The following is a 1,128,038-nucleotide window of genomic DNA, read 5'->3' as shown; positions in this document are numbered from 1 at the left end:
TGGGCGCCTTGCTCTTGCAGGACAAGCACTGTATGGACCAGAAGGTCCTCCAGGGGTGGGGGAGTGGGGGGGGGGTATCTGAAAGGTGAACCTAAAACTTGGGATGAGTCAGACACACCCTGAGCATCTTGGACTCTACTCACCCTGCTGATTTGCTAGTTTCCCTGGCCCCCCACAAATCTCCTTCTGTTCTGCCTCAGTTTGTCCCTCTTCTCTCCTCTCTGCCACTCTTACCATTCACCCTGTAAGAGCTAGAGAACGCGCCCCGCTGTTTTGTGCTTTAAGTTCTCTGAGCATAGTTCCTGGAGCTACCAAAGAGAAGGCATTTGATCCGTGAAGCCATTAAGAGGCAAGTCAGTGTTGGCGAGTGGTGGGAGCATAGGACTACCTGAAATCTTGGCAGTCATGAGGGGTGCAGTCGTGGGACTGAGGAACACGGGTTTGCTTTCTGTAGAACATGTTCCAGAATGCAATCAAGACCCACACAGAGAGAAAGTTCCCCAAACACATAGCGTCAAGGCCCGGCGCATCCTCAGTCCCGGTGACCCGCCTAGGACCAGGGCGGGATCTCCCTCACACTCCATTAGATCTTCACATCAAGGCAGTGTGGTTTCAAGAGGTCTGGTTTCCTTTATGTGCAGTGTGAACAACAGAGTTGATGATGGAGCTATATATACAGTCAAGTGCAAATTTCTGCGAAAAGCTTGGTGAATTGTCACAAAACAAACACACACACCTGTAACCCACACACATAATCAAAAATAGAACTTCATCTACACCTGAGAACTCATTTGTGCCCCCTTTTAGGCATCCTCCCCATCACAGATAACCACATTCTGACCTTTGACAGCATAGATCAATTGTGTCTGACCTCTTACCTATAAAGTCCAAAAACTTGTGTAAATGGAGCCATGCCTAGATTCTCTTTGGGGTCTGGCTTCTTTCACTCAACATTGTAATTTTGAGATTTAGCAGTGGGATTATATGCAGGTGCAGCTCGTTGCAGACATGTCTCTTTTTCTCCCCAACACCTTATTAGAATTTTTAAGCATTCAGACAAGTTAGAAAATTGTATACTGAATACCCATATATCCCAGCCACCTGAATCTACGATGAACATTCTGCTATATTTGATTTATTACATACGTATCCATCTACTTACCCCTGTAGCCATCAATCTTTATTTCTTATGATGCATTTCAGAGTAAGTTGGAAGCATCAGCGACTTTGCTTTTAAATACTTCGTCATGCATATCATTAACTAGAGGTGTTTTGGGGGGTAAAATTTACATACATGCAAATCATTAGATGGAGGTTTGTTTGTTTAAGGTAAAATTTAAAGATTTTAACTATGTCAAGAAATAAATTTTGACAAATGCACATACTGTGGAACCTGAACCCCTATGAAGACAGAACTGTGTGGTCCCGTGTGGCGGCCACCAGACACTTGGCTGTTCGGCACTTGATATGCAGCTGATGTGAATAAGAAATGGAAATTAAAATTCCATTTGATTTTAGCTAACTTCAAATAAAATCTAAAAACTGGTATTTGATTTCAACTGGAAAACTTGTAAGTATATTGGGACAATCTGAGTATATTAATCTGCTTTCTCAAAGGTAAATTTTGTAAAATCTAAATAGAGGTTAAATATTTTCAAGGAAAATTTAGTGTCTGAATTTGGGTACTATACCTGTAAAAGACACACCAGATTTGGAAGACTTAGTTTGTAAAAAAGGGACTACAAAATATCTCATTCATAATTTTGATATTGCTTGTTGAAATAAGTCTTCTTGATATGTTCAATTAAATAACAGATGTTACCAAAATGAATTTCACCTGCTTTTTTAACATTGCTACTAGAAAATTAAAAAAATTTTTTTAAGATTATCTATTTATGAGAGACACACAGAAAGAGGCAGAGACATAGGTTATAGGCTCCCTGCAGGGAGCCTGATGCAGGACTCAATGCCAGGACCCAGGGATCACAATCTGAGCCTAAGGCAGACCCTCAACCACTGAGCCACCCGGGTGCCCCCAAAATTTAAAATTTTAAGGCCAAAGAAATATTTCTAAGGAAACCTGCTCTGAGTGTCAAGGGCTCTCAGAATGGGGACAGTGGTCCAAGAAGATCCCTCCTCATGTGACATTGATCAGAGGGACAGCCTACCTAGACCTCTCCTGACTTGGGCCCCACAAAGCAGTGTCTCCTCAACTATCTCTCATAGAAGACATTCCCTGGCCCTCAACCTTCTCCAAAAAAGTTTCTGATCTGTTAGGGACTGGTACTTTTATAAAAAATAATAATCAAAGGAATTACTAGAAAATGAAATTTAAAAAGATACTCAAGATATTGCCAATCATGCTTGGTTCTCTTGGCAATGTCAAGATGCTGTAAAAGTTTCTAAGTGATCAGTTTTGATTTCTGTTACACAGAAGGGCAGGGGTCCACTGGCCAGATTTTGCACAACGCTGCTCTGGAGAAAAGTCAAGCTACTGGTGTGCCACCTCTGCCATAGAGAGCCCCCACCAGCCTTTAGGTAAAGAGGTCGGAAAACATTTGTCAACCCGGGCCTTTGGAAATGTGGTCAGAAACCAGTGGCTTTAAAGAGGGGACTTTCTGAGCAAATAGGCCAAGTGTCTCCTATGTGTGCAGAGGCATAACACAGGGAAGGGAGGAAGCATAATGACCCCCCGCCCTGAAAAAAAAAAAACCCTCTGGTGACTATCCTCAGAGAGAGTCCAGCAGAAATCAAACCCATAAAGTCAGAATAGATTCCATTGCTCTCTGCCTGCAGAGAGGGCCAGCTTAAGCACGTACAAAGAGCGACTGCTAAAATACAAGAATAAACAAACACGGTACAATAGAGGGACTGTGAGATGCCAATGGGATCTCCTAGGCTGGAAAATAAATAAAATAGAATCCACAAAGAAATGAAAAGTGTGAGAGACAAGTTGAGACGTTATATGATCAACTCAAAAGAACCAAGGGTCACTGAAGAAGCCTTCCAGGCAGGGAGAGAGAAATCACAAAAGAATATCTAGTTGGGGCGCCTGGGTGGCTCAGTCGTTGAGCATCTGCCTTTGGCTCAGGACGTGATCCTGGGGTTCTGGAATCCGGCTCCCCACAGGGAGCCTGCTTCTCCCTCTGCCTATGTCTCTGTCTCTCTCATGAATAAATAAAGTCTTAAAAAAAAAAAAGAGTATCTAGTAATGTTTGTGCCCAGGAGTGACATATCTACACGGTGGAGGGGTGCCCGGTGAGGACCCCTGTAAAAAGTGAAGAAAGGCCTGCACCTGGATTCATGCTCACGAAATTTCAGGGAAGGAAAGAAAAAGGCCGGAAAGGAGAAGACTCTAAAATCTTCCAGAGAGAGAGAGGAATAAAAAAAAAATGTGTGCCAATGCCAAGGATCAGGTGGGACTCTGGGTTCTCATCAGCAGCACTGGATTATCTTCCAGCAAAGAGATAATGAAGTAATGCTCCAGCGTTCTCGGGGAGATTTACTTTAAATGTGGAGTTCCGTATTCAACCAGACAATCAATCAAGTGTGAGAACAAAATAAACACATTCTTAGACATGCAGGGATTTTGGAAATTTACTTCTCAGGAAATAAAAAAATAAAAAAAAGAGATTCCTCGAGAATGTACCACATGAAAAAGTCTAAGAAAGAGGAAGACACACGCTCTTGAGAACGAGTGAAATGAGTCGGTGAGAACAGGGAGGCAGGATGGTAACCGCGCAGCCGGCCTAGGAAAGAGGTCGGTGCGTGTCACGTACACTCTCCATGAAGACCCCAGCTACCAAAATAGCTAAATGCTGTGCAGGGAACTGGGTTGCATTAGGTTTTATGGCAGAATGATCTGAAAGCTGGATTTGGTCAAAAAATGATCATTGCTAATGAGTTCAGCTAGGAAAACAGTGAACAAGACCCAAATAAGTGATTTTGCTTTTCCCAGAGCATCTACCACTGGAAGACGTGTCTTTCCATATTCATACAATTCTTTTTTTTTTTTTTAAGATTTTATTTACGTATTCATGAGAGACACACACAGAGAGAGGCAGAGACAGAGGCAGATGGAGAAGCAGGTTCCTCACAGGGAGCCCGATGTGGGACTCGATCCTGGGACCCGGGGATCATGCCCTGAGCCAAAGGCAGAAACTCAACCACTGAGCCACCCAGGAGCTCCCATGTAATTCTCTCATAATAAAATATATGATGTCCACAAGAGGCTAGGTAGGGGATCCCTGAATAATAAAGCACAGGGAGAGAACTGGTTGGCTGAGTGCCCACAGCCCCTGCGTTCAAGTTGACACAATCCGTGGGCGGGTGTTGGGGCCACAGGGTCACTGACACCAGCAAACGTGTGATCGCTGTTTTGGCTGGAAGTCATCTTGTCTTCCTTCCAGGCTCCTCCTCCGTGTTGGTAGGACAAATAACATTTTAGCTCTCTCTGCCTCAAAATGTAGCCGGGTACAGTAATTTCACAGTGCTTTCAGGTGTTCTGGAATAAAAACATCTAGTGCCTCCTATAGCTGCCCCTCCCTCTGCATTCCGCCTGGATGGCATCGGGGTGTGTGGGAGAAGAGTGGCTTGTGGGACCTGGGGGGCCACCAGGAAGCTTGGGGTCCCCAGACTCTGACCTCTGACTCCTTGGGTCTCTTTCTCAGTTTGCCGCTCCCTCTGCTGGAATTCAGCCCTACATCTGGCTCCTGCACCTGCACATCTGCACATCCAGCCTGGCCAGCTCCCTCTTGGCCTGGGGAGGTGTCTGCCATAGTCTTACCCAGCCCCAAAGTCCACCTGCAACCTGTGCTGGGGGGTCACCTGGCATACCTCAGTGGGCTCTTCCTGGGGGCCTGTGTCACATCTATCTCTGCAGGGCGTGCTGTGGCATTCAGTGTTTGCCAGGGCAGCCTGAGACTCAGGTCTGGTCCTTGTCAGGATCCCGGTCTATCCTCTCTGTCCAACTATTGAGAGAACCACAGCAGACCCCAGAGAAAGGAAAGCAGAGCCTGTGTCCAGGCACAGCTGCCAGTGCTCCTTCCCCATCTGAGCAGAGGCGAGATTCCCAGGGGTGATTTTGGGAGGGGGTGCTTTCACAGGGAAAGCAGAGGAGAGCCAACAAGCAGGGGGATAAATGCTGAGTGATCTCCCCTGGAGGCTGTGGGCTGCTTGGGGAGGTGTGCACAACAAAGTTTCCCTTGATGGGGTCACCCCAAACATCTTAGAAACAGGACGTGAACAGCAGGGTCCCATGCCGTAGCTGCACAGTGGATACGGTTCATTAAATTCATTCCATTCCCCTAATTGTCAGCTTTGTCTGCCAAGCCCCCCCTTTTCTCATCATGGTCCCCCAAATAAGTCTCAGTCTAGCCGCCCAAACTCCCACTTTTGATTCTCCTCCCCCACCGAGTAATTTTATCTATCTACAGCAGGTTAATAGCTGCCGGAGCCCCGACAAGAGATCAGGAGGGAAAATGAGAGGCTGGCGTTACCTAGAGCCGCCCCTCGGACCCAGTCGCAATGCTGTGTTTTGAGACATTTCTATATTGCACTGAGAGCAAAACAGAATGAGAGCAGGAACCCAGGGGATGATGAGGGCCTAGCTCTTAAATGACCCCTCCCTGGCTGGCGCTCCCCCTCCCTCCACCTCTCCCCTCCAGAGAGCAATCTCATCCTGTGGTGGCTGTCTTCAACTCCAAGAAAATCACTCCTTATCACTGCAACAGTCGCACGCTTGGGACAGCAAAAAGGCATTTCACAAACTATTGATCTGAGAATTAATATATTGCTTTTCTCCCAGATGCCACACCTCACTGCCATTGTATATATTAACACCCCCCAAAATAGCATCAAGAGCAAAACAACCTTCCAGGCCTTTAATTATGTTTTACGTATTTTGTACTTCCCTGCTATTATTGCTCTCTGCTCCTTGGAGCTCATTCCTCTTCATTTCAGACTGCTACCATGCCATCTCCCTATGCAGAGATGATTCAGAAGGGCATCCGTGGATCCACATTACCCCACACGGATGGAAAAAACAACCCGCTGAAAGATCCATTTACTTTCCTGGTGTGCCAAACACCTTAAATGACCCTTGACTTGTTTTTTTTTTTTTTTTTTCTTTCTTTCTTTAATTCCTGCAGAAAGCATGGCTTAAATCCAGGAGGAAATGTTCCCATCTGTAGGCTGGTAAAATACATTCAACAGTTTTCAATTGCTTGAGCTATGAAATATGATGATAGCCATCTATATATCTCATGGGGGAAAAGGTACCTTGAAATTCACTCTGCCACAGTATTGATGGGGAGGCACGTCTGCAGAAAATGGGCAAAATGACAGTACTATGACTCGTGATAGCACCAGTGCTGCAGTGAACTTAGGGCTTTTGGTCTGAACCCAGGAGGGCAGCCTCATGATGGGCCATGGAGGTGCCATCTTGTGCGGTAGGCAGATGTCAGGAAAATATAGAACCAACCCAATCACTGCAGACTGCCGTGCTCTGTCCCTTTTTCCCCTTTCCAAGGGGATAGATGATGGTCTCCAAAACTTGACCATTTTCTTTCTCAGTTAATCAACATTAGGGTAATTGGCACATTACATCCATTTTACAGTGTGGCGTATGTGCTTGCGGCTCCGCATAAATAATGAATAATCGCAGTAATGACCAGAAATGTGTGTGAGCTATTGCAGCAAGCACATAATGGATGCTTTGTTTGTCTTCAGGGACTGTATTACCAGCATGTAACTGATTAGGCTCTAAAACGCTCTGGGTTACCTGAGGCTTGAAAGGTGCTTCATCAAGTGGAGTCCATTCTCTCCGCACAGGCCGCAAGAGTGGCCCAATATGTGCTTCTAGCCCCCCTGTTTAAAAATGGAAAATATGTAGTCCTGCTCATCCATCACCGTGCCTGCCAATTGCGTTTTCCCCTCCCTTTGCTTTTAGAGAAAGCAACTGGAAACACCCAAGTAATACAAATGGCTGAGTTATGTCTGTTTTTAGCACACAATGTTTGAACACCAAAGTCAGGGCTCATTAAAAATACGAATGCGGTGGCTTATAGAATTGGCCACTTTCAACATAGTCATCTACACACCAGTGGTTCTCAAACTGTTTTATAGTAGTCTGGGTTTTTATGAGGCATCTCTCAGTATCTGTGTGCATAACACACTTCAGTTTATTTCCCCAAGGTTCAGCTGAGCCCGGCATTTCCGAGATCACCCCAGCCAATGAAGAATTAAGCAGCCCTCCATGACTGATGTGGAAAGCACCTGTCACTTATCAATATTGACGCCAGCGTGGGACCGTTATGTGACAACTAGTCGTGTCTTTCTAGGCATGCACTTATCTAATCCCTTTAAGCGTAAGCCTGTGAATATTTTACATTCTATAAAATTAAGCGCATTGTTATCTTCTTTGAACTTAAGCATACGCAGAGCGGAAGATTTGTGTTTTTGACCTTTGATTACCTTAATCAAAGACTCGAGTCCGTTTGAAATGTTCGCACTGAAATGGCTGAGTTCAGGGTGTCAGAACACCGAGAAACTTGGCAACTTTGAATCACAGATTAATAGCTGGGAGAATAAAGAAGGGAAGTTTGCAAGGAGCAAGGAAAGAAGGAACGATAGAAGGTGGGCAGGAGAAAAAACTGCCCCCAGGATGATGAGACAGAAGCAAATGCTGGGAATGAACGACATGGCTTGAAATGTTGAGCTGAGAGATAAACACACATGGTGAATACGCTGGACACTGTCAAGGTAGGAGGGTTTCATTTGGCATATTGTCCAAGACACCCACTTGGGAGTTGCCAAGAGGGACACACAGAGCAAAATCAAAACCAAACAAGAAACACTAAACAACCAAATGCATACCCGTGTACACACATGTGCCTCTTACGTATCCCGTATAGATGTTACTTTTTTCAGCACCGACTTTTGTTTTAAGGGATACCACGATCAAAGTACAATGTGCGAATGGCCCACCCTATGTTAAAGTACTTGACCAACACATGAAATATATCAATATTCTATTAATAACTATGAAGTTCCATCGGGCCTGCCTGTATTTCTGTGAGTGCAGCTAGTTTCTTTAGAGTGTGACATTCCAACCCTTTGCCACATGTCTCACCTCCAGCAGCAGCACCAGTGTATCTGACAGCCAGAGCAGATCATTTGTAAACACTATCCTCTATACTTCAGAATTAATCTCAGTTACAATTATATTATGATCAGTAACAATCATTATTTGTTTGGTTTTGGTTTCAAAACAAGGACCGGTTATAGAAAGAATGAATTGCAATTTTAAAGATGTTATTCAAATTCAGGAAAATATTTCACATGTGAACTAAAATGTGTGCTTAATGAGATAAATATTACAGCTCATGAAGCACCCTGGTTCCCTGTTTTAAATTTTAAACATAAATGACAACTCCAAGGGCCACAAGAATGGCAGAAATGAAGTAATTCAAGTTGTTTTGTTCTTTATAATCATTGTGCTATTGTTATTCATTAGAAATCTGCTGGGTAAAGACAAAAGTATGCAGTGCTGCGGGGTCACAGACAAGAACCAGTCTCAAATGAGCTTCAACAATTCTGAACCTTTAGGAACTTTATTTATTGAGATATAATTCGTGTACCATCAAGTTCACCTACTTAAAGGGTACAGTTCAATAGTTTTTGGTATGGATCTCTACTGACTTGTGTAATCATACCATAGCCTAATTTGAGAACTTTTTAACTACTCCCCAAACAAACCCTGTACCCACTGGCAGTCATTCTCTGCCCTCCACACCCAAGCCCCTCCTCCACCACCCCTCCCTACCTCCCTCGCCAACCACTAATCTATTTCTACAGATTTGCCTATTCTGAACATTTTCTACTGAAGGAATCACACAATCGATGGACTTTTGTATCTGGCTTTTTTCATTAGCAAAAGGTTTCCAAGGTTCTTCCATGACATGGCATGAATCAGTCCTTTATTTCTTGTGTGGCCAAATATCACTCTTTTCTCTAGATACACCATATTTTGTTGGTCTCTTTTTCAGTTGATGGACATACAGGTCGTTTCCACTTTTGGACAACTACAAATAAGGCTATGATCATTGATGTACAAGTTTGTTTCCTCTCACTTGAGTAGGTCACCTAAGAGTAGGATTTCGGGGTCCTATTAAACTTTAACACTTTAAGGAACTGCCAAACTGTTTTCCAAAGCAACTGCAGTGCAGCATTTACGTTCCCACCAACGTGTATAACTGTTCTGATTTTTCCTTTCCTTGCTGACACTTGTTACTGTCTCTTCTATTAGAACCATTTTAATGGATATGAAGTGGAATCTCATTGAGATGCTGATCTGAATTTCTCTAATGACTAATGATATTGAGGATCTTTTTATGTGTTGATTGGCCATTCTGCATATCTTCTTTAGAGATATATCTATTCCATTTCTTTGACCACTTAAAACATGGGGTTGACTTCTTAATTGAGTTGTGAGGGTTCTTTATGTATTCTGGATATAAGTCCCTTATCGGATTTGTGATTTGTAAGTATTCTCCCTCATTTTGTGGGCTCTCTTCACTTTCCTGATGGTATTGTTTGCAGGAAAATTTTTAATTTTGATGTGGTCCACTTGATCTTTTCTTTTGCCACTTTCTGAATTGGTGAAATAGCTAAGAAATCAGTGATAATCCAAGGTCATAGATATTTACTTCCATGTTCTCTTTTAAGAGGGTCCTAATTTTAGTCCTTACATTTAGGTCTGTGATCCACTTTGATATGCTATTTGTGTATGGAGTGAGGTAGGGGTCTAAATGCATTCTTTTGCAGGTCCCAGCACCCTCGTTGAAAAGACGTTCTTTCCTCACTGAATGGTCCTGGCCCCTTTGTTGAGAATCAGTTGTCTATAAGTAAGGGTTTATTTTTGGAGTCTCAATTTTATTCCATTATGTATATGTCCATCCTTAAGCTGGTACCAGAATATCTTGATTACACAGTAGCTTTGTAGTGAGCTTTGAAATCAGGAGGTGTGAGTTCCTCAACTTTGTTTTTCATTTTCAAGATTGTCTTTGCTATGCTGGGCCCCTTAAATTTCCATGTCAGTTTTAGAGACAGCTTGTCAATTTTTGCCAAACAGCCAGAGTAAATTTTGATAAGATTGTGTTAAATCCATAGATCAATTTGAGGAGGATGAACATGGATGTTTTCCCATTTATTTAGATCTTTAATTCCTTTCAATGATATTTTTATAGTTTTTAGTGTATAAGTCTTCATTTCTTCTGTTAAATTTATTCTTTTTTCAAAGATTTATTTATTTATTTTAGAAAGAGAGTGGGTGCATGCCAGGGGGAGGGGCAGAAAGAGAGGGAATGAGAATCCCCAAACAGACCCCTTGCTGAGTGTGGAGACTGACTTGGGGCTCTATCCCAGGACCCTGAAATCATGACCTGAACTGAAACCAAGAGTTGGTTGCTTTACTGACTGAGCCACCAAGACACACCTGTTGAATCTATCCCTAAGTATTTTACTGCTTTTGATGCTATTATAAATGAATAATTTTCTTAATTTTTTCCTTAAGATTGTAAATAGTTTTCTTAATTTTGTTTTCATATTGTTTATTGCTAGTAGAAATATGATCAATTTTTCTATAATGATCTTATGTCTCTCAATCTTGCCAAAATTGTTTATTAGTTTTAAAAGTGGATTTTAGTAGATTCCTTAGGACCATGTCATCTGCAAATATAGATTGTTTTACATTTTTTTCCTAATCTGGATGCCTTTTCTTTCTTTTTCTTGCCTAATTGCCTTGGCCAGGTGCTCCAGTAGAAGTGCTGAAACAAGCATCCTTGTCTTGTTCCCATGGCAACATACTCTTGAACTGAACATGCTGTGTATATGAGTTGGTGCGTGTTTGGGTTGGACTGTGGAACTGAACTAACTTCCCCGTAGAATACAATATTTATTAAATTTCAAGTAATAAAAATGTGCTAATCTGAGGCTCACATATATATTATTAAAACCCAGCAGTAACCACAGCAATTGTTTTGCACTTAGACCAATCAAAGATATTTTTTAAGAAGGAATAATTTATCATTGGCATTATGTAGAATTGCTGGCACAATTAGCTGGTCTTATTATTATTTTAAAATTCTCTATAGACAATGTGTTTTCTACTGCTTGCACCCAAGCAAATGACCCTCACTGTCCCACCCTTGGTGCACTGAGGCCTACACTATTTTTCTGGCAGTCTCCGAACCCTTCTTTGACACAAATCAGACTCTGATGCACATGCCAGATCACTATGGGCCTGGGCCACAGCACCAATTGCTGCCTCGTCTCCATTCTGTGCACAGAAGACCCTCACACATGCCTGCAGATTCGACCAGAGAGGGTCTGTAAGGACTAAAATTACGACCCTCTTAGAAGAGAACATGGAAGTAAATATCTGTGACCTTGGATTATCACTGATTTCTTAGCTATTTCACCAATTCAGAAAATGGCAAAAGAAAAGATCAAGTGGACCACATCAAAATTAAAAATTTTCCTGCAAACAATACCATCAAGAAAGTGAAGAGAGCCCACAAAATGAGGGAGAATACTTACAAATCACAAATCCGATAAGGGACTTATATCCAGAATACATAAAGAACCCTCACAACTCAATTAAGAAGTCAACCCCATGTTTTAAGTGGTCAAAGAAATGGAATAGATATATCTCTAAAGAAGATATGCAGAATGGCCAATCAACACATAAAAAGATGCTCAATGAGTGGCACTCCCTGCTCTGTGTCAACACTGCTGTTCAGGGCCAGAGGGTGGAGGATGACAGTGCCATGGGGGCTGCAGTGTTGAATCCACATACCCCTGCGAGGAGCGAGGGTTTGTGAGAATGACACGTTACTGTTACTCATCATGTGACCCTGGGCTTGTGGCTGCAGCTCTTTCAGTTTCTCTTCTGTTAAAAGGAACAGTGGTAGAGGCTTGACCAGCTGCCACCACCTCGGCCTCCTCCTTCTTTCACTGCCCACCTCAGAATGGAAAGTTTTGTTTCTGTGGCTTTGTTACTGAGCCTTTGGACAGAATGAGATTCTGTGAATAAACGGGGTAGAAACAACTGGCTGGTTTCATTCCTGCCCTCTTGGGGCTTGCATTCTTGGCCTTGTCAAAATTTAAAAATGTATATTTAAACTGAGTCATTTTGTTTTTTACACAGAGAGGGGGGAAATAGAGTACAGTTTCCTAATGTGAGCTCACTAACTGAGATTAGCCATTTTGAGGAAGAGGGGAGCTGTTTTGAATAAGGAGGTGCATGCTCCAGAAGAAGCTGTTAACAGGAGAGGCCACCAGGGCCCCCACTCATGTCCCCTGGTGCTCACACTTCTGGCTACAAAGTCTGCACCATTGTCAGCTGCAGCCACCCGGGACTCCCCACCTAGAGGCTTTCTGTGGCTCACACGAGCAGCTCTCAGCTAATAGCAGGTACAGCTGGAGGGTGATCACCCACCCCAAGTCACTCACCTGTATAGCAGGGTAGGTAATCTGAGGTGTGCTCCACCTGTCTCCCAAGGGTCCCCAGCTGGTTTCCAGCTGCTTACCATGGTAACTGGATCATGGGAAAACCGTTACTCGTTGCCTTCATTCCCTGTCCAACTTCCTTGCTCTCTGACCGGGATGTTCTAGGACCACCTTCTATGTAAACCGCTTGCCCTCAAATCTTTTTGGGGGGTCTGCTTCCGGGGTCCCCAAGCCAAGACAGAATAAAAGGCATGAGGGAGAGGGCTGAGAGAGGGTCTCTTGGGAATCAGGAGTGGCCAGGGCCACTCCCCCCCGCCCCTTTTTTTTTTCTTGGCAATGTAATCGACCACAGTAAGGGTCAGCAAACTCCAGCCTGCAGGCCAAACCCAACCCCACAGTCTGTTCCCCTGCAGTCTGGAGCTAAGAAAGTTGTTACTTGGGACACCCGGGTGGCTCAGTGGTTGAGCAGCTGCCTTTGGCTCAGGGCGTGATCCTGGGGTCCTGGGATCAAGTTCCACATCACATTCCCAGCAGGGAGCCTGCTTCTCCCTCTGCCTCTGTCTCCACCTCTTTCTGTGTCTCTCATGAATGAATAAATAAAATCTTCCCCCCAAAAGTTGTTACTTCGTTTTGTTTTATTATCTCATGATACAGGGATGTTTACTTTTAGAGAATCTCGCTTCTTTTTTCCCCCTCCAGTGTTGAGATATAATTGACATGTAACATTTTCTTAGTTTTAGGTGTACAGCATAATAATTTGGTGTACTCACATACTGTGAAATGCTCACCACAGTAAGTTCGGTTTGGTTAACATCCATCACCACCACCACATAGTTAACAAAAATTTTTTCTCGTGATGAGGGCTTTTAAGATTTACTCTTTTAGCAATGTTCGAATATATAATACAATATTTTTAGAGCTCCATTTTTAAGGTTCCCACACTTGTGTGTGACAACACGCTGAAAACTGCCACAAAATTGTGTATTTTAAAATATTTTCCTGAGAGAAATGAACTCTTTTAACTAAACACAGTGTGATACAATCGTGCTTTTCCCACGTCGATTAGAGGGCTTATTTTAAAAAGACGTTGATTCATTATGCAGGAAGGCGGCGTGGGTCGATTTACAGCAGTAGGAGGAAATGTGTCTTCCTTCTAACGTCGTCCGTATGCTTCATCTGGAGATGTCGCAAGCCCGCGTGGGAAGCCTTTTGGGAATGTGTGGTCTGGGTCACATGATCTTGAGCTGAGAAACCAGTAAATTTGTTCCAGGAAGCTCTTTTCTATATCTGCAAATTGGGGCTTATAATTCCTCCCTTAGTGGTTTGTTGTGAGAAGCCAGGGAGGCTGGTGAGTAAATATGTGATCTGATCTGTTTCCTTTCCTGCCCCTGACACTTGCCTTTAAGAGGAGGGTGGAGCCAAGGAGAGCTTTGTGTGGCTTCTTTAAAGTTTCCAGTGTCTTTGGTGAGTGTCAGACAAGTGGCAGATGAAAGGTGGTCTAGAGGTATAAGATGCTGCTCTGATTACAATAAAGCTTTATACTTGAGGTGATAATAAATAACAGGAATAACAGTAAAAGGGGAAAAAAGTATTGTAGCTCCAGGTGAAGGAGCCCATCTGTGCTACCTGAACTGTGGGTCAGGGACCAGGAAAACGGAACTGCACAGAGCTGAGGGACCGTGAACACAGACTCTGAGAAATTAAGCCCATCCCCTTAGGAGTGAGGAGTTTAGAAGGGTAAAGATCTCTGTGCTCCTGGGTGGGTGAAGTTGGTCAACCCTTCATCCACTCTTCAGGCACCTCTTCCTCTCACCCCCAGAGGGCGCTCTTTCCTCCTGCCTTGGCACTCCCCCCCCTTCCTCTAAAGCCCTTCCACCTGGACCTCTCCCAACTGTCTCCAAGGCTCACCTCCCCTGCAAATCCCACCCATTCGAGGGTTAGGATTGCACCTGATTGTGAACAAGGCTTCCTATGCACCAGCGCTGTGCTGAGCCTTCTGACCTAGGATCTCAACCTCAGGATAATTTCACATCTTGGCTTGGGCTTCCCTGGAAGCCAATGCTGAGACCAGGATCTTTGTGCAAGTGGTTTATTTGGGAGGTGATCCCAGGAAATATGGCAGGGCAAGGGGAAACAAGGCTGGGGAGGCCGAGAACACAGGGTGCTTGGTGAACTAGTCACCGCTGGGGACAAGAGCATGGCCCCCACTGGGGGGGGCCCTGGGGACAACTCAGAATGGCATCAGGATGATGGCAGGGAAGACAGGAGCTGTTCTTTATCTACCAGCTTCTTGAGTGTCTAGAAAACATCCACTAGGCAAAAAATGCAGATAGAGCAAAGGAGAGCCTGTGGGTACTCCCTAAAATAGGTTCCAAAGGAGAATGCTGCAGTGCCAACATGCTCAGAGTAAGCCAGTCCCCGTTTTGCAGATGAGGATCCCAGTGCTGCCTCTAACCCCCGACTCGTGATGGAACTCCCCAGTTCCTACCATCCTGTTGATGTGTTTCCCTTCCTTGCCCCATGCTCAGCACCAAGAGGAATCCAGTTGTACAGAAAAGAGCACGGATTACATCTACGACCAGACCATCCATCTTCGAGCCCCAGGGCCTTTGCACTTTCATCCTTCGACTCCTGCCAGCCCCAGCACATGCCTTTCCTGTCTATACTCCAGCTGGAAGCACACACACACATTTGAACTGGCTCCCACTTGCAATATGAAGGTGAAGGAGAAGGTATTTTAAAGCACAGGTCCACTGTCACAAGTGAAAATGAATTTTGTTCCTAAGTGCCGTCATGTTTCTCCACACATATTACAGGCAATCTAACTTAACCCCCTCGCATGGTGTGCGCTTCTTAAAGCCCCCTCCCACCTGTTCCTGGCACCTTGCTGCTCCCGAGGCCCTCCTGGCCCAAACTTACCCCTCCCAGCCCCCCATCCTGGCCCCAACTCCTTTCCAAGCCGACTCTTGGGCTCCCTTCCCAGCCCATCCTGTAAATCAGAGTCCAGCAAACAGGGATTCTTGTCTTTATGAAGTAAAAAACAAAAGATTCTTATCAATGAGAAAGAAGAGAGAACACTTTTTAAAATCTAGGTCCTGTAGATTATATAAGAATGTGTTGATGTCAATGCATCTAGCTGACCTCTGTCTCTGGTTCCTGAGAAGGGGTGTCTGAATCCTTGCAATTTCCCAATTGACAGAGGAGTGTCCATTATTCATGGTGGGCCTCTCAGACCACACCTGAGTTTATGCTAGCACAACGGTGCAGACGGGGGCCCCGGCCATGCCAGAAGGACCGACTGTATGATGACAGTGTTGGGGCTCCTGGTCAGGTGACATCAGCCAACCTCTGGGCTGGATGGAATTCAATCATGTGACCAGCAGTGATTCAATCAACCATGCCTATATAATGAAACCCCAGTAAAAACTCTAGACACCAAAGCTCAGCACACTTTGGGTTGGTAATCAGATGTCTATGTGTGGGAAACATGAAGATCTGAGGACACAGAAGCTTGCCTTTGGGCTCTTCTTCCCAGCCTTGCCCTACGGGTCTCTTCTTTCAGCTGGCCCTAATTTGTATCCTTTATAATAAAACAGTAGAAGTCAGCACAGTGCTTTCTTGAGTTCTAGGAGTTGTTCTTATGAATTATTGAACCTGAGGGAACAGCCAGGGGCCATGAATCTGTAGCCAGATGGTCAGAAGTGCAGGTGGCCTGGGGACTTCTGAGCTTGCAGCTAGCATCTGAAGTGAGGACAGTCTGAACTGTGAAATTCGACCTCACTCCTGCTAGTTGGTGTCAGCATTGTAGGGCAGCTAAGATAATATAATATAGATCAAAATTTGTCATTCTGTTTGGAGACAGTCACTTTTCAGGTTTGACTAATGCATTGCTCTGGGACCTAGATTTTCCCCCTTAGAGTTTAGAATTCTGTCCTTGTGTTTTGTTTTCTGTGTTTTTGACTGAAGATGAGGATAAGGGTGAAAAATTGTCATTTGGGCATTGAAAACCAGGCCAAATTAGTGGGCAGCTCCAGAAAGTCCTATCGTGTCCCTTTTAAGAGGAGATAGGTAGTTGGGGTCAGAGACCACATTCATAAAAAATCCCAACCTTGCTCCATGGTTTGTGCTACTCAGTGGCTCTGCATAAATACTTCCACAAAAGCCAACAAACGAATGACTCATAAGACCCTTTTAAAGCCTTGAAGTGGCAAAGAACCTAAAAAGAGGACCCACTTAGTTTGGTTCAGAGTTATTGGGATCAAGCTAGGTTTGGTTTCTTTTGTTTACTCATTTGTTTCCAAAAATAAATTTCAGGAGGACAGACCATTAAGAAGAAAAGATGCTCCAGTGTACTTGAAATTGTTGGAGAACCAGGTAAAAAGGCAATAAAATATAAAATTCATTGTGGCTGAGGGTTTTTCTAATGCCAAGGACAGCAGCAGTAGACAGAAACACAAACTGTGCACCATTGATCTTGGCTGGCTCACACCAGTTTTCCAGGGCAAAAGTCCCCATCAGGTAGTCATGAAAGAGAAATGCTCTATTTGCATCTACAGCCTGGATTTGAGGTCTTTGGGGAATATTCATTTCAGTTATGCATTCTAAATATTTATCAAGCATGTGTCGTGTCTGACCCACCTTGGGCTGCTCTTACTGGGAGTCTTTTCTCAGAAGCTCCCAATAGCTCCATATTCCCTCCAGCAGGTCTGAGCACTGTGATGTCCTATAAACCTGGGGTGAAGTCATCCATCTTCCACCCACCAACTGTGTGATCTTGGGCAATTCAGTTCTCTCATTTGTAGAAATGCAGATGCTAATAAGTACTTATGGTCAAATGGTATCCCACACCACCCCCCAATTCATGTCCCCTGGAACCTCAGAATGTGGCCTTATTTGTAAGCAGGGTCTTCTTTGCAGATGTCATCAGGGAAGGGTCTTGAAATGAGGTCATCTGGGTTTAGGGTGGTCCCTAAATGATGGGTTTCCTTATAAGAAGAGGAGAGCACACCTGGAGAAGGTCACACAAAGATGGAAACAGAAAATCACAGTGCTCTGTCTACAACCTCAGGAATGCCAAGAATTTCTGGCAACCGTCAGGAGCTAAGGGAGAGGAGTAGAGCCTCCAGAAGAAGCCAACACTACCAACCCCTTGACCTTGGACTTGTGGCCTCTACAACTGTGAGAGAACCGATTCTGTCATTTTCAGCCCCACCTCCAGTTAGTGGTAATTTGTTACAGCAGCCTGAGAAAACCAAAGCACTCCCGTTACAGAGGATTAGGGCATAGTAAAGGAAAGCCGGATGTGTTTGGTTGATGTAAACGCCCAACCAGCTCTGGTTTGTCTTTCTGTTCCAATATCGGTTCTACTAGATGACACCATGCAGCTATGGATGGTATTCAGCTACAACTATCAGCTTCCTGATTTATCCACCAAAAAATGTCTTAGCATAGGTTCTACCTCTGTGCCCTAGTTTCGGTATTCACTTTTGAGTTTCTCATTTATTTTTGTATGTGTAGCAGACATTGTTGGTTTCCTGCTCATGTGCCCTTGGCACACTGACCCACCCCTGGCTTATAACTGCAGCAACCATAACTCTTTCTGAGAGCTCTCTCTGGCTTTTGGCATCTGCTTAGTTTGCACATGGGACAGGGTGTGGAGCCCCTCGGGGATACCCTTCAACCAATGATCCATGACTGTCAGTGAATAAATCCCCAGCTGGGGTGGCTCTGAGGTGTGAGCCACAGTTTTCTACCACTACAGCAGCCCTGCTCAGCTGGCCACGTCAGTGAGCTGCGTGGTGACATGCACAGCATTGGCTTTCTTCCTGTGGCTTCTATAACAAATGATCACACGCTACGTGGCTTAAAAGAACAGACACTATTCCCTCACAATTTTAGATGCCAGAAGTCAGAAATCAGTATCCTGGGCTGAAATCAAGTATCAGTGGGGCCACATTCCCTCCAGAGGCTCTAGGGGAGAATCTTTTTCAGAGACTTGTGGTTGTCAGCAATCCTTGGCATTCCTTGGTTTATGGGCACATCACTCTGATTTCTGTGTCTCTATGTGGTCTTCTCTTCTGTAGTCAAATCTCCCTCTGCTTCCCTCATATAAGGATACATGTGATTGTATTAAGGGCCCATCCAATCCAGAACAGTCTCCCTGCCTCAAGATCCTTAACTACATCTGCAAAGTCCCTTTTTGCCATACAAGGTAACAGTCATGGGTTTCAGGGATTAGGATTTGGGTATCTTTTGTGGGGAGGCATTATTGAGCTGACTATACTTCCCTTCCTGAGATCAATTTCCTGATAAATTACTCACACTGACCTCCTTGTCTTAGGGTCTGACACTATTATTTCACAGGGAATGAGAGTCACTCTTTCAGAGAATGAATTACAAATCTGATGTATTCACAGTTCACTAACAGTTATAGTTATAGGAGTTTGAACGAGGTTTTTAAATTCTTTGAAGGTTGTTTATTAACTCAGACCCATATCCCAAGATGGAGGGGATGATTGGCTTGAACGGGCTTTTGGATAACAATAATCCAAGAAAAGGAAATCAGGGAGAAGTCTAATGGGGACTCTCACTGCCACTTAAAACACTTCTCAGCTTCAGTCTCTGGGGTTTATAATTTTATATATCTCATGGGAGAGAAATTTGGGTGGGAAGGTCATAAGCTGAAATTCTTAGCCATATATCATCATTTGCAGTGGTTTGTGGAGAGTAAGAAGTGGGAAAGGTGGGTTTCCTCTTGGAAAATCTTTCCTTTTCCCATGACTGTTTCCTCTACATCAACGTTGAGATCATGACTCTGGCTGATGCTGTCAACTTTCATTGGAGGGGCTGAAAGTCACTGTACTGCTTTTGGAGATAACTTGTTCTTTTGTTCACTCAATTGTTCATTCATTCATTCATTCATTCATTCATTCATTCATTCATTTTCTCTTCTGTTGGGCAAATATCTAGTGGGTGCCTACTACATGGCAGGCCATGGAAGGGCTCCTTCTGGTCAGTAGGAGGGAGATTTCCAGATGACTTTCCTGAAGAAGTAGTATTTAAATGGAGATTCCAAGGATGAATAGGAGTGAGCTGGCTTGACCAAGCAGAGATAAGTGTCTCCTGGTGGAAGGAGAAGTGGCAGAGAAGAGAAGACCCAGGAGCTTAAGGGGAAGACACAGGGTATAGGTGTTTGGAGTAGAATGACCAGAGATCAGAGATGGAGAGACTGGTGCCCTGCTGAAGAGTTTGTATCTATTCAAAACACAGTGGAAGGCCACAAAGACCTGAAGGCAATATCAGGACCTGATAGGTGTTTTAAAGACATTGCTCACTCTGGCTACTGTGTACAGAAGGCACCAGAGATCAGGGAGGATGGAAACAGGGGAGGCCACATTGGAGTGCTTTGGACACCTGGTTGGGATAGGATGGGTTGGGTAGAGGGCACTCTGACTCCATGTTCCTCTATGGGTTGATCTGTGTCACTTGCAAATTCAGGTTTAAAGTCCTAGCCCCCAGGCCAATACCTCTGCAAACTACTGCATTTGGAGATGGGGTCTATAGAGAGGTGGTTAAGATAAAATAAGGTCACAAGGGTGGGCCCCAATCTATTCTGATTAGAGTTCTTATAAAAGGAGGTGGTCAGGACACGGACAGACGTTGGGGAGCCACCAGGTGAGGGCACAGGAGAAGGTAGCCAGCTACCTGCACACCAAGAAGAGAGGCCTCAGAATAAAACAACCCTGCTGACACCTGGATCTCAGGCTTTAGACTCCAGAACTGTGAGAAAATAAATTTCTGTTGTTTAAGCTGCTGTCTATGTTACTTTGCTATAGCGACTCCCACAAACTAATACACACTGTTAAAGCTAAAATCTGCAGGCCAAGGGGTCCAGGCTCTCTTCCCCTTCTGCTTTCTCTAAATGCCTTGACTTCTCTCTGCTCACAGCTGTCTCTTGGGTGTGAGGCTGCTGTTCCCACAGATCACCAACTCACCCCCACACAAATGTCATCCTTTGGTGTGCCCGCCTGTTGGCCTTCTGTCCTTTGCAGCATGGTTCCCAGAGTTCTTATCCACCATCTACTTGTAGGTGATTCACTCTAAAATTCTGAACTGTCCCTTTGGCTGCCCCAAGTCTCCTACACATTTATAGTAATTCCCCCAACCAAATGAATGTCACTTCTACATTATAGAGACAGACCAAATTAGCATTTAGCAGAGAAAGGGGCTTCTTCTTCTTCTTCTTTTTTTTTTTTTTTTCAAATCATATAACTCTAAATTACCTTCAATTTCCTAAATGGAATCTGGCTCGTGATTCACTCTGGTATGGAGTAGTCTGTAATGAGATTATATTATGTTTGGGGGAAAACATTCAAATGACCAAGATAATTAATTTTGCATAACAACCAACATATAGCAGGATCCAAAGCCGTAACTCAAAGCCTGCAACCTGCCGGGGCCCCTGGGGGTGATAATGTTTCTTTCAAAATACAGCAACAAAGACAGTTCCAGGGACCCGTGAAATGCAGAGGTTTTAAAGCTGGAAATGTCGGGTTCTTTCTGTTCCAGCTACAATGCTCATATTTTCTCAGTAGCTGTCATTTACCGTGGATCTCTCCTGGGTTTGGGAAGATGAAAGAAATCCTCGTGCCCAAAACAGTCTCTTGGAGGTGCTTTGCTGGGAAGAATCTTTTGAGAACCAATTCCAAGTATTCAGAATGTTTGGTGGTGTTTCAGGGCTCAGCTTATGATAGGCTGGAGTGTGTGTGTGTGTGTGCACACGCGTACGCGCACACAGCACACTCCCCTTGTAAATGAAAGAGTAAGATCAAACCCTCTTTGGTTTTTTTGGATCCTCATTGCCAGGTGGCTTTATTTACATGATGTTAGACTTGTCTGAATATCTGGGAAGGATCTGACTCTGCAGCAGTTTTCTAGCCCTGATTCATTGTTAAAATCCCCTCGGGAAGAGCCAGAACCTGGCAGGCTGCCCCCCCCCCCCCATCCTTGTATCTCTTGGCTGCATCTAATTCTAACACAGTCTAGGAATATGTGTGAAATTAGGAGCCAGAAAACCTACATTCTTGCATAAGGTCTGCTTCTAACTGCCTGCATGGTCTCAAAAATAAATTCCTGTACTCAAATACTTGTGTGTGAATGTGCACAGTAGCACCACTCACAACAGCCAAGAGAGGGGAACAACCCAAATGTCCATCGGTGGATGAGTGGATAAACAAACTGTGGTATGTCTATGCAGGAACACTACTCAGGCATAAAAAAGAATGAAGTCCTACAAACTCTGCTGCCAGCTAGGAATCTAGCTAGGAATCTAGCTGACAGCAGACAGAAAACTCACAGGCCGTAGGATTCTTTTTACATGAAATATTCAGCATAGGTAAATCTACAGAATCAGAACGCAGATGGGTGGGTGCCAGGGGCTGAAGGAGGAGGGAATGGGGAGTGACTGCTGAGTGGTATGGGATTTCCTTTTGGGGTACTGAAAATGTTTTGGAATGAGGTAGTGGCAGTGGTTGCAGGACATTGTGAATGTACTAACTTGTGAATTGTGCACTTTAAAATGGTTAGCTTTACATTATGTGAATTTCACCTCAATTAAAAAAAGAGATGTCCCTGCTATACTATCTTCTCTCTCTCACTCTAGATCTTGAGGTCTTCATCTGGGAAAATTAGGATGTTGTACCCAAAACAGAGACTATCTGGGCTGGTTCTGTGATAGGCTCTGACCGACAGATGTAGCAGATGTGATGCTATGTAACTTCCACTGCTGGTTCTGAGGACATCTGCAGTTTCCATGGAACCTTCCCGCTCAGAACACAGATGCCACATGATGAGATACCCCAAGCTACATGAGGGGCCATGGTGGAGCTTGGCGGCACCAGCTGCCAGTCGTGTGAGTGAGCAATCTTGATGGTCCAGCCCAGTCATGTCCTCAGACGAGGCAGGCCAAGCTGACTTCACATGGAGGATTTGTTCCAATACAGAGCCAGCTACAGCTATGGCTACAAGTACACACAGAAACATCTCTATCCATGTGTATCTATATCTATAGCTCTCTCTGCATCTAGCTATAGATATAATTACATGTACGTCTATTTCTTTCCTTTTTTTTTTTTTAAGATTTTATTTATTCATGAGAGACACACACACAGAGAGAGGAGAGACACAGGCAGAGGGGGAAGCAGGCTCTAGGCAGGGAGCCCAATGCGGGACTCGATCCCAGGTCTCCAGGATCATGCCCTGGGCTGAAGGCAGGCGCTAAACCGCCGAGCCACCTAGGGATCCCCGATTTGTATCTATCTATAGATCGATGAATTGGCTCACACAATTGTGGAGGTTGGCAAGTCCAAAATCTGTGGGGAAGGCCAGCCGACTTTGGTCCCAGGGAAATGTTACAGGTCAAGTCCTAAGACAGTTGACTGGCAGAGATCCCTAGTCCTCAGTCTTTTTTTCTAGTATGGCCTTCAGCTGATTGGGTGAGGCCCACCCACATCCTAGAGGGTCATCCGTTTTCCTCAAAGGCTACTGATTTAAACGTGAATCTCATCTAAAAAAGATGGACAACATCTGGACCGGCATTTGATCACATATCTGGATATTGTGACCCAGCCAGGTTGGCACATCAAGGTAACCCTCCTAGGAGGCAGTGAACCAGCCCTGGGAGACTCCCAGCTCTGCCTGGTTCCCCCTCCGCACGTCCCTCCTCCCCATCAGCTGAGTTCAGTGAATACCCGTCATAGGATCTGCCTTTGGGAAAGCCAACCTCAGACAGACAGCCACATGAAGAGAGGAGCCAGGCATGATGCAGCTGCGTGTATTTGTTGAAGCAAATATTTATTGAGCACCTGCTTTGTGCAAGCATTATTTCTAGGTACTGGATATAGAATAGTGAAGCAGACAGGCAGAAAATCCTCTACTGGGGGGTGAGGGTGGGGGTGGAGCTGCATCCCACCATCTGGCTGGGCCAGGAGGTTTTTCTAGATGAGGGTGCAGGATTTAGGCATCTGCCCCTACTTTGTCATTGCCGGTCCTGCCTTCTCCCTGCAAGGACTTGGTAGATGCTGAAGAAGATGACCCTCAGCTTCACTCACTTTGACTTATGCACAGAGTACCTCCCTGTTGCCACTGGTTTCTTGTCCTTACAAGCAGAAGAATGTGCACATTTCATGCAACCACCGGCATGATGCAGGCCTCATCCTTTAGGAAGCAGAACCAAGCCACAAACCCTGTGCTCCTCACACCTCTCCATAGGGCGGAGCTGTGGCCTCCCTGCTTGCCCACGACTCTCTCTTCTCCCCATCACACCTTCTTCCTGTGCCTCCCCACCAGCTACACCACAGTAGGATCAAACCACAGATAGATCCCCCGACGTGAGCCATGCCGTTCCCCCCTGCACCACTTGGCGATTGCCAGCTTTAGATGTGCGTAAAGGTGCGCTGGTGTTTGGTGACAGATATGGAAATTCAATAAAAGGCAAGTTAATTAAAACAGAACAAGCTGTTGCCTGGGGCAGCAAAATGTAACTGCTTATTATGTGAGTGAATGTTAAGATACAGGGGAGTATAATTTCCTCTCTCTCCCTCTGCGTTTCTTGGAGGCTGTTTGGCAAAGACAGAGCATGAGTCTGCCAGGTGGGGATAGCTGGTTCCAGCCTGAGATGTGTGTGTGTGCACATGTATGTGCTTGGCTCTGGATATGGGGTTACATATGAAGAAAACCCACACACTGCGAGCTCCTGAGCAGGACATGACTCATGTTTGGAGCTTACTTGTAACTCCAGTGCACACACAGCACCCTGCACCCTGCTAAGGGCACCTGTTGCTAGCTGCTGCAACGGTGCTCTGAAACAAGTGTCCTGTTATGGCCTGATTGTGTCTCCCTCCCCAGTGCACCCCCCCGCCCAATACACAGGACCTCTGCCTGTGTCCTACTTTGGAGATCAGGTCTTTAAAGAGGTAATCAAGTTAAAATGAGGTCATATGGGTGGGCCCTAATCCAACCTTATCAGTGTCCTGAGAAAGAGATTAGGACACAGATACAGAGGAAAGACCAAGTAAGGACACAGGGAGAAGAGGCCTTCTACACTCCAAGGAGCGGGACCTCAAGAAACCAACCCTGCCGACACCTGGATCTTGGACTTCCAGCCTTGAGAACTTCGAGAAGATAAATTTCTGTTGTCTAAGCTATGGGGTCTGTGGTATCTTGCTATGGCAGCTCCAGCAAACTTACATGCACCTGCCCATCTGTTATTGTCAAGGGTCTGTCAGGTGGGCTGGGTGGGCATGCTGATCCTATCTGAGCTCACCTGTGTCAGAGGCTGGCTCTCAGTAGTTCTCAGTGGCCTCACCTGGGACAGTAGCAATGTGTAGCTGTGCTCCTCCTGGTCTCTCACAGCCCTGCAGGGAGCCTAGGCTTGCTGTCATGGTGATGGGAGGGGGAGAGAGAGACAGAAGAAACAGGTCTCCTCAGGACCAGGCTCTCCTGCAGACCGTGGCTTCTGCTGCTGCGTCTAATTGGCCAATGTAAACCACGTGATCAGCCTCGCTGTTAGGGGAGGGCGGTGGGGACTCAAACCCTGCTTCCCCAGAGGGACTCTGCAGAGTCCAGAGTTCAAGGGCATACATTTGGGGTCGGGTGGAGAGGTGGGGTCATTTGTGCAATCAACTCAGGGGATTCCTAAATGTTTTATTTTGAATGTCAAAATCTGAACTTCAAATCTGAGGCATTTGGAAGTGGTGAAGAGGGACAGGGACACTTAGAAATACAGAGTTAGGGATCCCTGCCAGCAGCTATCAATCAGAGATGAAGATAAGGTTCTCTGACATTAAGTCCAGTGGAAAAATCAGAGTCAATGCACATGGTTTGAGTGACACGGTGTTTAAAGTTTATGCTTACCTTCTACACATGGTACATGACAATGCTGGTGGGAATCCTTGATCTGAGTTCAGCAGAAGAGCTCTGTGGTCTCAGCTGCAGCAATCAAGAGCTCAGGCCCCCGTTCAGAAAGCCCTTGTCTGGGTCCCTGGCCTAAAAGCAGGGGGCTGCTATTGCTTCTGAAAGACTCCTGATGCTCCCCCGCTCCGCAGTTCTTCCCACTCCAGCCAAGTGTGTGGCTCTGGGGGGGGGGGGTCACTGTGGGTGGTTCTGGGGACTGCATCATCTGCTAGATTACACACTAGGTGAGGGCAGGGACCTTGTCTGGCTGGTGTCCCCAGCTGCCACCAGTCCGACCCCCTACCCCACCGCAGGGGCTTCTCCTGGGGAAGTAAGGGAGAAAAACTGGTTGAGAAAGTTGCCTTTTGTCTGTCTCATTGCTTTGGGGTAGGCTGAGAAATAAAGAGATTTATTTATAAGGAAATAAAAAGGTTTGCATTTCTAATGGGCTAAGAACCATTAAGTTGATGCCATCCTCAGCTTGCCTGCCAGTGATGTGAGAGAGACAGATGGTAAAACTGTGACCAGCTTTTGCAACTAAAACAAACACCACCACCCCCATCCTCACCACCAAGTCTGTCATGGCACCAAGGGACTCACTCTCTCTGGGGGGTCCTAAAGCTAACAATGGTTTGGTTTATAGCTTTGTTTGAACCCGGCTTTGTCCAGCAAGATGTTTCTCAACAGCTCAGAAATATGTGAGTACATTCCTTGAACACGTATAATTTAGTTCCAATTGCTGCTTGCTGGTGCAAACTGCAAATGAAAATAAACAAGATTCATACTTATTTTCAAGCATGTTGCAATATGAGCAAAATTAACGTTGGTAAATAAGACCCTTCTGAAAAAGGATGGAGTTGGTAGAAACTGTTCTGTACCCTGAAAACTAATTCTGAGGCTGAAAAGACCCAGTAATCAAGACAAGAACAGCAATTTTCAGGATGGTGATGCAGCAGCAAATCGGGGCCGGGGCAGGGGTGCAGCGCTCGCTCACGAGTGAGATACAATACAATGCAATTTATTTTTCTTTAGCATCTTCACATGCAAGTTTAACAAAATGCTCTACAGCTAATTACCGACTTTCTATGCAAATACAAGCAGAGCATGTGGCACACAATTCATCAAACGGATGGTATCAGAAGACATCCTAGGACAATTGGCAATGGGGAGTTCCACTCGGGGCCAAACAGAGGCTGACGGCACCACTAACTAGGAGTTGAAAGGCCGCAGGAAGGAAGGGGTTGTGGCCAGAGGATTACTGGGAGGCTGGCCACAGGCAGGCTGAGGTGTCCTGGAGGGGACCAGCAATCAGGCCTCTGATGAACCCAGGGGATTGATCAGAAGTAAGGGATGCAGTCCTTTGGGGATATGTGGGATGCTCAGGCAGCCCTGGGGCTGGAGGGGAGGTGTGTCACTCAAAATCCTGAGGTAGACCAAGAGCCGTGAAGGTTAGTGGTGGCTGTCAGTGGAACATGCATGTGTCCCGCTGAAGACAGGAGGTCAATGGCTGTGGGTGTCATCGTGCAGGGGACCAGAAGTGGGGGTGTTGTAGAGAAGGAGGACCACGGCAGGCCCGAGGGTTGGGGCAGAGGCCTCCTGAAGGTGTCAGATAGTCAGGGTTGGGGGACAAGCTTCAGGGGAGGACAAAAAGTCAAACCCACACCCACTCTTCATGCTCCAGAGATCTCAGGAGAAGGAAGGGTGTGGAATGGACTTTCAGCTGACAGTATTTGAAGGGCACATCAAGGGGTGACACGGGTAGGATCCTGATATCACCAAGTGCTGGGTGAGGACAGCAGGTGGGGCTTCCCCGTTTATGGAGGACCTTGCAACTCGCAGAGGTGGTCTGACAGGGGCCCAGATGGGAGAATTGGATAGATAACCACAGAGCCACCTGGGGAAGCGGGGTTCCAGCTCCTCACTCCAGGCTTCTCAAGGTGAAAGGTGCTTCCCGCATCAGCCTAACATGTGCACCCAGAATGAACTCTCTGGCAACAAAAGTAGAAGTTAAAATGTAAAACCCCAGTGTGTACAGAGCATTCTGGAAATAATAGAAGAGATCAGTCACTTCAGCTGTTGGCATCTAATAGATCAAAAACATAACAAAAAAAAAAAAAAAAAAAAGAAAACAAACCAAAACAGAAACCAATGAATTGACTGATATTTCCCTTAGTTAAGCATCTTTTGTTTTTGTTTTTATTTTTTTATTTTTTTGTTTCTTGTTTTTTAGACTCCATGGTCAGGCCCACGCAGTTCCAACTACTGTAATCTTAGCCTGTTTTCATTCTGGAAAATGTGAAGGGGCTCAGAGATTCGCAGATGCAAGCCCAGGGGGTACTGTCTGCTGACCCGCAAATGGGCAGGCTCCCCCCACCCGGGGTGGACACGTCAAAGGCCCTTTACTTTGAAATGGCCGAGAGCCCGGCCAAGCCAGAACCACTCGAGAGTCAAGGCCAGATTTAGATAATCTCCTCGGGGTAATGCTTTTCACCTTCATAAGGAGAAGAATTATGATGCTCTTTCCCTCGTGTCCTCAGCTGATGGCCGGAGAAGAGAGATAATATTTACTATTTTGTCCTTAGAAAACGCAGACCGTATATTTGCAAAGCAGAGACTTGCTATCTTGAGCCAGGGTGGCAGGGGGGCGGGGGGCGGGGGTGGGGGTTGTTGTTGGGCCAGGAAAAGTGGGAGATTTCACCTTATTTGTTTATTTAGCTCCCGCACTGGAACCTCCCGCAGAAGAACTCAATGTCACGTCTGCAGAGTGGCCCGGCAGGAAACAAGCCGTTAACTCGGCGGAGAATGGCTCTGGATGTAGGAACGAGGCGCAAGGCCGCAGAGCTGGGAGCTGAGGAGGAGCCATCAGCATCGCTTGCTCCTTAGCTGAGCTGAGTCCGAAGTGACAGCTTTGCCTGGAGGCTACAAAGCGAGCATTCAGAGAGCCTCAGAAGTGGTCTTTCTTTTATATTTTGCTGAGCCGAGGAGTGTCACTTTTCATTTGGTGTTCCAGAAGCTCGCTTCCCCTCCTCCTCATGAGCCGTGGCTGCCCGTCTCCGAGAAACGGAGGCACCTGGTGTCAAGGCAGAGGGGTTCTTCCTAACTGCGGGAGGTGGCCGTTCAGTGACGGGGGGCGCGCCTGATGGGGAGGCGGGAGGTGCGGGTCCCCCTCGGTGACCTGAACGCACCTGAGTAGGCGTCCTTCCCTTCCCTGGAAATACGAACTGACCCTAATGCAGTGGAATGAAAGTCCTCGAAGCCCCAGGAGAACCAGGGGCCCTGTCTGCTGTCACTACTCTGGGTCACCCCTGGGCTAATATTTTTTTTAACATTTTTTAAAAAAGATTTTCTTTATTTATTCATGAGAGAGGCAGAGACACAGGCAGAGGGAGAAGCAGGTTCCATGCAGGGAGCCCCATGCGAGACTCGATCCCAGGACCCTGGGATCATGCCCTGAGCCAAAGGCAGATGCTCAACCACTGAGCCACCCAGGCATCCCAACCGCTGGGGAAATAAAGATGCTTCTCTTTCCATCTTGAGAAAGAGCTGCTCAGACCCAGCCCTTCTGTGGTCCGAGGAATTCTCTGGGCTGGTGCCGTCATCCCTCGGCACGGGCAGCGCCACTCTGAAACAGGTGTATGCTTTTAGCGGCCGTACTTTGCCAGGAGCCCGGGAAACCTGCATCCCACTTACTGGCATTGATGGATGATCCTATCGGTTGGGGAAAAATGCTCTGGTCATGCACTGCTGATGTGTTAGGAAAGAATTGACTGCATAACATTTACTTTCCAGCGCAGGGCTGGGAACAGAAGGCCATGGGGGGTGAGGGGCGTTTCTTCTTCTTGTCAGGTGGCTCCTGCCTTGACCTACCATTTAGGGCCTAGACGTCAAGAAAACACTTGGAGGTTCCAGAAGCATTTCTCCATGTCGGCAGCTTTGCCAGGGTCCAGAACGGCAGCAAGGTTGTCAGGCTGGGGTGGTTTCAGTGGCTTCCAGCAGAGGCAGCGAGCCTCGGGGCTCCCCTAGGATCTCAGGGTCTCACCTCTTAGGCCTTCTGGCCCTCTGGCTCTGCACAAAGATGTGCTACTGAACCCACTGGTCTCCACCTGCTCCAGCCTTGGCAGTTTCCACCACAGGTGGGCCAGTCCCCAGGGGAGACTCAGGAACCCACAGGCTGGTGGAGTTCAAGCTCTCCAGCAAGCTGCTTAGCCTCGGCCTCTGCCTCTGGACAGTGGGAGTGCTGGGGTCTGCTGGCTGGGTGGGTGGCTGCAAAATTAGAATGAGGTGTGCCTTGGGGAGCTCAGTGCTGACATGCAGGAGCCATTGCAAGAGCCCATAGCATGGGGGACCCGGAGGAAGCAGAAGTGATATAAGCTGATAGAATGGGACGTTTCCAACTTAAGGAAGGGGAGCCAAATGCAGCCCCTTGGCAGCTTGGCCCGGTCAGGGCCAATTGCAATTGCCACACATGAATGGGGCTCCGGGTGGGTCATTGGTATGCCAGTATTCTGAGGCCAGGGTGTCCCCCCCAGTGCTTGTCGTCTCCCCTCTGAGCTCTTGATCTATGAAGATCTCCTTGGCTAGGAATGTAACCGTGCTGGAAGAGTTCCAGAATGCAGCCCAGGCACACGGCCGGGGTCTGGCTTCCCCACCTGCATCATGAGACCCCCTCAGAGGTGGTCGGGTGGCTGGGTCAGGCCCAACTCAGGGAAAACACATTCTTTCTCCATCCACCAGGGGGCCATTTACTAAATCCCTGTGACTGACAAATTGTGTCATTGCTTGGAAAACTGGCTCCCTGGTGTCTTAGGGGGGCCACTGCTGTTTATTAACCTGCTGGAGGGCCAATCACTCACAGCTTTCAGGTAGAAATACAGCCAGTTTTTACTTTCTCTGTTTATTGTTTTACACTGTGAGCAGGAATGTGTCACAAGTTGCCTGTGAGCTCCTCCACTGTGGGAATTAGTGATTGATGAGTGGACACATTTAGTTGTCCATTGTGATAATATGACCATTAGTTGTGATAATATGACCATTATCACATATTCGCAATGCATATTATTAGTATTATAAACGAATTGCTTCATTCTTTCAAGAAGAAAACATTGAAAACCTACTATGTGCCTGGGACTGTATGAGGCCCTGGAAAACAGTGGTGAAGGAAAACCCGACTCTCCCCAACCTCATGGCACTTATAATCCAGTGGGAAGCTGGATGATAGTCAAATAATTATTAGAAACAAGTGTAGAATTGCAAATTGTGTTGGAGGGAAGTTGCACACAGCTCTCACCATCTGGAGTAAGAGTTTGACTTGGTCAAGGAGCTGGGGTGGCCTTTTGAGGAACTGACCCTTGAAACATGAGGTGGGGTCAGTTAGGTAGGTATAAAGGGGGAAGAGTGATTCAGGCAGATGGGACAGCATTTGCAAAGGCCCTGTGGCAGGAGGATGTGAGGCAAGCATGAGGTCAGAGTAGAGAGGGATGGGGACCATGTAAGATAAGGCTATGTAGGCAGGCAAGGGTCAAGCAGAGAAGTTTGTCTTGATACCAAGAGCACTGGGAACCACTGGAGGATGTAAAAGGGTAATGTGGTCAGCCTTGCCTTTTAGAACTGGCTACCTGTGGTGGACTCTGCAATGTGCTGTCCAGTTTGCCCTGCAGAAACAAAGGTCTGCTCTCCCATGTGCCAGGCTCTCTGCTTGCGGAATGCCCTCAGCATGTGGCCCCTTCCTGGCTGGCGTCACTGGCCCCAATCACACCCCTTCTCAAGAGGGCCAGAATCTGGTGCCTTGTCAACCCCAGGACAGCTCCGAGAGGTCACCCCAAGTCCAGAGTTCCTTGTGCTGTCCAAGGCCCTCCTTGAGGCTGGATGGGAGCTCAATAAATCCCCCTTCCTAATCCTGCACCTCCCTTCCCGGCCACAGGTGACATGTCTAACCCCACACCCAGCTGGCACTCCTGCATGCTCATCCCCTTCTCTGAGCCTGCTTCCCAGGACACCCAGGATAGTCAGTGACAGATTGGGTAAGCAGTGTGCATCTCATCATCACTCAGCTTGAACGAGGCACTCAAATGTTCAGAAAGAAACCCAAACTTAAAATATTGGTGAGTATATTTTAGAAAGTGATGCTTTAAAAAAAAAAATCAGTTGCTGCAGAAGGAAGAAGGGTGGGGCTCTCCACCTCCTCTGGGTTGAAATGAGTGGGGCTGGTGGTGCAGCTGCCGGGCCTCACTTCCTGCATTGCTGCTGGGCTTGCGTGGAGTTTCTGTGCACACAGCTCAGGAGTTTGCTGGCCTCGGGGTGCCAGCCTTCTGCAGGAAGTTGGCCGGGGAGCACTGCGCGAGGCCATGCCCACTGTGCTGCTGCTCCCCAACTCTGGCCGTCGACGTGTCGAGCCGCCCTGCCATCCAGAGCCCCCAGAATGGAGACCAAGGAAGTGGCCAAGCACATGTCTGTTGATTACCTTCACATTGTGTGCAAGAGAGGGGGATTGTTGCAAATAAAACATGAGTGAATGAACACTTTTCCAAGCTGGGTATCCACTTGCAATTTTTTGGTCCCCAAAGCTCTAGGACAGATTTGTGTGCGTGTGTGTGTAACTGTTACTAAATGTACAATATCTCCCTGTTGGAAGAATTCAGAATGCCACTAAAATATTTGGAAGATAAAGGCCAACCCCCCCCACACACACACACCCTAAAAACAAACCAAAAAAAAGCCAAAAAACCCCCACATCCAACTATAACCAACTCTTTCTTTGGAACAGAATAAGGTTAAAAAAAAAGATTAAAATAATTACAAAGGTATGATTTAATCTTAATGTTATAAATATTAATATGAAAAAGACTTTATATTGGGAAATGTTATTATACAGCATAATGTTAATTTTATGAAAATCAATTCATTTAGCACTCATACATTTTTTACTTCTCTCCTTGGCTTTTGCTGACGATTTAAGCATTACCATCCCGCTGAATGTCTCCTACCTCGACAATGAGCGCCTGGCAATGGGGCGTAGCATGGGATTTTGACACCACAATTATTTCTCCGATAATGCCCTGTGATTTCCCATAGGTAAGAATCGCATGTAACTGAGTCAGGATGAGCAGTTGAGCTGCAAGTTGAATGCTTTTAATCATAACTGCGATCTGATTTACATCACACCCTTCAGAAATGCAAAGCCCTCAGACATGGAGCCAAGCAGGGAGCATACTTCCAGGGTGAGGACCGGGATGGGAGCAGGGACAGTGGTCTGCTGGGGCCCATTCTGGTCAGGCAGTGTCTACCCCAGTGTTTTGCATCCCCTCTGTTCCCCCCAGTGGCCCTGGAAGGGTGGGAGAGGCCCCAGAGGGTGGCAAGGCACCCATGGGCACATCTCTAGGGGGGGCTGTTGTGAGCTACAGATCCAGGTCCACTCAGCTGCTCGGCCGGCTCCACTTGGACCAAGACATCAGTTGCTACCCAGGATGGCAGCTCCATGTCTCTGGTGTTCCCTGGCCGGTCCCCTCATCACATCAGAATTGATCCAGGCAACCCCGCTCAGGGAAGACTCATAAATCTGGCCCAAAACAAACTGCATGAACATGCATAATTCCGGTGGCCAGAGATTCGTGTAGATGGAGTCTTAACATGATCCAGTCCTGAAAGCTTCATGCACCAAACAACACTTTGTTCCAATTTCCACGAGATGAGAAATCAGGTATAGTTCTTCTTTAAAGAAAAAAAAAAAAAAACGTAGCCCCATGAGAGTGCTCAGGGAAAGGGGGGAGAATCAATTCTGAAGTCACATTTGGAACAAATCTCCTTGGGGGAGGGGACAGAGCCGGAAGCCTGGCAGCGGGGCCATCCCACCATCCGGGGGGAGAAGGCCAGGATGTAGCTGCCGGGGCCATCCTGCATTTTTCTGATTTGTGAACCCAGAGCCGGTAGTGCAACCTGGTTAGAGAGCTAATATGGGATGGAAATGGGACAAGTCGGTGTCAGGAGCAGACGCCAGGCCCTTTGTAAAGGTCTAAAGAACAATCAAGCTGAATTAATTTCTAAGGGACCCCGTGACAGATTCTTGATTATGAGCCCCAATTAAGGAAACCTTGGTTTCCTCTTTGTTTAATGTCAGGAAGTGAAGAGACCGCCGGGCAGAGGGCTCCGGAGCAAGGAGGAGGAAGGAAGCCCTGCCTCGTTTGAACTGTGCACAGGCCGCCACTGCAGACACTTTCATGCTCTCCAAAGAGGAAGCCGTGAAATCTGTGCCTCTCAATCGATGCCCAAGGAGGAAAAGGCGGTAATGACAAGATGAAGGGCATCCCCTCATCTCTGGAGCCCACAGAGGTGAAATGCATAGGACCAACTGGTTCTGCGAAACAGGGAAATGAAAGATTCTGTCTTGGACTAGAAAAATGTGCCCTGGGGGAAACAGGTTAGCAGAACCAGAAAATCCAGAGAGAGGTCTTCTGTTGGGCTCTTCCCCAGTCGACAGGTGTCTCTGGTTGACGGGTTCCGGGTGCCGCCATCCATTGCGATGGGGACTAGGGAGGAGTCCGGCTGCAGGATCAGGTGCTGGGGTGGTAGTCCCTCAAAAGATCTGCCCTTCCTGCCTCCCGCCCCTCCCAAAGAGAAACTGCTTGGAACACAATCTTCACGGTGTATAGTGAAAAAGAGAAAAGTAGAGTCTCTCTCGCCAAGGTGTTAAAGATTTAGTGAAGAGAAAAGTGAATCGCTTTCTGCATTAATCAGGCGTCCGAATATGACAAGGTCAGTCTATGGTTTCCTGAATCCAAAAGCAATTTCTCCAGTTATTTTCATTTCTCCGCCCTGAAGCCTCCCCACAGCTACTGAGGATTCCAGAGTACACCCCAGGGTGGGATCCCAGGCTGGAAACCCTCCTGAGAGCCCCATGAGAGTGGAAGTGCCTGGGGACACCTCAGGCCAATTATCCAGGGGTCTCGGTTGCTGAGAACATCAGTCTGCTTCCCTTGGCCTCACGATCTTAACAAGGAAGTAGGAGGAATATCGTTATTCTCATATGGAATTCTCATGAGGAACTCTGCAAAGCTCTGGAGTGATTTAAACCTTGGATCCTCAGGCCTGAGTTCCAGCCAAAAGGACCTTCGGATTTTATAATCCACAAACACCTTCCAGCAGGCTTTGTAACAATTATCATGTAAAAATGCTTTATTGGTTTCTGATGTCAAATGATTTGCTTACAGAGTTCCTACACATCTGACTTTGCTTTCTCATGTCATTAAACCCCAAACATTCTTCCAGAAGGACATAAAATTGGTGGAGGTGAAGTAGTTGGGCTGTGGGGTCCTTTCAGTCATGAAAGTTTTGAGGACCAAGGCCCCGGACCAGTGTTTCTCAAAGCAAGCGCTGCATCCGTGCCTGTGGAGCAGCCTACAGGAGGGCCAGGTTCTGCTGGCCATGCTCATGACTCTGGAATTTTCTTTGACAGCCTAGCTCACAACTGTAATTGAATGCACAGATTGTAAGTACACCTCGGCTGCCTGCCTTCCCTGATAGATGCAAGATCTCTGAGGGAAGGGGCATGCTGCATCCCAGTACCAGTCGTGGTGCTCGGCACATGGCAGGTATAAGATATATATTTATGGATTGAAAGACAGAGGTCAAGTTGGTGCTGGATAATAAGCTTTCCTTTTTGAGATTCATCAAACAGCACTGGCTAAGACACAGAGCAAGAGGCACGGTGTTTGTTTTGGCTTTTTGCTGTTTGTATCACAGGACTTCCCAGAACCTTTGATATGGGGATGTGCTTTGTGACTCTCCCAGTCAGGGCTGTATTGTGCTGTGCTCCCCAGGATGCAATGTCCTCCTGAAGTAGAGACTTCAGGCTTGTGTAACCACTTTATGTGATGCTTATTAACGTCCTGATGGATCAACATTCCAGGGGATGTGCTTCACACTGGACAGTCATCAGCAATCAGCCAAGAGATACCTCAGTTGTGATGAGAGGCATGGAGGTGCTAGGAGGGTTGTCTGGAGGATGCTGCACATGGGACACCTGAGTTACAGGTGGTATCTGAGTCAGCCCCAGACAGGGCACACTGCCGGGAGGGGACACCAGATCCAGGCAACCTCCACGCCCCACCCCGGGAAAACTCATTCTTCCATGAAATCAACAGATGTCTCTATTTGTTCTTAAAACAGAATCCTTTCATTTTCCAATCCAAAAATACCAAGTGTGTGTGGAAGCTCCAAAAGAGTAGGGACTGTGCCTGTTTTATTAGGTGTCCTCTCCTGAGTTCAACAAGTATTCGTCAAGTGAATTAATATGCAGTAAATTACATGATAAAATGGTATTGCAAAGACAGTACATCTCACTGTTCAACCACTGCTGGGAGCTCTCTTCTGGGACTGTTTAGTGTGAAAAAAATCTCTTGTGGGAACTCGTGAAAAATAAGATCTGGTTTCTAGATTCCCAGGCCTCACTAGATGACAGCCTCCCAGGTGGTGCTGCTGTAGGAGTCCTTGGTCTGAGAGCCAGACAGCTCTGAGTTCAAAACCAAGCTCTGACATTTATCAGGCACTGGGGGTAACGGGAGACATAGGATGGGCTCTCGGCAGAGATAGGTGAGCTGAGACCCATAGGAGCAGGAGGGGCCAACCAAGGGAAGATTGGGGATATCTTAGTTTGGATTTCCTTAGCTGCAGAGTGCAAGACAGAGATTAAGGTATAAGAAGTTTATTTGGGAGATGGTCTTTGGGGAAGTGAGACAGGGAAGGGGAGCCAATAAAGTGAGTGTTGCATCTGGACTTACCCCCCATCTGGAGGGTTGGGGAGCTAAGCTGTTCATTTGCCAACCTCTATTCATCTTCATTTAGGGTATGGTTGGGGATGGTCTTAGTTTCTGGCACTCAGGCCTTCTGCACTGGCAACAAACAGTGGCCAGAGTAGAGCCTTGGGATAAATTGGTTCTGGCAGCTGGAGGCTGGAAGCCTGTGTGCACCGATGGGGAAAGAGTAAGGGGATCTAAGCAGGAAAGTAACAGCATCTGCCACGAAGGGCAAGAGTGCTCTGTGCCAGGGAGCAAAAGCCCTGAAGGAAGCCCCATGTGTTCATGGTTACTGTGGCTGGGACACTGAGGGGTGAGGGGCGGGGAGGAGGTAAGGTAGTAGTAAATATTTTCAGCTGGTTCAGGAAAAAACAAATCCAAACACACAAAAACCCCAAAGCCCTGATCTGTAGGGTTTGCCAATTTCCATGGTGCAAACATTCACATCATGGCTGATTTCATGCTACCAAGGTGAACCCCGAATGCAGAGCTGGAAAGAGCTGCGTGTGTTTGGCTCTAGTGAGCCCACTGAAGCCGGCTAGAGCACACATAATAGGAAGAAAAGGAAAGGAGGTTGGACAGGACGATGGAAAGTCATCAGAAGGACTTTAGGCAGAGGACAGAAGAGATGATCTAATTTATGTTTGTCAATGAGCCATGAGGCTGGGAGAAATGGCCTGAACTGCAGCATGAAGACCCGCGCCCTTAGAACCTTGGCGGTGGGCGCACCCGCATACACCCTGGTTCTGAGAAGCACGGTGGCAGAGAGAAGATATAGAAAATCCATTGTCAGACCTTCTCGTGCTGGGCTGAGACCCATTCTTGCATTTAGATAACATTAAAGGTCTTCCATAAATTAGCAAAACATGAGGGGCTGCAGAAAAGCTGACGCACCACATCACCACGGGCGGCGTGCTCCTTTCCCAAAGGGTCCCACTCACCCGAGTAAGTGGAAGCCTTAACACAAGCTTTGCTGACTTTTGTCAGTTTAAGTTAGACCTTTAATATGCCTTGAATATATTTTTCTGTAAGTAAGAGAATCATGGCAGAGAAATGAAGCTATCTGTCACGCAAACGCCCGCCTAGAAGGAGTAGGAGTGTAATAATGGTGGGGAAGGGGGTGCCAGGCTACTAGAATACCTGTACAAATGAAAATTGATTTTCTTGAGAATTCTTCGCCTGGTGAAATAAATTAAATCTGCATTTACTTCTATTTGTTTAAAAACCTCTTTGTTAAAATAAGTGCAGCAGTATAGAGACATAATCTAATAAATTAAAGGAGGATAAATTTTACCTAATAACATTCTGCACAGAGGATATGCAGAGAGGGAACCCACAGGAGGAAGCTCATGGAAGCCACTTAAACGTTAGGACTAATTCTATTTGTAATGGTAAAACTGACAAACAGATATGTTCAGGCCTCTTCAAGCTTGTTTTATTTTATTTTTCCCAAATCAGGTTTATTATTATTTTAATTGGGGAAAAATAATCTACTGAGTTTCCACTTAGCCTGAAGAAATACAAATTTAACTAGGTCTTAAAATTTAATGCAGCTTGAATGGCGCACCATGAGAAACAATCTTTAATGAGAGGAAAGCTGCATTACCAGCCTTACATGAAAACACCCGAAATGAAGCCCCATCATCCACCCTGAGCACATCCTCCTGCCTCTCAGATTTTCTCTGTCTCTCCCAATACACAGAAAGTTTAAAAAGCAGTGGGTGTTTAGGAGCATCAGCAAGCACCTAGCAATTGCTACTGAGTACATCCCGGGGTGGTGCTGGGTGGGCTATCGGGGGTGTTGCTTATGGGTTGCATTTATTAATGCACTAGTGTCCTGTAGCAGGGGACTTGTTGGGAAAATGAAGTTGTCACTACAGTTGCTCTAAGACATCTGGGAATAAAGAACAGCACATGAAGGGCAGCCAACTCTGCATTCAACATTTTTTTCTTAATGTAGGTGTTTATCACTATGAACTTCCCTCTTAGAACTGCTTTTCCTGCATCCCATACATTTTGATATGTTGCATTTCAATATATTCAAAAATATTTCAAGATATTTTTAAGTTTCTCTTTTGATTTTTGAACTCATTGGTTGTTCAGGAGCATGTCATTTGATTTCCACATATTGGTGAATTTTCTGGCTTTCTTCTTGTAATTGGTTACTAGTGTCATTCATTGTGATTGGAAAAGATGCTTGATATGACTTCAGTCTTCAGTGTGTAGATTTGTTTTGTGGTCTGACACGTAATCTATCCTGGAGACTGCTCCATGTGCACTTGAGAAGATTGGTACTCTACTGAAGTGGGTGGAATGTTCTATTTGTGTCTGTTATGTCCATCTGGTCTGACATACCACTGAAGTCTGATGTTTTCTTATTAGTTTTCTGTCTGGATGATGTAATCATTGTTAACGTGGAAAATTGAAGACCTCTGTTATTGTATTGATGAGTATTTCCTCCTTCAGGTATGTTAATATTTGCTTTATATATTTAGGTGCTCCAATATTTGGTGCATATGTGTTCAAAGTTTTGACCAAATGCACCAAGGAGGGGGAGTTACACTTGGGTACCCTGTAATGGAGGCACTGGGCATATACTTCATTGACTCATAAAACAAGGCTGCTCCCATTTTCTAAAGAGGAAATTGAGACTTAAAACAGAAAATCATGTCCTGCAAGTGTGACTCCAAAAACCATGTTCCCATGTGACATTTTCATCTCGTTGTTGAAGCTGGAGAAAGCCATGTGTCTCTTTTTCCTCTTTTAGGGTTTTTCATTGTTGTTTTAAAAGATGATGAAACTGAACAGTTCTGTTTCCACCAACCATGGGTGGCCACTTCCCAATCTCAATTTTTAACTTCCACCTTTCTGGATTCCTTTTGAGCTGTGAGAAGACACAGGAAGTCTGGGTGCTCTCGACTTTCAAATGAAGCCACAGTCAGACTGTTCAGCCAGAAACCTACTGCGCCTAGTAGCATCAGAGGGACTTGCAGTTCTTGACTTTTTGGAAGTGAGAGCTGACGGGGAGCCATGCGTAATTGATGTCTTCCTGCAGAGGAAGCCAAGTGGCTTAGATGCATCAGGTGTCCTCCTCCCTCTGGTCCTGCTCCCAGACGTTTCCTCTGGTCCCCTATGTCTTCCCTGCTCTCAGGACTGACTATGTTGATTCAACTTTCCAAACCCTTTCTTACAGCTCTCAGGGCTCAGTCAGATGGCAGTGAGGGAGAGACCAGAAGCCTGCCCCCGAGAGCTGAGGTTCAGAGGGACTGGATGATAAATACCACAGTGTGTAGTAACATAAGGTGGATACCCCAGGACTGGAGGAAGTGACTTCACAATTGATCCCTGGAAAGGGGTGAGGAAATGACCAAGAGGCACACAGGATGGCAAAGCGAACAGGTGGGCAGAGGTACAGATTCAAGAAGGTGAGAAGCCTCATTCTGTTGTTTCAGGGAACTGGAGGCATGGGAGAGAGAGCATCAGAGGAACTGCAGACAGGTTTTCTGGGCCAGTCTCAGGGGATTGATTAATCTTCAGCCAGAGGGTGAAGTAGACTCGCTAAGAATTTCAAGCCCTGGAGGGCCTTGCTTGGGTTTGCATTTTATAGAAACTTTACAAAGGTGCCTCTTCCACAAGAGATGTCACTTATTAGGAAGCAACCCTGTGCCAGGGTTGCAGAGCCACCTTGCAGGGGGCTCAGGGTGCTTGAGCTCAGAACACCTTCCTTCCTTTCTGTCCCTCACCTCTGCAACCGCTAGTGAATTAAGAGTCCTGCAAACTTCTCTCCAAAGCACATCCCAATCCACATCTGCTTCTCTCCATCCCACCCTTCTCCCCCGCCAAGTCCAAACCCCTGGTCATCTCTGCCTTCGATCCCTGCAACAGCCTCCTCCCTGTCTACCTGGCTCCAGGTATCCCCATCAGTTTCCTCCACTGCCTGTGAACTTCCTAACATGAAAATTTGTCAGTTGCTCCCTGTGGGAAACCCCACTGGACCTGTCACTACTCTGAGGATAAAGCCCAAGCTCCTTCCCTGGCCCATGGGGTCCCACGGGGTCTGGCTTCTGTCCACCTTGCTGCCTCCCTCCACTGAGCCCTCCCATCTGGCCATGCTCCCATTCTTCATTCCTCCAGGGGCTGTGCTCTTGGCTGCAATGCATGTACTCACCTCTGCTGGGAGTGCTCTGTCCCCAGCCACCCTCTACACCACCTTCTCTCCCCTGGCTAACTTCTCTTTGTCCTCTGGTCTTCAGCTTAGATGAAGCTTCCTCTCTCAAGGCTTTCCAGAGCTCCTCTATTCTCATCAACAGCTCTCATTCCACCTGTGTTTCGGTAATCTTGCTACTTCCCCATCGAGACCAAGGGGTTAACTCCTTCCCCCAACCCACCCTACTCCTGATTTGGACAGGCCTTAGTGACTGGCTCATAACCAATATAATATGTTGGAAGGTATGCTGTATGACACCAATGCATGGTCCTATGAGGCCATGCAGGCCTCTCTCCTGGAAAGCTCACTGTTTGGACCCTCATCCCAGATGGTACCTCAGGGAACTCAGGTGCCATGTTGTCAGGAAGTCCAAGCTGCAAGGAGAGCTCAGCCTTCAAGACACTCCAGCCCAGGGGCCAGATAAGATGAAAGAAGCCTCTAGATGGTTTAACCCCTCAGCATTTGAGTCACCTTCTGTAGCCAGGATTTCACTCCTTGCAGTGGATGCTTTCCTGACTGGTTCCATGCTCCTCATCTGTGCTAAGATGCTTCTACCTTTAGAACTCATCTCCCCACCAGATGTAAGTTCTGTGCAGGCAGGGACCACATCTGTCCCCTTTGCCATCGTGTCTATTAAGCCCCAAGTCTGGCACATTGGAGGTACTTAAATGTTTGTGGAATGATGTTGAATCAATGAAGAACTGATGATTTCTAGAGGGTTAGAAGCAGTCTCAGAGACATTTCCAGTCTGACAATTTCATGAGCAATATAGGACTGCGGCAGAGTCTCTGGCCCCCACTCCAGCACCTCCTCTTCCCAAGGTTGCAGGAAGCCTCACTTTTCCTTGCAGTGGGACTTGGATCCAGTGGAGGAAAGGTCCCTCGACACAGACCTGTGCTGGAAGCTTCCTCTCTGCATTTCTTCCCTCTGGTATTAACAAATGTTAATTCGCTGCAATGATCATTGGCCTTTTGAATGCCCTTTACACTGCTATAATTTTGTGACTTCACTGAAAACACCAACCTTGTAATTTTGCTTGGCCTTACAGAAAAATCCTTGGAGGATATGTTCTAAGTCAGGGGGACGTCCAGATATATGTATACATACATATATATATATATATTTTTTTTTTTGCTTGTGGGATTTATTCCACTTTGCATACAGATTTAGGTCATGCATGTGAAAATTTGTACTTATTTCAAAGTATAAACGTGCTGCTGGTTTCCTATCTGTCTCGCGTCACTGCTCCTCTTTCTGATGCTCTTTGCTCACAAATGGCCAGCTACATTGTTGAGGGCTTTGAGGGCTAAGTGACCTTTAGTGTAGTTTTGATTTCAAAACATCCAGCAAAATTCTGCTCTTTAATTTTTCTTTTACATGTAGAGAATCCTTTAAAATGTGTTCAGTTGATAGGAACCATGTGTCCCTCACTTGCAGCTTTCTCCAGCCCTGGATGGTGATGCATGCCGTGCATTCATTACTCCTGCCTGTTTTCCAGAAGGATAAATCATTTCTAGTGGAGATCAACTGTTGCCCGAGATGTGACGACCCTGGTGTGGTCTCTGGTGATCACTTGCTGATGTGTGGTTTCTAGACCTGTCCCTCACTAGCTGATGTGTGGTTTCTAGCCCTGTCCCTCACTAGCTTTGTGACCCGGGGGCAGTTTGCCAAACCTTTCCATGCCTCATATTCCCCATCAGAGACATAGGGATATAGACTGCATGAAAGATCAGCTGCACTAGGACATGAGAGCTGCAGAGAGCTGGGCCTGACACACCCTACATGAGCACAGAGCAGAGGGATGTGTGTGGAGCAAGCCCAGAGTAGGGAGTGGGGGTAGTCAGTGTCATGAAATGTCACAAGTGTCTTCGGGCCTCCGTCTCTCCACTCGTAGAAGGAAGATGACAGACTAGTGTGTGAAGCCTTTTGCAACAGTAGATGGAACGTGTGACATGGAGGCAGTGTTATTATAATGACATGATCGCAATCTCTGCAGAGCGAGGAGCCAGAGGCTGCCTGGATGCACATCTCAGCAGTTGTGTGTGCCGGCGCGTGTGCGAGGTTTCTATCGAAGACAGGATCCACAAAGGCAGCATAACCACCCGTCCTGGCCTTGCATGAAAGATAACAAGAAGTAGATAGAGCACGGAACACAGGAGAGGCAATGCAAATAAAGTCAGTTAATAAATCCATCTTAAAGCTCTTCCCCAAACGCTGGAGTTAAATTTCATCTCAGAACGCTGTGCATAACCAGCACTTTGAGGTAAGGTGGCCCCTGAGAGCTACAGAACTTTTAAAAGACAGGCAACTACTTTTGCTTGGTTGTAAGGAGGGATGACTTTTTGAACTCCTTTCTCCGAGCCCAACAACTCTGACTGGCTATAAACACAGGCGCACTAATGAGGTGCTTTTGCAAGGCCTCCACTTGACTCCTGTGTGGCTGCAGAGTGGCGGGAGTCAGCCGTGTGATCAAGGGCCACACGGCGGGAGCAATGGTCACGGTGTCCAGCTGACTGGTAAATGCCCAGACTGCTGTGGGCCTGTCCTCCCTGGCAGGTAACAGGAGTGCCAGCTGCCATCCTTCTCCAGGGAGGAAAGAATGTTGGCCTTCAGGGAGGGACGGTGGGCATTGTGCATAAAGTTCCGCAATTTTAATATAAAAACCCTAGACTTGACGTGGTTTGTATAATCCGGGGAAATCCACAAGCATCCAAAAGCATGCCAGTTCTAAGTCAGCTCTTTCGGCCCCAAAGAGGCCAAGGTGAGACCCTCCAGTCCTCAGCCCAGATACACTGTCTCTTTGCAGTGGGGTGTGGGGAGACTTTTCATTAAATTCCAGAAATTCCAGGCAGCATCCTTGTGTCTCCCAATCAGGCACACAATTCAAATGATCATTTAAAGAAATCTGTTGGAATGAAACTTAACCTCTATCTCACTCCAAACACAAAACCCTGAGCCACAGAAGCTTCTAGAACAGAGGCTGGCAAAGTTTCTCTGCAAAGAGCCAGATAGTGAATATTTTAGGCTTAGCTATCTAGTCTCTGGCACAACTATGCAGCTCAGCGTTTGCGAGGTGAAAGCAGCCACAGACAGCCCGTGAATGAATGAATGCACGTGACTGTCAGGGCACCTGGGTGGCTCAGTGGGTGATTGCCTTCAGCTCAGGTCATAATCCCAGAGTCCTAGGATCGAGCCCTGTGTTGGGCTCCCTGCCCAGTGGGAAGTCTGCTCCTCCTTCTCCCTGCCTGCTGCTCCTCCTGCTTCTACTCTCTCTCTGTCAAATAAATAAATAAAATCTTTTAAAAAAATGCATATGGCTGTGTTCTGATAAAAATTTACTGTTGGAGTTCATATATTTTTCACATGTAACATATTAGTCTGCTTTCCCCCCAGCCATTTAAAAATGTAAAACCATGCTTAACTCATCAGCCAAACAAACACAGGTGGCAGGCTGGATCTGTCCTGAGAGCTACAGTTTGCCAGCCTCCGTTCTAACAGTTAGCATCAGTGAAAGTCTTATGATCTTGATGAAGATTTTCTTGTCAGGAGACGAAAAGCATTAACCACAGAATTAAAAATTGTATAAATTGGACTTCATCAAAATTAAAGGTCTCTGCTCATTAGAAGACAGAGTGAAGAACGTGCTCATTAAAAGACATCATTTGATAAGGCACAGACTGGAAAGAACATTGCCGGCATGTGTATCTGGCAAAAGATTTGTACCCAGAACATGTAGAGGACTGTCGTAAATTAACAAAAAAGAGACAACAGCCCAATTTGAAAAATGAACGGAAGACTTGATCAAGCCCCTCTCAAAAAAGATCGAGGGTATGGTCGATAAATATATCAGAGGTTCTTAGAACAGTACTGAATGTTGGCAGAGCGGAGAAGATTGGCTCCTCGGTGTCGATGGTGGGAACGTGAAGTGCTACTACCCTTTTGCAGAACTGTTTATTATAAATTTGATCATGTACCTACCATATGACTCAACACTTCCTCTTCGGTATTTACTCAAGAGAAATGAAAACATGTATCTGTCAAATGACTGACACAAGAATGTGTAGAGCTGCCTTATTCATAATAGCCCAAGCTAAAAACAGCCAAAATGGGCATCAGTCGGAGAACAGATAAATAGTGGGATTTATGCTGTAGAATACTACTCGGCAGCAAAGAATGAACCACTGAAACATTCAACATCATGGGTGATTTTGTTTTGTTAAAGACTTAATTTTTTAGAGCAGTTTTAAGTTTATTATAAAATTGAGAGGAAGTTACAGGGAAAGGTACAGGGGAAACCTTATACCACCTGCCCCTATACACATACAACTTCCTTTACTCTTGACATCACTCACCAGGATGGCTCATTTTCTCCCCAAAGATGAACCTCCACTGACACTTTGTAATCACCCAAAGTCCATGGTTTACCTTGAGGGTCACTTTCCAGATTGTACCTTCTATGGTCTTGGACAAATGTATAATGACATGGATCCACCATGATAACATCATATAGAGTAGGTTCCCTGCCCTAAAAACCCTCCGTGCTCCTCCGATTCATTCCTTCCTTCCCCCTAACCCTTGGCAACCCCCAATCTTTTACTGTCTCCATGGTTTTGCCTTTTCCAGAACATCGTAGAGTTGGAATCCTAAGTACAGAGCCTTCTCAGACGGAACTTCTTTCACTTAGCAATTTGCATTTAACGTTCCTCTGTGTCTTTCCATGGCTTCATAGCTCATTCTTTCTCAAAGCTGAATAATATTCCACTCTCTGGATGGATCACTGTTTATTTATCCATCACCTACTGAAGGGCATCTTTGTTACTTCCAAGTTTCGGCAATGCGAATAAAGCTGCTATAAATATCCGTGTGCAAGTTTTGTGAGGGCGTACGTTTTCAACTCCTTTGGGTGAATACCAAGGAGTGCCATTCCTGGATTGCACTTATAGGAGCATGTTTAGTTTTGTAAATAACCGCCAAACTATCATTCAAAGGGGCTGCACTATTTTACATTTCCCCCAGCAGTGAACGACAGTCCCTGGACAGCTTCAACCACATTGTTGTCAGATTTTGGCCATGTGTGGTGGTATTAGAGGATTCTTGAAGACGATTACACTGAGTGGAGTAAGTAGGACACGTAAAGGGAATACACTATATTACCCCATTTATGGGAAACCCAAGGACTAAAAGGGTGTCATCTACAATGATGGAAACCAAAGAGGAAACTGATAGGAGAGAGTAACTGACAGGGAACTCTCTGGGCTGATGGAAATATCCTAATCTTCACTGTCAATGTAGTGGCCACTAGCCATACAACACTGACCTGAGTTGTGGCTAGTGCCACCGAGGGACTAAATTTTTTGTTTGTTTGTTTCTATTTATTTAATTTTAAATTGAGTATTTTTTAAAAGATTTTATTTATTTATTCATGAAAGACACACACACACACACACACACTCACACACACACACACACAGAGACAGAGGGAGAAGCAGGCTCCATGCAGGGAGCCCAATGTGGGACTCGATCCCGGGACTCCAGGATCATGCCCTGGGCCAAAGGCAGGTGCTAAACCGTTGAGCCACCCAGGGATTCCCTAATTTGAGTTTCTAAAGCAGTATGAAATATTTTTCCCTTAAGCACAACTCTATTGTTTTGTAGGTCATTATTTCATGTTAACTGTTAAAAAGTTACCATTTGAACTGAGATGTACTGTAAGTATAAAACATATGAGTTTTACCCCAAAGAGTAAAATTTCTAATTATAATTTTAATCCTAATTATGATTCTTTTGGCCTCGACAAAAAACATTTATTTATAATCAATGACAACTTTTAAAATGTACTAGGCTACAATTACAGTATTAAAATTATTTTCACTTATGTCTTTGGACTTTTCCTAATGCGACTGCTAGAAAATTTGAAATTACATGTGTGGCTCTCATCATATCGCTACTGGACAGAGCTGGTCTATTTCTTGCTTTGCGTGGTAGTTACCTGAGTGTACGCAATTGTCAAAACTTGTTGAACTGAGTACCTTAGATCTGTACATTTAATTGTGTATTAATTATAGTTCAATTAAAAAATGACACCACATGACCCTACTCGACTAATTTATGGCATTAGAAATCAGGCAAGTGGAAGGCTGGTGACGGAAGGGAAATGAGACTTCCAAGGGACTGGAATGCTTTTCTCTTGGTGAGGATGCTGGTTATGCGAGTAAGCTCACATAAGTTGTGAAAATTCATTGAACTTCATGTCTGAAGACAGAAAACATATCCTTAACACACAATTTTGAAAAACCCTGCTTGATACTTTCAAGTGTTACTTTAAAATTGAGCTCAGCTTTATGGTGTGTCCAAGGAGTTTGATCTTTTGATTTTAAAAGGCAAACTTATGCAGAACAAGTGGCTAATTAGTTAGGTGCTGCCCTGGGAAACATTGTGTTTTACAATCAGAAAGGTTCCACACTCCCAGGACTGCTGTCCCTAAGTCCTAATCTCTCCCAAGTGGAGGACTTGCCCTATTTGAAAGAGCTAAGATCATGGTCCCACTACTTGCTGAGCTGACTTTGCCTGAGGACAGCTCCCTGCACTGCATGTTCCCAGGCTTCCATCAGACCTCATCTTCAAAGAAAACTCTAGCACTAGAAGAAGTCATTCTAGCTGCTGCAGGGAGGCCTGGTGCCCGGTGACCCAAGGGACATGAACTCCCAAAGGTACTGGAATGGAGGTGGCATATGGCAGAGGGTAGGGGTTAATCACTCAGTTGTGTGTCCTCACCAGAGTGACCACAACACTGGGCTGATTCAGGGAGGAAGGCCAGACACAAGGGGCTCTTTGCTGCCTGGAGGGTGTGGAGGGATAGCAGGGAAGAGTGGACTCAGACCTCAGGATGTGGGAGTGGTCAGCAGCACAAGGAGATGTGGCCAACTTCAGCCTCGTCCCCATATTTGGGAGGGCCAGACCTGTGGACCTCGTGGCAGCAGGTGGAGGGAATGGCAAAGTGGCAACATGATGGAGGTGGATGTAACTTCGGACTTGTGGCCATGGGCATCACTACTGGCTTTGACGCTGCTGGTGCAAATTTGTGCAGGTTATTCAATTTCTCTAAATCTCCACTTTCTGGGACACCTGTGTGGCTCAGTGGTTGAGCGTCTGCCTTTGACTCAGGTCGTGATCCCAGGGCCCTGAGATTGAGTCCTGCATCCAGCTTCCCGCAGGGATCCTGCATCTCCCTCTGCCTATGTCTCTGCCTCTCTCTCTCTCTGTGTCTCTCATGAATAAAGAAATAAAACCTTTAAAAAAAATCTCCACTTTTTCTCCTGATGAAGGAGATCATAATAGCCATTTGCAGGATTATTGGGGAGTTAGGTTAAACAGGTAAGCTATGCCAAGTACTTGGTAAAGGGTATGATTGGTTTTGGGGTGTGGTTGTCTTCAGCAGGATCCTGGCCAGTGACTGAATAAAGGCAGGAATCAAGCCTCCGATGAGTTGCTCAAGGCCACAGCCAAGGATGACACAACACACAGAACACATAGGCAGGCTTCAATGCCAGCAGAAAGCCAGTAGGTTAGTAAGAAAATGGAGCAGAGCTAGCCATTGATACTGCATGTCTTAGGCTGGGTTTTCCAGAAGCTGATCCTTGGAGGATTCATGTGAAAGTGAAGATCCTCTGATAGAAAGTATTCCCGGGAAAAATCAATAGGGAGGTGAGGCCAGCATGGCAAGGAGGCCAAATGAGGGTAAAAAGACAAACAATTTCATAGAGAGGCACTGTGGCAGCCAAGATGATGCCCAAGCATCTTCCCCTCCTGGTGCACCTGCCCTTCTGTAATCCCTTTGCACTTTGCATGGGGACCTTTGCAGACCTGTTTAACAGTAGGATATTGTGGAGAAGACCTGGTGTGACTCCTGAGGCTAGGTCATAGGAGACATTGTGTTTCTCTCTTGCTCTCTGGCATCACTAGCTCTGGAGAGGCCAGCCACCATGCTGTGAGGACACCCAGGCCATCTGTGGAGAGGCCCATGTGGGAGGAACTGAGGCCTCCAGCAAACAGCTACCACCAACTTGCCAGCCATGTGAGGGCACTGTCTTAAAAGTAAAGCCCCCAGCCTCAGTCGAGTCTCCAGATGAACATCTGGCCAACATCTCAATTGCAACCTCATGGAAGACCCATGAGGAGAACCCAAGTAAGCCACATCCCATCGCCTGACTCACAGAAACTGACATAATAAATGTTTATTGTTATTTTAAGTCACAAGACTCAGGGTTAATTTGTTTGCATGGCAATAAAGGGCTGATAAAGTCATTTTGCCTCAATTGCACAAGGGATCTCTGGAGACAGACCAAGTCATGTGTTATAGTGTCCTGATCGGTGGGAGCAGGAGCACATATATCTCCCAATCCCATCAGTCATTGGAGAAGAGCTTCTGGGGGCAGACTGGGGACAAAATTCCCGAGCCATGGCCCCCCATGCATGCAGGGGAGTAGGCTCCAGCAGCTGGAAGACAGTCTCCCACAAAGACGTCCAGGTACTGGCTGTCAGGGGGCACACTCAGGGCAAAAGGAGCTGAGGGAACATGAGAGGACCCCCCAATAGCATTGACCACAGGGGCAAATCCAGCAGGGTGAGGGTGTGGGGAGGGTGCCCACAGTGAGGACCTGGATCTTGCTGACTGGGGGAGGTGGCACCAGGCGTAGTGTTAAGAGCATGGATGTGGCTCCAAGATGGCTGGGTTTGAATCTGGGCATGTTGATCTCTCTGAGCCTCAAACATCTCACTCACAAGGTGGGGTTGCGAAATAACAGATCCTAGTTCACAGGGTCGTGTGAAGATTCAGTGGGATCCCTTGGGCTTGTTGCTAGCCCACAGTAGGCACTTAGGATATTAGTGATTACTTGGTAGTAGTACTATCACTATGAATGGCAGCAGAGGAGCTAGCATGAAACACCGGCACCATCATGGGGTCAGTAACCTGGAGCTGAATCAGATACACCTGTACTTCTAGCAGACAACACCTTGGTCCAGTTCCAGTTCTTGGGGAGCTTGCAGGAGAGTGGGACCAAGATGCCTCTTTGCCTGCCTCACCCATTCATGGGTCACACTGACAGACTCCTACCCAACTCTCATGGGGACAAGGCAGGGCTGGATCTAGCAAATGAAGAATGGGAAAATGAGGGAAGGTCTCCCCAGCTGGTATTTCATTACTGTCCAGGTGCCTTGGAAAGCCCACTTCCAAGTCTCTGCACTTGCTGCTTTTTGCACTTGACCTAATGGTTACCCTCCATCCCCCTGATTCAGATGGGTTGGGCAGGACTGTGTGCCGGCCATTACCATTGGCAGTAAATACCACAGAAATGCAGATTCTCACTGAAATCTGTCCAAATGGGGAGACTAGAACCAGGGTGGACCGTTTGCTCAACTCTTGGTGGAGGCACCCCTGACATTGCATCCTCCATGTTGCCCTCTTGGCAACATTAATTTTCAAAGTACATGCCTATGTTTCTAGGGCCCAGGGTGTACCCATTTGGCTTCATAAAACCCTGGTGCTTGGGAACACGAACGGACTTGGGAGTCCAGAGTTCACGTCACCTTCTATCATAGACCTGCAGCTTCCTCCATGCAACATTCTTTATCGATTTCTATCTAATAGTGACTGATGCAGCTCTTGGGCCTTTCTCTGATGAATCCAAGCTGTCTGTCAAGGAGGAGAGACAGGGCAGGAGAAAAGCATTATTATTCCAAAGCGCAATCATTAGATTAATAGTAAGCTCAAAGCAACACCATCAGCGTGGGGAGAATCAATGAAGGAACAGAGGTAAGGCTGTCTCCAGATAAGAGAGCTGCTTCTCAGGCATGTGTCCTATTTATAGATCATGTGTGTTCATTCTACCCTCGTCCCTTCTCCGCTCCAGCTCTCCCAGGTGAGCTGATTATCATCTTTAAGACTATGTGTCGGCAACATAAACCACCACCACCATCACTCTTTATCTCTGCCCCATCTTCCTCAACGTGCCCACCAGGAAAATTAGACAAAAAAATCCTGTTGCTTCGTGCCGGAGCAAAGACATTTTTCACAACTTTCCTGAAAGAAATTTTTATCTCACCACAATTGATCCTTCCCTGTAATTTGAGAAAATAAAAACTTTAAGGCCCCAAGTAGACAGCAAACTTTAGAAATAATTTCCCCAGATGGATTTCCCCTGTGCCCTTCTATCCACAAACACTTAGTTTTCCCAAGTCATAGCTTGTCGGCCAATGACTTTATTTTGATGGCTTTAATTTTTGTGTTCTAGATTTATCATTCAGAATGGATGGAGGGGGAGGAGAGGAGGGATTTTCTCTGAAGGATTTCTTTCTAAATGTAAGGAAATGCTTCTCTGGTTCTGTATCAACGAGAGCTAAGCGTGGTGGTGGCCGGAACGTGGGCAGGGCAGTGGCTGACAAGAGGAGATTGGGGGATGCAATGTCCAGAGTCTAAGTGCAACATGACAGGTGGCCAGCCTTGCAAGACCCTTTCAGCCTTCACACCCACCCCTGCATCCTGCATAACACCCTCTCCCTTCAGAAGGCACTCCAGAATTCTCCCCTCTGTTCCCTGGCCATTGGCTCTGAACCATACTTCACCCTGCCCACCATCTTGTTTTGAATTCTCCCAGCATTTGAGCTCATTGATCATCTATGGCTTATTTTTCTGTTTCTGGCTTCATCTTGCCCTTTGGACTTGATGCTTTGATAAAATTGCACTTTTTGTCTTGAGCTATTATTGACTTAGATCAACTTCTTTCTTGGTTCAATTGAGCCACAGCACTCCCTCCCCTCCTCTCACCTCCTGTGGGATTCTCTTGGCTTTCCTTGTACCATGAATGGGACTTAGATGGAGAAACCCCAGCAGGACATCAGAATAGACTACTGCCACCGAAGCAGGTATCTCTTTTTCTAGGACGTTCTCTCTCTACTCTTGTCCCTTGATAACTTCAGGTTTGCAAATGCAGCACTTGGGAAACCATGTTTTCCCACACCCCCTTTGTGTATTGACAGTGGCTCCTATTCAGACAATTTGCGACCTACCCTCCCTCCACATTTTTTGTAAAGTTCCAGAGCAGAACTATGCACTTTCCATTAAAAGCCTATTAAAATGTATCTATTGATGAAAACTGTATGGCTCATCACCAAACATGCCGAGTCAAGATAATGCATAAAACTTAGACACACAGCTCATCAATTTGTAGCCATTTCTTTTTCCTTTAAGACATTAATATTGAATTCCTTATAACATTGGATATAATCTAAATGCTCAACCAGAGAGGTCGGGAAAGATATGCCCCAGTCCTACTGAACAACTGTGTTCACAAAGACTACTCAGTGACTCAAAGAAAGGATGCTGAGGGGAGAAGGTGGAGTGAAGACATATCTTCCGTGTACACCCACTTCCGCGTGCCCAGCACCCTTGGCTGGGACACCAGCTTGCAGGGCTGGGGACCGCCTGTATCGTCCTGCTGGGTAGAGTCCACAGTGCAGCCACAGGGTGGCCAGCAGGAAATCAGCTGAGGGCCAGGGATCATTCGAGGAAAGCCTGCTGCTTCAAGCCGGGTTTAAGGTGGAAAAAAGCCTGTGTGTGCATGGGTAGGGATGGAGAGGGAGGATGGGGAGGACACAGGGCGCGGAGGAGGACAAGAGCCTCACAATCACTGTGCTGAGATGTAGCCATGGTAAACCCCTTCAGGTGATGCTGTTCAAGACTTATCTTTATTCTTTAGTGCCTATCTTGATTTTTTAAGTGTGATTTATACTGAGGGACAGAATAAATACAATCAGGACATGCTTACAATTTGCAAGCCTGATTTCATGTACTGTTCAGTTACACATTCTCTCACATTCTAGGCGCATGCGTGCACACACGCACGCACACACACACACACACATTTACCCCCATAGACATTGGAGGAGCTAACACTGGATCCTGGGGTGGGATGCGGGCACTGCCCTGAACGTGGGGCCAGGCCACTGTGCCCTGAACTGAGGGTTGCTGGATTAAATTTGGGTTTCAGATAAACAATTTTTTTTCTTACTATAAATATTCCTATTTGTTCTATCTGGCAACTCTGCCTGGACCCCTGATTTATGAGAAGAAAAGCTTAGATTAGGATTTACTACTTCCTGGGAGAAAGAGAGTGAGAGAGGTGAGAGAGAGAGGGCGGGGGGGAGGGAGATTATTGCTTTCTCTCTCCCCTGAGCACAAAGTCCTGCAGGGACTGCCTTTCTCCGATCATAAAGTTTCTCATCCAATTTGCTTTCCCATCGCTCCCGAATTTTTCCCTTTTTTGAGGGAACTCACTCTCACAGTCTCTTATTTGCCTGGATTTACATATAATGAACCTCCTCTCCGTCTCCCTAGCAACGGGGCCTCTCACCAGTAACTTCCCCAAACAGCCTCAGACAGAAAACCTACAGAACACTGTTCTAGAAGAGGCTGGCACCGCTTCCCACCAAACACCTTTTAAACAACATTTAAACAAGGTTTTGGAGCTCGTATGGTTCCATCACGTATGGATTTCTCCCTCTTCATTTTCAGCAGGGGGAAAGATGTTTTTCTTGTACGGAATAGGAGCTGCTTTTCATTCACTTCTGGGTCTCTGTGACCTGGCTTGGAGAGAAGTTTCCAGATCATGCTGAATAGTCTGAAGCTCTGAGGACTGGGGTATCCCGGGGGTGATGACATCCACACTTAGGAAGAGGAAAGACAGAGGCCCCTTTGTCATGTTTTTCATACATCTTGTATTTTTACAGATTTTGTTTACTAAGTTGCATGTATTAAGACATAATGAATTCGTTAAAGACATTATTATTATTATTAACCAAAGACATACAGCAGGTGATCAGTGCCTCCACTGCTCCAGAGCCAGCCAGTGTTTCCCACAGAGTCTAAAGGATTCCCGTTGAAGGCAAAGACGCCGTATTTCCTTTAAGCTGAACGCTGCTGTGCTCTGTAAATGTGCAGGTTCCGTCCACAGAAATACAGAAGCAAAACTAAAGCCTCCCAGCCTGCCCGCACCAATGCAGGGGTGGAGCTGAACTTGGGGCAAAGAACGTCAGTGATTCTACAAGAGAGGGGCTCCAGAAGAAGAACAGGGTTATTTGAGGGGACTTGAAATAACTCCACCAACAAGCACACAATTTTAGGACAATGGAGCAACTATGTTCTAAGGTCCAGCTGCCTGGGTGCAAACCTCAGCTCTGCTGCTTATTAAGTGTGTAGCCCTGACCTCGATGAGCCTCAAGTTTTCCCATCTGTGAAAAGGGGCTGATGACAGTAATTGCACATTTAGGATGCATGTGGAAGCGAAGAATGCAAAGTTCAACTCAAACTGAGACAGTATCTTGTGTATCTTTATTCTCTGGCAGTGTGGGCTTCATCATAACCTAACGACAGCATGGCTGCAGAGCTAGACACGTCTGCAAGGAGAGGCCAGAGTCCCCTCCAGATAACCTCACAGAAGAGTGAGCAGATTTCTTTCATGGAGCCCTCTTTAAACCTTCACCCAGGGTTCATACACAGATTTGGATGATGTGATCACAGGTGAGCCAGTCAGGGTCCAGGATGTGATTACCTTGGTCAAATCAGGCTGGAGGCACCCACCCCTTCCCTAGAGCAGAAGTGGAGTTAACCCCAAAGAACACATCCACTTGCAGGTCACGATACTCAAGTGAGAGCTGTGAGGATTCAGGAAGGTAGTACCTGCACAGTACCAGGTACACAGTGAGTGCTCAATAATTGTTAGCTGTTTATTGGCTGCTGTTCTTTTCCCAATGGAATCAGGGTAACCAGCAGCCTTGCAAAAAAAAAAAAAAATGTATTCCACTGGAAATGTTTACGTGCATATTCCTTCATCATCATCACCACCATCAACACTGTCACTGGCTGAGTGCCTACTGTGTGCCAGCACTGTCACAGATGCTTTAGGTACCTAGGATCTAACCCCTGCAACAACCAGTGACATACTTCAAGGGCATCTTCTCCCTTGTTCCTTACCAAGGAGAACCCTGATTTTGTTCAGTGTGGCAAGGCACTACATTTTTAAAACAATTGATGCAATTAATTAATACAATTAATACAGGGACACCTGAGTGGCTCAGCGGTTGAGTGTCTGCCTTCGGCACAGGGTGGTCCAAGAATCAAGTCCCTCATCGGACTCCCTGTGGGAAGTCTGCTTCTCCCTCTGCCTATGTCTCTGCCTCTCACTCTCTGTGTTTCTCATGAATAAATAAATAAATAAAATCTTTAAAAATAACAATTAATTCATGAATGAAAATAGACCAAACCCACTTCTCCTTTTAGATGTGATCATCTAAAACTGAGATGGTTGGAAATGGAAGTACTACATCCTGTGCACTGAGATAGACAATATATCAGGCAAGGCCCTTGAAGTTACCAGGCTCCTCTGCAGCAGGTGGGGTCACACGACCCACTCTGGCCAATGAGGTGTGAGGAGATGCCTGTCTTGACTTCCTGGCAAGGGGAGAGGGAGGGGGAGATTGCCTTCTTGGTACAGGCGCCACCTACCTACACCTCCCGGTTCTTTGTTCTCCTTCCTCCTGCTGCCACCAGGACAGAAGCGGTGGGGGAGCAACCACCTGGTGGTCATGAAGGTAGAAATCCCCCCTGAGAATGATGGAGCAGCAGGAAGGAGCTGACTAGTCCTGGGCCACCTCCTCCTGCAAGACCTGCAAGATGTGTTGAGGTGGAGAGAAAAGCACTGTCTTTGCTGACGTTAGGTTTCTGTTGCAAGCGAACACAGCTTCTCCCAGGTAATCGCTAGATATGATGACTCACTTTACAGGTGAAGAAAGCTAGGGAGGGAGCCCTTTACCTCAAGTCTGGAATTCAAGCAGCCCTCCAAACCAGTGTTCCCATCTTCAAAAGATGAAATTTTGGCACATGCTACAACATGGATGAACCTTGCGGGAATGACACTCAGTGACATAAGGCAGACACAGATGCTGTAGGATCCCACGTCTACGGGGTCCCTGGAGTCACCCCATTCCTAGAGACAGACGCGGACAGAGAGAGCCAGGGGCTGACGGAGGGCATGTGGGGAGTGGGTGTTTGGGGACAGAGTCCCAGTTTCGGGAGGCTGAAAAGCTTCTGGAGATGGATGGTGGGGATGGCTGCACAGCAGTGTGAATGTACTTAATGTCAGTACTTGTAGGAACTGGACACTTACAAATGGCAACATGGTAAAATTTATGATGTGTATTTTACCACAACAGAAAAAATTCCTTGTGGGAAAGTCTTACTAAAACAAAACGAACAAAAAAACCCCAATGCTCCCTCCAACACCTGCCTCATAAAAGTATGAAAATTTTGTGTCACTTCTTTCAAGAGATTCCGTGTACACCGCCCCTCCCCAGGCCCTCTGGGTTCTGGTGGGCATCCAGGATGATGATGTGGCTTCTGCCGTTGGGGCTGACACCATTCTGCCTACAGCAGGGACTAGGGACAGGCAAGCCCCTGCACTCACAGCTCTGGCGACAGGCTGCACTGCTAGCATCTCGGGAGGTGGAGCCACGGCGCCCAAGTCCAAACCTCAGCAACAGAGACCTGAGGCCACATCAAACTGAGAGGACCAGGGATAACATTTCTCCAGGAATGAAACATTTCCAGAGTGCATACATTAACATTCAAGACTCCCCAAGAATATTCAAAGTGTCACCGAGGTCCTGATTTGGGGAGATGCTCTTCTTTTCCCTAAGTGAAAATGTCACTGCTCTGCCTCCAGAACGAGGCTCGCCGTTCACAGCTCTTCTACCCCAGGATCACTGAGGCATCTTAATTAGGTTAAAGGGTTTATACATCTTTCTTTCCCGACATTCATTCATCATCTCTCTGGATATTTCATGTGCGTGGGTTCAAGCTGTGAGTCACTGATTTCCTTCCTGGGGGGTACTTACAGAGGAGTAAAAAAAAAAATGTCCACCTTACCTTCTGGTGCTTAAAGCAAATCTCTCAAGCCCAAGGACGTGTCCGGAAAGAGAACAGGGTTCACTTAGGCCTGCAGTTCTCAGCCCCAACAGCCCCTTAGGATGTCTTGGGGGACCTCTGACAAATGCAAATGCACAGCCACAGCTCAGACCAATGAAATGAGCAGCTCTCAGGTGGAGCCCAGCTGCCATGCTGTTTTACAGTTCCCCAGGTGACTCCAATGTGCAGCTGACTGTGAAGAACTGTGCTTTGGGATCCTTGCTACTCTATGTGTGGTCCATGGACCAGCGGCATCAGCATCACCTGGGAGATCACTGGATGAACCACCTCAGGTCCCACTCCAGGCCTCCTGAATCACCAGGGTTATCCGAATCAGAATCTGCATGGTAATCAAGTTCTCAGTTGATCCACATACATATTTACTTTGGGGATATTTGGGAGGAATGCTCTTGGGAGGAACCTTGCTTATCACTGACGATTTCAAGCCTCATTGCTTTCAACTATAGTTGATTGCTCCCCAACTTCTCTCACCTCTGAGGAGATGTGGGCCATGATACTGGCCATCTCAGGGGTGGTGTGGTGCCTGAGTGTCAACTCTGACACAGAAGGGTTTGTTGTATACAGATCCATGTGACCCTTCTTCTAGTACCCAGTGCCACATCTCAGGCCAGCTAATGCCACAATAATAATGATTAATAATAACAGTTCCATATATTGGTAAAAAGCACTTGCATGGAGTGCTTCATTTAATACTGCTGGCAGTCCTTACTTAGTATAGAAGTTGATATTATTGTTCCTGATTTATAGATAAGGTAACAGAGCCTCATGGAAGAAAGACACTTGTCCAACAAGTTTGTGCAGCTGGTACTGCAGTAGGTGGTGAAGAGCTGGTTCCCCATCACCCCACTGTGCTTAAGAGCCTAAGGGTAGGAGGTGAGAATGAACAAGGGAAGGCAAGTGGCCAAGGAAGTGAGGGGAGGATGGAGGAAGAGGGACCACACAGAGCAGAAAGCCCACATGGTGTAGGAAAAAATGTGATTGTCAGGACTTCTGGTTACAAGTGACAGAAACCTAATACCCACTGATGGAATCTCAGATAGGAATCTGTTGACTCATCTGAAATGTCTAGGAACAGCTGGACCTCAGGACATAGTGTCTTTCTCTCTTTTCCTCTATCTCTCAGATCTGCTTTCCTTTATGCCTACACCGCTCCCAGGCAGGCTCTGCTTTATGGTGGAGAAAATGTTGTCCAACAGGGTCCATCCTACACTTTTCTGCTTTGCAACCTGCAGCAGTAACAGATTATTGAGTAATCTCAATAACTAGCAGACCCTTAGGATTGACATTGGTTGGCTGGGCCCTGGTCATCTGCTCCTCCCTGCAGGCAGCAATGGGAAACCACATGGAGAGATGCAGGGCACCCGGGAATCACTAGCTCCACCAGTCTAGTCTAGTCTGTGTTTGCCCCTCCAGATCTACCCTCCACCCTCCTCTCTGCCCTGAGGTTGATTTGTATGGGCTACATCGCTAGGCCTCCCTTCTCCTCTGCCTTTCCTCTCCCCCTCTCCCCCCCCTTTTTTTACAGCTTTATTAAGGTATAATTTGCATGCCCTAAAGTCCATCCAGTATAGGTGTACAATTCAATGATTCTTAGTACATTAACAGCATCATGAAACCACTATGACAATCCTGTTTCAGAACATTGCCACTGTACCCTCAAATTTACTCTAGCCTGTTTGCTGTAGCTTTAGGCAAAATCCAGAACTTGCCTTTTCTGGACATTTCATGTAAGGGATTCATACAATATATAGTCTTCTAGGTCTGGCTTCTTTTGCTCTGTGTAATATTTTTGATGTTCGTCCATGTTGTAGCATATGTCGGTATTTTGTTTATTTTTTTGCTATGTGGTAGTCCGTTGGGTAGATAAATCGCATTTGGTTTATCTATCCACAGCTGATGGACATCTGGGTTGTGTGTAGTTTGACCTATTTATGAATAAAGCTGTTATGAACATTTGTGTACAAGTCTTTGCGTGGACATGTGTTCTCAATTCTCTTGGGTGGATTCTGAGGGGTGGAATTGCTCTATCATACAGTAAGTTTATGTTAAAGTTTTTAAGAAACTGCCAAACTGTTTTTCCAAAGCTACTGTATCATTTTGCATTTCCACCAGCAGTGGATGAATGAAAGTTCCAATTTTTCTATTCCTTCCTATACTTGGGATTGTCTGATTTTTTAAAAAAATGATGGCCATTTCTTAGGTATGGAGTAGTGGTATCTCATTATGGTTTTAATTTGGGTTTCCCTAGTGACTATTAATGTTGAGTGCCTTTTCATGTGCTTATTAATTTGTATGTCATCTTTGGTGAAATGTCATTTAAGTCTCTTGCTTATTTTTAATTTGGCTAAATTGTCTTCTTATTATTAAGTTGCAAGAGTTCTTTGTATATTCTGGATATAGACCTTCTTTATCAGGTATATGATTGGCACATATTTTCTCCCAGACAGTGACTTGTCTTTCATTTTCCTAATGGTGTTCTTTGAAGTGCAAAAGTTTTTAATTTTAATGATGTCCCACTTATCAATTGGCTCATGCTTTTGGTGTCACATCTCAGAACTCTTCATCTGACATAAAATCTTGAAGACTTTTTCCTATGAGTTCTAGAAGTTTTATAATTGTAATTCTTACATTTAGGTCTATGGTCCATTTTTAGTTTATTTTTAGATACAATATAAACTCTTTTATCTTTATTTTATTTTATTTATATTTTGAACTTGAATATCCAATTGCTACACCATTTTTTGAAAAGACTATCCTTTTCCCTATGGAATTGTCTTGGCATCTTTGTTGAAAATCAATTGACCATAAATGTAAGGGTTTATTTCTGGAGTCTTACTTCTGTTCCATTGGTTAATATGCCAACCCTTCTTTCAATAACACGTTCTCGATGACTGTAGCTTTATAGTAAGTTTTGATATAGGGTTGTGTAAGTGCCTCAACTTTGTTTTCCTTTTTCAAAATTGTTTTAGCAATTCTAGGTCTTTTGCATTTCTACATACATTTTAGGACCAGCTTGTCAATACCTACTGGGATTTTAGCTGGTATTGCTTTGAATTTACAGATCAACATGAGGAGATTGACACCCTAACTACATTAAATCTTCAATTCCACGACCAGGGAATAGGTCTCCATTTATTCACATCTTCTCAGTAATTCTTTATGGTTTTAAGTATACAGATCTTACATATTTTTTTGGTTAAATTCATTCCAAAGTGATTTTTTCTTTTTGATGCTATTGCAAATGAACTTTAGAAAAATTTTATTCTTGAATTCTTCATTGTTATAGAAAAATGCAATCTATTTTTATAAGTTGACCTTTTACCCTGCAAACTTGCTAAATTTACTTGTTCTTAGAAGGATTTGTGTCTGTGTATGTAGATTCCTTAGGATTTTCTCCATATAGAATGCCATCTGTGAATGAAAAGTTTTACTTCTTTCTTTGTAATCAGAGTGCTTTCAATGTTTCTTTCTTTTGCCTTATTTCGCCGACTAGAATCTTTGATGTAATGCCAAACAGAAGTAGGGAGAACAGACATCTTTGCCTCATTTCCAGTCTTTACAGAAAGCATTCCAGTCTTTCACCATTAAGTATGATGGTAATGGTGATTTTTTGTGCTTCAACAGGTTGAGGGAATTCCCTTACATTCGTATTTTGTTGATGGTTTTCTCGTGAATGGGTGTTGGATTTTGTCAATTGCTTTCTCTGTGTCTACTGGGATGATTCACCATCTGAGTGTGCCATCTGTTTTCTGCTAGGACCCTGACTGATAAAAATGCTCACTGCAAGAGGAAATGTAAATGATGAAGTTCCCTATTCCTCCATCAATGGATTATTGCACTGACTTGGAGCCTTTTCTCCCAGCCTCTTGGCTTCAACAGATTTGGGTTTAAAATATGTCCACAAATTATTTGATACTCTCCATGTCAAAGATGAAGCCTAATTTCCCTCCTTGGGTGTGGGTTGGACTTAGTGACTCCTGATTAATAGAATATGGCAGGAGTGCCAGTATATGGTTTCCGATTCTAGATCATAAAGGGCATTATGACTTCGGCCTTGTTCTCTCTCCTGGATCGGTCCCTCTGGAAGAAGCCAGCTGCTGCGTTGTGAAATCACTGGAGCAGCCCTACAGAGTGAGCCCTGGGTGGGCCCTCTGGGAAGGGGGACCTCAAGCTTTCAGATGACCAGAGCCCCAACCAACATCTGACTGCAAACTCATGAGACACCTGGAGCCAGAACCACCTAGCTAAGTCACTCCCAAATATCCTGAACCACCGAAGCTGAAAGGCAATAAATGGTTATTATTTTTAGCCATGGGGGTGGAGTGGTTTGCTCTGTAGCAATTGAAAGTACAAGAGACATTGCCACCTTCTCTCAGGGTATGTTAAACTCTATAATGATGAAGGTGACGCGAAGGAACAAAGGTTTCTGGACCTAGGGCATGGGTAGAAGTTAGATCCCATAGGATTAGGAATCCCTCTGAGAAGAGGGGCTTGGTGAACAATATACGTGAAAATGTTTTGTAGGTGGTAAATACGGCATACAGCATTTATTCCTAGGAGTATCACCGTGGTTTCCAAAATTATACTCAGTGTCACCTGGTATCCTGTCCATCCCACATGTCAGATCTTTGATAATTTGTGTTCTTTTAAGAAAGGAACCCAGGATCATGGCCTGCCAGGGCTGCTGTGCTGATCAGGTACCTGATGCTGACACATGAGCCCACCCACATTTGGCTCCCATCCGTTGCTCTTTCTAGAATGCCAGATAGGAGGGACCTGCACACTCTGAATTTTGATCACCTGTGGGTGGGTGATCTGTTTTCTAATTAGATTCTCCACCCAGCCCCTTCTGCTGGAAGTTTCACCCAGGAGGGAAGATCTGAAGCACTTGTGTCAAAGGTTATAAAAGCATTTACACAGCAAGTGAGGTCTTGCTTAACAATAGGCAATAAAAAAAAGAAGAGGGAGACAAGGAAATATCTGCCTCGGGCTGCCGTCCTGCACTGTAGCATTTGTGTAAAGTGAAATGTGAGTCCTTGTTTTCTGATGAGCAGAAGGTCACCATTCATCTCCATTTACACAATTAAATGCTTTCTCATCTTCCTTCCAAGCGGGAGGAAAAGTTGGTTTACCATCCTAAAGGACAGGAAACTCTTTTTAAGTAGCCTGTGCCTTTGTCAGAATGTTATGGATGTAAGTGACAGAACCCTGAGTGCAACCTTAAGTAGCTTCAGCAAAACAGAGAACTTTGTCGTCTAACTGAACCAGAAAAGCGGGCAAAAATGGAGCTGACCAAAGGAATTCGAATGCCATCTTTTCTCAAATTAATTGCCTTCCCTCTCTCCTGACAGAGCTGAACCCATGGCCAATAGATGTCCCCAAACCTGGCCTCCCACCTGGTACCTCCAGCTCCCTGCCTGATGTTGCCATTGGGATATCTGTCAGGACTTGCACACCAAGGAGCCTCAAACTCAGTTCATTATTTGCTCCTAGAGTTTGGCTCTTCCTCCTCCAGTGTTTCCCTATGGGAGTAGATGGCACCATCTGCCAGTGGCACAAGCCAGTAACCTCTCTGACCTTTCCCTCCCTCATCCCCTCAAGGTCAATCAGTAAGTACCTCTCTCCCCCACCTCCCACTTCTTAGTTGGAGCCACGCTCCCTCCGGGAGTGTTATAGTAACCACCTTCTAATGGATCCATCCTCATCGATTCTTGCTCCCTCTGATTTATTCTCCATTATGGTCGCCCTAGAGATCCTTAAAAAACAGAATGGAGGGGCAGCCCGGGTGGCTCAGGGGTTTAGCGCTGCTTTCAGCCTAGGCCGTGATCCTGGAGACCCAGGATCGAGTCCCACGTTGGGCCCCCTGCATGGAGCCTGCTTCTCCCTCTGCCTGTGTCTTTGCTTCTCTCTCTCTCCTCTCTGTGTTTCTCATGAATAAATAAATAAAATCTTTAAAAAAACAAAAACAAAACAAAACAAAAACAGAATGGACTCTGTGAGTCCCTTGCTGTGCACGCTTTGATCACCAGTAGGATAATACCCCAAGTCTTTACAAGGGTGTGATCCTACCCTGCCCTTCTCCCCTTCCTCACCGGGAGCCACTCTCCTCTTCACTCCCCAGCCACCTTGTTCCTTTCCACCCCATGGCCTTTGCACACATTGTCTTCTACCCAGACATCCCTTCCTCTTTCTTTACCTACTTAGTTCCCATCCACACTTAAGAGCTGGTGTACGGGTTTTAAAAATAAGTTCACAAATTCTTTGATGTTCCTTCTTCCCAAATGGAGCCCAATTGTCCCTTGTCTTAATGAACGTGGGGGAAGAAACTAGGTCATAAAAGGCATTGCAGCTTCTTCCTTGTTCCTTCTCTTGGGTTGCCTGCTCTGGGAGAAGCTAGCTGCTATGTTGGGAGGACACCCTCAAGCAGCCCCTGCTTGAGTCTTCACTGTAAGGAATGGAGGCCTCTAGCCAACAGCCAGCAGTGAGTTTGGAAGTGGATCCCAATGCCCCAATTGAGCCCTCAGATGATAAATGATGCAGCCCCAACCCACTGCTTGTCTGCAACCTCGTGAGAGAGTCAGTCAGAGCCACCCAGCTAAGCCATGCATGAATCCCTGACCTACAGAAATGGAGATAATTAAACATTTATTGTTTTGAGGCACCAGGTTCTGTGGTAATTTGTTACATAGCAACAGACAACTGATATGGTCATTTCCTACATTATTCTCTTTCATAACTCCTCTGGCTTTTACATTTAAATTATTAGCTGGGGAACTCAATGTTCAGAAATGTCTATTGTGGTTCCCACCATGGCCTCAGGGCCCTGACCCTGGTAAGTGCTGACCAGGGTCACAGCACACAGCCAGCTGGTGGTGGTTCAAGTCTGCTGGGAGGCATCACCAGGCCAAGCTAAACAGACACCCGAAGCCCATTGTTTTCAATAATCCCCGGCTTTATAAGACAAAATTATTCCCTGTAATAATCATATGACAACTGTTATTTTTCTGGAATCCTTCTTTAGTTTTCAGACAAACAATAACAACTGAAAACATACATTTTTATTGTAAAGATATTATTGGAATTCAGTGAAATGAATGTACTGTTGAAACACAGGAATGTGCAATGCCTTGCAGCTGGAGACCTGGATCACTCCTCGAGCAAGCCCCAACAATCTCAGACCTTGGCAAATTTCCTCCTTAGAGGCACCCACACTGCTACATTCCTGAGCATCAGGGCCAACTGAGTATCTGGGACCTCTCCATGTCACCCTCCACGTGCCAGTGATGCTTATTCTAGGACAAGTCACAAATGTGCCCATCTGAAGCTAGACCATTCCATGGTAATGGCAGTAAATGTCCAGAACTCAGGCCGATGAGAGGATTTAGAGGGGCGTAGGCGTTACCATCAGCACCGCGCATAACTGCCAGCGCAGGGCAGTAATAAAATGCACATAGACTTTCAGTCGGCTTTATTATTGTTTTAAAATTCTTTACAGACAGTGCAGACTTGTTGAAGACTCCTGGGATGAATGGCTCCCACCCTTGGTAGGCCACTCCTGGAAGAACCAAGGAAGGAGTCATCCACCTATGAGCTAATGAGCAAGACACCATGCTGGGCACATTTTTTTCAAACATATAGGGCCAGCGTTAGCGACCTAGGGCGGGCACACTCTCTGAGAGTCTCTGCTGTCCATGCTCCAAGGACAGTGCTCTGGGTGGTGACAGCCAGGCTGTAGGTGGTGGCCCATCCCTGTCTTCAGCTGCAGAGCTTTATGCATCTCTGCATCGCCATGACAGGGCTCAGGCATCGCCCAGCACAGGCGCTCCCTGGGCAGAGTACAGGCTTATGAAAGACGCGTTGGGTGTTATCAGGTTATAGCTCCATTTCCCTCACAGAGTCTTTAAAACACATTTAAATATTTCAAATCGTCTCTAAATTTTTTAGAATTCATAAATTTGGAACAGTAACAAGATCATAAAAGAAAAAGTCTGCTCCCAACCAATAGGAAACAGAACTGACTTATTTATATGTTGATCATTTATTTTCATTTCCCACCTGGATAGTCCCTGGAGATTTGATTTCTCGTTTCCTACAGAATCTAAAGACAGAAAGCAGAAGTCGGTGTTAAATAATCTTTACTCTACACCTGTTCAAACTACCTGCAAGACACTAGTCATTTGTCCTTATGCACAAACATCAATCCGGGGAACATGAAATTTTAACTATCAATAAATATTCCAACATCCGCACACACAGAGCATCTAATTCCAGCATCAAAATGCAGATAGGCATGAATAGGTATTTGGATTTATGACAAAAGGAATCTTGCCTGGAAGACCCTCCCAGGTAGGTCTGGGGACTGGCCGTAAAATATTTGGGATGATGTCTGTTTCTCTCTATTTCTATCAAGTTGGTCCTGTAATCCTGTTTAATTAATAATAAACATTTCACACACACACACACACACACACACACACACACACCCCATTTAAATTATGTTTGGAGTGAGACAGCTGGATGCTTCTTACAAAAATGCCCTGAAAAATAAATGATGTCAGACATGAGTGATTTATTATCACTCAGAATGCTGGCAGGGAAAGTCTCAGAAGAGGACAGAATCGATGCTGCTTCCTGCTGACATTTCTCCAATGGGGGTAGTCCATCCGTGCTCCCCTCCTGGGCCCATGCATGCATGCTGAAGTAGCTCCCACATGAGCTGCTCCCCTCTGCTGTCTCACACTCCCTTACTCTCCTCTGCCCAAAACCTGCCCAGATCTTTGGAGGCCAGACCTGCCAGTATGCCACAGAACAGCTGGGTCCTGGACATACCAGCCACCACCCAGTTGCCAGAGTCAACGATCAGGAGAACAGAGATCTCATTGTCTGGAAGAACTTAAATGAGCAGCATTACTGTAAAGTGTTCACAGTTTGGTGATCCTCCAAGCCAAGGTTCTTGGGCAAGATACAGCCCAAATCACATGGTAGCTGTGTTCTCAATAATTTGCTCTGTTAGGAATATGGGCAATTATTTATTGAGCACATACTAGCTGCCATATGCTAAGTCCATCATAGGAGTGCTCTTACTTCATCTTCACAACTGGTATTCATAGCATCTCCATTTTACATTGAGAAAACCAAGGTGCCCAGCAAGCAAGCAGCTGAGCCCTGAGAAAAACACAGATGGTGCCTCCAGAGTCCAGGCTCAACCCTTCCAACATATTATTGATTATTAATAATAATAACTAGCCTTTTATGAACACCGTATGCCAAGAGATGTGCGAAACCTCTCATAAATACCACTTCCTTTCATCTTTGCAGGACCTACAGAGGTGCGAATTGTTTACTTTTGACAGTTGAGAGAACTGATGTTTGCAGTGAATTCAGCTGTTTAGAGAAAGTCCTAGAACCGCCAGGAACATCCCCACCCTCCCAACTCCTTAGCCTCTTGTGTTACTCTGCTTTATGGAAATTGGGGGTATGACGGTGAGGGGTTGGTCCCAGGGGTGAGGTCCCCTGAGAGCCACCCTTTGGAACTGGTAGGTTCTTCAGTTTCAGTTTTCTTAGATCTGGTTCCTGCTCCTTTTGGTGCATTGTAGTCCCTCCAACTGAGAGAGCCAAAGAAGAATGAAAGGAGAACATTGAGGTACCATGGCCCTCCCCCCACCCATTGGGTTGTTTAAAATAAGGAAGAAAAGTGAGGTTATGTTAGATGTCAGAGAGAATGTGGGGGGGAGGGGCAGGAAGCAACTCTCCTGCCCTGTTGATTGAGTGCTAGTTGATCTAGCCTTTCTGGGAGCAACCTGGAAATCTCCAGTAAAGTGAGCGGTGCATGGAATCACTGGTCAGAAATTCCATGCGTGTGTGTGCACACTGAGGCATGAGAAGGATGCTAATTTTTTGCAAAAGGGAGACGGTCTACATGCCCCCACAATAAGGGAAAGATGAATGAGGTGTGGAGTATTCATATGATAGACTCCTATAAGCCAGGGTAATGAATAAACTAGGTGCTTAGCTAGATCACCATGCATAATCATCAAAAATGTAATGTTGAGTGACAAAAGGCAAGTTGAGGAACCATAAAGACACCCCGACAACGACACCACAGATTATTCATGGACACACGTATATGATGGCCATGATCTCCTTGCCCCATTCAAGAGAGACAAGGAGGCAGAGCCCTGCCGTGGGGTTGGAAGCACTGAACTTGAATTGTAATGTTTTGTTCATTTCATATTTTTTTAAACACCCTATAGACAGAAAATGTTGGCATCTGTCAGATTGGGGGTGGTGGATGCCTGGGAATTTGTTTTGTTAATCTCTGAGCTTTTCTGTGGTTTAACACTTGAAAAAAAAAAAAAAGAAAGATCAACATGGAAGTACATACGATTTCATATGATCTCATTCTCCACAAATAGGGGAATGCTTCTAGGCAGGTCTCGTGCTGGAGACTGAGGTGCTCTCCCAAAGCAGATACATTTCCTCCTGACATGCTCTCCTCAGCAACAGTGAGTGCAGAAAGCAGAGAGCTGGCTGGCCTTACAGTGGCATCCAAGAGGTCTTTTTTAAAAAAAATTGTTTATATTGTAGGCAATATTGATTCATACATATGCAGAGACCAAATCGGGATGGGAGGGCAAAAAACAAATCAATCAATAAATGCATTTCTTCTGCTCCTGACCTTAGATAATGTGTGCTGATTGAGGGTCTTGTCACTTATTCATAAAATCAGTGTTAAATATTAATTATTCGTCAGATGGCTTGGCACCAAAAGGGGCCACCACCTCCCTCCCCCAGGGCACTCTGGGGGCTCCCACAGCATCCTCAGCCCCACTCTGGCCCCCAGGGGGTGCTTGGACAGATTTAGAATAGAAGTCACCAGGACTCTTGCTCTCTCTACCAGCATGATCGTGGACAGGACAATTACGGAAACAGAATTCATTGTTCAAACAGGCATAGCTCATGATATCAGTGTGGATTTAGAAAAATAATTTCTTGGCTAGGAATTAAAAATAGCTCTCCCCCCTCCCTGCCCCCACTCCTCTCTTTCTCTCTCTTGCCAGATTTAGAATCTGAGAAATCTTGACAGGTCACCTCCTAGTTAGTATTCCTGTGGCACCTCCGATTTGCAACATGTTGAAAATCATTTTCTTTTAAAATATTGGTTCTTTACAACATTCCTGCAAGGGAGTTCCACATTATTAGCTTAGTTTTCACTAGAAGGGGGTGGAAGCAGAGAGGCAAGGGACCTACGCACCCAGGGAGCCTAAGGGACTAGTTTGGAGACTCCACCACAACTCAGGACTCCACCTCAAATTTGAGCCCTCGGTGAGGGAGGAATCTCAGCTGGTTCTCCTCAGTGGCTCCCTTTCATTTGTCCTTGATAGAACCCCCTTTGCCACCTTGGAATTTAAGAAGAGAAAATTCAACAAGGACCTTCTTGGCACCTTTTTGTGACAGACGTGGACACTGAAGCCCACGGAGGGTGTCTGGTCAGGAGCAGAACGCAGGCAACCCACCACCCTACCTCGTGTCCTTGTCACTCCATCACTTGCACCGCCTGCCCCAGCCCACCCTGCCCCAGTAGAACAGGTTGACGAGTGCCCCCCAAATTTATGTCCTCTGGGAACTTCACAAGGTGATCTTATTTGGAAATGGGGTCTTTGGGGATATAATTATTTAAGATGAGGTCACATCGGATTAGAGTGGACTCTAAACCCAATACTGGGGTCCTATAAAAAGGATGTGTGAACAAAGAAGGAAGGCCACATGCGGGGCGTGGGGGACAAAGATCAGAGTGGTGTGTCCACAAGCCAAGCAATGCCCATGATTGCCAGGAACCACCAGGAGCTGGAAGAGGCATGAAGGACCCTCCCCTGGAGGCTGCAGAGGAAGCGTGGCCCTGTCAACACCCCTATTTCAGACACCTGGTCTCCAGAACTATGAGAGAATAAATGCCAGTGGTTTTGAACTGCTCCCCTCCCTGCCCCGGTTTGCGGTCCTCTGTTCTGGCAGCAGCCCCAGGACCGCGACCCGTGGGATCTGACTCTCCTCCCGTGAACCTTTCCTCCCAAGGGGGCTTCTCTTCCTCAGCTCTGGTGTTGGCGCAGGTGAGCAGCAAGCCAGCATCATTCTTCTTACTTGGAAAAAGCATATTTACCAAGTCCAATACCTGGGGCTACCTGGCGCCCTTTCGCTATTTTAAAAAATGGAAATTCTTAGAAATAAATAATTCTCCCTGGCCAGGGACTAGAGTTGGAATGCGTCCCCAAAATAAAAAGTTGCTTTCACTTTGCCTTTTTTTCTTTCTGCCTGCCTGCCTGACATCCTTCCTTCCTCCCTCCCTCCCTCCCCTCCTTCCTTTCTTCCTTCCTTCCTTCCTTCCTTCCTTCCTTCCTTCCTTCCTTCCTTCCTTCTCTCATCCCTTTTTTCTTTCTTTCTCTCCTCTGCCTCCTTTTTTCTCCCTAGAATACCATCTCCAACTTGTCTCAGTAGGAGCTATGAATTCTGGAATCTAAACGAACTGGATTTGAGATCACCTGAGCCCTTCTTCCAAGCCCACATACAGCACCTGAAAAAAATCATTCTCAATGTCCTACCGACTCCAAATCGCTGAGCGACAAAATTATATTAAACTGAAACTTCCCAAACGTTAAGGACCACACACGGAGAGGCCAGGATTTCTGCCACCGTTTATTGGTTTATTGTCTCCGTCCCCAGACCTATTCCCTGGCTTACCTCTAGAAAGCCGGCAGGTTACTAACACCACCTTATGGCCTCAGAGCAAAGTACATATTGACAGCTCGGGATGAAGCCAACGACATGTTTAGGCACAGGGAGGTCAAGCTCTTTTCTTGCTGTGTCTTTTTGTTTTCCTCTGCATTTGGGAGTTTGGGGATGGCATTTGCGATGCAGAGGGAAGCATGTGCCAAAAGAATTCTCTGGTGCCCCTTCAGACCTTTTGAGAAACAAGCATTTTAGATGTAATAATAATAATGTCATGCCATAAAGAATCATATTATAATTAAGCTGATATGAGCTGCCTCACACCTTGATGATCACACTGCCTCTGTTTGGAACCACTGCTAAACGAATACGTTGGTATTTTTCTTGCAAGGCAGCATTCATCCTGTTCAGCTAATCAGTGCTATTTGCCTCATTCCTATAAGATGGTTCTATAAGTCTGTGCGATTTCACCGATGTCATTCCTCTTGCTTGTGGCATTACTATTGGGGTACGGAGGAAATCCTCACGTCCATTAGGAGCAACGTATGAGGCAATCATACAACTCAGAAATCATAAGAGCAAATAATAATTACAATAGGGAAGAAATATCACACCAGCCTACACGAATGCGCTTAACTGTCAAACAGAGATCTTTAAGATGATGAACCACACGCCCCGTGGGAGAAAAATGAGAAGGAGAAAATGAGTACAATTTATTCTGAGTACTATCTCTCATGGAAGGGATCGCATTCTGCTTGGTAATCATTTCCTAAGAAAGTTGTTGCCAACCGGGCAGGAGGGTTCCAGGCTGACTCAGCGTGAGGTCAGGTGGCACCGGGTGCCAGGGTGGGGGCTCCAGTGGAGGTGGGGGGGTCCTGGTCCATACCCACTGTGCGGCAGAGTCAGAGAACAGCATAGAGAAGGTGAAAGCTGGTGCCCACTCTGGCAAGGGGCTGTTTCATGCTGCCGAGGGGAGAAGTTAAGAACGGGCTCAAAAGGAAAAAGAATATTAATGCTCAGAGAGTGATTTCAGTGGGTCCTCACTGCATCCTGTGGGAGAGCCAGAATTGTATTTTTGAGCCTAGGAAATTGACCCGGAGCATCAGCTGTCCTCCTGAGGTCACTCAGCTCACAGCAGCCTTCTTCCGTAGGTTCCTGCAGTCGCTGTCTCATGCCGGGGTGGATTAAGTGGACACTGCAATCTGAACTAAGGCTAAACTAGGTATTTTCTTGAATGAATTTTGTGTCATAGAATTGTTGCCAGGTTTTCCTTAATACCATGTGTAGGCTGCCCAATAACCCTGATGCTAAAAATGTATTTTGGGGAAGGGGGGGAGGGAGAATGAGCAGAGGAGGTGCAAGTTTCTGGGAGGTGCAGGGAGCTGGGAGGTGAGGTTGGCCTACTTCAGTGAGCTCCCAGGACAGCACATTTAAACAAACGTCTACTTGACACCATTCAGGATGTCTTTTTCTTATGGAGAAGTATTTACTCCCCAAACCCAAAGCTTCCTTGAGGTTCTGTTCTGCTTAAATACCCCAACACCCACCCAACCTGCAAGTGGAGCCAGGGCACCTCCTTGCTGACCTCCCTCTGCTCCCCCTCCACTCAACATACAGCATGTCTCTGTGACCGAGTCCCCATGGGGCACTCCAGACACCTCCAAACTGCCTGCCTCACTTTACCCCCACTGCGGTGGCTCCGAGCTGATCTGAGCATCGATTCAGTTGACAAACACTGAGCCAAGCATTGATTCTCTCACAATCCACCCTCTGGCCACAAAGCAGATTCATCTGAAACCAGCACCAATCTAGCTTCCCTCACTAGCTGTTCCCTTTGCTTTCCAAGGAGGCCCCCTTGGGGTCTCCACAGCCAAGGCTCTGCTTATCCTGATGGTCTGTTTTTCTTCAACTTCCAGACTGAACCCTGCCATCCGTCTGCAAGGCCCTCTGCTTCTCTGGGCCTCTGGGCTCCTAGGGCTCCCGGCACAGCCGCAAAGGTCCAGCTAGCAGAGTTGCACGAGGCTTCTCATAGGGGCCTTTCTAGAGCTTCCCTGCAGGGCATATGAGGCCATGCGTGAGGCTCAGCACAGCTCGGTTTCTCCCTCTGCCCACTCCTGCTTCCTCTGCCGCCCATCCACCATGCTAGATCCCTGGCATCCTCAGTGAGCATCCTACAGCCAAAGCTGAGCCCGCCTAGCTCAGAAACTGGACCTGGGCAGCCACTGAGGCCACTGTCGCAGTTGGGGGGGACAGCAGGTGTTGGCACAGGATGGCAGAACCAGTACAGGAGCGCAGAACCCAAGGTCCCGAGCACACTCTTCTCTGCTGCAGGGAGACTGGGAGCCACCCTATGGGACTGCAGACGGACTCACGAGATGGCACAATGACAGTGTTCACGGCTTGTCTTCCCTGGGCTTGCGGTTACTCAGCTCCTGTGAACTTGATCCTCTACTCTGTCCCCTCACTCATCTGCCTCACAGCTGCGTTAATTGTGACTTTTATTCTGTGTGTTCTGCTGCTTTGGCGTCTTGGAGGTCTTGCTGACCTAGAGACTGCCCCGTCTAGGGCTGGCTAATTCCTAGCGACAATACACCACTCACCTAGGAGCACACCTTTGGAAGGCAAACCAGCCAACCCAGATCCCATACCCTAACTCCCTCCTTTGTGGGGCTCTCACATGCTGGGCCACTCGGTATCCACCTGCCCTGATCACCAGAGCTGGGTATACCAGCCAGAAGGGGCAGCCCCTGTGCCACACAGCCCACTGGAATCATTCAAACTTACCAGTCCTCAGCCTATGCATCCTGCTCATCCTTGCGGGGGGAGCAGGCGTCTGACTGTACCTGTTAGACCAGGCAGGCAATGACTCACATGGATCAGCTGTCCTGAAAAGGGATGTGGCCTGGGGCACAGATTCCTACAGAAGAGGCAGTTCCTGAAGGGCTCACAGCCAAAGGCTGGCTGGCCTCGGCACTGCCAGGAGCAGGAGGGATAGGTTCCTCACTGAACCTGGAGTGGCACACAGCGGGGCATGGTGCCCATCCCAGCCCCCACCCCTTCCTCATCGAGACCACCCTTCTATCAGTAAATCACCATTATTAAAACAGTCCCTTGTTTACTTTGTTTTGCTAAGTCTTATTTGCATTCATATTATTTCTCCACTTGCTGATATTACCGGGTGCATTAACTGCAGTCGAGAAAGAAAACGTAACTGTTAAGCGTGCATACACACACCCTTGTGAGCATATTAAGTGTTAAATCATGAGGTTATTGGTGTTTTTAAACACCTGATGTTATGCAAAAATGCTTGCTGGATTGTTAGATGGGTGTTAGAGAGAGTTTTAGGAATCCTCAGGAATTGTTTGGGGTTTTTGAATGGCCTGGAATGCATTATGATATTTTCCCATTTAAAATAATGGACTATATAGTCTCCCATTATCCAAAACACTGCTCTGTGACACATTTGAAGGGGCAGCTTCAGTTGGTTTCTCATTCAGCAACCCAGCAGATAGAGCTTTACTTCATCCTTTTAAACACCTGCATCATATTCCCTAAAAGGTATTCAAAATGTCCCCAGCTACTCTCTATTGATGAAAACCTAATCTGTTTCCATTTCCCCCCATTAGAAATAATCCTGTAACATTCCTGAGTCGTTGCATTTTTTCCCCTCCACTACAAACAATGCTGTAGGAATCACTCATTTTCCTTACATCCTTATACATGTCTGTCACGCATGGTTGATTTTACTTGCGTAGGTTAAATCCCCAAAAGTGGGTTTGCTTGCTCAATGGGCATGCATTTAAAATTTTAATAGTGTAAGGTTAATTCCTATAAAGCTTGTGGCAATTCACGCTCCTTCGCAAGATACCAGAGTACCAGGCTTCCCATACTATGCAAGCATTGGAAGTTAGTGCCCTTTTAATCATCTGTTAATCAATGAAAAATGTTATCTCATGATCAATTTAATTTGCATTTCCTTGATAGGTTGTAAATTTGAGCAATTTTTCTCAAGCTCAATAGGTAATTTTGATTGCCTTTTCTGTGAACTGTTTGCAATGTTTCTGGACTACTTTTCTCTAAAGTGTTGGTTTCCTCACCCTTAAAATGGGGAAACACTGTCTCTTGGAAGTTGTGAAGGCATACTGAGTTAATAATACACATAAAGAGCTTGACAAGGCGTCTTGCAACGGGGAAAGACTGTTGTTATCATTACACTGCTGGGGTGCCAAACCCCAGGGGCTGTTTGCATTATTTTGCTCTGTGCACTCTGGGTCAGGCCTGGGAAGGAACCAGGCCAGGTTAAGACTAGAGTATGGCCATGTCATGGACTGGTTGGAGCCAGGAGCCTGAAGCAGTGGGACTTGGAATAGGCAGTGGGAATGTCAGCCGCTAAGCTTGGGAAAGTGAAATGGAGAGCAATGTTGGTTGGGCTTTTGGGGGTCAAGAAAAATGGAGCTGATCCTGAGCAGTAGACATGGGAATAATATACATGAAGCAGCTGCCATGTTCCAAGTACCTTGCCTCCACAACATCTGAGTAAGATAGGGCCAACTGGTCATCCCAGTCCTGAGACTCAGAGAGGTTAAGTGACTTGCCCAAGGTCACATAGCATGTGAATGAATGTCAGGGCAGAAACATGAATCCAAAATTGTCTGACTCCTCACCCCTGAATTCTCCTCCATCCCATCTTGAGAGACTGAACTGACAGGTTTCCAAGGGACCCTGCCTGTAGGTAGAAAGACTCCTGACCACTGTGGTCACAACACAAAGCCCAAACTGTTGCCTTTTCTTGATTTCTTTGCTAGAATGTTAGGAAGAAAAGTCATTGTGCAGCTTCTGCATTTCTATATCAAGCAGGAGATGCATTTGTTACCACACTAATTAGAGCAGAAATTAACTGAAATGCTGAGTTTTAGTAGAGAGAGATTCAGCTGCAGGTGTCAGTAATTAGCGAAGAATGAGCCATTTGATGTTTGTAGACACAGCCTTCTCAACTTTCTATTCAAAATAAACTTTGTGGGCATATTGTTTTGAACAGCTTTTGCTAATGCATGTGTCTATCTTGATGTTGTAATTCAGCATAAATATTTTAAATAAATCAATAACATTGTCCTCCAGTGGCAGTGCACAAATGAAATTTTCAAAAATGAAGGAAGAATAAAATATTTTTTTAGTGAGAAAGGCAGAAACATGTAAGACAGCCACATAGAAATTACAGGTTTTTTTGCTCCTTTTTTTCTCCCTCTTTCTTTTGGTTTCTTGGGATATAAATAATTCACCTTCAATATCCTGTCCTGAGCAGGGATGGAGCAAATAAAATAAACAGAATGCCAGTGGATACGTGCAGGCTTTGGAAATGGCATTAGAAATCCCATATAAACCAGACGTTCACTAGTTAGTGAATGGAATTTCACTGCTCAGCAACAACCTGAGTTTCTAGCTGGGAAGGATTAAAGAGGGAATGTCTGTAGAGACAGAGGTAGCTGTGCCTTCAAAAGTGGAATCTATCCCTTTATCAAACCAGGTTAGTTGGCCAGCCAGGATATATGGGCTGTGATTTCAGCAGGTGGGAACAGGAGCCTGGGAATTCTTTCCCTCGTGAACAGTAGTTGCATGCATGTATGGATGTGATGTGTGTTCATGTGTACACATGTGTGTTGTGAGATATGTGCACATGTGGTGTGTGTATTTTAAGGCTTCGAATCAGAGTCTGCATCAACCATAGCCCAACATGGCACACCCTTCACCTTGGGAAGTTGAGTGCAGGTTTCTCACTCTTGACCAGGAATGGTACCTGGCTTTTCCCAACACCTGGCTCAGTTCTAAAACATTCTCTGCTTATGGCTGCTCTGTCTGCAAATACGCACATCTTGAATTGTCCAATCTGTGGCAAAATGAGGGGACCCTGTCTTTCCCCAGCCAGCCTGATGGACTTTATGCCAGAAGCTGCCACTTTAAGGGTATAGGGAGAGGTGGTCCAACAGATCCCCTCTGACAATTCGGCATCCTTAGGGATAATAGCACAGTGGATTAAAACACATCAAATATGTTTAAAGCCATGAATTCAAGGTACTTAAAAAGGAAAACATCCCTTGTTGACCATCTTTGGGAGATACTAGAGTTCCAAGTCATTATTTTGAAAATTGATTAATAAAGGGAGAAAAAAATCAAATATTTACCCTGCCTTTTGTCTGGCAACTACATCTCAGGCCAGGTGACCAAATGGTGGATGAAGGGAAGGCCCTCACTGTCGAAGTGTTCTAGCTAATTATTGAAGAGTAATGTAGAATTCACCTAGAACCACTTTGCAGCCTATAATGAATTTATGGATCTAAACAATGACCATTAAAAGCCATAAACATCCCTTCTCCAAAAAACACAAACCAAGCATCTGTGCCCCCACCAGAAGGACACAATGAAATATTCCTGCCAAGAAACAAAACCTAAATCTCATCAAGACTCTAGACCCAAATTCCAATTTACATAAAATACAGAAGACAAATGAACATGTTAAATGACACCATCGAGATGCAACCATCAAAATCTGGAGAGAGGCAAACTCCATAGGACAGATCACCCAATTTCTTCATCAAATAATGAGATTAAGTAATTGACTACATAATAGCAAGGAAAGGGAGGAGCATAGATTAAAGGATACGTGAGAGGTCAACTATCCACACTATTGATCTTACTTAGATCCCAAATCATATTTAAACTTGGTAAAAGAAAAAAAAACAAAAACAAAACCATGAGACAGAGAACCTTGATCTTTGGCTGGGTATTTGATGATATTAAGGAATTATTGTGACTTCTTTTAGCTGTGATAATGGCATCATGTTTACAGTTTTGAAGATGCATACTGAACAATTTACAGATTAAATGGTAGAATGCCTGGGATTTGCCTCAAAAGGATCCAGAGCCCACAGGGAATGGGTAGAGAAGTGCCTGAAACAGAACCAGCCTTGTGTTGGAATCCACTCAACTTCCTGGGATGGTGGAAGTGTTCTTTCTGTGGTGGTCCACAGAAAGTGGTCCAATATGGTAGCCACTAGTCACCTGTGATTACTGAGTACTTTAGATGGGCCTAACATCAACTCAGTTTAGATTTTAAAAGCCTGTGCCTTTCTCAGCACTGTAGTGTGAAGCAGTCTGAAGCCAAGGACCACCAATAATGAGGTGAGAGATCTGGGCTCTGGTCCTAAGCACAGTTCCCAGGCTGCAGGACTTTGGGAAAGTTGCTGGACCTTATTTGTCTCTGGTTCCTCCGTTGATACACAGGGACTTTTACCCCAAGCTCCTGCTACAATGCCTTACCCATTCACCCCAGGGGCGCCCCCAAGAATGCAGGAGACATGGTAAGTAGAGGCCTTTCGGCAAAGCACCCATGAGCCTAAGGATGTTATGCATTCATTTATCCAACCCATGGTGGAAAGGTGACATGTTGGATGTGAAAGATGGCGAGGGCCAGGGAAAGCTGGCCAGGGAGAAATCTCTTTCTCAGAGGATTTCCTGGGGAGAGTTCAGGGCTGTGGTCCAGCTAACAAGTCCATTCCTTTGCTTTGTCACTGGACCAATTTATGGATTGGCATCAAAGCCAGTCTCCCAGGAGCCTGCCCAGGAACCTCTAGACACTTGCCCTCTGAGCCCTCTCCCACCAATCCCCAGTAGACCCCCATCTACTGCATTCCCTGTCGTTGAGTCTGGCAGGGTGGGAGTCTTGCTCATTAATGGGGTGCTCACTCAGTCCTCTGAAAGGAAGCCAGCCCTGTACCTCATTCTTCTGTCTAGGGCAGGAGATGGGATAATGGGAAGGGGTGAAGCAGACCGGCCACTCCTCCTGGTCTCAACTCCCTTTGAAAAGAAGGGGGTTAGAGAGAGGAGGAGACAGGTGAACAGTAGAAATGTCCATGCACTAAACAGAATAGAAAGCTCAGCGAGGCTCTGGTGCTGACTCCTCTCCATCAATGGCCAGGCCTGGGGAGTGATTCTGGGGGCAGGGGACTTGTTAAATGGAAATGGGATGAACCTGTGCCATTTATGCCCAGTCAAGTCCTGTGCTGGCAATCTTCCATGTTTTAAAAGGAAGGGAGCTCTGTGCCCCACCGTTCTGCTCTGTGCCAAGATGCTGTTGAAGGCAGAAGGAATGAGAAATTCTAAAAGGAGCCGAATGAGAAACGTGGTCCAGATCTTGGTCTGGAGATGTTCTGGCTGAATCCTGAGAACCTAGTTTAGGTCTACACTGGCTCCTAGACATGATTTGATATCCAACTGGTCAGGAGAGATGATTAAGCTCATCCTGGGGGCAGAGGAGTTCTGTTGGATCCGCTGTAGGAAAAGCTTGGAAATAATGATGGACCAGAGCATCCAGGCCTCTGAATGAAGACCTTCCTGGACTCCTCCTTCCCTTGCCAACAGGAAGCCGGGATCACCTAGGAGACACATCCAGTCTGACTGTGTCTTGGGAGTGGCCGGCTCTGAGGGGTGCTGGTGAGCATCCCTGTGGACACAGCTGGGCATGTTGCTGTCACCGGCTGCCTGGCGTCCTGCCTCGGAAGCTGTGGCCAGTGAGCTGAGACAACAACTCAGGCAGGAAGGCAGGTCAACTTAGAAACACACCACGAGCAGGCCACTTACCTGGGGAAGGCCTGCATGGACGAAGGGCTTCTCAGAGCGGCGCCAGACATGGTGGCTTTTAGTGGCTTCTAGCTGCTTCCTGAAGCAGCTGGGATTCTCCCCTTCACCCTCCACTTTAAAAAAAAAAATTTGTTTGAGATCCATTTCCAGAAATACAAGATTGTGGGACACATTTCTCATGACACAAAGTTAATTTTAAAAATTTTTTATTAGAGATTGTAATACTTGTGTTTTTTATGACTTCACCTGGCCTACTCCCTTACAGTAAAATACTGAAGGGCTTTAGTTTAGTTTAAACTAGCTAATTAACACACACACACACACACACACACACACACCCCACTTAACCCACCACATGAAGCTCCTCCAGGAGACAAATCTGCAGAGATGCAAAGTAGCAAATGGGCTCCCTGGGCTGGGCAAGGCAGGTGAGGAGTGAGTGTTTAATTGGTGCAGAGTTTCAGTTTGGGATGATGAAAAAGTCCTGAAGATGGATGGTATGATGGTTGCACAGCCATGTGAATGTACTTAATGCCACAATTCTGTACACTTAGAAATGATTAAAATGGTAAAGCTTTGCCACACGTGCTGAGTTTTACTGCAAGGAAATCCGGCGAAGTTGTGACAAGCACAGGCATTGCAATGGCTGATGGTAAGAGAAGTGCCCCGGGGGCTGTGAGAGTTAAGTGGGCTAATATATAAAGACCCTAGCATGTGCCCAGGACAGAGAAGTCCTCAGGAAATGTTGGCTATGATTACTGAAGATGATGTTGTTGAAATCACCACGGGGCCTAACTGGACTCTAGGCACCTGGATGCTACTGCCCCTGGTTGCATTGGGTTTCCTGTGGGGTCCAGCAGGGGCCACAGCTCCAGACCTCCCAGATTGGGGGTGGGGGATGGTAAGGGATGGAGGGAACCTTTCCTTTCCTCTTGCATTTTCAGTGCTCTTGGTTGCTCTTCTGGGGGTCAGCATTTCCTCCGAGAACTGAGGGGTACACCATTTCTGTTACCCTGCAAGAAGCCCAGCTCAGAAGGCAGCTCTTTTCTGCATGCAAGGGAGGCTGTGGGCTGCTGTAATAACATAGCACAGACCAGGTGTCCTACAAACAGCAGGCATTTATCTCTCACAGTCCTGGAAGTCTCAGCTCAAGGTGCCGGCAGATCTGGTGTCTGCTTGAGGGCTTCCCCGTTCATAGCTGGCACTTCTGGTGGCTGTGTCCTCACATGGTAGAAGGGACAAGGGAGCTCACTGGGGTTTATCCCTATGGTCACTAGTCCCCTTCCTGAGGACTCTACCCCATGCCATGATCACCTCCCAAAGGCCCCACCTCCTAATGCCTTCACCTTGGACACTAGGGTCTCAACACAGGAATCAGGGGGAGAATTCCAGCATTCTGGAGACATCTGTATGATGGGGTCTTCCCTCTTTGGACTGTTCCTCCAGACTAGGTCGATCTGGAGACTTCCCTCTGCTGTCCTTCAGGGTGGCCATTAGGGTAGTCTCGATGGGAAGTGGTGCTCCAGCTTTGATGTGCACACACAGCATCTGAAGATCTAAATAAAATCACTGGTTCAGCAGGTGTGATTTTCTAGCAAGTTCCAGCTGACGGTGCTGCTGTTGGGGCTCAGATCACACCTCAAGTAGCAAGTCCAAGACTCTTAGAATGCCACTGGCAATGACCCCAGGGAATCGTGCGTAGTGGGGAAGACACAAAGGTGGGCTCTCACCCCCGACACTACCCACAGGGCCTACTATGGAACTGTCACTACTCCTGGTCAGCAGAGAAACTTCATTGGCCATGAGAACCCTGGACGGACCTTGTTTTCTCGTCAGAGCGGCCTGTGACAGAGACAGATGATGTTCTAAGTTGGGGTGGCTCAGGAAGAGGCAGGACCAGTTAGGAGCTCTCCTCAGATCCCACTCAACCTTAACTGCCTAGGGCATCAGTAAAGCTCCAGGGAGTGCCCGGGGCAATAGAAATTTCCAGACGTACCTCACAAAGACCAGCCTGCTTACTCTTCTGTGGAATGTTCCCTCCTAACAAGGAAGAAAAATGACTTGCCCTCCTTCCACTCAGCCCAAGAATCTAGCTAGAACTTTTTTGGGCGCCCACATGCCTGCACACGCACATGCACACACATACACACACACACACACAGATACCCAGCTCCCAGGAGATTGGGGCCAGTTATTTGCTGTGGGTTAAGGGTGGAAGCATGAGAGCCTGAGGCTGGAGAGATGGTTGTTCCTCTACACCACCTCTACACCATCCTTCTGGCCAACACTTCCTGCCTCTCTCCACACACTCACACTGGGGCTCTCTGAAGAATTCTCTGGAATTCGCCTAATCATTTGGCCACGGCTCCAACTGTCCCCAGAGCAGAAATTATGCTTCTCTAATGTGCAGGGCCGCCTCCCAGGAAAGAGCTCTGCAGCCCAGAGCCTGTTCTGGGACAAAGGGTTAACTTGCAAAGTAGTTAGTGGAAATCAAAGAACTGTGCTCTTGTGATCTCATCACAAATAGGTCAGGTTCAGAGCTACCACTGACACTTTATATGCAGTCAGGTGTCATTACATTTTGTGAATGCTGACATCCATGCGTTTTCTCTTCCACGGTATGTATGACTTGACAATATGATGGTGGTTCAGTACCAGAAGTTTCCTTTAATATTTTCCATAATCTTTCCTGCCAGTTGCCTCAAAGGACTTTAATAATGACTATGTTTAGTGGGAAACCTTCCCAGATCCAATCCCCTCCTGTAGGACTCAGCCAATGTGCCAGCTATCCTGGGGGTTGTCTGCATCCCAGCAAGGCAGCCATGGACTGAGTTATCCACGACTGGAGTGCACGTGGAGCCATCCGAAGACACCGTCTACTTGACCCAACCAAGTGGGCAGGACACAAGGGCAGTGCCTGGCTCTCAGAGGCCACCCCCACCCTCTGCCTTCCTCTAGCATCTTCTCTCTAGCTGGCATCCAGAGCTCCAGCCCGAGCAGGACGGAGGTGGGGACTGACCATGGGGGCACCAGGGAAGCACAGCAGGCCCCACTCTTCTGGACAAACCCTCAGTAAAGCAGAGCACCTGGGCTGGTGCTCCTTGGCTTGGGACACAAAAGAGGGTCTGAGGACACTCTGATTGCAACCTCCTCAGGCCACAGCCAAGGGAGCATCACTTGACCATACACTTTGTGCTGTCAGCATTCCAGAGGAATGGGGCCAGGTAGAGGAGCAAGGCTTCCAGGGGACCTGGAGGTAGTAGATGACCCTGCCAGAAAGAACCCACCCCCCGCTCCCGGAAAGCTTGCTCATGGAGATTTATTCACACATGCAGTGAGCCCTGAAATCCCACAAAACAACAGTGACAGACAAGGCAGCAGCAGCATCTGCAAGAGAAGAGCCTGAGGCTGGTTCCAGACTCCAGCCATGCTTAGCCTGGATGGCTCTGGGCCCACCTGATGTCCTACCTGCTACCCTAGCCAGTGGGGGACACTCCTAGGGGAAGGGGAGCAGAAGCCCCTGCACATAAGGCCCAGAATCTCCTTGAGCAGCACAGCTATTAGGAGCCTGGTGCTGAGGTCAGATCTGCGTTGTAAATCTGGCTCCCATGATTCCAGGCGGTGACATGTTGTTCCCAGTACCTGTGCCTGTGACTTTATTTGGAGATAGAGTGATGGCAGAGGTGATCAGGTGAAGATGAGGTCATCAGGTGGGCCCTCATCCAGCATGACCTACAAGGGAAGTCTGGACTCACACGGAGGCAGGGGGATGCTGTGTGGAGGTCAGATCCCTGTGGCCACAAACCAAAGAGCATGTGGGCTGCCGCACCAGGAAGGCTTTCCCGCAGGTCTCGGAGGGAGAGCACGCCCCTGCCCAAACCTTGATTCCATGTTTCGGGTCTCCAGACAGGGAGACACTGCTCGCTGTCCTAAGCCACTGAATTTGTGGGATTTCCTCAGGGCGGCCTCGGGAAGCCGGGACAGCTATGGAGTCATCATGGCTAAGGAGATGATGATGTCGCTCCGAAGTGGCCCTGGGATCATGTGGGGCCATTAAGGACACTTAGCAAGCTGCTAGGCAGTGGGGCTGGGCTTGGAACTGGTGGTATCTGTTCTCCCGGGGCTCGAGGTGGGGGACCCTTTTTCCAACCAGATGAATATTAGCTTGACCTTAGAGTTGCACTACTTTGATTTTATTTCATGATATTTTATTTTGCTAGCTGGGAGTGAACTCAGAAACCCTAAATGTAAATGTATGTAAAATCTGAAATGCGATTTACACTATAGTACTAAGAGCTCTGGAACGCTCAACTTGGTCCTCAATCTCTCTCTCTCTCTCTCTCTCTCTCTCTCTCTCTCTCTCTCTCATACACACACATACACACAGGTACACACAAGGCACATACGACTGCACCACTGGATGAGAATCTGGCTGTGGCTGCTGGCCCAGGCTCCAGAGGAAGGCACAGGAGCAGGGCCAGGCAGGTGGCCCTGACTGCTCTCCTAGCTCCTATGAAAGGCAGGAGAGGGTGGCAAGTTCTTTTGTAAGTAGACCGTCCCTTCTCTCTCTTTCTCTTTTCCTGCATCTGTCTTCCCTCCCCCACTTCATCCCCCTCCCCCTCACTTCCTAACACACTCAACTTGCAGAGATTCCTAGCTCCTCTATATACCTCTAGCAGCATACTAATTAAATGTTTCAAATGGTTCTTATCCATGGTTAAGTGAAGATAAAATTTTAATGATTTAATTAGAAAGCTCAAGGAAAAAAATCATAATGAAGAAAGGTGTTTGCAACTGTCCTGGGCTTTGAGCATTTCTTAAAATGCTGAGTTTGAGTTAGGGGAGGCTGGGCCTGGAATGTTCTTTGCCTTCCTGCCCTGAAGTGGGAGGCCCTTGCTCATAGCAGGGCTGGCTTTCATCTGTGTCACAGGGGCTGCCCCCCCCCCAACCCCCCGTCCCCCAGGGGCAGCTGGAGGAGGGCACCCTAGAAAGGTTTGCTAATCAGCCTCACTGGACCCATTAACTTCCAGTCAAGTGGAAGCATCTGATGCCATTGTCCAAAAGCTACTTTAGAACCCAGTCCGCTTTTTACACATTCTCATGACTTTTTTGTCCCCCTTATTCTCCCTTCTGTGTACAGCTCTCTTATTGCCAACGTGGGGAACCGATTTACTTCCAGCCACAGTAGCATTTAGAGTTTGCTAAAGGAAACCTCTCATTGCACTGGGGAGGATGGGGTTTGAACAGGAAAAGTAATTGTCTCGTTCGAAGACTTTTAGTGTTTCCACTCTGGAGGCTCCCATCTTTCAAAGTGGATATTTTTCTTTACGCAAATAGGCCAACAACGAGAGCCCCCACGAAAGAAGGACCTTTCTCCAGGAGGCACTGTCCTGCCCTGCCCAGCCTAACTCCCATCAGTGACACCCTTTCTACTCCCTGTCCACCTCCTGTGTGGGATGCATAGATTCCCTGAATGGACTCGTAGTGCTCATCGAGCAGAAAGCATCGTGTCCCAAAAAGCCAGCAGACGGCATCTTCCTGGCTGGCTCTGGCAGAGGAAACAGCATGCTTCCAGAATTGTGTCTGGAAATGGAGCACCTGACATCCACTGCTGGCATGCCCTGTCCTTCCTTGAGTGGACACTGCCTGCATGTGTGGGGCTCTTGTCCACCTGCCCTAAGTGGAAGTCCACCCCCTCCACTGCCACCCCCTTACTCCCTACCTCCCCACTGTCAACCCCCTAGCCCCCACCCCACCCTACCCTGCCCCACCCCACCCCACTCCTGCCCCGTTCACGTCACATGCATGGTGAAGGCAGGGACTCAGTGCTTCCTAAAACACCTCTGGGTTTGGGCAAAGGTCTTTATACTCAGGAGGTTCACTTGATAGGTTCCCTTGGAATGGCTATGTGGATCTACCTCCTTTCTATCCAGTCTTGCCCCTCTCTGACCCCACCATTATGGATCTCCTGAATAAATAAATAAAATATTTTAAAAACATAAAAGAAAAGAAAGACCATAGATAAAACAGTAAGGAGTCTGCTGGGGGGCCACAGGGGAATGAAGTATCTCAGGGCTAGTGACAGTCTCCTGCCCCCACATCCAGGCCCAAAGGGATAGGGAGGAAGACAAGAACCAGGGAGGAGAGCGGCCCATGGAGAGCGCCACTCTGAGGTGACCTACGATTTCAGTTGAGGGACACAACTGGCCCTAGGTAACCATTGGTATTAATCATGTTTCTTTATTTCTGTGTTCTGACGCTTTGAGATTTTGGACCCTCGCTGACCCCACAGGGACTGGCTCTCCAGGGCTAGCTAATTCCGAGGGATAGCAAACAACTCCCCTATGAATATGTCTTTCAAATGCCAACCAACCAAGCCAGAGCCCACACCCCAACCCCGTCCTCTGTGGGGCTGTCACAACTCTGGGCCACTGTCTCCCTGCCCTGAAATCCCTCAAGGCCAGAGACCAGACAACCAGGGGCAGCCCCTATGCCCAGAGTCCACTGAAATTATTCAAACTTGCCTGTCCTAAACCTGCCCATCCTGCCTTGTTGATCCCTCCTGCAGAAGCCACAGCAAAGGCCCTGGCCCAATTTCCCTCTGCCTTGTGACTGACCCTGGTGCTCAGTGGCGTGATCCTGGGTGATACGCAGCCTCCTGTTTCTGTGTATGAGAGTATACAAACTTCTTCCTTCATGCTGGCCCTTTCCATGTTTGCCCATCTCCCCATACCTGATTAAATCAAATCCCAAGTACTTTGAATCCAGACTGCTGTCTAGCGTCAGACTTTGCGAAGCCCAGCACTGAGTAGCTATCTTAGGGTTGCCTCAGAGTTGTAAGTATCCAGACCCATGTTCCTCTCTTCTTCCCACGAGGCTGATCTGTGTGGGTGACATCACTGAACTAATCTGCCTTGGGCTTTTCCATTGGGCTCAACCAGAGCAGAGCCCTAGGAGTTCAGAGAGATCGAAGGGGTCAAGGCCTGGGTCTGTTGTTGATTCTCCTGGCTCTCTCCCTGGGTGGTTGCCTAGGGCCAGTTGTGTCCCTCAACTGAAATCGTAGGTCACCTCAGAGTGGTGCTCTCCATGGGCTGCTCTCCTCCCTGGTTCTTGTCTTCCTCCCTGTCCCTTTGGGCCAGGATGTGGGGGCAGGAGACTGTCACTAGCCCTGAGATACTTCATTCCCCTGTGACCCTCCAGCAGACTCCTTACTGTTTTATCGATGGTCTTTCTTTTCTTTTATGTTTTTAAAATATTTTATTTATTTATTCATGAGATCCACAGAGAAAGGCAGAGACACAGGCAGAGGGAGAAGCAGGCTCCTTGCAGGGAGCCTGATATGGGACTTGATCCCAGGACTGGGATCACCCTCTAAGCCGTAGGCAGACGCTCAACTGCTGAGCCACCCAGGCATCCCTGTAGATGGTCTTTCTTAAGCCCTTCCAAGTTATCTTCATTTGAGTGTGCCATCTTTGCTGGGAGGGTCCCGACAGAGATCATCCCTTTTACTTGACTTAGCCTGTGGGGTCCCTGTTTCCCTGTTCCTTGTAACCAATTGTGTGACTCTGGGCTTCAACAGGAGGACAAGGACGGCATGTGCCTCTGAGAGCTCACATTCCACTCCAGGAGGCATGTGTCTGCTTTACCTCCTCACACAGCTCCATTCCTTCCTTTCAGAGGGGAGGGCCCAGGGATGCAGTATTTCTGCCAAAAAGTCTTTCCCTGTCATTAATATGTTAACAAATGCTGTCAAATAATGGTCGCAGCTGACAGAATTTGCTGCTGGCAGAGCCTGCATGCTGCCAGACAAGGTTGTGTCTGTTCCACAAAAGCCTGGATTCCTCTGCCAGGAGATCTTGGCATGGGAGGTCACTGAGGTCTGCTGTGGGACCCACCCAACCCCGTCAACAGTGACGACGCCTCATGTATGAATAATGCCTTCACAGACCATTTCTAAATTCCTTCTTGCAAAGAAGGCAGCAGAGATGCCAAGGGGAAGGTAAGCACCTGCTCAGTGCTCTGAGGCAAGGAGAGATGGGGAGTGGAGAGAGGAAGGGTCGTTATGAAAGCCAGGTGCAGGGAGAGGGTAGGAGGCAGGACGAGCCAGATGCCTGTGCAAGAGGTGCCATGGACCCCAGAAATATTCAGAGGAAGTGGAACCATTGATACAAGGGAAATAGGTGGGCTTAAAACCCGTGGTGGTGCTGAAGCGTCTCAGGGACTCAGTGCTAGCACTCTACATGCAGAGAGCAGCTGCTGTGGCTGTTGTGTGTGGTGTAGGTGAGCCAAAACATTGGGAGGACTGAGCAAGTCATGGGAAGGGAGTGTATCAGTCAGCTATCAATGAAAAGTTGCTGCGTAACAAACCATCCCAAAACTCAGTGGCTTAAAACAGCAATTATTTATGCTCACAGGCCTGAGGGTCAGCTGAGGGTTGGATGACCTAGACTGGGCTTGGCCAGAGGGGCTCTGATCTGCACACCTCTCATTTCCCTCATCCCTCGCCCCAGGAGACAGTGAGCAAGCCAGGCATGTTCTGTTTATGATGATGGCCAAAGGTAACAGAGCAGATGCAGACATGCAGGCACTCTTGAATCTCAGACCAGGAGCTGGTATGCCTCACGCCTTCCTGATTCTAGTGCACAAAGCAAGTCCCATGAGTGAACCTGCAGTAAGGATGGGGGACATGCTCTGCTCCCTTGTAATGGGAAGAGCTGTCAAGTCACAAGGCAAGGGGACTGGATATGCAAGGAGGGGAAGGGAGGGGCCAGTGGTGGCTAAACAGAAGAGATGTGGCCACAAAGAAGGGTCTTGGCATCTCCGGAAATTACGAGGCAGGGCAAACTTCACATCTAAACCTTCAGACTTTTCCTGAAGAGGTTTCTAAAGCTTCTTTGAGTTTAGTGAATTCACAAAGAACTCTGAGAGTCCCCACCTAAAGTAGCCAGTCCCTCAGTGGACTTTTCCCAGAAAGCATGGTCTCTTTCTCAGTGTTGTCTCTGCAATGTCCATTGGACCCTGCAGGTATTTTCTAAACACCAGAATGACTCAGGTCATCCCCAAGTCCAGGAGCCAGGAGGTCACAGTGAAACTCCTCACTCAGGCCCATGCTGAGTACAACACAAATGTACCAGAATCCCAATGTATCCTCCAAAATGCAACCCAAGTAGTCTTCCAGGCCTCCATGGCTGTGTCCAATAATGTCAGGTAAAAGGAAACAAGCCATTGGATAACACTAATCAGAAATAATTCCAATACTGGATCTTTTTTCTCTTAGAACATCGAAGGAGATAGCATTATCATCAATAACACCCTTCTAAAAAAAATAACTTAAAAAAATAAATAAACAAGTTTCCATTTTTAAAAAATTTTATTTATCTATTTGACAGGGAATGAGTGAGAGAGCATGAGTGGAGTGAAGGTAGAGGGAGAAGCAGACTCTCCACTGAGCAGGGAGCCCAATGTAGAACTCCATCCCAGGACCCCAGGATCATGATCTGAGCTGAAGGCAGACCCTTCACTGACTGAGCCACCCAGGCGCTCAATAAACAAGTTTCCTAATGGGAAACTTCTGGCAAATCAAATTCATCTTCTTGGTCCATTTCTCAAGTGTGGACTGGGAGCCCTAGGTGTGTTTGGAGCTTGAGATTAGCCACACACCCAGCGGTGAGTTTTGCTGAGGCACTTGATTCAGCCATCTCAGGAAGCAGGGAATGTATTCAGGGGATGACCCCCTTGTTTTCTGAGCAGCTTTTGGAGGATTTTCACATGGCTTCCAGCCCCATGGTGGGAAATCGACTGGGAGAGATGAGTCAATAAATCAAGTATCATACAAAATGTTTTGGTCTACTCCACTTAAATTGGTGGTTTACTCTGCCAACACAAAGGTGGGTCCTTAAAAATCACATACATGGGGCAAAACACTTAAGATCCTCATCACGAGAAAGGACAATTGAATGGGACAGATGGAAAGTTTCCCAAAGAAAACCTCTTTGGGCCATTAGGGGCTTCATCTGTGGGACCTAGGGCTTCTCTACATCTCCGTGGGAGCCCCACATTTCTGCTTTCCACATCAAAGCCAGCATCCCCCCTGAGTGGGTCGGCAGGGTGGAGCTGCAGGGGGTTCCCACTTGCCCTGCTCTCTCATCTGCCCTCCATGTGAAGAGGATGCACCTGAGTGACACAGGCTTATCACCAGGGCTGCCAGCCTGCAGAGACATTCTCTGCCCCGCTGACACAGAATGACAAGGGGGCAGCCAAGAAAGTCAGAGGTGTCCAAGGCATCCCTGCAGATCACAGTTTGCCTCTGGTCCATTCATCTTACAGAACAACCACAGGTAGGGATGCCCATGGGTCGAGCTTGTGCTCTGGGCCCTGGGAATGGCAAATTTGCTGAAGGCAAGACGGGAGTAGACTTCTGTGCTTCTTGTGATGGTCTCCCTGGCTGAGAGCCTCCCTCTGTGAGCACAAAGGAAATGTGTCCCATGGCCCTACCATACACATGGATGGGAGGATAGGGGACACCAAGAGAGCCTACCCCCGGCTGTGCACACCATGGACACTGGCCAAAATGCAAGGACAAACAAACAAAAGAAGGGCCTTTTCAAGTGTAACTTTGGTTAGATGTCACTTTTAGCTCACAGGACCTTGGAATTTACATTTCAGTTAATGCAACTCCACCGGACCTCCAAGGATTCCTCAGGTGGTACGAGGTTTGAGGAATGTGTGGGGACATCTTGTGACACCACTGCCTACTGCTCCCACTCCCTGCCCCAAGCCCATCCATGGGCAATCAATGGAAGGCCTCTGAGAAGAGAAAGGACCTCAGGTTTCAGCAGTGGTTGATGAGGCAGCCAGAGGGTTTGGTGGGAGAGGCTGACTTGGTGGGATTTCCACCATGAGCCTGACTTGACTCTCCTATAAGAAGGACCTGGGGCCCCTCCCAGAGGTGAGAAGAGTGTTTGATGGTACCTCTGCTGTAGGTTGAATCACATCCCCCCCACCCCCCCCCCACACACACAAGAGGAAAGTTGAAATCATAACTTCTGGTACCTGTGAGTGTAACTTTCTTTAGAAATAGGGTCTTTGCAAATGTAATCAGGTCATGAGGAGGCCATATTGGCTTAGCATGGGACCAATCCAATGGCCAATGGTCTTATAAGACAAGGGACATTTGGACACACACAGTGGGAGAGAAGGCCATGTGCAGACACAGTCAGAGACTGGAGTGATGTGTCTACAAGCCCAGGAACCTGGGAACGGCAGCAACCAGCAGAAGCTAGGAAAGAGACATAGGACATATTGTCCCTCTTGGCCTCTGGAAGGAACCAATCCTGCCAATGCCCTGATTCTGGACCTCTGGCCTCCAGAACTGGAAGAGGCTATATTCCTGTTATTTTAAGTCTCAGCATGTGGTCATTTGTTGCAGCAGCCCTGCCACCTGATACACACTTGCAGGGGGTTGGGGCGTGTGCAGACAGGCTCTTGGGAAGACGATCTGCTGACACTTATCTAAATGTCAAACACTCTCAGCCCCTGACCCAGATTTTCCTCCACTAGGAACTTATCCTACAGATATGTTCACACAGGCACCCAGAGGCATTTTACAGCATACTCTTTCCAACATTGTAGAAATGAGCCAAAAATGGAAAACAGTTCAAATGAGTAAGAGTCTGCTTGACTGAGTTAGAGTACTTTCCCTCTATGAAAAAGAATGGGGAAGTTTTGGGGGGGCCTGCATGAAACAGTATCCAGTGGATATTGCTAAGGAGAAAATGTCAAGGTGCCAAAGGAAGTATGATTCACTTACCATTTTGAAGTTGAAGGGATTCTATCTGCAGATGTGTAAAAGAAGTACACAAAGCAGAGATACAAGTACAACTGTGTCTTCTGGAAGGAGGCACAAGCATTGGTGACATCTCCACCTCTGGGCAGCAGAACGGGTATCAGGACAGGTGTCTGCCCTCTCCATATCTACCCCTTTATTCTGATGAAAGATTTACTTCCTGAAAGGAGTACTGAAATAAAAAAAAACAAACAAACCTGGGCAGCCCAGGTGGCTCAGCAGTTTAGCACCGCCTTCAGCCCAGGGCATGATCCTGGAGTCCCACGATCAAATCCCACGTCAGGCTCCCTGCATGGAGCCTGCTTTTCCCTCTGCCTGTGTCTCTACCTGCCCCCCGCCCCTGTATCTCTCAGTAATAAATAAATTTTAAAAAATCCTAATTTTTTTAAGTTCTTATGTGCTATATTTGGCAATATTATTTTTGGCTTGTGAGTTGATTTTTAGTTTGCACAATTTGAAGAGGAATTTGGTCAATGTTGAATGAAAACTGAAAAACCATTCCAAGTCACTAGCTGCAGGGAGGGGGCAGCTGTGGGGGACATTCCATGGAAACAGCACCATGCAAGTCACCCATCTTATATGATTGTCCCTGCTCAGTTTGACAACTACCCTCCTCATTCAGCCTGCACTTGACACGCAGCCTCATGGCAGTTACTGTGGATGCTGTGACACCACACTGCCCAGATGCTAGCACTAGCAGGACAGTTAAGTGGCTCATCCTCAATCCTAGAGTGAGGGCTTCTGCCCAGGTCCCCTGACTATGACTTTGTGCTTTGTTTATGGGGTCCCCAGTGCAACTGAAAATCAGACACTAAAGCAAGAACTCATTGAGTTCTAATTTTTTTTAAAAACATGTTGTTTTAACCTTTCCCTGATACAGAATATTCTCTCTCCCAGAAGCAGGTTTTGTTGCTGCTTTGCCCTGAATGCCACTAGATTTCCTCCTTAGTGTCCCCCCACTGCTGGCCCAAGCTCATTTGCCCCCTGAGAACTTGGTTCACCCACCACACTGACCCCTCCAGCCAGCTGGCCTCCCTGCCACTCTACCTTTGCACCTGTGTCTCCTGTCCTGGGCACCCCGGCCCTCCTGTCTCTGCAGGGCTGAATGGCTTGTTCTATGTAAATGTCCCCTCAAGCACCTTCATTAAATTTATAAGCCCACTCTGCACTCTTCATTCTCCTCCCCTGCTTCATTTTTATCGTACTTTCCTTCTAATGTTTGATGTAATGGACTTACTACTTTGCATCTCTTTATTCCCCTGTAATGGACTAAATTGTGTACCACCTTCCCATTCATATGTTGAAGCTCTAACTCCTAATGTGTCTGTATTTGGAGATGAAGACGTTGAGGAAATAATTAGGTTAAATGAGATCCTGAGAGTGGGGCCCCAATCCAACAGGCCTGGTGACCTTATAAAAAGAGGAAGAGACACCAAGGATCACTCTCTCTCCCCATGGGTGCACAGAGGGAGGGCAAGCCTCCTGTAAGCCAAAAAGAGCTCTTACCAGAAACCAACCCTGTTGGCACCTTCCTTATGGACTGCAGCCTCCAGGACTCTGAGAAATAAATATCTGGGGGATCCCTAGGTGGCTGAGCAGTTTAGCACCTGCCTTCTGCCCAGGGCATGATCCTGGAGTTCTGAGATCGAGAACCCTCTGCCTGGGTCTCTGCCTCTCTCTCTCTCCTTTCTCTCTCTCTCTCTCTCTCTCATGAATAAATAAATAAATAATCTTAAAGGAAAAAACAAAGAAAGAAATGTCTGTTGTGTAAGCCTCTGGTCTGTGGTATCTTGCTACATTGGCCAGAGCAGGCTGACATGTCCTCCCATTGCCCAGATTACAATGTCATCTCCATGAAGACGAGTGTTTGCTTCTCTTGTTCTTTTCTGCATAACTAACTCCTCCAAGGGCACTCAGTAAATATTTGCTGAGTACCTATGAGAATTTGGATGGGCCCCCACAGGGACCATAGAGAAGGATTGTGGGGCTTCTCAGTATGTCTGGGCATCATGGGGACAATGAGTCCACACGTGGTTGATGACCACTGAGTCACTGCTTTCCCCAATTCCTTCCAGAATGATCTGTGAGGGCCTACCTGTGACCCTGCCTCTGCCGTGAGGGGTCCATCTTTCTGCTTCCACCCTATGTGAAGATCCTCTACCAGATGTACCCCTTGCCTTTTCAGTGCTTCAGAGGTGAAACTGGTGAGAGCTGCCAGGTACGGAACAGGTGGGTCCCCATCCCTGTGTCGGATGCCAGCAGGCTCTTTGCGGGCTCCAGTGCGTTCGGCTGAGGCCCTGGAGACATCCGCCTGCCCTCTCTGAGCTGGGAACCCACCACATCGTGTGAAGTGGAGACAGCAAAGACAGTGTGGGTCACACTCTGCCCGACTCTGGATGGCATGCCACCGTTTATTTTCTGTGGCCGGTGCCAAAATGCGAGACACTTGCCATATGCCCACTTATTTCCAAAGACTGCGGGATTCTAGATGCATCGGCGGCGGCGGCATTCACACACTCGGGGAGGTGTGATCATTGCCTACACACGGAGCGCGCCGGTGTGTGTGTGCCAGGAGGCTCCCAGCTCCCTCCCGGACACATCGAACACGCACATATGGTGTTGGAGGTGTCATAATTCCAGACACATAGCATATGTCCTTGGAGCAGACAGGCACTAAATTAATTCTAAACACCGGTTGTAAGTTTCTTACCGAAATGCTCCCTTCACTGTATAAATAGCTTTTGTGCTCCACGTTTCCTACAGCGGGCTCTGTGGAAGCCCAGACATGCGATTCTGGCTTTACTTTTATAGCGCTGAGCGGTCTTCAAAATAGCCGCATCTCCATAAAGGGAAACTGGGAAGAAATGATGAAATGCTAAGCAAAGGGACGTGGAGTACTCTCCTCTGGTCTCAGGAGGAGGACTTAGGGCCTCTGAAGGACGCTGGCCCGAATCTCCTAAGGAGGGACAGTGTCCTGATTCTTACCTTCTCTTTTTCAGGATAGGCTGTGTCCCCACTGACACCTGGAGTCTGGGCTTCTTGGCCCCATCCTACCTCTCTGTCCCTCTGCTGAGTTGAGGGTTTGTTCCATGTTTATAATGATCTCTATGTGACATCAGAAGCACCAGATTTGGGACCAGAACAAACTAGAATCCTGGCCAGAAGAGGCTGAAACGACATGGAAACTACTTTCTGGGTGAGTATATCTGGGGAGCTGAAGGCAACAGAGGAGCAGAGCCACTGGCGCTCAGCCAGAGTCTTGAGCCTTTGACCTCTGCAGCCCTCTCCTCCCTTGCCCTACACTCCCATTCCCTCCTTCCCCTCCCATCCTCTCTCCTCTTCTCCTCTTTCCCCACCTCCTGTTCCAGTCTCTAGTTCTCCTACCCTTCTTCACGACAGGATCAACCAGAACCACAGCCAGCCCATGTGATTATTTTGTGGATGTTGGAAAAGTATGCTCTTCTGAGTGTACACAACTCTGCAGGCACTCCCCTTAGTAAGTGGACAATGACCTTTGCAAAGGAAAAGTCTCTCCTTTCTCTGAGCAGATGCAGCTTTGTGATGAGAAATAGAGTTCAGTGAATGGAGGACAGGATGGATTTCAGCTCCCACTTGCCCTCTTGGCTGGGTGCCTTTGTACAGTGCTCGATCTGTACAACAGTCCCAGGCAGCCTAGGGAACATGTTCTTACCCTCTTTGTCTGGAATAGGTACCTCCTACTTGCTGCTGGTCTTTTGTGGTAGATTATATTCTCAAAAAAGGAGGGGGGGCAGCAACAGTATCTCTCATTTCACACGATCTTCTTACAATGACAATCCTTTCATCTACAGTGAGGTCTTATCCCCTTGAATCTAGGTAGTTAAAATGATGCTATGTGACTGTGTGACTTCCAAGGCTAGGTTATAAAAGGTGATAAAGTTTCCACTTGGTTCTCTTGGGATGCTTCCAGGCCATGATGGAAGCCAAGCAGCCCATGCTGAGAGAACACAGACCCTGGGTCTGCATTCCAGCTGACAGCACAGCTGAGGTCCCAGCCAACAGACAATACCAGCTATCAGACCTGTGAGTGAAGGTCCCTTCAGGTGATTCCAGTCCCAGCATGCCCAGACTTCAAGTCTCCCAAGGGGGCGGGGGCAGGCTTGGTGAAGCAGGGGCAGGCCGGTCCTGTTGTGCTTTGTCCAAATTCTTGGCTCGGAGTGTATGAACATGAACTGGTTCTTTTCCACCACTAAATTTGGGTGTTTTTATTACACAGCAACAGTAACTGGGATAGCCTTCAAAATTCAGCTCTCTGTTCCCTCCTATAAGAAGCCCTCCAGGATGTCTGGATTGGGTCAAATCATCTATCTTCTGTGCCCTTGCCCCTTGCTCTAGGCTAATTGATCTCAGCCCTTACATTGTGCATCAGTTCACTTAATCCCCACCTCAACCCTCTGAGCCAGGTATTCCCAATCCCCATTCTACAAGTAAGGGTACCAGGGGACACCCCTCAGGTCTATAGCTGACGTGGCTGTGAAAAATGTGGAAGTGCATAAAGTAAAATATATGAGTATTTCTCTGGGTGCCAGGTTCCTGGGCCTTCTGACTTGTACCAGTGGAACTCTTCACCCAGGACCCCTGACAGGTGAATGAAGCCCATGGCATCTCCTGAGTTCAGCACTCCTCCCACAAGGTAAGCCATCATCCCTCGGAGCTGTCAGGGACCAACAAAAACAAACAAAAGAGCAGGAAGGTAGGTTTCCAGCCAAACAGCAGCAGCAGATCAGTCACAGGATTCGGACACATGGCTGCAGTGGCTAGAATTTCAGACCTCTTGGGGCAGCAGGCTCCAAGTAGAGGCCAGAACTCTGGGAGTGACACCAGGTAGGAAGCCACCTGGAGGTACGTGTGACTGGTGTTTTCCCCAGGTGGAAGCCTGGGGACTGCCTGGCTGCGGAAGCCTGCTGGGTCCTGTGAGCCCCGTTCTCTGTTTGCAGCCTCTGCTGGGTCCCAGGCTGAGAAATTGGGGGCACCGACCTCGCTTGGCGGCCTGGGAGCCTGGGCTGCTCGAGTCTGTGAAGTAGAGCCGGTCTCCAAGGAGTCCGGTCGGGCAAAACCACCCCTCCTACAATGAAACCTTTTTTTCCCCACAACACATCCCTTCTATATCTTGACTTTGAACATCAGAGTGGCTTGCGTTTTTAAGAAATCACACAATACAGTAATACACTGTAAAAAAATTTTTCAAACAGAATACAAAGTTAACCTGCTCTTTCTATTCCCACCATCCCAATTTCTCTCTACAGAGGAACCACTGTTAATACTTTACCTGTTCCTTTATAGGCTCTTGTCCACGGATTTACATGTGGATCCACACAGCAGGTGGTATACCTTCCGATACATTTTACGTAAGTACAATTATACTGTTTGCGTTATTCTGTGACTTGTTTTGCACTGAACTTTTTACTGATTATCTTGGGTTGTTTTTTTTTTTCCCCCATGTTTGCACACTTAGCTAGAAAGCTCCTCACAGCTGCCTGGTTTCCACAATGCCACTGTGTCACGGTTTATTTATCCAAGTCCTTCTTGGAAGCAATTTGGACCACTTCCCATTTTTGCTATTACTATTGCTCCAAGTCAACATCTTTCCAGTGACTTACTTCCTGGTATATTTGTGCAAGTGCTTCTACGGAACAGGTTGAACTGGCATTGTTAAGTTAAAGGGTGTGCGCCTGTAAATTTTTAGCAATACCGTCAAACTGCGCCCCCGCCCCCCACATGCTGTGCTAATGCTTCCTCCCGTGGCGACCGGGAGCTCCTGTGCACCACTCCGCGCCAACATTACCTGCTATCAATCCTTTCACTCTTCGCCAATCTAATAGGCACAAATTATATCACTGTTACTGCAATTTGCATTTCCCTATTTAACTACTTAGGCTGAGCATATTTTCATATGTTTATTGGCCAATCATACCTCATCTATAAAAGTACCTATTCATATCTGTATTATTTAGGATGCTTTGGGGAACAAGGAACAGAAAAATGTGACTCAACTGGCTTTGCCAATAAGGAATTTATCTTCTTATATTGAAAGAACCACAGATAGGGGCGCCTGGGTGGCTCAGGTGGTGAAGCCTCTGCCTTCAGTTCAGGTCATGATCTCCCGGTCCTGGGATGGAGCCAGAGTCGGGCTCCCTGCTCAGCGGGGAGCCTGCTTTTCCCTCTCCCTCAGCCCCTCCCTCCCTCCAACTCGTGTTATCTCTCTTGCTCTGTACTCTCTCTCAAATAAATAAATAAATAAATTTTTTAAAAAAGAAAGAACTGTAGATGAGGACAAGTGAGATGGTGCAGCTGGTGTGGAAAATAGTCTGTTTGCTCCTTAAAAAGATAAACATGATGGCCAGATGACTCAGTGATGCCACTTATGGGTTTTTACCAAAAAAAATCGAAAGAAAGGACTCAAAAGGGTATTTGTGTACCCATGTCCACAGCAGCACTATTCCTAATAGCCAAAAGTTGGAAGCAACTCAAGTTCCATTAAAGGATGAACAGATGAACAGAAGGTGATCCATCCATACAATGGAATATCACTCTGCCCAAAAAAGGAAGTTCTGACACTTGCTACCACGTGGACAAACCTTGAAAACACTGTCAAACAAGACAATAAAAAAAGACAAATATTGCATGATCCCATTTTTGTGAGGTCCTTAGGGAAGTCAGATTCTGAGAGACAGAGAGTAGATGGTGGTTCCAGGTGCTGGGGAGAGGGAGGTCAGTATGTGATGGGGACAGAGTCTCAGTGGCGGGGGGGGGGTGGAACATTCTGGAGATGGACAATGGAGGTATTTACCTGCTATTGATTAGTGTGAAGGTATTTAACTGAACTGTGATAGGCCTTGAGGATTCCAGAGTCCAGGGCACTGGACAGGTGGAGGCGGCCTGAGCAGCCCTGGATCTACCTGGAGGGAGAAGTGGCTACCACAGCAGGCAACCAGCACAGCTCATGACAATGTTGGCTGCCCATTTTTTCAATGGGTCATTTGTCTTTTCTTTTTGATTTGTAGGAGCTCTTTATATATTAAGGAAAGCAATCTCTTTTTTTTCTATGATAGCTGTTAATGTTTTTCCAGGTCCATTGCTTTCCTTTGAGTGGCTTATATTTATGTAAGGACAGAATTCAGCTGGAAGTATGCTTTTTCTCCCTCTTTCTTCTTGACTTCATTAATAACACAGATGCTTTTCTCTTGCTGAAAAACAAAACTGGAGGCAGCTGAAGGGGAGTGAAGTCATCCTTATTGGTTTGCAGGCTTTAAAGGCAAAGGATGTCCCCAAAAAGAAGCTGCTGCCGGGCTATCACCTAGGAGGCTGCAGGTGCTCCTGTGTCACCTGCTGACAGGAGAGAATAGTGAAGTGACTGAGCCATTGCAGGCATATGAGGAGGGGTTGCACAGGAAAAGAAACCGCCCTGTCTGACACCTATGTGTATCTGAGATTGTGTCTCTACCTGGGACCCACTTAGCAGGTTCTGCTGAGGGGGCTCATCAGGGGACAGAGTTTGTGCCCAGGGTGGTGGTCAGAAGCGTGCAGAAACATCTCGAACCACAGGTGTTTCCAGGAGCCATGTGGGCCTGGGGCTGACATGCAGGGTACAGAAAATGCCTTTTCAATGACCACAATGCCTGACCATCCCTTATTGGGGCTCCCAGCCTCCATATGCCCCTGGAAGGTGGAGAAATGTACCAGACAGGTGCCTGGAGAATGACGTGGGTGCTTCAATCTCTCACCCAATCTGTTTAGAACTCTGAGGAAAGAGGGGCCGTATGTGATAGGAATTCCCTCTGCAGCCCAGAACCCTTTCAACTGATACCTGTGGACATGGAGGCTAGAGTGAATACCAAGAGCTTACGTGGGTGTTGTGATTTCCACGCTCCAGGTCCTGTTCTCCACGCTTTGCAGGTGTAATGCATCCAAACCATAAGAGGTTGGAACAACCTATTGTACAGATGGGGAAACTGAGGCACAGAAGGCTAAGTAGCTACCAGGCAATGCTGCTGCTTTCGCCCCAAGCCCCAGCACTCTGCCTGTTTGTGGAAAGCAGAGCTCTTTTGGCAAAACCCAAGTGGAGTCTTAGTGTCCCGGCCCCTCCTTGCTGGCAGCTTATCTTCCTCACATCAGGCCAGAGCGTCAGTTTCTATAAAAACGAGAGGCTCCTTCCAGGGTGAGTATGAGGAGTAAATGAAATTAGGTGCTTAAAGCCCCCTGGCAGGTCGGAACCACATGCCTATTCCCTCTCCTGCCTGCAGGAAAGTCCTCTGTCCTCATAGTTTCCTTCCAGAGCCTGTACATGTGGTCTGTGTCTTTGGTTTCCTTCTCCCTTTCCAGTCCACCACACCCTCTGGTTGATATCACTGTTGTTCACACACCCAGCAGGGGTGGGGGGACAGGGAAGGGGCGATTGCATTGTTAATTTTGTGATCTTCTAGGAGATAGAGTTAATGTTTGGGGAGAAAGAAGCTGGAATTGGCAGCTCACTCAGGTCTGTGTTTCTTTGGAAGCACGTATTCCTGATGCTTCTCTCTTCCACTGACCCCTCCCTGATTGTGAATTATCAAGAGCCTGATCGTGGTCAAATTGCCTAATGCAGTCACTAAACACAAACATCTGGCCCCGTTAAAAGCAAAAGCAGTCCCCGGAGGCACACCCAAGGAGGATATTAACAAGAGTGGGTGGCAACAGACACAGATTTCCTCTGTGGCTACATCCCAGCTTAAACCCGTCGTCCCCAAATGGCCCAGGAGGTGAGAGCAGCGGAGCTTCTGGGGCCTCGGCCGTTAATCTCACTCAGGGCCCTAATGCTGGAGCACATTTATGGCCCAATCAGTCCTTGTGCCTTGTCTCCTTGGCGTCTCTGCTTTGTTAACACTCAGCGTCCATATTTTCTGGTGACAAACTAGGTCATATCTATGGCAAAGGGTACTCTGAAATCATACTGTGTCGTGCTTATGAGATGAAACATACACTAACCTTAGAATGGTGATTCGTTCTTAATTCAGCCGGAAAGGTCAAGACCAGAGGAGGGGTTAGTGAAAGTCCCCACCCCCAGGTTTTCCAGACACACCCCCTGAGCCTAGCAGTGCCTCGAGGCCGGCCCTGGCCAACGGTCATTGCTGAGCCGGCATGTGCCATTCGGGGCCGGAGCACTTAAGAGACGGTGCAAGATGCTTTCATCCTCTCTTCTGTCCCATGGAATTGGGGCAGGGGCCACATGACGGTGGTAAAGCCACACAGGAAAGCAGCCTGTGACTGAACACTGAGTGGAAAACTGGTTTAAAATGCAGTGTGCTCAAAGAAAATTTGAGGCACAGGAGGGCCAGGAGACCAGGAGTTGACCACCATTGGTCATATGCACAGTTCTAAGAGGAAGGGGCACGGGATGCCACATGGGGCCACACAGGGAAGCACTAGGCCAGTCAGGAGGCGGAGGGGACAACACTGTGGAGAAGCATCTTCTTGTGGTTTCTGAGGGAAGGAGGGGTGAGGCGAGGTGAACAAGCTGGGGACTGGCTAGTCTGAGTAATTCCAGTGGGCTCTGGGGCTTGAGGCTGTCCTGGTTGTCTGGTCCCTGGGGGCCTAGGGCAGGGGATAGTGGCCCAGAGGGTGAGATCCCTGTGCAGGAGGGGGTTTGGGTATAGGCTCTGGGTTGGCTGGTGTGCATTTGAGAAGTGTGCCCCTGGGTGAGTGGTTCAGGATCCTCAGGAACTAGCTAGACTTGGGAGGGGTGGTCCCTCCAGGGTCAGCGAGGCCCCAGGTGTGAGAGCATCACAGCACAGAAAATAAAGGACATGGTTGATACAAAGACAACCACTCAGGAGGTGACAGAACTTGCTCTGGGCTTTGTGGAAGGAAAATTAACCTTTGTTATGTGAAGCCATAGAGATTTGGATTGATTTACTAAGGCAGTACACTGCTGTGGAAACACAAGGAAAAGCATAGGCATGTGGATGTCGAGCTGAGTCAAGCACCAATATGGCATCTGTGAAGTCCATCTATCCATCCATCCATCCACCCATCCATCCATCAATCCATCCGTGTATCAACCAATGATCTTTGCACACCAGTGGTTGGGTTGTAAGGCACTCATGGTGCCTTACAAGCAAGTGAGACACATCAAAGTTAAGAGTGATAGCAGGTGAGTCTACCATGCTGAGGCCAACAGTCAGAGCTGAGCTGGCCACTTTACAGTGGCTAAAGTGAGGAGGGAATGGGGCTCCTGGGTGGCTCAGTGGTTGAACGTCAGCCTCTGGCTCAGGTCATGATCCCAGGATCCTGGGATCGAGTCCCATATCAGGCTCCCTGCAGGGAGCCTGCTTCTACCTCTGCCTATGTCTCTGCCTCTCTGGGTGTCTCAAATAAATAAATAAAATATTTTTTTAAAAGAGAAGGAAATGACAACTCTAGCAGAGGAATCAGAGAGCGCTCTTCTGGAGTGACATTTGAATCAGGTCTTGATGGAGTTATGTGAGAGTTCCCTTGCAAAGACAACGGTCATGGATGTTGTAGGTGGTCTAGGAAGAGCACAGATAAAGGCATTTCCAGACTTAGCAAAGAGTTCTGTTGGGGGGGCGGGGGACTCAAAACAAAAAAACTAATAGCCAAATTACAAAATGGGCACAGGACCTGAGTAGATATTTTTCCAAAGAAGATATATAAATGGCCAACAGGTGTATGAAATGGTGCTTGACATCACTAATCATTGGGAAAGTGCAAATCACGGGATCCCTAGGTGGCGCAGTGGTTTGGCGCCTGCCTTTGGCCCAGGGCACGATCCTGGAGACCCGGGATCGAATCCCACATCGGGCTCCCGGTGCATGGAGCCTGCTTCTCCCTCTGCCTGTGTCTCTGCCTCTCTCTCTCTCTCTGTGACTATCATAAATAAAAAAAACAAAAACAAAAAAAAAAAAAAGGAAAGTGCAAATCAAAACCACAATGAGAGACCACCTCACATCTGTTAGGGAGGCTGTTACCAAAAAGATAAGAGGTAACAAATATTGGGGAGGGTGTGGAGAAAGGGTACTCTGCTAATGAAAATCTATAGCAGTCCAATCATTGTGAAAATGATATGGCGCTTCCTCAAAAAATTAAAAATAGAACTACCGTATGATCCAGCAATTCCACTTCTGGGTATATATCCAAAAGGAAATGAAATCAGTACTTTGAAGAGATGTCTGCGCTCCCACATTCACTGCAGCCAGGATACGGGGAAAGCGTACAAGTGTCCATTGACAGATAAAAGGATGAAGAAGATGTAAAACACACATGCACACACATACAATGGATTATTATTCAGCCTTGACAAAAGCTGAAATCCTGCCATTTGTAATAACAGGAACCTAGAGAACATTATGCTGAGTGAAGTAAGTCAGATGTAGAAAGACAAATACCGTGTGATGTCTCTGATATGTGGAATCTAAAAGAGTCCTAAACTCAGAATAGGACAGTGGTTACCATGGGCTGGGGGTGGGAGGAACAGACAGAAGTTGGTCCGAGGGTACAAACTCTCAGTTATAGGATGAACAAACTCTGAGTCCTAACATACAGCACACTGACCGCCACTAATTGAGCTGTGCTGCGGACTTGAAAGTTGCTAAGAGGGTGGATCTGCGGCGTTCTCACCACACAGAAGACACGGAATCTATGTGAGGCGACAGATGTGCTAACCTGCTTGGACCAATCATTTTGCGATGTAGACATTCAGTCATTGCATTGTACACCTTAAAATCACACTGCACAACCTAACATCCACAATTTTTGTTTGTCCTCACACCTTGACACGGCTGGGAAAGAACAGCCCGGAGAAGCCAGAACAGAAATGCTTCAGGAGTGTGGTCAGGGTTTCAGCAGGAAGCCCTGGTGAGTTGCCATTGGAGTCTCTGTGCTCCCTACTGAGGTACTCGGGGCCTGGACAACCGGTAGACCAGGAGGCCCCATGATGAGATGGGTTGTCATAGCCCTTGATTCTTGTGTCCCGCCTTCAGCGCCCCCTCCATGAGATCTGCGATGTTCACCCAGGCCCTGAAGTCACAGCAGGGAACTCTCTCTTAAGTTCCTCTGCTCTGAGACAGGGATGCTAAATAATCTCTTCCCCTCTGGCAGCCATGGCTGACATCACTAAGCAAGTGACAGGCTTTGCACCTGCCAGATCGAACCTCAGAGGCCTTCTTAACACAGAGCTTCAGGCAGCTGCTATCTATGGGTGCGGATTGGCATGCATGTCAAATTACGTGTCGTTTCTATTTTAAGGGGTTAAGGATGTTCTCTTTCTGGAAGTATTTTTATTTAAAGAAGAAGAAGAAGGAGGAGGAAGAGGAGGAGGAAGGAGGGGAAGGAGAGGAGGAAGGGGAAGTAGGGGAAGGAGAGGAAGGGGACAACTGTCAGAGGGAGGGCACAGTTTAATAAAAGGAATAAAAAGCTAATGGTGGAATTTTAGTCAGCAGAAGTTTTGGGGAAGAGAAGGGAAGTTGGCATGATCCCATCAAATTAGACTTGCCCCACCCACTCAGAAGAGTGTTCTGGGTGGGAAACCAAGGACACATTCTATTTTCTCACTTTCCTACCTGTTGTTACCCAAAATGGTCCTGTCGTTAGCTAGGGTAAACAAACACATAGAGCAAAGCAGACAGGAGGCACTTCCATGGAAAGCTCTGCCCACCTTGTCTCCCTTAGAGTCCCTCACAATGCCCAGATGTGTAGACAAAGAAAAGATGCTCAATAAATGTTTACTGATTGAATCTAAGTTGCAATGCTACCTACCACTCTCCAGGAAGCTGGGTGGCTACTCACTCCCATGTAACCCTGAAGTGCCCTGATTGACTGGGAACCAGTGTTGAATGATGTCCCAGATCAAGGGATGTATGTGTTTCAAAGGCCACGTAGACCACAATTCTCAGAGCCCATTGATCCCTCAGGGACTCACAGTTGGTCATGTTTGCTCCGAGGGGACAGGTTCAGTGGTTTTCACTGCTCCATGTCCTAGTCCTGGGCCCGACACACGGAAAGCTCTCTCCATCCACAATTGCAGGTGAACGAGAAAACTGTTACCAGCATATCAAGGTGAATGAGGTGGGACTCCTATCCTCATCCCAGTCAGGAGGTGAGGCACAGACAGTGCAGCAAAATGCTGGGTGCAGCTCCATTCTCCAGCACAAGGTAGGTACGGAGGTCTGGGCGGTTAGGGTCAGGTGGGGGCTCATACAGAGGCTGGAGGGCACACTGGAAGAGCAGGGGGAGGACTGAGGGGAGGGCCTGAGTTCCTTTCCCAGAGACACCTTTGCAGAGCTGTTTGCACGGTTACCGTTTTGCACAGTAACATCGCTACATTTCCACAGGCAGAGAACCAAAGACTTTCTCAGCTGACAACCTCTTTCTTGGGTTGTTAGGACCAGCCCCCAGTCCCTGGGTCAAACCCTCATGGTCTAATTTTATCAGAAGCTTCTGGCACCATTGCCAACTACGCCAGCTTGGATGATCTCCACTCACCCTTTCTCTCGAGCCCGCAGAGATGAAGTCAGAGGCCCCAAATGTTTTCACTGACCCATGGCAGGGAGGTGGATCATGAAAGCATGAGCTCACAGACACTGGCCCTGCTGCAGCTGATCCAGCAGGCAGAATGATGGCACTTCCTGGACAATGGAGCTCGTGTGGGGGCAGTGGCAGAGTGAGCCTGTAGATCCTCAGCTTGTAGACAACAGGGCTGAGGGTGTGAGAAGCCTTGATGCTCTGCATCTTGGATCAAAAGCCACCAAATGCCTCCATCCTAGGTGCTGAGAGCAGACATGCAGGCTTCTGCGGGGAGCCTGCTTCCCATTCTAACAACCGGGATGAGAAACCAGCTCATGGAGCAGCTCTGCCCTCTGAACCACTGGACAGAGTCACTGGAAAGGTGATACGGCCCCTGGAGGGAAAGACAACAGGCTTTTGTCCTGCCCTCCCACTGCCACGCGCACACCCCCTCACCTGCCTGGTCCAGATTGGCTTGAAGGTGTGGGGCTACACGGTGACTAAGCAGAGACTTCAGGGAACAGCTCCGAGTTGAGTCTGGAGGACAAATCAGAAAGTACCAGCATGTGTTGAGGCCTCAGGGTGAGAGACAGAAAAGCAGCGCCGTCTTATCTGAGTTCCCCCCAAAGCAAACCCTGCACCAAAGATTCCAGGGGGTAAAGGTAAGGATGGACAGTGACACAGCAATGGAAGGCAGCCCTCGAAGTGGACCTTCCTAAGCCAGCAACCACAGGGGGACCTGGGAAATTCTGGGAAATTCTGGGAAATGGTGCCAAGCACCTGCCTCGGATGATCCTGGGCATAGTGTGAGGGGGCTGGGGTATTTGTACAGCCATGCTGGTGAAAAATGTTGCTTCGAAGGGGGGTGTGTATTGACTTCCAGGTAATTCTGATCTCCCCTTTTCCAGCAGCCCAAGGGCGGCTGTGTAACAGCAATGAAGTTCTGGCCTCTGGTGATCAGTCTGACATGCATAGTGGAGATGTGGAAGACCCAGGGTTGCATGGGGTGTCACAGAGAGCCACCCCAAAGCATTGCAAGGGGGTCAGGACAGTTGAGGGGTTGAAGATTCTGATAGGAAGCTGAAGAGGCCAGCAGGGCCTCTAGGGAGGTGTGGACAGTATACTAGGCTGTAGGGTTTTATACTATTTGCCTGAGGAGCAGCGGAGGCTTCTTCATCTTAGAAGTGACATCCTATCACTTTTGCTGTATTCTGTTCATCAGAACTGAGTCGGTAGGTCAAGCTCACATTTGGGGCTTATTGAGAACTACCTCCTCCGTAACATGTCCTCAGACCTCCCTGTTTGTGGACCTCCCTTTGTCTGACCCCATTGCATTTGATTGCCACTTGGCTCCAAATGCCACTTGGCATTGATCATTTCCCTCTGAGAGCACCTTATCATATGTTTGGCATGGCCTGGCATCAACACTGGTCTTGCTGGCTCCCTCAGTTCCCTGAGAGATCCTCCTTACCAATCAATCCAGCTCCTTGTGCCCCGTGATGGACACACATTCGGAGCACTCTCTCCAGTTTTGTGTCCCCTGGCTTGCCCAGAATCATGCCTACCATTTTGCAAGAACTTCAGGAATGACAGCTTTGAGTCTGCTCTCCATATTACCCAGATGTGACCTTTTAAAAACTTTGATTTCATAGTATATATATATATATTGGAAGAAACAATACAGAGGGATCCTAGATACCATTCAACCAATTTTTCCCCAATGGCACAAACTTGTGTAACTATATGACAATATCACAACTGGAAATTCACATTAACATGATCCACCCACATTATTCAGATTTCACCAGTTTCGCACACATTCATTTGTCTGTGTGTGTGTGTATTTAGTTCTATACAATTTTATGATGTGCGGATTGTGTGACCACTGCCAACTGCAGTAAATACACAATAGTTCCATCAAAAAGATCACTTGTGCTGCCTTTTTATATCCAGAGCCACCTTCCTATCCCATTCCCATCCCCCAGGAACCTCTGGCAACAACTAACCTGTTCCCCATCTCTAATTTTATCATTTCAAGAGGGCTATATAAACGGACTCATGTGAGTCCGTTTGAGATTTGGCTTTTATTGCTCAGCATAATTCCCTTGAGATCTGTCTGAGTTATTGTATGTATCGGTAATCTGTCTTGTTTATTGCTGCATAGTATTTCATGATTAGAACATACTAGTTTGCTTAAACAGTAACCCTTTGAAGGACATTTGGGTCTCTTCCAATTTGAGGCTGCTATGAAATTTCTGAGAGATTTCAGTGTGAACGTCAGTTTTAAGTTCTGCAGGATAAATGTCCCAGAGTGCAATTGCTAGGTCAAACAGTAAGCACATGTGCAGTTTTATAAGCGACTTCCATACCCTCCTCAGAGTGATGCTTGTCCTCAGGTCTGAGGACTATTTAATATCCCTACCATCATGAGATGAGTGATTTGGTTTCTTCACATCCTCATCCGCATTGGATGTTATCACCGGTTTTTGTTCAAGCCATCTGATAGGGGTGTAGTGATAGGTCACAGTGGCTTTAATTTGGGTTTAGCTACTGGCTCAAGATGTTGCTCATCCTTTTTTCAATGTTTGTTCATGTCTTTTGCCAATTTTCTAGCTGGATTGTTTGATTTTTTTTTTAACTACCCAGTTTTGAGAGTTCTTTGTATTTCTAGATAAGATCCCTTTGTCCGATGTGTAGTTTGCAAATATTTTCTCCCAGTCTATATCATATTTTGTCTTGTTATCTTCTTAACAGGATCATTCACAGAGCAAAGTTTTCAATTTTGATGAGGTCCACTTAACCTTCTATTTTCCTTCTATTAAATGTGATTTCAAACTCTTTGTCTAGCCCTATACCCCCAAGATTTTCTACATTTTTTTCTAAAACTTGTATCATTGTATTTTCACATTGAAGTGCATGGTTCATTTTGAGTTACTTTTTATATAAAACGTGATGCTTAGAAAGAGAGTCATTTTGTTATTGGCATGCTGTTGCTCCAGCACTATTTGTTGACTAGGCTATCCCTCCTCCATTGAACTGCTTTCCTATTTTATCTAAAATTAATCAGGCCATCGCATGAGTCTATCTCTGGGTTCCTTATTTTGTTTCAATGATCTATGTGTTTATTCCCCCAAAACTATACTGTTTTGATAACTGTGACTATACAGTAAACATTAATATTGAATAGAGAAATTTCTCCCAATTTAGTATTTTTCAAAATCATTTCTATCTGTTCTAGGTCCCATGCTTTTCCATGCAAATTTCAGAATAAGTTTATCTATAAACAATCTTGCTAGGATTTTGAAAGTAATTGCATTGAGCATATAGATCAATTCTGGGATAGTTGACATCTTCTACTATGTTGAATCTTCCAATCCATGAGCATGGTATTTCTCCATTTATGTAGGTCTTTTTCTATTTTATTAGTATTTTATAACATGAAAGATACAGATCCTGTACATATTTTGTTAGATTTATAATAAAGTAGTTCATTTACTTTGGAGCAATTGTGGGTTTTTTTTTAAAAAGATTTTATTTATTCATGAGAGTCAGAGAGAGAGAGGCAGAGATGTAGGCAGAGGGAGAAGCAGGCTCCCCACAGGAAGCCCGATGTGGTACTCGATCCCAGGACCCTGGAATCACACCTGGAGCCGGATGCAGACACTCAACCGCTGAGCCACCCAGGCATCCCTGGACTCAGAAGATATAAATGTTAATTGTTTTCTTATTGTCTCAAGCTCTCTGAGAATCTGGCATTTTACCCCCAGTTTATTTTCTCTCTGCTAGTGAGATTGGGAAATCCTAGTGATATGACCTCAGATTTGCTGATTCTATACTCTGTCATCTCCACTCTACATTTGACTCCATCCAGTGAAAGTCAGTCTTTTTTTTTCCTGGTTATTGTGTTTTTCAGTTTTTAAATTTCCATTTGGTTCTTTTTTTTTTTTAACTTTTTTTTATTTTATTTTATTTTATTTTATTTTATTTTATTTTATTTTATTTTATTTTATTTATTTATGATAGGCACACAGTGAGAGAGAGAGAGAGAGAGAGGCAGAGACGCAGGCAGAGGGAGAAGCAGGCTCCATGCACCGGGAGCCCGACTTGGGATTCGATCCCGGGTCTCCAGGATCGTGCCCTGGGCCAAAGGCAGGCGTTAAACCACTGCGCCACCCAGGGATCCCTGGTTCTTTTTTTTTTTAAATATCTTCTATTCCTTTGTAGGAATTTCTATTTTTCATTTGGTTCAGAAGAATCCATAATTTCTTTTTTGAAGCATTTTTATCATGGCCATTTTTAAATTCTTGATAATTCCAAAAAAATAAATAAATAAATAAATAAATAAATTCTTGATAATTCCAACCTCTGATTCATGTCTGTTTTGGTGACTGTTGCTTGTTTTTTTTGTTGTTTGTTTGTTTGTTTGTTTGTTTGTTTGTTTTTTCATCTATGCAGTGACTCTCCTGGTTCTTGATAGAGGAGTGATTATTTTCTATTCTATGCTGGATGTGTGAGACTCTGGGTTTTATTCCTTTTTTTTTTTTTCCTGAGCAGGCGGTCTCTCTGTGAAGACCTAGGGTGAGGGGCTGGATGGGATGTATGGTCAGCTTCCCACCGAGCCCCACTGACACCACCCTAGCAAATATGGAGAGCTGATTCTCTGCCTTCTTGTAGTTGGATAGGTGGCAGTTAGCTCTTCCATTGGCTCTGCTGACACCTTCCCAGTGAACGTGGAAAGCCAACTTGCACCATCTTATGTCTCTGAGCTCCCCTGCTAGGCTTCACAGACAAAGGGATGGGAAAAGTGAAGAGCTGACTCCCACTGCTTCATTGTTGCAGGGGAGAAGCCTCACTGATAACAGGTGAGGGGAGAGAGGAACTCTTCTTATGCTTGCTGTGTCATGTCCAGGAATTTTTAGTTGTAAGAGGGAGGACCTGGGAGGAATGCAGAGACTCTATCTTGTTCAGAGCTAGAAGTTCAGTCATGGGATGATCTTTCTATTCTCTTTCTGTTTCTTTATCTATAAAATGGGCATAATAATACCTACTCCACCTGTGCTACAGAACTCTTAAGAATTAACTACGTTATTTATGCATATGAAAGTACAGTGGAAACCCATGCTGGTAGAAACTTTTATTATAATGATGGTTATTTCTGAAACTAGGGTCTGGCAAAATGTAGCTTGAGAAGAGACAGGGTAAGTGGTAGGGCTCCTCCCTCTTCATCTATCAGTTTGATGTTGGTGAAAACAAACTGAACAGTCAGAAGCCAACCTTCTGTTGCCTATTCCCTATTTCTTTTGAGTCCGTGATGACCTTTCTCTTGACGAGCAATAACCCTGGAGAAAGCTAGAGGAAAAACGAAGATTAAGGTCATGGCAAGGAGAAAGCAGTAAAGTAGCTTTAAAGAGCCTAATAAACCAGAATAATTGAATGTAGTAAGGATCATGGCTGGGACAAAGAGGGGTGTCTGCACACCATTTCCAGGAAAACAATCATAAAAGGGAAATAATGCTGAGCCCAGGAGGGGAGGAACAAGTCATAAAGGGGACACAGAGCAGATAGGGATGGCCATTCAGAATGGCCCTGCCTTACTTAGGGGCATGGGATGGGACCTCCGATTGGAATGTTGTATTATTAATCAGGATGGCCTGGGTCTCATGTGTCATTGGCCCTCATTCCAGGGAAACAAAGGGTTCTGAACTGCCTGCATTTGAATCTCAGTTCTGCCACTTTGTGTCTGCGTGATCTTGGGGAAGCTTTTTAACCCTTCCATAAATTGAACTTGATAAAGGTACAAACCCCATCAGGTTGTTTGAGGGTCAAAGACGAGAGGGTATGAACTGTCCAAACTACTCATTGTAGGTGATCAATTTCTAGTGTAGTTCCCTTCTCAACTCCAAGCCCAGCAGTTTGATCTCAGTAGCCAAGGCTCCAGCTGTTGGAGGCACTTCTTCCAGAGTTTATGTGTTCGGCCATCATTTCTTCCATGTAGTAGCTCAGTGTTGGGAAGAGCAAGTCAAGGTGACCTTGCCCTAATCTACCCTCCAGAACACTGTCCATCTCATTTTCTTGGCTCCTCTTTCTCCCCTTAGTGGGTCTCCACTAAGCTTATTGTGCAGGGAGCTCTGGAAGCCCAGTCCTTGGGACTACTCGCAAAGAAGGGGTATTGTAAATCAGAGTGGGGGCTGGGGCCAACCAAGAGCTAGTTCCATCTCCCACCCTCCTGCCCTTACCAAGAGTGCAAGCCCCCACCACCAGCAGAAGCTGGGTTTGATGGAGATCAAGATACTTCACTAAACTGTAAATCACTATGCACAGAAGATGGGGGCTATGTCTGTCCTGTGCATGGTTGAGGCCCCCATCCAGTGCTGCATTGAAGCCAGTGCCTACCAGCTCAGAAGAGCCAACTGTTAGATTTCAGGAATTTTGTAAGCTGGTTGTTAAACACAGACATTATTAAAAATTAGATTGTAGAAACTCTAAATAAATTATATTGAAAACAAAGATAATAAATACTCAAAAGTCCTCACTCCCTAATTATTGAACTATCATCTCTGCTCTGAAGGGTTATTTATGTCTATTGTAGGTTTAGGACATACTGTATAGCAATGTGGTAGCCTGACATTGGCCATTGGCCATGGTGGGAGTATATACACCGTAGGAATCAGCAAACACAACAGATCAGACCTTGATTTATTATTTGGTTGATTGTTCAGATTTAATACAGCGATGGAGAAAAGGTTAATAATGTAGGCTAAAGTTAAAAATGTGCCATGTTAAATTATAAATAGCATAAAGAATTAAAGAAATGTCCTTCCAGTATTTGGTGACTATTCCCGTATTCAGCAAAGAAGTCACTCAGGTCATCAATGAAGAAGTGAAGTTCCAGAAAACACCTTCATTGTTTTGCTTTTGTCTTAATATAAGTGAAAACCTTAACCAGGACTCATGATGGAATTCTTCTCACAGAGCCAGTGGTCACACATTAACCAGAACACCATCATGTCTACAATAGCACCTCACTAAAAGGGCATGCCCAATAAATACTTATTGGGTGCCTGAAATCAGTGAAAACAAGCCATGAAGGATGTGTGGGGCCATCTCACCAGTTTGGTGATGCCTTGGTGGTGGTGGCCCTGTGCATTTTGGGTGGTGTTTCCGTCCCCATCCTTGCTGTGTGCTCCTTTTGTCCTGGTTCAGCCGTGCTCTGTCTCAGTGTTCCTCAAGTTGTGATACACATGCAAATCACCTGCAGGTATCGTCAATCAATGTGTGGGTTTTGACCCAGCAGGCCTGGGGTGGGGACCAAGCTTTGCATTCCAATGAGCTCCTGTGTGACGTGACGTCCTTGGCCACATTTCCAGCAGTGAGGTTCTAGCTACATTGGCCTCCTTCTAACCCATGAGGGTCAGGGCACCATGCTATCTTTGCATTTGCCATGGCCTTCACCCGCAGTGCTTGTCCTGGTCCTCACATGACTGGCCTCCGTGCATCTTTCAGGTCTCTGCCCAATGCAGAGAACTGCCAATAGAAAGAAAGAGAGCCCTTCCCCAGGTACTCTCCACCATACTACCCCACTTCAGTTCTCCATACATCAGCTGACGTTCCCTATTTGTTGCCAATCCCCTCTCCCCCGGAATGTAAGCCCGCTAGGAGCTCTCCTGTCCGCCTGGGGACTTCATAATAGCAAGTGCTCAATAAATCTTTGTGGGGTGACAGTAGCGATGTTGCTGATACTAAAGTGGTACAAGTCAGAGTGCTGGAAATGATTCTGGAAAAACGTGTGGCGGGGTGGGGATTTTTACCCTTCACCAGCATGTAAGGGAGTACTTTTCCTGCATGAGGGATGATGGAGCCCTCGCTCATCATTTTGGATCCTCTACCATCATGAACCCTTACCAAGAGTGCAAGCCCCTACCACCAGCAGTCACCCTCTTTGCTTCCTCCCGGGAAGGTCTCCCCAGCTTATGGGGATGGCAGCATAACGGGCCCCAGCTGAGGCTCTGAGGAAGGGCTGGCTAGCTGCCACTTTCTGAAAGTTTCTATAGAGTTTTGTACAAACACAGGGCACAGGGGCAGCAAACATGTAGGTACATTCTGGAGGTACATTGGCCAGCCTGGTGCCCCTGGCACATTTTTCAATTGCATATGCTCTTGGGCGCTGAGTTGGGCTGTGGATTGTATTGCTCTCCACTGCTGGCTCAGCCAAGAGATGCCTGGGCCCTTCATTTGGGGGAGAAGATGAAGTCTCTGGAGTATCTGTAAGTTCCCTTGTGACTACTCTTTTTAAAAATTTATTTAAATTCAATTAATTAACATATAGTGTATTATTAGTTTCAGAGGTAGAGTTCAGTGATTCATCAGTTGCATGTAACACCCAGTGCTCATCATATCACGTGCTCTCCCCATGCCCATCACCCAGTTACCCTGTCCCCCCACCCCTCTCCTCTTCCAACAACCCTCAGCTTGTTTCCTATGATTAAGAGTTTCTTGTGGTTTACTGCCTTCTCTGATTTCATCCTGTTTTATTTTTCCCTCCCCTCCCCCATGCTCCTCTTTTTGTTTCTTAAGTTCCACAAATGAGTGAGATTATATGATAATTGTCTTCTCCGATTTACTTATATACCTTAGCATAATATCCTCCAGTTCCATCCATGTCATTGCAAATGGCAAGATTTCAGTCTTTTTGATGGCTGAGTAACATTCCATTGTATATATATATATATATACATATATATATATACACACACATATATATATGTATATGTGTGTGTATACACACACTACTCTTATGACTACTCTTAACATTAAATCAACACATGGAGTACTTTTGCTATTTTTACCCTACACACCCAGAGTTTTGATAATATCAGCACACACCATGTGCTGAGTAGGACACCCATTGTGTGCTGGGCATACATTTCAGTTTATTTAATCCCCACAAGATCCCATAGAACAGAATCTCATCCTGTCCCCATTTTGGATGAGGCACTTGAAGCTCAGAGAATGTAAGTCAGTTGGCCAAAGTTAAACAGCAAATGGGGAGAGTCATGATCCAGAGGATTACACACTCAGCTCCTAGAGCAGAGGTGAGCATGCATTGTCTGTTAAGGACAAATCGTACATAAAAAAAAAAAAAAAAAAAAAAAAAAAAGGACAAATCGTACATATTTTAAGCTTTGTGGGCCGGACAGGCTCTGTGCAACCACTCACCTCTGCCATTGAAGCATGAAATCAACCACGGACAACCTATAAACAATTGAACGTGGTGGCATTCTCCTAAAACTTTATTCAAGAAAACACTACTCAGCTCTCCCCCACCAGATACATGGCCAGTGTGGCCAATGTTCAAGAGCAGCCACAGGTCTAGATGTGAGGGGTGTGTATGTGTGTGTGAAATCTCCTCCTTCAAATGTTGGCTCAGATCACCAAAATAAAATCAAAAGTCCTGTGCAGACTGAGTAGAAGATCTTCAAGGATTGGCTCTGGCCCACAGGCTGCCAGCTTACAACCTCTCTACTCTAGAAACCTACCAAACAACACTGCATTTATTAAGTAATAATTCATCTGTTTTCCCATATTTTATTTATCAAAGACCTCAGTAACTGTCAGGCAGAACTTCTTATCAGCAGGAACTGACCAGCGGACAAGTGTTACCTCCCCGGGGTTGACTATAAATCCTGGCGAACCAGGAAACCCTGACATTTTAATTAGCTGGAACATTCTTATCAGCAGTGAATCCTGACCATGCCATTTCACATTGTTTGTGAGCCCCTAATTGGGAATCTCTGATTTGGTCCCTTGAGGGCCACCTCATGCACATGGGCTCATCCTCATTATTTTACCGTGGCGGCCGCCTTTATATTATTCAACATACCACCACCACCAACAGCTGCTCTCCCACAGTCACGCGCAGTGGAGCATCTTGAGTTGCTGAAACAAAAAAGTAAAAGGGAGTTCCGTTTGCCACAGCTCCAGCAAAAAAATACAGAATTTTTTTTTTCTCACAGAACAAATAACTCCTGTAGATCAAGCAAGGAGGTAGACAGAAGACCTCCTCTTCTTTGGAACCTGGAGAAACCTGAATGCAGTGGGGACAGGACTGTGCGGATACTGTGTTACTCTCACATAACACACCTGAAGGTCTCATGTAACTACCTGAAAGGCTCCCACTCACCTGTCACCTCCAGAGAGATGGGTGGTGGGGAAGAGTCCCTGTTTCTTATGAATTTAGAAAAGCCAAGCCTTCTAGAGACCCACAGCTTTGGGGAGATCCCATGTAAGGATTTCCCCCATCAAATAATAGCAAATCCAGATTCAGTAAGGAGAGACTTCATTCAGAAGGTTCTTTAGGGGTGGGAAGGTGGGTAGAGCGCTGTGGCAATGTGGGCAAGCTCAGATCTTGGCTTTGTGAACATTGGGAGATTAGGCAAAAGGGTTTTCCTTCATGGGTAAGAGGAAGGCTAGGAAGAAAGGCAGACGTGCAATAGTCTGAAGGGTCATGGGCTGGAGGTGAGAAGGGTATGAATTTTTTCTCACTGAGATGGGCCTGTTTTAGGAAGGGCTGGCTCTCCCTCTGTATGGTCCAAATGTCAGATACCTGCAGAAACAGTGAGAACTAATCATTTGTGAAGCAAGGGACGGGAATTTGGGGGCTCTATGTCTGGCCTTGGTGGAGATAAGTAAGGCAGCAGCATCCTTGAGTTTATCTGAGTCACATGCAGAGGGGTGTTTGTTTGCTACAAGCTGTTTCCGGAACACAAAAGGGTGAGGGACTCTTAACCATACTGTTTCCCAGCACCACAGGACTCAGGCAAAATTCAACACTGTTCTCTGCACCCCTCCCATTACCAAGGGTCATCTACAATAGTCTGTGGCTTATGGATATTTTTAGAATTCTACAACCTTTGCCTAGAGCCATCTAATGAATTTTCTGGGCCTGTCCTATCTGGAATCTTCCCTGTTTCCCCAAAGGAACTGGTCCCTCAAATTCCAGAAAGGTCTGCAGTAGGAAGCAAGGCTGAGGCTGAACAAAAAGGCTTATCTTAGGTTCCCCTGGAATTTGAAGGAGGCCCTTCCCAAAGTCCACGCATCCCTGACCCCATGTCAGGCCCTGCCATAAGTGTGTGTGTGTGTGTGGGGGGGGGGGGGTTCAGTGAAGTGATATCCTGGACCCAAGGCCTCCACCCCTTCCCTGACCCCTCTGCACCCCTTAGGTCCCAGCTACCTTTTACCCTGACTGCAGACTCTGACCCTCCCTACCAGGTTCTGTTGAAAAACCTGAGAGCTTTTTGATTATTGTAATCTGTCTGTGAAACTATTGCCAAGAGCTGGGTTGCCACAGATATGGAAAGTTCAAACCTATTTCCATATGACAATAAAAATAACATTTATTGGTATCATTATTATAACCACTAACAGTGCCATAGGCGTGGCTGCATTCCAGACCCTGTGGGAAGCATGTGGTGGATGTGAACTGATTCATCCACGAAACAACCCTGTAGGGGTGGTCTTAGTGTTCCCATCATACATATGAGGGATCTGAGGCTCAGAGGGGCTGTCGCTAGTTGCAGAGCTGGGATTTCAACCCAGGCAGCCTGACTCCATGAGGTGGGGGTGGAGGGAGACTTCCTCCACCAACTCCACTGCTCCCAGGGCTACAGAGCAGCACCATCTTGTTTCCCAGAAATGATTATTTTCCACTTCTTGGCAGTTGGAGTGGACGCAGGACACCTACTGGGAAGGCAGTGGCAGTTTTTGCCGCAGAGGCAAGTGAATATGTCTGTTTCCCAAAGCTGGCTGCTGTCAGAGGCATCTGGTTACTCCAATGCACTGTCTAGAAGACCAGTATTGGGAACATAGGTGATTTTCCTTTTAAGAGGCTCTCAGAGTAAATGAACTTGAGATTTCATTAAGATAGCTATTGTATAAGAAAACTGGGCAATCTGGCTGAACAGGTTTGGGCTTTGTTTTGTTTTTTAAAAGAGGTACCTATTTTAAAATAAGATTAGTATTGGTTACCCCATCTCTGCAGCCAGCTCACCTCTTTCCTAAACCAGGCTGGTGGGGAGAGTGTGGGAGGTGGGGGGGGAGGGGTGGCTGACTGCAGTGCCCAAGATTTGGGAGTTCACTCCAGAAATAGAGCAGGGCTGGCTCAGGACAGCTACCCTAACAGCACTGCCTACCTATTGATGATCAAGTCCTACTTTGGGCTGGCCATGTACATCATCTCTCATTCTCAGGATAACACTGGAGGCAAAGCTTGGGCATTGGAATCTCCCCCAAAATTGGCTTAAATCTCTGTTCCATCACTTAATAAGTTACGTGGCCTCCAGCAGGTTGCAATCCCCTTGTGTAAGTACTGGTGTCCTCAGATAAAGGTAGGCATCCTAATAGTATCTGCCCAATGGGTTCTCTGAGGATTAATGAAATCATGTACATAAATACATCCTGCATATAAAGTGATGACTAAGTAAATATTCTTTTTAAAGTAGGCGTAATTATCCTCATTATACAGGGAGGAAGCAAGTGGTAATGACCAGACCCACATCATAAGGCTAGTAAGCATTGGACTTGGAGTTGGCAGATCTGGATCCAAATTCCAGCATGCAGTAAGCAATTCATAAGCGGGAGGTAGTATTACTGGTAATGGTGAGAATCGCTTTTGTTGCAGGCTGGTGGCTTGGGGTCTGGGACCTGGGCTGACACCCCATTGTGACTGGCCCCCTGTGGGGACTCTGCTCCGCCAGCAGTAACAACTACTAATGAAACAGGGCTCTTAGGACGATTATGAAGAACAATTTTCTCTCACACCTTGGCCTTGCTGGCTTTATATGCTGGTGAAGCAGAGGGGAGGCTAAAAGCTCCTTTGAGCCCTCAAAATTCCTCTTCAGAGGTGACACTGCCACCTCAGCCTGAAATTTAAAAACCCACACACACATACTCAGGGATACATATCAGGAATTTAAAAGATCTTCCAGGGATGCTGTGGGACCACTTTTCCGGATAATGATTACTATGATTACTATGATTACAGGGAGGCAGTGTGGTGCAGTGGTTTCTAGAGTAACTGAAGAGTCAGCCCCAGTCATTGGCTTGCTGTGCAACTCTGAGCATGTACCTTAACCTCTCTGAGCATTGGTCTACTCCTTTTATAAAACAGAGGCAATAATATCTTATCACTAAGAACTGGGATGAGGATGGAATGAGATCCTTGTAAATTGCCTGGCATCTAATGAAACTTATGATAAAGTTTAGCCGTTATTTGGAAAAAATGAGTCCCTTTTGGCTTTCACGGAGGCTGGGTTCACATTTGTCAGGGGTGAGGGAGCTGATTCTGAGGCACTGCATTGATGCTGTCTTGCCTTCACACAGAGCGTGGTGGCAACCTCGACCCTACTCCTGACCCCTCAGAAGGAAGGAAGTGAATGAAGATATGGCAGGTCCCACAGAAAGCCGGCCAATCCCATCACGCTGCTCTTGCCTTCCACTCTTTATCTGCTCTCAGGACACTCTGGACCTTTCCCTTCAGTGTGTCTGAATTCTACTCTGTGCTGGAGAGGAAGCCAAGTTCTTAGCCATGAGATTGGCCTTTTTCTTTTTTGTTTAAAAAAAAATGGTGAGAAATGTTCCCTTCTTGCCTTCCTGCACCGTCTCCTCTTTCTCTCCCTCAATTTCTTAGGAATGAAATCACCCAAGATATAAATAAAATGTTCTAAATAAAGCTCTCCTCGACTGCAGCATAAGACATATCTGCGTAAGTATGTGACTGTCAGCCAAAATAAATTAACCTCCGATGGAAGTCATTTTCATGTAATTAATTATTCTTGTATCAGCTGAAAGAGACAGGTGCACCATTGGCATGCCTTGCCCGAACTTCTCAATGAACATCATAAGAAGGCTACACTTAAAATACGCCAAATGACTAGTGCACAGCTATCGCTTTGTCCTGATACTGTTTTTTGACTTAGAACCTTTATTTCTCAATTACTGCAAACTGAAAACAAAAGAACTCACATCAAAGGCATTTTGAAGTACAGGAGGTGCCTGACGTGCTAATTAAGCAGCAGGAATGCAGCCTAATGTGTCAGGTGATGTTTTCCTCCTCCCGCTCAAGAAAGGGCTTTAGGTTGCTTGGGGTTTTACAGCAAAACAACCTGTGCTGTGGTAAGTCTGTTATTAGCAAGAGTTCTTCTTGTGTCATGAAGGTCAAAGCCCTGGCATGTTAAAATATTTGTACAAGATGAGAAAGTAGGATGGATGAGAAGATGGCCAGGTGCATTTGCAACTTGTTGAATGAAATCATTCAAACAAGGACTATGAGGGAATTGGAGTCTCTACTAGAATGCCTTAGCGCTCTTTCCTTAGCCTTCTTTGGAAACCATCAGAGGGGGACATGACACGAATCTGGAGGAACAGTGACTACACTGGGTGAAAGAATCTGACCAACCAACCCCAACAGGCTGGAAATGAGGGGCTGGTTGAACAAGCTGTTTTCCAAAATAAATGTCAATTATTGCACTGGGGGTAGGATAAAAATACAGGGTACAAAGAATTAGCTTAAAAGTAACCTTATAATCATAAAGCTTTCTGAGGCATCTGGTTTTAAGTGTGCCTCTTATTTATGAGCAGCAAATAACTGTTTTTTTAAAATCCAATTAGATATTTAATAGGTGAGCTTAACCCAATCACATTTATTGTGATGTCTGATATACTGTGGTTTGACTGTCATCTCATTTTGTATTTTTCTACTTACCATGTTCTCCTCCCCCCCTTTCCTTATGCTCTTTTATGGATTGATAAAGTTTTTTTCCTTCTTTTTCTTCTGTTGTCTTGGAAATGATAGCTTACACTTCTGTCTTTTGTTTGCTACCCATACATTTTTTGAACAACTATATTTTATATTTTTCTCAAAGTCTCAACTTACATAGTGTCTCTGTTCTTCCCCCAAGCAAGAAAAGGGCCTCTTCCTTCCCATTTTCCAGGTTACCGCCCTATAGAAGTGCACATCCATCTTTTGAAAACACAAAAACAGTTTTGCTAAGTTCAGTGGTTAATAAGATTTATCAAATTATTTAATGATGTATTTATTTACTTTTGCTGCATGTGTCCCACCTCTTCATTGGGAGAGAACTTTTCTTTTTGCTTACGTGCATCCATTAGTACCTTCTTGTGGAAGGGTGGGGCCATCTGTGGAAGTAGACTCTTTCCATCTTTTTAGGCATGAACATATCTTTGTCCTCACTCTTCAGCAATAGCTACTCTGGGTATATAATTCTAGATTGACAATTGCTCTTCCTCAGCTATGTTATGTTTGCTAGCATCTGATGCTGCTGATGAAATGTCTGGATTGTCTTTGCTTTATGGGAAAATCAATATTTTCTCTTTATGAGCTATGAATCTTTTATGTTTATCTTTAAAATTCTACAATCACTAATATTATCTGCATGTCTGTTTATTTGTATTTACCTAAGATGTGAAATTTCTAATTAAGGATCCAATATCTTCCCACAAAAACAAACTTCAGCAAATAGAAAGACACCTCTTGTTCCTGAACAAGATGGCTCAGCATCATAAAGATGTCAAAGTCTCCATAAAAATGCCAAGTTGTCTCCCCCCCCCCCACCCGGAGCCAGACAAAATAATTTGAATGTTCAAATGGAAAGATAAACAGGCAAAAATAGAGAAATTACAAAAGGGAAGTAAAGCTTAACTACTGTAAACATATTATACCTCTTCTTTAAGTAAGAATGTGGTACTACGGCATAAGTAGACAGAACAATCAACACAAACCCAGAAACAGACCTGAGGACATAAGAAAACTTGTATGTGTTAAATGTGATGTCTCAAATCATTGGAGGAAAAGACAGACTTTTTAATAAATGGTTTTGTAGTAAGTATTTATACTTGAACAAAAATTGAATTCATTTCTCATTCCATAAACTAAAAGAAATTCAAAATGGATTAGAAAGCTAATGTGAAGTGTTTTTAAAAAATTATGGATGATGGGATGCCTGAGTGCTCAGTGGTTGAAGGTCTGCCTTCGGCTCAGGGTGTGATCCTGAGGTACCAGTGTTGAATTCTGTATCGAGTTCCCCATAGGGAGCTGGCTTCTCCCTCTGCCTATGTCTCTGCCTCTCTGTGTGTCTCTCGTGAATAAATAAATAAAGTCTTTAAAAAAAATTATGGATGAATTCCTTCACAACATGGATGTGGGGAAATCCTTTCTATATGTGATGAAAAATCCAGATGCAATCATAAAAACTGATTAATTTGATTGCCTGAAAACATACTCTTTTATGATTAAAAAATCACTGTAAGCAAAGTAAATAACACACAATAAATAAGAAACCATGGAATATAAATATAACCTATTTTATAGACAAATATATATCCCTAATAATATAAATCCTAATAAAATTTGTAATAATATCCCTAATATACAAAATCCTTTTAAAAGGGAGGGGTAAAAGACCACAAACTTGATTGAAAACTGAGCAAAATGGGCAGCCCGGGTGGCTCAGCAGTTTAGCGCCACCTTCATCCCAGGGTGTGATCCTGGAGACCTGGGATCGAGTCCCACATCAGGCTCCCTGCATGGAGCCTGCTTCTCCCTCTGCCTATGTTTCTGCCTCTCTCTCTGTGTGTGTCCCTCATGAATAAATAAATAAAATCTTTAAAAAAAAAAAAGAAAGCAAAGCAAAAGACATAACTACATAATTCATAAAAATCTATGTACAAATAGCCCTTTCAGGCATATGAAAAGATACTTTCAACTTTACTCTTAACAAGAGGAGTAGAAATTAAAACCACACCCAGGTACCATCTCTTTGGTTCTGGCAGAAATTCTAGACCTAAACAACATTCTTTTGGGGAAGACACAGTAGGGTACAAAATGCCTAGCCCTTCCAGAAAGGAATGTGGCAATATCCAATCACCTACAAAGCATTTACCCATAGATGTTCCAAGCCCACTCCTAGGGATTTACTCTGAAGACACACCTCTCCAAATAGGAAACAACATATGAACAGGCCAGTTATTGCAGCCTTGTTTCTCAGAGCAAGATATTGGAAAAAACCTGAATACCATTCCCAGGGGACTCATCAAAAAAATTATGGTACGTCCATACAGTCAGTGCTGTGCAGCTGGGAAAAGATGAAGAAGATCTTTAAGAATTGACAGAGTGGTTTCCAGTATATGTTAAGTGAGAAGAGCAAATTGCCAAAGAGTTTGGAATATGCTAAGGGTGTGTGTGTGTGTGTGTGTGTGTGTGTGTGTGTGATTTTTTTTCTGGAGAGGAACATAGGAAAGATAAGCAAATTAATGAAAGCAGTTATCAGTGAGGTCTAGGTGACCAGGGAGGAAGTGAGAGGGAACGAAACTTCTCCTAGTGTGGCTTTTTGTTGTTGGGTTAATATCTGCCATATTTACAATTATTTTCAATTTGTGCCCTTCGTCTTTGATCTTCTAACATTTTTTACAACATAGGTCTACTGGAAACAAATTCCTCACTTTTTGTTTGAAAACCTATTTCTTCATAACTTTTGCAGGATAGCTTTGCTGGGTCAGACTTCTGGAGGTCTTTTTCTTTTTATGACATATTAAATACTCCATTCCACTCTGTTCTTGCTTGTGTAGTTTGTGAACGGAGCTCTGATGTAATTCTAATCTTCCTTCTCTGTACATAAGATGTTTCCTTCCTCTGGCTTCTTTCAAGATTTTCTCTTTGTCCTTGAGTTTCTGCAGTTTGAATATGATATGCCCAGGTGTAGTTTTTTTGGTATTTATCCTCCCTGATGTTCTCTGAGCTTCTTGTAAGTGTAGTTTGGTGTCTGTCATTAGTTGTTAAAAACTCTCGGTCATTATTATTTCAAATATTTCTCCTGTTCCTCTCTCCATTTCTTCTCCTTCTGGTATCCCCATTAACACAGGTTGCACATTTTATAATTTCTGCACTGTTCTGAGTATTGTGTCCTCCTCCCCCCACTTTTTTTCCATTTTTATTTCTATTTGCATTTCAGTTTGGGAAGTTTTTATTGACATTTTTTTAAGCTCACTGGTTCTTTCCTTGACCATGTCCAATCTACTGATTTGCCCATCCATCAAAAGCACTGTTCATTTCTGTCACAGAGTTTTTTATTTCTAGCATTTCCTTCTACTTCTCTATTAGCATTTCCATCTCTCTGCTCATATTGACCATCTGTTCTTGCATCTTGTCCACTTTTTCCATTGGGTCCCTTAGCATATGAATCATAGTTGTTTTAAATTCCCAACCTGATAATGTCAACATCTGTGTCGTATCCAAGTCTGGTTCCGGGGCTTGCTTTGTTTCCTCAGACTTTGTTTCCTCTGGCTTTTAAGCATGCTTGTAGTATTTGTTGAAAGTCAGACGTGTTGTATCAGGTAATAGGAACTGAAGTAAGTAGGCCTCAATCTAGTTCTCTGGGATTCTTCTATTGGTGGCTTGGTGTTTTTGTATCATAGGGACATGGACAGGGTGCGATTTGACACCAGGTCAACTTTGTAGGTGCCTCTGCTCATTCCTGCCACATCAGGCAACACCTTGGGCCATGGTTGCAGTGTTTCAGCCCCCCAATTGTGAGTAGAAAAATCCTCCCCAGATGACCCAGTCCTCAGATGCACGGAGGCAATTCTCTGTTCTCCTCACCTTGCAAGATTTAACTTCCAAATAATCTGGGTGTTTCTCAATGGCAGTAAAGTCTTAAAACATATTTTTATGCTTTTTCCATTATTTCTGCGATTTTGGAGATGGAAGGAAGGAAGCATTGTGTGAACTCATGTTGCCATTTTTATGGAAAGTAACCTCTTCTTCCCACCGATGGCTTTGAAAAAGAAGCTCAGTTTCACAGAACATGGATTGCCCTGATGTTTCGATTGCTATCTTAATTAGCTTGTAGACAGGCATTTGCTTGACTTGCTTGGATAATGATAACAATCCTTTTGGAAGATTATTGACTGATACTTTAGATTTTTCAATCAAAAACCTTAAATTGCAAAATTACATATTTCAGACATGTATTAACTTCAGTAACAAAGGTAAAGAGGCCACATAGAATCTTTGAACATCATTGAACTTCCTGCTCTGATGCACAATTATAGTATTTTTGTGAAATTACAAAGAAAGTAAGAGGACGTGATCTTTCCTCTCTTAAAGACAATTTCTTTTTTTTCCCGCAGCACAAAGTCAGCCACATAATCCGTGAAGCCAAGCAGGGTTTCTGCTATCTGCTCTTCCCAATTGTTGTTCACATTCAGTTCAGGTGATCAGCCGAAATGCGTTTGGGCGAAAATAGCAATTTTTCCCACCCCCAACCCTCTTTCTTTTCTGTCCCCCATCACCACTCCAATTTGGCCATAATTGTACCGTTCCCATAACAACAGCCAAATAGCTGGATCTTTGTGGAGGGCTTATAACAGGGTTGTCCACAAAGCCGCTGGCAATGCTGAGCAGACCCTGCATATCAGCATCTCACAAAAGAGACAGCTATCGGGGTGAACATTCTTGGCAGTTCCAGACCTAACTTGCTAACTTGCTGCTGATTACCGCCTCTGCGTTCCTGAACTGAGGCCCATATTTCTCTTACATTCCTCACAGGCACTCAGTTTTCCGGCTGTCATTCCCTCATGGCCTGCCTGGGACACTAAAAAAGGCACACACAGAGACAAAAACGCAACAAAAACTCCTTCTCAGCATATATTCCACCAAATTGCAGCAAAAATCAAAGAATAATATTCTTGAGATCTCAGCTATACCTTAGATTACATGGTAGCACAATGCCAGCACCAAGAATTAAAATACCTTTATGGGTATATCATATATATATATATATATATATAATTCTTTTTTCCTTTTTGCTGAGCCACTGTGTGATTTTAGGGAACAAATGTGTTCATCAGGATACAAGAGCTAGCTGGATGAGAAGCTTCCTTTGTTGTGGACTGTAAGGTATGTCAAGCTAAGTTAGATGAGTTCTTACCAACAGCTATTTTGATCCCTCAGTAATGAATGAGATAGCTGCTGTGGGTAAACCTGGAGCTGAATCCCGTTTTCTGTCTGAACTTAGGACTAGTACTTTGCAAACTGACAGTTCTTACACTTTCCTTTATAAGTGTGCTGTTAGCATGCAAAGTACATATTAGCATGTACAGTTAACATGACAGAAGTCATTCTGTCAAAATCTGGGGTGGAGGCAGGGCAAGAGAAAGGGACAGTGGGAATGGGAAGTTGTGATTCGTGTTCATCTGTAAATCCAGACTTGGGGTTTATAATAACGGCCGTGCTGCATCTGTAGCTGCAGTTGTGAAAGCCACTGGAGAGGACGGCTTCCTCCTACAGAAAGAGATCGTGGGTCACCACCTCTGGTGTCCCTGGGAGCTGGGGTGGGCTGGGCTGGGGGGAACTTGATACCCGGAAGCTAGGAACCTCCAGGCTTCAGGCTGAACCCCTCAGAAATGGGTTTCAAATGCGTCACTGGGAATGAAAATTTTGTTTTTGCCCTGTCCGGGGATAATGCCAATATTTTGCATTTGCAAGAACTATTGCCTAATTTTCTAAGCAATTTCTCGTGTTTTACTAATGATTTGATTGATCCCATGTGCATTGAAATATGCTCTGATGTTTGAGTTTGTAAAGTGTGGATCACAGACCAGCAGCATCACATCCCCTGGAGCTTGTGAGAAATGTAGACTCCCGATCCCACCCCAGATGTCTTGAATCTGAATCTGCATTTTAACAAGACACTCAGGTGGTTCAGTTCACATTAGGGGTTGGGAAGCGCTATTTCGGGTTCATCTTGTGCAAGTCTGTCCAGACTGATCTCATATTTGTATTTCCTTAGGAAGGATGAATTTGTTTGTCATTTTTTAAAGGATTTATTTATTTATTTGGGGGGGCAGGGTGGGGAGGGATCAGGAGAGGTGGAATCTCTAGCAGACTCCCCATTGACTGTGGAGCCCCACCTGGGGCTTGATCTCGTGACCCTGAGATCATGACCTAAACTGAAATCAAGAGTCAGATACTCAATGGACTAAGTTACCCAGACACCCCTATTTGTCATTGTTTGTAAGATGTACTTTGGAATTTTAGTTTGAAAGTTCATCTTGAATAAGTGTGTGTACAGGTACCTATGTATGTATGCACACATGTGTTTGTGTGTCTGTGTCTGTGTTTCTTTTTCCATTGAGCCCCTGGTGAGCCCAGCTGCGAAGAACATGGGATTCATAGTCGAACATGCCTGAATGTGGCTCATGACTCCAGAACTGACCCGCTGTGTGGCTCTGGACAAACTATCTCATCGATTTGAACTTCAGTTTACTCAACAGTTCAGTGGGGATGATCTCAACCTCATTCAGTCCTTATGAGGATAAAAATAATATACATAAAGCCCATAAAGCCCCACTGTAGCCCAGTGCCGGGTACACAGAGAATGTTTAATAAATCGTCATATTATTTTCACTATCCTCAGTTTTACTGAGGTGTAGCATAAAACAGTAAAGTACACAAAGTTTAAGTGAGGGCTGGTGAATGTACGGGTATCACTTATGTAACCCCTGCCCTGATGAAGGTACAGGATATTTCCAGCCCACCAAAAAGCTCTGTTATGTTCTTGTTATTTCAGAGAAATGAAAAATTCAGTCTTTGCCCTTGGGAAGCTTTAATACTTCTCTGGGACAAGAAATCTAGAATATGTGAAATTGTTAGTGAACAATTATATATATAAACACAGTATATATTCAATACTGTGTTTTGGGCTGGTGTCTTAGTCCATTAATCTAAAGCAAATATCACAGACTGGGCAGCTTACACAACAATTATTTCTCACTGTTGTGGGGCTGGGAGTCCAAGATCGGGGTGCTGGCAGATTCCATGCCTGCTTCCTGGTTCACTGATGGCCGTCTGACTATGTCCTCACATGCTGGAAGGAGAAAGGAGCATGTCAGGGCCTCTTTATAAAAACATGGATCCCACATCATCCCACAAAAGTGTTCCCTCCTAATACCATGACATTGGGAACTAGGATTTCAACCTACGAATTTGGAGGGTAGGGATATCAACATTCAGTTCATTGCATCTGGGAACTTATAAGAAAGGAAATGGGGTTATGAGAACACAGAACTCAGGAAGCTTTGAGGAAGGCTGTGTGGGGTCAGAAACTCTGAACTATTTCCCTGTCAAGATGAGGCAGAAAGTCTTCCCCCTGCCAGGAACCTGAATGTTAAGTTATTGAAAGCACTGAGATTAGGTTTTTCATCTTGCAAAATTCTTGTTCCCCATCTTTATTCTCTATCTGATTTAGGGTTAAATTGTCCCTAGGTATGGGGATGGTTCTGATTTTCAGGACTGCTATTCAAAAGTCCTTTAGTCCTTTGTAGGATTGTCACAAATTTGAGAAGGAGGTAGCTTCATAAATGAGTTCGGGGGGTGGGGGGTGACACTAGACATGCTTCTCAAAGGATGAGGGAACAAAAGGAGACATGGGAACAGAAACATTCCTGGTTCCATCATGCCCAACCGTGGTGGAAACCTTGATTTAGATCTCCACGTATATACAAGCTATGTAATGCAATAAATTTAGGCAATTTGAAAGCTGGGTCACCCTTAGGTGGGACTTGAGTCTTGTGGGTTTGTTACACCCAAGAGCATATGTTGATGAGATAGCATGCCAGACTCAGCATGGCCAACTCCTGACAAAAGAGATGATGGCTCAGCTTACGGGATGGTTAGTACAACTCGCCCATGCCCTTCTGGCACAGTGGTGCTGTCCCTGAGTTGGGCCACTCAAAGATGCATAAACTGTGAGAATAGGGACATCTATATGTAGGTAGGAGAAGAGCTGCTGTTCCCCCAAACTTCACAAGGCCAACCAAGACTGCTGCTCTACTGACAAGATGTAGCCTGAAGAAATGGCAGGTAATGGTTAACAAAACATGTGGGTTGAGAAAATATTGCAAAAACAAAAAATGGAAAGGATTGGGTTGGAGCAAAGGAAACAAAGGAGAACCTGATGTGAGATGAAATTAAAGAGGTAAATGAGGCTTGTCCCCCATGATAAATAATTTTTTTTCTTATCTTAAGAATGCTGGTGAGCCATTGGAGAGTTATAAGCGGGGTCTGTGACATGATCAGACTTTGAATGGATCACTCTGCAGTGGAGCAACTAGATAAAAAGAAGTCAGGATGGTACAGCTAGATAGGAGGCTATGGCAGTGAAGTGGAAGTGGATTCGATGAATGTCATGGTGGTAGTAGTAATGTTGGGGGTCCTGGGGGTGATGGTGACAGTGCTAGTGATGGTGGAGGTGGTACTGATGGTGACAAAGGTGGTGGTGTGATGATGATGGTGATAATAATGATCATGGTGGTAGTGGTGATAGTGGTCATGATGGTAATGGTGGTGGTGATAGTGATAATAATGATCATGGTGATGGTGATGATGATGAGAACAATGATCATGGTGATGGTGATGGTGATGATAGTGGTGATGATGGTGGTGATGGTGATGATGATGGTAGTGGTGATGGTGACGGTAGTGATGGTAATGATGGTGATGGTGGTGGTGGTGAAGAAGGTGATAGTGGTGATGATGGTGAAAACAGAGAGAAGTGGAAACCTGCACAATACTTAGAAAGTAAAATGGACCAGATTTAGTGATTCTTAGAAATCACTTAGAATTGGAGGATGAGGAACAAGGGTAAATCAAATTTACTTTGTAAAGAGCCAAGAAATTACTTTAAGTTGCTCTTGGCTTAGTTGAGCATGCATATTTGTTAACCTCCTTTCTATAGTACAGTTTAACAATAGGCCTCAAATGGTAACAGTCTCCAAAGCAACCGCCACCATGCATTGCTGTGGTGGATTTGAGGTGGCTGCATGTTTTGACAATCCTTTTATCAGGAGATGGAGCTTGTTTCCCTTCCCCTGTTATCTGGGCTGGCTTAGGACTGTTTTGCAAACTTGTGGGAGAAGTGAGATGCATCACCTCGTCCCACAGCATCTTGTCTCTGAACCCAAGGAGTCAAGACTCTGGTAATGGATGCTCCATCCAATGGCCTGGTCCCTGAGGGATACCATGATGCATTGCCTATTTAAATTAGAGGGGATTTAAATTACTCAATTTGAACAGTCCTCCCCATGGAAGAGATTAAATCCTAACTAAGGGAAAGATGCATGAGAAGCAAGGGGCAAGAATCTGTCAAGCACTATTCCTCATCCAACCTCAGCTCCTTGGAACAAAGGCTCCTAAGTGACTGTTCAGGTCATGAAACTATATGCAATTTTAGGACTGTGTAAAATGAGGAAAATAAATCGATGGTTTCACATGGTAACTCTCACAAAGTCTGTATAGTCCAGTTAGGTTATACTTGTTAACATTTTCATCGTAAAATGATATTTCTTCCCAGGATCAAAGCTCATTGAAATGATGCCTTCCTAGGAGCATATGCACAAACTTTACAGTCTGCTAATTGTAGATCTGATTAAAACTTGAATGCATCAAAACATCCTTTGGAATGATTAAAGACACTTCACCAATAAGGGCACAAAGCTAAACGTGTCCAAACATATCTGAAGTCAGTGGAGATGGAGCTGGGGAAATTAATATGGCATTATGTCATTTTACAGTAATTTAAAAGAATGCAGAATTTGGCTTTCAAAGGATATGCTTTTTCATTTAGGGTAAAATAAGGTGCACTCTCCAGTCAAAATAAGTGGCCCATTCGTGTAAAGTTAATGTATGAAGTACAATTTATCTCCAGGTTGTTGAAGGGAAAGCAATCATTTAAGGAGCACTGCTGTTCCCCGAGAAAGGAGCCTCCAAGACAGTTTTGATCCATTGATGAGCACTGTCTAATACGCTCCCCGAGGTACAGTTTCCCTAAATCTATTAGACTTTTACAGTCTTCCAGGATGTGCAGTCTGGAGATGCTCCATCACACTGTATTAACTTGACAACGTAATGTACTGCCATCTTTTATTTTCATAGGAAGTACTAGGTTTGACCTTGAAACTCTTAACCACACTTTATAATCTTCAGCCCATCCTGGCAAAGAGAACCCCCTAAGAAAAATGCCCCAGCAAGATTTGAGTCCATAAAACCCTGGATTGGAATGACTGAAATGGCGGAGAGGAGGGTGGGTCCTGGCAGATCTGTCTGGATCCACAGGAGCAAGTGAAATGGGGAAGTAAGGAGTCATGGAAATTACTAACCACTGCAGTTTACTGAACTCTCACGTTGTGGCAGGTACTGCACTGCACAGGATTATCCTATTTACTCCTTGTGAGATTGAACACAGGCTCAGAGACATTAAGTAACGAACGCAGGGTTACCCAGCTAGTAAGTGGCAGGAGCCTGGAATCAAACTCAGGTCTTATTGACTCAAAAGCCAGAGCTCTTAAGTATGATGCAGGGATGCCTCACCCTAAAATAAAATCTCTGCTTTTGAGGAAAGTTAAGTCATCTTGAGCTATACTTGTCCATTTTTTAAAAAGACTGTTTATTTATTTATTCATGAGAGACACACACAATGAGAGAGAGAGAGAGAGGCAGACACACAGGCAGAGGGAGAAGCAGGCTCCATAAAGGGAGCCGGATGCAGGACTCGATCCGGTTCTCCAGGATAACGCCCTGGGCTGAAGGCAGCGCTAAACTGCTGACCTACCCGGGCTGCCCTGTTCTTGTCTATTTTGTGCCTTTGTATATCATGTCTAACTCTTCCCTTCACTTGTCATAAGCTGATGCCTTATGACATCATAAGCTGATGGCTAGGAAGACAGAGCCCTTCACCGGGGGCCCAAGATCGTGTGCTAGGTGCAAACATTTCCAAAGCAGGAAACTGAAAGGGGCTGAAGCAGTAATTCCACAGAAACCTCTCAGATGCTGAGCCTGTTCAGGGGCCATCCTTTCGTTTCCCTGAGCCAATTAGTCCATATGCAAATGCTAGGGGACACCTGGAAGTGCCTGATCTCTGCAGATAGTAGTGCCTTGGATGGCTGAATTGAGGTCCCAGAGGCTAAGTCAAAGGTGAACAGTTTACCAGCCAACAGTGGATGCAGCCATTGATTGGTTAGGAGGAACACTGCACAGATCCATGGCAGATACTCGCAAATTTGCTTCTTCCTGCAAACCATAAAGGCTTTTAATTATTGAAGAATGATCCTTGCGTCTGGCCAATTTATCAGCCTCTGGCAAGAGTAAAGAGTCAACCAGCTATGAATCCTATGTGATTACTAATAAGAACGACATAAAATGACACCAGTGCTGAGGAATGTTCTTGATTGGGCTGCAGCCAACGTAGTCCTGGATTGGATGACCCTAAGTTAAGACAGCTATTGCTTCCTTGGTGGTTCTAAGTGGATGCAGAAGGCAAACTCTCCCAAAAGGCAGGAACTTATAGGGCTGTGGCAGGATTGGGAAGTAGGCGAAGATGGTGTCTAGTGGGTCCCCAGGTGGCTCCCACCCGTCCCAGGATCCTGCTCACTCCATCTAGGCAACCAGAACATCCCCCAGAGCCTCGTTTATGTATGTGTTATTCTGGGGCCCAGACCCAGGCCCAGGCATTCTTCAGAGGCCCACAGTGGGGACTTGAAGCTGGCATGCCTGGGCTCAAGTCACCTGATAAACAGCCCAAAAGCCCATCAGCAGATGGATGGGCAAACTAATTGTGGTACATCCATACAATACAGAAGTATTCATCCATATGAAAGAATGAAGGTCCTATAGATGATACAATAGGGAAGAATCTCAAAAATATGATACTGAGTGAAAGAGAAGGATGCCAAAGGCCATATGTTGTAGGATTCCATTTACAGGAAGTGTGCTGAATCCATAAAGTCCCAGAGACAGATGGGTGGTTACCAGGGGCAGCGGGTGGGAATCATGGAGAAACTACTTTCTGAGGGCTGGGTCTCCTTCCCAGGAAGATGCTTTAGAACCGGGTAGAGGTGGAGGTGGTACAACCTAGTGAATGTACTAAATGCCACTGAATTATGCACTTTTATATTGGTTACTTTATGTCTCATGAATTTCACACCAATAAAAAACAACAAAAATAATTGTAAGAGCAAATCTGATCACAAGACCCCATTAAACAAGCTGAGGAATGCCTTGCAACCAAGCAGTGGCCAATGAGACACCTTGGTTAACATCCATGGCAGGGTTCACATCCAAAGCTGTTGTATTCTTGGTAGAAGTTCAGAGGGCCAGCTTGCCTCAGCTGCCCATTTCTCCCTTTCTTAAACACAGATGCACCATCGAGAACCCCAGAGCCATCTTGCATTGATGGGGCTTCCAGCGGGAGGGACAGTCCACGGGACCATGGAGAGGCTGGCCCTACCTCCCTGTGGCAGCTATGGAGTTGACGCCTGTAACAGCCCACCTATTGTCCTTTTGTCATTGAGAAGAATCCATTCTTATTTGTTTAAACCACTCCTTAAAAACAACAGAAGCCATCACCTGTGCAGAGCTTGCTGTGGGGCCCTCAAGGAACTCAAAATAAGGCAGGAGATGGATCTATAAGTGAATAATCCAGTATCGTGGGTGACCACCACGTGTGAGTTATGGTTGGGGATGCGTGGGAGCCCAGGGAAGGGCACCTGCGCCTGCCATCCCTATAAAGTGGTTGTTCAGGGGATCCCTGGGTGGCTCAGCGGTTTAGCGCCTACCTTTGGCCCAGGGCACGATCCTGGAGTCCCGGGATCAAGTCCCTCATCGGGCTCCCGACATGGAGCCTGCTTCTTCCTCCTCCTGTGTCTCTGCCTATCTCTCTCTCTCTCTCTCTCTCTATCATAAAATCAATCAATCAATCAATCAATCAATCAATCTTAAAAAAAAAAATAAAGTGGTTGTTCAGTCAGGGGAGGGGGTGGGGGCCCTGCCTGGGCAGAGCCAGTCTTGAGAGAAAAAAACTAGTGAGGCCCATGCAGGAAACTGATCGCTGGCTCAGTTTTGCTAGAGTGCAACATGAATCTGATAAAGAGAAATAAAATGTTAATAGACATATTTACAGTTTTCCAACCGCCCTACCTGCAGGCCTTGCTGTGCTAACCTATGCAAGGGAAGAACAGGACCAGGGCAGAAGGTCAGAGCTGGCTGGTTTCCTCCACTTGAGGAAGGACAGGGGGTGGATCGCCGGAGAAAGGAACAAGGAAGCAGCATTAAGGAATTAATGGAGGAGAGAACAAAATAAGATGAGTAGCTCCCATAAGAACCAGGGATTTGAGGTGAGAGGTATGGAAAGTAGATTTTTAAGACATCCCTCTGTGTGTGAAGGTCTTCCATGAGAAATTGTCGGTAAAGACTATCATTAAAGTTCAGTGCTTTCGGGGGTTGGATTTTCTGTTGGTTGTCCTGCTGGCTGTGGGAGTCTCAGTCTCCTTTAAGGCAGGAAAAAGAAAACTGAGTTTCCTTTAGGTGACAGTGACGGATAAGATAGGGAATGAATGAGATGTGTAGATGGACAGATGAAGGGTCACTCTATGGAGAATCCCTGGGATCTGGGATTTTATCCTGCAAGCAGAGGGAAAGTTTTGGATGGGCAAATTATTTAGCTTCCCTAAAGCTCAATTACTTCTATGAAATGGAAATCATAACATCTGTCCTATAGATCTGTCGTGGTTGTTACACAAAACCACACATGAAAATAGGCTGACAAATTTCCCAGCACAGACTAGGCTCCTAGTTAACCATCACTGAATCTGGATCCTCCTTTATGCCCCCCAACTGATCTGCCCCATGTCCCGTTCATCAAGGACCAAACCTCTCTCTAGAGCTGTTCCAAAATTTACACCATGGCACCACAGTGACATGAGCTTTGTGGTAATTTCATAGTTCATAGTGAACTTCATGCCTTGATCCAAAGGAGGGGAGTGAGGTGCGTGTTTCTGTGGGCAGAAAAGAAATACACACACCGTCTTCATTACAAGGCTCTGATCCTTGAGCTGGTTCTTTATGCAGTTTGAGGTCCAGGGCCTGAAATGAGGAACACAGATAAAAAGAATAACAAATATGTATTACACATTTATTCTGTGTGCCTCTGTGCAGTATCCCTCTTAATCTTCACAACAGCCCTGTGACATAGCTACTTATATTTGCTCTCTACTGATGAAGAAACAGCCCAGAGAGGTAACGTACTTTGCCTAAGGTCACACAGCTAAGAAGCAGCAGGTCCAAGTCTTGAACCCAGACTGTTTGCCATTAGTCTGAGCTCATGAATCTGAAGGCATGTACCTCTCTCATGAGGGAAAGTCAAGAAATCCTGATGGAGGACTGAAAATCCAAAAGGATTTATGACATTAAACATAGTCATAAACTTACCTTAAAGGGCCAGATGATTTGATTCTATATAGTTAGCATTTTAAAAAAGAGGTGTTTATATGTTCATCCTACTCTTATAACCCATTCTGTTCCAATAAATTAAGTGTGCTGTTTTGCAGAGAAGCGGGGAGCTGCCCCAAATCAGATGGCTCCATGCACACACTATTTCTCTTGCAGGATCATTCCTAGAGGGGATTCCTACCGCCAAATGACACCACATGTGACTATTGCAAAGTACAAACAGGATTAAAAGGAAAACATCTGTGTTTTGCAAGGCTGTGCTAACTCAAGACAAACAAACTGTGTGTATACCCAAATGCTCAGTGACTTTTGCTGCAGAGAGGGCTGGCAACCGTCTGCACTGGGCGTTGATTCGAAGAGATCCAATAACGTGTTGGCATCCCCACACCTGGGTTCTTTGGATGGCCTGGGGTGTGAAGACATGTGTGTGATATCATCATGTCAGACTGACTTGGAGACCATCCTTTTGTGGTGATGTTGTTGTTAAAATCAGCAAGTTGTTATTACATTTACCTCCTGGAGTGAGGTCTTTGGAGTTTAGAATAACTCCACATATGTAGTACTATTTTATTAACGCTTCTCAGATGCTATGCAGGGATCTGAACTTCAAACAAAGCTAGCCAGAATTTGATCCTTAAAAGAGAACAAGGAGGCTCCATCAAGATGTCCACATGCCTAAAGCTATTTGCTGGATCCAAAAAAAGTCTCATTTTGGGGAAGGGGGAGAAAACTTAATTATCAGTGAATGAAGCGACTCTCAGAACATATGGTTTCAGGTTGTGCCAAGATTGGAGGCCAATTTATTACTTTATTATTATTGTTGTTAATCTTTACTTGAAAGATGTACAAAGCCACTCGATAAGTCCCTTTCTTGGGGACATTAAAGCTTGAGAGTCCCTGAAAGGCAAAGCTGAAAGGCAGATCGCAGATCAGAGCAAAAGCATTTTTGTCATACATCAGCATTAAAGGGTAAAGTATGTTCCATAATGGCTTTTTTTTTTCTTCCTTAACAAAGAAATAGCACTCTCCTTTGTTTGGGAAACCCACTTTGATGCCTTCAAGAATAATTTGCTTTTCTGATTCTGATTTTGTTCTTCTCCTTTGGCAACTGTGTTCTGCCTGCATCTGAACCAATATTTGGAAGGGATGTTTTTCTCTGTTTATACTTCCATGTTTCAGAGAAGACGTCATGGCTGAAGGAGATGCAGTTTGAGAAAAGGTCTGTTCTCTGTTCTCTGCAAGCCAAGGAAAACATGTTTTTAAAATCTTGCTAACACATTAGCTTTGGCATCTTTAAAACTCATTTTTCTCCACTTTTTTTGTGTCTCTCCAACTTGGCTGTTGGTGAGCTGTGTGGTCTTACGAGTGACCAGAGGCAGAGAATATGCATTGTAGCCCCATCACCAACTGGCAGAGGGTGTCAGTTACAAGATGATTGCCCGCGTCCAATGGAAGAGGTGGTTCGAGTCGGATAGGGTGCTTCTGTGTCTACAGACACTGTCTGGAGATAAGACCACACGTGTGTGAGAGCAAATGTTCAATTGCAAATTGTTAGAATTGACCAGAAAGTAGAGAAACACAGCAGCACATCCCCCACCACCCCACCCTTAGCATGGAGAGCTGGGTTTTAGAGCTGATGAATAGACTGAGGGCTTTATGAATGACCCTCTTTGTTGACACACGGGTGACCCCTGTGTCCTCTAAATGGTGCAGGCCAGACATCTTTTCAAAGTCCTAATAGTTCCTTCCCTTTTATAAATGGCCAAATCGAAGTGCATTAGTGCTCCCAAGGGGGCAACTCTTTAAATGCCTCCTGTACAATGGGCCTCAGAGGCCTCTGCCTTCTTCTTAAATGGGCCTGACTACAAATCCCGGTGCACTTCCTCACACTCAGGCATCAGCTGGCTCTGTTGCATGTCCTTGCTAAGGCCACAGCAGCAACTGCTGAATATTTTATTAGTCACCATTCCTGTCCATGCAATCTGCACCTGGATGTCATCTTTCCTGTTGTGACACCCTTTCCTTTAAAGGAGCCATCAGTGATGATGCATTATAGTCTGTTTAGAAACAAGTTCTCAACCAGAATCTCCATTAAGCTGGAGAACATTATCCTTTCTAGGAATAGGCCTTTGAAAGTCTGTGCAGATTTGGTAAATGGGAACAATCCAAGGAGGGCCTTGCTTTTGTGAAAGCCCCCTCTCTGTCCCCAACTTCCTTGCAGCTAACTCCAGGGTATAAATTTTAAAAAGAAAATGTGAGCCTAGAAGGCTCCAAAGGCTGCTTTTTTTTTTTTTTTTCAAAAGGCAATAGTTTCTGAGAGTATTATTCTTATTCTTTGGTTTTAGAACTTGGGTGAATTCATTTATTCTTTCAACAAATATTTATTTAATTCCTACTATGTCAGGCATGAGGCAAGTCACTGGAACTCAGTACTAAACAATAATAAATCCACCTTGCCCTCAGAGAACAGAAAATCTAGTGAGGGATTCATTCATTCACTCATTCATTCATTTAGTACTGTTTTTGAGTGCCTATTATGTGCCTGGCATTGTTCTAGAGACGGGGATACACAGAGATGGACAAAACAAAGGAAAATCATTCTGGTGGGAGATGGACATTTTTAAAATGTATATAATGTATATAATTATAATGTACATAATGTCTGTAATTATAAAATGTAATAAGCACTTGCAAAAAAATCTTAAACACACCTTTCCTGAGATTCTATACCCAGCTAAACTATCATTCAGCTGTCAAGGCAAAACAGATATTTCCAGATGTACAATAAATAAGAGACTTTATCACCAGCAGATTCTCAATGTTAGAGGAAAGTAGACAAGGAAGAAGCACATGAGAAATGAGAAACAACACAAAAATTCATGAAAGTCTCTGGCAAATGCAATGAACTACTGCTTATGTTAAAATACTACTTTCTTATTTAAACAGAAAAAAATTATAATTAATGAAAATGAGCAATATAGAAAACCAATGTAAAGGAGAAATAATATTACAAAGTAACAAAAACTGGCTTTTTAATTGAACTACTAAAACAGACAAGCCTCTAGCAACATTTACAAATGGATGGAGCCTTTCCGCACTACCCAGAGAGGGGTCCATACAATGTTGTTCTGCATTCCTATCATAACTTAAAGGGAAACTTAAATAATATCTGGAGCTCTGAATGTCCTGACAATGAGGGAGGAGGATGTCCTCAAGTTCCTTGCAGCAGGAACCCACTTAGGTGGCACCAACCCTGACTCCCAAATGGAATAGTATATCTATGAGAGGAAAAGTGACAGCATCTACATCATGAATCTGAGGAGAACTTGGGAGAAGCTTCTCCTGGAAGCTCATGCCATTGTTGCCATTGAAAATCTGGCTGATGTCAGTGTCATATCATCCAGGAAAACTGGCCAGTGAGCTGTGCTGAAGTTTGTTGCTGCTCTGAGAGCCACTTCTATTGCTGGCTGCCTCATTCCTGGAATCCTCACTAACCAGATCCAGGCAGGCTTCCAGGAGCCCAGACTTCTGGTGGTTATGGATCTCAGGGCTGACCACCAGCCTCTCACAGAGATGTCTTATATTAGCCTGCCCACCACTGCTCTGTGTAACAGAGACTTTCCTCTGTTCTATGTGTACATTGCCATCCCTTTCAATAACAAGAGTGCTCACTCAGTGGATCAGATGTGGTGGATGCTGGCCCTGGGGAAGTTCTGCACATGCATGGCACCATTTCCTGTGAATACCTATGCCTGATCTCTACTTCTATGGAGATCCTGAAGAGATTGAAAAGGAAGAGCAGGCTACTGCTGAAAAGGCTGTGCCCAAGGAGGAATTTCAGGGTGAGTGAACTGCTCCAGGTCCTGAGTTCACTGCTTCAGCCTGAGGTTACATATGCATCTGAAGAGGGACAGATACCCTCTGTGCCTATTTAGCAGTTTCTTACTGAAGACTGGAGCACTCAGCCTCCCATGGAAGACTGTCTGCAGCTCCCACAGCTTGGGCCACTGAACGGGTAGGAGCAACGACTGAGTGGTCTTAAACTGCTCTTCCACAAAGGCAAACAAAATGGAAAGAGGTTTGAAGGAAAATAAACAGCTTCTTTAAAAAAAATGGTTGGAAAAACCATAAAAAACAATGATAGGAATAGAAACAGATATACATTGAGATTTATTTTAATTAGGGAAATAAAATAAAATAAATAAAATAAAATAAAATAAAATAAAATAAAATAAAATAAAATAGAATAGAGGCATGGTGGCTCAGTCAGCTAAGCATCTTACTCTTGACCCAGGAGTCAAGACCCATGATTCAGGGTCATGAGTTTAAGCCCCAGGTTGGGCTCCACACTGAGTGTGGAGCCTACATAAAATGAAATAAAATAAAATAAAATAAAATAAAATAAAATAAAATAAAACAAGGCAGATACAATGAATAACTTTATGCCAACAAAATTGAAGCTTAGATAAAATGAATAGTTTTCTAGAAAAATATAGACTACCAACATTAACTGAAGAAGGTCTAAAAGATCCCAAATACACCAACAACAATTAAAGAAATGGAACCGACAACCAAAAGTACCCCTGCCATTACTCCCACACCCCCACATCCCAAACACAAAGACAGAAGGCCCTGATTCTGTTTAAAAGATGAGTTCTAACAAACCTTCATTGACTAGAGTGAGCCCCTATTTTATAAAAGCTATTGTAGAGACTAGGAAAGTAGGGAAACTACTGAAATAATTTTATAAATTTAGCATAATCATGATGGCCAAACCAAATTCTTGCAATGCTTACAAGGAGGGTTCAAGCACTTTTGTTCTATAAGCCAGTGCCCTGCTTGCTAGCCTATAAAGGGCGGGGTCAGTTACCTTGCACACAGCAAGAGTCAGGAAAAGAAAGGGGGGCTATCACTGGTCTTCCTTTACATTAAACCATGTGTTCAATGTTTGCTGTACAAAGACCAAGATGTCTCCCATGAGGCTTGAATGATACCATTTCAGAAGCTGGCGTTACAAAGATGAGGTTTGCTAATGCACTATGGACCATTTGAATGTAATCACTAGGAATATCACTTCATCAGAAACCAGGAACTTGGGATGAATGCTAAGCCAAATGGGATGCCAGATACAACAGGTGAAAACCAAGGACCCCTGGATGACTCAGTGGTTGAGTATCTGCCTTCTGCTCAGGGCATGATCCCAGGGTCCTGGGATTGAGTCCCACATCAGGCTCCCCACAGGAAGCCTGCTTCTCCCTCTGCCTATGTCTCTGCCTCTCTTTCTGTGTCTCTCATGAATAAATTTTTTTTTTTTTAAGTGAAAACCAGGACTGTCCTGAGCAAATCAGGAAATTTAGATCCTGTACTGAGGAGGTCAGCAGTACTGTGGATGTGAAATCAAAATGCGAAACCAATAACATTCTTCTGTAACAGTAGAAACCAGTTCGAGGGGAATCCCTGGGTGGCTCAGTGGTTCAGCGCCTGCCTTTGGCCTAGGGTGTGATCCTGGAGACCTGGGATCAAGTCCCACGTCAGGCTCCCGGCATGGGGCCTGCTTTTCCCTCTGCCTGTGTCTCTACCTCTCACTCTCTCTATGTCTATCATAAATAAATAAATAAAATCTTTAAAAAAACAAAAAGAAACCAGTTATAAACATGTAACAGGAGAAGACACACAAACAAAATAGAAGAAAAATACATACTATAACAACAACCAAAAGTATTTACCCCAATTGTGAATATATCAAATTTATAAAAACTTCATGGAGAAAAGTACAAAACATGACCAGAGGTGGGTTTTTTTTTTTCGTTTCGTTTTACTGCATTCGTAAATCATATACAAGTTTAGGAATTTTCAGTGGAATAAAGGTTGATTCTCCTTCAATTAATTTATAAACTGAATTTAATCCCAACAGGATTTCTCAAGGAACTTCCCAAGCTGTGGTTTCAGATGGGTGCTGGAGCTCTAGCTATTAAAACCACATTCAGAGCAATGAGAAGAGGGAAAGAAGTAGAATGAAAGGACATGCCCCAGTCTGACACTCATTTTTTTTTTTTTAAGATTTTATTTTTTTACTCATGAGACACACACAGAGAGAGGCAAAGACACAGGCAGAGGGAGAAGCAGGCTCCCTGCGGGGAGCCCGATGTGAGACTCGATCCCAGGACCCTGGGATCACACCCTGAGCCAAAGGCAGACGCTCAACTGCTGAGCCACTGAGGCGTCCCCAGTCTGACACTCTTTTTCCCACTTAGGAACCCCTGTTTATTTTGTGGAAGCCAGAATATAGATGTGGCCACATCTGGGAACAAGGAAGGTGAGGAAATGATCCTTTCAATGATCACTTTCTGAATAATGTGGGGTCTGTTACCGAGAAAGAGGGAAGGGGATTTGGGAAGCAACCAGCAGTCTTTGCCCCTAAACCTAAATGCCTATCTTTAGGAGAATGGATAAATTTTTTTTTTTTTGAGAATGGATAAATTAAATAAGTCTCAATTACATTCACAGTGGAGTGCTGCATAGTGGTTAAAATGAAGAAAACAGAGGTACATGGATCCATACAGCTAAGCCTTAAAACAAAAATCTCTTGCCTGAAAAAGAAAGTTGCAAAATGACTCAAACGATAGGGTACCATTTATATAAAGTTTAAAAGCCTGCAAAACAACACCATGTGTCTTTTACGGCTACACAAAATATGATGGGAAGATATAAAAACACGAATGGGCATGAAAAATACTAAATGCAGGATGGTGGTTACTTCTGGAGAGGGAGAGTGGGCAATGGGATCAGAAACAGATATGTCCAAGATTTCAGTTCTACCTATGATGTTTTATTTCTTCAAAAGTTAAAAAAAAAAAGATTTGAAGGAAAGTACTGTTAAAGTTAAATCATCAGTTTGCAGAATTCAAGCTATCATTCTGTATACATATCTGTATGTTTGACATTTTTCATAGTTTATGAGCTAGAAGGGAGAGCCAGAAAGAGACCATGTAAAGACATAACTAATGAGGTGTAACTCACATATAGTGAATTCACACATCTCAAGTGTAAAACTTGATAAATCTTTACAAAGCAAATAAATCCAGAGCCAGCACTGCAAAAGGTTCTCTGAAGTCCCCGCTCAGTGATAACCCCCACAAAGATTAGCCACCATTGTGACTTCTATCACAATAATAAATTAATTGTGTTTGTTTTTGACTTTCCTATGAAGGAATCACGCCGCACCCTACAGCGTATTCTCTTTAATGGCCGGCTTCATTGTTACAGTATTATGTTAGTGAGGTTCATCCTGAGGGGCTGTCTTCTAAACTGCCTTGGCTGCTGATCCAGTTGGAAGACAGGGGCTCCACACTCAATGTGAGAAAGAACATCATTCACTTCCTGAGCCCTGCAAAGCTGTGGGGAGGGAGATCTAAATGTTGGATGGTTTTCTGAATCCTATACCCATGGTTGTTGAGGGAGCTGGTGTCCCACCGGCTTCGCTGGATTTGACGATGCTCCCAACTCCCTCCTGACCCTTAGTTTCCCATTTCCCTTGCCTGATGTCTTGTTTTAAATAAAGTAACAAGCAAGTATCAGGGATTGTGGAGAGGCTTGGGACAGCCTTCCCATCTCAGCTCTCAGACAGCTCACCAGGGGTGTAAAAATAATTATAGTTGCAAAGGGAGATGTAGGCATTATTTTTAGCCATATGTCCAAGGTTTGCATCTCTTCAGTGCCCTGTTCCAGTCCCTCACTTGCTGCCAGTATTTTTTACAAGTTAATTCCTTCACATTGTTTTTGTCAGAAATGTTAACTTACACAGTAAAATGCTGAGATATGCTATGCTATAGGTACACACTGGTGGGTCCGGAAGCTGGAATGGGAGGATGTAGCACTCCGGAGTTTTTGGTTTGTTTTTTAAAAAAATATTTTATTTATTTATTCATGAGAGACACAGAAAGACTGGCAGAGATATAGGCAGAAAGAGAAGCAGGCTCCCCAAGGGGAGCCCAATGCAGTACTTGATCCCATGACCCCAGGATCACGCCCTGAGCCAAAGGCAGATGCTCAATCACTGAGCCACCACCCATCCTCACTCTGGAGTTTCTTGATGCGTGTCATCTTTTCCTGTGTGATGAGAGTGTTGGCGAGCTCTGCTCCCTCACCTATCCCCTGGTATGTAGAGGCTACAAGGTGGCCCTTGTTCCGGGGCAGCTGGCATGCCAGCCAGGTGCTCCCACTGGCTGCTCACAGTTCCCTGGAATCCATCATTGAAAGTCATGGATTGATGGAAGTCTCTGGTCCAAACTACAAAAACAAAAAACAAAAAAAGGAGGGTGGTGTGACACACACACACATACACAGACCACAGCCAAACTCGACGTCTATTTTAAATGAATCATTCTCACTTCCGATTATCATTTTGTTTTTTAATGCAGTGGTGAGGCTCATCAGAGTTATGTGTACTCTCAGTGGTCTCCCTGGAAAGGTGGATTGCCAAAGATGACAGTCAGAGCTTGACTACTGGACCCATTGCCCACACGTAAAGACCCCACTCTCCATCTACCTCAAGAACCTATATCATAATGGTTCTGTTTCTGCACAAACAAGAAGACAACCCTAATTCTCCAGGTAAAACAGGACACGTGAAACTCAGGAAATGCTCCAAGTGATAATGCCGTGAACAGTCATGCCTGTGAGTGAGAAACACAGAATCGTGACATTGACAGACATGAAAGGGGCAGTTTTGTTGTCTTAATGAAGTTGATTCACTATCTGTGAAAAGGAGATACTGAGCTTATTTTAACAAAGAAGCAAAAATGTGGTGAGAGTTCAATCCCCATTCAGTTTAACCCAAACTGGATAGTGTCTCTCTACTTGTGGTTCCCCTTTCAACTTGAGAAGAAAGAAGGAATCACGACTCTGGAGAAAAGAAGGATGGAAGAACAGCAAGGTGCTGATGAAATGCCAACTGAATTATAGAGTCTGTCCAGAAAGTGGGGGAGGCGGTGTACTTGAGAATTCAGCCAAGGAGAACAGTGGAAACCAATAAATTATTTTGGCTGCTGAGAATAAAAACCTGTTGGTGGAAAAGACATGGAACAAGTCACTGGGAAGGGAAGGAAGGGAGGAGTGTTCAGTGAGATTTCAATTTGGTGCCAGTGCCTCTAGAGTTGGAGGAGACAGCTGGTGCAGTGGCTGCTGCCCTAATCCAACCCGTCTGCAGCTCCCTGGGGCCACACAGTACAACTTAGCTTTTCCCTTTGCCACCTGGAGTGAGAGGAGAAATGTTCCTTGTTAAAACCTGAGCCACTTGGGTATTTATCAAATCTTGGATCTTCCAGTGTGTGCCCACACCAGGGATTAGCAAACAACAAAATTCCTTTAATACTTTGCAAAAAAAAAAAAAAAAAGATAAATAAAAGAAACCCCAAACTAAAAAGAACCTCTGAAGGATGCAAGCACTTTTTCAGTTTCCTCTGAGCCAAAGCCCATGGACTTTCAATCTTGCCAGAAATCACTACTAATTAATACCTTTTCACTTCCTGATGAAAGAAAAAACAGTTTACAATTAAGCAGGCAGCCTACGCAAAATCACCCTAACACCTTCGATGTATGTTTTGAAACGTGCTCTCACATTTCATGATCCGTTTATTTTACAAGATGGGTAAACGGCACACAATTATGGCAATAATATGGCTGAGGTGTTTGGTTTTTATCTCTTTGCAGTAAATTGTGGTTGTTCAAGCCTTCACAGTAATGTTTGCATTCCTCTCTCAATTTCTTCCTATCACTTGACAATAAATATGAGGGTTTTTAAAAAAAAATGTTGGTTTATTGTAATCATATCACCTATTCAAATAACACTATAATTTAAAATTTTCTTGGTAGGCACGTCTCAACTAAATTAATTACACTAACAAAGATATTCTAGGGTGTATGCCTCTGAAAATATAATATTAAGTTTATTAGCTCTGTTGTGTGTCATTTTTCTCTACATAGGCAAAAAGTACTGTGGATAATTGAGCAGGCAATTTTGCTTTTGAATGATACTATCAAAGGACAGAAGGATTTAATTTCAGTTTTTTTTTTTTTTTTTGAAGACTACATTCCACATGTGATTCTCAGCATGGATCAGGGCTGACTCGCTTCGGAGATTCATGAGCAGCTGGAAGGAACATCAAAAATCAAAGCCAGGGCTGTGGGGAGAGCTGGACCATGGAGGACTTCTTGGCATCTTAGACCTGGACTCTTTATTGTTCATTCCCTCTGACATGTCCTTAGTCTACCTTTGCCAGAGGCATTCTCAGATGTGAGTAAAGGGAGCCAATAGGCTGTTTATAGAGGTCCAAAAGCATTAAGATTGAAGGTGACAGCCCTGTTAGGATAATCTCCTTCAAAACTCTCTAAACAGTTGAGGGTAATATCTTTATACCTTTTGCCTGTTGGCTCTCTCCTGGGGGCAGTCTCAAAGTATTCTTGAAAAGGTGTCTTGAGAAAGTAGGCAATCTCACCTTTGTCGAGTGCAGCTGGAAACCATGGTAATGTCACAGTGAGCCTTCCACCACAGTGACATGGGTGGCCTCCCATTAATTAGGTTAGGAAAATGCAGAACTAAATTGCCATCTGGGGAGAGTAAAATGAAATACTCTTTTTTTTTCATGCCTCCTGAATTTTGAAGGCACTGAACATGGTCACAGCCAATGCCATCCTTTAAGACCCTCTGACATTTTAAGAAATATGGGGTTTGACTATTCTAAAGCCCTTCTCCCCGGTCCCCACACTATCACACCAAGTCTATGGAGAGAGACACAAACCTATGTGGTCATTTATATGACAGTAATGACAACTCTGCCAACACCACTCTGCATTTTACAAAGTGGCTTTGCAAATATTAGCCCATTTTTTTGTGAACTCAAGATTCCTTGCACTTGGCAGTGGTGGTGATGGGTGGGGTAGAAGGCATGTGGGGTTTGATTTGTTTGTTTGTTTTTTTTTAATCATAATAGGAATCAAAGCAAAAGGAGATGTAATCATTCTGCTTTGTAGAGCTCCCTCTGCCCATCTCTCTCCCTCTCCATGAACTCCAAATTTGTATTGAGCTCTATGGGCCCTTGTTGCGTTTTATTTGGGTGCTCTTCCATAATACTTTCTTTCCATGGCAGTTTATGAGACCCCCTTAGAATGGCTTTCCTGATTCTCTGGGGATTGCCCATTCTGAAATGTGACCCTTCCATTCTTCTCTGATCATTAGGACCGATGGGGGAGCAGGTTGATGCTGCAAAGCCAGCACAGCTGTTTTGTGACTCATGGGAATATCATATTTAGCATGTTTTCCCCAGTGAAATGTATTTATTTAGATGACACATAATACTGTTTAAAAGCCAACCCTCCTTTGCTCTTACACTCAGCCTTATGGAAGAAAACAGAGGAGTGCAAAAGGCAGAATGAGCTCATTTGAGAGAGCCAGCTGGTCGGAGAGTTCTCTCAGGCCATTCATGCAATGAGCTCACACTGGAAATCTAAACAACAGGGAAATTGACACTGCGTACTGAACTACAGGGCACAAGACATAGGAAGTAGCTTTGAAGCTGGCTCATCCTAAGTATTTGTGGCTCACAAATCTTGCCACTGGGGCTGGGAGATCACTGATTGCACACAAGCATTCTAGAGAGAAAAACACAGCCATCTACCACTTGAGTTGATAGGGTATCGCGGGATGTGATAGCAGCATTATGGCTTTTATCCTCTCTGTAGGTCAGCCTCTGGAAGGTAACAAGAACATTAGCACTTGAACAAGCCAGATGGCCCGCTCAGCAGATAGCAAGCTCCCCCCTTGACCCAGTCCCCTAGTTCAGCTGTTCCCAGACTTGGCAATCCTATGCCTTACTGAGCTAGAACTCAGAACATCCCCCAAATATAAGGAATCAGGAGGGAAATGTAGAAGTGACATTAATGTGTAAGTGATGGACAGCCTTCCTTCCCCCTTTTATATTTTTTCCTGGTGATGTCTGGAGCACTGTGACTTTGCTGAAGCAGCATGCTAAGGGCACTCTCTGAGTGCTCCCATTTTATTAAGTATATCACCTTGAACTTGCTCACATTTGATCTTATTTCCCTCCTTCCTGCCCACCTGCACAGAGTCTTAAGATCTTCCTGTTTCCCTGTCATAAATTTCCCATCCCTTGTCCCTTTATCTATTAACCCTGAGCTTTCTCTGTATCCACCCCCTACCTCCTTCAGCTCTTGTAAAAGAATATTAAATAAAAGTGGGGCTGGCACTGATCTTTCAAGTCTATTGCTCTTTGCATCTCCCTTTGGAGAAAAGCCTCTGTCCCCTTGTCACTACCACTTGTTCCTTGCTCCCTGTCCTTCCCCAACTGTGTCAAAACAGCCCTCATCTCAATTGGTCAGGGGCCCAATTACTTCAAAAGACGTTTATAAATAAAATTCCTTGAAGTCTTGAAAATTTAAGCATATGTTTTTCAAACCTTTCGTAGCAGTGAACCCCTGAGTTACCCCACTGTTGTGCCACAGTCAGACACACAGAATGGTGTGAATGTGTAGATCAAGACCAGAGAAATAGCTGGTTATGTGTAGTAATGAGGAGCTCAGGGAATGGCACAACACAGGAAACAGCCCTTCCCTTCTTGGGTTGTCTGTCAGTCCTTCTGGAATTGGCCTCAGAAACAGGCTAAAGGGGAGTCTACCTTTCACAAGCCACTCTCCAGCCTCCCCTTCCAACTCAGTCCCCACCACAAAGTCCCTGTCTCCAGCATCTGGCTCCTTGCACAGTCAAAGCCAGGGAAGCTACTGTTCTTTGTTCTATCTTGGAGGGCAAGGGAGAGTATCACAGTTTTCTGTGGGTACAGTGATAAAGATGGGGATAAAGATGAATGATGGTGATGATTGTGGTGTTGGTGGTGATGGTGGTGGTAATAGTGGTGGTGGTAGTGGCAGTGGTAATGGTGATGATTGTGGTGTTGGTGGTGATGGTGGTGGTGATATTGGTGACGGTGGTGGCAGTGGTGATGATGGTGATGGTGGTGATAATGGTGGTGGTGATGACAGTGGTAATGGTGGCGGTGATGGTGATTGTGGTGGTGATAGTGATGACAGTGGCAGTTAACAGCACCAATGTGCCATTCTCAGGACATTGTTATGAGCCAAGTGTAATTATCAAAATCAAACTCATTTTACAAATAAGGAAACTGGGGCCCAGAGCCATTAAATCATTTGCTTAAAGTGACACAGCCAGTAAAGACAGAGCTAGGATTTAGACCTACACAGTGCCTCCAAAGTTCATGCTCTCAACTACTGCACTGAAGGTACAGATGCTTCAGAGTTTTTGAGGTAATAAATCTAGCAGCAAATGAATTTGCATTAGTATCATGTAGAACTATCACTAAATATGTTTGATGACCCTATCACCAATGAGGATGGGAGCAGATGTGAGGGGACAGAGAACTCCACCATGCCACACTTTTTTCTCAACAGGCATCTTGTGTAGAAAATAAATACAAGCATAGCTATTTGGGGGAAACAGATAGGGAGTCTGGAGTCTTATTTCCTAACTTCCTCAAAGACCCTCCAAAATGGCCCTAGGGTTCTGTGAAACTTAGCTAGAAAGTTGTTTGGTTCCAGGTTTGGTGCATAATGCTGGTCACCATTTATTACCTACCCGCTTGCTACCTGCCAGGTGCTTTCTTTACCAGTTTTAATCCTCAACATTGCCTTTGAAGTGAAGTGTGATTATCCTCACTTTACAGGCTTAGCCAAATTTTACAACTAGTCCAAGTTTCCCTAATCTAAGTTGGTGGCAGAGCTGGAGTTGGAGCCAGGACAGCATGGCTGAGAAAACCTACTCTCTCTCAGATATATGGCCTGCCTGCTGTGCATTGCCCATGGGAATGAGAACCATCCATTTCCCTTTGTGCACATGCTGACTCACCCTCTCAGGCCCCTCAGTATAGCCATCAGATGTGATTGCTCTGGGCAGCACCTGTGTGGCTGCTCTTACTCCCATATCCCATTCATTCCTTGCCCCCCAGGTTAATTTTAAGTCCATGGGCCTGTCTTCTTTACTCCAGTTGCCACCAGCTTGGTCCAGATGGAGGCTGAGAGCTGACTCATCTGTGCTGTAATCCCCCAGGCCCTGCTGGGGTGCTCTTATGGCCAGGGTCACATCTGTGAGCTGACATTCTCTCCAGCACAGCAGCCATTTGCACTGACAGGTCCCACACTCCTGCCAACCAACCATCCCAATTTCATCCTTGAGCTCCTGCAGCCCTCTCAGGTGGATGCCATCTGCTTGTAGTGATTTATCTGCCTTTACTTCTTCCCAATCTGGCTTAGAACATCCTCCTATTGACCATGGTTTGATCTAGTACCTGTCTGCTGTAGAAGCCATTCTAACAGCCTCTGTAGACCGAGGCTAGAAGTCCATTCAATCCGTTAACTGATTTCTTTTTATCCTTTCCCCTGTAGAGAACATCTATTAGTCATACCATCCTTTTCAAAAGTGGAGTGAGCCACTGGGTTGGTGGTTTGTGCTCTCCTGGCAGGATGCTGACCTTGTCTGTGATCAGGGAGTTGTGTTGCTTAGTGACTGAAGTATCAGCTTCAGAGCCAGACTGACCTGTGCCAATGCCCTGTTTCCACCACTGCCCATCTTGGGATCTTGCTGGGCCAGTACCACTTTCACTCCCCTTAGGGAACTGTTCCCCCCATGCTCCATCCTGGTGCTTGGGCTGGGGTCACCAATCACAATACACAATCCCCTTGGCCACAATGATTTGGTCCAATGATGGGTCAACCGGAATCCTTTCCCGACACTTTTCTAAGAGAGCCTGTGGAGGAGGCACTTCTACTCATACAATCAATCCAGATCTGCAAAAGGCCCTTCCTCACTTCTCCAGTGGAAAAAAAAAATCTACTCAAAGCAGGTGAGAGAGATGTCATTAAGCCCAGAGAATAAGAGTCAAGGGACAGGGAGGAATTGGGAAGTAGGGCATGAATAGGAGGTTGGCACCCCTAGAGACCAGTTTCTGTGGTCTCCAGAGCCAATGGCACCACCTGCCTTTTCAGGTATGGGACAATGAGTCCCTTTTCCCTTGAGCTAATGTGTTGGGGTCCCGTTAATTACAACCAATGTGTCTAGATTAATCTAGCTCCCCAAATGAGTTTCCTACTGTGTCTCTAGAAGTCTTTCCTCTTTAATATCATTAAAAGGCCTCTTTTCATGGGATTGGTTTGAGAGTCTCTTGCAAACTACACAACAAAATCTGGGAAATTTTGTATCTGGCTCTATTCAGAGAATTCTCTGCTGCTGTTTGGATAAGTTCTTCTTTTTTTTTCTTTCAGTGATCCAGAGCATTTTTGTACCTCATCAAGTGCTGACAGTCACCTTTTGAGTTAGGAATCTATTCATTCCATCAACAAACCTACTATGTGTCCATCTCTGTTCTTGGTGCTGAGGATACACTGGTGAATAAGACAAAGCTTCCACCCTCATAACTTACATTCCAGGAGGAGAGAAAAACAAGTGAGTACATACACAATATAATTTCAGGTGGCAGTAAGTCCTATGAGAAACAAGCAGATCAACTCAAAGAGTGGCTGGGAGAGTGGATGCCATTTCAGACAAGGTGTCCCTAAGTGATCATAGAAGGCCTTTCTGCAGAGCTGACATTAAGCCAGTAACCTTAATCAATTCAGGGAATAAGCCAATGGGAATGTCATTCCGTTCTGGACAAGTCCAAAGACCCTGAGGCAGGAATGTGATTGATGTAATCTAAGAAAGCAAAGCCAACTGGATGGCATGAAAGTGAGGGGCAAGTCTGGGCATCTATCAGCCCAGACAGTACCTTTGTGTTAATTAGAAAAAGGCATGTCTTCTAGGTAGTCTAGAATTACCGCCAGCCATTATTGTACAGGCTACAACCTGGATAACTGTACCTGGTAGTCATGAAGAAAATCTTAGGAGATAAGGTCAGAGAAAAACTGGAATCAGGTCATATAGGAAGGACATTGATTCATTTTTACTCCAAGTCATCACTAAGAAATAGTACATGAGTCACATATGTAGTTTCAAATTTTCCAATAGCCGCATTTTAAAAAGTAAAAAGAAGCAGGTAGAATTATTTTTAAGAATATATGTTATTTAATCAATATATACAGAATATTAACATACTAATATGCAATCAATATAAAAATTAATGAGGGGATCCCTGGGTGGCGCAGCGGTTTGGCGCCTGCCTTTGGCCCAGGGCGCGATCCTGGAGACCCGGGATCGAGTCCCACGTCGGGCTCCCGGTGCATGGAGCCTGCTTCTCCCTCTGCCTGTGTCTCTGCCCCCCCCTCTCTCTCTGTGTGACTATCATAAATAAATAAAAATAAAAAAAAATAAAAAAAATAAAAATTAATGAGATGTTTGTCATTGTTTTTTTATACTATTTCTTTTTGAAGTCTGGTATGTATTTTACATTTACAGCACAACTAACTCAGGTGCTGAATTTTTATCAGAAATATTATATCAGTATTTAGATTTCATAAGTTTACAGTGGAAGAACTAGATTTACATACCCAGGTTGTCCAAACAGAAGTTTTCTAACAATTGATTTGGGCATCCATTTTCAAATTTAAACTAAATTAAATTAAAATGGATTTCCTTAGCTGCATGAGTCACATTGCAAGTGATCAATAGCCGCATGTGCTAGTGGCTCCTGAGTTGGACAGGGCTAAGTGTTCTGGGAGCAACTGTAGGGTTGAGAGCAGGGAGTGGTGTGACATCACAGACCTTTAAGAAGGAATGTTCCAGAAGCTGGGTGGAAAACAGACTGGTAAATGGGTCAGAAGGGAAGCTGGGAGACCATTCTAACAGTTGAGGCAGGAAATGACAGTGACTGGTACAGGGATGCTCAGCTGGTGAAAGAGAGCAGACCAGGAACTATTCCAAGGGGTAGGCCCCCAGACTTTGCAGGGGAAGTTGGGAATAACTCCAAAGTACAGCAGAATTTCTGGGATATGAATGCAGTTTAAGTTTCAAGATTTTTTTAAAGGTTTTATTTATTTATTCATGAGAGACTCAGAGAGAGGCAGAGACACAAGAAGAGGGAGAAGCAGGCTCCCTGCAGGGAGCCTGATGTGGGACTCAATCCCGGGACCCCAGGATCACGCCCTGGGCCGAAGGCAGACTAAACCACTGAGCCACCCAGGGATCCCTAAGCTTCAAGAGTCTTATGCAGGCTTCTTGCCAAGGCTTAGATTTTGTGATGTGTGTGGTATTTGTCATTTTTTTCAAATGTGCTAATTTGTGGTGAGGTTTATTCATTTTAAATACATATTCACCTTCCTTATTATTTTTATTAATAATCTTTTTTTCTTAATGAAGACTCTCCAGATTGAACAAGCTTTAAGTTCCAGAAAAACTTGGATCTGCCTCTGCTGAAGGATGTTACTCGTCCAATTACGAAAATCAGACCTGCAGGGGTAAAATGATGACTCTGTCTGTGTGTCTTTCTATAACGTGGCACTTTTCATCAGTAAGTAATATTAAGACAGTGCTCTGGTTTTTACAGCCTTATTGATCCTTTTTAATGCTCCCTTCATGTTTTCCTAGAGCCTGCTTTTGACCATATTGTCCTTCTAAAAGGAACGGGTAAACAGGCAAGCTAACTCTTAAGGATATGCTTCCCCAAGAATGACATTAAATTTGTTCTATGACTAGGAAGTGGTCTATCCCAATAGCTAAAATGTGAATTTGCAGTCAGATGCCTGACTTAATCCTCACTCTGCCTAATTTACTATGTGACTCCAGGCAAATCACTGTCCCTCTCTGAGTTAAACGTGGACCATAGCACCTACTGAAGGGTAGTTACAAGGATTACATGAGACATTCCATGAAACACTCCATGAAAAACATCAGCCATTTGCCTTATAGACAGTAAGTCCTCAGTAATTGCTATTATTATTATTTTGTATATTTTTTGGTGCCTTTTGTCTATGACTTCCAGCTCCATTAGTCATTGTCCATTAGTCAAGGCAGGGTCCTAACCCACCAGAAGCTGGAGAGAATCAGTTAGCCCATCACCCGTTGGAAGGACTTGGTCATTGCATCACCTTAACCAAGAGGTCAAAGTTCGCATCACTGGTGGTAGAACCACTTGACACTGTGTGCCCTAATGTGAAGCACTGAGAAACCATATAATCCTCATTTTTGCCCAAGTGTTTAGCCTGAATGGAAGCAGGAGGAAACACTCAGCAGATGTACAAAGTGAGGCATTCGAAAGGACAACTGGCCTGGACTATTCCAAAACATTTAATGTTGAGAAAAGCAAGCAAGCAAAAAGAAGTGGGGCATGCTCCAGATTGAGAGTCTGAAGGGACAGAGCAAGCACACATGGCAGGCTGGCCCTGATTGCATCCTGGTGCAGGGAAGAGAAAATAAGACAGGGCAAAAGCCGTTCAGGGAACAGGTGGGGAAGTGTACCAGACATCTGAGGTCATGTTGGTTCTCATGGGTGTGATGTTAGTATCAGAGTCATCCTCAGTGTTGTCATATGGACAGCAATGCCTGCTGCAGGGACCACTCTGTGCTATGAGGATTCAATGAGAGACTCCGCGTCAAGTAAAATAGGAGAATGTGCTTAGTTTTGAGGAGAGGTATGATGAAGTGCTCTGAGGGGAGGTGATAGGAAAGTTCATTGAGGAGAGAGAGAGAGAGAGAGAGAGAGAGAGAGAGAGAGAGAGGAGGGGCGGGGAGAAGTGGGAGGGAAAGGGAAAGGAAATAGCACACTGTTCATCCTGGTAAATCTAGCGGAAAGGTACATGCGTGTTCATTGTATCATTCTTTCAACTTTTCTGTATGTTTGAAATTTAAAAAAAAGACAGTGACCTTCAAAGCCACTTGACCTTTACTTTCCATTTAATAATGCACTGGGCCCATCTGTGCACAGTGTTGAAAGGTTTCCATCCATACTGGACTGAATTGGGCCACTTGCGCATGCCGGTTAATGTTTCTCTGCAGCCTTTGTCGTCCCCAGCCAGGGTATGGTAGTGTGAGTGGAGGCAGGTACGTGGGTGGTGAGTGTAGCCAAGTGTTTTTGTTACACGGGGTGGAATTTCCATGTGCTGGGATTCCCTGGCATAGTCTTCATCAGGGAAGTCCAGGAGCTCCACTGCTTTGTGTGTCCTCCCTCTCCAGGCAGCTTTCCTCCCTCCCTCCACCCTCTGTCTCCTTCTGGCATAGATATTGGCCGAAAAGCCCATCTCATCAATTGTCCCCCTGTCACCAGTTCTCCGAGATGCCAGCTATGTTAAGATCTGCATTCGCTGCCAAGGATCCATAGGAGCCATCATATTATTTAGACCTCTGGCATTGGGATATATAATCTGGCTTTATTTGTCTGTCTCTGCCTACCTAATATCTCATTCAATGGGTCGTTTCCATCTATTCCATTTAGTTTGTTTTATTTTTAAAATATTTATTAATTGGGCAGCCCGGGTGGCTCAGCGGTTTAGTGCCACCTTCGGCCCAGGGCATGATCCTGGAGACCTGGGATTGAGTCCCACGTTGGGCTCCCTGCATGGAGCCTGCTTCTCCCTCCACCTGTGTCTCTGCCTCTTCTCTCTCTCTGTCTCTCATAAATAAAGAAATGTAAAAAAATAAATAAAAATAAATATTTATTAATTTATTTAAGAGAGAAAGAGTGAGAGCACAGTGCACAGGAGCAAGAAGAGCAGGGAGAGAGAGAGAATCCCAAGCAGACTCTGTGCTCAGTGCAGAGGCTGATGTGGGGCTGGATCCCAGGACTCTGAAATCATGACCTGGGCTGAAATCAAGAGTCAGACACTTCATTGATTGAGCCACCCAGGTGCCCCATTACACTTATTTTATTAAGAAGGCTACAAGGCTTTTTCCTCTTGGCTTCTTATAACAGAGGTCTCATCAATATGGCTTGCTGTCTTCCTCCCACTTTAAGTTTGGAAAACCTAGTGACACAACTGGTGGATCTTTGTGGACTCTATAATGGAACCTATCTCAGTTGAGTTGTAAGAGCAGAAGAGTCATCTGTATTAAAATTCATTGTGGACATTTTACCCTAAGCTATATGTTCCTTGAGGACAGGCACCATGTCCTATTCTCAAGCCCGCCAATTGTGTCTGGTGCTTAGGAGGAACTCAACAAACATCTGTCAGATATAAAAAACATCCCTATGGCTGTAATCATTCAGAAGCAACAAGCCTTTTCCCCTCTGACATCAGAAGGTTAGCAACTTGTGAAGGCCTCCCTGGCCTTTCTGCCAAATGTCTTAGTAGGTCTTACTGACCTACTAGGAGTCAAAGCCTCTTGCATTCATTCAACAAAACTTACTGGGAGCCTGCATTCCAGCAGCAGCGCTGAGTACCAAGAAAAAAGATGAGGGGCCATTGGTTGTTCTATAGGGAACTCCCTGTGTGTTAGAGGAGGATGACCAAGTACATGAGTCCTAATTAGACGAGACATAGGAAAATAACAGCCATAGGTTAAAAGATGAAAACATCCCTCCAGAGTCCCACATTGAGATGATCTTGAAAGCTCTCAGAATAAGAAATTTGCAAGATAATACAAACAACATTTGTAGAGCTTGTTATAGCCACAGTACATTTTCATTCTAGATCCTTATCTACATGAAACTTGTCCCTCTTTTCCTAGAGGAGAAAACTAAGGAGGACAAGTGGGCTGGCCCAGATCTCGCAGCCAGGCAGTGGCCAAGCCAGGACCTTCATCCCCTGCTTTCCCTCTGAGGAATTGGTGTGAGGTATTCACTGCACAGAGGACTCATCAATATCCTCCCTGCCCCCCGCCCCCAACACATGTCTGACTCAATCAGCCTGGGGTCATTCTGTTTTTAACACTCTTTTAGTGATACTAATGAGGACTACTGTGTATTCATCATACCTTTTTATTCTGTGTTTCTGATGCTTTGATAGTTTGGGGACTTGCTGGTCCTGTAGGGGCTGCCCTCCCAAAGTTAATCAATCCCTAGAGATAGTAAACAACTCACTTTGAGTGAACCTTTCACAAACAAACCAATCATCCCGGAGCCCGCTCCCCAATCCCCTCCTCCTTGGGCTTTTGCACTCTGGGCCACAACCCTCACCCCGCCCCAACCACCCAGGGCCAGGCACAGGACAGCCAGAGACAGCCATTATGCCCCAGGGTACATTAAAATTATTCAAATTAACCATACTAAGCCTGATTCCCCTGCCTTGACCGTTCCCTCGTTCCTTCATGAGAAAACAATAGCAAAGGTCTTGGCCCACATTTCTCTTTCCTCCCTCTGCCTCCTGACCAATCCTGGTACTCCCTGGAGTGATCAGTGTGGCAGAAAGTATGCCTCCTCCTGGAACTGTGAGTAACAAACTATCTTTTCAATGGCAATCATCTCTTGATCTGTTGACCTTGCCATATCTAAATTATAATAAAATTTATGTTTCAAAACAGTGACATTGGGGATGAAACCAATGAGGGGTTTGCAGATCCCCAAGAGCTTGGGGTCACCCTATTGAGAAGTCTGTTCTTCTTCCCCTTAAACAGAGTGGCTTCCCTATTATCTGATTATGTAATGGACCTTTTAAATGTAATTCAGATCCTGGCACTCTCTGGCTCAGAACATTGCTGTAACAAGGTTCTTATCACGGGCCTGATAGCCCTCCTCCTACACCTGCTGACCTCTCCGCCACCACACTGGCCTCCTGGCTACTCAGGAATCCTGCAGGCAGGCTCCCCTTTTACAGCCTTCCCAGCTGCCTGCAACACTGTTCCCCAGATAATCCTCATGCTCAACCCTTCCCTCCCTTCCTCCCTCAGGTGTTTGCTGAAATGTCACCTTCTCCATGGGGATACACTGCCTTCTCTGTTCTACCTTTTCTTTTTCCCATCACACCTATTATCCTTGAATATGCAATATAATTTATTTATTGTACTTATTGCCTTGTCTCTCTCCTCTTCCCCTTCCTACCCTATTGTGTATCAGTTCCACAGGTAAGGAACTTTGTTTAGTTCCTTGATATATTTCAAGGACCCGGAAAAGTGCATGAGACAGAATAGGCATTAAAATTATTATTTATTGAATGGATACATTTCCCCTTAAGATTTTGTTGAACAGGGATCCCTGGGTGGCGCAGCGGTTTGGCGCCTGCCTTTGACCCAGGGCGCGATCCTGGAGGCCCAGGATCGAATTCCACGTCGGGCTCCTGGTGCATGGAGCCTGCTTCTCCCTCTGCCTGTGTCTCTGCCTCTCTCTCTCTCTCTCTGTGACTATCATAAATAATAAAATAAAAAATTAAAAAAAAAATTAAAAAAAAAAGATTTTGTTGAACAAAATTTCCTCAGTTAAAAAAAGTTTGTAAAAAAATAAATAAATAAATAAAAAATAAAAAAAGTTTGTAGGGTATGTGGCTGGCTCAATCGGTAGAGCATGCAACTCTTGACCTCAGGGTTGTGAGTTCAAGCCCCACATTGAGGGTAGAGATTACTTAAAAAAAAAAATGTGTTTGCAAATGGCTTGTCTAAATCTCTTTGACTGGGCAGCCCAGGTGGCTCAGCGGTTTAGCGCCACCTTCAGCCCAGGGCGTGGTCCTGGAGCCCCGGGATCAAGTCCCACGTCAGGCTCCTGGCATGGAGCCTGCTTCTCTCTCTCTCTGTCTCTTGTGAATAAATAAATAAAATATTTTTAAAAATAAATAAATCTCTTTGACCATCTTCATGTTAAGGATGCCCTGGGCCTTCAGGATGTTCAATGTCAAGGAGGGGTCTTCTAGCACAAGGAATGGTCAAGTGAATATCACTTCATCTCTGGGCAAAATGATGAATCATGATAGGTAGTGTGATCATTCAACACCAAAGGAAACAAAGGTAGAAAAGCATCATTATTTAGGTACAGGAAATAGAGCCTAATAATATTTCTGTTAGGGAGTAAACACATACAAAAGGAAACACATGGAAATAATAATTGAGGTTTTCAAAGAGCCTTGGACAAGATTCTGCACCAAAATCTATTTTTAAACCTTCAGTTGGCACAGTATGGAGTGGTCAGGGTGGGGTTCCTTAATGGATGAGACAATGACTTAGGGGCAAAGGGAGAAAGAGCAGAGATGAACAGGCAACCATGGCCCAAACAGTGTCAACTGTGGGGCCCCCAGAGAGGAGCCCAGGAAATGATCCCTTGTGATGTTTTTGCAAATGATATGTCAGAAAACATGCCCGGTGAAGTCAGCGACTCAGCACGTGACCTTGGACCTTCCTGAGCATCGTGACACCAGGCGAATGGAGACAAATGGAAGGAGGTCTTCAGGGCTGAGTGAGTGGGCAGGGAAGTGGCAAACCAGCCTCTCTGGGGCCAACTCTGGTAATGCATCCACGGAAAAAGAACTTGGAGCTGTCAGCCACGACTCCAGGAGAGGACCGAGGAGGCACTGTGCACTATTTCTGGAACACGTCAGCCAAGATGAGAATGGAGTACTGGATCCTTACAGGTCATTAAGGACAGTTCATCATCCCGCTGCTTTATGGAATGCCTCATCCTCCAACGTTCTCTCCCCATGCCCTCTACCTCAGTGCTCAGACTTCCTCTTATCTCTCTCTGCTCTCTCTTTGTAATCCCATGCCTCTGAAAGTGGTGCTGCCTGCCATCTGCAGAGAGGACCAGGATCTTGTGAGCTCCTAGTACCTTTGCAATCTCAACTCAGACTCCTCCTTCTGTGAGACCTTTCCCAACAGGGCTGGCCATCACTGCTCAGAGTTAAAGGTGCCTTTTCTGAAACGTGTTAAGATGATCTGCTTAAAGGTGGCCTCTTGCACAGTGAGCTCCTCAAAAGTCAGAAGTTCGTCTTATACAGTAGGTGCTCAATAACTATGTGATGCACAGATGGAGAGATATTCTGTGTATCCCAAGATGGACACATGGAGATGAGGAATGTCCTGAGCCAGCTGCAATGGCCTGGGAGAGGGAAGAGCATGGTGGGGAGGCAGGTGTCTTCAGCATGGAAAAGTGACAGCTGAAGAGGACACAAGTACCATGCTGAAATCCTTGAAAGGTGTCGAGGCAGTGAACAGGGTCACAGAATACTGGACCACATATCAGAACACTGGAGAGAGGAGGCAACCGCTCCATGTTTCAGAAATACTCAGTAACGTTTATTTCACGCAAAAAGAAAGCCCCCTAAAATCTTGCTGTGTACAAAGCATCGCATTTTTTTTAATCAACTTTGTTTGAGGGAAATTTACATACAATTAAACACTCTGTGACCGCATAGTTCGATGAGCTTTGACAAATGTATATACCCACTAACCTCACTGTCACGATGCAGAATATGTCTGTCGCCCCAGAAAAGCTCCCATGTGCCCCTTTAGAGTCAATCACCCCCATCCCCCACCTCAGGCAACCAATCTGCTTCCTATTGCTGTAGATTGGTTTGCCTGTTCTAAGCCTCACAGGGACATTGTGGTGTCTGGCTTCTTTCTCTCATCATTGTGTTTTTGAGATCCATCCCTGCTGTTGTATCTGTCGGGAGTTGGGTAATTTTTTTCATCCATCTATAGTACTTCACTGTGGGGCCATGGTACACTTTATCTATTTACCTATTGAGGATATTCCAGTTGTCTCCAGTTTGGGTCTGTTATGAACAAAATCACCATAAATGTTTACATAGAAGTCTTTGTGTGGATAAGGCACAGTGTAGACAGTGTGTTACCAAATAAAATAGAAGACACTGAATCTCAGAGTTGGAAGGGAAGTCGATAGGAATCTTAACTCTGTTACTGAGTTTGACCCTCTGCCTGGTGCTTTCTCTCCTACACCACACTCCTGAAACCTGGCTGTTGGGTCTTTACTTGCCGTGCTGACAGGGAACTCACTACCTATCAAAGTAGCTTATTCAGTATGGGAGAAGCTCCAAATGCTAGAAAGTTCTCCCTTCACTGAATTTCAACTGACCACTGAATAGGGCCCATCCCCACTGACCCCACTGCCAAAATTAAGTCTAATAACATGTGCACCGAGTCGGATGTGTAAAAAACAGCCCCCAGACTCACCTCAAGTGTTCTCCATTTTAGTCTACAGATCCTTCATTGTGCCAACCATTTCACTAGATTTATGGCTCTAGCTTGTGGCTGCCACTGTTAACCTGTGCCACCAATTACTGAACACATTGCTCCAGCTGTGGTCAAGCTGGCCCAGCACTGACCAGCTCGTCTTGCTCTCTGCACAACCGTGTTGACCCTACCATAGCCCGGGACCCCCAGCACACATGGCTGACTCCTAGAGAGTGACAGGCAGCGACAGAACAGCCTGGAGCCTTTTCTCACATGTGTTGCTGTTAAACCACGTCCCTCCATCCTGTGCCTCCCGCAGTGGGTAGCATATTTATGGAAATAGTACAGACTTGAAAATACAAATAGTTTCTAAAATGATTCAGACAACTTCATGGTTGAGAGACCCATAATGACTTATTATGGCAAACTGGGATGTTCCATTGCTCATCTCTTGCTTTTCTGGCTGACATCAGGATAACATAACTATGCTGGACTGGATGGTTTCTGAGACCTCTTCTAGCTCTCAAATTTTGTAATTCTTTGTCCCCTCACCAAATGTTCTTTGGTGCCACTCCTGGTCCCAGTATGAAATCAATGGGGCCAAGAGGCTGGCTCAGTTGTATGTTTTTTTGAGAAAAGAAGGTAAACAAAAGAGAAAGGAAGGAGAGAATGTAGAGAGAAGCAGCATTACTAAAAGTTCCCAATGTCAATGAGTAGAAGTTTGTGCAAAGGCTGTTCCCTCCTCATTTGGGAGGGCAAGAGCTGCTAGTCTTACCTCCACATTAAAGCACAACTTATTTTTGTTTACCTACCATTTCTAGTAAAATGATATGTATTCATCTTAAGCTTCTTAGAAGCTAAGGAAAAAGTTCATGAAAAAATAAAACCACCCTATGGTCCTATAAGGAATGAACACCCTTAATATTTTGGTGCATTTACTTCCAGTCCTTTTTAAAAAATGTTTATCTATTTTTCCATCCATCCCCCCAATATATAGCCATGTATTCCAAATTTTGTAAAAGAAAAATGGTACAGATAGCTTTCCTCACTTAATACGATCTTGACCATTTTCCCATGTCATTGTTCTTTGAAAAATATAAGTTTAGGGCAGTCCTGGTGGCTCAGTGGTTTAGCGCTGCCTTCAGCCCAGGGCCCGATCCTGGAGACTTGGGATCGAGTCCCACATTGGGATCCTTGTATGGAGCCTCCCTCTGCCTGTGTCTCTGCCTCTCTCTCTCTCTCTCTCTCTCTCTGTCTCTAATAAAAAAAAAAGAAAAATATAATTTTAATGATTTTATAGTATTCCACAAAGTAGATAAGCCATAATGTATAATAATTCCTACTCTTAGACATTTGAGTTCTGTTTTTTTCCCTACTACAAACAATGCAGAGGTAAACATTCTTACACACGAATCTCCACATTCTCAGTCATTTTAAAGATATTTCTATAGGAATGTAATTTTTGGGAAAAGCATATGAACTTTCTAAAGACTTTTCACATACGAGATTCACCAAGTAACTGCCCACAATCCCTATGTGACTCTATTGTCACATGCGTCTTCCAGCCAAGAACTTTTCAGAATGACAAAGCAGATAAACTCTGTTTCACTTCTGAATTGAATATACCTCAGAAGAACAAAAGGTAAAAGCTATACACAAAACCCCAAATTTCTTACTAAAGATCCTAAGCCCCATAAGAGAGGGAAAAAGCAGTTAGAAGGACATTTGGAGGTAAACTGCCATAATTCGGGGGGAAAATGCCACATAATAAATATCCCAGTTGGGACGCCTGGGTGGCTCAGTGGTTTAGTGTCTGCCTTCAGCCCAGGGCATCATCCTGGAGTCCTGGGATTGAGTCCCGCATCAGGCTCCCTGCATGGAGACTGCTTCTCCCTCTGCCTGTGTCTCTGCCTCTCTCTCTCTGTGGGTCTCTCATGAATAAATAAATAAAATCTTTAAAATAAATAAATATCCCAGTTGAAGCTGAAATGCCAAGGTAAGCAGGCACGCAAAGAAGATGTCCTATAAGCAAGAACAGCAGGTCCAGTGCTATTAATCGGTCTTACTTCTAGGATAGTGTGCCCACATGGCTAAAGCGACCTAGTCACTCGTTGAATTGGTTTGCTCAGGCTGGGGAGCTTAACCAGCAGAAATTTGTTTTCTGACAGTACTAGAGGCTGGAAGTCCAAGATTATGGTGTTGGCAGTTTGCTTCTGAAGCCTCTTTCTGTGGTTGGCAGGTTGCCAACCTCATGCTGCCTCTTAAATGGTGGTCATTTTTGTGTGTGCATTGCTGATGTCTCTTCGTGTTTCCAAATTTCCATTTCTCCTAATGACACTGGTCAGATTGGATTAAGGCTTACCCTAATGACCTCATTTTAACCTAATTACTTTCTAAAATATAATAACATCCTGAGGTACTGTTAGAACTTCAGCATATGACTTTTGTGGAGGGACACTATTCAGTCCATAATGTCTGCCTAGTAGAAGGAATAGTGTATGTGAAGGGCTTTGTATTTGTAATCTGATTCCACAGTCTTCTACAGCAGGTCTAGAAGAAAAGTACCCTTTAAGTACCCTTCCTCCAAGTAACTAATGGAGCCCTGAGGCGGTATCTCTGACAGATTATATTTTCCAAAATGTCTATAACAATACCTCTATGTTGCCTACTCTTCTGCAATGTGACTTTGCCTCTTCTGCATCAAGAGGTAGAGTCTAATTGCTCCTCTAAAATCTGGGCTCACCTTAGCGACTTGCTTTCCACCAACAGACTGCAGTGGAAGTGATGCAGAATGCCTTCCAAGGCTACAACAGAAAGGGCCATGTAGCATCAGGCAAACTGCCTTTCAGATGCTCCCTCTGGGAACCCAGCCACCATGCTGCAAGGAAGCCCAAACCATATATGTGTGGTCTGGTTAATAGTCCCAGTTGAGGCCAGCCTGCAGTCAGTCCCAGCTCAGGTGCTAGACATTGGTTGAAAACTTCTATGGGATTCTAGTCCTTAGCCATTTCCTTCCTGTGCCCTAATTGAACTCCTGACCCCCAGGCTCTGTGAGCAAAGTGATTGTTTCACAGCTCATTTGGGGATGAAACTGAGCCAAAAGAGAGACTGTAGCTTACTCAAACATATTCAGCTGGTGGATGGTGGAACTAGGTTAAAATCCTGCCCTCGTAGTGTTTGGTCCAGAGCTCCTTCCACCATTTATTCTGCCAAGAGGTATTTATTGTCTGTAGTGCCCCACACACTATGTTAGGCAAGGGGACAGTGGTGCTACCTGTATATAGCTCCAGAGTACAGAATGAAGGTGGGGGAAGAACATTGCAGAAAGGCTGGATACAATTTAGCTGGTAACTGGAGGTTTCCCCATGTGGACTGATCCTGAGGATGGACACCGAGGAGCTGAGTGCCTCAGGCAGTTGTCTGGGCTTAATATCAGCCCCAATCCCCTGTTCAACTTCCTGTCTTTTCCCCAATGAGATGTAGGAGCTTTCTTTTATTTGACTTAGAACTTCCTCTTTTAAACGAGATGCCCTTTTGATCAGTTCTCATCATGCTGACTGTACAGCCTGTGTCCTGCCTACTCCAAGGGCAGGAGATGGTGTCAGGAGACATGGGTTCAAATTCCAGCTCTACCTGTTTGTTGCTGGCTGGGTAACCTCAGGGAAATGATTTAAGCTTACTGAGCCTCTGTGAAGTGCATACACATACTTCCTACCTCAAAGGGGTACCTCAGAGGGGTTGCTGTGAGGATTAAATAAAGTGCTTACGTGAAAACCAGGTGGAGATGTCAATTGAATCTGTTGCTAAAGTCTGTCCCTTTCTCCAAAGAAATGTCTCAAACCTTCCACATTCTACTCTCAAAGGCTGTCCATTCTCTTCCTCTTTCTATCCTTAAAATAGTCAGGTCCTCTTTGAAGAGAGCAATAGAAGAGTGAGAAAGAAGAAAATATGAGCTACCTCTTCGTCAGCTTTGCCTGACCATTCACCAATGAAGCTGTGTCCCCCACCCATCCCCCTGACCTCTCTTTGCAGAGGACTGGAGAGCCATCCCCTGTCCAAGGGCCACGACTTCTCTTGGGGGTCTTTAGGATCCTGAGCTATTGATTCCGGACCCCTCCTCTCAGGTCTCCTTTTCGACAGAAAAGAGAATTGCCTCAAGCCCAAATCTCACCATCTTCTACCCTCACTCAAACTTCTTAAAAATGTCACCTGCCTCTCTTGCTTCTCTCCTACCTGGGGTCATTTCAGGCTCCAACCAAAACTGCCATCACAGGCCTGGGAGGGCATTCTAATCACTAAATCCAGGACTCACTTTTCAGACCTTAGCTTCTTAACGTTCTGCCATATTTGCCTTTGTAGATTCCTTGAAGTCACCTTTCTTCCCATCATGGGGGCACCACCTTCTTCCACCTTGCTGCCTGCCTCTGCTCCCTCCTTGTTGGCTTTACCCCCTAATATCCTCTTGTCCAATGATCATATCTGTGTGTGGACACCCCACAGACATCTCATATTTAACAGATTCAAAACCAGATCAGGTGTCTCTCCCACCCACCCCAACCCCTCCCATTCTGTCCCTCCATTTGCATTCACTCTCTTAAGAAACCAAATGGTCATTTTTTTCTGGCTGCCTGAGCTGGAAAACATGTGTCATCATCCTCCATACCAACCTATCTTATCTATGGATCCCACCTCCTAAATAACTTCTCAATCTGCCTCTTCTCTCCCTTCCAAAGGTCCCTGTCATTTCCTATTTAAATGGCACAACGGTCTCCTCTCAGGCCTCCTGGTTTCTTTTTTTTTTTTTTTTTAAGGTTATTTATTTATTTATTCATGAGACACACACACACACACACACACACAGAGAGAGAGAGAGAGAGAGAGAGAGAGAGAGAGAGAGAGGTAGAGAAAGAAGCAGGCTCCATGCAGGGAGCCGGACGTGGGACTCGATCCCTGGTCTCCAGGATCAGGCCCTGGGCTGAAGGCAGTGCTAAACTGCTGAGCCACCTGGGCTGCCCAGGCCTCCTGGTTTCTGATTGCCTAACCCTAACCCAGTCCATGGCCTGAATGATGTGGCTAAATCATAACTGATTATGAAACTCCCCTGTTTAAAAAGTTTCAGGAGGGCTTCATCGTTCTCATGCTCAAATTCACAAACTGAGCTTCTGCACATGGCGTTCCCTCTGCTTGGAACATCCTGCCTTCTTTTTCAGGCTGTTGATTCAACTCCTACTTATCCTTTCAGGCTTCTATTTAGACTTTACTTCCCTGGAAAACTTTCCCTGATTCCCCATGGCTGTGAGATTCTTCTCAGATGTTCCCTTAAGTGCTTTTGCTTATCATAGGATTACCGTAATTGTTTATTTCCCTCTTGCTTAGCTAGCCCTGGGGCTGGCACAAGTCAGGAAACTAATAAATACTTGTTGAAACTTAAGAAGGGAAGGAATTACTTTCCACCAATTGTTCTCAAACATTCTCAGCAAGCATCAGAGTCACCTGGTGGGCTTGTTAAACCAGCTTGCTGGCTCCACCCCCAGAGATTCTGGATTGGAGTTTCTGCTTCTGTAGTTGGGGGTGGTACCCCAGAATTTGCACTTCTAACCAGGTGATGCTGCTGATGCTGGTCTGAGTCCACACTTGAAGAATTTCTGCTTTATACATTTGAAGGCAGTCTGCAAGGTGAGGGATAGTTATTTTTAGAGAAGGCTACTAGAACCTTTTGGAGGCTTGGTATATTTCTGGTACCTCTCTTCGTAGTTTCCTTAATAAGAACATATCACAAGAGTTTGGCTTCTCAACAAGTTCTCAGAAAGCTGAATGGGCTCTAGGGTAATCAAAGCCCACACCCTATTAGGGATCAAAAGCAGCACCTGGTAGCTCCATAATGGGTTGCCAGGCTACGGAACAAAGGTGACAGTAGGATGGGATTAGCAGCTGGCAAAGAGTTAGAATGAGCTACTGAGGCATGAAGAGAGGGTAGACCTACCATTAGAAGACTGTGGAAACCAGTTGCCAGGAATTCCCACGACCATTGCCTTGATTTGCACGTGGAAGGGCACACCATCTCCTTGCGGACAAGTTCATGCTGCAACTTGTCCTCTAATAGGACTGGGGAATATTTTTCTCAGAAGAACCACTGAGAACCCATAAGGGATATTTCTTAATGAGTTGTAGGTTAGAAAGGACTTAGGCTTATCACCATTTGCTTAAACTAACTCCATTAGTTTATTTTTTTTTAATCAAAAAATACAATTCACATTTGAAAATTTAGGAAGTACAGAAGAGCATACAATTCCATGTCCCCTGAAGGACATTTTATTAAAGTTTGTCTTGCATCCTTACAGAAAAAAATAAACATAAATGGGTGTATTCTATATATACTTTTCTAACTTTAAAAGAAAAAACTGAATATAGTGAACATTTCTGCATCAAGGCTTCTAACTCTACTTCATTAACAGTCATATGAAGTTTTATTGTGTGGATGTACCATATTGTATTTAACCTTCCTAGATGCTTCCTATTTTTTGCTATTATTAGCAATCCTGCAATGGACAACCTTGGACATATATCTCTGTGTTTGTGAGGTGGAATGGCTAGACCAAAGGCAATTTGTATTTAAGATTTAGCTATGAGTTGCAGGTTTCTCTCCAGAAAGGTTGTCAATTTATATTTCCACCAATAGTATCAGTGTCCATTTCCATATACCCTCAGTAACACTTCTCAGTGCTTTAACATTTTTTATAAGCCTTGTTACTTTAAATTTGCATTTCTTGGATCAATTTATTTGGGTGTTCTTCAAACACATTTTTTTCCCTTTGTATTTCTCCCTGACTTGCCTATTCAGTTCTTTGCCCCTCTTTCTACAGGGATTATTCTATTCTATCTATTTTTCTTATTGACTTACAGAAGCTATTTATATGTAGAGAGATTAATACTTTCTTTTGCTGCTTCTCAACATTTTTTTCCCCAGTGCCATACAGATGTTCTTAGTTTTTAATTTGTATACAGTAGAGTCTGTTGGTGTTCTCTGAAGTTGCATATTTCCTTTTAAAATAAAAAAATCATAATTCTATCAGTTTAAAAAGTTTCTCTCTTTATCTCATGGCTGATTAAGAGCAAAGGATGAGAAAAAAAGGACAGAATGAAGCAAAAGGAAAATGAAGACAGGAAGAGAACAGAAAAGAGAGCTGTATTCATGTTTATTCAATACTCAGGAGATATGGAGTGATTCTCAAGCTTTAATTTATATATAAATCACTTTTTTTTAAAAATATACAAATCACTTTGAGACCTTACTAAAATGTAGAGTCAGATTCAGTAGCTCCTGCAGGGGCCTGAGATGCTATGTTTTGAATCAGTTCTGAGGTGAGGCTGTTGGCCGGTAAACCACACCTGGAGTAGCGTAGCTTTAGGTTATGACAATGGGGAAGTGGCCTCACTGGCAGTTCTAACTCCACTGAAATGATCATTTGAAAACTCTCTCTCTCTTTTTAATTAAGCAGGGGAAATCCTAACTTTTGCTCTGGAAAGTAGGAGATAGCCACAGCTCATTTTTAAAAGAAAAGTCAGTCAGTTCTGAGTAAAATCTTAAGTCAGTAAAATCCCTCCATCTTATGGTCTTTTAGAATATATGGCTAAAGATTTTAATTTTCTTTATTTTTTTATATTTGTGGCTATAGATTTTTAAAGGTAAGTATATAAGGATGAAGTGTTCTCTCCTTGAGAACTTTTTGGGCTGGATAAAATTAAATGGAGAGATTACTTGGCTGTTTTGGGTAGAAATATTCCAGCTCTTTGCTGGCTAGTCCTCTTCTCAGGATTATAAAGGGGCTTCTCTGCATTATTATTTTTTTTTTATAATGAATAGCTGCATCCTATTCACACACCCCTAAGACCGTAGTCAAATGAAGCATGTAAAAGGCAACATTGTTTGGTGGGGGGGAAAATTCTTAGAATTAAGTACTCAGGAGGGCTTGATTCCTACTCTGGCTTTTTTTTTTTTTTATGATAGTCACACAGAGAGAGAGAGAGGCAGAGACACAGGTAGAGGGAGAAGCAGGCTCCATGCACCGGGAGCCCGACGTGGGATTCGATCCCGGGTCTCCAGGATCGCGCCCTGGGCCAAAGGCAGGCGCTAAACTGCTGTGCCACCCAGAGATCCCCCTACTCTGGCTTTAACATGGTTACTTGCTGTATGTTAAACTGCCCTAGGTTAGTCCCTGTAACTGTGAGATGAGGCGAAGTTAGAGCCCCGCTGACCCAGGATGATACTGGAATAAACAATTGGAGACCTTTGGGGGTAGCAGTGATACCAATGCTCCTCTTACAACCTATTGTATACTGGCTTAGGTTTTCCAATTTCCAAAAAAATTTCCACAAAACCTTCTCTGAATTGCAAAATAAATTGTAGCAAAAGAAGCTCTGGACATTTTTTTACGTGTCCTGAAGTCAAGAAGTTGCCAGTGCCATATTCATGCCTCTGCTGTAAGGGCATATGGGCGTGGCTCACTATTTGCAAGGAAAATAATGGGCATATATTTCTATTTGAAATAGATGTTAAATATGGATTGTTAAATATGGATTGGACTTAACAGTTAAATATGGATTGGACTTAACTGGTGTGCAGAGCAAGGGTAGTTTGGGACAGCACTGCCAAGTTGGTATGAGGAACAGGAAACTACCATTTAGTGAGTGTGAATTATCTCATTCCCTTGTGGCAACCCTGTGAGATGGGAATTATTTCTAACTTTTTACAGGAATTTAGAGTCAGCAATTTGCCCAGATTTCACAACTAGGGAGATTAGGACCGCAAAGCCCTCAGCTCCACTTTTACCCCTTATCCCAATCTCCCAGCAAAGCAGCTTCACCTCTTTTAGCCATAGTGTCTCCAGTTGTACTAGTGACAGCAACTCTCACACAGGGGCGGGGTAGTGGTGGTGATTAGTGTCATGATGTTCCTGCTCAGGGCTAGCCCACAGCAAGTGCTCAGTGCACAGTAGGTATTATTTCTCCCTTAGGCTCTCATATAGCCCAGGGGGTTAGAAAAGACCCAGGGCTGTTGCAATGGAAAATAAACATAGACACGCCCCCTCCCAGTCTCATGCACCTGCCCAAAGGGCGCCTCTGTGCTCTGTCAGGCAGGTGCTTCCCTATGTTCTCAAGAACAGCCACCTTTCTCTCTCTCTCTCTTTTAAGATTTTATTTATTTATTCATGAGAGACACACAGAGAGAGGCAGAGACACAGGCAGAGGGAGAAGCAGGCTCCATGCAGGGAGCCCAACGTGGGACTCGATTCAGGGACTCCAGGATCACACCCAGGGCCAAAGGCAGACTCTAAACCGCTGAGCCACCCAGGGATCCCTAAGAACAGCCACCTTTGGGTTGCTTCTCCCTCTTCTGGCCCTCCGTGCATGGCGTGGGAAGGAGGCAGAACCCTGGGAACGGATCTAGGTCAGAGGCCACCTCTACCATTTGGCTACTACCCTTGGGCCTCAGTTTTGCCATCCTTCCTTCACATGCTCATTCTTGAGACTTAGTGAGGGTGGACAGTGCACACAGTAGGTGCTCCGGCAGCAGGACGTAGCTCCCTAGCAGGAACCTGGAAGACAGACCCCGCTCTGCCCTAACCTCGCATGAGGCAGTACACGGAGCAAACGCAGCAAACCTGCACCCAGAGCTTCTTTGGGGATCCAGCTTGGAGCGAGGCGCGCACGCCCTGTCCCGCTGCCATCACCACTTACAAGATCTCAATCATCACATGCCCCGGGGCTCCTCCAGGCCAACTGCCAACAGCATCAGACTGTGTGTCACCTTCCAGGCCTCCTCCCACAAAAATACTGGCCTCCGAGCCTCCAGAGCTCTTAGCTCACCCCATAAACTCTGCTAATGCTTACCACATGCAGCTGAGCTGGGGCGCCCCGCCCTATATGCCCCTTTCGCGGGCTCCCCAGGCCTGGCGCAGGGAGACCCTTGCTCCCAAGGGATCCTTCTCCCTAGGGGACCCTAGGTTCCTCCCCGTTTGGAGAACTTCTCCGTAGGGGGCCCTTCCAGCTAGAAGACCCTCCCCATAAGGGCCCCTTCCCCTAAGAGTTTCCCTCCCCCAGGAGGCCCTTCCTTCCCAGACACGACCCTGCCTGCCCTGTGCGGGAGCGGCCGGCGCTGTGGGCCCCGCAGGCCCCGCATGACCTTGGACGCCTCTCGGAAGCCGGCGTCCACTGCTGGCAACAGGCGGCGGGTCTACACCCAGCGGTGCCTTTTGTGGCTAAGAGCTGAACCCCCGGCCGCGCGTGTTTCCCGTCTGCAGCCACAGTAACTTGGCGCGTAACCACCCGAACCCCCTCTGCCCCCGCCCCGGGCGGGCGGGCCCCGGGGAAGGGGCGCCGGGAGGGGCGCGCCCACCTGCTCCCGCCCGCCGCACGGCGCCGCCAGCCCACCTGCGCGCCCGCACGCCCAGCGCAGGGCGAGGCCGCCCCCGCCCCCGCCCCCGCCGCCCCCGCAGCCCGCGCAGCCCCCGCAGCCCGCGCAGCCCCCGCCCGATCCGTGCGCCCAGCGCGTGCCGGGACCGCGCTGGCCTGCAGTGCGCGCCGCGCGTCCCTAGGGGGCGCAGCCGGCGCGGGAAGCCGCAGAGGCGAGCCGGCGGCCCGGCGCGAAATTCCAGGCGGGCGGGCGCGGCGAGTTTGAAAACAGGCGAGGGCGTGGGGGCGGGGCGCGAGGCCCGCGAGCCGCCTCCCCGCGGCCAATCAGCGGCGGCGGCGGGCGCGGGCGGGCGGCGCGTGCGGCCGGGCTGTGAATGGGGCGCGGCGGCGGCGGAGGGCGAGCGCCGGCGCGCGGGCGGGCGCACTTTCTCCTCAGCGCCGGGCGGGGGCGGCGGCGGCGGCGGCGGCGTCTCCTCCTCAGCGCCCGCCGGACCCTCCCGGAGACGCGGCGGCAGGGGTGCCCCAGCGGCGGGGGCGCTGGGGGCAGCGTGACGGGAATTTCTCCCGCTGACAACTTCGCCGCGCCCCTCCGCCGCCCGCGGACCCCGCACCTTGCCGCCCGGCCGGCGGCCACCGCCCGCCCGTCCCGCTCGCGGGGCCCGAGGCCGGACACGGGCGGCGGCGGCGGCGGCGGCGGCGGCTCCTCAGCATGGCCCGGGGCGGCGGCGGCGGCGGCGGCGGCGGCGCGGCGGGCCCGGGGCGGCCGCGGGGGTCCTCGCCCGGCCCCGAGCAGCGGCGGCGGCGGCCCCGGGGAGCCCGCGCGGCGCCCGAGAGCCCCGGCCGGGACGCGGGGGAGCGCGGCGGGCGGCCGGCGACAAAGTTGAGCGCGGGCCGGCGGCGCGGATGGTGGGCGCTCCTGGCGCTGCAGCTGCACTTGCTCCGGGCGCTGGCTCAAGGTAGGCGCGGGTCGGGGCGCGGGGCCGGGGCGAGCCCGAGCCGTCGGGGCCGCGGGGCGGGGGGCTGGCTTGACGCAGCGGGCCGGCAGGCGCGCCCTGCGGGGTCGGGCGCCGGCGGGAGCGGAGCAGCGGGGCCCCCGCCGCTCGTCGGAGCCCGGCGTCCCCCGCGGGACCTCTGGGGCGCGGCGCGCGTCGGGTCCTGCGTCGGGTCCTGCCCGGGCCCCGACCCCGCACGGTCGCGGCGGGAGGCGGGGTGGGGGGGGCTGAGGAGGACAGGGTGAGGAGGAGAGGCTGAGGACAGGTTGAGGAGGGGGACTGAGGGGGGGAGGCTGAGGAGGACAGGTGGAGGGGGGAGGCTGAGGAGGGGGACTGAGGGGGGAGGCTGAGGACAGGATGAGGGGAGGCTGAGGAGGACAGGTGGAGGGGGAGGCTGAGGAGGGGAAGCTGGGGAGGGGAGGCTGAGGAGGACAGGATGAGGGGAGGCTGAGGAGGGGGACTGAGGGGGGAGGCTGAGGAGGACAGGATGGGGGGGCTGAGGAGGGGGAGTGAGGGGGGAGGCTGAGGAGGACAGGTGGGGGCTGAGGAGGGGGACTGAGGGGGGAGGCTGAGGAGGACAGGATGAGGAGGGGAGGTGGGGGGGCTGAGGAGGGGGACTGAGGGGGGAGGCTGAGGAGGACAGGATGGGGGGGCTGAGGAGGGGGACTGAGGGGGGAGGCTGAGGAGGACAGGATGAGGGGAGGCTGAGGAGGGGAAGCTGGGGAGGGGAGGCTGAGGAGGACAGGATGAGGGGAGGCTGAGGAGGACAGGTGGAGGGGGGAGGCTGAGGAGGGGAGGCTGAGGAGGACAGGATGAGGGGAGGCTGAGGAGGACAGGTGGAGGGGGGGCTGAGGAGGGGGACTGAGGGGGGAGGCTGAGGAGGACAGGATGAGGGGAGGCTGAAGAGGACAGGTGGAGGGGGGAGGCTGAGGAGGGGAGGCTGAGGAGGATAGGTGGGGGGAGGCTGAGGAGGAGAGGCTGAGGACAGGTTGAGGAGGGGGACTGAGGGGGGGAGGCTGAGGAGGGGGACTGAGTGGGGGAGGCTGAGGAGGGGGACTGAGGAGGGGGACTGAGTGGGGGAGGCTGAGGGGGGAGACTAAGGAGGGGGCGGGGGTGTGTGTTGTAGACGGCCAGGAGCAAAACTTCGAGTGCCCGCCGCTTTGTCCCCCTCCTGGGCTCCCGGCGAGGGCGCAGGGGGGCCTCCAAGGGGCAGCGCAGCCCGCGGCGCCGCCGAGGACCGGCCGCCGGGGGAGCTTGCCCCTCAGTCCAGGTCCTGTTAGAGACCCTCTGGCCGTGAACCTCCGTTTCCGCCCAGGTTGGCTCTTCTGTAGAGGGTAACGCTGGGAGCCGAGGGCCGAACCGCGGGTCGCTGGGCGCGTCCTTCCGGGGAGGTGTGTAACGCGGGGGGGCGTACCCCTGCTGCTGGTGGCCCCGGTGTCCTTAGCGGCGTCCGCGGAACGCCGCCGCCCCGGGTAGGAGCTCGCAGTGCCGGCCACCAGCGCCCTAAACTTAAATTAGCTGTGCGCGGTGTCCACCGGAGGGACGTGTAACAGTTGGGATGCACTCAGGTCTACGAGGCGTGAACTCACAACCGTCCCCGGCTGGTGGAGCAACTCACGCACGGTTCTCCTGTGGATGCTGACCTCAGGGTATCTAAATCGTGGGCCTCCCCGACCCCTCCCCGGGGCTCTCCTGGCACCGGCTTTCGTGTGTCGCCGCGTGAAAACAAATTGCCATGTTTCTGGTAAACTCCATAGCTAGGAAAATTTTCATTTCACTCGTGTGTGTGTGTGTGTGTGTGTGTGTGCGCGCGCGCGCGCTTTTTGCCTAATAACTGACTTGGGTAGAAAAGCGTTTATTAAGTCATTTTGTAAAATGGGATCTGTAGATTGCTAGAGAAGCCAGCTAGGTTCGGATGAAGAAATCCTCATCACTTAGGGCTGACTTTTAAAATAGAAATGGTGTTTATTACTGTTTTCCTTTTTTTTTTTCCTTTTTTAAAACAGTGACTTGCACTTTGCAGTAAGCCCTGTACATTTATTTGAAGATTTGTGCACAAGTTTGTGGTGGGGAAATTTGGGGGTTTGAAGTATAGTACAAGAATTTCAAGTCATCAGTTGCACTCCTAAGACTGAAAAATGTGTCCCATTTTTACAGCTGTAATGCTAATGAAAATACATAATTAAAATGCACTAAGGCGACAGTTAAACTTTGTTAGGAATATTTTATTCCTTGTTGCAAGGGAAAACATTGGTACCTGTTTTATATGGTTTATGAAAGTGTACAGGTCTTTTAGTGTAAAATTTCAAATGGGTTGTCACAAATTTTAAATTCATTGACAGGCTTCTGTTCTCTGTGCTCTGTGAAATGTGTAATATATCCATCATTTTTTATATCATATTGAAAATTCATATTACTGGGGAGATGTCACCATTTGACAAAAGCTCATGTATCTTGAAAATGAAAATTCTGGTGCTGCTATAGAGATTTCTGATGGGATGATGAGTTGGTCATATGCAAGGGAATATATTCTCTTGAATCTTATCAGATAAAATGTAACATTCTAAATGGAATACTTAACAGGAAGCTGGAACTGGTCAGAAGGACCATATTACTGTGTAACTAGGTAAAGCATTTCCTAATATCTCTTTGTTTTTCTTCTAATGGTGTTTCACGTGGTTAGGCTTGCTCTTGATAGTTTGGGAGAAAAGTGCAACACTGACTAGTAAAACTTACATGTAGTTGTATAATTGGCTGTTATGTGAAATACCAGGTTCAGACCTGCCAAATATAACTATAATGTCTTGAGGTTTCTTTCTGTACGGTTATGAGAATTTTGGAGTTATACTCTGCTGATTGGTGTGTTTATAACACTTCTAGATTCCTAAAGATTTAAGTCTTTAATTCTGAAAGGCAGGTGGCAATGCATGCCTTCTTTATATTGTCCACCAAGGATCCAGACCTGAGTGAGTTTAAGTAGGATCCACACCCAATATGGGGCTTGAACTCCTGACTCTGAGGTCAAGAGTCGTCTGCCCCACTGACTGAACCAGCCAGGTGTCCCAGACCTGAGTGTGTGTTTTTTTTTTAAATAAATTAATTTTTATTGGTGTTCAATTTACCAACATACAGAAAAACACCCAGTGCTCATCCCGTCAGGTGTCCCCCTCAGTGCCCGTCACCCATTCCCCCCCAACCCCCGCCCTCCTCCCCTGCCACCACCCCTAGTTCGTTTCCCAGAGTTAGGAGTCTTTATGTTCTGTCTCCCTTCCTGATATTTCCCACACATTTCTTCTCCCTTCCCTTATATTCCCTTTCACTATTATTTATATTCCCCAAATGAATGAGAACATACTCTGTCCTTCTCCGATTGACTTACTGCACTCAGCATAATACCCTCCAGTTCCATCCACGTCGAAGCAAATGGTGGGTATTTGTCGTTTCTAATGGCTGAGTAATATTCCATTGTATACATAAACCACATCTTCTTTATCCATTCATCGTTCGATGGACACCGAGGCTCCTTCCACAGTTTGGCTATTGTGGACATTGCTGCTAGAAACATCGGGGTGCAGGTGTCCCGGCGTTTCATTGCATCTGAGTCTTTGGGGTAAATCCCCAACAGTGCAATTGCTGGGTTGTAGGGCAGGTCTATTTTTAACTCTTTGAGGAACCTCCACACAGTTTTCCAGAGTGGCTGCACCAGTTCACATTCCCACCAACAGTGTAAGAGGGTTCCCTTTTCCCCGCATCCTCTCCAACATTTGTTGTTTCCTGCCTTGTTAATTTTCCCCATTCTCACTGGTGTGAGGTGGTATCTCATTGTGGTTTTGATTTGTATTTCCCTGGTGGGAAGTGATGCAGAGCATTTTCTCATGGGCATGTTGGCCATGTCCATATCTTCCTCTGTGAGATTTCTCTTCATGTCTTTTGCCCATTTCATGATTGGATTGTTTGTTTCTTTGGTGTTGAGTTTAATAAGTTCTTTATAGATTTTGGAAACTAGCCCTTTATCTGATAGGTCATTTGCAAATATCTTCTCCCATTCTGTAGGTTGTCTTTTAGTTTTGTTGACTGTATCCTTTGCTGTGCAGAAGCTTCTTATCTTGATGAAGTCCCAATAGTTCATTTTTGCTTTTGTTTCCCTTGCCTTCATGGATGTACCTTGCAAGAAGTTGCTGTGGCCAAGTTCAAAAAGGGTGTTGCCTGTGTTCTTCTCTAGGATTTTGATGGAATCTTGTCTCACATTTAGATCTCTCATCCAATTTGAGTTTATCTTTGTGTATGGTGCCAGACCTGAGTGTTTTAGAAGGATGTCTTCTGAGGTGAAGGATGGCTGGGTCATAAGTATCATATGTTTAGTCTCTGATGCCCTAGTTTTACTGCTAGACCTTTGATAGGCTTATTGATTCTGGTAACGTTTGGTATATAGACTCCTGTGTTCATTATAGCTTCGTGTGTTAAAAGTTTATATTCATCATCAGGCTGAATGAGGTAGAAATGCCCTTCTCGGTTATTGCCCTGGGGTTCATAGTTTTCAGTTTCTCCTTTGGAGTTATCTCCGGTTGTTTAGAGTGATGGTTCTCGAACTTTGGTATGTATCAGAATTACCTGGGGAATTTGGTGATCCTGTAGAACCATAGCTTGCTTTCCAAGTGATTTTGATAAACACGGGGTTGGAGAGCACTGCGCTAGATTGCCTCATGTTTTTCCTCATTCTGGTCACCTGGTGTTTTCTTGGAACCTTTCTAGCTCCATGTTTCTCCAATTTGGGGAGTCACGGGAACTTTAAACCATACTGGAGCCTGGATCTCTTTCCTACAGTTTGAGGTTTGACCTGGGCATCAGATTTAAAAACTCAGGTGATCCTGGCCCCCCCCAGTGGTCCAGCGGTTTAGTGCCGCCCTCGGCCAGGGGTGTCATGAACAAATAAATAAAATCTAATAAAATAAAATAAAATCTCAGGTTATCCTAATGTGCAGTCAAGATTGAGACCCATTGCTCTCACCCTTAAATGAGATTACATGATGCAAGTTCTCTTTTAACCTTGTTGCTGGCCTTGTGGTTCTGTAGTATCCCAGTACCCCGCAAATTCCAGTGACCTTTATATACTTTGAACCTTTCACTGAAACTTGTTCCATGTTCATGATCTCAAACTTTGAAGTTTTTCCCTAACTTAATCAGCTTTTAATCACTTATTCTATTTATTCTACTGTTGTGCTCCTACTTTGTTTTAGTGTGGGGTATGCATCAGAATCACCAGTGATATTTAAAAATACAATCATCTGGGCTCTGTCTCTGACCTGGAGAATCTCTGGAGCATGAATTTGTGCGTTTAAAAAAGCTCCACAGGTGATGCTTGGATCTTGTGCTCCGGTTTTCTCCTTGCGTTGGCCAGTTCCATAATTCCACTCAGTTCTGTGTCATCATTAGTCTGACTCCATGTGGTCTAGATGCTTACCTGGACTACTTTTCTCAGGCCAATTCCCAGGCTTAAGTAAAGTCTACTCATTAGGCTTCCCTGTCCCTGATTTGCTGAAGTCACAAAACTGTGCTAATTGGGTTTGCTGCAAATCTAGCTTCTTTTGGGGGCTTTATGCTTTTATTACCTCAGAAGCTTTTGGTTTCTCCTGTTCTTTTTAGACCCCCTTTCTCTCTCAACTTCATCGTTTGACTTTGATCTGGAACTTGAGTTCCAGACTACCTGTTTCACTGGAGAATCTTCATATAGAGTGCTACACTAAGTGCATGCTCAGATACTCACTGATTAGATTTTATTAGATCACTGCATGTTTAACAGATGGCAACTGGCCACTTGGTTGGTAACTGTCTTGTAAATCCAGTAATAAGCAATTATCACCCTCTATGCAGCCTTATGTATAGCCACCTGTAGCTAACCTTTATTGAGCCCTTCTTACGTGCCAAGCACTAAGTGCTTTATAAGTAGGCTCATTTACTCTTCACAACAACCCCTGAGAGGTAGGTAGCATTTTGTACTCATTTTACCTTTGGGGAAACTGAGGCACTGAGATGTTAACTAGTTGGCTTGAGGTCCTGAGACTAGTAGTGATGGAGCCAAAATGGGAAGCAGGCTGCTTGATCCATAGTCTGTTCATAACCTCTAGCTCTAGGCTGTGGTGCCTTCCATGTAATCTGGAGTTTTCTATGGGAAGGGAGAGCAAGCAGATCAATACTAAGGAAACATGGTGGTTGATGTTTTCTAAATATTGTTACTGGACCTCAAATTTCAGGTTACTTTACTTACGCTTGTCATTGTTAAATCCCATTAGATAATTCAGAAGATAGAAAAGAGGAAATACGTATAACCCCTTCCATATACCCACCTCTCTCCCATAGTAAAATGACTGTTGCCATTTTGGAGTTTTTCTTCACAAAGGATTTTTTTTTTCATACTGTAATTTTCAAATTCCAACTGAGAATAGGTTGTGGCAGTTTGTTGGCAGATTTGAATGCCCCAGAATTGACCGATGGGAGCGTACCAGCCATTTCTTTGAGGAACAGTTGGAAAATTCTTTTAGCTGCATTCGAGTCCTTTATATGCAAATAAAGAGGTGGGGTTTGTGAGGTACAGAATTTTGTTAGCATGCCTTTTATCTTACCCTGATTCAGTTTAGCTACATACTGGGATTATACCTTACTAGGAAGTTTCCTGTGCCCATAAATATTGAGGTCAAAGTGGAACTCTGACCAGTTAGATGGGTAATTGAGTGGAATCAAGTAAGATGTTAAATTCTACCTACCAGTTGACTTTATATTATTTCCACTCTTCAGAATCCTTGCATATTTTTTGTTCTGAAACACGGACTTGGAGCCGTCTTCTTGGTGTCCCCTAGATCAGAGACGAGTTATGTTGGTTGACTCCACAGAAAGGAATAGACTCAGAGTGAGTAGGAAGACAGAGAAACTGGATTTTGACTAGGTCACAGCTTAAATTTCTACAAGAAGTAATAAAAGCTATACTTTTTTTTTTTAAGATTTTTAATCTTAAATAATCTTTATACCCAGCGTGGGGCTTGAACTAACAACCTCAAGATCAAGAGTTGCATGCTCTTCCAACTGAGCCAGCCAGGTGTCTCTAAAAGCTATAGTTTTTTTTTTTTTTAAAACAATTTATTTATTTATTTTTTTATGATAGTCACAGAGAGAGAGAGGCAGAGACATAGGCAGAAGGAGAAGCAGGCTCCATGCACCGGGAGCCCCACGTGGGACTCTATCCCGGGTCTCCAGGATCGCGCCCTGGGCCAAAGGCAGGTGCCAAACCGCTACGCCACCCAGGGATCCCCTAAAAGCTGTAGTTTTAAGAGTAGACTCTTGAAGTCCAAATCCATGCAAGGTGAGTAAAGCTGAGGGTAGGGAATAAAAATCAGGTTGAAAAGTATATTATAAAGGGGAGTTAAAGTAGAATTATTTCTTAAAAATTGAAGATGTTTAAATTTTATTTGGTTAAATATTCTTACTAAGTGATGATACATTTCTGCCTAATATAACAGCATTTTCATTTGCATAGTTTTTTAAAATTATAGTTATCTGAGAACCTAGTTATAAAATTTTTTTTTAAATTTTACATCTTTAAAAATATTTGTAGATCTTTTTATAAAAAGGGCATAAACATTTGTGCCCATGATCCTGATAGACCAATATATTTTGTCAACTGGGACAGAGAATATGGCACCTCCTGCTATCCTTTTGTACTAGCACATATAAATTAGTCTTAAGGTTTCAGTGAATCTCTGAAATGCAGAAGTCTGTCAGAGTTGGACAGATACTTACTTGCCACTTGATCCTGGATCTAAGACCAGTTTTGGAGAAATATGTTAGTCTTAGAGATTCATTGTATTAACACTATTCTTGCTATATCCAAATTTAAGAATGAATAAATGATGTTATGGGAGCACTTCTTTAGGAAACCTTAGTTACTTAGATTTGCTATTCTAGTATTCAGGTGGTCTGGCCTCTTGACAGGCATCTCTCTCTCTCTCTCTCTCTCTTTTAAGATTTTATTTTTTCATGACAGAGAGAGAGAGAGGTAGAGACATAGGCAGAGGGAGAAGCAGGCTCCATGCAGGGAGCCCAATGTGGGACTCCATCCCGGGACTCCAGGATCACACCCTGGGTCAAAGGCAGGTGCTAAACCGCTGAGCCACCCAGGGATCCCTTGACAGACATCTCTAAAGCTTTAGCTTTCCCCCTGTCCCTACAATCTTTTGTGGGAATGAGAATATTTTTGTAAAGTTTTGCTGGAAACCTGGATGTGGTGAGTGGAAAAGGCGATGGGCTGTCAGTAGACCTGGTTTTTATTTCACTCTAACTTGCAATATGAGCAAGTCTGTTGGCCTCTTTGGGTCTGTTTTCTCACCTGTGAAAGGAGGGGGTTAGACTAGATCTTCAAAATGGTTCTGCTCTGCTTTTTATTTTATTTTTTTTAAGACTTTATTTATTCATGAGAGACAAAGAGAGGCAGAGACATAGGCAGAGGGAGAAGCAGGCTCCTCACAAGCCCAGTGTGGGATTCGATCCTGAGACCCTGGGATCAGGCCCCAAGCCAAAGGCAGGCACTCAACCGCTGAGCCACCCAGGCATCCCTGCTCTGCTTCTTTGATCTTCTGTATGTTGTCATATCCTTTCTGCCCTTTACCAGATTTTGTAAGTGTGTCTGCTATCTGGGGATTCTGGAACTCTGTGTGCCTTAGCTCTTAGAACCTAATTCTCTTCATTTTACTTTTTCCAGGGTGTTTATAGTATCAAAGACAACTAAGATGCAATATAGTATTTCTGCCGTCTAGCGCATGATGTATTTACTCTAGCCTGAAAATGGTTCATGTTCAAAACTTTAGGTTCTGTGAAATGAATTAGTGCCATAATTTATCAGTGTAAGCCTGCAGTTTGGGGAAGTAAATTTCCTTAAAAATATGAAATGCTTACTTATTTAAATGGCTTTAAGAAGAAAGGGCAAGAGCAATTGAAATCTACTGGAGGTAATTAATACAGAGAGAAATTTAAAAAGATATGAAATAGTGATGGATATGAGAATGTTTATGTTTCTAGGACAGTGACCATCAGTAATTTAAAGAGATTGGTAGATGGTGTTTGTTGATGTTTCTGTGCTCAACCTAATGTTATGTTGGTTAATTGCATTCCTTAGGGAACTTTAGTAAATCAAAAGGGTCTCCAAATTAACATAAAAACTATTTTTCACTCTAACAGCCTTAGCTGGCACTCTATTGATATACAGTGTCTACTGAAGATAACAGCTATCAAATAATCCAATTTCTTGACAATATGTGTCAGTCAAGTAAATCTTTTAATTTGCTGATCTTTGGAGATTAGTATGTTGAACATAGGATAAGACTATAGCCCATGCACTGTTTTTGGCTTTACTAAGTGTGTATATATATATATATATATTTTTTTTTTTTTTTTTAACTGATAAGGCCAACCTTTGGAGATATGGGCTGTAGAGAATAGGCTAGACTTGTGGGCACATATTACATGGACAAAATTAACCTTTGGCGCACTGCTCTGTTACCGCTTTTCCCTTTCAGAACTCTCCTCTGTATTCTAGACATGATTTCTTATCATGCAAGTTTGGAAGCTGTCAGATATGTAAGCTTGATTTTACAAAGATGAACGATCTTTCCAAGAAAAAAAAAATATAGGGAGGTAACCAACGGCTTGGCTATGCCAAGAAGAGTTGCCATTATGTATGTATATTTGTATATACATATTTATTTATAGAGCACATGGGTGATGGTGGAGGGTCAGAGGAAGAAGTAGAGGGAGAATCTTAAACAGAGGCTCCTCATCCAGTGAGGAGCCCTACATGGGGCTTTAGCTCATGACCCTGAGATCATGACCTGAGCCAAAATCAAGAGATGGGTGCTTAACCACCCAGGTGCCCCAGTAGTTGCCTTTACTAAGAGTAATTGGGGAGGGAATTTTAGCAATCCAAATAGAAGACTAGTTAGGAAAAAGCTAGATTTCAGGTAAGGAAGGGTTTCATAGCTTATAACCTACTTAGATAAGGATGCTCATCTCCAGAAGTATAGTTTCTGTGGGTTTTTTTAGTGTGATCTTTAATTTATTTTGTATATCTGTGGTTTACTCATCAAAGAGGGCCTATTTTCAAAGCAAAGGTCGGTTCTATTTGCCTTCTCCCTAGGTGTTACATGTGATGGAAAAAGGATAGGAAATTTTTATTTTGTGGACCAAAGCCCTTCTATACAATGAGTGTCAGTGTTGATTTAATACATGAACCACCAGATGGCAATAGAAAAAGTGTTTATAGAGGATATAATCTGTAGTTATCACAGCTAACTTTTTTCCTTCCATGGTTACACTACTTTTCAGTATACTTACGTGATACATAAAATATTTGGCCATGAGCAGGGTGATTTTATACCTGACAATGCAAATAACAACCAGCAAATAGAATAGTGGTAAAATGTTGCTAGAAAAAGACAATTCCTTTACACAAACACATGTATAAATTGTTCCTGGAGGGAGTAGATTTCCAAATATGCAACTTTATGATTTATATTACTGTATAGTTATGCTTTTACTTCTAATGTTTTTGTTCAGTAGTTAGCTTTATAGTAACTGTGACAATTGCAGAACATAAAAGAAAACATGGTTCTTACCCTACAGTATTTTATTTAACACCTTTTAAAGGAGATACATGAGTTTACAAACATATTTATATATTTTCTGGCCGAAGGTATTTTTATTTTATGTAGAATCTGTTTTATTTTGCCTTGTAGGCATGTCCCCTTTTTCTCAGTCTGTCTTCATGGCTCTTTCAAGGTTTTTTTCTTTCCTTTTTCTTAACTAAGATTCTTGGCTAGAAGCTAGAAACTCAGTCTGAATTACTTAAGAAAAAAAAAAAGATTTCATTGGAGACATCCTAGGGTATCACAGTGTAAAAAGAATACCCTGAAACTTTGCAAATTTAGGATTCAGCTCCACCTTAGGAATAACTAGAGCCAAGTGTTCAAAACCTCTCAGGTATTGTCCTCTCTGTCATCCTCTCTCAATTTGCTTCTTTCTGTTCCTGTATTGGTGTCATTCTTGACTGTTAGTGAAAATTGGCTTTACCGTTGGGACTCAAATTCAGCTATTGTCAATCTTTGCATTTCTAATGCTTCAGAATCTTAAATAAAAGATTGATTTATAACTTTGGTCCTGAGTCTAAAATATGTGAAATGGTTAAATTAATATTTTAAAAGTATAATCTCAAAAAGGAAAAAAAAGCATTTTGGTTGCAAAAGTGAGAGTAGATTTGGAAAAACCAGAATGATACATAAGTTAGTCTATCTCAGCAGCTGAGGTTGGAGAACGTGGTTGCTTGGGCTATATTGGGTAGTGTTGGAGAGAGACAGAGGTAGATGTTGTAGAGACTGATTTAGGAGGCAAAAAAAAAAAACAAAACAAAAGAAAAAACCCCAAAACGACAGGACTTGGTAAGGTAATAGGTTGGATATGGAAGGTGAATGAGAATATGTCATGGGTGATGAGGTTTCTGAATTGCATGACTAGTTGGTTAGTGCAATCATTTGCTGAGATTGGACTACTTCAGTTTGGGCTGTATGGTCCTGATTGTGGTTCTTGATATGTTAATGCGAGGTACTTATGAGGTATCCAAACAGGTGTTAAGAAGGTATTAAATAGATGCTTTTCTGTCAGGTGAGATCTGGGCTTTTGCTGTAAATATTTGTGGAGAAGTTATAGCCTATTGTTTAAGAGAATGATATTGGCTTAAAATAAAACCTACTCAGCCATTTGCTAGTTGTGCTTCCAAGGTTGGCTGCTTAGTCATCTTTTACCACTTTTTCTCATCCTTGAAGTAAGTATAGTAATTGCATCTACTTTATAGAGCTGCTGTAAGGATCATTTGATATGGTTGCAGGTAAGGTGTTTAGCACCTTAGTAAGTACACAGCATGCATCTGGTCAGTGCTAGGTGGTGGTCTTATTCTTTATACCTTTGTGGACAGGAATCGTGCCTCATTCACCTATTTTCCTATAGTACTAGATATTAATGAGCCACTGTAGGGCAGAGTGGGGAGTGCAAACAGTAGACATGACTGGAGCATAGTGATTTAACCTGGTTATGACTTTATAAATTGATGGAGGAAGAGATTGGAGTGATGGGAGTAAGTTAGGGAATGGTGGTAATATTGGAGTAAGTATTTGGACTGGGGTGATAGTGGGGTGGCAAAATTGGAATAGTATTGCTGTGGGTAGGTGACTAAGATGAGGAGCAAGGAAAGACCATTGGATTTGATTAGGCAGGAAATGTTGATCTTTTTGAGTATAATTGCACTAGAATTCTAGGACTGTAAAGCAGATTGAAGTTGATTACAGAATGAATGGGTAGTGAGAAAATGGAATCTACAGGTGTGTTCTTTGTTAAAATTATCTGTTGAAATTCTCAAAAAAAAAAAAACTATGAAGACATTTGGAGTGTGTAGTGACAAAATGATCTTAAAATGCCTTGGGAATATTTATTCCAATTTGGAAACTGTTCTCAAGGCTGAAAAAAAATTGGCTGTTGTCATCTGGCAGAACGGTAAGTAATCATCACAATTTTCTGAAGTGATCATTTTAGTTTCATACTCTGTGACTATTACAGGCTTCTAGCAACATTGCCACCAGAGGTGATATGGAATATTTCTACTCATACCTTGCTACTAACACATGGAAACTGTGGACAAAATATCCTAAGGGCAAACAAAAGGATTCCTGAGTCTGAAAGACCAGGAAATCCCAGGTGCCAGAAGTGAAAGGAGAAGTCAAAGCCCACGTTATAATAGGGAGCTCAAGGCCTGCTCTGGTCTCAGATCTGGATGCAGCCTCCAAGAGCTTGATTTTGAGGGTGTCATGAAGGAATAGGAGGCATGGCCTTAGGTGTCCATGAAGAAGGAAGGTAGGGTTGAGGTCTTCCTACATAAAACTTAGAAGGATGTCCGTCTGTGAAAAGAAGACTAGAAAAACCTGGTCCAAGAAAGTGCAAAGAAACGTGTCTTTCTTGGGATTGTATGTAATTAGAAGTGAAAAGAGAAACATCTGAATCCCAAAGCTGTACATCACATTGAGGGTGGGTTAAAATTTAACATTTCTTACAGTGCAAACTAATCCTTAAGCTGAGACATTAGCATGAAACATGGTACAGAACTATGGAAACCAGTGGAGTCCTTAGAAATAAGTGTGAAACTGTCCTGCAGAGCAAATGAAAAACCTGGGACTCTCAGTGAAGAAACAGTTCATGCTAAAGGTGAACTTGCAGTAAAAAATTACCAGCTACAGAAGGAGATGAATCAGTATAAAGGAGAGTGGACAAGTGTTTTAAGTTGGAGAATTGGTACTCCAAGAGGTACTTGCAGGACATAAGACAGAGATTCCTTGGTTAAGATTATTAGAGATACAAGGGATAAGACTATAATGAAAGAATATCACAGATTAGAAGATTTGGAACAGGACCAAAGAGAACTTAGAGAAATGAAAATTATGGTCTTTAAAAATAAATTCAGTAGACAGGTAAAATAGCTGAGTAGTATAATTGAGCAAATTACTGATTTTTTTTTTTAAAGATTTTATTTGAGAGAGCATGAGTGGATAGAAGGAGAGGGAGAAGCAGACAGACACCCTGCTGACTTGGGAGCCCAACGTGGGGCTCCATCCCAGGACCCTGAGATTAGACCTGAAGGCAGACTTAAGCGACTCAGCCACCCAGGTGACCCCAAACTACTGATTTTTAAGGAGGTCTGAAGAAATTGTTTGGAATAAAGTACTGAAGGGTGAGAAGATGGAAAATGAGTTGTTGAGACTCATGAACTTTTTTTTTTTTTTTTTTTTTTAAGATTTATTTATTTATGATAGAGGCAGAGACACAGGCAGGGGAATAAGCAGGCTCCATGCTGGGAGCCCGACGCGGGACTTGATCCCGGGACTCCAGGATCGTGTCCTGGGCCAAAGGCAGGCGCTAAACCGCTGAGCCACCCAGGGATCCCCGACACTCATGAACTTTTAATATGAACGTCTGTTACTGCCTTCCACAAGCTTCCAGGAAGAGGAAATGGGGGGAGGCACTATCTAAAGATATAATGACTAAAAAATTTCCATAATAAATGCAGGGCCTAAGTTCTGAGTTCCAAGAAGTACAGTGAACCCCAAGCAGGCTAAATAAAAATAAATTTATACTTAAACATATTGTAGATGAAACACTAGAAACAAGATAGAACCAACCTCAGGAAAACTGTTGTCCAGACTGGCAGGCCTTTTGAGTCCATACACAGTAATATTAAGGAGTAAGTTAAAGTCTTTCTAGATAAAAACAAAGATCACTCATAGACTAGCTGGAGGAACTAGTAAAAGGTGTACTTTAAGAAGAAAGAAATTGAAACCAGAGGAAGGAGTGAGATGAAAATAGCAAAATGTGAAGTGTTAGGAAGCAGTTTCTCAGATTTACTCTTTTATATGCCTGTGGTTTGAGAAAAGTGGGCATTAGCAGTTTCTACTGATGTAGAGTGGACAGGTTAGTTTAAGAGTGAGGGCAGCAGAGTTCATTTAGTGCTTACTGAGGGCTTTGAGGGAACAAGACACTGTAAAGCAATAAAGCTACAATGATAAAACACAGTTCCTTCCTTCATGGAGCTTATTGCTTATTGAGGTGGAGACACACTGACAAAATATAGGATAATTGATGGTGAAGAGCCCTGTAGCTGTAGGAACGGTTTAGAGCCTGGGAGATGAGCTTCAGCAAGATACAGGGATACAAGTAGGCCATGTTAGAGTCTGGGGGTTCCCATTAGGACTTGGGAATTCAGAGATTCAGATAGAAAGAAATCAAGCAACCGGAGTGAGGAATTTTGATAGGATTTTGCCAGGTAGAAGGACCAAACATCAAGATTTTTGTGTTTAGCCAGCACATTCCAAAATGGCCTTCTTTACATTCTGAATTGTGGTCTTATGTGTGAAAAAAATTGAACTTGGATCTTACTTAGCAGGGAGCTAGGTTAAATGCACAAGGATAATTTGAAAAAGAGCATACATATAGAGGAACATTGTTAAGATATGAAGAAACTCAGTGGATCAGAATTAATAGAGGTGAGAATGTAGACATTTGTGATTTGTGGCAACTTGATATTACTGGCTGGTTGTTTTTAACCAACAAACCACCGGTCTTTAAAAATTACTTAAATCTAGTGTCACAATATGATAGGTAGAAGGAGGTCATTTGTATCTCTCACTGCTGTTCTCTGTGGAATCAAAGGTATGAGAAACATAAGTTGTGATGTTGCTTCTGTGTTGGAGATGGTAGTGAGTGAAAATTTATAATTTAGTATTTAATTAGCTTCAGATGCAGCTTAAGTTTTCTTTTTTTTTAAACCACAATTTCTTTGCGTCAAAAGTTGTTTGTTCTTGGGTAAATCAATGGAATTTCATCATAGATACTATCGACAATAAGCACGTTTGGGGGAAAAAAAATACAAAACCAAGCCAAAACAACAAAACCCCAGCCAGACCTCATTTTTTCTGTAATTTCTCCCAAATTGGCTTAGGAGGAAACATTGGAAGTCCTGACCTGTTCTGACTCTCATTCCCCCATTTCAGGGAACAGGTTGGCTTGGTTGGTATCCTCTGTCTATATGTGTTAGCAGTGGGTGACCCTGACCAAAATGATGAGGATCTGAATTTTTCTGGCATATTTTCTAGTGACTGATGCAGCACAGGAGGAAAAACTACCTGTACTGTGTTGGTATTAAGTATGTTTTAGAAGTGGATCTAATTGACATGGAAAGATGTTCAGAATACGCTAAGTGAAAAATGAGATTATAGCATGATTTGTACAGTGTAATAGCTTGTCTTTATTGAGTGCTTCTCCTGCACTGGGTACTGCAATAGCGCCTTTCTATGGTAGTATATTTCTGGCCTTTTTAGAGCTCTATTCTGTGGATGGAGAAATTGGGGTGCAGATAGGTTAAGGTCACCACTTAATAAGTAGTGAACCTGGGATTGGAACAGATTTGGCTGACCCCAGAGCTCCTGCTCTTAGTCTTGGCACTGTGCTGCCCTCTGCATGTGATCTGAGCACATGTGGTGGGGAGTTTCTCTGATACGGGGGCATTTATACGTGCATAAACAGGAAAGGGGCTGGGAGGCAGCACATTGAGATATGAATTTTAATACCAGCCTGTCTCTTGGTGAGTAGAAATATGGGAGTTTTGTTTTACTTTTCTCTATTTCCTGTCTATAATGGGGCTTAGATTGCTTTTGAAATACATAATATAAAATCTTAAAAGTATAATAGGTTTAAAAAGTAATGGGGATGTAATATTAAGTCAGAAACAGAAAATTGTTTTATAATCTATGCAGCAAGTGTGAATGAACAGACCAGCCTGTCTGGAAAGTGTGTCTCTGTGTTATGGGAAAAATTTCTGAATGTTCTAATTTTCAAACAGTATGCATTTATAACTTTAAAAAAATTATGAAAGTTATTAACCATAATGCAGTATTGGTGGATTTTAGGAGGAGTATGGTATTAAAGTAGTTTAATGGTTCATGCTGAGATTCCATTACTGGGTACCTGAGATTTTGGTGTGTTTTTCTGTTGGAGGGAACTTACTTAAATTATTGTTTTGGGTCTTATTTTGCTCATTTATTTGAAAAGACATGCAGTATCTTAAATGATAGACTCCCTGGAAGAGCAAAAACTACTTTGAAAGATGGATGGATAAACACATTTGTACTATCGATATCTGTTTAGTGCTGCTTGATCTTTATTTTATGACACTGGTGTCAAATTCTCCCAGTAACAACTCTAATATCAAACTTCAATAAATTGAAGTTTTTATGGTATTATGTACAAAAAATTTGAAGGATATAATTGTAAATAAAGATTAGGAGTAATTTTAATTTGAAATATTTTACATAAATTAACTTAATGCATTTATATTAGATACATTATAAATTAAGAGAGTGTTAGGTATGAATGCGGTAGTGTGGCAGGCAACACTTAGGGTGGCACCTAGCTTATAGAAATGTATCATTTTCTGACAATGGTCCTGGTAAACAGCAGGGGCCTCTGTTAGCCATTTCTCTTCTGTGTCATCTCTCCAATTGTTTTCATGATGCTCTGTGAATCTCTGTGGCCCCAGAGCTGCTCTGATTCTTGCCTATCCTTAAGTACAGATGTTCTGCTTTTCCTCGTCTGTTTCTCAGTATAGTCTCCTCTTAAGCCACTCAGTTGCTTTTCTGTGAGCAAATGGCACTCATATCTTTTAAAGGATGGGGATATTTAATAATAAGCATTGCCAATAATTTTGAGCCATGTAAATATAAAATTATAGAAGTTCTAAAAGTAAGTACTTTAAGGCAAGCAAAGGAACATTCGTTGATTACGAACAGGCATATTATTCATCGAATTTCAACAAATGAAATTGTGTTTTGACTTTGTTTTCATCTTTCCACTTTTGAGGCTAATTGGAGAGTGGGAACTCCTTTTCCTAATCTTGCTTTTAGGTGGTTCTGTGACTTCATTTTTCTTCCCCATTTCTATAGCTCAGCTTAATCTGTAGTTGTGTTCCCTGGGCCTGCCAGGGTCCATTTGCCTCTGTTCATTCCTGACTGTCTACTGAAGATTTCTGAGTGGCTTTCCTTGTTCCTTTGCTGTCTCACTAAGGTTCCCTACCTGCACTCTCTTCTGCCATGTTCTCCTTTCCATGTTTGGCAGCATGTTTGGTCCATGTTTAGGATGTGAGCAGTAGCAATAGGTACTCTTCATAGGTGAAAACACCTAGAAAGCATGCATGACTGAAAGAGGTGTGCCTTTGTTGTCCATAAGTCTTTTATTTAGTCTTGGTAAGCAGGGAGAGGTGTAAACCATCCTTCATTATAGGATTTTAGCTTTTATAGTTATATTGTATTTTATTATGTAGTGCTTATTTCTTGTGAAAAATGACATGAGTTGGTTAAAAACTCATACAATGCCAAAGTATATGTAGTGAAAAGGCTCTTCTTTCCTGATTCTCAGTCCTCTGGTCCTCTCTGCTTGGGGCCATCACTGTTCCCAGGTTGAATATTTTTTTCAATAATATTTTTTGTATGTGCAATCATGTATATATTTTCTCCCAGCCCTTTGACTTTATGCAAAAGGTAGCAGCATACTATTACCTTGGAGACTGGCTTCAGCACACTTGTCTTTTTTTTCACTTAACACTGTATGTTAGAGATCATTTCACATTAGCACATGTAGATATCTCATTTTTAAATACGTAGAAAATGTGCTTTTAAGCCATTGTCTATGGTGTACTGGCATTGTAATGTGATAGTGTCATGAGTTGAAGGGCTGGGTTAAAATGCTGGCTCTGCCATTTATGAGGTGTGTGACCTTGGGCAAGTTACATAACCTGTCTGTGTTTCAGTTGCTTCTTTATAAAATGAAAAGGTGGCATCTCTTTACAAGGTTTTTCTAAGGATTAAAAGAGATAATGTATGTAAAGCATTTAGCACAGTGTCTTGCTTAATAAATCATAGCTGTTATTGTGCTCATTAATTTATCAGATCAGATGAACCCCCTAATATGTTTCTCCTTTCTCAAGTAAAATACATAGAAGGTATTATATATTTCTTGACCTTTTAATTTACCTTGATTGATCTTCCAATCCATTGTTTGTATTCTTTCCCTCTTCTGTCATCAAATAACATTACCTATTTTACTTTTTGAGATTTCTTAGCTTATTGATGACTTTACTGATCTATCATGTCATCTCTGTCATTGCATTAGGTACCATCAGTTGTGGTTTATTATAAAACTTCACAGAGAAGGAATATTTCTGTTGATGATACTTCAGAGTGAATTTAATGTCAGCCATTGAAATTTTTCAGGTCACTAGGCAGAATACTTCTTTTTGTGACTGGGATTTCAGCTGGTATAGAACTGAGATTTGGATACAGATGGCAACTGGCAGAGAGTAGTCAATGTAGGGCTGAGATGCCACAGAAAAGCACTTCAGGGTGTGGGCCTGTCTGAGACTGGCCCTGGGAGGCCAGTCAATAGGGAGGAGAATGCATGGGGAGGGTGGTGATACAGCAACCCCAATGTTCACTAAAAAATGTTAGGATAACAAAAAGTCAGAGGCAGTGGGGCCTCATGGGGAATGGTAAGCAGCGTGTGGTATGTATAAAATAGAAAAATAACGGTGTCTGTAAACTAGATGAGCTGCCTTACTGGGCTATTTTAATGTTCTGCTTCAGGGTGTAAGAAGTCTAACTGGGAATGCCCCCACCCTTTTCATAGGGGATGCATGGATCTCACTTGACAGGGGTCTGTCAAGCTGTCAGGATTGCTGCACCTAGAAATATTTGTGTAAGACCCTTTTAAGGGAGTTGAGTATCTGTAAGAGCATCTGGAGGTTTAGACCTAGTGAATTTAAGATATTAATTCACAACAGTGTGATTCCATCTATACTTACCAGCTGGTGTGATCTAAGCAAGCCAGCTTACATTTTAGAGGTTTCTTTTGTGCTCTGTACTGGAGTGGTTTTTGGCCTCTTGGCCCTGATAAGTTTTCACTATTTGAATGATGCATCTTTGCACTGTTTGATAATCGTAATGTTCTTGTCCCTTTTGAGTGTCTGTCATTGTATGCCACAGTGATGAGCAAGGATTGGTTATCCACAACCAGGGTACCTGGTAATGGCTTGCATGTCCCTGGTCTGCTTATTGTGGACTCAAATTGCCTCTTTGCTATAGAACTGTAATCATTGAAGGAAATATATAGAAATGCAGCACTTAAAATACATTTGTAATGTTCTGTTCAAGAATTTCACTTTTGCTACTGTTTTTTCTATATTAAAAATCTGATTTCCTCTTCCATTTGCCTAAATCTAACTTACTCTTAATAATCTTTTTTTCCCCCAATTTACTTTTCTGAAAATTTGAACATTTAAAGAAGCCATGGCTTGACCGTGTACCAAGGCTTTCTGAGAAAGGGAGACAATTTCTCTTTGCTTCATAGAATTGCCCAGAAGTGGTGGGAGGATTATGTGGCAGAAACATAATTCTTCTGCCCCTTCCAGATTCCTTTCCTCTTTTCCCATTCTGTTCTGATGGTTTAAGAGATTCCAAGTGATTCTGCTTTGCATACAGGTTCCCCTCTCTCCCTTCCCAGCCCCCTTACATGCATATACACACCCAAAGAGTGAGACATTCTAGACAGTTGATTCTAGTTTCCAGATGTTTGCCCTCTTTTGCAGTTTTAGCCTTCTTCTGTACCCCTCATCCCTTGTTATTATTTTACACATAATACCTTGAAATCTGTGGAGAAAGCTACAAGTAAACTGAAAATGTTTTTACATTATACAGAATGAGAACTCCTGTTCCTGTAAATCACTGCTGAGAGTTCAGAATTGTGTATTTCAGCATCACTGTTATTTCTTTAAAAAAGTAGTTTTGATATTGGTTGATTTTTCTCTTGGTTGGTATATGAAGACCCTAAAGATAGAGGAAACATTTTGACCCATTTTGTTTCTTTAAAATAAGTCATCAGAAATCAAATCTGTGGTGCCAGCTCACAGTCTTTGTAGATTCTAGTCAAATATCTTCTATATCCTAAGCAGTTGCACTATTTTAAAGAGTAATTGTTAAAAACATCTCAAAATAAGTCCTTCTTGAGGTATGGAATTTGTTCAGTACTCATCTGTTAAGAAAGGAAATAAGAGGGGATCCCTGGATGACTCAGTGGTTTAGCGCCTGCCTTAGGCCCAGGGCATGATCCTGGAGTCCCGGGATAGAATCCTACCTCAGGCTCCCAGCATGGAGCCTGCTTCTCCCTCTGCCTGTGTCTCTGCCTCTCTTTCTGTGTGTCTCATGAGTAAATAAATTAAAAAAAAAAATCTTAAAACAAAAACCACCATTTAAATTAAAAAAAAAATGAAATAAGATGTTTCATACATTTTTTTGCTGCTTATAGAACAAGACCAAACCATAATGTTTAACTTGACAAAAAAATTGTTTAAAAAGTTTTTGATAATCAGGAATTAGAGAAATTGGTGTGTTGATACTGTCAGGGAAAGTGTGGCTTGAAAATATAGGCTAAGGGGAAGCAGTCTTACTTTAAACCTGTGCTTGATAAAAATTGAATGTAGCCTGAAGAGTCTGACTGAGGATCATGAAATTCTTGGAAGTTTCTGTATTTTTCTTAAATTTAACTTTTGCTAATGTAACACAGGATTTAGAGATACCTTACTGTTTCAAAATTTAAAGATACTTCAAGGCATATTAACTGAAGGCTCTTGAAATTAAAACTATTATAAGTGTATTTATTGTATGTGAAAAGAAAATCTCTTTTTTTGAAACTCAGTCTTTAAGAAAAGATCCAGAAGAATGATTATACTATGTAATTTTTTTTTAAAAAAAGATTTTATTTATTCATTCATGAGACACACAGAGAGAGAGGCACAGGCAGAGGGAGAAGCAGGCTGCATGCAAGGAGCCTGATGCGAGACTCAATTCCGGAACTCCAGGATCATGCCCTGGGCTGAAAGCAGACGCTAAACTGTTGAGTCACACAGGTGTCCCTATATTGTGTAATTTTTTGAGTTTTTTTTTTTTTAGAAGCCTCAAAATCAAAGTAAAAATGAATTAGAAAATCATCTTTGATTTTCCTGGATCACTTAATTTGAGTTTATTTCAGAGCACATAAGGTTTCTTGGAGTGCAGTAATGATGAAGGACTCCTAGGTGATCAGCCTGCAGGGCAGTGAGCTATGGCCTGTCCTGCCACCCCTGGCTCTGGGGGTTCAACCCAGGACTATAATCGAGGTGTGGCTATCAGAACCTTCAAGAAGAACTCAAGGCATTTACTTGATTGATATTGAATCAGTATAATGGTCAATTTACATGAACAACAAGCATGCCTTTTTTTGTTAATTGAGAAATAATTGACATGCATCACTGTATAAATTTAGGATGTATAGCATGATGGTTTGATTTACATATATTTGCAATGACTGTTGCAGTAGGTTCAGCCAACATCCATCATCTTATATAGATACAATACAAAGAAGGAAGAAACAAGTTTTTTCTGTTTATAAAATGTGCACGTTTAGAATTTGCTCTTAATGATTGTCCTGTATAAAATAGAGCAGTGTTAACTATAGTCATCATATTGTATGTTACGTCTTAAGTACTTAATTATATTTTTTTAATCAGATGAGTTTCAGGTGTATAATAGCTTTATAATTAGAAACTACACATTACAAGCAATCATCACCAGAAGTCTAGTTTCCATCCATCGCCATACCATTGACTTCCTTAACCCATTTAGCTCATCCTCCTTACCTTCTAGTAACCACTAGTCTGTTCTTTGGATCTATGACTTTATTTTGTTCATTTGGTTTTTTGGATTCTGCCTATAACTGAAATCATATGGTATTTGTCTTTCTCTGACTTATTTTGTTTAGCACTATTCCTTCAGAGTTTGTTCATGTTATTGTAGATGGCAATATTTCATTCTTCTATGGCTGAGTAGTATTCCATTGCATAAATATATCCCCTCTTCATTTATCTGTCAGTGGACACCTAGGTTGTTTCCATATTTTGGTATTATAAATAATGCCACAGTAAACATAAGAGATCCCTGTGTATTTTTGAAGTAGTGTTTTGTATTCTTGAGATAAATACCCAGAGTTGGAATAGCTGGGTCATCTGTAGTTCTATCCATGAGGATTCTCCATAATGTTTTCCATAGTGGCTGTGCCAATTCTCCCACCAGCAGTGTATTAGGGTCCTCTTTTCTTCACATCCTCTCCAACACTTATTTCTTGTCTTTTTTTTTTAAACTTTTTTAAAAAAATTTTTATTTATTTATGATAGTCACAGAGAGAGAGAGAGAGAGAGAGAGAGAGAGAGAGAGAGAGAGGCAGAGACACAGGCAGAGGGAGAAGCAGGCTCCATGCACCGGGAGCCCGACGTGGGACTTGATCCCTGGTCTCCAGGATCGCGCCCTGGGCCAAAGGCAGGCGCTAAACCGCTGTGCCACCCAGGGTACCCTATTTCTTGTCTTTTTGATGATAGTGATTCTCACAGTTTTAAGTTGATATCTCATTGTGATTTTGAATTGCATTTCCCCAATAATTAGTTATGTCAAGCATCTTTTCATGTGCCTGTTGACCATCTTCTTTTTTGGGAAAAATATCTATCCGGGTCCTCTGTCTATTTTTTTAAATTGTAGTTTTTGTTGTTGAGTTGTGTGAGTTCTTTATAGTTTTTGGATAGTATCTCCTTATCAGTGATACGGTTTGCAAGTATCTTCTCTCAGTGGGTTAGTTGTTTTGATGGTGGTTTTCTATATTGCACAGAAGCTTTTTTAGGTTGATGTAGCCCTATTTATTTTTGCGTTTCCCTTTGGAGTTAGATCCATAAAGATGTCTGACTGATGTCAAGAAGTTACTGCCTAGGTTTCCTTCTAGGAGTTTTATGGTTTCAGGTCTTATTTTCATGTATTTAATCCATTTTGAGTTAATGGTCTAGTTTCACTTTTTACCTGTGACTATCCAATTTTCTCAGCGTTATTTATTGACGAAAACTGTCCATCCTTTCTTGTATGTTATTGGTTCCTTTGTGGTAGATTAATTGTCCATATATGTGTGGGTTTGTTTCTAGATTCTTATGTTGATCTTTGTGTGCTCCCCTCCAACCCCCCAATATCATACTTTCAAAATTACTGTAGCTTTATAGTATGGTTTGAAATCAGGGAGCATAGTACCTCAGCTTTGTTTTTCTTAAGATTGCTTTGGCTGTTCAGGATCTTTTGTGGTTTTGTACAAATTTTAGAATTACTTGTCCTAGTTCTAAGAAGTATGCCATTGGAATTTTGATGAAGATTGTATTAAATATGTAGATTGCTTTGGGAGTATGGACATTTTAACAATATTCTCCCAATCCATGAACATGGAATACTTTTCCATTTATTTGTGTCTTGTTCAATTTCTGTCAGTGCCTTACAGTTTCCAGTATACAAATCTTTTACCTTCTTGGTTATAATTGTACCATGTCATTTGCACGTAATGACAGTTTTACTTCTTTTCCAATTTGGATGGCTTTTATTTCTTTTTCTAGCCTAATTGTTGTGGCTAGGCCTTCCAATACTGTATTGAGTAAAACTGGCAAAAGTGGCCATCCTTTCCTGTTCTTGTTCTTAAAGGAAAAACTTTTAGTTTATCACTGTTGAGGATGATGTGAGCTGTAGGATTGTCCTATATGGCCTTTCTTATGTTGAGGTACATGCCCTCTGTACCCACGTTGTTGAGAGTTTTTTTTTTAAGGTTTTATTTATTTATTCATTCGAGAGAGAGAGAGAGAGAGAGAGAGGCAGAGACACAGGCAGAGAGAGAAGCAGACTAGGAGCCTGATGTGGAACTTGATCCCGGGTCTCCAGGATCACGTCCTGGGCCAAAAGCAGGTGCTAAACCGCTGAGCCACCCAGGGATCCCCCGTTGTTGAGAGTTTTTAATCCTAAATGGATGTTGCATTTTGTGTAATGCTTTTTTTTTTTTTTTGGCAACTATTGAGATGACCATGTGATTTAATTTTAATTTTAATTTTAATGTGATGTATTATGTTGATTAACTTGTTGAACCATTCTTACATCCCTTAAGTAAAGGTCACTTGATTGTGGTATATGATCTTGTTAATGTATTACTGTTTGGTGTGTACATGTTCATGGGGGCCTCTTTTTATTTTTATTTTTATTGGAGTTCAATTTGCCAACATATAGCATAACACCCAGTGCTCATCCCGCCAAGTGCCATGGGGGCCTCTTATGAAGTATTTCTGTGGTATCATTTGTAACGTCTCCTTTTTATTTATAGTTTTGTTAATTTGGGTCCTCTATTTCCTTGGCTAGTCTAGCTAAGGGTTTGTCACTTTTGTTTTCTTTTTCAAGGAACCAAGGTTTAGTTTGGCTATTTTTTCCCTCAATTTTATTTACGCTGTAATCTTTATTTCCTTCTGTCAACTTTGGGCTTGATACATTCTTTTGTTTTTCAGGCATTGACTTAGGTTGAGATCTTTCTTTTTAATGTAGGCATTTATTTCTCTGAATTTCCCTCTTAGAACTGCTTTTGCTACATTCTGTATGCTCTGGTATGTTTCTTTTTGATTTGTCTCAGACTTTATTTCCTTTTTAATTTTTGCTTTGATCTATTGGTTGTTTGGAGAGTATTGTTTAATTTCCATGTGTTCTTAAATTTTCCAGTTTTCCTCCTGTTAACAATTCTTAGTTTTATGCCATTGTGGTCAGAATAGTGTGATTTCAGTGTTCTTAAATTTGCTGAGAGCTATATTGTGGCCTAACATTTGGTCTGTCCTAGAAAATGTTCCATGTGTGCTTGAGAAGAATGTATTCTGCTGCTCTTGGATAGAATATTCTGTATGTCTGTTAGGTCTGTTTTGTCTGTAGTGTTCAAATCTGTTCCCTTATTGATTCCCTGGATGATAGATCCATTGTTGAGACTGGGGTATTAAAGCCCTCAACTATTATTGTGTTACTGTTTGTTCTTCTAGCTCTGTTAGGTTTTGCTTTATATATTGAGGTGCTCTGATGTTGGGCACATAAATACTTAAAATTAATTTATTTTGATTGACCCCTTTATCATTATGCATTCACTTACTTTGTTTTTACCATTTTTAAAGCCTATTTTTGTCTGATACAAATATATTTACTCTTTTACTTTTATTGGGTTGCCATTTGCTTGAAGCGAGTTCTTCCATTCACTCAGTCTATGTGTGTCTTTAAGGCTAAAGTGAGTCTCTTGTAGCTAGCATATCATTGAATCTTTTAATTCATTCAGCCATTCTGTGTCATTTTCTTAGAGAATTTATTGTGTTTACATTTTGAGTAATTACTGGTAGGTAATGACTTACTATTGCTATTTTGTTTATTGTTTTCTGATGGTTTTGTAGATCCATTGTTCCTTTTTTTTTTAAGACTATATCTTATTTTTTTAAAAAGATTTTATTTATTTATTCGTAGAGACAGAGACAGAGAGAGGCAGAGACACAGGCAGAGGGAGAAGCAGGCATTATACAGAGAGCCTGACGTGGGACTCGATCCAGGGTCTCCAGGATCACGCCCTGGGCTTCAGGTGGCGCTAAAGCGCTGCGCCACCGGGGCTGCCCTGTTCCTTGTTTCTTTACCTGCTTTTTTGGTTTTGATTTCTTTTGATAGTAGTATGCTCTGACTTACGTAGTCTGTTGTATAATTGCTATAGATTTTTCTTTTGCAATTACCATGAGGCTTACATAAAATATCTTAATTATAACCTTATTATTTCAAGCTGATAACAACCTCAGTAAAAATTTAAAACTATACTTTTACTTTTCCCTCTCACACTTTAGGTTATTACTGTTACAATTTAAATTTTTTAATATTGTATAACTATTAATATATTGCTGTAATTATGATAATTTTACTGATCATTTTAACTTTCAAACTAGAGTTATAAATAAATTATGCAGTCATTGCCAAATTATCGATTCTAACTTTGACTATATATTTATCATTACCAGTGAGTTTTATGCTACGTTATGTTCTTAGGATGTTGATGAGCGTCCTTTTTCTTTGACCCAACTCCCTTTAGCATTTCTTGAAAGAGAGGTCTAGTGATGATGAACTCCCTTATTTTTATTTGTTTGGAAAAGTCTTCATTATTTTCTGAAGGACAGTTTTGCCAAGTATAATATTCCTGGTTGACAGTTATTTTGTTTCATATTTTGAGTGTGTTATCCTATTCTCTCTTGGCCTGAATGTTTCTGTTGAGAAATCTGCCAACAGTTTAATGGATAGGGGAGGGTCTTTTTGTTTTGTTTTGTTTTGTTTTTTAATACATTAATTTTTATTGGTGTTCAATTTACCAACACACAGAATAACACCCAGTGCTCATCCCGTCAAGTGTCCCCCTCAGTGCCCGTCACCCATTCACCCCCACCCCCCGCCCTCCTCCCCTTCCACCACCCCTAGTTCATTTCCGAGAGTTAGGAGTCTTTATATTCTGTCTCGAGAGGGTCTTTTGTATGTAACTTCTCTACTTCTGCTACTTTAAAAATTTTTTTTTTTTAAATTTTATTTATTTATGATAGTCATACAGAGAGAAAGAGAGAGAGGCAGAGACACAGGCAGAGGGAGAAGCAGGCTCCATGCACCGGGAGCCTGATGTGGGATTCGATCCCGGGTCTCCAGGATCGCGCCCTGGGCCAAAGGCAGGCGCCAAACCGCTGCGCCACCCAGGGATCCCTTTTTTTAAAAAATTTTTTTTTTTTTTAATTTTATTTATTTATGATAGTCATACAGAGAGAAAGAGAGAGATCTGCTACTTTTAAAATTCCTTAAGACTTGACAAAATAATTATGTGTGTCCGTGTAGCCCTATTTGGGCTCAACCTATTTGGGGTCCTTTGGGCCCCATGTATCTGAGTGTCTTTTTCTCACCAGATTCAGGAATTTTTCAGCAACTATTGCTTTACAAATACTGTCCGTGCCTTTCTTTTTCCTTCTGGAATTTCCATAATGTGAATATTGTTTCTTTTCATTATGCCTTGTAAGTCTCAGAGTTTCTTCACTCTTTCATTCTTTTTTGTTCTCTAACCAGGTAATTTCTAATGACCTAGCTTCCAGGTCGCTGATTTTTTTCCTTCAGTATGGTTGAATATGCTTTTGAAACCTTCTGTTGATTTACTCCATTTTTTTCACCTCTAGGATTACTGTTTTGTGGGTTTTGTTTTGTTTTGTTTTGTTTTGATGTCTGTTGCTTAGTTCATTTCATTTTGTTTATACATTGTTTTCCTAATTTCCTCTAGTTGCTTGTGTCTTTAGTTCGTTAAACTTTTTACAGTGGATTATTTTAAATTCTTTTTCTGATAGTTCATAGGCTTCCATATTTTAAATAGGTTATTAGAGCTTGTTGTGTCCTATTTACTTAGTACTTGATAATTCTTGATTCCTTATGTTGGTCTCTGCTCATTTGAGCAATCAGGTTTCTTTTCCAGGCTTTCTAGGCATGCTTAGGTGGAGACTGATCTTCACCAGTCAGCTCAGTTTGGATTTCTGGGCCTCTTGGTCATGTCTTTTTGCAGGTGGGGTCTGCTATTGCCATGTTTGAGTGAGGCAACTCTTTGACCTGTGAGGTTGGAGAACAGCTAGATATAGGACTGCTGCCTTGGACACAACTAAAGTGATACTTTAGGATAGGCCCTGTGGCTGGGGATGGGTATTATAGTCCTAGATTGGGCTATGGGAAGCAAGACAGGACCCAGGGCCTCAATCAGGCAAGAGTGTGCACTGAATTCCCTGGACATGTGAGGCCATCACAGGGCGAAAGCCATGGATTGTATTCTTTGTTCAAGTGCCACTACAAGCAGGGCTGTTGGGTGGGCTGTCATTTCCCATGTGCTCTGGTTATGTTTTCTGGTGGGGCAGGCTGGAGGCTGTATTCATTAGTGAGTGGGCTGTGAATTAGTTTCCCTGTCTGGGCACAGTGGGAGAAGCAGCTGTAAAGCCAGCAATGCTCTTTGTTATCTCAACTTAAGTTGGCCTACACACTTAGTTCTTGGCTGAACAGGTTCACTGGTTTTGTTCTGCAGACTATTAGCTCTGCCTGCCCTTCTCTTGGCTTGAGTGCCACTGGTCTACATGGCTTTCAGGTGTTCCCACCACCAGATGTGGCCAGGAGACACTCTACAGTGGGTGGGACTGTGACTCAGCTTCTTACTTGGATGTAGGTAGACAGACTCTAGGGCTAACAAAATCCTTGTTTGAGGATCTGAATCAAGCCAGTCTGTACCCTGTAGAGTTCCCTGGACAGTTCTGCTGACTTTGTTCTATAGATGAACGAAGCTTGCTGGTTCAGATTACTTCTTACGCACTGTGGGTATGGACTCAGTCTGCCAAGATCCTTATGCTGATTGTTGCTTTCTCCTTCCTGCTCCTCTGTTACAGTCCGATTTACAGTGACTGAGCCCTGTAGAGTACCTTACAGTCCTCATGTGGTGAGGTCAAACTAGTGGCTTCCACATAGCTACTGTCACTGCTGGGGGACATGGCTGGTTGTCCCCCTCTGCATTATCTTTTCCCATTGGAGGATCTAGAGGCTCAGGGGAGACATCCCTGGAGACATGATGCTTTGCTGGCTTGGGGATGGGCAAGGTAGTCAATTTATAGCTGCTTCTCTTACCCTTCTGGTGCAGTCTGTTGTCTACCTTGCAGTGCAGGGGGTGCTTCAGATTAACCTTGGTGTTGTAGAATTCTCTCCTTGGCTATTCTTGTTCTTGAATAGTTGTTCTTGTTGTTAGAGGGAGTGAAGTCAGGAATAACTTATGTTGACATCTTGATCACTTCACTCTCCCTCTCCTCCTTATTAAAATTTAAAGATATTGGGATCCCTGGGTGGCGCAGCGGTTTGGCGCCTGCTTTTGGCCCAGGGCGCGATCCTGGAGACCCGGGATCGAATCCCACATCAGGCTCCCGGTGCATGGAGCCTGCTTCTCCCTCCGCCTGTGTCTCTGCCTCTCTCTCTCTCTCTCTGTGACTATCATAAATAAATAAAAAAAAAAATTAAAAAAAAATTTAAAGATATTTTAAAGATCTTAAGATATTTGTAGTTACTTTCAAAAAAATTACTCCTCTCATTTTTTTTGTCATGTTGTGACAAAAGTCATTTTTTAAAGCTAAAACTTAGTAAAATGAATGTGGAGTTTTTTTTGGTTACTTCATAAACATATGTACAGGTCATGGGGAGAGGTCTTGCTTACACCCTTATCCCTCCAGCCTTTTTGTCCCCTGCCCTGTCACTGGAAACCATTTTAATTAGCTTTTCTTTTAAATTTTTTTTTGATTGAAGCAAACTTCACATACTGTGAAACTCACCATTTTAAAATGAACAGTTTAGTGGTATTCAGTACATTTTTTCAGTGGTGCACAGTCATCTGCTTCTATGCAGTTCCAAAACATTTGTATCACCCCCAAAGGAAACTCTGTACCAATTAAGTGCTCAGACTCCCCTTTCCAGTTCCTGGCAACTACCAGTCTGCATGGATTTACCTGTTAGAAACATTTCATAGAAATGTAATCATACAGTAGGACATGTTTTGTGTCTGGCTTATTCCACTTAATGGTGTTTCCTAGGTTCATCCATGTTCCATGTATCAGCACTTAATATATAATTTTTTATGGCTAACTATTCCATTATATGAATATGCCAGTTTTTTTTTTAAATCCATTCTTCCGTTGGTGGATATTTGCATTATTTCTATCCTCTTGGCTGTTGCAAACAATGCAGCTGTAAAAGTGTGTGTATTTGTATGAGAACTTGTGCTCATTTATTTGGAGTAAGTGCCTAGGAGTGGTATTACTGGATCACATGATAATTCTATATTAAATTTTTGAGTAATTGCCAAACTGTTTTATACAGTGGCTGCTCCATTTTATTTTCCCACCAGCAATGTATGGAAATTTTAATTTTTTTTGAGAACTTTAAATTTTGTACATCCTTGTCAACACTTATTTTTTTAAAATTGTAGTTATACTAAGCTGTGAAGTAGTATATCATTGTGGTTTTGATTTGCATTTCCCTAATGAACAATGATGTTAAGCACTTTTTCATATGATCATTGGACATTTGTCCGATGTCTTTGGAGAAATGTCTCTTCTTTCTTTGTCCATCCCTAAATTGCACTTTGTTGAGTTGTAAGAATTCTTTATGTGTTTTGGATGCTAAGCCCTTTTCATATACATGATTTGAATGTTTTTTTTTCCCATTCTGTTGCTGGTTTCTTGCTTCTATTTCCCTATTCTGTTTGCAAATATAAGTGAATATACAAATTATTCTCATTTCCTCTCAGCATGTATAAAAGGTAACATATTATACAGTTTTCTGTAACTGGATTTTTTTCCCAACCTAATAATATAATTTGGAAATCTCTCCATATTACTGCACAGGGATTCTCTTCCTCCCACCCTCCTCCTGCTCTCTTTGAACAGTACCTCAATGTATGGCTATGTCAAGTTCATTCAGCCAATCTCCAGGTTCCTTGTTTTTTTTTTGTTTTTTTAAGTTTTTTACTATTGCAGATAGTCTATATTGAATAATCTTACATTGTGGGTATTTTCACACTTGTGCTGGTTTATCTGTGATAGATTTTTAGAAATAAGATTATTGCAGCAAAGGCCCATAATGTTAAATACGATCTCTTACTTATTCTTTTTTTATTTTAAAGATTTTATTTATTCATTCATGAGAGAGAAGCAGAGAGAGAGAAGGAGAGAGAGAGAGAGAGAGAGAGAGAGAGAGAGAATCAGAGATACAGCCAGAGGGAGAAGCAGGCTCCATGCAGGGAGCCCGACACGGAACTGGATCCAGGGTCTCCAGGATCACTCCCTGGGCTGAAGGCAGCGCTAAACCACTGAGCCACCCGGGCTGCCCAGAAACTCACTTATTCTTACCTGGACTTTTTCCTTTGTACTATCTTACATTTTAACGTTTTCTTTATTCCTATAAGAACTGCTGTATGGTGTCATCATTATGGTTCACCAAGAACAGTTGCTGCCCCAGATATGAGTACTCAGTGTTTTACAGGAGGTGATTGTTCTACTTCACATAAATGGATCTATTATTTTCAAGTGAAAATCTAAACATTTCAGTGAATATCCATGTTAGATTTTGATTCTTGGTCATAGGAAACTCTGAGAAGCACTTGCATCAGACTGAGGAAAAGTGTCTCTTCCTTGCCACAACCCATTCTCTCAGCTACACAAACTTTTTGACTATCGTTTTCTCTTACAAATAAGAGTAGTTGGAAAGATTGACTCCAAATACATGTTAAAGGCCACCATCATTAATGGTTTTAATTTCCCTTTATTCTGTTATCCTATTGTCGGTGTTTACATTACTTTCCCTCTTTGAAGGGTGAACTCATGCGTCTTCCTTTGTGAAATCTTCCCCAATTCACCTAAACTAGAATAGTGCCCCATGTCCTATGCTATTTGTTGCAGCTTCACTGTTAGTACTCAGAAGCTTCATCTAGTGTTAATTATGGACACACAAACTCTTCTTTTTTGTTGTATAGACTCCTTGAAACCAAGGAGTGTTTTTATCAGAGACTTGAACTTATTTCATGCCTAGTTAGTTACAGCTATGTATCTTGTGTAAATTAATGTGTAAGGTTTTATGCTGTTTCTTCCTCTTCCTTGTCACCCCGTAAGTGTGGATATTCCTCGGGGTTTTCTCTCTGGCCTTTTCTTCCTTATGGTTTCATCTACTCTCTGTCAGCAATCATTCCTAAACAGATGACTTCATCTGTATCTCCTCACTCTGGCCCCTGATCTGAGTTGGGGTGTGATTCATCCTACCAGAACCTCAAATACAGTGTCCCCCAAGTCAGAATTGTTAGTGCATCATCTAGTGCTCTATCTGATCTGTAGTAAGCGTTTGTATTCGTGGAATAAATGTATACACAAAAACATTTTTCTTTTCCTGACTACTGAAAATTGTGACACAGACCCTTGCTTTGCCTACCTGCCTCATCACTTGCTGGGCCTCATTGTTTCTGTACGGAAATAATGCACATACATCTCCAGTTTTTCTGCTGTCTCCACCTGTATGTGCCCCCTCACCCCCATTACCATGTGGGTCACTACAGTGACTAACAACTTTTTCAAAGGTACCTGAGGTCTGCCTTCGTAGTCTTAAAAACCTTGCTTAGCTTTCCAAAGCTGACCAAGTTGAGCCTAGCATTAAAAGCTCTCGAGCCTCTGGACATCTCTGAACACCTTTCCAACCTGTTTGCTATTCTTCTGTAAACTCGTCTAGTTTCAGCCAGTATTTTCCATCACTTGGTGTCTATATCATCTACTGAGTTGCTTGAGCTGGAAACCTGAGACTTATCTTGAGTCTGTCTCTTCCTTCCCTGACTCTTTTCCTCTCCCCTGCCACAGCCAGTGATTCAGATTTGCAGGCCTATGGATTTTACTCCTTTAAAATATTTTTCAAGTCTGTCCTCATTCTAACTGAACTTCCTGCCTATATTTCTGGTCAAATTCGTCTCCTATACAACCTCTAATACCTAAATCTCACCATGAATCTCTGCTTATAATGACTCTTACAACAGCATTCAAGGATCTTCATAATCTGAGCCTTGTTTTGCTCTACAGTGTGATGTCTTTTTGTCTTCTCGGGTTTCACTTGGCACCTTGAAATACTGAATTGCTGGTGGTTCCATTTTATTGCTCCCTTCTTCAGAACACACTATATTATTGTTTTTGGCTCCTTGCTTTTGTTTTGCAGGTTCCTTTAGCCTTAAAAACTGCTGTCTAGCCTCTTTCTTGCCCCACCTTTAGCCAGGCAACCCTGAAGTCATTTCTTAAGTCTCAGCTCAGGCATCACTGCTGCTTTGTACAAAGCCTTTTCTGATTTCTCTGTCTTCTGCATTGTTTCCATAGTACCCTGTGAATCTCCCTATCTTTGTACCTTCCTCATTATAGTTGATTATAATAGTCTCTTGAGCTAGTCTGAGAACTTCAAAGATTATTTTATACATTGATATAATCCTTGCACCTGGCACAGTGCCCAGTACACAACTGGAACCCAATAAATACTTGTGGAATATGAATGAATACACTGAATAATTCTTTTTCCTTCATCACCATTTAGGCCTGTGCTTAATGAATTTCCACAGCTTGCTGTGAAAGGAAGAAAATACATGGTTAATGTAGGACAGCTTTGGGTAGATCATAGTATATCCAGAGACTTCAGAGAAAAATCCACTTCTAAGCTCATTCAGGCTGTTGAATCAAGTTCATTTTTTTTGTGGTTGTAGGACTGATGTCCCATTTCCTTGTTGGCTCTCAGCTGGGGCTACTCTCTGCCTCTAGAGGCTACTTGTCTTTCTTTTCATGTAGCCCATCTACAAATCAGCAACAGCACATCAGGTTCTTTTCATACTTTGAAAATCTCTGGCTACTTCTGCATTCAGTCAGAGAAACTATGTGCTTGTAAGGGCTCATGTGTCCAGGTCAGACCCATCAGGATAATAGCCCTATCTGAAGGTCAAATGTGCTATAAGATATAACTTAAACACAGGAATGATGTCATCATGTCCATGGGTTCTAGAGATTGGGATGGGACACTTAAAATTTTACCTATTCTGTGTTCATAGTTGAGTGATGTTTTGACAGGTTAGGTAGTTTCTGCTTTAGCTTGTAAAGTGTCATTTCTTGCCTTTAAGTTTATGTGACCTATTTCCATTTCCTCAAGTCGCTTGGTCTCCTAACTCCTTCATATGTGACAAGGATTTTAATCTTGTTATGTGTCATAATGTAGAAATAGCTTGAGAGAAATGAGTTTAAATGGACTGTTAATCCTCATAATGAAATCTGGTATGTATTATTATAGGAAAACATGATTCATTTGAAATCATAGTAGATTGTTTTGATTGTAAGCAGAATATTTTTTTAAAGTAAACTTTTTATCGAAAGTACACAAATAATATATTACTTGATAAATTTAAACAGTGGAACATAATGCATATAATTAATATCAAGATCAAACTATTAGAATGATTACCAGTACCCCAGATGCCTACCTATCCTGTGCTCCCCCCCTTTTTTTTAAAGATTTGATTTATTCATGAGAGACACACAGAGAAGCAGAGACATAGGCAGAAGGAGAAGCAGGCTACTCGAGGGGAGCCCGAGGTGGGACTCAATCTCAGGACCCCAGGACCATGCCCTGTACTGAAGGCAGACTGAGCTACCCAGGCAGGTGTCCCTTCTATGGCCCTTTTGAATGAATTTTGTTTGCACATTAATTTGATAAAGCTTTTAGACTATTTAATCCTTTTTAAAAAGTTGCTTTTAAGATGCAAGTACAAAAAGATAATCCTTAAAATATTTTGAGCATGTCAGCCTTATTAAAAAGAGATAAAAGACTCAAATTAATAAAATCATGAATGAGAAAGGAGAGATCACTACCAACACCAAGGAAATACAAACAGTTTTTAAAAACATATTATGAGCAGCCAGTAAATTAGGCAATCTAGAAGAAATGGACGCATTTCTGGAAAACCACAAACTACCAAAACTGGAACAGGAAGAAATAGAAAACCTGAACAGGCCAGTAACCAGGGAGGAAATTGAAGCAGTCATCTAAAACCTCCCAAGACACAAAAGTCCAGGGCCAGATGGCTTCCCTGGGGAATTCTATCAAACGTTTAAAGAAGAAACCATACCTATTCTTCTAAAGCTGTTCAGAAAGATAGAAAGAGATGGAATACTTCCAAACTCGTTCTATGATGCCATCATCACCTTAATTCCAAAACCAGAAAAAGACCCCACCAAAAAGAATTATAGACCAATATCCCTGATGAACATGGATGCAAAAATTCTCAACAAGATACTAGCCAATAGGATCCAACAGTACATTAAGAAGATTATTCACCATGACTAAGTGGGATTTATCCCCGGGATGCCTGCTGGTTCAACACTCGTAAAGCAATTAGTGTGATTCATCGTATCAGCAAGAAAAAAACAAGAACCATATGATCCTCTCAATAGATGCAGAGAAAGCATTTGACAAAATACAGCATCCATTCCTGATCAAAACTCTTCAGAGTGTAGGGATAGAGGGAACATTATTCAACATCTTAAAAGCCATCTACAAAAAGCACACAGCAAATATCATTCTCAATGGGGAAACACTGGAAGCCTTTCCCCTAAGATCAGGAACAAGACAGGGATGTCCACTCTCACCACTGCTATTCAACATAGTACTAGAAGTTCTAGCCTCAGCAATCAGACAACAAAAAGAAATAAAAGGCATTCAAATGGGCAAAAAAGAAGTCAAACTCTCCCTCTTTGCAGATGACATGATACTGTACATAGAAAACCCAAAAGACTCCACCCCAAGATTGCTAGAGCTCATACAGCAACTCGGCAGTGTGGCAGGATACAAAATCAATGCCCAGAAGTCAGTGGCATTTCTATACACCAACAATGAGACTGAAGAAAGAGAAATTAAGGAATCAATCCCATTTACAATTGCACCCAAAGCATCAGATACCTAGGAATAAACCTAACCAAAGAGGTAAAGGATCTATACCTTAAAAGCTACAGAACGCTTCTGAAAGGAATTGAGGAAGACACAAAGAGATGGAAAATATTCCATGCTCATGGATTGGAAGAATTAATATTGTGAAAATGTCAATGTTACCCAGGGCATTTAACACGTTTAATGCAATCCCTATCAAAATACCATGGACTTTTTTCAGGGAGTTGGAACAAATTATTTTAAGATTTGTGTGGAATCAGAAAAGACCCCGAATAGCCAGGGGAATATTAAAAAAGAAAACCAGGGCAGCCTGGTGGCGCAGCAGTTTAGTGCCGCCTGCAGCCCAGGGCGTGATCCTGGAGACCCTGGATTGAGTCCCACGTCAGGCTCTGCATGGTGCCTGCTTCTGCCTCTGCCTGTGTCTCTGCCTCTCTCTCTCTCTGCATCTCTATGAATAAATAAATAAAATCTTAAAAAAAAAAAAAAAAGAAAACCATAGCTGGGGGCATTACAATGCCAGATTTAGGTTGTACTACAAAGCTGTGGTCATCAAGACAGTGTGGTACTGGCACAAAAACAGACATATAGATCAATGGAACAGAATAGAGAATCCAGAAATGGACCCTCAACTTTATGGTCAACTAATATTCGACAAAGGAGGAAAGACTATCTACTGGAAAAAAAAAGAGTCTCTTCAATAAATGATGCTGGGAAAATTGGACATCCACATGTAGAAGAATGAAACTAGACCACTATCTTGCACCATACACAAAGATAAACTCAAAATGGATGAAAGATCTAAATGTGAGACAAGATTCCATCAAAATCCTAGAGGAGAACACAAGCAACACCCTTTTTGAACTTGGCCACAGCAACTTCTTGCAAGGTACATCCATGAAGGCAAGGGAAACAAAAGCAAAAATGAACTATTAGGACTTCATCAAGATAAGAAGCTTTTGCACAGCAAAAGAAACAGTAAACAAAACTAAAAGACAACCTACAGAATGGGAGAAGATATTTGCAAATGACCTATCAGATAAAGGGCTAGTATCCAAGATCTATAAAGAACTTATTAAATTCAACGGCAAAGAAACAATCCAATCATGAAATGGGCAAAAGACATGAACAGAAATTTCACCAAAGACGACATACACATGGCCAACAAGCACATGAGAAAATGCTCCACATCACTTGCCATCAGGGAAATACAAATCAAAACCACAATGAGATACCACCTCACACCAGTGAGAGTGGTGAAAATTAACAAGGCAGGAAACCACAAATGTTGGAGAGGATGTGGAGAAAGGGGTACCCTCTTGCACTGTTAGTGGGAATGTGAACTGGTGCAGCCACTCAGGAAAACTGTGTGGAGGTTCCTCAAAGAGTTAAAAATAGATCTGCCCTATGACCCAGCAATGGCACTGCTGGGGATTTACCCCAAAGATACAGATGGAGTGAAATGCTGGGACACCTGCACCCCGATGTTTATAGCAGCTTTGTCCACAATAGCCAAACTGTGGAAGGAGTCTCGGTGTCCATCGAAAGATGAGTGGATAAAGAAGCTGTGGTCTATGTATACAATGGAATATTACTCAGCCATTAGAAACGACAAATACTCACCATTTGCTTTGACGTGGAGGGTATTATGCTGACTGAAATAAGTCAATTGGAGAAGGACAAACATTATATGGTCTCATTCATTTGGGGAATATAAAAAATAATGAAAGGGAATAAAGGGGAAAGGAGAAAAAATGAGTGGGAAATATCTGAAAGGGAGACAGAACATGAGAGACTCCTAACTCTGGGAAATGAACTAGGGGTGGTAGAAAGGGAGGTGGGCGGGGTGGTGGTGGTGGTGACTGGGTGAAGGGCACTGAGGGGGACACTTGATGGGATGAGCGCTGGGTGTTATTCTATATGTTGGCAAATTGAATACTAATAAAAAATAAATTAAAAAAATATAATGTGAGCTACACATGTAGTTTAAAATTTTCTGTAGCTATATTAAAAAGAAAAAAGTAAAATGAAAGATTAATTCTAAAAAAATTTTTTTTTTGAGCATGTGATAAGAGTAGGTAGCTCTTAGAGTTTGCTGCAGAGGATGAGATGTAATGATCAAAAGTGATGTGGAGCTAGATTCTTTATCTTCTCAGTAATAGGAAATAAACTCCCAATTTTCTAACTTTTAGTTATAAAAATGGTTTTTGAACTCAAAGCAGTAGTAAGCTTTTGTTGTTAGAGACTAGAAGACTCTTCTTTAGGAAAGTTATCCTAATGTGGTCAATTTGAGGTGGTTGTTTTTATATTTTAAGACTAGATTTTCTTACTGTTCTCTTGTATAATTTTATTAAGCCTGTGCCCAGAAAATAGTAAAAGACAAGTTTTAGATATATTTGAAAGTCACACATTAGAAAGGAAGTTCTTCTTCCCAGTTTAATTTTACTGTTTTAACAGAGGACAAGTTTTCCATGTTGAACTCTCCTTTTTTTTTTTTTTTTTTAAGATTTTTATTTATCCACTTACTTTAGAGGGAGAACATGCATGCACACACAAGTGCAAGCAGGGGGAGGGGTAGAGGGGGAGGTTAGATAGAATCTTAAGCTAACTTGACATTGAGTCAGATGCAGGGCTGTATCTCATGACTCTGAGATCATGATGTGAGCTGAAACCAAGAGTTGTATGCTTAACCGACTGAGCCACCCGGGAACCCTCCAACTTTCTTTTTTAGGAGAGAACAAGCTTTAGGAAACTATGCCAGCCTCATAATGTGGTAGACTGCTGGAATACCTGTTTATGTGTCTCTGAAACTGTATTTTATCATAACCATTGTCAAAGCCTAGACTGTTTGAGAAGGATGGCTTCTTAAATTTCTCTACCCAATTACTTTTTGGAGATGATGCTTGAATTTCACAGGTACATCCTAAAACACAGATTCTAGGGGCACCTGGGTGGTTCAGTTGGTTAAGCATCTACCTTTGGTTCAGGTCTTGATCTCAAGGTCCTGGGATCGAGCCCTGCGCCAGGCTCCTTGCTCAGCTGGGGGTCTGCTTCTCACCTCCCTCTGCCCCTTCCCCCAGCTTGTTGCTCTCTATGTTGCTTGTTCTTTCTCTCAAAATCTTAAAAAAAAGAAAAAAACCCCACAGATTCTAATATAGTGCTCTTATTGATAAGTTGGAGATCTTCAAGCAGGAGACTGTATTCTAAACATTGATATGCAAGGATTCATGATGATCTGAGCATCAGTAGCCTGTTTTTTCTAATTACATGTATTCTAGTAATCTCAATCTTTTGTATATAATGTCCTAATTTTTATATGTAGCATCTTAACCTATTACTCTGTATTTCTCTAATGTCACTCATGAAAAATTGAGCAAAACTTCATAGAGAAAATAAAGGAGTCTGAGGATTATTTATAAGACATTCATCAATTGTTCTAGTACTCTTTTGCATATATATATATATATATATATAAAACTACATTACTTAGGAATATTAGTAATTTTACACAAGAAACTGGCTTATTTTGTAGATATGCACTCTAATCCCTTGGGACACTTTCTATGATGGAGTTACTTTTATATTCTATTGTCTATAATTAGTATCACTTTGGTTCCTGGGAATTAAGATTATATTAAGAAAGCTTTTTTCTTTGGGGTAATTTTTCATGAACAGGAAATCACATGAACAGGAAATCACAGTTTAGGTTGTTATAATCAAAGCACCAGGCTTTTAGAAACCATGACTTAGGTGCATGGAGCAAATCTGTATTTGGGAGAACTGGGAAGACCATGTCACTGTGCCCATACATACTCTAGAAAAAAAGAATTGTATTTTGTGCGTGCATGTGTGTGTGTGGAGGGGGTGGATGTAGAGTATCTCTTAATGTAACTTAAGGTGGTTTGTGTTTTTTCCCATCCTAATGGGAAAATGATACTTTTTCATTAAAAATTATGAAGTATAGAAAAATATGAAGAAAGTACAGATCCAAAAAAATGTTCCTCCCCTAGTAAAACCATTGTTGATATTTTGGTGAACTAGCTTCCAGCAATCTGTGTCTATGTATGTTTGTGAAAGGGTACATATCCATCAAACTGGGATCAAATCTGTCAGTTTTCAAATCTATAAATACAGACATCTACCATTATTTTGAATAGATATGTAATCTTTCACTGATTTTTTTTTTTAAGTCTTATAGACATGGAAGTTTTAGTTCTTCATTTTAAATCCTGATATGATGGATATGGTTAGGTATACATGTTTTCCTATTTGATAGTCACCTCAGTTAGGATGAACACCTTTGAGGAGGATGGCTGGTCAGAAAGTACATCCATTTTGTTTCATATCACTAGGTGTTACTGTACTCTTCACTAGGTTCTCATGTATGCATCTTATCCCCAGCATTGCTGTCAGTTTATTTTTTAAATTACTGCAAATTTGAAATATGCAAACTGATAGCATTTCCCCCCACTCTGTCCTTCATTTATTTTTTATTGCTTTAATTTATCATTTAGCAATGGTAGACTATGCACCCATCACTCAGTTTCAGTAATTTCAACTCATGGTTAATTTTGTTTCATCTACATTGTACCTATTTCCCTTCCTCCCGTTTATGTGAAGCAAATTCCGGACATATTCTCATTTAATTTGTGTTGAATTATTTAATATCTCATTTTTATTTATATCTCTACTTATTACTGAGAATGAGTATCCTTTTATATACATATTGGGTATGAACTGTACCCAATTTAATAGTGAATTTGTTGATTTTCTTTCTCTGCTTTATATTAATTACATTATTGTGATTTAGCACTTAGGTTTAATAATCTTAAGATGTTAGGTGTAAGGATAAGTTCAGTTCCCGGAAAAGTAACTAGACTTTGTACTGGTCATATATATAACATCTGCAGCATTGAGTTCTGGGTGTGACATTTTGAGGACATTGACAAATGAGGATATCCAGAAGAGTGAGCAGTGTGATGAAATTAGGGATTAGTGTCATATAGGGAATGGTTGAAGTAGCTAGGTGGGGATCTTTAGTTTGGAGAAAAACAAAACAGGCAAGAGTGTGGTGAAGGACGACAACCGTCTGAAGATGTGTCATGTCGGAAGGGCTTCAGGGATAAGGGAGAAGCTGCTAATTAAGTAGCAATAAATTAATCTCTGGCTCCTCATACTTTTACTGATTTTGTTTATATACTGCTGATGAAAGCAAGTGATTTGTTATGTGGTGCAAATGATGCTTTTGGGTTTCTGGGAAACCCTGAGATGATCTTTGTCAGGTTTTGCTCCATATGTCCATTTCTCCAAACCAGGACTTAACTTTGATATTTAAATTGATTCTGCTGTATAAGAAAATGTCTTCAGTAGAAAAAAATGTTTTTCTAGCCAGAAAGCTGCTCAGTTTAGGCCCACAATCTCATACCCATAGATTCAAAATAAAAAAAAATTTTTTTTGAAATATTTTTCAGAACTCATTTGGAGGCAAAACTTGACCTGAACAGATGTCTTTATTTATTCCACTTGGTGTGAATATTCATACAGTTCTTTGCAGAAATAGTAATGTATTTGATTACGGTGTGCTTTCCCATACCCCAGGGGATGTTATGTATTGTATTATTACCCTTCTAAAATCCAAAGAAGTCTGAAATTTGAAACGCTTCTAGCCCAAAGGGTTTTTGCACCTGTAAGTTTTGTTTTATTTATATGTGTATATTTTTAAAGATTGTATTTATTAGAGATACCATGTGTGCGGGTGAGAACAAGCAGGGAGAGAGCAGAGAGAGGAGCATACTCACTGCTGAGCAGGGAGCCCGATGCATGATTCCAGGACTCTGGGACCATGATCTGAGCTGAAGGCAGATGCTAACTGACTTAGCCACCCAGGAGCCCCTATAATGGTTTTTATAAACTTTATTTTTATTTATGTTGAATGATGTACTGTGTATTTTGATACCTGATCACTATATGTATTTGTAAAAGAGGACAGTAGTTAACACTTGTTTATCCCTTTGGAGGCTGTGAAATTAGGTTAATATGTAGAACATATTGAAATTATGACTACCCCAAAATAACATGTTGTTTGCATGGTATTATTTTATACGAGTTTAACATTTTTCTTAAAATGGCAATACAGAGTTGAAATATTTTATCAGTTAAATAGAGATGTCTTTTAGAGGCAAATGACAAGATATTTTTAAATGTTTTCGCTTCATCTGATTAGTGCATTATAGTGTTATATTGAATAATTAGAAATGAAGTAATGTATCATAAAACAGAATCATGCCTATTTGAAATCTACATGTATGACCTTTTTGAATTTGCTTTTAAGCATAGATATCGAAGGTGCTTGTAAATAGTGATGATTTCATTTTAAGTCATGTTGAGCATCCTACTTCAAGTGATCTAAAATTGCTGGTGTTGTAAGCTATGCCCTAAACTTTACATAGAGTGAAGGGCAGTATGGTTAAATAATGTATTTATAAAAAGAAAAACAATTTGGTTAAAAAACAGGAAAAAGTCTTATGTGAAAGTCTGCTTCCCCCAATCATTCTATCCAAAGATAACTATTAATTTTTTTTTGCATTTTTTCTAATTTTATTCATATCAGTAATATATGTGTGTGTTTATTAAATTATACGAATAGGAACATACAGTCTCTATTGTCTATTGCTTTTTCATGTATGTGTCTTAGAGGTCTTTCTGTAAGTGCACACATAGATCTACTTTCTTTTTGGTCATTGTGTAGTATTCCATGTATACATATGTTAACTTTCATAGCCAGTCCTCGATGGACTTAAAGGCTTTTTCTCATTTTGGTTTTAGAAATGATCATGCAAAAAAATGATCATGCAGTAAGCATCTTTGTATATGAAGCTTGACCTATTCTTGCAAGAAAACCCTACAGGTATATTTCTAACATGGTAGTGCTGGATTTATAGAGCTAAACATATCAATAGTCTTGAATTACCCACAAAAAGGTCTTACCAGTGTTATCTTTTTACTGACTGTGCTCATGAATGCTGTTTATTTCCTCTATTGCTCTGCTTGGCATTAAAATAGGTATGTTTTAAAATACAGTAATAAACATTAAGTTTTTTCATTTAAAGTCTTATTTTGTTAATGACAAATTTAAATTTGAAAAATTTCTGTGTTTGAGCCATATTTTCCTTTTGCTTACAGCTGTTGGTACTCATGTAGCTCAGGTTCTCTGCTCCCACACCTTTGGAATCCCCCTCATGAGGCACTTCTTATGACTTTGGGAAGAAACAGATTATTTCTTTTCTCATTTTGATCTCCTTGGGAGGAAACAAGCCCCTTGTTTTTTTTTTTAAGCCCCTTGTTTATATACTTTTTTTAATTGAACAGATTTGAGATATGATTCACTCGTTCAAAATGTAAAAATAATTTTGGTATATTCAGTTGTGAAACCACAAACACAATTTTAGAACATTTTCATGACCTCAAAAAGAAATCTCACATTCCTTAGTTATAATTCCTCCATCAGTTTAACCCTACTTTCTGTCTCTATAGATCTGTTTATTCTGGGCATTTCATATAAATGGAGTTCTATTTGTGGTCCTTTTGCATGTGGTGTCTTTCACGTAGCATCATGTTTTCAAGGTTCATCCATCTTGTAGCATGAATCAGTACACCATTCTTTTTTGTGGATGTATAGTATTATATTGTATGGCTATATCACATATGGCTATATCACATTTGTGTTTGTGTATACTTTTTGGTGATTGTGAGTAATGCTAACATATACAATTTTTTGTGTGAATGTAGTTTATCATTTCTCTTGGGCATACACCTAGGGGTAGGATTGTTGGGTCATGTCATAGCTATATTTAAGCATTTGAGAACTGTCCGATTGGTTTCATTTTTTTTTTAATTTTTTTTTTTAATTTATTTATGATAGTCACAGAGAGAGAGAGAGAGAGGCAGAGACATAGGCAGAGGGAGAAGCAGGCTCCATGCACCGGGAGCCTGATGTGGGATTCGATCCCGGGTCTCCAGGATCGCGCCCTGGGCCAAAGGCAAGCGCCAAACCACTGCGCCACCCAGGGATCCCATGTCCGATTGGTTTCAAAGTGGCTGCATCATTTTATATTCCCACCAACGGTTTATAGTGAGAGTACAATTTCTCCACATTTTTGCTGACATTTGTTTTCTTTTAAAAAATTAAAAAAAAATTTATAGGCATCCAAATAGGTATGAAGTAGTACCTCATTGTGGTTTTGACTTGCATTTCCTTGATTGCTAACAATGTTGAGCATCTTTTTATGTGCTTATTGGCAATTTGCATATCTTTGGGAAAACGTGTATTCAGATCTTTTGCCCATTTTTATTTATTTATTATTATTTATTTAGATTTTATTTATTTATTCATGAGAGACCCACAGAGAGAGGCAGAGACACAGGCAAAAGGAGAAGCAGGCTCCATGCAGGGAGCCCAACGTGGGACTCGATCCAGGGTCTCCCAGGATCATGCCCTGGGCTGAAGGCTGCGCCAAACCGCTGAGCCATCTGGGCTGCCCTGCCCATTTTTTATTTTTGAGTTGTGATAATTCTTTATATATCCTAGATACAACTGTCTTATCAGGTATATAATTTTTAGACATTTTCTCTTGTTTGTGGGTTGGTTTTTCACTTTCTTGATGCTATTCTTTAAAATATAAAAGTTTTTAATTTTGATGAAACCTAGTGCATCTTATTCTTGTACTTTTGGTCTCATATCTGATACATACATACATACATACATACATACGTACATTTACTTACTTACTTACTTACTTACTTACTTACTTACTTATTTATTTATTTATTTATTTATTTATTTATTTATTTATTTATAAAAGATTTGTATTTATTCATGAGAGACACAGGCAGAGGGAGAAGCAGGCTCCATGCAGGGAACCCGACGTGGGACTCAATCCTGGGTCTCCAGGATCATGCCCTGGGCTGAAGGCGGCGCTAAACCACTAAGCCACCGGGGCTGCCCAGCAACATGTTTCTCATCTCAACCACTTATTCCTTGAAGATAATCTCAGATGCATCTTATTTTAAGGCAGTACCAATAAGTTGACTTTTAGATGTTTTACTTGGAAATAGACTCAAAGGTATTTTCATAAAATCTAGCTTTCATAATAAAATATGACTTTGCAACATAGTTTTCCATATTTATGGTAAAAAACTTGTTATTGCTTACATTTAAGGACTAAAAAAATCTACTTTTGCAAATTCAGAATGTAGCTTTATTGTGCCTTATTTTGAGTAGGATTAAGTTGAATTTTTTTTTTAAGATTTTATTTATTTATTCATGAGAGACACAGAGAGAGAGAGGCAGAGACACAGGCAGAGGGAGAAGCAGGCTCCACACAGGGAGCCCGACGTGGGACTTGATCCTGGGTCTCCAGGATCAGGCCCTGGGCTGAAGGCAGGCACCAAACCGCTGAGCCATCCGGGCTGCCCTAAGTTGAATTTTTTACACTAAGAAGATGGTGATTAATTTTTGCAAGTTAAAAAAAATACCTTATCCAAACTATTATTGTCTTAGAAGGTAGCATCTCTAAAATTTTGGCTGCTAATTGATAACTGAAATTTTGATTTAAACTGATTTTAGTCATACACAGAAAGTTAAATATTTATTTAATATCATGATTTTAAATCTCTGTATTTTTTTTCCCCAGATAATTAAGTACAGGGCACGGTTTACTGAGAAATATGACTAGAGCTGTACAAATTAATCCTAGCAGGGCTTCATCCTTTAATGTCAGCACTGTAAATTGTTCTCACGTTACTCCTATTATTCTGGTGTTATATCTTATGTAGATAAAAATTCTTATTTTGTAGGTGAAAAGGGATATAAAGTTCAGTAGGATTCAGGACCTAAAAGTTGCCCTCTCTCACATTTTTAATAAGTGAAGTCAGTAATTATAAAGGAATGATAATGCAATCTGTTATCTGTTTAGAAAAATAAATTTTATTGGGATCCCTGGGTGGCGCAGCGGTTTGGTGCCTGCCTTTGGCCCAGGGCGCGATCCTGGAGACCCGGGATCGAATCCCACGTCGGGCTCCCGGTGCATGGAGCCTGCTTCTCCCTCCTCCCGTGTCTCTGCCTCTCTCTCTCTCTCTCTATGTCCATCATGAATAAATAAATAAAAATCTTTAAAAAAAAAGAAAAATAAATTTTATTGCCATTTATAATACATATAAATGGGTGCTATTTTAGAAAAAATTAGTATATTTCTAGGCCTTAGAATCTGCATTTCATAATTAAATTTTAGTAGAGGTTGGGACAGTTTCTAGGAATGTCATAATGTGCTGTAGGGGACAGTAATACTTTTAAAGATTCTGACGTGAAGCTAATATGGTGTTTCTATTTCTAAATATCTTCCCTTCCTCCTGAGAATAGATAAAAGAAATATTTTTGGTAAATCTGTCAAGTTTTTTTTTTTTTTTTAATTTTTATTTATTTATGATAGGCACACAGGGAGAGAGAGAGAGAGGCAGAGACACAGGCAGAGGGAGAAGCAGGCTCCATGCACCGGGAGCCCGATGTGGGACTCCATCCCGGGTCTCCAGGATCGCGCCCTGGGCCAAAGGCAGGCACTAAACCGCCGCGCCACCCAGGGATCCCTGTCAAGTTTTTTATATTGATTCTCATTATATCTTTGAAAGGTACCTAAATAATATTAACATTTTAAGTTAAACAGTTACTCAGCTTACTACTTTGACATTACCACTGATTAGAATTGCAGGCTAAGTTGAGCCTGGGGAATGAGTTTCATTGTCTACAAAAGGCTCTTAGATTTCTCTTTTTCAATACATCATAACCTTTTGTTAGGGCATTGCCAAGAAAGGAAGGGACTGCTTCCTCCAGGTTGTGTATTTGACTTTGGCTTTCTCACAGATACACTGTGTATGAGTTCGTATCTCTTGTTTTTATATTTTTTAAAAAAGATTTTATTAGAGAAAGATAGCAAGAGATAGAGTGTGTGATTTTGCGTGTATGAGCAGGGGGTAGAGGGAGAAGCAAGCTCCCCATTGAGCAAGGAAGCTTGACATGGGTCCTGAGATCAAGACCTGAGTGTAAGGCAGACGCTTAACCAAATGAGCCACCCAGGCACCCTAGCTCTCTTGTTTAATGAATTGAAAGTAGCTAGTATGTTTTCTGTGGTTTTGTTGCTCCTGGGGTACCTGATTCCTAATGAAGAACAAAATGCACAGAACTGATGGGCCTAATTATTGGCAAAATTATGATGTTCAAAATCTACTTGTGGAATATCTGGAATTTCTTACTTAGATCTAGGGAGTCAACTGACTAATGGAGAGCAGAATTAATAGAATGAATGGAGCAATTCAGTTTCTGAGAAGATGTTCATTACATTTTATAATTTTATGTTACCCTTGAGTGAGGTCCAAGAAGTATCTACTGCAACTATGGAGTGCTCACTCTGGTTCTGCCTGCCTTTGGTTGGGCTTCTACATGTTTTCCTGTTTTTCATTATCTCTGACTTCTGGTTAGGTTGTGATTTTATTTCCTTCCATATCTAGCTTTTAAATCAGCACCTTGAACTTTGTAATGTTAATGAACATCTTTGTCTCTTTTTTGATCTGCTGTGCCACATAGACTCCTCCTTATCTGCTTTTGTAGCCCCATTGCTCCGTACTTTTGTGTGAATTGGAACAACTCTGAAGACTTGTTTGTATTGGTCAGGGAACAGGATCTAATTCTTCCTACTTTAAACAAGGGATTTAGCACAGGGAGTTAACTGTCTCATTGAACTGTTAAGGGGGGCTTAAAGGCATATTCTAGCCTGACCTGCCAAGGGAGCTCATGTTCTAGCCTGACCAGGAAGCACACTGTTGAAGTGGATGCTGCTGATCAGCTCCTGACCCCACAGTCTTGCTGTTTTGCCTGTCATCCACATGAGCATGATGGATATGTCACATTGTTTCGCTCCCTGCTTAAGTCAGATTCGGTCATAACTCAATTGGATCATACAAATTTATATTTTGTGTGATTCATGTTTATCATGATATGATTGATACAGTTTAAGTCCAGTCCAGAACACCAGTAGCATGAGTGCTGGGAAATGTGGTTTTTAGCTTTCCAGTCTCTGTGGTTTGCTAATAGAAGGCTGGAGTAGTTTGAGTCAGTTTGGTCTTCTCCACAAATGTGTGGTTTCTATTTAAAGCTGCTGATTCTTTGAAATTGCTCTATGTCCTTTCACTTGTCCTTGAGAGAGAGATTCTTCTGTTGACCAACACGGCAATTCCTGTTCCACTTCACTCTGGTCCCTTTGAGCAGATGATGAGCCTAAGCTTGAGAGGAAAATGAAGCTGTTATTGGATGTGAACTCCACTTAATCATTCTTCTGGCCTTATCTCCTATTACTTTCAAATTGCAGCAAGTAGCTGCAGCACCACTCTGTGGCATGTAGGAGAGAGGCAGTGAGCATTAGCAAAGTCTCTGGGGACACAGAGGCTCTTGGAATTGGGGTCTAGGAAGTGCAGAGAATAAATATGAGGAGAGAAATAAAAGTTTTCTGGCAATTCAGAAACAACTTCTTGTGAGCATTTGACACCATGACATTATTCTTTTTTTTCATTTATTATTATTATTTTTTATATTCTTTCCTTCTTAAAAACCTATTTTCACTGAGTCCAGGACATGTTCTCCTGTCTCAGGGATCGAAACCCTTTCTGTTTTCTTTTGTTAATTAGTCTCCTTGCCTCAGGTCTCAGTCCCTCTTTTTTTCTCTCAGGGCAGTCTCTTCCTTAGTTTATCTCTAGCCTCAGCCTTTCCCAGAAGTCTGGATTTGTGCTTCTAGTGGCCTACATTGATCTCCTTGTAAGTGTCTAATACATTGAAAACCAAACTCTTGATTGGAGTGGAGTACAGGACATTTGCACTAACAAATGTCCCTAATAATTATATGAAAAGAGGAAAGGTTTAAAATCAGTAACCCATACTCTTAACCTCAATAAATTAGGGGAAACAATACCCAAAGCAAGGAGAAGGAAGGAAATTGAAACTAAGAAGGAAAAAAAATCCGTGAAATAAATTGTTCTTTGGAAAATAAGATTGATAACTTGCAGCAAGACCAGTAGAGATAAAAAGGGAGAAAACACATCACAAACTACAAATCCTGCAGCTATTAAAAGAATAATAAAGAAATGATACAGCTTTACATTAATAAATTAGACCACTTAGAGGGAATGAATCCATTTTTAAAAACTAAAACTTACCAAAACTGAATTAAGATGAAATAACCTGAATTAGTGGTGTAGCCATTAAAGAAATTGAATTCATCATTTAAAAGATCCTGAGGAATCTCAGGGCCAGATGGTTTCACAGGAGGATTCAAAATTCCGTTTTTATGTAGTCTCTTCCAGAAAATAGAAGGGAAGACTCACAAACTCAATTTATGAGGCTAGAATTACCCTAACAGCAAAATCAGGTAAAGACAATATATATGAAAAGAATTCTGCAAGCCACTATCTTTCATGAACTTAGAGGCAATAATTTTTAACAAAATGTTAGCAAATTTAATCTTTATATATGTATAAATTATGTATATAAACTTTAACATGGCTTAGTAGGATTTATTTCAGGCATCCGTGCCTGGTTCAACATTTAAAAATCAGTATATGATTTACCATATCAGCAGGCTGAAGAAGAAAAATTATATGACTTATCAGTTGGCCCAGAAAAAAGCATTTGACAAAATCCAACATTCATTATGATTTAGAAACTCCAAAAACTAGGAATAGAGAACGTCCTGAACTAGATAGCATCTGCCAAAACTCTCCAGCTAAGACTATATTTAATGGTGAGGGTGGAATGCTTACCCTGGAAGGTTGTGAAGAAGACCAAGATGTGTACTCCCACCATTGCTATTTAAATAGTACTGGAAGTTGTAGCCACTGCAGTAAAGCAAGAAAAATAATTAAACAAGCTGTCCCCTCTTTGTAGATTACTTTATTATTTATATAGAAAATCCTAAGGAATGTTAGGAAGAAACTTGAACAGTGACCTTAACACAGTTGCATACAAGATAAATACACAAAAATCAATCTGATTTTTATTTACTAACAAAGGACATATGAAAACTGAAATTAACCAATACAATTAATAATTGTTCCAAAAATATGAAATTTTTAGGTGTAAGGTTGCATAGGATTTTTGTACTGAAAAATCACAAAACAGTGAAATTAAAGAGCTAGATAAGTGTTGACACATACTGTGTTCATATGTTAGAATATTTAATATAGTAAATATGTCCCTAGGTTTACTTAGATTTTGCATAATTTCTGTAAAAATCATAAGGTTTCTTTGTAGACATGGCAAGATTTTCAAAATTCTGTAGGCATACGCCCCAGAATAACAATCTTGAACAAATAGCAAAGTGGTTAGAATCATTCTGATATTAAAGTTTTCTCTGCACTTAATCAAGATGGTTGTGGTATTGACAGGGGGTTAGACAAATAGATCAATGGAATGAACTAGAGAACCAAGAAATTCACACACAGAAATATGTTCAATTAATTTTTGATAATGATGGAAAAACGATTCAATGAAGGAAGGATAGCCTTGTCAGCAGATGATGTTGGAGCAGTTTGACATCCATAGACAAAATGGTGAAACTTGATCTGACTTTGTACCTTAAATTAACTGAAAATCATATTTAAGTGCAAAGTTATGAAACTTACAGGGGAAAAAATAGTCATCAGGACCCAAGATTAGACAGTGAGTTCTTAGTATTGAGACTAAAAGCACAATCCACAAAAGAAAAATTGATCATTGGAACCCATTTAAAAACTTTTGCTTGGGACTTCTAGGTGGCTCAGCAGTTGAGCATCTGCCTTCAGCTCAGGGTGTGATCCTGGATCCTAGGATTGAGTCCCTCATTGGGCTCCCTACAGGAAGCCTACTTCTCCTTCTGCCTGTGTGTCTCTGCCTCTCTCTCTCTCTCTTTCTCTCATGAATAAATAAATCTTAAAAAAAAAAAACTTTTGCTCTTGGTTAAGACCATGTTAGATAATGAAAAGAAAAGCTACAGACTGTTAGAAAACATTTATGACCAAATACATCTGCCAAAAGATTACCTAGAATATGTAAAGAACTATCGATATTCAGCAGTAACAAAAACCAATTAGAAAATGGGCAAAAGACGTTAACAGACATTTCACTAAAGAGAACATATAAATGGCACATAAGCACAGAAAAAGACATTCAACATTATTAGCCATTAGGGAAATTAAAACTACCAGGAGAAACCACTGCTGAAGGTAAAATAAAGTGACACCACCAAACACTGGGAAACATGCAGAGAAACAGCATTACATCTACACTGCTAGTAGGAACCACCACTGTAGAAAATGGTTTGGTAGTTTCTTATAAAAGTAAATGTGCAGCAGGCCATACCATCAGGATGTAGGAGTTGGCACTTGTGGATATTTATCACAGACAAATGAAAACAGTCACATAAATGCTTGTACAGAAATGTTTATAGAAGCTTTATTGTGGCACCTGGATGGCTCATTGGTTGAGCGTCTGTCTGCTTTTGTCTCAGGTCGTGGTCCCAGGGTCCTGGGATCAAGTCCTGCATCAGACTCCCTGCAGCTTCTCTCTCTGCTTGTGTCTCTGCCTCTCTCTCTCTCTCTCTCTCTCTCTCTCTGTGTGTGTGTGTCTCATGAATCAATAAATAAAATCTTAAAAAGAAGGCTTTGTTTACCCCCTTACTAGAAACAAACCAGGTGACCTTCAGTGGGTGAATTAATGATGAAACAAAGTATAGTGCATCTATATCATGATGACTAGTCAAGAACAAAATATTGATACTCATGTTGAATATAAATCTCTACATTGCATTTAAATTAATATACCGAAAGATTACATACTGTGTGATATTATTTATATACTCATAAATGATGAACTTCTAGAAATGGAGAACTTGTTACTGGTTTTAGGCGGGGATGAGGGTGTATAGGATGTGGATGTGGCTACAGAAGGCAACATGAAGAGATCCTTGTGATGAAAGTATTCTGCATCTTGACTTTGTAATATCCTAACTATGGTATTGTACCTGATTACTCAAGAAGTTGCCATTGTGGAAAAGCTGATCAAGAGTGAATGGGGACCTCTTTGTATTTCTTACAACTGCATATCAATCTACAATGATAATTTTAAAAATGTGAATGGACTGGATTTTATTGGAAGATGGGATTAGAAATTGATTTAATAGAGTAGATTATAAGTAACACATTTTTGAATATTATTTTTTATTGGAGTTTGATTTGCCAACATATAACACCCAGTGATCATCCCATCAAGTGCCCCCATCAGTGCCCTTCACCCAGTCACCTCATCCCCCCACCAACCTCCCCTTCCACTATGCCTTACTCATTTCCTAGTTAGGAGACTCTCATGTTCTGTCACCCTCTCTGATACTTCCAACTCATTTTCTCTCCTTTCCCCTATAATCACTTTCACTATTTTTTATATTCCCCAAATGAATGAGACCATACAATGTTTGTTCTTCTCTGATTGACTTCTTTCACTCAGCATAATACCCTCCAGTTCCACTTTGAAGCAAATGGTGGGTATTTGTTGTTTCTAATGGCTGAGTAATATTCCACCGTATACATAGACCACAGCTTCTTTATCCATTCATCTTTCGATGGACACCGAGGCTCCTTCCACAGTTTGGCTATTGTGGACATTGCTGCTAGAAACATTGGGGTGCAGGTGTCCTGCCATTTCACTGCATCTGTATCTGTGGGGTAAATCTCCAGTAGTGCAATTGCTGGGTCTTAGGGTAGCTCCATTTTTAACTCTTTAAGGAACCTCCATGCAGTTTTCCAGAGTGGCTGCACCAGTTCACATTCCCACCAACAGTGCAAGAGGGTTCCCCTTTCTCCACATCCTCTCCAATATTTGTTGTTTCCTGCCTTGTTAATTTTCACCACTCTCACTGGTGTGAGGTGGTATCTCATTGTGGTTTTGATTTGTACTTCGCTGATGGCAAGTGATGCAGAGCATTTTCTCATGTGCACGTTGGCCATGTGTATGTCGTCTTTGGTGAAATTTCTGTTCATGTCTTTTGCCCATTTCATGATTGGATTGTTTCTTTGCTGTTGAGTTTAATAAGTTCTTTATAGATCTTGGATACTAGCCCTTTATCTGATAGGTCATTTGCAAATATCTTCTCCCATTCTGTAGGTTGCCTTTTAGTTTTGTTGACTGTTTCTTTTGCTGTGAAGAAACCTTTTATCTTAAGTCCCAATAGTCATTTTTGCTTTTGTTTCCCTTGCCTTCATAGATGTATCTTGCAAGGAGTTGCTGAGGCCAAGTTCAAAAAGGGTGTTGCTTGTGTTCTCCTTTAGGATTTTGATGGAATCTTGTCTCACATTTAGATCTCTCATCCATTTTGAGTTTATCTTTGTGTATGGTTAAAGAGAGTGGTCTAGTTTCATTCTTCTGCATGTGGATGTCCAATTTTCCCAGCACCATTTATTGAAGAGACTCTTTTTTTCCAGTGGATAGTCTTTCCTCCTTTGTCAAATATCAGTTGACCATAAAGTTGAGGGTCCACTTCTGGATTCGCTATTCTGTTCCATTGATCTGTATGTCTGTTTTTGTGCCAGTACCACACTGTCTTGATGACCACAGCTTTGTAGTACAACTTGAAATCCGGCATTGTGATGTCTCCAGCTCTGGTTTTCTTTTTCAATATTCCTCTGGCTATTCGTAGTCTTTTCTGATTCCACACAAATCTTAAAATAATTTGTTCCAACTCCCTGAAAAAAGTCCATGGTATTTTGATAGGGATTTCATTGAATGTGTAAATTGCCCTGGGTAGCGTTGACATTTTCACAATATTAATTCTGCCAATCCATGAGCATGGAATATTTTTCCATCTCTTTGTGTCTTCCTCAATTCCTTTCAGAAGCGTTCTGTAGCTTTTAAGGTATAGATCCTTTATCTCTTTGGTTAGGTTTATTCCTAGGTATCTGATGCTTTGGGTGCAATTGTAAATGGGATTGATTCCTTAATTTCTCTTTCTTCAGTCTCATTGTTGGTGTATAGAAATGCCACTGACTTCTGGGCATTGATTTTGTATCCTGCCACACTGCCGAGTTGCTGTATGAGCTCTAGCAATCTTGGGGTGGAGTCTTTTGGGTTTTCTATGTACAGTATCATGTCATCTGCAAAGAGGGAGAGTTTGACTTCTTTTTTGCCCATTTGAATGCCTTTTATTTCTTTTTGTTGTCTGATTGCTGAGGCTAGGACTTCTAGTACTATGTTGAATAGCAGTGGTGAGAGTGGACATCCCTGTTGTGTTCCTGATCTTAGGGGAAAGGCTTCCAGTGTGTCCCCATTGAGAATGATTTTTGCTGTGGGCTTTTTGTAGATGGCTTTTCAGATGCTAAGGAATGTTCCCTCTATCCCTACACTCTGAAGAGTTTTGATCAGGAATGGATGCTGTATTTTGATGCTTTCTCTGCATCTATTGAGAGAATCATATGGTTCTTGTTTTTCCTCTTAATATGATCTATCACGTTGATTGCTTTGTGAGTGTTGAACCAGCAGGCATCCTGGGGATAAATCCCACTTGGTCATGGTGAATAATCTTCTTAATGTATTGTTGGATCCTATTGGCTAGTATATTGTTGAGAATTTTTGCATCTGTGTTCATCAGAGATATTGGTCTATAATTCTCCTTTTTGGTGGGGTCTTTGTCTCGTTTTGGAATTAAGCTGATGGTGGCCTCACAAGACAAGTTTGGAAGTATTCCATCCCTTTCTATCTTTTTCGGAACAGCTTTAGTAGAATAGGTATTGTTTCTTCTTTAAACTTTTTTTAAAAAAAGATTTTATTTATTTATTCATGAGAAACAGAGACACAGGCAGAGGGAGAAGCAGGCTCCATGCAGGGAGCCCGATGGGGCACTCGACCCTGGGTCTCCAAGATCACACCATGGGCGGAAGGTGATGCTAAACCACTGAGCCACCCAGGCTGCCCTTCTTTAAATATTTGATAGAATTCCCCTAGGAAGCCATTTGGCCCTGGACTTTTGTGTCTTGGGAGGTTTTGGATGACTGCTTCAATTTCCTACCTCGTTATTGGGCTGTTCAGGTTTTCCATTTTTTTCCTGTTCCAGTTTTCATAGTTGTGGTTTTCCAGAAATGTATCCATTTCTTCTAGATTGCCTAATTTATTGGTGTATAGCTGCTCATAATATGTTTTTAATAGTGTATTTCCTTGGTATTGATTGTGATCTCTCCTTTTTCATTTGTGATTTTATTAATATGAGTTTTTTCTCTTTTGTTTTTTAATAAGGCTGGCTAATGGTTTATTTTATTCTTTCAAAGAATCAACTCCTGGTTTTGTTTATCTGTTATACAGTTCTTCTGGTCTTTATTTCATTGAGTTCTGCTCGAATCTTTATTAACTGTCTTCTGCTTGGTGTAGGTTTTATTTGCTGTTCTTTCTCCAGTTTCTTTAGGTGCAAGGTTAGCTTGTGTATGAGTGTTTTCCAATTTTTTGAAGGGTGCTTGTATTGCAGTGTATTTCCCTCTTAGGACTGCTTTTGCTGTATCCCAAAGATTTGGAATGGTTGTATCTTCTTTTTCATTAGTTGCCATGAGTCTTTTTAATTCTCTGATTTCCTGGTTGACCCTTTCATCTTTTAGCAGGATCCTCTTTAAGTTCTACGTGTTTGAGTTTCTTCCGAATTTCTTCTTGTGATTGAGTTCAAGTTTCAAGGCATTATGGTCTGAAAATATGCAGGGGATAATCCCAATCTTTTGGTATCGGTTAAGACCTGATTTGTGACCCAGTATGTGATCTATTCTGGAGAAAGTTCCATGTACACTTTAGAACTATGTGTATTCCGTTGCGTTTGTATATAAATTTCTGTAAATATCTGTGAAATCCCTCTGGTCCAGTATATCATTTAAAGCTCTTGCTTCTTTGGAGATGTTGTGCAAAATATCTGTCATTTGCAGAAAGTGCCGTGTTGAAGTCTCTCAGTATTAGTGTATTATTATCTAAGTATGTCTTTACTTTGGTTATTAATTGATTGATATACTTGGCAGCTGCCACATTCTGGGCATAAATATTCATGATTGTTAGGTCCTCTTGTTGGATAGATCCTTTAAGTATGATATAGTGTGCCTCTTCATCTCTTACTACAGTCTTTGGGATAAACTTCAATTTATCTGTTATGAGGATTGCTACCTCTTCTTTTTGAGGAGCATTTGAATGGTAAATGGTTCTCCAATCTTTCATTTTCAGGCTGTTGGTGTCCTTAGGTCTCAAATGAGTCTCTTGTAGACAGCAAATAGATGGGTCTTGCTTTATTATCTAGTCTGAAACTCTGCATCTTTTGATGGGATCATTAAGCCCATTCACGTTCAGAGTTACTATTGAAAGATACGAATTTAGTGTCATCATAATACTTATTCAGTCCCTGTTTTTGTGGATTATTTCTTTGGGCTTCCTCTTTGTTTTACAGAATCCCCCTTAATATTTCTTGCAGAGCTGGTTTGGTGGTCATATTCTTTCAGTTTCTGCCTATCTTGGAAGCTCTTTGTCTCTCCTATTCTGAATGAGAGCATTGTTGGATAAAGTATTCTTGGCTGCATGTTCTTCTCATTTAGGACTCTGAATATATCCTGCCAGTCCTTTCTGGCCTGCCAGGTCTCTGTGGAGAGGTCTGCTGTTAATCTAATATTTCTCCCCATATAAGTTAGGGATCTCTTGTCTCTTGCTGCTTTGAGGATTTTCTCTTTATCTTTGGAATTTGCAAGTTTCACTATTAAATGTCGAGGTGTTGAGCGGTTTTATTGATTTTAGGGGGGACCTCTCTAACTCCTGGATCTGAATGCCTGTTTTCCTCCACAAATTAGCAAAGTTATCAGCTATGGTTTGTTCAAATATGCTTTCTGGCCCTCTGCCCCTCTCGGCACCCTCTGGAACCCCAATTATACCTAGATTTTTCCTTCTGAGGCTGTCATTTATTTCCCTTAGCCTTTACTCATGGTATTTTTAATTGTTTTTCTCTTTTTTCCTCAGCTTCCTTCCTTGCCATCAACTTGTCTTCTGTGTTACTCATTCTTTCTTCTGCCTCATTAACCCTTGTCGTTTGGACCTCCTGTTTGGATTACATGTCATTTAATTGATTTTTAATTTTGACCTGATTAGATCTAAATTCTGCAGTCATGAAGTCTCTTGAATCCTTTATGCTTTTTTCCAGAGCCACCAGTATCTTTATAATTGTGCTTCTGAATTGGCTTCCTGACATCAAGTTGTAATCCAAATTCTGTAACTCTGTGGCAGAGAGTACTGTTTCTGATTCTTTGTTTTGTGGTGAGTTCTTCCTTCTAGTCATTTTGCTCAGTGCAGAGGGGCTGTATGAGTGGGCTGCATCAAGAATATCAACCACGACCTAAGTAAATTTCACTCTAGATGATTCTGCCAAGGTCAGAAACCAGAAATTGAAAACAAAGATCAGAACGAAATATAAAAGGACCACTAAAGTAAAAAACGAATTTTAAAAGAAAGTAGTAAAAAAATAAAAGGCCAGGAATCCTAAAGAAGAGAAAAAAAAAAAAAGAAAAGAAAAAAAAAGAAAGGTGGGGGGAGACTGGGAGATGGTGTTGGTGACGAAGTTGTAGTGGAGGGAGAATGTAGTCTACCTCAGGGGTTCTAGAGGGTGATCCTCTTGTTTCTGAATATATTAAGTTCTGTATATTAGAAGATGCTCTGTCCTAAATTTATATAAATCAGAAATATTTGAGAGGGCTCCAACACTGTCCACCAAAACATAAATGAGGTAAAAGAGGGGGGCAGAATGAGAATGAGGAATCTCAGAGAATGGACCAGCGTGGTATGCCACTTGGTTCTGGGTGCATGCTGGTCATGTTTTAGAAGGTATTAACTTCTGCCACTGTAGAACAAAATGAGGCAGAGAAAAGAAAAAACATAAAACAAAATATCTTGTATATGTCCCAAAATTAAATTGAGTATGTTGAAGAGAATCTAGAAGTGGAAAATATATCTAGGTCCTATAATTGTAGAAATATGATAGTTATAAAGGAAGAATCTTAAAAATGAAGAGATGGTAAAATATTGTAGTTAAGGTGGGAAAAGGAAAAAAATTGGAAATTTACAGTCTAATATAAAAAGTTATACTGGCAAAAGGAAAGAAAAAAAGGGGGGGGTATCCTCTGGTTCCAAATACTGTAAATACCTAGACTTCTGCCGGAGCTTTCCAGTGCTGATTGGTCAAGAACTTGCTCTTCCCCTGTTCTTCCAGCTGGTCTTCTGGGGGAGGGGCCTGCTGTGCTGATTCTCAGGTGTGTGCACTTGGGGGAGCTGCCCCACCCCCTGCCAGGTGCACGGCTCAGTGGGAGCTATTTATCTTGTGAGGCCTCTGCTCCCTGGGGGCCCTGTTCTGCCCCAGGAACAGGGTGAAACCAGGAGGAACAACAACACTGACGGCGGCCAGCTCTCCAGCTCTGGAGTCATCTCCCCCAGTAACTACCACAGTCTCTGAGTTCACAGTGGCCTGGGGGTGGGGGGTGCTGATCTGCACAGCTTGGGGGTGCCCAGTGAGAGGAGCATCCTTGCTACCCTGTGCCCTCCTTGCCTCCGCCTGTCCCAGGGGGAGTGCAGGATCCTGGGCTGTATCCGCCCAGTGCCCTGGGATCCGGGGCCTGTGCTACTGGAATCGTGTTTCCGGGGCCATGGCTGCCGAAGGCAGTGGGGCGTAGCCTCCACTCCTGGAGCTGCCGCCTAACCCAGTGGCTTCTCCCTGAGGCCCTGCCAGGTGAGTGCTCCAGCCCTTTACCCCTTTGGGCCCAGTCTGTGGTGCGCTCTCCCCCGGGGTGTGCACTTCCTCTGTTAGTGACTCTAGGAGACTGCAGACTCCACTGCCCCTCCTGCGATTCTGCTCAATTTCCCTGCTTAGTTAGCCTGTCTGGGAAGAATCCAGTGTGGATTTTTAAAGTTCTGCTCTCCGAGGTTGGGCTTTCCTGTCCCAGAGGCTTTCACTGTCTGGCCTTAGCATGGCTCCTCAGGGGCCCTCTCCCCCACTTGATCCTTTAACACACCCGCCCCCTTCCTACCTTGTTAGAAGCAAAAACCTTTCTCTCTGTAGTGTTCCAGCTGTTCTCTCTTTAAATCTCAGGTCGAATTCGTAGGTGTTCAGGATGGTTTGAAAGTTATCTAGGTAAGTTGGTGGGGCTGGGTGAGTTAAGGACCCCTACTCCTCCACCATCTTGCCCCACCTCCCTATAAGTAACACTTAAACCCAATTGTTAAAGATGGAAATAAAGAGATGTGCAAGAAGATACCATACAAAGATCAAAAGAGGAATGCTAATATTGATATCAGGTTAGTTGAAACTTTGGTTGAAAGCACTCAGCATTATTATAGCAAACATTATGAATTGGTAAAATCTTGCATTTATGAAGGAGGATATGGTGGTGAAGATGGGTAGTTACCAGATCACTCTCTAAACAAAAGAATTAGAAATGTGTGTGAATTTTAATGAATTTTGGTCAAAGAACACTGCCTACCAAAGCCTATAGAGCACAATGCAAACTATATGTAAGGGAAAAAATCTATAGAATTAAATGTATTCAATATAAAAACAAATTTAAAAAATTCTCCATACCTGCATATCCAATTGAAAAGATTTTTAGCAATTGAAAAAAATTTTTTAGTAAGGGGCGGGGTAAGATGGCAGAGGAGGAGTAGGGTCCCCAAGTCATCTGTCCCTACCAACTTACCTAGATAACTTTCAAATCATCCTGAAAACTTATGAATTTGACCTGAGATTTATTAATTTATTTTTTGTAAAGATTTTATTTATTCACGAGAGACACAGAGAGAGAGAGACACAGAGACACAGGCAGAGGGAGAAGCAGGCTTCATGCAGGGAGCCTGATGTGGGACTCCATCCTAGGTCCAGGATCAGGCTCTGAGTTCAAGGCGGCACTAAACCGCTGAGCCACCTGGGCTGCCCTCGACCTGAGATTTAAAGAGAGAACAGCTGGAATGCTACAGAGAGAAGAGTTTGAGCTTCTAACAAGTACAACTTGTTTTTAGTCACTCTGCACTGAGCAAAATGACTAGAAAGAAGAACTTAACCACCAAAAAAATTTTTAAAAGAAATTGTAAGATACACATGCCATAAATTTTACCATCTTGACCATTTTTTAGTGTACTGTTCAGTAGTGTTAAGTACATTCACATTGTGCAATCAATTTCTAGAACTCCTTTTATCTACCCCAGCCTCTGGCAGCCACCATTTACTTTTCAGTCTCTGAACTCGACTATGCGAAGTACCTCATTTAGGTGGGATCATCTTACTACATCTAGCTTATTTCATTTAGTATAATGTTCTCAAGGTTCATCAATGTAGTATCGTATTTCGGAATGTTTTAAAAAAGATTTTGAGAGAGAGCAGAAATCGGGGAGGGGGGGCAAGCTGACTTCCCGCTAATCAGGGAGCCCTTTGTGGGGCTCAATCCCAGAACCCTGGGATCTTGACCTGAGGTGAAGGTAGACACTTAACCAACTTGAGCCACCCAGGTGCCCCTGGAATTTATTTATTTTTTTTAAGAATTTCTTTTTAAGCTGGAATATTCCATTAAATGTTTTAGACATACACCCTCCCCTAACATTTGTTTATCCTTTTATCCCTTGATGAGTACTTGGATTGTGTGGCTATTGTGAATACTACTAAGAACATAAGTGTACAAATGTCTCTTTAAGATCCTGCCTTTAGTTCTTTTCTGGAATTTTTAAAATTCCAGCGGTGACATTGTTGGGAGTATTAAAATCCTATTTTTAAGTTTTCGAGGAATCACCATTTTGTTTTCTTTTTTTTTTTTTTTCTTATTTAAGATTTTATTTATTAGAGCCAGAGAGAGAGAGAGAGAGAGAGAGAGAGAGAGAAACAAGGAGAGAGACAGGCAGAGGGAGAAGCAGGCTCCATGCAGGGAGCCGGATGCGGGACTTGATCCTGGGTCTCCAGGATCACGCCCTTGGCTGAAAGCGGCGCTGAACCGCTAAGGCACTGGGGCTGCTCACCATTCTGATTTCTGTATGTGCTGTACCATTTTACATTCCCTCCAGTAGTACACAAACGCTCCAATTTCTCCACATCCTGGCCAATACTTTTTTTTTTTGATGGTAGCCATCCTAAGAGTTTTGAGATATATTATCTCATTATAGCTGTGATTTCCAGTTTCCTAATGATTTGATGATGTTGAACATGTTTTCATGTGCTTAGTGAGTTTATCTGGAGAAATGTATATTCAAGTCCTGTGCTTTATATCCAATTCTAAGCATTTAGGATACATGAACCTATAAACTGAAACCTACAAGAAGGAATTAATAGTTAAAAGGTGAAATTAATGGAAAACACAAAGTAGAAAAGATACATAAATCTAAATCCCAGTTCTTTGAGAAGACTAACAAAATGAAGATCTCCTTCATGATACTGATGAAAAAAGAATAAAAGTAGTAGTGGAAACAAAAAAGATGTAGTCACAGACACAGAAGAGTGTTAATTGTAAGAAAAGAGTACTACAAGTTTATTGTAACAAAATCACAGATAAAAGATTTCAAAATTAAGAGGAATCATTTTCTGGCTGATTAGAAATGATCAGAATCAACCTTTAGGAAGTGGAAAACTTGCATACACCTTTGAGTATAGATTTGATCAATGATTTTAAAGTATATGTGAAAGAATAAATGCCTGAAACATGGTCAAGAACAGAATCAAAAGGATTGAAGAAGAGTTTGCCTTTTTTGTATAAAAGCATGTACTTTATCTGTATAGTTTTAGTGCTGGAATAGTAAAAAAAACAGGTCAGAGGAAGACAGATTTAGACAGAAGCATATATGAAAATGTAGTATATATCAGTGATGGTGGTATAACCACACACCTGGAAGAAAATAAAATTAGGTACTTAAAAATATTTTAAAAATATTATGAGCAAATTCTAGATTGAAAATTTACATGTTAAAAGACAGCAGTTATATGGGATGATCATCCCATGCTCATGCACTGGGAGCCCGACGTGGGATTCGATCCCCATCCCTGGGTCTCCAGGATCGCGCCCTGGGCCAAAGGCAGTCGCCAAACCGCTGTGCCACCCAGGGATCCCTGTGTGTGGTGTCTTTATCTGGTTTGGTATTGGGGTAATGCTGACCTCATAGAATATATTTGGAAGTTTTCCCCCCTTTTTTTGGGGGGGGGTGGGAATAGTTTGGGAAGAGTAGGTATTAACTCTCCTATACATGTTTGATAGAATTCGCCTCTGAAGCCATCTGGTCCTGGACATTTGTTTGGTGGGAGTTAAATCCATCTGTTTCAGTGTGTCTTTCAAAGCTATTGCTTTCTTGTTGATTTTATGTTCAGATTATCTATCCATTGACCTAAGTGGGGTGTTAAAATCCCCTATTATTATTATGGAATAATTCCTTAATGTATGTTATTAACTGTTTTATGTATTTGGGTGCTCCTGTGTTGGGTGCAAAAAATTTATAATTGTTAGTTCTTGTTGGATTGTTTTCATCTTTGTTATTATATAGTGTTTTCCTTTGTCTTTTGTTAAATTGTTGTTTTAAAGTCTGTTTTGTCCAATGTGAGTATTGCTACCCTGGCTTTATTTTGACATCTGTTTGCATGATAAATATTTCTCTATCTCCTCACCTTAAATCTGCAGTTGTCTTTACATCTAAAATGAATCTCTTGTAGAGAGAAGATAGGTCTTTTTCTGTCTCTCTCTTTTTAAATCTATTCTGTGATTGTATGTCTTTTGTTTGGAGCATTTAGTCCATGTACATTCAAAGTAGTTGTTGATAGGTATGTATTGTCATTTTGTTTTGGTTGTTTCTGCACACTTTCTTTGATCCTTGTCTTTCTTTCATGATTTGCTGATTTTCTTTAGAATTATATTTGGGTGTCTTTCTCTTCATTCTGTGCATATTTATTTATTTATTTTTAATATTTTATTTATTCATGATAGAGAGGCAGAGACACAGGCAGAGGGAGAAGCGGGCTCCATGCAGGGAGCCCAATGTGGGACTCAATCCTGGGACTCCAGGATCATGCCCTGGGCTGAAGGCAGGCACTAAACCGCTGAGCCACTCAGGGACCCCAATTCTGTGCATATTTATTAATGATTTTTGAAATGTGATTACCATTAGGTTTGTTATATAGGATCTGATGCATATAGCAGTCTGTATTAAGTTGTTTGTTTAAATTTGAACCCATTTTTTACTCCTCTGCACATTTTAGGTATATGTTTTTATGTTTTATGGCTTTTTATTTTGTAAGTTCCTTGACTGATTTTTTTTTTACACAAATATTCATTTTTACTGCTTTTGTGTTTCCCACCCACATTCTGTTATTTTGATCTCTCCTTTTCAGTCAGAATCTTTCTTGGAGGGCTAGTTTAGTGGTCATGAACTGTTTTTGTTTGGGAAACTCGATGTTTTTCACTCCATTCTTAATGCTAGCCTTGCTGGATAGAGTATTTTTGGCTGCAGTTTCCCATTCAGCACTCTGAACATATCATGCCATTCCCTCTGGCCTGGAAAGTTTCTGCTGGAAAGTTTTCTTATTGCCTTATGAGGTTTCCCTTGTAGGTTATTGTCTTTTGTCTTTCTGCTTTAAAATTTTTTTCTTCATCACAGTATTTTGCTAGTTTAATTACAATATGTCTTAGTGTGGATCTGCTTTTGTTGATTTTTTTTGGGGGTTCTTTATGCCTCCTGTATTTGTATTTCTATTTCCTTTCCCAGATTATGGAGGTTTCCAGCTATTTCTTCAAATTTTTTGCTCCTTTCTTTCTTCTGGGATTCCCTATAATATGAATGTTAGTACATTTGATGGAGTCACCAGGTTTCCTAAGTCCTTATTTTGTGTGTGCATGCGTGCGTGTGTGTTGTTGAACTTGATTACTTTCCAATACTCTGTCTTCTAGGTCATTAATTCATCACTCTGCTTCTTCCAGCCTGCTGTTCACTGCACCAAGTGTGTTTCCACTCTTCATCTCTGATTTCTTTTTTAACTCTCTGATGGTTTTTTTTTTTTTAAACTTCTTTGTTAAGGTTTTCACTGATGTCTTCCACTCTTTCCTGAAGTCCAGTGAATATCCTTATGATCATTGCTTTAAATATTCCATCAGACATGTTACTTGTATCTGTTCTGTTTAGGTCTCTGGCCATGGCCTTGTCCTGTTCTTTCATTTGGAATAAATTTCTCTGTCTTCTCATTTTTTTTTCTGAGTTCCTGTGCCTGTTTCTGTGTGTTAGGTAAGTCACCTATGCCTTCTGAGGGGAGGAGGGCCTGCTCTGCTTGGATTGAGGTGAGTGCGACTAGGAAGGATGGTTTCACTGTGCATGGAGGGGGGCAGGGCTTGGTGTAAGCAAGTTAGGTACCAAGTGTAGGAGCTGCTCTGGTTCCTGTAGGTGACTGCTGCTTATGCTGAGGGTGGGGGAGGGAAATGGGGCCTTCTAGTTCCTTTGTTCCTGGAGATCTCTCTGTGAATGCTGTCTCTCTGATACATGCTCCAAGATGAGCAAATAATCTTCCCATGTGTGCCCCAGGTACTCCTCAGATTGGCTTTTTCAGTCTTTATGTCCATGGACTGTTTGCTTGTCTTCTTTCTGAGAGCAGTTCAGTGTGTCCTGGCTGTATTTGAGCCAAGCACACTGACCTTTAGAACTCCATGCTTTAAGCCCAACTTGTCAGAAGTAATGAAACTTGGTCCCTCTCGTTCTCCATACCAATTGCTATAGGGATTCATACCCCTCCACCCCCCACAAACCAGGGAGATCTTTTTAAACAAGATTGGAAACTTAGAAATTATGAAATAAGTGGCAGCACATTTAATGATATGAAATCTTAACATTTTCAGGCTAAAATAGAAAAATATATTTAGAAAGCTTTCTGTGATTCAAGTGACATTTACAAATTGACATTAAGAAAACAAATTAAGGTAAGTGGGTAAATCTGATTAATCAAATAATAAAGAAGCAAATATAAATGGTCACCAACATGGAAAGTGGCTAAGATTCACTAGTAGTCACTAGTCAGAAGAAAAATTCAAAATAAAGTGATAACTAGGCCAGGCAAAATTAAAAAGCTACTCCTTTGGTTGCAGTGGGGATGTGGAGGAAAGATGGCAGCATAATTTGATATGGCTTTTTGGGAGAGCAATCTAGCATCATCAGTTAAGAGAGTCTTTTACACAGTGTGCATATATACCAGTATGCATCACATGCACACATACATCCTTAGACTTCAATTCCACTTGCGTGACTGTCTTGGAAAAACCTGCCAACATGCTAAGTGATGCAAGAGAACGTTTTATTGTGCCATTGCTTGCAGAGACAATAGAAAGCAAAGGTAATGACTGTTAATCAAGATATGGCTGAATAAGCTATGATATGTGCAGACCATCTGCAGCCATGAAACAGAAGCACTAGAGCTGTGTCCTATGTCTGGGGGAAATTTCGAGAGGTGTTGAATGTGAAGATCAAATTGCAGGAATGTGTATATATTCTAATTCTGTTATTATTAGTAAAACTTCTGTATTTGTGTTAATATGATATGCTGGAGAAAAATATAGAGGGATATGTATTAAGCAAGGGAAAGGGAGAGAAGGAAGGAAAAAGACAACTAAAACCTTACTGAATGATCTGTGTGATAGCATCATACTTATTTGTAGGCAATGTACATAGTTCCTATATATTCTATATAAATTGGTTTAAAAAGTATATATGCATAGTAACTTCCAAAAAGTGAAGTTGGAAACAAACCTATATAGTGTTTTCCTTGTGCAGATCCTCTTTAAGGTCATAGTTGTTTTTTGGGGAAGGTAAACACAGTCTTGCAGGGCTGGGCTCAGCCACCCTGTTCACACAGCTGATTTCTCTGACCAAATAAAAGTCTGTTAGGAGACTGAAACTTTTCTTTGTGATGCTTTCTTCAGCTCACCAAGTGAGGTTATTCAGACCCCTGTGCTTTTCTGGCATTATTTTTGTGACTCAGATACGGTTTTCTATATTGCCCCTTACCTGTCTGTCATTAGGCCATTACACCTGAGGGTATCTTAAAAGCTCATATTTATAATGTTTAGAGTCAGGTTCATCAACAAGAGCTGGATGGTTGCAAACAAAAAAAAGAACTGAAGATTTGTGAGTAATGTATGCAGACACATTGGCTTTAGGATATAATTTTTAAAAATGTTTTTACTTGTATGATATCTGAAGAAATTGATTTACTTTAGTAGTAGCAGTAAATACCTTTTAAAAATAGTTTCTCTTGCAATTTCATGATGTGTTTTAGTTATGTTGACATAGAATTTTTAAAAAAATTGTAGGAGATTTATTTCTAGGCTGAATAAAAATGTGACAGTTGCTTACTATTATCATAAATAGAAAAGAAAGCCCCCCCCAAATTTGCAAGGAGCATTAAAACAATATTAGGAGCTCAGAATAGATGGGTATTATGTTTTCCTTTTTTGTTTTGTTGTTTTTTTGCTGGACTGAATATAAAAGCTGAAAGCATGTTCTAGTCAGATGTCCCTGAGCCCTCTCTGTTGTAAGTTGCAGAAGTGTGCTTGGTACTATAGTTCTGGGAGAGTGAACATAAAAATCCAGCAGTCTCTAATTCAGAAAACAATGATCTCTGACATGATCACTGCAGGTCATACGTATCCTTGTATAACAATATCAAGAGAAACTTTGTTTCAAGGTTTATACAAGGAGAAATTAATCTGACTGTGCCGCAATAGTAGTTTTGCAGGACTTCTATATATAAAACATTGAGGTTAGTTCCCCCCCATGTAATTATGACTTGCATTTTATTATAGATTTTATTTTAGTATTTTATTTTAAGGATTTTATTTGAGAGCTTGTGTGTGTGTATGCAAGGAGGGGAAGGGAGATAGTGCATGAGCAAAAAGGGAAAGGGCAGAGGGAGGAGGAGAAGCAGGTTCCCCATTGAGCAGGGAGCCAGACTTGGGGCTTGATCCCAGGACACCAGGATCATGATCTCAGGTAAAAGTAGATGCTTAACTGACTGAGCCACCCAGGTGCCCCTCATTACAGATTCTTAAATAAATATTTTATTTATGGAAGACTTGAAGTTTTGTTGCTGAACTTTGGAGCTCCATCGAACCTGGTTTGATAACTCCACTGTGGTATGTGGAAGAAATGTCATTAGAAACTGCATTTTGGGTTTGGAGGATTTTATTTTTTAGATGATTTATTAGTTTAGTAAAAAAGCTCATGTTAATAAAAATGTATTTTCTGTTTTCTTTAGGATCTGGCTTGTTTGAGGTTGACAGTATTTCCATAGATATCTTCATTTCAAAAGAACACATTGATTGAAAAAAGATTTTGGGATGTAACATTTGTTAAGAAACGAATGAGAATTAAAGACTGAGCTAATATTTTAATTAAACATAAATATATCATGGAAACAAACAAAAGTAGCTGTCACTTTTTTGAAATCAGTTTTCCTGGAAAAAAATTGTAGAATCCTATTTAGCGATATGAACACATTAAGTATATTTTACTTATTCCTACAACAACATGAGTTCATTTTTCCAAAAAATTCTTCTTAATCTGAAGATGGGAGTATGGTAACCTCACTTATCAGGACCTGTGATATGTTTACAGAACCTAAATTCCAGAATGGATTCTTAAAAAGATCTTTCAGCCTGAATTCTGTACTCTGGTCATGCCTTTCCTTTCAGTGTTTCCGTGGAATGTCTCCTCCTCAGTCATAAATGACCTTGTAGTGTTAAATTTATGAGATTTTTTTCTCACGTTAATCAGCTTTTGGCAGTAATATTTGGTATCTTTGTTGAGATGGACATCACCTTGTCCAGATTATGCAGTTTGGGCTGCTGTGGCATCAGTGTCCAGCTGTTATCAGGTTGGTAGAATTATACTGTCATCACATGCTTTGATTTTGAATTCTTTTATTTCTCTTTTAAGCATAATAACTAAAACATTCTTTTCAAACAATCATATTGTTCATGTTTCTGATGTTTGTATTCCTGAGCTAATCTGTATTTAGTTTGGATCTAATTTTTAAGATTTAGAGTCTGGATTTTTCTAAACTGCTACTTTGAATATCTCCTACTCTTCTTGAAATTTTTCAGGGGATCCCTATTATGTTCAGGATAAAATTCAAACTTTTAAGCTTGCAGGACTGCTGTTCACAGTAAAGTTGATTTACCCTTTATGGGGGTACCAGTAAGGAATCAAATTCCACCAGTTTGTCTACCCAGGCTCTGGGGCTATTGGCAGTGGTGGAGCATATCTCCCATTCACTCAAGGGCATCATATGGCTAGCAGAGCCTTTATGTAAGGCTCTTACTTTTTTTTTTTTTTTTTTTACCTGGCTTTTACTTTGTCTTTAAACTATACCTTATTCTTTATTTCTGTCAAACCACAGACCTATGTTTATTATGGTCCTGTTATCTGAAACTACTTGAGGTTCTCCAAATGTACTATGTTTTATAGTGCCTTTCTTGTAATAATAATAAGAGCCAATATTTATTAAACACGAATGCTGGACACTTTATTGCATTATCTTACTTAGTCCTTATTAAATGAGACTAGGTCTCCCCTTGCCCTCATTAAAGACACCTGAGGAAATGTTTAGTGATTTTTTTCCCAGGGTCACTTGGCTATGAAGTGGTGGAGTCATGATTTGAACCAGTCTATGAAGATTGGACTGTTTTTTTTTTTGAGATATAGTTAATATATAACATCAAATTGGTTGTATGTAGATGTACAAAATGATTTGATATGTATACACTGAAAAATGATCGGCACTGTAAGTCTAGTTAACCACCACACATCATTTTTTTTTTTCTTGTGATGAGAACTTTTAAGATCTGTTCTCTGAGTAACTTTCAAATATACAATATGGTATTATAACTATAGTCACTATGCTATATGTTAAACCCTCAGGACTTAAATTTATTTATCACTGGAAGTTTGTGTCTTTTGACCATCTTCACCCATTTCATTCACGTCTGCCCTTGGCAACCACCAGTCTGTTCTCATAGATTAGTTCGGTTGACTTTTTAGATTCCACAAATACGTGAGGTTATATAGTATTTGACTTTCTGATTTACTTCACTTAGCATAATGCCCTCAGGCTCTATCTAGGTTATCACAAGTGGCAGGATTTTATTCTTTTTTTTTATGGCTGAATAATATTGATTGCATATTTGCCACATTTTCTTACCCATCATCCATTGATGGACACTTAGATTGTTTCTGTGTCTTGGCTATTGTAAATAATGTTGCTGTGAGCATAGGGATACAGATAATCTCTTTGAGTTAATGGTTTTATTTCTTTCAGATAAATACTCGGAAGTGGAACTGTTGGATCATATGATAGTTCTATGTTTACTTTTTTGAGAAATCTCCAAATTGTCTTCCATTGTTGCTGCACCAATTTAAATTCTCATGGACAGTGTAGAAGTATTCTTTTCTCCATATCCTCATCAGCGTTAGCTATCTCTTTTGGATAATAGCCATTCTAACATTGATATCAACTGAGTTGATACATCATTGTGGCTTTGATTTGCTTTTCCCTGATGGTTAGTAATATTGAACACCTTTTCATGTACCTGTTGGACATTATAATGTCTTTTTTGGAAAACTTTTTGTTCAAATACTTTACCTGGTTTTCACTCAGATGGTTTATTTTGTTGTTGAGTTGTATGAGGTCTTTATATATTTTGGATATTAACCTCTTAACAGTTGTATGATTTACAAATATGTTCCCCTATTTCATACGTTATTTCATTTTGTTGATGGTTTGCCTTGCAGAAGCTTTTTAGTTTGATGTAGCCTCAATTGTTTATTTTTTCATTTGTTGCCTTTGCTTTGGTAAAAATTCAAAATATTACCAAGACTAATGGTAAGGAGCTTACTACTCTTCTAGGAGATTTATGGTTTTAGGTTTTATGTTCAAATATTTAATCCATTAAGTTTATTTTTGTGAGTGATGTATGAAAGTGCTTACAGTTTCATTGTTCTGCGTGTGGCTGGCTGTTCAGGTTTCCCAGCACCATTTATTGAAGAGACTATCCTTTCTCCCCTGTATATTCTTGGCTCCTTTGTTGTAGATTAAATGACCATATATGCATGGGTTTATTTCAGGGCTCTCTATTCCATTGATTTATGCATCTGTTTTTATGTAGATACCATATTGTACTGATTACTATAGCTTTTTGATAGTTTGAAATCAGGAAGTGTGATGCTTCCAGCTTTGTTATTCTTTTTGAGGATTGCTTTGGTTATCCAGGGTATTTTGTGGTTCTATACAAATTTTAGCACTCCTGGTTCTATTTCTGTGAAAAATGTGACTAGAATTTTGATAGGGATTGCATTGACTCTGAGATTGCTTTGGGTAGTATGGATATTCTTAGTATTCTTCCAGTTCATGAGCATGGATTATCTTTTCAGTTTTATTTGTGTCTTGTTTGGTTTCTTTCATCAGTGTCTTAGAGTTTTCAGTCTGCCAGTCTTTTGGTTAGATTTATTAGATTTATCGTAGGTATTTTATACTTTTTGATGCAATTGTAAATGGGATTATTTTCTTAATTAATAATTCTTAATTTTTGTATTCACTTTATTGAATTTATTCTAAAAGTTTTTGGTGGAGTATTAGGGTTTTCTATATATTGTATATTATCTGTAAATAGAGACAGTTTTATTTCTTTCTTTCTGATTTGGATGCTTTGTATTTCTTTTTCTTGCCTAATTTCTCTGGCCAGGACTTCCAATACTACGTTGAATAAAAGTAGCAAGAGTGGGCCCCTTTTTTGTTCCTGACCTTAAAAGAGAAGCTTTCAGTTTTTCACCACTGAGTGTAATGTTAGCTGTGGTCTTGTCCTATGTGGCCCTTATTATGTTCAGGTACATTCCCTCTGTACCCACATTAGTGAGAATTTTTATCCTAAATAAATGTTGAATTTTGTCAAATGCTTTTTCTGCATCTGTTTAGATGCTCATATGGTTTTTATTCTTCATTTTGTTAAAGCGTATGATGTTGATTTGTGGATGTTGAACTGTTCTTGCATCCCTAGAATAAATACCTCCTTGATTGTGGTGTATGATCCTTTTAGTGTATTGTTGGAATTTGCTTTGCTAATATTTTTATTTAGGATTTTTGCATCTGTGTTCATTAAGGATAGTGGCCCTGTAATTTTATTTTCTTGTGTCTTTTTCTGGTTTTGGTATCAGGGCAATGCTGGCCTTGTAAAAAGAATTTGCAAGTATTCCCTTCTCTTTTGTCTTTTGGAACAGTTTGAGAAAGATGAAGATTAGTTCTTTTTAAAATATTTGGTAGAATTCATCAGAGAAGCCATCTGGTCCTGGACTTCTGTTTGTTGGAAAGTTTTTGATTAAATTTGTAGAAGTTTTCTTGCATTTCTAGAGGTAGAATCTGAGGTCACCTTTTTGAGGACAAAATGCTGCTTTGGGAAGTTCACTTAGGTAGGCTTTTGGTTATGTAAGACAATACAGGATCTTATTCTGGAATGTGGAGCCAAACTGTTCAGCAGAGTAAAATCTAAGGATTCCTTCTCCACCCCTCAACTGCCACCTCACCACCACCATTGGAAGAAGTGTTGTACTTCTCGATTATTTTTTGTAGGTCTTCAGGGATGCCAGAGGCCTGGATTTCTGGAAGGTAACCCTTCTTAATGGTTAGGTAAAACAGTAGGCTTCCCACAACCAGGTGTAATGTGGTCCTTTAGCAAACGAGTATTCATGTCAGTACTCCTGTCTTGAAATAAGGAGATTTAAAAGCATTGATCTTATAGAGATAGCAATATTATAGAAGTAAACATATTTTGAGAAAAAGAAATCTAAAAAGAATGAATGCTGGAAAAGAAATATTACACCATACTAAGTATGGCTAGTTGTGTCTTTATTTGAATTATATATGGCAAAAAATACCAAAAGAGAATATTGATAAAGACATCAGAATCTTACTGAAGAAGCCAGTGAGACATATAGGAAAAGGTATCTGTGAAGCTGAGAGAAATCTTTGCTCTTAATCTTTAGTAAGGAAATTGGAGAAAGTTTTACTTCAGATGCTAGAGCCTGCAGTTAGATTTTTTACTTGCTGGTCCCTGAAAGATTTAATGACTTCTCACTTCTGTTCATTTGCTCATTTCTTTTGCTTTCTTGTATTTTCTGTGTTTAGGTGTTATTTAAAGTTGTAATCGCCCTTATAGACTCTGTTTAGATGTCACTTGATCCAAGAAATTCTGCCCCATTTGCACAAACCAAAAATGATTTTTTAATGTTCTTTCAGCAATTATGTGCTACAGGCAACACTTAATATAAATCTTCTGATATTCTCTAGTATGTGAAGCAATAGCTTTATAGGTTAAGGAGCATATTTCATTTGGCATTAGTAATGTTTATTTTGTCTTTAGTATACAGTACATACAGTGAGGTTTCGATTGCAGGAGACTTGTGTGTACTGATGTACTATCACCATGAGACAGTGAGAAGATGTATTCTTGAAAGACAGACTCTGATAGGTTAGAACTATCAGCAAAGAAAGAATGGGAAGGTAGTGGTACCAGTTGGAGACTCTTCCTTAAAGCTAATGTTCCTGCTGACTCTGCCAAAAGTACTTGAAGCAAGACCAAATCTTTATGCTTTCTGATGAATCAGTCAAGTCTACACCCTAAACATTGGGTCCAAATACTCTCACCAAGATGGTTTCCTGTCCAGAAGACCAAGGTATTTCTGACTTTCCTTTAGTTTTATTTCTGCCAAATTCTTGAGGGCCAGGTGCTAATCCACTAGAACAGCATTTCCCTGTAGCTTGGTTTTTAATTGTGTTCTGAATTTAGTTTATATTCCTAAATAGTTTTACAAGTTTTTTTTCTCCCCATGCCCCAGAGGAAGTTATGTGCTTCTGAACCTCTTGGGTGCCATTTTAGTAAATTAAGAATTCAGTTCACTGAATGATACCCCTGTGACCTGAAAGAGTTAATACAAGTTTCTTAAGTACCTTATTAATTCCCAGGGAATAATTTATGCATTAGAGTGTAGTTTAGTAACTCGTCACTTACACACTACAGAAATTTCCCCCTCTTTGGAAAGTAGATTTGAGCCTCTGAAAACAAAGGGAGATTGAGTTTAAAGAATCATGTTTCATAAATAATGTAAACATGTAACATTTAGGTGAGAGAAGGTATTGTTTTAATAATGAAGATGAAGCAGTTTCAAATCCTAGCTTACCCTGTACTTTTATGAGACTTTGGTAGATTAACTTCTCTGTTTTTCTTATCTCTAAAGTGAGGATGATGTTTATGTCAGAGACAACATGGAATAGTGGGTTAAACAGTCATTGTGCCTAGGTTATGCACTAAAACTTGGGTTCAGTTTCTGGTTTCACTCCTTGATAGCTGTGTGACTTTATGCTTAAACTCTCTGATTCTGCGTTTTTTCTACTTGTAAGCTGGAATTAATACTAGTACCTAATTCATAAAGTTGTTGTGAAGAGTACCAACTCAATAATGTGAGCTCTTTTTATTATTCATCAGTGTGACTTTTGGAGCAGATGAAATGAAGTAGGGGATAAAAAGTGCCAAGTGCTGTGTCTAGGACATAGTAGCAAACACTGAATAGAGGATAGCTTTTGCTGTATTATTCATTACAGAAGATTTATCTGTAGAGTTCCTGTTTTAAGTTGCAATTGTAATAAGCCATTTAACACATACAATATTTTGACACTCTTCACCTCATTTCTCATGTTGTTAGGCTCTGTCCTATCTCTGGAAGGCACTTCTCACAGTTTTATGTGTGTCAGCATAGGGTTTATGTGGCTGACTTGCTCTTTGTGCTCATTTTTATCACCTAGGCAGCAGTATCTTAGAAGTGAACTTTAGTTTTGGCATTGTGTTCATTTCCCTTCTATATCCTCTTTTCTTCCTACTTTTGCTGCTGCTTTTCTCAGTCTGTTGCCTTCAGCTGCCCTATGGTTGCAGTTAAAAAAAAAAAGCATCATGTATGTAGGTATATGACTTTGGTATTATGAGAACTGTGGTTCTGTGATAAGAGCAGGGTCTTACCCTTGTCAGACTTTGACTCATTATTACTTAATGGGAAAGTCATTCTTGGAGTCTCTCATCTGAAAAGGAGGTCAGCTCCTCAGGCTAGAGAGTGGGATAGACTGGGAAGAGGGTGATAGGAAGAACTCTGGTTTGTAAGATGAATTCTCCTTGACTCTTGGACCTGAGTGTGAGTAACAAGATGTCCAGAAAGGAGCTGTCCTACTGTTTCTCTAGTAGGGACCAGCTACTGGAGGCAGATGGAGGACTCAGAGTGAGAAATATGGGCAAATAGTCTATGGAGTTACACTTGCCTTTTGGGGCCAGAGCACATGTACATTGAGATAGCATCCTGGGTTGGTAGATCTAAGGGGTTTGCTTTTTGGGCATTATTGGATGGTTGCTGAAGTAGCAACATAGAGGATGAAGTTCTACTTGGGGCCTTCATATATGCCATCTTTTTATGAAGTACAGTGATGAATGTTCATGCTGTTGGTGGTGTATGGGTGAGGTGTCCCAATAACAGTAAGTTTGGTTTGGGAGGGGTAACTTGTTTTGAGTCGGTCAATATATATTATGGATCAAAGGGAAAGAGTGAGAGACTCCCCAGATCAGTAAATGATATAATCTAAAAAGCAGTAACAGGATGAATATTGCCACAAAGGAAAAAGTAATTTGGCAATGAGCTAAAAAATAATTTTTTTGTCCGTGTCTGTCTGAGCATTACCTATTGAAGAGAGGTTGATTTATTGGAGATGGTATCCTAGGGCAGGCATATTCTTATAGTGGAATGGATACAACATGATAGCACAAACTTCTGAAACCAGTAAATAACTCTTTGTCGTGATTCCAGTCTACTGAGTGCAGATTTGATACCACTTGCTCTCCAGTGTAGCCCACCCATGAAGACAGATTGCGGTAATCAGAGGTATTCAGTGTTCAGAGATGCCTGGGTGGCTCAGTCAGTTAAGTATCTGACTTTGGCTTACGTCATGATCTTGGGGTCTTGGGATCAAGTTCCGTGTCTGGCTCTGCATTTAGCAAGGAGTCTCCCTGTCTCTCTCCCTCTGCCCCTTCACATGTATGCATGCTTGCTCTCTCTCAAGTGAATCTTTAAAGAAAAAGTATACAGTGTTCAGTTGTCTTGGTAGTTTTTCATTTTCTTGTAAACGACTAGTAATATAATAAAATATCATTGCTTTATATGATTTATTGCCTTTAAATTTCTGTGGCCTCTTTGAGGTGTTTTTCCTGAGTCTGATCAACTCTAGAATTGTGAAAAGGTCTCTGGGCCTTAAGACTGAGGATCCTATCCTGGACTGCTGGTGTGTATGGCGTTTGGCTGTGGCCAGCTAGCCTCTTCCCAGTGATGTCTCAGCTTATACTTTTATAGTTGCCAAACATGTCCTATTAATTTTGCTCCATTTTATAATGCTAAACTTTGCACCTGTTTATTCACTTATCACAATCATGTATGTGGAAATTGGCTTGAAACTTTACAATATGAGAGAAACCATTATATTTTTCCTCTATTAAAAGTGAAAAGAGTTTTGTTTCTGAGGAATTTGGCTTCAGATGGTTTTTATTTTGGGCTTGATGTTAAAGAGAATTATGAGAGAGTAAACACAATTAGTGACATCTGGTTGCTGCAAGGATCAATAATGTCTGATACATAGATATATATTATGTGGTAATATACCTAAGTTTCATTGGATAAAACTAGAAGAATAAAAACAATTTTCAAAGCTGCTTGGTAACTGATATTTTGAGTCTACTACTAAACAGTTATTTTGAGTCTACTACTATCATTTTTAATGGGGTAGCCTTGTACTTTCGTGGATTGGTTAATCTTAAAAACCAGATGGTTAGTTGTAGCAAAATTTCATAAAGATTTTATGTCCTGTGTTTTGCTATCAGCAAAAAGCATAAGAATTTATTAACTAGGAAAGCTAAACATTACCCTATCTCAATGAGAAAACAAGCATATACGTAAGAATAAAAATTGATGAATCATTTTATTTACCTAATAATTTACTGTCATTACTCAAAAAGAACCCTAGGGGGAAAAATTAGAAAAAAATAGACTTTAGTATCATTGTCTTCTACAAAGAGAAACAATGGAGAAGAGGCAGGAAAAACAGTGCAAAATAACATGATGATAAATTCAAATGTTAGTAATTACAATAAATGTAAGTAGACTAGATGATTCTGTTAAAAGTTAGAGTTTCTCAGATTGGGTGGAAAAACCTAAATCAAAGAAGATGCTAGGTTTACAAGAAGCATATCTAAAACATAAGGATGCAGAAAGAAAAATGGAAAATTGTATTTGAGAGATTTATTCTAATCAAAAGGAAGCTGTATAACTATGAAGACCAAAGAGACATTAAGGTAAAAGGCATTCCTAGAGATGAAGAAAATCTCTACACAATGGTAAAATGTTCAGTTCATCAGCTATGAAAACTGAGGTACCCAGTGATATAGGTGTGAGTTATATGAGGATAATCTACAGAGACAGATGAAAATAGACAAATTCACACTCCTTGGGAATATAACACACCTTTCTGAATAATTGATAGACCTAGCAGACAGGAATTTTTTTTTTTAAAGATTTTATTTATTTGTTCATGAGAGACATGCAGAGGGAGAAGCAGGCTCCATGCAGGGAGCCCGATGTGGGACTCGATCTTGGGACTCCGAGATCATGCCCTGGGCCAAAGGCAGATGCTCAACCACTGAGCCACCCAGGTGTCCCCAGACAGGAAATTCAAAAGGATGTAGCTGAGTTTTTTTTTAAGATTTTATTTATTTAACAGAGCAAGTGAGCACAAGCATGGGGAGTTGCAGAGGGGGAAGGAGAGAGGCAGGCTCCTCATTGAGCAGGGTGCCCGATGTGGGGCTCGATCCCAGGACTCTCTCTCTCTCTGATTATGACCTGAGCTGAAGGCAGATGCTTAACCCACTGAGCCACCCAGACACTCCAGGATGTAGGTGATTTAAAGAGCATGAATAACAAGCTTGACCTAATAGTGATACGTGGAACATTACTTATGCTTCTTGTATAACCTATTTTTTTCAAGCATATATGGACCATTTGACATTGGTTAGTAAAGCAAGACTTAACAAATGTTTGAAATCCTGTAGAGTATGTAGAGTATGGTGGAATTATGCAAAGAATCAATAATCAAAAGATAACAGGAAAATCCCTATGTGTTTAAAATTTAAGGAATATACTTGCAACTGTCTGATAATAAAGTTATATAAAAGTAACAGAAGGATAAAAAAGTGTCATTTAAAAACCAAAAAAATTACTGTACTGCTAGACACAGTAAAAACTGTCAGCCTGTGTATTTTTATTAATGCCCAAATATTAAAAAAAATTTTTTTTAAATGAAAAAAAATTTTTTTTTAAAGATTTATTCATGAGAGACACACAGAATCAGAAACATAGGTAGAGGGAGAAGCAGGCTCCCTATGGGGAGCCTGATGTGGGACTTGATCCCAGGACTCCAGGATCATGGCCTGAGCCAAAGGCTGACACTCTGAGCCACTTTTTTTTTTTTTGGCTCAGACACACTGAGCCACCCAGGTGCCCCATTGCCCAAGTATTTGATACTTCTATATTCCAGAGAACTCCAGTATTTTTGAAAATTTACCTGTAGGATCGTGATCATCTAAATTGGGTTAGGAAAATCTCGGAGCTACATGGGGAAACCTCATTCCTGCTGGTGGCAAGAGGGTGTGACATGACCAGGAAGTCTGTGTATTTATTAGAAATAGAACATTTATATGCTACTTTTAGTTCACAGTGGCCTCTTTTTGTTTACCTAGAGCTGAAAGACCAGCTGAGCTTATAGTGTGACTGTGGGCTAGCTGCTTAAGGAAATTTGAGGCTCAGATAAGTTGAAGTAGTTATTTTTACTTCTGTGTTTAAATAACGGCAACAGAGGCACCTTTAGAGGCACACAAGCACAGGTTTGGGGTTTAACTACCCTTTCTCATTTCTGAGAAAAGAAATGTCTGAGGAAAAGGAAGGGGACTTTTGTCCATTGCTACCGATTGTTGGTGATCTAGAGAAATCTATTCCCCTGCCCTCTACACTCCCTTTCTCTTTCCTTTTCAAAAGGATTCAGGCATTCCCCATTTCTAATAAGAAAATGAGTACAGGCCTACAGTTTGAAAGAATCTAAAGCAGACCAGACGCCAGGTTGAAGAAATAATTTGTCATGTCATGGATGCAGGGATATGCTATTATGTGGGAATAGTTTGTTGGAGTAGAAAGGCTCTGTCTTGAAAAACAAAGGATAAAAAAAAAAAAAAGAAAAAGGATAGAAACGTATGTTAGATGTCAGGTAGATATATATATGTGTTTCTGGTGATCATGTCCCATTGGCTCATTAGTTTTAATTTTAATTTACCTTTAATTTTTAATTAAGCCAATTTATAGTGTTTTTTTTTTTCCTGAGGCAGTTTCTCTAACTTGTTATCTATTATTGTCATTGGTACCTTTTTTTGAGTAGAGGGTGGATATATAAGTAATGTAATTGGTGGCATGGAAAAACCTTAAATCCTGGGTTACTGCTTACAAATTTTAATCAATTTACAAATTTTAATATCATTTTGGCATTATTTTAAAACTTGGTGGCATTTAGAATAATTCATATAAATGTAGTCCATATTTGGATTTATATATGGAACATGACTCCTATTTTTTTAAAAATAACTATAAATTAAAAATAAAACAAAAATTGATATAAAATAAATATAACTGAGGTAAAAGTTATATTTATAATTCTTGTAATTATTCCATATTCTATGTTTCTGCTCTTGGTAAAATTAAAAAAATGTGTGGCTCTTATAAGTTGTGCCTTGTGTGTAGTTTCCTTGATGGTGCATCGCAGAATTGTCTATTTCTGAATACCCAGTGGGGCTGCCTACTACTCCTGGATCTGTTACAAATGAGATACTTCCACTCTGTCATGAACAGAAACCACAATCATTACATTAACATACACATGCTATGGGAATCACAGCCATAGGGGTCATGTTTATTTCATGTTTGTTGTTGGGTGAAAGACCATTCAGAGTGGATTCTGTACACATGGTGCATAGAAGTGGTCTGACGTACTTGGGCACGTCTTTTGGGTCAGCCTGCATGCAGTGTACTTTCCACAGGGCACTTCATTTGGTCCTTATTGTGATTCCATAATGTTGGGCCATAGTGAGGTTGACCAACTTTCCCAGGTAACACGTTTCATTGTAGAACTGGGTTACAGATTAATGTTTTAGACCACTGTCCATTTCACCAAGATTCAGATTATTTTTTGAGACAGAATACCATGGCTGTGGACAAGTCAGGAGAATATGACTTAATTTTTAGGCCTTATGTTTATGTCTGGAAAGTTGAACATAAAGGAAAAGGTGGTTTCTGAACACTTTTTCATTGGTACTTATGATAATTCTAGAAATTAATTTGCTGGTAAAAATGTTGATAAAAGAAGCATCATAAAAGTTAAATTTAACAGTCTTCATATTTCATTTGCAAGAACATTTTTAGTCATTTAATGTTTTAACAGCTTCTAAAAAAAACTAAATCAGATGATCATCTGTATTTTTTCTTATGTATATCAAAGTCACACATTTATTAAATCACAGTTAATTACATTTCTTTGGGAATTCATATTGACTTTCTAAGTCTGGAGTAGACTGTTTAAATAGCCCAGCTAGCTAAGGCGTTAACTCTTGCCCTTATTAAATACATATTCTGAAGGATAAGGGCAAAATGTGATTGACTTTGCTGTGCTTAAATATCTCAGAATGAAGTAGAGTGAAGCAAAGTTGAACAAGAAAACTACTGGACTAAACAAGGTTAAAGACTTCTCTCTGTTGTGCTTAAAAATAATTTACCAGAAAACATGTACAGGTGTTCATCGAATTATGTTGGGATTACTCACCGATAAGGCTGTGTAAGTTGCAGATATCATTAACTCAAAAATGGGTTTAATACACTTAATCATAGCTCACTCAGCCTGGCATACCTCAGTTGTGCCCAGAACACTTGCGTTAGCCTGTAGTTGGGCAAAGTTATCTAATAGAAAGCCAGTTTTATAATAAAGTGCTGAATATATCACGTAATTCATTTACACTGAAAGTGAAAAATGGTTGTTGTGGGCATAGGATGGTTATAAGTGTATTGGTTACACTAATACAGTGCTAATTGTGGCACTGCTGACTGGGAGCTGTGGCTCACTGCTGCCCAGCATCATGAAAGTATGATGCTGCTATTGCTAGCCCTGGAAAAGAGCAAATTTCAGAATTTGAAGTATGGTTTATACTGAATGCATATGGCTTTTGCACTATTGTAAAGTTGAAAAATCCTAAGTTGAACCATTATTAAGTCAGGAACCATCTGCATGTGAAAGTGGTCTACTTTCTAATCATATGATTACAAACAAGTCTTCATTTATTTTCTCATTCTTTGTTAAACTGGTATTGGACCTTTCTGGCCACATCTGTGTCTTTTTCAGTCATGTTAGGTGGTAATTTCATTGATCTGTTGATATGCAGCAAGGTTTAAAAAAAATAACTGATGATTTCAGAATATCTTATATTTTAAACTTGATCATGAATATTCTCTAAAATTAGATTATAAGTCTTTGTCAAAATATAAATGATTGTGATTCACATAGATAATGGAATTAGTTTTACAATACAGACCTCTGTAGGTGAAAATGTACTATCTCAACACATCCACTGTTTGCAGCCAGGCTTCCCCATGTGCCTTTCACAGGAGAAATGGAAGCTGTGGTGGGAACACCCTCAGTTTCTTTCCTACCTACTTGTCCACAAGTTTATTCCTTTACCATCCTTACTATCTGAATTTTTAAAAAAATTTGGAAACTTTATTGAATTAAATTTATGTATCATGCCCAGATTTATTATCCATTAAATCTACTGTTTTATGCCTTCCATATTCTTAACTTACCATGTTGAGAGGGCAGGGTGTAGACCTTTCCAGCACATCCCCAGAGTTGTCCTCTAGAGGGTATCTATCTAGTAACTAATTCTTCTGATGTCTCGTTCTGCAAAGTTAGAAATTGCACAGTTGTCCCAGCATTCACAACATTCTTCTGTCCTGCCTTCCTGTCCCCTTACCATGAGGCCTGCACTGTGTGAGAGTGGGACACTGCAAAGCTCTTATGGACTATGGCTCCTGTTGAGGAACACTGCTGAAAGAGGGGGTTTATGACATTGTAGAGTGGGGCCCCCCAGGTCAGTTTCATTAGGTTTTATGAAGGTTTGTAGTATGTGAAAAATTTCCTTGACAGTAGGTCTGTCTGTAGGTTGGAAATGGAGGCAACGTTGCCCTCCTAGTCATCTTGTACCTCTTAATTTTTGTGTGTGCGTGTGTGTGAAATACAGGAAAAATAAAGTGCATAAAGCAGATGTACATTTCAACCAGCTGTAAAATAAACACCTATGCGATCATCGCATAGATGGGGAAGTGGCACACTACTGGCTCCCAGAAGCCCTGGAGTGTGTTACCATTTCTGTAAAGATTAGGGCAGATATTCCATGATATTATCCTCAAATTCCTATGTTTTGATTTAAACAAGCTAGGAGGCTGTAGTTTATTGAGAGTGTCTGAGATTCATTCTTTCACTGTTTTCACCAATGTTTGGATTTTTAGTTTCTCATGTTTAGTTTTCTGTATGGATTCTGAAGATTATTTTCTTTGTCAAAACAGGTAGGTGTAGAGTTATGTGTTTTTTAAAATTGTTACAATGTGATGTAACTAAATAAAACTTTTTTCATTTCTTGAAAACCTATTATTCTGAGATTTAGTTTCCTGATTTTAGTATCAGTAATTTGCCTTTCTTTTATACACATGATGTCTTTCTTTTCAACATTTCTTTTGAAAATCTGAGATCATCAGAAAAATACTTGCTTGGCCACATTAATCTTTTTAAGGATCTAATTTCTTTCCCCTTGAAATCATGTGTTTATATCAGAATTTAATCTTTTAGAGGCTCTGGACAGTCCTGTTGATGTACATGTTCATACTCATGGTCTTAGAGAATGTGACTTTTTTTTTTAAAGACTTTATTCATGAGATAGAGGCAGGGACATAGGCAGAGGGAGAAGTAGGCTCCCATTGGGGAGCCCAGTGCAGAACTCGATCCCAAGACCCTGAGATGATGACTTGAGCTAAAGGTAGATGCTCAACCACTGAGCCACCCAGGTGCCCTGAGAATGTGACATTTTGTATTTGTGTCTTTTTCTCTTGCCTCTTTATCAAACTTTTTTTTTCACACTTTTTCTTGTTTTTCTGCTGCCTGTCTCCATCCACCTCTTTCTCTCTACCTTTCCCTTCTCTTTTAATCTTTCTTGAATGTGTTACAGAAACAACAAACTCCACAGAACCAAGTTTTTAAACTAATGGCACAAGTGCTCAGATTGTTTAAATACCATATAGCTGTGACCTGAGGGACACAAGAGAAAGGCAAACAGATTTAATGAGTAAAGAGTTAGGAACATGATTTAGGATGGCCTGGGAAGTGCACATAGTATTATGTGACCACTGAGCATATCTTTTCCAATGACCGTATCTTTTTGAAAACAGAAAGATAAACCATAAACTTTTTCTGCTATTGGATTTATGACTTGGGAGTAAGCATATCTTTTCTTACCCATTCATGTTGAGTTCTGCCTTAAAAGACTATATAGTAACACAAACAGCATAGCATAATAAAACTTTAAATCATTAATGATATTCATAGACTGATGTGTAAGCTTTTCCCATTTATCTCTGGATGAAGTAGTAGAAGTGATGATCTCTGACAATTTGTTTCAGTAGTCAGTTACTTTAATAAGGGAGGATAGCTGGAACAGTCAGCTAATCTAATCATTAAATGTTCTTTCAAGCTTACAGCATAAGTTAAGGTATGACTCATAAAGAAGTTTTTCTATAAAAGCAGTCTTAAATAGAATTAAGTGTTGTCTGGAATTACTATGCACCTAGAATTTTCTGTAGGATTGAAGGTGATAGCAACTCTGAGCATTGATATCGATTTTGAAAATTAAACCAATTGGTAGTCATCCCCTGGAGGACTTGGTTTCTGAGACCTTTATGTGTACTTGCACTATACTAAATAAAAATGCTTTTTAAATGGAGCCAGAATGTGATGAATTTTAAGCATTAATAAAAGTATTAAACATTTTAACTATTAAGTTTTTCTTTCCAGTTGCAAGCAAGGATTAAATAATGATTGTTATAGAGGAGAATATGGTACACTCATTTCTAAGGCCTGGTTTGGAAAGTTAGTGCAGCTTTCCCCCAGAAACCTCTAAATTAGAGCCTGGTTTTCGACTAATGTTCACAACTTCAGGAGTTACCTGAAGTATCACTTTGGGGATAAGGAATGCAGGTAGGCGTATGTGTGTCAGAGGAAGACACAGTTCCTCATACTTTTCCAGCTCTGTTCTATTCTTTTTTATTTGCTTCTGTATAATAAGGTAGGATCTTCAAAAAAGATTTTACTTTTTGTAAAAGTGAAAACTTGACAAATCAGTGTAGTGGGCTGTAGCATCTATAGTTTTCTGTCTAGAATGGTTTTTCTTCTGTTTTCTGGTTCTTTTTGCAAAGAACCCACCTTCATTTCACACTTTGTGCACATGCTTGAGTGCTGAGTGCAGCGGTTTGGTGGAAGCTGTCTGTTGTTGTGCCCCTTCTGTTTTCCCCTAGCATGGAACTCATCTGGGAGACATAGTTCAAGTGATGGGCATGTGAACAACCAGGTCATCTGGTGTCCCATTTGGTACTTGTACACAGAAGTCCCAAGGAGGGACTGGCTTTTCTTTTTGGATTGCTACTTGTGTGTGGGCTGCCAACTGGCCTTCTTCCTGGCCTTGTGAGAGAGCTCCTGGGAAGAATGCGGCACACACAGGGAGCACAGCCAGGGGACAGGAGCCCTGACGTCACTGGAATCTGGTTCCCGCCAAGGTAGAGGCCTTCCACTCCCGGGCTACTCACTTGCATGGTAAGGACATGCTCGCTCCCCTGCTATGTGGTGGCTTTTCCTTTTTTTTTTTTTTCCTTTTTAAAGATTTTATTTATTCATGAGAGAGACACAGAGGCAGAGGCACAGGGAGAGGGAGAAGCAGGCTCCTTGTGAGGAGCCTGATGTGAGATTTGATCACAGGACCCTGGGATCACTACCTGAGCCAAAGGCAGACATTTAACCACTGAGCCACCCAGGTGCCCCTGTGGTGGTTTTTCCACATAGAATTAAGAAGTACGAATGATATCTTAAGGAAGATGACACATTAGGAACAATGCTGTTAGGCCACTGTTGTTAAAAGAATCACAGAGTCTAGGCTTTTAGTTTTTAATTTTAAAATTTATTAGTCTTTTGCTTGTGGTTGAGTTCATTTTGCACCTGGTCAGGAGAATATTCAAATAAAACATTTTGAATACCTTCTATAAAAATGTCTGTTCTCAGAATAGAATTACTACGTGGTCTCAGTGCTACTGACATTATACTCCAGGGGACTTGGGGACTCGCTGTTGGGAATACCGTGTAAATGCCAGAGCAGTTGCGCCAACTCCAGAGCAGTGCTTGCCCTCACTATTGAGCTTATTACAACCTTACTTTCAAAGTTGATGAAATTCAAGACCGTATTTTTAGGCTTTGTGGAATTCCTTGGGGATGCTACTATTCAGGGCATTTTGGAAGTCACTGTAAAAAGGAATAATATTCAGTAATTAAGCCTTGGAGGTAGGAATTCATACTATAGCCATGACCCTTAGGTCTCAGGACAAATTGAGGAAAGTCCTCTTTGTTGAGCTCAGTGAATTTTGAGGCTTTCGCCTTGCCCCTGGGGTTTTTGTCCTCATTTATAGCAACAGACACTTCCACAAAGAAATTTTATAAGCAAAATACAGCAACACTTTGTCCATTTTACGTCTGGTTCTGCCATTCTGCCATGTGTTGTCTCTGCAAGCCACATTATGCTAGGGGCAAGAGGACAAGTGTTCTTTCCTTTTTCATGGCCTTTAGCATTCCTAGACCCGAAGGAGCACTCTTTCTTTGATATTCAACCACTTTTGTTAGTTTGCTTCTTTAGTGTTAGGATGTAAACTTCAAGAGAGTTGGGGTCAAGTTAGTTTTGTTCACCGTTGTCTCTAGTCCTTGTGGAGTACCTGCCCCGGAGGTGCTCTGGATACAATTTGTGGAATGAGTGAAGGAAGCTCTGGGTTATCTAAATTTCAGTGCTGGCTGGGGCTGATTCTTATTAGACCAATGCAGAAGACAACAGATATTTTAAAGCAAGTAGACTTTACAGGAACACTATTATACAGATGTGTAGCTCAGGGTAGCCTGTTCAAACACTAGACCTGTAATGTTAATGAATTTTGCATATGCACATGTTGGAGCAAATTTGCATGTCAACGATTGCTGTTGAAACAAACTTTTCTTTCCTGTATGTATTAAAACATGTCAAGACTATATGACAAACTAGTGCTGGGTTGATGGTCTCAAATTTTGTAACCCTGGCCCAGTTCTGTGGCTGCATTCCCAACCACCTGGCCTGCCTGACTCTGGAGCAGTGGGAGAGCAGCTCTTATCCTGTCAGAGTCTGCTGTGTTAGCCGTCCGCCTGCCCCAGAGGAAGGGGACTGTACTATTAGGAAATTGTGAGTCCACTGGGGACGAGGAGAGGTGTTGATTTGGGGAATTCTCATATAGAAAATGGTTCTGCTTATGTCTTACATGATGTGTTTAATATGGAAGAGCAACTTAATACATTTGAATAACGAGGCTTCTGGTTGACATTTATAACATACGTGCTGAAGAAACAAAATGGTGAGTTCACTGTCATATCTGTCATCTTTCCACTTTAGTTGAATTTTAACGTGACACGTTAAGAAATTTGGTGATGATCAAAAGATAATCTTTTATTTTTTAAATTTAATATTTAAAAAATTATTCATTCATGAGAGAGGCAGAAGGAAAGGCAGAGATACAGGCAGAGGGAGGAGGAGGCTCCTCCTGGGGAGCCTGATGTGGGACTCTATTCTAGGACCCTGTGATCATGACCTGAGCCTAAGGCACATTGTCAGCCACTGAGCCACTCAGGTGCCCCCTCCCCCCCTTTTTTAGAGATCTTATTGAGAGGGAAAGAGAATGCATAAGTGAGGGGAGGGGCAGAGGGAGAGAGAATTCAAGCAGACTCCATGCTGAGTGCAGAGCTTGGTGTGGGGCTCCATCTCATGACCCTGAGATCATGACCTGAGCCAAAATCAAGAGTCAGACATTTGACCTACTAAGCCACCCGGGAGCCCCAATCAAAAGATAATCTTAACCATATACCAAAGTTTTAGAAAAGATATATGATTGGTTATCTCTGATATTATAGTTGTTTCTGTATTAAAATTAAATAATTTTAAATTAATAATTTAAAAAACCTCAATTGAATTAATACTAATTTTCTAAACATTTATGGTAAGAGTATTCTGTAGCACCTCTGTTTCTTGTTCTTTGATTCTACTTTATGTTCCACCTACTGGTGGATTTTCTTGTTTGTATTTTAATTTCCTAATCTTGTCTTTTCCTTCCTTGGGTTAGTTTCTTAACTTCATGTCCTGCACATTTTCTGTTCATCCTTTGTCTGCTTTTGATTCACTCCAGTTAAATCTACAATTTGATTATCTCTTCTTTTTTTTTTTTTATTTATGATAGTCACAGAGAGAGAGAGAGAGGCAGAGACACAGGCGGAGGGAGAGGCAGGCTCCATGCACCGGGAGCCCGATGTGGGATTCGATCCCGGGTCTCCAGGATCGCGCCCTGGGCCAAAGGCAGGCACCAAACCGCTGCGCCACCCAGGGATCCCTGATTATCTCTTATTTCTTTAATTATTTATGAATGTCTATAAGCAGTTTCAAATAGGTTAAGAGCTAACTATGCTTCTTGATAAACTGCTCTGTGGCTGCCTACTTTTTAGAACTGTTGGTCAGAATTTTCCTTTGGTTATGCAAAGTATATAAGATCTTTATTGCATGTTTATTAGAGAAAAATATGTAGAGCATTATAATTGTCTCTTGACCAGTATAGCTGGGTAGGTTTCTAATCTCAGTCAATTTCAAAATAACTAGTGAACTTTTCAGGGTGATTATTTAAAATGCTGTACTGGTAATAGCTAATGAAAGTGAGCTGTATATACAATCGGCATTTTTAAAAACCTGTCCTAAGTATTCCAGATCTATACCTTGGAGCAGATGAATTTTTCAATGGCAGTCCTCATTTTCTCTACAATGAGTTATGTCTTGGTACCACACTTTATTGCAAACCTCTCAGACCTAAAGGATTTAAGGTTTATTATTGCAATTTTAAAGCACGAAGGAAAGGAAAGAAAAATAATTTTCCTGAGTGAAGGGACCTAGTTCTTGTAATAGCATTTGATCTGAGGACTATGCTATGATAAATAACTCTTACTGTAGAATCTGGATGAAATTAACCCCGGGAGAACCTTATATATCCCTGAGGAATTGGGTGGCTGATTATGACTTTGTGTAATTTGTTTTCACAGTGTAGTACACAAATGTGTGTGAGCTGAGTGTAATTGCAAACTTTTTTTTTTTAACCTTTTCTAGGCTTTTTGAAGACTCCCCTTTTTTTTTAAGATATTAAAAAAAAAAGATTTATTCATGAGAGAGAGAGAGAGAGAGAGAGAGAGAGAGGCAGGCAGGGCTCCATTCAGGGAGCCTGATATGGGACTCGATCCTGAGACTCCAGGATCATGCCCTGGGCCAAAGGCAGGAGCTCAACCGCTGAGCCACCCAGGGGTCCCTGAAGACTCCTTTTGGGGAGGATTTTTCAAACACCCAGTTAAATCTTCTCTTATTTGAATAGGATTTTGGTAATTGTGTTTGAATACAAATATACAGCAGTAGAAAACTTATACAACACCAAGTTCTTAATTATTCTTGAGTTAGTTACTGTATCTAAAAAAAAAAAGCCATTTTTTTCATATTTTTTTCTGATAACGTTATAAGCTGCTTTAGAATATTAAGGTTTAAAAGTGTTTTTTTTTTTTTTTAAGTATAACTTACCTTTTTTCTTCTTTGACTTCTGAAGGAAAGCTCAAGATTTAAAATCCACTAAATTTTAGAAAATAAAAAGTTTGCATATATTTTGTAAGCTAACACTGCAGTATGAAATAGTATTGAAACATATAATTAAGGAAAACAATGTTTATTGAGAGTTTTATAAATATACAACTAACTTTCTTCCTGGAAGTCATTTTTATGTACTATCTGAAAAGTACTTTTGGAGACTATTTTTTAATATTTTCTTTTGAAGTTTTCTGTGCTTATTTTAGTAGACTCCTAATAAATGCTTGGCTAATTTTAGGAAATAAACATTTGTAACTCACCATTTAAATTTTTTTTATTCAGTTAAATTATTTTAATTTATTTTAATTTTGAGATAATTATAGATTGATATGCTTTTGTAAGAAATAATACAGAGATCCTGTGCTTTTTTTTTTTTTTAAGCCAAGCTTCTCCCAATGGAAACATCTTGACAACTATAGAGCAGTGTCATATCCAGGATACTGACACTGATACAGTCAAGATACAGAACATTTCCCTGAAAGGATTCTTCTTGTTACCCCTCTATACCCACATCTCTTTTCCTCCTGATGCCCACAACACCACTCCTGGCAACCACTAATATGTTCTTCATTTCTATAATTATATCATTTCAAGAATTCAATAAAGGGAGTATTACACAATGTAACCTTTGGGATTGTCTTTTTTTTTTCCTCAACTCGACATAATTCTCTTTGAGTTTTATCCAGCTTAGTGTGTATACCAATAGCTACTAGTTTCTTTTTATTATTGAGTGTAATCCATGCTATTGATACACCAGTTTGTTTAATGATTCACCCATCAAGAATATCTTGGTTGTTGCCATGTTTTGGCTATTACTTGTAAAAATGCTATAAACATTTGTGTATAGGTTATTTTGCAAACTCATTTTTCTGTGATAAAAATAGGCTGTTGGGTATAAACGTTATTTGTATGTTAGTTGAATGTGTAATATTTGAGAAACTTTCTCTGAAGTGGCTGTACCATTTTGCATTGTCACATACATTGTATGAATGATCCAGGTTCTCTACATCCTCATCAGCATTTAATGTTGTCATTTTATTTTAGCCATTTTGATATACTTCATTTGGGTTTTAATTAACATTTCTCTAACATTGATCATCTTTTCATTTGCTTATCTGTAGTTTGGAGATCCTTTTTGGGGACATCTCTTTATGTGTCTTGCCATTTTCTAATTAGGTTGTTTTTTACTATTGAGTTTTGAGAGTTCTTAATATATTTTAGATACTAGTGCTTTTTCAGTCATGTAGTTTACAAATACTTTCTCTCAGTTATAGATTCTTTTTATCCTTGTAACAGGTTTTTTTGTAGAGCAAATTCTTAATTTTGGTGAAATTGAATTAGTTTTCTTTTTATGGAAACAAAAGTCTAAGAACATGTTGCCTAGCTGTAGATCTGAAGATTTTCTCCTATAATTCTTTCTCCTAAAAGTTTTATAGTTTTGTTTCATGTTAAAGTCTGTGATCAATTTAGAGTAATTTTTGTACATGGTTGAGGTTTATTTTTTTTTACCCGTGGATGTCCAATTGCTTCAGCACCATTTGTTGAAAGGCTTTTTTCCCCTTTCTGTTGAATTGCTTTGTACTTGTCAGAAATCATTTGGAGTTTGTTTGTGAGTCTGTTTTGGGTTTTCTATTTTGTTTCATTGATCTATGTATCTAACAGCCAATATAATACAATCTTTGCTTATTGTAGTTATATAATGTTTTAAAATCAAATGCTGATTATTCCTTTTTCAGAATTGTTTCAGCTATTCTTGTTACTTAATATTTCCATATAAACTTTAGAATACTCTTCTCTGTATCTGTAAAATACCTTTCAGGGATTTTGATAGGAATTGCACTAAATTCTTAGATCAGTTTTGGGATAAGTGATATCTGGAATGTCTTTCAATCCATGAACATGGTGTATCTCTCCATTACCTTTTCTTGGATTTCTTTTTAGTTTTTGGCATATAAGGCCTGTAAATTAAGTATTTAATTTTGGGACATTTGAAAATAGTATTTTTAGTTTTTTGTCCATTACTAGCGTATAAAAGTTTTGTGTATTCTTATTTCCTGTGACCTTGCTGATAGAAGACCACAAAGCAGCATTGTAAATCTAAAGCCAGTGCAACTGAAGAAGGCAGAAAATGAACTGGAGTAACTTATATAGGAGTAGATTGCTAGAGAAAGGTGGTGATGGAAATGCCTCTTGATGTTAGAAACCTTTAAGGCTTTAAGTATGTCACTCATTTTCAATTGGGATATGTCACTTTTTATCTTATACTTTAAGACCTGAAGCCAGCATTCTCTCCAAGAAGCCCTGGTTTCTTTTAGAGGGATGGGATATTCAGAAACCAAGATATGGATGCTATGCAATAGGAGGCCATTGCTTTAGAATTCTTTTCATGGTCAGAGCTAGGAAATTGAGTTTGGTTTGTATTTTGAAGTTAGCAGATTTTTCCTCCCTTCTTTCGCTTTATATTTCTATCCCTTTTCTTTTCCTGAAAATATTGGTTTGCTTAACTTACAGTATACATTCATGTTTTAAAATGATACAATATTAAAACCACTAAAGTTCAAGATATTTTTGCCATTTTTTTTTTAAAGGAGTACTTTCAGTATATACTAACAAAGGATGTACACAGTAGTGAGTGTAAATGTTTCTTGAAACAACTCTCTGTAGATATTTTACCCATTTCTTGTAAATATTGGCTCATTTCCATTTCTTTACCTCTGCATTTTTTCTTTGTATGTTTATGAATCTACATATACATATTGATATATGTGTATATATAAAATACAAATGTATACACACATATGTACATTTTTAGGTTCAAAAGTCAAAATTAAGTAAAAAGTTATCTTTAGATAGTTCTCACTTCATCTCCAACCTAGTATTCCTTTATTTTAATTTTTTTGTAAAAATAAGAATAAATATTTTCTCATATTTTTTATCTTTCTCATACAAAAGAATATTCTATATTCTCTGTTCACCACTTTTTTTAAATTTCACAATAGATCTTGGATATTGCTCTGTAATAGTATATAGACATTGAGAGATCTTCCTCCTTCTCCTCCTTTTAAAAGATTTTATTTATTTGGCAGAGAACACAAGCAGGGGGAGTGAGAGGCAGAGGGAGAGGGAGAAGCAGGCTCCTCACTGAGCAGGGAGCCAGACATGGGACTCGGTCCCAGGACCCCAGGATTGTGACCTGAGCCAAAGGCAGATGCTTAACTGACTGAGCCATCCAGGCACCCTTTATACCTGCATAAGTACTGTGTAATTTTGCATATGTAATTTTATTAGATGTTTCAAAATTCCCCGTTTACAGGAATTTTACTTCAACAGTGTTGGTGATTTTTCCGTTTCTTTTCAACCTTGCCAAGAGAGTGGATTTTTGCCAGATAGGTGAAAAGTAGTGTCTCAGTGTAGTTTTAATTTACATTTCTCTTATGAGTATAGTGGAGCATCTTAAAATGTCTAAGTGCTTTCTCTTCTGTCAGCTGTTGGTTCCTGTCTTTTGCCTATTTTTCTTGCCAGGGTTGTGGTACTTTCTGGATTTTCTTTTTAAAGTTTTTATTTATTTATTCATGAGAGATACACAGAGAGAGAGGCAGAGACACAGACAGAGGAGAAGCAGGCTCCATGCAGGGAGTCCCATGTGGGACTCCAGGATCATGCCCTGGGCCAAAGGCAGGCACCAAACCTAGGCATCCCCACTTTCTGGATTTTTAAAGAGAAAGGAATATTATCTCCTCAGGAAATGAATTGTTATATCCTGGTTTGCCATTTGTCTTCTGGTTTGCTTTTTGGGTGGACACGTTATTTAAAATGGACCTTTTTTATAGTTGTAATTTCATATGCTCTCGATCTTTATCTGTATGCTCTACATAGATGGGGTAAAGAAGTCAAGAATTACTTTGCATGTTTGCATTCTCTAGCTGCTCACCTTTGGGGCTGTATTTCAAACCAACTCTTGATTACAGTGCATTATTCTGGGTCCTGTGTTGATGAATTTTTTCACCTTATACCACAGAATCACAGATGCCACGACTGGCTTTTCATCTATCCTAAACTTGTCATTTGTAGAACTGCATTCATGCCCCTGTTTTCTTTGTAATTACTTTCCATAGTCTGTGTTCTTGGATCTCTTGTCTAGACTAGAGGTTTTCATTCTTTTCTTGGAAAGGGCCAAAAGTAAATATTTTAGACTCTGCAGGACATATGATCTTTGCCACAATGATTCACATTTGTTGTGGGAACATAAAATCAATATTATGTAAATGAATAGACATGGCTGTGTTCCAATAAAATATTATTTATGAAAACAGGCAAATTGGGGAGAGAGCGGGCAGATATGGGTCATGGGGCATAGTCTGCCAACCCCTGTTCTAGACCATTATATTTTAACAGCCCTTTGACTTGTTTAACTGCCTACTTCCTTGCTGTTCTTTGAGTGAATTTAATATCACTCCCATTAACTATAAAGTTGGGTAATTGAGTCATGTACCTCCTGGGAAATCATTACATTGTTTGGATGATGATGATTAGATTTTATTTACTTTACTTTTATTTTTATTTATTTATTTTTTTAATATTTTTTTCTTTATTTATTTATGATAGTCACAGAGAGAGAGAGAGACAGAGACACAGGCAGAGGGAGAAGCAGGCTCCATGCACCGGGAGCCTGACGTGGGATTCGATCCTGGGTCTCCAGGATTGCGCCCTGGGCCAAAGGCAGGCGCCAAACCACTGCGCCACCCAGGGATCCCTATTTACTTTACTTTTAATGTACACTATTATTACAGCATAAAAAGAGTAGATAGGAAAATGTTTTTTTCTTGGAAAATTAGAATAACTAGAACATGGTTAAATTTCTATTTATTGGATGCTGCTGCTAACAACATTCCCTTTGAGGATGAACATTGCAGAAAGACCATTAAACAGTGATACTACCACATCATCAGATCTGTTGTCACTAGCTAAGTGATAATTCTAAGAGAAAATGATCTGCAGCAGGAAGGAGTCCTGTCACATTTTTGCAAATATGTTGTTATCCTCAACTAAAAGTAAACTTAATAATAAGGGCATCTGTGAGTAAAAAAAAAAAGTATGAAACAGATAAAATATGTAAAATTTAGTTAAATATTTCGGAATCACTTCTATAAGGCTGATCATTTTTAGGCATTACTAAGAGAAGAAAGTGTTCCTAAGCTGCTTTCCTAAAAGAATGTTCTGTGTATCTGCTATTGACATCAAAGTTACTCGTCTTCCTGCTAGGCTACTGTTTAAACATTTAAAAATTGTGTAGGAAGCATTTCAGTTCCAAATTTTATCAGGGGGATTGCAAATCTGATATCTTTACTACCGTATTTCCACCCAGTTTTGATGGTATTGAAGAACAACAGGCAGCATAGGTTAGAGGGCATTGAGTTAAATTGATAATTTGAGATATAAAGTTGTCATGGAAAGGTTTGGGTTATGGGATGGTGGAGCTAAAGGGCTAACCAGTGAGCGTAGTAGCAGACAACTACACTGAGAACTCTTGAGGACTTGTAGAATCTGTTATTTGAATCCAAAGCATGTGCCGTTTGGGCCTTTCCATATGTACCTTCCCTTTTATTCAAGGTTTCTTCTAGTGAAAGTGAAATGCAGCCTGATATGACCTGGCATCTCATTTATGTCTAAACACCTTATTTCAGATTTTTCTGGGTTGTTTTGAGAATTGAGTGAGCAATTAACGTAAAGCACTTAGAACAGTGCTTGACACATGCAAGAGCTGAATAAAAGTTGGCTTTTACACTTAAATTTGATTGCTACTACACAATATAAATGTTGCTCCCTGTTTCACATATAAGAGTCAAGAAGTCTGTTTAATATTGGGAATTTGTGTTGTCCAGATTGTTAAACCTCATTGCTCTTCTCTGTGCTGCTTCCTGCTGCCTCTTTAATAAGGTAAATAAGGTTTTATTGAAACGCAGTGATGCTCAGCCATATTGTCTATGGCTGTTTTCATTCTACAATGGCAGAGTTGAATAGATGTGACAGAAATTTTATGATTTGCAAGACCCAAAAATATTTACTATCTGGATGTTACAGGAAGAGCTTGCCAAACCTTGGCATATAGGGTCTTCTGGTCCAGTGGAAAAGGAAATCAAAGTTTCTCAATTATGGAACAGCTTTCTGAGACCAACATTTAGTCTTAATCTCTTTTACATCTCCTACTGAAGCCAATAATTTATTTTATTTTTTAAAAGATTTTATTTATTCATGAGACGCACACACAGGCAGAGGGAGAAGCAGGCTCCATTCAGGAAACCCGATGTGGGACTTGATCCTGGGACTCTGGGATCACGCCCTGAGTCAAAGGCAGACATTCAAACACTGAGCCACCTGGCGTCCTGCAAATGATTTCATATGAGAGAATAGCATCAAATGTTTTTTCAGGTCTTCATTTATGTTGCTACCAAAGCTGATTGTGAAGAATTGTAAATTAATAAAACATTACAGATTATAGTAAACTCTGAATAACTTAGAAATTTGAAGTTGGTCTTCTCATAATAAATGAAAAATTAAACCCATGGAATCTGTGGTACATTTCTTTTCACTTAAAAATGAGTACCTATAGCCTTACTGGCTCAAGTACCAGCTCATCCATGGGACATAGCATGTTACTACTGAGTAAAAGGGACTTTTAAAACCAATCTGTTTTAAAATGTATCATTAATATTATTATTTGAATCACTCAGATTCAGAATCATCATAAACAGAATGAACATAGACTTAAGATGAAGTTTGAATTTAGACCTGATTTTAAATTGAATTATGGTATATGATCTTAGTATGATTCTGGTAGTGTAATAATGTTTCAAAAGTGAATCTGCTTTATACGTGGCTTTTCAAAGCAGTTTCCTTGCTGGCAGGGGGATATCAGACAAGCGATGTTTTCTAGATAGCAAGGCAGATGGCTCTTTTTTTCAGTACAAGGTGTGTGCCAACCAAGAGAGACAGCTACACGAATATTAGCCCCTGAGGGAATGAGAAAACAATTGCTATCAGTTGTTCTTTATAAGTCTGTGGCTTGACATGAGAATGATGTGAAAAAGTAGCCTTGTCTTTTAAGCAAAATACGCATTAAATGCACCAGTGCAGCCTATCATCTCAGTTCTCGCTAAAAAGGATGATGGTGTGGTTACTTAAACTGTTAGGTCTGACATTTCTGGGGTAATGTGGTGCAGACTACTTGGGCCTAATATACCGTTTCCCAGTTTGCATTAAAAATCTGTAAAGGTGACAAACAGGCAGTTGCACTGTAAAGCAAGTGCCATGTGCCAAACTTCCTGAATGGGGTTGAGACTAGTTTTGGGCTCTATAGCACGTGTTCTGCTTCTGAACTAGAACAGGGTAAATAGCTCCCTAACAAAGTTTAAAAATTGATTGAAGTTAGGCATTGATAAAAATCATGCCTAACTTCAGGAAATTATAGGGATTGTGCTGAGTGGCAAAAGTTTGTCTTTTGCAGACTTTTGAGCCAGTTAGACCAGTGTCCTTAACCTACCCTTTTCCTCATCTCCACTAATTCTGTTTATTTTCACCTGAAAACTGTCACTCCCAATGTGTTACCCAGCAACAGGAGCTAGGAGGTGATGGTTGAGGGTATACCACAACCTGAAATGCATGTAATTTAAAGGAAAGCTTTTTAAATGGGAGGGCTGTGGGTGCCTGTGTTTCATGTATTATGTACTGTGCATGTGACCGCTGACAGAAGTACCTGTCAGAGTAGGAAGTTGTACTTTGTTCACATGTTTACATTAGAGGGAATGTGTGTCACACACTACCAGTCAAGCTGAGAATGGGATACATCTCATTTCAAAATTTCAGTCGAGAGGGAGAACTTGCCAGCATTTAGTGGGTATTGAGGAGACTAAGGACATGTTGCCTGTCTACAGGAACATAAGATCTAAAAAGAATTCGTGCTCAAAGGACACAGAAGAGGCCTAGCATGTGGCTTTTGAAAAGATTCTAAAATATAAGAATTACTTTGAAGACAAAGTACCTCTTTCTGAAAATGATTACATGTAAGCAAATTTACTAGAAGTTTATAACTAGTGTAAATCTTGTGTCTTAAAAAATCATGGCCTCAAGTAAAAAGGAAGCTAGAGAACCCTGAGGAACAAGATGAGATGATAGCAGAAATGTTAAAACTGTTGGAAATAAAAGAATGCAAGGAAACCAAACTTGTAGTAAAATTTAAAACTTATATTAAAGACAATCAAGAGAAGACTTGACACTTGAGAAAAGTGGAAGAGTGATATGGATGAAAAACTTGAGAATGCTTCCAGAATGGAGGGGGCGAAACTGACAAAGATGTTTGTGTGAAAAGTGGATATGGACAACAGATAACAGTTCAAGAGGTGTTTAAGAGCAGGAAACCAAAGCAGTAATCAGGGAAATTGTGATTGAACTTTCCTGTGCCAGGGAAGAGTGTGAGTAAATATCAAAGGGGTCCCCTGAGAACCAGTCAGAAATAATGAGAAAAGGTTTCTACTTAGATCTATCCTGGAAAAATATTTGAATTATATGGGTAAAACAAGCCCGGGAGATAAAGCAGGTTACCTACAAAGGAACACAAATTAGGTTTGTCTCAGTATCTTGTCTGTTAAATGTCAAAAATCTTACCTGGTGACCATATTCAGCTAAATTGTTCATATGGAATAAAATGGCTGTTTTTGGGTATAAAACAACAGTATTCATATTTCGTCCCTTAAAAATCTACTTATGTAAATATTTATCCACGGAGGAGGCCACTTTTGGGTTTTAGCTTATTTCTCGACTTAGAAGGGAGAGTGCGAAGCCAGATAGCCTCCTGACCTTTTGGGAGGTGAGGATGCATATATGTTGCATGTCCTGTGATTGTCAGTTAGCAACACAGGCTCCCAGGGTAGGCCAGCTCAGCTGATCAGGAAGTTGGGTCATCCAAAGGATAATGAACCCCAAGTTATAATTAGAGAATTAAAAATCCACCAACCAAACATAAAACTAAAAATAATCCAACTATATCCTTTATAAAAGCTACATTTCAACTGAGATAACTCAGAAAAACTTGAAGGAAACTGGTAAATGCAAACAAAGAGAACATAGAAATTTTATTATTATTGCAAGACAAAGGATTAAAATGGGACAGAAGTAATCATGAAGATGAAAGGTATAAGCCACAGTAAAATTTTTATGGGGTAGGTTATATCATAGTAAACATTACTGGAAAACACAGGGAAAAGCAGAGTAATGAGACACACTACTATGTTTCTTTTGGACAGATTAGAGTATTCGTAACCTCTATCATTCTTATCTAACTTAATCATTAAGGTTGCTCTAAGAGATACACATTGAGAGCTTTACCCTACAAATAGAAATGATGTCTTCTTTGGGCCCCAGGGAAATTTTTTTTTCTAGATCATAAATCTAAACTTCCAGCAAACTGAGAATAGTACAAAATACATTGTTTAACCACAATGAAATTTCAAAAATGTACATGAAATTTAAAAACCCAGATTCTTGTGTGCCCCCATCTCCTAAATAACTTGATTGGATCAAAAAGGAAGGCAAAACTAACAAAATGTCCAGAAGAAATCCCTAGAAAAAATTATGGAAAGTGCATATTAACATGGAGATGTGGGATGCCTGGGTGGCTCAGTGGTTGAGCATCTGCCTTTGGCTCAGGGTGTGATCCTGGGTCCAGGGATCCAGTCCCACATCAGGCTCCCTGCAAGGAGCTTGCTTCTCTCTCTGCCTATGTCTCTGCCTCTCTCTTTTTCTTGCTGTCTCATGAATAAATAAATCTTTAAACAAAACAAAACAAAAACATGGAGATGTGATGAAAGCAGAACACAGAGGGAAAGTAATACATTTAAGTTTCTTAGCAAAAGTGAAGAAAAAACAAGCATTTCAGCTCCAGATGTTAAAAAAAATATGTAAAGTTATTAAACATAAAAATACTAGAAAACAATAATAGTACAATTGATAAATTTAAGTGTTATTTCTAGTTATAACAGATATGACTTTAGCCTAATTGAGACAAAAAACAAAACATGAAAAATTAGGAGTGGAAAGACTAATTAGGAAAAAATGTATTTTATGTGACTGTACAATTGACCCTTCCTGTAGGGTAAGGGGGTGTCAGCCATATATAACTTTTGACTCTCCAAAAACTTAGTAGCCTGTGGTTTACCAGAAGCCTTATTGATAACACATTTTGTATGTTATATTATATTCTTACAATAAGCTAGAGAAAAGGAAATGTTAAAATCATAAAAGACATAATCTGCATGTTAATAGAAAAGATTTCTCATATAAATGGGTCTGCCCATTTAAAACGTGTTCAAAAAAAAATAAAACGTGTTCAAGAATCAACATATATTCATAAATTTGAAACTCAAATGGATACTTTTCTAGGAAAATATAAGTTACTCAGATTAACTTGAGTGGAGAAAACTCAAAGATTTGCAGTATTAATAACGCAAAGTGAGGGTTAAAGAGCTAGCAATTCCTCTCAGCACACATACACTCAGTTTTGTTGCTAAATTCTGCCAAACAGATCATAACTATGGTACTTATTCTTTCTGAGTATAGAGAGATGAGAAACTTTTTCTTAACTTTTTACCATCCTGTTGGTTGTGTTTCAGGCATCCATTTTTCCTTGCCTTCTTCCTAAAAAGATTCCTGATTTTGTCAGGAATGCATTCCCTCCTTAGCTCTGGTGAGTGGTCAGAGCTAATTAGTCTAAGAGCCAATTAATGGGAAGGAAATTGTTCCAGTACCATTTGTTGAAAAAACTACTCAATGGAAAAGAAATGGGCTTTTTAACAAGTGGGGCAGTTGTATACCCACATGCAAAAAGATGAATCTGGGGCCCTGCTTCACACATACACTAAGATCAACTCAAAATGTATCACAGGCCTAAATATAAGAGCTCAAAAGATAAAACTCTTAGAAGACATAGGGCCAGGCAAATACTTCCTTAGATGTCACATGAAAACCTCAAGAGATGAAGGAAGAATTTGACGAATTGAACTTTATTGAAATGGAAACTGCTTTGCTTTGGAACACACCCAGTTGCCTCTACACCACTAGGAAGAGAGCCAATCTGATGACAAATGTACTACCTTGAGATGACAGAGCAGGGGGCAAGAACCCGAGTTTCTGAAATCATTGGGCCTCTGAACTAAAGAGCCTTAAAACTAGCTCCACCTCCATAGTGATAATTATGTGAGATGGTCAGTTTCCTTTTTTTGAAAGTTAGAATTGGCATTTCTGTTTTGTGCAGTTGAATGGATCTTAAGGGATACATGGTGAAATAAAAAGGTAGCCCTAGAAGATAGCACATGATGTATGATAATACACATTGTAGGCTGTATTGGTAGAATTGCAGATTATAAAGATGACAGATTTTATTTCAAAATATAGAATTCTCTAAATTCTGACAGTCTAGAAATTTCCTTTTTTATTTTCCCAACTGCAGGATTTTGATAATGAAACAAACTTTAGAAATTAGAATCCAGCAGTTAATTTAAAAATATCAAGTGGAATTTTGTTTAGTAATAAGAACAGTATCATTGAAATTATAAACAAATCAATGGCAGAAAACTATGGTTTTCTATGGTCTATAATCTAAATAGGTGTTAGAAAGTTATTTGATAGAATTTAATATCTATTATTTTAAAAGGAAAACAGGGATAGAAGAATTTAAGGGTATGTTCCATCTTAATGTAGTCGAAGATGTGTCTCAAATTAACAGTCAACACTACTTATTACAGTGTAACTCTAGAAACATTTATTTAAATATCCCAAATAAGGTTACTGGGGCCACTGAGAAATTTTTTTGGAAGTGCAACACAATGTTAATTTGATACTGAAAAATAAACAGCGAAGGGCAGAAAGGAAGCAAAATTATTGCAATTCAAAGATATTATATGGTTAGAAAAACAAAAAAGGTCAACTGTTGAACTATTAGAAGCAATTTGCTAGGGTGCTTGTTTACAAATGAAGTGTATGAAAGTGTTCATTGCTTTGAAAACGTCAGGTTCTTCCCCACCCCAGGCCCATTGCATATGGTATTTCCCTTTGCTCATTACCACACACACCTGGTCAACTCATTCAGCCTTCAGATCTCAAGTGACACTGCAGAGAGCTTTGGTGTTTCAAAATTGGGTCCCTTGTGCTCACCGGTTCAGGTTCTGCTTTTCTTTCATATAGAACTTACCTATAATTTTACATTATGTGGTTTTTTGTTACAGCTTGTCACTCCCTTCAGAGAATGGAGACTGTGTCTGTTTAGGTCACCATTTTATATCTAGCACCTACTAGATGCTATCTGCCACATAGTAGACATTAAATATATATTTATTAGTGAATGAATAAATGCATAATAATTTAAAACAAGTTTTAGGAGTAGCATACATGTGACATTTTATGATGCTGTATAGGCAGTTTCCTAACACAGCTCCTATCAGCAACCCTCAGCACTGTTGTAGAGATCAGTCTGGTCTCTCATTCTAATAAAGTAAATATGAAATTCATTTGCAAGTATACAGGCATACCTTGGAGATGTTGCAGGTTCAGTTCTAGACCACCACAGTAAAGCAAATACTGTAATAAAGCAAGTCAAATAGAGTTTTTGGTTTCCTAGTACATATAAATGTTATGTTTACCCTATACTATAGTTTATTAAGTGTACAATAGCATTATGTTTAAAAAATGTACATACTTTAAAAATATTGCTAAAAATGCTAACCATCATCTGAGCTTTCAGGGAGTCATAGTCTGTTTGCTGGTGGAGGGTCTTGCCTCCATGTTTATGGCTGCTGACTGATGATGGTGGTGGTGCTGAAGGCTGTTGTAGCTGTGGCAAGTTCTTAAAATAAGAGCAGTGGTGTTTGCTGCACTGATAGGCTCTTTCTTTCATGAAGGATTGCTCTGTAGTGTTTGATGCTGTTTGATAACATTTCATCCACAGGAGAACTTCTTTCAGACGGGGCATCCTCTCAAACCTTGCTTTATCAGCTCAGTTTATGTGATTTGTCACAGCATCTTCAAGTGTGGATTCCGTCTCAAGAAGCCACTTTATTTGCTCATCCATAAGATGGAGATCCTTGTCCATTAATGTGTGAGATGGTAGCAGTTCAGTCCCACCTTCACGCTCCACTTCTGATTCTAGTTCTCTTGCCATTTCCATCACATCTGCAGTGACTTCCTCCATAGGGTCTTGAACGTGTTGAAGTCATCCATGAGGGTTGGAATCAACTTCTGTCAAAGTCCAGTCACTACTGATATTTTGACCTCTTCCTATGAATCATGGATGTTCTTAGTGGTATCTAGAATGATGAATCTTTTCTGGAAAGTTTTCAATGGACTTTTCCCAGAACCATCAGAGGACTCACTGTCTGTGGCAGCAATAGCCTCATGAAATGCAGTTGTTAAGTAGTAAGACTTGAAGGTTGAAATGACTCCTTGATCCATGGGCTGCAGAATGGGTATTGTGTCAGGCATGAAAACATTTATCTTACTGCCCATCTCCATCAGAGCTCTTGTTTGACCAGGTGCAGTGTCAGTGAGTAGTAATATCTTGAAAGGAAGCTTTTTTTCTGGGCAGTAGGTCTCAATGGTGGGCTTAAAATGTTCAGTAAACCATATTGTGAGTAGATACATTGTCGACAGTCCAGGCTTTGTTGTTGGATTTACAGGACAGGGAGAGTAGATTTAGCATAATGCTTAAGGGCCCTAAGATTTTCAGAATGCGAAATGAACATTGGTTTCAACTTCAATACAGTTACCAGCTGTATTAGTCCCTGACAAGAAAGTCAGCTTGTCCTTTGAAGCTTTGAAGCCAGGTGTTGACTTCTCTCTAGGTACGAAAATCCTGAAAGTCCTAGATGGCATCTTCTTCTAATATTGGACTGTTTAATCTACACTGAAATCTGTTGTTGAGTGCAGCCACCTTCGGTAATGATTTCACCTAGATCTTCTGGATAATTGCCTACTATTTCTATATCTGCATTTACTACATCATTTTGTATTTTTATATTTTGGAGAAGGTTTTTTCCCTTAAACTTCATGAATCAGCCTCTGCTAACTTCAGACTTTTACTCTGCAACTTCCTCACCTTTCTTAGCCTTCATTGAATTGAGGAGAGTTAGGGCTTGGCTCGAGTAGGCTTTGGCTTAAGGGAATGTTGTGGCTCGTTTGGTCTGTGTATCACCAATAAGGCTGTTTCACTTTTTTTTTTTTTTAAGATTTTATTTATTAGAAACAGAAAGAGATAGAGAGAGGGGGGCAGAGACAGGCAGAGGAAGAAGCAGGCTCCATGCAGGGAGACTGATGTGGGACCTGATCCCCGGACTTCGGGATCATGCCTGGGCTGAAGGCTGGTGCTAAACCGCTGAACCACCCAGGGATCCCCTTACTTTCTTATAATTCATGTATTCACTGGACTAGCACTTTTTAATTCCTTGAAGAAGTTTTCCTTTGTATATTCTGCTTGAATGTGTTGTGCAAGAGGCCTGGCTTTTGGCCTGTCTCTCACCTGTGACATGCCTTCATCACTGAACTTAATCATTTGTAGCTTTTTTTTTTTTTAAGATTTTTTTTTCTTTCTTAAATTCAAGAGAGACTCAGAGAGAGAGAGAGAGAGGGGGGGGAGGGCAGAGACACAGGCAGAAGGAGAAGCAGGCTCCATGCAGGGAGCCTGGTGTGGGACTCAATCCCAGGACCCCAGGATCATGCCCTAAGCCAAAGGCAGACACTCAACCGCTGAGCCACCCAGGCATCCCTCATTTGTAACTTTTAACTTAAAGTGAGATATGTGACTCTTACTCGAACACTTAAAGGATCTTGTAGAGTTATTAACTGGCCTAATTTCAGTATTGTATCTGAGGGAATAAGGAGGCCCTGAGAGAGAGGGAGATATGGGGGAATGGCTGGTCACTGGAGCAATCAGAACACAACGTTTATTAAGTTCAGTGTCTTACATTGATGTGATTTGTGATGCCCTCCCACATTACAATATTAACATCAAAGATCACTGACCACAGATCACCATAGCAAATATAATAATAGTGAAAAAAGTTTGAAATATGGTGATAATTACCCAGATGTGGCTCAGAGACACAAAGTGAGCAAATGCTGTTGAAAAAATGGTGCTTAATGCAGGGTTGGCACCAACCTTCAAATTGTTAAAAAGAAAAAAAAATACAGTACTGTCAAAGTGCAATCAAGCAAGGTATGCCTGTAAATATTTGTGAGTTGTGAAGAAAATTTTAGAAAATGAACAATGAGGACAGGCTTGCCTTTGCACATCATAAACTTATGATAAAATTGTAATTAAATCATTACAATACTGGTGCAGTAATAGGAAAATAAAATACAGTCTAGAAGTAAACCCAAGCATATATGGAAGTTGAGTACATGTCCAATATTTTTTATTTTAAATTGGTGGAAAAATTAAAAAAAAATAAATTGGTGGAAAAAAATAGGTGGTAACCAGCCTTTAAGATAGCCTCTGATGATCCTTGCCTCCTAGTGTTTTCACCCTTTTTAGTCCCTTCTCATAATTGGATAGAGCTGATCTATGTAACCTAAAGGATATTATGAAACTGATAGTGTTCATCTTCCCAGGTTGGGTTATAAAAGAAATTGCAATTTCTGTCTTGTGCTCCCTTGGATCATTTGGTCTGGAGGAAGCCACCTACAATATCATAAGGACACTCAAGTATCCCTGTGGGGAGGCTCTTCTGGGGAGGAACTGATTCCTTCAACAGCCAACATCAACCTACGGCCATGAGAGTGTGCCATCTTAAAAGTAGCTCTCTCAACCCCAGTGAAACCTTTAGATGATTGCAATTGTGGATGACATCTTACCTTGAACCTTATGAGGATCACCAAACCAGAACCATAGAACTCAGCTGTTCCCTAATTCCTGATCTACAGAAAGACTGTGAGGTAATGTTTATTATTTCAAGCTACCAAGTTTTGGGGTAATTTGATATACAGCATTTCCCAAATAAATGATGTTGTTGGGATAGAAAAGGATTTCCTAATTATGAATATGAAATCTCCAATCCATAAAGTAAAATCCAGAACTACTTTATGACAAGGAAATGATATGAGTAAGGATGAAAGAAAAACCGCAAGTTAGGAAAACATGTTAGCAACCTGTATTATAAAAGCAATATCTTTTAAAGAACTCTTGAGGGGTGCTTGAGTGGCTCAGTCAATTAAGTGTCTGCCTTCAGCTCAGGTCATGATCCTAGGGTCCTGGGATTGAGGCCCACATCAGGCTTCCCGCTGAGCAGAGAGCCTGCTTCTCCCTCCCCTCTGCTTTTGCTCTCTCTCGGTCTCTTTTTCTACCTTAAATAAATAAATCTTAAAAAAAAGCAAAACTCTTGAAAATCAGTAATATGGCTGTCTTTATAGATGGAATGGGTGAGGATGTAAACAGGCAATTCACAAAGTAGAAATACTGATGAAGGAATGAAAAGTAGTTATCCAAGAAATATAATTAAGAACAAGGTAAAATGTGATCTTTCATATCAGATTGGTAGAGGTTAAAAAGACTGATGAGGTTAAAAAGATTCCTGGATCTGCAGGAAGGTTAGAAAACAGGGGCAGGAATGTAGATTTGTCTGCTCTTTCTGGAGGGCGGTCACACAATACGTCTCAAAGTACAGATAAAAAGTGTGACTTCGCTATTCTACTTGTATAAATGTATTCTATGCTACAGAAAGATGTATATATTGTTATGAACTCAACATGACTCTTTGGGCTGGTCAAATTTCTTCTTGTTTTTTTTTTTTTTTTTCCCTGCCTCTGTTTCCTGCCTCTCTTGTTTCTATTTCCCTTTTCAGAAATTTCTGTTGGACCCTCCTGGATCTGTTCTCTACTTTTTAACATTATAATTTTATTTTTTATTTATTTATTTATTATTTTTTTTAATAATTTTATTTTTTAAATCTTTATTTCTTCTCTGTATTTTTTTAAATTTTTTAAAAAATTTATTTATGATAGAGGCAGAGACATAGGCAGAGGGAGAAGCAGGCTCGATGCACTGGGAGCCCGACATGGGATTCAATCCCGGGTCTCCAGGATCGCGCCCTGGGCCAAAGGCAGGTGCCAAACCGCTGCGCCACCCAGGGATCCCTATTTCTTCTCTGTATTAATAATTCCCTTAGCTTTTAATTTTTTGTTTTAATTTTGAAGCTATCTGTATACCCAATGTGGGGCTTGGATTCACAGCTCCAAGATCCACAGTCTCATGCTCTACCAACTGAGCTAGCAAGGTGCCCATAGTAATTTCCTTTACTTTGAATTCGGTGTTGTCTTCTCTCTCTTGTGCCATGTCTGTTCTAACAGTTAACTCCACTTCAAAAGTTTTATTTTGTCAATTACTTTTAACTTCTAAAAATACCTTGTTGTTCCTGATTCTTTTTCCAGGAGTCTGTTCTGTAATGAGTGCAGTAGCTCTTTAATCTTTTTGAGGATACCAAATAGAATTTTTTTTTTAACTTCACTTTCCTTGATTGTGACTTTCTTCCAGGGAAAATTGTTGGTGTTTTGGGTTTTTTTTTTTTGTTTCTGTTGTTGTTTTTTTTTTTAATCTTGCTTCTTCCCTCTCATGTTAGATGATCTCCAAGGCTTGACTGATGATTCTTGGCTAACTGTTCATAGTTATGAATGAGGACTAGGTTAACTAGTAGATTTCCTCTTCAGGGATATAAGTCTGTTTTCCCAGGTATTTCTTTCCTTGTTTTGGGAGGGTTTACTACACCTTCTATGTAGAATGTGGAGCACATTTTTTTTTTTTTTTTGTGCCTTCCCTGTTGGGTGCTGCCTGGATAGAAATGGGCAAGCAAGCTGGGTTAAGAAGGACTTTATTTTGTTCTGGAGTGCTTCAGTGCCTTGGAAGCAGCAACTATGCCTGGGAATACTTTTCCTCCCCTCATCCCCATCCCTGTCTTTTGCAGAGCTTTGGAGTTGTTGTCTTCTTTTCAAACTGTGACATCTGGGAGCTTTCCCTAGATAAATGATCCACTTCGGGTTGTATGTGGGATGCTTGCTTGTCCATCTGTTTGAAACTCTACTTTTTAATCAAAATATCGAGCCAATGTTGCTTGTCTATATTTGTTGACTTTGAACTGAAGCTTCTCTTGGATACCTTGAGTACTGCTCTCATTCTTCTGTTTGGGGCCAAAATTAGCATTGCTTTAACCTTTAGAAGTCCTTTCTATTTTTGATCCCGCATTTTTTATGATTTCTAGGCATCCATAAAATATTTGATCTGTTGGTATCATTTTTTTGTGTTCTAAGATTCTTCAATTTTTCTTAAATACAGAAGTCTTTTCTGTCAGTTCACAAGGCCTTTCGTGGGAGGACAAGTAGACATTTGGGCTCAGAATACCTGTTCTTAATTTGTGTGTGTTATCTTCATGAATTTTTCTGAGATTTTAAATTTTCTTCTGCTTACTATATTAACTCTTTGCTCCTGGGTAAAGAGTGTGCACATGTCATTGTTTTACACATGACAAAATGCTGAAATCATGGTTAGGATTCAGATCTAGACTCCAAAAACCCATCCTTGTAACTCCTAACCCCTTCACTATCTTTCCCAGGTATTAGTTTAGTGCCTCTCTTTCATGCTATTTGTTTACCTCAAAAGTTTTTTGTTACTTGCATTTCTGTTCACATCTCTAGGTAAGGAACTATGACTGAGTGTATTTCCTCAGCTCAAGGGAGAATTTCCCCTTCACTGTTGGCAAATGCAAGTTCAAATTCAGGAGCTTGACTTGAGATCACTTTTCAGAGGAAGGCAGGGGGCATGTGGCAGGGGATTCACTGAGCTGGCCTGCTGGGTGAAGGAAATTGATCCACTTACTTTGTCCCTTTGTGAGCTTGTCCCTTTTTCTGTGTTAGGACCCCTTTGTCAGGCATCTATGCCCATGGTTACCCACCCCTTTCCTGGAGTGAATATCTGAGTCAAGCATTTAAAGTAGGGGGACCAACTCAGCTCTTCTACTTTCCAGTCAACTACTTGACTAATTACCTGTGGTCTGCTCCCTCTTCTAGCTCATACTGCACTGATAATAGCATGTTCTGAGGTTCTGCTAGGGAAACTTTTCAACTGTCACAGGTTCCTTGTGTTTCTTTAGATTTGTCATCATTGTATCCCGTCAGTTTTAGATTTTTTTCCAGAAATTCAGTCATCTGTTTCACATATGATAGTGTGATGGGTATTAGGAAATAATGATAAGCAAAAGAGAAACAGAGCCTATCATGTTGGAGTTTATAGTCTCAGGGGGTAGAGGGCTTTAAATAATGGACTCACAAGTACACATTCTCTGAGGAGAAACCGGTTTGCACTGTGGGGCCATACGAAAGGGCAGACTTTCTGGGAGAAGGATTGCCCTGAAATTCTACGTGGACTAAGAAACAGCTGACCTGAGATAGGAAGGAAGAGAAGAACAAGTAGATGAGGGCACAGTATGTGAAAAGACCTTATAGAGGACAGGGAACATGGTCCACTGCTGTTATTCCTGAGTATTTTCCACCTGCTGTGGATTTATTTTTATTGTATATTTCTTCTATCATTTCTTAGAGTTTTGAAAAGAGAAAAAGATATAAACTCTTGAACTAGGAAGCCTCAAAGAGTTTGGAAAATTAGCAAAAAAAAAATTAAAAGCATCAAACTTACAAATCATAAATTAGAAGGCAATAAATATACTAATACCAAAAACATTATCATTGGGAGGTGGATATGACCTTTTTTATATTTGTATATTACAAGTTTTCTATAAATGTAGATTGCTTTTATATTAAAAAAAGTTCTTAAACTGTTCATTTTCTGGTTTGGTTTATATGTTAAAAAAATGCAGAGTGTTAATAGGTGAAGGGGTGGGTATACATTACAATTTTATAAAGCTATTAATATGTACTTAATGGAAGAGGCATACTATTTGGTAGGAAAACCAACTAATACAATTTAAGAAAGTTACTTTATACTTAAGAGTTCTTATTAGTATCTCATAATTGTTTTAAAGCTGTTAAATGGTTCATAATCTTCAAATATTTTAAATATTTGTATCCTACAAATAGTATTTGAAGAGTTACAGGAAAACTGCATATTGGATACCTTGACACTGAAGTGTCTGCATAACAGCTTGTAGTTTCAGGCCTAGCATGTGTGTTTGAGGAGTTGGCATTCAATTTAGCCAACTTTGGTTTTGTTTTGGGGATTATATCCAGCTGCAAGTAACCTACACTCAAACAGTTGCTTAAATAACTTAAAGAGAGCAATGTTTACACTTAATTTTAACTTCTTAAAGTTTAGGATATGGATAGTAGTTTGTTTTTTTTTTAACATGCCATAAAGGAGCCAGTCTTTGACTTCCTGATTTACCATCCTTTTATGGCTTCTGACTTTGTGATAACAGAGTGGCTGCTACATCTCTAGAAATTAGTATTGTGGTCCTTTTTATCAGAAACAGTAGCATTCACAGAAACTGCACCAGTTAGACTTCTGTTTACATACCACTGGCCAGAAATGTGTCCAGAACCATCTATATTTAACTACAGGGATACCCGAGAAATGAAGCCTTTGTTTCTAAAAGAGCACATTGCTCTTTAATGCAAAAACAGAGTTTGAATTAATAAGGAACAGGGTGGACATTGGTTGGGCAACTTGCTGTGTCAGCCACCGGAGTTACTTATAGATGGTAATGGAAGTCAAGGGTGTGATTAAGATTGTTCAGAGGAGTATACAGGATAAGAAAATCAATGAAAGAACCCTGAGGAACTTCAGTGTTGAAGGAACAGAGGGATATATATTCTCAAAGGGCACTAAGGAATGACCATGAGTGAACCGTGGGAGGGTGATTCCCTGCAAAGTGTGGTGGTGATACACAAGCCCAGGGAGATGCAAGAAGGCAGAATTTATATTACCCTATGTGCTGGAGTGTCATGTATGCCAGGCACCAAGGTATGAACTTGAGGTTTAGCAAAAGGAAGCCATTGATTATTTTCAGTGGTGGCCATAGGCTATGGAGTGAAAGAGGGATAAAGCAGTGACAGTAAATGAATCTTAAAGACAAACTGATTGTAAGCAAAGTAGAGGGGCAGGGAAAGTGAGAGGAATGATTGGAGTGGGGAGATGGATGGGGTGCTAGAAAGGTGATACTAGAGACTGGTTGAACAGTGAAGGTGTTTTTTGACAGAGGAGATTATAGAAAGAATGTATTCTCCAGAGAGGTGGAAGGTGTTGAGAACTAGAGCTTGGGGGGAAGGATAAGCTTGAAAGAAGGAAGATATGTGGAGACAGAGGGACTTTTGTAGCTTGGCAACAGGGAACATGAGCAGTAACCTTTTATCTTTTGTCTTCCCTGGGAAGTGTGAGAAAAGGCATCATCCTCTCTGTTAGGAGAGAGATTGCCAGGCCTGGAGTCTGGAGAGGATGGACAAAGATCACTGATAGCATTGTAAAGAATTTGGGAGAGTGAAACGTGGGGAATTGGGCTGCATTAAGAGCCTGATCCGAAAATTAAAAAAAAAAAGGGGGGGGGGGAATCCCTGGGTGGCGTAGCGGTTTGGCGCCTGCCTTTGGCCCAGGACACGATCCTGGAGACCTGGGATCGAATCCCACGTCGGGCTGCCGGTGCATGGAGCCTGCTTCTCCCTCTGCCTGTGTCTCTGCCTCTCTCTCTCTCTCTCTCTCTCTATCATAAATAAATAAAAATTAAAAAAAAATTAAAAGAGCCTGATTCGTGGTTTGGGAACCTGCATTGAATGATGTTGAGTCCTGCCATTCTGTTCAGTACCATTACCTTACGTAGAAAGGATTGAAAGAATTTTAGTTGACGTTTTTGAGTGGTAATACACACCTAAGAGTACTTTAGAAGTATTGAACTATATATTTATACAAAAAGCAGTTAAGACACGTTTAATAGTTTTGTGTCTAAAACAATTTATGATAATGACTAACCTTTGTTGAGGACCTGCTCTGACACAAAAAGCTAAGCATATTCTCTGCATTATTTTTCAGTTTTTATGAGAGAGTACTAGGAGACAGACATTATTATTATTATGGTCTCTATTTTAAAGATGGCAGAACCTAAGCTTAAGTAATTTAAACATCCTGTTCTAGATCACACAGCTAGTTACTGGTAACACCAGGATTTGAACTATCTCTTGAATCCAGAGAGTGGTGTTAAGTACTTCTCTGTGGATTGAATCATATGAAATTGCCTGTGAGAAGGTATTGGCAATATATGGTTCATCCTAACATACTTAATAAAATATTTGCCAAGGTCAGTGGACTGTGTTGTGCCAGGACTTACCCTAGGTATTTTAATTGCAATAATCTGTTGAAACAGTTTTAAATATTTATAGTATTAATTATCCTGATTTTTAAAATTATCACATTCTTATTTTTGAGTAACATAGTTTACTTTAAATTTGAGTATATTTTGATAATGATGTTAACTTTTCCTGATTATACTAACAAATCAAAATGGGGCTGGGGAACTACTGGGAATATTGGCAAAAATAAAGAAGAAAGCAGGCATTACAAATCTACTCTCTCACAATATGAATAAAATATAAAAATGAACTAAACTGTGATAGTTGTTAGCCTGCTTGTTTAATCTTCATTTTAGTACCTATGTCTATCTAATCATTGTAAGCCAAACCATAAGGTAAACATCAGCTTCTTTTAAGAACATTTTTTCTGATTCTAAAAGCAATCCATAATCATAGAAAAATTGAAAATCAAGTATATATAAAAACAAATATATACACATTTATATTATTCACATCTGATTCAGTGAATGGTAGTCACTTAAGAAATGTGGATTCATTTTTAATTCAGTAGTTTCTGGCTTATTATGTAGTTGTTGATTCATGATCAGCCTGATCCTCTTCCATTTCCTAAGCTTGTGTTGGGTGAAGGGCAGTAATTTCTCTCACTTCATCTCTGACTTGTGAACACCCACAGGTATCAGTCAGTGGTATTAATTAAAAGTAAATTGCCCACTCTCTCACTTCACTAATAAAACATTAGTTCTGAATTTACATACTCTCACTTCAGTTAAAAACTCCCGTTAAAATCTGAACTAAGAGATAGGAATTTTTTTCTTATTAAAAAAGTCTTCATTAAAACGATACGAAGTTATGTCTGTGGTAGTATTTGGTATTTGGTTATGTACAAAGCTTGTGGAAGATGCCTGGCCATCTTTTTTTGGCTTCCATATTGTCAGCTTGCATGCATATTTGAAACACTTGAAAAGTATTTAGTTAATTGTACAGTCTATGATGAGGACCTAATCTTAAACTGTATAGTCTTGGTAATTTGTTTTTTCTTAAGATTTTTTTTTTTAATTATTTATTTGACAGCACAAGCAGAGGGAACAAGAGGGAGAGGTAGCTTCTCTGCTGAGCAGGGAGCCCGATGTGGGACTCTGTCCCAGAATCCTGAGATCATGACCTGAGACAAAGGCAGACGTCCAACCGACTGAGCCACCCGGGCACCCCTTGTATTGGTATTTTCACATAACTTTTAGTGAGGTACAAGATTTCTTTTAAGAAGGGCACAGACAATTAATTATGTGACTGAGAAAAATAATTTCCCCCAAGTTAATTGCACAAATTACTGTAGCCCTAAAAGGTTAATGATTGTCAAACATCTTTGATGCATAGAGCCTATTAAGTGCCAGTATTATTTGAATAAATAACTAGACTAGTCCTTCTTGGACAAATGGCCTTATCCAGAGGACAACAGTACACACTACCCTTTATTATGTTTTAAGGGAACATTTTTTAAATTCTTCAGTGAAAGGACTTTAAGCTAGTCTTAAGAGCCACAGTAGAGTCTTATATTTCAAAATATGAGATAGTAAAACAGATTATATTCCAAAATGCAACTATGATCATTTATTATACATGTACTTTATAGAACTATTGAGTTATTACTTGAGGTTTATAAATAGAGTCAGTTTTTATTTTGTACAGACTTAGCTTAGGCCTTATATGATTAGAATTAATGCACAATTATCACTGTGCATATCTGAAATGAAACTTGCTTTATAGTTATTTATCAAAGAGAACTTTGATATTTTAATATCTAATATTAAATAACATTATTAATATTTTTAAATGCTAAATTTTATTATCTTATTAAACTTTGTCTTTTAATCTTTTTATACTTTTTAGTGTTTTGTAGTCAGGACCAGGTTCCAAAAGAGTTAACTGGAATATACTTTCATTTTCAATAGCAATATATCCTGAAGAATTGTGTAAAGAATACTAATTTCTCTAGGAGATGGTTTCTCAGAAAGGTTTCTCAAAATTTGGGAAAGACTGCATACTGTATGATTTTAGAAGTATCAATTTACATGAAAATATTGAAAGATCTGGGAAAAACTGAAGCAAACAAATCAATTTAGCTTTGTCTCATCTGGTGTTTCTTAAATATATTTGGTGACGGAAATTCTTGTTTCATATAATACATATGAAAATCCTAAGCATTTACTCTGACCTTGTGCTCTGTAACTATTTTGGGACATACTGTACAAACATTCAAATGTAGCAAATATGTTTATCTGCTATACTTATACATACACATGTAGATAAGTCCACCTGTATAAACAAATATTCACTTTTATAAAGGTATATACACACATAGATGTATGCACATATAGGCACATGTATTTGATCTATATGATACCTGCAAGGTATAGCAGATAGTAGAATCAGAAAATATTTAAGTGATGAGAAAATCTTACTCGTCCATGGCATATTCCCAACTGCCTTCTTCAAGATGCAGAAAACCATACCACCAGCTTCAACAAGGTGTGCAGTTCACAAGTATGTAAATGGATATGATCTTTTTAGGGACACTAGAAACATTAAAGAGAGACTACCAACAATTTCTGTACTATTTCAGTATTAAGTGTATCAAAAGTAAAGGCTCTGGATTTTGGGTCAGGACATTGAGGTTCAGGCCTACATTCTACCATTTCCCACTGATGTGATTTTATTTAGGCAAGTTACAGATTTTGTCTGAGCTTGTTTTTCTCATCTATGAAGGAAGGTAATACTTATCTTTTAGGATAATTGGAAAATAATGTAATATGTAGAGTATATTAAAACTTATTTTAATTACTTGGAAATAATGCTATGAATGCTTATTGATCCCAATATGGGGTAAACCTCTATTAAAAAACAAATGTGATTAACCTAAATTTTTCATTGCATATATATGATGGATAAGAAAATCCATTTCATTTTGTTTCTGAAGACATTTTTTTAAAAACAATTAATATAAAAATGCATTTTTCCTGTTAATGAAGAATAATGAATGGACTTTCCTCATTCTTGTTGAAAAACTTAAAACCTTCCTCCAAAGTGTCTGAAAACTAAAAACTCATGAATAGTATCTTTATGCTTTTTTTAGCCTGAGATCCTTTGTACTTATTAGTCTCTCTTCCACACATGGTGATTTTCTGCTTCCACTTGCTTCTCCCACCACCTAAAAACTGTCCCTGTGGTGTATCTTTATCCTCCTTCCCTGCTTTTTATATATTTATATATAAGTATAAATATAAATATGTAATATATATATATGTAAAAGTGAAATGAAGATCACATTCTATGGATATCAGTAAGGTATTACAATATTTTGTAATTATGAATTTTAACAATTTCATTGGAGCGAATTTGTGTTTGCTTGTATAGTTTTTCATACCCATTAATTTAGCACCTTAGAACTAATCAGCTTCTATAAAATTAATAGAATTCATATCAGAATACATGTATGCTCTTTTCCCTTTCTGCATGGAGATCTTTGTCCCTACATGAAGGAAGGTATGGTAAAAATGTTACATGTTTTCACTAGCCAGTAATATTAAAAAAAAAAAAGGAAAATATTTCTCCTGACACATTGAGTAGGTAACAATAAAAAATAATGGAGCTAATTATTTTAAAATTATATTGATAACATCAAAAATATTCTGTGGTAGAAATAAGACTCCTTTTATGCATTAGCATCCAGTCAAATTTTAATAATAACATTGTATAGTGTAAAGTTACTGATATCTGAAGATGTGGATCATTTGATTTTCTGTTGTATCTGTTAGAAATGAATCATGTTTTTCGTGGTGATACTTTTAGTATACCATGCAGATTATAAGTTTGGGTATCAGGAATTTCTTAACACTTTAGATAAAAAAAATTACTTTTTAAAGAGTTCGGATTAAGGTTTTGTAAGAACATGGTTTAGCTTTATATAGCTTTATGACATAGACTTTGCAATTTATTTATTTACTTAATTTTTAAATTTATATATATATATATATATATATATATATATATATATATATATATATAGAGAGAGAGAGAGAGAGAGAGAGAGAGAGAGAGAGAGAGAGGAGAGAGGGAGAGAGTGTGTGTCAGAGACACAGGCAGAGGGAAAAGCAGGCTCCATGCCAGGAGCCCGATGCGGGACTCAATCCTGGGACTCCAGGACCATACCCTGGCCCAAAGGCAGGCGCTAAACTGCTGAGCCACCCAGGGATCCCTGACTTTGCAATACTTTTAAAACATACCTTTTTAAAATACTTTGTTTGAAGCAGGGCACCTAGGTGGATCAGTTGGTTAAGCGTCTGACTCTTGATTTCGGCTCAGGTCATGATCTTGGGGTTGTGAGATCGAGCCCCATGTTGGGCTCTGTGGTAGGCATGGAGACGGTTTTGGATTCTCTCTCTCCCTTTGTCCATCCTCCACCCCACCCCTGTTCTCATGTACACTCTCTCTCTCAATAAAATGTCTATTTATCTTGTTCAGGGTCAGAAGAGCCATCTAGATGGAGTGTCTAGTTTTTCTTAGGCCCTTCATTAAGTTCAAATTCTTTTGCATGTTCTCTGTTGAGATAGTTTTCTCTTCCTCCACAACTGAACTCTTTTGAAAGTCTATAAGTTTCTTCCTTTAGGGACAATGTCCATTCACTCTTTCAAGGAAATGCTGCTTTCATAATGAAAATCAAACTCAGGCCTTCAGTTTGGTTTGTGATGGCAGGGAGTACACATGGACTGGGTGGCTTAGAGTCAGTCCTAGGGACTTTGTTTCTTCTGGGCTTTCTGTTAATCACAACTGCTGCCACTGTGCTTATCTTTGGAGAGAATGTATGTTGGTCACTTTCAATACTTGGGCCCAAAAGTAGACACCATATGTTGTAATTGAGATAAGGTTGTAGTGTTTAAAGACATTTTAAGGACATCTTTACTGAGTACTACAGAGTAATGAAGGGATGAACACCCAGAGAGAACTCTGAATCATACATTGAGGCATTCTAGCTGTAGGGCTTTGGCATATTCATCTTCAGTTAGTTCACACTACTGACTGGATATAAGTGCCTTTTTGCATTTAAGAAAAAGATTCCCCACTTTGAGCATATGTTTTCTCTGGGCTGACAAGTAACAAAGGATTGTCCCTTGTAGGCACATGGCTCCTTCCCCAGGCTGAACCAGCTATAGCTGGTGTGCACGGTGCCAGGGCATGATTTCAGCTGTCACTTGTGCTTGAAACTGGGCACTTTTGGGCAGGGCACACGCTTATGTTGGGGCCCTGCATTGCGATCACTTAGGTTTTTCCAACTGTCTTTTTGCCTTCACAAGCACAGATCATCTTTAACCACATCCTCCATCAACCAAAATTGCTTTTAGAGGGCCCTCATCTCAGCAAAGCAGGTGTGGGCTGATTGTCTTCTCCTACCTCCCCTCATGACTTCACCCTCATGGTGTCTGTTTCACATCTGCAGTTCTCTCCTTTTTGGCGGTTGGCACTAGGAACAAGCTCATCTTTTTGCTCAGACTATATCCTAATGAAATTGGAATTTAACAATTACTACTTCATACAAGAGCTGCACATGCCAGTCATGGTGGAATTTCTATCCTACACCAGGTCTCTGTAGTTTGAAGGCAAATGTTGTTTTTCACTTTTGTGTTTGCATACAAAAATATGTTTGCAAAAATATGTTTGTTTGGGCTGCTATAATAAAATACCATAGACTGGGTATCTTAAACAGCAACATTTAGTTCTCAAACTTCTGGAGGCTGGATCGAGGATCTAGGATCAAAGAACTGGAAGATTCAGTGTCTTATTAGGGTCCTCTTCCTGGTTTACAGACTGCCATCTTCTTGATGCATCCCCATATGAGGGGAGAGAGATCATGTCTTCTGTCTCCTCTTGAAAGGGCGCTAATCACATTCATTAGAGCCTCACATGAGCTAATTACCTCCCAAAGGCCTCATCTCCAAATATCACCCTTGGGAGTAGGGCTTCAGTATATGAATTTCAGGGAAACAGAAATGTGTCCATAGCAAAAAGTATATTGCTTAATAAAATAATGCTTGATAAAGTTCATGCATTTTTACTGCATGCTGGAAACTAGTCGGAGAATTTTGCATACTGGAATTAACTGAATCCTTATAACAGTGCTGCATAGTAGCTAGACTCATCCTTATTTTACAGATAAGGAAACCATGTCACATGGGAAGTACATAACTTGCCCAGGGTTGCCTGGCTATTAAGTGGGAGAGCCGTATTCAAACCCAAGCTGTTTGGCCCTGTAGCTTATGCTATAAACCACTACGTTCTTACAAACATATATTGCCCTAATTTGATTCTGTACTTATATTTTGATAGAAGCAGCTTGGGGCTTGGGAACCTGGAGACTCTGGCTTTGTGACTAGACTACATTTTTGACTCTGACATTGTAGCTTCTTTGATCCTCAGTTATTTCAGCTATAAAACAGGGAGATTGTACAATGTTGATTGTTAAATTCTCTTCTCATTCTAAGTGCTTTGGTTATGTTCTCATATAGGCTCTAATGTTCGGAGGTTTCTACCAGCTACAGAGCCTCATCTCTCAGATGCTATGTGACTGAAGTAAGAAAGAAGAATGTTATTAAATCTTAATAAGTAAAGTTGAGTTTTTCTATTATTAAATGTGGACTTTATAATACCCACCACACAGTCAGGTAATAATAATTGAATGGTGGGTGTAGTTTGAAACATAATTGTTCCTTCCTAACTTTTTAAAATTTCAAAGAATGCATGCTTTATGTATGTATATGTATATATATCACATAAATATTATATATTTTATGGAACATGAAATCTTACTTTAAATAAGGGATTTCTATCCTACACATTTGACATATATTTATGGAATATCTACTATGTGTCAGGCACCATGCTTGATGCTGGGGTATAGAGAGGATAAAGAGAACATAACTTGCCCAAATAGAGTTTACGTTCCAATGGTAAAGGTAGCTGATCAGCAAGTAAACAAATCACTGAATAGCATCAACAAAAGATGTGTGGTTTCCTGGGAAAGAAATAGCAGCATGCAGTGATAGAGAATCACTGCTGTGATAGAGATGGGGTCAACTTTAAATAGGGCAGTTTGGGAAGGCCTCACAGTGAAAGTGGCATTTTAACCAAACGCTGACAGAGGAACCAAACAGGATTCAGCTCTGGGAGGACTGTGGGCAGAGGAAAAGGAAGGGACTGGAGGGGGCAGTAGCATTCTTGTCCAGTTTGGAAGATTGAATAATGGCTCCCAAAGATAGGCCAGATCCCTGAAACTTGTGAATGCTACTTTCCATAGTGAAATGAGCTGTATGTGTGTTTGAGGATGTTGAAATGGTGAGATTATCCCTGGTTACAAGTGTCCGTATAAGAGGGAGGCAGAGAGTTAGTTGACTTGAAAAGACAAGAAGGCCATGTGACAAACAGAAGCAGAATTAGAGAAGATGCTACACCCTTCACTTAGAAGTTGAGTGAAGGGGTGATGGACCACAGAATGCAAAGGATGCAGATCTGGATGCTGGGAAAGGCAAGGAGTTGAATTCTCCCCTTGAGCTTCCAGAGGGAATACAACTCTGCCAACACTTGAACTTTACCAAACCCTTTATATTCATGTTTGGACTTCTGGCTTCCAGGACTGTTAAGAAAACAAATTTCTGTTTTAAGCCATAGATTTGTGGGTAATTTGTTATCGCAGCAGTGGAAGACTAATGCAGATTTTGGTACTAGGAAGTGGGGTGCCGCTGTAACATATACCTAAAAATGTAGAAGTGACCTTGGAAATGGTCATTGAGTAGAGGATTGAATTTTGAGATACATGTTTGGAAAAAACTTAGGCTGCCTTGAATGGACTGTTGGTAGAAATATGGAAGCTCAAGGCTTACGCTATAGAAGTTGGGGAAAGCAGATTTTTATTATCTTGGCAGAAAGTTTAGTTGAATTATGTTCTATGGTTTTATGGAAAGTGGAATGTACAAGCAATGAACTTGAATAGCTGAGGACTTTTTTTTTCTTTAAGATTTTATATATTTGTTCATGAGAGACACAGAGAGGCAGAGACAGCAGGCTCCCTGCAGGGATCCTTATGTTGGACTTAATTTCAGGACCCCGGGATCATGACCTGAGCCAAAGGCAGATGCTCAACCACTGAGCCACCCAGGTGCCCTGAGCTGAGGACATTATTAAGCAAAGTGTTGAAGGTACTATTTGGTTTCTTCTTTTTATTTTTTATTTGCTCAAATATAATTAACATATACTGTTATATTAGTTTTGGATGTACAATATAGTGATTCAGCAATTCTAGGCATTTCTCAGTGCTTATCAAGATAAATATACTTTTAATCCCCATGATCTATTTTACCTTCCTGCCTACCTCCCCTCTGACAACCACCAGTTTGTTCTCTGTATTTAAAAGTCTGTTTTGTTTCTTAAATTCTACATGAGTAAAATACGGTATTTTGTCTTTTCTGATTTATTTTACTTAGCATTAGACCCTCTAGGTTCATCCATGTTGTTGCTAATGGAAGATTTCATTCTCATATATGGTTGAGTAGTATTCCATTGTATGCATATACACTAAATCTTCTTTATCCATTTACCTCTCAAACACTTAGGCTATTTCCATATATTCGCTATTGTAAATAATGCTGCAGTAAACATGGAGTGTATACATCTTTTTGAATTAGTGTTTTTGTTTCTTTGGGGAAATACCAAGTAGTGTGAATTCTGGATCATAAAGTAATTCTGTCTTTAATTTTTTAAAAAGATTTTATTTATTCATGAGAGACACAGAGAGAGGCAGAGATCATAGGCAGAGGGAGAAGCTTGCTCCCCATGGGGAGCCCGACGTGGGACTTGAACCCAGGGCCCCTGGATCACAACCTAAGCCAAAGCAGACTCTCAACCACTGAGCTACCCAGGTGCCCCTGTTTTTAATTTAAAAGAAAATTATTCTAGAGAGAGCAAGCAGAGAGGGGATAAGCGGAGGGAGAGGGAGAAAGAATCCTCAGAGTCCCTACTGAGCATGGAGCCTGATATGGGACTTGATTCCAGGACTCTGAGATCATGACTGAAGCCGAAATCAAGAGCCAGATGCTTAACTGACTGAGCCACCCAGGCTCCACCATTTTTAATTTTTTGAGGAACCTCCATACTGTTTTCCACAGTGACTGCACAAATTCGCATTCACACCAACGGTGCAGGTGGTTTTCTTTTCTCCACAAACTCACCAATACTTGTTATTTCATGTTTTTTATTTTAACCAAGCTGATAGGTATAAAGTTGTATTTCATTGTGGTTTTAAATTGAATCCCCCCCCCCCCCAGGATTGTTAATCCTCCCCCCCACCAGGATATTAACCCTTCATTGAGTATGTCATTTGCAAACATCTTCTCCCACTCAGTAGGTTGTCTTTTTGTTTTGTTGATGGTTTCCTTCACTGTAAAAAAGCTTTTTATTTTGGTGTAGTCCCTATTTAATTTTGCTTTTGTTTCCCATACTCTAGGAGACATATCTAGAAAAATGTTTCAATAGTGATGTCAAAGACATTACTATCTCTGTTTTTTCTAGGAATTTTATGGTTTCAGGTCTCATATTTAGGCTTTTAGTCCATTTTGAGTTTATTTTTATGTATGGTGTAAGAAAGTGGTCCAGTTTCATCCTTTCGCATGTGGCTGTCCAGTTTTCCCAACACCTTTTGTTGAAGAGACTACCTTTTCCCCATTGGATATTCTTGCCACCTTTGTTTTAGATTAATTGAACAGGGATCCCTGGGTGGCGCAGCGGTTTGGCGCCTGCCTTTGGCCCAGGGCGCGATCCTGGAGACCCGGGATCGAATCCCACGTCGGGCTCCCGATGCATGGAGCCTGCTTCTCCCTCTGCCTGTGTCTCTGCCTCTCTCTCTCTCTCTCTGTGACTATCATAAATAAATAAAAATTAAAAAAAAAAATTTTAGATTAATTGAACAAAAAGCACGAGTTTATTTCTGGACTCTGTTATGTTAGGTTGATTTATGTGTTTATTTTTGTTGCCAGTGTCATATTGTTTTGATTACTACAGCTTTATATAGTATATCTTGAAATCTGGGATTGTGATACCTCCAGTTTTGTTCTTTCTCAAGATAACTTTGGCTATTCAGGGTCTTTTGTGATACCATACAAATTTTAGGGTTATTCTGTTAAAAGTCTTCTTGGTATTTTGACAAGGGTTGTATTAAATCTGTAGATTGCTTTGGGTAGTATGAACATTTTAACATTATTTGTTCTCTCAGTCTATGAGCATGGAATATCTTTCTGTTTAGTTTCTTTCATCAGCTGGTTAAAGTTTTCAGTGTGTAGCTCTTTTGCCTTCTTGGTTAATTCTTAGGTGTTTGATTCTTTTTCATGCAATTGTAAATAGGACTGTCTTCGTAGTTTCTCTTTTTGCTACATTATTACTGTATAGAAATGCAAAAGATTTCTGCATGTTAATTATGTATCCTGGGACTTTACTAAATTCATTTATCAGTTATAGTAGTTTTTTTGGTGGAGTCTTTGGGTTTTCTACATAGAGTATCATGTTGTCTGCAAACAGCGAAAGCTTTACTTCTTTCTTACCAATTTGGATGCCTTTTGTTTCTTTCTGTTATCTAATTGCTGTAGCTAGGACTTCAGTACTATGTTGAATAAAACTGGTGAGAGTGGACTTCTTGTCTTGTTCTTGACCTTAGGGGGAAAGCTCTCAGTTTTTCCCCATTGAGTATGATGTTTGTTATGGGTTTTTCATGTATATGGCCTTTATTACATTGAGATTTCCTCTAAGCTTACTTTGTTGAGGGCTTTTATCATGAATGGATGTACTTTGTTTAATGCTTTATCTGCATCTATTGAAATGATCATATGGTTTTTATCCTTTCTCTGATTTGTGAATATTGAACCAGTCTTGTGTCTTGGGAATAAATCTCACTTGATCATGTGAATGATTTTTAATGTAGTTTTGGATTTGATTTGCTTATAATTTGTTGAGGAATTTTGTACCCATGTTCATCAGGGATATTAGCCTGTAGCTCTCTGTCGTGCACTCTCTTTTTGTAGTGTCTTGCTTTGGTTTCGGTATTAGAGTAATGCTGGCCTTGTAAAATGAATTAGGAACTTTTCCTTTCTTTTCTCTTTTTTGGAATAGTTTGAGAAGACTAGGTATTAACTCTTGTTTGAATTCACCTGTGAAGCCATCTGATATTGCACTTTTATTTCTTCTTGCTATATATGGTAAAGTGCAGGAAGAAATTCTACCTGTGGAGTATAGTTTCAGTGTATGCCTAAGAGTCCTGGTGTGCCATTTCTGACAGCCTATGGACCATAGGCTATGGACCTATGGACCATACTTTGAATATGAGGGTTGTAGGGAATCTTGTTTATTTATTTAGTGTTAAACATATGTCATGTGTACAAGAGATTGAATTTGCTCATCAGTTTTCAAAATGTTCACCACGGGGATGCCTGGGTGGCTAAGCGGTTGAGCATCTGCTATATGCTCAGGACGTGATCCCACGGTCCCAGGATCGAGTCCCATGTCGGGCTCCCTGTATGGAGCCTGCTTCTCCTTCTGCCTACATCTCTGCCCCCCTCTCTCTGTGTCTCTCATGAATAAATAAAATCTTTAAAAAACAAAACAAAATGTTTACCACTGATACTGACTTAACTGATCTAAGTAAAACTGTCTAATATATGTGTATTCTCTTAGTATTTTAGAAACTCTATTTGGTGTGTCTCCTGTATTGGGTTAAACAGTGTTCTCCTGAGTTTATGTTTACCTGGAATCTATAAATGTGAGCATATTTGAAAATAGGGTCTTTGCAGATCTAATCAGGTTGAGATGAGGTCATAGAAGACTATGTGGTCCCTAATCTAATGACTGGTGTCCTTACATGATGAGGGGAATTTGGACACCATGACACACAAGAGAGAATGCCATGTGAAGGCAGAAGCAGCAATTGAAGTTATGATGCCCCCAGCTAAGGATTGTTGGCAGCCACCAGAATGTAGGAGAGAGGCATGGAACAGATGATTCTTCTGAGATCCCAAGAAGAAACCAACCCTGCTGATACTTTGATCTTGGAACTCAGTTCTCTAGAACTGAGAGAGAATAAATTTCTTTTGTTTTAAGCCACCTAGTTTGTGGTATTTTGTTACAGCAGCCCTAGGAAATGAATACATCTTCTGACAAGTAAAAATTAGATAATGGACTCTAGCAAACAAACAAAAAAAAGAAAATGTCACTTTTTCACAGGGTCAATGTTTACAATGTACTTAAAAATTTGGAGTTCTGGAGGTTTAACTTAGCTACCATAGCTCCTTGATAATTCCTAACCTTTTGCTCCAGGTAAGATTTAGAGTGGAGTAAAACGATCTTGAACATGGAATCAACATTAATATCAAACTGAGAAGAGACAAGAAAGAACTAGAAGGAAGGTTGCATAAAGTGGTGCCAGGTCTTCTGCAATTTGTTTCTTTACTTGTAATTTCTGCCCTTGACTGGCCAGGGAAATAATAGATAGACTCCACAGAAGTCAACTCTTAAAAAATGATTTTTCTATCATTCTTTTCCTTTGTCCTATCAACCCCACATGACCTTTTGTTCCCCTGTGCTGGACTTAGAAATGTACTTTGAATGTAAGCAGTTGCTTATAGCAATGCCAGATGTGAAAGGATGCCTTATTTTGTGGAATAGAGTTGTCTCTGGAAATTTTGCTTTGAAGTACTTTCAGAAGTTATTTTTTCCTTTTAGTTTTTCTATTGTAGAATAAAAGATTTTTTCCCGCAAAAAAATAACTGAACCCAAAATGTGCTTTAAAAATTGATTTATTTATTTTTAAAAGATTTTATATATTTATTTATTCATGAAAGACACAGAGAGGCAGAGACATAGGCTGTGAGAGAAGCAGGCTCCAGGCAGGGAGCCCAATGTGGAACTCTATCCTGAGACTCCAAGATCACGCCCTGAGCCGAAGGCAGGTGCTCAACTGCTGAGCCACCCAGGCATCCCTAAAAATTATTTAAAAGTAGATAAATGTATTCTTTTAGCAAACAATAGAAATATTCTTAAAATTCTTATCATATATTCACAGTAGCAAAATATACCATGCAGTCAGAGAAAACCACCACAAATCCTTTATAAAGGTATAAAAGGAGGCAATAGATAAATGCACTGATATTCCACATTTACAATGGAAAGTATCAATATGATAAAGATAGCAGTCCCCACATTATTTCATAAATTCTGTTGTAGTCAATAACTTGAGTACTTAAAACATTTTTCATCACGTTTTTAAACTTCGTGAAAGTAACAGTATAGTAACGTGTCCATCATCCAGCTTTGACAGTTACCAGCATTTTGGCAATCTTGTTACAGTGCTTGGGATTTGAGGGGGGAGAATGTGTTGTTTTATATTCCTGGAGAATTTCAAGATTAAATTAAATTAATTTGAGAGACAGCACTCATGGAAACAGATGGGGTGGGTTTGGGAGAGGAGCAGAGGAGAGGGACAGACTCTACTCAATCCTGAGCATGGAGCCCCACTTCAGGCTCAATCTTACGACCCTAAGATCATGACCTGACCGAAACCAGGAGTCAGAAATTTAACCTACTGAGCCATCCAGGCCACCTTCCTGGAGAATCTTAAAAATTGTCATGCCATTTTTACCTGTAATCTCTAACTTAGTATTTACTTTTTAAAGACATAACTGCTAGTCCATTATCATACCAAAGAAATGAATATTTGTTCCTTAATATCATCTAATTTTCCATCTGTATTCAGATTTCTTATGTTGTCTCCAAAAAAGCTTTTGTATTTGTTTTATTTGAATCTGGTGGTAAATATGGTCCTTAAACTATATTTGATTATTTGATTTCTGTGTCCCTAAGCCTATTTTATTTTTTTATTTATTTTTTTTAAATTTTTATTTATTTATGATAGTCACAGAGAGAGAGAGAGAGGTAGAGACACAGGCGGAGGGAGAAGCAGGCTCCATGCACCGGGAGCCCGATATGGGATTCGATCCCGGGTCTCCAGGATCGCGCCCTGGGCCAAAGGCAGGTGCCAAACCGCTGCGCCACCCAGGGATCCCCCTATTTTATTTTAATAAAGATTTTATTTATTCATGAGAGACACAGAGAGAGGCAGAGACATAGGCAGAGGGAGAAGCAGGCTCTCTGTGGGGAGCCTGGTGCGGGACTGGATCCCAGGATCTTGGGATCAGGACCTGAGCCAAAGGCAGATGCTAACCACTGAGCCACCCAGGCATTTTGCCTCTTATTTTATAATGGCCTTCTCATTTTTATTTTATGCAGTTTATTTGTTGGATGTGTGTCCTGGTGATACGAATCTGGTGCCTCTCTTCTTCTACCTGAGGCTTTAGCATCCCACTGCTGATTATTGCCCCAAATCATTATTTCCTTGGGGATTAAAAAAACAGTGCATTTCTAGTTATATCATTCCTTATGCTTTTATTAAATAGACTTCTTTGTAGATCTTAACCTCACTAGCTATTTAGTTACCCTGAAATAGTTTATATTAGAAAGATAGGATAAATGCTTGGTTTTTTTCTTTTATCAATTTTCAGAGTAATGAGCTGATGCCTGCTTGGCTGTGTACTGCTGCATAAAAATTTACCTCAAAACTCAAGGAGCATAAAACAACTATTCTATTATACATCATAATTTGATAGGTCAGATGTTTTTGGGAGGCTTGACTGGCTGTTATGTTCTATGTGGAAGAAAGTGTTTAACTGGTGGATGTGCAGATCTGGAGCGTCCAAGATGGTTGCCTCACATGTCTAGCATCTTGATGGATGAGAAGCATGGACTAACCTGATACTGTTGATCAGAGAGTCTGTACATATTCCCTTAGCCATGGCAGTTCTAGAATAGTTGGACTTTTCTCATGGCAGCTCAGAATTCCTGGAGAAGGAAAGAATTTTCAGCCATCTTTAATCTGCCATAATATCCTAGGAAATTCTACTGATGACCAGGGATTTAAAAAATTTTAAATTATTCACGAATTTTTATATATTTGACATCTTTAATCTGTTTTATTCATTGATTTTATTGATACTCAAATTGTCACATTGTTGGCCAGTTGGGCCCTTTAAGTTGGATCTTGTGACCTTTTGATAGAACTTCATTATTTTTATGTGGTAAAAAAAAAAAAAAAAAAAATATATATATATATATATATATATATATATATATATGGGACAGCACTCATGGAAACAGATGGGTGTTTTATCTATATATAATATATAACATAAAATCTGTCATCTTAACTATTTTTAAGTGTACGTTGTTGTGCAGCATCACCACTATTTTCAAACTACTTCATCACTCCAAACAAATTAGGCAATAACTTCCCATTACCTCCTCTGCCAACCTCTAATTGAATTATTGTCTTTATGAATTTGCCTTTTCTAGATATTTTATATAAGCATAATCATACAGTATTTGTCCTTTTGTGTTTGGCTTATTTCAGTTAGCATAATATTTTCAAGGTTCATCCACTAGGTAGAATATATCAGAATTTCATTCCTTTTTTTTGGCTGAAGATTCCATTGTATGTATATACTACGTTTTGTGTGTATCCATTCATCTTTTGAGGGACACTTGGGTTATTTATACCTTTTGACTATTGTGAAAGATGCTGTGATGAATATTAGCATGCCGATATGAGTCCTTGTTTTAAATTTTTTTGGATATGCATCTAGGAGTGAAATCACTCATTCATATGGTAATTTTATGTTGAATTTTATGAAGAACTGCCGAACTGTTCTCCAGAGAGGCTTTGCCATTTTACATTTCTACTAACAGTGTATGAGGGTCTCAGTTTCTCTATATCCTTGCTGACCCTTGTTATTTTCCTTTTTTTTAAAAGCCTAGCCATTCATGTAGATATGAAGTGATGAACAATGTGGTTTTGATCTGTAGTTCCTTAATGACCAATGATACTGAGTGTCTTATCATGTGCTTCTCAGCAATTTGTGTATTTTCTTTGGAGAAATATCCAAGTCCTTTGCCCTTTTCAAAATTGGGTGGTTTGTTTTTTTTGTTGTTGAGTTTCGGAGTTCTTTAGATATTTCTTTATTAAACCATAATTAGATATATTATTTGCAAATATCTTCTCCCATTTGGTAGTTTATCTTTTCACTTTCTTGATAATATACTTTGATGTACCGAAGTTTTAAATTTTGATCAATTGCAATTTATTTTTCTTTTCTCATGCTTTTGTTGTCATATCTAAGAATCCACTGCCAAATCCAAGGTCATAAGGACTTACCCCTATGTTTTTTTCTAACAGTGTAATGATTTTAGCTTTTATATTTAGGTTGTTGGTTCATTTTGAGTTAATTTTTGTATGTTATATGAGAGAATAGTCTAGCCCATTACTTTGCATACAGAAATCCAGTTGACCTAGCACTATTGGTGAAAGAAACATTTTTTCCCCTTGTCAAAATTCATTTGGCCATAGATATATGGGTTTATTTCTAGAGTCCCAGTTCTATTCTGTTGGTCTATCTGTCTATCCTCATGCCAGTACTACACTGTTTTACTTGCTGTGGGTTTTTAGTAACTTTTAAAAGGAGAAGTATGTCCCCTCAACTCTGCTTTTCTTTTTAAAGATTGTTTTGGCTATTTGGGGCCCTTTGGAATTCCTTATGGAAGTGGCTCTTGGCATTTGATAGAGATTGTGTTGAATCTGTAGATCACTTTGGGCAGTACTGACATCTTAATAAAATTTTTGAATCATAAACATGAGATGTCTTTCCTATTATTTAGATCTTATTTAATTTCTTTCAGTAATGCAATATTTTGTAGTTTTCAGTATATAATTTTTTCACTTACTTGGTTAAAGTAATTCCTAGTATTCTTTTAGATGCTATTTATGAAATGTTTTCTTAATTCCCTTTTCAGATTATTTGTAACAGATGTATAGAAATGTAACTAATTCTTTTCATGTTGACTTTGTACTCTGCAGCTTTTCCAAATTAATTTTTTAACTCTAATATCTTATGGATTTGGGGGATTTTTAATAAATAGAATCATATCTTCAAATAGATATCTACTTATTTTTTTCTAGTTTTGGATATCTTTTATTTTCTTGTCTAAGTGCTTTGGCTAGAAATTTCAGGACAGTGTTGAATAACCGGTGAAAGTGGGCATCCTTGTTTTATTACTGATCTTAAGGGGAAAGCTCTCAGTCTTTCACCCTTGAGAATGTGGTTAGCTGTGGGTGTTCTGTGAATGTGCTTTATCATTTTGTGGAACTTGCCTTCTATTCCTACTTTTTTTTTTTTAGTATTTTATCATTAAAGGATATTGGATTTTGCCTAATGCTTTTTCCTGTCAGTTGTGATCATCCCATGGTTTTATTCCTTTGTTCTATTAATGTGGTTACATTGATTGATTTTCTGATGTTGAAACACTCTTGCATTCATGGGTAACTCCAACTTGGTCATGGATTATAATTCTTAATATGCTCTTAGGTTTTGTTAGTATTTTGTTGAGATTCTTTTTTTTTTTTTTTTTTTTTGATTTGTTGCTTCCTACAATAACAGGTGTTCTTAGTTTCACTTTGCGTGTTTCATGACCTAGTCCTGGAATCAGTTATTTCTGGGGGAAAAAAAAAAAAACCTTGTTCCTTTTACTGGAAATAGTGTTTAGAAGCCACAGTTTGGGTTATTGCTTTTTGGTGTTTGCAGTGGTTGGAACAAGGAAATACATACAAAGACTCACATACCTATCTGAAACCATATACAAATGCATACATATATATTCATAGTAATATAATGATAAATACTATACATTTATTTTAAGTGAAAAACTGAGACTTCTAATTTAAATGAAAGATTAGTAAGGTTTCTTTGATTTTTGTGTTGTCATCCCTTTTCTCTTTGGGGACTACTCATTTGATTCATCCTATGATATAACAATAATAGTTTAAAAATAACAATACCAATATTTCTATTTACAAAAAGGCTTTAGAATTCCATTTAATATTTCTTTGCAGTTCTTTCCCTCCCCACTACCACCTTAGGTCATATCCCTGTGGAGAGAGGTGCAGTCAAAATTCAATATTTTAAAGTAACTTGAAGTAATGATTTTCTGTGTGGTTCTACTATCAACTTGATAAACAATTTAGTTCATTTTCTATTTCAGGAATTGCCTTTTCTTTGTTTTTATTTAATTTTTGAAAATGATGTACTATTACATGGTTTCAGTGTCTCCATTTTGAAACAAGACATATACAAAGAGATCAATCCATGTCCCCTTTCTATTTGTATTAATTTTAGTTTCTTCTTTATGCCATCAAGAAGACTGATTATAAACACTGTACTGCCTTTTACATTTTCACTTCACAATAAGCAAAACAGTATGTACAGTATATGGAGATTTCTCCATAGTGGTTTGTAGAGATTGTCCTTATGCTTTTTCTAGCTATACAGTACTAATAGATGTTCTTTACACATGGTTTGACAAACTCTTCCTACAACTCACATAGTAGAGAGCCATGAATAGTCAAAACACAGAGAAAAAGAAAAATGATTGTACCTTACTAATTTTCGACTCTGGTTATAAAATTTAGTATTTGAAAGTGTATTTTTGGTAAAGGGATAGAAAATAGATCAGTGGAAGAGGACAGAGAGCCAGAAAAATACCCACATATATGTGGGAACTGCATGCATAATAGAGATGGCATCACAGTTTACTGGGATAAAGAGTGAACTGTTACGAATTATGACAACATACTTGGCCATTGTTATTAATAAAGATAAAAAATTAGATCCCTACCATGCATTAGGGTCAAAAATATATATCACCTGGTAAAGCCATCAGTATGAAAAACAAACTTCTAAATATCTTTTTTTTTAGGATTTTATTTATTTATTTATTTCAGAGAGAAAGTGTGGGCACAGGGAGGGGCAAAGGCAGAGGGAGAGGCCAAGAATTCCAGGCTGACTCTGTGCCAAGAACAGAGCCTGTCATGGGGTCAAGATCATGATGTGAGCCGAAATCAAGAGTAGGACTCTTAACCAACTGAGCCATCCAAGTTCCCAGACTTCTAATAATTCTTAAAGTAAATACAAAAGGAGTGTATTTTTCAGTATCTGGGTTGAGAAACTTTTCTCAAATAAGAACTACAACTCATAAAATACACTAAAATAAAAACCTTGTATATGACCAAAACACAGCATAAATATTTTTTTTAAAGATTTTATTCATTTATTCATGAGAGACAGAGAGAGAGGAGAGAGAGAGGGAGGGAGAGACAAAGGCAGAGGGAGAAGCAGGCTCCGTGCAGGGAGTCTGATGTGGGAGTTGATCCCCCGACTCCAGGATCACGCCTTGGGCCAAAGGCAGACGCTAAACCACTGAGCCACCCAGGGATCCCCAGCATAAATATTTTAAAGGTAGACCACATAGTAGACTTGTAACAAGTGTAACTGCTAGATTCGTATTTAAAATGGATCATGGACCACTAATAAACCTATAAGAAAAAGACATGATTCAGAATCAAAATAGGAAGAGAGTAGGACTAGTCCATTTGCATAAAAAGAAATCTAAATATCCAACATATATATAAAGATAGGTTCAATCTTACTCATGAAGGGTGATATACAATTTGAAACAATGTCCATTAGGTAGTTAACTGTCAGGACTGGATGTTGAGAGAGAAGATAGGGCAAACAGGAACTCTGGTATATTCCTGTGACCGGTGTCTCCCCTAGAGAAACTTTTGCACTTGATTCATAGAAGTTTATTCAGAAATACTTATTGCAGCACAGTTTTAAGAGTGAAAATGGATAAACATTGAAATTATGCATCAGAAAAACATAGATAAACTGTGGCTTTCTCATACAATAGAATACTATATAGCAGAATGAATGGAGTAGATTTGTAGCTAGTAGCATCATGGTTTAAGTTTCAAACCAGAGTTTAGGTGGAAAATATATGGATCCACAGAATCTTAGGCACATGGCTGGTAGAAAAAAGAAACCTCACAGAGTGTCTGGATGGCTCAGTTGGTTAAACTTCTGCCTTCTGCCCGGGTCATGATCTCAAGGTTCTGGGATCGAGCTCCGCATCAGGCTCCCTGCTCAGGGAGGAGTCTGCTTCTTCCTCTCCATGCTTGTGCACTCTCTCTTTCAAATAAAATCTTTTAAAAAATTGATTTGGCTATGGTGAATATTTTGCATTTTAATATACATTTTAGATTCTTCCATTTTCTGTTAAAAAGGCTGCTGGAATTTTGATAAGGATTTCATTGAACCTATATATATACTTGGGGAGAATTGCCATCTTAACAAAGTGATTCTTCTAATACATGAACGTTGAATGTCTTGCCATTTTGAAAAAGATCTTTAATTGTAATTTTCAGAGTGTAAGTCTTGTACTTTTGAAATTCATTCATACTTTATTCTTTTTAATGCTATAATGAATTAAATTATGCCCTTAAAATTTCATGTTCAGATTGTTTCTTGCTCACATATAGAAATACAATTGGTTTTGTATGTTGATCTTGTATTATCTATCCTGCAACATTGATGTACTTATTTATTAGTTTTAGTAGGTGTTTTAGTTTTTTTTTGGTGTGTATGTGTGGATTCCTAAGGATTTGTTGTGTATAGGATCATGCCATCTGCAAAAAGAAAGTTTTAATATTTCCCTTTACAAACTGGATGCCATTTATTTGTTTTGGGTGGATAGGGCTTCCAGTACAATGCTAAATAGAATTGATGAGAGCAGATATCCTTGCCTTTTTTGTTAGGACAAAAGAGTTCAGGTTTTCATTATATGTATGGTATTTTTTATAGGTTTTTGTACATACTCTTTATCAGGTTGAGGAAATTGCTTTCTACTTCAAGTTTAAGATTTTTTTCCATGAATGGGTGTTGGGTTTTTTTCAAAAGCACAATCTACAATGTTCATGTGGTGTTTGCCCATTATTCTGTTAATATGGTGTGTTATTTCAGTTGATTTTCAGCTTTTAAACCAAGCTGTATTCCTGGGAGATTTCCTGTAATGGTTTTTATGTGTTGTTGGATTTGGTTTGCTAATATTCTGTTGATATTTTTTGCAACCATATTTGGGAGGGATATTGGTTTTTAGTGTATGTTGTGTGTTTTTCTTTTGTCATGTCTTTTTCTTTGATGTCAGGGTGATACTGGCCTCATAGGATGAATTGGAAAGTATTCCATTCTCTTTTACTTTCCAGAAGAGTTTTTAAATAGAGTATTCGTATTATTTCTCCTTTAAACATTTCATAAAATTCACCAGTGAAGCTGTCTAGACCTAGACCTAGACTTTTTTTTGTGGGAAGACTTTAAATTGCTATTCAACATCTGTACTTGCTAAAGATCTGTGCAAATTTTTTATTTCTTCTTGAGTTTGGCAATTTGTTACTTTTCTAGGAATTTGTCCATTTCATCTCAGTAGTTGAATTCATTGGCACAAAGTTGTTTATAGTATTTCCTCATAATACTTTTAATTTCTGAGGGTCAGAGGTAATCTCTCCTGATTTTGGTGGTCTGTGTTTTCTTGCTAAAGGTTTGTCTGCTTAAGGATTTGTCAGTTTTAGTATTTTTAAAGAACCTGCACTTGGTTCATTAGGTTTATTTTACAGAAAATCCATTAGTTTCCTCTACTATTTTTCTGTTTTATATTTCTTTAGTTTCCACTCTTATCTTTATTATTTCTTTATGATTACCTTCAATATGTTTTCCCTTTCTTTTCCTACCTTTTAAGGTGAACATTTAGATGGTTTTAAAATCTTTCTTCTTTACTAACATAGGTATTTATGCTATAAATTTCCCTCTACATATTGCATTAGCTGTGTTCCATACATTCTGACCTTTTCCCCACGAATACAATTATACTGTTTTTTATATTTACCAATGTAAAGTCCTTTCCTGGTGTTATTTCTTCATGTGGATTTGAGATATGATTTAGTTTCCTTTTATTTCAGATTGAAGGAATCCCTTTAATATTTCTTGTAGAGCAAGTCTGCTAGTCCACACATTCTCTCAGTTTTTATCTGTGAAATTAACTTTGTTTTTTAAAGGATAGTTTTGCTGGAGATATAATTTTTGGTTGATAGTCTTTTTCTTTCACCAATTTGAATATATCACTTTACCCTCTTCTAGTCTGCATGGTTTCTAATGAGAAGTAGGCTGTTAATTTTATGGAAGATCTCTTGTAGCAGATGAGTCTTTTTTTTTTTTCTTCTGCTTTTAAGATTCTCTGTTTCAACAGTTTGACAGTAATGTAAGAGTTTATCTAGGTGTAGATCTTTTAGAGGTAACCTCTTTGGAGTTCATTGAGCTTCTGGGTGTGTAATTTAATGTTTTTAATCAAACAAGATTTTTTTGCCATCATTTCTGTTACAGTGTTTTTGAATCCTGATAGTTACTTTTGATTTTGTTTTATTCGTTTTCATCTCTTTGCTTACATTTCTTCATGTTACACACTTTTTCCACTAGAGCCTTTAGAATATATTAATCATAGTTAATTTTCTCATCTGATAATTCGAAAATTTGCTGTATATGAATCTGGTTCTGATGCTTTGCTTTGTTCCTTCAGACTTTATTTTCTTGCTTTTTAGTGTCTTTATAGCTTTTGTTGAAAGTTGGGAGTGTTATCTGTGTAATATGATCTGTGGTAAGTAGGGGTTTAGTGTGAAGTTTTGTGTTTATCTGGCTTGGAGGTAGGTTTAGTGTTTGCTGTAACTACTATAAGTGTTAGAGGCTTTAGTTTCCTCTCATATCCTTATCCCCCACCCCCCGCCCTAGTATTTTTGTGTTTTTGTTTTTTTGTGCACCTCTAGAAACTCCTTCCTAAATAGAGTGTGTATCTTGTAGTTTTTAAAGCTGTAATCCAGTTATTTTCCTGGAGCCCTGTAGGTATGGTGGTAATGTATTGTGGGAAAGAACCATTCTGTAATCTTATGATCAAATCTTAAGATTTTTATTTTTTGTTTATTTTTTAGGGAACTTAAGTCTCTAGGATATGATCTTTGAAGACTTTTAGCATTGCTTTCTTCCCTTATGTGAGGCAGGGATTCTGGAAGGGACTGGGTTTTTAATTATTTTTCTTGCAGGTCAATTTCTTCTGGAAAATTGTTTCCCTTGAGGGCAGGTCTTTGTTATAGGAGACAGAATGCTCTGGGAGCATTTCAAATGGTTACTTTCCTCTGGGTGTATTTTAGAACTACTGCTTTTCTTCTCCTCCTGCCAGATGAATATTGTATTTTTTTCTTCAGTCTTCATTGGGAGAACCTGGTAGGGCTCAAGGAGGTAAAACTCGTGAAAATGTAGGAACATCCTAAGAGTGGGCCCCCTCTCATTCTACTCTATGCTCAGCCTTGAGCAATTAGTCACCGTTTGGTTCAACTTAAGTCAGCTACTGGCTTTTAGTGGCTTTCCTCCTAGAAAACTGTGATTCTGTGCCTCTAGTTTTTGGCACAGCTGCTTGCCCTGTGAATTCAGTTATCTGATGTGTCTAATATTTGCTCATTTTTAGTTTTTTTCAGCATTTTTCTTGTTGAGAGAATGTAAGTGATGATGTTCAACTTCTTTATATGTTGGAGTGGAAATCTGCAACTCCAGTATCTCTTTAAATACTTTTTGCTCTCTTTTTCTGGGACTCCTGGTGTGCATATCTTTGTATAGTTGTTGATATCCTAGAGGTCTGTTTTATTTTTCTTCAGTCTTGCTCTGTACTTCACACTGGATAATCTCAATTGAGATATCTTCAAATTTGTTGGTTCTTAATTCAGCCGGTTCATCCATGCTATTGAGCCCCTGTAGTGAATACTTCCTTTCAGTTGTTGTAGTTTTCAGCTGCTGAGTTTCTATATGGTTCCTTTTTATAACATTTGTCACTTTATTAATATTATTTTGTGAGACATTGTTTTCATACTTTCCTTTAATTCCTTAGACATAATTTCCTTTAGTTTTTTGAAAATATTTATGATAGATTATTTATAGCCTTTGTTCAGGAAGTCCAAAGTCTGGGCTTTCTCAGGGACAGTTTATTGATAGCTCTTTTATTTATGTATGGGCCATATGGGGTGTACTTTCCTGCTTCACTGCACATCTTAAAAATTTTTGGTCAAACTGGAAATTTTAAATGATGTAATGTATAAACCCTGGAACTCAAAATTCCTCACCTCCCCAGGATATCTTCCTGTGTTACTGCTATTTGTGTAGTGACTTTTTTGAACTAATCCTCTAAAGTCTCTTTTCTTTGTTGTGTTTAGCTACAAAAGTCTCTGCTTAGTTTGATTAGTGTCAACTGAAGATTAGAGAGAGATTTCCTTAAATTCCATTTGGCATTAAATCTTTTAGCCCTTTGTGAGTGGTGCTGTGTGCTGAGTGGCTCTCAAAGTTTCAACACTCAGATACTTTTGTGTCTGCCTGTGTATACTTTCTGGTAGTATAGGGCCTCAGGGTCATCCAGAAGGGAGAGACATGGGCCCTCTTCAGTTTTTTTCTGGGCATGAACATAGCCCTACATATGTGTATGGAAACCTGGGAACCCAAATCTTTTTGTGGCATCTTATTCCATAGATTTTCCCTTTAAGTTTTTGGCAAGACTTGTGTTTGCCCAACTGGTAGGACAGAACTAGTAGTGGTGGTGGTGGTAGTCAATTGCAGCTAATTGTTTTTGACAGACACCCTGGGGATAGGGCTTTTCTTATTTAGTGAGCTCTGAGTGACATCGGATAATAATGGTTTGTGAATGGGCTTTTTCAGGGAGCTGAGATAGATCAAATGGTGACTGTTCTGGAGATGGTGCTTTTGAGGAGATCTAAACCTGGAGGGTGCAGAGCTACAGGTGTTTGTCAGTTTACTGTGTTCGGGAGGCTGCTGGTTTGTGAGGTTGCTTGTTTTTAAGGCTACTGCAGAGCTCAGGAGAGGAGGATACAGCAGACAATACTAAAATGTCATCAACTCCCCTATTCTAACCAAGACTCAGCAGTTTTTCTAGGATAATGCTAGATTTTCATTAAGCCTTTGGTTAATTTCCAGAATTTTGAGAAGTTGATTTTCACAGTTGTGCCAGCATTTTCATTGTTTTTATAGATGAGAGCATTTATGCAGGTCCTCATTTTACTATTCTGGTAGTTCTTTGCCTCTGCTCCCAGTATGGATGAATTTAATAGCAGGTGAATGAAAATTGTAAATCCATGAAGATTATATATACCATTTACAAATTTTATAAACTTAGAAACAACTGTGTAAATACATTACATATACATAAAAACACATTTTCATTATGCAAAAATACTATAAAAAGTATAGGATTACAGATAGTGGTCATCTAGATACGGGCAGACCTAGGGATAGAATGAGGATACATGAAAATATATTTATTATAATTAAAGTCCAGTTTTATTTTGGAGTAGTGAGTTTATTTTTTGCTACATTATTGAAAATATATACACAAGCAGGGCAGACCCGGTGGCTCAGCAGTTTAGCACGGCCTTCAGTTCAGGGCCTGATCCTGGAGACCCTGGATCGAGTCCCACATCAGGCTCCTTGCATGGAGCCTGCTTCTCCCTCTGCCTGTGTCTCTGCCTCTGTCTCTCCCTCTCTGTCTCTCATGAATAAATAAATAAAATCTTAAAAAAAAAAAGAAAAACATTAAAAAAAAATATATATATACACACACAAGCAGAAGATGTTTTATGGTTGTATTTGCTTTCACATTGACATGTGAGATGGAGAATTTGCTATGCAATGGAATTTTATAAAAAAGCTTTGACCTCAGCTTTAAAGCCATTTTAACGGCCAGAGAAATTATGTAGGGGGGCATATCTCTATCTAGTCTTACATGTGGGCTGCCTTAGCTGGCCTAACTCCTGTATCAGGACAAGACAGGTGATTATGAATGAGGTGATAGCCACTAGTGCCATTTTGAGATGATTAGTTCTCTAATACTTCCCCTCCCTATATCCCTGCTGCCATTTGCATTCTGATAGTCCTCAGTTTCTTGTTGTGCTCTGTTGGGTTTAGTAAACATATAGGAGCTGTCGGTGGAGTCTGATAAATATCCAGATAATGCCACCCTTTTGAATTTTGTACTGGTGTTCACGACATAAAGTATGGTGTTGAAAAGTTTTTTGGAATTACCATGTGAAGATTTTGGGGGAATACCCAAAACTGCATTGAGTGAGTATGAGTTGAGTGTAGTATCATGGAGGTAGGACCAGAATGGAAAGGTAACTAAGAAAATGGAAATTTAAACAATCATGGTTTTTTCATTTTAAAGAATGAGTGTTCTTTAAATTTTATTTTATTTTACTTCCAGTATAACTTACAGGGTTATATTGGTTTCAGGTGTACAATATAGTGATTCAGCAATGCCATATATTACTCTGGGCTCATCATGACAAATGTACTTCTTAATCCCTATTACCTCTTTCACCTATTTTCCCACCTCCCTCTCCTCTGATAACTATCAGTTCTCTATAATTAAGACTGTTTCTTGGTTTGTCTCTCTTTTTTTTCCTTTGCTCATTTTTTTTTGTTGTTTCTTAAATTGCATGTATGAGTAAAATCATATAGTATTTGTATTTCTTTGGCTTATTTTGCTTGGCATTATACCTCCTACTTCCATGTATGTCATTGCAAATGGCAAGATTTCATTCTTTCTGTGGCTGAATAATACTCCATTTTGTGTGTGTGTGTGTGTGTGTGTGTGTGTGTGTATATACACCACAGATTATTTATCTTTTCATCAGTTAATAGTCACTCAGACTACTTCCATAATAACTTGGCTATAGAAAATAATCCTACTGTAAACATAGGGATGCATGTATCCTTTTAAATTAGTGTTTCTGTATTTTTTGGGTAAATACCCAGTAATGTGATTATTGGATTGTATGGTAGTTCTGCTTTTAACTTTTTGAGGAACCTCCATGTAGTTTTCCACAGTGGGTTCACTAGTTTGCCTTCCCACCAATAGTGCAAAGAAAGTTCCTTTTTCTCCACATCCTTGCCAATGTCTGATGTCTCTTGTGGTTTTTATTTTAGCCATTCCGAGGTGGGAGGTGATACCTCATGGTAGTTTTGATTTGCATGATGAGTGATGCTAAACATCCTTTCATGTGTCTGTTGGCTGTCTGTACATCTTCTTTGGAGAAATATCTGTTCGTGTCTTTTGTCCATTTTTTATTGGATTATTTGTTTTTTAGGTGCTGAGTTGTGGAAGTTCTTTATGTATTTTGAATAGTAACCTTTTATCAGATATGCCATTTGCTAATATCTTCTCCCGTTCAGTAGGTTGCCTTTTAGTTTTGTTAACTGTTTACTTGGCTCTACAGAAACTTTTTATTTTGATGTAGTCCCAGTAGTTTATTTTTGCTTTTGTTTCTCTTGCCTCAGGAGACAAATCTAGAAAAAAGTTGCTATAGCCAGTGTCAAAGAAATTACTGCCTGTGTTCTCTTTTAGGATTTTTATGGTGTCAGGTCTCACATTTAGGTCTTTAATCCATTTTGAGCTTATTTTTGTGTACGATGTAAGAAAGCAATCCAGTTTAATTCTTTTGCATGTTGATGTCCTGTTTTCCCAACACCATTTGTTGAAGAAACTATTTTTTCCATTAGATATTCTTTCCTGAATTTGTTGAAGCTTAAATTGACCATATAATTGTGGGTTTATTTCTGGGTTTTCTATTCTGTGTTCATTGATCTATGTGTCTGTTTTTGTGCCAGTACCATACTGTTTTGATTACAAAAAAAAAAAAATTTATAGGCCAGGACCTCTGATGAACATAGATGCAAAAATCCTCAACAAATTATTAGCAAACCAAATCCAAAAATACATTAAAAAATTCATTCACTCTAATCAAGTGGGATTTATACCTGGGATGCGAGGGTGGTTCAATATTCACAAGTCAATCAATGTGATTCATCACATCGATAAGAAAAAAGATAAAAACCATAAACTTATTTTAGTAGATGCAGATAAAGCATTTAACAAAGTACAGCATTCATTCATGATAAAAGCCTCAACAAAGTAAGTTTAGAGGGTACATACCTCAATGTTATAAAGGCCATACATGAAAAATCCACAGCAAATATCATACTCAAAGGAAAAACTGAGAGCTTCCCTTTAAGGTCAGGAACAAAGCAAGGATGTTTACTCTCAACTAGTTGTATTAAGCATAGCACTGGAAGTCCTAGCTACAGCAATCAGACAACAAAAAGAAACAAAAGACATCCAAATTAGTAAGGAAGAAGTAAGCTTTTACTCTTTGCAAATGACATGATACTTTATACAGAAAACCCAAAAGACTACACTGTTGTGCCCAAGATTGCGAATCCAAGAAACCACCAAGGAGCCAACACCGATGCAAGTACATGAGGGTTTGTTAACAATCTCGAGCTTGGGTCCAAGTATACCGGACACAGCGGAGCAGGGACTTGGACCCCGAGGTTAAGAGGCGTAGCAGTTTTATAGGGGCCAATGGCCAATGAGATTGTAACACCCACAGAAAGTTGCATCGTCATGTCAGTCCACACGCAGGTGGCCAAGTGAATTACAATTTACCCTATAGTGACCTTTTGAACTAGCCTATCACTGGTCAGAATTGGCATGCGGGTTTGGCGGGCAAAAGGCGAGGTTTACATTCTTTGGCGGTTAGGGGTTGCGGATTCCTGTATGAGCTGGTTTCCGGTAAGGGTGTGCTCAGCGGCTTGACTAGGGTGTGGGACTGCCTTAAGCAATAAACGGGTCATGTGGGGGGTTATACATGAGATGACGAGTGTAGCACAAGATGGAGTTAGTTCTGCCCTGCTTGTCCAGGGGTAGGGGATTTTTGTTAAATTCCTTGGGTCCCACATCCACCAAAAAACACCATTGGAACTGATAAATGAATTTAGTGAAGTCACAGGATACATAATGTGCAGAAATCTTTTGCATTTCTATATACTTATAATGAAGTAGCAGAAAGAGAAATTAAGAAAACAGTCCTATTTATGGTTGCACCGAAATAATAAGGTACATAACCAAATAGATGTTGAAAGAGAAATAAATCTAACCAAAGAGGTGTTGAAAGACCTGTATTCTGAAAACTATAAAACAGGGATCCCTGGGTGGTGCAGCGGTTTGGTGCCTGCCTTTGGCCCAGGGCACGATCCTGGAGACCCGGGATCGAATCCCACGTCAGGCTCCTGGTGCATGGAGCCTGCTTCTCCCTCTGCCTACGTCTCTGCCTCTCTCTCTCTCTCTCTCTCTGTATGACTATCATAAATTAAAAAAAAAAAACTATAAAACATTGACGAAAGTAATTGAAGACAACACAAAGAAATGGAAAGACATTCCATGCTCATGGATTGTAAGAATATTGTTAAAATGTATATACTACCCAAAGTAATCTATGAATTTAATGCAATCCTTATTAAAATACCAACAGCATTTTTCACAAAACTAAAACAAAGATATTCTAAAATTTGTATGGAACCATAAAAGAACCTGGATAACCAAAGCAATTTTGAAAACAAAAAGCAGGGATGCCTGGGTGGCTCAGCGGTTGAGCCTCTGCCTCAGTTCAGGGAGTCATCTTGGAGTCCTGGGATTGAGTCCCACATTACCCTGCATGGAGCCTGCTTCTCCCTCTGCCTGTGTCTCTACCTCTCTCTCTGTGTGTCTATCCTGAATAAATGAATGAAATCTTTAAAAAAAAAAAAAAAAAACAAAGCTAGAGGTATCATAACTCTAGATTTATTTATTTATTTTTTTTTACAAGGGTGTAGTAAAGAAATGAATGTATCTTAACAGAAGGGTCAACATACAGCCTTGAAAATGGCAGTACGATCATTGGAGAATTTTTCATTTATTGAAAAACTTCTGTAGAGGCAGTATTGATAGGGTCAGACAGTATTCCCAAAACTTTTCCTATGTGGAATCCATAGAAAATGGTAATTTTATGATTTGTTGGGAAAGATAGCAAGGCCACTCATGGCCACAATAGCCCAAACCAGCTTCATTGGTTGTGAAGACTTGTTTGGTTTTTAGATTTACTTCTTATTTATTCTTTGGTCTGTTACATTACTTCTTTGAACCTTAGTTTCCCTGTTTACACAATAGGAATAATACTTATTTGTGATGATTTTATAACTACTTATGTTTGAATATAAAAATTACCCTTTAGTTTCTCAAATACTTAAAATATAAAAGAACATTTGAATATTGGTCCACATGAAAGCAGATGCCATTTGTCCAAATGTATAGCCTTTCAATTTTTATCATTATTTATTTACATTTAAATGCCAGTGCATGGCATTTGCTAGGAGTTTTATTCATACTCGCATATATTTGTGTGGATATCTTTACTGCTTTTGTCACTTAGGAGATATGAGCAGCTGCTCATGTGTACCTTGTGCTAGCCATTGTAGAAAATCTAAAGCAGAAAACTTATGGAACTCAATCTGGCTTGTGAGGTATGGCTTTTATGCAAATCATGAATGATAAAATGGTGTCATTTACAGAAAATAATGGGCAGAAAATAAATGCAAAAAGACCTTAAAGAAGAGAAAGCTCCATGTGGCTTAGTGTCTGGTACTTAGTAGGATATGCAGGGGATATGTGTAAGATCTAATTGAGATTTTCAAGAAAGTTGTTAATGAGGTCTGAAGAATTGAATGATCAGACACACAGGATGGTGAAGTGTGGCTATTCAGAGAGTAATGGGAGAGGCACTTCAATAGGTTTTATTGGTGTCTTCCTAAGAAATTCACTTGGAAGCACAATATTCATTTATGAAGAGGTAAAGACTAAGTTTTAGAAAAGAAATTCTCCTAGATACTATTATAAAGTTTGAGTATTTCTATTATGATTTTATTACTTCCCATCTGTGGTAGATGTTTTATTGAAATTATTTGGATGTTATCATCAAGCTGTGACAATGATGCTTTAAAGGTCATACACAAAACACAATTAATTTTCCAAGTGAAATAAGAATATGCATTATGAAAAGCAAATAATTCAAAGTAGTTCCTCTCTTTTTCATAAGGGCCATTTTATGATGACATTTTGAGGTGTTTAAATCACAGTGTTGTTTTTCTTTTTGATTGCAATTTTCCCTTCCTATTTGTGTAGGTTAAAAATAGAAACCAGTGTGTTTAAAGTTTGAATCTATTAGTTAATATAAACTTATTCTGAAGCCAATGGTAGATTGTATTATAACTCTGTGTAGAAATTTAATAAAAGTATTTTAGCTTTTATGTAAATGTGATGGCTTCGGATTGATAGAGATTTAATTATGCATACTTTGGTTTATTATAAATTACGTAAACCAACATTTCTGTACCTCTTTTTGTCATTAGTTTATTCATTAAGAGAATTCTGTTTCCTTTAGTTTAAAATTTTATGATTTTATTTTACTTTTTCCCCCCCATAAAAGTAATGAATGATTGTTTCTTTCAAATGTTTGGAAATTAATACTGGAAAATTTTTAGTTACTGTTGTCCATCTCATTGTTTTAATACTGTGACTGTTTGACAGTGTTTTGTTTTATTTGTGGTACAGAGTCATAAAATCACTGAAAATCAGATGTTTGGGTTCAAATTTAAGGAGTGCTTGGTTAGGTAATGACTTAGACAAGCAAAAATTCCTTTTGCACGTAGGAAGAAAATGACAGATGATACATAGCTGTCCGAATGAAGAATAAAAAGAGCAAAAGAATAATTAGAAAGGGAGATCCAACAACATACCAGGTTTTTGGTGTAAAATATCTCAGTGGTTACTATTTATTAAAACAGTCTGGTATTATTGATTGTCTGTTTCCAAATGAATTGTTCACTTTTGCGCTCAGAGTGGGAGCTCTGCACATCTCTCTGGGTAGTGGAGTGGCATATTCCACATTGCATTAAAGCAGTATGATACGTATCTGTGTGTATGTATCATTGTCTACCTGTCGTTCTCAGGTTATTGAGAATTGATAGTGTTAATATTAATGCAGTTTGTCGACTTTTCTTTGTTTACTTAGATGATGTATTCATCTGCCTTTAGCTTGACATTAGTTTAGAGGAGCAAGAATACTTATTGGAAAAGTAGTTTGAGATGTTTAGAATTATTATATACTTCTGGACTGGGTTTGAAAGCTTCTCTGGGCCGAGAGCCAGTTGATTCTTTTTAGTGTTTTTGTATGACTGAGGTCATTTACTTCCGAGATTGAACAACTGCAGCCTTGGTAAATGGTTAAGTTCTGTCCAGAGATACAGTATGGGATTCTTTTATAAATGCTGCTGTAATTGGTGTTTTAATAAATGTGTTTTGATTGGATAAGATTGTAAAAGCTATTTTGGAGTATTTCAGAGGAATGAAGTTTAAAATACTGTAACTTTGTTAATTTGTAACGTACATAATATTGAGATTCCAATGTTTATATTAAGTAAATGAAAATATTCAAATGGACCATTTATGTAAGAGGAGCAGAAAGATTCTGAACATAACAGTTGGATTTAAAAATTGAACTAGTTGCCAGAGGGCTGGGTTCTGATCATGGCCTGCCTACAAGCAACATTTGTGACTTTGGCAAGTCTCAATTTTCCCATTGTCAAAGGAGCTCTATTCAGGAACTGGCTCTATTCAAGAACTGGCCTATTTCTCACTTGTAAAACCTTCCTTAGTTCTTGAATACTTTCTGAAAGGAGTAAGTGTGGCATATTGATAGCTCTAGAAAGTACCTTGCAAATTGAAATTTGAGGGCTGGGGTAGAATAACCGGGAATGAAACTTGTACATGCCCTGTCCGGAAATCCCCAAAGCCTTATTGCTTAACAAAGCAGCAAGACCACTTTGGAAACAAGTAGCCCCTGGGGTGAGCACTGATTTCAGTGTTTATCCTGAACATAAGATGTCAAACCACCTTCACAGGTGTGGCTCTCCCAGTTCTCTACAATCCGTGCATCTCCTTAGTCTTGTACTCTACTACTGTACCTGGCTTTTGCTTTTGAAAGCTTCCGAATTTATCTCATATTGGAGTAATATGTAGGCAGAGAAGGATTTTGAAATGAAAGTAGCATCATTAGTTGAGCTTGTAGAAAAGTTTAGCAGTATAGTGCAGGGTTTATAGAGCAGGGTCAGGACCCTTGAGAAAGTTATAGTTAGTACTCTGGATTTTATTTCATTTCTTTCTTCCTCAGTATAGGTTTAATTTTCTAAAAGAACTCTTAAATAAGTTAGCCAAAGTGTTTGATTCAGGTGATTTTTTTTGCCCCCATTTTAAAGCTGATACATTGAAATGTGAACTTAGTTATCATCTCCCAGAGCAAACTTCTCTTGGCATAGAACTTGGATGTGGATGTTACACTGAAATCTTGGTCTTAAAAATGCACATATAGGTGTGTAAATGCATATGCACAACATATGTTAATATATATAAAATCTGTGGGAACAGTCTACATATATCCCGGACCGTAAAAATAACTTCAGGTTTGTACCTAAGTAGCAAATGTGTTTATTTCTTTCTGTGGAATTGCTAGTCCTGTCTGAGGGGAACTTGCTGGATTCTTTTCTTCCTCCCCTTGGTGTATTATTGTCAAGATAAGGTACTTTAGGATCAGACAGATCTTATTTACATCTTGCCTCTCTTTCTTCACCTTTGGGCCAATTCAAGAATCCACCTGAGTTTTGGTTTCTCACTCCATGGATCATATTGCAGATTGAATGAAGCAGCATATGGAAAGCATTTAGCTTTATCATGCACACAGGGGTGTGAAACTAGAATCGACCAGTCTCCCAGTTATTGGATGTGTTTTAGAAGAAGGAATATTTATGAGGAAATATTAATCTCTGATCATTCATTAAAGACTTTGTGTATAAGACACATACAGTGTCCACAATAAGTGTACACATACATAAATGAAGAGTTATATTTATGCATATACAAGCATTGATATACACAGAGAATGAATTTAGAAAGTTAGTTGATGAATTGGTGAAGAAGTTTCCAGTTTGTAAAATTAAATGAACAGTGCATTTACAATGTAAGGAGTCCACTTTTATACTAAAACAGAAAAGCAGAAAATAGATCTTCTAATTTTTACTTCTTTGTAGACAAGGTCCAGTACATTGCTAAGTGGTTGAAGCACTGACAATTGGTTATCCATGGAATCAAGAACCTTAGAGGAAAGGGCAGAGATTTTTTTTCCACCCAAAATTTCTCTGTCCCTCCATAATGGGTAGGGAAAAACAAATCTCCCAAAATACACAGTGAACTGAGACAAGGAATCCTGGTCTGCTCTAATGATGCTTGGGGTCAAAGAAGATTCTACAAGGCTTCTGTTCCCCTGAAGTTCACAGCTTACTCAGAATTCACTGGCTTTCTAGAACATTGTATTAAAAATTTGATAGATCCCAGCAGGGATTTTCAAACAAATAGTCATTACCAAAATTGGTTCTTTTAGTGACTGATAGGAAACAAAGCTTCTGTGAGGGCTCTTGCCCAGGGCCAGGCTTCACAGATTTTGCCTAATGTAACATATTTTTTTTTGTGCCCAGAGCATGGTTGCCTGATGTCAGCAATGTGCTTAAATATCTGTGATTAAAAATATGAATGGAAGAACAAATAAATGAAGGAAAAATAGACTGGCAGCATCTTTACATTCAGAAATAAGTTTATTTCATTGTGTGACCTTGGGTTACCAATCCTCTCATCTAATATATTTATTTTCCAGAAATTAGCTTTATATGAGGGACATACATTGCTTATCTGCATTATAAAATCCCAAGTTGGATGCTGTAATTTGAAAATAAAGATCTTTCACTTAGCAAACATTCCTTGCCTGTATATTATATGTTGGGCACTGTTCTAGGTGTTTGGTATACAAGGATAAGGAAGAATTGCTCCTTCTCTTCAGGAAGTTCCTGCGTTTGTGGCAGAAACATATGTGTAAACAAATCCTTTAATGAGTACTTATTGCATGAGTGCTGTGTGCCAAGTTTGGTACTCTGCTCTGGAGAGAGAGGCGGCTGTCCTGTTCTCAACAGGTGCCATGTGTGTTATGTGAGATAGTACGGCAGGAGCTGGGAAGCACTGACAGAAAGAATCTGGTAAAGACTAGTATATTGTTATGACCTGGAGAATGCCATATTTCATTTCTTAAAATTTTGTTTTATTTTTTGAAAGAGAGAGAGAGGGAGTACATGTGCAAGTGCAGTGGGAAGGGGAGAGGGAGAGTGAATCCCAAGCAGACTGCACAGTGTGGAGCCCAATGTGGGAGTCAATCCTATGACCCTGAGATCATGACTGGAGCTGAAATCAAGATCAGATGCTCAACTGACTGCACCATCTAGGTGCCCCCATAGTTCAGTTCACTCTTTTGGTTCAAATAATTTATTTTATGACTAAAATGTTGCCTTTCCTCTATTTTATATTATTAACTATCCTCTTTATAGTCTTTGATAATAAGCTGTGGCTTTATTTAAAAAATTTACATTCTGTCTATTTCTAGAGGAGTTATGAACAAATTCCATACAGTATCCCATTTGATAAATTCCTGAAAGAATAATATTTAATATATTTTAGTATCTCATTTATCTTGTTATTCAAGGAGGTTTTAGCCAGTTACTCTCTGCTTATTGTATGTTGCATTGATCATCCTTTTTTGAGCATGTTTCTATAAACTTATTGATTTGACCTGTACTTGAATTAACTGTTTACAGTTGATATATTGGACAATACCATAGATTACTGTTAATTATAAATTGTTTTATATTAATATAAATTTTTAAATTCTGCTTTTAGAACTTTTCTTTTGCATACTCAACTACATTCACTAATGTTTGATAATATTGCATTATAGAATGGCAATGCCATTTATTTACTGAAGGCTTTGCAATATTTATTTAGCAGTTTCCAGTTTTGCAATAATTAAGTGATGCTGATGTACAGTTCCCATTGCATTTTAAAGACCTAGCTAATTAATTAGCTTAAGTGGTTCTGTCAGCCCTGTTGACAGTTGGAGGCACATGGTGCTGGCTTGTCAGGCTGCTAAAATGAAGCCTATAAGAATGGCATTACTAGGGTTAGCTTCTCTCCCTCCCCACTCTTGAGATAGGAGTTTGCTTCCTTTTTCATGACATAAAGACAAAACTGGGTAATGTAAACTGACCCATTGACTTCTAATTAATGTGGCTTTTTATTCAGTATGGATTAGTGTTTTTCCACTCCCTTTTCCTTGCTCAGATTTCCCCAATCTTCATGATCTTTCATCCCACCTTTTCCTCACAATGGTCTCTTTTAAGATTTTATTATGTTTCTGTCAAGGTTACTTCAACAGTGCTTTTGTTGACTCTGACAACAGATGATGGTTTGTGCACACAGCTGCTTCTGTGTCTTTCATCTGGTTGCCTGCTCCATCAGGGAATCTGGTTCTGCCTCTTACCCTCTGTTGCTTCCAGACATCCCAAAAGGATAGGCTTTGAGGTGTTGCCACTTCTTGTTTACATCACACTTTATGTAAGTTATGGATTGGTTCTGGAAGGGTCATTGGTTCAGCTCTGGAATCCATCCCTCAGGTAGGACAGAGGTCAAGGAAGTGGAAGTTGAGAAAGGAGAAGTCCAAGTAGGAAGAAGGCTGGACTGGACAGCAGCAGCAGGGGAGAAGGGCACTGAGGATGGCTGCAGGTTAAAGCCTTGGTGAGTTCCATCCTCCTGAGAGGCCTAGAAGCATGTGTCGTCTGTAGGAAGGTCGGCTGGAGGGAAATGGAGCATGAGTTTTTTTTTTTTTTTTAAGATTTTATTTATTTATTTATTAATGAGAGACATGGAGAGAGAAGAGAGAGGCAGAGATACAGGCAGAGGGAGAAGCAGGCTCCATATAGGGAGCCTGATGGTGGGACTCAATCCTGGGTCTCCAGGGTCATGTCCCGGGCTGAAGGTGGCGCTAAACCACGGAGCTACCAGGGCGGCCCTGGAGCATGAGTTTTTGACATTGTTATATTTATGTTGGTGAGACATGGTCTGGGAATCCCCCAGCAGAGTTGAAGAAAATGAAGATGGGTATCTCATGGGATACGTGTTTGAGAGCCACAGCATAGAGATTGATGAGAGCAGCCACTATTGATTGAATGCCTCCTAGCTACTGTGAGAGGGTTTCTGTGAATATACTTTATGTGCCTTAGTTTCCTCATCTCTAAAAGGGGTGCAATAGTAGGATTCTTGTGAAGAGTAAATGAATTATTAATATGTGTAAAGTGCTTAACAGTATCTGGGACATAATATGTGTTGTCATTATCATCACAGTTTGATCCAACATCTCTTTGGAGAGAGGCATTATTATACACATTTTGTAGAAGAGGAAGCTCCAGCAACCTAACTACTCTGTCAAAAGTGACACAACTAGTAAGTGGCAGGGTCAGAATTTAAACCATGCTTGTCTGTTTCCTTCCTTTGTGACAGTAAGGTCTTCAGCAGAGGCTGTGTGGTGTAGAGGGAAGCTGAAGGATGAAATGCCCGATGCAGATGTTGTTTTGAATGTTAAATGGACAGGGCCCTTACAAAACACTGGAAGAAGAGCTTTTTGATAACAAATATGATAATAGAAAATCTTACAGGAAGATGAGGATGAGGCTTGGGTTTTGAGAGCTGCTAGGGAGGTACAAGGGGAAAAGGGAGAAGACCAGTGTTAAGACACAGCGAAGTTAGAATGAGAGGATAAGACAAAGATCCTGTAGATCCCACGTTGAGGGACAAGAGAGCTTCAGAAATTATCTGTTGGTCAGTGTTGTCCTGTGCTGCATGGCGGTCTGACGAAAGGCAGTCTAAGTCACTCTTTGTTGTTAAAGATTAAATTTATTTCTGTTTGAAGCTAAAACAATGGGCTGTGTAAGTATGATCGTAAGAAGCAGAAACATATGATTCAATGATATAATTGGGAGCTAAAATTTGGATTTCCTCCCCTTTTGCAGTCCATACATTTTATTGATAGAGCATTCTGATTTGTCTTTTGTCAGCTTCGAGATCCACTCAGGTATCTCACACATCTGTGATGCTTCTCAGCAAATCTGAGATTGATACACTACCATTGAAATGATGAACAGTGTGCTAATGTTAACCTGGAAAAGCTCTCCTACAATGCAGTGATTTCTATTATTCATACTAATTCATCTTATTTTTCCTGGTGTGTATGTGTGTGTGTGTGTGTGTGTCTGCTCTCTCCACAATTAAAGACTAAGCTGACTTGACTAGAACTTGAGAACAACATACAGTGAATTCTGGAGTTTAACTTCTTTAATGTCTGTGAGTGCTTAACAAGGCCTGGAATTTGGTTTGCTAGGTATGAACCTGTTGCTTGGATAATAGGTACTTAATAAATGTACTTTAAATGAGGAATGAAGGAACTCTCATATTGATAAAACCTACAAATAATTTATCTTGTAATGATATACATAATTAGTGTGTTGTTTCAAAGTTAATCAAAAAGCAGAAAACAGACTAGGTAAATTGCCATTAAATAAATTTTCTTTTATACAATCAGGTTTTCTGCAATTTAGATCATCTGTGCGCATGTGTAGGTGGTGGGTGGGAGGATTGTGGAGCTAAACTCAGGACCCTGGACAGATATTGTCCCTGTTTTTGCCCCCTCCCCCCCACTCCCATCTGTGACCCAGCCTGGGATTTCTTGTTCCCAGATTTTCACTCTTCATCAAGTACTAGAAGATGGTACACTGTGAATACCCATAACCTAGGAACTCACTAAATTTATGACAGGATGTTCTCTACCCTCTTTAATAAGAATTACATTTCATCTTACTAAAATCAGAGAGCAGATATAAATTGAGACAGTCTAGGGGTGAAGTTTCCAACTAATTTGGAGTGATGAGATTCTTGGTGTCCATAATATTGATGTAGCAAATACATAACTTGAGAACCTACTATATACAAGATATTTTGTGGGATGCAAAGATGCATAAGGCACAGTTCCTACCTGGGGCAATTTAAGTTTAAAGCATTTTTATTTTTTGAGATATACTTCACATAGCATTAAATTCATTTTAAAGTGCACAGTTTAATGATTTTTTTAGCCTCACAAAGTTATGCAAACACTCTCACCATCTAATTCAGAACACGTTCATCACTTCAGAAAGAAATCCTGTACTGATTAGAAATGACCCCCCCATTCTTTTCCCCTTGCAGCCCCTGCCAACCACTGACCTTATGTCTTTATGAATTTGTCTCTTATATGTTATTTCATATAAACAGAATCATAAATATTTGATGTTTTGTGACTGACTCCCCCCACCCTTTCCCCTTAGGACAGTATTTCCAAAGTTCATCAGTGTCGTAGTAGGTATCAGTACTTCACCCCTTCTCAGTGCTGAATAGTATTCCATTGTATGGATGATGTCACATTTAATTTATTCATCAATTGATGGACATTTGAATTGTTTCTGCTTTTGGGCTATTATAATTAGAATTGCTGTGAATATTCATGTATAAATTTTTATGTAAAGATATTTTCATTTCTCTTGGTTATATATCTAGCAGAATTGCCAGATCATATAGTAATCTACATTTAACTTTTTAAGGTTATGTAGAACTTGACTATTTAGAAAGTGCTTTATAGCCTTTGTATTTTTTTTCATCATAGTAACTGACTGAGAAAGCAAATTGAAGATCTGGAAGGTTAGATGGCCTAGAGGAAAACTTGCACATGCCACAGAAATATATTTAAAATGAGGTTCCAGCATTCTAGGGCAGAGCTGCAGCCTCAGTATATATTGGTCAGGAAAGGAAAATAAAATGTGTGATAATCCAGTAGTGGAAGACTGTATTGCAGTCTTCTATTGTGTCTATGTGTGTATAGCATCTTTGTGTATAGATAAGCAGGAACAGACTTAAAACCATAAAACAGGTGAGTGGAAAAACTGGAGTTGCAGAATGGATAGATACAGTGTAACATCATCTATTTAAGTTAAGAAAATCAGGGCAGCCCTGGTGGCGCAGCAGTTTAGCACCACCTGCAGCCCGGGGTGTGATCCTGGAGACCTGGGATCGAGTCCCGCGTCAGGCTCCCTGCATGGAACCTGCTTCTCCCTCTGCCTGTGATTCTGCCTCTTTCTCTCTCTCTCTGAATAAATAAAAAAGTAAAATTTTAAAGAAAAAAAAAGAAAATCATAAAATAATGCTGTATACTGCTGTGCATTTGAAATAGCACTAAAATGGCTATGAAGGGCATTCACCAAACTGTGTACTGGTTGCTTTGCATCCCTATTCCTGAACTTTGAAATCTTTGCCATTTCTCCTTACTATATATTTAATGGATTATTTGTTACAAGACGGTCAATTTCTTTAGAATAAAAAAACCCTTATTTTTCTTACTGTTTTCTCTGGTATAATATGTATAGCATGTAAGTAAGAAAACAGATTTTTGAATTGCTAAGCAAATGAATACTAGGCCACTTAAATTGTTTTGGGACAAGGTAGGGCAAGGATAAATAAATGAGCTGTTCTCTCCCTCTTAGTGTGCTGTCTCTTCCATACCTTCATATTCTGCTAGTGTTATCATAATATGAGGCTTGCAATTATAAGAGCAGTTCTTTGTGACATGACATGCTAATAAAGCAGATGGTGTGTGCAAATAAGCAGGATCAAAGATATCTTTGCTGCAAAAGTCATTGCTGTCTCCTTTAAAGTATGGAGTATTTTATGATAGTAGATTTTATCATTGTTGTCAAGCTAATGATTATGGATCCTATAAATCTTTATGGCTTTGTTGTATCAAGTGTCAAATTACACAGCTTAGTCAGGTAGTTGTAGAAAGAAAGATACCTCAGATCAGATTTGGAATACTACTAAAATTTTTACTTTCAGGAAGGTGTTGGTCTCCCTTCTTTATGTTTATATGGAAAAGAACTCTGTTTCCACATTGGGTCTCTCCCTCGTTTCTCTTCATTCTTCTCCTCATGGGAAAAAGAATGGCAAATTGTAAAGTTTGGAGCCTGAAAATAATATGGGTGAAAGTACTGTGTCTCTACATTGCCTCTGTTCTGTTTCTCAGTAAGTGCTTCACAGGTAGAGAGGCTCTCCTTCACTTCTTGCCTTTTGTCTTTAGGCAGTAACTTCCAGGGGAGACAGGGTCCTGGCAGCACTAGCCTGATCTGTACTGTTTCTGTGTGTTAGCCTTCCTGTGGGGGTGGTATATAAAGTTAAGTCTTGCTCCATGAACCTGGCCACCCTCAGAAGGAAGGACATAGGGAGTCCACTTTAGCTTTCGGCCTAAGTTACATTCTCTAACAGAGTTTACTGGAACCTATTGGGGGTATTGTATACCACCAATTCTCTACTACAGCCCAGGATCTAATGCCCCATCTGTTATGATCCCTGTCGGTTATTAGTTGGTTAGAACCAAGAGAGCCATGCATTTCCTGCGCACTCCTTGTTCTCGCCTGGTAGTGGGGAGATTCTCAATTTTTACCATTCCTGACAGTTTTTGAGACTTGTTTCTTTATAATTAAGTCTTGCAGAAAATTCAGTCAACATCTTGGCAGTATAGGAATTTACTCTGCTTTTTAGAAGAGATCTGACCTATTTGAATCCATAAAACAGTTACAATCCTAAGAGACTCCATCAGATCATATTTTTGGTAGCTCTTTTTATAGTGAAGTCTTTTATTTTCACTTACAAAAGTACCTCAGTAGTTTACCTTCCTTCAAACAAATATCTTATCTACTCAGGGTAGGAGCATTTTACTTTAAAAAACAGATACTAGGGCAGCCCCAGTGGCGCAGTGGTTTAGCGCCGCCTGCAGCCCAGGGCGTGATCCTGGAGACCCTGGATCTAGTCCCACGTCGGGCTCTCTGCATGGAGCCTGCTTCTCCCTCTGCCTGTGTCTCTATGAATAAATAAATAAAATCTTAAAAAAATAAAAATAAATAAAAAACAGATACTATATTTAATTGATATTTAATTGAATCCCAGTGTTAAAGAGATACAGTGTTATTTTATGTCTCAATAAAAAGGGCTGCTATTTAATTGTAAGATGTCTTTGGTTATAAGATTCATCCCATTTCACGGATATTAAAAGAAAAAAGAACTGAAAGAACTGAGTTATAGATGAAGGATTCTTCAGTTGTGGAATAACACAGTAGAGGCATGTTGCTGTGTTAGAAAAAACAGGACAGTGAACTAGACACCTGGACATTGAGGCTCTCGCTGTGGCTGTAGGGTAGAATGTATACCATTTCCTTGTAAAATTGTGGAACTGATAGAGTTTGGAGCACCTCCTGGTCCTTGCCCATGTTTCCAGCATCTTTTCATGACACTTTCTCTTCTTTCTGCTTCATGTAGTCTGACCAGAGTTTGGAGCACGTCCTGGTCCTTGCCCACGTCTCCAGCATCTTTTCATGACACTTTCTCTTCTTCATGCAGTCTGACCTCCTTTTCCTTTCTCCAGCTGAGCAAGCTTATTTCAGCTCCTGCATCCTTTGCATATACTGTGTCCCAGGATCCACGCTCTTAACTACTGTAATGGTACCACATCTCTGTGGGAACTTGATGATAAAGTCAGCACTTAGGATTGGTGGCCATTCCCTCTTGTGCCTTCATCCTGAGCCCCTTTTTCTCACCCCTGAAGCTAGAGCACCTGTTCCCCTTAGTGTGATTCTTAGGCGAAACACCCATGAAGAGGCTTCTACTATCTCCCACCAGGGCGGCCTACAGGGAAGTTGCTGTGTTGGAATGCATGAAGCTTTCCAGGACACCATCAGCAGCTCTGTAGAATTATTTTGTGATCACAATTCTTTTTGTGATTCTTGTGTTCTTTTAGAACTCTAAACTTCTTTGGAGTTTCATTGTGGATTCATTTGATTTTTGAATGTTGGTCAGGAATCCTCATCACCCTTCATGGTGTTGATCACATGGGAATATATGTTCCTACTTCCAACAACTGATTTACACATACGCTTTAGGAACATAATCTGTCTTTAGGTTGATAACTACCTGTGTATGCATTAAGAATTGAAGTTCCCAGTGTTGAAGAAATATGCTACACTATTAAAAGAGAATTAACAGCTTTCTCTAAAGAACAAAACTAAGCTCAGTGTGGCCTGGTATTAATCCCTGCCTAGAAGTTCCACAATCAAAAGGGCGAAATGTGGAAAAGCAAAGATAAATAAGTAAAATTGGAAAATATGCAAAGCTGTTCAAGATGTACCAGTGACTCAGAAGTAGATAATGAGAAATATATCCAGCCCCTGTGGTTGTGAATGTGCCACCAAAGCATTGGGTTTTTGAAGTATTTCACTAGCACTCAAACCTCTTTGTCAGTGGCACTCTGGAGTTCCTTCCATAGTTATTGCAGAGAAAAGAATGCCCTAGAGTAAAAACAAGATGCTGCTTAATATTCAATTTGATGTCTTTTTAATTTAAAAATGTTAGTAATAATATTATAGCAGGATTAACAGTATTGTCATATTAGCATTAAAATTTTCCTGTTTTGGGGGGGGGTTGGTGAATTTTAAAGTATTGTTTTATGTAAAAGATTTTAAGAGGTTAGGTGGAATAAAATTATTTTGCACAGTTTGATGGATTGGCAGCAGCAGGGAAGACTTTACAGCTCAGATGGTTTTGACACCCTTCTGATCTTTTTGCATTTTTCCTTTCTCATTTTTCTTTCAGAGCAGTAATCAAATAATTTTACTGTATGTAGAAGAGATGCTCAAATACTTAGATGTCAATGAACTCCTGTGCATTTTATATGTCTATGCATCTTCTTTATCATGGCTTTTAATAGCTTAAGAACTCTTTTAGGGAGGGATGCCTGGGTGGCTCAGCGGTTGAGCCTCTGCCTTCAGCCCAGAGCATGATCCTGGTGTCCTGGGATCAATGCCCACATTGGGCTCCCCACATGGAGTCTGCTTCTCCCTCTGCCTTTGTCTCTGCCTCCCTCTCTCTGTGTCTGTCATGAATAAATAAATAAAATCTTTTAAAAAAGTATTTTAAGGAGCGGTAAGGGGAGGTTTTGCTTAATTTGAGGATATACATTGTCTTTTACAGAGCTTGATATGTGGCTTAACAGTATGTAGGATTATAGTAAGTTTTTGTTTTAGAGAAACTAAATGTTTTCTCAATGTGTTCCTTTTCTTTTTAAAAAGATTTATTTTTATTTTTATTTTATGATAGACATAGAGAGAGAGAGAGAGAGAGAGGCAGAGACACAGGCAGAGGGAGAAGCAGGCTCCATGCCGGGAGCCTGACGCGGGACTCGATCCCGGGACTCCAGGATCGCGCCCTGGGCCAAAGGCAGGTGCGAAACTGCTGAGCCACCCAGGGATCCCTATTTGTTTGAATATAAAGGGAATCTTTCTGGAAGAATTTACCATGTTTCAGAGCAATTATTTTTTAAAGCATAATGCTTAGATTGTTTTACTGCATTGTTGCTTAAGTGATAGTCCAAAGGAGAAACTGCAAAGTAGGGGCAAGATGGTGGAGGAAGTAGGGTCCCCAAGTCACCTGTCCCCACCAACTTACCTAGATAACTTTTATCCTGAACACCTATGAATTCGACCTGAGATTTAAAGAGAGAACAGCTGGAACACTACAGAGAGAAGAGTTTTCGCTTCTAACAAGGTAGGAAGGCGGGGGGTGGGGGGGGGTGGGAAGAATCAAGTTGGGTAGGGGCCCGGCGAGGAGCATGAGAAAATGCTCCACATCACTTGCCATCAGGTAAATACAAATCAAAACCACAATGAGATACCACCTCACACCAGTGAGAATGGTGAACATTAACAAGACAGGAAACAAATGTTGGAGAGGATGCGGAGAAAGGGGAACCCTCTTGCACTGTTGGTGGGAATGTGAACTGGTGCAGCCACTCTGGAAAACTGTGTGGAGGTTCCTCAAAGAGTTAAAAATAGAACTGCCCTAAGACCCAGCAATTGCACTACTGGTGATTTACCCCAAAGATGCAGATGCAGTGAAACGCCGGGACACCTGCACCCCAATGTTTACAGCAGCAATGTCCACAATAGCCATGCTGTGGAAGGAGCCTCGGTGTCCATTGAAAGATGAATGGATAAAGATGTGGTCTATGTATACAATGGAATATCACTCAGCCATTAGAAACGACAGATAGCCACCATTTGCTTCAACGTGGATGGAACTGGAGGGTATTATGCTGAGTGAAATAAGTCAATCGGAGAAGGACAAACATTATATGGTCTCATTCATTTGGGGAATATAAAAAATAGTGAAAGGGAATAAAGGGCAAAGGAGAGAAAATGAGTGAGAAATACCAGAGAGGGTGACAGAACATAAGAGTCTCCTAACTCTGGGAAACGAACAAGGCATAGTGGAAGTGGAAGTGGGTGGAGGGTTGGGGTGACTGGGTGATGGGCACTGAGGGGGGCACTTGACGTGATGAGAACCGGGTGTTATTCTATATGTTGGCAAATCGAATTCTGATAAATCCTATACAAAAAAGGGGGGCAAAGTAAAGCCTTTTAGCAATGATTTTTTTTTTAAACAAAGTTTTCTTGTATTTAAACCTACCTCTGGTTATTTCAGTGTTGAATTTTGTTACTAAGTAATTGTCATGTTCACAATTACTCACTTTTTTTAAAACTGCATTTCATATTTTTACTAATTTTTGATAGAAAACATTTTGACCTAAATATTTTATGAATATGTTAAAAATTTCATATTATTGATACTAGTTTAGATACATAAAGTTTAATTTTCAGCACTGACTACCATATATACAGTGGTTATATTATGTAATGAAACACATAGAGAAGAGACATTTTCTACATTGTAAAAGTGTGTGAAATTAAAGAACACCATTAGGCAGTGAGGTATCCTTTTGTTCTAAGGTAATTTTGTGGACTTGGCAATGGTTGTTATGCTACAAGACAGCTTTCCTTCTCTAATTTAGAGATGACATTTAGACTACTGTGAGTTTACAAGAACCTGTTCTTAACCTCAAATGATAGCGCTTCTCCAGGGGCTGTGTCTTTCCTTCTTGATTTCTGGGTACTTGAGATGCTTTTGGAAAGTGAGCAAAGTTCTTCTTTAGATGAGCTATCAATTCAGTCAACTTAAGATCCCTAGAGTGGCTGAGCCTCTCCTGTGGAATCTAAGTGCTACTTCCTTATTTTTCCACAGAGCTGCCCTAGCTTTTTTTATGACTATCCTGAATAAAAGCCAGATAGTCTAGGTTTTAGTTTGGGTCCACACTGGATACTACATGAATGGCATTTAAGTTGAGACCTGGTAAGTTTTTTATGAAATTTTCATTGTGCTGAATGTATAAAAGAAGAGACTGATGTCAAAAAGAAATAACCGGACTTTGGGAAAGAATTCTTGAAGATGGAAAGCACTGTTGCCGAATGGGGGAATTAAGTAGACTGGATGGTGCTTGAGATCAAAGAGTAAATGGGAAAGCATGAGGCTTAACAATAGCAGTAACAAAAGTCATATAATGAAATAATTTTGATATACCTATAATGAGATTTCTGAATTTCAAAATAGGAAATTCCACAAGTACCTGATGAGAATAAAAAACAGCTTTCCTTCTAGGAGAAGCAGCTCAGGCCCTAGCATTCTATACCTAGCTAAACTATTGTTAGGTGGTTAATGGATCAATATTTGTACACACTGTTGTTCTAACTATGAATCCTTTCAGAAAAAAATTAAGAGAATATTGTAGGCAGCAACAAAATCAAAGGTGAAAAGCCCATGCACTTTAATAGAAAAGAACTAATAACTTATATGCAGCCAATGGAACTTGAATCTAAATAATTGTTACTAGATTGTGAAGCTAAGTGGTTTCCTTGAATGAAAAATCTGTAGAACATAGACAGTTTTTCTTAATAATACAAGTAAAGTAAAAAAAAAAAAAACTTTCTGAATTCACTTGTAGTTCTAATTAATTGGAAAAAAAAAAAAAAGAAAAATCTACTCTGGCAAAACCTGGGGCCTGAGGATATTTAAGGTGTGGGAAATGGTACCTATGATACACTAGCCATTCCAGGGAAACATACCAAAAACAATCTGCTTTTCAAAAGTAATCATAAAAATAGGTAGCATTTGTTAAATATTGCGCGGTTCTGTGCTAAGTATTTTATTTTTATCTCAGTTTACCCTTCATATTATCAGAGATACTAATGGGCAGGCCAATTTTATACATCTGCTTAAGTTATAACAAGCATTCTTTAATATTACAAATAGATTGATTTCGGTCTTTTGTTGTTGTTGTTGTTACTTCCCTTTTCTCCTCAATTGAAATGTCTAGGGAGTAATCATAATAAGGAGTGAAAGGAAACTATTATGGATCCAGCATGTAAAGAGAAAAGAATAATTTGGTTGATGAAAGCTGTCATCCTTTTCCCAAGAAAATTTAAACACAAATGATTCCAATAATTTACATTTTTTATTATGGCCAATATAGTTGGCTTGGTTTATATCAGATGGTAGAGAAGAGTAAAATTTTTATTGAGGAACCAGGACCTGAGCTTTCTGTCTTTGAAAGAGGAGAATATGTAGTTAATTTTCATGATTGCTATCAAAAGAACAATGAACTTTTGAGCAGATTGGCTGCTTAGCAAAGGGAGTACAGAGCAGAGCTAATTGAATCTTCAACAGGGAGAATTTCTTGAGATAAAATTTCTATGATTTTATAAGATAGATTTTTTGGGGGTAGTGAGAACATAAAAACAATAATTTCAGGAATGAAAAGCCAATCAATAAAGGCCCTTAATTGTGTTTTAATCATGGAGTCAGTTGCTTTTATTTTTTGTTTTTATTTCCCATACAGAGAATTCCGAGTATAAAAGAAGTATATTTCTAAGAAGTATTATAGGACTCAGTAAATTAAACTAAGGTTAGTTTTGCTTTTGATGTCTAAATGGATTAGGAAAATTCCTTTTGGGCAACCAGGAACCAGAACATCAGACAGATGCTGTATCAATTTATTTGCTCTGAAAACTATTATTCAACCTTGTAAAAGTAGTCTAATGTTATGTTCTTGGTAAATAATAGAGTAAAAAAAGGTAAAACCATTATACATTTTGAATAATTGGTTCTTGGCAAATACATATTTTAGGAATATTATAGTTCATTTTGAAACAAATTGTAAAAAGATGAATTATTTTATTCTCAAATGTGTGCTAAGGCAGCTTACTGTAGATGTTTGATGTCTTTATGGACTACCTTTAGACTTTACCTTTAGATAAATCTTTTCTCTGGAATTGTGTCCTTAAACATTTGAACCTAGCTATGCCACCCTCAAGTAGAAGGGATTTATGAACTGAGACTTGTGTGGGATACTTCGGGAAATCTCTTCATGCTGATGCAAACGGGAGACTTTAGTATTATCAAGGAAAGAAAAAAAATGTGAGATTTGTGAGGATATGTCTCAATTTTACTGCACCAAAATTTAATCATTGTCTGCTGATAGTCTGGCTAATATGCAGTTGTTTACTTTTCTATGTAACACATTTTATTTTTACAAAAAATAAAGCCTAAAATATTTAAGATGGACAACAAAATGTTTTTAATTTTTTGAAAGTAGCCACGTCTGAATAAAGCCATTTCTAGCTAACTCAAGTGTTTATTTATTAATGTAGTTACCACATCTTCTTTATGGAAAAAATGTTCAAACCTTGAGGCCTCCCCCCCCCCCCCCATTATTGACTGTCATAAAATTGTCAGCTCTTTTGCAAGTGATAGAAAAGTTGTAGGGACTACTGAACTAAAAATTACACCCCCCCAGCCCCCCGTAAGCTTCTGTTCAACAGCTGAATGATCTCAGGGAGGCAGGCCTGTGTTACCCTCCTGTGGCACTGATTTATACTTTACAGAGAGCAGATTTATGGCCCTTATCTGTTGAAGACTTTTATGAATGACTGGTATAAATCAAGAACTGAATGACTATTTTTCCCTTTGAGCATAAATCTATGATTGGGAGATTGATTTCTGAGAAACTCTTTGGTAACCCATTTAAATTATCATCTTCTACCAATTTTCTGTATTTTGGCATAAACTGGATAACTAAAATATAGCTTAATACCCATGTGATAGATCTGCTTTTCTTTTGTTAGATAGTTCTGGAATTCACCTGAATCCCTTCTGTGACTCAATAAATAGCTCAGCTGATGGAGTAGAAAACAAACTTATATAATGGGAATCCCATTGATGGGAATAACTAAAGCAACTGTAATCTACCTTTTAGGCAGGAGAGGGAAAATGAAATATGTGTTTAATTTTAAAGATATTTATGATAAAATATGACATTAATTGGGGAAAATAAGTATAAAAAGCCAGTCCTGTCTAGAACATTAGCAGATTACATTGGAAATCCTAGAAATGTATAAAAACAAATCAGCCTAGGATCTTTTGCCCACAGTTCAAGACACTTTCTTTTTGGAAGACTTGTCTTTCTAAAAACAGCATGGGAGAGGTAGGAGCCCACCTAGAATGGAAAGCTACACTCAAGTGGTTTAAAAAATAGTTTCACAGACAGTGCTTTTCTTCCTCTTACAAACTTTTTTGCTCTATAAATGACAAATTACAGGTAGAGGGATTATAAAATGATGAAATTGTTATTCTCACATAAGTGGTCCTTCTTTTCCTCTTATTCTGTGGCGTTGTACATCTTACAGTGTGGAAGAAAAGGTTGGTCAGGAGGTAAACAATTGATCCAGGCTAGATTTAAATGGAACTCCTAAAAGGACAGTGCCGGTCACATAGTGGTTGTGAATAAATATTTGCTCAAGGGCAGAAGTAACGAAGGCAGCTTGCTGGGGGGTGGGATGGCAGACAGCACAGGAGGGCTCTACATGCAGCCATAGGTGAAAAGATGAAAAGAGGGTGGTCCCCTAGGTGAGTGGGATGATAGTGGATTCAGATTGTGTCTCTAGACAATCCTGGTCCCAGTCCCAGCAGTGTCATTTATTAGCTGTGTGACTCCTGGCAGGTTACTTACCTTCTCTTTGCCTCATTTCCCTTGTCTCTCAGTGATAGTAAGAGAACCTACCTCCTCAATTTGTTACCAGGATTAGCTGAGTTTAATAGGTAGATGTAAAGTCCTTAGGATAGTAGCTGGCATATGGCTTTCACCAGATGTCAGCAAGTATGACACTGGCTAGACAGCCACAGCCATTCTTAGCACCTGTCTCTAGCTACTGCCTTTGGTCATTTCTACATTTAAATATTTCTTAAAGATGGTTTCTCCATGTTGAAGGACACAGGTTTAGTTTAGAGATTCCTAATCTTAATTCATCTGCTTCTTTTAGTAAAATTTTCCTAAAGTCCTTCTTGCCGAGTATGCTAAGTTATTTTTCTAAAGCGCAGATCTTACCCTACCATTCTCCTTAAATCCCTTCAGCGATTACCTGTCATCCTTAAGGAACTTTTGTAATTAATCTTCAGCATTAAAAGAATTTAGCCTTCTTCAGAATTTAGCCCATGCTTATCTTCCCAACCTCATCTCCCAATAGATATAGTATAAACATCGTTTCTATTTTGCTATAGCCTTCTGGAGGATGTGCAGGCAGCCCTTGCTTTGCATAACAACAATGGTACAGGCTAGACCATGCAAAGTGACCTTAATAACCAATGGGAATGATTATAGTAGTTCCAGACCTTTAAAATTTTTTGTTAGAATGTTAAAAACTCCTTTGCTGTTGTTATAAATGTGTAGGTAAATGTAAACATAGTAAAACTAATGTTGATTTAGTACACTGTAATGTAAAATAGAAATGTTGGCAGTTGAAAATTTATCAGGAGTGGTGTGAACAATTTCTCCCTTCTTCATCTTGTCATGTAACATATAATATGGAGCAACTTTGCTATGCCTTAGTGAATTTTCATACACCTTTCTAGGTTTGGCTTGGCTTCCAGCATTTAATCCTTTTTGCTTTCATTGTTATGAAATACATACCTCCTTGGGTTCCTTTAATGTGAAAATGTTTTGGCTAGCATCACTTCCTCTCGACATCCTCAACCTTTTGCTCATTTATGTTGATCAATGAGTTGATGACTTGCCTAAGTCTCTGTGGCTGCACATCCAGTCTTTTCAACGGTGATGATGTCAACATTCCCATGGTTAGCTGTTGCTTCTCTAACCCGCATTTCTGCTTGATTCAAATTTCACTTCCAGTTTTACCACTCTGTTTCTTTGCTGCACTTTCATCTGTGTTTGGGTAAATAGTCTCTTTGGATTACCCATTTTTGAAAGATGTTGAATGGATTTATCACTGGGAGACAGGGAGGCAATGTGGCTACATGCTTTGCTTTCTGTGCATGAACTAACAGATTCATAATGACCATCACCCACAGGCTTTGCAGGAAGGGATGTGATTGGTCATGGATCATGATTACATATCTGTTACTTAGGTAGTGATTTATGGACTGAAAAGCTAGCGAAGTTAGTCTTTTTATGTAGTTGTTCAGGGGTGGAGCAGAGATGTGATATGGAGGTGGATCAAAAGGGTTACTACTAAATCCTGGAAGGATGAAGACTGAGAAAAAATATGATTAAAGAAAAAATAAGAGGCATTATTTAGTGTCTCTAAAATGCCAGGCCTTATGCATGACTTTTACTTATTAACTATGTAATTCTCATGAAAACCTTGTTAGTGGTTGTTACACTGTGACTCAGAAAAATTAAGTAAATTTTCTGAGTTTATAGAACTAGTAAGTGGTAAAGCTGAGATTTTCTTTTTAAGCCCTGACCCCTTTTAAAGATTTTATTTATTTATTTTAGAGGAGAGAGAGAGAGCACACAAGTATGAGCCAGGGGAGGGGCAGAGGGAGAGGGAGAATCCCAAGTGGACTCTACGCTGAATAAGGAGCCCCATCCCATGCAGGGCTTGATCTCATGACCCTGAGATCATGACCTGAGCCAAAATCAAGAGTTGGATGCTAACCAATGTCCTCCACCACCACCCCGGAAGGCCCCCAGGTGCCCCCAGACTCCTTTTAATATATCACATAGCTCTTAAGTAAAAGATACCAGACTAAAACATTATTAAAAGAGATATTTACAGAGTGTATCTTGTACTTTGATCTTGAATGACATCTGTTGTATGAATCTCAGAACGTACTTTTCTGTGGAAGTATGTTTGAAGATGCGATTTGGTACCTGGTCCATACTACAAAAGCCTATTTTATATGCCTATCTATGTATCTGTATCTCTATATCTCTTTATATATGTATTTCTGTACTATTTAAAATGCATATAATTTTTGTATAAAATACTACATTTTGAGTCTCATCATAGGAATCCTAGTAACTGCTTTTTAACTTGAGGGCAGCCCTTCCAATCAGCCATACTACAGATGAATAAGAGCTCTGATAACTTAGTAAATATTTACATCTGTGCAGGAATGGCAATCTATCTTCATTTCTACTTGATGGTTGATGCTCTACATTCCATTTTTCTGACCATTCACATGTTCTTAATAAATTATTTTTGTGTATTGAGACTGTCAGTAAAGTTCTTTTGATATCAAGTAACAGAAACAAACTCTATTAAAAGAGACACCAACTCTAAGGCTGCGGTGGGTGTATCACAGAATTGCCAGGCCCCAGAAGGACCAGGGACTGTGGTTCTGTTAGATACTCAGGAGTTTCTCTCATTACCTAGCTCTCCTCTACCTCTTCTCTGTCACCTTTGCCTCTCTCGCTTTGAGGTCATTTGAAACAAACTTTTCTTTGCCTGTCTGCCTCATTCTTCTTTCCATTGACTGGCTTGCCCTAGACCTCTGAGCATATAGTCCTACATGACTGCCTCTTGGGTCATGGTTTTATATTTTGTCAGTTTCAATGATGAGCGGATCCTAATCACTGTCTCTGAGACTTGATTCCAGAATCCAAAAAAACAGAATGACTTCCGTCAGGTAGGCCTACATCATTGGTTAGGCATCCCATCACAGATAGGCCTCCATCATTAGATAGGTCTCCTTCACCAGTACAGTTAGTTGTCTGTGACTTGGGAGTTGACTCTTGCCCTCCTCACCTGCCGCTGGGGTTCAGTTCTCTATTGGAACCAGAGCAGAGGGAGAATGGAAACCATCTGCTCATGTCTGTTACCACTAGTTGTATTTAGCTCTTTTGCTTCTGGCTTTCTGTTTTACTACTTTAAGGAAAAATTATCACCACACATTCTGTGTTTTCATTTAAAATTCCACATCCAAAGAATTCCTAATAATAAATGACTCCCAAAGAACTATGAAACAAAGAAGGACCAGGAGTAAACTCGCTCTGAAAACTCTGGAAGATCGTTCTAAACAAATGTATCCATTTTACTTAGCCAGGATCCTAATAGCGTGCTGATCCTTTAGGTGAGTAATCTGAAGACACAGACATTGGTATATCTGTGAGTGAGAAGATACCTTTTAGTCACATTCTGTGCTGCTTCATTGCAGTGAAAAATATCAAAGGTGAATGCCAAATCAATTTTTCAGTATTGTACTTGTAAAGGCAGTCCATGAAGTGGTGAATGGAAGAATCAAACTTTTATGGTAATCTTTTATTATAATCTATTTCCAGTTCAGTCAGAGAAGCAGCATGGCCCAGTGGACTAAGGGGAGGATAGGGAATTTGGAGCTCTGAGATATAATCTATTTTTGCAACTGACTAGTTTTGTGACCTTGGGAAAGCACATTAACCTCAGTCTACTTCCTCATATGTAGAATAGGATCTACCTGATAGATATATAGGTACCTTCTGGTTTGCACCAGCTGAATAATAAGGAAGATTTTATACAAATCATGAGTGGCTTTTTTTTTTTTTAGTACCAGAAGCCTGTGGTTTGTTAAAAGATTCTCCCTGGAATTCCTTTAACACTCAACCTCTTCTCAATTGTTTAAACTGTAACTGATAAAAATTAAATTTATACATACCAGTTTAAAAAATACAGCCACTGGATAGAATGAGGAAAAAAAAGTCTCAGAATTATTTTAAGAGCTCAGTAAATTTATGTGAAATACTCCAAAAATAGTGTTTTGCAGGCTAAAGTAAATGAAGAATATGCCCAAACTTTAGATTTTAGGGTAAATTTTTTTTTAGTATGAAAATAACAGTAGTGCCAGTTTTGCCATACATTTGCTGTCTTTTTGACACTGGTATCATCATATTGGTCCTGGCATTTTGATGCTGGTGCTGAGTTGACATTCACACTGGCACTGTGTCATCTTGACCCAGTCAGAAATGACTGTAGGCCATTGCAGTTTCTACTGCTGCTGGAATTTTGATGTAGCAGTGTTGAAGGTTTGATTTGTACTCTGGAAATCTTATGCCTACTTGGGAATTAATTCTCCAGAGGGTGAAATATCCTAAAAGCTAACATGTAAACAAGCTCAAAGGATTAAAGTAGTAGGAAGCAATAGTAGTTTGTCATATATTTATGTTGAATTTGCATAACAGTCTTAGTTATTTAAAAGTATATTACTATAGGCAAGAAATATGTTTTGCTGGATTTCACAAAAAGAAACTCTTGAAGCTCAGAGATAAAATAGCTAGAGACACAGACTAAGTACCTGAATCTTCAAAGTAATCGGTTTTGTTGCCTTCCCAGTGTAGACTGCTCCCTGAATTGTCTTAGAGGCATATTGCTTGACTCGGTTGGAAATAGTCTAATAACTACATTTGAGTTGCTTTTGAAGAATTCGGTTTCCCTCCACAAATATGGTAACAAAATTTGCTCGCAATCCACAAAGTTGTTTTTCTCCATCTAAAAGAGTCTCTCCCAAACTAGTCTGAAGATGAACACTGCTGGACTACCTTTTCCACAAAGAATTTCATGACTGAACCTCATTAATAGATAAATTCATAGTAGGCTATTACTAACTTTGAAATATTCATTTACAGGGAAGAGTGACTAGAATTTTTAAGAGTTTTTTTATATTGGTATTTAGATTTCTACTCAAGTTAAGCTAGTTTTCCATTCATTTTACAGGAAGGTTTTCTCAGAATTCCATCTTGATTATAAAACATATCCCTAGGGATTCCAGTGAGTGTAACTCATGTTGACCGGGTGATTCCAAATGTGATGGCCCAGTATTCAACAAATCCAAGTGAAACCACGTGGAGGCCAGAGAATAGGCCTGTTTGTGCCGAAACTATCTGGTTAACTGCTTCAGTCCTCAGTTTTAGCTGGCCTGAAATGAATCTTAAAGCAGAGGTAAATTCTCTAGGCTTTTGGAGTACAGCAAATGTCAATCACCCGTTTACAATCACAATTCAAAAGGTGTGTGCAAATTGGTGTTTGGCTTAGTCATTTCAGTACTTGGGGAGATGGGTAGGTTGGATTACATTTGTGTTATTTCTCTGAGAAAGGTAAGGCAAGTTCTCAGATTATTGTAATCAGTTGATATATTCTTTTCTCCCTCTCCTTTCTCCACTTCTCCTCCTTCCTTCTCTGTTCCTCCTCCCTCTTCCTTATTCCTCTACCTCTCCTCCCTCTATCTGTATCTATCTGTATCTCCAATTTCTTTCTCTCCTTCCCTTATTTCCTCTCCCTCTTTATATAGAAAAAAAAATTCTAGCACAATGACTGAATGAATTGCAACACTAAAGACTGGCCAAGAAACTATTCCTCTTTATATGGCAGCCTCTAGTGTTGAAGATTGCATATGTCTTTATTTTAATCCTCACAACCCTGTAAGTATCATCTCCATTTCATATGTTAGGGCGGGTATAGCTCAAAGATGTCAAGAACTCATCCAAGGTAATTTTTCCAGTTAAATGACCAAGCTGGGATTCCAGCCCAGGTCAGCTGGACCAAACACAGATGGTGCTACCTCTGCTTCTCTATATCACTTCCCCATGATATGTGGGTTGCTGCCATCAGCAACTGAAACCTGTTTGCTTTTGGAGTTCTGAATTGCATAAACAGAGCACATCCTGGTGGAGCCTTTCATTGCTTCCCTATTGACTCCCAGCAAACTTAGACATAGATTGCAATAGACCCCTTTTATAGCCTTGCTTTTTTTCCCTCCCTTTCTGACAAGAGGGAGAGAGAGAGAATCGTAAGCAACTCTATGCCCAGTGCAGAGCCCAACTCAGGGCTAAATCTCACAAACTTGAGATCATGACCTGATCCAAAATCAGGAGTTGGATGCCCAACTGACTGAGCCACCCAGGCACCCCAGCAGTGTTTAAGTTTTCTTGTTTCACAGGTGGTTTTTCCAGAGGAAAGCTGATGGGCTAAAATTCTAGGTCAATTTTAGAGGGACTTTTCTGATTGTCAGGTCCCCATCTGGATCCCACTAATAAGACATGAACTTACATCCCAAAGAGTCAGGTGCCAAATTTTAAAATTCTTATTTTGATCAGTTAATTACCATCTATTCAGCTTCAAATGAATGAAAGATTTCTAACTTAGTTTATTTTTGTGATTCTTAACACTTTTACGCAAGCCTCTTTGTATTATCAGTGTAAATCCTTTTCTCACTATTTGTGTTATGAAAGATAACTGGGAGAAAAGCAAACTATATTAAGCATAAAAACAGACTACATTAGAAATCCTCTTCAGTGTTATTTTCAAATGCACATATTTTGACATGTGACTTAGTAAGGGGGCTATTGCTCACAGAGGGACTAAAGGATGGACAGCTGCTATCTGTGCTGTTGGGCATGTCCCTCCCCCAGGCCCACCTTAGCCACTTTCTGACTTACTCCCCCTCGCCCCATCATCTGTGGCTGCTCTCCAGGGACCTCCTCCTTTCTTAGGGATTTATGGTGACTACTCTCAAACATCTCTTTCTTGCCCTGCCCTCTGCCCTCTAATCACTTGTTAGCCACAAGATTGTATAATGGAAACAATGATGAGTTTTCTCTCCACTTAAAAGTATTTAAAAAGGCAGGACTGTTGCTGTCAACTAAATGTTAGATTTGGAAATTAGGTCTAAATATATTTAAGGTTGTAAATGAGCTTAGCATCATGTGGCTTACATGGTAAGTTATTCTAAAGAGTTTAGTTTCATAATGGTTTCAAATAATTGTGTCATTTTGTTTGCCATATAATATGGATTTTAATTGTAACACTAATGAGCACTGAGGACATATTTTACGTTCAATCATAGAGAGTTATTTGATGAATTAAAATAAGGTATCATTTGATGGATTTAGTAGAAGTTTAGATCCAATTTGCATTTCAATGGTATTTTAGGCTGACTTTAGAAAACTTTTTAGATAGGATTTCTTGGTAAATTAAAAGGATTTAGGGAGATGATTATGAAATAATTGATTAAAAAGTGTGCAATATTAGTTTTCATTGAACTTAAGCTTGTATGGGTTCAATTTAAAACCTAATTCAATACATTCTAGACTTTATATTTCCCTGAACCTCTTTTGGAGTATTAATTTTGTCATGCTTGTCATTCTAATCTAATGATGATTTAATGTTTGCAAACCTGAATAAATTTGTATGCAAGGAATTCTGTGTTTTTAATCAATGAAGATTGAAATTTGGCAACTGAGATGATAAAAAAGAAAAATTTTAAATAAAAAATGAAAATAATGATTAAACTTGAGAAAGTACTTTTATTAATGTTCTTGGCTGTGAACCATGTAATATTTTTCTCTTCTTTTTATCATGTAGCATTTAGAAGGTGATTGAACCTTAAAAGAAGTAATTAGTACTAAATTGTGAAAAATATTAAATTAGAACAGAACCTTTGTGTTCACTTTCTCCCTCTTTCCCTAAAACCTATGATCTAGAGTCAGAAATAAAAGCAGAAAGATGCGAGCCTATTTTAAAAAAACTCATGTATCTTCTCCAGGAAACTGTGCAGACCATAGAATGTTGTCTAATGAAACTACATCTTCATTATTTATTGAATAAAAATATAGAAAATTGGAATGTTTAATAGCCTAATCACACTGAAAACAAAACAAAACAAAACAAAACAAAAAAAACCCAAAACACCAAACACCCAAAACATTCTGAGTTTAGATATCCAGGGGTCAGCAGCCCCTCTTCATCAATCCAGGAGGGTGCTGTCTGGTTTAACATTGCTTTTCCAAAGATCTTACAACACTAAAAGACCATTAATACACTCCTTAACAATCGGTACAGGACATCTGATTGTAGTCCTTCACTTTTATTGCTTAGTGCCCTTTGAGGGTGAAGGAGATAATCTAATGCAAACAGTAGGTTTGAAAACCTAACAGTGATAAGTAATAATGATTCTTGAAAAAAAAAAACTTCTAATGTTATTTCCCAGAATTGAGGGGTGGCTTTTGAGGTGGCGTAAAAGATGAAAGTGATTATTTTCAAGGTCAAAATTTGACTTTTTAAATAGAATGATTTAACATAATAACACAAATATTTTATAATATATGAAAAGCAAAATTTTTTCTTTAATGTGGAAATTTATGAAACTTGTAATGCCCAATTAGATGTTAGCAGTTAAATTAGGTTTGGTTAAGGAGAACAAACAATTATTCAGATGGCTTTGTAGAAGCTTTGGCTGAATAGAAGCTTCAGCTTTTATAGTATTGAAGCTTACTGGTGAAGAAACCATAGAGTGACATTCCTGAAAGAAATAATGTTACAAGAGTGAGAATCACCCTTACATATGTGAGAGATGAGACCGTCTCTTTTACATTATCTCATTTGACCATTTTAACCCCACGATCTTGTTAGGGCAGACGTGGTTATTCTGCATTTTATAGATGATGGAATGGACTTGGAACAATTAACTTAACCAAGGCTGTATGGTTTTTTTTTTTTTTTTTTTTTTAATTTATATTTATGATAGTCACAGACAGAGAGAGAGGCAGAGACACAGGCAGAGGGAGAAGCAGGCTCCATGCACCGGGAGCCCGATGTGGGATTCGATCCCGGGTCTCCAGGATCGCGCCCTGGGCCAAAGGCAGGCGCCAAACCTTTGCGCCACCCAGGGATCCCGACTGTATGGTTTATATGGGCAACTGATCTTCCCTCCAGAGCTGCTGAGATCCTCCTTCCCCCATAGTACTATTAAAGCACTGCATTGTATGGTCTTTTGATAATCTTTTATCCATCATATTTAACACTAAGCCAGAACTTGGTCCTGAGACCTATCTGGAGTTGTTAGTTCAAATTCCCAATGAATATGACTTCTTCAGAAAAATATGTAACAAGGATTCATTTTATAGTTACGTTATCTGTCTTCCAGCTAAATTCAACACCTTCATTAAAGGACAGAATGTGCCGTATATTCAAAATAATTTGTCTTTAAGGCATAGCATATTCTAGGTCTTACAATCTCTATATGAGAGGCTTCAAAAATGTTTGCACACTGCAGACAGCTGTTGAGACACTGCCAGCCTCAGGAAATGTCCCATGTAAAAGCTTCTTGCCCATGTGTCAGTGTCACTGATGGCATGAATGCACAATGGGCAGAGTCTGGCTCTGGAGCAGGCTGTCTGGGTCCACTTCCTGGCTTGTCACTTAGTTGCCATGGGACCTCATCTTTGAGTCTTTATTTCTTTACTTAAATTTATAATCTCTCTCTCCATAGACTGGTCTCCTCTCACTTCGAGGAATCCCTATATATTCCAATCCTGAAAGTTTATTCTTCACAAATTTCCTCATTGTCAGCACTGTTTATTTCTCCTTTCCATTAATTGTTATGCATTTTGAATGTATATTGCATGGTAGTTTTTAGTTGAACCTCAGCTGGTTAGACACTGTATAGTTAACTCATTTTAGAAAATAAATAACTTTGCTTCCTAAGAGTGAACATTCCATCCAAAATATGTGCCACTTTCTTAAAAACCGATAAAGTGGACCTTTCCCAACCATGATTACACATGAGGAGCATGCCAACACCAGATCTGGCTGTTCCATTGGAGACCACTATTGTATTCCTTACAAACTTGTGGAAAAATAGTCAAGAATAATATGAAATTGCTTGGGGGTGTGGTTAACCTCTCCTAAGACTGACTTAGTGGACAGTGATCAGTTATATGTGAAGATAAATAAGCTAAATACCAAATTCCACATATGAATATCTCATACCCAATCTGTTTACAAACCCTGTGAGTCATTGTTGCCAAGGAGTATCCTCTGTCAGCTTGGTTAATACTCAATAGTGGGGTTAAAATTTTTTTTTAAAATTTGTTTCTTAACGTTCCTGGTACACTTTTGGACGAGTTATAGTTTGCTTTATAGAACAGAAAAGAAACATTTTCATACATTATTAGGTTTATTATAATGACTCAAAGCTATCCTCTTTCTGAGAGGAAGGCTGTCAGATGGCCAACACAGTTCTAAGTACATACAGGAAGACCTCCTTTCTTACCAGAGAGCCCTTTTGTTGTGCCAGAAGCTTCCAAAGTAGATCAGAATGAGATATTAACTCCCAAACTAACCTTACTGGTTTATTTTTTTTTAGTTACAACTTTCTTGAGGTGTAATTAACATACAATAAACTGAAAATGTTTTAAATATACATGTTGGTAAGTTTTGATGCGGTTATATTAGGAATCCTCACCACAGTGAAGATAGTAAACATATATATATACCTCCCCCATATTTCATTGAGCAGAGTTGTAGTTCATGTTCTTTGCATATGGCCCCATTGTTAGACAATCATTGGTCTACTTTTTGTTACTACAGATTAGTTTGCATTTTCTAGAGTTTTATATAAAGATAGGGCACCTGGGCAGCTTGTTCAGTTAGGCTTCTGATTCTTGATTTTTGGCTTAGGTCATGATCTCAGGGTTGTCACATCAAGTCGCATATCCTGCTCCTTGCTGGGCGTGGAGCCTGCTTAAGATTCTCTCTCTCACTCCCTCTCTCCCCACCTCAAAAAAAAAGAGGGGGCAAACAGCATATCTTTCTATCTAGTGTAGTTATTTTGAGATTCATTCGTGTTATTACATGTATTAGTTGTTCATTTTTATTGTTGTGTAACTATACCATTGTGTAAAGATGCCACAATTTATTCATTTATCTCTTGATATTTGGACAGTTTCCAGGTTTGAGCTATTACAAATAAAGGTGGTGTGAACATTTGAGTGAAAGTGTTTATCTGGACATGTATTTCATTTTCTCTTGAGCAAAACAGTCTTGCAGTGGTGGGGTCATATGATAGGCATGTGTTTTAAGAAACTGTTTCCAAAGTGGTCACACCATGTTCTCTGGGACAGCTCTAGTTTCTCCACATTCATGCCAACGCTTGCTGTAGTCAGGCTTTTTAATTTTAGCAATTATAAAGAAGTGTGTAGAAGTATCTCATTAATGGTTTTAGTTTTCACTTCCCTAATGACTAATGATTTTGAGTATCTTTTCATGTACTTATTTGCCATCCGTTTATCTTCTTTGATGAGGCGTCTTTTCAAATATGTTGTCTGTTTTGAAATGAGTTGTTTTCTTTGTTGAATTTTGAGAGTTCTTTATTTCTTTGGAAAGTAAGTTTACTAGGTACATACTTTTCACAGGTGTTCTCCCAGTCTGTAACTCACTTTCTCACACTCTTCACAGTATCCTTTGAGGAATAGAAGTTTTTAATTTTGATGAAATCCAGTTTTCCAATTTTTCTTTTGTATATTGTGCTCTCGGTGTCATGTCAGAGAAATCTTTGTCTAACTTAATCTCGTTAAGTATTTTCTCCTAATTTTTTTCCTGAAAAGTTTTATAGTTTTAGATTTTACATCTAGGCCTATAGTTCATTTTGAATGAAGTTTGGTATATAGTGTGAGGTATGGATCCATTTTTTTCTACTTTTTTATTGAATTGTTCCAATATCAATTGTCCACATATATGTAGGTCTAATTTTGGACTCCTGGTTTTGTTCCATTGGTCTGTCTCCTTACACCAGTCCTGCGATAATGGCACAGTACCTTTGTAATAATTCTTGAAGGCAGGTAGCAGAAGCCCTCCAACTTTTTTTTTTTTCTAGAGGTGTTTTGGCTATTCCATATGAATTTGAGAACCAATTTATCATTTTCTACCAGAATGTCTGCTGGGATTTTGATTGAGATTACACTGAATGTATAGGTCAGTTTGGAGGAGAGTTGACATCTTAACAATATTAAGTCTTTCAAGCCATGAACAGAGACTCTGGGTGTTTGAAATTTAAAACCATTCTCTAGGTTTAAAATGCAAGCCATTTGGGTTTACTGATGAGTAAAGAAAGCACAAGGGATGCTCAGGGTGCCTCTCAGATAAGCACAACACTGGCGATTGGTCTTTTTGCTTAATTCACCCGATCAGTTCTTCACATAATTCTCATTTAATATGAGGTGGCTAAATATTAGATGCCTTATGCAAAATAGGAGCCTTGAGTCCTCCACAAGCATCTTTGTCCCACAGGTGCTGGTTGACTGTAAATATGTATTCTCTAGTCTGCTGACACCACACCAGATGGAGGGCATTTTGTGTGAGATTAGGATCGATTTAAACCACAGATCCAAGAATATACAAATCCTCCCCTAATCACCTACCCTTCCTTGGGAGTTTTCTGCAGGAAAGATACAATAACACATGCAACAAAGATTAAACCATTATTAATAAGCAACATAATTCCAGTTGTGAAGGAAAGAGGTCAGGATACCACAGATATTTAGATAGCCATGTTGTTTTATAGAATATTAGCCTTTCCTGTTGGGGCTGTACATTTTTCTGAAGGAGTGTCAATTATAGTAATGAGGTTAAACTTTGACTTATATGAAGACAGCAAATGGAATGGTGACCAGGTCATTGCAAATTAACTACCAATTCCTCAAGGACAAGTGGGAACATACTTGTCCTTGACAGCAGGCCTATTCTATTCTCTAGTGTGGAGAATCGGTCTTTTTGAATGAGGGTGATGGTGTGGTTGAGGGCATGAAGTCAGGCTGCCTGGGTTCAGATGGCCACTCTGCCTTTGCAAATGTGCAGACTTAGTTGCTCTGAGCCTCTCGTCTTTAAGGATACAGAAAATTGTCAAGGAGAAATTAAAAGCAAATAGTTGGGCTCAGTGTACTTGGTACGGTTTGTGTTTTTGGCATAGTATATTTTTTCTACTTTTTATCTTTCATATTGTGTGTTCTTGTTAACCACTGCCTACCTGTGAAAATGGGGACTGTATGGTCTGTGAACTGCTCTTGCTTTGCTTTGCTTTGCTTTCTGTCAACTAATGGTTCTGCTCGTTTGCCTCCCTCCTCACATCCCTTCTGACTTTCTAATCTTCTCTCTCACCCCAGCTGACTTTCTTCTCCACTTCCAGAGGAGTTTCATCCAAGGAGCCTGCCCTCATGAACTACAACTGACTCAGACTAGAGGAGGGATGGGCAACATGTTTACTTACAAAGCAGTATAAACAACCTATCCATATCCAGGCTCTAAGAACCAAAGCCAAATGCTCTCTGCTCTATCCTGAAGTTAAAAAGTTTTAGGGTTCTGTCCTTAACATGTAATTTAGAGAGTTCAAAATATTTTATGTCTTAAATAGTGATGCAGGGAGTATTTAATAAGCATTGACAAAAAAATTTAACCATGTGGTAGATAGTATTCTGCCAATTAATTTATTTTATTTAGCTGCAGAATGAACTATGTCAGTATGAGAGCTAACAGTGCTTATTTCTCACCATTTTAGAATTGGAGTAGGAAAAAGACTCAGCAGAGATAATAGTTGCTTGAAAACTGCTTATGTCAAATATATTAAAATTTGAAATAGTTGAAGGCTAAAATCCAAATTCAGGAGTAATTAACCAAAATAGTTGACAGATGTCAGCTATGCTAATAAAATTTGTATACCCTGAATATTTTCCAGCTTGTAATTAACTGTGCAGATGATGTGATCTGATTTTTGTCACTAACTGCTTATTAATGAAGGGGATGATGACTAGTTACAAAATTCATAGTGCTAGCTGAATACCAAGTTTAAATATTTCTCATACAGCTGGCATAAATAGGAGCTACAGAAGCCTTGATACTGGTTTGATTTGTACTTACCTTCTTCATCTGTGATTGCCAAGGGGAAACTGAATTTGTTAAATTCAGCCCCTAGTGACCTTGAAGGTAGTAAATCTATTTTTATTTGATGGTCAGCAAGAATAATGGCTTTTAGTTTTAGATTCTTTGTTATAAATTTACGTCATCAGGCTAGTGATATCACCATTGGAAGTTCCGTAATAAAGTGCAAAAAGCTAATTTTGAGTTCAGTGAAAGCTAAGTGGGATGTGATCTGCCCATAGGACTTGAAGACTTGAATGCAGAATATCATCAGCAGAAATGGTGTGATAATAAAAGAGCATTATTCATTATCATATAATGTGGCATTTAATATAAAAGAGAAATACTATTCAGACGGCTGATGAACTTCTAAGCATAAACAAGAGGTTGTATCAGGTGTTTCTGACTTCAGTGCCTGTGCTCACTAGTGATCACAAGGCCTTGCTCCTGGATGCCATTCATCTCTTCTGTCAAGCAGTCCTTATCAAGAGCACTAAAGTCATGTTAGGCACTAAAGTCAGTGCTGGGCGGTAATGAGCCCAGTTTTTCAGCATCTCTAAGTAACTTACACTGTAGAGGGAGGTAGACAAATAGTCATATCAACAATTCTAACTGTGGCTGATGTTCTGAAAGGCAGGAACGTTTTATTGGCATTGATGTTGGAGTTCAAGAAAGACTTTCTTGAGGATTTGCTACTTAAATTGCAATGTGAAGTTGACTAGGTGAGAAGGGTGGGAAAGGGTATTCAGGTAGAGGGAGCAGGTAGTGCAGAGTCCCTGTGGTGGGAGAGAACACCTACCACACTTTGAGGCGCTTGGAGAAGGAACAGGGAGGGCAGTGGGTCAGATAACAGATGGTTCTGGAGAGTTAGTTAAGAGTCAGAGCATGCAGGGTCCAGAAAACCAATTTCAGGAGATGTGTCTTTGTGCTACCAAAGCAAAGGAAACTCTTGGAGGGGTATTTCAGTTTTGATAAAACAAATCTTTATGGTTACCACTGGAACATGGATTGAAAAGAGACCAAGTGCATGTGGGATAGGGCGGTTAGGGAGCAGTTATAGTTGTTTGCCACTAAGCGTGGAAGCCTGACAAGAAGCAGAAGGGATTCCAGAAATACCACTGTGCTGCCTTCCCACCTGTGCCAACCCTCTCTTTAACAGACTATTGCTCTCTCACTTCTTCAGGAATCTTTACCCCATTGCTGTTCTCCTGTTTGCTTATCCTCCTGTTAAGGACAAGTTTGTTTGTTCCTTTCTCTTTTATGATGAATATTTTCAGAATTCAGTTCTTTGCTTTCTTCCTTGGGTGGTCTTTCCAGTAGAGTGGTCTTCTAGTATTTGTGCTTCTCTGCCAGATTAAACTGTATTTGAACTCAATCTCTTAGAAATAACTGTTTGACATCTCCACTTGGTTGTCTCCCAGACATCTTCAACTTCACATGTCCTTAATGTCACTTTGATTTTTACTTTCTCCAAATTGGTTTTTCTACCTCCTTCTCTTCCCCTTTTCTTTCTTACTCATTTTTGTATCTCTGAGTTTAGGATAATACATATTTGTTTAATGAGTGGGTGATTCAAGACATAGTAGTAGGTAGTTTTTTCTTTTTAAGCTTTTATTTATTTGTTCATGAGAGAGGCATAGACACAGGCAGAGGGAGAAGCAGGCTTCCCGCAAGGAACCCGATGTGGGACTCGATCCAGGATCCCGGGATCATGCCCTGAGCACGCTCAACTGCTGAGTCACCAAGACATCCCAGTAGTAGGTAGTTCTAAGAAGAGGGAAGATTCTTAACTTACACCATCTGGGAATAAGAAAACTCCATTCCTTTTATAAGAAAACTATAGTTTGTCAAAATTCTTTTAAAAATGGGTCACCAGCCCATTTTTAACTGGACATACTCCTTTATTTTTCTCAGCTGGTTAGTTCTCTTTAGAGCATCCCACATTCATGCTTCCCTCCCTAGCTGTGTGTATATTTATATTTATACACACACACACACACACACACACACTCCACAGCCAAATGTTAGATTCCTATCAGTGATTACTATTTCATTTTCCATAGGCCAAAATGCAGCTTGGTTGGAGGGAGTTACCTTTTCTATAAAGCAGTGGTCCTCATTTGCCCATGTTACTCAGCTGCAGAGGCTGGAACTTGTTAGTGCGGGTGGTGATGGAAGTCCTTCATCTTCTCTGATATCACCTCTGGAGATTGGGGGAGCACTGCCTCCATTCACTTAGGCTGGGATGGCAGTGTAGACAGCCCAGTTGGATTTTGCTTACAGGAAGGAGTTTGTGTTTTTCCAGTAGTGTTTGGAGCAGAGCAGTCATTGTCTAAAATTTTATATCTGTTATGTTGTGCCTGTCCTAGTCCTTTGGTGAGAAAGGGCAGGTTTTGCTTGGAGATTTTTTTTTGGTCTGCGTTCATTGGTTTTTCTAAGTTGCCATCTCCTCCAGCATGGGATGAACCTAAAAGAAAAACCAAGGAATGTACTGTCATGTCGTTCTTTGGATCCTGAGGTCCAGTCTGACTTCTTTTCTTTGCCTTTCAGATTGCTTTTAATGATTATTTTAAATGTAATATTCAGAGTTTTTAGCTGTATTTGCAGAAAGAATGGAGAGACATAATTCTTCTTGGTTTGGATCTGGAAATCAGGAAGCTCTGTTTAATGATTTTATGTCTTTTATTTCTGTTATCTTTTAAAGATTTAATTTATTTATTCATGAGAGACACACAGAGCGAGGCAGAGAGACACAGGCAGAGGGAGAAACAGGCTCCATGCATGGAGGCCGATGTGGGACTCGATCTCGGGACTCTGGGATCACACCCTGAGTCAAAGGCAGATGCTCAACTGCTGAGCCACCCAGGCGTCCCTATTTTTATTTTATTTTATTTTATTTTATTTTATTTTATTTTATTTTATTTTATTTTATTTTATTTTATTTTATTTTATTTTATTTTATTTTATTTATTTTATTTTATTTTATTTTTTATTTTATTTTTTATTTTATTTTATTTTATTTATTAATTAAAGAATTATTTATTTATTCATGAGAGAGAGAAGCAGAGACATAGGCAGAGGGAGAAGCAGGCTCCTCCCAGGAGCCTGATGTGGGACCCGATCCCGGATCGTAGAATCACGACCTGAGCCGAAAGGCAGAAGCTCAACCGTTGAGCCATCCAGGCGCCCTGATTTTATGTCTTTTAATAAAGTTTGGACATTAAATTAAATCAGAATAAACTCTTCTTCTAGGAGAATGTAACGTTTATCCGGTTTAACTTATACTTTTATGTATCTTTGTGTGTATTGCAGAAAATCTTAAGAGTTTGTAAAAATTTCCACCAGCCCTTCACATACAGAATTAAAATGACTTTATTAGTGCTTTATATGACTTCTATTTAAAGTAGGATCTTCAAAAGAATTATGACTAAGAGCAACCAGCGTACTTTTAGAAACTTTCTCAAGTATATTGGATTTATCAAGTCTCTGCTTTTAATTTTCTTGAGTAGATTCCTTACAATGTATTGTAAAATAGCATTTGTAGAACAAGTTAGTAATTTGAAGCAATACTTGTTTTCAAACAAGATTAAACTGTTTTGGAATTCAATCCCTAAGAAATAACTAATATCAAATCAGTGGCAATACACAGAGTCAAGTTAATATCCCAGGGTATTGTTTTAGCTACAAGTGTTTGCAGATGTTAAACTGTAGTGTTAAGTGGGTTTGCTTTTCAGATTATTGCTTTACCACAAATTTATTCTCTTCAAAATCTTTTTCAGCCTTTGTAGTTACATAGGTAATCTTTTTAGACACCGTGTAATCAATAGAACAGATTTCTAGAAAAAAGTTGAAAAAAAGGCAGATGAATTCCGTGAAGGGAAAGTTAGTGAACCAGTTTGATATATGAATGAATCTGGGTTTGCAGTGGGTTTTTTGGTCGCACTTCCTTTTTTTTTGTGCAAGTGGCAGACTATAGAGCTCTGAACTTTGAAATCTTATTAAAATCTTTGAGGATTCAGATAGGATAAATCTCATTTAAAAAGTGTTCTCTGCTCAGCAGATTTATAATTCAGCATTTATATCTGTTTTAATATACTATATATTATACATTAAACTACATTAGAGGAGACATTTTTGTGTTTAATATTTTCTTCATTTAATTACCAAAGGAAAAAAATTATAACAATTGAAGCAATTAACATGTTATAAAGGAAAAGTTAATTATTTTTCCCCAACCTCCTCTCCTCCATCCTTTCTTCCCTTCCCCAGCAAATGTTAACATTGTAGAGCTTGTCTTTCCATACCTTTCTCTATGCCCAAAGAAGTACAAACACACATTTACATATATTTATATACGATTCACATTTATTGGACCCCACTGACAATAATTATATGCTTTATAATGGGGTCATTCTCCATGTATGAGTCTTCACATCTCCTTTTATCTTCTCTCATTCTTCCAGGATAATAGACATAATTCAAAGTTATTTAAAATTAACTATAGTATAGATCATCTAAAGTATGCATGTGTCCCATTTATTCAGTCATTCCTGTTGATGGACATTTGGGTAGTTTATTGTGGGATTTTGTATTGCTTGTTGCTATATAAACAGTTGTTGGTGATTACAAACAGTGAGGAGATGAACATTTTTACTTAAGTGTCTTTAGTTTTATACAGCAGTGGTTTTATTCCCAAAGGGTGGATTTCTGATAATGAGACTTACAGGTCAAAGGATATATATACTTAACTTTGTATAAATATTGTATTTTTTCCAAATTTTTAAAAAAATATTTATTCATTAGAGACAGAGAATGAGACAGAGACAGGCAGAGAATGTCTCTGAGACACAGGCAGAGAGAGAAGCAGGCTCCTCGCAGGGAGCCCAATGTGGGACTCAATCCCGGGACCCTGGGATGATGCCCTGAGCCACCCAGGCATCCCCATTTTTTCCAAATGTTTACTGCAATTTGTGGTTTTAATAGTGTCATATGAGATTGTACATTTTCTGACATCCTTAACAGCACTAGATGTTCTCATTCTTTTAAATCATTACTAATTTCATGAGAAAAAAACAGTACCTCATTTTTGCTGTAAGTGGCACTTTATGATTTTTGGTAGAGTTTAGCATCTTTTGATATTTATTGGCCACCTAAGTTTGATCTTCTGTTAATTTCTTCTTTATGTTATTGGCCTGTTTTTCTTTCCAGTTGTCTTTTATCAGTTTGTGGGAGTGCTTTCTAAATCTGGGGTATTAACTCTTTGATGATCATTGATTTTAGAAGTAGTTTTTTTTTTTAACTGGTCTATACGTATTTGGAGTGGTTTGTGGTATTTTTTGTTAATAAATAAAGTAGTAATAAATGCTATCACTATTATGTGTCTTTATATCTTTATGGGTTTCTTATCATCCTAATATTTACAGACATTCTCCTAAATTCTTTTATTGTGAACGTCACTGTCTTATTTTTTATATAGAGATCTTTAATTCACCTGGAATTTACTTTTATAATTTTGGAATATAGAGGCCAAACTTTACCTTTTTCCTGATAGCTAGCCATTTATTATAGTAATACCATTTAGTAAATAAACCATCCTTTCCCTTCTGAATTTAAATGCCATCAGTATTCTTTTAAAATATTTAAATGATTACTTTCTTCTCCAGCTTAACCCATTTTCAGTAAGGTAATGACTTTTTAAAAGCAGGATTTAGTAAATTGAAAAGGTTATTTCTCTGCTCTCAAATGTCAAATGCTACCTGATACTCTTTATTGTTGCTGACAAAATTGCAAGTACAAGAAGGATTATTGCTGTGAACAAATCCACTAATCAGGATGTAACTTAACAATTTTAAGACCCTGGGTAAAAAAAAAAAATGGGAAAAATTGTGATATTCATTCAGTGCTTCTACAAAAGCAGCACTATGAAGAAAGTTATTTATTAAATATCAGAAAGAAATTTTTTTCACCTCAAACATAATAGAGAAATTAAGTTCATAGAGGCCTGTCTTTTCCTTGATGGCATAAGCTACACAGGGATGGCTTTCCAAATAATGCTGTGTTACAGTTGTGGTCCAAGTACCTTGCAACTGTACCTATGCAGAGATCTGTAGGCAACTATTTCACAGTTTTATTTTGGATTCATCCTTCAAGTATGCTCTGTACATGGGACCAAATCCAGACATCTTATTTTCATACTTTTTGGAAATAAGTCCTTGGGCTTGGCAATAGAATATCATGCTTTACAAAATCTTCTTGCTGGAGAATGCTAATTGGGTTTATTCACTCTCCTACAAGTGATGTAGCTGAGGCTCATGTGTGCAAGAGCAACTGGCTTGGGGAGTCCCAAATAGACCAGGTTTGGCCACTCACTGCTGACAGAATCCAAAGGCAGAGAGATGAGTGATGAGTGATGGATGAAATAAGAATTTATTTAATTGATGCCAACACTAGAAGACCGTGGACTACTGTCTCAGAGACTGCAGAGTGCTGAAAATACTTCTAGGTTTACCTAAGGAAAATGTGGGATAAAGGTTGATGAGTACAAGCAGGTGAGCAGAAAGCGTCAGGTAGATGATTGTCTCAGGGTCAGTCACACTGGGTCTTGCTGGCACCAGGGCAGTCCTTGTTGCTTGAGGGGCAGTTTTGGTTTCCTTCTGGGATGCTTTGCCTGCCAGATCTTTTGCCTGAGTTAGAGATAAGCTGGAAAGAACTTAATCAGTTAGAAAGTACAGACTGAGGTCAGAATGAAGGTGGTTGAAATCCTCTTTCAGTGAAGGAGAAACAAAGGTGACTCCTGCATCTCTAATACGGAGGTAACTGGGAGAATTCTGTCAGTTACAGATTTGAGAATATTTGACTGTATAGTGCAACATAGTTATGATAGTTCATCTTTATAATTAGAAATAGGATTTTGTAGTACAAAGAGTCCTTACTGCTGTACTATCTGACAGTAAGTGCATAAGCAAATAGAATATGCTGTGTTTTAGGTTGGAATAGTATGTAGCTATTAGATAATGTGTTTCTGATAAATACTTATTATAGGTAAGTATTCTCACACTATTATATTTCGTGACAAAACCAAATCTACAGTAGATATCCAGCATTAAAACTCAAAAGATACCAAGCAGCAAAGGGACTTGTGTGACTCATGTGGTTTTTCATTTGTCTTTTACTGAGCATCAGCTGTGCTGGAAACATTTCGTGAGGCTGTGGCAAACAGTGATGAAGAACACAGTCTTTCCAGGATCTTCTAGCTAATGAACGAGTATGTTGTATCATCACAATACTGTGCTTTAACAATTATGTGAGTGCTCTGGTTGCTATGAGAGTGTAGTGGAGGCACACACAAATCAGACTGGGTGTGTGGGGTCTGTAGGACTCCCTGGAGGTGGTGACATTAGAGCTGAATTCAAAAGGAAGGAAAGAATTAGCCAGGCAAAAAGAGGATGATTGGAGAGAGAGAAGCTTTCAGATAGGAAAGCTTTTTTTTTTTTTTTTTTTTTTAGGTATGAGAACTATTAGATCTTTATTAGGTAGTAAACAACAAGGAATTGACCGCAAGAAAGGTACCAATTTGGGCCTAGGCAGGATACTCCTTTACAGTTCACCTCAAAATCATATACACAATTGAAAAATTGAGGTTAAAATAACATTTCTAAATTAAGAAAAACATTTTGTAGAAAAGATAGTCTAACTAGCAGCCATGGCCATGTAGGCTACTAGGTTTAGGTTATCTCAGGTACCTATTTTGCAGAGTCACAAGTTACTAATAAGCCATCTTATCACCTCAAGGCAGCCACCTGAACCACATCACCTTCAGGTGAAGGAAACCTCCAGGTATGGGCTAGTGTTTCTCATCAGCCTTTTGATGGAGGCTCACCTGACTTCACCCTGCTGCTCACCTATCACGTGCCTACTGGTGAGAGGGGGAGTGAAGATAGTCCTGACCCATCCTGTCCCCTGTGCACCCCGCTCATGAGCTCCACCCTTTCTGCCTGCAATGGAAGGCATCCCTCTCCAGGACAGCAGAGGCCTGCTTGCTCTGCTAGGATGTGCCTGGCACACTCAATTTGCTTTTCCCATAGCAATGTATCATTTAGGAGTTACTGATTGCCTCACTTATGGCAGGTTTAGCTCCTGCTGTCTCCTACTGTTTTACTAGGTTGCTACCCTCTGGTTTTCTACAGCTTGGCAATATACCCTGATTTTTAGGTCTCTCTGTGCCCCTCTGCCCAGCTGTCCTACTGTATTTTTCTAACATTAGTTTTCCAAATTTTCTTCTTACTTTTCTAAAGTAAACTAGCATGTAACTCTGATATCCCAACAAATCAGGTTGTACAGTGATTAGGAGCCCAGATTCTGGAGCCTAATGATGTAGGTTTGAACCCAATAATCCCCAGCGTACCACCTGGGGACCTATGACAAATCACTTAACTTCTATCCCTCCCTGTATAGTGGAGATCATCACAGTACCTCCTTCATAGGGTTATTGTGAAGACTGAAATAAGCCATGTAAAAAAAATGTTAAATGTACATGGGGACACTGAAGAACTAGTTGACTGTAATGTTAGGATAAATTCCAAGTTGTTGTTCTGTATAATTATATCAAGTGCATGTATTTGCATGTACACATGTTTCTCATTATGAGAGATGATGTGTAGAGAGTCCTAGTAGTAAGGTCTTAAAAATCCTCTAACTCCAAACTAAGGACATTAGATTTTATCCTGATGCAGGATATTAAGCAGGAGGGCGATCTTTTCAGATCTGCTGTTTAAAAAGCTTTCTCTGGAGATCTAGTGAAGGATGGATGAGATGTTGTTAAGTCCAGTGTCATGAAAACTGCTAAGGCAGAGGCATAATAATCCCAGTGAGAACTGTAAAGTGTATTTAGAGATTTCAGGAAGTACCATTGCTAGGACTTGGGATAAGGAAGGAAGGAAAGGAAGCTAGGATGATACCTAGATTTCTGGTTTAGAGTAAGTGGATATATGGGGATTTGATCCATGAAAACTAGGGGAGGAATGAATTTGGGAATGGGAAGATATTGAGTTCAGTTTTGGACTAAAACATCCTGAGGCCTTTGGGGAGAAATGATGATGGGCAGCCGAATAGATGTGACCTAGACACATGAGAGAATTGAAGATTTAGATGTTAGCATCTAAAGGTGGAGAGAGGTTTTAATCCTGCTAGTATATGGGGTTACAGACGTGGAATAACAGCATGAAAAGAGAAGAGGGCTGAAGATGAAGACAGGGACCCCAGCATTTAAGATGTGGGAGAGCACCCTGAGAGGGTGACTGAAGTAGGAAGGAAATAGGAAGAGAACAGCCAGAAGAGAAAGACTCTCTGAAAGGAAGCAGTTATCACCGCGGTCAGATGGCACAGAGATTTCATGTCAGCTCAGTTGGTAAGGGCATCTGTTGGATTTGGCAACACAAGAGGTGTTGGCAACACAAGAGGTGTTGGCAACACAAGAGGTGGCAACACAAGAGTGGTGTAGGCCAGAGCAGGTTCCTGAAGTGGCACTGAGAAATGGCAGTTTATAGGGATTGCACAGAGAATGATAAGCAAAGTAGTGACAAGCGTACTCTTAATCTGTTTCGGTAGGTTGACAAGAGTAGACAATACAGCAGCTGGAAGGAGATGATGCAAGGTTGAGGGAGGTGTGTATGTCAGATGAACAAAACTTGGGCAGTGCCCTAAATCTAGGGATTAGAGTAAAAATAAAGGTGATGAGGTAGGTAGGTGATTGATGTGAAGTTCCTAAAGAGATGAGGGAGTATGGAGCTCTGTAAAAATGGGGAGCCCTTTCCCACAGAATATGCAGGTGAGAGGGAAGAAAAGGATGGGATATAAAGTACAGGCAAGTTTGGGTCGGAGGCAGAGCAGGCAATGGTAAGAACAAGGATAGCTGAATTTTCCTTTGTGAATTGAGGAGTGCCTTCTGAGGAAGGTGAGAGAGGAGATGGAGAGCAAGGGGACTCAGGACAGGTGGAGGGGAGCTGCGTTGGCACCCATGCCTCTGTGCAGGGCCGCCGCCACCCTGGGCCCTACCAGTCATGCAGCCACGTGGAATTTGAATAAAGTGTATGTAATCCAACTTCCACAGTCTTTCATTATATGTAAAATGTTTTGATACTGAGAATTTATATTTAACATAGGACTGAACAATTTACTGAAATTTAGGCTAAAGTAAATATTTGATGAACAGTACATGTATAAAGTTAAATAGTTCATCAGCCTCTAGGAGTCCTGCTCTATTTCAAAATGTTAACATTTTTTTTTTCTTTCAACTAACTGACCATTTGAAAGCCACCTGTATTCAGTCAAACCAGTATAGTAAGGGAGAGACTTGCTGAAGCACATAAAGGTGTTGCTCTGGGCAGCTGCCAAGAAAATAGACTTCAAATGGGAGTGTTAGCATAGTATACGGGTTTCTTTGCTTATGAGCTCTGACTGTAATACTGATTTTTTTTTTTGTATATAGAAAAAATAATTTGCTCAAAACTCATTAGAATGAATAAAACGTGTATCTTAGTACCAGGAAGAGAGGATTAAATTTTTTATTGAGTTAAATTTGTAAGTTTATCAAAGGTTATGGCTGACTTAGGTGATTAAGAATAATCAAGTTATGGGCATTTTTGTGTCTTCTCTGTTCAACATTTTTGAGGCCCTTGCCACGTCACCTTTTTTTTTCTTTTTTCCAGAATGGTAGCATTTCATCTAAACTTTTCAGAACGAGAGTACTTTTTTTTTTAAGGATTCTGGGATGATACAGATATCTGAGATTCTTAGATGCTGGCCATATGTTGCTTTTACTAAGGGTCTGGTTTCTTTCTTTTGCTTTCTAGAAGCAGGTGATTGATACTGGAAATTGACAGGTTTGAAGTGATGTACCTACACACTAATAGCATGGATTTATTCATTTTGAATCCTCGGGATATTCTTGCCTGTAAGCATCATTGGAATAAAGTTAATCTTGTGGTTGCTGTATGGAAAATAAAAGGCAAAGTTATTTTGAAAGTACATTAACTAAAAACCTTTACTACTAACATGTTACATTAAGAAAACTCGTAATTTTGTGTTTACTTGCTTCATGACTAACATCATAATGCAGTCTTGCAAACATTTAAAAAAATGAAAAGCTTTTTCCAGTGTGCTATGTTATATTATAGAAAAATTTCCTACAGTGATGTCCTGTATATGGTGACATTTAGAATTCAAAGAGATACATAGTTATGTGACTTTGAGAATTTCTCTTCCTTCCACCTCCACCCTATTAGTAACCTCATTGTTTATTCTTTCTAAAAGTCTTATAAGATTTTTTAATAATCACATCCCTCTTGCTGCTGTGATAGCCCTCCCCCCTTTTTGTTTTCTGATTCCCCCCCGCCCCACTTCAGAGCATATTCCATTGGGAAGTCCCTAATGATGTCAGTTAAACCTTCCACCTTAATCAACCATCAGAAAATCACGTGTGACCACCTTTTTTTTTAATTTTTTATTTTTTTGTAATTTTTAATGCTATGCATTCCTGCCTTACCTCCATTCTGACACCATGATAGAACTGGCCCTGCAGCCACAGTCCCACTGTCCTCATCCTTCCATGGATGTCTGGAACCATAGCAGAACTTAGAGCCCCATGTCCCTAATATGACATCCCTATACCGGTGCCTGAGTAGGGCAAATGCCTTGATACTGCAGCAGATGCCTTTCCCAGTGCTTATGACAAGTGCTCTGAAACTTGACTTTGGCTGTGGTCCCTACAACCAGAGGTCCTGATTGGGTAACTGTGGTAGGCTGAAAAGTGACCCCTTCCCACTCCCGAATATTCAGCATCACATCCCCAGATCTGTGAACATTCCCATATTTGGAAAAGGAGTCTTTGCAGATGTGATTAAATCCAGGATCTGCAGATGAGAAAATTATCTTGGATTATCTGGGTGGGCTCTGAATGTCACTACAAATTTCATTAGAGACACACAGAGAAGACAGACTGAAGAGGAGGAAGCATTATGGCCATGAAGGCAGAGACTGGAGTGATGTGGCCACATGTAAAGGAATGCTGGCAAGCGACAGAAGCTGGAAGAGGCAAGGAACAAACTTTTTCTTAGAGCCCCCATAGTGGGACAGCCTTGCCATCACCTTGGCTTCAGAATTCTGGCCTCCAGAAACCTAAAAGAGTAAATTTCTGTTGTCTTAAGCACCCAGTTTGTATTTTGTTATGGCAGCCACAGGAAACTGATCTGGTGGCTTCGGATGGAGGAATGTGCATTTTTGACAAGCACCTGGGTTATTCTGATGCAGGTGCTCACCTTACTACACTGGACATATGTTCGGGTAGAAGGAGGGGCTACCTGTTTGCACTCTTTGACATGCAGCCAGTGTGAGATGACACCTAGCATCTCAAGTTGACACTTGGGCAGCATTTTTTACTGGACTGAGAGACAGTAGTGTTCTTTAGTTCTCCTGGAACTGTAATTCAGGTTTGTTTGGATTAGCTATTGACCTGGGTTAGTCTAGGTCTATAAAGTAATCTTGTTCATTACTCCATTTTGTTACAAAGCATGGCTGTATGGTGGGAGAGGAGAAAAGTAGGGAAATTTTAGAAAGTATAGGTTATGTGTTGTTTTTTTTAATATGGAGAACTTTGTCGTTTTCATTAAAATGCTAAGTTTTTCATTATAATTTCTTTACTATTCATGGTAAATAACAACTGTTTTTGTCTTTCTTACATAAACCTGGACACAAGATTGATTGGTTGGCAATTTATTTATACATGTCTTATTCTACAACATTTTTGAGGCTCTACGCAGTGCCTCATAATACATAATACATAATACATAAATACAATATAGAGAAAAGGAAATCAAGTTCTAAGGCAAAATCGATATAGTCAGATCATAAAAACTAACTCAGTTTCTGGAGTTTCATCTTTATCATTCATTTCAATATTACATGTTTTTCTTTGAAATTTCCCCTTTAAAAATGAACTTTAATTTTTGTTAATAAATGCATTTAAATTTTTTTCAGGTCTCCCCAGATTTACTTGTACTCGTGTGTATGTGTATGCATGTGCGTTAAATTCCATGAAGTGTTATCACAGATGTAGGATCGTATTTCCACAGTCAAGATCCAAAATAGCTCTGTTCCTATAAGGATCCCTCCTGTGGTGTTTTCATAACCACCCCCTCCCCACCCCAGTCCCTAATCTGTAGCAATGACAAGTTTGTTTTCCATTCCTCTAATTTGTCATTTCAAAAATGTCATAGTATGTAACTTTTTAGGATTTGCTTTTTCACTCAGCATAATTTCTTTGGTCATCATCTAACTCGTTCTATTTATCAGTAGTTCCATTCCTTCTTACTGCTGAAGAGGATTCCACGATCTCCATCTACCACAGTTTGTGCAACCAGTTTGTGCAACTATTTGCCTATCGAGGGACATCTGGTTTATTTCCAATAGTTTATTTCCAGTCAATAGTTTTTGACTATTGCCAGTAAAGCTGCTGTGAACATTATGTGTAGGTTTCTCTGGGATAGATGTCCAACCATGCAGTTGCTGGGTTGTAGAATAATTGCATGTTCAGTTTTATAAGAAAATGTCAAACTATTTTTCAGAGTTGCTATATAATTTTAATATTCTACCAACAGTTTATATGAATGATAGTTTCTCTGCATGCTTGCCAGTATTGGGTATTATCATCATTTTCGAGTTTAGACATTCTGGTAGGTATATAATGATAGCTTGTTGTGGTTTAACATTGCCCTAATGGCTGTTGATTTGAACATCTTTTTGATGTCTGTTCATATTGTTTGCCTATTGTATAGTTGGGTTTTTTTTTTTGTTGTTTTGAGAGTTCTCTATATATTTAGACACTTGTTCTTTGTTGGATATGTAGTTTGAAAACATTTTCTCAAAGTCTGGGGATTTTTTTCATCCTCCTAACAAGATCTTCAGAAAGCCAAGGTTTTCAATTCTGATGAAGTCCAGTTTATCAATTTTTCTTTTATGGATTGTGCTTTTAAGAGTCAAGTCTAAAAACTTGTTGCCTACCATTAATTAGTTCCTGAAGATTTTCTCCAATGAAAAAAACTTTTTTTTTTCAGAGTTTTAAGCTTTATGTTTAAATCTGTGATCTACTTTGAGATAATTCCTGCATAAGATTGGAGATTTAGGTTGAGGTCCTACCCACTCCCACCCCGTTCGCCCACGTATATCCAAGTGCTCCAGCTCCATGTGTTGAAAAGGCTATTACTTCATTGAATTGTTTTAACATGTTTGAAAAACAAAGTCGAGCATATTTGCATGTGCGTTTTTCATGGTTCTCTGTTCTGTTCCATCCATCTATATATCTGTCTGCCAGTACCACATAATCCTGATTAATATAGACTGTAGGCCCTAATATTGGGCAGAGTGATTCTTTTCACTTTGTTCTTCTCTGTCAAAATTATTGTAACTATTCTAGGTTTTTTACCTTTACATAGGCATTTTTGAGAAATCTTGTCTATGTCTACAGTGTGTATATTTGTACTTTGATTTTGAGAGAAATCATGCTAAACTAATAGATCAGTAAGTGGGGGAAGGATTGACATTCTTTAAGGGAAGTTTGCTAGTCATAAATTCTTTTAGTTTTTCTTTGTCTCAGAATGTTTTTATTCCCTCTTCATTCTTCAAGGAAGATTTTATTGATATAGAAGTTATGGTTGACAGTTCTGTTCTTTCAGCACTTGAAGAATATGTCACTTCCTTCTGGCCTCCACAGTTTTTGCTTGAGAAATCTGTCATTTGAATTGTTATTCCTCTATAATTAAGATGTTGTTAATCTCGCACTGATTTCAGGTTTTTTTTTCCTTTAGTTTTCATTAATTTGCTTTGGTGTGGATTTTTTGGGGGTTTATTATGTTTAGGATTTATTAATTTTCTTGAATCTGTAGATTTATGTCTATTGCTGAATTTGGAAAATACTATTTCCTCAAAATATTCTTTCAGCTCACTAGCTTCTTCTCTCTGGGACTCCAATGATACAAATTTTGGAACTTTTGTTACTGTGCTGGAAGTCCAGAGGCTATGTATTTTCTCTGTGTAGTTCTGATCAGTAAGTTCTGGGGTTCAGTCTTCAATCCTCTTATCTATATTTTCCCAATTGAATGTTTCCAGGAAGTTTCTTCTTTAATTTCTCTTACTGTATTTTTCAATTCTATAACTTTTATTTGGTTTCTTTTTTATGACTTCTATTTTATTTTTTTTGGAGATTATCTTTTCCCTTTTTTTCATTTTTTTTCAAGAGAATTTGCAATTGCTTGGTGATGTGTCTTTATGATGGCTACTTTAGAATTCTTGTCAGGCACTGTGGAAAACAGTATGGAGGTTCCTCAAAAAATGAAAAATTGAAGCACCATATGATCCAATAATCCCACTATAGTATGTTTACCCCACCACCAAATGAAAAGACTAATTCAGAAAGATAAATGCATCCTATGATTATTGCAGCATTACTTTAAAAAGCCAAGATATGGGAGTAACCCAAGTGTCTAGCAATAGACAAAGGCATAAAGGAAGATATGCTGCACATACACACACACACACACACACACGATGGAATATTACTTGGCCACAAAAAGGATGAGTTCTTGTTTGTTTTTTGTTTTTGTTTTTTGTTTTTTTTTATTTACGATAGTCACACAGAGAGAGAAGGAGAGGCAGAGACATAGGCAGAGGGAGAAGCAGGCTCCATGCACCGGGAGCCCGATGTGGGACTCGATCCCGGGTCTCCAGGATCGCGCCCTGGGCCAAAGGCAGGCGCTAAACCGCTGCGCCACCCAGGGATCCCCTTGTTTGTGACAACATGGATGGACCTTCAGGATATTATGCTAAGTGACATAGACTGAGAATGCCATACAATTTTACTTATATGTGGAATCTAATAAAACAAAACAAATAAACAAAAAGCAAGAATTAGACCTATAAATATGGAAAACAAAGTGGTGGGTGCCAGGAGGAAGACAGATGGGAGAATGAATAAAATAGGTGAAGAGGAGTGGACGGTATATGCTTCCAGTATGGAATGAGTAAGTCATGGTAATAAAAGGCACAACATAGGGAATATAGTCAGTGTATTTTAATAGTGTTGTATAGCAATGCTTGTAGGGAGCACAGCAGAATGTATGGAAAAGTTGAATCACTAACTATTCAAGTTGTACACCTGAAACTAATGTAATTTTGTATCAACCATATTAAAAAAATTAAAAATAAATAGAATTTTTATCAGAAAATTCTAACATGTGTTAGAGTGTTGGCATTGGTTGATAATGTTTTCTCATTTAGTTTGTGATTTTCCTGGTTTTGGGTATGATTTATGATTTTTAATTGTATCTTGGATATTTTGGCTGTCAAGTGTTAGTTCCTACTTATACCTTTTATTTTAACTGATAGTTACCATGTTTAGGTTCAGCACTTGGGTCGTGGTCTACTTTTGTTGGTGGTTCCAATGACACCTTAATTTTTAGAGCCTTTGTTGTGCTGAAATGCCTTTTTTTTTTTTTTTTTTAAATCTGGTGCCTCTGGGCCTTTCACTGATTCCTGTTGCTGCCTCCTAAAAGTGCAGAAGGTGCTTTTCTGTTCTGGGCTGCTTGATGACTGAGTGGAAGAAGGGGCACTCAGACCTGGCAGGGAAGAGGAATGCTGTTTCCAGCCACTTATTATCAGTGAGGTTCTTAACTGAACCCCCTTTCTGACAGTGCTGTGCTTACATGGTGTCATTGCTGGGATTCCTGTTGATCAAGGGGAGAAATGTGCTTACCTAGCTCTCTCCTTTGCTAGTTTAGAAGAGGAGAAACACCAGGCATGGTTTGCTTTCTTCTTTTAAGTCGAGGTTCATAAAACACCTACCATTTTGTTATGCCTCCAGTCTTGGCATCCCTGACCAATTCACTTCTTATTTCTGCCTTTCAGAAGTATTGCATGATGAGGATATAACTCTCTTAATTGATTCCTGTGCTCTTTCCCAATCTCTTCCCATACGGACCATTTACATTTCCTCTTCTCTCCATTCATCCTCCCAATTTTATAACTTTTGGTTGAATCAGAACATGGTGCTTACGTTTTATGACTGTTCATTGTTTCTAGCTGGTGCATACTGTATCCCATGAGGAAATTTCTTTTCTTCACAAGTTTCTGTTCTGCTTGGTTTACTTTGTACCTGTTATTAGCTTATCACTAAAGTGCATGAAGTTGAGCTTAATATGGCCAAACATACCAGTTGACTTATCATTTCCCATTTTTTTCTTTTTAAAATCATTTCTTCTTTTCTTTCCCTTGGAGATGTTCCTCTGTGATCTGGGCTTCAATCTGAGCTGGTTGCTCCATGGGCCTTCTCTAGAGCTCCCATCACGGGATGCACATCACTACCATTCTGCCTCCTTCCTTTGCCAGCCTCCTTTGCTGTCTCTCTGTTGTTTATTTCAATCCTTATTTGTTGGTGCATACCCTCTGGGAGTTTCCTGAGAATGCATCTGTGAGAAGGAAGCTTTTATGCACTTCAGAACTTTGAAAATGCCTTTATTTTACTCGCACACTTGTCTAGGTATGAAATTCTTGGCTGAAAATCATTTTCCTTCAGAAATTTCAGTCTTGCCTGTTGCCTTACAGCCCCAGTGATTCTCCTGTGAAATAAAATGTATTCTAATTCTTGTATTTGTTTTTAAATTCTTGTATTTGATGTACAAAAATATGACTACTTTTAGATAGTTCTCTTTGATGTTTTAAAACTTTGCATTAGTAGGCCTTGATGTGGCATTGTGGCACTGGACTGGATCTTTGTCCCGGGAAAATCTCATTGTCTTTCCCCTTGTGTTTCCCTTCTTGCTTTATGGGATTTTTGTCTCTTTTGTATATTGTTTCATCCTGAGTGCCTAGGACACTGTCTTTACAAAGTAGGCACTCTGTGCAATGAATATTTGTTAAATGAGTGAATAAGTGAACTACTGTTGGGGAGTATGTTTCCTGGATTTATCTTTTAATTGTCTTTCCTCTTCTATTGTAGAGCTCTCTTACTTTTTGTTTTGTGCACAGGGAGATTCCTTCAGTGGATCTTACCACTTACCTGGTGTTTTGTCTGCTAGTATAGTATTATTTCTATGATATTATTTTCTCCCCACTTCTTTCCCTCATAATAAATATATATGTATATATTTATATATACATATATATGTATTTGTGTGTATGTATATATGTATGTATATGTTTTTATAAAGCATCTTTATGGTCAGAGTCCTGGAAAGAAACAGAATAATCTAACAGGTATATAGTCTATCTGGAATTGGCTTTTACATATATAAGTGAGAGGTAGAGGTTAAGATTTATTTTTTCCAGGGGCACCTGAATGTCTCAGTTGGTTAAGCTCAGGACTCTTGATCTCAGCCCAGGTCTCATTCTCAGTGTCAGGAGTTCAAGCCCTACACTGGGTTCCATGCTGGGCATGGAGCCTACTTTAAAAAAAAAAAGATTTATTTTTTCCATATATGTGTCTGGGCACAACATCATGATTAATATGATCATCCTTTCTCTTAGGCATTACATTGTCACATTCGTCATAAATTAAGAGACTTTGTTTATGTAGGACTCTATTTGTTTAAGAAAGTAGAGATTATTGTTATCTTTTATCTCTTCTTGTGCCATTACTACACTATGTTTTAAAATTCAATTTAGTTAGCATATAGTGTATTATTAGTTTCAGTGGTAAAAATCAGTGATTCATCAGTTGCATGTAACACTCAGTGCTCATTACATCATGTGCCCTTATTAGTGCCCATCTTCCAGGTACTCCATCCACCTATCTTCCCTCCAGTAACCCTCAGTTTGTGACATGTAGTTAAGAGTCACTTATGGTTTGCTTCCATCTCTGTTTTTATCTTATTTTTTCTTCCCTTCCCCTATGTTCATCTGTTTTCTTTCTTAAATTCCACATATGAGTAAAATCACATGGTATTTGTCTTTCTCTGACTTACTTCACTTAGCATAATACCCTCTAGTTCTATCCGTGTCTTTGCAAGTGGCAAGATTTCATTCTTTTTGATGGCTGAGTAATATTCCTCTCTCTCTCTCTCTCTCTCTCTCTCTCTCTCTCTGTGTGTGTGTGTGTGTGTGAGAGAGAGAGAGAGAGAGGGAGAGGGAGAGGGAGAGGGAGGGAGGGACCTTTATCCATTCATCTATCGAAGGACATTTATGCTCTTTATGTAATTTTGTTATTATGGATGTTGCTGCTATATAAATATTGGGGTGCATCTGCCTCTTCAAATCATTATTTTTGTATCCTTTAGATAAATGCCTAGTAGTGCAATCGCTGGGTTGTAGGGTAGTTCTATTTTAACTTTTTGAGGAACTGCCATACTGTTCTCCAGAGTGGCTGCACCAATTTGCGTTCCCACCAACAGTGTAAGAGGATTCCCCTTTCCGTGCATTTTTGCCAACATCTGTTGTTTTCTGACTTGTTAATTTAGCCATTATGACCAGTATGAGGTGGTATCTCATTGTGGTTTTGATGTGCATTTCCCTGATGCTGAGTCATGTTGAACATTTTTCACGTGTCTATAAGCCATTTGAATGTCTGTTGTGGAAAAATGTGTGTTCGTGTCTTCTCATTTCTTGACTGGATTATTGGGTTTTTTGGGTGTTGAGTTTGATAAGTTTTATAGATTTGGATACTAGCCCTTTATCCAGTATGTCATTTGCAAATATTTTCTCCCATTCAGTAGGTTGCCTTTTAGATTACCACACTATTTTAATGACTCTAGTTTTATAAATAGGCTTTATATTTGGTAATGAAAGTCTCTAAATTTGTTCTTCTTCAACACTGTCTTATTATTGACCTTTTTTGTATTTCCTTGTAACTTTGTAAAATCAAAGTCAAATCACAGACACACACCAACACGTAAAAGTACTCTGCTAAGATTTTGAATGGGATTGCATTAAATCTAAAGGTCAGCTTGAGGACAGTTGACATCATTACAGTTCTGTATCTTTTAATGCATGACTTTAGTATATTCTATTTAAAATTTTGCATTTTTAAAAACCAAAGTGCAAAGGCTTTTGTCTATTTATTCCTTGGAGTATCTTGGCTACTTAGTAGGAATTTGGTATTATATTTGTAGTAGATTCTTACACCCCTTTTTGCATAAGGTATACTTTGAGTTTTGAAGTTGTTATATACTTTATCACTTTGAAATGTGGTTCCAAATGGTTTGAAACTCATGAATCCTCCCTGTGTTTTGCTTTGTTTTATTTATTTTTATTTTTTTTAAAGATTTTATTTATTTATTCATGATAGAGAGGGGCAGAGACACAGGCAGAGAGAGAAGCAGGCTCCATGCTGGAGTCTGACGCGGGACTCGATCATGGGACTCCAGGATCACGCCCCAGGCCAAAGGCAGGTGCCAAACCACTGAGCCACCCAGGGATTCCCTGCTTTGTTTTAAACCTTATCTAAAGTTGACAGATATTCAGGATAGGGCTGGATGTAGCTGCTCCCCAGTGCCATCAAGAACTCAGGCTCTTAATGTCTTTCTACCTCTCCTTCCTTACTATGTTGATGTTTGTCCCTATGCTTGCTGCCTCATAGTTGAGGCAACACTTGCCTATTCCAGGCAGGAAGTAGGAAGAAGGGCCAAGAGATGAGGGGAGATGACTGCAGAATGTATTTATTTTTTTCTCTGTTCTAAAACTAAGAAAGCAGGTGCTTTCCCAAGCCCCCACCCCACAGATCACTGCTTCCAGAACTGAGAACTGCTATTGGCCAGAACTCAGTCCCACAGACCGTCTGGACCTTTCACTAATCAAGGACAGTGAGGTCACCATAGTGACCACTTTGTTTAAACCAGTTGTAACTCCTATCCTTGGCCTGGGTAAGGGCCTCTTCTCCCTCTCTACTGCTATTTGACCTGACTGGGGTTATTTTAGCAGAAGAGGAGAGAGAAATATTGTGTAGGTAGAAGAAGGTGTCAGTCACATTTATTGAGGTTTCTCAATAAATAATATGTTAGTTTTTGGAAATTTGCCTGTTTCTAGACAGCAAAGAAAGTGATTTTAATTTTGAGTATTTTTGTTTTTTGTCCAGCATTTTAAAATTAAGTAATTTTGGGATAAGTGTTTATTTTGATGTCTTTTCTTTCTTTCTTTCTTTCTTTCTTTCTTTCTTTCTTTCTTTCTTTCTTTCTTTCTTTCTTTCTTTCTTTTTAAATGTATTAAGATCTGGTGATATTTTAGGATGGTAAATGGCATTCCTTTTTCCACAAACTATTGCTTCCTGGAGTGTTTAGGCATAATGGCATTTATCTGTATAATTGGAAAATGCTTTCTAAATTTCCATCAGCCAAATGGTAAATGGGGATAATAACTGTAGTGCATGTGGGTCACATACTGTGACCTGCTTGCTGTATTATATTTTGGTATGATTAAGTTATGCCTTACATAAGAATAGTCTGGAAAAGATGGAAATTGGTGAATTGAATTACTTTATCTGAGAAGGCTTAGTTACTGAATTATTAAATTTCAGAAACTCTGCTTTAGAATCTGAATCAGTAAATATCTTTACCATAGGTGTTTATGTCATTGAAAAATGGAAATTGCTTTTGTAGATTTGTTGTTATTTGATGACAGTTCAGATTTTATAAATGATTTTTTTCAGTCTTTGGAAGGAATTTGAAAATGTGCTTTTAGAGAAGAGCAGGAGGTCTGGTAGTTTATAATATGTTACTAGGTCATATCACTTGATGTATACAAAATCTCATTCACTCGGTTTCCAAATTTAATGATTTGAATCTTGCCATTCCCCCTCTCTTATGTCTATCTTTATTTTATAGATTATATTATTTAGCCTAATGTGCCAATTTGAAAATAATTAGGAATACAGCTGACTCTTGAACTCTTGGTTAGGGGCACCAACCCCTGAACAATCAAAAATATGCATATAACTATACTTACTATAGCTTACTGTTGACTGGAAGTCTTATCAATAACAGGAACAATTGGTTAACACCTATTTTGTATGTTATATGTATTATATATTGTATTCTTATACTAAAGTAAGCTAAAGAAAAGAAAGCGCTATTAAAATCATAAAAAGGGCAGCACGGGTGGCTCAGCAGTTTAGTGCCGCCTTCAGGCCAGGGTGTGATCCTGGAGACCTGGGATCCAGTCCCACGGCAGGTTCCTTGCATGGAAGCCTGCTTCTCCCTCTGTCTGTGTCTCTGCCTCTCTCTCTGTGCCTCTCATGAATAAATAAATAAAATCTTAAAAAAAATCATAAAGAAGGGAAAATGCACTTACAGTACTGTATTGTATTTATTGGGGAAAAAAAAACAGATTTAAGTGAACCCTGTAGTTCAAACCGGTGTTGTTCAAGGGTCAACTATGTTTGTGATGTCAAGTAGCTTCATTTAGTCATTGTGAATCAGTAAGTTACAAGAAGTAATTTAAGGGCCCAAATAGTGGAATTATTATAAATTGGAGAAGGAATGAATTTTCTTTTAAAGATTTTATTTATATTGGGATCCCTGAGTGGCTCAACAGTTTAGCGCCTGCCTTCGGCCCAGGGCGTGATCCTGGAGTCCAAGGATTGAGTCCCACATCAGGCTCCCTGCATGGAGCCTGCTTCTCCCTCTGCCTGTGTCTCTGCCTCTCTCTCTCTCTCTCTGTCTCTCATGAATAAATAAATAAAATCTTTTTTTAAATTATTATTTTATTTATTCATGAGAGACAGAGGGAGAGGCAGAGACATATATAGGAGGAGGGAGAAGCAGGCTCCCTGCAAGTAGCCTGATGCAGGACTCGATCTCAGGACCCTGGGATCACGACCTGAGCCAAAGGCAGACGCTCAACCACTGAGCCACCCAGGTACCTCAAGAATGAATGAATCTTAAAATTATTTACCTTACTTATAGAAACCAGTTCTGGTTATCTGCATTTTCTCATTGCTTTGTTTCTTGTCATGTGGCATTTTTATCATTCATTCAGAGAGAGGTGAGGGAGAGGCAGAGGGGCAGGAATGGAAAGAATCTCAAGCAGGCTCCATGCCCAGTGCAGAGCCCAACTTGGAGCTCAGTCTCACGACCCTGAGATCATGGCCTGAGCTGAAATCAGGAGTTGGATGCTTAACTGACTGAGCCACTCAGGTACCTCTGGCATTTTTAAACTAAGAAATCTTATACTGGATTCTCAACTGAAGAGCAGCCTTTTTATTTTTGATAGAGAAATATCTCCTTTTACATTATAAATAATACATAAACATTCAAGAACAAATCACAGCTGATTTGAAACATATCTTAAGTGGAAATTTCATAGGATATTATATACATACATAGGATTCAATTGGATTGCGCAGATGTTAATGATTTTGGTGGCTTGTGAAGTGTTCAGTTTAACTGTCATGTATGATGGTTTGTGTGTTATAGAAATGAATTTGGAGAGCAAGCTAGTTAAGAAATGTTCAAACTTGGGCAGCCCCGGTTGCTTAGATGTTTAGCACTGCTGTCAGCCCGGGGTGTGATCCTGGAGGCTCGGGATCGAGTCCCACATTGGGCTCCCTGCATGGAGCCTGCTTCTCCCTCTGCCTGTGTCTCTGCCTTTTTCTGTGTGTCTCTCATGAATAAATCAATAAAATTTTAAAACAAAGAAAAGAAATGTTCAAACTCTATGACCGAGAGGTTGCCTAAAGTAGACTTCCTATTGATGAATCTTGGCTCTTGGCTTCTCTCTAGCTTTTTTTTTTTTTTTTATTCTTGTCCAGTTTTAGAGTACTGTTTTCCAGTCATTGTGACAATTCTTTGAGCATCATGGTCTTATTCCAATGAATTCCTTGCCTACTAGGTATATCTAAAGTTGAACTCTGTTATTTAAAACCATCACCCTGAGTAGTATAATAAGCATGTGAAGTTTCAGCCAGCATCCACATCTCCCTGAGAAGTCTTGTGATTTCACTAGCCAGAATGTGTTTGTGCAAGAGTCAGAGTTGGGGAAAATAACTTGAAGAAAAAAAACCCTAAAGGGCCAGAGAACAGAGCACCAGCTGCTATGGAGTAGCATGAGGGTTGAATTCAAGTTTTAAGATGTGGATTAGAATCCTCCTGGCACTTAGCAGTTGTTTGACTTAGGTCATCACTGAATTATTCTGAGGTTTATTTTATTTCAATTTTAATTTACTTTAATTTTATTTTACATTATGTTATTTATTTATTTGATAGAAAAGAAGAGACAGTGTGCGCACAAGCAGGGGAGTGGCAGGCAGGAGAGGGAGAAGCCGGCTGTTCGCTGAGCAGGGAGCTAGATGCAGGGCTTGATCCTAGGATCCTGGGACCATGACTTGAGCTGAAGGTAGACATTTAACCCACTGAGCCACCCAGGCACCCTATGAGGTTTCTTTTTTGCCTCAAAGTTTTCTCTATCCTTTTTCTATCCCGTCTTCTCAATTGTTGGCTCACTTTATATTTGACAGAGAAACAGAAGCCATCAGATTAAAAACCCCCTCAAAATCTTCCAGAAATGACTAAGCTACATACATCTTCAACATTTCCTCCTTTTGTTAAATATTTAGGGTCCGTTATCTCCGCTGGAATTTGGAATTCCATCCTATTCTATCCTCCTAAGAAATGTGCAGTATCAATTTATTTTTTATCTTTTTCCTTTCCTAAAATTCAAATTGTTCCTTTTAAAACAGTTCTACAAGCATTCGAACATCCTCGAGACTCTTCTGTATTAAAAAAGAACTATGCCCTCCTCCAACTCTATGTCTGCCTAGCTATTGATTTCTGTCTCTCTCTTCCCACGTACAACAAACTTTGGGAAAGAGTTGTATGTATTTGCTGTCTCAGCTCATATTTTTCTAACTTGATTTCTACTTCCATCATTCTACCAAAATTGCTCTGGTTAAGATGATCAGTGCCCTTAGGGAAACCGGGCTGAAAGGATGTTCTTCAGTACACATCTTGCTTGAATTCCCAGTAGCATTTTTCACTAATAGTCTCTGAGTCCTTTTGAAATAGTTATAATAAGCCTTCAATCTTAGTTTTCTTCCTGCTTTCCAACTCTCCATATTTTGGGGGGGGGTGCTGAGTATCATTATATACTAGCCATTTGGTCTTGGTGCTCCCCAAAGCTAGTCCTACTACTGTTCCCAGTCAGTATTAAGCTTTTAGATGAGCGTGGTTTGGATTGTCCTCTTTGTGTATATATATTGATGACTCAGAAATTTGTCTGAGCTCTCATATTCTCTATCCAACCATCAACTCGATATTTTCACCTGGGTATTTCTAGGGTACTGCAAACTCGACATGTACTAGGCCAACCTCTTCTACTTGGTCAAGCACTACATAACTTAGTAGTCATCCTTGATGCCTTATCCACATTATCCCTAGATTTTATGGTTTTTCTTCCCAGATGTCTTTCCCACCTATCCTGTCCTCTTTTTCCGCTGCTGCCACTCTAACCCAAACTAACACCATCTCTTTCTTGGAAAACTGCAGTGGTTTTCTAGTGGATTTGGTCTCATCCATTCTGGTCCTCTTACTGTCTGTTTGCCACTCATTGCCACTGGGATTTCTGAAACATAAAAATAATACCACGCTACCCCACCTCCTTATTCTTGAGTGCCTTCCCATTGCTGTTAGGATAAAGACCAAAATTCTTAACATGGACTCTGGGGTCTGGATTTTACCTCCCTGCACTATCCCTTCCTTTCCTCTGGTGTGTGATTGAGCGCCTTGCTCCCTTCTGCTAGGGGGATTTACACTTCTTTCTTCTTTTCCTTCACCCAACTTTCCTCCTTCAAATGTTAGCACAGATGTCATTTCCACAGGGAAGTTTTCCCTGACTCCTGCAGAGACTGGATGAGGACTTGTAGGCTTTCCTTGTCCTTCATGTTCCTTTGTACACATATAGCTTTACATTTAACTTTGTGATAATTTGATGAATGTCTCTTTCCCCATGATACCAAGAACTGTGTCCTTTTTTTACCCCCATTTTAACCTTCATGCTGCAAAATACTTAGTATTGTATGGTTGGGACGTAGTTCTGAATGAGTGAATAAACGAGGAATGAATGAATGAATAAACGAAGAATGAATGAATGAATGGCATCAGATAGATTGGGGTTTGAGTCCTGGCTCTTACACTTACTTGTTATGTGACCTTGAGGAAGCTTCTACAGAGGTCAGTTTCTCTGAAAGCTTTTCTTCTTCATCTGTTGAATGGGGATATTAGAAGTGCATGGAGGCAGGGCTCAGTGGATTAAGTGTCTGACTCTTGATTTCAGCTCAACTTATGATCCCAGGATCATAAGATGGAGCCCCGTTTTTAGCTCTGTGCTTAGCTTCGAGTCAGCTTGAGGATTCTCTCTCCTCCTCCCTCTGTTCCTCCCCCTTCCCTCTCTAAAAAGAAAATAAATGAGGATAATATTTGTATGTAATATATAAATATAAATGAAAATTGCATAGCTGAGTCCAGCCTGTAATAAGTGCCAGTAAATCATCAGACAATCATGATTATTACTACAGGAGTCTTTGTAACCTCTGGTTTTCTAAAGTGAGTGAGTTTTCTGTGCATGTTTTTAAACTATTTTACCTTCAAGGAAAAAATGATGGGCTTAGGCCTTGTGAGCCCTCATCTCTGCTTCTCTCCTGTAATACCAGTCTTCCCATATGTTTTTCCATGTTAGTGTCTGATTTTAACACATTTCTTCCATAACTGGCTATACGAGGAGGATCTAATACAATGCTGACCTCAGCACCTGGACTGGCTTCTTTGACACGTAACAGGCATGTGGGCCCCATCTTTCTCCTTTAATCTCACTCCAGGCACCTGTAAGCTCAGGGCCATGTCCTCCATCTCAGAGTGCCAAGTGGATATAATATGTTCTTACTTTTAATCTCTCCTTTTTCCACAGCTGTAACCTAAAAACAATCATCCTCCTTTAGGGTGTTTTAACTATGTCTTAACCAGTCACTTAAATATTTTGTGTAGCTTTGCACAGTGGCAGTATCGTAGCCAATGAGGTTTATCCAAGACGTAATTATTGCTAATTAAATATTTTGTGTACTTATTTCTGAATACTGTTACACTAACACATCTTTCTCTGACTAAAATATAAAAATACACATTTCAAGTATATAAAATCATTTTTTTTAAAGATTTTATTTATTTATTCATGAGAGACACACAGAGAGAGAGGCAGAGACATGGGCAGAGGGATAAGCAAGCTCCATGCAGGAAGCCCAATGTAGGACTCGATCCTGGGACTCTGGGATCACTCCCTGAGCCAAAGGCAGATGCTCAACCGCTGAGCCACCCAGGCATCTCTAAAATAATTTTTTGGGACAGAGGAGCTTTTGCTTTCCATTGTTAGTAAGATAGTAAAGTTAAAACTCGACATGATTTTTCATTCTCTTTTCTTTTATGTATTTTTATTTATTTATTTTAAGAGAGCACAATGAAGGAGTGGAGGCGGCAGAGGGGCAGAAGGAGAAAGAATCTTAAGCAGGTTCCATGCCCAAATGCAGAGCCTGGTGTGGGACTTGATCTGGGGACCCCAAGATGATGACCTGAGCCAAAATCAGGAGTCAGACACCTAACCCACTGAGCCACCCAGGCACGCCTAGAAAAGCTATGCTTTTAAAGCCAACATTTATAATATACAATAAATATTTGCTTAAACGATTCATAGTATGTTTTTAACATTCTATAAAGTATCTTGGTCGAAATACATTTCAGTTTTATGTGACTTATTTCCCCGTTCCATGTTTTTATAGCAAATTTTTACAGACTTTATATTGTATGTTAAATTAGCTCTTATCTGGAGGAAAATGTGATTTTTTTCCTTTAGAATTTTCCATCAAACTATAGTTTATATTGAGTGTTTAAAAAAATAATATATCCTCTGTGACTTAGGCTAACATTTTGCTAGCTGGTGGTATGCTTGAGGAAGACCTATGAAAAGGGAGTGCACACACTCTTAGAAGCATTAAGAGTCAGAAATTTGAGTGTGGTGGAGCTAATTTTATAAAAAAGGCTGCTGCTGGAGAACTTCCCAGTGCAAATTGGAGTTTAGTCTCCACTCAGAGTGATCACTGGAATTCTGAGGACATCACTTCTCAGCCTTTTGGCTAAGATCAAGTGTGGAATTCTGAGGACAGATAACTTTTTGATTGATGATATGGGCTGGCTTCTGTGGTGAAGCAGAGGCTCTCATGTCTAGTTTGTCACCTTTGATGACCAATGGCATTCTCTAGAGGTTGTCATAATTCTTTCCAGTATTTTAATAACCTATACAAATCCAACTAGGAATAAAATTATTTAAACCAAAAATGAAAAATTTTGGAGAAATGGGTATAGAAAACAGTGAAAACCTCAGCATAATTTGAGATTTCAGCAGTTGAATACTGAAGTTGAGGAGAGGTATTTCTGGTAGAGGTACTCTCTTGTCCCTAACCATTGGTTTTTCTTATTATTTAATACCTATAAAAGCTTTTCTTTCTTCTTTGCATGGCTTTACATCCCTCTAATTGCTGAATTTTGTGTAATGTTGAGTTATTGGTGGGATCAAGCTCTTTATGTACTGTAAACATACTCTTCCTGATTAATTACTTTTTGGAGAGCGGGAAGTTCCATAAAGGAAGGTAGATCCGTATTCTCTTAGTGCTTATCTGACCATTCAGGCAGACTTGGAAGGTCTGGAAAGAGTGTCTGTTGAACCAGTTTAGGGCATTATGTTGGTGTTTAGTAGAGATTTTACAGCTTATGAATACAGCATTTCAGGGAGTCTACACTGAGTTATTCATTGGTCTAAAATCCTAACCAACTGTAGGGGTTTAGAAGAGGATTTACTAACCACACCTGAGACGTGCTCATGTGACCAAATCCTTTGTGAATAAAAGGTGCTATACTAATTTTCCATCACTCTGTTTCTCTGGACTGATAGTAAAGCACAGACATGATCCCTTTGAATGCTACTTCAGGAGGTGGTGGTTTTTCTCTCCTCAAATGGACAACTCTAAGAAGATGAGGTTTTGTTACTAGCTCTGTCTTGGCTTCTACTCTTATCATTGGAAGCACGGGGACATTAAACTCATGGGAAACTTTACTTTGTTTAGTTCATGGGATAGGAAGAGCCTTAGTGCCATTAAGCAAATTCTTAGCTTTACATGGTAGTTCTGGGAGCTGTGTTCTACAGGATATGGATGCAGATGTTGACCTTACAATGAGGCCCTGGACGTACTTCCCAAAATACTGATAGAAAGCACAACACTGAATCACTCTTTGTGATACTGGAGAAATGCTGGGTGCTTACCTGGAGAACATTATTCTGTCGTGGGGGTTCTGATCTAGTTTATGTCCTAACAAGTATCTGATTGGGTTGTGTCTTACCATTTGGGTTCTTTAGCTTGGGCTGTGAGCTCAGTCTTACAGTTTTTTTGTCAGGTTTTCTCATCTTCATCCACTCTTATCTCAGAATGAATGAGTATATCTTTTTTGAGCCATGTTCCATATCCACAGTTCATATGAAATTGCTTGTCATTCTCGCTTATCACTTAAAATAATAACTGACTCCTTTCTATTGTGGCATTTGCTAATAATGGCAGAGCTATCCAAATGATTATGATAATCTGTCAAGAGAATTGCACAAAGTATCCTCCCACTCCTTTCTCCAAAGCCAAGTTGAATTGAACAACATAAAGGGAATTATCATACCTAAGGATTTTGACTAATCTACTATGTGTTAGATTTATACCAAATGACTGGAAGTATTGAGGTTTTGAAATTGGAAATATTTATACACCATCCATGGTAAACATCTAGTTCTTTTTTAGTAGTATCTTTTTTTCTGGTTCTTTTGATAAATAGGCTGTAAAAATCTCTTTTTACACAGACACACACACACACACACACATCATGTGTACATTTGAAAAAATACATATAGTTAGTAAATAAGACTTTAAGGAAAGATACCAGAATGTTAATAAATGTGATTATACCCGGGTGGTAGAATTTGGAGTACTTTCTACTTTGTTCTGTACTTCTTGGGGAATGTGTTGTTTTTATGATCAATAAAAATATTTTTTCTTTAATAAGAACTGTTTATAATAGAAAGAATGCTTTTAAAATTTGCTATTAAAGACAGTAAAATTTGTATATGGATCAACATTTAAATTGGAGTTAAATACCACTTACATTTCTCAAGAAGAGGAAAATATTTTTATTCCTGTTATTAAAAGACCTACTGATGGTGTTTAAAAATTGTTGTTCACTGTACTTTTGATATATGTAAAAACTGTACCTGGTCAAATAGCTATCTAATAGGTTTTTGGGAAAAAGAGCTAGATATTCCTTCACCTGAGTGAATTTGTCTGCTTTCAGCTAATTTTCATAGTAAATTCTTTAAAATTTGGTATCTATTACTGAAATAGAATAGAAATCATAGCCTATCTTTGCAAGGTTTTTTAAGCACAAAGTTTGTTGAAACCTTTAAGAATTTGTCTTATAACCAATTTTTTCATTAATGATTTCTTTCTACATTTTTTTGAACTTATAATTTGAGCTAGGATTAAAAATGAACATAATCTTATGTTGTGTTTTAAATTGGACAGTATTTAATTAAAACTTTTTCTCTAGGGACACCTGAGTGGCTCAGTGTTTGAGCGTCTGCCTTCAGCTCAGGGCATGATCCTGGAGTCCCCAGATCAAGTCATCAGGCTCCCTGCAAGGATCCTGCTTCTCCCTCTGTCTATGTCTCTGCCTCTCTCTCTCTCTCTCTCTCTCTCTCTCTGTGTGTCTTTCATGAATAAATAAATAAAATCTTTTTTCAAAAAAATATCCTTTTCTCTAAATGAAAATTTCTTTCTTTCCCAAAGAATAAGACCTTATCTATTAGCTTATGCACTGGAACATTACTTGGAGAAATCTGAAAATGCATCACAAAGTTATCAGATCTTGCTTTTATATAGTTTTAAGCTTTCTAGAGTTTCTAATTGTCATACATAGGTGAGGTAATTATTACTGTTATTGTATTTCTTTAATGAGGATTTAAGCAGTTCCCTGCCTCAGATATTTATAATGTAATCTAAGAAATGAATATGTATCTTAGTATTTTTTTTAAGATTTTATTTATTTATTCATAGAGATGCAGAGAGAGAGAGAGAGAGAGAGGCAGAGACAGAGGCAGAGGGAGAAGCAGGCTCCATGCAGGGAGCCTGACATGGGACTTGATCCTGAGTCTCCAGGATCACACCCTGGGCTGCAGGCGGCGCTAAACCACTGCGCCACCGGGGCTGCCCATATATCTTAGTATTTTTGAATGGAAGAAATAAAGTACAGAGAAATCATTAGTTTGTTCAAATTGGGAAAAAGTTCAGGTATATATGTATATATATACACATACACATATATCTACATACATATATATATACACACATACATATATATATATCTACATACTTATATATGTTGAACATTCCTTTATTCCTACTTCATGTAAGACATTCTTGTCCAAGACAAGCATATTTTCTTTTACTAGTGTAACACAGTAAATACTGTGCCCAATACATGTCTTCTGAAAGGATATAAATAGAAGTTGGTTGATATCATTTTGGGGGATAACTCTACACAGTTGGGGCTTTTCTCTGGTAACATGAAGTTACAGAATAACATTAACAATACAGTTGTTAGGTTTAAGGAATTTTTTTTTTGTGATAATGTACAGGCTGGTTTTAAATTAGGAATTTTGCATCAGTTAAGTGATTTCATCAGATATTCTTTAGTAGAATAGAACTGAAGATGTGCAGTGAGTAGCATTAGGTTACATATTTCAGTATTTTTGAGTATTTATGGAGAGTTTGTCTCTTTCATTGTGATTTAGTTTTTTAGTCAGGGCTTATTTCTAGCCTGGTTTTCCAAAGGAAGTTTTTTTGTATGTGTGAGTGAATGCCATGCTTTTCCTTATCCATTGACCTTTCTGAAGACTCTATATTCTCCATTTAATGCTTAATTATTTAAGGATTCTCTGAGCAGTTTGCTTGAAGTCTGTTTTTCCCTCTTAACCATTGACAGCAAAACACATCTGCCTGAGTGAGGCCCCTTTGATCTTCAGAGAGCTTTATCTAAAGGGAGATTAAAAAGAAGTCTGTCAGGTATTTTCCCAAAGAAATTGAAAATGCTTCCTGAGATTTCAGATCAGGTGAAGCTGCTTCTCTGAATTAAGACGTGGGAAAATAACTATGGTGATCAGTGGTTTAATCATAGGTTAAAGATTTCAGAAATTTGGTTTACTTGGTATGAGGGAATATTTTTTGTTTCACAGATTTCAGGCAAAAATATTAATGACCAGAAGCAACTTCTGTCCATTAATTTTACCATTATTTTAATATTACTAGTGTCTCTGGAGAAGAAATGAATGAAGTTCTGTTTGTTCTCTGTCTTATTGGGGCCTAGCTAGCATCACGGAAGGAATTTTTAAGTGTTCTTTTCTGAATCTAGAGTTTAAATGATTTCTGAGATGTATATGCCAACACCCTCCCTCCTTTTATACACACACACACACACACACACACACTCACACACACTCACACACGTGCACACACATGCAGTGCTTATTTTGAGCCAGGCTCTGGATTTGTATTCTTTACTAGGAACAAACCTAACAGCTGTAGGATCTGATATGCTGTGGGCTTCAGAGAAAGTCGATGTATTATCCTTATCTAGGATAGTATATGTATATATAGCGATATACAACTATTTAAAGATCTCTCGAAGGGCTTCACTTTCATTATAAAACACAAAATCTCTACTCAAACTAAATTGAATTCCTGATTTACTATTAATTTCAATCTTTTAAAAAATTAGAGCTTAAGAACAGCTAATGAAATTAATTTATAACCTATAATATGTCTGTAAAAAGTCTGCTTTGAACCGCTGAGTCAGTCAGTGAGAAAACCTTGAGGAGAAAGAAAAACCTGTAGGCGGTACAATGGAAACTCTTCATTGAAGTTTGGAGATGTGGAAGGAGAAGAGGCAACAAGAAGGTCTAATGCATGGTTACAGTTTGATTTCTGAAATGAATGGTTGAAAGGGCACAGAAAATAAGGAGCTGGTCGGAGAATCAAGCTTTCCAAATTTCTTTTCAGAAATTCCAAGCTTTTTATGAAATTTTGAGAAGTAGCTTAGCCTTATGTTTTTCCATTTTAAGCTACTTGGAAGAAAATATATAAATGCAAATTTCTGTTATAATCATTTATTTACCTTGTATTATGTGCTTAAAGAGTTGGTGGATCCAGAAGCTGTTTAATATACAGAGCATTGCCTATAAAGTATTCCTTTATCACATAAATAGTTTGTTGTATTTGATAAGAAACTACCTTTCTTTCTTCCTCCTCATTTTCACCCCCTGAGTAATCTCTGAGTTGACCAAAAAGACCCTGTCAACATCTGGCAATTATTCTGTCTACTTGAGGACTATTGGAATATGGGACTTGAGTTGCTATGAGTTGATAACATTTTGATGTCCTTCATTTCATTAATTAGTTTAGGAAAACCATTTGGATTTCATATACAAGTGCTTGCTAATTACTTGAGTCATGAGAAGACTGAGAGAGGTCCAAGTGTCCTATTAATTCCTTTGAGTCTGAAAATTTTCTCATAATTGGTTTGGCAAGAAGAATAAGTGAGATTAGTTGCTAATGAGGAGATAAATATGTAATTTTAGCATGATGTAAAGCTGTGATTGTCAGTGGTATTAGGAACTTAGATTATTTTTATTAGACCTTGTTTCTTTCTGCAAAATCATTATCATCTCCTGATATTGTAAATTGGGTTATTTCACACCGTTATTTTCAATATGTGTTAATCCTCAAACTACAGGTACTTAAAACCTTGTTAATTAAGGAGTCATTAATAAAGTTAGCAATATGAGCAGTCAGTTTGTGTTCTTCAACTAATTCATATGAAATTCAATTTGGCATATTTATGTTATGTTTTCAATTTGACTAAAATATTTAAAGGAAGTGAGGAAAAAATGTTTACACAGACAACATCAGTGTGTGTTCAAGTAGACTGATAATGTAAAGACAGATAAAATACTTTTAGTAGGCGAGAACAAAATAAGCTTTGTATAGTGTAACTTTTTATAGTCCATTTTACTTTTTGTTCTTAGTGCACAACTGGCCTGGTTCACCTTCATTCACCAAACCTCACTGGTAACGTGCAGTTTCTCTGCAACAAATATTGAAGTATGTTGCATTTGGTTTGTGGAAAAGGCTTATTTTCCTCTTAAAAAAACCAAACTCTAAATCCTTAATAACCACACTTGAAGCATGTACTGTATTCCTGAGTCAGTTTCTCACTTTTGTAATCTTCATGTCTTGAATTTTTGCTTCTGCAAAAGAAGTGGTATTATTACATTGTACACAAGTGCTTCCTCATCCTCTGTTTCAGGCTTCTGCCCCACTGTGTTTTGGGTTAGTAAATCTATAGTTCTATCCAGTACTTTTGGTTGGCAAAAAGAATTATAAATATTATTTGGGGTCTTGTGTTTTGAGATACCCTCAGAACTCCATGGTTAGCCATAATTTTTTTTTAAAATTATTTTGAAGCACCTCTTGCTGCAGGTAGAGGGGTTATAAAGAACAGTTCAGTTTCTACATGTTACACATTTGGCACAAATTTCTTTTGGGCATCTGGCATGTGCCTGTTGTGTTGCTAGACAGTGTAAAGGAAATGAAAATGTTTAGTGATTTTTCTTCTGAGGAGATGCGCTATCTAGTTAGAGTGATGAGGCTGATAACTTAGGGAATGATACAAGACAAAGAATATGTATGTTTTAAAAGAACAAATATCTATGATTATTTGTTAAATCTTCACAAAATATATTGTAACTGATAGTTATTAATTCTGTACTTAAAAATGGTTATTTCCCCATGATGAAGCCTTGAAATAAATGGGATACTACTCTGAAATTTTTCAAAGATTTATTTTTTTATTTTAGAGTGGGAGAGAGTGTCTTATTCTCCATGCTGAGTATGGAGCTGGATGCAAGCTCACTCTTGAAAACCTGAGATCATGATCTGAGCTAAAACCAAGAGTCAGATGTTCAACTGACTGCACCACTCAGGTGCTCCTACCCTTTGAATTTTAAAGAAAGTGAATCTCTATTTCATTAAAGTTTATGGAGCACCAGAAACCTTTCAGAATAAAACTTCAGCCTGAATTACTCAATGTCTATTTGAAGAAACTGAGGCAAGTCTTTTGTTCAAGTTACATACTGGTTTATAACAGTAGTGCCAGCTTTGGAACTCAGGGCGACAGCTGCACACATTGTGGTTGCTGGCAGTGCTACGGAAGATATATCTGTGAGCATGACTGATGGAAGAAAATGAAAGAAAGGCCCTTCCTTTCCTTCCCTCCTTCTCTTCTTCCTCTCTTTTCTCTTGCTACTCTCCTTTCTCCATCATCATCAGTGTCATTACTCCTTATACTTGCATGGCTCCTTTTGGCTTACAAAATATTTTCATGTATACCAATATGCTGGAACATCACAGCAACTGTGAGCTAGGTCAAGATTGACTCTGATCCAAGATGAAGAACACACCTGCAAATCAGTGAAATAATTTGCTAAAGTAAGTGAAGCAAAATCTCAAACTGAGGTTTCATACTCTGGGTCTTTCACCCCATCTCTCAGAAAGCTGTTGCTACCCCAAATCCTTCCCCAAATCAGGAGAATCAATTAGAAGAACATGCAGAAGATGAGTGAAGTTGTGTGAATGCTTTTTATAATTAGGTGGCTTATACCTCTTAAAATGCTTTACAGTTTTACTTCATCACTACCTCTTGTAGACATGTGTTGGGGGCGTTACTAGTAGCTGCACAGCGTAAACAAAACTTTAGGCTGTTTTGAAGAATATTTGTGGAGTTTTAAACCCTGGAGGGCCGACCCCTCTCTAGATGGGACTCCTGCACTAAGTGGGATGTTGGCAATCCTAAAACGACCTCCAGAAAAGCCTTCTGAATTATACTCTACATTTCTATACACTTACTACTACATTTTCCCTGCAGCTTCAGCTACTGATATATCTTGAATTACTACTTAAACACATTTTTTTTTCTAGTTACCTTTATTCCACTTCCAGCTTCTTCCTCAACGTAGAGCCCTATCTCCCAAAATAAGGTGTTCATGTATATGACACAGTGTTCAGGGAGTGTGGTAGAAATTAGGCAATCATTTTTAGACTATTGTCTTGCCTCTTATTTTGCTTAGGCCATTTTTCCAAATTCTTACATATTCCTAGCTACCTTAGCAAAGGAGTGCAGAAGGGATTTGGGCTTTCAGGATAGAATAGTTTGGGTTATAAGATGCCCTCCACTGTTTGCTAGCTCTGGGGCCTAAGGCAAAGGCCTTGACCTCTTTGGGCCTTAATTTATCCTCCTATAGCATGAGGTCAATGCCTGCTGTGTGGGATTGTGTGAGGGTCGTCTGCCTGTCCACTTGACTTTTCCACAAGATATTTTAGGCACTTCATGCTCATCATACCCAGTACTAACTTCAGTCTCTCCCTGCCACCCTGACGCCAGCCTGATCTGATCTCCTTTCAGAAGGGGTTCTCTAATTTGGTTGATGGCACCATCCGCCATCTAGATACACGTTTCTCTTTTTTTCATAATTTAGATCTAATATGGAACTATTTTGCCACGTTTACCTCCCGTACTTCTCTCTAACCTACTTTTCTCCACCTGTAATGACATCATATTAGTTCACACAACTGCTGTCTCTCAGTTGTCTCTCCTATTAGTTCACACAACTGCAATGACCTCATACTTATGTCCTTGCTTTCACTCTGGTACTCTGCAGTGCATCCTATATGCAGCAACCAAGACAATATTTTTAAAACAAACTTAATTCTGCCATTCGCTAGCTTAAGACTCTTGAGTTCCTTTCCACTGTCCCTTCTAGCACATGGCCTATAGGGAGGTCCAGCATGACCTGGAACCTACACTGTCCCTCTTGCTCTTGAGCTGTCAGCTGCCTTCTCTTGTGTTTCAGGTGTGGTTTGTTTACTTGCTCTGCCAGGAATTACTGCTCCATGCTCCCTGCCAGCCTTCCCAAGCCTGTGGCATTACCTGCTCCACTTACTCTCTCTGGAAATCTACTGCTCATTCTAAAGTCCTCTGGGAAGACTTTCTCACTGCTGTGTCTCCTTGTGGATCTCTCAGGCCATACCTGCTTTTGTATTGCAGCCTGTCCAGAGCAGTGTGTCCTCCCCTTTTAGCACTTGTGTCTTACTGTCTGGCCACTTGGTTTAGCAGTAGGCAGCATGGTAGATGCTTGGCATGTTTGTTTTCTTCTCCCTGTACTTATTTTTCAACTGTGAAATTTATTTTATTAATGTTTTATTGGAAAGTAGTTATTTCTCTCTGTTTGATTTTTAAAAGATTTAGGTAGTACTTGTTATGTTATCCAGCCCCCCCCCCCCCGAGTAAAAGTCTTATGGGGGATTTGAACAAAAAGTTAGAAATTTATTTGTCAAGTCCAGCTTGTATGGTGTATATGCATTTTATTTTTATTTATTTATTTTTTTGTATATGCATTTTAAAGAGTGGCATATATTATACCTGCACGTGATAGTCTTTGTGTAAAATGTGTGGTTTCATACTGGATTTGTGGTGCTAAAAAAAATTACCTTAGTTCTTCTGTAGTTTCCTGTGGCACCATAAGGTACTAATCATTGTTCTATATGATTTCTGCCCAAAGACATTAATTAACTCAACATTTTGAATTTCCCTTTAAAATTCCACCATAATTTAGTATCTTTAATTTAGTTTTAGAGCCTGTTTATATATCCTGCTTATTATCTTTTGTTAATTAAAACTTCTATTTATCATGGAAAAAGCTCTGTATATTTTAAAATCTGTGTTTTAAAAACCAGTCTAAAACCTATTTCAAAATAGTGTTCTTCACTTATGAGTAAAGTGACCAATTTTACTTATATTCTGTCTCATTCGTAAAGGTTTTGGAGTGCTTCTTAAAATGTATAATATGCATGTGGAAGCATATTTTCTGCTGTTCCTGTAATATTCTTTCTTTGATCAGTTTCCACCTTTATGGCTTTCTTTAATATCATTGACCTGTGCATTACAGGATTCCATGATCCAAAGCACTATGTCATTTCCATGTAGACAGTCTGCTTTAGTTACTGTTACCTGTGAACATCCAACACTATATGGCTGTATTTTCAAACAGTGGTCATAGTGATTTCAATATTAATATATTTTTAAAGCAGATCTAATTTTTTTCTAAATTATCATCTTGTTACTGTTGTTGAAATCTATATTCCACTTTTCTGCCAAATGATATAGGTTAGTAAAATCCTCCAAGATTTTATTACCAAAAGGGAAGCCTGGGTGGCTCAGTGGTTGAGCGCCTGCCTTTGGCCCAGGACGTGATCCTGGAGTACCAGGATCGAGTCCCACATCGGGCTCCCTGCATGGAGCCTGCTTCTCCTTCTGCCTATGTCTTTGCCGTGCTCTCTGTGTGTTTCTCATGAATAAATAAATAAAAATCTTTAAAAAAAAAGATTTTATTACCAAAAGCTTGGGATCATATAGGAATTTACCATTATTTTATTTCAGTATATAAATGATTTTTCTTACTGTGCCATTACCTTTCATTTTGTAAGTGGTGGATTTATTTTCTGTATTGAAATCTAGCATTTTTGTATTGCTAAATTTGTCAATCCCTTTGTAGTAAGCTTTTCAAACCTCTAGTTCTTTCTCCCCAGCCATTTTTTGCAACTACAGTTTAGTTTGGATGATCTCACCCCAGCTCTATGTTTGGTTGAATTTAAAGGCAGAATCCCAGGCCCCTTCCAGTGAATGGAATTCAACTGCGGGGCATTCTCTTTGTTCCAGGAACTGTTAGGAGTTGGATGTAGAACTAGGATTTAAGTCAGTGGTTGGAGGAAGAGCAGCTCCACTATAGATGAGGAGGCCTGCAGATGAAGGACTGAGATTACATAGGCGTGACGGAAGCCTTACTGTGGAGGAGCTGGCACATGCTGATAAGGGCAGATGCAGAGCAGAAAAGTGGAACCAGAACTTTGGTCAAGATGAACCTTTGAAACATAACCTACCTTTGTACTTTACAATTAAGCCATTTGTGGCTTAGATTTGTGTGATAGATTTCACAAATCATTTGTGTGATAGATTTCTTGTTTGCAACAGGTGACATCCTAATGATTCATTTTTGCTTCATGGTTTTTATCTAATGTGTACAATGAGAAGTTGGATAAAAATGTATCTGTATTTTCTTTGCAAAGGAGTATATCCTTTTCCATCAATTTATAAAATACTTCTTATGAAACATTACACTTGTGGATTTTCTGTTTTGTTCCACTGATTTGTCTTTAAATCCCTGTATCAGTAAAAAAAAAAATTTAAAGCATTATCTTCTTGTATTACATTTTAATGTTTTTAGGGCAAATCTCCCTTGTTATTTTCCCAAAAATTTCTTGGCCATTACCTTCCATTTACTCTAGAATTAGCTTCAGAATTATTTTGTGTTTTATAAAATAACTTATGCTGTCTAAATGTGGTATCTGTCCTCATGGCGGCAGGGGGTGGGGGGGGATGTGAAGATGTAGCCAGTGGCACAGAACTAAAAGGATTCACTTGAGGCAGAACAAAGGCAGAAGTTTATTGAGTATATCCCAGTGGAGCAGTGGGCAGGACAGCAAAGCAGAGGCCTTCAGCATGGAGGCAGTGGGCCGGGCTGCTTTTAAAGGGGAGGGTGAGGAGGTATGGTGTCATGTGACATTTGCCCTTTTTGGTAACTGTGCTGGGTTGTAAGTTAGGGCCTATGGATCTTTAGAGGTGGGTCATCTGATGGGTCTGTGTGCAGCCAGAGGTCTCTGTAGACCTTTTCTACATTGCATTGCACAAGCCTGTTTGCCTAAAAGTGGCCTCACAATAACTCCTTGGAGTTTTGGTTAAAATCCCTTTTATTATATAAACTTGCCTTATAAATTAATTTGGAAGTTTTGATATCTTTATGTTATTAGGTTTTACTGTGTACCCCAGAACGTGGCAAATATCTGTGTATCAAATATTTTTATTTCCTTAAGTTTTTGAGGTAAATTCTCCACATTTCTTGTTACTGTGCTATTAGGCAATTATTATTATTATTATTATTATTGCTATTGTCCATGAAGTCTTCACTCATTTCCTTTTTTTTTTTTAATTTGGAGGAAATATTTAAACACACACAAATATAATTATGGGAAAAAGAATCCAGTATTGTTATATTTACATTTTCTCTTTAAATAAAATTCAAATAAAGTTGAATATCCAGTTACTGTGGAATTTTACATCTGTATTTTTGTCTGTTTTTGTGTGGGGATCTCTTCTTCTACTTGATCAGTGTTGCTAGAAATGTATCAATTTTATTTTATTATTTTTTTAATATTTTATTTATTGATTGATGAGAAATAGAGAGGCAGAGACACAGGCAGAGGGAGAAGCAGGCTCCATGCAGGGAGCCTGATGTGGGACTCGATCCTGGGTCTCCAGGATCAGGCCCTCGGCCAAAGGTAAAAACACTCAACCACTGAGCCACCCAGGCATCCCTATCAATTTTATTAAGCTTTTCAAGCAATCAAAAGTTTTGTTGAACTTCTGTTGGATCTTTGTCAGTTAATTTATTTCTGTTCTTTTATTTTCTTTATTCTGCCTGACTTAGGTTTATTTTGTTGTTCCTTTCCTAATTCTTAAATTAGATGCTTTAGTTCAGTGCTTTCAGCATTTTTTTTAAATAATTTAAGCATTTAAATTTATAGATTTTCTGTCACTATTGTTGATTCTTGGGAGTTCTAATAGCTGTTATTTTCTTCATGTGTAAGTACTTTACCAATCATTTTTTGTTTAATCAATGAATTATATATATACACCTAAATATATATATAATGAATATATATATACACACACACCCCATATATATATATATATATATATATATTTTTTTTTTTTTAAGATTTTATTTATTTATGAAAGAGAAAGGCAGAGACTTAGGTAGGGGGGGAAGCAGGCTCTCTGCAGGAGTCCTGATGTGGAACTTGATTCCAGGACCCCAAGGAGCATGACCTGGGCCAAAGGCAGATGCTTAACCACTGAGCCACCCAGGTGCCCCTAGGTATATGTTAAGTGAAAACTTCCTTATTGTTTTTTGAAATACTGATTTCTGATTTGCATTATAGTCATAGAATTTGAGGTATATTAAGCTGATTGTTTAAAATTTCTTAAGACTTACTTTATGGCCCAGTATGTGGTCACTTTTTGTAAATGTTTCACATTTGCATCAGAGTATTCTCCAACTGTTGGATACAGGTTCTAAAAATATCTATTAATCAGCTTAATTATATTGTACAAATCTTCAATATCTTTAATGATTGTTTTTAGTCTGATTATCTGGCAATTACTGAGAGAAATATGTTAAAATATTCCACTAAATGATGTATCTGTAAATTTCTCCAAGTTGTTTCTTTTTTTTCTTTATAAATTTTGAGGCTGTGTTAATAGACAGGCAGAATGATGTCTTCCTCCCTCCTATCTCCCACCAAAAAAAAAAATGTTCATATCCTCATTTCCAGAACCGGTGAATATGTTAACTTAAATGGCAAAGGGGAATTAAGGTAACAGAAGGAGTGAAGGTAGCTAATCATGTGATTTTAATTTGTGGAGATGATCCCCGTTTTTCTAGGTAGGCCCAGTATAATCACCGTGGTCTTGAATGTGGAATACTGAGGCAGAAGAGGTTAGGAGTGGTGTGAGAAATACTCCACCAACTATTGCTGAAGGGACCATGAGTCAAATTATAGAGGCAGCTTCTAGAAACTTGAAAAAGGCAAGGAATTGAATTCTTACCTAAGGCCTGCAGAAGGGGTATAGCTCTGCCCATGTCAGCCCAGTGAGACTTGCATCAGATTTCTGGTTAGTCTTTCCCTGCTCTATCCTTTTTCCTTTTTTCCACTTCTGTCTTTCAATATGCTTATGTTTTGTGGCTCTTGTAGTCATCATGTCTGTAGATTATGAATTGTTACTTAGTTTGACAATACTTTTTAATTAGAGAACTCAATAATATACTTAGGAGTATTACATATATTTGGGATTATTTTTTACCATTGTTTTTCTCCATTTTATTTTGTCCCCCTTTGGCTTTTAAAATTTTTCTCCTTTTCCTTTCTCCTCCACTATTTTATTTTCATTTAATAGATATTTCTGTTATTTTTGTAGTTGCTCTGAATGGTTTAACATGCATACTTGAAGTCTAAAGACTTCTCCTTAACACTCTAAGGCCCACTACATGATTTTAATTCTTGTCACTTTTCTTCCACATTCTTATTTTCTAGTATATTTAGTTCTCTCTCTGTTTCGTTTATTTTTTTTGTTTATTTATTTTTGGAAACGCCAAAAGCAGTATCATTATTATTGTTGTTTTGTATGGTCATATTTGTCTGGAATTAACCGTGTTTGCTATTTTCTTAACCCAGCTTTTTGTCTTGCATTTCAGAGCAACCTTCTGGGTTTTTGTTTTTGTTTTTGACTAACAGGTCCTTTCTTTCTGTGTCATACTCTTTTTTTCTTTGAGTTCCTACTACTGCCGTTTAGAAGTTCTCTGTGATTTGGATCCTTTTCCTAAGACTGTCTTTTGTAGTTTCATGATAATGTGTCTAGGTGTAAATTCTTTATAATTATCTTGATTGTATTGGGATTCGTTGTACTTCCCATGTCTGAGGATTTAGGTCTGTCATCAACTCTGGAAGATTTGCTGTTGCTATTTCTCCCCTCTATAATTTTCTTCTGGAGTGCTCTTACATGTGTTTTAGTTCTGGTTGTCTTATGCTACATTCTAGGTAGCTTACTATTTACCATCTCCTGGCTCAGAAATTCTCGCCTGGAAGCCGTCTCTAATTTGCTGTTTAGGTGATTCTATTTTATTATTTTTAGAAAGTGTATTTTTTTGTAAGATATGCTTGGTCATATTTTCATTATCTCTTGGTCCTTTCTTGTGGCTTTAATCGCCTGTTATTTAAAAAACATACTGAATATTGTACCTCATGTTCTGTATCTAAACATTATGTATGTCTTAAGTTTTTTTTTATGAGTCTGATTATTATGTTTCCTTTCTGTTGACCCTCCCTGTGATGCTTTCTTTCCTTATAATTTTTATTGTGAAGATTTTAATTATAAAAATTCTGTGAGGGCTATGGCAAGGGAGCTTTTCTCTAGAGATGATTATGTTTTCTCTGTTATATGTTTGAAATGGCTACCAGAGTGGGACTACATCAAGTTAATTTTTCTATTTAGAGTGTTTTGGGTCACATAGATAGGATAAAGTTAAATACCAATCATTTGTGAAGGTCAGTTTGTGATTAAAATTCACATATTTTTCCCCCACCTTGTCTGGAACCAAGACCAAAAGGACAAGTGCCCTTTTTTATCTGCTTTGTGATTTATTTAATTTAATTTTATTATTAGTATTAGTGCTAGTTTATCTTTTCACAGAAAGTTAGGGACCTTTAGTAGCTCTGAATTGATTATAATTTCCCACTTTAGGGATGCCTGGGTGGCTCAGTGGTGGAGCTTCTGCCTTCTGCTCAGGCCATGATCCCAGGGTCTGGGGATCGAGTCCTACATTGGGCTCCCTGCATGGAGCATGCTTCTTTCTCCCTCTGCCTTTGTCTCTGCCTCTCTCTTTATGTGTGTTTCTCATGAATAAATAAATAAAATCTTAAGGAGTTCCCACTTTATATAGACCCATGGTCTTGTCTTCTGTTTTTTGAGTGGTTGTTAAAAACAGGATCTCTACATTCTGGGGTTGTGCCAGCTGAAGCCATGTGGGTTTGTGCTCCATGTGTTGTCTTTCTTTTTTTTTTTTTTTTAAGATTTATTTATTTCAGAGAGACAGAGCATGTGCATGTGTGTGGAGGGAGAGGCAGAAGGAGAGAATCTTTAATGAAGCAGACTCCCCACTGAGTAAAGAGCTGGACAGGAGGCTTGGTCCCATGACCCTGAGATAAAGACCTGAGGTGAAATCAGGAGTCAGCTACTTAACTGATGGAGCCACCCAGGCGCCCCTGTGCTCCAACTTTATGTTCTATGGTTGTTTGCCCTATCCTTTGAAAAGGGGTTCCTTTCTTTTTTGCAAGCTTAGCTATGCACCTAAAAGGAGTTTCAAATATTTGACTTTGTGTATTTTATTGCAAGGGAGGCTTTTGGAGGATCTAGATTAGTTTGTTGATTTATTTTGTTTTTTATTATGTACATATTTTTATAAGGTGAATATTTATGAACAGTATCCACTACTTTATGAATGTATAGTTTAAAAAATATATACATAGTATTCTATGTTCTTAAATGCTGTTTTATTTGCCATATTTTTTAGATTTACCCATGTAAATACATGTGGATATAACATATAACTTTTAACTGCTATATGAAATTGTCTTATGAATAAATAATAGCATGTCATTCATTCTTTATCCATAAACATTTAGATTTTTTTATCACTTTTTTGCTATTAATAACAAAAATGTTCTTATTTCTTTGTGCGTGTTTTGGAAAATTTCTCTGAGGTGTACAACTCAGAGTGGAATTGAAATCACTTAAGGCCTGCCATTCTCTCCTTTGACTAGTCTGGTCTCTTCATCTGTTATGGGGGAAAAAATGAAGATTACTACAGATTAAAACTCTCTTCAGAGTGAGCTCATAACCAAATGCAATATATCACTCTTGGTTGGATCCTAATTCAAACCAGCTGTAGTTTTTTTTTCTTTTTTTTAAGACATTTGTAGAAATTTGAATATGGACTGAGGGTATGATGAAAGTAATGAATTATTGTTAATTTTGTTATCTGTGACAGTAGGGATGATTATATAGAAAAATATTCTTATTTTTAGAAGATGCATGCTGTGAGTATGCATAAGGCTCTATCGTGATGTCTGGTATTCACTTGGAAGTAATCCAACAAAATATTAATAAGACAAATATAGCAAAATGTTCATTTCAAACTGGTTGTTAGGTATATAGGTAACTCTTAGACTATTTTTTATACTTTCTTTATATTTGAAACTTGCACCATAGATTAAAAAGACTAAAAAACAAATTATTTGCTCTTCAGTCTGTAATAGACACTGTAGTTTGAGGGCCAGATGTCCCTGTGCAGGTTCTTGTAAATAAAGTTTTATTGGAACACAGTCGTACTTATTTACATATTTTTGTGTGGCTGCTTTTGTGCTACATTGGCAAAGGTGAATAGCTGTGACTGAGGCCATTTGGCCTGCTCAGCCTCAAATGCTTACTTTCTGGTCATTTAAAGAAAACATTTGCTCTATATACTTACCCTGATTTATTTTGCTTTGTAGTCTGTAACTCTCCACCCTTCTTCTCTCTCCCCTTAATATGTACTTGTTTATTTGTTGTTTGGCTCTGGTTAAAGAATACAAACTAAACAGACTTTGTGTTTTCAGTGAAATGATACCAAGTATATATTAGGAACACAATAAATATTTGTTGAATAATAAATGAGTTAGCAACATGTGAGAATTGAGTTTATCTATATCCTTGTTAGTACCTAATATGAGATTCATAAATTTTGCTGATAAAGTGGGTAAAATGGTGTTTCATTATTGTTTACATTTGCATGTCTTTGGTTAGTAAGGTGAGATTATGCATGTTTTTCTGTGTTTTCTGTTTATTGATTACATGTATTTTTATCTTGTGTGAATTGCTTGTTAATCTACTTTACCTGTTTTTCTGTTTGGCTGCCTTCAGTAATGCTTTGAATACTGAGTTGAAACTGCTCTCCTCCAGAGGGGATTTGCACTTGTTTTTGCCAGTTGCTCAGGGCCACAACTACCTGAAGGCTACATTTAAAAGCTGTTTGCTTGAGGCTGTTTTTGGAGTTCCTGATAATGTAGTTGGAACCTGGGCTGCAGACTTGTGTGAGCCCCCTGGTGGTTATAAATTCTCAGGGACACAGTTTCCTTTCTATTTCAGTAAATCAGACTTGTTTGCTTTTCTCTTCCACACAGGGATTTATTTCTCACTCACCTTTACACGCATGGTCAAAGGACTTGGGGATTCCAACTTAATTCAGATGTCTCTTTTGAGCTTCCCTCTCCATAGAGACCATAGACTTCATTTCTGATGCTTCAGGCAATCATCAAACCAGAGCTTCAGGCCCCTGGAATTCAGAGATGGTCCAGCTTCCACCCCCACCCCCCCACCCCCCGTTGATTTATTATACTCTTACCTAATCAGAAATACATTTTAGAATACCTTTCTTTGAAATATTTCATCTAACATTTTTAATTGTTTTCAGTAGGTATGTAGTTTAGGGGGTCTGATCTGTCATCTGTCTGTAAAATTAAACCACTGTAATGTACATTTTATTGCTGGAGATTTGCAGTATGTTTGGTAGAACCTGTCCACTTTACTGTTCCATATGTGTTTTGAAATTCTTTTACATGCTTTAATTGTTTATCCTTTCTTATACTACAAGTTCTTCCTTCCAAATTTGTGGGCTTTTATTTTTTGTCACACAAAATTAAAAATTCTGGTGTTGGGGCACCTGAGTGGTTCAGTGGTTGAGTCTACCTTTGGCTCAGGTCATGATCCAGGCATTCTGGGATTGAGTCCTGCATCAGGCTCCCAATAGGGAGCCTGCTTCTCCCTCTTCCTGTATCTCTGTGTGTCTCTCCTGAATGAATGAATAAAATCTTTAAAAAATAAAACTAAAAATTTTGATGTCATTAAATTCACTAAAATTTTCTCTCATGTTTTATGTTTTGTGTCTTTTAAAGAAAGAATCCTCACACGAGGTTGTGAAATACTTTTCTATACCTTCTTTTAATATTTATAAAGTTTTGCTTTGAATTTATCCATCTTCAATTTGTCTAGAATATTTTTTGTTGAGTGCTAGGGGGAGGGCTTTAACCATTCATTTTCCTAAAAGGATAGCTGATTTGATGAACTGATCCTTTCTCAGTATATCAGTTCGGTCCTGACAGAAAACAGATTGTGCTAGCCAACAGGGATAATTTGAGAAGAGTTTAATAAGGGGACTTTCACAGATGTGTGGCAGTTTAGGGAAATGGAAAAGAACTCTGTCATACTCTGAAGCAGTTAACAACTGCTTTTTACACCAAGAGTCCCTAAGGAATAAGGGCAAGGAAGAGGAAAATAGATGTTGGGAGGGCTGAGTTGGAAAGGCCATCTGATAGAAGCTGTGCTATTTTGTCCAGGGATGTTGTGAGCCTAGTGGCAACTGATAGGGGATAATTTCTGGAGATGGGAGAGGGGCCAGAAGAAGTCTCTTAACCTAGAGGATCCACCTATGTGTATCCAACAGGCCAGCCTCCAGGGGTACAGAGCAGGGAGCAGAAGAGCGTAGAGACGACAGATATTCAATCTGTCCATTGATTGGAAATTTTACCTTCTTTACTTCTGGAACTTCATGAGCTATACCAGGATAATAAGGCGGTTACTGTGAGCAGGTGTATTGGGCTTGAATGCAGATTTTGCAGAACACTAGTTTTGGGACCCTAGACAAGTTACTTAGCCTCTCTGTGTCTTAGTTTTCTCAATTGTAAGGTGGGGTAATGAAAACACCTAGTTTAATGGATTGTTGTAGGAATTAAATGAGCTTATCTATGTAATAAACTTAGGCTGTTTCTGACACACAAGGGCCAAGTAAAGGTTACCTATGATGAAGACCATGGCAACAACGATGATGTTGATGGTTTTGAGGCTTGTTAATTCTTTCTGTATTAATATCACACCATATTAAGACAGTGCTGTGTTGCCTTTGTATTCTTTTGTGTAGCTCACACTTTTTCATTGGTCTTTTTAACATTTTCTTACATATTGTTTATTTTATGTAAGTTTTGGGATTAGCTTGTCAAGTTCCTGAAAAAGCATGTTTGAATTTTGATAGGAATAGGGATTACATTTATCAATGAATTTGTTAAAAACTGACACCTTTACAATATTGAGTCTCACCATTTTTGAACACAGTGTATCTTTTCATTTTCTGGGCTTCTTTTATGTTCTTCAGTAAAGTTTTATAGTTGTCTTCATAAAGATCTTGAACATTTCTTTTAGTTTTATACCCACTTTAGCATTTATGTTGCTTTTTTTTCTATTAGGTTCTTAAATTGGCTATTTTGGAGGTATAAGAAAGCTATTGATTTTTGTGGTCCACTTGCCAAAATTTCTTATTTTTTTCTGTTTTGGTTACTTCTGATCATGTAGGTGAATATTCATATTGTTTGTGAATTATGGTAATCTTGTTTTTTCCCATGTTTATAGCTCTAAATTTTATTTTATTGCAGTACCCAATGAATACATTGTAGGTTTGTAGTAAGTAGAGCATATCTCCTTGTTTTATTCTTCCTTTTAATGAATGCTTCTAATATTTTACCAATAAATGTAAATTTTTCTCTGGATTTCTGGTATATGCCCTTTATTTGGTTTTGCTAATGAGCATTGTTAGGAATTAGAGTCGAATGTTATCAGATATCCCAGGCTCTACTTGATAATCTTAGGATTTTTTTCTCCTTTAATACATTAATGCAGTAAAAACCATTGGCACTTTTAAAAATTTTCCCTTTTTAATTGTTGAACTTTAAGTATGTGCCTTGGATAAAACCCCATGTGGTCACAACACATGGCTGGCTTTCATATTTTCACAACACTTGGCTTTTATTCATTCTTTCATTCCCTCCCTCCCTCCCTCCCTTCCTTTTATTTTATATTTTATTTTATTTTAATTAGTTAATTAATTAATTAATTAATTTATTTATTATTTATGAGAGACACACACATAGAGAGGGGCAGAGACACAGGCTGAAAGAGAAGCAGGCCCCATGCAGGGAGCCTGATGCAGGACTGGATTCTGGGACTCCAGGATCATACCCTAGGCATGAAGGCAGGTGCTCAACTACTGAGGAACCAGCCACTCAGGCATCCCTGGCTTTTTTTAAGCTTTAAAATCATACATTGTTTAAAAATGTTACACCCATGTTCATAAATACTATTTCCATCTAAATTTCTGTTCTCATCCTGCTTGAGTCCAGTTATGTTGATCTCTTAAAAAAGGATAGCTTTTTAAAAAAAATCATTTTCTTTGTCCTAAGGTAGTTTTATATAACATATGAATTATCTGTTCCCTGAAGATTTAGAAAACTACCAAAACCCATCTGAACTTAGTGTTTTTTCTTTTTCAGTGTTCAATCATTACCTTTCATTTAGTTTAGTAGGATTATTTAGTCTGTTCATGTTTTTATTTTACGAAGCTTTTAGTACATTTTCCTAAAATTTTATCCATCCTGCCTAGATTTTAAAATTATATATTATAATAGAAAGATAACCTTTTTCAAATTTGAAGTTATGTTCTCTTTTCCATTTCTTGTAGTTTATTTGAACTTTCTCATTTTTCTTAATTAGACTTGCAAAACTTTGCCAGTTTTCTAGATCATTTCAAAGCACCCAGGTTTCAGATGTCCTGATATTTTTGTTTCCTGATTCATTTTTCTTTTGTCTTTAATGATTTATTCTACTTTCCTCTTTGGATTTGTGAGGTTTTTTTTCTCATTTTCTGAGTTAAAAACTGTTTACTTCTTTTCATTGTCATTCTTTTCATTTCATTGTCATTTCATTTACATTTTCTAGTAAATGCATCCTATGCTTTTTTTTTTTTTTTTTTTTGACCTTGCTCAAGCTGTTACCCAGTCTTTATTCTGTAAGGGCTCATTACTATTTATGGGCAAAGGAAATGCAAAGTTTTCTTTCTTTCTTCCTTTATCCCCAGACATGTATATGAGTAAGGTTTTACAGGTAAATAGATAGCATTTATCTTTTTGTAACTATGTTTTAACTAACCCATTGCATTCATTTAAAGAAGTTTAATAAGATTTCTATTTTTTGAATTTGTGAATATATTATTTTGTCCTAATATTTAATTTTTCTGAACATTCTGTGTTTGATAAGCAAGTATGCTATTCTCTGCCTTTCTTAACTGTCTTATCCTCTATCAAGTTTTTACCTTACATGCATATTAAAACTATTGTATTAAGTGCAAAAAGGTTGTATTTGCATTGCAAATGTTGTATGAGCTATCTTTTTATGGTCTATAATATTTTCTTGTAAAGGGCTGAATAATAAATATTTTAGGGTTTGTGAGCCAGATGTTTTCTGTCACAACTACTGAACCTCTGCCATTGTGTGTGAAAGCAGACTTAGACAACAGGTAGAATGGGGCTGTATTCCAGTAAAACTGTGTAAGAACATGTGGAGGCCAGGATTGGCCCTTTCTCTCAGTTTATCAATTCCTGGTCTAGCATAAGGATTATGAGAATCTGAAATTTAGATATTATCTATATGTAATATCATTCTTGTCTGTTAATCTTTTGGTAGTAATTGAAAACTCTCACAACTTTACCTGTTGTTTTTGGTATTTCATGTATTTTCTCTCGAATCAGTTGGAAAGTCCTTATTTTTCTAAAACATTAAATTTAATGTTAATGCTTGTATTCTCCATAGGGACAATATTATGCAAATTGGTTTGGGTGCCCAGGTAGGCAAAAAAATACAAAAACAACAAAAACCCACCAAAATCCTTGGAAATTATAATGCCCTGTGACTCTCCAAAGCTAAGTCTTACCCAACAAAAATCTTACTCCTTAGCATTTAATTTCAAGGGCAGGATATTGATTAGGAAAGGCTCCTTCAGGGCACGTAATGAGAAACGGTAAAGTATTCAGAATTTGTAATGTTTCCTGAATGTAATGTCCTTTAAAATTTTGTATCTGTTTCTGAGGTTATACGTTTTGCTTACTCATACTGTTGCATATTATGCTTTCTCTAATTGTTTTTCATTAGAGGGAGCTGAAAGTGTCTTCCCTGCCCTCTTCAAAGATACTCTCTCCTTTAGCTCTTTTCCAAATTCATCTATTTTTATATGTCTTTCTCTATTTTATTGCTGTTTGCGTTCTGATATCTTTAAATGATTAACTACTTCCCATCTTCTCAATCTTATGCTCTTTTGATTATAAATCTGGCTTTATTTCTTTTTTCTTTTCCTATCTTTTCTTTTTCTGAAATGTATTATACTTACTATCATTATTTTTCTAAAGATTTTGCAATCGCTTCTGTAACTGCTTTGACAAGTGATTTTCATTTTTGAGAATTAAAATTTCCTTTCCCTTATTTAGCTATTTTGTTGTGAATTTCAGTTTTAAATATCTTCAGAAATCTTGATCTGTATAATTTGTTCTTTTGAGTTGAGAATTAGTTTATGACATATATAATCATGTTTTGTAAGTATTATGATTGTGAAATGATTTTTGAAGCCCATTAGAGTGGTCATCAGTTAGGATGCTTTCAGCTACAGATAGTGGAAAACCAACTGAAAATGGCTTAAGCAGAAAAGAAGTTTATTAACAACAAAACAAGCCTAAGTAGAGTAATTTTAGGGACTGTTAATGGAGCAGCCTCAATAACATCATCAAAAACCTACATTTCCCCCATTTTTTCATCCTCACCTTCTTATTAGCCTGCCAGCTTGGGCTTGTTCTTCTATTCTGGCTTTCTTCAGGATATCAGGACAGCTTGCACAGAAAATGACCAGAGGCTAAACAGGAGTCCCCATTTAAGGGTTTGTGTGAGTAAGGCCTTCTCAGGAGCTTCCTGTAAATCCACAAGCTCTTTCGGTCACCACGACTGTATCACAGGCCCATTACTAAACCAGTCACTGTGAAGGAGACCACTGTGAGTAGCAAGTGCAGTAACAATTTGCTGCCATAGAGTAAGTTGTGGCTGGCAGATTTGACAGTAGCCTTTCCTGAAGAACACAGGCCTTGGGCAGTGATCAAAATCAAGGTTCTGAGAGTAAGTTAAAGCCCGGGTGAAGCAGAGGATGCAGGGATGGCAGTTGGGCAGGAAGTTTTATTGTCCACACAGTGGAATACTTTATCAGCTATGTCACTGAATAATCTACGCACTTAATTTGGAGTATTTATTCCTTAAGGTGCAGTTTAACAAACATCATTTTGGCTATAAATAGAGTTTGCCATGGAAAGTTTGGTATGATTTTTGTCTTTAATAAATAATTGCTGCCCCACTGAAAATTGATTATAAAATTCTCTATTACTATTAGAATATTAGATACATATTTTTGCTATTTTCCTTATAGTTCAGAATCTTAGGATTTTTGGGAAGACGTGTGTGTGTGTGCGCGCGCGCGTCTGTGTTTAATGAAAGGTAGGTATCTTAAAGATAGATTGAGGTATAACTCAAGATGGGATTAGCTATCTAGTTTGTTTTTATTAAAATCTTTTTCCTGCATATTTGTAATCCAGGGAAAGTTTCTAATGTGAAAAGTAATATAGATTTATTTTAAGGCAACATATAAAAAATAATTGGTCTAACAGCATTGTGTGAATACAGATGAGGTGGTCCTATTAAAATTGTTCACAAAGTATATATGGTAATGCAGCAGGATTCATGCCAACTAATTACTAGTTCAAGTTTGTTGTAAAATCCTGAATTAATGGGAATTGTAGTGTCACTAAATGAGTCCTGTCATGAAGAAATGATATTGCCAGTGACATAAAATAGTGAAAGGCTAATACATTTGGATAACTAATTCTCAGGATGAACTTTTTTTTTTTTACCTGCTTTGCGCTTACTGGTCATTTGTTTATTTTCTTTTTTGTTGAGAGAATACACAAAAATGATATATTATCACTTTCAGGCTGGAATTATTTCTCTTTAGACGTACATACCAATTAAATGAAAAGTCTGTCTTGGGACGCCTGGGTGGCTCAGCTGTTGAGCATCTGCCTTTGGCTCAGGGTGTGATCCTGGGGTCCTGGGGTCAAGTCTCTCATCGGGCTCTCTGCATGGAGCCTGCTTCTCCCTCTGCCTGTGTCTCTGCCTCTCTCTCTGTGTCTCTCATGAATGGATAAATAAAATCTTAAAAAAAAAAAAAAAGAAAAGTCTGTCTTAAGTAAAATTACTACTACTCATATAGTGTATCTTGTAACTGTTTAACCTTATAACTGTTAGGTTCCTTACTTTGTGTCCAGGTAATTTAATACAAATGATGGATTATTAAATTCTCTTCATAGAAAATAAGCATATTTTAAGTTAATAGTCTTTATCACTGATAGCAATTAGCAGAAGAGAAATGAATTTCCAGGATTTATATTTCTTAACAGCTCTTTCAGTATTGTTTTGTTACTCTTAGGGAGAGGGTATGAAATTTGGCCTAGGGATCACATCTGACATAGAACAAATTTATTCATTAATTCAACAGATATTTATTGAGAACCTATGATTGCCAGCCATTCATGAGTTCTATACATCATTTTAAAGATTGCCATTCCTTTTCTTCTAATACTTTTTTTGAGACTTTATTTTGTGTTAAAGATTTACCATATAGAATGGCATGGCTTCCACCACCTCCATTTAATTTTCTATCAGGAGTGGAATTCAGGGTGAACACAGGAAAACAGAACTAAATGCCTAGATACTCAGCTGCTTGAAATGACTTGTGAATAGAAAACACTGCCTGAGCCCACACACCTGACTTGGGTGGTCTGTCAGCCCCTCATTCTCCTTTCTCAGGAAGTCCCAATCCCAAGTGTGGGCAGGGATTTAGGCCTAATGAAGCATATTCCCTTTCCTGAGGCATTCCTTGAACTCTGGAAGACTAGGAGGGTAGACTAGGAGGGTAGTCGATTCTCCCTGCCCAGCATTCCCACAGGCAAATTTGCTTCTCTTTGACATTTATTCCTGTGCGGCATTCATCTCAGGGCCCCAAAGTGCAGTGGGAAATAGCCACCAACTGATTGATCCCCTTCCTCACACCTTTGCACCATGCACATTTGCTCTATCCCTCAATGTTTCCCCATGTTATAGATTATAGGAGAAAAGGACAAGGATCTTGTTTGGATTGCCTGGTGGAAGTCTGAGCTTTTGACGGGAGTATGAAGCCTCTAAGTGAACAGGATTTCTAAGCCTCCCTGTTTGTTAAGGGGCTCTCTTGGCTCCCATTCAGATGTTTCCCATGTTGAAAATGTACAGTAAGACCACAGCTAGAAAGATCAGCCTATCTTCCTAGTATGGTGTCTCCACAGGGAGAACTGCAGATAGATCCCTGTTTGGTTACTGGGAAGACTAGAATTTCTGAGGAGCCATCTTAAACCTAGAGTGCAAGTTCCCTCTGGGCATTGGAATTACCTGGGGAACTTTTACTCAGACTGCCTCCCATCAAAGCCTGTGGAGGTGGAACCCAGGCATCAGTATTTTGTAAAGTGTCTAGATGATTTTAGTATGCAGCCAAGGGTAAGAACCAGGTTGAGAGCTTTGAACAATGCAGTTGTTGCTGTTTATTGGTAGATGTCATCAAGTATGTTGTTGAATTGCCTATAAAATGAATTAAAGACTAAAGCATTTCTCCCCCCCCCCATTCATAAACCCTTGTGATAGCAATGTTAACTTTAATGGAATTACCTAATTTTGCCTGATGAGATTTACTTAGAAAAAGAAATAAACATATAGCTCTCTCTTCTGAAGTCTTTTGCAGCTACTAATTAAGGCAGTACACACATTCTTAGCTGAGGTAGAACTTTAGATATTGTATCTTTGCTCCACTGAATGTAACATGAGTGTTATGGTTTTTTAAATGAATCAGAGCAATAAATCCAACATTGTTTGCAAGCCAAATGCTTTTTCTTATATGCCAACAATTGTATAATCAAAGTAAAAAGTAGCCACTTAAAGATTCCTTGTTCTTGAACAGAATTTAAGAATTAGAAAAAGTAATTAGTGCAAATAACAGTATCTTATTGACCACTTATTTAGTTGATGCAGTGAATACAGGTGCTCTTATGAAACTGGCATTTAGAATCCTCTTTATGGAACACATTACATTTTATTCAGTTTACATGGACTTCCTGTTGCTTTATGGATACACTGCAAGGTGTTCATTTCATTTGCAAAGCCAGATGTGATTTGGGCATTTGTCAGGATAAAACTTAAATTTCCTCAAATGCATGCCTTTTAGGGACATGAGAAAACCAATAACCACGTATTTAAATCCTGAGCTTTTCCAAAAGTCTTCTTTGCTCATCTCAAACTTTTTCCTCTGCTAAAATTGTTTGTTGTGTGTGTGTGTGGCGGGGGGAGATTTGTGAGTAATGTCTCTAATTAAAAAGCTGGTGGCTGACAGATGTGTGTGTGAAATTGGGGTGACCTTACCAAAGGCATGTGTGGACAGCCAACGTGGCAATAAGTACTTCTTCATTGGTGCTCCTCCTCCTCCTTATCACAGTGGACTTGCTCCGGGATCACACAGTTCACATTTAACAAGCACCCTGTTGCTTCCTGGTTGACTGATGTTTTGTTTGTTGTATAACATCTTGACATCCTATTAAGACTGTAATTATAAAACAAAGTCCCAACTCATTGACAATAATGGCAAACAGAAAGATGCAGCTGTTTAGCTTGCTCTTCTTGATTGAACACAGGACTTAATTTAGTGTTTAGTTGACTAATGATTAAAATTTTTGTATTTAAAGATGAGTTGAGAAAATACTGGGAATTTGATATTCAAATAATAGTAGTTTATATGTGTACTGTTTTCTAAGATATTATAATGTGTCTACTTTTCATCTATCCATCCTTGCCATTACTTGGGAGCTAAAACTCTGAGATTTAATCTTTAAGACCAGAGTTAAGTCTGTTGAGTTATTGTATTCAGATTTTAATGATGCTTATGGATTTTGTTCTCAAAAAAGAATGAAAAGTATTACTTTTTGTATAGTATGCTGTTCTCACTACAGAGTATTGTTTTATTTCTAATTTGTACATCTTTACGAGGAAATACCCACACTGATAAAATAGTCATAATTAAGCAAGAAATTTGATTTTCTTGGACTATTCTTTTATTTAGATAACTAAAGAAAAGGAGAATTATAGAAGGAATTTTATGAATCCTATCTTCATGAGTCAGGGCTTTTGCAATGCTAAGGCTTTTCAGTTTCAATTTCTCTTTTGCAAGGTTAAAAGAATCATTCTTGTGTTAGCTCACCAATACTGCATTTCATCATCCTTTCTCACTTATGACATAGCCTCTGTGACTTACAGAACATTGGATTTGCTATAGTAGATCAGTCTGAATTTGTCTCTACAAGGAATGACCAGACTGAATAGGCACCAAAGTTCCATTACAAATCCTTCATCCAGCCTTCCAGTTTGAATTGGAAATATCAATTCAGGCAGCTCACAAGTCATCAAATGTTTCAACGGGTTGTTATAGCCAGAGCAGGCAAAAGAATAAGTTCTGGTATAGACTGTTCATTGGGAGAGTCCAGTTTTGTGTTATATTTAGGTGAGTTTTGAAAAGTTAGATTTTTTTTTTTTTTAGTAAACTTTCATCCAGTTTATTTAGAAGTCAAATATGTTCCAAGAACCTAGGAGAAATTAAATTCCTCTTCCTCCTCCCCCAGACATTTAACATCATTATTTAAAGTCTCCTTTTGATTGCATAGGGATGACTTATATTTTTTAACCTTGAAATCAGTATTTTTTTACCTTATAAATAATTTTAACAAGTTTTGTTATATGTTATTCTATTACAGTTAGGATTAAAAATGGGAATTTGGAAGGGAGTGATGAATAGTGCTAGATGGAGCAGTGAGATATGAGAGGGGCACATACCTGGAAGAGAAGAAGGGATTATACTAGTCTGGGGACATTTATGATGATGGTAAAGAGCTCTGAGTCAGTAATAACTTCTGTAGGTATCAACATTATGTTATAGTAAGAAAATTAGTGTTAGAAATTATGAATTTTTCAAAAGAGGTTATGTTTTATATACTCTGTCAGAGAAATCAGGGATTATACTGGCAAAATCACCGAAGTTACTAGAACTTCAACCTAATCTTTAAAATAAGAGCAAACATTTGTAAAGTGTAACTCTGAATTAGCTCATTCGCTGATGATGCTGCATAATTCAGAGATTACTACATATACTTTATTTGGTAAACATTTATCGTGTACAAGAAGTGATATGTGGGCCTCTCTATTTCTTGGTCCCTTGGTTTCGTATCTGTCTCTCTGCACCCTGACTTTGACTTCTAGGATGTTATCTTTTATAGGCTAATGTTTAGCACTGTCCTCCTCTCCTCTAGGACCTGAAACCCCCTGTGACTCAAACACATTTATGGGAAAAGAGAATAATTTTTTTAAAGATTTCATTTATTTATTTGAGAGAGAAATAATGAGAGAGAACAGGAGGGAGGGGCAGAGGGAGAAACAGACTCCTCACTGTGCAGAGCCCCATGTGGGACTTGATCCTAGAATCCTGAGATCATGACCAGAGCTGAAGGCAGACGCTTAAACAACTGAGCCACCCAGGTGCCCCAGGAAAAGAGAAAATAGTACTAGTACATTTGGGGAAACATCCCAAGGGCCAGTGGGACAAGAACACTTATCGTCTTAGGAGGAAAATTTGGGAACTGCTCCAGGGGTACTTTTTGGGAATAATTCATTCCCTGTTGGACTATATATATTTTATTCTTTGTTAACTATAGGAATTAACCTACTCCCTGTGGTGAGAGAGCCTTACCAACTCTGGTGCTGTGAGTGAGAACTCACACTGCCTGTTAGAAGTTGGACTGCTACCTACAGATCTCATCTTCTCCCTATTCATAAATGGTATCTTTCAATGAAGAACTTATTCTGTCTATATTTGAGAACTCTTCAGATGAGGAAAAGGAGCTTCCCCAGATTTTAAATTTGTAGAAAAGGTATTTAAAAACCTTCTGTTTGTCTGCAGTGCTCCAAGGCATTCCCTGTCTTGGTTAACAAGGGATGTCACTATCCATCTCTCAAGCTTGAAGCTTTAGCACAATCTCTGTGCTTCTGTTAGTATCCACAGTCTGCTGATGATGCCATATTATGATTCAGAACTGTTCTCTCAGTGAGACCCCCCTCTTGTTTAGAGTTGCCTTAGTTCAAGCCCACAGCTGGAGCATGTAACAGTTCTTACTGGTTTTTCTGTGTTTGGGCTCTCAACAAGATAGACAAAATTATTCTCTTTAAAAACAGTGGTGGTGATGTCGTACTTCCTACAAGATCTCCATTGACTTTGGCTACATCACTGGTCAGCAATGGCTTCTTCCACTGCCCTGCACAGGCCCCACTTTGTGTCCCATCATAGCTGTGTGCCATTGAACTTGCTGTTCTCAGAGTTTGGAGGCTCTTAAAATGAGGAAGCCATGGAAATGATACACCAGCTGTCTCCTGAGTTCATGTCTTATTCTGTTATAGATCTGTTTACCTATACTTCTCAAAGTTTCAGTTCAAAAATTCCAGAGAAAATGTGTATATAATTAGAACATATTTATCAATGACCTGTCACTATAAAATCAAAGAGAGTCTTACTTATGAAATAACGTTATTCATTAGCTTTTTTTCAAGGAAGAGAAATGATATAGTGGTTAAGAGCTTGGACTCTGGGAGGCACATGGCTTGGTCTTGAACTCCTGCTTTCTATTGAGTCTAAACCTCTCTACCAGCCTTGCCCCTTATCAATAAAGTGGCTGTAACACGGGACCTGTCTCAGAGGGTTGCTGGAGGAGTGAAGAGGTTAGCATATCTGAAGCTCTGAGGATAGAGTCTAGTGGTGTCATGTACTCTGTGTGTTAGTCTTTGTTACCATCCTCACTATCATTAGTTCTGGCCTTTCAATTGTGTGTGTATACAGTTATATATGATATTATATATTATATATTTTTAAAAGTTTCTATAGCTTGTCTGTGTTATCAAGGTCTGTCTTAACTTTGTATCATCAGCATCATAGAAGGTGGTTATTTATACCTACTTTATCTTTTTTGTTTTGCTTCCTATTTGTAAAGTATAGGGAAAAATCATATTTTGCTTTAGCAAATAAGTTGTTTAGAACAGTTGTGTGGGGGATCCCTGGGTGGCTCAGTGGTTTGGTGCCTGCCTTCGATCCACGGCATGATCCTCGAGTCCTGGGATCGAGTCCCACATCGGGCTCCCTGCATGGAGCCTGCTTCTGCCTCTGCCTTTGTCTCTGCTTCTCTCTCTCTCTCTCTATCTCTCTCTCATGAATGAATGAATGAATGAATCAATGAATAAATAAATAAATAAATAAATAAATAAATAAATAAATAAAATCTTTAAAAAAATAGAACAGTTTGGCGAAGGTGAAAATTTAAAACAGGCTTCAGGTCAAGTGTAATGCATTGGCTTATGCTTAATAAATTTTAGAATAATGAATTTTTACATGTTGAATTTCCCTGTTTTATGAAGAATGTCTAGATTCTGAATATTTTGCTTCTCAATTCAGTTTCATTTGTTATATTCAGAAAGCATAAAAAATGGGCCATTGGTTAATTCATTTAGTGTAGTGAAGGTATACAAATTCAAGCTAAATTTGCCTAATTTCTTATATAGGCTAGAAGATAAAAATCCTTTTACCTCCCACAGTTAGCTTAGTTGTGCGTGATCAGACTCCGTTTTAGAGGTCACCTGATTTAATTGTGATTGTGAAGCAGCCAAACAATCTGAATCTCCACATTCCTCTTTCTATCCCTGTGCATTATCAGCACAGAATGATTAAATAATTATTGTTATTGATCATGTCATTTTTCCAATGAAAAATGTTCACAACAAATACAAGAGTTAAAATCCTTCTAAATAGGAAAGTTTATTAATGGACAAGACTGAGCTTATTCCTAAGGCTTCATTTGAATCTGTAGCTTAATTAAGAAGAGAGGCCCCCCAAAATTTTCCAGCAAGGATATTACCTCTACATAAGCAAGATGGCTACTCTTGTCTTTTTAAGATTATTTTGCCCCAAATGTAGTATTCCATAGTGCTGAAATCGTGAAATAGAAAAGTACACAAGGGGTCTGGTGCCTCTGTGGGAATAAGTACAGTATTCATGAGGAATGTCTAGCTACCTGCTCTTTTTGATGTTTTATTTATTTATTTTTTTGATAGATGATGTTTATCACTCTTGTAGCTCTCTGCTGCAGACATCAATGCACCTTTATTATGAACGTGCTGTGGCTTTCCAGTCATTGCTGTTCCAGAGCGAGTCTCTGAAGCCGCAGGAGTGAGATGGTTTGCAAATTACAATATTATACCACATATGATCTTGTCTCAACCTGTAGCACACATATCCTCACAGAAATAACATTTAATTATGGCACTATCCTTCCTGGTATCAGACATAGTATGGCGCCTGTTAAGATTATATTGTTTGTAGTAAGATGGGGTAAAAAGTGGTTTAAAGATGAAGGAATAAAATCACATACCTTGATAAACCCGTTAGATGCCGTTTAGGCTGTGGAGAGCTTTGATTTTGTTTCCTCTCTTTACTCCCACAAATAAAAATGCAAACAGTAATTTGACAAACACTGTCAAACACTGTAACCCTATCTAATCCCCTCACTGCACATCTTAATCCCTGATGGACTTCTCTCCGATATGTGGGTTGTGAGGTTAGGGGGTTTCTGGATGTGACACTTTTCCCAGAGTCTCCCAGTGACAGATGCAGTGACCTTATCATGCAGACAGCTCTATCCAGTTTGACAGTCCAGCCATCTGGCTTATATCGATCATAATTGATTTAAAGAAAACAGCCCTCAAAAGTTGTTCATTTAAAACCCTAAGGCTAAGTTGGCCTACATTTAATTCGAAGTTTTAGACCTTCATTCTTGAAACTTGCTTTGAATTGATTTGTAAAATTAATCCTAGTTTCTGTCTGTGTGAGGTTTTGGGATTGAAAAAACTTGTGGCTTGCCTTGAAAAATGTCAGCTTCTATGAGGAATATTTTATACTCTAACGACTGTATGTGAATATGTACTCATAGTTTGAATTTATATCTCTTGTTAGAATTTGCAGGAGTTGAAAACTTAGGTGTACTGGCTATTAGTCTTGGCCTCCTTATTTCTCGGCTTGCTAGATTTGAGTGCATCTCTTAGAGTCTCTAGATTATTGGGGTGATGATGGTAGGTGTTGCATCGCGTGGCTGTGAGAATTAAGTGAAGTAATACACATTAAGTGCTTAACGTGAGGCCTGGCACATTGTGTAGGAGAAACAGATTGATTATACTACTGGCTACTGTTTGATTATCAGCTGAATCTTCCTCTCTTGCCCTCCTAATACCTCCTCTCACCTTGTTTTCCTCCACTTTCACTGACACTGTGGTTCCTTTACCTCCTTCACCTGTTCAGTGTTGGAATGTCTTGGAATTTGATGCATGGACTTTATCTTATTTGACTTGATGCTCTATGTGGATAATCTCATGCATAGCCAGGATTTCTGCTCTCATTTGTATGCTGATGGCTTCTGCATGGTTATCTCCAACCCAGATCTCCCTTTTGGGCTTCGGAAAGGCACTTTTCCTACTCCATGGCAGATTAGGCGACCAGGTGCCATACAGGATGTTAAAGCTCAATTTGGGAGTGAATACTATTGATTTGGAGCCAGCTTTTGTTAATTGATAAGAACATGTGGAAGTCCAACATTTAATTAAAATGTAGGTGTTTTATGCTGTTTTTGTAAATCTGATATTGGCATGTCACACTATAATACAAATAAACATTCAGTCAGGTGTTCCCTTTCTGCAACCCCTGGTTATGATGATGCCTCTAGAATTATTTGTTTTGGAAAATCTAGTTTTCTGAGATTATACTCAGCACTAAATGGTTTCTTTAAGATGGACATCTTTCCAGATTTATTTTATGCTATGATTTAATTTGATGAGTGGGAGTCATATATACGGTACTAACTTATCTAAGTGCCTTATTAGGCTACCTGCTCTTTTTTACATTTTTAAAAATTTTTTGATAGATGGTACTATCAAACAGACATCTCTGCTGCAAACATCACTTATTTTATCACTTATTTCAAACATCTCTGCTACAAACATCACTGCTCCTTTATTATGAGATATGAGAGTACTGTGGCTTTCCAGTCATTTTAATAAGGCACTAACTTGCTTTGTTAAAATGGGGCTTTATTAACCAATCATTCCTTAATGCATTAACTATTTTTTTGGTTTGCTAGTTTTGTTTTCATTTTTTTTTTAATTGTGAAGTTTATACTACATGTAGAAGAGTATGTAAAATGTGTGTTATGGTTTAAAGAATAATATTGAATGAACAGGTAAGTATTCAGCTTCCAAATTAATAAAACATTATCATTATCTTTGTGCCCCTCTTCTGTTGTTTCCCTCTCCCTCACCCTCAGAGGTAAACCCCGTAATGTTTCCTTGGTCTTCCTTACAGATTAACCATGAGGTTGCTATTTGAGAAGGACAGTGTTGCCACTGTAGGCTCTCATAATTAGACAGAACTGAACCTTTGTGTCATGGCTGAGCTTTATTACCCCTGGGGGTTTACAAAGCTCCTTCTGAGGATGGTAGGTGAGGTCACAAAAGAGTCCTGGGGAGCACAGGGCTTTACGGTAGTAAAAACAGGGCTGTTGTGTGGGGCACATGTTAGATGCCTGGCAGAAATATGGAAAGGAGATGAACACTTCTCTGTTTTCTGTTTCTGCATTCTGTGTACCAACCCCAGCTTTCCACGGTAGACCACAGTAGCCATTGGAGTGTAAAGGCATGCCCTCCATGGATAAAGGCATCAAAGTGGAATTGGGAGTTGGTGGTGGGGTAAGGTAGACGCTCCCATCAGTTTGTGGTTGGGAAAAGCCAAGTACATATCAGAATCTGGGTCAGGCTCACCTGAGCATTTTGTGTTCAGGTAGAAAAGACAGTTAAAAGAAGGGTTGTTTGGGGGAGTTGGTTTGTGGTAACAGTCCTCACATGTCTATCTCGAGTCACATTGCTGAAATTTGGATCACTTCCCTCTTTAATTGTATAGTTTGGATCCTAGGATCATTCTTCACTGTGTTCTGAGGATACCATTTGCTTCTTACCTGTGCTGGATCTCATGTTTCCTGTATCCCACATTTCCCTCTTTCTTAGATTACTTTTTTGTTTTGGTGAAGCACAATCTACAGTATTTTGAGTGAAGGCTGCATGGGAAATGAATTTTTTGGGATCTTATATATCTAAAAATTTCTTATTCTACCCTCATTTTTAGAATGATAGGTTGGAGAATTCTTGGTTGGAAATCACTTTTGTCAGTAATTTGAAGGTACCATGCCATTGTCTTGCTTTCAGTATTGTTAAGTTCAAAACTATTCTGCATCCTAATTCTTTGATGTGATTTGTAATTTTTCTTTGCTACTTATAAGGATTTCTCTTATCCCCAGTGTTTTGAAGTTTCCCATTGATAGCCTTTGTGGGGATCAGTCTTCTTCCATTGTGCTGGGTGCTCAATGGGTCCTTTGTAATCCAGAAGCTGATTTTTTTCAGTTCTGAGTTTTCCAGAATAATTTAAGATATTGTCCCCTCTATTTTTTTTCTATCCTTTTGGGATTCCTATCATTTGGAGGTTGTACCTCCTGGACCGGCCCTCTATTTCTCTTCTTTTCTTTTGCATTTCTTTGATGTTTTGCTCTACTTAATGGGAGATTTCTTTAATTTCATCCTCCAATTCTGTTTTTTTTCCCCCTATCATTTTGTTCATTTTGTTAATTTTCAGGAGTTATTTCTTTTTGTTCTTTTCCTTTTCATAGCAACCTGCTCTTAATAGATGCAATATTTTTACTGTATCTCTGAAAATTGTAATGAGTTTTTTTTTTTAGGTTTGCTTCTCTCTATTGTCTTTGTTTTCCCTGTGTTGCTTTTATTTGCCTTATGATTGTTTCAATTTCTAACTTCTCTATTGAAGCCTTTCCATTAATTAATCCTAAATATGTGCTTATGGTACAAGCCAGCAGGCTAAGATACAGTATTGATTGAATGTGCTGAGCCTGCAAGTGGGACATATTAACTGTGAGAGTCATTGTGGGGTAATCTGCTTGAGCTCTTTTTTGGGTCACCTTTTATAGTTAGTATCTTTAGAGAACTCCTCCTGGATTGATGAGATTCCCTAGAGAAGATTTCTTTAATTCCTTACTTGGCTTTTAGTTGTTGGTTTTCTTCCTTTTCCTCTTCTCTATTTGCTGTCCAATTTGCTATAGGCTAGAGAATTGGGGAAAATCTTGATTAGGATTGTTTGAAATTAGAACAATTAGATTCTGAGTGACAGCCTAAGGGACTGGTCTGTGCATAAAATGCTTTAAATGTGTGGATTTTTTGGCATCTGTTTCCATGACCCAGAAACATGTTTTTATTTATTTTGTATTCTTGAGTGTATTCTGGAAACCTAATGTATTCATGTAATAGAATTCTAAATAGATGAAGTATTAATGCAGATTGTTCTGGAGCAATTTGTTTTTTTCATAGCATTTCAGTTGATCCAGTACTTATCTAGTTGATTATAAAATGATTTATTCATTAATTTGTTCTCTGATCTTACCAGTTACTGAAGTAAACAGTACTGGTCCATAATTATCATAATCTTCCTTTTAATTTTTTTGAAGTAGAGCAGTAATTTTAACTTTTCATATTATTGTAGAAAATGCACCAGCTGTCAAAAGCAATGGGATACTGAGAAATATTTCTTACTTTTGATGTTCTCCAAGGTTCATATCATGAGTTCCTGTTGATTTACAAACATTTGGAAATTTAAAGTATTCTGCATCCATTTTAGCTTTTTCCTATTCTTGTTGTTTTGCCTTCCCATATCAGAGGTGTTTGTTCTTTATTACTTTGTTTTTTATTATAGTTGAAGTTCTAGTGATAGACAAATCTTTAACAAAAATTCCATTTTTACATAAACTGTCACTTGGTTACTATGATTAAACATATGAATGTTATAATTAGGGTTTATTTAGTCATTACCTTTAAACCTATGAGATGAAAACTCTGTACACAAGGCTCATTAATTGATGATTGCTTCTTCAGAGAGTTTAAACATTCATTGTTTTAATTAAAATTTTTTATAAAATGTTTTCATAAGATGATTTTTTATTAACAGCACCTCTAATATACATAAAGCATGATCACATAAACAAAATGTGGATTCACATACACTTTTAAAACTACACATTTTAGATAAGCTAGCCACTTCTATTTCCTTGACAAATGAAAGGGACTTTTGTTAGATTCAGCATCAACTTCGGATTTTCTGAATGACCTTGAAGAAATTGTTTACTTGTTCTATATAACACACTTTTCCTGGCTATAAAACTAAGATGAAGGTGTTAATCCTGATCCTACCAAATCTTTGCAGTATTGTAGTGATTAATGAACTCATGTTTGTAAACTGTTTTGTTCTTTGTGAAATTGGAATTCCCTAAATAGATGCTATTGTCATTAATATTATGTATCATGTTCAGCACAGTGGACTAGATAATCCATTGTATCATCTTATATTTTAGTTGTCTTTTAATTAATGAGATACTGATACTCTAATTAATGGAGATACTGATATGTTTTCTACAATCTTGTCCTTCCCTACAAATAGCAAGTGAATATTAACATGAAATATTTAAATTATACATAATTACAAGGTTCTTAAGAATTTATCAGCTTTAGGGAAAGAGAAGGAGTAAAAAATATTAAGGCTCCGGAATTTCAGCAATCATATTTGTAAGGATTGGATTATCTGTTTTATGGTATTCATAATACTTCATAGTATTAATTTTTAGCTAGTGATGATTGAGTCTTGTCAAAAATAGTATACAATGTTGAACAATCCACAAGTGAAATTGAGAAAAACAAGTACATTTAAAATAGCATTGAAAAAAGTGAAATCTTAATAAAAATGGAGTGCAAGATTGGTACACTGAAAATTACAAAACATTGTTAAAAGAAATTAAGATCTAAATAAGTGAAAGACAAGAAATATTTATAGATTGGAAAACTTAATATTATTAAAATGGCATTATTCCCCAGATTGATGTACAGATTAAACCAATTCATATAAAAATCCCTGAGTCTTTGTGTTGTTACAGAATTCAACCCAGCTGATCATTTTTTAAAATTTTTTTAAATTTTTATTTATTTATGATAGTCACACAGAGAGAGAGAGGCAGAGACACAGGCAGAGGGAGAAGCAGGCTCCATGCACCGAGAGCCCGATGTGGGACCCGATCCTGGGTCTCCAGGATCGCGCCCTGGGCCAAAGGCAGGCGCCAAACTGCTGCGCCACCCAGGAATCCCCAACCCAGCTGATCCTAAAATCACATAGACATACAAGGGACCCAGAATAATGAAACAATATTGAAGAAATGAAAGCTTGAGGATTCATACTTCTCACTTTCAAACATTCCAAAGCTACAGTCATCAAGACAGTATGGTACTGGCATAAGGGGAGGTGTCTAGATCAAGGCAATATAATTGAAAATCCAGAAATAAACCTCTACATTTGTAGTCACTTGATTTTGAACCAAAGTGTCAGGACAATTAAATGGAGAAAAGAGTAGTCTTTGTAGTTGATTGTGCTGGGACAAATGGATATGCATGAGAAGAGAATATTTGGACCCCTACCTCACACCTACACAAAAATTAACTCAAAGTTTTTTTATAGCTGAATCTATAAAATTTTTAGAATGAAACATGGGAGTCAATTTTTAGACCTTGGGTTAGATAATAGTTTCTTAAGTATTAGGCTAAAAGCACAATTCATTCATTCACTGAATATTTATTGAGTACCTCTTATGCACTTTGTTTAATAGTGTAAGTAAATAAAAATAAGTAAGTTTCAGGTGGTGATACACAACTCTAGATTTTTGAGGACTTTAAAAAATATGGTAAGTCTCTTTGACTATTAGAGTAATTTTTCTTAAAATATACAGATTGTATGTGCTTGAAAGTAAATAGAAATTTTCCTTTTTTTCTGAACTTATGGATTGTTTTTAAGTATAACTATCTGTCTTACCTTACTTAACTAGACCTTTTTTTTTTTTTTTTTTACTGATTGCTCTAGGATTTGCAATACACATACTTATTGTCTGTCTTTAATCCATCCCTTCATGTGAAAGATAATCACTAAAGTAGGTTACTTTCATTTCCCCCTTCTTGCCCTTTGTGCTGTTACCATCTCTTATGTTTTATATGTTACAAGCCCTACAGAAGTTTGTTTTTGCTTTATCTCTCAATTCTTTTAAAGAAATTAAAAAATATGAAAAAATTTGTTTTATATTCATCTGTATTTACCACTTAAGATGCTTTTTATTCCTTTTGGTAGGTATAGGTTAGCACCTTGTAGCATTGTTCTTTTGCCTGTTTTTCTGGCAGTTCGGGTCTTTTGAAAACATTCTCTAAGCATTTCTTTAGTTGAAAACCAATTTTAGTTCTATTCTTTAAAATTTATTCATGAAAGAGAGAGAGACACACACACACACACACAGAGACAGAGAGAGACAGACAGAGAGAGGGAGAGATACAGGCAGAGGGAGAAACAGGCTCCATGCAGGGAGTCTGACATGGGACTCCATCCCAGGTCTCCAGGATCACACCCTGGGCTGAAGGCGGTGCTAAACAACTGAGCCACCCAGGGGCTGCCCTTTAGTTTTATTTTTAAGTGACATTTTCAGTGGATATAGAATTCCAAGGTGATAGTTTTTTTTTTTTTTTTCTTTTTCCTAAGTTAAGGAAGTTCTTCCATTGTCTTCTGACTTGTATTGTTTCTGATGAAAAGTCAATAATAACTCTTAGTATTCCCTGTGTATAATTTATCTGGTTTTTCCCTTCTCAGCACTGTGTAAACATTTCTGCTTGTCACTCATCTTTAAGGAATTTCATCATGATGTGTCTTGGTCTTTTGGGGTTTATCAATGTTTGCGATATATGGGCTTATATTTTTAACTCATTTGCTAAAATTTAAATGTTATATCTTCATATCATTTTCCCTATTTCAGAGCTCCCATGACAACTATAGTCTATTTCTCTGTGTATAGTATGTCTGATTTCTGTTTACCCAGATTAGTTCTTTCAGACTTCTTTCCATGCTTCAATCTGTACACTTTTATTGCCTTGTCTTCAAACTTACTGATCTTTTCTTCTCTGTTTATGTACTTTTGAGCACATCCAGTGACTTTTTCATTTCATTTTCAACTCTGTATGTTTTCCCCCTATATTTTCATCTATATTCATTATGTTCTTTGTTCCTTTAAATCCTCAAATATATTTATGCATTTATTTGAAGTCCTTATCTATTAATTCCATCATCTCTGTCATTGCTGTATCTGTTTATATTGTCTGATTTTTCTCCTGATTAAAAGTTGCATTTCCTTTCAAAAAGTAGGTCTTTTTATTTTGTCAGATTACATTACATATTTTTAACCTTTATCTTGTCTTTTGTGTCCTGTTGTGGACAGACTTTACTTGTTGTTTACTTGGGTGAGTCTTTATGGTGGGATTTGTTTAGCTTAATTATTTTATTTTTCTCAGTAGGCTTCCTGCCCAGCATGGAGCCCAGTGCAGGGCTTGAACTCATGATTCTGAGATCAAGACCTGATGAAGAGTCTGATGTTTAACTGACTGAGCCACACAGGCAATCCTGTTTAGCTTAATTCTAATTCTTAATCCACCCTTTCTAAGGTCCCTGGTAAGTGACATGGGTGTTGAGGGAGGTTCCTATGGGGCTCTGATGTCTTCAAGCTGGGCGCACTCCAGTTGCCCTTCTTGGAATCTCACCCTACACATGTACAGGTTAGTATTCAGACAGAGAGTTAAAGAGACTCATTTATAGATTTCTGGCCTTTTTTCTCTATAGAACTACTCCTCAGTAGTTTTCTCCCCCACCAACTCCACTCATCACTGTCCTCAGCTGATGAGACCATGGTGCTCTGCTTGGGTTACCATTCCCATGCCATGCTTCAGTAAATGGCTCTAGGCAGAAACCCAAGAAGAGTATAGGGCTCACCTCATTTGTTTTCTTTTCTAATGCTTCATAGACTAGAGACAGAAAACAGTTGGTCCTTATATTTTGTTCCATTTTCTACTACTTTACTCCAGGAAGGCTGGTAAAGTGCTAGTTACTCTACACTATCTGAGAATCTCTTATTATTATTATTCTTTAACTTCCTAATTTTTTGTTTCCTTAATTAATGCAGAAACTTTTCCATGTTTTTGCTGCACCACTGCATCTAGAACAAAACCCAACACATGGTAATTGCTTAATAAATATTTGTCGAATGCATTATTCAACTGATGATCTCCTTTTCTCCTTTATGTTGACATTCTTCAGTACTGAGTTCCTCCAGTTAGCATTTAAGTATGCTAATCTCTCCTTGTCTTAAATAGCTGGGGCTGGACCTGCTATCACTTAATTCTCAATCTACTCCATTCATGCTTTCACCTAGTAGTTCCCCCTCAATAGTGTTCACCAGGGTTACTCACAGGTCTCAATTGCTTCAATCAGTGGACTTTTCAAGCACTAATCTCACTTGATTTCTGGTGGCATTTGACTCTCAGAGTTTCTTTTCCCTTGACTGTCTTGAGGTAATAATTTGTACCTTTCTTCTTTCCCTTCTGGCTTTCTCTTGTCTACTTTTCTTTGCTTTTCCCAGGTAATAAATGCTGGTGATTATTGGAGTATCTTTCATGGCCTTTGACTTATCTAATTCAACACACTCTTGCTTAGCCATATGTCAGTAACTTCAGTTATCACCCACATGCTGCTGTTTTCCAAATATTTTTTTTTTCCTGGTCACACTTTCCTCTGAGCTTCAGAGTCAGGTAGACAACAGGCTGTACACTTCCTTGTCCATCAGGCTTTCAAGCTCAGTATCCCATAAACTGAGCTAATCATTATTCTTGCCTTTTTGACAGTATCATTTTTGAGATTGTACCTTCCATAACTAATTCCAAGAATCTTTTCCTAATTCTCTGAAGTGTTCGGTACTTTTCTCTCTTAACATTTAAAGCCCTTGTATGAAAATTGCCATGTATTGCTTTAGCCTTGCTCCAAAGTTGGTTGTTTCCCTAATTAGATCATAAGATCCTTGATGGCAGAAACTGCTTCTGTTGGTAGGTGCTCAGTAAGTATTTGTTGGATAAACAAATGAAGGAATGAATAAGATTCATTTGGAAGTTAATTATTTTATTGAATATGGCATGTAGTTTATTCTTCTCTCTCTTTAAAGATTTTATTCATGAGAGAGAGAGAGAGAGAGAGAGAGAGAGAGAGGCAGGCGCAGAGACACAGGCAATGGAAGAAGCAGGCTCCATGCAGGGAGCTCAACATGTGACTTGATCCAGGAACTCTAGGATCATACCTTTAGCTGAACCACCAAGCCACCCAGGCATCCCTATTTTTCTGCTCTTGAACAGTAAACACAACTAAAATGTTTTAGTAGCTAGAATGTTCTAGTAATAGCCGTGGCAGTGATGGTGGTCTTATCAGGCAGGGAGCAGTGATGAATTCAACATTATGTGGCAGCCTATGGAATGAGCGGGGTGTGTGTGCACATGCCTGTTAGATATGTACACATACACTCACACACATACAAAATCCACCCCGAAGGAACAGTCAGAATATTGAGTAATATTAGTCTGTGTTAGACAGTGGGATTGGGCCCAGTGACATGCCCTCTCCCCCTCCCAGTACCAGTGTTGTGACAGATGTTGGGGGTGAAGTGGGGAGGTGTGGATCCTTGGACTTCCTATTGTGCTGTATTTCCAGTATTAATGATGTGAGCTCTCAGGCAAACCCTGGAGCCAGAATTGCTTGGGTTTTAATTCCAGCTCTACCAAGATGTGACCTTTAGCATATTTTGTTACCTTTTGGACTTGGTTTCTTCACATGTGAAATGGGGATGAAGATCATACTCAGAGAGGAGTTGTTTGTAAAGCACTTAAAGCTGCCTGGCACATAGTAATTGCTGTTGAAGGGGATCCTTCAATAAATATGTTAAATAAATTCTTAAGGGGATCCCTGGGTGGCTCAGCAGTTTGGCGCCTGCCTTTGGCCCAGGGCGTGATCCTGGAGTCCCGGGATTGGGTCCCACATTGGGTTCCCTGCATGGAACCTGCTTCTCCCTCCTCCTGTGTCTCTGCCTCTCTCTCTCTCTCTCTCTCTCTCTCTCTCTGTCTATCATAAATCTTTAAAAAAAATAAATTCTTAAGACCACAGTGTTGGAGGCCATTCTGTCACCTCCATTTTGCAGATCCAAATCTGAAATCCAAACAGCTGAAGTGTGACTGAGGGTTCCTCATGGAGTAGAGCTGATCTGTCTCCAAGTCACTCCCTTAACTACAACCTCCTCTTTGCTTATCATGACAGTCTCCACTTGATGTCACAAGGCAAGCTCATGCAAACAGGTGTTCTCTACCACCGGCCCTGTTGAGGATTTATACAAGAAAAGGAAAACGATAGGCACAGAGGAGTCCGTGAAATACACATAGAAAATGAGTGTTGAGAGTCTAAATTTTAGAGAATAGAGTGAGTTAGATCAGTGGTTCTTAACTCAGGCTGCATGAGAGGATCCGGACCTCTGTGGAAGGGAGCCGGTAGTTTTCAGAGCTCCACTTGTGACTCTGAGGTATAGCTGTGGCTGAGAAGAACCACTGATGTAGAGCTCACCAAGGCTTCAGTTACAGTCTTGTTCCTCTAGGTTCTCTAAGAGACAACCTCATCAAAAGTAGACCTCTCAATATTTTCCTAGTGCTGGGATCTGGGGATTCTTCTTCTTTTTTTTTTTTTTTTTTTTTTTTTCCTGCAGCTTAATTCACCCTTGCAAACCACTATGCGCTGCTAGTCACCATGGCAAGGGAAGAGCAGAGCCCAAAGTGGTAACAAAGCCAGTGTCTGGCTCAGTCCGTTAAACATCTGACTTTACTCAGGTTCCAGATCCTGGAGTCCTGGGATCGAGCCCCACATCTCAGAGAGTCTGATTCTCCCTTTCCGTGTGCTCTTTCTTTTTTGCACGCTCTCTCTCAAATAAGTAAATCTTAAAAAAAAAAAAAAAGCCCATATTTTAGTTTAAGATTTCATAGGGAAGCAGTGGCTGAATACTCAATTTGTAATTGATATGCACAGAAAATTCTGTTGCCAGAACAGGTGTTATAATGTCTTGGCTGCTCAAAGTTTTCCTTTTGCTGGCCATGGCAGTGATTGATTATGTCATTTGACAGTATTTCAAGTGGTTGCTGATGCTTAGGTTTTTACATTTTTTTTTCAAGATCTATTTATTTATTTTAGAGAGAGAAAGCATGTGTGCAAGAAAGAAGAGGGACAGAGAGATGAGAGAGAATCCCAAGCCGACTCCACACTGAGTGCAGAGCCCAACAGGGGGCCAGATCCCAGGACCCTGACATCACGACCTGAGCTGAAACCAAGAATCAGCCACTTAACCGACTCAGCCACCTAGGTGCCCCTCAGATTTTTGCTTTTAAGAAAAGATGAATTAGCCTGGCAGGTGGAAGACTAAATGAAGAATTGAAGGATAATGAGAGGCTAGCTTTGGGGAAGGAATGTCTTTATCCTTCTTTTCAGACATTCTTTTCAGGTATTCCAGTGCATGTTTTTCTCCACAATGAGAATAGTTTCCTGATATATGATGATAATCACGATAATCACCTTTAACAGTGCACAGAGTAAGTGTCACTGGTATTAAAAGGGAGAAGTGTAACATTTTGCATTTACTTCTAGGCATATTTCCTGTGGTAAGCATGTGCACCATGGTAAATGTAGCACTTTTTTCATTCATTTAGTACATATTTATTTAGCATGTACCATTATGTGCCAGTTAAATTTTCGATGCTTGGGAGACATTTGTGAACCAAATGGACAAAAACTACGCTTTTTTTTTTTTAAGATTTTATTTATTTATTCATGAGAAACAGAGAGAGAGAGGCAGAGACAGACAGAGGGAGAAGCAGGCTCCTCACAGGGAACCCAATGCAGGACTCAATCCCTGGACCTTGGGATCATGCCTTGAGCTGAAGGCAGAAGCTCAACCACTGAGCTACCTAAGTGTCCTAAACTCCTACCCTTTCTGAACGTTTACTTAATAGCAACATTTAGAGGGGACAAAGACTAAATAATAAACATAATGAATAAATTATTTTTTAAAAGATTTTATTTATTCATGAGAGACACAGAGACGTAGGCAGAGGGAGAAGCAGGCTCCCTGCAGGGAGCCTGATACATGACTTGATCCTAGGACCCTGAGATCATGACTTCAGCCAAAGGCAGGTCCTCAACCACTGAGCCCCAATTAATAAATTACATAATATGGCATAAGGTGAGGAGTGCTATGGGGAAAGAAGAGAGCAGGGGGTAAGTGGTGGGGTGAGTGGCCTCCAGTTTTCAGTGCTTCACGAGGATGGTGACATTTGAGCAAAGAATTGAGAGGACTGAGGGGGTGTGCAGCACAGTTTTTCAGGAAAGAGTGTTCTGAGTGCAAAGGATGGCAAAGGAATGTTCAGCAGGTTCCCAGGAGTTAGTAGTAGTCCATAAGCTTCAGACAGCTGTGATCCATAGAGGAAAAGCCTGGAGAGAGAACAGGAGCTTTGGCCATGAGTGCCTATGTGAGGATTTTGGTTTTTCCTTTGCATAAGATAGGAAGCCATCAGGAACGCTTGGGTCGCTCAACGATTGAACATCTGCCTTTGGCTCAGGGCATGATCCCGGGTGGGTCAGCATTGGACTCCCTGCGAGGAGCCTGCCTCTCCCTCTATGTCTCTGCTGTCTCTCTGTGTCTCTCATGAATGAATAAATAAAGATATTTTTTTTAAAAGGGAAGCCATCAGAACAAGAAGTAACAGGACCAACAGGAAAGGGCCACTGAGGCCCTAAGCTGGGACCCAGGACCAGTGCAGTTATCCAGGCAGAAGAGGGATGGGGCCAGGGTGACAAGGACATCTCTGAGGGTAGAGCTAACAGGCTTCTGTGATGGACTTGTGATCTGAGAGAAGTGGGAAGTAACCCCAGGCCATGCTCATTTCTACTGAAGTTCACATAGGCTGCATCTGTTAATTTAATACGCTGATTGCGAAGTTTATTTCTTTTTCTTGTTGGGCATTTAGAACATAATTTAGTATATTCTGAAAACTATACTAAGATCATTCTTCTCATTTGCCAAGTGATATCTTTACCTATTTGTATTTTGAGATTTCACATTTGATTTCAAGGATAAAAATTTTAAATAAAAGTGTAGTTCAAAAGTAATTTCAGTTCCTCGAAGTTAAATTATTTAAAATTCAATAATTATTTGGGTCATTTTACTTCACTTAGTGCTTTACATTAAAATTTTCCTGTTTAATGAACACTTAACTCAAAAGTAAAATTTGCTAATCAAATTGTCAGACTCTGTTAAATGGCTTGTTGAAATGTTTATTTAGCAGTTATTCCTGATTTTTTAACATTGTGGAATGCCCTCTAATCCATTTTTTTTTCTTGGTAATTGTGATATGTGGCAGTAGCTAACAGTTATTTAAAGTTATTTAAAAAAAAATCTTTATTACAAAACTGAGCAAAACCAACCATAAGTTCACCATTCTGAGACAACTACTCTTAATAGTATTATTTCCTTTCAATCTTTATTTCTGTGCTTATTTGTATGAATAAGTGACATTTGGGGTAAATATAATTCTGTGATCTCCTCCCACCCCTGCTTAACATCAAAATAAAATCTATTCTTCCTGCTTTGATAGAAATGGATCTTGTCATTCTAAGAGCTGAGTGATTATAATGAAATTTAATGTTCAACTATTCTTAGAAATTTTGGTTATCTTCATCTCTAAAAAATTATAAATAGGATTGCCATTAAAATAACGGTGCATAAATCTTTCTTGTATTTTGGATTAGTTTCTTAGAGTACATTCCTAGAAGTTGAGTAGTTTGGAGAGTAGAAACCTTTTTGATGATCTTTATGCATATTACAGTGTTGGTTTCCAAATATTATATGAATAAAAATAATAATAGTTATGATAGTCATCATAACTGAGCTCATAACTGAGTCATCATCACAACTGAGCTCTCAGTTGTGCCAGGCAATACTCAGTACTTCTGATGTTTCCTTTCACTAAATCTCACTAAATCCAAGAATCCCGTGTGTGTGTGTGTGTGTGTGTGTGTGTGTGTGTGTGCACGCTTTTTTCCTGCTTTACTGCTAGAGAAACTGAGCCCAGAAGGATGATAAAGGCAGAGCCCAGGATTCGTGGTTCCTGTGGTCTGTCTCCTCCAAAGCCCCTGCTTCTCCATTTGCTAAGCTGTGTGGCTTTCCCGGGCATGATAGCACCATATCCATTCAATCCTAGGTAGCTACTCTTGTAAAATTCCCATTTAAAAATCTAATTTTCTACTAAGACATATTTTTTTGTTTGGGTTTACTTGTCAATATTAATGAAAAGTTACTTATATACATATTAGCCCTTTGTATTTCTTGTTTTGTACATTGTCTTTTCATGATCTCAACTTGTTATTAACTTGCTATGACTCTTTTTACATTGAGGAAATTATATTGTATCATATTTATTACAGACATTTTGTTTCCAGGTTTGTGGTTTGCTTTTCATTTTAAGTTAGTTTGATTGCAAATTTTGAGTTTGGTAGAAAATATGGTCAAAGTAGATTAATTGGTTTCCTTTATGATTTCTTCTGTTGCTTTGAAACATAGAAACGTCATCCAGAAAGTTGATATTTATATCTGCATTTTCCCTTAATTATGAGATTTTGTTTGGAATTGTGTTAAACTTATAAATCAATTTGGGAATAACTGACATTTAAAAAACAGTCTTCCCATGCATAGCAAATCTCTTTATTCAAATCTCTGTCATTTTTAGTGTCTTTTAATGAAGACTTAAGAGTCATGTGGCTAAAAGAAAATTATAGCAAACAATATAAAGAAAATATTAGTATTTTAGAAATGAAAAGGAAAGAGCTGGACAAGAGAGTTTATCTGTTCCAGAGCACATGTCTACAGACTCATTTTCTAATGGAGTTTGTATGTTTTTACTCTAATTTCCAAGAATATTTTTTTTCTGCAAGAGATTTACAATAGACATTTTTGCATCTCATAAATTAAATATGGTGCATAATTTTCAATTGTGTCTTGGGTTAGGTTTTATATGTTAATTTGTATATTCTGTTAATGAAATAAGAGAAAATATATAGTTAAAACTTACATTTGTAGGAAATTTACATATCCATCAGATTAGCTTTAGCTTCTTTCACTAAGAAGTACATGTGGTTTAAACAAGGTAGAGGTTTATTTCTCTCTTAAATTTTGAGAGATAGGTGGTCCAGGGCTGATATGGTGAGTCCACCATCACTAGGATTCAGGCTCTGAGGGATTCACTGCTTTATCTTCCACAATGTGTCTCTTCTTGGTCCTAGATGGGTGCTGTTGCCCAAGTGTCATATGTCTCCACGTGCAGGAAGGAGGGGAACAGAAGAACACAGGATGAGTAGCATATGCTCAGCTTTCTTTGAAGGTTTCTGAAAGCTTCTTCACAGTCCTTACACTGCATTTTGTTGGCCAGAACTCTAGGCCCATGGGACAAGATGCAGTGTCTTGTGCCCAGCTGAAAATCAGGAGTTAATTTACTAAGGAGAAATGGGAGAATGAATATTGGGCTAATTAAGTAGATGTCTCTGCTCCAGCTCATTTTTATTTATCTAGGTCTATATCTGTCTCTCTCTTTCTCTAACATTTATTTTATGTACAATTAAAGGAAAGGCAACATTTCTAATATTAATTTAAAAAATAATTCTTTATGCTGTTTTCACCCCTGAATGCAAAGTTTTATGATGAAGCATTATTGGACTTGGAAGGTACCTTTGATACTATTTAACCCTGATGTCACCCAGTATATTCTGTGGGCAAAGAAGGTGGGTGAGACAAAGGGAAGGCTGGACTTGTTTGGGAAGAGTTCAGACCTGGAATTGTGAATTCTCATTCTGCTTTGTTGTGAAAGTGAGCATGTCTTGGACTGAGTGCTGACTTTTACCTCTTGGGACCATCCTGAGAAATAGTCCCACAGGAGGAAAGACTTACATATTTTAGGAAAAGAACATTCTTCTCTATTCTGTCTAAATTGAATTTAGAAAGAGAGATATTTCTGACTGGCAAGATTCTGGAGGGCAAATAGTGCATCCTTATGAATTGCTTGGCACAAATCCATGTGCATAAGGCCCTTAATGTTTCTAATGGCAGTGTTACGATAATGGCAGCACTGAAACTATGTTTAATTTATAGTTTCGACTCTACTTGTAACTTCATGAATGATTTCATTTAAGAATACATAGTATACAGTTAAATGCTAGATAATTTATTTTTTTTATTTTTTTTTATGCTAGATAATTTATGCCCAGAGTTGTGTTTTTGATAAAATTGTGTCCTCTGAGGACGCCTGGGTGGTTCAGCTATTGGGTGTCTGCCTTCGGCTCAGGTCGTGATCCTGGGATCCAGGATCAAGTTCCACATCAGGCTCCCTGCAGGGAGCCTGCTTCTCCCTCTGCCTATGTTTCTGCCTCTCTCTCTGTGTCTCTCATGAATAAAATAAAATCTTAAAAAAAAATTGCGTTCTCTATAACTTAAAACTGAAACAACAGGTAACTTTCTTGTTTTTATATTTGAGTGTCATTTCAGAATTGTGTAAAAGTTTGGCCAAAAAACCACATTGATATAAATTTTGCTTTGCACATTTTGCATTGTTTTTCAACTCGCTTGATTTTATAAATCACTTGATTTTCCGAATTACAAGTTAGAATTGACACTAGAACAATATTGGTTTGAATGGCGTGGGTCCACTTATATGTGAATTTTTTTGATAGAGTACAATACTATAAATATATTTTCAAATCTTTATGATTTCCTTAGAAACATTTTTTCTCTAGCTTTATTGTGAGAATAAAATTTATAAAACATACAACATACAAAATATGCATTAACCAACTGTTTATGTTATCAGTAAGTCTTTTGGTTAATGGTAGCCTATTAATAGTTAAGTTTTGGGGGAAATGAAAAGGTATACATGGATTTTTGATTACCTGAGGGTTGGCCCCCCAACTCAAGGATCAACTGTACTTGATATTACAAATGCATCTGTATTACAGCCTCAAAGATGTAAATCACCTTATTTTGACAAATTTTTGAAAATTGAAACAAAGCTAATGAAAAATAGTGTTCACCATGTTCATGTAGTATAATTAGAAGGGCTTTCTGCACATGTAATTATTTCATTATTAATTGTTATAATTCATTAGATGAGAACTAAAGTATTAAGTCATTAATGCAAAAACTTGAAAAAATAAGAAAATTTTAGAACTCCTTTGTTCTTTTAACTTGAATATATTTTCTTGTTTTGGTCTACTTTCAAAATAGGCACACACATTTGTGTATATGCCTACATAATGTATATTATATAATATGCAGATTGTACATATTATATATTTTTACATTGCATTATGTAATATATACATATTATATATACTATACATATTATACATTTATACTATGTTTAAACATACATGCATTTACATATAGTATATTACAGGTGTATGTAGACACAACCCTTGAATGGAAGCTACCTATGTCAAACCACATCCTGCTTGATGACATGTATTTTATATTCTCTTAACTCAAAACTTCTATATTTTGAATTTAGTTTCCATAGGCTAATAATTGAAAGTACAATAAGCAATTTTTAAAAAAATTTTAAAAAATTAATATATTCATGAGAGACACAGAGAAGCAGAGACACAGACAGAGGGAGAAGCAGGCTCCATGCAAGGAGCCCGATGTGGGACTCAAAGCCAGGAATCTGGGATCATGCTCTGAGCCAAAGGCAGGCGCTCAACTGCTGAGCCACTCAGGTGTCCCAACAATAAGCAATTTTTAAGTGTCTAACTTTAAAAGGCTGTTTTATACTTTAAGAAATAAGGAAATAGTTGTCAAACCATCTATGAAAATACTCCTGATTTCTAAATGAAATATTTTTAGAGCTTCCATGACCTCCTAAGGAAGTCATTTTCTAGTTTACTACTAACAATACTTTTGCAAAGTGTTCTAAAAATATATTAATTAGGGTATAATAGCCTTTCGAATGAGTTATTACGGGTTTGTATAAATGATAATTTGAAAAAGTTCATGAAGTCTAGTGTGAAGAACTATGGTTATTGCCTGACAATTAACAATTTGAAATATATCTAGTTTTATACATTTGTACTTTAAAAGAAATTGATACAAAATCACTCAAAGAAAAGTACTTTTTTAAGGATTCATTAACTGTAATGGACTTCATTACCCATAATTTGGGGACACAAGAAAGCATTCACCGTTAAGAGCTGTGACATGCCATGTTGGGTCACATCAGCCTGCTGGTAGCTCTCTGATGTTGACTATCAGAGGCTTTTTGGTTGGGGAGGTTGGTAGGGAATGCTTGCCTTTGCTATGTCCTCTCAGAGCATTGGGGTTACAAGGCAGCAGCCCTGATTATCTTTTGTGACCTGTATTGTATATATCATTTCTAAGTGAGTGAAAAGTCTTAGTGAGCCTACTTAAATTTTTAGTCTGAATCATTTCTAGAAGGAGCTTACTCCTAAACCCCTGAATGAACAGCAGCAACTGCTCTGGCAGTCAGGAAACTAGATCTTTGGTTTGTAATAGGAGTGCCCCGTGCCTCAGTCATGTTCATTACATAAAATTTTGGTTATGCCCATTTTACTCTTGTACTTGTAGAACACTAATGTTTTTAATCTATCTCTATATGGGCCTCATATCCTCTTAATTATGTTAGCTTATTTTTGATGTCCTCCATCTCCTCTTGAGTTGAACCTGTGTGGATTCTATATAGCATCAGAGGTAGAAAGGCACCATGGTTCTTTAGAAGAGGAAGTCAAGTAATATTCTGTGTTTCAAATACTCTTCCTGATGATACTCATCACTTTTGCATGCTTTCAGCAGGAACTTACTTAGTCTGTTTCATTAGGAAATAGCCCCGACCACTTAGGGAGCCACGAATGTGTCATCTTTCATGACTCATAGCTCGGGGCCTGTCATCTCTGGAGTATGTTGAGTTATTATCTTGAGTGTGTTACCTGCAAGTTGTTGGTGTTGATACCCACCACTCTCCTGACAAGGCTCTCAGCTTTTTTATGTTACATGGTTGATTAGCTTTGAATTTTACCACCACCAAATGCTTTCTTTTTCCTAGCACATCTGGAGAATTCCTTGTGCGTTTCTTCTCCTAGGTCATCATTAAATAAGACCATTTTTCTAGCACCTGACACTACAGCTGAAATTGCTCTTTCCAGAAAACAGACTCCCTGTTATTATGCTACCTTGAGCCAGGGACTAAATGTTTTTTCTTAGTCTAAAGGTAATTCATTTTGTTGGTTCATTTTTGTGCCCTTTCTCGTTTTAGTGGAAAAACCTACCAAGGTGTTTAAAGAACCAAATTAAGTTATAGTTTTAGGCCATTTCTTATCAAAACATCATTTATCTTTCAAAGTATTTTAGTGAGCTATTATGATACGTGTGTTTGTATTTATAGTATTATTTTTGCCTAGAAGATAGGCTCGGTTCTACCCAGTAGTCTTATGAGGCAGGAAAATACATTTCTTTCTTTCTTTCTTTCTTTCTTTCTTTCTTTCTTTCTTTCTTTCTTTCTTTCTTTCTTTTTCTTTCTTTCTTTCTTTCTTTCTTTCTTTCTTTCTTTCTTCTTTCTTTCTCTTTCTTTCTTTCTTTCTTTCTTTCTTTCTTTTCTTTCTTTTCTTTCTTTTCTTTCTTTCCTTTTTTTATTTTAGGAGACTAAGACTGTCAACTATCCAGAATATATAGGAAGAGGAAAAGATTAGGGTAGGGAGGTAGGAGATATGAAATGTGAGTGTCTGTGGAAAGAGTCTAAAAATCTGCCAATATTCTGAAGAGGGGAAAGGCTTCTTCCTGTCTCTCAGGTCTGAATCCAGAGGCCAAGAATAGGACAAAGTAAGTGAAAGAGTACTTAAGGTGATAACTTAAATGGAAAATACATTTTTGGGGGGTGAGTAATTAGTTTTATACTCTCCTTTCTCTAGTGCATATTAGAAATTCTTAAAAGTGTGAGCCTTCTATGTTACTACATATCTTGGAATTTATTACATATCTTGGAATTTATTGTAGGAAATACTAACAATCATAGGCAATATCTCTCTGTTGTGTGCCATGTTTTGGGCACTGTTGTAAACATTTTACATATTTTAACTTATCCATCTCACCATAACCTTGTGAGGGTAGTACTGTGGTGTTTACTTTTTTTTTTTTTGGCTAAGTGACTTTTGTAGTATCACAGAGCTAGTGTGTGGTAAAGCCAGAATTTTATTTTGCCTCTGTTATATCCAGAGAAGTGTGTAAAAAATAAATAAAAGATTAAAAAATTTGAATCTTCTTATATTTCCATGCATAGAAATTTCTATTAAATAAGGGAATCCTATAATTCTGTGAGGATATTAAAAAATCAAGTTGTAGAAGATACTTTCCATAATGCTAAATCTGAAATAAGTATAATACTATTTTAATAGAAAGAGTATTAATGCACATATATTGGAATATAAGTATTGTATGAATTAGGAAAACACCTGACAGAATAATGTACTGATTACCCTGGATGTTGGGATTATTGGTGATTTTATTTGTGTGTGTGTTTTTCTATTTACTAAACTTTTTTCCATTGAGCGTATGATTCTGGGTTTGGGGAAAAAAGTTATTTAAAATTATTTTAATTAGATTAAAAGTTTTACTTATAGTTATGTTCTTGTCATTGTGCTAGTTAAAGTAAGTAAAGATACTAGATATCAAGTTATCAGAATCTTTTCTGGAGCCTTTCTTGTGGATGTTAGATTTATTTCCTATTTGTCTTTTAGCATAGTTGTCTTGTAAATGGCATGGCTTCAGGATTTTGACCAAGAAATTCATAGTTTCCTTCTGTGTTCCTCTATAACATCTGGATAAATACTGTCTGGTTCCACTGATTTTCTGTATACAGTTTGTCAAGAGTTAAGAACTCTCATGCCCTGTTTAGATAGCCATTGGATGGTATTGCATTAGTATGGTAATCATAATAACAAAGCTCTTTGTAAAACTTTCTGTATGTTATTTGACATGTTTGAATGTACCTCTCACCCTGTCAAAGAAAATGGATTGGATCTTAAGGGGATGGTTTGTTGATTTTGGTTTCAGTGTGAGTTTCTCACCTTATTTCAAAAGCGGTTGAAGCAAATAGCCCAGGATGTACTATAGTTCTGATACATTTGATTCCCTTAGTTTACAATTCACTTTGGCTATGAAACTTGCCCCAAGGTTTCCAATAAAAACTGAAACATTAAGCCTACTCTTTGTTGTTACTCCTGTTCAACTGGGCATGTTGAATGTTTATCTGACCAATTTACCAACATTTAAAGAACCATTTAGGTTTGGATATCATGTCCGTAATAGCCTTTTGGCCTGTGTGCTTTCTTATTTGACCTTGTGCTGCCCTAGTTGTTAGCAGATTCGTTTCCTGTTGCTACCATAATAAATTAGCACAGACAGCAGCTCAAACAACACTTATTTATTATTTTACAGTTTTGTAGTTCAGAAGTCTAGGTCAATATGGCTCAACTAGAGTCTCACAAGGCCCAAATCAAGGTGTCAACAGAGCTAAGTCCTTTTTTGAAAGCTCTGAAGATGAATCTGCTTCCAAGCTCATTTAATTCACATTGTCTGACTTCAGTTCCTTGAGGTTGTAGGCCTAAAACCATTTCCTTGCTGGCTTTCGGTGGGGGCTGATCTCTGCTCCTAGAGGATGCCCACATTCCTTCTCATGGAAACAAGAGAAACATGGAAAACCATTTGGCTCTCTCCAGAAACAGCAGCTCACGTCCCATTCAAGGGAATCTTCTATTTCCCTTCTGTTGCATCTCTGTTCTTTAAGATTAGATTAGGCTCACCCATAATCCAGGATAATCTCCCCATTATTCCACAAAATCCTTTTTGGCTTGTAAAGTAATATATTAATAGGTTTCAGGGGTTAGGGCATGACTGCCTTTGGGTGCTGCTCTTTTAACACAGTGAGCCTGTTTGTTCTCTTATAAACCTGTTCTCACATAACCATTGTGTTAGTCACAGTAACAGGCCCCAGAAATTAAGAGAATCAGTCCTGACACAGGAGTTGGTAAAAACTTGTAGAGGATTTATGATAAACACTTATGTTGGTATTTTATGATTCTTAAAGTAACACTGGTAGAGATGGAAAATAAGGCTTTATACAGAAGGAAGCACTGAAGTGGGTCCTTTCAGGGTATTTTGGGTTTTGATATTTTAAGGATTGAGGAGTTAATAGAAGGCAGGAAGCACTTGATCACCCGAACGAATACAGTGGAGGATTGGGCATGGTGTGTTGGTGTGGCAGTGAAGGGGTTACTTTGACTTAATTAAGAGTACCAGGAAGTAATATGTATTCATGGTAGAAGGGTTGGTCGGGAAATGGAATTTAGGTATAATTTCCAAAATGGGAGACCACTTAGTTGTGGAGTAAGAAAGTAGTATGAGGAAATTAGTAAAAAATTAGTGTTGGAGTGATATGCAGGATGGATTGAAGGTGAAGGAAGGTGGAGTTAGGACTGTTGGTCAGGTGCTGCAGTTACCTGAGCACAGAGTCCCCAGTCTGGACCATTATCATCAAGCCCTTCTTACTTTGGTCATCTTAAATATCGGTGTCATGAGACTTATGATTTTAAGACAGAGGATACTTCATTAATTCCTTCATTGATGGTACTTTTGGTATTACTATGTATAGTAAATCACTCTCTCTCTTTCTCTCTTTGTTAAGGCTGTGATGTTGGTAAGAGTGATGAACTTTTCTCCTGTGTCAGACTTGTAATGCTTCATATACTTTTCTAATAGTTGTCTTCAGAACACATTCAGGATAGAAAGAATTGCTTTTTCTATTTGAATATGAAGAGCTGAAATTGAGAAATCTGAAGTTATTTTATGAAGATCATTCAGCTTGTCAGTGTCATAAGTAGAAGCAAAATTCTGTGCTTTTTTTTTTTAATTATTTATTTATTTATGATAGTCACACACAGAGAGAGGCAGAGACACAGGCAGAGGGAGAAGCAGGCTCCATGCACTGGGAGCCCGATGTGGGATTTGATCCCAGGTCTCCAGGATCGCGCCCTGGGCCAAAGGCAAGCGCCAAATCGCTGCGCCACCCAGGGATCCCAATTCTGTGCTTTAATTCTGATCCAATGCCATCTCCCTGCAGCTCTCCTTAGAGATAATTTGAGTGAATCTTCAGATGCACTGCTTAAACTAAGCTGAATAATCTTCCTGCTAAATAAATAATGTATATATTTACTAGTTTTTAAAGACACAACATATGTGAGGCGTACAATAAATACTTTGGGGTCCTTGGATGCAGGGACTTGAATATCTTGCTGTCCCAGTACTTATTATGAAGTTTAAGAAGGAGCCATGAATGCTTATTAAATCATGATTGATGATTGAGATCATCTGGGCTGACCTTTGGAGGTCTTCTGATTCTCTTCTAAACTGCCAGAGGCCTAAGGGCCAGTGGACAACCTGGGGTAACCGCACTCTGGATCACTGATGTTTGTTTGGGGTCCCAGCTCAAAGGCTCACAATGCCCTTTGTAAAACATGGTCTTGTTTTAAAATATTTTTTTAAATCCTTTTTGGGGAGATCGAGATTCACAAGCATTCATAAGTGTTCATATCAGAAAGTATAAATAGGGGACGCCTGGATGGCTTGGCAGTTGAACATCTGCCTTCGGCTCAGGGCGTGATCCTGGAATCTGGGATCGAGTCCCACATTGGGCTCCTTTCAGGGAGCCTGCTTCTCCCTCTCCCTCTTTCTCTGCCTCTCTCTCTCTGTCTGTCTCTCATGAATAAATAAATAAAATCTTTAAGAAAAAAAATGTAAATAGCCTTTTCTAAGGAGATCTGATTAATTTGTTAAATTCAGACTAGCATTTTAGACATGATTTCACTAAAGGTTACAGGCACTCTTTGGCTCTAAAATTTCATTTCAAAGTAAGAGGTCCCTAAAGGCTAGTTTGACTTATTTAATTATACGATAGGCAGAACTTGGGTATTAGTTTTATAAAAACCCTCTTCAAGGCAAATTTGTAATTTAATACAGAGTGGTAAATTGGTATACCTTTAACATTTGTATCATGAGACAAATGATGTAGATCAGGATTAAGTGAAGGGAAAAAATTTTTTATGGTATTACATTTAAATTAAAAATGACAATATTTGTATAGTTTTGAGAAAATTTGAAAATGTGAAATCTCCTAAGAAACTGTATAAGCAGTTGACCTGAATGACATAATTTTAACTAGCCAGAAAATGCTGCAAAAGCATTTGTAAATCATAAATGAAATCTCGTGTTTTCTTCTCAGTTAACAGTTTATGTGTTTCTATATATAGTGAAGTGTCTAGGACTGGATCCTGGAGGATGTAGTCTGTGCTGTGACATGCCTTCTAACTTGGTGGGGGAGGATACACAGAGACCTAGGACAGAGATTTCTGAGGTGGCTTACTCTGGGCCCAGAGTACTCAGCAGAAAGTACTCGGTGCAAAGAAGTATTGGATTAGTGAATGCAAGTGGCCCTTTTTTATAATCTTGTCTGCCTGATGAATAGCTACCCATCTTTTGAGGTTATTAAAGATGTATAAGAATCCTGGAGAGAGTCATTTTTGATCCTTCACCATGTTTATCCCTGATAATATGCAGATATCACAGCATTGACAATAACCCAGTGGATAACAGTGCACCAGAATGAAAAATACAAAATGGTCAGGCCTTGGGTGCCTAGCCTCCCAGAGCAGGAGAAAAACTTGTTAAGTATCAGAAATCAGAATTATCAAATATTAAGTAAGCTGTATTGGTTGTTAACAACCAGTCAGACTTTTGATTTGCAACAATGTGAAACTACTTTTTGTTTTCATCAAGCTTGAAGATAAAAGCAAAAGAAAATTAGAAACCTTTAGCTCAGACAGGAGTTAGTTCTGCTCCAGTAATTATAATGTATTTCTCCCCCACCCCCACCCTTCTCCTCTCTCATGTTTTTTGCTTTAGCAGGTGCCTAATAAATGTTCAAGAATACTGTGGGGAGAACATTCTAGTTCAAAGGAAACTGTCTTTATTGTATTTGCTGTTATCATAAATTACTGTATTTCTAAAACTTTCTTTTACTTTGCATCCCCTTGCAAAACTCCACTTCCATTTCATCAGGTTTGTCCGATGGTAGGCTTGTGAGTTTCTGGAATAAAGCTCATTCACTTGCACAGCTGAGAATTAGACCATTGTTTTGTGTTCCCCTCTATAGGAAACATGTCCTCCTCCCTTTTACCAGTTGATGGCCTCCAAATTTTGTCACCTGTAATTCACTTATCTACACAAGATCAATTTATTCATTTGTTCAGTAGGTATTTATTGAACAACTAGTAGGAACCAGGAATGATTTTAGGTATGGGGATAAAGCTGTTTTATCATTCAGACATGGTTACCTGCCCTTACAGATAGAACAGTCCAATAGAGAAGGCAGATGATTGGATCAATAATTAGAGTGTAATGTGATAGAAGTGTCATAGGGGACAGATAGAGGACTGAGGAGGTTTAGGAAAAGAGATAATGGAAAACCTTTGATATCAGAAAGCTCTTTGAAACATATAACCTATCAGTGTCAGTTAAAAAACAACCAAAACCCAAAATACCCTTAAAGTTTCCAAATTGCAATCTGTTATGAGTATATGTTGCCAAGATAATTGAGTAGACATTTGACTTAATAAAAAAAGGTGAAAAGCAAATACTAATTTTCTTTATATATTTAAAGGAAGAAATACTATCTGGTGGATAATCAGAAAGATGCTTGCATTTGGATACTGAAAAAGCATACTTTATAGCAGTGTTTCTCAAACTGTGATGGACTGTTTTTTCCTGTTTTATCTTTATTTTTTTATTTTTAAAGCGAGCTCTGTGCTCAATGTGGGGCTTGAACTTACGACCCTGAGATCAAGGGTTGCATGCTCTATCAATGGAGACAGCCAGGTGCCCCTGACTTTTCTGTCTTAAAAGTTCTGCTCCATTGCGGACTGATTAATGGTGTTTCAGCACATAATTAGTATGTAGCTCACACCATGTGGAACTCAAACTGACATACTCTGATCAGATTCACTGAAGTGTCACAGCAAAGTCAAATTGCCACAAAGTTTCTAAGTGTTATTCTTACTTTTGTTCTGACAGTGTGCAGACTGGCACCAGTGCTAGGTCACATTTTTGAGCAGCAGTTCTGCAGTGTAACTGGATGATTAATTTCATCTATATTCTAACAAATAATTTAAGTCTCTTGGCTCTAATGTTGTCATCACTAGCAGTCTTATGGTTATGCATTTGGTTTTCTACTCATTTTCATGACAAACATTTTACCGTGATTGTGGGTCTAGGCCCTGCTTTAAACTGAGAACTAGGTATCTCTGCGCATCTGTCTCCTCCAGGTCTGCCTTCTCATCCTGGCCTGTGATTCTATCACAGGGATTGAAATCCTGCAGTGCCGGACCTGAGCCTGTATGGTCAGTGCATCAGCCTTGTTGGTAACATTGATTGACTCATTCATTCAATAAACATTGCCTGAGAAGATGATTTTTGAGCAAAAACCTGTAAGAAGGAAGGGCAAAAACTAAGTAGAGATGTGAGGGAAGGACTTTCCAGAAAGAAGGAACAGCAAAAACCATAGCTCTGAGATATGAGGGGTGAGGTCAGGGTACTACAGTGTGTAGGGCCTTCTGGAGCATTTTATTTATTTTTATTTTTTAATTTTTTAAAAGATTTTATTTATTTATTTATGAGAGACACACACAGAGGCAGAGACACAGGCAGAGAGAGAAGCAGGCTCCATGCGGGGAGCCCAATGTGGGACTCAATCCTGGGTCTTCAGGATCAGGCCCTGGGCTGAAAGTGCTGCTAAACTGATGAGCCACCTGGGCTGCCCGTTCTGGAGCATTTTAAAGACACTGGCCTTTATTTGGAACAAGTGGGCAAACTATTGGTGAACTCTGAGTAGAGGAGAAATTGCAAGATCTTACTTAAATTTTAACAGTTATACTGGTTGCCATGTTGAGAACAGAGTGAAAGGACAAGGATGGAAAGAGGAAGGTCAATCAGGTGATTTCAATGATGTACAAGAAAGATAGGGAGATTGTTGGGCCATGTGCAGTGAGCAGTAGAAATGGTGGGAGAAGATGTTTGGATCTATATTAAAGGCTGTGTCAACAAGATCTGCTGACAAATTAGATACAGAGTGTGTGCACGTATACACATGCCCATATACGGATATGCCTGTAAAAGAAAAAAAAAAAAAAGGGCCAAGGATGACCTCAGCATTTTTGACCTGAGAAGTTATGTTTCTGTCCACTGACATGGAGAAACTGAGAGCAATAAGTTAAAGGGTGACATATTTGCTGTGAGACATCCCTTAGTTATCCAGGCATTTGGATGTACAAATCTGAGTTATGTTCTGGAGAGGTCCAGGTTAGGGAAGAGAATGGGAGATCATCAAATAACAAAAGGCTTTAAGGCCACCAGGAGTGGACATAGTACAAAGGGAGTGCATGAAGGTGGACCAGAGAGGAGGTCTTTTTTTTTTTTTAAGATTTTATTTATTTATTCATGAGAGACAGAGAGAGAGAGGCAGGCAGAGACATAGGCAGAGGGAGAAGCAGGCTCCATGCAGGGAGCCCGATGTGGGACTCGATCCAGGGACCATGGGATCATGCCCTGAGCCGAAGGCAGATGCTCAACTGCCGAGCCACCCAGGCGTCCCGAGAGGAGGTCTTTTGAATTGAACACTGGATTCTCCAATATTTAGAGATTTGGGTGATAAAGAGGAAACAAGGAGATTGGACCGAGCAACCAGAGTGGCAGGAGGAATACAGAGGATAGTGTCCTGGGAGCCAGGGAAGAAAGGTCAGTTGTGCCAACTGCTGCTGAGTCTAATGAGGGGACAGTGATGCTCAAATATTGAGCTTGGCCTTATTGGTGTAGGCCCAGGAGGAAAAATCCAGCAGAGAGGGAGAAGTCAACAATAGGAAGAGAGAGAGAGAGAGAGTAGAATTGCTGGAATTATGTTTTGTTTTGTTTTTTAAAGATTTTTATTTATTTATTCATGGGAGACACAGAGGCAGAGACACAGGCAGAGGGAGAAGCAGGCTCCCTACGGGGAGCCTGATGTGGGACTCGATCCTGGGACCCTAGGATCACGCCCTGGGCTGAAGGCAGATGCTCAACCACAGAGACACCTGGGTGCCCCTGGAATTATGTTTTTGATCTCAGATGCAGGTGTTGGCCTTGGATGGGAGCATGGCCAGTTTGAAGCAACAGGAGGAAGGGCAGATATACAGGTATGGACACAGGCAGATGGGTAGAGGTCATGCATACTTATGCAGGCCTCTCCTGATGGCATATTTTCTCACAGAAACAGGAACAAGCCACCAATAAGGTCTGAGGAGAGGGGTCTATGATTTTCATCTAGGGGAGTGAGAAGGGACATAGAGCAGAGGGTGGGATTCCCAGGCAGCATGGGGGCCCAAGTGAAGTTTGTGGTCATGAATTTAAAGGGAGTCCAGTTCGTATGATTGTGTGTCTTTCTCCAAACACAGTCAGTTTCCTGGGAACAGAAGTGGCGTTGACACATAAAAGGGAGCAGATTATTCTTGTAACCTAGAGTCGACATCTCCCCATGGATTCAAGCCACCAGGAGTGGGTTCTGGGCACATTGGGTCATTTTCTTCTGTCTCTGCCTTCTTTCATCTAGTAAATTTGTATTGGGCAGATTGCTCATTTGTGCTCAGGAAGAAACCTCTTCACTCTAAGTTTGTTTAGCCCCCATGTCCTTTTCTTATCTTCTGAGAGGTTGATGGTGTACTGCATTCACTGCCTTGGTAGTCTGTAAGTGTGGCTGTTTGCTGAGTGGAATTAACTCAGTAGTGTCCTGTGGCATCAGCAAGCTGGAGAATGCTTTTGTAGCTGCTATATGTGCAGTATCCTTCTGATTGCAAAGGTCTTTATTCTTGTATCAGGCCAGGATTAATTCCTGTCACCTCTCTTTTCAGGTCACACATGTCTGTAAAGGGATGGCTTCTGGAATAGGTAGTATCAACATGGAAGCCACATGAAGAGTTGGTCTTCCAGTGGCTTCCCCTATATGCCCTGTTATTTCCTATTTCGGTTGCTTTGTGGATGACTTCTTCTCCCTGGAATTCCCTAACTCACTATTCTCTGGTCAAAAAAAGCCTATCACATTTAATGTAATAATTTTTTCCTATGTAATTTTGTTCACTTAAGTAAAATTCAAATTTTACCAAGGACTTAAAATGGAGTTGGGATAGAGATTAATGAGACAGTAATATACCCCTGCTAACAAATAATTCACATTACGGCTTTATAGAATTTTTATTTTTACCATCCAATTTTACATTATAGGACTTATCACAGGCTTTGTTATCATTCCTATTTCACTATAAACTGGCAATATTTTTCATCTGTTGGAGAAAATTTGTAAAGTCAGTGTTTGCACCTATGATTTTGCAACTTCCATTTAATAATGGTTGTTTTTAGACTGAAATTTTATCAGCCTTTTTTTTTATACCCTATATTTTCCCCATATTCAGTAATGTGAGTATATGTATTCTGTATATATTTGGATTTTTTCCCACTGTCTGCAGATAGTTATTTGGTGGAATTTTTATTTTTAGTTGCTATACTTTCCTCCATCACTTTGCTCAAGAATGCTGGATGAAATGGTTGCTTTCATTTCTCTTTTTCACCGTCATGATTGTTTCTTGCAGTCCCATTTATTTTTGTCAGGTTTTCCTTCATGCCATCAATCTGTCTCATTTGTGTACTGGTTCCTTCTTTTTCTTTTTTTCACGGCTGCATAGAACCATAGATGGTCTTTTATTTGCTTGATTTTCATTCTTGATGCACATACAAACCACTAGACTATGCATTTTTGAATCCTATGTATGTCTTCCAGATTTAGCTTTATATTATTATGAAGATATTTGTCATTTGGGCAGGTCTGAAAGTCTTTATTTTTGAGACTTTGCTTACCTTTTTTTAATGTTCACGTGGCAGGTTGTCAGTTAAATTGCTATAAATCTATCTTCAGTTCTAGGATTCTATAATTACATAAATTCTATTCTTAATGGTACACCTCTGGTCTGGTGGTCTGGTCTTGATGTTGCTAGTAGTCACCAACTCAGTTATTTTGCTCTTTATAGTGACTCTACGTCTTTAGATGCTTATATTTCTCTCTCACAAAAGTTTGTTACGTATACATTTATGTTAATGTGTCACTTTATCAAATATTTATGAAATGCCCACAATGTGTTAGGCACATAAGTAACGGTAGTACCACGATGAATATGATGCCCCTGTAAGAATTACATTCAGTTGTGGGAGACATATAGCACACGGTAAATTCATTATAGAGCTACAGATAGTGTGTGAAGACAGAGCTGAAGACATGGGATGTGGTGAGGGTAGGCCTCTTGAGAGAGGTGCTGTTCAAGTAGAGACCTAATTAATGTCATGCAATAAAGGACATTTTAGGGAAGGCAGCAGCAGGTGCAGAGGCCCTGGAGCAGAACTAGCATGGAGTGTCTGAGGGGCTGGACGGTGGTCAAGCTGGGGGCAAGTAGAAGAAAGTGAAGGTGCAGATACAGCAGGGGCCAACCAAGGGCCTAATGGAGCATAGTAAAGAGTTTGGATTTTATTTAAAGTGGAGGATTGGTCCTTAAAGTAGAGGATTTTTAGTAGAGAAGGGTTGTGAGCTTATTTGCTAAACAAACAAAAAACCAAAACACACAAAAACAAGATTAGTCCCTTTCATAACCACAGTAGAAACCTCTGAATCAGGAAATGAGTGTTAATATGGCACCATGTGTTCTGTCCATAGACTGTGTTCGCATTTCAGTTTCCATCCCAACTCCTCCACTGACCCCCTCACCCCAATTTCCCATCTCCTTTCTGCTCCTCTGTCCACATTCTGTGTCTTGTTGGCCTGTCTCTCACTCCTCACCAGTCTCTTAGTCTTCTCTGTCTCCACGGTGCTCACAGTTTGGACCTTTTACTTTCCAACACATTCCTCAACCTGAGTCTGCCTTGTGTTCCCTTAGAGCCAGACTCAGGCTGGAATTTCGACAGAAATAGCACAGATTGATAGTGTTCATAGCACTTCTCACCTGGAGGCACCTGACGTCGACCTGTTCTGCCCATGGCAGCATTAGCCATGAGCATCTGGTCACAAGGTCTCCCTTTATGACTGATGAATATTTGAGAGGAGACACCCCAAGATGGCTCCTATCTTCTCCGCCCATCAAATCTGCCCACCAACAGGAGTGTCCACTGATGACCCTCGCATCGATCAGCCTCGCATCACAACGTGCTGTGGGGGTTGCCATGTTGGGATTTTTTAACTCCATCATTCCTTCCACATTTATTAGCAGGCATTCTGCTGTAAGGAAGAACTTTCCTTTTCTCCACCATTTATTTATGTATTTATTTGTATCTGTTACCACCATTTTTTACTTTGATGCTCAAACTACCCAAGATTCAGTCCATGGAAGCCCATTCAAGTGGGGTCCTGTGACTTTCTGACATGCCCCCATCATTCTGAGGACTTCCTTATTTCCTGGAACAAATCCATTTTCCAGGCTCATTTTGTATTAATGCTGGAATCAACTATTCATTCAAGAAGCCTTGGTTCCATTTTCATGGAAGATGGAATTTAGAAACCAAGACCTAGGCATTGGTGTCCTCATTGACTCTAGGAGTTTAGATTTCTAGGAAGTTATGGCTGCAAATAATTTTAGGATTCATCATTGTCAAGATGGCATTTCAGGTGACAGGTTACTTTTGTGACTTTCACAAACCATGTTCAGCCATTTGTGTGTGAGTGAGGCAGGAGTAGAGAGAGCATTGGGTTTAATTGGTATTGGGTTTTTCAGGTGTCTGTGATAGAGGGAGAGGGGACAAGGGAGTTAGGGGTGCTTGCAAGGGCATGACTGTATGTAAGGGCATGACTGCCATAGAATCTAAACTGGGCAGAAGTTGAGAGACAGAACATGGGCAAAGGAATGACCAGTAAAGATGTTTTCTGGTGGTCAGTGGATCAGAGGTCTTGATGGAAGCCAGTTCTTCTTTGGAGATGCATCAGCAGGACTGCCTGTTACATGCAGCTCCGGTTGTATAATGCAGTGATCTTGCTAATTGAACAGATGAGCCAGGAATATAGCAGAGTTTAATTAAACTAGCATTTAATGATGGAAGAAGGTGACCAAATTGGGTGGGAGGAGAAGTTCTTCAGAAATGATAACAGCAGAGAACTAAGAGTCTAGCATGAAGGATGATCTTTTTTGTGCTTATTGCATGGTGGCAGAAATGGTGAAAGGGGTAAAAAATGTAGTGCCTCAGTGCTAAAATTTTCACCAGTGAAGGGAAAAGGGTGTCCACAGGGTAAGTAGCTGGTTTTAGCAAGAACCAGCTAGAGTGGAGTGGTCTGGTAAGCAGGGTAATACGAATATGTTGCCTTACGTGATGAAGGGACTTTGCAGACGTGATTACAGTAAGGTTCTTGAGATAGGAAGATGATTCTGGGACGTCTGGGTGGGCCAAATACCATCACAAAAGTGCCTCTAAGAAGGCAGCAGAGAGTTAGAGGATACAATGTGATGGTGGCAGTGGAGCCAAAGGGACTGAAGAAGCCATTGGCTTTGAAGGTGGAGGAAGGGGCCCCGAAGCAGGGAACACAAAAGGCCTCTAGAAAGGCAGGGAAATGGAAACTGTCCTGCTGGCAGCTTTATTTTAGCCTGGTGAAGCCCATTTTGGATTTATGACCTCCATGATTGTGAGGTAATAAATTTGTATTGTTTGAAGCCACTTAGTTTGTGGTGATATGTTATAGCAGCAATAGGAAAATAATCCAAATGGTTTAAGGCTAATTCTTCAAATTTGCAGAAAGTTTTGGGTGAGGAGAAAGATCTGGAGCCAGCTGTGGCATGCCATCTTCAAGGCAGTGGCATATGGGGTATGGGAGATAGAACAGCTGGCACCTACAAAGGGCTTCAGGGGTCAGTCTGGTTTCAGTTACAGAAAAAAGGTCTGGGACTATTCAGAGAAGACCAGGAGTGTGCATGCAGGGGCATGGCCAGTGGTTCATTCCCTAAGGTGTAGTGAGTGGCAGAGTATGGAAGTCCTAAGAGGTGGAATTTGAATCTGCTCACTGCATGGAGTAAGTTCTGTGGGATTAAGAATCTGCATAATGTTTGGTAACCTTAAGTGTTGTGGCTGAAGATTACAAGAGAACAAACAAACATAGTATTTAAAATATAATGGGATTGCTCCCAGGAATGGTGGGTTATCAGTTCTCCTTTTGACCCCTCTGTTGGGACCGGTCTGTTCAGCGGCTTGTGGTGGCTGTGTTGTGGGTGGCCACTGTGTCATGGTCTAGGGCCAGCAGAATGCCTTCCTCCTTACAAGGGCTTCCTTCCATCTAACCTGGGGTCTTCCCCTTACAGACCTGGAGGGCACATTAGCAGCTAGAGAGAGCCATGCAGATAGTTTTCCTGAGCCACAGTGAAATAGCCTTCACTCACCTCTCTCCTGCCCAGCCATTCAGGAACTCGTTACACCCAAAATACAGAATAAAATTCACCTCTGCAACAATGATCATCATTTTTCCCCATGAATTTAAGAGAAACGTGTGCCTTATAGAGATAATAATAACATATAAAGACGAAAACAAATTATTCACTGACATAGTTTTACATAGTTGAAATCATGTTATGCATACAATTCTGTGTCCTGCTTTTTTAAACATAATATGCCTCATAGCCATCCCCCCTTCTTTTTAACATTCCTTTTAAGCAACCATTTAATGTAAAAAAGTAGTGTTCCATCATATGAATAAGTCATAATTCAAACACTGTGTAGTTTCAGATTTCAAAGTTTTTACTCTTAAGTGATGAACACCTGTGTGGATAAAATTCTATACCTAAGTCTGTTCCTTGGGCTAGAGCTCTAAGAATGTAATAACCATATCCAAAAGTAAGAACTTGTAAGGATTCTTGAAAAGCATTGTTAAATTGTATTTCCCAAACATAGCACCAATTTATATTTGCACTAATGACATGGATGCAAGTGTCCATTATATCAGCTCAAAATGGCAATGACTTTATTTATATACGTTTTAAAATGATGACACATGAGTCTTAGAAAATACCCATTTCAACTTGCCTCAGAGCAGGAGTTAGATATTTCTCGTGCAAGAACTGTTTTTTTGGTATCTCTTACAGACGTTCATTACCCTCCTGCTTAAGCACTAAGAATGAAAGTTCCTGGATTTTATATTTTTCTTGGTGGCTAATCCTTATTAAAATTTTAGGCCTTTCCAAGCTACTGAAAGAAAAGTGTTTTTTTTTTTTTATCATATTATTAATCTGTGTGATAACTTATAGAGGACATCTACTGAAACTGGTTCTTGGAATGATTATTAACCATGAGGGAAATAAGTAAAACAAGTTGGAAAGAAGAAGGAGGGACTAGAATTTGAAAGATTGACTTATGTTTCATAGAGGAGAAGTACATGGACACAATGAATGATAGAGGGAAAAGCATATTCCTCTTTCTTGTGATATTACTGACACAGTCATACTTTCAAGTAGCTAAGCTTATAAGGAAAATCCTCTATTTTAAGATTATCTTGAAATATGAAGGTACCAAATGTGCATGACTGAGAAATAAAAATGTAAGCTACAGTAGCTCAATCTACACCTGGAATACCAGCCTTCATTTAGTTCATGAGGAATAATACTAGTGGGTCTATGAAATTACATCTGTGAACAGATTTATCTGATAAAAACTTTCCTGAAAGAATTGCTTGCCTGTTGTTTCTCTGTATATAAAAACATAGACAACTATCCAGAAGGTCAGATCTAAATATTATTAAAATTCATTTCTCCATGAAATATCCTTATTGTACCGTTGATCATCCCAGTTGAATTTTCATTGGTTCGGAAATGATATGGCTGGTGTTTAGAATTATGCTGTTAGAATGTTCTTCTAAAATAGCACTGCTTCATGTACCAGTGAATGAATCATTCATTTAAGAGTCTAACAAATCTGACTAATGTGAACTCTAGTCTACATATTGGATATGTTCCTGACTCTCAGGCCAAAGGACTGACCCTCGGACTACGTGGGGCTTTTAGTTGGTGTTAAATGTGGATCTTTTTGATAAGTCTACATTTTCACTTGAATAATTCAGGGGCACATTTTGGATTGATCTTAATCTCAGCCCTATTTTAATACTTAGTAAAAGCCCTTTACTTACCCTGAGTTTCATGTTGAAGTGTTCATGATTATCTGACTTCAGTTATTTATGGGTTGGGAGAAATGTGGCAGAAATTTGGTCTTTATTTGAATAATGGATATTTGGAATGCCAAATTGAGGATAAATTTAAGTTTTACTTTCTTAAAATTAAAAAACTGAATTTAAACTATTCTGCAATTTGAGCAATTGTCTTTCAGATATTTTCATAAAGACCCAATTTTCCTAGCCATACTCTTAGTCTAGCCAGAAAGAATATAGGTTGGTTAGAAAGTAGTTATTTTATAAAGAATGAATTTGTGTCAGTTAACACATCCCAGATGTCAAAATATAAGTGGTCTTTAGGTATTCATTATTTGGTATCATCCATACTATTTTCTTCCTCATTAGTGTAGATAATTCACTTAAACCCATTACTTACTTTTGTTGCTTCCACCTGGGTACTGACATTTGTAGAAGTGATACATTGGAGAGTTTATTTTTGAAAAAGAAGTGATTTTGGTTTACTATATATGATGCTTATCTGAGCAGTGTAAAATGTTACACATTAATAGTTTAAATATACAAGGAGTTCATAGGAAACATTTTACAGTTCAGGTAAAATAAGGTGTCCAGAAATTAAGTAGGCTTTTGTTTTAAATGTGATTCATTTATTTGTACTAAAGTAGCACATTCAGTGACACCCCATTTATCTGGTCATTTTCCAGAATAAGATGGAATTTTCCAAGTAACTGATCATAAATTAGTTTTCCAGGTAACTGAATCTTACACCTTCAAGGACTAAAATCTTTTAAATCTAACCATTATTGATGGAAATCTTTATAAAATATATTATACAGTTTCTACCTTCTTACTTTTATACGTTTTCTTAATCAGAGGATACTCAGTGTAACTTAATCTTTTTTTTTTTTTTCTGATGACTCAGGACTACTATTTTTAACATGAAGTAGTTGAGCGTTATGCCTGCTTTTAAGTCTTTTTCTTCTTGGTTGGATTATTAATCTACTGTTTCTCTGGCTGTTGTATCTACCTCTGGTAACTCGTATTGCATCCTCTCTGGCTTTGCTTTTTGTTCTCCATGGCTTGTGAAACTGAAGTTGTTAGGAATTACTGTTTATAGTAAATAAGAATCCAGGAGCATTAGAGTGAGGGCCCAGGGTCACAAGTAAGGTGCTTGAGTACTGTTCTTCTCCACCAGCTGTGTCTGGTATTCACATTTCCCCAGATCATTTCTGGATAAAGCTTTGTTCTGAAAGGTTGGCTGCTGAAAGGTCACTGACTCATGGTATGTTAGGTCTTACCTGGTACCTTCACCTTCCCTCACAGGTGAGTAAACTGAGCCTTAAGAGAGCATTCTGGGAATCGCCCCAGTTTATACAAACTAAGTCTTGATGATACCTAGGATTTAGGACTTGGTGTCCTGTCTCCCAGTCCATGCTTTTCTACTGTAAGTACAATGTTAATTCCAGATAATGATTATGAGCATTGTCATCAGTCTTGGTAGGTTAAAAAAAAAAAAAAAGTCTATGTTCTTTCTCCTTGGGTCTCTCTTTACTCGCCCACTTACCTAGCCTGTAAACCAGAGAATCATACAAAGTTCTCCACACTCTCCATTCTAGGAGTTGATAATTGCCTGGTTTACAGCCTCAGTATCTCTAGAAACTTCCCTCCTCTCCATCTCTGTTACATGGCCCTGGTTTAATCCTGAAGGATGTGGAGTCTACTAAGTAAATGGAGAAGTTGAATAAGATGACCCATTGATAAGGAATTAAGGAAACAAAATTACTGTGACTTTTGAAAAGGAGACATTAAAGGATAGCTCTTATGTGACTTCAGTATATAAATTGTATTATTCTGAGGGTGATGTCAAAATAAATTTTGCATATTCTCCAGACAGTAAAGGATTATATTATAAGCAGTGCTTTAAATATTTTTGTTTTTATCAATTTAATAAATGTACTCAATAAATAAAGCCAATTAGCACTGTAATTTTATTTTATTACTATTTTTTTTAGCACTGTAATTTTATAATGAAAAATAGTACCAGGTATTTTGCTTATCCTGAAACGTGGAAATTCATGTCCTGGGAAATTCTTATTTTTGTATTAGTTCATTGATAGTTTCCTTCTCCTTTTCTTGGTCTTTTATCTCTTTTTAGGGCTCTTGCTAGAGTTTCCTGTTGGGCTTGCTGGGTGGATCCGCCTATTTTAATTTATTTTTCTCTCCTATTGTTCATCTTTTTAGCTTCCTCCAGTGTTTCACATTTTTTTCTAAGTTATTTGGTGATATTAATTTTTTCGTTCTTCATTGCTGTTGCTTGCATCAATTTAAAAAATTGAGGTAAAATTGATATGTAACATAGAAGTTTCAAGTGTACAACCTTAAAAATCAAGATCTGTATGCACTACAAAGTCATCACCATCAAATGTCTGGTTTCCATTCACACACAGTTGGCTCCCTTCACCCATTCCCCTCTCCCCCATCCCCTTTACTCTCTAGTAACAGTCTAATCTATGAGTTTTTGTATTGCTTTGTTTCTTTGTTTTTCAGATGCTATATGAGTGAAATTGTATGGTATTTTCTTTTTCTGACTTATTTTAGCTTAATACCTTTAAGGTCTATCCATGTGGCAAGATTTTATTCTTCTTTATGGTTATTGTGCGTGTATGCATCTTCTTTATCCACTCATATATTGATGGGCACTTAGGTTGTTTCCACGTTTTTGGCTCTTTAAATAATACAGTGAACATAGGAGTGCACATATCTCTAAGTTCATGTTTTCATATTCTTTGCATAAAATATCCAGAGGTGGAAGAGCTAGTACATGTAGTAGTAGATCTATTCTTAATATTTTGAGGAATCTCTGTACTTTTTTCCATAGTGGCTGCATCAATTTACATTCCCACCAACAGTGTATGATTATTCCCTTTTCTCCACATCCTAATACTTATTTCTTGTCTTTTTGATAGTAGCCATTCTAACAGGTGTGAAGTGATATCTCATTGTGGTTTTGATTTGCATTTCCCTAATAGTGATGTTGAACATCTTTTCATGTGCCTGTTAGCCATCTGTATGTCTTCTTTTGAAAAAATGTTCAGATCCCCTGCCCATTTTTAAATCAGGTTCTTTGTTTTTTATTGTCAAATTGTGTGAGTTCTTTATATATTTTGCATGTTAACCTCTTAATCAAGTAGATGACTTGCAAATATCTTCTCCCGTTTAGTTTAGTAGGTTGACTTTTTGTTTTGATGATGGTTTGCTTCACTATGAAGAAGCTTTTTGGTTTAATATAGCTCCATTTGTTTATTTTTGTATAAGGTGTAAGATAGTGGCCAGGTTTTCTTCTGCATGTGATTGGTCAGTTTTTCCAGCACCATTTATTTAAGAGAGTGTCCTTTGTCCATTGTATATTCTTGGCTCCTTTGTCATAAATTAATTATTTGTATATTTGTGGGTTTACTTCTGGACTCTCAAATCTGTTCTACTGATCTGTGTGTCTGTTTTTATGCCAGTATCATACTGTTTTTATTTTTGTAGCTTTGTAGCATAGTTTGAAATCAGGGAGATGATACTTCTGGCTTTGTTCTTCTTTCTCCAGATTGCTTTGGGCATTTGGGATGTTTTGTCATTCTATACAAATTTTAGAATTATTGTGGTTCTGTGAAAAAAAATGCCATTAGAATTTTGAGAGGAATTACATTGAATGTATAGATTGCTTTGGCCAGTAGGGACATTTTAGCAATGTTTTTCATGAGCATTGAATGTCTCCATTTATTTGTGTCGTCTTCAATTTATTTCATCACTGCTTTAGAGTTTTCAGTCTCTTTCATCTCCTTGATTAACTTTATTCCTAGGTATATTACCTTTTCGGATGCAGTTGAAAATGGGATTTTTTTCTTAATTTTTCTTTCTTTGTTATTGGTGTATAGAAACACCACAGATTTTCGTATATTGATTCTGTATTCTGCAACTTTACTGAATGTGTTTATTTGTTCTAATAGTTTTTGGCAGATTACTTAGGATATTATAAATGTAGTATGTCATCTATAAATAGTGGCAATTTTATTTCTTTTCTGATTTTAGATGCCCTTTATTTATTTTTCTTGTCTTACTGCTATGGCTAGGACTGCCAATACTGTGTTGAATAAAAGTGGTGAAAGTGGGCATTCTCCTCTGGTTCCTAATCTTAGAGGAAAAGATTTTTCAGTTTTTCATTACTGAGTACAGTGTTAGCTGTGGGTTTGTCATATATGGCCTTTATTAGGTTGAAATATGTTCCTTCTATACCCACTTTATTGAGAGTTCTTATCATATACAGACGTTGAATTATTTTGCATCCCATTATTTATATTTGTTTCTTTTGGTCTCTGTCATTTATGTTGGAGACTTCTCTGCAATGTCTGTTGGTCATAAACCACTTGCACATAGATGGATGTGAAGTGCTTTTTTTCCCCCCTCAAAGTGATCCATCTTATTTCATTGGAGTTCTCCACCTGTCAGTGTATTTAGTTCTCATGTATTAAATTTTCCTTATTTAATAGCAAAATTAAAAAGGTATTTAAATTAAACATAAGAAAGGTTTAAATTCTAGGGATATTAGATATTAAATTAATATAGAAGGCTTAAAAACTTCTGAAAACTTTTTGTTTTGATTTTTAAATACTAATGTTATCTGCAGTGTATTTGGTTTGGTAGATTTTGTTGGGAGAATCAAGAGAGAGTTCCTGCCTTGTTTTAGATGGGAGCAGTTGTTTTTGAGTGCTTTTTACAATTCTCCTTCCCCAAAGCTTACCATAATTCAGAGGTTAATTAGGTTTAGACTGACAAATTACAATATACACTTTTTCTTTTGGTGGAATTGTTAGCCACTTGTGGTTGACAACTTCTCTCTTTTTTTTTTTTTTTTTTGAGAACTTCTCTTAAGTGATACTTCATTACCATGACTCATAATTAGGATAAGATAATGGGTCATTTTCTTCATTTTGAATACTTAGTTGTTTGGAAATTATTTCATATAAGAATAATTTAAATTTTTAAACTGGTGTAAAAAACAGATATCAGAAAGAAAGTTCAATGTTTTTATAGAAGGAGTAGTGATATTTTCTCAAAATGATTTCACCAATAGATGTTAAGTGTCTTGTAATATGAGAAAAATATGTAGTTTAAATTAATAAAATTCACCAATTTATTTCAGGACTATTGAAGCTAATAAAATAAAAAGCTTGGGGGATCCCTGGGTGGCGCAGCGGTTTGGCGCCTGCCTTTGGCCCAGGGCGCGATCCTGGAGACCCGGGATCGAATCCCATGTCAGGCTCCCGGTGCATGGAGCCTGCTTCTCCCTCTGCCTGTGTCTCTGCCTCTCTCTCTCTCTCTCTCTCTCTGTGTGACTATCATTCATAAATAAATAAATTAATTAATTAAAATAAAATAAAATAAAATAAAATAGCTTGAACATTAATTTTCATTAGTATGATTGTTTTAAGTGTGGGTAGTTCTTTTATTATATTAAAACAAACTGGTAGGCTATAAAGTATCCTTTGTTTATCTGTTGGTTTAATTTAAAAGCAAAATGTATATAATTCTAATTATATACAGCATTGAATGTTTCACTTATAAGTTTATGACTCATTCTTTTTTTTTTTAAAGATTTTATTTATTCATGAGAGACAGAGAGAGAGAGAAAGAGGCAGAGACACAAGCAGAGGGAGAAGCAGGCACCATGCAAGGAGCCCGACGTGGGACTCTATCCTGGGTCTGTGCGTCTCCAGGATCACGCCCTGGGCTGAAGGCGGCAGTAAACCGCTGAGCCCAGGGGTGCCCTATGACTCTCATTCTTAATTTTAACATTTGATTACCTTGTATTCTGTGAATACTGTGTGGAAAGAAAGCTGAACTAAGAAACAAGAAGACTTTTCCAGGTTGAGTTATACTACTTATTTAGCTTTGTAATATTCCCTTATTATATGACAAAATATTTCTGTATAGGAATTTCTTTTTGAAGTAATACATGTGGGCAGCCTGGGTGGCTTAGCAGTTTAGCACCGCCTTCAGCCCAGGGCATGATCTTGGAGACCCAGGATTGAGTCCCACGTCAGGCTCCCTGCATGGAGCCTGCTTCTCCCTCTGTCTGTCTCTCTGCCTCTCTCTCTGTGTCTCTTATGAATAAATAAATAAAATCTTAAAAAAAAGAAGTAATACATGTATCATTAGGTAATGCATATAATGTATATTTGCATATGTACATATGTGTGTACATGTATCATGGTGGAAAATTGACGTTATCCAACTGTATAAAATGAAAAATGAAAGTCTGCCCCCACCTACACTGAAAACAAAACCGATTACAAGCAAACAAGTCTGCAGTGACAGAGCTCACAATTGCTAACAGTTTCTGCACATCCTTGCAGAAATGTTTCATGCCTGTGTCAGTATATCTGCATATAAATAATAGTACAGGTACTATTTAGCACCTTACTTTTTCCCCCTTACATCTTGGAAATCAATTTATGAAAACATACTCCTGAACATATTTATTTCTAACTAATATCTAGTAGCTATAATTTACAGATTAATAAGAAATTTCATTTTTAATTCTTTTTTCTTAAATTTACATTATTTCCCTGTGTGTTTGAATTATATTGGCAGGATGTTTTTTATTTTTATTTTTTTTTAAGATTTTATTTATTTGTTCATGAGAGACACAGAGAGACAGAGAGAGGCAGAGACATAGGCAGAGGGAGAAGCAGGCTCTATGCAGGAAGCCTGACGTTGGACTCTGTCCCGGGTCTCTAGGATCATGCCCTGGGCCGAAGGCAGCGCTAAACCGCTGAGCCACCTGGGCTGCCCTGGCAGGATGTTTTTTAAAAATCTGTGCATAGGAAAATGAAGTAAAGCAAACATTAACAATGTGTATATTAGGTGGTGAATTTGAAGTGACTTTTTCCTTTCTTTATGCTTTTACGTATATTTCATATTTTTAACAATTGACATTTTATTGTGGAAAATCTATTTTAATAAAAAGTACTGTGCTATTATGAAGTAATTATCAATCGGCAGTTTAATTGAATTATAAAACCATATTCTTTATTGACTATTAAATCATACCTCATTAAAAATATTTTATTGTTATTTTCCCGCCTCTTTATTTTTTAATTGAAGTATAATTTACATATAATAAAATGCAGAGATTTTAACTATACCCCTTGATGAGTTTTTTACCCACTGCACTTAAGATATAAAACATTCCAATAATCCCATAGACGTTCCTCAAATCCCTTCTAAATCAACTCCTCCCCTCCATCCAGGCCACTGCTGATCTGGCACCTATCATGTGGATTACTTTCTTTCGTTCTGAGCATCATATGAATGGAATCACACTCCAGGTACTCTTCTGTGTCTGTTTCATTAAACATCTCTGTGTATCTTCATCACAACTTTAAAAATGCCTACTATTCATCTTTTTTTCTTAATGTTTAACTGGAGCAAAGGCATACAGCTAGGAGGTGCCAGAACCAGGGCTTGGTCTCAGGTCTGAGCCCACAGCTCTTTTCCCTGACTCTGTACATATGGCTTTTGTAGGCCTTGTGATAGGAATAAGGTCAGAAAGTGAGGGAGTCTCTGGTTGGGAAGTACCCTGAGTGTTATGCTCAGGAATTTGTACTTTATTCCTTGAGATGTGAGTTCTCCACAACACTGTGGTACTGCAGGAGTGAGAAGTACAGCAAACTGCAAGTTTGTTACAAAAAAAAAAAAAAAAAAAAGGACAAATTCCAGTTTTCACTATTGTACTTGCTGCCAGAACCCTGGCTGTGGGGATGTCTGACTGCATCTTTGAGTCTGGGAGCTTGGTTTAAGATGTTGGTATCTTTAGGTGTTTCTTTTTTGTTACAAAAAAAAAAAAAAAAAAAAAGAACAAATTCCAGTTTTCACTATTGTGCTTGCTGCCAGAACCCTGGCTGTGGGGATGTCTGACTGCATCTTTGAGTCTGGGAGCTTGGTTTAAGATGTTGGTATCTTTAGGTGTTTAGGTATTTCTCCATTGAGCAGGTCAGTTTCCCTGGACAAGATTCTGTTCGTCTCCTGTCTAGAGGATGATAGGCTGGCTGTCTGCATTCAAGAAGCTGAGTTGGGATATGTATACATACGTTCAGATAATCTCCCTCTTTTTACGAGGTTGTGGGACCACAACTCTCCTGGAGTTAGTTTCCTGAGTCCAGGTGTCCTTGTGTTCCCCTCTGTAGAGAGTTAATCTCAGAGCTCGTCCTGAGTGGCAGAGGGCAAGCACCTGGTTGTGGGTAGTGGGAAAGGACGTCCAGTTGCTGGTTGTGTTTTAACTGCCTCTCTGGTAATTAATCAACCTACATACCTCCCTGCCTTTCTCCCTCCTCTCCTTCTTTCCCCTTTTCTTTTTCTTTTATTTATTTAATTAGCCAACACATAGTACATAACTAGTTAAAGATGTAGTTTCCAACACTAGTAATCTTTCTGATTTCCTCCTCTGCACTTCTTTCAGGTGTAGGCCAGCACCCCCCCCCCCCCCCCCCCCCCCCGCAATCCTCTGGGGATTTTGCACCGTAAATCACGTTTGCTTTTAGAATCCCTTTTGCTAGCTTTGGATTCAGGCATCTTTTGTTGGCTGTAACATTTTCTATCTATCTTACAAACTCTCCTGTGTTCTCTTTATTTTTAAAAGAAAATCTTTTCATTATCATTTCAATGATGTTTCCAAAAAGAAGTAAATACATGCTTTTAGTCTGTCATCTTTATCTTGGAAGTCCTATTTGTTTGTTAAATCAGTCTAGGAATAGATCTCTTTTTGTTAATTTTGTCTCTTAATAAGTTTCTGTTAATTCTGAGGCAAGTTTAGAAGTACTGAATTTCTGTATTTTTCGAAGATCAATGGAATTTTGACTCCAAGCATCTTGCTGTTACCCTGTCAGCAACTTATCTTTATTCATTCTTAAGGCACCCCCCCTTTACCTGGAAAGGGGGATGGTGTCACATTGTGAACTAGCTTGGATGTCACCAAGGAATTGGTATTTCATTCCTTTTGTGCAGTAGTTGATTAGATCCACATGGTCTTGTATCTGCCAGCACAGTGGCTTCTGTGATAAGGTTTAGGACATAGGAATTTAAGACGCTCCTCAGCCCAGAATGTCATAGGCCCATTGAAAGGAAATCACTATGGTGGCTGGATAATGTTTTAAAGAAAAAGAAAGAAACCTCAAACACATTAATACTGCTGGTACAATTTTATGGTTGTAGGCCCCAAGATGCAGAAGGGGTCTCCTTGAACATGCTTTTGTTGCATCCTTTTCTGTTTTTCAGTCTCCCAAACTGGCATCATCTCCCTTCTGCTTTTTCAACCTAGTCACCAACTGTTCTGGCTCAGTTCATAAGAAATGGCTTCTGGTTTTGTTATTTGTATGTTGAAAACTCCATGTCACTATTAGGGGTACAAGAAGATCCACAGGAAAGGTTTTCCAGTAGTTCCCTCCTCTTTGTTTATGTCACCTAGTTCCCAGGTGGTTAAACTTTTCTTTCCACATGCTCAGGCTTTTAAGGGAGCCAGTAGCTAGGGCATCCTCTTACTTGTACTTACCAAGACATTGGAACATGGCTATAAAGACCATCCAGTTGGTTCTTCATTTTTAGAAATCCCTTCAAAGATGTGGTGTATGCCTCATTTAAAACATTATGTGTATGTTAATATCAAATTTGATGGAAAAGTGAAAGAGAGGCTATGGTCTTTGCCCTTGACACCTACAGTGCCCAGGAGGGGACTTCTTGCAGGAGCTTTAAGCCAGACAGGCTGAGTTTCTGCTGGCATTAGAGTATCTGTGGATAGAGGTCCTTATTGTCTGGAGACTGGACTGAAGCTTAGCAGAGACTGATTATTTGCCTGGCACCCTAACCCTGAATTGCAGACTCATCTAGAGCAGGACCACATCTCATTGGTCTTTGAACCTCTGGTTACTGGCATAATTCATGGAATGTATGGATGCTCAATAACAAGTATAGACTGATTCAATGAGGCAGTTATCACCGTGGTGATCATCCACACTGAGGTGAGTCATGGGCATGAGTGAGGTTACAAAAATTATTGGTTATATTGCTGCAGCTAGTTCATCAGCTCAGTGCATGCAGTATCCAAACTGATGAATGGAGAGTGTCCATTCTAGGATGAAAAACTGCTGCTGGAGCTTGGCTCTGCATCAGGGTAGACAGGGTGGTTTAGAGAGCACAAGCCTTATCTCATGGGGGCAGTTGCTGCTCAGCCACAGCCCGTAGACATGATGACAGAGCTCCCAGTTTTTCAAACTCCAAATGGTAATATTAAATACCCTGATTTTTAAATTTAAATTTCTAGTGCTTTGAGGAAACAGTGAAATATGGATTTGGGTCAGATTTGGTGAATAGGCCTTTATTACATTGTGGTTTTTAGTTAACCAAACAGGTAGAGGACTGGGCTGCTGGGAACTTTCATATGAAGGGCAGCGGATGAAAAGGAATCCTTTAACAAGCTTGACAAAGAGCAAGTAAACAGCTCGACAGGAGCAGTGAACTTGAATCTAAGAAAGGGAAGACTTCCAAGGACTCTGGGGGAGGTGGATGGAGATCTGCTGTGATGTGTTTGTATAGTGTGGAGACATCGCATACCTAGAGAACACAGTGAGTCAGTTGTGAATTCAGAGAGAATTCATGTTTGCATTATGCAGCTGGATCTGGTATGCTCTAAGTGCCCAAGTCCAGAATGTGACTTGGGCATCATTGGAATCAAAGTTGTTTTTTAGGTTATTTCCTTAAAGCTTTACAAAAAGAGTCCCAAGTTCATATAAATTAATTTGACATTTTGAAAACCATCATTCATGTATCTGTGATATAATACTTTAAAGGAGTATTTAAAATATTTCAAAGAATTTACATGAAACTGTCAAAGAAACCACTCTTTTTATGTCTTCACCATGAAAGGATGGGCCTTCATCTTGTGTATCTGGAGGGAATTATGACAGTAGATCCTATTCCAGGAGGTTTTTTTTTTTTATTGGAGGGAAGCCCAGTAAAGTCCCAGTATTAATTTTCTGTCATGTTATCTACCAAAGAACAGATTTCCAAAGTCTCCTGAACATTTGTCATAATTATTTCTATTTGCTAAACTTGATCAGTGTTTTTCAAGTGACATATGCACTTTAAGTCAAACTGAACAAAGTATCTCCTTGAGTATAACAAAGTATATTCTGTCTAATGTATTGGACTAATAGAATATATTTTCATTTTTCTTTGCTGATATAAAGAAGTTTATAATTGTACATTTAATCAGTGCTCTGTGCAAGTTAGAAATCATCTAGTCGGGGATCCCTGGGTGGCGCAGCGGTTTGGCGCCTGCCTTTGGCCCAGGGCGCGATCCTGGAGACCCGGGATCGAATCCCACATCGGGCTCCCGGTGCATGGAGCCTGCTTCTCCCTCTGCCTGTGTCTCTGCCTCTCTCTCTCTCTCTCTGTATGACTATCAAAAATAAATAATTAAAAAAAAAAAAAAGAAATCATCTAGTCGGACAAATAAAACCCATTTACTGAGGTCCTTCCATGTACTTCCATATGCTCAAAGCTATTCAGATTGATGTGCTGTTATCATTGTGCTGCAGTGGGTATTAATGGGTATAATCTGTGCCACACACTGATCATTCTGTGGGCTTCCATGCCTCCCTGTCTTTTCTCATGTGTCTGCCTTGGCTTAGGAATGTCCCACCCACTCTGATTCTCTTTCTTCTGATTGCCTCCTTATGTTTCAGGGACAATTGAAAATGAAAATGTCAGTCATGCTAGAGCTATCCTTAGCATCCCCTCACTGTTATTCCCATAATTATTTGTATGTGCCATAGATACAGCACTTGTCAAATTATATATATCTTAAGGATTGGATTTGGGTGAAATATGGATTTGGGTCAGATTTGGTGAATAGGCCTTTATTACATTGTGGAAATAAAGAATATTTTGAAATAACTAATATTTTGATTTATTTGAGAGAGAGGGAGAGTGAGCACATATAGAGGAGAGGGAGAGAGAATCTTAAGCAGAGTAGACTCCCTACTGAGCATGGAGCCCAACATGGGGCTCAGTCTCACAATCCTAAGATCATGACCTGAGCTAAAACCGAGTCAGGCACTTAACTCCCTGCACTCCCCAGGTGCCCTCAAATAATATTTTGGTATTTAATTTATTTTTTGGCAAGGCTACATGTTTCTGAGGTGTGTGTTTGTGTGTCGTTAATTTCTGCATCCAGGCATATATCTGACATAGAGGAGCTTTTCAACAAATGATTGTTGACATAGTTAGAATCTGTTCAGTAGGACAGATACACTCTAGTGCATGACTCAGGAAAATAAACTATTAACCCAGTGTGTTATTAGGCATTTAGCTTAACAGTCTGATGAACTTAATGTATTTATATATTTTTATTATTTCATTCAAACAAAGGAACAAAGAATCTTTAAGGGAAGAAGGGCTAATAGATACATACTTAAGCCTTCATAAACTAAAAATCTAACACTATCTTATACTTCAAGATACTTCATATTGATTTAAAAATCTAACTGTTGGATAAGTAGTGATAATGCCAAACTCAGTTTCATTCAGAATGAGTTTTTTAAGTAATTTGTGATAAATTTCTATTATGTCAAGGCCTGATATATTACATAGTTGAGATATTCCATGAGTAAAAAGCATTGTCTGGAAATCTACTGATTGTAAAAGTCTCACATAAAGCAGAACATTATTTTACTCCCAAGAAGGTTGGAAGGATGGTCCAGTATATCAAAAATATCCTATTCAGCCTCTGCCTTGTAGAGACCATGAGCATGCCCCTGCTTTTTGCAGGCCTGTGTATCCATCATGGTCCTTGCTCCCATGCTTCAGGGCATAGTATTGGGTCTGTACAAGACCCAGTGTGTAAAGGCTGTGATGGGGAAGCGTGTTGATATGCCCAGTTCATGCCATCATGCCTGTCATATAGTAGGTTAACATTTCACAAGTGCCTATGCTATATTGCTTGAATAAAATAGCATTAATATTGTAGTCAATAAACATATTAAAGGAAAAATATTTAAAATATTAAGATAGAAGATATTTTACTCTATAAGAACGCCTTGCAGTAGCTATTGGTGATCTGATACTGTCCCTCTTTAAACCTCTCTTAGAAGTGATGTGATAGGCTTAGTTTTTTTTATTATTACTTAAGTGTAATGGACATAAAGTGTTCCATCAGTTTCAAGTGTACAGCAGTTGATTTGATATATAGTTCTGTACATTGCTCAGTGCTTACCACGGTAAGTGTAGTTACAGTCTGTCACCATACAATATTATTACAATACTGTTGTCTATATTCTGTATGCTGTATTTTTCATCCTTGTAACTTAGTTTATAAGTGGAGGTTTGTGCCTCTGAATACCCTTCACCCATCTTGCTCATCAACTTCTCTCCTGGCAATCACCAGTTTGTTCTCTGTAATTTGGAGGTGGTTTTATTATGTATTTACTAGAAGTACCTTAAGAGAAAGAGCCCCCAAAGGGGCCTTTTTATTTTATTTTATTTTTTTAAAAGATTTTATTTATTCATGAGAGACACACAGAGAGAGGCAGAGACACAGGCAGAGGAAGAAGCAGACTCCATGTAGGGAGCCCAATGTGGGACTCGATCCCAGGATCATGCCCTGAGCCAAAGGTAGACACTAAACCACTGAACCACCCAGAGATCCCAAAAGGGACCTTTTTAAAGAGCAAATGGAGAAATGAGAAAAAAAAAACATCAAAGAGGAAAACACTGAGAAGGAAAGTAAAAAAGGATTTACCCTTGCATCAGAAGCTTCCCTGAAAAGGGGACCAGAAATAAGGGGATGGGCAGCCTTACTGAGAGCATCCTCTATCCTCTCAGTGCTCCTCCCTCTCCCTGGTGCTAGGAGCCTCCTTTGGGAGATTAGCCTTTATGTGAATTTGCATTTCTTGTTGCTGCTGTCATCCTCACATCTGGGACAAGCCTAGGAGTCATTCCTATTTGTGTTTAAAAGTTTCCTGCCAACACATGTTGAGCTATGTCTCCAAGCTAACTGAGGTTATTCCTCATTTTTATTTTATTTTTAAAAATTGATAAACTAATGTTTCTAGAAAAAAATGAGATATCAGCATAGAGATGGCACTTGTGAGAGGATTTGGCTTTTTGAAGAAATAGGCCCCATTCTCCTTGGTCTTCCTGTTCTACTCAGTGTGTTTAATTTCTTTTTAATGAATACAGTCATTATCTGTTGTGATTGTGAGTAAAGCCACAAGGCCAGACTCCTACCCTGTTGGGCAGCTACTCTTACTAATAAGGTGGAGCTCTCCAGACTGAAAGGAGCCCATGCAGGATGGGCTAGGCAGGTCCTGTGGGGGATGACTCCTTTTCTCATGGTCTGCACTTGACTAGCAGTATCCTTTCAGGAGCCACTCCTAATAGTAGGGAATCAAGAGGGGATACAACTGCACAAAGGCAAGTCTGAAGACCTAGAAGATGGCCATTTGTTTATTTTTAGAAAAGCTTTGGAATGGCATTCAGTATGTTTCTGAGACTGTGCTGTGCATGCTTACAGATATGGGCAAGAATTATAAGAACTTCATTCTTATAATGCATTTTAAATTCTATTGATGTTTATTGGTTTGAATTTCATTTTTGGTGTATTCTGTGCAAAAAGATAATATTTTCAGAGCTTTAATGAATGTTAGCTTCTAAATTACTTCAAAATATTCATTGATTAGTTATCTGATAGTATAAACACCAACAGCAACCTGACTTATATAGTTTTTGTTTTTATCATTAAGAAGGACTTTTGTTTTTGAGAAATGATCACTTCTTTATGCATAGATGGTTACCACTAGCCGTCTCTGCTTTCAACTTGTTTAATTCCTTCAACTGTAACAATTGTATAGTTTTTGTATTTGAATTATTTTGCTCATAAATTATGTTATCCTTGGCTAAAGGCTTTTTTCTCTTTTAGTAAATGCTTTTGACTATCTGGCCTTTATAGCATCAATTTCATTTTTAAATGCCTACAGAGACATGCTTGACTGCTTATAAATTTTCTAGTATAGTTCTGTAAAAATTCTTCACTTTCCAAGGACCATATGTATCTGTCTTGGTTTCCAACAGTTTATAACTGCCAGAATAATTTAAAAGACTTTTCTTTTTTTCTTTTGCAACTTAATTTAGAGCAGACCGCATTTTGTCAGCCAAGACAGTGTAGGAAGTAGCATGGATCAAGCAGCCTTAGACTTCCAGCACCCTTACAGGCAGAGCAAGGCACCCAGGAAGTGTTGCCCTAGGATTCTGAGTTTATAAAACTCAGTTTATTTCATGCTTAGGCTACATATTCATTGTGATCGGGCAAGGGGATTTCTGCTCAGTGCAGTTGTAGGCTGTTGGAGGAGCCACTGTATCAAATGTTGCTGATACATGTCAGGAGGAAGTGCAGCAAAGCAAGTATGTGGCTTACAGGCTCCTAAGCTTCTGCCTGGAAGTGAGCCCTGTGACTTCTGCTTGCATTTCATTGGCTGAAGGAAGGTGCCATACCTGACTGAGCAGGCAGGACATACAGTCCCACCATGGGCCCAGAACATTCTGTGGGCAGCAGGATTGAAACCACACATTGACAGACATCTTCCAACCAAGGCTAACTTTAGGGGGGAATTTTAACTGATTGGTAATAACTTTTTGCTAGAGACATTACCACATTGTGCAGAATGAGAACAGTCGCTGGTGTCAAAGCTATTAGGGATGGGGAAAAAAATAAACAGGAAAGCAGAGAATTGATGAAGGGGTTTGGAAAATTGTAGCAGTGCACAAAATAAGCAGTTTGGCAGAATGCCAAATGGCCTACTATTAACAATCAATTTTAGGCCGACATAACTGAAAATTTGGGAAAAGAAATGTGAAGTTGATTCTAGCAAGGTGCAGTTTGGGCTTCCTTGTAGCTGTTCAACTGCTGGAACTCTTACTCTTCATCCTTCAAGGCTGGCTGGCTGGCTTTATTTATTTGTTTGTTTATTTATTTGTTTATTTTCAAGATTTTATTTATTCATGAGAGACAGAGAGAGAGGCAGAGAAATAGGCAGAGGGAGAAGGCGGCTCCATGCAGGGGGCTGGATGGGACTCGATCCTGGGTCTCCAGGATCACACCCCAGGCCTAAGGTGACACTAAACTGCTGAGCTACCCAGGGCTGCCCTCAAGGCTTAATTTAATTACTAGTTATTTGAGTGTATTTTTCCCCACTCACATATGAACTTGTCAAGGAAGGATGAGGGGCCATTTTTGTATCCTGTGTGCCTAGCATATGCTCACAGGCAATATGTGATTATTCAGTGAATGAATTAGAACCATCTGGCAGCCCTCTCCCGCAGTGCCCAGGGGCCTGCAACACCTTTAGATGCTCAGCATCTCATGAGCTGGCACAGAGGATTGCTGCTAGTGGGAGCAGCTGAAGCAAGATGACATTTCTGAGAACTTCTGCCTCTGCTCTGCTCATTTTGGTGAGACCTGTGCAAGTGGGTGGGCTAATAAATAGTGTTGGAGAGCTGAGAAGCAGAGGACAAAGTAAATTTGTACCTAATACGAGTGTGTTCTGTTTTTGTCTCATTCTTTTGAACATAGATTGTATTAGAATGAGTACAAATTAGTATGACCTAGTTATTTAAAGAATTTAACAACTCTTCATAAAGTCTTCACATAATTAGATAAGCACTTTAACTTTGAATCTTTGCAATGTAGAGCATTGGTTCACCAGAGTGAGAGTGTGTGTCAGCGTTGTCTGGAAGATATGCCAAAACCCAGATTGAGGAGTCTTTCTTCTAGAGCTTGTTTCAGTAGGTCTGGTGTGGGGATTGAGAATCTGCATATCTAACAGGTTTCCAGGAGATATGAGACTGCTGCCCTGGGACCACACTTTGACCAGCAGTGATGTCCAAGAAGGGCACTGGAAATGGGGTAGAAATATATGGATTTAAAGCTCTGTGATGCTTTGTAATAAACATTTGACTTTATGTAAGTTACTAACCACCCCCCCCATCCTCTGTTTCCTTCTTGTGGAAAATGAAGGTCATAACTGATTGAGCTCACATAGCATCAGATAAGATTGTATAAGAGAGCCATTAAAAAAAAAAGAGTTATGCTCTGTAAAAACATTCTCTTACAATATCTTATATATTATGAACCATGAATGCTTAATGTGTATTCAGATGTATACAGGGCACTGTGCACAGGAATGGAGGGCAGAACATGGAAAGAAAACAAGCAGCACAAATGTGGCTTATGTCTAGTGCCAAGTGTATGAAGGGGACATTTAGAATTCAGGGCAGGACAGGTTGCAGTGGGCTGTCTCTCCTTCTCTGTACCATATAAAGACCATCATTTCACAAGAAGACCCTGGTCATTCTTTGATGTATAACTGTTTTATTGCAGAGGTAGTATCCTGAAACATAGAAATCTGTAATGTTAGTGCATTTGAGTAAAGTTATCCTTTCATGGACTCAAGAGGTTACCTGCCTCTTAACATTTGGTAAAATTAAAAGTATAAAATTACTCATTTTACAGCATTTAAAACTCATCATGTCAGTAAGTTAAAATTATAAATACCAGAAAGATACAAAAAATAATTTTCTTAGACTGTTTAGGCTGCTTTAAACTACTATAGACCAGGTAGTTTACAAACACCAGACATGTTTTTCGTCAGGTACTGGCAGATTTGGTGTCTATTAAGGGTCCCCTTTCTGGTTCATGGACAGTCATTTTTTTTTTTTTTTTTTTACTGTGATCTGACATGTGAAAGGGGCAAAGGAGTTCTCTGACATCTTTTTTATAAGGGCACGAAACCTCCACCCTCATGACCTAATCACTCTCTGAAGCCCCTGTCTCCTAATACTATCACATTGGGAGTTAGTTTACAAATGGATTTGGGGGATGAGCACTTTTGATTGAACCAAATGAACTTGGTGAGGAAAATCTTGGAGAATCTCACCTTTAAAATGTATAGTATATATAGTTAATACATAGTTGACCAGCACTGCCATTTTTCTTTGAAGGTGTGTGACCTTGTCCATTCTTAGAGTTTTAGATATTTTTATTATGGTTTAATCATAAGGTTTTAAAGTTATACTTAATAGTAGGTTTAGAAATTAATATTGAATGCAATTATTAACATTTTTATTCTACTTCTAGTGATTTAATAATCCAAAATTTAAGATTAAATAAAAATTATAATTTATCAGTTATAATTTTTATTGATTTGAATAGAAAATATAGAATAATTTTGTAGGTCAGAACAATTTATCTGGTAAACAAATTAATTTTTGACAATAAAATTTGATTTTAAACGGGCAAAAAGTGTATCTGGATAATAGATTGAGCTCTAGATGATGAAGTATAATTATATATACTAGCTACCATTATGAGTAATATAACCCATTTATATAAAAACTTTACTGCAATTTCAATAGTTTTTTATGTATTTTTCAGCCAATGAATACTAAAAGGCAAGTTACTACCATATGAGTTCTGTTTAGATTTTTGACATTAAAAAAAGAGATCCTCATTCCTGAAAAAGATAGAGAATCCCTGGCCCAGGTCATAATATTATATGCAATAATATTACCCAGTCCCTTCATATTGACTGGCTCATAGATCATCTCATAACACGTGTCTTAAATATTTCTTACCTGACTGGCTAGAATCATATAGAGCTTCTAAAAAGTAAGCCAGGATAGAAGAATAAGAACATAAACTAGTTTGAAGATATGAGCATATCAACACTCTCAAGGCACAGATACACCTTAGTCTTAGAAGATGGCTTTTTGCTTCCCTACTTTGTTCTCGAGCTGGCTACCTCCTTCTCAAAACTTTCTCTGATCATGTTGACTCACATGTCCTTGTTGGGAAATATTAAAAAGCACAACCAAATTTGCCCTCCAAGGTTTTTCCTTTTATTCTTTTATATATATTTTAAAGATTTTACTTATTCATTTGAGACCTAGAGTGCCCACTCTAGGAGGAGAGTCCACTGGAAAGGGAGAAGCAGAAATCCCACTGAGCAGGGAGCCTGCCCAGGACCTTTAGATCATGACCTGAGCCTAAGGTAGACACTTAACCAACTAAGCCACCCAGGCACTCCTCTTTTTATTCTTTTAAAGATAACTTATTTCTGAGGTACTACTGAAATAATAAATCAAAAAATTTTCCCCAAATTCTTGAAAATTTTCGTGTGGGACAGTTATCAACCCTGAACTATGTATTATCAATTTTCCACAAATAACTGAATTAACATTGAAACAGATCAATTGAATAAAGATCTGGGTATATATGAAGATCTGATGTATGATCACGCTGGCAAAAATCGTTTCACAGAAGTTAGTTTATTTAATAAATATCATTGATATAACTGACCATACTTTGGAGGAAAATAATTTTAGGTCCGTATCCTGTGTACAAAAATTAATTTCAGATACGTTATTCTAAACATTCCAAATATATAAATCATAGAGGCAGGATTCAAGTTCACTTCTGACTCACTTCAAAGCCATATGCTACAGGGATACATGGATGGCTCAGCAGTTGAGCATCTACCTTTGACTCAGGTCACGATCCTGGGGTCCTGGGATCGAGACTCACATTGGGCTCCCTGCAGGGAGCCTGCTTCTCCCTCTGCCTGTCTCTGCCTCTCTCTCTGTTGTCTCTCATGAATAAATAAATAAAATCTTTAAAAAAAGCCACATGCTACATATTGTTAGTTGTCATTCTATTTCCTAAAGCAGAAATAAATAACATTTGATTGTTCCTCAACATTTGATTGTTTCCATTTCGTCCTTATAAATAATGCTGTGATGAACATCCTCATATATAAATTGGTAAACGGAGGCATGATTATTTGATTATTTGGTTAGAGTAAATTCTTAGAAGTGAAATAGCTGGGTCAAAAGGATACTCACATTTTGAAGGCTTTGGGAAATGAATTTTATTTTTGAAGAATTTTTATTTGAGAGAGAGAACCAGCAGGGAGGAGGGGCAAAGGATGTGGGAGAAGCAGAGCCCCTGCTGAGCAGGGAGCCCTACCCAGGGTTCCATCCCAAGACCCCAAGATCATGACCTGAACTGAAGGCATACGCTCCACTGACTGAGCCACCCAGGCGCCCCTGGAAATGAATTTTAATTTTATTTATTCATTCATTCATTCATTCATTCATTCATGAGAGACGCAGAGAGAGAGGCAGAGGGAGAAGCAGGCTCCATGCAGGGAGCCTGATGTGGGACTCAATTGCGGGTCTCCAGGATCACGCCCTGGGCCAAAGGCAGGCACCAAACCGCTGAGCCACCCATGGTTGCCCTGGAAATGAATTTTTTTTAATTGCTTTTCAGAAACATTGTGTGGATTGAATGATTTTATTTTATTGGTGTAGTCAGTATCTTACTATTTTTCTCTTCAAGATAGATTATCATTTGTTAGAAGTATTGTGCCCTTATTTTCGTTTTATTTTGGCCAGTTTCTTTTATTTTTTTTAAAGATTTTATTTATTTATTCATAGAGACAGAGAGGGAGAGAGGGGCAGAGGCACAGGCAGAGGGAGAAGCAGGCTCCACGCAGGGAGCCCGATGTGGGACTCGATCCAGGGTCCCCAGGATCAAACCCTGGGCTGCAGGCTGCGCTAAACCGCTGGGCCACCGGGGCTGCCCTTTTGGCCAGTTTGTAATGAACTTTGGACTTCCTGTGAAATGTGTAGTTGATATTTTGTATCCCTTTTATCATCTGTTACAAATTAACATATTAATAAGCTCATGAAGAAAATAGCACTTCTCTGAGCCCACGTGTCTCCTCTAGCATTATTTAGAGGGCTCTGTTAGGATGCTGTCACAAAAGACAGCAGTGGTAGGATTCTGCTTTCCATAGTGCCTTTGTGGCAAAGGTACCACCACCAAAAGCCCTGCACCTTCACAGTTTCTGAATCCCGTCTCTTGGCAAAGCTTGTGGCCCCTTGATTTCTATTGTTCTCCATTATCTACTCAGTGGAAGTACATTATACTTCCAAGTTGTATAAAAACATGTACTGTCTTAAGACTTATCCCTATGTGTTGTTACCTTTCTTGCACACAGTTCAGTATCTAGAATTTACCGTGTTGATTCAGAAGGCCATGAAATGTGATTCCTACAAATTCTGGTCTTCCGTGAGGGTACATTCTTTTTGTGGAAGCCACCACAGTGTTGATACAGTGTTCTTTATTTTTCTTCCACATACTTTTTTTGTACCTTCATCTGCAACCAACAAGATACAGAGTTGAAATAATGACCTCTCATGAATTATTTGATGTACATAGAATTCCTTGTGAGTTGCCATTTTACTTAAAGTTCTAAAATAATACATTGTGCTAAATATTATCCCTAGTGCCAAAGAAAAATAAAAGAAGGTTTTTTTCAGGGCAGGGAGTTTTATGTCCTACGGTATTCTGTATGAAAAAGGGTGGAGGCGCATCATCAATCACAGTGTACTCCAGACTAAATTTAGAGTGTCTGCATCCTGTGAACAGTTACCTGGTCTGCGCAGTGGGGGTTTTGGTTTTTACTTTTTAGCACAGACTTAGCCTACTGTACTACAAGGTGAAAAGTACAGGCATTGTTCAAGTTGGCTATAAACAATAACCCTTGTTGAGGTCTTTTTGTAAACAGTTTTATTAATGCACATGAAGGCATTGTTTTTTACTATTGTCCTTCTTCTTATTGCAGACCAATTAATATGCAAACAGAGATTATAATCATGACTTACTTTTCTTTGCATAAGCTAGTTAAATTTAGCCAGAATGGAAAAAATTCTATTTTGGTGCATATAACACTAAAAACAATGCAGCTTCATTTGTAGTCTCATGAAATCCACATCTAAAAATAAATATTTAAGTATATAAAATGTTTGTTAAAAGTCAGCACAGTTACCACATTGATAATATTTGTAATGTCAACGTGAATTTTTAGCTTTACATATAAATAAATATATACACATGCATATGTATTTCAATATATTTATATACATATGTATCTCAGTATGTATTGAGATAACAGAAGACCAATGATTTTTTAGAAAGGCTGCAAATTTTAGGTATCTTGTGATGTTTAAACAACCCCACAATATATCAGTGCCTGGAATTTTTTAAACTTTATATTTTACTTCTTTGCATTTTCGTTTCTAATATACTCTGCAGATGAATTAGTATACTCAAAATCAACGTACTACAACAAAGGGAAAATTATGGATATTGCACATGTTACCAAGAATTAGGTTAGAGTAGTCCTGAGGACCACTTGGTTAGAGCACATAGGTCATGTCCCCTCCATCCATAGAACCTCTCCTTAGTTATTGCTGGATACTTACTATCATACCTTCCTGGATTTTATTGGAATAGAGTTAATTAGAATATCTCTTTGCCTATCTGTATGCCTATCTATATGACTAATAGTTGAGTTTTCTTACATCCTTACACTTGATAAGTGGCCATGAAATGTGAATTTTTAGAACACATGGAACAAGTCAGGGATTCTCTTGTACTAATTATATTCAATTGACAGATATGTTCAGGAACTTTCCATAGTCATTAAAATGTAAAGTAAAATTTTAAATGCTTGGTGTAGATGTTAATATTATTACTATGGCAAGTGATGGTTTAAGAAAGAAAAGATTTCTTGTAAGAACTCTTGTCATAGGGATGCCTGGGTGGCTCAGTGGTTGGGCGTCTGCCTTCAGCTCAGGGCGTGATCCTGAGTCCAGGGATTGAGTCCCACATTGGGCTCCTCACCGGGAGCCTGCATCTCCCTCTGTGTCTCTGCCTCTCTCTCTGTCTCTCTCATGAGTAAATAAAATAGAAAAAAAAAAAAAAAAACTCTTGTCATATTTCTTTCTATTTTCATGTTTTGATATTTCTAGGAAATGTTTAAAAGATATGCTTTTTATAATTTTTTTGGCAGTGTTGCTCAAAAGCCTAGTTGAAATGAACATATTGGTTCATTTTAAATCTTCATTTACCATTTATGATTGTTAAAAGAAATAGAGGTTAAAATAAATTATACAAGTGTTGGATAAACTCAACCAGCTTTTAATTATTTTAGCATGGTAGGAGAAAGAACAACCCACTTAATGGCCTTACCTACTATTAAATCATGCAAACTAAATTTTATTTTCCATTTAAAAAAAACTTTTTCCTTTTCTTTTGTGTTTTATGTATTGTAGCAGTTGTTTGCCAGGAGTAGATGTTTTTTTAGAGTTACATCCTGGGCAACAAAAAACAAAACAAAAAACACATCTGTGTTGATGATGCAGTATTTATTAATATAGGTCATATTACTTTACTATATCAGCACCTGATGTGTACATGAATTATTTAAAATGAGCATCTGTGTACTATTTTATGATATTTGAAATAAAATGAATTTTTAATATTCATACATAATACAATCTGCCAAGATTATCCTGCTAAAAGTGCTCAAATCCAAATGGGAAGTCAGCTGCATTGTTTCTCCCTCACTTTATAGGTCACCCAAACCTAAAGTTGGACACAACCTTCAGTGAAGTATTCTTGCTTCAAAATGGGATAATTATGTATATATTTATACACCATTATGCTAATAATTTTCAAGTCAGTTAAACTTCCAGCTTGCTTGCATGCCTTTTCTGTCCTTTTTTTCTGGAATTAATGCTATCCAAAAATAAACTCAGAAACATCGATTTCGCTGACCTCACTGTTCCCCTAAATTTAGAAGTTTTATATAACAAACATCTTTAAAAGTTTTCATATAGAAAATTTTTCTCAATGGAATTATTTAGACCTAGAAATTGCGAATCTTATTACTAAGCTTTAAAACACTCTTAAACTAGAAAAATTGAGCATTGGTTTCACTCAGATTTCAGTTTGATACAACTCCTAAGGGTAAGATCAGGTTTTCTGGTTGAAATAAATCACAACTGCGGCCTCAGGAGCTATCTGTTGGGTGAATGCCCGTGGGGCCACTCCACTTTCCAAAGCCTGCTGGGTTTCTACCTGACTCTTCTGCACTCACATCTTAGCTGACACAGTCTGAAAGGAAGGCAGAATTTGCTGGTATGTTAGTACATGATACATATTTTTCTCTTTATGAGCAATTATGTTCATTTTGCTGGATCACATTTCAGAGAGCTCCTTTCTGTTGAGTGGATTCTGAGTAATGTTTCTGAGCTGGACTGGCCACAGAGTAGGATCTTAACCTTATTCATGGCTGTGAATTGTGTGAAGCTGTTTATCTTAGCTGTCACGCCGTTTGCTAATTAGGTCAGTCTAGGGGTGAAGGGAAATGAAAGACTGAAATAATGATTGCTTTCTGAGAACAAAGCCCAGTCATTTTGTTCTGTCTCATAAACCCAGAAAAGGAAGGTGTAGACCTTGCTGTAGCATTCATCATCTTCCTTCCTGTATCTGAAGATCGTGCAAGAAGTATTTAAGTACCTTAAGAGTGATCAGGTACATATTTAGATTATCATTATTTTTTAAATGGTTTTTATCCTCAAACTAAAACCTGCTAATTGTAGAACCTTTGGAAGATACAGAGAAATATAAAAGAGGACAATTTTAAAGTACCCATGATCCTACCATCTAGAAGTATAATTATTTAATGGATTTCCTTCTGGCCTTTTCTATTCATATGTTGTATTTCACAAAATTTAATTATTGCTTTCTATTGTGTAACTATAGCTAATATTTTGAGTGCTTATTTCATAGGAAGCAGTGAGTGAGCTAAGATCTTTACATGTGGTATCTATTTCATGTTCACTGCAGTCTATGAGACCATTGTGTTCTAGTGATGAATTTGAGACTTAAGTTAGAAACTTGTGACTTCTGGTCTGGACAAGAGAGTATAGATCTGTTTCACCTTCCTCCTTCCTACTAAGTACAACTATAAACCCTAGAAATAATGGAGGCAAAAAAGGAGGACTGAAAGGTGTTAAGCAGATGAAGGGTTTTGTGAGCTTTGCACTGGAGGAACCACAGAGTAGCAGAGCCAATCACATTCCCTTAGCCAGGAAGAACCAACCATACCTGGCATTTCTTGATCCCTAAATTAGCAACAGAAGGCAGCTCAGGTGGGGGCACCCTCTCCCCCCCTTCTTTAGGTCAGACTGGAACAAGCCTGACATCAGCTGCAAGAGAGATTAATAGGGGATCCCTGGATGGCTCAGCGGTTTAGTGCCTGCCTTCGGCCCAGGGCCTGATCCTGGAGTCCCGGGATCGAGTCCTACGTCGGGCTCCTTGCATGGAGCCTGCTTCTTCCTCTGCCTGTGTCTTTGCCCCCACCCCCTCTCTCTAATGAATAAATAAATAAAATTTAAAAAAGAGAGAGATTAGTAGGAGCCCCTCCAGTGTTCATCAGCTAGGGCATGTGATCTCCTTCCCTGCTGGGCCTGAGATCTCTCTTGTCACTGAGAGAAACCTGGGCATCAGGCAGTTCTGCTGTAGTATAGTACCACAACAAATCGCCCAGTTGAGTAGCCTCTTTGTCCACATGGACCTGGGACTCCTTTCTCCTGCCTCGACACACTAGGTGGCCAGGAGGCACAGATAAGGGGGAATCCTGTCATAGTAAGCATCCCCCGTGCCCACCCTCTGCTCGACACAGCCAAGGCCAACCAGGCAACCAGAAGCAGCGTCTCTGGTAGAGACACTGTTCAAATGTTGGAGGCCCAGCACCGTAGAAGACCCTGAGAGCCCCCCAAGAGTGACCAGACGGTGGAGATCCGACCGAAAGGACGTGAATGAGAAGAGGAGCCCAATTCCTGTACATATATTTAAGTGATAAACATGATCAAAAGCTTGAGAGACACATTTTGCAATTGCTTGTATAATAAAGCTCGTCCTTCACGTGTCGCCATTTGGGGCTTTTGCAACAGAAGTCTTTTAGTGATTGATGACAAATGGGTCTGGGCAGCATCCCGTTCATCTTTTTTTCTCCCCTAAATCCAGTATCCGTTTATTTGATTGTGATCAGAGAACCTTGGACATTTTGCTGCTAAAGAATCCTTCCCCACTCCCTTCCTGACCCTACTTACACTGCTGTGGATTTTTTTAAGAGAAGCAAAAACAAAAAATAAACTCCTTCCCTCTGGCCCTCCAAACATATACTCTGTGAGATAACTGTGCCTGCAACAAAGTGTTAATCCTGGGATCGTATTTTTATATCATATTCACATATTTGTTTTTTTAATTGGTGTTAGATGATATGATTAATAAAAAAGGCAAGATATTTCCAGGAAAAAAAAATAAGTCTGTGGGCCTGATCACCAACCTCCTTTTCACTGAGAGATATGGGGCAACCAGGCTTGGGGAAATTCCTTCTACCCTCTCAGCACCAGGAGGGCCAAGGGGAGTCTCACTGGCATCACATAAATAAAGCAGACCAAAAGAACAGTGTAAGAGCTATGAAAACTAGGCTGTTTTTGGAACTATAGCCCATAAAAGTAGACCTGAACCTCACCAAGGAGATAGAAGTGCCTAACAACCCAATCACCAATAGGACTTAATTGGCATTTCTAAAACATACCATTCAACAATGACAGTATATAGACTTATCAAGAGTTCATAGGACACTTGCTAAGGTGGAGCTTGTCCTGGGCCATAGAGCAGACTTCGGCATGTTCAAAACATGAACATTCCAATTGAAATCCTTCAGAGTGTGTTTCTGACCACAGTGGAGTCAAACGAGGAATCAGTAACAGAAGGACAGCAGGAAAACCTCCAGACAGGTAAAAATTTACACTTGTAAATAATATATGGGTCAAAGAGATCTTAAAGGAAATAAAAAAATACTAGAACCAAATGGAAATGAAAACACAACATATTAAAGTATATGGGATGCAGCTAACATAGTTTAGAGAGGGAAATTTATAGTACTAAATTTTATATAAAAATTGATGAAAGGTCTCCAATCAGTAATCTAAATTCCTACCTCAAGAAATTTGGAAAATAAGACCAAAAAAAGAACAAAGAAACCAAATTAAAGTGTAAGCAGAAGGAAGGAAATAATAAAAAGCAAAAGCCAGTGAAATTGAAAATAGGAAAAGAAAAATGAAAATCCAAGAAGCAAAAAAAATAAATAAATAAAATAACGTTGGTAAGCCTCTAGCATGATGAAAGATAGACAGCACACAAATCACTTAATATCAGGAATGAAATGGGATAACACTACAGATCCTGAAGCCATTAAAAGAATAATAAGGGACAGCATTTTCTCATGTATCTGCCGACTAAGGAGAAACAGACAATTTGTCTACAACTATAAACCACCAGAATTCAAACAAGATAGATCATCTGAAGTGTTTTCTAACCATTGAGGAAATGGATGAGAGGAAGTGGTTGTGATTACAGAAGAGCAATGCCAGGGACCCTTGTCATGATAGACACATGAGCTACACATGTGCAGAAATTGTATAGTGTCACACACATACACTCACAAGTACATGTTAAACTGGGAAATCGAGTAAAAGCAATGGATTATATCCATGTAAGTCCTGGTCCCAATATCCTACTGTAGTTGTGCAAAATGTCACTATTGCAGGAAACAGAGTAAAGGTACTCAGGATCTCTTTTATTTCTCACAACTGCATGCAAATCTCCAATTACTGCTATAAAATTTCCAATTAAAGAAAAATCTAACTTGTTTCCTTTAGGAGTTGAATCCTGACAGTGATTCCAGAGCCTGCATTCTCAGTGGCATATCTGTGTATTGCCATGTTACTCTGAGACGTTGCATTGCTAATAGCTTGGTGCAATCATGTGTGAATCCTTCTATCTGTAGCTTTAAAAGTGTATTTTGTGTATATATATGTGTGTACATATGTATCTTTCCTTTATCTTTACCAGCAATGATCAATATTAGGTAATATATATATATATATATGTTTTCCTATTTCTGTCACATAGTTTGAAAGTTCCACTAAATATTGGCAGTTGTAGTCACTGAAGATTCTTTAGGTTACAAGTGGCAAAAACTGGACATAGCTTAGTAAGAAGAACCATTGAAACTGCCAGAATGGCTGCCAGATTAGACCATTTTGACTTAAAGAAATAGTAATTTCATATGGTTCAAAGAAATTGCTGCATAAAGGATTTCTTGGAAGGATCTTAGAGTAGGTCATAGGATCAAAGGAATTGCAGAGAGGACAAGAGAGCCCTGGGGTGACTGGGACCAGGGACACGTACTCTTTATTTCCATTTCTTCCTAAATTTCAAGTTCTGCTGATGAGCATTCTCTATACTGCCTACTATATGGTGGCCTTCAGCATCTTAGCCTAACAGTCTTTCAGTGAGAAGGAAAGAAACTATTTGAGATTTGTTTGAAAAAAGTTTGGGGTAGGGACACCTGGGTGGCTCAGCAGTTGAGCATCTGCCTTCGGCTCAGGGCATGACCCTGGAGTCATAGGATTGATCAAGACTCACATCGGGCTTCTTGCGAGGAGCCTGCTTCTCCCTCCATCTGTGTCTCTGCCTCTCTTTCTCTCTGTCATGAATAAATAAATAAAATTTTTTTTTTAAAAAGTTTGGCGTAGATTGAAGTTAGCTTGGTTTGGGTCACATGCCTGACCATTTTCCAATCATCAGGCAAAGGATGATGGTTGGTGCAGCACGAGTTGTGTGGACAGGGAGCCAGAGATTGCTCCTATATGAAGAGGGAGGGGAGGAGAGCATATGAAGGCTGACCCAGACATGGCCAACAGGGTGACCACTGGGAGCCAGGAGCTACCACTGCAGCCTGTGTTTGTTGTTATCAGGGCAGAACATCTAAATGATAGTTAAATCATAAATATAAAAATGACTCAAGACTAGACCTAATTGTTACAGCTTTTGAGTTCAGGAGAATTTTTCTCTTCTGTTAATGACAAGCCTATCAAAATTAGGAGACTATCAATGTTTTCAAAGGTAGCATTTGAACAAGGCATAATATTTATAAACCTTTAATATACATTTTTACTAGGCAAATAAATTTCCACTACAAATTAACATAGTCCCCCTATTTTTTTCTTTAAAGATTTATGTATTTCAGAGAGAGAAATGTGAGTGTGTGAAGGAGGGAGAGGGAGAGAATCCTCAAACAGATTCCCCATGAAGCACAAAGCCCCACCTCAGGGCTCTGTCCCATGGCCCCAAGATCATGAAATGAGCCAAAACTAAGGATCAGACGCTTAACCCACTGAGCCACCCAGGTGCCCCTCACATAGTCGCTTTTTTCTACCACAGTTGAGGTCTCATAGCAGAGACTATTTGAATTCAGACCTGTGAGTAATGGGTATGAGAAGCTGTGGCTGAATGCTTTAAAGCTTCCTGTTACATATAGGTTGTGTGTTTTGAGAACTTAAGAATGCAAATAGAAGACACAAATATCCTCTCCAACTGAAGATATTTTCCTTGAAGCTTTTAGTTTATGGCTCAAATGCTGAACCTAGCTATGATATCTAAGCGATTATTACTACAAAATAAGATGGGCACTTGGGAATAAAACCTGAATGGTGTAGGATACTGATTCTTGCAAGAACGTGGTGATTCATTAGTTTGCCCCTGTGTGCTCTGACTTCAGAGCTCATCAGCATAGGAGGCCCCATTTCAGCAGTGCAGTTGTAGCCTTTGTAAAATGGTAGTGACTGTGATTGCCCACCCCGGTGTCCAGCATGGCTTACATGAAGACCCATGGGAACCTTGCTTGGGTCCATCTCCAGAAAATAGTACTTTGTCTACCACTGAAATTTTATGTTACTTTTGTTAGGAGATGAAAAAACACATGCTGTAAGGTTTTCTTTAGTGCCAGCACATCTAGGAGCCCCACTCAGTGCCTAGATGTACTAATTAGCATACTCAGATGTAGCTGTTCATTTGTACTCTTCTCTGATTCATCCAGAGTATCTTGCAGTAACTTCTGCTTTATGTCTGCAGCCCCATTTCAGAGCAATGTCTGTTCACATTGCTTGCATACCTGTTTACAGTTTCTAAACTGTTTTTGTAGTCATAAATATTTGAGCTTCAAGGTAATCCTGTAAAGTATAGACAAAGATGACACCATGCTTTTTCCTTTAAAAACCCGTCTAAACAGAAACAAGCACAGGTGAGCCTAGTATCATCAACATAGACTGTAGACTTCATAAGGGCAGGGATCTGTTCTGTTCACCATGCTAGCCCTGACTCTCAGTATAGTGCTTGACATTCAATCAGTGTTTCAAGATGATTGATGTTGAATAAACCTAAAAAGTACTAAGTTCTTCAGAACTTGGAAGAACACAGAAAAACTTGTGTTGGCAGAAAAGAGAAATACAGAGCCCCAGGAGACCAGAATGTAGCTCAAAACAACCTGTCACAAGCCCAGTTCTTTGAAGTCTGGTGTTTAATCTTAAAAACTCATACAAATTTTGAATTCTACTTCATATTAGAAATGTGTATTTAATTGTAAAATTATTTTAAATGTTATTTACCCTAAAATAATGTTTCTGGGAGATGTGCTGTATGTATCCTGAATACCCCCTAACTAACCTATGTTTGGGTATTTGTTTCGCTTCTGAAAAATACAGATGTCCAATTAATTACATCCTTTCTGAGGACTCTCAATATGATGATGAGCCAAATTTATGCCTTCCACCTTTTCCTTACCCCTGAATTCATCATCTTCGTTCATGGCAACTGTTTACAGTTTTTTGGGTCAAAAACTGTTGCATCATTCTTGATTTATTTCTTTCTCTCACAGTTTATATCCAGTTTATTTGGAAATACTGTTGTTTCTACCTTAAGAATATATCCTGAATGTGATCACTTGTAACCACCCCTTCTGCTACCAGACTGGCATCATTATCTCTGTTAAAGTAATTTGGCAAGGAGGCCCTTACACTGACACAGCCTTAATGCAGTAGCAGCCTATGTAAGTATACTGAAATTGAAGCCTGTAAATGCCTTGAGGTTACAAAATCAAAACACTAAAGAAGTAAACAGCCAACTAGCCTTTTGGCCTTTTCTTTGCTTCTGCACTTTCTGTCTTTCCCCTGGCGCCAGGGGCAGAGGGCTCCTGACCACTCACCATTTGGTGCTGTTCCAATCAAGGTTTGCTGAAATAAACTCTTAAAATGTTTCATATGCCTCAGTATATCTTTTGCCATCTTTCACCTGGTGTGTATGTCTCCCCTGGCCCAGCCCCCTCTTCACATGGTAGCATGAACACATGTGTCAGGCCATGGTAGTGCTCTACATGGCATGCCATTTGTGGCCTTCACTGGAACCTCACCTTCATCTTGGCCCAGACACTCTTGCCTCCAGTGTGTCCGACTTGCTGCTGCTTCAGGGCTTTGCATGTGCTATTCCCTCGGCCAGACCTGCTCTTTGAATAAAGATCCAGATGGCTAGCTCTTGGACCTCATTTGGATCTTTACTCAGAAGTCATGCTTGTATTAGGTCTTCTTCATTCATCCTAAATCTTCACACCTACCACCAAACACACTCCCCTTTCCTGGAACTTTATTATTTTTTCCTTGACAACTTACTGTATCTGATATACCATCTGTTTTATGTCTTGAAGGCATTTATTATCTCTTCCCCCCTACCCCCTCTTTCTCTTTTTTTTTTTTTTTAATTTTTTTTTTTTTTATTATTTATGATAGTCACAGAGAGAGAGAGAGGCAGAGACACAGGCAGAGGGAGAAGCAGGCTCCATGCACCGGGAGCCCGATGTGGGATTCGATCCCAGGTCTCCAGGATCGCGCCCTGGGCCAAAGGCAGGCGCCAAACCGCTGCGCCACCCAGGGATCCCACCCCCTCTTTCTCTTAAAAAATATATCTCTAGATCATGAACTTGAGGAGAGTGGCATAGGAGGCATGAAATATATATCAGGCATGCCAGGAAATCTTTGTTTTCCTGATCTGTGTCCAGAGTTTTATTAGAATACTATTTTTTAACTGTGCCTCACTCTCTTCTCTGATTCAGAACTCTAGTGCTTACTCCCAAAGTCTAAGGCTTACCTCTTTTCTTTAGGATGTTTGGGCAACATTGTGCTAACTTTCTGGAGTCACCCACCTAATTGTCCGTGACTGTTGCTTTCTTCAGGCATCAGGGACAGAACTTCTCGTGGAGGAAAGCAAAGACAACATCTCCTTCCTGGCTGTTTATTCCCACATATCCCAGTGCCTTTCCCCTTACTGGAAGCTCTAAGTATGATTTTAGAATTTGAGAGTCCTTGAGACTATAAACATCCCAGTGACCACTGGGTCTCCCCTGAGCAAGTGACTCCTAAGGAGACTTGCTTCTCAGGGTTGTGGCACATCTGTTTTCCTTCAGTGCTAGTTGCTGGCCAGGCATAGTGCCTGGTACATAGGAAGTGCTCAGTAAACCGTTTTTGAATCAAGACTGGACCCCTAAATTTGAATTTGATTACTTAGTGTTTCCCTCTGTGGCCGCCTCATGGATTTTCCACCTTTACATATGGAAGCTGCAGGAGACTTTGTCAGAGGCCACGTTACAATGAGCCTATGTTTCCTTCCAGGATATGCTGTCTCTAACAAGTAAGCTAAGTAAGTTTTTCGAATATGTATTTAAACAAGACTCATTCTAGGGCTGACCTTGCATTTGGAAAATGTTTTTACAAGGAACCTGTAAGTTATGAATATTTCACTTTCTTTTCATGGTTTTCTTTTTAAATTCACATTTGCTTCCATTTTCTTGTTAAAATGTATTGAGAAAGATTAATTTAACAAAAATGCCAGTGGAGAAAATACAGAGAAAATATGCAACCATAATATATATTTTAGGTCTGTGTTATTCAACAACCTACAGCTATGTTTACATAGTTGATCTAGGATAGAATGTAATGCTGTAATGCCACAATATGCTGCCTCAGAGCCAGCATTCACCTGGGTATTATAATGTGGATGTTTGGGAACTCACATGGTGCCCTAGTGAAAAATGATTTCATGTGCAAGGCAGATCCTATCTCTGAGGACTTCAGACCATATTGTACAGTTTCCAAAAATAACTTGCCATTATCAGCTTTGACCCCTAGCTTTGGAATCACATTTTCTGTTTGTTCATGTAGGATATGATCATCATAGAAAATATGGCCTATTCCACTGTAGGTTTTAGAGGCAAAAAGTGGTACACAGGCTTTTAGTTCCAACCAAGTAAAGTAGCATGGACCCTGACGCTCTCATCCCAGGTTAACTTTTGAGAAAGTATAAAATCTCTAGTGCTAAGAACAACAAAAACATGAGGACCCCTTGTGGAGATTGAAGTCTGCTTGAATTTTCTTGTCACTGGGAAATGGGGAGGCAGCCAGGAGTGTCATGAGAGTCTAGAAGAAAGCTTTTTCTTTCTCTCTCTCTTTTTTTTTATTGTGGTAAAATATACATAACATAAAATTTACCATTTTAACCATTTTTCAGTGTACAATTCAGTGGCATCATGTTTGTTTATACTAAGCTCTGCTTTTGACTTTCCTAATACATTGGCTTTTATTGGCAGCCATATTGTCATACACACATGAGGGCATAATTATCTCAGCTGTACAAGTCCTTAGGCTTTAGGTATGAAGACCTCTGCTGAAGTGTGTTTGGAGGAAGTATTTAAATATGCAAGGTGGTAAACAAGCGAGCATCTCCAACAGACATGGGAAGTAAGGAAGATCAGGTCCCCTAGGAATGTTTATTGATGCTGTCAAATGACAGAATAATCCAATTTAGTTTGAAGTTTGATGTCTTTTATTCAAGGGAAGACAGTCAATGGATTGTTTACTAGGATCTTTACAGGCAGTTGAATGCAGTTCCTTAGGGATTTGGAGCAGTTTGGTAGAGTGTTGGAAGCAGCAGAGCTGAGACAGGGTCTGACAGGTTAGGACTAAGATGAGCTAGCTAAATTGTTGCTGGACGATTGTGATTGGTATGTGTTAGGTTTCTCTGATAGGTGTTTCCCACAGCACAGGCTGGCTTAGGATTTGATTTATGCTGTGGATAGGGTCCATGGGAATGGCCTCCATTTTGTGGGTCCTGATATGGGAATTAGCTTTATCAGTACCTTTAAAAATGTCAAGGACCAAAGAGAAGAGACCACAGGCCAAGTAACCTGGAACTGAGATTCCAGACATTATCTGCAGTATTGAGTGGAGGGGAAACCAAAGAGACTTGTCTGTGGGGCCACTACGCTCACAAAACACAGAGGTACGGCTTTTATACTAGCAGGAAGATACTTGCTTTGTCTAATCCAAAATAGGGAAGGGGTGGGTTGGGGAGGAGAAGACAAAGGACTACACTAAATGGGAAATATGAAAAGAGTGGCCAGCATCTAATGTGATAGTAATTACGATGTATGATACCGGGTTATCTTTTATAAAGAGGAGTTCTCAGACCCAAGGGGAAAAAAAAGATGCAGAAATGAGTTATCTCCAAGAAACATACTTCAAAAGAAAGGCAGAGGAAGGCTGAGAATAAAAAGATAGATAAGAGATCTACATCAACAGGAACCCAGGGAAAGTAGGGGTAACTTAACTTACGAGAGAGAACGAGGGATGTTCTAGACTGATTAAAGGAGCATTAGAACACAGTGTACTCATTGGAAATATGGACTGCTAATGATTCAGCTTGAGAATATACCAAGCAACAACAGAACTGCAGAGAGGGAGAGAGAAAATCAACAGTTGTGTTGGGAGAGTTTCAACACTCCACTCTCAGAAGCCTAAACCCTGCTGTGAAAAAAATGAGCAGACACGGAGAAGAGCTGGATGCAACAATTAGTGAGCACTTGCTATTAAAAATATGCCTAAAACTGGGATCCCTGGGTGGCGCAGCGGCGCGATCCTGGAGACCCGGGATCGAATCCCACATCAGGCTCCCAGTGCATGGAGCCTGCTTCTCCCTCTGCCTGTGTCTCTGCCTCTCTCTCTCTCTCTCTCTCTCTCTCTCTCTCTCTGTGACTATCATAAATAAATAAAAATTAAAAAAAAATATGCCTAAAACTGGACAGTCAACAGAGTGTGCAGGGGGCTTGTAGGGAATGGTTACAGAGAGCAAGCCATTGTCGTGCCATCCAGGAAGCCCGTGAACAGGAGTGATAAACTTCAGGGTCCATCAGTATGGCCCCACATGACAAGGAATTACCAGCATGACAGCCTGCCTCCTGTAAAATCCCTGTGGTTATAAATTAAATATCATATTTCTAAATAATCCTAGGGTTAGAAAGGAAATAAAAAATGGAATTGTGATCTTTTGAGAACTAAAATGTCCCAACTGTGAGATGGAGTCCATGTGGTGCTTAAACAGGTTTTAAAGTCTTACATTTGTTGGCAAACAAGAAGGTTAGTTAAAAAATAAGTGAGCCAGGCAGTCCTCTTGAGAGTTGGTAAAAAAAACAAAAACAAAAAACAACAAAACAAAATCCAGTAACAAGAGGGAAGGAAATAAAGTTAAGTACTAAAAGCAATAAAGTACAGAATAATAACATTAAATGATACAGAAGTTTAAGAAAATCAAGAGGTGGTTCTTTGAAAGCTGAATAAGATCTCTGAGAGACTAAATCAGAAGAAAAAAATGAACAAAAAATTACTATATAGCCAGAGACCAAAGACATTTTAAAATGATAAAAAATATTGGAACAAATATTACATACTAATAAATTTTGGGGAAAAAATGAAATAAAATATATTTTCAGAAAAAAATATAAAATGTCAAAATTGCCATGAGAAAAAATCGATAACATGATTAGATCAACATATGATCAGACAAGTATATAGACATGTAGTCAAAGACTTTTTTCCCCAAAATATCCAGAAGGATTTTATAGGTGTTTTCTGGCAAACTTTTAGGAAACAATCACTTACCATCTTTTACAAGTATTTCCAGAAAGTAGAAGGTATAGGAAACAATGTCCAGCTCCTGAAGCCACTATCAGAAAATTGATAAATGCAGTCCTGCCCATTAGGAGAACTAAGGAAAAAGTATGGTTATCTCAAACAGTGTAGCAAAAGCACTTGATAAAGTGATTTTAAAAATACACATAGGTAATATATTAGGAGGGGAAGGGGTCTTTTTTTAAGGTTTCATGCCAAAACCTATATCACAGATTAACTTAATGGAGAATTTTGAACAATTCCCTCTAATACTGGGAATAAATATACTGTTGTCCGTCACAGTTTAATGCAGGAAACAACAAAACCTTCTTGGTTTCCAGACAGAAAGAGATGTAGTGGATTAGGTACTTAAGTTGTTGGAAGGGCTTGGAGGAGTGGGTTTGGGGGCCGATCTCAAGGTCACCCCACAGTAGTTGGGGTCCAGAAGACAGGAAGTTGCTGCTGCTGCTGCCATTTTTATTACCATTCACTTTTTACTCCTGCAAGCAGATAACTAGACACCCAAATGCAGACTCTGGCCTGACAAGCACATCTTCCCATCCTTGCTTTCTAGCATCCACTGGAGCGGGGGCATCCTCTGCTTTGCCTCCCTCCTCCAAAATCTTTTGGAGAGTGCCTCTCAAGTGACAAGATTCCAAGTTGCATCCACAACCTTATCTGCAAGGAAACCTGAGAAGTAGATCCAGATGTAGCTTCTGGATTTCAGACCCATCTAGATAGAGGTAGAATGGAATAGAGTTTGAAAGATTCAGTCAGAAGTATCTGCCACATTATCTCACCATCTCTGCTGCTGCTTGGCCAAGCATTGATGTCCTGAGGAATGCTATCCAGGAAGAAAAGGAAAGAAAAGCTTAGTATTGGGAGGAATAGAAGGATAATATTTATGGATAATAAGGTCATCGTGATTAATAGAATGTAATAAACGGATTATTAGAACTAATAAGTATGGTGACATTGGGTATATATGCTCAATCTATAAGAATCAATGTAATTTCTCTTCATTAGTAGTATTCAACTAAAAATGTAATAAAACAACATATTAGCAACAAACTATAGGATCTACAAATTAATCAAGAATGCATATCTCTTCAGAGAAAATTTTAATTTTAATAACAAAGAAGATTAATAGACTTTATTCTCTTGCATGTAGTATTAGGAAGAAATCAGTTATTCCTAAATTAATCTTTAAATTCAATTAAATCTCTTCCAAAATTTGTTTTTGAAGAATTTGATAAACTTCAACAAAAGCATAAAGTGATAGGGAAAAAATTGACAAATTTGATTAAGTTTTGATATCTATGTCATGAAGGCATTGGTAGACAGATGGCCAGGTAGCAGAGCAGGAGATGATATATGCAATGTCCAAAACCTGTAAGAGAATAATAGCAAAGTTGATGTCTAGAACTGCAAGAAACTCCTTCAAAATGGTATGAAGGAGTTAGCAATCCTAGTAGAAAAAGAAGGAAGGCATGTAAGCTTATATTTTACCAAAGAGTAAACCAGAAGGCTGCCAGCATATGAAGTCATCAAACTCATTAGTAACCAGAGTAATAAGAATGGAGGCAACAGTGTGATAATCACTATTAAACTAGTAATAATTAGAAAGCTGAAAAATGAATATAGGAATTCTCATGCAGTGTTAGTGGGAATGTAGACTTCTGTGGCTATAATGGAGAACAACAGCCTGGAAGTTCTTAATCAAACTAGGAACACAGAATGGTTCAATTTATTCTCCTGGGTATATGTCCTAAGGATGTTGTCAGTAATTGAATAACATAGGTGGACGAGGTGTTTGTGGCAATGTTTGTTTCTAGAGGCAGGAAGTTTGGGTGCTAATCTAGGAGAGCAGCTGGGTAGATTGTGGTGGTTATGCACAGGGAGCAATCAGAAGCAACTGTGGCTACTGTACACTGAGCAAGGTGTGAGGTGTCACAAAACACAGCAATGTTGGAAAAGGAAGCTGCTGAATGGGATGAGTAGCATAGTACCATCATTCATTTGAATTAAAATTACATGCACACAGAACAATATGCAGTTTTTGTTTTTCTTTTTTTAAAGACTATTTATTTGCCAGAGAGCAAACACAAGCAAGGGGAAAAGCAGAGGGAGAGGGAGAAGCAGGCTCCTTGCTAAGCAGGGAGCCCAATGTAGGACTCGATCCAGGACCCTGAGATCACGACCTGAGCCGAAGGCAGATGCCTTACTGCCTGAGCTACCCAGGTGCCCCGAATATATGGTTTTTAAGAGCACATTCAAATAAAATGATACCCACAAAATACAGGAGATTGTTTTAGGGTTTTTAAAAACCTGTACAATGAACATCCTTACATTTATTTATTGGGTCACATTTCGGGTCATCTGCTTAGGGAAAGCAGTGCCCTTTGGTTTGCTGGCTCTGGCCTCAGGCAAGATGTTGATCCCTCTGTGCCTGAGTTGCCCATGGGTCCTGAGGATTAGATGGCTTAAATTTACAACAGAATCTGAAGAGTGTGTGGTATATCATACATTGGCAGTGAGTAACAGATGTCATTATAGCGTTGTTCCTGGAAACAAAACTTGGGATTGACTGATATGAAGGTTTTTTGTTTTTTTTTTTTTTAATTTTCTAAGATTTATTTACCATTTTGAGGGGGGGAAGGGAGAGAGAGATAATCCTAAGCAGACTCCCTATTGAGCATGGAGCCTGACATGGGGCTCAATCCCACGACCCCAAGACCATGACCTGAGCCAAAACCAAGAGTTGGACACCCAACCAAGGTGCCCCTGGTGCATACGTTTTTTTTTTTAAAGGTGTATCATTGGTTTGCTCATTCAGTAAGTACTGAATGCCCATTATATGTCTTGGCATTTAGACAAAGTAGGCAAAAACCCTTGCCCTGGTGGAGCTAAACTATCACAGTAAACAACAACAACAAAAGTAATGAAATGTGTAAGGTGATAGTACATATCATAGATAACAATAAAGCTGTGGTTAGTTTTCATGGTACTTTGATTCAAATTTGCCCAGTATCTGGGTCGTTCACTTACCTTTTCATTCTACATGATCTCAAGTGAGTGATCCTTAAGAGATTGGTTGTTTGAACCAGAGTCACTAATAACATAAGGAGCAGTTCATTTATTGTATCAATCTTTGTTAGCTACATGAGACAACTCTGATATGTCCTCCCTAACTTCCCTCCAGATGAAAATGTCATCCCTCTCTTTGCTTCCATGACTCTACACCTCTGTCAGAATAGTATCACCACTATTTTTTCTATTATGGTGTACATAAATTTTTTCTCTCACTAGATTTCAGATTCTTCTGATCAGGGACTGTGGGTGGTTCATCTGTCAATCCCTAAAATGGTCAACATTCAAGGAGTTTTTGTCTAGTTGAATTTTGACCTTCTGGTATCCTTTGGGTTTCTTTCTGATAAGTATTTCATGACCCCCAAGTGTATTCAGTACCACATTCCTAAAGACCTCAGAAATTATTTGTACCAGCAGTCTATAACAAGAGCAGACCATTGGCAGACAGAACTTTATAGTTAATGACTCTACCTTTGGTGATATATACCTTTGGTGACTTTACCTTTATCAGATTTCCTAACATAAAGTGTTTTTTTTTTCTATGTTGACCTCATTTGGATTATCTGTGATGGATATTGTTGGTCACCAGATCTCTTCAGACACCAGATTCCAATGAGTTTGGTTCTGACTTGGGAGCATATATCCATTTTACGTTGTAAATAAATAGAAAATATTTTCTCAAAGGAATTAGACAAATTGTTTATCTTTTTTTCATTATACAAATAAACATTTATTTTTAGTTGAGCTGTTATAATTTATTACTGAGTATTTAGCATGGCATGTTTTTTTCTGCATATTGCTATCAGCGGTTCTTTGGACCTTAATTTTCTCATTTGAAAAATTAATAAGTTTGTATTTTTATATTTATTTACTCATTTAAAATTTATATCTTTCCCAGTTTTAAAATGCACTTAAAACTGGGAAATGATACAAATAGTACAAAGAAAATACATCAGTTAGAAGTGATAAAAACAAGAAAAACAAAAGTAGGCCCACATACTAGAACTGGATGTGAGACCGTAGAAAGATGCAGAGTCTAGGTCCTTTGCCTTGAAGGCGCCTGATTTTAGTGGTGATGCTACACAGCAGCCCATAAGGACAAGGGAATCCCAGCTGGTGCTCTGCTTCCCAAGACTCATCAGGTAAAGCAGATTCTTTGTTGCAGAGAAGCACAGCTATTCATGATGCCAGGACCAGAGGATATTGTTCTTGAGAAGTTTGATGTGGTGGCCACGGTGGTTTAATGAGCAGTGTCCTGGTTATCAAGCCTTATGAAGAGTCCCAGAGGGTTACCTGTCCACGTAGGTGGTGAGGTAGGTGGCCCTGACACAGAAGCCAGGACCAGAAGTGAATGTGCTATTCTCAATGACGGCTCAGCAATCTGGGCTGGGTGGGCTTTATGTCTGTGCACTCAGCAGTCATTGCTTCTGATTTGCACTTACTGAAGGAAATTTTCACTTTGTCCTTCTGCATTACAAATTTGTTACTTTTGGAAGAAGATTTTGACCTTAAACTTGTTGGGTCTGTTCTCTGTGATATGCAGTTAACACTTACTCTTTTCCTATGTCCCTTGGTGTGCCTTATGTGTCAGAAACCACCATCTTCCTTTGCTGTGGCTCAGAGTGTCTTTCACAGGCCTTCAGACCAACATTTTCTGCTTCTTGCTCTCTTTTCCTCACAATCCTAAATCCTGTACAACAGATCCATTGTTTGACAGAGGAGAGACAGAAACCATTGGTGCTTCATTTTCTGTGTAACACCAGCACCCAATTGGATTGGGACACGCCTTAGGGTGCTGCTTCTCTGCCCTTTCACCAAACTACTGTCTTCCTCTCACAATGATGAGGATTCCCATTTAATCTATTGCTTCTGTGAGAATCTCTCAAATTCTGGATTATCTGGAGGTACTTCTTGTTTTCTAATGATCATTTTGTTTATAAAACATGATCATGAACTTCTGTCACAGTCAACAGATGGCAGTGGCCTGCTCATTTTCCCTAGCATGGCGTGCTGAGGCAGGCAAGAGTAGGTGTGATTTCCTGCACCGATGGGTCCCCAAAGGCGTTGCAAGCTTTGTGACACAAAGTAGTTTATTTTAACACAAATTAATGTTCTTTATTTTGTTCAGTGATTTTTGTCAATACATAAATGCCTAGAATTCATTTTGCTTGCTTTTCATGCATGCTTCTTTAATCTATGGTGATTTATGTGTTTACCATCTGTAGTAAAAATTTCCCTGTCAGAGCATGTACTGAGATATTTGTACTTACAGGACGTAAATTTGTTTTTTGTTTTCCCAGGGAGCTGATATTTTATATTTTTCTCAAATATATTTAATGAAATTAAGATCTTCCCATCGGAATGTTTGTTTTAAATATTTCAGCTAAGTGTCCTGTTATTTGATTTAGAGTTGGATTATTGAAGCTGATTTTTACTTAAATGCAATAGCTGGAATACCTTTCTCTGTATATTTCAACTTATTCTGGATGGTTCATATTATCAACCTGCAAAATCTTGTTTGTGATGTTACTGGCGGTTTTCCAAGCTATCTTTATTGGTAACCAGCTTTTTGTTTAGGAGTTTGTTATAAATGAAATCCCAAATACACATCTTTTCAAAATTAGTAGCTCATCTAAAACCCTTTTTAAAATAATCAGCTCTGAGAAATGTGAGCTCACCAAATATAGCATTCTTGGTGATCAAAGAATAGGATCAAATTTTTAACTTGGACAAGGAGTTCTGGTGTGAGTTATGAAGAGATGTAAAGTAATCTATTGTCTTAATATTGAGCTAAATCTGCTATTTTTTAAGCCAATTGGTAAACCTTTAAAAACGTTGCTTCGCCCTTAAAAAGCCCTCAGTCATTCTTTTCTTACTCACTTATTCCTTCCTCTTACCTAAATTACTCACTATCCTGTTAGAAAATCTTCAAAATCTCCTTGTTGAACCTCCCAAGTACACAAGATTAATTGGCTAACTACCAGTGCCTAACCATCAAAGGAAGAGCACTGACCTGTTAAATTAAACTTTCAGGTCAGCAGGAAGTGACTAATATCTTTTTTTTTAAGTCAGTCTACCACACATCTACTGGTTATTGACTATCAGAATACTATAGACAATAGGAAGACTAATAAATCACCAGTTCCTAATTTTAAGTAATTTACATTCTTTTTTCTATTACTTTGATAAACCTTTAATTTGTGTAGTGGTATTTTGTGAATTTTTGTAAAGTAAGGTGTTTTAATTTGTGGTAGTCCTAGGCAAAAATGCCTTATCAGAGAGGATGTGGAGCCTATTATTAGGGATTAGGATCTTCTAGACCCTCGGGTTAATAGTGTAGAGATTGTATTCATAATAGGTATGAAAACCTGGGCTTGGCATAGGCATCATATCTGACTGGACTAATCTCTCCCTGTGTGTTCTAGAAAGACACACATCACAGACTGACCATAGCAGAGACCACTGGAATGTACCAGAAAGAGCATGGATTAAATAAGCCGAGCACATAAAAGGGCCTAGCATATTGCCTCACAGTGTATGAGCTCAATAAATTGTGGCTTCTATTATTATTTTTTTATTCTGGTCAACTTTTTTAGAGAAGATGGGCAGCCATTCATCCATGACTATCCAATGCTTGTTTTGTTTGGGGCACAGTACAAGGTATAGAGGATTTAATTGTGACCCTGACAGACATCCTCAGTGCCCCTGTAGAAATTTTAGTTACATGGACCATTTATGCAAGTGCACAGGCCAAACAGTGTGTAAGTATGAAAGGAGTGAAGTCCAGGGTGCAATTGGTTGTATTCCTCTGAACTAAGAGTACAGAAAGATGTGCCTTGAAAGGTGGGTGGAAGCTGATGAGAGCAGGATTGGAGGTGAGCAGTCCTCTAGCAGAAGCAGCATCCTGTGTGACCACTCAGGGAAAGTACAGAGCATCTGGAGCTTGTGTGAACAGCCCGGGGAGAGGGGGTGAGGGTAGAGGGCCAAGTAGGTGCTGCTTGGACAGTGCCTTGAGCTTGCTCTGATGGAGTCTGGGCTTTATCCCAGAGCAGTGGAGGAGCTATAAATTAATTTTAAATATTGCCATAATCTGACAAAATCCTTAACTTAGAAAGTTTTCCATGGTCTCAGTCAAGAATGGGCCGTCTTGATGGACTCGTCACTGTGGAACCAGGGCTGGGATTGTGCAAGGGGGTTGGCATTGAGCAGCTGTGGTTGGCGCATGGACAGTGGGCAGAGTGGTGAGTCGAAGGGACTGAGCAGAGGGCCCCTCTCTGCTGGGCCAGTCCTGGGGTTTATCAACAGGAAATGGGTTGCACCTATTTGCTCCTGGCCCAGGGAAGAGCGGGCGTCAGGGAGCCATGTCCCAGGACAGTTGACGCAGCTGGCCACTGGGGAACTGTAGCACTCAGGTGAAGACACAGTGGCAGTGTCTCTTCAGTCACCCTGGCACCTGGTTAGCGAGCTTCCTCCAGAGCCAGCCTTTGAATGGAAAGAATAATAACCAAATGATCCTGTCCCCAGGGGTTGGGTGGGTTATCCAGATTAGCTCAGGGCCAAAGCTAACTAAACAATAGAAGGCTTTCTGGGAACTGGGCTGTGTCCTTCTATTGTGGCCAGGTGCCATGGTGAATTCTGCTTGTCTGTTCTGTTCTTGGGCTCAGGGAGACCCCTGGAAGCCTCTGTTCAGACAGACAGGAGGGGAGAGGGGAAAGAAGGAAGGAAGGAAACCTGAATTTGTAATGAGGCCACACCTAAACACTGTGTTTTTTATCTTTTTTTTTTTTTCTGATAGCCTCATCAATTCTCAGTGCATTTATTGATTACATACTAAAGAAAGAGCTCTATTTTAGGTGTCATTCTTTGCAGAGTTGGTGTTTTCACTTTGGTTCTGAAGATTGAGCAGGAGTCCTAATAGTTGACTTTGATGACTTGGATAGACTGGCCGCCCAGCAATCCTTGCAGAGCAGACCAGACTGGTTAGTCCTAGATTCGATCTGGTATGTGAATTGACATTTCTGCTGTTGTTCACTGATGCCAGAACCTGGGTTCAAGGTAGCCAGTGAGGCCAATGTTCTTGTTGCTGAGGTTGTATAAACTTGAGAAGCATCTGCAGCCTTCTTCCCACACCCCTAACTCTGGTGAGTGCTGTGTGCAGGGTGCCTGTCACTTGCAGTGAGACCTCTGCTCCCACTCCATGCCCCACCCCTCCACACATGAGCATTCCATGCAGCTCAAACAGGGTAGAGAGTAATGGGTGCAGCGTGGCACTGACTGGCTTCATGAAACTCAGACGGAAAACATTTCATTTAAAGGTATGAAGCATACCAACTTCTAAACCAAATAAAGGAATAAAGAAAAAAGTGATAAGAGGTGGAAGCTGGAAAGAAAATCTACTGGAATGAGGACTGTAGAGTTCTAGGATTAAGAAAAGAAATAACGGACAGGCTCACAAATTAAGAGTGTAAAAGGCACTTCCTGTGAATCACAAATGTCTGAGCATGAGCTGTCCTGTTGGAGCCACTGGTGTCTCCAAGTACAGGGGAGTAATTCTCTCAGTTTCTTCTTCTACCTGCTTCAAGTTGTTGAGTTACTACTGCTTTATCCTCATGAGGAGCCAAAGAAACCTTTTTTTGTGTCTCAGAAGAAAGGTCCCAAGTTTGAACTGACATCTGTGTGTGTTTGGGCCACTGTAGGAGAATAGCACAGACTGGGGCAGGGGGCAGCTCAGACAACAGAAATGGATTTCTCACGGTTCTGGAGGCTAGAAGTCTAGGATCGCGGTGCTGGTCCACTTGGTTTCTGGTAAGAGCTCTCTTCCTGGCTTGCAGAGGGCCACTTCCCTGCAGTGTGGCACGTGGTGGGGAAAGGAAGAGGATACAGGATACTCTGGTGTCTCTTCTTAAAAGGGCATTGATCCCATCATGGGGACTCCACTTTCATGATTCAGCCTAATCCCCATTATCTCCCCAAAACCTCAGCTCCAGATTCCATCTCCTGGGGGTTAGGGCTTCAGCATGTGGATTTTGGGAGGACAGAAAGGTTCAATCCAGAACATCTCATTTTTTTTTATTTAAGCAAAAAGAATACATTTATACATTTTCTGGAGGAGAAAAACCCCACATGGCTATAAATAGTGGCTTCAGCTGGCTTTTGATTTTTCAAGATCAAGTGAAATAAATCTAGGGGTAAACAATAGAATTCCATTAAGTAGGAGCTTCAAAGGGACCATCTTAGTAAAGGCAGTAAATCTGTTTGGAGAAAGTTTTGGGCATCAACTTATTAATAGCATTCAAGCCCATCAGGTTTTCTTTGTTCTTTTAAAGTTATGGGAATGAATTAAAACCAAGCTTCCCAGTCTATCATGTATCATTGAAACCCAAAACACAATAGCATTTGTCTTGTTACAAACCAAGAGGCTGTAAATCTATTATTTATTTTTTATTAAAGGTGCAAGCTCCCCAGTGAGGCCCATGAATGGCCAAGAGAAATAGGAGATGAAGCCTTTCATCTCTGCCCAGTCTTTCCCCATGTGACCCAGGTCAGCAGTGATTCAGTGTTCCTACTACTATTATGACTGTGTTTGTGTACCTGGACTATGTTCAGAGGTAAAGAGAAAAGAAAGGGAAAAATGAGAAAAATGACAAGTCTGACTTCATGTTTTAGAGCAGAGTTAAAATTGTAATTAGAGAAAGCTACATGATCATTTCTAGCTCTAAACAAAATTTTCCATCAAACCAGTTGTGCCTTGGATCTCTTATGGATCATTATACATAATGTAGAATGATAATGCTGTGCTATTCCAACGTCTCTTTTATGGCCATCCCCCTCAAGCAGGGCCCCAGAAGGCATCATTGTTTACAGGGTGACAGTGGCCTGGCCCAGGTGAGGGCTCCTGGAAGAACACCAGACACCTTAGTCTGACTGGACCAGGAAGGCCTGTGGAGCAAGATCAGCCGCACCTGCCTCCTTAGGGAAAGCCAGTCTCGGTTTGCAGCCAATGGCAGTGGTGATAACTGCCGATCCCTGACACTATCCCATGGGATCTGCTAGGGAACTGGTCCAGTTCATGGATGCCATTCCCTCTCTGGTCCAGCAAATAACTTCATTAATGAGTATTCTAGTCAGGCTGTAGTAAAGATGCCAGTATCTTTAACTTGCTAGAAATAAACCAAACCAAAAACAAGTGGTAATTAAGTTTCCATTTTCTCTAGTGTAGGAGACATGACGTATTTATACCTGTGGCACTTAGGCATGGTCCTATGTGTGGCTACATGTTGCCTGTTAAGCCTGTGTGCAGAAACTAAAAGGTATATTTCTCTATTGTCCTAGAAACTAGAGTTTCCACATTTTGTTCTTGATGCTTCCTTGATTCAGGTGGAAGGTAGGTACCTGTGAATCATACAGAGGTCAGCAGCCCTTTGCTGGGCTGCCTAAAGCTGCTCATGGAGAGTTGTAGTTTGATTGCCCTGCTGGCTGGCAAGAATCTGGGAAGGCACCCTCTTGGCATGCCTCCAATTGCACTTTTGCCATCATGGGCGGGCTCTCATCATCTTTCCTCTGTGTGTGCCTTTGTGGCTGCCTACTGACGTGACTCCTATGTTAGGTCCACCTTGCAGAGATTGGGCTGCACATGAATCCCCCCAGAGCCTGGCCACACCGAAGAGATTCCCCTGCCCCTGAGCCCATTCCAAATTAAACCTGTTCTCCTCCATCTGGATCCCAGACTCACTGCAATACCACCACTGCTCTCCATGTGTTTCCTTTCCTGAGGCTTCTCTACAAGTCGTCTCCTTCCAGTAACAATAGCAATAGCTAGTAACAGTACTCCAAGGTCGGTCCTATTATTGACACCATCATACAGACATGGAGAAGGAGGTGCCCAACCCAGCATCCCAGGGACGGCAGGTTGTAGCAGCAGACCAGGGCGTCTGGCTCTCTGGTGATGTGGCTGTGGGAGCTCTTAGGGCAGTGCTATCACTCGGCCACCTTGGACTTGTCATGCTTCTGGGGGTCTGTGTGTCCCAGGAATGGGCTCTTTCATGCCTTCCTGGCTCCAGCGCAACCTTCTATGCTATTTTTCGTAGGACTTTCCCTCCTTCCGTAGAAACCCCATGGAACTCTTTCATGTTTCTGCTATTTATGGAGCCCTGTCTGTCAGGAGCTGTGCTTAGTGCTTGTTATGTCTGTTAAGTTCAATTGAAGTGAAATAAACTGAACTTTATTCTTCAGCACTCCCGTGAGGAAAGCATTCTCTCTTTTACAAAAGAGGGAACTGTCTGGCAATAATGTTTTGTTTGGTTATGTCATTCCTCAACCATGGTAGAAGCTTCTTGAAGGCAGAGTCAGAATTTCCTCATTTCCTATATTCTCAGGCAATCCTGCCTAAGCCCACAGACCACAGAGACAGGCAACCAAGTATGAAGGAAACCTGAGGCTGTCAGGACTGATGAGAGGTGGCCACTACCTTATAATGCTGAGAGGTGCTGAGGATCTCTCCCTGCCCCCCTTCCCTTGTATGAATGCACTTCAGATATTTTCCCTGTAGTTGGAATTACTTTTCTCATCAAAAGGGGGCTTCATTGAAAGTAATGGACTTGAGTGCCAGTGTCTTCTCTCAACTCAGCTCTGTGGCCTGTGGCTTTGCTCCATGGGATCTCTGGGTGCCACAGGGGAAAACTCAGCATACAGGGGAGGGCTGTGGAGGGCAGTAAAAGAACAGCACAGGTGATGGGCACATGTCTAGGAACTCACAAGCCCAACAGCAGACTGTGTCCTGAGGTCCTCCCTTCTGTGACTCAGGCTTTGGCTTCAAGGAGGGGGCGGGGGGGGGCGGGGAAAAAAAGCATTTTGATAAAGAAGCCAAATTGGAGACCCTGGATAGATTGGTGTAAACATATTTCAAGCATCTGGTTGTTTCTTACATTTAGGCCCTGGTGGTAGCCAAGCGGGCCATATATCAGCAGGACCTTGCTTACAGCTCTCAGACTAATGAGGATTATCATTTATGCTTGAGGGTATGTAAATTTGGCAGTTCTTGCTCTAAAATAACATTCTCCATCTTTCTGGGAGTAAACAGATTTTCAGTTTATTATGTTACCATTTAGAAACTTTCTTATTCTGGTGTCAAATTGCTCTTAAAGGTGACTGATTCATAAAGAATATTTTATTTACCTTGAAATCAGATTCTGTTTAGAACAGTATTAAAATACAGGAGAGTCAGCAGTCCATCACTAGAGATATGTGAGGAGCTAAAACATTGGAATCCACAACTGTATTTATGTCTTTGAGAGGTTCTCTCCAGTTCATAGCACTTATATCTGTATCATTCACTGAGCAGCTATTCTGTGCAAGACCCTATACTTGAGGGTCTCCTTAAGATTCAGAAATGAGTAACAGATTAGTCTCTGGCCTTTGAGCCTCTAAACTTTGAAAAGGAGAATAAAACAAGTACTAAATAAGTGGCAAAGAGTCCCATGTGTCCTCTGAGAGGTTGGCACACAGAGAAAGGCTCAGGGGAAGACTGTGTCCACCTGCACATTCCGAGGAAGTGGTGCAGAGAAGGCAGGGTATGTGACAGCAGATCAATTCAGGGTGGGTGGGAGATGGTGGGCATTTGCAGCTGAGGGAATATACCAGCAGGGGAAAGCCTGGGGGCCTGTGGAGCAGTAAGAGGTTAAGTCTTGTTGGAATTGAAGGTTATATGCCTATGGTCTATGGCTGGAAGCCTCATGTGGGGTCAGATACCCTGCTCCTCACCATCTTGGAGGCATCCATGCTCATCTAAGATGTTTGGTGATGGAGAAGTTTTTAAAGTTTGTGCAACTGGGAACGTAAGTTGACTTGAATAATTTTTTCAAGCATGTTTTTACAAACCTCATTTGGGGTATTTTGAGCCAGAAGGGTTCTGTGCTTAATTTAGTTTGGGAAATAAGTCTTTGTTATAAGATTTCTTGGAGCCTTTAATGTGCCTTGTGACTTTTTGAAGGGGGATATATTATGTGCTATTTCAAACATATTTGACCATGGAACTTGAGTGGGATACCTTATTGGATTCTTTTGACCTCCTCTTTCTTTCTGAGGTACTGTCTGCACAGCACTACCTGCCTGATTTAAACTATAGCCCCAGCCCTGCCTGGCCCCTTACTCTGGGCTCAGTTCTGATTTAGTTGCCTCTCCGTGTCTGGACTTGGATGAAATGTCACACCCCCAATGTTCCCAGAGTGGCTCCCAAGGGGCTGCTGGGTGTCCAGGGAGTGTTACCTCTTCAAGAGATGAATTTCCATCAGTGGGAATTGGGAGTCAGGCTGGTGGATTTCCCATCTTTTCTTCTTCTGTGGACTCCTCCAAAGTGTGCTTGCTTCTATAAACTTTCCAGAGATGCCCCATGTACCTGGATGTGTTTAACAGGTGAACTGATACACTTTTGAGTCTGTGCCATCACCACACCTAGGATGACCCATTACCCCACATCTCTCTTTATCTTGAGTCTATGTTCTTAAACATGTTCTACCTCGCTTACACTTCCCAAATTAAGTGTTGGCATGTAGTCCTTGCCTCAGGCTCTCTGTTCTGGAGGACTTGGACAAAGGCAAAATCCCTTTTTCATTGACCATTTGAGGCTGATGTCTCCCAGGGCTCACCTTGGGCAGCAGTGGTCTGATGGGCTAGATGTGGCACTGAGCAGTGAGGATGACCAGCTTCCCAGTAGTCCAGATGAACAATAGGGAGAACAAGGAGGACAGGAAATGCCAAGTAGGTAGTTGATGAAGTGAATCAGAACTGGAAATAGAGGAACTGGAGGTCAAGATCTGGGGGGAGGTCTCTTACAGATGGCTAAAAGGATGCAGGGGGTGGGGGGAATGTAGACATGCACAATAGGGACATTTAGGCCTGGGAGGAGAGGAGGAGCAGCTCTGGATAGAACGAGGGCCAACAACAGAAGCAGGAGTGGCACCCTGAGCATTTGGAGGAGCAAGTGTTGTAAGGAAGAGGGTGGCCTTAACAGGTCACTGGCCAGTTCTGGGTGGGACAGTAGGCACTGCTCTGGTGGTGCTAAGATTCGAGGCTTGGTAGTGGGAGGGGAGTAGCTAGAAGGTACATCCAGGGGTAAGGAAAGGGTCAAGTAAATGAGAGGCTTAAAACCTAAAGGCAGAGCAGGTTATAGCCACTTTCACCTCCAAAGCTGTGCTGTAATTTTTGTCAGTGGGGAAATGAATTGTTTCTTCTACCTTCCAAGACTAGTGGCAGAGGGATTACAAGGCAGACTCACATTTCAGGGCCTCTGCCATTCTTGTGTTGCCCAAGGAGACAGACTTTATGGTCTTCATTGAGTAGGCACATGAGGCTCCAGAGTGGATGGAGGTGGGGAGGGAAGAAGCTGAATTGGTGTGTTTTCCAAAGTGAGGGGACTGACTTCGGGAGTGGCCTGGCCTGGGAGAGCAGAGAAGTGTGTGATTGTTAGGGAGAGAGGGTAGAACCACTGCTCAGTTGTTCTAACTTTCTGTGTGTCTACGCACAGATGAGTGTCCTTGGCAGGGGGGAGCAAAGAGGAGGAATTTAAATAATGCCAAAAAAGGGGGCTAAGTTCTACTGGGACGTCATGAACCCCCACCCTGGGACTACCGGCAGTAAGCTGAGCAAGTGTGAACAGCTGATGTGACCCTGAGAATGCATCTCTGGTGATTAGCAGCAAAATTGAGGAGGGCTCTGGACTTCTCACAGTATGCGCGAAAGGACAAGAGAAGCAATTTTATTTCTCTGTCCAAGGAGAGAGTAACCTTAACTGTCATCTGGATGTCATGGGGGATTTCTTAATGTTTGTGCAGACAAGGGGAAAGCACTCCGTGGAGACAGAGATGGTGCCACTTCTGCAGAGGTGACATGCTGGAGGAGCGTGAGAGAGCCAATGTGATAAGGACTCCATGAGAGATTTCTTTTGAAAGCAGTGAGGGTCCAAATAGAGATAGCTAGCACCACGGTGAAGCAGTCAGCATAATTGCTGGCTGGAGGAGGGGAAGAGAGGGCAGTGGGCACAGTGCAGAGGTTTGGCTATTGGCATTGGTGGGCATGGGCCAAGGGTAAGTTGGGGAAGGATGTTGGGCATATGTGAAATTTTGTTGAAAAGGCTGGTTTTGGGTCCAGACACAACATCTGAGTCCTAATAACACAGCAGGAAGAACTGAGGATGGGGCAGTCAGGCTGACACCAAAGATAGGAGTGTGGGAGTGGTGAAAGAAGGTAAGGTGGCAGAGATCAGTGCTCAGAGGGTCACAGGGTTTGAGACTTTCAGCATTTGCTGCTGACATTACTCAGGGGTCTCCAGAGAGATAGAACTAACAGCATGTATCTATCTGAAACAGATTGAAAGGGGGAGATTGATATAAGTATTTGCTCACATGATTATGGAGGCTGAGAAGTGCCAGGAAAGCTGGTGTAGTTACTTTGAAAGGGCTGATGATGTAGATTCTAGCCCGAATCCACAGACCACAGAACCAGAACCACCAAGGACAGGAGAATAGCAGTGTCCCAGTCCATTGGTCAGACAGAGGCAAAGCAATCCAACTTTCCTGTCTTTTTGTTCTATTCAGGCCCTCAGTTTATTGCATGATCTCCACCCATGAAGAGAAGGGCCATCTGCTTTACTCACTCTGTCAATTCAAATGCTAATCTCTTCCCAAAACACCCTCACAGGCACATCCAGAAATAATGTTCAACCAGCTATCTGGACATTCTTTGGCCCAGTCCAGTTGATATATAAAATTAACCATCACAGTGCTCCATGACCTTTCTTGGATTGTTACCTAGCCTTCCAAGTGTGTTCATCACATCTCCTTTTCCAAGTTGTAAGCTCCTCCAGGGCAGGGACCCTGTCTTCTCCTTTGTGTTCTCTGTAGCTGACACAATACTTTCCATGTACTAAGTGTTCAATAAAAATGTGTTGGATGGTTCATTGATCCAATAAACTTATGTCTGTGCCAATACAGAATTGCTGTTGAAAAGCTATGGGTAAATCAATTCTTTGTAAATTGAATCTTATTTCAAATGTACCAGGGATGTTCAGCACTTAAAGGGACCCCAGGTGAATCTTTTGGGAATCCAAGAGCTGTTTATTGTTTTTCACATCTTACGGAGAAGGAAGCTGAGTTACAGAGAAATTAAGTAACTTGTCACAATCTTGTCAAATATAAGGCTTCTTGAAGTCTTCCTGTTACTTTACATATAGAGTGACTTGGTGAAGAGCTCAGCTGTAGGATGTATAATGTCAGATCAATAACATCATACTTTTAGCAGTATTTATTTCAGTCTGTAGATACTTAGTAGATTTGTGTAAATCAAGCTATATTTCAGTAATATACTAATGACCACAGTCTGTACTGAACAGTTTTGCAGGTTATAGCAGGTTAGGAAATAAAAAACAAAAACAAAAGAACGTACAAAGAGAAAAAGCTTCTGGCTAAGAAAATTACTTCTAAAAGAGCCTGGCTCAAAGCATTAGTTTTTCTTCTGTGACTTGTGTGAGGATGATGAATGTGCTGGATGGGTGCCGGGTCTTGGGGTCCTGAGGGTGTGCTCCCAGATTCATTGTGGAGGTGATGGAAATCTCTTCAGTCACTGGCTTCATGTTAAGTTTAAGAAAGGTGTTTAAAAAAATTAATGAAACCTTTTGGATACCTCTCTGATTGAATTATTCATTTTAAATTGATCAGGTTTTATCAACATCTGTATTGAGTTGATTTAGTTTCTTCTTGCTGCATTCTAGAATTAAGTATTACATGTGAGAAACCTGAAGAAAAAATTAGAGCTACTTTGAATTAACTGTTTTTGGATGAACCAAATAAAAGATATAAGAGAGTCAAATTGTGCACTTGATTTGTTTTCCTTTCTCTTCATACTTGTTTTTACATGGATTCTGCTTGTCAAAAATGATTTTTAAGTTGTCATTTCCTACAAGAGACACTTCCTTTTCATTTGGGATTTTAGTTTCTTGACATGAAACATTGAATCAGATGTGAGGGCAGGACTTAATTTGTATTGATATTAGTTCACAGCTGTTGTGCAGACAATAACCCATTCAGTTCTTGCCACTCTGTGAGGGTAGATGTTATAATACCCTTTTATAGATGTGCAAACTGAAACCCAGAGGGATAACAAAACTTGATCTCATGGGTGTGTGGGTCCTTTGCCATAAGTCATCCTGTTCATCAGCACTATCTCCATTGTCTGAATGTCTTCCTTCAGTTTTTACATTTAGTATTAGTGTTGGCTGCTGTGACTACTGTATTTTTGTTTTTTGTTTTTGTTTTTGTTTTTTTTTTTTTTGAAGACACTGTGGTACAGGGCACCTGGGTAGCTCAGTCACTTAATTGTCTGGCTCTTGATTTTGACTCAGGTCATTATCATGGGGTTGTGAGGTCGAGCCTCGTGTAGGGCTCCATGCTAAGCCAGGAGTCTGCTTTGGTATTCACTCCCTACCTGTCTCATTTCTTTTCCCCTGTTCTTGCTCAAATAAATAAATAAATAAATAAATAAATAAATAAATAAATAAATAATCTTTGAAGACGTTGTGATATTACTTACATAATAATATCTTATAATTCTAAAATAATCCCAAAATAACACTATTTGAGGGATTATCCAAACTTTCAGTATTTGTGCTCATTATAGTCTCTACTTAGCCAGAATTTTGTGTTTATTGAGCTAGTTGTACAGTGCTAAATGGTAGAATATATGCAGAAGTGGTAATGAGTGGAAAGTTGGCTTTGATGTCAGTATCAATATAAATGTTAGGGATAAAGGGTGAACTGTGGGTGGGTTTATAAAATTAAAAACTGACATTGAAGTGGATCACCTGTAGCAGGTGGCTTCAGACTGCTCTCAGGCCTTTGAGGGTGCCTGTCCAGTTTCTTTACCTGCTCAGGCACTTGTAGGTTTAAGTTGGACTTCAGTGGATTTGAAGTAGTAACATACATAGTCTTTCATGAATTCTAGTTGTTAAGTAAAGAAATAGATTTAGAATTTTTCCCTCCTTTCCTGTTTCCACGTCCTTTGCCATTCTTTCAACTGAAGTATGAATGGATGATGGTGCAGACAGTATACAAGAGGGCAGATTATGAATAAACTGGAAAATCAAACTCTGTGGAACATTGTTTTAAAATTATACAGCAAACTTAATTAGGTAAATGATATCAAAGAGTGAATTGACAATGTAAAATATGCTGTTTAGCTTCTAAACAATGAATACTTAGTAAACTTGAAATCACTAAGTCAGCCATTTCTTGCTTTATGCAGCAGGGTTCTATTAATTACAATCAAAAGTCAAGGGGATCCCTGGGTGGCTCAGCGGTTTGGCGCCTGCCTTCGGCCCAGGGCATGATCCTGGAGTCCCGGGATCGAGTCCCACATCAGGCTCCCTGCATGGAGCCTGCTTCTCCCTCTGCCTGTATCTCTACATCTCTCTCTCTCTCTCTGTCTCTCATGAATAAATAGAATCTTAAAAAAAAAAAAATCAACATATTTTAGGGAAGATTGCTAGTTTCAACTGTGTGTCATATCCTTTGGCTCCTTTCAGGGGTCCCCAACCTTAGCTGCACGTTGAAATCACAAGGGAGACCATGCCAGTGCCTCACTCCAGACACTTAGATTTAATTGGCCTGGGGCATAGCCAGGGTAGCAGCATTTTTAAAAAACTCCCTTGGAGGTTCTAATGTGCATCAGAGTTAAGAACCACTGTTTATATTATAATCATTCTTTAATTATATTTGGTTATGTCTTTATAGATGGAGCTCTGCATTTTAGCATTTGGACTTTAGAGTTGTAGTCTTCTGAGGCAGGCAGCTCAGATCAATTTACAGGCAATTTAAAACACTGACCTTTATCTCCCAAGTTTTTATGTTTAGATGGCAGTTACTGTAAGGATTACCCTTTTCCTTTTGCAGCATCATAATACTGAGTGCCAGGACCCAAGTTTTTGAAACCTCCCAGTAGACCCTTTTTAAACTGTTCTGAGCCTGCAGGGTATGGCAGGACCTAGCTGTTAATTCAGTACTTTCATCTGATTGACGTGGGGAGGATCACTGGCCACCTAAGGGAGGCCTTCGAATTATTAATTCCTTTCTGGATGTCCTTTGTGTGTCTGCCCAGAGGCCTTGGCATTGGGTACGTTGTGAAAGTCATAAAATTAAAGAAATATCTTGTACTGGCTGCTCACACTGACATTCAGAAAAACAATCACAGTAATGGCTGGGGCTTTCTCTTTTGAAAGAACATGCACCAAAGGCCTTTGGTGGATTTCTTGATAGAATTTGTAGTGGGCCTGCCTGTGTACTGATTGGTGGGAAAGGTGGGAAATGTTCATGTTGGGGCCACTGGTACTGGAGCTGTCCAACATCTTTGAACTCATTTGGATGTGTGTGTGCTTGTGTGTGTGTACATGGATGGACTAGGATGCACATATGCTATTGTTGTATTTCAAACACAAGGCTAATTTTTTAAATGCTTGCAAAATTTGTCCAAAGAGAGGAAATTGGTGATTCTCAAATTTTTGTGGGTGTATCAGGATCATATATAGTAAGCCTAGGATGGGGTCTCAAGTTTTAGAGGGAAAGATCTAAATAAATTTCCCTCCAAAGCTACTTTTCTTGGATACCCTGATACAGATTACAAACAAGGCTATTGATGGTTCCATACAAAAACAAATGAATATATTTTTTACCATTTGTGGAAATCATAGTTTTGAAACCAAGAAGGCCTACGTATCACTATCTGCTCTATTTTTGGAAGTAATGGAGGAAGTATTTCAACCTGATTACTGCCTGTGGAGTGAGGAATTTCTTAGTATTTGACTGACCGCCTGCTGGCACTTTATTTCCTTAGAGCTCCTCAAGTCATTATAAGAATCACCCAACGGTTTGAAATGAAAATGATGTCTTACTATAAAATGTCAGCTATCTATGGTAAAAAGATTACACGCCATTTAAAAATATAATTGCCATTTCCCGCTCCCCCTTACATCCAAACATTTCAGAATAACAGAATCCTTGCAGAATGAGAAGGAGCACTCAAGGTTCAAGCCTTGCAAATTTGAGAAACTGCCTCTATTTTAAGCCTTTTAATAGTCCAGATAATTATAACTCCACCTACTGCCCTTTTCTTTCTGTCTACCGCCTGGTCATTCTTGCGACATTTTAATGATGCAGTTTGTGTATTGCTTATTGCTGCTGATGAGTTCTGCCCGGTGCAGGTTATTTATTTATTTCTCCCTGAGCTGGATTTTTCCTCTGTTTACTTATCTTGGAGTTCTGTTTCCTCTCTGAACTGCCACCAGACTTTCCTTTACATGCCATTGTGTAATGCACAGCAGGCAGAAGGAGCTTGGGGACTCCTGCTGTGGGAGCCCTGTTTGGGTAAATGTCACCTCTTTCTTTAGACAAAGAGAAACTTGGCCAAATCACAAATCCAGAAACAGCTTAGACTGCCACATCTTAAACATTTTATCTGACAATTTGAAAGTCCATGTTTGCTGTACCATTTTGAAGCACTAACTAGTTTGGTGTAGGGTTTTTATTCATGGCTTGTTAATAATGTCCTTGGGGTGAAGGGGGGAAGGAGCCAGTTGGGGATGAGTAATCTGGAGTCCATGCCCTCCTGCCCCACTTTCCTTCTCAGGCTTACAGGGAGTTGAGACATGGACCTAGGAGAAGAGAGCTCCTCTATAAAAATATTGTTGATGCCCATGCAAAGTAGTGTTGCCACTGGAACTTAATGGGGGTACAGTAGAGAGCTTGCTTCCATTGACCTGGGGTGGGGGGAGTATTTGAGTTGAGTTAGTACCTGTGACAACAAGCTAGGGTTTAGGTACTATTTATTTATTTATTTTTTAAAGATTTTATTTATTTATTCATAGAGACACACGCAGAGAGAGGCAGAGACACAGGCAGAGGGAGAAGCAGGCTCCACACAGCCTGATGTGGGACTTGATCCAGGGTCTCCAGGACCACGCCCTGGGCTGCAGGCGGCGCTAAACCGCTGTGCCACCGGGGCTGCCCTTTAGGTACTATTTAAAGAGTTTACTCATCTTAGGCTTATTTGTTGACCTTAAGAATGTTCTCAGGCAGAAATGCTGCTTCTCTCAGCATGCAGGGCTTCCAGCAGGGGCCCTGGCCAGTGGCTGCCAACCCTTGCCTCCCTTTCTAGTGTGGAGGAATTGGGGTCAGTGTAGACCACATTGCCTGGGCCATCCCTTCCCACCTTTCCTCAAATTTTGCTTTAGTTGGAGACCTTGGTGGCTCTGAAAGTATTTAACTCATCTTGGTATAATTCTGCTTGTTTGGAACATGATTACTGTGAAGAAAACTTTCAAGATACCTTTCCATGATGTTTTCCATCCTGTCCCCAGATTGTCCAAGAACCTGATCCATAAGAGGGTAACCCTAGCTATTGGGGAGCCTGTTAGCTTTCAAGATTGTATGTGCAAACTTACAGCAACTGTCCTTCCCTGTTTCTCATCATGTCTCCTGTGTCCCTCTAGCCCTTCTTCCTGCTCACTGGCCACAGCTGATACCTACACACAGAAGTTTGGCTCTTTTCAAGAGCATATGTGGCAGTGGCAGGAGGATGAGCTCTGCAGACAGGTCCCCTGGGCGCTAGTCCCAGCTCTGACACTTCCCAGCTGTGCAACTTCCTTGACTCTTTTGTGCCTTAGTTTCCTCATCTGTAAGAGAGTAAAAGTAATAGTAATTACATGCTTAACACAAATAACTATTATTATTTCCTAAATAACTATTTTAACAGCTTTATTGAGATGGAATTTATATGCATAAAGTCCATCCTTTAAAGTGTCAACTCAAGATTCTTAACATTTTAGAACATTCCTGAATGATCCCTTTACCTACTAGCGGTCTCTTGCCATCCCCACCCCCTCCTGGCTCTGCTTTCCTGTCTGCCAGGTAACCACCAATCTACTTTGTATGGATTTGCCTGTTCTGGACATCCATATCAGTGCAGTCATAGAACATATGGTCCTTTGTGACTGGCTGCTTATATTCCACATATTTCCAAGACTCATCCATGCTGCAGCATGGGTCATGTATTTAATTCCTTTTTATTGTTGAATAATATTCCCTTGCATAGATATTTACTGCATATTGTCTATCCAGCCATCACTTGACAGACATTTGAGTTGCTTCTGCTTTTTGGCTCTTAGGAATAATGCTGCTGTGAACATTGACATACAGATTTTTGTGTGGACATAACCCACACATTTCATTTTTCTTGGATATATACCCAGGGATGGAATTATTGGGTCATATGGTAACTCTTGTTTTAACGTTTTGAGAAACTGGCAGACTATTTCCACCTTATATTATCACCAGCAGTGTATGAGAATTTCAATTCCTAGTGTCTTTTTGATGATAACCCTTTGTGTGAATGGTTTGGGATGGCTTATCCTCTTATAATTTTGATTTTTCTGATGACTGATGTTGAACATTCTTCATGTGCTTATTAGCCTAGATATACTATTGACTATATGAAAATTACTTACTGGTTTAGAGATAATAGATATATAAGAAATATTAGTCTCTGCTTTTATAAAGTTTGCAACCATGACAAGAGTGAAGATAGTTTCTGAGTAAAGCATAGAGTTCTACCTGCATTTCATTAACAGTAAGAAAATATTAGCTCTAAATAAAGCTAAGTCATCATTAGTATCTAGAGTTTAACCACTTTCTAATAGGTTTATGTGTAGAGAGATCATTTTGTTTGGTTTCATCTCTACTTTTGTGTTTTAATTTTTACAAATTAAATTGGTAACGTAGAAAATGCCTTTGTTGCCATTCAGTGAGGTCCAATTTGTTCTCAGCAAATCTTAGAATATTGAAGTCAGATGTGGTCATTTTTCCCCTTTTTTAAAGGTGGTCCTTCCCCCCACCTCCCCATCTTGACTATATTATGTAGACTATTCAGCTGGTCACTTAACAGTAGTTTTTCTGTAATATTAGTGAGTTTATGTAGTTTTGCTTGTAGGAAATTTTATATGTTCATTTTTATATCTCAATTTACCCTGTCCATTGAATGTTACCTGCATGAAATCTATGGCTAGGGCACTGATTACCTTTGATGGTTTTTCTAATAGTGCTTATCTGCGCATAGGTTGATCTTGGGTAAGAGGCATATTTGGTGCATTTTTTGTGGTTTTTGAAACAGAAACATGAATCACTCTGATATAAAACTCACCAACACTAATGTTAGTATTTTGTCATGCAATTCTATTTCTGTTTATTTTTTTCTATTCACTTTTAGTTTACATTCTGAACCAGAAGGCCAATGAGCAGAGTGCATAATCATGGAATTAATTAAGCAAGAAAGGTTTGACCTTGATACTACCAATTACTATCTCTGTGGTCTTGAACAAGTTACCTAATCTCTTTCTCAGTTTTTCATTTGTATAATGGGCATAAAAATATGATCTCTATCTGATGCAGTTGTTGTGGGCAATACCTAAGATTTTGCTTATTAAAATATTTCTTCCTTGGTATACAGTAAGTGCTCAATAATTGTTAGTAACACTAGTTGTACACATAGGAACTAGAATCTTATGGGTGCCTCCATCTTATTGGTAGATCAGATGCACATGAAGAGTTAAATGGTACTGGGAGGGTTCGAAGCTCAGTAACAGATAGGAAGGTCTTTAGCATGATCATGCAGGACCTAGCGTTTTAAAGTGCCGTTGACCACCAGTGTGGTCAGTAGTTACTGCCTTAAAGCAGTGCAAGGCAAAAAAAAAAAAAAAAAAAAAAAAGCAGTGCAAGGCAGGGACTGAGGAAGGTGTGTCTCCATTCTGAAATGGTAGATAGATGTATGCCTTAAGAACTTTTAACTGAGGTAAAGTTTATAAGTAGTGAAATTCACAGATGTGAAGTGTACAATTCAATGGATTTTGACAAGTATCTAGCCTCATGCAGCTACCACCTCAGTCTGGATGGAGAACGTTTCTGTCACTCCAGCAGATTTCCTCATGCATGCCTGTTCCAATCAATCTCTGTCCCTGTAGGCAACCATTTTTCTGATTTCCTTTCACATAGATTAATTTTGCCTGTGCTTGAATTTCATATAAAGGGAATCATGTAATATGGGCGGTTTTATGCTTGGCTTCTTTCACCCAGCATGATATGATGTCTGAAATTCCTCCATGGTGTTCAGTTTATCAGTTTGTTCATTTTTATTGATGTATATCTCTGTTGTTTTCAGCTTAGGGTATTATTAATAATGCTACCATGACTATTTATGTAAACTTACTATGTGGATATGTGCTTTCTTCAAGAATTATCTCTGGAAGCATTATCTAGGCTTGGCACTTCTGGGTCATTGGGTAGATATTTGTTTAATTTTATAAGGAATTGACTAACCTTTTCCCCAAGTAGAGGAGAGCTGCTATGGCAACATACATTTGCCTACATTTAATGTTGTCTTTTTCAATTGAGCCATATAGTCTGTGGTGGCAAATGATGTTAAACACTTCTGTGGGCTTGTTAGCTCTTTGTATATTTTCCTTTGTGAAGTCCACACCCCAGCTCCTTTTACTTATGTGTTTTTTTGCATCTTAATCATTGAGTTGTGGGTATTTTTATATAATTTGGGTACAAGGTTTTTCTAGATATATGTAACCAGAATAATTTTTCCACATTGTGGCTTTCATATTCAGTCCTTAACAATGCACTTTTACAGTGCATTTGTTTTAATTAAACTTTTTTTAGATATTTGTACATTCAAATACAGTTATTAAAACTAATATAGAGAGATCCTGTGTACCCCTGTGCGCTTTACTCAGTTTTTCCCCATAGAAATATCTTGAACAGCTGTTGGCAACCAGGCAACTGACATCAGTGCAGTAAACACAGAGAATCCCTTGTGTTGCCCCTCCACCCTCATTTCTGGCCCTTGCAACCACTAATCTGTTCTCCATTCCTATGATTTTGTTATCTCAGCAATGTTATATGAGAGGAATCCTATTGTATGTGACCTTTGGGATTAGATTTTTTTTTCACTCAGCAGAACTCTGTGGAGATTCATTAGATTGTTGTGTGTATCAATAGTTTGTTCTTTTGTGTTACCTAGTGGTATACTATGGTTTGGATGTGCTGTAGTTTGTGCAACTATTAACCTTTCAAAGGACATTTGGGTTCTAGTCAGTTTTTGCCTTTTTTGACTAAAGCTGCTATTAACATCTTGTACAGGTTTTTATGTAAATAGAAGTCTTTATTTCTGTGGGATAAATGCCCAAGAGTGCAATTGCTGGGTCTGTATGGTAGATACATGTTTAGTTTTATCAGAAACTGCCAAATTGTTTTCCAGAATGATTATATTGCTTCATGCATCCACAGACAGTGTATGAGTAATCCAGTTTTATTTTTGTTTTTACACTCAGCATTTGGTGTTGCCACTGTTTTTAAATTTAGCCATTCTGATAGGCATATACTGATAACTTATGGTTTTAATTTGATTTTCTCTAATGATTAATGATGTTGAACATCTTTTCACGTGTATATTTGACTTCCATAGGTCCTCTTCAGTGAAATGTCTATCTTTTGGCCATTTTCTATTTAGATTATTTGTTTTGTGCTGTTGACTTTTGAAGGTTCTTTATATATTTTAGATAATAGTCCTTTTTTAGATATGTAGTTTGGACATATTTTCTCCTAATCTGTGCTTGTCTTTTTATCCTTTACAATGACTTTGGCAAAGCAAAAGTTTTAAATTTTGGTAAGATTCAATTTGTTGTTTTTAATACATTGTGCTTTTAGTGTCAGGTCTGAGACTCTTTGCCTAGCTGTAGATTTTAAAGATTTTCTCCAATATTTTTTCTAACAATTTTCTGGTTTTACACCTAAACCCACGACCCATTTGAGTTAATTTTTATATGAAGTAAGAAGCTTAGAGTTTCATTTTTTTTTAATCTTCTGGATATTTGGTTGCTCTGGCACCATTTGTTTTAAAAACTATCTTTCCTCTATTTTTAAAATTTATTTGTTTATTTGAGAGAGAAAGCACGAGCAGGAGGGGCAGAGGGAGAGACAGAGAGGGAGAGAGAGAATTAAGCAGACTCTGCCCTGAGCACAGAGCCAGACGCAGGGCTTTATCTTATGAACCCAAGATCACAACCTGAGCCAAAACCCAGAGTCAGACACTTAACTAACTATGCCACCCACACATCCCTGTCTTTCCTCTAATGAATTTGTTTTTCACCTTTGTCAAAAATCAGTTGGCTGTACTTGTGTTGGGCTTTTGCTAGGTTCTCTATTCATTTCTTTGATTTAAAGTGTCTGTCTCTCTGCCAATATCATACTCTTTCTTTTCTTTCCCTCCCTCCTTCCTTTCCTCTCTTCCTTTCTCTCTCTCTCTCTCTCTCTCTCTCTCTCCCCCTCTTTTCATTCTAACTTGATTGTAGTGTGCTTCACTCTTTAGGTGAAAACTTCCAGTATAACCACTAACTTAGGTCAGGCTATTTGTGACAATTGATTTCATATTTAAAGTCACTTGAAATTTTTACCAAAATCAAATAGAATTGGAAGGCTGTTAAAGGGAAAACATCAGAAGTGCCCTGTTCCACTCCTCCCTAAATTATTTTTAGTTGAATGCTAGTTCTTGATTTATCAAATTTTATCATATTCCCCCTATTTTTTGGTTTTTTGTTATGAAGGTGAGGATTTCACATCCTTATATGATACAACTTCTTTGCTTTCCCCTGTTTTCCAAATATAATTGTTTCAAAATTTTTAGTTAAAGCAATATAAAATGTTTGAATAATTTTCTGTCCAATATTTTGTAATTACAGTTCCTTTCTTGTTTAAAATATTTTGCTTTCTGGAGTTAATATTTACTTCATTCCCCCCCTTATCTATTTGTCTATGTTCCTATTACTGATTATCTTCAAACTTTCCAACTCCAAAGATTATAATTTTTCTATCTACCCCAAAGCATCAGGTTTTCTTTGTTCCTAAAGATGTTGCTCTGGAAGTCATCCATCCACATGTTCCTGCCTTACCTAAGTGTGCTCTAGGTATTCCATACAAATGTGTTCTTGGCCCTTTTCTTTGCTCTTCTCCAACATGTATCTCGTTTCCTAATTCCAACTCTTTCTCATCTTAATATGTACTATAATTTTAGTACAGTACATCTTTAAGTAGTTTCTTGAGAAAGTATGCATGAGAAATATTTTTGAGGCCCTGAAAGTGTTAATATGTACTAATATGAAAATATATGTATCTTTTCATGCTTAATTGATAATTTGACTGAATGTAGAATCCTGGGTTGCAAATATTTATTCAAAATTTGAAGCTGAAAAAAAAAAACAAAATTTGAAGCTGTTGCTCCATTGACTTCACACTTTGTGTTGTTGAGAAGTCAGAGGACATTCATATTTCTAATCTTTTGAGATGAACTACTTATTTATGACTTGAAGATTTTAGCTGCTTCTCGTTATCCCCAATGCTCTGATATCTCATAGCAGTGTAACCTGATATGGGGATTTTTTTTTAGCTTATTATGCTGTATATTCAGTATTCTCTTTAATTTGAATGTTTGTCTTTCAGGTAAGGGAATATTTTGTGTATCCAAATTTGATAATTTCCTCTTTATTTTACTCTGTTTTCTTTTTCTGCTACTCTGTTACACAGTGGTTAGAATTTCTGGACTGATTGATATTCAAATTTCTTCTTATCTCCTAGTAATACCATACAGTCTTGACATCTTTGCTATGTTGAGTCTTCTAATCTATGAACATGATATATCTCTAAACATTTGCTTAGCTCTTCTTTGATTTCTGGGATCAGAATTTTATAATGTTCAGCATAAATATCATGGTATGTTTTATAAAGTTTATACCTAAGAATTTCATTTTATTTGGAGTAATTGTAAATAGTATTTTGTGTTTAATTTCGGTTTCTACTTATGCATTGGTAGTTTATAGAAGTGTGATTGATTTGTGTGTTGATCTTATATCCTGTACCTTTGTTGAATTTACTTTTTAATTCTAGAAGGTGTGTGTGTGTATGTGTGTGTGCGCGCGCCTGTGTAGGTTCTTTGGGATTTTCTACAGTCAAGTCATCTACAAATAGGAACAATTTCATTTTTCCCTTCCAATATGTATACCTTTAATGTATTTATTTTCTTTCTTCCTTATTTCAATGGCTAGACCTTGCATAGGACTGATGAGAGCAGACATTCTTGACTGGGTACCAAGTTTAGGAGAATCTATTCAGTCTTTGATTTTCACTAAGATGCTATTAGATGTAGGTTTTCTATATAAAGTTTTAAAAATTTCCTCTCTATTCCTAGTTTGGTGAGAGTGGTTTTTTTTTTTTCTTTTTAACTTTATGAATGGGTGTTGGATTTTGTCAAAGGCTTTTTCTGTCACAACCGATAGATCACAGATTTTTTTTTTTTAGCTCATTGGTATGGTAAATTATGCTGATTGATTTTTCAAATTTTGAACCAGCCTTGCATACCTGGAATACATTCCACTCAATCTTGGTATATAATTCTTTTAATACATTACTGTATTTGACTTGCTAATATTTTGTTGAAGAGTTTTGTGTCTTAAGTTCAGTAGAGATATTGGTGTATAATTGACTTCTTTGTATTATCTTTGCCAAGATTTTATATCAGAGTAACACTAGGCTCAAAATATGAGTTGGGAAACATTTCTTTCTCTTCTGGTTTTTGGACAAGATTATGTAAAGTTAATGTTAATTCTCTAAATGTTTGATAGAATTCTTTAGTGAAACCATCTGGGTCTGGAGATTTTTCTTTCAGAAGCTTTTTAATTACAAATTAAATTTCTTTAATTGGTTACAGGACTGTTCAGGCCGTGGATTTCATTTTGGCTGAATTTTTGTAGTTTATAGTTTCTCAGGAATTAGTTCACATCTTCCAAATTCTCAAATTAATGAGTTTACTCACTGTATTCCTTTTTTAGTGACTGCAAGATCTGTAGTGATATCACCTATTTCATTGCTGGTATTGATGATTTGTGTCTTTTAAAAATTTCTTTCAATATTGATAGAGCTTTACACTTTTTTTCCTTGAAAAACCAGGTTTTTGATCTGATTTTCTGTTTTGCTTCTCTTTTTTTTCTTTTTCTTTTCTTTTATTTTTTTTAATTAATTTTTATTGGTGTTCAATTTACCAACATACAGAAAAACACCCAGTGCTCATCCCGTCAAGTGTCCACCTCAGTGCCCATCACCCATTCCCCACCAACACCCGCCCTCCTCCCCTTCCACCACCCCTAGTTCGTTTCCCCGAGTTAGGAGACTTTATGTTCTGTCTCCCTTCCTGATATTTCCCAACATTTCTTTTCCCTTCCTTTATATTCCCTTTCACTATTATTTATATTCCCCAAATGAATGAGAACATACACTGTTTGTCCTTCTCCGATTGACTTGTTTCACTCAGCATAGTACCTTCCAGTTCCATCCACGTTGAAGCAAATGGTGGGTATTTGTCATTTCTTATTGCTGAGTAATATTCCATTGTATACATAAACCACATCTTCTTTATCCATTCATCTTTCGATGGACACCGAGGGTTTCAGACTGGATAAAAAAGCAGGACCCATCTATTTTTCTTTTATTTTTAAAGAGAGAGCACAAGTGAGGGTGGGGAGAGGGAGAGAGAGAATCTTAAGCAAGGTCAATGCTCAGTGTGAAGCCTGATACACGGTTCAGTCCTGTGACCCTGAGATCATGACCTGAGTCAAAATCAAGAGTGGGATGCTTAACCGACTAAACTACCCAAGTACCCCTAAAAATTGAGCTTTTAAGTAAAAATTAGACTTTTAGGAATGTTGTATATGCCACCCTGAGCTGGACAGTTCCCATTATAATTTAGGGATTTTTCTGATGAGTTACAGAGCTGTATTAATGTGTGATATTTTTTATATTGCATAACGAAATATGTCAACATTTGGAAGAGCTACATAACTCAGTAAACCAACAAAGTTATACAGACATAAGAGATCTCCTCAAAGTGTGAGATAGGCTTAAAGATTCTAATGTAGGAGAGCACCAGATTTTCACTGATAAGAATTACAGATCCTACATGGCAACTAACCTTTCTACTCCTTCAGTTTTGGTGCAGTATCAAGAATATTCACAATACTCCTCCCTTTTCCAGCTACATGTCTGTGGGAGGTGGGATTTTTTTCATGTCCTTCAATTAAAACAACGTATTGCAAGAGATTAAAGACGAGAGCACAAATGAGAATCTAGTCATCTTTTATTAAGCCAGACATTGAAAAAATTTGAAAAAAAATAACCAACAATGCCATTCTTTTCAATAATTGTTTTGGAGGGAAGTTATTTTTTCAAAGCTGTGTTATTACAACATTGTGATAACTTTGTTGCTATTTTTAAATGAATTAATAAATATTTCAAAAGTTCTCAGTTTTACTTTCTTATATATATATAGAAAAATATAACTCACATAAGAATTTTGGGGTTAATAATTTTTTAAGTTGTAAAGGGGTCCTGGGATCAGAAACTCTGAGCTCTGATGCTGCAAAAGAAGTTGGTAGTTGGTTCTATTATTTTGTTGATTGGGAAACCCAAGTTTAGGAGGCAGGGTTACCAAGTTCAGGAGCTAGAGAAATAGTTAGAGCTGAGATGTGTACCTGGGTGGTAGGCTCCAGGATCCTCTCTGTAGCTGCCACCACACACGAGTATTTCTCTTTGAGGAGGCTTTATGTCGTGTAACTTTGCTAAAATCAATAGGCCTTATCTATTGGTACTTTGATATCCTTAAAAAGTTCCTTTCCCATATAATTTTCTTGGTCTAAAGTTAAATCTTCACTGTTTAGATATCTTTTGAGTCCCACTTTTGATGTCAATACACATGTGGCATAAATTCACTGTAAATATCTAAGCAGGGCAATGTATATCACCTCTGAATTTCTTTTCTTGGGCTTTTCAGCCTTTTTATTTAATCTGAGTTGGACTTTTAGGATTATTTGAAAGAAATACTGTACCATGTTCGAGGAAAATGTTGGTTATTTCTGATAGCTCTTCTCTCATTTTGGTTGGTCATACTTTTTCACTACAAACCATAGAAATGACAATTTAGTGCAATTCTACTTTGAAATAAAATATTGGAAAGCTAGAAGCTTTCAGTTTGGAGAAATAGGAAAATTGCTTGTATCCCCCACTGCCTCTTATTATTATTAATTTATATGCTGAAATATATTAGCACAGTGCAGGATCAAACGAGTATATAAACACAACCATTTATGTTCCTACCATAAGCTTCACTGTATATTAATCTCACTGAAAGCTTGAATGGTTTCTTAGGGGAAAATATTGGAAGGGTAGGTTTACCCCATGAGTTCCCTTAAATATGCTGTTAATTCGCATTAATTTTAGAGAGAACAGAGATAACCCGTTTGACGTCCCCCGGACTGAATGCATCATCATGCTGTTTGCAGTACTGTTTAATGGAAACCTGAGGGCTCCTCCTGCTTTCTGGTTCTCACATGCACAGATCCAGATGCCAAGAGAAGACTACAGACACACTACTCAGAGAAAAGCCCATACTTCCTAGTCAAACTTTTGAGTCCTAAATGATGACTTTATAGTGAGACCTGGGAATCTGTACTGTGACCTTTGTCCTGCTTTTTCCTTTCTGACTTTGATGCCCTCCAGAAGATAGTGGGACAGAGCCCCAGCAGAGGAGTGAGGTGTATTTGCTTATGTGGTATGGTATGCTCAGGGATCCTGGCCCCTGTCTTCCCCAGGTCAGTCTTAGACCAAGCTTAGCAGTCACTGCCACCCCACACCAGGCCATCCCTCACCCTCAGAGGCCTCCCCAGGGCTGCAAGAATGCTCCTGCAGCACTGCTCACCTTCACAACCAGGCACAAACACATACACAGGCTTGGACAAGGTTACTTCCTAATTGAGGTGGAGGAGTGCAGTAATCTAAAAATATTCTCATTTATCATTAAGGATGGGACAGTTCTCTAACAGGCCTTCCAATGCCCATGAAAGCCTCTGTGCAGCTGAAGCAGCACTGACAGATATACCCGAGCCCTTACATTTCTGTGAGGTCTTGGAGTCTCATCCTCTGTGAAGCTTGAGTCAGGCTCCTCCAGGCTCTTTGGGCACTGGCGCCCCTTCAGCCGCTTCCTCTGCTGACTTGTAGACACTTCAGCCATGAGAGGTCCGTGGCTGTGAACTCATCAAGGGCCCTCTCAGGCAATGGCTCCATGCTTCTGCCCTCTTGCCTCCTGATACTGCTCTTGGCTTGTTGGCCAGGATCTCACTTCCTGGACTTTCGCTCCTGAGGGTGGGGACCAGCTGTGTCCCAGTGCTGAGAAACCAGGAGACAGTGAATGCTTGAGAAAGAGAGAAGGGACTTTGTAACCACAGAGCAGGAGCAACCATGTGCTTCTGCCTGTGCCTCTTCTGTGCTGTGCTCTGTGGACATTGGGAGGGTGGTAAGGGTCTCCTGTCTCTGAAGTGCAGAATGGCAACTTGGCTTCCAGTGAAACTTGCAGTCCCACCCCATCAGACGTGCTCTAGAGTATAAATGTGGAAAACACGCTATGTTTGTAGTCATCATGTTAGGTTTTTATTATGCTTTAAAAATACATGTATATATATACACACACACACACACACACATATTCAGTTACAACTACCTTTTGCTCTGAGATTTCTCGTACTCATTTATTTTATAAGGCAATAGTAGAAATATATAAAGTGACATACAGAGAGGTTGGCTGATAGTTTTTAGACCCACAGAATATAATGATACACCCTACTCTATTTGAAAGTCTTTCACTGGTAAGTATTTATAAATATTTCTGATAAGCTAGGAGAATGAAGCCTGAGAATTAGCTCTGATGATAGAGCTGCCTCCTCCTTCATTTCACCTGTAGCTACCAAGGGCTTCTGTAGGTGGTCCCAGAAAGCACAGCTTGAATAAGCTTGTCCTAAAGCATGTGGAGGACTTGGTCTAAAGGGTATTATATTAAAGGATCATCTCACATCATTGAAGGGCAACCTTTCCATATTTGCATATTTAATTCTAGTAGAGCATACCTGGTCATATTTACATTTTTACCTCAGAAATACACTTGAAATGTACAATTGTTGCCTTTAAAAAGATTAATATTACTATTACGAAAAAGCACAACACACTGTGAGATTGAACTCCCAGCTTCAGTAGGTGTACATAATGACCTGCCAGCAGCTGGGATTTGAATGACTATATTTACCAGTAAAGGATCTTCTACCTGTATTTTTCAGAATAGGTGTTCACAAATGATACATTATGCCCTGTGCTTTTGTTTCTCACTGGGATTTGAAAAATAAAACTTTCTGTTAGTTGTAAATTCATAAGCTTGGGGCATGAAAATGTTTGAATTTGATATAAAAGAAGTTTTGAAAGGAAGATTAGTGGTTTAAACCAAAAGATTAGCCGCCTTGGGAAATTCAGCTGTCGAAAAAGCCGAGTTCAGTAATAAAAGGTCCTGCTCCAGCTGATTGCTCCATTCACGCTGTGATTTCTAATCTTTCCCGCTGGACCCTTGCCTGATTGACACTGCTGATTACCAACGCCTAATAGCACTCATCCTCACTTTACCAGAATGTGTGGGGTTCAGCTGCCTTAGAACCCCTTTACCTGTGGTGCATGTGGCTCCTCTGCTATGTGGAAGTTTTTATTTCTCGTATTCATTATCACTTTAAGTGGAGGAGAAATGCGAGGTCCCAGAACTGATCACCATTATGCTGGCTTATGTCTCTTGTTGGCAGAGTCACAGCAGATCTTGAAGTTGGACTTGGCAAGTAGTAGTTGATTTCTATCTGTTCTCCCATGAGAGAGTTTATGACAGTAGATCCATGGTTTTCCATTGTGGAGCAGATAATTAAAGCCCATGGCAAGCTCCCCCTTCTTCATGGTAGGAAAACCTGGAGCCATAGGACGTGATTCTGTTTCAGAGCTTCTTATCCCCTGGCTTCCCACGGAAGTAAATGATCTTTACTGTGGCACACGGGTTGTGGTCCCTTTGTAGATGAGCAGAAGATTATCTCCACATTCGACAGGTAAAGTTAAATCCATTTACATTATGTCAGAACCTTAACAGTCCATTTAGGGAAGTGACTTCTACATCATAAAATGGTGATGTTATCTTGAGAGAACATTACATCCATTCATCTCCTTTGAATGGCTCTTAAATCTGTGTTATCCAGACTGATGAGACTCTCTTGTTCATAAATGATTTATTTTCTATTTAAAAATATGTGAAAATGGAACTATCAGGGTTTTTCATGGTAGTGCATTCTAGGGTCTTACAGGATTCATTGTAAGGACACAGAAGCATACTTAATATCTACTCATTTTTCCCAAGGAAAGGTAAAACTGTTAGTCACTACTTAGGAAAACACACACACACACACACACACGCACACACACACACACCCCTACTTCAGTGAGCACCAGGTAGACCATTAACTCTTCTCCAGGTCAGAGTTCAATGATCTTATTCCAGAGGTAACTCCATCATTTTTGTTTTTATGGATATTTGCAGACTGTTCTCTGTTCCATTTAAGGTATATAAAGATCACATGCTTTTGTATGGGTCTGTGTAGACCTAAATACCAACCCTTCTATGTCTTTTTCTGTCACCAAAGCTTTTGTGCTCTGTTACCTTTATGCTCTCTTAATTTCATCACCTGCATGTATTTCAGTGGTAAATAGTGCTAGGCTCAGAGAGATAACCCTGTTGTTCTGCACACTGGCTAATCTTTATTACAGTACTCGTATAATGATTGTAGCTTACACACTTAATTAAGATCCTAGAACACTGACACATATTTGCCTCCCTTCCCTCTATCATAAATGTTAGTGTCTGTGCTAACCACACTTTTGTGATCATTTGGATCACAAGATATTTCCTTGCCAACTACTCTTTATGAAGATTTCTTTTCCTGCTAGATCAGAGTATGCAGCATAATTTGTAAAGTATAGGCATGTTTAGTAAAGTATGAATTCTAGGAAAAACTGAATTATAGTATCATTTACAGTTAAAACAGTTGTATAATATATTAAATTGATGATGCTCTGTCAAGTATATAACCAGATTCACATTTTTGAATGTCTATTTTGAAGCTTTTTTATTTCAAAAGATGTATTTTTTATGCCTCATTGTAGGATGTTAGAGCCATATGAAGTGACCATTCTCTCTCCATTGTTAAGGATAGTGCAAACGGCTGGGCATGAATACAGCTCAGTCAACCCCAAGGAGTCAAAGCTACAGTCCTCACAGTTCAGCCTTATAAGGCCATGAGAGTGGCCAGTTTCAACTGATGCATGTAGCAAAGAGGGACATTGGACACTCTGTCACTGCTGGCAGTCAGCAGCACCGTCAGAGCAGGTGGTGTGCAGCAGCACCCTGGCTTGGTGGGAGGATCCACTGCCCTCCTAGTCTTTCAGTCACAGTCCCTGACACTTTGCCATCTCTGTTCCTGCATCAGAACTGGACAGTAGACCTCTTACAGCACAGCAACTGTGACTTATTCCCAGCACTAATAACAGAATCAGTGTGTGTGTACTGAACAGAAGATCCTGCAAGTCAGAAAGCTAAGAATCGTTACTGACATCTCTCTCCCTCAGTCCCATATTCAGTCCATCACTCATTTTTTTTGACACCTAAATATTATTTGAAAGCCACCCATTTCTCTCCATCTCTAGCCACCCATTTGTCTCCATCTCTATCCACCACCACAACCACTGCTATTGTCTTGGCCCAAACCACAGTCACCTTTGAGAGTATTTGCCTGGATCACCACAGTAACCCTAACTGGTCTGATTACTGCTCTGGCTCCTCTTAATTCCTTTTCCGTAGTGCAGCCAGATGAGCTTTTAACAGCATAGTCCCTTCACAGGCTGTCTGCTGTCCTTCTATGATAATAGCTCATCACCATTATCATCATAACACTGGCACTACTCTGACCAAGGCCAATGAGTAGGGTGGCTGTATAATTTATCATTCGTACAGGCCGCTTTTGAATGTGAAGTGGTGCCATTGAAAATCACACAGGAATGACATGGAAACAAGGATGTTTGTTTGCCTTGCCTGCAACCCCATGTAAGGCCTAGACCTTGTTCAGTCTGCCTCCATTCACTCTGTCTTCTCTGTGCCTACAGAATTGCTTTTCATTCTTTTGTACTTCTCAGGGTTACTTACCATGTTCACTACCACCTCAGGGCCTTTGCATATGGTATACTTGAGTTTTTGGGCCCTACTGATGTTTTAGCTTCTGCATGACATCTTAGTAGGATAAATATTTTTATATAGGCTCTTATCCCAAATGAAATTTAACATTTAATTATTTGAATGAACACTAGTAAGAGATTGGTAATATTATCAGTATAATAGTAATAAAATACAGTGATGAGAACAATAGCAAAATAAACTCTATACAGTTGGCCCTTGAACAACATGGGTTTGAACTAGGTAGATCCACTTATATGTGGGTTTTTGTATCACAAATAAGTGTATTTTCTCTTCCATATGATTTTCTTAACATCTCTTTTCTCTAGCTTATTTTATTGTAAGACTACAGTATATAATACATATAACATACAAAATGTGTTAATCGACTGTTTATAATTACTGGTAAGGCTTCCAGTCAGTAGTAAGCAATTAGTAGTTAAGTATCGGGGGAGTCAAAAGTTCTATTTGGATTTTGACTGTGTGAGGGATTTGTGCCATTAACCTCTGTGTTGTTCAAGGGTCAACTATTTAAATTCTATATATTGTGGCATCTGCATTGCTCAGTAGGTTGAGCATCTGACTCTTGATTTCAGTTTGGATCATGATCTCGGGGTCATATGATCGAGCTCAGCATTGAGGTCCATATTCAGCATGGAGTCTCCCTCTGCGCCTTCTCCCAAAGCACATGCACATGTGCTCTCTCTCAAATCTTAAGAAAAAAATAAATTCTAAATATTAAGTACAAAGGAAACCAGCTATATGCACTACAGTGTAATGTAAAAATACAGTCTCAATTTTAGCACTGTTAATATGTTCTTTGATGCTTAATTTGTTAAAAATACAGTAATTTAAGAGCCAGTTTAGTAATTCCACAAATTTATCCAAAATTTGAAGTTAAGATATGGGTTCTTGAGAAGATTTCCTTAATGATAAACTCATGACGTTTAGAATTGTAATATATAGAAATTAGGGATTCTGGAGCAGATATCTGAGTTTTATTTTGAAATTCTTAAATGTTTTTTAGATTATCTGAGTTTTAAATGATGATTTCACCACTCACTATCTGGGTGGCCTTGAGCAAGTTACTTAGTTATGTGGGGTCTCCCTGTACACATCTGTAAAAGGAATATAATAATGGCATCTGTCTCATAGGGTGTTTGTGAAAATTAAATAAGGTAGTGCATACAAAGCACTTAGTTTCTAGCGCATAGTAAATACTCAGTGAATACTAGCAACTGCTGTTATCTATGCTGTTATTCTGTTTATTCAGCAAATATTAATTCAGTGTCTACTTTGCCTATGGCATTGTTCTAGGTGCTAGGATTCAGAAGTGGTCAAGAATAAGGCATAGAGTGCATTGATGTAATCCACAAGCACTCGAATTTCGAGATCTTATAAGTGCCATGACTGAAACAAATGTCATGGTTTTAAAAAAAAATGTCATGGTTTGTTGGGGCATGTTGGTGGGGAGAGATTTTTGTCAGATGAAAGGATGAGAACGAGTCAGCTCACACAGAACTGAGGGTGCATGGGGGCTGGGAAGGAGCACACAGAAGGCTCCATGTAGGAAAGGGCTCAGCCTGATTTCAAACTTAGAGTGTGACCAGAGTGTTTATGTAGGAGTAGAGAGGGTTCAGGGGCCTGAGAGAGGAGTAGATGAGGCAGTTGTGCCAGGGGATCGTATTTGAAAAGTGGGAAGTCGTAACTCTGTTTATTATAGTGCAGAGTCATGTAGAAAATTAGTAATGGTGCCCAAACTACAAGCTAAGTGCCCCAGGTTCATGTTTATATATTTTTAATTATTGAAGTCTATGTACAGAAATTGCACAAATCTTACATAGAATAATTTCTGTGAATTTTTACTAAGTGCCCCATATAATCACATCAAAAAATAGGTCTTAGCCTGCTCACCATAAGCCACCTTGTTACACCCTTACACCGTTCCTATCCCCCAGAGGTAACATTTATCCTAACTTCTAACACCACAGATAGGTTTTGCCTGGATTTTAACTGATGAACTTTTGGATGGAAGCATATGCTATAAACGTCTTTCTGTCTGGCTTCTTTCATTCCACATATGTCTGATATTTATCTTTGAGGGCGTGTGTGGCAATAGTTGTTACATTCCCATTGCTGTGTAGGATTTTGTTGTTTAAATACACATAGGTTTCCAGTTTTATAGCCCACCAGAAAGCCCTAAAGAGACAGGATATGTGTGTGTGAGAGAGAGTGAGATGGAAGCTAGCTGGTGATTCCTGTCATTTATGTATGCATGTTAGTCTTGCTTATCCTAATTATTTTTTTTTAACCAGGTGAAGATTATATGAAGAAATTTCCTTTAGAGCCTACATATAGACTGTTGGCTATTACTTTGAAAATATAATGCCTAATTAAAACCAGGGCTTGCATAACCAGAAATTGCCCAGTATGCCCCTTTGTTAAACAGGTATTAATCATAAATGGAAATAACTTGGATAAACTTGTCAAATGTTTTCAAATGGTGCTGATTATTGAGCTCTTGGCTTTCTGAAATATCATCTAGGGTATTACATGCTTCTAAGGGGTCAGGGATTATTGGCTACTTAATTGGGTTAAGTAGCCATCATTTATGCTTTTTAAAATTAGATCTGTTTAAATAAGTGATTGACTAATTGGATGAATGGTGTTTTCATGTGCACTTCATTCACTTTTCTTTCTTTCTTTCTTTTTTTAATATTTCAGATGATGTTGTGCCATATTTTAAAACGGAGCCAGGCTTACCCCAGATTCACCTGGAAGGCAACCGCCTTGTTCTTACTTGCCTTGCAGAAGGGAGTTGGCCTTTGGAGTTTAAGTGGATGCACAATGACAGTGAGCTCACCACCTATACCAGCGAATATAAGTAATTGATTGCTTGAAAATAAGATTCTATTTCAGGTTGATGTGTTTAGAATATTTGCCTTATGGGCCACAATAGCACAAAGGGTGAAAACATTTGATTGAATTTCTAATGCATTTGGATTAAAAGAATAGAATTAATTAGAATGTGATTTAATATTCTGATCTACATTGTATTTACACCTAGGAAGTCTATCATTAAATTTGTAAAAGGAAGCCCGTTAGTGAAATTACTAGACTAAAAAAAGCTATAGTTACAGAGGAATGCAAATAATAGCTTTAGCATGATAAATTTGCTGTCTTATGGCAACAGCCCTGCCCACCAGTATTGTTCGTATTTAACAAGCATGAATGTTTAAACAGGGATCTTTAAATCAGTAGCTTTTGGAGCTCTGAGCAGTCAACAGAAAATTTACCTTGCTAACTTTTAGAGTCAGGGATGGGAGAAGATGGAGCTGGGAGGAGGGGAGAAAGAGGAGAGCCTCTCATTCCAGCCCCCCAAAAAGCTGTATACGAACTCCTGCATGTGCTAGGTGTGGGGTGCAGGAGTAAGCATGGTGCTGGGGACAAAGAACAAGCTCTGAGGTGAGGGGAGGCCGAGGTGAGGTCACACCTGAGGTGTGGCTTCTCCCAGGACCAGAAGCACCAGCTTGCAAAGCCCCCTGTCTCCCTGCAGTGCTCAGATCTTTCTGGTTTGAATCTATTAGCTTCCATTTCTGTATGAGGATTATTATAACAGATGCTGTAGGTCTAAGTAGGACAGAGAATTAGTGACTGCTTAAAAAGTCCAAGAGGTCCCCAAGTCAGCAATGTCATGCTCTTACTGAATTGAAATAAAAGAATTGGCTGGCAGTCAATTTAAATAGAGTAATGGGCTGGCTTCTCAACATGGGGCATTAGCCCATCACTCACCTTGAAAGTCAGAAGTTAGGAGTGTCCCACTGGCTTTTAGAAGAGCACATGACTCTTAATCTCAGGGTTGTCAGTTCAAGCCCTATGTCGGATGTAGAGATTACTTAAATAAGTAAACCATAATTTTTTTTAAGTCAGAGGTTATATGATGGTCCATGAACGACATCCAGCCTGTCCAGAATGTGGTATGTGTGCATAGATTTAAAAAATAAGTTGAAAATTTATACAGATACATACACAGAATATATTTAATTGCTTTCTAGCATTTAACAATTGTAAGATTCCATATAAATCTGGTCCCTCTTGACTAGTCAGAAATAAATTCCATATAAATCTGGTCCCTCTTGACTAGCCATGGCAATGCTGCCCCACAGAGAAGCAGGCACTGGCCTGTGCTACTGTTTAGGAAGGGCACAGCCTCTTTGTTTCTTAGCACTCTGGTCCCCATACCACATAAAGACACAGTTGCTATGCTCAGGTCCCTTATCCATCTGCTCTTTGTAGACACTAGAATTTGTGACCTCCTCTTTATTAGGCCTATACTGTAAGAGTGTCTGCTGTTGTGGAAGTAATTTATCATAATAGTTAAGAGCATATTGACATCAATAGACCCAGGTTTGAATCCAGCTGACTACCAATTAGTGTCAGTAATGTGATCTCAGGCAAGCCACCAATATCTGTAAAATGGGCATGGTCATACCTCATTTGTGGTGTTGTAAGCATTAAAAGGCTCTACTGATAAAACAGTATTATTTCCTGACCCACGCAATCTAATAAATCCTAGTGGACATTATATATTATTATAATGAGGTGTTAGAGGACTTGGTTTTGTAGGAGGGGCCTAAGAAAGAAAAAAACAAAAAGCAAGTTTAGAAATGAGAACACATGTGAGTAATGGGCTCTAACAGCAGGTGCCTTGAATTTAGATATTTCCGTTTGACTTCTGTGTTTGACTTTGGACAAGCGACCTAACCAGTTTGATCTTGCTTTTCTCATTGTAAAATGGGTGTAATAAAACCCACCTCAAAGGATTCTCATAAAAATGAAATGACATAATGTTTTGTATGTCCCAGGATGAAAGGAATGAGATTTCAGAAGGCTCCAGGTTGTTCTTCCCTATAAAAAGTAGGGAAGTGAGTGATCCACAACAATGGTCTTCAAAGTGGGGAACATGGGCATGGATAATGAAAAAGAATTTGTTTTCTAGATGTTCAGTTTCCAAATATGTGTTTTCTGAGATTGAGCTAAGAACATGTCTCTGTGTAGGCACCTATGGTTCTCTTTTCCCACCCTCTTTCTATTCTTTTTCCTAGTTCACAGAAGGAAGGCTCACTCTCCCTGTCTTTGTCTTCCTATGGAACTGCATCTCAAGGTTGCAGGACAAGTCCATAGTTCAGGATATTTGGATTGAACAAAATGTTAGGCTCTTTTAAACAACCCCAGAAGAACTATTTGCCTTTCACATAGTCCATTTAGGGGAAAGGAAGACACTGGAAATGGGATATTTTGACCAATTTTGCATTTTTAAAAATTCGGATATGTTGCATAGGTGGGCAACAAGAGCTATACCAATTTTTTGTTAACAACCCCACCTTTCTCATTATCCAGCTGTTATTAAAGAATATGTTGTGCCTTAAGGAACATGTAATAAGAACAAAGCAAAGAGCATGTGCAAGATAGATCCATGGCAGGCAGAGTCACCTTGTTTTATTTAGGTGGCAAACTCACAGTGGTGCACTGGGGGTTTTCCATTTACACAGAGTAGATGTAGAATATTCAGGATTTGTTAGAAAAAAAATGAAGTTGAGAAATATTCTTTTATGAAGCCTGGTCTGTCTGTATTTCACCCTCTGAAATGAGAAGAGCCTGGTAAGGCCTTAGTTGCAGATCTTAGGGAGGAGGAGGTAAAAAGTGCTGTTTACTTTCAGCAGATCAGTGTTCTATCTTGATGTAGAAGGAACATGCAGGAGAGGAAAGTTAGGGCTTCGTATTTTCTCCAACATTTATTCAAAAGTAACTTTCATCAATTTTTGCAAAAAAGATTATTTGATAGTCTAAATCATATCCATTTTATTACTTTCCTGTGTTTTGCTTGCTGCTATGCTTCAGCCTCTTCTCCCCTTGTTTATTTACTTCTTCCATGTACTCATTAGATTTAAATGAACATTTAAATGATCACAAAAATGTGGTCAATACCTTCCTTTGTTGTTAATTTCTATCCATTTCTGTTTATTCTAATGGTAAATAATTCCCATTCAATGAAATGTAATTGAAAAGAAATAGCCACTTTCCTGTCATTAAGAGTCACATTTTCTTTCTAAATTTTTAAATAATTATATTACAAAATTAACACATTTATGTTGTTTTGATTGTGTAATAATTGCAATGAACATATATATAATACAGAATTTTTTTAAGCACCTAGAATCTTTTGATCAAAGGACATCCTTTTTAAGTTGCCAATTATATGTGTATTTTTACTTCAGAGAAGTATGATGGATAATCAATAAGTATCTTCCAGGCAAAGAAATATGTTACATTAGAATAAAATTTCTATGGGGTAAATAGATTTACGGCTCAAGTTCAAAGAGTAAAAAGGAACAATATGAAGGTTCTATTAAAGAGTTCATTAATAAAAAATGGATAATGTGGATTTCAAACTTATTTAGATTCTGTTAGATACATGTAAAACAAGTGTAACAGTTTTATATTAAAATGCTAAATCAGGGACGCCTTGGGTAGCTCAGTGGTTGAGCATCTGCCTTTGGCTCAGGGCGTGATCCCAGGATCTGGGATCACGTCCCACATCGGGCTCCCTGCATGGAGCCTGCTTCTCCCTCTGCCTGTGTCTCTACTTCTCTGTGTGTCTCTCATGAATAAATAAATAAAATCTTAAAATAAAAATAAAAATAAAAAATTAAATGCTAAACCAGGGGTGCCCTGGTGGCTCAGTGGCTGACTCTTGGTTTTGGCTCAGGTCATGACCTCAGGGTCCTGGAATCCAGTCCCATTTGGGGCTCCATGTCCAGTGGGAAGTCTGCTTGTAGATTGTTTCCTCTCTCCCCCTTGCCCAGCTCTCTTTCTTAAATAAATAAATAAATGAACAAATCTTAAAAATGCTATAGCAGACACCATGCCATTATTACATATGCAACTATTTAGATTTATGATAAAACCATTTTGGTGCCCACTTTAAAATATGGAAGGAGATGGAGCTTTTTATGCATTGCTCTTTGCACTAGCAGATTTACCTGTTAATTTAGCACACTCTGGATAATTCGCAGGAAGATAAAGCATTGTGGGTCATTGAAGTAAGATTGCAGGGGTGTTTCATATAGGGACCATTAAAATGAGATAGATGCTTCATTCTCATTTCACTAGAAACTTAGAAGAAATGGGTTATTCTAAAGCAAGAATGGTTTGGGTAGATGTGATAAATTATATACTTTTCACTGAGGGCTTCAGACACTGAGATGGGTTATCAGGGATCCATTGTATTTTGTCATCATTTTTTTTTAGATATAAAACCTGTCCAAAAATCTCATGCTATTTTTTCAAATTACTCTTTCATCTACTTCCTTCCAATAAGCACCTTTAGCTATCATATGTTAACCTTCATGAGACCATTCTCAGTCTCAAATTGAAAAACATGGCTACTTTATGAAAATGGTAGCTGTTTTCTCTCTGAAATTGAGTCTCTCTTCTTCCACCCCCACTTTGGTATCAGTAGAAAATACTAATCCTATAAAGGGCACATAATATAACCTCAGCTTTCCCAGCTTTGATCAAAAATAGCATTTCCTTTGCTGCATATGTTGCAAACTGCACAATGAATACCAGCGATTTTCAGATGTTTTTCATATTGATGCTAGTATTCACATTTAGGCACAGGTGACTGTATTGGCAAAATTGTAGTAGTTCAGCAATTAAACCAAGCTTATATAGCTGTTGTGGGGAGATTTGTCTCTTTTTTTTTTTAACCCCCCAGAAAATGTTCCTCAATTATTTTCTACTTTGAAATAAATATATATGTATGTATATGTGTGTGTGTATGTGTGTGTGTGTGTATATATATATATATGTGTGTATATATATATGAATAGATATGTATGCTCATAATTTCTTAGTGGTAGGCATGATATTCATTATTCTAATGGGAAAAATAATTGGATACTGTGAACTGCTAAAAATCTTACCATCTCCTTATATGGCCTATCTCTGTGGTTCAATTTATGTGACAGTATTAACAATAGAAGTTTGAAAGATGATTATTCTTTTTTTATTTCAATAAGAAAATAGAAATGGTTAATTAAGCATGAAGTAATTTTTCTTATGTTTTATAAAAAGATGAGAAAATTCATAATATTAATGAAAATGATCAAATACTTGGGAATAACCTCTATAAGAACCTACATGAATTAGAAAACCTCACTAAGAGATATAAAAGAGAATCCTAGATAGGAAATCTAAACAACCACAATACCAGGCAAAGTATATGAAACAGTTGTGTTCAAGATACTGGATATTAGCCAGCCAAAGGTGGTGATGCCAGAGAAACAGAAAATCAGTGGGCCCTCTGATTTCCCCAGCTTTAATGCTGTGCAAGAATTTCTAGGTGATGGCCCAGACACGGGGGTGCACAAGTGTCTGGAGGACTCCTGAGTTGAAGAGATTGGAGAATCTAGAGAGATCAAGGCAGAATACCAGAGAGAGAGAGAACTAGAGATGTGCAGAGGTTCTATGTTGAGTATTAGGCAGGATATTCATCAGCACATTCACATGAGGAGATTCCCCAAGCCCGGGAGAGGACTGCCCAGAAGTGATGGTAGTACTTACCATGCTCACCACATTGGGGAGTGGGAGTGGGCTGTTCTCAAAGGCATATCAAAAAACCTCATAATTTATGGGGTTATTATCTTGGATTTGTAGTGGGAATTATTAACCCTTGACCAAATACAACTGTGATCATGCCTGTTCTCACAGGCATATCAAAAAACCTCATAATTTATGGGGTTATTATCTTGGATTTGTAGTGGGAATTATTAACCCTTGACCAAATACAACTGTGATCATGCCTAAGATTTTATAAATAAGACCAGAAAGGGTCAGACGACTTTCAAGTATTTTTGAAGCCTCGGAGATCAAAACTCGAGTATTTATAGAAATACAACAATATCCATCACCAAACAGGATAAAATCTATAATGTCTAGAATGGAATCAAAGATTATCAGGCACATAAAGAGGAAGAAAAGTATGACTCATAAGGACAAGAAAAACAGTCTATTAATCTATCAAGCCAAAGCTGACACAGATGTTAAAAGTAGAGGAAGACAACGAAACATCATAAATATATTCCAAGTGATCAAAGCCAAATACATACATGAAAGATATTAAAAGGCAGAAATCAAACTTTTGAGGATGAAACCTATAATGTCTGAGATGAAAAACACTTTGGATGGGATATCAGTTAGACATTGCAAAAGAAAATGTTAGTAAACTTAAAGTTATAGCAATAGAGCTATCCACAATGAAAGGCAGAGAAAAAAAAAAGGAATCAAAAACAATGAAATGAGCATTAACAAGTTAGAGGACAGCTTCAGCCAGCCTAATGTATATGTGATTGGAATTCCAAAGAAGGCAGGAGCAGAAAAATATTTGAAGGAATAATATTGAAAATGTTCTATATTTGATGAAAACTACAAACCCACCAATGCAGGAAGCTCTGCAGATCCCAAGAGCAGATATACTGGCCAGTGCAATGAGGAAAACAAATACAAGAGAAATAAAAGGCATCTTGATTTTAAGAGAAGACATAAAAATATCTTTTTTTGAAGGTGACATGATCATCTATGTAGAAAATGTGACATTATCTATTAAAAAGCTGCTAAAACTAATATATGGACTTAGCAGTGTATCCTTAGAAGGATACAAGATCAGTATTTAAAAATCTTAAGACCCAGAGACAAATCATGTAATTATGCTTCATCGCTAAACAATGGGAAAAACTCCTCTACTTGTGTTTTGTTTTTAATCTGCTCTGCCCCCTACTCATCAGGAGGAAAGGTCTATTTAATTGAGAACTGTTTTTGTTAGATGACATGTAACCAATTGGTTTCTTATCATCCCATTAAACTAAGTGTGATTCCTGACTGGGTCTTCCCACAAGGGGCTTAGTTCCCCAAGTTGTTTGGCTTCAGTTTTCCTGACTTGTTTTATAGTCACTCTTCTGCTGGTTAACTCTTCATTGATTCTGTCCTCTTTGAACTGCCCAGCAGTTGTACTTTGGCTCAGATGAACTAGTATTGCACATTTTGGCTAAAATAAGTAGAATCCCTTATAGTCCCACACTGCTTAAGGCTCTGGGTCCTTTAATCTTTTTCTTAACATGTTTCTGTCTGGACTTTTCATTTCAGTATTTTACTTGTGAAAAAAGTTATAGACTGATCCCACTTTTGACTATTATTCTTTTTAATTTCATGTACTTATAAAAATAGGAAACTTACTTATAAAAGGAAACATAAAAATAAAATTGAAAGCCTAATTATTTCTCCTCACATCTCCAAAAGAAGAATCAAATTAGTTCCAAGAGTATAAATGGCTTACCAGGTTTGGTTTTGTTTTGGTTTTTTCCTTAATCATTTTTTTTCACTGTGAATATAAGATTGGGCTTTGGGCCAAGATATGAAAATTTATAATAGAACTTAGTTGTTTGTTTTCATGCAAAATAGATATTTTTATACGAGCATAAAAGGTTTGAAATTATGGGGAATAGTCTTACCTGGAATGGCATAAAATGGATGTGGACCCCCATTCAAAGAAAAAGAAAAAGCTTTAGATCTAATTTTAATGAGCATGAAAATTCTCTCTTGTGAATTATATTGCCTGACCTGAGAGGAAGAACTGAAGATGTGCCTTCATTATTCAGAACTAGAGTAGGTCTTTGTAGACTTGTGTCCTCAGTCATACTATATTATTGTTGCTAGAAGAACTGCTCCATAGTAGCTTGTCTGCAAGCAGGCAGTATAGTGTCAGATATTTTCTAAAATTTTAGTATTTTATGTTCAGTAAAAGTCATAATAGGTTAATTTATCCCAGTTTTGGAGGGACTGTTAATCACCTAATGATTCTTACTGGTTTACCAGGAAGCCATGATTTTTTAAAGAGAGAGGATTCAAAGAGGCATTATTTTTTTCCTGTGATCATGGTAAGTGCCTAGTAACTTCAGAAGTTTCAACTGAAATTATTTTGGCTTTGTCCTGTAGTGTAGATATTTGGGGAATTCTAGGACAAGCCACAGAAACAAACTCTTTCTTACTGAAATGGAACAGGAAGTTATTGCATGGACTTTGGGTTGCTGTTAGAATCAATCACCAGGCAGGCTGGGCACTGGGAAGGGAGTGAGATGAGGCAGCTAGAGCCACATCAGCCCAAGAGCCAGTCCTGCAAGAGTCCTGCACTAGTTCAACTGGAGCCTGGATGCTGCTGTTTGAGCTACTGCCCTGACTGGCAGTAGACACCACAGTGCTCCCCTGGTTACAGGCTCTGCTGTACCGTGGCACCACTTCTGTCTCCTTTAAGTCCTATTCCTGTGCATCACCAGCCTCAGTTCTAAAAATCCAGAGTACCTGTGGCCAGTGGTCATGCATTATCTCATCCTGTGTCCAGGAGTCTGCCTCCACTGAGACTCACCAAGTAAAAAATTCTCAGAACACAGGAAAATAGTTGTAGACCTCAGACAGACACAGGAAAATAGTTGTAGACCTCAGACAGTGTCAAATGTTCACTTTAGGCAGGGCTAGTCAAGCAGTTTATGGACTGAAATGGAGCTAAGTTGCTTGCTATGGAAACTCTGGGGTGGTTCTTGTGGCTCATCTGAGAGGCAATTCAGAACTGAGGTATTGTCCTACTTAGCAGAAATGGACATTAAAACTCTTGGTTTTGCTGTGATTTTGTGTTTCATTTTCTTTAATTTGCTGTTCCTGATAATGAACTAGCCCTGGAAAATGTTCTGTTTGTCTAGTAGAATTCTGCTTTTATACAGTGAATATAAACATTCCCTGCTGTGTTTATTTGAAATAGGAGCAGGCATTTTCTATATTTTAGTGGCATATGGTACTAAGATTTTATCATACTTTCTTATAAAGAGCCAGGAAACTTTTTCTGCTTAAAAATGTGTGTTTATAAACAATAGGCTTGCAGTGAATATTCCCATCTGTTAGGTGAACATAATTTGTGTAGGAATTCCTGTAATAGGTGGAGTACTTTGGAACTTTTCTGTATATTTTTTTCCCTGGTGAGACATTAGACTAAAGAGATGGTACAAAACAGCATATGCCTAATATTCAATTTTGTATCTGCTCCTCCCTATGGTTTGAAAACACTGCTATTTTTGTGCATTAGTACATAAGATTACTATAGAAATTCATAAGAATTTAAAATCTATTTAGGATACTACAAAAAAAGGGAAAATGGAATGGATAACAATTATATAAATATGGAAATGTTGCCATGATGAAACTGTTCATGTAGTTTCTCAAATATGTACTCCCATAACTTGTGTAATTTCATCTTCAAAAAGTTTTGTTGACTATAACTTAATCTCAAAACTCCTCCTTATTATGATCATAGTATGTGACAGAGCTGCTCATCCTTCTAGTCTTGATTTGTAATTTAAATAAATGGCATTGACTCTTTGTGTTCAATTTGATATTATTCTTATTATCCACACTAATTAATTTTTTGTTTGAGATGAGTCATTCCTCAGAATAAAATTTTGAAGATTAAAACTCAGCAATATTTTTTCATAAAAGATTTTATTAATCTTGTCATGGGAATATCAAGATGGTTATCAGAGGGAAAACATACTTTGATTAATATTTGCTTAGTGTTGAATTACCTATATTGTCCAAATGTTTTATTCACTAAAAAATATGCCTTTAAGTTCCTTTTTCAGGTTAATTGGACATACTTGAAGATGAGCAATCAGTTGAATATAAGCAATTTCAAGCTATGCTTAGGAACTGAGCCAATAAAGCATACCATACATGGTGCTCTTTACCTAATTTTTAGAAGTTTCTCTGATTATCCTTTGTGAGAAGTATATTTAAGTTGAAGATAACTATTAACGTCTTTGTAATAAAGGATAGCATCACTGAGTTTTCTCTTTTTCAGGAAATAGGCTACCATTAGATTGGATGTTAACTTCCCTTTTCTTTCTTGTGGTAGGCAACTTCCTATTTGTAAAAAGTATCCAGGATGCAGCCTTATTCTTGTGTGTTTATGAAGGTGGCCTAGAAACCAATTAATGTATTTTCTTAGGTATTGTAAAAGATTTGGGCTCTGGGGCTATAAAACTCACTTCAAGTGGTCCTTGGTTATAAATTGTACTTGCTTATGGATATCAAAATATCCTAAGTTATAAAACTAACAGTAAACCTGTAAAGCAGAGCTTTTATGGAAACTGTATCCTCTAACTACTTTTTTCCTTCTATAAAATGTTACTGAAGTTTTTAGAAAGGCATTGATCTGAAGGACATGATTACTTAAAGTCACAGCAATAGAAAATACCTATGAAATCACCTTTCAGTTACCCAAAACATTTTTAAAGTTAATGTCAGGGCCATATGTGGAAAAGTGAGGGAAGTGTATGAATTGTGGTCTACAGCAGTAAGTGCAGAGGGGAGCTGTGTCATGATGCTACTGCTGTCTTTGCTTTGATGACACCTGTAAACATTGTTTGAATTTTTAGGAAGAGTGACACAACACATTATGATGTAAAGGTTGTTGCCAGTTCTAGAAATAACTTAGATTCTGAGAGAAAGAATTATACACACTTGTAGCTAAAAGGTCTAGTTTAAGTGTAATGACCTATAGCTATTTAATATTTGTTTTTATTCATCTCGTTGTGAGTGTTATCCACTACATGCATGGCAGTGTACTGGTTGCCAGAGGCATAGTGATGAACAAGGCAGGTCTAGAACCTAGCTTCATGTACTCTTGACAGCCTAGTTGGGGAGACAGACAGCTATTATGTAATCTCCCAGATAAATTGCAGTTGAGGTGTATTGACTACAGAGAAGGACTGGATAAACATTAGTTTACCAAAAATAAAATATTTGTTGAGCACTTGTGATGCTAGAACTTCTCTGGATATAGAACCATTAACATTTCTTTTTGGTATTTGGCAGGTATATTATCCCGTCTTTACAGAGGCATGATGCTGGGTTTTACCGCTGTGTGGTGCGGAACAGGATGGGAGCTCTCTTGCAGAGAAGATCAGAAGTTCAAGTCGCATGTATGTGTGGAAAAGTCTCCATATGATGAATAACAGAAACAAAATGTCTGTGGAGAATGTTGATCAAAATCACTTTTAACCATTGTAGGAATTGAGATTCTGTCTTGGATTCTATTGGGAATAGAATAATTGCTAAAGTTGTTGGGAGATAAACAGCCAGTAAGGCTGTTCCGATGGTGACCGGGCTAATGAGGTAAATGCCACTCCTGGCCACTCAGTAAGGAACTTTGTCAGGCCCTGTGCAGGAGAGAAAACAAAAAAATTAACTAGATGCCTTCTGCTTTATGATCAGCTGCTCTTAGCATTTATGATACTCAGGTTCATGTGTTTTTCAAATAAAAAATTAAACCCAGTTAGATAAAGTTTTATCAGTTCATAACCAGTTCTTTCCAGGAAATTATTTAGAAATCCTTTAACCACACAATTAAAAAAAGTACGTAAATAACATCCTAGACAGTATTACTGCTAGTGACTTGATGAATTCTCTGTGGGGCAGACCCATTTTGGAGTAAAAGTAACTAAAGGAGACACCAGAATGCAAGGACTTTGCATTTGATGTCATGTTCAGGAGGGATTGGAGAGATGAGCTGACTGATGCAAAGTACTTACTTAGTACTTTTGTAGTCCAAAATCTGTGAAGAGTCGGGTCCATCTAAAATGGCCTATCTGCTTTATTACATTTTGAATTTACTACTAAAATGTCTCCTCATTTAAAAGAAAGCAGAAAGTGTAATGAAGCTTTAAGTTACATGTCAAGGGCAGCCCGGGTAGCTCAGCAGTTTAGCGCCGTCTTCAGCCCAGGGTGTGATCCTGGAGACCCAGGATCGAGTCCCAGGTAGGGCTCCCTGCATGGCGCCTGCTTCTCCCTCTGCCTGTGTCTCTGCCTCTCACTCTCTTTCTCTCTGTGTCTCTCATGAATAAATAAATAAAATCTTAAAAAAAAAAGTTATGACAGATTTGAGAGAACTCTAGAGAGCTCCTAAATTGGCCTGCCAACCAACGATGACAATATTTTCTTATTTGTTTTTTGACCACAGGTAAGGCCTATAGTTTTCAGCCTTATTATATCGAATAAAATAATTGCTCGTTACTCTCCTATTCTGTAATTACTAATGACCAAGTGAGGTGCTAATGCTGTACATGTTTAGTTATGTTTTTAATTAGGAAGGCTTAACTTTTCTAAAGTGTGAAGTCACTCAGCTAAATCTTTCTGCAGAATAATTTAGAACTTCTACTCAATTGAATAATTGAAAACATAATTAATAAATGCAAAGTTCAGATCAATACCCCAAACATATTTGAATAGGTTAGCAGTTTGGAATTTATTATAATGTATTAAATTCTATTATGTAATATTAAATTTTGGGCTTCTTTTGGTTATTTATACTCTTGTTTCTATCATTTATCTCTGGCTCTTAGATTTTTTCTCATCTCTCTTTTCTCCTTCTTCTTAATAATAAGTTTTACTTTGAAAATAAACGTGACTGTTTTCCTAATGTTTCATTAGTTTCATCTCTTTCCTAGAATATTAAATCTTCTTATTACATAGGAAATAATTTCCTTTGAATAAAAAATCCATGGATAATAGAGATTTTCTGTGGACTGTCCAAATTTATATGCTTTGAGACAAGGACATAGTATGTATGCTGTATGTGTGTATACACATATATCTGTATCTAAGCATAACAAAGACAGTTTTTGAAAGGTTCAAATGTTACAAATCAACTTACAATTTTTAATTGGCTTCTTATACCTACATTCTAATGACTGGGTTTTTTCCTGAGAACCCTCATTTTTTAAGAATGCTGTTAACCAGTACCACAGGAACTGGAACAAAGCCTGCTTGCCCCAAATTAAAAAAAAACTGAACAGGGGGACCATGGCTGCCTGAGTGGAACTAGCTTGAGACCCTGGGGAGTGGGGTGATAGCTAACAGTGCTTCATTACAGTCTTTGTGGTGGATCCCTTTCCACTGTTTATTCCAATATTAAAATCAGTTGCAAACATTTCATTGTATTGCAGCGACACAAAGACCATGAAGTTCTGCTGATTAATGCATTTCGTGGGCACTTTGGAGGCACATGGCTCTGTCTCATGCTTCACTTCACCAGTTGATCTGCATTCATCAGCATTACTACTCAGTCTCTCATCTTATTGCTTAATTATAGCAATGTCAGTGACTTTGCTGTAATATATAGTTATTTACATCTTTGACCCTTTCCCCCCAAAAAAAAGAGTTTTCTAGAACTTAAAAAGTCTGATTTTTCTCTACAGATATGGGAAATTTCATGGATACAGACCAGAGGAAAACAGTGTCTCAAGGACATGCAGCGGTTCTCAACTTACTGCCCATCACCAGCTGCCCGAGGCCACAAGTGACTTGGTTCAGAGAAGGGCACAAGATCATTCCCAGCCACAGAATGTAAGTTGCCCCAAACTATAAAATATAACTCATTACACTTCTTGGCATCATTTACATATTATTTAATGAACTTCACTGTATCAGTTAAGCCTTGAAAAGAATAACATACTCTGGTAGTCCTTCCCCAGTCTTTACTAAGCAGCTGTTTGGAAGACTTGGCTTGGAAATGTTGAAGCAGTTTACAGAATTCATCATGTAAAGTTACTCTTGGGTGGGTTGTGTGCCCTGAATAAAGCACCCTTACTCAGTTATTATGGTCCGTTTTTTCTCCTTTCTTGCATGTACTTTTTGAGATGTCATTATCATCTCTGAGTTGTGTTTAGCTCCAAGTACTAATTTAATGAGTGCTAGTATTTACGTATAGAGCTGTGGGTTTTTTTCCTTCATTTTACTGAGCCATGTTTGATACTACTTTCTCTGACGATAAAACAGTAATTACTGCTTATTTCTCTTTATCCTTTTATCCTACCGTGACAGTTTTATTTCCCTTCATCTAATTAGTGGTTCGTCCATCTATTGCGGAAGAGTTGCTTTGTGATTAGTTAAGCATTATTTCAAGGTGTTCCTGCCTATCCTGCATTCAAGATATTTATCTAATGCCAAACAAATTTTCTTCATTTAGAGCTTGAGGTGATTAAAAAGAACATTTGGTATATATTTCATAACTGGGCATTTTATAATACAATTTAAGGATAATATACTAAATATAAACATTTCAGGGATGAACATTTCTAAAAGAATCATGAAATGCTTATAAGCTTGGGCTAAAAGTCAAATACGCCGTCAGATGGTTGCACTCATACAAAAATTCATGAGGAGAAAATGCTTTTGTTTTGTTCTGTTTTTCCAAAAAGGATATATATAAGATGATTATGGGATAGGTTTTCAGTGTAACTCTGAAAGTCACTGTGACCTGTAAATTTCTTTCTCCCATACCTGCCCATCCATGGGATCCCTTTTCGAAGCCAGGTGTCATGGCTCTTCTGCCTGGGCATCTGAACCTGCCTGACTCCAGACCATTCTTGAGCTTATTTAACAAATGTTTCTATTCTTATTATTGGAAACAGGAAAAATATCGAAGTGTAGACAGGCCATATTTAAACATTTTAGTAAAATACTAATTACCTTAGAAAATGGGATAACTGCTTTCCCTATTATTTTGTTAAGAGTTGCTTGTCCACATTTGTATTGTTTCCAGTGATAACAGATGCTTCTTGAGGTCAGTGAGACAAAGAACAGGGATCATTTTTTTAAATCCTTTAGAAGACTGTTAGGCTGAACAAAAGATAGCAGAGGAAGACTCTTGTGAAATATTTTGGAAGGTTCTAGTGTTGACCATGGTGTGCCTCAGCCAATTTGGGATGAATGCTGGGGAAGAGTGGTTGCTAGGAGGGTGGGTAGATTGAACTAAGCTTCCTCTCCAACATTGGAGCTTCTAATTAATGTCAATGGGAGCACAATCCACAATGGAAGGATTAGTTTAACTCAGGAGCAAGCTGCTGTATAGCAGTTCACTTGTTGACTTGTGGTCTAGCCATAATCCATAAGACAACATTTATTCAAGAAGTATGAAAGGAGATAGAATGAAATAACCACTCTTAATTTTTTAAGCTTTTCCTTTTTTACTTTCAGATTCTTTCTAAAGACTGTTTAATTCCTGATGAGCTACTAATGTAAAGATGCTAAGTAGGCTTTAACTTAGTGTCCTATCAAACAAATGGTATGCGAAGCTATTGATAAATCTCCAATCTTAGAATAATATGCCTGTAATCCTTTATGTTAGGAGAGATTGGTTATGGATATTTCCACGTTCATAAGGCCTTTTGTTTCATATTTTCTACCTCATCATCTCCTCTATATTTATTAAGTACCTGCTATGCGAGATGTCATAAATCAATTTGTGTATGGTTTTCTTCATAAATTTATTCAAAGATACATTGCTTTACACTTCTGACAAAGTTCGGCTTTGTACAGCAGTTGGAAGGGAATTTCTGCATGACCCCTGCCTAGATGGTTGGCAGACAAAAGTCAGATGGCATTAGATTTGTTGTGCTCCACCAGTGTTGTCATTTAAACACTGAAACATTTGGCTCAAAGTGTTTCATACTGAAACAGGTCAAGCTTCTGTACCTGCTGTAAGCTTGTCAGTTCCCTAACACAGCTGGGGAGATGGTCCTTTGCCATGGGGAGGAGGAGCCTCATCTTACCAGCCCCACCTCCTTAATATATATATTTTAAATTTTATTTATTTATTTGAGAGTGAGCACATGGGGTGCGGTGTGAAGCAGAAGAAGAGGGACAGGCAACTCCACATTGAGCACTGAGACCTACTTGGGCTTGATCCCAGAACCCTGAGATCTGACCTGAGCAGAAACCAAGAGTCAGACACTTAACAACTCAGCCCCCAGGCACTCTCCCAACTCCTCCCCCTACCCCCAAACCATGACCTTCGGAATGTGAGCTTTTGGCTTACAATTAAGTGATTTTTTTTTCATTTTCAAGGGAAACAATGATTTTAATGTTTCCTAACTTGAAAAGTCAGTTGAATAGCCTATTCATAATTTTAGCAGCAGCTGTTATTTATGAGTACCTTCTTTAAACACATCTTCCCTGATTCTCACAATTGCCTTCCGAAGGAGTATAGTTAGTTGTGCTTCTAGAGATCAGACTGAAGATTAGAGATGTTAACAGGCTCACCCAAAGACACACAGCTGACCAATGGCAGAGCTGAGGTTCCACCCCAGGCCTGTCTGGCTCTAAGTTTCAGCTGTCTACTGCACTAAGCTAATTCTTCTTTTCACTTTATTTTGCTGAGCCTTCTTCTTTTGATTTATTTTTCCAAATACTGCTTTTATTCCTATTTCTCCCTTTTAAGAACACCACCTTCAATTTGAAATAGTACAGGTTGCCGTGAGCCACAAGCACACACAGAAACATGTGCCCATAGCGTTGAGCATGCCTGCAAGTGTATTATTTATCCATTGCATTGGGTCTATAAGTCTCTAACTTGAGAAATTTTTCACAAAAGAGAAGGCAAACATGGTTTTCCAATTAAGGCATGGGCTTTATGACATTCAGAGACCTAGTGGGGGATGGGGTGGAAATGATGTCTGTACAGCACAGGGTGGGGGCAGCAGGAGAAAAAGGGCAGCTGCCATGTGCAGAACCCCGCACCTCACCACTGCAGCCTCTTGATTCTTGAGCTACATACTTGTTAAATAAGGAGGCTTAAATTGTGTAGCAAAAGGAGCAGCAGAAATCCATCATTATCCCAGAAAAGTAGCTGAAACGAATGTGCCAGTGGTGGACGTGAGCTACCTCACATTCACATCAGAATGAGGCTAAATGTAAAACTCACAAAGTTCTGATTGATGGGATGCCTGGGTGGCTCAGTGGTTGAGCGTCTGACTTCAACTCAGAGCACGAGTTTGGAGTCCCGGGATCAAGTCCCACATTGGGCTCCCTGCATGGAGCCTGCTTCTCCCTCTGCCTATGTCTCTGCCTCTCTCTGTGTCTCTCATGAATAAATAAATAAAATCTTTTTTAAAAAAAGTTCCAATTGATGTTTGGGCTTTACTTACCCCCATTCATTCACTGAGGACTTATTGAGGGTATTTACATACCAGGTACTATTCCAGGCACCAGATATGCAGCAGGAAACAAAGTTCTTGTCCTCAGGGAGCCTATCTCCAAGTGGAAGAAAACCGATGACATGCCAGCTGGTGATAGTAGTGAAGAGAGAATAAAGCAGGAACAGAGTGGGGAATGCAGGGGTCAGTTGGGTTGCTATTTTAGATGTGGAATCAGAGAAGTCCTCTCCCATAATCACCTCTTTGGGTAGAGACCTGAACCAATCTGGGGAGGAGGCCTGGGAGTAAATCAGTGAGAAGAGCACCTGGGATAGGAGACTGGCCAGTGTGTTGGAGGAGTAGACAGGGTAGAGTGAGGGAGAGGGCTGGAGATGAGGTCACTGAGGTAGCTGGGTTGGTTCCTAGACTTAGGTTACTTAGCCAGAGTGACGACTTTGGCATTTACTCTGAGGATCTGAGCAGAGCAGCAGTACGATCTCCCTTGTGATTTTTCTGTTAGGAATTCTGTGATGAATGAACTACGGGGCAGCAGAATCAGGAACCAGTATGCCCATTAGGCATTTGCCACAGTAGGTCAGCTGACTCAGACTGAGCAGTTTGGTTGGGGGAGAGGTAGTGAAAAGTTATCAGATACAGATGTATTTTGAATGTAGAATCAATAGGATTTTCTGCTGGATTAGATGTGGGGTAGGAGAGGAGAGAAGCCATGGAAAATTCTAAGAATTTTGGCCTGAGTAACTGATAACATGGACTTAACCATCTCCTGAATGGGAGAGATGATTTGCAGGCAAAGCAAGTTTTGTCTGTATTGGGGGAGGAGGGTGTCTAAAATTTGTTTTGTAGATGTTTGAGATACATAGTAAATGGTCAAGAAGATCCGGTCATAAGATAGTTGTTTGTATCAGACTGAAGGTCAGGCAAAGAGGTCTAAGCTAAACTTGCGGGTTAGCGTGTTCATGATTTTTAAAGCTCTTTAATGCTCTGTGTGAAATACGTAAGTCAGTTAGCAAAGCCCAAATAGCTCCATCTTATCATTTTGAGATGCTCTTGGTTGCAGGTCACAGAGGATGGCACTGGCTGAGCTAAAAGCCCATGCACTAGAGTACTTACAGAATTCTAGAACAAAGCGAGTAGAAGGGAAGGGAGGAGGAGACAATAGGGATGGAGACAGGGTAGGGGCTACTGGGGCTGTGCTCTGAGGCTGAGGAGCAGAGAGTAGTCAGCACTTGAATGGCTTCCTAGGGATGTCAGGTCCCATGTCCTGGAGCTTGTGACTATGTCAGGTAACCTGGTGGAGCAGGGAGAAGGCTACAGAAGAGGAGGGGACTTGGAAGCTGGGAAGGTGGGACAGAGGAGGAAGGGCGAAGTCTCATGACTGGCGCTGTTGCGTTAAATGCCAGTGCCTCCTGACTGGCCCCTGCCAGCTGCTGGCAGCACTCATTCATCTTGCCTTCAGACGTGACGGGGTGAGTCAAGACCTTAAGCAGCATATTAGGCCATGTCCTCTAGTAGTTTTAGCCTCCCCTGGGTGTCGACCATTGAAAACATCCTTGTTCTGAGAACTGTGTCTTACGTAGCAAGTTATGCACTCCTGGAATGGCTGAATGTATGAAGACGTGTAGAAAAGTCATGTAATGTTTGTAAACTTACTCACCAAAAAGGGGGGAGGAAAGCATAACAAACCTCAAGAAAAAAATGCTAGTGATGAAAGAGAAATGTGTCTTGGGAAAGGCAGACAATACTTTGAAAGAAATGAGAATAAGTTATACTCAGAATTTTGAATAGGTGATTATAGGTTTTATTTATCTAAGAAGATGAAAAAATGCATGTTTATTTTTCTGATTTACTGAATCCAAACAGTTAGTTTGCTATCTTTGCATATCAAAGATGAGTATAGCCTTGTCTTATAAATGTAGTCTAATTTGATAATAAAATTGTTCTATGTTATTTTGTTTTTGATATATGTTCTTTGTTTCCTTTTATTTCTCAAAATGTGAAATGTGAATGTTGAAGTTGTGCAATATTTCTCTCACCTCCAGGAGGTAATTTATGTCGGCAGTTATCAGATTAGGACGCAAAAACTTGTTTTGTATAGTGCCATTCTTTTGCTTAATTGCAGGTTCTTGTGCTCAGATTGCATGCTGTAGCCTACCTGACAAGAATGTGGAAGCACAGTGTACTTGCATGTGTTTTCTGGGGAATGCAAAGTTTATAGATTAAATATTTCAACCTCCAGTCAGCTTTTGCAGGATGACTTGCCAGGAAAGATGTGAATTGTGAAGTATGGGCAGTAAACAGCATCCCAGGCAACGTGCAAACAGCCTGACTCGTAATTGTCCATGCTTAAATACTTGAATGTCCATTAACTTATTACCATTTCATTTCAATCGCTTCAAGAAAGATTTGTTTAAATTAGCACTTGTAGTGGAAGTCACAACTTAATGCTTGGATGAAGTAGATCTGGTTGTAATAATATTTTTATAGTTAACTGGGCTTTCAAAATAATATGCTTTTAAAAATTTTATATTATATTTTATAGGCATTTTGTGAATGTTTATAGAGTATGTCTATACGTGTGAATTGAGCCATATTTGGTACAACTGAAAAAGACTAGGAGATGTGGGCTCTGGACCTGCTTCCACCATTAATTCTGACCTTGGGCAAATTACTTACTCTGCTTTGCTTCCATTTTCTCATGTCAAAATGGGGAAGGTGTGCTAAATGACCACTGAAGTCCTTTCTGATGTTCACGTTCAGCAATGCCCGCAGAAGGGCAGGCCAGTTCTGCCTCTCCCTCTCTGTCTTCCTTCATGCATTCAGTAGATATTTACTGAGTGCTACTTTTGTGCCAGGCACTGTTCTAGCTGTCAGGGGCAGAAAGGAGAATGAGCATTGAAGGGCCTGCCATCAATGAACTATGACCTTGCATAGAAACAGGTTAATAATTGGGGTACTTTCAGGGGAAGAGGAGCACCATGAGGGATGGGGACAAGAGAGCTAAGCAGGAGAGGGAGAGAGTTGTCCTAAACTCGACATTGGGTGGCCGAGGACAGCTGCTCTGCACAGGCAACATTTTAATAACCACATTATTTAGGTATAATTTATGTACAATACGATGAACAGATCTTCACACAAACTGATGAATTTTAACAAATATGTGACAAATGTCAACTCCTGCCCAGTCAAGTAGTACTCCTGTGCCCCCTGCCAACCCTGCCCACTAATCTCATTTTTATTACCATAGTATTGTTTGTCTATTATAGAATTTCTTATGCATAGGATCATAGAATATGAAATCTTTGTGTCTGGATTCAAGATAATTTCTGTGATATTCTCAAGGTGATATTTAGTAACAATAATTATTAATATTTCTGAATGTTAGCATTGTCTTAAGTATTTTCCATGGAATGATTCCTGAGATCCTCCCAGCAGCCCAATGAGTCCTCCCGTTACTATCCCTGCTTTACTGATGGAGCCTAAGGTGGAGAATTGCCAGCAGCTGGTCAGTGTCATTCCCCACACTTGCTCTACTGTGCTGACTGCTTTCTCTGCTTCTATCTGGAGGATGAGTATTCTTGACAGAGAGGACAAATACTTGTAAACCCATGAAAGGGCTTGTTGTATTTGCTCAGCTGAAGGGGCTCTCCTGTGGTCAGGGTGTGGAAAAGAGGCAGAGAGAGTGGTAAAGGAAGAGGGACATGGGACCTGGAGGCATCAGAGTCTTCAAAGGAATCTGGATTTATTCCATATCCAGTAGGGAGTCCTTGCAGGAGTTTGTGGGTTTTTTTGGAAAATGTTTTGAGGTTGTGGTAAAATACATGTCACATATTTACTATTAGCCATGTTTCAGTGTACAGTTCCATGGTGTTAAGTACATTCCCACTGCTATGCAGCCATCCCCACCATCCATGTCCGGAACTCTTTTTGGTCCCACACTGAGGCTCTGTCCCTGCTAAATAGTAACTCCCCATTGGACCCTCCACACCCCAGCACTCACCCTTCTGCTTTCTCTCCCTCATACAGGTCCTCATGTAAGTGGAATCATGCAGTATTTGTCCTTTTTCTCCATTTTTAAATAAACTTAGTATTTTGAGTTAATCGTGAATTCAAATGGAGTTGTAAGAAATAATACTGGGAAGGCCCATATACCCTTTAACCCGTTCCCACAGTTGGTGAGATCTTGCCACACTGTGGCACCATGTCAGGACCAGGATAGTGATATCAATAGGTCAAAACACGACACATCCCCATCACCATGGGTCCCTCCCGTGTCCCATGTGTAGCCACGCCCCCTTCCTCTGGCCTTCACACCTGCCCTACTCCCTGAAAATCACAGATCTGGTCTCCATTTCTATAGCTTCATCACTTAGAGAATGCTATGTAAATGGGATCATGCAGTGTTTTAGGGACGACTTGTTTCACTCGTCCTCATTCTCTGGTTGCTTCCCATCATGGTCTGTATCCTTGCCTAACTGCTTCACCTTCTGTAGTGTTCCATGGTATGGACGAACTACAGCCTGTGAAGCTGCTAGAGAAGGACATGTGGGTTGTATCCAGGGTTCCAGTATTAAGAATAAAGCTCTGTAAACATTTGTGTACGGGTTTTTGTGTAAATAGAAGTCTGTTTTTCTGGGATAAATGCCCAGGAATTCAGTGGCTAGTTTTTGTAAGGAAACACTCAGCTGTTTTCCAGAGTGGTTGTACCATGTTATTTACCCCTGGCAGTGTCTGAGCAATTCCGTTTCTCAGCATCCTCTCTAGCACTTACTGTTCTCACTGTGTTTTATTTTACTCATCCTGATAGGTGAGTAATGATAACTCATGGTGTTTTTAATTTGCATTTCCCTAATGGCTAATGATGTCGAATACCTTTCAATGTGTTGATTTTAAAAAGAACCAAATAGGAAAAAACTAAACTTCTTGAAGTGATAAATATAATTATTTATTAACAAAGTCAGTTGAATCCATGAAAGAGCAGACAATATGCAGCTAAAATGAAAAATATGTCCTGGTGGGTATAAGGAAAAAAAACTCAGAATAAAACACAGAGATAAAAAAGATGGCAAATGCAGAAGACAGGCTAAGAGATAAAGAGGATAGAAAAATCACTTGAGCTCTAAGAAGAGTCTGGAAGGAAAGAATGGAATGAGTGGAGATAACATTCAGAGATAATTGTCATAGTATTTCCTAAAATGATGGATCCTCAGAGTCAAAAGGCAGATTAAGCTGCAAGTAGAATAAATGAAAATATATCCAAATCTAGACATATTATAGTGTCACTGTCGAACTTCAAAGACAAAGATGAAATTGTAACAGCAACCGTACATGTTACTCAGGTTGCCTCAAAGGCACAGCAATTAGATCTCAGCGGACAGCGATTGTGGAGAAGATAATGGACTAATAGCTTCAAAATCATGGAATCCCATATCCAGCTAAACTCGTGTCCCAAACTGAGGGAGATGTGAGGATATTTTCAGACAAGATTGGGAACCTATGTTTCTGAGAGCTCTACTGAGAGACTTACCAACAGTGCGCTTGCAGAAAAAGGACTCTGAATCTAGAAAGGACTTAGAATCTTAGGAATGTTGATCTTTGATTTTTTTTTTTTTCCTACTAGGAAATGTTTAGTAATTGCAGTTTTACTATGTTTAAATAATTAAGCGGAGATAGTTCTTTGGATGTATTTTTTTTTTTTTACTGGTAATGGCTGCAGAGATTCAGCGAGTGTCCACAGTGGGTACCTGAGATCAAGGAGGGTGGTTTTTCTCTTAAGGTGGGAAATACCAGAAAATATTCATATGTTAATGAAAGTTCTCCATGAGAAAAGGAGAAATTGAAGAGTCAGGGGAGGATGAGTAGAGCTAGAGGAACAAAATCCAGAGAAAATGAGAGGTCAGGTAGCCTGGGCACCCACAGAAATAGCGTGAGAGAGAGTGCCCTGGCATGGTGGGGTCCACAGGCTTACACCCGTATGCAGTTGGCCCTTCAGCAGGGAACCTTCAAGAAAAGCAAGGGGAGCTTCCATTGTAATAACAGATGCCTAATGGGCATGTGGTTGCATGTTATTTGGCAGATGCTCTTGTGGGAAATTGAGTGCTTATAGATTTTTCTTTCTTCTGTGAATAGCGGGAGGAGGTATAAGTTTATTTTATTTTATTATTTTATTTTATTATTTTATTTTATTTTATTATTTTATTTTATTATTTTATTTTTGAGATATAAGTTTAGAGTGGAGTATAGCACCAGAAGGGACAGGAAGGTATTGGATCATCCAGGGAGTCAGAGCAAATGGAGAAACACGCTAGGTTCGTGGGACCATTTGAGTGCATGTACATTTGAGTGCATTTGCAGTTTGTGGTAATGGAATTCTCAGGAAGGCTTACAAGTACTGCTGCAGTTGTAGGAAAGATAGCTAGTTGGATTCAGAGAGGGTGAAGTTTTCCTGTCACATGGGAGTGGAAAAACAAGAATGTCAATGGTGTTTGCAAGAGGGTGATGGCTCTCAGTTGTCTCCGAATTGTCTGTGGGATGGTCCTATATGGCAGAGTCAGACTATAGGAGTCTGTGAAGTAGAGGAATGATTGAGTGGAGAAGTGAGCGAAAGTGACTACACTAGGCCCCCAGGTTCTCTCTTCTTCACCTTGGCCACTCCTTCCAGCCCCAGAAGCCAAGTGCCTCCTCCCATTGGAAGGGAGAGAGTAGGTGATACAATGCAGAATGGTGACCTGAGTTAAATTTTTGTAGGGTGAACTTTGACCTTAGGGAATCTGAGAATGGGTATATGGGAGGGAGAGAGAGATCAGGCCAACAGTTATGTTTGCCACATCACCGCAGCTAGACTGTCCAGTGACACATAGCTTCAGGCAGCCTCTCTGAAGTCCTCCTGTGAGTTGAGCGCAGCTACAGCTGAGGCCAGTGGGGTCCCACCCTCCTTTGACTGTGCTCTCTCTTCTCATGCTTACCAGCAACCTCACCCACTTGGAGCAGCCCCACATAGAAGCTGCTGCAGAGGTCCTGTTCCCCATGAAATGGAACTTTCATGGGGTTTGCCAAGGCTGAGAGGGTGACCCTGAGTGTGGGACTGAGACGTCACATGAGAAAGTTTCAGCAGAGGTGAGAAGGTGAGTCACCAAGGTCAAAGCAGGAAGGTGCTCAACCACCTGAGATGGCAGCAGGAGAAGGAGTCCTAGTAATGTAGTTTTGAGTAGCATTGGTGGTGTTGTTGGGTCCAGATCTGAAAGCCAAGAAAGAATTCTTGAGATGTCTTTGGTGCAAAAAAGTGATTTTATTAAAGCATGGGGACAGCCCCCATGGGCTTTTAACCAAGAACTGCCCTTGGGTTATAATAAGGAATGGCTAATTATATATTCGAGAGTTGGGGGAGGTAAGGAAAAAAAGGAGGTGTCCAAAGGGACTTTGATATGCCAAAGAAGACTCTTGGGCTTACCGGAGGCCTTTATATTGTCGAGCTAAGGTTGTTTTTCCCTCTAGCAAAGCATTAACTTGAAGACAGCTGGGAATTTCCTGGAGGATTATTAGGGTCCCATTGTCTGAGCTGATATTATTGCAGGCAAATCAGTGTCTGTAGACAGAGAGAAATGGGAAGCATGACTTTGCTTCAGTGAATGGCCTACAGAATTCTAAGTTTTCACCATCCAGTGCTTCAAACCAGACCCCGCTGTGCACAATGGGAGGAGAGCCAAGATGGCTATGAGAATTTCATGTTTCTTTCAGATTGTTAGGCAGTTTTGACACTATTGGATGAAAGGTCACTCTTTAAACACCATTTGATCAGGTGATGGGGTGTAGCTGGTGGTAGTCCACACTGACAATGAGGCTGGCACTACCACATGATGCAGAGGGACATGATAAAGGTTGTTAGAGGATCTTTTGTGTAGTAAGTTTTATTTGACTTGTGTGGGCAACTTCTGTACCTACTGCTTTGGGATAAGGCTATATCCCAGCCAGGGAACCATTCCTAAGCAAAGTGAATAGCCAAAGGGCAGGGGTGGGGAACTTAGAATTACTTGGTTCCATTTGAGTTGGCAGTGTAGTGTTTAATGACAAGACTTTAATATTTTATGTACCAATTTTTCATTTGAAAATAAAATACCACTTCATTTTACATGAGCAGATCTAGTGACAATAATGCATTTCTTTACAAATATTAGCCTATTATACATCTCAAGTCAGTTGCACATAATTGCATTTCACCAACTCTACATAATACTTTAATTAAAACTAGGATAATTAAAATACAGTTTTAATGAACAATAAATTCTAAAGTTGCCAAGCCTGGAATGTGTTACCTGAGTCATACTTTGCTCTCTTTTTAGCACTTAAATCGGTATCCACATTACATTTTGCAATGGCCACAATCTGAGCAAGAGGTATTCTTTATTTTTTTTTTTGAGGTATTCTTTAAATGCCTATAATATTTCTTTGTAGCTGTAATGTATCTGTCTGTCCCCCTTGCATATTATTGGTTGTTTGCTACTAGTTATAAAACCTAGAAGCAAGGGAAAGTTTTCCTTTGTGTTTTTCCCTGAGTTTTAGTGAGATATAATTAACATATAACATTGTATTAGTTTTAGGTGAACAACGTTGTGAATATATGATCAAAATAAATCTAGTTAACATCCATCACCACACAGTTACAACTTTTTTCTTATGTTGCCAACCTAAGATCCACTCTCTTAGCAACTTTCAAATAGACAATACAGGATTTTTCTTTTCTGAGAGAGAAAGAGAGCATGAGTGGTGTTGAGGGGAAGAGGGAGAGACAGAATCTCAAGCAGACTCCGTGCTAGGCATGGAAGTAGGGCTCAGTCTCACGACCCTGAGATAATGACCTGAGCCAAAATCAAGAGTCAGATGCTCAACCAACTGAACCATCCAGGCGCCCCTATAATACAGCATTCTTAACTATAGTCGCCATGTACATTACATACTCAGAACTTATTTATCTTCCAACTGAAAGTTTATACCTTTTGAACCCCTTCAGCCTTTTTCCCCCTGCCCCCACCTTTGGCAACCACTGATCTGTGTTCTTTCTATGAATTCAGATTTTTTTTTAGTTTCTATGTATAAGTGAGATCATACTGTATTTGTCTTTTTCTGTCTCATTTATTTCAAGTAGCATACTGTATTCTGGGTTCATCCATGTTGTCACAAATGGCAGGATTTCTTCCTTCATTAAAGTTGAATGATATTCCACCGTATATGTAGTGTGAGTGTGTGTGTGTGTAAGTATATACTGCATCTTCATTCATTCATCTGTTGATGGACACTTTAGGCTGTTTCCATGTCTTGGCTGTTGTGAATGCTGCTACAGTGAACAGAGAATGCAGACATCTCTTTGAGACAGTGATTTCATTTCTTCAAATATACACCCTGGAGTGGAATTGCTGGATTGTACTCTAGTTCTACTTTTTATTTTTGGAAAACCTCCAAACTGCCTTCTATAGAGGCTACACCACTTTACATTCCCACCAGCAGTGCAAGAGGGTTCCTTTTCTCCACCTCCTCTCCAACACCTGTTACTGCTTGTCTTTTTGATAATACCCACCCTAACAGGTGTGAGGTGAGGTCTCATTGTGATTTTGATTTGCATTTCCCTGATAATCAGTGATATTGAGCACCTTTTTATGTACCTTTTCGCTATTTGAATATCTTATTTGGTAAAATGTGTACTCAGCTCCTTGGCCTATTTTTTAATTGGATTGTTTCTTTGATTTTGAAGGCTTGGCAACTTAGCCATCCTAAATAGTGAATGTTTATTAGATGAATGGATAAGTATATCCTGAATGAATAAGTAAATAGTATTTATTACTCATTCTGGGGAGATGGTGCAGGACAGTGAGCATTAAATTAAGACTCAGAAGACTAGGGTCCCAGTCTGAGCTCCATCACTTAAGAGCTGTGTGACCTCGGGCAAGTCCTTTACCTTTGTTGTATTACCAACAAAGGTAATACAGTGGGATATCTCAAGTGGAGACAGTAGTAGCTACCCTATCAAGCTCTTGGAATTCCTACAAGGAACATGTATTTGTTGGGTAAAATTATAGATGTAAATGTAGTGTTTTTTTTATCATTTCAACCTCTGCTCATTATACTCTCCATACACATTAACATGCATTAGTATTGAAAGTCAACTATTTATCAGCTCATCTGGAACTGTGGAGTTTTAGGTAGTTTTCATAATGAATCTTTCGTCCTCAGACAAGTGGCACTTGGTATACAGAATACAATAAGTTCACTTCCTCAGCTCTCCTCAGTTATAATGTCCTTGGGAAATTTCAGCCAGTCTTAATATTGGCTGGGTAACTAGGGAAGCAGTGCTGCCTGTGCATCTAATGTATAGTTCATTACACAGTCAAATGTAAGTGACTTTTACCTGCTTCTCTTTTGGATTATTAGTATCACTGCTACTTACTGTCTCTCAAATACCGGCCACTTATTCATTCACTTGTCTATTTCTTTAACAAGTAACCAATTGCCCTGGCATCATCCATGAAAGTTACTCCTGAAGCACCAAATTCCCTAGGAAGGAAATATGCTTTGGACTCTGCCCAAGGGGATACTGTTGTAGTTAATAAGTCAAGAAAACTTTGTAGTACTGTTTCATTTCTAATCCAGACATAGGACATGGTCCCTAAGGGCAGCTTCTGGTGATACTCCAGGATGCATATCATCTTGTTTATCCATGGAGAGCCAAGAGTCAGAGTGCAGTTCAGTTTATATGGGCACGTTGGGGGTTCTGTGTCATGGCAAGCCAGGTCTCATCTGGTCTTGCCCCGGAGTCCTTAGGCAGAAATCTTGGCTATCAAAGTGAAGTTGTCTCACACAACAGAGGAAGGAAGGGATGTGGTTAGAGCTCAGGGAAAGTCACATGCTATGTGTCCTCTTCTAGGGTGTGTATGCACTTCAGGGCTAGGACTTTGAAGAGGCTGTGACATGCAGAAATTGAGGCAGTTGGGGGCCCAGGGAAAGCAGGAAAATGAGACAGATGAGTGATGGGCCACGTCAGCTTGGCCGGAAGTGTGGCTACAGTTGGCAGCCTGTGTCCATAGGTGAGAAGGGAAGCATTTCCAGGGATGGGGGCAGGTATGGTATACCCTACAGAGTCCTTGAAATCACGTTTCCAAAGGCAATAGAGGAGCATGAACTGTGAGGTGAAGACCCCACATAAATGGAAATTGGCTGAAGAACAGAATAGGCTTTAGAAAGCACATGGGCTGACTGAGAACCAGCTGTATTCTTTAAGCATTTTCTAGTTCTTGGCAGGCCCAGCTTAATTGAGGGATTCAGCTCTGTCACATATGACATGGGGTAAAAGCAGTCCTGTGAATGTGCAGTGTGAAAACACATTGCCCGTTTGTTGGCCAGGCTCCAATGAGCCAGGGAAGGTGCTGTGGCTGGCTTTAGGATGAAGTTCCTAGTGGTAAGCTAAGTGATGTGCAGCCAAAGCAGGTGCTATGGAGGGTCATGCGTTTCCTCATCTTTCTGCAAGACTGCTCTAAACCTTCATGGCATTCAAGTAAAGGAAGCAGAGGAAGTCTTATCACACCAATTTTGTGGATGACTGCACAGGGGAAGAAAGTGGCTCTGTGATTTAAGGTCAAATATGATGTTAGTGATAGAGCCAGGGATGGTTCAGCACCTGAATGATGCCTTTCTGGTTATTTTTGAATGTTTATGATAGCTGATCTCAGCTTGCCTGTACTGGATTTGATATGGCAAAAGGGGTCCTGTGCTGGGCATTTGGCACCCCTGCTTCGGCTCCATGATGGCATGTGGCATCTGGTGCCCCATGGCAAGCCTGCAGCTTCTGTAGGCTACTTTTTTTTTCTCTGTAAAATACAGGTGATAATAAACTGGCCTGCTTACCTCATAGCACTTTTATTTTTGTTTGTGGTAATCAAATATGGTAACAGAAGAGCCTATGATGAGTTACAAAGTATCCTGTCTATGTGATGTGGACTCATCTTCTCATGAGGGCTCATTCCTTGCTGTAATCAGATCTGACCAAAGCCTAGTTAAGATCAAATTGCTCGAGCATTTGCATCCAGAGGACAGTCCCTAATGTCAAAGCTGTCATTCATCCACGCGGTCTGTCCACTAGTCAGCAGGCATGAGGCTCTGGGGATAAAGAGATCAATAACACAATCCTGGTTCTGAAAGGCTCACAATCTAGTGAGGGGATTGTAAGTATTTCTTCGGAGTTCATCCTGCGTAGGCTTTTTGTTGTTTTAAATAATAGCTTTATTGAGCTGTAATTCATCTATCATAAATTCTTTTTAAAGAATACACCTTTTAAAGTGTATAATTCAGTGGTCTTTAGTATATTCAGAGTTGTGTGATCATCTCCACTCTCTAACAGAGCATTTTCACCACCTCAGAAGAGAACCCCAGATGCCTTAGCAGCTACTCCTCTTCCCCTCCCCCCAGGTGCTGACAGTGGTCAGTCTACTTTCCATCCCTGTGCATTTGTCTCTTCTGGACATTTCATATAAAAGGAATTATACACTATGTGGTCTTCTGATACTTCGTGGTCTTTATTCAATTGATTTTTTTTACCTCTTTTATTGATCATCATTAAACATTTTAGTGGATCTTTTTTTGGTACCTTTCCTGAGCTAAATTCTACCAGGGTAAAGAAAAGATGTCCTTCATTTCTCTAACAAACATATGTCTGATGTTTCCTTTGTGTTGGGCACTCTGGCAGGTATTCCTATGATGTTACACAGGTCCCTGTTCTCACAGTATTTACAGTAGTAAGGGGAAGCAGACCAAAAAAATGGGCTAGTGAACAAGCACATAAAGAGAATTGAGTGATGAGAAATGCCTATTCCAGGATATAATATTTAGAACAAAATAGAAAGAGAAGAAGCCAACAATATGAAGAAATGGGGCTGGACATTTGGGATACAGCATTGCCAAGAAACTGAAATGGGAAAGAGCCTAGTGATATGTAAGACCTGAAAGGAAGCTGGCATGGTCACAGTGCTATGGGAGGGGGAAGTAGTTCCAGAGGAGGTCAATGAGTCCTGGTCATGTGTGCGTGGCCAGCGGTTGGGGTTTTATTCTAAGTGTAGCAGTAAGATATGGAGGATGTGATTTGATTGGCTTTCAGAAAATTTGGCTGCTTTGTGAAGAATGGATAGTAAGAGGCAAGAGTAGAACCACAATACTTAGGAAGGTCTTGCAAACATCCTGGCAAGAGGAACTTATATAGCCTGAATTAAGATGGGAAAGAGGAAATAGGGGAAAATGGACAAATTAAAGTAATAAAGCAGAATTGGGACACCTGGGTGGCTCAGTGGTTGAACGTCTACATTCGGCTCAGGTCGTAATCCTGGGGTCCTGGGATGGGGTCCTGCATCAAGCTCCCTGTGGGGAGCCTGCTTCTCCCTCCATGTCTCTGCCTTTCTCTCTGTGTCTCTCATGAATAAATAAATAAAATCTTTGAAAAATAAAAAAAATAAATCAATTGCAATGGTATGAATAAATAATAACAAAATAAGGATAACTAAAAAGTAGAAACAGTAGGATTTACAGATGGAGTGGGTATATAGTGGAGTCAAGCTTCTTGTTTCTGATTTGATTCCTTGGGTATATATGTACTGAAACAATGACGACTGGGTAAGGCTGGGTTTGGGACATGTTTAATGTGAGATGTTTATGAAATCTGGATGAAGACATTATCTTGTGTCTAGAGCTCCAGTGCAGATCTGGACTGGGGATGTGAAATTGGGAGCCATCCATATGCAGTCAGTGTGTACATGTGGTATGTAAAACCACAGGAGTGGATGAGCCTTTCGAGGGAGAGAGATATTAGACAGCAAAGAAAAGCAGCTGAGGAACTCCAACTTTAGTGAAGGATCAAGGATGCCCACGAGAAGAAAGAGACAGCTGGAAAGGGAGGGGCAGCCAGGATTAGTCAATGTTGTGGAATCTCCAAGAAGAGAACTTTCTACCTGGTTTCAGCCTACACGTGGTCTTGAAGTCTAGTAGAAACAAAGGAAGAGGAAGAAGAGATCAGCAAAGCACAGGAAAGAAAGGTAGAAGGGAACAGCCAGGGGAAAGCCCTTTGTTCTATAGCTTTCACCACTTTCTTGGTAAAACCTGCACATAGTGGATGCAGTTGTGTTGCCTGGCTGGGAATCAGTCCAGTTTCCCTCTCTGTCATAAACACAGATTAGGAGGCCCTCTGGAAAAAATGTGTGTGGACAGATTAGAAAGTTTGAGATCAGGGATCCCTAGGTGGCGCAGTGGTTTGGCGCCTGCCTTTGGTCCAGGGCGCGATCCTGGAGACCCCGGGTCGAATCCCACGTCAGGCTCCCGGTGCATGGAGCCTGCTTCTCCCTCTGCCTGTGTCTCTGCCTCTCTCTCTCTCTTTCTCTGTGTGACTATCATAAATAAAAATAAATAAATAAATAAATAAATAAATAAATAAAAATAAATAAATAAATAAATAAATAAATAAATAAATAAATAAATAAATAAATAAATAAAAAGTTTGGGATCAAACAACCATCACAGCACTAGTACACACTTCACCCAGAATGATTTTTCTTCGTGTTTTTGTGCTTGGTTTTTATCACCACTGATGGAATTGCACTGTTTTACCTTGGAAGGTTATAAATGGGGAGGAATCCTTAGAACTCATTCATCTTTGAGAGCATGAGCCTTTTCCTCTTCAGTCTGGCTGTGTCCGTTCATGATTAGACAGGGTAAATTATTATATCCAAGAGAAAAATGTTGTCCTTCAGTCATACTGCAGTGTGCAGACTTTACCTTCATAATCAAGAGTCTGTAGTTCCCTGCATGAAGCAGTTCTGGGAGTTACCTATGGTGAGCAGTTTCCAGTGTTGAAAAATTACCCACATGAAGTGTACCGGTGCTCACAGTCATTTTCACACGTACCTTTCGTTCAGTAAAGTCATTGCTAAACCATTATTGCCTACTCTGAAGATCCAGATTACCATTTACTTACCTATACTTTGTTGAGCTTAGTATTCTATCTGAAACCTGTGTCATGCCAAGTTCTTTGAAAAACTAATTTACTGTCAATAATCTTAGTAGCCTTTTCTTATTCTCAAACTTGATGTGGACAAAGAAGTCATAATACAGCTTGAAGCCACTATCTATGGATTAATATTCTTGAACTACATTTAGTTAAAAATTAAGAATTCTGTCTATGGAAATGAATGTGCAACAGTACCTGTATTAATTAAAGTTGGAGAGAGCGGGGACTTGACAGCCTGCCACTGGCTTATCTCTGGTCCTTGGTTGTGAGTGCGATGTCTGGCTCTTCAATGCCTGGCTTTCATCTTAACAAACTCCATATGAATTTAAATACATTGTAAATGCCCCAGATAAAATTTAGTAATTTATTTGATCTACTGATGACATAAGGAATTGTGGCAATCAGGGAATTTTTGAAAAGCATCTAATGATTAAAATAGAAAAATACTATTGGTAAATATTTACTGGAAAATGCCCTGGTCTTAGCATTTTCTGTGATCTTACTACTCTTCTTAGTATCTTTAAGGAGGATAATACATACAGCTCACAAAGAAGCGACACAGAGTGATGGCTGAGAGTTTGAAATCAGCCTGCCTGTGTTCAAGCCCTGATTCTGCCATTTCATAATTGTGTGACCTTGGGCAAGTTACTCAACCTCTCTGTTATCTATGATGCTGGTATCATAATAATATTTGTTTCTTCGGAGGGTGGGCATCACCTGTGAAATTAGAAGGCTTGGACCAGCACCAGGGTCACAGACGGCTATCATAACTGTTTGTAGTTCCCGTTAACTATCATTATTATTTTTATGAATTTGAATGTTTCAAATAAAGGAAGAGGAATGGTTGTATCATTCTCTCAGTGTTAGTTCTTGTCAAGTAAATCCTCCAAAGCAAAATTTCACTTTGTATTTCTGATTACTTTCATCCTATCTGGAGGCGTGAAAGTTATTTCCTTAATCCTTTATGTGAATAGAAGTCCAAATTCTCAATAGCCATGGGTAAGATGAAGGTAATGAAGCAGTAGTAAAATAGGTCTTATGGAATGAGCTGTAATTAAGTTGTGCAGATTTTAAAGATATGATCAGGATATGTCACAGTGCTCATCGAGGACGGACCCATCCTCTTTGGTAACGGAATAGGAAGCAGAGGAATGTTTTTTGGTAGGAGATCTGGAGTAGAGTCATTTCCTCCTATTCCTTTCTATGCTTTGTGCTTCAGGCCCAAAAGAAACAAGCTATTTGTCTATTTTTTTTAAGACTTTTTATTTATTTATTCATGAGAGACACAGAGAGAGAGAGAGAGAGGCAGAGACACAGGCAGAGGGAGAAGCAGGCTCCATGCAGGGAGCCCGACGTTGGATTCGATCCCGGGACTCTAGGATCACACCCTGGGGGCGCTGAACTGCTGAGCCACACGGGCTGCCCTATTTGTCTATTTCAATACTCTGTTGAACAAGATGGAGAAGGTACTAAGAGTCAGACAGTCTTTCCTGAGTCCCCAAAGCCCTACCAAGGGTGTCAGAAACTCACAGGTCTCCAGGTCAGGAGAGTGGCTCATTTATTGAGAGCACAGGTGTTTAGGTTTCTGTGTCCTTGAAATGTGTGTCATGGGTGTTATGTAATATTTGCATACATACACACATGCACATCTGTACATACTTGCATACATGTGTACACACAGGCATACACATGTAAATCTATAGATGCATATATGTGAGTGCATGTATACACACATGTCTACATACATTTATACATGCATGTGTATATAAATAATGTATATATGTGCATGCACACGTCCATGTGTGCATACATGTCTATACACAAGTACATATGTAAACAAATAACACAAACATGTATGTACATATACATATGTATACATGCATAGATATGTATGTATTTGTATATGCACATAATGTCAGCTAATACACATTTTATTTCATTTTGGACTTTGAAAGAATACATATATTATTTTGTTTTAAATTAGTTAATGTACTCAGACTAAAGATTTTATTTATTATATTAAAGAGAGAGTACAAGCAGAGGGAGCAACAGAAGGAGAAGCAGGCTCCCCATGAGTAGAGAGCCCAATGTGAGGCTCAATCTCAGGACTCTGGAATCATGACCTGAGCTGAAGGCAGATGCTTCACCGACAAGCCACCCAAGAACCCCAAATGTTTCCTTTATTTTATTTTATTTTATTTTATTTTATTTTATTTTATTTTATTTTATTTTATTAAGATTTTACTTATTTATTCATGAGAGACAGACAGAGAGAGAGAGAGAGGGGCAGAGACACGGGCAGAGGGAGAAGCAGGCCCCATGCAGGGAGCCTGACATGGGACTCTATCCAGTGTCTCCAGGATCACGCCCTGGGCTGAAGGCGGCGCTAAACTGCTGAGCCACCCAGGCTGCCCTTTTTCCATATTTTAAAATCTATTACAGTGGTAAAAGGTTTTGACTCTTATCCATATATAAAGTGAGTAAAGTTATGATATTGACTTTTAGAGTAAGATTTATAATACTAATAAAACATTCTGGATCAGAGAAAGGAACCATCCATGTTTCTGTCTTCCAAGTGGGGTAATTTTAGAGGGATATTAGAAAAACCAAAGCTTGTTTCATGCATCCTATTTCTTCTTTAAATTCTTAAGTAGGTAAACCATTTAGAGAAGTTGAATTTATGTCTGAGACACATCTTGATTTGGGTCTCCCTGTCATGGTTTTGTTTGTTTACTTTCTGTGAAGTTGTTCTCTGAGAGCTTCGTGCTGGAATTGAGAGATTTGTACAAGAAAACATTGCATCAGGTGAGGAAACAGATACTGTTTATACCATGTGGCTAGCAAGGGAGCGTGTGTGACATGTAGGTGACCAGCTCATTCCTGTTCGCTTTCCCAGGACCACCTCAGCTTAGCTCTCACATTTGCTAATGTCCTTGGCAAACCAGGTGATTGGCCACACTGCTTGTTGTCGATGGCTCCTGTGGGTATAAAAGTTACCGTGTTAAACCCAGTTACACATTTTACCTACTAGTGTCGAAGGCTCTGCATCTGTAAGGAAGCATGAAAAGTAGAGAAATAAATCTAACTATCCTGTAAATGCTAAGCAAGGCAGAAATATTTTGTGGGCAAAATTTAATTTATTTTCAAAGTATTTATTTTGCTGACTAATACATCATTGTCACTCTAGAAAACTTGATGTGCTTCCATAGTATGCTAGGTGTTGTAGATTTGAGAAAAATCAGCTATAAGATTTTCACTGACTTCGGTATCTCATCTTTGTCTCCCAGAGTAGCCGGTGACTAGGTCATGCCTTTTACAACCTTTCTAGAGAATTTTCCATCTGAACAACACTCACACTTGTTGAAACACACCTGTTGAAATGAGCTCAGTGAATGTTTCCCTCATGTTCACAGGGAGACATTTTTCTTCCTTCTTGGTGGAATGCTTGACAAAAACACACAAGCCTTGAAGGAGATGTAAAATATGAGGCAAGTCAGAGGGGTTCCACCAAGCTGTGTCACTGGGATACTCTTAGTCACAGCAATTGTTATAATGAGAAATGCCAGGCTATTAATTGCCCCCACAGTTCAGGGCAACTCCAGCTAAAATGCAATTGTGCTGTGAAAAAGTGTAATGAGAAAACCTAATATGTATATTCTGTTCTCATATGTGCGCTTTATTGTGGTCATCTTAAAGCCTTTGCTGTTGTGTTTATAAATTTGGAAAACAAATGGTATGATTCAGCTTTTGGTATGCTTATATTTCTTTCTAGGGAAACTTCGTTGTTTTTTTTTTTTTCTGGTTGTAGAAATATATAAAATCTGCATGAGCTCTAACAACTTGCATCTTGCTGTGGCTCTCAGACAAAGGAATACTGCCTCCGAGAAATCCAAATTGTACTTTCCTATCCTCATGCCTGAAAAATAATGATGACTTTAAAGAACAATCTACCATTTTCAGGAAGGATATGGATCAGATTAACACCAGAATGATTAAGACATTTATAAGTTCGTTGGATTGTTTTGCCTGACTCAGAAATACTTGAGTTCGCATGAAAGTAGAGAAATAAATTGATGATATAAGTCTCTATGAAAGAGTGGACTTTCACTCTATTGTTTTCCCCAAACCTATAAAAAATTTGTGGACAGGCCCTTCATCTGTGAAGTAGGTTTCAGACCTGAATTCCCTTGCCTTCTTGGCACATGCCCCCATGCAGGAAGACCCACTATGCATCCCAAAGAGCCTCCAGTCTCCTCTCTACCTTGGAACAATGCCTCAACCCCTTTTCCACCACACTTCACAACTAATAGCCTGACCTATGGAAAGCCTCAAGCAAATTCTGTAAGCTTTCTTTAACATACGGGATAATTTCTATGAATTAATGTATCAGTTAATACAAATGAATACCACTGGTTTTATTCCTGTTTCCACTACTACTACCTTAAGTCAAGCTAGGCTGGAATTCTTTTTTTTTTTTTTTTTAATAACATTTTTTTTAATTTTTATTTATTTATGATAGTCACACAGAGAGAGAGAGAGAGAGGCAGAGACACAGGCAGAGGGAGAAGCAGGCTCCATGCACCGGGAGCCCGACGTGGGATTCGATCGCGGGTCTCCGGGATCGCGCCCTGGGCCAAAGGCAGGCGCCAAACCGCTGCGCCACCCAGGGATCCCTAGGCTGGAATTCTTTGAGGGCAGGGATGTATTTTGTTCACCTTTGCATCTCCTGCATACACACACGGGTGGGCAAGAAGGAGTGATTGGTTTAATGAATGCTTGAGTGAAGGAATGAGCTTTATCTTGAGCCTGATACCGTGTGAGTTCATCTTTTTCATTTCCCTCCCTCCCTTCTTTGCCTCACTTACCTTTGGGAGAGATCGCATGCTACAGCCAAAGGCAGCAGCAAGAAGTGGTGCTTTGAGGCTGTTCTGGGATATGGAGCAGGACCTCTGAAAAAAGCAGCCCTTAGTCTGACACTGATGCTGCCTTTCGAGTGCTACTCTGCTCAGAGTTGGAGAGAAAAGGGATGAACGGTTTATTTGTATTTGAAATATTGACTATTGTTTGCCTTGGTTTTCCTCCCTCTGTTAACAGATTTAGATGGATTTTTAGTGATAGAGGCAGACTAAAAGGGCTGGGAAATCTAGAACACTTTAGGCCATGTTCCTTGGAGTCTTCTGGTGCTTCACCTTCAGAATCCAAGTCAGCCAGAAAGTTCTCTTCCTCCCCTGCCACCACCTTTGGTTAGGCCATCAGCTCTTCTGCTTCGACTCCTGCAAAAACTCTTAAACTGATCTCCAGATCCCCAACTTTGTCCTTTGTTCCCCACCCCCGCCAGTCCAGCCTCTACCCTGGAGGCTGAGCAGACCTTCCTGCAAGTCACACATGACCCCCTGCTTTAAAGAGCCTTAGTGGTTTCCCATGGCTTCAGGATGAAGTCTGAGCTGTGGTCTTCTGGCTTCTGCTTCCCTCTGGCCTGCTCACCCTAGTGCCACAGCTATACCCACACTCTATGCTGCCCCACCTGCTCCAGGCTGTCTTTGTCTCAGACCATTCCAAATGCTCTTCCCTGCGTATAATGCCATCCCCCGATTGCGGCTTAGTTTGGCATCAGACTGCATCTTCCATATCGCTTCCTCAGCCTTGCTGCTCCCTGAGACCAGGTGCAGAGGATTTTTGTAGTCCCATGTCACCTGTTCTTCCTTCCCTCCATTGTTGGGCCTATCAATCATGTGATGGAGTGGTCCGCACTCTGTCTGACTTTCTTGAAGCTGATGACCATGCTTTAGTTGCCCATGTTTCCTCATACCTTAAATTAGTTCCTGATACATAGGAGTTATTGGTATTTATTTGAAAGAATTGTTTGATACATACCTTTTCTTTTCAGAATATGTGTCTGTTAAGTACATTTGTGGAAATTAAGAAATGAAAGAGTGAGAACACATGTTAACGATGTCAGTGGAGACTTTCCTGACTTTCGCCTTCTCTAACTCAGGTCTTGCAGAATGGAAATGAGGAATAAATGAGGAATAAAGGCATTTATTCCCTGGTCCCTGGCTTCCACTTATCTGTATCCACTGAGTTACTAGCGAGGTTTGCTGGTGCAGTCATGTGACACTCTTCATGCTCTTTTTAAGCTTGGAATTGAACTGCATTTTTAATTTACTTTTCTCTTTAAGGACTTGTGCTTTGTTAGTTTGGGTGCTCTTATAGTCTGGGAAATTGTATGGTAGGGATTTGTTTTTCGATTAAGTGCTCCCAGAAGAAAAATAAATGATAAAAGAAATAAAAATCCCAATGAATGATGACATACGCAATTTCTTATGCCTATCTATGTACCCTGCCAGGTTATTCTGACCTAACTGTAGGTAAATTCTCATTTGAGAAATATATATCCATGAAGGTTATATAGTTGTTCAAATGTAATTTTATTATAACTACATTATTATCAAAAATGCATCTTTGGGACTCTAGCTTCTCTTTATTCCATTATTAAAATGATAATGCATTTATTTTTTTATATGAGTAGTTTGTAGAACAACATTTTGGCCTAGAATGATTTTTTTAAAGCTATTTTCGAAAAATTGGGGCTAAATGGAAAACCATAAGTAGCTGACTCATGAGGACTGGTAGTTCTGGTTACCACTGATAGTGTTACAGGAACATGCCCTGCAGTAACTTTGGGAGTTTCACATAAGTGAAAGAACTTGCGGGTTTAATGTTCCAACAAGCCATAATTCATTACACTCTTCCTCGCTTTTTTCAGTTAAGATGTAGAGGCACATTGCATTCAGATTTTAACAACCAACACATGTAAAGTGTCACCTCTCTGCTTTATTTTATATAAACTAATTTGTTTTAGAAAAGCATTTCTGTGGAATTAATACAATGTGGTAGTATTAAGAAAAAAATTAAACATGTTTATTACTGTAACTCTCATATCTGCCTTTGTTTCTTCTTCAACCTTTCTGTATTTCTACAAGTATCAAAACACTGTTACCTTAAACTCATTAATTTGTTATCTATCTTCTTCTGCAACCCAGCTATACTGCTAATGTCCCTGGTTCAACTAACGGCACCAATGGCTTCCCAGTCACATAGGTTCTGTGCTTGACAATTCCTGCTTCAATTTTTCCCCTGCATTACATTAACTGTCATTCCTTCAGATTCTCCTACTGGGTAGGACAGGGGGAGGAAAGGGTACTTTAGTTATGAAATACACATGGATACAGAAAAATGCAGAAAACATAAGTGTAGAGAACAAGACATGATTATGCAAACACCTATGTGACCGCCTCTCATTTCAACACTAAATGTGACCTATCTTCTCCAGAAGACTTGACTTTTATGGATCTACTTTCTTGTTGCTCTTTAGAAGTTTACTACTAATACCTCTTTTAAAACAATTGGCATCAAATAAAATGTATTCTTTCAAATCTTGCTTCTTAAATTCAACATTGTGTGTCTGAGATTTGTCCATGTTGTCGTTTGTAACGTGTTTTGTTTATGTTCACTGGTGTATCGCTTTCCATTGTATTATTGTGAATGATTGTTAATCTTGTTTGTATTTATGGTTATAATGAATGGCCCTGCTGTAAATACTCTGGCACATGCTTCCTGATGCATGAGAATGCATGGGAATGACTGGGTCTTTGGGTATTCCTATCTTCACCTGCACTGGGTGTTACAAACAGTTTTCAAAGTGGTTGAACCAATTTACATTCCCACCATCATCACAGGAGTTAAAAGCTCCAACTCTTAGCATGTGGAATTGTCAAATTTTTAAATATTTGCCAATCCGGTAGGTGTACAGTCACACTTCACAATGGTTTTCATTTGTCGTTTTCCTGATTATTTAATGAGGTTAAGTATGTTTTTATATGTTCATTTGTGAGTTGTATTTCCTCTTTTGTGAAGTGCTTGTTAAATCTTCAGATTTTTTGCTCATTCTCTGCATTAGGTTACCTATCTTTTTCTCATTGATTTGTAAGAGTTCTTTATAGACATTGGGCACAAGTCCATATCTCTGTGGCTTGCCTTTTCGCTCCTCTTTGAGCGTCTGTTGATGAGAAGAACTTACTTTCACTATAGTTGTATTCATCAGTCTTGTCCTTTATGGTTAATGCCTTTTTAGGTTTTTTTTTTTTAAGATTTTATTTATTTATTCATGAGAGACACAGAGAGAGAGGCACAGACACAGGCAGAGGGAGAAGCAGGCTCCATTCAGGGAGCCTGACATGGGACTCGATCCCGGTCTCCAGGATCAGGCCCTGGGCTGAAGGCGGCGCTAAACCACTGAGCCACCCGGGCTTCCCTTTCTAGTTCTATTTAAGATATCTTTCCCTGTCCTGTGGCATGATGATTTTCTCTTAAATTGTTTTCTGAAAGCCTTAGGATTTCACTTTTCACAGTTGAGTCCATAATTTATATAATGTTGATTTTTGTCATGAAGGAAAACCCTATCTGTTCTTTTCTTTCTTTTCTGTTCCTTTTTTTCCACACCCACCATCATTTTATGTTCTTATTCTTTTTTGACTGGCTGTTACTTTACTACCTTCCTCTTCCAGTTCATGGTCCATTTTACTTCCATAGGTAGATTTTCCTAAATATTACTCTGGTAATTGTATAGTGAATTAAAATATTCCCACAGTGTTACTTATTCATTCATGATTAATTTTTTTCTATTTTTCTGGTATTTAGAACTACTCAAAAGTCTGTTCTTATTTGTAGCTTCACCAAGAAGAGATAACATCTCATCAGGGAAGATTAGCTGGCTCTTACAGCGATTATCACCATGTCCAGAATCAGTCCTCAAAGTGTTGGGTTTTTTTTTTTTTTTTTTTAACTTTTTGTCTGAATTCTTGGAATTGATCCTACTCAGAGGAGGGAGAGTAATGTAAGAGCCAAACACCCATTTACAATGAAGAATAGCACATTCCAACAACCATTATATTCATATCTGTTCTCCAGGCCACTCTCTCAGTATCACAGTATCTAGGAAGCCAAGTTGGTATTACAAAATTGCTTTCTGTGCAGACAAAAGGAGCTAGGACATTTTAACAAATATTTATTCTGAACTACAGCGAGGCTAGACACTTTGTTCTATCTTTTCAGCAGTCTACCTGGGTTTTTTGTATGCATCCAAATCAATCTCTTTTTCTCTCTTGGATTTGGCCAGAGAAGCACAGCCAAATCTTTGTTCTTTGAACCTCTCTTTTTTCAGGCTGCATGATGACCCGCCCTACTCCCTGACCCTCACTAATTATACTCTTCCATCAGGAAGAACAGAGTACAACTGAATCAACTTCTACCACCTTAGTTCTGAAAGTAGCCTTTTCTTCTGAGATATTATGTCTCATAGTTTTTTAGCTCCTGCCCCAGGCCCTGTGGCTCCCTCTCTCCACCCAGGGACATGTGGATATCTATCTATTTCATTCGAGCCTGTCCCAGCTTCTCTCTTTTAAGTCCTACTACAAAAAATATTGTGCTTTAGGCAGAACAGGCCACTTGATATTTTTGAAACACATCTTTTTTCTCACTTCTTTACCTTTGGTTAATTATATCATTTCTTTGTCTCAGTTACCCTGTCTCTGGGTCCATTAAATCTATAACTTCTAAAGAATCCTATTTGATGACATGTAATGAATCTTGCCAGTTCATTCCTCCTTCTCCAGGAAATGCCTTATAATCCCATTTCCTACTGAAGGGCAGAACCTGGTGGGCCAGGTTTGGTTCAGGTTTGAACCACCTGACTCCTTCCTCTGAAGTAGCAATTAATCATGTCTGGTCATTGACGAATCATAATATTTAAAGAAAGCTGTGCTAGGAAATCCTGACACCATGAAGCCCATAGAATTGTTTCTTGGAAAAACCAAAGCCACATATCATTTGGAGTTATGGGGTTAGAGAGGAGCCACAATATATACAGGAAGCAGTTCTGCAAAGGGTGATATTGATATAGGAGAGCTTGGTTCTTGTCTCACGGAGTTGAAGAATGAATCTTGTAGACAACAGAAAGTGAGCAAAGTGATAGAAGTTTATTAAGCAGAGATACAGAGAAAGCTCTCACAAGTCAGAGGGGTCCCGATAGGGTTACCACTGAGGGCTTTTAATGGCAGTCTTTTATTGAGAACCTAGCCAGGGAGCCCACAGCCTTGAGACTCTTGTGCAGTATTGGTTTGAGCAGGGACTATTGAGATAACACCTTAATGATATCTTTGTGGTCTGGTGAATTTCTGTGATTTCTTTGTGGCCATTAAAGGGAGATACTCCCTAACATTTTGGAGCTAGGGAGCCAGGTTTATTATTTTTCTCTGTTTTTACTGTCTTATCTCTGTTTTCTTTGGTTGGGCAGGAGCCTGACTCTGGGCCTTTCCCTTATCTTTCCCTGCCTAGCTCCATCTGCCCCTAACTCATTCCTACATCAATATGGGACAAGGTACTACCAGAAAAAGGGAAATGAGAGGTGTGAGGCCCAGAGAGAGAGAGAGAAACAAAATGCTGCCTTCGTCCCATATGGCTCAGCACATTGTGTCCCTATCCCCATCCTCTTGAATGTGGCTGTGCTCCATTTCCAGGAGATCTGTGTCTTCATGTTATGGACAAGGGACAGAAGGCACATCTTCCTCCCAATCTCTTCCTACCTCTTTTCTACCCAGAAATAACATGTTTTTCCTTAATTTTAAAAATTAAGGTATAAAATTCACCCTCTTTAGGGTACAGTTCAGTGAATCTTGACAAACACATAAAGTTCTTAGTCTGCCACCCCAGTAAAGGTATAAAATACTTCCCTCACACCAAAAATTCTCTTGTGCTTTGAACTCTTCCCTCACCAGCTCTTGGTAATCACTAATCTGTTTTTTATCCTCATATACTTTTGAGTTTTTCTGAACATCTTAAAAACAGAATCTTATAGCATATAGTCTGTTGAATCTGGATTCTCTCACTTATCAATACATTTTCCATTCATCTGTATTGTGTCTATCAGTACAGTCATACCTTGTTTTGGTGTGTTTTTGCTTTATTGCACTTTGTAGATATTGGGGTTTTTACAATTGAAGGTTTATGGCAGTCTTGCATTGAGCAAGTTTGTTGATGCCATTTTTCTAATAGCATTTAGTAATTCTCACAACATTTTATAATTTTTCATTATTATTATATTTGTTATGACCTATGATCAGTGATCTTTGATGTTACTATTAAAATTTTTTTTGGAGTGCCATGAGCTGTGCCCATATAAGATAGCAAACTTAATCAATAAATGTTGAGTGTGCTTTGACTACCAACTTGCTATTCCCTCCATCTCTCTTCTGCCCTTGGGCATTTCTATTCCCTGAGACTGCAGATGTGGTGAAAATAGCAAGAGAACTAAAATTAGAAGTGGAGCCCTGAAGATGTTACTAAATTGTTGCAATTTCAGGAACTAATGGATGAGAGGTTGCTTCTTATGAATGAGCAAAGAAAGTGATTTCTTGAGATGGCATCTACTCCTAGGGAAAATGCTATGAAGATTGGTGAAATGACAGCAAAAGATTTAGGATATTATATAAGCCTAGTCGATAAAGCAGTGACAAGTTTTAAGAGGATTGACTCCAAGTTTGAAAGTTCTTTTGAGGGTGAAATACTCTCAGACAGCATCACATGCTACAGAGAAATCCTTCATGAAAAGAATTAATTAATTCATGTGGTAAACCTCAGTATTGTCTTATTTTAAGAACTTGCCACAGTCACCCAAACCTGTAGCCACTGCCAACAACAGAAGACATCAACATTAAGGCAACACCTTCTATCAGCAAAAAGATTACAACTCAGATGGTGGTTAGTGCTTTTTTGCAATAAAGTATTTTTTAATCAAGGTATGTAAGACAAAATTCTACTGCACATTTAATCAACTACAGTATAGGGTAAACATAACTTTTCGTTTCCCATTTGCACTGGGAAAACCAAAAAATTAATTGGCTTACTCTATTGCAATATTAACTTTATTGCGTGGTCTGGAACTGAACCTACAGTATTTCTAGGGTATGCCTGTAATTTGTGCCTTGTTATTCCTTAGGAGTATTTTACTCTGTGTATGTATCTAAATGTGTTATTTGCCTCACCAGTTGAAATATTTGGGATATTTCCAGTTTGGGCAATTACAATAAACCTACTATAAACATTCATAAATAGGCTTTTGTATAAACAGTTTTTTAAAAAGATTTTATTTATTTATTTATGAGAGACACACGGGGGGGGGGGGGCAGAGACACAACACAGGCAGAGGGAGAAGCAGGCTCCATGTGGGGAGCCTGACATGGGACTCGATCCTGGGTCTCCAGGATTGCCCCCTGGGCTGAAGGCAGCAGTAAACCACTGAGCCACCTGGGCTTCCCATGTGCAAACAGTTTTTATTTCACAGAGTTAAGTTCCTGGACCCCCTGGTGGGTCTCAAGGTAATTGTGTAAACTTATAAGAAATTTCAAAGTTTTCAGTGGCAGAAACCTAGTGTTCTATACCTAACCAAATTATCATTTTCCTGCAAGGGAGAGGGGTGTTAATAGCATTTTAAGACCTGCAATGTGCCCTTATTAGCTATTGTAGCTTAATAAACCACCCTGAAGTTTAGTAGCTTAAAACAAAACAAAACAAAATTTATTTTTTACACAAATCTGCAATTTGAGTAGGAGTAGAAAGGCTTATCTTTGCTCCACATGCTGAGATAGCTCAGCTAATGGCAGCTGACTTCTCCAAGATAACTCCTCTTGTGCCAGCAAGATGGTATTGACTCTGCATGGGTAGTTCATGCAGGGTTGAGGACCAAAGGCTTCAATTCATTTCCACATAGACCTCTTCATCTGGCTTAGGCTCTTTCAGAGCATGATAGCTAGATTCCAAAGGCAAGCATCCAAGAGGAAGAGCTATAAACCGTATTGCCTTTTATGACTGCCTTTGCAAGTCACATAGTGTTATTTTCACCAATATGCTATTGGTTGAGATAGTCATATAGGCCTGCCCAGGTTCAAGAGAAAAAACTTCATTGTTTATGAGGGAGTAGCAAGGATCTGGATGAGCATGTCATGTGGGAAATATTGTTGAGACCCATTTGGGAATTAAAATATGCCAGATAATGCCTCAAGAAGTTTACCATCCGGGGACACCTGGGCGGCTCAGTGGTTGAGCATCTGCCTTAGCTCAGGGCTTGATCCTCATCTGGGAATTGAGTTCTGCATCAGGCTCTCTGTGAGGAGCCTGCCTCTTCCTATGTCCATGTCTCTGCCTCTCTCTCATGCATAAATAAATAAAATCTTAAAAAAAGTTTACCATCTGCCAAACCTCTTTGAAAGAATTTAAAAAGGATATAAGAAAAAAATAAATCAGGAAAAAAAGTAGAATATAAGGAATGATAATGAAAAACAAAATGGTAAAATGTATTGGTTAGTCTAATTGAATGTTGATCTTTTTTACTTAAAAATTTGGAACTAAAATCTCATAATAAAATGGAAATGTAGGAGCAGAGGAAGTAAAGGTTTGTCAAAATTCTCTTTCTGTTTAATGAAATGACAAATACTTATTGACTCTGGACTTACAGAATCCCTTTTTAAAAGAAATTAAGTTTTTTGAGGTATATTTGATATATGACATTATAGGATTATTTATTAGAATATTTAGAACATGAGCAGGCTCTATAGTATCTCTTCACCTCCTTTTCACACATCAACTCATGACATTCTACTTCTGCTCCCACTAAAATGGAATCATTTTTCTATTCTTACCCCACTTAAACTTAGCTGACTTACTTGACCATTTGGTTAATTTCCTCCTTCTTGACACACACTTTTTCTGACCTCCATAAAACCACAGTCCTATTTGCTTTTCCTGTCTATTGGATTCTTTTGCCAGGTCACTTTCCTCTAAATATTGGATTTTTTTTAGTAGTTGGTCCTAGGACTTCTTTACCTCCCACCTTATTTTCTTTTCTTAGGTAATCTCACATAAGTCCATAGTTCACCTACCAACTGTAGTATTTGCAGATGACTTGCAAACTTATTTATCCATCCCAAGCTACTCCTTTGACCTTCAAACCTCTATATTCAATACCTTCTTTGTGGCATATTCCTAGATCTTTTTCAAAGGCACATTGAAAAAACAAATGAAAAAAAAAAAAAAAGGCACATTGACCCTGCTCTCCCTCTGTCCTGCTTTACTTCACAAAGATCCTGCCTCTCCTCTAGTAATCCTTTCTTCAAGTAGATAACCACCCAATAATTGTTCAAGGCAGAACCAGGGAATTATCCTTGATACTTCTTTTTCTCCACTACTATATCTGGCCAATCACCAGGTTCTTTTTATTGTACCACTTAATATCCCACAAACTCACTCACATCTCTGTGTCCACCTCTGTCACCATCTCTGGCCAAACTGTTTTATCTCTCATAAATTTCTGCCTGACTGTTAGAACTTGTTTCCCTGTTTTTGCTTTTGTTTTTTAATCCTTTCTTCATGTTTTGAACAGAATAATTTGTTAACGTGAATATGGTACCAGTCCCTTGCTTAAAATCCATTAGTGTCTTGTCTGAGTAACCAAATCCCTAATGTAACCTACAAAGCCTGTCTAATATGGTTCCTTACTTCTTCACATGGCCTGATTTCTTTGCTTCATCTCTGTCTCTTCAGAGACAGCCAAGCCACTTTGTATAATGGTCAGATTTATAGTGTTTAGGGTCAGACTGCCTGAATTTGAATCTTAGGGGTTTTGTTTTGTTTTGTTTTGCTTTTTCTTACTCTGGCTATGATCTTGGACAAATTCTTGATCTTCTATGTATCAGGGTTCTCTTCTTTGAAATGGAATTATTAGTGTCTACTTTGTAGGAGTGTGTGTGAATTAAATGTGATGAAATGTGTAAAGTAGTAGCATAGTGCCTGACATTTAGTAAGCCTCCAGTAGATGTTAGCTTATTTCCTTGAATGAATCATGTTCTTCATGACTCAGGAATTCATATGTGTTCTTCCCTCTGCCCAGAATACTCCCATTATTTCACCTGGTTAATATGGACTTATCCTTCTGCTTCAGGAGGACCTTTTTGCCCAGGACAGAGCCAGTTCATGTCTTTTTAGGGTATTCCCTTTACTGCAGGTTTATGCAGTAAATTATATGGTCACTCTTACCATACTCAGTTCAAAAGTGACTTTTTCTAGGGAACTTTCCCAGTTCCAGCAAGTCAGGTGCCCTATTATTTGTTCTCATAACACACATCCCTGCATCTTTCTTTGCAGTAGTTATTAACAGGTCTTGGTATAACTCATTACTTGAAGTTTGTTTCTCCCATTAGGATGTAAGCTGTCTGAGGATGAGGACTGGACTGTGTGGCATCATCACTGATTCTGCAGCATTGATCTTGTTTGCAGTTAGTGCTCCCTAAGTATTCTTAGAAGAAAGAAGAAACACTAAGCCAGGAATCTGATGTGGCCTTTGTTCTATTTCTCCCATTAAATGGCAAGTCACGTCCCCTCTCTGGGCGTTGGTCTTTACCTGAAAAATGACAAAATTGGACTTAATGTTCTCTAAAGCTCCTTTGACTCTACATTACAAATATAGGCACATCAAAGAAATCTCTAACCTGTTTTCTAATATTTAGAATCATGAATTCTAAGAAATACATGGAATCAATTTAGTTCCCTCATAAAATAGACTAATATCCATATATTACCTAGTGAATATAGCCCTGGTTGTTATCCCTTTTCTTATTATGGACTTTTAATATGTAAACTATGATATTTATCCCTTTTTTTCCCAATATATAGGAGAAGAATATATAGTCTGTATAATTATATGATCATTGCCATACCTGGTAACAAGTTGAAAACTGAGCTAATATGGTAAAAAAAATCCAAGTTAAAATTATTTAAAATAAGTTTGTCTTTCTCTAGGTAGGTAGCCAGTTAAAGATACTTTTTGTTGTTGCTGCTGCTTTTGTCATTCAGAAAAATAATCCTTGAGGAGAGAGTGTCCTGAAAAATCGAAAGCATTTTTATTGAGTTTTATAATGAAATTAAGTAGAAAGTAAGAGCAGGAAATGAAATCTATAACACTAGTGGGAAATCTTGAAACCATTTTTATAAGGTTTTTTTTTTTTCTAATTTAATTGGGTCTCACAACATGTCTGTGAGGTTAGGAAGGTTTTTGTTTGTTTGCTTGTTGTTTATATTTAATAATGTGAGGAAATCTGCTAAAACTGTTCCCTTTCCAACTGATAAATGCATACTTAACAGTTGCTTATAGCTAAAAGCAGGAAGACTTGGAAACTGAGAAATGGCTACTCTGAAGTCACTTTGGGCTTCTGGGAGGGCTTAACAGTGCTTTGGGTTATAAAATTTCCTGAGGTCTTTAAGAAATTTTCTTGGTAACTCTGAGGAATGGTGGGTCATGGTGCAGTGACTGTGTAAATTGAAAGACTGTAGGATTGAGGGGGCAAGAATTATAAACAGGAGGCCTATGACTTCCAGTGAGAATGGAAATATCCCCTCAAATGGCTTCCACACCAGTCCTGTTCCATAGTGCTGGGTGATCTTGAATGTGTACCATGCATTATTCTACAATGGCAAGCTATTCATGTACTCCACCTTACTGTAAACACCTTGAAGTACCTTCCTGTTTCTTGGCCTTATTGGATATAGGCCAATATGAAAAACTAAACTTATCTAAATTTACCCTTCTGCTGAGAATTCTTAAGACAAAAACTGAGGCATCATCAAGAGAGAGAGGGACATATGGATAAGAAAAAGATGAACTGGAAAGCAGTGCTCAGAAAGGTCCAGAAGTAATCTCATCCATGGACTCTAGAATTGGCTCCATGAAGGAGATGATATGAGGGAGTGAGAGAACTTGAGAGAGTTCTGAGTGTGCAGGGACACACTCGGGCCCCAACAGACCCTAGCTGAGTACCTACCTTGGACTACCTGCAATAAGTTGGTCATAAAAGCTCAAATTTTCAAAACTATTTAATTTTTTTCTAGGTACATCTTTCAATATACTTTTTAGGGTTTCAAAGTGATTTCCTTTTCCTTTTTTCCTATAATTTTTAGAGGATAAACTTTTTCTTTTACTTCTTTTGGCTATGGTATAGCTCAAGCTGGTAGTAAATAAATTCCTACAGTACTAAGATACCTTTTTTGTAGCATTTGACCAGTTTGAAAGGCAGTGGTTCCTAAATTTCAGTGATACACCAAGCTTTTCAGAAAATGAGTTCCAAAGGGAATTGGTTTTTATCTGCAATACTTTCATCCTACAGACAGGATATTGACTACATTTGATAGAATGGAAGTGTGAAACTAGAATGAAGCATTGCAATAATTAATCCTCTGGGACCTCTTCATGATTAATCGTATCATTCATTGGATGGAAATATCTGAGAGCTGGACAGTGTCAATAGAGAAGAAAGATAAAATGAAAGCATTAGCCTTTTGGAAGAGTCTTCTCCCCTGAGTCATATGGTTTTTGTTAACGGATACTTCTTTTCAGTATCCTGTCCTTTCTCCTCGTTTACTAGTTCCTGTGATAATCTTAAAGCTCCTAATAACTTATAATCAATATTTTAAAATGTCAAAATATTGGCAGACCTCAGTCCTGCTGGCATGTTGCCATGTGAATTGATCCACAACCATTGTGAGATGCCTTGGTATAGTCATCGTCATTTATTTCTGTCTTATGTTATTTTGAATGTTATGCTTTCCTAAAGCATTAGGCAGTTTTGTCTTACTGTGAGAAGATAAAAGGTCCATCATCAACATGAACTTCTCTTCATGACTGTATTCCCTGCTGTGTTGTGTATTTGGTTGCTGGCATGGTCACTACATTATATGGCTAACAATAGTTTTCACCTATGTGTAGGAAAATATGTCTCAAATATTGATTTCATTTGAGAATTATAAAATTCAGTACTAAGTACCTCTTCAATATTGATGTTATTGATAAAATGATTATAAATCATTCTTAGAAATAAGAACAAAGTTCTTACCTCATTAAAGCTCGTATATAATTTTGTAGAGAATAAGGGATTATTTCAAGAGTTTTAATAGGTGATAAAAGAGAGATTTCTTTGTTCGTAGAGTTTTTAAGGACTGTTCAGGCAAAAAGAGAATGGACAGCACAGACTAATCATATGTGGATTGAAGGACTATCTACGTGCCTGTGGAAATTGTGAGTCAAGAGATAGATCATAAAAAATAAGAGAGAGACAGCATCAGATGTTGACTAGAAGATGAAGGGATAGTGGGAAATAAAGTCAGATCACATGAGGTTTTGAGATGGAGGCAGGTAAGGAAGAAGAAGGTAGAGTGGACTGGACAGAGTGGAGAAGCTAAGATATACTCAGTCATAAAAAAAATTAAAAAATAGGTAAAATATTTGAATAGACACTTATCCGAAAAAGATGCACAAATGGCCAAAACTGCCTTAGCTCTAAGCCCAGTGTATGAGGCTATGGGAAGTCTAGAGAGGGCTACAGGGTTAGAGGGTCAACAGGAGAGAATCAGACTCCAAGTGGAGCAAGATGAAGAAGCAGACGTTCAGAGGAGAGGTGGACCGACCAAACAGAGGCTTTGGCTTAGCTTCAACTGTGAGTCCTATAGGTGAGCTGAGAGTGGTTAAGGCATATGGGACCAGTGAGGGACATAGTAAAGCAGGAGAGGTACAGAGATGTCTAGGAAACGAGAGATTCTGGGATTTTACCCATCAACAGGAATAAAGGCTGTGATGTGCTTGCTGTTAAATGTTGAATAACTGTCTTTTAGCAAGGAAAAGGCCTAATTGGTAGCATTTTCCAGTTTCCATGGTGTAAACACTCCCACCAATGCAGATTTCAACTACCAACATGGCGTCATTTCATATGGATTTAGATAGAAAAGCATAAAATTGGCACATGTTAGCCAACAGAAGCTGGCTTCAGCCACACTGGATAAAGGGCATACTTGGATTAACACTTTTGTGAAAAGCCAGATAATTGGCCAAAAATGTGAATGGTAGAGCATAGGGAGCATTTGGAATCCCTTTTGACTTCTATGGACATAGGTACAGTGACCTCAGGCCCCTGAGCTTGGGACATACAAAAAACAGGCCTGTGATGGATTGGGTCCCACAGGCCACAGTTTGCGAGTTATTGCTATAAATTTTATCATGCCTATGAAATATCTCCATTTGGAAATCTAATAGATAAATCAAATTCAAATCTGCTAAGGGATTAATATCCAGAATATCTGTATTTTTTAAAACTCCTACAACTCAAGTCATAAAAAAAAAACCCAACCCAATTAAAAAATAGGTAAAATATTTGAATAGATACTTACCCAAAGAAGATGCACAAATGGCCAAAGGCTTATTAAAAGATGCTCAGCATCATTAGTCATCTGGGAAATGCAAATCAAAACCACAAAGAGATACCCACTTAACACCTATTAGGACAGCTATTACTTTAAAAAAAAATCAGTAAATAACAAATTTTGGTGAAGATGGAGAAATTGGAGCCTTTGTGTATTGCTGATGAGAATGTAAAATAGTGAAGGTAGTGTGGAAAAGTTTGGTGGTTCCTCACAATATTAAATAAAATTGCTACATGGTCCAGCAGTTTTACTCCTAGGTCTGTACCCCAAAGAATTGATAGCAGAGACTTAAACAGATATTTGCACACTTATTCATAGCCGTGTTATTCATAATAGCTAAAGTAGAAACAACTCAAGTATCCATCAGTGGCTGAATAATGAAGAAAATGTGATCTATACATTGGGGAATTATTCAACCATAAAAGGGAATGAACTGTTGAAAAACGCTACAACATGGGTGAACCTTGACAGCATGCTAAGTGAAAAAAGACCAACACAAAAAGACAAGTATTGTATACTTCCAATTATAGCAGTTATCTAGAGGCAAATTCATGGAGACAAAGTAGAATGTAAGTTACCAGGGCTGAGAGAGGAGAGGATTGGGAGGCTTGTTCAATGGGCACAGAGTTTCCATTAGGGATGTTGAAAAATATGTAGAAATAGTGATGGTTGTGCAACTTTGTGAATATACTCAGTGCTATTAAATAGTACACTAAAATGGTTAAAATGACAAATCTTATGTTTATTTTACTACAAGCTTAAAGCAATTGAGCAGAGGAAAAATAATCTTTTCAGCATATGGTGCTGGAGAAACTGGGCATCAGCAGGCAAAAATCATGAACCTAAATCTAAAACTCATACCTTATGTAAAATAAAACAAAAAAAAGTCAACTAAGAGTGCGCTTTAGATGTAAGTATAACATGTAAGCCTGTGAAAAGTCTTTAGAAAAAGCATAGGAGAAAATCTTCAGGACCTAGGAGTTAGTGAAGATTTTTTAGACATGGCACCAAAAACATGATTCATAAATCAGAAAAGTAAATAAATTGGGGTTCATCAAAACTGAAAACTTTTGCTGTGTAACAGGTGCTGTGAAGAGGTTGAAGCAAGAAGCCGTAGACTGGGAGGAAGTATGGGCAAGCCACACATCTTTTGAAGGATTTATAATCATTTTATCAGTAATATCAATACACTTATTGTATGACCCAGTGATCACACTTCTGGCACTTATTCCAGAGAAGTGAAGAACTAGGACCATACAAAAACATGCACACCAACATTAATAGCATCATTATTAGTAATAGCCAGTGACAATCACTGAATGAGCTAAGAAGAACTCTAAAAAGCCTTATATCAGTTAAAGCAATTGTTTGGTTAATAGAATTTTAAAGGATCTACATGTCAGATCACCAGATGAAAATTTTGATGCTAAAAATAGACATCAAAATTTACAAAAAGTGTCTTACCTTTCCTTACAACTCTGGGAGATGATAGGCAGCATAGATATGATTATACTCACTTTATAGATGAGATCATTGAGTCACCAGGAAACAAGGATCTTACCCCAAGTTTTACTAAACAACAGAGCTAAAACACAAACCTTGTCTTATGATTCGAATACTTTTTCAGCAATGCCACAGCTGCTGCTCATTGATGAAAGTGGCAGTTTTTGTGATTTGTAAATTAACATTTCCAGAGGGGGAAAAGCTGCTTCATAATGAAGCTGTCATAAATCATGCACAGTGTCCTGAGATTTGGAACAGAGCTGATGGCAGTCCTCCCACCGAGGCACATGTATGTGCTGGACTGTCTAGGGTCAGCATTCATTTGCTGCAGTGAAAGCTCTGACCCTCCACACACAGGGATGTCTGCCTTCAGCATCGCTGACCTCCCCTTCCTGTGTTCTCTCTTTTCTTTGTTGAGAATTCTTTTCCCACATCAGCTCCACAATGCCACCCATTACACTCAGCCTCTCTCCTCTCTCCTCTCTCAAAACAGAAGGATCTGAAATAAGACATCTGGATTTATAAATTAAATACCAGATATTACTGGGAGTGATTTTCAGGCAAGGTATTACCTGGTAAGACATTGACATTGAGTGAATTGATTGAATGAATGTAGATTTCAGACTTCTTATGAATTATGTTTATTGCATTTGCCTGTTTCTTCCAGTAGAAGTAAGCCACGTCCGTGTAAGGCTTTTTATTTTGTTCTCTAATGCTTTCCCAATATCTATAACAGGACCCAACACATTCTCTCTGCTTGTTTAATAAATGAATGATTGTATATGCCTTTTATCTTTAAGAGATATATGCCTTTAAGCTCTGTTAAAAAACAATTTCAGACTGGAAGAAGTAGAAAGATTTCTATGGAGAGCAGGTAGGTCTTGGCATGCCCTAGGAGAGCACTCATCACAGATTATTACCATTATTTTTTGTGTAATCTTTTAAGATTTAGTTAGCTTCATGAGGACAAGAAACTCATCTGTGCCTGGCATATAACAGGCATTCAGAAATTATTTATTGACTTCAGATTCTGCCAAGGTGGAGTTGCCCCAGTGCTCCCATATCCACCTCTTATGACTAAAATTCCCTGGATACAGCACAGCAGACAAACATAGGATGTCTTGTAAAAGGCAGAAAGAAGAGGCATGCCTGGGGACTTTGGCATTTAAGGATCAAGGTGTTGGCAAGTTTCCCCAGTTTTCTTACTACTACCCATGTATCCTGAACAAAGAGCTGCAGATACTCTGATCTGAACCAGCAACACATTCATGAAAGCTCCAAGAAAAGCCTATTGCTTCTAGCCTAAGGTCTAGGAAAGGGGTGGCCTACCAAAAGAGTTTTCTCTTGATAAGATCTGTGCTACTCAAGCTAAGGAATGGGAAAATAGCTCCCCTCCTTCCCCCACTGCCTCATCATGTGAAAGTCAGTGTTCTGCCCCTATTCCACTCTATCAAAACAGGTACTCTGACCTGCCCATTGAGTGGTGTTGGCAGGACTGAGCACGGAACTGATCCTCCATCTTCTGCCCAGTGAAAATAGTTCATGCTCTGATTCCCTCACCAGGATATTGTCATTGGGCTCTACAACAGCTGAGCATCACCCCAACACAACAGCAAAGAGACCAAAGGAGCTGATGAGAGGTGAGCTAATTACCATTAGGCCTTATACCCCACACTTGCTTCAGCTGGGCCCAGTGGAGCAGGAGCTTTAGCTCCACTGTACAGCAACAAAGCAGTCAGCCTTTTTCTCTCTCTTCCTGGTGGTTTTGGGGCTCATAGCAGAGCTGATCTTTACTCTCTCTCAGAGGCAATGAGGTAGTTGGAGTCTCTACCCCCCTTTTGCTAGGGTAATATTGGCAGAGCCTGGTACAAAGCTATACATACACACCCATATGGCCCTTATGCTACATAATAACCAAGGGTGTGCCTGCAAAAAGGAGATTACATAGATTACAAGTCTTATTATATATTATTCAAAATGTTTAGGCTATAAACGAAGATGATTTATCATACCAAGAACCAGGAAAATCGCAATTTTTACAAAAAAAGCCAGTAAACACACTAATACAGAAAGAAATCAGATGTTGGCATTACTTGGAAAAGATTTTATTTCTATTTTGTTTTATATTTTAGAAAGGGGGGAGGGGAGGGGGACAGGGAGAGAGAGAATCTTAAGCAGGCTCCATACCCAGCATGAAGCCTAACACAGGGCTTGATTTCACAACCATGAGATCATGACTTGAGCTAAAATCAAGATTCAGATGTTTAAACAACTGAGCCACAGAGGCCCCCCTATCTGGAAAAGATTTTAAAGCAGCTAATCATGAAAGTACTCCCAAAAATAATTATTAATTTTCTTCATAGAAAAGAAAAAATAGAAAAGCTCAGCAAAGAAGTATAACAAAAAAGAACCAAATGGAAATTAAAGAACTGATAAATACAGTAAAAAACCCTCAAACCCTCACTCATTGGACTCAGTAGCAGAGGAGAGGTGATAGAGGGTTGAATCAGTGAACTTGAGGATAGAGCAAGAATCTACCCAATCTGAGCAACAGAGAAAAGATACACTGGGGGTAGGGTGGGGAGGAAGAGATCCATAAGTTCTGTGGGACAATAACAAGAACTAACATTCATATCATCAAGACCCACCATGGGAGAGGAAAAGGAGGGTTGAGCTGAATAATATTTGAAGACATAACTTCTGAAAACATCCCAAATTGGGCAAAAAACATAAACCTATAAATTTAAGAAGTTGAGCAACCCCAAATCAGATAAATGCAAAGAAATTCACACCAAGACATATTATAATTAAACTTCTGACTACCAAAGAAAAGGGAGAAGTCTTGGAGTCAGAGTGAAATGACATATTCCTTTTAGGGGAACACGAGTTCTAATGACAACAGTCATCTGAAACCGTGAGTGCTAGAAGAAAGTGGCAGAACATTTTTCAAATACTGAAAGAGAAGAACTGTCAATAGCAAATTTTATATTTTGTGACAATATCTTTGAGGAATGAAAGGGAAATCAAGACATTACTCAGGTGATGAAAAACTAAGGGAATTTGTTAGCAAACTTATCCTTAAGAAATAGCTAGAGGAAATTTTCTAAACAGATAAAATATGATAAAAGGAGAAAACGTGGAACTTCAGAAAGGAAAGAAGAACATTGCATAAAAATAGAGGTAGATGTATCAGACTATTCTATTTTCCTTGAATTTCTTAAATTGTTTTTTGATGATTGAAGCAAAACTTATAACAACATTTGATATGGTGCCTAGTAAATGTAGAGGAAATATTAATTACCTTTAAAAAGTAGAGGAAGTAAAGAGATCTTAATGAAAGTAAGGTTTTTAAACTTCACTTGGAGTGATGCTATATATGTATATTGTAATACCTACGTCAGCCACTAGGAAAACTATACAAAGCAAGGTACTGAAAAACACTAGAAAGAAATCACTATGTATTCCAAAAAATGTTTACATAACCTACAGGGAGATAAGAAAAGAGAAATAGAGTAGCAATCAGATTAAACAGAAAACAAATAATAAAATAGCAAATTTAAACCCTAACATAGCAATAATTATAGTAAATGTAAATGATATAAACATGCCAATGAAAATCAGCTGTGATGGAGAACAAAATAACCAACTAACAGAACTTAATTAACATATATAAAACACCCAACAAAAAACAAAGTAAATGGAGTTTTCAAGTATACATGGGACATTCACAAGGATAAACATTATCCTGGGCCATAAAACAAACCTCAACAAATGAAAAGGATTGAAATCATACAGAAATATTCTTTGACCATAGTGGAATCAAAAGTCAATAACAGACAACAGGAAAATCCCCCAAACCTGGAGAAATTAAACAACACACTTCTGAAATTGTCTTTGAATCAAAAAGAAAACAAAGGAACTTTTTAAAAAAATGCAGAATAGTGAATGATAATAAAATACAAAATGTCAGAATTTTTGTGATGCTGCTAAAACAGGGCTGAGAGGAAAATTTATAGCCTGAAGTGCATACATTACAAAAAGGAAGAGTCTCAATAAACCAGATAAAGGCAGTTAAATAAACCTCAAGGAACTAGGTAAAGAAGAACAAAATATACCCAAAGGAAATGGAGGGGAATGATAAAGGTCATGGCAGAAACCAATGAAACTGAAAACAAAAATGGTGGAAAAATTGATATTAAAGGACGCTGGTTCCAGTTGCACTGCTAGGTATTTACCCAAACAATACGAAAATACAGATTCAAAGGGATACCTCCACCCTGATATTTAATGCAGCATTACCAACAATCACCAAACTGGAAAGAGTCCAAGCATCCATCAACTGATGAATAGATAAAGATGTGTATATATACAATGGAATGTATATTACTCAGCCATCAAAAAGAATGAAATCTGGGGAATCCCTGGGTCGCTCAGCGGTTTGGTGCCTGCCTTCGGCCCAGGGCGTGATGGAGTCCCAGGATCAAGTCCTACATCGGGCTCCTTGCGTGGAGCCTGCTTCTCCCTCTGCCTATGTCTCTGCCCCTCTCTCTCTCTCTCTCTTTCTCTGTCTCTCTGTCTCTCATGAATAAAGAAATAAAATCTTAAAAAAAAAAAAGAATGAAATCTTGCCTTTTGCAACAATTTGGATGGAGCTAGTGTGTATTTAAGTAAAATACACCAGAGAAAGACAAATGTTTTCACTTGCATGTGGAATTTAAAAAACAAAACATGGGATCCCTGGGTGGCGCAGAGGTTTGGCGCCTGCCTTTGGCCCAGGGCGCGATCCTGGAGACCCGGGATCGAATCCCACATCGGGCTCCCAGTGCATGGAGCCTGCTTCTCCCTCTGCCTGTGTCTCTGCCTCTCTCTCTCTGTGTGACTATCATAAATAAATAAAAATTAAAAAAGCAAACAAACAAACAAAACAGATGAACATAAGGGAAGGGGAAAGAAAGAATGGAAAGCAAGGCATAAGAGATTCTTAACAATAGAGAACAAAATGAGGGTTGATGGAGGGAAGAGGGTGGGTGATGGGCTAGATGGGTAATGAGTATTAGGGCCCCTTTGATGAACACTGGGTGTTGTATGTAAATAATGAATCACTGAATTCTATTCCTGAAACAGATATTACATTATATGTTAACTAACTAGAATTTGTACAAAAATCTGAAAAAGACCCAAAAAAGCTCATTCTTTGAAGAGATCAGTACAGTGGACAAACCCATAGCAAGACTGATAATGAAGAAAGAAAATATACCAAATTAACAATATGAGAAATGAAAAGGGAATCACAATAGTCCCTGCAAAAAATGAGAGGAATAATATGAAGAACTCTGCACATATACATTTGATCACCTAGGTGACACAGACTACTCCTCTAAAAGGAAAAACCACAGAAACTCAACCAAGATGAAATGGAGAACCTGTATAGTCTCATAACCAATAAAGAAATTGAATTTGCTATGAAAAACTGCCTGAAAGGGGGATTTCCCTGCAGTTTCCAGTGTCATCACATTTGAAGTGAGTTGCCAGAGAAGATAACCCAATTTTATGAACCTTTTAAAGAATGACAATTTCACATCCAAAGAAATGGAGAGGAGAAAATACTTTCCAATTTATGAGAATAATATGACCTTGATACCCAAACCAGATAAAGGCAGTTTAAAAAAAAGTAAAATCTGTAGACCAATATTTCCCACACCCTTACTCATAAAAATCTTTAAGAAATACTATTAAATCAGTTTCAGCAACGTAGAAAACAAATTACATATCCTAAGTAGGATTTACTTCAGTTATCTATCAAAGGCTGATTCAACATTGAAAGTCAATTCATGTAACCCATATGCCAACAGTCTAAAAGAGAAAACACATGATTGAATCAATTTATGCAGGAAAAAAACTTTTGACAAATTTCAGCATTTGTTCCTGGTGATGACTCCCAGCAAACTAGGCATGAAGGGGGAACTTCCTTAAATTGATAAAAAAAAGCATCAAGAAATAAAAGAAAAAATCTGAAACCTACTATCATCACTCACATACCTTGCTGGCAGAAAGGTAAAATGGTACAGCAACTAATGGGAATAAATTGGCTGGGTTTTTTTAATAAATTAATTTTTATTGGTGTTCAATTTACCAACATACAGAATAACACCCAGTGCTCATCCCATCAAGTGTCCCCCTCAGTGCCCGTCACCCATTCACCCCCACCCCCCGCCCTCCTCCCCTTCCACCACCCCTAGTTCATTTCCCAGAGTTAGGAGTCTTTATGTTCTGTCTCCCTTCCTGATATTTCCCACACATTTCTTCTCCCTTCCTTTATATTCCCTTTCACTATTATTTAGATTCCCCAAATGAATGAGGACATACACTGTTTGTCCTTCTCCGATTGACTTACTGCACTCAGCATAATACCCTCCAGTTCCATCCACGTTGAAGCAAATGGTGGGTATTTGTCGTTTCTAATGGCTGAGTATAAGTTGGCTGTTTTTAAATAAACCTAAAAACGCAATTACAACCCACCAAATGCACTCTTGGATTGTTCTATAAGATTTAAAGATTTGATTCATGGCTAGAAACAATGTGCTGACCCTGGGACAGGTAGAAAGACGGAGTCATTAGTTACAACTCCACAGGAGAAGGCCAGGACCCAGGAAAGCCATGCAGGAATTGCAAGCTGGCGCTGTGGAGGGCAGATACTGTGTCAAGCAGGGTGGGGTTATCCAAATTTCCTGGGCACCTTGGGATTGGCTAATTTGCATAATTCAGTGGCCTGCCAGATTTGGAGTCTGTCCCTATTTGCTGGTGCCTGGCCCAAGAGCAATGAGGGCTAGTGCAGAGTGGTCCTAACACATGAGAGCCCCATCAGGGACGTGTTTGGGTGTGGTCTCACCCACTGCTCTAGAGGAACTGACTGGCCTCTAGTCGGGGCCTCAGAACTGAAGCATGACCGCATTTAAAACAAACACAACTTCATATGGGCATTTTTTTCCCCAGAAAATGGAAAAATCATGTTCACATAAAAATCAGTACATGAATATTCATAGCATTTTCTATTCATAATCACCAAAAATTGAAAAAATCCAATGTCCCTTGACTGGTAATGTTAATTAAGCTGCAGGTTACAATGCAGTGATAGAAAGGAATGAACAACTTGGGTGAATCTTCCAGGAATTAAGGTGATGAAAAAATTCAACCCCAGAGGCCATATCCTGTATAATTCTGTTTATATGACGTTATTGAAATGATGAAGTTAAAGGGATGGAAGACAGATTAGAGGTTGCCAGGGGTCAGTGAGGTGGGGAGAGGTCCCGGTAACTGTGAAGGCCATCACAGGGGGTCCTTGGGGTGCTGGGGATGCTCTGCATCTGCAGTGTGCCGACTCTTCCTTACCACTGAAGTGGAATCTGCTTTTATCTTAAAAAGGTTAAGTTTTTTTAAAGTGTTTATTGAATGGATAAAGGAAGGAATGCTCCTGGGATGTAGCCTCAAGGTAGGCATTGAACTTAACTTGTATGAAGTCACTTGTGAAGAAGCAGGAAGGGAGGTATAGGAAGGACTTTTGCCTTTCTAGAAGGTACAGGAAGGACTTTGGCCTTCTAGAAGGTACAGGAAGGACTTTTGCCTTTCTAGATAACTGTCTCTCCCTGAAAAAGACAGAAGGTAGATGGGGTTCTACTTTCTATGGCTTCTCAGGATGCATGGAAAAAAGGAAAATCATAATTAAATTTTCTAGTTTCAAGTTGCTTTGGAAACACAATGGGAATCACTTCCTTTTTTTCTGTGAACTGGGCTCAGCACATTGATAATCGGAATATAGAGCCCACAATAGCCCAGAGTGAGGAAATGAGAGTGGAACCATGCCACGTTCATCAAAGAGGTTAGATTGTTAGATTTTACTCCAAAGGTTAGAATATTTCCAAAAGGAAACTACTCTGGAAACTATTTTTAACGACATTCAGGGCAGCTGGAGTATTAAGAGCTTTAAGACAATCAGTGCTCAGTGTGGTAATGATGCGGCCACTTCCTAACTCCTTTCTGAGTGCTGTGTACACCACGTTAATTGTATTATTGCTATTTATAGCAACTGAGGCTGTCTGAGTGTTTCTTTGGAGTGTTCCAAGCCTTTATAAAATCTCAGAGAACAGTGCAGTGTGCAGGAGGTGGTCGGTCCAGGCTGGTGGTTTGCGGTTATACTGCTCGGTTCTCAGGCCCGGGTCACACAACCAAGAAGCGCTAGAGCTAGAAGGAGAACCCAGGTCAGACCCAAGCCTTTCTAAAATCGTGGAGAGCAGTCAGGAAGTGCTGCCCATCCAGCACCTGCAGTTGTCTATACTGAAGGGTGTCATGAGAAATGATGCAGGGACTGGATAGACAGCATTTCCTGACTATTCTTTAAATGCTGGGGCTGCCGCTGTTCTCGTCTGCTGAGAAGCAGGAGAGGGACCAGTGGTGCAAGGGAAATAGGAGACAAGTTGCATCTCCACTTCTGACTCGCCCTGTGACTTCTACAAAGTCCCATCCTCCCCAGGCCTTAGTTTCCTCATTTAAAATCTTCCTGTTTTGGAGCAGACAGTGTGCAGAGTACCTTCCAGCTTTCATGAGTGTGGCTTCTGAGCTGAAGTTGTAGGAGGTGAGACGGTAGAGTAGCATTGTGGTTGGGAGCATGGGCTCCAAGTCTTCCAGGTCTAGGTGTGAGTCCTGCCTCTGTTGATGGGTGTGTGCCAGGCTCGGCAGCCGGTCAGCTTTCCCAGTGGGCCCGTGGTTCTGTCCACGTGCACCTACTGCACCTGCTCTCCCCTGTGCCAAGTCCTGGTTGCCTTGCAACGGGTCAGCACAGCTGGCCGAGGCCAATTGGCACCCCCGCCCTCTGCCAGCCTTGTGTTTCTGTCAACACGCCACCTGTTCGTTCATACATCATCCTTGTTTTTTGTTTTTTGTTTATTTTTTTATTTTATAAATTTATTTTTATTGGTTTTCAATTTGCCAACATACAGAATAACACCCAGTGCTCATCCCATTAAGTGCCCCCCTCAGTGCCCAACACCCAGTCACCCCCACCTCCTGCCCACCTCCCCTTCCACCACCCCTAGTTCGTTTCCCAGAGTTAGGAGTCTCTCATGTTCTGTCTCCCTTCCTGATATTTCCCACTCATTTTTTCTCCTTTCCCCTTTATTTCCTTTCACTATTTTTTATATTCCCCAAATGAATGAGACCATCTAATGTTTGTCCTTCTCCGATTGACTTATTTCACTGAGCATAATACCCTCCAGTTCCATCCATGTTGAAGCAACTGGTGGGTATTTGCCGTTTCTAATGGGTGAGTAATATTCCATTTTATACATAGACCACATCTTCTTTATCCATTCATCTTTTGATGGACACCGAGGCTCCTTCCACAGTTTGGCTATTGTGGACATCATGCATCATCTTTGGATGATTTCCAGCTACATGGACTGAGGCGGGTAGTTGGGATAGAGACCATTTGCCTGCAAACCTGAAACTTTTACTGTCTGCTTATTTATAGAAAATGTTGGCCAAGCCTTCCTCTAGAAAAATTACACTAATTCTGTGCCTTGGTTTCCTAGCTTCGCTTCATTGATAGAAGGGACAGGATTGTTGACCGACATCACGGAACCTCTAGTCCTCGGCTCCTTTCCCCTAGGCATTTATTCTATGAGAAAATGAACTGTTTTCAAAAGTCTCTTAAACTTCTTTGTTACTATTACCGCTTGCGAGTCAGTGCAGTCCCACTCTTCAACTGTTCATGAAACTTTGCACAAATTACTTCTCCAGGCCTTAGCTTTCTTATCTGTTTCACACATTTAATAATAACCAGGATTAAATTAGTGATAAATATGAAGCTTTTGCTCAGTTCTTTTCATAGAGTTAGTAAATAATAGGAAATATTATTTTTATTTTTGATGGGTCCATGAATAATTTTAAAGTACTTTGAGTCTCTCTATACAAGCACATATTTGCCAAATTGAATATCTTTTGCAAAAATCATGTTTTATTTAGAAATGTTTTGACAGCCAGAACCCATGTTTCTATTGCAAACAAAAATATTTTCAGTTTAAAAATACTTGTTTTGATCATCTTTGTGGGGATGAATGTTTTTTATTTGAGCTGTTAAGCTACAAAATATATTTCCTAAATGTTCTTACAAATATATCTGTCCATTTCTTAGAATATTGCCTTGAAGAAGTACCCAGTGACAATTACACTCTTAGGAGAGGTTTACAGTTTATAACCCAGAGCAGATCTAACCTTTTGAACAAATAGGGGATGTCAGCTGGGATAGACAGCTTGGTGGCTGTCAATGAAGTGATCCACATTGCTCCTCGTGGCTCTCACTTTATGTCCAGCACTAGTTGGATGAGCCTCCACGTGGTGATTGCCATGAATCTACTGTGAACTGACATGTTATACTCCTGTCTCAAGCACCAGACAATGTTGACTTTTTTTTTTTTTTGCTATAACAATAATTTTTTTCCTTTGAGGGCCATGAGTAAATAGAATTTTCTTTGTGTTTGCCAAAATTGTAATAATTCACTTGAGGCTTATTGTTAATTTTCAGTGATAGTAGCAAGGGTTTATCCCTTTACAATTCTCATATTGCTTCTCTTTCACATTTTACATGTAGTAAATGAAAAAGTAAGCCCATTGGATAGCCTATTTCTTTTGCTGGCATTTAGGATAAAGAGAAACCCAATAAATCATGCATTGAGCATCCCTACCAATATTGAATTATGAGATCATGGTATAACTTTTACAGATAAATCACCAAGCCAGTGTCACACAGTCAATCTTGTTTGGAAAGTAGGAAAGCATTTCTTCTTTATAAGATTCCACATTAGTTTTAACCCCTATAACATTATACCAATATTTTTTCAACTTGATTATACTCTCTGCTGCAAGGTCAAGATAAACTTTACATTAATAAAAGCCATATGACTTTTGAGTTCCAAGAAAATTTAATTTAAAAGTAGTACTTTGCATTTATATAACACCTTTCATAATGTGTGTTCTCAAAACACTTTAGAAATAAAATACACTAATATGTTAGCCTGGATTTACAAGCAATTCACTGGGCTAATGTTTCCTTACAAGACTGTGACCCACCAGAAATACTCAAATATAATGTGTTTGTCCTTTTCAGATAATTTTCTTCTTCAAGGAAAATCATTTGGAATAAAATTTCTTCAACTTAAGATAAAAAAAAAAAAATACTCGTCTCTCATTTTTTTTATTATTTAGCAGCAGGAAGCTCACCAATTTATTTCAGACAATTACAACAGTGTTTCATAGGTAGAATTACCTTTGAACATGAATAAATTCAAATGTATATGAAAACCAATTAGAAATTTCTGAATTTCGGACTTGTGAAGGAAAGAAATGGCTCAAATTTTTAAGTTTTATGGTTATCATAAAGCAGAGTAACAATGCCATAGAATAAGAATGGCTAATGTCTAATGATGTCAGGCTATTCCCTGAAGTGCAAGGTGAATCACAGACTGAAATTTGAACTAAAATGGGCAACTTCCCTGTTTTAGCTATAGAAATCTACAAACAACAGTTCCATGGAACAACCGCATGTTGGAAATGGTTCAGAAAAAGCATACCCTCTTCTCAGGAACCTACATAAGGAGGCAGTGGTATTCACAATAAAAAGTAGAAGACAAATGTTCTCTGGTGGTATGATATTTTAGAAAGAAATAAAAAGATTATTATCTGACATGATCCATGGGAACCAATCTTATTGATTTTCCCACTGTGACCTTGCTTGTCCAGCAGCAACACAAGCGCGTATCCATTACTGTGAGATCTGGCTTCAGTTGTGCTTAGGACACCATCAAGTTAGAGGAGAAAAGCAATAGGTGCTCGTAGTATTTGTTCTTGGCTTAATTAAGCAAATCTTAAACTAATAGGATATTGTATGTCAACTTTACTTCAATAAAGAAAGGGGACAAGAATGAAGAAGCTTTAGATATGCTTATGTAAGATACTTCCAAGATATTTAAATTGGAGAATCAAAGGCTAAAAATGCACAGATGCCTCCATTTGAATAAAAGAATACAAATAATATATGTGTACATCTGCTCTCTGGAAAGATACATAAGATGCTACTAGCGGGGTTGCCCATGAGGGGAGTGTGGGGCTTGAGGACACCAATGGCAGGAAGGTGCTTTATTGCAACTTTTGGGAATGTTTTGGCTTCTGTATTGTTAGCACATAGTAACTATTGAAAAAAATGAGTAAATGATAATAGTGTGTGGGTGGGGTGGAGGTGAGTGCTCCAGACAGAGACAGTTTTTCAAGGACTTTGGCATTGAAGGGAAGCAGAGAATAAGGAGATACTGGAGAGTTCCCCACTCTTCCAGGCTGGAAGGATGCATGAGGGTGACAGAGATGGGAAAACATGACAGATGGGAAGAGGAAACGGGAAAGGAGGGGTGTAGCTTTAGCAAGAAGATTAACCTTGAGAAGGAGAGAGGGGCTGGATGAATAAGTGATTGTGTGGATGCTTTGGGGAAGAGAGGGTGAGGAGTAGGAGGTATGTAAGGAGATGGGTGGCACCCTCTGAGCACATTGTCCTAAAGTAGAACATATACAACAATTGTAGAGAATATGTTCATTTAATGATGGTTAAGTTTCATGAAAAGATAAGCAGCAACAACAGGGCCTGAGGCCTATGAAAGAATCCTAGGACTGCCCCTTTCATAGGTGTGCCTCCCTCTGTCTTCTCCCACTGGACCTTATCCACAGGCTTATTCCCTGGAGATTGGAACCCAGCTTTGCTCTCGTGCCAAGCACTGGGCCAGGTCTGGGGACACAGCAATACGCAAATGACATATGATCCCTGCTCTTGAGTTGCTTATAGCAGAGTGGAAAAGACAATCATTAAGCAGCTAACCACAAAATAATGATGCCACTGCATTGTGATAAACACTGAGGGAAAAGTACAGGGAACCCTGAGATAATATAACGTCTAATCTATAGCATCTTGTAGGCTATGAAAAATCAGGTGGGAACATTGTACTTAACGGTGTCCATAAAGAAACAGGGAGGCCAGGGGAAGAACAGGGCTTGGGAAGGATGGGAGAAATCAATAGCAATTGTGTGAGAAATACAATATGGAGGTGACAAAAGCAATGGTTGTTTGGGGCTGGAGAACATGAAGATGCCAAGACAGATGAGGCATGATGATAGAGGGTGTTGGATGCTGTTGGAGGGAATTGGATGTATTAGTAAGGGTTCTCCAGAGAAACCACCAATAAGATACATAGAGATATTTAAGAGATTTATTAGGAGGGATTGGTTCCCACAGTTTTGGAGGGTGAGTAGTGCCACGATGTCCCATCTGCAAACTGGTGACCCAGGAAAGCAGATAGTATAAGTTCCTATTGTGGTTCTGAAGGCCAGAGAGCCAGGAGTATGGATGTCTGAGGGCATGAGAAGACAGGTGTCCTTGTTCAAGATAAAAGAGTGCATTCACCCTGACTCCAGCAGATTGGAAGATGCCCACCCACACTGGAGAAGGCAGATCTTCTTCATCCAGGCTACCGATTCAAGTGCTAATCTCTTCCAGAAACACCCTGACAGATATCCAGAAATGTTTGACAGCTGTCTGGGCATCTCTTAGCCCCATCAGGTTGACAGGTAAAATGAATCCATGCGTGTGAATTAACTAGATGGGGGAGTCCTTTCATGAGGACTTGTTAATATATTTACATATATTAAATCACTATGACATATACTTTAAATACCTTACAGTTTCCTACGTCAATTATACCTCAGTAAAGCTGAAAAACATTTGAAAGAAGTAAATCTCAGTTTATCTACGTATTCATGTATACAACATGTTCAGGATATGTTATATGCCAGACAGCAGCTAGGCAGCAAGGATGCTTGAAGAGTTGACGGACAAGCTCCTTGTCTGTCAGATTCACCAGGACCTTGCTCCTTCATTCCCCTCCTCCTACCTTTCCTTCCTGTTTTTCCTCCTTTCTTTCATTTATTCATAATCAATATTTATTCACTTCCTAGAACGTGCCAGGCCCTCAGAGTATAGCTATGAGCAAGATGCATATAATTCCTACTCTAATTTTATTTATGGTTGAGTGAGGGAGCCAAATAAGCAATTGTATAAATAAATTTTATTGTAATTTTAATTCCTATTCAGAGACTCCAAATAATTTCTGACTCCTTTTTCTTTTTCTTAAATTATTCTTTCTGGGACATCTAGATTGAGTGACCAACTCTTAGCTTACTTAGGGTTGTGAGCTCAAGGCCTTATAGACAATTTAGAAAATATAAGAATATATCAAGAAAACATAATCTAAGATCACCCCAAATAACTGCTGTTAACATTTTGTTATATTTTCTTCCCCTTTATTGTTTGTGTGTGCATGTGCATGCATCTGGGGCCATATTGTATATTGTTTTGCTATTTCCTTTAAATGATCACTAAGGGAACTTTCCAGACGCTCAGTGAGATGCGGAGGAGCGGCGGCTGTCTGAGCTGCGCCCAGCAACACGCTCCTTTCTGCTCCCCCCACACCGGCTTCGACCCTCTCACCGGCTGTAGAAAATGGTGAAAGAAACCACTTACTATGATGTTTTGGGGGGTCAAACCCAATGCCACCCAGGAGGAATTGAAAAAGGCTTACAGAAAACTGGCCTTGAAGTACCACCCTGATAAGAATCCAAATGAAGGAGAGAAGTTTAAACAGATTTCTCACGCTTATGAAGTGCTCTCTGATGCAAAGAAAAGGGAATTATATGACAAAGGAGGAGAACAGACAATTAAAGAAGGTGGAGCTAGTGGTGGTTTTGTGTCCCCCATGAACCTCTTTGATATGTTTTTTGGAGGAGGAGGCAGGATGCAGAGAGAACGGAGAGGTAAAAATGTTATACGTCAGCTCTCAGTAACCTTAGAAGATTTATATAATGGCACAACAAGAAAACTAGCTCTGCAAAAGAATGTGATTTGCGATAAATGTGAAGGCCGAGGTGGTAAGAAAGGAGCAGTCAAATGTCCCAATTGCCGAGATACTGGAATGCAAATAAGAATTCATCAGATAGGACCTGGAATGGTTCAGCAAATTCAGTCTGTGTGCATGGAGTGCCAGGGCCATGGGGAACGGATCAGTCCTAAGATAGATGTAAAAGCTGCAACGGAAGGAAGATAGTTCGAGAGAAGATTCTAGAAGTGCATATTGACAAAGGCATGAAAGATGGCCAGAAGATAACATTCCATGGTGAGGGAGACCAAGAACCAGGACTGGAACCAGGAGATATTATCACTGTTTTAGATCAGAAGGACCATGCTGTTTTTACTCGAGGAGGAGAAGATCTTTTCATATGTATGGATATACAGCTGGTTGAAGCCCTGTTGTGTGGCTTTCAAAAGCCAATATCTACTCTTGACAACCGAACCATCATCATCACCTCTCATCCAGGTCAGATTGTCAAGCATGGGGATATCAAGTGTGTGCTAAATGAAGGCATGCCAATTTATCGTAGACCATATGAGAAGGGTCGCCTAATCATCGAATTTAAGGTAAACTTCCCTGAGAACGGCTTTCTCTCTCCTGATAAACTTTCTTTGCTGGAAAAACTCCTACCTGAGAGGAAAGAAGTAGAAGAGACTGATGAAATGGACCAGGTAGAACTGGTGGACTTTGATCCCAATCAGGAGAGCCGGCGCCATTACAATGGGGAAGCATATGAGGATGATGAACATCATCCTAGGGGTGGTGGTCAGTGTCAGACCTCTTAATGGGGCCAGTGAATAACACTGCTGCTGGCATTTTATATGCAGTAGTGGATGAGTGAAGGACTATAATCATAGCTCACTACTTGCTATTGTTTTTGTTTTAATATTCAACTATAGTAGTGTTTTAAAAGTTAAATGAAGAATAAACTCAAATATAAAAGCTCAAAAAATAAATAAATAAATGATCACTAAATAGTGAGAATTTTTCATACTATTAAATAGTCTTTAAAAACATATTTTAGGTTTGCTGAATGATTTTTTAGTTATGTACCATAAATTATTTAACTATTCTCTATTTGGTCACATTCCAGTTATATCCTGTTGATTTTTGTTGTGTATTTTGGTTTTTTGTTTTGTTTTGTTTTGTTTTACCTGATGTGATGATGAAAGTGTAAATTTTTGTCACATTTCTGATTATTAAATAATCTAGGATTGGAATTAGTGACTAAAAGGATGTAGATATTGTGGGCACTTTCAATTAGATGGAACCAGTGGGTGGCCAGTTGTGGCAATGGGATAGCAGCTGACTTCTAGCAGACTTTGCAAAGATGCATGGAAGGAGGACTGACAGGTAGTGAAATTTGAAATGACAGCTACAGACCTGGAGATCACTGATTATCATCGGCACTTATGCTAGTCCGGAAAGCATGTGCATAATTTGATGGGAATAGTTGCAAAGGGAAAAGTAGGAAATTGGGAAAGTGAATGGTTCAATAGATGCTTTTAAAACACTCTCAGGAAAATACTCAGATCCTGTTTGGATTGATGTCCCAGGAAACTTAAAAAATACAGATTTTTTAGACCCTCTCTCTTGAGATTCTGATTCTAGAGGTTGGGCTCAGGAATCTACATTTTTACAAGTGTCTTTGGTAATTCATACCATCAGGCAAGTTTGTGAAACAGTGCACTAGAACAGCAGGATTCTTCATAATAACATGCATCCTTGCTGCAAATCATTACTTTTATGAAATGAAAAGTTAATAGACATATGTACAAGCACACCCCTACAGTAATAGGCTTTTCAGTGCTCTACTGTCTCTTCATCATCTTATTAACCAAAATCTGAAACTGCTTTAGCATGCAAATACTTTGTCTGAGAAAGCAAGCACACGGTGACTCTTTGGGCACTGTACATGTTAGTGACTCTTTGGGCACTGTACATGTTAGAGGCAGAATCACTATAATATGCAACTTTCCTGTAGAACTCACACTTTCCTGGTTGCTAAAAATATTTATGGCATGTAATCTTAGAGTTGTTGAAAGACAGCTCTCTTCTAAGGCACAGTGATGTATAGCTGCTTCACACCCCAAATTAAATAAGTATTTCCCTAGAAGAACTTGGTTACTACACACTTGTGGGAAGACAGGAAATTGATTCTGTCTTTTAATAGGTTTTAATTATTCCTTTTCATGATTAGTAAAATTATACAAAACACATACTTACATAAATGCTGAAGAGTATGAGTCAGCAGAAAAAAAACTCCCATAACACTATTTTCTATAGGCAGTTACAAATATTTTGTCTTATGTTTACTTTCTTTTGTGTATGTTTTTATTATGGAGATCCTATTTGATAAACTATTTTGTAAATATTTTCAAAGTAAGATTATATCCTGAGTATTTTCATTTATCAAGAACTTCATAAAAAATAATTTTAACAGCTGAATAATAAGTTTGCTTGTACTTAGATGCGAGATGCCATACTTAGATGTGAGTACCTCACAAAATCAGAAATACAAAACATGGAGAAATGTATTGCCAATGCATTAAGTGTTTAAGCTAAATATATTTAGTTGAGCTTTATGTCATATATACATTTTCCCATTGCCTTTGTAAAATGTGTTTATTAATTCAAATAATATAAATGGCTGGATGTAAACAGAGAAGACAATATGAGCCAGTAGCCAGTGTGTGCAGTGACACTGAGGATGATTGGCGCTAACACTCAGAAGACACCACTGAAATTGCCTTTGCTTGGTTCTGTACTGACAGCCCAGTTACCAAAGCTAATGGACAGTGTCTGCTTTTTACATTATTTTGGCTTTTTCAGCATTTGGAACTGCTATGACTTTCAGCTTTCTGACACATCTCTTTTGCCTTCCTCAATATTATTTTTTTGTGTGTCTTCCTTGAACTCTTTCTCTTAATTACTATTTTGCTTTGTCATTAAAATGTTGGTGTTCCTGTGCATTCTTTATTTGACCCTCTTTTTTTTTTTCCCATTCTGAGCAATCTCCCTGGGTTCTCATGTCTTTAGTGGCCTCCTAGAGATGATGTCCTCAACTTACATGTTATACTCTTCTCTCTGCCTTGGTACTCGCAGATAGAACCTGCAATTCATTGTGCTTGTTCAAATCCATGCTCCCCTCTGTGATCTTAACCAGCCTTCTTGCCTCAGACTCCTTGGGTCACACACACTCTACTTCTGCAGATTGTAGGACATGTGTTGCTGTGCCTGCCTCCTTTGGGGTGTGGAGTGCACTGGTAGTGAATGATTGGTGGTTGATCAAAGGACTGATGAGGGGTGATGAAAATTCCTCCCTCACCAATTGCTAATTCTCATTTTCTGCCCCAGGATTGGGTGATGGTGCTCTGAAATATGTAGTCCAACTTTCTTTTTCTCCAGAGTATACTTTTCTTTCTTCCTTTGCAACACTGTCTGTTTTTAAGTTTATTTAGAAATTCTTTCTAGTCCTTTCTAGCTGCTAACATATTAAATAACATTAAGAAAATTAAAGAATTAAATAAATAACATTTGATTATTTTATAACTTATCTAATTATTATACTAGTTTATTAAATTTAAATACTAAAATATAATTATAAAAATTGATCCACTAAAGGAGGAGCATCTCATTGTTTCTAACACCCTAGGGTGTCAACACCAGCAGACAGGAGACTTCTAATAGTTACAGTTGCAATCCCTAAAAGAAAACATAAGTAATGTGGCAAGTGTATATAGAACTGTGATGCTGAGGGAAGCTGTAGTTTAGAAGTCCTTTGAAGACCTTCAAAGGGGTATACCCATTGCAATGTGAAAGAAATCTTTTATTTTCTTGATTTGCTTCCTCTAGCTGTCTTTGACCAACTCTTATAATAAAGCGAGGTAGAATGAATGAAGGGAATGTCAACCATTCCTTGTTATGTTTTTTTTTTCTGTTACTTTTGGAAATAATGATTTTGTACAAGGTGGTTTTCAAATTATGTGACTGCTAATTATAAGAAAAGCCACGGTACTGAAATATGTGTAGTGCTAATTACTCATCCCTTTCTTTCCTGCTGTAATTCACAGTGTATCTCTAGGATGTCAGTTGCTGATTTGGAACTTCTGCCTCTGCTTTTTCTCAGCAATTAGGTTTTGTCTTCAACTAATGGAATTGAGTGATACTTGGCTAATGATGTGGAGAACTTCTCCTCCACTTTGCTGCCTTAAACGTTGACATGAAACCTTAAAAAAGTCTCCTGGAGTGCCTGCATGGCTCAGTTAGTTAAGCATTCAACTCATGATTTTGGTTTAGGTCATGATCTCAGGCTTCTCAGATTGAGCCCCGTATCAGGCCCCAGTTCTTTCACCATCTCTGCCATTCTTTCATATCTTCTGCCCTAAGCTAAACTTTATATGAAGCACTTTTTTTTTTTTTTTTACTTCTAAACTTGGTGTAGAGTTAATAATTTATTCATATTCATTTCTTCTTCCTGTTTCACTCCTGTGTAGGCTTTTCTGTTGTTATTGTTCCTCTGGCATTTCTATGTGCTAATGATCCTTGAATGTTATTTTGCTGATCATTAATCTGTGGAAGAGAAAGAAAAACTGTTAAGAGAATCTTCCCAATTCATGTCTCCGGAGAGGTGGAGTGGACACACTTGCTTCTATTCTTCCTTCAAAGGACAGCTGAAATCCATGAATGTTCTATATGAAAACCACAAGAAGACTCTGAATGGCGTGGAGAAGGAGGTGGACCGCCTGGGGACCTTGAGACTCAATGAGTGACACAGTGGTGGATTCCCTGAGATTAATGTTTTCCTCATATTTATTAGCTTGGGGGTCAGAGAAGCCAAAGTGAGCATATATAAATAAAAGCTTCCAAGAAACCCTACCCTTTCTAGCCAAAAGACCATAAAAAGAGAACAGCCTGTCAAGACAAAAAACTTTTAGACAATAGCCACCTCACTGCAGTAAACACCACAGAAAACTCTGTGGGAAAACCCACAGACCCCACAAGCAAAGACCCAGTGGGGAGCCTAGACTTCCAGTCTTACCAGGCTGTCATGAGGTTCTCCATCCCCCACCCTTGACTGTAGTGGTGAAAAAGAAGTTGAGTGTGTAGCCAAGACTTAGATCCCTCTGGGTAGTAATGAGTTCCCTCCCTGGTTCCAGAGGAGATCCCTCCCTGGTTCCAGAGGGGATCAGTCCGGGGGAGCCTGGACTTCTCAGACCTGGTGCTACCAAGGTACCCTTCTCTCCTCACTGAGTAATGTCTACTTGACTTTCACTTCCACCATTGGTAATAAGGAACCCCTCCCCGACAATGTCATTGGAGGCAAGATCTGGAACAATGGCAGACCTCTCTCCACCTCCCCAGAGATGTATCAGTGGAAACCTAGTCTGGAGCCTGAGTCCCCACCCCCAACCCAGCACTAATGAGCCTTCTACCCACACCTGGTAGTAATGAGGGGAAGGGTTACCCTTCCTCCACCAAAGCAGTTCAAAAGAGACTGGCTAAGAGAAGATTTAGGTAACATCCAGAATTTCATAGCATGCTATTCAAAATGCCCATGTTTTGGGCAGCCCCGGTGGTGCAGCGGTTTAGCACTGCCTGCAGCCCAGGGCATGATCTTGGAGACCCTGGATCGAGTCCCACGTCAGGCTCTCTGCATGGAGCCTGCTTCTCCCTCTGCCTGTGTCTCTGCCTCTCTCTCTCTCTCTCTCTCTCTCTCTCTCTCTCTGTCTGTCTCTATGAATAAATAAATAAAAATCTTTTTTAAAAATGCCCATGTTTTAATTGAAAAATCATTCACCATAACAAAAACCAGGAATGTCTCAACTTGGATGACAAAAGATAATCAACAGACACCAACATGACACAGGTTTTAGAAATATCTGACCAGCATTTTAAAGCAACCATCATAAAAGTCTTTCAATGAGCAATTTCAAGCATGCTGGAAATAAAGAGGGAGAGGGGATATTGTCACTTGAAAGAAATGGAAAGTCTCAGCAAAGAAATAGATAAAGCAGTACAAAACAAACATTTTAGAACTTAAAAATACACAACTTAAAACACCTTTAAGTGGACATACTTAACAGCAGAAAGGAGAGGACAAAGAAAAGAATCCATGAATTTTAAGATAGAAATAGAAATTAGTTAATTTGAACAACGTAGAAAATAAGACTGAATCAAAAATACAAAACTAGAGCCTCAGAGACTTCTGGGACTGTGGCAAAAAGAATCTAATGTTTGGGGGATCCCTGGATGGCTCAGCAGTTGAGCATCTGCCTTTGGCCCAGGGCATAGTCCTGGAGTCCTGGGATCAAGTCCCACATCAGGATCCCTGCATGGAGCCTGATTCTCTCTCTGCCGGTGTCTCTGCCTCTCTCTCTCTCTCTCTCTGTGTGTCTCTCATGAATAAATAAAATCTTTTAAAAAAAATAATCTAATGTTTGTGTCATCCGAATCACAGAAGGAAAGAAGGAGGAGTGGGGATAAAAAAGTATTTAAATAAACAATGGTTGAAAAATGTCAAATTTGACTCAACATGCAAACCTACAATTTAAGAATCTGAGTGAATTACAAGTACCATAAATCTAAAAAAAATGCACATCAAGAAACATAATAGTTAAACTTCTGAAACTAAAGACAAAGGTTTGAAAGCAGCCAAACAGAATAACACCTTACCTATAGGGGGAAAAAAAAATTCTAATGTCACCAGATTTCTTATTAGAAACTATGGAGAGCATAAGAAGGTAGCAGAACATTTTTCAAGTACTGGAAGAAAAGACCTGTCAACCACTAATTCTGTATCTGGTAAAACTATTGGGAATGAAGGAAAAATTAAACCACTTTTAGATGGATGAAAAATCAGAGTATTGTTACAATAATTACCCTTAAAGAATAGTTAAAGGAAGTACTCTAAAAAACAGAAATGGTAAAGGGAAAAAAAGGTGGAGGGAATCTTAGAATATCAGGAAGAAAAAACAGAACAAAATGGATGAATAAGATAGACTTTTTCCATATGAATGTTCTTTTTTCTTTTGAGTATAGTTGACACACAATGTTACATTATTTTCAGATGTACAGTATAGTAATTCAACAAGTTTATACAATTCAACATGTTCACCACAAGTGTAGCTACCATCTGTCCCCATACATAACTATTACAATATCATTGGCTATATATTCCCCATGTTGTGCCTGATTCATTGCATAACTGGAAGCCTTTCAACCATTTTTCCCACCCTCTACCCCTTCTCCTCTGGCAACCATCACTTTGTATTAACAGGGCTGATTCTGCCTTTTGTTTGTTCATTTTTTAAAGATTCCTCATGGTATTTGTCTTTCTCAGCTTCATTTATCTTCCTTAGCATATACCCTCCAGGTCCATCCATGTTATCTCAGTTAGCAAGATTTCATCCTTTTTTATGACTGTGTAATATTCCACTGTGTGTGTATGTGTGTGCACATGCACATGCGCACGTGTGTGTAGCACCTTCCTTATCCATTTGTTTATCAATGGACACTTAAGGTTGCTTCCATATCTTGGCTATTGTAAATAATGCTGCAATAAACATATGAGTACATATTTTTTTCCAAATTAGTGTTTTAAATCTTCTTTGGGTGAATACCCATAGTGGGATTATTAGATCATATGGTATTTCTATTTTTAATCTTTTGAAGAATCTCCATACTGATTTCCAGAGTGGCTGTATCAATTTGCATTCCCATCAACACCATATGAGTGTTCCTTTTTCTACACATCTTGGCCAGCACCTGTTGTTTCTTGTCTTTTTTACGTTAGCCATCTAACAGATAAAAGGTGATATCTCACCATGGTTTTAATTTGCATTTCCCTGATGATTAGTGATATTGAACATCTTTTTATGTGTCTGTGGCCATCTGTGTGTTTTCCTTGGATAAGTGTCTATTAGGTCCTCTGCCCATTTTTTAAAAGTATTTTTTGCTTTTTGATGTTGTGTAAGTCCTTAATATATATAGTTGGATTTAAACCCCAGAGTGGATTTATCATTTGCAAATATCCCATTTAGTAAATTGCCTTTTGCTTTGTTGCTGATTTCCTTTGCTGTACAAAAGCCGTTTATTTTTATTTAGTCCCAATAGTTTATTTTTGCTTTTGTTTTCCTTTCCTTAGAAGACGTATTTGGAAAAATGTTGCTATGGCTCATATCAGAGAAATTACTGTCTGCGTTCTCTTCTAGGATTTTTTTTTATGGTTTCAGGTCTCACATATAGTTCTTTAATTGACTTTGAGTTTATTTTTGTGTAAAGTGTTGAAAAGTGGCACAGTTTCATTTTTATATGTAACTGTCCAGTTTTTCCATCCCCATTAATTGAAGAGACTGTCTTTCCCCCATTGTATATTCTTACCTCCTTTTCATAGATTAATTGACCATGTAGTCATGAATTTATTTCTGGGTACTCTGTTCTGTTCCACTGATTTATGTTTCTATTTTTGTGCTAGGACCATACTGTTTTGATTATTATAGCTTTGTAGTATATCTTGAAATCTGGAATTATGATACCTCCAGATTTTTTGTTCTTTCTCAAGATTGCTTTGGCTATTCAAGGTCTTTTGTGATTCCTTACAAACTTTAGTATTATTTGTTTTGGTTTTGTAAAAAAAAATGCTTTTGCTTTTGGTATTTTGATTGGGATTACAATTGAATCTGTTGATTGCTTTGGATAATATGAACATTTTAAGAGTATTAATTCTTCCACTACATGAACATGGAATATCTTTTCATTTGTTTGTGTCATTTTCTGTTTCTTTCATCATTGTTTTATAGTTTTCAAAGTACAGGTCTTTTACCTCATTGTTTAGAAGTTTATTCCTGGGTCTTTTATTCTTTTTGGTGCAATTGTAAATGCTATTTTCTTAATTACTCTTCTTTTTTTTTTTTTAGTTTCTTTAAAATTCAAAATAGCCAACCTATAGTACATACTTTGTTTCCAGTAATTCATCAGCTGCATATAATACCCAGTGCTCATCACATCACCTGCCCTCCTTAATTAACGCCCATCACCCAGTTACCTCATCCCCCTTTCTGCCTTCCCTCCACTAACCCTCAGTTTGTTTCCTATAGTTAAGAGTCTTGTATGGTTTTTCTTCTTCTCTGATGACTTCCTATTAAGTTTTTCCTCTCTTTCTTATGACCCTCTGTGCTGCTTTCTATATTTTACATATGAGAGAAACCATATAAGTATCTTTCTCTGATTGACTTATTTTGCTCAGCATAGTACACTCCAGTTCCAACCATGTCACTGTAAAGTATTTATCCTTTCTGATGGCTGAGTAATATTCTATTGTATATATATACCACATCTTTATTTCTCTTTCTGCTACTTTGTTATTAACATATAGAAATGCTCCTAATTTCTGGATATTAATTTTGTGTCCTGCTACTTTACTGGACTCCTTTTACTTTTAGTTTTTTTGTGGAGTTTTTGGGAGTTTCTATGTATAACATCATGTCATCTGCATCTAGTGACATTTTAACTTCTTCTTTACCAACATAGATGCATGCCCCTTTTTCCTTTTCTTGTGTAATTGCTCTGGCCACGACTTCCAGTACTGTGATGACTAAGAGTGGACTTCCTTGTCTTATTCCTGATCTTAGAGGAAAAGCTGTCAGGTTTGTCTTTTTGTTTTGTTTTGTTTTAACATATACCATGGGGTATATGTTAGCAGTGGGTTTTCCACATATGGCCTTTATTATGTTGAGATATGTTCTCTCTAACTCTACTTTGTTGAGAGTTTTTTTTCATGAGTAAATGTTGAATTTTGTCAAATACTTTTCTGCATTTATTGAGATAATTATATGATTTTTATCCTTCAATTTGTTGATGTGGTGTATCACATTGATTTACAAATATTGGACCATCCTTGCATCCCTAGAATAAATCCCACATGATGACGGTGAATGATCTTTTTAATGTTTTGTATGTAGTTTGCTAATACCTTGTTGAGGTTTTCTTCATCTGTGTTCATCAGAGATATTGGCCAGTAGGTTTCTATTTTGTAATGTTTTTGTCAAGTTTTGGTATCAAGGTAATTCTGGCCTCATAGAATATTATTTGGAAGCTTTCCTTCCTCTCACATTTTTTTTTAATAGTTTAAGGATAATTGCGAATTTTCTAAATTATGTTTGATGGTTGAAGCAAAAAGTACACACTGCAAAATGCATATCGGAAATGTAGAGGAAATATTTATGACGATCTTATACATGGGGTAGGATAAGGAATCTAAAGTGAGGTAAGCTTTTTGTATTTCACTCAAACTGGTAAAATGTTGGGATCCCTGGGTGGCGCAGCGGTTTGGCGCCTGCCTTTGGCCCGGGGCGCGATCCTGGAGCCCCGGGATCGAATCCCACGTCGGGCTCCCAGTGCATGGAGCCTGCTTCTCCCTCTGCCTGTGTCTCTGCCTCTCTCTCTCTCTCTCTCACTGTGTGCCTATCATAAATAAAAAAAAAAAAATTAAAAAAAAAAACTGGTAAAATGTTGACACTAGCACACCATGGTAAGTTATGTGAATAAAATGTAATACTTAGAACAACCACTAAAACACTATGCAAATAAATACACTCAAAAACCCCAGATACATCAAAAATAGAATTCCAAAAATATTCAAGTAACATTCAAGGGGGCCAAAAAAGAAATCAGAGAAATTTTTTAAAGAAAACATAGAGAAAATAAGCAACAGACAAAAAAATAAATGATAGACCTAAACCCCCAAATATCCATAATTGCAGTAAGTATAAATGGTAAAGATATACCAGTGAAAAGACAGAGATTTGTGGGTAATTTAAAAAAAATCATGACCCAACTATGTGCTGTCTACAATAAACTAAATTCAAAATAATTGTTTTAGGTACATTGAAAGTAAAAGTACTTTAAAAAGCCATGAAAATATAAATCAAAAGAAATCAGGACTGGCTGGATTAATATTAGCTAAAATAGAGTTTAGAGCAAAGAAGGGGTATAATGAAACCAAAAAGAAACCTTAACGTATTTAAAATAATTGAAATCATAGAGTATGTTTTCTCACCACAACTGAATCAAATTAGACATTAATAACAGAAAGGTAGCAAGAAAATATCCAGACACTTGGAAACAACACATTTCAAAATATCCATGGGTCAAAGACACAAAATAAATACTTTAAAGGAAAATTAAAACACAACATATTATAACTAATGGGACACACCTAAAGCAGATGAAGAGGGAAACTTATGGTGCTAAACTCTTATATCAGAAAGGAATAAAAGTTTAGAATCCATCAAAGCTCCAACATTAAGAAGCTAGAAAAACAAGAGCAAAGTAAACCCAATACAAGCAGAAAGAAGGAAAAGAAGAAAGATGAACAAGGAGAAAGAGAAAATCAATGTAAAAAAAAAGCTAGGTAAAAAAAAATCAAAATAGACAAACTTCTAATTAAACTGACACAGAAAAGAGAGAGGACACAACATATATCTGGGCTGAAACAAGTGATGGCATGTCAGATACTGCAGGTATCAAATGGAAAATAATGGAACACAATGGATAACCCTACATGCAAAGTCTGACAATTTAGATGAAGTAAGTCAATTCCCCAAAAAACACAAACTGCCACAACTCACTCAACATGAACTAGACAACTCGAGAATCCCTACAAATAGTAAGGAAATTCATTTCAAAATTTTAAACCTTCCTAAAAAGAAATCTCCAGGCCCAGATAGTTTCACTGAAGAATGATACCAAACTTAAAAATAAAAACAAAAACAAACCAACCCCCCCCCTGCAATTTTGCCCAATCTCTTCAGAGAATACAAGAGAGTGAAATGCTTCTTAATTAATTTTATGAATCAGCAGTATTATTTTGATACCCAAACCAGAAAAACCACACCCAAATGCACACATAGAACATGACAAGCCAATATTCCTCATAAGTACAAACAGGGAAGGCCTTAACAAATTGTTACCAAATAGAATTCAGCAATATATTTAAAAGAATTATACATAGTGCTCACATAGGATTTATGCCAGTTATGCAAGGCTGGTTCAGTATTCAAAAATAAATCATTGCAATCAAGCATACTAACAGCCTAAAGCAGAAAAGTCATTTGATCAGATCAATTGATGTAGAAAAGTTGTTAGGCAAAATCCACACCCATTCCTAAAAAAAACTGTTGATAAATTAGAAATAGAGCTTTCTCAATTTGATGAGTAGTGTGTACAAAAACTATGGCTCACATCATATTCAGTGGTGCCACACTGAGTGTACTCCCCCCAGGTGTGGTTATAAGGCAAGGGTGTCAAAAAATAAAAAATAAGGCAAGGGTGTCCATTCCCCCCACACCCCTTCAACACAGCACTGGGATTTGTAGCCAGCTCCAAATGGGGCTGGGGAGGAACTAAAGGTACACAGATAGGAAAAGAAGAAAAATAATTTTGTATTTGCTGTTGACATGATGATCTACCTAGAAGATTTCAAGGAATCTATTTAAAAAAAAAAAAACTAGAATAATCTCTACAAAAAAAAATTCCAAGGTCATAAGATACAAAATTAGTATACAAAAATCAACAACATTTTTATATAGTATGATAAACATATGAAAATTGAAATACAAATATATTTAGAGTTGCTTTAAAAAGGTATAATTTGGTATACAGCTAAGAAAATATGTTTAGGGCCTGATGTTGAAAACTCTAAAGTACTAATGAGAAAAATAATCTGAATATATGGGAAAATGTGCCATATTCATGGATGGACAGAAGTCAGTTTTTCCCCAAACTGATGTATATGTAGGTTTAATAAAATTTCTATTAAAATTGTTGTAGATATAGAAAAGATGGTTATAAAATTTATGTGGGAAAGCAAAGGGGCTGAATCAATATTGAAAAGAAGGACAAAGTGGGAAAAATCAGTCTACTCAATTTGAATTCTTACTACATAGCTATTGTAAGAGAAACTCTGTGGTACTGGCATAGGGATAGACACACAGATCAATGGGACAGAACAGAGAGCCCAGAAATAGAGCCACACAAGTATAGCCAACCAATTTTTTACAAAGATATAAAGGAATTTAACAAAGGAAGAATAATGGTCTTTTCAGCAAGCATTGCTAGAATGATTGAACATCCCGAGGCAAAAAAGTAAACCTTGACCTAAACCCTATTCCTCATATAAAAATTAACTCAAAATATGTTGGATTTAAATGGTAAATGTAAAATGATTAAACTTTCAGAAGATAGAAGAGAAAATCTCTGGGGTCAGGATTTGGTGAAGAGTGCTTAGGCATGCCACCAAAGGCACAGTCCATAAGAGAAAAAAGCAATAAATTGGGGAATTCTTCAAATTTTAAAACTTTAGCTCTGCTAAAAAGCCTGTCAGGGAATGAAAAGACAAGCTACAGACTGCAATAAAATATTTTCCAGCCACATATTTGAGAAAGCACTCATGTCCAGGATACAGAGAGAACTCTCAAAACTGTGGTAAAAAACCCAATTCTGAAATGGGCAAAACACTGAGGAGACATTGCATGAAAGAGGACAGGTAGATGGCAAACAAGCACATGAAAACTAGTTAACACTCCTGGCAATCAGAGAAATACAAATTAAAACCACGATGAGATATCCCTATGTTGCTATTAGAACCGCTAAAATAAAAAGTACTGACAAATAGCAAATGCCTCCAAGGATCTGGAACACCTGGGTCGATCAGACATTGCTGGTGACAAGGTAAAATGTCTGGCCTCACTGGAAGATAGTCTGATAGTTTCTACAAACAGCAGAGCATACACTGATTGTAAGATAGCAATTCATCCCAGAGACATGAAAACCTACATCTGCACAAAATAGGCACCCACCTGTTCACAGAAGCCTTGTTCATAGTGGCCAAAAACTGGAAATAATCTGTATGTTCTTGAGTGGACAATGACTAAACAAAGTGTGGGGTATCCATCCCATAAGAATGCTATTCTACATTATAAAGTAATGAACCATTACCTATCTGGCCCCCCTCTGGTGGATCTCTGTGGACTTATCCTGAATGGAAAGAGGCCTGTCTCAAAAGGTCACATACTGCTGTGTTTATAGAACATTCCTGAAATGACAAAATTATATACTTGAAGAACCGGTTAGTGGATATCAGGTGAGGGGAGAGGGTGGATGTGTCCTCTAAGGGCAAGCACAAGGGAGGTGTTTGTGGTGATGAATACTTCTGCATCCTGACTGGATAGGTGAAGCTAGCTGCACATGTAATAAAGTGCCACCCCTTGTCCCCATGTCAGCCTCCTGGTTTTTCATTACATTGCACTTAAGATGTGTCTGAGGAGTCTTGATGAAAGGCACACAGATTTTCTCTGTACTCATTATCCAACTTCCTATGAATCTATAAGTATTTCAAAATAAAATGTTTTGTGTTTAAAAAGCAGTCTGCTTAGATATTGTTTTGGTCAGAGTTGTCCCCTTTCCCAAGCAGTTTGCTTTGGTCACTCCCTTGTTGTGTATAATTTTGTGTTTGTTGGGTTGCATCAACAAATGGTTCCTTGTTTTCTAAGTAAAATCTTTATCTTGAAATTTGGCTTTTGCAAAACCTTTCTAGTCACTTTGTGGGAGGAACTAAACTTGTAAAATCAAAGGGGAGATCCTGGCTCACTAGAATGTACAAAGGTTAGAAATTCCAGGTTTTCTCTTCTTATGCTTGTCACCTAGGACCTCAGGGATGAGCTTCACTGCAAGCTCAGTGGAACAAAACATGTGCTGGATGCCCCGAGACTTGAATATTCTCTTCCTCTTTGTATTTTTTTTATGTCAGATAAGTTATTTTTTAATTATTTGATATATTATTTGACTGTAGATAAAGAGATTTTATTAAAACTCTAAACATTTCTTATTAAACTTTAGATACTGCTTATAACATATTTCCCATTTTCAATCCCTTCAGGACAGATAGAGAATTGACATTTGTCTTTTCTTTCAGTGATGGATTCTGTGATACTTACAGCCAGTGGTATGCTGTAATTAGCATACCACTCTGTCCCATGTTTGCATCTTGTTTTCCCACCTGGGTTTCTCATAAGAGGGGTCATGTGAAATACTTCCGTGTCCCTCAGGATGACCACCCTGATGTGAGATCATCACCCACTGGACACACAGGAATGTGTTTGTTCGCTGGTTATTTGGTTACCCGATGCCATCCCAGAAAGAAAATCCATTGCTCAAATAGAATTGTTTATTATTAAAATTCACATTTTAGGATTATTAAGGACAGAGCTCTGATTGGAGTTGTTTCTAGTTTTGATATGAGAACAGGCTGTTTTCAGTGCTTTGCAATAGTTGTCTAGTGTCTAGATTTTGTTATACACTTCCTGTGTCCTGTCACATGTTAGAAGAGTGGCCGCTGAGGCAAAGAGGTGGGAGTGCTTGCACATCCCACGTTAACTGTGGCTGTGCTAGTGCCTGAGCAGAAGGGATCCTGATCCATGGAGAAAGCAACAGGGAGATGGTTGGGTCAAAAGTCTCAGGAGCCAGCCTCCATCTGCATCTTAGAAAATGCCCTGGGAATGTGTGCACTGGCCTTTAATTGTTTGTTTTCAAATTGCATTATGCTGTTATCTAGCTTATTGAATGCTAACCATTAATATATACCTGGCTGATACCTTCATTACTGTGGCTTCATGTAGTAATATAGAGATTTTTCTCTAAAACATCAAGCATATTTGAAAACTCTTTTTTTACATTCATGTCATTTTCAAACTTTAAAAATTAAATTTTACTTCCAGAGAGCTCTCAGAAGGTGCTTTTGTGAGTTCATTAACTGTAATTTGATAGCAATTTTTATTATCATTCAGAAGGTAGAATAGCTTTGCGTCCAAAAGTTCGAATTATATAATTTAAGAAAGTTGATATACCATCTCTTTTATCACAGGAAATGAAATGATTTGACTTTTTTAGACATTACAAAGGTACTTCTAAACAGTCTTGCAACTTTTCTTTTTTTCCTTTAAAATGGAAAAACTCTCAGGAGCACCTGGGTAACTCTGTTGGTTAGGCATCTGACTCTTGATTTCAGCTCAAATAATGATCTCAGAGTTGTGGGATCGAGCCCCATGTCAGGCTCCACACCCAGTGGGGCATCTGCTTCTCTTCCTAGCCTTCCACTCCTCCCCCCTGTCATTTGCTTGCTCTTTTTAAAATAAATAAATCAATCTTTAAATAAATAAATGAAATGAAAATACTCTCCATTAAATTAGGGATCCTTTACTCTCCATCAACTTTGCTGTTAAGGATCTATTTATTTGTCATTAAATGTTTATTTAGTTCTGGGCTTATACTTTAGGGATACATCAGAGAGTAGACAGATCAGGTCTCTGACCACATAAGGTCTACATGAGGGAGACAATAAACAAATGAATAAATGAGAATTACAGATGGCTAGAAACTGTATGAAGGAAATAGATTTGTGTAACATGGGTGGTGGGTAATTTGGTGGATGGTCAAGGAAGGCTGCTCCTCTCATAGGTGACATTTGCACAGATTTCAGAAGTTTAAGAATGAGCCAGCAAATACCTAGGGTCTGAGCATTTTACGCCATAGAGGTACTTGGCTAGCTCAGAGACCCCAGAGCAAAAGAGCTAAATTTACTAGAGAAGCAGGAGGAAATAAATGGATGAGAGTGTGCTAAGTCAGGGGAAGAGTCCCTCCCAGCAGTAGGGTTGGAGAGGGGCAGAGACTAGACCCCTTGGGACTCTTTGGGTCATTTGTATCATTTGGAATTTTATTCTGAGCACAACGTTTATTCTGAGCATCCATTCAGTGGGGTAGGACCTGTTCCTATCTGTGACCTTGGCTGCCATGGGAAGCAGAGGCCTGGGAGGAGTCTGGCATGGTTGACTCTCCAGGAGAGTTCTCTCTGGTGGCTGTCTTATGTGGGCAGGTTATCTACTCTCTCTAAAGCTCAGTTTCCTCATTTGTAATTAAGATTAACGACAGTATCTACATGAAAGTTATTGGGAGGGTTCTGTGAGAAAATGTCTGTGAAAGGCTTATGTTGGGAACAAAGCAAGTGCTCAGTAATGTCATAACCATATTTGTCATCCATTGTTATAAAGATGAATAAGATTTCACTGGCTTCATGACTTACACGGTAGTGGGCATGTAAATAGACACGTAGCATGCAGTAATTCTATTGTTAGAAATACACACTAGATATACCTGGACACAATGGAAATTTGTTTTGGGGGAAAGGGTCAGAAAAGGTTACATGAAGAGTTGAGTCTACATGTGGCTGGATATCCACCGAGTGGCTCAGTGAGGGCCCAGGTACCTCCCAGCATCTCCCCCACATAACCTTTAGTCCTAGCACTCCATCCCCTCCTGTAGGTTAGAGCATTTCCTAAAGCTTCTGTGAAGGTGCAGACCCACACACTCAGTACCCAGAATACCAATTGTCTTATTAGTCCCAAACCTGTCTTTCAGGGAGAGATAGAACCAAGGAGACATCCATGTGGCCAGGGGAGGACAGACTGTCACCCGGGCCATGGCTGGAGCCTGCCTGCAGGAGAAGGGGTTTCGGGCCATGGGAGGCAGTAGAGAGCTCCAGGAACCCCTCCACAAGCTGGAAAGTTCCACCACTCCCCTGAGACAAACACTTGCTTCAAAGTGGCCTGTATCTGGCCACAAACTGATGGTGAAGACACTGTCTTCCTCTGTTAGGATAGAAAGATAATGATGTTTAATTCAAAGTCCTTTGGTAACTGAGACTCTCAGTAAAGTACAGTTGTGGCTGTTTTTCTGTCCATGCCTGGAAAAATCCTCAGGGGAGAAAAAAGGTTCCCAAAGAATTTAAAGAAAGAAAGGGTTTGGGGAGGGAAGGCGCAGATGATCACACACGTTCTCTGCTTCCCCTCAGGAGTTGGTTGCTTTCGTGATCTTAGAGATCCCTTCCTTCTTTCTCCCCAACACAGCCTCTTACCATTGAATGAGGCTTGGTCTAGGTGTTAGTATTTATAACAGAAAGTACAAAAACTTACCTTTTTAAACCTATGTCAACTCGATTAGAGTAAGATCCATTCAGTCATCAGGTATCTCTCCACAGCTTTCTGTCATAGTGTTTGATCGTTAAGTCACAGAATGTGAACTAGAGCTTTCATCTGGAGAATACCCTAGACTTGAAAGCAAAACCACTCCTCAATTTAATATTTAACTAATTATTGTGTAATATTGCTTATAAGATGATATAGTCACAACCTGTCACTTGTTAATGAGTCCTATACCTTGTAATCACTGCCTTTAAGAACATAAATGAAAACCAGACATCAGCAAAGCAGGTTTTATACAACCAAGAGAGACGTCACAGTAATTCATGGCTTGATTTAAAAGGGAGAGCTCCTCAGACCCTAATTCAAAGGCTGTTTCATCTCTGTCCACAAACACATTTGAAATATCAGATCAGAAACAGTGAGAGTCTAGGGTACAGACAGCAGCAAGGAGTGAGGCAGCAACCCCGCGGCAGCAGAGGGGATGGAAGAATGTGGAATGCGGAGCCGGGGATCACAGAACGGCTGGCGTTTGAAGCCACATCATGAAGGTGTGAATAACCCTGCAGATATGGTACAGCAGAAGCAGCTCTGGACTTTAGATCCAAAGGGCTTTAAAAACTCCCGAACTACAGAAAACCCAGGATCAGGAGGTAGAGACCTTGCTTTGCTCCCTTTGTGACCAGACCATTGCTTTAAATCTCCCAGCCTCAGTTTCCTTATAAAATATGAAGGGTAGTAATTAGTGTTGTTTATTTATTTGTTTATTAAGATTTTATTTATTCATGAGAGACACATAGAAAGAGGCAGAGACATAGAGGGAGAAGCAGGCTCCCTGCAGGGAGCCCAATGTGGGACTGGATCCCAGGACCTCAGGATCACAACCTGAGCCAAAGATAGACGCTCAACCACTGAGCCACCCAAGCATCCCTAATGAGTGTTATTTAAATTATGTGAAAAAATATTTAGGAAAAGTGCTCTGTCTATAAAAACACAATGTGAATGTTAGCTTTCTGAACCTCTTTTCCTGCCTTTTGATGGGCTATTTAATTATCAGCTAGTCATTCACTTTCCCTGAGACTTCGTTTCTTCCCAAATTGAGAATGATAACTATTCTATTTGCCTATTTCATACTAGTAAAATGATGCTCTTAAAATGCTATGTGTTCTGTACATATCATGTAAGTAGTTGGTGTCATTATCAATACATTACAGAACAATCTACAAATTGCGAAAATGGTCCAGAGACATCAAAAAAAAGGTTAAATGTCATCAGTACACTTAATTTAAGAAAGAAGAGAACTGCTGTACAATTAATTTCCAAAACTTTCTCTAAATAGTCATTCTAAAACAAGTTTCTATGCTTGAAGCATTGAGCATTAAATGTCTGAGAAATTTGCTCTTGTAAGTTATCTTATTTCCCAATTGTGCCAGAATGAATTGTTTTGTATATAAGGGTCAAACAGGGGAGGTTCTAATTAAGTGCAAATTACAATGAAATTAATGAATGACACCATTTTTTAGACTTTAAAATGGGCTCTGTGAGAATGCAGTGTGGGCTCAGATTTTTTTTTTAATTTTTATTTATTTGTGATAGTCACAGAGAGAGAGAGAGAGAGAGAGAGAGGCAGAGACATAGGCAGAGGGAGAAGCAGCTCCCTGCCGAGAGCCTGATGTCGGACTTGATCCGGGACCTCAGGATCACGCCCTGGGCCGAAGGCAGGCGCTCAACCGCTGAGCCACCCAGGGTTCCCTGTGGGCTCAGATTGATTATAATTCTGATCTTTTAGGTTGTGAATCAATATTATATAGCATTAAAACTCAAATAAAAAATAAGTGAAGAATCAAGTAGGAAGAACGCTCATCTCTCAGTTGGTTCAACCTCTCAGATGATGACTTAAAATCTGTTAAATGCTAAGACTGTAGTTGTCCTTATTCACTATATTCCAAAATAATTGCACATGTAATTAGTATTAGTTAATGACAGATATTAAACTACACTACTCACAAGTATACTAGAATGTCATAAATTGTCCAAATATAATTGCAGACTTAAGGTTTTATTTCACTTTTTGCAAACTGCAGACTATAAATGAATGAACGTTATATTACCAGAGTTTTTATTAAATTAAAAACTGTTTGATTCAGCATTTTCTGATCCATCCCCAGTGGAAGAAGGTGGACCAGGTGGGCTTCCCTCCTCAGGTATTACTAGCCAAGACTGTGACTGAGAAGTTTACTAGCACTTGATGGCCTAAAGAAGCTTTCTCACTTCAGGACCAGGTATCCCTCACCTTGGAACCAGTGACACAGAGTAGCCTAGGGAAACACCTTCTGTCCCCACAGATAGCCATAGCAAGGATAGAGTAGGAGCCTGTGCAGACCCCATAGAACGGAGGAGACCTGAATAGCTCTGCAAAGTAAATTATCATTAGAGCTACAGACACAAAAGTCGGCTAGACTTATACATAAAGCCTAGCTTTGCCTGCTAGAATAAAGTATTTAAATAGGATCAGGAGTTTCAATATAATATCCAGAATGTCCAGGATACAATTGAAAATCATACCATACCAAGAACCAGGATGAGAAATCAGTCAACTATAGCCAACACTGCAATGAATCAGATGTTGAAATTGCCTGGTACGCATTTTAAAGCAGCCCTCATAAAAGTGCTTCAGTAACATTTATTAATTATTTTTAAACAACTGAAGAAATAGAAAAATCTCAGCTAAGAAGGAATAAAAAAAATAATCACATAGAAATTAGTGAATTGAGATATCCAATAATCAAAATTAATAGATGGGTGGATGAGCTCAGTAGAAGAATGGAGATGACAAGGATAGAATATAGAATATAGTGAATATGGGGACAGATCAACAAAATTTACTCAGTCTGAACAACAAAGGAAAAATAGACCTACAAAAGAGGTCCTCCACAATCTGTGATCTAACATTCAGGTAGTTGGGATGCCAGCAGGAAAGGACCAGGAAAGTGGGACTAGAAAAGCCTTCTGGGAAATAATGGCTAAAACCTTCCCAGACTGGAATATCCCCACCAGTCTGTAGATTCAGGAAGTGGAGTGGATGGCAAAGAAGATAAAAATCAAATCAATTCAAAGATGTATCATACTTATAAAAGGTAAAGCAAAATTAAAGCTCTTCAGGCTGACAAAAGGAGCTTCCAGTTTTGGTAATTCTGTATCTACATCTGGCAAAGATATCCTTCAGGAATGAAGAGGGCAACTCAGAGAGCCTGTCATTACAACACCTGTCCTTGAAGCATGGCCTACCAAGGCCCTCCAAACACAAAGGAAAGAGCAGAGAAGGAGGTTTGAGGCTGCACGAAGGAAAGAACAAAGAGATAGGTTGGATGAAAGTAAACAGTACAGATTCCTTCTCCTATGAGTTTTTAACGTTATATTTGGAATCTGAAGAAAAAATTATAATACCATCTGAAGTGCTAAGTGGAGATCCCTGGGTGGCACAGCAGTTTGGCGCCTGCCTTTGGCCCAGGGCACGATCCTGGAGACCCGGGATTGAATCCCATGTCGGGCTCCTGGTGCATGGAGCCTGCTTCTCTCTCTGCCTGTGTCTCTGCCTCTCTGTGTGTGTGTGTGTGTGTGTGTGTGACTATCATAAATTAAAAAATAAAATAAAATAAATAAATAAATAAAAAATAAAATAAAAAATGAAGTGCTAAGTGTATGGAGAGGGGTACTTAAGACATTTATATTTAAGCAATGAGGAAGGGAACAGACTCTCCATACTTCATCTGAATAGTGGGGTGTTGATACAAGTTATTTATGTCTACTGTAATAATTAGAGAAACCACTAAGAAAACTACACAAAATGGTATACTAAAAACCATTATAAATAAAGATGGAATCCTAGAAATCATTCAATAAACCTATAGTAAGGCAATAGAAGTGAAAGAAAAAACAAGAGAGTGAATAAACAATCTAAATGCACCAATTAAGTGATAGAGATTTGCAGAGAGGATTTCAGAACTGCATAACTACAAAAGCCACTTCAAACATAATGACATCTATATAGGTTGAGAGTAGCAAGTGGAAAGTTATATCATGCAAGCACCAATTTAAAAAAAAGCAGGACTAAGTTTGTTACTATCTGATGAGGTAGACTTTAGATCAAAGACTATTACAAAGGGAAGAACCATCCATTACTTAAGGATGAAAGTATGACTCCCACCACAGAGGCATAGGCATCCTCCCTGTGTGTGCTCCAAACATCAGAACTTCAAAGTGTGGGAAACAGAAGCTGACCTGAGACAAAGGCACAGCCACATTCTATTTGGGGACTCTCACCAATTGACAGAAACAGTTGATGGTAAAGATCTGGAAGGACTGAACCATCAACCAACCAACAGGATCTAACTGACATTTTTAGAACAACTCTACCCAATACATATTCTTTTAAAGAATGGCACATTTTCCAAAATAGACCTATCTTAGCTCATAACACCAAACCTCAGTTCAAATCTTAAAAAATTGGAATCATACGAAGTATGTTCTATGAACATAATGGAACCAAACTAGAATTAGATAACAGAAAGATAGGGGAATCTCTAAGCATGTGGATATTAAACAACATACTTTTACATAATTCATAGATTAGAGACACGATCTTAAAGGAAATAAGAGAAATACATACAACTGAATGAAAATGACGTCAAAAAGACCAAAATGGTGGGATGCATCTAAAGATGTGCTAAGAGGAAAATTTATAGCATTATGTTTATATTAGATAAGAAGAGGGGTACCTGTGTGGCTCAGTCGGTTGAACGTCTGACTCTTGGTCCTGGAGGCTCAGGTCATGACCACAAGGTGACCTTGCATCAGGCTCTGTGCTCAGTGTGGAGTCTACTTGAGATTCTCTCTCTCCCTCTTCCTCTGCCCTTCCCCCTACTTGCATGCTGTCTCTATGCCCCCGGCCAAGATAAATAAGTAAATATTTAAAAAATAAAAAAAGAAATGAGGAAAGCTCCCAAATCAATAATTTAAGGACTCACTTTAAGGACCCGAAAAAGAAAAAAGAAGACATAAATAACTAATATTAGGAATGAATAGGAGATATTACTACAGTTCCTACAACTATTAAAAAGATAATACTACAGGGGGATCCCTGGATGGCTCAGCAGTTTAGTGCCACCTTCGACCCAGGGTGTGATCCTGGAGTCCCAGGATGGAGTCACACATCGGGCTCCCTGCATGGAGCCTGCTTCTCCCTCTGCCTGTGTCTCTGCCTCTGTGTGTGTGTGTGTGTGTGTGTGTCTCAGAGTGAGAAGCAGGCTCCATGCAGGGAGCCCCACATGGGACTCAATCCTGGGTCTCTAGGATCATGCCCTGAGCCAAAGGCGGCACTAAACTGCTGAGCTACCCAGGCTGCCCTAAATAAAATCTTAAAAAAAAAAAAAAAAAGATAATACTACAGGCATGATTAGATTAATCGGACCCAATTCTCAAAAACTACAAAGTACCCAAACTTAACCTACATGAGATAATCTGAATAGCAGCACAGTCATTAAAGAAATTTAATTTGTAATTAACCTCCTTCTCCCTAGAGTCCTAGCCCAGATCTTGTCATTGGAGACCTTTACCAAACATTTAAAGAATGAAAACCAGGGACACCTGCATGACTCAGTGGTGGAGCGTCTGCCTTCTGCTCAGCATGATCCCAGGGTCCGAGGATCGAGTCCCACATTGGATTCCCTTTGAGGAGCCTGCTTCCCTCTCTGCCTGCTCTGCCTGTGTCTCTGTCTCTCTGTCTCTCTGTCTCTCTCTCTCTCTCTGTGTCTCTCATGAATAAATGAATAAAATCTTAAAAAAAAAAAGAATGAAAACCAATTTTACCCAGTCTCATCCAATAAATACAAAAGTAGGTAACACTTCCCAATTCATTTTATGAGGCCAATAAAAAGGCACAAAAACAGAAACTAGCAACAGATGTGTCTAATGGATATAAATGCAAAAATCCGTAACACAACATTGGCAAATTGAATCCAGCAAAATATAAAAAGAACTTTAGATCACAACCAAGTGGATTTTATTCCAGGTATGCAGGGCTGGTTCAATATTGAAAATTGATCTATGTAATCGATCATATCAGCCGACTAATGGAGAAATCTTATGAGTGTATCCATTGGCACAGAGAAAGCATTTGAAAAAATCCAGCACTCTTTCATGATAAAAATTCTCAGCAACCTGGTTAGGGGGAGTAACTTCTAGTACATTTCTTTGCAATGTTTTATGAAACTCTGTAATTATTTCACATTTGGAGGGGTTTTTTTATTATTATTACAAATGGTATTTGGATGTGTAAAAATCAAATGATATGGTTTCAAAGTATAAGCTTCTAAATTTTGGAGATGGTCTTGCAGGGATTTGTTCACACCTCTGTTGGTGTCCCCTTATGATGCAAACTACCTGTGTTGCCAGTTCTGCTGGAACCAGACGTCTGCTATAGTGGAATCTGGAATTTCTAGAGGAAGATGGGACAGGGCTGGAGAATGCACTGTATTCTCCCCAGGGAAGGGGAAGAAGAGGGAGGAGGAGGTAAGCCCCATAAGAAAAGAGAATCCAGAGAATCCAGAGCTGGAAGCTCGTGGAAATGTACTCCGCACCATTTTACTAGGATTAGGAACAACTTCATGGACTGTCTGCCATCCTTTCAACTCTCCCTCGTATGTTAGTCGTCTGCTGATTTTCTCCTAATTATTTGTAGTAAATCTTACTAAGAGGATTTACATGAAAAGAAGGCTCTGGCTTGGTAGGGTTGATGGAAGAAGGGGAGGTCTGGAGGCCACATCCTATGTTGAAGCCACCATTAGAGACAGGAACCCCAGGATGCCTGAGTGGCTCAGCGGTTGGGTACCTGCCTTTGGCTTGGGCCATGATCCCAGGTTCTGGGATCAAGTCCCACATCGGGCTCCCTGCAGGGAGCCTGCTTCTCCCTCTGCCTGTGTCTCTGCCTCTCTTTCTCAGTCTGTGTCTCTCATGAATAAATAAATCTTAAAAAAAAAAAAAAAAGACAGGAACCCCAGAACAGAGAGAATGGCTGAGCTGAAGAAATAGTCAAAGCAATTTCTATCTCCTAGCACTGCAGCCATGAAAATGTGGCTTTCCCAGGAAATCTGCACAGGGTATAGCAGTATATGCAAAGCTTTTAATCTGCAAAAGCCACCTGGCTCTCCCACTTGCCAAAGGGAATACCACTGGGGGCAAGCACGCTGGAGCGCCTTGCCCTGTATGTTGCCTCCTTCCTATGTCTGTGTGCTTTCAGAATTGGGAGCTCTTTACAGAGGCACTGTGTATGCTCCATAGCACACCACCCAATGCTGGCTATGCAGGGGTGCTTAATTAAGAGCCGTAATGTATTTAACAGCACCTCTCCACCCCACAGTGCCCGGGCAAGTGTGCTGGGAAAGCAAGTGTCCCCTACCCCTGGTTCAGGGTCTTTGGAGACAGGGACTATCACATATCCCCCAGCCCATCCTTTGGGTCATGCCAGCATTGGAGCAGATGGGCTTCTGGCTTCCAGGGTAACACACTCATTCCCCTTCTGGCCTTTTCTCTTCCACTCTCAGGAAATATGTATTTCCCCAAGGCAGAGAGGAGAAGCAGCCTGAGTACTTAGTATTTATAAACTCCTTTCACCTTGAAATTGCTTTACAAATTTTTAAACTTCACATTACTCTTTGGGAGAAGAAAGAGGTAACATATAATATTCAATTTCACACTTGGGAAACAGAAACAGTAAGGTTAAGTAACTTTTGCAAGGCCAGATAGCGTATCCGTTAGAAAGAAATTTGTGACTATATAATTCTGTTCTCAGGCTTTTTTCAAATGTGTTCTAAAATAAAAAACTTCTGAACTCAAAGTTTACCTTTGTCTCTATTGAGTAATAAATTAAGAGTTCAAAATGAGAAGGTAAATAATGTGCTGAGTTATCGACATAAATTTGTATGATCACTGTAGAAATCATAGGGTACTTTTCTGAAATACTAGACAAAATCTTTATGTCTTAAATATGAGCTCTTGAAAAATACGGTATTTGTTGCTTAAAATAAACTTGCGAGGGCTGCTCCAATGTCTTGCTGATTTAACAAGTGCAGAAGTTGAAAAAGAATACTTCAGTTTTCTTTATTCACACAGTAATAACAAAATGAGAGAAATCAGTGAGAGAATTAGATCTGTTTTGTTGACCTAATGATAATATAACTTTTCATTATAAAACCTGAATTTCTAACTGTACTGTATTATTGAAGGTTGAGTATTGTAAGGAGACAGTTCACACTTTTAGAAAGTAAAGCCCAGCATATTAAGTAGCCATTCTATTGCACTGTCAGCTTATTATATCTGAGCAGAATTTATTTGTTGTGTGCCCAGAGGTGAGGTCAAGAGAAAACTTTTTATGTGATTGCGTTCACATCTTCTGAAGTGAGGTTCCTTACAATGTGCTCTGTCACGCTATGGTGACAAGGAGACTCAGACACAGTGAAATAGTTCTGTAGAAAAGCTCAGAAGAGCTGCTCCTGGTCCTCAGATTGCTGGCTTCCATGAGGCGATTCAGAGACATAGGCTCACTCTACTCTGCCATTCCGTCCACTGCTTTGGAAGGGAGGATGAGCTTGGAGGAGTGCCTCTCTAGTGAATCCTGGCCTGGAAGTGACACACATCCCTGCCAGCATTCCACTAAAGGGAACTTGTCATGTGGCCACACCTACCTGAGAAAGGGCCTGGACATACGGTTTCTGGCCAGGGAGTGGCTTCCCCAGGTGGAAACAAACAAAAAAAGGATTTTGGTGGACAGCCACCCCAGCTGCCGTGGAAGCTTATTTCAGCTGCATTTGCTTATACTTTCCTCCTTAGCTGTATTCTTTCCCCCAAAATATGGGCCTACAAAAGTACTTTAAGGAGAAAAATAGTTCTAGAAAGTAGTTCTAGAAATTAGTTCTAGAAGAATAGTTCTAGAAGTCACTTTCAGTTGGTAGAGAAATTGGTTTTTCTGATTAGAGTTTAGTCAAGAAAAAATTTGCTGGGGCATTTGGAAATTCCACAAAAATGTACCAGAGAGATAGAACAACGCAGGGTTAAGGACAGGAGTCTTTGGGTGCCACTCCTGGGAGTTTCACAAGCCGAGATCCTGGCCGCAACAAAAGATTTTGACAAATTTAACATTTAAAAAAAGTTTTCCAATTAAAATGACACAAGATTCTGTAATTAAGGAATCTATAATTAAGGAACCCCTTAAGTGATCACTAACATCATCAATAACATTACTGTGATTTCAAAACTTCAGTCTATCCCTTGTCTTCCACTCTCTAACATAAATAACCAGTAGAGACACAAGCCCCAGGAAGAGAGGGCAGCCGTACTGAGGAGGTAACAAAGCCCTCTGCTCCCAGCAATTCAACCCAAAGCCATCCAACTTGGCAGTTGCCCAAACCAAGACCATTGGAAGAAAAAAAAACTGCCAATGCCAGCCTGAGAGTGTATGGTCGGTAGTCTTACCCCCTGTAAGTCTGGCCATGAATGACATCTGATTTGAAACCACAATTTACTACTGTAATAAAGTTTCTAAAATTACTGCAGAAGGAATTCAATTGTATTGAACAGTCAATTGATTCTGGGCTGAAACATGCTTACATCACAAAATAATGACTGGTTTGAGAAAAATAAGGTTGTATTCAGGCGCCAATATCTCAGAGCAAGAGGGATACTATTAAAATTCTTTAGGGGGAAATAAATTGCTGATCTTCTAAGTATGCTTGAAGCCATATCACCTTCTACCAGCCCAGCATCCTGTGAGACAAGGTAGGAATTCTCACGTCAGAGGGAAAGAGTCTCAGAATCTGAGAAGTAATTGGCCAAGAACATATTAGCCTAATACCAGCACCCAGTTGGTAAGGATCTTCACGCTACTTCAAGCAAAAAGTGATAGCCACTGTATTGACAGAGACTTTGTTTTTTAAGGATTGGATTTAGAGGGAGGCTTACTAAAATCTATTAATTCTGATCAGTTAATGAAGAACAAAGTTAAGAGTTTTGGATATTAAGATAGATGGTAGATACAAACAAAAAAATTGGAAATAGCAACTCAGCTCTAGGCATTTTTTACTTACAGGATAGTAGTGTTTTGGTTCTGATTTTTTTGGAATAACTTTATGGCAAGTTCTGAGGCCCAATGTTACTTCTTTGCATGTTTTCATTTAAAGGAGTAAGTGAATTTTTCATTTTGTATTTTGTTAGTAAATTTTCTGGAATATTTGTTTTTATTTGGTTTAATCTATTGCATTGCACTTGTTTCTGATTTTATTCTTTGCTACTGAACCATTGCTAGGATTACAAATCAAGTTTTAAAAGATTTACACATTTAACACCTCAAAAACTTTAAAATGTAGATAGTGAGGCATATCACACTCTGGGTTCTCTGACAGCATCAGGAGCTAAGGGAAGTCACAGCTCACCACAGAGCCAGAAGACCTCCTGGTTCCACGTTTCTAGTAAAGTGTCTACCACCGGGCCCAGATCTTCCCTTCACCTAACACCTCATCACTAACCACCCTTCCCTGGGTAGTCCAGAGGGGTGTAAATCACAACAAAAGGTTTTTGTTCACTCATTTTGCTAGATATATTGGAAAGAAATGCCATTCATTACACACTAATCAAACTGTAATTGCCTGTCTCTGTGATAAATAGATCATGAGTAAGGGCTCTGAAGTGACACTCCCGGGAACATGTTTTTCAGTCTTTACAGCCGTGACATGCTTGTGACAAGAAAGCTGGCTTGCTGTTAGACATCAATGTTTCCCTCTATTGAAGGGAATTGATTCTTAAAATTTTCACTTGTATGGTAAATAGGCATTGGAAAAAGTATCCCTCACTGGTTGTTTACATGGCAGATAGAGGAGCAAGTTACTCTTAGTTTAAAAGGCAACCTTGTTGCCATATTGATTTAATCAGTGTTTGTGTCTACTGATCTAATGTGTAATCAGAATCCCTAAACAGGAAATGGTTTCATTCCATTGCTCTGTATTCTGGAAGAAAAGTGTGATGTTGGATTTACCATTAAAATTTACCACCATCGTGTCCACCACCAGGCGCCAAAGCCAAATGTGTTATTTCTGTCCTCTCCTGAGGCTGGTTCTGCCCTACCCAAAATCCATACTTTATTCAGAATTTCTTAGTTTTTACATAATGTCCCTTTTCCGTCCCGGGATCACCTCCAGCACCCTATGGTTACACTTGCCTTATCTACTTAAGCTCCTCCAATCTGTGATAGTTTCTCAGACTTCCTTGTTTTTAATGACCTCGACAGTTTTGGGCTAATGCTGGTCCTATATTATGTAAAATGCCCTTTAATTTGAGTTTTTCTAATATTTTTTTCTGATGGTTAGACAGAGATTATAAGTATGTGGAAAAAGGACCACAGAAGTAATGTGACATTCTCATCATATGCCCTCATCAAGGGCACACCCTGTCAACATGACTCTTCCCTGCTGATGTTGACCTTTACCACCTCACTTAAGTGCGTGTTTGGTTTCTCCACTGCAATGTTGGTGTATTTCCCCCTTTCTTTACTACTTTTACCTATTTTAGTCCTACCAATACCACAAAGACTACCTCAGGATTCATCTCCTTCTACATATATTCCTTTGAATCTGACCAATTTTGTGAGTTTATTAGACCATAAACAATATTGGAAACAAGACTTATTTATTGAGAACTGAGTTAGGAAGGAAGGTAGGAAGTGCTCACCTAGCTCTTAGCTGAGTGACCCACACTATGATTCCACAACATATCAGAATTATGGTCTTTCTTTTACACATGAGGGGAAACTTCAGAACTCCTCTAAGAATTGCTTTGCAGTCAACAGTAGAGGAGGGCCTTGTAGCACTGAGGGGAGGTGTGGGGAGAGATTAAATAGTCATGAGCTAGCAAATTCCAAAGGCTATTCTAGGAGTGCAGATATATATTTGAGAGGGAGCCAGTGTTTCCAGAGAAAATATTCTGGATCTGTCACTTTACTGGCCTGCCTTTGCCAACTGCCAGGATACATGATGTGTAGGTGTAGCTCTGTCTGCCACAGAGGTTGACCTCTCTGGAATCCTGCTCCCTAGAACTCTGAGCTTTTAATTGTCCATAGCCTATGATATTGCCTCTTATTTTATCTGAAAATTTCCCGTATATTAACTTTCAGTCAGAGACCATGTCTTTTATGACTATAACCTCCAAGCTTTCGCACAGAACTGAGCTCTTGTGGATGTGTTCTGAAAGCTCTTTCTTCTGTTTCTACCACATGTCCTATTGTGTTATCACTAGGGAGTACATCTGCCTGTGCCATAAGGACTGAGAATTATATATCCCAAGCACCAGTCTAGTGCCTAGGACAAACCAGACCTTCTAAACAGAGACAGCAACAAAAGTCCTTCTATAGCTTGTAGAAGAAATGCAGCATACAGCAACCTCAAATTTCCATCCAAAGGACTACATTCAAGAATGAATCTTTCAGGGTGCCTGGGTGGCTCAGTCAGTTAAGGGTCTGGCTTTAGCTCAGGTCGCAATCCCAGGATCCCGAGATCCCGGAATTGAGCCCTGCATCTGCTCGGCAGGGATTCTGCTTCTCCCTCTCCCTCTGCTCTTCACCCTTGTTCATGTGCATATACATGATCTCTTTCTCTCACTCATTCTCTCAAATAAATAAATCTTAAAAAAGAATGACTCTGCTCATGTCAACAAGATACATAGGAAAATTTGTATTTAAAAATTATGAAGGAAGACAATTTGAGGGAGAATATAGAATCCCCCTGGACCTTGTGACCTTAGTTTTTCAGATTAGCTTCTGACAGTGTAGGATTCCACAAGATAACTTAGGCAGCACTGTCCTGCCTAAATAATATTGGCACTTATTTTAACACAGCATCAAACTATTTTAGAGTATTAATGGAAGTATGGATTAAGATCCAGTGAAATTAAGTGTCTTTTATCTTTGTAAATCATGTAATGTTTTATTTTCAACTTAGAAGCAAACATATATTCAAGTGCTTATTAGCCCAAAGGAAAAAAGTCTTTCACAAAGGAACATACAGTTTACTGGGTTATGTGGAAGCCTTCACTCTAGTAGTACTATCTTCAGATATTCATGGTAGTCTAGATCAGTGGTTCAGGGGCAGGGGAGGATTTTATCCCTCGGGTACTTGATAACATCTGGGGACATTTTTGGTTGTCACAGCTGGGTGACAGGGTGCTATTGACATCTGTGGGTGAAGGCCAGGTGAAGGGTGAAGGATGCTGTTGAGCATCCTATAGTGCACAAACAGCCAACCACAGCAAAGAGCTATCCAGGCCAAAGGGCCAATAGTGCCAGGGTTGAGAAACATATGATTGATTATGTTGTTTCTAGTTTTTGTCTGCACACTTTCCCCTAGACTCTGAGACTTGTTTATATTTGGTTGAATCTGAGAGATGTTAAGTTACCCCAGAGAATGTGACCCTAGGTCAACCTAAGAATGAAACTATAGAATGTTCTAGAATGAATTCTAGAACAGTGGTTTGAACATAAAAACCTTTTATTCCATGACCAAAAACTTTAAGGAGTCCCACATAATTATGGATTTCGTATCATCCAACAATTGAGAAAATGCATAATTGTTCTAGTGCGTATGTGTACATGCGCGCACACACATACAGTACTATGGATTTAGTGCAATATTTATAGTAATTTCTATTTTGTTAATCACAACATTCAAAAAACAACAAAAACATACGTACCTGTGTGAGGCCTGTTATATATTGTCTCTAGTTAGTGCTTGGTTGCATATACATTTGATGGCCGCTGGAAGGAAATCTCTGTCCTCACAAGGGGAAATGGCTTACAGCTTGGGAATGGAGATAATTAATGAGGATTCCTTTGAGACATAGGTGACCTAGAAAATACATCTGTAGCTAAACAAATGGTCAGTCTGGGATATAGAAGGGATATCTTGAATCCACACACAGTGAATGACTGCTTATTAAACGTCTGTAAATGAAGGTGTGGGCTCTCCCCTACTTTTTATGCCTTATCGCCTGTCATTTAAGGAATCTGGCTGCTGAGGCATCAGGCTGCTTTCTTTAGAGTAGGAGCTTGGGAGAGAAGCCAGTGGATAGAGGAGATTATTGCCAAGACTCTGAATCTTCTGGGACCATCTGCGTCCACTTTTTCAAAGAGCAGATTGTGGAATGACAGGAGTGTAGGACATGGAGGCTAATAGAGATGTGAACGAGAAGACTCTAGGAAGTCAGAGAGGGGACTGGTGCCAGTGGGAAGAGCCCATCAGAAGATTAAGTGTCCTGGCAGCAGGACTGAGAGGATGAGGTGACAAATGGCCTTTTTCTCTGGGAAGGAAGCCAATGACATGTGAGAGTTGTGGCTTGGCTTCCAGATCTTAGATCATTTTTCCTTACTCACAAAATTAAGGCCCACATTTCTTCCAGGAAACTAGCTAGAGCAAACAGATCAAGAGACAGCCAAGTAGAAGAGCCTCAGATGTGGTAAGGGAGTGAGAAGATGTAAATCAGCTATTTGGCAGTTGTACCCACCACACTCTGGCCTTGAAGATTTTGCTTTGGCTCCCAAACTAGAGGCACTTTCATGGCTCTGCCACCAGACTTTGAAATACAGCATCATATCCTGGATGAACCTCAGGATAACTTTTATTTTGATAATTTTGGTTCTCAATTTGTATTTTCTGCTTTTTCATTGAGTAGTGTATCAGTTAGCTATCACTGTGTAACAAACCACTTCCAAGCTTAGTAGTTTCAAAGTTGTTATTTCTCATGAGTCTGTGGGATGGTTAGGTTGTTCTGCTGACCTGAGCTCACTTACACATCCATGGTCATGGATAGCAGGATGCCTGGGAATGGCTGATAAAGGATGACCTCAGATAGACTCATTTCTCCTCCACATGTCTACCATATCCTTCCATGGCTCACATAGGCATGTTTTCACAGTAGGGATCCAAGAGAGAAGGTAGAAACTCACAAGTGTTTTTTCAAGCTGCCACTTGGGTTACATTTGCTACTGAAGCACTGTGAAGTAAGTCACATTACTGAGTCCAGCATCCATAAAAGAGGACATTACTCCAGAAAGTAGATACAGGGAGGCAGATATGTACCAGAACTGGTGAAATACTAAGTAAGCCAGTTGATACCTATTAGTAGTCAGAATGACTTTTCTCCTGCATATTCTTTTTTAAAAAATATTTTATTTATTTATTCATGAGAGACACACAGAGAGAGAGAGAGAGAGAGAGAGAGAGAGAGGCACAGACACAGACAGAGGGAGAATCAGGCTCCACGCAGGGAGCCTGACATGGGACTCCATCCCGGGTCTCCAGGATCACACCCTGGGCTGAAGGCAGCACTAAACCGCTGAGCCCCCCGGGCTGCCCTCTCCTGCATATTCTTTTATTTTTGATAGTGTTGCTTTGGAGAAAAGCACATTATTTAATCTACTTAGTGGTTGAGATCCATCTCAGTGGACATCTTCAGTAGGCATTTTAAGTAGATAATTTTTCGATCTCTTAACCAATTCTGTCTGTGATCATTCTGTCACCTACATAATGATGACAGAAACCCCAGGAATACAAACACCACTCTTATGCAGCATGTTCAGAGAACTAAATAAAAGAAGCATATAGATTTATGAAGAAAAACAGGATGGAATTCCCATAGAGAAAAGCCTCCTGCATTTTATTTTTAAAATGAAATGATGAAGGAAGTGTCCATTCCATTTGGCTTTCTGGTTTTTAGGAGTACATGGTACAAAATAGAGAACTGGGGAACCAACCCCAGCTGTTTGTGTGTTTTGTCAGTGGGGCATGGGAAAACTGCCTGTTTCCAAATTGTTGTGATCACATGGACACAGAAGAATTTATAAACATATATGAATGTGAAAATACATTTTTGCACTTTTTCAGGAGAGAGCTGACATATCATTTGGAGCTATTTAGATAGAATAAAGTGGAACTTTCTAAAATCCCATGGTAAGGTAAAGACAAGGAAGATTTTTCTAAAACTTTATACTGCTTTATACCATTCATACTTACTCATTTCCATCAGTCCTCTCTCAGTCTTAAGTATGTCTAGCCACATATACTTTATTCAGTGCTAATAACTCTACTTTTATATTCTTATTAGCAGCACATTTCTCTGCTTTCTCCACGTGAGACTGAGAGGCAACTACTAATTAATCCTTGCAATATGTCTTCTTTATTTATTTAATTGAAGCACTGAAACGCCTAGGAATTTAGTAGCAGAGAGGATGTGAATCCTTCAATTCAGGATTCCATACCTGCTATGATAAGCATTACAAGGCAGAGCCTGTGCAGCAGCTCAAGGTTTTAACCCTCACTGGACTGTTGGGGTGCCGATTAGATTAACTTTATGTGCTATTTAATGTTTTTTCAAGTGGCCATTCTTGCTGTAGAGAAGGAGTACCTTGCTTAGAAGTCTTCCATGGGTCTAGCGGGACAACCCAGTTTCTAGGACGTGATCTTGTGAACTACAGACTTGCATTTTGGTCATTTGTCTACATGTTGGCAAGTAATCCCATCCCTGGGGCTCTGTATTTTTTTTCCCAATTAAATAGAGCAGACATTAGGCCATACAATGATAAGCATAAAAGACTTTGGCAAGTTTCTTGAAACGAAGGTGTTTATGACTATGAATGGCTACCCTTGTAATGTGTTTGGTCTTTAAAGGATCTTTCAGTTTATCACATTGTGTATTTAAATAGGCTTCTTGGGTCAAATTTAGTTTCCCAGAACTTGAACAGGATGCTATGAAAATAGTTAACTACATTGGGAGGCCTTCTGAATGTTCAGTTAGATTCTGCACACAATAAATTATTTGCAGTATTTCATTCAACAGACTGTCTCATGAGTTATTTTTTCACCATTGGTATGTTGAGACCACAGGTAATAGAAGCTTGCTTTTTGCTTTAAATCAACTCACTTGGTCCTCTTCAGAGCTGCATGTTCTAGGTTTTCTCACTCTGGGGTCACAGCACTGATGGATAAGTGGCTGCTGAGCTGTGGCTGGTGTCCTAGCTGCCTCCTAGAACCCCAACCCATTTTGATCTGCATCACGCCCCCCCCCCCCCCCCCCCCCCCCAGTCCCTGAGTGCCCAAGGCTATGTCTGTCTGCTTTGGCTCTTGCTTCCTTAGCCCTTGGTATAGTGACTAGCAATAGAGAGAGAGGAGTACACGATTATTGAATGAAGGAATGAATGGAATAATGTGGAGGGATGGAAGAGTCTCCCCCTAATGGTGTTTCAGAAAGGTATTGCACTGGGTGTTTTTCTGTATGTTGGTAAATTGAACACCAATAAAAATTAATTAAAAAAAAAAAAAAAAAGAAAGGCATTGTCGCACAGTCTTCTCTGCATGGAGTTTATCCTGTCCTCACACCCTACAATGACTGCTTTCAGGACAGATGGCTCTCAAATTTGAATGCAAATCAAGATGATGTAGGACACTTGGTCTGGAGTCACATCCCCCAGCTACTGACTCCGGCTCTCTGAGGAGTAGGCCTCGAGAGTTTAATTTGCAAAAGGCTCCAAGATATTTCAGATCATCTACACTGAGAATACATGTCAGGAACTGTTGATGCAGACCTGCCACATGCCCTGGCTGAGCCTATACTGAAAGCTCTGTTCCTCTTGCCCAAGTTTCCAGTAAGATGAAGGTTCATAGAATCTGTTTCATCCTCATAACAGGTAATTGGAATTAAGAAGCAGTAGCTCTCTTCACTTACCTATGAGATCATGCTGATATTTAACTATATTTGTTTTAAAATTTATTTCTATCATTAGACTCTGCCCCTCTTGAGCAGCAGCCTAATGCACAGTTAGTTCTCTGGAAGAAACTGGGGGAGGGATACCTGAATTCTGTGACCTGCTTGAGGATGAATCAACATTGGCATATCTAGATGAAAAAGAATGTAAGAATGTTGAGTTTGTCTTCATTCACATCTATCCAAATTAATAAAAGGTCATGAAATCTGTATTCTGACTTTGATTCACTGTAGATGATGTTAAAAATGATACTTGAATAGAGATTCATTTTAAAATTTGTAATGGAGCTGCTTTGTAAGTATTGTCAGTAATTCAGTAAGAGGTTAAACATATCAGTTAAAGATATTATTTGAAATTAGTTTCCATTTGCAGTTTAAATAATGTTTATTCTAAAACTTGATCAAATGAAATAGCCATTAATTAAACACTAGCTCTTTTCCAATTGGAGGAAGTAAATGTAAATATCAAAGGCTGGAAGCCAAATTATTTCTGATATGTAGGGGACAGTTGTGAGTGTGGCTGATGTGTATCTAAGCCACTTAATCTACTACATAGTTTTTGAGGTGAAAAGCCTTCCTCTTGGAAAAAAATTGTAATATCTTTAGTCTCAGCCATCTTTTTTGGGTAGAGTGTTTCATCCCTGAGTCTGTATTTTCCGGGTTCAGCACAAAGCAGGTTCTTGGCAGAATTATGAAGTAAACAACGTCTCTTTAGTTTCAAATGTCCCTCACCTTCCTATCTGTGTACATGCTGGTTAAAACTCCTATGGTTGCATGAAAACTATTCAAAGTGGTTTAAGCCCAAGGGGAATTTATCATTACACTGTGAGGTATCTTCAGAATCTTAGGGCAGGAGTCCAGCTGGAAGTCAGGAAGAGCATGGAATCAGGTCCTAGAAGACCCTCTAGATTTTCTCTTTGTGCTTCTAGTAATTTTGTTTCATTCATTTACTTCATTGTATATCCATTTTTATTTCTTTTTCATTTATTTTAAAAATTTTTTAGTTGTGGTAAAGTACATATCACTTATAATTTTACCATCTTCACCATTTTAACACTACAGCTCAGTAGTGTTAATTATATTCACATTGTTGTGGACCTAGTCTCTACAAGTTCCTCATTTTGCAAAACTGAAACTCAGTGCCCATTAAATAACCACCTTTCTGCTCCTTTCTTCCCTTAACCCCTGGCAACCACCATTGTACTTCATGTTCCTTTGAGTTTGACTACTCTGGGAACCTCATGTAAGTGGAACCATACAGTATTTGTTGTTTTATGACTGATTTATTTCATCTGTATGATAGCATATGTCCGAAATTCCTTACTTTTTTTTTGTTTTGTTTTAGAGAAAGCAAGCAAGCAAGTGGAGGGGAGGGAACAGAGCAAGAGGGAGAGAGAGAATCCTAAGCAGGCTCCATCCTCCAGCACAGAACCTGACGTGGGGCACCATCTCACAACCCTGAGATCATGACCTGAGAGGAAACCAAGAGTTGGATGCTTAACTGACTGAGCCATCCAGGCACCCCCAAATTTCCTTACTTGTTAAGAATGAATAGTATCCCATTATATGTATGGACTACCTTCTGTTTATCCATTCATCAGGTAATGGACACTTGGGTTGCTTCCATCTTTTGGCTAATACTGCTAAGAACATGGGTGTACAAATATTTTCTTGAGACCTTGCTTTCAGTTCTTTTGGATATGTATTCAAAAGTGGCATTGATGAATCATGGTATAATTCTATTTTTAATTTTTGAGAAACTGCCACACTGTTTTCCATAGTGGCCATACCATTTTACATTCCCACCAATTTAACAAGGTTCCATTTTCTCCACATCATCACAAACACTTGTTACTTTCCCTCTTTTTGGTACCAGTCATGCTAGTGGATATAAGTGATCTCATGGTTCTGATTTGCATCTTCCTGTAGGGGAACCCATCTGTTTTCACTTTTGTTGCTTATGCGTCTTGCATCATATACAAGAAATCATATTAAATCCAATTTCATGAAGTTTTTCTTCTGTTTTCTTTCTGAGAATTTTATAGTTTTTGGTCCTACATTTAGGTCTTTGATCCATTTCAAGTTCATTTTGTATATGGTAATAAGTTCATGGTCCAGCTTCATTCTTCTGCATGTGGATGTCGTTTTCCTACCACTATTTTTTGAAAAGACTCTTCTTTCCCTATCGAATACTCATGGCATCCTCGTTAAAAATCAGTTGACTACATATGTGAAAGGATTTATTTCTGGACTATTATATTTCATGGGTCTGTATGTTTGTGTTTATGCTGGTACCACAGTATTTTAATTATTATGGTTATGAAATATGTTTTAAAATCAAGAAGGGTGAGACTTCCAACTTTGTTTCTCTGCAAAATTGTTTTGAGTTTTGGGGGTCCCTTAAGATTCCATATGACATTTAGGATGGATTTTTCTATATCTGCAAAAACAGCATGGGAATTTTAATAGTGATTGCATTAAATCTATAGATCACTTTGGGTAATATTGACATCTTAATAAAATATTAAGTCTTCCAGTCTTTGGACATAGAATGTCTTTCCATTTATTTGTGTCTTCTTTAATCTCTTTTAGCGATATTTTGCAGTTTTCAATGTGCAAGTATTTCATCTCCTTGGTTAAATTAATATCTAAGTATTTCATCCTTTTCTGATGCTATTTTAAGTGGAATTACTTTCTTAATTTCCTTTTTGGATTGTTCATTGTCGGTGTATAGAAATGGAACTGATTTTTGTGTGTTGACTTTATTTCTTACCACCTAACTGAATTTATTAGTTCTTATAGGGTATTTTTTAAATTTTTGTTTTTAATTTAAATTTCTTTAAAATTTATTTTTATTTATTTTGTGGGATCATTGGATTTTCTCTATAGAAGATCATTTCTATAAACAGATAATTTTGCAACTTCTGTTCCTATTTGAATGCTTTCTTATTTTTCTTGCCTGATTGCTCTGCTACAACTTAAAATACTGTGTTGAATAGAAGTGACTTAAAGTGGGTATCCTTGTCTTGTTCCTATTTTAGAGGAAAAGCTCTCAATCTATAATCATTAAGTATGATGTTAGCTATGGGCTTTTCGTATATGATCTTACTATGTTTATTATGAGATAATTTTCCTTCTATTTCCACTTTACTGAATATTTTTATCATGAAAAGATACTGAATTTTGTCAAGTTCTTTTCTGCATCAATTGAGATAATCATGTAGTTTTCCCCTTCATTCTGTTAATATATTATATTGATTAATTTTCACATACTGCTAAATTCTTGCAGAGGTGAAATTTTAGGGACTTTTTCAAGTCTTTTCTGCATATGTGCAAAGTCCTGCACATCTGTGTGGCCTTCTAAATTTCCTGGAATATGTCTGAACTTTTCAAAACTCCCTATGGATGTCTCATTCCCTGTTTTTTACCTTTTAAATTCTTTGATCTGTTTCTTGGTAGCCCGCCCCCCCCCCCACCCCTATTGCTGCCTCAGGCTACTGCATATTGAACAAGCGTCACTGATTGTTTTCAACAAATGCCCTAGGGATAGCACTTATCATAGAGTGAGGTCTGAGTTAGGTCAAATAAAGGCAAACACTAAGAATGGAGCTTTTCTAGGGAGCTTCTTGACTGACAAAATAGTAACTGTTCTCCTTTTCTGCTTAGTGGCTTCAAGGCAACTTGGTTTTTATGGGTACTGTAGTTTCAAGGCTCTTGGTTTTCAGGATTCTGTGGAAGCAAGGAGAGGGATACAGGAATAGGCCAAGTTGAGACACCCCAAATTTCCTGTTTTTAACAAGGGTCATCTGTTTTTCTTTAATAAACACTCCTTGTATTATAGTAAGCCCCTAATTAATTTCCAAAGTTCTGAAAAAGATTTTGGCAGTGTTCTCATTAATTTAATGGAGAATTCATTTTCAGAAGTTTTTACTCTATTCTGGAGATGCTTCTCTCAGGTGACTTCCTATGGTTCAATCAGGTATGGACAGGTGTTTGCTGGGACAGTCTGCCTTCCACCAACTGTAGGACCATTTGCAGTGTTTTAAGCTACTCTATTTAGAGTCTTTGGAGCACTCAGAATGTTGGACCCTGGCTCATGGGTGCCAACGTGTCCCGGTGGACGCCCCAGAGACTCAGACCCCAGACAGGCAGATGCAATTAGCAAGAGGGTTTATTGAACGTTTGCGCAAACGGGCTCTCCGCCTCCGAGGAGGAAGAGAGCCCCGATTAGCAATTACAGGTATCTTTTAAAGGTAAAAGAAAGAAAAACCCCTTAAAGACAAAAGAAGCGCGGGAGTCGGGAGTCGCAAAGCATCCAGGTTGATTTCTCAGAAGGTCAACATGAACCTATTCAGGGACATTCCAATCAGGGTGTGGGGGGAAATGGTTTTCTTATCACAAACAGAATGCTTTTTGTTGCTAAAACTTCAGGAAGGCACCTGGATGGGCTGCCTCTGGATTAGGGCTGATCCTACTTACAGGGGGGGTTTCTTCAAGAACTTTAAGAAGACTCTGTCTACCCACTTACATTGCTGGAGCACTGAGCGGTAATCTACAGTCTTATGCCATCCCAGCTCCCTGAAACACTCTTTATCTTTACTCTGCTCTCCTGTGGTGGTCTGTGTGAGTTGCGTACCCTGCTGATAGTACCATATGGGTAGGAAGCTTATTTTAGCTATTTTAATCAGGAAATGATTAAAACAATTGGTTGTTAAAACTACTCTGTATTTTATCTGTTATTCTTGAATACTAGTTTCATATGTAATATTAGTTTGCCCTAATTAACTTTAGTATTACAGATTTGTGCCTTTTGAACTCAGTATGCAGATTTATGCAAATTATATAAAGCTTTTAAGCTAGGAGCCCTAGCATTTACAATCTCATTTATCCCATGTTACTGTGTCACTAATTCACTAAAGAGATTGAACTATTGGGATGGGCATTCTTGATCATTTTAATTTTACTATTGTGCAAACCAAGGAGCATACAGTAAGTGACTTCCCAAAGATATACCTGGTTACCAACTTAGAGAAACTACCAATATCCAAGTCTGTTGACTAGGACCTTAATCTTCTGCCTGTTTTCTTGAGTTGCAGTTTCTATGCCACAGCAGTATATGTAAGTGTGGCACATTTTTAGTGACTTCAGAATTAATGCATGAAATAGAAAGGACAGAACACCAATTTATGGCTAATATAATTTGACAAGGTAAGTAGTAATAACATTACTGGAAAAGAAAACGGGAGAAAAAAATATGTCATTGTTGGCAAATGATATATTTGTCTCCAAGAAAAATCCAATGTAATTGAAAACTATTAATTTGAGAGTTCCTATATTGTGGTGATGAAGAACATATATCCCGACTGCATGGGTTTGTATCCCAGCTCCACCACATACTGGCTGTACATTTTTTGGCAGATTAACCTTTCTGTAAAAGTTCTCTTCATCTGTAAAGTGGGGATAATAATTGTACCTACTTCACTGAGTTGCTTTAAAGATTAATGAAAATGATATGTAAAGCATTTAGAACTATACCAACTACATAATAGTTTAAATAATAGGAAATTGCTGGATATTGGCAATTTAATCTAGTTTCACCTAAAAACAATGCAGAAAGAAAACAAATGAACAAGGGGGATGAGGGAGAGTAGAGAGACAACCCAAGAAGCAGACTTTTTTTTTTTTTTTTTGGTTGGCACTGCTGACAAATTGTGTTTCTTTTTTTCTGTATTTACATTCAATTTACTAACATACAGCATAACAGTGCTCATCACATCATGTGCCCTCCTTAATGCCCATCACCTAATAACCCCATTCCTTCACTCACCTCATCTTCATCAACCCTAAGTTTGTTTCCCAGAATTAAGAGTCTCTCATGGTTTGTCTTCTTCTCTAATTTTTCCCCACTCAGTTTCCCCTCCTTCCGTTATAGTCCCTTGTACTATTTCTTATATTCCACATGTGAGTGAAACCATATGATAATTGTCTTCCTCCATTTGACTTATTTCACTCCACATAATACTCTCCAGTTCCATCCATGTCGATGTAAATGATAGGTGTTCATCCTTTCTGATGGCTGAGTCATATTCCATTGTGCATATATACCATATCTTCTTTATCCATTCATCTGTTGAAGGACATCTCAGCTCCTTCCACAGTTTGGCTATCGTGGACATCACTGCTATGAGCATTGGGGTGTAAGTGTCCCATCATTTCACTACAGCTGTTTCTTTGGGGTAAATAGCCAGTAGTGCAGTTGCTGGGTCATAGAATAGCTCTATTTTTAACAACTTTTTTTTTAAAGATTTTATTTATTTATTCATGAGAAACAGAGAGAGGCAGAGACACAGGCAGAGGGAGAAACAGGCTCCATGGGGAAGCCTGATGTGGGACTTGATCCTAGGTCTCCAGGATCACGCCCTGGGCTGAAGGCGGCACTAAACTGCTGAGCCACCTGGGCTGCCCTATTTTTAACTTCTTGAAGAACTTCCATACTGTTTTCCAGAGTGACTGCACCAGGGTACATTCCCACCAACAGTGTAGGAGTTGTTTTCTGTCTTATAAATTGTAGCCATTCTCACTAGTAGTGTAAATGGTATCTCATTGTGTCTTTGATTTGTATTTCCCTGATGACAAATGATGTGGAGCATTTTTTCATGTGCCTGTTGGCCGTGTGTGGGTCTTTCGAGAAATGTCTGTTCATGTCTTTTGCCCATTTCTTGACTACATTGTTTGTTTATTTGGTGTTGAGTTTGATCTTGGATATCAACCCTTTATCTGCTATGTCATTTGCAAATACCTTCTCCCATTTTGTAGGTTGCCTTTTCATTTTGTTGACAGTTTCCTTTGCTCTGCAGAAGTTTTTTATCTTGATGAAGTCCCAGTAGTTCATTTTTGCTTTTGTTTCCCTTGTCTTTAGCAACATGCCTTACAAGAAATTGCTGCAGCCAAGGTCAGAAAGTTCGCTGCCTATGTTCTTCTCAGGATTTTGATGGATTCCTGTCTCACATTTAGGCCTTTATCCATTTTGAGTTTATCTTTGTGTATAGTATAAGAGAATAGTCTAGTTTCATTCTTTTGCATGTGGCTGTAAAATTTTCCCAACACCATTTATTGAGGAGACTGTCTTTTTTCCATTGGATATTCTTTTGTGCTTTGTTGAAGATGAGTTGACTGTAGAGTAGAGGGTCCATTTCTGGGTTCTCTGTTCTGTTCCATTGATCCATGTATCTGTTTTTGTGCCAGTACTATGCTGTCTTGATGATCACAGCTTTGTAATATAGCTTGAAGTGAGGCATTATGATGCCCCAGCTTTGGTTTTCTTTTTCAACATTCTTCTAGCTAACTCACCAGAGTCTTATCTAACATTGGAGCAGAGCAATTAGCCAGCTGCAGCCTCTCTCTAGCCTTCTTGTGTAAAGGAAGAGAAAAATGGCCTAGATGTACTTCTTAAGATCTCAACCCTAGGACTTAGGTTCACTAAAAAAAAACTGAGATGTAATCATAAGATTGTAGATACTTTCCCTTCCAAACACCTATCAGCAAATCAGCAGGGCTTCAGTGTAATTACAGTGGATAACAACTGAGAGTCTGCAAGACACAGACTCTACTTAAGGAGTTTTTAGGACCTTGAAGACAACAGGGAAAGCTTAGACAACAACAAGAGAACTTGTTTCTGGCACTCCAGTGACAGCAAATGTCAAACACAGTCTAGCTACTAGCCAGCAGATATAAAACTTCATACTAAGCACCTCCTTGCATCAGTTTCTGTTACCCATCTGTCTTACCTGGCTTCAAAAAACATTACAAGGCATGCTAAATAAAAAGCAAGAAAAATCAGTTTGAAGGGTCAAATCAAGCATCAGAACCAGACTCAGGTATGAGAAAGGTTTTGGAATTATCAAAGAATTTAAAAATAACTGTGATTGCTATTTTAAGGGCCTAATGAAAAAAAAAAAAAAAACATGCAGCAACAGATAGTATAAGCAGAGAGATAGAAACTCCAAGAAAGAAAATCAAAGAGAATGCCAAGAAAAAAAAATACTGTTACAAAAAATGTCAGAAATATAAAACAGTCTTTCATGGGCTCATTAGTCTTTGGTGGGCTTATTAGTAGTCTGGACATGGATGAGGGAAAAACCCATGAGATTGAATATATGGCAATAGGAACTTCTCAAACTGAAATGTAAGGGGGAAAAAAGAAAAAAATGGAACAAAATATCCAAGAACTTTTGTTCTTTTGTTAATAACAAAAGGTATAGCATATGATAATAAGAATAAGGAAAACATCAAAAGAAGAAGAAAGTGAAAAACTCTTTGTATTAATAATGACTGAAAATTCTCTAAAATTAATTATAAACACCAAATCGCTATTCTAGGAAACTGATAGAGCACCAATTAGGATAAATCCCCAAAAAGTCTACTACTAGGCAAATCATATCCAAACTGTAGAAAACTGGACAAGGAGAAAATACTGAAAAAAAAAAAAAAAAAAAAAGAGTGGGGAGAATGCATTGCTTAGCAACAAACAAGAATAAGAAATACATTAGAAGTCTTGCTGGAAATCATTTAAGCAAGGAGAGAGTAGAGTGTAATAACTACAGCATTAAATAAAAAAAATATATTCTAGGGATCCCTGGGTGGCCAGCAGTTTAGTGCCTGCCTTTGGCCCAGGGCGTGATCCTGGAGACCCAGGATCGAATCCCACATCGGGCTCCCAGTGCATGGAGCCTGCTTCTCCCTCTGCCTATGTCTCTGCCTCTCTCTCTCTCTCTCTCTCTCTCTCTCTCTGTGACTATCATAAATAAATTTAAAAAATTAAAAAATATATATTATAAAACAGCAACCTAGAATTCTGTATCCAGTAAAAATTATCCTTCAGAAGTGACTTTCTCAAACAAAACATAGATACTCTCAAACAAAAACTGAAGAATTTATTGCCAGTAGACCTGGCCTGCAAGAAATGTTAAAGAACCTCTTTAGAGGGAAAGGAAGTAATATAGGTCAGAAACTTTGATCTACATAAAGAATGGAAGAGAATTATAGAAGGAATAAATTTAATCTAAAATAAAATATTTTAGTTTTATATTCTTAATTTAAAAGGTCAGTATCTTAGAATAGCTATTTTATAATTGCATTTTTATTAAGTTCAGAATACAGGCAAAACTAAATTATTATGTGTAGAGATGAATACTAGATGGTAAATGTACCAAGAAATGCATCAGTGCATTTATGAGTTGTTCATATTGGTGTGAAGAGGGGTAATTCTTGCAGGGGCACTGGGCAGAAATGTTGCCAAGGTTCTATATTTTGATATGGGCCATAGTTATATGAATACTTACTTTTGTATACTCTTTTAAAAGTGTGTTATTTCACAGTTTACTTTTTTAAAAAAATATTTATTTATTTAGTTAGTTATTTGAGAGAGAGAGAGAGAGAGAGAGAATGCACAAGCACACGAGCAACGGGAAGGACCAAAAGAGAGGGAAAGAATCTTAAGCAGGCTCTATGCTCAGAGCAGAGTCCAGTGTGCAGCTGGATATCATGACCCTGAGATCATGACCTGAGTTGAAACCAAGAGTCAGACACTTAACCAACTGAGCCCCTGTTATTTCATATTTAACATTTTTTCAGATAGCTATCTTTCCTGTATAATTAGCGATAACCATATAGAAAATGTCACAGAAAGAAATTCTCAAAACAGTGTAATATTTGGAACATGTATATCAAGAAGTGTATAAGACCTCTTTGAAGTCAGTCTAAATTTACAGAGGAATACAAATGAAATTGTGATGGGACGACTGGGTGGCTCAGGGGTTAAGTGCCTGCCTTCTGCCCAGGACATAATCCTGGAGTTCCAGTGTTGAGTCCCGCATCTGGCTCGCTGCATGGGGCCCGCTTCCTCTCTGCCTGTGTCTCTGCCTCTCTCTGTGTCTCTCATGAATAAGCAAACAAACAAACTTTGGAAAAAAATGAAAACTTGACTGTATAATCCCATTTCCTGAATGGGAAAACTCAACATTGTGAGGATACTGTTTCTCTCCAAATTGATTGATTTAATGCAATTTCAGTCAAACTCCTAGAAGATACATGTGGCACTTTGATACAATAACACTCAAGTTCTGAAGACACTAAATAAGTTAAAATAATAAGACAAAAATTTTAAAATAAAGACTCACTTTAAGAGCAACAAAAGTGGAATATCAAAGAATGATTATAGAAATTACTTTTCAAAAAATATTGAGACAGATGGCTAACTAAGAAAATGATTTTTTGTTTGTTTGTTTGTTTTAAAGATTTTATTTATTCATAGACACACAGACAGAGGCAGAGACACAGACAGAGGGAGAAGCAGGCTCCATGCAGGGAGCCCGATGCGGTACTCGATCCCGGGTCCCCAGAATCACACCCCAGGCTGCAAGCTGTGCCAAACCGCTGCGCCACCAGGGCTGCCCTAAGAAAACGATGTTAAATAAATTTAGGGTATGGAGAGATGCAGATATACTGACAAACAGGGTATCACAGAAGAACCACAACTAGCAGGTAACTATATGGAAAAAGGCATCTTATTGGTAGTATATCATGTTTATTTTTAAATAAGACACCATTTAGAAAATACTGGTCTAATAATTAGTATTTGTGTGTAGTTCTGAGGGTGGAATATCATGCTTACTATGCTATTTTCTGGAGGGATATATGGCAATATTTACTGGAGGCATTTAAAATTAGATAACTTTTGAGAGTTCTGTTTTCAGGAATTTATTCTGAAAACTGCCCAGACACACTATGGATTTTGTTTGCTAAGACATTATGCTTGGTACTGGGAATGAAGTAGGTAGGAATGAAGCAAGTATGTGCTGTTGAAGGCAAGACAAACATAAAAGAGACTCAGAAGACAGAAGAGAAGGAAATGATCAGTGCTGTTCAGAGAGGAAGCACTAGAGATAAGAGCACCTTTCACTGGAGGATTGAGCCTGGCCTGAGTGTGAGTAGCCAAGTGTGCCCAGAATGGCAATCTGGGAGCTCTCTTGGAAAAGCAGTAACGACTGTAACATGGGAAAGTAGTAGGAGTCAGGGAGAGGAAGATGGAGGAGTGGTGTGTATGAAGCCAACAGTCCAACAGGCATGAAGAAACAAGAGGATGAGACAGAGAGGACACAGCAGAGGGGCTCATGATAGCCCTGGGAAGGCAGGAGGGGTCATATCGCACGAGGTTTTTCATGCACATTAAAGGTTCAAAACAAGAAACTGATAGGAAAAATAATGTTTCAAAGAAGGCAGTGATTCAGTATTACATTATGTAATTTTAATGATAATGAGTATATGGCCAATATTATATGTCATAGTGACTATGATTATGTTGTATATCATTTGATAACTTTACAATCATCAATATTACATGGTATTATTTAATAACGCATAGTGATACAATAGTTACTAATATATGAAATAATAAAAGCAGGTGCAGTTCAATCTTAGTTTTGAAAAAGAAAGTTGTGTGTATATTATGTGTGTGTATATACACACACACATATATATATACACATATATGCACATGCAAAAGCTGAGAGTAACTTCTAGTGGCTGTGCCAGAATTTTCTATGTGCTAGATGAAAGGTGCTCTTTATATTCTCCTTTATTTTCTAAATTCCCTAAAATGGATAGGTATTACTGTTCACTTAGAAAAATACGTATTATATTAGAAAGATGCATTCAGTTTTATTTTGGAGCAGTTAAGTGAATAGTCTGTATTATTATAATGGGCTTATGACATGATACTGACAAATACCCGCTAGATGGCATAGCATCTAGGCTAAAGCTGGCTCTGTCCGTTTGAGGTCTCCTTCAGCATCCACTTTTTCCAATAAGGACCCTTAAGCTTCAACGTTTTTATTGAAATATATTATTCAATCCTATAGATCTGAGAGAGAAACTGAAACCAGCTAGCCTCAGGCAGCTGCTTTAGAAATTTTTTTAAAAATATTTTATTTATTCATGAGAGACAGAGAGAGAGAGGCAAAGACATAGGCAGAGGGAGAAGCAGGCTCCATGCAAGGAGCCCAATGCGGGACTTGATCCCGAGACTCTGGGATCACGCCCTGAGCCAAAACGCAGATGCTCAACTGCTGAGCCACCCAGGCGTCCTGCTTTAGAGATTCTAATACATGTTCAGTTTCTTCATGCTTCATGTGTTGGAACTGTAAAAATTTTGGTTTTGTTACCATAGGAAAATAATAGGGTGAATTAAATCTCATTCCTGTTTTATTTGACTGGGAGCAAAAAACAAATCTTAAAATTCAAAAGTACTTGGTGCAACCATATAATTACTATTCATCAACTCAGAATCTCAGCTATTGCATGCTTTTATTTTCAATATTATTCACAGCATCACTATAGTTCAAGGATATCTAGTTTGTCATATCTAGCCTTTTTTTCTGTTCTGCAAAAATTCAGTAACAATCATATTCTCGTGTAGGATAAATTTGAGGATACTGAGGAATAAAGATACAAACCATATGTAGATAGAAATATGTCAGTAATGGGAATATTTTGATAGATCTTATTCTCACTATTCTGTGCCTCCAGAATGTAATCAGATGGTCTAATGGATGAATGCAGTAAAGGAGGAGAACACCACCTCTTAATCTGAAATAAGAAAAGAAAGCAATGTTCCGATTAATGATGGAAGAGGCCCTGCTGCTTAGTCTAGCTCCTTCCTTTGCACAGCTTGCTCACGGTTAAACCCTGATGTGGCAGGAAGAAAAAAAGCACCTTGTATCCTTTCTTCCTCTTGTAGGGTGCCAGGAACAGTGGCATGGGCTCCTCTTTGCCTGATGTACAGGGCTGGGGTTTCAGTTCCAGTCTCCCATATACCAGAGGCAGTAACATGCCCTGTAACCCTCAAGGCTGGAGCCATCTTGGTGTAAAAAGCAGCAATAAACATTAATTTGGACCGAGTCAAAACAAAAAAGAAGAAAAAAAAGAAAACCAAAACCTCACTTTCCCAGCTGGACGTACCAACATAACTTGGTTTAACAGGAGTTGCTGCTAACGTTCAAGCATTCTTTATACTCTTTAATACAAAGTTCACATTGACTTTTACAGCCTATGGTAAGATGTGTGTTTAGGGGCCAAGACATGATTTATTTGCCCAGGACAAAATTGACCTAATTTATTGAAGTGGCAAGAATGTTTTACTCTCAGAAGATAAGATATTTTGACTTGCTTCAGTTAAAAATCACTTAATAGTATCAGTTTATCACTGCTAAGAAGGACTAGAGAGTTAGTAAAATCTCACAGGTGTCTCCAAAAGAAGGTGCTTCATTCAAGCAAAAAAAAAAAAAAAAAGTGAGTAGATGGACAAAAAAAATGTGAAAGAGGTGTTAATTGCATTGCAGACAAGTGAGAAGTAAGGCAAACTATTTAATTATGACATCCACTTTCATATGCCAAATCAAGTATAAAAGTATTTAAATGTGTAGTTTGTAGGTAATGTTGTCTATAGGTAATACTAGTGAAATAAAAGATATTTGGTAAAGTCAAATGGGATAAAAGATTCCTGTTTCTGCCATCTACTCACACCTTTCATCTCACCTTTTTCTGCTTAAATCATGTGAGAATGCCTGATGGTGGTGACTGCAGAGCAGAGGGGAGATATGTGAAGCTTCTTTTCACATAAGAGAAGCAGACTTCTTTTGTGTAAAGATCTCATATTCCTACATGAGCAGAACCTTTCCTTTGTGAGCATTTACTTTTTTCTTTCTGGAATGGCCTGCATCCACAGCAGTACCTTGAAGCAGCACCTGACAGCTGCTATCCTGGGGGAAGTCTTGGGAACGCCTTCCAGCCTGGGTCCCTAGCACTCCCTGCTGTTCCCTGCCTAGCTGCCAACCTTTTGACATTATAGGATATTTAGGCACTCATTGACACGAAACTTAAATTTCAGCCAATGGTTTTCATGTGCATTTCAGCCTTCTGAAGGTTTGAAATTCCTCAAGGTATCAAATAAGAGGCTATAAAATTAGGTTGATGCCCTCTTTACTTCCTGTCCTATAAACCTTGAAGTCAGTGCCTGCATTCATAATTCATTGCTTCACCACAATTGCTCACCCCAGGATGCTGCATGTAGCAAACAGAACACAAGGGCAGGACCAGATATGTAAGCTGCAAGAAAGGAGAGCCTGGGGCAGGGCAGGGGAGGGGGGGGGCAGGGAAGTTGGCGGACAGTGAGTGTGGTTAAATTCTCAAAAGCCTAATGGCAACTTAGTCACCATTAACTGTCCAGCAGGAACTGTTTTCACAGGATTGAGTCTTATCCAGTGAGGATTCTCTGACAGCCATATAGACTTTCTCTTGAAAGGTCCTTTTTCTCAAAAGTAATTATTTAACACTTCATTGACGACAGTGCAGAACTCTGATCAGACACAGCTGACACAGGTTCTGGGAAGGAGTTTATTGAGGGTCCTGGAGCTGCCTTACTCAGCAGTGGGCACTCATGGGCTGCAATAGCCCTCCTGGTCACTTCCCTCTGGTGACCACTCTTTCCTGAAAGCCCTGGGAAAATTGGTTCCTACCTCTGTTTCTTTCCCTGGTTCAGTTGTAAAATTTGTGTGGGTACATCTAATTTTTAAAAACATCACAAGTGACTGGTGAGACTAAGACAGTATTTAATGTGAGGCATATTTCCAGTAAGCAGAGGATAAAGTGAACTCTCTACTAATGCAAAAAAAAGAATTTCTCTTGCCTTCTATGATTTACATTTCATAACAACCTTTTGGTAAAAGATTAATAACACTTTCTACGTTGCTGCCTATATGGATGAACATATACTGCAATTTTTGTTTTCATCTTGCCCAGAGTGATGGTTGATCCTGAAACTGACTTTGTTCACTTGTGTTCTGTAAGCTTTTATTCACTGTTACTAAGAACTGCAATCTGTGTAATGAATTTATTAGATCAATTATTTTTATCTAAATGCATACTTAAGACTTCAAAGACCCCTTTCTTTTGGTTTTCTTTCATTTAAATGGTTTCCTGAACATCACAGCTTCAGTGCCTTCACTTTGATATGTAACTATTATTCTGCAAGAGCTCTCAATACTTTTAATGTCATCTGACCTTAGGATTTTAATAGAATTAAATGCAAACAAGATGAGAAAACAAGGGTCATGGAGAAACTTTATTTGTTACTGAACATTGGGAGAAGTTTGAAACTCTTGGTCAAAGTGCAGTTCTGTGTTTAAGAAATTAAAAAATATGCCAGGAGATGGCCTTAGAAGCAGCATTTATAGAAATTGCTTTTTTTGGGAGTTTGATTTTAGATTTCATCTGGGTCTGTATGGGGTTCACTTCTTTCTTTGCATTTTTATTGTTACAAATCAAGAGACTCATCTTCTGAGGCAAAAAAAAAAAAAAAACCAAAAAACATTATTGGAAACAATGTGTGAAAAACTCTTTGATTTGTTACTTATAAATAAGTAGTGAGTCTTGTCAACATTTGCAACCACTAAAAAAGTGGTTTAGCCAGCAAAATCAGGTTTACTCAGGAGTAAACAGAAGAACCACAGTTCATAGCCTGCAGACCATGTTGAAGCACAAGCAAGTCCAGAGAACAAAGTGAGAGAGGGTTCTGGAATAAAGGAAAACGAGCACAAGAAAGTTCATTGGAAGAGAGTGAGAGTTCGAGGTTGTAGCAGCATATTTTCTCATTGGCTGGGTTGTTCCTAGCTAAGAGATCTTTTTCTTCCTGCTGTCACATGTGAGGTAGGCTGCCATGGAGTGAGTGGTGTGTGCATGACAGCCTTTCCTTCATGGCTTCTCCATTCCATTTTGCATGCGTTTGTTTTCACAGTTTATTATCTTAACTCTCCCTCTGGAATTTTAACAGTATTTGTAATAAATACAGTGTAAGTATTTGAATATTTTCTGTTTAGGTGTGTTATCTCAGCTTTAAATTCCAACTTTTCCTTATTACTGTCTCCCATCCCCTCGCCCTAAAAGATAAAGATCAGCACTGATGCTATGAATTCTCTAATTAAATGAAAAGACGGGCACTGAGCTCCCACATGGTCTTTGTCAGATCAATAAGATGTCTGGGGTGATGATCAAAACTTGAGAGAAGCAAGGGTTGGGGCACTATTTCCAGATACAGCCATTCATAAGCTAAATTTCTTAACTAGTTTATAACTTAACGTATCTGGAAAAGTATAATTTCAATAGGAATTTCAGAGTAATTTCTTTCCTATTTTTATAACCTAAATTTGGAAATAAAAAGTATAAACTGTCATTTTATGAACTTGATTTCTGAATTATTCTACAAACATTAGATGTTCAAGCCATATTTCATTGTAGTAAAACATCATTGATAAAAAAAAAAAAAAAAAAAGGCAAAAACATCACCATCGGTACCAGAGAAACAAGAAATGAAAATTTTCTAACCTAGACTTAGTGCCACTTAATCTTAATAGCAAAAGCAAAGAAATGCAGGGCAGAAGCCTTTTGTAGGAGAGAAAACAGGAATAAGGCTGGTGGGGTTGCAGCCATCCCAAGACAGGAAAGCTCTTGCAGACTATGGAGTTGGCTCTTAACCCTCCCCCTAGCAACCTGCAGTATTAGAGTGAGTGGCTGTTCTGTAAACAGACATTCATCACAGGAAAGTTCCAAGGAGCCTGATGGTGGCAGTTTTTCTCACCAATGAGATGCTTGAGGTGACACTCTAGGTTCGTGAAGTGGCTTTTGTAGGCTGAATATGGCTGTGATTTACAAATAACATATTCCAAAAGGCATGCCTTGAAGTAGCTAGAACTTGACCCTTTGGTAATAATAACTGTCCTTTTATTCACCTTTGTACTATATTTTACATAACATGTCAGGAAGAATTCAACATTACCTAAAAAGACAAAATTCTGAAGCAAAATAAAATACAAAAAAAAAATTTGATGAAAATCTTTCTAAAAGAAAACTTATATTTCAAGGGATCCCTGGGTGGCGCAGCGGTTTGGCGCCTGCCTTTGGCCCAGGGCGCGATCCTGGAGACCTGGAATCGAATCCCATATCAGGCTCCCGGTGCATGGAGCCTGCTTCTCCCTCCGCCTGTGTCTCTGCCTCTCTCTCTCTCTGTGACTATCATAAATAAATAAAAATTAAAAAAATAAAAAAAAAATAAAAATAAATAAAAAAAAGAAAACTTATATTTCTAGTATTCTTCTTAGCTTTCCATTCAAGACTTCTGCCCAAAGTGTAAGCATAAATGACTAAGCCATATGGAAATTGCTTGTAAAAGATGTTCTGCATTACCCAGTCTCTCCAAGAGTCTTGGAGCATCACATACATTGATGTTATGCTGGCTAATGAAGTTGCCTCTTGGAGAGGTTTTATTCAACCAAACTGAAATTCTTTCTCTGAGAAATTCATATTCCTTTTTAATACAATTGTCTTGGTTTATACCCCAGGGATATATTTAAGTTATAATTGAATATTGCATTTTTAAGAAGGTTCCTTAATTTATTGCTTCTTTCAGCGAATTTTGCTTGGTGTTGTTCTGTCAGAATAATTTAATTTTACATCAGCTAATTTAGCTTATATTAATATTTCCCCTGAAATTCATATAGCTTGGCCAGCTGTTTAGGTGGTGAGAAAGAAAACTCTTTTAGAGGAAGCATTAAAACATTAAATTATTGTGAAGTGAAATCATTTTATCTGTCCTGGGAGGCAGTCCATTACTAATTCCATTGTATCCTTTCAAGAAAAAGCAACTTTTACTAAACAAGCCAGTTGTCTCTTCCCACTTCCTCCTCTTTCCTTGTTTGCCCTGATGCCATCGTTCCTTTCTGTCTGCTACCTCTCCAAGTCCTCCCAGGATTGCCGACCTGGTTTCTGAGTCACAACAACAGAGTCCCTCATCGGCGTTTACAGCATTCAGTGAATGATTCAGACATGATGAAAGAAAGCCTCATTTGACGAGATTGTACCTGTTTCAGTGAACAGCGAGAGTGCAAACAATGATGGCGTTAGTTGAGGAAATACAGGAGTTCAAAGGGTCTCATGGTTTTGAAAGTGAATTGCAACGCAGAGAGCTTCACCAGTGTCCTTTCTACTGTTAGGCTGAGGCCCAGAACTTCTTGCATTGCTGATTCTTTAGCATCAGGACAATGTTTTATCTAATTTCTGATAAGACTTTGTTTTATAAAGTGGGCTTGCTTCTTGTGGAAATAAAACAAGAGTGAAGGAGAACAAACAGGCTATTGATTCATAGTTTGCCCCATCTTCGCTTCAGGCTGGCATACAGAGGCAGGCCAGCATAGGGAGGCAGGACCAGGTGTGGCAAAGCTCTGTGAGGGGAGGAGTAGAGACTCACTGTCTGATCAGAGGCTGTGGGCCTGGGGACACTGGAGGAAGCAGCCCAGGGGACTGCTTCGGGAACATATTTGGCTTCCTCTGGTTGGTCTTGATCTGGAAGGGATTTGGGGGACCAAAGTAGAGGAGTCAGTGGTCACTGACCAAGTCCCAAGCATTCTGGGCCATTGGTGTACAGGACATGTTTGTCTCCTGACTCGTCATGCAGGTCAGAGTTCTCTTGGCCTCTGAGGACCTGGCCTGGGTCTAATGCACATGTAGTCTCTTTCTTTGTACTGAGAAATATATCTACACCACAACCACAATTACACAAAATGTGAACTGAATGGATGTGAGTGGAAAGCTTTAAATTAAGGATAATGGGATATTTTTTTTTAATTTGCTTTTTAACTTATATACAGTAAAATTATTTTTAAAGGATGTGAAGTCTAGTAACCACTGCCATAGTGGAGATAGAGAACATCAGCTCCAAAAGGTCCCTCCACCCTTCCTCAGTCAGCCCCTCCCCTCATCCCTGATCCCGAGCCTCTCACCCTGTAGTTTGATCTTTTCCAGAATGTTATTTAAATGCATACATATAGGACAGAGCTTTCAGATCTGGCTTCTTTCATGAAGCACAAGGCATATGACACATCCACCTGGTTGTATGTATGTCAGTAGTTCATACCTTTTTTTAAAAAACAGACTTTAGTCTTTATTTGTATTTTCCATTGTTTCTCCTCATGTCCTCTTCCTGGTCTTGGGTCCACCCGGGACATCATGTTGTATTTCATCCCTGTGTCTCCTTTGTCCCCTCCAACCAGTGGCAATTTCTCAGCCTTCCCCTATGTTTTATGACCTTGGAAAGTCTAGTCAGTTGTTTTGTGGAATGTCCCTCCCCTTGGGTTTATCTGATGTTTCCTTATGATTAGACTGGGGTTATGGGTTTTCAGGAAAAATACCATAGACATAAAGTGCCCTTTCCTGCCATCATATCTGGGGGTACATGTCAACATGACTTATTCCTGGCAATGGGCACTTTGATCACTTGGGGAAGATAGGGTTTGACAAGTTTCTCCAGGGTGCACTTGCTATTTTTTCCCGGATTCTCTTCCTGAAAGATTTTTTTCTCATACCAAACAAATATGTGATGTTTTCCCGCACCAGTTCTCCAGTTCTCTGACACCCACAGGGTTTCAAGCAATTCAACTTAATTCTGACACCAACTCCCAGAGTCAGCACAGACCCCACAAGACTCCTTCAGATGGCAGCCACAAGGTACCCACGCTACCTACATTCCTGCCCAGCCTATTATAAATTCAGAGGTTCTCATGAGCTACCCCCTTGAGGTCTGACAATTCCCTAGAATGACCCAAGAAAGTGCTATATTTATCATAATCGGTTTGTTATAAAGGATGTAACTCAGGAATGGCCAGGGGAAGAGAGCCCTGGAGCAAGATATGGGGAGGGGGTCAGGTACCAAGTTTCCATGCCCTCTTTGGGCATATCCCCCTCCAAGAACCTACATATGTTCTACATGCCCCTCAGTTTGGGGTGTTTATGGAAGTTTTATTACATGGGTTTGATTGATGAATTTATTAGCCATTGGTGATCAACTCAGTCCCCAGAGCTTGAGGTTGTTGAGGGGCAAGTTCTAAGTTTCTGATCAGTTCTCTACCCCCTTAAGCTACATAGAAGCCCTCTAAGAATTGCATCCTTAAACAGCCAAAGACACTCCTATCACCCTTATCATTCTAGAAAATCCCATGGGATTTAAGAAATCTTTGCCAGGACCCCAGAGAAGGACCAGATGTAGATTTCCCACAATGCCATATTTCCTTAGGAGCAAGTCATTCATCCAGTCCATACTCCAGTGGAGGGGCATTGTGCTCCATGATGGAGGGGAGAGCATCCAGTACTGTGTGAGCATATGTTAGTCAACATATTCTAGGAGAGGTGCTTCGAAGCCGTGCATATATCTCTCTTTCCCTTCAACTCCCATCCACCAGCTTTAACGTTTCTCTGAGGGTCGTGTTGTAGCGATTATTATGGTTATGTTCTGCTTCCTGTATTTCTTGTGCATCTCCTATTTGGTGTTCTTATAGTGCAGATTTGTCCCTTTCCTCAGGCATTTCTTATATCATGTGGACACTTAGGTTATTCCTTGGGGGTTTTAATCTGTTTTTAATTTGTACATCAAATTCTCCCAACTTTGACCTCGGAGCTTTTTTAGGTTGCCTCCTATATCTGATTTTTTTTCCTTAGCACTTCTTTATTCTCTGGCACCATGAGATGCTCCAGGCTTCTTTTATACATGACCTGTGCCAGCCCCAGACTCAGCCCTTTCTCTAAAGATCCCTGGTTTCTTATTGGAAAATGGTACTAGACACTAAGATCTGGGTGCTGGAGTGCTTGTTGCTGCCAGACTGCCACATTTCCAGGCCTCTCAGCGGACAGAGCTTGGAGATACATGCATGTATTGTAACCCATATAAACCTGTGAGTCTGTTTCCCTCGCTGTTTGTATATATATAAAAATAACCCTGAGTTCATGCAGGCATCTCTGAATGTAATGCAAGACTGTGGGTCCATTCCATTTTCCTGTGTTCTGTATTTGTCACTCCTTTCTCTGCCAGTGAGAAACCGAACTCCCATTCCCTACGATTTACTCACTTGTTTTACCCTATCGTATATGTATACTGTTTCAGAACTGCTAACTCCTACCCTGTGAGAAGATAATTTACTGCCTGACCAGTGTCTCTTGTGTATCCCCACGGTGACCAAGCGCTGGTTTTCACAGCTACTCAGGCAGCTCGCCCTGCCCCCACGGGCATGGATCTGTGGCCTATTTGTACTTGCATCATTAGTCATTCATTCCATGGTTTGCATCCATCCCACTTTCTCCCAGTATTCCAGCTGGCTTTGGTCTGTCTGTAGGTTGGCAACAATGAAGTTCTCTGTGGTGAACCTTTTTTTAACGTTTTTATTTTAAAATTCCAGTTAATTAATGTAGTGTTCTATTAGTTTCTGGTATACACTGTAGTGTTTCATCACTTCCATACGTCACTCAGTGTCCATCATTACAAGAGTGCTCCTTACTCCCAACCAACCCTTATGTATCCCACCTGTCACCGCTGCCCCGCCCCACATGGTGAACCTTTCTTGTATAGGGATGATGGAGAAGAGGACAGAGGAAATAGAGAGGGGAGACAAAGGCAGAAAACATATGGGATGTTGCGGGGAAGACTGGGGAGGACATAGCCATCACTCAGGAGTTTTGATGATACAAGCTGGTCAGGGCAGAAATATGCACGGTTGCAGTGGCTAAGTCATTCATGGAGATGGGACCATTCAAGTTATGAGATCAGGCGGTACTGGAACACTGAGGTTGAGTCATCTGAAAACTGATAACAAAATTATAAGAATAATATTTAAGAACAAGTGTGAGGTTTTTGTATTTGCTTTGATTTTTGAATAGCAGAATATGGAGCTTTTCACTTCTTGCTCAGTGGTTTCAGCCCAGCCCTAGGCAGGAATAAGCAACTACTGTTTTCATATGACAAGTTTTTAGCTGCTATTTGAAATGCTTTTTTTTGTGTGTGTGAGGCAAGTTGTGTTCACAGACTATCAGTAGATGACTGTGTTCCTGCATATATCTTTGTGGGGTTGTGTTATTTTCATTTTTTTAAATTTTTATTTATTTATGATAGTCACAGAGAGAGAGAGAGGCAGAGACACAGGCAGAGGGAGAAGCAGGCTCCATGCACCGGGAGCCCGACGTGGGATTCGATCCCGGGTCTCCAGGATCATGCCCTGGGCCAAAGGCAGGCGCCAAACCGCTGCACCACCCAGGGATCCTGGGTTGTGTTATTTTCAACCACAACTACACAACAGATTGTTTAAAGAGACTGAAAATAGTTTTAGATAGGATGAGGTAAAAATGAACACATGCTAGCCTCTTAAATCTATTTTGGGGAATATATCTAGGCTATTAAAATCTAAATGTTTCTAAAACAATCCATTATTCACTTTAGATTAGTGTTTCCTAGAGATAGTACTGCCTCCTATGGGATGTTGGTGGAGTCATTTCTAGTGGCTCCAGTGAGGATAGTCATTGAGAGGATGGGAGCCAGGCTAGACCACCTACAAGGCCCAGGATGGTCCTGCATGATGAAGGTGGCTCTGTGCCCTCATATGTCTTTCACATGTCCCCTTGGATGTTTACAGAGTTTTTTTTTAAACTCTTCATCATAGAACCTAGTATTCCATTTTTTAAATAAACATATAGCACTTTTGCAGTGTGTTAACATGTACTGAAATTCTCCACAAATGCAATTACTGAGTAAATTGAGGGAAAATTGTACTTTGTTTGCTGGGAACTTTACCAGGAGCCACTCACCATTTCAGCAATGCCCTGTGGAGTGTGAGCTGCCAGTAAAACACACCTGTATCCATCTTCATTTCTGGCTGTGGCATGCAAATATGTAACAGAGGGGATTTGAATTTCACTGTAACAGACTTAGAACCAAATGTTTTTTAATTAGTAGAAGAGCATGAAGTGTGAAGATATCACATTTTAAAGAAAAGCACCTGTATCAATAAAATGTTTTTAAGATGTCATTGATTGCCGTCATATGTTCCCATGAAATAGGTTAAAAAGTCACATAATTCAGTGGTTGATTTGGGGGGTTGCCCACTGTTTTTCAGTCTTCTCCTGGGACTGCCCCCCATAGTCTACAATGTCATTGTGTTTACAGCCTCTCGATTCTTCCCTGTTAAGTCTCAGAGACCTGATCTGATACGTTGGTTGGCATGTGATAGGGATTCGAGATGTGAGCTGTGTATATATTTTTAAAGATTTTATTTATCTGAGGTGGGGGGGAGGGGCAGAGGAAAGGAACATGTAGACCTCCTGCTGAGCATGGAGCCCAATGTGAGGTTTCAATGCAGGACTAACGGGTGCTCAACTCAGGACTCCATCCCAGGATCCTGAGCTCATGACCTGAGCCAAAGTCAGATGCTTAACTTGACTGAGCACCCAGGTGCCCTTAGATGTGAGCTGTTTTCTGGGATCCTTTGTCCATAGCCAATCCCTTGTCAACATGGAAAATTTTTGATATAAAATATAAAATATAAAAATAACCCTCAGTATTCCTGAGAATGCCATGTATTTCTTCGCTTAAGTAATGTGTCATTTGTCTAGGAACTTTATTTCAATAAATATCATTTCTTCTTTCTCTTACCATTTGCAAATAAGCCTAGCCTGTTACTACTTAGGCTAACCTTGGTATTTTTAATATTTTAATAGTTTAAATTTCTTCTTGGGATATAACTTACATATAATTAAGTACACAGGGGCACCTGGATGGCACAACTGGTTAAGTGTCCAACTCTTGATTTGGGTTCAGGTAATGATCTCAAGGTCATGAGATTGGGCCCTGTGTTGGGGTCGGCACTGGGGCTTGGAGCTCCTTGACATTCTTTCTCTTCCTCTCCCTCTGTCTCCCTTCTCATGCTCTCTCTCTCACTCTCTCTCTTAAAATAAGAAAAAATTACTGAAGTACACAAAGCTTAAGTATACAGCTCAATGACTTTTTTAAATATTTTATTACAAACATTTTCAAATGTAGAAAGATTATAAAGTAAACACCCTTACACCCACTGTAGATTCTACAGTTAACATTTTGCTATGTTGGCTTCATCACGTGTCTATCTGTCCAACCATTCCTGTTTTTCTACCAGTCCATCTTATTCTTTGATGCATTTCAAAGTTGCAAACATTAGTACACTTTATCCCTAAACACTTCACCACATGTACTATTAACCAGAGTCAATATTTGTTTACTTTTTTTAAAGGCAAAATTTACACAATTATGCATAAATAGTAAGTGTACCATTTGAATCACTTTTACAAATGCATACCTGTGTGCATAGCAAGCCCCAACACTATGGACAATCACAATCACCCTGAACAGTTTCCTGATGCCCCTTTCCCATCAAACCTGTCCTGACTGCCAGAGGAAACAGCTCTTCTGGGTTTTGTGGTCATTGGTCAGCTTAGCTGTGGTCTGGGATTTGTGGTGACTATGAAACCCTTGAAGGGAGATCACAGGGTCAAAACTATTTTTGTAATACTACTTAGATATTTCTTATCCTTTTCCATCTCACTCCCTACTGAGTGTCCAATGGGGTTTCCCAGTTCCCATGTTTTGTGTGGTGGTGTCCTTGCTGATAGGGTCCTTATTTCAGTGAGGATAATGAGCTAAAGGAAGAAGTACTTAAAACATGATCCAAGGCACTATTCTCAATCCTCCTGGACAAAATAATCCCCCTTTTTTATAACAAATATTTAATCACACTTCCTTATTCTCCTGCAATGAAATTCATAGATTAAAAAAAAAGCCTACACATATAATTTCAGAAAATCAATATAATGTCCTCGCCTTGATAGTAAGGAGAAATAAAAGAAAGCAATTTGTAATGAATATGTATTTTAATATGTAAATTGAATGCAGAAGCAGATACGAGAATCCAGCTGTCTTCTATTAGACCAAACATTAAAGGGATTTTCAAAAATGTAAAGCAGTACCATTCTCTTAATGATTTTTTAGAAACTATAATTATATTTCATAAAATATATATTAATATGTAAAATTTGATATTATCATTTCTGATGAATTAATAAATATGTTTAAGTGTCTCAGTTTAAAATTTAATATGATAAATAGAAATAGATATCAACATAAATTAGAGCTTCAGGGAATTCTCAGAATCATAATTTTAGGGCTGCATGATAACACTCAGACCAAAAAATCTGAAAACTATCAGTTTACTGTACTAGAACTTCATATAAATGGAATCCTATGAATGTTCATGCTTTGTATGTGTACAGTAAAATAAGCAGTTGAGTAAAATTAACTCAGCATAATGGTTTTAAGATTCATCCATGCTGTTTGGTATACCAGCAGTTAGTTCCTTTTTATTGGTAAATAATAATCTGTTGTATGAAGACACCACTGCCAATGAATTTTTAAATATATATATACATCTATGAAAACCCTGTCCAGACAGAAATATGAAGATTTCCATGATGACTGACCCCCTGAAGGTAGCTTTTATTCTGACATCTAGGAACTTCCTGTGAATGGAAAATAAGGGATACACTCACTTTTATGTCTGTCTCCTTAGCACGGCGTGTGCCTGAGAGATGCTGCTGTGTTGATGTATACAATGGTCACATGCTCTATTTCTGTACTTCCAACACTGGTTCTTGCTCTATGGTCCACCTTAGATACCTCTACTCTTTTGTCTCCCTGTACTTTCATATAGAATGCTTTTTAAACTTCTATTTCTACATGTAGACATATTCATTATAAAAAGGTACAAGCATGCACCAACCTTATTATGCCTCTAGTGTCATTGAGCTTATGCATTTACAGGTTGAAATGCATGGTCATTGTACATTGTTTCCCTCTCCCCCTCCTTTCCATTGCCATTTAGGTATTATATTGGTTTTTTGAAATTATATATGAAGGCTGGTTATTTTATCTATGAATTTCATCTCAGAAGAGTAAACTGGGCATTATTAAATATTTGTTGTAAAGGCATTAGGATTGAGAATACTTCTTGGATCATGGTTTAAATTATTTATTTTCTTCTTAGCTCATCATCCTCACTGAAATACAGAACCTAGTAGCAGTAACATCACAATGCAAAGAATCATTTGCTTCATAAGGACTTGTTTATTTTTTTATTTATTTTTTAAGGACTTGTTTTAAAAAAACGTAAGGACTTGTTTTTAATAAGTGCATCATTTATTTTAAAATGGCATTTTCCCAAGAGATGACATTTCTGGCCAACTGGCCAAGATTTGCCAGTGATGGATAGAAATGTCATGTTTGAGGAGTGGCATCTTGAGTTATGTACAAAATTCTCATATTGATTTATAGAGGGCATTATTCTTGTTTTGTATGGTTATATGTATCTCCTCAGTACCTGATTTGCATTGTTTAATATAAAATAAGAAAACTAATTAACCATTTTTTCTCAGTCTGAACATTTTCTGAATTCTTGCCTTAGGAAGTTCTTTTATTCCAAGAAAATGATCCAGCCACCATGAATTACAAAGAATGTTATTGTATTTTTCACCTTGGGAAGTAAGAATGGTAGCTACACTTGAGATTTCTGAAGTAAAGGCAGGTTGATTTTTTTATGCTGGCTCTACCAGACAGGTCACATCTCTGCCTCAGTTTTCTGATCCATTAAATGGGGTTAATTATTCCTACTGAATATGGTTGTCATAATTACTAAGTGGAATAGTATAATGCAAAACAGTGCCTGAGTTTTAGTAAATAATGGATTAAAAATAGCTTTTGGTTATTACTGATTTTAATCACAAATAGTAATTAATGGTGAAATTAGGGATTGTGTTGCTCTGATGGGTTTTTTGGAATTAGATTTCTCAGTAGACAACAAATATATATTGAGCCTATTATGTGTAGACACTTGGGAATTAAAGATATGAAGGGATAATGATTATTCCTTGGAGCAAGCCTAGGAAATTGCCTTTACAACAACATACCCAAAGGTGGTTGTATTTAAATATCACCAAAAAGAAGTAGTAATATCAGGTGAAGTGTTAGATTCCAGTAGTTGCTGCTTGAATTTGGAAATTAGGAACCTGTTAGTAATCTTAGGAGGAATTTGGAATAGGAAGGAAGTAGAAACAGTATCTCCATTTTGGGAAGTTTAGAGAAGAATGGAATGGAATGGTCATCAAAGAGGTCCCTTGGTAATAAAGATGGGAGAGCAGAAGGTAGGGGCCATGCAGGCTTGTGGGACTGCCATGGAGGCCCTGGGGAGAAAAGGTTGGACAGGCCCATTGAGGGCCGTTGAGACCTGCTGGGGCTGGGAATCACACTTAGGCTCTGAGAAAGGCTTCACGGAGGTGACCTGGGGGCCGATGGAGGAGGTTTGAAATCACCACCGTAGAGAATGAGAATAAGAGCAGCCCAGAAAGATGTGTTTTTAAAAGTCCAAGAAGATGCTGAGAGCCCCCGAGGAGGAAACTGGAGAGAGTAAGGGTATGGTAAGGTTTCTTCCTCTTTATTTCCCATTATTTTCATTGTAATTACTCATTTTGACACAAAGTGAAATCCATGATAACTAAGGTCTCCTGGACACAGGTACCATTCTTGTCTAAAGATTTGAGATCCTTTCGCTGCCAGCTACCCCAGGAGGTAGGAACTTCACAGGGATGCCAGGTCTTGGGCCCAGGAACCAGGTTTAGGCAGAGTTGCTGGGGCTGCAACCAGGCAATCAGAGGCCTGACTCTAGGCTCTAAACTGTGATGTGCCACCTCATAAAACAAAGCAAGACAAGAAAACTTTGGGGTTCTCTAGAAGGAAACAAAAAAATGCAGAAAGACAAAGTTACGGTTTTCCTCCTTCAAAGTCATCATTGTCAGGGGGTGGCTTCTTATCAAAGCAAGAATAGATGATTTCTGAACACTTACTTGGGACAAGTTACTATTCATGTCATTTAGATAACACTCCCCTTATAGCCCTCAGAACAGAGAAGAGTCGGCACTGCTGCTTCCACCCTTGCTCGCCCCTCCGGAGAGCAGAGAGCAGTCATGGAAGCCCAGTGCGGTCCTGGCCCCTACCCACAGACTGGCAGTCACTCACACCCCCTCCATTCTTGGGCTGGTTAGTTTTGTTCTCCTTATGATGGCTATGTCTGCCATTGTAGCAATGATTACCCTCCTCTACCCAAGTTTCACTTGAGACACTGTTGTTTTGAAGGGCATGTGGTAGCATAGATGTACTATATAAAGAAGGTAGGGGCACCTGGGTTGCTCTGTCAGTTAAGCATCTGGCTCTGGATTTAAGCTCAGGTCCAGGCTCAGGGTTGTGAGATCAAGCCCTGTGTCAGGCTCTGCACTTAGCAGGGAGTCTGCTTGACAGTTCTCTATCCTCCCTCTGCTCCTCCTTTTGCTCACATGCTCTCTCTTTTTAAAATAAATCATAAAAAAAAATAAAACTAGAGTGTAAAGGCCCCCAGATTTAGGAGAACATTGTCATGGGCACATATAGCAGATTTAGCATGCCAATTAAATATTTCATGATATTTCATGATCATCCGGATTCTTTTTTTTTAAAGATTTTATTTATTTATTCATGACAGAGAAAGAGAGAGAGAGAGAGGCAGAGACACAGGCAGAGGGAGAAGCAGGCTCCATGCAGGGAACCCGATGTGGGACTCGATCCCAGGTCCCTAGGATCACGCCTTGGGCTGAAGGCTGCGCTAAACCACTGAGCCACCCAGGCTGCCCGATCATCTGGATTCTTAAATTTTAAAGAAATGAAATAAAAAAATCAGTAACTTCAAAGACAGTATGGCATTCAATAGGTAAGTCTTGGTTGTGAAACTTCTCAGTACTGCTTGGCCCAGCAGCCGTCTCAGAGGCTATCTGATAATTTGATAGGAGCGTGCAGGTGTGGGTCCTACATTTGGAATGTATAGAGCTGCTGCTTGAAAACTCCAGCACCACCGGATGTCTGCAGTGAAGTATATGCATGGTCTCACATACTGCCAGGCATTTTCACAACCTGCCTTATGCAGAGCCCAAAGTTCTGGTACACAGCTATAGGAGTCCTGAAAACATGACTAGAAATAGTCAGCAGCACTCACCTTTTCTGAAGCCCCCATGCCCATCCCTCTGAAGCCTGTTCTCCCTCCTTCCCTCTACTCTCTCCCATGACCCAAACTGTCATTTCTCCACTTTTTCCCTCCCCCTCCCTAAGATCCTGTTTGGTGCACCTGCTGTGGGAACACCACAAAGTAGAATGAAGCACTTCCTTGGGGGGTTGTCAGTCCCCAGTGGGTCTGTTCACAATTTGTGTGCTGAGGGACATGCAGTGACATTGCTCGCTGCAAGTGCCCTATCTGTGTCTTCCACAGAGTTCTACACAGTTCTGGACAATAGAGCTTTTTAAACGAATCCTTTTATTTTGAAATAATTGAAGAATCACATGCATTTGTAAGAAATAATACAGAGAGATCCCATGTCCCCTTTACCCAGCTTCCCACAATGGTGATATGTTGCCTAAGTGTGCAACAGTGTCACAGCTGGGATATCATCAGTGAAAAAACTCACCGCTTGTATTTGAGTTCCCTAGTTTTACTTGTACTCATCGTGTGTGTGTGTGTGTGTGTGTGTGCATGCGCGTACATGCACGTTTAGATTTCATCATGTGTAGGCTCGTGTGCCTCTACCACAGTCACGATTAAGATGGTGCCAGACCACAAGGGGCCCTCCTGTTGCTGTCCTGTAGCCACCTCACCTGTACTGACTCCACTTCATCCCCTTTATCATCCGGCAACCACAATCTGTTCTCCATTTCTATAGTTATATCATTTCAGGGTTATATAAATGGCATCATATGGCCTTCATGTAGCCTTTTGATACTGGTTTGAGATTAGATGTCAGCATAAGTCCCTGAAGTTCATCCATGCTTTGTGTCTCAGTAGTTCATTCGTTTTTATTGCTAAGTAATATTCCAGGGTATGAATACACCACAGTGTGTTCAATCATTTAGCCACTGAACAACACCTGGGTTATTTATAGTTTGGGGATATTATGAATACAGCTTCCGTGAACATTTGTGTATAAATTTTGTATTAACATAAGCTTTCTTTTATCAGAGATAAATATCCAAGAGTGCAGTTGCTGCATTTCATCGTAGCTGTATGTCGAGTTTTATAAGAAGTTGCCAAACTGCTTTCCAGAGTACCTGTACCATTTTACATTCCTATAAGCAGTGTCTGAGTGATCCAGTTTCCATGTATCCTTGCCAGCATTTGGTATTGTCATTGCATTTTAGCCATCCTGATGAATGAGCATTTCTGTATCATTGTGTTTTTAAATTGCATATCCCTGATAGCTAATGATGTGAATATTTTTTCACATGCTTATTGGCCATCTGCCTTTCCCTTAATATATGTCTTCATATCATTTGCCCATTTTCTTTTTAAAGATTTATTTATTTATTTGACAGAGAGGAGAGAGAGAGAATGCATGTGTACAAGTAGGGGAGGGAGAGACTCTCAGGCAGACTCCCTGCTGAGCACAGGGCCCAATGCAGGCCTCCATCCCTTGGCCCTGAGATCATGACATGAGCTGAAACCAAGAGTCAGACATTTCACCAGCTCAGCCACTGAAGCTCCCCTTATTTGCCCATTTTCTAATTGATTTTTTATTATCTCTTGGAATTTTAAGAGTTCTTTATATGGTCTATATACTAGTCCTTTTTGAATATGTGGGTTGCAGATATTTCCTCCCAGTATGTATCTTGTCTTTTCATCCTCCTGATAGACTCTTTCACAGAGCAAAGGTTTTAAGTTTTGATGATTTCTCATTTATCTTTTTTTTTTTTCTTTTTTGGATCATGCTATTAGAGTCAAGTCTAAGAACTCTTCACCAAGTCCTAGGACCCAAAGTATTTTTCCTATTTTTTTTTCCTAAAAGTTGTGTAGTTTTGTGTTTTACATTTAAGTCCATGATCCATTTGAGTTAATTTTGTATAGATGTGAGAGTTAGGTTGAGGTTAATTTTCTTTTTCCTTACGAATATCCAAATGTTAAAGACACTGTCCTTCCTCTATTTAATTACTCTTGTACCTTTGTCAAAAGTTAATTGCTCATATTTTTATATTTCTTGGTTGCAAAACAAAATTTTTGCTGGGATTTTGACCATATTTGCACTAACCCTACAGACCTCTTTAGAACTAACCGACATCTTTCCTGTGTAGCATCTTCTATTCCAAGAACACAGTGTGTCTCTCCATTTATTTAGCTCTTCTCTGATTTTCCATCAACATTGTGTAATTTTTAGTATACAGACTCTATAGATGCTAATTTTATAGTTGAGTTCTTCATTTTGTTTGGAATGTAAATCATACTGTGTTTTTAATTGTAATTTCTACATGTTTATTGTTAGTATTTGGAAATAGAAATGTAATCGATTTCTGTGTGTGTTTATCTTGTATCCTGTGGCTTTGCTCAATTTTTTATTGGTTCCAGGAGGTTTTTTCTTTTTTGGTTCCTTGGGATTTTCTACATATCCATGTCATCTTCAAATGGAGATGATTTTACTTTTCCCTTTCCAATCTGTGTGCCTTTTATTTCTTCTTCTTTCCTTACTTTCCTTCTTCGTTTCCTTGCCGTGGTGGTTAGAACTTCCAGTGCTACACTGGATAACAGTGGTGAGAGCAGACATCCTTGCTTTACTCTCAACCTCAAGAAAAAACATTATCTTTCATCCTTAAGTATCAAGTTCGATGTAGGTTTGTGATGGATACTAAGTTGAGATAATTCCACTCTATACTAACTCATTGTGAGTTTTATCAGGAATGTTGCATTCTGTCAGATGGTTTTTCTGTATCAATTGATATCATGTGATTTTTCTTTTAGCCTGTCTGTAATGGATTGCATGAATTAATTTCACATGTTGAACCAGACTTGCATACTCAGTATAAGTCCTACATCTTATATGTATGTAATTTTTTATACGTTCTTGGATTCAATTCACTAATATTTTATTGAGGATTTTTACATCAGAGTTTATGAGAGATACTCATCCATAATTTTCCTCTTTTGTGCCATCTTTGGTTTTGGTATCAGGGTAATACTGGCATCATAAAATTAGTTTGATGTGTTCTTTTCTATCTTCTTAATGAGATTATATCAAATTGGTGTTAATTCATCTTTCAGTGTTTGGTAAAATTCTCCAGTTTTTTGGTTTTTGTGTTTTTTTGTTTTTGTTTTTGTTGTTTTGGTTTTTTTTTTTTTTTTACGAAGTTAATTTCTTTAAAGGCATAGGACTACTCAGGTTGTCTATTTAATCTTGGTTGAATTTTGGTTATTTGTGATTAAAAGAATTAGTTCATTTCATTTGCATGGGCAAATTTATGACAATGACAGTTTCATTTTCAGAACATTTGTGATGCTATTTCAGTCTGCTGGGTTTGTCTGATGCCTCTGGGTCTCCCACTAGTTTTCTGATACTTTCTAATGGGACAGAAAGAGTTCTTCTAGGTTGGGCTGCCTGGCACCTCTGTGTTGGGAGAGCATTCCCCAGCTTGGGGGAAAGGACAGAACTTCTGATACTGAGCTCTTGTTTTGATTGGATTCCTTTGCCTGTTGGGAGTGAAAAGCACTTACCAGGTTTGTGCCGCCTGACTACATGGAGGAGGTGTGAGATCTGTGAGAACAATGGGACTCTCCAGCCTGGGTATTTGGGGAAAGATCTCCCTTGTCCTGACTGCCAGCCACCTGCTGCTATCTCTTGGTGAGGAAAGGAATCTTAGGCCTGGTAGGGAAGGAAAGCCTTTATTTTGGCTGCTTTTTTTTAGTGGGCTTCTGACTAATGGACCTCTTGCCTGTTTATAGGAGCCACTGGGCTCACATTTTGTTATTGATGGAATTCTTGTCCAATTCACGAGAGGGAGGAAACTGCCTTGACTGCCTTCTGTTGCCATGTTGGGGACTGGGCAACACTAAGCTGGAGTCACCCTCTTTTGTTGGTTGGAGTGGTGATAAAGGTGTCATGCTATCTTCCTCCCTTCTAGAGTCTCAGATGGTTGGCCTTCCTGTTCACAGTAAACATTTATTGTTGCACATGCATCTCTGAGTCACCTGAGTGTGTTTTCTGGTCTGAGCTCAGCTCAACCATGTGGTTATGGTCAGCTGAAGGTCAAGTGGGTGGTTCTGTTGATCCAAACTGGCTCTCCCAAACATGTGGGGATTGACTGGCTGTGGGCCAATGGAGGGCAGCCTCAGTGGAGGCAGCAGTCCTCTTCCTAGTGTGGTCTCTGACCCTTTAGCTGGCCAGCTAGCCCTTGTCTACATGGCAGTTGCAGCATTGTAGGACAGCGGACCTCAGCTTGGAACTGGCACACCACCCCTTCAGCTTCATTGTGTCAGCCAAAACAGCTCACAGGACCAGCCCAGATCCCAGGGAATGGGTGATAGGTTCCATCTTCTCATGAAGTGCAGGCACTTCAAAACCATTGCAAAGAGTATAGATCCAGGGGAGGATGAAAAATGGAGGCCATTCTTGTAATAAATTTACCTCCTCCTCCCTGCCACCCATATGAGTGATTATGTTAGTCTCTTGGGTTCTGAATCACTTTAACCGGTCTGGGGGCTGCTTACAGAGGCCGACATCTGTGGCATTTCTCTTTGCTTCATAGAATGGGTTTGATTTCTAAACAAACAAAATTGGTCTCTTGCCAGATTATTTCTTTTTTTAAAAATTTTTTAAAAAATATTTTATTTATTTTATTCACGAAAGACACAGAAGAGAGAGACACAGGCAGAGAGAGAAGCAAGCTCCATGTAGGGAGCCCAATGCGGGACCCGATCCCGGGACTCCAGGATCACGCCCTGGGCCAAAGGCAGGAGCTAAACCGCTGAGCCACCCAGGGATTCCCTGCCATATTATTTCTTGACAGTTTTCTGCATTTTCCAAGTTTTCTAAGGAAAGTATTCATTGATTTCATAATCTAAAAAATAGTTCTAAAACTTGGAGGTGTTTTTCCAGAATTTATGATCTTCTGAATTATATTCTTTGCCTGAGCTTTTAAAATTATATTGTGATATTCATATCCTGGTAACTCTAATCTGCAGTCTGACAAACCATGATGGGCCACTAAATGAGATTATGAAATTGTCAAACTCATGCTTTCTTCTCTGAGGGGAGCCTGTTGCCTCTGTGGTAATTCCTTTCTGGAGGAAAGGAAACTAAGGAGTCATGAAGGTTGAACAGTGCCCAGATGCTGGCTGTCAGAGTCAGCTCTGCAGGCAGCACCGGTCCTGGAAGAAATCCGCTTCTCGAATGTTCAGTCTCAGTTATTTTGGATACCTGGGTCGCTGCTCTGCGTGTGCTGGTTTTCAGTAAATACAGGTCAAATTAGAGGTTTTTAGAAATAGTTCTGGGTGTTTGTTCTTATGAGCTCCTAATAGTCTCTCTTCACTGTTTCTGCCTTTTTTAGGCCATCTTAAATTCTATTAAGTTGAACCCTGTGCAGTGGCCAGTCTGTAGATCAAAAGCAATTGAAGTTGGCAATTGCATACGATTCAACCTAATATTCTGCATTTTACCTGAAGCAGTTTGTGGCTTTGCTTGGGTGGCTTTCCCAACCTTCCAGGGAAGCCTGTCCTTACTATCTGTGAGCAGGCTCTTCCCAGGCCCATCATCTTTCTATCCTTGACAAACATGCATGTCTGCCCAGGCCATGCAGGCTGATATTTTTTTTTTAAACTTTTATTTATTTATGATAGTCACAGAGAGAGAGAGAGAGAGAGAGAGGCAGAGACACAGGCAGAGGGAGAAGCAGGCTCCATGCACCGGGAGCCCGATGTGGGATTCGATCCCGGGTCTCCAGGATCACGCCCTGGGCCAAAGGCAAGCGTTAAACCGCTGCGCTACCCAGGGATCCCCAGGCTGATATTTTTAAAGTAGTTTTCAGCCTTCCATGACATTTTTATTCTCTTCATTTTTTTCCTGTTAATTCTTATGCTCAGTCATTATTACCTCTTTAAATGAAATAATTATTTGATTAATGTCTTTGATTCTCCTTCTCCTACAACTTAATTGCTTGTGACCAGTCTTTGCGATGATTCACAAAGCATGTTCCTATTTGCTGTCCTAGTCAGTTGTCTTCTATTCCCCACCCGGTGTTCTCCCTAGTATCCTTCATTTGGCACCTACTGTGCCTCAGTCAGGTCTCAGGCCAGGCCCTTGGGTAGTGAATATAATAGGAAATAGACCATGTGTGCTCAATAAACATTTGTTGAGTGAATATATGAGAGCAAGTAAGTGAGTGAAAGCTATTTGCTTTGGAGGAGCTTTCTGTCCTTGGGGGAGATAAACTTATAAGCAGTTTCAGTCCAGTGTGCAGAGGACAGTAATAGCTGTACACACAGGGTGTTTTGGTAGCACAGAGACTTGCTTTTCATGCATACAGTACCCACATGCTGCTTCCCAGATACATCCTGAAAAGATACTCATTTAGACTCATTTTTGGATCATTTAAGGCCTCTGTTTTTATCACCTGAACAAATCAGGCCAGTTTCTCTATCTCATTTGACATTTCTCACGCTGCGTGAAGAACCAGGTCTGGTGGATGGTTGTGTAACCCTTCTCCACCATGTGCCCTCCTCCACCTGTTGCAGAGTTGCTATAAAGCTTGGATGGAAATGATACAGACCTGGGTGTAAACCACCCAGCACCCAGCATGGATTTTCAGTATGCAGTCACTATGTATGATAGCAGTCGATCAAATAAATATATTAATGGCCAATAATAAAGAACCTGAACAACCACTAGAGAAAAAAGAAAAGGAAGTACTTTGCTAATGTATATTTTTTCTGGAAGAATGAAAGCAGAGAACTAAACCACATACCTATTAGATGGTTTCCTGGCCAAGGATGAATCTGGGAAGGGCATACAACAGAAACTGACCTTGGTTTTGTTACAGAGACCTAAGAATGCCATGCAGTAGTCTTGCATAACCATATAGTAAAACTTCTCAAAATCTCCATGGTAACACGCAGAGAGCTGTATCACTGAGAGCAGTGTATACCTGTGTGAATGCCGATCCAGCAGGAGATCTGTATCTATTCCCCACTCAGCACTTGCTCATTTTCATCTCTGCGCTTTCCCAGTGGCTCAGACACTGGCCTCCTCATCACTAATAATGATGATATTTTTGTCTGGAACCTATTTCCTAGTTCACCCTTTCTGGTGTTACTCTCTACACCCTTGGCACTTCTGTAGGACGAGATAAAGGTGTCACCGTAGGGCTGCAAACTTTGTATCATGATAAAAACACTTGACACACAAAATGAGTGTTTTAACTGCAGATATAAGTGAAACACAAGTTTGATCTTCAAGTGACTTTTGTCCTATCCTTTATATTCAGATGACTGCGCTAATTTGCCTTTATTAGTATGCTGCTTAATAGATACCCCTAAGTCTTTTTACAAATAGTCTAATGTTTGAATAAGACTTTATGGCTGTCAGAGTGTTTACTCATATAATCCAACTTGATCCTCACCTTGGGTGGTAGTCAGGGCAGGTAGTGTGCTTGTCATTTTATAGGCAGGGGAACATCCTCTGATGTGGATTAGCAGATCCATGGTGGAGCTGGAACCAGAACCAAGGCTTGTGTCCTTGTACTGATGCTGCCACTACAGACTTGTCTGACCCCTCTTTCTCCCATCTGTTCCCTCTCATAGGGAACTCATGTGCTACCCTGAGCCCAGAGAAAGCTTGCCAAGGTTTTTGATTAACTGTCACTTTACAGCTTTTCATACCATCCTATGATGTATTTACATATTATTTTGCACTGACTTTCTGAAGCTTACGGACTTTGCAGAAGTCTTTAAAGTATTGCTACTTTAAGGAGATTATGAAAGGAGATGCAGTCCCTCACCCCAGCCCAGTTGTTGGTTGTATCAGTGCTGGCTTCCTGCTGAGAAGTGATCAGCAGGGGACAATGGACATTGTTGTTTGGTAGCTAGCCTTTGTTGACATGGTATGATTTAAGTGAGTGGCTGGAAGTCTTTCTGGACATGATTCTCTCCTTTTCCTTTCAGGCAAAGAAAATGTTTTTGCCTGTGTTCAGAGAAATCAAATGGTGCCAAGCATTTTCCATGACATTATGACCACCATCTTGGGGACAACTACCCATGCATAAGATGAGAGATTTTTCTACCTCCAAGAAAATTTTGTTTTCCCTATTAATAAAGAAGGTTCATCCAAAGCCATAATTTTCTGTACTCACATTAGTCCATGTCTTAATAGCATTTTCATGAAGAAAATCTTTTAGCACAAAGAAGCAAGGTGATACTCTATGTTAGAACAAGGCTTCATGGCTTAGATGTTAAAAATAATTCTTTTGTTAAGTGCTTTGGACTTTGAACAAAAGTGTCCTTGAGAAACTCCATTTAGCTGGCTGTGTTGAAGTTCATGTTCTTTATCTTGTTATATCTGACAAATATAGTCAGAAAATGTGTCTGTTCCACCTAACAGTTATTTCTACACATCCGAACAGACGGCCTACATGCATCTGTATTTATGCATCAAAAACATGAGTGTGTATTTCATATTTCATTATTGCCTAGTACACCACATATGTTTCTAGTAAGGCTCCAGTATATTTAGATCAAACGTGAATCTAGCAAGATCCATAAACTGAAATGTATTTAAGCTTAACAGAATAGACTTGATGAAAGGGCTGGCTTTAAACATAAGCTGGAACAAAATGATGAGCTCATAATTATTTAATGTAAACTGAGTAATGTTGAGGGGCCCTGTGGGGTCGATTATTTCAAGGGCTTCGGTGATTACACATTGCAGAGCACCTCTCCAGGTGAAACACTACTCACTACTTGGGTGGGAGGTTAGCCGGCAGTCCCGTAAAGCACCTGAATGGTTTCAGACTAAAGAATCTGTTAGTTTTGTACATTTAACATCCTTGACACTTAATAGGACTTGGGATTTCACTGCAGCCACAGCTTCGTTGTGTGACACTTTAATTGAATGTCTTGGAGTAAAATGAAATTAACAAAGACAGTATTAAATTATGGATGTTCCTTTTTTATCATTTGGCTAATAATTCTACAAAGTTTCTTCTCTAATTATATTATTTTGAATTGATTGATACAAAAAAATTAACACACTGCCTTTAAGACTAAGGGTACCATCTGGTCTGAGAAATTCTGACTAGAAGTAGTGCGTAGTTGAAGTTAGCCACAGTGTCTCTCTGGAGCTTTGGGAAGCTACTCCTTCAGGGCCAACGCCGTTTAAAGAGGGTCTGCAGTAAATACCCATCCCTGAGTGGGTGAGGGCCAGGCATACCTGTCTTCTGCGCTGCATCCAGCAGAGTTACAGATGGCTCTAAGGATAGATAGGAGGCACTGAAGAGCACTTGGTTTTTGCTTATGAAGTCACACTCTTTTAGTGTGGCAAATGCAAACAACATGTTATAGTCCAGGGCAAAGTCAGGCAAGTCCACCCTGGTTCTGTGTAAGCATCCGTGAATGAAAACCGGTTTTCGTATTGGGATACTGATGATCTTGATACAGCATCTCTTTTAATGCCACTTAAAAGGAAATCTTCTAAGTGAAGATCTGGGAGAAAAATTATATAGTTAATCAGCTGAGGCCAGTCCACTTAGAAAATGTGAAAACAGGAAAGAAAATGTAGGAAAACATTACAAATTAAATAATTATTTTGTTAACAGAATATTGGTGTAAATGCTTCATAAAGTAATTGTCTGCTAGAGGGAAAGGAGGGTAGGAAACAGAATACATTTGGGAAATTACTCAGTAAGAGCAGACGTTTAGCTTGAAAAACACAATTGCCCATGATTACAAGCACCCTTCCAAGCTCTGCGTCTGAAGAGCATAAGGAAGAAGCAGGCAGTCTCTCAAAAATGTCCCATAGCACCACAGATTCAGAAGCCACCCCCCATGGTTGGTGCTCCCCCTGGGACTCACATCACTGACCTCATCTTGCTTCCCCATACGGAATCATAGGTAAATATTGAAGTAAATACAGTATGAATCTCAGATAAACACAGTTTTAGTGAATTGCCTCCTTTTATTAGGTCATGGATCTGGTCTTCTGGTGTTGTCAGATAATAGGGCTGTGATCAGGGATGTAACACATACATGTTCCGAGCAGGAAAAGCTAGTATTACCATGGAGCACTCAGAGGGCAGATTGTTTCCCTTGTTTTGCTTTTCTCTTTGGGTTCTGTCTGTTGGCCTCACTATCTTTCTCCCTCTCCCTTCACTCCTTCCAGTATGCAACATTTATAAGGTTCACAGAAGCACGTTGAGGCTGACTTGGGGCTCAGTCCTCTCGTAGAACTGCCATCTTCGTGGACAGTCAGGAACCGGTGTTGTCCACTGTTGCATGGTCAAATAGTGTTTTCTAGTGCCTGCTACTCTAGGATAGAGGAATAGTGGTAGCACTTGAAATAGACCACCTGTTTAGGTAGCTGCTACTTAGTACTCTTTCTCTTTCCCACCTAAACACATACCAGATGGTTTTGGGTTCAGGATCTTAAATTCTGGCCTAGTGGCAGTCATGTATGTGGAACATAAAAGGAGAGAAGATTCTAGTGAGTGCCCTTATAAGCCTCTCTGTATTAAAGGATGCAGTTAAAGATGCAAAGGATACCACTGGCTGTCTTGTGATTAGTGAAGCTATTCTCATGTACAGTGGATGGACTGAAGCCATGTGCCATCTGTTTGCTCTGATAACAAGTGAACTTTATACGATAAATGCTTTTTATGGTCTTTATTTTTCTGACATAATGCATGCTTGCATCCAGCCTACAGGGAGAAAAAAGGTAAGCTTACCTGTTCCTGAGTACTTTCCAGTTTGGTCTTCTTTTAAAAAAAATGTTTTTTGAACATGCATAAGTAGTGCTACTCTACAATTAGTACCTTACAGATCCTTTTGGCTCTTCATATCTTCCTCCGAAAATACACTGGCTCATGTAACCATCAGTGGAACTCTGCATCATCTTTTTAAAACAATAACAATGGAAGTAGTAGTAGGTTTTAAACTGTGTTGTCTGCATTTGCTCAAACCAAGTTGATAGTTTCCCTGACACTTTGGTGGTGGCTGACGAAAACATTGCTCTTTTTCTCAAGTGGCAAATAAGAAACGTGACTTCTCTTGACAATATGTTCATTGTCATTTTCTCTCATCCCTGAAAAGACTCACTATTGAAATCATTTTTTAAATCCCATAAAGAAAACTTTTCTGCATGTAGTGTGGTCCTTAATCTTCTTTCCTTTCTTTGCTCATTTAATTTAAATTTTCTGGCATTGTTTGAATGCTAATTATACTTGACAAAACTGTTTTCTAAATATCTGCATCTAGGGGGATCCCTGGGTGGCTCAGCAGTTTAGCCCTTGCCTTCGGCCCAGGGCATGATCCTGGAGTCTTGAGATCAAGTCTCGGAATCGAGTCTTGGGATCGAGTCCCAGGATCAAGTCCCACATCAGACTCCCAGCATGGAGCCTGCTTCTCCCTCTGCCTATGTCTCTGCCTCTCTCTCTCTCTCCGTCTCTCATGAATAAATAAAATCTTTAAATAAATAAGTAAATAAATAAATAAATAAATAAATAAATAAATAAATAAATATCTGCATCTAAATTCTGATTAACTCGGGAAAGTACAAAGAAAATATTTCTTTCATTTACAAAAACGCAAGGGTGGCAAAGCACAGCAACAAAGTAAAAATGATTTCACTGAAGACATATTTGAATTCGTCCTATTTCACTGGTTTGAAGAGCATCTTCTTAGCCTAGACATGAACCTATATAAATAGAAGAAATAAGTACTTACAGAAACTAGTTTTAAAACATTGGTTTTTCTAAGACACTGGTGCAAAATCTCTTCTGATTCCCCCAATTTCTGTATCTCAGGGATTCCCAAAGTACCTTTTTATAACAGTAAGACTTGTTCCTCTAGGTGATGATTCCTTTTTTTTAGGCTGGCCGTATCCACATTTGCCCTTTCTTTATATGTTGTTGGCCAGTTAACTCAGAGATGCACTCCTAAAACCCCAGTGAAGTTAACCCAGTTGGAGGAAATGTAACATATCTGCTCTCTCTACTATGCCTCAGACATTTGGGTGCTTGGGGAAGTTCTGCATAAAAGCATTTCTAAACAAAAGAGGTCATTTCATTGGGGTTCTCCTCCCTCAGGATCAGCAGTTTTGTTGCTGCCATTGTCAGAGACAGACAGATAGAAACCACCCTCAGTTGTCAGCAGAGACAGGAAGTGAATGAGAGGTAGGTGCTCACAGAGCCATCAGGAGGGCTTCAGGGGCAGGCTCTGGATGGAGCTTGAGAATGATTCCCAGGTTAATGCCAAGGGATTGGCCCTCTACAGGGAGTGGGGTTCCTGGTGGGCAGTCTCAAAGCAGTGCTACAGGTGCTGGCCCCAGGACCACACTCCCTCTGCTAGGATGGGAAGCAGAGGCTACCTGTGCAGCCTGCTAGCTCCATGGTAGAGCAAACCTCTGGATTGCTACAGCTCACAACGGGAAACTCCCATGTCTGTGCTTGTCCAGAGAAGCAGCAGACATGTGAGCCCCTCACTTCTCCACCACCTGCAACAATGCATGCAGTTGACATGTGAAACCTAGAGTCTGCACATGCAGTCTTGAGCTTTCTAGCTTCTGTCGAGCAGGAGTGTCTGCCACAGGGCAATGGGATGAAGTGGAGTAACCATCTGTGATATTGGCCACCTTATCTGCATTTGAAATACAATTAGCTCCTGTAGGCAAATAAGCCATATTTTATAATGCTTTCCATTAGAATTTTGCATGCTGCACTGTTTTCTGCACATCATCTCTATACCTTTAGGTTATTTGTATGCTGTACTGAGCATTGCTCTCTGAATGCCCCTCAGAAAGCATTATAAGGACATGGCATCTCCCAGTAAAAGATGAAGAGGCAGAGATTGGGCCTGAATCTTCAGGCTACATGGGCCTCCTGGCCAGTCCTGGGAACAGGCTGCTCAGGAAGCTGGGGAGTGGAGTGGCAGGGCTCCTGGGGCTCACTGCCACAGCCAGCAGCCCCAACAGCTGATTAGGAGGAGTCCCTTCCCTTCTCCTGGCTTTCAGTGCCTCTCTGGCTGATTGTTGACAGAACTGAGCCATTTCCTGGCTGGCAAAGGAGTCTGCAACTAGTCTGCAGAGCCCTAGCCCAGCATCTCAGGGCAGGGGACCATCCCAGGGTGGGTTTGGGCCTGGGAGATCATTGGTAACTGGCCCACACAGAGGCAAATAACAAATGCCAAGGCTAAAAGACATGAAAGTGACTGTCCCTGAGAGTGGGCTTGGGGGCCAGGGAAGAGGTGGGACAGGGGACTGCTGTGGTCAGAGAGGGTTATAAGGTGGGGAAATTAGCTAGAGTTTTCACAGTGGTCAGAGGAGCTCTGCTCCAGAGCCTGTGCTTGGGTATGAATCACAGCCCCACCACTCACTAGCAATGTGACCTTGGACAAGTTACTTAGCCTTTCTGAGCCTTGATATCTAATAACAGTGCCTAGCCCCCAGCGAATTATAAGGAATACATTGTGTTTGTGCGGTTGAGCAGTGTCTGATACTTGGTAAATATTATGTAAATGCTGGCTAAGCAACCCCTGCAACCATAGCTTATACTGCTGAGGGCTGAGCTGGTAGACAAAACCAAAATTTAGGTAAGCAGGAGCATTACGTCACTAGATCAACTCACCTAATAGGACTACAGCTAGTAATTCGAGAGTCTGGAAGCAGTTAGCCCTTGGGAACTGATTTAAATAAGACATATGTCAGGGCTTCAGATACTATGAGGGAATTGTGGCAGAAACCATGTCATATGGACCGAATCATGATACAGACATGAGGAAAGACTTGGTGACCACTGTTGTTCTAAGGTTCCTCTAGGCCCATTGGTCATGAGGCCAAAGCAGTACAGTGTTCCAGATCCGACTAGGTAGTAGAAGAGGGAGCTGATGTGATTCTTCATTCCTTCAAGAGCCAGTCTGAGACTGAGTGGGATGATGCCGGCAGGGGCTCACACTAAGTGCCCCCTCAGCTGCAAGAAGCCTCCATTTCCCTGTCTCTGAAAGGAGAATCCATTTTGAAATAGACCTTACTCAGGGGTGATCAGTGCAAGATGTGTTCCAGGGATGTAATCAATTCTGGATCCTTTGGCCAAACCCAGAGCAAAGCTCCCAGATACCTGAAGTAGGCCTCTTAGAAATACCTGGCTCCAGACTGTCCTGGAACCCTACTTTATGCCACTAATAGCTAGATCCTGACCTGCTGCTGCCTCTGAGGATGGGAGCCTTGCACTTCTGAACCACAGAGTGCCTGAGCACTTGCCTGTATGTTCCACTCCCACTATCCCTTCTTGCATTCCTCCTCCCTTTCTTCTTATCATTTCTAGTGAACACTGAAGGCTTCATTTTTTCATTTGCCTTACTAAGATATATTTTCTTGAAGGTATGCTGTGTCATATGTTTCCCTGCCAAGTAGGCCCAGCAAAAAGCTGACCCTTGTTTGTTGATGAATAAATGAGTTACAAAAACCAGCCTTTGGGATCCCTGGGTGGCGCAGCGGTTTGGCGCCTGCCTTTGGCCCAGGGCGCGATCCTTGGAGACCCGGGATCGAGTCCCACGTCGGGCTCCCGGTGCATGGAGCCTGCTTCTCCCTCTGCCTGTGTCTCTGCCTCTCTCTCTCTCTCTGTATGACTATCATAAATAAATAATAATAATAAAAACCAGCCTTTTATGCTGTTACTCTCCTTCCCACTGTCCATTTGAATGCCTCTTTCTTCTCTCTCCCCCATCCATCCATTTATCTATCCACTTATTATCTGTGCATTTACCCGTCTATCCATCCAACCCCTCACCCCCCATCCATTCACCTGTCCACCCACCCTTCTGTCCATCCATCCACCCCCTACTCACCCATCTGTCCACCCATCTACCCACCCTTCTATCCATCCATCCATCCATCCACCTACCCACCTATCCATCCATCCCCCACCCCCATACACACTCATCCATTTACCCACCCTTCTATCCATCCATCCACTTACCCACCTATCCATCCACCCACCCTTCTATCTATCCATCTGTCCACCCACTCACCCATCTACCCACCCACCCACCTCCCCACCCCACCTTCCATCCATCCATCCATCCGTCCATCCATTAATCCATCCATACATCCTGTTTCTCTGTACATCTCACTTTGAACTTGTTTACTTAATATCAGAGCCATTTCGGACTCCTGCTTAGATTTCAATACACTGTAACCTCTTCTAGCACATATTCTAGTCTAGCTTTTGACAGAGAAAGCTTAGTGAATGCATTTAGGTGTAGCTTTGAAACAATGAAATATTAACATTGTACTACCTTGAGCCTTTCTTAGATGGGAAAGAAAAAATTCACAATAACACACAGAATTATGTGGGAAATAATGAAAGAAAGGTCAAAGGCTAGAATCCTACAAACAGAACGAGGATTCAATTGCTACTATTAAGAAGAGTGGTCTTTTTATGAAAATCTCTGCCCAGTGTCCTTTTAAAAGAAGTAACAGTAACATGTAAAGGGTATAGGTTTAATACTGTGGTCTGTTTCTATAAAAGAAAATTTCTAAATTTGAAGGCAATCCTTCACTATTGTAAGATCCTGTAAATGATTCACTTATTTAGCTTTGAATCTTGTCTTCTTATATTCCTCTTTGAAAAGATGTGATCATTATTAATATATTAATCAGCTACACAGATGTATTTTCTAATGAGTAGAAAAGCTGTGTGTATTTGAAGATCTTCATGCTCTACAAAGAGAAGCCTGCCCAGCCATTGACATGACTAACACCAAATCTTTCCTCATACAATGATGATCACTTTTAGCTTGTGAAAGGCTTCCGTGTGCCTTAGTCTTTACGTTCCTTTCTGAGTGCAAACTTTTAAGTGGACCCTTGAGCCTCTGCCCTTTATGGCTTTCGCTCCCTCCTTGTCTGTCTGCTCTATAGCTATTGTCAGCAACTCAGCAATCTTGTTTTTTCCTCAGATTTGGGAAGCTATAAACTGGATCTTTTGTAGCCTTCCACTCCTCTGCCACTTAGTGAGCTGTTGGAAGCGGGATTTAAAGTATAAATGCGTGTCAGTCAGAATGCCAGTTCGCTAATGGCTGTGCAGCTGGGTTATCCTGGGATCACGGAAGGGGAAGGGACTGAGTCTGCAGTGGGGGGCAGGGGCAGGGCTGCATTCTTACTTGGCTGCAGTTGCCTTGGAAACCAAAGTTTGGTCCCCTGAGCCCGATTAGGACCCTTCCCTGTTAAGTTTTAAAATGGATGTGTGAAAACAGGACCCTCCCTGCTCTGCTCTTGGGAGAGCAAGAAAATCCTCTCTGGAAGCCTTTGTGTGAGAGTGGGATATCCTAGAATAGCACAAGCCCAATTGTCCTAGTTATTATTTTTTTTTTCATAAAAGATTTTATTTATTTATTCGTGAGAGACACAGAGAGAAGCAGAGATATAAGCAGAGAGAGAAGCAGGCTTCCTATGGGAAGCCTGATGCAGGACTCTATTCCAGGACCCCCGGGAATCATGACCTGAGCCAAAGCAGACACTCAACCACGGAACCACCCAGGTGTCCCCCAGTTGTCCTAGTTTTAATAAACATGTTATCTTTTTTATCATTTTATCTTATTTCTTCATGGTAAGTGAGCTCTTTCATTCCCACCCACTATGCCCTCAGCCCACACCCCGTCCCCTCTGGAAACCATCAGTGTTCTCTATATAAACATGTTATCTTTATAAAATCTCTCTAGTATATTCCTTGAGTTCATTTTCTGTTTTATTATCTAATTCCTTTTAAAAATATGTTATAAATTATTTCAATTCTACAAAAAGAATTTAAAGGTGTGTGTCATGAATGCCCATCTACCAGCTTGCAGTTTGAAGGCATATGGCATTGGCCCTGTGAGGTAGCCCAGCCTCAGGTCACAGACATTATCCTGAATTTCCTACTTAACATGCCCATTTTGGCAGCTGCTCCTTTCATTTTTCCATAATTTTTTTAAATAAAGGAAAGATCTTAATATACCAATTATACCTTAGTAAGGCTGGAAAACTCTTGAAAGTGAAAAAAAAAAAAAAAGGAAAGAATGAAGGCAGGAAAATAACATGTAGCAAGGGGAGGAGCTCTGGGGCACACCCCATTCTACTTCAGGGTTTGGACCTCATCATCACTCCTCCATGCGGCAGGCCCAGAAGGCATCTGCTTTAGACTCTATGTCACCTTACATGAATTCTTAGGTACTCAGTTTGTCCTTTAAGGAACGATGAGTGGGCTGATTATAAAAAATATCTGTAGAATTGTATTGCTGTTGTCATTACTATTAGGCTACGAAGTAAGAACTCTGTGCTGGACGCTCTGCCCATGCCAGTCATATCCTCTCTCTGGCAGTCCTAGGAAGCATCTGTGTTCTGCTTCCCAGGTGGCTGATGGAGCCTTGATGAGATCAGGTAGCTTGTCCAAGGTTAGTGACCCAGCTGCCTGACTCCAGGGCCTCTCAGCCACACCCAAACGTCCTCATGTGGGAGATGGACTTTGTTAGTGGGGACTCAGCCTCCTCCACCTTGTATCATACTTCCATGGAACAATGTGCTATGCTGTGATCTTTTTTTTCTGTATAGGAATATTGGATATGATGTCTTGTAAACTGATGCCACCCAGCATGCTGAGCCATACAAGACTTGGCTGTCAGTGCATTACCGCCCCCCCCCCAAGCCCCTCCTACAGAAGAGCAGTCAAGTCTTACAAATATGTCTGTGAGTTTATGACAGAGAGGGCAGTGTGAGGGCCTAGAAACAGATACAAAGTGCATAGAACTCCTTCAGAAATGGAGCCCAAAAGGGGCGTTGGTGCCCATAAAGAGCAACAGGAGGAGGATTGGCTGCACTCAAGGAAAATCTTCTTTCAACTCTCACTGGGGGGCATCTGGTTGTTAAGTGTCTGCCTTTCAGCTGGCATTCTCCCCTTTCTAGTATTTATCATGAAAAGTTAAATTATAGTGAATTAAAAAGTGACAAACACGTGTTATAACACGTAGATTGGGAGCTGAGACCTGATGTGAAATGTCCCTTTCTAAAGTGTCAGCTCTAGGAAGTGGCAGGTGTTCTCCCCACACCACATGGTTACAGCATAAAGTCACAAGTGTGGGTTTGTACCCATTTGTATTCTTCCTTGAGTCAAGTAGTAAAATCTGTGAAATTGACTGATTACACTCAGAATAATATCAGTGAGAACAATAAATCTAGCTTCAGCTCTCATAAAATGTGTTTCTGGGAAGGTAATGACTCATGATCAGACACGTGCATAGACATCATGAGAATGCAAGGAAGTAGAATTTATAACCTTTGGCTTTAAAAACCACAGACTGTTCTGTGGGCCCTGGTGGCCTACCGGGGGCCAGTAACATGGAGCGTGACAATCTGTGCAGTCTTCTTTTCCTTCTCTGGGTTCACTCTGAGGCCTAAGTTCTGCTTCCTGTGACATGTTAGGGAGGAAGGAAAAATGATGAAAGGAAGAGAAAATACTTCTGTAATTAGTATAGATTAGTAAAGGGAAGATGAATGAGAGAATGGGGTGCCCACGGATGACCAGCAAAAATGGAAGAGGCATCAAAGAGAGAGGTTTCTTTGGCAGTGAAAAAGCATTTTTTTCTTAAAAAAGAACTAGAAGGTAGCAGAGGCTTTGAGATACTTTCCTGTTTGCATGTTGGTGTCCTTCACTGGAAGCAGAGCTCCCTGAAGATAGGGGTATGCTTTGTGCCTCATACCCAGCATGGTGCTGGTCCCATTCAGCCTGGACCCCCCAGCCCAGAGCACTCCTGGTGGCCCCACCTCAGCAGACATCAGGACACAGCCACTTCTGACTGATTCTCCATAGCCACTGAGGTCTTAACCCCTGGATGGTTCTGTGCCCCTCTGGTTTGATGACCGTATTTATTCACTGTTTTTGTTTGTTTTCCTTTGGTTATTTGTCATGCTGAGCACTTTTCAAATGTGTGATATTCATTTTTAATCTTTTACTGAATTTTGTGTTTGTTTTATGCATTCTAGCCAGTTTGCCCTTTGATTTTCTTGGGGTTTTTTTAGATAAACTAAAATTACAAATGTTATGTCATCAGGTTTATAAGTCTTTCTTTGTTATATTACATAGTTTTCATACTATGTAAAAGTACATTTACCTTCAGCTGTTAGGTTCTTAACTAAATTTTATTCTTGTTTTATATAATGTTTAATTTTTAAAATTCAATAGCTTTAAACACATACATCATAATTTTAAATGTGCATAAATATGTTCATATCTGTATTCTTCAGCACATCATTTCCTCTTTTCCTTGTTGCTGCCTTCCCTGCTTCTCCTCCTTCTCTTTTTGTCCATCCCATGTTGGTAGCCTAAACTCTATCTTCTCTCTTTTTTTTTATAGTCATGTAGTCCCATGTATATACACACACACGCATGCATACACATGTACACACACACACACAATTTTTTTTTTAAGAAAGAGGGTTTTCTTTTTATTATTATTATTATTATTTATTTACGAGAGTCACAGAGAGAGAGAGAGGCAGAGACACAGGCAGAGGGAGAAGCAGGCCCCATGCACCGGGAGCCCGATGTGGGATTCGATCCTGGGTCTCCAGGATCGCGCCCTGAGCCAAAGGCAGGCGCCAAACCGCTGCGCCACCCAGGGATCCCACACACACAATTTTTATTGCCACCATTTGTAAAAGTTAGATGACATATTATATGCTTTCCTATATATTGAACTCAACTTGTATTGCTCCAATTCAGCCATTTATTTATTTATTTATTTATTTATTTATTTATTTATTTATTTGAGAAAGACAGACAAAGAGAGGTGGGGGAGGGACTGAAGGAGAGAGACATAATCTCAAGCGTACTCCTCACTGAGCATGGATCCCAGTGCAGGGCTCCATTTCACAACCCCAAGATCAAGAGTCGGGCACACAACTGACAGAGACCCCCAGGTGCCCCTCAATTCAGTCTTTTAAATGGTTTGTGACGTACTGCGTGTATATGTCATAATTTGTAAAATCTTCTTTCATAATTTCTTTCCTCGTTGGAATTTTATATCATTGTATGGCATGAGGTAAGGATCTAATTTTCTTTCCTGAATGGCTGCTAGTATTTCCTTGATGTTTTGTTGAATCATCTCTTCCTATCCTGGTGACCTGCACTCTTCCTGTTCTGTGTGTTAATTGTGTGTGTGTCATGGTCCCTTTGGAGGCTGTCTGCACAGATGTCAACTTTTTGTCATTTTTGTTCACTTTCATTTTAATGCACTTTTCTATTCTGGAATAATTTTACAGTGATAATGAGAGCTGTAGGAGAGTTTGGCATTCCCTTTTCCCAGCTTTCCCTACTGTTAGCATCTTACCTGACTCTGGTGCCTTGATCAAATCTAAGAAATTCACTTCAGTACCATGCTGCTGACTGCACTAGAGGGCTCCGTTCAAATTGTCCTAGTTTTTTCCTCATGCCCTGTTCCTGGTTCAGGTTCCCAGACCCTACATGGCATTTTGTCTCATGTCTCTTTGGTCCCCCCCAAACGGTGACACTTTCCTGTCATTTCTTGTCTTTCATGACCTTTACATTCTTGATGAGGAGCACTGGCCAGTTGTTTTATAAAACATCCCACAATTTGGGCTTATCTAGTGTTTTCTTATATTTAGGCTGTGTTATAGAAAAGGAGAAAGAATCCCAGAGGGTGAACGTCTCACTTCGGCAATCAGGGCCCATGACACCAGTGCCGGTGATTGCTGCTGACGTCAACCCTGGTCACTTGGTCCAGGTGATGTCAGCTGGGTGCATTCCCTGTAAAGTTCCTGTTTCTTCTTTCCCTTGTTGTGTCCTTGGTCTGGCGACATGCAAGCCAACCCACTGGAGAGAATTTGTGGACATAAGTTAAAGACACCACAAACAATAAATATTTGGGGTAGATACTGCGATTATACAAATATCCTGTTTTTCCTTAAAAGTTCTGCTCACTAATTTTACCATTCATCAGTGGCTCTTGCCTGCATTAACTATTTCTGTGAATTCCTTGCAGAGGTTTTTCCCATTCTTTCTACCTTTATTAATCCAAATCCTCCTGTAAGGAAAGTTTATCCTTCCTCCTTCAATCTTCTATTATTTAATCATTATTTATAATAGTATGGGTTTATTGTCATTCTAAAACTTAATAGAATCTTTATTCTTCCTTTAAAAACAATTTGGGGTCTTTTATTACTTTTTCATTCTTCTTACAAACTTAAAAAATATCTTCAATTTTCAGAAAGTTTGACTGGGGTGTTCTTTAGAACTTTGTTAAACTTTTCAACTAAATCTGGAAAGAAATTGTATCATTGTAATCCAGTAACTATCTTACCTGAAAATGTGGCACATCTCTCTGTGTCCCTACCTTCTCCTAAGGCCTCTTTTGGCTTTTCCATGAAGGCACAGGACCCTGTTAGATATCATTTATTGTAGGTTGACAGACAAGGCTCCATAATTTCTCTCTACCCTTGCCTGGGTTTACTTGTTCTTCAGGATGATGAATTTGGAGCTTTCTGCTTTCAGTATCTATTTAGACATTTATTTATCTTACTGACTAGATTGGCTATATCATGGGTACTTGAGTTCATTTTTTTTTCTAACTTTATTCTACACTTTTCTTCTTTCCTTTTCTGGATTAAGCTTTGGTTCCTTGTCTCTATGAGATGGAACAATATACCTTTCCCAGACTGATGTAACTAGTTAGGTTTTTGCACGGGCTTCATTAGAACCTTCAAGTATGTACAATAAAAATCAGATGACTTTGCTTAGATTAAAATGGAGGGTGGATTTAGCACCGGATCCCCAACCGTTTATGAGCAGGCTTTAGTACAATAGGCTTTCTGCTTTATAGTCTGATGAACTAAAGGGAAGGGAGCGATTCTGTTTTCTAATTAAAAAATTTAAAAAAAATCTTGTCCTGTCACCTCTTAGCCAGTTTGGTATTTGAGTAATGATATACATATCTTTATTCCTATTATTCATTGGTGAAAATGTCCAGCCGCATTGATGTGCTCTTAGCTGTGAGTTATCTTTTCTTTTTGTAAAGCAAAGTGCTGCTTCCTCTGCTATCACATAGCAAATGATTCATAAAGGACCACAGTATTCAGGGTTTTCAGTATCACTCCTACACAGCTTATTCCTACATCAAAAGAGGAAAGTCCTTTGTGCCCTTTGAGATATCTTATCCACCTGCAGAGGCATGCTGGAAGCCCAGGTATACCAGCCAGCTGGTTTCGCCTTTCCTTGACTTGTCCCTGTCCCAAGTCTGGGTTCTGGTTAAGCTAATTCCCTTTAAATTTCTCTTCTTGTCAACCCCTTTATTCCTCCTGCCCTAACTGAAATGTCCCAAACTCAGATCTTTGTAGTGAAATGTACATGAAATATAGTTTTTAGCAAATTCCTTTATTTTACTAATACATCCAAGCACAGTTGAACTAGCTATACTAAGCTGAGCATTTTGGAGCAAAGGAAGACACAAATGGAGATGACAACATAAGACACATCCCTTTTTCACTTAGGGGGGATTCTTGTGTAATTAGCTATTTCATATAACAGTATTTTTTTTAAATAGCCAAACGTAATACTTTAACACCATAACTTTTTTAACACCATAACTTTTTCTTCTTCTTCTTCTTCTTCTTCTTCTTCTTCTTCTTCTTCTTCTTTTTTTTTTTTTTTTTTTTTTTTTTGCATACTTTCTCTTTTTCTTTGTGGTAGCTTTAATGAAAACTTTTCTAATATGTCTCTACCTTTCTTTGGAACATAGTGCATATAATTTATTCTTTTTCAATATCACTGCAAGGTTATAATTAAAAGCATAAATTCCTGTTTCATGACCCTGAAAGTCTACAGAATTGTTCAGTTCCTTTTTTTCTTAAAATTCATTAACTGGCTTCAGCTCTGCATTTTGCATTCTTGTAACTACATTTATGTACTTTTTTATATCCACCGTTGATTGTCACTGTGCTGACAGTATCACTGAACCTTTAATCCTTCCTCCTCAGCCCCGAGGGTCTGTCTTCAAACTTGATCAAAGAAGAAATCGGCTTCCCATTGATAAAGTCTGAAAGGATCTGGATGACAATGTGCTCTCACCTCTTTGGCTTCCTTGGACATCCTATAACACACCAAGCCTATCCTCTCTTGGGGCCTATCTGGATCTTCCAAACTTGGTTTCATGTGGCACATCCTGTTTTATTATTCAGTTCTCAAATTCCACCATTTGTCTCTCCTAGGAAACTGCAGTGAGAACTCTGGACCACTGGTATGCTCTAGAATGGTAAAGGAGCTTGTTGGTTTTCATTTCCAAACCATTCTATCCCACAGAATGAGTTAGGACTATTGCTTCTTTTGCTTTTCTCTGGCATGGTTTTTTGGTTTTGTTTTGTTTTTATTCTGAAATAATTATATATTATACATTCACAGAAAGTTGCAAAAAAATCATCTTTCCTCAGAGAGGCCCCATGTATCTTTCATCCAGTGGTTATATTTTACATAAATACAGTAGAATTTCAAAACTGGAAAATTGGCATTGGTACCATGTGTGTCTCTAGTCCTGTGCTCTGTTATCACATGTGCTGCATATTTGTGTATCCACCACTGCAGTACAGACACAGAGATGCCCCACCTCTTCAGAGATCTCCCAAATGCTGCTTCCTCCCCTACAACATCCTTTACCAGTAACCGCTAACCTGTTTTCCATCTCTGTAATTTTGTCATTTCAAGAACAATAATATAAGTGAAGTCATACAGTATGTGACCCTTCAAGATTGGCTTTCTTCACTCATCATAGTGCCTTTGAGATCCATCCAAGCTGTGTATATCAACAGGTAGCTCCGTTTCATTGCTTAAGTAATGTTCTACAGTGTGGTAGCAGTTTGTCTAACTCTTCACCTGTTGAGGGACATTGAGTTGTTTCCAGGTTTGGGCTATTCCAGATAAAGCTGCTGTGAACATTTGCATATATATAGGCTTCTGTGTGGATGTAAATTCTCCTTTTATATGGGATAAATATCCAGGAGTACAATTACTGGGTCAAATGGTAAGTATATGTTTAACATTTTTAAGAAACTGCCAATTTTCTGGTGTGGCTTTACCATCTTATGTTCTCACCAGCAGCAAATGAAAGATGCAGTTTCTCCACATCACCATTTTTAATTTTAGCTGTTTTAATAGGTCTGTGGTAATAGCTCATCATGGTCTTGATTTGCATTTCCTTAATGGCATCTTTTCATGGGCTCATTTGCCATCCGTTATCCTCTTTAGTGAAATGTCTCTTCATGTCCTTTGCCTGTTTTCTAATTGGATTGCTCTTTTTTCACTGTTGACTTTTGAGAGTTCTTTCTATATTCTAGATATATGTTCTTATATCAGATTTGTGGTTTGCAAATATTTTCTCCCAATCTGTAACATGTCTGTTCCTTTAGAAGATTTTTCTTCCTTTATAGAAGTTTTTATTTTGTTCAAGTCTAGTTTATTGATTTTTTTTTCATTTATGGGTTGTACTTTTGTTGTCATATCTGAGGACTCAGCACCAAGCTATAGGTCTCAAAGATTTTCTCTTGAATTTCTTCTAGAAATTTTATAGTTTTACATTTTACATAGAACTTTTAGATCTATTATGAGTCAATTTTTATAGAAGGTGTATGAGAGTTAAGTTCAGGTTAATTTTTTCCCCCATGAGTGTCCAGTTGCTCTAACACCATTTGTTGCAAAGACTCTTCTTGCTCCATTGAACTGTGTCTTCACCCTGGTGAAAACCATTTGGACAGACATCTATGAGTGTGTTTCTAGATTCTGTATTCTGTTCCATTGATCTGTGTATCTGTTTATCTACCAATACTATACTGTTTCACAAATTTTAGAAAAATCTTTCATATAGCTACAAAAAAAATGGTTCTGGGAGCTTGATAGGAATCACATTAAATATATATGTCTGTTTGGAAAAAAAACCAATATCTTTGTTGTTTTTCTATTTATGAAATCAGTATGTCTTTCCATTTAGAACTTTGTTTTCTTCCTCCATCGTTTTTGTAGTTTTTCACATATAAGTCCTTGTCATGATTGTCAGATCTTCATGTAAGTATAATTTTAACATCTGTTGAGTGATTGTTAATGATTTTATATTTTTAGTTTTTGTTTCCAAATGTTTGTTGCCATTACATGGAAATATAGTTGGGTTTTGTGTACTTACTTATCTTATATCCTAAAACCTTCGTTTCTGATTTATGATGCTGAAGTCATGCCCTTTTAGGGTCCTGGGAAATTCCTTAGTTGAATCCTGAGTCCTTGCGATGTGACCTAGCCTTTGATGGTTTCCTGCCTGTGTGATACACCATGTTCAAAGCTTATCTTGTACATTTCCTGGCACAGACCCATCACAAACCACTTCTCCACAAAGAACTGGTTTCTTCATGTGGAAATGGCATTTAGAGACCACATCTGGTATCAGGAATTGGAACCATCAGTTTTAACCACTGTGAGAGACTGCATGACTCCACAATTCTCTGCTGGAATGTGGTACCTAATTAAACTCCTTGATATTCTCTTACCTATAAGGAAATTCCCTAGTAAGGGTTCAATATCCATTTGTTAGATGAATGAGTGAGTAAGTGAGTGAGTGAGTGAGTGAGTGAGTGAATGAATGAATGAATGAAACATCTTGTACTAGTTTCTGATGGTGGCAAAATAAAAAAATATAATATGGCCCATCCAACAAAGAAATTGTCAAAGCAATTCAAGTCACTGCCAGTCTTTCAAAGAAGTCCAGAACTCCTTCAAACCACAGAAATTCTTTCCACCTTTCTTCCTCCCAGTGACCTCTCCCCACTGGCCTGGCCTCTTGGCTCTCCCTCTTCCTTTCTGAATTCATTCTAGACTTTGTGTTTCTCTCCTTGGTGTGAATTCACAACACTCTCCCTTCCCTAGACTCTGCTGCCAGCGCAAATTGCTTGGTAAGGCCCCGCAGGAAAGAAGGAGAGAGATTGCAGATGCTCTTGATTGAAAGTCTTCTCTCTATATTCACCACAAATAAGTACGTGGATGCCGACCCTTGATCAAAGGAAGCTCTGCATCCGTCCTGCAGTGTGATAGGGGGACACACATTGTAAATATATGCTCAGCACATGTATGTATTTCAAACTTATTTTTTAATACACAGGATGGCCCTGTGAGAAAGGTAGAGATCTCTCATTTCAGCGATAAAGAAACAGAGCCCAGAGAACTGAAGTTTTTAAGGCGTTTCTTTGGCTGCTGTAATAAATTTTCACAAACGTAGTGACTTAAAACAACACAGATCTATTTTCCTACCATTCTAGAGGTCAGAAGTCCAAAATGGGTCAGACTAGGCTAACATGGTGTTTGGAGGGCGGCATTCCTCTGGAGGGTCTTGGAAAGAATCTTTTACCTTTCCAGCTCTAGAGGCACCTGTGTTCCTGGACTTGTAGCCCCTCATCCATTGTCAGGCAACAGAGTTGTACCTTCAGATCTCTGTCTGGCTCTGACTCTCCTGACTGTTTTTACTTTTAGGGACTCTTGTGATTACTTGGACCTACCCAGACAATCCTGTATCATCTTCCCATATCAGGGTTCTCAAGCACATCTGCAGAGTTCCTCTGCTACATGAGGTAACATATTTACAGGCTCTGGGGGTTAGCATGTGGCCAGCTCTAGGGCCATTATTCTGTAGACTCAGGGAAAGTGCATACACTCTACACTGGGGCTAAGAGTTGGGTCACACCTATTCCTGCCTCTCACCCTGCAAGGCTGGCCTCGCCTTCAGGGAATCTCACAGGGCTTTAACTTTGGGTAGCTCTGGCAAAGAATCTGCTGTAGTCTTTCACTCTGTTCAAATCTAGTGCCTGGTTCACGGTGATCATTTTGGGCCAGGGTGCTGGCTGAAAACTGCTTCTGGCATACCTGAAATGCTTGTTGAGAAACGTGGCCAAGGACTGAGAACAAATACATCAGCACCTAACGAACAACAGTGTGGTTCTCCAGGAAGACAAATGGAGGCAATTACATTTTATGTTACCGTGTTATGTTTGTCATGGAAATGAACTGCATGATCATTAACAATGACAGGAAGTGGAGACAGTAGGGAAAAGCAGCTGTTACCCTTTTTTCTATTTTTATCCATTTTCCTCATTTCGTTTTCATGTGGGGTGTCTAGGCACTATGAGTGATACTACCTAAATATGCACACTGACTATCTCACAGGTGTATTGTCATGGTTAATAATGTTTTCAATATTCTTAGACTTTCCCAAAATGGTCCTCTTTAAATTATTTATGGCTTTATTTTGCACATATCTCCATTTACCTTGGCAAATCTGAAGTTGCCTGCCTGTTTTCTCATTTTAGATACATCCTAATGTCCAAATCAAATGATTTTATAAAGCTTTTCCTGGGAAAGTCCGAAGTGGGTAGTTCTTGAGAAAAATGATTGCCTGTCTCCAAAGGAAATGATCACTAATCTTCATAGTCAACCCCAAGCCTCCGATTTCTGCCTCTTGTTAGCAGAAGCATTGGCTGGACCTAGTGGGGAAGGTAATTCCTAACAGAATGATCAAGGAGGCCTGGCTTTCAGGTTCTGCCAGGATAGGAAGGGGAACCCCTCACCTCCAGCTTATATACCACAGAGGCCCGGGATTCCTCCATCAAGATATGGTGTGTTGTGGGGCAGTTTTCCTCCTGGTAAGTGTCAATTCATGGGACTTTGACAAACCCAGGTGTATCACCAGTTCCATGGCTTCTGCCTCATGCTGGACACTGTCTTAGCTACTGAGGAGACAGATGTGAGTCTGAGAGAAGCAGGGGAGAGAGACAGAGAGGGAGAGGTACACACTCAGGCTGCAACACACTTGAGTGCCGGGACAAAGGTTTGTGTCAAATGCTGTTCTGGCCTCATGCCCCAACAGGTCTAGGGATAGGGAAGGCGGCTAGACTCAGGTGAGGGAACTCAAGAGAATTTGGGGTGGGTGGGGTAGAAAGGACTGGGTTAGAGTCCTGATTCTTCCACTTTCTTTGGGAAAGCTTCTTTTCCTCTAATAGCTTCTGTTTTCTGTCTGTAAAATGGGGCTGATGTAGTAGCTCAGCATTTTGGGGTTGGGGGCATATGCCAGGCGTTGCACTACTCAGCCTTTATGTAATCTTATTGGTTTCTCATGCCAACGCTAAGCAATGGGTGCCTTTGTTATTCCCACCGATAGACAAGCAGCCTGCTCAGTGCCCACAGCCAGGTGGGTGGAGGAGGGCTCCCCTGCAGTGATCCCTCTGTCCACTTTTTGGTGGCAGCCACCAGGTGCTGGGAGAATCAGATGTGGTAATGGGTATGGAGCACTGAGCACCGGGGCCAGGCCCAGAGAACATGCTCAGTAAAGTCTGCATCTTATCATCCTGTGAGGAGGGCAGAGCAGCTTTGTGGAGGAGGCTAGTTGAAAGGGGCTTCTTGCTCCTTCTGTGAAACTATAAGCAGTTGAAGGTAGTAGGACAAATGAGGAGTGGCCAGGGGTCAGTTCTCAAGGAGACACATCTGGAACAAACAGGTTTACCCCTGCTGAAAGGGAGCTCAGAAAAGGCTGTTCGAACTCAGGAAAAAACACCAGTGTCCATCTCCCAGCTATGGCTCATGGTTCTGTTGGATTCACTGATTGGCACCTTTGGAATAACTCCCAGGGCAGGGTAAATAATGCAAGGCCTTCTGGGCCCTTGGCCCAGCTTGTAAAGGGGTGGCGCCTCTCCCAGGGGATACTTTCATTTCGCATTAACAAGGGATGCAGTAATCCTTTCTGAGGGTTTAGTTTAGGAACCCTGGGTTTTAAATACCTCTTGGCCTTATTTATAAATTACTTGCTCTCTGTTGACTGTTTTACCATTTCCCTGCGCCTGTTTGCCAGGCTGTGTGTGTCAGAGCAGAAGGCTCATGGGTCGTATGATGGAGTGTCTGTTTATACACAAATGCCATGGCCTGTACTGGTAGTTTCCAGAAGGAAAAATAGTTAAAAGAAAATTGGGTATTCTTCTAGATTTATATTCATCTCCATTGCTGACAGAGTTCTGTCCTTGAGCACAAGGCTCTCACCCCATCGTCTGCGGTGTGTGTGTGTTCCAGGAGCACGTGGAGGGGCACCACCACTCAGTTTTACACTGAGCACCAGCTGTAAAACTTGAGGCATGTGACTCTGCTGTGGCCATGTGTGCTCTGCGGGCACAGCTTTGTCCCTCAGTCATCAAAGACAGTTTAACAAAGAGTAGAACCTCTTTGTAATAATTATGTTCCTTTAAAGAGGGAACTAATGCTGTGACTGACTTGCAAGGGAGAGAACGTTCCAGAAGCAGTCTGTCCCCCAGTGATCTGACAGCCTTCCTTGCTATTGTTTGCTCTTCAAGAAGCTCTCTCTTTCACGGCTGTTACTCCTTGTGCTTGATCCTGTCACGAAGACATGACCCCACACAGGTGCTACCATGTGGAGCCAGGGTCAAGTGCTCTGCCCATTGCCCCTGTTCTGCAGGAGGAAGAAAGCCTCCATGTGCCTTGTTCTGAAGAAAAGGAGATCTGACTTGTCTGGATGCTTGAACTGCCAGCCTCTGCTTTCCTGACACAACCTACGAGGCAGAGATAGCTGAGTGGGGGTGACTGGCAGTCACAGGGACTGCAGGGGGACTGCACATGCCCTGCAGGGGCCTCCACTTGCTTGGCAGTTCCCCATTCCGCATGCCATCAGTTCAGGCAAGAGTATCTCACTTGGCCGTGGCTCGTTTAATTCTGGGCTGACGTACGTATTGTTTTTATTATGCTATATATAAAGTGAACTTAGTTCAGATTTGTCCGCTATTTGGAGAGGATCTCAGAAGAGCCCCCTCTGGGGAGGGCTTCACTGGGGCCTATCCAGGTGCCATATATCTTTCTGCCGTCTTTTTTAATGGTTTCTGGTTTGAGTGGATTTTACGGTCTGGGTAAGTTCCAATGTTTAAGGACCTGACAACACATTCTACACATTTTGTTGAATCTTGTTTCTTTTTCTAAATGTTTTGTTTTAGCAGGAAATAAAAACAAAACTAAACAAAAAAGTGGCTGGGAATTTTTATGCCTAAACTTCAACTCTGTTTGAAGCTTCCTCATTTAACTTCATTCTCCTGCACGTGACCATGCCAGAATTTGGGCATGACCTCTTATTTGTGCCCAGAGCTGGGACCACTAACTAAAATAACACAAGGCCCTGGATAGAGTATAAATTGATTAAAATGCTTTTTAAAAGTAGCCAGAAAAAAATAAAAAGCAAAATAAAATGAGTGAACTCTGAAAACTAAATAAGTAAAAGTAGCTAGAAATTTTAAGAAGCACTGCTGTATAAATAAATATGTTTCTCCTGGGTGAAAATCCCTGATGGAATACCCCATCAGTTGTATCAGGTTACCCTGAAATTTCTCTATTTCTTTCCCATCTCTCCTGTTGTATGGTATCTTTCTAACAGGAAAAGGATCGATTCTGTTTATGACACATCAATATGTGTTGAGAAGAGGCCAGGGATTTCCTAGCATTAAAGTCTTGTATTGTAGGTATTGCAGTTGGAGTGGTAGGTGGGTGGAAATACCTGCAAATGTAGCTTTTCTAGGCCTCCTTGCCAGAGCATTACTCTGGCTCCAGTGCACATGACTTTAGGGAGTAGAAGCTTCGGATGATTTTATGATGTTAATCTGGTAATTCAGTGACTTGGCCATATTTGCAGGGTAGTCTGTTCACTTAAATTCTAAAAAGTATTTGATACTAGCCCTAGAAGGAGGATGGTTGACTGCATGTATTATTTGACGACCTGCCATCCATATGCATCCCACCTGAGGAGCCGTATTCAGACCCAGCAAACACTGAGCGAAAGACCTAGTGTCAGTCCCACTCAGGTGACTGCCTGATTTGCACTTCACGAGGATCCTTTTGATATGAGTACTGTCACCCCTGTTTCACAGATGACCAAACCAAGTAGTGAGCCTGAAGGAACAAAGCAGAGCCAGACCTGACTCCAGGCCTGTTGATTCATCCAGGTCACACTTGCACATTTCAAGGACCTTTCTTTATCATTCCAGAGTATTATGATTACTTCCGCCTAGGTTTACTTGAGGACTTACTGCCTATCACCTGTAATCATCTTGTCCTGGTAGAAAGAGAGGATGTCTTCTCTGTAGACCACTTAAGATTTTAATTTGAAGGCAGGCCATGTTTTACCTCAGGCTTCCAGGAGCTGGTCTTGGAGAAGATGAATGAGCTCTGAGCCCTGGTGTCCCTTCTGCTTTTATTCAGAGACAGATACTGTGCACTCAGGAGGGTGTCCCTCTTTCCTTCTCTTTATGGCTCACTGAAGTTCCCTCTCTGCCACAGCTAGGCCAGCTGACCCTGATGCTCACCCAGTGCTGTGCTCCTAGTGAGCAGTCTGGGAGGCCCCAGTCCAGGCCCACAGTTTGGGGGAAAGTTGGATGCATTGTCCTTTGGGACAGTACAGATAAGAGCCCTTAATCAGAGCTTCAGGTGGAAGGTGAAACATGTGGGGAGGAGGCTCAACTGAGGTGAGGATGGTACTTCATTCCATGTCACCTCCAGAAACAGCCCTCCTATTCCTGAACTAGAACATGTGTTCTGGGGTAGGGATCCTGCCTGTCTTTCTGTATGGCATCTCATCTGCATTTTACTTTTTAAGCAGCTGTTACCAGGAAGATAGATGTGGTCAGACCTCCACATTTTCAGCTGCCTCTTTGGCTTCTCTACTCCTTTGGAATTCTATAAAATATATATCTGAGACTTCAGAGATCTACCATTTTCTTTTTCTGTCTTTTGGATGTGTTCTTCCCATTGAGCCACCTCCCTGTGTTCAGTAGCTGTATTCCCCAGTTACCTTCCCTGGACAGGGCCACGCATCCTACAGGTGCTCCATGCAGACTCACTAAATGGTTGGATTACTCCTTTCCTTGCCTGCATATTGGCACCAAGATGGAGTTGCAAGCTCAAAAATGAGCAGTCAGAGAAAAAATGTGAATATGAATAAAAGGTGCATGTTTTCTTCTTTCTATTCATTTAACATGCATATATTGGTTACATATTGTTTATCAGTCTCTGTGCTTAAATGCTGGGGGGCAACTGTGTCTAAGGCAGAACATGTGTGTATTAAATATGCTTCAGATCCAAATGGTTTTAAGGGAATTACCATCTTAGAAGTCGTATCCTATAACTTATCCCCACTTGTATCTCTAATTTAGAGTTGACAGCTAACGTAGAATAGAATGTTAGTTTGAAGAATTTATATAAATTTAATTATATTTCCTCATATACTTTCCCTAATGAAATTAACTATGCATGCTTTAGAAAAGAGGCCCTGCATGTACTAAATTGAAATGTTTGGCAAGACATGGACCACGATGGTAACTCTGCTGGTGGAAAGCTTAAATGACCCCTCTCTGTCTCTGCATCTTCCCATTCTTAAGGGAAAGTCCATAAAGTGTTCGTATTACTGCTTATAGTTTATAAAAACACTGAATCTAAGCTCCATGGGACATGGGCATTGTGTACATGGTTCAGGCTTATATGCCTTCCACTCTGAGTTAGGCCTGGGGACTCACATCTGATTAAATAATAAGTACAATTATTTGGTTCCCTTCCCGTGGCAATCTGGACGAACATCTATCCTTACCTTCTTTCCTGGTCACAGGCAGCTGTGAGGAGAGGTGTAAGCAGGGCTGTTTTCATCAACCACCAAGCTGGTGCTTCCATAATTAATATGTGAGTGCCACAGGTTGGAAAGTCAGTGTTCTTTGTGGCATTGAGAATGTGATATCCCCTGGACATTGGCAGGTGTGGCAGGAAGCTCACTTGTAGACACGCCCACTGCTTGCACCCCCACCGGCCCCATACATCAAGTGTGTAAGCCCTTGGATCTAGACACCCAGGGGCATTTCCCCTCATGGGTGATCTTGACCAGAGCTGATGGTCAAAGACCCCAGGGAGCTCCTCTGAGGTTTTAACTTTACCAAAATAGAGAATTCTTACTTTGCCAACTGCCTCAAGAAAATCAAGTGCAGAGCTGAAAGCACCTGGAATGTGCCCTTTCAAATGAGTCATCTTCTGAACCATCCATGTGCTTACCATCAGCAGTAAGCAACCCTTCCATGTGTTCTCATGAATCCAGCTCTGCTTTTCAAGCTCAGGTCCATCGTAGCCATAGTGCACTGAGCTTTTAAATCTCTGTGTTATTTTCTTTACTACTATCCCACAGAACTGGAAGTTAGAAGGTTTCATTTTGAAATGTAGAATTAAGATGGGGAAGACTAAGGAAATAATTTTATGTAAAACCATATATACATTTATTTTAACAAAGTGAAAATAAAAGAAAAATCTCTCTGGCATAATGCTATAATTTTCCTGTAAAGTCAATGTGAAGTTTTAAATTAGTACTTTGGAATTATGTAATAAAAAAGCCAAGTAGTCTGCATCGTGGGCAATATTTTTTTAAAGATTTTTATTTATTTATTCATGAGAGACATACACAGAGAGAGAGGCAGAGACATAGGCAGAGAGAAGCAGGCTCCATGCAGGGAGCCTGATGTGGGACTTGATCCATGCTTAACTGCTGAGCCACCCAGGCATCCATTGGGCAAAAGATTGAACACATGCCCTTGCATTCATTTTGAAAGTTGTTCTTCTGTAACAAAAGTGATTTATTGCGGAAAAATGTTTTAAAATACAGAGATCAAAAGAAAACAAGTTATAATCTTACCACTCAAAGTTAACTGCTGTTACCATCTTATATATACACATATAGAGAAATATACACAGAGGATTATTTTCTGTGCACTGAGGACACACTCTTCTTTTTTTGAACCCCAGATGGATGCTATTGCATATGCTGTTTTCCATCTGTATCAGGATTCATATGACTTCCAGAAACAGAAACCCCTATTTAAACAAGTTTAAACGTGAGTGAAGTACATCATCTCATGAAACAGGAAGCCCAGAGATAGGATGGGCTGCAGGATGGTTGGTTCATTAACTCAGGTTCTCAAGATGAAGGACCTAGGGACTTTGTTTTCTCTCTCTCCGGCCACCAGCATCATCAACTTCATGTTAAGGCTGTTTCCTTCCAGGCCATACAATTGCCACTATGAACACCCAGACAGCATGCTTCCTTATTCACATGTGGTAGAGGGAGAAAAAGCCTGATCCCCAACCAAGGAATAAAAATCCTACCCTTTCATCTGGTGGGACTCACTTAGGTGTGGCTACCTAAGTGCAATGATAGTCACCAGATACTTGCCATGGACCAGCTGGTTCAAGCCTGGTTTCCTCTTGTCAGTCGTGGCAAGAGGGAAGGGATTACCATGATTGGTTTAGACTGGTTAGGGTTAATTCTTTAAATCACATTACTACTATAAAATGAAGATATGGAATAGATGTCAGAAGTCAGCGCCCACCTCAGTAGCCTGACATTTCCTCTTTTTAAAAAAAATTATTTATTTATTCATGAGAGACACAGAGAGAGAAAGAGGCAGAGACACAGGCAGAGGGAGAAGCAGGCTCCATGGAGGGAGCCCGATGTGGGACTCGATCCCTGGACTTCAAGATCACACCCTGGGCCGAAGGCAGGTGCTAAACTGCCGAGCCACCCAGGGATCCCAACATTTCCACATAATATTTTTTGGACCACATGTAAGAGTCACGTTAAAGGATCATTTAGCTTACTTTCATATAATCACCTTCAGGCTATTATCTAATTTGCTCTGACTCTCAAAATTCTCTCTTCCGGCTTTTGCCTACACATTGCCTTCCTCAGCATTGCAACGGTGGCTGCCGGCCGCCAAATGTGGGACAGCACATTTCCGGCCTGGCCTCCAGCAGGGGTGAGGGCTCTCCCCCAGGCGTGCTTCTCCCCTTTGTCCAACCGGGCAGCTTGGGTCCCATGCCAATTCCTCATGTCTTAGATGGCACTGGTACCTGTACTGGCCTCTGATGACCAAAATCCAAACCTGGTGTTGGGAGTAGGCCAGCTTCCTCACGTATGTGGTGGTGGGCAAGGTGTGAACACAGCAGATTCAGTTTGTGAGGGAGGACTCAGAGAACCAATGCATGGTACCCACTTCAGTGTCTTTAAAAATTGCTCTTCTCTTAAGCATTATAACAATTATCTGAATTATCTGAAATTAAGATGAATGTCCTTAGATGGTTTAATTTTCATTTTAAACTCGGTTTCTTTTGTGGAAGTGTTCTGTTCAGAAAGAGCTGGATAGGAAGAAAGAAAAAAGTCTTCCTGGGAACTGATCCTCATTAATCTAATGTTCTGGAAAGCTTTGGCATTTTTGTGCTGTCTGTTTTGGCATAGACAAGTTTTTCTTTATAAATTGTGACTTAAGATGGTCTAGAAATTAAAACCTAGAAGAAAAAAATGAGCTTAAAGATACAAATTATAATGGATGTAAACTTTAATATTTTTATTCCTTATGTACTTTATATTTTCAGTACCCTTGAGACAATGTCATAAATAATACAGAGAATTAATAGGCATTTTTGGAGAATAATTCTGAGAAATAATAGGCATATTTGAAATTATGATGGCGAAAATCAGATGTTAGGGAAAAAAGTTATGACATACTCAGTTTTTTAAATTGTACTATTAAATGTATAACTTCGTGTGTAATAAATATTCATATTTAATTTTAGGTGCCAGAGTAACATATACTAAAATAAAATGGAACCATTTCTACAGTTCTATAAAGGAATCTATAAAAGAGTCATAAATAATTATAGTAAAACTTCTTTGAGGTATTTTTATGGGACTAAAAATTGAAAACTTGTTAATAGGGAAATTATCTTAAGTGGGAGGAGATAAGTTAGTAAGAGACCTCAAACTGCAGTATATCCTATGGGAACCCTGAATAAGCAGTAACTTTGTAAAATAATCTCATATAATGCATAAAAGTCGTGAATGTCTGAAGAAGCTTTCCAGAAGGTATCAGGAAGAAAAAGATGATTATCATAGTAAGATTCCCCATTACAGGTCACACAGTTTGCATGTTTTTTATGTTACCAGAACAGAGATCTTATCTGAATTTGGAAGGGCTATGACTATCTAGGATTTAAAATGAACAAAGAAACGTATTCCCTGTAAAGTAACAGCCTGTGGGTAGCAAAGCAATTCAGTGTGGATCCCAGGTACTTCTGGCGTTTGAATAAGCAGGGCCTACATGGCACTTGGGTGCTCAGAATGTATTTTATCTGCAATGCCCAGACCGCCCTTTGTATCGTTTTGTTTTCTTTTAACAAATTATGCAAATTTTAGCAAGAGCAAAAGACAATAGGACACATATTTTCATTAAAAGCTGCTTAGGTTTATGGAAGTTGTATCTTTGTTATTTTTTCCTCCTCTTCTTTTAAATAAGTCATCTGGTGAGTCTCTGTGTGATCTGCCTGGCAGAGCAGCAGTCCACATGTGGGAAGGCAGGTCCTCCCTCCGGTATTGTTACCTTGCTGTGTTACCTTGAACAAATGACCTGTCTGAACCTCAGTTTTCTCATTTCTAAAGAGAAGGTAGTGGGTCAAATGTGTCTCCAAGATTCCTTTCTGCAGTAGAATTAGGGTATACGAGAAGGTCTCAGTGATGATGGACTAGACTGCACCTCCGGAATGTGAGGAGGTGGCCCAGATGGAAAATCAAATCGAAGGGGTCAACACCATGCCCACTGGCAACTTTTCTTCTACCCACTAGTCGAGAAATAGAGGTATAGAGGCTCTAATGAGGCACCTTAGGAGGTAGAAGAAATTGCTCCCATTCCAGGTTTGGGGTAGTGCAGTCCTCCACCTGAGAGGTTTGTGACCCTTGTGTGATCACACAGCCCTGCTTGAAAGCAAAAGACTAGCTCTTCTGGAATGTCTCCTAACTTGTTACAAAGTCCCAGAGGAAGCTTTGTGTTTTAACAAACCTTGGATACATATGTTCCAAAATGTTGTCTTCCTCACAACAACAAAGGGTCAGAGGGCTCAGAGGCTCCCCACAGGAGTGTGAACGGGGCCAGAGAAGGCTTAGCCACCGCCATCTTTCTGAGGTCCACCCATACGTTCGCTTTTGTCCTTCCAGATCTTTTTATAAACCCTGGACATTTCTTTCTTGGCTTAATAAATTAATTTGCCTTACAAACCAGAAGTCCTATGGAGTGCCTTTGACACTGTCTCTTGTCTGACACAGAGCCATCACACTGGAAAATCAACTGGTGATCCTTGCTACGACAGCGGGGGACACTGGGGCTTACTATGCACAGGCCGTCAATGAGCGAAATGGAGAGAACAAGACCAGCCCACTCATTCACTTGAGCATCGCGAGTGAGTTTTGAAATTACAAATGATAATTCTGAAAGCAATAAAATCTTGATTTAATTGATATATGTCTCATGGGGCATTTTGCAATAAATCTCTAAGATAGTGGCTATGGTTTAATATTGATCCAGTGTCAATAGTTGTTTTCTTTGAAGTGCTATGCAGAAAATGTGGGCACAACAGATAATTCCTACTGCAAGATCTTGTTAGTTTGGGGGATTTAAAAAATTATTTTTGCTTTTACACACTGCTATTGCATATTGTTTTTAACAACAAAAAACCTTGATTCATAAGGAATTTTATCTGTGAACTTTGAAACTAAACACAGGTTATGTTTAATTTAAAAATAAAAATCTTTGAGAAAATATATATATTGTGTTAAAATTAGCAGTATTTTTTTTTTTTTTTGAGAGAGAGAGAGAGAGAGAGTGCAGGTGGGGGTAGTGGGAGAGGGAGAAGGAAACAGGGAATCTTAAGCAGGCTCCACACCCAGTGCAGAGCCTGACACAGGGCCTGATCTCATGACCCTGATATCATGACCTGAGCCTAAATCAAGAGTCAGTTGCTTAAAGGAATGTACCACCCAGGTACCCCAAATTAGCAGTATTTCTTAATTATAATCTACTGACCATTTTTTCTACCTGACTTAACTGAATCATGATGAGAATACACACCAATTACAGTTACACTTTCAGTTTATTTAAGGAAATTTTAGTTTGAGGAAACTTAGTTTAAACATTTGGACTTTGAAAGAAGGCTCTAAAAATTCTACCAGAGTTGATTGCTGGAGAAGGGGGAAGTGGCCAGAAACAAAAACTCTGAGCTAAAAGAGATGAAAGCAAGCACTTCACAGGGCAGGTCACCAGCTGTTGGCAGAGTGATGTTTCATGGGATGAAATGCTGTGACTCTGTGCCTGAGAACACACAGCTGGGAAATGGTTGTAAATTTCAAAATTTGATGATCACATAAAACAAGGGGGAATTAAATGAGTTTATCTGTCTCATAGTAGATGTCATCTTTTTAAGAAGCACCTCAAAGGAATGGCTTTCCCCTCAAGTGGTTTGAAAAGTTTCATGTGGTACTTCGGATAGGATCCTAGTGGCTGCTCCTCATACTCCCTGAGGGATAGTTGCGTGAAGCCAAGCAGGACTGACTAGGTGAATGTCCGTAGCAAACATGGGGCAGGAGACCCCGGGATTCATTGAATGCTTTCACATGCCTGTCACCTCCCTGGTAAGTGCTCCTGGGTGGCCATCATCCTTCTGTCAGCATCTCCATTCCTAGAAGTTGAATCCTGACCTCCAGACCACAGAGAGGGTGCGGATTGGGCTGTCACCATAGAGTTAGGTGCATTGACTGGGTGTGGGGTTCACAAACTACAGGCCATGATGTGCTGCCATTTAAAGGACCCTCTGAATCAAGAATCATAATAGAAATAAATGTGACTTATCAAGACTTTTTTCAATATTGATCAAAAAGGATGGAAATTATGTTATCAAATTGATTATTTTAGTGATTTCTGAGTTTTACAGTTAGAGCCATTTATTGTTTAGGAAATTAATTTAGCACTCAATTGTGATATACATACCAGGATAATAATTGATCATATTGGTAGAATTCTAGGTCAGAAGCAAGGAAATTGGTCTGAGCCTGTTGGAAGATGGGGAAAAAATTCCTCAAGTAGCCTGGTTAACATGATGCTAACATCACAGAGTTGTGAAATCATCTGTACCTGTGCTTTCCTACATGCCTCTTCTAGAAAGGCCAGTAGGAAATAAAACTAATACAGTGAATTTGCAAGTTGCCATCCTAATGCAGTACCCTGGCTTTAGATAATTGGAATATGTAAATTCTTTTTCAATAACTTCAGATTCTACTCCAACCAAGAAGTATATTGGAAACAGCTTATAAATATTATAATTAACTGTCTTGCATTTTGTTCCCTTGTATATATTTATCTTTTCACTGGCACCAGGTAAAATGTTTAGAAGGTGAGATATAGAAAGATTGATGATATGCATGGACTTATTTTAAATCTTGGGAGAAAACCTGCATACTGTTTCCTTATATATTCTTTGCTTTTTATTGGGACCAACTAACATGTGAAGAGTCAGAAGGTTGAGGAAACCACCTTATTTTGATTTTTCAGGATAATATTCTGTTGACATATTGGATTTAGCTAAAAGTTAAATGGTACTCAATTATGCATTTTCTCACTAAAAATTCTATTTTGAAACCTCTAAAGATCAGAAATATTGATAAATCTGCAGAAGCTGCCAGAATTGTATGTGTAAGGATTGTTCCTTTCTGGACTGCATCAAATGCTATCAGCAACAGTACCTGTACTCAGGACCACCACCAGTACTAGGTGGGGCTGGGGAGGAGCAGAGGTACAACACCTCTAAGTTTACCGTGAGATTAGGTATCCTCAGGACCTGTTCATGCTGGTAGTAGGATATAGGGTATGCTGCAGACTTAGAGAACTTGTTGTTTGTTTGTTTGTTTGTTTGTTTGTTTGTTTGTTTGTTTGTTTGTTTTTCTGAGGTAGGCTTTGTTAAAAACACCAAACAAGATTGATGAAATTTCTGAAAAACTTGCCAGCCAGTATTTCTGAAGAATCAAAAGATATTATAGCCAATTATCATTTAACAAAGATAAATTTTTCCTCAGCATCAAGGAACTTTAGTGAATATGATTGAGGTGATAAGGTACTGGAAATTAAACTCCTAGTAGATCATACCATAATTAATTTAAAATTAGAGAGCACCAGGGAGCCCCACCTCTTGTTTCCTGTCATAATAATAAAGCTGCTCCTCCTGCAGGACAGCAGTCCAAGTGAGTAGCTCCCAGGGGCCAGCCTTGTCTCAAAGCATCTATGTGGAAAAAAAAAAAAAAAGCATCTATGTGAGTGATGCCCTAACACCCAGCTAACAGGAGGAAATCGTGTATCTTCCCAAACAACAGTGGACCTGAGAGTTCAGAACCTCACCACCTTCTCAGTTGCTCAAGGTTTTGACTACACTTCAAGCTTATGGAAAGCAAAAGATAGAGAGGATTCAGATAAAAATAAATAAATGTTTAAGAAAGCTTGACAATTACAAGGGAAATGCAGCCCCTTCCCTGTGCCACCTGCTGTTCTCTGCATGTTTAGTTGATGGCATTATTATCTCTTTACATTTCTTCCCCTTTTGTGTGGCTAAGAAGATAAATTGCAGCATGTTCTGCACAGATATTTCCTGTCCAGAAGGAGAGGCCATCTCCAAACTATCCATTCTCCTGCTCCCCAGTGAAAGCTTGCTGCCATCTCAGGGTAGATTCACTTTGAAGTTTTAATGTGACGTGAAGCCAGCAGATGTTAAGGACATAGGTGGGACTGTTGAAACGTCCTGCATGAATTTTTCATAGCTGGCTCCTGCAGCTCAGGTGCGTGCTAGAAAAAGAATGGGCTGAACTCACCGGAGAGTAGACGTTTCTATTCTGAGGTCAGACCCAGGCAAGCTTTATAAACCTGTCAACCTGCTTTTGGTTTTCACTTTGAAGATTTTACATTGAGTTAACTTTTGTGAATCAGATCTTCTGAACTGAATTAATATGTGAATAACTGTTTCTTCTTAAAATCAGAAAAAAAGAGTACAGTCAGGAGATGAGAGGAATTCTGATGATGATTAGTCTGTCACTGTGTAAATGCCACTATGCACACCTTGACACATCACCAGTTCTGACCCAATGTGCAAGATGTACAGTGTAATGAGAGCCTCTGGTGGGGAGGAGTATTGAAAAGAAAGCGGTACCTGTCTCCTTCCTGTGTTTCACCTTTCATTTTAATGCCTCCTCTTCAAACAACATCAGCAGATAGGATATCATTTCAGTTGATCCTCCCTCAGGCTGACAAACCCTTGCTTTTCATATTGAAGACCACTTAACATTCTTTTGTCCTCTATAATGCTAATTTAACTGCAGACCTCATATATGTTTAGTAGTTGAAAGTGGATTCCTGAGAATAATGTTCAGGAACCATCCTCTGAGAGAACCACCCTGTAAAACATGGTTTTTGTGTGCCCAGATAAAATTCTCTCTTATTTTCTTTGTGCCTTAAATATTTCAGGGAGAAAGGGGCAAGGCAGATGCCTTTCAAGTGACATGAGTTGGATTCCCAAAGCAATAGGAACAATTTGAAATATTACTGGAAACCTATCTAGAGACAGTGTCCATAGCACAAATAATCAATTTAGCTTTATACATTACATGGAACTTTACTGTCAGAATTTTCAAAAACATAAACAGGAAGTGTACTTTACGGTAGAGAAATGAGTTAATCATTTGGGATGCATTGAACCTTCTAAGTGGGGTGTGTAATGAAGCATAAGACATGCTCCAGTCCTGGCATCCTGGAGCTGATCATGAGCAGAATTGAGCATAGGCTATGATCTCTAAAGCAATTCTGTAGGCCCTCCATCAGTAAATAAGTCTTGAGCATTCACCCCTAACATATGCATGCTCAGTTGTTTATAAATTCTAAGCACAATGTTTCGTACAAAAGAGGTAAAGGTGAAATAAATGGTATCTTAAGTATCTTGCTAATCATGACCATCTTATTAATCTCAAAAAAATAAGTTATTTTACCAGCAGAAGTGGGCTTATTCAGGAATAACAGAGAATTGCAATTCAGGACAGGCAAACTATGGCAAAACCGTAGGCAAGTCCAAGAAACAAAAGAAGAACATTATTTTTGGAGAATATGGAGGAAATTGCATCAGAGTGTAAACAAAAGTTTATGGGAGAAAAGCAAGAGTTCATAGTGGTGACCATTCCTGATTGGCTGAGTTGCAGGGATGGTTGATTTCTTTTTTGTTTTGTTTCATTGTTTAAAGATTATTTAGGAGAGAGAGTAAATGAGGGCGGGACAGAGGGAGAGGGAGAGGGAGAGGGAGAGGGAGAGACAGTATTCCAAGCAGACTCTCCACAGGCAAAGAGTGTGACTTGGGGCTCTATGTCATGACCCTGAGATCACAACCTGAGCTAAAACCAAGAGTCAGATGCTCAACCAACTGAGCCACCCAGGCACAGGGTGGTTGACTTCTTGCAGGAGATACATTGCACATCTCTCCCTGTTGGGCTCTGTAGTTCTTTCTTATTGACCATTCTTCTCTTGGCTCTATAATTGACAGTTCCTCCTGTCATTGATGTCAAGTGGTAAGCTCCCCCTTCCCACCCTCCCCTTCTAGCCTCCTGAGCCCACTTTAGTGAGGTTCCCCTTAATTAATTTCCAGATACATTCTATTTTTAGTTGATGTCTTATGGCACAATAGACACTTTGTGAGTAGAAATCCATATTTTCTGTGGTCTTCCTAATGATGTTTAGTTTTTGGATTAATTTTTGTGATACCTGTTTGAGGAGAACTATTTATCTGGCATTGTTGCTGAGGAGGAGCCCGCACATGACATAAGCCCTGGTGCTGCCATTTGTTATCTTCATTTGTGCTCAGAGTAACTCAGGTCTGTGCTTCTTCCCAGGGGCACTTATATCCAACTATCTGTTCTGTGAATTAGTTTAGTTAAAACCAAATATATTTGTCCCTTGAGGAACACAGGTTTGAACTGCACAAGTCAACTCATACACACATTTTTTCCAATAAATATGGCATAGTTCTACAAATATGGTATAGTTCTACAAATGTATTTTCTCTTCCCAGTGATTTTCTTTTCTTTTTTTTAAAGATTTTATTTATTTATTCATGAGAGACGCAGAGAGAGCGAGAGGCAGAGACACAGGCAGAGAGAGAAGCAGGCTGCATGCAGGGAGCCTGATGTGGGACTCAATCCCAGGACTCCAGAATCATGTCCTGGGCCAAAGGCAGGCACTAAACCACTGAGCCACCCAGGGATCCCCCTCCAATGATTTTCTTAATAACATTTTCTTCTTTGGCTTACTTCATTGTAAGACTACAGCATTATATATATATATATATATATATATGTGTGTGTGTGTGTGTGTGTATGTATACACACATACATATATAAAACATACAAAACATATATTAGTTGACCATTATGTAATTGGCAACAGTAGGCTATTAGTAGTAAAGTTTTGGAGAAGTTATCCACAGATTTTCGACTGTGTGGGGTGTCAGCAACCCAAACCCCCATGTTGTTCAAGGGTCCAGTATACACAAGTACACCTACTCATTGGCGAGTTCTGAGAGAAGACAGATACACAAAGGCATCCTGTCCACCTTCTTGAAAGTGAACATTTTTAGCTCTTCCCTTGAGGTAACGTGCATTACAGTGTATGACAAGGGGCCATCCCACTGGGAGACCTGATATGCATAATAAATGGCATTATTATTAAAGATCGGTTTTCTTCTTAGCTCTCTGATTTAAAAACAGATAAAAATGCCAATTCTAATATTTCGTTTCTGAACCTCAGATATATGTTTATATGGGTTAGCAATAGGCTTAGAATCAAGTACAACTGGTGATTTGCAACCAGACTTCAGCTTTAAAAAAAGAAAAGAACAAAAATGATAAAGACAATAATAAGGCCATAATTCTCTCCCCAGCCCACAAGACAAAACTATGTTATTCCTGTTCCCTACCCCTGCTCTCGCCCATCTTCTTTTCCTAGGCTGCTTTTCCCCTTTGTGGCTGATTTGAGCCTAATCTCTTCCTTGGTAGATCTTAGGGAATCAGGTTAAACCGTGACTTGTAATTTGCCCTCAACTTTTGAGTGAATTTGGGATAGCCCAGTATCCCCAGGCTCCCAAAGCAGCCATCTTCACACTGGATAATGCAGACCTCTTAGGGGGCATGCAGATTTCTGAGGGGGCAAGCAGGCACATCTAATCTTTGGACAATCTATTTCCAGGTGCTGTCATATTGTCTTCCTAAAACCAGGTCTGTGTGTGTGTGCCTGAGTTCCAGGGGCTCTCTTCCCCGATTGCTTCTCTTACAGGGTACAAGTCACACACACATCTTGAATCTTTAATACAAGCATTTATGTGAGGGAATAAATGTCCAGGCACCAAACAAAGGGAGAATTCTGTCAGTGTCAGAATTGTGCAAGTGAAGTACTCTAATAACTGGGAAATAAATCATTTTACAAATTAGATGTTTTCAGTTTCTTGCTGTCTACAAAATGAGGCAGGACCCAAACACATTGTCAGTTGACATCTTATTACAAATAATTTTTGAAGATTGCTAATACAGTACAGCATCTACTTGTAAGACAGGAAGACATTTTCAGGTCTTTTCCAGGCCAGGGACTTAAGAGACAGCAAGTCACCTTCACACTCTCCCCCCATGGCCAGGCCACTTTGGGAGATGATGGAGCCACAGGCTGGAAGCTGCCCAGATCTCTGAATCAGCCCTGGAGAGTCATCCTGATGGAATGGGGCTTTATAGAGTAAGGAATAAACCTCTGTGTGCTAAGCGCTGAGACTCCAGGCTTTGTTTGTTATTGGAACAAGAAGTAATCTATCCTAACTAATAAATTACATGTGGAACTCAGAAGGGGCTAAAAGAATTGAGAGAAATCCTTGAATAAAATTCCTTCCATCGGCACCTGTTTTTCTACATGAACATAGTTTCATAGGAGTTGTATTTACAAAAAAGAAGTAGGATTAGAATCAGGGTAAACCTCTATCCATTTCACAGAGAGATATATTTTCAAGGATTTTTTTTCTTTTATATGTAATATTCATCAAAATTAGGTTATACATGTGTTTTGATTAATTGAGTACAAATAAAAATTGTAACAGTAACTCAATCCAAGATAACTTTTCTTTTCAACTCCAGAGCCATATGGTTGCTGGGAAATTTTAATTTATATGCATATTTTATCAGAGGCTATGATAGGGTGATCAATAAAATACTTCAAATCATTAACTGTAGTAAATTAGAATAAAATTCTGTGGGAAGTGTAGAACAAAAATACAGGTTCAAGAAGAAAAAGGAATGAGGTCAGATTTCTGGGCACTAAACATTAAGAGTTAGGTCATGTATTTTTCTCAGTGCTAGGTGATGTGTATCAAATCTTCGATTTGATATCAAAATATCTAGATTCCTTTGGACACATAAAAGAGTGCCACAGACTTCTATTTTATTAAAATATACCAGCACAGTCAAATATTAAAATACATGAGAAATTCTGTTCTCTGTAGACCTTCAAATTGGTCTTGGAAAACATGAGGTGTTAAGATTGTTAACGTCAACTGTGGAACAACACAGGGTTTTGCAAAATTCTTCTAGGTGATGTAGGAGCAGAAACTATTCCAAGCTATATGCAGATTTGATGATAATTTATAAATAAATGTGCTGTTCAGTGATTTCCCCAAGGGAAAGACAGAAGTAGGGCCATGATGAGCCTTGAGCTCTAGATCAGTGGTTCACATTTTCCATGTTAAAATTCCATAACCACCTGAGTCAGTGATCAAGAGCATTTCAAAGCTGCAGGTACCAAGGCCCCAAGAAGTTAGGGATCCACCAGAATTACAAAAATAGTGAATGTGGAGTTACAGATTCAAGACAGGGTTTATTTGAGCCCCAACCCCCCTAGGTTTTCCTGTAAAAAGGGAACAGCATGTATTTTGGATGCAGGGTGTGCTTTGGTGTCAGAGTCCAAGTGAGGGAAGCAGGAGGAGAAGGCCAAGCTCAGGGGAAGTAGCCCTCTCATTGTATGGAAGATTTGGTTAAGAGCTTTTCCGCACTCAAACCTCAGAGGAGCTTGGTTTTGTTTTAAAAAGGGAGGCTGTTTAACTGACTGAGCTACTCGGATGCCCCTTAAAAAAATAAAATAAAGTAAAAAATTAAAAGAGAGGCTGTTTTGATGCCAGAACCATTCCCAATAAACATTCAGTCTCAGTAAAGTCAGCATATTGTATATGCGCAGACAGCTCAGAGGCTGGCACCCTTTTGCAACCTACAGAGGTACATGTGGTGGCTGTGATGAGACTCCACCTCCCTGAGCACAGGTTTGCAGAAGGGTGTTGGGGGGTTGGAAATAGCACTGACAGAACAGCACCGGTGGTAACTTCCGATCCATAACAGCACATATGTTGTCACCTGTCATGCACGATATACAGTAAGACATGGTCTGCCCCGGTGACATGCACAGCCGTCCTCATCTTCCCAGCCATTACTGGGGACCTGCTGCAGCAGATTCTGCACTGGGAGTAAGCCACAGCGGGGAGCAGTGGGCCAGGTGGATTCAGTAGACAAAGCATCAGTATTCATTTGTTTCTCCCAATATGAGATGATTCCTTAAGGGCACAAATTGTCATCTGTTAGTGACTTACCTAATCAGATCTTAAAACTCCATCAAAAGCCCATCTTTACTATTTTTCAAAACCACCTCTCCTCCTGACTGTGGGATCTCATTTCTTCATCTTAACCAACAAATAGCCACATGCCCGCATTCAGGCGGGCTGCCATTGCAGGCTCTTAATAATTAAGCATAACATTTCAAAACTTGTCATGTATTGGAAGGGACTCCACACTGTGACTCACTCCTACAGTAAGTACCTTACCAGCCCGGATCCCTTCAGATGCCACATTCATGGAAGTGCTTTGTCTGCTTTCCCTATCGCTATAATTGATATGAAAAGATAAGCAATTTTTATAGGGCACTAACAAGGGGGATAGAAAATTGATTTTCCTTGCAATCATTTTATCAGCTCTAACATACATCCATCACCCATCTCGTCTGCGGAAATCCTAGCCATCTCATGGTTATGAGCTGAGAAGAGGCCACATAACCAGTTGTTAGTTGTAAATAGAGTTTTCTGTGAAAAACTATGTTTACTCAGTAGCTGGATACAGATGACGACCGTGGTTAGTTCCCTGGTGTGTGAGCTTTTACTCCATTTTGGATGAGATAATCACACACTGTTCTTCCTGATGTCCTCTTTCCTCTTGTGAATGGGCTCAGTGTTCTGATGAAACACCTATTCCATGTCTTCCTTCAGAACTTCTGAGGTTTGCAAGCTCCACATTGTCTGACTTCCTGGGCAAGTCTTTGTAGTTCATCCTTCAGAAAAATGAGAATAGATGATTTTCTGATTTGGAGGGAATGTGGGAAGTGCAACCAACCTCTTTAGTAATATAGTAATCTTTTGTAATAGTAATCTTTTGATGCCAGAACCATTCCCAATAAACATTCAGTCTCAGTAAAGTCAGCATATTGTATATGCGCAGACAGCTCAGAGGCTGGCACCCTTTTGCAATCGACAGAGGTACATGTGGTGGCTGTGATGAGACCTTTAGTAATAGCCGGTGTTCTGGAGGGCAGGCCTGATACTCAGGATCCTAATGTTGATTTTGAGCAGTCAGGTAAGGTTGGGAAGTCATGATCTAGCCTAATGTGTGATGAAAGCATGTGATAGTGGTGATTGTAGTTTGGGCCACTGCAGCAAAATGCCACAGACAACAGACATTTCCTTCTCACAGTTCCAAAGGCTGAGGAGTGCCCATGTGGTCACGTTCCAGTAAGAACCCTCTTCTGGGCTGTAGACTTCTCAACACCTCCTCACACGGCAGGAAGGGCTCTTCTTATAGGGGCCCTGATCTCCTTCGCAGGCTCCATCCTAATGACCTGATTATACACCAAAGGCCCCACCTCCTGATGCCATTACCTCCTGTCTCCACATCAGGGGTTAGGATTTCAACATCAGAACTTAGAGGGGACATGAAAATGCAGGGCCCTGTGATAGGAGAAGCAGTTGTCATTTACTGAGTGTCTCTCTGTGTAACTATTATACATAATCTCAGCCCTCATTTTTAAAAAGCCCTATGGGGTCAGTATTATACCTATTTTACAAATGAGGAAGCAAACGAAGGGAATAAATAGCTTGTATAAGGCTACACAGTTAATTACATGCTTTACTTTCAACCCCAGTCTGTCTGCTCCCAAAGAGATTTTCATCGTTTTATTTGTTGAGATTATTTATATTGCAGATCATTTTTGGCTTTTAAACTCATGTTGAAAGTTCTTAATCTGGTCACTGCTTTTCTGTTTGCAGCCTAACAACTGGTCACCTTCTGATAATGGTTCCGTTCTTCCTTTACAACTTCGTCATAATGTTTTATTGCTGATCACTGTAAATGATGTTCTTTTGGCTCTTATGGAAGGCAATTATAGCAGGTAATTAAAATTGTAGATCTTTACAGTGTGCTTGTGAACATTAAATCGAGCCTTAAGAAAATCAGGTATAAAGCATCTGTTAAAGTAAAAGGTCACTGGGCAACTCAGAAGACCATTACCAAATCCAGTGATCCAGACTCCCTGCTTTTACACAACCCTTGTATCTGAGGTGTAAAAACCAATTGAATTTTTAAGACTTTTTTCTTTATTTATGAGACACATACACACAGAGGCAGAGGGAGAAGCAGGCTCCCTGTGGGAAACCCTGATACAGGACTCAATCCCAGGATCCCGACCTGAGCCAAAGGCAGAGGCTCAACCACTGAGCCACCCAGGCACCTGACCTTGTATGTTCTAATCAGCAAGCTCTTAGCAATAGCCCCACCTATGACTCTTTGTTCTTTCAGCTAACTATTCCACCTGTACCCTCTCATCTTTCATGATCTCTGTGAATATCCTTTTGCGCAAAGTCAGTTCCTACCGACAGAGCCTAGTGTAGCTGTGTCTTTGGTAAGGCAAGTTACAGGGGCTGTAAGAAACACGATTGCTCATTGTCACTGTCTGTTGCTGTTTGCCCGGGAATGTTTGGTTAGTGTAGCATTTTCAGGTGGAATCCCAAAGGCTATTATTTTACATGGTTCCATTGAGTAGGAAAACACGAGCTGAGAATTTTCTGGTTCACCCTGCCTATACACCTGAATGACCATCTGGGAAGTCTGAAGGCTGTCATGGTTTTGTGATTTTCCTAGCAAGCAAGATTCAGACAGTAAACCCAGAGGTGCATAAGCTCCTAGTGAAACTCCCAAAAAAATAGCTGGTATTCCATTTGGTCCCCAATGTGGACTTAGGAGTCCGTGTCAGAGCTGGAAAGGCAGGAAGCCAGTACTGGTGACCCACTCATTTGGCCCCATGGGGTTTGTTGGTTGTTTGCTCCATTTACTGAGAATGGATTTAGGGGCTGTATCCCACTTGGTATGGCAGGCCCTACACTGTGCTGCTCCCTTCACTTCCCTCAACAGACTGTAGCACATTCTAATTTATTTCCCCATCAGGATGTCACTCTGTGACTATGTTAATGCAGACAGGGTTGATTATACCGAAGTTTGCTCTCCAGTGGGAAGGTTTCCAGCACAAATGTGCTTCAGAATTCAAACTTCTCCCTTTCTACTCCTTAAGACTCTGGGAAGCACCTTCATCAGAATAACTTATGTATGAGACCATATGCAGGAGTTGACCTTTAGTTACCAGGTCATTTCAGAAAGTTAACATGGATTCACTTTTTTAGCCTATGTAGGGAAACTTCTGAAATGAGAAAATAGCCTCAGAAAAAAATCATGCAAAGATGTTACTATCATAAAGAAGTACAAAAATGGGTAGGCAATGTTCTGAGCCTTTCATGTCTTTGTTCATTTTAGTTATAGTATTCAAAAAATCATGACAGTAAGCGTGTTCTTGATAAAAATCCAGGATTTCTAGTTAACTGAACCCTGCACTGGCATGAAGATTAGTTGGATCATGTCTACCTCTTAAGTCTGTACCTGACAGATGGGTACCGAGCTGTTATTCCCCCACCAGCTTCTGTTTTGACTGCTGGTCAGTATATATTTTGAATATCAGTCCAGCCTGAAAGAATACTCAGGGATTCATTAAAAAAAATACACTTCTCATCATTGTGGAAACATCCTGCATACTTCGACTACTGTTTTGGAGTCACCAGGCACCATTCCTCTGTATGCTGCTGTTCGTCTCTAGACAACAAGCAGCTGCTGGAAAGGTTGCAGTGTGATTCCTTTCCACCTTTAGGATCCTCATATCTCATTTTTGTACCAAAGTATATAATCCCTCCTTTTAAAAATTGAGATTTAATTTCTGCTGTTGCATTCAGAAAACACCGAGCATCTAGTATGTACCAGCATTGTGCCTGATGCTGAGAAAACTAAATGAGTTAAGACACACATTCTTGCCATTCACAAGCTCAAGCTTTGCTCAGCAGAGGCCGGGCGCGAGTGAGTGGCAGGGATGTGATGTGTGGAATGCCCAGCGGGAGGACGTAGGTAGAAGTGTTGTGGAAGCACAGGCCAGTGAGCAGTAAATTCTGCTCCCAGGTTGGAAAAGGATCATTAGCAGAGCTCTATAATCTTTTAGTTCATTTCTGGAGAGATGCTACCCCCAGTGACATGATGAAGGCAAGGAGGTTCTCTACGACCAAGGATGTCCTGTTGTTCGCTCCTTGTTTTCGATACCAGGGCCCCCAGCCAGACTCGTTTCGTTTCTGACACACTCGTTCTAGTAAGTGTCCCGTCTTAATCTCTTACCAGAATGCACATTCCACAAGGGTTGGCCTTTGTTCTCATCCCCCAAGTAGCGAGAAGCATGCCTGAGAACCAGCAGGGCCTCAGGAGTGCTAGTTCAGTGAAAGGGCGAGAGCACTTAGAACTCAGTGCACTGCCTTCGCATCTCTGCTCCTCCGCCCTGGGTCACATGGCTCTCCATGGACCTGCCCCATCCTGATCTTCCCTCCGTCTCTGCCTTCTCTTGGACCTGCTCACCAGCTTTTCTAGGTCCTTCGTCCGGCTCCTTATCTTTGGCATTCATAGCTCCTCCTGCTTCTCCTTACCCCCAATTATAAGGATGCTGCATTGTTCAGACTTTTGGTGCAATATTTTATTTTGTTTTCCTGCCATTTGGTTTTCTCCCTGGAGAACTCATTCGTTCTTATGATTTTATGTATCATTTTGATCAAATGTTATCTCCAGACCAGAATGCAAGTCTGAGCATTCAGTCTTCAAGTGGAAAGTTACATGAAATGATATAAGTCCTCTATGACTACAAGATTCTGATTGCCTCCTATATGCTCACCTTATTGGTCTGATTTAGTCAGGTACCCTGAAATGGAAGGCATGTCCCCAAGCGTGTCCTTGGTTACTGACTTCCTATCTTCCAGTGGGTGACCTCGCTTGGCCCGCTGGTCACTCTCTGGCTTCCCTCTGTGTGGCAGTGTTGCTCATCCAGCTGGCCCTGCTGCTGAGGGCGCCCAGCCTGACGCAGTGCTCGGGACACTGTGCCCTGAGGATGACATCCACTGTACCGCTGTACAGTTTCACTGGGAAATTAAATTTGCCTGTCTTCTTAGACTTCCTATCCAAAGCAGGCTCTTCTCCTAAGTTCCCTCAGGAGGCCTGTCTCTGCCTGTGTTTCCATCCCTTTCCTGTCCCTGAACATTTCACCTAAAGCCATGCTTCTTCCAGATTTATCCTCCACCAATCCAGCCTTTAATTTGTTTACTCAGCATGTATTTATCAAGTACTTAGTAAATGCCAGCACTGTGTGGGACGTCAACAGTATAACAATGATGGAGGTAGAGTGGTTTCTGCCATCACAACTTATGTTGGTGGGACAGAAAGGCAAACAAGCATGCTTAATATGGTGTGGGATGTCCTAAGTTAGGGAGTAGTAATTGTCCCATTCATCCTGCATTTCTGCCATTTCCATTTCTAATCCTTTGCCTGCTGCTAAAGACTGGGTTGGTAAATATAAAGATATGCAGGATTGTATATTGTATATGTTGAAGGCATACTTCTAGGAGGAAGACCTATAATACTTCTTATTTAAATGGCCATTGGTATAGACTTATATAGAGAAAATAGGGAAAATTTTCAAAAGATGGATTAGGTGAGAAATAGAACCAGTCAGTAGAATTACAACCCTCAAGCCTTGGGCCTCATTATTCTCACAACCAGGGTCCTTCTGTGGGCAAAACTGCCTGAACCACCAGAAAGAATGCCAGCACCCATGCTCTGCAAGCCCAGTATGTCAGACTATAATTTAAAAGATGAGTTGCTTTATAAATGGACTATTAATATAGGTTCTTCATCTCTAAGCCATTCAATATGTGATTTGTAAAAATTGATTTCCTTATAACTTACATTTAAGTTATGTATATAACTTATATACTCATACATAAAATAATTCAGATGTATAAGTTAAAACTATGACATCAGGCAGCTAGATCTGCCACAATAGGATACCACTGACTGGGGTTCTAAACCGATGACTTTATATTCTTTTCTCACAATTCTGAAGGCTGGAAGTCAGAGAACAAGGTGCCAGCAGAATTGATCTCTTCTGCAGGCTTGCCAATGGCTTTTCCTCTGCATGTGTGGCTTTTCTTCTGTGCATACAGAGAGCAGGAGAGAGAGATCTAATACCTTTTCCTCTTCTTATAAGGACACCAGTCCTATCATATTAGGGCCCCATACTTATAACCTCATTTTTCCTTAATTACCTCCTTAGAGGCTCTTTCTCCAAATACACACTGGGGATTAGGGCTTCCACATATGACTTTAACGACCACCTCATCCCTGTGGTAGTTTCTTTCCTAAGGTACAGTCTTGCTCTAGATCATACATCACTTTAGCCACTAAATGAAACATGGGCTGTGTTTCATTTAGTCCACACAATACCTTAAAAATACATGAGCCAGTAATTAAAAGTTGAGAGAAACTCATCCAATTTAAAAAAATACCTAATGAGCTGACTGTGCCGGGCCCACCTTCCCAGTTTGGATGGTCATAGGTCACATTCTCTGGGGGCGAGGCTTCTGTTTTCCTGTGGAGTGCAGGATTTGGGAAAAATATTCATGGCGGATTTTAAATGATTGCAGATTTCTTTTTTTATTTTCTTTCTTTTCTTTTTTTTTTTTTTAGTGTGTGGGGGTGCATGTCATGGAGAACAGCAGAAGGAGAGAGAGAGTCTTAAGCAGGCTCCACACTGGGTGGAGCTTGATCTCACAACCCTGAGATCATGACCTGAGCCAAAATCAAGAGTCAGACACTTAACTGAGCCACCCTAAAATTTAGGTGCCCCTAAATTATTGCAGATGTACAAAAAGAATTCCCTTGGAAACTATCCATGTGTCCCATCATAGATGGAATTCTCTAGGAGTGGTAAAGGCTTGCATGAGCAGCAATACTTTGACTCCCAGGGCCCCTGGAGAGCATGTGTACATAAAAGCAGGAGAGATGCCAAAGGCTCATTTACCAAAGGTCTGGGCTATGGAGCAGTTTGTGCTGGGAGCACATATGGTTGGTCCATCACTTATGCGACACAAGTGCCTCTCATATTTTCAAGGTCTGTAGTAGTCTGTATTAATGGCACCCCTAAAAGTGGGTAGTCAGTGCACAGCCTGCTTGGATGTACATGGCAATCTCAATCACTTTGTTCCACAGTTACTTCTAGGATATCTCTTGTGCACCAAGCCTTGAGCAAGGCCTTGAGTGCTTGGGGAACCAGGATGAGATGGTAATGTAAAGAGATGATTCAAGCAAAAGCATATGAGCCAGAATAGAAAGCAGCATAGATAACTGGAAACCCAAGCATGGGGCACCCAGCTGTGTCTGAGGAGACCGGGAAGGTTTCCCTGAGGAGCTGATATTTAATATGATCTTAAGGTTCAGTAAGAGCAGTTGAATGAGGAGCTGGGGAGGAAGGCCACCCCAATAAAGGGTAGGGGTTCCTGGGGGTCACAGAGATTTCTCTATCACAGACATTTGACACTCCAGCTTCCAAGGTAAGAATAAAGCTCTGTACTAGCAGAGGGCCCAAACATAACTATTTGGAAATAGGAATAATGCTTTAAAAACCAGGGGATTCCACATAAATGTTGATGATCTGGTGACCTGAATCCACATCCCCTCCAGACACAGTTAGCTTGAGCTGAGTAGATATGGCTCACTTTCCATGGTGCATCCCTTCCTCTGGCCCAGGGCCCAACTCTGCCAGGCTATGTCCCTAATAAGGAGACCAGCCAGGCACGATTGATTACAGTGTTCATCTTCTTGTTTCTCTTATAGTGGAGAAATCTACCCAGTCTCTATCAAAATTAGGGAAATAAAAGTTAGACAAGGAAGGTGGAGAGTATCTCATACTGCCTGATAGGGTTGTGCTGCCTGTCTGCTTGGTACCTGCAGGTAGAAGTTTGGGCGATGGTCTATCAGTGCTGCTCCCCGCTGCCTGGTGGGCTAATCTAGATCAGGGATCTCTAATCAGGGCTGTCACTGCAGGGACTTGCATTGATGGATGCTCTGAGGAACTTGGCTTTCACTACAGACACACATCTCATAGGGCTGTACCCAGGGAAGTGCCTCTTCCCATGACATCCTCTCTCACCTGCCTTCATAGCCCAGAGGGGTGTTCCTTCTAGGACACTCTCATCTTCCCTGGACTGTTGTTCCAGACTGTCAAGCCCTCCGCTTGCCAGACAAAGGACAATTTCAAAGACGAGCCAGTGCTGAGAAAGTGGGTGACTTTAACAACTGGGTAAGAAATACTATTGAAAGGCAGCTTGCAGTTCCCAGCTTTCAACAAAATTGAAGGAGGACCTCATCAAATTGTCAGCCAATAGATCATTAAAAATAATGTTTGATGATAAATTACTGTGTGATTTGGGGCATCATCATTGGAATGATATCAAGGAATTGACACTGTTCTGACAAACTCCTTCCACTCCATATGCTTCTTTATGAAAATAAGTTTTCTCAATGCATACACTTATAAAAACAAAAAATGGAAATAAAATTGATACTGGACGCCTTCTCATTTTAGCTGGAAGTAATATTCATCCATGAATACATGAACTAATTTTTTAAAAAGCCCCATTCATCCACTAAGAGATGGATTTCCAATAAAACTGTACTTTTTCATGTTCAATATCTGTCAAAATTTATCATGATAAATGTTGGTGTGATTATTATTACTAATAATTATAATGGATGACCAATCAGAATTGTTTAACATTTAGAGTTTTTCGATGATGGAATTTGGAAAAAAAAAATGAAACATCATCCTTTCTTATACAGAGAAGTGTGATAAAAGACTTTCAAATATAACATGACAGTAAATAAAATTGTGTGACTTGAGAAAAAAGAATGATGTAAAATTTCCAGGTATTAAAAAAGGAAATTTTAGAATGAATGTTAGTTGGTATGAAATCATAATCTTAGTTCTCTCTGGAAACATTTAAAAGAGTAATCTAAAGTTTCATTTAAAATATATTAGAATTAAATATAAATATTTAAAGTAAAGTTTATGTGAGGAGGATATAGTTTTTCAAAATTCTTTTATGGATTAAATGGGCAAAAATAACCCATGTGAGTTGTATGCTTGGTTTGTAAATGAAAGGTGAAGCTGGAGGAAGGAGATATGAGAACTTCCAAAGGGTCCTGCCAAGGGTGCCAGGACAGTGGGAAAACCAGAGGTCAGAGAGACAAGACAAATCTAACAAAAGCTGTAAACATGCTGGGCCAATATATTAACAATAGTCATATGAAAGTGACAAAGTTAGAATAAAATATTTTAAATATATGACAGTTTCTTAACACTAGGTGCTCATGAAAATCACTGGGGCTGGTTCAGGACATTTCTTTTTATTTATTTTTTTTATTTTTTATTGGTGTTCAATTTGCCAACATATAGAATAACACCCAGTGCTCATCCCATCAAGTGCCCCCCTCAGTGCCCGTCACCCAGTCACCCCCACCCCCCGCCCACCTCCCCCTTCCACCACCCCTAGGTCATTTCCCAGAGTTAGGAGTCTCTCATGTTCTGTCTCCCTTTCTGATATTTCCCACTCATTTTTTCTCCTTTCTCCTTTATTCCCTTTCACTATTTTTTATATTCCCCAAATGAATGAGACCATCTAATGTTTGTCCTTCTCCGATTGACTTATTTCACTGAGCATAATACCCTCCAGTTCCATCCATGTCGAAGCAAATGGTGAGTATTTGTTGTTTCTAATGGCTGAGTAATATCCCATTGTATACGTAGACCACATCTTCTTTATCCATTCATCTTTCGATGGACACCGAGGCTCCTTCCACAGTTTGGCTATTGTGGACATTGCTGCTATAAACATTGGGGTGCAGGTGTCCTGGCGTTTCACTGCATCTGTATCTTTGGGGTAAATCCCCAGCAGTGCAATTGCTGGGTCGTAGGGCAGATCTATTTTTAACTCTTTGAGGAACCTCCACACAGTTTTCCAGAGTGGCTGCACCAGTTCACATTCCCACCAGCAGTGCAAGAGGGTTCCCCTTCTCCGCATCCTCTCCAACATTTGTTGTTTCCTGCCTTGTTAATCTTCCCCATTCTCACTGGTGTGAGGTGGTATCTCATTGTGGTTTTGATTTGTATCTCCCTGATGGCTAGTGATGCGGAGCATTTTCTTATGTGCTTGTTGGCCATGTCTATGTCTTCCTCTGTGAGAACTCTGTTCAAGCCTTTTGCCCATTTCACAATTGGATTGTTTGTTTCTTTGCTGTTGAGTTTAATAAGTTCTTTATAGATCTTGGATACTAGCCCTTTATCTGATACATCATTTGCAAATATCTTCTCCCATTCTGTAGGTTGTCTTTTAGTTTTGTTGACTGTTTCTTTTGCTGTGCAAAAGCTTCTTATCTTGATGAAGTCCCAATAGTTCATTTTTGCTTTTGTTTCTCTTGCCTTCATGGATGTATCCTGCAAGAAGTTACTGTGGCCAAGTTCAAAAAGGGTGTTGCCTGTGTTCTCCTCTAGGATTTTGATGGAATCTTGTCTCACATTAAGATCTTTCATCCATATTGAGTTTATCTTTGTGTCTGGTGTAAGAGAATGGTCTAGTTTCATTCATCTGCATGTGGATGTCCAATTTTCCCAGCACCATTTATTGAAGAGACTGTCTTTCTTCCAGTGGATAGTCTTTCCTCCTTTGTGGAATATTAGTTGACCATAGAGTTGAGGGTCCACTTCTGGATTCTCTATTCTGTTCCATTGATCTATGTGTCTGTTTTTGTGCCAGTACCACACTGTCTTGATGACCACAGCTTTGTAGTACAACCTGAAATCTGGCATTGTGATGCCCCCAGCTATGGTTTTCTTTTTTAATATTCCCCTGGTTATTCGGGGTCTTTTCTGATTCCACACAAATCTTAAAATAATTTGTTCCAACTCTCTGAAGAAAGTCCATGGTATTTTAGGACATTTCTTTAAAGCACTCAGGTGATTTTATTATATAGCCAGGCCTGTGAGTTATTTGGTTCAAGACAATGTGTGGTCCTTGGACCAGGGACATAAGCATCATCTTGGGTGCTTGTTAGAAATGCATCATTTTGAGCTCCACTTCAGCCCTACTGGGTCAGATTCTGCAGCTGAACTAAATACTTAGGAGATTCATATGCACATTCGGGTTTGACAAAGACAGGAGTTCTAATAAGCTGCTGCTACTGCTGCTGCTGGTTGAATAGCAAAGTTCTAGAGCAGAGCTGCTCCAAGGATGGCCCAGGGACCAGCAGAATCAGCATCACTTGGACATTGGGTGGATGTGCAAATTCTCAGGGTCCCACCCCAGACCTACAGACCAGAATCTCTGAGAGTAGGATCCAGGACTCTGGGTTTTAACAAACTCTCGGGTGATTCTGGTCCTCACTAAAATTTGAGAAGGAGTTCTCCAGAGAGAATCAACATGGACCAGCTCTGAGCCTCAAGTAAACTTAGGGAGATGGCTAGGAGCTGGATGCCCAGATGCTCAGCTTAATGAGAGAGTGACTGTTAAATCTCCATCCCAAGCTCCACCTGTTTCCAACGCCCAGGCATCTGTTCTTCCAGGGGCCCTGGTCGTATGATCGATTTTTTACAGGCATAACCTGATAGCACCTTATATCTTTCCTTGTGCCATGTGCACATACAGTCCTTGGAAACATTGCCCCTAGCTATGTATTAGGTGATTCAGAAGGCTGTCAGTTTTGAGAAGGAGAGGGACCAGATCAGAGAGGGCTGCCCAGTAGACTCAGGTGCAGACTTCCCCCATGGCTCACATCATTTGAGCCGGCAGATCTCATGGTGTCAGAGGCATCCTTATTGGAGAGGGATGCTATGTGTGCCTGTGACAGGCCCGAGAAGAGTTACAGTTTGGGGCCCCAGACTGAAGCAAGCCCTTTCCTTCTGCAGCAAAGAACTGTTCATTATTTGAGGACAGACATCTCACTCTAATGAGTTTCTGGGCCCTCATAGACACTGAGCACCAGGTGACCAGTTCCCAGAATTGCCCGTTATAAGCCAAGTATTGTGAAATCCTCTAGGTCTTGAGGATGATCAGGTGGAGGTGGCATATTCTTGGCCAGGCCCAGCCAGGTAGGGAAGGCAGTAGTTACATGAAAGTTAACCCCCTATTCCCCTGTCACTCACCTCATTAACACTGACACCTCCTCCCCATCTCATGACTGTAGCCTCCATGGGAAAGGGTCCTTACAACCAAATGACAAAGGAGTGAAAGCCCTGGGGCTGATTCCTAGGTGGGTCAGAACCATGTGCTGGCCCCAACTGAAATGTGCTTGCATAATGTGCCTTTCTGGGGGTTCTCTGTGAAGATGTTGATAAAGGGGAATCCTCCCCCCATCCCAGTTCTGAGGTTATGCTTCCCATTCCTGAACCTTGGGCTCTACTCTCTTGAAGCTTCTGCAGCATGGGAGACAGTGCCTCTAGCAGGGGGTACACCAGGTTTCCTTGGACCAACAGACAAGGCCAGAGATTGATGCATGGGAGCATGTGGGATTGGCACCAGTGACCACAAAGAACTCAAGCATTGCCACACAAGAGGGGCAGGGAGGAATCTGAAACCCAGTGACTCTTGGTATGTCCCCACTGCCTCACATCCAACAGCAAAAGACAGTGGACAGTCTTAGCAATTGGAATAGGTCAGCTGAACACTCCAAGGAAGCTCTGGGTCACCCAGCCAGATAAACCACCAGGCCAACTGAAATGCCACTGGCATGTGCCTCCCTCACAATGCTTAACCCCAGTGCAGATGGGACTATCTGAAGCTGTCTAGCAAAGAAAATATGGTACAACATTGTGGTCAACACAAGTACAGCCAAGAAATTTTCTGTGCTATCCTTGGAGGTCCAGCATAAACCAAATGGGTTTCACTGGAAAGGATTCTCGGAAGAACATAGGTCAACAATGGAAAGGAAGGGGGCCCAACTCATAGTCCTATTTGGCGAAGATGCAGCTAGCACTCACCTATGCCCCTCAGCCAGGTGGGACTTAGGAAAAAATGAATTTCATGAGCAGCTTTCAGGTACTTGGTGATGGAGGAGCTTCTGTAGCTCAGGGCAGCCATGCCTTCCCCATGTCCTTGACTTAATGCTGAGCTGCAGCTGGGCCAATAGGCTTGCAGGTCGGTTCTCCTGGTAACATGGAGCCCGATGCTAATCCCACGGAGAAAACCAGGACCACTTTACTCAACTTTCTGTTGACTTATATTTACTTGAAAATTCCGCATAATGTGGGAATACATTGCTTTGTGTTCTGGACTAAGTTGAATATTCTGCTTTCAAATGGTCTTCTTTATGACTACAGACAGGATATGATTTATTAACTACGTCTCTAGCTGTTTAAAAAAAGAGCTTTTATTGTGAAGAAGAAATTGTTAAAACCCTATCACCTGCAGGTAGGACTTGGCTCTTTCTTCTCTGAATTAACTAAAATCAGCCTGTTTTCGATTGATGATATTCCTTCATTAGTTTTAATTCATTTTTAAGCACATCTGATTTTTTTTATTCATAACACTTTTGATGAAAATTAATTAGTTTCTTCAAGAAAGGAAACAATATTATCATGGGCACTCAGAGAATGTTCGATAAAAGGGCCCTGTTATAAGGCCAGACTAAGGGTCAAGACTGTGCATCTGCTTCAGAGAGAGCCCACTGTGGGGTGGAGCTCTGCTGGCATTTGGCTGCTGGTGATCTGAGCCTCAGTTTTCTCATCTTTAAAAAGTGGACTATGAGCCAAAACTTTTGTTTTATGGGCCCGACAAAATTAAATTTTTATAGGATATATGAAGATATATATATATATATATATATATATATATATATATATATATATGAAGATATATATGCAAAGGTTATGTAAATGCTATACTGACTAAACATTGTCTTAGCCCAGTGTAGAATGGCAGTCAAAATTCTAAGTCATAAAGACCTAGGGAAAAGTACAGTTGGGTAGATGATGAGAGGAGAACATTAGACTCAATCTAGTATCAGGTCCACCCCAAACTAATGACTAAGACCTAGGAGGGGCCCAGATGTGCTGTCCTGTCCCCTCAGGGGACACCTTTACTGATCTTCTTCCCCAGATAGCCAGCTTCATGCCACTTAATCTCTTTTGCAACAGACAACTATGAAACCAGATTTCAGTAAAGCCAAAGAAATATCCACTTCCTTAATTATAATTTCAATAATAAAGAATTTAGAGAGAGGAAAAAAAAAACACTTTTAAAAGTACCACTTAATGCAGCTCTTCAGCATGCATTTGACATCGATGTTTGCCTAAGGCCTTGGAGACAAAAGTCAAATCTATTTACCTACCACATTTCTGCTTTGGTCTGATTAAACAAGAGCCTTAATTTTAATAAAATGTGTGATCCTGTATTTAAAATCCATTATGAGTAGAACCTCCTGAATTAATCCATTCATTACTTACCCAATAAATGTTGTTGTTGTTTTAAGAAAAGGGCTTTTAGCATAATACTTTATTAGTCAGAATATATGCTTCAGCAGAACATCTATTATCACGTAAAATACAGGGCTAATGGCCTGGTCCAGGGAGGTGAGGCAGGACAGCCCTCAGTGCATCTGCAGAGAAGGGGGTCCCAAGCACCAGGGTGGCTCAGAGCAGTGACCCAGAAAGTTCTCATGGACGTGCCCAGTTGATGACAGCAGAGAGGGAGGGAGCAGAGTTGGAGACAAAGCTACTTCAGGAGGGAGGGTGGGAGAAGAGTAAGAGCTTCATGTGAGACTCCCAAGTCCCAGCCACGCCCACCAGCAGAACAGAGGCAGGAGCAGCTATAGAGCTGGTCAGAGGGCCTCACCTTTATACATGCTGGGCATGCTGCTCACACTTGAAAACAGCCGCAAACCTGCCTTTTAAAAAAAAATCCAGTTCTTGATTCAGTGTCCCTAAGCTGTGGGTCTCCCTCTGGCATTCCAGATAGGATTCTCTTGACACATGTGTTTTTTTTTCTTCTCAACAAATGCATTCTAGTCAATTAAATTCCATTTGCAGTGAATATTTATTTAACACTGAACAGGTTGCTTGCTTCACGAGCCTCAAAATAATACAAATAAAATAACATATTTGAGTGGATAGAGAAAATTACTGCATACATTTAGAAAGTGACTGGATCCATCAGTATAAACAGAATTGAAATTGTGGTTTCTGAAATAAGTTCAGTAAAAATGATATTTTATTTGAACTGCTCTCCTATATACAACCTTACAGAAATCCAATTTAATAATTTTAGGCCATATTCCCAATTACTTAAAGAAGAAGGGTGGGTTTGTATTTCTTGATAACGCGTATGTGTTTCTGTTTGAAGTAAATGAGAGTAACTTACACAGAGCAGGAGGAAAGAGAGCCATAGAAATTTTGTTAACTATAAGTTTAGGTTGCTGATAAATGATACTCTCATTTTCATGAGCTGAATAATAAAAGAGTTCACAGGGGACACACACCCAACCACATGGATGTACATATACACAGGAAAAAAACATGCTGGCTTGTCCCTTTGGGTAGGTAGTTAATATACTGCTTAAAGGGATCTCAATAAGGATTTCCTATAAATTATGTTTATTGCATAAAAATAAGAGCATAAGGTTTGAATTCTAAATGTGCTAAGGGAATTTGGCCCTCTAATTTGAAAAGAGAAGGACATTTCTTTAAGTAGTTTGATTACCTGCAATAGGTCATTTCCAAATATGATGTAGAATGCCCATCTTCCAGCAGAGCTGACATTTGAATGCTCATCCCCCAAACCCCAGCTTCCTGGTCACCTGCCCGATTCTTTGAGAAAAAGCTAGCCACCACTCTACAAAGTCCCTCCAAATCATTTGTGTGGACACATCCTGTTTGCCTCCCTCCTGTCCCAGAGAGGTATTTCTTTTTTTTTTTTTTAAGATTTTATTTATTTACTCATGACAGACACGGAGAGAGAGAGAGGGGCAGAGACATAGGCAGAGGGAGACCAGGCTCCATGCAGGGAGCCTGATGTGGAACTCAATCCTGGGTCTCCAGGATCACGCCCTGGGCTGAAGGCAGCCCTAAACCTCTGAGCCACCGGGGCTGCCCCCTCCAGATCCAGCCTGAGACCTGTACCCCCCACCCTCACTTCCCTGACCCTGTCTTCTCCAGGGGCTTATCTCTGCCTTGTCTTTTGTCCCCTCACCCTTCCCTGCTGCAAAACTGTAGGCACAGTCTGTGCCTTCTCCACATCCTGTCTGAACGCCCGGTTGCCATCAGATACCCTCAGACTCCCTGGTCCTGAGCCTTCGCCTTCCAAGGTCCTCTGGGGTCTGGCCCTCACTGGCACTGCCACTGACAGGTCAGAAGTGGTCTCTAGATCTTGGGCAGTGGGGCTGGCCGCCCTCCTTGGCGCCCCCTCCTCTAGCTTTTCTAACTTGCAGGAAGCTCTTGCTCAGTATTTCTCTTTGACTCTCTTTTTTGCACCCGCTCCCCATGAAATGCCCTGGTCGGGGAGCTGTCCTTGCCTCAAAGCACTTTCCTGTTTAGCATGGATCACTGAGGCTTGGAGCCCAAGGTCTGCTTAGGTGATTGTGCACTCTGCTGCCAGGGCCTCATGAGGCCAGATGTCCCACGGACTCCTCAGACCAATGTCTGTGTAAACCAAGGCCTCATCTCTTGCCCAGACCCCGTGCTCTCTCACTAGAACTGAGTCCTCTTAGAACTGGAAATCAGAGGATCATCATAAATTCCTCACCTAGTTCCATGAAGCTCCCACACCCAGTTCTATTTTTGAAATAATAGTAATTTTATTTAGCATTTCCTGGGGCCTGTATCTTGCTATGCTGAAGGAGGTATTTTATAGCAGAACCTGCAGATGTAGTGCTAGTCAAGGCCACAAGACTAGTAAGTGGTGGAGGCAGGATTCCAACCTGTGCAGCAGCAAAGCCCAGTATTTCAGCCTTCCGTGTGCTTTCTTGTTTCCTGCTGCATCCTGATGGCCATGTTCAGGCTCTTATCGTCTCCAGGGCTCCAGAGTGGGACTCCAGACACTTTTGTTGGTCTTCCTCCTGAAAGAAGTTGTGAAAGCCATCTACCTCCTTGCACATTTTTTTCCTTGCACATTTTTAATGACTTTCATAAGTGTAAATGGTTGTGAGGGATATTATAAGTATTGACAATTAAAACTGTCACTTCATTCTTCTGAATGGATAGCTAATTACCATAGGGATTTGATGTCAACATCTATTTCCAGAGTTATGTGAAAAATGTTTTCTTGGACATTTGGAGGTGGTGCTGGTACATTATTGACTTCTGCTCCCCTGCCCAATGGAATTTTATCCCAATTTAATGTTCTTTTATGCTTTAAAAATTGTCGTTGGCCACCCTACCATAGTTTCTTGCAAGGGTCAATCAGAATACCCTTATGTATATTACAAATTTTATAAATGTTAAACAAAATTTTAGTGGAAACACATCTCTTAATGAGATGGGTTCAAGAGCATTTGTGTTTTGGCACCTAAATGAAAGGAACTCAAATTCTTTCTTCAGCTTGGGACCTAGAAGGGTTTTATTCAACGTGGCAAGTCCTTACCATTCAGTATGTAAAGAGATTAGCCTTTCCTTTTCAAGTGGCAGGGCAGTGGTGAAGAGGAAGGCAGGAAAGAGAGCCTGAAGCTCAGACCTCTCAGGCAGATAGTTTTAGGGAAACATACATATGGAAGTTGAGTATCTAGAGATTGGTTCTTTTAAAACTGCCTGTGCTTAGAACATTCCTTAGGTCACCTTACCCACAGGGCAGAGGTGCCCTGGTTTGAAGACCATACTCTGGATGTAGCAGTGGCCTCCTCTCTTGTCCCTGGCAGGTACCCAACACCAGGCAGCAGAGTTCTCTTTCTAAAACATGTTATTTCCATTCTTCAGAACTTATAATCTTTGTTCTTTGCCTGTATTTAAGACTATTCACACCTGTCCTAGCCTGTATATAGAATTTCAGTTTTTCCAAATTTTCCCTCCTCTCCCCAAATTAATGTACCCCTCTCCTACTCTGTTATTCTTTGAACAAGTCCCACAGCCTGCCCTCAGTCCCCTTATTTCTGCCCTCAACATCTTTAAGATGGCTCACACGTCCCCTCTTCTGAAATTGTATCTAGTCCTGAGCACTTTCATACTTCTGTCCAAATGCCTCCCACATGGCGGTCAGTGTACCTGCCTCACCTGTCAAGGCTTTAGCTCCTTTCCAGACATTGCCTCTCTTCTGACCTTGGATTCTTAAGTTAAGCACAATGCCCCACATACTACTTAGAATGGAATGGATATAGTCTCAGATGCCAAGAAATTAATCTTGAATATTTGTAAGAAAATTCCTTATTCTTTAGGAAGATCATTTTTTGAGGAAAATCTGTTTAAATAGTTTGATATTGTATTCATTGAGAAGGTAACTTTTGACTTGAGAGAATATGGCAAGAAAATATTATGAATGTGGAAGAGCTCTTGAGCCTTATATTGACTGGTGAATTTCAGTTTAAAACAGAAAGTAAAACTCATTTTGATGAATGATTCTGACAGGGCACACATTTTGATAATAGATTGGAATGTTGCTGATAGCAGCCATTACCTATAATACAACACACAGTCCTTTGGGTAGTGGGATCATTGGTTTCTTTTCTTTTCTTCTTATTGTACCTATCTATGTAACTTTCAAAAATCATAAATCTTTTTTAAAAAGCTTTTCAGAGCCCATCGGAAGTGTATACTAGAGAAGCCAACAGACCTTTAATTATGAAAGCAGTGTTTGGCACCTCAGTAACATATTAGCTTTACAGAAAGAGAATTCAGAAGTTAGGAATAATAATATATATTTTCACAAGTTGAAATTACCAATAATTCACAAGTTGGGTAGGAACCTGAGGCATAGCAGGTTGTTCGATGTTGCCTAGCAAGTTAAAATACGGAAGGCAGGGGGCGCCTGGGTGGTAGGTTAAGCATCTGCTTTTAGCTCATGTCCTAGTCCCAGGGTCCTGGGATGGAGGCCCACGTTGGGCTCTCTGCTCAGCAGGGACCTACTTCTCACTCTTCCTCTGCCTGCCATTCCCCCTGCTTGCTCTCTTTCTATGTCAAATAAATAAAATCTTTTTAAAAATAAGGAAGACATATCCTTCTAAAATTGAGTCACTGTCTTCCATACTGCTGTCCTGTACCCAAAGTGAGTTAGCAGAGGTGGCCCATTGGGGTGAGGAATACCAGCCATGGGGACAGGCCCCCTGCCTGAGTCTGGCTGCGCCGCCAGCATGTACACGGCCTGCCTGGGCTCCCAAGCATCCTCTCTGCTTCAGCTCCTCATCTTTCTCATGGTGGGGAACAGTGACACCTGCCTCACAGGAGTGTGGGGTGTTCATTAAGTCCATGTAAAGTGTATAGCAGGGCCTGACATGTAGTAAAGTCATTCTTATTTTAATTATTATTTATTACTCTTATAGAATTAAGTACAGTGACACTTATTTTACTATTGTCTTATTTTAATTATTGTATATTATTTTTATTATTAATACAATTTTCCAAAAATTGTCTGATGGACCAGCTTTAAAAAAAACCCATATGTGTGTGTTATTAGTAACTCACAATACATGTGGGAAGTTTCACTTGTTGGAGTAAAAATTATCGTTTTATTAAAATGCATTTAAAGCTTGTTAAAAGCAGACAAAGATACTATCTACCATGAATAATAAGCTTTTAGGAAACAATGTCTTTCTTGAAGATATGATATAGTCTTTTTTTAGGAATTGAATTATTTGGATGATAATTAACATTTTAATGAACGAATTATCCTTTTTTCATATTTTTTAAGAAACATATTGAACTTAAGCTTCATGTTACTGATGTTATAAGTATTTAGCATATTCAAAATCTCAGTTAAAACTAATTTATGCTTCATATTTCCATAAAGATAGAAGCATAATATGCTTCTTTGTATCATGTGTATATCACTCTCACTCTGTCATCAATGTTTCCTTTAATGGAGCTATATTTTGAAAATACCAATCCCAAGGAAATAATAATTTAGATAAGTAATATCTTTGATTTGAAAACTTGCCAATCATACAAGTGCTGTGAAGATGTGTATTTTTAAGAAGTGCCTCATTCACTAAGTGACAGTCACTGGCATTGGGCAGGTGGATGTGATTTACAGGAAGCCTCCTTATGTTTTTACTTAGTCTCCCAGCAGACTGTCCTCATAGGTGGGCATGGTAGACATGTGGATGTGGCCTTTGGAGAAGGATTGGACATTGAGGCTAAGTGGCTGAATTGCCTCAGACACCCCTTAGAAGAAGAAAAATAAGATTTAAAGCTTTGTTATTAAAGAATAAGATCTATAAGTAAAGCAGTTCATTCTCATACCCCTGGCAGATTTTGACAAATAAGAGAAAAATGTGTCCCTAATAGGAAATACATGTTTGAGGTATATTTTAAACTACTTATAGCTGCTGGTGCATTGAGAGCTTGCTTGTAGAAATGGAATTAATCTAGATGAGCAAAAGGAGAAGGAAGTGTTGTTTTGGACCAGAGCTCTGTAGAGCATTTTTTGGACAACCAAAAATAAGAATTTCTGGTTCCTCTTGTTCACGATGAGTGATGTGCAAGCCCAGGGGTCTACTCTTGCCCTTTCTTGGGATTATCTAAGTTATTTTGAAATTTTGATTACAAAGATGGTTCTGGCCAATATCCTGTGGAAGCATCGAAATGACCAGCCCAGAGGGATGAGGGCAGAATGTCTTTGAAAGCCACCCTGCCTGTTTGGAAGCTGTGGGTGCCTTGCTGTGGGTACACGGCTCAAAACTGGAAATACATCAGTTGTAGGAGTCTTGTGAAAGGTGAGAGAGGTACAATTTGTTTTGTTTATTGACTTTTCCTTTAAAACATGCTATTTAAGGAAAGAAAAAATGTTTCTTTTGTCTTTAAATACTATGTACCCTTGTCACAGTAGTCACTGACAACCTGAGTCCTTCTGAGGGAATCACCTCATGTGAAGTCAGAACATTAACCTGTGGTTACACTAACTAGTCCTGCACAGCAGCGTGGGTAAGAGGGTGTGCGCCACTTGGAGTATGCCCTGTGTTGGAATGGTGGAAAGCAATCCGTTGTTCAGACTGCTCTTGCAGTCCTGAGTGTAGGTTCTGGAGTTTGTTCATTTATTCAACAGTTTTGGAGGGCATTTATTAAGTGTCAGCTGTTGGGGATATAGTAATAAATATGATTGTCTTCAAGGACTTCATAACCTATTCTTTCTTACGTTGCACAATCTTTGTGTGTTTTTTTAATCAAGTTATTTTAATATTGAAAGGTTTGATAGGAAAATTTTCTTTTTTTTAATAAATTAATTTTTATTGGTGTTCAATTTACCAACATACAGAATAACACCCAGTGCTCATCCCGTCAAGTGTCCCCCTCAGTGCCCGTCACCCATTTCCCCCCACCCCCCACCCTCCTCCCCTTCCACCACCCCTAGTTCGTTTCCCAGAGTTAGGAGTCTTTATGTTCTGTCTCCCTTCCTGATATTTCCCACACATTTCTTCTCCCTTCCCTTATATTCCCTTTCACTATTATTTATATTGATAGGAAAATTTTCTAATTAGATTTTGTAGATGTACATGTGTATGTATGCATTACTTTTATTTCTTAAAAAATAAAGCCTTATACATTTCTTAATTTGAGAATAGGGATTATAACTCCAAGGAATAAAGTTCTTGAGAGTGATACAGTAAATCTTACTTTCTTAGGAAGGTTGTAGGAGCCCAATCTGATGCCCCATTTGGTGGAGGAGCAGGGTTTGGGAATCATCTAACCTCTGTTCCGATCTCACCTCTTCTTCCCAGTCCTGTGAGTGTAGGGAGGTTACTGCAACCTTCAAGCCTTAGATACCTCATCTGTAAAACGTGAATAATAAACATAACAGTCCACACCTCACAGAGTATTTGTGCAAATTAAATCAGGTTATGTAATTAGAGCCCCTAGAACATAGACATTCCGTAAATGTTAATTATGTCTCCTCTCTTATCTCCTCACCTCAAGTCTCTGTACTTATTACCAGTACCTATTATTAACTACTGAAGATGATCTGATATCCTAGGGTAGATGGTGACCATATCCCAGAATACAGACAATGAGAATGGAATGTAATTTAAGAAATATTTTGCTCATGAAATTTTAAAGAGTTATGTAACTTGGAGTGCCTGCATTTATTAGAAAACATAAAAATGACAGGTTGACTTTATTTTGCAATATTTTCTTCTGAAAATACAGAAAGAGTATTTGAGAGGTTAGGTCAGATGGCAGACTAAGACTCTACCATAGTCTTTCCCTCTCGCTGCAGATAATAGAAACAAAAACGAAGACAGGTGGATGATAGATAGATAGAGAGCACAGAAAGGATGTAAAGGGATATATTACAAGGAATTCCTAGAGGCCAAAAGCAAGTGGGAGTGCCTGAGAGGAAGCCTACAAAGGGTGGGAGAAGCACTTGGAGTGGGAGATAGGGAGTCAGTGGGACCCAGTGCCCACACAGGGAGACTGATTGAGCTCCGGCAGCTCTGTCCATAGGAGTCTCTATGCACTGTACTTCCTAATCCCACCTACCCTTTGGCCAGATGCATTTGCCTACGGTGAAAGCTGTGTGTCCTGGGGGTGGAGTCCCAAGAGTGGTCGGTTCTGGCCATATGCCCGGAGGAAAGGAGAGTGCTCCTCCCAGAAGATCATCTAGGTAAGCATCCTGGTCAGCAGTGTATCCACCCCTTCTCCCATGGCAGTGGATAGGCATAGCCAGATGCTCTCAGGTGAAATTTCCCAAATAAAGATGGGCATAACATCCAGGGGCACGAGGCACCTGGGAAGCTGGAAAGAGAGACACGAACTCAGCAGAGAGTACTCCTTCAAGGAAGTCCTGAAGAGAGCAAATGGAACAGAACTATAGAGAAGACACAGATTCTTGTTTTAGGACAGATACAAGAAAACATTTCATCAGTAAAAACTGTACATCCTGGGAAGTAAAGACTGGCCATTGAGACAAAAATGCGGTAGATGAAGGAAAACGGTGGACATAATTGGAGGACAAACTTAGGAATACTCCTAGAATGTGCCACAGACTGTGAGATATTATGTAGATGGGAAAAAGCTAATGGTCATAGAAAATACAGCTGACATTGTGTTAAGAGAAGGCCAGGGCAGGGCAGTGGGATGGGGGAGAGGGCGTGCTACACAAAGAAGTATTAGGGACTCTCCATAATCCAAGCAAAGCGAAATAAAGAGATCATGGAGTACAAGTAGAAATAGCAAAAAAAAAAAAAAAAAAAAAAAAGCAACAAATGTCCCAGCACAATATTCTAAAAGAGCCCTGAAAGGAAAAATGAAATACTTCTAGTCAAAATTCTGAGGGAAAATAACTGAATGTAAAACTCTATGCCATAGTCTTTCGAGTGACAAAGACATCTGTAGACATCCATGGTCTCAGAAATTTGCTACCCTACTCATTGGAAAGAATTGATAAAGGATATATCTCAGCAGTAAGAAAATCTACATACAAGTGAAATAAAAATGAATAAAGAATTTGCTAAACCTTACTATTAAATCTAAAGAACGTTTCATATTGACTGTCAACACAGAACAAAATTCCAAGGATATCAACAATGAGAGGTATTGAAGAGAGGAAGGGAGTGGTGGAAAAATGAATAAAAAGTGTACTAATTTTCTTATTTTGCTCAAGAGAAGGACATACCTTGAGTCTAGACATAAGGAAAAAGTACATTTATATGTTTAATTTATTTGGAATTTATTTTATTTAAGTAAACGTTAAAATGTTGAGGATAGCCACTAGAAGAATAGAAACTGAATGCATAGCTTCCAAACACTAGAGGAAAAAATGGAATGAATCAGATAAATCCAAGAAATAGGAAAAGAGGATCAGAAAAAAACAATGAAGAATCATGGGAAATAAATATATGAAACAAGATATCAGGACCACTACAAACAGATGAGTAGTTTCAGTAAATGTGACTAATTTAAACTCACATTTATGAAAGACAAAGCCTTTCTGATTGGTTTTTTAAGAAGCAGTTAATTATATGCTATTTACAGGAAATATTTTCTCACTTAAAGTAGGAAGGTTGAAGTAAAGAGACACAAAGACATATCAGACAAATATTAACCATAATCAATCTGATTTAATAATATTATATTAGATATTAGATAAATTAGAACTCAGGTCAAATGGTATTTAAAAAAAAACAAAGAGGGTGCCTGGGCGGCTCAGTCATTTAAGCCTCTTACTCTTGGTTTCAGTTCAGCTGATGATCTCTTGGGATCATGAGATCAAGCCCCAAGTTGGATTCCACACTCAGCATGGAGTCTGCTTGAGATTCTCTCCCTCTCCCTCTGCCCCTTCCCTCTCTTATTCACTCTCTCTAAAATAAATCAATAGATCTTTTTTTAAGAAAAAGAACAACGAAGGAGATTTCATGCTGAAAAGGTCTCTACCAAGACAGTCTGACAGTCATAATTAATATGGTAGGCTGGACACATGAAAACAGAAGGATGGTTCAGAATTACACTATGAAAAAATTCAATTCCCATTCATTGTCAAAGTTAGCCACTGGGAATAGAAGAAAAGCATATTAACAAAATAGAGGGGTATCTAACAAAAATCTACTAGAAACACCTTGAGTTCAAAGTCTGGATCTGGGCAAGAATGTTGGCTATTATATTAGCCTGAGGACAGTAAATGAAATAACTGTGGGAGGTGGGGGAGTAGAGGTAGTGGCAGAAAGGTAGGAAAGAAAAGAGTTATAGATACTATAAAGAGGCCAGAATATCATTATTTCAGGCAATGTGATTGCTGACACAGAAAATCTAAAATAATCTATTGGGGATTAGGGTTTATGAGAGAGCCCTGAAAGATGCCTGGATACAAGATCAACATGGAAAAAAATAACAGTTTTTCTGTTCATCAGGAATAGCAATTTAGAAAAGACATAAAGGTAATAAAAATTAAAACATGTCATCACTATAGCAAGTTAAACTTTTAAATACTTTTTAAAATAAATCCAACAAGACATACATAATCTGTAGAACTTCACTGAAGATTTTGAAAGAAGGGACAAATGAAGTGGTATAAAATGTTCATGAATGGAAAAAAAAGTCAATTATGTGAAGATAATGACTCTCCACAGATTAATCTATAAATTCAGTACAATGTTGAGACTTACAAAGTTTATTAAAGAATGAATGTGGAAGCCTTCAATAAACCCTTGTACCTCCATATGATGGGATACAACAGATCCGTTCTGGGTAATGAGGTAGATTTGTACATATGAGTATGGCTCGAACTCCAAAACATATTTTTCTGTGGAAAAAGAAAGTCATAGAACAATGCATATAGTATGATTAGTTTATTTTTTCCTCTCTCTCTTTTTTTAAGTAGGCACCACGCCCAGCATGGAGCCCAATGCAGGGGTTGATCTCAAGACCTTGAGATCAAGACCTGATCTAAGATCAAGAGTTGGATGCTTAACCTACTGAGCCACCCAGGCACCCCTGATTGGTTTATTTTTAAAAACACAAGACAGTTCTTTATACATTTTACTAGTACATGCATATACAGATAAATGAATTGGAAAAGATCCAGAGAGAAATCATACTCAGCTATTGACCATGGCTTTCTCTGGAGAGAGATGATGAGGACAGAATGTAGAAAAATTTCAAAAGGATGTTTCACCCTCCATTCAGGGGTGGTTTTTTTTGTTTTGTTTTGTTTTTTACATAAAGCCTGGGGTTTTCAGGTGTGCTTGTTAGCAGGAGGAATTGGGGAAAATGTGTCTAAGCCGTCTTTCTGGAAGCACAAGTCACCAGCACAAGCTTCACAAGGGCTGTGAAAAAAAGGAAAGAATGTCCCTGTTATCATAGGGTAATAAATTTGTCACATTGGAACAGGCATATACAAATGTACTGTTTGATTATCTAGGGTAGCAGCTATCCCCATATTTAGTTATTTATAACAACCTCTCTTTTTTTGCTCACAACCTTATGGTTCATGAATTGGTGAAGGACTTAGCTGAGAGGTTTGTCTCTGACCCACCTGTTATCAGCCGAGTGTCTGGGCTAGAGGTCTCCTTGTAAGGTGGCTTTTCTTTGATGTCTCATTCTCTGGGGCCTTTATTTTTGGTGGCTTCAGGGTAGTGGCACTCATATGTGGTAAAATCCACTTCTCAATTAGGTTACTTTAGACTTGAAGCAACAGAAAACCTCCATTCAAACTTGGTTTTAACTATAAGGAGATTTGTTATCACCAAGTCCAAACACAGAGCAGGTGCCTGGTGTGACTCATGCATATGTCATCAGGACCCCAGATTCTTCTTGCTTTTCTGCTGTAGCATCCTCAGCATCAGCTTCATCCCAAATCAAGGTGACTGCTGGTAGCAGTCATGCTACCATGCCTCCTCATCAGGAGACAAAGCCACACCATGAAAATTCCTTCCCTTTTGTTTTACTAGATCAACTGCAACTATGGTCACCAGGAAAGAGCCAAATGGTCATTGGTTTAGACCAGTTTTTTAGGGGTTGAATTAATACTGAGTCAAGTGCAGTGTCCTTGACACCCTCTGTCACTCACACCATACTTAACAGAATAAATTCCAAATAAATTAAACATATGAATGTAAATTTAAAACTGTAAATCCTTAGAAAATATTAGTTTAGTGAAGACCTTTTTAAGAAATAAAAATATAAAGCAGCGAGTCAACTAGGAAAATGTTGCATCAAAAATTAAAACCTCCTTGTAATAAGGAGCCCTATAAGCAAAATTAAGAGACAGACCGGAAGTAAATATTTGCAACACAGTTAATCTACAAAGACTTAATATTCTAGAAGTATCACCATGAAGAAAGGTAACTAAGGGACAAGACAGGCAAAGGATATGACAAGGCAGTTGATAGCAGGTGAATATGGATTGCTAGTAAGCTTATGTAAGGATGGACAATCTCACTCTTCATCTAAGAAATACAAATTAAAATGGAGTACAAATTTTCACTCATTAAATTGTTGAACATTTGAGAAGTTTGATGATATCCAATATCCAGTTTGATAATATCCACTGTTGGGCAGGGGATATGATAATGGAATTTTCAAAATGCTGTAAATTGTTGTATAGATGAGCATTTCAATAAGCAATTAGATCCTATCAGTTATAATGAAGGATGGTTTCCATGCTTTGTCCCTCTTTGGCTCACTGTTCTGAGAAATACTTGTGTGTGATCACAGGGGAGTATATGGAAGGCTGTTCACACTGATGTCAACTGGAAAAAGTCCTCATGTTCCTGAATAGAGGCCAGCCAGGCGACCTACTACGTGTCCAGCACGCAGTGTTTTTGTGTAAAGTTTGATGCAACACCGCACATACAGATGGAGAAAGATTACTGATAGTTGCTCAAGTGAGAGCTGTTTTCTGTGAACAAAATCCACCCATTTCATTTGATGTTGTTGTAAAATCAACATCTCTGTATGTCCTTGTTATAGTGCTTGCATTGCGGTACTTGCAGGAGGGTAGTAATCACCACATAGACATTTCTGGGTTTAGGGAGTGCTTGTGTGCTTCAAACTGAAGAGGTTTAGTTGACCCCCCTGCTGCTTGGGTACCACCAAAAAGAAATGGAATGAGTAATTTGAACACAAATGAGAGAAAGCAAGACTCATTTTCATCCCATGGAGCACTTGAATGTCTTCACCAGAAGGGCTGTCTGTTATTTGGTGCTCATTCAGGATCCTGTTTGGGGCTAACACTTCTTTCTAAGATGCCTTGGTGCGCCTGAAGTGATTCACAGAGATTGATTTGTAAAACATTCTGAATCAATTAAGGCTTTAATCAGCAAAGTAGCAAACTTCACATGGCTTGTGGACTAATTTTACCGTCTCCCATCAATGTGAACCTAAGCTGAAAAAAGAAGACAATTAGGAGGATGCAATTATCTGTCCTGATTACTGAATTAGAAGTTTGTGTTTATCTGTCCCGCTGTAAAGGTGGGATCTTCTGTGGAAAACAGTCCCAGCAGCTGGTGAGGTGCAGGAACTCCTGGCTCCAGGGCCCCTTCCCACAGACCTTCTGAGAGCCAGGGTGAGTCTGCATCCAGGAGATGCCAGCTATCAGCTCTAAGTGATGCAGCATAAAACAAAGGCTCCAGGGAATTATTTTGTATAAACATTTGTGAGAGCAAGTTTCCAAAAAGCCCCTTGCCAATGGTGGTGGGAGTTTCCTTCACAAACATCTCATTTGAATTACTGCATCTACAGATCTATCTACTTGCACAATAATCAGGAAATTGGTTTCCTTTATTTAGAACAGCTCAGCCCCTAGAGCCACACAGGGAGCTTTGGAAAGTCCCAGAACCCTCCAAGAGCCATTTAATCAGAATATCAAGGGAAGATGCTAGGTGTGGGTACTTTGTTAGACTTCCAGGTGATTCCAATCTGCAGCCAAGATGAAGAACTCCTGGTTGAGAGAGCTTCTCCAGCCTGGTGCGATCTGTCTGCCTTTTTAGGATACGATGACCATGTCTTTTTAGAATGGGATTATTTTTGACAATTTGTTCTTTTCAATAAAGCTGTGTGTTAAGTGTCTAACTAAAGATAACTTTTGCAACCTTATCAGATTTTTTGTTTCATATTTACATGTCTCATATTTACAAATCAGGAAGATCCCTTTTTCAGATAATGGTTCCTAATTCTTATTTTGGAAAAGGTCATCATCTGAATTATTTGTTCGACAATATCAGTGAATAGCATGTGAGTGATATTCCTTATATGTACCAGAAATGTCAGCCTTTTTCTGACAAAACTGGAATTTGGATTATGGATTGTGTATCTGAAGCATCTTTCTCTTAGCTCCATATTCCAGAGCCACTGGAATATTCTATTTGGAAAAATGATGCAAACATGTCAGGAGGAATGCCAGGACCAGGTGTTGCCCCCTGAGTGCCCTGCTTCTCACATAAATGGATTTACTAAACATTTTTTTTCTGGGAGGAGTTCTGCAAGAAACTACGTCCCACTCCTCAGCATTTCTACTGATAGCTTAGTGCCCTTTTCAGCACCTGATTGCCTGGCAAGTCCCTATTTTGAAAAAATTGTGGTAAGATATCCATGACATAAAATTTATCATTTTAACCATGTTTTGCATATACAATTCAGTGGCATTAAGCACATTCAAATTGCTATGCAACCATCACAACTGTCCACCTCCAAAACTTTTTTTATCTTCCCAGAAACTCTATCCCCATTACAAATAAATACTTGTTACCCCTCCCTGCATTCCCCAGGACTTCTAATCTACTTTCTGTCTGTGAATTTGGTGAACTAAGTACCTCATATAGGTGAGATACAGGATTTGTCCTTTTGTGACTGACATCTTTCACTTGCATACTGTCCTCAAGGCTCATCCATGTTGTAACAGGTGTCAGAACATCCTTCCTTTTCAAGGCTGAACAATATATTCCACTTGTATATATATGGACCACATTTTATTTTTCCATTCATCTGTCCAGGGACACTTGGGTTGCTTCCACTTTGGTTCCTATGAATCATGCTGCTGTGAACATGGCTATATAAGTACCTGTTCAAATCCTTGCTTTCACTTCTTTTGGTCACATGCCAAGAATTGAAACTGCTGGATCATTTCACTATTTTTTATATTCCCCAAATGAATGAGACCATATAATGTTTGTCCTTCTCCAATTGATGTATTTCACTCAGCATAATACCTTCCAGTTCCATCCATGTTGAAGCAAATGGTGGGTATTTGTCGTTTCTAATGGCTAAGTAATATTCCATTGTATACATAGATCACATCTTCTTTATCCATTCATCTTTCAATGGACACTGAGGCTCCTTCCACAGTTTAGCTATTGTGGACATTGCTGCTAGAAACATCAGGGTGCAGGTGTCCTGGTGTGAAACTGCTGGATCATCTCATGATTCTGTATTTAACTTTTTGAGGAACCTCCATCCTGCCTTCCATAACAGCTAAATTCCCACTAGCAATACTTAGGGAACCCGACTTCTCCACATCCTTGCCAACACTTAATTTCCTTTTTAACCATAGTGGACATTCTAACAGGCATGAAGTAGTTGGCTGGCTTTTTTTTCATTTTTGTTGTTGTTATTAAGTTTCTCATTTAAATTCCAGTATAGTTAACATACAGTCAGTGTTGTGTTAGATTCAGGTGTACAATATAGTGATTCAGCACTTCATGCATTACTCAGTGGTCATCCTAAGTGTCCTTTAATCCTCATTATCTACTTCCCTCCTCCTCCCACCCACCTCCCCTCTGGTCACCATCAGTTTGTTCTCTAGAGTTGAGAGTCTGATTCTTAGTATCTCTCTTCTGTTTTCTTTGTCTATTTGTTTGTTTCTAAAATTACACATATGAGTGAAATCATATGGTATTTGTTTTTCTCTGACATTTCACTTAGCATCATACCCTCTAGATCCATCCATGTTGTTGCAGATCATCTTTTGTTGTTGCAAGATTTTAATCTTTTTATGGCTGAGTAATATTCCATAGTGTGTGTGTGTGTGTGTGTGTACCCCTCGAATGGTCCATTTTTAATATGATTCTGTCTAGAACTGCCTCGCCTCTAATATTTTCACATGCAGCAAAGAGATTCTTTTTACGTAAAATTTGTTTGTCTGTTTGTTTTTTAATTAATTTTTATTGGTGTTCAATTTACCAACATACAGAAAAACACCCAGTGCTCATCCCGTCAGGTGTCCACCTCAGTGCCCGTCACCCATTCCCCTCCAACACCCGCCCTCCTCCCCTTCCCCACCCCTAGTACGTTTCCCCGAGTTAGGAGTCTTTATGTTCTGTCTCCCTTCCTGATATTTCCCAACATTTCTTTTCCCTTCCTTTATATTCCCTTTCACTATTATTTATATTCCCCAAATGAATGGGAACATACACTGTTTGTCCTTCTCCGATTGACTTATTTCACTCAGCATAATACCCTCCAGTTCCATCCACGTTGAAGCAAATGGTGGGTATTTGTCGTTTCTAATTGCTGAGTAAGGGATCCCTGGGTGGCGCAGCGGTTTGGCGCCTGCCTTTGACCCAGGGCGCGATCCTGGAGACCGGGATCGAATCCCACGTCAGGCTCCCGGTGCATGGAGCCTGCTTCTCCCTCTGCCTGTGTCTCTGCCTCTCTCTCTCTCTCTCTCTGTATGGCTATCATAAATAAATAATAATTTTAAAAAATTGTTTAAAAAAATAAATAAATAATTGCTGAGTAATATTCCATTGTATACATAAACCACATCTTCTTTATCCATTCATCTTTCGATGGACACCGAGGCTCCTTCCACAGTTTGGCTATCGTGGCCATTGCTGATAGAAACATCGGGGTGCAGGTGTCCCGACGTTTCATTGCATCTGAATCTTTGGGGTAAATCCCCAACACTGCAATTGCTGGGTCATAGGGCAGGTCTATTTTTAACTCTTTGAGGAACCTCCACACAGTTTTCCAGAGTGGCTGCACCAGTTCACATTCCCACCAACAGTGTAAGAGGGTTCCCTTTTCTCCGCATCCTCTCCAACATTTGTTGTTTCCTGCCTTGTTAATTTTCCCCATTCTCACTGGTGTGAGGTGGTATCTCATTGTGGTTTTGATTTGTATTTCCCTGATGGCAAGTGATGCAGAGCATTTTCTCGTGTGCTTGTTGGCCATGTCCATGTCTTCCTCTGTGAGATTTCTCTTCATGTCTTTTGCCCATTTCATGATTGGATTGTTTGTTTCTTTGGTGTTGAGTTTAATAAGTTCTTTATAGATTTTGGAAACTAGCCCTTTATCTGATAGGTCATTTGCAAATATCTTCTCCCATTCTGTAGGTTGTCTTTTAGTTTTGTTGACTGTATCCTTTGCTGTGCAAAAGCTTCTTATCTTGATGAAGTCCCAATAGTTCATTTTTGCTTTTGTTTCTTTTGCCTTCATGGATGTATCTTGCAAGAAGTTACTGTGGCCGAGTTCAAAGAGGGTGTTGCCTGTGTTCTCTTCTATGATTTTGATGGACTCTTGTCTCACATTTAGATCTCTCATCCATTTTGAGTTTATCTTTGTGTCTGGTGCAAGAGAGTGGTCTAGTTTCATTCTTCTGCATGTGGATGTCCAATTTTCCCAGCACCATTTATTGAAGAGACTGTCTTCCTTCCAATGGATAGTCTTTCCTCCTTTATCAAATATTAGATGACCGTACATTTCAGGGTCCACTTCTGGGTTCTCTATTCTGTTCCATTGATCTATGTGTCTGTTTTTGTGCCAGTACCACACTGTCTTGATGACCACAGCTTTGTAGTACAACCTGAAATCTGGCATTGTGATGCCCCCAGCTATGGTTTTCTTTTTTAAAATTCCCCTGGCTATTCGGGGTCTTTTCTGATTCCACACAAATCTTAAAATAATTTGTTCTAATTCTCTGAAGAAAGTCCATGGTATTTTGATAGGGATTGCATTAAACGTGTAAATTGCCCTGGGTAACATTGACATTTTTACAATATTAATTCTGCCAATCCATGAGCATGGAATATTTTTCCATCTCTTTGTGTCTTCCTCAATTTCTTTCAGAAGTGTTCTATAGTTTTTATGGTATAGATCTTTTACCTCTTTGGTTAGGTTTATTCCCAGGTATCTTATGCTTTTGGGTGCAATTGTAAATGGGATTGACTCCTTAATTTCTCTTTCTTCAGTCTCATTGTTAGTGTATAGAAATGCCATTGATTTCTGGGCATTGATTTTGTATCCTGCCATGCTACCAAATTGCTGTATGAGTTCTAGCAATCTTGGGGTGGAGGCTTTTGGGTTTTCTATGTAGAGTATCATGTCATCGGCGAAGAGGGAGGGTTTGACTTCTTCTTTGCCAATTTGAATGCCTTTAATGTCTTTTTGTTGTCTAATTGCTGAGGCGAGGACTTCCAGAACTATGTTGAACAGCAGTGGTGAGAAAGGACAGCCCTGTCTTGTTCCTGATCTTAGGGGAAAGGCTCCCAGTGCTTCCCCATTGAGAATGATATTTGCTGTGGGCTTTTCGTAAATGGCTTTTAAGATGTCGAGGAAAGTTCCCTCTATCCCAACACTCTGAAGGGTTTTGATCAGGAATGGATGCTGTATTTTGTCAAATGCTTTCTCTGCATCTAATGAGAGTATCATATGGTTCTTGGTTTTTCTCTTGCTGATATGATGAATCACATTGATGGTTTTACGAGTGTTGAACCAGCCTTGTGTCCCGGGAATAAATCCTACTTGGTCATGGTGAATAATTTTCTTAATGTGTTGTTGGATCCTATTGGCTAGTATCTTGTTGAGAATTTTTGCATCCATGTTCATCAGGGATATTGGTCTGTAATCCTCCTTTTTGGTGGGGTCTTTGGTTTCGGAATTAAGGTGATGCTGGCCTCATAGAACGAATTTGGAAGTACTCCATCTCTTTCTATCTTTCCAAACAGCTTTAGTAGAATAGGAATGATTTCTTCTTTAAACGTTTGATAGAATTCCCCTGGGAAGCCATCTGGCCCTGGACTCTTGTGTCTTGGGAGGTTTTGGATGACTGCTTCAATTTCCTCCCTGGTTATTGGCCTGTTCAGGTTTTCTATTTCTTCCTGCTCCAGTTTTGGTAGTTTGTGGCTTTCCAGGAATGCGTCCATTTCTTCTAGATTTCCTAATTTATTGGCATACAGCTGTTCATAATATGTTTTTAAAATCGTTTGTATTTCCTTGGTGTTGGTAGTGATCTCTCCTTTCTCATTCATGATTTTATTAATTTGAGTCTTCTCTCTCTTCTTTTTAATAAGGCTGGCTAATGGTTTATCTATCTTATTAATTCTTTCAAAGATCCAACTCCTGGTTCTGTTGATCTGTTCCACAGTTCTTTTGGTCTCGATATCATTTAGTTCTGCTCGAATTTTAATTAACTGTCTTCTTCTGCTGGGGGTGGGGTCTATTTGTTGCTTTTTCTCTAGTTCCTTTATGTGTAAGGTGAGCTTTTGAATTTGAGTTCTTTCCAGTTTTTGAATGGATGTTTGTATTGCGATGTATTTCCCCCTCAGGACTGCTTTTGCTGCATCCCAAAGATTTTGAACGGTTGTATCTTCATTCTCATTAGTTTCCATGAATCTTTTTAATTCTTCCTTAATTTCCTGGTTGACCTTTTCATCTTTTAGCAGGATGGTCCTTAACCTCCACGTGTTTGTGGTCCTTCCAAACTTCTTGTTGTGATTAAGTTCTAATTTCAAGGCATTATGGTCTGAGAATATACAGGGGACGATCCCGATCTTTTGGTATCGGTTCAGACCCGATTTGTGACCCAGTATGTGGTCTATTCTGGAGAAAGTTCCATGTGCACTTGAGAAGAATGTGTATTCAGTTGAGTTTGGATGTAAAGTTCTGTAGATATCTGTGAAATCCATCTGGTCCAGTGTATCATTTAAAGCTCTCGTTTCTTTGGAGATGTTGTGCTTAGAAGACCTATCTAGTATAGAGAGAGCTAGATTGAAGTCACCAAGTATAAGTGTATTATTATCAAAGTATTTCTTCAGTTTGGTTATTAATTGGTTTAAATATTTGGCAGCTCCCACATTCGGGGCATATATATTGAGGATCGTTAAGTCCTCTTGTTGGATAGATCCTTTGAGTATGAGATAGTGTCCCTCTTCATCTCTCACTATAGTCTTCAGGGTAAATTTTAATTTATCTGATATAAGGATGGCTACCCCAGCTTTCTTTTGAGGACCATTTGAATGGTAAATGGTTCTCCAACCTTTTATTTTCAGGTTGTAGGTGTCCTTCTGTCTAAAATGAGTCTCTTGGGATCCCTGGGTGGCACAGCGGTTTGGCGCCTGCCTTTGGCCCAGGGCGCGATCCTGGAGACCCGGGATCGAATCCCATGTCGGGCTTCCGGTGCATGGAGCCTGCTTCTCCCTCTGCCTGTGTCTCTGCCTCTCTCTCTATCTCTCTGTGACTATCATAAATAAATAAAAATTTAAAAAAAAAATAAATAAATAAAAAAATAAAATGAGTCTCTTGTAGACAGCAAATAGATGGGTCCTGCTTTTTTATCCAGTCTGAAACCCTGCGCCTTTTGATGGGGTCATTAAGCCCGTTCACGTTCAGAGTTACTATTGAGAGATATGAGTTTAGTGTCATCATATCTATTCAGTCCTTGTTTTTGTGGATTGTTCCACTGAACTTCTTCTTAAAGGGGAATTTTAAGAGTCCCCCTTAAAATTTCTTGCAGAGCTGGTTTGGAGGTTACATATTCTTTCAGTTCCTGCCTGTCTTGGAAGCTCTTTATCTCTCCTTCCATTTTGAATGAGAGCCTTGCTGGATAAAGTATTCTTGGTTGCATGTTCTTCTCATTTAGGACCCTGAATATATCCTGCCAGCCCTTTCTGGCCTGCCAGGTCTCTGTGGAGAGGTCTGCTGTTACCCTAATATTCCTCCCCATAAAAGTCAGGGACTTTTTTTCTCTTGCTGCTTTAAGGATCTTCTCCTTATCTTTGGAATTTGCAAGATTCACTATTAAATGTCGAGGTGTTGAACAGTTTTTGTTGATTTTAGGGGGGGATCTCTCTATTTCCTGGATCTGAATGCCTGTTTCCCTTCCCAGATTCGGAAAGTTTTCAGCTAGGATTTGTTCAAATACATATTCTGGCCCTCTGTCCCTTTCGGCGCCCTCAGGAACCCCAATTAAATGTAGGTTTTTCTTCCTCAGGCTGTCATTTATTTCCCTTAATCTATCCTCATGGTCTTTTAATTGCCTATCTCTTTTTTCCTCAGTTTCCCTCTTTGCCATCAACTTGTCTTCTATGTCACTCACTCGTTCTTCCACTCGTTAAGCCTCGTCGTTAGGACTTCTAGCTTGGATTGCATCTCATTTAATTGATTTTTAATTTCTGCCTGATTGGATCTAAATTCTGCAGTCATGAAGTCTCTTGAGTCCTTTATGGTTTTTTCTAGAGCCACCAGTAGCTGTATAATAGTGCTTCTGAATTGGCTTTCTGACATTGAATTGTAATCCAGATTTTGTAACTCTGTGGGAGAGAGGGCTGTTTCTGATTCTTTTTTTTGAGGTGAGGTTTTCCTTCTAGTCATTTTGCTCAGTGCAGAGTGGCCAAAAACAAGTTGTATTGGGAAAAGGAGAAAAAGAGAGAGAAGGAAAGAAAAGAGAAAAAGAGAAAAGAGAAAGAAGAAAAAAAAGGGGGGGAAGAGAAGAAAAAGAGAAAGAAAAAGAAAGGAGAAAAAAGAAAAAAAGGGTGGGGTGGGGTGGGGGAAGCAATCAGAAATCACGAAGAAAGAAAGAAAAAAAAGCACAAAACAAAACAAAAACAAAAACAACAAAACAAAAACAAAAAAAAACAAAAAAAACACGGGGGAGTATCTTCCGATTCTGTATACTTTAAGTCCCTTGACTTCCCCTGGAACTGGTCCGACTCGCTGGTCTTCTGGGGGAGGGGCCTGCTGTGCTGATTCTCAGGTGTTAGCACTTCGGGGAGCTGCTCTGCCCCTGCCTGGTGCAGTGCTCAATGGGGGGTGTTCACCCCGTGAGGCCCCGGGAGGAAGCCACAGTGGCGGGGGCAGCTCTGGGACCCTGGAGTCAGCTCCCGCAGTAGCTCCGGGGCTCTCCGTCTGCAGGGCCTGGGGGCTCCGGGGCGGGGCCGCTGATCTGCTCAGTTCCAGGCAGGAGCGTCCTCACTGTCCTGGGCCCTCCCGGCCTCTGCCTGTCCCTGGGGGAGGCCGGATCCTGGGCTGTGTCCCGGCGCCCCGTGCTCCGGAGCCTGCGCTGTTGGATTCCCGCTCCCGCCCCGCAGCCCCCTCCGCGGAGCCGCCGCCCGAGCCCCTCCGAGCTGCTCTGGTCCCGCCGAGCGCTGCAGCCCTTAGGGAGCTCGGCGCATCTCCCTGGGGCACAGGTGCCTGTTACTGTCCCAGGGAGCCCGAGGGCATCCCCGCCTTTCTGGGGATCCTGCTCCAATTCCCCGGGAGGCCTTTCCGCGGGGAAGGTTGGTGCAGCTCCTGCTCCTCCGGGCCTGGGCTCTCCTGTCCTGGGGACACTCGCCCCGGCCTCAGCCCGACTCCTCGCGGGGCCCCTCCCCCTTGGAGGCCTTTTGTTTCTTTATTTCTTTTTTCCCGTCTTCCTACCTTGATAGAAGCGCAACTCTTCTCACTGCAGCGTTCCAGCTGGTCTCTCTTTAAATCTCAGGCCGTATTAGTAGATTTTCAGGATGATTGGAAGGTTTTCTAGGTAATTTGTTGAGGACAGGTGACTTGGAGACCCTACTCTTCCGCCAACTTGCCCCTCCCCCCCTTTTACGAAAAATTTGGAAAGAAGGCTCCAATTACTCTGTATAGAGATATGCAACATTTCCAGCCTTGAGCTCAGCCAAACCTTCTGTGACCCCTGCATTCTACAAGGTCTGCCTCTTTTCTGGATTCTACACTGTAAACTGCCTCACCTTTTATTTTTTTTATTTTTTTTTATTTTTTTTTTATTTATGATACAGAGAGAGAGAGAGAGAGAGGCAAAGACACAGGCATAGGGAGAAGCAGGCTCCATGCCAGGAGCCCAACACGGGACTCGATCCTGGGACTCCAGGATTGCACCCTGGACCAAAGGCAGGTGCTAAACTGCTGAGCCACCCAGGGATCCCCAATTGCCTCACCTTTTAAAGGTATCTTAAACAGGGGTGCCTGGTGTCCGACTCTTAATTTCAACTCAGGTCATGATCTCAGGGTCATGGGATCTAGTCCTGCAATCGGGTTCCATGCTGGGTGTGGAGCCTGCTTAATATTCCCTCTCTCCAAAATGAGTGGGAAATATCAGAGAGGGTGACAGAACATGAGAGATTTCTAAATCTGGGAAATGAACAAAGGGTAGTGGAAAGGGAGGTGGGCGGGGGGATGGGTGACAGGTACTGATGGGGGCACTTGATGGGATGAGCACTGGGTGTTATACTATATATTGGAAATCGAACTCCAATTAAAAAATGTACAAAAAAGATTCTCTCTTTTTCCCTCTGCCCCTCCCCCTCTAAAAAAATTAAAAATGTTTTTTAAAATAAAGGCATTTCAAACAAGCACTTGAGTTGTACCTTCCCATCAACTTTTTTTTTCCAAAAATTTGTTATATCTCCTCTTCTGCTTTGCACTATACTTATAGGCTATAATTTCAAAAATCTTTTACTATCATTTTAGGAGGGTTTTGGGAAGGAGAGAAACTAAATGTATATTAACAACTGTTACAGTTTGTGGAGCACAATAAACAGCACTTTCTCCATCCAACCCAAGTTCTTAATCTGTTGGAGAACACGACAAATGCTTGGGTGGATAAGAGGTTAAAATATTATCTTTATAACTAATAAGGCAGAGTTTGAAAATGCGGCTAAAATCTGCAAGAACATGGGTTTTCCTAACACCAAAACAAGTGTTGAATGTAGCCACTCAGTCTTAGATGGCCCTAGATGGCACATGTGCTAGGCCACAAGGGACATGAAGGAGCAAAGCAGGTGTATGTTCTGGGGATAGCCGTGTAAGAAAGAGTGAGGAGCTAAGCTAAACATCTTGTTTATTTATTTTTCCCAAATTCACTAATTAGTTAAAGTTCTATCTCTTTCTGCAGTGAGGGGGATAATGAGGGAGGAAGAGAAAGAGAGAGAGAGATGAAGAAAGACATCAAGAATGGACTTCTCTCCACAAAAAACAGAAGTAGATTAGAAATATTTTGTCCGGTAGGAATCCTCCATATTTAACAGACTATCTTTTGTCCCTGCTTGAACTTGATCTCAGCTACTGACATCTGGGAGTTGCTAGCCATGACCACATTCTCCATTCATTTATGGAGCTTCCCACTACTCACACCTCTGCCCTTTGACCCCAGGCCTCATTTCTTCCCACATGTTTTACTGAAAGAAGAATATGTCTCAGCCCCTGGTCTTAGGGGTACAGCATGTCCAAGGAGACAAGATTTACAGGCAGTCATATTGGACCCTAAAAAGTGGACAGGAGTAGGGAAGATAAGAGGATGGTAAAAGCAGAGGTTTGGTTAGATGTGTGGATCCTCCTGGAAAAGTGAGGGCAGAATTAGCTTGAGGGGAGTACAGAAGGGCATTTCATTCATCTCCCTTTGGAGGGATGTTGGAATGTGGTAGAAATAGGACCACAGACTCAATGGGGCTTTTGCTTGTTTGTTGGTTGGTTGGTGGTGGTTTGTTTGTTTGTTTGTTTGTTTTCCACATATGACTTGGCCATTTACAAAAACTTCTACCTGCAGGAAGAAAGGCTAGAACAGCAGCCAGCTAGACCCAGGAGGCCATGTCACGTCTATTCTTAACACACCAGTTTTGTGGATTTCTTCTGCATCACTTAAGTACAATCTAAGATCCCCAGAAACCACTCACATCTTTCCAGAGGCTATTTTGGGATTCATAGGAAAGGAAGCCCTTGGGATCATTAGTTAACCACAAACTTTAAATATGCATTGAAAAACAATGAACAAGGCGACATGCATATCTGAAAGGTGATTCAGATGCACATTTGAAAGGAAAGGGATCCACAAGAATAGATCAGAAGACAAAGAATAGAAGATTATGATTGTATTATGCTAGTTGATTTTTTAGATATTTTAGAATATATGACATACAGCCTTTTTGATTATTGGGAGGCTGATTTCCATCATGTAGAACAACCAAATCAGAGGTTTCTTAGATTTCAAGCCACTTTGAAAGGTTGATTCATTCAGGTATTCATTAATTCAGCAAGTATTGATTGAGCATCTCTTACTACTTTAGCCTGTTTCAGGCTCTGGGAATTCTGCAGTGAGCAGAACAAAGGTGAACCTGCTCTAGTGAGCACCCATTCCAGAGTGGAAGACAGATGACAAGCAAGTCAACAAGTATCTAACTGGAGTCATTCTAGAGAGTAATGCATGCTTTGAATGATGAGGATGGATACAGAAGAGAAGTACAAAGGCTCCATGAGGAAAGGAATTCGTTAGGTTTAAGGAGAGAAGGCCAGAGTAGCTGGGTTGTAGCTACCAAGGTGAAGTATAGTCTGAGATGATGAATGCTATAGACTGGCTACCAACACACATACTCGACATTTCACTCAATTCAAGAGAGGTTATGGGCTCTCACAACCAAGAATCCATAAACCACAGATTAATTCAAGGGAGAAATTGAACTTTGGTTTTGGCACCCACATAAACCAAGCTGATTAAACTGGGGGAGCATACCATTGTCCCATGTACATGGGAACAACATGTCCTGTTTTAAGGACAGTAACAAAGGAGAAGCAGTTGGGGAGAAAGCTGAAGAGTTTGGACTTGATCCAGCTGGTTGTGGGAGCTGAGTCACCAAGACAGTGAGTGTACCCCAAGTGGGGTGACCTGGCTGTAGGTTCCCTGCAGGGATTCAGACTGGAGGGACATGCCCATCACCTTCTTCCTCTGTCCTTAGGGCAAGTTAAGAGTGATGGGCTAGGCACGAGGGGAGTGTAAACAGGCCAGTGTATATGGGTGTGGATTTTCATTCTTGGGGCTGATAGAAAAGTCATGAGCTTCCAAGTGATGACACAGAATGAAGGCAAATTAAGGTTAAACCAAACACAGAAAAAGCATGTTTAATGATTTTGTCATGTTAGATTCAAATGAAATAAAAATCAGCTTTGGTCAGTCTCTCTGAGGAGAGGAGTTCAAACCAGCTGACAAATAAAAGACCTTCAACCCAAGAGAGTGAAAATGGACTCTACATTGAAAATGTGTTTTCCACAAGCACATTAAGAAATTCGAATTTGATCATTTTGGTATTAAGGATTAGAGATACATAAAAATTGAGCTCATTTTGATTAAAACATTTTTATTTTAAAGATTTATCCATGTGTGAGAGAGTGGGCACACATGTGCCCACAACCTGCGGTAGGGGCAGAGGGAGAGGAGAAAGAATCTTAAGCAGACTCCACACTGAGTGCAGAGCCTGACACAGGGCTTGAACCTATGATCATGGGATCATGACCTGAGCTGTAATCAAGAGTTAGATGCTTAACCAACTAGCCACCTAGGAGCCCCTGATTAAAACATTTTTTAAAAAATTTTTATTCATTTATTCATGAGAGAGAGAGAGGCAGAGACACAGGCAGAGGGAGAAGCAGGCTCCATGCAGGGAGCCCGACGTGGGACTTAATCCACTCCAGGATCACAACCTGGGCCAAAGGCAGGTGCCAAACCACTGAGCCACCCAGGGATCCCCGTTTAAAACATTTTTTAAAACTTAAATACACTTTTTGATCTCTGGGCTATTTTTCATCTTTGAGATAATGTTTTCTATCTTAATCACAATCTTCTTTAGAAATAATAGTGTGTTTTATTTCTTAGCTATCATTCATTGGCTATGCATGGTTTACCACAGTATTAATGTGTTCTTTTTCTTTTATGGAAGAGAGAAATATTTTTTGTCAGACCATTACTTATCCTTTCTATCTTTCTAGAGATGATCAGAGTTCAGAGATTACATAAAGCTCATTAAAAAAAAAACCTATTTCATAACTGAGGAGTAATCTTGATTAGAATGTTTAGCAGAATGTTAATCCTGGCATATTGAGCTGCCATGATGGATTGCACGTGAGTGGCATGTAAAGTTAAGAAGAAATGCCCAAACTGGTGAGTCATAGGTCAGCCTTATAAATTGGAAAGAAATACAATCAAGTAACCTGACATTACCCACTAAGAATGTTATCGTTTATTGTTTATTAATAAGCAATAAGCAAACCTGTCACCAATCATTGACTCTGAAAAATGTGCTACTTAGTTTACTGCAGTGACTGGTACCGTCAGAGCAGGGAAGTGCAGTGATTATTAAATACCATCAAGCAGACCCTTGATATAATGAGATTAAAACTGTCTGTACAGAGGAACTAGCCTTTATTAAAAAAGAAATAGGAAAAGAAAGCTACCTTATCAAAGTTGGCTTTACAGACTGGGTGACATCTGGTTAATAAATTTGCTATTTTTGTTGGAAACATAACTTGCATTACTATTATATTAAAAAATATGTGGAAGTCTTCATAACCAGATAATATAATATGATCTGCTACTATGGTCAAACCCTATTCTTCCCTCTATACTTTCCTTCCACAAGCATCTACTCATATTTTAATTCTTCATTCTACCATGATAAAGAGTCTAGACTTAAATCCTAATATCAGACATTAGCATGAATGTAAACCAACTCTCCTGTTTATTATATTTCTTCAGAAACTAAAGGTTTCTTGTGCACAAAAGTTATATGTGCAATAGCATATACCTTCCCCCATAACAAAAGTTAAACTGCAAATACTCTGTTAACTTGCACACATAGCAATGTGTTCAAGAGCTGCTGTTTATAAAAGGAATTTCGTTTGGCATCATTTTAGCCTTCAGGACAGAAACTTCTACATCGTTTGCTTTTTGTTGCCTGAGATGAATAACTGACACATACAGTATCATTGCTCTATATAAGAAAGTGTAAATTACTGTGTTACATTGTTGAAGGGCAATAATACAAACGGAAATATGAAGTCGATTGACATTTCTCATTTGGGAAAAACAAAGCTAATTCCGGTCATTCTGTGTGGGGCATTCTACTTGGCTGTAGAACATTGTCAATTGAAGATTTCTTTTTAAAAAAAAATAAGGGGAAATGAACACTGTGCACATTTAGGCACTGCTGTATTTTTCATTTCTCTAAGATCTCAATTGAGAGCAAAGCCCAGAGAGAAGTAGCGTGGCTAGGAGTCAGGGCAAGCTCCCAGCTTTCTGAAGTCAAGACAACTGAACAAAGCCACTGACTCTAGTTTTCAGCAACCCCTTCTTTTCCTCCTCCCCCTGCACACACAGCACTCAGCTTCCACAGGCCAGGTGAATTTTCTTTGCAAATAAGAAAACGTAGACACGCTATTTTTAACTCTTTGAAATTTAAGATTTTTAGACCCTACCTGGAGCAAGACATTGGCTCTCTGGTAGTCACCTAGGCATGGGAATATCCTGCTGCCCAGCAAAAGGGAGAAGGCTTAAAGTGTACAGTTAAATTAAAAGCCAACATGACACAGAGCCTGTAACCTTTAACAGATCACAAGTGGCTTCCTTTTGTTCCCATGGGGTAGAAAGTGAAAATTCTGTTTAAATAATTTTATCAAAAGAAATGCCATCTGATATTTACTGTTCCCTGAGTATTACAACTAAAATATCTTGGGGACTTATTTCAGATTGTCCATCTAAGTATACTGTAAAAGGTTCTGTATAAATATCCTTTTGTCATTAAAAGTAAAAAATGATCAAAATAATAAAATGCACTTAAAAATGCATTATTCTTTATTTTTTGTAGTTTTTTAAAAAAAATTGTATTTAAATTCAATTTACCAACATATAACACCCAGTGCTCATTCCTTCAAGTGCCCTCCTTAGTGCCCATCACTCAGTCACCCCATCCCCCCAGCCTCCTCCCCTTCTGTAACCCTTTGTTTCTTTCCCAGAGTTAGGAGTCTCGCATGGTTTGTCTTCCTCTCTAATTTTCTCCCCACTCAGTTTGCAGTATTCTTTAATACAAAGTCTTTGTCAGCACTCAGACAAGTTTATGTAAAGCTATACAATGCTTCATTTTAAAAACTTCATAAAGATGGGGATCCCTGGGTGGCTCCGTGGTTTAGCGCCTGCCTTCAGCCCAGAGCATGATCCTCGAGACCCGGGATCGAGTCCCACTTCGGGCTCTCTGCATGGAGCCTGCTTCTCCCTCTCCCTGTGTCTCTGCCTCTCTCTCTGTGTCTCTCATGAATAAATAAATAAAAATCTTAAAAAAAAAACTTCATAAAGATATTACAGTGTAGGGGCCAGAGTTTCTGTGAGTTTTTGATATATTAAACTTAACTCTCTCGTTCTAATATATCAAATAATTTCTTAATAATTCCCCATGTTTCACAATTCTCTGGCTCTTTTAAGCTAAGGCAGCTGAACTTATGTTCCAATTTCCAGGGGGAAGATGGTGGTTATTAGTAATAAAATAAGTCCTCAATATGGGTATAACTGTTGCATTGAGCTAGTAGAACTTAGAAGAATGTAAACATTTTTAGGTAAATAGCTTGTATTCTGGTCTCTAAATATCATTTCAAAGCACTATCCTTAGGGGCGTCTGGGTGGCTCAGTCGGTGAAGCATCTGCCTTTGGCTAAGGTTATGAACCCAGGGTCCTGGGATAAAGACCATGTTGTGCTCTCTGCTCAGCGGGGAGTCTACTTCTCCTTCTCCTCCCCACTTGTGCTCTCCCTCTCACTATCTCTCTCTCTCTCTCTCTCAAATAAATAAAATCTTAAAAAAAAAAAAAAAAACAACTTTCCTTAGACTAGTCTCTCCCTGACCCTTTGGGAGAAATCTCCAGCAGATGGCATTTACTTATTTTTAAAAGAAAGTAAACTTTTAATTTTAAGTAATTTTAGGTTTACAGAAGAGTGCACAGTTAGTACAGAGAGTTCTGTATACATTTCATCCAGTTTCCCACATAACATTCACATTTTATATAAACACTTTACATTTATCAAAACTAAGAAACTAACTTTGGTACATGGCCATTAACTAAAATACAGTTTATTCAGATTTCACTTATTTCTCCATGTTCTTTTTCTGTTGCAGTAACCACTCCAGGATGTCACATTGCACTTAATTGTTATGTCTCCTTAGTATCTTCCAATCTGTAATAGTTTCTCATTCCTCCCTTGTACTTCATGTCCTTGATATTTTGGAAATGTACTAGTCAGATATTTGTAGAGATTATTTGATTGATAGTGAATTGTATCTATAGATCAGATTGGAAAGAATTTGACATCTTCACAACGTTGAACTTCCAACCCATGAATATAGTATACATTTCCATTTATGTAAGTCTTTGATTTCTTTCATCAGTGTCTATAGTTTTTAGCATGCAGATCCTGCACATTTTGTTAGATTTATATTTAAGTATTTCTTATCCTTATTGTTTGCTTGTTTTTTGGTGCTAGTGTAAATAATGGATTCTACCCCTTCCCCCAAATTCACCTTGTTCATTGCTGGTATATAGGAATGCAGTTGACTTTCACATATTAGTCTTGTATCCTACCTTCTTGCTAAACTCACTTATTCTCAGAACTTTTTCATAGATTCTTTAAGTTTCCACATAGACATCTGTGAAGAGAGATAGTTCTATCTCGTCCTTTATGATCTATATTTCTGCCTTTTCTTACCTTGTTGTACCAGTTAGGACTGAATAGGAATGGTGAGAGAAGACATTCTTCTGTGACCCTGATCTTAAGGTAAAAGTCCTCAGTCTTTAATTATTAAGTATGATGTCAGCTGTACAGGTTTTTATGGATATCCTGTTTGTTTAATAAAGTTCCCTTCTATTTCTCACTTGCTGAGAGTTTTGATCATGAATGAATGTTGCATCTCATCAAATTCTTTTTCTGCTTCTACTTAGATGTTTGTATCGTTTTTCTTAGCTAGTCTGTTAATATGGTAACTAATGTAGATTTTTTTAAAAAAATATTTAACCCACCTTCCAATACAGGAATAAACTCCACTTGGTAATAATATATTATTCTTTTGTACACTTTTATATATTTTTGTATTCAATTTTCTAATAATTTGTTGAAAATATTCACATCTATATTCATGGAGGATATTTTTCTGTAATTTACTATGCTTGTAATGTGTTTATCTAATTTTGATATTAGAATAAATAATCCTGGCTTCATAAAATGAGTTGAGAAGTATTTCCTTCTCTTCTATTTTCTATAGGAGTTACATAGGAGAGTGGACATTTTTGGAAGATTTCACCAGTAACACTATCTGAGTCTGGAATTTTATTTTGTTTCATCATTTTGTTTTTAAACTTTACAGTCACAGATACAATTTTGTTAATAGATATAAGACTATTCATGTTTTCTTTTCTTGAGGGAGTTTTGATAGTTTGTTTCTTTCAAGGAATTGTTCCTTAAAAATTCTAAATTGCCAAATTTATTGACATAGAATTGTTTGTGGTATTTCTTTATTATCCTTTTAAAGTATATGGTATCAACACTGATGTTTTCCTCTCTCATTCAATATTTGTAATTTGTGTCTTCTTTTTTCTCAATCAGCTTGCTTATAAATTGTCGCTTTTATTGATATTTTTAAAAATATCTTTTGGTTTCATTGACTATACCTCTTTTCTGCAAACCTTTTTTCATGGCTGCAATAGAGTTTACAATATACATTTCAAAATAATCTGAGTCAACCTTCAAATAATAGTGTACTACTTCACATATAACCTTAAAACAGAATATTCCCAATTCCTCCCTCTCATCTTTTTTACTGCTATTGTCATATTTAATTTTAAATGTGCTATCAACACACAATATATTTAAATAAGCTACCAACCAATATATTGTTGCTATGACAGCTTTAGACAGTAGTCTTTTAGATAACTTAAAAATAAGAAAATGTACCTTATTTTATTTTAACTTCATTTATTCCTTTGCTGATGTTCTTTACTTCTTTGTATGTATCAAAATTCCTTATATCTATCATATTCTACCTGAAGAATTTTCTTTAATGCTTCTTGTATCAGAGGTCTCCTGGCAATAATTTTCTGAATTTTGGAGGAGAGGGTTGTTTGTTTTTCCTGAAATGTCTTTATTTCTTCTTCACTTTGAGAGGAGAGTTTTACTGGTATAAAATTCTATACTGACATTGCTTTTCCTTCAACATTTGATTAAATTCCATTGTTGTCTTGCTTTCCTGGTTTCTGATAAGAAGTCTTCGATATTTCCTGTTCCTCTGTAGGTAATGTATTTTTTCCCCCTCTTCTTTCCTTCAAGATTTGTTGTCTTTGGTCCTCAGCAGTTTGAATATAATACCTACAGGTTTTGTTTTGTTTTGTTTAGCTTTTATGCTCTTTGATGTTCTGTGAGCTTCTGGATCTGTAGTTTGGAGTCTGTCACTAATTTTGGAAAATGCTTGGCCATTATTTCTTCAACTGTTTCTTTTCTTTTCCTTTTGTCTTTAGGGTTTCAATTATGTATATATTAGACTATTCGTATTCTCCCAAAATTCTTGCATGCTTTCTTCTGTTTTATTCACCTTTTTTTTCTCTTTAAATTTCAGTTTGGGTGATTGTTATTCTATTTATTGCTCTTAAAGTTCAATAGTCTTTTCTTTCAGAAGTACTCATGAGCCATTCTTCATCACAATACTGTTTTATTTTTATTTCTATAATTTCCATTTAATTTTTTCTTATAGTTTTCATTTCTGTATGAAATTACCTATTTGATCTTGTATGTTATCTCCCTTTTCCATTAGAGCCCTTTACATATCAACCAGAGTTAATTTAAATTTCTTGTCTGATAGTTCTAGCATCAACATCGTTCTTAAGTCCAGTTCTGATGATTATTTTATCTCTTCGTGGAGTGTTTTTCTCTGCCTCTTTCATATGCCTCATAGTTTTTGTCGAAAGCTACCATGTCATATGGTAGATACTTAGGTACCATTTTTTTTTTTTATGCTCAGAGAAAGCATGCCTTTTCTTCTGCTAGTGCTTTAGTATGAGGGTGTGTTAATTCAGTCAGGGATTGGGCTGGGTTTAAAGCTTGCCATTGTTAGGGTTGTTGCCATCATTCCACTAGAGGTTTCAAATTCCTTTAGTGATATCTTGTGTTTACAGTGTGAGTTCATTTTCCAAGGGCTTTTCTGTTCCCCTTTCTGCTCCCACTTGCCTTTGAGTATTCTCTTTGCACTGCTCCCTGGAGGGAACCTGTCTCTTAGCAGAATCTCCAGTTGTATTCCTCACTTATTTGTACTCCCTGGTTTTTAGTGTGGGGTGGGATACTGGGGCAGAGGGCATTCTGCTGTGTTCTGATTAAGCCTCACTCTTAGGTAGGCCCTGTGAACCTAGGCTCAGGCTTGTGGCCCTTATAAGTTGTTGAGGCTCCTCTGCTAAGTATCCTACTGACTTAGCATATGTTCCAGTCTTCCTCCTGGGGTAGAGTTTCCCCTCACCCCCCATCCCCACTTCCCTGCCCTGGTTACTAGGATTACTTAGTGGGATTCACATAGTGCCCACAGGCTATGGTTCTGTTGCTCTTCTTCATGTCTATTAAGGCTATTGTTCCTTTGGGGATTTAGGAGCTAGAGCATTAGTAGTGATGGCTGCCATTTCCCCTCCCAGGTGCACCACATTTCCTGCAGTGCCTTAAGGCCATGTTTTGTTGTTCTTTCCCCTAAATATTATGACTTTGGCTTTTCAGGGGACAGAAGAAAGAAGTCTGGGCAGTTTCAGCAGTGCCTGCTGTTCCCCAGCCCCAGCCAGCACCGTGGAGGGAGCTTTTCTTAGGATCCCCATTCACCCTCCCTGTGAGCACCTGGTTGGATTCCTGGAGGAAAACCCTTCACTAGGCCATTAGCCCCTTTCTGTCTATGACCTCTGGGATGGTACACACTCATGTTAGCCCACTCTCAGCCTTAGGCAATTCATTAGAACTTTTAGCCGAATCTTCCGCTGTGCTTGAGTCCTATTCAGTTGTGTCTGTCCCAAATGAGCAAATCCTTGGGTCCTGTTTCTCAACAGAGGTGCCTATCTCTTTCTAGATTTGGGGTTTTGGGGCACCTGGGTAACTCAGTGGTTGAGCCTTTTGCTCAGGTCATGATTCCAGGGTCCTAGGATTGAGTCCTGCATTGGGCTCTCTGCAAGGAGCCTGCTTCTCACTCTCTCTGCCTATGCCTCTGTCTCTATGTTTCTCAAGAATAAGTAAATAAAATCTTTTAAAAAGAAAAAGATTTGGAGTTGTTTGCCTTGCAACTTCTATTCTCTGGCCGGCTCAAGAAGAGTTGTCAGTTTGCCCTTTGTCCAGTGTTTTCCTTGTTGTGAGTGGGAGTGATGGTCTTTCCAGGTCTTTACTTGCAGGACCTGAAGCTAGAGATTCCCTGTACCCAGTTTCTGCCATTTCCCTTTCAAATCTCTCAGAACAATAAATAGTCCTTCACTCACTTGAATACTCTGGACAGTCACCAATTCAGAAATGAGATCATCTGGTAAAACATACAGGAAATGCTATGGAGCTAGTTGACCTCCTCCCCTTTCAGGCTTGAGTTGAACTGGCTACAGTGGGAGAGGGGACTGTGACTGGCTTCTCCTCTGTCCCTCCAGGCTAGCCATGCTTTTACTGAACCCTCACAGTTTAGGGTGAGGGAAGATTAGGGATAGGGCCAGAAAGGGCTAGAGGTTGGGTGAGGAGAAGGAGTATAAAGAAAGGATGCAGGAAAGTTCTTACTTGACCAGTACTTTCTTGAAGTGGTGTAGATATTTAAAGTGACATTCTCCTGTGAAAGCCCCAAGGATACTCCTGAGTCCCATTCATGCCAGGGAATATTCCCCTAGCATCCCTCACAACGAAAAACTGCATGTCCTCCACCTGTGTGTCTTTGTGTCCCTTTTCTCAGCCCCTAGGTATCAGATGCTATGCTCCTGGCTTCTTTCTTCTGTCGTTCTCCAGGCATTTTTCTTGTAAAAGCTCTTACATGATCTACAGGAAATGTCCACTGTGGTGGTCCTGCCGCCACAGGAGGGAGGAGAGCTGCATTCACAGTAGCTGGTCCCTGGGCCTTGATAAACCAGTCTACTGTCTCCCCTAAACTGCCAGGGACATATGGACACTCTCCCAGAGGTACTGTCACTTGACTTGAGGTGAACTGGGGTAAGGGTCAGAGTCCCAGCATTATGACAACTTTCTCCCCAATTTTTCGTCTAATCTCTAGCTTTTTTGGGTGCCGTTTTCACCAATCTCCTTCAGATTGGGAATTTGTGATCAGCTAAAAATCGTAAGACACATTTTTGACATCCAGTGTTACAAGCCCTATTTTGAGGATCTTGTATGGTGAGATGTGGAAGGAATCATGACTTAAATTTCCTGGGCTCTCAACAAGACAGGAGGAATCCAATGTAAACATCTTCTTACCAGTGCTTGTTCTATTTAAGCGAATAGATATTTTAGTAACTGGTTGCAAAACAGTGCTTTTTATCTGGGTGTTATTTTTATAATTTTAAGATGTGAAAACTGTTAGATGCATAGAGAGCTCATAACATCCTAAGACATCTCAAGTTTAAGATACTGAAAATTACATTTGAGATTTCAGATTTCAAAACTCAAAATGCAATGCTATGGAATATCTTAAGTGGCCAAAGGAAAGAGTTTTTGAAGAGACACGGATACTTATTGTCTTTTCTTTTGTCATAGTGACAAAAGTGAGAGGATCCTCAGACAGACCCTCCCCCCAAGTGCAGAGTCCAGCCTGGGGCTCTATCCATGAGATCGTGACCTGAGCCGAAACCAAGAGTTGAATGCTTAACCAACTGAGCTACCCAGATACCTCCAAACCTTAGAATTTTAATACAGCTCTATCATATTTTATTCAGGGTCCCTAAATATATTGTAATATTAATGGGGATTTTCTTTTTAAATGAATTCTACTCTTTTTCATAAAGCAAAGACTTTTTTAAGTAAATAGCTTCCCTCCACTACCCCTTCTGTCTCTTATGTAGAAACCTTAATTCTTAGATTCAGAGGCAATGTGTTCATAGTATAAATGGCACAGTTAAAAGATCCAGCTTTAGAATCAGACACTCTGGATTCAAATTATGGCCAGGAACAGACCCTAATCAATCACAATGGCCACCAGATCTATCAGGATGAATGTCTGACTAATCACAATGGCCATCTGACCTGCCAGAGCCCCTGAGCCCTAGACTGCTCTGACCTACAGCAGCTGATATCAGCCTTTCTTCACTCTCTATGCACTGAGCAGCCATCCTTTCTGAGCCTTGGTTTCTTCCCTGGGTGAGGATAATAATCTCTGCTGTGTAGAGTTAAGAGGATTGCCTGAAGCACAGTGGTTCCTGGCAGACAGTAGGCCCTCAGCAGAAGGTAGCTGCTGTTATGACATTGGTTATGACATGGTTTCAGACCACAGAGAAAGAGTGTGTGTTCCTTTGCTGCCTCATACTTCCATATGCCTACTCTCAAATTCATATCCTTCTGGGGCTAGTTAATTGATTGAGAGACGTAAACTATATCTAATGGAGACATTTCTCTATTTTCCAGCTAAAAATCTTTAGATGATTTCCTCCTTTTAAATTTTTGTTGTGAAACTATAAAACAAGGGGGGATCCCTGAGTGGCTCTGCAGTGTAGCGCCTGCCTTTGGCCCAGGATATGATCCTGGAGTCCCGGGATAGAGTCCTGCATCGGGCTCCTTGCATGGAGGCTGCTTCTCCCTCTGCCTGTGTCTCTGCCTCTCTCTCTCTCTCTCTTTCTGTGTGTCTCAAATAAATAAATTAAAGAAAGAAAGAAAGAAAGAAAGAAAGAAAGAAAGAAAGAGTGTGGAAAAGAAATGCAGTCACCCGTAATCCTCTCCTACAAAGTTAACCACTGTCAGCTTTCAAAGTTTATCCTTTCATATAAGGATGTTCTCATGTTTATGAGAATGGGAACATACTAAACATGATGTGTTGAAACCTCCTTTTCACTCAATTGCTGTATCACAAATGTCCTGTCAGTAAATAACATCATCATAGAATGCCATTATATGAACTTTCCAAATTAAATCAACTGGGGTTAATGGCCATCAGTGGACTTCCAGTGAACTGCTTTAGATGTTTATCTTTTCATTCGTACACACTTTCTTAGAATGCATTCCTAGATGTGAATCTGCTGGACAGAGAGAATGTGTATTTAAATAATAAAACAGGTGACCAAATTCGCTTGGGAAAGGTGGTTCCAAATTATACTCCCCTTAACGAATAGGTAATATCTATATTTCCATATTTAGGGGTTTTATAATAAAATAAAATGTTTCTATGTTCTTTGGTAACTAAAAGCATTTTCTCCTTAAAATTGATTAACACCTTTAAAAAAATGTCTTCATATTAAAGTTTGAAACAAATGCTTTTAACTACAAAGCAAGTTTTTTCAAAACTGCATTTTTCAGAATCTTGGGATTTGGGGTAGCCTGCTTCTTTACAGGTGCACACAGTGAGGCTTGAAGTCACAGGGTTGAGAGGAAGAGTATTCTGAGTCCTGCCAGCCACTTTTCCTTTTCCCCCATCTTCCTATGTTAGGATAGTCCTGGAAGATCCATTATTTTTCTCCTAACTTCAGGACTACCCTGTGACATTTAAGTTTTCTTTTAATGGAAGTATAATATGCATACAAAAAAGTAAAAAAATCTCAACTGAATGAATTATTATAAAGTAAATGCACCTGTATAATTGCCACCCAGGTTTAGATCAGAAAAATATTTTTATTAACATTTTTTAATACAAGTGATTATAATGAAAAATGTAAAATTGTCCTGATAGTCCCTTGGACTACAACTTTTATGTCAGATGGTCAGTCGTGTTTCTTTGGGAAAACGTACCCATTGATCTTGCCTCTTCTGTTCTCCGGGGGCAATGAATTCTCAATATTCTCTGTGTAATAAATTGCCTGGTTTTTAGAGTATCCACGACACTGGAAAAGCTCTTAATAGTTCTGGTCTTTGATGGTGAAACCAAACCAAGAAATTTGAAGTGTAAACATGGTGGTTTGCAACAGTATGTGATTGAGAGTACATTGCTGCACATGGTCGGTCCAAACCCAGATCTGAATGGTTTGGCGCCCGCCATTACTTGGTGTTGACCTCGAGGATACTAGATGATGGTAGAGGAACGACAACAAACCATGTGTTCTGCATCAGGGAACCTGCAGGGAATGAGAAGTGCCTGTAAGGTGATCAGGGCAGCACTTGCCCTCACACTCACCCCGACTCCTGGAGGCCATGCCCTGCCCCAGGTGCCAGGCTGTGCCCGGGAATTCTGGCAGAGAAGATTCAGAGCTCTAGCCCCCCCCCAGCAGCCAGCAGCCTACTCCAGGTGTGTGCTCGGAGGCCAGTCCTGAAGTCTCACTTAGCCATTCCGGGAGTGTTCAGGATAGACACCTGGTTTAATCTTGTTGTTCAGTCAATAGCTTCTGCATTATCTTTCTTTTTTGTGGTTAATGTACCATTTTTCTTCTCTTTTTTTCCCCCATACAAACACCGCCATGCCCAAAGTACTTCCCCTGCTTGTAGAAAAGTTATAGCCTAGTCTGTAGTGGAACAGTGCTCTGATTAAAGTGATTAAAACTATATACAGCATGCATAATTAACCTTTGCGCGGCTGTCATGGCGAGCTGATGCATGGAGCTGATACTGTATCTGTCTGTGGCAGCCGGCGTATGCTACATGACCATTTTTTTTTCTGCAGAATTTTAATCACTTGAGATAAAGAGCCAGGAGAGAGAGATCAAGGCTGTATTAATCCTCTCAATGGCTTTATAATTTCCCTTCTATTCTGCAGCTGGTAATCAAGAAAAATAATGCTGCCTTAATCCTAGATGCCAAGGTCAATCATCTCTGTGCCCTTTGATAGTAAGGATGTCATTATGGAACGATTTTTAATGAATGTAATTCTCGCTCTGCTCTGCAGGGAGAAGGGTATTGTCCCACGACTTCAAGATGGTCAGGCATGCCTCAATTTTTAGCAGGACTGATTTTTTAAAATTAGCTCTATTAGAAATAAATTCCTAACAGCTGGTTGGGGCTGCAGACCAGCTACACGCAGCCATGAGAGATTGAGGAACTCAGGAGAGAGCCACAGCAGCGGGCAACAGGTGAGGAGGGCCTGACCCTGTGATTAGCACGTGGGCCACACAGCCGACTGCCCACGACCACAGCAGCAGGAATGTGGCCCTGCGTGAACTCAACGCCTCCCTGGAGTGCTGCCAAGATCAAAATACAAGTGCAGCAAGGCACAGAGGCGTGGTGACATTTTAAAACAATGCCCTGGGTTTTTGTTTTGTTTTGGTTTTTTTTGTTTTTTTAAAGAAGGTGTAGGCAAGTGAAAAACAAAAATCCTTTCAGCTCAGAAGCACCTGAGCCAATTCCCAGGTGGCTGCTTGTGCTTCTTCCACCCACTTCCTCTCTTATTTGGTTTTCCCCCAAACATGTTCTCTTGCTCGAGGTGACGTGACAGGAGCTGACACAGCCTTGACAGAAAGTCACAAAACAGAGGGCTGAGAGCAAGCACCGGTGCTATGGAGGCTCCAGCTCCTGCAGCAAGGCCGGCCATGGCTCTGAACTGCGGTAGGGGAGGGCAGGACTCATTAGGAAATCTTGTGCATCTTGGGTCATCGATCCTGGGGAAGGTCGGACTGGAGGCAGGACTGAGCACAGGCTTCAGAGCCACATATAGTTATGGGACGGTCAGGAGGTCATGCATAACCAGGTGGCTAGCTGTTCACCCTTGGAAACGGGAGGATGTTCTTCCCCTTTGAGGGACATGGCTGCAGAACAGTCCAGCAGGGCAGTTCTGCAGCTGGCCTGCACACCAGAGGGATTGTGTATATAAATGGTTTTTCTCACAGGTCTTTAAAAATGTGTTAGATTTACCTTCTCCTGAGCTGTCCATGTACTTTCCCTCCATGTTGAGGGGTGCATCAAGGGATTAGCAGGTAGGAGTGGCAGTAGACCTCCCGAGATGCCCTCCGTTCCTGGGATGCTGCATGCAGGCAGGTTGGCTGAGGGATGCTGGGAGTGAAGGTCATGGCCAGTGTTCACCAGGAGACTCTATCCTGAAGACATCCTTCTTTTAGGGCTCTGATCTTTCTTCTCTCCTTTGTAATATGACCCCAAATACCAATTCTGGCCTTCTAGAATTTGTGCTTGAATTCAGTAAACACCTCCTCTTGGATTCTACTCAGTGAGAATTTATGACCATCTAGCCTGGTCTGGAACGAAATTTACCCTTGTACTGTGAGAAAACTGTACACAGAGTTAATTTAGAATATAAATAGCATCGTAGGGGGCATGTTCTGCCTCCTTACACGAACAAACTATTTTTTAAGGATTCAGATACCACTGATGTCACTATTTACAAATGAACCCTTTTTTTGGTCATTAAAACAGGCTTAGCAGGGCCTCTCCTTGGAACCACTTTGTTAGCAATTCATTTGAGCAGTTACAAAGAATGAAACTGGATTATTAAAAAAATATTCTGTAATTTAGACTTTTACACTTCCTCTGAACTATGCTGCATGGATGCAGAAAACAATTTAGTCATGCATACTGTAATTCTGCCTTTTGTTCCCTTCAAATATCATTTTGGTCACAGAGCACTTGCTCCATCTCCATAGTTGGTACATGTGTTGGCTGGGAGGGCCACACAGATGGGACCCTCATAAGAAACTGGAGCATAGGAGCTGTCAGTCTGGGTTACAGCATGACTTCTAGGGCCCAGAGCCTTTTCTGCAGAGTTCTCTAGAGCCCGAGGGTCCTGGAGAAGATGAAGCAGATGTGCTGGGTGGCTAGTGGGCAGGGTGCCAGGAATGGCCCCACACACGCTTTATCCGATGAGGCTCCCACTTTTCTGTTTTCTATATTGAAGCTCTCCTAAGATTTATTTGGGGGGAAAATGTTTCTTAAAAGTTTAGCAACTTGTACGGCCGTTTTTGTATCGTCCTTTGCTCTATCTCAAAGGAACTTATATAAAGGAAGTTGGTCTCACAATAAGAGGTTGTGTCTGAAAGAGGAAGTTCTTGGGGCAGTCACAGTTGTGTCTTCCATCTGTGTGTGTGTGTGTGTGTGTGTGTGTGTGTGTGTGTGTGTGTGTGTGTAAAGCTCTTTATCATGTGAGGTGCCTCATTGCAAAGCTGAGTTTTAGAAAGTCACCCTGAAGAGTAACCAGGGAGCCAGACACATGGGCCAAGGAAGGATTTCGATGGCCCCAGGGTAGGAAGGCCTTTTATGTCCCTTCTAAGAAATGTGGACTTCATCGTGACAGCAGAACCAATAACCTAAGTTATTCTGCAGACCTGGTTCCCATTTTGCATCCAGCTAGAGATCACTGTGCCTGGGATCTGGAGACAGATCCTGAGATCACTGTGCCTGAGATCTGGGTCTTGAATCTGGCCCTCCCTTCCTCCCACTGCCACCTGGACCTCATCGTCCTCACCGACGCAGCATCCTCATGGTTCTGCTACCCCCAACCCCTTCCCTTTCTTCACGGTCCACATGGCCTCCAGAATCCTACCTTTAAGACACAGGTGCACTCAAGACACCACCCCTACAGATAAATCCTTCATTATTTCCCCTTCCAGAGATAGCATCTGTACCCCTGAATAAGGTGTACGGTCTCCTAAGTGATTTCTCTGTTTACTGCTTTTTGATGGCTGTGCTGATTTTATTCCCACACTTGGGCTCACCGAGCAGAGGACCTCTGGCATCTGAATTCATGTGCCCCACACAGGAGAGTGTTCAGTGTGCTGGAAACTGAATCCAGTGGATATTCTCCTTTGTTGTTGTTGCTGCTGTTTATTGACGTAAGTGTGTGTACCAGGCACCCCTTGCAGACATCTGCCTCTTTCGAACGCCTCACAACAACCTCAAGCAGAAGGAGGAGTTAATTCCACTTCCTGGATGAGGAAACTTAGTCTCCAGAGAGCTTCAGTGCCGTGCCTGACTTTATGCTTACTGTTATTTAACATCCACAGACGCTAGAGGCTGAGGACAGTGCCTCCGTGGGGAGGCTCAGGGTGGAGCCCTGCTTGGAGGGGAGGCCCAACACAGGCAGGAGCACAGGGCAGCCCCGCCTCATGTGGGCCAACACACTTGGTCTCTGTAAATAAGGTGCACCTATGATGTCCCAGAAGAAAAGGTGACCCTGTCTCCTTCCCCTTTAAGTCATTACAGATTAGGCAGAGGGGCTTCTCTACCGATGAATGGGCCTTGGCCTTGAGACCTAGGCTGGGCTGGGTGAGAGCTTCTCTCCCTCTCCTCGCCCTTGGCCCGTGTCACTCCGGGTGGACAAACTGGAAGATATTTAGGGTGGGAGGAAGGTGCCCTCCCTTGACCACCTGGGCCCTGGGCTTCTCTGACACTAGCCCCTAGGGGCTGCTCTTGTCCTGGTGGAAGCACAGGTCAGGTGTCCCTGAGCTGAACCTGCCCACATGTGAGGCTGCTGTGGCTTGATTTGAATGCAGTAAGTGTAACACAAGGAATCTGAATGAGGGTGGCCTGACATGCTGGGTTGTGACAGCCAACAATGGCTAGTTTCGAGGGAGAACTGTAAATGAACTGACAGTGACTCAGGGCTGGCTGCTTTGTGAATTAACGAAGGTTAGCTCCCTGATGCCGGTGGGATTGGGTCCCTGAGTGCAGCAACTCTGGGCTGACCGCACGGGGGCATGGGGTTGGAACTGACTCAGGACACACAGTCCTCACATTTTGTAGAGAATGCACTGCAGACCTCTATACACTGGGTGTTTATTTATACATAAGCCTTTTAGGTATGTGTCTCTTACTGAGCACCCATGATGGTTTCCAGCGTCAGGTCAGCTGGGTGTAGCAACCCGGCTATCCATCCTGGCTGCCACTCCCGGCCCTTCACCCTTTCCTCTTAATGGCACTGAGAATTTGGTGTGCCTTGTTTCTCACCTAAATTGGCGAATGCTTTGGCATCATTATCACATCTTTGAATGAACACGGTAGATGCTGCTTAATTACTTAGTTGACCCCTGGCCTCCTTCATTTCCCGTTATACCATTATGCCAACCTTCATTAGGCATAGAGTTCCACCGAAGCCTTTCCTATCCCTCATTTCTTCCCAGAGTTCATCATAAATACAATGACAATAATAGATGCTAACATCTATTAAGCTCTTTCTGAAGAGAGGGTACAGGAGTACATTTTGCATGTTGTTTCCTTTTGAATTCTCCCACTTAGACCCTGAGCTGAGTTCTGAGCTTTTACCTTCCCAGAGGCATCCCAGGAGACAAGGATTTCAGTGCAAGGAGTTCATTTAGGAGGCAGTCCTAGGACGGGAGTGACGTGTGACACAGAGAAGGCAAGGCTGCCAGTTGGAGGTTCATTATTTGGCAGTACTTAGAAGACCAGAGCTCGGTGCTAGTACATGTATTGGGTGGTTGTCCCAGCACAGGGCTGAGGGAGGGAACCCGGGTGTTTATACAACTTCTCCTAGCAGCCACTGTTTGAGAGCTGCACAGGGCAGAGGCTGATTCTCTGGCATATGTGGCCTCTGGATGAAGGCAGGGCAGGCTCCAGCCACCAGAGAGGCTGGCAGGCATCACGATCCAGATGTTGGCCACAGGGGGTTGGCGAGATTGGTTAGAGGCCCACATTTACAGCATTGTCTGCATTAGGTTGTCGTATTATTTCCATTTTACAGATAATAAAACAGTCTTAGTGGACTAAGTAACTTGCTTCAGGTAACACTTGTGAGTCATTGATGTTCTTCCTGCAGTAGGAACTTCCCCTCCTTCCTGCCAATTCAGATATTTCACTTGAAATTCAGTTCAGTAGTTGCTTTGTGAGCTTCGTACCTGCCTCTGTCTAGGTTGGATGTCTTTAGCACCTGCCTGTACCCCAGAAGTTGGCGCTTAAGGTACAAAGAGGTATTCACTTCTGCAAAAGAGTAGATATTTCAGCCTGGTTGAAGGGAAACCAATGAGCCTAGCAAATATGCTTGCTGGAGTGATGCATTTGTAATCCAAACTTTGAGTAATAAATAGGCTTGGCTCTGCTGCTGTTATAAACAAGCTCACAATCCCAGTGGTTTCACACGTGGGTTTGATTCTCACCCACAGAACCCCCTGCAGGCCCACGTGGCAACTCAGGGATGAGGCAGCCTTGATCTTGTGTCTTCCTTATCCCAAGCACACCAGCACCTGTGGCAGGTCACAAGAGCAACTCAACTGGACATTCCTGCTTGGGCTTTCACTAATTCAGTTCCGAAATGATAATGCCATTTCTATCTCCACTGTATCGGCCCAGCCCTGTCCCATGGCCCCAAGGAGTCACAAGGAGGCTGAGGAGTGCAGCCCCTAGTGCCCAGAAAGGGCTGGGGAGGGACAGCTGGGCACTAGTGAGCACCAGAACTGTCCTCCCCAGTCAGAGCAATAATGATAATTAAGCAATCATGATCAAGGCCCGCCTAGGGCATTTCCTGGGGGTTTCCAAAAGGCTGGAAGAATTTTGCCGTGGGCTGTAAATGTCAGTAGCTCATTAACTCGTCAGAAATGCCCAGAGCCATGGTTGCTATTACTAATAAGATATATTTGTTTGGTTATTTAACAAATCAAAAAAGCATGTTGTCATGTTCCCCTATCCTGAGGATTCTTTATGTGATGAATACCCTGCATCCTGTACATCATATTAGTTAGAACACCTTTTCTCTTCTCTCTCTCCAAGTTATGGCTACAGATAACTCTCCTTGGCATGAAATATATCATCATGGGGTAGCAATCAACAGTTGTTTGCACAGCTGTTTTGAAACCTCAACAACTAAAAAATGCATTCAGATACTCCTTTCTTCCCCACCCCCCCCCAGCACCTGATATGAGGTCTGCTGGTGTAGGAACTTGCAAATTTTCATTTACACTTGGCAGTCTCTTTCTTTGCTCCATCTGATTGTTTTACAGAAAAAGAAAGTGACAATTATGTAGTTTTTATCACCTTAACACAAAAGATGTACAAATACTTTCCAAAGGGTATTTAAAAAAATAGACGATTCAGCCAAAAGAAGATCAACAGATTTAGGGAGGCCTTGGATGTGTTCTACTGAAATGGATGCTTGAAGTTTGACTTTCCTCTCTCATCAGTGAGTAACAGACACCGTGCCTTCTGCCTGACTTGCACAGATTCCAGCTGATGATAAAGGAGGAAATCATAACTTTACAGCTGTTCCCAGGTTGTTGTCCTCCCTTGGCTCTTTGTTGTGAAAACTGTGGAAATAATTCCTCGTTCCAAATGAGAATGACTTGTCCCTTAATCTGATGCTATTCTCATAACACTGCCCTATCCCACAGCCTGGCCATCGGCTTCCGGGATGGAGTTGGTGGCAGCCTCCACTGAGAGCAGAACAGGACCCCCACTGCGCCCAACATCTGGAGAGCTTACGCTGTTATTTGCCCTGGTGTAGAGTGGGTTTACAAAGGCTTTTGAAAGCCCAAAGAGAAAATGTATCCAATAAATCAATGGTGATGTATTAACAGACTACTACTGTATTCATTGTTCACAGAATGTAATTCCTTGATAATGGCATTTTGTACAGTATATCATTGCAAAACAATAGCAATATCACCACAGTGGAAATGACTTTGATAAATTATACACGAATAGGATCTTAGAATTCTAGTGTAGATCTAATTTGGGGTTATCAGGACTTGTGGAGCAGTAGATTTCAATTTTGCATTGTACCGAAGAACAAAAAAAATCCCAAGAGGAAGAATGCATGTATTATGAGAAACAGTGTTTTCCACTGTAAGTTACGGGTGCACAATTAGCAAGGTTTTCACCTCTTTTGACTCATTCTCTTTTTATTCTATATAATGTTATGTTCATGTTTGTTTTCTTCATTTTATCTAAAGATGAATCTATGCATACTTCTGAAAATTGCTACAACTTTAAGAAGAAACTATGAAATTTCATTTCTCTCTCTTTCTCTTTCTCTCTCTTTTTTTAGAGAGGGAGAGATGGGGAGGGGCAGAGGAAGAGAGAATCTCAGGCAGGCTCAGCACAGAGCCTGACATGGGGCTCGATCGCATGACCCTGAGATCATGACCTGAACCAAAATCAAGAGTCAGATGCTCAACCAACTGAGCCACCCAGGCGCCCCTGAAATTTGACTTCTTTTAAGTGGATGTATAGGAATAATATAATTTTGTTGCTATTAATTTTTTTTTTTGAGAGAGAGAGGGCATGAGTTGGCAGGGGAGGAGAGGGTTAGGGACAAAGGGAGAGGAAGAGAGGGAGTATCTTAAGCAGACTCCATGCCCAGCACACAGCATCCCACAACCCTAAGATCATGACCTGAGCTGAAATCAAGAGTCGGCACTTAACCCACTGAGCCACCCAGGCGCCCTGTGTTGTTATTAATTTTTAAATGAGACCTACTGATACTACTTCAAGGATCCTGACAAAATCACCCATAGCTCTTATTGTCCTCTATAGACCTTGAAATTTTAAAAAATCCCGCAAGCCACTCTTGGCTCCCTGAAGTCTACTAAGAATGGAGGCTGAAAGTGATGTCTGAGGACTGCCTCCAGAATCCAGCCAGATGATAGAATCCTAAAGGATATAAATAGTATTTCATTGAATTCCTGCATACTTCTTAATACAAGGACAGGTGCCTCATGTCCACAAACCCTCACATTGGTGATGATGACATTGAGCCTTAAAGGGAAGTGATTCTCCCTATCCTGGCCTCAATGCATCTAGGACCAGGCATTTCCCTCACTCTGGAAGTTCCAGTCAGGAAGGAGAGTCTTTCCATAGGCCTGTGCTCTCTGGCATGGGAGCCACTAGCCACATGTGGCTGCCAAGCACTCAAAATGCGGCTCATCCATGTTGCAATATGTTACAAGTACGTAGTGCATTCTAGTTTTGAAGATTTAGTTAAAAAAAGATGAACTAGCTCATGTTTATGTTTTTTAGTCGATCACATGTTTAAACAATATTTTAGATATGCTGGGTGAGATAAAATATATTTGCAAGCTTTTTACCTCTTTTTATTTTTTCATTATGTCTACCAGTAAATTTAAAGTTACATGTGTGACTCAGATTATATTTTTATTGAATAAAGCTGCTGAATGAAAATCATGAGAGAAGATGACACTGAGCCTCTACAGGGAGCATTGGGTCTGTTGTAGTTATTATGCCTGAATATTATATTAGTCATTTTTTGCTGTGATAATAAATATTCTACAAGTGTTCAGGCAGTGAGTATTTATTTCTCACTGTGGGTCTTCCAGTCAGCTGTGGCTCTGTTGGGCTTGGCCAAGCTTGGCTCAACTTAGCTGGTAAACATGCTTCTTATTTGGGGACCCAGGCTCTGGTGGAACAGCCACTATCTGAGTCATGTGCTCCTCATTGTAGAAGCTCCAGAGGGTGGAAAAAAAAAAAAAAAAAAAAAGAAGCTCCAGAAGGTGAGCAGAAACACAATGCCTCCTAAAGCTCCTGCTGGGAATTACTGGCCAACTGTCGCTTCATCTCCTATTCTGTTTGTTCAAGCAGTTCACATGCCCAAGGCCAAAGTAAACATGGCAACGCTGTATACCCTGCCTGCCGGGAAAACAGCATGGGCAGGAACATGAAGAATGATTGTGAGCATGTGATAGAGCCTGCCACACTCTGCCCTCTTAGTCACACATGTTTACTCTCTTCCCACATGGAAATATACTCCTCCTTACCTCAAAATAGCTTAGAAGTATCATAGGTCTGTGTATGGCATCAGTGTCAAAGTTCAGGCTGTCAAGATCCACAGCATATCCAGATATAGCTCCTCTTGACCCATTTTCTCATGAACCCAAAAAGCAAGTTAACTGCTTCCTCTCCTTCTTTCCCCCATATTCAGTGTTGGAACAAACACAAGATGAACTCAATAGCATTCCCATTTGGAGGAAGGGAGAAAGCCCCACAACAGTCCATGTGAGCGGATCCCTGGGTGGCTCAGCAGTTTAGCACCTGCCTTTGGCCCAGGGCGCGATCCTGGAGTCCCGGGATTGAGTCCTGGGTCAGGCTCCCAGCATGGAGCCTGCTTCTCCCTCCTCCTTTGTCTCTGCCTCTCTCTCTCTCTCTCTCTCTCTCTCTCTGTGTGTGTGTGTGTGTGTGTGTCTATCATAAACAAATAAATAAATCTTTAAAAAAAAAAAAAAACAGTCCATGTGAGTCCTAATATCCTGCTGGGGAAATACTTGGAGGCCCCTAGGGACACAAAGAATGAGGACTAGTCCTCGATGAGGCCACTGGGAGAACCTAGTCTGCTGCTTGCCTCTGAGGAGGGCACAAGGAGATAGGCCTTCCCTCACAGCCAAGCAGATTTCTTAGCCTGTTTCCACAGAAAAGATGGAAGCTAAGGGTAATTTTAGAACTCAGGTAGTCACAGCCTATTCTAATTCAGGCTCTAGTATGTTCAGCGCTTCATGAAACCACTGCGTTTGTTTTCATCTGTGGCTGCAGGCAGCTTCACATGCATGCAGGGCTCACAGTTCTCTCCATCCCAAGGCTTTCTCTCTGTAGACTCAAGCACAAGTACTTTGAGTTCCTGCTGCTTCCAAGAGACCGAATTCTGGGTCTCTTTCCCTAGGCCATTTTGTGCAACTGAGAGATTTCATCGAGGCAACACTAACCCAGTTGGACATTCCAACAGAGCAGGTAACAGCCATCCCTTTGATTTGGCCTTTGCTGGGAGGCTGTGCCTTCATAGCCACCCTTGATTTGCCAAGAAATAGTTCCATTTTCAAATACTGCAAGTCCTGGAATTGGGGGATTTTCTACACTCCCTTCCAATGGTGTTTGCAAAGCAGTGAAATTATTTTTTTGAAGGGAAAGGGCCATTGCTTTCCTGCGTGGGATGTAAAGGCATCCTGTAACAATCAACTCACACTGGTAACATTCTGTTTTGAAACAAGTTCAGTATGTACATTTTCTGCCTTCTAAGTTATCATGGGTGATATTTTTTTGCCAGCTGTTCCAGTACTGCATACCTTGGGTTGCCATCTTTCCAACTTCCCATAAGAGTTCTCTGGCTTCCCATCACCTAGACCCAAAATTAGTGCCCTGTGTATCAGGCTTTGTGTTCTGGCAGCCCCTACATCTGTGTACCAATCACTGCATCAGTCAGCTCTTACTGCAGTAACTTCACAACGCCCCAGATCTCTGTGGCATTCAACGACCAATATTTATTTTTCACTTAAGACTCTGGTGAGTCAGCTGCAGCTCCATTGAGCTTGGCTATGCTCCCCATGCCTTCTCATGCCAAGACTGGGCTGAATGAGCAGCCACCATCTGGACTGTGCTCTCCTAGTGGTGGAGGGCAGGAGCTCCAGAGGGCAAGTGGAAAGCCACACTACTTGAGAAGGCCTCTGCTGGGAACTGGCATGCCGTTACCTCCTCCCACAAGGTACATGGCAAGCCCAAAGTTAATGGGGTGGGATGTGCCCTTCACCCTCTAAGGAGCTGCCATAAGGGCAGGGTGGAAGCAAATGATTTTGAACAAGTGGTACAGTCTCTCATAGCTATAGACTCCATAAAGGAACCTGGTGGTGAATCATCCAGAAACTCTGGATTGCATTTTTATAGAGGCAGAATCATAGGCATGATAAAATTCACAGACAGGAAGACCTCCAGCCTAGGCAGTCATCCAGCTGTGCATCCCACTCAGTCCAGCAGAAAGAACCTGGTGGTGAGTTCTGGCTTCAGCTTAGCCACCACTTACAGGTACACCTTATGCCTGCAGCTTTCCCTCCATGGATCTCAAGTCCTTCTCAACTATTAGCAGAGTGTTGGATTAAATGGCACCTTGGGTTGCTGTTGACGATGATGCTTTCTCTGCTAAACCGTGGTGGGGAGCCTGCTACACCATTAGGAACCAGGGCTGCAGTAGAAAGAATATCAGTTTAGGAATCAGGCTGATTTGAGTTTTAATCTCACTCTGCCATTTACCAGATGTGGAACATGAGCCATCTTAAACTCTCTGGGTTTGTTTCCTTGCCTAGGAAACAAACATAATGGAACCTCACTCATAGGGCTGTTGTTAGAATTATTATTTTGTTCATTTTGCATTGTGAGAAAAGTTTTTGTTGTGGATAGTCAAAATCGGACCCTCACCAGTGAACTCTGGCCCCAGTTCCACTTGTATCCAGGGACAGCAAAGCAAAGCTGTTAGAAGCATGGGCACTCGATGGCCTGGTTCTGAACCCTGCTCTGCCGGCTTCTCATTTGGGTGGCTGTGGGAAGGATGCCTTGTGCCTTTTGACTTCAGGACACCTAGCTGTACATGAGCTACCATGACCTGCACCCCACGGTCCCCCCATGAGAACGAATGTGCTGGAACCTGCTAGTGCTAGTGACTGTCAGGAAGATTGCTGTCTCTGCCTCACACAGCAGCTCTTTGAGTGCCTGAAGCCAACTCCTATGCCTTCTACACCCTCCCAACACTCTTAGACTGGGCAACTTCCATCCCCCAGTGTCCCCCAGATGTCAGGCTTCCTGCACTCGTCGCCCGCCCAGCTTTCCTCTTGTAAACGGCTTCAGTGGCTCTGGTTGAGGTGAAGGAACAGAGGGTGAATTCCAAGTTGGAGTTCTTGCCCACAGGGTTAGTCACACTCTGGACGCCTCTGGACATCTCCACAGACACTCAGAGTCTGCCCACAGCTCTCACCTGTTGCCCCCTGGCTGGCTTCCCTGGCTTTGGGCCTCTCTCCTGATGGTGGTGACTTCATGACCCCACTCACTTATCCCAGTCCTCACCTTATCTGACCTGGCTCCTGGACCACCCACTTGTCAGTTGACATTTTTTGCCTAACTTTGATTCCCTGGGCTGCTATTAAGGATTTTACAGGTTTCCCTTCAATGGATTTCTTAATCATAGTATCATAAACCATGTATTCATTCTTTCCATTAGGGTGCATTTCTTACCTGCCAGTGTCTACTTTAATGTTCTAGAATGGTTAACTTATTGAGTGGGTCCCTAAAAGACTTAATCTAATCAAACAGGGAGAGAAAATTTCAAGTTCTGTTGGTTTCTTTCTCAAGTGGAGAACAAGGAGAAAATATATCATCTTTCTGATATTTATGCAATGGTCACTTATTTCTTATTTTTAAAATGGGGGTTGATAACTCAGCATTTTATCCCCATACAAGTCAACCTAAACTTCTTTAAAAAAAAAAAATCACTATCTTTAGATATCAAGCAAACCATGTTAGCATTCTAAAGGAACAGCTAACTCCCACAATATTTATATAAAACTCAGCTGCCTTACAGGAAGCATGATCTACTCCAGGAATGCAGGTTTTACACGGGTAGAAGCATCAGGGGCAGATGTGCTCTAAGCACCACCTGTGGCACCTCGCCACATGCCCAGCATTTTCCTCTCTGGGCCTCTCTAAGCTTGAGTGACAATGATCCTGGCTGGTTTTGCCATGGCCACCACTGTAGCGATGGGTAAGGTATGAGAATAATTTCACTGAAAGACATGGGAAGTTCTTAAGCAATGTCTCCCAAGGTCCCCTATTCTAAATATGGCAAGGAGGGCTTTAAGTACTTCATGCTTGGAGCTGTTCATGCTTTCCATCATTGGAGTTAGACCAGTTTTAAAAAATATGTATCATAAATAATCTTCAGAACATTTTAATATACTGCTGATAGTATTAAAAGTCAAAGCTTTCATAAAATTTAATTTACTTCTCCATGTAACTTAAATCAGGAGCAGTTTTAAAATGTGCATGGCTCCTGCTAAATTAATAGCTTCCCTTTAGCCTTCTGGGCTTGGGGGCTTCACAGTCTGCACCTGGGAGTTTGATGAGTGCAGGGAAGCTGTGGGTTGTGTCTGTAGGGAAACCTCCTTACAGCCTTTGCAGAACTTTAGTGCCAGGCCCCCATGGGGTAGGGAGGGGCTTCCTTCCCACAAAGCCTTTCCAGAAAGAAAACTCCCCAGGTGGACTCAGTTACTGAAAGGATTTCTGTGCCTGCCTTAGCAGCCTTGAGATGCTTCCATGGGAGCATCTCCCTGGATAGCTACAATGTCAGGGCATCGAATCCACGAAAACAGATGTGCTTTACTATATACGGGGTTAATGGAAGAATGATGTTATCCTTATTTCATACCTGCCTGTTGTCAACATATCCCTGACAGTATAGGTTTCCCTCATTCATTCTTCTAAGTCTTTTGTTGTGTTTGCTTTGAAAATGATGTAAGTTTCTATTATAGGATACGAAGAATAGCACAAAATACCCAACAGGTATGGGGGAAACCATTATAGTTGAAGAAAGAGATCATGATAAAAAGTAGTTCAGGGGCAGCCTGGATGGCTCAGCAGCCTAATCCTGGAGACCTGGGATCGAGTCCCACATCGGGCTCCCTGCATGGAGCCTGCTTCTCCCTCTGCCTGTGTCTCTGCCTCTTTCTGTGTGTCTCATTTAAAAAAAAAAAAAAAGTAGTTCAGGAGCTTGGTACCCATAGATTCAATTTTATAATCACTACATAACAATTGATTCGTATGTTTGGTTATTGGGGCATAATTAGGCTAATCCTCACTTTTGTATGCTATTTATGGTGAATTTGGTACTTTCACCTATGGAGTCAACACTAGGTTGCCTGGCCCAGGGTGCAGTCCCAAGGCCTTTCCAGCTAGACATGACCATGTGACAGAGTTCTGGCTGATGAGAATTTAGTGGAAGTCTGTTAGGTAGGATTGCCAGGAAAATATTCTGTTTAGAATAAAGAGAGAAAGACTTGGGTAGCACCACGTTGCCATTCTCCCTTCTTCCTGCCTGTAACAAGTCTGTAAAGCTGGGGACAGTGCAACCATCTTGCCACTAAGAACCAGTGAGCCTGAGGACAAATGCCAACACCCTGAAGGACCTAGGCACCATAGCTCACTCTCCTTCTCCTTCTCCAATCGTAGTGATCTTTGTGTTTGAAGTTGCATAAAGTGGATTCTTAGATCACTGATTTGAGGCCTTTCTTCTTTCTTTTTTTTTCCTTTCTTCTTTTCTAATATAAAGGCTGTACATATTTCTCTAAGCACTGATTTAGGTGCATCCCAAATTTTTAATATGTTGGATTTTCATTTTCATTCATGACAAAATATTTTCTAATATCCTTTGTAATCTCTCCTTTGACCCATGGGTTATTTGTGTGATGTTAAACTCCCAACTATTTGGGGATTTTCCAGGTGGCTTTCTGTTATTGACTTCTGATTTAATTCTGTTGTAGTCAGAGAATATACTTTGCATGATTTCAACCCTTTTACACTTATTGAGATTTGTTTTATGACCCAGAATATATTGGCAAATGTTCTGTGTGCACTTAAAAAGAATTTGTATTTTACTGTTCTTGGATGGAATGTTTTGTAAATATCACTTAGGTCACGTAGGTTATAAAACTGTCCCAGTCTTCTGTATCTTTACTAATCCTCTGATTTTTTTTTTTAAATTTTTTTTTAATTTTTTATTTATTTATGATAGTCACAGAGAGAGAGAGAGAGAGGCAGAAACACAGGCGGAGGGAGAAGCAGGCTCCATGCACCGGGAGCCTGATGTGGGATTCGATCCCGGGTCTCCAGGATCGCGCCCTGGGCCAAAGGCAGGCGCCAAACCGCTGCGCCACCCAGGGATCCCTAATCCTCTGATTTTTAAAGAACTTCTTTTAATGAGAAACAAAAACTTTTTTTTCTTATTCACATATTTACCATCTATGGTTCTTTTTATCCCTTGTGTACATCCAGCTTTCTGTCTAGCATCCTTTTTTTTCTGTCTTAAGGCACTGCTTTAACAGTTCTGGAAGAACTGGTCTGCTGGTGATAAAGTATCCAGTGCCTGGCGTCGTGGGAGTACAGACCTTCTGGCCTTGTTGGGCTTTGGCCTCCTTCCTCCATCCTCTCAGCACCCTCAGCCTTGGTGGTTTTCTGCTTTACACAAACTCCAGGTGCACAGCTCAGCCCTCAGCAGAGACTGGAGGCAGTTCTCCGGGGCTATGTGTACACTGGCTCCTCTCTGGGTTCTGCCCTCACAGTCTTTAGCCTCCTTGCGGCACGACTCTATGTCAACTCAGGAGGCCCACTGGGATCTGTTTGGGTTCCCTCCCACTGGGCTGGAAACCCATTTAAAGTAGTGAGCTGGGGCACCCATCTGTTTTCTTTTATTCAGGAATCACTGTCCTGTGATGAGGCCAGTGGTCCAGCATCTAAAAATCATCATTTCATATATTTTGTCTGATTTTCTGGTTAAGGTGGCAGGATAAATAGGATTCCTCTTATTCTTTCATGGCTGAAAGCAAAAGTCTTCTCCACCTGCCTTTTAAATTAAAAAATTTTAATTGTAATAAAATACACATAACTAAGTTTATCATCTTAAACATTTTAAGTGCACAGTTCAGTAGTACCAAGTACATTCACACCTGCTCCCCCATCCACCCCTAGAGGCTTTTTATCTCCCCACCTGAGACCCTGTCCCCATGAAACACTCACTCCCCACCTGCCCCCCACTCCCCTCAACGCTACCACCTACATCTTGACTCTATGAACATAACTCCTCTGGAGACCTCACAGAGATGGATCACAGTTGTCCTGTCTGGCTGATTTTTCCACAGCATCATGTCATCAAGGTTCATCCTTGCCTGGCACGTGTCAGAACCCCTTCCTTCTATTTTTTTTTTAATTTTTTTTTATTATTTATTTATGATAGTCATATATAGAGAGACAGGCAGAGACAAGGCAGAGACAAGGCAGAGATAAAGGCAGAGGGAGAAGCAGGCTCCATGCACCAGGAGCCCGACGTGGGATTCGATCCCGGGTCTCCAGGATCGTGCCGTGGGCCAAAGGCAGGCGCCAAACCGCTGCGCCACCCAGGGATCCCCACCCCTTCCTTCTAAAGACTGAACCCCCATTGTACATGTGTGTGGACCACACTCTATGCACTCATCTGTCAGTGAACATTTGGGTTGCTTCCACCTTTCAGCGACTATGAAAAATGCTATCTTCTGTGTTCTCTAAATGTTCCACAAATGTGTTAAAATTCTCCAGATGCACATGGCCATGCAGCCACGTTGTCCGGTCTGTGTTTGTAGGAGTGTGAGAGTGCATGCATTTTCATGTTGCCCTGTGGAAGAAGAGCACACGGAGGGATGCAGCTTGGCCACGTGTGCTCACATCCCCTTGCCTCACCCTTCTCATCTCCTTTTCCCTTCCTTCTCTTTCTCACCTTCCCCTTCTCTCTCTCCCTCCTCCTCTCTCTGCTCTTCCTTCCCTGATTCCCCCCACTCTTGCTCCAGCGCACCACTGCTGTGCTTACCACATGCAGACACCGTGCGCAGGGGTGCCAGTGAGCATAGGGGCGTGCAGGCCGTGAGCGTGCGTGGACGGCAGGGTGAGCGTGGGCGGCTGGCTCTCAGCGGTGAGCTTACGCAGTCCGTACGGGAGCATCCTTGGCTGTGACAGGAGCTGGGATGGCCGGAGGAGCAGGGCTCCAGTACCTCCGTTATTGGGGAAGCCGGGTTGTTTCTGGCTGGGGACGATCCAGGAAAGCCGGGGTGAAGGGCTGGCAATGGACCACAGGCCCAGGAGCTAGGCACCGTTGGGCGCATTGCAGTGGGAGAGATTCCCCAGGTGAAAGGAGTGATGCGAGCAAAAGCAGAGCCAGGAAAAACCTTCCACTTTTTCCTCCTGTGGCCTTGTGACTACCTCATTCCCATTTCTTTGCCAAGAATTCTGTTTAACCAGCTTTTAAAACTTCAGATAAAATATGGAAAATTACATATGCATGTGATAGCTAAAATAAAACAATGAAAATTATTTATTTTTCATGCACTTTGCCCATTTTTTATTGGTTTTAGACAATGTGTATTGCCAATATGTTTTCTGACTTTATCATTTGTCTTTTGCTTTTTACATGCTGTTGTCCTTAGGAAAACAATGGCTCCTGAAACAAAAGAGCAGGCACTCAGTAATTCTAACTAATGATAAGTCATCTGAATTCATAAAAAGTTTGAATGACTAAGTTAGAATTTTAGTTTTATTGTGTTCAAGGCATCTTGTCATGCTTGATTGTCAAACTAAGTCTTAGCAATTAGAGCTCTTTGGGAACATGTTTTAATAAATAGATGGTGATTTTATTTCAGTGAACGTTTTTCATTTACAAGTGCAAAGAAGTTCTCAACTCTCTGATATCTTGTTTATATTTTTGATTTGCTGAGAGAAAATTTTATTTTTATACAAATGTAGATTTTCTTTAGCCCAGTCCCTAAATGAATTATCATAAATTCTGCATTAATGGTTTTCCAATTATACAGTAAGGTAAAACAGTTCGTATATGCCTTATTTTATTATTATATCAGCACAATTCTAGGCTTCTTTTTGGTTTTAGTCTCAATTATGAGAAATGTATTAAAATATCATTTTTCCTGTAATCCTCCCAGATGTGCTGGCAGCGTCAGCATCAGTCAGTACATGAGAATGGTTTTGGTAAACAGGTGCTTGCCCTCCTTGGCCTGGCAAGCCAGCCTTCACTTTTTTTTTTTTTTTAATTTATGATAGTCACACAGAGAGAGAGAGAGAGAGGCAGAGGCACAGGCAGAGGGAGAAGCAGGCTCCATGCACCGGGAGCCCGACGTGGGATTCGATCCCGGGTCTCCAGGATCGCGCCCTGGGCCAAAGGCAGGCGCTAAACTGCTGCGCCACCCAGGGATCCCCAGCCTTCACTTTTGATATCACACTCTCAATCCTCTATAGAAGTATCCTGCCATAGAACATCCACCAGGAGTTTCCAAGGCACATCGTTCATGCCCTCCTCTGTTGAAGGTTCTTGAATACCAGGCTCAGAAGGACCTGTATGCAAGTCCTGTGTCTCTCAGTCCCATGTGACTTGCAGAGAACTAGCCATCCTCTCTGGGCATCTGTCTCCCTGTCTGTATGAAGTTGGGGGGATTGAGTACAAATGCAGGTAAAGCCCACAGCTTGGCTTCTGGTCCCGGGGTAAGCGCTCTGGAAATGGAGTGGCTGCTTCTACACGGTCTAGGCTGATTAGGACACCCCCCCACCACCACCACAGACCATGGTCTGAATGTCCTGCTGTGTTGCATCTGTTTTTGCCCCCCTGCTTCTCTCTCCCCTGATGTCTTTGTCCATTGTCACATGTCCTCAGGTGTCACTGTAAGCTAACACTCCTCCAGGGGCCATCCCCGATCCCGAGAACCCTGCTCCCCCCAGGTCTCATGCAAATCTCAGCTGCACGAATTGTCAGAGCAAATGGCAGTTCTCCCCCTCAGCCTTTGGTTCTCTTGCTCACATTCTGCCCAACCACATGAATTGAAAAGTATGTGAGTGGATTCTTTTTTAAAATTTTTAACTGTGGAATATTTCTGACACGGAAGAAGCTGTAATTTGGTACTGGTGTACCCTACCAACATGTAACAAATGCAAACATTTTAAATAAGGTGCTTTTATGGGAAAACAAACCCCTCCCACCCCTTCTTCTCTCTTTGCTGATTCATTAACCTGAATTTGGTGTGCCTCCTAATCCAGGGTTTCCTATTTTATTACACATTTCCATCCCCATGATTCTATAGAATAGCATTTGTGTATTTTTAAATTTACATAAATATTTCAATTTTATAAAGCAGTTACTCAAATATTTATCATGCACAATTGACTTAATGGAGTCTAAAATTAGGCAGCACTTTCTGAATATAAATGGACTTTCCAACTTCCACACTAATCAAACTCTCTCCTATATTTCCTCTCTCTATGGTCTTCTATGTTGGGTCTGTCTTGCTTTTAATCCCCAGGTTAATTATAATAATATACAAAATTACTTTTCACAGTTAATGTTTATTTAGATTTGCCAGCATGGTTTACTCCTCATGGCTTCTCACGGCCCCTCCTCCCTTGCCTACAAGTACTTCCTACAGAAGTCGCTTCCTGTGGAAAGCCTGGAAACCTTAGTTCATCTCACTCCCATTCTCCCTCTTCCATTTGGGGAAGTTTCAACCTACAGAAATGTAAGAAGAATAAACTGTGTATCTTACACCCTCCAGCTAGATTCAGTGATTGTGAGCATCTTGGCACTTCTGCTTCCTCTCTGTCTCTCTCTGTCTCTGTGTATTGGTCTTTGTATTTCTGTCTGTCTGTCTGTCTGTCTCTCTTCCTCACCCCCACACACTTTTTTTCCCCTGAAGCATCTGAGAATTTGTCATAGACCCCCTCCACCCTAAATACTCCAGCATCTATTGCATCTATAGACTCTGATAAAGAGCATTCTCAAAAAAAAAAAAAAAAAAAAGCCTTCTCCTCCATAACCAGAACAGAATTATCACTCTTTAAAGTTTAGGACTTATTTAGCATTATTATCTAATATATAGCCTACATCCAAATGTCCCTAATTATAGCAATAAAGAGCTTCAGAGCTTGTTTTCAGTTCTAGTATCCAGTCAGGGATCATGCTCTGCATTAGTTCTCATGTCCTTTTGTCTCCTTACCCTGGTCTTCTGCATTTTTGAAAAGTTCAGACCTGCTGAGTTGTAGGCTATTCTTCAATCTTGAATGTATCTGTATTAGGTTCAGGTGAAACATCCTGGTGATAGACACTGTGCCCTACACCAGAGCTGCTGGGTATCACTTGTCTCATTATTGATGATTTTGGGTGAAGCGATTACTTGGTCAAATGGAGGCCAGCAGATTTCTCCAAAAATGAAGGTGCCTTTCACCTTTGTAATTAGTTAGAAATCTGTGTGGTGATACTTCAACATTCTCTAACTCCTGGGTTGCCCAGTAGTCTGTACCCAGCTGTTCAACTTTCCTGGAACACTCTTGCCTCAGTCCGATACTACCATGACGACTGGGTACCACCACAACCATACCCTGAACTTCCACCATCTCTCTGCGTTTGTTAGGTTAACACTCTTTTGCAAAGAACTACCCTTCCTTCTCCATATCTCCACCCTTAAAATTCTTTAGAAGGGCCCCGTGTGTTCTTTTTATTAATTCAATATTATATGATGTAATCTTGCAATTACTTACTTTGAGTCTCCAGGTTCCACGTTTGGTTGGTGGGAGTTCATTCAAAGTGTCTGCTCTGTCTTTTCAATGTGCTCTGATCTGATTCTGAGCGTTTCTCACTTTCTAGCAGAACAAAGTGTTCCAGGCTCACCTTGAATTTTCCCTGCCAGAGCCCTGGTGTCAGCCATAGTTCCAAGAAGCCTTGGTTCCTTTGAGTGGGGTGTGGCCCCTAGAGCCCAAGATCTGGGAACTAGGTGTGCTCATTACTACTGAGGTGTTATTTCTTCTAGACTCTTTCAGTGGACAGAACAAGGATAGGTATATAATATATGTATAATATTATGTATGATATATAAAAACTGCATGTTATATTTTGATCTTTTTAAGTGTATGTTATGTATATGTGTGTATATATGTATATGTATGCATATATACATATATATATGCAGTTCTGTTTTTTAATATTTTATTTATTTATTCATGAGAGAGGCAGAGACATAGGCAGAGGGATAAGCAGGCTCTTCAAGGGGAGCCTGATGCGGGACTTGATCCTGGGACTCCGGGACCACACCCTGGGCCGAAGGCAGACATTCAACCACTGAGCCACCCAGGCATGCCTGAAGCTCTTGTTTTAATAATGAGTTGATACTGGCATCTCAAAATTCCAGTTCAATATCAATATCCTACGATTTTTTCTTCTCTTCCCCATTTTATATTTGTATTCCCTTCTTCCACAATGAAAAAACCAATTTCCAATAGCATTAATTTATTTACTCATTTTCTCAATCCTACAGTTCACACTAAATTGTTTTGGAATTGCCATACCAATGCAACCACCTACTTCAGAGTCACTAAGCACAATTCAAGATTTCTTTCTTGTTCTTTTTGTGCTTAGAAGATATCCTCTTGAGGGTTATAATCAGATACTGAATTCTAAGTTTTCTTGGATTAATTCTTTTTTTTCTTCTGTGTATTATGTTATCTATTTGATGGACTGTTAGGTTCACTCATTTCTACATGAATTAATTGTAGGAAAACTTTTCTATCCCCATTGATTCAGTAATATATTTTTGGAAACATAAATCAGAATAGTTCAAAAGTCAAAACTACACAAAGAGACACATTTAGAGAAGTCCTGCCCCTTCCCTATCTGTACCTTATACCCCATTCTCAACCATGCCCCCATACACAGCTTCATAAGTTCCTGGTATATCCTTTCTATGTTTCTTTTTGTGAAAATAAGCATATAGAGGATGGGAGAAAACATTTGCAAGTCATATGTCTGGCAAGGTCTTGTCCAGAACATATAAGGAATTCTTACAACTGAACAATGAAAAGACAATCTAAGGTAAAAATAAAGGATTTTAATAGACAGTTCTCAAAGAAGAAAAACAAATGGTCAGTAAGCAAATGAGAAAATGCTTAACCTCATTAGTCATTAGGGACATGCAAATGAAATCACACACACACAAAAGAAATCACAATGAGATATCACTTCACACCCACTAGGATGATGATTATAATTTTTTAAATGGAAAATGACCAGTTTTGACGAGAATGAGGATAAATTGGAATGCTTATGTCTGCTTATGGGACCATACAGTGGTGCAGCTGTATAGATATACATCTACAGCTCCTCAAAAAGTTAAATGCAGAGTTAACCATATGACCCAGCAATTCTGCTCCTAGGTATATCCCAAGAAAAGAGAAAGCATGTGTTCACCCAAAAGGTGACATGTGAATGTTTTTAGTAGCATTATTCATAATCGCCAAAAGGTGGAAATAACCTAGGCGTCCACAACAGATGGTTGGATAAACAAAATGTGGCCTTTCCGCACAATGAAATATTATTGGGCCACAGAAAGGAAGGAAATACTACTACATGGTACAAGATGGATGAGCCTCAAAAACATTAGGCTATGTGAAAGAATCCAGACAAAAGACCCACATGCTGTGTGATCTCCTTGACACAAAATGTGCAGAGTAGGGAAACCCATAGACACAGGAAGTCAATTAGCAGTTTCCAGGGTCTGGGGACAATGGGGTGTGAGTGCTGGAAGGTGCAGGGTTTCTTCTGGGGTGGTGAAATGTTCTGGAATTAGGTAGTATTGATGGTGGCCAAACCTTGTGGATATGATAAAAACCACTCACTTGTAGACTTTGAAATGGTGACTTTTATGGCATATGAATTATATAAATAAAAATATAAGCATTTCATTTCTTAGATACTCATCACCATCTGGTTTCATTTTGTTTTATTTCCAATTACTGTCCTCAACACTGGTTCACGGAGGCCTTCATCGTTCCTTTTTTACAGCATTATAATGCTCACTGTACCGCACTTCATTCTACCTGTCTCCTCTATATGGATACTTAAATGATCTCCAGTATTTTTCTATTATAAGTAATGCCTCAGTGCATACTTGCTACACACATTTGTGTGCTGTTGGAAGTTATCTTAACCTTGATGCTGAATGATAGTCTAGATGTATATGAAGTTCTAGGTTGATAGTTTTCTTTCTTTTAACCCCCTGATGCTACTACTCTATTTTCTTCTAGCCACTTTATTTTTCTGATTAGAAATCTGCCAGTTCAAATATTCTTTTGCAAGTCAGCTTTCTCTGTGGCTGCTTTTTAGGATTTTCTCCTCATCTCTGCTGTATGCAGTTTCACTCTGTGCTTTATGTCCTTCTACTCCTCAATCACTGTGCTTCTTAAGTCTGAGGAATCATGTCTTATCAGTTCCAAAATTCTTAGCTTTTTCTTTTTTCCAAATATTGCTTTTCTATCTCTGGTTGTCTCTCTTTCTAGAACTCCTAGGTAAATGTATCTCAGACCTCCTCATTTCACCTTGCTTTCTCTTACCCTCACTTTCATAGTTTCTACCTCTTTACCTGTCTTTGCTACATTCTGGGAAACTTCCTTGATCTGTCTTCCATTCAATTATTTTCACGTTAGCTCTGTCTTATCTGGCATTTATCCTTACTTCGAATTTTTTGTTCTGATGGCTGCATTTTTCACTTGTAGAAGTTCTATTTGCTACTTTCAAAATCTACATTTGTCTTTCATATCATTGTATTTTTTGTTAGAATTTCCATATTTCATTTGTTCTTCATAATTTCAAACTTCCTTATTCTACAGTGTCTCTCAGATTACTCCATTATCTCAAATTCAGGTGTGTGAAGCCTGCTGTTTAATATATTGTCCCTTCCTAATGGTAGCTACGTATCGTCCATGGGTGAGCTCATCCTCATTAATAATCAGTTCTTACCTTCATGGATAGTAGATGTGTTGTTATGGAAAGGTTTTGTGTTTCTTTGGGCCACTGTCCCAATGGTTTTATTGATCTGAAACTGGTTTAAATTAATTTTTCAAGTTAAGGAGTCCCACACAACACAGGTGGTACTTCTTTGTCTTGTTGATCTTTGTTATTTTCTGGCACACACTACTTGTCTTTTTCTTTCTATCAAGCTTAACTCTGAATTTTAAATGTCTTTCCTGTATTTCACCTAGATTTTTATGCATTTATACCAGGAGTAGGGTTCATGATTGCTAAAATCAGAAATCTAAATATATTCTTTTTCTACTGTGGTAGAATGTATATAACACAGACATTTTAACCATTTTAAGTGTATAATTCAGTGGCATTAACTACATTCATATTGCGTGACTGTCACCAGTATCAATTTCCAAAACATTTTCATCATGCCAGACAGAAATTCTGCATGTGTTCAGTAATAACTCCCCATTCCCACCTCCCCTGCCACCCCTGCTCACCCCTAATCTAACTTCTGCCTCTAGGGATGTACATAGTGTAGATATTTCATATAAGTGAAATCCTACAATATTTGTCCTTTTGTGTCTGGCTTATTTCAGTTAGCATGACATTTTTCCAGTTCATCTACCTTGTAGCACATGTCAGAAGTCTGTTCCTTTTATGGCTGAATAATGTTCCATTGTATGAATGTACCAGAACTTGCTTATGCATTCACCTGTTGATAAATATTTGGGTGATTTCCAGGTTTGGGCTCTTGTGAATAGTGCTGCAGTGAACATTCATGGACAGCTATCTGTCTTAGTCTATTTTCAGGCCCCTGGGGTATATGCCTAGGAGTGGGATGGCTGCATCATATGGTAATTCTATGGTTTTTAAAAATATGTTCTTAAAAAAATAAAATGAGTCATAGAGATGTAGCACTCAAACAGCAGAGGTAGTGAGGGTCTTATCTTAACTTGCTTCTATTTTGGATAACATTTAGGACATTCAGGGTTTAGACCAATACTTCTTAGCCCCAGATTGCCCAGTTATTATGTATTGCTCAGCTGTGTGCACCATGTGCATCCAGTGTGATATTAGATGGAACTAAAATAGTTTGAATGTGCGCTTGTGGATGTATTGCTTATTTTATTATTCCTTCAGGTGGGTGTTTGTTTAGGGTATGTGGTGATACCTGGATACCATACTCACTCCTTCAATACACTGCTTCCCAGTCTTTCTCACTGCTCTTCTGACTGCTGCTTAGTTTTCCTTAACTTGAAAAGCATTTACTGAGCACCCACAGTGTGCTCGGTTCTGTGATAGCAGTACAATAAAACACAGGTCCTAGTCAGTGAGACAGGCAGAGGAAAGATGATGGCACAGGGTGAGGAAGGCTGAGCAGAGCCAAGCACATGCTTGTGGAGCTCTGCTCTTAACCCAGAGGGCGCCAGGTGTCTAAAATGCTGGGCTGCAAAAAACAAACATTCATCTAGGCTCCAGCAAGTGACGGGACATTCATTGCATAAGCACACGTGGAGATAAGGAAGGCAGGACTGAAGGGAAGGTTGTTTCATCCAGGTCGAGGAGTACTGGTCTGGTCACCTGACATGAGCCTCGGCAGCATTGGCAGAGCCCTTACAGGCTGCTGGCTAGATGGCCACCCAGGTCCAGTCAGCTGTGACCAGAATGTGTGGGTCCTGTGGAAACAGCTTAGTGATTCCCATGCAGCAACCCCATAAAGACTGTTATGGACATCTCAGGATATTCTGATGCCTACTCCAGCCAACACAACCAGCTACTACAGTCCCTTTCTTTAAGTACTCTAGCAGCAGGTCATATCTTATCACATGTAAGCTTCCATTAGATTATTGTCTCTTTCTTCCATATCACTTTTAATACATGTATTGATGTCAAAAGGGAGATCATTCTCTTTTGTAAGTGAATACATAATAAATGTATTTTACCCATGTCTTCCCAGGTATCTAGAGCAAGTATAAGGGAAAGATAGCATCCTTTGGGGGATCTAGGAGGGAAAGAAACCATTTTTTGGATGCCTTTCAGTGAAGAAGGAATAAGATGCTTTCGAGAGACATGGTTTGAAGTGTCCTCCTTCTGTAAGATGTTCTTTCTACCACTGTAGGTCATTTTGGAGTTCTAGGATGGTCCATCAGGAGCTGAACATGAGACTGTATCTGGATGGTCTTTTTCTGCCCAGCCAGACAGGGGTGGGGAATAGGTTAGGAAGGCAGCCCTTTGGCTGTCCATCTTGGCCCATTTTCCTCTTGGTTGTCCTGAGTTTTCTGGAAGTCACTTTAAAAATAAATATGGAATTTCTTGTCACAGGTAATGGAAGGGCCTAGGAGCAGATGGTCTTCACACATAGCTAGGCCCATATACTAGATTTCAACAGACCAGGTATTTTTCCTTGTCAGGCTCATCTGTCCTCTAGCTTGGCTCCATTCTCAAGCAGGGTCTTCAGTGGGGACCACATGGCCACCAGTAACTCCAGTCTTACTTCCTGCCTCTGCCACAGAGCACATGCCCCATCTGCTCTGTGAGTGATGCTATCAGACAGTGTGAGAAACACCCAGTATAGGGTATATATGGGGTGGGCACATCCCAAGGATTACCCCTAATTCTCTTGCTGTGGCCTTTGCTTAGGTCGGCATTGCCACCTTGCAGCGCTAGTCCACCATTCTTACTTTAGTGTGTCCCAGCTCTCCTAAACATGACAGGCTGGTGACACACCTAGAAGGCGGGAGCCATGTGCATGGTCCTCTTGGTGCCCAGTGCATTATCTTCCAGATATCAAGTGTGATATTTGGATTTGCTCTATATGCGCTATGTAATATGAGCTTATATTATGTCTAATAATAAAGAAATATGCATGTTCTAGATCTAAAATTTTTTTTATTTATTTATGATAGTCACACACACAGAGAGAGAGAGAGAGAGAGAGAGGCAGAGACACAGGAAGAGGGAGAAGCAGGCTCCATGCACCGGGAGCCCAACGTGGGATTTGGTCCCGGGTCTCCAGGATCGCGCCCTGGGCCAAAGGCAGGCGCCAAACCGCTGTGCCACCCGGGATCCCCTAGATTTAAATATTTTAAAAGTTACCACAGAGAAGTTCAATGATTAAAGAATTTTCTCTTAATTTGAATGATCAATGGCTTTATCTTTTTTGAGTACCTTACTTGCTTAAAGTAATATACATAAGTCAGCCCCTTTTGAGTAAAAGTTAAATGTAAAACACATCCTTGAAACCATAAATGAGCAGTAGCGATCATTGCACACTTATACCCCCCAGAGAAGTGACTATTTTATATGAGAGGAAGTAGACGCCGAGGGTAAGGTTCATTTAAAATGTATAAAAATAATGAAAGCACTCATGGATTGAAAGACCATCTGAAAGGACTGTTCACTTTTTTGGTGATGCTGACGTGGGAACATTGTTTCTTTGCAGAGAAAACAATGAGATGCTGTATGAGTGACTCCTGCCTCCTGCTGCATCAGCAGACAGTCACATTATTTTTCAGTGGAATGTGCAGTGCTTTGTACCTCTGTTCTCTCTCCAGCGCACAGAACCACAGCAGAGAGAGAATCGGAACATTTCAGAGAGACGAAACAAAACCAGATTATTCTGCTGTGCTGCCGCCTCGCCGCAGCACAATCCTCTGTTCAGAATTGCCTCATGTGAGGCACATTTTTAAACTGTAGTATGCCTATAAAGGCTGTCTGTGTGGGAGAACTTGCACGTGTAGGGAAAAGAACTGCCTGTTGCAGAATATCGCCTGAAGAGGCCGGTTTCTTCTGGCCAGGGAATCTGTTTCCTTAGTATTCTGGAAGGTGCCTGAGCTTTCCGAGGTTACTGGAAGTATTAACTGACTAAACCATTCTGTTACATTGGTGCTATGGTCCTGGTCGGAAGCCTTCCCAAGCCTCTAAGGTCTGCGCTTTGCCCCAGCGGGGCTTTTTTGTCCGAGCTTGGAATCTGGGCACATCCCGTTGGAAGGTGTAGAAGTGAGCATTTATTTCCCTATCGCCCTGCCGTTGTAGCCTGTTGTAAGTAGTCCTCAATGTAACTTTCTGGAGCACAGGTCACCTGAAAGACCAGCCTTTGGCCCTTCTGCCTGAATAGCTGTTGATTCTTCCTCTCAAAGCCATTATGAGCACTTACCCAGAAAAATTGATTATTCAGATCGTTAAATCCCCAATTAGTCTGGATAATCGACATCCTGTTGTATTCCATAAATGTGACACATGCTGTGGGGCACAGTGGGCTTCTTCCTCAGTGGGGACCCCATGGCTCCTCCCTCCTCAGGTTCACATCATGGCTCCCCTGGCTTTCTGCCCTCCTTATGTTGGCTCTGTGGGGCCTTGGCAAGATGTGCCCTTGACCCTGTGCCAGCTCCCTGTTTTGTGGTAGCTAGAGTGGCCCCGCCAGATTATTTCTGTGGGGCCTCTCTTTTTTAACTGGGACAGAAATTGAAATGACACGAAAATAAAACGTGGTTCAACCTGAATGTACATGCCCTCACACAGCCACCATGGCTGCCTGTGGAAGAGCAGGAGTCAAACCCCTGCTTATCTGACACCATGTCTGTACTCCCCATGAGGGAAAATAGCAGCAATAGAACTCAGGTGACCTACTCAAGGTCTTCCAGCTGGTAAGTGGCCCAGGCCGGCCACTTCCTTTATTGGACCATTATTTTGTCCCATTTTCTATCAGGTGTTGGAGGAGAGAGGTCACATGGATATGAGAATGAGTGGGATGCATCTGGAACAGGCTCTGGGCTGGAGGCACTCATGGGGATCATGTGAACTCCCCCATGATGGTGTCTTACAGGAGTAATCTGGGGCCAGGGTGCACATACAGGGACCCAAGGGATGGGATGAAGAGCTCATCTGGCTATGGAGACATTTGAGATGCATCTTGAAGACTGGGAGGAAGCAGAATTTAGAGGTGGGGGAGAAGATCCCAGGAAAGGAATGGGGGTGGCACGGCGAGCAGGGCAAGTGGCCCGTTTGCTTGGAACAAAGGGCAGGAAGTAAATGTGCAGGATGAGCAGGTGCCAGAGGAGCTTGGATCCTGTGTCATCCTGGAAGGGTGTGGAGACGGAAGCTCTGTGATGGCAGCTAGGTCTGTTCTAGGGAGGTGGGTCTGGTGTGCACAGGGGGCGCCGGGGGCTCAGCTTCAGATTGTGTCTCCTGAGACACAGGAAGTGAAGCTGCCCTCCTGTCTTTCAGATTTTGCTTTTGTATGCTAATGCGCACATGGTGAATTCTGAGAAGGAGAGTTCCTATATTTATATGACCACGAAACCTCTTTTTCACAGTAACAGTGCCTAGTAAGTCCTCAGTGTGTGTGTGTAGACAAATAAACAAGTGCGACACCAGTATTCCACAAAATATGGTTCAGGGGTGCTGCATTCTGGAGAGGGAAGAGCCCTGACAGTGACAGGCCTTGGTCATGACCCAGGAAGAAAGGAGCGCTTGCTGGTGCTGAAAGCCCACTGTGGACACCAGGCCCCCAGCACAGCCCCCAGCAGCCTCTAGGGCGTCCTCGTCTGGCTGTACCCTCCTCCCGGCAGGCAGGCAGTGGGGGCACAGAGAAGGAGGAGCACCTCTGGGTCTGGGCAATGAGAGGGCCGCGGGGAACCCTGGCTGCTTCCCTTACCCACTGGCTTGTTGGAGAGATAGAGGAAGCATGTGCCTCGGCCCTGCACTGGCCGTCCCAGCAGATGAACAATGTGGACATGCAGGGCCCAAGAAGCCGCAGAGGGAAGAGGCCAAGCCCAAAGCAGGCTGTACCCTCCTAGTTTCTCCAGGTGGCTCTCCCCCATCCCTTCTAAATCCCAAATCTGTGATCCAAAGGGATTGTGTCAGTAAGGATGAGGGTGAGGCCACCCCTCAGGGCATCACCTGGAAGATCCCTGATTCAGGGGCAGCTGTGGGTCTCTGGCCTCCTCGGATCTGTCCGTTTCTCTCCCTTCGTCTGACCTTCCTCCTCTGCCTGGGCCCCCACACCCGTCTTAATTTTCCTGGAATGTATCAATGCTGTGGTAGCGACCTTTCCCTCATCAAAACCCTCAGCTCCCCGAAACCTGCCTGGGTAAGTTCACCTCCAGTTATCTCTTCATCTGTTCTTGCTGCCTCTGTGTGTGGTGAAAATAAGGAACCTGATTTGGGGCAAGACCGATGCTGGCCTCTACCCATTTCTCTTGGATTTTCCTTCATGTTTCTCCCTGGCCTTTTTTTCTGTTCACCTCTTGATGTGCCATGTGAGAATCAGGTGAGCAGGAGAAAACGGGGCCCAGAGGATGACTGGCTTGTCCCAGAGGACACGTGTGGCAGTGCTAGGGCGACATCCCAGAGCTTGTCCTATTGTACCTCACACTCTTCCTTGGCAGTGCCTGCTTTTCCAGAAGCTCCCTGCTTTCATTGCAAAGATAGAAGAGTTCCCTCCAAATGTTGAGGAAAGGTAAGGTACAATTTCAGAAGCCCAGACTGGAGGTAGCTTCACATTTTGCATTTAGCAAAAGCCCATTTGCAGTTTATCCTCATATGTGGCTTAAAGTGTGCGCATTACACAGTTCATTTATGCCTTTATTATAATTAGGTGCAGGTAAGTTGCACTATTACCCTGTTTGCCTTTTCTCTGCTTATCTGCTTATGCTATTTCATCCTATTGGCTTCATGTCAAATCTTTTAAATGGTTATAATATTCCCCTTTCTGAGATCAACAGGTGGGGAGGCACAGACTATGTCAGAAATTCAGGGAAATGAAGAAATGTGCATACATATGTACACACATAGAGAGACTGCACCGAAGTCACAGCGAGGTTGTGCAGAGATGAGATAAAGTGAGGTTAGCCACGTGAGGTGTTTTCCTGCTTCTGGAAGTCAGAAACACTATGTTTGCAGCGGCCACACAGACACAGGCTTCTTGGCTGCAGTGAGGTTCACAGAGGATGGTCAGATGGTGGAGGCAGGTCTTTGAGGCTTGCTCCTGCACATGCGGTGTGCTCTCCCAAGTCTCATTTCACAGTGATGTTTTGCTTGAGGGCAAACTGATGGTGGGAATCTGCGAGAAACACCATGAGGTGAGCTGACAGCTCCAGCCCTTTGGGTAATTAAAAGCTAAATGGAATGATGAGAAAACGTCCAGACAATTTAATTGGTTAATTTACTTGCTTTTTGAGAATTTCAATGAGACCCCTGGCGTCATTTGAACTTTTAAAAAGAAGTCATATCAGAAGTCTCCAAAAGTACGTATTTTTGGTGGTCTAAATGCCTGTTAAGACTGACCCATTTTGCATGGGTATTGGTGACAGGCTGCAGGTAGTGAGCCTGAGCCGTGTGCCATGTTGGTCTGGTTTGTGAGGCACGTGTCTCTTGGAAATCTCAGAGTCACTGATTACTCACCATTACAGACCCTGTGCTTATGAGGTCCCTGGAGCCTCAGGGGTCAAGGATATTTTTCAAATAACAGAATGAACCATCAGTCAGTGGCAGGCAGTGGGATGAGCCTCGTTTCTCCCCCACTCTCACCATCAGTTTGGCAAAGCTGGTGGCTGTGGCCATGAGGGAAGGACCCAGATGGAGCAGGGAGTCCTTGTCCTGGGGTGCAGGGAAAGCACATATCCTATCCAAGCACTCTCTCCCTGCAGCCAACTCTAAGGTATGGAAATCAATAAACTGCCTTCAGGAGCTTAGTGTTGAGCCACATTGCAACTCCTTAGTCCTCACACTCTGTATGCACCTTCTACCTGGAGCACTCCATTAAAAACCCTGACTTGGCCAGGTGTATTTGAGATAACTATTCATTAGATATTTAGATATTTTACTTTTTTTCTTTATTTTGCAATCTACTGTTTGTTCATATATTTATCCCATACTGTCTCTGCTAAATGAGAGGAGAGCTGGACTCTCAGAAGTCTATCCTGTTACTTTTTAATGTTCTTGTAGAAATAGGGATTATTTGTACTCCTGTTGCCCTAGACTTTAAAGACAATTGAAAGTTGACTGCTTATATGTGTTATATACACAGATCTGTCATTTTAAGCACTTCCAAGGTAAGGTTCAACATGGCCTCGAATAATCACTTAGAGACTGGCTGGGGTTATTCATATTTTCCTGTATTACACACTTTGCCTCTGTGAGTGTGTGTGCATGTGCATGCATACACACATGCATTGTATTTCTAGGAAAAATACCAAATAGCAATTTTTTACTGATTTATTAGGTATTGAAGACATTTAATAATATTCCTCCCAAATTCTGTACACTTTGTATTATCTTCCATGTGATGAAAGAGGAAAAGTTATGGATAATAGATAAGTAGACACAGACAGACAGACAGACATTGGATTTTAGCCTCTCCAGCAATTCCTGACTTAGGCACAGACATACACTTGCCCTACCAAGTTTCTCCCCAGTCTCCTCAGGCTTGATGCCTGATGGTATATCTCCATTTCAGTGACTTTCCTGGGCCCAAAGGCTCACAGGCCTAAGGCAGCTCTCCATCTGAAGACACTACCATCACCCCTTAACAAACCAAATACAACATAATCAATTGGTTTTTATCAAATGACTCCTGAAATAGAATAGAAAGATTCAGTCTGTGGCATGGACTACACGCATACAACATTATTTTCAGGCTTATCATTTTGAATCTAATTTGGCACTGCATGAAAATCAAACGGTTGATAGCATTAAGTCTCAAATTCCTATCCATTGTCTCGTGCACAAGTGTCTCTATTTCAAGTCACTGTTCGTCATGCATTCAGCTAATGTTTATTGAGCCTCTGCTTTCTGTGAGGACCTGTGCATGCTGCAGGGCGAGTGCAGCCTGGGTGTCCAGGTGTGAGGGTCTCTGCCCACAAGAGATGGAAAGTGTCCTTGCAGCCAGCATGTAAGGAGCATGTAACAGGCTTCCCACAGTGAGGCCTAGGGATGCTCTGAGTGCCCAGAGGAGAGAGCTACCCCATGTTCAGGGGCACAACGGGAGTTAGCATATGAACAGGACCCTGCAGGGTAGGTAGAAGTGGTATGAAGGACATTGTGGCTCCTGTTGGAAAACTGCCAAGTCCCTTACCCAGGCTTAGAGGAACTCCTACTTTAAAATTAAAAATGTAAGTCATGCTTTTTATTTCCGGAGGTCTGAGGAGAGAGAGACTAAGACATCTAAGAGACTTTCAAAGTTACCTTCCCACTTGTACACACACACACACCCCTCTTCCTGCACTCAGGGTTCATGGTCGCCACAGGAAGATGAGTAGAGTTAGGGCCCATGGATTCTGATCAAACCCCCAATAAAGCTGAAATGGCCTCTGTTGCAATTCTAGTTCTCTATTTCAAGGCCTGAGGAAGTTCATTTCACAGGCTTTGCGTGGAAGTTGTGGTTCTGTAGACACTACCTGGTCAGCAGAGGCAGGGCAGCAGCATTTCCTCTGCTGGGTCTTCCATTTGCTGGTGAGGTGCTGCCTTCCTGCCTCAAATTCAGGGCAGGTCGGGGTCCTGGGAGCAGTGAGGGCCCCTGCATCCTCCATCTCCATACAGTGGCATCATGGGATCAACTGTGTGTCACTCCAGTTGGCCTCCGGGAATGACGTCAGATGAGCTGCTCTATGGAAAGCCTTCCTTCTTCATCTGGCCTGATTCATCTGCTCACTTTTCCACATACATGCCTCTCACTGCCTTTTTCCCAGGGACACAGCCACGTCACTGACAGTGTTATATTTCACTTCTTTTCAGATTGATCTGTGGGCATAGAATTATCCTTCTGTCCATTATTATTACAACTTTCAATGCAATCCTCATTAGCCCACTAACTCATGACTATTACTACCATTGCTAATACAATGACTATTAACTAAATATGAATAATTCATGCTATCACTAATATAATTACTGTTATTAACTATACTTCCTCTCACATAATCTGTCTTTGCTGCCTCATCACCCTCTACTTCTCTTCACCTTCTCCCTGCCTGTGTTCCCTGCAGATCCCAGGAGCCAGGCTTCTCCCTCCTCCCAGAGTGAAAGTGTGCTGGTGACCAACCGGCACTTGGTTTGTCTGCAGAGCAAGGCAAGATGTAGGGTGAATTTCTGGCTTTGTGACTCCTGTGGGCGCACCAGCACTACCAGCATTGCTCTTGTCTTAAAGTCAGACTCTGTCTTTGCTGAGGCCTTGGGGCCTCTCTGATGTTGCAGATCAGAAGTCCGAGAGGCCATGTGCCCTGCTTGCCCCTCCTCCAGTGATGGCAGATGGCAGTTGAAGGGTAACAGTGGAGGTGTCAGGGGGACCAGAGTTATTCCCTCACTCCTGGTAAACTGAAAGAGTTGGGGAGAGAATCAATAATATCAGAGCATTGACCAAAATATCACCATGTGTTTTATGCTCCATAGATTCTATTTCTAAGAGTATCAGCATCTCAATCATTTAAAAAGTCTGATTTATCAACTGTCTGTACACTGCTGTGGTGGGCCCAGTGGGGCAATTAATGGTTATTAGCTTGCAGGGACCTAGAGTCTACTTGGGGACCATCAGGTGTAATTGGTTAGGACCTGCTACATGTCAGGCTGCACAAGACCTCACATGTCAGATAGACTTGCACCCCAGACAGGTTGCAGTCCTCCAAGGGAAGGAGAGCAAAACCACAATTAGAGACATGGTCAGTGCTGTGACACTAGTATAAGCAGAGGAGCTCTTGGGTCACAGAGGAGGGGCACCTCATTAGCCCGAGGGAAGTGCCAGATCTGGGCAGGCTTTACAGAGGAGACAACAATTAGCTGGCCTTTCTGGATACAGGGGTCCAGCAGGGAAGGCTTGGTGAAAGGACAGTGAAGCCAGAGAGAACCCTGTGCAGACAGGCAACAACATCCCAGGAATGGTGATGATCCCCTGCAGCAGCTGGGAGAGGGGTCTGGGATCAGGAGGGAAAGATAGTGCTGTGTGTGTACTGAGACTTCAGGACTTTATTCTGCAGGTCACAGTAGTTCAAGAGGGAAGGATTTTAAAACTAGGAGTGTTTAAGGAAGATCATTCTGGCTATAGCATGTGGGCCAACTTGAAGGCAGGCTTTTGAATATGTGGATGCAAGGTCATAGGACTTGAGCCAAGATAGCAGCAGTGAGGGTAAAGGGAGGAATACACTTGTGAGTTTGGGGGAGATTGTAGAATCTGTACATATTAGTTTATGGGGCTAGAGAGAGGGCAGTGTCTTCCATGACTTTCATGTTTCCAGCCTGAGTGGCTGCTCGGGTGATGTTCCCAGGGGTCATCACAGGAGCAGGTTCAGGGGGCAGGGAGGAGGCAGGATAGGAAGAACAAAACTGTGGATTCAGCTTTGATACTCTAGGTTTTAGAACCAAGATGGAAATTTCCAGAATGCCAATTGGCACCTAAGCTACCAGGCTGGGGCTGGAGACAGAGATTTAGGGGTCATTACTTTAGGGTGGTTTTGATGACCCCAGAGAAGATAGCCCAAGAAGAGGGTGGTGGGAGGATATGTGAAGGACAAGCCAATACTGAATAGTGAAGAAAGAGGACAGATACTGGTGGGAAGCAGTAGGTGGCAAGTGTCCAACAGATACAGCACAAAGCAGGGGCTATGGAGCTATGGCATAAAGAGGGAGGAAAGACCCTTGCTGAGGTAAGGAAGGCTTCGAGGTGGCTTCGGTGCCCTTGTGGCAGTCCCAGGAACTGCAGGCACAGGTTCGCAAGCACCATCCCTGTCTTCAGGTGAAGGCAGCAGAGACTTAGAAATTTTAGCTCAACTCTCTGCTTCCTGTTGCTGAGATATAAGTAAGAGGCTATTGGAGCAGAAAGTTTTCTTTGTTTCTTTATTATTAGAAGAGTAATAAATGTTAACTGTGGAAAAGTGAGAAAAGCAGAAAAAAAGATATCCATAACTTGCAACTCTGTAGCCCAGACTCATGACAGTTAACATTTACCGGTTTCATGCAAATAGAAAACAAACATTTTTAGCAAAACAGAATTATATCATAGATACTATTTTGTAAGACTTATTACTTAATATTTCATTATTTATACAATGTTGACTACAGTATCGTTTTAAATAGCTGCCTGATTTGCTTTCTTAAGCAAACTTATCATAATTTATCAACTAGCTCTCAATCATTGGACATTTAGATTGTCTCCAGATTTTCACCGTTAGAGACAGAATGGTGAATATCTTTTAGCTCCATCTGTGTGAACATCAAAATTATCTCTTTACAATAAATTCCTAGAAGTGGAGCTGTTATGTTGAAGGATGTTGTAGTCAATCTTTTGAGTTACAAGAAATAGACACCCATACAGACTTGCTAGCTCCAGTATAAAAATGAAGGCCGGAGGCTTATGTGAACAAAAGGAAATGAAGCGGGGGTTCTCATGGAACTTGAGAGCAAGATTGAGAAGGTTGAGAAGGCAGAAATACAAACTCCCTGAACCCAGAGCACTTTTCCAGCACTTTCTTGGCTACTCAGGAGTCATGTGACCTCACACCTATACTCTCTGCTCCCTCCTCTTCTTCACAAGCCTCTTATGCTTACTTCTTTTGCCACCAGACTCAATTTTATATCATAACCACACATCTTTGGTGGTTGATAGTTGTGTCTTTTAGTTAGAGTGATGAACAGATTCTTATAGTCATGTGTTCTGGCCAGGCAACTTTGGGCAGCCCCTGGACCTGGGGGTTGAGAGAAGGGTTTTGGTCAGTTGTGGAATAGTGAGAGATGACTGTGGGTGTCTCCTCCCAGGCTCCTCCAAAATCCACACTTCGTGACATCACATTTGCAGCTTAAGATCTGCCATGGTGGGAGTGCTTGCACCTTGGAAATCAGCAAATACTGTGGATCAGGGCTGGTTTTCCCCTGTTTATCAGGTGTCCTATGGAACAGTCAGACTGCTTTAGAAAAAGGTATGACCAGTGACTGGCACCTTTAGAATGTTTTTGATGGGTCGCTTGGGTGGAACAGTTGGCTAAACATCTGATGCTTGGTTTTGGCTCAGGTACTGATCTCAGGGCCATGAGATCTAGCCCTGAGTCTGGCTCTGTGCTCGGTGCAGAATCTGCTTAGATCTATCTCCCTCACTCCCCCACCTAAAATAAATTAAATGTAAATTTTTTAAAAAGGATAAAAGGTTGTTTTTGACAATTTAATTCCACTAAATGCTGTAGATGTTACTTTATTCTAGCATTTCATACTGTAGAGAAGAAATTGAAGGGTTTTGTTTTCTTCTGGCTGATACCATATTTTTTCTATCTGGACTCTTTGTAAGTTTTATTTATTTGTACTGAAGCTCAGACACTTTGCTGGCATATGACTATAGTGGCTCTCTCTTTCTTGGTACCCAGTAAGCCCTTTTTATGTGAAGATGCAAATCTTTGTTCACGTCAGGGAATGTTTCTGTGTTGTTAATTTGATGGATGTGTTTCTCTCACAGACTCTATTTTCACCTTCTGGAATTCCTATTGTGCTCACACTGGATCTGTTGGATCAGTCTTCCATTTTGCTCATCTTGTCATCATAGCTCATTTAATCTGCTTTCTGTAAATTCTAGGAAAAACTCTCAATTCCAGCCAAAATCACTGATCTGATTTTATGCACTATCCAGTCTGTTCTTTGGGACTTCTGTTGCATTTTTAATTTTGGCAATTTGTATTCTCATCAAAAGAACATCTTTCCTGATCTAAGATCTTTCGTTTTCATATTTATAGGATGTTATCAACCTCTCTCAATGGAGCTTTTACTCAATTCAGATTTTCTCATTCATCTGAATCAATTTGATTTGGAAATTTCCTGAAGGGTTCTTTTTTATAAAGGAGATACCTCTTCATAGTCTTCAAATTAATCAATCTCTTTCTTATGGACTTTTTCCATTACACGCTTTATTATTAAGATTATTTAGCTTTTATTTTGCCACAATAATGAACATGTAGATTGTTGTGAGGTATCTATAGTTCACCCTAATGGGATGAAGATGGTCTTATTTCAAGGCTAATAGAATTCTTTCCCTCTTTAGTTTTAACAATCCAGAGATTGCTAGGGCCCTGCTCTTCTCTCATCTGTGCTCACTGTGCTCAGGAAATTCTCAAAGTGGGGTACCCAGGCCAGGAGGATCATGTTAGAAGTACGGATTCTCAGACCTCACCCCAAATTTACTGGTACAGAAATTCTGAGGGCAGGGCCTGGAAATCTGTGCCTTCACAAGCCCTCTGGGGATGTGATGGCCTTCAGGGATGGGGAGCTGCTCACCTGCTGTCACCGGATTTCTGTACAGAGGGAGTTCACACCAAGTGTGAGTTTATGTTTAGCTCCTCATACCAACCCCAGTGCACTGTCCCGAGGAGGTCACAGATGGGCCCCCCAGCCCCACAGACTGCTCTGACTTGCTCCCTGGTGCTCTGACCTGAGTGACATTCCTTTGGTTGTCCAGCAGGAGCTGGGGGCCATCCTTTTGGCTTTCCTTTTACAGGTGGGGAGTTTCAGATCAGAGTGGCTTTGCCTCAGACAGGTCACATTTAGGCCCTCTTGCAAAAATTCTTTTGTGCACAGTGGTTATCTAGATTCTCAGTATTAATACATTTATTTCCTTTTTTTTAATCCTCCAGACATTTCTGTAGGGATTTAAGAAGTGCAAAAATAGGTAAGTCCAAATATCCTAGGGACAGAAGTTTGGGGTTTTTTTGTAATGACAGTGTTTAAGATGCTCTGAGGACTGTAACCTCAGAGACTTACAGGGCCATGGGAAGCTGTGATCTTGAGGTGGGAGGTGAGGACGGCCTGGGGCAGTGAGTCTTGTGGGGACGGGGAGAAGCCAGGTCCCCACAAGTGTCTGAGGGCAGGGCTCAGCCTGATTACCAGTGGGATGAGAGGAGTGTGAGAGAGGACAGAGGCCAGGAGGACCCTGGATGATTTCTGGGAAAAGAGGCAAACAGGACTTGGCTTCAGCAGAATGGTGGCTCTGGATGTGGGAATGGGAGGAGGAGACCACTCCTGACCTGGGGTGACATAGCTGAGTCATCAGGATGAGCAGGTGCATGTCATGCTAATAAGTACAGCCTCACCTGCTCAGGCGCATCACCAGTGGTCCTGGTTATGAGGTTTGTGTACTGAAGTACACAAACCAGATGAAGAGCCGTTGCACCCACAATTCCTTTTGGGCCTCTTCTGGTGTGTTGCAATGAAAATAGTGTTGAGGATGTTCTCCAGGTTCCTGGGAGACACAAGGAGAAACCGCAATGCCCTCAGGCTCACAGCCCCTCTGCTGTGTCCATGTTTGAAGTTTTCCCTCAAGCCATCCTCGGAGTTTGGCATGTTAATTTTCAAGTTTATCAAGTGGCTCCGATGTTAATAATGACTTTCTTCACCCGTTCCCCTCCTCCTGTCTGTTGTAATTCTTCCCACTCAAAGTCTTTGTTTTCCTGTTCCTGTGTGTGTGTGATGGGGGTGAAGGGGCAGCCTTCGCAGGAGGTATTCCTCTCGCCTGGTCCTTCGGCTCTTGGATCCTCAGTCTTGATTATGGCCATGGTAATTTTCACCTGGCTGTGATGTGGGGATGTCAGCTAGAGTCTCAAGTGCTCCATGACCTGCTACATCCAGCCTCTTAATTTGACCGTTGACAATTAATTTTGTCCGCTTACTTTCCCTCTTTCTCTGTGTCCAGTTGTGGCTTAAAGATATGTCTGCTTATGCTGAGCATATAATAAAGGAAATAGGACAGCCAGCCCGCTCTCTGAGGAGCCGGTGAGGCCGAGTCCAGGTGTCCTCAGGCTTCACCACTGCCTGGTTTAGAATCAAAGCCTGGCGCCCTCTTGCCAGGGAAGGGTCAGAACGCTGAAGCTGGCAGAAATGCAGACCACGCTATCTGCAAAGAGCTCTCGACAGCTTGGGAATGTTGCACCCTCTGTGAACACAATTGGTGTGGAAAACAAGGAAAAGCAATGAGGAGAAACTGAGAGATAGCCCTCGCTCTGAGCTTGCTTACAGGACGAAGTATGCTCACGTTTCCAGATGGAAGCTGTAGTCACTGATGCACACACAACCTGTTCTAATGCTCAGGTTGTAATTGACAAGAGTGATGGTGTGTCCATCATCAGGAGAGATGAGCACTATGATCTCTAGTCACTAAAGTAAACAGTTTTAATCCAGAAATAGAACAGAGGTGAAGGAACACAAGGAGATGCTTCCATGGATGCCTCATGTTTCACTGGCCAGTCTGCCATCCTGCAGGACTCTCAGCAGGCCCGCTGGGGCTTCCTGGCAGTGGGCAGGATGCTCTGGGACACATCCTTTCCTTTCTCTGCAGCTGAGGAAGTGCTAAAGGAAAGTGTCATAGGATGTGTAGCTGTCTCGGGGGGAAAGCTGATGTGAATAACTGCTGTGGGCAAGCTCTGGAGATATGCTCTATGATCTGCTAGGAAGACACCCAAAGTTTTCCCTAAAAGTGGAAAAGAAATTCCAGTTAATCTCCTACAGGCTGGCCATTGCTCTGCTCTTCTCCCATTGCCCATTGGTGAGATGAAAATTGTCTTTTAGGAACTGTGGGGTTATGTTTATTTTTAAAGATTTTATTTATTTATTTGAGAGGGAGAAGAGAACATGAGCAGGGGGGAGAGGAAGAGGGAGGAGAGGGAGAAGCAGACTCCCTGCTGAGCAGGGAGCTGGATGTGGGACTCAATCCCAAAGGAAGACACTTAACCAACTGAGCCATTTAGGCACCCCAGGAGCTGTGGTTTTAACAACACTGTGTATTTCCACAAGTGAATGTTTACAATAGTAAGTCCTACAAGCTCTTTGCCCCTTTCGTGTCCTCAAATCAAGGGGAACTCCTGAGCGTGTGACCATGTGGGCCCAGAGCCTGGGAGGAGTCTTTGCCGCCACTCCCGGGGGAGGGGTCAGTGCCACCTGCTCACAGGAATAAGCCCCACCTCAAATACATACACTGGAGGCCCCGGGGCCAGGAGTCTGGGTGGAAAGGATAGTGGCCGTGGTGCTGAGCAGACCTGTCCATGGTCCTCACCAGGAGAGGGCTGCCTCTTCCAAATTCCCATTGCTGGGAGAGCAAGCCTTCGGCATGAGCAGCAAAAATGACCTCATGGTGTAGACAGCCTGGTGCAGAGCAGGTGCCCACAAATATGGGTTCATCATTGTCTTCTGTTCCCACTGTTCTCTGGGGTTGGTTGCAGAGAAATGTCATGAGATGGTCTTGAGTACAGATTCACCGCTCATACCTAGGCTGTCCCTAAAGGGGTTTCTAAGAGGCAGTAAAGCTGGTGGTTACACACACAGGCCCTGGGTCATATGGATCTCGGTTCACGTTCTAGCTCAACGACTCAGTCACTAGGAGATGTGGGCCAAATTGCTCGACTTTCTATATATCAGTTTCTTTATGTGTAAAACAGGAACAATAATCCCTAGTGTTTGTCAGAGAGAATAGGCAAAATCCAGATTTCCAGCAGGACTCCTGGGAACCTAAATGCAAAGGAAAGCTGGCCCAGATCTCCTGGTCACCCTTAGGTCCTCTCAGGATACCCAGTACTGGGTTTCGGACCACAGATGAATTCCTGATCCACCTACAGTGGCTTTCCATTGGCTCATGTTTTGCATGATGGGCTGCTAGGGGCTGACATTCTTTCTCCCTTAGATTTTACAGCGTGGTCTGGGGTGTCTTATAGAACCTGGTCTGCCCTTACGTTACATATATGTAAAGGTTATTAACATGCTGGTATTTAAGAACCCTTTAAAAAATATATGACATTCCAAAGCAATCACATGACTTTACTAAGAGAATCTGTTTTCATTCAGTAAATGTTCTTTAGTTAACATCCTGTTTTTACTCAGATATTTCAGGGCATTCAGTTTGTGAGTACCTACTGTGTGCCAGATGTGTGTTATAATCATCTTGCATATGTTCTTTTCTTTAATCCACAGACAGCATAACCTACTTCTCCCACAGTGAACAGAAGCTTAGGGGTGGGTAAACAGAGAGCTGGTGAGTCAAAATGTGAGAACTCGACTGCTGGGCCTCGGGACTCCACCCACCCTGCCCTGGCACCATCACCAAACAGGGCCCATGGCATGCCATGGCCATAGAGCACAGTCAGGCCCTGGCTGCTATTGGAGAGGACTCGTTTGCCACAGCCCCTACTCGTCGTCACTCCAGCTTGTTTGTCTGAACTTTCCCTAGGCCCCTTCAGAGAGTTCAGTAAAAACAGTATCCTCTAATTTCATAAACAGATTGGATTTTGAGGCATATTTCTTTGTGAGAATCTTACTCATTGAATGTCTTTAGAGTGGAAATTGTGGTCACACCTGAGGTTCTTATGTAAGTTAACAAATGATTATTCTTCTCACAAAACTACAGGAGTGACCCATACAAATGAACACATTCTTTGTTTTCTCCTGATTGCTGACAGCGGCTGCTGTGCGTTCTGAGTAGAAGAGTATTTAGTGACAAAAGCCAGGCGGGTGTTGCAGCAGGGGGAAAAATTAGGAAATTGATGAATTATCTTTCCATTTGCACCTTCCGAAATAGGTTAATTGTTTCGGTGACTGGCTCCATCTTGATTAGGAAGCATTAGTAGCAATTAATGATATAACTTCAAAAAAGGTATAGGAAAATTAACAGAATTTTCAGTTCACATAAATTATAGTCATTATCTACGGTATCCAGAACCATCAGGACTGCCAAGCCAACTGATTAAAGTCCAAGTAGATTTTTTTGGTCTGAATTCTCTGGATAATTGAACAAATCTTTTTGTTAACACTTTCAGTATATAATTCCCTATAGTGAGCTAATAATAATATTTAGTTTAAAATGCCTCAATTCTATGACATAATTAAACACCTTTCACAAGTTACCTTTATTAATATATGCATATTTTACCTACATGGACAAATATTTGATTATGGTGATGAATCTTTTTAAATAAAAAGGCAGCTACCAGAGTGTGGCCTAGCACAGTTCAGGTCAAGAGACACGAAATTCTAAGACTGATTTTATGTAGCCTTCGTTTCAAGCAGCTGAGAAGCAGTGGCCCTCAAGGACAGGCCGGCAGGAACAGCAATGTGAGTGCTGTTGAGCAGGGGTACTGAAGAAACATGGAGAATATGGCTGGGTTATTGGAATGGGGATGGATATAAGGGGAAGTCCAGTGAGTCCGTCAGAATAAACAGCCCTGAAGATCTCAGTGGCTTAGACAAGAAAGTTTCTTTTCACTCATATTACTTACATACTGCAGGTCTTATAGGGGACCCGGGTCTGCTCATGGTAAGTAAGGTGCTCAGATCCGGGCTGTCACACATGCCACTGTTCCATGATGCAGCCATGTCTACAGGAGGCTTTAGGCTCTCACACAGGGCACAGAGGTTTCGCATTCCATGAATGTGTCTGCATGGAAATGCCCCAGGTCTTGTCCACTCGTAAACATGGGCAAAACCTGTCACATCACCACGTCCCCTATGAGTGCTCGCCACTCATAGGGGATGGGGGAGCATGATCTTCCCCTCAAGCCAGGAGGGAGAAAAGAATTCAGAACTGTGGCAAACATCATCAGAGTGATGTCTCCCACTCCAGCTAAGGGTGAAGCTTGAGTTGGCTGGCGTTGGGGCAGTTGTCAGGGTCTGAGTATGAGGAGCTAGTGTTCCAGGAAGATCAGCCTGAGTTCCGCTCAGAAATGACTGCTCCGGCTGCAGAGTTCCTCATTCTCTTTTCTGTGGGTTTTTACCTCTGCTCCTCAGGCATGGCTGCACCTTGGACCTTTTCATTAGAGTCAGGATGGGGTAGCAGTGAAGAGCACAGATTCTAGCCAGAAAGCCCTAGGTTCGTATCCCAGCTCTGCACTGTGATGTTGGGTGGGTAACCTACCTTGGGAGTCTTTGTTTTCTGTCAAAATGGGAACAATAAAAAATATACATAATGGTAAGTGTAATGTGATTGGTCTGGCCCATACCAAGCAGTAAATAAATGTTTGCTATAATTCTTATAATCTCTGAAAATGTTCCACTGATGGGATCTGTAATTGTTCAGTTTCCTTCCTGTCTACCTTCCCTAACCCTTGCCCTCTTTGCCTAGTTGAAACCTAACTTGTGTTTGCTCACGCAATCCAGTAGTCTCTTCTTGCACACCATGGCATCCATGTTTTAATTATTTCCTTGTGCACATAAGTCCTCTCTTGACCTTCCAGAATGCCCACCTTGTCAAGGCTCTGCCTGTCTTCTACCTGCTTCCTTTCCTGCTGGGCTGAAGTTCCACAGACGGGTGTTGTCTAGACTCTCTGGGCACATCCGTGCTGCACAGAAATCCTTGGGCTCATCTCAGGTTCCTCCTGCCTCTCCCCAGTGCTTATCCCAGGCCTTGCCTCCTTCCACACCCTTCGGGACTGCTTCCTAATAAGTCACGTTCATGAGAACATAGTGTTTTCATGTGTTTTCTTTGACCTAATTGGTGAACAGGTGACTATAATCCTACTTGAAGAATATCTCTGAGTGCAGAATTTCTCAAATGGAATAAGCATGTACATCATCTAGTAAGCCTGTTAACAATTAGGTCTTGATTCAGTAGGTCTGGAGTAGGGCCCAAAACTCTGCCCCTCTAACCAAATCCCAGAGGAGGTCTGTACTCTAGTCCCAGCTCCACTTTGAGGAGCAAGGAGTTGGTTGCCTTGTATTGAGTGCATTGAGTACTTGGCCATGTGCCGAATAGCTCGAACTTTCCCCTTTGATGACGTGGGTGCTCTGCTACCAGAGCATGGCCAGCAGCAGACTTCACTTGGGAGCTGATTAGATGTAGAATCTGATTTAGAAACTCCATGGGCACAGGGTATGCAAGTGGCCCCACACGTTCATTTGAAGGGTTGAGAAGTGCTGACTTAGAAGACATAAATAAAAAGATCTTCAGAGTATTTGTAAAACCATATGTGGTTTTCTGTGCTCTAAACACTGAAAATACTGATGTCAGATTAAGCTAATTAGTGAGTGGGTTGAAATTAATTAACCAGAAAAGACCCTCTGAGGAAAACACATTTTGGGCCAGGTTTGGGAAAAGAAAAATATATTTATAAATGTATTTAAGACTGGTTACTTTTATCATTATTTAGGAGCATCTTCATCTATAGACGAAGATTTTTTCCATTACTTAGAAAAATCTGGTTGTAAAAGAATAATGATTTCCTCACCTGGCTTACTGAATTATTTTTATTTTGTTATTTATTTTTCTTTTTTTCTTTTTCTTTATGTAAAAACAAATATGCATGTGTAGTCTTAGTTCTGCCCCCTTTCCTACCGCAAAAGCAACACATTGTACATACTTTGCAGTACTTTGCTTTTTTCACTTATCCATGTATCTTAGAGACATCTGTGTCGGCCTGTGAAGAGCTTTCTCAGCATATTTTCAGCTGCCCAGATCCAGCAGGGTGGATGCACCACATTCACATTTTGCTTTTCAAATGACATTTAAAAGTCTTTTATACAACAATAACCAACACTTACACATGAGAGGTCATTGCCCCCAGAAAATAATTAATAAGCTTGTGTTAAATTTCTGTGCCTTTTCTAAAAACTGACTCCTTCAAGGAACCACCACAAGCTCCAACTGAGGTTATTTTAGGCTATCATGCCTTTCCCAGACAGTACTTAAATTTCAAAATAAATATTTATTTCTTTGAGACACTTTGCAAAGACTGAACCAAAAGCAGGTCTCTCTTTCTGGAGAATAGTTCTGGGGAGAATTCTTGACTTCTATTCCAGGTTCCTCTGTCTCCCTCAGTGAGTTTCTCCAAGCATCCTGAGGCTTAGTGACCCCGTGCTGGTTACCCAGAGAGCGCCGTCCTTCCTTCAGCCCCTTTCCCTGTTTCCCCAGGTACAGGCTTATCGGGCATTTTACTGCTTATTGATGAGTTGTCTCATGGATTGAACAGAAACTAAGTCAAATATTTAAATAAATAAATGGCATCCTCTTATTGGAAGCTTTGTGAGAGGTTTGGTGGAAGTGCCTGTTGTTTAATGATTTGTCATAGTTGCCTTTGGATTTCCTATAAATTCCCTATAAATCTTTTGTTCATGCCGCCTTACAGAAAGCCAAACACCCACACTACTTTAAAACTGCAGAAGGCTGCTAAGTATGTGAAATGCGCTCTTACTGTTCATTTGTTTGAGCTGATAGTTTGCTCAGTCCAGAATTGCCGAGTAATCATCGACCTTCCACATTTTAAATAGGCCCACACTGACCAGCTTCTTTCTTAATATATTTGAACAATTGCATAAATGGGATTAGGACTTTATTTTTTATTCACCTGCCTTCCTGTTTATATGAACAGACTTCTTATGTTTCCACCAACAATACACTCCCCTCTCAATAACACTTGTGATAATGTATTTGTAAGTGTGTATCTTAAGAGGGATCTTAGCTGTGTTTTTGTACACTTAATTCTTTATATACACAGCTTCTGCTTTATATATTCTCTCTGTCTCTGTCATCAACCTTAGATTTATTGTTGGTGTTGATTTTAGACCAAAATATAAATGAGATTGTGTTGACATTTTAAAAAACTTGCTTCATAGCAGATTGAGTAGAGAACCAGTTGGTTTAAATAGATAACCTTGGGTCATATCAGAAAATGTCTTGTTCTAGCTGAGTATTCTATTCTTGCACTGTGGGACTGACTTTATTCATTTAATGGAAGCTAGGGCAGACAGGAAAAGAAATATTTTCTTCTCTTAAGATTTCCTGATTTGTTTGTACCTGTGTTGTGACACCCAAGGGTAATTCTGATATAGCAACTTCCAACAAAAAAGAAAAGAGATGGGAAGCAGAAGGGGAACTACCTCTACAGTTATGATTTCTCATTCTTCACTCTCAAAGCATCTATGTGCTCTGCTTTATTCCGTGGCTTTGTTTGCTGTCTCCTCATCAAGGACAATGACCCACCTAATTCCCAGAGAGAGAGAGGGAGGAGTGCCCACGATGAATGTGGGAGAGAGAGAGAGAGCCAAGAGGCGTATTTCTGTCCTACCTTGTGCTCAGACTAGATGTAGCACTGTTCTGCAGCCAAATGCTGAGCCCAGTTATTTATTCAGCTTGGGGTCAGGGCTCTCCACTCAGGATGCTACATGACCAAAGAGGCCATGCCCAGGACTTGCCCTGGTGCATTGTGACTGGTCAGTGCTGCCATGTTGGTGAAGGGAACAACCCTTGCTAGCCCCACCTAGGGATGAGGTAAGGTGGAGTCCCCACTCCTTCATCCTAATGTCAGAAAACAGAAGGCTGTTCCATTCCTGAACTTATTGTGGAATGCATATGACCAAAGGACTTGGTTGTCTCTCAAGTTGTTTACTTACTCTTTATTGTTTGGGAACAGTTACATTTCACAGTTGCTTTGAGATGGTTAGGATAGAAATCTGGCAAGATTTTCTGTTTCAGAGTTTGACCTCCTCCAGGATGAACTAAATAAGAAATTGATGACCTAGAAACACGGCAGAGGAAATGTTCATCAATATATTTGTGTTTAAGGTGGGGATACATAAGAAAATGCAGAGATTGATAAAATCTTTCTTCAGTTCTGTGTATAACCACCTTTGAGAATTTTAGTTTCGTGAAAACACTAAATGTGTTAATGAGAGGTTTATCTGACTTTGGATTTCTAATTTAAGAGGCTCTGGTTTTATTAAGATATCAGCCTGATATGGAAAAATTAAGAGGGTCATCTGTTGGCCCATAGGCAGTGCTCCTGGTAAGAACCAGAGCCTCGAGAAACCTGTTTCTCCCAGTATTGGCCCTCAGCTCTGTGTGTTTTCACATGGCTGGGGAAGGATATAAAATACAAAGCTTTCTATTTTATATTGCTCCAATCAGGCAAAGTCTTCAAAACCTAACAGCCCTGGGACTATTCGCCAGCAGCATGGCTTCTCAAGCAGGCTTCTTTACAATAGACTATGAATTTACCTTGAGCTTCGATTGCCATAATTTCTAGTCCGTGAGTTGAACAGTAGTATCTGTAGCAAGGGAAAATAACTTCAATTTAGTCTGGTTTTCTAAAGATCCTTATTGTATTTTAAGGAGGGCACAGTTGTGATTTTCGAGATCTGTTCTGCTGAACAGACTGTGACCCTTTTCTTTCTTATTTATCTCCTTTTTAGTTTTTTCTTGCTCTCATGTGCTCAAAAGCATTTGTTAAGTTAATTTTCTGTTTTCTCCAGGGACTCAGGATTGAATTTCTTTGTTCTTGGTTTTATCTATTAAGACACTTTTCTAGTTCCAGATTCTGTTTGTGAGTCACATGCTTTGTAAAGAACATCTGATTTTTCTGCAAGATGTGAGCTTGGCACATGGTCACAGACATACCCCAGGAGCCGAGCTGTGCTGCTCTCCAGACACCTATATGTAAAACTCTTGTCTTGGGAAGAGATGTTGATATTTTAGGGATAGATACTGAAATCTATTTCAAAACTGTGAGTTAGGTTCATTCAATTTGTCAAGTATCTATTAGGCACTTATATTTGCCAGGGGCTGTGAGCATAAAGGGGTTTATGAGCATCGCATACCCTTAAGGAGTTTATAGTGGATGGAGCAGATATGCTTATACAGATGCTCTTGTTTGGAGGAGAGAGATTCTCATCCTACTTCCCTCTAGAAACTAAATGCATAAGTCCAATGAAGATGTGAGTGCAGTAGTGTACTTAGTCATGGTCCCAGTGTGTACAGGTAAAGGAGTGTGTAAAGGAGATGGGGAAGAGCAAGACACCAATACAGGGAGCACCAGTGAACCCATCACCTCTGGGAACACCTGTTCTCAGTACCCAGGAGATCTCAGGTAGAGATTAGAAGCCACTTTAATGCCACTTATGCTTTATCAGTTGAGAACAACTTTCAGGGACACTAATATACTGGCTTTCTGGCCTGTCTATACACCTCAGCCTTGTATGCCAATGTAGTGGAAAGCCCTGACAGGTGTTTTTGTTTTTCCTTTTTGTAATACAAGTGACTGACTTAAGCTGTGATGCCCGGGCACCCATTTCAAAGATGGCTATCTTGGAATAAACACACTGCCAGCCACAGGGCTAAAGAGCCAAGCCACCTCCCACACTGAGGCTGCTGTTTTTTTTTGTTTGTTTGTTTTGTTTTGTTTTGTTTTGTTTTGTTTGTTTTGTTTGTTTTGTTTTTTTTTTGAGGCTGCTGTGTTGTAGAGCTCTGAGTTGATTTTGATCACTGACCACCTGGGCCACTTATTTTTTCTCCTCCTGTATTTTAAGTTATTGCTTTTATGTTTTAAATGCATCAGTGAAGGGCAGCCTGGGTGGCTCAGCAGTTTAGTGCTGCCTTCAGCTCAGGGTGTGATCCTGGAGACCCGGGATTGAGTCCCACATTGGGCTCCCTGCATGGAGCCTGCTTCTCCCTCTGCCTTTGTCTCTGCCTCTCTGTGTGTGTGTCTCTCATGAATAAATAAATTAAATAATATTTTAAAATAATACATCAATGAAGAGTGAGCCTATGCAACCACAGGCCCCCACCCTCTTCCCCAATAGAAGCAGAACCCCTAGCCTGTGCACTCTCTCTCTTTCTCTCTCAGTCTCCCTCTACCTGTAGCCTGCCAGCATAGCCCCAGGTATGCTGTGTAGTTCTTAAGTCTCGTGAGTAATAAACCTTCATTTCGTTAAAGTAGCCCCAATGGTCATTGTTGAAGGGTGTTTTCCAATCACAATAGGCCCACAAGGGCCAATCCAAGCATGATGCTGGTTATTGATAAGCTGAGACTGGTACAAACGACCAACCATACCCCTGACCAAAGAATAACCTCAGGTGGGAACCCATAGGAGCCAGCAGAAAGCCCTGGGTTTGCATGTGAGCGGTGAGTGACACAGACTGTAGGCAGGGCACCACAACACCTGCCACAGAGTGGTTTTAACAAAGGTAAAAAGTGTACCACATGCCTCATACCATGTTCAGCATATTCACATTCAAAACGATCAAAAGCCAAAAACTATAAAACCTTGGGAGAAAACACAGGGGAAAAGTCCATGACGTTGGATTTGGTGATGATCTCTTAGCTACAACACCAAAGGCACAGGCAACAAAAGAAAAATAGACAAATTGGAATCCATCAAAATTTAAAAGTTTTACATCAAAGGACACTATCAACAGAGGAAAAAGGCAACCCATGAAATAGGAAAAATATCTGCAAACCCTATGTCTGATAAGGGATTAATATCCAGAATCCATAAAGAATTCCTACAACACAACAAGCAACCAACTAGACAAACAGCACCCCAATCTGAGACACCAAGCAAAGGACTTGATGACCCCTTCCTGAAGATGGCGTACAAATGGCCAACAAACACGTGGAAAGACGTTCAACCTCACTAATCATTTGGATAAACAAATGCAGTCCTTCCATACAGCAGAACATTACCCAGCCTTAAACAGGAAGGAAAAATTGACAAATGTTATAGCATGTGTGAGCCTTGAAGACTAAGTAGCATAAACCAGTCACAAAGGGGATAAATGCCATGTGGCTCCACTTAACGAGGACCTAGGGTCAAACTCACAGAGACAGAGGGTAGAAAGTGGGAGCCAGGGGCTGGAGTTGGCGAGAGGGGATCAGGGTATGATGGACACAGAGTTTTAATTTGGGAAGATGAGAAAGTTCTGGAGAAGGATGTCAGTGATGGTTGTAAAACAACATGAATTAATAATGCTAAAGAACAATACACTTAAGAATCGTAACCTTCAGGTATGTATATTTAACCACAATAATAAAAAAGTGCACCACACATAACTAAGAGGGAGGATCATCATTACCGAGGGCTTGGGAAGCTTTCTTGGAGGAAGTGACATGTTCTCAGGCCCGGGTACATGGGTGGGACTCAGGAGGAACCAGTGTGAGTTGGGGAAGGTAGGAATGGAGGAAGTTTTATAGGTGAGAGTACTCTTGTCAGAAGGGGGCAGCCAGGATACTTCAGGGTGCTGCTATGTGGTCTGTGATTGAAGCTCAGGAATATGGAGCCATGAGGAAGACACCCCAGAGAAGACCTGGCTGCCTTTATGTCTGTGGTCACTGGGGCCTGGCCTTGGCTGGCATATCTGGGAGTTCTTTGCAGAGTGGCTAGGGGTCTAGAGTAGGATGGTCCTCAATGAGACCTCTCTCGTGATCTGAAGATGTTACTCCCCAGTTCTGTTATGTCCAGCCTGGTGGAGTTCTCCTGTAGACACAGGAAGGAAGGACTTGTCCCCAGGCCTCCTCTCTGAGATCACTCGAGGTTTTTACTGCACACCTAAGTAAGCATCATGCCTTGTCTGAGGCTGGGGGAGTATGGCCCAAACAGAACTGATAATAATGCCTGAGCTCCTGGTCTTTCAATCTCATGAGATCACAAGACACAGACAAGACAAGTCCAGCAAGCAGTACGTCAGAAGGTGAAGGACCAAAGGAAGAGCAGAGCAGGGCAGGGGAACGGGGCCTCGTCATGGAGCTCTCTAGCCAGCAGAGGCAGAGATCACCAGGCAGCATAGCTTCAATCCTCAAAATGATGGGTTGGTGGCCATTAGGGAAAATCAAATGTTCTGATCTCCTTTACAGTTTAGTAAGTGCAATGCTGTTCTTCCTACAGATCTACCAACTTCTAAATATTTTGTGTCTCTTATTTGAACTTTGAAGAGAACTTTTTGCCAGAGAGCTCCTCCAGCTTGGGGGGTGGAGGAGGACTGAGCCTTCAGAGGCCTCTTCCAAGGTGTCTGCATTTTCACATTGTCCTTGCTAACAGCCTCAGATGGGCAGCAATTGCCCTGGTGGGCTTGACTGCATGCCCAGATTTGCATGTTTGGCAAATGTACTCAAGGGAATTTCTTCATTAAAGCTAAAAGTAATCTGTTATTGTTCCTAATTACATTCTCAATAATTTTAGAATGCCATTCAGAAAATTGACCTAATCTTGTGAAAAACATATTCTCTTACCCCTCTGGCCCACCCAAACTGCTTATAGTCCCAGTTTTTCTATTGGTTATGGTTCTTCTACTATTAAGTGGCAGATTATGCATTTATGTGTTTAAATAAAAGGCAGGTTATCAGCTCCTATATTTTGAATCAGATATTTGGATCACTCCAGTGTCTAGTCATGCAGTTCCTAAATCCTGTCTTCTGTATACCAATTTGCGCTCATCCCCAAATAAATAGATAAATAAGCCCACTGTAGAGCTATCTCTATTACCTTCATTTTTCTCTGCCCAGTACAAAGCTGATGAAAACACATTCTTTGTTACATTCCATTCATTTCCAAATGTGCAAGTTTTCAAATATTTTATAAATGAGAAGAAAAGAAACTCCTGGATTGTTTGTCAAACTGTCATATTATTTTATTTATCGTCTCTTGTCTATAAAAAATTCCAGAAGTGTATTGAGATAAAAATGGAAGTACATGTAAAGATAAAATTGTAAATGGCCCAGAGTGCTGTATTTCCTACCATTTTTCTTTCCCTCCTCCTGTTGGACAGTAAACAAGAAGAATCGGGTCAGCTGGTGCACACTCCTCTTCAGAAAACCACGAGAGCATTTGTGATTGGGTTTGCCCCCGTAAGCATGCCGCCAGTGCCACACACCCGCTGCCTTCTCCCTGCACTGGTGTGATGCCATTGTGGTTTGTGCCCAGGTTCTGCTGACAAATGATGAGGGACATGGCATCTAAAAGAACAGGAAAGTATCCTTAGACACCTCCACACACAACAGATTATTAACCCAGAAATTAATACTCCAGCTTCACCTCTTCAGGTGCTGGCTGACTCCAAATTAAAAAGTGAACTTGGCCAAAGTAAGAAGTAGAGGAACCTTCTACTTAGTGAAGAAGGTTATTTTTCCCCCCTATGAGGAAAGAAATCATGTTTATTCAGTTGTCACAAAACAGTGTCACAAAACAGTGCCCATTGACATTGCCCAGGTTCTGCCGCGAGGAAATCAGCTTGTGCAGTCTTAGAGAATGACCTGGTCTGTCTGTTGCTGACATACCTTGCACTGTAGCACATTTTAATGAAAAAAGTAATATTGATTTCTATGAATTCTTGGAGACATATATAAATATAAGTATATATATGTGTATGTCAGTCTCTTAAAAATATGTATCCTGGGTTGGTTCAGCATTACAGGATTTGAGCTGTTGAGATGCTGGCTCCCCAGGGTGGCAAGAGATCAGATGTACCTGTTGCCATGCTTCTGCAGGCAGGAAAGCACTTAATCCCTTTACCAGGCCACTTTAATAATGCAGGGAAGGATGATAGACTCCAAGTAGCTGCAAAAGCAATTGATAAACAGAAAAGCCACCTGATTTTCTTTAAATAGAATATCTTGGAGCTGTTTTTACCCATCCCCTCAGAAGAGCACCGGTGTCCCTTGCTGTGCATGGGAGAAGGTCAAGAATCACAAAAGACTGACCAATTAAATGAGGCTTTTTATTGTCAGAGAGCAGGCTGAGAGGGGTCAGAACCAGCCTATTTGCAGAAACTGAACAAAGAATGTCTCCAGCTCGACGGTTCTCCATATATTTTGTGATGCAGTGAAACCCTTGTTGCTGAAGATCAGGATTTTTATCTACATATAGCTCTGCATTCCTCAGCAGTTGTCCCACATTACAAATTCGAAGATTCATCTTCAAAAACTGAACAGAGCAAAGGATACAAACATGGTGATCCTAAGGGACCTTTGGACCCCAATATTTATAGCAGCAATGTCCACAAGAGCCACACTATGGAAAGAGCCCAGATGTCCATCGACAGATGAATAGATAAAGAGGGTGTGGTGTATATATACATACAATGGAATACTACTCAGCCATCAAAAAATGAAATCTTACCATGTGCGTCGACGTGGACAGAACTAGAGGATATTGTGCTAAGCAAAATAAGTCAGAGAGAAATTATCATAAAACAAAACAGAGGAACAGAGAAAAATGGAGGGAAAAATAAAATAAGATGAAATCAGAGAGGGAGACAAACTTTAAGAGACTCTTAACCATAGGAAACAAACTGAGGGTCACTGGAGGGGATGAGGATAGAGGGATGGGGTAACTGGCTGATGGGCATGAAGGAGGGCATGTGATACAATGAGCACTGGGTGCTAAATGCAACTGATGCATCTGATCTCTACCTCCGAAACTAGTAACACACTATTTGTTAATTTACTGAATTTAAATAAAATTTTTTAAAAGCTGAGCAGAATTTTTTAGCCTCAATTTTATAAATGTAAATTCCAGTCCACCTGGAAAAAAAGAATGGCACAAAGTCTCATTTCTATAGTGTTATAACCTCCTCCTCTGACCACTCCCCTCGCAGTGCTTTCTGGCCTTGGCTGCCTGCCCATCAAAGGTTGGCAAAGGTGCTGCTGGGGTTTTGTCCCAGGCCTAACCTCCATCCTCACTTCCCCTGCTTTCCCAGAGAGGCCTTCCTGTTTTGGGATTTGTCCCCACTCCCACGCTGACCAGCCCATGCTCCCTGCACCTGCCCCCTAAACACCCCACAGGCACCTGAGCATGGCCTTCTCTGCAAACTCCTTCCTGTATCTCCATCCTAACCTGCCCATGTCCTCACCCCCAATCCTTCTCTGTTCCAAGTTTTCACCCAAGTCGCTCTGCCACCCACCCAGACCACTCCAGCCAGCAACCTGGAGCCCTCCTGTGCATAAACCAGCTGCCTCTACCTCCTCCCTGTGGCATCCCTCTATCTCTTACTCATTATAGCCCCCTTCTTAGGGTCCTCTGGTGACAATTCCATTCCTTACTGGATTGAGTCCGCGGGTCGTGTGGACCCTGATCACGCCACACTTAGACCCACTTCCCCTTGACCTCCAGAAGGACTTGCACTTTTCCACATAGGCTGGATGGGTTTCCGCCTTCTTTGTTTCCTGTTCCTGTTCCTTTCCTTCCTCCTCCCCCTGATGAGTGCCTGTCCATTTTCCAAGGACATGGCTTAGGCTTTCCTCATTCCCCTGGAAGAGTTAAGCTCCCCACCACATACCCACCAGGTCCTGCTATGCCCCTCCCTGCTCCTCTTCTAGCCCAACAACCTGTTGATACTCACTCTGTTTACAGGACATCTTCCTCTGCTAAACACACCTCCTTGATGACACTGACCTCGTGCCATTAAAACTTGGAATCCCCAGTGCTAGTGGAGTGGGTGGTTACAGTGCACTTGAAATAGGGCATTGTTACTGTTGCTGTGATGCTCTGTAGTGGTCATATAGCCGTAATGCTCTGCTGTGATGCTCTGTAGCATTGTCCTGAACGGGTGATGCTCTGCTGATGGTAACCAACCCTGTTCTATTTGGATAAGACTTAATTCTCCATTTAACAAGTACTTGCCAAACGGCTGTTAAGGCCAAGGCACACTGTTTCATACCAAGATGAATGGCGCATTTGTCCCTCATTCCAAAGAGTGGACAGGCCTATAGGCCCCTGGGTGGCTCAGGTTGTCAAGTGTCTGCTCAGGTCATGATCTTGGTCCTGGGATCAAGCCCTGGGTCAGGCTTCCTTCTCAGCGGGGAGTCTTTTCCTCTCTCTCCCTGTGCCTCTCTTCCTGTTCGTGGTCTTTCTCTCAAATAAATAAAATCTCTAAAAAATTTTTTTCAAAGGTAGACAGACCTACCAGCACATCGTGATGTTGCAGTGAGCTGAAAACCATGTGCCAGAGGAGCCAGGGCACCTATGGTGCTGGCTCAGGAGGGGCCACTGTTGCTCTGTCCAAATAGCCAGTTGCCTGAATTTTAAAGCATTTCTGTAACTGTTATGTCATCTGCTCAGCACAACCAATATATGTTATTATTAATGGTATTGAACAAAAATTTAAAAAAGAAAAGCTAAAGATTGATTGCTTAATACTGAGAGCCTTCATTGTCTTTTACTCCCTGGTTTGTTTTCAACCCTATTTTCTCTTTTGTTCCTCCAAATTTGGGGCCAGTTGTTTTTGGAGCAGGAAGATTTTGAGGTTTCAAATAGTCCTGTAGATTGCATTACCTGCCAGCTTCTTGATGAGATCCTATTTTCACAGAAATAAAAACCCTGTAGCTGTAGACATACTAAGAATCGAAGAGCCAGAGTTTCCTTCTAATCTTAGAAAGTGTGGCAGCTGTCATACTAACATTTTTTCCACTAACAAAGGCGTCCATAGAAGAAATCTACTTGTATGTCAGAAGGGCGCGTGGTTTGCTCATCTTGCACATGTTTATGTGGCAATTGTGCCTGGGTTTTGTATCTCAGGGCAAATGTGACTCAGCACCTTTAGGTTGAGGGCAGCGTTCGACCTCATTATTTTCTGGTGTGGCCCGGAGAAGATTGGGGTGGCATGCAGGGAGCCGAGTCTATAGCCTCAGCCCTGTTGGAGCTGGCTGCTGCAAAGCTTTCTTGAGGCGTATTTGCCAGGGGCACCCACCTATGAATCAGGAAACTCAAGACAGTGGTGCTATAGAGGAAACCCAAACGTGAGATCCGCTTTCTCAGATGTCCTAGAAAATCCCACTGCTTTCAGGCACAGGCTCTTTCCTGAAAGAAACAAGTCTGTATTTTTTAAGGAGATGTTGATATGTTTGTAAGAAGAGGGTGGGGAAATGTGCCTGTGCTGAGGATCCAAGTGTAGCTGTGCCTCTGTGCTGAGAATGGGGCTGCAAGGTGTTCATCTTACGCCCATGGTGGGAAGAGCAAGGACAGGGCCCTGTGGGGAGGACAGCACTGGCAAAACAGACAGAGGCAGCCGGGGCACAGAGCTGGGGGGTGGGATAAGGGCTTCCTTCTCAGTCCCACCATAGTGCTGTTAGCCTCCAAGTTCACACAGTGCCTTCTGGGCTCCTTACGCATCCCTATGGACATGCAGATGCCTACCCTCCCTGGTAATGGCCCTGCAAAATGCCTGTCATTTGACAAATGCTCTGAGAAGTTCAGTGCCTTGTTCCCAATGAGGAGCTGTGGTGGCATTTCCAGGTTGATTGGATTCAAAACTGTTTTCGTCATAATTGTGCCTTTCAGGTGCTGGGCATGTGGGAACCTCGTCGCGGATAGTTGGGGGCAGGGAGAAAATCTTGCAGTGAGAAGGACCAAGGGATTAGGGGTGCAGGGCAAGGGGAGCCCGATGGAGTCTGTTCCCAGGGACTGGGCCAGCACCCCACGTCACTATGTCTACGTGTCCAATAGAACAGCTTGAGAAGAAGGGGCTGGCAGTCAACAGCAAGCACATCCTCACTGCGTGTTCTCCTCACAGTGGAATGCAAGGAAATAGGAAGCAAGGAAGTCACGGTTATGGGGACAGTTCCGGGGGTGGGGGGGGGGGTGGGGGGGGGATGGGTCAGGGGGAGACCAGCTGCATGTCAGAGCGTGTTAGGCTCCGAGGTAAGTGGCACACCCTGCTTTGGGCCTCGGGCCATTCCGGGGTCTGCCCAGTAAGGACGGAGCTGGGCCTAGAGAGGCTCAGGAAGCCGCGTGCTCAGACCGATGCTGGATGTCATTCATTAGTCTGGTGTGCCCTGCTGGGCCCGAACCCTTGGGGGCGGCGTTCCCGGGCAGCTGTCTGGATGGGGTCATCCGGGCTTGCCCGCAGGCTGCAGTGCTTGGGACAAGGAAGAGTGCCCAGGTGGACGTTGAAACCCCAGTTAGGAGAGTCTGTCTAGTTATCACTCCACAGCAGAAGGCTTGCTTTCTTTCCTTTTCTTTTTCTTTTTCTTTTTCTTTTTCTTTTTCTGTTTTTTTTTTTTAACAAAGAAAGAATTTTTATTCCTGCCCATATCACTGACCAGGAGTATGACCTAGAACCAGTGGTTCTCAACCAGGCACAGTTTTGCTATGCAGTGGACATTTGGCGATGCTTACATACTTTTTTTTTTTTTTAACATTACATCCTCAGATCTTCTTTATCCTATAAATGAAAGTTTGTCCCTTTTGACTACTTTTACTGGTTTCTCCTCCTCCCTGCTTCTGGCAACCACCTGTCTGTTCTGTTTCTAGGAGTTCCACGTTTATAGATTCCTTATGTAGGTGAGATCATATAATATTTATCTTTCTCGGACTCATCTCACTTAGTACAAGGCCCTCAAAGTTCATCTATGTTGTACCAAATGACAAGATTTCCTTCTTTCTCGTGGCTGAATTATATTTCATAAATGCACCACATTTTCTTTAGCTATTTATCTACAGACAGACACACAGTTCGTTTCTATGTCTTGGCTGTTGTGAATGATGCTGCCTTGAACATGGGGGTGCAGACATCTCTTTGAGTTAGTGATTTCCTTTCCCTTAGGTTCATACCCAGAAATGGATTGCTAGATCATATGGTAGTTGTATTTTTAATCTTTTGAGGAATGGGCAGAGGTGGTGTTGAAAACAAGACACAGAATGAACTTTGGGAGCAGAAAGGTAAAACCCAAGTGTGAAGGAGTACACTGGGGTCGCTGCTGACCCTAGAGATCAGTAGGCATCCCATTCCATCCAATACATCCAAAACCCAGTTCCTGAACTGCTTCCCAAAAGTCCACCCGCCTGGTCTTTCCCCCTTAGAAATGGCAGCTTCTCTCTCCACAGCTCCTCTTCCACAGACATCCCCATATCCAATCATCAACAAGCTCTGACTCTGCCCTTTAAAAATGCCCCAAACCTAGTTCCACCTCCAGCACACAGTCTGTTACCTGGCTGACCTCTCGTGCCCTCCTTTGGTCCCTGCAATGGATTCCAGAGTTTGATTCTTAAAACTGACATCATATCACCCTCTGCCCCAAACGTTCCAGCGCCTTCCCATCCACCCTTAGGATACTGCCCAGAAGTCTCCCCAGGTACTTGGCTCTCCCTGAGCTGACCCCCTTCCATCATCACACCTCGCCCCACATCTCCCCTTGCCCTCTGGGCTCCAGCCTGCAACCCCCAGCAGCCCCTCCAGCACTCCGAGCTGCTGTACAGTGAGGGCTCTGCAGCGCTGTGTCCCCTGCCTGGAATGCCCTCTGCTTGGGCATCCCAGAGATAGCTAGGTTTCCTCCTCACTCCCCACCACTCCTGGGTTCCTGATCCCCCGTCTCTCTCCCCATAAAGCAGCACAGCAGGGCATCTGCCATTTATCCTCCTTCATCTGTAGCAGTTCTGCAGCTTAGGAGTTCAGGCAAACTTTGAATCTTTTTGTTGTTGTTTGAGAGATTTGATATTCTTTAAATGTACTTTTAATTAAATGCAACCTAGACAGCTTCTCCCTACTCAGCTCTCCAGCGATTAAGGGGTTTGAGCCGGGGGATTGACTAGGATTAGGTGCTGTTTCCGGGCTCAAATGCTGTGTTTCCGCAACTACAAAGAGGCCTCCACTGAAGCTGCCTGGTGTCCATTTGCTGCTGACCTCTGCAGAAAGCCTCTTCTGATTCCACATCTTCACTTCCAAGCACCTAAAACCAGCCTAGGACGTGTTCTAGTGAAAAACTATAGTAAAGTCTCAGGGAAATGGTTGGGGGAAGGAGCATTCTAGTTAATTTAATTTTTGGTTAACTGAGCACCATCCAAGTCTCTATTAGGAGCAGACATCATTATGGGAAAAGAAGTTGACAAATTTCGGATGGAGACTTTCCTTTATTTAAGCCCTTTCTCTGCCATTTGAATTCATGTGACACTCAATTTTCTCGTCTGTAAAAGGGGAGCAGTAATAGCTCTCTTGTCTTGTTGTTAGATTCAACGTTCGCAGTCATTTAGTAGGAGGTGTGGTGGCTACACGGGAGCTTTGGAAAAGCTCATTCCCCTCCCGCTTCCTTCTGTTTTCATTCTTCTCAGAAATAATTCTTAATACACTGGCATATAGTGTTTAAACCAAGTTGTGTTAATGTAGACCATTGAGGGAAGGGGTTATATCCGTGGTGGAGGGAGCAGTGACTCATTATTGTGGAATATTTATGAAATATTTATGAAAAAATAACCAATCATTAAGGATTTTGAGTGCTTTTGTATCTCGGTGCTGTGGAAGAGCAGAAATAAAGAGGTTGTTTTATTCTTTTTGAAATGCCTAGATATTCTTCTTTACATCTCTCTTCTAAAAATTGAATGTGGGGGGAAAAATGGGTAGATAAGTCAGCATGGCAGGTTCAAAATGGCAGATAAAGCACCTCTATTACTGCCTCTCACTGAAAAAAAGAAAAGAAAACCTCTGAAAAGCGGTAAAGGAAAAAGAGACTGAGGAGCATAATGACAAGGAGACAGGACGGATTCACAGATGGCAGGTGAAACCAGTTTCTGGAGAACTGCTCAAGGAGGAAGGAGTGGGGGCCGTGGGGGCAGAGGTACATGCCTGGGGACAGCTGGAGTGGGCTGGGCCATGGAGGGGCCAGTTATGACCTGGAGCTGGAGATGGAGGGAAGAGTTAATAGTTTGTCTCTAGACCGATCTACTTCCTACCCCGCTACTGTATGCAGCTGCTCAATAGGACAGGCAGAGGGACCCATAGGTCAGGGTCTCCTCCACTGAAGATGAATGGCCCAGAGGACAGACCCCTGCATCTGAGACCCAGGGTCTCTTCAGAATAACAGTGAATCTCCCACATGACCGAAGCTGCCAGGTGACAAGTGAAGTGGTCATGCAGGGGCAGGTGCATTTTGAAGCCTCTCTGTGCTGGTCTGTTTCACCCATGTGCTCATGCAAATTCAACTGAAATTTAAATGCTTCAGAAGAGTGCCCCTAACATCGTGTCCTGTCATGAGCAATGTCTCTGCTGTTGGGAGATCTGCTTTCTGGGCACTTAGGTAAAATTTTACTTAAAAGTCGTGACAGCAGTGTCAATAGCAAATACATGGCTTTGCTCCCAGGAGTCAAGATCACCTCGCCACCAGTATCATACATACTCCACCTAGGAGCAACCATGTGTTAATCTGCACCTCCTACCCCTACTTTTCCAACAAGTGTCCTGTGCCCTGATTCAAATCCAAGTCGTCATTGGACTTGTCCTGCCGACCCCGCTGGGAGGTGCCTGGGGAATATTGTGTGACATAAATACCACTTGCTGTGTCTGAAGCCTAACGAAGGACTGCTCCATCTGCTGGTGTAGCTGGCACCCACGACAGGATGGCACTGCCCTGTCCCCTGCACCCCTGAGGGTCCGCAAGCTCAGCCCTGGCATTGCTCTGCATGGCATGCCATCTCCCAGGGTCCACGTGCGCCAGGGCCTGTCCTCCCTCCCCAGGCGGTGACAAGTGCTGAGCATGGGCTTCCTTTTCTGCCACTGTGGCTGAGTGGTGATTAATGCCAAATTAGCACCTTGCTCAGTGACCTTTGAGCATTCGCTGCTGCTCTCCTTCACTTCACATAACTATTTGCAAATATTAGCTTCTCAGGTCATTTCTCCTCATCAGCAACTTTCACAGATGACAGGCAGATTGTTAATCTGATTGGCAGTCAGCCTCTGTCCTTTGCCCCATCCTGAAAGTATCTGCACTCGGGCATCTCCTCAGGAATCTGACAAGCAACACAGCGGCCTCTAGGACATTGGTAGCAGAGAGCATCAGAAGGAGGTTTTCAGGTCCTGCTGGGCTCGCCTTGGAGGCAGAGAGGCTGGGGAGGCCCAGACTCGTGGAAACTGGTCTCTATCCACGTAATCAGTGTATAGGTTAAAAAATTAATGTGTTAGCTCTGCCCACATCAAGCTTTTTTTTTTAATTCACATGAACTTTTATATTTTTTTAAAAGATTTTATTTATTTGTTCATGAGAGACACAGAGAGAGAGGCAGAGACATAGGCAGAGAGAGAAGCAGGCTCCCCATAGGGAGCCTAATATGGGACTCAATTCCAGGACCCAGAGATCATGACCTGAGCCAAAGGCAGACGCTCAACCACTGAGCCACCCAGAAGCCCCCATGTGAACCTTTCAATAAAAAAATCACATACTACTTAAGCAGTGAAGCCAGAACACAGACAGGGCCAGTTCTTGTTTTCCCTGATGTGCTCACTTAGCAGCACTAACCCCACTGCAGCTCCTGGCAAGAGCCTCACTGCCAGAGCTGTCCCCAGCGCTAGGCACAGGGGCACAGCTCTCCAGTGTCAGGTACTAGATGAAGCATTTCACGTTTGTGGGACCTAAATTTATTTTTATTTCCAGTCTCTGCCTTCTCTACCATTTATTGAAATCCCTGTTCCAAAAATGTTTGATCAGTCTTCATAAACAGCAATCAAGTGGGCTGTGGGTAGTTTAATTTTGATATTACATGTATTTTAGAGAAAAGTAGTAAAAATATGTCATATTTTTTTCTCCCTTGTCACCAGAAGTATGAGATAAATTATTTATAATTTGATACACACAAAACAGAGTGGATTCAGGATATTTACTTTTCAGAGAAGAAAAAGGGATTGAAAGTACACAGACAGGACAGAAAACTCTGTTGATTGAATCCATTTGCTCCAGGGAGTCAAATTTGGGCCCAAGTGAGAAAGCTGGCCACTTTCTAACAGCACACATGCCCGGCAGAGGGCCTGATACATGGAATATTTGTGGAATTGAGCAGATTTGAGAATAGTGGGTGGACTAGGTAACTCAATAAGCAAGGTCTTAAGTCAATAAAAAAAAATAAAGTCAGCAAGCATTTTGGAAAATGCTCACCACTTTAAAGCCCTTATGCACACAAGGTACAGGTGTCAATGTAAGGCTCTGGTTCCCTTCATTTCCAGTCATAATATTTGCTTACAGGCTGTGGATTCCACGGCAGGCTCCTACGGTCTGATGAAGACCAGTGACAGTGACCACACCTAAGGGCTCCCACAAGTGGTTGGGGTGGGATTGGGACATTCGGGTGTCCTATCAGAGTGGCTTGACATGATCCCACATTTGTTATGTGCCAGTCTTCACATCTTCCATACTTAGGAGAATCCCGTGGACTTTTGCTTTCTCTGCCATAGGAGATGTTGGCACACCCGAAACCATGGCTCCCGTCATTGTGGTCCCCCCTGGCAACAGAAGCGTGGTGGCTGGGTCCAGCGAGATCACCTTGGAATGCATAGCCAATGCCAGGTATGTGGTTAGTCATCCCCCGAGGATACGAATCCATTATTACTGTAATGAGATGACTCTGGTGGAAAGACACATCACCATGTGCTTCCCCTCTAGCAGTGGTGGTCTGGTTGGTCCACCAAGTCTACATGAACAACATGCATGGGAAGATGGGGAACTGAATCTCCAAGCCTGGTATCCCAGTACTTACGTTGAATGTACCATTTATACTGGAAAGCCCTGCTTTCAGTTTAGCTGTGGGTGCTGGCAGAGGGCCTCTGGGAGTCCAGCTGAATTCAAGCCAGGAGTTTAATCCCATGGATACAAAGGAAAGAGTTAATCCCTCTTCTCTTCTGCAGTCCTGGGTGTTCTTGGCCCAATGAGTGGTTCCTCCAGAATACGGTTCCCGTCATTGTGCCTCCCATGCAGCCAGGTCCCCTAATAGTATTTATTTTAAACATTCTTTTCCTGAGCAAATGGAATCATTAGCACTTATGGTCCATTGCTGCTGCAATTAGCTATCCTTGCTCAATAGCCCTTGAGCAGAATGTATTGTTGATGCATGCCGTAAGGGAGTCAGGCCGTATCGGGATTGATTTTTAAATGTCCATTGTTCAACCCGCCATGGTTCCTGGTAGAATTAGCTTTGTCAAGCTTGTGCTGAGGGCCTGAAATTATTATTATTGCCATCTGCATGATTCACCATCTTTGTCACTAATGCCCTGCGTCCTCCCAGGCCCATCCAAGAGCTGCATGTAAACTGGAAGAGGAACGGGGTGAGGATCAGTAGTGGGCTCCACAGCTTTGGGAGGCGCCTCACCATCGGCAACCCGACATCTGCAGACACTGGGCTGTACGTCTGCGAGGCAACGCTGAGTGGGAGCACCTTCGACGCAGCCACAGCGAAAGCCTTTCTGTCTATCATAGGTAATGCTGGGCGGCAGACGGCACACAGTCCCTGGGGAGCAGCCCACACCGTGCTGCCTCAGAAGCAGCCTGGGAACATCCGTGCCTCACCTGCTCCCTTTGTAACTCAGAAAATGAGGGTGAAGTGGAGACTACCTTCCAGATTCACCCCATTCTTCTTTTTCCAAGAATATAAGCCTGCTAGACCCAAAGCACTGATGTTCTAAATGCTTCCAAGAAATGTTATTCTGGATACTAATGATCACCAAGCTTGGGGAGTGGTGTAGTAATGTCCTTGTCACATATATCCCCTTCTTGTACTGGCCTATTTGCCACTAAGCTTCTCTGTAGCCCTCACGGGGCTGTTAGAGTCAGTTTTCAGAGATTATGCTATTACTGGTAGTTTTTGACCCAGAAAAAAACAAAACAAAACAAAACAAAACAAAACCTTTGGAATACTAGCTTCTATTAAATTAAAAGGTGAGAATAGAGCTGCTTTCCAGGACATGTGTGAAGGGTCCAGGGAGAGCAAGAAGATGAGATTGGGCACACAGGACTCGCTCTAGACACTGGAACATGTCCGTGTTCAGGGTGAGTGTGTTGTACAGTGGCTAAGGGGATCCTCAGTGTGCTTTCAGATTATGGTAAGATTACATTACATTGTGAAGCAAGTGCCTTTATTTCTCATGCTTCTTCAGCCTCTGTAATACCTTTAGTCTTATTAAGTAGCTGTGGTCACTATCGCTGTGACCAATCCAGCAGGGTGGTGGCCGCTGCAGATAAGAGGTGCCATGGCAGCTGACCCCAGGGAGCAGAATCTTTGCCTCTTCTCTCCTTTTCAGGAAGAAGGGAAAAGGATGAGAAAGGTCAAGTCAGCAAGGAGCCCTGGGGAGACCAGTGGCTCCTCACATGACATATTTTGCGGTTTGCCACTTTACCAACTAAAAAAGAATAAAAGCTTGTATTTTCCTATGAAATGAGCAAGAGTATCAAAACATACTGCATAAAAGGCAGTTTGCCTTGCATGCATCATTCCTTTCAATCATGAAAGGAGTGGCCTGAAAACAACTCTACCAAATACACACAAGCCTGTTGGTCCCTCTGAATGAAGCACAAAAATCTTTAAAGTATCAGGAGAACAGGCCTTGAGTCACACGTCGTGGCTAACTCCGCATGAGGGGACTGAGCCAGTTTTCTTGCTGCCTCTCTCATTGTACTTCCACATGGAGAGCAACACCAAGGTCCAATTCCCTGTGAAGACTTTCCCATGACGGCCCTTCCATAGCGACGTGAGCACAGCACATTATAGACTGAACCAAAGTTAAAATGTGTGACATGTCCATCTCCAGGAGACAGGACTAGATTGTCTTAAAACATCGTAAGGTAATTTAAACAAGAGAAGAAATCTATCTTCCCGTAAACTAGAACATTTGTTTCCATCATACTTCCTATTAGAAATATTTGAATCTATGTTATGAACTTTGGTTTTGCACTTACAACTGAATTCTGAAGCAGACTGTTCATTGCTCTGTATCCCAGCTTTGAAAGGTACACAACTCTGTGTCTTTATGATGTTGATTTACATTCCCTCTTATTTACAAGGATGTGCTCTGACAGGTAGGATTTTGTGGTGGAATCATCTGGGGAGAGCCCTGAGAGCACCTCTGTGAATCCCAAGTGGCGGTCTGGGAGAGAGGGTCCCCCGAGCGCTATGAGGCCGGGCAGGGAGTTGTCCCCGCAAGCAGGTGGATGTCAGAAGGTGGAAACATGCTGCCTTTCAGTTACTTTCATCTCAGCTGACAGACAAGACAGGGCAGTGGCGGCTGTTTCTTCCGCCTGTCAACTCTCCTGGCATCTTGCTTAATTTCCAAGGCCTGAACAGGAGCGCAGGCAGCGTCATCCCGCAGGCAGGCCTGGTGGCTGTCCATGCAGCAGGGGGCACAGGCCTCCTGGGTCCACGTTCCCCTCTGTCTCTGCTCCACTCCGGCCTGCTGCTATTCCTGGGCTCTTTGCTCTGCTGTCCACCTGCTCCCTGAAAGCCCCCGACTCCCTGCGCCACTCAACACCCCATGTGCTGAGGCAGACACCTGACGGGCCCCCTTCCCCTCCTGGCTTCAACTCCTGGCACCACCATTCCCTCCTCATGCCCCCATCTGGCCACTGGAGCCAGATGGGTTGGAAGAACTGGCTCTAACGGACAGGTGGATAAATAGCAGTGCTCTCTCCCTGCTGTGATGAGATGCAATCTGGAGGTTGTGCTCCCCCTGGCTTCTAGTGTCCCCAGTAGATGAGCTGACTTGGTCGCATGCTCATGTCAGCTCACCTCCCTCTCCTGGTGGTGTTTCTATCACCTATCAGATAAACCAGGGGCAGCGAACCTTGTCTTCCTGTCTGCTTCTTGGAGAGGCCAACCCAAGGCTCTGAGTGTCATCCATCAGACTCTGAGCATCCGTGCATGCCTGTGCTTGAGATGAATGCCTTTCTGCCCCAGGACTCACCTTACCTGGTTCGTGAATCTGTCTGTCCTTCAGCACTCCTCCCAGCTGTTGCCCTGCTCTCAGCTGTGCTCCGGAGCGTGTGGGCACCCTGGGGGTCAGCCACACACCACATGTGATGGGCTGGGCTGTGGGGACACACTTGGGCTCAGACTCTCTCAGCACCACTCACGGACTCAAACGAGTCCCTCTGCCTCTGTTGGCCTCAGTTTCTACAACTATAAACTGTAGACGAGGTAGGAAATGAGACTGGTTCATACTGTGGACAGTAAAAGTAGTTTGGGCCACAGAAGCACAGAAATGGCAGCTTTATTAGTTCTTGGTAGTTATATCACCTGTGGCATTGAATTAGTTGTTTACCAACAATTAGTTGACACACATTTTCCACCTTTACTGTACCTGAAATCAGGATGTGTCTCACAATCCCTGGAAGCCTTTTTTCTCGGGGATAAGTAAAAGGACAATGGCTTTTACCCACAACTGCAACATCTCAGATTCAGTGAGAAGCAGCGTGTATGTGTTCCCATCCAGACTTACAAATGACATTGTCTCCTGTCACTGCCGTTCACACACTTACCTGCTTCTGTGAGTGGCCGCGTCCCCACGCACTGGCTCCCCACCCCCCACCCCCAACAGCGCACTCAGACAGGCATCAGGGTGAGTCTCTGTGTGTCTCGGTCAGTTCTGGTTTGCATACACAGATCATTCAGGAGTTCCAGTACCATAACTATCAAAAAATCACAGATTATGTGTATCATCTCCTGGCTGATAGGAATACCACAGTCAAGAAGTATATTTATTCCAGAAGGTCTTCTAGAGCTGAGACTGAGCCACCCTTTAGTGTTTGGATCCCAACATAAAATGCTTCCCTTCCTTCCTTCCTTCCTCCCCTCCTTCTCTTCCTTCCTTTCCCACTACTACTCCTTGGGTCTACATCTTCTACACTGTGCGTAGCCGTGGCCCCCACATCAAGGACTCTGGTGTGGAAAGCAGGCTGTCACAAGGTGCTTATGGCAGCACAGAGAGTGCGCCAATGGTGGGAAGGGGCACCTGACCTCGTGCACCAAGTACCAGGGGCGGAGGCCCTCTGGGAATCTGAGCGTGTGGCCAGAACAGAGCCCTGTGGTGGCCAAACCCTCTACTCCTGTCTTATAACCCATTTGTGTTGGTTTGGGTGAACTCAAAATGTCTTCTTCCTGCTTTTACATATGGCCTGCATGGGCAGTGCCCATGTTAATCATCAGTGCCCTGTCACAGCTGGAACTTACCTGTACAGCAGGTTAGGACCACATGAAGCCCAGAGGCAAACACCAGTGGTGCTTGGGTTGTCTGCTCTGAATGGAGGATCGGCAGGCCAGCTGTGACCCTGTGGGACGGAGCAGGGTGCACTCGGTAGGGAGCCACAGGGATGTGCCTTCATGTACCATCTGTCCTTCCGGGCTCCCTGGCTGTCTCTGCCTCTTGCTTATCTGCCAGCCATCTGTGGACCCCACAGTGTGTGCAGGACACTGCTAAAGTGCCAGCCTGGCAAGAAAGGATGAAGGGAGGATTTGCAAAGATGAATGGAACACACCTGCTCCCCTGGAAGGCTTCAAGGATTTAAGATCATTGGTAATCTGTAGCTCTCCTTCTAGCAGATAGTTTTTAAGTGTCTCCTTGGAGGGACACTTGGGTGGCTCAGTGGTTGAGTGTCTGCCTTCAGCTCAGGTCATGATCCTGGAGACCCGCGATCAAGTCCCACGTCGGGCTCCTTGTGGGAAGCCAGCTTCTCCCTCTGCCTGTGTCCCTGCCTCTCTCTCTCTCTCTCTCTCTCTCTCTCTCTCAAACTCTGTGTGTGTGTGTGTGTGTGTGTGTGTGTGTGTGTGTGTGTGTGTGTCTCTCTCTCTTAGGAATAAATAAATAAAATCTTAAAAAAAAAGTGTCTCCTCGAAAACTGTGCCAGGCACTCCGAGGAAGGCCCAATGTGGAGGGGGCATCCTGCGCAAGGAAGCCAGGAGGACCCTGCCAAATAAAGAATTCTAGGGCTGATCTTGAAGGCCGACTCGGGATTTGCCAACAAGGCGAGTGTCTGCTGTGCAGGAGGCAGTGTGGCTGTGGGGCTGCTTGGGCCCCACAGTCCTGGGGGCGGGCTCCGTCAGTTTCTCTGCCATAGCCTGATGAATCCAGTGTCAAGCCTTTGGGATGACCACCTTCCTGGGGGCTTTCAGGGAGAATCTGCTTCCTGGTTCACTCAGGATGGGCAGGATCCAGGGCATAGGATTGAGAGACTGGGTCCTCGCATCCTTCCTGGCTATTTGTTGGGGCCACTATCAGGTCTCAGAGGCGCCCTGCTCCCTGTGGCTTAGGCCACCTTCTCCACAGCCAGCAGCACCAGCCAGTTCTCATGCTGTGGATCTCTGAATTCCCTCCTTCATCTCCTCCTCCAGCGGCAGCAAGGACACTGCTTTTAGAGGCTCTGGTGATGGGACTGGGCCTGCCCAGCAAACCATGACCACCTTTCCATTTTAAGATTGACACCTTTAGCCACACCTGCAGAGGCCATCTTGCCAGGTAGCAGGACGTGTTCACAGGTCCTGGTGACCAGGGAGGTGAACACCTGGGGGCCATTCTTCCCCTCCCAGTGGACCAAGATACCATGTGTGGATGACGGTGACAAGTCAAGGACACACCCTGGGATGAGATGGTCGTTCTGGAAAAGAATAGGGAGCATCCTTGGGTCTTGTGGTAAGTCCTACATGTGAGGCCTTTGGCAGGAGAGCATGAGGAATCCTTGGGACACATGGACCGTTTGCCGTAGCTTCCTCCATGAGGCCATCATGAGTGCTGTAAGGCCCTGGCATTTGGGAGAATGGGGGAATTGACAGAGGCCCCAGGTTCAGGCGTCCTGGAAGGCATCCCACCTCCTGTTCTGAGACTAGGACAGTGGAGCATGATCAGCATGGCTGGCTGCTTCTCAACACGGGATGGGAACTTTTTCCTGATGTCTTCATCTTGTTTCAAGAGGGGTAAAAGTGTGAGTTTCAATCCTCAGTTTTATTGGCTACACTTGTGATAAATTTTTAAGTCTGGTGTGCACCGATGTTGGCAGTGTGCCCTTTCTAGAAAGGGTTGCTTCCAATTAGCTAAGACACACACTTCCCCCTCGGAGGTTAATTGGTTGCAAGAGTCTGTGCACAAGACAACTAATTCATGACACATTATTCAACCCACAGCCCTTTCATTGTGGATATGCCTGGTGTGCCCCCTACTTTTGTCCTTGCAGCTGACTACGTGTAAAAGTAGCTGTGGGTCAAGAGAAAAAAAATCTTCTGAGTACCTGTTGAGTTACGTTGATATGAAGGGTCAGAAGTGAGAGAACTCATAACACATGGATGGTAGGAAAAGAAATAAAATTACCATCAGAAGCCACATGGGCCTTTCAGGACCTTGGCAGCTGTGCACCTACTCTGCTTCACTCACCCACCTGGAAAAGTTTCAGGAATGAGGCAGGAGCATTAGTGAATGAACAAACATGCTCTGCCCACGCCACTCCTGGCCTTCCTAGTTGTCAGCTACTAAAACCTCCCTGATCATTGGCTCCAGAGGAGAGAGATGGCACTTTGCAAGCGTTGGCAGGATGCCCTTCCAGACTGTGCCCAAGGAGCCTGGCGGCCCTGCAGTTGGTACTGCAGAGCATGTGGGGCAGGTGAGTTTGTGCCAGGCTCCCATGGTAACTGTCTAGGATGGGGAATAGCAGTGTTCACACGAGTGACCTTGGCCAGGTGTCTCATGTGTCCCTGCCCCAGAGCCTTGCCTCTGCTCAGCTCCAGCATGCTTCGGGCAACTGTGTGATGAGCACTCTTGTCTCTGACCCCACGCTAGGTTCCTCCCCAGGCACTTGGGGGAGCCTGGGTGGCACTGCAGAATAAGGAAGAGTGGCATCAGGACACTGGCCATGGTGCCAGATAGTATCTGTGCCCAGTGCCTGGGGGAAGGCCTTTTGGTCCTGGCGATATTACCATTTATATGTGCTGGGTTTTGTTATCAAAGTGTACTTCTCTGGGATGAATCCCAAGGGATTTGGGCCAAATGAAAATCAATTCAAAAGGTTACATACTGTGCATGATTCCATGCTTATATTATTCCTGAAATGATAGGATTACTGATGGAGAACAAATGAGTGGTTGCCAGAGGTGAAGGATGGGATGTTGGGGTGGCCATGGTCATAAAAGGGAAGCATGTGAGACCCTCGGGTGATGGGCCCATTCTGCCTCTTGACTGTGGGTAAATGGGCCCACGCACTGGTGACATTGCCTAGGGCCAGACCTGCACACACCCATGTGTGCCCACATATGCATACAAGCAGAACCAGGGAGGTGAGAATAGGGTAGGTCCCCTGTTTTGCTGTCAGTGTCTTGGGTGTGATGTTGGGCTGTAGTTTTGCAGGATGTCACCATTGAGGGAAATCAGAGGAAGCCTAAGATCTCTATTATTTCTTACAATTGTGTGGGACTCTGCAACTATCTCAAAACAAAATGTTTAATTTAAAAAAGGACAACCGTAATTAGCCACGGGCAAATGTTGACTCTGTCACTTAGTCTTTTTTTTTTTTTTTCTTTTCCCTCACATCCCTTTCATCACACCATGGAGGTAGATATCGACTTTAGTATTCACTGATGAATATAGGGCATGACCCGCACACGAGGGCTGCGACAAGATGCAGCTCCTGTATAGTTGGAATATAAATTTTGCTGCTGTCATGATTATTAATGAAGGAAACATGGCTGAATGTGAACATGTGAGTGTGCAGTGGAGACCAGCTTGAAAAGAGACCATGAATCTTTGCAGTGTGTCTTTCAACCCAGTCTGCACACACCCAAAACCCATTAGAGGGCTCTGCAGCCTCCTGGCGAGTATACAGCCCCAGCCTCAGGCAGATGACCTGAGTCCAAGTGACCCAGGTCATTGCAGACGGGGTGCCAAACTCCATCTCCATGGAGAAACCTCCAGCCTTCTCTCCTTCATTGCGTCTTTGAAACACTAAGTGTTCATCGCTCTTTGCTCTCCTGTGTGTTCCACCCTGTTTTAAAGACCTGGTCAGGGCAGCCCCGGTGGCTCAGCGGTTTAGCCCCACTTTCAGCCCAGAGCATGATCCTGGAGACCTGGGATCGAGTCCCACGTCGGGTTCCCTGCATGGAGCCTGCTTCTCCCTCTGCCTGTGTCTCTGCCTGTCTCTCTCTCCTCTCTGTGTTTCTCATGAATAAATAAATAAAATCTTAAAAAAAAAAAAAAAGACCCGGTCAGTGCAGGAGGCATTCCAGGCTGCACTACCCACATCACACACAGCCACAGTGGAAATCAGCCACACAGGAAGACAGTGCCCTGAAATTAATTATCACACAGACAGTGAATACAACAGCCTTTTGTTACCACAATAATGAAATCACTAGCACCTTCATACTGGATGAAACTGCCCATGCCACTGTGGAAGTTCTGCTGAATAAACTGAGGAAAAATATTGCAATTTACTCTCCAAGGAGATTCACTGTTTAATACACCCACTATTTTTTTGTTGAAAAGGCGAGGGGAGTATCTAGAGATATACAAGCAGTGGAGTTTTCTCTGCTCCTAAAGATGGATGAGAGGCCCTTTTTCTTTCTTCTCTTAGCTATTATTTAGCTTTCCATTGAAGTATTAAATCTATATTTTGGAGAAGAAGAACTGCTAAGACTTTAAAAAAATATGTTAATGGGCCACCCCATTCCCTGACACAGGCCCCGTCCCCGGCTGTGGCGCTTTATTTGACATGCTCCACGCATCAGAGTTTGGTTTAGATACTGAAACAAACTAGCCTATAAAACACTGTGCTGTAAATATAAACTTTTATGAACCTCCCGGGATAGTCCTTCTAAAATGTGAATTAAGATATTCCATGATTCAAGCCCGTAAACAGAAAAGTAGCCATCACCCTGAGTAGTAATTTGCTTTCTGAAACCCTAGAACATAAACCACCTTTGGACTGAATTCTGAGTTTGTGTGTACAATGGCGATTAATGAACTTTCCAGAAATAGTTTTTAAAAGGAGTTCCAACTCTTGCAGATCTCCCAAAATACACCTTTTGCTTAGGGGCTATTTTGTTTTTTTTTCTTTTTTAAAGAGCCACCGTATTTCACTGCTGAGCCCGAGAGTCGGATTTTAGTGGAAGTGGAAGAAACTGTGGACATCGTGTGTCGAGCCATGGGTAAGTGTGGGGAGGCTGTTCCATAGGCTGTCGTGAGACAGAGGAATGGAAGTGGCACTTTCATCATCATAGGGACATACATTGACTGTGATGTTAGTGACAGGGCTTTTGGATCCTAGTAGAACTCAGTTACCGGCCATGTGACCTTGAGGAAGGTGACCTTGATTTTGCTGAGCTTATCCTCACCTGCAAAGCAGAGATAGTAATCCTCACCCAAGAGGACAACAAGGAGGCCTTCACCCCATCCATCTCGACAGAGAGAGACAGCCTTGTCCTCTCCACCCCTTCAAGTGCCCTGGTTACATGACTCCCCAGGACTTAGTGCAGGAAACACTTTCTCGTCTGCAGGGTAATTGGGACTGGTGACCAGGTGTGCTCTGTAGTAAGAGAGATTGTTTTAAATTCTTTGAACAGGAAATCTTCTTCCCTTTTTCTCTTTTCTTTTTTCCTTTTACAGCTTTGGGTTGCTTTTTCTTTGTTATTCCTATAATTTCGCCCCTCATCCCCAAGCCATGACTGGGAGCTATCCACTGTCACTAGTACCCTGTCAGGCAGCACAAATAACTATACTAACCTCCCTAAGAGAGACAGGCTTTTTGAAGGCAATTTCATTAACAAAAGATATGTTAGTGCCCTGGAGACTGTCAGTGAAAAGGACCTATTTTTGTTTTGTTTTGTTTTGTTTAAGCTGTCCATCTTAAGGATGAATATTTTATTATAAGAGCTCAGAGGGTAAGGATTACTAACAATTTTGTAAATTTTCAAAACAGCTCCATAAAACAGATACTATTATCTCAGAGTACACATACAAAAATAAGACCTTAGAAAGCGAGGTTAAGTAACATGCTCGAGGCACAGAGCCAGGGAGATGAGATGAGATACTTTTTAAAATCATGGCTGGGCATCTGGCATTTAGGAGCTGCTCATTAAATACTGGACAACCTGCCAGGGGTCACATTGCAACGGAGATAGGATCCAAACCGAGACCCATCAACTACCAAAGCAAGGGCTTTGGCCATGGCACCTGGCTTTTCCAGGAGAGCCAAGGTCCTGGGTCCTTGAACCCATGCCACGGATCCACAGCCATGGGCATGCCATTTTCCATCTCTGAGAAGTTGCTGGGGTGTCCTCTGAACAGTGCTGATGGCTCCTGCAGAGATTGGGGTCTGCTGTAGGCACCCTTCTCTACCCACTGTGCTTCGGCCCAGAGCATGTCTCCTGGGCAGCTTGGTTCCCAGCCCCGGGGCAGCTTACGAGTTCGAGTTTGCTGCTGACAGATCAGCTCTGCTGCCATCCTTCTCTGTTCAGGATCCTGGGGAGGGGTGGGGAGAGAGGAATGTGAGCTTTACGTGGAAATAGCTCCCTCCCTGTGGGTAGCACTGCTCTCTTCCTGGTATAAACACAGGTTTCTAAGGTCAGCGGTGGTCTGGAAGTGAAGCTCCACAGTATTTAGAGTGCTCAGATTTTAGAAACCAGGATCTACGCTACTGCAGTGGATAAGACTCCTGTTAATAACACTACATCACCCCAAAATAGAAAGACTTCCAGTTCCCTGTATACTAACAATTATTTTTCGATAAATGACAATCTTAAGCTCTTCCCTTGACAAGAGAATGTTCTCTTTTGCATGATTCCTACAGGGTAAACTGCTTGTTAAATACAGACTTGTAAATATATACTGAGCAGGCCTTTCAACGTTGCCATCAGATAATTTACTGCTTTCTTTTAATTTTGACAATGAAACTATAGCAGCATGCGAAGTGGTTACTCTTCATGAAAGCTACATCATGTAATTGCTCTTAGGAGATTTTACATGAATTGGTTATGCTTTTACCTTGAAATGGATTTTTTTTTAATTTCCTGATTTAATGAAAAGTGACAGGAAACATAATTAAGGCAAAGAACAGAATCTGAGAATACATTATCTTGAAATATTCCACATTAACTTTATTTATTAAAGAAGACATCTTACACCTACATAGCATCTGAAATCAAGGCACTTGGGTGTGCTTTTCACCATGAATCATGTTGAGAGGTGTTGTGTTTAAATTAATTTCCTAGGTAGGGAAACCAAGGTACAGAGCCAGCCTAGACATTCCTGTGTGTTTCCCGTGGGCCCAGAGCAAGTGCACACACCCCCTACATAGTTCAGGACTTTGTTGTCTTGTGTGCTTTGGTGGAGTTTCTGTGTACAATCTGTCATGTCTATCCCACTTAGCCCTCTTAGGTGGCTTAGGATGGTTAGAGAAGTGCCACGGAAGCAGTGTCCCCTACTGCTCATCACACAGGCCTCCCAAGGGCACTGCCCAGGGAAGGAGACTGGCATCTCCCAGGTTGGGGCTTGTCCCATGCATCATCCTTGCCCAGGTTCTGTGTGCTGGGCACAGCCGTGTGGCAACCAAGCAACAGAGGTCCTCACACTCTGAGGCTGAGGACAGTCCTATCCTTTACAACTCTGGTTCTGCCCCCATGAGCTTGTCCTTTGTCTCCTGCTGCTTTCCTCCCAAACCCAGCCTCACCCTCCATCAGGTGGGCCCACGGGGTGGCACAGAGCTCCGGTGCCAATGACCAAGGCCTGGGCTTTCACCATGACATTGTTAGGATGAAGAAGCCAAGCCCAACCTCAGTCTGACTCTCCTATCCTCCTGGTCAAAGCATTAGCCTAGCTCTGGATGCCACCAGCTACTAAGGACAAAGATGGCACCTGATGGTCTCACATTTGTCTCGGGGGCTGAGGTGAGGCAGCTCTTCCCACGTGCACAGTTGAATGTCACTCATGTCTCCTCAGCCTCTACCCCCATTTATCTTCTTAACTGCAGCCATCCTCCACTGCTTAGATCCTCAGCAGGGGGCAGCTGAAAAGACAGGACGCTCACGTGGTTAATCTTCCCAACAGCCTTTTAAGGTTGCAATGACTACTTCCTTTCCAAATGTGTCTTCTGCCCTGGTGGCCCTTCCCCAAACCTCGAGTGGCAGGCACTGCGGAGCATCAGGAACCTTCCTCCCAATCCCTGTCTGCCCCCAGGTCTGTCACGGTCATGGCCAGAATCCCTTTCTCTCCAGACTGGTGCAGAGACCGGCACAGGCTCGGGATGGGGGTGGGTCCAGAACAGTCTGTAGCCCGGCATCAAGAGTTCATCCTTGCCCTTCCTCTTGCTGCTTTACTGTGTCTACTTCTTCCTAGAAATGAGAAAAATAACACTGAACAGGGTGCACGAAGGGAATCAGACTAAAGATATCACTGAAGTATTGCCACGTAGCCTTGGAAACATTTCACCTCAACCTTCATGTAAAGTGTTTGAGATTTAATTTTTTCAAATGCCCAATTATTTCCACTTCCACACAGGAGTCCCTCTTCCCACCCTCCAGTGGTACAAGGATGCCATCTCCATTAGCAAGCTCCAGAATCCCCGATACAAGATGCTTTCAAGCGGAGGCCTGCGCATCCAGAAGCTGCGCCCAGAGGACTCCGGGATCTTCCAGTGCTTTGCCAGTAATGAAGGAGGGGAGATCCAGACCTACACCTACCTGGATGTCACCAGTGAGTACTGCCCCTCAGCAAAGCCAGACCATCCAGGCAGGGCCCTCAGGCCAGAGCTTCCCGGCCTTTGTGTATATGATATGCTCAGAAAATGGCAGCATCTGCTCAGCCAATGGACAGGGTGCAGAGGCCAGAGGCAACCATCTGTGAAGAGCCACAGCTCAGGCCAATAGGAGCCCACTTGCTAAGCCCCACAGAAGCCCCTGGGCAGCAGATACAGCCTGTTGTCCCCAAGCCCTGGAGTCCAACCTGCTCTCATGCGAGCCGAGCCCTCCTCTCTACTAAGAAGCAGGGAAAAAAAATATCTCCATTTTTCTGGACAGAACTAGAAGGACTGTTCAGTGAATAGTTCATCCCTAATCTTTTTCTTTTGATCTTTTCCCCATTTTTTATATTCATTTTCTATTTTAGTTTTATTGAACAATTATAGTTCTTCTCTAGGTTTCTTTTATTATCCCATTAGCAGAAATACTTTGGCACTCTGTCTTTGAAAAATAAAATGAAGGCAAAGGTTTTCACTGTATCTGTGAGTTTCCTTTCTCATCTCCATGGTTGTAATATTATTCTTCTAAAATAAAGTAGAATCATGTTTGCCCTTTTGGAGGCAAAATGCCGATATCCTCAGGTATGAGAGCCATTTGAAAAAGTAAATCATATAAGTATGCAGATGGCTCTTATCTACCAGAACTTATGAATTTAAGGATTCCATGCATCTATTTTGGTCAAGTAGGAGTCACTTCCTTGAACCTTACCCAGGGGTCAAATTTGGCCTCTGGTTTGGAGCATAGGAAACCAGTATCACTACAAACAGCAGGAAAAATATTGGGTACTTAAGCTGGAGCTGAGTTTCGATCAATTAGAATTATTTAAAGCATATGTTATGAGTGTCAGCCGGGAGGGGCACAGATGAGCAAACTTTTTCTTCCTCTCTTTTTTTAACTTTATTTTAATTGCAGTATAGTCAACATACAGTGTTAGATTAATTCATTCATTTAACAAACATTTACTTAGCATCCGTGTCAGACACTTGGGTCTGTCACACTTGGGAGCAGAGCTCTGAGGAAGACATGCGAGGTTCTTGTGCTTCCACAATAGAGGTCATGAAGTAGGGAGACAGATAGCAGAGGAGGAGATAATTTAGTCAGGGATAAGGGCAATGAAACAAGCAAATAGGCAAGGCCCAGGGTGATCAGGGAAGCCTCTCTGAGGGTGGTCAGGGAACATTCCCTGAGATGGTAACAGAACTGAAGCCCAAAGGTACAAAGGTACAAAGGTACAAAGGCACATCTTAGGGGATGTGCGTGTCATGGGGTAAGGTGGGGGGGGGTGCTACAAGTGCCTTCCAGGGACAGGCTTGGGGTGATGTGTGCACAGGGAGCAAGGAGACAAGTAGGGACTCAGTCTGAGGAGGAACCAGGGGTCATGGTAGGAGGTAGGTTGGAGGGATAAGCAGGGCAAAGGCCCAAGAGCCAGTGGGAGGATTTCAAGGGATTTTATCAGGAAGTGGCAAGGTGTCCTTTATAGCTTCCAAAGGGCACCCAAGGCTGAGTGTAGAACGACCAATGCCGGGAAGAGTGGAAGGCTTGGGACCAGGTAGGAAACCTCTGTCCTGTCCATGTGGTAGCCCCAGAGATGGAGGGAAACTGTGGGCTCTGGGATTTGCTGTAGGGGTGGCACCCGTGGGACTTACATGCTGTAGGGATTCCTGCTGGTGAAAGGAGAGGTAACACCAGTGCTTTGGTCTCGAATCCCATCCACTCGAATCCCCCAGTGCAGGCTCCACACGGGCCCGCACAGGATTTGGGACATGCAGATCCCCATTCTTCAGAGGTTTCCAGTGTAATCATTATTAAAGTAGTACAATGTCACATGAGCCCTTGCTGAAGCCAGCCTGAGCTACCCCGACTGTCTCAGTCTGATTCAGGGCTCTTGGGAGCTGGAGGCCCAGGCCGGTCCCCCAAGGACAAGAAGAGCCCCCAACACTTGGGCCTAGGACACTTCCTGGAAATCCCTCACTGAAGTGCCTGAAATCTGGTTATTTTATGAAAGTGTCATCTCTTGGGTCATATTTAATATTCAAAAATCAGCTTTTTCTACTTTTTAAAAGTAATAAAAGCGAACTTGTTAGATTTATCTAAATAAATGTCTCCTATCTCATTAATGTTCATCTAAAACAGCACTCTCGGGGCTTCCCCACTCTTGCCCTTGTGTGTCCATCACATCATGAAACTGGATTTCTCTTTAAGCTGTAAACACAGGCAGCTCCTGGGGGACACATGATAGAAGGTTATAGTCACTCTTGAAAGGTTTTCCTCTTTCATCGCTGCACTTACTTCTGTGATTAGTCCTAGGAAAGTCCATATGGGCCGCCCCAGCAGGCAAGTCTGAGCATGAGTGAGGGGCAATCCACTGAGCATCTCACTCTTCACTCCCACTTAGATGTTGCTCCAGCATTTACTCAGCTTCCTGTGGACACCACGGTTACTGATGGGATGACAGCCACTCTGAGGTGTGAGGTGTCCGGGGCCCCCAAACCTGCCATCACGTGGAGGAGAGGTAGGTAGCCTTTGTGGCCTCTACAGCCTGACCAACATGGGACATGAGTCCATCGGGCTGAGGCTCATGTCGTTTCCTTCCCACAGTCCTTCATTCATTCAGTAAAGACTAGAAGCTGTCCATGGGGCACCTGCCAGGTGCCAGATGCCAAGCTTCCAGCATGAGTAAGACAGGCAAGGCCCCTGTAAGCCTCATGGAGCTTACCTCCACACGATGAAACAGACATGTCTGAAAACCTGTGACTATCCTTATTTCCTACTTAAGCCTTCATAGGGCACCTTAGGCTTGTGAAGGGGCTCCCCCAAATACCAGGTAATGGATTTGGAGCAGAACCATCAGGACTCAGCATCCCCACTTATGAAATGAAGGTCCTATTAAAAATTAAGAATAATACCCTTATTCTTTTAAGAAAGAAAGATGCCTAAGATACACACCTGAAACCAATAGGATATGTATGCCAATTATACTTCAATTTAGGGGTGCCTGGAAGGCTTAGTGGTTGAGAGTCTGCCTTTGGCTCAGGTCATGATCCCAGAGTCCTGGGATCCAGTCCTGCATCAGGCTCCCTGCAGGGAGCCTGCTTCTGCCTCTGTTTGTGTCTCTGCCTCTCTCTGTTTATCTCTCATGAATAAATAAATAAAATCTTTAAAATAAAAAAATGAATAAAGGCAGAGACACCAAAGCCCGGCTTCTGCCAAGGTGCCTTCTCTGTGTGTCACTTAGCAGAGTGGTGGCAAAGGAGTGAGCTTTAATAAAATAGGACACAGGGAGAGAAAGATGCTTCTGGCTCACTTGACACACATGATGCTCTCAGTTCACCTGTTTTCAGACCCAGTGAGGAGAAGCATCACATCTAGGACTTTCTCTGCAGTCCCAGCCCCTTCCACATGTGAGCACCCGTGTCACTAAACAAACAGCACACACAGTCCCTCCTTAATAAATATGTGCTGAGTTTGTCACTTCACGTAAATGGACCTGTCACAGTCACTGGGCCCTGTCGGGGTGAAAGTTCAAGACCTACATCTTTGTCGTCTCTCCAGAGAACCCTACATAGGCTTCTCACCTCCCTTGGGTGTAACTCATGCCCTCAGATGGTAGCTCTTACACATGAAGATCAGAGCAGCTGCAGGCCACTAAGCGAGAGGGCATTCTTCTGTGTTTTTTCTCCTGGTTCAGAACATAACAATAATTTTATATGGATATAAATACATACAGATATAAAGGAAACTGAGAATTAGTCACCCAAAGATAACAGTTGCATACATGAGTCACAATTTGTTTAACCAAATTTCTCAATTTTGGACAATTAAGATTTTCTTGATCTCGTTATCCTAAATAACACTAAAAGGAACTGCTTTGGTTATTTTTGTACATACAGTTTCCACTTTATTATGATTATTTCTAATTATTTTCTTGGTTTTGGTGCTAACACTCCTGTCTTCTCTAATTTTCTTCAGGAAAGCATATTTTGGCCAGTGGCTCTGTGCGGATTCCTAGGTTCATGCTTCTGGAGTCTGGGGGTCTGCAGATTGCCCCCGTCTCCATCCAGGATGCTGGCAACTATACCTGCTATGCAGCCAACATGGAAGGGTCCCTGAATGCGTCTGCAGCGCTGACCGTATGGAGTAAGGACCACAGGCCATGTGGAACTTCCTGTTAATCACCATGTCAGCTGTGCTTAGGGATGTCAATATGCCCTTGGACTCTCTAATTGAATCATAAGAGAATGATTATTTTTACAACTAATTTATAGAAATCTATTGAGTAATTAATTTTTCAGTTTCTGAAAGCATAATTAGAAACTGTATTCAAATATTTAATGGGGACGTTTCAGGAAAGTGAGAAGAGTGACTCTTAACAGACAGTGCCATAGAGTATATTATCCCAAACTAGTCCAAAAACTAAAGTGATAAGCGGGTTAATTTTGTGAGCTTCATAAAGGAAATAGCATCAAGAGTTAACATTTTTGAGAAAGTAAGCTTTTTCAATAATATCATTAAAACCCACTAAAACACTCCTAGTATATTAAATATGAGTGTTTTTTATATGATAGAAGCGAACTGAAGAAAAATCTTTGTTATTTCTCCAACTTTTGTTTCTTTATCAAGCACACAGTTTTCTGAAATGGAGAATAGATTATTCCCCAGACATAAGGATTCATAACCAAGTATTTCTGCTCCCAGCCCCCCAACTTTTGGTCAATTTTCACTCTTAGCTTTTCTCGCCAGCATATCTTTTCTTCTTTGCTTCATCCGTAGCTTTATTAAAAAAATAATAATAGTAAATAAATAAAAATTGTTCAAAAAAGCAAAAGACAGTGCTTACAGATTTTTATAAAGCTTATCTATCTAAAGAGAGGAAATTTTTAATTTTCTCTTTGATTTGCGTCCGTAATGGATTTATGAAAATATGATCCTGGAAGAGAAACTGAATTATTATGCTTTATTTTGTACCATTTAGCTCTCTATCACATAGTTTGTGTCCACTTTCATATGACCTTTACTAATTTATTAGGTATTCTAAAAACACCAGGAGTTTTAAAAAGGAATAAATTCAACCCCCTCCCCCACCACCATATTATCAGGTACCGAAAAAGAAGTTTCATGGCCCACTCTCCCCACCACTTCCCATTCGGCATGTGTCCCTAACACGTTAACCTTATATTTAACAACTTGAGAAGAATTGATGTCTATATCTTTGTAGGTCACTCACCAGAAAGCTCTGTGGATCCGCTAAGATTCACATTCTCATGTCACTAGACTGATAGATATGCTCTTGTGGCCTACATTCCCCGTAGACAACAAGCTAAAGTTCACTTGTTTTTCTGGACACCCCACTACAAACAGGCTGGGCCCCAAGTAGTCTTAATGACTCCCACATTTCGGGCTCCCACATTTTGGTTTGTAGGACCAAAACAGCATCCATCTCAGAGGTGTGCAGGCAGGGGACCTCTACCACAGGGCCTTTGCTGGAGCCTTTGCTGTGGGGGTGGTGGCTGCAGGGCACACTGGGCCCTACCCTGACCAGAGCCTGGTGTTGGGTGAGCCACTGTGGGTCTGAGCTCCACTTTCTATTCCTGAAAATTGGGAGCAGTGCTCTCACAGCCCTCCCAAGGTTGTTGTGAGCATTAAATAAAACAATATAAATGGAAGCACTTTGCAAAGTCATGAAGTGCTGTGCAGACAGCAGAAATGACCAGAATGTTAATGATCTTGGGAAATAACAAAGATTTTAACCTAAGACTACAGAACCTAATAAACCTTTGCACATGATCTTCATTCTTGATGTCTTTCAGAGGGCTTAGAGGTTTGGGGAGGGCAGGCCTGACTCCTGTGGCTACTGCCTGGGAAGGGCTGGCTTCCGATTCCCTGAGTGTTTCCCAGTACTTCCATTTACACTTGTTTTGCCAAGATGAGAGAAAACTTGGAGGTTTTTATGTCAGATGACCAGTTCCATACCCTCTGAGGGAGGAAACTCTAAAGCATGTAGTTTTGTCTGAACTGTGACTTGTGTCTTCACAGATCGCACGTCCATCATTAACCCTCCTGAGGACCGCGTGGTGATTAAGGGGACCACAGCCACACTGCGCTGCGGAGCCACTCACGACCCCCGGATCGCTCTCCGGTCAGCTCAGTTACTCTCGTGTCTGGGGCTCATTTATGTTCTGGGAGCTTAGGAACCAAAGTGGAGATAAGAAGGCAGAATTTGGAAAACTTTGATTTCAGTCACAGATCCCTGATTACGACATCTCACGGTCCTGGGCTCCATCATTAATCACATAAATCCCATTTTCCACTCCAGCCTTATGTATTATTTACAGTGAGCTATGTTCCACTTCATGACTTCAGTGCAGCTTTTCATGATTTTTCTGCCAAGGTTAATACACTATCTGTAAAACGTACTTGTCAGAGGCTGATACTTAATGAGAGAAAAATCCGGGGGGATCGAATAGGATTTCAGCAGTGTTTACCCTGGGCTGTGTGATACTTGGGAGGAGTTTTCTCTGCTCCAGGATCGTTTCATTGTGAAATGGGGAGCAAGGGAGACCCACACCCAGAAGAAAGGCAACCACAATCACCTGGTGCACGTCAAGGAAAATACTTGTAAAGACGAGAACTAGATGTCTTGAAGCTCCACTAAAGAATTATAATATCCCATCCTTTCCCGCTTTCACACAGGAAAGTCATGGTGGAAAACATGACCCCCCCGGGTAAATCACGGCAGCAGATATGGGTGACTATGGGTGGTGAGGTTCTTCCCCAAGAGCTGTCACTTTCAGAATAGTTTTAATGTTCAGAACCAGCCTTGAAAATCAATCTAGAAAGAAAGATACAGTCATCCCAGAATTTTCACTCTGGCCTTAGCCCAGAAGGCACACGGTTAGCCAAATGGATGGAATTATGATGCCTTCCTTTTTTCTGGAACATCTCACTCTGAGCAGAGGGAGTTGGCTGCTGCTGCATACATTATTAACTGGATTCGGAGATTAATCTGTTTTCTCACTCTTCTTGGGCAGGTGTTTGGCAAATCGTGAATTTCTGTGCCTCCACCTGGCTCTCTGGAGTTCTCTAGAGCTCAAACAACCAAGTTTGGTTTAGTCATAAGAATGTTGAATGCAAAACCAACAAATAAAAACTAACAGGTTCAAGATTACCTAGAGAATCCATGGAGGCCATCTCAGAGAGAGTTGTCATGCCCAGAAAAGAACTCATTCATTTCTAAATGGGTTGGGAGTATGATTCCAGAGAGAAAGAAGGACAAATAAGCTGGTTTACTGCTACTCTGAGAGCTTACATGGAATCCCTCTGGATCTGTGTGTTTTTCTCAGAGCTTTTTATATGTGACTAGACAGACAGAATTGGAGCACCCTTCTTGAGAAGGGCTTAGATTGCTCACTCTGAGGGCACTTTTTGTCCCAGGGCTTCTCTGTCCCAAGAGCACCAGGCCTAAGGGACAATCTGCAGCTAACATTGTACCCTCAAGTAAGCAGTTTATTCCTTTCCTTCTTGGGGTACCAAGTCTGTTGTCTCAGAGTAGTTCCAGATAAACAGTTTATTGATCTCTATGCTCTGTGCCCATTAAACCTTTAAAGAAATGGGTACATTTTGCAAATCTAAGCAAATTATTTTGGGAAGGAAAGCTAGCACCTTCATCCCATTCACCGACACCCAAAGTCTGGACAGGTTCCAAATGGCTTCTATGTTTGAAAAGAAAAATGTGCTAAAATTTTCATAAATAAAGAACCAAATGAGAAATAAATGCAATTTTTAAGGACAATCTGCCAGAATGGTTGGGTTTCAAGAACACATGTTCATGGGATATAATCTATTTTTTCTAGAAGTTGGGTAGATCCACTCAGGAGTTTGTGGACAGTCATTGCCTCCTATCCAGTCAACACTCCTCTCCTCCAGGCACCTTCCTGGGTTGGAATGTGAAGTCAGTTATAGTAAATGACAAATAAAGTATGATCATGACACGACAGACTTCCTGTCTCTAAACCTAAAGACCAGATCAATGTTCTTAGTGATCTTCACTGACCCCTTTATAATTTTAACATCTGTTTTTGTAGTGTGACCAAGATACCTGGTTGCTTTTCCTTTTTCTTTCTTTTAGATCTATTCACATGTCATAAAATTCACCCATTGAAAGAGCACTGTTCAGTGGCTTCTGGTACATTCACAAGATGGTCAGTTGCTTGCAGCCCGGATCCTAACTCTAGACTCTTGGCTGGATCCTAACTGGGTATCTTGCCTCACTCATGACTCCCTGCTTGGCCCACAGCTATGTCTGGAAGAAGGACAACACAGTCATCACCCCATCTAGCAGTTCCAGGATTGTGGTGGAGAAGGACGGCTCCCTCCTCATTAGTCAGACATGGTCCGGTGACATCGGAGACTACACCTGTGAAATCATCTCTGAGGGAGGGAATGACTCCAGAACCGCCCGGCTGGAGGTGATGTGAGTGTTGCCTCTGTGTAGTGTTAACTGGCTGCCCATTATCTGCAGCACTATGGTCAGCTCTCCCGACTCCAAGTGACTGGCACTTAACATGCCTGGCACCACAGTGGGTCCCAAGCCAGAGGTCAGAGGCCATGGCCTTACGCCTCGTAGGCGTACACTTACAGGGTTTGTTGGAACCTCAAAATTAACCTCAAAATTTCGCTCTTCGTTTAGATGATTTGATGCTTGGTTTTCCTCCTCCTCCTGTCTGTTTTTCTTATTTCCTACTTGGCACCACATCATGGTGGGCCCTATTTACCACACTGCATCCACTTTGCCATGTGGTGCCCATCAGCACTTCCGGTCGGAATGTCAGGGCCGGCTCACTGAGGCGAGACCTTTCCATGAGAGCCCACAAAACATTGTGCTGAGGGCAGAGCCAGCTGCATCTCTGCGGGTAAACAGACACTTTCCACTAAATCTCTGGAAATCCTGAAAATAACAAGCAGCTGATCTGGACTCCCTGGGGGTCTCCTAGGCCCAGGTGGGAAACCACCACCCTCCTCTATCTCTGGGAGCTCTTTAGTACATCTGCTTTCTGTTCACGGGCAGGGGCTGAGGAGCCTGCTGATAATTTCTCTTTTTCTGACATATATTTATTTGTTCTTTAAAAATGGCGTCCTCCTGGACAGTGCCTGAGCACATCCAAACAACAGTAAAATCTGGAGATAAGGCAGCAGAGCAGGGCTGGTGTCCTGGCGGCAGCCAGCTCCAGGGGCACAGGACAGCAGCTAACATGGGCTGTGCTGGGCCATTAGAAAAGGCAATTTTGAGAAGTTTTTCTTACTAGTCTCTGTCCACCTTGATCCAGGATAGGTTCTATAGACAAAAGCCACTCCCTGAATATACAATGTGAACGGTTTGCATACAGGGCCAAGTCTCATTTGTCTTTGGATCCCTAGACTCCAGCCAAGGGGATTAAAATGAGAAAAATGCTGGCTCCGTGCTGAGCACATAGGCTCCTGTGTTTGTTGCACGCACACATGAGCAAATGAGCAGACAGGCAGCTTTGCATTAGCCTCTGTTGGTGGAATTTGATGGGTTAACGAGTAGCATCTAGTCCAGAAAAGTCTCATGTGATGCCTCTAGGACCTGGAAAAGCCCTATGCTACCTCCTCATTGGCCTCTGTAGGATGACCCCTGGTTCTCGTGTGACTAGACTTTAGTCCCTTGTCAGTCTCAAAACATCGGATTCCGCGTGGTCCAAGGGGACCTGTACAGACAGCCCTCCAGCTCCCTGAGTGTGTGTGGAAGTACCAGGTCTCCCCGCCCACCTCTGGGCCCTGGACCTGCTGACCCAGGGCCCTTTCTGCCCTCCACTTTTGCCCAGCCCTTCATCCAGGGCTTCAGACTGCTGCTGCCTCTACAGCCTGGCTTCTGTCTTCGGCCATTCCCACCTGAAGGGCTCACACCTCCTCTAGGGCTCAGCCACAGGGTCACCCTGTGTGGGACACCAGCCTGCGGGTGTCTCCCAGCCTCCCAGCCCTTGCCTGTACCCTCTGTCAAAACACTGATCGTCCTGGGTAGAAAGCACCCATTTTCACCATTTCTTCCCTATGAAGCAGAAGCACCAAAATGGCATGCACAGTTTGGCATTTTGAGTGCCTGGCAGTGCTTTGGGACACCATAGGGGCTCAATAAATACATGTTGGTCAGTTGAGGCACACATGAATGAATAAATGTGTGTAGGTGACCGGCCATTGGCTGGTCCTCCTTCTGATTGGTTCTTCCCTCTGAGACTCACACGCCCCTGGCTTTTCTTCTTGAGGGCACAGGGTCAGATCCCACTGTGGAGAGCCCTGGTGGAGCCACTGTGGAGGCCCCTGGTGCCCAAACAAACCCCTGTTTGGCTCTGACCCTGTGTCTTTCTTCCTCCCATCTTTTCTCCTTTTGTCATGTTAAAAAAATCTTTTTTTTTTTTAATTTTGATAATACTGGAGTACATGACCAGCAAATTCACATAATCCATGTGCTGTTCACATTTTTAAAACTACCTTTGAGAACTCTTAGATCATCCATCATTGGTATCAAATAAATAAGTGTTAGCATTTCATAAAGACTCTGTCAGCAGAAGCCAAATTGCATGCTTCCAATACAGTACATGCTTTTTTATTCTGCACAGTTTTTATGTTCTACTGATTTACATATCTTCCCTTCTATTTGCTTATTTGATTTCCTCTGAGTAAAATACATTTTTCAGCAAATGTTGCTGTATCTATAAAATAATAGGCTTTCTGTAATGGTAAAACACCTCATCTCTAAATATAGAAATATTTGCAGATTTGTGATTCAAACCAATTTAGGTACAACCGAGTTGCAGAACTGATTTGGAAGACAGTGGTTCCTTGTGAATTGTGAGTGTAATAAACACTCCACTCTTGCAAATCTGAATGAATTGAGAGAGCCGTAGGTTATAGCGTGGCCTATCTTTAGATCCAAATAGGTCTTAACTCTACGACATCAGTAATGACAACAGTAATGATAATAGTCATAAGTCACCATTGCAGGGCATTTTGTGCTTCCCAGAGAACTTTCAAATCAAGCTCAGTAACATTTCTGTGATTTACTCAGATGACAAAAAAAAAAAAAAAAAAAAAAAAAAAAGGTGGAGGGAGTCTCATATTGCAGAAGTGACTGAGAGGTACTTACAGCTAACTAGTGTCCTTTGAAAGAGGCTGAAAGCCTGCTTCCTCTGCCTCCCTACTTGAGTTAAAAGCTACTTTGTTACATATAGAAATGAGGAGCATCAGAAGTGGGCTTTGCTAAAGCAGAGGGCGTGTGTAGCATATTCCAGCACCATTCTCTGCGCCAGCCTGGGCAGACACAGCAGGAGGCACGGTCCCAGGTGGGCCACAGAGGCCAGTGGTGCCTTGGGAGGTGCTGCCCACCAGCCAGGTCGGGACTGGACACCCCTCTCCAGCTCTGAGTGACTATGGGCAGGTTAGCCACCATGTTTCAGCCTCGGTTTCCTCAACTGCGAGCTGCACCTGTTATCATTGCCCTATAGGGCTGTCATGTTTGACCAAACCAGCATTTGTAAAACCCTGGCCTGGAACCCAGCTTCAGGTGGGTACTCAGTAAATCATAGCTCCTATTACTCCCTCACCGTCTTAGCAGGAGTGCCATTACTCCTTCATCAGGAGCAATCCGCCCACACCCGGGACCAGGAAGTTTCTCTTTTATCCTGCCTTATTTTTTACCACATTCTGTGGTATGTGTTGGACACACTATGTCTGTTTGGTGCTAAGCCCTCGATGCCTGGAATGGTGCCAGGTGCATAAATGTCCAACAAATGTCAGAGTGAGCCTCACCCCCCTTATGAGGTTGAACTGGGCTTGTGTAATTGGTATCACGGAGAAGGACTAATTTATGAGAGGTCTGCCTTCATCACCTCCACAAAAGGCTCCCACAAATCCACACGGTCCCAGGATGTTCCCTATAAATGAACCACATGCAAGTCATCATGAAATGCCCGTCACTGATTGGCTGGCTGTGTCTTTCCCACTAGTTTGCTAGTGCTAAAGCAGAGGGTGTGTGTTTGTAGCGTCCCCCCAAAGGGTCTTGCTGTATTGAACACACCAGGGGGACCAGGCTTCTAGGGCTTTATGTATAGAGTAATTATTAATCATTTAAAGACCCAATTAGCTTTGAATCTTTCCTTCTGAGATCAGAGACTAATTCTTAGGAGCCTTAAGTACAGAGAAAACCTAATTTATGGAGCAGACTTGCAGACCCAGACTCTGAGGCAGTGGGAGAGGTTTCTCTCAATAAAGCTACACCTGACAAAGCCATAATAAGGAGAGAACAATTTAATACCATTTCTATAGAGTTGTCAGGCCCCCACCATCTTCATCCACAGAGCGAAGTCAGAGAAGATGGCTTTGACCGGGTTATCATTTGTGTGTTAAAGGGGCAGTGCTTCCACATAGAAAAATACTCACCTGACCCTCTATCACATCGCAAGTCCCCCTACAGCCACAATTTTGCCAATTGCTTCAAATCTTTTTCAAAGCTGTTTTCCCCAAACACACTTGGCTTAATCTCCTTGCCATACAGTCTTGGTTCCTTGTTGTTGTTAATCTCCGATGGTCTTGCAGTGTAATTCATTTGATGGGGACTTCCCTCCTAGCTTTCTTGAAATTACAGAGTGACTCAGCACCTGCTTCACTCCCATTGCTCTCAGATCCCTTTCATTTGTCACCCTGTCTGCATATTCCTGTCTGTGAGTCACTCTGGTGATCATTTATTTCCTTTCAAAGTTGGCAGAGAAACGCCAAGACACAATCTATTCCTATTAGATAAGATTCTCTCAAATGAATTCAGAATATATTAAAGCCTCATTTATTGGTTATTGATGGGTCAGTCAAGTATTGCACAAAGCTTAGTTTTCCTGATAACCAAAACTTATCATTTAAAGAAACAGTTTACATTTCCATATTAAAAATCTATTTGCATTGAGAAACGGGTAAGAGAACACAGGAGATATTACAGAGGGTTTTTTTCTACAGGACAGAGGCTGGAACTAGGAAAAATCTCAGTTTCCTTCTGACTCTGAGTCCTGTGATGTGTGTAAAACATCACATTGTGTGTTGGGCCACCATCTTGGGCATGACTGTGAACCTGTGAAGACTCTGTGGGGCAGTGGAAGAGGGGGGCTCGTTATTTCTTGATTCATCATGTCATGTCCTTGGGCACCACTCGGCTTTTGGCTCCCTGTTCCTATGTTAAATGTCTCAAGGCTACTTTGTCTTCATGGTTCCAAAGTCTTCAATCTTCCCGCCATCTCAGGCCTCTGGCTGCCATTTTTTGCAGGCTCTAGGGTCTTTTTGTTGGTGGCTTTTGACCAGCTAGGAGGAGGGATACCAGAAACCCCTCTTACTAGAATCACATGTGGAGTGAGAATCAGCAAGCTCTGAGGGGCAGACAGAGAGACTGCACAAGCATCCTCCAGGGGCAAGTGTTTGAGGAGTACCCTCTCACTCCAGAAGTGGCTGTAACTTGCCCACAATCCACAAAATGCTCCATCCCTTAGAAAAAAAGCTGTCTGGTGCTCGCTTCGGCAGCACATATACTAAAATTGGAACGATACAGAGAAGATTAGCATGGCCCCTGCGCAAGGATGACACGCAAATTCGTGAAGCGTTCCATATTTAAAAAAAAAAAAAAAAAGAAAAAAAGCTGTCTGGTCACCTGTCACAGGGATCATTTCTTAGCCCTCATTTTATTTTATATTATTTTATTTTTTAAAAAGATTTCTTTATCTATTCATGAGAGACACACAGAGAGAAAGAGAGGTAGAGAGACAAACAAGCTCTATGCAGGGAGCCTGATGCAGGACTCAATCCCGAGACTCCAGGATCAGACCCTGGGCCAAAGGCAGGTGCCCAACCACTGAGCCACACAGATGTCCCTTTAGCCCTCATTTTTGGCTGAGAGAAGCATGATCTGAAATGGAGTGTAAGATCCCCATACTTTCCTAGCTATGGGAAAGATGTACTTTTAAGATTTAGAACTGGATCCAGTGTGGCCCTTGCAAGACCACAAGACAAGGTGTGCAGAGACACAGTAGTGTTTAAGGGACCAGGTTAAACACTCCTATTGTCCAGGAGGGGCCTGTCCCTCTACAGCCTTGGGTCCAGTTCATCCCAACTCAAGGTCCAGCATGGCCACCCTGCAAAGCTTGTCCCCAGCAAACAGTGTGCCCCCACCATCCTCTCTCAGAGCCTGGATGTATATGTTGGCCATGGATTCCTGGCTCCTTAACCTCTAGCTCAGCTTTTGTCTTGGGGTCTGTCCTTTCTCCTGACCATTATGCAGATGTCATATGATATTTTGTCCAGTCCCTGGGACATTTTCCAATGAGCTACCTTTGGGGTTCCAGCCCTAGAGAGCCAGTGTCACACAGATAACCCAGAAATATTTAACTTGTGTCTCTTACTTCCCCTCCTCTGTGACCCAGTGCAAACCCTGCATTCCCACCAGTGCCCCCAGCATCCCCCCCCCAGTCTTACCCATGCCCTCAGCAGGCCATTCCCCTTCCTTATCCTTCCAGTCCAAGGGAGCTTCTCCTCCCTCTCCACCCGTCCTGACTCCTCCAGCCATGTGGCCCCCACAAGGTGACCCTCGATGCAGTCCCACCCTACATTCCCACCCAACATTTTCAGAACCATCTTGTGGCTCCTGATCCGAGGTGCCTTACCCTGTCCCAGTCTGTATGTGGACCTCGTGCCCCTTCTTAAGAAATTCAGTTTGGGGAGAGCAGGGCAGTGGCAGCCTCTCCGTGTGCCCACACTCCACATATGGCACCAGGCTTGCAAGGTGTTCATTTGTTAACCCATCCACTCCTGTGTTGGCTGATTTATCCATCCATCCCGCATTTACTGCATGCCCACTCTGTGCCGGCATTGGTAATGCCAAGGTTAAGGAAAAGAGGCAAAGAAGTGGGAAGAGAAATTTCTTACCCTAGAGAAGGGAGGCAGATCCATAATCAGGATGCAGTGGAGTTCCTGTTTCTGTAGGACTATAGGAGATGTTTGGTGAACTGAAAAACCTATAAATTGCAATCGTAAAAGAGGTAGAAGTGATTGGTGCTGCTCAAGAATTAGTCAAAGGTGAGAGGGAGGCTGAGCCTTGGAGGCTGATTTTCTGAATGGCATGAGCCTTCAGTCAATGGGACATCATGTGTGCCCACACACAGGTCACAGGATGGCTCAACTCAGGAAGCTGCTGGAGGGGACATCCAGTGTGGGATGGGAAGGAGTCATAGTGATGCAGGGGGTGGCTCATGGCATGACCTGTACAATGGCAGCAAGCAGGACCATCCAGAGGGTTGCGTGTTATGGGTCTTGGAAGAAGTGATGTCGGTTGGGCTGAGGCTGATCTGTGGAAATGAGGGGATGGTGTTATGACATTCTTAAGATACAGTAGGTGAGACGTGGCTACTACTTAGGCACTTATGAGGGTGGACAGGGGAGTGGAGATGGGAGTGTAACCACTGAAAGAAGGATGAGCAAACCAACATGGTGGTTCTGGTGAGAAGAATGATTCATGGCTCACTGTCAGCCCCAGAGATCACTCCCCTGAATGTGTCATTGAACTTGCCTCCTGCCCACTGTAAGATCCTCTCAGAGCCTCTCAGTGCCTCATCTCTGTGAGCCTGGGGCCTTCCAGCCTCTCACAGCTGCTGTGGCCGCTTCCAACCCAGGGGGCTACACATACACGGAGGGTGGTTCCCCTCAGGCCCATGTGGGGCAGTGTCACATGTGAAAAGCGGCCCAGAACACCAACCTGCCCTGTCAGTCTTCCTAGTGTTTGTCGTGTCAGAGAACCTCACATTCTAGGGGAATCTTTACAAGGCAATTCTAAGCCCCTGGAGTCAGCATGCACCCCTGGGGGAATGGCATTATACCTCACCTTAGACCCCAGCCACCACCCCACGGCTCCCAGGTGACCCTTGGCTCTGACTGACTCACCAACTTTTGGAGCTTCCCACCCCCCAGGAGGAAGGAGGACTGTCTGGAACGACTCACAGAACTTAGGCAAGGGCCCTACTTAGGATTTCAGTCTTATCATAAAGGATAAAGTCAGGTCCAGACACCAGAAGGGAGGCCAGGGCAAGGTCTGGGAGGGTCCCACAAACAGAGCTTCCACGTTTTCAGGAGACGTCATCCTCCCGGCATGCAGATGTCCGATGACTGACCAGGAAGCTCAACTGAGCCTGGCATCCAGAGTTTTTATGGGGTGTCATTATCACTAGCCACATGACAGAGCTCACTCTCCAGCTCCCACCCCTCTGCTTCCAGGAGATCAGAAGGTTTGGTTGATGTTGCTCACTCCAAGCTCTAACCACATGGTTGGTCCAGCCTGACGAGTCCCCTCCTGGGACACTCGTGGCCGTGAGTGCCACCGTCAGCATAAACTTAGCTGTGGCCCTATGGGCCCCCAACGAACAGCTAAGACAGCCCTTCAGGAGATTCCAACCTGGGTAAAGACCAGACCAACTCTGTATGATACCACAGTCTTATTTGGACATATTTATCCAGTGTATCTCGGTTTGTTTTCAGGGGGGACTATTTGAACAACTTTGGTCTGTTTCAGAACAAACTAATTTCAATAGGAAATGGGGCGTGGGAGAAGAATAGGTATTTTATCCTGGCATTTCCTTCATATTGATCTTCACTGGGAATTTAAGGGAGAATCAGTTACTGGAGAATTCACTCCCTCTCTGATTTAAAACCTCATTCACAATTAAAGAGAAAACAAGCCAACATTTCAAGCTCAAGTTGATTCTTTAGTGTACTAATTTAAAGTTTCAGTCTACACTGGAAATATTAGTTTGTTTATTAACGGTGTGCCTGGGTTACAGAGACCTGTGTTTCTTAGGTGGCTGTGAGTATGTAACAGCTTAATAAATTTCACAGTGTAATGAGTACATTTTTTAAATTAAAAATATCAAGTATAATTATGGCTCTCAGTGCTGACCTACGTGGGCCAGCAATAATTGATGCCTAAGAGAGACCAAAAACTAGCCAGTGGGTGAATCAGGTACACCCAGCACCCTCCTCCCAGCACCGCATGGGATGTTTCTAGAAGCCACATAACAGGGTGCTGCTCCCAGATCCTTGAGATGGAAAGGTCCTTAGGATTGTACAGCTGCAGACTCTTGCTGGTAGAAATCATGCCATTGGAATTTAAAGTTTTGTCACCAGTAAGTCCCAATATATAGTCTTCAGTATGCATTTGCTTTAATTGTGCTTCCGTTCCATAGCCTTGCTGATGTGTTATTTGCTTTTTCCAGGAGTTATTAGAGTTTTCTCCACATTCTCCTGAGTCCTTCCCCCAAACTCTGCTACCCAGCCGAAGACAGAACGACAGCACAGCTCCATGCTGTCAATAAAGAGCCAGCCCCTCTCTAGAAATACATGTGGGCATTTTGGCTGGTGTGACCTCATATGCTAGTGTCCAAAACTTTAATGTTAAATCTTATTTCCTAGGCCTTTGACTGTTTACATGGCTTCCTGCATTTCCATTAATAGCTTTGGGCTATAAGAACTAATTGCTGACCCAGGTTTTCTCAATTAAATAACATACTGTGTAGAAATTGGCCCTCCCCACCCGCTTTAAGTCATCTGCTGTGTAATCTCCACCAGAAAGATTTGATCAGATTTCTTTGGTAGGAAAACAACACTGTGAACAGGGAAGGGTTTGGGGTTTCAGTATTTGTGTTTGGGGCATACTTTATGTTCTCCCATTTTCTGAACATTGCCCACCAGGACTGTGCGGCATAGGAACCAGGCTAACCATCGACTCTGATATGCTCTGTCTTCTCTTTTTGTTCCTTTTTACCCAAGTGAACTGCCTCACTCACCTCAGAACCTGCTGGCCACCCTGAACTCTTCCCACAGCCACACCGTGATGCTGTCCTGGGTTCGACCCTTTGATGGAAACAGCCCGGTGCTCTATTACATTGTGGAGCTATCTGAGAACAGTAAGTAGTGAAGCAGAGTTTGTCGCCTTGGACGATAATCACATTGCTCTCTGCACGATTATTGTCCTCAGCCTTTATTTCGGGCTCAGACCCTGAACAACTAGTCAAATGCTATGATGCTTTACAGAGTTCAGTGAAAATCCCTGCTCTGGCTTCAGGAGAGATATAAGGGGACGTGGAAACCTGAGAATGAAGAGAAGGGAAGGGAGCCTGGGGAGCTTCCTGTGAGAGCTCAGATCTGGGGGCTCCCCAGGGAGGCCATGCACACCCCTGTCCCCAGGCCTGATTCGGACGTGAGAAGTGAAGCCTCCACCTGGGCCTGGCTGGGAGCCAAGGACAGTAAGAGTGAGGCATCTTTGCATGCTTCCTCTGGCGCCGAGCATGCTGAGTATTCCCAGGACCCTCCCTTCTCCCCTCTTGGCCCCAGCCAGCACATCCTATCTTTGCTCCAGCCCCAACAGCTGCTATGTCCTCTCCACAGGCCATGGAATGTGCTCTCCAGCGCCTCTCCTCTTCTGCCTCTGGCAGCCTCCTCTTAGGAGGTCAGGTGCACCCTGTGATTTCAGGGGGTATCTTTTCCCCCCCAAAAAGATCTTGGTCTCCAGCATCCTTATCCAGACCTCGGGAGGCCTGCACAGAGCATCATCCCTCCTCATCTCTGTCTAGTGGTCTCACACATGCTTCCAGTGTGAGTTCTTCACACTGTGATTTTGACTCCTTTTAACCCTGAGGGTCCTCACCACATTGATGTGGGCCTTCACATCTTGATTCCAACCCCTAGGCACCCTTAGTGAGGCCTGTTCGAGCTGCAAGGCCAAGAACAGTCCTCGGCTCTTTCTCCCTCACTGGGCCCAGGCTTCCAGTGCAGTTCAGCCACCCTGTGGATTTGTGTTCTAGGACGAGCTGGACCCTGCTTCCCTTTCTAGCTCTGTAGGCCCCGTCTCTCTCACCAGGACAGCCTCTAACTGGTCCCTCTGCTTCTACTACTCTTCTATTCCAAAGTGTTCTTACACAAGCAGAAACACTGGTCTTAAAATATGAAGGATGTGTCCTCCCTGGATATACCCCACAGGGCTTAGGATGAAATCCACCCCCCTCAGAGCCCAAGTGGGGTCATCTACCCCACTACCCCCACCCCTGCCACTCTGCTCTTTGCCAGGCATGTGCCAACTGCACTGGTTTCACATTGGCTGTGTGTACAGGCCTGGTTTCCTTGGTTGGAATGCCCACAGGGCTGGACTGTTACCCTTCATGCTTACCCAGAACCTCCCAGAAGAAGCCTTCCTGCACACTAGTTCAGTTTACGCTTTTACTACCCAATAAAGTCATCCTCCCTTTATTATATTATCTCATGCATTATTCCAAACTCCTTCCCAGGCCTCCCCTGAGGGACAGTAAGCCAGACCACAGGGAGCTGGACTCTTATTATGGTCAATGTAATGGGGCCCATGGCTTGTCTTGTCATGCTATTGTTATCATAAATGGGTCCCTGTTCAGGACAGCTAGGCATGGTGCTCTCTTGGGGTACCTCCACTGAAACCCAAGTCAACCTGGCAGAAATCCAAGTGGCTCATTGGCACTGCTTACCCATGCAGGTGGAGGTGTCCCACAGCTCTGCTACAGCTCTTCCCAAGCCGACCCGTCCGCTTTTCCTATAATTAGTGACTTCACTCACCAAGTCTCTTCTAATTATCTTTTATACTTCCCCTTCGTCTCGTGTGTGATCCTCCTTCTGATCATCACATGCTCACACCACAGCAGGCCCTGTGTGACGCTCATTTCCCAACAGAGGAAGCTGACATGCAGAGTAAGTCACTGGCCGAGGTCACATAGCTGGTAGGAGGTGACAGTGGGTTCCACCCAGGGCTATCTGCCTCTTAATGAGTATCAGCCATCTACAAAGAAGTTCCATGGGGCACATTCTCCTCTATGGCACTTCTGCAGCAGCTCTAAGGTAAATGCCGACCCACAATGGTGCACTTTGGTCTCCGTCTGTGTGGAGATTAAAGGGACCCACTTTGCGAAGCTGCCTTTATTTGAGTGGGACAGCTCCCGAACCAGTCCACTGAGGGAGAGCCCAGAAGCAATATTTTAGTTTCATCTCCTGGGTTTCTAAATTTACACCCATGGCTCTCTCTGTGGGCTTCAGTCTTGAGCACCATCTGAGAACCAGGTGCCTGAGATCCAGCTCCTGGTTCCCCTTTCTGGTGGACTTCTCTGATGGCCCATCTGGTCCCTTTCCCCAAATTGTGGGGCAGGGGTATGAATGGAAACTGGTCTGTGTGCCGCCGTCCATCATCTCTTCAGCCCAACGGCTCTGGTCAAAGTGGGAAGGCATTGGTGTTATTTATTAAAATAACCTTTCTGAGAAAATAAGGATTTCCTGAGGATCTCATGGTCATGCGGCCTGTAAGAAATGTAGGGCTTGATGGTCTGTGTGAAGACAGTGACACATGAACAGAACTCTAGCCATTCAAATTCAGACAAACATGAGTCCCGCTGGGTGTCCATGTCCTTGAGACCAGGACCAGGTTTCCCTCATCTCTGTGTCCTTGGTCCTGACACCAGGTAGGCACTCAGCAAATGAGCTGAAATGGATCTCCCTGGAAGAGCACCTTTGGGATGGACTCAGGCTATAGTCTTAGACCCTCTCCCAAATGACAAGTGCTCTGTCACCCTTGGTTTATGAAAAGAAGACATTGTTTGAACACACCATACCCACCATTTTCTCAACAGATTGCATGGGTGATAAGTTCTTCCAGTCAGACATCTTGCCCGAGTAGGACACAGGCTTTCTATGCGTCCTACCCATGCATTCATTCACTCAACACTAAATTCCGGCTGGGTATCTGCTTCCCCCAGGTGCTCTTCTCAGTGCTGGATGCAGAGCTGAGGTGACTGCTCTCCAGGCATTAACAGCAAGGGGAAGGTCAGGCTCATCTCTACATGGGGCCACATAACGAGCTCCCGCTGAGCTCTGTGTCACTGCTGTGGGAGCATGGTAGGAGAGGGACCGGCTGGGAGGTGAATCACAGAGCCCTCAGAGTGGACAGGCCCCAAGACTTGGGCCAGGCAGAGGGGGCAGCGGCATCAGCAAAGCCCCAAAGCATAAACATGGAGGTGTGGAGAGAGCAGCCAGCTTCTACAGGGACAAGAGGGGAGTGGGGCCAGGACATTGCCCAGTGCTATAGGAGTGTCTGCCTGGGGAGAATCTCTCTTGCTCTTCGTGCCACAGCTAACTATGGCTCTCCTCCGTATCTCTTCTTGACTCAGAACCCCATCATGCCCAGGCAGGCTTTGTCCTTCTCTCCTCGGGGTCCCTACACCCCTAGATATATTTCTCCTGGAGTGTTTGGTACTGTATAATAGTTCCTGGTCTGTGTGTGTGTGTCTCCCGGCAAGACTGTGACCCCCGTAAGGGCAGGCCGGGCCCAAGTTCTCTTTGTATCTGTGACAGCCAGCGGAGAGCCTGGCATGCACAGGTTGACTCTGTGGGGTTCAGTGGCTTCACGTCACTTCGAAAGGCTCTAAGAACATCATAAGTCCCTCGTTAGCCTTTGGCTCTCTCCACTGGACCTTTCTGGAGCTGGCTCAGACTCCCATCTGTTTTTCCTTCAGAGACTGTGATGTGGAATAGTGAAGACTACTCTAAAGTATTCTACACTATTATTATTATTACTGTTGCTCAAAGTATTATTATTACACGAAGAAGCCAGAGTGGTAAGATGGTTATCTCTGGGATGATTCTGATTTCTACTATGCAAAATAAGTCTGTGGGCTTTCCTGAAATAGTTCATACCACTGCCAGTCACATGGTTGCCTGTCTTCCTGCTGCAGCAAACGGGAAGACCAGCACTGTCCCCCAGGCCAAGGATCTGGTTTTTATTTTTATTAGGAAGCAGTGCCCTTAAGAAACAGCTGAACCCACTAGCTAATTATGGTCAGAAAGAACAGCTTAGCAGCAATACACTAAAATGGAAATATTTGGCCTACACTCTGTACTATGCAAGTGGATAATTCTGAATAACTCCATTCAGCAGTCCATCGATCCGGCTGCTCGGGACACTTTCTGCAGCCAGCTTCTCCTGGCAGGCTGATGAGGATGCCATTCTCCTGAGGCCATGGCTCCTGCAGGGGCCAAACTGGTATGGTTCTGTGGCAGGGGCAGGCCCTTTGCAACACCTGCCCTTGCCACATGCCAGACATCACTAGAGGGCCTCTCCAGAGCTTTTATGAAGCAGAGCTCTGGAGTTTCATTTGAGCCTTTGTGCTCTTGCCTGGAGTCAGAACTCTCTGCAGAAAGCACATTGGGCCTCTCAGGCATCCTGAGGATCGCCTCTCTGGAGTTTGATAGTTTTCCTTGCTGAGCTGGGGCCCAAAGAGGGCAGCCATGTCCACAGCCTGCTTCTAGGTACACGTCTTGGGGGCTAAGAGCACACAGGGTCCACGGGAAAGGGGACTCTGGGGTTCCTGGGTTAAGAGAGCTCAGGGATTCTCGTGGCCTTGATAGCAGGACCCTGTAAACTGGTCGAGAATTCTGGTGAACAGCTAGAGCATTTGGCCCAGTCTCTTAAGTGCTCCTTGAGTTGGATCAAAAATAATCTTTCTTTGAGATTATTATGATAACAACGCAGGAGACTGCCAGAAGAAACTGTGAGAGGCTTTGAAGTGGACTCAGAGACAGATCAAACACACATTACCAGGCATCTCATCCAGCAGCCTTTGGGGCTGGCTGCCTCTATAGAGACCCACACTTTTCACAGCTTTCAAGCTGTTTCACAACTCTGTAGATAGCACAAAACTTAAGAGTAATGCAAATAATTCTCATCCATAGAAATGCAAATAAATTTGCATTTGCACAGAAGAAGGGGGAAATTAATTTAAAAAACAACAACAACTGATTAGAGGCTATAAATAGAAATAGGGAGGTGCAGTATTGTTTCGAAAGAATCCAAGTTTGGTGACAATATTTTTTAAAGCCAAATGCCCTAAGACCTCAGTATTTATCTCAGAGCCTCATGGATTGCCAGCCTAAGAATGCAGGAAATCAAACTGTTGTCCTGACCTTCTTAAAGCTTGGAACAGGGAGAGTTTGACTCCTGGCCCTAGTTCCTTGCACCATGAGATCAAAAGATTGTCTCCACATTGGAAAAAAATTGGGGGGGAGGGGTGTGTTCATGGAGGCGTGGCTCAGCTAATCAAGTTTCCTGGAGTTGTGGGGAAAGTGGGGCTGGTTTCCCTCCTTAATGACGCACCACTGTGTACCGGTCCATCTGTTCTCATGGTTCAGTTCTCAGTAGCCACTCAGCATCCCTGCGCTCTTGCCATCTTCCATCCACGATGTGGGAAGGGACCCTTGTTAATAAGAAGAGCAAGTGTCCTAAGCAACATCATCCAAAGGTTGTCCTTTCCATCCTCAAATCCTGTGAGTGGGATCACTTGTCAGCACTGTGATGTATTATTTTCAATGAGGTGCCTTTCTTAACCGACCAAATGCTGCCTCGTTAGGCCCCTAAATCAATAAAGTATGTTAAAAATTTGTAAAAAAAAAAAAATGTCTGGGTTATAAGCGGTTCTTGTACTAACCAGTTATCACTCTGTAGATATTACCCAGTTTTGCATCTAGCTGTAAATTCAGAGTGTGCTCTTTGAATTCCATCTTGAGATAGTCCTAGCACCTTACTGGTTCCTTCATGATTTAGTGATCTACCTAAAATCTTTAGCACATGTTCATTTTGTATTTGGATGAGAGCCATGATTTTACTTTTAAAAAATGGATCCTTTCAGATGAGTGAATTGGCCTCATATGGTATTAGAAACACATCTACTCATGGAATGAGCTTGTGCGATAACCCTGATATTTGGGAGAGGCGATCCTTGTCTTAATCTAATCATCAAACTGAAACCTTTCCATGTGAGACCAAGGCATTTACTCCACTGATAACACGAACCCTTGAGGTCTTTCACTAACTAGAAAGATTTCCTTTTTCCTATGAATCTTTTTTAAACCTTAGCAGGTCTCTCGGTAAGCAGGTAACAACCACACTTATGCAAAAACCCAGGCTTAGTTCCTCTATCAGCCTTTCTTAATAAATATGGGTGTTCACAGTTATGCTTTTGCCATCTCATGTTAAAAATATTTGAATTTAATTAAAAGATAAATTGTCATTTTTATTATTAAAGTTAGGCATGCTCACTAATAAAAATTTAGAAATTACTTGAAGCACAGAGAGAGATAGTAATCAGGATGGTCCCTTGTGAGTTGAAAGCCAGCCCCTCTGTCCCATGTCCTCTGGGACTTCATGCCTGCCCACCTTCTGTCTGCCAGCTCTCCTTCCCTGCTGGCTCTTTTCGCCTCACGGAAGGATCACTGCTGTCTCCTCATCTCTCCGCCATAACGCCTCCACTTCTCGGCGGAGACAGAACATCACCTGAAGGACAGGTGCCTGAACAGTCATGGTCCTCCGAGCAGCTGTTGGCTTGACTCCCACCGCCCTCTTGTTTCTTACCTATTATTCTTACGTCTTGGGCCATTGTGTCTGCCATTCCATCGGACTCATCTGGAGACTTGGTTTCCCATCCTCCCCTAAATTGCTGGCATTCCGTACTTTACTTGCTCAGTCCCCAGAGCTTCCCATCTGGGACCCCACTAATGACCCTGTGCCACTGTAGCTCACCTGTCACCCATGTGCTGTCGTGCCCTGATTTCATGTTTGCCACCTAGACCTCAGCCCTTAGCCCCAGATGCATATAACCTCATGTCCCCCAGCCACTCTTGCCCTGCTGTCCCATGGGCTCCGCAAACTCAAACAGTCAAGATAGATTCATCCCGTTTCCCCTGAAGTCGTTCCTTCTCCAAGTTAGAAACACAGACATCATTTTGACTCCCTCACCATTCCTGCCCCCACAAATAGTAAGCTCTGCCACCTAAATGTGTATCCAAGCCATTACACTTCTCTATCCCCACAGCGCCTGTCCTTCCAGTTAGCCTTCTCAGGTCTGCCCTCCCCTGAGCCATCCACTGGAGCCCCCCAAATGTACATGTGCCTGAGTGAAGCCCCCGTCCCACCGCTGGAAACCCTTCAGAGGCCTCTCAGAGGAGGTGTCGCAGTGGGGCAGGGTGTGAGCCCAGACTTCCTTCATGGTCTCTGTCGTTCCCCAAGCGTAGGGCTCAACACAGCCTGGAGACTGGTCCCCAGCCCATCTTCCAGCCACACTGCCAGCCCTAATTCCACCATAGAGATTTCATTGCTTAAAGAATAGATTCAAGGCTGATTAGCATGGTATATAGCGCTATTCATCATCCACCTGCCACCTGCTTCTCCAGATTTATCTCCAGCCACTCACTGCTTTGCCTGTTAAGCTTTAGCAACAAAGCATTGCTCATGGATCTCTGTGAACACCAAGCAGCCAGGGCCAAGGCAACCAGGCTCCACCTGTCTAAGGATTCTCTCCCTGTCCCAGCCCCTCTGTGCCCCATCTCCTCCAAGCAGGGTCCCCTGTCTCCCCTTCCAGGGTGCACTGTCCCAGGTCTCCTTCTCTGGGGGGATCACTGTCCCAGGTCACCTTCTCTGGGGAGGGGTGTGCTGTCCCAGCTGTCCCACTCTGTGTTGGGGGGGCATTGTCCCCTGTCTTCCCTTCCAGGGGTCACTGTTCCCAGGTTTCCTGCTCTGGGTGAGGGCGCTGTCCCAGGTCTCCTCCTGGTGTGTGTGTGGGGCTGTCCCAGGTCTCCTACTCCAGTGCGGGGATGCACTATCCCAGGCCACCTTCTCTGGGGAGATCACTGTCTTCAGGTCTCCCCTTCTGGCTGGGGCACTGTCTCCCAGTCCCCTTCTCTGGGGAAGTGCGCTGTCCCAGGTCACCTTCTCTGTGGGCGATCAGTCTCCAGGTCTCCCCTGGGTTGGGGGTGGGGGAGGGGACACTGTCCTAAGTCTCCTGCCCCAGCAGTGCTGAATTACCCAGTAGGCAAATCAGGCCCTTAGGGCACAGTGAAGGCAAGACACCAACACATGAAAATATCCAGACGGAAACTTTTAAGAATATTTTTCCTATTCCCAAGCTTGCAAAAAATACTGAAAGTTTCCATTCAGAAGATTTTTTACTTCACATTTCTTTGATTACTGGTCCTGCTGAACACATTTTTCCAAGTTCCTTGGCTTTCTGTGCTTCCTGTCTATGATCTATCAGTTTCCTTTCCTCTGGTGTTGTATCAGAGCCTTAGGGTTTCTTCTGTCATTTCTGACACATATTCTTTCACTTTGCCTTTTACTTTTAATTTTTGTGCATTACTTTTTGACATACAGAAGTATTTGATTTTTATGTACTTAAATCTATTGATATCTTCCTCTGTGATTTCTTTCATTACTTTTATGTTGGTTGCATATTTCAACACAAGCATAGATTTCACATTATTAGAAGTTTCCCTCTTGTTTTTAAAGCTTTACATTTTAATACATTTAACTGAAATTCATCCAGAATTTATATGAAAATTCTGACATATGATTTTTATTCTTTCCAAATGACCGTCATTTTCCCAACACAATTCATTGAACAACCCATTTATTTATGGGTTTTTTTTCCCTTTTCTATACATTTCAAAGACCTGTTTCTATCAAGGTCTGTCTGGGGTCTATTTGGACCCATTGATTCATCATCTGTTTTCCTGCCTGGTCTCTATTTTAACTGTTTCAGTTCTGAAACATGTTTGAATAGCTGATAAAAACAAGTTCCTTCATCTTTTCAGAATTTTGCTAGTTCTTGTCACCTGTTTATTGTTCTGAAAAAAAAGTAGGAATTATTTTGTCAGGTTTCAATAATAGTCCCATTGACTTTTTAGTGATGTTAAATCTATGATGAGTTTTATGAGAACAGACTTCTTGGAGAATCTGTCTTTCTACCCAGAAGATAACAGCTTCTCCATTTCGTTAGCTCTTTGTTTACATCCCATAGGGAAGTTTGCAGGTTTGTGTGAAAGTTGTGCTAAGATTCCATCCTGTTCCTACTGCCGGTAGGGTTTTCTCTCTATTCCATCCATTCCATGTTATAGCCAGCTCATCATTGTTGGGGTACTGCAACAGCCCTGATGTTCGGGTGTTTGTCTTCTTTCCAGCCACTTTCTAGATCCTCTTACTATTCTAATGACTTTCCAGTCAATCCTCTTGAGTTTTTGAGGTAGACAATCCTATCTTCTCCAAATAATAAACACTTACTGTTTCCTTTTTTTTTTTTTTTAATTTTACCAGGTTGGTCAGAATAATTTAAAAGAATAATCAGTGTAGTTGTGAGTCTCTTGTTCATCCTCTGATCTCAGTGGAATGTCTAGGGGTTTACTGTTACATATGATCCCGGGGTTTTGTTGCTTAGTGATATATAATTTGCATATCATGAAATTCAGGGATCTTAAGTGAGTTTTTACAAATACACTTATACCATGTATCTCATACCTCAGGTAAGGTACAAAAGGTTTCCACCCACGGGGAAGTTCCTCTGTGGCTCAGGTCAGCCTGTCCTCCTCCTGCAAGGGCAAGCCCTCAACAGCCCTCTTTCCCCATGTAGCCTGTTCTGAACTTCATATAAATGAACAGGATATTGATTAGAAACAAGTTCTTTATGACCTAGTATATTCTTCCCATTCATGATTCTTATGATTTAAAAAATATTTTTAAGGAAATTTCTTCTAAGCAAATTATTCCTAAAATAACAACATTCTGTTTTACAATACCTCACAACTTCTATACATGAATATCCTCAGCTCCACAGCCCTGAGGCAAATTCCTTTTTTTAAAAAAAAGATTTTATTTACTTATTTGTAAGAGATACAGAGAGAGAAAGGCAGAGACACAGGCAGAGGGAGAAGCAGGCTCCCTGTGGGGAGCCCGATGCAGGACTCCATCCCAGGACCCTAGGACCATGACCTGAGCCGAACGCAGACGCTCAATCACTGAGCCACCCAGGTGCTCCAGGTCCCACCCTCCACACAGCTTTTGGAGGTGACAAGCTAAGGGACTTGGTCACCATCATGACACCAGATTCCTGAGTCTCAAACTCCAAATGAATGTATTTTTCCTTCACTTGGAAAGGAACGCTCTCTTCCATAAGTTAATACCACATTTCCTCTTTTCTGAAGACATGCTAGAAAAAACGTGAGTTTGGGAGGACATGCCTGGGTCTTCTGCATCTCTTAAGGTGTCTCAGCTGGAGGATCCATGTGGTGGGTGTCTCTGCCACCAAGAAAATACCTGTTCCTCCCGAGTGATTTAGCAGCTTCCTTTTCAAACTCTGCCATCCAGTCCCTTTTCCCTTTGGTCTCCAGGAAACCCAGAGCTAAACTGAGTGCTTAGCTGGATGACCTGAGTCATCCCAGGTGCTAAGACATGGCTCTGTCTTCTCCTCCTTAATGATTTCAGATTTGTTTATTTGTATTTTCATTTAATATCCAATTCTATGTGTATTTTCACTTTAGGTGTGTCTTCTTTAAAAGCACTAGACTTCTCTCTCTGTGCATGCACACACACACACACACACACACACACATATGCATGTGCACACACACACACACGGAGTGCCCCAGCGATGCTAGACCAAAGTCCTCCTCTTCAAAGAGCCATACCAGGTCTCTGAGCAATGTGGCGTGAGAACAACCTGAACTGGCAGGCTGACCTGACGCTGGTGTGAAGGCAGCTTTGTCCTTTGTCGGTGTGAGGTTCATAGGCGATGGAAGAGAGCAGGAAGGCTGCTTATTCTGAATTGGTGATTGAATTTCCCTGGAAGGAAGGAGGCCTGGGAACTAGGGGCTGGGCCTGGAGACTGCAAACCCACTGACAAGCATTGATCTGGATGGATCATCAGCTCACTGGGCTGGAGCATGCTGAGTCTGAGATGATATTTTGGGGTTCAGGTGGCAATTTCCTACAGGCAGTGTGTCTTTCCTGGAGCATAGAAAATTCTAGTGGCCACAGCTTTCTTGAGCTGGGTATCTTCTATCAGCTGCTGGGCTAAGACCAGCTTTGGGGGAGCATCCTCTGGGGCCCAAGGCCTCCCCCAAACCGCCTCCCAGCATCTTTGGCGGGGTCAGGAAGGGTGCCTCATCCTTCACAGTGATTATTTCTAAGCCATGTGGCTCAGCTCTTTCTTCTGTGGCCACAGAGTCTTTTCAGAAAGGGCCAGGCAGCTATCTTGCACACTGCTCTCCATGAGCTCATTTGCTCCTGTGTGAAGGCCGCTCCTGACTGGCACTACACAATATGTTCAACATCTTCATCCCCACTTGCTATTATGTGCTTAAAGGCTGACGGGCTTTGTGCTGTTTTGCTTGCCAAAATTGCAAAGACTTTGTTCTTTATACTTCAAATCGTTTTAATGCTGTCTTTGAAACATAGCTCACACAGGTATCTACTAATAGCCTCAGAGTTGTTAGGAAGTATTTTATGTCTCAGCTCATTTTTCTCTGGGCTTTTGCATACTGAACCTTCACATTAATGGCATTTGCTCCCATTTTAAAGTCCATGCAGGAAGAGGGAGCGTGTCACAGACACTTACTCATCTTTGCTATCCTGCTGTGCCGTAGGCCCAGAAAGGGGCAGAGGTGGAGGGCTTGGGGGTTCTCTCCCTTTCAGCTCATTGCTCTCAGGTGAGATGCAGGGAACCCGAGGTCTTTCCCACAGCCCTTGCTGGTGCTCACCTCGTGGCAGACTCTCTCAGAGCCTGTCCCACACACCAATGTAAATCCCTGCACCAGTTTGCCTGCTGTGACCACTCAGTGCGAAATACAGAGTGGCCCCAGTGATGTGTCTTCCATAAGGCTGGGGCAGCTTCTATGCAGAGAGGGCGACCTGTGTCTACTTTGTCACCTGCCAGCCACAATTCGAGCTCTCTGAGGTTTGACCAGTTGTATGGGGTGCACCACCACCATCCTAACATGGCTCCTGCCTACAGCCCAGTTCACCTACACTTCTGGATCCATCCAATCCTTGTTCCCAACCTCTCTGGCTTCTGCTTCCCCAACTCAGTGTCCAGCCCATTACCAGGAGTGTGTGTCCCCTTGTGGACCTAAGCCTCAGGCACATTTGGAGTCTTACCCACAGTTCAGAGGCCCCAGGCCCTTGGATGTGAACAGTGTAAGGTCCCAAAGCCTGTTCCCAGCATTGCTTTGGCTGTGTTCCCCAGTGAGGGGAGGGGGGCTCATTTATTTCCCAAATGCTCAGCGCTTTCATTCTTAACTTTGAAGGTCAAACTTGGTGCCTTTTCCCTCTGGCCTTGCACATTTTCTCATTGCTCCAAAGAAGTCTACAACAGAGAAAGCCCTTCCCAAATGGAGGATGTCAAACTGTACTTAAACTGTCTGCTCCTGGGTGTTTTGTCTCAGGTAGGACAGAGCCACCTGTTACCTACCCTCTCCCAAGCCAAGGAAGTTCCCTGACAGGTGGCTCTCTGTGGGCCTCCCCCATGCCAAGCAGGTTATGACCATCCCTCCTGTGACCTCAGGCTTCTCTCCCAGGGTTGCCACGAGCAGGTCTGAGTCACATCATTCTTTCAAACTTGCGCTTCAATTCACTCATTTTGGATATGTATGATGCTTTCGTGGCATCCTGTCCATCCTGAGGACTTTGTCTCCTTTCCTGAGCACAGCCCATTCTACAAATGTGCCGTCTACCAGCCACGCCTGACTCTGCAGCACTGCTACAAATTCAAGTCCTCTCGTCTCATAGCAATTCCTAACCAGAGCCCTACAAAAGTCTTCTTTCTTTAACCTTTGCAGAACTAGTTATTATCTGTGCTTCTCTTAATATCCAGATGAGCTTTGAATAAGCTGAGAGAAACTGTTCTTTAGCACGGGCTGTGCCTGCCTATGAGTCCCTGCCCCCGCCTGAATGGAGGGGCTTGGAGGGGATTAACTCTCAGGCAGAGCAGCTGAGCTGTTGGGGCGTGCCCGTTATTTGTTGTCCAGCCCTTAAAACCACGTTTCTCGGTTCACATGATGACAGGAACTTTAGGATACTTGAATGTAGAGAAGCAAACGGTGATCATCCCACCAAATTAATTTCAGTAACTCAGTGAGCTGGATGCTGAAATGGAGGCCGGAGTGGTCTCTGAAAAGCTTGAAAGTAATAGCACAAACCACTTGAAAAAGCATGAAAATGGTTTGAAAAAAAAAAACGGGGAATGCATCTATGCCTGTTTTGTTTCACTTTTTCTCATGTTCTATTTTCCAAGTTTTTGTTAATGAATATGTATCTTGTGATGTGTTTTATAGATATATAAATAATATGTGTCTATAAAATTTATATGTAATTATATATAATATTATATATATATTTTTTTACCTTCTCACATTACTTTGTGGGCATATGGTTCTGTGGGTGGACTCAGATTTTGGATGGCTTATGTAGTTTTGGAAGTCTTGTTAAACTATTCAGAAGCGGAAGGGCCTCTGCTAGGCCTTAGGGCAAGGGCAGATGCAGGCTGAGAGCTCAAGGTCCCTCTGTCCCTCCTTCCAGAGCTGCTGCTAGACTCCTACCATATGGGCACCTGGTGACTACTGTTTACAGCTGTGGAGGACACAGTACCTGGCTGTCACTCCATCCCAAGACAGCAGGCCCCCAAACACCAAGAGCTACAAATGAGCTGCATCTGGGACATCCCATTGTCCAGGCTCCAGCATCAGGAAGGGTCACAGTGCTGGTGACATCCTATTTGAGCACTGTGACCATCGTATCTGCCCCACGGCAGCTATGAGTCTGCTGTCCGTGCCTACCTGTGTGAGTCACATACCCAGCCTCATTCTCTCCCTCTGCAGAGCACAGGGGCCTTCCAGGGTGGGTCACACTCTGCTTGTCACAGCTTGTCCCTCCCTTCCTGATCCACTCCCTTCCTGATCTCCTTCCTGATGGACCTTTTCTTCTCTTATGATTGATTTTAGAACAGTTTTAGGTTTACAGGGTTATTGTGAAGATAGGGAATTTCCAAAAGCCTTTCACCTAGTTTCCCCAATTATGAACATTTTGCACCCATGGGTACATTTGTCACAATTAATGAACCAATGTTGACATTTTATTATTAACTACAGTTCATGCTTTCTTTGAATTCCCTCAGTTTTTCATAAATGTCTTTGTTCTGCCCCAGGATCCCATCCAGGACACCACACCTCATTAGCCATCGTGTCTCCTTAGGGCTCCTCTTGGCAGGGAAGTTTCTCAACCTTTCCCTGTTTTTGATGACTTTAACAGTTTTGAGGTGTGCTGCTCAGGTACTCTGTAGGACGTCACTAGGTTGGGATTTGAGGATATTTTTATGATGATTAAACCAGCTTTCTGGAGTTCTGAAAGAGCGCTAAGGTGGTGCCACCCCCTGTCCCTTCATATGGGGGGGGGGGGTGGTGCCATCAGCATCCTTATCACTGTTGATACTGGAGAGGCCTTTTAACTGTTGGGAAGAGCAACTTAATTGGTGCCCAGGGCTAGATTCTCACCCATCTCAAGTCTGCGGTATCTTTCTAAGAAGCCCAGAGAACTCACATTCAGTGTCTAAACAGCCCAGCGTGGGGAAGAAGAGCCTCTCACAAATGTGGCATGGCTGAAACCCTTGAAAGATGGGCCAAGAGCATTGCTCTGCTTCTGGGTCATCTTGTGACTATGCCCTTGCCTTGCAAGCTTGAATACTAACTATGACCAGTAATGAGTCCAAAGAACAAAGTTGCCTTTATCTGGGGGTGTCTACCAAGGTGGAAAGATCAGACCAGAATCTCTGATTCATCCCTCTGAACCTCCTTTGCTCATATGAACATGAGGATAATCATACCTGCCACAAGGTTATTGTGAAGGTTAATTGTGTACTTATAAAGTCACCCCAAGTGCCCAGGACATGGCAGGTACTTTCACTGAAAACTATTTTTTGAGCTCCTGCTGTATGTCATTCATTCTTCTAGGTGCAAAGCATCTAACAGTGAGTAAAATTGATTTAATGGAGTTTATCTTGTGGGTGGCTATTTAAATGGGTGGTATTCATTATGTATATTATTATTATAACTTACAACTTATATTTTAGGAGATGCAGTATGCAAACACTTGTAGCCAAAACAGCAGTAGAATCAGAATTAGGGGAAAAAATAAATGTGCATCTTAATTCTTTCACTTAACTTGCTCTGTAACCTAGGGAAGTTGTTTTAATGCAAGAATGTTCATTCTCATTAATATAAAAAAATACAAGGCAAAGCATCAGTGAAATCGCATATTTCATCTGCCAAACAGGATTTAAGATGGTCACGACGCTCAATGCTGGCAATGTTGTGATAAAACAGTCCCTTTCTAGAAACTTTTTGTTATGAAAAGTGCTATACATCACAAAGGTACAGGGTATTCTTGTGCTCACTTTCAGTACCATTAACATATTACCATATTTGTTTCATCAAGTCCCGACCTGTGTTTTTCTTTGTTTTGCTAGGGTATTTTTAAGGAAATCCCAGACATTATATCATTTCAACCATAAATGATTCAGTAAATAGCTCAAGTAATGACATCACATGCAACAAAATTAAATGTCCCTAACTGCTTTTTTAAAATGTGTTTATTTGGGGATCCCTGGGTGGCGCAGCGGTTTGGTGCCTGCCTTTGGCCCAGGGCGCGATCCTGGAGACCCGGGATCGAATCCCACATCGGGCTCCCGGTGCATGGAGCCTGCTTCTCCCTCTGTCTGTGTCTCTGCCTTTCTCTCTCTCTCTCTCTCTCTGTGACTATCATAAATAAAAAAATAAAAAAAATAAAAATAAAATGTGTTTATTTAAATTCTGGTTAGTTTACATATAGTGTAATGTTAATTGTGGGTGTGGAATTTAGTGATTTATCACTTACACGTGGCACCTGGTGCTCATCAGGACAAGTGCCCTCCTTACTGCCCATCACCCAATTCACCCTTCCTCCCCACCCAACTCCCCTCCAGCAGTCCTCAATGTGTTCTCTATAGTTAAGAGTGTTTCTTAGTTTTTCTCTCCCCCAACCCATGATCATTTGTTTTGTTTCTTAAATTCCACATATAAATGAAATCATACGGTATTTGTCTTTTTCTGCCTTATTTCACTCAGCATTATCCTCTCTAGTTCCATCTGTCTTGTTGCAAATGGCAAGATTTCATTCATTTTTATGGCTGAACAAAATTCCATTGTATATATAGACCACTTCTTGTTTATCCATTCATCGGTCGATACACACTTGGGCTGCTTCCATAATTTGGCTATTGTAGATAATGCTGCTGTAAACATCAGAGTGCATGTCCCCTTTGAAACTGTATTTCTGTATCCTTTGAGTAAATCCCTAGCAGTACAATTACTAGATCATAGGGTATTTCTATTTTTAACTTTTTGAGGAATGTTCATACTGTTTTCCACAGTGGCTGCACCAGCTTGCATTCCCACCAGCAATGCAAGAGGGTTCCCCTTTCTTTGCATCCTCGCCAACACCTGTTATTTCTTGTGTTGTTAATTTTAGCCATTCTGACAGGTGTGAGATTCCAATTTTGATTTGCATTTCCCTGATGATGAGTGATGTTGAGCACCTTTTCATATGTCTATTGGCCCTCTGGATGTCTTCTTTGGAAAAATATCTATTCATGTCTTCTGCCAATTTTTTAACTTTTATGGGGTGATGAGTTTTATAAGTTCTTTACATATTTTGGATACTAGCCCTTTATCAGATATGTCATTTGCAAATATCTTCTCCCATTCCATAGGTTGTCTTTTAGTTTAGTTGATTATTTCCTTCACTGTACAGAAGCTCTTTATTTTGATGAAGTCCCAATAGTTTATTTTTGCTTTTGTTTCCCTCGCCTCAGGAGACATATCTAGAAAGGAGTCACGACAGTGGATATTGAAGAGGTTACTGCCGATGTTCTCCCCTAGGATTTTAATAGTTTCTTATCTCACATTTAGGCTCTTAATCCATTTTTAAGGACCTTAATCTTTTTCCCATTGGATACTCTTTCCTGCTTTGTTGAAGATTAGTTGACCATATAGTTGTGGGTCCATTTCTAGGTTCTCTATTCTGCTCCATTGATCTATGTGTCTGTTTTTGTGCCAGTACCATACTGTCTTGATCACTATGGCTTTGTCATATAGCTTAAAGTCTGGAATTGTGATGCCTCCAGCTTTGCTTTGCTTTTTCAGGATTACTTTGATTATTCAGGGTCTTTTGTGGTTCCATACATATTTTAGGAATGTTTTTTCCAGCTCTGTGAAAAATGCTGTTGGTATTTTGATAGGAATTGCATTAAATGTGTAGATTGCTTTGGGTCATAGAGACATTTTAATAATATTTTTTCTCTCAATCCATGAGCATAGAATGTCTTTCTATTTCTTTGTGTCATCTTCAAATGCCTTTTTAAAAATTGACCTTTCATGGATGATACTTTTGAATCCAGATCCAAACAAGGTCTATCCATCGCTTTGGTGGTTCTGTCTCTTCATCGACAAGAGCCCCACCTCTCTGTCCCCTGCTCTTGTCTGGTGCAGAGGCCAGGACATCTGTCCTGCAGGATGTCCCAAGCCAACTCTTTCCTCCTGGTGTCATTTAATCTGTTCCATCTCTCTTTTTAATTGCCAAGAGAACAGAATGAATTTGCATTCAGCTTTGGTTTTTGTGTGATTCCTTGGATCACGTGTGTGTGTGTGTGTGTGTGTGAGAGAGAGAGAGAGAGAGAGAGAGAGAAAGAAAATGTGTGCTAATGTCAGTGGTGGCTGGATGTTGCTGGGTACTTCCCACTGCATCTCACAAGGAGACACTGGAGGCCCAGCTGCTCTGCTTTTTAGTGATGTTCGATCTGTCCCAGAGTCTGGGAAGTGGCAGCCTGGAAGGTTTGGAGGATGTTATTTACACATCCCTGAGTCTTGGTTTCCTCATCATAAGAAAGGAGATAATACCTCTTCCCCAAGAAGATTCCTGTGGTTACAGATGGGGATGCACTCCCAAACTGCGTGCTGCCATGCAGATGTCAGGTGTCAATAATTATGGTCCTTTTGGCAATTAAAATTTTCTTTGAGAAAGCATTTTCTTTCTTCAGATACCTTTAATTGAGAATATGGTAAGGCTCTTTTTAATTGAAAAAAAATCTTCCAGTACATTTGTGAAGACTGAAAACCACCAGCTTTTCACCAACAGACAGAGCGAAGAAGTGATTAACTCCTCCCAGATTCTGGGCACTTGAAATTGAGCAAAAGATTAGCGATGCCCATGTGGAGCAGAAGTTTGTTTAATAGCCTGACTGGGGAAGACTAAAATTCCTTAGACTTCTAGATCAGAGGAGCAAGAGGCATCTCTGAAGGCGAGGAAAAAAGCTATTGAAACTTTTATGGGATGGTTTCCTTTATCAAAAGAATCTTCCACATTCCAGCCTCTCTGACAACAAGCATCTTGTAGAACTCCTTTCTGAGGACCAGGAGGAGAATCTTTTAAAGGGATTTTGCTTATAGATTGTCAGGAACAGACTTGCTATTTAAATTTTAACAGTTCTCAGCAAGCTTGCAGTTCAGAGTCTTGTGAATGAGCCAATCCTTCCCAAACCACTTTAAAAAAAAAATACAAATCAGAGTGCCCATGAGATGGATCGAGTTCATTTGTATTAGTTTTCGGTTTAATCTCTCTTCCGGCCAGACCTTTTATCTTCTAGTAGAGAGTGGGAAAAGAATGAATAAAGAGCTCTGTGGATGCATCCGGAGGACTGAATGGAGCCCCAGGTCCAGGACAGAGGAACAGACCCTGTTGCCAAGTCAGACTGGGCAGCTGATCCCACTGTTTGGGTTACACACTCTGAGTCCCACCAGGCAGCACCTGGGAGGGAGGGCGCTGGAAGCAGGAAAGGCGACGGCAGATGCTGACCCTCACTGTCTCCGTCTGTGGGCTCTGCCACCGTCCTGACCTTGCAGTCATATACTCTGTACCTGGCTGAGCAGGTGAGCCATTCGCTTACAAACCCTGAGACCTGCAGAAAGAGAGGGATGGAAGGTAAGTTTTATTAAGCACTGCCATTAGTCGGGGTCCCCCCAGGAAGCAAGTGGCACTCTTAAATTAGAACTGTTGAGGTGCTGTAGCTGGCTGGCTCAGGACACGCAGGCAAGGGGAATTGCAAAGCCCAGAGGGAGAGAGGGAGAGGTGGTGTGGCGCTGCCCCCATGAGAAGAGTGAGAACCTCTTGGTGAAGAATGAGATAGTCCGGGGCCCCTGAGTAGTGAGGAAGACAGAGCCCCTGCCCTGCCAGGCAGGCTCTCCAGGGCACAGAACAGGGTGGGGAGGCAGCAAGGGATGAGGGGCCGTGGGAGACAGACAGGCCTCTCCAGCACAGGTACCCACCATGGGCCAGGCTTTGCACTGATGGGTCAGCACACAGCTCTTACTTCAGACCAATGACGGTCTCAGAAGCTATACATTATTTCCCTGGTTTGTCACCATTGAAGAAAATGTGTCATTGTGATAATATACACATAACATAAAATGGACCATCTTAACCATTTTTAAATGTACAGTTAAGTGGTGTATATTCACATTATGCCACCAGTCCAGAATTCTTATCTGGCGAACTGAAACCCTGAGTCTACTACATGTGACTCCCCACCTCCCATTCCCCCCACCCCTGGCTCTGTTCGGTGGGTCTGACTCCTCCAGGGACCTCCTGTAAGTGGAATCCTACACTACTTGTCCTTTTGTGACGGCCTTATTTTCAAGGTTTAACCCTGTTGTGGGTGTGGGTGTCAATTTTTTCTTTTTCAAAGCTGAATACTATTCCACTGTATGGGTGGACCACAGTTTGTTCATCCATCTGTCCATTGATGGACACCTGGGGGTGCTTCCACCTTTTGGTTGTTACGAATAATGCTGTTATGAACATGAGTTCATACCAAATATCTCTTTGAGACCCTCCTTTCAGTTCTTCAGGGTATATATTTTGAAGTAGAATTGTCGAATCATATGGTAGTTCTATTTTTAGCTTCTTGAGGAGCCTCCATACTGGTTTCTGCAGCGGCTGCACCATTTCACATCCCCACCAACAGCGCACAAAGGGCTCCAGCTTCTCTACATCCTTGCCCACACATGCCATTTTCTTGCTTCTTTTATAGTAGTCATCCCAATGCTCGTGATGTGGATCTCATTGTGGTTTTGACTTGCTTCCCCTTTATAGACGTGCTCAAACAAAAGTTAACAACTGTAAGTGGAAGAGCTGTAGCCAACTGTGACTACTCTGTATCTGTTGTATTCAGAATGAAAACCATCTCTATGAAGTGTGACTTGGCGGGGAGAAGCACTGCTCCCCACCAACCAGTTACATGGATATGAAGGAAGGCTCTTGCATTATCTATGTGGACAAATGGCTCTTTCCTGTAGGGGAGCATGCTTAGCAAACCAAATCGCCATGAGCTATTTGATGCTTCTAGAAGGGTCTCAGACTCCCAGAGCAAAAAGAGAAATTGGTGTGAGTTTTTCCATAGTTAATTGGGGATGCACGCATTGCACTTTTAAGGAAACATGAAGAGCGGGGGGATCCTCATCAACCGTAGATTACTTATACCACTGAAAATCAAAAGCCAAGAACACTGAAATTCCCAGCTGGTGGTGAGGACTGCATTCCCAGAAAGCCATTTTTGGAAGCAGCTTTATTTGAAATAATTAAAAAGATTCAGCCTTTGTAGCCCAACTGGCATCATGCTCCAGAACAGCATAACTTTTTGTCGAGGAATCCAGCTAACAAACTCCAACTTGGTGATAGACGGTTCTGTATGATAGCCAATACGAGTTGCTCTTGAGAGTCTCATTTCATTTCATAGCACTTTGTGGCTACGTCTTTGTGACTCATAAGGAAGCAGAGTGCATTTCTGATGAGCTCCTGGCACAGTCTTGTGAATCCTCAGTTGGGTCTTTAGGTTTTTGCCAAAGTGGCAGTGATTTTGTGTGTGGAGGGTGCCCATTGCACTGTCTGCAATCTGAGCATCGCCCAACGCCATAGTGGAAATCATGCATCTCCTCATTCTGACCATCTCCGATGTGGGTGAAAGGGATTTTAGCACCACGTCCAGAGAATGAGACAGACGGTCTGATTTCCACAAGAACCCCCCAATTTCACTTCACTGATAACTTGAAAATGCAGTTCAGGCATCATGACAATTCCAAATGAGAAGTGACTGTGGGTGTACAAAGTCATTGCCAGGTCTTGTTCATTCCAGGGCATCATTCTATGAAATGATCAGGCCAAAAAGCATGTTTAAACTCTGGGAAAAAAAAAACAATCCCACCAAGGTGTAGGAGCCCAGCAGAATCCTCTGAAGCCTTGCATGCGAGAGCCCATTTGGCTGGCAGAGCCGCTCTTCCACACCTGCTGGAAAGCTGGGTGCAAAGATATTCTAAACTAGCTGTGAATTTCATTACGTCTCTCTCCAGCCAAAGCCACTCAGGGGTGTGGTGCTGTAATGGGCCGCCACGCAGATGGGTTGCAAAATGCACAGCCCATCTGTCTTTATCATGCTCATTTCCTCTTTTATTAAAATGTTAATGAATATAGTTTTTATTTATCATTTGGTGACATGTGCGGCATCCTTTTCTGGGAGACAAATCTGCAATCTGCCTAACCGTGTGAGCTGACAGAGAACACGGGAATGAGGAATATTTTGGTTCCATTCAAAGTATTGTAGGCAGGTTGAAGGAACAGTTCCTTTACTTGCTGACAGCAGCATGAGGATGACAGGAGGTACACTGAACTTGAGGTGGACGCCCAAGTTTAAAGGCAGGCCCAGGGGCTACCGAGCGCTAGCCACGTGGCCACGAGTCTTGGTTTCCACGTCTGTTAAATGGGGACAACCGCTCCATGTGCCCAGGAAAACCAAAGAGAGAACCTATGGGAATGTATTTTGCATTCCCTTATTGTCATTCAGACATGTGCTGATATGATTCTGAATTCGTTTTACTCATTCTTTCAGACTCTCCATGGAAAGTACATCTGTCAAATGTCAGCCCTGAGATGACAGGCGTCACCGTGCATGGACTGACTCCAGCTCGCACCTATCAATTCAGGGTGTGTGCTGTGAATCAAGTGGGCAGGGGCCAGTACAGCGCAGAGACAAGCAGGTGTGTGATGGTGTAGCCCTCGGCACTGATGAGGGGGAGCATGGGCCTGAAAGCAAAACCATGCATCCAGTCAGGAGGAGGAGGTTGATCGAAGTAATCAACCTCCATCCCTTGGATATGGGCAGAATTGTGTGCAGGAAAGGCTGTAATGAAGAGAGAAACACAGTCGCTCATGTGTTGGGCTAGCTGGGTCTTCCTTAATTGCTCTGAGGGAAGTCTGTGCTGACACCAAGTGTTCCTGAGAGCAGAGCCCCCTGTACACATGAAATGAGGAGCTGACAGTGTTTTCATGCCCTCTCTCTACCCTGACTGCCAGCAGGATGGGAGCTGGTGCCACCATCCTGACAGGCAAACACCGAGCAGGGTTCAGTGCCTTCTGTGCGGTCCCCATACTCCCCCAGCCCTGGGGTGGCTGCTGGGAAGCCCGTTCAGATGTGACCTGGTGTTCCAGTGTGCCCTCCCAACCGACCTGAGCATTCACTGGACCTGAGTTGTGGCATAGTTGGGATCCAGAGGACTTTTTTTCAAAATGTGGGAGTTTGAGATGAGAAATAGTGAAAGAGCCAAATAAAAAATAATTTGAAAGGAGTCTCAGGCTATGGACCTGCAGCCTGGCTCACTCAGGCTTGTAATCCCTTTAGGACTGGGGGTGCTTTGGGTTATCTAGACAGAACAAGGTCACCTCCTGTGTCTTCCTGTTGCTGGCTTAACTGATTCTCTATTATGTTGATTTGCTGTACCTATTTCATGCATGTCCTTTGAGTTTGATCAGCTGTGTGATTTTCTTTATTTATCGCTTGATTTTGATAAATCATTAGGCCCCAGATTCAGCCAGAGATGGCAACTGGGGACCATTTGTATCGGGTGCTGATCTCTCTTTCTCTCCTCCTGTTTTATTTCTAGGTTAATGTTACCTGAAGAGCCACCCAGTGCTCCCCCAAAGAATATTGTGGCCAGTGGGCGTACCAATCAGTCCATCATGGTCCAGTGGCAGCCGCCCCCAGAAACAGAGCACAATGGGGTGCTGCGTGGGTACATCCTCAGGCAAGTAACCTGTGTTTGGCCATTTTTAGACTGTCATTATAAAGAGTCAGGGGTCTGTTTCGCTGGGGTCACAAACTCAAAGGTCTCTAGGAGCCCAACAGTCATCAAGAGAATCTGGCCAGTGTCAGATTCTAGGGAGTGGTAGAGACTATGGCAAACAAGTGACCATGGGCAGCCTTGCAGGGGTGGCCTCTTCATATCCAACCATAGCATGTCCATGTAAGTATCAATGGTTACATTGTGGTAGAAGAATGAAGAGAGATATTATGAGGTGGTGTCAAGGTGTGCTATTCATTCTAATTCTTTTCTTTGTTTCCTTTTTTTTTTTAAACCAGGGGCATGCATTATCAATAGAGTAATTTTTAATTAATAATAATGCAGTTGATTTCATTATTAACCAGTTGTTACCATGCTAGCTACTATGTTGTTCAGTATTGCCAGGTTTTCTAATGTTTCAAAGAAATTTTCAAAAATCTAGCTTGTGACCTCACAGTCTTTAAATGTTGGAAATGAAGTCAGTACGTTTGGAAACATTGGGCAGGCCAAAATCACACATCAAAGGCCAAATAAGGCCCAAAGGATGGCCAGTTTGCTTTCTCTGCCTTATAAGAGGTAGTCAGGCTTCTAAGAATGTTGTGGGGACTCTACAAGAACTTGACTGGGTTGGAAAGAAGAAATCTGTTTCGCCAAAACTACTGCTACTCTTGAAATTTCACCACATGTGTTAATTACAGTGGTTTGTTGACACAAGTAGTGAACAGGAAAAAGCAAAGCGATATTAAAGGGTACTTAGGAAATCTCTTCTAACAGACGGGATAGCCATGGACATATTCATTCATCGACATGCACTTTGTCTCCTTCCCCAGCCTTATGGGGTGAGAACTGTGGGTGTCCCATCACTATCTTCCTCCCAGTGCCTGGCCCATGCCCATTCTGAGCATGTGATCAGAAAATACTGGGTTAACAAAGGTTTAAAGTAGCTAAATGTAATGTCTTAGACAAATGGGAAAAGTTATAGAAGTGTAGCTTCTTTAGCTCTGTTCTCTTTGCATATGGAGGACTGCTCCTTCCAGTATCTACCGCTATAATCATCTACTCGTGATTTAACACACTTTTTCCACGTGTACATCATATTAGCCCATCACAACCACTTCACTGCTATTCTTGGGTCTTCCACAAGCATGTGGATTATCCTCTAATTATGCACCTGAAGTGGTTTAAATGTGGCCATCCCTAGGGGTACACAGTGGCTAGAGCACTCAGGGCCCCTTTGGTCACTCTGCCCCTCAAGTGTCCTCTCTGCTTTCAACAAGAGACTGTGGTCTGACCTTTATGGGCTCAGGGCAGTTCTCAGCCTCCAGAAAACAGGCTGGGGCTTCCCACTGCCATAGGCCCTGATTTCCTGTCCCTGTGTGCTGCTTGCCCCTCACTCCAGTTGTCACTCTTGTCGCAAGCTTATTAGCTAATGAAAATAATTTCCTTGCCCTCCCTTCCCAGCCCTACGCACACTTGTCATCCCGGCTGCCTTTGTCTTTTCTTGAGCACACAGAGAAGGTTCCTCATGCTCCAGACTCCAAGTAAGGACTTTAAAAGTCAGCCTGCATAACCAAGCTCGGGGTGAGGAGTTTAATAATAAAATCTCTCTGATGTTACAAGGCCCCATCAGGAACTGCACATTTCTCTATTTTGTGGGATTATCACTGTTAAAAGGATTTTCTGTGATGGTGTCAGTAGAGTCGAGTGCTAGGAAAGAGGGTGTCTGTATATGTAGGGTTTTAAATCAAGAAAGTCCTAAAATGAGTGTGCACTAACCCAAGGCCTGTGAATATCAAAGTTTTCAGAAATTAAAGACCCATGCCAAAATGAATTTGCTTGGAAACATTTCCAAATAATCCTCCAGCCTGCAAATCAGCACTGTTTGTAAGTGTGTATCCTCCAGGGCACAAGCCTCTGTGTCAGATGTACAGCAGAATCCATGGAAGAACAAAATGGAAATAAATCATCATTGTGGCTCCAGCCATAAGAAGTAGTTAGGATGTGTGCACAGTCATAAAATATTTATAATAATGGGCAGGGTGCTTCTTTGAGAGGAGCATAGGGGTTATGTCCTTTAAAAACATTCTCCTGTTTATTTCCATATAAAAAAAATCATCTTGTTCTGTCTAAGACTGTCTCCCGGGCAACATATCCTACCAGTCAGAGGACAATGCCCTGCACTTTCATTATTAATTGTGACCTTCCCAGACATCCTGTGAATATTACAAAAGCACCCTGAGCCATGGGTCAGAGTGGACCAGCCTGCCTGCTACAGAAAGGAGGGCAGCCTGTTTCCAAGACACGAATCCCAGGGTTTGTTTTGCATGATCGTATGAATGGAGGTCTAGGAAAGGATACGGCTCATGCAGGCTTAGTTTCTTCACTTAGCATACTTCCTAGATGAGATGTGTTTTCAAACCATAAATATTTACAGGGTGCTTTACACGGTCACATCTCTTTGGCACCCAATGTTTGATTTTATTCTTGTGACAATCCTGTGAAAGGCCATTATGATTCTGTCGTTTTGGAGAGTTAAAAACCAAGGCTCAGAGAAATTAAAGCTTTACTGGAGGCCACCTAGTTCATCAGTCTTCTTCCCAACCTAAGCTTTTTGAAGCCAACTTCTCTGCTTTTCCTTGGAATGTGTACTGGGTAGTGATGAGTCCACACTAATGAGCTCTTCGTAAGCGATCTTGCCCAGTATGTACCATATTGGTCCTAAGTGGTCTTGGGTGCCATTCATATGCAGATAACCTTGGTGCCCCTGTGGGAGTGGAGCCGATCCTTGCCTTCTTCCAAATGGCTGTCTCATTGTTGCAGTGCCATTTATTTTGCAGACGGGGAATTTAAGTGGGAATATCTGCCATGTGAGTTATTCGATGAGAGGCCTCTCTCCCTGTGGGCTGCTGCCTTGAAAACCATGATGTCGTATAAACAAGCTGAACTGCTGCTAGGAAGTGCACCCACACTTGCTTGGTGCAGGCCGTTCAGTAAAGGAATGTCAGTTCAGTAGGTGTAAGCAGTGGATGGAATATGAAGCAACAAAGCGGTGTGAGGCATTAGCTTGCGTTTTTGCCAAAGAGGAGCATGTCCTTCCCCCACACCTCCCACCGGGCAAGCTGCTACCACCTTGAGGCAGGAGATATGAGGAGGCCTGGGACCTGCCTGCTGTTCCATGCTGCCCGCTCCTGATCATGTGTTTCTCCCACCACACAGACCTCACCTGTACAAACGGTCTGTAGCAAGAGGAGGTGAAAGACTGCCCTCAGAAAATCTGGATTTTTGTGAAGAACCTTTTATTGCCTTCTCCGTGCTTCCATACCATATTTTCAGCTGTCATTCTCTGCAGAGAGCTGTTTTCCATTGGAAGGCCTGAGTTTAGGGGTTCCTTCTTTCTCCTAATGGCAGCAGCCATGCTCGCCTTCACCTTTGTGCTGGAGGCCCCACCTGGGATGGGCCAGACTCTGCAGCCCGCGGTGCTGCTCAGTGTCAGTGGGGAACCCTACCCCCACCCGCTGTCAAGAGTCCCCTCACTCAGGGTTCCCCCCATTTCCACTCCTCCCCGCTCATCAGACAAAGCCACGTCTTCCCAAAGCCACTTCCCAGGGCAAGAGCCACTTCATGGCCAGGATTTGGGTGCTTTTGAAGCTCCATGATAACCAAGGCAGTTACTCCCAGCACATACCCCTTGCCCTGTCCTGAGAAACCAATTCACTTCTAACAACAAAATCAGAAAAACCATTTGCTATCCCAAATAGTGCTGCAAAAGTCCTTTTGTAGTGCACATGGCAATTTCTTAAATTATACATTTTCTCGATCTAGAGTCCTGTACATCACTTTTAAAATAAATACAACTTTAAACTTATGTCTTTTGTGGGGAGAGGGGATTGTTTATTCTACATGTTTCCTTTTTTACATCGAAGTAAAATTGGCATATAACACTGTGTGTCAGGTGTACACCATAATAATTCCACTTTGTTACACTGCAAAGTGATTGCCATGCCAAGTCTGGCCACTGCCTGTCACCATACAGTTGACCCCTTCACCCATTTTGTCTGCAAAGATCCCCTAAAGAGCAGCTTGGCCTACTTAGCACTGGACCAGTATTTTAGAGGTGGGGACACCATGTAGAGCCACTCATTTTGGTTCTGAGACTTGTGTGAACAAATCTAGAATCCCCAGATGGAAGAGGAGGCCAAGAGGAAGGAGACCACAGCTTTTCTGCTTCTCCCCACATTTCAGAGCCACAGGAAAAAAGTGTGCTCCCAAGTTGTCATTTATGGCAACACCCAGGCAGAAATCATGTCTGGGATTTTTGGTACTAAGTCACTGTGCTCCCCGGATAGCTACACTTAAAAACCTATCCTTTCTCCTTAACCATTACACTGTTGAAATGTCAGTTCCATTTTGCCACAGTTTATAATCTCTGTGATATTCTCACAGAGATAATAATAAACTGTGTAATCTCACAGTTTATAATCTCTGTGAGATTCAATGACACCTCTTTGGAATGGTTGGCTTAGGAAGCCATGTGGTCTGGGGCTGAGCTCTAGCTTCACTCCTGTGTGTTCACTTCCTTTCCCTCTGACCATGCGGTGTAACTGTGGGTACGCCCAATCCCTGATTCCAACTATTTCTCCATGCTCTGTTGCAGGTACCGCCTGGCTGGCCTGCCAGGAGAGCACCAGCAGCGCAACATCACCAGCCCAGAAGTCAACTACTGCCTGGTGACAGAGCTGATCATCTGGACGCAGTATGAAATCCAGGTGGCAGCCTACAACGGGGCAGGCCTGGGCGTCTTCAGCAGGGCCGTGACCGAGTACACCCTACAAGGAGGTGAGTTTGCCTTCCTGCCATGTTGGCCGATCTTTGCTGGGGAGTAGGACATACTACATTTGACTAGAGCATATAAGAAATAAAAATCAAAGAGCTCGAGCCTCTAGGGAATAATTAGAAGGAAACTCATCAACTATGTAACTCAATCTCTCTGTCCCTAAACTATGGCAATACTGTGGAAGGGACACAGAGAACATTCTATCTGCTTTCTTCTGGGTACTAAGGCCAGGAACTGTCTACTCGAAAAGATCTGTGCGACTACCTGTTTCTGAATGGAATGATGGTATATTCCATCAGGAGTCCCGAGGATACTATGAATGTTTTTCAAAGAGAATGGTTATTTGGAATTTTGTCTTTAGTAATGCACTATGATTATTGGTAAAGGATTTTGCAACTTGGTACTTTTTTTTTTTTTTTTTTTGGTTTTCTTTTTCAGTTACACAAGCCAAACAATTTACTAAATCAGTAAAAAACCTGTCCCCGCACTCACCACCCCCTCCAAAAATGACCAAGCAGTCCTAAAGCCAGTGAGGCCTACACCTTCTGTGTTACGACCCAACCTCATCATTTGAAGACCGATCCCCCTCTGTGTTCTGGAGGACCCGGGTCTCAGCCACAGGGAGAGCTGGTGTCCCCAAACACATTTCGCTGTTGGTACCATCAACAGGAATAGATGGACCCTGTCATGGCATAGCTATGTATGCCCACAACACCCAGGTCCTCGTCCAGGGAAGCCATCTCCCCACAAAATCGACAACTTCTTTCATTCAGCAGTTTTAGCCTCTTCTGACTCACAGGTGTGAGTTTATTTGCGTAGGCATTTTTATTGCCACCAGGCCTCGACCTTCTTCAAATGATAAGGTTTCTAACTGCCCACTTCTCTCCCCAAATCATGCCAGAGACCTAATGTTCCTTGATATTACATACTGTTATCATCACCCCTTATCGATTGGCTGTCTGTCATCATCCCTAAGTCCATAAAGCCTCCTTTATAAATGAAGCACAGTCAGTTCTGCTTCCATAGTGAAATATTTCACTGGCAGAAATATTTAAAATGCAAGACAGCCAGGGATGACCCACTCATCTGCACATGAGGCTTGATTACTCACAGAAAAATGGAGGCAGCTGAGCACCTGGACAATTAATGTTTGCTTTAATTCATCTACTTAATAAAATAACAATAAATTTGGAAATAATTAAAATAATGAATATTGCTATTAACACTCCCCTATTGCTGTTAACTCAGACTGCTTCATTTTAGTACTGGTGAGTTTGAGTCCCATGCAGAGTGCAGGGAAGTACAGCTCCACCTTGCAGGGAAGGGCTTGCAGCCTTAGAATTTGGCTTTGACTCAATTGGCACTGGGGAGCCGTTAAAGGTTGAGAGCAGTGAGTGATGGGAGCAAAATGCTGTACAAGGAGGCCAAACCTGTCAGTGGGCTTGCAGGTAAGCTGAGGGGGAGCCCCAGCAACCACAGTGACCCAGGTCAAAGGGCAATGATTGGGCCATGAATTGATGAGTTCCCTGCAGCTCTGATGCTGGCCATTAGAAGGGTGGGTTGGTATGTTGGGTGGTGCATCATCATTTTTAAACTAGCTTTCCCTCTGTTCCCTCTGAGCACCTCTCAACAGCCTGTCCTAGGAGGGCAGACAAGCCCCGCACTCCCACTGTGCCCTGTCCTGGGCCTGGGCCTGGCCATGAGGACTGCTGGGGCCCAGCTCTGGCCTCGGATTGCTGGCAGGTACAGGCTAGAACAGGGCAGGCTTGCTTGCAGCCACTTACACGTTAGGAAGCCAAACCCTGGCTAGCTCAAACTTAGCTGGTGTGAAATGACGGGGTGCGTGGGGCTAGGCAGAGGTGACAGGTGTGCGGGCTCCCCACTCTGGGTCAGGGGATCTGCCTGATGGGGAGGCTAACTACAGATGCTTCCGCTCAGTGGAAGGATCTGCTTTCCTTCTCTAGGTGAGCCCTTGACTTCTGTTAGCTCTCTGCACAAGTATGGTTCATAATATTGCTCTTTTTTAAAAAAAAACTATTGATGAACTGACATCCCTGAATGATGCCCAGTGTGTGGATTTTCCTGTCCATAGCTCAGTTTATGCAGCTCGGCTATCTTTCCTTTGTCTGGGCATTGCATGGCTGACATTGGAGCACTGAGCCTGGAGCCCCAGCAGGTTGCAGGTGCACCCAGGGGACATGGTCATAATTCACATTCTCCTTCAATGCAGGCATTTCTGCTTTGACATTCCCTCCTAACCTTGGGGTGGCCTCAGGAAACATGGGCGTCTTTGTCCTCCATCTGGGGGGACACATCCTTTCCTCTGCCCGTGTTTTAGACTCTTCCTGTGCACTCACATGACTGTAAGGTCCGTGGGAAAAAGACCCTGGGCTTCTGGAATGCAGTGGGTCATTTCATGGCTGTTTCCAGACTGCCCTACACCTAATCCTACACCCATCCCTTGGTCACTCAACAGAGCTTCTCAGGCTTGTGACAGCCTCTGAGTCTTGACCAGGATGCATGGCCCACCCTGACCCTCCTTTGTTTGAGGGGCAAGCCTGAGCCCCAGGACAAATTGGGAGTGAGACCTTTGTTGACCACAGCATTGGGATACTGTCCCTTGGGCATGGCTGTGGCACGTGACAGGTGTCGGGAGGGGTACGTCTACGGGGGAGGCAGCCGGCCCCCCAGCATGACATGTACTCATATGGCGCTGGCCCAGCCCTGCTCCTCGGGAGCATCCTGGTCAACCACCCACAACTGAACAGAGGGGACCCGGCTTGTAAATTCTGTCTCTGAACCAATGTTCCTACTCCAGACAGGACACAAATAAGAGAGGATTTAGACATGTGGTTGGGAAGAACTGGAGAGTGGGGGTAGGGGCCTAGTCTGGAGCAGGGGTGGAATAAACCAGATAAAAAATGATCTGATTAGAAGGTGAGGCATTAGGAAGAAAAATGGCAACAGCAGGAGCCCTGAATAATTTAGGGATATGGTGATAGAGAGCATAGGTTTGTGAGATGTCTTCCTGCACCCACTCTCACCCACATCTATCCAGACATAGCCCTGTCCTGCTAGTCCGTTAGGGTCAGGCTCAATATTTGCTACTTATCTGCTTTCAAAAAACACATCAACCTTTGTGAGCCTCGCGTTCCCCACTATAAAATGATCGTCTGTAGCGGTGTCTGCCCTAACTCCTCTATGGGCGGTTGTGAGAGAAGACAAGGTGGATCACACAGCAAGACCTGAGAAGCCCTGAACTCTTACGTGGATACTAATTTGCTGCTCCTGGCCCCATTCCTCCTTCTATGGCAACACCCAGCATCTACTTCATATTTGAATGTTTCTGCAGTGGCAGTTGTACAGGAAGAAATGGGGTCGGTCTCTCTGCTTATGGGAAAATCTCAAGAACTGATGTGAGCACCTACTGTATGCTCAGGGTTGCATGATGGATCACAGAAGCGATAGTAGGGAAGACACCTGACATGCCGTCAGTCTTGGGGACCTGCAACCTTGCCCGGGAAGAAAGACCAACATTTGTGAAACAGGAACTCAGAAGAAGCCAGCCTTGTAGTCATTCCCCACCTGTCCACAAGATCAGTGTCATGAGCATGCTGCAAAGACTTGCCAGTCAAGAGACTCAGAGGAACGCACCATCGATGAGACAAGGGGCTTTATTGGGGTCTACGTGATGGGACTGCAGCAGAGGAGTTAGGGTTCAGCTGTCTGTAGTGGTTAGAAATGGAGTCAAGATGCTAGAAACAAACCCAAAATACACACAGTGGAGGTGTGTTTTTATCTTTCTCCCATCAAGAGTGGGCCTTGGGCTGTACAGGGTGTTTGTGGCAGCTCCATGGCCACCAGAGAGTCAGGCTCCTTTTTGCTTTGCCACCTTTAGCGTTTGCCTCCTGGCTGCAAGCTGGCTACTGGAATGCCAGATGTCACGTGCACATTCTGGAAGGGGGAAGGCACAGGGTTATGCCTAGCGGCCAAGTTTGGAAGTTTGCTTTTATTTGGAGGACTTTCTTAGAAGCTTCATTTGCTGCTGACTTATGCTGACAGTTCATGGAGTATCTCTGTGCTGGAAAGCCTAGGAAGGTGCTCTTGTGGCTGGATGCATTTCTGCCTGTTGCTAAGAGAGGAAGGGGGAACAAATCATGGAGGGCAGCTGGCAGTTTCTGCCTTGCTCGCTCTCTACAGCGGCCCCTGCTGAGGTGTCAAACCCAGAGGATATGTATTTTCTATATACGAAATCCTATGACCTTCTGGCTTATGGCTGCATTGGAATTGCCCAGGGAAGAATGAGCGGAAACCAGGCCCAAGGGTCCTCCACTTGCCATTTGTTTGGGCACCAGCTGGGTGTGCTTGTTGCCACCGGGGGCCCCTCTCAACGAGCCTGGGGTGCCCCATGGCTGCGAGGGCCATGGGTTGACAAAGCCTGTAGGACTAAACTAGCCCTTGAAGCTGAAAAGAGAACCCTGTAAACGCTTGTCTATTAGAGGTGAAGAGAAAACTCATAAAATTAATAATTTGTCAGCCTAATTTGGAAAATTATTGGGATGTTTATGCACATAATTCTGGAGTCTGTCAGGACAGCACAGGAGCAGCAGGAAACACCCAGCTTTGGGAAGAATAAAGCTTCCGGCCAGCCCGCCTGATTCTTCCTCCTCCCTCCAGCCAAGCGGCAAGCCTGATCCATCAGGGGAAATGAGATGTAATTTGTCCTGACTTTAATAAGCTCTTCGGATTTAGCTCCTCTTGAGAAAGCATCAGAATGCCAGAGAGAGCTGGTGCCGCTCCCACCACCATGACATGGTGGAGGGTCACTCTCAAAGAGAGCTCACAGATGTCACAGCCTTGGCCGTGGGGACAGAGCCAGGCGCCCACAGGCAGCAGACCTGGGGACACGGGCAGGCATTAGCCCCTGGCGGGGAACAGGTGGCCTGCCTGCTGCTGGGCACACAGGCTTGCTCTTGAGTATACTGACTTCCCAGAAGCTCCCAAAGGAATATGAGCAAGTCATCTGTACCTTGAGTTCAACAGGATGTGCTATCGATTCCCAAAGTAATTTGAACCTACTATTCACCTGTCACATAGCCCATTTTTCTCTTCAATCCAATTTATTATTGAGAGCTATTAAAAATGCCTGGTTCGTCTACTTTGGTTCTTCGCTAATGCCTTGGACATGTGGGGATTATGCAATATAAACTTTCTCACTCCCCCTGCTCTTCACACACACACACACACACACACACACACACACACACACACCATCCACCATTCTTGTCCACCAGTCCCACTGAAGAGGTTTTCCTAGCAGGGCGTCCATGACCTCTTCTGCTCTAGGTGTTTTCAGATGCAACATAATTAACCTACAAATGGAGCAGCAAAACCCTAATGCAGTCCCAGCCCCATGCACTTTACAGTGGATAAGAGGACAAGTCTCTCCTGTAACAGGAACTGCAGCCTAAAATCCAGCACACATGGAGCCCGCTCGTCACATTTCCATCATGATTACCCAAGATGAAATGGAAAATAACTTAAATTGACTCTTGAATTTCTTTCAGAATGCTCTGGAAATCAATATGCTTTCCGTAGCAAGTGGAAAAAGCCATAGCGTGTAAGTTCTGCATAACTAAACGTCTTGTATAATTACAGGCATTTTTCTTACTGCCAATGTCGACTTCAGCAACTTTCCTATCATTTAGTAGGAGAAGCAGAGCCCTGTAGTCAGTTGAAGCAATGAGTGGTCCAAATCCAACACCAATGCAGTGTTTGGCTCCCAAATTCGGGTTTTGTTAAAAACAGTTCAGCTCCCCTCAAAAGCCCTGTGCAGACACAGGTGATTGTGAGGTTCTCAGTGAGCCTGAGCATGGACTCCTGCTGGAGTGTGCAGGGTGACACCCAGATCCTAAAATACACAAGCTTCTTTCTGTTTCTTAACTGTGTTCACAAAGATGCAGATGTTAGTTTTTTCTATAAAGGGTCCAAAGACAAATTATACTATAAATCATCATTTTGAACACACCAAGGTTTTAATTTTTTCTGGTTTATTTCTTTATCATTTTTCTTCCTGTAACAGGTATTTTTGTGCTATAATGATTTATCCCAGTTTCAGAACATTACCTTCTAATAAAAGAGAAATATTTCATATTTAAAGAGAAATGGAAAAAACATTTGGTTATCCACATTTCTAAAACATTAGTAAAAGCTCCTAAATGTTCACTTGGGCTTTGAAAGGTTTCCTAAAGTAAGGGTTATAAATGAACACTCTGTTTGCAAGCTCCATTCGTGTCTCCTCTTGGGAAATTCTCAATGTGGCATAAATGGCATTGCACAAAAGATTTGTTTCTCAATCCTTAAGACTTTCTAGACCTCAGGCTGTGCCTACAGAATAGGATAATGTTGCAGATTCTCCCAGAATCACCTACATTAAGTATGAACTGAACAAAATGATGTGGGGTGTTCCATCAGGAATGGGTTTCATTCAGTCTTTTAGAATTTTCAGGAAAGGAAAGGAAAGAATAGGAAACTGGCATTTTGGAGGAAGCCACTCTATGCCAGTTTTTGTTGTCCTCTGCTGCTCATGTATAAGACATGCCTCACCTTGGTCACCGCCTCCCCCCGCGACAGCCGTGAGAGAGAGAAGCCAGCATTGCTGTTCCTATTTCACAGAGAAAAATGGCAGCTCCGAGAGGTAACTAACTTGCCCAGAGTCGCATAGCTGGAAAATGCTACAAATGGTGCTTTTTTCATTCTGCGTGTATCAAACATGGACCGAAATTACTTCCAGGTTTCCAGTGCAGGTTGAATATAGAATAGAAAGGAAGTGAGATCTTATCTTACTTGTGTTCACGTGGCAGGTGGATTTGCAATAGTTTGTGGACATTTTGGATTGCAGTCTACAATAGGAAATCTATTTGATATGGAGACCCAGTACACAAACATGCACACACAAACACAGAAGCACACACATACACACACAAATTCACATGTACACACAAACACATGTACACACACATACACACAGCTGAAACAAAAGATTAATGGAACAGTAGTCACCTTTACACACTGTGTGATGTTCTTTGATATTTTCTCTTCTATTTCATTCTGTTTCATTCTCCCATTCTTTAACAAACGCTGGCTGTGACCACTAAATTGATTTCCTGGTCTGCTAATGCATTGGTGACCTGGAGTTTGAAGAACACTGAATTCAGGCAACACAGGGCATTTGATTCTGCTGATCTTTGCCTCCCTGTCAGAAGAGGCTCTCACTGGCCTGTAGGGCGCATCAGGGTCCCTGAGGGTGACGAAGGAAATCAATGATAAAAGACCAAACACATGTCCGGGTGGGGGCATGAGTGGGGTGACCCGCCTGGGCTCAAGCTAAGATCTGGGGACTGGAAGAGGGTTCTAGTACCTGAATCTGTGCAGATGACCTCACAAGGGAGGAGGGCTTCCCAGGGTAAGACTTGCCTTCCAGCTATGGCTGGGAGACACAGGGAGAAATCAGACCAGTCTTAAACTGCGGTGGCCAGCATATTATTTGTCAGGTACAGACTGGTCTTCCCTACTAGCCTGGGAAATCTCCGAGGGTGGGGGCTGTGTCCAATTTGTCTGATTTGTATCTGTATCCCCAAATCCAAGCACAATGCCTGATACGTAAATAAACAAGGCATAAATAGATGTCTGATTAAAGACAGATGCTTCTTGTTTCTTATTCAGTTTCCAATGCTGTGCCAAGTTAATCTACATATTCAACCTGGTGCCCTCCCTCCCCCACTCCTGTTTCTTATCTCAGAAGTGCTAAGGAAAGCCCAGTGGCTGCTTGCTCTGCCCCATACATCCTACCTCCCTAGCCTGAAAACTGGTCGCACATGTTTTCGCCTCAATGCCTGGCAAAAAAAAAAATGGGGAAAATAAGTTCAGAAAGGGCCATGCAAAGCTTTTAAAGTATTAAGGTATTTTTTTATTCAGGCCATTAAAAAAAAGGCACTCAAGCTTACTTGTCCAAGATTTGTTATCCTAATAATGTGTTAGGAATGTTTAATGCGATGGGAACATTCAGGTGTATCAAAACTGCAAGAACCATAACAACACAAGAACTCATCCACAGCCTATAACGATCTGGAATTAACGATAACACCAGACACACAAATTGTAAAATATACATCCATGCAGCAATGCGTAGCCAGTAATTCTTCCAAATAATGAGCTTGCTTCTCCCCTATTTGAAAGGCATATACATTTAATTCTGTAGGATTGCCTGGAGAACTAGATGCTCATAGATGCCCATGAATCCCCACTAAGTTCCGGATAGACACTACAAGTCCTTAATATTTGAAATCATCTACTTTAAGGCTAATGAAAAACAATGTGCAGTTGTCGTGGAGACATAAAGACCCATGCGCCCTTGTGTAGCACATAGGCACCACTGGTCACTGCTGCCAGCCCGGCAGCAAGTGGGTCCAAGGGGAGGAGACCATTTCCCAGGCAAGGTGGGTCCCTAATGGCCCCATGCCATGCTGCTCATCAGCTGGGAAAACTGAAGGCACACTTGAGGGCCACGCAGGATGAACTGTTTCTACGGCAGCACACTGACTTTTCCGGTTTATCTGTAGCAGATAAGGCGGTGCTACTTTAATAGATAAAAATTGTGTCAGGTGAAGCACCATAATTTCATTCCATGCTAGGTTCAGCTAATTTTGCAGCATGGTCAGGGGCTGCCTGGCACTTTTAGCTTGGGTTTGCACCAGTCTGACAGAGGGTAAGAAGCAGGGTACAGAAGACAATCATTGTCCTACCAGAGAGACCTGGACACCCATGGCCCCTGTCCCAGGAGATCCCACGAATTTCTATGCTGGCACTTCCTAGTGTCATGTCCTTCGTTGTATCTGACATGTTGTGAATCTCCACAATGTCAGATAGCTCTGTGGTCAGCACAGCTTTCTTTAGATTAACAATTCCTGTAAACCGATTCTACCATATATGTAGATTGGGTCACAGATGAATTGTGATGATAGACTAGAATTTACTCAAGGGTGTTGCACATAAGCTTTACATAATTTGCATAATATTGTTTGAGCGCTTGCCTGAGACCTACTCTGTCAGCCGCAGAGAATGGTCCAGGAAAAGTGTTCACCCGGCATAATCTCAGATTCTATGTATGGGTTGTTAACAGCAACACACATTCCTGGTAGAAAAGGTGTAAAAGAGGCTTGTGAGCTCAAGTGGGGTTTTCCTGCCAACCCATTAACCAGGTTCTAGATGGAATGAAAGTGATAACCGTGGGAAGGATGGGGGCAGGAAGGGAAAGAGAAAATAAGCAGAAATGATGCCATAGAGCAGTCGTTCTCAAAGTCTGGTCCCTGGACCAGCAGCACCTGCTTGACTTGTTAGAGATGCCAATTCTCAGGTCACCTCAGATCCAGTGGGTCAGAAAGTCTGGGGGATAGGGTCTATGATTCGTGGTTCTACGAGCCCCCCCCCGCCGAGATGATTCTTTTCTTATTTTTTTATTTTTTTAAAGATTTTATTTATTTATTCATGAGAGACACACACAGAGAGATATATATAGAGAGAGGCAGAGACACAGACAGAGGGAGACGCAGGCTCCATGCAGGGAGCCTGTTGTGGGACTCGATCCTGGGACTCCAGGATCATGACCTGAGCCAAAGTCAGACGCTCAACCACTGAGCCACTGAGGCATCCCTGATTCTTTTTTTTTTAAAGATTTATTTATTTATTCATGAGAGAGGCAGAGAGAGAGAGGCAGAGACCTAGGCAGAGGGAGAAGCAGGCTCCTTGCAGGAAGCCCAATGAGGGACTTGATCCCGGATCCTGGGATCATGCCCTGAGCTGAAGGCAGATGCTCAACTGCTGAGCCACCTAGGCATCTCTGCCCCCCACCCCCCAGATGATTCTGATGACTCTAATCTGAGACCACTCCCCAAGGGGTTGGTGGGTGGTACCAAGGAGTCGAAACCACCAACCCTAACAGCTTCTTCTCCATATTTATGTCTCTGGCATTTTCAAAGGGGGATCATGCCCAAGGAGGGTCAGGACCATATGCTAAAGAAAAGCAGTAATCTCTGTGAGCCAAGGCATGTGTGCTGGGGAATGTAGAAATATAGTGTCTTTAAGGAGCAGCTACAGCTGTGTCTCTAGAAACTCTGATGACTGGATAGGAGGCTAGAGTCTTCCCTAAGATAAAGGTCATGACTTGGAAAAGAAAGGAAGATCCACGCAGTGGTCAATGGCTCCTCAGAAGGAGTGAGTTGTATGGACCAAGGTTGTCACTGAGGATAACATGGATGTTTGGAGAAGACCAGGATCTCAGAATAGCTTCTTTTCCACATTATGTCTCCAGCATTTTCGAAGAAAGTAAGACTACAAGGGCCCCACTTATTTCAAGCCCAGTAGCCTGGTCATATTTCAGGAACCTTTCGCTTGTCATTTTGATCTGTCAAGGTTAATGGGATTTGTGTTAGAACAATAGGCTTCTGACAAGGGATAGGTGTCATCCCAAAGGATAGGAAGAACATCTTCAACAGAAACTGGTGAGAAATTATGGCCAGAGAAGAAATGCATGCCCAAAACTGTAAAAACACTCGCTAGAGGGCCAGACTGTGGCTTCCACCTCAAGGGCAGAGGAGTAGAGAAACATGGCTCTGTAATTCTCAGGAAGCAGTCACTAGGACTCACCTTTCGTCTTTCAGAATTAGCCATATCCTACCAACCTCTTTTCCTTTTGGAGGAGGGCAACTGACTTAATAGATCCAAATACCATAGTCATTTCCACTCATTCATTCATTTTTTAAAGATTTTATGTATTTATTCATGAGAGACATTGAGAGAAGCAGAGACATAGGCAGAGGGAGAAGCAGGCTTCTGACAGGGAGCCCCATGCAGGACTTGATCCCCAGACCTGGGATCATGCCCTGAGCCAAAGGCAAACTCCCAAACACTGAGCCATCCAGGCATCCCTCATTCATTCATTTATTAATTCAGTAGATAAGTGCCCTTGTGGCTAAGGTGGGGAAATATGGATTGGATGATGAAAATAATTAGATGTGTTCCTAGGGCTCAGCTTTGCCCATAGAGTACAATTTACCTGACTCACAGGTGTAAAACCCATCATTCTTCTGGCTCTTCTAGGCCAGCACTTCTGTCAGAGACTTGGAGAGAACAGAGATATGGCATGCCTATCATATATTCAGGTGTCACAGCTGAGGTAATTCATGTATTCTCTCTCAGCTCAGAAATAAAAAATAAATTGCTTTCTTAGATTGATGGTTGAAATCAAGTTGGGACATAGAAGCCAAATACTACATTTACGCACAAACACACCAATCATGTGACCATGGGATGGAGAGATAGGACTTGCCAACTGTCACCATAGAAAGACTGGGGGAAAGGTGAGTCACCCAAGGAGAACTACGACTATAATCTTAATCTCTCTGTGTAGATCACACATTTCCAAATCAAGGCAGATCACAATACCATGGAATCGTATCTTGGCTGGCTGTCTCTTGGAGCACTGAGCTCAGTTCCAGGTGCCTTGCCCTGAGGGATGATAAGAAAACCAAGGCTTTTCAGAGGAAGACAGCCAGTACACAGTGGGCAGTGCTCCCTAAATCCTGCCGTATGGGAAACAAAGAGAAACAGGATGTTTGTTTAGCCGGTAGTAGTAAAGCCTAACTGGATATTGTTGTGATTTTCAAATAGTCCAGCAGCTTTATGTGCAAGGGACAGTTTACCTAGGAGACAGAAAGGGACCACTGGGCCCAAGTTGTGGAAGGCAAGATTTTAGCTGAGCATAAGGAAAAGCCCCTTTATCAGGCATAGCAGAGGTGCAAGATCTCCTAAAGAGCAGGGACGTTTGTCTGAGAAGCTGTGCCAACTGTAGCTAAGGGGCCACACATCTGGGTGCTGCAGGTGATCTCATGGCCTCGAGGGCCCTTGCATCTCCTTCTCCAGTCTATACAACTCGATCTGTACCCATCTGGGTGTCTTGTATGGCCCTGGCCTCTATGAAGCTTCACAGAGGAAGCATTCTGTATCGAAGATCTGGTGAGCATAATATAGGACAGAACCATGATGTTGAGTCAAATGCATGTATTGGAATCTGTGTCCATGCCTAGGTACAGACTCAGGCACATACTCAGCCAATAACTTTCCAACCACATTTTCACTTGGCAATTCCTACTTATACTTAAAGATTTGGCTCAGGAACTGTCTCTTCCATAGAGTCTACCTGAAGGAAATCTGTGTTGACCTTCCGAGTAGCACTTATTACATGGAATCACATATGTCTGCATATCCCACTAGACGCCAAGTTCCATGAAGACAGGGATTGCAAACCTATACTCACCACATAAACACAAAGAAAGGACCTGGTCTGATAATAGTACACATATGCACATATACACATGCATATGCACATAGACGTATACATACGCATGTGTACTTCTGTGTTAACATGCCCTTACCAGAGATAAAGCTGACATCTTTTTGTGTAAATGAGAATCTGAAGCCAAAATAAGAAGTCTTCCAGCACATTATACTAATCCTTGTATATTGAACTGGTGTGTTTTATTGTATCATCAGTTTGTGTGATCACATCACAGTGTTTCTAGAGAGGAAAGAATACATTGCAATATTGCCTATAGTAGGGAATCAAGAGATTGTATCAAAAAAGAGGACTTAGAGCTATGTAAATACTTTAGTGTGTGTGTGTGTGTGTGTGTGTGTAAATATTAGAACAAAAATACAAACATTCCTAATTACCAAAATATATCAAAAAAGAAAACAGACCACACTGTGAATCATACACATGTGTACATATACACAGAGACATAGCAATAAGCATATGTATAATTATAATATGTATGTAACATATGTGTGTATACAATATACAGAACTGAATCCAAATTTATTGATTATATCAATAAATATAATGAAATTAATTAGCCTATAAAAAAAAGACTTCCAGATTGGCTGGCAAAGCAAAATCTAACTGGTACTATAAACACAAGATACCCAAAAGGAAGAGACTTAGAAAGGTAAAAAAGTAAAAAGATGTAGAAAAGATACACAGGCAAATACAAATAAAAGCAGGAGTCATAATCTTGATTTCTGGCCCCTAGATCCCATATATAAAAAAATCAAAAAAGAGAAAGGAGAGCATGTCATAATGCCAAAAGCTGCAGTTCACTGTGAAGTAGTAACATTCACTCATGAACCTAGGAATGTAGCAATGACCTGCATGAAGCAGAAACAGTAAGAGATGCAAAGAAAACAGAGACACTAATGAAAGGAGACTTTAACATGTCTCTCAGCCCAAGGCAGATGTAGACAAAAATGTAAAATCAGTCACAGTATAGATACCTAAATGACATGATAAATAAGGTAGAATTTATATATCAACTGTGAACTCTGACAAGAGAAAATACACCTCATTTTACAGGGAGACAGAGAACATTTATGAAAATCAAGTATGTCGTAGGCCACGAAAAATCCCAAATGATTTCAGAGAATGCAAAGATTGTATCAAAGAAGCCAAGTTACAAACTGGTGTTCCACTTTATGAATATTGATGCAAAAATGCAAAAATTATCAAGCAAAACTCAAACAGCATGTGAAAAAGTAGTAGATCATATGCAAGTGGGGTTTAATCCAAGAATGCAGTTTTGGCATTTGACAATATTCAACACCTCTCCATAGTAAAAAATATGTAATAAAATAGGAATTCATACATATTTACTCAGTATGATAAATGGCATATGTACCTCAGCCCCCATGTCTGTTTTCTCCATTCGCTTAATGTGGAGGCACTGCAGGTGCTCCTGCTAATGAGGAATGATGGGCTGCTCACAGTCTCCACCACCCTTGAATGTTGCAGGGAGACTGTTCACCAAAGCAAAGACAAGAGAAAGCAATCAGAGGCACCAGACCTGAAGAGGAAGTGCTAAAACTATCTCTACTTACAGACAATAAGATTTGATATCTGAAAACTAAAAGAGCCCATGGAGAAACTACTGTCAATGATAAGAGAATTTATCAAACTAGCCAGTTACAAAATCTGCATAAGGAAATGGGAGACTCCATGAGCACAAACAAAACACAGTTAGAAGTTATAATAGAGAGAAGGCCTCACTTCAATATAGCTGGATAACATTAAAAAAGAAAAGAGCGGAAAGAAATCTGGGGGTGAGCTCAACAAGATGTAGAAACTACACATATTTCTGAAAGTCATACAAATAGACACAAACAAATGGATAGTCTCATCGTGTTCTTGGGTGAGGAGACTTATCATCACAGTGATTGTGTGCTTCCTACTTTAATTTAGAAATGTCCCATGATCTCAACAAAAACAGTATCAGAATCTTTTTTCTAGCTAGAGAAGTTCATTTTTAAAGTTCATCCAGAAGAAATGAACAAGAATAGCCAGGAAAATCCTGAAAGGGAAAAGCAATGAGAGTGGACTAGTCCTTTAGGAATGAAAATATATTACCACGCTCTGTAATTAAAAGAGTGCAGTATTAATGCAGGAACAGAAGATGAATGGAAAGGAGCAGGAAATCCAGAAATGGACTCAATTACATGTGAAAACTTAGTACACAAAAACAGTGGCATCTCAAATGACTAACCAAAAACACAATTGTTGATAAGTAGTATTGAAGTAAGTGGATTACTCTATGGGAAAAGATGAAACTGGAGCCATTCTCCACACCAGATTCAACATTGCATTCCAAATGGGTCAGAGAGATCCATATTAAAAACAGGAACCCACAGAAGTACTAGAAGAAAACAGTGAATTCCATATAACCTGGAAGCAGGGAAAATTTCTCTATCATTTAAAATCTAGAAGCAATAAATGAAAAAAATTGATAAATTTCACTATATGTTTATATAGCTAAAATATTCTGTATGTCAAAAAAAGGTAAACAGCAGACAAATTATATCCCAGAGAAGTCGTTACTAACTGTATATTAAGCTGTCTATTAAGAGTTTTAAAATAGAGAAGTAGAAGACCAGTAAGCAAAAGAGAGAAGTCAAGAAATAAGAGAATTAACAGAAGTGAAAGTGGCCTTTAGCCACATGAGAAGGTGCTCACTTTTGCCAATAATAAGAGGAGCACAAAGGAAACTACACAGAGACACCATTTCTCACCTATCATTTTCGCAAAAATGTGAAAATCTGACAGTATTCTGTGATAAGACTTGAAACAGACACGCTTGCTCAGTGCTAGTGGGGAAACAACATGATACGAATACTGATAGGTCAATCAGCACACATCAGTGGATGCCGCAGTTAGTGGAAGGACATTTAATGAGGAACGGGTACCCGTAGTCTCCAAGCATCTCCTCCCAAAATGCATAGGAATTACAGAGGGACAGCGATAACTCTGCTGAGGAGAAACCTCAGGCAACAGGGGGTTCAAGTGAACCTCCCATGATGGGACAAAGCAAAATCGTGTGGCACAGAGAGGACTCTATGAAATAACAGAGCACCACCTCTGTGCTCCCCCTTCCTAAGAGGCATAGCTGGAACCTACCTGAGAAAAGACACCAGACACACACAAACCGAGTGACAATACACAGAAAATAATTAGCCTGTAATATCCTGAAATGCCTAGGCTGTGAAAGTCGAGCTAGGCTGTGAAAGTCGAGGAAGAATTGAGCAACAGCCCCAGGTGGAAGACCGAAGAGATGTGAAAAGTAAAAGCAGCACAGGATCTGGACCAGATTCTTACTACCATGGAGGGGAGGACCTTACAGGAGAAACAGGTGAAATTGTAGATAAGATGCAGTTCTGATGTTCTGGGTTCTGTGGCTGTATTGTGGTCAGGTGGTCTATGTCCTTTCTATGACTTACATGCCACAGATTCTGGGGACTGAGGGACTTACCTTGGTAGCTCACTATCAAACAGTTTGGGGCGGAAAGTCTTTCCATTACTTCAAATGCTTTGTAAGTTTTAAATATGTCAAAATGCAAATTATCTGTCTCATTTAAAAATATTGCTAATTCCTTTTCATGTTCTACCCCAAACTGGTAGAACTCCTGATGCCAATACCTGGCTAAACCGTCAACCCCCTGACTTGTAGGAACTTATTCCAATGAGACACTTGCAAACAAATGGAAAGATGGGAAGGCCCGTATGTGAGACTGTCCACCTCCATGGTAGGATGAGACTACCGAAAGGCCCTCACCAAGATCCTGGTGCAAGACTCTGGCTCATAAACCACTGTGCTGTGCTGCTTTCTAGGTTTTCCTAGAAATTCCATGGTATCCCTGCAGAGAAAGAAGAGAGCATAAGAGCAGAAATAGGGCTTCTTAGCAACTTTGAGACCATCTATCTATCTGTTTAAAAAACTAAATTAACTTACAAATATTTATAAAATACTAAAAAATTGAAGGTAAAATTCAAAGAAATGAATACAAGCATATATTAAATTGGTGGCATAACCAAACAGAAAGCGATTACTTCAAGTCACTTTAAACTATGATTACTTGACTATACATCCCTAACAGGATATACTCCAGGTATAAAAACAAAAACTGGGGGGCACCTGGGTGGCTCCGTCGGTTGAGCATCTGCCCTCAGGTCATGATCCTGGGGTCTCTCTCTCTCTCTCTCTCTCTCTCTCTCTCTCTCACACACACACACACACACACACACACAAATAAGTAAAATCTTTTTAAAAATGGGGAGAAAAAGTTCTGAGACTGTTTTCAGCAGTCACATGGTAATTATGGTGTTGGGTTTACATTTTAAGACTATTGCATGAGAGTTATGAGGTAAAGCAAAGAAGTATTATGTTGATGTTATTGGGAACTGAGATTTTTGTTGAAAGTTGAAACTTTGAGTTTGAATTAGCAGTATGATGATTTTGTCTTAAAAAAAAGAATTTAAAAAAAATAATAGAAATAGGAACTAATGCAGTAGCCCTGGGCTTCCCAGTAACCACACACACACACACACACACACACACACACACACACAAAACACAGGCATTCTTGGATAAGTAAACAGAGATTCCAGGTCAGGTATCCAGCAGGTAATATATAAGATGAGCCTGCAAGATCTTGACCTCTCGGAAAGCAAAGAAACTATTAAACATTAGGGACAGCTTGTCAAAAAGACTCATCCTCACCTGGAGAGACTCCCCCTACTTAAAGATGGGAAAATATGAAAATCAATAGCACTAATAATTGCAATGACGTGAAATGCTTCAAATACCTGTCAGTCCGTGGATTCATAACAGTATTTTTTTAAGCCTCATTGGTCACCTTTGGAGAATATAAGAGAAACTATTATATAATGAATTTGCATAAACCTTCCCAATCAGAACTCTCAAGATGTATTGTGAGATACTTGACCTTGATTGGTGAACATCATAGTTTTAATATCTGGTTTTATTCTTGATATGGCTCCATTCAGACTGCATGCAGACTTTTAACCTCTTCCAATACATGGAAGCTACCATTGACGAGAAAGTATTTGCACAAGTAGGTAGTCACATGTTAGAAGATTATTTATTACCTTTTCCCCAGTTAGGAGAAACTTCTTCCTTGCCATTAACCGGAATGCAGATAATTCAGCCTCTTTAAATAGCACTTTACGGGCATAATCTTTCTTTAGGTTAACAGCTCTTCCTTTCATTTCTTTGACAGATATAATGTTGAACGTTTTTTTTGAGTTGAGGTGAATGGATTGGATTCTGAGCAAATGTTTTTCATATCAAGTATTTCAAAATAATGAGTATTTCTATGGATCTACATAGATGTTGTTGCCAGTCTTGATATTTTCCCTTCAGAGTTCAAACAGTGACTCCTTTAGAATTATAAAATTGATCCTGTTATCTCCAGTGCACAGTTAACTCCATAACCAAGGTGAGTTTCTGCTTTGACCCCCGTATGTGTCAGGATGCTTCTACAAGGTTTCAACCATGTCCACTCAGGTGCTCAGAAGTGTCAGTTAATGGAGCCACTGTTGGTGCCAATAACTCATGCTTCCACAAATCTTCAACATGACTCCAAGTCACCAAAACTAATAGCAACAGTGATAATAACAGCGCTTTGTTTAGCTCACACACTTGGGACCCTTCTTTCTGACAGCCCATAGGCTTCCATCTGCAATTGAAATAGGAAACGGGTAGGGGGGCGCCTGGACGGCTCAGTCGGTTAAGCATCTGACTCTTGATTTCAGCTCAGGTCATGATTTCAGGGTCATGAGATTGAGCCCCACAGCTGGCTCCATGCTCAGTGGGGAATCTGCCTGAGGATTCTCTCTCTTGCCTCTCCCTCTCTCAGATAAATAAAGCTTAAAAAAACAAAAGAAATATGAAACAGCGAAGTTCCCACTTTTGAGTAATGCTATTAGAAGACTAACGGATGGCAGTTAGATGACCCAGAGACAAACTCGTTCAGATCATTAAATCAGCAAAGCCTCCATCATGGATGGATGATACTGATAGTTCTAACCTCACCTGACATGTAGCATTATCATCAAACCCTAAAAGACATCCTTTTGTCAAAAGGGAAGCCTTTTTTTTTTTTTTTTGGTCTTTCACAAAACAACAACAACAACAACAAAAAGGTGGGACTGTAGTGTCCTGGATTTTAGTAGATTTACCATCCCAATAGCATCATTTAATAAAGAGTTCAAGGCCACAGGCCACCTCTTACAGATAATGTCTCTGTGAATAAAACAATGAATTTCTTGAATCTGAGGCTTTTCAGGTTGACTTTTGCAGTACAATCTTTATGCCTTCCTGTTAGCTTTGGTATATAAAACTTATAAATGTGTACTTTGACACCTTACTTATTCCCAATATCCATTTAGCTTTTTGCCCGTATCATCCTTCCTAGCATGTCTGGTATGTGGTATACTGCGGTGCTGGTCCCGATCATTGCCTCTGGGCGGCCTGCCCATCCCCAGCACTGGCACAGGGTCTGCTCAGGGTTCACTGCTGTGACCCTTCTGGAACCTCCCACCTCCTCCCCCAGGTCAGCCTATGGTTGGTTAGTGGCTGGCTGCTTTGGGCATAGAAAAGCCCAGTCCCTTGGCCTCAGTTGAGGACAACTGGAAGGGATTAGCTGCCCTCTTCTGCACTGTCCTGGCTTCCTCACTTCCTTCTGGGTGTATCTACTAAGCACCCCAGTAAAGCTTATACAGGAAATGCCTCACAAACAGGACACTCAATCTAACACAGGTATATGATTTTACAACATAAGTAACACTCTTTGTTTTGAAGGAGTTAATCAGAAAGTTTTGCTTTAATAGTCTTCCAACTAAGTCTGTCCCTGGGTCATCTGACATGTCATCCACACACCTTCTACCATGTTATTCAGAAGCCGTACTATTTCCTATTTCCTATTTCCTGTGCTCCATTGGTCCCAAACATGTCTCTTACAGCTTCTACGCAGTCTTACAAGAGGAGTGATTCTGCAGCTACAAGGAGGAGTGTTGGTTTTAGTGCTCAACAGCAGGATGTTGTAACCAACTTCTCATACTCAATCTGATACAGTTGTAACCAAATTCATAAATACCCTTCCTTCCAATTTTGTAGCTGCATCCAGTTTCCCACTTCTAATCTTTTCTGGGTAAGATCAGCTATTGGGGGAAAGGTGCTGGCATGATCTGCCTGGCATCATCACTTCATCCAATTCCTTTCCCATCAGATATTGAATTTAGGCTAAAGGAGAAGATGATCTGAGCATGCAAATCTCAATTTCAGAGCATTGCCATGACATTCCCTGGGCAGAAAATTCTTTTACTATCTGACTTTTACTGCCTGATGATTCCCTTTAATTTTTTTTAAAGATTTTATTTACTTATTTATTTTTGAGAAAGAAAGCAAGCAAGCAAGCACAAGCAGGAAGAGGGACAGAGGCTGATCAGGGAGCCCAATGTGGGGCTCAATCCCAGGACCCTGAGATCATGACCTGAGCCAAGGGCAGACGCTTCACTGACTGAGCCACCCAGGCGCCCCAATGACTCCCTTTAATTAGAAAATTGTTCATTATGCTGGGGAAATATGTCTCTATAAATATAAAATGGTATTACTAATACAGACATAAATGATTTTAATATATATTTATATGATTAAATATAAAGTACATATAGTGGATTGTGGGCTTAGTGACTTCAGAAATCAGCTTTTCAGAGACTTGTGGCTGCATGCATTCTTAAGGATGTTTTCAAATGAGTTGAGTTGAAAAATCCAAGAAAAAAAAGCATGCAGTAGGCAATATTGACACATTCATTTCTATTTGATTAAAGAACTAAAATTCTGAAAGATTCATGACCTATAAATATTAATTATGTACTCTCTGATCCCAAATATTTCAAATAGTCAATTATTTGAAGCTGTAAAATGCTGCAGTCCTCTTTAATGAGTTGATTTATTTATGTAGCTTATTATTTTAAAACATTTTTAAATTTCTAAAACCAAGGATTCACTTTGAAATCCATCAAGGATCAGACCTTGCTGAATTTACATGACTAGCCAGGAAGAAAGAAAGGGAAGGAGGTAGAAGGGAATTTTTAAAAAGTCATTCATATTTTACTGAGGAACACCTAACACCAGGAAATAAGCATAATCACACACGCCCTCTATATGTGACCAGGCAAAAATACTAGCAAATTAATTGAAAAAAAAAAATTCCACGCACACTTAACAATAACTACAAAATTCACTGGTGATAAGCAGCTTGAACTACCGTAAAAGTGAACTTGAGAGGTTGGGTGAATGGGGATGTAGGGGAGAATGCTGTGGGCTGTGCTGCTCTGAGACCTCCCTGCAGATGCTCCTGAAAAATGTGTAATAATGGCTGGGTTCAGCAAGTGCATAGTAAAGTCATGTCTAGTTTTTGTTGTTGTTGTTTTAAGATTTCATTTGTTTATTTGAGACAGGCAGAGAGAGCGAGAGCTCAAGCACAGCGGGGAGCAGGGACAGAGAGAGGTAGAGGGGGAAGCAGACTCCCTGCTGAGCAGAGAGCCTGATGTGGGACTCGATTCTAGGACCCTGAGATCCTGACCTGAGCCAAAGGCAGCTGCTTAACCAACTAAGCCATCCAGGTGCCCCTAGTTTTATTTTTTTAATAGACTTTGTTTTTTAGAGCAGTTTTAAGTTCACCACAAAACTGAGCAAAAGGTGCAAAAGTTCCCCATGGACCGTGCACCCCCTACCCATCACAGCCTCCCCCACCATCACTATCCCCTACCAGAGTGGTGCATCTTTTATAGTTGTTGAACTACACCAATACATCAGTGTCACCCACAATCCGTAGTTTATATCAGGGTTCACTCTTGGTGCCATTAACTCTGTGGGTTTTGACAAAAGTGTGATGACATGCATCCACTGTGACATCATACACAATAGTTTGCCCTAAAAATCCTGTGCTTTGCCTACTCGTCCCTCCCCCCCCCCCCCCACAACCACTAATGGACTACCTCTGTAGTTTTGCTGTTTCCAGAATGTCCTCTAGTGAGAATCACACAGGATATAGCCTTTTTAGATTGGCATCTTTCACTTAGTAGTATGCAATGCACAGGTAAAGTTTTCAAATGTAATGCAATAGTTGTAAATTTTTCAGCAGCTGTGAACAGTGGTTGACCACTGTGGAGAATCGACAAGACATCATAAACTTTGGTGCTCCTCTGCCATGTGGTGCCTCTTGCTTGCCCATTCCAAGAAATCCCAGCTTCAGCCATTGCTTTATCCCGGCCACAGACTTTTCTGTAACAGATTAATTCCTGTTTCTAAAACTGCTCATGTGCTTTCTCCGTTCACCTGTGGTAGTTGTTAGGGGAGCATGGGTGCTAGGTGCTCACAACAGGGCTCCTTGTCCTTGGCTGTGAGAATCAAGACAGAGTTAAAGCTGTGTTGAATTTAAGACTGAGAGTACTAGGATCACTGTAGGGGGAATTATCTAGAAAAAAATGAATTTTCTTTTTGAGCAATGAAAACTACAAAAGAGCATAACACCTGTCACTTTAGCAGACCTCTTCAAGGTCTGCAGTTAGGGACAAGGGAAGAACTGCACTTTAAATGCTAATTATCTGGGGAGAAAATGTCCCTGGAGGCCTTATTGGGAGCAATGGGAGGCCACCGAGGCACTGAGATCTCTTGTGAAGACTGCAGAGAAGCCCTACCTGGGAGCAAGGCCAGAGCCTTTCCTCGCAAGAGGAGGGCTCCATAGCCCTCAATAATTAAGGCCTTTCAGCCTCTGTTGGAAACACTTTCGACAAGGATTTTCTGGCTGTAGCTCTTTCTTTCACTTTAGGGAATTTGTAATTCCATCATCCTTATATTCATGAGTCATTTCCGATGACAATAATTACGGTGACAAGAAGCCAAAGGATGGCTAGGACAACTGGTGATTTTTTTGGACAAAGCCCCAGGTGGGCAAGAGGAAGGACTCTGGGGCTCCAGAACCTCCTTCCTGGGACATTGGGATGGACTGTGCCTCTAGCTTCACGGGCTGTGATGCAGGGGTGCCGCAGGCAGAGCCACTCTGAACCTGGTGCTTTGATGTGACCCCAGCTGATGAGAAGGGAGGGCAGAATGAGGCTTCTGGGAGAAGCAGCCAACACGTCAGAGTCTCCTCCCAGGTGCCTCTGATACTTTTCTTCCCTCTCCCTGTTCCTCCTTCCTCGTCTCCCTCTTCATGTCTTCCCTTCTTTCAGTGGAGACAACCAGAGGTTTAAGACAACCACTGTCCTACAGCACCTCCTGGTGCTGTGGGGCTGGAGGGGAGGCCCCCAGTCTGAGGGTGGCCGGACTGGGCTGGAGGGCAGGACATGGATCCTCTCACATGTCGGGGCCATGGCAGGGAAGGCTCGAGGCTGGGCTCCCCCAGGATAGCCAAGGTGGTGTCAGGGTCCTGGACAGAGTATTTGCTGAGCCCGCATGCCAGGGTCCCAGGCACAGACATCACCTCATGGTGGGAGAAAAGTATCAAAAAACTTACAGCAGGTTTTTATTTTTAAGATTTTATTTATTTATTCATGAGAGACAGAGAGAGAGGCAGAAATATAAGCAGAAGGAGAAACAGGTTCCCTGCGGGGAGCCCAATATGGGACTTGATCCCCAGGATCCTGGTATCATGACTTGAGGCAAAGGCAGACGCTCAACCACTAAGCCACCCAGGTGCCCCCTTACAGCGGTTTTTAAAAGTCAGATTCCCTGTGATATAATTTACAGAAAATTATAGATTCCCCCTTTTTAAGGTACAGTTGTGTACGTTTCAATAAACACACATAGTCCACAATCACAACCGTGATCGAGACACAGACTATTTCCATCACCCGCAGAATCCCATGTGCTGCCCCTCTGTACTCCAGAGGGATTATATCTTCAGAGTGTATTTTTTCTGTTCTTTTATTTGTAAGTTCTTTATGTCTTCACCTTTAAAGTGAGATTCTTTTAGACACCACAAAGTCAGGTCTCGCTTCTCATCCGATGGCCTGTCTTTTGTTGGTATGTATGGACTGTTTACATTTTATGTGACTTGATAAAGTTAAAATCTGTAATCTAGACAATTGCTTTCTATTTGATCCCTCTCCTGTTTTCTCCTTTTCTGCTCCTTTTGCTTACCTGCTCTGGGATTAATTAGGTATTTTCATATTTACATCATTTTCCCCATGCTTGCCTTATTTTATATCTCTTTTCCAAACTCATTTAGTGATTGCTCCAGAGTTTATGACAGACATCCTTAATGAATCACAGTTTATCTTGAGGCATACCACATGCATAATGTAAGAATCTGGTCAGTGTGTCCTTCCAGAGCCTCCTTCCCAATTCTCATCTTGTCAGGACCACTCATTTCACTCGTACCCACACTACAGGTCCTGATGAAACACTACCTTTGTTGCTCTAAACAATCAGCTATATTTGAGAGTGAGTCAAAATAAGAAAATAAATCCATTCTATCTGACTTCATCTTAGCTGTTTCTGGAAATCACCATTTCTCTGCATACAACTAGGCCTGGTATCTGTCTGGTATCACGTTCCTCCAGGGTTTTTCACAGTGCTGGTGTGCTGGTAATGAATTCTCCCCATCAGCATCTCCCTGAAAACGCCTTTATGGTGCTTTCACAGGACAAGAACCCTGGGACCATAGATTTTCCCATCAGTACCTTAAACATATTACTCCATAGCTTCCTGGCTCACTTGGCTTCCAATGGGAAGGCCTTTGTAATTCCCTCCTTCATTTCTCTGTAGCACCGAACTTGTCTGGGTATCTGCAGCCTCCGAATGCTCTGTCCTACCCTGCCAGCCCGCATTCAGGTGCTGGCGATTCATTAGAAATTTTAGCTGAGTTTCCCCTACCTGGCTGCACAGTGTCCCCTGATCCTTCTCTGTCGCAGGTGAGCCAGCACTTGCACTCTCACCCCTCCAAGAGGCCCATCTTTTCTTAACATTTCAGATTCCCTGGTTGCCTTGTTGACCTTGGCCTTCCTCCAGGCTCAAGGAAATTTAAGATTTAGTAGTTAGTTCAGCTTCAGTACTGGGAAGTGACGTTCTTCCCAGCATTCTACATCCTCAGCACTGTGATCCCCCCTGGCCATTTTTATTTAGTTATTTTTAATCCGCAAATGCTGAGTGGGGAACCAGACCATTGGCCTGGCAGCCAGCATCAAGAGCAGCTGGGAAAAGAGTGTTACTTGAGGAGTACACTGAGGGGCTGGGGTGAATTTTATGTTTTTTTCACTTCTGCCTAATGAGATGAGCTTTTGGAGAAGAGAATAATGAGAGGCTTAGTAATCTTTAACAGTACCATGCTCTGTCCCCGTGTGTTCTGTGCCAAGAAACTGTTGTCTTTATGTCTTTACCTTGAGCCAGAGGATCCTTTTGGCTTCTGTGTCTTATCTTTGAAGCAAGCTCTGAAAGAACAGGACCTTCTTTTGCAGAAAGTTGGATGTCACAGCCAGTGGGCTCATCCCCTCCTTCGAGGCCAGTGAGGTTCTTGTCCTCCAGCAGCCAGTCATGGCTGCCTTTTTCAAAACCCTTTGGATTCCTGATGGTCTGCCGTGTACTTTATCAACCATTGTATTTGGCACATGAAGCAATGCCCAAAGCAACCTATCTACATCCTCAGCACAGCCGCCCCCATGTACCCCATGTCTAGTCATGCTCACTGTTTCCTCACAGTATGCCGGGGTTTTACAGTCCCAGGTCCTGCTCACTCTATTTCCCCAATGTAGAAGGCCTTTCTCAAGGCCTTCCCTCTTCAGACATTTCTGCCAGACCTAGTCTAGGTGCCTCCTGGCCAGAGCCTTCCATGCTTTCATAGGGCAGAGTTGGCTGCTCTGTCCTAGGTGTCTGCTGCTCCACAGAACAATGCACTTGTTTCAGTTGCATGAGTAGCCAACATGACTTCCTGGAAGGCAGGCCATTTGGTGTAGCTGGTCAATAACAGGAAGACCAATGGTGATCCCTGTAATAGACAAAGAGAAATTTAGTCTCCAGATGAATGAACAATCCATATGGGAGGGGATGCTTTTTTTCCCATATGAAGGATAAATGGGCTTGAAACATGGTGGTACCTAGGGGGGGAAGGGGTTTCTCGAAACCTTGCCTGGATCTCAAACACTGAGTCACTGAGAAATGAACCAGAGAAAGCTTTTATTAGCTTTTTATTTCGGGATTCCTGGGAAAGCCTCACCCGTGGAATGAGATGATCCAGTCCACTTTTACACCAACACCTTAAAGAATTCTCCAGCACAAGATGAGAAATAGCCCAGTTCTTTTTCTTTGTAATGCCACTATTAGCTTCCAGAAACATTCATCACACTTCCTTGTTCTCAATGCTGTAATGGCCTGTGAATCAGGAGTGGCAGTTAAGAGTTTCTTTTTCATCTCTTCTCCCTACCGTGCCTCCTACCGTTTGTTTTGCTGTCTTCCACGACTGCTTTGGAACAGTGCCTACTGCGCCCCCACAGAACGTGCAGATGGAAGCTGTGAATTCCACAACCATCCAGTTTCTCTGGAATCCCCCACCTCAGCAGTTCATCAACGGCATCAACCAGGGATATAAGGTACATGGACTTAGTTCAGAGCCCTGGGTGGCCGTCCTGGTATGTCATGGTCTTGTGACCAATGAGAAGGCTGCCCACTCCTCATTTCATAAGGAACCCACTGCATCAAGTTACAGAGTGTGTTGGCTTTGGTGCTAGTGGTTGGGCGGGGGGATGGGGGGGTCACCATTTATCCAAGCCCTTATCTGCTCTACTCGTTCAAAAACTCAAATTATTAGTTTTCAAGTGGATGGTTCATATGTAACAGAGCAATTTCTTTTGAGAAAAGCCATTTATTTTAAAATTAGCAGTGGAAAACCTGTCTCAATTGATTGGAATCAGCATTTGTATAAACCACTTCTTCCTGGAGAGAAGTCCTCTCAGAGGACCACAGACTTAGAACAAAGGGTGCTAGATGCAGTGAATAATATTTCTGTCAGGTAAAGATATTTATTCCCTCCCCGTCTCAAGTTCAGAGAGAGTTCTGTTTATAGAACCAAGACCAGTGAATTCAGGGCACTTACCTGGCTTGAATTAGATACCCAGATTCCCACTATATAATATCCAGATAACTTTCCTTAATGACCAGAATATGTTACCTTCATAGATGTATTTGGATGCAATTTCCAAAAGTGTAGTTCATTGTGCCTTTTAGATCATCTTCTGGTTAGACTTGGGATCCCGTCTTGGTTTTACCTACATCACAGTCACTAGTGTTCTGCAATAGCAGGTAAGCTCAGGGAAGACCTTTATGGAGAAAGGACTCTATCTAGTCTGCTTGAATTCTTGGTAATTTCAGATTCAGAGAGTATTATTTCCTTAGACACGTGGTTCACTTCTTTTTCCCGTTTGGATTCAACTTACAAAAACACTTTTTTGTTTTCACTAGAAAGGCAGATGTAGCTAGAAATTTGCCCTGCCTTTTCTTTTCCTTTTAGATTCCCCCAGAGGAATCTACACTCAGAAGCTTTTTTGAAAGAAAATCATATTGATCAACCAAGATGATTTTGCCTCCTTGACTTTCCTGTCAAGTCTTATTGGCAAGACTGGAGCATTCATTCAATGGCTCAGTGTCGGTTTGATCTATATAAATACGCTTTGTGTCCTGCAGCATGTCAACCTTCAGACCTAATTAACCCTGGAAATGTTTGGTATCAAAGGAATTAAAAGTCACACTCATACATAATGTTGCCCAAACATTAAAACAACTTCCCTTGGAATATGTTTGTATACTATATTTCTTTAAAATTATAATCGACTTCCTAAATTCTTTTCAGAAAACTAATGTGACATAAATCATAAATAATTAAGATTCATTCTCATTGAATCCCGGGCTTCTTTCTGAGGCAGAGTAGGTGCCTATCTGGAAAAAATATCTGTTTTCATGTTTTGTTGATATTTGTGTTTGTTTTATTGTACCGATTAAGTCAAGTAAAGATGGCATTGTCTTTATTGCATAGTGCTAAAAAAAAATGTATGCTCCACAACATCTTTAAGTGAAGAAAAAATGAAGGTTTGAGGAGTGTCTATTATTCCAACATGTTTAAAGTAGATATTTTATTTATTTATACATGTATAAAATATATACAAATGTATATATTTGTGTACAACTATCTGTGAGATAGCCTTTCAACTCCATATTTTTAAGTGAGATTATAAAATGTAGGATTTACGGAGTTTCTTAATCATGACATTGCTTTCTTTGAAGATACAGTAATTACAAGATAAAAATTTGGATACAGACTTGAGAGTGAAGATGTGCAGTTTAAAAGGATCTCTTTGTCCACCTGTCCCCTCACAGCTCCTGGCGTGGCCAGCTGAAGTCCCCGAGGCCACCACAGTGGTCACCATTGCACCAGATTTCCACGGAGTCCACCATGGGTATATAACAAATCTGAAGAAGTTCACTGCTTACTTTGCATCAGTTCTGTGTTTCACCACTCCAGGGGATGGGCCTCCAAGCACACCTCAGCTCATATGGACTCACGAAGATAGTGAGTACTCCTCTGCCATGTGTCTTCTCAAAAGTCAGAAGTCAGGTGTCAAGGAGGTCCAGACTACCTCACTGCCAGTGCTGGTTGAGGTCCGAGGAGGGTCATGAGGAGCTTTCATGTCCTCAGAGTGCTCACAGACTGTGCACCCTAGTGAGATAGGTCATGGACAGTATTAGTAATGAGTGGCAGAAGATGGTTTCTGGGATTCGAAGCCAGGCTAGAGGAAAGATCTCAGAGGGCAAGAGAAACAGTCTGGACTCAGCCATGTGGTCCACCTGTGGTCTTGCTGGACTTCTCTATCCCCAGATTTCAACTTCCAATCCCCTTACCTTCTTCTTGAACACCCCATGAGGCCTCCCAGCTATGCCTTCCCTGACCCTCCCTGGGGCATCTCTCCTGAGTTCCTCTGAGCATCCTGACTTGCCATCACCTCCATCTGGTCAGCTCAGACCAGCTCCTTCTCGGCCTCTAGGCCAGCTGACACCTGTGGAAAGCATCATCTAGTGAAGCTATCTGAGAAAATGACCGCAGATGTACACTAAGACTCACATACAGGGAGGTTCATTGTGGTTATTTGTAATGGGATAAAAAGAAAGAAAGAAAAGTATGCAAATGTCCCAGATGGGTATAATTTTAAAAATTATAGAATGACAATATACTAAACATTTTGTCATTATTAAAAACTTTTGAGAGGGATCCCTGGGTGGCGCAGCGGTTTGGCGCCTGCCTTTGGCCCGGGGCGCGATCCTGGAGACCCGGGATCGAATCCCACGTCGGGCTCCCGGTGCATGGAGCCTGCTTCTCCCTCTGCCTATGTCTCTGCTTCTCTCTCTCTCACTGTGTGCCTATCATAAATAAATAAAATTTAAAAAAAAAATAAAAAATAAAAAATAAAAACTTTTGAGAGAAAATTGTCATGATCTAGTGTTAGGTGAAAAAAAAATATGTAAAACTACATGCGATCTAAATTTTATAGTAGCACACTTGTATAAAACTACCTGAGATGAGAAGAGACCTTGAAGGAAAGATGTCACAATTCTGACAGTTGTTATCTTTATGTGATGTGATCATGGAGATTCTCCACATTTGTTTGGATTTTGCCCCATGTTCTCATTTCGCTGTGAATACGTACTCTCTTTATAAGGAGAATTGAAACTAGTACATGTTTAAGAAAAAGTCACCCAGGGCTGCCACTTGTCTGTCCTCCCATCCAGGCCACGGGATTCTGGGTATGGCTGGCCTCCTGTGCCACAGATGGCACAGTGGCACAATGGTGCGGTGGCTGGGCCCTACTCGCTGAGGCCTCATTGTCGCTGTGCTCACAGAGGCAACATGTACAGAGGTCATGGCCATCCAAGATGAGCTTCCTTCCCCTCAGCTCCCCCCTCAGGTCCTTCATTCTCACCCCACTGCCTCTCTCAGAAGATGGAGTCTGACCCTGTTGTCAACCCACAAATGCACTCAGGTGTCTCTCATCTGAAAGTGGCAACTCCCCACCCACCCTGTGTTCCTGGTGAGCTCACTTCCTTCCCAGAGAAGCTATTACTGGACCCCTAACCTCTCACACTCATCATAACCCTCAGCAACAGCTCTCACCCCACCCCTGGACAGTGACCTCCTTACAACCATTGCATTTTATCAGCTGCTGCAACTACATCGACTGATATGATTCTGTGGGTTTTTCTTTTTCGGTGAGTTGTTGATAGAGCAGATTGATTTTCAAATGTTGAACCAGCCTTGCACACTTGGAGTAAATCCCACTTGGTCCTAGTTTGTAATGATTGTTTATGTTGCTGGATTTCATTTGCTAATACTTTGTGTGTGACTTTTTTTTTGCATCCAGGTTGATAAGAGAGATTTCTGTACTTACTATGTGTCTGGTTAAGTGTCAGGGTAATGGCTGGCTTCATAAAATAAGTTTGGAATTGTTCCCCCTCTGCTGCTTTCTTTTCTTTTTCTTAAAGATTTACTTATTTACTTATTTATGTATGTATTTATTTATTTATTTGAGTGCTTGAGCAGGGGGAGGGGCAGAGGGAGAGAGAGAATCTCAAGCAGACTCCATGCTAAGCACAGAGGACAATGAAGGGGTGATCTCACAACCTTGGGATCATAATCTGAGCCAAAACCATGAGTTGGATGCTCAATCAACTGAGCCAGCCAGGCTCCCCAGCCCCTCTTTGGCTCTCTAGAAGAGATTGTGTAAAGTCAGTATGAATTCTTCTTTAAATGTCTGGTGGCATTTTCCAGTGAAATCTTCTGGACTTGGATATTTCTTTTAGGGGAGCTTTTAAATTATAAATTCATTGTCTCCAATGATTACAGTACTATTCGGTGGTCTGTTTAATTTTGGTTGTGTATTGGCAGTCTGATTTTTCAAGAAACTGACCCTCTAAGTTGTTGAGTCTGTGCATATAACACCGCTGGCAGTATTCCCTTAGTCTCCTCCCATGGCTGCAGGGTATGTTATTGTGTTCCTTGTTTCATCCCTAATATTGCTGATCTCTTTTTCTATTTCTGTCATTTTTCCTAGAGATTTGTCAATTTTATTGATTTTTTTTTTTTTTTGAGGAACCAGCTTCTTATTTCATTGAGTTTTCTCCATTGTTTTCCTATTTTCAATTGCATTGATTTCTGCTGCTAATATTTCCTTCCTTCTGCTTGTTTTGAGTATATTTCTTGGTCTTCCTTTAATTTCTTGAGGTAGGTACTTAAACTATTGATTTGAGGTCTGTCCTCATTTCTTTTACAAACACTTAAGGCTATAAATTTTCCTCTCTACACTGCTTTAGCTGCATCCCACATAATTTGACATATTGGGTTTCATTTTCACTCAGTTCTATATACTTTGATTCCTTTGAGACTTCCCATTTGGCCTATGAGTTATTTAGAAGTGTGCTGTTTAGTTTCCATGTGTTTGGAGATTTCCTGTTGTCTTTCTGCAACTGATTTCTAGCCTGATTCCACTGCTGTCAGCACACTATACAATTTCAATCCCTTTAAGTGTATCAAAGTTTGCTTTAGGGCCCAGCATGTGATCAGTCTTGGTGAATGTTTCATGAGGGCTTGAAAAGAATAATGTGTATTCTGCTGTAAAACCTACTTTTCAATTATACATTTTATATACCACCCCCCACCAGAGTTTAGTATTAAGGAGCCAGTTGATCAAGTTTAGCTTTTCCATTTTTTAAAAAAAGTATGCCTATCTCATCAAGTCTCATTTCTATATAATTATCTTATAATTAAATGTTGCTTGATTGGTTCACTCATCCATCTGTCCAACACAGAGACAAGCTATGGACATTTATGCTCAGATGTCTGTGGAATGCCTACTTTGTGTGAAGTAGCCAGCTGGGCAATGCAAGGGTTGCAGAGATAAGGCCTCTGCCTTTCGAGCTTATAGCCTAGTCTGACATGAGGCACGTGTCTGAGGCCAGTGCCACAGAGGAGGTCTGGAGAAGTGGCTGACACTGCTCATGAAGAGTAGCAAAAAAGCGTTGTGGAGGAGCATCAGGTGAGTCTTGGAGGCAGCAGCTGAGGCAGCTCTTGACAGATAGCTTTCCGTGCAGAGAACAGCTGAGGGTATTCTATGTGGGAGAAGCGGCATTCACCGTGGTGAGAAGAGGACTCAAGTGTGAGAGGGCATGAGCGAGCTATTTGGTGTGGCAGTAGCACAGCATTTGGAGGCGAGGGAGGGACGAGCCAGAAAACAAGTTGGGAACTGACTCAGAAGAGTCTTGGCTGCGAAGTTTGGACAAAGACATTCTGGGCATTGGGGACCCACAGAAGGTTCTCCATGATGGATGTTATCTGAATGAATCCATGTTCCAGAAGTTCTGTGTAGGGGTCTTGTGAGGATGCAGTGGAGGTAAAGATGAAGGAAGCTGAGAAGAAGGGAGCTCATGTTGTGGGGACAGTGGTGAGAGGACTTGGAACCTAAAGACATGTCACAGGGCTATGGGGTAGGAGAAAGGAGTTAGGATGACCCACCATGCTCTGGTTTACGTGACTGCAGAGTTGATGATGTCAGTGATCAAAATGTGGGAAATGGGTCTAGGGTGAGGACACCAGGCTGATGTGGGACACACGAGGTATGTGGTGGCTGTGGGGCCTCTGGGCCTACGTGTCTGAAGTAGATCTGGGAGTCCTAGCAAGTCACAGTTATGACCTTACTTTCCAAGGAAGGGTTAGGGAAGGCAACTGAATATGTGGTCTAACCACAGACAGAAGTATTTGAAATCCACTCCATCTCAGGGTGTCTGAGCGACAGGGTCGCCAGCAGGTAAAGCCGCCTAAGCAGATGAAGTCACCTTAGGGATCAGGCAGGCAAACTCTAAGACAAGGGAGCACAGAGACAGGCACAGCCACTGGGCTCTGTCCTGGTCATGTGGGACCGAGGGTGCAGAGGGGGCCATGTAGGGTCTCAGGGAAAGAAGAGAGAGCCTCACTTGGGTGAAGTGTACTGTGTGCAGTCATCTGTAGGGAAGCACAACCCAGCCCCCTTACGCCTTTGATGGGATGGAGAGGTAGCTGATGGGGATAAAGTTCATGAGCATCCTCCTTATAGCGCTTCATTACGTGGACAGTGGTGAGGGATTTTCCTCTATTTCACTTATTTGAGGAAGAGGCAAGGGCAATGTCTCTGCTCAAGCCACAGCCAGGTCCAACTGGATATCAGAATTCAATTTCAGAAGATATTTATTAAAAATACAAAGTGGCAGAAGAAGGTAACTCCTTCCAAGAAAAGAGTGAACACTCCTGGCTGAATTCTTTGCAAAAAGAAAAACCTCAAGTGTTGCCAGTTAAACAAGCAGAAAGAAAAATATCCCATTAAGCTCTGTGGCCAGGAAGCTGAACCTTAAATGCATTTTTTGCCCACCATTAGTAGGGAAAAGGAGAAACTGGAAATTTCTTTCTTGGGAATTGAGAAAACTGGAAGTATCTTGTACTTTTAGAGTTTTCTAATGCAGTCACAATTTTTCAGTAGCTGGGGAACCTGTTGATGCTGTTTGGAGTGTGGACTATCTCACAGAAAGGTTGGGGTAGGGCTGATGGCCCCATGGGTGCTGGAAGCACAGCCACCCGAGCTCTCGGGGTTATGGCGCCTCACTTCCATCCGCATCCAGCCGGACTCCTTTTCCGAAGCTCCAACACAATAAGAACTCAGGGGTGGGGTGGGGAGGGCAGGCAATGCAGTTAAGAGGAAACAGAATATAAATTCTAAGCCAAGACATTGCCAGCTGGTTCCAGCAGAGCTAGAGGACAGCATATTTGGGCAGGAATCCAAGAAGCAGAAACACTGAGAATATAAAAGGAGCAAAAAGCTTTCTTTGCTGCTCTATCGATCGAAAAAAGAACAAGTCAGTTCGAAAATCCGTCAGAATGTCTTTCTGGAAACTCAAAACTGGAGGAAGATGAGCTGGTTTCGACAGCCGTTCTATTTTACCATCTTTCCAGCTCAGAGACTGGCATTTGTGGGTGTTTGAGATTATCCATAAAACGTCTTTTGAAAGTTTCACCCAGATGAGCGTATTTGCTGAGACTGTTTCTTTTCCTTTTTTTTTTCTTTTTAATTAGAAGTTGTGTTAGGAAGCTTTGTCCAAGTATCAGCTGAGTCCCAGGTACTGAATCCACCATCTATGCAGACAAGGCGACAATGGCCCAAACAGGAACAAGGCTTCTCCATAGGGATCCCCTGAAATCTGCTCGTCGGGAGGATGACCAACACCCTGTCTTCATGCTCTCTTATTTTAAACTTGAAAGATTGAATTGTGTTATGATTAAAAAGACCTCAGTGTGGCATGTTCAGGGCCTGATGGGGGAGTCAGAGGCACAGCCTCTCAGGAGGAGCCTGGTGCCTCCAAGGGGCCTGGGGCTCCTGCCTAATCTGTCTGTGCTGAGGGAATGGGTTCCTTGGCTCCTCTCCATTCTCCTTCAGTTCCTCCTTTGTCTCTGATTCTGCCCCACGAGCCTCCCCTCCTTCTTCTCTGACTTGTCGGGCATGGGGAAGGATAGGCCCGTGGGGCCTGGCAGAGGCATGCAGAGCAAACCCCAGCAAGCAGCCCCACCAGCTGGAGGAAGTAACTGATGGACCCATGCCTGGCTCTGCCAACAGTGGAGCCCATCTCTGTCCCCGTCCCTTGTTTCATCCCCACATCCCATACCCACTCAGTCCCAGACTCCAGTCTCCTATAAAGCACTTCTTCTGTCCCTGCCCCTGGAGCTGTTAAAGAAGCAGCTCTAGGACAGGGCCAGTGGGGGCTCTGCATCCTCCTCCAATGCCTCCTTGCTGGCCTCCTCGCTGACCCGGCCTGGCCTTGATGCCACAACTACAAAGCCAACGAGGGGTCTGGGCCCTGAGAGTCTATGACTTTGGACTATTCACCTCACGTTGGGCCTCTCGGACTTTATCTCTGGGTGCTTTTCAAAGTGGCAGAAAGCTCATCTCAGAAATGACTTTGTGTTGAGACAGTGAGATATCTAAGAGTAGCAGCTGACGCCCAGGACAGGCCTCAGACCCAGAAACGCCTCTGCCTCCAACAGTAGGGAGAACAGTCACCCACAAAGAAACTCCTAGTGAAGGAGCATACTGTTGCTGGAACAGCATCCTGCCCCTGCCCCACCGTGGGGTTCCTCAGGGAGGGGTGGGGGTGTGGAGCCTGGAGCTCTAGGTTAGGCCTGCAGGCATCACCCTGGAGCTGGGTGTGGGCCAGCCCTGGCTGCACAGAGCAGTGACCACACGCCAGCCGGACACTCGGCTGCAAGGCATGTCCAAGGACATAGGGTGCCAGCTGTGGCTTTTCAGGATCCAGGCAGCCTGGTTGTTCTCATTAGAGTAGATCAAGGAGAAGGAGAAGGAGGTGTGTATAAATCTCCTGCTGCCTGTCTTAAGGTTCTTGGCGGGGCTGGGATGCAGCAGAGTAAAATTATTTATGTGCCCAGATCCAGGATGTCTTTCACACCTCGAATTCCTTTGCCCCTTCTGGGTTTTACTGGCATTGCCTATGACTCTGGCCTATGGGCCCAGCCCCAGCCTCCCTTCCCCGCTTAGAACTGCTTCCCTTCCCTGCTTAGAACTTTCCACACAAATCTGACCTGGAGAGAAGGGGCTCTTGTGTTAACAGATGACTTTATTTTTACCTGCTAGAACCAGGTGCTGTGGGACATCTGAGTTTCACAGAGATTCTGGACACATCCCTAAAGGTCAGCTGGCAGGAGCCCCTGGAGAAGAATGGAATCATTACAGGTGAGTATCCCTGTGCTTGGGAGAAGGAAAAACACGCTCGCCCCGATGGGGGAGATGGGCGTCGCTGGAAGCCACACACCTGGCCGGGTAAAAGGGCATCACGGCCTCTCCAGGAAGCAGCATGTCTGCCGGACCTTGGGCAGAAGGCTCCATCACCACACTCAATACCGTGTCCCCAGGACCCTACCTCCTGGGGGCATTGCCCTGCATGGGCTGTGGCCTCCTTATGTTAGCTTAACAAACCTCTAAAGCCTTTGATCAGGGAGACTCAGCATTTTGTGGCACATCCCCTCACACTCTAGGTCCTCCACGATTCTCCTAGCCATGCGGAGAGGTGTGTGCCCGTATCATGACCCATTCAAGAGGAGACAGGCCCCAAGAGGCCCTTCCTTAGCAGATGTGCACCAGAAGTCCACCATGTGCAGTCTCTTCATTGAAACACTGCAAATCAGCCCACGGCCAGGTCCGTCCCTGGCCGGGATGGGCCCGACCGCAAAGCCTGGGTGCCCTGGCTCAGTGCCCTAGGGGGACCCAAGGTGAGGACAGCCAGCCTGCCATGTCCCCAGACAGACTCCCCTCAGGCTGCAGGGATCTTTTATAGGCCTTTGATGATTTTTTTTCAGAGAGCTTTATCCTTGGCTTGAAAAAAAATTTCTGGGTGGCTCTGACTTCAGAGAAAGGTAGGAGCCTCAGCTTACCTCTCAGACCCTCCATTTCTTTGTGGGGCTGTTGGGAGGAGGTACTAGGGCAGCAGCCGCCAGAGGCCCCTTCTATTTAGCAAGCATTACTTGAAATGTCAAGCCAGCCACTCATATTCCCACTGCTCAGCCACTGGGTCTGGGACACATACTCTGTGGCAGGTGCTCTCTGGGGCTCTACTGGCAACACCTCCTGTCATATCCAGGGCTCCTGCCTCTGCCCCCTAAGCCTGGACCCTGAGGCTTTAGGAGTACCCAGCTCCTGAGTGAGCCATGTCCATCCTGTTTCTGAGTCTGCCAGGAGCCTAGGCTGTGTCCGCTGTCCCTCAGCCAACCGCCTACAGCTGCCCGTGGAAGCCCTCATGTGCCCAGCCATCCAGAAGCCCACTCATGCTAACAGGTGTACCAGAGAGTCCAGGAATTTTGTCTGTCCCTGATGCCTGGCCTCGGGGTTCAGCTCCCACGGCTCTACCAACCCCATGTCTGGAGAGCATCAAGGGCCACCCTGGGTACATCCACATGCAAGCACCTTAGTATTACAGGATCTTGTTCAAACAGCCAGACAAAACACCTCCTACAATCTCCATCCACCACCGTGGGTGGCAATGTCCAATGGTCACATGGCCAGCAGACAACCAGGCCAGCACAGGGATGCAAGTGTCCGTATTCTGGCCTCTACATCCTTAGTGTGCCGGCAATGGGATTCGAACCCTGCTCCTAACCCAACCCAGAGGTTCCCGTCTTCCTGGGGTGACAGTCTCTCACCAAGTCTCTCAAGGTCCCCAGGGTCAAAGAAGCACCTGACAGCTGTTTGTCAAGTTACTTGGTACAAACAGCTGATTAATATGCTAACAACTTAATAGCTGTTTGAAATTAACTGAAAGAAAAACATTTGTATTTCCTTCTTCACACAAATAGGTTGTGTGTTTCTGATGTTCCCAAGGGAATCTGGCTCTGCCCACCTTATTAAACATGGAGTCAGAGTGGACCCCACCACCTTCATTTCCTTAATTCCCCACATTGGTCTTCATGCTGTACCTGCCTCTGTATCACAGACACCACCAGAACCTCAGCTTTGCAAAGACAAGGTGTGTGCAAAGACACGTGGCCCACCCTGATCCTGAAATTGGGAACAGCTAAGGCTGGAGGTCTTCATCATCCAGGGACACGGGCAAGAGGCACCCAGCATCACCATGTTCCCACGCTGTTTCTGGGGCTCCGCACAGTGTCCCCAGTGGCCTGGGGCATAGCCTGGGGACTGCATTCCTCCCCTAAACTCCCTTTTTTTCTCCTTTAGTGGGGAAACCCCCTGGAGCCAGCCCCTCCCGACCCCCTGCAGAATGGTGTGCTCCGGCCACTACGTCCTCTGGGACGTCTGCACTGATGCCGCCTCTCCCTCTGACTTTTAACCAGGGTACATGTATGGGTCTGGTTCGGTCCTCAGAGCTAATGCTTTGAAATACCCACTGTCAATAATATTGCAGCTCCAGGAAAGGGGACTGTAGGAGCCAGGATCTGGCCGGTATTCTGCAGCCTCTCAGCACGGGATCCCAAGTGTGAGTGTGTGAAATAACAAAGGCCTCCTGCTGCCTGGAGCAGAGGCTGGAGGGTCACGTGGGGGATGGGCAGAAAGGAAGCCTGGTTGGTTTAACTTTGCTCTAAGCCGTGCGAAGGGAGGAAAAAGCAAACCAGGCTGCGCTTAGGGAAAACAAAAAAGCAAAAACACCAGAAGCGCGTAGAGGGAGGCTGCCGTGGAAAGCAAAGATGCTCCAGCTCAGACCTCTCAGGGACTGGTCAGTGCTGTGGCCGGAATAAGAGCTGCGCTTGCTCACTGTTGATTTCTGAGCCGGGCGTCTGCGGCTGCCTGCTTGGCCTGTGGATTTCAGGACCCGAGTCCCAGAAATCTGGCCAGGGTTCCTTGGTAGGCGAATGGACACCGAGACTCCCCTTCCTTCAGATATGCACTGGGTCCTCGTTCCTCGTGTAAATCTTCAGGGAAGCCCATGGGCACACGTAATCACTGAGCAGAGCCAGCATCTCCCGGCTGAGTGGTGCTTGCCAATACTTCCAATTTATGATCCTCTGTTCTCGCCAGCTAATAGAGCTTAATGAACTCATTTTCCTATTTTATTTAAACAAATACGTGTAGTTACAAGCAACAGCCTATAGTTTACGTGGAGCTTGGCCTTCTGACTCCTGTGTGCTGTGGACCTGGGTTGGAGGCATTGCTGCGACTTCAGAGCTGCGGGCAGTGCTCTCTGGTCCCTCTCAGCGGCCACACGGTCCCCATCTTGCTGTGTCTGACCTGTGCCATTATCTGTCTGGGGTCCCAGGAGCTCTGGTGAAGGCTGCAGAGGAAGAGGGCCTACGGGAGCTGAACCCGACGGCTGTGGTTTCCTAGGCCTAGCTGCACATCTCTCCAGCCACAGCCCCAGTGACCCCTGCCCTGGGCGAGGCCCTCCCTGGACCCAGATGCTCTGCCCCCAACTGACGGTTCCACACCCTCCCTTGACGGGGCTCCAGGCAGCACCACAGGGTCTATCCCAGGCTCCAAGCAGAGTAGCTCACCAAGAGGCAGAAGAAAAGCCTGGTCTATGGGCAAACCCAGCCTCGGGAACCCACAGACTGTCCTGGAGCCTTCCTGTTAATGCAGCTGCTGTTGGAATGGCTTTGGGGCAGATGACAACGGCCAGGCCTGGTCTTCTGCACGGGGCACCCGATGCTCCAGACACCTGCTGCCAGCCGTACTTCATCAGCCCCAATCCGCGGTGAGCAGCCCCAGGCCACCCTGTCAGTTTGGGGCCGGAAAGAGAGGGCCATCCTGAGGAGGGGCAGAGTGCCCAAGAGCAGATTGCCCACTGTGCTTATTTTAAATTCCAGCATCTTCCACTCTCCCTGCGTAAACTCTGATTTACGAGGGCCTGGATGCAGACAGACAGCTTGTGATTGGATGTACTACTCTCTTGTAGAGAATTTACTGCAGATCAACAGAAAATTATTTCTGAAGCTCCTGGGGTCGTTAGTCTCAGGCAGTGTTGGGAGCAAGGAGGACCCCCGCTGAAGACGCCCAGTGCTGGCGGGGCTGCCCCTCCTCCTGCAGGCTAGAGCAGGCAGTGAGACATCCACGCACAGCCCAAAGAGCCATGCCTCAGGGCACTGCTTCCCTTACGCCCTTCCTGAGGAGGTGAGGGCCCTTGGGCTTTGCATCCACGACAGCAGCCCAGCCACATACCCAATGTGACAGCAGATCCCAGTGCTGCTGCCCCCACTGAGGGTGCTGGAAGTTTGGATTCCGGGTCACTGTGAAAAACAATGTGCTGTATTTTTGTAAATTCTGATGAAGAACAGTGTTTAAGCAAATAAAATCATAACATACAACAAAAACAAAACATATAGCAAAGTCTTCTCCTCCTGTACCTTCAGGGATGACCCTGAGGATCAAACTGTCTCATGATGTATTCGGTGGAAACCTCTGAGGTCAGGGGAGTGGTCGGGTTTGCTCGCAAGCATCAAGGCTTCAGAGAGAGGGCCTCGGGAGGTTCCGTGGGAAGTGTGGGGCCCGGCCAACCCTAGAAGTCCTTGCCAGCTTCCAGCAAGTTCACAAAAGGCTCTGCACCTTGGCGTTCTCCATTATAAATAGGGTAGTGACTTCGCAGTTCCACTATGAGATTAGATGAACTAATGTCAGCGAAGTGCTCAGAACACCACAGGAACTTTGGGAGCACTGTGTGTGCTGGAAGCTGTTCATACTCATTGCCCAGAAGGCTGGATTTTTAATTGTGTGATTAGATCCGAAATTCTGAATTAACAAAATAAAAAGAACTGATTGGCACACTGAGTGAGGCACCGAGGCTGGACGTGGGGCGGGTGGGCAATGAGGAGGGAGAGTCTGGGGTCCAGAGGGAGCAGGGCAGTGGGTGGTTAGCCAGTAGGAACACCGAGGTCTGGGGGCACGTGGGCAGCCCACAGCCCAGATGGGCTGAGCAGAACACAGGGGCCTGTGCAGAGACCAAAAGGTAACAGGGGAGGTACAATGTGCAGGGAGGTGGCCAGCAGCCGGGTGCCCATCTGCTGCTCCCCCTTGGATGTCCTGTCAGCCTGGGGGCCTGGTGTCCTAGTGTCCTGGAGTAGGTAGTAGCTGGGCTGTGGGACCGCAGATGGCAGCAGCTTCTGACATTAATTTTTTTTTCAAAATATTAAAGTCCCGATATACTCTTTAAATTCTTGTTTACCTGCAAGCGCAAGTTTCTAACTATATTTATTGCTTTCATCAGAATGAGCTTTAAGATGCCTCTTGGTGTTTCGGTATCTGTGAGTTTATTGACTGGAAAGAAGGAAGTGCAAGTGTTTTCAGCAGTTCCCCTTTCCTTTGGGCCCTCAAGCGCCTTCCATCAGTGTCTCCCGCTTTAGGAGACCCTCTGCAGGGTCTCTAACCACATAAACTCCCCTCCATGGGGGTCAATTCAGGATCTTGCTGGGGCTTTTCTTCTCTGAGCTTAAAATAGCAGTGGAGTCCAAGGCTGAATAAATTGTGATCACAAGGCCCCACTGGACTGAACAGAGACCAGGGAAAAATCAGATTTTGGCAGGAAAACAGAGGGTTCAGATATTGGGGAGGCAGCAGAACTCATGCGCTTAGGCAGAGGGACTTTTTAGAGCAAGCACTTTGCACGGGAGAGAGCTTCTATCAATCACTTCATGAGGGAAAAAGTGGCAGTGTTTCCACAAATTAGTTGCAACCCAGGAGCAAGCTCCTGATTTAGAGCAGTGCATAATGAAAATATCAGCGTATAAAAACAGAAATATTGATGAAATGCATCCACATTTTGCCATGAGGCAAAATTGGGCACTGCAGGCTGGCGCCGTCACTCATCTTTCCCTAAGGCAGCTCGGGTGCCAGGGTCACCACCCGCAGGCGGGCCCGGGCTCCCACAGCCCACCAGGTATCAGGGGGACGGGGACACTGTGGACAGAGGAAGGGCCCAGCTGGGAGTCCATGTGGGCAGAGCAGCAGGTTCTCTCCCAGCTTCAGCACATCTGCTGGGCTTTCATGCTGTTTTAGGTCCTCTGTGACAGCAACAGTGGCATCCAGCCCCACCCTCAGCTCACAGGCGGCCCTGCTAATCCTGTGTTCTCGCTCCCCAGGCTACCAGGTTTCCTGGGAGGTGTACGGTAGGAACGGCTCTCGGCTCACCCACACCCTCAGTAACACAACTCATGAGTACAAAATCAAAGGGTTGTCGTCACTCACCACCTACACCATTGATGTGGCTGCTGTCACCACTGCGGGAGCCGGCCTGGCAACCTCATCCACCATTTCTTCTGGAGTGCCCCCAGGTCAGTAAAACCCTGCTGCCGTGTCTCTAAGGGCATGGCTCAGATATTGCAGGCACTCTGGGTGGATGGCAGCCCTGTGCACACCCAGGGTCCTTTAGAAGATGGGTGTCTGCTACACTTGCCGAGGGGTGGCAAGTGTACTAGGACTCAACGTCAGCCTTGTCCTCCAGCCTTATCTGCTGTTGAGGTGTGGACTGAGGGAGCGTGCCCCAGAGAGCAAGCTGGCCCCAAAGTCCTGCCCTCCAGGGAGATCAGCAGTCAGGGCCCACACACGGAGACACAGGCTTCCTCCAAGAGCGAGCAGTAGGAGGCGTCGGTATTAAAACCAAGAATAGGAAGCATAAACCTTGATTCACTCAGTGAAACAGTGGAGATTTGGTCTGAGATAAGAAAAAGGAGTAGGAGGCGGTGGGAGGGAGAGCAGGGTGTTCGTGGGTGCCAGTGGCTGTAGACCATCACTCTGTGATGTGGGCATGAGCTGCCCCTACCCTCCTGTCCTTTCTGAGATTCAGATTATCTCCCTAAACACACAGCACACTCATTTCGGCTTCAGAGAACTGTACTTCACTCTTTCCTCTCTAATTTTAAAATTTATATTTAAAATAAAAGTGTCTTTCCTGGGAGTTCACAAATACAAGGAAATGTGAAGAGGTATTTAGGGCTCTCGGTTCAGTTCTGAAATTAAAGCTGTGGGGCTCTTGCTCTTTAGAAGATGCCTGTTGGCCTTGTGTCAGTTGGTCTTTGAGGCTAAAGCCCTGAAGCTCCCTCCGAAATCAGCACGTCCTCCTTTAGCACCATCCGCCTCCAGACCCATGTTCCTAGCCCAGCCGTCTTCTGGGAAGGGGGCCACTCATGATCTGCACAGGATGCAAAGCAAATAAAATGCATACAGTAAAGAAAGAAACATGCACATGAATGCGTGTGTCCTCCTCACAGAGACTGCATCCAGAGAGAGTTGGGCAGCCCTACAAGCTCTATGTGGTGGCAGAAGGATGAGGGCACAGCATTCACTATCCCCTGAGCAAGGTGACCTCCTAGGACACTATCTGGAGGCCAGTAGCCTCCCTCTGAGGCAGCAGTTGGCCACTGTCACCCATAGCAGTGTCCCAGGGGCTACTCATAAAGCAGATGGCTAGGCTGCCAAGTGTGGAGCAAGGCTGGAGGATTTGCCTCTGGAGCAGGTACCCTGGGTGTGCGTATGCTGCTCATCGGGGACCACACTCAAAGGTAATCTGGTGTTTCTTAAAGGCATTTACAAAATAAGTTTACTTTTTTAAAGAAAGAAGTCTTTGGCTGACAGAAATATTTGTTTATTCTACACAAACAGTGCATTCCCATAGCACACATTTAAAACATTGTTAGCACTCAAGGGCACCTGGGTGGCTCAGTTGATTGAGCACCCGACTCTTGATTTTGGCTCAGGTCATGATCTCAGGGTTGTGAGATCATGGGCTCCGGGCTGAGCTTGGAGCCTGTGTGAGATTCTCTCTCTCCTTCTCCTGCCCCTTCCCACTTGTGCACACACGCTCTCTCTCTTTAAAAAAAAAAAAAAAAAAAAACCCTACATTGATAACACTCTAATACCTAGTGATGCTGGCATTGTAAAGTATCATTGTTAGAGTCATCTCACACACACAGACTGACAGTAACAGTAACTCTGGGGCACTGGCATGTGTGAGCCGGTTTCCCTGAGATGCTTGGGCTCAGTCCAGGTGGGTGGACCTGCAGAGTGAGGACACCAGGGGACAGGGCCCCACTGCGCCCAGTGAACTTTGATGAACCAAGGTGAAGGAAGCAATGGAGGTGCTGCTGCTTCACGTCAAGGTCGGGTCCGCCATAGCCAGGGATGGATCCTGGGGTGTCCCTGAGTGCCCTGAGTGTCGGCTGGAAGCAACCTCACAGTGACCATCACTCAGGAGGACTGTATTCTGCTTGCTGAGCTTGAAGTGCACATCCATTAATGTCTGGAGCACCATTTAAAGGATCTAGTGAGCTGACACATCCAAAGACAAGAGTCACTTGTCCTTCGATGTAAACATTTTCTGCTTCAGATTCATTAAATGAGACGTGGAAAGGCCCCTCGAGGTCCTAGAGACCCAGGCTGTGCCAGTGCTGACCTGATCACTGAAGTGGTTTTACTGTTCCTCTGCAAGTCCTGGTTTCCAGCACTCCTAGCTCCGGAGGACCCGAGGGTGTTCCCCAGAGCAGTGAAGGCAGCAAAGTGTTTCCACTCCCTGCCTGGCATCCCTCCCCTCTCCCTTCCATTCCACTGTCTTTCTCTAGAGTAGCCCAGTAAGATAAGAGCCCCCGCCATTTCCAACTCACGATGTTTCACTTTTGAGTGGGACAGGCTCTTTGGGGGAGCAGCCAGCCAGAAGGGCCCTATTCGGTGAGTAGGCTCAAGCCCCAGGTAACCTCACAGGATGAAAGCCCATTCAGAGCCCCCTCCTCCCATTTAGTTGCCAGAGCAACTGAACTCAGGTGGAGTGGGGAGGGCTCTGCACTTTCACCTGAATGCTGTTGTCTTGGAAACCAGACCCAGGAGCCTAAGGCTCAGGACCCACACACCTGGCAGCAGATATGTGGCACGTGCGTTCTCCCACCCGCCCCACTCGGCTTGCCCCAGCATCATGGTCACCACCAAAGGAAGGGTGGACATTTGGTTGTGTTCTTTTCGGAGCCTGAAAGAATGATATCCATTCATCCTTTTGTCCTTCAACCATAACCTGCCGTGCACAGAGATGAGTGAGTCCTGACCTTCAGAGTGGATCATCCAGAGGCCACGTGAAAATGTGTCCCCACATGGGATATGTCCTCATCCCACTTCAGAGGCCATGATGCCTGATGGGTGACCCCAGAAAGTAAGGATCATGCTGTGGTCATGTTCCCACAAGCAGGCTTCTCACTAACATGGTTTTGAAAACAAATTGAGGCATTTTGAAACCACTTACTTACTGACATGTTTGGTGCATTTCGTGAACTTGTATCTCCACATTTTCCCTTTCCTTTGTCTCTAGAGCTCCCTGGCGCCCCATCCAATCTGGTCATTTCCAACATCAGCCCCCGCTCAGCCACGCTTCAGTTCCGACCAGGCTACGATGGGAAGACCTCCATCTCCAGGTGGATCGTAGAGGGCCAGGTATGCTCTACTGGGAGTGGACAGCAGGGTTTCCAGACAGGGGACTGATGCTCTGCAGAATGGCTGGTTAGGGGCACAGAGACTCTCAGGACAGGGGGTTTGGGAGGCGGTCAAGTTTGCAGGATGTGAGCCAGGGACTGGAGATGATGGGCTGCCAGGGGCAGGATGAGACAGGATGTTAGGTTGGGGTCTGAATAGACCACAGAAGAAATGATGAGAAGGCTTAACATTCAATTTTCAGCTCCAAATAGGGACCTAAATTGAATGGCATAGTTGATTTATTTATTTTTAATTCCATGTAACAATAAGCTACCAGATGTACAAATAAGATTTTTTTTGGTACAACTTGTGTGTCCTGTGAATGAACGCACCCTGTGTAGAGAGCATGTGTGTTCCCAAGCACTGTTCCAGGCAGGACACAAAGAGGACAAATTTCCGTCTTGGGAGAAAAGAACATGTACGTCACAGTCGAGGACTGGCAGGGAGGCCCGAGGGAGCAAGTGTGGAGAAGAGTGGAGGCATGGGTTCAGAAGAGCCCAGGGGCAGATCCCATGGGGTCACGGGCATGGGGTTCTATGGGGCTGGGGCACCACACAAGCCACAGTTCATGTTCCAATAACAGCAGGAGACAAAAAGCTGAAGAGACAAAGTGTGGAAGAGTATAGTGTCAGAACAGTTGTCTCTAGTAAAATCCCAGTAACTTTTGGAGCTGTGCTTGCGCTCTGTTGTAAGACTTGCTTGTGCTCTGTTGAAAGACTTGCTTTTGGAAATTGGCCATAAATTAGAGACCAAGTCCACATACATCCTCAAAACTTTCATTAAGAAACTATTTCTGAGGGCATCCCCAGTGGCGCAGCAGTTTAGCACCGCCTGCAGCCTAGGGTGTGATCCTGGGGACCCAGGATCAAGTCCCACATCAGGCTCCTTGCATGGAGCCTGCTTCTCCCTCTGCTGCCTGTGTCTCAGCCTCTCTGTGTCTCTCATGAATAAATAAACAAAATCTTAAAAAAAAAAAAAAAAAAGAAAAGAAACTATTTCTGAAAACTGACACGCAGGAATCTGAAAGTGCAAACCAACTGGTTGGGTCCCATTGATAAAAGGGGCTAGAACGACTCTTAGGAAAAAAATCAACAGAATGTCCCTACCTCACATCAAATTGAAAACATAGGTCCCCAGTGAATGAAAACCAAAATGATAAAAGTGAACTTTAAAACACATAGAGGAAAATGGAGGAGAAAAATCACTTTATCTCATGAAAAGCAATTCTGGACTTTCAAGGTCCATCAGAAATAGCTGGTCAGGGAAGACAGAATCACGTGGTATTGTCCTTGGCATCACTTGTCCTGGGACAGCTGAGCCCTGTGCATGCCAAGGATATAGGTCTCAAGCTTCAGACCTGTGCGTGAGACTCACATAGGGTGCAGTGGCATGGAAATGCCAACATCTTCTGGCTCCCCAAATAAGGCCTTTACTCCCTGCCTCCAGGGCCAGCCAGGATCAGACTACTCCTGTCTGTGTTCTGTTTACCAGAACTCCAGTTACACAAGAGGGGGTCTGGGAACTGTCTTAGTTTCCTTGAGAAGAGGAATCAGCATGGTGGATGCAGAGCAGCTTCTCTGCTGCAGCACATTTGCTCTGCACCGTCATCCCACAACCACGTCCTTAGATTTTTAACATTGAAAAGTTTTAAACATACCCAAGAGGAAAGACGATGACAAAACAAACTCCTACATGCCCATGATCTAGCTTCGCCTGATCTATTACCTAGATCCATCTAGTTCCCCTTTTATTGTTGCTGAGGTGTTTTTTTTTAAATGCTTTTATGCCATAAATGCAGCTATGAAAAAATGGCAAAGTCTACATTTATTGACTCACTGACATAGGAAGATGTTCACATGCATATCATTTGATGCACAAACAAGCAGATCAAATGTAGTATCTCTTCTCTTATATGAAGTCATTTATGCAAAATTACATGGTCATATTTGTGTATGGAATGATAACATCAGTGGCTAATCTGCTTAGTTTAACTTCTTTATAGATACATAGCTACACATAGCTAATTTTATATCTGTATACACCTCTATACATCTATCCCCCCCCCCGAGTTTCATTGAGAAATAATTGGCACACATACATCATGGTCTAAGTTTAAGGCATACAGCATGATGGTTTGATTTGGCTGTAGTGTTTTATTTTACTTTTTTAAAAGATTTTATTTATTTATTCACGAGAGACATGGAGAGAGAGGCAGAGACACAGGCAGAGGGAGAAGCAGGCTTCATGCAGGGAGCCCGATCCCAGGACCCCAGGATCACGCCCTGAGCTAAAGGCAGATGCTTAACCTCTGAGCCACCCAGGGATCCCCAGCTGTAGTGTTTTAAAGCACATCTCAGACCACATGTCATTTCACCATGAAGTTTTCAGGGTGTGTCTCTGTCTATATGTGCAAACTAAATATGGATGAATTTCACAAACGTAATGTTGAGCAAACAAAGCCAGACTCACATTTTGAGTAGACACTGTTTGATTCCACTTATACAAAGTTCCAAAACAAGAAGTCATCTTTGGTGTTGGGGTTCTGGCTCCCCTTGGGGCCTTGTGGTTCCGCAGTACAGGAGGGGTTGACAGAGCCTCCCAAATGCTGGGAATGTTGCTTTTCAGTCTGGGATGTGCTTATCTTGTCTGTCCACCTGTGGTTGGCATACTCGTCTGTATGTCTATATTTCCTTCAGAAAACCTTTACATTTGGGATCCCTGGGTGGTGCAGTGGTTTAGCGCCTGCCTTTGGCCCAGGGCACAATCCTGGAGACCCGGGATCGAGTCCCACGTCGGGCTCCCAGTATATGGAGCCTGCTTCTCCCTCTGCCTGTGTCTCTGCCTCTCTCTCTCTCTCTCTCTCTCTCTCTCTGTGACTATCATAAATAAATAAAAATTTTAAAAAAGAAAGAAAACCTTTACATTAAAACATCCATACTCTCAAAATTATAATGCCATTATTGTACTTAAAAATTCCTTAATATCATCTAATAATCAGTCCACATTCAAATTTCCTGAAAATTTCCAAGAACATCTTTTTACTGTGGTTTTGATGAAAACCAGATCCACACAAACTTGACACTATGCATTTGGTTGTCCTGACTCATAAAGTGTTTAAGGAAATTTCTTAACACCTTTATCGGGTTAATTGGCACATAATAAACTTGATATTTCTAGCATATACAATTTGATAAGCTCTGACCTAGATGTATGCATTCCTGTGAAACCGTCACCAGGATCAAGTTGATGAGCAAATCCATCACCCCTAGAAGTTTCCTCCCCCTGCCCCTGGCCCAGCCCCAGCAATGGCTTGTGAATCCCAGTCAGCTGTCCCTTGGCTTGTCCTGCATCAGTGGGGCACCCTTTATCTCCTTGGCTGTCCCTGGCTCCTCAGCCTCCTGTTTCCTGTACACAGAAGGTTCACTCCAAATCCTCAATGAGCATATCCTTGGGGGACACATCCCAACACCCCCAGGGGATGCCTGAAACCAGGGTAATGCAGTCCCCTGTGTGTGCTGTGTTCTTCCCAAGATGTACATAGTTATGACAAAGTTTAGTTTATACATTTGCACCATGAGAGATGAACAGCAATAACCAAAAGTAAAATAGAACAATCCTAACAACATACCATAGGAAAGGTGTGTGAATGTGGTCTCTCTCCCAGAACAGCTCACTGTCCTGTGCCTACCCTTCTTATGATGTGAGATGATAAAATGCCAGGAGATGAGATGAAGGAGGGGAATGATGTAGACCCATGAGACAGCATCAGGAAGAGGGTCCCCTGCCTGTGGCCCAGGGGTGAATGTGGGTGGAACCCCAGCACGTGGGGCCGTGGGGAAGGACTGACTGCTGCAGACTGGGGCCACTCTGATGCGGTCCCCAGCTGGTGCCATGTGCCCCACTCTGCAGCACGCCAGGACACACAGTGGCCACGCATCCCACTCTCAGGGACACCAAGGACGCTGTGAGTTCCCCCCTCAACCTCACACTTACTGGTCTCAGCCATGGATGGTCTTTCCTGAGTGAAGTATTTTCCTAAGATTTTCAAAATGGTGATTTTCTGTCATCTGAAAAGAAGTGTGTCCCTCATCCCTCAGGCAGGTCAGTTACTCTGAACACAGGAAGGTGGGATAAATGCTGAGTCTTTTTCCTGAATTCCCAGCCTCAGAGTAAGGAACTGGTCCCCGCTTATCCCAGTATTCATTCATTCATTCATTGCTCCCTCCATCTCTCCCTCCCTCCCTCATCTCTACTATCTCTTCCCCTGAGTTATCAATATGAAAGTATAGTTTTTAAAAATATATTCAGTGCACTTCAATCACCTACAGTCATTATTCTTTTTGAATCTAACCTTGACCCATCTTGGCCAGTGGGGAGCATGTCATGTTCTGGGCTTTCTGACATGGAGTTACCAATCTTTGATGACTTCATACACAGCAGGATGTCCCGGGATCATCCTGGGCCTTCCTGTCCTGCAGCTCAAGCTCAGATGGATCATTCCCACCTGGTTTCGTTTAGTGTCAGATGGTGTTTAAAGACCAGAGTCTGGGCACTGAGGGCGGAGAAGGGTGCTCATTGCCTCCAGCTGGACGTTCTTGACCTTTCCCAGGGACAGAAAAAGGAAACATCATGAGTTCATGCTGCTATTTCCAGGCAAATTTAAGATAACTTTAACTTGGAATTTGCAGTTGAAATACCTTTTTTTCTAAAATTGTGCTTTTAGAAATATTAACATCATCACTTATTTTCATTATCCTACTATCGTATCAAGAGTTTCACAATGATAATTTCAATGGTACTACTCACAATAAGACTACTGAATGCGATGTTAGTATTTGTCCTTGAGCCATATTACGCTACCGATGTATGGTCAAAATACTGAGTTCTAAATTATTTTCTTTATGTGAAAATAATTACAACGTAATACAAACCAAGGTTCATTCATTTCAGGGTTGTGTTTTCATTCTTTTGCTTCCATTTTTAATGACTGCCTTCTTTAAAAATCATTTAACTTTTAAAAAAATTGTTAAAATAACTGAAATTTATTTTCTAACATGTAACTCATTCACATCAGCTCAAAGTCAAAACCACAGAAAAGGTGTATCCAGAGAAGTTCCTCTTTCCCCCTTCACTCTGTGGCCTCTGTCCCCCAAAAGCCCCATATTAGGTTTTAGGTTTATTGGGGGTTTTTGGCAAATACCTCGAGTGTGTTCCTCTCTTCTCACTCAGAATGCAGCACACTGCCCCCAGCTCTCTTCACCTGACAGCATGTCCTGAAGATCCTGCAGGCAGTTCTTCCTCATCCCTTCCCACAGACGCAGTCCTCCCCATGTCTGTGTGCCAGAGCTCATTGACTCGGCTGGGGCTCTGCTGCAGGGGAGGCACCCGCAGTGCACACCCCTTTTCTTTCTGCCATCATAAATGACCAATACCTTCTTGGCTCAAACAATACTCATGTGCTATCTCACAGTTCTGTAGTTCACAAGTCCAATATGGGTTTCCTGGGCTAAAATCAGGGTGTCAGCAGGGCTCCATCCCCATCCCAAGGCTCTAAAGGAGGATCCATGTCCTTACTGGTTCAGGTATTGTCAGAATTCACCCTCTGTGGTGCTAGAACTGAGCCTGGCTGTCACCATCCCCAGTGTCCAAGCAGCCACCATGCTCTTGGTCCCGTGGCCCTGCTTCCTGCACCCTCCCAGCTGGCAGTAATGGGTCCATTCCTCCTCCTCCTTCCATCTCCTGTCTGTGACCAGCCTCCTGTCTTCCTCTGCCATTTTTATGGATTTAGGTGAATAGACTGGACCCACCCAGATAATCCAGGATAATATCCCCATTCCAAAACTCTTCTCCTTAATCACATTTGCAGAGTCGCTTTGCCGTGTCAGGAAACTGTACTCACAGGTCCCAGGAATTAGAGTGTGGAGTTCCGAGATGGGGGCGTTATTCTCCCAGAAGGTTGTCTTTGGTCTTTTGCATAGTCATCTTGAATCCTTGGAGTGGATTCCTGGGACTGGGATTGCTGGATGAGACAATGAATGTTTATGTAAATTCTTTTGCCATGCCAAAAGAAGTAGAAGTCTAATTTATCCGTCACTTCTTGCATGCTTTTGGGTTGTCAGCCACAGAAAGGTTTCCCCCACCGTTAGGTTATAAAAGAATTCACCTTTCTCCTAGCACTGGTAAAGCTACTTTTTTGCATTTAGCTCGCCAACCATTTGAAATTTGTCCTTGTATGTGGAGTGAGGTATGAATCCATTTTTATAATTTTGAAAATAGCTATGTGATTATCCCAAAGCCATTTAATAAAAAGTCTCATTTTTTTCTCCCACTGATTTGTGATATTAAATTCCCATGTGCACTTGGGTTTATTTCTGAACTTTTTATTCTATTAGTCTGGCTATTCATGCATTGATACCACATTGTTTAATAATAGAGGCTTTAAAATGTGTTTGAATATCTGTTGAGCGCTTTCTGACCACCTCCCACCTCTGCAGCTACACACATGCACACACACCACTCACCTTGTTTAGGATTTTTCTGGCAACTCTCATTGATGTCTTAGGATGGTGAGTCTTCTATCCAGGAACATGGCCTGTACATCTTTGTCAGCTCTTTTCTTCTTGGCATAAGTACTGGGCTATTCCTACCCTCCCTCTGCTCTGAAACATGCAGGAAAAGTCTGGGGCAATCAGCGTGCCTCAAAAACTGTGATAGATGGAGTATGGGAGGGGCGCCTGGGTGGCTCAGCAGTTGAGCATCTGCCTCTGGCTCAGGGCGTGATCCCAGGGTCCTGGCATCGAGTCCCACATCAGGCTCTCTGCTCAGTAGGGAGCCTGCTTCTCCCTCTGCCTATGTCTCTGCCTCTCTCTCTGTGCCTCTCATGAATAAATAAATAAAATCTTTTAAAAAAAAAAAAGTTTTTTTGAAAAAGGAAGGAGTATGGGCTTTGCCTCAGGTAGACCTGCTCCACTTCTCCTTGCTACCCTCTTTCCCTGCTCTGTGAGCCTTGATGTATTTAAGTTCTTTATGAGCCTTAATCTCCTCACCTGTGAAATTGGGTCAGCAGTACCATTTCCAAGATCACCATGAGGATTAATTAATGTGTGTGTGATTTTTCATTACATTTTCTGACATTCTGCTGGCATATAGGATAACAATTTATTTTTGAATATTTTTTCTTCTTTTAATGACCAGCACAAAGCCGCCACTCAGCCTGTGGGAGGGGATATAGCCAGAAACTCTTGAGAATTCTCTTCTTACTTTATTAATTCTACTCTCTCTTTCTACAAAGGAGTCCTATCATCGGTTAATAGTGACAGCTTTGTTTCTTTTTTTGAAATCTTCATATCCTCTGTTTCTCTTTTTTTGTTTCTTTTAATTTATTTATTCTGTAAGCTCAATGGGAGGGCGAGGTCTTCCCATAGCACATTGAACTGGAGCCGTGATAGGACTATTGTTTTATTACTAACTTTCAAGAAGTTCTGTTAAGATTTTTTTTTTAAGATTTTATAATCAATTATAACACGTACAATTTATGGTATTTTTGCTTGTTTTTATAGCTAGCCTGTATCGGGTTAAGACAACTCTTCTAATCCTGGTTTGCTAGGAGTTGATTTTTGTGCTTTTTAAGATTTAAAGAAAATCATTAATGTTTATTTTTATCAAAACATTATTTTGCATCTATTGAGATGTTCATGGTTTTACTTCCATTCTCTGTTGGAAGGATGATATATGTTGATATTTTAATGTTTGACCATTCCAGTGTTCCTGGTATAAATACAGCTTGATCACCATGGCGGTTTGGTTTGGTTTGGTTTGGAGCTAAGATTATTGCATTCATGTTCGCAAGTGAACTTGGCCTTTTCTTGCTGTTGGTTTGGCTTTTAAGATCAATAGTTTATTTTCTTACCAGTTTTCATAAACAAAGATTTGATTGCCCTCCAGGCAGTGTGAGGGGCAGGGCTGCTGACTTTGAACTTGGCTTCAAACCCAGAGCCTCTAGGGCATCATCCCAAGGCTTTCTGGGTTTCCCAGTCCTGGCTGAGCCTTAGCGAGTAGGGGGCTGGGGGCACTGCCTTGTGGGTGATAACTGCTAGGTGGCACAGTGGATTAAAAAGCTACAGTCTCTGCTGTGCTGGTCCCATCACAGGGACTCTGGGCACTGGATCTCCGAGCAAACACCGTGATCTAGCCTCTCCACATCTCCTCACATGGGTTTAAAGGCTCCGGTTTCCCCAGGGAAGCGTGGTCTGGGTAGGTTTCATGCCTTTCCCCAGAGGTCATGCTCCCCCAGATCTGTCTGAGAGTGTCCCATGTAGTGAAGGTCCTGGGGTGCAGTGCCCATAGCCAGCAACACAGACTCCCCGGGGGTACGCCCCAGGCTGCTATGCTCACCACTGGTTCAGTTTGTAGCCATTGGTTAAAGGAGTTTGAGATTTCCGTGAAGTTCACATTTGCCTTTCACCTCAAAAATATTTCAAAACTACAGAAAAATCGAAAGAATACTACAAAGACTCAGAGACTCCATACAAGTTTGGTCAGTTGTCCCAACATGTTCTCGGTGGGAAAAGGATCCAGCCCTGGATGACACACTGTCCCTGGTTGTCACAGCTCTCCCGTCTCCTTCGACCTGGATTAATTCCCCCACCAATCCTTGATTTCATGCCCTGAATACTTTTGAGGGTTCAGGCCATTCATTTCCTAGAATACCCCTCAATTCGGATTTGTACATTTCTTTATGATTAGAGCAAGATCATCCCTTTTTGCTCAGAATGTCACAGAAGTGGTTTTCTCCCACTGCACCCTGTTGGGTTCAATATGACATCAGTAGGTCCCATGATTGGTGGAGTTAATTATCTCATGTGATTAAAACGGCATCTGCCTGGTTTCTCCACACAGAGCTCCTTTCCTCCCGTCCACAGTTAGTAAGTATTCTGTGGGAGGCGCTGCAAGATACTGTGAAAATCTCATTCCCCTTCCCGCTCACATCCACTAGTTTTGTCATCAACTAAAGTTTCTTTACTGAAATAATTAGCACAATGAGGGCACCAAATAGTGACCTAATTCAGTTATTTCTTCTGCATTTATTGATTGGACTTTTACTGTAGTGCACAGTTTTTTCATCCCATTCATTTATTCATTTATTAGTTGACTTCAGTGTAGACTTACGGATTCCTTCTTTACTTAGCAGATACTAATGCACTGCTATCATCACTTATGTTGGTGCTCTGGCTCTTCCGCCCTTCTACCTGGTTCTCGTGTTCTCCTCGCATGCCCCTGTAACTCTAAGCACACACTTGTGTTCTGGCACAACAAGGTGTTCTAGACTCCTTTTATTCTTTCCTCTCTGTTTTTAGCCATTTTTCCAAGGAACTAGGATCTTTTCAGTGGAGAGTAGTGTTTAGAAACCAAGATCTGGGCACTAGATGTGCTCATTGCTACTGGATGTCACTATGTTCAGGCCTTCTCCAAGTGCCTGCAGCTAGGAAATACATACCCTCAGGTGCACACACATCTACACCTTGGCCTATTTCTGTGTCTATCTACATATGCTGAAAACCACTCATTCACACTAGCACCTCCAAATACAGTTTAGTACCTCCAGCTTGTTTATTCAAGCCACTCCTTTCCACATCTATACTAGCCTTTCTTTGGCTCCCACTAACCTCAGTTGTTTATTTATTTGCCAAATCCCCCTGTATGTGGACAGTCCTCCCACATGAGTGGGTTTCCACCAGCTTGGACACCTTTGCACAGGTCCTGACCCTGCCTCCCACCACCAACTGCCCTAAAAAATCTAACATGCAAATGTAGGTTATCAGAATCTAAAGTTAATCATTATGTCTCTCTTCCTTCCAGTGGCACAGGATCCTAAAATTCCTTAATTCTGAACCAGTCGTACTTGTTCTTATGTCCAGTATTTCAAGTCCACTGTGTTTCTCTCTATCCTCGGCTGTGATTATTACAAGTCTCTTCTCCCTCAGGAAGTGCTTGCTTAGATTTTGCTGTGAGTTTGGTCACAGCTTCACTTCCCACATGTATCAGCCTCAGGATAAGTCCCTTGCTCCCCTAGTACTTGACCAGGCATCTATTGTACCATAACTAGCACTTCTCTGGCTTTGGGGCAGGAGGCTAACCTTAAAAGTTATCTTGTCTGTCATATTGCCAGAACTGGAAGTCCCCCTACAAATATTCTAAGGCATTTTAAAATTTAAAAAAAAATTTTAAAGTTTGGTAGTGGTGCAGATAGTTGAAACTTCAAAACCAAAAGAGAATTTTTTCCCCCTAAAGCTCATTATCCAAACCATTTGTGTTTAAATGTTCCCAGAGAGTAATCATTCATCTATAAAAAGAAGTTTAGTTCCAAACCCCAGAAGGTAAGGATTATAGACTTTTCCTGGGCTTCTTAGGACAGAATAATGGCCAAGAAAGAAGACAGAAGACAGGCAATGGACATTTCACTGCTTGTGTGCTGGGAGCCCTGAGCTGGTTCTGTCACAGGGCCAGCGTGCCCTGCTCCTGTGACTGCTTGGCCACATGAAAGAGATGCCTTTTTCCTCCAACATCTGGATTGACTCCATCGATAGACTGCTACCCTTCTTTATGTTGTCCTAATCCATTCAGTTTTGGTTGAACATGTTGGACTGGTTTTCAATCATACAGTAAGTCATCCCCAAGACTATTTCATGATGATGCTGCAAAGGCTAGCATGAATATGAATATCCTTTTTTAAAAAATTTTTGCCAAACCAATCCTGCTTTTATTTGTGACTTGTTCCTACTGACCTCAAAGGCATATTGCAGAGAGTGTGCCCTTAAAACTTAACGAGGGGGAGTCTCTCTAAATGCCTTGGCAGACACTTCACTACTGGGCAAGAGTCTAGTTTTCAGCACACTCTAGGCAGCATGCACTCCAACCCACCCCCATCACCTGCCAACACTCACACCTCAGCCAGGAGAAGAGCAGATCCGCAGCTCCTCTTCTCACTCTTAGTGCCAGGACTCTGGCCACGAGATCTTCAAGAAACCCCATCCTGCCCCGCTCCCATGTCACCTCCTGGGCATTTGCCACCTCCCATGGTTCACCGTCCCATTTGTCCTCCAGGAAAGGCCAAAGTTCCCCAAGGATACACGGTGCCCGGATGAAATGGTCAGTGACATGAGGACAAATGGCACAGGCACTGGGGTCAGAGAGACTGGACCTCAAATCCCAGCTCCTCCAGGTCCCAGCTGGGTGGTTGCAGGCAGGCCACCCAGCCCAGGATCTTTGGCCATGAAGCAGGGATATTCATACCTGTCTTGAGAGGTTGCTAGAAAATTAAAATACTTTGTCATGTTTACTTACCTGAGATGTGCATGCCTCTGCCTTATCTAGGCATGAGGTACTTTGCAAATGCAGTCTCCTCTGAATACCCTCCAGCCCTCCGGGCAGCAGGGGCCATGTCTCCAGCCTTCATGTGTACTGTCCACTCATGTCACATTCCCTCCATGAAGCCTCTCTTCAACTCACCAGTTACTTTTCTGAGAACATCTCATGGGTTCTGTGGTCTAGGCAATCTCCAACTTTCCTAAATTCAGAGCAACAGGGCCCTTGAGACTGTAACTGATTTAAGTGAAACCTCCAGAACATTCCTCACCTAATTCTCTTTGGATGGATGCAAGCTGAACCCAGGCTTTCTGTGCCCTGAGACTCCAGCATCCCTGGCCTAGCCTCTTGCCCTGTGCTTGGTGCAGGTCAGAGTTCAGAGAGGAGTAAGGTGCTGGAGCACCAGGTCCAGTGAGAAGTTGCCCATCCAACTCACCACTCTGGAAGCAGGGCGTGATTTCAGAGTGAGCCCCGGGTGCCGGCAGAATGTGGGAAGGAGGGACTGCACCAGTTCGGGTGGTGGTGGAGGCCCAGGAAGGAAATGGCATCTGTGCTCCATTGCGAGGAGCCCCCACGTCTGTTGGTCAGGGCAGGCAACAGCCTAGCAGCCTTCCAGATGTGAGGATTTGGCTTCTACCAAGCACTTCATGGCAGGATAATGGTATTTTCTTCCCTTTGATCTGCTTCTCAATCATACCATCTTTGCAGAAAAGTTTCCTTTAAATTCTGACTTTTTAAAGCGCACCAGGAAGGTTGTATCACTCAGCATTATCTTCAGTGAATTATGGAAGGAAAGACCCTAATCCCTGGAGGAGCGCATTGCAAGGCCCTGTAGTAAGCTGATGCTCAGATGTAGGTTAAAGTTCTAGAAAGCAGCTTTTATAGGTATTTCTGGCTCAGTAATGCTTTGTTTAATTAGTAACCTTTGACTGTAGAGTGAGCAAAACATCTCTTCCTGCATTTTTATGGTGCACATAGAAGGAAAGAATGCAAATGTTATATGTTTTCATTTGCTGTTCCTGTCTGCCTTCTCACTCCCTCCGTAAACCCCTGCCGTCTGCAGCCATTCGCTGTGCTCTAATAGCCAAAATAACATCTAGTCTTCTCTAAAGGCTGCTTCGAGCAGGTTTCCTGTAATGAAGATGCTGGTGGCACAGATAAAACTGTTTTCATTCCGAAAATGCGAAGGAGAGAGAGAGCCCATGTAGTGCTTATTTGTACATAATAGTACCCTTTTCTTAAAAGGACCTGTTTTAGAGAGTGTTATGGCCTAATAAAATAAAGCACAACCCATCCAACTGTGGTCTCTCAGTAACTAAAGAGCAGTGGAGATGGAGCAGGTGAGGCGTCACAGATGGCCCAGGTAGCCCCAGGGTCCACGGCGGTGGCATTCAGAGAGAAGTGTTCCTGGAAGAAGTTGAGGTGCTAGGCAATGTTCTGTGTTGCCCAGTGCCCTTCCCACTGAGGGACTGGGTCACAGGCTGATGAATGGACAGCTAGGCTTTGCTTTACCTCCCGTGTGCTGGCAGGCTTACCTATGAGCATGGCTTACCAGATGTGCCCTAACCTGCCCAAGCCAGGCCTCTCGCTGTGAATTTCTCCCAGTGGTGACCTGCAGGAAGGACGTCCAGGTGGACTTTCTCTCCTCCCAAGTAGAAGCCCAAACAGCCTGGGTGTTTCTCTTCATGTCCAAGTTCTCCGGGGCTTCAAAGCCAAGTGTGCTGCCTGAGAATTCTGGAACTGTAGCTCTTCTCTGCTCTGCTGGATTTACCTCCATTCTGTACCTTTGTCCATTCCCTGTGGTCCTTGCTGAGCTTGTCCTGTGCCAACCTGGACAGGTAGGAGAGACACTCATGTCCCAGCCTTACAGGGGGAAACAAACGGCTGTGGCTCTGAAGAGGCTGAATATATGAAGACCTTGCAATTGAAAGTGGAGGTGTGCATAATCAGCTCCCCTAAGGTATTGCTCTAAACTGTCCCCTTTCTCTATAATAATCACTATTTTCAGTGATTTCTTTCCCTTTAAGAATCCATCAGAGTATTAAAGAGCAAATTTGGAAATGTGGAGGCTAAGAGAGATCTGAGGTTTCTTGCAATAAAATCCTCAAAGCTGCAGCTTTGTCCTTGACCTTTGTAGGATGGGTGGGACGGTGAGGGCCCCTAAGGCCCAAGGCAAGACTGGAGAGGGACAGGCCAACCAGCAAATCCCAGCACCAAAACAGGATGATCAGCACATTTGTGACGGGCTGGCCTTCAGGCTGCTGGCTGTCAGAGGGTCCGTGGACACTAGCTGGCCAGAGAAGGTGAAGCCCACGCACACTGGGACACGTGGTGGGAAGAACAATGCATTGAAAGCTCTAGCACGGGACTCACACGTGCTAAGCACTTAATAAATGAAGCATATAGTAAAAATAATAAAGTCAAGGCAAGCGTTTGAGGAAAGGCTGTGTGCCTGGGGAGGCCTACAGGGAGGATGTAGGGCCACGCCTGGAAACACCTGGACAGTCAAGCAGGCCCAGGCCCAGGTCAGAGTGGGACCAGGGCCCAGGCAAGTTCAAGGCAGAAGGTGCTCTGTGGTCAGAGAACTGAGGAGGGCTGAGTCCCCGGTGACAGTGACGGGAAGGTGTGCGGCTTGGGAAGAGGCCTGAGCTCCCGGGACCGGAAGCCAGCCCAGGCTCAAACACCCAGAGTGTCAGCTGAGAGTACCAGAGAATAAGCTGCTGGTACTTAGAACTCACTCACGCAGAACCAGAATCCCACAGCCTGAAAAATGTCCAGTCTGGCTCTCCCTGGCCTTTTCCCCAGTATAAATGAGGCCGTGAATAGCAAGGGGACATCCCCCACAGCGTGCTGTACACTCAGGCTTCACCTGGCCTAGAGGGTGCAGGCCAGCCCGTGTGCGCAGAGGGGTGGCCTGTTCCCACCTAACACCCACCAAGGCCAGCGCAGCCCGGGCTCCTGTCTCCAAGCAAAGGCCCACCCACTTGAGAAGCAGATGAGCCAGGAGGGCCCAGAGCCTCTCACTTTGCTCAGCTTTGTCACAGAAATGCTCTTCTCCATCGGTTACATGGTTACAGAGTCTCCTGGGGACCTTGCATGTCCTGTTCCCAGTGCTCACCTCTGACCCAAAACAGGGCCTGCAATGTGAAAGGAGGTGCCAGGAGAAGCCCATTACCTGTTGGCAGGGGGGTTTGGGTGGGGGGTGGTCATGGCACAAGTGCCAGTTGGGACAGAGTTCCCATGCTTTCAAAGCGTTTCCCCTTCTTATGTAGCTGGCTATTACCTCTGATGCTAGAAAGGCTTTCCAGTGTGTCTGTCTCCTGCAGGGTCATAGGCCAGACGTTTTTTGTCTCATCACTGTGAGATCTGTAGGTGGGGACTTCTAGTCATTAATTCTGTCCCCTCTCTCCTCCTCATGGTTGGAGGTGAGGGCTGCTGGTGGCCCCCTTGATAAGAATCCGTGAGCATCTCAGCTGTAATATGCTCTGCCTGTAGTTGAATTTCTTTGTCATAATAGGAAGAAAAAGAGTGACATTATTTCTGAATGCTCTGTTGAGTACGCAGAGGAGGGCTGTCACCAGACTCTATGGCTCCTTCACCAATGACTCGGTCACCTGGATTAAAGTGCTGAGATGGGTCTCTCTTTATTCAGGGCCAATGCCTCTGCCTAAGCATAGGGGCGCCAGCCCCAAGTGACAGGCGGTGGCAAAGTACACACTCGGATAGTTCAGAATGTTAACTGTTGGCTTGATTATCCCTAATAACACCCTGACAATGACTTTTCTCTTTCACTTCTTGACCAGCATGGGAAATCTATAGAAGATGAATGGTTCAAACTGGACATCCTGTTCATTAGTCTATCAGATCCTTTTAGGTCCTGTTATGGGACTTTTAAAAATACCACAGAGCAGAAAATGTCGTATTGTCAGTGGCAGTGCAGGTAGGGCTGAGGGAAACATTCTACTACAAGTGTCGTTTTCAGTAAATAGAGGTCAATGTATAAATAAATCACAACCATCAAACCAAATTAAACTTTACGAGACAAATATTTTCCTATTCTTTTTGAGGACCGCTCAAAATCTTCCATCCTAATTCCCTTGTTGGATTTTTAGGTCCACCCCTCTTTCATTTTTCTGGTCATCAGGTTTTGTATTTTTTCATTCAGCCACCCATTCACCCAGCAAGCATTTATTAAGCACCTACTGTTTTACAGGATTGGGGTCTCATGCCCAATGTTAGACTTTAAAGACTTCCAGAACCTCACAGCCTGGGGGGATGCAGGAGGGACAGCTGACCTATAATCTGGCTGACACAGATGAAACGTGCCGCTGAAAGAGAACCCAAAAGCAGATGGGGCCAGGCTGCAGTGGCCACAGAAGGCTCCTGTGGGGGCGGGAGGGATGCCGGGCATGGCAGGGTGAAGGGAGGACTGCAGCATGAAAGGCAGAGGTAGGAAGTTGCATGGCACTTGTTGTTTTAAAACATAAAGTTTTTTATTCAGGTGTGGTGAGGCCAGCAGGTCAGGAGACAACTCACTAAAAATATAGTCATAGTCACAGTTCCAGGAGTAGGGGGCCTGGGTTGCCACGTGGGGCCACACGGGGAAGCACCAGGGCTGGTCAGGAGGCACTGTTGGGAGAGCCTGCTTGTGGTTTCTGCAGGGAGGAGGGGCAAGGCGAGGTGAGCCGGCTGGGGACCGGCTAGTCTGAGTGATTCGGGGGGCTCCAGGGCACAATGGCTATTTGCCTGATCCCTGACCCTGGGTGATTAGGGCAGCGGGACAGTGGGCCAGAGCGTGAGAGCCCATGGAAGAGGGTGTACAGTATGGGCTCTGGACTGGTGGTTTACATTTGAAAGGTGCCTCAGGTGAGTTGTTGGCTGTCTCTAGGGCTTGGCTGAGTCCCTCCTTGGGGTGGCTCCCCCAGTGTCGGGTAGAGCCCCAGATGTCAGGGATCAGATAGGGAAACCAGCAGTGTGGCTGATACACCTGCGGGGAAGTGGCTGCAGAGCCAGGGTGTGTGATTAAGCAGGATGGGCGACAGGAAGGGCAGCTGGTAGGAGCAGCCTGGTTAGCTTCTGGCTACAAGTGTCTGTGGGAAGCCAGCTGCTGGGGTCGGAGCACAGTGCCATGTGTCGGGGTGCCCCATGCCCTTCACATACCAGAATCTCCCGTGACCTTTGGGGGAAGTCGCTGCTGTCCTTGCTTTACAGGCAAGGCTGAGGTCCTGACATCACAAGGCAGGTAGCAGGCTGGTTCTTGCGCCCCCCTGCCTTCCCCTCCACTCCCCTTGAACCCCGGTCTGAGCATGATGGGGCCCAAGTCCTCGTGGACATTTCAGCATCTTGGGAAGTGGCACAAAATCCTGCTGAGTGGCACAGGGAGGTGTGAGCATTCCTGTTTGCCCTTGAGAGGTGTTGTGTCTAATGAGAGAGAAGGCGCAGACATAGAGGAGACCACGTGCGCTTCAGAGATAAGCCTAGGCAAGTGTGGGGAGGGAGGGACTCCCAGATTTGAGGCGGCCATGCTCAGAACCCGGGATCCTGGAATGGGGACTGTCAGGGGGGCCCAGATGACCCACAGGAGCAGCCTCTTCATGGGAGGGGAACACTTCATGGGAAAACTGTCCCTAGAAGGAGATTTTGGGAGGGGATGCATTTGGGGACTGTAAGATGAGGGAGGCCTAGGGAGCTCAGGGGAAGTGAGACAGGGAGGACCAGGTGGGCACAGACTCAGGATGCCTGGGGTGTGGGGCGGCAGAGGTGACCTTGCTGGTGCCAAATGTTCCTTTATGGCTGCGGCAGCCAAGGTCCTAGCATTCTGGGGCCTGTACAGGACCAGAGGTCTGTGCAGGGTGACTGATGAGGAATGAGCTCCTTCACAGAGATGCAGACCCCAGTGCCATCAGACTGGCCCAGAGATGACCAGAATTTAGAAGCGTCTGCCTGGGGGTCAGTAAGAATGAAAGCCACACACGGGGGTCTGAGCCATCCATGGAGGGACACCAAATGCTGGGAGGAAGGAGACCGATGCTGAGGGAGACAAAGGAGAGGTCACTGGAGGCACAAGAGGAACCTTCTAGAGAAGAGACAACTGCGAGGCCAGAGGAGGCCAGGAGAACCCAATGTTCTTGATGCCCCACATAGTAGAAGACACAACCATCATTTCCCAATCCTCCTGCATCTGAAGATGGAGAGAATGTTAAACAATGAGGAAAGAATAAATAAATAACCCGCCAGCAGGGCTGTGAATGGAGGGAGGGCTGGGGAACACAGCTCAGGCTGTTGCAAAGCATGAACCCTCCTTGGTCAAGTGTAGAGACAATTTCCCAACCACTCAGCAGGATCGTAGATGTTTTGGGAACTGGCCCTGGGCCTTGCTCAGGCCCAAGTGCCTTCCTGGTCATGCATGACCTGCCAGCAGCGCCATGCAGAGATGCCCTGTGTGCCCCCCATCCTCACTGGGGGGCTGCACTCAGCTGGGGACATGGGGGCCAGCCCTCAGAACAAGAGGCTACTCGGTAACTGTGGAAGTTGCCTGACAGGCAGGGTTTCCTGCTGATACCAGAGTTTCAGCCAGCAGGGTGCACTTGGCTTGGTGGGGTTCCATGGAATAGATTCTTGGAGAGTCTTTTTTCCCTCTCTTAGCTGGGGATGAAAGGAGAGCTGTCTCCTCCTGCCCAGCCCCGTCCTCCCTCCTCTCCCTGTTCACAGCAACAGACTCAGGTTCCTGTGCTTGCTCTCGGTCTGCTGTTGCCTTTCATAGAATGAGGTTAATGACCGTCCTCAGAGTAGCCGTTCATCTCCTGGCCTCCAGGACACTGACTTCGTTGTGGCCACCAGGGCCTCGGCAGAGTGTTGGCGGTCCTGCCTGGGACCTGCCTGGGTCCTGCCTGGGAAGACTGGCCTCCATCTGCCTCCTTGGAGGCCACGCCAACTGCAGAGGCTTTCCTAGGACAGACAGGTGCAGCTCTGGTGGAAAAGCCCACTTGGCAAGGGTGGCAGGGTCTGGGACCCCCAGGTATTGAATGAACCCCCAGCCTCCCAGCCAGACAGGGAAGCAGACTCGCCAGTCAGAGCCTTTAGGGAGGAAAGTGATCAGGGCAGCAAGTCCTGGTGCTTTAGGAAGGACAGCAGCTCCCTAATGGGTCCTAAGGACCACCCCCCGATGAGTGGTATTTGAAATGTGTGGCATTTCTGCTTTTGTATTAAGTATTGCAAAGTGCTGTTTGTTAGCTTTAAAAGAAGTAGAAGAAAAAAAACCTGTCAAAATCCCAGCTTCCCCATGGAGCTCTGATTTGTTTCATCTTTAAAGAGCTCTGCCACACGGTATGTCCAGCGCATCATTAGTGAACAGCCAGTTACTTCTAGAACACTTTGTCGTGATGGTTTTGAAATCTAACTAGAGAGCCAGAGGAGCCCAGCAAGTGTTAAAAGACTTCTGTTTCCCACTAAAAAGAATTCTGGTCTCCTTAGATCAAAATGTAAACCTTTTATTATAGAAATTTAAGCGCCCCTCCCCACCTTCAGAGGTCTGTAAGTAAAATCACATTTTCAGTAATCATTTGCTTTTGGAGTTCTGCGCAAGAAAACCCATTTTCAATACCGATCTTGAAATCATGCACGTGGCCACTGTATATTCATTTGTGCACCAAGCCAACAGTGGGGCTGGACCCTGGGGGAGATGCTGGGAGTTCAGTGAAGAGTAAGACCCTGAATCTGCCTGGCAGCTCTCACACTGACAAAAGGGAGAATAAACACAGCAAGACACCTCAGAACGGAGGCAGAGGGAGGACTGCATGTCCTTTTGGCGAAAACACTGGAGCAGGGGTTGGCAAACTTTTCCTGTAAAGGGCAAGAGAGTTAATAATTCAGGCCTCTGGGCAGATGGTCTCTGCTGCAAGCACATGGCTCTACCGAGGGGGCATGGAAATAGCCACTAGCAAAACACAAACCAAGGAGTGTGGCCATGTTCCCAGAAAACTTTATTTACAAAACAAGGTGGGCCAGATTTGGCCCTCGGGCCGTAGTGTGCTGACTCCTGTACTAGGGCCTGGTTTCAGAAGCCTGCCTACAACTCATCTGTCTTGAAAACTATAATTGTGTTTGTCTTACTATTTATGATTTGTCCCACCCTCTGTGAAGTTAGATGTGACCCTTGTAGAAGATTGAAAGTTACACACCCAGAAGTTAGGATCGTCGCGCTCTTATAACTAGTTTTACTTCTAACTTGGCCACCTTGTTGCAGTGTCCTTGTTGGTGGACTCCATATACTTTGGACTCCATATACTCAATACTCTGAGTCTGGTATTCTCTGAACCAGTGTTAGCACCTTTCTGGTTCCCACATCAGTGAGCAAAAGGAATCTTTGACACATACTGTGTATTCCTCTGAATGTCATGTTTTTAAGGGGATGCAACAGGTAGGAGGAGCACTCTGTTGTATGTCAGGTATGCAGAAGATGCCTTGCCAGCACAGAAGTAGCAGCCTGGGAAGACACGGGGGCAGGGGTTGTTGTTCACGGAAGCCTCCCAAAGGCCCAGATGCACTCCAGATTCCAGAGGAGCTCATCAGCAGCAAGGACAGGAGAGGGAGGGGGAGGGCACACTTCAGAGAGAGGGAAGAGCATTTGTAAGGTACAGGTGTGTAAGGTACAAGTGTCTGAGACTAAGTGATGCCTCCAGATAATGACAGGCTGGCTTTGCAGGGAGGGTGGCAGAAAGAGCCAAATGGAGCCATGCGGTGCCCACCTGGGCTCGCCACTGATTTGGCACACATTCAAATCCAGGTCTTTTAAAAAGGAGACAGAGCACCCCATGGGAAGACAGGAAAGTGTAACCTTGGGTGTCCCCAGCCATTCATCCTCACCCTACAGCTGGCGGCTACCCCCGGCAAAATAGAAGCCCTGTCTGCACTCCGCCGGCAGCGACCTCAGAAAGCACATTGGAGCTCGTGGACATGAGAATAGCAGCAGGGCAGTGGAGCTCCAGAAGGAGAACCTTCCCTCCTCAGAGACCCTCGGGGCGGGGGAGGAGGGGTTCTCCCTGGCAAAGCTAAGTAGCTATCATCATCCTGCTGGCTCCACGCACGTCCTGGCAGTGGAGCATCTCCCGGACCCTCTACCAATGGAGCTGCAGACCAGTGTTCTGAGAGAACCGCAGTAGCCTGTGGTGTCCTGCGGCTTCAACCTGTCCTGCTTTTACATCGCCCATGGATGGCTAGTGGGTGTCTGTCCCTCCAAAGGCATCATCAGGAGGCCGTGCCAGTTCTCCCCCAATCTTCTCAGGCATGTGGGTAAAACAGGCTGTGGAACCCAGGGCGGCTGACTGCTGCTGACCCTGCTGAGGCCTCCTGCTGAGCCTCGTCAACCAAGGCCACACCCTGAGTTCTTGGTGCCCAGGCAGGCCAGTGGGTGTCCATGGGGTAAGGGCAGCCCCCCAGGATGGCAGATGAATGCTTGTAGGTCAGCGAGGCAACCAGATAGATGGAATCCAAACATGTCGGGGTTCAAGGCCCAGAGCCTGCCGGCACCAGGCCCCATTATTTCTTAGCCTGGAGTATTCATCTGCACCAGGAGCTCAAAGAGAGCATCCACCTTTGGAGGGGTGGCGCTGGGGGCCCAGGGAGAGGTGGAAAAGGAAGGAGTGGCTTTGCAGAAACACAGTGGCCTCCACAGTTGGGCCTGGGGATTTGGACGATAAGTGGCACTTAGCATGCAGGTTTTTCCCACACACGCACAGACGTGGAAGGATGCGAATGCACGCCAGCAGCAAGGGCACCACAGGGCTGGACGGTGGTGAGCAGGTGCCTGTGCCTGCCTGGGTCACTCAGAGCCGGAGCCATGAGCACCGGCCGCCCTGCTTGACCCTCCACAGCATCTCAGCCTGGGATGGAGCTGTGAATAAAAGGTCTTGAACTGATTGCCCTGAAACTGAAGTCATCTTTTTCCTTTTCTCTTTTTCCTCCTTTCCTTCTTTTTTCTTAAACGTCTCCCAAGAAATAGTATAGATGTTCTGATTCAGTCTCTCACGGATCCCTCTCCCTGGGCCTCAGAAACCACTACACGCTGTGAGGCCCCATTTGGGGGGGCTCACACTCAATACAGTTCAGCTGGGTTGTTGACATTTCGACGTTAAGGCATTCATAAATCTCGTTAACGCCTAGAATAATGCTGAGCAGAGAATCTGGTCCCAGCCCTCCCACCTCCCCGCCTCCCTGCCTCCCCACCCCACTGCTGTGCCTGGGGCCCTCACCTGGAGGCACAGAGGGTGTCTGGGAGCCATGCGGAGCTGTTTGGTGTGCAGCTGTGGCGTGACAGGACCTAACCTCCTCCAGCCCTATGGTTCCTCTCTCAGCCCTCCGCCCTTCATCCCACAGACACCTACTGCGTCTCCTCTCAGCTGGACGCTGAGCCCCAGGCCGGGCTCCTGAGTGAACTTTAGTGCCCCCTCAACGTCACACCAGCAGCACTGCACAGACCCAGGCCACGGTCAGCGCTGGTGATCTTCTCCTCCTGGTCCTCTCCTGCTCCGCGGGGACAGTGGAGGAGGCAGGTGGCAGCCGTGGGCCCTGGGGGCACTTGGCACTGTTTCTATAGTTGGTCTAACTCCCATTCTCCAAGACAGGTGTTCTGTGCCACTCAGATCAATCCTCGATCTACATCTGTTTTCTCCTTCTTTCATTTCTGTGTCTCTGAAGTGAGGGTCTGGGGGCTCCGCTGGGGGTTGCAGTGCTGAGGACTGGAGGGACTGGAGCTGATGCAGTGGTCCTGGGGGCTGTGCACCCGGCTCCCAGCTGTGTAAACTGCTCCATCTCCTGATATCACTGCCCCATTCAGCTGCCTCGCTGACTCCCCAGCTACTCATCGGCTCTGATCTCCAGATCTTTCTCTCCATGCGTTTCTGGCCAGTTGTCCCACATTTTATTTTAACACTATTTTTTTTAAGTGAAGTGAAATTCACGTAACAGAAAGTTAACTGTTCTCAAGTGCATGGTTCACAAGTGAGTGCACTCACGGTGCAACCACTACCTTTACCGGGTTCCCAAATATATTCAGCGCCCCGAAACAGTATGCCATTCAGCAGTCACTGCCCATTCTCTCCTCCTTCAGCCCCTGGCACCTACCCACCTGCATCTGATTCTGTGGATTTACCTATTCTGTAAATGGTATGAAGTAGAATCATATAAATGTGCTCTCTCGGGTCTTCTTTTATTTGGCTTCATGTTTTCAAGGACACCTGCACTGTAGATTCCTTTTTACAGCTGGCTAGTACTTCCCTACATGGACGCTACACGGGTGTTTATCTGTGCATCCACCAGCTGGGCTCCTTGTGGCCTCCCGTTTTGCTGTTGAGAATAGAGCCGCCGTGAACATATGCGCTCCTATACTTGCTAGGGGATCAGCTTCCAGGTTTTTCAGTGTCTGCCTGTGAGTAGGATTGCTGGCCCATAGGATCATTCTATGTTTAACTTATTGAGAACTGCCAGACTATTTCCATGTTTTCAACGCTGAGTATTTAGAGCTTTGACTTTGCATGTAGCCTTCTGGAGGAGGTAGGCTGCCCAGCTGTGTGCACTCTGCCTCCTCTATGCCCTCCTGGACCTTCCTCCAAGTTTCCAAGATCTCAAATTCTTATGCCATCCTCTAGCCACCTGGCCCTTGCCGACTGGTCCTCTGCAAGCTTCACGAGCACATTTCTGCGCTGTCATCTGACACATTTACAATGTGTTAAAAGCAAAGGGCCCTAGGCAGACCCACCTCACCCCAGTTTGTTTGGCCTGAAACCCCTTTGGTGCTTCCAGCCTTCCCTCTATATGCATCTGCTGGGGCTCCCAGAGCCACACAGGCTGCACGAGGCCCAGTGTGCCTGGCGTAGGAATGCAGAAACCTGTGTGGTAGAATTAGGGCTTTCCTGGCTGACATGATGTCACAATATCTCCCCTCATGGCTCTCTTGATTTGGCCTGCTGGTCTAGCTCCCATGGCAGCAGACAGTCCTTCTCTGTGCAAGGCCTGCACTGGATCTTTGGTGTGTGTTTGGGACAGGAATGGGCAGGGTCGGAACAGGGAGAGACTGGAGTCCCCCGGTCAGTCCCCCTGACCAAGTCTTCTCTCTGACCCTCTCTTTGGGTCTTCACCTGTCAACCAGGAGGAAGGACAGGATGGTATGTGAGGTCCTGACCTTTGAGGGAATAGCAGGAGCCATAGCTCCAGGGCTTAGACTGAGGGTGTGTGTGCAAGATCCACTTATGGAGGACACGGGGTGGGTCTGCATAGCCTGATGCACACCAGGCAGCTGCACATCCGGTAAATGGCAGCCTCTGCTCTGCAGCTCATCCACCCATCCAAGGATCTTCTTTCCCACAGGTTGGAGCCATCGGTGATGAGGAGGAGTGGGTCAGCCTCTACGAGGAGGAGAACGAGCCTGATGCCCAGACGCTGGAGATCCCAAACCTCACACCCTATACTCATTACAGGTGAGAGAAGCCAGTGATAAACTGCTGCAGGAAGAAGGCTAGCAACTCCAACAGATGGCTTCAGCCCGCAAGAACAAAACCCAGTTATGTGCATGAAATTGAGACATTTCCAAGTGGTAATAACAGTACATTGAACCTTAGGAGCAAGATACACAGCTGTGTATCATTCCTGGAGAGAGTATATCCCTGATGCTAGGTTAGCAGTGCTCCTTCCATCAACGCTAGCTGCAATGGCTCAAAACTAAGAGCCCCAGGCAGCCGAGATGTGGGGTTTTCCTTATAAATTCTACGACCCCTTGGGACTATTAACATGCTGTGTGTAAACAGGGCGGCTGTCCTGGGAACGTCTTCTGCTTCCCCCTTCCAGGACCCAGGAGTGGCGGGGCTCACTAATCAAGCACTTAACCTGCCATGCAACCTTTAACTCCTTGATCCTGAAACCTATCCAGGCAGTAAATCCTTGGCCTTAACAAAGGGTCGCACAATCGCAAGCTGTTAGAGACGTTATAACTTCCCGTAAGATCGTTGACCGAGATGAAATTTCCAGTTATCACCAGATGTTGAGTTTGATAATGTCATTGTTCTGCCAGAACAGATACGTTCCATAAGATCAGGGAGTAAAAGACTAAGAATGAGTAATTCAGAGAGTAAAAGGTGACATGACATCTTCGTGAAGAACATTCTTTTTGGTATAATACTGACATTAGAGCTTTTTAAAACAATGCTTAATGAGAGATGCTGTTCAGCTCCTGTTCATTGTGACATCCTCCCTGAGACCAGAGCAGATAATCAGGGCACCATATACTCATTTTTAGAGGAAAATATTTCTCAAAAAACAAGCTACAGGGGCTTCAGGCTTACCACATGTAGCTGGTACCAGCTATATTATTGCTTTGAAGGTCAGAAACTGTGACTAGAGACCCCTGTCCCTGTCTTCTTCCAGCCTCTGTGGTGAACAGGCGTGTGTGCTCAGGGCACATTTGTGTAGAAGTTCACTCCAAGAAATTGTACATATAAACAAAGAAGAGAGAGCTGAGAACATTCATCAAGGCTCTAAAGCACATCCACCCCACCTCATTTTATAGGGAAGGAGATGATTGGCCTCAGGGTCTCAGCTACCAATGGGTCCCAGGGTGTGGACTCTGGGGCCAGGGTCCGAGTCCCAGGGTGTGGACTCTGGGGCCAGGGCTCATCCCCTAGGTGCAGGCACCTGTGCTCATTGAATCAATACCAGACTGTCAAGGCTGCCATTTGGCCCCTCGACAGCTAATCTCCTGACCCTACCCTAAACATGAATCAGCTGATGGCATCTGATGACATAGATTTCTGGCCATGTAACCCATCCCATTATGCTTCACTTGGGAATTTAAAATCTTTGCACTGGAACAAATTTATTGTTCTTGGGAGGCTTTGAGGCCAAAGGGCCAAATATGCAATTTGCATTTTTAATGAAACCAAGTGGAAAGAAGGTATCCTTGAGCAACAGCCTTCATGACACAGATGGACACACAGCCTCACCTTCTGAGAAGGTTATGGGTTTTTGTTCCATCCATCTCTCCACATTGTCTTTTCCTGCAGAATAACCATGCCCATGGTTCTCCCTCTAGATTTCGAATGAGGCAGGTGAACATTGTCGGTTCCAGCCCCATCAGCCAATCATCCCGGGTCATCCAGACACTGCAGGCGCCCCCTGACGTGGCTCCCACCAGCGTCACCGTGCGAACAGCCAGTGAGACCAGCCTACGGCTCCGCTGGGTGGTGAGTTGGGGGCTGGGAGTGGGCTGCAGGGATGGTCACCTTGAGTGTTCATGGTGTGCATGTAAAGCCAGAGTTTAGTGTCTTGTTAGTCATGGCTTTGTCTGAGGCAAAGCTTATCTCTTCGTTCAACCCAAAAGTATTGCATTTTACAGTTGCTGTTGGGTCACAGACCAGCCCAGGAGATCTTGTTAATTAGGAGCATTACTCACAGGCTTCTTGGTACTGAGGAATATTCTTTGGGGGAGGGAAGCCAGCAGTGCCTCAGGTTGGACCTATAAGTCCTTAAGCTAGGTCAACATGGAGGCAATACTCAATGTTTGTAGGAGAGCCAGCCTGATATTTATTCAGAACATTTCCCCCACAAAATTAAGCCAAAATGTATTAAAAGAAATTACGTCCAGCCCAAGTTACTGACAGGATTTCATTTAATTAACAGAAGAAAAGTTCCAGGGAGAAATGTAGTAAAAGTTCTAAGAATATCCCCCCTGCCCCCGGAAATATTTTCTGTGGGATTGGGCTCCTAAGACAGGCCCGCACTGGAGGACCTCGACAGGTGGTGGTTCGGAGACGCCCGCTCACCACGGTTGTTGTTTGCTTCCAGCCCCTGCCCGATTCCCAGTACAACGGGAACCCCGAGTCAGTGGGCTACAGGATTAAGTACTGGCGCCCCGACCTCCAGGCTCCGTCGCTCACACAAGTCATCAACGACCGGCTGGAGAGGGAGTTCACCATCGAGGGGCTGGAGGAGTGGACGGAGTACGAGCTCCAGATGCAGGCATTCAACGCCATCGGGGCCGGGCCCTGGAGCGCGGCAGTGCGGGGCCGCACACGGGAGTCAGGTGAGCTGGAGGCTCTTCCCACCCCGGAGGCTCAGCCCCAACCTGTGTCTCCCCAGAGACGGAGCTCCGTGTCCCCCGGTCCTCACATTGCATCTCATTGGCGCTTCCCCCACCCCGAGTCTATGCTGACACTTTACTAACCCAGTAATTAGATCAATCTCAATGGTAGTTTCAGTAAAACGTCATTGGAGTCCACACCACTAATTTGAAATTAATCATGGATGTTACGGGGTGGGGGTGGGGGGCTGGACTCTTGGTATTATCTTTTAAATTAGGTGTAATTTTCACTATCAGTGATAATAAGCAAGAGTTTATTTTCTTTTTTTTTTTTTAACTTTATTTGAGAGAGAGTGTTCGTGAGCAGAGGGGAGAGGCAGAGGAGAGGGAGAAGTAGACTCCTCTGCTGAGCAGGGAGCCCGACGCGGGACTCAATCCCAGGACCCTGAGATCACAACCTGAACCAAAGGCAGATATTTCACCAACTGAACCACCCAGACGCCCCAAGTGTATAGAGATTCTAAGGATGTCTTAATACACAAGGCCCTCAGGACCTCCTCTTGACAAAGTAGTGTGTGGGATGTGTTAAGATAGTCTCACCTGCACTAACAAATAGCCCCTCAAAGGTTCAGTTGCTTTAACACAATAGAGGTTCATTTCTCACTCATCACCGAGGAAGACAGGTGTTCCTGTTCAGTGGTGGCTCTCTTCTTTGTGATACAAGGACCCAGGCTGTGCTATGCCACAGGCCTAATCCTCATCTGTGCCCAGCTACCCAAGGAAGAAGAAAGAGCAAAGAGCAGGCGCGCCTGACCCCTAAAACCTGTCCAGCAATGGCACCCTCTCCTGTGCACAGAGCCCCAGGCTCAGGGTTGCTGCTGGTTGCCAGGGAGGAAAGGGAAAGTACTTCAGGTCATCACTCAGGAGTCTGTGCTGACCTGCTGGCCTTTGCGTGCTGACCTGTGGTTTGGAGGACCCTCGTTAGCCTGGTTTGAGTTTGTGGAGTGACAGAGAGGGCTGGTGTCACATTTAAGACACACCGTGACACAGACCAGCTCTTTCCACCTGGTCTGAAATGGCAGGGTTCTCTCCTGAAAAGAAGGAAATGTACCATACACGCCTCTTCCAAGAGGACTGATACTTAAAGAGGGGTTTGCTGGAGCAGCTGGGGCTGCCTCAGATGCCTTCCTGGCTTTCTTTCAGGCTGTAGATTTTATTACATTAGGAACAAAAGATTGAGGCACCACGCTCAGCTTGTGGCTATGTGATCACTTGGATTTCTAAAAAGCTCTATTCAGTCTCTGAGTCTTTGTGACAAAGAAGAGGACTTGAAACATTCTGAGAGGACTGTTCTAACCCCAGTGATAGGCAGACAGACTGAGAAAATACTTTTTAAAAAATCTTTGCTGTGACTAACTAGAAAATTATAGACAGAATATAATTTTTTTGAGATTTAGAATTTATTGATGTCCTCATTAGAAAAACAGAGAAAGTCCGCAGATGTCAGAGGCACAAAGGGACTCAAGCAGTAGGTACTGAGCTGGTGCTGTCGCTGCCTTGGGGGGTGGGCATGGGTGCATCCATCCCAGGAATTTCAGGACTTGGTACCCACCCAGGAACTGGAGGTTCTGCCACGAGTCTACACAAGGAGAGGAGTTAGAATCAGAGCCTTTGCAGGTAGACAAAGCTCCTGAATGCTGTGCCCCCTTTGAAAGGGGAGATTGAAAATCTCTGCCAGGATAGTTTATCTGTGTCCACCTAGCCACCTGAACTCTAAATAGGAAAAAAAAAAAAAAGGTAACTCTAAGTCCTGTGCCCAAATCAGGTTTGGGTTCTGAATTTACTCTGTCTGGTCCAGGAACTCCTAGAAAAGAAATTAATGTAAAACATGATTTCAGACACCAAAAAGCACAAACAACAAAAGAAAAATTTAGACTTACTAACATGAAAACCTTTGTGCTTCAATGCATACCATAAAGTAAAAAAACAAAAAAAAAACAGTCCTCCAGTCATAGAAGATACTTGCAAATCATTCATCTGATAAGGGACTGGTATAAAAGATGTATATAAAAAAAACTCTTACAACTCTACAGTGAAAATATAACCCAATTAAAAACTGGACAAAGCGGGGCAACTGGGTGGCTCAGTAGTTGAGCACCTGCCTTCATCTCAGGACAATCCTGGAGTCTTGGGATCAAGACCCACATCAGGCTCCCTACAGGGAGCCTGCTTCTCCCTCTGCCTATGTCTCTGCCTCTCTCTGTGTGTCTCTCATGAATAAATAAATAAAATCTTAATAAAAAAATGAAAACTTGACAAAGGATCTGAACAGACATGGCTCCAAAGAAGACATACTAATGGTCAGTTAAGCACATGAAAGGATCCTTAATCAACATTATTCACTGCCAGGAAAATGAAAATCCAAACCACAATGTGATATTAGTTCAATCCCCAAGGTGGTTAACATAAAATTGAAAAAGCTGGACAATAACAGTGTTAATTGTTATTAAAATAAGTATGGTTCAGAGATTGTGTACTTCATATATCATTGGAGGGCCTTGAGGAGCATCCTCACTGACCAGAAAATATTACCCCAGGGGAAACAATGACCCACTCCTCCTGAAATATTATATATTATACCCCAATAAATCATTTCACTGTCCTCCAAAAACAAAACAAAAAAATTTTTAAATGACAAAAAAAAAGATAAAAGAAATAGAAAGAAACATGGTTCAAGGCCAGATGTTCTGTGTAACCAAAGAAGGAAACATCTCTGTAGAGAGATCACCACAGCCACATTGTTCCAAATAAAGATCAACTTTTGAAAGATGAGGACACAATTTTCAAACACACAAGGAGATACTTTGCCTTGACTAAGAATCATGAGAGGGAAGGAAATAGGGCCCTGATTACTTTAAAATACATACTAGTATGAAAGAGAATATGTAATGAGTATATTTAAAATTATTAAAGACTTTAAGTTGTAGCATGAGTAAGTTCTAAGCAATATTATGTATAGCATAGTGATCATAGTTAATACTACTGTACTATGTACTTGAAAGTTGCTAAGAGAGTAGATCTTACATGTTCTCAGAAAGGAACAATAATTTTGTGATTGTTAGAGGCATTAGCTAATATTACGGTGGTAGTCTCTTTGCAGTACATAAGTGTCTCAAATCAACACACTGTAACATTAATCTTACAAAATGCTGTGTATCAATTATATCACAATAGAGCTGGAATAAATGTAAGATAAGACTGTAGTCTTAAATTATGAAAAGAAAACATTAAAACTTTAGGTAAAGATTAAGATGCTAATTGTAAAACGCTTTTTAAGAAAAACATATAGGACACAGCCACTGAAAATAAAACACTATGATTAGGTGAAAAGCAATTTAGACACTGCTAAAGAGAGAATTACCAAACTGGAAGCTAGATATGAGTAAGTAACTTAAAATACAGCACAAAGACACAGAGACTGAAAACATGGTAGAGAAGCTAAAAGACATAAAGAATAGAATAAGAAGGTCCTCCTTATACCTAATAAGACTCAGAGAAGAAGGAAGGAGGAAAGGAGAATAAGAAAATTTGGGAGATAATAGCTGAGAAGTTTCAGAATTGATGACTGAAGAAAAGTGAATCCTGAGCAGAATAAATAAAATAAATCTACACCAAAATGCATTATGTTGCAACTGTAAAGCATGGGAGCCAAAGAGAAAATCTTAAAAACACTTGGTGTGAAAACATCTTATATCCAGAAGGCAAGACAATTTGAAGTGGACTTCTCAAGATCAGTGGAGGCTAGAAGACAATGGAGCAATGGAATCGTAATGGAATAAGAATAATCTTGAAGAAGCTGAGAGGAAATAACTGCTAACCTCAAGTTTTACACTTGGCTAAATCACTTTTCAAGGATTTTGTTCAGAAAACTGTAAACTTTAAATGACACATAAGGATGAATAAAATAATAAAAATAGAAAATAATACTGTTTTGTTAAGTTTCCAAAGAATACTCCTATAAAACAAAGTAAACCAATGGCAAAATGCTGAGATAAGACTGTATTTTTGAAAAAAATCTTTGCTGCTGCCACAAAGCTCCCTTTACAGTGGTCAGGAGAATGCTAAGGAGATCACTCTATGCATAAACTCACTCCAGATGGTTTCTTCTAGTCCTCTTCTCCTCAGACAATCTTGCATCATCTCCTACCCAATAACTAAGGCGATCCTCTTGAATGATACCATTTGTAATATCAAGGTAAAGCTTTTGTATAAAAAAAAAGGCATAATGTGTTTGTTTTGGTCTTGGTTGACAAAATCTAACACAAACATATGTACGTGTGGCTAAGGAGAATCATAGCCAGCCTCCAGAATTAACTGCATTGATTTCATTATTGCCACATTGATCGTTCACTTGATGAGAAAGTTTTTGATCTAGAGTAAAAATTGTTCTTGAAATGTAAGTTTTGCTCTATACTATCACATTCTTTCTTATGTTGAGGGTTCTGGCTTACATTTTTTTTTTTTTAGTTTTTAATGGGATGTTTGTTCAATTAGAAGAGTTTTAGTTCTGCAGGTGTTTTCATCATAAATTGAATAATAGGGTTATTGTCCTTCATTTCTAGATGAGATGACTCAGACTTCAGACATTCTTAATGCTAGAAAAGTGAGCTCCTCAGGACCCATCTTAGGCTGTTCTCCCCCCACCCACCCACCCAAGAGTACTGGTGCTCAGACATCATTCCTCCCCAACCTGGGGCATTCTCTGGCACCCCTTCCAGTGTGCTGGTCCTGTGGGGCTTTGGCACCTCCACATCTGAACAGCACTTCCAGAACCTCCTGCTGGGGGCAGCCCCTCACCTCTGATGAGCAAGCCCCTCCCTGTCACAGCAGTTTTGATGTCTTGCCTTCCCTGGTCCTGATGAATTTGAACACATGGCCTCCCCAGCAAAGAAATCACCCCTTCTGAGAAAAGACCCTGCCAGGCACCACTCAGCCCTGGGTGGGGGGAGTGGGAGAGGGTGCAGGGGTGGTGAACCCCAGTGGTGGAGTGCAGTTGATGGGGAGAATGAAAGTGCAGACCCATGTCTCATGGAGATGGCCACACATGGGTACCTACACACAGTCGTAGGCATACGGGAAGCTAGTGTGGGAAGAACAGAGCAGAACATTTTGAACCACATTTAAATGACATTTCCTATTTTGAATTACAATTTGAGTTTCATGACATCCTATGATTTGTTATGATATATTATAAGATAAATGCGGCCCTAAAAATCAAAAGACTGAGCAGTGAGGAATCCTATAGAGGAGTGAGAGCAAACGAAGGAAAAGAGAAGTGTTTTGATCAGGATTGTTCTTAATGAAAGGGAATCTCTGGGACTGCTCCCAGACACGAGATGACAGGTTGGAAAGGGAGTCGAATCTCCCTCAAAACCAGATAATGGGTAAGGTGGGTTTTTTTTGTTTGTTTGTTTTTTGTTTTGTTTTTACCAAATCTTAAAAACATAGGTCCTCTGTTACAAAATGGCAGATTGGTTCCTGGTGAGATTTGAATCCACTGAAATTGTCATCCTGAACGCCACCATTTTCTGTGGCTCTGCCCTTGGAGACCCAGCCGAGCTCCGGGTGCCATATCCAGATCACCCCCCTCACCAGCTGGCCTTCCTTCTCCGGGGCTATGGGTACCCTTCAGGAAAGGGGTGCACATATTACCACACCTAGAAAATCATTAATATTTGTAGATCCACGGTGAGGACTGAACACTCATGGCGTCAAAGACCGGCCTGCAGGAAACAGTTACGGATTGGAGAGGTGGACCCATTGTGTTGCTATGATAGTGGCCTTTCTCTGCCTTTCTCTGACAGTTCTCAGAACACAGCACTGCTATCATGGGCACGCAACACCTTTGGAGTTCTCATCTTACTCTAAATAAATTCAGACAAATTGTAGGTTTACCTTTCCTTCGTGCAGTCGTGACTCCTTTAATTCACAGTTGATTCGAGATAGCAGTGTATTGCTCATTTTTTTAAAATAAAATAAGCATATGTGTGAGCGATGTCCTCATGACTGCCATGGTGGGAGCCCCTAGCCGGCCAGGAAGAGCATGAATGAGCCCTGTGGAAGCCACCACCAGAAGACACTAGGGACACATAGAGGCGTGGGTGGCAAGCACACTTCCCTTAGAGGGCTAAGTAAACTTGAAATTATAAAAATATTCTTTTTTATGACACTTAGCTTCTCAGATAAATTAATAGTGTTTTATTGAATGACTGGCAAACCAAATGAATGATTCTTGACTGACATATTTGGGAAGAAAAAGTGTATCTACCAGGTGTGGGCTGACCAGCATTCTCTCTCTCTCCGAAAGTATGAGGAAGACCCCTGAACCCTAATGCAAACAGACACAAACAGGTGACTTTTCTGTTCTGGGGACATGCTGGTTGCCTCCACTGGCAGCCAGTCTAATGCCCGAGTCCTGAAGATGGTCATGTGGTGAGTAGCAGAGGATAGGACCACTGCTGGAGTGTGGAGGCCGGAGAAGTCACCCTGTCTTAGGGTTAGCATCCCAGGCCTTTGCCTCTATGACTCCCCTCTCTGGGGACCAGAAAGTGCCCTGCCTCACCTCGGGCTCATGTCCCCTCAGCAGATCCCTATCTGCGGGAACCACTGACTGTGGTGGTGACCTGGCCGTGCTTCCAGAAAAGGTAACAGGTGAGTCCTGGCACTTTTTTCCTAAAGACAGTATCGGTCTCCTGCGGCAGCCATAACAAAGCAGGCCAGGCCGGGGCAGCTTAAAACAAAGATTTATTCTCTCACCATCTGAAGGCCAAAAGTTGGACACCAAGTTGTTGGCAGGGCCATGCTCCTTTGCCTACTCCAGTATGGCCTCATCTTAACTAATGACATCTGCAGTGACCCTAGTTCCAAATAAGGTCACATTCTGACCTACTAGTAGTTGGGACTTCAGTTTATGAAGGCTAGGAAGCAGCGGACACAATTCAACCCAACCCATAACGAAAACCAAATCACATCAGTGAAGAAAATCCGGAATCAAATGTTGGAGGGCAGCATTATTGTGCAAACCCTGTCATTTTATGTGTTCAGAGTAAATGACTGACCTAGCTATGACCAGTCACTTTGCTCAAGGAGGGAGCACTTGTGTGAATAAATGAATGAATGAATGAGTGGGTCTGTGGATGGAGGGTGGAGAGAGCCCCCATGAGCAGACTGCTTCTGAAGTGTGCTCGTACACTACCTCCCCCTAGTCTGTGGAGCCCTGGTGGGCCTGCGGAGTGGACACTGAGGATGCAGGGTGCTCGGTAGCCTTTCGCTCCCCCTCCTTCCGTAGAGCAAGGAGATCAGAGTGTTGTTGTCTCACTGTCTTCGAACAGAGCCGCTGATCACCTGCTCATTACGGAGCCTAGTGATGGGTACCAGGATGGGGGAGGGAGAAGATGGGCTCCAGGACGTGTGGGCTCTGCTTGACTGTTTCTCAGATGGCACAATCAAGGCCCAGAGGAATTGAGCAGCTTCCCCAGGTCACACGGCTCAGGAGTCTTGTGGAGTCTGAGTTTGCTGCAGAGCCCATGAGCTTGTCGCTTCCCTGTGAACACCTCATGACCTCCTGGCTTCTGCCACTTATTAGTGATGTGGGCAGGCCACGTGCCTTCTCAGAGCCCCCTTTTCCCCCTTTGCAGAGTGATCCCTCCCACGGGCTTGTCCTGAAGGTTGAGTAAAATACCAAATCCTATCCCATATTACTCGCCATGAAACGCAGTGAACCTGAAGTGTTTCTCCTCCTTTTTGACCACGGAGGCCCTGCAGGATGGTAGGTGGCACCACAGCCAGCAGCTGCCTTTTGCTCGGGGCATCACCTGTCTTTACCAGGGGACTCTGGATCTATCTTTTCCATCTGCATAAAGTTTAAATGGGCTCACAAGCAAATTATCAAAGCAAATTGAGATTATCTCGACTATAAAGCCTTTTAAAGCTTAACTGTTGTCTTTACACACATTCTATCTGGACCATTGCAAATGCATATGACAAATTAATGTAGGTTCAGTGACATCCATACACAGAAGAGATAAAAACATCATCTTACGTGTACGTGGGTCAAGAGGTCCACAGCTCGCCTCCACGGGCCCACCTCGTTGTAAAAAAAAGCACTCACTGGAATGCAATGTATGGAGCGTCCTCCAGCCTTGGTATCTCCATCTGCAGAATGGGGCTAATCACCTTGCCTCGCTGGGCTATTGTGGCTATTAGATGCGAGTGTGGATCTGAAGACCTCTAGCACAGGATGCACGCCTGGGACCTAGGAAACCTTCCCTCTCCTCCCCTTCATGATGACACCTCCTCTCTCCTACACCCCCAGCCCCCTGTCAGAATACTGCATTTGCAGATGTCACTCAACTGGTGTCTGGGAGTGAGGATTTCCCATCTGAGATAAAAGTCTGTAGCTCCCAAAAGTTAATATAAAAACAGACCAAGCACATTTTCTTGCTGGGTGGATTCAGGTAAAATTGAGCTCCTAAATACCCAGGATTTGTGGAATTTGTCGCTAATATGAAAAAGATTTACATTTCTGTTATACCTCCACAGGCTTAATCTGATCACTCCAAAACGCTCAGAATTCATTGCTCTTTCAAAGATAACTTGATTGTTTGAGTGAAAAGTGGACCTTTATTTCTAGAAACCTTTGGACTTTGGCTACCAATCTTTTTTGCTCATCCTTTGCAGTTCCTTCAGCGGCCCCTGAAAACGTGTCTGCAGAGGCTGTCAGCTCCACCCAGATTTTACTGACGTGGGCTTCAGTACCCGAACAGGACCAGAACGGGCTCATACTGGGCTACAAGGTATGTGTGCATAGGCTGCGCAGGTGCTACCACGTCACTCCCCTGAACCAGCGTGCATGGTGTTATGGACCTCCCGCACCAGCCCAAGTTGTGATTTGCACATCTTGTGACTTCTCTAAACTTCATTACCATCTGGGGCTGAGCCTGGGTCTAACCTCCCAAGCAAGGCACTGATAGGAGCCAGTGACTTAAACTGGCCTCGGCCTCTTGGCCTGTACAATGGGAGTGATCATGGTAGCTAGCTCCAAGGTTGGTCTGAGAAGGAAAGGAGATTTTAGTTTGTAAGCTGCATTCTGAGGCTAGAACGTGCTGGGTCAGTGTTCTCGCCTCCCTGCACGTCTCCCTGCCTCTCTGGGAGCCCTTGCTGGGTCCAGTCTATTTTTTTAAAGGTCTTATTTATTTATTCATGAAAGCCACAGAGAGAGAGAGAGAGACAGAGACAGAGACATAGGCAGAGAGAGAAGCAGGCTTTCTGCAGGGAGCCCAATGTGGGACTCGATCACAACCTGAGCCAAAAACAGACACTCAACCACTGAGCCACCCAAGGTCCAGGATCACAACCTGAGCCAGGACAGACACTCAACCACTGAGCCACCCAAGGTCCAGTCTGACCTGCACTCACCCACTTGTGTTTTTGTTCAGGTGGATTAAAGCAGTTCTCCTGAAGCAGAAGCCCAACCTCCCAATAAGCTGGGAACTCTGAGTGGGGCGCTGGCTCCTTCTGTAGGAAGTAAAACGTCTTTGTTCATAACTGAGTCCTGGCTTTGGTGTCTGCAGTTGGTGTGGCTACTGCTATGTGCTCAGATCTTGTAAATTATGGCTCAGGGGCTGCTCCCCTAGCTGCGGACTGGGTTTCTCTTCTGGGGTCTGTCTTCCCCACAAAATACCAGCGTATGGAAGCAAGATCCCTAAGCCTTAAACACAGCTGTTCTGGGGGAGAAAGCGCAGTTGGCTGGTGCTAGCCTTGTGGTTGAAAGCCCCCATGACCACCGAGGCCGCTCCTGGCACGCTGTAGAGTCATGACTGTGGGCTTGTGTCCTGATGCTCCAGGTTCTGTTCCGGGCCAAAGATCTGGACCCCGAGCCCCGCAGTCATGTCGTGCGAGGGAACCACTCACAGTCGGCACTGCTGGCAGGTCTTCGGAAGTTTGTGCTGTATGAGCTCCAGGTACTGGCATTCACCCGCATCGGGAACGGAGTCCCCAGCTCTCCCCTCATCCTGGAGCGGACCAAGGATGACGGTACGGTGACGGTGTGCTTGGATAACCCAAAAAATCTGGATGGTTGGCATTTTTAATTTAATTTACAAACCACTCCCCCCCCCCTTTATTTCAGTGGAGGAAAACAAAACAGAATTGTTTTTCAGCCACTGAGTGTTTATATGGCCAATTTCAGCCTGGAGTGAATTTTTACAGCCTAATTATGAACCTATGAGATTTTCAGCCGTAACTCTGCAAGAGGCAGTGCTATAAAGGCCCGGTGGGCTGGGGCCATAAAACCTACGGCCACTCCTGTTGGCAGTGTCTGCACAAATCTGGCTAAGAACCCCCCTCCCCGCCTGGGTGCCTCGATTCTCATTGTGCCACCCGCTCCCATCGTTTGCAGGCCAAAAGGTCAATAGGTGTTCCCGCATGGAGTACAGTGTGTTCCATGGGCCCCAGAATGCCCCGCACCCCTGTTTCCAGGCCAGAATAACAAGTACATCTTGATGGTTCTGTTTTTATGGAAGTCTAAATCATTTGCAAATATGTTTTTCCACTTTGCAGATGTCAAACACTTAAAGGTTATCTCTTTTACATTTTTATTGTTACACTGACTGTAGCAAATATCTTGGAAGGGAGGTGTATTCTGGGGGAAATAACTGCTCTCCCTGCCCCTCCCCAAACCCACCTTAGGGATCAGAAGCTTCTCGCAGAAGTGGAAAAACTATCGATTTCCTTACACGTGTCCACTGAAGTCATTAAATCAGCCTCCAGGGGGCTCTGGCTGCTGAGCGGGAACCGTTCTCCAGGGAACGTTCTCCAGGAACCATTCTCCGTGTTCTACTGGGAGATAGCCCTAGTGCCGGGCTTCATTCGAGGAGAGGAAAGAGCTCTGCACACTTCCTGTTAGTCCTTTCCTGGATGCAGGGCCTCGGAGTGGGGGTGAGGGGCTGAGGTCTGAAGGGGCAGTGACCTCAAGGTTGTTTGCAAAACTATGCAAAGCCATGGCAGCCCAGGTTACACAAACTGCAAGTATAAGGGGCCTTAAACCTTGGTCATTCACAAGTGTTTCGTCCTAAAGTAGAGGCTAGAAGTCACAGATTTTCCTTCTTCTCCCATGGTGCAATTATAAGCATCTTTTCCACTCCTTCTTTTCAGGGTAATCCAGATGATCAGCCTCCGGACAGCACAGGGAAAGGATGCCACTTGAGGCTGATGTCAACATTCGCATATTTGTGCAAATCTGTCCTGGCATGCAAGCCTCTTAACAAACACAAGGGTCACAGATTTATTTAAACACAAGGCTTAAATTTTGAAATACTGTTCTCAACTTAATAGCCAGAGGCAGAATTCAACAGCCTCTGCATGACTGTGACACACATCATCTCATCTCTGTATTCCACGTTCCCTACTCATTGCCCCTTATCTGGGAACCAGTCAGTTAAGTTCCAACAAGAAGTTCTGATTTATCTAACACCTGTTAGCAGGTGTCAAGCCCCAAAAAGAATTCAGCCCAGATTGGCAAGATCTTGGCCTTGGGCTTCACACACCTTGCACTCACAGGATTCCCAGCAGTTTGTGAGCACTCGTTCTGGAACTTGGACAGCAGATGAGATGGATTCAAAATGAGGTATTTTCTCAAAATCACTAAGGGGGCCACACAGCCAGCTAGATTCCAGAAGTCATTTGCAGCCTTGGAGTACCTCATCCGTGAACAGAGTCACCCATAGTAGTGAATGCTGGGCCAGCCCACAGAGTCCTATGTAACCTTGTCATGTCCCCAAGTGATACAGTGGTAGCACCTGGATCACGGGTTTGCTCTACTTTCTCTAGCCCCAGGCCCACCAGTGAGGCTTGTGTTCCCAGAAGTGAGACTCACGTCCGTGCGGATCGTGTGGCAGCCGCCGGAGGAGCCCAATGGCATCATTCTGGGTAAGGAAGCGGTCGTGATTAAAGAGATCATAGCTCAGAAGGAAATAGCAATTAGATTGATTTCATCTGTTTTTATGACATGTGAAAGAGGTTGGGGAAAAAAAAAAACCCTGCCTGCCACAGCCCAGCATTTTCTATGCTAAGAAGTGAGGACCCTCTACTATTTTGTGAGCTTTGTGCTGAAGTTTCTTTGCAGACTGAAATTTACATTTCGTTACCCCAGAATTTCTTCCATTTGTTCATGGTTCACAACAAAACCATCTGTAATTGGTCCTTCCTTCAGCTCCGAAATAACCAGGCTGTTTCTATGTGTATCCAGGAAACAGCAGGCTCATTTTTCACGGGAGCCAGAGACCTGGACTTTGCTCCCCAGAACCAGGAAGCATCCTCTGCTGCAGAGCCTTCACCTAATCTTTTTAAGAAGTTTCCAGAGTGCATTGTGTGCCCTGGGTCCCTGGGAAATTGTTTACTTTTAACATTTCACTTGGGGGGCCCCTCTGATAGCACTGATGAAAAGCCTTCATGTTTCATAGTTCCCCAAAGGTAGCAAGTTTTATTTTAAAAAACATCATCAGTTCCCTTTTATATTTAGCCTTTCACCATGACAAATTCAGCGCCGCCCATATGCCTAACACCGTGTACATGACGGGCAATAAGGAGTGAATAAGATGGGCCTGTCCTCAGGATGCAAGTCACTCAGGTGCCATCCGGGAAAGGTACAGGTGCAACATGATAGGTGACATGAGATGACATGAGATGCCCCACAAGCAGGTCCCCAGTTTGGACCAAAGGCAGGAGCTGGATTTTGCAGGGAGGTGGCCTCCCAAGTCCTGGAGGAAGGAAAGGGAAGAGGGACATCCACTCAGCCAGATGGAATGCCTTGTGCCTGTCTGAGTATAGGCAGATCCAAGCTTCGAGATGTGGGCCTGGCCAGGCTGGGGACTACTGGGGATGGCCAGCTACACCACACAGGCAGTGCCCAGAGGCCCAGATGTGTGAATCGGGCATCAAAAGGCCAGGGCACCAGGCACGGTATACTCTCCAGACCCAGGCCAGCACTCTCATAGGATATTTCCCTAATCCAAACCTGCAGCAGACCCCCAAATGTGTTAGCTTGTGTGCTGGGTGGTTTACAGTAAGGTTATAAACCTGAGCTTATAGGTAGGCAGTAAAATTCACCACTTACACCTGTGCTTCTGACATTAGGCTCCCAAGATTCGGTTTGAAAAAGGGTTTCATTTCATTAAAAAAAAAAAAAATATATATATATATATATATATATATATATATATATATATATATAAAGATTTTCTTTATTTATTCATGAGAGACACATACACAGAGAGAGAGAGAGAGAGAGAGAGAGAGAGGCAGAGAACACAGGCAGAGGGAGAAGCGGGCTCCATGCAGGGAGCCTGACATGGGACTCGATCCCAGGACTCCAGGATCCTGCCCTGGGCCGAAGGTGGTGCTAAACTGCTAAGCCACCCGGGCTGCCCCAAAATATTTTTTTTTTAAAAGATCTGTGCTGAGACCAGTAGGGAGTCACCCAAGGACTTTGAGCAGCATTGTGACATACTCAGGTTTGCCTTTTAGATAATAACTAAACAGGCAAACATTTTTTGAGTTCTTGTTTCATGAAGATGGGAAGACAGGGCCAGCGGTGTCCCTAAGTTGTCTGCTTGCAAAGACTGTGGCCCTCCTTCATCTGACTTTTCCTGTGTGATTTCTGGAGTTGCTAGGTGGGGTATTTTGCATGAGTATGGTATTTCTGAATTGGGTGAGCTTCAGAACTGCAGGTTCTTGCTACTTTAAAATCACAATGAGCCACCGAAGAAGCCGCTGCGGAAGTGTGATCTATCTGGTTGAGACGGGATCACAGACACCTGTTGGGCCCTGCACCTTGTGCTCCAGGCCTGGGGTGGGAGATGGTCTGTGTAGCACGTGGCTAGGCCAGAGGTTTCCTGGGGTCCCTCAGCACCATACGCCAGCTGCTGTCTCTTCTGGACAGAGCAGGACTAAACATCTGATGATCCAGGAAGCATCACCAGCTTGCTGTGAGACAGGAAACATTTTTGGAGCACAAAATGTGAATTCCAACCTGTCCCAGGACCTGGAGTCTCCAAGAAGTAGGGTCTCCCTGGCCTGCTGAGGAGGGAGCGCCCATCCCCACCCCAGGCCTGGTAGCTCCTGCTCCCACTGCTCCCTTCTCAGCCTCTGTCCTCTGCCCTCTGCCCCAGTACTGTGGCTGGTGCTCATTCTGTGCCCACCTCTGTGCTCACTGTAGCCATCTTGGGCTGATAGGAATCATTCTGACAGGAGGTCCCCACAGGAGATGGATGGGAGGCAAGTGAGCATTTCACATGTGTTTCTCTCTTACCATAGACAGATATGTGCTGATTTTGTAGCCATGGCTTTGAACTACTCATCCCGGGTCCTCCTTGCAAACATGGGGAGGTTCTGGCCTCAGCCAGTGCCAGCCCACTGTGCTTGCCTAGTCCCTTGTCCCTTCTGTGCCTTTAAAGTCACATTCAATGGCATCTCTACCCACAAGCTCCCTCCACACCCATCCCTGCCTGGTGGTGCCAACATCATCCCATGAGTCTCACTGTCCAAAAGTAAAATCTCATCACTTACTTTTAAGGGCATCTCTAATGTTTGTGCCTCTAATTGCAAAAAGCACCACAAACAGAGAATTCAGACCACAGTGGAATAGACTTTTGCATCATTTACACCTAGAGCCATAGAAAGTCTGGTAATACCCAGGAGAGACGGGCTAGTGGGCAAACACACACACTCATACGCTCCCATTAGGAGTTTGAACCAACACAACCATCCCGCAGAAGGATCTGGTGATGGCTGGGCAAGGTGAGCAGGCCTGCACTCTGCATGCCAGAGGCCCTTTCCGTCAAGTCTCAAACCTGGAGTTCTCTCACCTGTACCCAAGGAGAAGTGCACCAGGATGGTCCTGGCAGCATCACTCCTTGCTTGCCCAGCATCACAACAGGGCAAGCAAGGAGCCGGATACCTGCATGTCCATCAATCAGGCTACAAAAAGGTGTATCGTGGGCTCTTCACACAGCAGAAAACACAATAGCGGATAAAGTCAGGAACAAGATCTATATACATCAACATGAGTAAGCCTCACAAACATCCAATTGGGGGGAAAACAAGTTCCAGAGGAATATACACAGTGTGAGACTGCTCCTGTACACTTAACAACTCTATAAGCATTATTATCTGTCATTTCTGGGTCCGTGCATATAGTGAAAGTGTGAACTCGTGGACAGGAACTCAACCCGAATTGAGAAGGGAGGTTACCTCTGAGGAAGAGGATCCAGTGGGGCCACAGGACAGCTTCAACTTTGTCTCATCTTCTCTCTTATATGAAAAAAAAATCCAATTTGGCAAAATCTCAAGATTTCTTCACTTGGTGCAATGAATATTTGATATTTGATCTATATTATTCCCAGTATTTTCTGTATGTTTGAAAGATTTGTGATAAAAAAGGACTATCATAAAATAAAAATAACACATTCACTGTAAACTTCAAAAAAATAGAAAATTCAAACAAGTAACAGGATGACCCACAATTCCATCACCCCAAAATAACATTAATATGTTTTTTCTTCTAATCATTTTCCTAACGTTTTAATTATAAAATATATCCTACTTACAAAGGACTCACATCATTCTAGCACATGTATGATGTAGAGGCAGTGAACTGCACGTGTCCCTGCTCCCCAATCTATGACAGAGAGCCTGCCAGTCCCCCCGAGAGGGTTTGGGTTTATCTCTCCTTTAGTTTTCTGGATGATTTTCCTAGAGTTAAATTTAACCCTTAAAGAATCTAATATTAATGCTGCACGTTTTTAGATTTCATATAAACTCCTTTCATGTGTTTTTCTGTGACTTTGCTCTTCTCTTCCCACATCATGAATCTTTCCTAAATAGACACCCTGGCTGTCCGTGTCCGCACACACCCGACCGGGATGTGTGCGGCACCTCTGGCATGTCTGCAGCACACGTGTCCTGGTGCTTGCCTCGTGGAGCACATGTGGAAGGGTTCTCTGGGCCACACCCGTGAATGGCCTCATTGGGCCATAGAGTTGGCATGCTTTCAACTTTGCACAATGACACCAGACCATTTTCCTGAGCAGTGATACCAATTTGTACTCCCACCAGCATGTGTGAGGATCCCCATGGCTCTGCACAGCTTTGCCAACACTCCATAGGCTCAGAATCTAAACTTCTTTGCCATTCTGGTGTCTCGTTGTGGTTTTATGTTGGATTTCCCCAGCGGCTTCCCCAGCCAGTCTGTCAGCTGCTCCCATCCCTGGGCTGCCCTGGGCTTCATCTCAACCTCTCTGTATTGTTATTCCTGTTTCCTTGTTAATCTCTACAATTTCTCTGCCTCACTTCCCAGTTCAATTGTGCATTTAGGTTTTCTTTTCTTGATACTTCTTAGTTTTGAATGACTTAATAGAAAGATGTTTTGGGACATCTGATTTACTGCATTACCAAAAGCAGACACTCTCTGTATACTTCAGTTACTATTTGGACTTCCACGGTACAGACGCATTCATCCTAATAACATAGCATTTAAATGCAAATACATTAAAATTGAAATTAAAAAAATACAGATCATCTCCCAAATTGTGCAATCAGAAATAACGATGTGACTGATGTGCTTAGAGGTGAATCTTCACAGCATTTCTCATGATCTTAGGATGCAGGCCCAGAAGCAGAATAACTGGGAGAAGGTGCTAGAACATTTCCAAGGTTCTTCATCTACATTTCACACTCTCCCTCCAGATACACTGTATCAGTCAGCACTCCTGATGGGGGTGTCCACATGGCTTCACCTTCACCAATGTCGACGTTAATGCTTTGTTTTCTTTATCTTGGCCAGTTTGAGATTAAAAGCAGAATATTTGGGGGGGGGGGACATTTTAAAGTTTACTAGCCATAAGGGGCTTTTTTCTTTTTTACTTTTGGGAATTTCAAGTTGATGTTCTGTACTCGTTTGCTGGGCTGACATAGAGAACCACAGAGCATGAGGCTTAAACAACAAGAATCTATTTCTGTCAACCCTGGAGGCTGGAAGTGCAAGATCCAGGTGTGGGCAGAGCCGGTGTCTCCTTGTCCTCCCTGTAGCCTCCCTCGTGTAGCTGCCCCTCTATGCGTGTCTGTGTCCTGACCTCTTCTTACAAGGGCACCAGTCCCACTGGACCAGGACCCTAGTGACCTCATCTCACCTCAATACTCCCTGTAAATCCAGGCACACCCAGAGATGCTCAGAGCTAGAACTGTAACATGGGAACTTGGGGGGATACAGTTTAGCCCGTAACACATCCTTTGGCCATGTTTCTCTCAGAGACTTACCCCTTCCTTCCTGGCTCTCAGATCCGTTGTACATTAGTGCCATCCAAGTACCAAGGGGCTAAGAGACCTGACCCCAAAGCCCAAGTCTGAGTTGGAGGTCTGGCTCCACTGTTTTAGTGCCATGACAAGGAGTCGGGACAACTTAGCCCAGTAAACACCAACTAACAGGATCATAAACAATATTCACAGTCACAGGTGTTGCATAAGTTCCCCCTGTTCATTTTGGCCACAGAAACTTTCCTGTAGACTGCAAACATGTGTCTTCTGGTCATCTGCCATTTCCACAGTGAGTGAAACAGGTGCTGTCACCTGCACACAGACCCCATAGGCCGGGCTCAGTGTACACCCAGCCTCTCAGGGCCACTGTAGCTCCCTCAGCTCCTCACTCTGAGTGGCGGCCCCTCTTCCCACCCCAGACTCGCGGCAGGACTGAGGCATGCGGGAGGGTCAACAGGGCTTGACCTCTTGAGGTTGCAGAGGGTGAGACACAGTGAGAGGAAAGGCCCAACCTCACCATCTCTTGGGAGTTGATGCAACCAGCTGTTTTCAGGAAGCTTCTCTGACAGCCCCACGTGACATGATTCTCTATCCCCTGCATCCCCAGCCAGCATGCTCTACATGATAAGCTCATGAACCCTGAGGTGCTGGCTCTACTCTCCCCTATGTTGTACCATGCTCCGGACAGGCTGAGGGCAGTGTGGACAAAATTGCAGATGCAGTGTCCCAGCCTGGTTAATTTAGGAACATTACTAAGCCTCCCTGTGCCTCAGTTTCGCTATCTCTGAAATGGGAACAACACTCATACTCCCTTGTAGGGTTGAATGAGTTGTATGTCAGGACTTTACGAAAACACCCTCCATGTGGTAAGCGCTCAACAGATGTTCACTCAAGTGCATGGCTATTTAGTATTTCATCATGTCTTCTGGGCCAGCAAATTTCTCCTTGTCACCCAAAGCTTCGCCTGGTGCCAGCATCTAGCTGGCCCTCCCCAGCAGAGGTTCGCACAGACAAGACAAGGGAAAGAACCAGGAAAGGCAGGTTGGAGTCAGGTTACGAGATGCTCCTAGGGGACATTCAGAAGTTGGGAGTTTACCTGTAATCTCTGGTGGTGGGGTGGGGGGATCACTAAGAATCATAACCATTCAGGTAAGGAGAGGGTAACATTTAAATACCTAGAGCATTCCAACCATGGCGAAGCAGACAAAAAAGTAAAATAGTGCTATGTCTGCCCGTAATGCAGAAAAACACCACATCTGAGCATCTTCTGTTGTAATGGTAACAAATGTTGTCTGGGTAACCTGTCACCTGGATATTATTACAGCTGGCACACCAAATTGCAGATGCTGTAGGAAGGATGAGAAAACAGTTTCTAAAGATTCAGATCGGCGTTCGTGGGCGAGAAAGGGAAACGAGACTTGCTTCACACCCAGAGACCTTAAATCAATGCTCCCACTCGGGCAGCGCGGCCTTCCGAGTATATAAACACCTCTGCAGCCCATGCTTTTGTAATCTATATCAAAACATGTTCTTGCATTTCCAAAAAAAGATTAACAGCATGAAACACCACCAGGCGCCTACGGGGAAAAACACTTGCTTATTTGCGTAAATATTTTACTGTGGAGAGCTTTTAGCATTTAGAGCCTGCCTTTGGGGGATGCGGCGGGAGCCACCTGAGCACAGCCACCCTCCCTCACTCCCTGACTACTCCGCACTCCCTTAAATGCTATGAAGCTAACGTGATGCATGTGCTCTTTAAACGCACATGGGTCTGCCCTGCCACACACACAGCCTCCTCCCACCTCCACCTGCCTACTGATGGCCTAACATTTACCTTTAGCTTATTACAGAAGGGTGTGCAAGGACTCTGCTGAGAATTAGGAGCACAAGTGAATATAATCCATGTTTGCAAATACATAATTTTGATCCACTGTTGCATTTGTCTGCCCCCAGCCCTCAAGCAGATAAGCTGTAAGGCCAACAAGCCACACAGTGCCTGGGCTGGGTGCTCCCAGGCCATTCTGCTGCTGGGCTCTCTGAACAAGTAGTGGGTGCTGGCAGGGCTGTCACCACTCACACCCACCGACGGGCTGCCGAGGGAGTCAGCAGCACCATGTCCCACTGGAGGCCTTGGCTTCGCGCCCCTGAGCATCAGGCCCTAGGGACATGCCACTGAACAGGCGACTCTCAGACTGGTGCCTTTCGCTTGCCCCAGGAAGCACGCAACCTGGGAGAGGCCAGCAACCACCTAACACATTATATGCAGCTCCCCCAAAGGGCTCTGGGTGTCTGTCTACAGTCACCCCATCTGACTGAGGCAGCTGAGACCACCCTTCAAGGAGGCTCCCAGAAACAGCAGCATCTTAGAACCTCTTTCTGCATCTGCTGCAGCTGAAGGTTCTAGAACTTGTCTTGAGCTTGAAACACATGCCCTTTCCCAATTCTGATTTTCTAGATGCACATTGTCTTTTCTATCTTCTGGGCATGTTCAGAGACAACATAAGCTTCTCTCACACCATAGTTTCAATCTTAGCCTTGGATCACTGTGGCTCGTACTTGGCCTTGACCCTCTGAATGTCTGTATTATCATAATTCACCCATAACCTTACAAATCAGACTTCACTCGGGCCATGTTTTCCTCCTGCAATTGATTCAGCTTGTACATTCTTTCCTAACACCCAGCACAGCCTTCTGCCCTTGCATTGCTGACATCCAGCATGCTAATGTTTCTGATCTTGCTCTAACTGTAATTACATAACTAGCTTTTTCCATCAAAATCCTGTTCTTCCTCAACATTCTCTCGTTATTCTCCACAAATGCAAGAATGGGTTCTCAGCTGCTCCCTTTTGCCACTTATGTACAGGAAGAGGCTCTCTTCTACTGTGCATTGAGTCTAGGACGTGGTAAGGATGTGTCAGGTGCCAGTCTTCACATTCTCCAGGCCACAGAATGGGAACTGGAGATTATCACCCTGATTTTAAGGCAAATAAGAGGAAGGTACAAATATAACCCACAGGCTGGGGGGTTTTCTCCCAGTGGCTTGTATGGGAGCTGGAGCAGAGGCAGAGATGATGAGCCAGGTTTCCTGCAGTTGCACACAGATGACACTGTGCCTCGCTGTCCCATGCGTTGCTTTGGCGTGGCTGTAGGAAGTGGGCCTCGTTGTCTTCATGCTTCGGTGGTGGAGGAGCCCAAGGAAGTCCTGCTGCAAACACGCCCCTTCCCACCCAGTGCTAAGGTGGAATATTACACAGGCATTGGAACCCACATTTCTGAAGAAAAAGAATTAGCTTTAGAGATGTGGTGAGAAGACACGAATGAAAGACCTGCATTTGGAGTAAAATCAGTTCTGTTTCAAGTTCATATGCATGGAAAAATGATGATCACAAACAGTCGCTAAGATAGTAACAGGGACTTCTGGGCAGTGAGGTCCAGAGTCACCTTGTGGCAGATACTGTGTGCGTGGTCAACCCTTGGGGCCCCGGCACCCCCTACCCATGGCCAATCCCGCAGTGTCTGAGGGGCCAGCAGTGCGCTGTGCCCAAGGGTGCCCTCTGCCCTGGGGCCAGGCCTCTGGAGGAGTGACTGCCCCCATGACTGCTGGGGGCTCGAGGGATGACAGAGGGGGCCTGGCAGAACAACTGCTTCATTGCACCTTCTGTGAGCTTCCTCTGTTTCCTGGGCTCACCTCCTGAGAAAACTCTTGGCTCTGGGCTGTCTTGGAGCTGACTGGGTCCCTCAGGCAGCAACATCCACAGAACAGAAAGTATCTAGTGTGGGCAGAGCTCCCAGGGGCATCTGCTCCTGCTCAGTCGGCTCCATATTCATCTCCTGGCCGGCTTGGCCAACGATGACCCATGGCAGCCTGTGGAATGGGACATTCAGAGGGTCCTGGGCCTCGTGTCACTGGCCATCCTGGCACACACTCTACCCTCCTTGGTGCTTTGGCTTCAGACGGCAGAGGGCTCTGGCATTGCACAAGGATTGGGGCTGCCCCTCACAGGTTGTTGTGCTCGCCCCAGACCTAGCAGCAGCTCTGACTCCAGGCTCTGCTGCAGGGGACTTGCACCCACTGCCCTGACCTTACTACCAATGCAGGCACTGCCAGGCTCTTGCAGACAGCCCTAGATTTGCTGTCTGCTTTCCGAAACAACTCCTCCTCAACCCCTTGGCTGTGCCTCTCGCTATTGCTAAAAGCCTTGCAGTCTCTCCCAGTCCCTCACGATCACCTTGCAAATATCCTAGAGTGATCAGTGTATTTCCCAACTGTCTCTCTTTTCTTTGAATCATCAGGATTCTGCCATTTAAGAGCAGGAGGGAGCTGCAGGAAGCAGCAGGCCTCCTGGGCAGAATGGGGCTCTCACTCTGGAGACCCGGCCCTGTCCTCTGCTCACTGGCTTCCCGCCTGGCCCTCAGGAGTAAAGTGGGCCACTAATATGGGACCTATGTCTTGTGCCTGAAATGCAGAGGTGCTAGTGAGTGGGGGCTAGTTGTTTTCTTTATTCATGGTGTAGGGGTGAGAGCTTCTCCCTCTTCCCTTCTGGGTTCTACAGCTGGTCCGAGACTTAATTTTGGCGTAAGACAGATGAACAGGAGGAAAACAAATTTAATTTTGTATGTACAGGAGCCCCAAAGACAAGAAGCTTGAAAGTGACCAAAACAGGCTGTTTTTAATGCCTCTGAGTCAAAGAAACAGTGAATTTGAGAAGAATTGATAAGACAAGGGGTTTGGGCTCAGGGTGGTAAATAGGGAGCTACCAAGGTTTATGGAGCCACCCAGCCCTAAACTGCCCATGGCTGCTGGTGACGCTGCCTCTCTTCCTCCCAAAGCAGCGAAGGCACCTTTTCCCCAGGGTGGGGGTGGAGGCAGAGGAGGCTCTGAGTGTCCTTCTGGCACTGGCCATTTCTTAAGTAAGTTTAATCCAAAATAATCAATATGTAAAAATGGCATATCTGGGGGCAGCCTAAGCTACTCTACTTTGGTGGCTAGAAATGAGAAGCTGAGATCACATTGGGGTTGGAAGTGAAGCCTGGCTTAGGACCTCCCAGTACCCTAGGTGTTGAGTGCAGAGTCAGGGCCTGCCGGCTACAGGCACAAGCAGTCTTGGGCTCCAGGAGACCTGGGAAGTCTCCCCAAGACGAGCACATGGATGGCTAGGTTCCTGCCCACTACAGATGCTGAGAAAGTGTGTGCGAGCTGGTGGTTTCTGCTTCTCCTTGTTCTCTTAGATGTATAGGCACATGTTCCTACCCCATGAAGACAAAACCTGTTCAGCTCTCCCAACCCAGAAATCCAGCATGTACACAGACAAAGCCCAAGCCCCTGAGGTCAGGTGTATGAACATTAGCCTGCTTGTAGTACAAAGTTGATTTCTGTTTCTTTGAGGGGGGTTGGTATCTCTTCATCACCAGGAACGATATTCAGGTGGCTGAACTCACAGGACCGGGTCACACCTCATCCTTGAGGTTTTAAAAATATTATGTTTGCTCGTGTTCTTATATGTGACATCTGTGTCTGCCAGTGTGGCCTCTGCCCTTGATTGCAAAGTTCAGTTTGTCTTTGCAAAGTAGCTCCTTATTTCCTTTCTCTAGTGTAGGAATATGCATGTGTTAATGACATTGGTTAGTTGCTCTTTGTTCTGGGCACAGACTGACTCTCCTCCAAGCATTCAGCTGGAAGAAGGGGTCGCCACCAAGAGCCCTGGCAGACCACAGTCCTCTATGAGGCTTGCTTCAGCCTCTGTGTATGAAGGGCAACCCCACCGGGGCAACACTGCCTTGGGACAGCGGCTGGCTTCCACCCAAGCTCTGATCCATCCTGTGCACCGCTTTAAATTTGCTGAAGGGGCATCGCTATTCATCCATGGTCCCACTGCAAATCCTGATAACATAAAAATAATAACACAACTCATAACAGCCTGAGGGGGACATACTGAGGTCAGAGATGCTTTAAGAAGATTGATTTACATAACTTTCATAGCAGCAGGTGAGTGTCAGAGATTAAGTTCAGAGTTAATAGCTCAGATAACAGAGTTAGGAATGTATTCAAGAGTTAAAAGTACAGACCAGAAGAGAAATAAAAGCAATACTATAACCAATCAATAGTGTGTGACTGACGAGCCAGAGGAGAAAACACACTGACCTCACCTCCATGCCCAGGGAGGAGTCCATGGGGCTGTAGGAAGAATGAGGGATTGAGTACCTTGCCAACATCATGACCATCAGGGACCAGTATGTCATGAAGCTCAGGCATGAATATTAGAAGAACCACAGGCAGATGATAAGACTTGAGAAGGGCCAGACATCTGACAGAGCAAACGCTGTCCCAGAGACACTGCTGGAGAGCCCAGCTCAGGGCAGAATGCACGCTATGCCACCATGTGCTCAGACAAGGATGGAGCCTCTTCACGGATGCCTTAGCACCTCTGCACGGTCTGATTCTCACCAGAAAGATGCACATTAAGCCAGCAGAGGGGATCTGGCAATCTGGGGCCTGGGAGGGAAGAGATCTCTTTAAACTACTTCCTTATAGTCTTGTGTTATTTGTGAGCCATGCGAGTATAATACAATTCAAAGAGTAATGACAAAACATTGCAATATAACATTTTAATGCCTTCATTAAAAAAAAAGGCAGCTTAAAGCTAGGAGTTCTCCAAGATGAATGTTAATTCCAGGACAAGAGACCCCGTTCGCTCCAGCCAGAAGGCAGCTGGCCAGAGATGGGGGCCCTAGAAGCACGGTCCCAGCCTCAGGACACTGCAGAGTATGCAGCACACAGCAAACAAGATAGGCTTGGTGGGGCTGGGGTGTCCCTCCCACGTCTAGGTACCTGTCCCCAGCTCCTAAGGGGCTGTCTGGGTCAAGCTCCATGTCTGTCTGGGTCTCGTCCCTAGGCTGCTGCTGCCTGGTGTTCACCCCTCTGTTCCAGAGCAGTCAGACAGGCTGGGTGAGGACCAGAGGCCCTAAGGATGAAATTCCCTGGAGGCTGCATCACAGAGGACGTCCAGAGCAGCAGGCAGAGGGACTGGAGGGGAACCCTGAGTCCTGCAGCCACAGAGACTGGTGGAGAACTACCTCTGGTCCTTTTTGTAGTCATGTTACAGAGTGAGTGTGTGTGAGTGTGCATGAGCACTGAGTGCATGAGCACTCAGCCTGCGCTGGGGCCCTGTGAACCTCCCCTCCGTGGCAGGCTGGCGGCACCCCAATCCGCACGAAGCCCCTCCTGCTGCCCCCTCACACAGCCTCATACAGCCTCATGTCCAGTCACACAGCAGAGACTTCCTGGAGCCTGGATCGCAGCCCAGGCAGGTGTGCTTCCAAAGCATGTGCTCATCACGTCACAGAATGCTGTTCTCCCTCAGAAATACGCTCGTGTGGTACAGGCACTTGAGATGTGTGGTCTCGAGTATCCAGCATCTGGCAAGGGGACTCTCCCTTTGTTGGAAGATTGGGGTGGATGTTTTCTCCCTGTGGGAAGAGGATGACTCAGTAGAAAGTGAGACAGACAAGGGGCTCCTGTCCCGGCTCTGCTGGTTACTTGCCTTGTGACCTCAGGCAGACCACTTACCCTCTCTGAGCTGTAGAGCTTCATGGCCAAGGAAGGATGCATAGGCTACCTGTCCCGGCCATGGTGAGGGCTTAGAGGGGTAAGGACTGCCAGGAGGTCAGCAGGAGAGTCCCATGTGTGGCTGCAGTGACCATGGTGCTCTCACCCTCAGGAGGCCAGGTGCCCTAGAGTCTCAGAAGATTCGGGACAAGGTTCCTGTAGCACCCAAACCCCAGGCATCCCACCTACAACTGGGTAAGGGAAAGAAAGGTGGGAGGAGAGTACAGAGAAGGATGGCCTGGCTTCTCTATGCTGCTGGTCATCAGTCACTGAATGGAAAAGGACAGGCGTCTAGCAGGACACCCTGGCCAGAGGCTGGAGGCCAGCCGGACCACCCCTGGTAGCCGGGAGACAGCTGGTTGTCACGGCGAGAAGAGGCCATGAGAGGCAGAGTAGCATCTGTAACAGCCACTCAGGGGCCCAAGCTCAGAGTCCTGCAAACACCAGGCCTGTGAATGGCCGTCACCGTGGACAGGGCAGGGTGTGTTGTACCCCCAGTCTGTGTACTGATGATGGGGACCAGCAGTGGTCAGGGGTTTAATGCTGGGCGCACTCCACACCTGATCGCGTGGCCTCACATATGGCTGGCCAGGCTCCCTATGTGGCTGGACACATGACAAAGTGCAGCAGCTGGGAAGATGCCAGTAGCTCGGCAGGACGGAGCCAAAGACGGTTCAAGAAGGAAGACAAAGGAGCAGGACTGTCTCACCGGGAGAAGCAGGCAGGCAATGTGGAATTACTGAGGCCTTGTCGCTGGGCGGCCGTCCACCCCCAGGAGGCCAGAGTTCCGCTCTGCTAGCCTGCCCCTCCCGCCCCCTGCCCCGGGAGGTCTTTGTTTAACTTGAGCATGGTGGCTGTCATCGATGTTTGTGGATGCCACCACACCCCGCCAGTTCTGGTTTTAATCAGCGCAGGAGCACAGCTGTCTGCGCCTGCGAGGAGGCCGCGCGTGCTGGGTCCCGGGCTGGGGCTGACAGTTGGCACTGCCTCTTCAGATGTGGGAGCAGCCTGGTTGGGAGGCTCGGTCATTAATAACGTCTGATCAACCATAATCCCTTGATAATCAAGGAACTTCAGGAGCTGTTCAGAGCCGTTCGGAGCTGTGGGAGCCCCCCTGAACTGATTGCACACACCCCGCTGCCTCCTTCGCGGGAGGGGGACTGTTTGCAGGGGAGCCCCCAGCTCGGGGACCACACTGGGGCTTCCTGGGGGGTGGGTGCACAAGAGGGGCCAGCAGCAGGAAACAGAGCCACCCCAGCACCAGCTCCTGCTCCCAAGGCTGGGACCCATGGGCAAACGGGAAGGATAACCCAGAGGAAGGGCAAGTAACCATGTGAGAAGGGCACACTTGAGGGAACATTCTAGGAGGAGGCACTGCCCTTGGCCCTGGGAGGGGAAGGGCGGGTGGTGGGAGGGGTGAGAAGGAACAGAAATGGCAGGGAGCACTGGGCCTGCCCCTCGGGAGCGTGGCTAGTTCCCGTCACATTCTCTGGGCTCCTGCAGCCACGGGGAAGGTGAAACTGTTCCCACCCCTCGTTGGTGGGAAAGATGAAGGAGAAGGAGGGTCATGGGGGCCCAGCACTCAGAGGCTCCGTCTGTCACCACGGCTCTGCCGTCCATCCCAGATGCTGGCTGAGAAGGAAGGAAGTAGGAGAAACAAAGCAGAGTGATGGTGGGGGTGGCGGGGATGCGGGATCTGTGCTGGGGGCCGGGGACGTGGCTGATGCGTGGCCCTCCTGCCCCCCGCAGGGTACCAGATCGCCTACCGCCTGGCCAGCAGCAGCCCCAACACATTCACCACGGTGGAGGTGGGCGCCACAGTGAGGCAGTTCACGGCCACCGAACTGGCCCCGGAGTCAGCGTACGTCTTCAGGCTATCGGCCAAGACGAGGCAGGGCTGGGGAGAGCCGCTGGAGGCCACCGTCATCACCACTGAGAAGAGAGGTAAGACCCCAGGCCTAAGTCCGCTGTCATGGTGCTACAGGGAGGAGAGTGGGCCTGAGTGGGAGCCTGGAGGTTGCTGGGTCAGGCCCTGGGTGGCCACACCTGCAGCCGGGCACATTACCATGTCTACACAACCCAGCATCTACCAGACAGGCACGAACATCCCAGGTTTAAAGATGGAGACGCGACTCAGAGAGGTTGTGTGACTGGCCCAGGGTTGCTCCGAGTCACCGTGCTTAAGGGCAGCTGCCTGAAGCCAGGCACTTGATCTCTGATGTTCAAAACCACGTGCCTAGCTGAGTGGATGCTCAATAAATATATTTTGTATTGAGCAGCCCTAGGGAGTTCTGTCCTCATGGACGCCTCTTCTGTTCCAAGCCCTGGCGAGGTACATTGGCTTGGAACCTCTTCACCAAAGCCTGAGGAAGAAAGTGCTGTGAGCCCAATTCTACGGAAGAGAAAGGGGAGCCCGGACAGATTGGTCATTTGCCCAGGACACAGCTGTGAGGCAGTGATGAGGACACCCTCCATAGGCCACCAGGCCACTTCTTACCACAGAAATCTGCTGCGGGTTCCCATTTCAGTGAGCCCCTGACATTCCCTGGAGCCTCGCTCTGCAATCTGTCTTGGCAGGCCCCCTCTCCAGGCCCACTGCTACAAGGCCTTGGGGGCCTTGGGGGCCTCGTACACAAGCAGCTCTGGCTGCCACTGCAGGTTCTGAGGTCAGGGCCAACCCCAGCAGTCTCAGGAAAGAGTATGACAGGAAGGCCCTTGCACACATGGGTATGTTCAGAGAGATGACCTACCCTACTCCCATCTAGGAGTCCCCAAGCACCAGGCTCTGGAGCTGTGTGACCCTAGGCAAGGCCCTTCCCCTCTCTGTGCCCTGACGACCACCTGGTGACCTCTTAGCAAACACTTGGGTCAGCGCAGGGCCCCCGAGGGGCAGCATGACCATCAGACCTCCAGCCCAGAGCTGGCGCGATGTCCATGCTCAGAGTAGGAGCCAGTATCACTGCTGCCTGCATCATCACTTTATGACAAGATCTAGAGCAGTCTATCTAAGGGACACATGAGCTGACCCCAGGGTGCCTGAATAACAATCTGAAAGGCCAATCCAAAATCTACAAAAGGTAGAAGGCAAAGGAGGCTGGCGTGCACTGAGCCCTCACCACATTCTGGTACCTTCCAGGCATTGCAGCCCACTCCTCTGTCTAATTCCCACACAAGCAGGTCAAATGGGTGGGGAAACTCTGATGCCCCACAAGGTGCAAGAGCCTGCTGAGGTCCAGCTCGGTGGCCACACTGGGTAGAATGTCTGGCTGCCCAGGAATGAGCTGCTTGGCCCAGGCACACAGCTGACCCTCCTGATGGCCAACGGGGGGGGGGGGGGGGCGAGGGACGCTGTCATCACCTATCTGTGGCTTCGAATCTTCCAAGGACTCCATGCCTTCCAGGGGAAGGCCAAACCCTTCAGCCTGCTGTGAGTCCCCAAACCCCAAACCTCTGAGCCCCAGGTGGCGGAGGAGGACAATGCCCACCCCAGAGCTGCCCAGCGGCACCAAATGCGTAGCCCTTCCTCCGTTGGCTACCGTTACCTCTGTTGTTAACTGGAGGATGGAAGGCTTGGAGTCACCAGAGATGCCAAAGCGTGAAGCAGATGGGGAGACAGCCATGCACACTCAGGCCCCTGACCACCAACACACAATGCTGTCTGGCCCATGGTCCCAGCACAGGGGCCCCGGACAGAGGACACTGGTGCCAGGACTACCCCCTCCTGCAGTGGTGGCCAGGGTCCTCGGGCTCCTCCTTGTCCGGGACGTGGTCGGGGTCAGCAGCCAGGGCTGAGAGAGCAGCTAGGGCCTTGAGTGCCTCTCCCAAAGACTCTTGCCTTCTTCCTCAATGGTGATGAAGTCCCATAGGGAAATCTAGCACTTTCTGAGGCACTGGGAAAAGACACAGGTTTGCTAAAGATTTGAGGTGACTTAAATCCAAGTGGAAGCATTAACAAGTGCCCTCCAAGAGGCACCCTGGTCCACAGCAGGGCTGCTGCTGCTGGGGCTAGCGGACACATGCCCACACCCAGCCCACGCCCTGACCACCTGTTCCACCTGCCTTGGGCCCATAGAGTTTAGGGGATTTGGGCCAGGGCTTGCAGACCACCCCCAGCAGGACTTCCCCAATTGCCATGATGCCCAGGAGCGTGGTCCTCGCAGCTGGCAAGGGGCCACAGGGCTGTCACGCAGGCCGAGGAGGGAGAGGACAGCCCAAGCATGTGCTCCCAGAGGAGCGTTGACCACAGAAGGCGGAAAAGCTCCTCCCGCCCGTCACCGCAGGCTGGCAACCAGTTGCTGCTTTATTACCCGCCACACATTTTCAACAGGATCAATAATCTTCATGATAAACAATTAAACAATTATTCCTCCCTCTGTGGAGTTTCCCTGTTGAAATCGATGGGGCGAGGAGACGCACCACAGTAATGATCCATGCTCAGGGGCCTGGTCCCAGCCGCCTGCGCTCCCAGTCACCAGCGCTGTAGGCACAGAGCAGTGGCGACAGCCCCTGGAGGAGCTGAGCGGGACACTGTGGGTGTTCAGGCTCCAGTTGGCTTCTGGGGAGAGGAAGTCAGTCTGACAGATGCGCTGAGCCTGTGATCAGAGGGAAAGTCCGCAGGAGAGCCCAGGTGTCCTCAGTGACGCCCGCAGGGACGTGTGGCCGTCCAGGAGCATGTGTGGGCTCACCCTCTTGTCTGTCTGCCTGTCTCTGCAAGAGCAGCACTCGGGGAGCAAGCCAGAGTGTCCAGTCCAATCCAGGCTGGGTGAGTCCCAGTGAGAGAGCCGCAGGTGCCCGGGCATCGGCTCTGTATGGTCTGAGCTCGTGCGCAGCTGGCAGTCCCCATGCTGGATCTCATGTGGAGCAGCAGCCCCTCACCTGTCTCTGGTCTGTTCTCTTCTGGTTGCAGAGCGACCAGCACCCCCCCGGGAGCTCCTGGTGCCCCAGGCAGAAGTGACTGCGCGCAGCCTCCGGCTCCAGTGGGTCCCGGGCAGCGACGGGGCCTCCCCCATTCGCTACTTCACGGTGCAGGTGCGAGAGCTGCCCCGCGGAGAGTGGCAGACCTACTCCTCGTCCATCAGCCACGAGGCCACAGCCTGTGCTGTCGAAAGGTACCCAGAGCCAGGCGGATATGCCCTGGGGAATGGGCCCTGCCACTCCTGCCCAGGACTGGGGAGGCTGACCGCTCACATCTCTCTAGTGCCAGGGACCAGGATTGCCACATCCTGGAGCCTTCTCAGGCCCCTCCCCCGGGTCTGTCCTTCCAGGCATGCCCTGGGCAGGCGGCTTGCACACTCTGGGTCCCAGGGATGGATGAGGCACAGATGACGGGGACAGTGAGGCTGGACATGTAGGCTCCATCACCCTATCCCCTAAGAGGCAGATGTGGAGGAGGAGAGGTGTGGGGAAGGGGTGTCACGGGCTGAGAGGGTTGCACCTTCTCTTGTGCTCTCTCTTTTAGTCAACAAGGCAGATAATTCCCCCTCCTGCTGTCATCCACTATGATGGCCGGTCAGGGACATGGGAGGGGCATCCCCACTGCACCATGAGAACCCAGCATTTATCCAGTTACTGAGTGAGCCACCAGGCAAAGGCAGAGGGGAGTGATGCTGACCACCACAGCTGAGCTCTTGGCACCCACTGTCTTATTGAGGCCCCTTCTCATTCCCCAGCCCGCTCTACAATGAAGGACAAGGGCACCCCCTTGTATGGTAAGAGACTAGGGCACTCCCCTCTGCAGTGAGGGATGAGGGCACCCCCTCTACGGTGAGGGAAGAGGGCAACCTCTTTTACAGTGAGGGATGAGGACACCACATCTACAGTGGGACACCAGAGCACCCCCTCTATAGTTAGAGATCAGGGCACTGCCGTTTATGCTGGGGGACGAGGGCACCCCCTCTACAGTGGGAAACCAGGGCAACCCTTCTATGCTGGGCGACAAGGGCACCCCCTCTACAGTGAGGGACCAGGGCACCCCCTCTATGGTGGGAGTCTATGGCAACCTCCTCTATAGTTAGAGACTAGGACACCACCCTCAATGCTGGGGGATGAGGGTACACCCCTCTGCAATGGGAGACCAGGCACCTCCTCTATGCTGGGGGACAAGGGCTATATAACCATCTAGGTGAGAGTTCTCAGAAGTGACCTCAGGCCCTGCATCCCTCCCTGGGGGGCCCGGGCTGTGCAGGTTCACAGCACCTACAGAAGCCCCCTGGGTCTGAACGGTGGGCAGGCCTGTCCATGGAGCTGGCAGGGCGTCTTTCCTGTCCTCCTTCTCTGGCCCTGACTTGGGTCACTTTCCATGAAGCTCACATCAGGCTGTGAGGGGGCCACTGAGGAGTGAGTCCCACTGGCTCCGAGGGTTCCAGGACCCTGGCCAGTAGCTCCCATGGGGAGGGTGGAGGAGGCCAAGACCCCACTTCCCAGGCTGCCAGCGTTCCTCTCACCTTTCAGACAGAACACATACTCATTGCCCCCCAACCTGGGCACCATGCTGGGAAATCTCACACACATTTCTCATTGACCCTGCATGATGGCCCAGTGGGGTACATCATCATCCCCATTCTGCAGAGGAGAGCTGAGGGTCAGAAGGGTCACACTCACTGCAGCCCCAGCATCTCCTGACCCTCCTCCTTTGCAAGGCCACCTGGCTCTGCTTCTGCACTCTGCTGAACCTGAGCAGAAGGGGGGTTGTGGAGCAGCTGGGGTGGCAGGGATCGGGGGGCTCCTGCAGCAGCCTGCATCCTCAGGCATCCCCACTCCCACCCTGGGCACAGTTCAAGCTGTGAGGGAGGGGTGAGGGCTGGCTGATGCGTGGCTCTGTCACTGCGTCTGACACGTGGCAACAGCAAGGTTTATAGAGAAAAGGAGCTCCGCGTAAGCATGTGACTGAGGTGACGCGTGATGCACAGGTGGGTTGTCACACTGGGGCATCATGGGACGGGAGACTATCCAGGCTCAGGTTGGTTTCCAGCCACCTGCCATGTGGTGGTCTTAGGCAGCTCCTTGGCACTCACCTTCGGGGTTGTGGCACCATTTGGAGGCCGTGCGGTGCCTGGTGGCACCAGGCCCAGGACAGTGGCGGTCCCCCTACACTGCCCACCCGGGAGGCACGGCTACGTGTCCAGCGTTCACCTTCATAGCACATCCGCGGGTGGGGCGGCCCCAAGCAGATCGCTTGGATCTCCCAGCATCTCCATCGCGGCTCCCAGACCTAACGCCCAGGTTGTGCCTTCAGAGAGGGTGACAGTCCAAGAAGGAAGGCAGCTCATCAGCTTACAGCTCCAGCTGCTCGGGGCCCAAATCTGCTCGGTGCACAGTGACCCCCTCCATCACAGCTCCTCTGAGTGGAGGGCGAAAGGTCCCAAGCACAGGTACTCTTTCCAGAAGGGCTGGAGGCACTGTCTGGCTCCCCACTAGAAGGGGCCACAGTAGCTCAGATGTGTGCAGTGGTGAGTGAGTTGACCTTTAGAAAACTGGTTACGGTTACATCTTTTATTTCACTCTTCAGCAGAGAAGAGGACTGGATGCTCACCTCTGTGACCTGGTCTGGGAACTCAGGGCATTAAAGCTCCCACGGGCTCTTCCCACCGTGGTTACTGTGATTGTCACTATCATTACCGCTGCCACCCCAATGCTAGACAGCCTCTCCTCTTCAGCAGTTTCTGCGTGCTGCCCTATATGTTGTCGGCAGCAGGCCTGCAGACATACAGACCTTGCACACGAGGAGGTAGAGGTGTAGACATCCTAAGTCCTGAGCGTGCTCCCCCGGGGGGCAGCCAGAGGCCCTCAGGGTCCCCAGCTCTGGGGACATTTGCTTGGCCCATAGCCCAAAGCCTCACAGCCACAGACCACCCAGCTAACTTACACACTGGCTGGTGAAGAATCGGTTGCTGTCACCTAGGCAGCAAGCCCTCACCACCTGTCTGCCCATCAGTGGCCGTGGGGCTGGGGAAAGTCCATGTTAGCTTGTGAAGCCTCATTCCCTCATCTGTGGAAGACAGAGATGGAGGGGTGACCCTGTTGGTCCTCTCAGCTCTGTGAGCCCAAGGTTTGCCTCCATTCCTGATGGCAATGACCCAGCTGCCATCTCAGAAGGCAATCCCAAGTAGTCCCACTCTTCCCACTCAGATCCTACCAGCATCCCACTTCCCCTCTGAACGACAGCCACACAACCTGGGAGACTCAGCTCTCAGCTCCTTACACCACCCCCTCCAGAGCCCCGAGTCCCCCCAGGAGGCCCTGAGGGTCAGGGGGTATGGCCAAGAGTGACCAGATGGCTTCATAAACCACACTCCGTTGCACTGGGTGCGTAGCTTCATTAGAATGTGCTTATGGATAAAAAAATAGCATCACTCCTTTGTGTAACCATCTGAAAGAAAGGAGAAAAACAAAATCCAGTGGCCTTTTCTATCGTGGGGCCTCCTAAAAGCAAACAGACCAATGGAGTGCAGGGGACTTCACGTTGGAAAGGAGGGGCCCATGCCTCCCGGCAGACCGTTTGATTTGGTGTGGGAGAAGCTGTGGTGGGTCCCCTCCAGGGCCCCCTCTGGCCACCAGCAGGAACACATCACGTTCCAGGAAAGCAGAGCTTTGCACATTGCCACAGCATGACCTCCTTCCCACTCCGATAGCCACAGAGCTGCTCTCTCCTTCTTTTTCTCTATGTGTTTTTTTTTTTTTCACAATTTACTTTTGCCAGTTTCATGAAGTCTGCTAATGACCAGAAAGCATGAAAGTTTAAACAAAAGTTCAAAGCAAAAAGTTTAACAATCTGCATCGAGCGGCTGTCCCCACATCTAGTGGGTGTGGGGACAGGAGGGGAGGCGCCGGATTGAGGGACATAGCCGGGCAGCATCCGTTCCTAGTGGGAATGCGTACAGTTGAGGAGGAGGTGGCCCGTGAGCCCAGAGCCACATGGACATTCTGGGTGTCACTAGGATGGCAACAGCGGCAGTGTGAGCTCAGGCGATGGTCCTGTACCCACTGATAGCAGGTCCTGCCATTCCTCTGAGCATCCCCGGGGAACACTATGAACGCAACCACGGGGGCAGAAGGGGATTACATGTGGAACAAGAGGGATTCCGTTCAAGCCAGGATGCTGGCCCCGTCTCCATTGGGAGACGGCCAGTTCTTTCTTTTCTTCTTCTGTGTCATCTTTAAAAATGAAGTCATGTGAAAAGCAGGTAAATTTGGCCAAGGATATTATGCATGGTTCTATATTCTTTGCTCTTTGTGATGCAAATCTTGAGTTCTTAATAGATGTTTTCAGTACCTTAAAGGTGAATAAATCAATACATAAAGGCAGTGGCAGGTAGCTTCCAAAATGATCTGGACTCCTGCTTTATTATTATAACCAAACCAGGCGAATGAATCTAGGCAGCTCCTTCTGTTTATGAGACTCTGCCTCTGGCTCCATGGGAGGCACAGGGACTGGAAGCCGCATCCGCACCACCCCCAGCCAAGTACTTTGGCCATGGAGCTAAACACAGGCAAGAGGGTAGCAATGGCACACAGGTCAAGCACGAGCTTGCTTTCTAATTGTGCTTCTTTCCTGCGAGCTTGGACAGTGAGGTTCCATGCCACCCAAATCTGTTCATTTCCTCAGTTTGGGATGGCTAGAATTTAAAGGTGTTACTTCAAATGTTTACCTAAATCCAGCCGGTGTCCAAGTTCAGACGGCAGAAAATTGGCAGGCAAGGGATGCTAGATGCAAATAGGCCAAGGGAGTCTGCACATGGCAGGTGTGTCTGGGGACAGTGAGGTTGCCACCGGCAGGGGACGGGGAAAGCCTTTGGGAACGTGAGAAAGAAGAGATGATGCTTAAGAATTGCTAACTGTGTGCCTAGATCCATCATGCTCCATAAGAAGGTCATGTCATGTGACTGTCACAGCAGCTCTGGGATCCTCAGAGAAGGTCACTGACTGGCCCAGGCTGGGGGGTGGCAGGACCAAACTCTGAATTCTGGTTGGGCCGACCCTGAGATAGGCCTGGGCAAGTGAATAGGGAGCTTACAGGTGTTGAAGGGTGTTGAGGGAGGGCGTCCAGGATGATTTGTGCCTTTCCTCAGGGGTCATCAGCCCTGAAGTGCTGCTCTGCTCCAGGGGGGAGCATGACAGGAGCACAGGGGGTAGACCGGTGGTCCGAAGGCCCAGCTATGCAGGGATGAGGAGGAGGGGTGGGATGAGCTTGCAGGGTATGCAAGCTGTTGTCACTTCTCATCAGGCTCCCTTCACAGCTGCTGAGTCTCTCGGGGCCTGTTTTTAGGGCACCTGGCGGGCTTCCTACCCAGAGGCGAGGGTAAGCCCCTGCTCCTGAGCCCCCTGGTATGCCCTGCGGCTCCCCAGAAGGCCAATGGTTCTGTGAATGGCACAAGCCCAAGAAACAGGCCCAACGCTGGGAACCCTGCTTCCTGCTCTCCAGCACCCTCCCCTTGACCTCAGACCAGGCTGACTCTTCCAGCCACCTGACAGGCATGTGCTGCACCCCTGCTCTGTGCCCCAGGTGGGAAAGGAGGGCTTGGCACCAGCCTCAGACTCCGAGAGCTTTCGACAACAGTGAGGTACTAATGATGAAGGATCAGTGACATGGCTGACACATGTCCTGAATGTCATATGCTAAATGAACGTGAGCGCTAAATACAAGGACAAGGGTCACACACAGCAGTAAATGAGGCCACCTCTGTCCCTGTCTCTGTGGGAAACGCAGACAATTGTCAAGGTGGGGTTGGTGAAGGATTGGACAGGCCTAGAGGATGGCGTGCAGGGACAGGCTCTTCCAGGAGCCACTCGAGCTACTGTCAGAGGGTCCTGATGAGGACAGGCAGGATTCAGTGAGCACGCAGTGGGTGCCAGAGCTTCTTCCTAGTGCTTCTCCTAAATGCAACGTCGGCGCTCCAGTCAGCCCAGGTGAGGAGCCTGCGGCACACCGACCCACCGAGGTTATGTGGGGGTTAGTGTGTAGGCAGTTTGGCTCCGGAGTGCATGCTCCTGGCAACCGCCCTGCACTGCCTTCTAATCTGAGGAGGAGAAACTAATGCAAATGTGGGGCCTCGGGTGGGTGAGGCAGGAACCAAAGAAGAAAACCATGTGGTTGTCACCAGAATTAGATAAAGTAGCTCCTAGGAAGCCAGAAACAGATGGGAAGTTATTTGTCTTAACTTAATAAAGGATATCTCCCCTGGAAACTGGGAATAAAGATCATTCTTAAGGGTGGAACTTTGGAAGCACCCCAGGACAGCCAGGGCCAAAGCAAGGTCGCCCGACACTGCTTCTCTCCAGCTGGGCGGTGGGGGCACAGAGAAGCCAGGAGACAGGCCTTTGGTCACAGACCAGCCACAGCCGGGCAAGCTGGTGTGGCAGAGGGCTTGAGGGAAGAGCATCCTTTGAGATGCTGGCCGACAGAGAACCCCGTAATCCTGTCTTAAGCAGGAGGGTGTACAGAAACAGAATTAGAGGAAGATACGTTCAAAGATGGTTATTATCATTGCTTAAAAATGTAGAATCTTTCCTCCTGGCAAAGTATTACCCAGATCCACTTGCAAACCAAATGGAAGTGGGCTGTTCTTGGCTCATGCAGGGGAGTTGGGGACCCCCTGGTCTCCTAGAGGGCTCCTCAGAGCCTCTGGGGTTGAAACCCATGAGATTGCAGATTGGTCTGGAAGGGAGGACAGGGGACCTGCTTAGAGGCGGCAAGGCCTTTATATACTGTAGCTGAGGAAGCCGGCAGTGTGGACCTGAGGGAGGGGGAGGCAGAGTGCAGACCGCTCCTACTTTCCTGGTCTGGGAGATGGACACAGGGGCTGGGCCTGGCCCGAAACAGAGCTGCTGCCAGAGGGGCAAGGGCAGGCGGTCTCCTCATCTGCTCTCTCAGAAGTAATGGCAAGGACAGCCAGGGGGCAGGCCAGCCAGGGACCCGAGGAGGACGGGAGCGTCATCTGCTTAGAAGTTTGTCCAGAGTCTGTGTGGTACAGAGTTCAGCACAGGACAGTGGCTGGAGGGAGGGAGGGAGGGAGGAAGGGAGGTGGGCCTAAGTGGTGGTGCACCCGGAGCATTACTGCCCTTTAAGTCCCCGTCAGCAGGCAGGTGGGCGCATTTCCCCCCATGGACAGTTGACATTACCTCAGTCTTGGGTACAGTGGAGGAATGGCCTCAAGGCAAGATCCTCTTCCCATCCTGGCCAAGCCATGGCTGGTCCTCTGGCAGAGGGCAAGGGATTTCATGCGACCAAGCCTCTGTTTTCTCATCCCTGCAATAGGAATCACAATGAGTCTCCCCCAAGAGCTGCTGGGCGCCTAACCAGGCACTGCCTGGCCAGGGCTTGGCGCCGTGTCCCGCCTGGCAAACGGTGGGGACGCGGGGCAGGGGGGCAGGCCTTGGAGCCAGGCGGCCGGCCGGTGCGGACCTCCACAAAGGAGTGCTTGTGGGTGAGCGAGGAAGTGGTTAGGCGGCCCTCGTTTCACGCCCTGAATCCGTGTGAGGGCTGCGGTAATTAGCTCCTCCTGAGAAATTCTCAGGTCCCTCAGAGAGCGGTGATTTGCCTTGCAGGAGAGGCTCTAATTACAGGAGGAGCCCCAAGTACAGCCGCCACCCCGGGCTGGGAAGTTCCGTGCTGCCCTCCGTCTGGAAACCCCGCTGTCCCCGGGGGCCCGCTCAGAAGACAGTGCTGGCTGCTGAGGGCCCCCCTGGGCAGCGCTGGTTGAGGGGCCCTGAGCATACCTCCTCCTGGCTGCCCGCTCACTGTGGCTGGAGCTTGGGGCGGGACAGAGGGGAAGGGCTCAGGCACTCATGGCTCCTCTGTGTTTCAGGCTGAGGCCCTTCACTTCCTACAAGCTGCGCCTGAAAGCCACCAATGATATTGGGGACAGTGACTTCAGTGCCGAGACGGACGCAGTCACCACGCTGCAGGACGGTGAGCCAGCTGGGACCCAGGCGGGTGTGCGGATACTGGCCCCTTCCCAGCTGCCGCCTTGGGACCCAGAGACTTGGGCTCCCAGGGAGAGAGGCCCCGCTTTCATCCCAAGCCAGGAAGGGGTCACCCAAGGGGGATCAGGCAATGGCTGGCGAGCATAGAATTCAATTAGCAGCAGACAGCTCGGGGCGCCCCGTTACAGCCTGTGGCTGTGAAGCCAACTTCAAGGGCTTCCCAAATGGAATGGAGGTTTCTTTGATTGGCTTCCAATCCCCTACGATCCATTAGCATCCTAGAAATTGAATAATTTATAGGGTCATTAAAAATAAATGTGTAAGGGTAGCTGGGTTTTGAGAGGTTTCCCCGTTTTTCCTTATTCATAAACCACTCTGCAGCTTTACCATTTGACAGAAGCACAGGTAAGTGATGGAGGTGAGGTCCCCTGAAAGCTCCAGATGGTTTTTACCCACTGTCTCCCACCTCAGAGGAGCAGGCCTGAAGATCCCTAGTGAATTTGGGTGCTGATCCTGCCAGGCCCTAGCACCAGGAGCCAGTGGCATCCAACACGCCCGGTGGTAGGCCCAACTTTTAGGGCAGGAGGATTGCTCTTGCTTAACAGATGCCGGGACTTGGATTCCAGGCTGCGAGCCTGAGCCCTCACCACCCGACAGCACTGAGTACCAATTCCACAAGTTTCCATCTTCCTCTTTTATAGCCTGGGAGCATGGCCTCAACAACATGAGGCCTCAGGTGAGCGAGGAACCAGCCGATGAGAATGCCGAAGCCCTTCCAGCAGCTTCTTGGCCTCAAGCAGATATTCCTCTGCTGCACAGCCAGGGCACCTGCCGCTTGGATAGGCCCCTCAAGAAACCATGGTTGTCTTTGTGGCTCATATTTTAATCTTACATTTAACACAGCTGAGGTTCTATTTGGAAGTAAGCGCTAATTCTTAGAAGAAAGAAGCAAACACAACAAGCTAATTTTGTTGGCGAGCCACTGAGGAAATGGCAAGCCAGTGAGCAGGACACCACAGACTCCCTTTGCCCTTACAGAGCCCCGTCAGAACTGGCCTGTTTTGAAAAAAACATCCAAGAACCACTCCAGGCTCCCAAAGCCCTGTCTTAATCCTTTGATATTTAAATCATTTCTTTTGATGAACCTATGCTGTTATCTCCCTCTTCTGAGATTTGCAATTTCTCTTCGCAGTTGACTGCATTGTGTCTGCACTGTATTGTCTCCAGAATCACAGATTCAATGAGACTGGCAGACTGCAGGGCTCTGGGAGCTCTGGGCTGGGGGGACAGGATGAAGGGCTTTCAATGGGTGGATGGTCTGCTGATAAACATTTTCCTATCATGGTGGTTGGAATATTGAGACCCCTCCCCTTAATTGTCATCCTGCGTGATACTCTGTGGACTTCAGACAGACGAGTGGGAGGCCAGGGTGCATTAGGTAGAGGCTCCCCAGAAGGCAGGATGGAGGACTGGAGTTGTGGCTGATGCAGGTGTCTCCCAGAGGCCAGGTGCTCTGGCAGGTGCAGAAGAGACTCACAGTGCAGGTGCCCGAGAGACCAAGTCTCAGGTAGTCGAGTGCGGAGGGCGTGGGAAGAGCAGCTTTGGTCTCGGCACCCACTGACTATTGGAGAACATTTGATATACAGTCTCAGGATCTTACAGCAGGCAGCCACAGAAAGGCCAAGCCAGTATGCCGAGCCAGGACCACACAGGTTCAGTGGGAGCAGTGGTAGGGAGGAGGTGTCAGAGAGGTCCACTGGATGAGATGCACGGATGGCTGCAGGATTGCAGTTTCCAGCCTGCAGGGTATATCCACGGGCAGAGCCAAACTGACCTTATCCCTCCAGAGAGCAGAGTAGAGCCGCCGCCACCGATGCCCAAACTCAGCAAGCATCCCCCAACCCCCAGCAGTCAGCTTCCCTCCATGGCAGTCACGTCCAGAGTATGAAGCCAGAGCACTTTGGCCTGGCTTGATCCTTTGTCCTCTTCAGAGCCTCTCTGAACTACATGCCTCAAAAACATGATGCCTCTCCTGGAGAGAGGGATGTGGGCTGCTGAGAAGCTATGCGACAGCAGGGGGCTCCCTAGACAGGGTCCCCAGGGAGGAGAGCCAAGCACCTTTGTGTGTCTCTGTGTGGGTCTGCCAGGGGGTGCAGTCGGGGTTGAAGGGGGTGAAGGCAGGGCATTGTGTTGTCACCTTCCCCAGGATCAGGTCCCTTCCACCCAGTTGGGCATAGGCTCTGTAGGTGGACAAGGGCATTCATGGAAGGGAGAGGAGGGAGGGAGGCGGGGATGTTGGTGCTGGCCTCCCGAGCCCCCCTCCCCTGCCAGGCCTGGGCCCTGCCTCCTTGCCAGAACAGAAAGAGAGCTGGCTCCAGAACAGCAGGCAAGTACAAGCAGACCCAGCTAATCCTCGCTTTCTTCTTTTTCGGGTTCCAGTTCCGGGAGAGCCTCCAAGCTTCATCTCTGTGACGCCGCACACCACCTCCTCTGTTCTAATCCAGTGGCGGGTAAGGGCCCGGGAAGGGCAGGGTGTTCCCTAAACCAGCGTTGGAGGCTGGAACCTGACCGCGGGCTGCCCCCCACCGTCGGAGGGTTGGTGGCAGGTCAGAGGAAACAGTGTGGTCCACAGGCCCACAGGGAGGGGGCCCCACACCATGGGAAGGAGCTTGAGCACAGCCCACCGGGGAGGGCCAGCAGGACACAGGGTTGGTGCAGAGCATCCGGGGCTGACCGTTCCAGGCTTCTGGGAAAGGGTGGCCCAGCAAGGCTTCCACAGCACAGGCAAAACCTGGGTGGTGTCCTGCAGGGCCAGGAAACCACAGCTGGTAGAGTTATCTTCTCTACAGGAATCATTCACAACCAGACAAAATGCCCACGGAGTTACTTGTGTCCTCCCTACATCCCAGGTGTTAATCCTCGGTGAACAGTCAAATCAAGGCACGTTATCCTAGACCATCAAGTAATCTTGGTGGGCCGTGAATAGCACTATGATATGACGTCGAAAGGATACTCTACCCTCTGTTTGCCTTATTTCTGATTTGGGTACTTTTGCCAACAGCAGTGTGCATTGAAGACAAAAATAACGGGAGAACTGCCCTGTCCCAGGGCAAGCCCAGAGGGTGCTCATCATGTCTGTGGGAGGGGGCTTAGCCAGGTGGGGGTGTCGGGTTCAGAGCCAGGCTGGAGCCAGGTTAGATAGGCACGGCACACCATCAGGCAGGGCCAAGGGCAGTGATGAGAATGTCGTGGGAGCTCTGGCCAAGAAGGGGAGTTCCTGAGGCCAGAATGGGGTGGCCGTCCTGGGGAGGGGGAGCACAGCACCTAGAGCTGGAGGGCCATGGGGTAGGGAGGTGGGAGCAGGTGCCATGGTCTGTGTTCAAGGCCACAGTGCAGTGAGGTCTGCCTAGGAGTGACCACAGCAGGCTAACAGTCCACAGAGGGGTCTGTGCGGCTGGGCTTCTCCCTCCAGGTTAATGAGATTGTCTAGGAGAGTGCCAGCATCACACAGAGACCAAGCAGGAGAGAGGGGACAGTTTGAGGGTCAGGAGACGTAGGGGCCCAGGTGATGCTGGAACCAAGTGCAAACTGTGGTCTGGACATGGCCTTGGAGAGGCAGAGGCCATGCTTTGCTGGGAACAGAGGCTGGCAAGAGGGGAGGGCTGGCAGGACTTCCCTTGGACAGGGAGGGGCCAAACAGCATGGGTGGGCCTATGGGCGCCCTCAGGGAGCCTGTCCTCCACGGGCCTTGTTGGCTGAGACAGAGCATGCTAGAGACCCCTCCAAGTGAGAGTTGGTGCCCAGCAAGGAGCAAAGGGGAGAGCAGTGCCAAGTCAGGAGCACCCCCTGGCTTCCTGGGGCTGCTAATGGGTGGGAAGTCAGGGCAGGAAGACCAGGGTTGGGGAGCCTACGCCAGCCATGAGGGGGCTTCCTGAACTCTTAGGTGGTGGCTCCTAACTACTGAAGGTTCCCGCTGCCTCCCCCTATGTGGCAACTCAGTGGCATCAGTAGATATTAGTTCCACTCATGTGCAGTTTGACCAGGAGTGAGGAACGCAGGTGGAAGTTCCATGCAGTTCAACTGAACAGAACCTAACACAGCTGCTCCACGAGGGACAGAGCTGGGCTCCGTGAAACACACATAATCTTTGGATATTGCTGGAGTGGCTGTGGGCCCCTTCTTCACTCTACTGCCAAGTGACGCATCTCGGAGAGAACCCTTGAAGGTGATCAAGAGACAGTTTCAAATTTCTTCCAATGAACATGGAAATTTGCTACCTGGTGTTCTGTAGTTTCTAGCCTCATCAGAGAGTGGGGACAGGATGGGCACTAGCTGCCATCCCTGCCTCTGAAAAGCCGTGTCCCCTGAGCTTATCTCGGGGCCCCAGTTAAGTGACAAAGGGCCTGGTTCTAGGTCTAAAGGCCCCAGTTTGCCAGTGGGTGACTGTAGCCCCAACAGGCCTCTCTGGCTCCCTCTTCTTCCTCTGTAAAAACAGGTCAAAAGTGACCTCCAAAGTCTGAAGCAAGGCCCATTAGGTCTTCACACCCCGGACTCCCAATAGGGCCTTTGGTGGGAGGTAAGAGACATTCCAAATGGAAATTCAAGGTCCCAAGAGCTTCTGTTTCCCACCTTCCACTAACTCAATCAACCAAAGATTGGTCTTTTCTACTGGCAAGTAGAAAAGTGCTAAATTCTACCACAAAATTAGCATTTTCTTTATAGACACGGCCTTTGACTTGCCAGTAACTAGGTAAGCTCCTTTTCTATAAAGGCAGCACAGAGGCTTGGGACAGACCATCACCTCCACACAGTGGCTGCAGGCCCCCGCCATCCTATCCACCCCCTCCCCAAGCATGCAGAGCTCCGAGCCCCGTGGTTTCGGTTGGACAGCTCTGTGAGTGGCGGGTAGCTGTACCCAAGAAACTTGGCATGTGTGTCCATCAGCTGTCCCCGTTCGGAGCCCAGTAGAACAAACTAATTGCAAGAAGCCTAGAGCAGGAGGTGGTCAATATGATGTATTGTACAAATAAATGCCTGTCAACTGCCAGGCAATTGAAGTATAATTAAAATTATGAGTAATTTACTAAATCAGAGTGAACAGAACAAAGACACTATGTTTAAATATAGATTTGCATTCCAAATGAAATGTTTCACCTGTAAACCCCCTTTTTTCCCAGTAATTTGTTTAAAAATGCGAACACCGTCTGTAATTTCAAGGCTGCTGACCCACTTAAATGTCTCCTCATAGAAACTGTCAGGTTTGATTTTTCCTGGTAGGATAATCAATCTCTGCCTTTCACAAGGTCCAGTGCTATTTGAAATCTAAGGATTTGAGCGTGTGTTCTAGACAGTGGCAGTATTGTGTTCACACTGAATGTAGCTCATAATAGACATCAGCATTTCTGAATTGGTCACAACACTTCAGCTGGCTGTTCTGAAACTTCCAGTGGCTCATATAGCCTGTCATGCAAGTGCAGTCCCCCTTGTGTGGCTGTAGACTTCCCTAAGTGGATTTTGAGGCCATTTTTTTTTTTTTAGCAAAAAAAAAAAAAAATCTTAGCAATAAACCATATCATGCACATTGTTGGACTTAGCAGAGGGTGGACTCAGTGCTGTAATAGAAGCCTTACTAAGAAGAGCGTGACCGCTGCCTGGACAGAAGGGAGTAGGCAGCGTGGCCTCTTCAGGATGTATTTAGGGTTTGTACCTTTTCTCACATAGACTCTATCATGCACAGAAGACCAGCTCATGTGTAGGGTGCCGAGCACCCAAAGGTGGACAAGACAGACTCCAGGCCTTACAGAACTTCTGTTTCCGGGATTGAGCTGTATGATGCATTGATGGGAAGACAGTGGAGGGGGAGCAATTAGCCCTGGCCAGGGGAGCTTGGAGGGACTTTTGACTGGGTTTTGTAGGATGAATGCTCCCACACACATACCCCAGATAAAAGGCAGAGACAGGCATCTGGGCATCACCCAGAGCTGTCACAAAGTCCCAGAGGTGTGACAGCCCCTGAGACTCAGCACCAGGCATCAAAGGGAGGCATGTTGGAGCCAGATTTTCTAGGGCCTCCTGCACTCAAGCATCTCTGGGCAGATGACCAGTCCAGGATGAAACTCACTGTAAATGGGGTGATCTTGAACATCAGCAAATCCAGCTCACTCCCACAGGCACTGAGTGAGCATCTGCCGTGACCAAAGCCTCTCACAGGTGCTGCAGGGAAATAGAAACAAAAAGACACAGACATGGCCTTGCCTTCGGTCAGCATGGAATCAGAAACAGCGTGGAATCAGGCACAGTATGGCCAAGGCCAAGGGCTTGGAGAACAGGTCTGTGGCTTGAAGAGAACCTTCTGTTTAGTCACAGGAGGCTCTAGAGACAATCTGGCCAGATTTCCACTCGCCATGGTTACAGAGCTGAGCCTGGGAGGGTGAGCCACCAACTGAATCCCACACTGCAAGGAGCCAGGACTTGAATCCAGAGCCTAAACATGGCCCATGGCTTCTAGAACTCTCTGTGTGGCACATGGAGCTGACACAGAGACCTACAGACACCTCCCAGGACATCCAGAGTCTTTCACAAAGGACAGATGGGTTTACTCCAAACTCTAGGAATGGAAAGTGTGGTTAAGCCCAATTCTGAGTCCCATGCAGGCAGGTCCCAGAATCTCTGTGGAGCCTCTTCTGCTTGCACCTCGAAATCACTCTCTCCTCCTTGGCTAGAAACTTTCATGAGCCCAGGATCCGTGGCCTTGGCCCTTCCCCTGTACCCGCTGGCCCCAGAATGTGTATGGAGTGTCTGCTGCCTATTGCAGAACCCCGTTTGGTCCCCAGTGACCAAACTCCCAACTTCCTGCTTGTTAATTGTGGTGAGTTAAACCTCAGCTTCTCTCTGTGTGAAGAGCGAATTACCCTCAAGCCATCAAATCTCAGGCCTCGGGATCCCTGGGTGGCGCAGCAGTTTGGCGCCTGCCTTTGGCCCAGGGCGCGATCCTGGAGACCCGGGATCGAATCCCACATCAGGCTCCCAGTGCATGGAGCCTGCTTCTCCCTCTGCCTATGTCTCTGCCTCTCTCTCTCTCTCTGTATGACTATCATAAATAAAAATTAAAAAAAAAAAAAAAAAAAAAAACAAATCTCAGGCCTCTGCCTCTACAGAGTCAGGCCCTAGGGCTTCACAGCCTTCCTGCAGGGGGTCCGACTGTACTGTGAGGGAGGCTGCGGAAGTGACCCAGTGGTGACATTGCTGTGCTGGTACTTAAATAGACCCAGCCGCTCAAGGGTCATCTGCCTACTGGCCTCTTCATCTCATGGATTCAGGTCAGCTCAGGTCCCAGGGAAGGAACTGCAGTGTGTCTCATCATTGCTGCCCAAACCCCTGCCATTGCCTCCTTGCTCCACTCGAGCACAGTGCCTGGGGGTGCTCAGCCAGGATGGCCTGAGACTCCCAGAGTACCCAGGAAGGCTGGATGTGGACAGGAGACATCCCCGTATGGTACCCCCTGAGCTCCCGTGGTGCGTGTGGTGTGAGCAGATGCATACCAGCAGGGGCTCTTCTGCCTGGTTACCCATCCTTGCTGCCGGGAAACACCAGGGCTCCAAGCTCTCCCGGCTCCCCACGGCCACATCCGGGCACCGAGCCACTATCCCAAGGGACAGAAGCACTGGGATCTGAGGAGCATGTCACTCTGCCCTCCTGGTGGGAGGTCACTTCCCATATCCTTTCTGTAAAATTTAAATGATAGGACGAAGAGAAATCAATTCTTACACATCAATTTTTTCCATGCACCATATTTCTTGAAGAAGGGGGTTAAATAAGCTATTGCAATGCTGTAATAGCCATGTTTTAAGGATGCCCTGTGGGATTAGGATTTTCATTCTCCACTGTGGCCAGTCAGAAAACCAAGCTTAGAGCTGAGGTGGCCCTCCTGGCAGGAGGTCACTTCCCATATCCTTTCTGTAAAATTTAAATGATAAGACGAAGAGAAATCAATTCTTACACATCAATTTTTTCCATGCACCATATTTCTTGAAGAAGGGGGTTAAATAAGCTATTGCAATGCTGTAATAGCCATGTTTTAAGGATGCCCTGTGGGATTAGGATTTTCATTCTCCACTGTGGCCAGTCAGAAAACCAAGCTTAGAGCTGAGGTGGCCCTCCTGGCAGGAGGTCACTTCCCATATCCTTTCTGTAAAATTTAAATGATAAGACGAAGAGAAATCAATTCTTACACATCACTTTTTTCCATGCACCATATTTCTTGAAGAAGGGGGTTAAATAAGCTGTTGCAATGCTGTAATAGCCATATTTTAAGGATGCCCTGTGGGATTAGGATTTTCATTCTCCACTGTGGCCAGTCAGAAAACCAGGCTTAGAGCTGAGGTGGCCAATTGCCTTGACCACCCTGTCTTCTTATGAAGAGACAAGTGTGTATGCACGTTGTGTATGCACACAGTCCCCTCATGATCCACGTCTGCGGGAGGCACACCCACTGACACCATATCTGGCACCAATCAGCAATAATGCTGAAGGGCCCCTACCTCCTTAGAACCAGTGTTCAAAGCAGGGTTTGAGGGACCTAAAAGCTGTTCTGAGCGTAGATCTGTGAGTGCTGCAGGGAGTAGTTTGAACACAAACCCTGTCACCAACAGCCCGTGTAAGGGAGGGTCTGGCATACTACAGTCTGTGGGCGGGGGCAGACCCCGGATGCAAGGGACGCAGGGTACACCCTCACAGTCATGCACCAGGCCTCTCAAACACTAAGGTTTCATCAAAGTTGGTAGAAAAGGGGGAAATTTAATAAAATAGTAAAATGCATAAGAGAACCCCAGCCTGTCACTTACTCCCCAGACTAGGCTTCACCACCAGTTCTCACCTCCTTTCTCTACCTGGAGAAGGCACCAGATCCCACGGGCTAAAGGCCTGGTCCCCAAGGCTGCCCCCCACTTCAGACGCCAATCACGAGTATTGTTGTCACCTGTGCTTCTGACCAACTGGCTGTAAATCAGAAATTCCTATGGCCTCCTCCCTGGGCTTGACAAATATGTCACAGCAGCTCACAGAATCAGAGAAACATCTTATTGATGAGATCACCAGTTCATTATGAAAGGATATAGCTCATAATGAACAGGAACAGCCAGATGGACGAGATGCACAGGACAAGGTATGGGGGGTTTCCAGGTGTGCCCCTCTCCCTGCATCTCCATGTTTTCACCGACGTGGAAGCTCTCCAGATCCCGTCCTCCAGGGTTTTGCGGGGGCTCATTACACAGACATGACTGATTAAAGTATTGGTCATTGGCCATCGAATGAACCTCCAGCACCTCTCCCCTCCCCAGAAGTCAGGGTGGGACCCTCTGATCACAAGGTTGGTTCTCCTGGAGGCCAGCCCATATCCTTAGGTGACATCTAAATGTCACTCATTAACATGACAAGAGACACCTTTGCCACTCTGGACCAAAGACGTGTATAGAAAAATATCTTGCTCATCTGGGCGACTACCTAGATATTCTTCTGATAAGTCACAACATCTCAATGCATCGCTGCAGCCTCTGTTTCCATGCTCACGTGAAGCTCTCCCTGTGGGTGTGTCCAAACTTCCCTCCTCTTAGAAGGACCTTTGGGTGTTCTTATTGCCTCAGTATTTGTCAAATGATTGCTGGATACTAAGTTGCTTCTCAAAATATGCTTTGTCTTCATCTATAGCAACTGATAATGTGGAACTTCATCAAAATTGGTAGAAACTTGGACTCCCTGTCTGAATTAGCTATTAAAATACCTTATTCATGTTCATGTGTCCAAAGTTTGCCAATACATTTGCAAACAGCTTTGCCATTAGTGACCTCCAAGCTTGAAGGTAGTCCCGTTGTTTTGGGGTGTCATTGAAAAGACCCAGAGAGACTTTCCTTTGGGGCTTACCGAGGGATTGGCAGCCTGAGCATGTATTTGCTCAGGATTGCATATATGCAAACATCTATGGCGGGTAGATTTCTAGAAGTGTGTAATTGCAAGTGCGTTGAAAACTTTGATAAATAAAACCAAATTTCCCTCCAAAAAAGAAACCAGCCATTTGATTAGGGCCCTCCCTACTGCAGTGTGACCTCCTAACTGCATCACTTCCAGAGACCCTGTCTCCATATAAGGTGGCATCCAAGGGTACTGGGGGTTAGGACACCAACATTATTTTTATAGGGGACACAGTTCAACCCACAACAAGGGGGTTTTTCTGCAACAAAGCTGTGGCCTCTACTGTGGGACCAGGACAGAGTTTACTAAGGCACTGGGGGCACCCTAGAGACAGCAGGATAGGAGTCTCAGGAAACTCAGTGTGCATCCCTGTCCCTGGACAAGCTTCATGACCCTGCTGGCACCAGGGTGCTAGGCATGCACTTTGCTCATCTGTCTGGTCACAGCCTTGATGGTTCTTGTCCTTATTTGCTGAGTATCCCAGGGGAGAAAGGGGTCCCAGAGACCCTGACCGCCGACTGGCACTATGGTGGCTGCAGCCTTCCCCAAACTCATTAGTCAACAGAAATTGACAGGAGGGAGAATGTGGGCTGGGCATCCCCGTGAGTGGGATGAGCATCCCATCGTGGGTTAAATTCTGAGCCTCAGGGCCTGTCTTACCACTGTTCATGTTCCACAGGGTATCTAAACATCGAATGAGCACTTACCCTACCCTAGGCCCTGTGTATGCCAGCCGACATGGGAGGGGCCACAGGGGTTCCCGCTTAGGTCTGAGTCAGGGCAGAGTGGGGGTGACCTGGTGTGCAGAATAGTAAGTGGGCTGCCACGAGCCTGGGTAGCCATCAGAGACAGTGTGGGGCCAGCCAGTGGATGATGCAGAACCAGCCCATATGCATAGTTCCCCTTGAGTTCTGGGTTCACCGGGCAAGGGCAGCTTCCTCACCCATCTGCGACCTGGGCCATAATGCCCTGCCTTAGCCCGGGGCTCATACAAATATTCGGGCTGCACATGGGATAAGATGCCCAGTGCCCACACACAGGCGCCAGAAAACCCAGGCTCTCAAAACCTGACCCTCTACCTGGAGCTCCCTGCACTCCTCTTCATGAACATGGCACCTACCTTTTTGTCTGCAACCAAGAACCATCTGTTGGTCTGCAACCAAGAACCACTGACTTCCTCCGCCGTTGGCTGATTCAACTTGAAGCAGAGGTGGCCATGCCCCGTGGGCTGACCATTACATTATTTGCAGCCTCCTAGAGACGAGAGCCTGAACGGCCTTCTTCAGGGATACCGGATCTACTACCGGGAGCTGGAGTCAGAGGCATCCGCAGCCACTGTGTCCAAGACACTCAAAACCCCTTCGGCTTTACGGGCCGAACTCACAGGTGAGACGCTTTCCCCATCCATCCTTGCACAGGCGCCGCACTGCGCACCCAGGAGAGCAACCTTTGTGCATGTTCACTACCTACAAGGCATGGTGGGAAATGCCCTGGAGGGTCAGAGGAGACCTGGCTTGCCTCCAGTGAGCACAGCCACTGGAGTGGACAGGTCTATGGGGAAGCCCAGGCATGCACAGAGAGGTGGTGGCCCATAGAGGGCTTCTGCGCTTTGGTGGCTTCCACCCAGTGCAGAGATCAAGGGAGGCTTCACAGGGGAGGAGGAACCATTTGAAATAGGTTGTCAGGGGGAAGGGATTTCACTGAGGACACAGGGAAGATGTGATTTACAAGGCCTGGGAAAGCTAAATGGTCTAGAGATGGGGAGAGCCAAGGGGTTCCTGGATGGAGCCAGCGAGGAGCACCTGCCTGCATGAGGCTGGTGGGGGCGTGCAGGGAGGGAGGAGACAAGCCAGGCCCTCCAGGGTCATCATGTTGCTGCACCAAGTGGATCAGTAGACAGAGGACCAAGGGAATGGAGAGAGGCCGTCAGTGCCGGCTGCACTGATGGGGTCAAGTCAGGGGGCTCCCTGGCCTCATGGCGCATGCACAGCCCTCATGTGGAGTGGTGGCTCCTCTTACCCAGAACGATCCACCTGCTTAGCCATGTTCCCCAGTCCCCCTGGCTCAGGTATGACTCGGATACCACAGCAGCTGGGGCAGCTTCCGGAACTTCTGGAAAGGCCACTGGCTCTCCCCCATCCTCCTCTCTCAGGAGGTCAGAGGGCATCCCCCAAACAGTGTCACAGAAGATCTTTCTTACCCTTCAACATCCTTGTAGCTTCAGAATGTGTGGCTCAGGGACCGCATCCCTGTTCTCGGCTACCTCGCACCCCAGAGCAGGCTGCGCCTTGGGCCTGCTGGGGCCACACAAGCCGCAGACCGGCAGCAGCCAGACCCTGCCTATCCCAGGAGTGGTGCCGATCCAAAGAAGTGGCTCATTTGTCTCCCATGCTCTAGGCCACACACCCCATCCCCACCCCCAGGAATTCCATGCTGAGAGCCTGACAGTATTTCCCTGGGCTTTGTAGTGAAATCATAACAACAAAGTGAGAGGACCCAGGATGCGGTTAGGTCCATACACCTGGCCTCAGGCGCACTTTGTGGCTCGCTCACCCCCATCAGAGTAGGGCTCTTACCTGAGCACAGGTAAGCCAACAGCTGTGCCTGCTGCCTGCCGCAGGGTATCTGGAAAAGTTACCGCTCTGGGGGAAACCCATTTCTTGTCTTCTTTAGTGTTATTTGCGTTATGTGCCAGATAACTAGTCTGATCCACTCCGTCAGAAGGTGAGCATGGGCCCCACCTGTCGCGGGCCGGGCTGCCCGGCTGTCCCGGGAAGCAGCACAGGAAGCCCAGAGAGCTAATGGGAAGTGTAGAGGCTGCGGTGTGGACAGGCAGCCAGAAAGTGTAGAGGCTGTGGTTTCCGAGCCAGGCGCCAGCCCTCCGTTCCTGCAGACATCATTTGCAGTAACTGTTCCCTGCGTGCTAACTGCCTTTCTGCTTTGCTTACCCCTAATAGCCCAAAGCAGCTTCAAGACCGTGAACAGCAGCTCCACGTTAACGACATATGAATTAACACGTAAGTGCGCGCCGCCTTCAGCGGGAGGCGCCGTGACCGCGGGGCAGGCTGGGGCCAGCGCCAATTGGCCTCTCAGTGGACCAAGTGAAAAGCAGCTTGGATTAATGGCTCTAATTTCTGGAACTCCCCCTTTCTAATGATGCTCCTCAACGCACCAAACCATCAGGGAGACAGGAAAGGAAACTTCTAGAAGCAGAGACTGGGAAGGTGTTTTCCTGACAGCTGACATTTGAATTTGGGAAAGTCCGAAGGAGCCAGATTGCCTGTCTGGTTCCCTTCTGCTTTTTCCTTTTACTCTTTATTTAATTGTGTTAGAACATGCGTAAAATTTACCATCGTAGCCATTTCTGAACATACAATTCAGGAACATTAAGCCCGATCGTGCTGCTGTGCCACCATCAGCGGCCACGTTCGGGGCCCTCCCCATCTCCCAGGTGAGGTGCGGTCCCCGCTAAGCCCTCACACCCTCCTGCACCCAGCCCCTGGCGCCCACCGTCTCCTTTCTGTCCCTGCGCCTGAGGCCTCCGGGGACTGCACGCAATGCCTGTGCTACCGCGTCTGGCTGCTTCCCCTTCGAGCTTCATCCCTGGGGGGTGCAGACAGGAAGCCCTTCCTCTTCAAGGCTGAGTAGCACCCCACAGCGTGCACTCACCCCACGTTGGCTGCCCGTTCATTGTCCCTTGCCTCTGGCCATGGCACGCTGCTTGTCCTCTCGTTCCTGGTCCTCAAAGGGCTCCATGGTCCAAATGCAGGGCTAAGGGGGCCCCACAGTGTGACTCCCTTCCATGTGGCGAACTTCCCAGGACTGGAACGTGAACAAAGGAAGGGAGGGAGAGGAGCTGGCCGTTCCCAAGGCCCTACTATGTGCGGGCACTCTTTCAGGGCTTGCCAGCACCATCCCCTTGCATCCCCTTGCATCCCCAGCAGTGCCGGGGTAGCTGGCCCCGCCCTGGTGGCCAGGGTGGGAAGCACACCAGCCATCTTCAGCTCCACACTACTCCCCCAAACATGGCTCTACCGTCCCATGTCCCCATCCAGCCACCACTCCACCCATCACCTTGTCTCCTGCGACGTTCCTAATGCAGAAGCAGCTTAGAGAGTCAGAAGCCTGGGTTCCAGAGATGAGGCTTCCCTGGCTGGGCCTCACTCCCGGCTTTACAGTCAGGTCATGAAGAAGGAGAGGGACCTGACCACGACAGTGTCCATGTCCACCCTGGCTTGTCTCAGTTGACTCTGAGGAGCTGCACAGTCCCGGATGGGCACTGACAGGCCAAGCCGTTGCATGCACCCCAGAAGGCAGCCCAGCTTCAGCAAGGCTGAGAGGAGGAGAGGGAGGGTCCCTGCCCCACTCTGCGGGCACATCCCAAAGCCAGCGGGGGCAGGAACCTGGTGTTCCCATTCACTGAACCTCTGCTAACCAGTGGTTCCCTGGGAGGCAACATCTGAAGCCTGGCATGAGTCACTATTCGCTCAAGGGGCCACACCTGGGCAGGAGCGCCCCCCCCCCCCACAAGCCAAGCAATGAAGAAGCAATATTAACCAGCAAGAGAACCTTCCAGAATGTTTAGGTTCCACAATCAGCTACTTTCACCCTGTCGCTCGTGCTTGGCCTGTGTAACCCTATATACGTGGCTTTACACGCCCTTGTGTTCCCAGGACGTGGTTGTTAAAAACTCAGAGGCCTTTACGTTGCCGGGATATTTCCCCCTTAAATGCTGGAATCTTTCTCCATCTGTTCTTATGGAAAGAGTCCAGACCAAAGGCAAGCCTGCATCAGGCTGTGGCGCCTCCATTCTTTCCTCCGGGAGAGGACCTTGCTGCCACCTTTATCCTGAGCGCAGAGTGGGACAGGTCTGCTGCTTAGCACCGTGGCTGTTAGTCTGGGGCCAGGGAAGGAGGAGGCCACTCCGCAGGCCCCTGGGGATCCCCCACGGCCTGCCCCGGGGTTCCTGGGCAGACATGGACCCCCTCCGTGTGGTTCCAAGGCAGGGAGGTGATTCTGGGCCAGCTGACCCTGTCTCCTTCCACCTGTAGATCTGAAGAAATACCGGCGCTACGAGGTCATCCTGACAGCCTACAACATCATCGGCGAAAGCCCGGCTAGCGCGCCTGTGGAGGTGTTCGTTGGTGAGGCCGGTAAGCTCCGGGCAGGGGTGCCCTCCGGGAGGCCCGGTCTGGCACTCTCAGGGCTCAAGCAGTGTGCCGGTGTTGAGGTGCTGGCGGGCCAGGAGGTTCCAGGTCACTACTGGGAAGGACGGGATCTGCCAAAGGCTGGGCCGTCCCGGCAGCCAGAGAAAGCCGTCCAGTCTTGCTTTTAGACCAGAAGGTTTATTTAAAACCCGGAGCCCTTGTGAGTACCAGGACGTGCTCCAGGAGAGAAGCTGCTGCTTCCACGGGATTCTGGGCATGTGGGGACCTTGGCCTCTGCCAGGGATGTTTGTGCTCAGTCACCCACGGTCCCTGGCAGGGCCACAGCAGTGGCCCGGCACCCACGTCAGCCTGACCTCCTGGTAATGGCCCCTTCTTGGGTCTCTGAAAGCCATATGGATCATTGCTTACACCCCTTTTAGATAAGATGCGACCCCTGAGTTTGTTTCGAGGCCTGTCCCTTCTCTGGAGGCTCACAGAGAGACGTCATGTCTTGTTGAGAGCAGATTGGGCTCCCTTCTCGCCTGAGGGCCCTGCCCACTCCCCTCTGCCTCTGCCGGGGTCCTGCTTGCATCAGCTGGGGCAGTCGGGAGCGTGCTTCAGGCCAGGAGTCAGCGGAATTCCCTCTGAGGACAGAGTCCCAGACTTGCCGGAGATGGAGGTTCGGCCGCTGGGCCAGCCTGCAGAAACGAGTCAGGTGACCTTTTGAAACTTAGAGATGTTACTGTTAGAAACCAAATGACACTCCTGGGGGTGTAACTTAGCAAGATTTTTCTGGAATTGTCAAGCGACATTTGCACCAAGTGAGAATGAGTGAAATGAGATGTGTGGAGCATAGCTTCCGTTGGTGTCTCTGTACGTTTGTCCCCAGGGGTTAGTCAGGGCCTGGGGGGTGGGGCTGGGCAGACGAACCTTGCCTCAGAGAGGAGCCCACCGAGGCCGAGCAGGAGCATGGGCTGGGAGGGGACATGGCACACATTTTCTGGAAGGGCAAGGCTCCAGTCCTATCTGGCATCTAGGCCCATGTTGGCCACCACAGGGGTGGGTTGAGGGGGCACCCAGCCGGCTGGCTAGAACCCACAGCACTTGCACTGCCCAGCAGTGACCTGCTCTCAAGGCCTCCGGTACTGGAGGTAGAGCCGGAGTCCTGAGTCCCAGGGGCGAGGGCAGATGTTCAGAGGAAAGGACTAGAGCCAGGGAGGCCCCAGGAGCCTGTCAGCCAGCCAGGTCGCCATGGGCCTAAAGCCCAGCTGCGTGCTCCTTGCCGCGTTAGCAGGTCGGTGGTCTCTGGGTAAAATGCCTGCAGTGTGAAGTCTGCCGTCCCCACCACCCCGAAGCACCACTGTCAGGCCCCACATGGGCAGAGCTTCCCCTTCCCAGAGAGAGGCCCCGTGGCCACCAGCTGTCCCCCCTCCCCGTCCCTCTTCCCCGGTGCCACAGCCCCGAAGTGACCCTGTGAATCTCCAGTTCTGAACATCCCGCCGTATTTGTGCTCTTGTGCTGGCTGCTTTCACGAACACATTTTTGAGGGTCGGGTCAGAGTGCGTGTCCACCCCTCGTCCCTTCTCACGGGTGTTGGGGAGCATTCCGCTGTAGGCATGCACCATGTTTTGTTTCTCTCCATCCATGGATGAACTCTTGGCTTGTCCCCGCCATCCCGGTTCTGTGAGGAGAGGCACTAGGAATTCTCTAGCAGCGCTGAGCTGACATCACATCCGAGCAGACAGGAGGCTCCGTGGAGGCTGCAGCCAGGGCGGGGGGCGGGGTGGGGGGGCGAGCCAGGCAGGCCCTGAGGCCAGGTGCTGGCTCCTCCTGCTCCCCGAGGCCCCTCATCACCCTGCCTTCTCCGGGAGGGGTCCTCTCCCCAGCTCTTCCCTAGAGGCCCTCCTCGGGGCCGCCTCCCCCTGGCATGCACCTGCTCCACATGCTGTCTCCCCACATCTCCCACCATCAGCCTCCTGGGTCCTATAACCTCCAGAAGGGAAAGGGGGCCCTACCCATCCAGTCTGGGCTCCTGGGACATCTGACCCAACGCACTCGCTCTGAGGAGCCAGCTGTGTCGCTCAGTGCACCTGCAGGAGGTGCTAAGAAGTGCTTTTAAAGTATCCTGAGCAGTCTTGTACTCAAAGTGCGTGGAACACTGCTCACCCTCATAACGCAGTTCCTCCTGCCCCAGCCCAGGACCCGACTCCGGGGGCTTCTTCTCCAGGAAGCTCTCTCTGAGCCCCTCCCCAGGTATATGTCCAGGTGTCTTCCGCTGTGCCCAGACTCTCGGGCACTGTGAAAACATCTCTGCCTTTCGTTATCGGATGGGACTGTCTGGTCTTCCTCCTCATGGGACCACCACCACTCATCTCAAAATGCTCCTCATTCTGAGCTTAGGACTGGAGGGGACATAAATGCCTTTACTGTCCTGCAAATAGAGGTCCCCAAACTCCCATGAGGACAAGGCAGGAGAGCAGCTGCAGGATCCTGGGAAGCCCCCAGATGGGATGAGACAAAGTGGGTGGAATTCACAACTCAGAGCAGGTGGGAATAAGTTGGGGAGGGGGGGACAGAGATGCCTCATCCTGAAGCAAGGTGACAAGCGATGGTGGCATCTGCCCCATGAGAGCTGTGACCCCAGGACCCTTGCTGCCACCCACACACTTGTGCAGTGGGTGTGTCTCTCCATTGAGTGTCCTTCCCAAGCCTCCTACAGTGCCTGGGCAAGGGGGGGTGCTGGCCAGGATGCAGGAGCACACTCTTGGAAGGCAGGCAGGTGGAATGCTGGCCCTTGAGCCCATAGGCAGCAGCGGGAGCAGGGACCAGAGAAGCCTGCTAGGATCTGTGCAAAGGGGACTCTCAAAAGAACCACACAGGAAAAATCGGATGCTCATGGCCCTGCAGCTCTGCTCCCCTCACACAACCTCAGATGGGTGCAGGGATGGAGTTAGGGAAGGAACTTGTATGTTGGCTCCTTCCACCAAAATGCAGGTGCTCTGAGTCCTTCCAGTCGAGGACTCAGAGCACCGAGGCAGAGCAGCCCAGGGGACACCAGGAGACGGTGTGTTGTGCACCCTGGGGGAGAAAGGGCAAGACCTGCCTGCCCATGTCAGGTGGACACAGGCACTGATCTGCTCTGGGCCTTGAGATGTAGATCCCAGGAAGGAGCAGGGCCATGGCCCCGGGTGCTGAAATCAGGAAGTCTTTGGTATTTGGGTGGAGAAGACAGGGAAGCAGGCTTCTCAGTGTACATGTTAACCACTCTGGAGCCGCAGGGGAGTCCACCATGCATAGTGGGCTCTCAGTTACTGAGCAAGTCACTTAACCACTCTGGGCCCCAGCCATTAGGCGGCATGGTACATGAGTGCTGTGAGCTAAGTCTAAGGACACTGAGGTCTGCATGCTGACTCTACCTGCCCCTAACACACTTGTCCTGCCCAGAATATGACCGCACAGGGTGGATCAGTATTTGTGAATGACAGATTGAGACCCTGGGTGAGGTACTTGACTCCCCCTGGCCTCATTTGTAAAGCAAGGTGTTTATAGTAGGCCTCTGAGTCTAGCCCAAATATGCAATGTTTAAGTCTGTTTCACCGTATGGAGACAAAGTAATTTTGAGGAAATTTCTCATTGAAATTGATATCTGAGCCCAAGCATTAAACTGGTGAAAATTACACATCAGTGTGGACTCCAGTTTACAGGAGATAAAAGCCCAGCCCAAACAGGCTTAAGCTGAAACAATCATTTCTTAACTCAAGTAACAGAAAACTTGAAGATCCTGGGTACAGCTTCAAGTATGGCTGGATCCAGCACCCTAACTGGCTGGTTTGATGTCCCCTCTTGGCTCCACTCTCCTGTCAGTTTGCTCCTATCTTGGTCAGGCTCCTTGTCACGGTGCCCCTGCAACTCCAGGCACCAGGAAGTCAGCTTCCCTTCAACAATGTCTGCAGAGGAAACCCACTGGTTCTCCTGAGTTTGCCTATAGTGACACGCCCATCTGCAGACCAGATGCAGTGTCCAATGGCCTGAGGTCCCCAAAGGCAGGTGACAATGTCATCTCTACCTGGGCCATATGAACCAAATGGAAGGGAGGATCCCGGGGGAATTGGTGCTTCCTGCAGCAGTGTGCATGGCGGTGTTTGCCTAGTGGCCAGAGCTGCTTCTGAGAAAGGTGCAGAGACTGTGTGTATCTGGGCACAGCTGCTGTCCCAGCAGTCCCCAGTGATGTCTCTAGGCCCATCTGTGTGTTCCCAGGTTCCAGGTGTTGCCCACATTCCAGCCTTCAAGCCACGTGCTACTCAAGGATGGGCCCCTACATTCAGGCTAAGGCTACCCTCCTGCCCTGAGACACGGGTGGGCACATCAGCCCCCGCGGTGTTTCCAGGCCTCCCAGGCTACTCTGCCCTGGAACAGATCCTGGCTGTGTCGCCTGGAATCCCTGGTCTTGCCTCCCATCTCTGGGAAGATCCCCAGGCTTCCTCAGCCCAGCCTCAGGGCCAACACCTCGGGCCAGGGGCCGGGGCTGCGGGTGAGGAGTAGCGGTCTCCTCCTTCTCTCCAGGCACAGCCTGTGCGTTCCCTCCTCTGCCCGGAACACGTTGTACACACAGCTTTCTGCACTTGCCAACTGTGGTCTGCCTGTGCTCTCTGCTCCACGAATCAGAAAGCCCCTCCAATTCCCTGCCCCCCGCCCCCGACATCCTCGGGACTCTGGATTGCCTGGATCGCTGTGGCAAGGGGTGGGGAGGGAGGGACACGAGTGGATCAGAAAGGAATCTCCTTTCTGAAGCCTGGCGCCCCTGCTCAGAAGCACAGACACCAGAGACAAATGACAGCATGCAGCATCCCAGAGGGTGGGAACCTGGGGCCAGGGACCCATGGGAAGTTCCCAGGGGGGAGTCTTCAGCCCCAGCTCCCGTTTGCCCTGTCACCCCTGCCCATTCAAGGAGGATAGACATCTGAGGACCCAGGAGCTCGGAAACCATGAGGGCTTCTAATAAAACACAGCACAGTAGACCTGACTGGCCCCAAACCAAGTCCAAGGCTTTTTATTCTGACTGTTGTTCTGCTTTGACCAGAAACTGACCTCACCCTGAACACTCTGTGGGGGCCAGCGGGGGCAGAGCACTGTTCGCTGCTCGGACGGTGGGGATTGTGGAAGCAGAGACCACCCCACCCACACACGCTGCTGCCAGGGAAGGGGCATGACAGCCCCATTCTCACAGAGCAGGGGCCCCTCGTCCCATCGGTGCCTGCCCTGGCCTGCCACCCCAGCTACCCACTCAGGACCTGGCAGCCATGGACTCCACTCTGCTCCCATCTGCTGCCGACGGCCGCTGCAGGGGCCGAGGGCCAAGGGCCCTGGAGCTGGTGGGCTCTTACCAAGCTGTCTGATGGGTGTTGCTAGAGCCCCTGTGAACTGGGGTGTGATTCCTGAGGCAGCAGGCCCAGGTGCCTCTGTCATAGGGTCATGGTGAAGATTCAATGAGACTGAGCATGAAAGGTACTTGGCCTGGTGCCTGGCCCAGGGATGCACGGACAGGTGTAGGTCCATCTGCACTTTGGGGGGTTAGGGAGCGGCTCCTGACAGCGTCTAGCGCTGCTCCCCCTCTGAGCCTCGGGCCAGCTCTACAGGCAGAATGTGCTCCCTCTCCCAATTCAAACAAGGCCCATCTACAGAGCCAAGCTGGTCGTGGCAGAGGAGAGGAAAGCCAGTGTAAACCCCAGAAAGCTCTGGGCAGATGGGGTGATGGCGGCCAGGAGTAGTGTTGGCCCAGGAAGTGACTGAGGCAGCCGAGTGCTTGGCCCAGGCCTGAGCTGCTGGCCCGCACACACCTGATGCTCAGAGCCTGGCCATGGGCCCAGAACTGTGGTCTGGTCCCCGGATGATGGGCCACACTGCACAGTCCACAAAGTCAGTGGTCAGTCCACTATGCCATTGGATGGCTTTGTGGGGCCTCCAGCTATCACTGGGCACGCAGGAGGAGGAGAACTGTGGGCCCCTGGGGAAAGTCAGGCTGCCGTGGAAGGGAGGGGTGCATGGGCAGGGGCCTCGTGGGGAGGTGGTCCTGCTCCAGGGCAGGAAACACAGGTCAGTCTCACCCTTTGACTTTCTACCATGAAAAGCTGCCATCATAGAGATTGCCACCTAGAGAAGTAGGCAAGGGTGGCAGGTCACCACTCCCAAAGGCTTCCGGCACACAGTAAGCCCTAGGCAAAGCCAGACTGGGACTATACCCCCAGGTCTCATCCCCCTAGAGTCAGCATGGCCAGGCCTGTGCAGCCCTTCTCTCCTGCCCACTGCCCGAGGCCACCTATTCCCCTGAGTCTGGCTGCTGTGTCTCCTTCCCTCCGTGAGCGTCTCCAGCACCTTCCTATGAATGTGTGTGAATGTAACCCATGTGTGCCTACCTGTTCATGGAAGCTCTGAGGGCAGCCACAGCCGCTCCTGCTCAAGGAAGAGGCTAGAGACTCCTCCACACCCGCCAGTCCCCTCTGTCCCGCTGGTCCAGGGCATGGCCTCTGCAGGGAGCGTGGGGCACAGCCCTTCGGCGGACAGGGTAGATGCCTCATCTTAGCCTCCAGAGGCTTCTCCAGATCTTGCCCCTTACATCGAGGTCTGGCAGTGGTGGACCTAAGTCAGGTCTGAAATGGCAGCTGGGGCCTCCTCCTGGGGCTGGAATGAGCAGGGACTCCAGAATTTCTCCATAGGAGGGGCTTGGGGGAGCAGGCAAGTGGAGCTCACTGCTGTATAAGGAATAGGAGCCAGGGCCAGGTGATGCCTCCCCTGGATGAGGCAGGTGGTACTGGATGGGGTGGGCTGGCGCTGGGTCCAGGTGGTGGGAACCCTTGCAAACCACCCCTGGGGTTACTCCAGCTGTTTCACGTGGGCGGGGTCACTGGTGCGGGGTGCCAGGTGCAGGGCCTTGCTGTCATAAGTGAAGCCTCTGTGAACACTGTTGTGAATCTTTTACAACCTCGCTGATTGTCTCCTTGGGAGAAAATACCAGAAGCAGAGTCCCTGGCTCAAAGGACAGGAGCGCTTGTTGCCTGGAGAAACTTAAACTCATTGACACTTCGTGCAACGGGGACCAGGACGGGTCTTATGGCCCCTCTGCTTCCACTTTTAGATCTCGGCTCATCTGTCAGGTGAAAATCTATCTCCCTACTGTTCCATCCGCAGACCCTTAAATCACTACTCTGCCATTAAATGCCCGTGACTGTACACGGTGACGTTTCTCATGGGGTCTTAGCATACTGGAGGGGATTGTCAGAGCTCTGTATGCATTAAGGACATCCCGTCCGACCCTACTTGTGGCCCGTTGTTTCCCCTTTCTGTTGTTTTTCACTCATTTTAGTGTGTTAAAATTGTATGTTCAAACCCGTCGCTCGGCTGCATCATCTCCTGACCAGGAGCCCAGCAAGTACCTGGAGTGTCTCCCAACTTTTCACGGTTCCGTTTTCCCATAAACTCTTTAATGCCTCCGGATTTGTTTCGGTGCCTGGTCAAGGGGAGCTTGTGGGTGGATGGTTTTAAGAGACGCCGCCCCAGGACTGACCTCTCTTCCCAAGGTTCTCGAGCGCATTTCAGGTTCCTGTGACTTGCGCTCCCCCTGGTGCCGCCAACCCCGCTGTCACGCCACTTCATTATACGTTCTTCGTCTACACTGGTGCTTGCCCTATTTTTTGTTTTCCAAAACTTCTGAGCCGTTTTTAGAAACTTTATAATCATTTTGGCAAATTCTGCTGGTGGTTTTACAGAATGTGTATTATGTTCTAAACAGGCGGGAAAGTGTGCCTTGCGGTCATCTTGCTGGCTGTCCCTCTCTGAACTGCCCTTCACACCCCCCCCTCCACTTCACCTCCCTCACTGGAGCTGCACTTGGCTCCTCCCCACCGGTCACCTGCTAGACTCCTCCCCATAGTGTTGTCACTGTGAGCCCTGTCAGCCCGACAGCTTGTGCTTGGCCCACGTGTGGCAGCCAGGCCCCGAGGCCCACCTGGTTGTCGAGACATGGCAACTGTCACTTCAAAAAAAAAAAAAAAAAGATTTGACTGGTTCCTCCTCCAAAAGAGGGAGTCAGGACTCTCTCCTAAGGCCGGTGGGAAGCACCTATGAGAGGTCAGGTCAGCAGCCCACCCCATGTGGGACCTTTGTTCTTTGTCACAACTTTTGCCAAAAGGGAACACATACGGTCACATACTATAGTCATCTGGGTGCTTTAGGGACCATTTAGGTCGCTCTGGGCCTGAGTGTCGCTTCACAAGACTGCAAAGCATCTTGGAACGTGTGGTTGGCTCATTTTTAAAGAATGAGAAACTTACTGTGAACTGTGAGCCCTACCTTTCCTGTAAGTCCTGGGTTTTTAATTGCTGCTGGTTGGAAGAAGAGAGAGATGGCACCGCTTCTCGCTGTCTTAGCTCCCCCTAGTGACAAGTAGAGCTGGGCTCCAGCCTCAGGTGACAAGAGAAGGCTTTGGAGCTCTGCTGGCCTGAGACGGTGTGCAGCCCAGAGTCGATGGCACTTTGGCCCACAGCATCTCCCTGTCATCACCTACCGTGATCTCCAGGTAATAACTAATGTGTGGGACGCAGAGTCGTGACAGCATGAAAACACGAAGCGTAGGTGATGGGTCCCGTCTCTTGTGCGGCGGACTGCATGGTGTGCAGGTGGAGACATGGACTCACACACAGGTGATCACAACAGAGCAAGTATCTGCTGGGACGTGACAGCCTGCTGTGTGCCAGGCAGGATTGCTGTCTTTGGCTCCCAGATGAGCTGTGGATGCTCAGAGGCCATCACTCAGTCTGAAGGTGCTGGGAGCTCCTGGGGCTCCTTCTCACCCGCTGGGGCTACAGCATGTGGTTTACAACCTTGATGCACAAACTCCTGAGGAGCCATGGCCTCTGAGTGCAGACTGGAGAGTCCCCACAGAGGGGCATCCTCTAGCGTCGCTGCGCCTGACCCCAGCAGGAGGGCAGATATTGGTAAGGGAGTGGGAAGCATGCCCATCCTCTCCTCAAGCCAGGGAGAGTTGTGAGGGACTGCTCTGGCCTTTGTTGCCTCCTCCAGGGTGTCTTCAGCATCCCATACTCCAGGACACCCCATCCTGAGGCCACAGGGGAAGGAGACAATGGAACCAAGCAGCTGTGCTGGTTCGAAAGCCCCTGCAAGTGCATGGGGGGATGGGGTGCTGAGCAGGCGAGGGGGTGGCTGATGGAGGAGGGACCCCAAGACTAAGCTGGCAGTGCAGCCAGACACGGCCCTGGAAGAGGGAGCAGGAAAGGAGGGCACTTCCCACAGCCTGGTCAGTGCTGGGGTGCCATGGGGACCCATGGAAACCTCCAGAATCGCCACAGCCCCCCACTCTCCCCACCCTGTGCGGGGGATCCTTCCCCAACCTAGTCTCATCCCATCCCATTTCTGTTTCAACCCCCCAGTAGATCCCCCATTGTCTGTAGGGGAAATATAAAATCTGGTCCTGAGACCAGCACTGAGACTCTTCCTGTCAAGCAGCATCTCTGGCCACTATGAGCGTCACCTGGTTCTCCAGCTCTGTGTGATCCTCTTCTGTGCCATGTGCTCCCTGTGCAGCCTCCTAGCCTGGATTACTGCCTTCCCTAGTGGACGTGGGGCCTAGGAAATGTTGGTAGATAAATGACATTTCTAATAACCTAATTTCCATCGATGTAGGAAGGTTATAGAGAATATTCGAAGGCCTAATGCTTTCTTTGGAAAGGATCCCAAACATCACGCAATCCAGACACCAAGTTCTCGGCCAGATTCTCAAGACATTCCTCTCAGTACCACATGGGTGATGGGTGGAGACATCTTTGCTGAGAGCCCACTCACTCCACAGCTCAAGAGGCCCCTGAGCAGGGAAGACCCGCTCCTGCCCTTAAGCAACCCACACTCTGGGCGGAGAGAGATGGCCTCTCCTGGGATCTCTAAGTGGATGAGGGTGTCCAGGGTCAAGCCTTATGGACTGTGGGGCCTTCACACCTTACAGAGCCCCGTGTGGTCTGGCATGCCTGCTGGATGCATAGATACCGGCTCATCCTGGGAAGGAGGGTGGCATCATCGCCACGTGTGTGACTAAACAGACTGGCCACATGGGGACGGGGTGTTCGTGCCACCCACCTGGCTTCTGGCAGCACCAGATGAAGGAGTGGATTTGAAAGTGCTCCAACCCCGGAGTGTCTCCCCAGCTCTCCAAGGGTGGATGCTTGCTGAGGCTTTTCCCTGCTGGAGACCTAATTCCCCAGCCTTACTTGTACACTTACTTCTTAAACCTTGTTCCTTTGACCTAGAGCTTCTCCTGGAGAACTCTGGGGGTCTGACACAGTGGGTCCTGATGTTGGGATGTAGGAGAAGAGTGGGAATTGGGGGGAGACACCCTGTTCCCCTCTTGCAGTGTCCTTTGTCTTAGTTCAGACTTTCTGCATCCCAGCAGGTACAGGGCTCAGAGTTTACCTTCATTTTACAGGTGAGAAAAACTGAAGCACCAAAGCTTCCAGAGGGTTCTCCAAGAATGCCCAGCTGGTCAGTGGTAGCAGGACACACCAGTGTGGCCACCTCATCCAAGGCAGCTATTTTTCTTATAAAATAAGTCCTACTGGGATCAGAATCAGAAGAGAAGGACGTAGGTTTTCAAAATTGAGAAAACCATGGATTAAGCCAGTCTGGGCCAGCCTCACTCTCCCTGGGGCTCCTTGCATCATGTCACCTGCCTCCCCAGACTCCCTAGGGCCCCCCATTGCCTGCCCAAGCATGTGCAGACTCACCTCTCCCTCAATCTCCACAGGCATCCTGAGCGGCCAGAACCTGGTGGCTCTCATGTATGGCAGTTCCAGGGTTACGTGATGGGGACAGGCTCATAAGGCTAGTGGCCGGGGACATTCCAGCACTCGTTGTACTTGACCAAGTGGCTTAGCAGGACCCTCTTCCCAGCCCTGCCATGCATCCTCGCTTTACTGATTCAGAGAGCAGGGTCCCCAGACCAGACCCAGGGGCCAACTCCAGCCAGTGCCTGTTTTTGTGGATAAAGTTTTATTGAGATGCCCATTCATTTACATTCTGCCTGTGGCTGCTTTGGCCATACAAAGGCAGAGTTGAGTTGCTGTGACAGAGACGTGTGTCCCTCAAAACTTAAAGTGTTCTCTGGTTCTTCACGGAAAGCTTCCTCCTTTAAAAAAAAAAAAAAAGATTAAAGATTTTATTTACTCAGATAGACAGAGAGAGAAAGAGAGAGAGAGAGAGAGGCAGAGGGAAGAGCAGACTCCATGCAGGGAGCCCGACGTGGGACTCAATCCCAGGTCTCCAGGATCAGGCCCTGGGCTGAAGGCGGCGCTAAACCGCTGAACCACCTGGGCCACCCCCACGGAAAACTTCCTAATGCTTGTCCTTGACGATCAGCAGAGCCTTCCAGTTATGCAGACTCCAGTTCACATCCAACCTGTTCTGGGATAAACAGCTTAAGCCCTTCAGACTGTTTTCTAAGGTGTGAAACGAGAACAAACATCTTCCCCCCCCAGCTTGAGTTTTGCAGATACAAACTGAATAGGATACAGTTGATCAGTTGGGGACTGTGGTTTGTGGTACACAGACCGCCGGTGGTCACAGTGCAGTCATGGCCTATTGGGGCCTGGGCCTTGCTCTGATGGGAACTCACCCTACAGGCAAGGAGGAAAACCCAACAACAGGTGCAGGCCACATAGCTGATTTGCTTGAGTGGCTTTCACCACTGCTTCTCCTGCCAGGGGTGGGGCAGCGACTGAGCCGCCGTGCTGCTGATGGCATCAGGGACGGTGGAAAGCAGAGAGCATCACTGGTGGGGATCAGACGCTGGGTTTGCCCAGCACTCACCTTAATCATTGAAATACCAGTGAGAGAAATGTGTTTGCTATTATGAGTCTGAAACTCTGGTTTCAACTTCCCTTCCTATTTTTTTAATTAATTTATTTTGAGAGAGGGGGAGAGAGAGACAGGGAGAGAAAGAGAGAGAGAGCATGGACAGGGGGAGGAGTAGAAGGAGAAGCAGGGTCCCTACTGAGCAGGGAGTGTGATATGGGACTCGATCCCAGGACCCTGAGATCATGACCTGAGCTAAAGGCAGACGCTTCACCGACTGAGCCACCCAGGGACCCCAATCTCCCTTCTTATTTAAACAACTATTCTTAAACCATAGTTTGTAAAGCCAGCATCTTAGGGTTTCAGTGCCATGTGACAGCTGACTAGCCCATATCTCAAGCTGAGGAAGCTTCGCTGCCTTTAGTTCTGGGCCTGGGGCACCCCTCCTCCTCCCCACATGGGCCAGCTCACTCTGTCTGAGCCCCCACCCACCCAACCGATCTCCTCATTGTCCTTGCTCTGGAGGCACCAGTGATAGACCCTCTCAAATCCCCACACTGCTCCAGATTCCTGTAATTCCTGCAACACATCTACCATACCAAAGGTGGGCAGCCATCTTCCTCTGAACTCACAGTGCCAGGCCCTGCGCTGGGTCTGGGCTGGGTTGGCCACAACAGTGGGTTATCGCTTAAACATCATGAAATCCCACATTTAGCACAGGGGCTACCCCAAATTCAGGCCCGTTTGTCAGAGCCCAGGATGTACAGCGACTGGGCCTCAGCTGGGTGCCTTTCCTAGAGGAACTCATGCTTGTTGGTTATATTGCTGCATAACAAATTTTCCCTACACAGCTGCTTGAAACAACACACGTGTGCTACATCACAGTGTGTGAGTGCCAGGTGTTCAGGCACAACTTAGCTGTGTCTCTGGCTTGGGTCTCATCCAATTGGCAGCCAGGGCGGCCATCTCATCTGAAGGCTGGACCAGGGAAGGACCCATTTCTAAGCTCACTTGCGTGGTGGTTGGCAGGCCTCCATCTCATGGGCCAGTGGACAGAAACCTCCCTGAGCTCCTTGCCACGGCAAACCACTCCAGGGGGGCATCACCATGGCTGCTGGCTTCATCAGAGTGAGGGCACGAGAGGACAGGACAGAGAGCCAGCAGGACAGGCTCTAGTTGTGGAGAAGCATGGTGTCCTGTAAGTCGATCATGGTGCCGCCACCTGCCACATCTGCCACGATCTGTTGGTCAGAAACAAGTACTCACAGGAGGTGATTACATGAGGGAGGGTGTGAGTACCAGGAGGTGGGACCGTGGAGCATCTCCACCAGCCAAGATGCTGGTGTCCAAGGCTGTGGAAGGCAGAGTGCCCAGGACAGACCTGTGCTGCTCCTGGCTCGTGGAGGAACTGCAAGGGGAGAGACATTTAACAGGTCAGCACATGGTGACAGTCCCTACAGGGACACAACCCATGCAGGACCAGTGCACCATCTGCCCCTGCTGGGCGATTCACTGGACAGTGAGTGCAGGGAGTGAGCTTGGAGCAAGACACTCTGTCAGGCCACCTTCCAGAATGCCTCCTCCTTGCTGGCCACTAAACTTTGTCTTCTCAAAATGTACTTCATTTCGTCTCTGAAACCCATTACATCTGGTATTTTCTTCTATTTTATTAAAGGAACTGAGGCTCTGAGAGATTGACCTGTGTCCCAAGCCCCACAGTCTGAGCCCATATCTTAAAACTCACCACCCAGGGTTTTTCCTATGACCTCCCACCTGCAACCTCTGCAGCATGGAGTCCATGGCATTGATTGTTTTTAAGAACGGTTTTTGGGACCCGTTTCCTGATTCCTCTTGTTAAGCTTCCTTAGAGTCATGTTGGTTCTGGCTTGGCAGTGAGGTGGTTGGAGAAGAGACAGGCATTTAAGCTCAAGGGAAAGGCATCAGGCTGTGTGAGATAGAGCTGGGCAGGGCAGCCACTCCAGAAACCCCAGGAATGTGGCCTTGAACCCCCTCCCTCCCCTGGCACTGCACTGGGAGCCAGGCCGAGAGGCTGGGAGTGTGGTGTGAGTCAGGACCTGGGGCCAGGCCTCTCTTCACCCTGGTCTTCCCCTACATGAAAGGTGGCTCCACTTCCTGGGGTTAGGAAGGTGAGGTGAGCCCAGACAGAAGGCTTGCACAGGCACCCCCGCGCCGCCCTCAGCACTGTGCTCATGCCCTGCGGATGGGTCACTGCAACCCCAGCAGCCGGCAAACTAGGTGTTCTCATCTAGAGCAAAAAGCCCTGTGGATTCCTGGAGATGGGGTACTTTGGTTTGAGAAAAGAAGATCCATGTCTTTGTGTTCATTACAGATTTATAAAACATTGTCTTCTCATTTTGAATTCTGTTATAGGCTTTAAAAAAAATTATTGTGTGGTGTCTAACTGGAAGGCTTGCTTACAGACCCAGAGTTTCTCGGGGCAGGGCTGGCAGCCGCCCGGCCACCTGCAAAGCCCTGGGCCTTGGACTTCATGTTTGGTGACGGCAGTGATTCTCCTGTCTTCCTTCTGGGGACAGTGCCCCTGCCCAGAAGTGAATGAAGCCTTTGTGTTTCCAGGCTCTGCTCGCCTTTTGAGAGTCCCCTCCTTTTCCACTTTCTTGCACTGACTCATTGTTCTGTCTTGACTTGTCCCCCACTGAGTTGAAGAACTATGATCCATTTAAGCCTCCTTTATGTATTGCGGAGACCCCAGAGGTTAGATAATTATCCAGAGCTGGAGTCTGTCTCCAGGTATCCTGGCTTAGAGGAACAGATTGTGTTGGCAAAGTTTGCTGAGAAGATAAACTACAGTAGAGAATTCTAGTTCCTGTTTACTTCAACAGGAAATCAGAAAAACTGCTTGCCAGAAAAATGTTGACGTCATTAAAGTGAACTGATGAATGTGTATAATTTTTTTTATTATATAAACAAATACCTCTCTTGTTAAATGCAAATATTAGCAATGATCCTCAAGTTATCAGTTAAAAATTGCTCTACCCAAATAATAAATCACTGGGTTACAGAAAGTAAAAAAAACCTAGCATGGCCTAGCATGATCTAGCATGCCGACCACACTCTATAATAGCCTAGCATGATCTAGCATGGCCTAGCATGATCTAGCATGGCTTGTCATGATCTAGCACAATCTGACATGGCCTAGCATGGCCTAGCACTATCCTACATGGCCTAGCGTGATCTAACATGGCCTAGCATGGCTTGTCATGATCTAGCACAGTCTGACATAGCCTAGTGTGGCCTAGCATGGCCTAGCATGGCCTAGCACTAGCAGATGTCCAGCATGGCCCCAGGTGGCACTGGCACCAGGGTGACCATCTGTCTGATGTGACCCCAACAGACACCCTACCTGTTGCCCTTCCCGTTCTCATCTCTTACATTGTCCTTTGCTTCCCTGGCTCATTGTCACATGTTGAATTCTCCCCATTATTGAAGGATACTCTGTTTTCCAGGAAAGACCCTGTGCCCCCCAGCCAGAAATGACTTCTCATGGCCCTTTGAACCTGTCCTCACAATTACACCCTATATCATCATTACTGTGATTTCTCTCTCTTGTTACACATGTCACTGTGCCTTTGGATCCACCCACCCCTCAGCACCAAGCCTAGGGCCTGGTCTACATTCAGGAAGATGTTGCACATCACGCTGTGGCAACAACCAGCCACTGAGTCCCAGCAGCTTAATCACCAGCAGTAATTTCTCTCTCACATGCCCCGTCCTTCCTGGCCAGCTGTGTTTCTCCCACTTCTTGCAGTCTTCTCTCCAAGACACAGACTGAAGGATCAGCCCCCGTGTGGGACCTGCTGGTCAGGTGGTAGTGGGGAGAGGAGGTAGCAGGCTGGGGAATCCTCTGGAAGCTTCTGCCGGAAGGTGGTCTGTGTCACTCCTGTCCACGTGTCGCTATTGCTGCCCTGTTACCACCACACTAGGATCAGAGGGGGGAGACATGTGGGCCCCCTTAGGAGAGAGATGGCCCTCCTATAGGAGGCAGTGGGTATTTTGAGTGAGTGAGTGAGTCTGCAGAGTTCATTCCTATGGCACAGAAAATGTTCTGTTGCTCTCTCAAGTGTGCACTCATCTACCAAATATCTTTACAGACCTGTCTTCTCCTTCTTTCCATGCTGTGAGCACCCTACACTGTGCCTGTCCAGCTACCTCACCTTATGGCAGGTGCCGTGGGAGGGTCTGTGGCTCAGGACCCAGGAGTGACCAGGTCCACTCAGGGTCTGGTGGGCACGGAGTTAGGCAGCCAGGAGCCAGCACGCTGAGCTAAGCAAGTTGAGCCTGAGCCAGGCACAGCCGTTTTATTCTACTGCCTGTTGCTCCACCTGATGCTAGATGGCCACGGCGGGGGCAGCACATCCACCTGGGGGTCACGTGAGATAGACAAAGTGCTGCCCTTCCTGCTGTGTGGGGCTTGCCTGCCAGTGTCGAGTCCCCAGAAAAATCAGAATCCCAGAAGATTCCAGAAATCTTCAGGTGCAGGGTGACTCTAGAAGTCTCAGAGTTCCTCTGTCACTGCCTTGGCAAACTTTCTCTCTCTCTTTCTGTCTCTCGCTTGCTCTCTCTCTCGCTCGCTCTCTCTTGAGTGGCCAGGCTGGCAGGAGCCACCCACAAAGGACTGGATCCCTGCTGTGTGGCGGCATCGTCAGCCCTGATGTGAGACACGTGGAGAGTGTCCACTCTGTACCTCCACCTTTGCAAGCCCCCTTCTAGTGCTGCCTGTGAGCAATCTGTGTATCAGCACACGCCACAGGCTGCTGTGCTAAAATGCCTTTTAAAACTGATTTCATGCATGTTAAGAAAGCATTCTGGTCTGATATCTGTGTTTACCATACACCACGGGTGCAAATGGGGGGGAGAACACGCCAACAAGGGCTCACGAGACGTTCTATCAGTTCCCCACGAACACGCTCGATGATGAGCAAGACTGCATGTGGGCTGGTAAACAGCAGTGCCTAGGTCAGGTCGTCCTGCGGGCGTGGAGACCCAGAAGCTTTCAGGAGCCAAAAAAATACATCTTGAAACTGACATGCTCTGTTCTGTGTTTACACACATTTCTCTCTTCCCTGCTTGTGTCAGCATCAAAAAAGTCCTTGTTACCCACAGCATTTTTATGGCTCAAGAGCTCTGTGCTGCAGAATAGCTGGTGGGCACATCAGAGCATCTCAGCTTGGGGACGGCAGCGCATGTGGCTCAGCCGTCCCGTGCACGGGGCCAGCAGAGTTTGTCCAGCACGTGTCAACCACAGCCCCGAGGCACATGGCCCCTGAATTCCGGGGGCCACCGCGAGCCCCCAGAAGCCCTAGTTTCTGTGGCCCTCAGTGTCCAGAGGAAAGTCCCAGGCCCCAGGGTCTGGAAAGGAGACTCTGGGGTTGGGGGGGCACCGCGCACAGACAGTTCTAACCGACTACCGGGGTAATGGCCGTGCTCAATTTTGCCTTTCACGTTTTAATTGTACAACAGTAATTTTGCGATAGAGTTGCCGATGGCAAACATGCAAAAGACATTAACTTTATTTATGTTTTGGATTATTAATGTGGCTGTTAAAATTCCTCCAGTTAGTTTTGATTGAATTGTTTTTTTGTGTGATTCTGTTGTTTAATGGAGCGGTAAATAAGAATTTCTGATAATGAGGCCGAGCATCTGTCACAACAACCTGGTGTGGGTTATTAACATTTCCATTAACGGCAGGGTGGGCAGCGATAATATGGGAGCCACACAGTTAGAACAAAATAAATAGTCGGTGTCAGGCTGAGTGGGTGTTAATTACTATTTTATTCTACACTGGGGTGGGGGGGTTGGGAAGGGGTGAGTCTCGAAGGTCATTCTCTCCTGAGAGCCGGGGCACAGGGCTATCGCCCTCAGACAGTGGACAGTGGCTGTTTCGTTGTCTCCATGCATGGCCTGGAAACACACTTGAGTCCAAAGGCAGAGCCCCTGGGCCCACAGGCCGAGGCCTCCAGATGGCTCCCAGGGCTCTGGGCCCAGCCCAGCGCAGACCTGTTGGGGTGCACGCATGGGCGGGCGGGAGGCAGGGAGTAGCTCCCGGGAGGTAGGGAGCAGCCTGTCATGCACAAGTGTGGCGCGAGGACTTCAGAGACGGCTCGGAGCTGGCAGACGGAGGAGATGTGTTCTGCGTGTGCACACGTGCTCTCTGTGCTGTCCCAGCTTCCCACATTCCGTCTGGCTCAGCAGGCAGTCACGGTGTCCTCCCCACGGTTCCGGCAGTGTGGCCCTAGGGGCAGGAGGGCAGGGTCCTCAGAGTTTGAGCCATAAGGGGCCTCGGGGCAGGGGCAGGGGGAGCCGTGCAATCTATGCTGCTGTCCCCGTTGGAGGGGCAGCCCTGCGCCTGCAGACCCGGGGAACAGGGCACCACAGCAAGAGGTTCCTGGAATGGGCACACAGATGCCTTTTTTCTCCATGTTCCATCCAAAACGCAGTGCCTCCTCCACTGTGAACGTCGCAACACACCCCACAGGGCCAGCAGGTCCTGCTGCTCTCTCAGCGACGAGTCACGGTTGGTGCAAAGACCTCGGATCCTCCAGCACTCATCACACCTTGATGCCCACAGCAGCCCTTAGGTCAGCCCGCCAGCATAGCCTCACATCGCACTCCGAGGCAAGCAGATGACCAGGTCACACCTCTGTTTTTTAACACTCTGCTAATTGTGTCTCCAGTTGTATTTTATGCATCTCTAGACGTGATTCTGGGAAGGGTTTGCAGCGCTCCCTGGCTTAGAAGCTGAGTGGCCCAGGGCAGGCTCTCAGGCAGCCCACTCTGGAGTGAGGTGTCCTGCACATGTCAATAGACGCCACAGCTCCTCTTCTGTGCTCCTCTCTCCCCAGCCCCGGCCATGGCCCCGCAGAACATCCAGGTGACCCCGCTCACGGCCAGCCAGCTGGAGGTCACGTGGGACCCGCCGCCCCCGGAGAGCCAGAATGGGAACATCCAGGGCTACAAGGCAAAATGCCCTTTTGCATGGTTTGCTTCTTCCTTCCAGGTCACTTGTAGGCCAGGATAAGTGGCCCAAATCCCCAGGGTTCCTAAGGGCTTCACTGGAACCCTGGTCACACTCCAGGACTGCTGCCCTTGGCTCTCTAAGTCCTGCTGGCAGACACACAGCTGGCCATCAGGGCAGAGAGCCATGGACAATACCAAGCGGCTGCAGCAGGCTTAGCCAGACCTGGCCTCTCGGCCTGGGGGTGACGGTCTGGTTCATGGCACCGCTGGCTTGTGCCCAGCAGCCACGCCACCCCACCCCAGGCCCGGCCAGGAGCATCCAGTATCTTTGCTGACAATAAAACAGGGCAGGTTAAAAAGAGTGGGCTCTCTAGTGGAGCTCTGCCCTTGGGTTTCTACTGGATATTTCATGAGGTCCAGGCTGGGAGGACCAAGAATTTGCATTTCTAACAAGTTCCTCCAGGGGTTGGGGTTCCTAGGAAGCCCAGTATGAGATCCATCACACTAAAATCTTATGATGTCATATTAGCTAAATATTGCAGACGTGGGGCAAAAGAAAGGCAGTGGGCTGATGAGTGATTGCCCAGAGCAGGTTCGTGCGGGGCAGGAAGCCCCCACAGCCGTCTACAAGGCCATGACCGTGCTGAGAACTCAGAAGGACCAGCTAAACCCACCCTGAAGAAAGCAGCCCCGGGCCCGTCCCTTGCAAACTGCCCCTTCCTTCTCCTGAATGACTCCTTGGCGGCCCAGCTGGGTCAGTCATCAGCCTCTGTGGGCCAGCCTGCCCTGATGACTATCGGGCCAATTAAATGTCCATTTAAAAATGATTTTTGTCAGTGTTTTATGAAAATAAACACCTTCCTCCGCGGCAGGGCTGTTCCAATGATTGATGAGGTAATGGAAGTCCTGTGAGCTTGGAGGCAAAATGCTATTTATGGATGTCCAGAATATGTTTTCTAATTTCCTTAATGATAAAGACATTGAACTTGGGTATTGATCTCATGTTAGTAAGGCCTATCCAAGCGCAGGGTTGGATTGGCACAGTTCGGAGAGTACTGCACCACGACTTGCTGGTGTAAGTGAGCAATGCTCCCGCTCAGGGTGAGCACAGCAGGGCCAGGAGCGCAGGCCCACACGGGAGGCAGGAATGCTGTCCCTGGCTCTCTGCGGCCTGCCACCTTGTAGGGGGGCAGCTCCCAGGGCCTGGCCGGGCTTCAGCCCACAGAGCCAAGGCGGATGCATGCACGAGTCCCGTCTTCGTGCAGTCTGGCTGGCCCTGGCATGAGGCGGTGGTTCTCGGCCAGCCGTCCAGGGAAGCAATCCTGGCAGCCTCCTCCAGCCATTGTACTTGGGCATCAAGTCCGCCCACGAGTACATACAAGCGTGGTGACAGGAGATGAATCTAGGAGACACACGGGGCTTTCACCACAGGGCTGAGCCCAATGGGGTCCCTTCCTCATATTATTTTTATTGCCACATTGATTGAAGACTCAGATGTCAGCTTGCTGTGGGAGCACAGCAGAGAGGCTCGGGTGCCTGTTCTCTGCAGAGGCTGGTGCAGGGGTAGGTGTGCTCGGCCTCCCTCCTTTCCAGGAGACTGAGGGAAGGGGCAGGCCATAAATACAAGCACTAAGCTCTGGAAGGGAAAAGGAACTCTACTTACAGGCACCTAGGAGAAAGTGCCACTCCCATCTTCAGGCCCCCATGTTTTATTCAGTTAGGCAAAGCTCAAACTCTGGAAGAACAACTCAGAAATGCAAATTATTGGCTTCCTCAACTCTGTTAGCAGCCAAGAGTTCCCCTCCCCCTGGCACTGACCTCAGCCCCTGCCCCTCCACCCCGACTCTCTGCCCTCCATGCCACAGCATAGCCGACCCAGGGGCTGGCATGCTCGGCCCACGGTCCCAAATCACCCTGTACTCGGGCCTCCTCTGTCTCCCACAGGCTCAGGAACAGGGGCAGCCACTCCTCCACCACCTGCCTCCAACTTCTGGCTCTTTCCAACAGGTTTACTACTGGGAGGCAGAGAGCCAGAACGAAACAGAGAAGATGAAGGTCCTTTTCCTGCCAGAGACGATGGTGAAGCTGAAGAACCTGACTAGCCACACCCAATACCTGGTCAGCATCTCGGCCTTCAATGCCGCCGGAGACGGGCCCCAGAGTGACCCCAGGCAGGGGCGCACCCATCAGGCTGGTAAGAGAGCAATGTGTTTCCACCCCACAGGCTTCCACAGGGCACCCCTCCCAATGGCCACAGTAGCCCCTGAGCCCAGACAAACGAGGGGCCCCTCCTCTCCATCCCCACAGCTCTCTGCTCGCCAGACCCAGAACACATGCCGATGTGTGCCAGGGGATCTCGATCTCCGGAGAGGCAGGCCTGGGTGCGATTCATTTGCTTCCCCCAGGGGCTGGCCTTGGCCTATTGCCTGGTGGGGCCCCTGGTACCCGCGAGACGACAGTGAGCACAGTGTGCCTACCTCCAGACTCTCCAGGATCACAGAGGGCAGGCAGGCTCTGCATCTGCACCCAGGCCTCCTTCCCATTCCCTCAGGGAGCTTCTTACTGGGCTCTTAGCTCCACGTGTCCACAGCCCTAGGGGACGAGTGCCAGTGCACTGAGCCCAGGCCACAATACTGGCGCTCCCTGGGTTTCGGGGCCACAAACAACCTGGAATCACAGCTGCCTCTCAGACACTGGCCTAAAAGCATTTCGCTGTCAGGTGTCACATGGCCTGCGGCCCCACCTCCACACACACAGGTTTTGTTTTGTTTTGTTTTGTTTTGTTTTGTTTTGTTTTGTTTCTTGCAAAAAGCTTTATTGTCTCCATTTGATCCATGTTTCGGGAAAGGGCTCCAGGATGGTTAAAAAGCTGCCTAGTGGCTGCAGGGAAAAAGGTTCAGACACAAGCCCTGACACTGAGGGGTGGGGAGGTGCCAGAGGAGTCCCTCAAAGGCTGCAGGTCTCCGGAGGCTACTAGTCATGCTTGAGAGTGAGCCTTTTGAAAAGATACTCGCCCAGCCCAGCCTGGGGGGTAGCCACCCATCTTCCTGATGAGTTTTACCCCCTCATCTAGGAAGTGGTTCTCCAGGAAGTCACAGAGATGGGGACCCACATGGACAGAACCCAGGGCATGCAGATCCAGAAGGGCCTGGTTCAGGCTCTTCTCCAGAAGCAGCTTCGAGCTGCTTGTTCTCCTGTGGCTCTCAGCTTCCCAGTGACCTGGAGGTCATTAGGAAGTGATCAGGAATTCCAAGGGAATGCAGCTTAGTGCTGGTCCCGGGGATCTGAGAGGCACTTCGTGGGACCCAGGAAGTGTAAGACCCAGAAAGCCAAGGAGACCTGTCCCACTCAGGGCTCCCGGGCAGTCAGTGGGTCCAGGCAGTGAACCCCCCCAGGTGCTCCATCTCCTGGGGCCGGGGACTCCCAAGCATCCCACATCCTTCCCACGAGATGACTGCCCAGCATGCAAGGGCTGCTTCCTCGGGGCCTCATCCAGTGGGGAGGAGCTGTTTCTGGAATCCAGGCTGGGTCCCCTGTTTCCCCCCAGGGCACCAGGGACCTGGCAGGTCACAGGGATGACTGGAGGGAGAGCAGCTGGGGGACACATGGTGGTGATTCTAGGGGCAGTCCTGACCACATGCCTGGCCCTCTGCAACCACAGGGAGGTTCTGCCCAGGATGGCTCGCTGGGCCCCCTCCCACACTCCAGGGTGAGGCCAGGAAAGTGGGCAGAGCCTCCAGCGGCCTCGGTGGCCGGGAAATGAAGCCCTCTGCGTTTCCCTCTGCGCCTCCATCTATTATTCATCTTAATGCCTTTGTCCCTACGTCTCTCAGGCTCCTTTGTTTTTAAACCCCATCATTTTCTCTGCTCTTCTCAGGAGGGTCCAGGTTTCTGGTTGATCCTGGGAAGTTTGGAGATGGTCCATAAATCTTTTCATCCCACTGCGTGGAGACTTTTACTGAGTTGAAAATAACATCTAGTAACACTTTCATTCTATGTGGAGGCGTAGACATATATGTAAATGATCTATAAAGGAGCTTTACTCAAAGTCCCTTTATGCTGTGTTCCTCTAGCTCCTGGGACCCCCAGCTTTTTGGCGTTCTCAGAAATAACATCTACCACGCTTAATGTCTCCTGGGGCGAACCGGTGGCAGCCAACGGCATCCTGCAGGGCTATCGAGTGGTCTACGAGCCCTTAGCGCCTGTCCAAGGTGAGGCCAGAGGGGAGCGCGAGGAGGGCTGGCTTCACAGGTGTGCTCACGGCACTCCACGGTCTGCAGGGTGAGGAGCGTGCCTGCTGGATGCCTGTGAGCCTCTGCACCCTGGGCTCCAGCACAGCCCTCTCCCAACTGGCTTGCAATGGGACACCCTTTGACCTTTCACATTTCTCTCCTGTTCTCCTGAGATCTTAGTCGTCATGGGCACCACTTGTTAAGACCACACAGAAAGCATAGGCCCATCAGCTTCTGTGGGCGTCCTGGAAGGGGCTCTAACCACCCAGCATCCTCAGAGATTTTTCTGCTGTCACCCTCATTTGTTCTTTCACTTGAGTCTTTATGAAGCAACTGCTGCATGCCAAGTACTGTTCTAGATGCTGGAATCTATAGATCCAGGGAAGCAGGGATCTTTACCAAATTGTTTGTCGAGATCCTTGTTTCCCTGAATCCATGAGTTTTTATTCCAGTGAGAAAAGAACCAACTCACCCACAAACAATCCACGATACCATGGTGACCACTGTTGTGAGGACCCAGGTGCGCTGAACCCCTGGGGGAAGGCCTTCCTGGGGAAGCTCAGGCCTTCCACAGGCCACTCGGGGTGGGGTCCAGCATCCTGAGGTCAAGCCTGAGGAGTGGGGAGGAGGCCATGTGAGAGCAACAGGCTGGGTCATGAGGGCTGTGGTGGAAATGCCCTGAGAGGGTCTGACTCACACAGACCAGGGTCCCTCTGGCTACAATCACAGTCTCATCGCCATGGGTTGCAAAGATTTATTGATTGGCTCCAAACTTCCAAGGATCAGTCAAAAGCAGCACAGACCCTCTAAGAAGAGCAGAGGAAGTGTTTACACAGAGGAGCCTGAGAGACACAGTGACTAAGGTATAAAGATGAATTATAGATGGAAAGAGAAGATACACAAGCTTCTGGAGAGAAGGGGTTGTGGCCCTAGGCCTGGGAAGACCAGCAGCAGCCACAGCATCTGGGAAGGGGCTTGGAGCCAGGGGTCTCGGTGTGAGGAATAGGGACCAGGGATGCACATATTTGCAGTGGGGCCCCGGGGGAGCCTCCGACTGCACAGGAAGAGGACAGAGACAGGAGCGTACCCTGGTTCTGTCATTGGGGGACACTGCTCTGCTCCTGCTGTGTTACTGCCTCTGGCGCTGTTTCGATTTCTGGTATACCCATCCCTCCTCCCCGCACACAGCTGAGGTGCTCTTGGAGTGGTCCACAGACATCCTTTCTCGACCACTGTGTGCCCAACACCGGGGCCAGGGAAGGGAGACTAGCCCAGGGCGGGCTTCCCCTGGTAAAACACACAGCCAGGCTGTAAACATTATAGATTATTTAATGTCTAGGAGGAAAAAATATAACCAACACATCAAATAATATTGGCGCTCCATTTAAAGCCATGATAAGTTTCCTTTTAAAATAAGTACATTCAAGTAAAACAGGGGGTTGATTTGAAGAAAATTTAAGCACTAGATTTTATGTCATTGAATCTAAAATACCATTATTGACTCTAAGATTCATTGTTATTTTATGAAGTGCTAAGAAAGAAAAAATGCTTGCAGTAAACTGCGGCCCAATACGTTTGCATCATCAATCCCAAATCAAAGATGCAAAAACATGAGGGAAGAGTTTCAGACAATTGAGGCACTTTGGTAAATAACAGTAAAGTTAGGGCAGGCCTATAGTTTGTGAAATGGCAGAGGGCTCATGGCCGCACCTGCTGTGTTCTTTTCAGTACCGGGTGCCTGGCTGGGGACCAGGTGGCCTGGGCACGGCTGGGGTTGGAGTCCCAGCAGCATAGGCCCAGAAGGAGCCAGGTTCTGTGCATGCTCATTCTGCATGGGCAAAGGGCAGGGAGCCACTGGACACCATCCATCCTGCTGCCCAGGACTGTCTGCACCCTCCCATGTACACACACACATGCACACACACACACACTGGTTCCTGAGCCAACCCTGCAGATTAACTAGTGACATGGAAAGGAGAAAGGATTGCCAAGAATTGTGGTCCTGAGTGACCTTAGAGTCCTTCCTTATCAAGACAGTAGTCTTCCCATACTTCCTCAAATAAGTGATTTATTCAAATAAGTACATTGATGGGTTTGTAGAATTTCTAGAAACTCTGTGGTAGGCACCCCTGGGTCTGGTGCCCAGGCTGGCTCCCCTACTCTTGTAAAAAAGTACTTGCTGTCCAGGCAAGACCATGGCCATCATCACCACTTGGTTGTGAGCCATGGCGGGCCCTGCTTCGTGATCCCCCACACATCCAGTTCTGATGTCCCAGAGTCCTGCTGGCTCACAACACATCTGTCCCCATGGCCTTGCCTCCCCCTCCAGAGAGATGATCCTGCACATGTGGTTTCCTGGTGCTGTCAGGGTTGTGTTCACGTGGCCGTTCTACAGCAATGTTGGCATCATTCACAGGACACCAGCTAGACACTCAGGTCCCTCATGCGCAGCTGATATGAGCATGAGCTTTTTCTCTGCTCCCTGTAAACACGGCCCCAATGCACATGCCCACCTCTCCGGTGCATTGAGGCAGGGATTACTTCAAACCAGGCCCAAGCAAAGTAGCTGCAGGTATGCCCTCCAAGTCCTCACAAAGCTGCACAGTGTCAGGGCCGCTTTTACCAGCATTTCACAAGAAATCAGGCTTTGAGCCCTTAAGATGACATCCTAGATCCTGCAGGTAAGGAATGCGGACATGGGTGGGGTTTGAACCCCAGTGGATGGGTTTGAAAGCCACCGTGATGGGGATGTGTCTGGAGTGCTTGCACAACTGCAAGTAAACACGCAGTGAACACCGCGAGAGCGGCATGAGGAGTGGTCATCAAAGCATTTCATGGCCACCAGTGGCGCTTGTCATTCTCCCTCCAGTGACAATAGGCAGAGTCACTTGATTGCAACTATTTTGCCTCTTCCCACAAGGAATAAGTCTGTCCGTCATCAGCATTGTCTCTTGTCTGTCAAGAGGGCTGGTTCTTCCTGCCTGCTTTCCTTGCTTCGGCAGTGAGTGTGCTATGCTCTGAACTCAGGCCATGAGGAGAAAGCCCTTTCGCTTAGCGGCTCATGCATTTCTCCAGAATCTCGGGGTGCACAGCCTCATCAAGTCCCCTGGGTGCTAGAGAAGAAACCATCCAGACCCCCAAACTTGGACCATGTTGGTGGCTCCAGCGCATCCCACACTCCCTGATGTCTCGTGGTTGGTCCAGGCCCAGGGCAGGTGATGGGAAGCATCGAAGCCGCCACTGAGCCCAGGCCCTCCGCGAGTCTGAGGGTTCTTTGTGTCAACTGCAGAAGCCATCCTGAAGCAGCACTACCCCTGCTCCAGCTGGGGGTGAAGCCAGTCATGGGCCCCCAGGTCCTCCCATGTCCCTGGCCACCAGCTCACCAGCCCTGTTCCTTAGTGCCGCGTGGTTGACCCCGTGACCTTCTCGGGCTGTCACTGCTTGCCACTAATGCCAGGATCACTTTTCAGGACGCCCCCCCCCCCCCACATGTGCCTGTCTGGTCTGATGGCATCTGCCAGAGCCCCTGGCTTGGCCAGACAGCAGCCACAGGTCCTGACCCCACCCAGCCCAGAAAAGAACACAGGCCAGTAAAGGGCAGAAACTCAGAGCAGGAGAGGCTTGCCTGTGTCCTCTCTCTGCCCGTACGCCCTCTGGGGCATTTTGACTTCTGGCTGGCAAGAGGGAAGGGAAATGTCAGTTGACCACAGGACTATGCTGTTATATCATGAAAAGGACAAGATGTTCAGGGACGAAGCCAGAGAAGGCAGTGACGGGGAACACACTCAGCGGAGGTCAAACTGCCCAGCATCTCTGGCCGCTGGTCCAGCCCTCGCTGTCCCACCTCCATACCTAGATCCTGCTCTCTCGGGGTGGGGGTGAGGGCCCCCTTCATTCCTCCACAAAGCCTTTGCTGCATCCCTTTCCCTAGGGCAGCAGTTGGCCCATCAGCTCGGTGTACGGGCCTCTTGAGTGGGGGGTCTCTTAGAGAAAACCAAACCCTGTCTCCTTCATGTTTTATCCAGATTCCCAGTAGGAAATCATGAAAGTAGCAAGTGGGTCTCTGAACAATTTCCAGATCTTCACAATGCCTCCAAGAATGTTTCCCAGAGATGTGGCTGCAAATGAGGTGAAAACATCAGGCATGTTTAGCAAGGGCTAGAATCACACTAATCTGCAGTAATGCCAGTCCTTTGGTGAAGATTGCCAAAGACATGACATGTGTGCTTATACACATAGATACGCCTGTGTGGTGAAGATGGAGGAAAAGCTGTACAACAGTGATGTCAGCCGGTAGTGATTTTCCTGGCTGTTTTTCCTGCCTCTTCGCCTGGGCCCTGGCGGTGCCTGGGATACACGTGGACAGACTCCGGGGCAGACTCCGGGCTAGCCAGATGCTCATCAGCCCTGGCCAAGGGAGCAGAGAGCAGAGCATCCACTCAGTGCCAATGGGCCCTGTGGTCACTCCATCAGGAAGATGGGCCTGGCTCACCCCTCGCCGCCTCTGGCCAGCCCCCTGGTCACGGTGGGGAGCACCGAGCCACATGGAGCATGAGCCACTTCTCATGCTTTAGGGAACAGATTTTATGGAAGAGCTACTTTTATGTTTTTTTAAATGTTTTAAATGGTAGTATTTTATATGATTGCACCCTGGGGCTTTGTAGAGCAGGGCACGGTTTAAAAATTGACTAAATAAATAAGATTCTGACATAGTTGAGATGCAGGGGAGGCCAGACTAGCTCTACCTCCTAGTGGGTTGGAATTCACAAAATCTGCACATGGGTTTGTTCTGCTCTGGGGAAAAGAAAGGCATTTTTTAATTAAAAAAAAAAAGGAGGGGTGCCATCCAGAATAACTTTATATCCAAAAAGATCCCATCCATTTGCTGATGGTGGTCATTGTGTGTGCAAACTGTCACCCTGAAGCCCCTTTCTTGAGCCACGCAAGGTGAGGGCAGGTTCTCTGGGCAGAAAGGGCCCTGTTCCTCAACAGAAAAACTCAAGTTCAGAGGTCACTCAAACACAGTCAGAAACATTCTGACATAGTTTGGAAGAGAATCATTTAGCTGGATCAATGTTCTACAAAAGGCATAATATGAAAACAGGGAATCAGCTGGAAGGTATTTGGACAACTGTAGGTTGAAAGACATTGGCTTTGATGACTTTGAAGGATGAACCCATTTTGTCATTAACACTTTGTTGGGCTCTTCTGAGGTCACAGATATACAAGGATGAAGGGTCCGAGTCCGCCAGCCATCCACACTGAGGGCAGGCCCAGCCATGACCGCCCAGGCCCGTCCATTCACGCTGAGCACCTGGCCAATGGCAGGGGCAGGGGCAGGTGCTGGGGAAGCACTCCCGACCAGCTCTGCCGACTAGTGTCAGAGGGGCCACCTCTTCATCGCCCCACCCCAAGGGATGCCCAGAGACACCCACATGCTGTGTCAGGAGCTTACAAGCCTTTTTTCTAACACATCACCTTCAAACTTTAATCAGAGAGCCCCATTTCTGTCCTGGGAAAATGCTGCATTTGTATACTTTTTACTATGTGTCTTCCTCTCCCAGTGTTAAATCTCAATTTTCTAATTACCAGCTACACTTTTGCTTCAGTTATGTATTTATGAGTGAAAATGTCTCCCTGTCCTCATGGTTCTCCAAATGCAGGGCATCGATATTTGCCATGACAGCCTTTCTTCATCAGTGCTTCAAAATCCAAAGATAAAGTTTTCACCAGTGGCTTGAGGTCTTTAGGCCACAGCCTGGCCAACTCATTTGGGCTGGAGACCCCTCTTGCAGGAAGCCCATCTTTTAGCTGAAATGAAAACTCCTGCATCTTCTTCTCTGTTCTCTTCCCCGAAGTCAGGAAGCTTCAGGTCACGTATGCAAGCGACACAGATCCTGGTGCCTCTCAGAGCCCAGGGGAGGAGAGACTGACCTGGGTGCAGGAGGACAGGGGTCTTCCCAGTGCTGTGCGGGACACTTGGGCCACCTCCCGCTTGGCACCATGAGGTTGGGTCTTCCCTTTGCCAGCACCACTTATGAGACTTAAACACTAATTACACGTATCTGTGCTGAAATTGGCTATTACCACCACTTAAACTCCTCCTAATTGTAAGCAGTACTTCCTTAGCAAGCCAGGGACGCTGTCCCTGTTGCCATGGAGGAATAGTTGGTGCTCGGTTGCTTCTCTAAATGCGGCCCTCTCTTGGCCTTTGCTCTTGGTTCCAGGGGTGAGCAAGGTGGTAACGGTGGACGTGAACGGGAACTGGCAGCGCTGGCTGAAGGTGCGGGACCTCACCAAAGGAGTCACCTACTTTTTCCGCGTGCAAGCACGGACCATTGCCTACGGGCCCGAGCTGCAAGCCAATGTCACGGCCGGGCCAGCTGAGGGTAAGTGGAGCTCTGTGGTGGGGCCTGCGCCCAGTACAGCGCCAGAGGCGAGTGGTGTGCCCCCTCCACCCAGGGGTCCGCCCTCACCGTCGGCCAAGCGACCATGGCCCACTCAGAGTGGGAAGGAACGTAGGACCATTTTGGCAGCATGGGTGACTTCAAAAGCATGTGCTAGCACCATCTTTTATAGATGGACTGGTTAAATATAGATGAGCAAATTCTTAGGTGTTAAACATGTAATGTTTTGGGTTGTTTTCTGAAAAAGTTGGGAGAAAACAAGTGAATTTTTAAGGGTTTATTTATTTATTCTGGTGGGAGGCAGAGAGAGAGGGAGAAAGAATCCCAAGCAGACTTCCTGTTGAGCACAGAGCCCAACTCAGGGCTTGACCTCACAACCCTGAGATCCTGACCTGAGCCAAAAGCCAAAAGTCGGACATCCAACCAATTGTTCCACCCAGGCACCCCAAACACACATGAATTTTGGCAACCAGATACACAAGAGAAGTTTGAAGTGTTCACATCATGATGAGGAGCCACATGGCTTTGTACTTAAACTATTGGGCACCTTAGCAAGATGAGGGTAGCAGAATCTAGGTTCACAAGGCCCCTGTACATCAGGCACAGGACTGGGCCCATGGCATGGCTCATCTCTGTTCCATCTGGTCAATCCCAGAGGCCCAAGTAGCCTTCCACATCTAGGATGAGAACAGTGTGATGTGGCAAGGCTAAGCCACCTAGGCCTGGCTCTACCTGTCCCAGTCTCTACCGTCCCCTGCCTCTTTGATCCCACAGGCTCTCCGGGCTCCCCCAGAGATGTCTTGGTCACAAAGTCCGCCTCTGAACTGACCCTGCAGTGGACCGAGGGAAACGCAGGCAGGACACCCACCACTGGCTACGTCATCGAGGCCAGGCCCTCAGGTAAGGGGCAGGGTCTGGGTACCTGCCAACCCCAGAGTCTGAATATCAGAGCCCTTGGGCTCCTCTCAGCCTTTCCCTAACGATACAGAGATGAGGGCACCCTGATGAAATGTTGGGCCCGTCTCTCCCTCTCCTCCACCACCTTGCGGGTCTGAGATTCTCCATGTTGCACCACAGTGCAGGTCTCTGGGAACGTGGTATCGTCTTCCTCAGAAATAGGTACATGCAAACTTAGGGACACTTAGAGACATTTCCAACTCATCAGTAGGATTCAAGAGTGCTTCCAGGGGCTCATCCCAGGCTCTGTGTGTTTGCACCCAGATAGACAGAGTCCTGCTCCTTTCTGGTCATGATGAAGATGCCTGTTCCCAGGAAGCCTACACGTCCTCTGCCCCATTATCAGGCTCCTGAAATGACTCTAAGGTCATTCCCTACCCTGTGTGCCCCAAGAGGGTTTTTGCTCTCTTCCTCCCATTCAACAGTAATAAGCAAGCATGGACATTATTAGAAAATCAATTTCTGCCGCACTGAGCTGGCTGTTACTCCTTGGAGCTAGAGGGTGTCACCAAATGCAGAGAACACTGAGCATGTCCGCTGTAACCTTCAGATGGTCATGCAAGTATCTGAGCATGAAAAAACACGGTGCGCCAGGGCTGCATGCAGAAAGCCCGCTGCCAGAACCCATCCATGGTGCTAGTCATCCTTGCAGTCAGATATTTAAAAAAGCTGTTGGACCGAGAGGGAAGGTCTGCAGGGTCACATACGTCACTGTGCCAGACAGACTGCCCGCCAAACTGCTTTTGAGAGATTCCTAGTTATAAACACCTCCTAGAAACTTCCAGGTAGAAAATCTGGTGCCTGAGACCAAAACAGCATCTGTTAAAGGCAATATGAAGAATTCTTTGGCTCAAGCACTCACACATTCAGTGCGTCAGGCTGAGGGGTCCTGTTGAGCAAGGCATTTGGTCTGTTCTGGAAGTGGAGGGTTTCAAATCAGTGACAGGCCTTCTGTGGCCACTGGCCCCCCACCCCATCCCTCTGGAAGCAGGTGGCCCCGAGAGCAGACAGCAAGCTCTCTGAGAACATCCAATTCCTGAGCCCTTGCAGAGACTGGCAGGAGCTTGGAATACAGGCCCGGTCAGGTCTGCCTTCTTCCTCTGTACCCTTCTGTCCCTGTGCTCAATTTTCTCCTTTTTACAAGGACAACCAGTCATACAGGATTAGGAAGGGCCCCAACTCAGGACCTCATCTTGACACATGCAAAGACCCTATTTTCAAATAAGATCACATACTGTGATGTTGGGGATCAGACTTTGAACACATGAATTTTGAGGGGACGCAATTCAACCCACAACAGTAGGTAGGAAACCACATAAGTAGCTGTAGAAACTGTGGAATTGCCAGCAATGGAAATCCCACTGCTTTCCATCTCATCCTGGACTGGCAGGCACTTCCCAGCATGGTTGACCTTATCATTTGAATGCTCCCCGGACCTTGTTACCCGGTGTGACCCTGGCCTAGTGGCACTCACCAAAATCCAAGCCTCTGTACCCCATCTTCCAAAGAACCATGTATGCAGTCCACCAGGTAGTGCAACAAAAACTGCACATGACCCACAGGATCTGAATATCTGTGATATGGGGCTGCTGTGAACCTCTAGTCACCTCTAGGTAGTTATAGGCATCAGCAACATAACTGATTCCTTTTACAATTTATTTTATGCATTGAAGTCATTCTGAGAAGGTGTTCCTTCACCTTCTCAGAGGTGAAGAGGTGTGGTGTCAGCAGATTGCCAAAGGGGTCTGTGGAACCAAGGAAAGATAAGAAGCCCTGGAAGATAAGAATGCCAACTCATTTCCTTCTGCCTGAGAGCTTGGTCCCTGACTAGAGTGTTAAGAACCCCACTGGATGCGTGTCTGTGAGAGGACCACAGTGGGGTCCTTGGGGTGACAGGTCACTCTGTGTCTGGCCTGTGTCAATGTCACTTCCCAGTTGTGATGCTGGTGCTGTTGTTTTGCATGATGATCCCATTGGCAGACACCAGATAGAGGGCAAATGGTATCTCTCTGCATTATTCCCCATAACTGCATGGGGTTCTATAATTATCGCAAAATAAAAAGCTCAGCTTAAGATTTTAAATATATATATCCCATGGATGGTGTCCTGTTCAATCAAGTGCGACAGCACATCTTTGAAACGAGCATTTTCATGTCAGAGATCAGCCGTGGGGAATGTATCACATCAGCAGCCAGACACGGGTGTATGGGCTCAGAATCTGAACAGTGGAGAGCACATTCTGGCACTTTCTGAGTAAAGAGAAGGTATTGATTCTCAGGCTTGCCTGGGGAGCTATTCTCTTTGGGTTATCATGTGCTCATTCATCCACCATAACGAAGGAAGCGGGTTGCTTATTGGCCAGAAATGCAGCTTTAGGGAGCGTGGATGGTGGTGTGAAGACGAGCTAACTGGGATGTGGGCCTGGGTTTCTCATGGAGCCCCCTACCCCGAGGGCCTCGGCCAGATGGGCACCTCCTGAAATCAGCAGGACCCTGAACTGGGCAGGTTGGTGCCGCTATGTGGAAACCGGCCCCCAGGGACTATGATGTGACAGGAAACAGACCTCCAAGACGCTGTCTTGTTCAATGAGCGCTAAAAATTTGGCCTCCACTTCTGTTCTGAGACAGATTTCCCCTTTCAGACCATGGACGGAACCAGAGTGGCTGCAGGGCTCCCCGTCTCCCCTCGGAAGGGCGCTTCCTGCCTCCGGTGACTGGGGCCAGCAGCAGCTTAGAGGCAAATGAAATGCTTTTATGGATTGTCAATATTTAAACACCTTGCTGGTGCCTTAGGGCTTTGGATCTCAGCTGTCATCTATTACAGGCCTCATTACACAAAACATTAAACGCTCTATCTTATTTTCTCCACCGAAGCTCTCTGGCAAGACTTTCTCCTCGCAGGGGAGTGGTTTTCAATGGGAGCGCGGATCTGGTAAGATGGACCCAGGTTTTCATGAGGGTTTGCCCTGCCTTATTTTTGATGGGATATATGCAGCACACGGGGGTTCCTCCCCAGTGGGTGTCTGGGGAGCCTGAGCCACTTTGTGTTAGGTGGCCCCTGCCCCTTGCCCCCACCACCCGCCCGTCTGCTCGGCCTGCCATCTTCTCACCCAGCCAAATCTCCATCTTGCCCCCCGGAGGCAGGTGGTTTGTCAGCTGGTGGCTGATGTCGTGAGGTGGCCAGCAGGGCCGGGGCAGCCCAGGCAGGTGGGGGCAGATGGCAGAGCAGCCTCTGGCTCTCCTGCATGGTCACCATAACCCCTACAAATTCTATGGGATCTCCCCATGCTGTCCTAACGTGGAGATAGAACCAAACAGCAGCTATGAGATTTGCATCTCGGGCTGGAACATTCCTGGGAAGGACGGTCAGTGAGTGCAGACCCAAGGACAGCCTTGCCAAAGATGCATGTCTCCACTTGTGCGTACGTTTCCTCTTAGTCGGTGTTGCAAAATTCCCTGGAAGGCAGAGGAAACTATGCAGTGGGCTTATGCAGATGATTTATTTACACAAATTATCCCAAGGCAGTTTATTGTGTAGATCACGAAACCGAATTTACATATTTGCACAATAGACTGGAATGGCACGAAAGGAACTATAAATATATTTTCCCCTCCGAAGCAGCCGTGAAATTCATATTTAGGACGTACTCGGTGCAGGCAGACATTGTTCTGCCTTTTTCACAAATGAGTGTAGTTAGCTCAGAGATGAGAGCTGGTCAGTAGGAGGACAGGCCCCTAGTTCTGGTCCCTGATCGCCACCCTGCACCCCCTGCACCCCCGCCTCCAGCATCTCCCAGCTCCCTCCCCACTCATTTTGTTCATTCGGGTCTTTGGCCCTGGGACTTTTCAATCAAACAAAGAAAAAAAAAAATCAACCTTTTCCCAAAGGTTTAAAATTCACGGAAATCCCTGAGTCAGCAAATGCGGCGGCCTGCTGCTGACCCTCCCCAGCCGGACAGTCAGTCCTGCCCGCCTCACACCCACCCCTGTATCCTCTGCAGCCTCCTCTTCCTGAGCTCACCCGGCACAGGTGTCCTTTGCTTCTAGACATCCACCTCATTCTGTCTCCTCCTTAAACCAGGATCAGATAAAAGGTGATTTTTTTTTCTTCTCAGAGATATTTAGCCCCGTGCATGAGCACCCCCTGCTTCTGTTAAATTTCAGACTGAGACTGACCACCGATACAAAGAGAAAAGGCAGTGTTTAAGGAATAAACAGCTGACAGGCCTCCATTTGCTCAGAGCTGCAGGCTGACAGTCACGTTGTTGGTTGCGTGAGTTAGTGGAACCAGAAATCTGGGGCCCGTGAGTGACAGTTTCATTCAGCATGGAGACCCTGTTTAATTGTCCATGAAATCAAACTTTTGTTGGCCTGGCGTCTGTCTGAATACCTGCGGCACGCAGCTCGGTACTGGGCGTTGGAGGGATAAATTGAGCGACCCTCGGATGTGCCTGAGCTGGGCTCTGTCTCAATTCAGGAGAGAAGTGTTCATGTTTCCAGGTTTATTAGGACATTGTCTGGGAGCAGATGTGCCTCCTGCCGCTGGGCGGGGGAGAGGCGGGGGCTGCGAGATGGAAACAGACTCGCTCTGTCGGCTGCAGGCAGGTCTGCTCTAAGGCAACGAAACCTATTTAGGTGCGAAAGGGTTCTTCCTTCAAGGATCTTTACTCTCAGCCACTTCCTGTGTTTAGGGCACAGATAACGCAGTCGAGGCAGCAAAGACAAAGCAAAGAGTCCATATTCTTTTTTTTTTTTAACATTGTTTTTATTTATTCATGAGAGACACACAGAGAGAGGCAGACATAGGCAGAGGGAGAAGCAGGCTCCATGCAAGAAGCCCGATGTGGGACTCGATCCCAGGGCCCTGGAATCATGACCTGAGCCAAAGGCAGGCAATCAACTACTGGACCACCCAGGTGCCCCCAAAGAGTTCATATTCTTCAAAGAAACACCAAACCACTGAGGAGTCAGAATGTGGCTTCTCATCGCCTCCCCTGAGGTCGACCCAACTTGGGGCATGTGATCACTGGGATCCGTTTAGGAACAATTGGGAAGTTTCTCAGCGGTGTCCTACCTGCTTACCTTGTGGGGTGTCCTTTCCCTGGCAGGTGTTTCAGAAGCGGAAATCCAAGCAGGTGTTACCTTGGGCATCCAGGAACCCACACATAAGTGTGATTTGGGCTCCCTCCCCGCCATGGACCCCCCCCCCATCCTGAAGGTCAGTAGGACCCCCAGGACATTCAAAGCATGGCACCAGGCATCAGACACTCAAGAATGTAGCTTCAGAAGACATTTCAACTCTTTTCCATCCTGAGAAACCCATGATGGTAATGTAGGAACTCCTTGAGTGGGAATGGGAAACCAGGCTGGGATCCCCTGAGCCTCCTGGTAGGGGTGAGCCTCGCCTGTGGTCTAAGGGCTGGCTGAGCTGGATCCCCAGAATGGCCCGTAAAATGTACAAAGGCATGTGTGCCTCCCATGTGTTGATTGAGATGGGAATCCGGTGCTGGGGATTATCCTGGTGCGTGGAAAATCAGTTGCACAAACCTCATTATAGCTAATAGTTCTGTAATGTTATTTTCCCCCCTAATTTGTAGAGATACTTTTCTCCATCATTGATTTATTGAGATATTTAATGGCATAATACAAATGAGAAAAACAATCCATGGTGGAGGCCCAGAGTGGACGCTTCAACAGCTGGCAGGCTTTCCTTACCCACTCAGGATTACGATGGAAATGATAGTATAGACAGATCGCCCAGTGAATTACAAGCGATGTCTGAAATGCCGAATGCGCTAATTTTGGCAAAGAAAAATTAGCAAAATAAAAACGAGAACATTTTCTTCTGTTAGCTCAGAAGGAAATTCTCTTGCTATGACTCTTCCTCCCCCAGTATTTTTCAATGTAAACGGATCGCTAAATTGTTCTGTGTTGAGATTCTATATCAATATTTTAAAACTTTTTTTTTTGAAAAATGAACACAATTCCTGGAGCTATGACAGAGCACTTAAAATAAAATGTGGCCTTTAGGTGATGGCAGAGGAAGAGGAAATAATTTTTTTTCTTCAGTAGCAGGAAAGCATTACAGCAACATTAATGCAAAAGACACTCAGAGAACCCACTCCAGAAGAGTTCAGACCTACTCAGAACAGTCTGAGAATACCTCTCACACAAGTCCCTTAATTGCAATGGTTTAAGCAACATTAATTTTAAAAGAGCCCTTTTTTTCTTGAGTCTCTTACAGCATAAAATTGTCTATTATTTTATTTTTTTAAGATTTTATTTATTTGAGAGCAAGAGAGAGAGTTGAGGGGAGGGGCAGAGGAGAGAGAGAGAGTGCGGGTTCTGCACTGAGCTCAGAATCTTGATATGGGGCTTGATCCCACCACCCTGAGATCAGGACTTGAGCTGAATATCAAGAGTCAGATGCTCAACTGACTGAACTACCCAGTTGCTTCTTGTCTGTCCTCTTAGAGGAAAAAAGACTGAATAATTCAGTCAACATTTAAAGCCCTTAGACTACTTCCTCATGACTTGCTCATAGTAAGTGCTAAAGGCATTTACTAGAAGCCTGCTTGTGCCAGGCCCTGCAAAGGGCTATGGAGATACAAAAATGGATGGATGGATGGATGGATGGATGATGGATGGACAGATGTATGGTGGATGGATGGACAGATGGATGATGGATGGATGGATAGTTGGATGTATGGATGCATGGATAGATGGATGGACAGATGGAAGGAAGGAAGGAAGGAAGGAAGGAAGGAAGGAAGGAAGGAAGGAAGGAAGGAAAAATGGGTGGATGGGACGGATGACTGGATAGATGGAAGGATGAATGGTAGATGTATGGTGGATGGATGGATGCATGCATGGACAGATCGGTGGGTGAACAGATGGATGGTAGAAGGAAGGAAGGAAGGGTGAGTGGGTGGATGGATGGATGACTGGATAGATGGAAGGATGAATGGATGGAGAGATGGATGGATGGGGAGATGGGTCACATCAATAGATATTTACTGAACTCTTGAAAAACTCAAGCGCCCAATGATGAGAATAGGTAAATGTGAAGGAGTGCTCAGAAAGCCCATTGGTAGGAAGCAAGCTGGAGTGTGGAGTGAGGTCAAGAGGAGTCAGAAAGGAGAAATGACCTTGTTGATTTGCCTCCACCCCTGCCCTTAGACTATGAAGCTTATATGAACAGAAATCTCACCTGATTCCCCGACAGGGCTTGAGCAAAGAGTGAGCACTTCAGTATCTGTGGGATGAACGTGTGGGTGGGTAGGAGGCAGCAGAGAGGAAGATGGGGCCATAGTGCTCCCGAGGCACAGGGAGTAGCATATGTAGAGAAAATGCTCCCTCTGCACCCATTATTCCCATGTTATTCTTTTTTTTTTTAATTTTTTTAAATTTATTTCTGATAGTCACACACAGAGAGAGAGAGAGAGAGAGAGAGAGAGAGGCAGAGACACAGGCAGAGGGAGAAGCAGGCTCCATGCACTGGGAGCCCGACGTGGGATTCGATTCCGGGTCTCCAGGATCGCGCCCTGGGCCAAAGGCAGCCGCTAAACCGCTGCGCCACCCAGGGATCCCTTCCCATGTTATTCTTGTGCAAAACTCAGAATGGACATCTTAGCAGTTTTTCCGTGTGCAAACCTCAATCTATTGGAGGCCAGTGTGGGGCAGGCGGGGGGAGGGGTGGACTTAAAGCTATGGCTTGCCATTTTGACATTATTAATGGTAATGGGTACCTTGGTAAGAAATGAGTATAAATGCGAATGTTTAGAAATAAATAATCCTCATGCTATTTTTCTGCCTGTGCAGAAATTTGTACCTTTAAAATCTCATTCACAGCCATTCCTTCATTAACCTGTGGCTGCAAGGACTTAATCGGTGCAAACTCTAAATCCTATGCAAATACGGACTTATACACTAGCAATTTTCTTTCTGTGTACTGTTGGGCTAATCCACTTGAGCATATCTGGTGTTCCGAGGTGCATGATAAGGTTGGAGCCAGATAACCCTCAGCCCCCAGAAGGCTGTCGGCATGTGCGCATGCATATTCAAATGTGCCTTTCCTCTCCAGATCTCCTGGTCTTTTAAAAAGATCACATACCTGTGCCTGTAAAAGAAATTGTAATTCATGGAGGATCAGTACTTCAAATGAACATTTTGGCCTCTGAGCCCACTTTTTACCAAACCACCTCTTTCGAGATTGGATTTATATACACTTTGTAGGACACTGCTTGCTCTGTGTGCCGCACCGTTAGAAGCACTTTATGAGTATTACCTTTGTTTAACCCTCAAAACAAATCTATGATGTAGATTTGGTTGTCACCATTGGTTGTCACCATTCTGCAGTTGAAGCCCAGAGAGGTTAGCAATTCTGCCTCAGGTCACACATCTGAGGTGTGCTGGGGCCAGGCTTGGCGCCAGGACTCTCTAGCTCCAGACTCTGTCCTCCTTCAGCCACAGTGCTCTTCTGTCTCTGCGATTTTGATGACATCGCTGATCACATTTCCTTGCCCCTTTGGTAGAATGCCCCGGAATCAGATCTATTGGCTTCTTCCTGTGTCTCTGCATCCTAACTTTGTGGCTTTAATTTCAATTTATGAACGTTTTCCTACATGTCAAGGTTTAGATAAATTTGAAACATGTATGTTTATTGTGGCAAAAAAACACATAGCATAAAATTCACCATTATGAATGTGTAGTTCGGTGGCGTTAAGAACATTTACAATGTTACAGACGTCACCACCGTCTGTCTCCAGAACATCTTCATCTTTGCAAACTGAGACTCTGTCCCCATTAAACACTGACCCCCCCACCCCCAGCCCCAGGCACCGCCATCTACTCTTGTGTGTCCATGAATTTGATGAGTCCAGGGACCTCCTAGAAGTGGGATCTCACAGCGTCTGTCCTCTTCTGTCTGGCTTCTTTCATAGAGCACCACATCCTCAGGGTTCATCCGTGTTGGAGCAGGTGCCAAGATTCCTCCCTTTTTAAGGCTGGATAATATTCTGCAGTACGGATGGACCACATTTTGTTTATCCGTTCATCTGTTGATGGACACTTGAGTTGTTCTACCTTTTGACTATCCACCTATTGTGGATAATGCCATGAACACGAGTGTGCACGAGTGTATCTCTTCAAAATTTAGTGTATAATTGTCTAATTTACACTTGGATTTGGTAGCACTGGGGCATAGAATAAAAAGGGAATAGGGCAGGTTGGAGGCAGCAGCCACCCCAAAGGATGAGCAGAGTGGAGGGCAGCAAGGATGCCCTCACACTCTGGGAGTGTGGTGTGCAAGGTTAGGGCAGAGTCCCCGGGGTAAGCCCACGTCCCCGTGCCAGCTGTCACGAGCACCCTTCCTGCTGGAGAGCTAGTGACATGTCTGCTCCAAGGCTGCGTGGCATGTGTGATGGCCTCACTGCACTGGCAAGCTGGCTGGTAAAAGACACTGTGGTGTGAAGTCATCTCTGGGCCCCTGGTGGTATTGTCATTTCCAGTTAGGATGCAAAGGGAGCCCCCCAGGTGTTCCAAAGAATCCAGAAGCCTGGCAGGGGTGCACGGGAGGGCAGGTGATCAGTGCGTGGGCCAGGGAGGCAAGATCCTGGAGTTGAGGAGGGGTGCACACTGCGGCTGGGACCACAGCCAGCCAGAAGGGAGTCAGAAATCCACAACAGAAGATGACAGCAAGTCAGAAACCAGAGGGAGGCCTGGAGTCTGGTGGGATCCAGTGGGATCTGGTGAGATCTGATGGTGAGGAGAACATTCAGGAGCACTGCCCAGCCTGCAGCTTCAGCAGAGTCTGTCCACAGGAGAGGCTGGCCTCCTCCCCAGCCCCCCGCCCCATGCTACTTACCTGGCCTCTGGCTCTCAAATCAGGGGCCCTCAGCCAGGGTGGCTATGAGTTCACAGCAGGGCAGGCGCCATGTCAAAGGCAGGAAAAAAGCAAACCTAACCTCTGCTCTCTTGTTGTCTCTTCAGATGAAGGCTTATGGGATATGTTTGTGAAGGACATCCCCCGGAGTGCCACATCCTACAGCGTCAGCCTGGACAAGCTCAGGCAGGGAGTGACTTATGAGTTCCGGGTGGTGGCTGTTAACCAGGCGGGCTACGGGGAGCCCAGCAGCCCCTCCATGGCCGTGTCAGGTAGGGTGCCCTGCCCGAGGAAGGAACTCTCAGGGCGAAGCTCTTCCCTCTCAGGGGGGAGGGGGTGACTTGGAGCCACGGTGGAAAGAACCAGGGATGCACTAGGCTTCGTGCAGACTCGATAGGAGTCGGGGGCACAGCCTGGAGGACACGGTGCTGGTGGGGAGAGGTGTACACCTGAGCCCATGTGACCACTACCACCACCAGACCCCTCACTGTCCTCACCACACTGTGCTCGAGCAAGTCTTAATTTCCGTCTCATTTTTTCGTAATCAGAGACCCAGGCCAGAGTCAGAGCAGTCAGCTTGAGCTAAGCAGTGTGCTGTCTGGGGTGAAGGCATCCCCAGGCCCAGTGCAGTCCCCAGCCCCTCCCACTGGCTGAAGATTCCTTACTTGGGAGCCTTGTACAAAGCTTGAAATGCAGAGACCACCCCAGCAGCCGCCGGACCCAAGTTGTGTTTGATCAGGGCCTCCCCCGAGATGGCTGAGGGGCCACCTGGGATGATGAGCCCCCTTCTTTCCCAGAGATGACAGACTAGCTGCCCTCACCAGCCATGTGGCAAGAGGTGTGGCAATGGGGGGAAGTGCCCTCCTGGAGCCAGGAAGCACTTCTTGGAAGAGGAGGGTGTGCAGCTGGGTGGTGAGGGGTGCATAGGGGCGAGGACACAGGAGAAAGGAGCAGCAGAGATAAAGTCCCAGTGGCGGGACCCCAGGCAGGGAGGACCGAGGAGGCCGGCCTCAGCCCCAGCTACACTTGGCATTACGGGGGCGGCTTGGAGGACCCCCCCTGGGAGGACCCCACAAAACACGGTGTCATGCCACCCAGGGCCCTACAGTGAATCAGCCCAGTAGCTGGAGGGATTACAGGGAGCAGCATGACGGTGGTTCAGGAAGGTAGCTGGCAGCGCGGCACAGGCAGGGGCACAGGCAAGGCCAGAAACCAGACTGACGCCCCTCTGATCAAGAGCAACATGTCGCACTTCCCCTGCACATAGATTAATTTAAGCTGCCCACTACCCTGGTTTAAATTGAAAACGTCTTTTGTCTGCTCTTTGCCATGAATTTGGAGGAAGCACAGTGTCCTTGGGCAGGCTGGGGCCCCGCGGGGCTGGCAGCCAGAAGGAGACCCAGCACACTGCCAGCTTGCTTAACAGTAAAACTTAGAAAAAATCAAAATTTTCTCATTTCCTCCATTTTTCTTATGAGAAGTTTAACATAAGAGAGACAAGACAATAAGGAATCCCTGGGCACCCATCACCCCAATTGAGAGATTCAAGGTTTGCACTTCTCGGTTCCTCTGTAAAAAATCCACGTAAAGCAATTCCAAAGGCACAGAGCCTTTCGCTGTCCCACACGAAGGCAGCCGAGCGCATAGGCTGGTTCCTGCGGGAGAACACGGCCCCCTCGCCCTTCTGTTCCTGGGCCCATGGGCAGGCAGTTCCCCCAAAGCCCGTTGCACGCTCTTGGCAGCCGGGCTGCTGGGGGACTGCGGTCAGCTTCCTGCGTCCTTCAGAGCAGCCAACAGGTCAGCACCTGTCTGCTCCACCTCGGGCCCGACAGCAGATCTGTGGTGCTCCCTGGGCGGGAGGCCTCCTGCAGCCACCAAGGCCTTTCTTTTCCAGGCCTGCCTGGGTGGTCAGTTGGGATTTGTTGGCTCATTATATGGAGCACGTTGTGTGCAGCCTGAAAACCACTCGCATATTTGGATTTGGAATCCTGCCATCTCCCAAGAAGCCCTGTGCAGTTGCATGATCCAAAGTCAACAACCCCCCTTTTATCCCCAGTGTGCACACATTTTTCTCCATCGAGGGAGAGATTTAGCACAAGGTAGATGTGTTTTCTGTGGGCTTCAGCAGCTGCGAGGTGGACCGTGGGCCTTGCCCACAAGAGGCTTTCCATTCCGTCCTGTGTCCGCTGCCTCCCAGCCAGCTCCCCTGCAGGGGGGCATGTGGAAGGCACCAGTGGGACCCGACAGCCAGCCAGCACCTACCAAGAAACATTTCCCATTTTTCTGTTCTTTGTAAACAGAATAAAACATGAGCAAGAAGGATATCCTTCTTCAAAGCAACTTTTAAATGAACCTTTTCCATTTGTCTCTCAAAAAACATATCCAAGGATGGGGCTAGTTGTTCTGCTCAGTTTTGCTGGAGGCACATAATAAATAAAACACAGCCCTGGCCCTCAGGGAGGCCTGCTGTGGCAGAGGTAGCCAGTGGGGAACGCTTTCGACGAGAGATTTCTACACAGGTGTGGTGGGGATCCAGCACCAGGAGTGAGCAGGAGTCAGACCATGGGGCCTCACGGGCTTGGACTGTGCCCTGTGGCTAATGTGGGGCCACTGAAGGCTTTTAGAGAGGGACTGTTTGTTTCCATCGGAGGAAGATCTCTCTGGCAACAATGTACAAAAGGGATTGGGGGAAGTCAGAAAGAGGCGAAGCTGCTGGAAAGAGGTTGTAGGGTGGTGGCCGTGGTGGAGAGTGTGAGGGGCCCCAGGGGCCAACTGGGAGGCACCTTCCTCCCTTTACCCCAGACACCAGCTGTAAGCAGATGAAATCAGGGGAAGTCACGGGAAGGGTGGTGGATGGATGAGGACAGGGCGAGCTCTGGGACAGGAGCTGGGCTCCAGAAGGGCCAGAGCCGGTTCCCACCGAAGAGGAGCAGCCCACTGAGGGGCCCATCGTGGGCTTATGTCTGGGAAGCCAGCCAATCAGCCACCTAACCCATCTCAGGTGGGGGGTTCATCTTTCCTGTGATTCCAGGGCTGCCCGTCACACCCTCCCCCCACCCCCCTGCACTAGAAGCCCCACCACCTGGTCCGGAGACAGGTGGCAGGAGTCTGTCACGGGTGACCGTGTGTTCATGTGCCCTGCAGCTCAAGTGGAAACCCCGTTCTACGAGGAGTGGTGGTTTCTCCTGGTGATGGCGCTCTCCAGCCTGATAGTCATCCTGCTGGTGGTGTTTGCCCTGGTCTTGCACGGACAGAATAGAAGATACAGGAGCTGTAGCACAGGTGGGACGCCTGACTTGACTCCTCTACCCCCTACCCCCTGCCTCCAAAAGTGCCTGGGCACTGGGAAGCCAAAATGTTGACTTTCTCTCTCTCTCTCTCTCTCCACCCGGGATCCATGGTGTGGGCATCCACTCTGTCTTTGTTGGCCTGTGGGTGATAAAGTAGGTGCAGCAGATTTCCTTTGGGAGACAGCTCGGCGTAGCACACCCAGGTTCTAGACCTGGCTCTGCCCACCAATGAGCCTCATGTCTTGGATCTGTCACGTGGGTGGTTTGGGCCTCCCTCAGTCTGTTGCCTCATCTACACCACTGCCCAAATGCAACAGTATTTTTTCACAGGACTTGTAAAGTGTCAAACAGATGAATCACACTACTCAGTATCACGAGAACAGTGAGCTGGGTGCATCTCAGAAATGTAGGTGTGGCTCCTGGAGCCACATGTGGAAACACTCTATGGGTACAGCCACAGACCAGCTTATCCCTCGCCTCATGCCCCTCATTCCAGCTTCCAGCCCTCTGACGCCTGGCTCACCTTTGCATTCCTCAGTATAAGGGCCAGGCCTGGCACACAGTAGGTGCTCAATAAGTGCTTGTTGCTGCATGGATCACCCCCATCAGAGAAACGGACAAATGGACATGGCGCAAAGCTGGACTCCATATATAGGAAGGTCAGGAACAACCCAAATGGGTGGGGGTTTCTAGAAGACAAAACGTGATTGTCTCTTGGCATAGAAGCACAGAGAAGCTCCATGAGGGAACCCCTCGGGGTTCTGGGAGTGCTCTGTTCTGTATCTCTATGCCAACGGTGGGTTATACACGTAACAAAACACTCCAAAGGCTTCAGATTAGTACACTTGATGCATTTTATTTTTTAAAATTTTTTGAGAATTTTTTAAAAATGTATTTATTTATTCACGAGAGACATAGAGAAAGGGGCAGAGACACAGGCAGAGGGAGAAGCAGGCTCCATGAAGAAAGCCTGATGTGGGACTCGATCCCAGGACTCCAGGATCACGCCCTTAGCCAAAGGCAGGCGCCCAACCACTGAGCCACCCAGGTGTCCCTATTCTCCTCAATTTTAAAAAAATTGTCATAATTATCCCTGAGACCACTAGAATGTCATTGTGCTCTGGACTTTTCCCACCCCACACAGCTGTAGCTGGGCCACAATGGTGACCAGCTCTCTGGTGTCACTGCAGAGGCAGGACAGGTCACACAGCTGGAGCTTTCTCCACCAGCCCACCTGCTTTTGCTTCTTAGGAAGGCAGATCCCTGATGGGGTTCTCCCTCAGACGAGTGGGCACGTGGGCCGCTGGGGATGAGGCACTGGGCTGAGCGGCTCCCCTGGCCTCCACACTGACCACCCCCCCCCCCAACACAGCATCTCTCACTGCGCCTAGAGGGTTAACAGAGCCAGGCACCTCGCCATTTGCTTTCCTAACATTAAGCAATTCATCCCTCCAAGAAAGGATTTATTTTTTTCTGTATAAATTCACTTCTAACAAGTGTTCGTAAATCAGATTTTATTCCTGTGGGATTTACTATGTATGAATGGCATGTCATTTTACTGAGTTAATGCTATTACAGAATCCTGTGTCTGGTGCATAGAAAATCTCCCCGCTTTTCACTCTCCTTCTGCATCTGGAAAACAGGCCTGAAAAGACAGATCTGACCTGCAGCTTCTGATACTCCGCGTCACCCTGGAGTATTAATTTAACATCATAATTGAAGCCTAGGAAAAAAAACAGCTACTTGTCTCCTAGCATGTCTGCCTTGCTGTTGGAGCCGTGCAGAACCTAAACCTTCGCTATTATGGCCCCAACACCCTCTTGTGCTTCCTCACACCACCGTCCTCATGGGATTTCCTTTCCAAGAGCAGTTTTTACCTGCTCACCCTCTTGTCCGCCCTGATCCGTGCCAGCCAACAGTTCTGTCCCCCACCTGCTGATCTCGGTTCTGTCCTCTTTCTCTGCTGCACACCCCTTGCACACCTCCAGCTTTTGGGCCGGTCCAGGGGTACTGGGCTCATAGCAGAGAGGGCGCCATGGGGTTCTTAACAAACCTGGAGCAGATCCCTGTCCTGGAGGCTGGGACAGCAGGAGAAAAACAGGTCCTCACCTGCCTCCAGAATCTGTGTCCAGCCAGGGTGTGTGTGTGTGTGTGTGTGTGTGTGTGTGTGTGTGTGTGTGTAAGGCAGATCATAGGGAAGCAAATATGTAAAAATGCACAGTGGGAGGCTCTGAGGGCCTCTGGGAGTAAAGGAGGAGGCCTGGGAGATTCCCTCTGGTCCTTGACATTCTGTGAGCTGCGGGAAGAACAGGATAACCCAGAGAATTCTGGGGGAAGAGGGCAGACAGCCCCAGCGCAGGGACAGCCTGGACGGGACAGAAGCCATCAGAAACTCTACTGCTCCTTTGGTTTCTCACAACTTCACTATTACTTGTTTGATCTGCTGATATATCTTAGAATATGTTTTCTTTTTTTTTTAAGATTTTATTTATTTATCCACGAGAGACAGAGAGAGAGAGAGATAAAAAGAGAGAGAGAGAGGCAGAGACACAGGCAGAGGGAGAAGCAGGCTCCATGCAGGGAGCCTGACGTGGGACTCGATCCCGGGTATCCAGGATCACACCCTGGGCCAAAGGCAGCGCTAAACCACTAAGCCACCCGGGCTGCCCAGAATATGTTTTCATATGTATTTATATACTTGTTTTTTAAGTGGCTTTTTGTGTATTGACAGATATGTGCAGTCATCACTACAGCCAATTCTAGAACATTTTCTCCACCCCAAAATACCCTGTTCCCTCTGCTATCACTCCCTGTAAATCTACTTTCTACTTACTATTTTGTTACCTGGCCGTGAGTTTTTTATTTTGACATGTATTAAATATTTAATTTCCCAATTTTAAAAAAATTTATGCATTCTGAAGACTCTTTCATAAACACTGGTAAGAATACCAGTACTTTGGCATCAGGCAACATAAACACGGAAATGTCTGCCATTGTCCTGGACACGCAGCCTCGGCCCCAGCGCGCGTCTGCCTGCCTCGTGAGCTCCAGCAGGGAGCTCTGGGCTCTGCTTCTGGCAGGAAGCCCGTGACCACCTGTAGGCCGGCCAGCGGGGGCTCAGCATAGCTGCAGCCAGCCCTTTACTGGAACATCTGGACCCATTCTCCCATCCCGGCTGTAGGTAAGAGCATCTCCAACATGGAGGAGTCTGTGACCCTGGACAACGGGGGGTTTGCTGCCTTGGAACTCAACAGCCGTCACCTCAATGTCAAGAACACCTTCTCGAAGAAGAATGGGACCAGGTAGGGACACAGCAGCTGTAACTCAAGTGTGCCACATCTGCCCACAGATCTGAACCAGACAGGGCTGGGGGTGCCAGCCACGATGTCACCGTGTCCATGGGCACCCCCAAACTCCAGCAGGGTGGCTTTGAGCCTAGGGGGTTGAGCATGGCAGGGGCAAAGGGCATCCTGCATCCTTTTCTGGAGATACAAAAGGAAGGTGTGTCCCAGGCAGGAGGGGAGTGGTCTCGGGAGGCCTGGCCACCCCAGGCTGGCCCTCTGTGGGCTGGCCCTCTGGTGAGGCTGTGCAATGTCCTCCCACTGACATGACAGTGGCCAGAGAGCAGGGCAGGAGGCCAGAGGATGGGGCGGGGGAGGTATCTGTGTCCCAGAGCTGCCCTGAGCCCGCGCCCGCCATCCCTGGCGGCCCCATCCCTGCCCTAGGTCCCCGCCCCGGCCCAGCCCCGGCGGGCTGCACTACTCAGATGAAGACATCTGCAACAAGTACAACGGAACTGTGCTGACCGAAAGTGCCAACCTCAAGGAGAAGTCGGTGGACGCTTCAGAATCAGAGGTCAGTGGCTGTGGCTGCCATCCCCTGCCTCCGGGAGGAGCCCTCTGCCATCCTGAGGTGCCCTCTGGTCCCAGCTGAGTCTCGCCGCAGCCGCACAGGGAAGCAGGGCTAGTGGCGAGTGACTCTTTTTTGCAGATAAGTAAAGTATGGTGCTTCAGTTCCTCAGGCCTGGAGGTCCTGGTACCAGCCAGCTCTCAGGTCACTACCTCGCCCAGAGGCTTCTGATCCTGAAGCTGGCTCACTTTCCTTTTGGCTTCCAGGAATAACTGTGTTTTATCTCTGGTGGTGATTGTAGAACCTGGTGTCTAGACCCCATCTGGAGTGGCAGATGGCCTGAGCCTGCCAAATCCAACTTATCTGGGACCGCCCTCCCCTCCCCCAACCCCTGCCCCTCCCACCTGCCTGGCTTCCTTCTGTGAAGGGGGATGAGCCAGTGCCATTCTGGGACAGGTACAGGGCCTGGTGAGCTCTGACTTGTCCCTGTCCTCACTGAGCAGATGCACCAGGGAGATCTTGCCCCAGGAGGTTCTCCCCACCCAGGACCCAGGGGCCTGCAGGTATGAAGCCTGCTGAGCATCTGAGTGTTAAAACGTGAAGCTGAGCACACCCGGGGGCAAGGCCTCTGTCAGGGGAGCAGGCCGGGGAGGATGCCACCCAGGGGCTCAGCACTCCCCCTACCTCTGCCCCCGGGTGTGCCTTTCCCCACAGCAGTGCTGTGTCAGCGTTACATGAGCAAACCCAGCCGAAGTGGCAGTTAGAGAGGTGGTCTTCTATCAGTCCTAAACTTTTTTTATTTCACATATGCCAAGTCTTGAGAGAGAGGAAAATCACCAAGCTGTTTGCTGCCCCACCTCTTGGCATTCATACGCTAAATCAATATTTAATCTAAAATAAGTCTCACCTTCATTTGGACCCGAATTCAGGCCTGATTAAGGCCTGAGGCTCAATAAAATGGCTTCTTTTAAATTGTGCTTTGTACATGAACTCCAAGTGAGAGGGGACAGCAGGTGGGTTTCAGTGTGACACGGAGTCCGCTCTGCTTCGAGCTTTCTGTTTACAGAGGACACGGGGCGCCCTGTCTGTACTGCAACCTTGGGCGTGGGGAAAACAGCAAGCAGTGCTGCAGATGTCCGGAAAGGTACATTTGTCTGAAATCAAGGCGCTGTCAAGTGAAATGCTGCAAAACTGACCTGCCTTTTTGTGATAAGGAAATAGCAGCTCTTCTCATGCTGTGTCTAGCTGCTTGCACCAAAAGCCACGTGTTGGGAATGAGTAGGGATGGCCTTGCAGCAGACAATTCTGGTTCAGCAATTAGAAACGCATTCGCATGGCACCTGCCAGGGGTGTCTTCTGTAATTCTGGGGCCTGAGGCTGTTTAGGGCATTCAGACCCCACATTCAGTGCTCACAGCCCTCACATATTAGCCGTGCTTGAGCACCTACTATGGGCCAGCACACTGATTTCATGCCCATACCAGCTGCATGAAGTAGAGCAATTTTCCTCCTTGGCCAACCAGCAAGACTAAGTCTGAGGTCATCCGAGCTTGGCTGAGCCCTGGCCTCTACCGTCTTCTCCAGCTCAGCACCCATTCCTACAGTAGCCAGACTTGGACGCATGATTTTTGAACTCTGTTCATGAAAGCATTCTCAAAATGGGTTGATGGGGAGCATTTAGCCTATTTCTCCTCTCACACATGTGGAATGTTTTGAGATACAAATTTAGGTGTTTTTTTATGGAGGATTTAAAGCTTTTTTGGAGGCACTGAGCTACGCATATACATACACGCCTATATGTGCAACACATGTACACCTACATACACACACAGGCACAGAGAGTGGAGAAGGGAGGAAGGTCTTGGGGGAGGAAGGGAAGAAGGGAGGATGGCAGGTGTCAGAGAGAGGGGTGTGGAATTCATTCTAAATCCTGCAAGGACGTTGTGATGATCCTCATATAATAGAGGGCAGAGTCGAAGCTTATGGAAGTTTTTATGTCTTCCCTGGATGCGTTGATGGTGTGTGGGGGTGGGGGAGCCTTGAGAGGCAGACCTGAGTGCCAGGCTCCCAGTTCTGTCCTGCCCAGAAGACCTGTTGCACTGAATTGAGTTGTCCTAGCTTTACAACTGTGGCTAAGCACCCACAGAGGGGCGAGCACTCCTCTCTCAGCAAGCCCTGTGCTAGGAGGAAGGGGCTCCTTTTACAATTCCCACAGGTGCCTCTCAAGGTTCCCAGTGCTTTCTGGGTCAAGAGCTCTATCAGGAACCTGATGAGAGGTATAGATGCTCTCTCTATGCACATGTAGGATTTCATCTAGGATCTGGAGGTCCAGATCTTTCCCCTCCGAGGAAGCTCTGACAGTCACCTCCAGCTGAAACCCCGTGGAGTCCAGCTGAGAATTCCTATGCCTGGCTTCTGTCTTCTCTCTGGGTCCTTGGGTAGATACAGTGAGGCCCATCTTTTTTTCCAGAGTTCATCACTTTATAATCTTGCTAGATCCTGTCTTTGAACCTTGTACACTTGGGAGATTTGTAGGCACTAAATATTCATGGGGATCCCAACAGAGGGACCTGGGGACGTTCATCATCTCAGAAGTGCCAGCTCAGATGGGAGAGTTTGCTGTGAACCACATTTATTAAACAGCTTGATTGAGATGTAATTCACACACCACACAATTCACCCATTTGGAACATTGGGTATTTAGGAGTATGTTTTTAATTTCCTCATATTTGTGAATTTCCCAAATGTCCTTCTGTTACTGATTTTTTAATTTTCTTCCACTGTGGCCTAGGAACATGCTTTGTATATTTTAAATTCTTTTAAATTTATTGGGTCTTGTTTTATGGTCTGTGCCTGAAGAATGTTCCATACGCACTTGAAAAGAGCATGTTACTCTGCAGTTGTGTGGAGTACTCTGTCTGTGGGGCCTGGCTGATTTATGGCACTGTGGAAGTCACCTAGATTTTTGACCTTCTGCCATCCACTAATGTATTGATGTCTCTAGCTATTGTTGAACTCTCTATTTCTCACTCCAATTCTGTCAGTTTAATTTTGTGTATTTTGCGGCTCTGTCATAGGTAGATATATGTTTATAATAGTTACATCTTCTAGATGGATTGACCCTTTCAGTAGTATAGTGTGTCCCCTTTGTCTCTGGTAACAATTTTGTCTTCAAGATTACTTTGTCTGATATTACTCAGCCACTCTGGTTCTCTTTTGGTTACTGTTGACATGGTATATCATTTCCATTCTTTCACTTTCAACTTGTTTGTATCTTTGAATCTAAAATGTGTCTCTTATAGATAGTATGTAGCTGGTGCATATCATGGGTTTTTTTGCTCTGCCAGTCTCTGCCTTTTGACTAGATTGTTTAACCCATTCACATTTAATGTAATTACTGCTAAGGTAGAATTTACATCTGCATTTTGACAACTGTCTTTTATATGTCTCATATCTTTATTCCTCTTTTTCCCCCACTTACTTTTTTCGTCTTTAAAAAAGATTTTATTTATTTATTTATTCATGAGAGACACAGAGAGAGAGAGAGAGAGAGAGAGAGAGGCAGAGACACACACAGGCAGAGGGAGAAGCAGGCTCCATGCAGGGAGACTGATGTGAGACTCAATCCCGAGGCTCCAGGATCAGGCCCTGGGCTGAAGGCAGTGCTAAACTGCTGAGCCACCCAGGCATCCCACTTTGTTCTTTTTTTAAGGAAAATTTTCTAATGTACCATTTTAATTTGCCTTGTCCATGATCTCAAGAGTTTCTATCTTTGTCTTTTTGACTGTGAGGCATCTGGGTATGGACTTTGCTCCATTTTTCTTACTGGGTATTTGTGGAGCTTTCTGGGCATGTGGATTAATGCTTTTGATAAATCTGGAAAGTTTGAAGTCATTTTTTCCCCTGTTTTTCTGCCTCTTGCCTTCTCCTCTCATCTCGCTGCTGTCATGACTGGCTCATGTGGTGGTGCTCCCAGCACCTGCTCACATTTATCAGGTGCTCTTTCCTTTTGTGGTTGCTCTTTATTGTGTATGTGTGTGTTCTCTGTGTTTCGGATTGCATAATCTCTGTCAATATCTCCTGGTGCCCTGATTCTTTCCTCTGCCAGACCCAGCAGACCGCAGGGTCCCTCTTGTGAATTGTTCGTTTTAGCTATTGTATTTTTCAATGCCAAAACTTCTCATTTGGTTCTTTTGCAATAATTTCTGTCTCTGTTGATAGTCTCTACTTGGTGCAATATTGTCATCTTCTGTTCTTTAAACACAGCTTCCTTTAGTTCTGTGGATAGATTATAATAGCTGCTTTCAAAATCTTTGCCAACCAACATTCGGGCCTCCTCCAAAGGCTACCTGCTTTTTGCTCCCTGTATGGCACACACTCTCCTGGACTCTTTTGAAAACAGGTCATTTGGATCCCTGGGTGGCGCAGTGGTTTGGTGCTTGCCTTTGGCCCAGGGCGCGATCCTGGAGACCCGGGATCGAATCCCACATCAGGCTCCCGGTGCATGGAGCCTGCTTCTCCCTCTGCCTGTGTCTCTGCCTCTCTCTCTCTCTCTCTCTGTGACTATCATAAATAAATAAAAATTAAAAAAAAAATTAAAAAAAAAAAAAAGAAAACAGGTCATTTTAGTTAATATATTGTACCAATTTGGAATACTGGTCTCTTCCACCCCAAGGATTGTTCTTGTTGTTTGCTTATTTCTTATTTAGTGACTTGGCTGGACTAGTTCAATGGAAATCTGGTGCCTTCACAGTGTGGACTCTCTGATGCTGCTCCTGAGAGATGCAGCCTTGGGGATGCATTCAGGCCCCCTGAATACCAGGGATAACAATGGTCCCAGCCAGGCTCTCTTTGTACCCTTTTCTTCCCCCATTAAGATTCTGGATGGTCTGTCATGGTTGGTATCACACCCAGCTTTTAACCTCCACCACTTGTTGACTCTATTATTTTTCACAGTGCCCTGGGCTATACATTACTTCATGGCTTGATCCAATTAAAATGCAGCCCTTTTGTAGAGGCAAGATGTTGTCAATCTGACTTTTGCTCTGATCCCAAGAGGGCTCTCCTGAGCTATCTCTCTTTCCCTGGTTCCCTCTGTTAAACTTCTGACAGGTTTATTACTTCGTTTGCTATAATCATGGAATTAACAACTTCCTCTTAATTTCTCATCCTGAAGGACTCTGCTATTTTCAGTAATGCCCTTAGGCATGCTCTGTTACAAACAAAGCCATCTCCTCCGGAGCTCTCTGTTCTAATGGACTGTCTCTCCCCACTGTGCAGGACTTCTGTGTCATGGCACCAAAGCTGAGGGTGGGGACAGTGGCCCTCTTATCCCATAGTGACACACCTGCTGTAAAAGTAGGGCACTGGGTGGAGATGGTAGTCCCCGGTCTTCTGAGCTTGCCTTTCCCAGGGTAAAATGTCTTCCCTACAAGCTAGTTTAGGCAAGGAAACTGGGGTTCAGTGTTCTCAGCCTGCCACAAGTGGTGTAGACCATCCAGCCTGTGGGTGAGGACAGGGTGAGGAAGGGAACCTGGTTCTCTTAGCCATACCTGCCTGAGATAGCGCTTTCATCAGACTGAGCTGGGGATGGGAGTGGGGAGGCAGGTGATGCAGGTCACAGTTCAAGTGCCTCCAACTCTTGTTGTTCTTACTGAAATTTAGATTTTTCTGGAATAAATCTTTCTCCATTTGCTATATGTCCTTGCCACTATTTTCAGAGACTATAAAGGCCTGTTTATAAAATCACTCTTCCCAGTTAAATCATTGCCCCACCAGGAAGAGAATCTGCTAGCTCCTCACCAGCCATTCTGGAAATGCCTTTTGAATTTGTAATTGATGGTAAATGTAGTGATGACTTCCGCCCAGTCCCTTAACCTCAAATTCACAGAAACAGAGTCAACTTATAGAACTGTAGACAGAGCCCTTAGAGAGATAAGCAGGAAGAACAAACCAGTGGTGGATAGCAACAGAATACACCAGAAGCACTTATTCCAAATAGGACTAATTAATGAGTGCCTTGTATTTGGATTTAGATTTGATATTAACCCTCCCGACCGGTGGCAGCTTCGGGGTTTAAAGACACTGCACACTGAGATGCCAGTGGTGGAGAGTATGGCACAGTCTGGGCCCTGGGCTTTGCCAAGGGTTTGACACGGAGTGAAGCAGGAGTGAGGAGGGTAATGCCCTCCCCTCCTGCCCACCCTCCTTTGCAGAGCTCAAGGGAGCGAGGAAGCAGAAACCTTGCAAGGTCTTGGCTGGAAGAGCTCTTCTATGAAGTTAATCTTTCACTAAGAAACTAGCGATGCTGTCCTTTTCTCCCCAGGGTATATTTTTAACCATTTTCAGAAATATTGCTTAAAGTGGAAATTCTGCAGATAGGTTCACAGGAGCACGGGAACCTGCCTGATTGGAACCACTCTGAGTTAGGCTCTCGCTGTCGCATGACACACGCTGTGGCTCTTTATCTTTCTCCAGTTAGGAATAAGAGGGTCTGTCACCAGCTTTTCACACGACTGCTTATGAACTATATCAGGACTACTGTTCAGATCACACTATAAAAATTGTTCTCGAAACCCAAATAAATGGTTTTCAAAATCTCTCCTGCTCCAACCAACTTAGACCAACCCCCTCATACCTAATTAATTCCCTAATAATATTTGACTCTTTCATCTTGCAAATATAATACCAAAAGTATTGAGATTATCTCTGTTAGCTGCTTGCCAGGCATCTGTGCACCTTTAGAAACTGCCACCACATCCAATCACCTGCTGTCCTTCTGTGGTTTCCTGGGAAACCAACACACTTCACTACTTCATATCACACAGGAAACTTAAAAAAAAAAAAAAAAAAAACCCTGCAGCATTGCCTTTTTGTCAATAATCCTAACTCACTAAAATATATCCCCATTAAAAAATAATAATGTCATATAAACAATAAACAGAACAGGCAGCAGCAGGAGGAAGGATGGCATTTTAATCCAGTGCTCTCTCATAGAGGAGACGCCAAGGGCTGAGCAGAAACCAGGAGGCCCAGCTTATGTGTCATGTGACCCTCCACTCCTAGGCTCCTGTTTCTCCTGTGTTTCTGCAGGGTGGTCTCACAGAAGCTCTTGGCTGGGTCTCTAGGTGCCCAGCTTTGCCACATAAAAAACTCTGCTCTTCCAGATGAAGTGCAAAGAGTCCCAGGGAGGTTTCCAATTGGCTCTGATCAAATCACATGTGTGCCCATTAGCCAATCACTAATGAGGGACAAGGCAGAGAAGGATCACTTCCTGAAGTTCATTTGGGAAGGTCAAAGCCCACACACGAACACTGGGACATCACTGTGAGCCAGACAACCACCCAACTTCTCCCGTTGAAGCCTCTTCTCAGCACCCGCATCTGTCTCAGACCCCTCTCTCCATAACTGTAGGACTTTTGAGTCCATGATTGAGAGAACATACGAGCTTCTGAACTGTCTCCAGTGAGACTGTTCATCAAGTAAATGGGCCTATGGATGTGGGACACGGGACGCATCCATCCTCTAAGCCAGGCTGGACATGCCTGGGGAGAGGCTACCTCTTGCAAGAACATGAGAGTCCCTTCTAGACCAGACACCCCTTCTCCCCCCATTGCCACCTGGCCATCATGAGCTAACTTTTCCATGGGCCAACAGCTGTAGGAGGAACGGTGGGCAGGGGTAGCAAGAGGGGGAGATGTGGCTGCCAGACAGGTGTGCTGAAGCGACATCTGCCTATGGCCATTTCCCCCAACACAGAGACCCCACAGAAGGCCTACCTCATAAAGTGTTCCTCTAACCTTTTATACAGCTGCGCTGGAAAATGTACCAAAGTGTTTCTAAAAAGGCTTTATTTCTGCCACCTTAGCTGTGATAGCAGCGCTGGGTCTGGCCCCACTCTGTCGCCCGCCACTATGACCCTGAGAAGGTCACATGCTTATGGGGGTCTTGGTTCTTTCAGACACAAAACAAGGAGATTGAATCCAATTGCTCCTTCTCACATTTGTGCTCATGCACATCCTTCATGGTTGGGACGGTGCGGCCTCCAAGCACCAGAGGGTACAGTGTGAAGAGGGTGAAAATCTTGAACCATATGTTCAGTCTCCAGAAAACCATGACCCCTGACCCGAGTGTGCGATCCCCACTGTCATCATCCTGAGTGTTCTTTGCGTTTCTCCAGAGAGGAATGCATCTCCTCCTCTCCCTGACATACCTCCACGTGAGCTCTTTTCTCCCAAGCTTCTTAGAACCAGGATGGGTGTCTGCAGAAGGAACAAACCCAACTCTGGGGGCAATAACATAGATTCCACCTGCTTCCTTCAGGTGACCTTTGTTCTCGTCCTTGCTGGTCTTGGTATACATAGAGCTCGTAAGCCCCTCAAAGCCTCTGGAGAACAGAGGAAGAACAAACCTTAACTACTAGAATTTCAGGTGCCCCATCTCTTATCGGCAACCCCCAAGGCCAGAAGAACCATTAAAGAACTCAGCATTTTTCAGGTGCAGGAATCCATCAGATACTATGTCAAGTCCCCAGCAGGGGCAGGGCAGCAATCTCTGATCAAACACCTTAGCATTTCTGCAGCAAAACCAAAGGATATTCACACTAAATAGTCTCACATCAGTTCAGCTCAGGGTTAGCTGCCAAATGAGCCTAACGCAAGTCAGGCTTCGCCACCAGATGAGGTCACAAAAACAGCTTTTGGCTTTCAGAGCATGGTGGGTCTGAGATTGACGGGTGGGCCGGTGTGAGTGGGATCAGCTGATGCGAAGGAGAGCTGGAGTGGAGAGCCAGTTCCATGTTTGCTGAGGCAGCAGGAACCTCCGGGCTGCAGGGTTCCAGGGCTCCCACCCTGCCTGGGACACTGGGCAGCTTGCCTGCTCTCTGAGCCTCTCTCTTCACCCCTAAAATAGGAATAAAATCCCCACCTCACAGGCCACTCTGTGGTGTCAGAGATCATGCAGAGGGTCACTCTGTCTGCAGTAGCATCTGCTAAAAAGAAGCTCCTCTTGGATGGCTCTGTTGTCACCATCGCTGTCTCATTATGGAAGAGCTGGATACTCTCTGCATCTTGGGATGTGTCAGGAGGGGACATTCATCTGACCCGCATTTACATGAGCTCTGACTCAGTAAAAAAAAAAAAGCAGAGGAACCACAGATGCATTCAGCTGCCAGCAGTTGATTGTGCCATAACATGAACAGTTTACATTTAATGTCCTGAGAAGTCCTGAATCTGTGACTTACTATTACTTTCCTGTAAGTATCCAGTGAGAGCCAGATTTTTAGCCTGTGTCTGGAGAATCCCAGGAGTCTCTGGCTTCCCTGCCCACGTCCACGAGGGACTTCTGCATAGCCGAGAGGCCACCGGCTTTCACAGGCCTGCGGGACACAGGGCTGGCTTCCTGAGTGGAGGCCACTGTTTGTTAGTCCCCGGATAGAGCTTCTTGCATGGGGGCCATGTCCTCCCCATCAGATGAGGAGAGTGGCTCAGGCGTATGGCACAGAGCACCAAGGGACTCTCTCTGGCTTTCATGAGTCTCTATACAGACCACATGTAAGATGGGGGCAAGCAGTCAGCTCTCCCCGCCTTCCCTGCCCTCACTCCAGCCTGGCCAGCGAGCAGGAGCTTCTAAGGAAGACACATTCCCTGGCCCTACCCCAGAGCCTTTTGATCAAGACAGCAGGAACCACGCTTAGGAATCTGTGCACTCCCCAAAGCTCCCTGGTGATTCTGAGACAGCATTTGGGGGCCTCCTGACACCGTCTAGGGAGACAAAGAAGGACAGAGCTCAGGCATCAGAGCCTCAAGAGGAGATGCACCAGAGTTTCAGGGACAGAGCCCCAGGGTGGGGAGGTATCTTGGAGTAGGAGAGGCTTTACCCAGCCACAGGCTCCTGTTTCCCGCCTTGAACTTGAAAGCTGGACGAGGTCATGTCTCTGGACCCATTTCTGGCATATTCAGCTTGTCCAAGGCCTCTGCTAGGTCCCTGGGGGTGCCTGGAGGAACCTGCTGTATTTTCAGGGTATAGGGACTAGGCATCTCCGAGTGGGGCCTGGCAGCAGAGCCTGACCAGCCTGCGGCTCCACCCCAGCAGGTGGCAGGGCTCCCAGGGGTGCAGGAAGCTCCCAGAACCACACAGCACCTCTGAGGCAGGGAAAGCAGGAGCGTCCACTCTCTTGGGAAAACAGCCTCCACCCACTGTCTGTTAGCAGTGCTCTCAGTAATTTAAAGTCAACCCCAAAACCATGAAATCGAGTTTGGCTTTAAGAATATGAACATAGAAGCTATGTGGACTAAATGTTCTTACTGGAAACTCCTGATTTATTTTATTAAAAGAAAGGGAGAGAAAGCCTCTCAGACTGACCTTCAGACGTCAACAGGGCAGGCTCTTCTGTAGTATGTGGCCAGGGTCAGGTCTCTCCGGCCTGGGAAGGGAGGGATGGACGGCGACATTAGACATCATGGCTCACCAGGGCCTCCCGCCTTGGTAGCCAACCCACAGAGGTCTGCGTGCATGAGGCATCAATAGAAATGTGTATCCCACAGAGAACACCCCATCCGCACCCCCACATGTGGTCAGGGCCGGCTCCCTTTGGGGCAAGCTGAGGACGCTAGGCCTTCCTGGCTCCCACCACGCAGTTCTGCCCCATGTGGACACAGAGCACCCCCTTGAGGCTGTGTAGACCTGCCCTGGACAGAGATTGAAGTGTAGACCCCTCCTGAGGACAGGCTCGGACACACAGGGATTAGGTGCAGCAGCTCAGGAACAGCTGGGACAGCACATCGTCCCTTTGTAAATGCAGTGGAGACACTAAGCTCAGCTGGGTGTCTGGGGGTAGGGGCAGGCTGGGGAAGTGGGGTCAGACCTCCTGTGGAGGGCGGGCGTAGGGGAGGAAGGGGAGGAGGGCGGGAACTGACTCAAACCTTCCAACTTTGGGTAACTAATGCGGCTCCTGCCTCCTGGCCACTCCTGGCTCAGCCCTGCTGCCTGTGGCCACCCTCCCCCTGTGGCCACCGGTGTCTCCCATGGCTGCCCCCCACATGCCCCCATGGCCACACTTCCCCTCTCCCATGCACCGCCCCCTGCCTCCCTACCCCCCCATGCCCACCCACCCTGTGGCTGTCTTCCCTCTCCCTCCAGGCCACCCCATCCCCTCATGCCCACCCTGCCCCCAGTGGCTGTCCTCTCCCTCCCGGGTGCCCGCTCACACCCTGCTGTCCCCCCAGGGCACCGACTCCGAGTCCGAGGATGTGCCCCCCCAGCACTCCTTCGTCAACCACTACATGAGTGACCCCACCTACTACAACTCGTGGAAGCGGCGGGCCCCGGGCGGGCGCGCCCCGCACAGGTACGAGGCAGTGGCGGGCGGCGAGGCGGGGCCGCACCTGCACACGGTGGTCACCACGCAGAGCGCCGTGTTCGCGCCTGCGGGCCCCGGCGCCAGGACTCCACTCACCGGCTTCTCCTCCTTCGTGTGACGGCCCCAGCGGGGGCCCTCCGCGGACCTCCCAGCCTACTTTTGTTAAGACAATCAACTCCAATAACTGAGCTCAAGCTTTTGTTTAAAAAGAATTCTGATAAGTGATGATTTTACCTACTTGTGGACACTAGATTTCAATTAGAAAGGTTTTTTTAACGGCTTTTTGTAACATCGCTGCAGGAAGCGGGTTTCTTTGTTTTCTTTTCTTTTTACGAGAAGGTGTATTTCAGTGGTACAATGGCGGGAAGACCTCAGACACCCCCCCCCCAGCCCTGGGTTTGTCCACCCCGATGCCCAACTAGGGAGGCTACGGGGGAGGAAGAGCAGGGGTCCAAGGAGCTGTCTGCCCACGTCCAGGACGCTCCTTCCTCTTCTCCACCTCCTGTGCCTCCGGAGAACCAGCTGCGCCAGGGTCCCCATCGGTGACACCCCTGGCTGGGCTCTCGCTGCCTCCTGGGGTCCGCAGAGCGAAGTCTGCGCTGGGCTCAGCGCTTTTCCACCCGACCACATCCACCTCCAAAATATTCTCCCCCGCAGTTTCTAGGCAAGGAATCAGCTGTCAAGTTCCCGGCGAGGGGGCCAGAGCTCGCGAGGTGGGGTCCTCTGACTCGGTGACGACTCAGTGGTTGGCACCCTGTGTCATTCCCGTGGTGAACTATCCGGCCTTCTTTTCTTCCTTTCTTCCCTTAAACCCGACGGTGCAGAGGAGGAAACCACCCCCAGGGCTGGCAGGCGCCCCGCCGGCCCTCACCTAGCAAGCTAGCTCCTTCCCGAGAACACAGCACACAGCCAACCCCGCTAACCCAGAGAGAACAAGACGGCACTTGCAGAATTGCTTGTTGTGTAAGAGGTGTGCATTGTTAACCAGAGTATTTTTTAAATCTTTTTATCTTTTTTTAAAATATGTCACATGAAATGAATGAGTCTCTGCTGTCTCCAGGTGCCTTTTTATTAATTGTTTAGCTTTGTACATGAGAAAGACAAAAAGCGTCAGTGTCTCCAAATAAAGCAAAACAGCTCTGAGCAAACGAGGCCCCGAACTGCCCCCCTGGCCAGGCCTGCAGCGCATGTGGGCGCCGGCCTTCCTCTGGCACAGCCGCGGGCTCCCCACCCTGCCTGCTGCCCGCTGCCCGCTGCCCAACCCCAGGCTGCTGCTCTCTCCTCCCCGACCCCAGCCCAGCTTTTAGCCTTAACTGGTTTTCTGGAAATGTTTTTCCCCCCTTTGCTATTGTTTTGTTTCAGTTTTTCAGCTACATGAAAATAGCATGAACTACGTTGCAAATTTGAAAGTCCAAACTGTAGCTGCGGCTCCAGCCATATCATTATTCTTGCGAAAGGGGTCTGACGGGGCTGAGGAGCAGGTGGCCGACCCGACAGGCCTGAGCCTGGGTTCGGGTGTACGCGGTGTGGTGCTGGTGCCAGCAGGAGTGTGCCCAGAGCTCGGGGGGCCGGGTGTCCCCACCTCGCCAGCGGGAGTGGGGCCATGACAGTGCCCAGCCACTCTGTGGGCACCCCCAAGGCCGAGGGCAACAAGGCAGGTGCAGTCTTCCTGAGTGGCCTGCCAACGCCCTGAGGGTGGGGGAGCCTGTGTCGTGGCCACGTGGACAGCCCGTGGCGTCCACTCAGCTGTATTCCTTCTATAGCTCCAGAGGGCCCCCTGCTTTCAGAGCGGCCTCCTGTGGCCCCAGGAGACCAAGGAGAGTTTTGTGGTGGGTGAAAAGCCCCTTTTCAGTTTTTCCGAAACAAGAGGGTGTGGAAGGGTTCCTTTCCTTCTCTCTCCCCCCACTCCTTTTCCTTCCTTCTCTCTGTCCTGCCTTCTTTCTCTGAGTGGAGGCGGAAATATTCTAAACCAAAAATCCTCGATGCTCTGCCCAAAGCCACTCGTGTGTGAGAATCACTGCCCACAGTTCACCGGCCAGGATGCGCCCTGGGTTCACGGCGCTCCTTCCTCTTGGCCCCAAGTCAGCGGCCAAGGGGGCAGGAAACCGCAAGGCTTACAAACTGAGCTTTTTGGAAGACAGGCGCCCAGTGGAGAACGTGGACAAACACCGCCATCCGTGCACTTCGCTCTCTAAGCCATATGGACTTTGCTTTAAACCATGGGGGAAGAGTGTTATGACGTGTTGGAATGAGGACGATTTGGTTTGAGGTGTGTTCTTTGCTTTGGGGATTTTGCGACGACACGACACCTTTTTTTTCAGGTTCATTCTATTTTCCATGCTTTCTCTACCTTCCCTGAACTCACTTTGTGTGGAACCGTCTGTCTGAGTCTGCACTGGCTGCTTATGGACTGTTGGCATCTGCGCTCCAGCCCAGCCCTTGGCCCTTGGCAGACTGCTCCAAAGGAAGAGCAGGTGCTCGCAGTGAGGCTTGTGCCTCCCCGAGCAGTATGCACATGGACCAGTGTCACTTCCCGGCCTCTCACCTTTACTTCAGGGAGGAAAAAAATACATCACATGAACGAACCACATTCCTTTAACTAAGACAAGATGAAATGTCCTCTTCTTGCCGCCTTCTGTAATGACATCACTCAGGGGCCCCACAGGGAGCAGTGGCCGAGCCCCCATCCCATTCCCACCCTCATATGGGCCATTGGACATTGTGCTGATGGCTGAGCTGCCCTTCCCGTGTGAGGGTGGGCCAGCAAAGTGGCCCAGGGAGACCGTGTTCTCTGTGGGGGCTGCAGGGCTGGGCATGCACGGGGCCGGCCCTCCCTGCCAGGCACCAGGGCACCGCTCCCCAGACAGGTGAGCGGCAGGGGCAGCTACGGGCATTAAGCACATGGGCATGGCCTCGTGCACCTCCCCCTGGATAAATCAGCCCAAACCGAACCCCCACCTCCTCCAGCCTTCCCTTCCGCTTCTCTCACTGCCATGCTGTAAGGAGTGCTGAATGAAATGTCTTAGCAGAGGACGGTGTGGCCTAGGGCAGTGTGGGGACCCACACCCCCCAAAAGCGATGGAAGTGGCCCTCTGCCAGGTACAACTTCCACGCCGCCGGGAGGAAGGGTCATGTGCACGCTCTGTAAACTTCTTTTGATGCTGTGCTTGTACTTGATCACGACTGGATTGAAGCATGGTGTTTGCACAATGGAACGTAGCATGGTTTCTAGTTTTTACAAATCCTTGGCACACAGTGTAGTTACTCTCCCAATGAGCAATCCATCCGCGTATCCCAATCGGGCTCTCCTTAGGGCAGCATCCCTATAGCATGGATTGGGTCAGGAAGGCAGAAACACTGTAGCCACCCGTGAACTGAGCTAGTCTGCCAAGGCATGCCTCATCTCCTCTCAACGTCGTCGCCTTCTGGGTTCTCTAGAGCTTAGGTCAGTCCTGAAGTTTTCCCGACAATGTTTTCTGGAATTGTGCAGAAAACCAGATGTCCTTTAAAAAAAAAAAAAAAAAAAAAAAGGAAAAAGAAAAAAAATCTTGTAGGAAGACAGAGAGGTGCTATGGGTATGATTTTTAATAAAAACATCATTTTGTTCCTTACGTGCTTGTGGTTTTCTTTAACAAGTATCAATGAAATGACTCATGAATTCTAGGGCTGTAAAGATTAGCCCCAGTGAAGTCCTAAACCACACACGCAGTGGTCCCTGACCCCAGTCCTGGTGAGATGCAGGTATGCACAGACAGCGGGGCTGAGCTCAGAGGGATTTATGCTCTCCCGGGGAGACCCACGCCAGGGGCACCTGGCCATGTAGCCCCACCACCTGGCCGTGCCCCCAAAAGGCCCCCAGAGCCCAGAGGGGACACTGCTCCCTACCAAACTTAGCCTTGGTTGGTGGGAATGTGGGGCCCAGGCAAGGTCTCCCCTCTGGGCAGAGCCCCCAAGAGAGGCGTGGCCTCCCACACTCTCATGTCCTGCCAGCCTCGGAGGGGGCTCTCAACCCTGTGCACTCTGTGAATCACTGAGTGCGCACAAATCCTAGGGCTGTGGCCACACCCAGACCAACTAAGGATCTCTAGGGGCTGGGCCCAGACACCCGCTTCTTTTCTGAAAGCTCCGCAGGTGATTCCCATGTGCAGGCAAGGCAGGCCAGCCTGGGAAAAGGCCAGGGAGCACGGGGGTTGGGGGTACAGGGGCACCGGGCCGGAGTTCCAATTTTGCCCTCTTGCTCCAGAAGCCAGCACCACCATCGCCGAGCCAGAGGTAAGAACGTTTTCGTTTTGCTCTTTTCCCCGCCACTGACCGCCTACGTTCCACCCTCCCTAAGTATGAAATTGAAATCTGCGAATTTCCCTCTGTGCCGAGGATGTCAGACTTGTGGCTGCGTGTCCAAGTCAGCGGATGGTTACCGAACACCACCGTTTGCCAGATTCGCCTGTTCATCGCAGGCCCTGGTGCCGCAGGCACAGTCAGGGCTCTAGTCTGTGATGAGGAAACGCCCAGAGAGGGGCAGCCACCTGGCCCGGGGAAGCCAGCCGGCGAGGGGCAGGTCGGGCTCCGAACCCAGGTGGCTGGGGCCGCAGAGCGGGGGTCTGCTTTCCCCTCAGCTTCTCCCAGGAGGTTGGGACGCAGAGCCTTGGGGAAGCTGGTGTCCCTGCCCGCAGCTTGGAGCCTGGTGGCGGAGAGGCACCTGCGCAAAAGTGTGTAGGCACGGGAGGTTCCGTGTCCCCGCGTGCTCTGCTCCTGCACGCAGATAAAAGGTGCGTGTTTGCTTGGCCTGTGCCTGGAAAGCTTCGTCGTCGTGACTGTCGTCGTGGGAAAGTTCATGGGAGGCCTTTGTAAATGCAACATTTATCACCGGGAACAGATACCCCCACTGCCATGTGGGTGACAGGTAGGTGGACTGCCCTAGGCAGGAACAGCAACATGGGTGGGAGTCCCGGACGCAAAGGCCTGACTGCACTTCCTTGCCTCCTGGGGGCAGGATGGGGTGGGGGGTGGGGACCGGGAAGGGGTAGCAGCGAAGCGTGGCCTGCTGGGGGCCTGTGCCCGCCTGTGAGGAGCCCAGGGATTCCTACACCCTGAGCCCTGCAGATCCTGGCCCCAGACGGCCCAGAGCTCACATCCGTGGCCCTGGGAGCCGGGGTGGGGTGGCGGGCGGTGGTGGTGGGCTGCAGAGGTGCAGGGACCTGCATCTCCAGGAGTCAGCCTTCCACGGAAGGGAACTGGGTCTCTGTGTCCTCCTCAACTTCACCGAGAGCCCCATCCACAGGATAATGCGGACCTAGACACCGCTAGGGTGCTGGGGCCCCTGGCAAGGCCCTCAGCAAAGCACCTCTGAGCAGACCTGAGCTCCCAGGGTGGTTCGCACTTTGGCTGCTTTTCCCAGCACTCCTACACCCCCGCTGACTCTAGGGCATCCCTGTCCCCCGGGCCACCTCCCAGATGGCCGACAAATGCCCAGGCTAGGCCGAGGGTGGCATGGCTGACTTCTCCATGCACAGTGAATCTGTGCACAATAGCAGAAGAGCAAGCTGGAGGAGCCTCTGAATCTCTCCTGGGAGATCGTCTTGCTTTCTGCCAGTTTCCAAACTGTTCCTGTGGACCTGGCAAGCTCCCAATGTTCTTTCGATGAGTTCTGTTTGCTTAGGTTAGCCTGAGACTGGTCACCTGTTTGCAGTGGAAGAACCTTGCTTCTTGCACCTGGGGCAGGGCCTCCTCCTCCTCAGGCCTGAGCTCTGAGCACCGGGGCTGCACCTACAGGGAGGAAGGGGCCGGCCTGTGGGGCTGCGGAGGCTGCAGAAGGGCCCCCCACCCCGAGGAGTAACAGCCACACTGCTGCCTGGGCTCAGGGAAAGGTCAGTGTGGCTGGGTTCAGGATAAGGCAAACAGTGGGTCGTTACTGAAATGATTTGCCAACCAAGGAGGGCCCTTGTTCGCAGTGAGCTATGGCTGGAAGCCTGAAGTGTGTTTTCTGCTAAATGAGGTATTTGAGGGACAAAAAAAAAAAACAGTGAAAATTGTGAACTGTCTCTAAATGGTCCCAGCCTGGTGGGGCTCCATCCCTATAGGTCTGCAGTGTTATGCCCACCCAACCAGAGTATTTGGGGTTGACTCATGCAGATGAGGACACAGAACCAGTGCCCTCCTGCCGGCACACCTGTGGGCTTGTGGCTCCTCCTCCACGCAGCCACAGCCTCTGACCCTGACCAGGAGGGGGGACCCTGTCAGCCCCGAAGCCCCACCTTGGACCTCACTGGGCATCCACCTGCAGGAAAGATAAGCCAGGGGGTTGAGCTGACTGCATCAGGGGTGGCCTTGACCCTGCAGCCTCCGCCTCGGGATGATCAGAGGTGACCCCACCAAGGCTCTACTCACCCCGGTTCTGACCTCAGGCACCAAGCCCCACAGTGCCAAGGAAAAGGCAAAGCAGAAAAGAGGTTTGGAGTTTGGTGACAAGGCCTAACCACATTTCCTAAGAAAACTGAATTTTGATTAACTGGTTGCCTGTTAATGTGACATTCACAGTGGGTTTTAGAGGTTTGGTTCTGTCTCCAAGTGGAACCGTTCTCAGACACCATTTTTGGGAAGCACAGAAGCTCTTGCAAACCTTCTGATTAAATAGTCCACTTTCCTAGAATGATTGGTTCGCCAGATGCCTCTTGTTAAATAGTCTGATCGTGTCCGTGGCTTCGCTTGTACAAGTGCTTCAGGATTTGCCAAAATTTCTTTCCCTTTAATGGTTTAAGTCAATTAACAGCCAGCATGGGCGAAAATTCCAAGCTGTTAATTTTGGGCTCCACGGTCTTAAAATGTCCTGCTTCTCTTCAGATAAGACCATATTCTACAGTCATTGAGCAAACCACTACATTATGGGGTTGAATGTGATCCAGGTTCAAATATTTTAATAAAAAAATCGTATTTCTGAGCCATTCTGAGATGTTTCTATGGGATTCTCCAGCCAGCAGATCATATAATCAGCTTGATGACTTAGGAGGCCCAGTTGGGGTCCCCAAAGGGAGCCCAGAGGAAAGTCCCATTCAGCTGGTGGAGGCCCAAAGCCTGCAGCTGAGAGTCCCATGCTCTCTGTCTTAGGGAACATTTTTTCAAGAATGTTCAGGCCCAGAAGATTGGGGACTAGCTGCTCCAGAGATACAGTGTGATGGAAGCAAGACAGAAACTCAAACAAGCTCCTCAGAAGGTCTCCAGGGGCATCTCAGATGGAGAGGCCACACCATGTCCTGGGGACACCAATGAGGGGAAGGCCCCTTCATCATCCACCCCACAGTGCCCACTCGCCCCCTGTGTAGACCTGGGGACACAGCCCTCCTGGCCCGGTGCTGACACAGATGTCCCCAGGCCACCTGAGGCAGGAAATGAAATTTGCCATGTCCATACACTGGAGCCTACGCAGCTGTTTGATGACATCTATGGGCACAGAGCAATCTTCAAGTTACACCCTTACGAGCAAAAATAAGTGTGCTCTCACGTCTGTGCACGCACGTGTGTGTATGTGCACACCCATGCATGCACACACATCAGGGTGTGTAGAGGCCATCTCTGGAAAGATGGACATGAACTTGGTAACAGTGGTTGCCTCTAACCTTGACGCTATCTGAATTTGTCACCACACACACACATAGTATCTTTTCAAACAGAAGAGGAAAAGAGTGCCAGGGCATCTAGGCTGACGCCCCCCACCCCAGTGCCTATCCTTTGTGGGCTTCTGGGCGCTGGTCACAGACATGAATTGAAGAGGGTGGGCCATGACCTAGCCACGTGGTCTTGGGAAGATCGCTAATGTGCCCCCGATATATTTATTTTCTGTAACATAACACTAAGCTGTTTGAAGACGTGAGAAGTGAGTGGGAAAGCAATCCGAAGTCTCCAAAGATAAGTGACTGTCACTTTATTCCTGTTGTCCCCATGACCACCAGCTCAGAGGGGCCCCCTCCGGTGGGGGCCCTGGCCACCCAGGGGTGCATGGAAGGATCAAATGTGGTCTGGACTGCCCCATGCCAACCACGCCAAGCCTTCACCATCAACCCCTTCCTGCTTGTAGGGGTTTAGGCAAAAGTAACCCCATTCAAAACAAAATCCACCACCCTGGCTTTGGAACAATTTATGCTCTTTTAGCTAAGAAATCATACCTTGGGTCAATCCCATATTTCATTTAGAATTTTAGATACTGGGAAGTATCATACATTTCTTAATATTATTTTTTTTTAATTAATTTTTATTGGTGTTCAATTTACCAACATACAAAAAAACACCCAGTGCTCATCCCGTCAAGTGTCCACCTCAGTGCCCGTCACCCATTCCCCTCCAACACCCGCCCTCCTCCCCCTCCACCACCCCTAGTTTGTTTCCCCAAGTTAGGAGTCTTTATGTTCTGTCTCCCTTCCTGATATTTCCCAACATTTCTTCTCCCTTCCTTTATATTCCCTTTCACTATTATTCATATTCCCCAAATGAATGAGAACATACACTGTTTGTCCTTCTCCGATTGACTTATTTCACTCAGCATAATACCCTCCAGTTCCATCCACGTTGAAGCAAATGGTGGGTATTTGTCGTTTCTAATGGCTGAGTAATATTCCATTGTATACATAAACCACATCTTCTTTATCCATTCATCTTTCGATGGACACCGAGGCTCCTTCCACAGTTTGGCTATTGTGGCCATTGCTGATAGAAACATCGGGGTGCAGGTGTCCCGACGTTTCATTGAATCTTTGGGGTAAATCCCCAACAGTGCAATTGCTGGGTCGTAGGGCAGGTCTATTTTTAACTCTTTGAGGAACCTCCACACAGTTTTCCAGAGTGGCTGCACCAGTTCACATTCCCACCAACAGTGTAAGAGGGTTCCCTTTTCTCCGCATCCTCTCCAACATTTGTGGTTTCCTGCCTTGTTAATTTTCCCCATTCTCACTGGTGTGAGGTGGTATCTCATTGTGGTTTTGATTTGTATTTCCCTGATGGCAAGTGATGCAGAGCATTTTCTCACGTGCTTGTTGGCCATGTCCATGTCTTCCTCTGTGAGATTTCTCTTCATGTCTTTTGCCCATTTCATGATTGGATTGTTTGTTTCTTTGCTGTTGAGTTTAATAAGTTCTTTATAGATTTTGGAAACTAGCCCTTTATCTGATATGTCATTTGCAAATATCTTCTCCCATTCTGTAGGTTGTCTTTTAGTTTTGTTGACTGTATCCTTTGCTGTGCAAAAGCTTCTTATCTTGATGAAGTCCCAATAGTTCATTTTTGCTTTTGTTTCTTTTGCCTTTGTGGATGTATCTTGCAAGAAATTACTTTGGCCAAGTTCAAAAAGGGTGTTGCCTGTGTTCTCCTCTAGGATTTTGATGGAATCTTGTCTCACATTTAGATCTCTCATCCATTTTGAGTTTATCTTTGTGTATGGTGAAAGAGAGTGGTCCAGTTTCATTCTTCTGCATGTGGATGTCCAATTTTCCCAGCACCATTTATTGAGGAGACTGTCTTTCTTCCAATGGATAGTCTTTCCTCCTTTATCGAATATTAGATAACCGTACATTTCAGGGTCCACTTCTGGGTTCTCTATTCTGTTCCATTGATCTATGTGTCTGTTTTTGTGCCAGTACCACACTGTCTTGATGACCACAGCTTTGTAGTACAACCTGAAATCTGGCATTGTGATGCCCCCAGCTATGGTTTTCTTTTTTAAAATTCCCCTGGCTATTCGGGGTCTTTTCTGATTCCACACAAATCTTAAAATAATTTGTTCTAACTCTCTGAAGAAAGTCCATGGTATTTTGATAGGGATTGCATTAAACGTATAAATTGCCCTGGGTAACATTGACATTTTTACAATATTAATTCTGCCAATCCATGAGCATGGAATATTTTTCCATCTCTTTGTGTCTTCCTCAATTTCTTTCAGAAGTGTTCTATAGTTTTTAGGGTATAGATCTTTTACCTCTTTGGTTAGGTTTATTCCTAGGTATCTTATGCTTTTGGGTGCAATTGTAAATGGGATTGACTCCTTAATTTCTCTTTCTTCAGTCTCATTGTTAGTGTATAGAAATGCCATTGATTTCTGGGCATTGATTTTGTATCCTGCCACGCTACCAAATTTCTGTATGAGTTCTAGCAATCTTGGGGTGGAGGCTTTTGGGTTTTCTATGTAGAGTATCATGTCATCGGCGAAGAGGGAGAGTTTGACTTCTTCTTTGCCAATTTGAATGCCTTTAATGTCTTTTTGTTGTCTGATTGTTGAGGCGAGGACTTCCAGAACTATGTTGAACAGCAGTGGTGAGAGTGGACATCCCTGTCTTGTTCCTGATCTTAGGGGAAAGGCTCCCAGTGCTTCCCCATTGAGAATGATATTTGCTGTGGGCTTTTCGTAGATGGCTTTTAAGATGTCGAGGAAAGTTCCCTCTATCCCAACACTCTGAAGGGTTTTGATCAGGAATGGATGCTGTATTTTGTCAAATGCTTTCTCTGCATCTAATGAGAGTATCATATGGTTCTTGGTTTTTCTCTTGCTGATATGATGAATCACATTGATGGTTTTACGAGTGTTGAACCAGCCTTGTGTCCCAGGGATAAATCCTACTTGGTCATGGTGAATAATTTTCTTAATGTGTTGTTGGATCCTATTGGCTAGTATCTTGTTGAGAATTTTTGCATCCATGTTCATCAGGGATATTGGTCTGTAATTCTCCTTTTTGGTGGGGTCTTTGTCTGGTTTCGGAATTAAGGTGATGCTGGCCTCATAGAACGAATTTGGAAGTACTCCATCTCTTTCTATCTTTCCAAACAGCTTTAGTAGAATAGGTATGATTTCTTCTTTAAACGTTTGATAGAATTCCCCTGGGAAGCCATCTGGCCCTGGACTCTTGTGTCTTGGGAGGTTTTTGATGACTGCTTCAATTTCCTCCCTGGTTATTGGCCTGTTCAGGTTTTCTATTTCTTCCTGTTCCAGTTTTGGTAGTTTGTGGCTTTCCAGGAATGCGTCCATTTCTTCTAGATTTCCTAATTTATTGGCGTACAGCTGTTCATAATATGTTTTTAAAATCGTTTGTATTTCCTTGGTGTTGGTAGTGATCTCTCCTTTCTCATTCATGATTTTATTAATTTGAGTCTTCTCTCTCTTCTTTTTAATAAGGTTGGCTAATGGTTTATCTATCTTATTAATTCTTTCAAAGAACCAACTCCTGGTTCTGTTGATCTGTTCCACAGTTCTTTTGGTCTCAATATCATTGAGTTCTGCTCGAATTTTAATTAACTGTCTTCTTCTGCTGGGGGTGGGGTCTATTTGTTGCTTTTTCTCTAGTTCCTTTATGTGTAAGGTGAGCTTTTGAATTTGAGATCTTTCCAGTTTTTGAATGGATGCTTGTATTGCGATGTATTTCCCCCTCAGGACTGCTTTTGCTGCATCCCAAAGATTTTGAACGGTTGTATCTTCATTCTCATTAGTTTCCATGAATCTTTTTAATTCTTCCTTAATTTCCTGGTTGACCTTTTCATCTTTTAGCAGGATGGTCCTTAACCTCCACGTGTTTGTGGTCCTTCCAAACTTCTTGTTGTGATTAAGTTCTAATTTCAAGGCATTATGGTCTGAGAATATACAGGGGACTATCCCGATCTTTTGGTATCGGTTCAGACCCGATTTGTGACCCAGTATGTGGTCTATTCTGGAGAAAGTTCCATGTGCACTTGAGAAGAATGTGTATTCAGTTGAGTTTGGATGTAAAGTTCTGTAGATATCTGTGAAATCCATCTGGTCCAGTGTATCATTTAAAGCTCTCGTTTCTTTGGATATGTTGTGCTTAGAAGACCTATCCAGGGTAGAAAGAGCTAGATTGAAGTCACCAAGTATAAGTGTATTATTATCAAGGTATTTCTTCAGTTTGGTTATTAATTGGTTTAAATATTTGGCAGCTCCCACATTCGGGGCATATATATTGAGGATTGTTAAGTCCTCTTGTTGGATAGATCCTTTGAGTATGAGATAGTGTCCCTCTTCATCTCTCACTATAGTCTTTGGGGTAAATTTTAATTTATCTGATATAAGGATGGCAACCCCTGCTTTCTTTTGAGGACCATTTGAATGGTAAATGGTTCTCCAACCTCTTATTTTCAGGTTGTAGGTGTCCTTCTGTCTAAAATGAGTCTCTTGTAGACAGCAAATAGATGGGTCCAGCTTTTTTATCCAGTCTGAAACCCTGCGCCTTTTGATGGGGTCATTAAGCCCGTTCACGTTCAGAGTTACTATTGATAGATATGAGTTTAGTGTCATCATATCTATTCAGTCCTTGTTTTTGTGGATTGTTCCACTGAACTTCTTCTTAAAGGGGAATTTTAAGAGTCCCCCTTAAAATTTCTTGCAGAGCTGGTTTGGAGGTTACATATTCTTTCAGTTGCTGCCTGTCTTGGAAGCTCTTTATCTCTCCTTCCATTTTGAATGAAAGCCTTGCTGGATAAAGTATTCTTGGTTGCATGTTCTTTTCATTTAGGACCCTGAATATATCCTGCCAGCCCTTTCTGGCCTGCCAGGTCTCTGTGGAGAGGTCTGCTGTTACCCTAATATTCCTCCCCATAAAAGTCAGGGACTTTTTTTCTCTTGCTGCTTTAAGGATTTTCTCCTTATCTTTGGAATTTGCAAGCTTCACTATTAAATGTTGAGGTGTTGAACGGTTTTTGTTGATTTTAGGGGGGGGATCTCTCTATTTCCTGGATCTGAATGCCTGTTTCCCTTCCCAGATTCGGAAAGTTTTCAGCTATGATTTGTTCAAATACATATTCTGGCCCTCTGTCCCTTTCGGCGCCCTCAGGAACCCCAATTAAACGTAGGTTTTTCTTCCTCAGGCTGTCATTTATTTCCCTTAATCTATCCTCATGGTCTTTTAATTGCTTGTCTCTTTTTTCCTCAGTTTCCCTCTTTGCCATCAACTTGTCTTCTATGTCACTCACTCGTTCTTCCACCTCGTTAACCCTCGTCGTTAGGACTTCTAGCTTGGATTGCATCTCATTTAATTGATTTTTAATTTCTGCCTGGTTGGATCTAAATTCTGCAGTCATGAAGTCTCTTGAGTCCTTTATGGTTTTTTCTAGAGCCACCAGTAGCTGTAAAATAGTGCTTCTGAATTGGCTTTCTGACATTGAATTGTAATCCATATTTTGTAACTCTGTGGGAGAGTGGGCTGTTTCTGATTCTTTTTTTTGAGGTGAGGTTTTCCTTCTAGTCATTTTGCTCAGTGCAGAGTGGCCAAAAACAAGTTGTATTGGGAAAAGGAGAAAAAGAGAGAGAAGGAAAGAAAAGAGAAAAAGAAAAAAGAGAAAGAAGAAAAAAAAGGGGGAAAAGAGAAGAAAAAGAAAGAAAAAGAAAGAAAGGAGATAAAAGAAAAAAAAGGGGGGGTGGGGCGGGGTAAGCAATCAGAAATCAAGAAGAAAGAAAGAAAAAAAAAGCACAAAACAAAACAAACAAACAAAAAACACACACAAAAAAACAAAAACAAAAACAAAAAAAAAACAAAAGCAAAAACCACGGGGAGTATCTTCCGATTCTGTATACTTTAAGTCCCTTGACTTCCCTTGGAACTTGTCCCTCTAGCTGGTCTTCTGGGGGAGGGGCCTGCTGTGCTGATTCTCAGGTGTTAGCACTTGGGGGAGCTGCTCTGCCCCTGCCTGGTGCAGGGCTCGGTGGGGGTTGTTCACCCCGTGAGGCCCCCGGAGGAAGCCACAGTGGCGGGGGCAGCTCTGGGACCCTGGGGTCAGCTCCCGCAGTAGCTCCGGGGCTCTCCGTCTGCAGGGCCTGGGGGCTCCGGGGCGGGGCCGCTGATCTGCTCAGTTCCAGGCAGGAGCGTCCTCGCTGTCCTGGGCCCTCCCGGCCTCTGCCTGTCCCGGGGGAGGCCGGATCCTGAGCTGTGTCCCGGCGCCCTGTGCTCCGGGGCTGCGCTGTTGGATTCGCGCTCCCGCCCCGCAGCCCCCTCCGCGGAGCCGCCGCCCGAGCCCCTCCGAGCTGTTCCCGGAGCCGCGCCGCCCCCTCCGCGGAGCTTCTTCCTCCGCCCGAGCCGCCGCCGCCGAGCTGTTCCCGGAGCCCCGCAGCCCCCTCCGCGGAGCCGCCGCCCGAGCCCCTCCGAGCTGCTCCGGGTCCCGCCGAGCGCTGCAGCCCTTAGGGAGCTCGGCGCATCTCCCTGGGGCACAGGTGCCTGTTACTGTCCCAGGGAGCCCGAGGGCATCCCCGCCTTTCTGGGGATCCTGCTCCAATTCCCCGGGAGGCCTTTCCGCGGGGAAGGTTGGTGCAGCTCCTGCTCCTCCGGGACGGGGCTCTCCTGCCCTGGGGACACTCGCCCCGGCCTCAGCCCGGCTCCTCGCGGGGGCCCCTCCCCCTCGGAGGCCTTTTGTTCCTTTATTTCTTTTTCCCCGTCTTCCTACCTTGATAGAAGCGCGAACTCTTCTCACTGTAGCGTTCCAGCTGGTCTCTCTTTAAATCTCAGGCCGAATTCGTAGATTTTCAGGATGATTGGATGGTTTTCTAGGTAATTTGTTGAGGACAGGTGACCTGGAGACCCTACTCCTCCGCCATCTTGCCCCTCCCCCCCCATTTCTTAATATTATTAATGAAGCTTTGGAGATATTTGTGTATTGAACTCATGACTTGAAAACACAGGTAGCCGAGCCCCGCTCTCCCCCTGCCCTGTCTGTCCCTTCTTGCCCCGCCCCCCCTCCAACCCCCCATCATGTCCTCCTCCTCCTGGCCTCCTTAGTAGCCTCTACTCACAATCGGCTCTCATCATGCCAAGAACAATCACCACTAAATGTGGTTTCTGAATTTTCTATTGCCTTTGAGTGACTCAGAATCCAGCTCGGGCTCAAACTGGAAACACACTAGAATCTCAATGAGGCTGCAGAGAATCCTGGTGGCTACAAGCAGAGATGACTGGAAAGCCAGAAGATTAATGCTGGGCAGAACAAAGCACTCGGTTAGATGAAGATACCGTAATCCCAACCCCCAATGCCCTATCTGCGCTCGGAGAGGTGGTGGTGATTTGGTAAAACCACCACCTGCCAATCTGTCTGCCCTCTGTTGACACCCTGCTCCCATCTGGCTGACAGGAGGAGGGACTCCTCACCGTGCTGGGCTCAGGAAAGAGCCAGGTCAGCAGGAAGCAGGCAAACAGAGGATGAGGACATTGCCAGATGTCTGAGATCAAGAGACCTCTGTGCTTGCCTCTGTCCCCTAGAGGCACAGCCTTTGCCTAGGTGTCTTCCCAGTATAAACCCCATAAGAGTCTCCAGGAGCTGGAACCCCATGGCAGATGCTGTCGCAGTCCTGGGGCGATCCTCCTCCTAGGCTTGCACCCACTGATTGTAACTGTAGTGTGCGAGCAAATAGACTGTTGACATGCGTCTAAATTGAAATGCACTTGCATATTAGTACCCGTTCCCTGGAGCCATAGACTCTCACTAAACAAGTGTATGACTTGTTTCTAAACTGCCCGTTCCTATTAGGGATTGCCAGAGGTCCCAACAGAAAGTTACCTCCTCTTCCTTACCTAGGCCGTGCTGGGGTCAGCCCCACCCTGGCGGGCACTGAGGGATGGGCTCCAGAGACCCGCCGTCTGGGTTCACACCCGGCTCCCATCCTTCCCGGCTGTGTTACCTGGGCTGGGTCCTTACGGACGCCAAGCTCGGTTATCCGATCTATAAAACGTGGACACTTGGAATACTCAGGAGGTGGCAGCTATTCTTGTAGTAGCTTATTCAGAAAACAAAAAGGAAAGCCGGTAACAGTCACTTGCTTCTGAACAGATGTGAAGTCTCAGTACTTGCTGAACAAGATGGAACACACCCCCTCTTGTGGAACCGACTTCCTAGTGAGGGGATCCAGAAATAAGCAATAAGCGATCCAGATATTGCATAGGCTCCTCAGGGTGATAGGTGTGATAGAAGTAGAAGTAGAAGTGGAACAGGGTGAGGGATATTGGGGCGAGGGCAGTTTTCATTTTGACTAAGGCCTCAGGAGAAAGACAGCCTTCCACCACAAACTCAAAGGAGCTAGCCATACTGCTCTTTGAGGAAAAGGGAATGACATTTCTAAGTGGATAATATCTTACAAAATATGAGGTTTATGGGGAGAGAAGAAGATAAACATAGCTCTTTGGAGAAAACATGAGCAAATCCAGAGCACAGCCCATTGTGCTATTTGGCTTGTACCACGAATGCTCCCGGAGAATTTGTTAAGGGGCAGAGGTTTCTGCGAGCCTCATGGGCAGGTCACTGGGTTTTACGCAAGCAAGCAAGTCTGGAAGAACAGCCAGGTGGGACGGGTGAGGGTGAGGTCACACTGGTCTAGATCAGGGCTTGGCAAACCACAGCCAGAGGCCGCATGAGGCCCACTGCCGGGTTTTGCTCTCTAATAGCTTTATTGAGAAATACTTGGCATGCCACACCATAGAATTCACCTGTTGATAGTGTACAGAGTTGTGCAACCATCACCTTATTCAAGCAGTAGAGCGTTCTCAAAAGATCTCCCAAAAGGAGATCTTGTAGCCGGCCACTCACTAGCTCTCCCTAAGCCTACCGCCCCCCCCCCCCCCCCCCGAGCCTCAGCAACCACTAATTTACCTCCCGTCTCTACAAATGAGCCTCTTCCAAACACTTCATAGAAATGAAATCATACTGCAAATGGCCTGCTGTCCTGATTTCTCTCACTGAGTGTCATGTTTTCAAAATCATTCCATGCTGTAGCATGTAGTTCATCCCTTTTTGTTTTCCCAAATAATATTTCATTGTATGGTTAGACCAGATTTTGTTTATCTATTCAGCAGTGGATGGGCATTGATCATTTCTACTTTTTTGTCTATGACAAATAATGCTACTATGAATGTTTGTGTAAAAATGTGTGGACATAGGTTTTCATTTCATTTGAGTGTATACATACAAGTGGAATTGCTGGATTGTAGGACAACTCTAACATCTGGAGGAGCTGCCAGACTGTTTGCCAACGTAGCTGCACCATTTTGCATTCCCATGATCAAAGTATGAGGGTTCTCATTTTTCCACATCCTCGTCAACACTTGTAATCATATGTCTTTCCTATCCAAGCCACCACAGTAGGCATAAAATAGTATATTGTAGTTTTAACTTGCGTTTCCCCAGAGGCCAGTGTTGTGGTGCAACTTTCCACATACATCATATACATTCATTTATCTGCTTTTGAGAAATGATTATTGAAATCCTTTGCCTATTTTAAAATTGAGCTCTGTTGTCTTCATGTTGTTGAGTATTAAAAGTTGTTTATGTGTTCTGGATACAAGTTCCTCGTCAGACATATGACTTGTCAGTATTTTTGCCCAGTCTGGGATTGTGCTGAAACAGCCGGGAATAAGGATAGTAATAGCACCATCATTTATAATAGCAAAAAATTATAAGTAACGTGAAGTTATTCAGTAGTAGTTACATAAAATACATTTATTTATAATATGTAAAACATCTCCCTTTTTAACAGCAGTTAAAATAAATGGGGATAGTCCCTGTGTAGTGACATGGAGTGATTCCTGAGACATATTGAATGGACAAAGCAAGGGGAGCCTGGGTGGCTCAGTTGGTTAAGCATCTGATTATTGATCTCAGCGCAGTTCTTGACATCAGGGTCATGAGTTCAAGTCCCATGCCACGTAGGGAGTGGAGCCTACTTTAAATAAATAAATAAATAAATAAATAAATAAATAAATAAATAATAAACAGACAAAGCAAATTACAGAACAATATAGTCAGCCTTTGACTACTTATAGAAGCAAAACCGTACTACTTTTCTGTAGGTGTAAATATGTAGGTAAATACATGTTAGACAATGACTGTTCTACTCCAGCTGAATACCACAGAAAAAACTGTGGCTCTCCTACTCCTCCCAGCAAAGACAGAGTGAGGGTTCAGACTCCCACCTTACCAGGCTGGGGCAAGATGGCCCACCACCTCCTCTCCCTCCCTCTGCCACCTGCTGGTTTCAGATCAGGCCAAAGAGAGAGCTGAGACTGTGCCAAGATCACACGGGCAGCCTGGACTTCCACCACCACCTAGAGGTAACACAGAGGCCCTCCACCTCCTCAACAAGGGTGTGGGTGGTGCTGAGTATAATGGGGAGTCAGGACTTCTACCACCATCCAGTGTCAGGAGAAGCCACTTGGAGAACAGTAATGAAGAGTCTATCCATCCCCTGTCCAGAGTGGTATCAACAAGGAGCCTGAAAGTCCACTCTCTCAACTATAATAAGAAACACCTCTACATCCAGCAGACAATGGAAGCCAAGTGGAGAACCTGGATTCTCACTCCCACCTGGCAGTAAGAAGACACTGTCTCTCTCCCCTGTCTGGACTGGTGTCAGAGGCGGCCAGGTGAAACACAAGGTTTAAAGGAGATCCAGATCCAAGAACCAGGAAAACCGTAAACAATGAGAACAGACCATTAATAGATGCCAACACCAAGATGACCCAGCTATTAGAATTTTCTGACACAGATTTTAAAGCAGCCTTCTTAAGAAAAAAAAAAAAAAACACTTCAATGAGCAATTACAAATATGATGAAAAAATTGAAAAATTCAGCAAAGAATTAGAAGTTATAAGGAACAACCAAATGAACAACACAATGATTGAATTAAAGTCTCAGTGCAAAAATAAATAAATAAATAAATAAATAAAGTCTCAGTGCAGGGAGAGAAATGGGGAGGATACATGGAAAAAATCAGTGAACTTGAAGGTAGAATAATAGAAATTACCCAACCCAAACATGAGAAAGAAAACAGACTGAAAGACAAAATGAACAGAATCTCAGAGACATTTGAAGCTACAAGAAAAGATCTATAGTAAAAGATTTGAATCATTGGAGTCCCAGAAGGAGGAAAGAAAAAGGGTATGGGGTGAAAAAGTATTTAAAGAAATGATGGTTGAAATTTCCCCAAATTGGTAAAAGATATAAATGTAAAATGTAAAAGATCAAAGAACCGAGTGACCCCAAAAAGATACATGCAAAGAAATCCATGTCAAGGGATCCCTGGGTGGTGCAGCGGTTTGGCGCCTGCCTTTGGCCCAGGGCGTGATCCTGGAGACCCGGGATCGAATCCCACATCGGGCTCCCGGTGCATGGAGCCTGCTTCTCCCTCTGCCTGTGTCTCTGCCTCTCTCTCTCTCTCTCTGTGTGTGATTATCATAAATAAATAAAAATTAAAAAAAAAAAAAGAAATCCATGTCAAGACACGTCATAGTCCAACTTGTGAAAACTAAAAACAAAGAAAAATCTTGAGAGCAAAATGGGACATGAACTCTAGGGGAAAAGCATTCAAATGACAGTGTTTTCTTGTCAGAAACCACCGGGGGCCAGGAACAAATGGCAGAATGTTTTCCAAGTGCTGAAAGAAAAGCATTGTCACCTACAACCCTATATCCAGCGAAAAGTAACCTTTGGGAACAAAGGGGGAATTAAGGACAGTGTCAGATGAAGGAAAACTAGGAGCATTTGTAGCCAGAAGATTTGTAGAAGAATATTGTTTTGTTGTTGTTGTTTAGTTTTGTTTTGTTTTTTGTAGAAGAATATTGTTAAAGGAAACTCTAGACAAGAGGGAAATGAAACCAGGGGGGAAAAAAAGCCCTGGGACTCTTAGGAAGGAAGAAAGAAGCAGAAAGAAACATGGGTAAATATGACGGACTTTCTTCCCTTCTGGGTTTTCCAACTTATTAACCGAAAGTGGTAACACTTTTTAATGTGTTCTCATTATAAGCAGAAGAAATATTTAAGATAATTATTTTATAAATAGGGAGGGGAAGGGATGAAAAGAGATGTAAGTTTCTACACGTCATCTGAACTCATAAAATGTGGGATCCCTGGGTGGCGCAGCGGTTTGGCGCCTGCCTTTGGCCCAGGGCGCGATCCTGGAGACCCGGGATCGAATCCCACATCGGGCTCCCGGTGCATGGAGCCTGCTTCTCCCTCTGCCTGTGTCTCTGCCTCTCTCTCTCTCTCTGTGACTATCATAAATAAATAAAAAATTTAAAAAAAATGAACTCATAAAATGTCAACACACAAATAGACTGTGGTAAGTTATGTACATGGGATGTATGTAACATGCATGTGTCTCTTAATATGCATATACATATATTTATATTATATATATATATAACTCTACATCGATGACTAAAAAGAGATTTTAGATCTCTTTTTGAAAGAGATTCAAATCACTGTAGACAAATAAAAGAGTTCTTTTTTTTAAGATTTTATTTATTCATGAGAGACACAGAGAGACAGAAAGGCAGAGACACAGGCAGAGGGAGAAGCAGGCTCCATGCAGGGAGCCCGATGTGGGACTTGATCCCAGGACTCCAGAATCACACCCCAGGCCAGAGGCAGGCACCAAACTGCTGAGCCACCCAAAGATCTCCTATAAATAGAGTTCTATTAAAAAATGCTCACGTAACCCCCAGGAAGGCAGGGAAAGGAAACAGAAAAGCATACTACAGGCAGAACAAACTGCAAACAAAAAATAAAATAGCAGTGCTAAGATCTCAGTAATTACATTAAATTAAGTAATCTAAATAAACCAAGTATAAGCCAGAGATTGACGGGAGAGGATGACCAAACTATTTGCTCTCTGTAGTAGTTACTTAATTTTTTAATTTAAATCCAATTAGCCAACATATAGTATATACTTAGTTTCTGATGTAGTGTTCTATAATTTATAGTAAAGTTACTTTGAATATAATAAGCAAGTCACAAGTAAAAGAAGAGGAAAATGTTAATTAAAAAAACAATGGCTATATAAAACCAGATAAAGTAAACTTCAGAGCAAAGAAAATTATCAGAGATAGAGAGACGTTAAAGAGTCAGTTCAGTGAGAAGATACAGCAATCCTAAATATGTGTGCACTGAACAACAGAACTAAAATATAACAAGCAGAAACTGATAGAACTGAAAGGAGAAAAGAACCAGTCTACAATCTTAGTCGTAGGCTTCAACACCCTTCTCTCAACAGTTGAAAGAACAACTGGACAGGGCACCTGGATGACTCAGTGGTTGAGCATCTGCCTTTGGCTCAGGTCATGACCTCGGAGTCCTAGGATGGAGTCCCACGTTGGGCTCCCTGCATGGAGCCTGCTTCTCCCTTTGCCTGTGTCTCTGCCTCTGTGTGTGTGTATCTCTCATGGAATAAATAAATAAAATCTTAAAAAAAAAAAAAAAAGAAGAACCGCACCAAAAAAAAAAAAAAATAAGGTTACACAAAAGCTCAACAACACCATCAACTATCAGGATGAATTGACATTTATAGAAAACCCCATTCAAAGCTAGCACATTTCTTTCAACTATTCATGGAGCATTATCCATGATTGATCATATCCTGAGCCATAAAACAAATTTCATTGTATTTAAGAGCACTGAAACTGTACAGAGTACATAGTCTGAGAACATTGGAGTCAAACTGCAAATCCATACTAAAAGGTAATAGGAAATTCTCCAAATATTTGATATCTAAAAAATACAGTTCTAAATAATCCATGCGTCAAAGGAGTCTCAGGGAAGTTTTAAAGGTACATATCACTAAATATGAATGAAAATACAAATCAGCTAAAAGAGCTCTAAGAGGGAAATCTATAACACTGAATATTTACATTAAAAGTGAGGGAATTCTGAAACCAGTAACTGAAGTTTCCATTTCAAGAAACTAGAAAAAGAACAGAAAAAAATAAAACCAAAGCAAGAAGGAAGTCAATAATAAGGGTAAGAGCAGAAATCAAAGAAATTTTAAAAACACAATCGACAAAAATCAGTAGAACAAAAAGCTCATTGTTTGAAAAAGATAAGAAAATGGACAAACCTCCAGCAAGACTAATAAAAAAGACACAATTATTATGAACAAGACGGAATGCATTACAGATTCTTCGAACGTCAAAAGGATAATAAGGGAATATTGCAACCACCTCTACCGACATAAATTTGACAGCTCAGATGAAGTAGATGAATTCCCTGAAAAGGACCAACTACCACAAGGCACTCAGTAGGAAATAGATCATGTGAATAGCCTCGTAGCATCAAGGAAATTGATTCCTAATTTCAAGAATCCTATAAAAAAATTTCCCACACTGAGATGGATTCACTAGAGAACGCAACCAAATATCTAAAGAAAATTAGCACCGATTCTGTAGAATCCATTCCAGAAAACAGAAGAGGTAAGAACACCTCCCAACAAATTTTATGAGGACAGTACGAGAAAAGAAACTATCTCTTCAATGTACTGCATGAATATGAAGATGAGAGTATGGTCCTATTCATGTAACAATCTTGAAACAACGAAGTTCTAGAGATGGAAACCAGATCTGTGGTTGCCAGGGTGTAGGAATGGGTGGTGGGAGATGGCGGTCACTGTGAAAAGGTATGGGAGGGAGAGCTTGTGGCGATGGAACAGTCCTGTGCTTCCATTGCCGTGGTGGTTCCACAAATCCAGAATGTGCTATGGCACACAGGGCTACACACCCACGTCGTACCAGTGTCAGCTTCCTGGGCCTGCAATTTTGCCGTATAGGAGGAAACCATTGGGCACAACTGGGTGAAGGTGTATTGGAACTCTTTGTGATCACCTTGTAATTCCCTGTGTATCTGTGACCGTTTTAAGAATCACAGCAATAGGGCAGCTCGGGTGGCTCAGCGGTTTAGAGTCGCCTTCAGCCCATGGCCTGATCCCACTCCACAAAGGACAGAGCCAATTAAAACACTTGCCTTGTGGGGCACCCGGGTGGCTCAGTCAGTTGGGTGTCCCGCTCTTGATCCTGGCTCAGATCATCTCAGGGTCACGAGATCAAGCCTTGCATTAGGTTGCACACTAGTTGGCATGCCTGGGTGGCTCAGCGGTTGAGCGCCTGCCTTCAGCTCAGGGCGTGATCCCAGGGTCCCAGAATCGAGTCCTGCATCGGCTCCCTGCATGGAGCCTGCTTCTCACTCTGCCTGTGTCTCTGCCTCTCTCTCTCTCTCTCTCATAAATAAATAAAATATTTTTAAAAATAAAAATAAAAATCACAGTAATAAAGAAAATAATAAATAAATAAATAAATAAATAAATAAATAAATAAATAAATAAATAAATGGGATGCCTGGGTGGCTCAGCGGTTGAGCATCTTCAGGGCATGATCCCAGAGTCCAGGGATTGAGTCTCACATCAGGCTCCCTGCGAGGAGCCTGCTCCTCCCTCTGCCTGTGTCTCTGCCTCTCTCTCTGTGTCTCTCATGAATAAATCAATAAAATCTTAAAAAAAAAATCACAGTGAGATACCCCTACACACCTCTCCAAAGGGCTAAAATTAAAGCGGCTGACTTGTAAACCAGTGTTATGTATGCTGCTGGTAGCAATGTCAAGTGGTACAACCACTTTAGAAAACAATTTCACAGTTTCCTAAAAACATTAAATACACACATACAATATAATTAGGCCTTCCAGCTATTTGCCCCAGAAAATGAAAGTGTACTTAGTGGAACCAACCTGTATGTCCCATCAGCCGGGAAACCAGCTGTGACACATTCATATGGAGATGTTGCTCAGGCACAGAAAGGATGTAGACAGCACGCAGAGTACGCATAGCCTCACGGACACATCTCAACCAACAAACACACTGAGTGAAGAACCAGGCAAAGCAGAGAACGTGCTGTAGGATCTTATCCTATATTAAATTCTAGGAAATGCAGGCAAATCCATAGCAGCCAAAGGCAGGTCCTTTTGTTGGGGATGGGCAGGTGAGAGACAGTTCGTGGTGGGCAGGAGGGAGTGATTTAAAGAAAAGTTTTGCGGGGAGCAGATATAGTGGCCGCTTTGATTGTGGGGATGACTTTGTATGAGTGTGTAGTATCTCATGTTGTCCTATAAATGTATGGAGTTTGTTGTATGTCAGCTATATCTCAATAAAGCTGCTAACGTTGAAAAAAGAAAAGAAAATATATTTGTGGGTTATATGTGTAATGATAAAAAAGCACAAAAAAATACACACCCTTCAGGGAGAATTGATGCTGGATCAGAGCCCATGTCAGGGTGGCATCCACTTCCCCCACCCCTGTCCCACCCCCACGGCCCACCACAGTGGGGCAGCCCTGAGGCCCTGGTCCATTTGCACACTGGCTAGAGGTGTGAATCTCACAGTCCTGCTTGCAAAGGAGGGGCAACGATGAAACTGTAGCCCTTGACGCCACTCCTCCTCCTGATAGTGGGTCCTGTGGCCTTCCCTCCGTGTGGACTCCAGCCACTACATGCCATCTTCGTTGGTCTCACTCACATATGACACACTGGGTCAGGGCATGGAGGACACAGAGTCAGCCAGGAACCCCGCTGGCCCAGGTGACCATGGCTGGTGATCGCCATGAGGATGAAGCAGAAGCCCCCTCTGCCCCGCAGTACGACGAGCAACTTCTCTAGTGTGCACGGAGGCTGACTTCTTCATTAAAACAGGTCCACATGGGGGCACCTGGGTGGCTCATTGGTTGGGCATCTGCCTGCCTTCAGCTAAGGTTGTGATCCCGGATCCTGGGATCGAGTCCCACATCGGGCTCCCTGCATGGAGCCTGCTTCTCCCTCTGCCTGTGTCTCTCATGAAGAAATAAATGAAATCTTTTTTTTTAAAAAGGTCCATATGGAAGGCACAATCAAGGCAGCACTCTGTGCTGTAGACAGTGCTGCCCAGGCTTTGTTTTCTCCCTCTACCCTCTTAGGATTCAAACAAAACAAATTTTAGTGCTGCTGCCCAATGTGATCTAATAAGGAATTTGAGGACAGGAAGATGGTATTGGACACCATCAATCAATATATTGATAACACTTTATACAGTTTAACCCCAGTGTCTTTTGAAATTCCCATTTTAAAAGAATCAGAAATGCCAAGATTTCTTTTTTACAAAATATCTTATTTTGACACAGAGAGAGAGAACATAAGCAGGGGGAACAGCAGACAGAGTGAGAGGGAGAAGCAGACTCACCACCAAGCAGACAGCCCAACATTGGGCTCGATCCCAGGATCCCAGGATCATGATCTGAGCCAAAGGCAGACAGTTAACCAACTGAGCCACCCAGGTGCCCCCAGAAATGCCAAGATTCCAAAATCAGAAGCCAGCCTCAAACTCTGTCTCTACTCCTCATTCATTCATCAGACTCATTTGGGCATTTGCTATGAACCAAGCACGTTGCTAGGCACTGGAGGGGCAGAGACACAAAATTCTGTCTCAGGGAGCTCACAGCTGTGAAGGAAGGAGACTGTTCTCAGATGGTTCAAATTCAGAACCAAGGCCACACCAGTTCTGGAGGGAATAGAGCAAAGCCAGAAAGCCCTACAGAAAGGGAGGTATCTGAACCATCTTGAAGGATGAAGAGCAGTTGGCCAAACAGAAAGGAGAGAACCACTTCTCACCCACTACAGTGGCTAACCATATAAAAAAATTGGCACTGCCAACTGTTGGTGAGGATTCAGAGCTCCTGGAACCCCCATGTCGTTGGTGGGCATGTAAGATGGCTCAGCCACATAGAAGGACCAATCAGATTAAACACATTTACCTATAACCCAGCAAGTCTTTATCTGGGTGTTCAATGGAGAGAAATTAAAATACATTAAGAACAAACCATGGGTACAAGAATGATCATGGCAGCCTTGTCCGTAAATCCCAATGTTCATCAACACAAAATGTATAAATTGTGGATTAGTTCGGAAAGTGATAAACAAATTGCAGGCAATGGAATCCTACTCAGCAATAAGAAACAAACTGTTGACATATTGTGTATTGATACACAGTGTGGGTGAATCCCACAAACATCATGTCATATAAAGGAGGGCAGAAGCAAAAGAATACATATAATATGATGTCATCCTATGAAGTCCAAGAACAGATAAAAAAAAAAAAAAAACACAAATCCATGGTGATAAAAACCAGGAGGTGGTTTTGGGGGTGGGAAGCTGGGTGGCAAATGGAACATGCCTTTCTAGGTCTACATCTTATTTTGGTGGTGGTGATCACGATTGCCAAAACTGTTAAAACTGACCTCTTAGGATTACATGTCCCAAAGCTAAGTGAGGATAAAAGGTCCTGGAATATTCTGCATATAGTAAAGACTAAGGATTTCATCCAACTGGGGCATAAGATGCCTGATAAAATGGCAAGTGGTTGGAAGTAAGATGGTGAGAGAAATCCTAATAGGCTATATCCTTAAAATTGAATAGTCAGATTTTTTTATGGTATAAAGGGGGAAATGATGGGAGCTTGCATAATACTAAAGTTCTCAGAGAAGAAATAATCAAAATGCCAGGCTAGCCATCCAGGACATTTTGGCTAGAGGCATGTTTTATAAACATGGCATTGCCCATTTTGTTTTGGTCTTGGTGTCTGCAGCAGCATCTACAGAGGCAGACAGCCCCTCCTGGTCATCCTGGGTTCTCTCCTCTTCATGTGTGTTCTGGTGAAGGAGTTTTACATCCTTTTTACCAACCGAAGCGTGGTTGCTTCTCTCATGCGTGTTCTTGACCAGAAGCTAGTTAAATGAGCTTTCTATGCTGGTAATATCCTAGCCCTCCCTCTCAACCCGAGATAGGAATTAATCATCAGCTAATAGGCTTGAAGCCCCTTTTCATATTCATAGGTTCATTTCATACTCTGATGGCTTTGAAAAATATGGTGTGGCTTTTTGCAACGGTGCCAGCATCTAAGATCTGGAGCAGTTGCCTATAAATTGGCAGTCATTTCTGGAAAATAAAGGCAGGTTAATGTGGAAATGACTCGATATACCCAATGGTGACATCCAGAGTAACACCGTCTATCCTTTTGCTGGAGTTAAAATAGCCATATGTCAGGGTAGCCAGGATCTGAGTGGTTTCAGTGGATTACAAGCTGTCACCTGCGGCGGTCTCCGAGATGGGGGCTTTGGGGAGTCCTGAGCAGGCCTCTGTCCAAAAATCTCCTTCACCCCCACTGGTCATGACAACTAAATCTCTACCACTGGACAGTAATTTGATGGGGAGTTTCAGGTCAAGACCATATTTTAATCCCTTCCCTAACATCCTTCCTCCTGCCTTCAGCACAGTTATAGAACATCAGACAACCCTGAGTCATGCTGGATGTCAATTTTCCAGATTTCTTTCCCATATTTTCAATGTCTTATTAGTGGTCAAGGTCCCAAATCTGGTTCCCAACCTCAGATTTGGTTCAAGTCAGCTGCAGTCCCCTTAGATAGTTGGGTTTCCTCATATTTCCAAAATGATTATACAATCCAAGGGATTATCTCCTCTTCATGCAAGATTTCAACAGTCTTCCCTCAGGCCTGTTACATAGAGAGAAGTACTCTTGCCTCATGATGTCTCCCCAGTTTGACCCCCCACCACCACCCAGCAAAGAAACAGACCAGCTAGCTCAGCAGATGGAACTCGTCTGAGACCAGGACACGAGTAACGGGTTCGTCGGCCTGCCACATGGTGTTCAGTGTTGGCTGTCAGCTCTCAGCACTCAAACCTGCCATCTTGCCACCACGCTCCTTCAGAATGCTCTGGAAAGAGGGACCATCACATATGATCTGATACTATTTTTTTCTTCTTCTTCTTCTCTTGGTAATGCATCTAATCCTTCCTTGGAGAAACTCCAAGCCATTTCTCTGCCCCAAACTGCACCTGTTTTCAATCACTTAATCCGAGTTAGAATGCTGGGGTTGAAATGGAAGTTTGGAATCAAGCCTCATCTTCGCCAAGGGTGACAAATGGAATTGGCTCAGAACTGTCATCTCCTGGACCTTCGCCAGTGGGAAAGCTCCAGGAGGTGAGTGTTTGGCAAGCTAGCTCCAAAGAGCAGACAGAGGGATGCTGGGGGCAGGGGGCAGGGAGATGCTTGGGCAGGTGGGGAGGGGTGTCAGGGTCTTAAAACTCCTCTCATTTTCCATCATTGGGTTCCCTTCCTTGTTTCCTTCTTCCTTGCCATCCTCTTCCACATGGCTTCTTTTTCTCCAACACAGCTTTACTCCGCGCCGTAAGGGCACACCTAAACATACTATTTACCGTGCAGCAGCAGACGCAGACACTAATAAATGCCGTCTGTCTGTGTCTAGGGGTGCTGCAGGGAAAGAACCCTGGATGTTCTGCGAGCATAGGTAACCTGGATCCAGGGGGTCTCCCTGAGAATGGAACATTCTCCTCTTTCTGGCTTCTCTCAGTTGAACAAACTACATATCTGATTTCAAATTCCCCATCTGACAAAAATTCTTAGATTGTAGGTAAATGTGGACAACATCATTACATCACTAATGTGTGTACCAAAATGGGTTAGCCATACCTGAATCCCCGTTTTTAAGAAGGGCAGGGTGGGGGAAGGAGGAGGTACAGAGGACTCAAGTTTGCAAATGTAAGGATAGTGGTGGCCTTAATGTTTTGTTGTATCTTCATCCACATCCTGCTGCTCCCCCCTCCCTCACCCCGGGGGACTCAGGGAAGCGGTGTCTTAGGAATTCTGCAGGCGGATCCCAATGACACAGGAACAGCCAGCAGCAGAGAACTCATGTGCCTTTCCCTTGTCCCGGCCTGGAGCTGGGGATGAGGAGCTTCCTTGGGCCCTGCCCCTCTGGGAAGAGGTTCCTCTTGTGGGCTCATGCAACTTTATGCAAAGTACCTCAAATTGCAGCTCCTCTGGAGAGGAATGAATTTAAGGTGGGAGAACCTGGGAACCTGTACTGGGTGAGCAGCTGAGCCCTTCCTCAAGGACAAGGAAGGTGGGGGATGAGTGAGCAACACCGTCCAATCCAAGCCAGTCTCTTAGCAGAGAGCAATGAATGTGAAACTCCAAGCTCCACAATTAGCTTTGTTGGACTAGTTCTTAGTCAACTAAAAGCATCTTAAAGGAAAAGACAGTCTCTACTGCCTCAACATTCTTTTTAAGCCAGAAGCCAACCCAAACCCGCAGTGTGGCCAGACTGGGATGCAGTGGGATGACCACCATGGGACCATTTCATCCCTCAATTTTTTATCTGCACTTACTTTTTAGGCAAACGGGGCCAGATGATAGCAGAATAAATTCATAGCTGAAATTTAAAAAAAAAGTCTTCTGTGAGTGGCACACCTGCTGGCTCCTACGAGCTGTAAGAGCCAATTACACACGTGTCATCCCCACTCATGTTCAGGGACATCACACTGGCCACTTGAAGTCCGCCATGCATGAGTATTTACACCATGAAATTGGTAAACGCCACAAATCGGAGCCTCCACCCTTGGAGAGCCAGCTGATGAACGTTTGCCAGCACACCAGAGATACCCCTCCATCTAGGATTCGGGCCGGTTTCCTCTCTGGCCTGGTGATTCCTTAAACTAAGATGATCCTTACGTCCTAGAAAGATTTATGTTTGTAGATGGGATTTGCAGAAGCAGGGAAGTCACTTCAAGCTCCAGAAACATTTTAATGACCACAATGAAATAAAAGTCTTTTTCTTGCTCTAATTGAATTAATCAGAATATGTCATGCCTCTTTTAATTCACCTGAATCCCCTGTTACTTCCACAGTCTGGCTGACGGAAGATTTGTGTTAGATGCAGGTTTCCCCTAGTAACAGGAAGGAAGGCGTTTCTATAAAACCTTTCGTAAGCCACAATGGCCTACATTCAGTACAGGAACCAGCTTTTCTTGTAAAAGCAGAAATCCTCTTTGGTGAAAACAGGCACTGATGTAGATCTGTAAATTCAAGGTGCGTATCATGAACTTTCGAAAGCAGGCATCCTCGAGCACCCAAATGTCTTTTTTGGCACTGGTTACCCATGCAAGCACCAGTGACCAAATGCCGGATGGCTCGGATCGTGCCCCCAGATGCTTCCCCACACCAAATGCCGTGGAGAGTTTCTGGTGTCAAACACCGGGAAGGAAGTGGCCGGGAATGCATCCGTGGACACGAGCGCTGGGGCCATCAGGGAAAGAGGGGCGGCAGCTGGTTCTTTACGGCATCCGGGAATTGGAGCAAGATGGATGGAGGGGGTTTGGGTCCAAGAGCCCAGGCATAAATATTCAGGGTTTTCTTTTCCCCTTTTTATAGACGACAGTATGAGGCCAGCTGAGCCCCATTTGCCTTTTCCCGGCCCCGCACATTATTAGCGTGGCCTCAGAGGCCCAGAGCCCAAATGAATTTAGAACAGGTATAAAAAATATATGTGAGGATTTTACTGGAGCCAGAAATTATGACCCAAGGCCTCGGTCATCTGCTAGCTCCGGCACCTGCAGGCAGGGCGCCACGCACAGAGGCGGATCTAGCTGTGCAAACGTGCATCCTGGGTGGATGCCTGGGATTCTGCAAGGGGACAAACATATGGGGCCGCGCCCAGCCCTGACCCCTCTAAGAATGCAAATCCCCTCTGCACCCCATGGCCTCACCTCTCCCCACCACGCTCAGCACATACGCGTGAAGACCTGTCAGCACGGGTCCTAGAGGAGGACCTGCCGGGGAGACTGGAGGGGGGAATGCGGTGTGCCTTGGACGTGTGGGGTTCCCTGGAGGGAGGCCGCGGGGCCAGAACCCCAGAGCCGGAGGGGGACGTCAAGTCCTCCAGCTTGGACGGTTTATCCAGAGCTGACTCCGTGCTGTTTGCAGAAAAAAGACTTTGGACGTTCTAGTTAATCTCCTTTTACTCCTGCAACATGTGAGTACCACTGAGGGCCTCCCACGGGCCCCGAGTCCAGTGACCCTCCCCGCGCCCCCCCAGCGATCACTCCTAACTCGCTATTTCCTCCTCTTCCGTGGAAAGTTCGCAGCAGGAAAGATGCCTGCCCTCTTCTGTCGCCGCCCGACCAGCAGGAGTGACAGGTGCACCCCACAGCCACGGCCCACAGTTTTCTGCATATTAAAACAGTTTCAAATCCTTCCCTCTGCAGACTCGCTCGGTGGCCCTCCTGTACAGGGTGTTGTTTTAGAAACTAAATAAATCTACATATTTCCAATCTCCGAAACACATCTTGCTCAATGAAGCTTCAAGGAAAGGGCGATTTTGCTCTGGAATACTGATGCATTTCAAAGCATTTCCCCCGCAGCCCAGGACGGATGACATGTTATAGCCTTTAGCGACGAGGATGGGAGCCAGGCAACGACGTGGACACACGTGTTTGCAGAGGTGTGTATTTCTGCTTCGGGGAGGATGTAAGGAGGAGAATAACTCAAACGATCAGACTCTGGTTTCCTCAAAACAAAGGAAGAAGTTCTTCCCAGTGAATTACTGCGCATGTGGTTCTTTCTTGTTGCCTGAATTGTCTTTTGTTTATTATTTTTGGTTATTTTTCTTTTTTTAATTTTTTTTAAGATTTTTATTTTAAAAAAGATTTTATTTATTTGTTCATGAAAGACACAGAGAGAGAGGCAGAGACACAGGCAGAGGGAGAAGCAGGCTCCCTGTGGGGAGCCTGATGTGGGTCTTGATCCCAGGACCCTAGGATCATGTCCAGAGCTGAAGGCAGATGCTCAACCACTAAGCCACCCAGGTGTACCAGTTTTTGGTTATTTTTAAAACTCCAGTATTATTGAGCTAATAACTCCAGTACAGTAAACCACACAAATCTCCAGGAGACAGTGGGCACATTTTTACCTGTGTTCCCACCTGTGTAACCATCACCCACGTCAAGACATAGACTATCTCCAGCTTCCAGAAGGTTCTCTTGTGGCCACTTGTCCTCCACTCCCTGCACCCCAACCCCCTGCCAGGTGACTACTTCTCTACCACTTCACCATGGACGAGCACTGTCTACGTTTGAACTCCGTGCAAACATGACCACGCACTAGTGCTGTCCTGCTGCTGTTACATCCACTCTCCTCTACTCTGTGTCACGTCTGAGAGAGATCCGCGTGTGGCTGCATCCACCCTGGGAATAGACCCCAGGTACCACCACCCCCACCCCGCCCGCCCCATCCCACTGTTCGTCAATGGTTAGCAGCGTCCCGTCTGGACTCTCGTAGTTAACACTGCTACACAAGATCTTGGACATGTCTTCTCAAGGACGTAAGCACCCATTTCTCTTGGGTACCTACTCGGGTGAGGGTTTCTTGGGTCATGAGCAGGTATATGTGTTTAGCTTCAGGAGAAACCACATAACTGTTTCCCAAAGTCCTGAGGACCAGTCTGCATTCTGATCAGTGTTGTCTTTGCGTCCCAGCAGCTGCTCACTCCTGCCAGCACGCCCTAGAGCCAGTTGTTGGTCATCTGGTGGGCTGCACCAGGGTAGCCGATTATGCCTTAATTTGCATTTCCCTAATAGATGATGATGCTCACCGCACCCCTGTTCTGTCCCACTTACAGAAATTCTCTCCCACTATTCAGGCCCAACTTATAGCTCACCTTTTCCATGAAGCTCTTTCTGACACTGACCTTCACAATGCATTCCTTTTTCTACCCTCTGCAGAGAAGCAGACAGCTGCCCACCACCCCCAGACAAGAATTTGGGTGTCCCCTGGCTCTCCCACACTCACGTCACAACATCACTCACTGCACCAAGCAGCCTTTACACCATGGACTCTCATGTTGGAAGGAAGGTCTCCTTTATTCTCTTGATCTGCCCCATGAGTCCAACACCACTGAGCTCGGAGCAAAGCCTCAGGGGCCAGCAAGTTGGCTGAGGGGTGCGGTGACGAGATGGCCAGATACTCTTTTTTGTTTTGTTTTTTAAAGATTTCATGTATTTATTTGAGAGTGAGAGAGAGAAGGAGCTGGGGGCAGAGGGAGAGGGAGGAGCAGGCTCCCTGCTGAGGAAGGAACCCAGTGCAGGGCTGGATCCCAGGACCCTGAGATCATGACCTGAGCCGAAAGCAGACACTTCACGTACGGAGCCACCCAGGTGCCCCCAGATGCTCTTGGCCACTTTGCTGCCTCTGCTTTATTTCCTTAAAGTTTGATTCATGTTTTCCAGTTCAGGATTGGGGGGGCCTTCAGTCGGGATGTCATCATCAGCACCTCCTTTGGTGTGGACGCAGATCCCATCAGTAACTCACGTGGCGTTTGCCACCACCGCCACCATGGAGATCACATGCCATTTCTTGAGCCCTCTGCTCCTCCTCAAGGTACAAAGAACTCCTCCCATCCAAATGCAGTTCGGGTACCTCTGGTTGTGAGCCCTCCTCACGGCTGCCCTGGAGGATACCCGAAACCTGCCTGCCCCTCCAGGCTTCTGGGAGCATTTAATAAGATCAAGTGTGGGAAAACAATTTGCAAGCCTGAGGCTTACAAATAAACTAAAAGAAGATGCTCCACATCACTAGGAAAAAATTCTGCATATTGCAGTGCGGTTTTGCAGGAGCAGATTAAAGTAGAGCAAAGCTCTAATATACACACCCAGAGTATTCCAGGGGCTCCAAGCTCAGCTGTCTGCACGCCTGTGTGAGCAACAGTATTTTGAGCATGCACCGCAAGTGTATGTGTATTTAGTTATTTATGAAGTATACCATATACTACTGTGAGAATACATTATGTACATCCCAAAGCATAGGTATTCGTTTGGAGGATAAAAGAAAAATAATGCAAAGAGAAGTTTTAAAGGTATTTTGGGTACTGCCAATTCAGGCAGGATTGTCCCGCCTACCCTCCGACGCAGTACACCAGTGTCCCTTTAATGATGAGACTCATGAGTCAGAAAAAGCTTTCTGTTGGCAGCAGGTCCCTCTGAGCAGACCCAGTTACTTTACCCAAGAGGCTTTCTCCTCTTGCTGTGCGTTCTCACCTCGCCACCACCCTCTCTGAGTGCAGCTATGCTGTCCTCCCGGCCAGCTATCAAAATGGAAACGATGCTCGAAGGTGACACAGGTAGAGGAGGCTGCAGTGCTCAGAGTGGGGACCCAGCCTGCACAGGCCCCAGCCTCCCGTGTGACCTCAAGGCCTTTGTCATCTCCGCTTCCCTCATCCATGAGATGGGAGAGAATGATGCAGGAGGTCTGTGGTGTCCTCAGGGTGCTGAGGTGGTGGCACAGGGGACCATGTGGGAGCCCCTGAGTCTCAGCCATAGCCCTCACTCTGTGCTCCTATAGTCTCAGACCCACATGTCCCTGACTCTGTCCCGTCCAGGCTTGCTCAGTCACACATGCTCAGGCTCTGCTCTGGACTCCGTCCCCCACATGGAGACCCTGATGCACCTCCCTTGTTCACTCTCGCCTGCACCACTGCCAGGGCGAGCAGGGCTTGGACTTCCTGAGTGGCCATCAGCACCTTAAGGAGGATTGACACCACTGGGTGCCTCCAGATGCTGAGCTGAGGCCATTGGCCCCGGTGGGTCTTGCACACTCAACCGGCACAGAGCTTTTGTGAGGAGAGCCAGCTCCTAGCATCCCCCAGAGCTGCCACCGTCTCCAGAACTGAACCCGAATGTTGGTAACTCGGGGAGGTTTGGGGTGGCCCGAGCAGCCTGGTCCCGGGGTGGCAGGCTGAGGAGCGGAGAAGTGAGCAGGACACAGAGGCGGTCTGCTGAAGGGAAGGTGGGTGTGATCGCTGCCACTTGCATGGGATAGACTCTGCCTGGATGCAGGCCTGGCGGGGGGCAGCATCCATCCAGCACCTCTGCTGAGACCAGGCAGGGGGCAAGGTGCGGCCATTGAGACATTGACAGGCAGCTCCATGGCCTGTGTGACAGCACCCAGACAGGCCAGGCCCCTCCTCTGTCACCTCTGTCCCTGTGGCCACCATAACAGCACACTGTATAGACCAGGGCCCTACAACACCAGGGATCTTGCCTCTGGCTTTCCTGGAAGCTAGAAGGCCAGCTTCGGGTGGCCCTAGCAATCCGGGGTGCTCCCACCACTGCTTCCCTGATGCGGAGATGAATCACGCAGCCTGCCCAGACCCACGCTTGAGCCGCTACCTGCATTCGGGTCTGGAGAGCCCAGACTCCCCGTGGTCCCACGTCCCACCCCGGCCGCCTCCACGTGGTGTGCTCACGGCACCTGTTCACGGTGACCGTCTCGGGAAGCAGGAGCGGCGGAGCACAGGGAGGCCAGAAGGAGGAGGAGAGAGACAACCCAAGAACACCATTGGTCCACTTCATTAAACTTGCAAACAAGTGATGTGGGACAGAATGTCCGCAAAAATATGACAAATGAGGCGTTTCTAGGCTTTCATTACGAAAAGCTTGTGTGAATCAGTAAGAACACCAGGCCCTACAGGTAGACGTTCAAAAAACAAGAAACACTAATGTAAATAAACGTATGGGAGGACATTCAACCTCACTAGTAACCAGAAACATAATCTTTTAAATGCTGTCTTTTACTATCAAATTGGAATTTTTAAATTATTATTAACTATTATGTATTATAATAGGCATATATTATAAAATAACATATATTATAACACCTATATAAAAACAATTATACGACTATTATATAATATGTATTATAGACATTAAATATATATATGAAACATGGGGAAAGTTGGAGGCATGAACAGTCTGTGAAACTGTAAATTGGTACAGGCTCCCTCGAAGACAGTGAAAAATAAATAAGAAAGTAAGAAGTGTTCAGTTCACACTCACTAAAAAAAATTGTCTGAGCCCTGCTACTACCAAGAAAATAAATCATGCTTGTATACAAGTTTACAATGGAATAAATACATGGCAAGCAAGCCTACTCAAATAGCAGAACAGCGTGGCACTGTGTGGGATGCTCATCCATCAGTGGACACTTGGGGATCTTCCACCTTTTTCACTATCGTGAATATTACTGCCATGAACATGGGTGAGCAAATAAGAACCTGCTCTCAGTTCTCTGGAGTGTATAACCAGAAGTGGAACTGCTGGGCTCTGTGGTCCTGTTTTAAATGTTTTGAAGAACTGCCATACTGTTTTTCACAGTGGCCATACCATTTTATATTCCCACCAATGGTGCAATAAACGGTATTCAAATCTCTCCACATCTTTGCCAACACTTGTTATTGGCTGGGTTGTCTGTGTTTGGGTTTTTTTTTTTTTTAAGAGTTTGAGAGAGCAAGAGCATGAATAGGGGTGGAGGGGCAGAGGGAGAGGAGAAGCAGACTTCCCGCTGAGCAGAGAGCCCAGCCTGGGACTCCATCCCAGGACCCTGAGATGATGATCTGAGCCAAAGGCAGATGCTTAACCAACTGAGCCACCCAGATGCCCCTGTTTTTTTTTAATAATAGCCATCCTAATGGATATGAAGTGGTATGTCATTATGGTTCTGATTTGTAATTTCAGGGGCTTGGCTTTTATGAGCTCTTGTCTCTGGCTTATAAAACCCTATGAGCCTTTGCCAGGTGATGTGATGAGATAGGTGAAGGGGGCAAAAAATGGATGCAGGGAAGCCAGTGAGGAGGACAAGGTCCAGGTGGGAAAGAAGGCAGCAGTGGACATCAAGAAACCTATTGGATTCAAGAGATATTTGGGAGGTGGGGCTGATGAGACTGCCAATGTGTTAGATTGGGATATGTTTTAAAAGAAAGAATCAAGGAAAACTCCTAGGTTTTGTGCCTGAGGCCATGAGTTGACGGTTGGACCACTGACAAAAGTGGGGTGAAGGGGAATCTGAAAAAACAGTTTGATGGAGATAGAGAATTTCGTTTGGCCATGTTGACTTGGCCATCCCAGGGAGATGTGGAGCATATAAGCACAGACCATCTGAGAAAGGAAAGGTTATACCAACCCTAAAAGCAATCAGTATGCTTCCATCTCATGCCCAAACCACCCCTAACCCAGTGGAAGAGACTCTCACAAACACCTGATGTCCAATGAGCTGCGGGGTCGGTTCCACCCAGTGTGACCAGCAGCTCACAGCACCTGCTCCACAGATAGTCACTTAACCGGTCCTGGGCAGACACATGGGCCCATGTAGAATTCTGAAAGATAGGATTCCTTATTTTCTTAGCATCAGACACCAGGCTCATTCAGGAGCCACTTCATAAATGCCTTTCCCTCCAGCAGGCGGCCCCCACCTGCGAGGTTCTCCTCCAGGTGGAGTATCTGGTCACGGTGTGAATGACTCCTTCAGGCTCTACCTCCAGGGGGACGTCTGGAAGGGTCTGGAAGAAAACCCCCGAGGGAATGCTAGTGGTGATCCCCATCTACCCTCTACTCCGCCACCCCATGCACTGGCTGGAGCCGGAGGAGTCCTGTCCTGAGAGGTAAGTTAGCTGAGCACTCTAATCTCCGGTAACTCTCAGGGTTGTACCATTATGGAACTTTTTATTATTATGAGGTAATATTTACATATAGTGAAACGCCCAGGTCATAAGTGCAGACTTGATCAAACTTGAGCTTTGATAAACATATATACCAATGCGATCACCACAATGGTCAAGACACGGACTATTTTCATCACCCCAGGAAGGGGTGCACCTGTTCCAAGGCAGGTCTGCACGCACCAAAAGGAGCCAGGGTTCTGGTTTCTGTGACTACAGATTAGTCTTGCTGGCCGATAGATTTCATACAATGGAATCATCCAGTATGTACATTTTCTGTTGTTTGTCCCTTTTTATGACTGAGCAATAGTCCATGGCGTGGATGTACCACAGTTTGCTTATTATCCACTCTCCTGCTGACAGACACTTAAATTGTCTCCAGTTTGGGGCTAAAACCACTAACATCCTATTGTCATTCTTGGGACAGCCTTTCACAGGCCGTGTCTTCATTTCTCTTAGGTAAATATCTAAAGGTGGGAGCATCATGGAATTTCTGAAAGGACCTTAGAAGCGTTACTTCCTGTCCAATCCCAGATGGCCTCCACCCATTCTGTGCTGACACCATTGTAAAAAGATAATCTGAATGTTCGCCTGGATGTATCCAACCAACTCTCTCCAGCCAAGGAGTTTTACAATCTCCGTTTGCACACTGTGCTCGGAATTTAATTAACTGCATTGAGGAAAGTGACACCACGACCAGCTTATAGTGGCTGTAACACTAAGGGGTTTATGGCCACATATTAAAACCAAAGCCATAGGGAGACTGGCTTAGAGCCAGACAAATCAGCAGCAAGAAGGGTAAAGATGTGTTGAAAATAAAATTTAATTTTCCAGCTGTGGTTATGAGCAAGTCCTCTTCTGGCTTCACTGTGGGGTCACAGCCTAACAAATGAGGCAGGCACGGAGGCATCCCGAGCCCAGGCGAGCAGCGAACCAAGGAAGATTTAGCAGCCCCATGTGTGAGCTGGATCCATAACAAGCACAGCCTCAAAGAAGGATGTTAAGTCTGCGTCCTTTTTTGCATAAATCCTCTTGGTCACAACCAGAGGAATCACCTGGAACCTATTTTACTAAATCGCTTCACACAACAGGTCAGGCACAGCAGGAATTAATTCTGTACTCACCAGGAACAAGCATGTCACAATCCAGGCAGACCCAGCCTTTGCGCCAAAGCCTGTCATGGTCGGAGCAGCCGTGCGGTTGAGTACGTGGCCACAGCAAGCCCGGCTCCTGGACTCATCATCGTCCACCCTTTCATTGGCTCCGTGGCCAGGACATGTCTGTCTTCTGCAGATGTGCCTGCACCCGCGACCTTGACTCCTTTGCCCCGCTGGCCATTCACTCCTCCCTGCCTGCCATGCACCACCAACCTTCAAGGGCTGCCTGAGATGCCAGCTCTTTGGTGCAACCCTTGCCGGCTCGCCCAGTGCCCCAACGGCTCCCTCTCCCCATTGCCATGTACCCTGGATTAATGCACACCTTGCTTGCCATGCCCCTCATCCATCTCCATTCTGCATCATATAACCTTGGTAGGGCTGTCATACCAAGGTGCCACCAAATGAGTGACCTAACCATCAGAAATATTGTCTCACATTCTAGAGGCCAAAAGTCTGAGACCGAGGTGTTGGCAGAGTCACGCTTCACCCTGAAGGCACTGGGGGGGTCCATCCCAGCTTCTGGGAGCTCCTTGGCTTGTGGTGGCATCACTCCAGCCTTCCCATAGCATTCTCCATGCATGTCTCTTCTTGTGGCATCCTTTGTGTCATGACACCAATCAGGCTGGATGAAGGATCTATCTGATTCCAGCATGGCCTCATCTCAGTTAATGACATCTGAACGACCCAATTTCCTAACTCAAGCACAATCTGAGGCCCTGGGGGTTAACACTTCAAGAGGCGAATCTTGGGTGGGGTGGGACACAGCTTAGCCCATGAAACCTGAAACAGTTCCTCACACACTGCAGGTGCCCTGTGAAGATGTGTGCTATCTGTAGGCTGACAGGGCACCTAGGACGTACCAGGCACAGGGAGAGCAGTGAGTGATGTACCCAATGACCTTTTTCAATAACTGGAATTTATATGAATGTCCAGGAGCAGAGACATTCCATTCTCTCATGCTCCCTCTCTTCCTGCCTGGGCCTCACTTTAGCACAGATGTCCGGGAACTGCTGGAGCCCAAGGCAGCCCTCCCTGTGGTACTGTATTGAGTGAGGTGTGCACTCCTGGGTGTGAGGTCATCCCAGGCCATGCCCATCCCGGGTCATTCTCCTGGAGTCTTGCAGAGAGATCGCGGAGACACAGCACTCTCTACTTTTAGTCATATTCCATTCGGAAGTCCCTGTGGGCTTTGGGTTGTGTCAGGGAGAAGCAGGGCTGGTTTGAGAATGTACTCTCAGGGAACCGTCTATAAGGCTGCCCTCACTTTTGGTACCCATTGCAATTTCAGGGGACCCCCAAAACACCTGTAGGTTCAATGATCTGTCGAAGGACTCACAGAACTCGTAGAAAGCTATTCTGCTGATGGGAATTGTTCCGTGCAATGAAAGGACACAGGTGGAAATCAGCCCAGGGCAGAAGCCAGGAAAGTTCCAAGCACGGAGCTTCTGGTTGTCACGAGCAGCATTACTTTCCTGATAATGATGTGAGACAATATGCAGAGCATCGCCAGCCAGGGAAGCTCCTCTGAGCCAGAGACTTCACTGGGGCACCATCACGTAAGCTTGACCTACTCCCTGCTGGCTGACCTCAGTCTCCGCCCCCCTTGAAGTTCAAGCTGATGACGCAAGACCCACAGCCCCCCACCCGAATTCATATCTTTGTGACTATTTGGCATGACTCAAAGTCCCTGGGGAAACAAACACACTTCTATCAGGCATGACATGCCAAGGGCTTTGAGATCACCTCCCGGAGCTGAGGGATAAGGGCCAGACCTCTTATTGGTCAGATCCACATATCCATTAGCTGGGGATGCTAGTGAATTCAATCATTCCTATTGGGCAGGATGGGATAGAGGAGCCCTCTTGATTTGTTGGTGGAAGTACGGAGTGAAGCAGCCAATGTGAAGAGCACTGACCATTCTCACTACCATGACACAGCAGTCTGGCCCCAGAAAACATGTCCCAGAGCGTTCTCTTACAGTCCACAAGGCATGTACAAGAGGATGTTGCAGGATTATTGGTGATGCCCGGGAGGTAGAAGCCATGCTGGGAGGGCGGATCACACAGTATGGCATAACACAGCCATTAGGAGTTGGCAGGTCAGAGGTATAAACAGAAACATGAGTGGATCTTAATTATGTGCATGGTGCCCAGTGAAAAACATAAAGAAAAAGTGGTAATAGGGCACAAAACAATTATATAAATTAAAAACCCAGCCACACAAAGCAATGTGCATTTTGCAAAAACACAAACAAAAAGATACACTTTGAAAGAATATTCACCCATGATAAGATTGGAGGAAGGTGATGGGAGTAGGACATGGCGTTAACATGAAACAAACCGATGAGCATGACACAGCAGTGGCGGTCCACAGGCCGGGAACAACCCTGTGCCATGACCAGCGTCACTCCACCTGGACTTAGAAATTTTTCCTTAGTCTCAACTACACTCAAATTTTTTTTAAAGTGTTTTTTAATTCTCCCTTACTGATTACTGCTGGTTTGAAAAAATAAAAATTGAACCACTATTTTTAGTAAAAATAAAATGTCTGTTGGCTCCTGTACATAAGGTGAAGAAACAGGCATGGTCTTTCTCCCCATTCTGTCATCCAGTTCCCAATATTTGTTAGAATACCATGGATTTACAATTAATCATTATTAATTATCCAACCAATACGTTTGAATATTTAGATGAAACTAATGACTCCTTAGGTAACTATGAATGACCAAAGTTTAACTCAAGAATATTTAGAATAACTGAAAAAGTGTAGAAGAAATTGAAAAAGTAGCCCAAGTTCTACCATGCCAAAAAGTCATGGGAACCATTCTGTTGTGTCCCTTGAGCATTTCACTATATTATTTTTATTTCATTATTTTAAGTATTTACATCACACTATGGGCCAGACACTTGCTGGTTAAAATATTAACTAATTGATCAACAGGTTTCCAAGATACAAGACCAATCAATTTTTAAAAATCAGTTAAAATTCTATACAGGAGCAAAGAAAAATCCAAAAATTAAGAAAACAATCCCATTTACAATAGCATCAAAAAGAATTTTTAAAAGTCACAATAAACTTAATAAAAGAAGTGTAAAACATTCACACTTTATGCTATAAATCATTGTTGAAAGAAATTAAAGATCTAAATAAATGGAAATCTATCCCATATTAATGGAACAAAAGACTTAATATTTTTATGGGAGCAGTGCTCTTCAGAGTGATTTACAGATTCAACACAATCCGTATCGAAATTCCTCCCGAATCCCTTTCTTTGAAGAAATTGACAAGATGATCTTAAAACACACGTAGGAATTCAAAGCACACAGAATTGTAGAAACAGTCCTGAAAAAAAGCAAAATTGGAGAACTCACTTGTCCTGATTTAAAAACTTACAACAAAGCTGTGACAATCAAGAAAGTGTGGTGCTGGCATAGCATAGACATAAAGATCAGTGCAGGAGAACTGAGAGCCCAGAAATAAACTCCTAGGTCTATGGGCAGTTGATTTTTGAGAAGAGTGCCAAGACTATTCAATGGGGAAAAAATATAGTCTCTTCAACAAATGGTGCTGAGAATGTTGAACCCTTACATAAAAATTAACCCCAAATGGATCAGAGACCTAAATGTAAGAGCTAAAAGTATAACACTATTAGAATAAAACATAGGTGTACATTTTAGTGACTTTGTATTAGGATAGATTCTTAGGTACAACACCAAAACAGTAAACAACAAAATACCACATAGATATACTAAGGCATCATCAAAATTTAAAACTTTTATGATTCAAAGGACACCATGAAGAAATTGAAAAGAAAATCCACAGGATGGGAGGAAAAAAAATTGCTAATCCTACATCAGACTGGGTCTGCACTTGGATATAAATCTAGATCTGATAAGGGACAATATCTAGAGCATATAAAGAACTATTACAACTAAATAATAAGCAAATGACCCAATTTAAAGCAAGCAAAGGATATGGTTGTCTATATATTCTATATTTTTTCCCAAAGGAGATATACAAATGGCCAGTGCTTCATTAGTCATCAGGAAAATGCAAATCAAAACCGCAAGGAGGTAACACTTCACATCAGATAGAATGGCTGTCATCAAATGGCAATGAGTTGGAGGAATCAGAACCCTCACCCACTGCTGATGGGAAGATAAAGTGGTGCGGCCACTTTGGGAAGCAGCCTGGCTGTTCATCAAACAATCAGACGTAGAGTGACATTAGGACCCAGCAATTCCACTCCTAGGTATATGCCCACGAGACGTGAAAGTATACAGCGACACAAAAATTTGTCAGGAATATTCATAGCAGCATGATTCATAACAGCCAAAAGGTAGGAACAGCTCAAATGTCCATCAGCTGGGTGAATGAATAAAAGAAATATTGCATACCCATGAAGTTAAGCAGAATTCAGGATTAACAGGAATGAGGTATTGGCACATGCAGGAGCCTTGAAAACATGCCAAGTGGCAGAAACTTGTCATAAAGGACCACCTATCGTGTGATTCTATCCAAATGAAACACATCCAGAATAGGCTTTTTTGGGTAATAAAAATGTTCTAAAATCGATTGTGGTAATTATGGTATTGGATGCAGAAAGATGTGCATGAGTGTATTTAAAAGCCATTGAATTATACAGGGTCACCTGGGTGGCTCAGTTGAGTGTCTGACTCTTGATTTTGGCTCAGGTCATGAATTTGGGGTCACGATATCAAGCCCAAATCTGGCTCTGCACTCAGCAGGGAGTCTCCTTGAGAGTCTCCCTCTCCCTCTGCCTCCCTCACTCACACTCGCTCTCTCTCAAATAAATAATCTTCAAAAAAATATATAAAAATAAAAACCATTGAATTATACAATTTGAATCAGTGAATTCATAGGTATGTGAATTACATCTCAAAAGTAGAACTATTGGAAAATAGTAATTTAATGCTTCTAACAACTCGACCACTCTCTGCATGTTAGGAGTATCACAGAGAGGTTGAGGAGCATGAAGCCCAGCAGCATGGCCCCAGATCCTTCATCATTATTTCTGTATCTGCCAGCGCATCTCACGCCCCCCACCCTTCACTGCTGAAATGCACCAAGATAGGGTATGAATGGAAGAAAGTGATCGGTTTCCTTCCATGTATTATATACCAAATAAATGTTGGTTAGGCTACAGAGTTAACTATAGAAACCAAGCCAACATCTAGAAAAAATACAGGGAGCCTTGAGGTAGAGGACTTTCCAGGCATAACAACATGAAACAAATGGCACCAGAGATGAATGGAATTATACTAACATTCCGAAATTAGGGGGGAAAAACCCTGTGAACAAAATTAAAAGTGGGAAGAAACATTTGCAGTGTGCATGAAAAACAAAGGCTTTAAAGCCAGTTCTAACTAGAAAAAATAGCTAGCAAACATGTACAAAATTTGATGTATTCATCAAAAATATAAAACCAATGCAAAATGAAGTATTAAAAATTAGAATTTCAGAGCACCTGGGTAGCTCAGCCGGTTGGTCATCCAACTCTTTCTTTTTTTAAAAGATTTTATTTATTTATTCATGAGAGACACAGAGAGAGAGGCAGAGACACAGGCAGAGAGAGAAGCAGGCTCCTGCTGAGCAGGGAGCCCAATGCAGGACTTGATCCCAGGACCCCAAGATCACACCTTGAGCTGAAGGCAGATGCTCAACCATTGAGCCACCCAGGCATCCCAGCACCCAGCTCTTGATTTTGGTCAGGACATGATCTCAAGGTCATGAGATCAACCGCCACATCAGGCTCTGCTCTCAGCAAAGAGTCTGCCTGGAATTCTCTCCCTGTACACCCCGCCCCCCCACCCCGCTCATGCATGCACGTGCTTGCTTTCTCTATCAAATAAATAATTTTTTAATTGAAATTTTGAAGCTTTAAAGAAAATGGCATCCCATGTGAGTATAATTGCAATGACAAGGACCTTTTCATTCGACTATTCACAGAAGAGAAAGTCCCATGGTATTTCTGCAGCAGCACTGGGGCATATACATACACAATGTTTATTATACCCTGGACTAGGAATCTCACTTAGCAATTTACGCCCAAGTAGCAATACAACAAACACATAAAGGTTTAGATACAGATAGGAGTTACGACCAGAAATGAGAACTCTCCTAAATATGTAAAATTAAGTATACAGTTAAATAAACCATGATAAGCTTGTATGACAATCCTACAGACCAGTTAAAACACTACCGAATTTCCAATGGGAAAATGCAAGCAATAAAACAGTACAGGGAAGAAAGCAAAATCTGAATCTGAAATAAGTAAATACAGAGACAAATGCACAGAAAAAATAATGAACATAGTAGTGCTTGATGTACAGCAGACAATTGATAATCATGTGCAATGGTGGGAAATAAGAGCCCAGTAAACGCTCCGATGGGAACGCTGGCTTTGGGGAAGTGTGATTTGGGGCAATTTTTGTTTTGCCCACAATTTTGTGCATCTCTTCAATTTTCTGCCATCAATACAAATTGACCCTATAATCAGAAAATCACGATTCGATTTTAAAGGTCTGTAGATATTCCAAGTGAAATAAAGACTGCCCATATTTTCATGAGCAGGTGAAAACAATCAAGTAAAAATCCAAACTAAGCAAAAGCAGAACAGATGGACATCGGAGATGGACGAGGACACAGGACCTTCGTCTCTAACGATGGAGACCAGGGTTCACGGTAAGTCCCGTGTGGCTATGTGGAACAAAACTGAACTGTTACCAACAACAAAACATTTCCATGGGTTTTCTTTCTTTTTTGATTCCCAGTCGATAATTTACTGTCTCTTCTGTCAGAAGAGGTTGTCACTCCTGGTTCATGGTAGGTGTTTTGTCAGAAACCAGAGGAACACTCCAGAGGCCGGGGCATCCCTGTGGACAACAGAGGCAGGGAGCTGGCCCTCCAAGGCCACTGGCTTGCAATGGAAAAACGCTCTTCCTCAGCGTTTGAATTTGGCTGCACGTAATCCCGGATTACTTTCCACCCTTTGGCCACAGCAAATGAACCTGCACAGCGGAAAGTCCTGAATAACGCACAAATGACCCAAATTCTTAGAGAGTGAAAATTTACAAAATGTAACTCTAAAATCCGAAAACCTGTTTAGCTTGGGGAGCCAGGCTGTGTCATCATGTGACGAGAGGAACTAAAATGTTCTGGAGGGTGGCTGAGGCACGGATAATCAAGAAGATTTAGGATTGTTTTTGAGCCAAACAAAATAATGTGATTCATGTTACCCAGCTGCATTATGAACCCAGTCATTCTGTCTAGTTTATCCCACCACCTACTCCAGACTTTTTTTTTCTTTCACTTGGATGTACATTCATGGTCCTAAAACCATGGCTTCCAAGTCTAGATATTTGGGGAAGTGTGAAACAGTGTAGCAGCTGTAGCACTCCCTCTAACTGCGACAAATCAGGGTCGTTTGCAATGGGAGGGAGGTGCATAAAAGTGAAACTAGGAATAGATGGCTGATGAAATACATCTCCCTCCCCCAGGGTGCCCTCAGGAACCCCCCATGTGACATTTTCCTAGGACTTCAGATGTTCGTTCACGCCCCCAGAAGATCAGGACCTCAAACCACAGCTGACACAAATATTGATGCTGAAGCAGGGGCTCCCTGTTTCTCTTTGAACATGTTCCCCCAGGAGAAGCCCCATATCTCATGGGACATGTGGCACAGTGCAAGCTGGCCACCCAAGGGTAGAAGACCCTGAAGATTGGCCTCAACCTTGCCTCCTCCCCACGCCTTGTGTTCTATCTCATGTTTCCATCGTCTGTCCAGCCCCGAAGTCATCAGCAGGAGACACCTCATAGGGACCACAGCTCTGACAATGGGCGATGTCTTCAAGTCTCTGCTCTTCTTCCCAAAGGGGCCACAAGCAGTACAGGGTGGCAGTAACCAGAAGCTGCAAAAGTCATAAACCTAGGGAGGTTTCATGAGCTTCAGTATAGTATACCGTCTTCTTTCTCTCGGTTTCAAATGACCACAGGAATATCGGGGAATAAATAAATAGCTCCCTGGTGGCAATTGTTTGCTTAGAGAATTCTCAGAGATTCGTAAAAACACAGCTTGTGAGCTCCTATGCTGTGCAGTACTCCAGCTGTTCACACAAGAGGCCACCACCTACATAGATGACATGAACAGTGCCCTCTGGAGTTGTGCACCAGGGCACCCCTAAGATGTGACTTCTACTTTTCAGCAGGCTTATCCCACGGTCATCTCAAGAGGTGGCACTTCCAACTAGGGTAGGATTTGGGGTTGCTTGGGGCTTGACAGTACTCATCATAGACCTGCTGGGTCTTGCCCAAATTAATGGAGGCTTCCATCATGATGAGCAGGGCCAAAGCCCAGTGCCATTACACCTGCCAAAATATGAGGTCTAACCAATAAGACCTCAGCCCAGAATATTGTGATATTTTAACACTCACAGACTCTGATGTCAACTGTAAAGAGGTCGTAAGAAATCAGCCAGAATCAGCTGATTCTTTAAATATATATGTATGCATAAGTAGAGAGAGAGAGAATTCATATGCCATACAATTCACCAAGAGTACAATTCAATAGTTTTTAGTATATTCAGTTTTGCAACCATCACAAATCAAGTTTTAGAATAGTTTCATCACCCCCAACGGAGACCAGGTATACCTTGGGATTCACCCCCCACATCACCTCCACCCCAACCCCAACCCCACCCAAACACTAATTTACTTTCTCCCTATAGATCTGCCTTCTGGGCACTTGAGATAGAGGGCATCATACGAAAGATGGTATTTTGTGACTGCTTCTTTCATTTAACATATTTTTGAAGTTCATCCACGTAGTAGCATGTTTCAGTAATTCATTTTGTGCTACTATCACTGAAAAAAATTCCATGGCCTGGATATAGCACGTATTACAATGTCATCAGTAGATGGACACTTGGGTTGCTTCCACTTTGGAGCAATTACCAGTAATGCTGCCGTGCGCATTTATGTACAAAGTTTCTGTGTTTGCATTTCTGTTGGGTATAAACCCAGAAGCAGAACTTCCAGGCTAGACGATAACTCTGTGTTTAGCATGTTGAGGAACTGCCAAAGTACTCTCAAAAGTGGCTGATCCATTCCACATTTCTACTAGCCCTGCACGATGGTTCTGATTTCTCCCCATCTTTGCCAGTACTTTGTGTCATCTATCCTGGTGACAGTAGCTGTCTGGAGAGTGGGACGTGGTTGCTCATTGAGGTTTTTATTTCCATTTCCCCAATGGTAATGATGTTTGGCATCATTTCATGCTTTTTGACCATTTATATGTCTTCTTCAGAGAAATATCTGTTCAGGTTCTTTGCTTGTGTTTTTAAAATTGGGTTATTTTTTAAAAATCAATTATTACTGAGTTGTAAGAGGTTTTATGTTCCTTATCAGATATAAATCTGCAGATATAAATCTGCAAACATTTTATCCTGGTCTGTGGGTTGTCTTGTCCCTTCTTTGAAGTCTTCATTTAAAGCTCTGAAGTTTTTAATTTTGATAAAGTCAGATTTATCTCTTTCTTTTATTGCTTGTGCTTTTTGGTATCATATTTAAGGAACCCCTGGCTGGCCCAAGGTCATGAAGATTTGCTCCTGCGTTTTCTCCTACTTGCTGTTTTAACTCTTCCACTTAGATTTATAATCCCTTTGAATTAATATCCGTGGATCATGTGAGGAAGCGGTCCACTTTGTTCCTTTGCATGTGGCTATTTACCTGTTCCAGCATCATTTGCTGAAAAGACTATTGTTTCCCACTGAATTGTCTTGGCAGCCTTTTCTAAATCAATCGACCATAAACATAAGGGTTTATTTCTGGACTCTCAATTTCATTCCCTTGATCCAAATGTCATTCTTTATGCCAGTACAACATTATCTTGATTACTGTTACTTTGTCATAAGCTTTCAAATGAGAAAGTGTTAGCACTCATTTTTATTATTTTTTTCAAGAGTGTTTTGGCTACTCTGGATGCCTTGCATATCCGTGTGAATTTTAAGATGAGTATGTTGATTTCTGCCAAAAAAAAAAAAAAAAGGTAGCTGAGACTTTGATAGGGACTACATAGAATATGTAGACAATTTGGGAAGCATTGCCATCATAATAATATGAAACTTTTAATCCATGAATATGGGATGTCTTTCCATCTCTTTAGATCTTTTGAACTTTATTTTCAACCATGTTTCATAGTTTAGTGTGTATGAGTTTTCTACTTCCTTTATTAAGTGTACTCCTAATTATTTTATACTTCGGGCACTATTATTAAAGGAATTGTTTTCTATAATTTTATTTTAGGATTGTTCATCACTAGTGTAGAGAAATACAAGTGACTTCTGTGTGTGTGTGTGTGTATCTTTTATCCTAAAACCTTGCTAACCTCATCATTTGTCCTAATAGAGTTTTTTAAGTGTATTTGATTGAAATTTTCCAAATACAAGAGCATATCTCTGCAAATAAAGATAGTTTTACTTCTCCCTTTCACACCTGGATGTTTTTATATCTTTTTGTTCCTTAAATACCCTGGCTGAAGTTTCTAGTAAATGTGGAACAAAAACGATAAAAGCAGGCATAATGACCTTTTTACTAATCCTAGCGGGAAATCCTTCAATTTTTTATTAATAACTGCCATAAGTACAGGTTTTTCATAGATGCTCCATATCAGTTTGAGGAAGTTCCCTTCCATTCCTAGTTCATTGAGTGTTTGAATTATGAAAGAGTATTGGATTTTGTCAAATGCTTTTCCTATGTCCATTGAGATGATCATATGGTTTATGTCCCTTATTCTTCTTAATATTTTTATTATATTGATTTGTTTTCATATATTAGACCAAACTCACTTTCCTGGTATACAGGTCATAGGATATCTTTTTCATATGTTCCTGGACTTCATTTACTAAGATTTTTGTTAGGGATTTTTCATCTCTATCCATAAGGGATATAGATGTGTAGTGTTGGGGTATTTTTTTTGTGTGTATGTGATGTCTTTGTCTGGTTTCTGTATCCGGGTAATGATACTGAATTACCAGGGTAATTCTGGCCTCATAGAATTACTAAATGTTCTTCTTCTTATTATTTTTTGGAGGAGTTTGTTAGGCATTAGTGTTAATTCTTCTTTAAATGTTTTACAGAATTGACCAGTGAAGCCATTTGGTTGTGGGCTTTTCTTCCTGGGAACTTTTATTGCTAATTCAATCTCTACTTGCTATAGGTCATTCAGATTTTCTATTTTTCTCCTGAGATGGTTTTGGTGGTTTACTCATTTCCAGGAATTTGTCTTTCTCATCTGTTATGTTGATTAACTCTATAATTGTTCACAGAATTCCCTTATAATCTTGTTTTATTTTTGTGAAGTCCCTAAGCACACCCACTCTTTCAGTCTTGATTTTAATAATTTGACTCTTTTTTTTTCTCTTGGCCAGTCTACGTATGGTTTGTCAATTTTGTTGATCTTTGCAAGAACTTATTTTTGTTCTGTTGATATTTTATATTGATTTTCTATTCTCTCTTTTATCATATTTTGCTCTATTCGTTATGATTTCCTTCTTTCTACTTGCTTTGGGTTTTGCTTGCTTTTCTTTTTCTTGTATGTTAAGATGGAAAGGTTAGAGTGGTTTGAATCATCCCTCCTCTTTGTTTTTTACTGCTAGAACTTTCCCTTAAGTACTCTTCAGCTGCATTCTTTAAGTTCTGGCATGTTGCACCTTTTTCTCATTCATGTTAAAATAGTTCTTGATTCTGTTTGTGATTTCTTTCTTTGCCCTTCTTTGCTCTAGAAGTGTGTTTTTGATTCAGTGCCTTTATGAGTTTCCCAAGTTGTCTCCTGTCAGTAATCATTCATTTAATTCTACTGTTGTTAGAAAGTGTACTTGGTATGGTTTCAACCTTAAATGTACTGAGGCATTCTGCTTCTCTGAGGCTCCCCTTTCCAGTCCTCTGGCTAAAGCTGAAGGCCCCAGTCCTTACAGTCAGCTGGCCACTTCTGCAATCAAGACTGCATGTAGATCCATGTAGAGGGAGGACAGGGAAAGAAAAGTCCCTGGGGTCAGTGCCCTTTTGAGGGTCACAGCTCCACTGAATGTAGAAGGAAGCTCCCCTCCCTGAGTCTGGACTCCTGCTGGCCCCTTCACCAGCCATCACCTCTGGGATTGTCTGAGGGCCAGGATATGAGAGGATGGGGAAAAAAAGAAGGAAGAAAGAAAAGGAAGCCCAGGACACTACTGTGCTTTCTGAGGATTAGGAGTCCCTTCTTTCAACTTAGAGCCAGTGCTAGCAGCTTCCCCTGAGCACCCTCTGCCTGTGCCCCAGCTCACATGTGGGTCTCCAGCTACGACACTGGAGGGGAAAATGGCAAACTCACTACTACTGGAGGTCCTTTAAATCCTGATCTTCTTCCCCAGTCTGCTCGGCACTATTTTCTCATCAGGGTCCTCCGGTAGCTGTTCCATGATTCTGATTTTATTACTAGACTCAGTGGAAAATACAGGTGAAGTGTTATTCCATCATATCCAGAACTGGAACCTGAAGTGGATTTTAGAAACTAGAAGTAAAAGAGAAACACAGATTAGTGCGAATCCATTACTTTTACTGGCAAGATAATTAAACCCTGTCTGCTGTCTGCTATGTAGGGCAGCCACATTATCTTCATCTACAAAGGATGGCTTCATTACCGTCATCTAAACTGTATGCCCAAGCATATCTTTATCTAATCCTGCTTGATTTGAAAGAATTATTCATATTCATGAAATTTCCAGCTGCTTCTAGACTGGGTTGAATAAATAAACAAATGACTCTCAGAGACATGCTTGTTTTTTAAAGATGTCTCATAATCCGAATACTCCAGGATCCTTCTGATTCTATAGCCGAGGTCCTTCAGGGATTATCTCAAACCCATAGTCTTATATATAAACTTCCATTTTTGATAAGAAGGTTGATGCCAATGCCAACTCCAAAAACATTAATTAAAAGACATTAGATCACATAATTAGATGCACATGTATTGATTCTTCCTATTGATTCTTTAAGAGCTGGCCTAGCAAGACACAGGAGAGGTCAGAAAATAGAGATGCGACAGTCCTCACTTTGAAATGCAGAGTTTTACGCAGTGGAAGCCATGGACCCTGATGGTTCCATCAGCATCCAGAGATTTGGTGCAGGAAGGGAGTCAAGAAATGCTTGCCAAATACTTTTTTCCCAACCTAGTTTAGTTTCAAGAGCCTAAGCTCATTGGGAATATAGAGTTCGGAGAGAGAAGCAAACAAATTTCCCTCAAGAGGGAAATGTGGAGACAGAGAGTTTCTCTCAGATAAAAAAGGAACATCTCCTGGGCATGTGGGGTAGAGGCTACAGGGCAGGCAGGGACACTCCAAATTGTGCCCTGACCTCAGAAACAGTGGCCACAGATGTCCCAGGGATGTGGATCTCACCCCAAACCTAGTTCAGAGGCAGCAAGAGAGCTTCTGAAGGATCTATAGGAGCTGGCAGAGGGTGTCTCTGCTCTCAGCTGTCTTTGCCCCCACCTGGAACTCCAAAGGCAAGACTCAATTTCTAGAAGAAGCTACAGTGGGAGAATGTCATAAAAAATGCCTCTTGTATTCCCACCAGCCAAGTGGAGATAAAATTAAGTTGATTTAAAGACACTGAAGACATAAAACATTTCTGGCACACCCAAGTTGTGGACTGAGTTTCCCGTCCATCACCCCCCACCACCGCCACCAGCCAACCACATACACACAATAATAAATAGTAAACAGAGACATAACCTTTGTGGAAAGGAGGATTTTCAGCAAATAGAGGAGGCTGCCCAAGCCAGGGAGTCTTATTCAGCCAAATGATTACAGCTTGGATTTTATTTCTAAGCATCTTTTTAGCATTTTGTTGTCACCTATAATGAGTCGCCTTCTTGCACAAGGGTAGAAGATTCTAATTGGCCCTGGCAAAGGAATTTCTCATACGTTTCAGGAGGGAAAGGATGAGCAGCATATGTAGTTATACTAATGGTTTCATTTTTTAAGACACTGAATATTGTTTATGTGCTGTTCTTATTTTATTGCGCGCAGATTAACAATTGTTCATCCCAAGTAGAGGGCTGTGTTGAGGGGGGTTGGGGAGGGTGCATTTCATTTACTGGCAGCTACGAGCCTCCATGATTGGTTTTTCTCTCCCCTGCTGAGGTCAATAACCAGCTCCGATATGATTTCTGCTGAATCAGTTTGCTGTGATTTGTCTTGTCCTCCTGCCCAACGTTAATTATATCTCCAAATGAGTGCTGGGCTAAAATACAGAGCTTATTTCAATAGAGGAAAAATGTATTTCTCCTTATTTGAAGGCCCTTCATTTTGACTTTCGGCTCCCTCTCCGCCTTTCCAAGGTCTGTAATCAATAGTCACGTGGCTCCAGGTCCTTTATCTGGGAGAAATGGGGAGACCTTGGCGGTACTTTCTTTTCAGACTTCAGAATCCAGAGTTAATGTAGGGATAAAAGGATTTTTATTCTCCTTCCCTTTCCAGTGAAATGCACTCTCAACCCCTTATTTTAAAATAGTCCTCCCTTCTAGAAATCTGCTGGATTTCTCTCACCTATCTCCTGGGGAATTTATATGGTTCATCTTATGAAAAAATAGCTCTGCCCCCAGGTGACCAAAAGTAAAAGCAAAGTTCAAACAAATAGCTAAAAAAAAAAAAAAAAAAAACAGCAACAAAAAACTTTTCTCCAAGAGCAACAGATTTGTTGTCCAACTCAGAATGCAAATAGTGGCCCGATGCCTCCACCTTACCAGAACTGCAGGTGCCCATCCCCGAAACCAGCTGGGTGGCACTGGGGCTTGTGGCCATTTAACACACAAAGATATCCTAGCCTCTAGCTTGGCACAACCCATATTCTCCAGTAATGGTCACTGATAGAAAATTAAGGCCAGTAGGTGACCCTACTGCCAAAAATGCTGATATTGGGACTGAATTATGTAGAAAGAAAATGAAGTTCTCATCCCTGTTGACCAAAACAATGGAAAAGAATGGGCAGATGAGGTCTGCATGCAAACCCAAACCATTGTCTTCACAGCACAAGCAGCCAAGATACATTGTTTCTATAAAGTGTTCTATAAAGCTGCTGCCAAAGGGTGGACCCTACAGTCTAAGCCTTTTTATACCTTCCCTATCAAAATCTCTCCATCTTGTGTCCCTGTATCAGTGTCCTGGGGCTGCCATTACAAAGCACCACACGTGGGGGCCTTAACCAACAGAAATGTATTTTCTCACAGTTCTTGAGGTTGGAAGTCCAAGATCAAGGAACCAGCAGGGCTGGTTCCTTCTGAAGCCTCTCTCCCTTGGCCTGGAGATGATCATCTTCTCCCCTTCACATCGCCTTCCCTCTGTGAAAGACTGGGTCTCCTCTTCTTACAAGAACACTAGTCAGACTGGATTAGGACCTGCCCTTGTGACCTATTTACCTTAATGACCTCTTTCACAGCCCTCTCCTGCAGATACAGTCCCCTTATGAGATACTGGCCATTATTAGGACTGTAAAGTGTGACTTCAGGGAGGTCACAGTTCAGCCCCTAAGAGTCCCATCCCTCAAGTCCCTGCTGAGCCACATGGATTTACTATCTCAATGCAGGATGTCAGGATCTTAAATATTTCCTCTCTCAAGGGTTATGATGTTGAATTTTAAGTGTGATCAAAAAGGGCTTTCTTCTAATCAGAGCTGGGAAGAGACTACCAGGTTTGGGCCGTTGATGAAGATGAAGATGCAGAGCAAAGCAGACAGAGAAAACCTGCCAGCAAGGTGTAGGTCACCCTGTCCCATGAACATCGGTTATTCAGAGTCCATGGCGGGACCAGAACAAGGCTCACACCCAGTGGGAACCCTGGACCTTGAGTCCTCGGGCAGGGGAGGGGGGGCTGCAGGTAATTGCTGCTCAGCCTGTCCCTGGTGACCTTTATTAGCCCAATTTCCTCCCAGGAGCCTCATAACTGCAGGCTGGGGGGCAGGGCAGCTGTGAGGACGCTGTCAGCCCTGCAGGGACTCTGCCTGCCTCTGGCCTCCAACCATGGAGGAAAAGAGGAGAAGAATGTTCAGGGAATGAAGTCAGACCTCTGCCTTGCACTCCTGCTCCCAAACTCATCTACCTATACAACACAAATTTCATAGGTTGAATTGTACACTTTACCCCCAAAAGATTTTGAAGCCCTAATCCCCAGTACCAGTGATGTGACCTTATTTGGAAATAGGGTATCTGCAAATGATCAAGTGAAGATGGGGTCATCAGGGCAGGTCCTAATCCAATATGACCAGTGTCCTCATCAAGAGACGAACTTTGGACTCAGACATCATACAAGAAAAGGCCACAAAGATGAAGGCAGAGATCGAGGTGATGCCCATATAAGCCAAGGAATGCCACAGATTGATGGCGCCCCATCAGAAGCAGAGAGGGTGAGGCCTGGAGCAGACGCTCCCTTTCAGCCTCAGAAGGGACCTATCTCCCAGATACCTTGACCTCAGACTTGGGGTCTCCAGAACTGTGGACACTACACTTCTATCACTCAAGCCACATCATTTGTGGTGTTCTGTTAGGGTGGCCTCGGCAAATGAATACACACAGAGAAATTGTTTTTAAATTGGATCCTTTCTCCACTCTGCTTAAAATCCACCCTCCTTACCAAGTCAGACAAGCCCCATGTAGCCTAGCCTTTGATGACATCTACCCCACTTTATGCCTCTTCCTAAAGCAATGCACTCCAGGCTCACTGGACCCCCTTCTCATCCAAACATACCAGATCCTCCACTACCTCAGGGCCTTGGCACCTGCTGTTCTTTTCCCCAAGTCTTTCTATCATGTTGGCTTCAGTGACACCACCAGCCCCTATCTGGTTTGATTTCTGGCACAAAACTAAGTGTGGTCTGAGATTATCTTGGGGATAAAAGAACTGAAAGGAAACACTCCAGAATGTTACCCATTGTTCTATCTCAGGTGACATTACGTACGGCATGATTTTAACTTGCTGCTTTCCTAAGCTTCCACAATTAACAGTATTATTTTTGAACTAAAAAAAAGAGAATGGCTGTTCGGAAACATAGTCTACAATTTCTGGGCATCTCTGCATTTAGCACAGTGCTGTTGGCTAACAGAACATTTCCCTTCTAGATGGTTCTCCAGCAGAATCTTCTTCCAAATGATTGTGCTTGGTTGTAAAAACACTTGCTTAGATTTCTTTGATTCTATGTCTCTCCAGCCAGAGCAAGGCTGACCTTAGTTGTCTGTGGCCAATGGGATGAATTGGAAGTGATGCTGTGTGACTTCCAAGGCCAGGTCAGAAAAAGTCCTTTCTCTTTGGATGCTTGTTCCAGAGGCATCTGGAAGAATCCAGATGCCATGTTAAAAAATACAACAGCTCTGAGACCACCATTCCCCTGGGGCTGAGTGAGAATTTAGGTGACTCTCACCCAGCAAGGTGATACTTGGCATCATGCGTGTGACTCCTTTAGCCTGAATGACATTTTTGCCATATTCCACTGGATTGATTCTAAGTACCTGCTGAGGAGTCTTTCCCCAAGCAGCTACCATGGTAGAGTGGAAACCATAAGGACTCTGTGGTCAGACAGCTCTGAAGACAGTCCAACTCTGCTCTGCTACTTTACTGGGTGTGCACTGGGCTACAATTAAGAGAAAATGTGGACAACATGAGTTTTTAAAAGACAGGACCATCTTACTCACAGAAATCCGGAGAAGGCAGTTGCTGGCATTGCTTTAACTGCTTTAATAATGTCACCAGGGCCCCAAGCTGGTTAAGTCTGAGACTCATCATTTCCCTTCTTTCTCTCCCTTCCTTCCTTTCTCTCTCTCCCTCACTTCCTCCCTTCTTTCCATACATTCTCTCCTTTCTATCCTATCTCCCTTCCTTCCTTTTTAAAAATCTCCTCATGGTCACAAGACAGCTGCAGTAGCACCAAATACTACATCTGCTAACAAGGCAATAAGAAGAAGTGTGAGAAGTCATGTGAGCCACATTTGCTTTTTTTTTTTTTTTCCAAAAAGCAAAAGGCTTTTTCAGAGCCACATGGAATAGTAGTGTTTTTGTTAGGTTTCATGGATCATAACTGGATCACATGGCTCCCCCTAACTGCAGGAGGGCCTGAGGAACTAGAAAACAGCTTTATTATGATTGTCTTAATCATAAATCATCACTTCGGGCTGGGTGTGTTACAGCCTTAAACTGTAGTTCCTGCTAGCAAGGAAGAAGGTAAGGAGTATCCTCCCAAGCCACCTGACCACTTTCATGTCTTAGTGACTCTGAACAAGACACTTGAGGCCTGTGAGTCTGCTATATACCTGTAAAATGGAACACCCCATCCTCAGCAACCGGCAGGGTACCTGGCTTACTGAGGATGTCCCAAATGTTGGCTTTCCTGGAAGAAAGCCATGCTACCTTATCTAAATGCATCACAAAATGTCTACACTTAGCCTGATCGTGGTTTACATTGTGGGAACATGGGTGTGCAACGTTCTGGCCCTGATACCAGCAATCTGCTTCAGAAGGAAAATACCACACATCTGCATGCGGGACAGAAAGTCTCGTCTTGCAGGCCACAGCCTCGAGGAACTGGAGTGGGCTGGAGATCCCAGAGGGGGGTCACGGCACCCCTGACAGCGCACCTTCCAGGCCTCTGCAGTCTTTCTCCCTGTGAGTCATGGTTGCCGGGCCCAACATGGGCTGTGCATGGAGAGCTCTCTGCATTTATGCAGTGCCACTTACACCTTCCTTCCCTGGAGTGTTTACCTTAAAAAAAAAAAAAAAAGATGTTATTTATTTATTCATGAGAGGCAGAGACACAGGCAGAGGGAGAAGCAGGCTCCCTACAAGGAGCCCAGTGCAGAACTCATCCCAGGACCCTGGGATCACGATTTGAGCCAAAGACAGACGCTTAAGCACTGAGTCACCCAAGCATCCCTTAAAAGGTTCACCTTTTTTAATAGTATCATTATTTATAATCCTGGGAAAGGTGCGTCTGGACCAGTTTCTGTGCAGGAAAACCAGCTCACATTTTGCCCAGAGCAACGTGATGCCCAGATGCATTCTCCCCTCCTTGTCGGATCGTGTTCATCAAGCCAATTCTCCGCCACCAGCCTAAATCACTGCTTGCCGCAGTCTCTTCATGCCCCAGAGAAATCCCTTTTCCCACCGTCTCCCGAGAGGCGAAGTCCTTGACTCCTAACCAGAGTAAAGTGACTCGTTAAATTAGTCCATCACCTTCCAGAATGAATGCGGCCGCCTGAGACCGATTCTGTATGCCTCCTCCCGGTCCTCCCAAATCTTCCTGTCCTTTCCCCAAGTTAACGGAGTCTCAGCCAGGCATAGGACCACCCACGTGGAAACTACACCTCCCAGCGTCCATTTTGGCATCCTGTGGTCATGTGACTATTAGAGGCCAATTAGAGGGTTGTGAGCAGAAGGGACTGTTCCACCCACCCAACCCCATTCACCTTGTTGTCATGTGACCATGAGAGGCCAATGGGGAGTGAGCAGAAGGGACTCTCCCAGCCTCGCTGAGTTCCCTGTGGTCAGGTGACTAAGAAGGGCCAATGGGGAGTGAGCAGAAGGGAATTTCCCAGCCTCCCTCGCAGCGCCTTTCAGTCATGTGACTATGAGGGGCCAATGGGGAGTGAGCAGAAGGGACTCTCCCAGCCTCGCTCTGAGTTCCCTGTGGTCAGGTGACTAAGAAGGGCCAATAGGAAGCGAGCAGAAGGGACGTGCACCTTGTCTGGCATGAGGCTGTTCTTTTTGGAATCCAGGTGCGGCCCTAGTGGCGCTTCCAGTGTGTCCGGGGCAGAGAGGCGCCCAGGGGATGAGGGAGCCTCAGGAGCGAAGGAGCCGGGTCTAGGGCGATCTCGTGCAGTGCGGAGACCCCCGCCTCCGCCAGGATGGAGGACCTGGGACTGTGGTGTGGGAGGGGCGGGCCTGGGCCCGGTGCAAGCTGTCGGTAGGCTGTTTGTACCCCTATGGAAACATGCACCCACCAGTGAGGAGGGGCCCGCACGGAAGCTCAGGTGGCGCCCGGAGAGGCTCCGTGGGAACGCTCGCCCAGCCCACTGGGGGGCCCGGGCCACTCCTCCCCCCGCCCCACAATTAGGCGAATGTCTCTGGAATCCTCCTATTTCGCAGTTAACTTTCAAAGTTGTTCCTCATCCAGGATGGCCAGTTTCTGGAGCATGCGCCCAGAAAGCCCCGACTGCGCAGAAACACAGGAATGGCTCGGCAGCAACCCCACGGTGAGCTTACCTCGCGTGTCACCCGCCTCAGATCTTCCCCTTGTGTTTCACAGGGCTCAGCGAGAGCTGCTGGGGCTTCCTGGGAGACCTGCCCTCCATGAACGCGACCAAGTCTAGCTCACGGTGGGAACGCAGCAAGGGCTCCTGACCAGTGTTGTTTCTCGTATCCCCAGGGAGGCCCTGGGCCCCTGCAGATGGGGTCTTGAGGTTTGGGGCATCTTCCAGAGTTGTGCACGCTTTACGTTTGGCAGCCACTTGTTTGTTCGCTGACTTGCTGAAAATCTCAAACTCCCAGGACTATGAAAATGATTTGTCTCTGGAGGGTGCACTTAGTTCAGAGAACAGTGAACTTACTCCTGCGCTTACCTAAGGGGAGCAGCCTGTGTTTCCCCACACGATGTTTAGAGAAGAAATTATTTTCTCCCTCAAACAGAACTTTACCCAGAGCGTCTCAGTTGTAACGACAAAAATCAGGCCTGACTGTCATGATTCCAAGGTGGTTCTGAACCCTTGTGACCAGCTGCCCTCCTTCCTCAGCCAGTCTCAGGGATCACAACCATCCCTGTTCAGGTGAAAGTGCTGGGGGTGCCAGCTGTTCTGTGATCTGCCGGGGACCACTTCATGCTGTCCCGCTAAGCAGAAACCCTAGGCTAACTGCGAACATACACAAAGGCGTGGGTAAATCTCACGAACATTTTGCCAGTGGAAGAAGCTGGATGTGAAAAAAGGACTTCCGTGGCTGTAAAATTGTAGAACAGACAGATCTGCAGTGTCAGAAAGCAAATCAGTAGTTGTTTCTAGGGATTGACTGGGGAGTAGACATGAGAGAATGATTTGGGTAATAGAAAAGTCTGGGTATTGATAGAGGTTTGGCTGACACAGGTATTTGCATTTGTCAACACTCATCAGATAATAATACTTAAGACTTGTGCATTTTGCTGTATGCAAACTTTACTAAAGCAACAACAACAAGGAACAGGGAAGGTGGGGCTAGTAAATGGCCTATTATAGCCAAGCAGAAGGAGGACAGGGGCCTCTGCTGAGAGCTAGCCTGGACAGGCGGGCTGGAGCTGACCATGGAGGTGACGGGACTGTTTTGCCACTAAATGAGATGCACTGGAAGTTTTAGTCTAAGAGTGTGATGTGACTCAAATTGTGTTTTAGGAGGGTGATTATTTTGTCACTATCCCAAGTAGACACATCCCAGCTTTTTGCTGGGAACTTTGCTGCTAATTCTGGCCATCATGCATCTGAGCATCTTTTCTGTGTTTGAAGAATCAGGCAGAGCTGCCTCTAGACCTGCCATCAGACAGGCTGAAAGTGCAGCTCTTTGCTTTCACATCTCCCAGGCAGCCAGGGAGGGGTTGGAATCAGCTTGGAATCAGAGCCAGTAGGAAAAGGAGCAGGGACCTCACGGGAACAGTCTTCCAAGAATGGTCATAGCACAGCATCTATGTCCAGTGTCCAAAGCCACAGTGTTAGGGACCGAAGAGACCAGTGGGGAAAGCAGACCTGTCCGTGCCGCAGGGTGGGAGCCACAGCATCTTCCAGCCAGTATGAACTGGGGCACTATTCACAGCAAAGCAGCCTCTATACCTGACTCTTAGACCTCATGGAGATCTGTGAGCTCCCTAAAATCCTCTATATTTCCTTTTCTGCTTTAATTAACTAGATTTAATTTCTGTTGCTTATAACTAAAATCCTTAACCATAAACAGTACTCTGCTCTAAGTATTAGTTCCGTGGATCTGCAGGCAGCCATGCAGAGACGTAACGGAGAGGACCAAGGTTGGGATCTGAAACCCAGCCCTCATTAATTCCCTGGATAAGCACAGTGAGATTCTTGCTCTTATGTCCCTGGGGCTCCTCTCTGAGAATGCAAGAGTTGTAGCAAATGACCTGACGACCTCATCCAGCTCTAAAGACATTATGGTATTGTAGCTAACAGGTAATATCTGATATGACTTGGTGTCTCCACTTAAAGGACTGTCCTTCATGGATAGGTGGTATCATTGTCCCCTGCTATAGTAACCCTACCCTGGGGGTATGTGAGGCCCCTGGTAGAAGCAATATCCACCAAGAATTAGAGCAGGAGACAGGCAAAGGCTCTCTACTGTCAGCTTTCTCCTTTGTGTGTAACATGCCTCTGCTCTAAGACTTTGGCCCGGAGGCAGGAGGTCAGGATATTCATCGTGCCCCATTGAAAGCTGAGTCCAGCTTTACTAAGCACTCAGCTTAATTACCCTAACTGGAAACTGGAAATTCTTGGTCAGGCACATATGGCTGAAGGACTCATTACTTGCTTGAGGAACTTCTTCAAAATCAGTTACCTAAACCATAGATTTCCCAAAAATATCCTTCTAACTGGGCAACACAGTTGCTTCTCAAGTAGCTGTATATTTATCAAAACTCATTCTAGACCCTTGTATTTTTTTGTTTAAATTTGATTAATTAACATATGGTATATTCATTTTAGAGATAGAGTTCAATGATGAATCAGTTGCATATAACACCCATGATCATATCCCATGATTGCTTGTCATAACCCATGATCTCCTTAATGCCCATCACCCAGTTGCCCCATCTCCCCCACCATCACCTTCCCCTTCCAGCAACCCTCAGTGTATTTCCTAGAGTTAAGAGTCTATTATGATTTGTCTACCTATCTGATTTCACCTTATTTTATTTTTCCCTCACTTCCCCTGTGCTCCTCTGTTTTGTTTCTTAAATTCCAAATAGGAATAAAATAAAATAAAATAAATTCCAAATAGGAGTGAAATCATATAAGTATCTTTCTCTGGTTGACTTACTTCGCTTAGCATAATGCCCTCTAGTTCCATCCACCTTGTTGCAAATGATAAGATTTCATTTTTGATGGCTGAGTAATATTCCTCTGTGTGTGTGTGTGTGTGTACCACATCTTCTTTGTTCATCTGTCAATGGACATCTAGCTCTTTCCATAGTTTGTGGACACTGCTGCTATAAACATTGGGGTGCAGGTGCCTTTTTGGATCACTATGTTTGTAAAAGGACAGTCTCTTCAACGAAGTGGTGCTGGGAAAACTGGACAGCCACATATAAAAGAATGAAACTGGACTGTTACACCTTACACAAAAATAAACTCAAAATGGATGAAAGACCTATATGTGAGACAGAAATCCATCAAAATCCTAAAAAACACAAGCAGCAACCTCTTCGACTTTGGCTGCAGCAACTTCTTGCTAGACATGTCTCCAAAGGCAAGAGAGAAAAAAAATAAAAATGAACTATTGGAACTTCATCAAAATAAGAAGCTTTTGCACAGCAAAGGAAACAGTGACAAAACCAAAAGACAACCTACAGAATGAGAGAATATATTTGCAAATGTCTTATTAGATAAAAGACTAGTATCCAAGGTCAATAAAGAACTTATCAAACTCAACACCCAAAACCAAATGATTCAGTCAAGAAACAGGCAGAAGACATGAACAATCATTTCTCCAAAAAAGACCTACAAATGACCAAAAGACACATGAAAAAATGCTCAACCTCACTCGGCCTCAGGGAAATACAAATCAAAACCAGAATGAGATACCACCTCACACCAGTGAGAATGGCTAAAATTAACAAGTCAGGAAATGACAGATGTTGGCAAGGATACAGAGAAAGGGGAACCCTCTTTCACTGTTGGTGGGAATGCGGGCTGGTGCAGCCACTCTGGAAAACTGTGTGGAGGTTCCTGAAAAAGTTATAAATAGAGCTACCCTATGACCCAGCAATTGCACTGCTAGGGATTTACCCAAAGGATATGTCCTTGTCATACTGTGCCTACCAAACCTGAACTATTACATGGACAACTTTGTGCCATCCCAGATTGGTCTCCCCATTGAAAGACTCACCCTAAACCACTGAAGACATGTGGGCTAAATGGTGGCCGCCAAAAGATATGTCCGTGTGCTAATCCCTCAAATCTGTGAATGTAACCTTAATTAGAAAAAAGGGGGGTCTTTGTTGATATACTTGAGGGACTTTGAGATGAGATCATCCTGAATTATCTCTGTGGGTCCTAAATCCAATCACAAGTGCCCTTATAAAAGACACACAGACAGGAGAGAGCACTGTGACTACAGGGGTGGGGACCGGCATGATACCATCACAGGCCGAGAAATACTGATCACCCCAAAGCTGGAAGAGGCCAGGAACATTCTTTCTGGACCTCCCGCTGGATTTCGGACTTCTAGTTCTCAGAACTGTGATAGGAGAAATTTCTGTTGTTTAAACCACCTTGTTCACAGGAATTTGTTAGGGCAGCCACAAAGAACTAGAGCATTGGCTAATAGGCATCTCACAGTTGACGTATCTGAAACTGAGCTCCTGATTGTTTCCAGGGCCACTGCACTGAGGATCTTACCTGAGTTGGTTGTCTCCTTCCTTCTAGCTGCTCACACTAAAACCTTGGAGACATTCTTAATTTCTCTCTCTCTCTCTCTCTCTCTCTCCCTCTCTCTCTCTCTCTCTCTCTCTGCCATTTCATAGTCAAACCATCAAGAAATCTTGTAGCCTCCCCCCTTGAAAGTAGGAACCTAGAATCTGAGCTCCCACATCCCTTCCCTTGCTTCTGTATGCTGGCTTATTGCAGGGTCCTCCAGCTGGTCTCTCTTTCTCTCCTTTTCTGTTCCTCACTCACATTTCATTCATTCCATTCCAGCCTCCCATTGTCCCAGGGCCTTTGCAGAGACTGCCCCATCTCTCTAGAACACACTTCCTCGGGCAGCCATTTGGCTCAGTATCTCTCTACTTTCAAATTTTGCTCAAAGGTCAGTTTCTCAATAAGTTCTCTCTTGACTACTCATTTAAAGTACCAACACCTCCCCCAGCATTCTTGATTTTTCTTTTTCTGCTCTATTTTTTCCCTTTAGCCCTTAACACCTTCTGTCACTCTGTGCTCCCTATTTATGTACCATGTGTGTTTACTGTCCATATCTCCCCACTAGAATGTAAACTCTAGGCCAGAAGGCATTTTTACTTCCTTTATTCCCTGATATATCACCCACAAAGTGCCAGGCTCAGAGTAAGCACTCAATAAATATTTGTTGAATAAATAAGTGAAATAAAGAAAGTGTCGGCTATTTCTTTCATAATGGAGTGCATTTGTTGAGATCACAAAATAAATGAAATCGTGTGGTCATCAAAACTTATTGTCTGTGTTGTAGCATTTTGAAATATGAAGATATGCCGCTTTACGAAAATGGTTGTCATTTTTTTCATCTTATCAGCTGCATTTAGAAGCCTCTCCACTTTGTAGATGCAGTTGATGACTTACTGCTGGCAACAGCAGCATTTTTCTCCCTAGTCTGGACCAAGATAATAATTGTCACAGGGTACACTGAGGACATCTGTAACACTCAGGCTAGGTGATGTGGTGCAACACACCACCCCCGGATTTCAGTGGCTTAGAACAGAAAGAGTTTGTGTCTTGCTCACATGAAGTCCCTGGTGGAACTCAGTGATGTCCCTGCAGCTGTTCTCCATGTAATGGTTCATTTCTGCTCCTCTACAGTAAACGTGCTCCCAGGACCATATTGGCAGCAGGGGAGAGGACCGAAGCCTCTTCTACGGGCATTTAATGCTTCCACCTGCAAGTGACAGGTTTCACTTCTGCTGAATGCCATGGGCCAGGGCCAGTCACATGACCTCAAAGACACAGGGGCCAGAAAATAGGGGATGCAGAAATACTGACGAGCACTGTCAGTGGATACCCCCACAAGTGGAGCGGAGTATCTTTTGTATATTTTTAAGCTTTTTTGTTCATATCTTTTGTCAGTTTGTAACAAACTTTTGGCAGTTTTTCTTATTAATTTGAAGGAACTCCTCAGTGCTTTGCTTCTAATGTAAGGTGCCAACACAGTGTTGCAGTTTGTCTTTTGACTTTTGATAGTTTTATGGTGGCTTATAACATGCAGAGTTAGGCATGTTTTAAAGCTTTTTATTGTAAAATAAAATTCTATGCATAGGTACAGAAAAGGGCACAAAAGAAATATATAGCCTAATGAGTGATTTTAAGGCACACACCCTTGTAAACAGCACCCAGGACAACAAAAGCCTCCTCAGAAACCATCTTCAGCTATCCTGCTGCCGCATCCAACCTCCACAAAGTGACCACTCTCCTGAGCTGGGTGGCCATCACCTCCTTGTGTTTTTGAATAGATTGGTCACCCAGTGCATATCCCTAGCACGCTATAATTCAGTCTTCCCACTTCTAAAAAATCATGCTATGACTTTTAAGTCTCATTTAATTTCATGATTTCCCTTCCATCCTTTTTATTTCTTATAACTTACCTGTGGAAAGTTCTGGGGTATTTTTGGCTGATTGCAACCCACAGTGCAATTCAGTGTGACCCTCTGGTCTCTGTATTTCCTGCAAATTGGCAGCTGGATCCAGGGGATTGATTAGGTACACGTTTCATCCCTTTGACAAGACTGTAGGTGGTATCTCTTGTCTACTTGCATAGGCTAGAATCTCCAGTGCAATATTAATAATAGTAAAAGCAAGCATCATTATCCTGTTACTGATTTTAGTGAAAACACTGCTAGGGGGTTATCCTTAGAAATGATGCTGGATTTTGAGCTAGGATAAATATATTTTATTACATATCCATGGTGGATAAGGTAGGATGTATCTAACCCTGTTTTTTTGTTTTAATTGGAATAGATATGGAAATTTTTCAAATGCCTTCTTAGCCTAAAATAAAGATGATCTCTTCATTTCCTTCGAGTTATACTATTTTTATTAGATTTCCTGAAATTGAATTCATATATTCCTCTCATAATAATATACTTGGTCATGATGGATTTGAAAATATTACTAGGTTAGTTCATTAATATATTTTTATTGAAGTATAATTAACATTACTCAGCCATAAAAAATAATGAAATCTTGCCATTAATGTGTTTTATTTAGAATTTTTGCATCTGCATTTGTGAGTGAGAGTTTATTGTTACCATTACCATGTCTGCTCCCACTGCAATCCAGAAAGTATTAATGTCAAGGTTATGCTCTTTTCATAAAAAGAATCTGAAACATTTCCTTCTTTTTCTGGGTGCATGTTGCATGGCTGGAGTAGATCTTCTAGTAATTGCCCCAAGAAAGACTCATAAAATGATGTTTTCTTAGTTCTTTCATGTCAGAGGTATTTCTGTGGGTAGCCTTTATACTTTAAGAACCGTTGTAAGATCATGGCTTACATCCTCTTCCCATGAGAATGTAAGAATTTCTCTGTTCTTTCTCTCTCCCCATTCACCTCTTTTGCTTTAAGTGTTACTATAAAAAACATCTGAGATCTGCGGTGGGTTTCTTTCCTCCGTGCCTTCCTTTTCTTGCATGGCTGCCCAAACTCCTTTGGGAGCTTCTCTTTATGTTGGAAGTTTAGTAACCAGCTAGGAATGTTCCAGCATTAACTACTCCAGGTACCATGGTATGCTCTTTCTTTACACAGGCTCAAGCCTTGTTTTATTTCAAAGGCATTTTCTTGAGTTGTATCTTCAAATATTTCTTCCTTTCTGGTTTCCTTCTTCAGGGACTCTAGTTACAATATATGTATGTAATTTCTTCTGGTTTATGTAGTTTCTTCTGTTGTAACTTCTGTGTTATCTACTCTGTACTCCCATTTTAAAACTGTGTCTCTTTTAGATTTATTTTCTGTCCTCTACTTGAGAGGGAGGCTACAACTTTGCTATTTTGTATTAGTTTTAGCTTTGACAGTATCCCTTTTGCCCAACCCTCCAGCTCCATCCACATCCCTGAGGTGGTTTTATTTCCTTCTTCCACTTTTTTCCTTCCACTTTACCCTCCTTCTCTCTCACCTGATGTTTTGGACATTGTACTTGCCATCTCCTTTATTTGAGATTGCTTGCTTAAATTTTTAAGAAACTCACGGTGCAATGTTTGTTTGCAGATACAGTTTTTCTCAGTTTGCTGTGGTGCTGTAGGCAGGATAATGCCCCCCCCCCCCCCATATTCATGTCCTAACTCATGGACCTTGTAAATATACTGTGTTTTGTAGCAAAGGGGAATAAATGTTGCAAATGGAATTAAGGTTACTATTCAGATCACCTTAACATAGGAATATTTCCCTGGATTATCTGAGTGGGCATAATGCAATCACAAGCACCTTTAAATGTGGAAGAGAGAGATCAAAGTGACTAAAAAAAAAAAAAAAAAACAGCAAAAACTCAACTGGCCATTTCTGGCTTTACAGCTAGAGGAAGAGGCCATAGGCCAAGAAATGTGGGTTCCTCCAGAAGCTGGAAAAGACAATCCTTTTCTGGGCCTCCAGAAGGAACGCAGCCCAGTGACTCCCTTCCCAGATGTCTGACCTCCAGAACTATACAGTAGTAAGTTTGTGTTGTTTAAAGCCACTAATTTTGTAGCAATTTTTTATGACAGCAATGGGAAACTAATGTATATTGCAAAATATCTTGAGCATTCTTTGTGTTTGCTGCTGTTTTTCTTTTAGTACATATATGTAGGTGTGTGTATATATGTATAGACATGTATATACACAAATGTATAGTTTGTATGTATATATTTATATGTGTATATTCATTACTGAATGAGTTAAGGCAGGGAGGTCCCATAGAATTGTAGCCTTGTAGGCTTTTGTGATGCCAGGTCTTACTCATGAACTGCTACAAGCTTCGGGGGAGGAGGGGCAAGATAGCCGAAGAGTAGGGTCCCCAAATCACTTGTCCCGCCCAAATTACCTAGATAACCTTCAAATTATCCTGAAAATCTACGAATTCGGCCTGAGATTTAAAGAGAGAACAGCTGGAATGCTACAGTGAGAAGAGTTCGCGCTTCTATCAGGTAGGAAAACGGGGGAAAAACAAAGAAACAAAAAGCCTCCAAGGGGGAGGGGCCCCGCGAGGAGCCGGGCTGAGGCCGGGGCAAGTGTCCCCAGGACAGGAGAGCCCCTTCCCAGAGGAGCAGGAGCTGCACCAACCTTCCCGGGGGGAAAGGCGCCCGCAGGGATTTAGAGCAGGACCCAGGAGGGCGGGGATGCCCTCGGGCTCCCGGGGACACTAACAGGCACCTGCGCCCCGGGAGAGTGCGCCGAGCTCCCTAAGGGCTGCAGCGCGCACGGCGGGACCAGGAGCAGCTCGGAAGGGCTCGGGCGGCGGCTCCGCGCGGAGGGGGCTGCGGGGCGGGAGCGCGAATCCAACAGCGCAGGCCCCGGAGCACAGGGCGCCGGGACACAGCCCAGGATCCGGCCTCCCCCTGGGACAGGCAGAGGCCGGGAGGGCCCAGGACAGCAGGGACGCTCCTGCCCCCAGCTAAGCAGATCAGCGGCCCCGCCCGGGAGCCTCCAGGACCTGCAGACGGAGAGCCCCGGAGCTACTGCGGGGGCTGAATCCAGGTTCCCAGAGCTGCCCCCCCCCCCCCGTGGCTGTTCCTCCTGGGGCCTCACGGGGTAAACAACCCCCACTGAGCCCTGCACCAGGCAGGGGCAGAACAGAATCGGAAGATACTACCCCATGGTTTTTTTTGTTTGTTTGTTTATTTGTTTGTTTTGTTTTTTGTTTTTTGTTGTTGTTTTGCTTTTGATTTGTTTGCTTCCCCCACCCCTTTTTTTTCCTTTCTTTCTTTTTCTTTCTCCTTTTCTTCTTTTTTTCCTTTTTTTATTCCTTTTTTCTTTTTTCTTTTTCTCTTTTCTTTCCTTTTTTCTCTCTCTCTTTTTCTCCTTTTCCCAATACAACTCGTTTTTGGCCACTCTGCACTGAGCAAAATGACTAGAAGGAAAACCTCACCTCAAAAGAAAGAATCAGAAACAGCCCTCTCTCCCACAGAGTTACAAAATCTGGATTACAATTCAATGTCAGAAAGCCAATTCAGAAGCACTATTATACAGCTACTGGTGGCTCTAGAAAAAAGCATAAAGGACTCAAGAGACTTCATGACTGCAGAATTTAGATCCAATCAGGCAAAAATTAAAAATCAATTGAATGAGATGCAATCCAAACTAGAAGTCCTAACAATGAGGGTTAATGAGGTGGAAGAACGAGTGAGTAACATAGAAGACAAGTTGATGGCCAAGAGGGAAACTGAGGAAAAAAGAGACAATTATAAGACCATGAAGATAGATTAAGGGAAATAAATGACAGCCTGAGGTAGAAAAACCTACGTTTAATTGGGGTTCCCGAGGGCACCGAAAGGACCAGAGGGCCAGAATATGTATTTGAACAAATCATAGCTGAAAACTTTCCTAATCTGGGAAGGGAAACAGGCATTCAGATCCATGAAATAGAGAGATTCCCCCCCTAAAATCAATAAAAACCGTTCAACACCTCGACATTTAATAGTTAAGCTTGAAAATTCCAAAGATAAAGAGAAGATCCTTAAAGCAGCAAGAGACAAGAAATCCCTGACTTTTATGGGGAGGAGTATTAGGGTAACAGCAGACATCTCCACAGAGACCTGGCAGGCCAGAAAGGGCTGGTAGGATATATTCAGGGTCCTAAATGAGAAGAACATGCAACCAAGAATACTTTATCCAGCAAGGCTCTCATTCAAAATGGAAGGAGAGATAAAGAGCTTCCAAGACAGGCAGGAACTGAAAGAATATGTGACCCCCAAACCAGCTCTGCAAGAAATTTTAAGAGGAACTCTTAAAATTCCCATTTAAGAAGAAGTTCAGTGGAACAATCCACAAAAACAAGAACTGAATAGATATCATGATGACACTAAACTCATATCTGTCAATAGTAACTCTGAATGTGAACGGGCTTAATGACCCCATCAAAAGGCGCAGGGTTTCAGACTGGATAAAAAAGCAGGACCCATCTATGTGCTGTCTACAAGAGACTCATTTTAGACAGAAGGACACCTACAACCTGAAAATAAAAGGTTGGAGAACCATTTACCATTCAAATGGTCCTCAAAAGAAAGCAGGGGTAGCCATCCTCATATCAGATAAACTAAAATTTACCCCGAAGACTGTAGTGAGAGATGAAGAGGGTCACTATATCATACTTACAGGATCTATCCAACAAGAGGACTTAACAATCCTCAATATATATGCCCTGAATGTAGGAACTGCCAAATATATAAATCAATTAATAACCAAAGTGAAGAAATACTTAGATAATAATACACTTATACTTGGTGACTTAAATCTAGCTCTTTCTATACTCAATAGGTCTTCTAAGCACAACATCTCTAAAGAAAGGAGAGCTTTAAATGATACACTGGACCAGATGGATTTCACAGATATCTACAGAACTTTACATCCAAACTCAACTGAATACACATTCTTCTCAAGTGCACATGGAACTTTCTCCAGAATAGACCACATACTGAGTCACAAATCGGGTCTGAACTGATACCGAAAGATTGGGATCGTCCCCTGCATATTCTCAGACCATAATGCCTTGAAATTAGAACTAAATCACAACAAGAAGTTTGGAAGGACCTCAAACATATGGAGGTTAAGGACCATCCTGCTAAAAGATGAAAGGGTCAACCAGGAAATTAAGGAAGAATTAAAAAGATTCATGGAAACTAATGAGAATGAAGATACAACCATTCAAAATCTTTGGGATGCAGAAAAAGCAGTCCTGAGGGGGAAATACATCGCAATACAAGCATCCATTCAAAAACTGGAAAGAACTCAAATACAGAAGCTAACCTTACACATAAAGGAGCTAGAGAAAAAACAGCAAATAGATCCTACACCCAGCAGAAGAAGAGAGTTAATAAAGATTCGAGCAGAACTCAACAAAATCGAGACCAGAAGAACTGTGGAACTGATCAACAGAACCAGGAGTTGGTTCTTTGAAAGAATTAATAAGATAGATAAACCATTAGCCAGCCTTATTAAAAAGAAGAGAGAGAAGAATCAAATTAATAAAATCATGAATGAGGGATCCCTGGGTGGCGCAGCGGTTTGGCGCCTGCCTTTGGCCCAGGGTGCGGTCCTGGAGACCCGGGATCGAATCCCACGTCGGGCTCCCGGTGCATGGAGCCTGCTTCTCCCTCTGCCTGTGTCTCTGCCTCTCTCTCTCTCTCTCTCTCTGTGTGTGTGTGTGTGTGTGTGTGTGTGTGACTATCATAAATAAATAAAAATCTATTAAAAAATAAATAAAATCATGAATGAGAAAGGAGAGATCACTACCAACACCAAGGAAATACAAACGATTTTAAAAACATATTATGAACAGCTCTACGCTAATAAATTAGGCAATCTGGAAGAAATGGACGCATTCCTGGAAAGCCACAAACTACCAAAACTGGAACAGGAAGAAATAGAAAACCTGAACAGGCCAATAACCAGGGAGGAAATTGAAGCAGTCATCAAAAACCTCCCAAGACACAAAAGTCCAGGGCCAGATGGCTTCCCAGGGGAATTCTATCAAATGTTTAAAGAAGAAATCATACCTATTCTACTAAAGCTGTTTGGAAAGATAGAAAAGATGGAGTACTTCCAAATTCATTCTATGAGGCCAGCATCACCTTAATTCCAAAACCAGACAAAGATCCACCAAAAAGGAGAATTACAGACCAATATCCCTGATGAACATGAATGCAAAAATTCTCAACAAGATACTAGCCAATAGGATCCAACAACACATTAAGAAAATTATTCACCATGACCAAGTAGGATTTATCCCCGGGACACAAGGCTGGTTCAACACTCGTAAAACCATCAGTGTGATTCATCATATCAGCAAGAGAAAAACCAAGAACCATAAGATACTCTCACTAGATGCAGAGAAAGCATTTGACAAAATACAGCATCCATTCCTGATCAAAACCCTTCAGAGTGTTGGGATAGAGGGAACTTTCCTCGACATCTTAAAAGCCATCTACGAAAAGCCCACAGCAAATATCATTCTCAATGGGGAAGCACTGGGAGCCTTTCCCCTGAGATCAGGAACAAGACAGGGATGTCCACTCTCACCACTGCTATTCAACATAGTTCTGGAAGTCCTCGCCTCAGCAATCAGACAACAAAAAGACATTAAAGGCATTCAAATTGGCAAAGAAGAAGTCAAACCCTCCCTCTTCACCGATGACATGATACTCTACATAGAAAACCCAAAAGCCTCCACCCCAAGATTGCTAGAACTCATACAGAAATTTGGTAGCGTGGCAGGATATAAAATCAATGCCCAGAAATCAATGGCATTTCTATACACTAACAATGAGACTGAAGAAAGAGAAATTAAGGAGTCAATCCCATTTACAATTGCACCCAAAAGCATAAGATACCTAGGAATAAACCTAACCAAAGAGGTAAAAGATCTATACCCTAAAAACTATAGAACACTTTTGAAAGAAATTGAGGAAGACACAAAGAGATGGAAAAATATTCCATGCTCATGGATTGGCAGAATTAATATTGTGAAAATGTCAATGTTACCCAGGGCAATTTACACGTTTAATGCAATCCCTATCAAAATACCATGGACTTTCTTCAGAGAGTTAGAACAAATTATTTTAATATTTGTGTGGAATCAGAAAAGACCCCGAATAGCCAGGGGAATTTTAAAAAAGAAAACCATAGCTGGGGGCATCACAATGCCACATTTCATGTTGTACTACAAAGCTGTGGTCATCAAGACAGTGTGATACTGGCACAAAAACAGACACATAGATCAATGGAACAGAATAGAGAACCCAGAAGTGGACCCTGAAATGTATGGTCATCTAGTATTCGATAAAGGAGGAAAGACTATCCATTGGCAGAAAGTCTCTTCAATAAATGGTGCTGGGAAAATTGGACATCCACATGCAGAAGAATGAAACTGGACCACTCTCTTGCACCATACACAAAGATAAACTCAAAATGGATGAAAGATCTAAATGTGAGACAAGAGTCCATCAAAACCATAGAAGAGAACACATGCAACACCCTTTTTGAACTCGGCCACAGTAACTTCTTGCAAGATACATGCACGAAGGCAAAAGAAACAAAAGCAAAAATGAACTATTGGGACTTCATCAAGATAAGAAGCTTTTGCACAGCAAAGGATACAGTCAACAAAACTAAAAGACAACCTACAGATTGGGAGAAGATATTTGCAAATGACACATCAGATAAAGGGCTAGTTTCCAAGATCTATAAAGAACTTACTAAACTCAACACCAAAGAAACAAACAATCCAATCATGAAATGGGCAAAAGACATGAAGAGAAATCTCACAGAGGAAGACATGGACATGGCCAACATGCCCATGAGAAAATGCTCTGCATCACTTGCCATCAGGGAAATACAAATCAAAACCACAATGAGATACCACCTCACACCAGAGAGAATGGGGAAAATTAACAAGGCAGGAAACCACAAATGTTGGAGAGGATGCGGAGAAAAGGGAACCCTCTTACACTGTTGGTGGGAATGTGAACTGGTGCAGCCACTCTGGAAAACTGTGTGGAGGTTCCTCAAAGAGTTAAAAATAGACCTGCCCTACGACCCAGCAATTGCACTGTTGGGGATTCACCCCCAAAGATACAGATGCAATGAAACGTCGGGACACCTGCACCCCGATGTTTCTAGCAGCAATGTCCACAACAGCCAAACTGTGGAAGGAGCCTCGGTGTCCATCGAACGATGAATGGATAAAGAAGATGTGGTTTATGTATACAATGGAATATTACTCAGCCATTAGAAATGACAAATACCCACCATTTGCTTCAGCGTGGATGGAACTGGAGGGTATTATGCTGAGTGAAGTAAGTCAATCAGAGAAGGACAAACATTATATGGGCTCATTCATTTGGGGAATATAAATAATAGTGAAAGGGAATATAAGGGAAGGGAGAAGAAATGTGTGGGAAATATCAGAAAGGGAGACAAACATAAAGACTCCTAACTCTGGGAAACGAATTAGGGGTGGTGGAAGGGGAGGAGGGCGGGGGGTGGGGGCGAATGGGTGACGGGCACTGAGGTGGACACTTGACGGGATGAGCACTGGGTGTTATTCTGTATGTTGGTAAATTGAACACCAATAAAAAATAAATTAATTTAAAAAAAAGAACATTGCTTCCTGTAATATGACACATTTTCATGATTTTTTGTGCAGATATCTCTAAACCTGAGTGGTTCTTAGTTGGGGGCATTTGTCAGTCTCTTTTCTTCCTGCCCACATCAGAGCAGTAGATAAAGGATCTGCCCATCAGGGTGTGTCTCTGGCCCTCCAGAACTGTGTTTTTGCTGGTATTCTCTGAGCTTTGTAGCATCTGGGCTGCCACCACTTAGCTGTGTCCTCAGCATGTCTCCATTTGCTTTCAGCAGCTCTTGTCACAATGCAGTTACTTTCAGGGGAATCTACCCTTGTGTTGGAGTTCACCTTCATTGCTGAAAATGAAGTTTGCATTTTTTACTAGTCTTTTTTATTATTATTATTATTATTATTATTATTATTATTATTATTGGAGCATGGAGGGAATTGAGTTTCACAGATATGTTCATAAGAGAATTCTAATCTGAATTTTTAACAAGTGTCCCAGTTGACTAAAATCTTTGGGCCACCTTTGAGAAACATCTAGAAATTTTTCACTGCTTAATGGAGAGACTTGACCTGAATCAAGACAAGATGAGGGATCCAGCCAGATGAGCACCTTACATCAAATACTAGTGATTCCATAAGCATACTGAATGGAACAAATGGGTTTTTTCCTAGGTCTTCTGCTGAGGAAAATCCTAGAGGCAAAATATTTTTTGTTTTTCAAAAACTAGCAAAGATGTTAAGTAGGATAATTTAGCCCCAGCCCCTAGCCAGGTGAAGCACCGTTGGAGATCCTTTGTGAGAAAAGACCCAAGGAAGTCCACAGGCTCTGTTTGCCTAAAAATATATCTTAACCAATCTGCACAGCTTGAAAACTCTCACCAGCCAGCGGGCTGAAAAATGAGGTGGGAGAAATTGCATCCAAAGGCATGTGAAGATGCCCAATCAAAGAGAATAGAACTGTGTCCCATCCTGCCGTCAGATGAGAAGCAGTCTTTGTTTATAATAGCAGTGAGCCAGCCATTGATGAGAAGGTCTTTGATTAATTCTTTAAACATTTGCTACGTATCTTTGTTGTACCAGTGACTATGTTGTCACATTTACCAAAATTGTGGAGGCTGCTCTCAAATTTATTTAGACAGTAAGTAAACATGTCATACTGATAAAAGTATGTGTCTTCTGAGTAATGGCATGTTTTCTCTACTTTTGATCCAAAAATCATTCAAAGAATATCTAATTCTGCCATTACTCTAGAAAGAGTTATATGTGTACGCTTAAATCCCCTCTGACCTTGTCTGTTGGTTTTTCACATAGATGGTGTAATGGGCTGGATTGTGTCTTTCCCTCAAATTCAAATGTTAAAGCCCTAACCTCCAGTACTTCAGAATGTGCTTTTACTTGGAAATGGGATCTCTTAAGAGGTAAATAAATTATAACTATGTTATTAGTGTGGACTCTGACCCAGTAGGACTTGGTGTTCTTATAAAAAAGAGGTCAGAACACAGACACGGAGGGGCAACCACATGAGGATAAGGAAAAGATGGCTGTCTACACGCCAAGGAGAGGCCTCAGGAGACATTGACCCTGCCG

General features: G+C 42.7%; 1 protein-coding gene, 1 long non-coding RNA gene, 1 other non-coding gene and 3 pseudogenes across 5 annotated transcripts; all 6 read left to right on the top strand.

Moving 5' to 3' along the window:
- Window positions 1-93,645: 93,645 nt before the first annotated feature.
- Window positions 93,646-95,072, top strand: LOC140598129 (uncharacterized). The gene is made up of 3 exons (XR_012000256.1): window positions 93,646-93,758; window positions 94,265-94,368; window positions 95,019-95,072. It is a non-coding gene; the product is annotated as an uncharacterized lncRNA (long non-coding RNA).
- Window positions 95,073-135,753: 40,681 nt separating this feature from the next.
- On the top strand, window positions 135,754-136,627 carry LOC112929358 (small ribosomal subunit protein uS2 pseudogene; annotated as a pseudogene).
- A 32,011-nt stretch (window positions 136,628-168,638) lies between these two features.
- On the top strand, window positions 168,639-1,053,906 carry SDK1 (sidekick cell adhesion molecule 1). 3 transcript variants are annotated; one of them, XM_072753252.1, is made up of 45 exons: window positions 168,639-169,014; window positions 515,245-515,404; window positions 526,501-526,607; window positions 528,882-529,029; window positions 685,663-685,796; window positions 810,798-810,909; window positions 811,625-811,815; window positions 820,427-820,510; window positions 823,857-824,051; window positions 826,491-826,607; window positions 828,065-828,232; window positions 830,129-830,231; window positions 832,389-832,565; window positions 841,958-842,094; window positions 864,040-864,187; window positions 865,091-865,231; window positions 869,922-870,103; window positions 896,039-896,154; window positions 897,935-898,127; window positions 905,275-905,373; window positions 911,217-911,408; window positions 914,426-914,547; window positions 938,314-938,423; window positions 940,031-940,181; window positions 940,783-941,020; window positions 949,757-949,872; window positions 950,923-951,112; window positions 952,907-953,005; window positions 967,743-967,937; window positions 970,900-971,101; window positions 978,797-978,900; window positions 981,354-981,424; window positions 990,131-990,266; window positions 991,838-991,897; window positions 993,932-994,033; window positions 1,012,762-1,012,877; window positions 1,014,884-1,015,070; window positions 1,016,950-1,017,087; window positions 1,023,336-1,023,497; window positions 1,024,290-1,024,415; window positions 1,034,462-1,034,626; window positions 1,037,499-1,037,636; window positions 1,040,826-1,040,946; window positions 1,041,370-1,041,499; window positions 1,052,718-1,053,906. In XM_072753252.1, the coding sequence occupies exons 1-45, from the start codon at window positions 168,768-168,770 to the stop codon at window positions 1,052,967-1,052,969; spliced, it is 6,582 nt and encodes a 2,193-aa protein (XP_072609353.1). In that variant the 5' UTR covers window positions 168,639-168,767; the 3' UTR covers window positions 1,052,970-1,053,906. The 3 variants fall into 3 exon arrangements, with proteins under 3 accessions (XP_072609353.1, XP_072609354.1, XP_072609355.1); XM_072753254.1 differs by lacking the exon at window positions 168,639-169,014 and adding an exon at window positions 170,446-170,794; XM_072753253.1 differs by lacking the exon at window positions 991,838-991,897.
- On the top strand, window positions 370,790-370,863 carry LOC140598415 (U4 spliceosomal RNA; annotated as a pseudogene).
- Window positions 583,062-584,359, top strand: LOC112929314 (dnaJ homolog subfamily A member 1 pseudogene; annotated as a pseudogene).
- LOC112929378 (U6 spliceosomal RNA) lies at window positions 837,655-837,761 on the top strand. Its single transcript, XR_003236924.1, has one exon. It is a non-coding gene; the product is annotated as a U6 spliceosomal RNA (small nuclear RNA).
- Window positions 1,053,907-1,128,038: the final 74,132 nt, after the last annotated feature.

The sequence above is a fragment of the Vulpes vulpes genome, chromosome 3 (genome assembly GCF_048418805.1).
Source record: "Vulpes vulpes isolate BD-2025 chromosome 3, VulVul3, whole genome shotgun sequence".
In the NCBI taxonomy this organism is placed as follows: domain Eukaryota; kingdom Metazoa; phylum Chordata; class Mammalia; order Carnivora; family Canidae; genus Vulpes; species Vulpes vulpes.
The sequence above is the reverse complement of the archived record's forward strand: the minus strand, read 5'-3'. Positions and strand labels throughout refer to the sequence as shown.

Bases quoted from the DNA above. Each gene is read 5' to 3' on its own strand.
- SDK1 (XM_072753252.1), top strand. From the start codon at position 168,768: ATGGCCCGGGGCGGCGGCGGCGGCGGCGGCGGCGGCGCGGCGGGCCCG. The intron at 940,182-940,782 runs GTGAGTTGGGGG...GTTTGCTTCCAG, and splicing joins GCCTACGGCTCCGCTGGGTG to CCCCTGCCCGATTCCCAGTA. The intron at 1,023,498-1,024,289 runs GTAAGTGGAGCT...TTGATCCCACAG, and splicing joins CACGGCCGGGCCAGCTGAGG to GCTCTCCGGGCTCCCCCAGA.